The sequence below is a fragment of the Cygnus olor genome, chromosome 25, assembly GCF_009769625.2.
Source record: "Cygnus olor isolate bCygOlo1 chromosome 25, bCygOlo1.pri.v2, whole genome shotgun sequence".
Lineage (NCBI taxonomy): Eukaryota > Metazoa > Chordata > Aves > Anseriformes > Anatidae > Cygnus > Cygnus olor.
This window is the reverse complement of record NC_049193.1, coordinates 1,489,728-2,559,496: the sequence shown is the minus strand read 5'-3', so window position 1 is coordinate 2,559,496 and position 1,069,769 is coordinate 1,489,728. Positions and strand designations below refer to the sequence as shown.

General features: G+C 56.6%; 92 protein-coding genes and 4 long non-coding RNA genes across 193 annotated transcripts in view; 55 read left to right on the top strand and 41 right to left on the bottom strand.

Moving 5' to 3' along the window:
* The window catches only part of BRCA1 (BRCA1 DNA repair associated), a 24,055-nt gene extending 16,175 nt beyond the window's left edge, over positions 1–7,880 (top strand). For all 6 annotated transcript variants that reach the window (XM_040536520.1, XM_040536521.1, XM_040536525.1 and 3 more), the window contains exons 16-23: positions 559–646; positions 1,516–1,593; positions 2,086–2,126; positions 3,042–3,125; positions 3,542–3,596; positions 5,054–5,127; positions 5,637–5,697; positions 6,638–7,880. In XM_040536520.1, the coding sequence (XP_040392454.1) occupies positions 559–646; positions 1,516–1,593; positions 2,086–2,126; positions 3,042–3,125; positions 3,542–3,596; positions 5,054–5,127; positions 5,637–5,697; positions 6,638–6,741 (585 nt within the window). In that variant the 3' untranslated portion in view covers positions 6,742–7,880. The remainder of the gene's footprint in view (positions 1–558; positions 647–1,515; positions 1,594–2,085; positions 2,127–3,041; positions 3,126–3,541; positions 3,597–5,053; positions 5,128–5,636; positions 5,698–6,637) is intronic.
* A 21,251-nt stretch (positions 7,881–29,131) lies between these two features.
* On the bottom strand, positions 29,132–45,769 carry RND2 (Rho family GTPase 2). Its single transcript, XM_040536915.1, has 5 exons — positions 45,608–45,769; positions 45,404–45,491; positions 33,365–33,474; positions 30,834–30,968; positions 29,132–30,560 (listed from the first exon to the last, which is right to left on the bottom strand). Exons 1-5 carry the CDS (start codon positions 45,707–45,709, stop codon positions 30,312–30,314), a joined length of 684 nt encoding a protein of 227 aa, XP_040392849.1. The 5' UTR covers positions 45,710–45,769; the 3' UTR covers positions 29,132–30,311.
* Positions 45,770–52,885: 7,116 nt separating this feature from the next.
* On the top strand, positions 52,886–61,632 carry VAT1 (vesicle amine transport 1). The gene is made up of 6 exons (XM_040536857.1): positions 52,886–53,378; positions 54,726–54,933; positions 55,191–55,361; positions 55,445–55,534; positions 56,523–56,764; positions 57,253–61,632. The coding sequence occupies exons 1-6, from the start codon at positions 52,992–52,994 to the stop codon at positions 57,352–57,354; spliced, it is 1,200 nt and encodes a 399-aa protein (XP_040392791.1). The 5' UTR covers positions 52,886–52,991; the 3' UTR covers positions 57,355–61,632.
* A 366-nt stretch (positions 61,633–61,998) lies between these two features.
* LOC121059614 lies at positions 61,999–68,167 on the bottom strand. Of its 2 annotated transcripts, none has more exons than XM_040536556.1 (5): positions 67,793–68,167; positions 67,538–67,641; positions 63,737–66,661; positions 63,179–63,387; positions 61,999–62,719 (listed from the first exon to the last, which is right to left on the bottom strand). In XM_040536556.1, the coding sequence occupies exons 1-5, from the start codon at positions 67,968–67,970 to the stop codon at positions 62,650–62,652; spliced, it is 3,486 nt and encodes a 1,161-aa protein (XP_040392490.1). In that variant the 5' UTR covers positions 67,971–68,167; the 3' UTR covers positions 61,999–62,649. The 2 variants fall into 2 exon arrangements, with proteins under 2 accessions (XP_040392490.1, XP_040392491.1); XM_040536557.1 differs by lacking the exon at positions 67,793–68,167 and adding an exon at positions 66,958–67,150.
* Positions 68,168–68,498: 331 nt separating this feature from the next.
* On the bottom strand, positions 68,499–71,781 carry IFI35 (interferon induced protein 35). 3 transcript variants are annotated; one of them, XM_040536860.1, is made up of 9 exons: positions 71,662–71,781; positions 71,429–71,524; positions 70,839–70,994; positions 70,416–70,526; positions 69,982–70,126; positions 69,629–69,762; positions 69,285–69,474; positions 68,955–69,061; positions 68,499–68,747 (listed from the first exon to the last, which is right to left on the bottom strand). In XM_040536860.1, exons 1-9 carry the CDS (start codon positions 71,674–71,676, stop codon positions 68,565–68,567), a joined length of 1,137 nt encoding a protein of 378 aa, XP_040392794.1. In that variant the 5' UTR covers positions 71,677–71,781; the 3' UTR covers positions 68,499–68,564. The 3 variants fall into 3 exon arrangements, with proteins under 3 accessions (XP_040392794.1, XP_040392793.1, XP_040392792.1); XM_040536859.1 differs by having other exon boundaries at positions 70,416–70,531; positions 70,844–70,994; positions 71,429–71,525; positions 71,621–71,735; XM_040536858.1 differs by having other exon boundaries at positions 71,429–71,525; positions 71,621–71,734.
* Positions 71,782–72,341: 560 nt separating this feature from the next.
* RPL27 (ribosomal protein L27) lies at positions 72,342–74,789 on the bottom strand. The gene is made up of 5 exons (XM_040536931.1): positions 74,639–74,789; positions 74,456–74,538; positions 74,068–74,237; positions 73,350–73,460; positions 72,342–72,432 (listed from the first exon to the last, which is right to left on the bottom strand). The coding sequence occupies exons 1-5, from the start codon at positions 74,739–74,741 to the stop codon at positions 72,384–72,386; spliced, it is 516 nt and encodes a 171-aa protein (XP_040392865.1). The 5' UTR covers positions 74,742–74,789; the 3' UTR covers positions 72,342–72,383.
* Positions 74,790–74,866: 77 nt separating this feature from the next.
* On the bottom strand, positions 74,867–80,144 carry RUNDC1 (RUN domain containing 1). Its single transcript, XM_040536772.1, has 5 exons — positions 79,741–80,144; positions 78,535–78,693; positions 78,064–78,262; positions 77,689–77,796; positions 74,867–76,668 (listed from the first exon to the last, which is right to left on the bottom strand). Exons 1-5 carry the CDS (start codon positions 80,074–80,076, stop codon positions 75,803–75,805), a joined length of 1,668 nt encoding a protein of 555 aa, XP_040392706.1. The 5' UTR covers positions 80,077–80,144; the 3' UTR covers positions 74,867–75,802.
* Positions 80,143–82,856, top strand: PTGES3L (prostaglandin E synthase 3 like). Its single transcript, XM_040536941.1, has 7 exons — positions 80,143–80,313; positions 81,173–81,286; positions 81,411–81,477; positions 81,786–81,884; positions 82,245–82,334; positions 82,428–82,481; positions 82,650–82,856. Exons 1-7 carry the CDS (start codon positions 80,306–80,308, stop codon positions 82,659–82,661), a joined length of 444 nt encoding a protein of 147 aa, XP_040392875.1. The 5' UTR covers positions 80,143–80,305; the 3' UTR covers positions 82,662–82,856.
* A 95-nt stretch (positions 82,857–82,951) lies between these two features.
* LOC121059716 (alanyl-tRNA editing protein Aarsd1-like) lies at positions 82,952–87,488 on the top strand. Its single transcript, XM_040536854.1, has 12 exons — positions 82,952–83,108; positions 83,186–83,308; positions 83,652–83,811; positions 84,275–84,332; positions 84,703–84,859; positions 84,953–85,069; positions 85,260–85,390; positions 85,568–85,634; positions 85,793–85,884; positions 86,481–86,535; positions 87,022–87,116; positions 87,277–87,488. Exons 1-12 carry the CDS (start codon positions 83,070–83,072, stop codon positions 87,410–87,412), a joined length of 1,230 nt encoding a protein of 409 aa, XP_040392788.1. The 5' UTR covers positions 82,952–83,069; the 3' UTR covers positions 87,413–87,488.
* A 1,182-nt stretch (positions 87,489–88,670) lies between these two features.
* Positions 88,671–93,121, bottom strand: G6PC1 (glucose-6-phosphatase catalytic subunit 1). The gene is made up of 5 exons (XM_040536917.1): positions 92,734–93,121; positions 91,849–91,958; positions 91,185–91,293; positions 90,920–91,035; positions 88,671–90,651 (listed from the first exon to the last, which is right to left on the bottom strand). The coding sequence occupies exons 1-5, from the start codon at positions 92,961–92,963 to the stop codon at positions 90,140–90,142; spliced, it is 1,077 nt and encodes a 358-aa protein (XP_040392851.1). The 5' UTR covers positions 92,964–93,121; the 3' UTR covers positions 88,671–90,139.
* A 2,709-nt stretch (positions 93,122–95,830) lies between these two features.
* Positions 95,831–109,266, bottom strand: AOC3 (amine oxidase copper containing 3). Of its 5 annotated transcripts, XM_040536703.1 has the most exons (5): positions 108,053–108,678; positions 98,249–99,353; positions 97,760–98,045; positions 96,985–97,114; positions 95,831–96,843 (listed from the first exon to the last, which is right to left on the bottom strand). In XM_040536703.1, exons 1-5 carry the CDS (start codon positions 108,515–108,517, stop codon positions 96,544–96,546), a joined length of 2,286 nt encoding a protein of 761 aa, XP_040392637.1. In that variant the 5' UTR covers positions 108,518–108,678; the 3' UTR covers positions 95,831–96,543. The 5 variants fall into 5 exon arrangements, with proteins under 5 accessions (XP_040392637.1, XP_040392636.1, XP_040392639.1 ...); XM_040536702.1 differs by lacking the exon at positions 108,053–108,678 and having other exon boundaries at positions 98,249–100,060; XM_040536705.1 differs by lacking the exons at positions 95,831–96,843; positions 96,985–97,114; positions 97,760–98,045; positions 98,249–99,353 and adding exons at positions 100,360–100,973; positions 101,207–101,336; positions 101,528–101,813 and having other exon boundaries at positions 106,951–109,266.
* A 4,942-nt stretch (positions 109,267–114,208) lies between these two features.
* PSME3 (proteasome activator subunit 3) lies at positions 114,209–119,825 on the bottom strand. 2 transcript variants are annotated; one of them, XM_040536904.1, is made up of 12 exons: positions 119,785–119,814; positions 119,641–119,754; positions 118,384–118,416; positions 118,017–118,079; positions 117,436–117,540; positions 117,079–117,127; positions 116,327–116,439; positions 115,738–115,806; positions 115,438–115,505; positions 115,235–115,289; positions 114,892–114,978; positions 114,209–114,428 (listed from the first exon to the last, which is right to left on the bottom strand). In XM_040536904.1, the coding sequence occupies exons 2-12, from the start codon at positions 119,680–119,682 to the stop codon at positions 114,348–114,350; spliced, it is 765 nt and encodes a 254-aa protein (XP_040392838.1). In that variant the 5' UTR covers positions 119,683–119,754; positions 119,785–119,814; the 3' UTR covers positions 114,209–114,347. The 2 variants fall into 2 exon arrangements, with proteins under 2 accessions (XP_040392838.1, XP_040392837.1); XM_040536903.1 differs by having other exon boundaries at positions 119,641–119,825.
* A 212-nt stretch (positions 119,826–120,037) lies between these two features.
* BECN1 (beclin 1) lies at positions 120,038–124,503 on the top strand. Of its 2 annotated transcripts, XM_040536820.1 has the most exons (11): positions 120,038–120,278; positions 120,372–120,439; positions 120,542–120,600; positions 120,916–121,006; positions 121,269–121,405; positions 121,874–122,068; positions 122,305–122,451; positions 122,916–123,065; positions 123,149–123,209; positions 123,669–123,811; positions 124,137–124,503. In XM_040536820.1, the coding sequence occupies exons 1-11, from the start codon at positions 120,143–120,145 to the stop codon at positions 124,303–124,305; spliced, it is 1,356 nt and encodes a 451-aa protein (XP_040392754.1). In that variant the 5' UTR covers positions 120,038–120,142; the 3' UTR covers positions 124,306–124,503. The 2 variants fall into 2 exon arrangements, with proteins under 2 accessions (XP_040392754.1, XP_040392756.1); XM_040536822.1 differs by lacking the exon at positions 124,137–124,503 and having other exon boundaries at positions 120,048–120,278; positions 123,367–123,811.
* On the bottom strand, positions 124,412–129,004 carry CNTD1 (cyclin N-terminal domain containing 1). 2 transcript variants are annotated; one of them, XM_040536884.1, is made up of 7 exons: positions 128,385–129,004; positions 128,210–128,285; positions 127,826–127,994; positions 127,159–127,321; positions 126,759–126,903; positions 126,269–126,386; positions 124,412–125,654 (listed from the first exon to the last, which is right to left on the bottom strand). In XM_040536884.1, exons 1-7 carry the CDS (start codon positions 128,563–128,565, stop codon positions 125,535–125,537), a joined length of 972 nt encoding a protein of 323 aa, XP_040392818.1. In that variant the 5' UTR covers positions 128,566–129,004; the 3' UTR covers positions 124,412–125,534. The 2 variants fall into 2 exon arrangements, with proteins under 2 accessions (XP_040392818.1, XP_040392820.1); XM_040536886.1 differs by having other exon boundaries at positions 126,269–126,365; positions 128,385–129,003.
* A 45-nt stretch (positions 129,005–129,049) lies between these two features.
* On the top strand, positions 129,050–129,737 carry LOC121059783 (cytochrome c oxidase assembly factor 3 homolog, mitochondrial). The gene is made up of 2 exons (XM_040536947.1): positions 129,050–129,293; positions 129,397–129,737. Exons 1-2 carry the CDS (start codon positions 129,092–129,094, stop codon positions 129,507–129,509), a joined length of 315 nt encoding a protein of 104 aa, XP_040392881.1. The 5' UTR covers positions 129,050–129,091; the 3' UTR covers positions 129,510–129,737.
* A 188-nt stretch (positions 129,738–129,925) lies between these two features.
* WNK4 (WNK lysine deficient protein kinase 4) lies at positions 129,926–141,606 on the bottom strand. 3 transcript variants are annotated; one of them, XM_040536541.1, is made up of 20 exons: positions 141,074–141,606; positions 136,507–136,679; positions 136,004–136,224; positions 135,748–135,905; positions 135,210–135,298; positions 134,842–135,061; positions 134,426–134,750; positions 134,146–134,276; positions 133,992–134,059; positions 133,771–133,912; positions 133,560–133,676; positions 133,308–133,463; positions 132,957–133,017; positions 132,675–132,827; positions 131,971–132,536; positions 131,747–131,843; positions 131,212–131,632; positions 130,879–131,081; positions 130,659–130,756; positions 129,926–130,559 (listed from the first exon to the last, which is right to left on the bottom strand). In XM_040536541.1, exons 1-20 carry the CDS (start codon positions 141,521–141,523, stop codon positions 130,557–130,559), a joined length of 3,852 nt encoding a protein of 1,283 aa, XP_040392475.1. In that variant the 5' UTR covers positions 141,524–141,606; the 3' UTR covers positions 129,926–130,556. The 3 variants fall into 3 exon arrangements, with proteins under 3 accessions (XP_040392475.1, XP_040392473.1, XP_040392474.1); XM_040536539.1 differs by having other exon boundaries at positions 129,926–130,556; XM_040536540.1 differs by having other exon boundaries at positions 129,926–130,556; positions 132,957–133,014.
* A 5,577-nt stretch (positions 141,607–147,183) lies between these two features.
* On the bottom strand, positions 147,184–150,351 carry VPS25 (vacuolar protein sorting 25 homolog). The gene is made up of 6 exons (XM_040536929.1): positions 150,197–150,351; positions 149,885–150,030; positions 149,217–149,270; positions 148,774–148,862; positions 148,383–148,458; positions 147,184–147,852 (listed from the first exon to the last, which is right to left on the bottom strand). Exons 1-6 carry the CDS (start codon positions 150,241–150,243, stop codon positions 147,740–147,742), a joined length of 525 nt encoding a protein of 174 aa, XP_040392863.1. The 5' UTR covers positions 150,244–150,351; the 3' UTR covers positions 147,184–147,739.
* Positions 150,352–150,815: 464 nt separating this feature from the next.
* RAMP2 (receptor activity modifying protein 2) lies at positions 150,816–153,567 on the bottom strand. 3 transcript variants are annotated; one of them, XM_040536934.1, is made up of 5 exons: positions 153,023–153,567; positions 152,736–152,886; positions 151,662–151,760; positions 151,408–151,507; positions 150,816–151,300 (listed from the first exon to the last, which is right to left on the bottom strand). In XM_040536934.1, the coding sequence occupies exons 2-5, from the start codon at positions 152,794–152,796 to the stop codon at positions 151,048–151,050; spliced, it is 513 nt and encodes a 170-aa protein (XP_040392868.1). In that variant the 5' UTR covers positions 152,797–152,886; positions 153,023–153,567; the 3' UTR covers positions 150,816–151,047. The 3 variants fall into 3 exon arrangements, with proteins under 3 accessions (XP_040392868.1, XP_040392866.1, XP_040392867.1); XM_040536932.1 differs by having other exon boundaries at positions 151,408–151,510; positions 153,023–153,535; XM_040536933.1 differs by having other exon boundaries at positions 151,408–151,510; positions 153,100–153,535.
* Positions 153,568–154,673: 1,106 nt separating this feature from the next.
* On the bottom strand, positions 154,674–155,909 carry LOC121059449 (receptor activity-modifying protein 1-like). Its single transcript, XM_040536324.1, has 4 exons — positions 155,874–155,909; positions 155,472–155,510; positions 155,097–155,347; positions 154,674–154,977 (listed from the first exon to the last, which is right to left on the bottom strand). The coding sequence occupies exons 2-4, from the start codon at positions 155,475–155,477 to the stop codon at positions 154,674–154,676; spliced, it is 561 nt and encodes a 186-aa protein (XP_040392258.1). The 5' UTR covers positions 155,478–155,510; positions 155,874–155,909.
* A 1,659-nt stretch (positions 155,910–157,568) lies between these two features.
* Positions 157,569–173,280, top strand: EZH1 (enhancer of zeste 1 polycomb repressive complex 2 subunit). Of its 3 annotated transcripts, none has more exons than XM_040536699.1 (20): positions 157,569–157,658; positions 158,993–159,113; positions 159,729–159,857; positions 160,104–160,223; positions 161,325–161,445; positions 162,082–162,255; positions 163,152–163,254; positions 163,524–163,687; positions 164,521–164,612; positions 165,194–165,368; positions 166,124–166,320; positions 166,770–166,861; positions 167,455–167,495; positions 167,981–168,106; positions 169,149–169,327; positions 169,927–170,022; positions 170,404–170,485; positions 170,635–170,715; positions 171,021–171,105; positions 171,222–173,280. In XM_040536699.1, the coding sequence occupies exons 1-20, from the start codon at positions 157,609–157,611 to the stop codon at positions 171,280–171,282; spliced, it is 2,289 nt and encodes a 762-aa protein (XP_040392633.1). In that variant the 5' UTR covers positions 157,569–157,608; the 3' UTR covers positions 171,283–173,280. The 3 variants fall into 3 exon arrangements, with proteins under 3 accessions (XP_040392633.1, XP_040392635.1, XP_040392634.1); XM_040536701.1 differs by lacking the exon at positions 157,569–157,658 and adding an exon at positions 158,013–158,628; XM_040536700.1 differs by lacking the exon at positions 157,569–157,658 and adding an exon at positions 158,013–158,760.
* CNTNAP1 (contactin associated protein 1) lies at positions 172,305–183,166 on the bottom strand. The gene is made up of 24 exons (XM_040536538.1): positions 183,005–183,166; positions 181,029–181,130; positions 180,607–180,800; positions 180,361–180,508; positions 179,865–180,068; positions 179,594–179,778; positions 179,367–179,510; positions 178,681–178,942; positions 178,446–178,595; positions 178,197–178,368; positions 178,024–178,130; positions 177,799–177,918; positions 177,486–177,689; positions 177,246–177,402; positions 177,022–177,149; positions 176,583–176,750; positions 176,290–176,508; positions 175,961–176,200; positions 175,623–175,859; positions 175,418–175,545; positions 175,242–175,335; positions 174,918–175,151; positions 174,725–174,772; positions 172,305–174,631 (listed from the first exon to the last, which is right to left on the bottom strand). The coding sequence occupies exons 1-24, from the start codon at positions 183,081–183,083 to the stop codon at positions 174,441–174,443; spliced, it is 3,915 nt and encodes a 1,304-aa protein (XP_040392472.1). The 5' UTR covers positions 183,084–183,166; the 3' UTR covers positions 172,305–174,440.
* A 1,654-nt stretch (positions 183,167–184,820) lies between these two features.
* CCR10 (C-C motif chemokine receptor 10) lies at positions 184,821–187,818 on the top strand. The gene is made up of 2 exons (XM_040536801.1): positions 184,821–185,443; positions 186,478–187,818. The coding sequence occupies exons 1-2, from the start codon at positions 185,054–185,056 to the stop codon at positions 187,558–187,560; spliced, it is 1,473 nt and encodes a 490-aa protein (XP_040392735.1). The 5' UTR covers positions 184,821–185,053; the 3' UTR covers positions 187,561–187,818.
* A 2,280-nt stretch (positions 187,819–190,098) lies between these two features.
* Positions 190,099–197,667, top strand: PLEKHH3 (pleckstrin homology, MyTH4 and FERM domain containing H3). 2 transcript variants are annotated; one of them, XM_040536681.1, is made up of 13 exons: positions 190,099–190,331; positions 193,355–193,410; positions 194,037–194,125; positions 194,314–194,508; positions 194,614–194,771; positions 194,855–194,978; positions 195,178–195,475; positions 195,564–195,771; positions 195,964–196,091; positions 196,234–196,354; positions 196,517–196,966; positions 197,042–197,233; positions 197,342–197,667. In XM_040536681.1, exons 1-13 carry the CDS (start codon positions 190,185–190,187, stop codon positions 197,522–197,524), a joined length of 2,349 nt encoding a protein of 782 aa, XP_040392615.1. In that variant the 5' UTR covers positions 190,099–190,184; the 3' UTR covers positions 197,525–197,667. The 2 variants fall into 2 exon arrangements, with proteins under 2 accessions (XP_040392615.1, XP_040392614.1); XM_040536680.1 differs by having other exon boundaries at positions 195,964–196,100.
* A 1,509-nt stretch (positions 197,668–199,176) lies between these two features.
* On the bottom strand, positions 199,177–207,530 carry TUBG1 (tubulin gamma 1). The gene is made up of 11 exons (XM_040536823.1): positions 207,378–207,530; positions 206,792–206,904; positions 205,643–205,810; positions 205,355–205,423; positions 204,057–204,136; positions 203,321–203,447; positions 202,550–202,636; positions 202,156–202,305; positions 200,754–200,906; positions 200,305–200,466; positions 199,177–199,853 (listed from the first exon to the last, which is right to left on the bottom strand). The coding sequence occupies exons 1-11, from the start codon at positions 207,424–207,426 to the stop codon at positions 199,656–199,658; spliced, it is 1,356 nt and encodes a 451-aa protein (XP_040392757.1). The 5' UTR covers positions 207,427–207,530; the 3' UTR covers positions 199,177–199,655.
* A 104-nt stretch (positions 207,531–207,634) lies between these two features.
* Positions 207,635–215,771, top strand: RETREG3 (reticulophagy regulator family member 3). The gene is made up of 9 exons (XM_040536837.1): positions 207,635–207,902; positions 208,784–208,890; positions 210,488–210,518; positions 211,609–211,735; positions 212,403–212,487; positions 212,943–213,080; positions 213,587–213,666; positions 213,878–214,010; positions 214,618–215,771. Exons 1-9 carry the CDS (start codon positions 207,724–207,726, stop codon positions 215,049–215,051), a joined length of 1,314 nt encoding a protein of 437 aa, XP_040392771.1. The 5' UTR covers positions 207,635–207,723; the 3' UTR covers positions 215,052–215,771.
* Positions 215,772–217,678: 1,907 nt separating this feature from the next.
* Positions 217,679–220,415, top strand: LOC121059745 (PSMC3 interacting protein). Of its 2 annotated transcripts, XM_040536898.1 has the most exons (9): positions 217,888–217,992; positions 218,068–218,171; positions 218,249–218,338; positions 218,448–218,559; positions 218,664–218,809; positions 219,275–219,328; positions 219,712–219,771; positions 219,867–219,927; positions 220,166–220,415. In XM_040536898.1, the coding sequence occupies exons 1-8, from the start codon at positions 217,959–217,961 to the stop codon at positions 219,924–219,926; spliced, it is 660 nt and encodes a 219-aa protein (XP_040392832.1). In that variant the 5' UTR covers positions 217,888–217,958; the 3' UTR covers position 219,927; positions 220,166–220,415. The 2 variants fall into 2 exon arrangements, with proteins under 2 accessions (XP_040392831.1, XP_040392832.1); XM_040536897.1 differs by lacking the exon at positions 218,448–218,559 and having other exon boundaries at positions 217,679–217,992.
* Positions 220,416–220,649: 234 nt separating this feature from the next.
* MLX (MAX dimerization protein MLX) lies at positions 220,650–226,136 on the bottom strand. Its single transcript, XM_040536911.1, has 8 exons — positions 226,016–226,136; positions 225,598–225,634; positions 225,377–225,466; positions 224,362–224,468; positions 223,987–224,086; positions 223,632–223,731; positions 223,077–223,278; positions 220,650–222,359 (listed from the first exon to the last, which is right to left on the bottom strand). Exons 1-8 carry the CDS (start codon positions 226,058–226,060, stop codon positions 222,303–222,305), a joined length of 738 nt encoding a protein of 245 aa, XP_040392845.1. The 5' UTR covers positions 226,061–226,136; the 3' UTR covers positions 220,650–222,302.
* A 1,026-nt stretch (positions 226,137–227,162) lies between these two features.
* Positions 227,163–228,820, bottom strand: LOC121059732 (coenzyme Q-binding protein COQ10 homolog B, mitochondrial-like). Of its 2 annotated transcripts, XM_040536880.1 has the most exons (5): positions 228,642–228,817; positions 228,395–228,505; positions 228,096–228,285; positions 227,645–227,746; positions 227,163–227,529 (listed from the first exon to the last, which is right to left on the bottom strand). In XM_040536880.1, the coding sequence occupies exons 1-5, from the start codon at positions 228,680–228,682 to the stop codon at positions 227,368–227,370; spliced, it is 606 nt and encodes a 201-aa protein (XP_040392814.1). In that variant the 5' UTR covers positions 228,683–228,817; the 3' UTR covers positions 227,163–227,367. The 2 variants fall into 2 exon arrangements, with proteins under 2 accessions (XP_040392814.1, XP_040392813.1); XM_040536879.1 differs by having other exon boundaries at positions 227,645–228,285; positions 228,642–228,820.
* Positions 228,821–229,140: 320 nt separating this feature from the next.
* COASY (Coenzyme A synthase) lies at positions 229,141–234,208 on the bottom strand. Its single transcript, XM_040536323.1, has 9 exons — positions 233,287–234,208; positions 232,647–232,861; positions 232,428–232,559; positions 231,767–231,956; positions 231,410–231,474; positions 230,643–230,727; positions 230,056–230,153; positions 229,809–229,955; positions 229,141–229,573 (listed from the first exon to the last, which is right to left on the bottom strand). Exons 1-9 carry the CDS (start codon positions 234,206–234,208, stop codon positions 229,502–229,504), a joined length of 1,926 nt encoding a protein of 641 aa, XP_040392257.1. The 3' UTR covers positions 229,141–229,501.
* A 257-nt stretch (positions 234,209–234,465) lies between these two features.
* HSD17B1 (hydroxysteroid 17-beta dehydrogenase 1) lies at positions 234,466–236,154 on the bottom strand. Its single transcript, XM_040536890.1, has 6 exons — positions 236,024–236,154; positions 235,740–235,901; positions 235,319–235,498; positions 235,141–235,234; positions 234,859–235,042; positions 234,466–234,772 (listed from the first exon to the last, which is right to left on the bottom strand). Exons 1-6 carry the CDS (start codon positions 236,118–236,120, stop codon positions 234,602–234,604), a joined length of 888 nt encoding a protein of 295 aa, XP_040392824.1. The 5' UTR covers positions 236,121–236,154; the 3' UTR covers positions 234,466–234,601.
* Positions 236,155–236,510: 356 nt separating this feature from the next.
* Positions 236,511–240,750, bottom strand: NAGLU (N-acetyl-alpha-glucosaminidase). The gene is made up of 6 exons (XM_040536708.1): positions 240,350–240,750; positions 239,471–239,618; positions 239,239–239,385; positions 239,008–239,093; positions 238,578–238,834; positions 236,511–238,453 (listed from the first exon to the last, which is right to left on the bottom strand). The coding sequence occupies exons 1-6, from the start codon at positions 240,748–240,750 to the stop codon at positions 237,237–237,239; spliced, it is 2,256 nt and encodes a 751-aa protein (XP_040392642.1). The 3' UTR covers positions 236,511–237,236.
* Positions 240,751–241,599: 849 nt separating this feature from the next.
* LOC121059729 (serine/threonine-protein kinase 17A-like) lies at positions 241,600–245,380 on the top strand. Of its 3 annotated transcripts, XM_040536875.1 has the most exons (8): positions 241,605–241,755; positions 242,696–242,861; positions 243,263–243,475; positions 243,704–243,848; positions 243,929–244,055; positions 244,136–244,184; positions 244,407–244,586; positions 244,668–245,071. In XM_040536875.1, exons 2-8 carry the CDS (start codon positions 242,794–242,796, stop codon positions 244,918–244,920), a joined length of 1,035 nt encoding a protein of 344 aa, XP_040392809.1. In that variant the 5' UTR covers positions 241,605–241,755; positions 242,696–242,793; the 3' UTR covers positions 244,921–245,071. The 3 variants fall into 3 exon arrangements, with proteins under 3 accessions (XP_040392807.1, XP_040392809.1, XP_040392808.1); XM_040536873.1 differs by lacking the exon at positions 242,696–242,861 and having other exon boundaries at positions 241,600–241,755; positions 244,668–245,380; XM_040536874.1 differs by lacking the exon at positions 241,605–241,755 and having other exon boundaries at positions 242,043–242,861.
* A 1,419-nt stretch (positions 245,381–246,799) lies between these two features.
* Positions 246,800–277,649, bottom strand: ATP6V0A1 (ATPase H+ transporting V0 subunit a1). 9 transcript variants are annotated; one of them, XM_040536594.1, is made up of 23 exons: positions 277,483–277,649; positions 277,210–277,342; positions 276,943–277,021; positions 276,521–276,618; positions 275,891–276,019; positions 271,019–271,122; positions 270,082–270,208; positions 268,678–268,760; positions 267,913–268,006; positions 266,353–266,565; positions 265,549–265,699; positions 265,201–265,340; positions 264,263–264,420; positions 263,714–263,804; positions 262,780–262,898; positions 262,256–262,472; positions 261,529–261,636; positions 260,728–260,802; positions 258,167–258,274; positions 257,493–257,510; positions 255,518–255,635; positions 254,892–255,063; positions 246,800–248,719 (listed from the first exon to the last, which is right to left on the bottom strand). In XM_040536594.1, the coding sequence occupies exons 2-23, from the start codon at positions 277,324–277,326 to the stop codon at positions 248,626–248,628; spliced, it is 2,613 nt and encodes an 870-aa protein (XP_040392528.1). In that variant the 5' UTR covers positions 277,327–277,342; positions 277,483–277,649; the 3' UTR covers positions 246,800–248,625. The 9 variants fall into 9 exon arrangements, with proteins under 9 accessions (XP_040392528.1, XP_040392527.1, XP_040392530.1 ...); XM_040536593.1 differs by having other exon boundaries at positions 277,210–277,345; positions 277,483–277,623; XM_040536596.1 differs by having other exon boundaries at positions 271,019–271,101; positions 277,483–277,607.
* A 1,413-nt stretch (positions 277,650–279,062) lies between these two features.
* CAVIN1 (caveolae associated protein 1) lies at positions 279,063–299,204 on the top strand. The gene is made up of 2 exons (XM_040536866.1): positions 279,063–282,150; positions 297,074–299,204. Exons 1-2 carry the CDS (start codon positions 281,731–281,733, stop codon positions 297,737–297,739), a joined length of 1,086 nt encoding a protein of 361 aa, XP_040392800.1. The 5' UTR covers positions 279,063–281,730; the 3' UTR covers positions 297,740–299,204.
* Positions 299,205–300,360: 1,156 nt separating this feature from the next.
* Positions 300,361–316,021, top strand: STAT3 (signal transducer and activator of transcription 3). Of its 9 annotated transcripts, none has more exons than XM_040536668.1 (24): positions 300,361–300,504; positions 306,209–306,355; positions 306,882–307,026; positions 307,178–307,276; positions 307,574–307,669; positions 307,760–307,841; positions 308,272–308,366; positions 308,559–308,710; positions 309,158–309,316; positions 309,440–309,532; positions 310,162–310,221; positions 310,474–310,503; positions 310,639–310,732; positions 310,818–310,865; positions 311,159–311,242; positions 311,490–311,588; positions 311,761–311,896; positions 312,122–312,174; positions 312,265–312,359; positions 312,652–312,791; positions 313,122–313,334; positions 313,595–313,637; positions 313,937–314,049; positions 314,162–316,021. In XM_040536668.1, the coding sequence occupies exons 2-24, from the start codon at positions 306,228–306,230 to the stop codon at positions 314,215–314,217; spliced, it is 2,313 nt and encodes a 770-aa protein (XP_040392602.1). In that variant the 5' UTR covers positions 300,361–300,504; positions 306,209–306,227; the 3' UTR covers positions 314,218–316,021. The 9 variants fall into 9 exon arrangements, with proteins under 9 accessions (XP_040392602.1, XP_040392600.1, XP_040392599.1 ...); XM_040536666.1 differs by having other exon boundaries at positions 313,122–313,337; XM_040536667.1 differs by lacking the exon at positions 300,361–300,504 and adding an exon at positions 304,565–304,886 and having other exon boundaries at positions 313,122–313,337.
* A 10,079-nt stretch (positions 316,022–326,100) lies between these two features.
* On the top strand, positions 326,101–342,039 carry LOC121059637 (signal transducer and activator of transcription 5B). 8 transcript variants are annotated; one of them, XM_040536679.1, is made up of 19 exons: positions 326,101–326,184; positions 336,295–336,432; positions 336,607–336,763; positions 336,853–336,942; positions 337,251–337,425; positions 337,506–337,636; positions 337,712–337,863; positions 337,937–338,092; positions 338,193–338,372; positions 338,476–338,563; positions 338,814–338,936; positions 339,065–339,157; positions 339,314–339,520; positions 339,961–340,055; positions 340,132–340,262; positions 340,592–340,747; positions 340,974–341,025; positions 341,361–341,468; positions 341,559–342,039. In XM_040536679.1, the coding sequence occupies exons 2-19, from the start codon at positions 336,305–336,307 to the stop codon at positions 341,683–341,685; spliced, it is 2,349 nt and encodes a 782-aa protein (XP_040392613.1). In that variant the 5' UTR covers positions 326,101–326,184; positions 336,295–336,304; the 3' UTR covers positions 341,686–342,039. The 8 variants fall into 8 exon arrangements, with proteins under 8 accessions (XP_040392613.1, XP_040392609.1, XP_040392607.1 ...); XM_040536675.1 differs by having other exon boundaries at positions 340,592–340,762; XM_040536673.1 differs by lacking the exon at positions 326,101–326,184 and adding an exon at positions 329,122–329,713 and having other exon boundaries at positions 340,592–340,762.
* On the top strand, positions 332,819–339,668 carry LOC121059734 (collagen alpha-1(I) chain-like). The gene is made up of 2 exons (XM_040536883.1): positions 332,819–335,416; positions 339,657–339,668. Exon 1 carries the CDS (start codon positions 332,829–332,831, stop codon positions 333,804–333,806), a length of 978 nt encoding a protein of 325 aa, XP_040392817.1. The 5' UTR covers positions 332,819–332,828; the 3' UTR covers positions 333,807–335,416; positions 339,657–339,668.
* A 1,210-nt stretch (positions 342,040–343,249) lies between the features above and the next one.
* GHDC (GH3 domain containing) lies at positions 343,250–346,760 on the top strand. The gene is made up of 8 exons (XM_040536738.1): positions 343,250–343,606; positions 343,756–343,886; positions 343,979–344,555; positions 344,789–344,978; positions 345,062–345,133; positions 345,240–345,373; positions 345,483–345,571; positions 345,943–346,760. Exons 1-8 carry the CDS (start codon positions 343,306–343,308, stop codon positions 346,141–346,143), a joined length of 1,695 nt encoding a protein of 564 aa, XP_040392672.1. The 5' UTR covers positions 343,250–343,305; the 3' UTR covers positions 346,144–346,760.
* Positions 346,761–348,712: 1,952 nt separating this feature from the next.
* LOC121059615 (inactive phospholipase C-like protein 2) lies at positions 348,713–360,549 on the top strand. 3 transcript variants are annotated; one of them, XM_040536559.1, is made up of 6 exons: positions 348,713–348,901; positions 354,059–356,548; positions 356,663–356,866; positions 357,336–357,411; positions 359,313–359,422; positions 359,687–360,549. In XM_040536559.1, the coding sequence occupies exons 1-6, from the start codon at positions 348,713–348,715 to the stop codon at positions 359,870–359,872; spliced, it is 3,255 nt and encodes a 1,084-aa protein (XP_040392493.1). In that variant the 3' UTR covers positions 359,873–360,549. The 3 variants fall into 3 exon arrangements, with proteins under 3 accessions (XP_040392493.1, XP_040392494.1, XP_040392492.1); XM_040536560.1 differs by lacking the exon at positions 348,713–348,901 and adding an exon at positions 350,289–350,430 and having other exon boundaries at positions 354,056–356,548; XM_040536558.1 differs by lacking the exon at positions 348,713–348,901 and adding an exon at positions 351,156–351,312.
* A 138-nt stretch (positions 360,550–360,687) lies between these two features.
* Positions 360,688–362,293, top strand: HCRT (hypocretin neuropeptide precursor). The gene is made up of 2 exons (XM_040536924.1): positions 360,688–361,185; positions 361,707–362,293. The coding sequence occupies exons 1-2, from the start codon at positions 361,018–361,020 to the stop codon at positions 362,133–362,135; spliced, it is 597 nt and encodes a 198-aa protein (XP_040392858.1). The 5' UTR covers positions 360,688–361,017; the 3' UTR covers positions 362,136–362,293.
* A 739-nt stretch (positions 362,294–363,032) lies between these two features.
* Positions 363,033–372,779, top strand: KCNH4 (potassium voltage-gated channel subfamily H member 4; the record flags this gene model as incomplete). The annotated part of the gene is made up of 16 exons (XM_040536322.1): positions 363,033–363,108; positions 365,525–365,758; positions 365,862–365,993; positions 366,280–366,407; positions 367,124–367,367; positions 367,513–367,670; positions 368,556–368,763; positions 368,959–369,153; positions 369,329–369,528; positions 369,928–370,177; positions 370,275–370,489; positions 371,394–371,432; positions 371,521–371,825; positions 371,917–372,041; positions 372,123–372,178; positions 372,702–372,779. Coding segments are annotated over exons 1-16 (2,643 nt in total), but the record flags the coding sequence as incomplete, so codon positions are not given.
* Positions 372,780–374,491: 1,712 nt separating this feature from the next.
* Positions 374,492–388,185, top strand: RAB5C (RAB5C, member RAS oncogene family). 2 transcript variants are annotated; one of them, XM_040536918.1, is made up of 6 exons: positions 374,492–374,603; positions 384,337–384,581; positions 385,642–385,793; positions 386,087–386,209; positions 386,971–387,064; positions 387,467–388,185. In XM_040536918.1, the coding sequence occupies exons 2-6, from the start codon at positions 384,416–384,418 to the stop codon at positions 387,580–387,582; spliced, it is 651 nt and encodes a 216-aa protein (XP_040392852.1). In that variant the 5' UTR covers positions 374,492–374,603; positions 384,337–384,415; the 3' UTR covers positions 387,583–388,185. The 2 variants fall into 2 exon arrangements, with proteins under 2 accessions (XP_040392852.1, XP_040392853.1); XM_040536919.1 differs by lacking the exon at positions 374,492–374,603 and adding an exon at positions 380,382–383,957.
* A 2,490-nt stretch (positions 388,186–390,675) lies between these two features.
* On the bottom strand, positions 390,676–391,530 carry LOC121059767 (heat shock protein beta-11-like). The gene has a single exon (XM_040536925.1). The coding sequence runs from the start codon at positions 391,407–391,409 to the stop codon at positions 390,825–390,827; it is 585 nt and encodes a 194-aa protein (XP_040392859.1). The 5' UTR covers positions 391,410–391,530; the 3' UTR covers positions 390,676–390,824.
* An 893-nt stretch (positions 391,531–392,423) lies between these two features.
* Positions 392,424–393,276, top strand: LOC121059765 (heat shock protein 30C-like). The gene has a single exon (XM_040536923.1). It carries the CDS (start codon positions 392,513–392,515, stop codon positions 393,119–393,121), a length of 609 nt encoding a protein of 202 aa, XP_040392857.1. The 5' UTR covers positions 392,424–392,512; the 3' UTR covers positions 393,122–393,276.
* Positions 393,277–394,272: 996 nt separating this feature from the next.
* On the top strand, positions 394,273–430,294 carry KAT2A (lysine acetyltransferase 2A). Its single transcript, XM_040536638.1, has 21 exons — positions 394,273–394,565; positions 395,855–395,978; positions 396,081–396,226; positions 396,448–396,537; positions 397,031–397,212; positions 397,538–397,729; positions 397,813–397,919; positions 398,074–398,181; positions 398,296–398,432; positions 398,558–398,766; positions 398,860–398,986; positions 399,208–399,318; positions 399,422–399,565; positions 399,917–400,031; positions 400,191–400,227; positions 400,343–400,406; positions 400,613–400,697; positions 400,975–401,246; positions 409,708–409,716; positions 421,228–421,237; positions 430,285–430,294. The coding sequence occupies exons 1-18, from the start codon at positions 394,320–394,322 to the stop codon at positions 401,166–401,168; spliced, it is 2,418 nt and encodes an 805-aa protein (XP_040392572.1). The 5' UTR covers positions 394,273–394,319; the 3' UTR covers positions 401,169–401,246; positions 409,708–409,716; positions 421,228–421,237; positions 430,285–430,294.
* On the top strand, positions 402,505–407,238 carry DHX58 (DExH-box helicase 58). Its single transcript, XM_040536722.1, is given in 13 exon segments — positions 402,505–402,908; positions 403,044–403,245; positions 403,356–403,501; positions 403,503–403,547; positions 403,676–403,792; positions 404,043–404,169; positions 404,256–404,438; positions 404,531–404,787; positions 404,952–405,101; positions 405,363–405,524; positions 405,824–406,014; positions 406,231–406,327; positions 406,610–407,238. Coding segments are annotated over 13 exon segments (2,028 nt in total). The 5' UTR covers positions 402,505–402,740; the 3' UTR covers positions 406,793–407,238.
* Positions 421,502–497,774, top strand: ZNF385C (zinc finger protein 385C). 4 transcript variants are annotated; one of them, XM_040536787.1, is made up of 9 exons: positions 421,502–421,605; positions 446,626–446,865; positions 482,504–482,646; positions 487,437–487,547; positions 490,473–490,632; positions 491,802–492,131; positions 493,553–493,740; positions 494,259–494,357; positions 494,872–497,774. In XM_040536787.1, exons 1-9 carry the CDS (start codon positions 421,569–421,571, stop codon positions 495,091–495,093), a joined length of 1,530 nt encoding a protein of 509 aa, XP_040392721.1. In that variant the 5' UTR covers positions 421,502–421,568; the 3' UTR covers positions 495,094–497,774. The 4 variants fall into 4 exon arrangements, with proteins under 4 accessions (XP_040392721.1, XP_040392720.1, XP_040392722.1 ...); XM_040536786.1 differs by having other exon boundaries at positions 494,259–494,372; XM_040536788.1 differs by lacking the exon at positions 421,502–421,605 and adding an exon at positions 436,674–436,749 and having other exon boundaries at positions 494,259–494,372.
* C25H17orf113 (chromosome 25 C17orf113 homolog) lies at positions 469,424–477,232 on the top strand. Its single transcript, XM_040536721.1, has 3 exons — positions 469,424–469,773; positions 472,207–472,836; positions 474,938–477,232. Exons 2-3 carry the CDS (start codon positions 472,318–472,320, stop codon positions 476,468–476,470), a joined length of 2,052 nt encoding a protein of 683 aa, XP_040392655.1. The 5' UTR covers positions 469,424–469,773; positions 472,207–472,317; the 3' UTR covers positions 476,471–477,232.
* Positions 497,775–497,884: 110 nt separating the features above from the next.
* Positions 497,885–500,507, bottom strand: NKIRAS2 (NFKB inhibitor interacting Ras like 2). Its single transcript, XM_040536926.1, has 4 exons — positions 500,370–500,507; positions 500,009–500,145; positions 499,552–499,793; positions 497,885–499,004 (listed from the first exon to the last, which is right to left on the bottom strand). The coding sequence occupies exons 2-4, from the start codon at positions 500,100–500,102 to the stop codon at positions 498,765–498,767; spliced, it is 576 nt and encodes a 191-aa protein (XP_040392860.1). The 5' UTR covers positions 500,103–500,145; positions 500,370–500,507; the 3' UTR covers positions 497,885–498,764.
* Positions 500,508–500,568: 61 nt separating this feature from the next.
* On the top strand, positions 500,569–526,917 carry DNAJC7 (DnaJ heat shock protein family (Hsp40) member C7). Its single transcript, XM_040536791.1, has 14 exons — positions 500,569–500,861; positions 510,810–510,898; positions 511,384–511,508; positions 511,600–511,713; positions 512,277–512,351; positions 513,386–513,504; positions 513,831–513,984; positions 514,763–514,927; positions 515,923–516,014; positions 517,227–517,300; positions 517,693–517,839; positions 518,085–518,237; positions 518,833–518,895; positions 519,428–526,917. The coding sequence occupies exons 1-14, from the start codon at positions 500,569–500,571 to the stop codon at positions 519,463–519,465; spliced, it is 1,701 nt and encodes a 566-aa protein (XP_040392725.1). The 3' UTR covers positions 519,466–526,917.
* LOC121059712 (2',3'-cyclic nucleotide 3' phosphodiesterase) lies at positions 525,025–531,861 on the bottom strand. 2 transcript variants are annotated; one of them, XM_040536846.1, is made up of 4 exons: positions 531,700–531,861; positions 528,698–529,367; positions 527,971–528,113; positions 525,025–527,401 (listed from the first exon to the last, which is right to left on the bottom strand). In XM_040536846.1, the coding sequence occupies exons 1-4, from the start codon at positions 531,700–531,702 to the stop codon at positions 526,949–526,951; spliced, it is 1,269 nt and encodes a 422-aa protein (XP_040392780.1). In that variant the 5' UTR covers positions 531,703–531,861; the 3' UTR covers positions 525,025–526,948. The 2 variants fall into 2 exon arrangements, with proteins under 2 accessions (XP_040392780.1, XP_040392781.1); XM_040536847.1 differs by lacking the exon at positions 531,700–531,861 and adding an exon at positions 529,597–529,724.
* Positions 531,862–531,937: 76 nt separating this feature from the next.
* Positions 531,938–575,796, top strand: ACLY (ATP citrate lyase). 13 transcript variants are annotated; one of them, XM_040536565.1, is made up of 32 exons: positions 531,938–532,011; positions 533,806–533,856; positions 537,897–538,066; positions 539,745–539,912; positions 553,715–553,884; positions 555,562–555,684; positions 556,771–556,833; positions 557,519–557,709; positions 558,624–558,703; positions 559,224–559,354; positions 561,251–561,369; positions 561,823–561,959; positions 562,411–562,472; positions 562,659–562,776; positions 562,935–563,089; positions 563,507–563,597; positions 564,827–564,856; positions 566,590–566,731; positions 568,625–568,793; positions 569,309–569,413; positions 569,668–569,864; positions 570,034–570,115; positions 570,487–570,597; positions 571,134–571,261; positions 571,448–571,541; positions 571,809–571,963; positions 572,701–572,851; positions 573,461–573,604; positions 573,845–573,958; positions 574,482–574,564; positions 574,687–574,763; positions 574,960–575,796. In XM_040536565.1, exons 5-32 carry the CDS (start codon positions 553,726–553,728, stop codon positions 575,052–575,054), a joined length of 3,306 nt encoding a protein of 1,101 aa, XP_040392499.1. In that variant the 5' UTR covers positions 531,938–532,011; positions 533,806–533,856; positions 537,897–538,066; positions 539,745–539,912; positions 553,715–553,725; the 3' UTR covers positions 575,055–575,796. The 13 variants fall into 13 exon arrangements, with proteins under 13 accessions (XP_040392499.1, XP_040392500.1, XP_040392506.1 ...); XM_040536566.1 differs by lacking the exons at positions 531,938–532,011; positions 533,806–533,856 and adding an exon at positions 537,008–537,113; XM_040536572.1 differs by lacking the exons at positions 531,938–532,011; positions 533,806–533,856; positions 564,827–564,856 and having other exon boundaries at positions 537,931–538,066.
* On the bottom strand, positions 532,072–543,946 carry ODAD4 (outer dynein arm docking complex subunit 4). 2 transcript variants are annotated; one of them, XM_040536736.1, is made up of 12 exons: positions 543,788–543,946; positions 542,816–542,947; positions 542,356–542,509; positions 540,320–540,381; positions 539,124–539,280; positions 537,910–538,134; positions 536,657–536,864; positions 535,075–535,161; positions 534,668–534,864; positions 534,377–534,477; positions 533,492–533,570; positions 532,072–532,396 (listed from the first exon to the last, which is right to left on the bottom strand). In XM_040536736.1, exons 1-12 carry the CDS (start codon positions 543,905–543,907, stop codon positions 532,194–532,196), a joined length of 1,725 nt encoding a protein of 574 aa, XP_040392670.1. In that variant the 5' UTR covers positions 543,908–543,946; the 3' UTR covers positions 532,072–532,193. The 2 variants fall into 2 exon arrangements, with proteins under 2 accessions (XP_040392670.1, XP_040392671.1); XM_040536737.1 differs by lacking the exon at positions 533,492–533,570.
* Positions 575,797–576,719: 923 nt separating the features above from the next.
* KLHL11 (kelch like family member 11) lies at positions 576,720–582,812 on the top strand. 2 transcript variants are annotated; one of them, XR_005814602.1, is made up of 3 exons: positions 576,724–577,225; positions 577,314–580,574; positions 582,587–582,812. XR_005814602.1 is itself a non-coding variant. In XM_040536719.1 (2 exons), the coding sequence occupies exons 1-2, from the start codon at positions 576,744–576,746 to the stop codon at positions 578,908–578,910; spliced, it is 2,079 nt and encodes a 692-aa protein (XP_040392653.1). In that variant the 5' UTR covers positions 576,720–576,743; the 3' UTR covers positions 578,911–582,812. The 2 variants fall into 2 exon arrangements, 1 of the variants encoding a protein (XP_040392653.1); XM_040536719.1 differs by having other exon boundaries at positions 576,720–577,225; positions 577,314–582,812.
* KLHL10 (kelch like family member 10) lies at positions 581,975–587,768 on the bottom strand. The gene is given in 6 exon segments (XM_040536733.1): positions 581,975–583,197; positions 583,200–583,395; positions 583,959–584,108; positions 584,730–585,347; positions 585,939–586,428; positions 586,973–587,768. Coding segments are annotated over 6 exon segments (1,815 nt in total). The 5' UTR covers positions 587,161–587,768; the 3' UTR covers positions 581,975–583,024.
* On the top strand, positions 584,656–630,536 carry LOC121059640 (junction plakoglobin). Of its 5 annotated transcripts, XM_040536684.1 has the most exons (17): positions 584,656–584,660; positions 589,635–589,639; positions 610,536–610,578; positions 621,605–621,828; positions 622,856–623,106; positions 623,583–623,821; positions 624,477–624,678; positions 625,199–625,343; positions 625,970–626,073; positions 627,020–627,358; positions 627,767–627,922; positions 628,066–628,185; positions 628,361–628,511; positions 628,643–628,764; positions 629,039–629,078; positions 629,409–629,582; positions 629,664–630,536. In XM_040536684.1, exons 4-16 carry the CDS (start codon positions 621,612–621,614, stop codon positions 629,555–629,557), a joined length of 2,235 nt encoding a protein of 744 aa, XP_040392618.1. In that variant the 5' UTR covers positions 584,656–584,660; positions 589,635–589,639; positions 610,536–610,578; positions 621,605–621,611; the 3' UTR covers positions 629,558–629,582; positions 629,664–630,536. The 5 variants fall into 5 exon arrangements, with proteins under 5 accessions (XP_040392618.1, XP_040392616.1, XP_040392617.1 ...); XM_040536682.1 differs by lacking the exons at positions 584,656–584,660; positions 589,635–589,639 and having other exon boundaries at positions 610,459–610,578; positions 622,853–623,106; positions 629,412–629,582; XM_040536683.1 differs by lacking the exons at positions 584,656–584,660; positions 589,635–589,639 and having other exon boundaries at positions 610,490–610,578; positions 622,853–623,106.
* NT5C3B (5'-nucleotidase, cytosolic IIIB) lies at positions 587,991–593,887 on the top strand. The gene is made up of 9 exons (XM_040536891.1): positions 587,991–588,262; positions 588,391–588,489; positions 589,079–589,148; positions 589,394–589,440; positions 589,826–589,911; positions 590,563–590,652; positions 591,820–591,982; positions 592,874–593,074; positions 593,332–593,887. The coding sequence occupies exons 1-9, from the start codon at positions 588,260–588,262 to the stop codon at positions 593,440–593,442; spliced, it is 870 nt and encodes a 289-aa protein (XP_040392825.1). The 5' UTR covers positions 587,991–588,259; the 3' UTR covers positions 593,443–593,887.
* Positions 594,989–601,535, bottom strand: FKBP10 (FKBP prolyl isomerase 10). 2 transcript variants are annotated; one of them, XM_040536730.1, is made up of 10 exons: positions 601,113–601,532; positions 599,291–599,436; positions 598,543–598,732; positions 598,257–598,402; positions 597,990–598,179; positions 597,591–597,736; positions 597,278–597,467; positions 596,967–597,109; positions 596,630–596,793; positions 594,989–596,367 (listed from the first exon to the last, which is right to left on the bottom strand). In XM_040536730.1, the coding sequence occupies exons 1-10, from the start codon at positions 601,304–601,306 to the stop codon at positions 596,182–596,184; spliced, it is 1,695 nt and encodes a 564-aa protein (XP_040392664.1). In that variant the 5' UTR covers positions 601,307–601,532; the 3' UTR covers positions 594,989–596,181. The 2 variants fall into 2 exon arrangements, with proteins under 2 accessions (XP_040392664.1, XP_040392663.1); XM_040536729.1 differs by having other exon boundaries at positions 596,967–597,467; positions 601,113–601,535.
* On the top strand, positions 602,864–607,536 carry P3H4 (prolyl 3-hydroxylase family member 4 (inactive)). The gene is made up of 8 exons (XM_040536836.1): positions 602,864–603,420; positions 605,109–605,258; positions 605,553–605,724; positions 605,799–605,927; positions 606,038–606,183; positions 606,270–606,353; positions 606,485–606,626; positions 606,719–607,536. The coding sequence occupies exons 1-8, from the start codon at positions 602,935–602,937 to the stop codon at positions 606,727–606,729; spliced, it is 1,320 nt and encodes a 439-aa protein (XP_040392770.1). The 5' UTR covers positions 602,864–602,934; the 3' UTR covers positions 606,730–607,536.
* A 2,581-nt stretch (positions 630,537–633,117) lies between the features above and the next one.
* HAP1 (huntingtin associated protein 1) lies at positions 633,118–647,265 on the top strand. The gene is made up of 17 exons (XM_040536321.1): positions 633,118–633,200; positions 636,288–636,556; positions 637,057–637,251; positions 641,896–641,972; positions 642,095–642,211; positions 642,322–642,422; positions 642,593–642,701; positions 642,848–642,926; positions 643,044–643,174; positions 643,278–643,352; positions 643,456–643,593; positions 643,700–643,767; positions 643,850–644,035; positions 644,239–644,555; positions 644,655–644,873; positions 645,283–645,385; positions 646,169–647,265. The coding sequence occupies exons 1-17, from the start codon at positions 633,148–633,150 to the stop codon at positions 646,560–646,562; spliced, it is 2,631 nt and encodes an 876-aa protein (XP_040392255.1). The 5' UTR covers positions 633,118–633,147; the 3' UTR covers positions 646,563–647,265.
* LOC121059782 (gastrin/cholecystokinin-like peptide) lies at positions 647,261–647,894 on the bottom strand. The gene is made up of 2 exons (XM_040536946.1): positions 647,696–647,894; positions 647,261–647,584 (listed from the first exon to the last, which is right to left on the bottom strand). The coding sequence occupies exons 1-2, from the start codon at positions 647,892–647,894 to the stop codon at positions 647,460–647,462; spliced, it is 324 nt and encodes a 107-aa protein (XP_040392880.1). The 3' UTR covers positions 647,261–647,459.
* Positions 647,895–653,103: 5,209 nt separating this feature from the next.
* Positions 653,104–654,644, bottom strand: EIF1 (eukaryotic translation initiation factor 1). Its single transcript, XM_040536944.1, has 4 exons — positions 654,340–654,644; positions 653,937–654,100; positions 653,685–653,786; positions 653,104–653,323 (listed from the first exon to the last, which is right to left on the bottom strand). Exons 1-4 carry the CDS (start codon positions 654,368–654,370, stop codon positions 653,279–653,281), a joined length of 342 nt encoding a protein of 113 aa, XP_040392878.1. The 5' UTR covers positions 654,371–654,644; the 3' UTR covers positions 653,104–653,278.
* Positions 654,645–672,064: 17,420 nt separating this feature from the next.
* LOC121059445 (keratin, type II cytoskeletal 2 epidermal-like) lies at positions 672,065–686,411 on the top strand. The gene is made up of 16 exons (XM_040536319.1): positions 672,065–672,661; positions 673,865–673,947; positions 674,508–674,664; positions 675,194–675,355; positions 675,455–675,580; positions 675,671–675,891; positions 676,330–676,367; positions 676,700–676,785; positions 681,203–681,931; positions 683,711–683,793; positions 684,094–684,250; positions 684,510–684,671; positions 684,771–684,896; positions 684,987–685,207; positions 685,567–685,616; positions 686,120–686,411. Exons 1-16 carry the CDS (start codon positions 672,143–672,145, stop codon positions 686,215–686,217), a joined length of 3,018 nt encoding a protein of 1,005 aa, XP_040392253.1. The 5' UTR covers positions 672,065–672,142; the 3' UTR covers positions 686,218–686,411.
* Positions 686,412–692,188: 5,777 nt separating this feature from the next.
* Positions 692,189–696,724, top strand: LOC121059696 (keratin, type I cytoskeletal 19-like). 3 transcript variants are annotated; one of them, XM_040536814.1, is made up of 8 exons: positions 692,189–692,758; positions 693,126–693,208; positions 693,501–693,657; positions 693,757–693,918; positions 694,248–694,373; positions 694,567–694,793; positions 695,777–695,890; positions 696,420–696,724. In XM_040536814.1, exons 1-7 carry the CDS (start codon positions 692,225–692,227, stop codon positions 695,865–695,867), a joined length of 1,380 nt encoding a protein of 459 aa, XP_040392748.1. In that variant the 5' UTR covers positions 692,189–692,224; the 3' UTR covers positions 695,868–695,890; positions 696,420–696,724. The 3 variants fall into 3 exon arrangements, with proteins under 3 accessions (XP_040392748.1, XP_040392749.1, XP_040392751.1); XM_040536815.1 differs by having other exon boundaries at positions 696,417–696,724; XM_040536817.1 differs by lacking the exon at positions 695,777–695,890.
* LOC121059794 lies at positions 695,872–702,685 on the bottom strand. The gene is made up of 3 exons (XR_005814636.1): positions 701,914–702,685; positions 697,748–700,593; positions 695,872–696,025 (listed from the first exon to the last, which is right to left on the bottom strand). It is a non-coding gene; the product is annotated as an uncharacterized LOC121059794 (long non-coding RNA).
* Positions 702,686–703,161: 476 nt separating this feature from the next.
* Positions 703,162–708,388, top strand: LOC121059683 (keratin, type I cytoskeletal 13-like). The gene is made up of 8 exons (XM_040536790.1): positions 703,162–703,821; positions 704,768–704,850; positions 705,404–705,560; positions 705,788–705,949; positions 706,320–706,445; positions 706,566–706,792; positions 707,115–707,260; positions 708,036–708,388. Exons 1-8 carry the CDS (start codon positions 703,237–703,239, stop codon positions 708,059–708,061), a joined length of 1,512 nt encoding a protein of 503 aa, XP_040392724.1. The 5' UTR covers positions 703,162–703,236; the 3' UTR covers positions 708,062–708,388.
* Positions 708,389–713,223: 4,835 nt separating this feature from the next.
* LOC121059693 (keratin, type I cytoskeletal 19-like) lies at positions 713,224–718,496 on the top strand. The gene is made up of 8 exons (XM_040536812.1): positions 713,224–713,783; positions 714,670–714,752; positions 715,318–715,474; positions 715,892–716,053; positions 716,512–716,637; positions 716,796–717,022; positions 717,502–717,632; positions 718,185–718,496. Exons 1-8 carry the CDS (start codon positions 713,295–713,297, stop codon positions 718,208–718,210), a joined length of 1,401 nt encoding a protein of 466 aa, XP_040392746.1. The 5' UTR covers positions 713,224–713,294; the 3' UTR covers positions 718,211–718,496.
* Positions 718,497–725,719: 7,223 nt separating this feature from the next.
* LOC121059657 (keratin, type I cytoskeletal 19-like) lies at positions 725,720–731,884 on the top strand. Its single transcript, XM_040536727.1, has 9 exons — positions 725,720–726,490; positions 727,104–727,186; positions 727,784–727,940; positions 728,335–728,496; positions 729,006–729,131; positions 729,342–729,568; positions 730,143–730,465; positions 730,974–731,075; positions 731,581–731,884. The coding sequence occupies exons 1-9, from the start codon at positions 725,774–725,776 to the stop codon at positions 731,598–731,600; spliced, it is 1,917 nt and encodes a 638-aa protein (XP_040392661.1). The 5' UTR covers positions 725,720–725,773; the 3' UTR covers positions 731,601–731,884.
* A 6,735-nt stretch (positions 731,885–738,619) lies between these two features.
* Positions 738,620–744,609, top strand: LOC121059656 (keratin, type I cytoskeletal 13-like). Its single transcript, XM_040536726.1, has 8 exons — positions 738,620–739,443; positions 740,233–740,315; positions 740,765–740,921; positions 741,558–741,719; positions 742,066–742,191; positions 742,418–742,644; positions 743,414–743,796; positions 744,253–744,609. The coding sequence occupies exons 1-8, from the start codon at positions 738,682–738,684 to the stop codon at positions 744,276–744,278; spliced, it is 1,926 nt and encodes a 641-aa protein (XP_040392660.1). The 5' UTR covers positions 738,620–738,681; the 3' UTR covers positions 744,279–744,609.
* Positions 744,610–749,441: 4,832 nt separating this feature from the next.
* On the top strand, positions 749,442–753,257 carry LOC121059698 (keratin, type I cytoskeletal 16-like). The gene is made up of 8 exons (XM_040536819.1): positions 749,442–750,012; positions 750,801–750,883; positions 751,050–751,206; positions 751,393–751,554; positions 751,829–751,954; positions 752,069–752,295; positions 752,452–752,540; positions 752,952–753,257. The coding sequence occupies exons 1-8, from the start codon at positions 749,515–749,517 to the stop codon at positions 752,969–752,971; spliced, it is 1,362 nt and encodes a 453-aa protein (XP_040392753.1). The 5' UTR covers positions 749,442–749,514; the 3' UTR covers positions 752,972–753,257.
* Positions 753,258–758,056: 4,799 nt separating this feature from the next.
* On the top strand, positions 758,057–762,441 carry LOC121059697 (keratin, type I cytoskeletal 16-like). Its single transcript, XM_040536818.1, has 8 exons — positions 758,057–758,633; positions 759,391–759,473; positions 759,629–759,785; positions 760,215–760,376; positions 760,651–760,776; positions 760,891–761,117; positions 761,685–761,785; positions 762,114–762,441. The coding sequence occupies exons 1-8, from the start codon at positions 758,136–758,138 to the stop codon at positions 762,131–762,133; spliced, it is 1,374 nt and encodes a 457-aa protein (XP_040392752.1). The 5' UTR covers positions 758,057–758,135; the 3' UTR covers positions 762,134–762,441.
* A 10,177-nt stretch (positions 762,442–772,618) lies between these two features.
* LOC121059711 (keratin, type I cytoskeletal 19) lies at positions 772,619–777,998 on the top strand. The gene is made up of 8 exons (XM_040536845.1): positions 772,619–773,187; positions 774,797–774,879; positions 775,199–775,355; positions 775,599–775,760; positions 775,914–776,039; positions 776,151–776,371; positions 777,175–777,203; positions 777,729–777,998. Exons 1-8 carry the CDS (start codon positions 772,726–772,728, stop codon positions 777,758–777,760), a joined length of 1,272 nt encoding a protein of 423 aa, XP_040392779.1. The 5' UTR covers positions 772,619–772,725; the 3' UTR covers positions 777,761–777,998.
* Positions 777,999–783,573: 5,575 nt separating this feature from the next.
* LOC121059692 (keratin, type I cytoskeletal 15-like) lies at positions 783,574–788,805 on the top strand. Its single transcript, XM_040536811.1, has 8 exons — positions 783,574–784,245; positions 785,082–785,164; positions 785,915–786,071; positions 786,535–786,696; positions 786,829–786,954; positions 787,081–787,301; positions 787,831–787,856; positions 788,431–788,805. Exons 1-8 carry the CDS (start codon positions 783,679–783,681, stop codon positions 788,505–788,507), a joined length of 1,419 nt encoding a protein of 472 aa, XP_040392745.1. The 5' UTR covers positions 783,574–783,678; the 3' UTR covers positions 788,508–788,805.
* Positions 788,806–794,693: 5,888 nt separating this feature from the next.
* KRT23 (keratin 23) lies at positions 794,694–805,189 on the top strand. Its single transcript, XM_040536844.1, has 8 exons — positions 794,694–795,203; positions 798,889–798,971; positions 800,011–800,167; positions 801,746–801,907; positions 801,998–802,123; positions 802,838–803,058; positions 803,979–804,010; positions 804,666–805,189. The coding sequence occupies exons 1-8, from the start codon at positions 794,787–794,789 to the stop codon at positions 804,767–804,769; spliced, it is 1,302 nt and encodes a 433-aa protein (XP_040392778.1). The 5' UTR covers positions 794,694–794,786; the 3' UTR covers positions 804,770–805,189.
* Positions 805,190–815,710: 10,521 nt separating this feature from the next.
* On the top strand, positions 815,711–820,579 carry KRT20 (keratin 20). Of its 2 annotated transcripts, none has more exons than XM_040536839.1 (8): positions 815,711–816,281; positions 817,125–817,207; positions 817,477–817,633; positions 818,372–818,533; positions 818,616–818,741; positions 818,900–819,120; positions 820,022–820,062; positions 820,364–820,579. In XM_040536839.1, exons 1-8 carry the CDS (start codon positions 815,859–815,861, stop codon positions 820,459–820,461), a joined length of 1,311 nt encoding a protein of 436 aa, XP_040392773.1. In that variant the 5' UTR covers positions 815,711–815,858; the 3' UTR covers positions 820,462–820,579. The 2 variants fall into 2 exon arrangements, with proteins under 2 accessions (XP_040392773.1, XP_040392772.1); XM_040536838.1 differs by having other exon boundaries at positions 820,361–820,579.
* Positions 820,580–822,340: 1,761 nt separating this feature from the next.
* Positions 822,341–827,760, top strand: LOC121059681 (keratin, type I cytoskeletal 12-like). Its single transcript, XM_040536785.1, has 8 exons — positions 822,341–823,717; positions 824,317–824,399; positions 824,626–824,782; positions 825,558–825,719; positions 825,817–825,942; positions 826,313–826,530; positions 826,811–826,893; positions 827,272–827,760. The coding sequence occupies exons 1-8, from the start codon at positions 823,097–823,099 to the stop codon at positions 827,367–827,369; spliced, it is 1,548 nt and encodes a 515-aa protein (XP_040392719.1). The 5' UTR covers positions 822,341–823,096; the 3' UTR covers positions 827,370–827,760.
* Positions 827,761–828,839: 1,079 nt separating this feature from the next.
* Positions 828,840–895,862, bottom strand: LOC121059790. 5 transcript variants are annotated; one of them, XR_005814627.1, is made up of 9 exons: positions 895,822–895,862; positions 893,869–893,962; positions 885,189–885,315; positions 868,882–868,997; positions 863,418–863,510; positions 845,501–845,561; positions 840,215–840,276; positions 829,617–829,659; positions 828,840–829,162 (listed from the first exon to the last, which is right to left on the bottom strand). It is a non-coding gene; the product is annotated as an uncharacterized LOC121059790 (long non-coding RNA). The 5 variants fall into 5 exon arrangements; XR_005814628.1 differs by lacking the exon at positions 895,822–895,862 and adding an exon at positions 895,548–895,695; XR_005814629.1 differs by lacking the exon at positions 895,822–895,862 and adding an exon at positions 894,171–895,358.
* Positions 831,368–838,019, top strand: KRT222 (keratin 222). Of its 2 annotated transcripts, none has more exons than XM_040536894.1 (6): positions 831,368–831,633; positions 833,644–833,772; positions 834,560–834,780; positions 835,827–835,903; positions 836,088–836,193; positions 837,514–838,019. In XM_040536894.1, exons 1-6 carry the CDS (start codon positions 831,538–831,540, stop codon positions 837,725–837,727), a joined length of 843 nt encoding a protein of 280 aa, XP_040392828.1. In that variant the 5' UTR covers positions 831,368–831,537; the 3' UTR covers positions 837,728–838,019. The 2 variants fall into 2 exon arrangements, with proteins under 2 accessions (XP_040392828.1, XP_040392829.1); XM_040536895.1 differs by having other exon boundaries at positions 831,376–831,715.
* SMARCE1 (SWI/SNF related, matrix associated, actin dependent regulator of chromatin, subfamily e, member 1) lies at positions 842,740–858,680 on the top strand. Of its 4 annotated transcripts, none has more exons than XM_040536841.1 (11): positions 842,740–843,055; positions 843,997–844,047; positions 844,615–844,658; positions 847,764–847,868; positions 850,203–850,283; positions 851,404–851,535; positions 853,062–853,233; positions 855,743–855,915; positions 856,900–857,001; positions 857,560–857,770; positions 858,456–858,680. In XM_040536841.1, exons 2-11 carry the CDS (start codon positions 844,041–844,043, stop codon positions 858,665–858,667), a joined length of 1,239 nt encoding a protein of 412 aa, XP_040392775.1. In that variant the 5' UTR covers positions 842,740–843,055; positions 843,997–844,040; the 3' UTR covers positions 858,668–858,680. The 4 variants fall into 4 exon arrangements, with proteins under 4 accessions (XP_040392775.1, XP_040392774.1, XP_040392777.1 ...); XM_040536840.1 differs by having other exon boundaries at positions 847,764–847,931; XM_040536843.1 differs by lacking the exon at positions 851,404–851,535.
* Positions 869,697–885,367, top strand: CCR7 (C-C motif chemokine receptor 7). The gene is made up of 3 exons (XM_040536862.1): positions 869,697–872,457; positions 879,175–879,224; positions 881,036–885,367. The coding sequence occupies exons 1-3, from the start codon at positions 872,448–872,450 to the stop codon at positions 882,098–882,100; spliced, it is 1,125 nt and encodes a 374-aa protein (XP_040392796.1). The 5' UTR covers positions 869,697–872,447; the 3' UTR covers positions 882,101–885,367.
* Positions 895,863–896,747: 885 nt separating the features above from the next.
* On the top strand, positions 896,748–900,785 carry LOC121059796. Its single transcript, XR_005814638.1, has 2 exons — positions 896,748–896,853; positions 897,560–900,785. It is a non-coding gene; the product is annotated as an uncharacterized LOC121059796 (long non-coding RNA).
* Positions 900,786–905,031: 4,246 nt separating this feature from the next.
* TNS4 (tensin 4) lies at positions 905,032–921,703 on the top strand. 2 transcript variants are annotated; one of them, XM_040536717.1, is made up of 13 exons: positions 905,032–905,529; positions 910,821–911,483; positions 914,994–915,423; positions 915,638–916,044; positions 916,858–916,944; positions 917,279–917,398; positions 917,651–917,743; positions 917,957–918,034; positions 918,192–918,260; positions 919,410–919,578; positions 919,942–920,010; positions 920,137–920,163; positions 920,649–921,703. In XM_040536717.1, the coding sequence occupies exons 2-13, from the start codon at positions 910,979–910,981 to the stop codon at positions 920,776–920,778; spliced, it is 2,184 nt and encodes a 727-aa protein (XP_040392651.1). In that variant the 5' UTR covers positions 905,032–905,529; positions 910,821–910,978; the 3' UTR covers positions 920,779–921,703. The 2 variants fall into 2 exon arrangements, with proteins under 2 accessions (XP_040392651.1, XP_040392652.1); XM_040536718.1 differs by lacking the exon at positions 905,032–905,529 and adding an exon at positions 906,896–910,720.
* LOC121059788 lies at positions 905,578–910,053 on the bottom strand. Of its 2 annotated transcripts, none has more exons than XR_005814624.1 (2): positions 909,931–910,053; positions 905,578–906,900 (listed from the first exon to the last, which is right to left on the bottom strand). It is a non-coding gene; the product is annotated as an uncharacterized LOC121059788 (long non-coding RNA). The 2 variants fall into 2 exon arrangements; XR_005814623.1 differs by lacking the exon at positions 909,931–910,053 and adding an exon at positions 909,357–909,467.
* A 2,801-nt stretch (positions 921,704–924,504) lies between the features above and the next one.
* On the bottom strand, positions 924,505–932,702 carry IGFBP4 (insulin like growth factor binding protein 4). Its single transcript, XM_040536896.1, has 4 exons — positions 932,266–932,702; positions 926,919–927,073; positions 926,589–926,723; positions 924,505–926,333 (listed from the first exon to the last, which is right to left on the bottom strand). The coding sequence occupies exons 1-4, from the start codon at positions 932,675–932,677 to the stop codon at positions 926,205–926,207; spliced, it is 831 nt and encodes a 276-aa protein (XP_040392830.1). The 5' UTR covers positions 932,678–932,702; the 3' UTR covers positions 924,505–926,204.
* A 2,891-nt stretch (positions 932,703–935,593) lies between these two features.
* LOC121059630 (collagen alpha-1(X) chain-like) lies at positions 935,594–942,175 on the top strand. The gene is made up of 23 exons (XM_040536637.1): positions 935,594–935,965; positions 936,099–936,241; positions 936,534–936,605; positions 936,735–936,797; positions 936,880–936,936; positions 937,140–937,355; positions 937,537–937,899; positions 938,038–938,157; positions 938,237–938,290; positions 938,381–938,407; positions 938,738–938,839; positions 939,009–939,053; positions 939,155–939,235; positions 939,342–939,383; positions 939,478–939,505; positions 939,709–939,758; positions 939,845–939,979; positions 940,109–940,171; positions 940,255–940,323; positions 940,484–940,552; positions 940,782–940,976; positions 941,387–941,499; positions 941,672–942,175. The coding sequence occupies exons 1-23, from the start codon at positions 935,788–935,790 to the stop codon at positions 941,880–941,882; spliced, it is 2,496 nt and encodes an 831-aa protein (XP_040392571.1). The 5' UTR covers positions 935,594–935,787; the 3' UTR covers positions 941,883–942,175.
* An 891-nt stretch (positions 942,176–943,066) lies between these two features.
* Positions 943,067–963,623, top strand: TOP2A (DNA topoisomerase II alpha). 2 transcript variants are annotated; one of them, XM_040536528.1, is made up of 35 exons: positions 943,067–943,208; positions 943,809–943,955; positions 944,056–944,146; positions 944,605–944,668; positions 945,186–945,331; positions 945,779–945,876; positions 946,198–946,410; positions 946,625–946,798; positions 946,996–947,097; positions 947,553–947,690; positions 947,869–948,007; positions 948,266–948,423; positions 948,814–948,939; positions 949,404–949,514; positions 949,605–949,710; positions 950,389–950,498; positions 951,259–951,351; positions 951,823–951,937; positions 952,234–952,355; positions 953,222–953,370; positions 953,957–954,188; positions 954,316–954,450; positions 954,580–954,780; positions 955,342–955,537; positions 956,862–956,953; positions 957,220–957,360; positions 957,450–957,533; positions 957,677–957,874; positions 958,832–958,937; positions 959,239–959,382; positions 959,820–959,970; positions 960,107–960,168; positions 960,478–960,603; positions 961,687–961,907; positions 962,213–963,623. In XM_040536528.1, exons 1-35 carry the CDS (start codon positions 943,176–943,178, stop codon positions 962,357–962,359), a joined length of 4,671 nt encoding a protein of 1,556 aa, XP_040392462.1. In that variant the 5' UTR covers positions 943,067–943,175; the 3' UTR covers positions 962,360–963,623. The 2 variants fall into 2 exon arrangements, with proteins under 2 accessions (XP_040392462.1, XP_040392461.1); XM_040536527.1 differs by having other exon boundaries at positions 957,217–957,360.
* Positions 963,624–966,059: 2,436 nt separating this feature from the next.
* On the top strand, positions 966,060–967,531 carry GJD3 (gap junction protein delta 3). Its single transcript, XM_040536914.1, has 2 exons — positions 966,060–966,256; positions 966,589–967,531. Exon 2 carries the CDS (start codon positions 966,596–966,598, stop codon positions 967,310–967,312), a length of 717 nt encoding a protein of 238 aa, XP_040392848.1. The 5' UTR covers positions 966,060–966,256; positions 966,589–966,595; the 3' UTR covers positions 967,313–967,531.
* Positions 967,532–968,208: 677 nt separating this feature from the next.
* RARA (retinoic acid receptor alpha) lies at positions 968,209–990,596 on the bottom strand. Its single transcript, XM_040536813.1, has 9 exons — positions 990,370–990,596; positions 983,198–983,492; positions 972,062–972,210; positions 971,755–971,896; positions 970,597–970,757; positions 970,291–970,467; positions 969,925–970,129; positions 969,474–969,632; positions 968,209–968,973 (listed from the first exon to the last, which is right to left on the bottom strand). Exons 2-9 carry the CDS (start codon positions 983,373–983,375, stop codon positions 968,762–968,764), a joined length of 1,383 nt encoding a protein of 460 aa, XP_040392747.1. The 5' UTR covers positions 983,376–983,492; positions 990,370–990,596; the 3' UTR covers positions 968,209–968,761.
* CDC6 (cell division cycle 6) lies at positions 981,691–998,609 on the bottom strand. Of its 2 annotated transcripts, XR_005814604.1 has the most exons (12): positions 998,481–998,609; positions 997,578–997,836; positions 997,123–997,380; positions 996,806–997,005; positions 996,473–996,633; positions 996,229–996,335; positions 995,886–996,129; positions 995,485–995,549; positions 995,116–995,321; positions 994,432–994,572; positions 994,192–994,334; positions 981,691–981,703 (listed from the first exon to the last, which is right to left on the bottom strand). XR_005814604.1 is itself a non-coding variant. In XM_040536734.1 (11 exons), the coding sequence occupies exons 1-11, from the start codon at positions 998,553–998,555 to the stop codon at positions 994,245–994,247; spliced, it is 1,806 nt and encodes a 601-aa protein (XP_040392668.1). In that variant the 5' UTR covers positions 998,556–998,609; the 3' UTR covers positions 994,123–994,244. The 2 variants fall into 2 exon arrangements, 1 of the variants encoding a protein (XP_040392668.1); XM_040536734.1 differs by lacking the exon at positions 981,691–981,703 and having other exon boundaries at positions 994,123–994,334.
* A 1,608-nt stretch (positions 998,610–1,000,217) lies between these two features.
* On the bottom strand, positions 1,000,218–1,004,300 carry WIPF2 (WAS/WASL interacting protein family member 2). The gene is made up of 7 exons (XM_040536830.1): positions 1,003,973–1,004,300; positions 1,003,482–1,003,614; positions 1,003,222–1,003,341; positions 1,002,221–1,002,871; positions 1,000,902–1,001,120; positions 1,000,653–1,000,754; positions 1,000,218–1,000,346 (listed from the first exon to the last, which is right to left on the bottom strand). Exons 1-7 carry the CDS (start codon positions 1,004,036–1,004,038, stop codon positions 1,000,306–1,000,308), a joined length of 1,332 nt encoding a protein of 443 aa, XP_040392764.1. The 5' UTR covers positions 1,004,039–1,004,300; the 3' UTR covers positions 1,000,218–1,000,305.
* Positions 1,004,301–1,013,010: 8,710 nt separating this feature from the next.
* Positions 1,013,011–1,020,263, bottom strand: RAPGEFL1 (Rap guanine nucleotide exchange factor like 1). Its single transcript, XM_040536728.1, has 15 exons — positions 1,019,816–1,020,263; positions 1,017,702–1,017,780; positions 1,017,139–1,017,289; positions 1,016,962–1,017,059; positions 1,016,303–1,016,415; positions 1,016,014–1,016,181; positions 1,015,806–1,015,903; positions 1,015,548–1,015,670; positions 1,015,270–1,015,448; positions 1,015,094–1,015,184; positions 1,014,916–1,014,966; positions 1,014,080–1,014,167; positions 1,013,888–1,013,952; positions 1,013,566–1,013,620; positions 1,013,011–1,013,313 (listed from the first exon to the last, which is right to left on the bottom strand). The coding sequence occupies exons 1-15, from the start codon at positions 1,020,246–1,020,248 to the stop codon at positions 1,013,189–1,013,191; spliced, it is 1,917 nt and encodes a 638-aa protein (XP_040392662.1). The 5' UTR covers positions 1,020,249–1,020,263; the 3' UTR covers positions 1,013,011–1,013,188.
* Positions 1,020,264–1,023,860: 3,597 nt separating this feature from the next.
* On the bottom strand, positions 1,023,861–1,035,707 carry CASC3 (CASC3 exon junction complex subunit). Of its 8 annotated transcripts, none has more exons than XM_040536711.1 (14): positions 1,035,417–1,035,707; positions 1,034,005–1,034,032; positions 1,033,641–1,033,678; positions 1,031,836–1,031,994; positions 1,031,597–1,031,748; positions 1,031,060–1,031,236; positions 1,030,129–1,030,823; positions 1,028,417–1,028,481; positions 1,028,049–1,028,163; positions 1,027,263–1,027,361; positions 1,026,286–1,026,500; positions 1,025,275–1,025,397; positions 1,025,037–1,025,107; positions 1,023,861–1,024,318 (listed from the first exon to the last, which is right to left on the bottom strand). In XM_040536711.1, exons 1-13 carry the CDS (start codon positions 1,035,690–1,035,692, stop codon positions 1,025,072–1,025,074), a joined length of 2,178 nt encoding a protein of 725 aa, XP_040392645.1. In that variant the 5' UTR covers positions 1,035,693–1,035,707; the 3' UTR covers positions 1,023,861–1,024,318; positions 1,025,037–1,025,071. The 8 variants fall into 8 exon arrangements, with proteins under 8 accessions (XP_040392645.1, XP_040392646.1, XP_040392649.1 ...); XM_040536712.1 differs by having other exon boundaries at positions 1,023,861–1,024,315; XM_040536715.1 differs by having other exon boundaries at positions 1,025,095–1,025,107.
* A 323-nt stretch (positions 1,035,708–1,036,030) lies between these two features.
* On the bottom strand, positions 1,036,031–1,043,955 carry MSL1 (MSL complex subunit 1). The gene is made up of 8 exons (XM_040536773.1): positions 1,043,494–1,043,955; positions 1,040,203–1,040,426; positions 1,039,095–1,039,477; positions 1,038,006–1,038,070; positions 1,037,768–1,037,835; positions 1,037,393–1,037,517; positions 1,037,221–1,037,293; positions 1,036,031–1,037,088 (listed from the first exon to the last, which is right to left on the bottom strand). Exons 1-8 carry the CDS (start codon positions 1,043,635–1,043,637, stop codon positions 1,036,998–1,037,000), a joined length of 1,173 nt encoding a protein of 390 aa, XP_040392707.1. The 5' UTR covers positions 1,043,638–1,043,955; the 3' UTR covers positions 1,036,031–1,036,997.
* A 6,517-nt stretch (positions 1,043,956–1,050,472) lies between these two features.
* On the top strand, positions 1,050,473–1,056,747 carry NR1D1 (nuclear receptor subfamily 1 group D member 1). The gene is made up of 8 exons (XM_040536776.1): positions 1,050,473–1,050,608; positions 1,053,254–1,053,574; positions 1,053,685–1,053,773; positions 1,053,885–1,054,029; positions 1,054,295–1,054,755; positions 1,054,887–1,055,072; positions 1,056,164–1,056,374; positions 1,056,461–1,056,747. Exons 1-8 carry the CDS (start codon positions 1,050,581–1,050,583, stop codon positions 1,056,658–1,056,660), a joined length of 1,641 nt encoding a protein of 546 aa, XP_040392710.1. The 5' UTR covers positions 1,050,473–1,050,580; the 3' UTR covers positions 1,056,661–1,056,747.
* A 235-nt stretch (positions 1,056,748–1,056,982) lies between these two features.
* On the bottom strand, positions 1,056,983–1,058,231 carry LOC121059725 (translation initiation factor IF-2-like). The gene is made up of 2 exons (XM_040536867.1): positions 1,057,793–1,058,231; positions 1,056,983–1,057,721 (listed from the first exon to the last, which is right to left on the bottom strand). The coding sequence occupies exons 1-2, from the start codon at positions 1,058,229–1,058,231 to the stop codon at positions 1,057,078–1,057,080; spliced, it is 1,083 nt and encodes a 360-aa protein (XP_040392801.1). The 3' UTR covers positions 1,056,983–1,057,077.
* THRA (thyroid hormone receptor alpha) lies at positions 1,057,431–1,066,794 on the bottom strand. The gene is made up of 8 exons (XM_040536855.1): positions 1,066,591–1,066,794; positions 1,065,095–1,065,156; positions 1,063,769–1,063,869; positions 1,063,535–1,063,682; positions 1,062,696–1,062,901; positions 1,062,129–1,062,275; positions 1,061,763–1,062,021; positions 1,057,431–1,060,574 (listed from the first exon to the last, which is right to left on the bottom strand). Exons 1-8 carry the CDS (start codon positions 1,066,641–1,066,643, stop codon positions 1,060,324–1,060,326), a joined length of 1,227 nt encoding a protein of 408 aa, XP_040392789.1. The 5' UTR covers positions 1,066,644–1,066,794; the 3' UTR covers positions 1,057,431–1,060,323.
* Positions 1,066,795–1,069,769: the final 2,975 nt, after the last annotated feature.

The window sequence follows — 1,069,769 nt, the reverse complement described above, 5'->3', positions numbered from 1 at the left end:
GTTTAAACTTGTTAAGTTTTGTTATGAAAGCTGCTGACAAGTTTATCATACATAATAAACTCCGAAACTCACATTGGGTTGTTCTCAGCTGTTGCTTCATTATCCAAATTCTGCTCCATAGTGAGGATTTCTATAATTAATCAATTCTGAATTGCTAATAATCCTGGCAGAGGTATTGTATATCATTAGTCTTTGTTGCTTAGCATTTTTTGAATCTCGTGGCCTTCTGAATAAAGCAGCACAAGAAAGGAATTCTTTAATTATAGTCTTGTAAAACATTAGTGCTAGTTACTGATCCTTAATAGATCCTTCTTTTGTGACCATCAGTAACTAGCTCGAAACTGTTTCTACAATGCATTTCCAGGAGGAAATATTTTTTTTGGTTCATAAACTACTGACTGGGAGCTCTTTAGCCTGTTGGGTGGTGCCAAAATTAGTGACTTTTATTGTGTCTTTAATGGAAGCATACACTCTGAGTGCCAACACGAATAAAACCACTAATTTAAAGTAACTACTGTATGTTTTGCTCGTTATTAACTTTTTTTAACTGCTTTTCAGATGGTGGTCCAGAAGTTTGCCAGAAAAACTCAAAGCACTTTCTCTAATCACATTACTGATGGAACAACACACGTCATAATGAAAACAGGTTTGTTGGGAGCCGTGTGAACAAACCCCGTATTTACACAACAAGTAAAATAGTTGACTCTAGACTAACAACTAACCAACAAGCAGATGGTTCAGCAATAAATTTAAATAATTTAGAGGAAAAGGTATTCGTAACTTTTGGTATTTAAGTTTGGGAATACAAATCTCTCTAATTTGATTTCCCAGAATCAGCGTGGGAGTGCTTTGTTTCCTTGTGTGTTTTAATTAAAAAAAAAATTGTTAAAAAGCAAAATATTTTCAGACAAATCTGGTTGTGTGGGCATGCTATATACTGTCATAGAAGCACTTCTGGATGGCTCATGTTTGGGTAGAATCCACGGCATGAGCCTTCGTTGCTTTTGAAAACCTACATAGAAAGGGATCTAGAAAATCCTGCGAGTCCAAATCTATGGACTCGCTTTTTTTCTTTGAGCAGTATATCACTAGGAGGATGGCCATGTGGTTTTGGAGACAGAGATTGTTCTGCCTTCATTCAAAGAGGATGAACTGTCTTCTGAAAGTTGTGCCTGTCCTTGTAGAGCAGAAGAGGAGCTTAGATGGCTAGTCACGTAAAAGTTTATGCTAACATTACTATAGTGATATGTATTCATGCCTTTCCTTGCCTGTTATCTTTAATAACTAAATAAAAAAAAGTGTCCAGAAGTTCTGCATGTTGTTAATTTCTGCTCATTTCCTTCAGTTGAGTGGATTTGAGAGGGAAATTTTAGGACACGGGAATTTCTGAACCTTTCTGGTCTTGATACTTCACTGCCTCACTTAGCAAAATCTTTTAGTTTTCAGTACAAATTATCTGAGCTGTTTTTCATTAATAACAAAACTAAAAGTTCTCTGTTATTGTTTGTTCTGCAGATAAGGAGCTGGTATGTGAACGGACGTTGAAGTACTTTCTGGGTATTGCAGGAAGAAAATGGGTAGTTAGTTATCAGTGTAAGTGAACTTTTTTTTTGAGAAAAGTAGTCTCTGCACTTCTACAACAAATGTACTCTTCTCTTGTTCCAGATAAAAATACATACATACATACATACATACATATATATATATCTTTTCCCGTCTTGAATATGTTAGCATCTGGTGTTTTGCAGTTTCTTCTAAATAGCTTTAAAAAAATAAAGTAGCATCAAGCTGCTTTATCTTCTGAATACTTTTTCTGCTTTCCAATAACTGCATTGGATTGCTCCCTTCCCTGTCACGTGCCTTTCCCCTCTTACTTTGTCTTTGAGCTGCATGGTATCAGTTAGTGCAAAATTAGTATTTAAAAAAAACTGACAACATTCATTAAGTACTTTCAAGCAACACAGTATTTAATTTCCCTTAGTACAAATACCTTCATTTTAATACAGTGGTGAAATCAAACTATTGGCAGTGGAAGAACAACTTTGCTGTATAAAATGACTTGTCCTGTCCTATCTTTTTATTTAGGGGTAATTCAGTCTTTTAAAGAAGGAATGATACTGGATGAGGTAGGTTTTTTTCTGTTTAGACTAAAATATCAAATGTGTAAACAATGCTGTTACATTGATGAACTACTAGTAGTCGCAGATATTGTCTAAGCATGAAATAAGTGCAAATCCAGCTGTGAAAAATGGGACCCTAGTTTTACCAAAAGCCACGATTAGACTATAGGTATTGAGTGTTATTGAATTCATAATGGATCCTTATTATTTTTGGAGCAGCTTATAGACATATTTTTTATAAGTGTTCCTGTTGATGTTGATGGATTACAGCATAGAGGAAGAGATCTATAGTCTGCATAAGGTAATAGTGTTGGAACACAGCGATACTGATGCCTTGTTTTTGTTGTTGTTAAACTTTGCAGTAGACAACTACTGAAAGCATATTGTTCTAGTACCTTTCCTAGAAGAAATAGTTTTTGATATGACCTTAATTTCAGTGGATTTTTTTTTGTATTTCTGGATAGTATTAGGATTTTTTTCTCAACTACAGATTTCTGGGGAGTGTTGTATTAGTGAGAGTAGCGGAGAACGAAGTGTTTATGCAGCACTATATTTGTTGTAAATCTATCTGCAAAATGAATGCCTTGAAATAAAACAAAAAAGATGTTGAATATACTGATAGCTAACTTCTATTAAATGAGACTTTACAGATAAATTAATTTTATTGTTGGAGTACTCCTATACTGTTTGCTACACTTCAATATCGTTTGACTATAATGTGTTTCTTTAAAAATTGTAGGATACTGCAGGGATTTCATTTCTGCTCTCTTACCATTCTTTCTTGAAAAACCTGTAGAATTAAATGTGGGCAGAAAATTAAGTTTCCAGTTCTGAAATCTGTTATCTTCCTGTCTTGATCTGGACCTCTGACCAGGAAAGTGTTCTCAATCTCTAACTTCAGGCTTCTTGTTTATTTTCCAGGAGAACTTTGAAGTTAGAGGAGATGTAATCAATGGGAGAAACCACCAAGGTCCTAAGAGAGCAAGACAGTCTCTGACTGAAAAGGTACAAGCATATCGGGGAGGAAAATCCTGTCCTGGCATGACTGTTTCAGATATGTGGTGAGAGCAGCTGACTATTTGTTACTTCTGTTTTCTCTGCTGCTCTGTACATACAGAATTGTGCAAATTGAGCATATTTTCAGTGCTGCTGACGGAGCTCACCTTTCATGTATAAAAATGCTTAAGTGACTCTCAGTGCTTAGAGTGGATGTTATCTCTTTATAACATCGGTATAGAGCAGTACAAGGTTGGTTGTTTTTTTTAATTTGTAACCTGCAAAACAAAAGAGTTTCAGTTATGCTTTGTGAAACAGCATTAGCTTAATAACCAGTCCTAGAATTGCAGTGAAACCAGTGTGCTAAATCTTATCCTGTAAAGATACTGTATGTGTACTCTGTTAACATGTTCCTTGCTTTTCAGATCTTTAAAGACTTTGAGATCTGCTGCTATGGTCCTTTCACTGATATGACTACAGGTATGTCATTTTGGTGGACCTGAACAAACTCCCAGCATTAAAAATATGTATGCGCGCACACGTGTATATCTGAAGAGGGGTTGTATGCATTCACCAGAATTTTACGTTTGAGCTCTTTTTGGTTGCTTTTGTACATCTTTTACTTTGAAACTTTCAAAATAGTTACGTGAGGTATTGTGTAGGTGGAGGATTTAATCCAATTCTATCTCCAGATAGAACAGAAAGTGTTCTCTTCTATTTGGATGTCCTCAGGAAAATGCTCTGGCAGTCTTAGTGTATTTCAAAACAGATGTTTTATCTAATTTATCTCTGCTTCTCTAGAAATGAAGGAAAAGCATTAGTATCATGTTGTCAGGTAATTGTTTTAAATGCTACTGAAAGCTTACATTTGGAGTGCTTTTTTCGCTGTCCTAATAAACAGTTTCTAAGGTATTTGTTTTTCTAGTGGTTGACAGATCATCAGTGTAATCTTCTCTCTCTATTAGCAGATGTTAAAAGTGAAACACACAACAAAACTAGCAGTTCATATAGGAAAGAAAAGCTGGGGAGGATAGCTTCTTTTTGTTTAAAACTGAATGAAGTGTAGCAGATGTCTTAAATTTAAACTAGAATTTTTCTACTTAAAATATTTGTATAGTTCTTCATATTTTTGTGGTTTGGTCCTTTTTTTACAGCAGGTACTTTCAATTTGTCCAATATAACTTTGGGTGAATTATCCTTACACCTCTTGACATTTACGATAATTACTACAGAGGATGCAGTGCTTTCACCTGCTGCAGTGATGATCAATTATGGCTCTTACACTTGTGAGACTTATTTACTTTCTTCACTATGAGTTCAACAAATTGCTGGAAATTAAATACTTTAGCTACTTCTGTTAATGAGAGATAATCACAGTTCTAACTTCTGATTTCAATTTGAATTTCGTGTCTTACATCCTTATGGTAAAAGGAAATAAATTGTTGGTGGTTTTCTCTTTAACTTTTGGGCACGTGTTGTTTTGGATTTTTGTTGCTGTTCTGATTAGTGTGAGGGAAGCACTTGGCAAAAGCGTCTGGGACTTGGAATTCCATCCTTTGGCTGCTGTACTTGATGATCCCTTTCATGATATTGTTACCCTTGCTAAGAAGTTAAAAGGAGATGATGTCTTCAGCAGGCTAGAAAGTGAAAGAACTTACTCTGTACTAAAGCCAACATCCTTTTTGCAGTGACAGTTTGCTTTGGAGCAAAATACAGGGACTAGCGTCAGTTTCAAAGCGATATAAAGCACAGTAGTAATAGACTTAAAGAATCACAGAATCATTTAGGTTGGAAGAGACCTCCAAGATCACCCAGTCCAACCTCTGACCTAACACTAACAAGTCCTCCACTAAACCATATCACTAAGCTCTACATCTAAACGTCTGTTTTATCTGTTGTCTGATTATCTGATTTATCTTTTTATCTGACTTCTTCAGGGCATCTTGAATGGATGGTGGAGCTTTGTGGTGCCTCTGTAGTGAAGCAACTTCATCTGTTCACCCACAAAACGGTAAGTGTTAATGAGTGTTGCACTTAGCTATAGATCATTCACTGCATTATATAATATGCATGTTGAAAGATTACCTGGCCTTCCTGGACTCCTCAAAGACTGGTGCATACAGGAATGTTAGAGAGAACTGTCTGCGCAGCGATGATATGAAACTGCATGGCTGCCATACTCTGGACTAGGAGTCAAGCTTACACTGAGCTGAAAGCTGATCCGAGAAAACTGATCCGAGTACTCTATGCCAGCCAGCTAGATAATATTTATTGAAATCAGTACTGAGCCTCACCTTACAGTGCAAAAAGCCTTTAGTGCCTTAACTTAGTCACAGCATTCCTGGAAAGAAATAACAGAAAAAAATTAGCAACCAATGTGTTTCTTCTTCCACCACCACTTAACATTCTCTGTGAAATCCTCTTTGAAGCAGAGTGAGCCCGCTTATCACCCTCTGCAGATAGGTGTGAGAGTCGTTTAATGACAGATAACATTTTTATTTTCTTATCTTGGAATCCTAGAATTCTACTGCTGTTGTGGTTGTGCAGCCAGATGCTTGGATGGAAGGCACAAGCTATAAAGGTAAAACTGCTTAGTGTCATGGATTGCCTTATGGTGCATGTTGAGTGTCTCTATCATATGAGTGGTTTTAATAGTTAAATATCAGAGATTTGTAGAGGTAGAGGAATGGGAATAAAATACTACTACTTTTGAATGGGGAGGTATGTCTTGAAGTCTGAAAGGACAGACTATATTATTTCAAGAATCAGAAATGGAATTTCAAAAGGTGGTCTGTCAGACAGTATAACTTGTAAACGTGATACTGGTGGTGTTTGTTTGCTGTTGGCTCAGTTGTCCTGCATATCACCAGCTTTACAGAAACCTTCTGTACTGCAGAATGTTTGCTAAAGGGGTAGAAGCATTCTCTGACTAGTAAAAATCTAGCAGAAAGCCTCAGATGGGACAAGATTCTCTTGGTCTGGAAAGAATATCAAGCTACCATGCATTAATTTATATCAATCTCTCTCTATATTTATAAATATTTTTTTTGTGGTGTCAAAAGCCTCCAGAGAAACCACGAGACCTGGAAAGTACAAGTGTTCCAGACTTAACTTGCTTTTAAATGAGATATTGGGATGAATTGAAGCGAGTTAGGCTATGGTGGAGTTCAACAAAACAATGGACCAGGAAGATGATGTTGCAAATACAACATGTCACTGAGTTATTAAGTTAAAAGATAACAGGGACTGCGCTCTGATTTTAGTGTTTATTCTGTGGTGTTCCAAACTTCCTGCTGGACCATTTGCCAAGCAGCTGTTCTTTACGGAGCAGCAATATTACCCGCATTTTTAAAAGGAATAGTAGCGTCACACTGCTGTTTTTAGAAACTTGCTTTTTATCAAAGCCTTTAAGATGTCAAAGGTAAAACACGTAGTTTAACCAGAAAGATATCAGGAAGCTCGCTGTTAACCTGCTTTGCCTCACTGATAATAGTTTTATCAAGTGTGTCTTTGTCTTGCAGCAATCCAGCAAAAGAACAATGTTGCCGTGGTGACTCGAGAGTGGGTGCTAGACAGTGTTGCTTGCTACGAGTGCCAGGAGCTTGATGCTTACCTTGTGTCCTAAAGGTGTCTGCACTTCTCTTCCCGTTGCTTTAATTCTCATCACTGCTGATACTTTAGTAATTGTTTTAAGGGCTATGGATTTGTAAGTAACTTACACAGAGAATTTGTGCAAATAGTGGTTTGTTTTTTTCAGGGTAAAATAACTATATTTTTATTAACGGTCAAATACTGTATAAAGATGGAGTTGCCTGTGGTTCTGTAAAGATTAAAATTTCTAATTTTAAAATAGTCCCTTAAAACTCACGTAAAACAAATTGAAGTTAAAACCTAACTAGAATTTAGAACATGGCTTCCTTAGAGAAATGGTGATGCATTATTTACCATCCCAGCCAGTGCCTGCCTGTATGTTTAAGGTCTTTTTCAAGGAATACTTGTTTACAACAGTAATACTGGGCTCAGGGCTTGAATTAAAATATACTTGCACTCCTGAGTAACTTCCATATTTGTATTTTGCATAAATACATACCCCAAATAAGGATGTATGCATATCAATACAAAGAAATACTATTTTGTGATTACTAATGTATCAATGTGGCTACTCTTAGGCTGTGGACTACATCTGTTTTGAAAACTATTCAAACAGCAGTTGTGTTGTTAGTTGGATGTGTTATATACAGGTGTCCTATGTGACTATACAAGTGTCCTACACAACTTGTACGTGGTTTTCCTGGTTAGTACAAGCACGTTCCCTGAAAAGCCAGCACTTGATTTCCAACATAAACCAATCCCTAAAACAGCAAGCCTATGTTTTCGTTTTTATTTCTGAGAAGTGTATGCGACACCTATGAAGAAATAATAAATAGATGCACTTTAGTATCCCAGTGACCTACAATAAGCCCTGTAAGAATCTGCTTCAAATAGTCCCTGCCTGCAGAATGAGACTGCAAAGAAAACATGTTGCTTTTTATGGAAGAAAATATATTGCTTCTTTCTGTTGCCAAGCAATGCAACTTCATAAATAATTTTGTACTTTCAGAGCAGAAAGTGAACCTGTTTTCATAAAGTTGTTTAAAAAAAAAGTAATAAATTGTAGCAATGTTCAGAGAATTGTTTGGATGATGCTAGATTGTCTTGGAAACGTATAAAATATATTTATAAATACTGTGATGCTTAAAGTAAATAAACTGATTCTGGCAAGTATTTCATGTAATTGTTCCGTTCTTATGTGAATCAGTCATTTAGCCTCCGCATCGAGGCACACATGAAAATATGCCTGAAGTCTAGCCTCCTGCAGTGGGGGTGTGTGTGGAGATGTACTGGAGGAGGTCATAAATGTAAATGAGAATTTCAGAGCTGGAGACACAATTGTAATTTCCATCAATGTGAGAAGCAAATGCGTTATCAAGTGTAGTGCAGTTGCCAAGTGGAGGCAAATATAGTCTGACTAGGCGCTGCTATTGGTAGGGTAAGTGCTGGAAGCGTTTGCTCAGCTGCCATACATTACTGTTTTCTTCTATATGTGACAGTATTTCGTAACTGCCAAGGCTGCTCAACACCGCCTCACCTTCAGACTGACACTCCTCTTATCTCTAGAGCCCACATTGGCTTTTTTTAATCTACCTCTCAAAAGATTATAGCTCTGGGGGACTAAATGCTGCCTCTCATCTGAGAGGAAAAGGCCAAGCAGGACCGGCTTGCTCCTGCTGTTATAAAATGGTCCCTCAGGTCTCGACACGAGGCTTGTCCTTTCTAGCAGGTAAGGTACTAGCCGTAGATAGATAATTCTCAGTGGGAATGATGCCTGTGATGGTGGCCTTCCTCCTTGCAGGTGACTAGATCTCTAGAGATAACACTTACTTTATTAGAAACAGCATCTGTGAACTTTTGTAGTAACCTGCATCTCAATTTAAGATTCGAATCAAAGAAACAGTCTGAAGTGGGAAGCATCCAGAGGTGAGGAAGCACCTGCATCCAGAGAAGACAGCTGGGGGCAGCTGTTGTGGCCCCTGTCACGGCATCCACCTTGACTTCTCTGGTCTCACTTCCAGCTTCAGAGCTAAAGCCCTGGCACTCAGTTCCACGGCTACCACCTGGGCTGGAAATGCCCTTCTGTACATCAGGACCAAGCTGCATTTCCTCCCTGTTTGCTCACGGGGAAGAGCAGCCTGCTTTATCGCTCTTCTCGGGGTAGGAAACCTCGGGTGAGTGCATTTTACAGACGGGGCTCGGCTCTGCTGTGCCTGATACAGACACGACCTGAGGCTGGTTAGTAACAGAGTCAAATATGTGTCATTAAAGGACTGGATACCTCCTGAAAGGGGCTGCTCGAGCCTTGAATGCTATTCACTAGAGGGAGGGAAGACTGAAATCAGCGGCTGGTGCAGTCTGTAGATTTGCCTGAGGCTTTGCCTTCCCCTAAGTGCTGCATCTGTAACTGAGATTGCTCACCTCTTGTAACTTAACAGGAGCTTGCTGCTGCTGCGTTAGGGTCTGCTTCCACGGAACAGCTCTGCTCTCGTTCGGTGCTGTTGTTCCTCCTGCAGAAGAGGTATCTTTGGGCGCTGAGCTTTGGGCTGCTCCAGCTGGTCAGTACTTTGTGGCATCATGTTCAGGCTGTGCTTTCTATGGATCAGTAGGAGCCCAGGAAAGCATCAGCGGGAAGCTTTACTGCAGGCAGTCTTCAAAGCTACACGGGGGGGGTGCAAAAAATGACTTATTCCCCTTTTCCCTTGGCTGTTAAATTCTAATTCCTAATGTAAAGGAGAAGCTTCTGCTACTTCAGGAGAGCAAAGTGCTAATGAGAGCTTGCCCTGGGACAGGAATGGGCTGGCTTTACCACACAACCACTGCGCTAGCACTCTTGTGGCCCATCCCTTTTCTCCCTTCAGGTGTTGTTGCGAATCCTTAGCACCTGATCCTGAGCAATGCTTTCTGCCTCCTGCTCTGCCATGCCATGCAGAGTTTCTCTTGTTAACTTCAGCCAGCCTTCAGCTGCGTGGAGTAGGGATCACAGCTGTAGCACCAGGTGGGCTCATCAAAAACATTTCCCCTGGATCTTGTCCACTGAAGCACCTGGGATGGGGCAGAGCCCAAAGCCTCAGGCCCTGCAAGGTGTTTTGGGGCTCTGTTCCTGCCTCTTTCCTGCAACAAATGAGTCCAAGTGTTGTTGCTGTGTTGCCTCATCTTACTAGAGAAACTGTTAGCAAGCCATGGGGGGGCAGAAGCCGTCCAGGGCTTATTTTCTTACATATGGGAATGGCTTCATGGTTAAAATTCATGTATGTTAATTAGGTGTAGCTTTGTCTTGCATCCTTATCAGCCATGCTTATGTGGCGAGCAGCAGAGAGTAAGGAGCCTATTACTAATTCAGACCGTCCTTTATGTTTTGCTGCTAGGCAGCACGAAGTTATGCACTGCCAGAGCCCACTCAGGTTACATTAATGTTGCTGGAATAAATGTGTAATTGCTATTTGCTTCGTAGCTTTTGTCGAGGCTGCAGACTGAAGCAACGGGGAGAGGTTTGTGGACTGTAGGGGGTAATTAAGCATCAAAGTGAAAATATTGCTCAATAGTTGGGAGCTCTTTGCATTTGGCAATATCGAATTTTGACGGAGGATTCTTCTGCTTCGCAAAGGGAGTTTCTGGCCGTTAAGAGAACAAAGCAGCAGACTTCCCCCTGCAATATGGTGCAGCACATTTAGATCTAAAATGTTTGTGCAGTGCCTCTGATGCCTTTCTCCTCGCCGTACCAGGCGTTTTGCACGTAAGGAGGTGAGACCAAGCCATATTGTCACTTTTTTTTTTTTTCCTCCTTCTTGCTCAGAACTCTTTAACGTGTCAGAAGCCACCGCAGCTGCTGCTGCCCCGGGAAGCACCTGCGTGGCTGCTGCAGGCTGAGATGCTGGGGGGGTCCCTGTGCCACCAACGCCAGCTGGGTTTGTTTAGCCTGGAGAAGGCTAAAGCAGCAGGGGGTGGGGAATATAACTGAGAATCCCCTTCAATCCAGCTGCCAAATTGTGGCAGTTTGTACTCCAACTTCAGCGTGTGGGATGAGGGCAGGTTACTGCTTTTTCTACCTCTGCACAGCCTGGTTTGTAGACTTGGCACACAGGTTGGGTGGCTGTTTGCTGGGGACCACTCTTTGCGCTCCCGATAGGTTACAGGCAACAGCTTCTGCTCAAAAAGGAGGTGAAGGAGCCAAAAAGGAGGTGAAGGAGCGACTTGCTCTCCCTGCTACAATAGAGATTTTTAAATACTTCTACCAGCAGAGCCTTGCAGTCCCTGTGCATTGGAAATGAGCTGCTTTAAGGCTTGCTCTAAAAGAATATTGAAGTGGCAAATCCATTTACTGTATGGAGGAAGCAAAAGAAGGAGAAGCCCTCTGTTGGGATTTCCACAGCAGGCTCAGCTCTGGCTGGGCTTTATGGAGATCTCGCCCTTTCTTCCCTGCTTGGAGTTTTAAAGAAGGGGGAGCTCTTCGGCCTGCACTCCCTGCCTTGCAGTTTCATTTTGTCGTGATTTCTTGGAAAGGGGTTTTGATGCCAGAGCGTGTCTTTAATTTATTGGAATTGACTTATCTCTTCCCTAGGGCTGCAGCGCTGTCTGGCCAGGATCCTTCTCTGCACAGCCCCCATAGAGGAGCTAAAATTCAGGAGATTTCAGCAATTCAGAGAGTGCCTGAGCATTTCCTACGCTGGGGCTAGCGTGAGCTGACTCAAGGGCTGTGGGCTCTGGCAGGCACGCTGTGCTGGCACGGCCCAGCCTGCAAGGCTTGCTCATACTGCAGCTGCTTTCCAGATACATTTGATCCTTCTCTCCTACTCCTTGGTTCCTTGAGGCTAGATCTTACTGTACTTGCTTTCTGAGTTTTTTTCTGGCCGTAGGTACATCAGGAGGAGCATTGCTGCGTAGGGGCTGGAGGCATCCCAGCCCCAGACAGTGCCTCTTTGCCAGACCAGCTGCTGCTGCCCTGCGAATGGAGATGGGCAGGGATGTGACTGTGCCTTGAGATGTTTGGTTTTTTTCTGCACCACCTCTGTTCTGCACCAGACGGGCTTTTCTGTGGGTGCCTCGTATTCACAATTCTGTAAAGTTGCCCAGATTTCAGTACCTGACCTACTAATACTGCTGATGAGCAGCAATGACTGCACGCCGAGCTTTTTGCTGAACTAGTTTACTCTTAAAAACCCTCCCTCTGCATTAGGCCCCATACACAAAGGATTATTTCCTTGCAGATCTGAAGCCATTCATAAGAGAGCAGCTTATTCACGGATGCAATTAGAACACTTGTCTGACTCATTACTAGGGTTGATGGTAAATCAAAGAAATATTCAGTGTGTTCCTATAATTATTCTTGGTGATTTGTTGGATTGTTTTCCTCTTGGATCTGGTCTCGGTTTTCTTTTGCTGATATTCTGCATAAAAAAATCTTGCATAATCGCAAGGATCCAGCTTGGTGGAGAATGCCCACGGATTCATTCACCTGGCTCACAGGACAGGTGATGGGAGCTGAGGCCAAGCAGCGAAGGTCAGGGCTTTGTGTGTGCTCTCCTCGTGTTGTACTGGGTATTTGCTGCCTTTTCTTTGGAATTCAGCTCTGGTCCTGAGACTGCAAACGGGCTCTTCACGCTCTCCAGAGTTTGTGCAGCAATTCTTCCGTGCGAGTTGCCCAACACGCCTTGCTTAGCTTAAGATGTGTGGCAAGTATTTGGCTTGAAGTGGGATCTGTTGAAGAAGATGAGTCATTTGTTCGGGGCCTAGGTAATAGCTTGTCTGGAACAGGCAGGAAGAACAGGCACCTTCCAAGAAAAGACGTGAGAAGGGCTTTTCTCAGGATATTTCAGGTGAGGCCACAGTAGAAAACAGGCTCTGCTCTGCTGGGGTGGTGGAGGCAGCAGGAAACTGCTCTGCAGTGCGGAGGTGAGCTCATAAGACACCGTGCAGACGTTTTATTTATTTTCTATATACCTACACATCAGGCCTTTGCTCTGCAGAGTCATTCGCTTGTGAAGCACAGCAGTAAGATTTCCAAAGGTCAGGAAATGTTGATTTCTGCGGTGGCAGCCTGACTGTAACCTGTAAAAGCTGCCGGAGCAAAGGCAAGCTTTTTTCTCACTCGTGCAGATTTTTTTGTGTGTCTGATCCTGGGGCTGCTGCAAGGGAGCAGGCAAAATGCTCAGGGCAGCCTGACGGACACTGAGCCCCTCTCCCAGATCGATGGTCTGAGTTTAGAAGTGACTTCAGGAACGCAGAGAGGTGGCTGGTGCTGGCAGTCCTTCCAGGCACGTGTGTGAACACCTCTCTTCACCCGGTGCTGGGTAGCAGTAAGTTTGCTTTGCCTTTTGCTCAAGGCACAGTGACAGTCCTTCGGCCTCAGCTGATCCGACGCCGAGATCTGAGACAAGCAGCTTCAGTCTTGAACCAGAGCGTTACCAGCAGGTCACGGAGCAGAAGAGGGTGGAACAGCTGCTTTTTAGTTGTACACACTTTTCAGAGCCCGAACTCACCCTTGTCTCTGTAAGTTCCTCTCTATTTGAAAGGAATTTCTATTCAGGATGTGCCTACCAGCAGCTTACAAGCCTCAACTTAGGCTTGAAAAGCATCAATTCCTGTTTGCTTCTTTCTTTGATGTAAAGAGCACTTCTGCAAAGCAGTTCCTTGTTCTGCCGTGGAGCAGGACATAGCTCACTGGGCTCCGAGCCTTTAATGTTGAGAATGCAGGCACGATAGCAGTTGGCAAGCAACAGGTACTTATCTCCCCCAGCACACGAGGGAGGGCAGATTCTGCAGGCTGTGACTTACTCATGTGTTATGTGTTTGCTGCTGCTGCAGGATCTAATTCCAAAAAAAGCTTTCAGGAGATGACTTACTGCAAAGCTCGTTTTTTTGTTTTTTTTTTTTTTTTTTTCTTAGCAGAATACAAGGTCTTCTCCCCTAAAGCAGGATGCAGAGCTATCACACCTTTAAGGTGGTCAAATAGCAGCAGCCAGGCTCTCCCTTCTACACAGTTTGCTGCTATGCCTGCTGAACGACTCTAGCACTTAGCTCCTAGATGTGTAGGAAATCTGGGTGCAGTTCAAGGTAGGTGTTTGGCTTGACATAAACTTTTAATGTTAAGGTGACATGCAGCCTGCAGAGGAACAATTCCAATACTGAAGTCAAAAAGTTGTTGGATTTTTTAATTATTTTTTTTTTCTGCTACGCTGCAGTGCCTCTGTGTGAGGCTGGGAAGCTGGATGTGTCATGTTATGCAAGGTTTTGCTGAGCAGAAAACCCTCGAGGAATTGCGTGGTGAGCCGGAGGGAGAACAGCTATCAGTGTGTGGCTGCATCCTGCTAACAAATCCTGCTGCAATGAGGTTTGTACCCAGCTCAAAACGCCAGTGCAGCCCCAGGTGCTGGCAGTGCACCATGCTGTACTGCGCACACGTACACTTACTGCTTGAAGTTAGCTCCTTCGCACGGGACGGGATTGCCAAGAACATGAGCTGTATTACGGTCTGGCTTAGCTCTTCCAGCCTGGCCAGCCTGTGGGAGCCCGTTAGGTGGAGGGGTGCAGAACAGCAAGAAACCCTGAAGGAAGGCTGATCCTTCCCCCGAAGCTGGCAGAGCTGCTGCCGTGATGCTTTCAGGCGTTGAGCAGGCAGGATTGGACAAAGGGCAGACTGATCTGATGTGAATGCAGGGAATCAGGGCAGCTATTTATACTTCTCCTGTGGGGATGCTGGGTCAACCATTTCCCACGAGCTCTTAATTCCTTTGTTCATTTTCTCTTGTTCATAAGAACCTCTCCAGAAAGTTTTTAGGAGGTGTGTGGAGGCTTCCTCCTCTGCTTGTGCTGCCGCACACTTCTCACGTGGAGGACTTCTGAAAATCATCAGTAGTGAAGGAAAAGCCTCAGACCTGGTCAGGATCAGACACACACGAGTCAAAATCTTATTCTTTAGGGGAAAAGGAGTCAATGCCCAAAGCCTCACCATCAGCCCAGTACCGATGGACTGTCACTGTGGCTAGAACTGAGTGTGCATGGGGGAAATCTTCAGAGTTTTCCACAACCTGTTTCTCACCTGGTGCTTGTGGTTGTTTGTTGTGGCAGGGAGCTAAAGCCTTTCCTCGGAGGGCTGTGACATGCAGGGAACTCCAGAGGCTAGAGGTGTTCTTGTCCCTCTGTTCCGTGCAGCATCCTGGATGCTGGTCTGGAGGAATGAAGTCCTTATGTCCCATGCACCAAATCCTAGAGCCTATTACCGTGCTATTTTTCCTCACCAGGCTTTTATTTTAGTTTAACAGATGAAATAAACCTCTTTTTCCCCATCCCAGGAAGAAAACTCAGTCCTGATACCTTATAAAGGATCCAGACTTCAAACTGCTCAGTACAGAGCTCTGTACCTAGTCCTTGAGAGCTGCTGAGCACAGACATATTAAGGCTTCTTTTCTTTTCCGTGTGGACCCTGAATTACATGGAGGTCTGTGTGGTGCGTCCTGCAGTTAATACTGCTCTTGGGAGCTGACAGGGTGGGGGAAGGAAAGCTGAACTGTCTCTCCCCTTAGCCAGGCAACCAGACGTGCATCTGTGCAAGTGTGTGCTGGCAATACTAATCAAAGGGCTGCTGGCACAGCCCTGCCCAGCAAACCCTCTGGTGTATTGTAGCAGCCCATTACTTTGCTGATGGCCACGCAGCTTCCTAAAAGCTGCCGACCCCTTCTTGATCTTAATTTGACTCTGGCAACCGGACAGGGGCTGCGGTTTCTCTCCTGTCCCGGTCCCACAGCAAGTCCAATGCTTTCTGCTGCTGTAAACCAAAGCTGAGCAGCAGAGAAGCTGAGAACTTGTGGGAAAAGCATATGTGGGTGAGCAGATCTCATATAGGTGGTAAACTTCTTAAATATTTCAGTGCCATGCAGCAGGAGCCCCCCTTCAGCCTCAGCCGCCATCTCAAAGCACTACGACAGTCTGGTCTGTGTCCTGTCCCACTACCTAGATATTAAATACCTCGAAGAGGAGGAAATCTCACCTGTCTCTCACATTATCTTTCCTACCTGACCACCTCTGTGCCTCTCCTCCCTTCCTTTCCTCAGAGATAAATCAAAGGCCAAGAACGTCTTCATGCAGCACAGGCAGTGTCACGGGGCTTGGTTTGTGGAGCCTCCCCTGGCCAGGCCCTGGCGTGCTGTTACCTGCCAGAATAAGCAATTTTAATTACCTGCATTAATATTCAGACCATGAAGTCATCAGTATTTGTATTTATGCATTTATAGAAATGAAACAAGCTTCCCAGAGCACTGCTGCTGACAGCGCATTCCCCCAAGGCCCTTCCTGGGAGAACCATTTGCCATTTTGCATACATACATTTCAATTAATTACAATAGGCTGATTGATTAAATGAAATAGGATGATTAATTAAGTGACAGTTGTAGAAATCAGCTGGGGTCAGAGTAAACACATGGAAAAGACAAGTGGTTCGCTTGCAATTCGATTTTCACCTCAGAACAAGGGGTGTTAGATATAGGGGTTTTGAGCACTTCCTTGGATCTGTTTTTTTTGTTAAAACGAGTAAGAACCTCATAAATCTGTGAGCGGCAGATGCTGTTCAGTGAAAAGCAAAGCAGCAGCAGCGCCAGGAGCCCCGGTATCTTCTCCGTGCACTCCTCTTGGCCTCAGCTGCACACCCTGGCCTACGCAGTTCTTTCTCAGCTGATCTGTTAGCCACAGCCGTGAGAGGTTAATGGGTCTGCTCCGAGCTGGGAACAACGCTGGGTTCTTACATCAGCTCTTCCCATCCGTGCAAACACCCAAATTGCAGCCCCACGCTGTGACACCCAGGCTGCAGCGGTGCTCAGCCTGGTCCTGTGCGCTTCCGTTGGCAGCTGGCAGGCTGCCTTTCTCCCCGCTGCACCTCCTCTCCAAACCCTCCTCTTCCTCCCAGCACAGAATAGGTGAAACCGGTCCTGTGCTTACCATCTGATCCAGTAAGAGATGGAGAGCATTGCTGGGGAAGAGGCAGCATCGCCTAAAGAATATGCGCAGCCTAGCAGGGGCGTCTGAGGGGCTGACCTTTCTGTAAGATGTTTGTAAAAAAATCTCAGAAAAGCAACGCTCCACGCACTTGCAAACCTATCCTGGACTTGAGTCAAGTTCCTCCTGGAAAAGATCCTGTTCTCCAGCACGCCCAGAAGTGGGATTGCTCCAGGTTGCTTTCCTGCCCTCAGCCTTTTGGCCAGAACACCAGGGTTGCTGCAAGGAGCTAGCAAATACCAAACAGTGCCTGGGCCACGTGAGATGTGAGTGAAGCTGGTAAACCCCACCCGGGGAAGGCACAAAACCTCACAGGAGCCGAGCCTTCAGGTAAGGCTCCAAGTGCTGCCAGGATGCAAGAAACACAGAGTTGTTCCTACCTCTTACCTCTGTGAGGCTGTGTGCTGCGTTCAGAGGGCTTTGCACGAGGAGAAGATGACTTTGGGAGGGTGTTTGTGGAAGATTTCAGGGGACCAGATCACTGCATCGAAACTCAAAGGCAGAATTTGGTTATCCCTGTACCAGATGTCATCAACCAGCCCCATTGCAATGGCCGGTACTGACAATATGCAGTGGTGCTTGGTGCCCAGAGTCGACCTGAGTGTGGCAATGTGGTCGAGTCTGCACAGCCAAGGCCAGACCAAAGAGAACAGACACCCAGGAGGCTGCTTCGGAGGTGGAAGGAGTGGAAGAGTCCAGGTGAAGTGCCTGGAACCTGTGGATCTGATGTTTTCCATCTTCCAGAGGAGCTGGACCTCATTAGGTAAAAGGAGGCATTCCCAAGCCGATCAGAAATCTATGAGTATAGAAATATTCGCATTTCTTTTTCCATATCCCACTGGGAGCTTCCAGTGAATGTTACAAAACTCAACGCACAACTGTGCTCCTCTCCCTCTGCTCACCCAGCCACGGTGGCACCGAGGTTTCCACAAATTGATTTGACCTATTTACCAGCTGCATTCTTGTCTCTGGCTCCCTCCGTTGCTCAGGGGTAATAAACTCTTCTGCGGTTCCAGCTCCAAAGTGAAAATACCTCTCCAGCGTGGGAAAAACCGGCAACCACACAAAAACACCTTAGCAGGGAAGGATCCAAGCCCACTCAATGCAATCTGCCCTTCCCATCCTAACAGTGATCACGGCAGCAAGGCTAAAGCAAGAGCCCCTGTGCGTTCCTGTGGAAGGCAGCTGGCTTTTTTTTTCTCCATTCTCGGCATTTTCTGCCAGTGGACAGCACTGGCTGTCAGGGATGCAGGCAGCGAAAGCTGCCCCAGCATTCGAAGGGCACACAAAGTGAACTCGAAGAGCAGGAGCCCCAGCGATGCTTGTTTTTTTTTTTTTTTTTTCCAGGAGAGCCACCACCACAATGGAATCGAAACATTTTCCTTCCGAAAGAGAATTTGGCATTTGTAACAGAAATGTTAAATTGCTGCTGGCTAATTAGAGACCTTAACCCCAGAATTAAGTCCTGGGGTGGAGAGGTAAGAGCCCAGCTTGAGAAGCTGCATAATGAGCACGCATTAACAGCCAGGCACACAACTGGAGGAAGCAGAGGGCGGCATGAGAGTGTCTGATAATCTCACGGATAAATATATGGGTAGACACATTAATATGTAGGCAAACACTGCTCTGCTCAGTATACTCAGTAATTATCTCTGGGATCACCTAATCTATGTCAGAATTCTCTTTGATTTAGCTCAGTTCCAAGCTCCTGTATAAAAACAAGCAGCATGTTATTCCTGCTAGGTACTGGATCTGCTCTCACTTGTAAGGCACGGAAAACAGCATTTCCTGACCTTTTTGGTGGTTTGTAAGGATAAATTCCTGGTTTAGCGATAGTGGCAGGGGCCACAGGAGACCTGTGAATAAATTCTGCGATCTGGATGTGTTCAGCACGCTCCCCTTGCTCCAGCAGCTCCTGCGATGCTCCAGCGCTGTTTTTTGTGCCACCCCTTTAGTTAATGCTGACCAGTGGTGCAGAGGAGTACCTGCTGGCTTAATGGTGTCAGATACACTCATTAATTATCCCCCAACCGACTATAAGGCTGATTACAAAGACCTAGGATTTTAATTTCCTTAAAGCCTGCTTGGCGATGCTGGGAAGTGAAGAGTTCCTCGTGTAAACATTTAATGCGTTAAACCACTTCTGACAGCAATTACACAGCATCTCATACTTATATTCCTTCTTCAGGCAAAGACCAAGGTCAAATCAGTAATTAAAGCGTATCAAGGAGCCCGTACGAGTGGGATCCAGAGGGAGGCCTGCCCGCAGTTTTATTCTCTTGCATTTCCGGCAAGGCATGCTATCGACGTGTGCTATGCCTGGAAATTGCTAAGCAGGCTGCTCTGTTACAAACCAAAGAGAGAAAGCAAACAAATCACAGGAAAATAATCCTGAGTCCTTGATCTGTGACTTTTGCTGTTTGACCACTGCTGCATGTACCTCGCTGTGCTAATGAGCAGTCATAAATATTCCCCCTCGGAGTCAATAACATGTTTTCAGAAGCCTGCAGAGCAGTGCAGGAAGGGTGCCCTGAGCTCCCGCTTGCTCTGCGTTACATCAGCTTCTGGTACCTTCTCTGTGCAGTATCTCCAAAGCGGTGTTGCTTCTCCTTCAGCACGGAGCACTAATGCAATGGAGGAAAAGGCAGATGAGATGTCTTCAAGCAGGGTCAGCATTGCATTTCCATCATGGTTCTCCTGTAGAAGGCTCAGATAGGCTACAAATGGGGTTTTATGTCAGAGCAGTGGAAACAGGAATTAGCATATGCAAGAAAGAAGGCTTCAGATTTTCCCTTTCTCCTTCTTATGATCTCATTTTTAAATAGAAACAGTGGCAGCTAATACCTGACTGTATTAAACTGGGGCCAGGATAGTGACTTATTAGGATTTCAAATCAAAATATCTGGAGGAAATGATGTAGCAGGCTTTTCCCTGGCCCTTTGGACTCCCCAAACAAGATTTAGTAGGAAGCGAAAAATATTCTTCAGCATGGGATGCTGCGCTGTTGGTTTTCCTGAGATGAATTTTGCTAAAGTGCCATTATGAAATTGTGTCGTGAGGATTTTTTCAGACGTTCAAAGTAATTTGTAGATGGATATTGCTGCAGTTATTAAGACTTACTGTGATTTTAGTGGCATTCTGGTCATGGACTTGTGTGCTGCTAGAAAGCTCTTTAATGCCTAATAGCTTGTAGCAGTGCCTGCAATGAAAGACAGAGCGGGGTCATTGGGTTTTCCAGGGCTTGCAGGCTCAGTGATCAGAGCCTTTCCTAGCGAACAGCAGGGCTGTGCCCCCCTCTGCACCCTTCCACACTGTCCTGCTCCACCTGATATCGCTGCCAGGACTTTAACTGCCCATGAGCTTTCAATAACAGAACTGCGTGGAGTTTATCCACAGGGAAGTCTGGGGACGGGCACAACAGGATGCTCGGTTCGGGCTGGATCACAGCAGGCGCTCGCTGGGTGTTATTGGAAAGAGGTCAGCGAACTCGGTGAGCACGAATGAGCTATTTATTAAGCTATGGTCTGAGGAGCTGTGGGATTTACCTGATAGCTGCTGCTGAAGTCAGCAGGGACCAGGCTTTACCACATGATGCTGTCTTTGCATCCCGGTGCATCAAGCACAGAGCCAGCTATCCAGCACCCCTGTGTCACCTGCGGCTTGGGAGGACCAGTTCAGCATCCTTCCCATCCCCATCCCCATCCCGGGCTTGCAGACACTGATGGGGAATCCCCATCGATCCCCATGGGGTACTACGGATGGTCCACTGGCCAGGGGGGTGTTTCAAAGGATGCTGTAGGTGGGCAAAGCACCGAGATGACTGAGAGCTGGCTCCCAGGTGGGTTTTGCTCAGCAGATGAGCCTGTCTCAGGATGCTGCACTGATGGCACCAGCAGCAAATTAACTCCTGCTTCTGCAGCAGTGCCGTGTTGGCACTGTGGCTGCACAGAGGTTTCGGTGCTGGAGGGTTCGTGGGTGAGGATGCAGGTGGGTCTCCAGGGCAGAGAGTACGTGCCCGAGAGAAGGCAGCTCCCAGCCCCTTGTAAAGCAGCACATGCTGAGGAATGCTGAATTAGTGCTGAATTAGTGCTGAACTGCTTTGCAAGGCAGGGGGCCAGTGGCTGTTGGAAGAACGCACTGGTTTTTCAGCTGTCTTAGCTTAAGGCAACCTGGAGACTTTGCAGCTTTAAAAACTGAAAATGTTGAATTCAAAAGTGCGCTATTGTTCCAAAGCAGGCAGAATGCCTAACAGAGGTAGAGCAGCAATCATAAATGTTAAACACACCAAGCGGGAGGGATGAAGGCGCTGTTATTTTTATCTGGAGACCATACGGTTCCAAGGAAATAACGATAGTGTCCTTTTATAACAGATGTACAGGAATTGATGCAAATTCCACTTTTGCTGAGGCGTCGATAGCCCTTTGCCCTGCCACGATTGAAAAAATGGTACCACAGGTAACAAGAGCATGATTTGTCCTGGTTTTGTGATAACTGAACTAATAAATAAGCAAACTGACAGCAATACATGCACCCATTCTTATATGATCATCTGTTTGATTTCCTTTTCCCTTGGGTCCCCTGATTGTTAATTTTACAGGTTGTAGATCTCTAATAAAGTAGTACACCAGGAAGATGCTGTTAATGATTATTAAGGGGTTTATATATTTCTTTTCAATAATTTAAGTTCATCACGGTCAGCGTTATTACACTGAGTACCAGATTAATTAGTGAAGATGGGGTTGCAGTGACAGGAAATTGTCACTGTAACGTGTCATCCTGCCTTGGAGGTGCCCATTAATTAACACTTAAAACACAATTTGGAATCCTAATCGAGTTTTAACCGAGCTCCTGCCATCCTCACGTGTCCTGACTAATGCCCCTTGTCACTGAGGCTGCTGAGGGGCTGCCACAGGGGGAGCACCGGGGGCACAGGTGGGGAGCGAACCCGAGCTGGTGGGCGTTGAACTTCACATTCCGGGCAGGAGCCAGAAAAACGTGGCTGCACAAGAAATTATCAAGCAACTGGGGCCCTGCACGCGAAGTCCAGTGCTGCTGGGGAATGCGATCAGTCATTAACTGCGCTCAACCTCCACGTCAAGGAGCCTGTTACATTTATTATTTCTTTCAACAAGTGTGCAGCAGTGCTAAGCATAGGTGACCCCACTGGGAAAGGGAGAGGCCCCTTCCTTTAACCAGCAGCAGTTGTTGAATCAGCGTCTTTACGATAGCGCCTTTCCCAAAGTCTATAGAAACAGTAAAAACTCACGGGAGACAAATATTTCCAGTAAGTCACAGTCCTGAATGATTTTTAAAGCTGGATTTTGCATATCCTTGTCAGGCGATGGCAGATACGTCTATATTAATCCGGTGATATTCAGCTTTTAAAGCAGCTGTGTGCAAGAGGTGGCAGGCTGCAGCTCAGGCCTTTGCCGCAGGGGTGGAGGTGGTGGAAGCCACCCCTGGACGCGTGGGATCGGTCCGAGACCTGGCTGACATTAATGGCCAAATTCAGGCAGACTCCTGAAAATGAATACAGCATTTTGGCCTGTGCTGTAGAGTCTGGAGCACGAGAGGCAGAGTTAATGGCAGCGATACCTGGCCTGGGGATGTTCTGTCTCAGCTCCCACTGCCGCATGCAGCCACCATGAGGCTGGGACCACTTCCGTATTTTATAGCACCACTAAAACACAACTCAAAACTGGAACCAAAAGATTAAGTGGGATATTTCTCTCCTGGACTTCAAGGGAATGGCATTTCATACAGTATTTTCCTTCCCAATGCTTTAGTAGTTCAGCAAAAAGTGACGCCCTGCCATTTATTACCATTTTCCTATAGTATCTTCCCTGGTGACTCATGCACTGCCTTTATAATCTAATAATTGTTTTCAACTTCTACATTGTGTCAAATTTAATTATATCTCTAGTGTTTAATCCAGTGGTTTAGCTCTTTCTCTTTGGAATCTCTATTTTCATTATAACTTAGAAGCAGATTTAGATGTGCAGTGTGTATAATAGCTCTTCAGTACTGCAGAAAATATGTATTATTTTTTATTTAAGGCTTCCTAATAAGCAGTTGGGCTATGAATATCAGCCTGAATTACAGGTTTCTTTTTGCCACATCAGCTATTAAGTTTGGTAGTTTTATGTGCCAGGAATATATCCTTTCATTGTCCTTATGACCTTTAATTTCTAGTCCAAACTAGATGCATCTAGGCACCTCTTCGGTGATTGTTCATAATATCTTGCTATTTTTTTCTGTAAGATAAAAATAATTGTGTAGTAGTCTGTATTCCCTTGGGGATTTCGGTAGGGGAAAGGCATTTTGAGAGCGAGCTTGTGAACAGCAAAGGTACTCCTGGAAAAGGGCCTGTGGGTGTGATGCCTCTGCTGATGCAGAAGCCTTACAGGCACAAGCACAATTTCCATTGATTCCCAATGAAGAGGGAGGCTGCTGGATTTGGGAATTCCTCCGAAAGGACTCAGTTTTATACAGAAAAATTAAAATTCAACCCAGGTTTGTTTGGAATTCAGATGGCAATGATCGAGATGTTTGTGAACTGATAGGCACCCTACTGCAGTTTGAGTTTCTAAGAAAATCAGTATCGCCCAGTTTTGCAATTAAAATCTCTTGCGGTTGCTCTGACCTCTTAAGTAGCCCCTTTGGTGTTTTTGTTTTTTTTTTTTGTGTGTGTGTGTGTTCTTCCAGTTCTTTTGGGGCCCATGTGGGAAGAGGTGGTTAGTAAAGGGAACATGAAGAATCTCGTGTTGATGGAGAGGGCTGGAGTTAGATAAAATACAAGGCTAAAGCCTAAAGAGAGCTGCAAGCTTCTTAGTGGTTTGTGGAGTTTTAGGAGCTTCTCTCTTTTGAATAAGAAAGAAAACTTTCCTTCCTGTTTTCAGTTTGCCTGGGAAGTAGAAATTCCCTGGGAACACACAGATATGCTTTTCTTGTGATCTTGCCAGCTTCTGCACCAAATAAGAAGCCTGTGCAGGTGATGGCCAGTTTATCAATGCTTTGGGGATCTCTTCACGGTCAGCAGGGTCTAAATGAGCAGAATTTAGGCTGAGAAAGAAAGACAGATGCTTGTGGCCCGGATGCAGCAGCCACTTTTGCTGATCACCCTGCTGCTAGCGTGCAGCAGCAGCTCCTGTGTCGTATCAGGGATGCAAATTCACGAAACCCTGCCCAAATGCAGAGAGAAGAGACCCCCTGCTCCGTGCGGGGGGCAGGCACAGCTCTGGGAAGTGGCTCTGCAGCCTGCCCCTCTTCCCTGGGTGACACCAGGGCTGCAGCAAGAATGCCCATTTCTCCGGGCTAATTAGCTACGGCAGCCTGGGCTCAGCGGCTGCAGACAAAGCGCTGTTGTGAACGAGCCCAGCGCACACAAATGCGCTTTTCTCAGCGTGTGAGATAACTCAGCAGCCTCTAAAAGCCAGAGCCGAGTGCCCCTCCCTGGCTGGAAGCCCGTTATCAGCACCAAGGGATACGGGGGGGGGGCAGAGCAGCTCCGTGCTGGCAGCTTTCCCACTAGGCTTGGCATCGCTTGGTTCACCATTTATTTACCTGGTGTTTATTCACCATTTATTTACGTGGTTTTGCACCATGAGACGAGAGAAGCAACCCTCCTTCCTGGAGATGTGCAGCCGCATTTTCATTTCTCAGCTCGTGCTGAAACTCCCCTCCTTTGCCTCTCCTTCGCGTGGGGGTGTTAGCACCTGTGCCTTACCCCTACTCTGACAGCCCTAAGAGCAAGTCAACAAATCCGTCCCTGCTCTGATGCAGAAGGGGACTCATTAGAGGAGAACATTCAGCCACCAAGCAGGAGCAGACCCTCAGGGTTCAGTTAAAGCCGCCTAAAACGGCTCCAGCTATATGTACATCCATAACAGAGGACTGCTCGTGGGGAAAGCACCTGTTGCCATGTGTGCAGAAGCAGACAGTCATTTATTTACAAGCTTGGGGCCGTGCAAATCCCAGTGATCGATACTAGAGCTCAGTAATACAAGGTGATGGTGCGTAATGAGGAGCCAGGGATCCATTTACCTCTCAGGTGTTCCTAATAACTGGATATTAATCGTCATGGGACATTTGTTGGTGAAGACACCCTCTCCTTTCCTATAAGCAGGGTCTCGCCCTAGCGGACCTAACTGGCCTTACCGTGACGTGCCCATTCCCTGTGGTAAGATCCTGATGAGATGAGTAAAGAGAGAGTTAAGTCCGCCGGGTACACCCGCCTCCTTCCCCAGATGCTGCAGCTCCTGCTCACCCTTCCCCATCCTACCGCACCGCTTTTCCAGGCAGGACACCTGCACTGGCAGCGCTGCTCATTCATTTTCCTGCAGGCACTAATTAGAGGCCTCATGTCCCCCATCGCTTGCTGGCTCTGGTTTTCAGGCGGCGGTTCCACTCCTCCCAGCTGCTCGGCTCCGTTTTTTGGGGCTGGCCCATCCGCAGCCCCCCAGGAACGTGCCCGGCTGCTGCCAGCTCTGGGGGCAGCACCTCCGGCTCCTCTGCCCCCCAAAGCTGCACCCCACAGGCCACATCACTCAGGTCTGAGATGATTTCTCCCGCTGCAGACGGCGTTGCTCCGTGTGCTCAGCACCTAATTAGCCGGTGCTTTTTAGGAGAAGCGCAGCGCTCGGAGCTCTGGTCCTTAGGCGGTGAGTGCCGCTCACATCCTGTGCACGGGCATATTGTTGCCTTTTGTTTATTCCCAAATCGCCTGCCATTAACTCCAGCAGCTTTCTTGGAGCTGTTCCCATGCTAAAAAGGAAAAAATAAAAAATAAAAAAAAAAAACAAACCACTTTCATCATCTATTTTTCCATCTACTGCCATATATATAAAAGAGAAATCTCCCTGACTGTTCACCCGCAGGCTGCTGGTTGGGTTTGGTGGAGTAGGGACCCAACTGTGGCTTTATCTGGTCTCTTCTGGGTCTGTAGATCTCCTTTCCTCCTTTCACTTTATTTTTTCTTTCTTATTTTTTTTCCCTCTTCTCAGCTCCTTTTGAATTTGCTTCTTGTTTTATCTTGTTTATTCCTCTTTAGAGATGGAGAGAGAGGGAGAGAGGCTCCTTTGAAAAGTCTGCTGTCTGCTTAAATGAGCCACTGTGGGAGGCCAACCACCGTTTATAGCCCTGCGAGCCGGTGGAGAAGCGACTGCCAGAATATTAAGCTGCGTGCTGAATGGGGACCGCACGGAGCAGCCCTCATGGTCCTCTTAGGAGGGGACCAGGAGGGGACGGGGGCACTCAGCTGCCCAGAATCGATCCCACTCTGAAGTCAGAAGCCCAAGCTTTCAAAGATGACTTCAAACACTTGATGTCTGGGTTGTGCGAGAGCGTGGCAGATGCGTGTTTTGGGTTCAGCTCAGCCGTGGCAGCAGCTACATTTTGGTTTTCATTAGATTGCAGCAGGCTGTGCTTTTCCACGTCTAGCTCAGCTCTGGCAAGATCTGCAGCCGAGCTCTGGTCCTGTTCACTCTGGCAGAATGCACATTTCTTGGCTGCTACACGTTTTTTCATTTCAGTCTTTTTTTGGCTGTTCTAGAAGCAGCTGGGCACAGAACGCTTTCATTCCAATATCATTATTTTCATACCGCTGGCTTCCAGCTAGTTAGAGCTACGCCGAGGAGAGCAGGGAGACAGCAACGGCATCTCCCTTCAGTACAGAATATAAACCCAAAAAAACAGAACCAGAAGCTTTCAGCAAAAGGTCCTGCCCCCTTCGTGTAGCCCCAAACCAGGCGCTGCAGCTTCAGCTGGGTGCTGAGCGTGCCTGAGAGCCGTCACCTGGATGAACCTCGTGGAAAGCAGAGGGAAAAACCTCGAGGTTTGTGTCCTCCTTCCCTCGCTTTGGAAGATGTTGTGGGGTTGGGCGCCATTGGGTCCCCAAAATCCTTCGTGTGACTTACTGTATCTATACTGGTGACAATAAGGTTTCATGATCACTTCCAACCACTGGCACTCTGGTTGAAGGCACAGATTTTTCACTGCGTGCTCAGTGAAAGGAGGCAAGGGAGAGAAGTCAAGTTTTGGATCCTTCGTTGAAGGCACTGCTTGACTGCTGGCTCAGCTCCAGGCTTAGGGACAGGAGGCACAGGGCAGCTGCCCAGCACCGGGTGCTCTGCCCCTGCCAGCCGAGACCCCCTGGATTTGGGAGCCCGTCCTGGGGTGCGACCTCAGCCTCCAACCAACAGCCCGTCCACGTGCTAAAGCATCGCAGGAGTCATGCAGCAGATCACCTGGGAATAAATCTCCCTCTCCAATCCCCGTACGGACAGCCAGAGGTTTAACTTGCCCACCCAACCCTTGCAGCGCTCTAGAAACAAGGTGCCTGCAGTCAGCAGCAGCACGGCGGGAGTTAAGCGGCTCAGGCTCCCAGAAAAAAGCCCCCAGAACACTCCCTTGCCTGATGCTCTGCTGCCGCTGACATTTCTCCTCCCGCTTTTCGGCCCTGCCTGCCCGTGGTGACCCCACCACGCTCGGTGCATCTCCAGCTCGCCTGGGGAGACCATCCTGAACGCCGCTCTGCTTTTGGTCCTGTGCCCTGACCCCAGCCCCAGCATGGGACACGGCAACTGGAGCCAGCTGCTGGGATCTGTCACCACCCTGATCGGTCCCGTGGTGCCCTCAGCTCCCTCCCAGTGGGGCAAGCGGGCAGCCCTGGGGACACACGGCAGCTGGCCGGGTGTGGGACGGGGCCACTCGTGCCCCAAAGCAGCCCCAGTATCTGTGCTGCCTGCTCTCTTCTCGTAGCCTCCAGCAGGAATGAAGGAAGCCCTTGTCCCATACCACGATGCTCCAAGCAGACCGTGGCAAATGCCCCAAGCACTTCGAGATCCCTTGGGTATCGTGCAGAGTAGTGAATGCACTGACACAGCTCCATCCTCCTGGAAACCACCTCCTTTAGGGGTCAGCAACCCCAAATACCTTTGGCTGCCCTGGGTTCTGCAGCTGAGCCACCTGCAGCAGCAGCGATGCTCACGTGCCTGCAAGAAAGGAGCCTGCTGATGGGAAGTGAGGATGTAGGGGCTTACCCCTGTGGGTTTTAACGTCTGTGCTTCACCCCGTCCAAGGATCCCACTCAGCTACTTGATGATAAATGGTCTTGGAGGCTGCTTCACTTGCCTTAGTCTCTGGAGGGGCTTTGGCTGCCATTAATTCTGACGGTTCTTGCAGAGCTGCTGTTGGGACGTGTCTTTACACTGCACGATCCATCCCCGAGGGCCTTTTGAGCAGCAAGAGCCTGGGAAGTTCAACGTAGAAAGAAAATTGCCTTCAGCAGCAGGTGAAGCAGAGCTGTGGCTGCAGCAGAACAAACAGGCAGGGCCACCAGGGCTGAGCTGGGTTCCCACACCAGTGGCCCAGCAATATGGGAGAGCGCTGTGGTCAGATGGGGAGCCACCAGGCAACAGCAGGACAGGCAGGGCAAGTGGCTGGTGTGAGCATCCTGCCATCCTGATGTCCTGATGTCCTTCTGTCCTGCCATCCTGCCCTCCTTCCATCCTCAGTTTCCCAGCTCGGTTTCAACGACCGCTGCCCACTGCCGGAGATTTGCTTATAGGGTGAGCTAGCAAGTTAATACAGAGCCACCGGGAGCTTAAACTCATCAGCGGAGCAGAAACCGCATTTGTACAGACTGCCAGATTAAATTCAAAAGCGGTCTGAGCCCAAAAGATGCTAGATGATAGGAAAGGGGAGACGTGCTTGCAAAACACAGCTGTGCTTACATGGAGAGAGGGAAGACAGCAATTATAACACATGAGAATGATGAGGACAAACGTGTGCAGGTAAAGGACTTAGTGGTGACTCTTGTGAGCCATCGGTTGCTACTGATGGAGCAGGGGCACGGTTTTGGTCACTGATGGTGGTTACAAAGGCTCTGGGGACACTGCAGAGCAAGAGAAAGCAATCATGGTGCTGAGGGCTGTTCCTGGCGTAGCGCCTTGCTCCGTTCCTTCCCTTTTCCTGCACCCCGCACCCAGCACAAGAGCATTCAGTCACCGCTTGAGCTTTTCTCGTGCTGGTAACTCAGCCTCTCCAGTTTCCCAAACAGCCTCCGTGGTGCAGCTGAAGGCCGAGCCCTGGGTGGGAGAAGAGACACAAAATATTAAGCCAAAAGCCGTCTTCACTTGCAACTCGTGACACAGTGAGGATGGGGGCATCTCCCGTCAGCTCAGATTGGTGCATCAGGCACAGACAAGCTGCAGATGCTGCCTGGTATCGGAGGATTCAGGATGGAGGTTGTTCGAGGCAGGTGTTTTCGCTCCCAAATGACTACGTGCAGCTAAGGCCTCTGCATTTCCCGCTCAAGTGTGCACAAGTGTATTCAAGAGCTGGAGAGAGCCATGGGGATACAAACAGAAGTTAGGCAGGAAGGCATTTGGAGAGGATAACTATTTGACTGTTAAAAACGAACAGAGTCAAGCACTGTGCATTTTCCAACGATGTTTATTTGTTTTCTGTAGCCCACTGACACAGCTGGAACTGGCAATGGAGCAGATTTTTTTTTTTTTTTCCATAAAGTGTCTATGTGACATTAGGTCAAGGCTAACACTGTAGTCAAAGGCATTTAGAGAGGGCAGCAGCAGAAGCAACGAGAAGTGTTGGCAGCAGCAGGCTGTACAGGAGGGGCAGGGGGCACCTGCCCTCCCGCTGCCACGGCGGGGCCAGGGTGCAGGGACGCGTACAGTCCTTTTGGGTACCTGTAGCAGACAAACACAGCACCATGCAACACAATCTGCAGCTGGAAACGGGCGGGGGAACAGGACATGGGCTGCTATTGCAGTCTGCTTTTGGGGAAGCCACGTGCCTGGCGGCGCGCCTGCCCGCGGCAGGGAGCGGCCCGATGAGGAACCAGGCTGGCAGCAGCTGGGCCACCAGCTCCCGAGCGGCATTTGCTTGCTGAAGGGAACCACAATTTGCAGGATGCATCTACGAGGACAGACCCTGCAGCCAGATCCACGCCGCTGCAGTTTGACGGGAGTTCAAGTATCTAAAGCACCATGAGAAGAGATGCCTACCTACGTTCTCCGCAGGAGGGGGCCTGCTGTGGTGCCTCGCCAGGTTAAGGAGCCTCCCCCAGCCCTGCACCTTCCTTGGGGGCTCCCCGTCCAGCCCAGCTGCAGGCAGCACCAGCTCAAACACCACTTCTTCTAAAGGCAGATGGGAAGAGGACCGTCTCCTGATCCCCCTGCTGCTCACGGTTCCCCCCTCCCAGCCTCCAGCCCAGGTCCCACCGAGCCCCCACCCCGCGCCGTCCATGTATCATCACCCGGAGGCTGGGCCGTGGGGACGGGAGGGCGGCACGCACGCAGCATCGCTCCCTTTTGCTCTGTTCCACCCAACCGCGGACCTCGCAGCACCCGAACGCTCCTCTGTCAAGTGGTTCCTTTACCCCAAGCAATCAGCACAGTGGCAGCCGACCCAGGGGTCTCCGCGGTGGGGGGTGCCTCCCGCACCCCGGTTTGGAGCTGGGACCTTTGCTTGGCCCTACAGAGACCGAGAAAGGCTTCGGAAAGGCAGGCTGGCTCCCGCAGCCAGCGCCGTGCCCTGGTCTTGGCCGCTTACTGTACAAAATGGACAACACACACACGTTATTTACAGCCCTGTTTTTCACATGATGGAGCAGCTCTTGGCTCGGTCTTTCCTGATCTCCGTGTCGTTCAGTAAGTCCGTCCTGCCGGGCATCTGTGACGCCCGCTTCAGTCCCCGCTTGGAGTTGGAGCGCTTCAAGTTCTTGTGCACCCTGTTGACGGAGGCGAGTGTGGTCACGTGGAAGACGTCCCGCACGCTGTTCTCCGACACCTTGGAGGAGCACTCGGCGTACGCCACCGCCCCGATCTGCCGCGCCAGCGCGCTGCCCTGCAGCCCGGAGAGGCGGGGAGGAACGGAAGGGGTGTTAAGGACCTCAGCACCCTGTGAGGAGCATCCTCCGTTCCCTCCCGGAGTCCCCTCTCCAGGACTGTCACCTGCTTGGCACAGCCAAGGCGCAGCTCCGGAGCCCGTGTCCCCACAGCAGTCCCCAAAACCCACAGCGGGTCCTTTGCTGCTGAGCCTCCTTGTCCTAGGAGGTCCCCAGGGAACGTCCCCACCACCCACAGAGCCCTGCGGGGACGGGTGGCCGCCGAAACCCACCTGCTCGTGCGTGACGGGGATGAGGCGCTGCTTGGAAAGCTCCCGCAGCGTGTTCAGGTCCGTCCGCATGTCCAGCTTGCAGCCCACCAGCACGATCTTGGCGTTGGGGCAGAACTCCTGAGTCTCCCCTTGCCACTGCAGCGGAGACAAGAGAGAGAAGGTGCTTGGCTGTACGAGAGGCTCCGCTTAGTGCTGACAGCCCGCAGAGGAGCCGAGGTTGGAATGACAAAGGCAGGGGCTCAGCTCGATGCTCCCAAAGCCCTTCTGATGCCCTGCACAGCTCCTGGGGTCCCGCCAGTTGGGGTTCACCAGGCCTGCCCCCTGTAGCCACCCCAATGCTTGCTGGAGCTGTGCACGGCTTTTCCGAACTGGGGTCACAGCTGTTCAGATGCTAATTAGCTCGTCAGGGCACCTTAATGACTGCCCCAGGCAAGGATGGGAACATCAGGGTGCCTCTCAGCTAACTTTGTGCTCACTTGCTGCAAACCTGCGGCATCCAAGCTGCAGTCCCCTGTGCTGAGCCACTGAAGACCCCTCCTGGGTAGGAATATGGAAAAATAACAACTGCACGGCCTGGTGCACAGGTCTGGGACTCCTCAGGTCACCCTGGGGGACCTCCTGAGTCCCAGTCAGTGGGGAGCTGCCTGCACAGCACGCTCGTTATTTGTTCTTGGGAGCCACATGTTAAGGACATTAAGACATTCAGAGCACAGCTCCAGCCAGGGGAATAAATGATTGAAGCGAGGGAAGGAGAAGGCCAGAGCAAACATCCACTTCCTTCACGTTGATGGTACCTTTTAGAGCTCCAGCAGCAGGCAGATGTCAAATAGAGACTGTCACCAGCTAAAGATGTCACTTGGAACTAGCAATGACTGCCACGCTGCCTGACCGCTGGGCAAATACCCCAAGCAATTAGAAGGGGAAGAAAACCCAACCCACAGGCAAGCATCCAGAACCCGGTGGGGAAAGGAAAAGCCAAGAAGGACAGGTTTCGCTCAAGCAATATCAGACCAAAGCAACTGCAAAATGATAAAAAATGATGTTTTCCAGCAGGAGACAGGCTCCAGTCTTTCCCACAGCCCCCTTCCCTGCTGGGGACATTGCCAGGAATCCCACGTGTCCCCACTGGCCTAGCAGCATGCCCCAAAAGAGCCGCATGAAAAGGATGCTGCAGTTCATTTGGAGCAGGAATTCAAACACCCTAATTCACCGGAAGGATGAAAATCCCTGCTCTGTAGGGTCTGTAGGGAGCTGTAGGGTCTGTTCTCAGCAAGCTGTCTGTAACGGGGTCCCTAGGCTATGGACAGAGCCGTGACCCTCTTCTCACACAACTGACGCCGTGCCGAGGTTTGCTGCACCACCCGGCCGTGTCAGAGCAGCGGTGCCCCCCCCCCGTGAAAACCCGCTTTGTGTGAAACGAGATGCTGTTTGCTCTCGGGTGGCTCCTTCCCTTCGACCGTACAAGCTGTACAGGCAAGCCAGGCAGCAGAAGGGCAGCAATAATAAAAATTTCCCCTGCTGAACCAGCACATTTGCCCACGGCTTGAATAGGGAGTGTTATTCTCCTTATTCGCCTGATAACAGCAGCTAAAACCCATTTCAACTTCATGGCGCCTTAGGAATTCACCTCGCCTCCATAGGCTGTGAGCCTGCACCAAAGGAAACAAGGCATCTGCTCAGAGACACTTAAGAAATCCCCTGTGATTCAGGGCTTAATTTAAGTCACCGTATCAAAAATGCATTGCTAACAGTGCTGGGAGCAGCTGCGAGGCTGCGCGGGGAAGACCTTGCAGCGAGCAGAGCAGGCTCGCACGAGGAGCATGAAGAGCCATCGATAAACCCCAGCCCCGCTAATTACTGGTGGGCTTGCATCTCATTAGGGGACGGGTGATTTGCCTGTGCTCTCGTCCTGCAGGCTCCCAAGTCGAGCAGCAAAAGCTTCCAGCCCCGTGAAAGGTTCCTGCCCCCGAGCTGGGTGCCTTGGGCGAGCCACCCCAAGGGTCCTTTCCCCTTGTCCCCTGGTCCCCAGAGCCACCTCCCAGCCCCGCCAGCAGCTGAGTAGGAGGCCAAGGCTTCAGCACAACCTGAAGTTCGGTGCCACAGCTCGTTGTTCCTGTTGGCGAGCTGCAGAGAACCGATTGCTGCCTTTTTTTTTGGGCGGGCAGAGGCCAAACTGAGGGGACAGCCAGCAAAACGAGCTCCCTGCTGGCACCAGGGGCCACTTCCCACTCCCAGCACGTGGGCTGTTGGCGAGGGATGCACACCGCTCCCCAGGGGCTCCACGAGGAACAGAACCCATGCCCTACATCTCTCCCTGCCCCCATGTTTGCATGTGTGCACGCACGCAGACCACACAAGTGCGCTGCCATGGGCTGCATCGCTCACGGGGCTCCTTGCAGACGGAAATCCCTCGCTTTCTGCTACAGCCCACGGGCAGCAGCCACAGGAGAACTCCAGCCAAGGGAGCTTTTTGCCCTGGTGGCAAAAACCCGGGGCTCCGTCCCAGCAGCCCAGACCCAGCGGGCACTCACCTTCTTGAGCACGCTGTCCAGGGTCTCGGGGCGGCTGATGTCAAAGCAGATGAGCACCGCGTCCGAGTCCGGGTACGCCAAGGGCCGGACGTTGTCGTAGTAGGCTGAGCCTGCGGAGAGAAGAGCGGTGAGCAGCAAGTGCCATCCACGGGCTGCTCGGTGTGAGAAAAATCGCAGTAATTTTCTTCAGACGGGACCTTCTGGGAAGCCGTTTGATTCACGATTGCAATGGTGGGCGTCCTGCAAGCAGGAGCGCCCAGTAAAAGTTTATCCTAACCTTATATCCCCTAGTACCCGACATCTGATGTCTCCCCTGTTTCCTCACTGGCTGAGTACCACAGGTTCACAGCCTACTCGACGCCCTTCTATACCATACACGTACAGTTTTATTTGACCAACCGTTAATTTCTCCTTTTCCTTTTTTTTTTTTCCTTCTCTTGTGCCTAGAGGGCCCATGATTTTTGTTTTTACTGATTTCGCACTTCTCATCCTGTTTTTCCTAGCTATCCTCCTTATTTTGGGACAGCGGGACCTTCCCCTTATCTTCTTAACATACTCCCCACTGCTATGCCACTGTCACGCCTGCACAATCACTTTTGAATATGCAAGGTTAGTGGGATTCTCCACTGCAAAAACACCTTCTATTGCAAAGCCACAACTTTGTTTCTCACACCGGCGGGGCAGGAGAGGAGCCCCAGTGCTCCCCGCAGGTCCCTTAGAACTGGGGCCGTCGGCACGTGTGAGCATCTGGCAAGCAAGAGAAAGGAAAGGGAGCTTGGAAGGGCTGCGGTGCCACAGAGCAGCACATGCCTCCCTCTGCCACTTGCACACCGATCCCATCACTTGTCATGCAGTTGCTGTTCTAGGAACGGCAGGAAGGTGTAGCTGAGAGAAGGCAGGCCACGAGGAAGGCTGCTGCTATTTTTTATCCTCTCTCGATGTCTTTATACAGGGGAGCTTGCTCACAAAGACTGCGAGAGTTTAAGACAGGTTAAAAAAAAAAAAAAACCTGCCTTTTGCTCTGGATTTATGCTGGAAAATATCAGGCAGATACTTTTTTTTTTTTTTTTTTGTGCACAAAAGATGTGCCAGGATTTGGTGAACAAGCTGTAAATTGAAGGGGATGATTCTGTATTCTACAGGATTTCTCAGTGAGCAGGCAGAGAGCCCGGGCTGAATCCTGCACAGCGCTGCCATGCACACACACACACACACACACACGCACGCACCTTCAATGTGAATTTCAGGCATTAAAGCCTTTGTCCCATAATGTTTTTATTTGAAGCGCATTCTGTGCGTGATTGTAAATGCCTCACTAAACAGTAATGGAGCAATCAGCTCATCGCTGCTTAAAAACACTCTCTCGGTTTTATATTTGGCTTTACAATGGCTCAAACTTCCTGCAGGGATGAGAAACAGCTGCTTATTTATGAAAAGGGGAAGCAGAGACACCGGGCTCCTTGTTGGATCGGCCTCCTCGGAAGCAGGCTGGGGGCACCGGAGGCGTTTCCTGCCCCGGCCCCACGGGAAGGATCCGGCCCCACGCTTCCCAGCCCGACGCAGGGTGCAGCACCCAGCCCGCGTCCCACGGCCCCGTGCTGGAGGTCAGCACCTGAAGAACCACGAGCGATGGTGGCTGATGTCGCCGGGAGGATGGGAATCTGCTGGGGGTGGCATCAGAGGAGGACGGGTGGATTCCCTGCTGGGGGGTCCGGCCGCTCGCCCTCCCTGTGCCGAGCTCATAGCAGGATGCTGGGGAGAGCCACCAATGGCACCTCCGCGGTGCACGGCCCCAGCACCATCCTGCCATGCCCATGCAGCCCCACGCTGCTCGCAGAGCAGGCACCCAGCACTCAATGTGTGTTGGGATTCACAGCAAAGCCAGCTGCGGGGACATCCAGCTGCGGGGACATCCAGCTGCACCCAGCCGTGCTGCTGCAGCAGGGGCGCCTGCACCCCCGGCACCCATCAGCGGGAGAAGCCACAGCTTGGCTCCTTGTCCCTGCAAAGTCACTGGGAGGAGAAGCAGCGGGATCCAGCACAGCAGAAACAGGCCGTGACCTCTGCAGAGCCCGGCCCTCTTCCTCGAGGGAAAGTCACGCTCCGTGCACGGGGACGAGCCAGCGCCTGCAGTGCCTTGGCCAGAGCAGGGATGGAGGATGCAGGCTAGGGCAGGGGGGGCCCTGGAGACCTCTGACCTTGCTTCAGGCTCAGGATGCTTCAGCTCGTGACGGGCAGAGCTGGCACCCGTGAGCCGCCCCATCCCGTGGGCGAGGTGACCCCGCGCCCAGCGAAGCAGCGGCTGCTTTCCAAGGCAGGACTGAGCTCCCCTTCAGACCGAGCCTGCAGTCTCCTTAACAGTGTACATTTGCCGGGTGGGATGCGAGATCCAGCACGCATCTGCATGCTCAAATCTGCTGGACCCTTTATCGGAGCCATGCCCTTTCCCCATGCACACCGGGGTATCTGCCCCAGGCTCTGCCCCTGCCCCAGGCGGGAGGGAAGCGTTCCCATGCGCATCCTCTCCCTGCAGCTCCTCCGCTTTACATAAACACTGCAGATAAATCCGCCCCCCTCCCAGCCCAGGAATGCTCCTTTTGTAGAGGTGGTTTTGGCTCCTTTCAGCGCAGACATTGCTACGGCAAACTGTATCGTAGCAACCTGCTGCTTCCTTCGGCACGTCACCGGCTTGCAGAGCCTGCAGCGCCTGGAGCACGGCCCCTCTCTGGTCCCCACTTGTCCCATGAGCCCCAGACCAGTGCCAGGACATGCAGGGCCATCACCCAGCAGCTGCTGGAACAAAAAGCAAACCCCCCTGGTTGGTGCTGGTAGGAGGAGGGGAAGGAAGAGCTGCCCTCGTTCGAGAGCATCGTTTTCTTAATGAGCTCAAAATCGCCTCCCTGTGCTTTAACTTTCTGCTCCCAGCTCTGGGGTGCAGGAATGGCCCCGGCACCATCGCTGGTAGCTCAACCCAGCTCTGAGAGCTGAAAAACACCAGTGCTCATGGCTCTTCCCCACCCCAGGAGACCGATGCTCAGCGGGGTCAGTGTGTCCAGCACTGCTGGGAAGCTGCTGAGCTCCAGAATCCCACCGCCCTCAGCTTTCTTTGGAGATGTCTCTGCTGAATCAGGGAATTCTCGTTGGTCGATTATTTTTCTAGCTTTTGCATCTATTACTTTGTCAACAAAGCACAACAATTAAAAACACAACCCAAACACAAAAGCCTCAGTTCCCACAACTCCAGGTGTCTGGCTTTATCGATTCCGAGCACTCAATGCCTTTCAGCTCTTCCAGCAAGACACCCTAGAGCCCTGCAGTCTGGCACCTCCGAACACACAGGCACCCAAGGCTCGTGTGCCTGCAGATCCAGCCTTCCTGCGCTGCATGATTCATTCTCCCACTTGGCACCCAGGTTTGCAAGAAACAGGACCTATGTGCATCTGTTCGTGATTAAAGAGAGAAAACTGGAGCGAGCCAGACACCAAAAACAGCTTAAAAATAAAATCCACACGGTTGTTGTCTGAAATTCAGAGGCGGGTACAGCCATGAATAGCTCCTCTTTCTTATCAGCTGGCAGCCCCTCCGAGTGCCTGGCACTGGGACCCGGGGACACTGCTCTCGGGCACAGGACTGAAATTTGCTGTTTCATCTATACCAACCTGGCGTTAATCTTCATTTGTTCCTTATTAGCTGCTCCGAGAGATAATGAGCCTCCCCACACGGGCACCCCCCCAGCCCACAATAGCACGCTGCAAACCAGGAGAGCAAACCCGCAAGGAGCCCCCCGCCAGCTCGGGCTGAGCACGCCAGGGCGCTGCTGAGGCCAAATTTTTCAGCATCTCACTTGTCTCAGAGGGCTCGCTCCCCGTGCCGCCCGCAGTGCCAAGAATGTCCCTTGCAGAAGGAAGCAGAAATCCTGCCCGGCTTTCTGGAGTCCCTGAAACAAACCCTGGTTCAGCCAAAGCTTTATCCGCAGGAACCCAGCAGCTTCTGCAGGGCTTTCTGGCTGGGAATTCGCATCTCCACGTGGCTTGTGTTGCAGGGAAATTTATCTGGGTGACTGCTTGCTGCAGGCAGGGGCTGTGCACGCAGGGGCATGGCTCCGAGCCCCTTTCCCACCTCCTCAGGCTGGGCAGGGTGGTACCAGGGCAGCTCCCGACCCATCCCCACAGGCACTCCCCATGGGAGTTCCCCCAGGCACGTTAATATTACATGAGGTGAATTTGATGGCTTCCACGAATAGTTGCTCCTCTGCCAGGGCAGATGACGATGAAGGTGTTAATAATAATAATATATTTTTTTTATACCACACCTTTAAGACAGAAGAGGTACATCTGCGCCATTCCCACAGGAGGAACAACCCCAGTGCAGCAGGTGCAGGAAGCTGTGATGGGGACTGCAGCGGGTGGGCAGTGGTGCCCCTCACCCCTGCCCCTTGCCCAGCCCCTCCAGGGAGGCTGAGCTTGGGGGGGACATCCCTGAGCTCCCCACCCCATGTGCAGGCAGCGCATCTGCATGAGAAAGGCGCATGTCCCACGGAACAGCCCAGCTATTGTCTCCTCCCGGGGGCAAAGCATAAAAATGCTGGATTGAAAACCTGACAGTGAATGGGAGAGACAGAAGTGGCAGCTGTCCCAGACACCCTGGGCAAGGAAAGAGCCCAGTCCCCATGGTGAGCCTGCAAAAATCCCAGCTGCTTCTCCGAGACACCCGGGATGCTTCAGAGCTGCCATTTCCTCTGCAGATGCAACGAGAGGGCACGGAGTCACCCAAAAATATTTCTCCACTGCTGGAAAAGGGGAAGTAAGCCCAGGGAAACAATGGCAGAGTTTGCAGTAGAGGGGAAAAGAGGAATTCAGCCTCAGGGAACTCTTGAAAGCAACAGTTAAACAGCCCCAAGGGTCATGCCCCATCCCTTTATCCTCCTGGGGACAGACTATGAAAGAAATTGTTATTCCATGGTCAGTCAGCTCAGCCTGGCCCTACAAAAGCTCAGCCAGCACCGCTGAGAACCAGGCGGGTCACGGGCTCGGCGCAGGAGCTCCCCGGAAGAGGACGGGACACCCATTTGGGATGACGCAGCTTCAGGAGGTGACCAAGTCAGAACACGGATCCTATGCAGGGCAGCCAGACCCCAAAACCCCCTCCTCAGCCACCACAGACCCCCCCCCGGCACCTCCAACAAGGGGTTTCTCGAGGACCACCACTTGCTTCCAAGGACCCATGAGCACGGCGAGCTCTGCAGGCTCAGCTCTTGCCTTGAACATCTCGGCACCTTCGCAAGGGCAGCATTCAGAGAGCAGTGGCTCCACGTGCCAGCTGTACAACTGGCCAGAACGTGCAAACGTCCTTCTTGTTCCCCACATCGTTAGTGCTAATGGGCTTTATAAACGGGCGGCCAGGAAATTAGCTGCTGCAGCACTAGGTGCACACCAAGGAGACAATATCCAAACCGTGGCGAGTTCAGAGGCCAGCTTCATCCTCCCAGGGTGAAACCGGACCCTGTCTCCTGCAAGCAAGCCAGCAACTGGTTCTGTTTGGGGCCTGGTCCTGTTTGGGGCCTGGCAAGCTGCAGCACCGCTCCTGAGCACCCCACAGGTCCCTGCGAGCAGGGCTTACAGCCTGAGGGTTCCTGCCCCTGCCTGACCACAGGAAGGGGAGAGGAATGCCGACCCCCCTGATACAAACCCCACGTTTCTGACACTAACGCAGTGCTTGTTAGAGTCCGGCCCAGCCCAGTGACAAGGTGAAGAGGCAGGAATTAAAGCCCTGGTGACAAACTCTGAGACACAACGGCGGCGCTAACAGCACAGTGGTCTGAAGCCAGGACCCAACAACCCGGGGGTCACAGATCCAAAGGCAGAAGTAATTAGTGACATTAGAGACTGAAGGAAGCGTGAGGCCGAGTGAAACAGAGTCAAACACCTGCAACCGTGCCAGACTCCCCTGCGCAGCGAAGCTGTGACGTGCCAGGCTGATGAAGTGTCCTGGCCAGCACCAAGGTCTCTTGTGTTGCAGCAGCAGCACAGCAAGGCAAAGCCAGCGGTGGTTTCTCTGCTGGAGGGGCCATTTCCATCACATCCAAAGAGCTTTCAGCAGTGCAGCCCCTTCAGAAGCCCCTCCAAGGGCGGGCTGTGCCACAACAAGGGATTCTGCCCTCCTCACGGGCAAGGGTTCAGAAAGGATTTACCCTTTGCCAGAGGAACGAAGCCCTGCCTGCCAAAGGGGAGGTGGCCAAAAGGGGAGATGGGGCATCCTACCCAAGCTGGAGGGGGACAATAAGCAGCAGAGGGAGCCCCACGGTGCAGGTCTCTGAGGGATACGGATCAGACAGCACGGCCATCACCCCAGGACTCTGATGGAAGCTTTCCTGATGGCTGCACCGCGATGTTTCTTTGCTCGTGCAACACGACCGCAAACCCCTTAAGTCCAGGAGAGGAGGAAACGGTTCCATGACATGGAGCAAGCAATCGTCTGGAAAGTGCATGACTGCAGCAGCAGCTAACCAGCTTGGACAATTAACCTCTGCACCTCGTTCTTGTGATGCGCGCACACAAAAAAAAACAACAACAGTAGATTGCTAAGCAGCCCAGCTGGCATTTCTTCAGGATGGATGTGGTCAGGTTGAAGGGAACGGTGTTTGGAGGGGCTGAGGTGGCATTTCTGGGCCCCTCTGCAGACCCTCACACCGGTGATCTGGAAGCCGCGGTGGAGGCTCCCTGTTGAAGTCCCCGGTGGCCTCTCCAGGGCAGCACCACCAAGTCCTGGGACGGGAGCATAGCCCCAGTGCCCAGCCCTGTCTCCACACAAGGCTGCTGGGGATCACGCTGGGAATCAGCAGCCAACACGAGAGGCAAACGGGAACCAGAAGTTCCTTCCTGGCCCTTTTGCCACGTCACAAGGGCGGCTGGCATTGCCACAGGCTGCCTGTAACCCCTTCTACAGGATACAACAAGGACTAGGAGTGGCAACCGATTCCCACAGCCCAGCCACCACATGCTTTGGGGAACGCAGCCGAGGGTTGAGCGAGCACAATTATCTTTATGCAATGCTGCACATTTCCAGTTTGCTGTGCACAAGCAGCAGATCCCTCCCCGGCTGCTCGTCTACCAGATAAGGTTTCTCCCCACAGGGAAGGCTGGGCCTGTACACTTGTGACGTTTAATCGGGTGTTGATCTTATCTTTGGGATCTGGGGCAGGAGGAAAGCTGCACCCAGGTCCCCACCGCAGGCACAGGGCCGGGGGCACAGCACCGACCGGCTCCTCCGGTGCTCTCCCTGCCATGAAGTGTCCCCAGCAGCCTCCCCGAGGCTGAATGAGGGGCACCCGGGTGCCAGGTGGGTGACAGCTATCGGAAAGGCAAGCCACCATGTGCCAAGGACAGGGCAAGAGTCCCTCCTCCAGGGATCTTCTGCAAATTGGGTTATGTGACCACCTGGCTAAGGAGCTGCTGCTTGATGGGTGTTAAAACAGCCCCAGGATCCCCCCAGGACCCCAAAAGGGTCTGGGGGACAAGGGATGGATGCTGCCTCGCTGCAGGGAGACACAGGAGCAGCAGCCTTAATCTCTGTGCCACGCAGCACCGCAGCACCCACACCATGCCCAGCCCGGCCCAACGGTCCCCCAGGGACTCTCATGTCTTGTCCTGTCCTGTCCCATCATGTCACATCTCCTCAGCTCCAGCCTCCACCCACTCCGGCGTAAGCATTTCTGCTGCCGTTTCTGCTGCAACTCTTTCAACTTCTGTCCGACTGGTTCCTGACCTGCCTGAGAATGTGACCCAGCTGCACATATTTTTAGGCTTAACTATGTCTTTGTGCTGAGGCAGAAGACAAGTATGCCGGTTTGAGGCTCCCAGCCTCAACGGGGAGCATGGGAGGAGCTATTTTGGTAGGGAAAGGGCAGCTCCACATTTTTCTCTGCCTCAGAGTGCCCGTGGCATTGAACTCTTCCCAAGGCCGAGCTTGCTCTTGCACTTGGGAAGAGGCAGCCATGGCAATCCCGGAGCCGCGCACTGGGAATCCGGTCCCAGCATCCATGGAGATGCCATTGCTGAAGTCAGCCCCTTTCAGCTCTCTAATCTCATCAACATTCCTGGGTAGTTCCCCTAACGAAGGGGCTGTTATCAGAGCCTGGCGGTTCCCACACAGCCCTACCAAGGCAGACTGTTTGCTGAGTGCAGGCAAAGAGGGAGGCGGGGAGGGATTAGAGACTCCCAGTGTTATTCTTGTCTTGAAAGCGCATCTGCTTAAGAGACAAGTCCCAGCGAAAGACTGGCAGCCGTGTGAGTCCCCTGCTGTGAGCTGCAGCACGGAGTGGGCAGAGAGGCACTGCTGAACCGGGGCAGGTTGAGGTGAATGGCAGTGCTCAGAGGGGAGAAAAGTCCTCTCCAACAGCTTTGGAAGACGGCAATGAGCACACGCACAGCGCCAGCCCCGTAAGCCACTGGCACAGACACCTCTGCTCTGCGCCAGGTCCTGCACCAGCAAAAGGTGCACCATGCAAAAAAAATAAATAATGGTGCATCAGCAAAAGGTGCATCATGCAGAAAAATGAATAACGGTGCATTAGCAAAAAGTGCACCAAGGAAAAAATTAAATAAAGGTGCACCAGCAAAAGGTGCTGCTCACATGGGGAATTAGCTGGTGCATCGCTGAGAAGCCAGCCTGCCCGTCCCGCACCTCGCGGTGACCGCACGCCCTCCTCGCTGCCAAAGCACAGCAATGCAGCTCGCCTGCTCTGTGCGAAGCATTATCCGTGGTCACAAACCCAGCCGTGCCCCCACCAGCTGCCTGCACGGGCTGGAAGCTCTTCCTTGCAAGGTGCCAGGCAGCGGCACCCAGCGTCCAGCATGCACCCGGCCCCCTGGGAGCAGCGCTCCCCAGCCAGCAGGCATCTGGTCGGACTGGTGCTTCCCCACACCTCCACGAGAGCCGTGCAGAGAAGGTGTTTCTCTGCCAAGCGCTTTTGGGTCAACAGAAAAGAATTTGCCAGAACGGGGATATGCAGGGCAGCGAAGCACCGCGTCCTCTGCGTGGCCGATGAGAGGAGCCCATCAGAGCCCAAACCCCGTCTCCTCCGCACCCCACTCTCGCACACCGAGATGTCAACTGCTTTTTAACTGAGGCTTTAGGAAATGGCAGGGAGAGCGGGCTTTCAGGAGGAGGGGAGGGATGGGACATCCCCACTGGAAAATGGCACTTGGAGCAATTGCACTCTCCCACTGGGCCTGGAGGTGGGACTGACTTCCAGAGGGAGAAATCCAAAGTGCAAGCAGCACCTGCAGGGGAAGGCTGAGGGGTCAGGCTCATGCTCGGCTCACTTTTCTCCCTGACAGGCACCTGGATGCGAGGCACTTCAGCAGGCACGGAGAGCCTGCACTTGCCCTCTCTGAGCAGGGCATCCTTATCAAGGAGGAGTCCCAGTGCTGGGAAGTCTCCAGAGTCACCCTCTGGCCTTGGAAAAACTAATCAACGGGCAAATGGTTACAAGACACTTAGAGGAAATCCAGGGTCCCAATACTACGTGGGAGCCATTTGGTTCCCCATCACTCCTACCCTCCCAATGGCAACGTTTCTCTAACTAGGTTTCCAGCCCGCCTGCCATCTGCTAACATCACAGGAGGGGCAAATTCAGGCTGAAAGGCTGCATTTCCCAACACCAGCCAGTACTACACATTCCGGGAGGAGACAACATCCCAGTTTGCGTGGAGTACTAAGAGGACCCAGGAGCAGCACGGCAGTTTTCCAGGGCACCTGCCCTTGCCCCCATGCCCATGCCTGGGCAATGCTCAGCTCACCCCGTGCAGCTTCCAGAGCCGCTAATCGCTGCCACAGAGGCTGCAGAGGCAAGGAATCAACACTCAGCTCCCCTGTCCAGATCTGCCTGCTGATTCCTGGAGACCTGCAGTTCCAATTACTTATCTAAGAGGTGGCAAGTGTTTAAGATGTAAAGGGTGGTCCTGACAGAAGGAGGGGAGCGGATTCCCAGCGCCTCCCTTCCCGCTCCTGCTGGGGTAGAATTTAGCACAAACAATAAGCCCCTGGCCGCGAAGCTGCTAAGAAGAGACAGCAGGTAGCACGGAGACAAGGGAAAGCGCACCCCAGCGCCTGCCATCCCGCACGAGGAGGGCAATTAAGCCACGCAGAATCCCTTCGGCTCAGCTGGTTCAATTTGCTATTGCACAAAAACTTCTTTTACCAAAAAGCTTCTGTTTACAAGCGTCTCCGAAGGGAGGAAATTCAGCAGCAGACTGCAGTCTGCAGCTAAAAATGTCAGTTTGATTACTGGAGAAATTGTTGTGCACTGCTTTGAAGGACTGATTATTGAAGAACCAGTTCCTGTGTATTTCAAATTAAAGCTGCAAAAGAAAGGAATTGATCTGGAAAACTATCTACTGAGCTCTATCCACAGCGAAGCTTTTAAAAAGGGCTTACATTTTCCATGAGAGGAAGGGAGAAAGAATCATAGTCCGTGTCCTCTTGGCTATAGAGATCAACACCAAACTCATATCTTTTCTTGAAAAGGGTAAAAATGAATGCACAACAGCATCAGATGCTGATACACAGCTTTAAAGCCATTTTATCGTGTCCTTTTCTTTTAAGATTTGTAAGATCAAAGCCAAATATTCTGGAGAATTCCTAAAAAACACACAATGCCTCAAGCGTGCTTCCGCACTCTCCAAAGGTGAAGTTTCTCACGTGAAAGGCAGGCACTCGGAGCAGAGCGGCCCAGCGTCGAACAAAGATACCCCACCCAGACCCTTCCCAGCAGCCCCAGAAGCCCCCAGTTTGGAACCCCCCTGGGATGTCCCAGCCCCGGGGTTGTGCACAGATGCACCCCGGTCACTCCTGCTGTGCTGGGAGTCGGATGCTCCGGGTTGGAGCAGGACAGCATCGAGGGTATCGCACCCGAGGGGCTTGACGCAGACACGCCAGCCCAGCAGGATCCATCCAGCGGGCAACGACCGCACAGCCACCATCCTGAGCTCCACGCACAGCACCCTGCCAAGCTCCGGGAGCCAAGGCACATCCTCTGCTCCAGCACCCCGAGCCGCCCCAAGAGGCAGCATCGCCAGGGCTCGCAGCACAGCAGGCAAAGCAAAAGATCCCTTTTTGTCTCGGGGCATAAAAGCAGCAAAAGTGAGGTCTCCCAGGTCAGGAAGCCTCCAGAGCTGACTCAATAAACACATTTTACATGATAGAGCTAGTCCAAGCCTCAGCAAAGCCACTGCTCTAGGTAGACCTCTGCTGATCCTACAGCTGTAATTCGACGGATGCAAAATTATAGCGAGGAATTTGAGCGTACACGAGCAAAGAAAGTCGGAGGTCAGGCTTTAATTTTACTGTTGCTCTTGAGCACCGAGAAGACTTCATTTGTTATAAAGACTCCACAAATTATGGGGAAAGAGCATCAGCAAGCCTGCGACGTATGCACGCTGGCAGAGCCTAGCACTGAGCCGCGCCGTGTGTACACAGCACTCCGAGGAGGTTGCCAGAGGTAAATTAAAAGGCCAATATTTTATTAGCTCTGCACCAAGCAGTTCACGCCTCCCCAGAAAGGCAGCGTGAAGTTTGGGAAGGGTCTCGGAGGGCTGGGACAGCTGTGCCTAGGGCTCCCCGCGGCATCGCAGCTGCGGATGCAGACGAAGAGGCAAAGCCAAAACAAGAGGAGAAAAACAAAAGCAGCCCAGAAGCTCTGTTGGGGAGCGAGTGATGAAAGGCCGGCGCGTTCCCGCAGCACATTCCTCTCCGAGGCGAGGTCTCCCCTCTCGGCTGCACCTCGCTTGGCTTCCCCATTCCTTCCCACCCCAAAAACTGGTTTCGCTGCTGCTCACCGGTGGCCCTACACAACCGCTGCCGGGGATGCACGGATGCGAACCCAACCCCGAAACATCCCGGGGCGGGGGGGGGGGGGGGCTGCACCAGCACGGAGCAGGGGGACAGAGGACCCCCAAAAAACCCTTCACAAGGACCCGGCGGCATCACCCCCCAACTGGAGACATCCCCCCCCCCAGCCTCCCCCGGGGGGCAGCCCACCTGAGGTGTCCCACATGTTGAGCTCGGTGCGCTGCTTGTCGATCTCGAAGCTGGCCGTGTAGTTCTCGAAAACGGTGGGCACGTAGCTCTAGGGGGGGGGGAGAAGGGAGGGTGAGCCGAGCCGAGCCGAGCCGAGCCGTGCCGTGCCGAGCCCCGGCCGCCCCCCCCCAGCCCCCCCCCAGCCCCCCCAGCCCCCCGGCGCACCTCGGGGTAGCAATCCTTGGCGAAGACGTGCAGCAGCGCCGTCTTGCCGCACTGCGTGTCCCCCACCACCACGATCTTGCAACGCGCCAGGTGGCCCTCCATCGTGCGGGGTGTCCCCCCCCCCGCGGCCGCTCCGCCGCTTTACCGGCACCGGCCCCGCCGTGGCCGCGCCCCCCGGGCCCGACGGCACCAACCGGAGCCGGAGCTGGGCAGGGCCCGAGCTGGCACCGCCGCCCCCGGCCGCCTCCCGTCGGTGCCGGCCCCGGGAACGGCCCCCCCCGCCCCTCCCCCCGCTCCGCCGGGTCCTGGCCGGGATGCGGCTACCCCGGGATGCAGCGTGGGAACCGGCCCCGGTGTCCCCCCCCCCCCCTCCCCCAGAGCGGTGCCTCCCTCCGGGGCTGCCGGTGGGACCCCCCCCCCCCCCCGGGACCCCGGGACCCCGGGACCGTCCCCCCCGAGGTTCCTCTGAGCCCCCCCCCTGCCGCTGCGCAGCTCCCCCCCCCCCCCCGCCTCCCCCAGCCAAAAAAAAAAAAAATAAAATAAAAAAAATAAAAAATAAAAATAATAAATTAAAATAAAAATTTAAAAAGGGGGCTCCCCATAAGGGGTGGTGGGCTCGGAGTGTGGGGGGGGACATATCCTGCACCAAGCTGGTGCTGGACGCCACGAGCCTTGACCATCACACTCCCGAGCAGCGAGGGGTGGGCATCGCTTCAGTCTGGGGGGGTTCCAAGCACCACCGACAGCCCCTTGCACCGATAATGCCTGTTTTTGGGGGGAATTTCAGCAAAAATGGGAGCCCCCGGCACGTCAGCCGGCTCTGCACGAGTCTTAAGGCTGCCGGGACAGGAGGCTGGAGGTCTGTCCAGGCTGCCTGCAAAGCAGGCGGTCAGTCCTGCTTTCCGTTTCTCCCCGGGTATGGCCAGTCCATCTATAAATTGCAGGCAGTGTTTTGAATTAGCGGAACGATTGAAAAAAAAAAAAGAAAAAAAAGGCAAGGTTCCTTCCCTGCGAATATTTCGCTGGCCGTACTGCAGGAAGATTTACCACAATGGCAAAGTTGCATTTGTCAGAGACGAGCCGTCTGTCACAAAATGCAGTAAAAATAGGGACAATGAAGACAAAGCAAGTCTGGAGAAGTGGAAATTAAAATGTTTTGGCAGCGAAACCGGGTTTATGAAAGGACTGAGGGGGCAGTTTGTTTTTGCGGAAATCGCAGTCATTTTTCATGTATAAATAGTGATGCTGTGCACGAAGTGGGGATGAGCACAGGAGGGGGATGTGGTACGGGGCTTCGTGCCATGCAGGTACCCTGTGCTTCTGAGCACTGCTCTGCTCTCTGCTGGGCCTGCCAGGCCCAGGGAAACGTCAGCGTGGGTTGCTGTGTGCTTTGGAGAGCTGCTGCCTGCGCCCCTTCGCAGGTCTGCGCCTTGGGGTGCACCCCCAGGACAGGGGCCAAGAGCAGAGCGGGGCTGAAGATGGGGTCTTAGTGCGGTCAGTGGGTCCCCCCCCGTATCATCCCATCCCAGAGCGAGCTGGGTGAGTCCGTCCTGGACCCGGACTCGCTCGGTTCAGCTCCCCACGGTGCTGCCTCCTGCAGGATTGCTCGCCCTCCGTTCCTCATCCTGCAGCATCTCGGTGCCTCCGAGCCCTCGGCGCTGTGATGGATGACTGTCACATGCGTGCTTCCTTCCACCCTCTCCAGGGAGAGGAGACCGTGCGGGTCTGTGTCACGGTTTGTAAGCCCTGTATAGGTTTGTTTGTTTGTTTTTGTTTTTCTTTTTTGGTCTTTGTGTGTGTGCGTGGTGCTCAGCTTTTACCTGGAGGAACGGAAATAAAAAGTTCACTGTGCTTGTGACCGCAGGTGTGTGTAGTCCCCAGGCCGATACCCTTTCATCTGAAAGCTTTTCACCACATTTCTCAGTAGGAATTCATTTTTTGCTTCCAACCCACAGATTACTGTGGCCCAGCTTCGGAGGAACCAGAAAACTTCCCCTGCCCTGAATATTCGGACTTTTGCAAACCCCCAGCCACATTTGCCTTCCCCTGGGGAGGGCAAACAGCTGAGAGCACCTTTTGCTCGGAGCCCCTTGGGGCAGGGTCACTGCTGTCCCATTTGGTGCCATGCACCTTTTGGCAGGAAACGCTTGCAAAATATCTGTTGGGGCAACCTCCAGTGCCGGTGTCAGCTTTCAGAGCGGGCTACGGAAAGAGAGACGTGCTGTGACTGTCACCACGGCTGGGGAGGCGACAGATGGCTCCGACACATTTGCTCCTGAAAATGCTCCTCCAGTGGCTGCATCCTGCCTTGCTGCTCCGTGCTCTCGGGGGGGGGGGGGGGGGGGGGGGGGTGTGAATGGCTGTTCCGAATTAAATCGATTGCGTTGTGTTCGTGTTGTTTCCTGGACGAGGAAACCAGTGACCTCCTCAGCACCAGGACTGGAAAAGGGCGCTGGGAGAAGCCACCCTTCACCCGCAGCCTGTGACAGCTTGGCCTTGTGCCTGCCTCAGAACCTGGCGCTACGCAGCTCTCCAAACTCTGCCCCTGATTTGAGCCGTGGGGAAGCAGGTGAATGGAACAAGCGAGGAATCCCCCGTACGCTGGCATATGGCCGTGACCCCTGGAGGATGCACGCACGTACCTGAGAGGTGCATGAGTGTCACCACTGAGGGCACAGGCAGAGCTCGTGCCCGTCACATTATTCATTAACGCTTTCTCTGCATTGTTATGGGGTTTCATAAATAACCACTTCTGTGCCATTCTTATGCCGCGCCGTCTTATTTCCACGGTGGAATTTTCCCTGGTGAGACTCTAAACCGGGACAGAAACAAGGGACACGCTTGAGCTTTAATTTCTCACGAGCTCTATTCTTAAGTGTCTTTTTGGTCCTGTGAAATATGTGAAAGAACGAGGAACTTGCCAGGCAAAACTGCAGCTTACCGCTAACTGTTAGCGCTCGGCAGCTAAATCAGCCGGTCCTGAATGGTGTGTTACCGGATGGCTTCCCCTGGAAGGTGAAGAGGTGGAGAAGCAAAGAGTTTGAACACACACAGCAAAAGATACAAATCAACAGCAATTAGAGAGGTTAAGAGAAAGAAAAAAAAAAAAAAAAGTGCCAGCCAAATCCCCTTTCATGTGTCCAGCCTGTTTACGTTCTGTGCTAGAATAATGCTGATCTGACTCACGGCTGGCATTAATGAAGTTTGCACCTCTGGGTGAGCAATTTAATTTATCTCAGCAAGCCAAAGCTCATTATAACAGTCCATAAATGCTATCAGATGAAAGCAGCATCCTTCAGCTATCTCAGGGATTAAAGCAAGGAGCCATTCAACTGACAAGGCTGCCACTGGAGAGACTGCAGTCGGAGCATGTGTGGTGCAGTCGGAGGAGACACAATACCTCAATTACTGCTGCGATTTATTTTTTTCTGGATCGAGGAAGTGACCTGGAGCCCCCAGCACGCCCCCCTGGACGTGAGCAGCCCCGTTCGCAGCGAGGTGGGGCGTGCTGGCCAAGGAATCGCCCGCTGATGGGTGCGCAGCGTGCCGGAGGCTCGAAGCCTGTAATTTTTAGGACTGTAATCGGCAGTAAGGTATCGGAAGGTTGGGGTTGCAGGAGGATCCTCACGCCACTGGCTGTCTCCAGGGGCTGTAGGAGAAGGGGACAAGAGGGGGGATTGCTCCGCGCACCCCCGGGGAGAGGAACCTGCTGCTTCCCCGGCCTCTGCTGGTGCATGGCAAGGTGCTGGAGCAGCCCCAGCGAAGGGAGCGGTGGCGTGGCGCTGGGAGGATTCCCTCAGCCTGCTGTCACTGCCGAGCGAAGTGACACCCGCCCAGCGTCGCTCAGCGCTCCACAATTGCCTCCATTGTCTCCGTGATCAAAACAGCAGCGCGGGAGCGGCGCCGGTGAGTGGCAGCTTCGTCTGGGGGCTTGTGGCGGATCTGCTCCACCTGCCGCGCTGCCTGTCGCATCTCCGTGTCACCGCCCGCCACGTCTCCGTGTCACTCCGTGTCACCGCCTGCCGTGGCGCAGCGCTCCCGCCACCGATGATGAAGCCAGGGGATCTCCTCTGTGGCTGCTGCTTTGTGCGTCCCAACCCACGGCGGGCACCGGTGAGCAGAAGGCAGAGCAGAGGCAAGAGGAGCCTCTGGAGGGCCCTACGCACCCCGAGAAATGCGCGCGGGGTCAACACGTGCTGTAGCTCCGGTGTGCCAAAGCGTACGGCCCTGCAGGCATCCCTCCGGGCCCCAGTGCCCTTTTGGGTCTGGCTGCAGCCCCCAGCCCCATTTCCAGCTCTGCTCTGAGCCCTTCACCTATGGCTGGGTTTGGAGCTGACCCGCACGGGGTCTCCGGCACCCTTGCTGGGAGAGGAATGGTTTTGGGGGATCTGCCCCCACTGGGGGCCTTTCTGGTGCCAAGACCACGGCTGTGGGGAGCCCTACACGCTAGCATCCCTCTGCCAGGCTGCCTTATCTCCTGCCCGCTGTGGTTCCTGTGTCCTTGAGAGCAAAGGAGAGGGATTGTTAGAGCCCTGCGTGAAAAGAAAGGGAGGTGGAACAAAGAGGCAGGCGGGCGGGCTCAGGGTGCAGGGGCATCCTGATCCTCGCTGGCTGAGAGGGGCTGGGGGAGGCAGCAGGGGGCTGTTGGAAAGCTCAGGGTGAGGCACAGGGCTGCTGAAACCCTCAGCACTCGGGAGGGAGGTGATGGGAGCAGCTTCCCAGGTGTCCAGTGCCTGTCTCCGGCCGTAAATCCCAAACCGACGCCGTTCGGAAGGGCCTGCATGTGGAGAACTTGCTGGAAAACGGGGTGGAGGAGGAGGGAGCACCAATTCCACCGGGAAAACTTGTAGGTTTTCTGGCTAACGCATCCCCTCAGCAGCCCACGCAAGCGTCCCGTCCCACAGCTCTGCAAGATTTGAGCTCTGCAGCTGCAGTCGCAGGCCAGCTCCTGCACGCAGAGCACCCAGAGCTGTGCCCCCCTCGCCTGCAGCTTGCATGCAGGGGGAAGGCTGCCACAGAAGAACACAAAGTTTACCGAATGAAGTAAGATTTGCAGGGAAAATGTGATTGAACCGAGCTGATAAGGAAAGATTGGCCTGGGAGCACAAAAGAGACAAAGGCAATGAGAGCAGCCTGCCCAAGCAGACTTGCCCATCTGCAAAAAATCTCTTTGTCTGCTTTACAGCTGCGTGCAGCTGGAGCAGCTGAGCAGGAGGGGAACCTGATTCCCAAATCCCACTGACTTCATCCAGCACCGGGCTTTTGGGGGTCATCCCCTCATCTCACGTGCCTCCGAAGGGCCTGGCAGGGACTCCCTCCTGGCCAGCTGGTCTCATCCTGACAACAGCGAAAATAAATCACCGACAGGAGAAAGGCTGGGAAAGCTCCCAGTGGGAGACAGGATTGGGCTTTGACCGCTTCTTCCTAACTTTGGGCCCGAGGGATGCCCAGACATCATGAATTCGGTCACATCTGCATTTCTCCGAGCCAAGACAGGGCACATAAAAGAGTAAAGTAACTTTCCAAGCTGCTCTGAGCTCTTGTCATGCAACGGGACGTGAGCCTCTTCCTCGCTCTCACTGCGGCTGCCCAAATACCAGTAAATATGCCACACGGCAGGACCAGATGATTTGCAGCCTGCTCCAGGCCTCTGGCTCTTTTCCTGCCTTTGTGCTCGGCTTCCTGAGCAGCCCCGTCCCAGGTCCCAGCCGCCCCCCGGCCCCACGCTGCCCCGCGGCCACCCAGCGCTGCAGGACGGGGCCACGGCCACGCAGAACCGCCGCTGGCCTCTGTCCTCAGCCGCCGAAGAGCGGGATTATTGTCGCAAACAAAGCCCCTGGAAGCACCGGGGTTTGCTCATCCGCCGCCAGGCCAAAGCCTTCCATCAAATCTGTCAGCGGTGCTGGGAGCGCCCTGCCCAAAGCGGGCGGTGCGCCCGAATTGCCTTGGCTGGGGAAATTCTGAAATTCTGGAGCAGCACAGAAACCTCCCACGTGCGTGTTTCGGTCCCCCGCGAGATGGTCTTTGTTTTCTTTTTGGGGGTGGATGTTCCTCTTTGTGCAGGCTCAAACCATCACCCCGGAGTGGTGACGGGTCGGGGGGACAAGGACGTGCTCGCCTGGCACATCCGACCGGGTCTGGCCACACGCTGCACACGCAGCCCTGCACTGCAGCAGCCACCGATGGCAACCCCAGGAGCTGGACATGCACACCCAGGCAGCGAATTCATGCAGAGGGTGGCTGCCTGCTGGCAGCTGCTCCACGAGCAGGAGGAGAGGCAGGAGCCATGGATCCAGCTTCACTCCCGGCCTCATTTATCCGCCTGGAGTCGCAGGACTGGAGCTGCACTCCTTCTCCTCCTCCTCCTCCTCCTCCTCCTCCTCCTCCTCCTCCTCCTCCTTCTCCTCCTCCTCCTCCTCCTCCTCGTCCGGGAGCCAGCCCGTGCCTCGTCTCCGACACCCGCAGCCATTTCAGGGCCGCGAGCAGGGAGCTGGTTACGAAACCTCCCTGGAAGTGACCTCAGTCAGTTTATCCACAATAAATCGCACGAGTAGCTCGGCGAGGCGGCACCCCGGCAGAACAGCCATTTCGAGCGGGGCTCCTGCAAAGCCGCAGTTTCTTTGCTTGAAAACAATCATTTAGCAGAAAAAGGGGGGTTTGGGGAGGAGGAGGAAGGAGGCAGGCAGGGAGCTGAGCCGCGGCTTTTTGCAGAGCTGCAGCCCCGCTGCTGCAGCCCCAGCCCCAGGGCGCTTTGGGGCTTTAAGCCGCAAACCGCGGCCGCTGCACGGCCGCAACCGGGGCTTTGCCACCGGGGACCCTGCCCCGGGAGGGACCGGGACGGCCCCGGGGACCGGCTGAGGGGAGGGGGGGGCGAACCGGGGCTGCGGCAAAGGGCGGGGGGGGCAGCACCGGGCTGCGGGGGGGCTGCAGGGACCGGGATCGGGACCTCGGGGGGGTAAAGGGGGGCTGCAGGGAGCGGTACCGAGACCTCGGGGGTTGAAGGGGGGCTGCCGGGACCGGCACCGGGACTGCGGGGGGGGTGAAGGGGGGCTGCAGGGACGGGCACCGAGACCTCGGGGGGGGTGAAGGGGGGCTACCGGGACTGGCCTCGGGACCGCAGTGGGGAAAGGGGAGGCTACCGGGACCGGCCACGGGACCTCGGGGGGGTGAAGGGGGGCTGCCAGAACCGGCACCGGGACCGCGGACAGCGCCTCCCCTCCGGCCCCGGCCCGGTTGAACGGGGCCCCGCCGCTCCGCCCCCGCCCCCGGCCCGCCCCCCCGGGCCGCGCCCCGTTCTCCGGCTTTTCCCCGCCCGCCGCCGCCGCCGCCGCCGCTGCCGCCGCCGCCGCCCCGGTTCCGCAGCTCGGCTCCGCTCCTCTCCGCCATGTCCACCGAGCCGGCCCCGGCCGCCGCAGCCCCCCCGGAGCAAGCCCCCGAGCCTCCGGTGGCGACACCGGCGGCGACGACGACGACGACGACGGCGACGACGACGACGACGACGAGCGGCGGCGGCAGCGGGGAGCCCCCGGAGCACCGGGCGCTGGTGCTGACGGGTTTCGGTGGCTACGAGAAGGTGAAGGTGCAGGCACGGCGGGGCGGCGGCCCCCGGCCCGGGGAGGTGTCGGTGCGTGTCCGTGCCTGCGGCCTCAATTTCGCCGACCTGCTGGCCCGCCAGGGGCTCTACGACCGCCTGCCGCCGCCGCCCGTCTGCCCCGGGATGGAGTGCGCCGGTACCGTCTGCGCCCTGGGGGATGGAGTCAGCGACCGCCAGGTGGGGAAGGGGCCCGGCTCCGGTCCTTCCCTTCCCTTCGGTCCCCACGGGTTGTGTGCGAGGCCCGGGAAGGGGCCCGGAGCTGCGGCACCGGTGGTGGGGCTGCGGTGGGGAGGGGGGGTTGGAGGGGGGGTCTCCCATCGTCTCCTGTCTCCGTTCATCACCTCCTGTCTCCCATCATCTCGTCTCCCCTCTCCCGTCGTCTCCCATCATCTGCCATCATCATCTCCCGTCTCCCATCATCTCCCATCATCGTCTCCCATCTCCCATCATCATCTCCCGTCTCCCATCATCTCCCATCTCCCGGTGCCACAGCCTGGATTTGTGCCCTGGGTGCCCACGAGAAGCATCCCAGCCTTCACTGAGGGGCTCCGGTTTGGGTTTGCTGGGCTCTGGCTGCTCGCAGCGCAGAAATCCTGCCCCGAAACCCTGCCCCAGTATTTGGGATGGCGAGAGCATTGCTGCCGGTCTGCCCTCACGGGGCCTTGAGGCCCCTGGGAGGCGATCCTGTGCCGAAGGGGCTGAGCTTTGCACGAATAACGCCTTCTCGACGCTGAGTAGCACAAAGGGCTGAAGCATGACCGTGCTATTTCTGCACGCCTTTGCTTCCTTTCGGACTACATGGACATACAAGGAAATGGCTCCAGCTTCTGAATAGGTGTCCAGTGTGCCCTGAGGGTGCTGAGTTCGTGGTGCTAGCAGCTGGCTGCCCACGGTGCTGGGGTTTGTGGCCGGTGAGCCTCCGGCTGCTGCCTTTCTAGAAAGTCCCAGGGCAGAGCAGCTCGCCCCGGGGGTCTCAGAGCATTGGGTCCCAGGGCTAGTGCAGTTACACCCCATCGAGATCCCTCTTGGATGCACCATTAGCAAAACAAAGTGCCTCAAAATCCCTTGTTTGTCAGGGACGATCCCCTCCTCTCCAGGAAAACATCTCGGTTTATTGCAGCGTGAATGCCAAACCCACACAACGAGGAGCCTTTCTGCTCGCTCTGTGGCTCTGCCTCTTGTCTGCTCGCCGATGCAGCTCCCTGGGTCTTTGCCGGTCTCCTTCCCACTGCACACTGAGCAGATGCTTCTTGCCCGGTGGGATAAGAGCAGCTTTTGGGGAAGCTTAGGCTTGAAGATTTATCTAAGGCTGGACATATTTATTTTTTTTCCAGGATAGATCCCGTTGTTGAAGCATTGCCCCAGGCATCATGCCTGTTGGCAGGCAGATCCTGCCGTGGGGTAGCAGAAATGGTCACAACAGTCAGTACTCAGCTTGGTCCTGGTGTAGCAAGAACAAAAGTAGGATGATTTCTGCTTGTTTTAAGCTCACTTCACACCTCCTTGCTGTCTGTTCGGTTTTAGGTTGGCGATAAGGTGATGGTCCTGGCCAGGTCCGGGCTCTGGCAAGAAGTCGTGAACGTGCCAGCCGGGCAGACGTTCCTGATGCCCGAGGGAATGAGCTTCGAGGAGGCGGCTGCTCTCCTCGTCAACTACATCACTGCCTACATGATCCTGTTTGACTTTGGGAACCTGAGACCCAACCAGAGTGTCCTCATCCACATGGCTGCAGGTCAGTTATCCTCGCCAGCCCATGCTGAGGCTCCTGGCATCAGCGTGCGGCTTCTTCACGGGGGCATGGGTGAAGCAGCAGAGAGCAGTGCTGGACCAGCAAAGCGTCACCTGCAGTCCCATTTCCCAGTAGCCTGGGTCAATCCTCACCAGCACACACCACAAGTCTTCCTCCCATCCAGGCAGAGCCTTCCTTCTGTCCAGGCAAAGCCTTCCTCCCATGTTTGCTTATAAGTCTTTCTCTTCGCTGGTTTTCAGGTGGCGTGGGAACTGCTGCCATCCAGCTGTGCAAGACGGTAGAAAACGTCACCATTTTCGGCACAGCATCCGCTTCCAAGCACGACTCGCTCAAGGAGAGCGGGGTCGCCCACCCCATTGACTATAGGACGATGGATTATGCAGAGGAGGTCCGGAAAATCTCTCCCAAAGGTACCGTGTGGTGGAGGACTTCTCCAACAGCCCCGCACTCCTTTCAGGCACAAAGACCTCCAGCTGCTCTCTCTTCCCTCTAGGTGTGGACATTGTCCTGGACCCCCTGGGCGGATCCGACACATCCAAAGCATTTCACCTGTTGAAACCAATGGGCAAACTCATCACTTACGGTGAGTGTGAGCAGCGTGTCCCAGCCCCAGCTCTGGTGCGGGTGGGTGCGCGTCTGCTCTGCTCCGTTCCTGGGTGTGGGGCCACGAGGGAGCAGCACGGGTGCTGCCAGCTGCCTCTGTCGTAGTTCTGTGGTTTTCACAAAGGTTTTTAGGATGTTTCGCCTGGGTGAGGCACTGACCCGTGTCCCGAGGGCTGCGGACACAGGCTCCAGCTCTCTTCCCTTCCATGGTGAGATCTCTCCTCGAGTATGAGCCAGTGCCTGCAGGGGAAACTGGAATGTCCCCACGGAGGAACCCTGGCACAGCTGCTTTGTCCAGGCTGATTAATGCTCAGCATTAATAGAGCCTTGCTTTTTTTTTTTTCTTCTAGAGGATGTGTGGGTGATGAGGTTTGAGGCTACTGAATACTTATCCCTCCATTCCCCAGCCCTGAAACACTGCGATTTTGTCCCTGGAGACAAAGCCCTCACACAGCCCCCAGTGGGATTCCAGACACTTGCGGCAGTGTGCTGCCTCTGTCCCGGCCCTTGCAGCGTGTGGCTTCCCTGGGGGAGCCTGGCTGTAGGAGAGGGGGAATGCTGTCCCACCAGCCTGCCTGGGACTTGTAACCCCCTCTTGCCTCTGCCAGGGCTCCAGCCTAGCTGCACTGCTGCTGCCCTCCTAAGATTTATGGTCAGAATTTTTGGGTAGACCTGCGTGGTGCCAGGAGATGGACTCGATGATCCTTACGGGTCCCTTCCAACTCGGGGTATTCTATAATTCTATGACTTCTAGGATTTTGCAATATATGGGTGCTGATGCTCCAAATCTTGCACATCCTGAGCCCAAAGCGGGGACCTGCTTTCACTGAAATTATTGGGCAGCTCCTGATGTGATCCAGTTCCCAGCACTGCCCCCAGCACCATATCCTGTGCTCCCCTGGCTATTGCCTGAGCTGCCTCTCGTGTTGCGTTGACCCCAGTTCATCCGTGGCTTGTCTTCTCTTTAGGGGTAGCAAACCTGCTCACTGGGCAGAAGAAGAACCTCATGGCCATGGCCAAAACCTGGTGGAACCAATTCAGCATCAACGCCCTGCAGCTCCTACACCAAAACAAGGCTGTGTGCGGCTACCACCTCGGCTACATGGATGAAGAATACGAGCTCATCGGAGGAGTGGTAGCCAAGCTGATTAGCCTGTACAATCAAGGCAAGATCAAGCCCAAAATAGACTCTGTATGGCCCTTTGATCAGGTGAGTCGTAGCTAATATACGGACTGACAAAAAGCCTGGGGTGGTTGCTTTCTGCACAGGGCGCTCTGCTTGAGGCTGAGCACCTTTTCCGTGGGGGCTGAGCGGTTCCAACAGCCATCTGTCCTCAGATGTTCAGCGCCCTTTTAAGAGCTTAAAGTGGCTGGGCTCTTCTGCTCCAGTGCACGGAGCTGGGCAATGCCAGACAGCGTCCCCGCGGACCAGGGCAGGTGCTCAGCTGCACTCTGCGGGCAGCAGCAGCCGTGGAGGGATGGGGTTGTGCACCGGGCTGCAAACCACCCCGAGTCTGCCCCCTGTAATTACGCCGACAGCTGGGGAGGTTGCTGCTGCCCCTCTGCAAGTGAAGGAGAGCCCTGGCAATAAAGTACAATGGCTTTTTTTTCAGCTGCAAGGGGGCTGTGGGGGCGCAGGAGGCGTATGGCTGCTCCACATGAGGGCTGCGGGTCTCACGGGACTCCCCTCGTTTGCAGGTGGCAGATGCCATGAGGCAGATGCAAGAGAAGAAGAATGTTGGAAAGGTCATCCTGGTTCCCGAAGCACCCAAGGAAGAGTCCAAAAAAGAGGAGAACTAAGGAGGAAAGAGATGTGTGCAGATTGTGAATTCATGGTTTAACTCCCTGCTCTCTTTGGGACCTGGAAATGGACAGATCAGTAGCTTCCTTCTTCACCAGTACAAGAACATCGTGCTTAACGTTCAGATGAGGTTTGCTTGCTCTCGTTGTGACTGACCCTTCACCAGATATGCCTCCTGCCCTAGCTCTCTGTTTTGAAGCCTGATTATTTCATACATTTCTCTAATCACTTGTTTCCATGCTGAAATCCCAAACTAATCCTATTTTTTCCCCTGGCAGCACAGTCAAAGCTTCCGGGCAGTTGGTGATTAGCAGCTGCATAGGCTGTCACTGTGAAGATGCAAAATGCTATAGCGACTGCCAAGCAGCTCCACAAAAACCCAGCCCGTGTTGAAGCATTTGCACCGTCACCTTTGAGAAGCATTTCAATAGGAGAGTGGGCAGACTGAGGATGTTTCTTAAACAGTCACAGGAAAAGCGTGGCTGCCCTAGTTTAATTCTAGCTCTGGCTACTCCTCTGTTCACACTAACCCTGCTTTCTCCCCTCTGCTGGCCTCTAACACCAGTCAGATAGTAGCAGTTGCCTTTGCCTTGTAAATAACTCTGGCGTTTTGGAGTCTATAGCATATTGCACTTAATTTGCAGTCACTTCTTTGTGCAGGCAACAAATAATCCGACGGGCTGGGCTGGTCTCTGAATACAGAGGAGAAGTTTCAGTTGGGTAACTTGATCTTGTCCATTTTCTGCTTCCAAACTGTACAGGGAGATCTAAACTGTGTCTGATTTTTTTAGAGACCATAAGGACTCAACTGTGTCTCAAATGACTGGAACAATTGATGTTGGCTCTGTGCTTTATTAATGTTGGGCTCCAAGTTGGTATTGTTAAGGCTAAACTTCACCCTCGTGTTTTGTATTTCCAAGGGCTGCAGTGTTGAATCAGACTTCAGCAAGATGGGAACAAATAAGCCCCTGTTAATGCTTGCTTTGTGCCGTGCCCTGTGCGCTGGGGAGAGCTGCAGTTTGGGAAGTAACTTGCAAGAACCAAGGCTGCTGCACAGGGCTCGGCGCTGGCTCCTCGTGTGCCACATCACCCCAGGAAGCTGTCACTGAGTTACAAGTGTAGGTGGCAAAGTGTCCAGCTCTGTCAAGCCTCTTGGCTTGGGCATCTGGAACAGTTTAAATCACGCTTTCCCTTCTCTGCTAGTGAGCTCTTAAGACATCCTCTAACCACCTCTCACCTCGTGGGTCGGTGCTGCAGTAGGGTTTGACTCCTCTTCCCCTGGAGCTGCAAGTCTCGGGACCCATCCAGCACTGAGGCTTTAGGAACTGCCTGGGGTTTCCTCCCAGACCAGCTCTCAGCTTCTCTTCCTCTTTTCTTTCTTCATTATGTTTGGAAATGGAGCTGTGCAGACACCCAAGCCTAGCTCTGCGAGCACTCGTGTCCTGGGTGGTGCCCCCGTTTCCTGCCCTGCCCAGCCCCGAGTGACCGTGGTGCTGCTTGTGCTTGCTTCAGCAGCCGGAGGCTTTGCCACGGGTTGTAGGTCCTGCAGGGCTTTAGGCTCCCTTTGGGATTTTAAAAGGTAAGCCTGAGGGCACCGAGGAGAGCTGCCTATTGTCGGCGAGCTCAGGCTCCAAGAGCAAAGGCTGGCTGCTCCGTGTCCCGCTTATCCTGACTCCGGAGAAGGAAGGAGCTGCACGGGCAAAGGGACCCACTTGGGAAGCCCCTTGGCTGCTGGAGAGCAAACACTGGCAGGGAGCGAGGGGTCCTGGGCAGGTTCAGTGTATGGCTTCTTCCTCTGCCTGCTCTTCCTCCCCTCCAGTGCTCCTCGCTGTCTGTGCAGCTTGTTTTCAGGTGCTTGGGCTCCGTCCCTTGGTCCGGTGCATACTAAAAATGCGTAGGCAGAGACCCCAGGGGACTTGTTTCGGCTAGCTTTAAGACAACCCCGTTCCCTATGGCCTCGGGGAAGGGCTGGAGCCCAGGCACAGGCGCTTGTTCCATCTCTTGCAGGTGATAAGCGAACTCCACAGGCATGGTGGCATGAAATTCAGAAGCACAACTTGTAACCTTTCTGAATCCAGAATCTTGCTGCTTCTCCTTTCAACCTGCCCCTCTCATGCTAATTTAGATCCGATCCGACAGTGTCTAATGCTGCTTTACCAGGTCTGCCAACACAACGGCTGGCTAAATCGCTGCAGTGGGAAGTCTGGACCTGTTCCTCCGTGAAACCTGACTTCACCTTGGTGAGAGCAGCGTGTTCGAAGGGCACACAACGCTGCAAATCTGCAGGTCCTGCGCAATTGTAAAGGGGAAAGCTGTCAAATTGTGGTTTACTGTAACGTCCTCTCCTTGCTTTACTTTCAGCCAAGAGCGTGCTCAGTGCCTTACTTGGATGGCCTTGGATTAAGGCAACACAGCAAGGGTGTCACGGTCCACTCCCTCCCGATAGAATGTGGAGGAGGCGAGTGGGAGTTTTGCAGCTTGCTGTAGGGCTGCTCTGCCTTGCTGCCTTGCGATACACCACGGAGCAGAATCTCGGTGCCTTCTTCTGCATGCCCGTAAGGACTGGGAAGTCACCAGAGCCTTTTCTCTTCTGGCCTTTCAAAGTATTGCCAAAAAAAAAAAACACAAACAAACCCTGATTCTGATCCTCGCTAGCTCTGTTTCGTGAACACCAGTGTTATAGTGTGACTTAGTGTGGACGTGACGCTCCCTTTGCCCGTCTCACGGGCTGTGCAGGGCTCTCCTGGACGCCTGTGCTCCTGCAGCCAAAATTGCTGCTCTAAAGCAGCCGTAGAGGTCTCCCCCAGGGTGGCCATTTGGCTCAGAGCCGGGTCCTGGAGTGAGGCTTTATCAGCTGGCACTGCCTTGGCTTCCTGGAAACAATCAGGGCTCCTTGTGCTCGTAAGGGAGCTGCTAATGTATTTTCTACCTGCGAATTCCTGAAGCTCTTATCAGGGTGTGAGTGCTAAGCAATTGCTATGGCCTTCTGGTAGAGTTTAGCACCGTTTTGTGTCCCTCAGTAGCAACAATGTTTTCTACAGAAAGACCAAGATTAAATGTAACCTTGCTCTTCACTGCCTCACTGATTAATGCTCTGTTTTTTGTTCGTTTGTTTTTCAGTAGTAGTCTTTACTTTTACTTTTTTTTTTTTTTTTTTTAACGGATAAGCATTTTATGGGCCAATAACCTGTGTAAAACAACTTCAAGTGTCTTAATGCATTAAAGTTAACCAGCAGGTTTGTATACTAAGGACCAAAGCAAAACAAAACAAACAAAAACCCAGGCTGAAAAATCGTTCCACTGAATGTTGCTTAACTGTTTAGGGCAAAAAAAAAAAAAAAGAAGTCATACTATCAAGGAAATTGGAGTTTACTGTGCTTAGATTGTGTGTGCCGTTCCTGCAATCAGAAGTGCAATTCAGTGTTTATTTACTGCTCGTCTGACCCAAAGGTTGTGCCATGAGGAGAGGAGTCCAGGCAAAAAAATGTGAGTAATGAGGACTTAAGTGTAGGACAGGCTCCCCTGGCCCTGGCAGGGATGTCTGTCCACGTGCCACTCCAATGTCCTTGCTGTAGTCGCCTTCCCAGACTGATACTTTTGGTCTTGGGGGAAAAAATGCAACTCCTTTGCTATCACCAGGCAGCTTCTGTCACATTTCCGACTTTCGGTTTCTCTCAAGCTCGTGTTGCATGTGAAGGGTAGAAGAAGGAAAGCAGCCTCAGCTTGCACGGAGGAGCGTGACCCCCTGCTAAGTGCTTTAGGAGGGGGGGTGAGGAGCTTAGCGGTATATTTCATTTTGGCCACCTGTATTAAACTAAAAGTGAGTGACTAGCGGCAAGAAAGAGGCACTGTGAGCCTCAGGCTTTAATCAGTGCAGGATGCTGGCCACTCTCAGCTGCTATCATAGGTGTAAAACCACTGTTGCCTAATGAAGTCTCTGGTGTGTGAAGCCCTGGTGATGGCAAAGCGTGGCTGGCAAGTAGTACATGAGCGTGATGTGAAACGCATTAGACTCTGAGCCTCTTACAACATATGGTCTGGTCTGTACTGTCTGAGTTGTGTTGACTTGCAGATATGTGATATGAGTGATGCTCACCCTACAGACACTTGGAAAAATCTTTGTTTAAAAAAATATATTCCGCTTTGTGCGTGTAACCAAGTTGGACAGAAAGCAAGTGTGCCAATGCTGTTTACATGACTATAATGTGTAATGCTCCTCTGTCTAATGTTACCATATGCCTTATGTGTTTCAAATGTTAATTAAAAGCATAACAAAACTCTCAGTGGCATGCTGCTCAGTCTTCTGCCAGAACGATCCCTCTGTCCTCAGCTCAGCCTCTGGAGCCCTCGCATTACTCCTGCGTGCACTGAGTGGGTGGGTGCATTCAGTGTACAGATCCCAACAGCTCTTCCAGGGTGAGAGGCTGCCTCTGCTCTCAAGGACAACTGTTAATCATGGCCTCAAGTGTTGCATCACTCCTGTAACACCCTGTTCTGGAGGGCAGCTATGGTGTTTGTCTTTGCAAAGTCCCTAGCTGATCTCTGCAGTTTAGTCTGTGTTGGGGTGTCTCTGGAACCAGCTGAGATTAAAATGGGCTCTCGGGGTGACAGTAAGACAAGGTGTGAACAACCACTACTGAAAATGTGGGAATAAATCTTGTTTATTTGTGTTTTTCCACCTGGAAGCTGTCCATGCCTGTATATTCTCAGGGGAAGCAGCTGTCCGAGGAGCTGAAACCCGTTAGTACCCCCTCCAAGAGAGCATAAGGCTTCCTGCTGTCCCCAGAGCAGGTGCTGGGGAGGGGCTGTAGCTCAGAGCTGTCTGCTCGAGGGCTGAAATGTCTACATTAACATCCGAAATTAACGATAGCGCAGCTCTGGCTCAGGCTCAGGAGGTGGCTGACCTGGAGCCTGCCTGCAGTGGCAAGAGGGGGAACAGACCTACAGAAGGTGGGGCTGGACTACAAGCAGGCTCCTGCCCGGGCTTGTTTTTTTGGCACCCTGTCAAAAGCTGCGCTGGGGCTCAGCCTGGATCTGGTGTTGGAACAAGCTGGTAGTTAACTGGCTGGTGCAGATAAGCAGCCAGCAGGAGCTGGAGTTTTGGGGAAGCTCAGGCTCTGGGGGATGGAAGGGCTGCTGTCACTAACGTGCAGGTTTCTGGCAACCTCCGGGGATGCAATGAGCTCCTTGGACGAGCACCTGCTTTTTCCTGAGCCGTGTTGAGCTGCAGTTTTTGTCAGCTGGGACGGAAGGTGAAGCGAAGGCATGGGATGCAGCCGCTCAGGCGGGGCGTCTCAGTCGATGCCCAATTTCTTCAAAATTGTGCAAACCTTGTGGAGATACTGGGCATCTGGATAGCCGTTCCTGCGGGGCAGAGAGGGAAGTGGTGTAAATCCTGCTGATGGTGCTAAAACCGCCGAGGGCAGCAGCAGTTTATTTTTGCCCCATCCTCTCAACAGGGGGATGAGGGTGGAAATCCTGCTCCCTGGGAGCTGCAAGGAGCTGCCCGTTGCTGCTGCCTGCAGTCACGGCTCGCACGCAGAGCTGGCCGCAGAGAGCTGCCAGGGCAAAAGTCAAGAAAGTCCTAAGTGAACCAGAAACCTTGGCCATGGGGGATTTACGGGTGTGGGGTGGGTAAGGGCTATGTCCCAGGTGGGGGGTGCCAGGGCTGGTCTGCCACACCTGTGAGAGGGAGGCACCAACTCTGGCACTGTGGGAGCCTGGAGGAGCACCCAGTTCCAAGGGCTGGTCAGCTGGCGCCCGTGTTTCTCCTTCTCTGCTTGCTAAGGAAAAACTGGGGGCTTGGGATGACCGTGGCCATACCTGGCTTTGCCTCCATGCCAGGAGGTTTTGTGAGGGATAAGGCCCCATGTCACTCTGTCTTCTCCGTTGTAGGACTTTATCTGGAATGTCAGCCCTTGCTCAAATGCTCTCTTCAGCAGCACTGCTGTCTTCTGCCCTTCCCTGTTGTCAGGAAGGAAGGCGAAGAAACATCCCCCTTTGTAAGGCTGTCCTGGATGGGGGTGACCAACCTTAGAACAAGAAGAAAACATTGTAAACAACCACCTGAACGCTGAACCTCAGGTCTGGCTTCTGAGATTCTGGCCAGCTTGAAAACACACAGCTGCCTGTGGGCCTCATGGGATGCTAGGTGCTTGGAACGCTCCCCAGAGCTCACACGCTCTTCCGAAGCAGCAAGCAGCTCCCAAACCTCGTGTGATATTTTGCCTTTCTCGGGGCAATACCTCTGCTGCTTTGCACGTGGGGCATGGAGACGGAGCTGCCCCCCCTCTTCCTCCTCCTCGCACCCCCAGCCACGCTCACAGCACTCAGTGCACGGCCTGCAGCAGGCCGCGCAGGCCCTTGTGGTGGGCTACCTACCCCTTGCACGCCGTCGGGGATGGTGTAGGTAAGCTGTAGCGTCAGGTCCCGGTAGTAGCCAGGCAAGCTCTGAGACAAGGAGGAGATCTTGAATGTCCCTGGGACCTTGAAGCTCGGGGGAACCGAGGAGGAGCCACAGCAAGCTGGCTGCTCTGCTGCAAAACACGTCCTGCACAAGGTGTGACCACAGGGGGCCTGGCAGGTCACACGTGAGTCCTGGCAAGCATCGCACCAGCCCAGGGGGGTCTTGCTGCTTTCCTGGCCAGGGCTGGGGCCTCTTTTCTGCGGTGTTGATGGCTCAGGCTCCTCCTGTGTGCTGTTCCTGCTCGAACTGCTCCTTTCCTGGCCCCTTGACTCCGCTGCGGGTGACTGTTCGGCCGCAGCCTGGGGCGGTTCAGGAGCTGCAGCCCCATAGAGCCAGGTGGGCAGGGAGCGAGGTGCACCTTCAGCTGTGGGAACTGGTGACCGCAGCTGTCCCCCGGCGTCACTGGGACCTCCTCTGCTCCTGTCTCTCGCAAACTGGAATTTGTCTGGCAAGACCTGCTTTAGCCGCGCAATGTCAGGTTCCCCCGGCGACAGTTTGGCCTTCGGCTGCTCCTGGGGCTCCCTCGGAGCACCAGGACTTGGGTTGTCCGCTACGGGAGGGCTGAGAAGGCCGCTTCCTCCGTGCACAGCCCCAGGATCAACGTGGTCATTGGCCTCCTCCTGTCCCACTGCTTGCGGGAACCTCCAAGGACTCGGGGACCTCTTTTCCTCAGCCTCTGGCAGCTTGAAAGCCCTGACCACCTCCGAGTGCTCTGCTTTATCTCTAATGTCCAGGTGCTGCAGGCCCATCTGCAGGGACTCCAGGCTGTCGGGAAGGGCTGCCCCCAGCACGGTGTCCTGGCTTCTGCTCGGCTGGACAGCACTTTGGTGCCCCGGGCTCGAAGCTCTCTCTGCTCCCGGAGACAAGGATGAAGACTTCAGAGCATGGAGCCTCCTGGAAGAAAACACCTGGAAGGCCTCAGTCACTCCTGGCAGCATCTCCTTGGGGCAGGCGAGACAGAGCTTGTACTTGTCTTTGTTGAGCCCAACCTGCAGGGAACTTCCTCGCAAGAGGCTGCACAGCTCACTCAGGGCATCGTCATCCGGCCCTTCGACAGCAAGCTCTGAGTAGCTCATGCTCTGACACACAAGGTCAGGACACCTCTGCACAAGAGTTTCCACCTTCCATTTCACCTGGAGAAGCTTGGTCCTGTCCTCTGCCTGCAACGTCAGCACCGTGCAGTCCCCGGTGGAGCGTTCTGAGATCTGCACACCTGCACTCCTGCACAATTCCTCGATGGCAGAGCGGTAAATGTCCTTCAGGTAAGACCACTGCAGAGAGTCCAGGCTCATTTCTTCACTCACCCTATTGCCTCCACTGCCTGCCCTGACAGTGCCTTGGGGCTTGTTGCTTTCCTTTGACTTTGGCAGCGAGAAGCTGTTGGAGCGTCGCAGCACAGGTCTGGATTCAGAGGGTTTGGAGTCAAAAGCAGAAGAGTTCCTTGTCGTGTCAAAGAGGCTCAGAGACTGAAAGGTACTAGAGGTGTCAGCAAGGGAATAGTGCTTGGTGGGATCTGAGCCTTTGGAGTCCCCGGCGTGCTGCAAAGCACTGTTTTCTTTGCCCACAAAGGCAGACAGACTCTTGTGTCTTGCAAGCCTGGCACCTCCTTTCACAGGGTCCTGTTCTTTGGGGTCATTCTGCTGAGACTCTGCTGCTGACCCCAAAACCTCAGCCGGTGCAGAGACACGAGGCTGGTACTGCTGGGTTGGTGCTTTGGGGTCACCGGGACCCAGAGCATGTGTCTCTGATGAGTTCTTCTCAGAAAGCTGCACCTGCCCCACTGGAGGAGAGTCCCGGTTCGGCAAGAGGCCCTGGCCAGCCTGCGACTTGCCAGTTTTCAGAGCGCTGAAGTTGGCAGCTAGCTTGTGCTCAGCTTTCCCTTCCGGCCTGCCTGGGCTCAGTTTTGGAGACGAGGTGTCCACAGGAGCTTTGGGCTTGTGCACTGCAGCCTCTGTGGCACGGGAGATTGCTGGCCGGGAGAGCTGGGAGCTGCTGAGCATGACAACTGTCTGTGGGGTGCTTCTGGTGCTGAAATGCTGGATGTACTGCTTGGCCTGCGAGACATCGACAAGGTTTCCAATAAGGTAAAGCTGCTTCCCATCCTCGTGGCAGAGCAACTGCGGGTACAGCTCCTGCAGCTCATGTGTCAGAGCCCCAAGTGCCTGGCTGTCCATATCCAGTCCCCGCTTTGAGATCTTCTCCTTACGCAGGCTCACTTCCAGTTGCTGGTAGAGCTGCTGCAGGGCCAGGCGGGCCTGTCGCAAGGCGTCCATGCCCCCAGACATCCCCGGGGATGGCTGGAGGTACAGTATGGTGATATCATCACTGCTAATGTCCACCACATCCACACAACACTGCCGCAGCATACCTTGGTACTGGGCAGCACAGAACTTCTGCATGTACAAATAAATGTCCGAGTCCATCGCGAGGGAAAAGTCTTCCAGCTGTTCCACAGCTTCCCCATCCACTGGGCCTCGAGGTGACGGGCCTCCAGCTGCCTCTTCGCTCACGTGGTCCCAGCGTGACAGCTTTGTTGTCTTCAGTGCTGACTCAGTGGAGGGAGGCACTTGCTGGTGATCGTGCATTCTGGTGTCTTTGGCCACATGGCTGGATCCTGGAGGCAGGGTCGCTCCAGCTGCTTGGCTCTTGAGGTTCAGGCTGCCCAGCAGGTCGCTGCTGAAGGCCTGAACCTCAGTGAATGGTCCCTTGACTCTGCAATGCGTGGTCTTGTAGTCAAAGTCGAGCTGCACGCTGCTGTGGCCTTTCTGCAAGTTCTTCAGGAGGGTTTTGCCAGCAGGGAGCTTGCCGTAGTCAACCACCACGCAAGCGCATACAAAGATCTGCAGGTAGACAGCAAGGGAGTAAGAAAGCAAGGACCAAAAATAAGCCCCCTCCAAGGCACAGGGGAAGGCAAATGCACCTGGCTCTTGCCACAGTCCCTGCATCTGCCACCTCTCTCTCTCAGCATCCTGCTTTCAGGCTCAGTGGGAGCACAACACAGGCAGAACCGAAGGCTTTGTGCAAACAAGGAATGCAAAGGGCAAACCGCAGATATGCAGCCCCATTTCTACACACTGGCAACTCTGCAAACAGCCCAAGACCAAGAAATCCACTCTCCCTTCTGCACCTGAAATACCTTTTTCCCCTCACTCTCCCAGTGCTCCAGCTGTAGTGCTTCTGACACCACAGGTTTGTGGAAAGGTCTCCAATGCCAGGCTAACTGCCATGCCCTCATTTTCATCACTCAGACATGAAGATACCACATCGGGAGGAAGACACAAGAAATTTCCAGTGCCCTAGACACCAGCATGTCTGTCTCCTAATCTCTCCTGAGAGGGAGAGGAAAAATACTTTGTGCGTGTCCAGCTAATGACACACAGTGTCCAGCTAATGGTAGAGCCACAGCATTAACAGAATCCCCTATGGGCCACCAGATGGGCTGGGGAAAAGCACCCCTCCCCTCCAGTCTAATTATTCTTCCTTGCTTTGACAGGCACAAATACCAAATGACCAAGTGCAAAGCCTGCTTGGCTGTCCCCATGTTATCAGCGTGAAAAAAAAAAAAAAGAATCCTCATTTGAATATGAATAAAAATGAAATCCAATTAAGATTAAAGGAGGGTGCAAGCTCTCCCTTCCAGGCACAGAAGCCTGTCTGGGAGCCAGCTGGGGCTGTCACAGAGCCCCTGCGGGCAGGAGCCGCCTGCCCCTCGCTACCTCATCGGGGCTCAGCTCCACCACGTGCGCCGTCACTTCCAGGGGATATTTCTTGCCCCCGATCGACAGGACGTGATTCTTCGCCTTCAGGATCCTCTGGGCCACTGCGTGGGGAAAAAAGAAGAGGCACTGGTGTCACTCTTGGCCTTGCATCGGGCAGCGGAGGTCCCGTATGGCCGAGACAAGGCAGGGGAGGCCGGGACGAGGTGTTTGGGTGCGGGCAGAGCCCCGGACCCCCGGGACCCCCGCCGTTACCTGCCAGCGCCTCGAAGGTGATGAGGGCACACGCCTGCGCTCCCGGCAGCACCTGGACGTCGGCGATCTCCCCGCCGCCGTTGCGGGAGCGCAGGAAGTGGATGGTGAGCTTGTCGGCCACCCTGTCGGGGGGCAGGTCGGTGGGGATGCCCCGCACCTGCACCGTGTGGCCTGGCATGCCTGCGGCGAGACGGCACCGGGCACGGCCGGGCCGTGAGCGGTTCCCGGGAGCCGCGGCCCCAGCAGCGGCCTACCCCGCGGGGATGGGACCGGTCCAGGCCGGGGCCTCTCCCCCGGGGCCTCCCCTCTCCCCCCGGGCCCGTTCCGCCGCTGCTCGAGGCCCCGGGGCCGGCCCTGCCCGCACCCTCCCTCCCGACCCCCGCCGCCGCCGGGCCCGGTGCAGCCTCCCCAGCGCCGCGCAGCCCCGCGGCCCGGCCCCGGTAACCTGCGGCCCGGCTCGGGCCCCTCGGCAGCCACCGGGAAACGAAAGCGAAACCGGGGCCGCCCCGCCTCGGCCGGCACCGCCCCCGGGGACACCGAGCCCTGGGCCTGCACCGGGCGGCCTTGGCTCGGGGCTGCGGAACGCAACGGAACGGAACGGCCCCGGCCCGCTGCCCCCGCGGCCCTTCCACCGCCCCCGTCCCCGTCCCCATCCCCGTCCCCATCTCCATCGCTGTCCCCATCCCCAGCATGACAGACACGGAGCTCCCTGCAGGATCTGGAATTTTATTCACACGTTTCACGCCCCGGCTGGTGCTGAGGGGTAGCCCAGCTACCCGCTGAACACAGCCACCGCCCGGCGCCCCGCCGGCACGTAGCCCAGGGTGTCCACCTCTCCCCCGCCACGGCTCTCCTTCTGGAAGTGGATCTCCAGAGCATCCCTCATGGGCTCCTCGGCCAGCACGTCGGGGATCCCCGAGAGCAGGACGGTCCTGGCGCAGCGGGAGGGCTGCAGCTGGGGAGAGCACAGGGGTGGGCTGCAGCAGCCCCGTGCTGCGAGGCCCAGAGGGGAGGCAGAACCCTAAAGGGGGCAAACCCTAAAGAAAACGCACCCCCTCGGGCTGCACGGCGCTGCGGGGGGCAGAGCTCCACAAGCCCCCAGCCGGTGCTGGCTCACCCCGAGCCTGCAGGTGCTGCTTCGCAGCAGGGTGCGTGATCTTACCTGGAGGTTAGTGACCTCTCCTCTCATGTAGGGCGATATTTTGAGCTTGTATTTTGTTTTCCCGATAGGCACCTGGACTTGTCCTCTAGCGATTAGCTGCTCAGCCACTGCAGATGGAGAGAGAAGCCCTGAGCTCCCAACGCCCCCCCTGAACTCTTGGTTACTTTCCTAGCACGGACACCAAGACTGGCACTGCCCAGCTCCAACTCTCCCATCCCCGTTCCCCAGAGTCTCAGCTCCATCTGCTCTCAGGAGACAACCAGTGTCCCCTGGAGCCGGCTGGATCGCTCCCCTCTTGCTGGCAGGCTGAGCTCCGTGTTCCCCACACACCTCCATCGTGCACGAAGGTCAGCACCACCTGGCCACAGTCGTCCAGGAATTCCCTGCTCTCCACCTCGCTGCCCCCATTTTTCGTCTTGCTGAAGAAGAGCTCCAGCTTGTCCAGTAGGATCTCCTCGGGGATGCCCTGGCTGGGCAGACCGGACACCAGGATGCTCCTGCTGCTCTGAGCGAGCCCGATCTGTGGGCAGCATGGGCCGGTCAGTGCCACAGCAGGGCCGAGCTCGGGGAGCGGTAACAAAGCTGCAGCACTGATGTGCTGGGCTGAGCTGGTACCAGTGACCCAGCCCTGGAATTGGCGGAGCAGGACACAGCTGCAGGCCCTCGGGACGTACCTCCAGGGCGGACGGCAGCAGCACGTCCACCGGACTCGCCTGCACCCGCATTTGGCAGCAGTCAAGCTCCTCCAGGCTCTCCCCGTGACTCAGCTCCACTGTGTGCTCCTTCACCTCAATCACCCTCTGGGCCACTGCGAAAAGGGAAAGCCCTCAGCCTGGTGGCTCAGCAGGACGGGACACAGAACAGCAAATGCCTTGGGAAAAAGGCATAGCTTTGCAGGGTGCTGGCTTTGCCAGGACGGGCACTGCTTGTGAGAGTCGTGGCCGTGGCACTCCTGCCAGCGAGGGGATGCAGGGCAGGCCTCAAGGGCCCGGACGCCTGCCCGTGGCAGCGCTCTTCTCGCTCTTACCCTCTGCCTTCTCAAAGGTGATGAGAGCTGAGCCGCCCTGCAGAGGGTAGCGGATCAGCGCGGTGAGCATCAGCTTGTTCATGTCCTCCTTGTCCATCACAAGTCCCTTAAACACCAGGTTCCTCTCTGGCAGGGCAGGCAACATCTAGGTTAGAGCACACAGCAGCTGGAGGAGACTGCACCCCGCACGGGGCCTGGCCCAATCCACGGATGAGAAGCAAGCTGGCGGCTCAAAACAACCAGCTGGCGAGCCTTAGCAGGGTCTCTCCTGTGGTCCAGCTGTGCCCAGAGTCCCAAAGCCTCCACTTGTGGCACTGGCAGAGGAGTGCCCTGTGAGCACCATCACACACTGCCCAGCTGCGTTTACCAGCGGCCCCTCCAGCCTGGCTCGCACCCCTCGCCAGCGCACACCGTGCCCGCACGCACTCCGTTACCATTATCGGATCCTCCCAGCTCTTCTTCCTCGTTTCTTCCAGTTTCTTTTCCAGCATCTCCTTCTCCTGCTTCAGTCCGCTCCTCTCCTCCTCCGCTAAAAAAATTTGGGACTGGAAGGAAAGGAACAGGGAGCAGTAAGGGAACCACCACGAAGCGCAGCGCTACGCTGCTCCCTCATCCAAGCACTCGGACTCAGCTCCAACCACATCACTTTTCTTCTCGACTCCCTGCAGCCCTGCCACGGCTCCCGGCTTTCCGCTGCGGCCCGTCCTCCCGCCACCACAGCACGAGCTCGTTTCCCAGCACAGGCCCCGCGTGCTGCTCCGCGAACCCCCTGCTGCGTCCCAGTCCCCGCAGAGCAGCGAGCTGAGCAGCACGGCCCGGCCGCCCGCTGCCGCCTTCGCAAGCCCAAGGCCACCCACCTGGAGGCTTTGGATTAGATCGTCTAGAGGATTGTGCTGCTGGAGGTTTTCCTGAATAAGCTCTCTCTCGTTCTTCACCTGTCGTATCCTTCGCTCTACGTCTTCTTTTTCCTTTTGTAGCGTCGCGTTGTCTTGCTCCAGGGCACCACAAAGCTCCTGTGTGAGAGGACCATCAGACACGGGCACCCTGCGGACCCCGTGCCGTCCCCACTGCGTGTCCGACCCCAAGCACAGCCCCGGAGCCCGGTCCAGGCGCTCTCATCCATGCGAACACCCCCTCTCCACCGCTCCTGCCTCGTGCGGAGCGGTTTGACAGATGACACTCCTTGGAAAAATAAACTCAAGAAATCTGCGGGCGTCTCGATGCAGGGAGCTTGCAAGGAGACGGGGGAACGTGTGAAAAGCCGCCACCAAAAAGCCGTGAGCACCTGGCGTCCCCCAGGGCCTGGGCCAGGCTGGGGGGCAACAAGCTCCGAGGAGCTGCGGCTCCAGCCCGGGGAGGCCAGGGGGGTTTCTGGGCTGGCTGCGGCGGAGGTCTGGATCCGACCCGATCCATCCCTCGGGGACCGGTCCGTGAAGCCGGGCCGCACCTTGTAGCGCTCGATCTCCTGCCGGACCTGCTCGGGGGTCGTCTCCGGGCCGCCGTCCTGCAGGCCCTGGGGGCTGTCCAGCCGCACGAAGGAGCTCTGGAGGACGAAGGCGGGGGGGGGGGGGTCAGAATCGCGGTCCCCGAGCCTCCCCGAGCCCCCGGCCCTTCCTCTCCCCTCCCACCGCCCGGTAGCGGGGGCTCGGCCCGGCCGGGAGCCCCGCACGGAGCCGTCACCTCCTCCGAGTCCATGGCAGGACCCACCGGCACCCCGGGAGCCCGCCCCCGCCGCTTTCGCTTTCGCTTCCGCAGCCCGGCTCCGCCCCCGGTGCTCGGCGGAGCTTCCCCCGGCTCCCCCCCCCCCCTCCCCGGCGGGGCCGTCCCGGTGAGCCGGCACCCGGCGGAACGCCCGTGCCCCGGTCTGGGCGGGCGTCTGGACGTGGGGATGTCACCGCGTGGCCGGTAGCGCGCAGAGGTGGCCGAAAAATGTAGCGGCCTCCCGTCCACGCGCTCAATTCTCAGCCAGAGAACCAGAGACAAAGGAAGAAGGGAGCTGGAATTAAACCCTTCCTCTCCCCTCTCCCACCTGCGAGCTGGGGAGAGACGAGGAACCCACCCCCCTCTCAGGGAGCAGCTGAGGTTTGGGGGTGAGACATTTCAATCGTGGCAGGAACAGAACATAAATCCTGCTTCAAGAGCAGAAAAGAGCGGAAAAAGGTTGTCTCCTAGGGAGAAGGCCCCAGGACGGTCCTGCAGCCAGCTCCGCTCACCCCTACTTCAGACCCTGAAACGCTCCCGAGTTCTCAGAAGTGCGCCTGGACTGCGATTGCTTTCCCAGCTCTTTTATGGAAGCGCAGAGCAAGCCTACACCGCAGGGAAAGAGACCTGGCGCCGCTGTTTTATACAACACAACAAAATGGTTTTTAATAAACATTTATTGACACCGCCTCGTTACAAGGTTAGAATCGTAGCTTCTGGAAGAACCACTTGTTCTTGCCCGTCTTGTACCTGAAAGAGGAAGAACACAACCGTTAGAGAGACTGCTCTGGCAGAGACAGCATCAAACACGCACCCGCTCCATCCGTGTCCTCCTTTTCAGGCAAAACACCGCACGCCCTTCACCCACAAGTAGTTCACCCGCCCTCTTCACCCCACTTTGCCAACTAAACCTTCCTTAAAAAGCTGAAGGCCCCAGGGAAGTAACAGCCTGCGGACGACTTCCCCTCATTAAATCATTTTATAAAGGCCACCCCCACTGCAGCAGCTTTCACACCAAGGAGCGGGAAAGCAGCGCAGGGCAGCTTCACCAGACGCTTGATCTGGATTTATTTGGAACGCAGCCGTCGGGGGCCGCGCTCAGAGCACAGCCTGCAGTTACTGGCAGAGGGGGCAGGCCCCGCGCACGCGCTTTAGGGCACCCAGCTCCTGGGCAGGACGCCCTGCCTCCTGCCGCGGCTGCACAGGAGAGCTGCTGAAGGAAGGAGCTTCTGAAGCGGGCGCTGAAACCGAGGATTGTTGACGTGAAAGGGCCGGGGGCAAAGCGCCAGCGCTGCCCTGTCACGCTGAGCCTGGTGACACGCACCCGATGGGACACGAGGCAGTAAGACACCGAGAGATCATCGTAGGGCACGGGAACAGCCCCACCTGCGCTGGCACAGAGCAGCAGCAGCAGCAAGGTAAATGCCAACACCAGCTGAGCGCTGCTCCTAAGCCACTCCTGCTCCCAGCGAAATGCAGTTTCTCAATCCGTGAGGCTGAACTCCTTGTTGGGTGAACAAGCACACCAGGAGAGAAGGAACCCGCTCCAGAAACACGCTCGAGGGAGTTGGAGCAGAAGTGTCCAACCTGGGGCTCGAGCAGGGCTGTGGCACAACCGCACCAAGTCCTCCAGCGAGCGCCGGCGCCACGAAGAGCTTCCGACTCACCTCTCCTCAAACTTCACCTTGGCTTCACGCCTCGCCTTGCGTTTCAGAGCGGGGTCCCTGAACACGTCCTTATTGACAACGGTTTTGTCCAGGGGAATGTCAACGGAATACCTGGACGAGAGAGCAGCGCGGTGTGAGACAGCCACCGGATGGCCACGAAGGGTGAAAAGACAGTAACAAACCAGACCTGTCAAACACCTGAATTAGGCCCAGGTTAAAGAGCTCGAGCACTTAAATCAGTTTAGTTCTGGTAGTCAAACCACCACTAACACATCCAAAGACATTGAATTCAGTACACAAACCGAAAAGGTGTATTTGTGGCAGCAGACGAGCACCTCTGTCCAGCACTTTGCATGCAGCAGCTACAACCGGACAGGAAAACCACTACTGTGCCAAGACAGCTGTCACAACCACATCCTCCTAATCGCTTCAAGGGCTCTTCCACTGACATCCCAGTATCAGCTGGAGCCGAATGTGGCTGGAGTGAAGAGCCAGCTGGGGATGTCAGCAGTTCGCTGCTCTCTCACGTCAGCTTTACAACCTCCCGAGTTGTTTTCACAGAGCGCGTGCCTCACACCCGTTCAACCACGCAATCCAGAACCTCAACGCCTCCCGGCACTCCGCAAAGAGAACACACGAGAGCTGCGGGCGCTGAGAGCACACAGCGCTGCCCCTGCCACCACCAGCCCCCAAGTCCCGCCGAAATCACCGCGCTCACCGGGTGGGCATCAGGTGGTTGTAGTTGTAAACCTTCACGAACGACTTGATCTTGGACCTCTTGGCTATCTTCTTCTTGCCCATCGCCGCCGTCACCTTCCGCGGGTAGCGGTCGATGCCCGCCACCAAGGCGTGGCTGTAGGGCCGGTCGGAGGTGCCGTCGTCGATGTTCTGAAACACACCGCCCGCCCCGCGATGGGCCCCGCCGAGCGCCAGCCCCCTCGGGGAACCGGGGAAAGGAGCCCCCCAAAGGCACCGACACCGGGAACGGCCGGCAGGGCCGCGGGGCTCTCAGCCGCTGCCCAGAACCGGCCGGGGGCGGGGGTCCGGGACCGAACCAGGAGCGGGGGCGGCCCCGCAGGACCCCCGCAGGACGGCCCCGCGCTCACCTTCACGATGACGGCCTTGCGCCCCGAGTAGCGGCCGGCGAGCACCAGCACCACCTTCCCCGGCTTCATAAACTTGCCCATCTCTGCGGACACAGCACGCGCCGCTCAGCTGCGGGCCCCGGCCGCCCCCGGCCCCGCGACGGCGGCGGATGGCCGCGGATGGCGGCGCCGGCCCCCACTCACCGACACAGCCGCTGCGATGGCGCCCACACCGGAAAAGGAAGCCCGCCGACCTTTCACCTCGCGTCACTTCCGTTTCAGGGCTCCCCGAAGCGGGGTCGCGCATGCGCAGAGCGGCGCCGCGGTTGCTAGGCAACGGGCCCGGGCCCGCTACAGGCCTCGGGCCTCCCCCCGGTGCCCCCCGGCGGCGGCGGGGCCGGCGGCGCGAGGCAGACAAGAAGGCAGCCACAATTTTGCTCACGATTTCATTTCAGAACCGGTCGCAGCCCGCGCCCAGAGGTGCTGCCGTTACACCAAGCACAGTCTTCCTTCCCCCAGGAGTTACAGATAAATTAAACTCTGATTAGAAATATCACAAAGGGAGCTAGCGCGCTTGCGGCACGAAGGCTAGGAACCGACACGAATTAAAACGGAGTAGCTGGAAACGTATCTTCCCCACGCGCAGGCTTGCTAAAGCGATTAACGCAGCCGCTAGGGAGCGCCACACCGCTGGTGCTCGGGGCTCCGCACAAAAAGCTTCGAAAAAGGAGTTTTGGGATTTCTGCACGGAGCGGCCTGAACGCCAGCCCCACACCCGGCAGCGTGACGAACATCGCTGGTGCTCTGCGTTTCTGAGCCACCAACGCAGGAGATGCAGGGGCCCGGTGCCTCAGCAGGCTTTGATTTGTCCCCTGTTTTCTCGGACATTTGCACCGGGGAAAGCAAATCGCACACCACCGAGCAGCTGCAAAATAAGCAGCTGAAGTCCCGGTGCCAGACTGCCCGCTCTTCCTGGCGGAGGTGGCTCACTGTGGCACCGCTTAGACCACGGATTTTGAGAAATAACCGTGCAGGTACAGCACAGGAGCTCAGCTGTGGTCTCCTGTAAGGGACTTGTCCCACATACAGGCTCCGTGGTCAGGCTTCTACTGCGCCCAGCCAACATCTGGCGTAGCACGTGCGGTAGCATCCGCTCGCCAGTTTTGCTATTCAGAACTGCGTGAGGGCAGGGTGGGGTGCTGTACTGCACCCGACCTCCAGCATCAGGACACCATAAGATTTCCCTAAAAGCAAATATAAATTTCAAAGAGCCAAATTTGGTCTTAAAAAAAAAAAAAAATAAGCCAGGCTTCTGGAGCCCAGCAGCTGCCTACTTGTGGAAAGTGGATGATCTACAATAAAAATACATCAAAAAGCATCTTTGATGTTTTTCAGCTGCCGGACAGCCAGGTCAACTGGGAGGTTGAACTTCAAGTTGCTCAGGCGACTGAGGATGTTGAGTGCACTCTCAAAGCCTGTGTTTGCCATGTAGCTCCATGGCTGGTAGTGAGATTGTACCAGAGCTCCGGATTTGCAGATCAGATTTACCCAGGAGACCAGGCGCTGCTCATTTAGCGCCATACACACCAGAGCTTTCAGTTCAGAGTCCGCACTGCGCTTGAAGGGGTCATGCTCAGTGAGGACAGTGTGTATCGCCGTCAGCAGGCTCTGTTTCGGGGTGATGGCGACTCCTCCTGTCACAGGCAAGGCAAAGGACTGGGAGAGCTTGCGAGCTGGAGACTCCACAAAGGCTTGTCCGTTCTTAGTGTTGTAATACTTCACAAAGAGTTCCCAGGGATGCATTGTCTGCGGTGAGGAGGTGAACGCAGGAATCAAGCACGCGATGGGTGCCAACACCAGGCTCATCCCTTGAGAAGAGGCGTAGAGCCCATGAGCCATCAGGTCTCGTAAAGCAATGGTCAGCTCCTTCCGCACAGCCAGAGTCAGCTCATCTCTCCCTCCTAAGGGGATATCCTGCAGATCAGAGGAGCTTATAACATGGTCTTCCTGCTGGTGTTTCACTGCTAGCTGCCTCACCCGGTCTACTGACAGCTCCAGTTTCTTAATTAAGGGGGAATAGTCCTTGTTGGCTTGGTCCTTCTGCCAGAGGGTACGAGGAATCTGACCAGCAGCACAACCAAACTGACTAACAGCAAATATCTGCAGCACAGCAAGCATGCGACGCATGAGGTGCAGGCCCGTTTCTCGCATCTTTCTGGCATCTTCTGGGTTCACTGATCAGGTTAGAAAGAGAGGAAAAAAATACTCTCATTAAGGAGTGAGACCTTCATTGCTGAGCAGACCAACATCTCTGCTCTGTCATTTACACAGTGGGAGTACACATCTGCTCCTCCTCCACCAGAGACTTTCCTTGGGAGCTGTTGTCAGTAGGACTGATGGTAATTTTTCTAGTTGCAAAGCGCTGAACCCAACCAGAAAAAGCAAACTTTTCAGCGGCCTATTCTCAACAATCAGATCTGTCTTAAATCACATACAGAGAAGAAATCCTACAGCAGCTTTTTCTGGTGGGCAATACAACCAAAGACAAGATAGTGATCAGTCTGTAGACACTATAATATCAAACGGGTAGTTTAAGATAGCAGACCCTTTGCTAAGGAGATCACTGGCTACTTTCATGAAGCTTCTCATCTCAGCAGCCTAACGTATGCTTACTCCTGGCACCACTATTAAATTCAATTTCTAAGAGTAGCCACACTAGGTAAGGCCCAAAACCCATCCAGATCAGTATTCCATCTCTCCAAGTGGCAGATACTTAAAATTACAAAAGGTAAAGGGATTCTATTTCCTCTAGTACATTTTTCTAGCTCCAACAAATTCATATAAGTAGACAAGTCTAAAATTATAAAGAACACTGGATCCATCCAGCCCATGGTACCTGCTCACAGAGCTAAGAACTCAAAGTGCAGTCCAGCCACGTGTACAAGACAAGGCTGCTCAATCTTTCTGCACTTCATGCTAAGTATCGGAACCCCTCTATTCCTGAGATCAGCTCAGGACCAATCCCACTCCTCTCTGCCATACGTTCAGGCTCTGCAACTGCTCTCATGATTTCACTTAAGAAGGGCAAAGAAACTGGACACAGGCCTTCTCTCAGTGGGATTAGTAAAGAATAGAAGCCAACAGCCAGGAAAAAAAAAACAACACAGGCTAACGTGACTGGATGCTGGTTCGTGCCCAATGAACCTCAAATGAGCTACAGCAGGAATAGAAGCTCCAAGCCAAGCAGTGCCTACCTCTGTTTCCAGAAGACCGGGTATTTGGTTTACAGGAGCCACCACCATCTTGTCTACCTGCACACTCACAGTGTCCATCTTCTGCCTTACCCGAGCTTCCGACTTCATCTAGAAGAAGAGTTTCACACTATTACTTTACAGTTGTGAGTTTAAACTGTGTATCCCAAGTACTAAGGTCAATATTCCCTTAGACCTCCTTGCGCCTTCCTTGTCAGTCTCATTCTCCCCACCACCAGCTCAGAGAGATCTGTACTTCCCCATGACCCAGGCACCATTCCTACATCCATCCTCTGACATCTGTGGCCTTCCTCCTCATAACTATGTCATGGAATTACAAAACAATACAATCTGCTCATCTAAAAACTGAGCACTGACCCTGAATGAAGTTGATGAACATTTCAAGGTCCCTTATTTGCGTCTTCAGTTGTTCCACCAGCTGCTCCTTCACCCTGGCTGGATTAACAATCTGTGCTATGGCAGCATCCACACGCTGTCGCAATTCCTCTGGAGAGAGCGTTGCAATGTCTGCACTCAAGTCCATGTCCAGCTTCTTTATCAGCTCATCTATAATCATCTACGAAACACCAATCACTAGCATGATCTCACCGTGCGACGCAGCTGCCCACAAGCTCCAAAATACTCCATTCACTACCTTGGCAACAGGCTCCTTTGTTATACATTGAAAATTACAAGAGATGACAGGATCACATTTATGCATGCAGACTAACTATTAATACTGTATTACAGCTGCCAGTGAGAAATACAGAACAAAGGATTTGGCCAGTCCTTAAGAGGCTCACAAATCCTACGAAAAAAGCACATGCAGAATGACTTCAAGAGCCCTACCCGTTGTCTTTCCATAACCACAGACTGTGGCAGAGAGTCATAGCTGCCCTCTTGGTAAGCAAACGTCTCCAGGTCATCCAGCTGTGTCTTAAGCTGCAAGATCAGCTCTCTCTGCTTTTCCTTCTGGACCTCAATTCGCTCTTGCTTCTCCTGTTCACTCTGAAAAAAGTTACCAGTAAACAAAATTAAACATTTACTGTCATTGTCAACAGAGAACAGGATCATGGCATGAGAAGAATTTCCTTCAGTCCATGCAATTAACTACTGAACGCTACAAGCCATTTCAAGAAAAAGGTGTGCGCGCACATCAAGAAGAGTGTCACATCAGTTCATCTGACAGAGGAAGAGTCTCTTCAAACCTCCCACAGCCAAGCCCCATCGTGCAGGGCTGGAACACAGGACACACTGTTCCAAGCACCCACATAACATTTGGGCATCAGAGATCCTCCAAGACGCAGCCGTATCTAGGTGTCATACCGAGCTGAGTTTTTGCCGTATCTCAGTGCTGAGCAGTAACACACCGAGCTGGGTGTTTTGAGGGTTGTCCCAGCAAGCTGGCTTCAGTGCGTGAGGAACCTGCACGCTCCTGCGACCGAGCTTCCCGCAGACCCGCCTGCCTGCTCGCTCTCTACCTGGAGCCTGTCGCACCCTGGGAGTGGCACGCTGCCTCCGGGCAGAGCCGTGCTGGGCGGCCACGACAGCCGCTCACCTCAGCCAGCGGCGGGCAGGTGCACAGCTGCAGCTAACTGGATTTTAAACAAGTCATTGAATCACAGAACTGTTTGGGGTGGAAGGGATCGTGAAGCTCATCTCATTCCACTCCCCTGCCGTGGGCACGACGCCTCCCACTAGATCAGGTTGCCCAACGCCACGTCCAACCTGGCCTTGAGCCCTGCTGGGAAGAGGCACCCAAAGCTTCTCCAGACAGCTTGCGCCAGTGCCCGCCACCCTCATAATTAAGAATTTTACAATCATTAGGGCTGGAAAAGACCTCCACGATCATCCGGTCCAACCATCACCCTAATACCAACGTCACCCACTAAACCATGCCCCTTTTGAGGAATTTACGGAATTTCTTCCTTCTACCTAACCCAAATCCGCTCTCTTCAGTTAAAGCCACCACCCCCGGTCCCGTCACCGCGCTCCGGGACCGGTTCCCTTGGCACCTTTCCCGGCGCTCGCTCCCCCGCCTCGCCCCGCGCTCACCGGGCCGTCCCCGAGGCCGTGGGCGAGGGGCGCGGGGCAGCCGCGGAAGGCGAAGTCCTCGAGGTCTCGGATCAGGCGCTGCTGCTCGCCGGGCCCGGCCCTCGCCACCTGCCGCAACCGGAATTGCACCTGCGCGAAGTGCGAGGCCAGCGCCAGCAGCGCCCCGTGCAACCGGCGCCGTTCCGCCCGCAACCGAGGCACCGACCGCGGCGACCCCGCCGCCGCCTCCTCTTCCTCTTCTTCTTCCTCCTCTTCCTCCTCCTCCTCCTCCGCCGTCACGGCGCCCACCGGCGCCCAGCGCTCCCCCGGCCCCCCCGGGCCGCCCTCCGCCTCCATGGCTGCGCTACCTGCGCGGCGCCCCCGCCGCCGCCATTTTGTGCCCGCGGCCCCCGGTGCTCGGGGCCTGCGCGGCACCGGAGCCACCGGGCCCCGAGCTGCCACAGCGCCCCCTCGCGGCTCGGCGGGGCCCCGGGGCACCGAGCTGACCGCCGCTCCCCCCCCACCTCCACCCCGCTCCCGGCCTCACCGGGTCCCGGAATAGCCCGGGGCGGGGCCCGGCTCGGACATGGCGAGGTGAGCGCGGCCCGGGCACGGAACGGAGCCGGGGAGAGCACGGGGGGGGCGGACACCCCCGCTGGGCACGGGGAGCGCCCTGAGAGGGGGCTGGGGTAGGGGGGTTCGGGACTGGGGACGTCCCGGCCCGGTACCGGGGGGAGCCGTGGTTTGCCGGGGCTCGCTGTGTGTTTGGGAAGCGCGCGGGGGTAGCCGCTGAATAAGGAGTGTGCTCATTTTGGGCCCCTCACCACTAAAAAGGACGTCGAGCGAGTCCAGAGAAGGGCAACGAAGCTGGTGAGGGGTCTGGAGAACAAGGCTTACGAGGGGCGGCTGAGGGAGCTGGGGTTGTTCAGCCTGGGGAAGAGGAGGCTCAGGGGAGACCTCATCGCTCTCTACAGGTACCTTAAAGGAGGCTGTAGCGAGGTGGGGTTGGTCTGTTCTCCCACGTGCCTGGTGACAGGACGAGGGGGAATGGGCTAAAGTTGCGCCAGGGGAGGTTTAGGTTGGGTATTAGGAAGAACTTCTTTACCGAAAGTGTTGTTAGGCATTGGAATGGGCTGCCCAGGGAAGTGGTCGAGTCACCATCCCTGGAGGTCTTTAAAAGACGTTTAGATGTAGAGCTGAGTGATGTGGTTTAGCGGAGGACTTGGTGGTGTTAGGTCAGAGGTTGGACTGGGTGATCTTGGAGGTCTCCTCCAACCTGGATGATTCTGTGAATCTGTGATAACCGGCCCCGCAGCGCAGACCCTGATGGCATTCACTGGGACAAACACGGCCCAGCCCCAAATCCTTGTCCCGCACCTCACGCACAGTCCCGGCCCGGTGCTGTTAGGCCAAAGGCATCGCAGAAATGCCCGCTGCGCTTGTGTTTTAACAGGCAACACGCAAAGACGCTGTGGTACGACCGCCCGCGGTATGTCTTCCTGGAGTTCTGCGTGGAGGACAGCAGAGACGTTAAAGTCGTCATCGAGGATCACCGGGTGGTGTTCAGGTGAGCTGCTGCTGCTTCACGAGCCCCTGGATCAGGGAGGTTTGGGGGGACAGGGAGGACCCTGTAAGAGCTTGTGGTACGTGGCCTCAGCCCCATCCTAAAACAAGTGTTTGTGTTTTGGCAGTTGCAAAAATGCAGATGGAGTGGAGTTCTACAATGAGATCAACCTGTACGGCAGGGTGAACTCCAAGGTGAGACCTCCCCAGCAAACTGTTCCCTGACAGCCTGTGGCAGGCTTAGAATTAAACGCAGCCCGTGATGCCACGAGCAGCACTGCTTTGAGTTGAATCCTGCCTGTTTCCTGAGAGCTTGAGTGGAGCAAGCACAAGTCTGGGAGCCCTGAGCTTGGGTCTGTCACTAGCAGCATGGTGCTGGGCCACAAACAGCCCTTCTCCATGGTGCTGTGTCCCGCAGCCTGGGAGTGGCTAAGCGTGTATCTGCAGTGGAATAGAGAGGAGTCTGGCAGGCACTGAGGTGAGGCATCCCCGTCTCTTGGCAGGATTCACAAGACAAGCGCTCTGATCGCTCCATCACGTGCTTCATAAGGAAGTGGAAGGAGAAAGTGGCATGGCCCCGTATCACCAAGGAGAACATCAAGGTGCGTATGGCATCCTGCAGTAAAGAGAGCCTGGGGGGCTGTCTGTCTCCAGTACGCTGGCTTCCTGGGTTCTACCTGCCCCCAGGATGGACACCCTGGGACACCCCAACACAGAGCCCCCAAGAGCCGGAGCCAGGAATGCCTCCCGGTGCCCGCCAGCCCACCTCTGCCCTCTGGCATCCCTGTCCCTCAACGTGGGCAGGGTCAGGATCGGTCCTTGCAGATGCAGGGACGTTCTCCCATGCCTACCCAGCTCTCGTGCTGTTTGGGAGCAACCAGTACTCACTCCGTGCGAGGTCAGGGCCACCAGGTCCCCTCTGCGCTGCTCCCTTCCTCAAGGTCTGCTCTCTCTGCCCACAGCCAGCTTGGCTCTCCGTCGACTTCGATAACTGGCGAGACTGGGAAGGAGACGAGGAGGTGGAGAGGGCCATGGTGGAGGAGTACGCTGAGGTGAGCCAGGCGAAGCGCGGGCTGGGTGCTCGGGGAGGCAGGGTGAAGCCGGGCACGCAGAGTTCCCACGACGGACCTTTGTTCCCCATCCAGCTCCTGCAGAAGGTCACGGACAAGGGCCCTGCCCCGACCATGGACGACCTGGATGTGAGTAGAGCCCCGAGCTGCCTTCCCCAGGCGCTGCAGGAGCCTCTGGTGCTCCACTCGCCCCGGTTGCCATCCCCGGGGCTGGAACACGCTGCAGGGATGCTCCCGGGCAGCGCTGGACGGCTGCTACCGGCCCCATCCCACCTCGCTCCTCGTCCCTCTCCGCAGGACGACCTCTGAAGCCCAGCTCCCGTTGGCCACCACCGCCACCACGAGGCTCTCCCGGTGCACCGACAGCAAACACCGCCAAACCGGGACGCGGGCAGGACTCGAGAAGGAGAACGGAGCCTCCTCCGGGAACGCTGCCGCTTCCTAGGTCTTCCTAGGTCTCCCAGCGCCGGTTACCGGCGGGGGCAATAAACGCCAGCAGCCGCCGCCCTGCGCCCGTGTCCGCCGTCTGGGGGAGGTCCGGGGGGCAGCGGGAGGAGGGGGGCGGGGCGTACCGGGAGGGGGCGGGGCGTACCGAGAGGGGGGCGGGGCGTACCGGGAGGAGGTGGGGCCTCCAGGGAGGGGGGCGGGCCCTGCAGCCCCGTGTCCCTCACCGCTCGCCGTTGCCCGCCGCCGGGCCTGTTCGGTGCCGCCGCCACCATGGTGTTCCAGTGCCAGCGGGACAGCTGGGCCCGGCAGGTAGCGGCGGGGCCGGCGGTTATGGCCCGGTACGGCCCGGTCCGGTCCCTCACGGCCCCGCCGTCTCTATGTTGCAGTTCACCACCAGGGTGGTGTCGTGCCAGGCGGCGGAGCTGCGGCCCGAGGGCGGCGGGGAGCCGGTGCGGGGCTTCCAGGTGGTGCTGGAGGACACCATCCTCTTCCCCGAGGGAGGCGGGCAGGTACGGAGGGGCTGGGGACGGGATCTGGGACCGGGAGCCGGGATCTGGGACTGGGAGCCGGGACTCTGAACTGGGACCCTGAATCGGGACACTGCACCGGGACCGGGAGCCAGGACTGGGATGCTGAACCAGGACAGGGACCCAGGACCCTGAACCGGGATCCTGGACTGGGACCCTGGACCGGGACAGGGACCCGGGACCGGGACCTGGGACTGGGACCCGGGACCAGGACCTGGGAACGAGACCCTGAACCAGGGCCCGGGACCAGGACCCAGGACCCTGAAGTAGGACCCTGCACCGGGACCGGGACCCAGGCCTGGCCACTGACCCCCGTCTCCCACAGCCCGACGACCGCGGGCTCATCGGCGACGTGCCGGTGCTGCGTGTCACCCGCCGGGGCCCCGAGGCCGTTCACTTCGTGCAGACGGCACTGGAGCCAGGCGCCGCCGTGCTGCTGTCGCTGGACTGGGAGCGTCGCTTCGACCACATGCAGCAGCACTCAGGTCCGTGCCCGTTACCACCGGTAGCACCGAGCCGCAGGGGTGGTGGGCAGAGCCACACGGTCTGGGCCGAGGTGGGGGTCAGTGCCCGGTTCGTCTCCCCTGATTTGGGGAGGGGGAAGACTGACCTGACAGCGCTGTGCCCACCGGCTGTCCCCAGGGCTGCCTGGGAGGGGAAGCCCTCTGTGGTTTGTAAACCGGCTGCGAGCGGGGCTGGAAGCAAACTATCAACCCGCTGGGGAGTGCTCCGAGCACGCCGTATTGCCCTTGGGTTCGCCCGGTCTGCGAGGCAGCAGCTGCCTCCTCCGTCTGTTTCCAACCACGAGCACCAGCCCCGCACCTCCAGGCGTGTGCCTGGGATGGTTCCCAAATGTCATGGAAACGTCAGCAGAAAAAGTACACTTTGGCAGAGAATTTTCTTTCCCGTGTCCAAAATTCAAAGCCGTTCCTTGCACATCTCTTCCAGGACAGCACCTCATCACTGCCATTGCAGACCTGATGTTTGGATTCAAAACGACTTCATGGTGAGCAGGAAAAAGGCTCCTTTTAACCTCAGTCTTATCTGGTTTGGCGTATGCCACTGTGCTGGGCCGTGAGGAGGTGAACGCTGATAATTCGAAAGCAGTTTTGCTCTTGGTTATTTCATTTGACCACAGAGGGCCTGGGAGAATTGACTGGGCTGGAGACGAGCTGTACAAAGTATTTGCTTTGTCTTGTCGTGTTCCAAATGCATGGTATGCTTCTGATGCTCTGTAACTAGCAGGAGAGGAGGGAGGTGTGGTTTGTTTCAGTCACCACGTTCCCAGCACCTAGTCTTGGATGGCATTTGGTGCTGCGCGGGGAGATCTTCCAGCTGCTCTTCTCCACAGCAGCTGATATTCCTCATCCGTGCAGGGAGCTGGGCCGTCAGCGAAGTGTCATCGAGCTGGACACCCCCTGCGTGACGGCGGAGCAAATAGAAGCCCTGGAGAGGAGCGTGAACGAGAAGATCCGGGAGAGGGTGCCCGTGACAGTGCGGGAGCTGGCTGCGGATGACCCCGAAGTTGAAACAGTGAGCGATGGGGTAGAGAGCTGACGCTATCCGTGGGACCAAAGCGGTTGTGGCACGCGTGTAGCCTCCTTGGCTGTTCTCCCCCTTGGCTAGGTGAGAAGCCGTGGCTTACCGGATGACCACACAGGGCCAGTGCGAGTTATAAACATCGAAGGCGTAGACTCCAACATGTGCTGCGGGACTCACGTCTCCAACCTGAGCGACTTGCAGGTGGGGGGGCTGCAGCCCAGTTACCTTCAGGAGCCTTGCTCCACACGTTCAGACTGAGCGTAACAAAAGTCCGGGAGACCCAGGGTGTACTGGAAATTGTCCTAGTGGTAAAGGGGTGGGGCTGACCACCTGTAAGGGTAAGAGCAAAATACTGTTCTCCTTTTCTGACCAGAGTGTTTTTCTTTTCAAGGTTATTAAACTCCTTGGCACAGAAAAAGGGAAAAAGAACAAAACCAACTTGGTTTTCCTGGCAGGGAACAGAGTTCTGAAGTCAATTGAACAAAGTCACAACACTGAGAAGGCTCTAACCTCACTGCTCAAGTAATACCCTTTGCACTTCGGTTCTTTCATCTTTATTGTTCCTTCTGACAAATATAACATAAGCCTTAGGGTGCATCTGCATGGTGTTTTTTGTGATATGCTATCTGCTTTTGCTCCCTTAATAAATCTTTTCTTCATCCTTCTAAGTATCAATTAAGGTTCTCCTTTTTATTTCAGAAATGGACCCGGTGAGCACGTTGAGGCCGTGAAGAGGTTGCAGAGTTCAGTGAAACTGCTTCAGAAGGTATGAGGATGGCTGAGAAAAGCACACTGTGTCTGCTCCCCGCAGGCCCAAGCTACTGAATTTTAGGCATCCGTTTTTATCAAAACTGCTCCATCTCTGGGAACAAGGCTTGGTGTTCACTCTGGCTTATCCATCTTATCCATTCACTTTTCTTTCAGAATAACTTGAACCTGCTTAGAGACATTGCTGTTTTGATAGCGCGGGACTTCAAGAGCAAACCTGTTCAGAGTCAGCTGTTTGTGTTACACAGGTATGGGGAGTTCAGGGAAAGGGGTAGGAAGCCACGATATTATATGATTTATGATAGCTGCATCTCTCTGACACCTACTCAAGCTTATGACTATTGTTTAAAAGTCAAACATTGCTCATGGACGAATATAAACAAGGTGAACAAAATATTAAACTGTCTGGGCCTACTGGAAGGTTGTGTAATGAAAGAAATGTGTAAGTTATTCAGTCACTGAACTCCTCTGATTTTATAGCTAAGAAATAACTGTGTCTGATTTCTTTCTGCCCTCAGTATTTTCAAATAAAACCGAGGAGCTCAATTTCTTAAACACTTAAATAATTCTTAATATATCCACAGAAATGCACAAAAAGGATTTAGATATATAGGAAAAAAATAGTCTCCATCCTAACAGCAAGAGACCAAAACCCCAGGCACGATCGTAGGCTGCTCTTTCAACTTCTCTGAGGGCAGTGGGAAATTTTAGTCTTAAACAAAATGGAAAACTAACAAAAGCTAAACTTAGGTACTGTCATTGCCTTTGGTTTGTGATTGATGTTTTGGACTCTGGTGTGGATTTTCTTCTTCTCTCTGAAGTGGCTTTTTACCCATCCATGCAGGAAAGAGGGTGACTCTGAGTTCATGAACATCATCGCTAATGAGATAGGGACAGAGGTGAGTCATCAGTGCAGCCTAACCTGACACCAGTGGCGTTTTCCTTCAAGTCTGTAGCACAGACAGGGGCTGACTGGGCTTCTGTTTGTGCCACAGTCACAAGCTACAGATCTCTTTCCGTCCAAAAGTTGCACGAGGTTATTGTCCCCAGCAGCCTCAGTGCACAGGGGGATCCCCAACGGTCAAGAAATACAGCAGCAAAAATTCCGAGCACTGTAGAAGAGCCTGTCCCTGAAAAGCCATACAGGTCTTCCTTGGCTGTGTTAAGGATACCCCAGTACCTGTTCTGTCCCCCACAACATAGGATTCAGTACAAGAGATTCAAAAGCTTCTCTCCCTCTTATTTCAAATTGAGTTTTGGTCTCAGTAATGAACTCATGACTTGTTTACATGCTTTAAGGGGACCTGTAGCTGGTGTCTCTGTACCCTTCCCGGAAAAGGAGAGCAGTGGCTGTTCTGGAGCAAGGTCTGTCTCTCTGTCCACAGGAAACCCTGCTGTTCCTGACCGTGGGAGATGAAAAAGAAGCAGGACTCTTCCTTCTAGCTGGACCTGTTGAAGCAGTTGAGAATTTAGGTCCCAGGTACCATATTCTATGGTTTCTTTAAAATCAGTAAGAATTCTGACTAAGCAGCTGAGCAATATAATTAGACTATGGACCCTTCTTTGCTGCCTGGAGCAGGTTAGGGCAGGCTACCCTCCTCTCTATGAGTGGCCTTCAGCATGTGCTATCGTTACTGCAGGGTGGCAGAGCTGCTGGGAGGCAAAGGAGCTGGGAAGCGAGGCCGCTTTCAGGGCAAGGCGACCAAAATGAGTCGGCGAGGAGAAGTGGAAGCTCTGCTCCAGGAATTCGTCAGCCACCAAAGAGCTGAAACATAAAGAATTCTCAAAGTACGGCTGTCTTCTATGTTTTGCATAATCTCCACCAAGTTCTGTCTCAGAGAATAAAGACATTTTAAAAAAAATGTGTCTCTTGTGAACTGATTTGATGCTCATGGAAGATGGGGGAGGGAAACTGCCATCACCGTTTTTCTCTGACCCTAGATGCTGCGAGGTTTCTTTAATTTCCCCAGACAAGTGGTACACTTCTTAAGCAATTAAAGAGTTTAATAATGACTACTTTTATGAGCTTCCTACAAACCAAGAGAAGGGCCCTCTGCCTTGCAGTGTATCATGGCTTTTAGTTTGTACAAGTTGCTTTGTGAACCTATTTATTCACAATAAACTGGATGCATTTTTTAAAAAATCAGAATACGGGTAAGAAGCAGAGGGTTTGAATATGGTATTTTCAAGCAACTACAGAGAAAAATGATTCAAGTTTTTATGCCGAGCCTTTGTAGGGAGAAGGAGAGAAATGTGGCGGGAGTTGGAGGGATGCTCAGATCAGTGAATCCCTTCCAGAAGACCAAACTAAGCTGGTCACCAGTTGTGGCTGAGTACTGCTCAGAGAGAACTGGCAGAGAAGACACGATGCAGTGCTGAACCTGTGAGCAAGTCTCCATGAGCCCTTTCTTTAAAAACAAGAAACTGGCTTTTTTTCCTGGCTACTCAGAAGTCTCTGCAGACGCTGGAGGGCTGAAGGTGGTCGTGCCAAAGCCCCTGCTGGGGCCCCGGGCTGCTGCTGACCTCCGGACTCGGTGTTTCCCCAAACAGCAGCCGGCTGCTGACCCAGCTGTGACATGCTGGGAGCAGCCTTCAGGTAGCACCAGCTTCGTCGCTGCAGTCCTGAAGCTCTTCTGCACTAGCACCAAGCACGTTATTAAAAAAGGGAAGTTCATCTGCTTGTGGGAGGCCTGGCAGAGCCATGGTAACACATACGTGCTGGCTCTACACGAGAATTAAATGCAGATGGAACCGCCACCTCGCGCTTTGTTCTGCAGGCAGACAGAAAACCACATCCAACCCCATCACACCGGGTGTTTCCTAGGCTATACCGATGCAAAACCTCCTGGATTAATAACTCCTCCCCACTGCCTCTCCGGTTTGCCTTTTCTGCCAGGGAGGTTCCTGAGGCTGCCGCAATCTCAGCTGCAGAAACAAAAGGGGCGCTGCGGAGCCACGCTGAAAAAGCCTGAGTTGGGAATACGTTTTTAGGAAAAATGTTTTTTTTTTTCCCCAATTCCTTCCTAGATCTAGCACTACAGCTTTAGTCCAGACATTGATAATAACCAGAGAAATAAAACACGAGAAACCTCCGTCCTAAAACCGTTTATCTGCCACGAGCGCAGGGGATGGCAGCAGCCTCAGCACCTGCGGTCTCCTCCCCTGGCCGCACGGAGCAGAGCCCCCTGCCAGCTCCCGAGCTGTTTGTGCACGGCAGGATCAGGCCAAGGGTCAGGGCTGTGCAGGCCACCAGCTCCTGCTGGGACGCTTTGCTGCAGGAGGAGGGGAAGCAGCAGCAGCAGCCCTCATTCCCTGAGTTTTATTGCGGGGTTCGGATGATTTGTGGTTTGGGCTTCATCACCACGCGGCACCGGACACCGGCTGAGCCGCAGGGGGACACGGGGGCTGCAGGCAGCCTGTGTGTGCACCGTGGTGTCCCCGAGAGCCACCAGCCTGCACCATCATGTGCACGAGCCCTGCGGGTACGCGTGCTGGAGCTATACCAATGGGGTAGGGGGTCGGGGATGCAGGAGAGCCGAGCGGGGCTGCACCGGGGCAGCTCGACCCCAAACAGCCCAGACCCCAAACAGCCCAGACCCCAAACAGCCCAGACCCCAAACAGCCCAGACCCCAAACAGCCCGGCCGGTCCTGAGGCTGTGCTGGCTGCCGGCAGCAGCGAGGTGCCACGCGCGTGGCGCACCCAGGAGCCCCGAGCAAACAGCTCGAAAGCGGCTTTGCCTCCCTGCCCAGAGCCCCGTCACCGCTGGATGAGGGCCAGGACATCTCCGCGCTCTTCCGAGGGGCTCCCGGGCCGTCCTTTCCTCACCCGGTGTATTTTGGGCTGCAGGAGGACGTGGGGAGCCCGGCGCTGCCGTTCCTGGTGCTTCCACCCGCGCCTCACAAGGACAGGAGCAGCACCCCAGGAGGGACGTCCTCCCTCCAGCCCCCTCCTGGTCCCTGCAGGTGGCACTCGGTCACCGTCCCCATGCCCACAAGACAGCTGAACTCACCAGCTAAATACACCTCCAGCTTTAATAAAATACCCTTGTTTCCCCTCTGTATACGTGCACACACACACACACACCCACACACACCCCTAAACCCCACGCTGCTTCACGCAGCAGCGAATACCGAACACCGGGGCCCACGGGCTGATGGGCTACGGGCCTACAGGCTCCCACAAGCCTGTGTTTGTCTCCAAATCCTGCTCCCCACCCCCCCACAGCCCGCCCGTTCCCGTGACAGAGCCGCCTCGCCAGCAGACCCTGAGCACCCATGGGCGCGCAGCACCCTGCTCCCGGTGGTGCCACCCCTGTCCCTCGTGCCACCAGCACCTGTGGCACGGCCGGCACCAGCGGTGGAGTCATAACGGGGTCGCAGCCGTAATGGGGAGAGAAACCAGCACAAACCCCACGGTCCCACGGTCCGCTCCTTGCCCCCACTGCGGAGCCGGGGCGGCCGCGCCGTTACCTGGGGGGGACACCCGTGCCACAGCCCCCCCGCTAGACGCCCTTCTTGTCCTGCGTGGCCAGGAGCTGGGAGACGCAGTAGGGGATGAGGCCGACGGTGGCCAGGGGCACGGCGGCGCTCTTGCAGAAGGAGAGGACGTAGAAGAGCAGCTGCAGGTGCGAGGGCGGCCTGAAGGCGTCGAAGAGGTGCAGGACGAGCAGCGAGGCGGCGGCGCAGCCCAGGCGGAAGGGCAGCTGCCGGCCCTGCTTCCCCCGGCAGCTCTCCAGATACATGTGGGAGTTGAGGGCCAGCCCCAGCCCGAAGAGGATGCCGAGGTTGCGGAGGAGGCTGGCGAAGGGGGTGGTGTCGATGTGGACCCACTCGGGGTGGGCGCACCACCTCTGCGCCTTCTCCAGGGTCCAGAGCAAGTCCACGCCGAGCGCCCGCAGCAGCAGGTAGAAGCCCAGGGCGAAGCTGAAGAGGAAGGTGGTGACGCCCAGGTACCTGCGGAGGCTGGCGTGGTAGATGGAGCGGACGTGCTGGAAGGTCTCGGCCACCGCCATGCCTGCGGGGAGAGGAGACACCGCTGCTCAGAGCTGGGGGGCCTCCGGGGGGGCTCCTGCATGGTCAGAGCACCCCGACGGCCACCGCCACACCCTGAGAGTCGCCAGGCCCTCGCCTGTTGGCCGCCTCTCCCCACGCCCCCCCCCAGACACGGGCAAAGGCTCGTTCTGGAGGGCAGTGAGCACGGAGCCTCAGCTCTTCTGCTGCACGCGGCGGGGGGCCGGGAGGGGGCTGCTGTGGGGCGAAGGGGACCCAGCGGGCGCACTCACCGGAGAAGACCCCCGCGATGACCTGATGGGGGAAGTGGGCGGCGATGAAGACTCGGGACAGACAGACGCAGACCTGGACCGCCCAGAAGCCCGTCCAAAGCGCCATCCACAAAACCCTGCAAGGGGCAAAGGGGCCGCATCAGCACCGGGGGGTTGGCTCCTGCTGCCATCAGGGACCCCGAGACGTGCCAATATGGGATTTGCTGCCTCCCTTTCATCTTTGGGGCAGCCCCAGCCCGGCCCCCAGTTTGGGCGCACAGCTTACCAGTACTTCAGCGTCTTTGACTGCCTCTTGCCTGACACGATGGAGAGCAGGGCGGTCACCATCACGTAGTACACACCTGCTGCGCCCATGGCGTGGCCGGAGGGGCTCCCTGGGTGAGAAGGAAGCCCCCGGTCAGACCCCCTTGGGAACAGGCTGTCCCCTGGGGCTCCCACGCAGCGGGGTTGTGGCACCGAGCACCCATCCCCAGGCGGGTGCCAGAGCAGCACGAGGAGCACAGCTCAGGCTCCATGGCCTGTCCGGCAATCAGGACAGGGCAGAGGGCAGCGACCACCCTCGATGGCTCGTGCCAAGGCCACTCACAGCCCCAGGCCGGCTGCAACCACAGACAAAAAATACCGACAGGGTTGCAGTGGGGCCGAGTGAGCCCCTTCCCCGTGGAGCTGCTGCCGGCACGCGGCCGAGCACGGCCCCAGCAGGATTTGTGCCGAGCCGCCACGTCTCCGCACACCGAGGGTAAAGGTCCGCTCCGCTCCGGGGCTGCCCTGCCTCCGCCCCACCAGGGCACGGCGGTGGCCCCGCAGCTCGGTGATAACGGCTGAGATAACGGTCCCAGCCGTGCCAGCACCCCCTCTGTGTGATCAGGACCCCTGGGTCCCATGGACAGAGTGTCCCCGTGCTCCCCCCCTAGGGTGCGGGACCCTACCGGGGCCGGTCTCGCAGGTGAGTGGGAACTGCTGGATGGCTGGGGTGGAGGCGTTGCTGTAGTAATCCGTCTCATGCACCCACCAGTAGGGTCTCTCCCCAAACAGGATCCTGAAAAGAAAGTAGAAAGGGGTTTGGGGTGGGCCCGGGTGCTGGAACAGGCAGCACGGCTCTGGTCCCCGCTCTGGCCGGGAGCTGAAAGGGGCAAAGGATCTGTAGGGGGTCCAGGGCATCCATCGGGCACAGCACCCAGCTGGGTGTTCACAGCAGGCACTGCCCAGCCTTGTCCCCTTTATTCCTGGAGCAAGAACTTCCCAGGAGCAGGCAAACGTGCTGAGAAGAGGACATCTGCTCCCCCCGTGCCTTTTCCAGGCTGAGAGCAGCCACCCCATGGTGCCAGCAGAAGGGGAAGCCACCCGTCCCCGTCACACGCAGCCAGCGTGGGCATCCCGGGGCATCCAAGCCCCAGCCAGAGCACCCAGCACAGCTCCCGAGCACCCTGCAGGGTCCAGCCGTGGGACACAGCAGCCCCCAAGCCCCAGCACAACTCCAGGCACCGGATGGCACAGCAGGGGTGGCACCGCGCTGGTTCCCTTGTGCCACCGGCACCACGTCCCGTGGCTGACACCGAGCCGTGCCGGGCTCTAGCTGATGGCAGGGGGGGTCTCTGTGTCTGTCTGCAGCCAGCTGATTCCTGCCTGCCTTTGGGGAAGGGGGAAGAGCCTTTGCTGCAAAGCTCGGGGATGAAGAACGCCAACCATCACTGCCAGGCTTGCAGCCGAGCTGCAGGACCTCACATCAGGGCTGGGCGTGCATCTGCCCTGCGTTAACGTGAACCCAGCTGTGCTGGCACGCCCCGGGGGAGCCACGGCACAGGGCTACTCACCACTTGAAGACGAGGTTGAGCCAGTCCCCGATCACGGCCACCCAGATGAGCCGGATGCCCACCGGCTCGCAGAAATGGAACCAGAGAGGAAAAAGGACGAAAAAAGTGTTCCTGAGGTCGGCGGCGAAAGAGATGAAGAGGAACCAGTCCTGGGAGCCCTGGAAGTGCTCCTGCAGCCAGCGCGTGGCCTGGATGCCCGCGTCGTGCAGGACGTTCATGCCGGCCTCCATCCTTCTCCTCCTCCTCCTCAGCTGCCTCCCGGCGGGTCCGGGCTGCCCCGCGCCGCGCCGTGGTTTTATATCCTGCGGGCTCGTGTTTGCTGCCGGCAGGTCGCTTGTCCCAGCGCCGATCTTTGGACCCAAAACCACTTTTGCCAAAGGTGCATCACCGGGGGGTTGTTACAAACATGTTTGGAAGGACTTACGTAAAAACAGGCAGCGGGGCGGCGGGGAGCGTGCCCGGCGGGTGCCTTAACCCTTCACCACCCCTTCCTTCTGCACTGCCAGGTGCCTCTGCTGCTCGGGGTGGGATTCTGCAGCCCCCTGCTCCTCCTGGCTCCCAATAAATCACTTGATCTGCTCCTAGTGCACCCCAGCATTTACTCTTTTAGCAGGGCAGAGGCTCAAGCACCCGCAGAGGGATGGAAAAATGCTGCTCCCATCCCCGGAGCCAAAAACCTCTGCCTGGTGCACAAGCACCCTGCTGCCACGGCATCTGCCAGGCCGACTTAACCAGGTCTCTGCTCGTTGGGAACCTTTCCGAGCTGTTTTGGGAGCTCCTTGGAGGCTGAGAGCAAAGCTTGGAGAGGTCCTGGCTGCTGGCGATGCTGTCCTGAGCCCTGCGGGGTTTCAGGACCTGTGTAAATGAGCTACGGGGAGCAATCCTGCCCAGCACACCCCTGGGTTAACCCCTCCTGCCCTGCCAGACCCCATCCACGGTCATGGAGGCGAGGACATCACTTGTCCTGCCGGGTCCCTGCCCGGGGCCTCTCCACCCCAGGCTCACGGTGCTGGCAGTTTTATCTCCCTCGTCCCCCCTGGGAGTTAGCAGCGAATGAGTAACACGGAGCTGGCTGCAGGGGCCCAGGACACTGGGGTCAGCCTGGCAGGAGAAACTCCATGTCCCAGCAGGACAAACCCTGCATCCCAGGGGGACAAACCCCACGTCCCTGTGGGACAAACCCCGTGTCCCAGCGCTGGCTGCCCGGCCGCTGCCACAGAAAAACACAGCCCGGTGGTGTGGTGCGGGTGCCCATGGGGGGCAGGAGCAGACAACGGGGCGTTAATGATTAGCAGCCAGTGAAAACGCACCACTTATCTCTCTCCTCGGGAAAGTTCGGGTCAGGAGCCTTGAACCGCTCCCCGCTGCGGCCCCCAGCAGGCAGAGGTCACATCCAGGCAGCGAGTGGCGGCACCTGGGGGGCATCCTCCTCCTCCTCCTCCTCCCTGCCCGCCCCATGGTGGCCAACATGACATCCTCCTCCCTGGGAGCATGGCCCGGACAGTGCTGGCTAAAGCCAAGGAAGGGTAAAACGTTGGCAAACATCTGTCCCCTTACGGCAGCGAAGTGGTTTGGAGATGTGCCGAGAGATGCTGAGCTGTGAATGATGCTGATGCTGAGCTGATGCCACGGCAGAGCTGCAGCCGTGAGGGAGCACCGTGGGTGCTCTGCGAGGAGCTTTGCCTCGGCTCCAAGGAGCTGGGGCTTTCCTCGTGCTCCCAGGGAAGGGGAATGAGGGCATGGACCAGCTCCAGCCCCGTGCTCGGCCAGTTTGGTGCAGGCTGGCAGGGTCCAGCCCCACAGCAGCCTCCCTGTGCTGGCCACAGAGAGCCTCGATGCTCATGGGGTCACCCCCCTCCTGCTGAGCGGGGGTTTCCCAGCCACAGCCAGCGAAAATAAAACCCCAAACCAGATGGGAGCAGCTCGCCACCATCCTCCCAGCCCAGGCTCCCGGTGTCCTCAGGGAGACCAAAGCCTCCCTTTCCCAAAAGGAGCAGAAGCTTGCATGGAAATGGGATTACTCCTGCAAAACAAATTCCCCAGCAGCTCATTTCAGGGTCCTCAGCCGAGAGCAGCTTTTGGCCAGCACGAAGGAATTCAGCAAGCTTGGCTCCCATGTCCAACATGTTTTGAAACAGTAGGTAATAAATTTTCCCTGAAAAGCTTCACTACAGAAAATGAGGGCAAAAGGTGCTGGGGGATGGGGACAAGCATGCGCCAGCCCCCTTGGAAAGCGCCACGACAGCAAAACCGGGATCGCAGCTGGGAGAGGCCAGGAGCCAGGACGGGAACTGGGATCGGCGACTCCCCTGCAGCCACAACAAGCCGGGGATGAGCTGGCAGCCCGGGACCTTTGTGCCCTGCGGTGACAGCGGCTGGCTGCAGGACTTGGTGTCCCAGCGGCTCCCAAGGCACCGGACACGGGCAGTGCACGCGCAGCGCACGCCCCATCACACCCGGCTGCCCCTCGGTGCCAAGGTTTCATCCAGAAGTTTCCCAGCCCGCTGCAGCGCCGGCAGCGGGGCCGGCGTCGCCTGCGTCAGCACGCGGGCAGAGTCCAGGCAGCGCCTGCAGACACAGGGAGCACGGCCGCAGCCGTCCCTGCACCCCCAGGACTGATGTCCCCAAGTGTAAATGCACCAGCACCCCCAGGGCTGATGCCCCCAGCTGTCACCTGGCCATGCAGAGCCACCCCCTCCCACCCCAAATCCTTTCTCCGTGCCGCAGCAGCTCAGCCCCGGTGCTATCCAAGCTCCCTGCCAGACACACGCTGCCATCAAATCTCCTTGAGGCCATCGTGGCACAACCTCGAGCAGCTCTCACGGCGAGGGCAGGTGCCCGCGGATCCCCCCCTTGGGGATGCAGCAGCCGGCGTTTGGCAGCCGCAGCCACGTGCTGGGGCTGGGCAGTGGGGTCGGATCCAAACCGTCCTCACCAAACCCATCCCGGTGCAGCGGGGACGGGCTCCCGGGTCCTGCAGCTGGGGCTGTGCACGCGCCGGTGGCACCGGAGCAAGGGTCCCCATGCCGGGGGGGTGAGCACACGGCGCAGGGCAGCAGCCAAGGCCAGGACCGATTAATCAGCCTCGGTACAGCTGTTACACATTAACTCCCTTGTTTGTCCCATATTTTGCAGCGGAGGCTGCTGCCAGCGCACGGGGTCCAAGAGCACGGCCGGTGCACGTTCACACGGCGGCGCTGGGCTCTGTGCCTCACCCCAGCCCTTCGCCCTCTCCGGTGGGCGCTGGCAGAGCGGCTCAGCACCGCAATGTCCAGGATCCGGCCACCAGCGGCACTGAGGCAGCTACACAAGAGTTGGGTCAGAAAAAGCACTCGCGTGCCTCTTTATTGGAGCCGTCTCCGATTCCTGCAGCGCACTCACCCTGCGGGCACCCAGTGCAGTCCAGCGCACCGTCCCCATCCCCGGTTCCTGCCCCCATCCCCAGTTCCTGGCCCCCCCATCCCCAGTTCCTGGCCCCAGAGCTCAGCACCGCCGCAGCAGCTGAGCACCCAGCATCACCCAGAGCTGCAGCGGAGCCCCTTGGGGGCTGCTGTCCCAAGGCGGTGCCCGAACGAGGACCACAGCACCCAGAGGGCATCTACAGCCTGGTCCTGAGCGGCTCCATCACCCAGGGGGCACCCACCTACCTTGGTGGGACGGAGCCCCGCACCCACGTCCCTGAGGAGGAGGAGGAGAGCAGGGCAGGTCCCAGTGAGCCAGCCGAGCACCTTCCATCACCGAAACCCCTCCGAGGACGCAGCCCCATGGCCGGACGGGGGACATCCGTGCCCGCGGGTGTCCCCGTCCCCATCAGAGCCCGCCGGGCGGTGGGGGCAGGCTGATGTTGAGGAAGCCCCCGTAGTGGAAGGGGGGCAGATGTGGGGCGCAGGCAGCCGCCGGCAGGCAGGCGAGGGGGTTGGTCCCGCACGCCTCCGCCTCCCGCTCGCTGCTGAAGTAGATGCTGTCGGGCGAATCCACCGAGGGGTCCTCGTCAAAGTAGTTGTAGGGCCTCAGGAAAAAGCCGACGCTGTTCCCCACGGTCACCGTGTTGGGGATGTCCTCGGCGTGGGGGACGTGCAGGAACCCCACAGAAATCCAGGCAACCAGGTCCTGGGCACGCAGAGCACCCCGTCAGGCTGCACGGGACCCTCCCAGCCCGGCCCCCAGCCCCATTCCCACCCGGTTTGGCCTCAGGCAGGTGAAGCCTCAGCCTGGCCAGGAGCAGCACCCACAGCGCCCAGCTCCCCTCACCTCGTTGGTGATGGTTTCGTTGTCGATGAAGTCGGCGAAGGCGACGGTGGGCGTCCAGGGGTCGTTCTGGTTGTAGACGCTGGTGCTGGTGGGCTCCTCTTCCTTCCTCCTGGTGACGGCCAGCTTGTACCTGTGGGAGAAGGGGGGGCTCATCCGTGCCCCAAGGCATCGCCACACAGGGATGGGACCCGGGGCTGGCTGCAGCCCCAGCACCTCGGGGGCTTTGCTGCCCCTGGGAGGCACAGCTCGGTGCTTCACCTTCAGCCTCTGCCAGATCTAACTCAAACAACCTCCCCCTTCCATTTCACCCCGGTCGCAAGCCAACGCTGCGGTTAAACGAAGCGTTTTCCCAAAAAGCATCCTGTCCTCACGTGGAGATGTCAAGACCTGGGGGTAGCAGCACTGCTCTGGGAGCCCCGCTGCCCCCGCAGGGGAAAACACGTGTGATCGCTGGAAACTGAACTCATCTGGGGTCAGATTCCTGCATGGGAACTGCTATGAATGGATGCTGTTGAGCAACTTTTCTAGGGATTTTTTTCGGAGCCAAGAAACAGGCAAGTTTGCTGTTTAACCCTTCCTTGCAGCCGCGCTCGGCAGACCACAGGGAGGAGGGGACCAAGATGGGGATGCGGTGACCAGGAAGAGGCTCAGGACCCGCAGGGGCTGGCACCAGAGGGTTCCCTTATCACAGGACAAAAGGGCTGCCCATGCACCACCCTCCCCTGGCCGTTTGCAGCCTGGGTGCCCCCGTTTGCTGCCCCAGCCCCACACCTACCTGCCCCAGCTGACAGCCCTCTCCATGGGGCTGCTGTTGGGCAGATGCTTCCCGGGGGAGCTGACCACCTGCAGCCGGTAGCTGCGCGCGTGTCCCCACCGGTTGGGCTTGGGGCTGGTGAAGGAGAGGTAACGGGGCAGGGGGGCATCAAGGGGGAACGCCGCCTCATTCTCCCGCTCCAGCCTGTCCCGGCGGAGGAACGGCCGCTCGAGGATGTTCTGCAGGCTCCAGGGGGCCCTCAGCTTCTCGTAGCCCATGTCCTGGGCCTCCAGTGAGTTCAGCTGGCCTGCGAAGCAAAGGAGAAAATCCCTTTGAGCTCCGGCCCCACCAGGAAATGCAGCCGGGGAGCTGCCCTGCTCTGCATCCCAGGAATACAGGCAGTACTTTTGCCCCTAAAGACACACTTCGTGTCCCATAACTCAACCTTTGGAGCCCCCAGACATGCCAAGCACAGGCAAAACCCTCTTGACCGCGCGAGTCGAGCCCTACCGTCGATGTCCAGGTCCACCTTGTAGTGGATGTGGTGGAGGTGCATCGTCCCCAGCGTGTGGGGCCCAACCTTGTTGCCGTAGTCGGTGCCTCGGCCGTGGAAGAAGGAGGAGCTGATGTAGCCAGTGGCGTGGACCCGGACCTCCACGGCCCCGTTGCTGTGGAACATGAAGTCCCAGACGTAGTCGTAGTTGATCAGGGTGGAGACGGCGCGGATGACCAGGACGCTTTTGCGCAGCCCACCGTAGTACAAGGACTGCATGTCGGAGAAGTGGCGCCGCAGAGGGAGGGCGGCGTCGTGCTCGAAGATGCACAGCGAGTTCTGGTTCGTCCTGGGGACGTCCGACTCGGCCAGGTAGTGCCGGTCCACGTAGGTGGCCGTGTAGGGGCAGTCGACGCCCCGGACCAGCTCGTAGGCAAACCTGCCGATGCCAAAGCTGCCGTCGAGGTAGCGGGTGGACATGCCTCCGGGGCAGTTGGAGCCGTACAGAGCCAGGGCTTCCTGCAGGCTCAGCTCGTAGATAATCCTCTCCCTGCGGTAACGGATGTCGAAGAGGCGCGGGCCGGTGTTAGGGTTCATGCCAAAGGCGATGCTCCAGCCCTGGAAGGTGACGTGGTTGTCTCTGATGCTGTAACGGGGACCCTGGGGCTCGTACTGCAGCGGCCCCGGGGCGCCAGGAGGGCGCCGGGGTCTCATGGAGCCCATCACCATGGCATCCTGCGGCTTCTCCACCTGGATCACCTCCAGCAAGCCGGCCACGAAGGCGCCCTCCAGCTCCGCCATGCTGGAGAAGTAGTGCCCGTTGTAGAAGACCTGGCTCAGGTACCAGAGGGAGATGTCGAGCTCCCCGTGCTCCACCAGCACCTCCAGCCCCACCGGCAGCACGTAGTAGCCGGTGCCAGCCACGGCGTGGAAGAGGACGAACCAGGAGGAGCGGTCCCCGGACTTGAAGCCGCGGGGGGCTGTGGTGAGCACGGCCAGGTCGGTGCCGTCGGAGGCGCAGCACACGGCGAGGAAGCGCGGTGCCTTCCTCAGGTCGTGCTGGATGAGGGCGCTGATGGCCACGTACTCCACGCCGGTAACAGGTCTGCGGTGGTATGGCACCTTCCCCCCGTACTTCTGCACCGTGACATCCCGGTGATACGTTGGCACCGGCAGAGGCCCCACCACGTACTCGGTGACGTTGGGGTCCGCCTGGTCCCCGAAGTACAGCACGGCCAGCGCCTCCCGGGGCGGGCGAGCCCCCCCTCCATCCAGGAACCGCAGCACCTCCGCCTTGGCAGGGAGCTGCACGTCCACGGAGGCGATGCAGTTGTCGGAGGGTTTGGCACGCGAGGCGTCCACCAGCGGCACCCCGAGGCTGCCCTGCAGGTACCGCACCACCTGCGCCAGCTCCTCGGGCGTCAGATCGGCAAAGACCAGGCTGCGGCCGTCCTCTGGGACCTCGGGCTCCGGGGGCTGGTGCTGGCAGGTGCCGGGGGCCCGTCCCCTGGTCAGCAGCACACAGACCAGGGCGAAGATCGTGGCCAGAGCCAGGAGGAGCAGGATGAGCGCCGTTTTCACGTTCATGGCTGCTGCAGTGGGGCAGGGCGGGCTTTCCAACCGCGAAACTCTCCGGGACCTGCAGCAGCAGCAGGGGCTGGTGGGGTTGTGGGGTTGGTTGGTTGGTTTTTTTTTTTCTCCCCGTTTTTCCGCTCCGGGAACAGCCCAGATGAGCTCACAGGGAGGGCGTAGGGTGATGTTCTCGGATGTGCCTGGGATTTGCTGGGAACCATAAAAGGCAACTTGGCTCTGCTTCCCCCGGCGGGTCACAAATTTAAATAAACCTCATTCTTCTGCACCCGTCCTTCCCGTCCCGTCCCGCAGGCTACGCTGCAGCCCTTGGGGAGGACAGATCTGGACAGTGGGGAGAAGCCAGCGCTCCTCCCAGCACCTCCTTCCCTCCACACCCCAGCAGAGACCGCGGGGCCGCTGCTGCCCTGCACCGAGCCCAGTGCCCCCACGCTGCAGAGCCCAGCCCTGGACCTCCCCTGTCCAGCCCCACAGAGCCCCAGCGTCCCCCCCCCCCCAGCAGCCACTGCTGAAAGCCGTAAGAACGAGACAGGCAGGATGGATAGCACCGCATCTTTTCATTTTGTTTTTAAAACCTGAGATAGACACTACATGGGGTTCACTGCTACAGCAGAGGAACAGGATTTTCTCGCTTCCCCCACCCCCCCCAAAACAGACCCGGATTCAGCAATTAATGGAGATAAATCAGGCTGCCGCCTGGCAGCGCACCAGGACAATTACGCTCCCCTCGCGCCGAGCACTAAATTAAAAGCAACAATAAAAAGTGAAGTTACAACTAGAAACTGGAAAAAAAAAAAAAAAAAACTTCACTCAAAAAAAAACCTGAAAATCCTTAACAGGTTGGTCAGCCTCGTGGCTCCCGGAACATTAAAGCCTGCTTGTATTTTTGAATCCGTCGTAGGTGAACGGGGGGAAGTTGGGCAAGCAGGAGGCTGTTTTGGGCAGGCACGCGATAGGGTTGACCTCGCACGCCGTGAAGTCCTGCTCACTGGTGAAAAAGATGCCGTCGTGCGAGTATATGGAGGGGTCCAGGTCGTAGTAGTTGTAGGGGCGCAGGAGAAAGCCGACTGAGTTCCCCACCGTGGCGGTGTTGGGAATGTCCTCCGAGTGTGGGATGTGGAGGAAGCCAGCAGTTATCCAGGCCACCAGGTCCTAGGCAGGAGGAGTTACATCACCCCGGTTATTTCGGACTGAAATCTGTGCCTGGACCACAGAGGGAGCCTTGGTGGGCACCCACAGCCCACAAGCGCTCACACCCCCTCCCCGGAGCTGCTGCTGTCCCAGCTGAGCCCACGGGCAATGCACGGACAACGCACGGCCAGCACCAGCATCTCCAGCTCCTGCTCAGCCCCACGGTGGGCACCATGGCCCCAGACCCCGCTCACCTCGTTGGTGATGGTTTCGTTGTCGATGAAGTCGGCGAAGGCGACGGTGGGCGTCCAGGGGTCGTTCTGGTTGTAGATGCTGGTGCTGGTGGGCTCCTCTTCCTTCCTCCTGGTGACGGCCAGCTTGTACCTGAGGACAAGGACGCAGATGAGGCCGGCTCCCCAGAGCCTGCAGAGCACCAGACTGGTCCTCTGCATTAACCCCAGCCCTGGGGAGCCTCTGCCCCATCCCTCTCCATGGGGAGCATCCCCGTGATGCCTTCCCAGCCAGATGCTGGAGGCATCTTGGAGAACCTGGTGCCACCATCGCAGCATCCTGACCTTGCCCAGCTGATGGCCCTCTCCATGGAGCTGGCTTCGGGGACGTGGTCCCCTGCAAAGCTGACGATCTGGATCCTGTAACCCCGCTGGTGGCCCCACTTGTTTTTGCTGTTGGCCGCGAAGTAGATGTATCTGGGTATCTTGGACTGGAGCCGGAAAGCCGCCTGGTCCTCTGTGTCCAGGACTCTCTTGGTGAGCCGCGGCCGCTCAATCTGCTGCTCGGGGTTCCAGGGAGCCCGCGCCATCTCGAACGCCATGTCGTGAGCCACCAGGGAGTTCTTCACCCCTAAGAGGACAAGAAGTGGGTGAGGAACTTCCCTGCAGCCAGAGCCCACTCCCCCCATCCTCTCCTCCTTCACCCCAGGCTCCAAGCACCGCTCCCCAGCGGCACGCTGCGTGCCTTTACCTATCGTCTACGTCTGCCTAACCCAGGCAACACCACTCTGTGGCATGCAGTGCCGTCCCTGGGGACCAGAAGAAGGAAACCTCCACAGGCAGAAGAACCAGTTTGCTTCCCAGTGAGAGCCCAGCCTAATTAGCCCAAGCACCTGATGGCCCGGGCGCTGTTTCTGCTCATCAGCACGCATCCTGCGAGGACGCACCAGGAGGAGCACAGGCTCCGAGCGCATTTGCACATCACAAAAGTGGAGCAGCCCTGGTCTGTCCACAAAGGGGATGCGTCAGCCAGGGGCTCGGAGCAATGGGAGAGGCAGATAAACGGGGACGGGATGGCAGAGAGCTGGCTGAGAGAGCTCGAGGGCCAGCACGGTGCTGGCAGAGCGGCCCTGTGCACAGACCTCATTAGCAAACCTCTGCTGGTCTCCAGCCGAGCCTCCACCCCCCAAGAAAAACTTGGACCAGAGCCTTGGGACCTGCAGTCGAGGTCAGTGCCAGAACCTGCCGAAGAGGACCCACGCACAGCCACCACGGTGCTCATTTTCATCCTCTTTCTGATGTGAACGAGACTTTGAACTCCACGCCTCCCCTTCCAGCAACAAGCAGCCACAGTCTGAGAATTCACATGCCCTTTTTCTGTGTTTAGGGTTTTGCAATCCACACCCCACTTTTTGAGTATTTCTGTTTAAAAAGAAAAAACTCATCCTAAGGGGGGAAGGCCCCGACCTCCGCAGCTCTATAGGAGCACATCGCCCTGCCCCATGCGTGGAAAGAAAAACCTATGTAAGGCCCACAAAACACAGAGTTTGGGGAGCCGATAAGCATTCATGGAGGGCACAAAACAGAGACAAGACCCAGACCTACCTCCCACATCCAAGTCCACCTTATAGTTGATGGAATGGGTTCGTATTGTACCCAGCGTGTGCTCCCAGACCCTATTGCCATACCGCAGACCATCCCCATGGAGAAAGGACGAACTCGGGTACCCCGTGGCCTGGACTTTGGCCTCAATGGCCCCGTTCTGGTAGAAGATGAAGTCCCACACGTAGTCGTGGTTGCCCAGAGACGTGATGGACCGCAGGACTAGCGCGGAGTTGACCAGCCCGCCGTAGTAGAGCGACTGCAGGTTGGAGAAGTGGCGCCGCAGAGGGGAGCCCAGGTTCTGCTCGAAGACGCAGAGGGCATTTTTAATCGTTCTGATGTCCTGGGAATGAGCAAGATAGTGCACGTCCACGTAACTCGCTAAATAGGGGCAGTCGACCCCGCGCACCAGCGGGGAGCTGTAGCGCCCGATGCCGAAGCTCCCGTCCATGTACCGCGTCGACATCCCCCCGGGGCAGTTGGAGCCGTACACCGACAGCGCCTCCTGCACGCTCAGCTCGTAGACAACCCTCTCCCCCTTGTATCGGATGTCAAACAGCCGCAGGCCCGTCTTCACGCTCATCCCAAAGGCGAAGCTCCACGCCTGGAAGGCGACGTGGTTCTTCCTCAGGCTGTAGCGGGGACCCTGGGGCTCGTACTGCAAGGGGAACATCGCAGCCCAGGGCACTCGGGGTCTCATGGATGAGAAGTCCCCGTCCGGCGGCGCTTTCCTCACCTTCTCCACGCTGATGCGGCCCTGCACGTAGGCGCTCTCCAGCTGAGCCATGTCCCTGTAGTACTGCCCGTTGTAGAAGACCCTGCTGACCGCCCACTGGCCGATGTCCAGGCTGCCGTGGTCCACCAGCACCTCCAGCCCCACGGGGTGCAGGAAGAACCCGCTCACGTTCTGGAAGACGACAAACCACGACTTGCGGTCCCCGGACCTGAACCCATGAGGAGCCGTGCTTTGAAACGCCACGTTGGTGCCGTCATAGTCAAACACTTCTTGCAGGAAGGTGGGGGCTGCAGCGAACGCCACCACCTTCAGGAAGGCTCCCACCTGCTCGTACTCACTGCCCAGCATCGGTCTGCGGTGGTACGGAACCCTCCTCCGGTACTTCTGCACCGTGACGTCCCGGTGATACGTGGGCACCGGCAGAGGCCCCACCACGTACTCGCTGACGTTGGGGTTTGCCTGGTTGCCAAAATAGAGCACAGCCAGCGCCTCCCGGGGCGGGCGAGCCCCCCCTCCATCCAGGAATTGCAGCACCTCCGCCTTGGCAGGGAGCTGCACGTCCACGGAGGCGATGCAGTTGTCGGAGGGTTTGGCACGCGAGGCGTCCACCAGCGGCACCCCGAGGCTGCCCTGCAGGTACCGCACCACCTGCGCCAGCTCCTCGGGCGTCAGGTCGGCAAAGACCAGGCTCTGGCTCCTGGACCCCGTCTTCTCCGCGCTGCGGGGCTGGGATTCACAGCCGGACGATTGTCTCCCTCTGCTCAGCAGCATGCAGGAGAGAACAAAGATGACCACCGCCGCCCCGAACAGGAGGACGTAGGGGAGCCTGGGGTTCATCTCTCCGAGCGTCGAGACAGCGCACGGGGCTCGGCTGCAGCGTCCAGACTGCGTCCCTCACCTGCAGCCCAAGCTCTTAATTCAGTCGCTGGCCGTGGGCGTGAAGGCGTCGCTTCCGATGTGGGGAGGAAACCTGGAGCTCACCGGCGACTCCGCGCGCAGCTCCCAGCTCCCAGCCAGTTCTGCCTGTTCCCTCCCCACCCCGGGCGCACCGAGCTGGGCAGCTGGCGCCTGACTCCTGCCCCGGGTTACCCGGCGGTTTCCCTGCCGCAGGGCAGTACCGGGGCGTTTGCTCATCCCAGCGCATCTCCCGGGACGCCCTGTCCCATCTCACGGATGCTGCGTGGATCCGGCACACGCCCAATGGGGCCAGCACCCAGCCTGAAGCACGAGCTGCCCAGATCCAGCACCCCTCCTGCCTGCCTCATCCCGTGCTGGACCAAGGAGCTCGGTGGGCTGCGAGGGCTGTGGGTATGGGATGGGGAGCACGGCGATGCCACGGGGCTGGCTCGGCCGGGTTGGCTCCTTCTGCAACACGGGCACCCCGTGAGCTGGTCCTGCCTGGTGCTCCAGGAGAGCCCAAGAGCCCCCGGCTCCCCAGCACCGCCACAGCTCCTCTCCCTGTCGCCTCTGAGTCCTTCCTAGCCCTAAGGGAAGGGACCTGGCTGCTCCAGTTCTGGCACTGGCAGAAGGGCTGAGATGGGAGGAAGCTCCCTGGTGAGATCAGGCGGCGTTTGCCAAACCCCAGCAGTAACTGCAAGCAGTACCGGCTGCAGGCGGAGGGGCTCATGAGGACGGGTGGCTCACGGGACTGATCCAGCCCCCTCCAGCCCCTCTCCCCCCATCCCAGCCCATGCCCCCCACCAGGACCCTTGGGCAGGAGCCAGCAGGGACACAAAGGGGCCTGAAGAGGAAGGCTGTGCCTTCCTGTGTGCACACCCGGGGGGGGCAGCCCCTCCTCTGCCAGACCCCCTGCAGCCAGGGGGGTGCCGAAAGCTCCTGCGAGGGCAGCCCCACGTTAGGGACAGCCGAGGACAGCTCACCCGGCCACCACAGTCCTCGTCATGGCTGGCTGGTAAGGACAGAGCTGGAGGCACAGGGCAGGGGCTGAAACCACTACTGCTCTGCACCAATTTTCCACCACAGCATTAATTTAGGAGCTTCTGGTTTGTCTCACTTCCAGCCAGGGAACACTTGCCTGTTTCCCCTGCAATATGAGGAACCTGTGCTGGAGAGGCTTTGCTGTGCCCCGCTCCAGTTTTGCTTTACAGGGTTTGGGGTTGCGAGGACTCCTCTCGAGCACCACACGTTGCTTCTAACCCCGGTGCTTGGGACAAGCTCTCCCTTTCCCTCGCCAAGTGGACCAAGGCTGGGGCTGACACAATTCTCCAGAGCTTTCCAGCCAGGGCTCTGGGTCTGTAAACAAAGCGGGGAAAAGCAGGGACACAGCAGCCACAGCTTTGGACCTTGCCACCACGCAGGAACTCTGTTTTAACACGTTTGCGAGCCTTGTTTACAGGAAGGGCACCGGTGTCAGCCCTGCTTTTGGCCACGGATGACAGCCACAGCATTTCTCAAGGCCACACAAATCCCGGGGACGGGAGGGCACGACCCCGTTCCATGCGGAGGACGCGTGCCACTCCTGACCCAGTGTCACCTGCAGCTCCCGGCCACCAACCCCGTGCCCAGCAGGGCTGAGAGGAGCCACATTTCTTCTCCAGCGGGCACAGATGCAGCCCCCGACCCGCCGGTGGTCTTGCAGATTTTCTCCCCCACCTTTTACAGGAGCAGGTTTCGGCGACAGACACCCAACACCACCAGTCGGTGCCTGCTGCACCCAGTGCTGCCCCTGCACCGTCCTGAGCTGCGGGCTCTGGACCAGTCCCGGAGGGGAAATAAACCCCGTGCATCCAGCCCGCGCATCCCAGCGTGGCCGATTCGCCCTTGGCTGCAGCAGAGAGCTGCTCCTGCAGGGACCTGCTGCCAAAAGCCCTGCCCGCATGGAGGAGCGGGGATTTCTCCATCCCTCTGCAACAGCTTCGCAGCTGGAGGCTCAGGATCCAACTGAGGAGGGTTTCCTCAAAAGGGAGGCAGGGACCGAGCTACCAGAGGTCAGGCCCGCGGTGCTGCCACCCTGCCGCACACCGGGCAGAGGAGGCACGGACGGGACTTTTCCGAGTTGTAAGTGAAGTCCCAAAGCAGCGCCAGGCGTTGCAGGAGCAGCTCACACCTCCACTCCTGCAGACAGGGCCACGTCTGCCCCGTCTGTCTGGCCACGCTTCTGGCAACACACCCCGTGCCAGACGTGAGGCCTCAAGGAAACTCAAACATTTGGCAGCCGCTGCCTTTCCATGCTTTCCCCGAGCTGAACACAGAGCTCCCAGACAACTCCCTCTGCATCCAACTCCATGACCTGGACAGACTATTTAACACATAGAAAAATAACTTTGCAATGAAGTAAGAGGTTGAGAGAGCGAAAAAGCAGAGATCAGATGTCAGTTAGGAGGGACTCCACGGACCAGGAGGCAATCTCCCCAAAAGCTCTGGGGTTTACCACTGTAACGGCAGGAGTTAGAGGAAGACCCAGACCTACCTCCCACATCCAAGTCCACCTTATAGTTGACGGAATGGGTGTGAATCGTCCCCAGCGTGTGCTCCCCGACCCTATTGCCGTACCGCAGACCATCCCCATGGAAAAAGGATGAGCTTGTGTACCCCGTGGCCTGGACTTTGGCCTCGATGGCCCCGTTCTGGTAGAAGATGAAGTCCCAAACATAATCGTAGTTGCCCACGGTTGTGATGGACCGCAGGACCAGCGCGGAGTTGACCAGCCCGCCGTAGTAGAGCGACTGCAGGTTGGAGAAGTGGCGCCGCAGAGGGGAGCCCAGGTTCTGCTCGAAGACGCAGAGGGCATTTTTAATCGTTCTGATGTCCTGGGAATGAGCAAGATAGTGCACGTCCACGTAACTCGCTAAATAGGGGCAGTCGACCCCGCGCACCAGCGGGGAGCTGTAGCGCCCGATGCCGAAGCTCCCGTCCATGTACCGCGTCGACATCCCCCCGGGGCAGTTGGAGCCGTACACCGACAGCGCCTCCTGCACGCTCAGCTCGTAGACAACCCTCTCCCCCTTGTATCGGATGTCAAACAGCCGCAGGCCCGTCTTCACGCTCATCCCAAAGGCGAAGCTCCACGCCTGGAAGGCGACGTGGTTCTTCCTCAGGCTGTAGCGGGGACCCTGGGGCTCGTACTGCAAGGGGAACATCGCAGCCCAGGGCGCTCGGGGCGTCATGGATGAGAAGTCCCCGTCCGGCGGCGCTTTCCTCACCTTCTCCACGCTGATGCGGCCCTGCACGTAGGCGCTCTCCAGCTGAGCCATGTCCCTGTAGTACTGCCCGTTGTAGAAGACCCTGCTGACCGCCCACTGGCCGATGTCCAGGCTGCCGTGGTCCACCAGCACCTCCAGCCCCACGGGGTGCAGGAAGAACCCGCTCACGTTCTGGAACAAGATGTACCAGGTGGCCCGATCTCCAGACTGGAAGCCACGGGGAGCAGCAGTCACCGCTGCCAGGCTGGTCCCGTCGTACTCCATCACCTGACGCATGAAAGACGGAGCCGCGGGGAACACCCAGCTCTTAAAAAACCCTGCGATCTGTTGGTACTCAACAGCCAGCGTCGGTCTGCGGTGGTATGGCACCTTCCCCCCGTACTTCTGCACCGTGACATCCCGGTGATACGTGGGCACCGGCAGAGGCCCCACCACGTACTCGGTGACGTTGGGGTCCGCCTGGTCCCCGAAGTACAGCACGGCCAGCGCCTCCCGGGGCGGGCGAGCCCCCCCTCCATCCAGGAACCGCAGCACCTCCGCCTTGGCAGGGAGCTGCACGTCCACGGAGGCGATGCAGTTGTCGGAGGGTTTGGCACGCGAGGCGTCCACCAGCGGCACCCCGAGGCTGCCCTGCAGGTACCGCACCACCTGCGCCAGCTCCTCGGGCGTCAGGTCGGCAAAGACCAGGCTGCGGCCGTCCTCCGGGACCTCGGGCTCCAGGGGCTGGTGCTGGCAGGTGCCAGGGGCCCGTCCCCTGGTCAGCAGCACACAGACCAGGGCGAAGATCGTGGCAAAAGCCAGCACGAGGAGGATGAGCGCGGTTTTCATGTGCATGCCTGCTGCTGGTCCTCAGGCTCTTCCCGAGCAGGGTTTCTAACTGCTGCCTCTGTCAGTTTAACGCTGCACTGGATGGATTAGCCCGGAGAGCACAAAAGGCTGGGAGAGGCGAGGGGAGGAGATCTGAAATTCGTTGTGACCAGAAAGGGCAGACCTCACTCAGCTGCAGCCTGCCCTGAGTTCCTCCAAGAGCAGTGCCCTGAAAGAACCAGTGGAGATGCAGGGTCAGTGACTCAGACAAGCTTCACATCATTCTGTTACTTTTTCAGTCCAGCCCAGCTTCCTGAAGCTGCTTGTAAAAGCGAGGATCCTGCAGGCAGCCCGAGGTGGCTGGGACCACTGCGAGCCTCTCACAGGCTGGGAATTGTTGCCACGCTGCAAATTTCACTTCTTTGCAACTCACCGAATTTCCTTGTTTACCGGGCTGCTTCCTTGTAAACGTTCCCCCTGGCAGCACCATTTCAAGCCTGGAGGTGCTTTTTGTTTTACTTTTTAAAATCTTCCACGTGGAAGCCTCTGCTGAGAACACATCCATCTGTGTAGTAGTAGGAAAACTTTGGCAGGCACGGAGAGATGTAGTTCAGGACGAGATTCAGGTCCCAAGGCGCTGCGAACAACTAGCCCTTAGTTTGCACCTCTGAGCAGCCCTTAACTAATTAATCCCCCCGAATTCCACTGAAACGAGATCAAGCAGCTTTCGCCTCTGCCTCAAATTCGAACACAAACCGAGGCGCAGCTTCAGAGAAGCTCCCTCAAGGACAAGGCCAAACTTGTTCCTCCAGGAGAGCCTCCCAAAGGTCGTGAGAGCTGCCCTCAGCCGCTGCTGCTCTCAGAGCATCACCAAAAACCCTTGGCCGGGAAGGACCGCGGCTGCTGGGGGCAGACGAGACGCACCACAATCCCCACCTGCCCCCGAGCTGGTGCCGAGAAGCACGACGAATCCAAGAGAACCAAGGCTGGAGATTCGACCCAACGTTTCCACTCCAGCTGCCAGCCTCACCTCGCCTCACCCTAGCCTTCCCTTCCTCCTCTGTCAGAGTTTCCTGGTGGGAGACGGGCCCTCCTCCAGCCCGCAGCCCTGCCTCGCGTCCTTCCTCCGCCGCGCGTCTTGCCCTGGGCTCAGCCTCTCCTCGGCCTCGCTTACCAGATACCACGCTGGCAGGCGGAAAGCCCCGTGGCTTTGGGACGCGCTCCATTATCCTCACCACCATGGGCAGCTCTCAGCCTTCTTTAGCCTCAGCTGCAGCTGTGCAGGCAGGGGAGAAGCACGGCCGCTCTGCGCCAGCACGACTACGCCTCTGCTCGGCTGCTGGTGCACCAGCAAAGCCCCCGGAGCCACGGCAGTCCTTTCACGGGGCCGGAGAAGGGATCGCTCTGCAACACGGACACAAGCAATGGGAAGAGACAGGACAGGTGACAAAAGAGCCTCGGCTACCCAGAACGCGACAGGTTTCAGCTTTACTCTGCTCTCACCGACTTTCCGCCGGCCTCTGATGGCAGGAGATGCCTGAGCAGCCCCAGACTGAGCACACAAGCGTCGATTTCCAAGTCAGTCTTCCAACCTATGAGGTCAACAAGGCTTTGAGGGTTACTTGGAGTTAGGGTTAAAGGAAGAATTCCCTTCTGGTGCAAGCCTAGAGCATGGTGCCCCGTTTCAGGGGTACCACCGAGCTGGGACTGCTGCACAAACCCCGGAGGCTGCACGCACCACGTCCACGTTTCCTTGAAGTACAAAAGAACAGCTAATTTACTTTTGACTTTGCCTCCTGGGTTTGCATCCCAAGGCCCTAAAAGTCGAGGCATACGCTGCAATTACAGCCTGTCATTTCCCGAGCAGCACAGCCGTAGTTTAAGAGAACTGGATAAGCTCCACAGGCCTTACGGTGCCCCGCAAATCACAACTCAGCCCTGCAGCTTGCCTGTCAGATGGCTGAAAATAAAGTGTGGGAACGCTTATTTCTGTGCACGCCGGGTATTTGGAAGGCAACAAAGGCACAGAAGCCCCAACCTGCAATGACGTCCCCGTGACGAACGAGTCCGCAGCACACAGCCCAGGGCCGCAGGGTACAGCTGGCACGAACGAAGCTCCCTGTGCTGCCTCTGCCATGGGTCTCACGTCTAACAGCACGTTATTTAACACTATTTTCAAGCTGAAGGCTTTTTTTAAAGTCTATGACGAGAATCAGCCTGCGCTTTCTGGAGGCTCTGTTGCAGAATAAACGCAAGAGCCCTGAATCCATCGCAGCAGCAATCTCAGGAAGCTGAGCGGTTCACTGAGCCCGCAGAGCCACGAAACCTGCATCAACACTAAGGGATGAAAAGCCGTCGGGGATCTTTAAGGGCCACACAGGAGCTGCTCGCGCACCTTCTCCAGAAGAAAGCCGAGGCAACTTACAGCAAACCTAGAATTTTATAAATTACACGTCTCACCACCAGCAGCGCAACTTGTTTACGACCCGTCTGGTGCACATACCTCGACTCAGCTCACCAGTCTGACTGCCCCGTCATGCTGTCCCGTACCTAACACGGAGCATTTCCATCCTCCTGCTGTTTATTTTGGCTGCTTATTTTGCTGTTTATTTAGGTGCTGCCATTAGCACAGCTTCAATTTGGTGAGCTGCCCGCGCCTCCCAAACAAACCACGGCAGCGACGAGCTCGCTGCGCTTCGCTCACGCAGAAAGGTGGAGGCGGCAAAAAATAGTCCCCGAAATTTACGGAAACCAAAAGCAGAGACGGGCAGCCTTTGGCTCAAGGAAACTCTGAGTCGGTGGCTGCCATGCAGCCGGGCAAGGAGTACAGCAGAGAAAATCCTTTGCCGGTTCTCCTGATGTGAGCGCGAAGCTGACGCCAAGCCAGCCTTCAGCCCCCAGCATGCTCCCCCCTCTCATCTCGTTTGGTCAGCTCGTGTGAAGCATTCTGGTGGAAATTGCTTGGCCCTTACTCACGCTGGCTGCACTGTTTGTGTCTGCACACCACCGCTGTGCTTTTATTCTCCTTCCAAAGCTTTAACCTGCGCTGCAAACACAGGAAACACAGGCTGCGATGTCTCCAGAAGCAGAAGCGGAGCCCTGACAGCGTGCTGCCGCCGCTCCTGGAGGGCAGAGCGGAGACCTCCGCAGCGAGGGCTGAAGATCCCGGAGAAGAAACCCTGCCCTGCTCCTGCAGATGCAGCACGCTCCCTGCCAACACCCAGCACGGCACTGGGCGCTCCATCCCTCGCTGAATGGGGGCTCCTGCGTGCCCCCTTCCTTCAGGGTTCCCCCTGCCGCTGCGCCACGCTGAGTCCTGCCCACAGCAGCCCCTCCAGCTCCGGCTGCAGCCTCCCCAGCCCCAGGGACCGGTGTTTTCAGCTCCGTTTCCCCCCCCCCCCCGCTTCCCCTGAGCGGCAGGATTTGCCCACAACCGCAGGAAGCACCGTGAGGCAGGAAGCGGCCGTCCACAGGCTGCTGCTGCTGCTCCGAGCAGGAAGATTTCGAGGTGGCCAGGCCAGGGCTCACCGGGCCACCCGCAGCTCCTCGGCCTGATCGCGGGCCCCACCTAGCGGCACCCAAGGCGGGGAGGGACGGAGCCTCCGGGTCACAGCGCGGGCTGGCCACCGGCAGCTGGCAGAAGGGTGCCAGGGGAACACGACTGACCCGAAGCTGAAGGTCGCAGGGCATCCCCGCGGCACAGGCCGCGGTGCAACGTGCCGGGGGGTGAGGCAGCGAGAGCAAGGGCGTTCCTCCGAGCAGAGCAGGGGACGCTCTGGCCCGTGGAGATTAGGGAGAGGAGAGTTTCCTTTGGCAGCAGGTGAGTGTGGCAGGTACCAGGCGAGGCATTCGGGTGCCTGCCCCACACGCAGCAGGGATGCGGGAGCAGCGCCGCTGCTGCTCTTCGAGCGACGTCAACGCAAATCTCCGTGTGACCCGACACGGCCTGAGTGCGACACGCAGGGCGAGAACGGGACCGATCACAGCAACCCCAGGTCCCCGGGCCTAACGTAAGGCACGCTAAAGGGATAGGAAGGACCTACAGAGCAACACACGGCAGCATACGACAGTCAAAATGAGGAATGAGAACGCACGGAAGGAGCGATCGGATGGGGGAGAGGCAGGGCCGAGAACAGACACTGACATGGCACAGCGTGTGTAAGAGCTCGGTATCACAGACGAGGGGCTAGCTTAAAAGAATTCAAAGTACCTCATTTTAATTTCTTGACATGGTAAAAGTTTACATACGTTCCTCTGGCAAAGAGAGCCCGACAAATCAAAAGGAATCGATACAAAGAAACACAAGGGGAAGCGCTGCTCCCAGACAGCAGCTAGAGCACGGTTGGTTTGTTACTGAATATTTATTAGCGGGAAGACTAAGAGTTGACTTACTACAAACAACAACAGAAGAGTCTATAGAAGGGGCCAGCGGCCCTCCACACGCCGGGCAAATCCCTGGGAAACCAGCAAGAGACAACATGGCTCTTAGATGTGGAAGCAGAGGAAACAAAAACGAAGTAAAAGAAAAAAAAAAAGGGGAGAAAGTTCATTCCATTTGTCACTGTTGTTACAAGGAAGTTAACACAACTAGGAAGGCTACTGCACAATAAGAATATACGGGTGTAACAGCGAGACCCGGGAAACAGCGAGGTTCCAGAAACAAATGATTTAAGGTTCCCTGAATGCGGGACTGAAGTAGAAATACCATAAATAAGAAAATTTTGGAGCCTGCAGCGTTGTGGGACCGCCTCCCACACGCGAAAACTGACGCAACACAACCAGTCATTTCCAGAGGGGTTTGTAATGGACCACGAAACGTTCCAGTGGCTTTAGAGTCGCCAGGCACGCAAGGGTGCCCTTTTGCAGGGGAAAGGCTAAAAGGTTTGCAGCGGTACCGGCTGGGAATCGGCCACCCTCACCCCAAGCACCAGCCGTCGGGGCTGGCCTGCTCCGCGGGAAGCACTGCCGGGAGGCAGCGGGTCGCAGTCCGACCACGCGCGGGGACCGCCACGGGTTCGGTTATCAGACCTCCGGCCCCTCCCTTCTCTCAGCCTGGGTGAAAAGCACCTGGTGCTGAAGGGACGCCAGGGCACGCGTGGAGGAACGTTGGTTTTAGCCACGCAAGTGGCTCTAGGCAAGCTGCCGACAGCAGAAGCCACCCGAGCTCACAACCAGCCAGCACAGCGACCAGCCCCGGTGACAGGCACCGCCTCGAGCTCTGCACCCACCTGAGCAGGTCTGACGAGGCAGAGGCAGCCGAGGCAGGCTCTACCGAGTCAGAAAAACGCCAGGAAACGATTACAGAGCTCGCGGTGGTGCTGGAACGTGGCTGCGGCCACCAGCCCAGAAGGGGCAGGGTCCCCTGTCGTCGCTGTCAGTCAGTGCGGAGCACCGGCAGAGGGGCTGAGCTGCAGCCGGCAGGGACGAGGGCTGGCTTCCAGCCACTGCACCGCCACCCGGGCTGGGGCTCGCGCTGGTCTGCCCCGCTCCCAGAGAGCCCAGGGAAGCCTCCAGCCAAAGACGGGACGGGACACGGGCTTGGTCTCTGCCGCAGTTCCTACTAAGGTAGGAAGGAAGGCATGAAGGAATGATCCTGCCTGGCCGGTGCTCTCACTCTGCAGTAGCCTCAAGGGCATCCCAAAGCAGCTCGGCCGTTTCGTTACCAGTTACTAGAGGGAGGGAGAGCTCCTGAGACCTGAATAAAACCAATCACAAAACTAGGCGAGAATTTCTTTAGATTTTAACTAAGAATGCAATACTATTTCCAGCCAGTTTCCCATCTCGATAGTCACGTAACAAACCAAGGCAATGACGGTCTTTAGTTGACTGAACAGTTCTCAAGTTCAAACGTTGACACTTAATAGAGGGTCTCAGCGTTGCTGCTCCGAGGCCTCTTGATCTTCTCAATGTTTTTAAGGATCATGTCATGCAAAGTGACCTGCAAAAAGGGGGAACACAACTCAGAAGAGAAAGGGGAAGGGGGGGGAAGAGCCCTTTAGCATTCTGCTTTCGCAACAAGGACTGATTGGAAGAGCAGCACTGCTCACCCTGGCACTGCTCTCAGCCCCTGCTTCACACATCTGCCACAAAAATCACATCTCCAACAGCAAAAAGATCGTACACAGAGTCGAGGAGTGGTTTGTACTGCCTGCAGAATTTAGGATGGCAGGTTCCCACAGGAGCGGAAGGAATATTTTGTGCTAGACTCCCGCGAACGCTCAGCTGGAACCACCCGTGTGTCTCTGCAGGGTGGTGGGGAGGCAGCAAATGCCGAGCTCTTCTCGTCAGAGCCAAATCAGGCCGGGTGTAGTCACAGGGCAAGGGGAAAGCAGCACAAGGACCGGAAGGGCTCTCTAAATTGCCAGGCGGGAAGCCAGGGGGAGCTCCGGCTTCTCACTTACATATTGATTCCTCAGCTCTGAAATGATCAGGCGCAGACTAATGTACTCCTTCTCGTCGATCTCCGTCACCGTGCGGCGGTAGTCCTCCTGCAGAGAGCAGACGCGCGGCTCAGCGGCCTGAGGTCAGGCGTGCCTCCTGCGCACCAAGCCAAGCTCCTGCCTTTTACGAAGGAACCCCCTCCCCTTCTCCTCTAACGCAGACGTTCTCCATCCTCGTACAGCCCCCGCCCCCCCCCAGTTCCCACAGGACCCTCATCTCAAGAAGGACAGGGACAAGCGGCCCAAAGAGTCCCGAAAAGCAGCGGCACGTAACGCGCAGAGCTCCGCTTCGCCGTCTACTCACCACGTGAGGGTACTTAGCTATTTTGGAAACCAACTTTGCTCTTGTGATATAATATCTGGTAGGAAAACGGAGAGACTCGAAGTCAGACAAAGAGCACCAAGACTTTTTTTCTGGCCCAGCCCTCCCTAGAGAAGTTGGGGCATCTTCCCCACGTAGGCTACTTTTCCCAGGAGGACTTCCCAAAAAGCTCAACTCTTTCGTACCTAGAAATCTGGTCCAGGTAGGACGCCGCCTCGCTCTCCACGGTTCGAAGCTCAGCAACTGTTTCCTCCTGCGAGGGAGGACAAAGAAGCCTTATCACGAGGCTGCAGCTGGCCTTCGGGGCTCTGAAAGCAACCTGTCTTGGTAGTTCCACGTCAAGCTCAGATTTGGGTTTTAAAACCTAAACCAGCCCCGTGCCTGCAGCCACCAGCCGCCACCAAACGATTCGGAGGAACCCCAAACCCGCGTCCCCCGAGCGCAGCTCCCTGCTGCTGCAGGGCTTGCAGCCAGGGGTGCCTCACCTGAATAGAAACACCAAAGTTGTTCCCATCTTCTATCCTGGGGATGAGAAGCTGCACCCACATTTTGACCTGCAGCGGAGAGATCACAGAACAGATCAACGCCAGGATCTTCACAGGTCTCCTCTCAAGCCCCCCCTAAGGCCCTGCCTTTGCCACGCAGCTCGTGATCAACCCCTGCAGGTCCTTCGCGCTCGCGACGCTTCTGAGCGGATTGTTTCCCACGTGGCTGGGATGCCACGCAAGCCAGCACGAGCACGGCTTCCCACGAGAAGCTCTCCTGCCTGTGCCAAAGCAGCCCCCAGCAGGCGTCTGACTGCGCAAAAGGAGGGTGAAGAAAGGCCTCGGGGAAGGAGGCGGCAAAACAGACCTCCTCCTCCTCCACCAGGTGTGCTGTGGAGCCCCCTGGGGGCTCAGAAAAAGAACATTTCCCTACACCTACCTCCCAGCCACCTCTAGAATGGGAGAGGAATCGTGAGTTTCCCCGTTCGCAGAGACAGAGGGGCTCTGCTCCTGCTGCTCCGGGAAGCTTTGCCCCGCTAGGATCAGAGGCGCTCCGGCCCCAGCACGCAGAGCTGCAGCCCATACCCACCGTGTTACACTTCTCGATGAGCAGCCTGATCTCCGGTTTGACTTTCTCGATGATGTCCACCAGCTGCTGGTTGCTCTTCAGCATCCCGTTGGGCATCACGAACACTTTGGTACCTACGGCGGCAGAGGAGACGAACACCTCCCGTCAGCCCCCCGCGGGAGCACGGGGAGAGGAGCGCCTCCTGCGCCGGGAGATCAGCCCCGAGGCCCACCCGAGCTTCTCGCCTCCATACAGGCTAGCAGCAGGCCCCGAGCCAGGCTAGAGTCAACCTGTGGGGAAGGGGAAATCGGGCACGGGACGGCAGCGATTACCACAAGAGAAGGAAGAGAGGAAACACGGAGCTTAGACAAGGGCCGGAGAGCTCCGGGCTGCTGAGGCTAGGCACGGAGGATTTTCCCGGTGCGCGCGTAAGAGGTGTTTCTGCCTCGGCTTAATCCAAAGCCCGGCATCTGCCTCCGGGTGAGGAAAGCTCCTAGTACAGAGCCGCGGGGAGGCCAGCTGCCCGCCGGCAGGCCAAGCTCAAGCTAGCGCTACTTAACGCCTATCAGAGAAACCCAAACGATGCTCTTAAGAGCTGGAACCCGACTCCCTCCGCAACAGGACACCCGCAGGCCAGGCCCTGAGCTGCCGGGGCAGGTCTGCATGAGCAGCAGCTGCTGTCAGGACAGGGAAGCGGGGGCTCCTGGGATGTCACGGCCCTAGGGCGCGGCGCAGGGGGGCAGGGAGCAACGGAGAGACTTGGGGACTCTTACCCTGAAAGGTCTCTTCGCGGTCTTCCAGCTTCCTCTTTTTCATATTTGGCTAAAACACACAAAACGTTTTACTCACAAACTGGCCGTCAGCTACCAAAGCGTCGCAAAGGAAATAAGGGAAACGTCAGCATCTCTGCTGGGCTCCCGGGTTCTAAGCACCCTCCTTTAAAAACGACGGAGGACCGCGAAGTACGGCTTCACCTCCAGCGGGCCTCCCAGGCTCCAGAGCCTGATTCCTGAAAGCCTTCGGGAGGGCCACGGCCCGTCGTTAAACGAGAACATCCCAACCCCACGCAGAGCGGGCCGTGCAGTTTTAATTATCGGCAGCGGGGATCTCGGCCAAGAGAGAAACCTTACCCCGTCCAGTCCGTCGTGGCTGTTCGTGAGCAGAATCGGGTCAGGCACTGGGAGGTTCATGTCCGAATGGATCTGGGTGAGATCATGAATATTCAGGATGGGCTCCTGGAAAACAACGCGGGTTCGGCATTTAATGACGAGCTAACAGCTTCTGGCACACCAGGAGCAACAAAGCGACAAAAACTCGCAGATCTCTCATCGAGCCGACCGCAAAATAAGAACGAATGAGAAAAATATCTGACAATGGGCCCGTGGGGAGACCTCCCTCCGGCCTAGAGCGGAGCGCCAGCTCTAGATTAGGATCAAGGCCATTGTCTGCGCGCGCTGGAGCCCCGCAGCACCGCGAAGGATAGCCCAGAGACGCTGAATGTGTAGGAAGGGCGAGCGTGCTGATCGCACAAAGAGAACTGGAGAAGGAAGCACCCCCTCTAGAGCTAACAGAGCTCCAGTGCATGCCAGCGGCTGAGCCGCCGCTCAACTTCTTTGTGACGGGGCGAAACGCCCAAGGAAACGCACGGGAAAGGCTTTTCAGCAGGCAGCTCGAAAACGAAAAGCAAGGCAGAAGCCGACGGATGTCTTACTTTGAGGAACCCATCGAGTTCCAACAGCTTCTTTGGGAAAAAGTTTGCCACCAGATCTTCAGCCTGAGAGAGAAAGGACAGACGGTGAGGTGAAACGATACCACAAACAATCAGGAACACCAGGGAAATCGGCTGCCCCAGGTCACGAAACAGAAGAGAACGAGTTCTGCCAAGAGGCCTCACACAAAGCCAAAGGGGAAAGATGTCGGGAGAGCCACGGGGCTGCAAAACCTCGCTCCGGTCACCGACTACAGCCCTGAGCGCTGCTGAATTTACAGAAGGGACTCAAATCGCAGCAGAGCGCGTCAGGAAGATGCGCCCAACCACCCTCTGTTATACCCCAGGGCGGCGGCAGGGGGATACTCACCTCGCTCGTGATCCGCTCCCTGAAGGAATCGACCTGCAGAAGAAACAAAGCAGCAGTTAGGAATCGCTCCCAAAAGAAAAAGGAAGAAAACGATGGCTTAACGTAAGCCGAGCGCTGTTCTGCGCGGCGGTGGAGATCGCCCTCGGCCCGAACCGTGCGCCTCTCCTTGCTTTTATGAGCGGGGCCGAGCCGGGGAAGCCCCTGGGCGGGATGAGAGGAAGGTACGGCTCGGAATCAGCTGAGCACTGCTCTGTGCGGCAGCAGAGAGCACCCTCGGTCCGAGGCTTGGGCTTTTCCTTGCTTTTAGGAGCACGCAGCCCATCCTCAGCCTGAACCCTGCGCATCTCCTTGCTGTCAGGAGCAGGCAGACCATTCGCAGCCTGAAATCTTCCATTCCTCCTTGTCTTTACAAGGCAGGTACACCGCCCTCAGCCTGAATCCTGGGCTTCTCCTTGTTTTTATGAGCTGACAGAGCTCCCTCAGCCTGAACCTTGCATCTTTCCTTGCTTTTCTGAGCAAGCAGTCCACCGTCAGCCCGAACCCTGGGCTTTTCCTTGCTTTTACGAGCAGCTAGTCCACTTAAGCCTTGCATCTTTCCTTGCTTTTCCGAGCAGGCAGCCCGCCCTCAGCCTGACTCCCGGGCTTCTCCTTGCTTTTAGGAGCAGAGAGACCTCCCTCAGCCTGCACCTTGCATCTTTCCTTGCTTTTCCGAGCAGGCGGCCCGCCCTCAGCCTGACTCCCGGGCTTCTCCTTGCTTTTAAGAGCTGATAGACCACCCTCGGCCTGAACCCTGCGCCTCTCCTTGCTTTTAGGCGCAGGCAGACCATCCGCAGCCCGAACCCCGCCTCCCTCCCTGCCTTCACGAGGCCGGCACGCCACCCTCCCCCTGCGCCTCGCATCTCCCCTCCCCTTTTCTAAGCAGGGCCTCACCGCGGAAGCCCCAAGCGGGACGAGACGGGAGCCAAAATCACCCCAACCCCTCCTCCGGTACCCGCGCGGGCCGAGCTCCGCAACGCTCAGAACGAGGGCCCGGAGGGGGGGGGGGTAACCAAGAAGGGAAAAACACCCCCGGGGCGCGGCTTAACCCAACCGGGGGCCCCTCAGGGGTGCATCCGCACAGGCCTCGGGCCCGCCAGGGGCCGCCGGGGCCTAGCCCCGAGGCCCGGGCCGGCGCGATCCGCGCCGGCCCGGGCCTCGGGGCTAGGCCCCGGCGGCCCCTGGCGGGCCCTCGCGCCGGTTGCTGGCGGCGGAGCGCACCTTGAGCTTCACCTCCGGGTCCACCTTGAGCAACGAGGCCATGGCGGCGGGGCCTGCTCCGGGTTTCGCTTCGCTGCGCCGCGGGGCCGCGCGCGCGCGCTCTGCCGCCGCCGCAGCCGCCGCCGCCGCAGCCGCCGCCGCCTCCTCCACCGGCTACCACAGCGCCGCCGCCGCCGCCGGAAGTGAGCTCGGCGCGGCGCGGCAGCCAATGGGCGGCTCGCTCGCCGCGCACGTGATCAGGGAGGAGGGTCCTGGCGGCGTGTAGGGAGAGAGGGAAATGGGGTGGGGGTGCGGGGGGGGGGGGGGGAAGGGGGTACTATAGCCCTGCCAGGACCTGGCGGGTTGAGGGCGGAAGTGGAGGGGCGGAAGTGGAAGAAGGGGAGAGGGGCGGAAGTGGAAGGGGAGAGGGGCGGAAGTGGAGGGCGCTTCGCTTCCGGCGGCGGGAGTAATGGCGGCGGTGGGAGCGCGGCGGTGAAGGGAGCGCGGCGGCGGCGGCGGCAGCATGGAGGGCGGGCGGGCCGGCAGCGGCGGCGGCTGCACCACGCAGGTGAGCTTCGTGTGCCAGCGCTGCAGCCAGCCGCTGAAGCTCGACACGTCCTTCAAGATCCTCGACCGCCTCACCATCCAGGAGCTCACCGGTACCGGGAACGGGGCTCCGGTGGCGGCGGCGGCGGGGGGGGGAACGGGAAGGGGAACGGGGCCAGGCCTCTGACGGTTCCTCGCCCCCACAGCCCCGCTGCTCACCGCCGCTCCCGCCCGGCCCGGGGATGCGCAGGAGGAGGAGAGCGCCCTGAGCGAGGTACGGGGAGGGGGGGACCGGGAGGACCGGGGGGGGGGGGGGACGACAGCCGCTGGGCCCCGGTAACGGCGGCGCTTGCCCCCCCCCCCCCCCCCCCGACAGGAAGGCTTCGCGGAGAGCCGGCAGGACGGCGTGTCCCGGAGGTTCATCCCGCCTGCCAGGTACGGCCGGGGTTGCCGGTAGGGAGCGGCGGGCACTGCCCCTCACGGGGAGCCCCCGGGGCTGCCCCCGTTTCCCCCGGTTTTGCCCCCCCCCACCCCCCCCGGTGTATTTAGAGCACCGTTTATCGGTCGCGCGCTTTGGCTGAGCACCGAAACGCTGCCCCCCTTCCCCGAAACAAACTGGGGGCGTTCTCCCCCCCGAGTCTTGACCGACTCCCGCGTCCCCGTCGCGCCCGGCTCCCCCCAAGCCCCCCCTCTCCCCCCCCCCGTCCCCGTCCCGCCCCGCGCTCACTTCCCGGTGAAATTCTTCCCCAGAATGATGTCGACGGAGAGCGCCAACAGCTTCACCCTCATCGGAGAGGCGTCGGACGGGGGCACGATGGAAAACCTCAGCAGGAGGCTGAAGGCAAGTCGGCCGAGGGGGCGAGCTCGGGTCCTCGTGGACGTCGCCTTCCCTCCGCGCTCCGCGAGGTGAAATCCCTCGCCCGGCGGCCTTTGAGATGTTTTTCTCGGTGGATAGTTTAAAAAAAAAAAAAAAAAAAAAAACACAAAAAAACGCCCTAGTTTTAAATCAAGGTTTGGCTTGCAGAAACGCTTCCGCCAAGGGAAGAGGCGGGGGGCAGCCGGCAGCCGCCTGGAGCTCGCGGCGGGTGGGGATTTCTCCGCAGGTCACCGGCGACCTCTTCGACATCATGTCGGGGCAGACGGACGTGGATCACCCCCTGTGCGAGGAGTGCACGGACACGCTGCTGGACCAGCTGGACACGCAGCTCAACGTCACCGAGAACGAGTGCCAGAACTACAAGTGAGCCCGCTGCCCGGGGGTTCGCGCCCGGGGGCTGCGGGCGGGCGGGCGCCGAGCCGGTCCCGTTGGAGAGCGAGGGCGCGAAGGCAGGCGCGGGTTTCGGTTCCGCGGTCGGAAACGGGAGCTCCGGGCTTCGGGGCTTGGTTTTGTTTCTGAGCGAGGAGGAACGGTTACCTCGGGGGGAGGGTCCGCAGCCCCTCGGTGACGGCCGCCGCCTGCCCGAGGGGGTGGTTTGGCGGCGCTGCGTGGTCCGAGCGCTCCGCAGAGCTGCTGGCGGGCGGTAAGAGGTCGCTGGTCACCGGCGTGCTCCCCTCCGCTGTTACCTCCGCGCTCCTGGCTCGCAAATTAGAAACGTAACGAGGCGCCAAACTAAAAGTCTAACGAGGGTTAACCCTCGGTAGAGGCAGGGCAGTTTCTGTCGGTGCTCGTGCCCGGGGGCGTTGCAGCGATGCTGCGACTGCCCTCCAGGAGGTGCCTGGAGATCCTGGAACAAATGAACGAGGACGACAAGGAGAAGCTGCAAACGGAGCTGAAGGAGCTCGCGCTGGAGGAGGAGCAGCTGATTCAGGAGCTGGAGGACGTGGAGAAGAACCGCAAGATCGTGGCCGAGGACTTCGAGAGGGTCAGGGCGGAGGCAGAGCGGCTGGAGCGGGAGGAAGCTCAGTGAGTGAACTACGCGGGGGGGGTCGGGTAGCAGAGGGGTGAGATTAGGAAGGGGAGGGAGCTGGAATTAACGCCCCCAAACCAAGCGGCTTGTGCTTTGCCAAACTGAAGTCCGGTCGAAAAAAAAAAACAAAAAAAAAACAACAAAAAAAACCCCACAGAAGCAACCCTCGTGCGGCAGCCGTTTCTTTTCCTGTAAGAGCCTCGCGCCCAGCGGCTCTTGGTTTTCTTCGAAGGTATCAGAAGGAATACTGCGAGTTCAAGAGGCAGCAGCTGGAGCTGGACGACGAGCTGAAAAGCGTGGACAACCAGATGCGGTACGCCCAGATGCAGCTGGACAAGCTGAAGAAAACCAACGTCTTCAACGCGACCTTCCACATCTGGTAGGGCGGGCGGGAGCGGTGCTTCGGCTCGCTACGGATCTGCGGCGTAGGGCCGCTAAAATACCGCTGCTTCGGGTAGAGGAGGAGCCTGCAGGCGCCCCACGACGCAGGAAGGGGTCGCGTCCCGGTGCTGGCGGCGGCGGCCGGGAGGCGCGGCGGCGCGCAGATAACGGGGAGCGCGCCGGGAAATGGCAGCTAGTCGGCGCCTCGCGCCAGCGGCTCTCCGTCGGGCTTCCCAGAGCGCGCAGCTCGGCCGGCTTTTTCTCTTTTCCCAAACGCCTTCCTTCACGAAAAGCGGAACAATTGGGCGTTTCCCCGCGCTTTTCAGGCAGGGCTCCCGAACCCCCCCCCCCCGCCCGTCGCGCGCGGTCAGTAGGGCACGTTCCCAGGCGGGCCCCCCCTCTGGTTGGCGTGCTGCCGGCCGTCCCCGCCCTGGCGCTTATTTATAATTGCTCTTATCGCAGGCACAGCGGGCAGTTTGGCACCATAAATAACTTCAGGCTTGGCCGCCTCCCCAGCGTTCCCGTAGAATGGAACGAGATCAACGCGGCCTGGGGGCAGACCGTGCTCTTGCTGCACGCCCTCGCTAACAAAATGGGGCTGAAGTTTCAAAGGTACGCGCGATAAAACCTGCGTTTCCCCTCCGACCCGGACAGAGGAGCGTAGGCTCACCTGCCCCTGCCCCGTCTCCTTTCAGATACCGTCTGGTACCGTACGGCAACCACTCCTACTTGGAGTCCCTCACGGACAAATCGAAGGTAAGATCCCGCACGAGCTGGAGAAAAAAAAAAAAAAATGACCTTTGCGCACCTCAGATCCCCGCTGAAAGGCGCAGAAGACCGAGACCCCGCTCCCGAGAGCGCACCTCGGTGCGTTTACGTGCAGGGGAGCTAGCTGCCCTGGTTTCTCCCGCAGGATCTCCCTCCACGTCCACTCACACTGCCAGCCAGGAGCTCTCAAATTACACAGAGCAACTGGCCAGAGGAAATTAAGCGCGATTTGGGAAGACCGTTGGTGATCAGGAAGCCCAGTTTTCTCCTGCTAACCACCAGCACTCACGCAGCAGGCACTTGGCACAAAGCGAGCAACGCCTGTCACACGCCACAAAGCGTTTTAAGCGTCCCGTGACAAACCGAAGTCTCGTACGGGCTAAAGATCTGCAACGGCAGCATCTGGAGGGGAACGCTTAGGGTGCCTGAAGCTAATCTCTTTTCCAGGAGCTCCCTTTGTACTGTTCTGGAGGCCTGAGGTTCTTCTGGGACAATAAATTCGATCACGCGATGGTGGCTTTCTTGGACTGTGTGCAGCAGTTTAAGGAGGAAGTGGAAAAGGGCGAAACTCGGTTTTGTTTGCCTTACAGGTGAGCGCTGCTCTGTTCCGCGTCCAGGTAACGCTTTACCCGCTGTCCTGCCCGGGCCTGCTGTTTCCGTCCTGGCTCTCGGGGACCAGCGGGTGCTCTGCAGCGTGCAGGATTACCGCGCTTGCTCGTATTTAACCGGGATTTAAAGCTAGTTCCTCGGGCGAGAGTCTGAGGCTTGCTAAATTTCTTTTAAAAACAAAGCATTCGTACGCAGAGGTTTCCGAGTATCACATTTAGAGTTTGGTGCTTGACGTCCCCTTGAAATTAAATGAAATTAAATGAAATTAAACGCTTGCTAGACTAATAAACGTTGTGTGTGACGCAGGATGGACGTGGAGAAAGGCAAGATTGAAGATACAGGCGGCAGCGGCGGCTCCTACTCGATTAAAACGCAGTTTAACTCTGAGGAGCAATGGACAAAAGCGCTCAAGTTCATGTTAACTAACCTGAAGTGGGGTCTTGCCTGGGTCTCGTCCCAATTCTACAACAAGTAACCACGGCGAGAAGTTGTCCTGGCAGCTGTGGCGTCTGCGTTTTGTTGGAGAAACTCAAATCAAGATGTCTCGTAACGTTGACCCGTACGAAACGTTTACAATACCAAAAATCCACAAGACACTTTATTTAAGACACCGTTATGACGAGTAGTGTGTAGAAAAGCAATACGTAAAGTTCTATCGCTGAGCTGAACTGAACTTAAAAAAATAAATAAATAATCGGCTGTTAAATAGACGCTGAAGTGGAGTTTGGGGGTTACAGAGATGTATAAAAGTTATTGTCAGTTCCAACTGCCAGCGCCGTTGGTGGGGCTCTGTTACAGCGTAACGGAACGTGGGGCTTAGAAAAGGAAAGTTTCTAACACGGGGCATAACGTGGAAAAACTCCAAAGGTCTGTTCGGTCACTGCAGCTTGAAATAAAGTATTTTTTAAGTCGCATCAGCCCGTCTTTTTGCCACTGGCCTTTACGAGGGTCTGACGGCGGTCGCTGCGCTACCAGCTGTTTGTAACGCTTCCTGGAGCCTGTTCCTGCACGGGGGCGCACTGAGTAACGCCACAATAAAACGCGATTCTACCCAGAGCGCTTTCGGCTGGAACCTGAGCACCCCTCAGTGCTGAGGCAGCCCCTGCTGCCAGGACAAAACGAGGGGGGGATTTTGTTCTCGCCACAACACTAGCTGGCTCGACTGAGGTAAGAGCAACCAGGCTTCGGAGCACTGGCAAAGAGGACCATTAAGAAGCAGCCTGGCTGCAGCAGGCGGGCAGAAATAATTGGGTTTTAAAACGGCAGCAAACGCAAATGACAGCCCTGTTTGTAAGGGCCGGGCTGGGGCTTCCCAGCAGAATAACGCTCGCGTTGATGCCTTCTCAAAACAAGGCTCTTACAATAAGTTTTCTGTTTCTTCGAGGAAAACATGCTCACAACTGAAACGATGTAGCCCTTCCAATAAAGCTTTTGGCGTTGGAAAACGTAAGCGCTGCTTTGTTCCTGCTACCTTCACGGCGCTGGAGCGGAGCCGAAAATAACGAGCTACTCTAATTAAAACGGCACCCGGCAAGTCACAGAACACGCCGTGCTCAGGATCAGAAGAACAACCCTACTGTGTGGGGCGCCCTGCGCAGTGTCGCGGACGATGGGCTGTTAGCGGCGGCGTGACAGCCTGCTGCACTGACCGGCGGATCCAGGTGAGAGTTGCGTTCAAGAGGCAGGATTCCGTTTTCTGGAACTTTACTTCCTCCGCTGCTGCTTTGGAGTGCTACTGCCAACGACGTGCTTCAGTACCGCGTGTGAAAATTCTGAGATGCTTTGTGAAGTAATGCCCGTGACGCAGTTCAAATGCTCCACAACCTTAAGAAAAAAAATAAAGATACTCATTTACAGCGCTTAAGGGACGTTAATTTACAGAGCTACCTCTTAACACCCCCCAAATCTAACAAGAATAGCAGGGCCCCACAAACCCCAAGACTAGTGTCTTTGCCAAAAGCTGAAACCTCTCAGTAAGTCAGAAGGAGAGGATTTATTTTTTTTTTAATGAATTGCTTCTACCAAAGAAGTAAACCGAAAAAAAAAAAAGCTGCTGTACGTAGCTTGCTGTGTTTAATAGGCCGCTTGTTACAGGATTCAGTAGCAGCTTGGGGAGAAAGCTGTCTTGTGGGATCGCTCCTCCCCTTGTCAATGAAGCTGTGTCTCTCTGGGCTTGTTCTAGCTGTGAAGAAGCTAAAACATGACCAGGACAAGCTGGCGGCGGTGCGAGCGCACGCCTCTCCGCTGAATTGCCATGCCATAACCCTTTCACAACGGCGTGCACACTTCCAGCCAATAAACCGAAAGGGGTCACCTCCTCCGTGTCACTCCCAGTAGCCTGCCGGTCTCCTGGCTGTGCTAAAACACACAAACAAGCTTCCTTTTTGTTGTTTTTTTTTAATTCCAGGTAGAGCTAATTTGTTTAGAAACGACTGTACCTGCTTCCAGCGCTCGGGGTTTAGTACGAAAACGCTTGTGCTGATGATTCCAACTGCCAAGAGCATGAAATCTTCCTTTACTGCCGAAAACTTGGCTCTGCGCAAGTAAAAGCGTCTCCTGGTATAAAACGATGCTAGGTCTGTAGCTCCAAACCACCCACTTCTGTAACCGCTGCACAGCCTCCGGCCGTGTTAGCTCATAGTCTTCCGGCCCAAATAAAACCGATACTATTAGCGTTCACCAACAGCCCTAAAGCTGGATTTTTCAGTTGAAGTTAAACACTTTCCTGGCTTGCCCCTCAAGCAAACGTGAAGCACGCTGCTCCGAACTGGTTACACAAAGATCCATCAACAATGCTGACAGCCCAACACATTACAAAATTTAAAAACAGGTGCCCCAAAAGTGGAATAACGAGAACCAGGGTACTATTTCTTAGCCTTTTTCTCAGGTTTCAATTTCAAATACTTATTTTAAACGCAAGCCACTTACATCTGCAGTTCACTTGGTGTCGAATTTTCGATGGCGGTCTTCAGTAACGTGTCGTAGATGGCCTCTCTTTTAAGATACAAGAAGTCTAGTAGTTGCACACACATCTGATGCAATGGTTTTGCAGGAAGTAAGCAGCCGTTATGTCCTGGCGTAGAGATCACACGTAATTAGCCATACATTTGGGGTCATTAAACTGAACGGGGAAGAGGCACTAGTTACTCTAAGCAAGGGATGAAGATTTCTGGTGAGAACTGCCCTTTGTTTCTGAACGCCTTCTCAATCTCAGCCTAATTTCACTCATTCTGAGATTCGGGTTGTCAGAGCTGGCCAAAAAAAAAACGGTTAAGTCTCTATCACTCTTAATAAAATCTTTACCATTCTCTCGTAATAATACTCTTACCTAAAACCTCTAGAAGCAATTCGATGTAAGCCAGAGGAGTTGACACATTGATCTGGAACTGCAGAGTTTCTAAAACAGCAAGCTCCGACTCGAGCAGCTCCTGTTTAGTGTACGAGTATTTTAAGGATTGCAGGAATTTTAAAGCTGTGTCGCTGTTAACTATCTGAAGAGGAAAAAAAAAAACACAAGTTATTTTCTATTTCAAGAAAGGCAACAGGACGCCTGTTAAAATATTTTCTTCTTGCTTTACTCCTCCCGTTAAATTTAAGCGTGACCCACTGCAGTTGTAAGGCTGCACGTTAACCCAGCTGTCTCCCATGCCTTTCAAGCTGGCATGAGAAATCCAGCTGAGAACTTCTTTCCCTTAGGCTCCTTGTAACCCCGCAAACCTTCCCCAGCCAGGGGTGAGCCCTTTGCAGCTGTACGCTTTCCAACACCCACAGGCTGGGATTTTTAGCGATCTGTACTGGGAACATTTCCCGACAAACTTTTACATGAGGAAGGACAATTAACCTGCCCTAAATGCAAGTAATTTAGGGCCTCATTTTGCTATCCTTTGCATTTCATTATCACTACTGATTTTCAGGAAGAAAATCTATTCTTTACAGAGGTTAGATAATTTATTACAGTACTGAAAATGCTACTGGCAAAAGTTTAGATAGCTTACGTTATAGTGCAAGGAAAGTTTGCTTGCAAGCTGAATGCACGACACCAGTCGCAGGACAAACGTGGCATATATCTGTTCTTTCAGAGAGCTCCGACTGCTGCCTTCTTTGGTACTTTCCATGTTCTCACTGGGGGACTTGCAGATTTGCTCTACTTGCTTGATCATAAACCTATGAAAAACACTTTGCTGCTAAGAAAAAAGAAGGAAAGCAATTCTGCAGGTACACAGGAAGTAAGTATAGCTATTGACTCGAGTGAAGTAAAAAAGACAAAGCTCTAGACACAAGAAAATTATTCTACATTGTTTGAATGACTGACAAAGAGCAGGGCTGGTATAGCCACATTGGAGATGAGAAGCGTGCTTCATTATCCAGGTGTTTATTACCTTTCAAGTAACTCTACTGCTTGATACCTTGCTGAATGGTCCAAGTGCCATTTCTCAGCCAAAAGGAATACAAATTCTGAAGAAAAAACAAAACGCAATGAACGAGTGTCACTGGATTCAGCCAGGAGCAGCTCATCGGGCATCCGGCAGCTGCTTCAGCCGGGAGGGGCCTCACCCACGGTCCGGCTCTCCTTGCAGCAGCCGGCCTGGCCAGGCAGCTCGCTGAGGTACCGCTCGTTTTCCGTGGCCAAGCGGATCAGCGCTGCCTCCATCACCTCGGGGGCCACCCCGCCGAAGAGGGGCTCCGAGCTGTAAAACCTGGGCACCGCCTGCGCCCGGGACCCCATCCTGGCCATTCACCCCCGAAACCTTCCTTTGGGAATTCCGAGAATTAATGAATTGGGTAATTCCCAGCGTTAATTACTTCGGTCATTCCGGGCAGTAATTATGTGGAAAATTCCCTTCATTATGGACAGCGGCAGACACCCGAGGGGAGGTGGCGAGGCCACCGGCCACAAGGGTCCGCCTGGGGGTAGGGAGGCTTCACCCACAGCCTCCGAGGGGCGACGGGGACGGGGGCGGGAGACCGGGGGAAGCCGCTGGGCCAGGCCCGGGGCTCCCGGGGTCCGCGGCGACGCCTCCGAGGCCCTCAGGACCCCACCTCAGCGCCCGCCGAGCCCAGCCCCTGCCAATCACCGCCGCCCCCACCAATCACCTCGCGCCTCTCCCACCCTCACCCAGCCGCGTGCCGCGCCGCAGCCAATCACTCGACGCCTCCTCTCAGAGAGCCGCCGGCCTGGTCCCTCCCCTCCCTTCCGATTGGCTCCCGCCCCCCCCTCGCGGCGGAGGCGGTGGCTGTGGCGGAAGCGGCGGCGAGGCAAGATGGCGGCGCCCAGGGAGGCGGGGGGGGAGGCGGCGGTGGCGCAGCGCATCGACCCGGCGCGGGAGCCGGGGCTGAGCCCGGAGCAGCGCCGCTTCATGGCGCAGGTGGAGCTCGCCCAGCGCCAGCGAGCCCTGCAGAGGCGGCTCCGAGGCCGCAACGTGCTGCTGGCGCTGGGCATCGGCGCCGTGACGGCGGGGATCTGTATCCTGCGGGCCGGGAGGGGACCGGGGGGGGCCTGGGGGAGACCGGGGGGGGCTCCCGGTGCGCTCCCGGTGTGCTCCTTAACGCCCCCCCCCCCCCGCAGACGGCTACACCTTCTACTCGGTGTCGCAGGAGCGCTTCCTGGACGAGCTGGAGCTGGAGGCGGAGGCGGCGCGGGCCCGGGCCGTGGAGCGGGAACGGAGCGCGGCCACCTGAGGGCGGCCCGGCCCCGGAGCAGGGCGTGAGGCGGCGGGGGGAGCGGCCCCGGGCCGGGCACGGAGCACACGGGTGGGCCCGCCTCGGCCTGCGGGGGCCCCGGGGCTTCCCCTGCGGGCAGGGCGCTGCCCCCACCGGGACCGGGACCGGGACCGGGCTGGGGGCGCGCTCCGGGTCGGGCGGGGGCTGTGCCGGCCGGCCCTTAACGCAATAAACGCCTCGTGACTGAAGCCTGCCTCGGTGCCTGCCGTTAAATCAGCCGGGATCCAGCTCGCGGGCCCGCCCCAGGCCAGCCGCTGAGGTGATTTTCTGAAAAAGCTGAAAATCTGCTCGTTTTCCTCTTTATTTTTAACCGCCCGACTCGGTTTGCGCTCTGCTCAGCAGCCGACTCCTCCACAGACGCAGCCGGACCCGCCTCGTGTTCAATCCGTATTTACGAAAACGCTTCCCGGACGTCGGTGGGTAACAAAGTGCGCCCGCCGCCCTCCCCCCGCAGCCCCCGGCTCCGTCGTGTTTCGGGCTGGAGGAGGCACGGCCCCGCGCTGCGGCCGGCTCTGGGCTCGGAGCAGCCGAGGAGGGGACGGCGACGCTTTGAGCCGCGGCGGCAGCGAGCGGGACGGCGGGAGGCGAAGCCGTGGGGCTTCTGACCCCGGGACGAGGCCGGAGGACGGCACGGTGGAGTTGGGCAGAGGACGCGGTGTAACAGGGGCACGGAGGAGGCTCGGTTCTGCTCGGGGAGCCGGGACGAAGCGCGGCGGGGCGCAGGGCTGCGAGGGGTGGCAGCGCCCTGCTCCCTCCCACAGCTGGGGGCAGCGGGGAAGGGACAGGGCTGGGACGGGAGCGGACGGGGACGTGTGGGGACGAGCGGAGTGCCGCCAGCCCGGCCCTGGCAGGGCGCAGAAGGCTTGGGGCTGCCCCCCCGTCCCCCGTCCCCCAAGGCAGGCACCCCGCTGGGTGCTCCCCAGGAGGCGTGGGGGGGCTTCCACCCCCTGCGGGGCAGCAGGCACTTGGTTGAGGTAGTTCACGAAGTCACTCCCGGCCGGCTGGCTACTGCAGGGGAGAGGTGTCGGTGAGCTGGGGGGAGCATCGCGGGGTGGGGGGGGGGGTACGGGCAGGTACGGGCAGCAGGATCAGGCCCCTGCCCCTTACCATGCGGCCGAAATCATCCGCAAAGGTCACCCCCTTGCTCACGCGCTGCTCCTGGGAGCCGGTGCTGCTGCCGCTCAGCGAGTTGCGGCGCATGATTCCTGCGGGGACGGACGGGCCCTGAGCTGGGGCAGCGAGCTGCGCCCCGCGGGGGGGGGGGGGGGGGGGGAAGAGGGGCTCAGAACCCCGGGGGCCGCATCCTGCACGGAGCCGGGGGCCGTACCTGGGGGCTGCGCCAGCTCGAGGCGCTGCAGGCTGTTGCGGCGGGACGGGTTGAAGCTGCCCTTGGAGAGGCGGCGCTGGCGGCTGGAGAGCATGGCGGCGGGGGAGACGATGCCCAACGGGGGCTGCTTCCCCATCCGGAGGTACAGCTCCTCGATCTCCTTCTTCTGGGTGCTCTGCAGCAGCTGCACTTCAGCCAGGTGCCTTGGGGGAGAGAGAGGGAGAGAGCCGAGCCTGGAAAACCCAGCCCCCCACCCCACCCCCCCGGGACGGGGGAACCTCCCGGGGCGCAGCGCCCCGGTGGGCGCAAAGCCCTCGCCGCCGGGCTGCTCACTTCTGGCGCAGGCTCTGCAGCTCCTCCCAGATCTCCTCGTCCTCGCTCTCGGTGTCGTCGCTGCTCACGTAGGACAGGCTGCGGGAGTAGCTCAGCCACACCTGGCTCAGCACCGCCTGCGGAGCACCCTCGGCGCCCTCCTCCCCGGGGCCCTCCCGGTCGCTCTCAGCCGCCGCCGTCGCCATGCCCTCCCCGGGCAGCATCTCCTCGGCCTCGGGGTCCTGCACCGCCGGCTCCGGCTCCGAGGAGCTGCTGGTGCTGCTCCCCGTGCCGGGGGCGGCGGGCAGGGGGGAGCCGCTCGCCGCCTGCTCGCTGCCGTGCTGCTCGCCCTCGCTGCTGCCCGGTGCCGGCGAGGCGGTGGCCGCTGGCTCTTTGGACGGTGTCACCTGGAAGCGGCCCAGGATCTGGGGCTTGGCTTCTGCCGGGGCGGGGGGGAGGGAAGCAGGAGGACTGGGGGTGAGCGGGACGGCGGGGACGGCGCGGTGCCTACCCCCCCCCCCCTCTCCGTGCGGGCACGGCCCCTTCCCCGCCTCACCTTCGTTGATGGGTGACAGCCGCGCCTTGGGCACGCCGGGCGGCAGCGACTCGGAGACGATGAGCGGGTGGCTGGGCTTGGGGGAGCCGAGCAGCACCTGCGGACACCCCGACACCATCACGGCCCCTTCCTCCGCCCTGCTGCCGCTCCCACCCCTGGGACCCCCTGGGGCGGGAGGGCTCCGCGTCCCAACCCTAAAAGCGCCCCCGGAGCCCCGCACTCACCGCGCCGCCCTCCAGGCTCCCCGGCGTGGACGCGCTCGGCGGCGCCAGGGGGCTCCCCACGGCCTCGCCACCCACGGGTGCTGGAGGAGAGAAGGGCACAGCACCCCCCGCAGCGGGGCCAGCAGCCCCCAGCCCCTCCGGCGCCCCGCTGCGAGCCGGGGGGGGCTTGGCCATGGTGGCGGGGTCGGGGTAGACGAAGCGCGGGGGCCCCAGGACGAGGTTCTGCGGCCGAGGCAGCAGCGGGGGGTAGAGGTGGCCCCCCGAGGTGGCGATGGAGGAGACGGCGGGCAGCAGCGTGTGGGCCACGCTCATCACCGCCAGGGAGAAGGCGTTGGCCAGGGACAGGAGCGGGGGGGTCGGGGACCAGGGCCCGCTGGTCACGGCGGGGCTCGCGGGGCTGCCGGGGACGGGGGACGAGGGGACGGACGGCGGGGACGGGAGGGCCGGAGGGAGGGCAGGGGGGACGGGGGGAGCCCCGGGGGTGCTCGGGGGGGTTTGGGGGAAGAGCGGCGCTGCCGTCAGCCAGGATGGAGCCGTGGAGACCAGCGGCCAGGTCTGCACCGAGCCTGCGGGGGAGAGAGAGAGAGAGAGAGAGGGGCGTCAGGGGGAGGGAGCAGCCCCGGCCCCGAGGTGAGAGGCTGGGCAGGATACGGCCGGGACGGACGGATGGACGGACGGACGGACGGACGGACCGCTGCGAGTACCTGCAGGGGAGCCCGGCAGCACCGGCTGCTGCCCGCGGGCCTGGGCTGCCGGCGGCTCCGCGGGGCTGGAGAGGTCGTTCTCCGACAGGGAGCTGCTCAGCGCCGGCAGCACGGGGGACTGCAGCGAGAGGCTGGGGCTGGTGCAGCCCAGGTCTGCGGAACGAGAGGGAGAGACACCCATGGGGCTCAGCCCCGGCAGGATGCGTCCCCCCCCCCGCCCCGGGACCCTCTCTCGGCTCGGCCCGGGGTGCGGGACGGGCGTGCCGCGGGCAGGGGACGTACCGCTGAGCGAGGAGGAGGAGGAGATGGAGCGCGAGAGCTCCTGCAGCTGCAGCTCTGCCTGCTGAGGAAGGAGAGGCTGAGCCCCCAGGACGGGACGGGCTGAGCCAGACCCCGGCTGGTCCCCGTCCTGTCCCCACCGCGAGCAAGGGACAGCAACCGGAGGCTCTGCCGGGCACGGTGGCCCCCACAACCCCGGGGTGCGGGCACCGGGGCGCATCCTGCCTAGAGCTGGAGGGGTTCAGTGCCCACAGTGGGCGTCCGCAGCGCTGGGCAGCACCCCACCCCCCACCCCCGAGCTGTGCTCGGTGTCTCCAGGGTCCCGAGCAGGGGGTCCCGGGGCTGGGTACTCACGGGCCGGCTGCTGCCACCCTCTGCCTCGGGGCTTTGGGGCAGCTCGGCGGCGCCGCGCCCGTCCTTGCGCAGCAGGGTCTCCACGCGGTGGATGATGTCCCGGATGCGGTGGATGAAGCCGTCCTGCTCCGACTTGAGGATGAACTCGTTGTGGACCTGGAAGGGGCAGCGAGGGGGGTGCTCAGCGCCCACCGCAGCCGCCGTCCCGTCCCCCCCACACACACACACACCTCTCCCCAGCCCCATCCTCACCATGACGGCGGCGATTTCCTCGGGGTTGTCCCCGTCCAGGTCGAACTTGAACGTCACCATCTTGTTGTTGTAGGTCTGCAGCTGGCACTCCACCACCCGGTCGTTCTTGTCGGAGATCTGCGGGCGGCAGGGCGAGCTCAGCACCGCCGGCGGCGGCGGCGGGGACGCATCCACCCCGGCACACCCCCCCCCCCCCTCCCCAGGCACTCACGTTGGTGATGCGCAGCCTGGACCGGGCTCGGCGCCGCAGCAGCTTCCCCGCTGCCCGCTTGGCCGGCAGCTTGCTGCTCCGCTCGCCAGCCGACAGCCCCTCGTAGCCGTCGCTCATGCCCGAAGCCACGTCCGAGGCGTAGCTGCGGGAAGCCCCGAGGCATCACCGCGACCGTTCCCGTGGGCAGCCCCCTCTCCCCAGCCCCGGAACTCGGGGCTCACCTGTCCACGGGGGACGAGAAGCCGCTGGCGGGCGGCAGGCGCTCGGTGGGCAGCTGCACCGCGATGCTCTGCGGGGACGAGAGGCCGTGAGCCGGGGCTGCCACCGCCGCCGCTGCCGCGATCCCCCAAATCCCCCCTGAGGGGGGGGGCTCACCGTGGGGAAGCAGCGCACGGGGCGGGCGGGCGGCGGGCTGGTGGGGGTCCCCGCCGAGGCGCTGCGATGGGACAGGTCCGGGGAGTCGAGGAAGCCGGAGGAGCTCAGGTAGCCGTCCGTTTCGCAGTCGGCTGGGGGCAAGCACGTGAGCGAGCACCCTTCGGAGCCCCTTTGGCTCTTAATCCGCGCTCCACCCCCCCCCGCGGGAAATATATTTGGGGTGGGATGCACAAGCGTGGGTGGAGGGGGCACCCCCGCTCGCTTCCCCGTGCCTACGTACAGGTGGCCGAGGAGTAGCTGGTGTGCCGGTACACGAAGTGCTGGTCGGCCTCGGGCTCCTCGGGCTCCGGTGGGAAGGCGCTGCCGAAAACGGAGTCCCCGGAGCCGGGAGTGGCCGGGGCAGGCGTGGGGACACCCGGCGGCATCGGGGACTTGAAATCCTCCAGCAGCCGCAGGACGCCGGGCGCCTGGCCCAGCTCAGCCGGCGGCACCGCGTCCCGCGCGCGCTTCAGCTTCTCCCGCTTGCGCTTGATGGCGACCACGCGGTCCCGCACGGCCTTGGCCACCAGCTTGTAGTCGGCCTCGCAGACGAAGCCCAAAATCACCTGTGCGGGCGCAGAGCTCGTAGCGCTCCTCGGGGAGCCCCACGGCACCCCGTTTTCCCCCCCCACACACCCCGTGCCCCGCAGCACCCACCATCTCCTGGGCCACCTCCTCGGCCACGTCCTTGTAGAGCTCGAAGAGGAACTCGATGGCGTTGTTGTCCTTGTACTTGCCGTGCAGCTTCTTGGTGTCGTCCATGCGCAGCCAGAGCTTGAGGCCGGACTTGACGCCGTCGTCCTCCTCGGCCAGCTCCACGTGCACGCCCGTGTCCTCCTGGAAGAAGGAGTGCTCCAGCAGGTCCTGGATGGTGTACCTGGGGGAAAGGGTGCTCAGCGCGGGGACGCGGGGCAGCCGCTTGCTCCCGGTGGCAGCGAGGGGCAGGGCAAGAGGGGCTGTGCACGGGGGCACCTGCGGGTGCAGGCACCCAGGGCAGGGCTCTGCGGCACCGGGTCCTCTCCCACCTCTCGTCCTTGTCCATGCGGATGCAGCCCTCGATGATCTCCTTCAGCTCAGGCACCTTCACCTTGTAGAAGCTGCTGGGCTTCAGCCCCTGGGGGAGGCAGGCAGCACCCGTCAGCCTCCTCCCGGGCTCGAGCTGCCGCCTGCAGGTTTCCAGGGGGCCCAACAGACAGGACATGGCCCTGCGGGGCCAGACGCCATTCGGCAGCTGGATCCGGGCCCCCGGGGACTTTGGGCTCCCACCCCGGCAGGCAGGAGCCGGCTGAGTCCAGCCAAGGGCAGCCACAGCGCCCAGGGCACGGAGCGGCTGAGCGGCTCCCGTTCCACCCCATTAATGCGCCGGCGGCACGGGGTGAGGCACGCGGGTGTCCCTGCCCTGTGCGGCTCACGGGGCCGTGCACCCTCTCACCTCCCCGCCTGATTTTAGCTTCTTGCACAACCTGCCAAGCCGCGCGTCGCGGGGAGCGGCGAGGTCCGACTGCTCCCATCCCATCGCCGTCTCCCCCCGACACACACACCCTGGGCACCCCCCGCGCTCACCGAGGTGACCTTGCGGTAGATCTGGGCGGCGTTCTGGCACTCCGAGTAGGGGTACTCCGAGGTGGCCATCTCCAGCATGCACATCCCGAAGGCGTACACGTCCACCGCCTCGTCGTACTTCTCCTCGTACATCTCCGGGGCCATGAATTCGGGGGTGCCTGGGGCGCACCGCGGGGCTCAGCATCGCCTCGGGGGGCGCCCGGTGCCACCCGCGTGCCCCCGCAGCCCCCCGCGGGGGTGCTCCCCGTGCCCCCACCTATCACGCTCTTGGCGAAGGAGGCTCGCTTCAGCGTGGCCAGCCCCAGGTCCCCGATCTTGACGGAGCCCGTGGGGCCGGTGATGAAGATGTTGTCGCACTTGAGGTCGCGGTGGATGATGGGGGGCGAGCGGGTGTGCAGGAAATGCAGCCCCTTGAGGATCTGCCGGCTCCAGCGCTGCAGCACTTTCAGCTTCATCTCCTTGAACCGCTTCAGGTAGCTGCGAGGGGACGCGGGGGCTGGCGGCGGAGCACCCCGAAGGCACCAAGCCCAGCCCCGGGCCCTTCCTCACCCCGACACCGCCCCGTGCCCAACACCAGGCTTCAAAGGGCACCTTAGATGCGGGGAGCCAGGTGGGGTGAGTGGCCGACGCTGTCCTGTGAACCCCCCCCGGACTCCCACCCACCCCCATACCACCCTGTCCCCACGCCGAGAGCCCGGGCGGTGGGTGAGGACCGTCCCCTCGCCTCCCATTCCCCTCCCCAGCGCCCCCACCGCTCACGTCTTGAGGGTGCCGGACGTCATGAGCTCCGTGACCAGCACGATGCAGATCTGGCCCTTGACGGACGACTTCCAGGAGTCGTAGAAGCGAACGATGTTGGGGTGCTGCAGCCCCTTCAGCATCTCCACCTCCTCGCTGAACCGCTGCCGCTCCGTCTTCGACAGCTTGCGCGTCTGCCGGGAGCCAGGGCGGAGTGAGGGGGGGGGGACACGGGGTTTGGGGCCGGCCCCAGGCTCAGCTCACCCCGATCCCCACATCCCAGCCACGCTCGTGGCTCCTCCACGGAGCCGCTCGGGATGGAGCCACCCTCCCGTACATGGTTTTGGGCAGGGACGGCTGAAATCCCACCACCAAAACGAGCACCGCCAGCCCCAGCCTGCGGCCACCGACGTGCCCCAGGCAGCCCCGATGCCCTCAGCACCCTCCGTTCTCCCCCGCCACGGATGGCTCCTGCCCCCTGCCGAGGCACCGAGCACCTCGGTGGCAGGGAGCCGGGCCGGCCTCAATGAGGCCTTTGTTGGGGAAGGCAGGCGTGGGAGGCTCCAGCCCAGGTTTTTCCATGTTCCTCCTGCTCCAGTTAATTAAAGTGGAAACCGAAGCTGAGCGCTGACACAGGCACTGAGCAGGGCCAAGGCTGCAGGCAGCAGGGAGGGCGCAGACCCCAAAACCCCAGGAAGGGGGGCGCAGGAGGAGCAGGACCCTGCCCCAAGCCCAGGCACCCAGCGGTACCCCCAGGGGAAGGGGCAGAGCTGCACCCCATTGCCATGACCCCAAATCAGCCCGGATCCCAAAGGGGCCGGGTGGGTGCAGAGCCCGGGAGCAGAGCCCGGGGACCCCCCAACAGCACCGGGACGCTGCAGCCCCGTGTGCGGCTCCTTGGCTGGCGGCCGCCGTCCCTCAGCCCCGGCAGCTTTCGTAATATTTTCGTTGCATCACAACCGGCCCCGCGGCTGGGCTGGAGCCGCTCCGTAATCCCCTCTCTTCTTTAACGCAGGCTTAGAGACCCGGCTCAGCCCGGAGGAGAATTTGAGCCCTGCTGCAGTGGATGAATGGGAGCTTTCATAGCCAGGGAGGAAAACAGGGCCCAAAGCCCCCGCGGCGCCCAGCCGCACGCCCGGGCCCCCTCCGGCCCTCGGCTGTCCCCCGGGAGCTGCGAGGAGCTCAGGGGCTCGGGGCCAGGCCATGGGGCGATGGGCTCAGGGTACTGATGGGGCTGGAGGGCAGCCACAGCATCTCTCCCAGCCTCAGCGATGGGTGGCACAGAATATGGCCCCCGGGGGGCCTGGAGCGAGGCTGAGGGGAGCCAAGCTCCTTCCCCAAGCCCTCGGAGCTGCTGGGTTCGGCCCCGGCACTGCTCCTGCTGCAAACCCAAAGCGGGAGCCGAGCATCCCGAGGGCTCTGCCCCACCACGGGGCGGCACACGACGCACGGCCAGGGCTGCCAGCAGAGCCACCGTGCCCGGGACGCGGCGTCCTTTCCTGCCAGCCACCTTCCGCGGAGGAAGAGGAGGGTGCCGGGGGGGGTGGAATTGCTCCAGCCCCATCCCGCTGAGCCAGGAGCTGGCTGCCGAGGAGCCCGGCAGGGCCAAGTGCAGGAGCTGGGGCCAGCGCCGGAGGGGAGGGATGGAGCAGGAGGCTCGCCGAGCGCGAGGAAACGCCGGCGCTGGAGCAAAGCCTGCGGCCCCAACGCCCCCGCCCCACGCTGCCCAGGCACGGGGTCCCCAGAGCGTCCCCCTCTTGGGTCCTGGCAGCAGCAGTCGGGGACAGGCCCCGTGGTGCAAAGCCACGATTTGCACCCAGAAAGGGGGCGCCCAGGCACCGAGGGGATGTTTCCAGAGAAGCTGGTGCTGGGACAGCACCCAGAGGCCTCCCCTCCGGACACGGCCCCGGCACCCCCGGCTGTGAGGGGGCCCCAAGGGCCTCCCCCCCCTCTCCTTGGCCACACATGAGCACGCCGCCGCTCCGTTCCCAAACCCTCGGGTTCCCTCTCCAAGCAGGCCCCGCTCTCCTTTCCCTGCCCACCATCAGCGCAGGAGCCAGAGCAGAGCTTTGGGGGTCGAACCTGCCCCTTCGGGTTGCGCTCACCCTGCTCCATGGGGCTGGGGGGGGGGGGACACAGCGAGGGGTCCCCCCAGGAAAACCACTGGCGGGCAGCGTATTTACGGCTCGATCCCACTCCGGGCCTCTGGTTTCCTCCCTGCTCCCTCCTTCCCCCCAACCCTCAGCACCTATCAACAGAAATAGCCCCAAACCTAAAGCTGGAAAGCACAAACAGGTCACGGCGGGGCTGCGGGACGCCCGCGGGAGGCAGACACAGACGGCTCCGTTCAGGGCCGGGGCTCAGCGGGGACGGGGAGGTCCCCAGGGGGGTCCCACAGGAAGGCAGGGGACAGGCAAAAGCAGTGCCCCCGGATCACCTGGCACCGTGGCGGGGCCAGGAAGGCACCTAGAGGGGGGGATTTAGGGTTGGGAGGCATCACGACAGCCGGACAAGGCTCTCGGGACCGGAACTGCAGGTCAGGGTTGAGGTTAGGTATTCATTTATATTTTAAAGGCAATAAAAGGAGAACTGTGAAAGACATGGGACAAAGCTATTTTTAAAAGGGCAGAACCACAACCGTTTTTATTTGCGGTTCCAAATCCTGCATTCGTGTCACAGTGTCTGATTCTTTGCACTGAAAAAAAAAAAAAAACTTTGAAAAGTCTGCTTATGCACTCCCAGCCCCTCACGGGACGTGGATCTGGGGACAAGAGACACTGGATAAAGAACAGGCTGGGGGAGGGGGAAGGCTGCTTCTAGGCTGCCTTTGCTCCACCTGGGTCATCCCCAGGAGCCCCCCTGGCACGGACACCTGCACGGGGCGCCCATCAGCTGGCACACGGTGCCAAGCAGAGCTTCTGCTGCAGCCCCAGCAGCACCCGTCCCAGCTGCAGGATGGGTGCTGGGGACCACGATCCGGCCCCCGGGTGGGTGCTGGGGACCACGATCCGGCCCCCGTGGACACCGCAGAGTAGGGACACGGGACGTGCAAGGCAACGCAGCCCGGCACGGGACCAAACGGGCACACGGGAGCCAAGCTGCGCCGTCAGCTCCGGCAGGATGGCTGCGAGCGCAGCGGGGTCGGGGCACACAGGGGACACAGAGGCAGCCGGGCGGGATGCGCCGGGCTCGGCTGAATCACCCAGAGAAAGCTCCGAGCCAGCTGGTGCTCCCAGCGCCGCACGGAGGGACGGGAGGCACGCAGGGGAGCTCAGGAGCATTCGGAAGGAGAATTGGGCGAAGCGAGGGTGGGACCGCGGCGTGCTCTCAGCTGAAGCGGTTGTGCAACCCCGCAAAGCCCGGCTGGAGCCCAAGACCTCACCTTCCTCACCAACAGGCCATGGTTTGAGGCCCTCCAAAACTCATTCACCGTTATCTGAGGATCTCTTCTCGCGTTACTGGGCCGCAGCTACCCGAGAGGCGCAGCCCATGCGGCGGCACCGAGGCTTTAGGAGCAAGACAACAAACTCGCAGGACATGTTTTTCTGTGCAAACAAGGACTTGGACCTTCCAGCTGCAGCGGGCACCCCAGGGTGGCTGGGAGTCTGTCGGAGACTTTGGACTTCACCAAAGCCGATCCCCAGGGGCACCAAGGAGGGAGCAGGAGCCCCACAGCCGGGCTCTCCCCCTGCAGCCTCCCCTTGGTGGCCAGGATCTCGCCCTTCGAAAGCGAGGAGGGGAGAAGGCGATGCGGGAGCCCTGCCCTCGGCTTCCCAGCGTCCGCATCCCGCTGCAGGGGAGTGGGAGGGCGAAGGGAGCAGAGGGAGAGGAGGTGAGGAAACCGCTATGGGACAGCCACGAGTCCAGGTGCTGCTAACAGAGGGCCCCCGGCAGCGCCACAGGAACCACTGCAGGTGCCCGCGGGCACCGCTTCAGCCAAGGGCAAGCGGCCGGCGCGCAGCAAGGACGCGCCGTACCCTGAGCCTCACCGCAGCACGTGTCCCTAAGCACGCCGAGGGCTATCGCAGCGAGCCTCTGGGCCAGCTCCAGCACGGGCACGTGCGCAGAGGGCAGCGCGGGAGAGGGCTCCCCTGCCCCGTCTGCCCTTCCAAAGGGCGAGCTGCGAGCGAGCAGGCACCCAAATCGCAGCGGGGTGCTCAGTCCCTGCAGCACAGCCCGGATCCGCGCGTCATCCCCCGGAGCAGGAGCTGGCAGCGGGGGTGCTGACACCCCACGAGTGCTTTGTAGCATGGGGAGGGACAAGGTGAAGGGAAAACAGCGTGCAAGCAGCAGGAGGGCCGGTAAGCGTGGAGCCTGAGCCCTGCACAGCACCGAGGTGGGCACGGGGGGAGGCCAGCACCCAGCCCTGCTGCTGCAGCCCGGCGGGCGATGGGTGCTGGGGTGGGCTGGGGGGGGCACGGGAGGTCCTGGCTGAGCGGCTCCTGGCTGAGCCCCCTACCCAGGTCTGCGCCATGCCGTGCCGTGCTGAGCCATGCCATGTCATGCCATGTTATGCCATGCCGCGCCATGTCATGCCGTGTCATGCCGTGCCGTGCTGTGCCACAGGTGCGCAGCCCCCTCCCCGTACCTGCAGCTCGCACCACGCCACCTCCACGGTGGTCTCGGTGTCCAGCCCCTTGTAGACGGTTTTGAAGGAGCCCCGGCCGATCTCGATGTCGAACTTGAGGAACCGGCCGTCGGGGGACGTGGCCACGGCGCGCGTCTCCACCTCCTCGCTCTCCGTCTCCTCCGGTTCCCGGTGCCCGGCGGCTCCCGGGGGCGGCGGCGGCGGCGGCGGCGACCCCCCGGCCGGTGCGGGGTAGCCCAGCAGCTCCAGCTCCACCGAGCTCCGCCGGTTGAAGCGGGACGAGGCGCGGCGGGGGTCGCGCCCCGACGGCCGCCGGCCGCGGTTACGGTGCGGAGCCCGCCCGGGGGGCCCCGGTTCCGTCCCGGAGCCGCCGCCGCCGCCGCCCGCCCGCTCCGCCTCGGGCTGGGACATGGCTCCGGTGGCGGAGGGCTCCGGCTCGGCCGCCGGCATCGGCCTGGCTCGGTTCGGTTCGGTTCGGCCCGGCCGCTCCCGCAGCTCCGCGCCCGGTGCCGCCGCACCGCAGCCAGGAGCGGTCCCCGAACCCCGGCCCGGGCCCCGGCACCGGCCCCGGCCCCGGAGCGGCCCCGCCCGGTGGCACCGGCCCCGCCCCGGCCCGGCCCCGCCTCCGCGCGGCCACCGCCCCCCTCGTGTGCGCTGCGCCGGTGGCAGCGGCACCGGGCACCGGGGTGGACACCGGCACCGGGCACCCGGACAAGCACCGGGATGGGCACCGGCACCGGGGAGAGCACGGGGGAGAGCGCCGGGATGGGCACCGGGGTGGGCACCGGCACCGGGATGGGCACTGGGGAGAGCACGGGGGAGAGCACCGGGACGGGGACGGCACCGGGACGGGGACGGCACCGGGATGGGCACCAGTACCAGGAAAGGCACTGGGGAGAGCACTGGGATGGGCACCGGTAGCAGGAAAGGCACCAAGGCAAGCACCAGGATGGACACCGGTGCTGGGAAAGGCACTGGGGCGAGCACCGGAGCAAGCACTGGGATGGGCATGACACTGGGATGGGCACTGGGGAAAGCACCAGGATGGGCACCGGTACCGGGAAAGGCACTGGAGAGAGCACCGGGACAGGCACCAGTACCAGGAAAGGCACTGGGTCAAGCACCACTATGGGCACTGGCACCAGGATAGGCATGGGACATGCACCAGGACAGGCACCGGGCACAGGCACCAGCACCAGGCTGAGCCCCGGGACAGGCACCGGGCACCAGCAGCCAGCCCCAGGAGCTCCCTGGGGTCGGTGCCCACCTCCCCCTGCCCCACGCCAGGGCTGGGCTGCGCCCCCCGGCAGCGCTGGGCACGGGCCCACGCTATCAGCTCCTGCCCCGCTCCTCCCGGGGTTTACTGCTGGGTGAAATCCTGAAATTAGGGTCATGCAAATACCGAGATAGGAACGTGTCTTTCAGCCACGCGCTAGCCGGGGAGCCCGGACAAGAGCTTGTTGTCTCTACAGCTTAAGCGATGAGGTTGTTCTGCCCGGTGAAGCTGTTTACACAAAACACAACGCGATTGAGGCTGGCGTTAATTTCTTTTCCCTAAGGTCGGATTGTTTCTGCTTGACGATACAGGAAACATTAAGGGGAGGATTGAAGCGTTAGCACGGCCGTGTCCTCTGCGCAGATTTACAATGCCAACCTGCGGCATGGCTGCAGCCCCACAAATCCCCCCCGTCCGGGCGGGAGGAGGGAGCTGCATTTAATGAAATGTTGTTTCCGTGAAGCCCTGGGCAGGCTGAGCGTCCAGCGGCTAATCTCCTGCGTGCAGGCAGACCTCTGCTACCTCCACATGACCCCGCTCGTTCAGCCCCCCCGTTCTCCCAAAAAGGGGGCTGGGGAAAGTTTCCCCAGGAAGGGAACCGGGCGAGGTGTCTCGATTTGCTGCAAACTGCTCTTGTGCAGCACGGGCTGGCGAGCTGAGAGCAGGGACTGCATCCTGACCTACCCTGCGCTCCCGACAGCGTGCTCAGGGCATGTTCCTGGGGGAAAAGACACCAGAGGCTGCTCGGGGTGCACAGTCCGGGGTCTGCCTGGTGCCTGCAGCAGAGGCAGAGGCAGCGGCAGAGGCAGCAGCAGCGGCAGAAGCAGCAGCAGAGGCAGAGGCAGCAGTGGCTGCAGCCTCCTGGCCCGCAGCAGCAGGCAGCGACGTCTGCCAGAGCCCAAAGCCAGGAGCGATGGGCTGCTGCTAGGTGCGGTGCTGCGCTGTCCCTGGTGTGGGAGGCTTCTGCCTTGTAAACCCTGGCAGGGACTGACTCAGCGGTGCCAAACAATGCGCTGCGCTCAGCTGCACCCTGCCCAGGATCAGGGCGAAGATGCGCCCGCTCGGCCCCGGCTCCGTTGGCAGCGAGGGGCGTAGCCCTGCAGGCACCTCCAGCCCCGCTCCCCGCCAAGCTGCTGGGACACGTCCGGGGCTGGCGAGGAGCCCGTGCTCTTCGGCGGGGGCTCAGACACGAGGAGCCAGGCCGGGCTCCCCGGTTCGTTCCTAGCAGGCTCGTGTCCCGTCACCGAACGTTTTCACCGTGGAAGGAGATGCCTCGGAAGGTCCCGGAGGAGCAGAGAACGGGCGGCCCCACTGAGGCCCCTGCAGCTGGGTGGAAATTGAGCACGAAGCTCGCCCTGCTCACCGTCCTCCCACACCTCCACGGTGAGCAGCTGGAGGAGTCTCCTCTCCCCAGCCCAGGAGCGCCGCAGACATGGCAGGAGCAAGGTGACCCAGCGGAGGGACGCAGGTCCCCTCCCGACCCACCCCCAAGTCACCAAGCTGGAGCCAAGCTTGGGCTGAAATCAGAAAGCTCCAGCCTGCAACGAGCCACCCGTTGCCATTGCTCGGAAAACACACGGGGCTCCCCGGCACGTTATCAGGGTGACATTCCTCCGGGGCTCCCGGTGCCAGCCCTTCGCTTTGAGGAACCGCCAGAGCCAGGCAGCTTTCCCTATTTTTTTGGCTGCCGGGAGGAGAGCAGGAGACTGCGATCGCCCTCCTCGGGATTAGGTCGCTAATCAAAGACCGACTCCAGCGAGCCCTGCCAGAGATCATCAGCTGGAATAGGCCCAAGCACAGCGGAGCCGGCGTATCCGCAGAGCTCCTCTGCCCAGGGGGGGCTGCGTGGGAGCTGAGCATCCCCAGCACGGGAGGGCTGGGGAGGAGGAAGGCTCCCCGGTGACAAAGGCGACTTGTCCTGCTTGGCTTCAGCACCCCGCATCTGCCGGGAGCCTCAGCCTCCCCTTCCAGCGTGCCCCCATACCCTAAAGCCTGGAAATTTGGGGAGGAGGAGGTGTCACTCCAACCTCAGTCGTGACCTTAGCCCCGGCAGATAACTCTGCTGAGGATTTCCTTAGCTCAGAACGACAGAAGCAACCCGCAGACAAATGATCCCAACTCATAAATTTATCAGACCGAAGCAACTCTTGATCCTCAACCAGCTCAAGAAAAACCCCTCCGAGCTCTCTCCCTTCCCATGACCAGCAGAAGCCGAGTGTGCAGGGCCCGATAGCGCCTTATCTCGGCCCCAGCCCCCGCGCTCCACCTCGCCCCAGCCCACGAGCCCTAATCGGCGCGGCCAGGTGGCGGCGGTGACCTCAGAGCCGGAGCTGGGGAACCGCCGCCTCCCATGACCCAGCACCATCCAGCGGGGTCCCAGCCTCGTCCCAGCCCCAGGATGCCAAATCTGCCCCACGAGGCTTTTGGCAGCGTTGGTGGCCAAGCTGAGGGCGCTCGGCTGCTCCCCTCTTGGCACGCAGCCCCCATGCCTCGTCCCAGGGCTGCGCCCCCCGCTTCAGCTCCCTCTGCCCTGGTGGATCGCACGCTTTCAAGTCGTTTTATTCTCGGTTACGTGGAATTGTTTGATTTCTTTCTGCCAAAAAGCACGGAGGGAGCAGGCCTCTGCCTCGTGCCCGCTCCCTCTCCGAACCAGCTTCCCTAACTGCAGCCCTACACTGATCAGAGCGGAACTAACCCCTGGATGGTGCCCCCAGGAGTGTGGGTAGGTTTTGTTTTATTTCCAAACCACCGATGCCAAAGCCCCGTGAGAAGGGCTCAGGTCCCTCTGCGCCAGTGCGGACCCCGACGCCCTGCCCAGGCAGCTCGCAGCTACGACAGGAGAGGCCGAGGGGAAGCTGCCCGAGCCGATTCAGCCCCGCAGGGAAATGAACACAAACCTCCCCTGCCCTTTGCCTCGTTCCGGGAGCGCGCACGGCCGCAGCGCCACGCACGGGGAGCATGGGGAGGAGCTGCTTTAGGTACGGGGAAGTCGTGGTTGGAGGCTACCCCGCTCCCTGCCTCCTTGCAGGTTAATTAACCTCCTTCCCATCTAGCCAGCACGCCGGGGCTCCCAAACCAGGGGTTTCGAGCATCCCCGGGCAGCGTGAAGCAGACGGGCTCTGATGTCCCAATTCCCTGGGGCTCTGATGTCCCAATTCCCTGATTACGGCACTCCACGCCGTAAAGATAAGGAGGCCGGTTTGGGAGGACAATAAAAAGGCTTTGTTTTTACCTGCGAGCAGGTGCTTACATCACCACGAGCTCCAGCTCGCCCCTGGAGTGAGATTTGCAGCCAGAAAACCCGCACGGAAAACCAGCAGCAGCCCATCCCCGGAGGGCGGGCTGAGGGGAAGCGCACTCTTCCTCCTCACCTCGCTGAGCGAGCGAGGAGGAAGCTGAAAACGAGGCGCGGATCTCTGCCAGGAGGGCCTTGGAAAGCAAAAGGCTTAGTTTTAAGCTTATCTAATGTCACATCAGCCATTTCCTAAGAAGGGAGCAAATTTAATTAAGAACGCAGACCGGCTCAAGGACGGCGAGGTTATGTCCAGCACAGGCAGCTCGGAACACAATGCGAGAGGTCAGCACCACGTACGGGCAGAGGGAGAAATACAAACAGCCCGGGCTTGTCTGCTGCAGACTCATTATCCCGGGTCAAACGCGGATGCAATTAAACCCACAGAACGGCCAGCACAGAAACATCCTGCGGGGGGACAAATCCTGCAGGGGCACAACAGCAGGGAAGGGAACAGCAGCGGGAGGGGGAAGGTCAGCGGGGGTGGCGTGAAAAGCAAAAAGGCAGACCCCAGGCACTGAACCAAGCCCCAGGGAGATGCTGGCAGCGCACAGCCCCCGTGCAGAGACTTTCCTGGGTGCATTCTGAGCTGCAAACACACGGGGAGGGCCCCGGTGCAACCAGCGAGCGCTGGTTTCCTACGCTCTGTAGCACAGAGGGACAGGACACGGAGGAACTTTTGCCACCAGCCTCCCAGCGCAGCTCCAGGAGTGACATGTCTGCAAGCAGACGGGTACAGACCAACACAGAATGAATGGCAATGGGCTCTCACTACAAAAAAAAAGAGGTTTTAAAATTCCCCCAGTCCCACAAACCCAGCCTGGGCTCTGGCATCTCGTCTGCAATGACAATTACCACCGCCAACAACGGGTGCCAACAGCACCGCAGCTGGACCGGAGCCGAGGAGCCCTGCGAGGGGCAGGGAGGGAAGGACGAGCTGCTCAGCGCCAGCTGGAGCGTGCCGGAGGGGCTCTGCGAGATCCTAAAAACGACCTCAGGGGGTTGGATTAAAGGTCACTACAGCGCAGCGCCCCGCATCCGCCTGCGGTGAGCGCCGAGGCAAAGACCGAGCAAGCGGAGCTCGATCCTTCCCCAGCGGAGCTCCCTGGTCAGTGATTAAGGATTTACCGGGTCAAAGACTGTACCTGGGTCAGCTTCCAACGAGCTGTGCACTTCATTATCAACACCGAGAATCTAGAACTCCATTACAACCTCCACCAGCCTCTCTTGTAGAGCTTACCCCGCCACCTCTGCAACAAACCCATTAGATTTTTGGCGGATTGCATGTGGAAACAAAGGCAAGCGTGGCCCCGAGGACAGGCAGAAGGAGCCCCCGCGGCCCATAGCACGTGGAAAAGACCCGGCACTGCCTGCTTCCACGGCAGGTGAGGCGGCTTTGCAGGCCCCCCCTGCCCTGCACGCTCCGTTACGCTCTGTTTGTACAGCACAGCAAGGAGATGCAGCTGAAGGGCAGGGATTCGGTGTCCTCTTGTGTTTTGTTTCGGATGGAAAAATAAAGATAGACCGAAACAGCCAGGCGGCTCTATAAATACATGTCATTTTAATTACTTCAGATTAGCTCCTTGGCACCCGCCCCACCACGCAGCCTGCTTTGCAGCGAGCACGTGCTTCTTCCAGCGAGGTCTTTTACACCGCAGCAGCAGCGCGTCCCATCTGCCTGCCTTCAGCCCGAGCAGCGGGGACTGCCGAGCCCAGGCACGTGGCTGGAAGGTGGGAAAGGAGCTGCCCTCAGAGGCCAGGGCTGACCAGCCACGGAAGAGCCCATCCCCTGCTCTCCCAGGAGCAGGGAGCAGCCACGGGAGCAGTTCCCTTGTTTCACTTCTGGGTGGTCCCTCTCAGAACCGCTGAGAGCAGCTTTAGCCTCTCAAACACAACAGGGAGGAAAGAAAGACGGAGGATCTCTGAATATTTCTAAAAAAAGTCATGTCTTTGGAAGGCTTCACAGATTCTCCTTGCCCCAAGAAATCCCGAGTATGCAGCTGCTTGCAGACACGGCTTGAAACCAGGCCAGGAGATGAAACCTTCGCAGTAGAAATACTTCAGCAGCCGGAGAGGAGCGGCAGGGAGAGGGCTCCCATCAGAAGAACTTGACGCCTCGGCCATCGTCCAGCGTGATGATTTCAGCCTTGTGCTCTTGCTGCAGGGCTTGCAGGGCACGAAGCAGCATGGCCTCGTCCAGGCCGTGGAACTCTAGGGGAAGGACAGCCAGCCCCGTCAGCAAGAAGAAGAAGAAACACACCAGGAAACAAAGAGGCTCAGGACATCTATGGGGCGGTGACAGCAAAGACAGAGGGCCCTGCAGGGCACCTCTCAGACTCCAGCACCGCACCACTACAGCGAACCCACAAGGCCCCGCTGATCGAGTCATCACCGCGCTGCTGCGTCAGCCACAAAGCCTGAAGGTCAGCAGACAGGAGGCAGTGAGCAAGAGCCGTCTCTAAGGCAGCGAAGAAGCTAGGCGTGAAAATTAAATGGCCTGCACCTCACACCAGGCAAAGAGCTGGGCGCTGGGAAGGCTGGGCAGCATGAATCCCAGACGGTGAGAACAGGCAGGTGTTAACGCAACGTGTTAAAAAGCCTTCAGAGCTGCTTTTCCCAGTGGTGATCAGCGTGAGCTTGCATAGGGAACTTTAAAATACTCCATCTATGATCTGGCAATCATCTGTTTGTGTATTCAAATGAAGCGTGCCCTGAAAAGCTGCTACAGGACGTGGCATTACCTTCATCTGCAGTATCATCTCCGCTGACCAGCTCATACAGCGTGAATACGGAGTTGGTCAAGCCGTTCTTTGACACCTGGAAACACAAAAGCAGTCGGCAGATCTCGCCTGCACGATTTAACGCCCTCAGCACGATCCCTCGCACACCCCAGCGCAAACGAAATGTAACATGGGCAGCACCCAACGAGCCAAACCACCCTCAGAACGCGCTGGGGCATCGGAAAGGCAAGAAATGACACCCGAGGGTGCTAACGCAGCTCAATGCAACAAAGCAAAATGGAAGTAAAAGCAGTGGGAAAGCACGAGGAAGGAGTCACAGCAGTCTTTTACACAAGGCCGTCCGGACAGGGAAGGCCCGCTCTGCGCGCTGGGGCAGCCTCCACCTCCTCACCCACTGGTAGATGAGCTTTCCCCACTCCTCGGGTCTCCTCCACATGATGAGGAAGCTGGTTTTGTTCTTGTCCAACCACTCCAGGTTCCCTGGAATCAACAGGAGAAAGGCGTCGAGGCAGAGCACGGGGCTGGGACAGCAACCACGGCATCACCCCTACAGGTGGCTGGAGGCGCTGCCTCCCCCCTCCGTGCTCCAGCTCCGACCCACTCCCCCAAGGGGCCTCCGGGAATACAGAGCTTGGATTTCCCCCGAGACCCCTCCTCGTGCAGCTGGGGACCCGAGGAGCTGCAGAAGGGGTGAGCTGGCCCCGGGGGCTGGCACGGGGAGAGCCCCGGGGCTGCTCCTGCAGCGGGACGGTGCCTGCCCGGTGGGCCAGAGCCCTCACGGTACGGGGAGACCCCACCCCGACGGACAGACAGACAAGACGGACGGACACCCACCGTTTTTGCGGAGCTCCTCCAGCACCACCTGGATGGACTCCAGCGGCAGCTTCCCTGGGAGGGGGGTTAAGGAGGCGCTGACCGAGCTCGGAGGGGAGACGGTGGGATTTGGGGGTGAGGGTAACTGGGATGGGGGGGGGGGGGGGTTGGGGTAACTGGGACAGGATGGGAGGGAAGGTAACCGGGATGGGGAGGGGTAACTGGGATGGGACGGGATGGAGGGTACCTGGGATGGGGGGGGGGGGGTAACTAGGACAGGATGGGATGGAAGGTAACCGGGATGGGGAGGGGTAACTGGGATGGGGGGTGTAAACAGGACAGGATGGGATGGAGGAGGACAGGATGGAGGGTAACTGGGATGGGGGGGTGTAACTGGGACAGGACAGGATGGATGGTAACCGGGATGGGGGGGGGGTTGGCAACTGGGATGGGGGGGTGGGGTAACTGAGACATGATGGCATAGAGGGTAACTGGGGGGGGTTGGGGTAGAGGCAACCGGGGCGGGAGGGGACAGGGGGTAACCGGTACGAGGTGGTCAGTGGGGGGGGGGGGGGGGGGGGGGGAGGAAGGACAGCGGGTAACCGGTACGGGGAAGGGGTGGGGGTAACCGGGGCCGGGGGGGGTCGGTAAGGGGGGCCGGGGGTAACGGGGGCCGTGCCCAAGGATACGCTGCAGGCGGCGGTTGGCGAACAGCGGGCTGTCCTGGGCCTCCCGCACCGTCATGGCGGGCAGCCGGTGCCGCCGGCTGTAGGCGAGCGCCAGCGCGCACCAGGCCGCCAGCTGCTTCTGCCGCGTCTCGCCGTTGGGCTGCAGCCTGCGGGGCTCCGCTCAGACACCGGCACCGGGCCGCGGCCCTCCCCCCGCACCCGGTTCCGGTCCCGATCCCCCCCCCCCCCGCGCGGCCCCGCGGGTCCCGGTCCCTCCCCCCCGCCCTCGGTCCCGGTCCCGGTCCCGGTCCCGGTGCCGGTCGCGACGCTCACGTGAAGAAGGGCGGGAAGCTGTACTGCCACGGCCACGCGAAGCTCATCGCCGCCGCCACCGGAACCGCCGCCGCCGCCGCCGCCGGCTTCCGGCCCGCCCCGCCCCGCGAAGCCCCGCCCCGCCCCGGGAAGCCCCGCCCCTCCGGGACCCGCCCCCGCCGCTCTCCGCTTCCCCAGACCCCGCCCCTCCTAGCCCCGCCCACCCCTCTTAGCCCCGCCCACACCCGCCTGCATCGCGAAACCCCGCCCACCCCCGTGAAGCCCCGCCCCTTTCACCCTACCAGGCGAAAAGCCCCGCCCCATCCAGCGAGGACACGCCCCTCCTCAGCGAAGCCCCGCCCCGACCATCCATCCACATAAAACCCGCCCTTAGCCCCGCCCACTCCCGTTAAGCCCCGCCCCCCTCGGCACCCAGCTGTGCCCTGCCAGTGCCCGGTGGTTGTGGGAGCGCTGCCCGGGGCATGGCGCTGCCCGGGGAGGGGGGGGCTCCGTGCTCAGCCCCGTGCTCAGCCCCGTGCCCTGCCCTTCCCCGGGGGCCCCCCCCGGTGCGGTGGAGCCCGGAGCGGGGCCGTGGCCGTGACCCGGTGGCGGGACAGGCGCGGAAGAAGCATCCCGGGGCTCGGGGCAAGCAGCCTTTACTAGCCCGCCGCGAGCCGGCGGGTGGTCAGGGCGGCACCGGGAGGGTGGGTGAAGCCGCTGCACCCCGGCAGAGGGCCGGACCCCTCGGGGCAGCACCCACCCGCACCCGCTCCCCGGCACGCGAGCAACCGGGAGCCCGGCACCAGGCACCGAGCATGGCGGCGGGGGCGCTGCCGGTCCCCCCGGCCGGTTTTCGGCGGTGGTGGCGGCGCCTAGGGCTGCGCCTTGCCGTCCTTGCTGCGCCAGATGACGACGGTGACGAGGAAGGGGATGAGGCAGATGGGGGCGATGATCATGGCCAGCAGCACGTCCTCGGGGGGGTCGAAGACCTGGTTGCCCGCCGAGCAGTTCTGGAAGTAGCGGTAGTGGCTCTGGAAGATGAACTGCTCGGCCAGCGCGTTGGGGTAGCCGTACTTGAGGTGGTCGGCCCAGCCCTCCAGGCACGCCTGCAGCAAGCTGTAGGGCCTGCGGGAGAGAGCCGGGGGGGGGGGGGGCTGGTAGAGCACGGGGGGACGGGGATGTGCGGTGGGGGGCTCGGGGTCCCCCCGCCCACGTTTCGGCCCCGTCCGTACCTGCTGATGACCTTCCACTCGCACAGCTGCGGCGCCGTCACGTTCCTCATCAGGTCAACGAAGAGCTCCCAGCACTTCTCCGCCATGGTGCTGTACGTCTCCTCTGCGCGGGGAGAGGCGCTGAGCACCAGCACCGCACCGGGGACCGTGCCCGGGACGGCACCGGGCACCGTGCCTATCACCCGCGGTGGATTTGGGGACGGGCGGAGGGGAAGGGGACGGTCCCCCTGGGGGTGCCACCGGCGCTCACCCACCTGTGGAGTTGTACATGGCCGTCGGGGGGCTCGTCCTCGCCTCCTGGCCGAAGCCCTCCGCCTTGACGTCCGTGTGGCACAGCCCGCGCCCCAACAGCGCTGCGCAGGGGATGGAGGGGACGTGGTCAGCGGTGGACAGGAGGGGATGGGAAAGGACAGCAGCCGCGGGTCCCATGGGGCGGCTGGAGCTGGTACTGGGGAGCGAGGAGGTGAGGGGAGGATGCCACCGGCCTGGCTGCGGGTGACGATGGAGGGGACGGGGGCTACCAGCCCGTGGCGTGCGGTGGCCCCAGAGGGGCTGAGCCGTGTCCCATCGCAGGGAGCCCGGCAGCCCAGGCAGGGCTGCGGCAGGAAGGAAGAGGAAGCGCTGACCGCAGCATGGCGCGGCCGGGCAGCAGAACCCCCCTCCACGCTCCGTCTTGCCCCGCAGGGCCTGCCACCGGCGTGGGGCGCGTCCCCCTGGCCGCCCGCCCGGCCCGATGGAGCCCTCAGGAAATCACCGCCCTCCATCTTGTCCCCTGGGCAGCGAGGCCGCGTTTCGTGGCGAATCGCCCCCGTGGCTTCTTTGTTGGGGCTGGGGGCTGGCTGGAGGGGAGCTCCGGGGCTGGCACGGTGTCTACGGCAAGGGTAGCCCACCCTGTCCCCGTCCCGCTGTCCCTCCTTGCTGGGGGACCCCCCCAGCCGCTCTCCCGGCTCCCTCACGAAACCACGGGGGTGAGCGTGGCAGGGCGTTGCGACAACCCCCACGGTGCACACGGGAGCACCCCACGAAGGAGGCGCGCACACGAGGGCCCCTTCACGCCGCTCTCCCACTTTCTGTCACGGCCGGGACCCCGCCAGCCTCCCCCCACGGGGGGCTGTGCCCCCGAAGGGGCCACCCCCCAGCACCCAAAGCCACCACCCCATTGCGAGGCAGGAGGCGGCCACCCCAGCACCGCGTCCTGCTCGCCACGGGGCTGTGGGGCTGAAGCGCCCCAGGACGCGGCCCCACACGCCGGGACAGCGGCCACGCGTGGGGCTGGCACGAGGCACGGAGCCACCCCCCCGGCCACGGCCACCCCGCCGTGCACTTACCCCAGAGCAGGAGGAGCCCTCGGGAGAGGCGGCCGGAGCCCGTCCGCACGCACGGTGCCATCCTGCGAAAGCCTGCGGGCTACCGACCGGGACAAGTATTTCAATGGAAATAACAGGAAGCAACTCCTTTCCTCTGACAGGGGCAGTTTGACTACAGGAGACGTGTGAAAAATGAGATTGCTCAGCGCTGCTTTAAAGCAGCTCTCCCGGCGGGACCCCCCCCCCCCTCGGCCGCCACCGCCAGCCCCCCGCGGGCATCGCCCCGTGCCCGCCAGCCCCGCGCTCACCCCGGGCGGCCCGGCAGAGGAGAGGCTCTGCTCCCCGCGCAGCCCGTCCAGTTTTACGAGGCCGCTATTTTGTTTACTTGTGTATTTCTCTTTAATCCTGTCTGGGCTGGGTTGTGAAATCCCTCGTCTCCTGCGTGGAGGGCAGGCAGCCCGAAAGCGGGGGGAGTGGACCGGGGAAGAGAAACGTCCTCGTCGTCCCCGGACGGGCGCTGCCGCTCGGCTTCTGGGGGGGGCAGGGAGGGGGGGGTTTGTGGCCCCGACACCGTGCTCGCAGCCCCCCTGTGGGGCACCTGCCCCACGCCGGGACAGGCCCCGGGTGGGAGCCGAAGTGGCGGCGGCGGTGCCACGACGTGCATGAGGCTCGAGCGGGCAGGGAGGTGGGGAAAGGGCAGAGAAACTTGGCTGGCGATGGCGGCCCTCGGCCCCAGCCCTGCTGCTGGCTGGGCTCTGCCAAAAACCCCTGGCTGCTGGGGCAAGCTCCCACCCTCAGGGCTCGTTTTTTCCCCCCGCAGAGCACTGCAGACCCCAGCCCCACGACATCCCCACCCGAGGACCCGGCTGAGGCCGCGCGAGCTCGTTCCACCGCTGGCCTGCGGCTGAGCTCGAACCCAAATCTTCCCCTTTAAAAACCCTCCCGCGGGACCCGCGGAGTGCAGATCGCAGCAACGCGATCTCGCATCGCGGCTCGCGGGGACCCTCCCTGCTTTGGACAGATCCTATCTCCCCGCTTCGCGCCCTCCCTCGCCAATGCGCTGGCAGCCAAGCCCGACCAGCCCAGGACTGCGCGGCCGCCGCTGGCCCCGGGACGCGGCGAAGGCCTTTCCGCGGGCAGGCGGCCGCATCTGGAAGCCATAAAGCTGCGGCGCTGCCGGGGTCGCAGCCCCCGCTCCCGCTCCTTTGTTGTCGGAGCCGCTGGAGCCTCCGGCCGACGGCGGCGGGAGCTCGTGCCAGGGAGACACCCAGTGATCTCAGCCCGGCCCCTCCCTGGGCGCCCCGAGGGGACGGGCAGGGACGGGATGGGGGCAGCCAGCCAGCACCCGCCATCACGTGTCCCCCCCCCCCCCCCCCGCTGGTACCCACCCTGGGGTGCTGGGGAAGGGGCTCAGCCCGTGGGGAGGGGGCTCGGCCTGTGGGGAAGGGGCTCGGCCTGTGGGGAAGGGGCTCAGCCCATGGGGAGGGGGCTCGGCCTGTGGGGAAGGAGCTCAGCCCGTGGGGAAGGGGCTCAGCCCGTGGGGAGGGGGCTCAGCCTGTGGGGAAGGGGCTTGGCCCACAGGGAAGGGACTCAGCCCGTGGGGAAGGGGCTCAGCCCGTGGGGAGGGGGCTCGGCCTGTGAGGAAGGGACTCGGCCTGTGGGGAAGGGGCTCAGCCCGTGGGGAGGGGGCTCGGCCTGTGGGGAAGGGGCTCGGCCCACAGGGAAGGGGCTCAGCCCGTGGGGAAGGGGCTCAGACCACAGGGAAGGGGCTCAGCCCATGGGGAAGGGGCTCAGCCCAGCGAGGTTGCGATCCCAGGACCCTTCTCCCCATTTTCCCCCACCCTAGGGCGGGAGGCAGGCGGTCGGACCCCCAGTGCCGGCCTCGCCCATGGCACAGGACCCCCAGACCCCCACCCCGCTCACTCTTCGCCCCCTCCGTTGAACTCCCAGGGCTTGCTCTCAGCCCAGCGTGGCCACTGGGACACTCGGGGCTGTGCCGCTGCCTGCCGGGCTCCGAGCCCCCCTCCAGGCTCTGCTGACGGTGAAGGCGGCTGCAAGGGGGACGAGGCAGCCCAGCCCCACCGCCGCAGCAGCAGCCAGCCCGGGGGGCAGCCCCCCCGGCCCAGGGGGCTCAATCCTGCTGCAGTTGCTGAAATATTCGGCGTGGACCTGCAGGAAGAAGGCATCGAGGGCGGTGCTGGGCCAGGGGCAGGAAAAGAGCTGGGCCAGCAGCTCGGTGCAGGCGGAGAGCTCGCTGTAGGCGCTGCGGAGAGGGGAGAGACGGGGTGAGGGCAGCCAGGCGGCGCAGGACCCCGAGTAGACGGGGGCAGCCCCACGCGGGCGCTGCTCGGAGCGAGCCCCGGGCACCGCAGCAGGACCCACCTCCCGATCTGCTCCCAGCGGCAGCGGCTGCCCTCGGGGGCGGCCATGAGGGCGGCGTGGAAGGGGACCCAGCAGTACAGGGCCACCCAGTCCTGGTAGGAGTCCTGGCAGCGGGCCGCCCCCCCCAGCACCTCCAGCGGTCCTGAGGAGAGGGGTCGGTTACCCACGGGGCACCAAGCGGCCCCTGCGATGCTGACGGCTCCCGAGGGGGCAGCTCTACTCACCGTCCTCGTCCAGATACAGGTAGTCACCTGGAAGGACAGACGGAGCCCTCAGCACCGGGAGGACCCATGGGACCGTGCCCAGGGCCCCGTTCCCCTGCGTCAGCTCTGCCACGGCCACAGCGGTGCTGGGACGATGGCGTCACAGCCTTACCTTCATCCTCGGGGGCTCCGTACAGCGGGTCCCCGCGCCCTGCAGTGAGGAGAAACGGGGTGCGAGGGCTGCACAGCTGGGGGCAGCCGGAGCCTTGGGTGGTCCCGGCACACCGGGGCCCCCTCCTCCTACCCCAAGCAAGCAGGGGGCTCCTGGCTCTGCCTCGGCTTTGCTGGGGCAGAGCAGTTTCTGAGCAAATGCTGGCCCCGGCAGGCAGGGCTGTGCGTGGCAAACCCGCAGCATCCTCCGTGGGGAGATGCCAGAAGGGGCCGGGGAGATGCCACCCAGCACGGCCTGATCAGGACGGGGGGCAGAAAGGGGCCAAGCTCCCCATGGGGAGGCGCCCACCCTGCCGCCCTGCCGTCCCCCAGTCCCTTCCCTGCTCCCCCAGCAGCCCCTTACCCTGCCGGAGCACTGCAAGGAGCAGGCAGCAGAGGAGCCGTGCCCGAGCCCGGAGGAGCATCCTCCTACCCACCGGGATGGCTGCAGCGGGGCCGGGGCTGCCGCCGGGGGTATATCCCCGTCCCGGGGCCCGTCCCAGCCCTTTCCACCCAGTCCCAATGGGTGGGAGGATCGGGGGGGGGGGGGGGCGGCAGCGAGCTCCCTGCGTTGGCCTGAGTCAGCAGCGACGCTCCAAAGGCATCAGATATAGGGGGGGCAGGCGGGATCGGGGCTGCGGGCAGGATGCGGGCACCCACTGCCCCTCGGGACCCGCTGCGAGGAGAGGAGACGGGGGGGTGACCTTGTTGGTGTTGGTAAATATGGAAAGGGCGAGCGTCAGGAGGACGGAGCCAGGCTCTTCACGGTGACATCCCATGATAGGGCAAGGGGCAGTGGGTGCAAGCGGGAACAGAGGAGGTTCTGCTTAAATAGGAGATGAAACTTTTTTATGGGGAGGGTGGCAGGGCCCTGGGACAGGCTGCTCAGGGGGTTGTGGGGTCTCCTTCTCTGGAGACACCCAAAACCCGCCTGTGGGACCTGACCCAGGAGCTCCTGCTCCGGCAGGATGAGCTCTCAAGGTCCCTTCCGATCCCTGACGTTCTGGGGTCCTGCACCCCGCTTCCTGCCACGCTCAGGGGCCGGGCAGTGGGGAAGGAAGGGGCTGGGGAAGGACGAGCAGCCCCGTCCCCACCGCCCGGTGCTCAGGCCCCGCTGCAGCCCTGGCTGCCGGCACGGCGCCACCACCCGCCCCACGCAGCCGCTTCCTTCCCGGCGCCGCCGCCGCCGCCCTTCCCTGGGGCGAGGCGCGCAGGATGCATCCCGTGGCCTCCCGGCGCGCCCGTTTCCAAGCGCTTGGAGCCCCGAAGGCCGAGCGTTGGCCCCGCCGCACCGGGGCCGTGCCCTCAGGGGCAGCCCGGCCTCCCCCGTCCCGACACCGGCAGCCGCTCCCGGTGCCCGCCGCCGCCGGCCGGGGCCTGCTCGGGCCCCACGCGGGGCTGGGCCCAGCCGTGGCCGCTTCTCGTCGCCCTCCTGCGAGGGGAACGGCGCCGAGACGGGGCAAGGCCCCACGGCACTCCCGGGGCCTCGGGGGACCCCCGGGACCCCCCGGGACCCCCCGGACCCCCTGGGACTCCCCTGGGGGCTGCTTGGCACCTGCCAGATGAGGGGCGGGGCTTAAGGCAAGGGGCGGAGCCTAAGATGGGAGGCGGGGCTTAAGTAGGAGGCAGGGCTTAACCTGGGAGGCAGGGCTTGAGTGGAGGGGGGTGTGGCTTGAGCGCAGGGGGCGTGGCTTGAGCGGAGGGGCGTGGCTAGAGCTGCGTGCTGTGCAAGGCTACAGGCTAAGGGGCGGAGCCACCGCGCAGGGAGGGCGGGGTCTCGGGGGAGGGGCGGGGCTTGTGCACGAAGGGGGAGGGGTTTGCAGGTGAGCGGGCGGAGCCTCTGCGCACAAGGCGGGGTCTCAGGACGAGGGGGCGGGGCGTGTGTGTGCAGGGGGCGGGGCCTGCGGGTCAGTGGGCGGGGTCGCTGCGCGGCGGGGCGTGGCTCGGGGGGGGAGGGCGGGGTCTCTACGCGGAGGGGCGGAGCCTGCGAGCGGGGGCGTCTGGTTTGGGGCGAGCGGGCGGAGCCTATGCAAAGGGGCGGGGTCTCTGCGCGGAGGGGCGGGGCCTCGGGGTGAGGGGGCGGGGCCCCGGCTCGGCGCATGCGCGGTGCGGAGGGGAGCGCGGCCTCCCCCGGCGCGATGGCCGAGGAGTGAGTGCGGGGCGGGGCGGGGCCTGGGGTCCCGCGGGGGGCGGGGGGCGGCCCGGGCCGGCGGGAGGGGAGGGGCCGCGAGGGGCCGCGAGGGGCCGCGAGGGGCGGGGGAGCCCCCGGGGGGAGCTCGGGGCTTGGGGGGGGGCTGCTGGGGGCACCGGGGGGGGCAGAGCTGGGCCTCCGGGGGGCTGCTGGGGGGGGGAGTGGGGCAGCTGGGGGCCCTGGGGGGCAGCTGGGGGCCCTGGGGGGCAGGTTGGGGGGGGGTGGGGGTAGTTTGGGGGGGGTGGGGGGTAGGTTGGGGCCTGTGGGGCAGATCGGGGCTTGTGGGGGCAGTTTGGGGGGGGCTGTGGGGCAGACTGGGGACCCCATGGGGCAGATCGGGGCTTGAGGGGGCAGCTTGGGGAGGTCGTGGGGTAGGTTGGGGCCTGTGGGGCAGGCCAGGCCCCTGTAGGGCAGTGACCGTGTGGGGCAGGAGGCTCGGGCTGGCCCCTCCGTCCCCCCCAGCGCTGGCTCACGGTGCCCCCACCGTGGCCCCCGCTGCCGGCGAGCCTCCCCCAGCCAGGCTCCCCGCAAAACCCTGCGGGCTCCGAGGGAAACCCCCGTTTCTGTAGGGTTTTCCTGCCGTCAGAGGCCCGTTTGCTGCCGCCACCCCCGGGCACGAGGCTGCTCTGGCTGCAGGGAAGGCAGAGCACATCCGCAGGAGGTGGCTGCAGCGGGGTTTGGCACCTGCTTCCTCGGGGGGAGCTGCAGCATCCCTTCCCCGGGGGGCGAGCAGGGCTGCGGTGGGGCGATGCCGCAGCGCCGGCACCCAGCTCGAAGGCTGCCCCTCGTCCCCAGTCTTGGCTGCTGCTCCGCCGAAACCTGCTCGTTACTGCTGGTAAACAGCAGTGCCTTTCTGAAGGGAAGGGCTGCAAAACAAACAGAAATCCTCCCCGGCCTCCTGGCAAGGCCAGAAAGGCGATAGCTGGATGTAAGGAGGCTCCTGACGTCGTTGTTTTTTTCTGCCGGTGCCCCGAGCAAATGGAGAAAGGGGAACGCTGCAAACACGTTGTCCGTAGAGGATTCACAGGGGTTCACGCTGGGCAGAAGCAGCTGAATCCCTGTAAGCACACGCAGTTCTCTGCTGCTTCATACGTCCAAAAGCTCTCCGAGCTTTTCGGTGCAATTTGTGCTCTAATTGTTCTGTAAAAAGGACTAGTGCAGATTTTTTTCCTAGTTAAAGTCTGTGATGCATTTAAAATCCACGTTGGTTTTTTTTTTTTTTTCCTAATACCACTTGTTTATAACGCTAAGCTCTCCATTATTTGATATTTATTCTTCCTGCATTTTTATAGAAAAATGGAAATCGCCACTCCTCCGACGTCAAAGTGTATTATATACTGGAAAAGAAAAGTCAAGTCTGAATACATGCGTCTTCGGCAGCTCAAGAGGTTTCAGGCGAACATGGGAGCCAAGGTAAAGCCGTAACGAGAGATGCCAGGTCTAGCTGGAAGGATTTCTGCTCTAGCCTTCGCTCTAGTTTGCGGTATTTGAGCAGTTTTCAGCTGAGTGCTTCACAATGAGAACTGCAAAATTGCATTTCAGTTGTAGCCGTGGTAAGCCTGAAGAGATTTTTACCTCCCTCCGTGCTCCGTGGTTGGAGCAGAGCAGGGTAGTCAGCTCTGCTGTGTAGGCAGAGAAGTTCCCTGGCTGGGTGCTTGCATAACGTGCAGGGAGAGGACTCATTTCCATGCACTCTGTGAAGTGTCTCCTTGCTTTAACCCCCTCGGTGCTAAGGCTCCGTGGGTCTCGGATGACTTCTAATGCTACTTTTCTCCGTGGCAGGTAAGATTTTAGAACAGGTTGGATCTGATCAAGAATTATTAAAAGCTGCTGGCTCTTGCTATGTTTTCAGCACAGTTTTGGACCGATGCTGAGGTTAACTAGGATTCCTTCTAACGAGTATCATCAGTCTGAAGTACTTTGCCTTGACTACGTTTTGATATGCGAAACAAAATCTCAGGAGGGATTTTAATGTTCTAAACCTCGACGTGATTTTTAATTTTTGAGTGCTTCTTTCTCTCGTTTCAGGCTCTTTTTGTGGCCAACTTTGCAAAGGTTCACGAAAAGACTCAAATTCTGAATGAAGACTGGAAGAAGCTTCGAGTTCAACCAGTGCAGTTGATGAAGCCAGTCAGCGGGCACCCTTTCCTAAAACAGGTAGGGAGAGCAAAAGAGGCACGGCAGCAACAAATGTGGATTGGAACCAGGGCTTTGCAGGGAACTGTGAGGATAATTTATATATAGTTTGGTAAATGGGGGGAAAAAAGCTTTTACTGTCAAGGAGCCACAATGAGTGACCGCAGCACTTTGCTGTATTTGTCCTGAAGAGCAGTTTGCTTCTGTGACTGCGACTGCCTCCCAGGGGCTGTTTCCTCACTGCCCTTCTCTTCGTTTCTCTCCCAGTGTACCGTTGAGAGCATTTTTCCCGGATTTCCAAGCCAGACGCTGTACATGAGGACGCTGAACACGGTGGCTCTGGTGCCCATCATGTACTCCTGGTCCCCCCTTCAGCAGAACTTCATGGTAGGTACGAAGGCTCTGCGGAGCAGGATCTTTGTGAGATTAGTGCAGATCTTTGTGAGATTAGTGCGTAACCATTACACGGTTGTGCAGTGATTAAACCATCTTCAGCCAACTTGTTTCAAGCGATGTCTGCTCAAGAGATGAGGGGGAGCGTTGTTTTTTTTGCTTGTTGTGTTGAACCCCACAGAACAGCCTCGCATCCAAGCTGTCTTACCCAGCTAGTCTCTCTTCCACACCTGGCTCCTTGATAGGGCCACCGGTACTTCACAGGATTCAAGGAGTAAATGCTTTCTTTTGTTTGGCTGGGCAGGGTTATTAGCTTTTCTTTTTCTCTTTTAACTTCCCTTTTAAATGAAGACTTGCATTTCTTAGGCAGGTCCTTTCCTTTGTGATTGGATTACCCTGCTGATCTGCTTGTAGGGATGCTATTGAGGATCACAGTGGTGTGGAGGACGATTTAAATACTGTTTTGTCGTGGCTTAGTTAAGATTATTTGCAAAACAGACGGGCAGTCTGTGGCTAGCCTGCCCCTTTGCCCAGCGTGGGTGTGGGTGTATTCCTACAAGCAAGGAGCTCCCTAGGACCAGGTGTAGCAGGCTGGTGGAGTGGTGTGGCACTAGGAGATGTGACACGAAAAGAGCCCCTCGCCGGTGCCATGGCAATGAAAGCCAAATGTCCTTGCTCCGTGCAGTTAATGTGAGAACGCTCCTCGGCTCCAGCTGTATTCCTCCGGGGATGACTTGCCATTTTGCCTTTCACTGTTACTAGTCCCACTCCACCTTAATCACCGTGACCCCTCTGACATTTTCGGTTGTTTATTATTCTTGGCAGCGTGTGTGTTTCTGAGTTTCCATAACCCTTGGATACGCTACTCTTATTTTTTTAAATCAGATTGCACTTTTTGGCATCAGGATTATGCTGCTGGTATGGACTAACAATGAAACGTCAGTGATGTGACATCCAAAACTTCTGCTGGGGAGGCTGAACCTTTGCTTTACGCCGTGTAGTCTCTGTGGAACGGACTGGAGCAGCCCTAGAGGCACAGCCTGGGTGGGAATCAGCAGGTGCTGGGTTACTGAACCGCATCTAATCTCGTTACAGGTGGAGGATGAAACTGTTCTGTGCAACATCCCTTACATGGGAGATGAGGTGAAGGAAGAGGATGAAACCTTCATTGAAGAACTCATTAATAACTACGATGGGAAAGTTCATGGAGAGGAAGGTAACGTGGGAGCGGGAGCGCTCAGCACTGTCCTTTCACTGTCCTCTTGCAAATTCGATATCAAGGCAGTTAAGAAGTCAAAAGGTGGCAGCAGTAACCAGCTTTTCTCTGAGAGCTCTTAGAGTAGGAAAGCAGGAATGTGCCTGCGGTGCTGGTTTGCAAGGACACGGTCCTACCTTTTGATACCCTGCTCCGTTCTAGGCCCAGGATGCTCTGGTGCCAGAGCTCTTGTTCGTGGGCATCCACAGGCAGTTCTGGGAAGCTGAAAAATGTGCTAGATGTTAGGAGGAGCTCAGCAACATCGTTCCACTTTTACCTCAGTCAAGACTTTAATCATTCTTTTCTGAGATGAAAAGCCAGTGTGTTTCCCTCCGTAGTTTCCTAGCCCATCGTAAAGGTCTGTCTGGAGGGAAGAAGGCTGTGGAAAACTCTCTGGTGTGGCCTGTCCTCAGATTCACAAAAATGATACACCACTCTTAACGACTCTATAGCATTAAAATCCCACCTATCCTTCCAAAATTGCCAGGAAGGTTCTCACTGATAATAATATCCTGTGGCTGGCTTGTGATTTACCACCCTGAGGAGCATGAAAGATGATGGCCCTCCCACAGACCGGCTGACACCACTGTGTTTCAGAAATGATTTCAGGGTCGGTCCTCATCAGCGACGCTGTGTTCCTGGAGCTCGTGAACGCCCTGAATCAGTACTCGGACGAGGAAGAGGAAGGACACAATGATTCTGAGGTTAAGCAGGAGGATGGGAAAGAGGAGCTGCCAGTCACGCGGAAAAGGAAACGAATTGCAGTGGAAGGTGGGTTTGGCTGCAGAAACTGGGGCTGCGATGGTCGTGTTCCCATCCTACCTTGCCTTAGGAGCTGCCCAGTGCTCTCCTGTCCTTGCTCTTTTGGTTATTTGTGTGTCACTTAGGGGTAGTAGCCAGCTTGGCAAGTTCTGGTAAGGTAGATGAAAGAAGAAGGGAAGTCGGTTATTCTCATTGTCCCCTGCGGACAGGATAAGCAGTCATCAGCTTTAAGTGTAGCAAGGAGGAATTCAGATGAGTCATCTGGAAAACCGTGTAATGGTACGATTAGCAAAGCAGTGGGGTATTACCTGGGGAGGATGTGAGATCTCTGCTCTTGGAGGTTTCAAAGTGCCGGCCTGGCAAGCATCTGTCAGTAAGTTTGTAGGGAGATGTAATTCTGCTGTAGGACAGGGAGGTGAACCTTTTCAAATCCCTTCCAGCCTCGTTTTCCACATATTAGCGTTCATCTTCCTTCTCCTGTGCCACCTGGGGGCTTTGCTGCGTAGAAGCAGCTCTGGTTTGTGGGATTTTCACATGTCCTGCATGCCCTTAGGAATGCTGACTAGGAGTTTCACCTTTGATTTATAGCGATACGAGTAGCACAAATACCAGGACTTTTTGCAGACGTAGGAAAGTATTGTCTGTAAACCTTGTCTTGGTAAGAAAAGCAATATTCCACACGAAATCATTAGTACTTCCATCAACACATTATGCTAATTGGAAGGTGGCAGAGTGCAATGCATCTGGAAATGATTTAGCCTAGTTGCAAGACAGAATCGTCTGTGTGGTTACGTTTCTGTCTCTTAAACTGCCGTCCAGAACACCTCCTGGAATTGCCCTCTCTGGAAAAAGGAGAGGCACGGTCACGTCCAGCGTAACTGAGAATTTCTCTTCTTTTTCCTTAGGTAACAAGAAGTGTTCAAAGAAGCGGTTTCCAAACGACATGATATTCACTGCCATTTCTTCCATGTTCCCTGAGTATGGCTTTCCAGATGACATGAAAGAGAGGTAGAAGATCTCTACGTGTGTTGCTTATTACCTTTGTTAGTGACGGTTAAGATTTGTATTTTAGACAACAGCCCTGTGCTCTGAGCAGAAAGCAGAGCTCACTTGGCTGCAGGCACTGTGAGCAGAACGTTTTTTGAGTATTAGAAACTTTCGGTTTAGCCTCAAGGTATCCGAGCCAGAGTCATAAGACCTAAGTCACACAAAGCCTTGTAAAACATCCCAAATTAGGAAAAAATGCACATCGGTGGCTGTCTCTGTTTGCTCAATAGGTACCGAGAGCTCACGGAGGTGTCGGACCCAAATGTGCTGCCCCCGCAGTGCACCCCCAACATCGACGGGCCCTGCGCGAAGTCGGTGCAGCGCGAGCAGTCCCTGCACTCCTTCCACACGCTCTTCTGCCGGCGCTGCTTCAAATACGACTGCTTTCTGCACCGTAAGTGCGGTCCCGCCGGACGCTTCCCTTTTCTCTTCATTTCCTCAGTGCTTTGTGCTCCTGCGTGCCTCGCTTGGCGTCTGTGCTGCGGTCGTCAGAGGGTGATGCCGCCCTGGCGTTGGCAGCGGAGCCTTTAGAGGCTGTCAGGTGCCCCAAAGCCTTTTATAAGGACAGCTCCACCAGTTCCCACAAGTGGACGGAAACCAACCCGCGTGGCAGCCCGCTCTGTTGTTCGCCGTGCTGCGCTGGGCCTCCTGGCACCTTGTTGCAGAAGTAGTGCTGTGACTGGGCTTCACTCTCACTTCGCAGAAGCTCGTCAGGGAAAGGCATGACTGTCACGCTTCCAAAGTCTGGACATGCCCCTGTGTTTCGCTGCCTCGCTGGAACTTACAGCTCCATCTTAGACATGTTCCTGCGGTTTGTTCTGCCAAAGCCTTTTGGATAGGGGTTAGCTGTTGGACCTGCTATTTCCCAGGTCTGAGGGCTTCCTTGGAAAGTCACAGGACTCTCTCCAGTGAATTATTTATTTAAAGATCTATTATTAAGATCGTGCGGTCTTATTGTTTCAGTCTGAAAGCAGACGTTTTTCCTACGGCCTCTCCTTCCCAAGCGTTCCCCCTCTGATGCTCAGTTCCCATCATCGTTAGGAGTAGGGCTGGCCGAGACGTCCCCACCTTGTGCCTTGCTCTTAGGAGATCTGCTCCTGTGCTCCTGGCGACTGCCTCAGGCTCCCACTTGCCTTCACTCCCCTTGTGCTGTCCCTGTCCTTTGCTTTGTGGTGAGTGCCCCTTGTTGGAGGATACTGACAGTAAAGCTCACTATTGTTTTTTCAGCTTTTCATGCTACTCCTAATGTGTACAAACGAAAGAACAGAGAGACGAAAATCGAGCCGGACCCTTGTGGAGCAGACTGTTTCCTCTGGCTGGTACGTTTCTGCGCTGCAGCTTCTGAAACCACAGTAGGAAGTGGCCTGGCCAGCCATGCTCTTCAGTACTTTGTGGGTCTTTTTTTTCACAACTTTGGCGATTTTTCAGAATTACCTAATTCTGAAACGTCACCTGATTATCTAAGCTGATTATCTAATCGTCACTGAATTTGGGGAAGCACGGATCCAGATACGAGCCTTACTGGAAGCGTGTTGATGTCACGTTCAGATTATCTGGCTGAGATATCGGCGTCTGAGGGGAGCTGCAGGGCTGAGGCAGAACGGAGGCCGGGGGGGTGTAGGACAGAGGCCGGGAGGATGTCATTGCCAGGGCAAGAGATGGGGAAGCCGGCTGGAGGAACGGGGTGAGGGAGCCTGCTCATACCGGGCGGCGATGCTGAAGGACGCGAAGCGGAAAGGTGCAGTGCAGGCAGCTGGCAGGGCCGTGGCACTTACTGGAGGTGACCCTATTACGTGTGACAGGTCTGCTGCCTTCTCGTGGTGGCCGGAGGGCTTCTCCCAAGGCCTTTCTGCACGTCCTGGCTGCGTGCTACCCACTCCGTGCTCTGCTCTGCTTGCAGGAAGGAGCCAAGGAGTTCGCTGCGCTGCACAACCCGCGGTCCAAGTGCTCGGGCAGGCGCCGCCGGAGGCACCATGTGGTCAGTGCTTCCTGCTCAAACACCCCGGCCCTCGCTGAGACAAGGGAGGGAGACAGCGACAGAGACACGGGCAATGAGTGGGCCTCTAGTTCCTCGGGTACGGCGCCATCCCTGGAGACAACCCTCTCCCATTTAGTGCTGTGACAAATAACGAGTGGGCACTGTCACACGTGGGGCTCTATCCCTGTCTTGCTGCTCTGTCCCTGTGCTGGGGCCGTGAAATTCAGAGCTGGAGTGACAAAATGTCCACAGCTGGCCTTAAGCAAACACAGGGGACACCCAGTCCTGCCCTGCGCTGCGGTGGGGTTCATTATTATCCTCACTGTCAGGTGCGGCAAGTGCTCTGCTGGGACCGGTGTTTACCCAGCGCCCTGGGCTTTGAGTGCCTTGCTTGGCTGCACACTAGGGCAACGCAGGCAGCAAAGCGGGCTGGTGGCAGTGCCAGCCTGGGTGCTTGGCCCTGCAGGGGTGCTGAGCACCCACCTGGGAGCTGTTGAGGCTGGGGCCGTGTCTGCAGCCGCGTTCCCCCTGGAGGAGCAGCAGGCTGCTGCCTCGCCGGGTGAGTGGCAGTGCCCAGGGCAGGATGAGCTCCCAGGGCAGAAAGAGCACGCTCATCCTATCCCGGGTGGGAGAGAAGGGAGCACCTTCCTCATCCTCGGGCCTCCCCGGTGCTGCTGCCTGGGTCAGGAGGCTGCGTTGTGGGCACAGCCGCGGCAGGGGGAGGTGGCACGGTGTCCTGGAGGTGCGGTAGGCAGGCTCAGGCACCCCTGCAGCACCGCTGCCCGAGGAAGCTTTGACAGCAGGGGTGTGTTCTCGCTCATCCCTGGCCCTAACATCTGCCTTTCTCGCCAGAGGCAAACTCCCGCTGCCAGACCCCCACCAAGCAGAAGCTGAGCCCAGCCTCGTCCCAGCTGTTTGCGGTGGAGACGCAGCAGGAGCCGGTTGAGTGGACGGGAGCCGAGGAGTCGCTCTTCCGCGTCTTCCACGGGACCTACTTCAACAACTTCTGCTCCATTGCCAGGCTGCTGGGGACAAAGACGTGCAAGCAGGTATGGCCTGACCTTCTGGTCTGGGCAGGCAGGCACCGCAGCGCCTGGCCCCGGGGCAGGAGCGAGCCCTTTGCTGCTGCTTGCTTCTTCTTTTTTCTTCCCTGCTGCAAACCGCCTCGAGGAACGTGTTGCATCAACGCTTTGGGAAGTTGGGTGGTGTTATTTTGCAGTGTGGCTGCTGTTCACAGAACAAGCCCCGCACACGTCCAGTGCTGTGAGGTTTCTGCAGCGTGCCTTATCCCAGGCTGGTGGGACAGGGGGTGGTTTTGTTTCCCAGGCAAGAAAAGCAAGGCCACCCGTGGCTTAGTGAAACTGGGGGCAGAGCTGCCTGCTTACTGGGACCCCCACTGTGCGTGTGTGCTTGCACTCTCTCTGTTTATGCTTTAAATAAAGGTAACTTGGATATACTGAACTTTATTCTTCTTTTTGCTTCTGTTTTTTTTTGGTAGGTCTTTCAGTTTGCAGTTAAAGAATCGCTTATAACAAAACTGCCAACAAACGAATTAATGAATCCATCCCAGAAGAAGAAAAGGAAGCACAGGCAAGTGTTGGACAAGCTTGTTTTGTTCTTAAAAACGCAACCAGATCCGCTGCTTTTTGTGCCAAAGCATTCCTGGTAATCCCCATCTGGCTCCCATCTGCGCACACTTCTCGCTGTCACACAGGGCTGATTGTGCTGCCGGCTGGGAGCTGGCCCCTGGCCCTTCTCTGGTGCTGTCCTCCTGGTTGGGGAGCTGCGGGGTCCTGCGCCCACGGGCTCAGCCCCGGAGCAGGGGGCGGCGCGGTGGCTGCGCTGTGCCGCACTGCTGCAAGGAGGCCGGCGCTGTCCTGAGAGCAGCCTCAGCCCGAGCTCCCTGCCTCCTAACCTACTTCTTGTGTGCTGATCCAGTGTATCCAGCATTATTCTGGCTCTCACACTTGCCTTAAATAACTCCTGTAGCTGTGCTGTTCTCATCTTTCCGCGCTTTGCGGCCGCCTGATGGTGATTAATGCATGACGCTGCCAGGCAGCCCTGCTGGAATCGCCTGGCCCCAGCTGCTGCGCTGGCTGGCGGTGCTGAGCGCGGTGCTTAGCCAGCCCTTCCCGATGGAGGCTCATGCCCCCACCTCTGACACTTCTCTGCTTCTCTCCCAGGCTGTGGGCCGCGCACTGCAGGAAGATCCAGCTGAAGAAAGGTAACGTCCGTGGCTGCGCTCGGCTGCCGTTTGCGTGGCCGTTCTCCCCCAGGGGACAATTCTCCAGCCCTGGCTTGCACAGGACACCGTGTCCTGCTGTCTGTCCCGGCAGCTGTAGGGGTGCAGGGGGAGCAGCTCCCCACCGAAGGGCTGGTTTTGGTGCCCCTGTGGCTGTGCCACCCACATCCCTGCCGTGCCAACGCTCTCTCCCAGGCAGTGGGAGAGGTGCAGTCTTGCTCCAGCCGGAGGGGGGCTGAGGTTTGGCGTGCAGTCCCCGTGTAAAACGGGCTGCGGAGGTGTAAAGTAGACATGTGTCATGCGTTTGTAATTACAGCTGTGTGCTGAGCGCTGCTGGGCTTCCTGCCCTCTGCAGGCAGGTGGGGAACGTGCATGTGCTCTGCTCCAGAGCCCTGGGTGTGCTGCTTGCTCTCAAACGTTCCTGCGAAGCGCAGCTTCTAACCCTGCCGTCTCTCCTCTTGCTCTAGATAACTCGCCTACCCAGGTGTACAACTACCAGCCGTGTGACCACCCCGAACATCCTTGTGACAGCTCCTGCCCTTGCATCATGACCCAGAACTTCTGTGAGAAGTTCTGCCAGTGCAACCCTGACTGTAAGGAAAAAGCTGGGACTACCACACCTGAAAGCAGCCAGCTCTTCTCACAGAGACAAGGGGAGGGTGCAGCCCTGGGGCTTGCTGAAGGCCTGTTTTATCCCTGCCTTCATTCCTCTGTCCATCTGCAGCAGTTTGATTAGCAGCCTGATAAATCTAAGGGGGAACTATGTCCCATGCTGCCCCGTGTCCTCCAGCAGCAAGTGATACAGGCTCTCATTAGAGATTGCTCGTCTGTATGTCTGCATCGAGCAGCAAGCCCTGGGTGTTGCTGCCAATCCCATGGAAGGAGGACGTGTGGCCAGCAGTTAGGGTGGGAGCTGGGTCATTGCTCTGCCACGCTCGTTTTCCCCTCTGGGCTCCCGTTCCCAGCTCTGGGATGGAGATAACAGCACTCGCCCACGTAACTGGGGCTTCTGAGGGTGAGTTTGTGTAGGGTTATGACACAGCCTGGGGCTGGAAGGGCTAGAGGGCGACAGGGAGCCAGCTCAGGCTCCCAGCTTCTCCGTCCTGATCTGTTCATATTATCAGAGCTGATTTCAAACTGCACGTAATTAGCCCCGAGAGGCAGATCAGCATCTCCAGCTGTGGAAGCAGGAGGGACCCCACGCGTGGGTGTGTGCTCTGCGAGGTGTGAGCAGTCCTCAAGGCTGCCTTGCCCCCAGGCTGTTGCTCTGGTTTCTGGCTTTCAGCCGTGGGTGCCCAGGCTGAAAAATGTCCCTTTGTCACGTTGCATCCTTCGGTGAGCCCCGTTCTGGTGACTTCAGGGCTCAGGAAGGCGGCCTGGGAGCTCCCGTCTCTCCTGCCCAGAGGAGAGGGGCTGCAAAGCTCGTTCTTAGCACAAAGGCACCTTCCTTGTGCTAGCTGGGTGGTGGGCAGGCAGTCTGGCCCTTGGTCACAGACAATTTTAGTTCTGTATCTGCGCAGAGCCCAAACAGCCTGCCAGGGTGAGACCCGGCTCAGCAGGAGCTTCTGTGTTTCTGCGGGGCAGGGACACGCGGCACGGCCCTCTCTTTGAAAAACCCACGCTGTGTTCCCGCAGGTCAGAATCGCTTCCCAGGCTGCCGCTGCAAAACCCAGTGCAACACCAAGCAGTGCCCGTGCTACCTGGCCGTGCGGGAGTGCGACCCGGACCTCTGCCTGACCTGCGGGGCTTCGGAGCACTGGGACTGCAAGGTGGTCTCCTGCAAGAACTGCAGCATCCAGCGAGGTCTCAAAAAGGTATTTGCTGTGTTGCGTGGCTCTGGGCTGCTGGCAAAGGGCTGCTTCAGGGTAGGGTTGATAAACAGATCTCTGCTGTGTGGGAGAGGGGGTGTGAGCCACCCGCAGCTGTCTGAGTGAGGAAAAAAATCAAACAGAAGCTGCTCTGCCCCAGGCTTCTGTAGCACTTACTCTGGAGTATGGATTATGGATGTGAAAATTGGGAGACGGGGGTATAAGAGGAACGGGGAGAACAAGGGAGTGTAAAAAATGACTCCGAAGAAAGGTCAGGTCTTGAATTTTGTTGGTCAGGACAAGGGACTGCGTACAAAAGAGAGAGAAATTCAGAGAAAGATGCAAATTACTGGGTGTTAAGTAATGTGCAGCTCCAGCTTAACGATGCTATGGCACGTAAGTGTGCAGGGACGTGTGTGTCACCTTACGCTAGGGGACACCGGATGATGCTGGCACGGTGAGGGCAGCAGCCAGCACAACGTGGTTGCTCCCGGGCGCTGCCCGAAGCCCACCACAGACACCTGGGGCGTGATCTCTGCGCTGCTTCGGTGCTGGGGGCGGTAGGTCTGCCCACCCGAGCTGTTTTCTTCTCACCTTGGCTCTAGCACTTGTTGCTGGCACCTTCGGATGTCGCTGGCTGGGGGACTTTCATCAAGGAGTCCGTGCAGAAGAACGAATTCATCTCGGAGTACTGCGGGGAGGTCAGTGCTGCCGCCCTCGCCGGGACTGCCACGTGCTCGGGCGGACGCGCGTGGTGGAAGTGCTGCTCTGCAGTTATCTCAGGGGCCTTCCCCAGCTCAGCCACGGCCACGGGCTCACTCTGACCCGGCTTAGAGTTAGAAACCCGTACCGTTTTGGGACCCAACTCGAGGCCCTCCGCCAAGGAGGGATGTCTGGTGTGTGTGTGCTGCTCCCTGGGAGCCCAGCTCCTCCTCTGCTCCTCCTGAGCCCTGGCGAACCCCCACCCACTGGTGTGGAAGGGCAGGAGGCACCTCCAGGAGATCCAAGAGCATTGTTCCTTGCAGCGATCCTTACCGTGCCCTCAGGCACTGAGGCTCTCTCAAGGCGTTCTCCTTCTCCAGCTTATTTCGCAGGATGAGGCTGACCGGCGAGGAAAGGTCTATGACAAGTACATGTCAAGTTTCCTCTTCAACCTCAACAACGGTAACTCGCGTGGGGCTTCAAGGGGTGGCAGAGACGTGGGCTTCCTGGCAGGGGCTGGTGGGTGGGCAGTCTCGAGCCCCTCCATCCTGTGAGCAGCAGTCTTGTCTTTACAGGACGCTACAGAGTTTTCTTCTTTTGCCTTTCGATAGATTTTGTCGTTGACGCCACTCGCAAAGGAAACAAAATCCGCTTTGCCAACCACTCCGTGAACCCCAACTGCTATGCCAAAGGTGAGCTGTCCCCAGGTCAAGGCTGGGGAAGGGTCTCTGGGGCCTGCTCAGCTCTGGGAATTCAGGGGGTTCACGGGGTCCCAAGTCACCCGGAGTCTGTGGCAGCCGCAGAACTTCAGAGGCGTGGGCAAACTCTCCTTCTGCTCTGCTGCAAATCACGTTCCTGCTCTTGGGGGCCCCGCTCAGCTCTGCTGTGGCCGTGGCCTTGCAGAGGGGTCGCTGCAGGTTGGAGCCCCCCAGGGGAGCATCCGTGACCCGACCTGAGCCGCAGCCGCATGTCCCCGATGTTGTCCCTCTGGTTGCAGTTGTGATGGTGAACGGAGACCACCGGATAGGGATCTTTGCCAAGAGGGCCATCCAGGCGGGAGAGGAGCTCTTCTTTGATTACCGGTAACGTGGGGAGCAGCTGGCTGGGGACCCTGGGCAGGGCTCGACCCTGCTTTCTGTGCACGTTTGCAGGGAGTTCAGAGGTCGTTACAGCAGCTGTGGCTTTTCCTGTCTTGTAGGTACAGCCAGGCAGACGCCTTGAAGTACGTTGGCATAGAGAGGGAGACGGATATCATCTAGGCTGTGTGCCGGGGGGTCCCCAGCACTCCTTGCTGCTGCACCTTGTAAGCGATGCCATGTTTGCTTCACGCTGACATGACTGCTGCCCGTGTTCCCCTTGCTGTGTGTGTCACAAGTGCTACTTGCTGCCCAGACACCCGGAGAGAGACTTGGGGCAGGAGTGTGAGCAGCTGCTGCCCGGGTATCAGCTCTGCCCAGCCCCGGCGTGGGGCAGGCTCCAGCACCTTCCCTGCTGGCTGTCTCCTGGGCTGGAGGGAGCCCGTGGACCGAGGCAGCTGGGGCTTGAAGAAAAGCTGTGGTGCAGACGGTTTCCAGTCACCAGCTTTCAGCCTCTTTCCAATTTTCTGCTGGCTGCTGAAAGCAAGCGAGGGACTGCCTGCACCGAGACCCTCGGGGCACGGCTCGGGGGCAGCGCCAGCTCCCCTGGGACAAGCTCTGGTCTCTGGTGCTGCCTCTCGCTGCCTCTTTTGTCCTGCTGACTAGGACAGCGACAGCATCGGAAGCCGGTGAGCTGTGGCCACATGCCTGCACGTCCCCGAGCCCCACAGCTGCTGTCCCTGGGTCTCTTTTTCCCTCTGCCCCAGCTGGCTGGAGGACAGAGACCACCAGCACGTGGCTCGTGTGGCCCGATCCCCTGGGACGGGGCAAGCAGCACTATGCAAAAAGTCACTTTGGGTAGGGAAGCTACTGAGCTGGTTAGAGACGATGTTACGGGGGTGCTGCTGCAAGCACAAGGGGAATCCACAGAAAGAAAGCACTGGGGAGCGGGAGGGAGCCCTCCCAGCCCGCAGCTGGCTGGGTCTGCTGGGGCTGGGGCAGCTCTGGGGCTGCGGGGGGAGCCCCCCACTGCTCGGCTGGGGCTGCAGCCAGGCTGGGAGCTGGGGCTTTGGCCGTGCTCCAGGCAGGTGCTTCCTGACCACGCAGTACCAAAGCTGCTTCCCCCACCCTCCTCTGCCAGGACAGTCCTTTTCGGAGAGGCATGGGCCCTTTGAGACACGCCAGGCGCTTCAGGAGCCCTTCGCATTGCACAGAATTGCTTGGATGTTGCTTCGGTGAGGTTTGATCAGGGCGCAGCAGACCCGCAGCTGCTATGTGCAGTGACGGAGGGGAAGGCTCCCCGGAAAGCTCTCCGGAGGCTTCTGATGCTTTGGTCCTGGCCTTGGCCTTGGGGGTAAATGGGAAATGTTCTCTGGCAAGGTGAGGTTTGGCCTTAGCACCCCATGCAAAAAGAAAAAGAAAAAAGCACTTTAAACTAAGCATTCCCAGCCAGGCAGCTGAGCCCCGTGCGCTGCCCAGGGTGCTCTCAGGTTGGGGGGGGACCACGGACGTCCCAGACCGCCGCCGTCCTTCAGCAGCACCTTTGTGGGGCTGTTTGTCCAGGCCTGGGTGGGTGGGTGGATGGAGGGATTGATGGAGGAATGGATGGATGGAAGCCCCTTCCCTGAGCAGGGAGCTGGGCCTGAAGGTTGGGGCTGTCCCCTAGGAGCCACGTGTGCTGCCAGCTGGCCTGGCGTGGGATGCAGGAAGCTGCTGGACTCCTGTGCCAGCCTGGAGCGGTGCTGCGGGACGGTGTTTGTCCAGGGCTGGAACCGCTGCCCTGCTCCTCTGGGAACCGCAGGGCTCCCACGCAGGGCAGGGCACGGCCCCCATCGCATCCCCAAATGCAGAGAGCGCCCTGGGTCTGCACGGGGAGCTGAGCCCCTCCTGGCCCGGGTCTGCTCCCGTCCTGCCCGCTGTCCGTCCCGGCTGGCGGGGCTCTGGGTCCGTCTGGAGCAGCGCTTGTACCCCAGCCCCGCTCCCTCGCCCCCAGCCCCGCTCCCGCTGCCTCCGTCCCCCGGCTTGCCCCGGCCCCGCTGTCCGCTCGGTGTCCTCTGCCACGTTGGCCGTATCTGCACTATGCCAGGCTTGTGTCTGTGGTTCGTTGACGGTGAATTATAATGCACTTTAAAAAGAACGCGGCTTGTAGCCTTTGTCATAATAAAGTGGTCGCCAACACCCCCTGCGCCTCGCTGCGCTCTGTTCCCCGGGGCTGCCGTGCAGCCGAGCGCAGCCGCGGGCTGAGCCCGTGCCGTGACCCAGCCCGGGCTCTGCGGGTCCCTGCGGCCCCGGCTGCTGGTGGATGTCCCGTGGGGATCACGCCGGGCACTGCCAGTGCCCTTCCCTGGTGCTGGGGAGGAGCGGAGCTGCTCTCCCTCCGCACCCAGGCTGCCCAAGGGAAGGCCGGGGAAGCGCGTCAAACGCCGTCATTCTGCCTTTATTTGAGTCTCTCCGTGCCTCGTCCAGCAAAACGGATATTTTTAAAAATAAAGTGCCCAGCGGAGCCAGGCCTTTGGGTGGATAAATGCATTTCTGTAACATTGTCTTAACCACGATACAGCGCGCGAACGGGAGCTTTCCCCGGGCTGGCGGTAACGGCAGGACGAGCACCCCGGGCAGAGAAGTAGCGAACTACGGACCACTTACCACGACACTTTGAACGTATAACACCCGACGTAAAGTTCCGTTTTGTGTTTTTTTGTTTCGTTTTTGTTTTGTTTTTTGTTTTTTTTTTTATACAAACCGAGAGAATTAAAAAAAACCACCGGAGTGTAGTAGAATATCCAGCAACAAAAACAACAACAACAACAACAACAAAAAATGGTAGAAAGGATCATCCGTACCTGACGGTCGGAAAGCAGCATCTCAGCAAAGTGCGGTGGCGTCATGCGCGGTGCACGCACGGGCAGGGTATTGCTGGGGCGCCCCGGGGCTGTGCTCCGAGGCTGGGTATTGCGTGGTTTCCTTCGTGGCTCTTGCTAAGCGAGTAAAGCAGCAGGTAATCGAGGCGCGAGCGGGGCGGGGGGCACCCCTCCGGTGCTGCTCCCCCCCCCCCCCCCCCCCCCTCCATGTGGGCTGCGAGGTGCCGCGGGGGGGTCCCCGCCGAGGAGCAGGGCTCTGGCAGCGGGTGGCCTCCGGCGGAGGGACCTGGGGGTGCCGGTGGCCGGGCTGGGCTGGAGGTGGCCACGCTCCGGCTACGGGGCCGGCTTCGGCTCGGCGGTGCTGGCAGTTCAGGTGTGCTCGGCCCTTTGGTCCCGCGACGCTTGCTCCTGGTCTCCGGGCGGCCCCCGCCGTGGCCGCGGGGGGGGCTGCGAGCCCGTCCCACCCCTTCCCCGGCCCCGCTAATCGCCTTTCGCCTCCTCCAGGATCTGGGGCAGGTTCTGGTCTTTGCGCACCGACAGCGGTTTGACGGTGCCGCCGTAGTCCTGGATGGCCTTGGGCTCGTTGGTGTGGTAGGAGCCCTTGTAGCGGTGGTAGTAGAGGTAGAGCAGCACCAGCAAGCCCCCGAGCAGCAGCAGCAGGAACGTCACGACTGCGGGGAAGGCGACGGTGAGGGACGTTGGGGAGGGGACCTGGGGACAACCCGTGGCACGGCGGGGGGACGCCGGCCGGGCGTTTCACTTACACCCGATGATGATCCCGATCCAGCCGTCGTCGTGCACGTGGGGGAACTCTGCGGGGACAAAGCGGGTGGGTGGGATGGGGCCGTGCAGTTCTGCGCTGGAGCAGCGCCTCCGCATCACCCGGGCAGCATCTGACGCTTACCTAAGAGGGGCTCGGGGACTCCCACCCCCCCAGGCTCCCCGCACAGCACCTACCCGTGCCCATGTACCAGGGGTCCATCTCGGGGGGGATGAAGATGGTGGTGAGGGGCAGCATGGAGGCGCAGCTGGACTCCACCAGCTCCCCCCGGATGCTGTAGGGCCGCACCACGCTGGTGGGGCGGAAGATGGCTTTGAGGGGGACGATGCTGTTAAACTTCACCCCTGAGAGGCAGCCGGAGAAGCCGGGCGTGTTGTAGCGCTGGATCTCGGGGTCGATCACGCCGGTCTCTGCGGGGGCACAGAAGGAGGTGGCTCACCCCCGCCAAGGACCGAGCTGGGCCGAGAAGACGCCGGCGCGAGGGGCAGGACCCAGCTCACCCATCACGCGCCCCAGGTACAGGTTCTTGGGGGAGTCCAGCTTGCTGTCCACGAACAGAGAGAACTGCTGCTCCATGACGGGCAGGTAATCCACCTGGGGGGGGCAAGCACGCGGCGTCAGCACCCGCGGAGCCTCCTGCACCCCCTGCCACCCCATCGGTGCCCCGGCCCCGTACCTGCGTGTACAGCGTGCGATGCAGGCGGGTGATGTTGACGTGGTGGGGTCTCCCGTCCGTCACTGGCTTGGTGGTGAGGGCGAAGACGTAGGGGCTGGTGCCCAGCTGGTAGCGCAGCTGCAGGCTCCCTGCGGGCAGAGCACAAGGCGGCTGCAGCGCTGTTCATCGGCCTGGGGACGGGGGGAGCCCCCCCCAGCGCCCTCACCGTCGTCCTTGATGAGCACGGCCATGTAGTCCTTGACGAAGGAGCTGACGTAGAGCAGCACGGCGGGGGCCGAGGTGGTGCTGAAGCTGAAGCTGACCTCCTCGCTGGTGAGGTTGTAGCCGGGCAGGGGCTGCCAGGGGCTGCTGACGATGCTGGCGAACTCGCGGGCGGCGTACAGCGACATGGGCAGGATGTTGTACCGCACCCACGTGCCCTCCTCGAAGTACCCTCCGATGTCTGCGGGGGACCCACGGGGGTGACGGGGGCGCCGGCTCCTCTACCCCAGCCCGGCCCCGCAGAGGGTCCCCCCGCGGTGTCCGCAGCACGGAGCCGCTCACCGTGGTTGCAGAAGGGCCCGTCGAAGGCGGAGATGCTGCAGTTGCAGCTGTAGTGGCTGTAGCGCTCGACGCAGAGCCCGCTGTTCTGGCAGGGCACCGGCGGGTCCTGGCAGTGGCCGGTGCAGTTGACCCGCACGCCCTCGGTCTCGTTGGCCTTGCCCTCCAGGTTGAGCGTCACCCCATTCATCCGCAGCGCCCGCAGGCACCCCAGGAACGGGCGCATCTTGTGCTCCGCCGCGCCTGCAGCCGGGACGAGACTCAGCGCCCTGCGGCACGCGGGGGCACGGGGACGGCGGGGACATAGGGCACGGGGCAGGGGGGGCTCTCACCGACGTAGAGGGGTCTGTCGAACTCAAGGCGCACAAAGCTCTGCGGCGGGGCCGGCCGCACCACCCAGGGCAGCTTGTCCACCCGCAGCCGGGCCAGCTTCACGTTGAGCTCAGCCTTCACCTGGTGCCATTCGTCGTCGTTCCAGGGCACCGCCGAGCGCACCGTCAGGTTCTCGTGCCCGTTCCCGATGTCGTAGGCAAACACCACGTCCCTGGTGGCTGTGGGGACGCGGTGTCAGCAGGGGCACCCCAGCCCCGCCGCCCCCCCTCGCCCCCATTACCCGCGCCCGTACTGTTGAGCTCCACGCGGATGTAGTTTCGGGAGCCGGGGTTCTCCAGGAAGACGCCGGACAGGGCAGTGGTCTTGAAGTAGAAGGAGATGTCGAGGCTGTGGTTGGCCTGGAAGGTGGGGAAGAGCAGGGCTGCACCCCTGTTGAAGGAGACGGTGTTCCAGGTGTTGCCTGCAGGGAGCAGGAGAGGGTGAGAGGTGGGCATGGACCCAACGTGGGCATGGACCCAGTGCAGGGATGGACCCAACACGGGGATGGGACCCAACGTGGGCATGGTCCCAGCTCGGGAATGGACCCAATGTGGGTACAGGACCCAACATGGATACAGGACCTAACGCGGGCATGGACCCAACATAGGTATAGACCGAGTGTGGATACAGGACCCAACGTGGACACAGGCCCCAACATGGGCATGGGACCCAACACAGCTCCGGCCACTCACGGTCTCCATAGCACCGCAGGGGCCCCAGCAGGAACTGCGCTTCAGAACCGGAGCGGTTGGTGTCTCCCACCACCACCTGCGTGACGGGCAGGTGGTCCACAAAGGTCAGCAGCCCCTTGTCCGTCCTCCTGCAGACGGCACGTGCGTCAGAGGGGCTGCGCAGGGGCTGCTCCCCACCACCACCCTGAGCCCCCCAGCCCGTGCCCGCAGCCCCCAGCCCTCACCACAGCGTGTGGTCAGCGTCGCAGTTGCAGAAGTACTGGGGGTCGGCGCAGTTCTTTTCCAGCCCGCAGGCGCAGCGCTGGATGCCCGGCCGCGAGCCCCCCCAGTAGTAGTGCCGCTCGTTGTTTCGGCCCATCCAGAAGCTGAAGGGCAGCCCAGCTGCGGGCACAGGGGAGGGTAAGGACACGGGAGGGACATGGCATGGCCCCGTGGCACGGCCCCGCTCCCCTCCCAGCGCTCACAGGGTGTGTTGAGCAGGCGGGAGTTGTAGCAGTGCAGCTCGATGCGCTGCTCGCAGTACTCGGAGGCGTTTGCCAGCGCCGAGACCTCGGCCCAGGAGGCGTTCCAGTACTCCACGGCGCCCAGGTACGGCTGGTCCACGCTGGAGCCTGTCACCCGCGTGGCGTAGTGGCGGTTGTGCCGGATGATGGTCCATGCCCGGTCCTCTGCAGGGCAGGGGGTGTTAGGAGAAGCCCCCCGGGACACCCCAGCTCGCTCCATCCCCGAGCCCTGGGTGCAGGGGGAGAGCCTGGTGCTTGCCCCTGCTGCACCCACCTCGTATGTCACAGTACACCGTGAAGGGCTTGAGCGGCCCGCTGCCGTCCGGGTCGATGGTGTAGTTCCCCGAGGTCTTCCCGCTGACCCGGTAAGCATCGCATGACTCCTTGTAAAGGGCTGGAAGAGGGAAACAGGGCGCGGGTGGGGGGGACGGACACGAGATGGGCACCCAGGACCAGAGAGAGCCGTGGGTGCCGTCGTATCCCGCCCTGCTGCGCTCACATTTGTGGCAGGTCTCTCCCTTGTACCCCGTCAGGTCGCACATGCACATGAAGTCATCCCAGGACTGGATGCAGCGGCCGTCGTGCTCGCACAGGTTGGGGGTGCACCTGGGGGGCGCAGAGGGTTTCGGTCCCAGCCCCACCGGCCCCCGCGCCCTCTGCCCGAGCCGGTACCTGTCCGTGATGCCGCAGACGTTGAAGAAGACGTCGGCGTACTTCCCCAGCCGGTGCTGCACCAGCATCTCCAGGTCCACGGGCTGCATGTCGACGCTCAGCATCTGCAGGCAGCCGTGGAAGGCCGTCTGGTTCGACCGGCAGCCGGTGAGCGAGGCCGGCTTGGGGCAGCCTGCAAGGCACGGGGTGAGGGGTGAGCGGCACCCGGGCACCGCACGCCCCCCCCACCCCTGCCCACCCTGCGCCCACCTCCGAAGAAGTACTGGCTGCCGGTGCGGAGCTGGAAGGGGTGCGCCACCCGAAATTCGGCACCGTCGTCATCGTCGATGGTCACCACGGCCGAGCCTTCCCGTGCCACCAGCTGCACCGAGTGCCAGAAGCCGTCGTTCAGGCGATGCCCTGCGTGGGGGAGAGGTGGGCGTGCAGGGGGGGCACCGACACCGCAGCGGGACCCCCGGGCCCCATATATCAGCCCCCAGCCCACCTGCAGCGAACTCCAGCTTCTTCTTGCCGGGCTGGGCGATGGAGACGTTGACCTGGCCCTGGCTCAGCACCATCTCCAGGGAGCCCAGGCGGTCGGCGAAGCTGGTGTAGAGCAGGAGCCCGGCCATGTCCCAGGAGCGGAAACGAAAGCTGACGGCCAGGCGGTTCCTGCGGGGGATCCCCGGCACCTGCACGTAGTTGTTGATGCCGGCGAAGGTGATGGGAGTGTTCACCTGGTCCTGGCAGTAGTGGCCCACGCTGCCCTGCGGGTGGCCACGGGAGGTGGTGAGGGATGGGATCGCTCCCGTGGCAGGGAGATCCACCCCGTGGCCCCCCCCCGGCCCCGATTGCCCTGCTCGATCCCGTTGCCTGGTGATGCCGGATGGGTGCCCCAGGCCGGGGATGACCTCGCGCGGTCGATGTGAGGCCGCTTGGCTGAGTGCGGCAGCCTCCAGCCTCACGTCACCCCAAAGTGGAGCCTGAACCTGGGAAAGGGGTCACCCCATAGCGGGTACATGGCCCTAGGGAAGGGGTCACCCCATGGTGGGTACACAGCCCTAGGGAAGGGGTCACCCCACAGCTGGGGCTGAGGGCCTGGCCCTCACTTGGAAACGGGTCACCCCACCACCGAGGAAGGGGGCACCCCATGGCGGGGCTGGTCCCCTGCCCCCTGGCTGGGGGCTGCACCTCGAAGCGGATGTTGGATCTCCGGTGCCGGGCCAGGTCGGCGATGTTGACCCCGTTGAAGATGATGTTCTCCACACAGCCCCGAAAGTTTTGCCGGTAGGTGAGGTGCTGCTTGTCCTGGTCGATCACCCCCCCGAAGAAGAGCTGGGAGGCAGAGGGAGGCTCAGCCTCGGGCCGAGGACGCCGTGGGGCCGGCAGCCCGGCAGCTCCCCACTCGCCGGACCCACCTCGGTCTCGAGGTCGAGATGCTCGAAGGTGCCGTGGCAGCGGAAGCGTTTGACCTCCCCGTCCAGCGTCAGGTTGACGTGGTGGCCGTAGCGCTCGATGTGCAGCGAGTGCCAGTGCTGGTCATCCAGCAGGCTGCCCACTGCCACCGTGGTGTGGCCCTCGGTGGCGTGCACCGGGCTGCTGCCTGGGGAGGGGACACCGTCACCCTGCGGCCCCTTTCCCCCCAGCCCCGCTGGCCCCCCCCGGTCGGCCCCCCCGGCCCCGGCTCACCTAAGTTGATGTGCAGGAAGAGCTGGGCTTGCTTGAGCTCCACCGTGATGTAGTCGCCCTGCGAGCCCTCCCCGTGCATCAGCACGCCGTCCTGCTCCACCGTCTTGAAGTTGAAGGAGATGTCGTCTTCCATCGTGCTGATCTTTTTGGCGCGGAAGCGGTAGGAGATGGCGTCGTCCCCGTCGAAGTACAGCACGTGGGACCCTGGGGGAGAGGCAGAGCGGCCCCAGCGGCGTCACCGCCCGCAGCAGCAGGCACGCTGGCGTTGGGGAGCGCTCCTCTCCAACCGTGCTAAGAGCTGGGGCAGGTTTATGGCATATCTAATGGCTGCGGATTGCTTGGACGCGGTCCTGATGGGAAAAGGATTTTCTGGGCATGCCAGAGCCGGGCTGCAGCGCTGGCCTCGGTGCAGGAGCTGGCCCCGTGCCTCGCAGCTGTGGGGCCGGGTCCCTCCCGGGTCCCTCCCTGCACGGGGACCACCGGGGCCGGTACTCACGGTAGGGGCAGCCGTAGAGGCCCAGGCGCAGCCCGATCTTCCCCCGGGGGTTCCAGGCCACTGGGATGATGCGGATGTAGCGGGCGAGGATGGGGTAGTGCAGGTCGTGCCGCACCACCCCGCTCTCGTTCACGTTCCCGAAGAACGTCTGGGGACGAAGGGGCAGCTCAGCGCGGGTCCAGCCCCCCCTGCACCTCCCTGCTCCCAGGGGACCCCGACCCCGCAGGGGGACCCCACGGCTCCTACCCAGTTGCTGCCCTGCTGGAAGAAGGGTTTCCAGCTGGTGGGGTGGTCCCCGTAGAGCACGATGTAGCGCGTCAGCCAGTCGTACGTGTTGAAGGTCCCCTGCGTGGCCACCGCGTTGATCCTGTGCTTCTGCATCAGGTCGATCTGGAGCCAGGGCTGCTTGTCGCGGGGGTCGGGGGACCAACCGCTGGTGCCTGAGGGATGGGGGGGCTCAGGAGGGACCCCGCAGCCCCAAACAGAGCCGTTCTCAGCCCGGCCCCTGCACCCCTGCTGGGGGAGCTCCCCATACCCTTGGGGGATGCTGAGGGTGAGACCTTGCAAAGAGCCCCCTCCCCACAGCCCCCCAAGCTCCGTGGCAGCCCCACGGTGGGGTGGGGTCCCCATGTGCTGTCCCCCACCCCGCAGGCATGGGGGGGACTCACTGTGCAGCCGGGCGAAGCTGGCTGAGTAGAAGATGTTGTATCTGGAGGAGGCACCGATGGACGAGGAGTAGAGGGGCGCGACCAGCTCATCGTAACAGGGTCCTGTGGGGGAAAGGGGTGCTGGGCACGGGGGGGGGGGTCTGACATGGGGTGCGGTGACCCCACGTCCCCAGCAGCCTGGGCATCGCACACAGGTGGGTGAAGGGTGGGGAAATGCAGCGGGGAGCAGCTCCCTGGTACCGGCATTGAGTAAGGGAGGAAGGGGTGATGGAGGCAGGGGGTGATGGAGCCTCGGGGCGATAGAGACGGGGGAGATGGAGCTTTGGGGTGACGGAGGTAGAGAGAAATTGAGGCAGGGGTGATGGAGGCTCAGGGTGATGGAGACAGGGGGCGCTGGATCCATGGGGTGGTAGATCTATGGGGTGAGGGACCCACGGGCTGACAGATCCATGGGGTGGTGGAGGCAGCCACCCCACAGCCAGCCTCTGAGCCCCATACCGGTGGCAGCAGCAGCAGCAGGGCCCTCGCCCCGCACCGTGACCCAGCGGTTCTGCGTCTCCACGCCCCGCTGAGCCCAGAGCAGAGAACCCAGGGGAGGGGGGGGCAGCGCTGCCGTTGCCGGCTCCTCCCACAGTCCCCACTTTTGGGAAGGGTCCTCACCAGCAGCTCATCGCCCCCCACCCAAGCCGCCCGCAGGGCCGGCAGAACGGCGGATCCTGCTCTGGCAGCTCGGCTCCTGCCTCTGCCCTCCCACTGCAGCGGGAGCTGACGCACCTCTGCGGGCTCCCGGCGCCGCACCGGCTGCCTCCGCACTGCCGTGGGCGGCCGGGGAAGCCCCCTCCCCACCCAGCCCCCCTCCCCCCGGCCCGGTCCCACATGGCCCAGGGACAGCTGCTGGGCCAGGAGCCCGCTGGGGGCTCTGGGAGGGGGGGCAAGGGGGAAGGATTGGGGGTTGCAGGGGCGGGGGGGGGGGCGCAAATCCTGGTGGCATCCGCAGAGGGGACCGCGGTGGGGTTGGGGGCTCTGAGCCCCTCGCAGGGTGGGGGTCGGGCAGCCCCTGGTGAGCTGTCCCGAAGGAGCTCCGGGAGGATCTGCAGCACCCGGGGGGGGGGGGGCTGGCTGGGGACAAGGGCAGCTGCGGTGTGTCCAGGATGTCTGCCCCCCGCCCCCCCCGAGCCTCCATCTCTCCCTGTCTGCCTCCCCCCATAGATCCATCCCCCCATAGATCCATCGCCCCATCGCTCTACCCCCCCGTAGATCCATCCCCCATAGATGTGTCCCCCATAGATCCCCCCCATAGATCCACCCCCCCCAAAAATCCACCCCCTAAGAAATCCCCCCCACCAAGTCTCCCCCCCATCCCCCTATGCCCCCATCATCATCCCCTGCCTCCCTCTCCCGTGTCCAGCACCCCCCCGGGCCCCCACTCGCTGTCCCCCGCCTCAGTTGTGCTGCAGACACCAGGCCCCGGCCCTCCCCTACCCCCGGCCCCCCCTGCCCCCCCCAGCCCCCCTTGCCGTGGGGCCAGCCCCGAGCATCCCTGCGGCGGGGCCGGGCGGCGCTGCCCGTGGTCCCGGCGGAGCCGCACCGGGGGCTCCGGGGGCTGCCCCCAACCGCCTCGGGGTACCCGGGAGCTGCAGGAACCGGGACCCCTTCCCCGGTACGGACGCGGGATGCGGCTCACGGTGCTCAGCGTCCCCGGGGCCACCGGAGACACCGGGAGGGGCCGGGGCCTGGGGGGGGGGCTGCGGGGGGGCAGCCCCGGGCGGGGCGCGGGGGGGCGCCCGGCCGCTCGGTCCGGCGGTGACCTTGGGAAAAGCGCCGGGGGATTCTCGGGAGAACCGGGGAACCGGGGCTGGAGGGAGGGGGGGAACACACCGGGGCGGCGGAGGAGGGGGACCGGGGGATGCCCGGGGGATGCCGGGCTCCGTCCCGCAGTGCGGAGCGGCGGCTCCCGGGGCCGCGGTCCCACTTACGTGCGAGGCAACCGGGGCCGGGGAGGAGGAAAGCGGCGCAAGCGGCGAGCAGGAGCCCGAGGAGGCGGCGAACGCCCATGCTTGGAGCGCCCCGAGCGCCCTCGGCGCCGCCGCTCCCGGTGCTGCAGCCGCGCGGCGGAGCGGGACCGGCGGCTCCGCCCACGGGGCGGCGGCGGCGGGGCGACCCCGGGACGGGCGGGATGCTGGGACGGGGGTGGAGCCAAGCGCAGAACCCCCCGGTCCCGCCGAGCTGCCGCCGAGCAGCCCCAGGACCCCCCGGTCCCGGTCCACGACAGCCCCGGGTGTCCCACCGAGCAACCCCGGGACCCCCGGTCCCGGCGCTGGCAGCCCCGGGCATCCCGACGAGCATCCCCGGGACCCTCGGTCCTGGCCCCAACAGCCCTGGGCATCCCACCGAATATCCCCAGGACCCCCGGTCCCGGTCCCGACAGCCCTGGGCGTCCCATCGAGCAACTCTGAGACCTCCGGTCCCCTCCCCAAACAGCCCCGAACACCCTTCCAAGAATCCCCAGGACCCCCGGTCCCACTCTCAACAGCTCCAGTCCCCCCACTGAGCATCTCTGGGACCCCCACTCCTGGTCCCAACAACCCCGAGCATCCCACCGAGCAGCCCCGGGGACCCCTCAGCCCCGAAAGCCCAGGGGCTGCAGGGGCACTGGGTGCCAGCAGCCCTTCGTGGGGCATGGGCGGGGGCACGGGGTGATCACTGCATGGGGTGAGCGTTGCAGGGTGGCTGGGTGGTGCAGTCCCCCCCCCCAAGACGTGTTCCAGGCACCCAGCACCCACAGCTGCAGCCCAGGCGGGGAGGGATTTATGCCGCCCCCTCCAGCCCCATGGCAGCAGATGTGGCGGTGATTGTAATCAAGCAGCAGATTAAGGCCTGCGGGTTTAGGGGTCGCCTGTCCTCCCAGTGGTGCAGAAGACTGGGATTTAGCCCGTGTCTGCTCCCAAACGTGCCAGACACCCCCAGAGGGGGGTGGCAGCCGCGTGTCCTACATACGCTGCCTGCCCCCCAGCCCCTGCGGTGCCCTGCGGGGAATTCGGTGGGCAGCCGCAGGCTCACCCCGAGGGACGGGGATGCTCCGGGGGCCGCTGGTTCCAAGCGGGGTCCCGGTGCCGGGCAGGACCCCAGCATGGCCGGGCACCTCGCTGCAAGGGGCAGGACGGCGCGGCTGTCACCTGCGGCGGTGCCGGGGCTGCTTCCTGTGCAGGAGCGGAGCTGGGGCCGGAGCAGGCGGCGAAAGAGGGAACAGAAAGCTCCAGGTGCAGGGGGGCTGCGGGGGGGAGCTGGAGCCGTGTCCCCGGGGCTGGGGATGCAGGTGCCCTCCCGTGCCGTCCCCCAGCCCCTCACAGTGCTGCCGGCTCTGACCGAGCCGTGTTGGGACATTTGTCCCCGGGACCCCTGCCCCTTTCCTTTCCCCCAGCAGGATGGCACCCCTGTAACAGGCATGGAACGAAGGTCTGGAGCTTGTGAAGGGCAAGGGAAAGGGGGAACCAGCAGCTCCACGGCCCTGGGGCTCCGAATGGGAGCTCCTGGGGCCCCGACTGGGAGCTCCTGGGGCCACCAGGGACCCTGCGCAGAGCCGGGATAAGCCAGGGAAAGATGTCTGGAGGGCAGGAGAAAGGGGGATTGAGGGATTACCGCTGCGAGAGGCAGAAAGCCTGCTGGAGCCTGGAATCAATTTGCTCCCCCCTGGGGAGAGGAAAGCGGGGCCCCCTCCCCATAGCTCCTAATCTGCCCCGTAAGGAGGAGGTGGGAACGTTGTCAACAACCAGCGGGTCATCCCCCCAGCACTGGGGGGGCACGGGGGCTTGGGGACAGAGCGGAGCGCGGGACCCCAGGGGTGGGGGGGATGTCACGCTCCAGCAGCCACCCCCAGTTCCTGGAGCCCCCGTTTCCCACCAGGACAAGCCGTGCCTGGACCGCTCAACCCTCCAGGCCAGCGTCCTGCCTGTGCCCAGCCCCGTGCCAACACCCCACGGCAGCCCACGCTCCCCCCCTTGGCATCGCTCCCCTGTGACTCTCACATGGGGTGGGAGACGCAAACAGCAGCCCCGGGTGGGCTGGGGTCTCCTGGAAGCGCCGGGTGTCCCCAACCAGCCCCTGCTCGCAGCCCGACTCTCCTCCCACCCCCAGGTGCTGTCCCCAGCCCTGTGTCACCAGCGCTGAGCGGAGCACGGCTATTTCTGTCACCCGGCGGGCAGATGCTGGCCACAAAGCTAGAGACGTGGGACACGGCTCCGGAGCAGGGTCGTGGCTGCCTCTCCTTCCCCCCTGGGGCTGGGTTTGTGCTCTCAGCGCAGCTCTCGGTATCGGTGCAGCACATGCTCAAACCACAGGTTGCAGAGCTCCGAGACACCGGTGGCTCTGCAGCCTCTGGGCGAGGACGGGAGAGGTCCTGCAGTGCAATGGAGAAGGTGAGGGGCTGCAGTGAGGGCTCGCTGGGGACCGGGTGGGGACACCACTCTCTGGCTCCTATTTTTGCTTTAAACCGTTCTCTTGTGGGTTGCGAGGCTGGAAGGCAGCGCCCTGGGGAAGGGCAGGGCAGTGCTGGGTGCTCCACGTCCCCAAGCCCAGAGCGGGGAAGGAGCTGGGGGAGCTGCTGGGGACTGATCCTGCCTGGTGCTGGGACTCAGCCCTGCAGCAGGGCATGGATCGAGCCCATCCTCCCAGGCTCACTGATGGAGCTGGAGGGAGTCGGCAGCTGTGAGGCTGCTTTGGGTCAGAGCTGTGCCTGATCCTGAGCTCCCCAGCAATGGGGGCCCAGCGGTGCTGTGCCAGGCTGCGGTGCTGCCCCTTTCCCCCGTGGCAGGGCTGGGAGCTGGAAGCACCTGGGAGCACTGGGAGCACCGGGCACATCTACCTGCAACCTGGGCAAGGCAGGGGGGTGCTCCAGGCACATCCCTGGCTGGGATCAGGACCAGGCAGTGTGGGGCTGAGCCCCAAAGGGGTCCCCAAGGCCCATGCACGAGCATGCGGGTGCTTTGGGAAGGTTCCTGCGCACCCACAGCGCCTGGCACCGTCAGCGTGGAGCCTGGGGTCTGGCTGGATGGGGCCCCCCAGGGCCATGGGCTGGGTGCGAGCCCCCAGGGGCATCAGGAGCAGCTCCCCCATGGTGGGGTCAGGGCTGGTTTGGGGCTGTGCCGGGGATGTCGGGGCTGGGCTCACGTCTCCCCTCCAGCCCTGCGCTGCAGCAGGGAGCGCGGGAAGGGCACGGCTGCTCTCGCAATGACTGAGCGAGGCAAAAGCCGCCGCTGCCTTGGAGAGGGTGTGAGACAGAAACCGCACTGTGCACGGGGCGGCCCACACGGGGCCGGGGCGGTGGCGCTGCCGGGGCTCCCTGCGGCGAGCCGTGCCGCTCCACGGGGCTGGGTGGAGGCTGCACACCGCAGCGGGGCTGCGGCTGCCGTGCACGCTCAGAGCATCCCTCGCTCCTCATCCCTCTGCGCAGGCGAACCCCAGCCCCACCGCCATGGAGACAGCGGCCACCACCGACTTCTACTCCTGGGAGTACGACCCCTCCTGGGACGACGGCATGCTGCCCGAGCTGTGCGAGAAGCAGGAGGTGCAGGGCTTCGCCCGCACCTACCAGCCGGCCGTCTACCTGCTGCTCCTGCTCCTGGGCACGGTGGGCAACGGGCTGGTGCTGCTCACGCACACCCGCTACCGCCGGGCGCACAGCGTCACCGACGTCTGCCTCCTGCACCTCGCCCTGTCCGACCTCCTGCTGCTCCTCACGCTGCCCTTCACCGTCACCGTCACGCTGCAGGGCTGGGCCCCGGGCACGGCCGCCTGCAGGGCGCTGCAGGGCATTTACGCCCTCAACTTCTACGGAGGCTTCCTCTTCCTCACCTGCATCAGCGTGGACCGCTACGTGGCCATCGTGCGGGTGCCGGCCGCTTGCCGCCTGCGCCCGCGGGCTCGCCGCCATGGCTGGCTGACGGCGGGGCTGGCCTGGCTGCTGGCCACCCTGCTGGCGCTGCCCCAGTTCGTCTACGGCCGAGCGGAGCAGCACCAGGACCTCCGGATTTGCCGCGTCGTCTTCCCCCCGGCGGTCTCGCGGGCGGCCCGGGGGGCCACCAACCTGGCGCAGGTCGTGCTGGGCTTCGCGCTGCCCTTCCTGGTGATGGCGAGCTGCTACGCGGCCGTGGCTCGGACGCTGCTGGCGGCTCGCGGCACCCAGCCCCACCGGGCGCTGCGGGTGCTGCTGGCCCTCGTGCTGGTCTTCGTGGCCCTGCAGCTGCCCCACAGCCTGATGGTGCTGCTGGATACGGCCGAGCTGCTGGCCAGCTGGGAGGTGAGCTGCGCCCAGAGCCGCCGCAAGGACCTGGCGCTGCTGGTCACCGGCGGGCTGGCGTACCTGCGCTGCTGCCTCAACCCCCTGCTCTACGCCTTCCTGGGGCAGCGTTTCCGCCGGGAGCTGTGGCTGCTGGCCAGCGATGCCGGCTGCGTGGGGCCCATCGACCCGCGCTGCCCCGGCTGCCCCAGTCCCCGCCGGCGTTCGTCGCTCTCCACCTGCCAGGACGTGGCGTAGGGACGCGGTGCCCGTGCCCGGGGCAGGTACCGGCACCCTTGGGGCTCAACACCCCGCTTTTGGGGGAGCTTGAACCACCCTCAGTGCCCGTGGAGCTGCCTGGCAGGGGCAGGACGGACAGAGCGCACGCCTGGGCAGACGGACGAGGAGCCCCGCAGCATCCTGCCCAGCGCTGGGACGGGGACGATGCCCTGAGCTCGGGGGGACCGTGCAACGCCAGCTGCCTTCTGGAAGGACCGTGCAATGTCACCCACGGCTCGGGGGATGAGCACGCCCCGGGGGGGGACCGTGCAATGTCACGCACGCCCCAGGGGGACCGTGCCGCGCCGCGTGCGCTCCGGCGGGACGGTGCAATGGCCACGCGGGCTCTGGGAGGGGGCCGTGCGATGCCCCTGAGCTCAGAGCGGTGCGTGCGGATCCAGACGCAGCAGGGCGCTGGGCAGGGCGCTGGCTTCCACTTTCCTTCCCACCCTGGCAATAAACCCTGCTCGAACCCCGCTGGGAGAGCGGCCCTGTCCCTGCGGGCTCAGGGGACCGGGGAGGCGGCGGGGAGCGGGGAAGGGGCCCGGCACTGGCCGGGGGATGCCTGCAGGCGGCAGCAGAACCCAGCGCGTCCTGCCCGGCCCTCCCCGGCCCTGCCTGTCCCTGCCCGTCCCTGCCTGTCCCCGCCCGGCTGCCCAGCACCGCAGGGCCTGAACGCGTCCGGCCCGGCCGGGACCCCCGGACGCAGGATGGGGACCCCTGGAAGCAGGATGGGGACCCCCGGACACAGGATGGGGACCCCCCCCAACTGGGTTCCAGCACCAGGAGGGGGCCTGGCTGCAGCCCCGCAGTGGGGAGAGGGGGCTCTGCTTTGTGCAGGGCAGGGGGCTATGGCCTAGGAAGAGGCACGAGCAGGGGGCATCACAGCCCCCGTCCCCACCAGCACAGCAGAGCTGGCGGCGGAGCCCACTCCACCGGCCCCTCCGTGGGCTGCAGGGGTTGGGAATCCCCCTGGGGCCGGCAGCAGCGTGATCCCCTGGGAAAAACCTACTCTGGGTCGGGCTGGAAACTCCCCCCCCAGCATGAGGGCCGAGAGGGGCTTTCCTCTCCTTTCGTCTCCTCTCACTTCCCCTTGAGTTCTGGCCCAGCAAACCCCATCCCGGCATGGCCGGGGTTGGTGCCTCCGGGGTGGGCACAAGCGGGGTGCCCTCGCCCTCCTGCCTGGGGCCAGGCTGAGCGGTGCCGTGGTGCTGAGCAGCGCAGGGCTGTGGGATGCCGGCAGCGGGGGGGGGGGGGCGTTGCCTCTGGCTCTGGCCGAGCTCACGCAGCCACTTCTGGGGTTTCTGAGAGCGGGGAAGTGCCTCCCCGTGCTGCGGGCTGGAGGCCTCTTCCCGCTCACCCACACACGCTTTGGGATTAGCCCGGTGCTCGCGCTGGGAGAATCCAGCCCAGACCCTTCGCCTACTTCTGGGCAGGAAATGCAATTACCGCTGACTCAGCACCGCACAGCCCCCATCCCCCCGCCGCCCCCCAGCCCCCCGCGCCAACCCGGGGCCGGATGGGGAGCACCTGGCCCCGCAACGCAGCTCCCCATCTCCCCACCCAACCGTCGGCCTCGGGCTACCCCAATCCCATCTCTGCTGGCCCCACGGCCGTGCCACGTCGCCCACGCTGGCCCCGTGTCCCCTGCGGCTGGCGGGCTCGGCCCCAGTGGCCCCCGGCCCCCCGGCGGGCTCAGCTCCCTCCCTGCCTGGCCCCGTGGGGCTGGCGGCGCTGCGTGGGCGTCGAGCTGGCAGCCGGCGGCTCCTGGGCTCCTGCCTGCGCATCCCGGTCCCAGCGGCTCCAGGGGAGCGGGGCTGGTGGCCTTAACCCCTTCGGGGGCCGCGGGAGCGGGGCCGGGCGATGTCACGGGGCCGAGGTGCGACCCCGGCACCGGCTCCTTCCACGGGTGGGGTGGCCGAGGCTGGCAGGAGCGCCCCGCCTGACCGTGGCACCGAGGGGTGGCCAAGGCCACGCTGCTGCGGGTGGCGGCACCGTGCGCCCTGCGGGGCCCCGTTCCCAGCCCCGGCACACGACACCGGCGGTGCCAGGCCTCACCGGGATGGAGGCAGCGGCACACCGAGGGGCTGGGGCAGCGCGTGCCCTCGGTGCCATGCAGCACCTCGATGCCGCCGCCGGTCACAGCGCCGGTACACAGCACCGGGTGCCGCCAGCACGGCGGCTCCCAGCCCGGCCAGCACCTACCCGGCACCGAGCACCCGGCGCCCGGTACCGAGGTGCCGGTGCCCACACCGGGAGCACCGGGGTGCAGCCGGACTCCCCCCAAAGCACCGACGTGCCCGGTTCCCCGCTGGAGGCGGGTGGGCACCCGGGGGTGGGGGGTGCCCGGTGCTGCACCCCCCCCCCCCAGGCCCCTTTCGGCCGCGCGCCCCCGCCCGGTGGATGACGCAAACGGCGGCCCCGCCGCCCCGGGCGCGCTGGCTCCGCCCCGGGCCGTGCGCGGCGATTGGCGGGGGCCGGTGACGCGCCGGGGCCGGCCCGCCCGGGGCGGCGGCGGCGGCGGCGGCGGCGGCGGGGCCGGTCCCGGTGGCGGAGGCCGGTGCGCGGCGCAGCGCGGGCGGCGGGCCGGGCCCGGCGGGGCGATGCCGTTCCCCGGCGGGCTCTGGTGGCTGCTGTGCTGCCGGCAGGGCTTCACGCTGCTGCGGCGGGACTACGGCGACGCGGACCGGGAGGCGGACGGCGAGGCCGAGGAGGAGGCGTCTTTCGAGCTCCGAGCGCAGGGAGACCAGGTGGGTGCTACCGGCACCGGGACCGGCACCGGGACCGCGGCTGGGCACGGCGCGGTGGGTGCCGCCGTGCGCCTCTCGTCCCGCCCCGTCCGTGGCGCGCGGCTCGGTTTGGCTCGGCTCGGCTCGGCTCGGCTCGGCCCGCGGCTGTCCGGTACCGTGCTTGGCTGCTCTGCACCGGCCCCGCTCCCGGTGCACCGGCCGCTGCCTGCGGGCCCCGAGCGAGGCTCGCACGGGGCCCGGAGCCCGTCCCGGTGCGCGCCGTGCGGAGACGGCGCCGCGGTGCGCACGGGCTGCCCGGTCCCGGGAGGCTTCGGAGCTCGGCCCGGCGGTCGAGGCACCGGGAGCGGATTCGGCCCTCCCCGGTAGCGACCGGCCGGCTCCGGTCTCCGCCGCCGCTTGCCCGGGCACATCCCTACCGCGGTCGGGGCGCGCCGGGGCCCGCGGGCAGGGGTGCCCTTGGCGCGTCCCCGCACCGGCCGCTCCCCGGGCACCGGGACCGGAGCCACCGGGGCTCGGCGGGGCTCCCGGGCACCGGGAGGGGGGGTGTCCCGGCCGCGGGGGGCATGCGGGCTCCCGGTATCCCGCAGGTCGCTGTTGGGGGGGGGCGCTGCGGTGCGCAGGGGGCCGGGCTCCCGCTGCTCTGCGGTGCGGCTGGGGGGCTGCCCGGGGACTGGGGCCGATCCTGGCACAGCCCGGGGCACTGCGGACCCCCTGGGCTCATCCTAAGCCCCCCGTGTGCTGCCCCCAGCTGAGCTGGGGCACTGGGGGGGAGAGGGGGGGTTGGCCGGGGGTGTTGCCCCCTTGTGAGCAGGGCCTGGGGCTTGGGCACGGTGGGGGGGCACAGGGACGGGGGTGTCTGGCCGATGTCCATGGGGCTACGTCTGCAGGGTGGCGGAGGGGACGGGGTCCCCTGGCCCAGGGGTCCGCCTGCCCTCCTCGGGAGGAGGCAGCCTGGCTGCTTTTCCAGCCCTTTGGGGCCTGGCTCCGTGTTCCCGTTAGCTCAGGCTGTGTCCGGTCAATTGGGGGGGCGCTGGGGGCTCCCGGTACCCCCGGTGCTTCCAGCCCCTGTGCCCAAGCAGGGTTGGCGCGGTGGTTCCTGGCCGCTCGGCCCTAGCGGTGCTGGTGCCCCCCGGGTCCCTCGCTTGGTGCTGTGTGGGCCGTGGCGGCGGCTGCTGCCTCCCGGCTGCGGGGCTGCTGGCGGGGCCATTCCTGGTGCCCTGCCAGCCCGGTGGGAGCCTGGGCACCCGCAGGGCTACGGGGCGCAGCCAAAGCCGGGGTGCTGCCAGCCTGGGTGCCCGGCTGGGGAGCGGAGCTGCCCGTGCCTGCTCCTCAGGCAGGAGCAGCGGGGCCGGATCCTGGCTTGGGATCATCCCCGTGCCGCCGCCGCCGAGGGTGAGGTTGGCTCGGGGGTCCCTGCGGGACGGGTTCCTCAGGGTTCCTCTGCGCAGACCTGCCGGCCGAGCCAGCGCTGCCGGGGTCGTTCCCGGCACGCTCCGCGCCGGGGAGCAGGGCCTGGATCTCCCCGCTCCGGCTGCTTCCTCTGCTCAGGGAAGCGGAGCAGCGCGGCGGAAGCCGGCGCTTCCCTCCTGCTGGGCTGCCTTGGGGACGGCTGATAGCGCGGGGGCGGCCGGGGAGCCACGGGGCTGAATCCCTGCCCTTAGGGGACGCGGGGCTTGGTGACAGCCAAGCTCGCTGCAGCCCCTCTCCTGCCCCGCAGCACTGTTTGCAGCCTGGTTCCACTGCAGCCGGGCTGGGGACAGATCTGAGGCCCCCCCCCCCCCCCCCGGGCTCCCCCCTTGCAGCAGGGCCTGGCTGTGCTGGGATCCCCTTCCCCAGCAGTGCCAGGGGCTGGAGCTGAGCCCACCGGGCGCTGGTGGCGGTGCCAAGGGCATGGGCCAGCAGCAGAAGCCGTTTCGGGCTTTCCCGCGTCCCACGGGCTGCGCTGGCTCCGGAGGTCCAGGCTGGCGTGGGCGGCCGTGACGCTGGTTCCCCGGGGAGCCCTTTGCCCGCCCCACGGCCGCGGGGTCCTCGGAAACCCGCGGCGCCAGCCGCCCCTTCCTGGGAGCGTGGGAGCAGCTGCCCTGGCCCTGCCGTGGCGGCTCCTCTCCTCTCCTGTTTATTTATAACCCTGAGAAGGAGCCGGCCGCCGCCGTCTCCTCCTGCGGGCCACGGCCGAGAGGAGCTGGGCACCGTCTCCGTGCCTTGCAGCCAGGCAGGAGCACGGGGAGCCCTCCCTGGCCGTGGCCCCGGTGGTAGGACAGCCCCGGCAGGAGCTGGCCCCGTGCACGAGGCGCCGGCGTTACGTGACAGGTGCCCTTAATGCCACGGGTCAGCGGAGCCTGCTCCTGCCCCGGCGCGGCGATACCTGGAGCGGCTCCTGCTCCCCCTCTCCCTGCTGCTATTTTTAGCAGCCGTCTCCTTTTCTCGGCGTTTTGCGGAGCGCCCTGACCTGGCTGCGGCTGCCCCGTGGAGCTGCAGCTGGCGGGGGGGAGCCCGCGCCTCTCCTGGGGCCGCATCCTGCCCGTGCCGCCGCATCCAAGCGCCCCGCACTGCTGCGTTGCCCTGCCCTGCCCGGTGCCTGCCCGTGCCTGGGCTCTGCCTCATGTCCCGGCACGTGTGCCAGGCTCGTCACGTGTGTGGCACCGCCAACATCAGGCCGTGCCGCGCGAGGAGGAACCGGCCCCCGTCCCACTGCAGGGCCAGGGACTTCCCTGCGCAGCGTCCCACCGCCGCGGGCAGGAAGTCAGCGGCCCCATTACAATGGGACTTTGTGCCGTAAGCGTATTACTCAGCACTGACCTTGTGCAATTCTGCACGGTATTCAGCCTGCTGGGGTCAGCTGAGGATACACGGCCAGCGCGCCCGGCGGCTGCCCCCGAGGGGTGCCCCAGCTGCAGCCCCAGGTGCTCCCCAGGGTGCGAGCCCGTCCCTCGGGGTCTGGAGCCGAGCGATGATCAGGGGGAGATGGTTTTGGGGCGCCAGGCGGTGGCTGTGGGGCTAAGACGTGTCTCCTTCCTCCCCAGGCGTCCCTGGAGGTGAGCCTGAGCCAGCCCACCCGCACCAGCAGCGGCTCGGAGCGGTGAGTGACCCCATGCCGTCGGGCATCCCATCGCGTCCCCCTCACGGTGCTGCAGGAGCTGTGCACCATCCTGCCCCGCTCGCGTGGCCGGGCACTGCGCCGTCGGCAAGAGCAGGGGACGGTGGTGCTGGGACTGCCGGGCTCCGTCCCCGTATCTGCCGCACCCTCGGGCTTATCCCCATCCCTTTGCCTCGGCCTCGCCGTGTCGGATGGCGCGGCCGTGGCAGCCGGTGGGGCCGTGCGTGGTCCCCCACCCCGGGAGGCTCTGCGGGGCCGTGTCCGTCCGTGGGGACCGTGTCCCGGCATGCTGCGTGCCCAGGGAGACGGGGTGCTGGGGCACAGGGGCCTGCTCGCTCCCCGTCCTCCCAGTGCCGACACCGCTGCCAGCATTCCTTCCTGGTTGTTCATTTTCCGAATTCCTTGGCAGGGCCGCGACTGCAAACAGCTTATTTTTAGCCAGGGTCATCTGCACCCGATGGCTCTGCCGCGTTCCCACCGCCGGGTCGCGGGGTGTCCGGTGCCCCCCGGGGACGTGGCTCCCCGCTGCTGTGGCACCGCTGGCCCCGGCTCCTGGGGGCTTGGCAGGCTCCTGCGGGCGCCCGTGCTCAGCCCTACGATGTCCCCAGGTCCCTGCTCGTGTCGGAGGAGATGCGCAGTCTCATCGTGGAGAAGGGACCGGGGCCAGTGGAGGAGGACCCCGATGCTCTCGTGAAAGGTAGGCGCAGCGCTACAGGGGTTTTTCTGCCCACCCCCCACCCCCACCCCCCCGGATTCACAGCTGGGGTTAGCAGGATCGTGCCCCGACGGGCTGGATGCCATCCTAGGGTGGCACAGGGCAGGGGACACGGACGTCCAGCGGGGTGGATGGTGCTGGCGGCAGGGGCTGAGGCTTCTCCTTCCCAGGCTGGCTGCAGCGGGAGGTGCGGGGCGGCGTCAAGACCCCCTGGATCCGGCCTCGGAAGTACTGGTTCGTGCTGACGCCCGACTCCCTGGACTACTACAGCAGCAACGAGAAGGGAGCCAAGCGCCTGGGCTCCCTCGTGCTCACCAGCCTCTGCTCCGTGCTGTGGCCGGACAAGCAGACCTACAAGGAGACGGGTAGGGTGCCCCTCGGGTGGGCTGCCCCTTCGCAGACCCTCGTGCCCTGCGTCACCCTCCGGCGCCCGGGGAGGGGGCGGCGGGTGAGCTGTGTGTCCCCCGCAGGCTACTGGAGCGTGACGGTGTTCGGCAGGAAGCATTGCTACCGCCTGTACAGCGAGCACCTCAACGAGGCCGTGCGCTGGGTGTGCGCCGTGCAGAAGGTCATCGACAGCAAGGCGCCCGTGCAGACGCCCACCCAGCTGCTCATGCGCGACGTCGAGGTGAGTCCGCGGCACCGGGGGGGGGGGCGGCCGCGGGAGCTCGGCCGGGCGGCCCCTCTGCAGCCGTCGCTTCGCCCTCGCAGGAGCACTGCGGCAGCCCCGAGGTCCTGGAGCAGATCTACCGCTGCAACCCCATCCTGCGCTACACCAGCAGCCCGCTGTACGCCCCCCTGCTGCCCTTCCCCTACGGCAGCCTGGACCAAAGCGGTGAGCGGGCGGCTGGGGGGACCCCGGGGTGCCAAACCGGTGCCGGTCCCACGCCGCCGGTGCAGCGGGGAGGGCTGGGTGCTGAGCAGGAGTGGCGGGAGCCGGGCTGGGTGTGAACCGCACCACGCTGTGGGTACGGTGCCCGGTTGGAAAGCCCAAATCGCGGCTGTTAACTCCCCCGTCCCGTCCCGTCCCGCAGCCCCCGGTCCCCGCAGCTACACCACGCTGCGCGACGAGGCCGTGAAGCTCTTCAACTCGCTGCAGCAGCTGGAGTCGCAGCGGGACCCGGTGCCGCTGATCCAGGGCATCCTGCAGACCTGCCTGGACCTGCCGCCGCTGGTGGACGAGATTTACTGCCAGCTGGTGAAGCAGACCACGGAGCCGCCGGCGCCGGGCGGGCCGGGCGACTTGCACTACTGGCAGCTGCTCACCTGCATGAGCTGCACGTTCCTGCCCTCCCCGCCTGTCCTGCGCTTCCTGCGCTTCCACCTGGACAGGCGAGTGCCGCGGAGCTCGCCGGGTTCCCATCGGGACGGCGCGGGGTCCCCGGCACTGCCGTGACCCCCACCCTGGTGTCCCCCGCAGGACGGAGAGCCGCTTCCCCGCCTCGGAGATGGCCAAGTACGCCTGCTTCATCCGGGAGGCGCTGGGGAAGACGAGGGGCCGGGAGTGCGTGCCGTCCCTGGAGGAGATCCTGGTGCTGATGCGGCGGCAGGAGATGGTCTGCACCGTGCACTGCCCCGGCGCCGCCGCCTGCAGCGTGGCCATCAGCTCCCACACCACGGCCGAGGAGGTGAGGGCCCAATCCGTGCTGTGTGCGGGGCTGGGGAGCATCGGGCGGAGGGGACAGGGACGGGGAGGCAGTGGGGGGGGGACGCGGGGATGCCTGCCTTTGCCCGCCGTGACCTGTCTGTGTCCCTTTGCAGCCCTGAGCGCCGCGGCCAGGGACGCGCAGTCACCGTTGGTTGCCTTTGTCTCGCCCCAGGTGGCCCGGGAGCTGGTGTCGCGCCTGGGGCTGTCCCAGAGCCCCAACCTCTTCGCGCTCTACGAGCAGTCCCGGCTCCGGGAGCAGCCCGTGGGCAGCTCCACGCTGCTGGCCGACGTCCTCACCAGGTTTGAAAAGTAAATGTCCTGCTCTGCTGCCTACGGGGAGGGAGAAGGAGGGGGCACGCGGGTCCCCGGGGACGAGGGGATGCTGCGGGGGCTGCACCCGCCTGCGTTGCCCGGCGCTGACGGCGCCGCTCTCTTGGCGCAGCCTGGCCGGGGAGGAGCGGGAGCAGGACGCGCCGTGCCGGCTCTGCTTCAAGCACTACGGCTTCCTGGACACGGACAACGTCCCGCGGGACAGCCTGGAGTTTGCCCTCCTCTTTGAGCAGGTGAGAGCCGTGCCATGGTGCCACGGGTGGCTGTGCCGTGCCGTGCCACGGGTGGCCGTGCCATGCCATAGTGGCTGTTCCCGTGCCACTGGTGGCCGTGCCATGGCCTGGTGGCTGTGCCGTGCCGTGCCCGTGCCCCCGTCTCACCCTGCCCTCCCGCAGGCTCACGAGATGGTGCTGCGGGGCTACGTGCCCACGTCGGAGGAGACGCTGCAGACGCTGGCGGCGCTGCGCCTGCAGAGCCTCAACAGCGACTTCTCCACCCACGCCCCCTTCCCGCGCCTGGAGGAGCTCTTCCCCCCCCACGTACTGCACGCCCGCCTGCCGGCCCCCCGCCCCGACCCCCCGCCCAAGTGCCGCGGGGCCCGGCTGCGCGCGGGGCTGCTGGCCGGGGGGCTCTGGGGGCACTCGCTGGCCAAGCAGCGGGCCGAGCGGGATCAGCGCCTGCGGGGCCGCCTGCGGGAGGAGGGGGCCAGCACCATGGCTGCCATCGTGGAGAAGTGGAAGCTGCTGCAGGGCATGGGCCGGCCCGAAGCCATGGCCGCCTACGTGGCGCTGGTGCGGGAATGGCCCGGCTTCGGCTCCACGCTCTTCGACGTCGACCTGCGCGCGGTGAGGCCCCGGCGCGGCAGCGTGGGGACGGGGAACGGGCGGAAGGGGGTGGCCCTGACGCCCCTCTCCCCGCAGAGCCCGGTGGGAGCCGGACCCCAGCGGCTGTGGCTGGGCATCGGGGCCAAGGCTGTGTCGCTGTACAAGCCGGGGGAGCCCGAGCCCTTGGACAGCTTCTGCTACGGCCGCATCTCCTCCTTCGGGGCCTCCGACAGCAGCACGTTCCGGCTCTCCGTGGAAGACCGGGACCTGCTCTTTGAGACCTCCCAGGTAAGGGCCGTCCGCCCGTCTGTCCCTCCATCCATCCGTTGTCCCCCTTGGGGACCGTAGGGCGCAGCTTCTCCAGGCTCCTCCACCCGTCTCCCCTCCGCCCCGCAGGTGGACGAGATCGCCCAGCTCCTCACCACGTACCTCGCCTCCACGGCTGCCCGCCGGCCGCCCCGGCCCCAGGAGCCGGCCCCTGGCCCCCTCGATCCAGACCCCGCCGCGCTGCCCCGGGGGCTCTGCCCCGTGGCCGGGCCCTGGCAGCGCCCGCCGCCCACCGGCTCCTTCGGCAGCTAGCCCGGCGGCCACGGAGGACGCTCCGGATGGACGGCGCGGGGAGGGCGAGCGGCGGGGTCCGCGCCGACCCCCGGTGCCCCGCGCTCCCCGCTCCACCGTTGCCTTTCTGGTGATTTCCTTAATTTATTTCGAGACGCCCGCTCGCCCACGTCTCCCAGCACTTTCCCTGGAGGGGGCAGCGGGACCGCCGTGTTGCGGGCGCCCGGTGCTGGCTGCGCTCCTGCTTCCCCCGGCTGGTCCCCCCCACGCCGCCCCCCCAGGCCCGTCCCCTTCCCCTGTCCCCCTGGTGCCTTCGCCTCCAGCACTCGTGCTGCCCTTGGCGGCTCTGCCTCTGCCCTGGCTCCTTCCAGCCCCGTGGCTTTGCCCGGGCAAGGAGGTGCTGGGCAGCAGCGCAGCCGCCGTCCGTCCGTCTGTCCGTCCGCTGAACCCACCCTTCCTGGAAAGCTGCGGGCGGCTTTTGGCCGAGCCGCCTCGGGGACCAGCGCGCTCCTGCCGGGTGGCCCCGCGGTGGGGCTCGCGGTGCAGGGGTGGCCGGCCCGGGGGGCGGCAGGGTGGGCCGGGCAGGTACGGCTGGGGCTCAGCCCCTTGGCATTGCCTCTGTAAAGTTTGTCGGTTCAGTCTTTGGGTTGTTTTGTTGTTGTTGTTGTTGTTGTTCGTTTTTTGTTGTTGTTGTTACTGTCGTTTTTTTTTTTTTTTTAAATAAATGCACAAAGGAAAAGCGGAGCCCTCCTGTCCCCCAGCCTGGCACCCGCAGCAGGCGCGGACGGCATCCGATCCCCGTGGGACAGCGAGGGCCCCATCCCGGGCGGCCCCCGTCCCGCGGGGAGGGATCGGCACAGCGTGTCCTTGGCGGGGCAGGGAGCCGCCGTCCCTGTGGCCAGCGCCGGGAGCCGGGCTCCTCGCTCTGCCCTTTGGCATTTCGTCAACAGCGCGGCCAGCGCTGCGGCTCCGCTTCCAGCTCCCCCCGGCACCCGCTGGCACTGGCTGCCCCGGCTGAGGGGGGGGGGGGAAACTGTCCCCGCAGCGGGCGCCTCCGCGGGGCCGCTGCCAAGGAGGGCGTGGGAGCATCGGCGCTGCGATGGCCGGCGAGTATTTTTAGCCCGCTGCTTCGTGCCACACGGGCAGAGGAAAAGGCTAATTCTCACCTTGGGCCGCCGGGGTTTGGGCTGCTGCCAGCGCCGCCCCGCACCCAAGGCGGTCACGGCCTGCCTCGCGGCTGCTGGCGTGGGGCAGGACCGGAGCCGGCCACGCGCCGATGCCGGCCAGCCCCGAGCCCTTGGCCGATGGCACCCTAAGGGTGCCATCCCCTTCCCTTGGGGCCGGAGCGGTGGGGAGCCCTTTTTTTTTGTGCCCCCCCCCCCCCCCCCCCCGCACGTGGCCTCACCCCTGTGAAACATTAACGCGGGCACCCGTGTGCGGGACAAGGCGGCGAAGGCAGGGCGGTGCCGGCGCCCGGTCAGCCGTGCGGGCAGGTCCTTCCAGTATTTCTGGCTCTGCTGCAGCTGCCACCCGGCTCCCCGGCCCTGCCTGGCCGGCCCCGCGCCGTGCAGGTGAGCACCAGGAGCCCCTTGGGTGTTCGGCGAGGCGAGCGCTGGCTTCTGGCGGCTTTGTCCGCGAGCTGCTTCTTAAGCTGCTCGCCGCAGGCAGGGGGGGTCAGTGCAGGAACAGCCTTTATTAAAGCAAAATAACCTACAAAAATATAGATACAGCCTGTGCCCCAGGCCTGATCTGGCGAAGGAGGAACAAGGCCCGTGCCCAGGGCAAGGACTGGCTCGGCCACGCAGAGCCCTCGGCCCCAGGACCCAGCTCTTTGGGCCAGGCCTGCTCCAGGCCCCCAGTTTTGCTCTCGCCCTCCTCCGTGCGAGCGCGTGCTCCCAGGGGAAGAGGTTTCCCTACCAGCAGCTGCCCCAGTCCCGTCCTGGGCCAGGGCACGCGCTGGAGCGGAGGCTGTCCCCTGCCAAGGGTCTTCAGGGGCCCTTCGAGGAAGGCGTGTGTGTGTGCAGCCGCTGCGGCGACTCCGGCTGCGGCCGGGCAGCTCGGAGGGGTGCTAAAGGTGGGCGCAGCAGAGCCGAGCCCTGCCGGCGTGCGTGGGGGCGGCCGTGGGACCCTCCCGTCCCCGCGCACAGGGCGCTCACTGCTCCTGCGTGCCCCAGGAGATGTAGTCGGGGCGCGTGGCCGCGTGGTACTCGTCGATCAGCTGCTGCACGATCTCCCGGGAGTTGTCCAGCTCGTCGAAGTTGTCCTTGAAGATGTCCTCCTTGCGGAACTGCTCCAGGAAGGCCTCCCGCTTGCGCAGCTTGTCGTACTGCCGGCACGTCCGCTCAAACAGCTGGAGAGCGGCAGCGCGGCGGTCAGGAGGGCCGCAGGTCCCCGGGGAGCCCGCACGCAGAGCCAGCGGGATCGGGCCCTCGGCCTCCCCCGGCTGCTGCTCGGGAGGGAGGAGGGCGAGCAGCACCAGCTCCTGCCCGGCCGGCCTGCACCCAGCCAACGCTCGCCCTCAGCTCGTGCTCCTGAGGCTGCTTTAGCCCAGGAAGAACGGAGTCGTGCTCCTGGGAGAGCAGCGCCAGGGATGGGGACCCTGCCTACAGCGAGGAAGGCCGGGACCCCAGGCTAGAGCTGAACCTCGCCGTGCTGCAGGCGGCAACTGGCCCCCGCCCCTCATCCGCAGGCCCTGCTGGGGCTTTGGGAAAGGCCAAGAGAAGGAACGTTTGTGCCTGGAAGGTGAGAACCTCAGCTCCGGGGTGCCGGTGCTGCCCGCGGCGCAGAGGGAAGGCACTCACCGAGGAGATGTTGGTGTGGTTTGCCATCATCAGGCCGCTGACGCGGTGTGCGGACGGCAGGTAGGGGGACTTGCGCGACAAAGCCACCTGGATGCTGGCAGGACCCCAGGGGATGAAGTTGGCCAGCTTTCTCTCCCGGATCCGCTGCAGGCTCTTGTGAACCTGGTGGGACGAGAGCAGCGAGGGGGAGAAAAGCGGTGGGCAAAGCAGCCCCGGGAGCTGCTCCTTGCGGGACGTATGACCTCAGAAAGGAGGATTTCAGCAAACAGCAGGGACAAATGGCCCTCCTGGGAAGTCAGGGCCCACGCAGGAGCAACCTAGAGCCAGTTCTCAGGCACCTCAGGCTCGCTGAGGGATCCCCACGCAGGAAGGGGGTGACTGTGCCCTTCTCACACCATTCCCTCGACCACCTGAAATGGCTGCGGTGGCTTATCCCCGCGGGAGCTCACCTGCGTGGGATCCACCTCCCCCTGGATGATGTTGAGGATGGCGATGTAGCAGTGGTTGGTCTGCCTGTCTCGCCCCGTGGACACCATCACGTTTTTAGGCTGCAGCAATCTTCTCATCACATCCAGAACCGTGGTTTTCCTCACGCTGGCCACCTGCAAACGGCAGTCGGGGGTCAGAGGCGGCGGGTGCGCTGCTCCCTTGCCCTCCCGCTGCCCGGCACACGCACGCAGGAGCTGAGGGCAGCTGGAGGGAGAAGCCCTCGCCCCGGGGGATGGAGCCACATGCAAAGCTGCATGCAGGATGGGCAAATCCCAAAGCCACACCACAGGCACGGCCAGGCTGAGAGCTGGAGCAGCGGCGAAGGCTCCAAGGAGGGAGCTGAGCTCCTCCAGCAGCACAGCGGGGGCTGAGGGGTGAAGCTCAGCCGAGCTCAGAGCGCCAGGGCCGCGTTTCGTGTTGCTGCCACCAAGCGCCTGTCCTGCCCTGCTGCCAAGACGGGGAGCGGGGCTGGAGGAGAGGATGGGGTCGTTCCCCACTGCAGCCCACCCCATCGCTCCGCGGTGAGCCCGTGGGGGGCTGCAGCAGTCCCCGAGTGCTGTCAGCCTTTGCCAGCACCCAAAGGAGCGTGCCCGTGGCGAGGCCAGCTTGGCGGTGTGGCAGCCCAGGCCCCCTCCGAGCTGCTGGCTGAACCCCTCCCCGCACTCCTCCCTGGGAGGACAGATCACACACTCGATACCCTTTTCAGAGCCAGCAGTTTTTCAGATTTGCTTCTCTGAGTAACATCCTGAGGAAATGCACACAACGAGAGGAGAACAGCAGCTGTTAGCCCCGAGCAGAACTGAGACGCGGCCAACGCAGGTGAGTGTCTCAAAACAACACAGCCCCGGCCTCCCCTGCGGCAGGGGGGCGGGGGGCACGGGCTGGGGCCGAGCTGAACACGAGCGGCAGCATTTGATACAGCTGAAGGGTGACCGTCCCTTCGGGGAAGGGGCTGACACCTGGAGACCACGCTCAGCCTCGGCATGACAGCGACCAACAGCGTTCTGCCCCGCGTGGCCCGAGCTGGTGGCTCACTGCGGTGACAGGCCTGGCAGGGCTGCTTCACTGGGCTCGCTCCGATCGTTTCTCAGGATGGCTTTTGCCGAATCAGACGTTGTCGGCTCTCCCAAAGCTGCCACCGCCGACCTGAGGCGTGTAGGAGGCAGCCCAGCACATGCACAGCTGCGGCACGCTCGGGCCGTCACGCGAGGTGGCTGCACGCCGATTAGGACCGAGCATTTACAGCTCACGCCACGGCTCCGGGGCTGAGGGGTGGCACCAGGCGAGCGTGGCAGCTCCCGCTGCCCTCGGGGAAAGGGAGGAGCCCCCTGGCGGGCTGCCTTACCCACTGGTCCGCCTTACCGACTGGTCCGTAGTGAGCGGCGTGTAGCCCGTCATGAGGAAGTGCAGCCGCGGGGTGGGGATGAGCGAGGCGATCAGCCCGATGAGGTCGTTGTTCATGTACCCGGGGTACCTGAGCGTGGTGGTGCTGGCAGACATGATGGTGGAAACCTTGTGTGGGGGGGAGAGGAGCGGGTCACCGCGTGGCCACCGAGCGTGTTCGAAGCCCGCTTCACGCAGCGGGGCCGAGGGAGGCTGGGGTGCCCAGGGAAATCCACCCCGAGGAAGGGCAGAGGGCTCTCGTTCACAGCTCCAGGCTGCCCGCCGTCACGCTGAGCCCGGGGAGCAGGCTCAAACCAAATTAAAAACCACCAGGAAAGCCCCGTGCCAGCTTCTCCAGCTTCTCCCTTCTCACCAGCTGGTTGATCTGGGAGAACGAGGGATTCTGAATGTGCAGCCGGTCTGTGGCGATCCGATTCAGGGCTGTGTTGTCTAGAACCACCTGCAAGAGGAAAAAATAAATTAAAAAAAAAAAAACAACAAAAAAAAACCCAGCTCCGTGAAGCCTAAAGGAGGCACCCAGAGGAAAAGAGGCAGCCCCGGCCACGTGGCTGAGGGCACCGGATCCCGCAGCCCGGCCCAGCGCGGGCCCCGAGCGCCGCAGCCCGGCCGAGCCCTCCCGCGGCAGGTGGCAGACGCTGGAAACCACGAGCTGACTCATTCGGGGAGCGTAACTGACACTGTCAATGGGAGCTCTGCCCTCCGCCTTGGCCCTGCTCCCCAGCGCTCTCCCGAAGAGCGCAGCCTCTGGGCCAGCACCTCACGGCAGCTTCAGCCTCGGCAGCTCCGGCAGAGCCTCCCCTGCCCTGCTACAGGGGCGGGGGTAAGCCGGGAGGGACGAGCGGGTGTCGTGGTTAGGAGCTGAGGCGGGGGGTTGGGGGGGGTACGGGCTGGAGGTGCTGCGTGGTTGGGGCCTGTGGGTGCTGACAGCGCTGCTGGAATCGAGCTCAAGCGGCAGGCTGCAGCGCTGCAGGGGAAGCACGGCCAGCCCCTCGCTGCCACGGGAAAAATCTGCCGGATCCCGGGGGCAGAACCGCCGAGCAGGACAGCTCGGCAGGGGTTAGAGCAGCGTCCTCGCCCCCTGAACCACCAAATCTGCCCGGTCTGAGCTGCTGGGGACCCTTACCACGCAGTCGGCGTTCTGAGTCAGCCTCTTCAGCGTCAGCAGGGAGTTGTAGGGCTGCACAACCACGTCGCTCATCTCGTCCTGGTTTGGGAAAACCGAGTAGGTCTCCACCAGCTTCTTGGGATACCTGGCGAGAAAGCCCAGCCCCCTCAAGGGTTAACAGGGCCAAGGCAGCACTCTCTCCTCCCACAAGCTCTCTTTGCAGTCTCCAGGGCTCAGGACAGCAGTGAGTCACCAGCGCTGCATGCCAGAGTCGGCTCCCAGGGAGGGAATTTGTCCCAGCAGTGCCTACCCCAGCAGCACGGGAGCAGGCTGCCAGACGGAGCTACAGGCAAGGCTGAGCCATCCGCAGGCTGATTAAGCAGCTGCTCGCAAGCCTTTTCAAGAGGCTGCAAGCTCCGACAGGCGGGGACGGCGGCTCAAAGCCCACAGCTAGAGCCTCCTCCCCTCCCCGGCGCGCTCAGGGTGGCAGAAGGCAGCTGCCTGCTAAGAAGGGCCGAGGGAAGGCAGCGCTGGGACGGCGCGAGCCCGGCTCCAGAGCCTCTGTAGTCCCCAGGCGTATCAGGAGCAGTCCCTTCCCCGGGCTCTTCGCCAGGGATTGCACAAGACAGTGTTTGGGTGGGGGCGGTGGCCCGGGCTCTGAGTCAGCTCTCTCCAGCTCTCGGCTCTGGCCGGGTGCCCGGGCCTGGGCCAGGCTCTGCTGCGGTGCGGGAAGGGGACGGGGCCGAGCGCTCACCTGTCATTCAGCCTCTCCAGGAGGTAGGAGCCCAGCCCCGAGCCCGTCCCGCCGGCGATGGAGTGGCAAAGCACAAAGCCCTGGGAGGAAGCAGAACGAGGTCCGGGTCAGCCCCGAGAGCAGGGCAGAGGCGCGCTGCGACGCCGCTGGCGGCGAGGGTGAGAACCTCCCTCCGTGGCCAGGGCTGCAGGGAGGGAGCTGAAGGCAGGCAGAGCTTAGCCCTGGCTCCTCCAGACCGCACGCTCGTCACGGCACTTCTGCCAGCGGGGGAGGAATCCACTTCTCTGCACGCACCACAAAGCACGAGCGCTGCTCAGGAGCCTCCTGGATTCCTCCCAGCCCAAACCAGGCTTCAGAATAGCTCAGACGTCACCTTCAGGACCCAGGTGGTCACATAAAATGGACGCAGACCTTCTCAGCCCTTTCCCTGGGCGAGCCTTCCCGGGGCTCTGAAGCCAAACTCCCTCCACCTAACTTCAGGGCAGCTCCCCGCCCTTTGCGGCAGGTCCCACGACCCGCTCTTGGAGCCGCCAGCTTATTTGCAAACCGCATTTTCCCTTTCTCTGTTGCCATGTGACAGCCCGACACAAACACCAGCGAGCCGTGTCTGTCCCCACGCAGAAACTGGGTTTACGCGACGGCAGCCAAGGTCCTGCCAGAGGCAGACGGCAGAGCAGCCTGAAAGCTGTCTCCAAGCTCTTGGTGTCCCTGGTGCCCCTTCGATCCAGCTAGAGAGAGAACGGAGCTGCCGCCGTCCACGTTCGTTCTGTGGGTTTCAGGGCACTCAGCAACCCTGTTGCTGTTTAAACCCCGTCCTGCCGGCACCCTGCGGCTCCCTCCGCTGCCGCAGGCGTGGAGGAGCAGCAGGGGCCTCGTTTCAGCGCAGCCCTTCCCACCCCCAAGGACCTTCACCGGAGGAGGAGCCAGAAGAAGGGCAGCAGGCGTGCTGCTTCAGCTGATGCGGGGGAGAGCCCCGGGACGGGGGTGGAACAGGGAAAGGAAAAAGCAGGATAATGCCGGGAACTCCTCCTGCAGGCTAGGTCCTGGAGGAAGCAGCATTTGGGGCAGAAAAATGCCCCACACAGTACAATGATTTCTGGGGAAGCCTGGTGAATGTAGTAGCGACAGAAAAGACCTCGCTTCCCCAGCTCCCCTCCCTGCTCGCTGTCTGCTCAGCACCTCAGCAACCCGAGCCAGTCTGCGTGCTCCGAAGGACTGAGCTTGACCTCATAAAACACCAGCCTGGCTCTTAAAACACCAGGCAGGGCAGCCGCAGCCAAAGTCCTCCATTTACTTACTTCCAAACTGTCGCTCCCATCAGCCTCTCTGTCTATTATGTCGAAGATATCTTCGTGGATTTTTTCTCCCTGCAAAAGAGACCGGAATGGGATTTGTTTCTTCCCCGCCAAGTCTGACCGGCGACGCGATCCCGCACCCAGGGCGCCCCAGATCGTCAGCCCTAAGTCCCTGCTGAGCGGCGTGGTGCTCTGCGGAACCTGCTGGCCTGACGTGAGCGAGGCCGTGGCAAAGCCTCGTGCCCAAATGAGCGACCCGCGCTCGCGCGCCGGGGCACCAGAGCCTGGTACCTGCGAGAAGCCGCTGGCCCAGTTGTTCCCAGCTCCGCCTCCGTGCTCGGACAGGTAGATGTTTTCTGGGTTGTAGAGGTTGGCGTAAGGGGAGTTCAGGATGGAGTGGATGACTCGGGGCTCCAGGTCCAGCAGCACAGCTCGCGGGATGTAGTGCTCGTCATCTGCCTGTAACGAGGAGCAGGGAGATCAGGACGCAGCCGCGGCTCGGCGCGGCTTCTTACTGCGGGGAAGCCGCGACTGAGCGTGCCACCCCCTGGCCGCAGGAGAGCACAACACAGCCAGGGTCTGCCGGAGGGAGAGGAGGAAGAGGAACTCGTTATGTCTGTATGTCACGGAGCCCCTTTACGTGCCTCACAGCGTCCCCCGAGCGCAGAGGGCTGGCTCTCCCCTAGCAGGCCGGCCCTCCCGGCAGTTAGGCGCTGCAGTGTGAGACGGGGCAGCCCCAGCCTGACGCCCTGCCTCCCCACCGCGTCCATTCCAGCACCCGGGGCAGGGCCAGGAGGGCTGGCAGCGTGCTGGCGGCAGGAGCGGGGCTCACGCTGCCGCCGGGGCAAACCACGGGGGCCGAGGCAGCGCGGCCGTCCCCGGCGGGGGGCTGCTGAGGACAGAGCTGGAGCAGCCGGGACAGCTCTGGAGGCGTTCCTTGGGGCAAGGTGCAGCGCCCAGAGGGGCAGTATGCAGCACCCATCGGTGCAGCGCTGCAGCACCCAGCACCCATCGGCACAGCACCCAGCGTTGCAGCACCCATTGGTGCAGCACCCATCAGTGCAGCGGTGCAGCACCCAGCACCCATCAGCACAGCGGCGCGGCACCCAGCACCCATGGGCGCAGCACCCAGCACCTATCGGCACAGCACCCAGCACCCATTGGAGCAGCACCCATGGGCGCAGCACCCAGCGCTGCAGCACCCAGCACCCATCGGCGCAGCACCCAGCACCCACGGGCGCAGCACCCATCACCCAGCGCTGCAGCACCCAGCACCCACGGGCGCAGCACCCAGCACCCAGCACTGCAGCACCCATCACCCAGCGCTGCAGCACCCAGCACCCACGGGCGCAGCACCCAGCACCCAGCGCTGCAGCACCCAGCACCCACGGGCGCAGCACCCACCGGCTCGGCACGCCGGGGCCGTGCCCCCGCGGGTACCTGGTAGAAGAAGACGTCCTTGCGGTCGGTGCCCTCGGTGGCGAACTCCTCCACGATGCCCTCGGGGCTGATGCCGTGCTCGGCGCAGAGCTGCTTCCAGAACTCGAACCCGACTGCGGGCAACGGGGGGGGGGACGGGGTCATTGGGGGGGGGGGCTGCAGGCCCCGCCCCTTCCCCAAGCCCCGCCCACGGCCCTCAGCAAGCCCCGCCCCCTGCATCCCCCCCACGGCTGGCCCCGCCCCTGGCACTCCGAAGCCCCGCCCCCGGCAGACCCCGCCCCCTGCGTCCTACCTGCTCGCCAGGCCCCGCCCCCTGCAGCCCCGCCCTCTTCAAAAGCCACGCCCCTTCCCAAAGCCACGCCCCTTCCCCCACCCCCAGCGCATGCCCCGCCCACGACACCCCGAAGCCGCGCCCCACCTCAGACCGCGCCCCCTCCCAGGCCGCGCCCCTTCCTAAAGCCCCGCCCCCTCCCCAAGCCCCGCCCCCTCCCTCACAGCGGCCCGGCCCCGCCCGGGGCCCGCTCTCCCGCCCCGCCCCGCCCCGGCCCGCCCCGGCCCCGTCGCCGCCCCCCGCCCCGCCGCTCACTCTGGTTGCCGCACTGGCCCAGCTGCAGCGTGATGATCTCCCGCGGCATGGCGCCCGCCGCTCCGCTCCCCTCCCGCCTCCCCTCCGCCGCCGCCGCCGCCGCCGCCGCCTCCCGCCCGCCGCCACGGGCACTGCGCCTGCGCGCCGCGCACTTCCGCCACACCGCCGCTGCCCCCTCCCCCCTTCTCCCGCCCCCCTCGCGGCGCCCTGGCAACGCGCGTGCGCGCTCCCCGGCCGCCTCCACCGCGCCTGCGCCAACATGGCGGCGCCCAGCGCTTCTCCGGCCCCCTTGCCCCTGGCGGCCGCCATGTTGGCGGCGGCCGGATGTTGATGCCGTGAGGGAGCCATGGCGGCGCGGCCCGGCGGGGCCGGCGAGCGGCGGCGGCGGGTGGAGGAGCTGAGCGCGGCGCTGCGGGGCCGCCTGGGGCCCTACGAGCCGCTGCTGAGCTCCGTGCAGGCCGCGCTCGTGTGGGAGCGGCCGGGCCGCAGCGCCCTGTGGTGGGCGGCGGCGCACGGCCTCTTCTGGTGAGCGGCCCCCGGGGACCGCGGGGGGCGGGCAGGGCCCAACCGGGCGGCGGCGGCGGCGGCTCCCGGGGGGAGGCTCCGGGCCCTGCTGGGCCCTGACGGGGTGGGGAGAGCCGGGGGGGGGGAAACTGAGGTGGTTTGGTGCGCGTGGGGCCCTGGCAGCGAGCCCCGGAGGGGGCAGGGGGCTGGGGGCTGGGGCGGGGGGGGCAGCCCTGGAACCCCCGGGCAGGGCCCCCAAAGCCCCGGGCAGGGTCCTTGAAACCCCGGGCAGAGCCCCGGAACCCCGGGCCGAGCCCCTCGGTGCTGTAGGGGTGCGCTCTGTGCCCCCCAGTCCTGCCCCTCGCAGGGTTTGGGGAGCGCTGCCTCCTCCTCAGAGCCCTTCCCAGAGCCGGCCGGTTACGGTTTGGGGTTTGGGCTGCGAGCCGAGCTGCGAGGCGAATGAACAGTTTGACTTTGTGACCTGTTTCTGCGTACAACAAGTGCTGGAAGCGCTGAGCTCTGCTTTAGTTTTGTCCCTCTCAGCATGTTTTCCTCGCTATCTAAAAGCATAAAAGCAGCCAGCAGAAATTAAGCTGTTAGGCAAACAGCAGAGGAAGGGCAGTAGGCTCTGCTCGCCTCTGGCAGGTGAGCTGTAAATGAGGGTGGTTGTGCTAGAAATGACACAAGCTCGTGTTTTTACGGGTCCATAAAACATTCTCAAGGCAGCTGCGAGATAAGCTCCTGGCCCAGGCAGCGCGGGCAGGCTGAACGCTGGCTGATTACTGCTTGCTTACTTCTCTCTTGCTGTAGCTGTTACCAAGTTTTGAGGGTGGTTTGTGTCTCCTTTCGTATGCGTCGCGCAGATCTTGCTGGTTATTTACCTGTTCGTTTCTTCCCCGTAGGTTCTTTGCTCTGACTTCCCTTCGACTGGTGTTCCTCGTTGCGTTCACTCTTATTGTAGTAGTTTGTATAGATCAGTGGAAGAACAAAATCTGGCCTGAAATTGGAGGTAAGTTGCAACGTTTAAGTTAATACCGGAAAACTAAGTACTGTTTGTAGATCTAGAGTGTGCAGCGTTTGGAGTGAAAGAGGTAGAATCCAGCGTTTGGAGTTAAATAGGTAAAATCCAGGGCTTTTTTCTTTTGTCAGTCTGGAAGCAGGCAAGAATGCTGTAGGCACGGTCTTCCTGGAGTTGCTCTGGGAAGTCCTAACCGATGTAAATAATAAGAGGTTTTTTTTTTGGCCAGTGTCTCATAACCTTCAGAGTTTCCCCTTCCATTTTGCTCTGTAGAGACTTGAGATCTTTTAACACGTTATGAAGTAGCCTACTTGTTTGTGACGCTTCTGTTTGTGGGATGTCACCCCAGGCTCTTGTTCGCATCGTCAGGTGTGGTTTTATGGCGTGTTGGAGTGTTAGCCGGTTTGGGCTTTTGTCTTCTCTGTCTAATTGTAGTGAAGCACAAACTATTCTTGAGTTACAAGGAAATTATCTCCGCAACTTGTGTTTGTATGGAATATTCTGCTAAGAGAAGAACTCTAGAATAAAGAGAGCATTTCACTAAATGGTAATGTTTGAAACAGCTGGTGTGTGTGAATTAGGGCAGGTGTTGAAGCAGTGATTCATCTTCTACGCATTCAATATAGAAGCAAGACATTTCAGTTTCAAAAATTCACTATAAAAGCAAGCGTTTATGGAATACGTCTGGATTTCTCCTCAGATTCGGTAATAAATCAGCTTCATGTTTTAGGACAAAGCTGAGTCCCAGCCTTGCCTACAAAGTAGAGAATTCGTTAAAGGGAGAGGCATCTTAACGGCTGTTAATTAAATTAGTCTTAAGCTTTCGGGGAACAAAGCAGTTCTTTTTCTCATTTGTAATATTAATATACTCATGAATAATACCGATCCTAGCAGGATTTTGTTGCTTTTGCCTGGTCAGATGGCTTTTGAAGCTGTGTATGTGGTTTGCATGCTCCCAGAGAGAGTTCTGTAACTAATGAGCAGGTTCTACCCCAGCTTTTGTGCCTCAGCCTGAATTCTGCGTAGTTCTCTGGAAGCCATTAAAGCTTCGCTCGGTTCCTGCCATCAGCTTTCTGCGGGCTTTATAACTGAAGTGTTCTTACTGGTGAGGGAAGTGTGGAGAGTTATCCGCCCGGCTCCCACATAACCTTGATTTAAACTCGTCAGGAGAACTGGTACCTCCCTGGGTCACTCTTCAAATCCCGGCCTGGGTGAGAAAATATCGAAAGGCTTAAATCCGATGCCTCCGAACAAGCAAGCTGTTTGTCCTTCGCCTTCTGGGTGTGTGCCGGGGAAGGGAGGGAGATAAAAGTGGTGTTTCGTGCAAATACCTGTTACTGCAACCAGAGCAGCCTTCCAGGTGCTGTCCGACAAGTCTGAGGAGCAGCACGGAGGCTCTCTTGCAGTCTTGTACCGTCACTGTACAAATTCAGAATGTGTCACGGAGTGATGCGCCTCTGGTTCTTAACAGTTAGTGTCTTTTCCAGGCATCTCCCAACTCATTAAAGCTTTACTTAAATCCCAAGAGCTAAGCATTCTTGTGGCAAATTCCTTGCAACTAATGTCCTGTCTGTTCTTAATGTTTTAGTGGCAAGACCTGACGACTTAGACAATGAGAGGTAGGAAACTAATTGAATCCTCTGCTCTTTGGTACTTTGCTGTGATCCCGTGTAATTATTACCTGCACGTGCTTGGAACGTTGGCTTCTTAGAGAGGAAGGAAGGGGAGTAGGGAGCTGCTTGATGGAGCCCTCCGTCATGCTGTTGTGACAAGTTCTTGACTTGCCCAAGCCGCTGTGTTAGACTTAATCTCTGCCTGCTTGAGTGTTGTAAAACTTCCACCGCCGCTTCCCCTTGCACCCCCGAGTTGGAGGTGCTGCCTGAAAACCAATTCCTTTTGCGTGGGTCTCCAGCAGTAGGAAAACAAGCGGGGGTTTTGTTGGAAACAGAGAAATCTTCTGAGAGTAGACCTGGAACGTTTAAAGAGGCGTTTCCCAGAAGCCGTTCCTGCATAGTTCTGATCTGACTGCAGCTTTAATAATGGTGGGTTGAGAAATGTTTGGGTGTTGCCTTACTAATTACACCTTCCTCTCTCTGGCACACCTTTCTGCCTGCTTGTGCTGCCCGGCCACACTCAGATGCTCAGCTCTTGATTAAATCACTCGAGCTGTTGCCAGATAAGTTTGTTTGTTTACTGCGAGAGGCCCAAATACAAAAGGAATTGCTATCCCTAAGCTTCGGGTACCCGTGACTAGCAGTTAAGAAGCACTAATAGAACCCGCCAAAGATAATACCTCCGAAGTAACTGAACGTATTAAGTAAGGTACAAGGCTGCTCGGAAACCTCATGCTGAATTTTTGGGGGTTGCCGTGGACCAAGTCGATGCGGAGAAAGCAGGTGGCTTCGCTTGGTTTGCTTCTGCCGCGCCCCTTCCCTCCGGTAGCGTGGAAACTCTAGTCTAAGAGGACAGGTTGGATGACTCAAATCGCTGCTCCTCAGCTGCTGTGGGAGAACGGAGGCACCTGCAGAAGGGGGCGAAGAACGCCGCTTTTGGCAGGGCGGTGTTCTGAGAGGCAGGCTGACACTCACCTCTAGAGCCGAGCAGCTGGGAGAGGAGACAGTGGTATTGCGGCAAGCGTTTGTAACGAGGGACGTCTGCCCTGAATCCGATGCAGTAATGTCTGTTGCTGATTTTTTCCCTTCGCTGCAGCTGGGGATACGTCCACCCTCGGCTGCTCGGAGTGCCGGAACTTTGTCACCATTTGGCTGAAGGATGGGTGACGGGGACCAACTTCTTAAATAACCTCTTCGTTTTCAAGAGGCAAAGCCCTGGCAAGGTGAGAATGTACAGACGCTAGCAAATGACATCGTTGTCCAGCCTCTGCTGGTATCCTTTTGTGATGGCATCCAGCGCTGGCTGAATGCGTTCCAAACAGGGGAGGTTACCATGGGAAGTCTCCCGGCTTGGCATGGCTGTGAAGTGGTGGAGAGGAATAGAAAGCGCAGGCAGAGTGATCGTGTGGAGGAGGGAGGAGAAAACAAGCGTTGGCATGTTGGTTGCGCTAGTGAAGCGGAAACAGAGCTGCTCCTTCTGTAGGTTTCTAGCTTTTTAAAGTGTCTGTCGAATGCATCACCCTCATTGGATTTTAACAGGCAGAAAAAGCGTCTTGTTTTCGTCTTTGAGGCTTATGCAACGAGGAACCCGTAACTGCACTTGCGTTGTTCACTGTGCAAGAGTTCTATCTCCTTCAGTCCCTTCCTCGCTTTTAGCATACCTGCTTTGGGAAGCTCCCTGTAATCCCAGGCAAGAAACTTTGCTGGGCCTATGGCTCTGAAGGCAGATACTCCCTGAGTCTGTTCTAGTCCTGGAACGGGGTAGCGCTAGGAAGGCTTGGCTGTTGTTAAATTACAACTTTAGCTAGAATTCTGCCGGGAGCAAGATGGTCAAGAAGTGAGTGGTTCCATTGCTTAACCCTGGAAACTCACCGTCTCCCATGTCTCCAGTTTTGCCTTCTAGTCTGTGGAGTCTTTACTTTCCTGGCTGTTCTGGGCCGGTATGTCCCTGGACTCCTGCTCTCATACTTGCTGTGTAAGTAGAAGATCCCTGTGCCAAATACAGACTTGAAAAATGAAAAAGGGGTAGAAACGAGTAGGATCTGATTGTCTGAGGAGTAGGGCTCTGCTCCAAAGAGAGCAGCAACCGTTCCCGCTCCAAAGGAAGGGTCACGTTAATGGCTTTAAAATTTAAAATAATACGCTCTGCCTAGAATGTGGTGGTTCCTGTCCAGGACTCTAAGGTCTCTGGTCCGGACAGAACATGTTGGAGTGGTCATTAACGATAGATCCGAGCACTGAAAGGTTGGCCTCTCCGTTTTGTTACGTTGGCAGAGGTGATTGCACCAACTCTGAAGCAGCATCACCTTCAGTACCCAGATCTTGCTCTCTGGATATGTGTGATGCTGCATCACAACGTGGGCAAGGTGTTTGCCAGGTAGCATACCGTACAGACTTCTCATCGGCCTTCCCCCTTCCCTCTTCCCTCAGTGCTCTTCGTCCTGCTGTGGCCCCTGGCTGTGTACCACAGGCTGGGGCACCGCATGTACCTGAAGCTGGAGCCGGCTCTGCAGCGGCTGGATTTCAGTGTTCGAGGCTACATGATATCAAAACAGCGGGAGAAGCAGCGTAAGTTTCTAGAGGGTGTTTCTGGCCCTTCAGACGCTGATGCTTGGTACCTGAACCCATCTGTAATCCCAGCCTCCGGTCGCGGAGTGGGATAGCCCTGCACGTCTCGCGTGGCAGTCACTCCGGTTCCCTTGGCGAATACTTGCGAGTACTTTGGGGAGGAAGCGAGGCAGCTCTGCCTCCGCAGGAGTCTGCCAGCGAGCGCACGGCGTGAGCTCTTCATGGTGCTGAGCTGCGCCATTTCTCAGCTGTCAGAACGGTGACACAGAACTGTTGCAGTTGTGCCGAGTCCTTCCTCTTTTCAGTGCAAGGTTGCTGCTAAGCGTGTTCATCTCGGCAAAAGACCTGCAGCAGCCCAAGTCAGAAATGATCCCGCTGCTCTGTTGAGGAACCGAGTATGCTGTGTTATGTCCGAGCCTGCCGATTTATTTATTTATTTGTTTATTTTTTGCTGTAAGATCTCTGTGCTAACAGCAATAATAAGCTGCGACTCTGGTTTCTGACAGTGCGTCACCGATCCCTGAATCAGGAGGGCACGGATGATGGGAGTGACAGTGAAGAGGAGCTTGCTGCTTTCTGTCCCAAGGTAACGAACTGTACCTGAAGGTTCTGGGTACTGTGGGTGTCCAGAACTGCTTGTACCAACTGCAGTCTCCTAGGCTAGGCAGTAACGCGTGAAGCGAGCCTCAGATACCAGCCTCCCATGAGGACTGGGTTTAACTGGCAGCCACCGGATCACGGCACAGGAATTAGCTTTCCAGTATTTAATGTTGTCTGTTGTATCTCCTGTTTCAAAGCTGGATGACTCCGTGGTTGCCAAGGAACTAACCATCTCTGACTCGGAGCATTCAGATGCTGAGGTTTCCTACACTGAGAACGGGATGTTTAACCTCTCAAGGGGCCAGACTCCGCTGACGGAGGGATCAGAAGGTGAGAGGAAACCTCAGAGGTGTGGAATGCCGAGCAGGCACTGGTGTGACAGGTTGGAGGGAGGCCGTGCGTCCCCTTCTGTCCTTGAGGTCTAGCTGTTTGATGTCTGTTGCTGGCCAAGATGAGGTGAAACTGCCTGTTTTTTCAGAGCGGAGCTTCCTTCTTAATTCCTGTGGCGCTTTGGTAGAGCAATTTCGGCTGCTCTTCAAGGGCAGATCCAGCTCTGCCAGCCTTTGACCGCAGGGATATGTGTTGCAGCACAGCCTCTGTCACCGTGACCGACCTGTCCCTCTGGTCATGTCATTATAGCACAGACGCAACCAGCTCGGCCTGTCCACGACCCTTCTGCACCCCCTGCTTATCTGCCGAGTGAGCGAGAGGGTGGTTTCCTCTTGGTCAGCCCCTGCATTCCTTGAGAGTGAGCTGGGAGGTAGGCAGGCACCCAGAATAGCTATGTGAGGGGGAGATTAAAGAGAGCTCGATGTGGAGATGGTAGGAGACAGTCTGTCTTGGTGAGGGAATGGCCCAGATTTTGAGTGCTGTGCCGTCCTTGCCTGCAGGGCGTTTGGCATGTGCTGTGTATTTAAAATACTCTCTCCTCTTCTAGACCTGGATGGTCACAGTGACCCAGAAGAGTCTTTCGCCAGGGATCTCCCTGACTTCCCTTCCATCAACCCAGAAGCGACTGGCCTAGACGACGAAGACGACACCAGCATTGGGATCCCGAGTCTGGCTTACCGCCCGCAAGGAACGGGAGAGCTGCATTTCCCCTGTTACCAGGAAGAAGCCGCTGCACTGCCGTCTGTACAGAATCTCACTGACAACATAGCTGGGTTTGTCACCAGAGGGATGATACAGCTCGCGCTGTCAGGAACCGCTCAGCCAGGCTCTTCGCACAGTGACAATCCCCAAAGAGGTGCAAAGACTTACCTCAGGACGGCCAGCTCGGACTTGGACACTGATGCGGAAGGGGATGACTTTGAACTGCTGGATCAGTCTGAGCTGAACCAGCTGGATCCTGCTGGCTCACGGGGCCAGTAAGCAATCACATCCCCTCCTTTCTGGTTTTCTGTTGTGCGTCGTGGAGGGGAATCCTGGAAGGAAAAAGCATTGCACAGTTCTCTAGATTGTCTCCCGTGTGAGCGCGAGTGATACGACAACCAGTCCTGGCTGGGAACACCACTGTGACCCGTGGCTCTGTAGCCTCGCTTGGATTTTAAAATAAACCACACTGGTAATTCGTAGGGAAAAGGTGTTGATGATGTGATGGCTCCACAATCACCCATGCGTTGCCCTGCGGTGTCTGCCAGGACGCTGCTTGCTCCAAATTTCCTCACCTAAGACAATAAATCTGGTCTGCAGCCTGGAGACCACTAATCAGACTGAATTAGCGTCACTGAGAACAATCTGGAAGCCGACCTTCCGGGGCTGATACACGACAAGGTGAATGGGACTGGTTTCCCCTCAGACTTAGTGTCTAGGACTTAATGCTGTTCTGTCTTTTAAGACGACCCTTTCCTGCTCCTAAAATGTGCACAGAAACCCCGATTCTTCTCTCCCAGCAATATCCAGCTCTGGGTAGAATCAAACACCTTGCTCCTCTCGTGGATGTGATGGTGTACGGCCACAAATGTTTGTACTCATAACGACCACTCATCTCCAGCTCAAGCTTTCTAGTGATGCTATTTTGTAAGAGAGATAATGGCAATAAGACATCTACTGTGATGACTAGAGTCCTGCAAAGAACATCTACGTGTGGCAGCTGTTCTTGTGTTGCTTTCTTAAAATACCGGGCTAACAATTTACTAAAAATCCCCCGTGTTATTCCCGAACACGTTCGGCATGGACAGTAGCAATACTACATTTCCCCTGCCACTGCCTCGTAGGGAACGACTAGGGAGAGGTTTTCTGGAGGAGGGAAGAAGCAGAGCTGGCCTGCTCGGCCTCTTTTGTTCTGGGCCCCTTTCACAGCTTTGTGTAGCTGGGAACCTGCCGGTAGGAATCGAGCAGAGGACACCAGCTCAAACCGCGAGTGACTGAAGAGCTTGTAGCTGCTGTGGGCACTTAAACAAACCAGCAACCTGTAGGGGAGAGGCGTTCTGTAAGCTGGATGGCCCGAGCCTTCCAGCCCCTTCCGACTCACTGAGCTTTCCCATTGCTTTTTCTAAGCCATAAAAAACTGATACAGATCACATTTGTGCAGCAAACAACTTACCTCTTCAGGGAAGCTCCCACAGATACGCTTCTTCTTGTCTAAATCTGCTTGCCTGAAAGTGTTGGCCGTACAGATGCTTAGACTGTCTTGAATTAAGGAGGCATGGGTAAGGTGGAGGCTTTATTAATTTTATACTAGCGTAAATCTTTGTTTTGGCCTTGCAAGGACAAGCTGTCACCTGATAAAATGTCAGCCTACTTTGGGATCTGAAGTAAAGAGCCTGTCACAAACCACTAGGAGAGCTGGGTGATACCAAACGACCAAGTCTGTGTGTTACACGTGCACTCAACAGTCTGAAATCCAGTTCTCGTTTCATCTTGGGATCCCCGAGTTCCCTGGGAGCCGCTGGCTGCTCTCCAGCCTCCTCTCGTCCCTTCTGCCTGGCGGTGGCTGGGGCCGGTACCTGGCCGCGTTGGTCAGCTCCGTCACCTCCACCTCGGCCCTTGGTTTCTTTTTCTTTGCCTCAGGGGCTGCTACAAGAGCGGCGTTGTCGGGTGCCCCAGCTTTCCGGGGAGCGGTGGCAGAACAAGCCCCTCGCTAGCACTTTCTGTAGCCTGAAGCCGTTGGGTCTGGGCCCGCAACCAGAGTCTGGTGCCGTGCGGCTGCCTTACTGCCCCGTGGGCTTTTTGGTGAAGCAAGCCTAATTTTATCTAGCGAATCAGCAGAGCTGGGCTTGTTGAATGTGCCAAGAACCCCGATGTTTAGGAGAAGCTGCAGAGCCTCTGGCACACAGCTTGCCAAGGGCCGTGCTGGTTTCTGCCCAGAAGCCCGTGCTATCTACACGGTTCTCAAAAGGATTTATTTATTTTTTTCCTTGTGAAACCGCCCCATATCGGGTGAGTTACAGCTAAAGGCGTGCAGCAAGGAGGGATTTCCATCCGCTGGACCGCTTTTATTTGCCTTCACGGTGAGGCTTTGCCGCCCTCAGGGGTGGCGGGGCAGGGGCTGGGAGCCCGCAGCCTGTTTGGGGGAGCTCTGGGTTCCTGCGTTCCTCCCCTGGCATCAAGCCCTTCGTTGCCACTCACGAACCAGGGGGGGCAGGAGGGGAGCTGGGCTGGCCGTGCCCGGCCTTTGTGGCCACCAGGCAGTGCCCTGGCACGGAGCTCCGGCTGCTGGGCGTTTTTGGGGCCGGGGGGGCTGATTTGGGGGCCGTTTGGGGGGCTGTCTTGGGGGGCTCTGTCCCTCGGGTGGGGCCATTTTTGGGGCTGTTTTGGGGGGATTTTTCAGTTTCGTGGGGCTGTTTTGGGGGGATTTTTCAGTTTTCTGGGGCTGTTTCAGGGACGGTGTCCCCCTGGTGGGGCTGTTTTGGGGCTGTGTCCCCCCACTGGGGCTGGTTTTGGGGCCGTATCCTCCGGTGGGACGATGCCCTCCTCTGGGGTCGTTTCTTGCGGCCGTGTTCCTGGCGGGACCACTTGTGGGGCCGAGTCCCAGCGGCCCACGTTCCCTTTTCGCAGCGCCCCCTTCCTAAATGACGTTTTTCAGGGCAAAGCGCCCCAAAACGGGCCCTGAGGGAGCCTTGACGCCCCCCCCCCACCACCACCACGTGACCCGGCGCCACACAACCCGCGCACCCCCGCCCCCTCCCTTTTCGGGGCGTGGCTTCGCCTCCCTCATCCAATCGCCGCCGCCTCCCCTCATCGTCCTCCCGCTCCGATTGGCTGCAAGCGTCGGGGGGTGGTTCGCGCGTCTCGCCGGAAGCGCGTCATTTCGTCGGCGGGCAGCGGAGGAGGAGGATGAGCAAGGGGCGGGAGGGTCCCGCGGCGGGCGGTGAGGGCCGGCGGGGCCGGGGGGGCGCCCGGAGGGGCCGGGGCTGCCCGCGGTGACCGCGCCGCTGTCCCCCAGGAGCCGCCGCCGTCCTGCTTCGGTACCTGCGGGAGCAGAACCGGCCTTACAGCGCCCAGGACGCTTTCGGGAACCTGCAGCGGGAGCACGGGCTGGGCAAGGCGGTGAGCGGGCCGGGCCGGGCCGGACCGGGCTGGGCCGGGCGGGGAGCGGGGCCCTGCTGACCGCACACCTCCCTCAGGCCGTGGTGAAGGCGCTGGAGCAGCTGGCACAGCAGGGCCGCATCCGCGAGAAGGCGTACGGCAAGCAGAAGGTTTACTTCGCCGACCAGGTGAGCGCCGGGCCGGCCCCAGCCCCCCCCACCCCGGGCTCCCCCTCACCCCGGCCCCGCTGAGCTCCTGCCGCTTCCCCCCCCCCCCACCCCCCCCCCCCCCTTCCAGGAGCAGCTCCCGGCCGCCAGCGATGTGGAGCTGCGAGGGCTGGACGGGGAGATCGCGGCTCTGTCGGCCCAGGTGCAGGCGCTGCAGCAGGGCTGCCGGCAGCTGGAAGCGGGTGAGGGCTCCCGGCACGGCCCCGGTACCGGCCGTGCGGCCTGCGGGGACGGGCGGCTTGGAGCTGGCTGCCGGTCCCGTCCGGTGATCGGCGTCTCCTCGCAGAGCTGAGGGAGCTGAGCGGCTCCATGACGACCCCCGAGATGGCCCGGGAGGTCGAGGAGCTGAGGAAGGACTGCGCCGGTTACGCGGACAAGCTGGAGAGGATCAAGTCTGCCACCAACCACGTCACGCCGGAGGAAAAAGAGAAGGTAAAAAGGGGGCTGGGGCTGAGCAGAGCACGCGCAGCGGGGCCCAGGTTGGGGCCAGGCGTACCAAACCCTTGGCTGCGTTACCCTGCTCCCCGGCCTGGCTCGCCCCAGGATGCCAGCGGTGCTCCTGCGTGGGCTCTGCACAGCCCACGTGCACGTCTTGAAAACGCGTCCCTTAGAGATATCTTGAAATAGCCTCAGCTCTATCTGCATTGCAAACCTTGGCTTCAGGCAGTCCCCAGGCACTTTATCGATTCAGCCTGTTCCTCTCTCTCGTGAGCCGTCGCAAGGCGATGTTCATGTCCCAGTAAGGGCTGCGAGTCGCTCCTGCTGCCAGAAACCCCTCTGGCCGTAGCCCAGATGTACGGCGTCCTTAGAACCAGACGTTTCCCAGCTTTGGGCTTACAGAGGCTCTGCAGGGTGGCTCTTGGCTGGGTTGTTCTCACTTTGCCTTGCTCTTGGCAGGTGTGCAGCGAGCAGAGGCTGTACTGTAAGGAGTGGCGGAAGAGGAAGCGGATGGTAAGGCTCTGCAGTGAATGCAGGGTGGGTGGGCAGCTCCAGCGGGGGGCAGCAGGGGCAGTGACAGTCCCACGGGGACACGGCTGCCCTTCGGGACAGGCACAGTCAGCGGAATTGCTCGGCAAGTGTTCTGTGAGCTGTGACACAGGTTGTGGGGACTTCAGGCAAACACTGTGACTATTAAAGGCGCTCTGCACTCACTGCCGAGTGCCACCCAGGCTTGGTAAGGACTAATGTGTATCAAGAGCCTCTTGGGAAGGCCATGTCACTGAAATACCTACGTAAGAAACGTCTTTGAACGTTCTGGTTGTTCTTGTGGAAACAAAACGAACGCTCTTTGCATCAGAAAGAGCAAACCTGACCCAACGTCTCTGTCCTGCCAGGCGACCGAGCTGCTCGACGCCATCCTGGAGGGGTACCCCAAAAGCAAGAAGCAGTTCTTCGTAAGTCCCAGAGCCTGGCTCTGCCCTGGGGGGGGGCCGTGCCCGCTGTGCCAGCGGCACCCATCCTGCCACGAGCCCCCTTTGTCCTTGCACAGGAGGAAGTTGGCATAGAAACGGATGAGGACCACAATGTCACCCTGCCAGCAGCTGTGTGAGGTGCTGAGGGAGGGAGGCCTTGGCTCCAGGGAACAGAACTTGCTGCCGAAACTCAGCTGCTGGGTTGGGGCTTTTTTTTTTTTTTTTTTTTGCAGGGCTTGGGCTTGTCCCGCATCTTTTGTATGCGTTTGTTTTAAAAGCTTTGCCCCTGGAAAGGTGGTTGGAACGATTAACTCAGCACTGAGCCCTTTCCCTTTCTCCCTTGCCGAGGGAATGCCATTTTTTTCTTACGCTTCAGCCCCGTGTCCTGTTGAGGTCGGGTGTCTTCACGGCGCTGTGGCCAGGAAGGTGTAACTGCACTGTTCTGGAGGCTCTGGTGTTGTAGCAAGAAGAGGAAGCCTGGTACAGGTGAATGAACTGGTTTTGGTTTTGGCTGCAGAGCCCTAGCACGAGTTCAGCAAACTGAACTGCAGGGGGCGGCTTCCCAGGGCGTGTACGGAGCTGTACACGAGACTGGGCTTCATTAAACACCAGCCTTTTGTTTCAGACGTGCTTTGTGTGGTGTCTTCTGTGTTCAAAGGGCCGCGGGGCCACCCTTGGACATGGCCCTGGGTGCAGCACCCCTGCCTGGGGGGGAAGGAGAGAGCCAGGAGGGTGCCGTGGAAAGCTGAGCCACAGCTGCTGTGGAGGGCTGGGCTTCCGGAAACTACGCGTCCTTCTCTTACCTGGTCCAGGAAAAGGCTCCAGGAACCCAGCCGCAAGAAATACAAGCAGAGATGTCGTTAAAACATCCAGCGAAATTTATTTAGTTACTTCTCATCATAGAAAAATAGGGCAGGTCTGTAAAAATCCACGTCCTCCTCGCAGGGCAGGAGGGCGATTTAAGCTCGAGGGATTTCAGCTGTGCCACCTGGCGGCGGCCCAGGCTGTCAGCCCCCAGCAGCGCCTTTCCTTCCTCACAAAGCAACGTTTTCCAGGGACACGTCTGCCCCTGCGTTACCAATTACATGCATCACCACAAGGCTCAGCTCCTCGGGGGCTTCTATTGCTTTGTATTAAAAAGAACACCCAACTGCGGGGTCTGAGGCAAAATCTTGGATAGAAATTAACCCCGAGAAAGGCTCCGCTTGACTTGAGTCAGGTAGAAGCAGGAGCTTGAACAATCTCAAGCTGCAGCACTCGAACCAAGCAACCTGGAGCTGAGAAACAGCATTACAGGGGGAAAACCCCCGTAAAATAAATAGCTGCTGCTGCAGGAGGGGGTAGCAAGAACGGGATTACCGAGAACAAACCCTGCTGCAGGCGGAGGGGGGGGTCCAACAACCCCCGTGAGCCGCAAACGGCTCCTGCGCTGCTCCACCCGGTGCGTGTGGTGGCTACAGCCACGAGCGTGCCGACAGCAGCAGCAGCGTGTGACACGTTAAAACATCGTCCCGGCAAGCGTTTGTCTGCAAAACTGACATCGAGAGGGCTTCACAATGATTTCAGGGATTTATGAAATAAAATCACGGCCGGTTGTGTGTGTGTATGTATAAAAAACAAACAAAAAAAACAAACAAAAAAACCCCACTATGGTTCTAAGGAGGAGCAGTGAGAGCTCCCGGCAGCGCGGGGCTGCAGCTACTGGACTACTTTCCTGATCGGTACGGCCGCGTCCCGACCCGAAGCGAGATGAAGCCAGGCACATCTCAACGAGCACAAGCAGGAAAAGACTGCAAAGAAATTTCGCTCCCTTCTCCCTTTCCGGGGTTTTATGGCTACAAAGAGAGGTCAGGCCAGCGAGGCCCCGGCGCGCTCCTCCAGCGCTAGGAGAGCTCCCGGCTGCTCGCCGTGAGCACGGCCCTGGCAGTGAGGGGCTGATCCTTCCTTCAGTTCCCCAACGCATCTACGCGAGCCAAGAACAGCCTCTTGCCCTTCTGAGGGCTGCTTCAGAGGGAGGCAGGGAGAGCCTGCAGCTGTGGAACCCTCCGCCTAGCCCATGTTAAAACAGCTTTCAGCAGGCCTGCTCTTTTCATTTCCCTTCTCCCAGGGTCAAAAGGGTTTTTAGCACAGGTCTGAGGTTACGGAGCAGAGCTGTTCTGCCAGCCGAGCTGTGGCTGGGGAGAGTCAGTGGCACAGGCAAAGCCAACCACGACACGCCTGCCTGAACTAAGGACTCTCTGGTGACTGAAAAAAACACATTCAAATCACTTTTTCCCTTTGCTAAGTCCCTAGAAGTATTTGGTAACATCGGCTGTGACAGTACCTGTGGAGCAGAGCCGTTTGCACAGCCTCGTTTTGGTTTTGTAGTCGCGATAAATAATCGGAGAAGCTTTAGGAACAGCCCCGAGGGACACGGCCCAGCCTCTCCCGGCGTCCGTCACCCGGGCAGGAGGCGCCCAGCTCCGGCAGGGGTCGAGGAGGCGGCAGACCCGGAGCCGCCGGTGAGGGAAGGCTCAGTAGAGCTGGCTCTTCAGTTGGTGCAGGACCCCGATGACAACGTCCCGGAGCGTCTGGGGCAGAGAGGAGACACGCTGAGTTGTTGCAGGGGAGGAGCAGCCCTTCCCCGGCGAGCTGCTCCTGCTAAAATCCCCATCGGGGGGGCACGGGTGGTGCCGCAGAGCACGGCACCTGCATGGAAGTGATCACACCTCCGTGTTCCTGGGCTGCCGGAACAAGGCACGACGAGGAGCTGGCCCTGCCTGCGTGCCTCATCACCCCCCTCGAAGGCTTCTTAATCCCCAGCAAACCTTTGGGTGTCTTAAGGATGCGCTGGGGAACGAGCAGGACCCCTCCTGAAGTGTTTTACAGGGGCCAGCTTCCAGCCCCAAGCCAGCCCGGCAGCTGGGATCACGCAGTCACGGAATCACTAGGGCCGGAAAAGCCCTCCACGATCCTCTGGTCCGACCGTCCCCTAAACCAGCGTCACCACCACACCCTGTCCCCAAGCACCACGTCCAACCTTTCCCTGAACACCCCCGGGGACGGGGACGCCACCACCTCCCTGGGCAACCCGTCGCAACGCCTGGCTGCTCTTCCTGAGAAGAAAAGTCTCCTAACGCCCCCGACCACCACCTCCCGTTCTCCGCCGTGCCCCAGCCCGGTGCTGGTCACCCTCTGCCCTTCCTGAAGCCCCAGGGGAAGGGAAAGCCCCGCGCTCCGGCCGGGTGCAGACGCACACAACATCCTCTGCCCTCGTGTCAGCCCGTCTGCAACCTCCCCGTGCTCACCTGGGGCTTGCAGTGCTCCTCAATCCAGCTGAAGACACACGCCGAGAGCTCCTGGAAGCTCGTGACCGAGATGGAGGCGTTGAAGGACTGGAAGAGGGAATCCATGATGCCTTGGAAAACGTTGAACTTCATCTGGTCGGAGATCTGGTCCTTCCCCTCGTTGGGGTTGTCCTGATGAGCTTTCACGATCTGCTCGTAGTTCCTGCAACGAGCCAGGAGCCCCGCGCTCAGCCCTGCTGAGCTGCAGCCCCGGACACGACCGCGAGGCTGCGCAAGATCCTGCGAGTGAATAAACTCTGGGCAGCTGCAGCCTCCCTGACACCGGGAGCAGATTCATTTTTGGACTCGGATCCACTTGAGATACAACCCCACCAATTGGCCTGAGACGGACTAACGAGCCCCTAACGAGGCGCGATGACAGCGGGGAGGCACAGAATCGGTACCCCGGGTGCTGAGCTGCCCGGGGAGCACCGAGAGCACCAAAGGAGCCTCGCAAGGACAGGGGAGAAAAGCAGCAGGAAGGAGAGGGCAGCGACCACGCAGCTCTTTGCTTACACTTTCATGATCTTCAAGGCCATCACCTCTTTCCTGAGGATAGAAACTTCCTCTTCTTGCTTCTTCTTTTCCTTGTGCAGGAACTGGATGTAGTCAATGGCTGAGCAAGAAAACACAGCGCGAGGCGTTGGGAGCACGCACGACCCCCTGAGACCCCCAAAAACAGCGGCAGACCCGCGTCTGGGCACCGTCAGCTCCTGGCCGCCCTCATTCTCCCTTGGGAGGTGGAATCAGCCAGCGCCTGGCCTCCCCCAGAGCGCCGCCACACCAAAAGTTCCCCCCTGCGTGGCTCTGGCAGGGCGTTTTGGGGTTTGGGAGCACCCTTTTACCCTCTCCAACCCCCAGCAGGACTCACTTTTCTGGAGGACGATGGCCTTGCTCAGCTTCTGGGAGCCGATGGAGAAGTCCTGCTGCTGGCAGGTGGGGACGATGGCCTGCAAGTCGTCGTAGCCTTTCTGCGGGGAAGCAGAGCCACGCGTTCGGGGCGTGGGGTCACACCCCACCCCAGAGCTCACGCCTTCGGGGCATGAGGCCGGGCGTCCCGTTACGCGGTGGTTTCACGAGGGGCCGAACCCCAGCTCCCACCACGCAGCCAGACAGAGCCAAGGAGGCGCGCACAGGGCTCAGGAGAGCAAAGCCGGCAGCAAAAACAAGGGGAAAGGGGCAAAAAAAAAAAAAAAAAAAGCAGGGTCCTGAGCGCCGCAGGGCCCCGGGAAGTGCTTCGGGTTACCTTGATGGCATCTCGCCTCTTCTGCTCCGCCTGGGTGTGCGCCCGCCTGCGCTGGTCCTTGTAGGACTCCTTGTAGGGCTCCTGGTGGTAGTCGCTGTCTTCATCGTCTGCGGGGCGACAAAAAACCGTGAGCACGTGAGCAGGGGGGGGCTCGAGCCGGGCCCCCTCCTCTCGCAGCTCTGCTGTGGCCCCCCCCGAGGCAGCTCGGGGACCCCCCCGGGGCGCCGCTGGCTCTCTCCACGCGAGGCCGGGCAGGAGGACGCCTGCAGATCCCCGGGGAGGGCGCCCCGAGGGGTCCAACCGTGCCGCTGGAGCCCCCCGCGCCCCGACGCTGCCCCTGCCACCTCCCCTCGCCTCTCGGGGTGAATGAGGGAGCTGTAAGGGAGGGCAGAGCCGGCAGCGGTGGGCCGGGAGACAGACCCCAAAACCCACCCGTGATGGGGACAGAGAAGGCACCGAATAGGGGACAGACCCCAAAAACCACCCCTGTGAGGGACGGAGGAGACAATGACCAGGGGACAGACCCCAAAAGCCCCCTGTGATGGGGATGGAGGAAGCAATAACTGGGGGACAGACCCCAAAACCGCGCTGTGGGGGGAACGGAGGAGGCAATAACTGGGGAACAGCCCCCGAGATCCACCCGTGCTGGGGATGGAGGAGGCACCGGCCAGGGGGCTGACCCCAAAACCCACCCGTGATGGGGACAGGGAAGACAATGACCTGGGGACAGACCCCAAAACCCAACGGTGTGGGGGACGGAGGAGACAACGACCAGGGGACAGACCCCCCAAGCCCCCCCACGTGGGGGACAGGGGAGGCGGCGACAGGGGGACAGCTCCCGGGACCCACCCGTGTGGGGGCCAGAAGAGGCAATGACCGGGGGACAGACCCCAAAACCCCCCCGTGATAGGGACGGAGGACGCACCGACCGGGGAACCGACCCCAAACCCCCCCCCCCACCTCCCCGCGTTGGGGACAGAATCGGAAACAACCGGGGCCAGCCCCGGGCACCCACCCGTGTTGGGGACGGACGAGGCGCTGGTGGAGCCGATGCTGTTGGCGCGGGACACGACGCTCCCCTTGCGGGCGCAGTCCCCGAGCAGCGCTGCGAGAGAGCGGGCGGCCGGTGAGGGGCGAGGGGCGGCCACGGGCCCCCCCCCCCCCCACAGCCCCCCCCCGGCCCCGGGGAGCCCCGGGCCGGGCCCGGCCGCGGCCCCGAGCCCCGGCGGCACCTACCCGAGTCCAGGCCGTTGTCACCGTAGGCGGCGTCCACCTTGGGGCGGCGGGGAGAAGGCGGCGGTCAGCACAACCGGACCGAACCGGGCTCAACCGGGACGAACCGGGACAGACCAAGCCCAACCGGGCTCAACCAGGCCCAACCGAACCCAACCGGACCGAACCGGGCCCAACCGAGCTCAACCGGGCCCAACCGGGTCAGACCGAGCCCAACCGGGCTCAGCCGGGCTCAACCGGGCCCAACCGAGCCGAACCGGGCCCAACCGGGACGAACCGGGCCCAACCGGGACGAACCGGGCCCCCTCGACCTCTGCCCTTCGCCCTCTGCCCCTCACCTTGACTTTTGACCCCCCGCAGCCCCGCACCGGGAGGCCCGGGCCCGGTGCCCGGTTCCCCCCTCCCCCCCCCGGGGGCTCACCTTGCCCCACGAGTCCTCGGCCGCGGCCCCGGGCGGCTCCGCCATCTTCCGCCCGCCCCGGTCACGTGAGCGCCGCGGGGGGCTCTGGGAAATGCAGTCCCGAGGAGCCGCCAGGGGGCGCCCGGACGGGACCGGGGGGGGTGGGGGGCGGGGTCCCGGGTCGCCGCCCGGTGCTTGCGTAACGGCGCTGACGTCAGCGTGACGCAGGGGGCGCCGGGCCCGGGGCAGAGGCCGGCGGCCGCGGCCTTCCCTTGGCCTCGACCCCAGCGGGGGGCCCCGGGCACGGCCGGGCGGGGGCTGCGGGGCTGGCGGGGGCTGGCGGGGCGGGACGGGGGCAGCTCGGGGACGGGGACGGGGACGGGGACGGGAGGGGGGTGGGACAGGGGCAGCAAGGGGACGGGGACACCACGGGGTTGGGGACGGGGACAGCATAGGGACGGGACAGGGATGGGGACGGGACAGGGGCATCGAGGGGATGGGGACAGGGACGGGACGGGAACGGGACAGGGATGGGGGCAGCACGGGGACAGGACAGGGACGGGGGACAGGGAACAGCGCGGGGATGGGGACAGCAAGGGGACAGGGACGGGACAGGGGCAGCAAGGGGATGGGGATAGGACGGGGATGGGGGCAGCACAAGGACGGGACAGGGACGGGGACAGCACGGGGACAGGATGGGGACAGGGACAGGGAGCAGCAAGGGGACAGGGATGGGACCCGGATGGGACATGGGCAGCAAGGGGATGGGGACCGGACAGGAACGGGACGGGTATGGGGGCAACACAGGGACGGGATGGGACAGGGGACAGCACGGGGACAGGATGGGGACGGGGACAGGGAGCAGCAAGGGGATGGGGACAGCACAGGGACGGGGGGCAGCACAGGGATGGGACGGGGACGGGGAGCAGCAAGGGGCAGCAAGGGGATGGGGATGGGACAGGGACGGGGGCAGCACAGGGATGGGACGGGGACGGGGAGCAGGATGGGGACAGCAAAGGGAATGGGGACGGGACAGGGGTAGCACGGGGACAGAGATGGGACAGGAATGGGGTGCAGCACGGGGACAGGACAGGGATGGGGACAGCAAGGGGACAAGGGGCAGCACAGGGATGGGGCAGCACGGGGAGAAAAAGTCATCCCAAGCCAGTCCGTGCACCACGTTTTATTGGCGAAGCACTACAAGCAGCGTCCGCACGGTCCGCGTACAGGCCTGGCCCACGGGCGTTTGGTCCTCGTGTCGACAGCGTTCAACAGAAGCGGGGCTTAGAAAAAATAACTTATCTCTGGGGTGGTTAAATAGCCATAAATAGGGGGAGGCCCTCAGCGGGGCTGACGGCGGGGTCCGGCCGAGCTCAGGCCCGGCGCGCTGCTCGCTGCGCGGGGCGGGCGGCAGCCTGCGGCCCAAAGAGCTCCCACGCCCGGCCCTCGAAGGCGGCCACCATCTGCTTCGCCACCTCGTCCAGGAAGAGCCCGGCCAGCCGGGAGTGCAGCGCCGAGCGGAACTCGAAGGAGACCTGGCAGGAGGCGGAGAGGTGCTGGGGAGGCTCGGAGGAACGGAGCGGGGCTGGCAGCCCCCCCCCCCCCCCACCCCAAAAAAGCCGGCCCCGGCCCCCGGCGCCGTGCACTCACCGAGAAATCCAGCGAGCAGGTGTCCGTCCGTCCCGGCAGCCCTGGCCCGAAGCGCCACAGCGTCTCCAGGTGCCTGAAGAGCCGGCAGTCGCTGCTCACCGCCTGCGGGAGGGCAAAAAGCTGCTGGGAGCCCAGGCGCCGTGCACCCAGCGCCGAGCGGAGCAGCAGAAACGGCCCCGTCCCCATCCCCAAGTGTCAGCCAGGGGACTCGCAGGCGGGACACGGGGCTGCACGCCTGCTGGAGCGGTTTTAGGGCAGGGGCAGCGTTGATGGGGGGCAGCTTTCCTTCCACAGGAGCAGAGCGGGGTCTCCGGATCCGGGCTGCATCGCAGCCCCTCGCCCCCGGTGCCCCCTGCACCCAGCTCTCCCCTCCCCACATCGATCTGCTGAGCCCCAGCCCCCGGATGCAAACCCCAAACCCAAGAAGGGGGGGGGGAACACCACGGCTTACCCGGATCTGCCGGGGCCCCAGGGCCACCTCGGAGAGGTACCGCTCGTGGAGGGGCGGGAAGCCGACCTCGAGCTCGGCCCGCAGCACGTGGCCGCGGCGGGACAGCACGGCCGAGCGGCGGCACCACGGCACGAAGAGCCGGTAGTCCCCGACGTTGGCCACCAGCTCGTACATCTGCTTCGCCGAATACCTGGGGGGGGGAAAAAAAAAAACCGTGGGTCAGCACCGGCACCTCGCAACCGCCCGGTAACCGGGTTTTCCCCCTGCTCCCCCACCCCCGGCTCCGGTGCCGAACTCACCCCAGGATGCGCTGCTCCCTGTACCCGGTGGGACCGGAGCCCACCAGGCTGAGGAACGGCCGTGCTGGCTGCGCCGGCTGCGGGCACGGGGACCGGTGGGGACCTGGACACCTGGAGAAGATAAAAAGGGGGTCAGAAAACCGGAGCTGCTGCCCCCCCGGTGCTCTGCACCCACCCAGCTCCCGGTGTCCCGGTGCCGGTCCCGGTGTCCCGGTCTTGGTCCCGGTGCCCTGTGCCGGTGTCTCACCGGGCAGCAGCCCCGAGCAGCGTCCGTCCGCACCCGGCCATGGCTCGGCTCTGCTCTGCGCGGCCCCGCGCCCTGTGCCGGTACCGGGGCGGGACGGCCCCGTGCGCCCGGTGACATCACGGGGGGAGCGCCGGGGGCGGGACAGGGCGCTCCGCCCCCCCCCCCCGCGTTGGGACCGGCACCGGGACCGGGACCGGGACCAGGACCCTCCAGGTCTCCTGTCCCACTCCCGGTGGAGCCACCCCCGGTGCAACGGGAACGGAGAGAGGAGCCCCAGGACGAGGCACCGGGGACGGCACCGGGAGCAGGGCAGAGCCCCGAGCAGCCCCGGCCGTGGGCTGGTGACACCGGGGGGGACACCGGGATGGTGGCACCAGGGGACACCCCAGGGGGCTGCTGCCCCCTACGAGCGGGGAAAAAGCCCCCGGGGTGGCGGCGGTGGGGTCAGCCCCTGGGTGAACGGCTGGCAAAGGGGACAAAAACACCCCATAGACACTGCCAAGGAAAACTGCTCTTTAACTGTCACACGGGGACGGGTTCACAGTGCCCAGGGCCTGTCCCCAGCCCTTTGGGGTTGGCTTCAGGCGGTGCCCCCCGCTCTCGGGAGGTGCAGGCGCCAGCGGGGGCTCAGCCCTTTGGCCCAAGGCACCGCTGCAGCAATTCCAGCTCATTCCCGCTCCTGGGGTCACGGTGTCCGGCGGCAGCAGCAGGGCAGGGTGCTCCCGGCCCCTCTGCGGGGTGGGGATGCAGCGGGGGGGTGGGGGGGGGTCAGCCCCAGCCCCTTCACACCCGGCTCACGACGGCTCCGCCCTCGCTCCACGTCCCACCGCTGCTCGAGGCACGGGTGCCCCGCGGGGCCGTTAGGAGGACGGCGATCCAGCCGCGGGCGCGTGGCTCATGCGCTGCTGCAGGAGGTCCCAGGCCTTCTCCACCTGCCGGGGAACGATCGTCAGAGGCACGAACACCGCACAAAGGGCTCCCATACCTTCTGTTCCTGCCCTGCTGCATTCACAACCCCGAATTCATCCCTTGTCCCACACCCAGAGGCAGCCTCGCGGGTGAGCCCCACCACGCAGCCCTCCCGTCCCCGTCCCGGTCTCTAGCAAGGGGTTGGGGTCCCCCCTCGCCACCCCGGGGCAGCCCCCAGCCCGGTGTCCAGCAGCTCACCTGCTTGCGGGTGACGTCGGGCTCCCACAGCGTGCACAGCACCACCTGCGACTGCTCCACCCTCTGGCTGTTGCTCATCTGGCTCCGCAGCCGGCTGCGCGCAGCCTCCTCGCTCAGCCCGTCCCTGTCCATGATGCGCTTCACAGCCTGGGGGGACCGCGGGGGGGGGACACTCAGGGGCTCCGGGGTTGGGGGGAGCGGGGAACATCCACCAGCAGCCAACCGCGGCCAGCAGGGCATCACCCACCTCCTCCTCGGGGATGACGGCCGTCCACACCTCGTGCACCATCTCCTGCCAGCCAGCCTCCAGCAGCACGGCAGCATCCAGCACGCACACGGCTTTTCCTGCGGAACGAGGCCATCGCTCGTCGCTACTGGCCACGCAGGGCAGCACAAGCACTCCTCGTGCTGCGTTCAGGGGCTGCGTTTGCCTAAATGCCCTGTACCAGGGAGGGCAGGTGCCCTCTGGGCACCGCAAGCCGATGCCCGCAGCCCAATGCCCGTCAAGCCCCCGGGAGCTGGCGAGGTTCTGCTCCCAGAGGCAGCACACGCCGTGCTCACTGCAGGGGCGTTACACCAAAAATGAACTCGGAGTCACTTGGGAGAGAGAAAGCGATCTCCGCCCTACTTCAGAGCAGGAAGCTCGTGTGAAGTCCAGCTCCTTGCCCAGGATTTGCTTGGAAATGCGCTAGCAGTAGTGAAAATCCCCAGCAAAATGCAGGGGCTGAGCATGGGAAATCCTCACAGCGCTGCTCAGAGCAGCAGACTCCCCGGGGGCTGGGGGACCCGGTGTGCAGCACAGGACTGAACGCCCAGTTTTCACGTCCCAGTTACCTTGAGCATCGGCTTCCCCAATCTCCTTCCTGACCAGCCGGGCTATCTCAGGCCACACGATGTCCGTGAGGCTCTTCAGCCGCTCCTGGAAAGGAACCACGGCGGGGTCAGCTGCCGGCTTTCAGAGCTCCTGGGGGGCTAACGAGGGAAACGCTGGGGGCAGAAAGCGGTCCCAGAGGACACCGGGGGAGACGCTGGGCTAAAGGCTCTCGCGCCTACCGACGGGCTGGGGGCTCTTTTCCCTTTCCCATCCCTGCTCTGCCGGGCATGGCAGAATTCCAGCACAAGAAGCACTTTGCAGAGCCACCCTTGCACAGCAGCATCCCCGTGGGACCCGGCAGCCCCCGAGGGACCCTCAGGAGAAGCCTTCACGCCTGGGCTGTGGCAGCACCAGCGAGCGGAGGCTCACGTTCAGCTGCGGCGTCACCGAGCCCCACTTGCCACGGGTCCAAGTCCCCTAACGGCCAGAGAGCATGGGTGACGTGCACGGCACGGCTTTGGCTCGGCGCTGGGTGAAGGACAGGGGGAAGCGGGGCTTGGGAAGCAGCAGCAGCAGCTGCCAGGGGTGCCGGGGGCACGTCCTGCACGACTGCTGACGCGGCGACGGAGAAGCGATCTCCGTGTCCTGCCCTCGCCATCCACGCTGCCAGGAATACGGTCAGGAACGTGGCAGCAGCTCAAAGGGCTGCAGACCAAAAAGCCCCGGCACAGAGGGAGAGCTCTTTGCTCGGGAGATTAAATATTGACATTCCCCGCGCTGCTTTTACCTGGTTTCCAAACACTTTGGCCCCAAGGACTTTCCTGTTAATCGTCCCGTCTTCGTTCAAGATTTCTGTAAGACAGAAGGGGAACGTGTTTGGGACGGGATGAACCCAGCTGATGCCGCCGTGGTACGATTAGGCCCACGGGGCAGAGCAGGACTTCAGCACAGGACTCTAAAGGGCCCCACGGTGCAGGATCTGACCCAGGATCTCCTTATCACACTCCAGAAAAGGACGGACACGCAGCAGCTCAGCCCAGGCTTCCAAACCAGCCACTTTAAAGCAGCCCCGACACGGGGCACGGAGGACTCGGGGAAAACTTTGCCCCGACGGGACCACCCAGCCGTCCCCACGTAGCCCTACCTGCCCCAAACGCCGCCACCACCCGCTCGTAGGCAGGGCCCCCGGGGAGGTAGACGGCGTGGCCCAGCTTGTCGGCGTCGATGAGGAAGGCTCCGAGCTGCCCCAGGAGCCTGGCGATGGAAGTTTTGCCGCTCCCGGTGCCTCCGGTCAGGCCGATCACATAGGGGCGAGACGGCAAGGTGGGGGCTTCCTGCGGGGACGGGGGCTGCTGTCAGGCGGGGGGGGTGGCGCACGAGGATCCCGCGGGCATCGTGGCAGCTCCCGGCCCTGCAGAGCGGGGGCTTGTCCTTCCCCGGGGCTGGGACACGCCGAAGCCAGGCAGGCAGACCTCCAAATGTCCCCTCTGCGGCAGGGGATGGGCTGGCTCCAGCAGCCCAGGCTGCCACCCCTGCAGCTCCCCAACTTCACAGGGGCATCGAGCTTTCACCCCGTAACTCACCCAAATGGGCACCGGGGCAAACCCCGACCAGCGCCTGCTTTCTGCCCCATATTTCACCCAGACCTGCTCCACACCAAGAGCCAGGAGTTCAGGCCAGGAGCACCACGGGCATCTTTAGGGACGCTTCCCAAAGCCAGGAGTGGGGTCCAGCCCATTCCTGGGTCCGACAGCCCCTCCGGACCCCTAACACTATTATAAGCCCTCCGAGTGTTCTCCCCTCACCCGCGGGGGCCGCAGCAGCGTCCCAAGCAGCCTCTGCCGCAGGCTGGAGGAACTGATCTTCTCCTCCTCGTTCTGGCCGTGCTCGGGGTCCTTGATCAGCTGGATCTCAAAGAGCTCCAGCGCAGCGAGCCCCTGCCAGGAGAAGGCACCCACTGAGCCGCCGGCAGCCCCCGCAGGCGGCGGTGGGGCTGGGAGGTCTCAGCCCCCTCCCCAAATTACATTCTCGAGTCTCTTCTTGTTCACGGCCTCCCCGCCCTTGCGCGTCTCCTCGCTGACGACGATGCAGCGCAGCTCGGGGTCCGTGACCGCGGGGCCGTAGGGGTCGGCCAGGGGCACAATGTCATAAAGCACCGAGGGCTTCACGTCCGCCAGGAACTCGCGCAGCTTGGCGGCCCGCAGCTCGTAGGGCTCGATCAGCTCCTTCAGCACCTTGTCTGCAGGGCACGGGTGAGGGCGGAGGGGCTGAGCGCGGGGCCGCGACGCGCGGCTCCAGGGCGGCGATGGAAAATGGGAAGGGAGAGAGGGAGAGGAACCTGTCCTGGGGTTCGGGGGCCTGCTTTCTCCAAATCCTGGTGGGTCTCCCACTGTCACCCCAAAGCCCGGTGGGTCTCCCGCTGCCACCCTACCCACGGTGGCACTGGGGTGCAGGGACACTGGGGTGCAGGACCCTCAACCCCCTTCCCACCGGCCTCCCCCCAAGACCCTCCAGGCTTCCCAGGTGCTTTCACGGGGCAAACTCCCCACCACCCCCAACCCCCCCCCAACCCCCACGACCCTCTCCCACCTCCCCTACCCCAGGGCCGTCACCGCGCCCTCCCCACGGCCCCAGCAGCCCGCTGCCAGCCCCCGCAGCACTCACGGCGGAGCAGCTCCCCGTCCGCCACCCCGACCAGGAGCCTCCGGCGGGCCAGGAGGCAGCAGGCGCTGAGCAGCAGCCGGTGGGCACCGTGCAGCCGGTCGAAGGTGCCCCCGACCACCACGTCGGGGTAGGCGGGCAGCTCCCGCTCGGAGCCCTCGGGGGTCGCCCGGGGCCGTCGGGGCCGTCCAGCAGCAGGGCCGGTAAACCGGGGGGGCAACCGTAAGCGGCGGCCGCCAGCTGCCGGAGCCCGAAGCTCACCGGCCCCTCGTCGCCGGCCCCCCCGTCGGCCAGCAGGACCCGGGGCGGCTCCGCCAGGCGGTGCCCGTGGCCCAGCAGGACGCGCACGTCCAGCCCCCGGTGCGCCGCCGCCGCCGAGTAGAGGGCGGCCAAAGCCCGGAGCAGAGCCGGGGCCGGCGGCGGGGCGGCGGGGAGCGGCGCGGGGCCCCCCAGGAGCAGCCCCGGCTGCAGGTGCACGTAAAGCGGCCCAGCCACCAGCCCCGCCGCCGCCGCCAGAGCAGCCGCCGCCCGGCCCGGTACCGAGCCCAGCGGGGCCGTCAGCACCAGCAGCCCCGACGGGAACGGCGCCATGGCCCCGCCGGAAGACGGAGCCCGCCCGGAACGCGTCACCGGCCCGCCCCGGCGCCGCCCCGGCAGCGGAGCGAGGCCGGCATCGCCGCCCCGGGCGGGGGGTTGGGGCGGCGGAGGGGACGCGAGGGGCCGGGACCGCCCGGTAGAGCCCCGGGGCTGCCCGCTGCAGGCTCGGTTCTGCCCGTTGAAAGCTCGGTGCCGCCGCTGCAGGCTCGGTGCTGCCCGCTGGGGGCTCCGTTCCGCCGCTGGAGGCTCGGTGCCACCGCCGGAGGCTCGGTACCGGCTGCCCACCCACCCCGCTACTGCATGCTGGAGCCCCGGTACTGCCACCCATACCCCGCTATCGGCTGCTCAAACAGCCCCGGTAGTGCCTGCTGGAGCCCCGGTACCAGTCACTAAAACAGCCCCGGTACTGGCTGCCCACCCAGCCCCAGTACCGGCTTCCCAGTCCCCGTACGGGCTGCCCACCCAGCCCCATTATTACCCCCTTGCTCCCCCATACCCCCCAACTCGAGCCCTCCCCCCCCACCCACTGGAGCCCCAGTACCGGCCACCCAGAGCTGGCGATGCCCACCACCCACCCACCCACCCACCCTTGCCCCCTGCCGGTGCTGTCCTGCCCCACAAACAGCAGGGACGGAGCCGGAGCTGCGCGGCAGCAGCAGGGGTTTATTGCCAGCGTGGGGGGACCCATCCCCTGCCGCCGGTGCTCTCCCGGCACCGGTGCTCAGGGCTGGTCCCCGCCGTCTTCATCGGGGCCGAAGACGAAGTCGTGCATGGCCCGCACGTAGTCGGAGCCGTCGGGGCTGGCCAGCTTCAGGCGCGCCAGCGGGGCAAAGAGCTGGGTGGTGACGCAGCGCAGGGGCGGGCAGGGGGTGCCGATGGCCTCCAGGAACACCTGGCACCGCAGAGGGCTCAGCCCTGGACCCGAGCCTCCATCCCATCCCATCCCATCCCATCCCATCCCATCCCATCCCACCCTACCTGCAGCACCTCCTCCACCTCCTGGGCCGCGTCGCGGAAGAGGCCGCGGCAGTGCCGCAGGTACCGGCGGTAGAGGCGCTGCGTGTCGGCGTCCAGCCCCTGCAGCTCGCTGCCCTCGGGGTCGGCGCGCTGCAGGTTCTGCAGGAAGCCCGTGTGGACCGGCCCGCACTCCACCAGCGTCACGCTGCGGGAAGGAGCAGCCCCACGGGGGGGGGCCGTCAGCCACGAGCCCCTCCGGCCGCAGGCTTCGCGCCCCTTCCCCGCGCCGCCGCCGGCACTCACTGGATGTTGAAGGGCCGCAGGACGATGGCCAGGCTCTCGCACAGCCCCTCCACGGCGAATTTGCTGGCGCAGTACACGGAATTGAAGGGCACCCCTGGGGCAGAGCGGTGTTTTGAGAGCCGGGCTCCCCCCGCCCCCCCCCCCAAGCCGGCGCAGCCCCCCCCCAGGCAGCGCCCACCTTGCAGCCCCCCGACGCTGCCGGTGACGAGGATCCTGCCGGCCCTGCGGCGCTTCATGGCGGGCAGGAAGGCCTGGATGGTGCGGATGGCCCCGAAGAGGTTCACCTCGAACACCGTCCTCATGGCCTGCTCGGAGCACGTCTCCAGGGGGCCCATCAGGCCCACCCCCGCGTTGCACACTGCCGGGGCACGGCCCCCGTGAGCTGGGCACCCTCAGCACCAGGGCGGTGGATTGGGGATGGGGACACGGGGACCAAACCCCACTTCTCCTCCCTGCACCCCCAAACCCATCCCACCCCATCCTTAGGGCTGCAGCACCCCCCAGCCCCACGCAGGACCACCTTGGCTCATCCTATTATTTGGCACCCGGTCCCGGCTGATCCCCGGGGAGCCCCCCGGGGGGGGCAGCGAGAACCGTACCCAGCACGTCCAGCCGCTGTCCCTGCACCCGGCGCGCGGCGGCGGCCAGCGAGCGCGGGTCGGTGACGTCCAGCTGCAGCAGCTCCAGCGTTTCGGGGCAGCCGCCCCCCAGCCGCTCCCGCAGCCGCTCGCCCTTGGCCAGGTCGCGCATGGTGGCGAACACTGGGGGAGAGAGCGGGGCCGCGGGGCAGCACTGCCGCTCCAGGGACCAGCGGGGGGAGACCCCCTTGGTGCCGGGCCCCCCGTGGTGCCGGGCCCCCCGCGGCGCAGCATCGCCCCTTTACCTTTGAACCTGCGAGCGGGATCGGCTGCCAGGCGGGCGGCCAGCCCCAGCCCGATGCCCGAGGAGCAGCCGGTGATCAGCACCGCGGTTTGCTCCATGGGCACCGCGGCAGTGCCGGGCCCGGGGGGGCTGCGCTGTTTAAAAGGGCTGGGCAGGGGCCCCCTCCCTCCCTCTTCCCCTCCGTGTTTTGTCTGCCCGCTTATCTCAAGGCCCCTCCACCTGCCTCCCTCTGCCTTGATGCTGGTGCAGCTGCCGAGATAAAGACCCCGCGGCGGAGCCAGGATCCCACCCTGGGGAGGAGGCGCGGGGGCACCAGGGGAAGGCAGCCCCCGAGCTCCACACCAGCCGGGGACAGCCCCGAGCAGCAGCCCCACAGCTGGCCGTGCTTTCTTCCCCCTCAGGGGAAAAAAATCCCAGCAGCGAGCTGCTCCCTTGCCAAATTTCAAACAAATTGCACGCTGGGGAGAAGCGGAGGAGCCTGACAGCACTCAGTGTCCAAGCCTTTAATAGCTCTGCAGGCTGGAGCCCCCACCCTGCCCGGGGCCAGAGAGACCCAGGGCCACGCAGCCTCGGCCCGAGCCCCAGCGAGGGGAGGAAAAGGCACAGAAAAAGCCCGGCCTGAGGAGCCCAGCCCCAGCATCACCGCAGAAAACTGCCAAGGCTCCTTCAATGCCACAGGAACCAAGCTCGGCGGCTGGCCACCCCACCAGGAGGGGAGCCAGGGGGCACAAGCCACGGGGCAAGGCTGGCTCCCTGCTGCTTGGCCAGGTGCTTGTCCTGGGGGGACATGCCAGCCCCTGTGTCCGTTTGTCCTCTGTCCCTCCGCACCGTCCCAGGTCCCACCGAGTGGCCAGCGGGGCAGCAGAGAGCCCTGCCTCCTTGCTCCCTGCCGTGGGGCGGCTCAGCTCCAGTGGGGCGGGCGTGGGGCAGCCAGGAGGGGCCGTCAGGGCTGAGCACGGCGCAGCAGCGGTCCCTGGAGCACAGCCTGCCCCACAGCTGGCCACCAGCCCCCTCCGGGGCTCATCTTGCCCCCACAAACAAAGCACACAGCCTGGTCCCAGCAGGACTCTGCGCCTTCATTCCAGCACCGCCGGGACACGGCAATCAGGGAGGGACACGGTGATCAGGCGAGGAGCTGCGGGAGCCTCGATGCGTGAGGACGCGGGGTCTCTGCCCTCCCTCCTGGGGGAGGCTCCGAGAGGCACGGCCCCAAATCACGCTGGCCCAGCCCGGCTCCGCTTCATGGCCCCGGGGTAGTATTTGAGGAAAAGCTTCCTGGAGATCTCCAGCGTGTCGCCGACGGGCGTCGTAGGGTAACGCTTCTTGTTGTAGATGAAGCCCCTCTCCACCTGGAAGACAGCCTGGTTGAACTGGTCCTGGTGGAAGGGGCTGCCCGAGTTGAGGCTCTCCACCAGGAGAGAGACGAAGAGGCTCCAGCGTACGCCGTAATAATCCAGCACCAGCCCCCCCAGCTGCTTGTTGGCGTAATCCAGGATGTTCCCGCTCGGTCCCCAGAGCGTCACCTGGTTGCGGGCGTTCATCTCGTACAGCTCGGCCTCCCGGTCGCTCGTGGCCGCAGCGCGGGCGCTCTCCAGCCAGCGGCCCAGGAGGAAGAGGCCGTGGCTGGAGAGGAGGCTGTCGAGCTCGGGCAGCAGGTCGTACACCAGCACGCCGCCGGCCGTCAGCAGCTCCGACAGCGCGCGGCTCTGGAAGGCGCCGCGGATGCTCAGGTAGTAGTCGCCCACCAGCTGCTGCACCGCCTGGCGCGTGACGTCCACCAGGTCGTAGCGGTAGGTGAGGCTGGAGCCCAGCGCGGCGCCGGCGCTCAGCAGCAGCCTCCAAGCCTCGTAGACGTCGCTGGCGTTGTACCAGAGCCGCGCGTCCATGTGCAGGGACGGGCGGCGCACCAGGGGGCTGCGGTTGTGGTTGACGCAGATGCCCGTGCAGTTGTAGGCGCTGCGGAGGAGCAGACGCCAAGCGGAGGAGGCGGCGGCGTTGGGGGCGCCGTAGCGGCGCTGGGCGTAGCGGGACACCCAGGCGGGGAGGTCGAGGGGCTCGTGGCGCCAGCCCAGCTCGTTCATCAGCTCGTACACCACGTCGTTCTGCTCGATGCCCTCGGGCGCCAGCCCCGTGCCCACCATGGTGGAGTTGGGGAAGCGGCGAGCTTCGAAGGGGCCGCGGTTGATGGCCTCCACGGTGCCGAAGAGGCCGTGGTTGCCGCCAAAGTTGTGCAGCATGCACCAGATGAAGGGCTGCCCGTAGAAGGACTCCGTCCACGGGTAGACGGGCTTGGACTCGGCAAAGAGGTCGAGGACGATCATCCTGCCCAGGGGCACGCCGTGCAGCAGCGCCCGCACCTGCGCCGGCTGCCAGAAGTCCGGCTGGTGCTGGAAGAGCCAGCCCTGCATCAGCCACAGCGCCTCGGGGTCGGCTGGGGACGGAGACAGAGGGTGAGGCATGGGGAGCACCCCCAGACCCCACTGCCACCCTCTTATGGAAGTCTTTGGGGGTCTGCCCAAGCTCAGTGCCCCCACGCGGCCCCGGCCCGGACCCACCTCCCGTCATTGACCTGAAGACGGCGTTGCTGACCCTCGAGAGATACGCGGGGTCGGAGGACTGCGGGCTCATCTCGTTGAAGGTGTCGGCACTGTAGATGTGGTCGGTGCCGAACTCCTTGATCAGCTCCTTCAGGAAGAGGGTGCCGATCACCTGGAACATGGGGTCCTCGGGGTCCAGGAGGTAGGTGCAGGAGTAGGTGCAATCAAAGTGGCTCCAGCCCCCGAGGCGAGTGGCGTTCACACGCGGGAAGACCCTGAGCCGGAGGGCAGGGACGGGGATCAGAAGCAGGATGGGACCGCGCGCTGGGCACGCTGCACGAGAGCCCCCAGGGGTGCCCGGTGCTGCCCGAAGGTGGGACCCGGAGCCAGGACCCGCTGGGCAGGGAGCTCAAGGACCTTTGGGGTCTGTGAGCGCAGCCGCACGTACCGGAGAACCCCCTGCGGCACGTGGCCGGCGAAGGCCGGCAGCACCGTGATCATGCCCAGCGAGCGCATCCTCTCCACGATCCTGTACTGGGAGAGAGGAAGAGGAGGGAGGAAGAGGAGCGACGGGAGAGGAGCCCCAGGCCCTACGGGGGGTCTCTGGGCCCCGGGAGAAAGAAGTCCGCACCCAGCACCACCCCAGCACGGCGGAGCAGGATGAGATCCCCCCCGGTACCTGCAGATAGAGCTGCTTGAGGTGCCAGGCGCGCGGCAGCGGCCCTGCCCAGCCGTGGAGGTTCCCCAGGCGGTTCCACGCCAGGAACGCCGGCCCCGTGAAGTAGGCGTCGATCTCCGACTGGTTCAGACCCAGGGACAGGTAGACCTGCGGGCAGCCCGGCCGTCAGCTCCCCCCTGCCCGACGCCCACCACGGCCCCGTTGCAGCCCCCCGGCCCCGGGGATACTCCACCCGCTGCCAGACGAACTCCTGCCCCACGAAGGCCAGCGCCAGGTTGATGCCGCTCAGCGCCATCCAGTCGATCTCCCGCTCCCAGCGCGCCCAGTCCCACCAGGCGTAGGAGTAGCTCTGGGTGCAGACGTTCTGGTAGTAGCGGTACCTGGGGCAGAGCGAAGGGGTGCTGACACAAGGACGGGGGGGCCCCGGCCCCCCGCTGCCTCCCCCGTTACGTAAGGGCGAGAGCCTTTTGTCCCGGGCTAACGAGGTGTGAGCGGTGCCCGGCTCCGTGCCCGAGCTGGCACGGACGGGCTGACCCGTGGCACGAAGGGCACCGGCAGAGCCCCCCCCGTACGGACGTCAGCAGCACCGGGGGGGAGCCGGGACAGGAACAGAGCCCCCAGGGTGCCCCCGCGCCCAGGGGACCGGTGCGTTAATGGGGTCCCCAAGGCTCCCACACACCGGCAGCACTCGGTGCGTTAACGGAGCCCCGTGCACCGGTACCATTTGGGAGACCTGGTGCATTAACGGAGCTCCCGGTGCCCCCCTGCACCTTCAGCAGCCAGAGCAGTAACAGAGCCCCCTGGGAGCCCCATGAACCGGTAGCATCAGGGAGCCCGGTGCATTAACGGAGCCCCCAGTGCCCCCAGGTACCGGCAGCACCGGGGAGCCCGGTGCACTAACGGAGCCCCCAGCACCCGGTGCGTTAACGGAGCCCCCGGTGCCCCCCCTGCACCTTCAGCACCCAGGGCAGTAACAGAGCCCCGGGAGCCCCGCGCACCGGTTGCACCGGGGAGCCTGGTGCAGCAACGGAGCCCCCCGGTACCCCCCGCACCACCACCCCCCGTCCCGTGCCGTCCCGTCCCGCCCCGTCCCGGTGCGCGGCCCCGGTACCGGTTGGGGGTGGCGACGCGGATCTCGGCCGGTACCCGCGGCAGGGGCTCGGGCAGGCGGAGCTGCGCCCCGGCCCACGAGAGGTGGCAGCCGCAGAAGTCCCGCAGGTAGCGGTACAGCCCGGCGGCGGCCGCCACGCCGCTGGAACCGGTCACGGCCACGGCCACGGCGGCACCGGGCGGCGACAGCAGCCGGTACGCGTCGGGGCCGCCCGCCGCCAGCGCCCCGTCCACCGACAGCGCCACGGCGGCGGCGGCCCGGGGGCCGAGGAGGCGCCGAGCCAGGGCCCGCACCGCCGCCTCCTGCCGCCGCTCCGGTACCGGGGCCCGCACCACCACCACCACCACCGCCGCCGCCGCCAGCAGCGCCGCCAGCGCCGCCACCCGCAGCGGCCCCGCCATGGCCGCGCTGCCTGGCCCTGAGCGACGTCCCGCTCCGCCAATCCGCGCCGCCGGCTGAGGGGCGGGGCCGCGGCGCGGCCAATCGGAGAAAAGGGGGCCGGGGTGGGGCCGGGGAGGTGGGCGGGGCGGGGAGGTGGGCGGGGTCGAGGCTGAGGGTGTGGCGGCGGCGGCGGTCAAGGGCGGTGGGCGTGGCCATGGGAGTGGGCGAGGTTGGGGGCATTGGGAGATGTGGCGGCAGTGGGCGTGGCCACGGGAGTGGGCGTGGTCGGCGTATGGGACGCGGTGGTGACAGTGGGCGTGGTCACGGGAATGGGCGTGGTCACGAGCGGGAGTGGTCACAGCGGTGGGCGCGGTCACGGCGGTGAGTGCGGTCATTGCAATGGGCGCGGGCGTGGCACTGGGCGTGGTCGCGGCACTGGGCGTGGTCATGAAAGGGGGCGTGGTCACGAAAGGGGGCGTGGTCACGAAAGGGGGGCGTGGGCGGGGCCCGAGCATCCTCCCCGGTGCCGGTACCGGCGCTGGGTTCCCGCACCGGGCCCGCTCCGCCCTGCCCCGCCCGGTGCCCGGTACCCGGTGGGACCGGGGCCGGGGCCGTGGTCGTGGTGCGGGCGCCCCGCGGGCACCGCCGGGGGCTGGGCACCCCCGGGAGAGGCGGAACCGGCCCGGTCCCGGTCCCGGTCGGCCCCGCTCGCCCCCCACCCCCCCCCCCCCTCCCCGCGGAGCCCCCCCGGTCCCCGCGGCTCCCCGGCCGGGCGCTGCTCCGGGACCCCGGGACCCGCGGCGGGGCGGGGGAGGGCCCGGCCGCGGGGCCGCCCCCCGGGGGTGGAGGGAGCGCGCTCCGGCTGCGCTTCCCCCGTTGCGCCGGGAGCCGCGGGCCCGGGCGCAGCGGCTGTGCCGTTCCCGGGGCAGGATGAGCCGCCCGGGGATGCTGGCCGGGCCCCGGAGCCCGATCCGCACCGAGCCCTTCGGAGAGGGCTTCGCGCTGCTGGGCGGGGAGCTGGGCAGGTAGGAGCGGGTGGGGGCGCACCGGGGTGTGGGGGCACGGGTCTGGGTGCTGGGGGGTGCTGGGGGGGGGGTGCGGGGAGCGTGGGGGCTGGGGGGTGCTGGGGGGGAGCAGGGGGGGGAGCAGCAGGGTGCAGAGGGATGCAGCGCAGGTGCAGCAGGGGTGTAGCAGGGATGCAGCAGGGTGCGGGGGGGGGTCAGATGCAGGGGGGGATGTAGGGGGGCACAAATGCAGGGGGGAACGCAGCAGGGGTGAGGGGGGGACACAGCAGGGGTGTGTGGGGGGGGCACAGAAGAGTTGCAGCAGGGGTGCAGTGGGGACACAGCAGGGTGCAGGAGGCTCAGCTGCGCCAGGGACGCTGCAGGGTCCTGGCAGCCCGGACGGGCAGGAGCTGGGCTCGGGGCTCAGCTGGGAGCAGGAAGGGGCCGAGGGGCAGCCCCGGGACCCTCCCCGCACCCACACTGGGTGCCCAGGCTTTGGGGCAGGGGGTCCGGCCTGCAAAGGGGCAGCAAAGGGCCCGGCACCCCGTGCGTCCTGCCCCCCTCACCCTCCTGGGCACCTCGCTCAGCCCCAGCCCTGCCGGTGGAAGGGCTGACAGCCAGTCCGGGGGCTGTTGGAGGGGCACATAGAAGGGGGGGAACCCCTCGGCTGGCACCCCCCCAGGTGGCCGCAGCGGTTCCCACCAGCGCAGGAAGCGTTTGCCAAGAGCCTGCGGTGTCGTCACCACCTGCGGGGCCTCGGGCCGGCATCGCCTCCGCTCTTCTGAGAATCCACCCCCGGTTCCCCATTTCTCTGGGGACGGGGACAGGTCCCAGCCCTACAACTGGGGGCACCGAGGGTGCCGGGGCTCTGCCCGCAGCGGGGGTCCTGGGGTTCCCCAGTGCCCCCCAGGGACCCGCAGGCAGCTGGGTCCTCTCCTGCCCGGTGCCCAGCTCCTGGCAGCGCCGCGTGCTCGAGCTGCGACCGGCAGCGTGCTTCCACGCACCCCTGCACACCGTGCCCTCCCCAAAGCCCCGGAGGCTTCCACGCTGCTCGCACCGATGCCGAAATTTTGGGGCCAGCAGCTGCGGAATTGCCATTTGGGGTACGCCTGCGCTTCCTGTGGCAGGTGAGAGGCAGGGGCTGGGGGCCCCGCAGCGCCTCGCTCAGCAGCGCCGTGTGGTTTCTGCCGGGCTGACGGAGCCGGGTCTGTGCTTTCCGGTGGCAGAGAGGGAGGCCGAGCCTCCCAGGCAGCTCCGCAGCTGAGGCCTGCTGGCTCGTGACACTTGTGGCTGCGAGGACTGGCACCACTGGAGGGGCCCTACGGGGCATGGGGTGGCTCGTGGGCTGATGGCCCTCCTGCAGCACTGGGTCCTGCGTGGGCAGCGGGGTCCCCGTGGGGCACAGCCTCTGATTTTCGGACGCGATGCCCCGCTCCATCGCCCCGAGCAGTGATGCTGGACCCGGGGCCCAGGGGTCCCTGCTCGCCCCCATCCCCGGGGCGCCCCGCTGACAGCCCTCCCTGCGCAGGGGCAAGTTCGCGGTGGTGAAGAAGTGCGTGGAGAAGGCGACGGGCAGAGAGTTCGCCGCCAAGTTCCTGCGGAAGCGGCGGCAGGGCGAGGACTGCCGGCCCGACATCCTCCACGAGGTCGCGGTGCTGGAGATGGCGGCCGCCAGCCCCCACGTCATCGGCCTGCACGCCGTCTACGAGACGCCCCGCGAGATCGTCCTGGTGCTCGAGTGGTGAGTCCGGAGCCGGCGCTCGCCTGGGAAACGCTTCCAGCCCCGCTTCTCACCCGGCCCCAGCCGCCGAGCCCCGGCCACATCCTGCCCGCAGAGCCGTGCTTGGCTGCCTCGCACGGCATCCCGGGGCTTTGCACCGGGCTCGTCCCCGGGGCCGTGCCCCCACCGGTGGCTGCGTGGGGTCTTTGCCCGCTCCGCCGGCCCCTCACCGCGTGGCTCCGCTCCCAGCGCCGCCGGCGGGGAGATCTTCCACCAGTGCGTGGCCGAGGAGGACGAAGCCTTCACCGAGAAGGACGTCGTGCGCCTGCTGCGGCAAATCCTGAGCGGCGTGGCCTTCCTGCACCGGCACGGCGTCGTCCACCTCGACCTCAAGGTACCGGCCTGGGGCTGGGGGCTGCGGGCAGGGGCTGGGGTGGAAGCAGGACCACGCTGATGCCGTCCCCTGCCCGTCAGCCCCAGAACATCCTGCTGACCCGCAGCAGCCCCCCGGGTGACATCCGCATCGTGGACTTCGGGCTCTCGCGGCGGGTGGATGCGGTGCAGGAGGTGCGGGAGATCCTGGGCACGCCGGAGTACGTGGGTAAGCGCCACGGTGGGGCTAATCCTGCACCGGGCTCTGCTGCGCTGGGCCCCTCTGAGCTCCCCCCTTGCTCCCTGCAGCTCCAGAGGTCCTCAGCTACGAGCCCATCAGCACGGCCACCGACATGTGGTAAGGGGCGTCCGCGCACCCCGACCCTGCTGGGAAGCGCCGCGGTCGCCTGCGTCCTCCGTGGGAGCTGGGCTGAGCTCTTGGGGATGGCTTGGGGGAAGCCACATCGTGCTGGTGACGTCCCCGCGGTCCCAAACCAGCACGTCCCCGGGTCCCCGTGAGGTTCAGGCTGCAGCCGTGCCCCCTGGCCGTGCCCCCCGGCTCAGCGCCCGTTCTCCGCAGGAGCGTGGGGGTGCTGACCTACGTCATGCTGACGGGCGAGTCGCCCTTCCTGGGGGACAGCAAGCAGGAGACGTTCCTCAACATCGCCCAGGTGAACGTGCGGTACCCGGCCGAGCTCTTCCAGGGCATCTCCCCGCTGGCTGTCGACTTCCTCCGCTCGCTGCTCATCCGGGACCCCAGGTACCCGCCCGGGCATCACGGCTGGAGCCACGGGGCTGGGGGAGCCGTGGGGCCGCGGTGACCGTCCCCCTCTGCCCGCAGGGAGCGGGCGCAGGCCCAGCAGTGCCTCCAGCACCCCTGGTTGGCCCCGGGGCCGGACGCGGCCATCGGGCTGGCAGCGTTGGAGCAGGCGGAGGAGGATGCAGAGCCCCCGGTTGGCCCTGAAGGAGACGAGGAGCTGGTGCTGGTGGCCTCCTGCACGCTGCGCTGCCCCTGCCCACAGCCCGGGGAGGCTGAGCCAGGGGGGAAACCGGTGCTGGCCCCCCGGGAAGTGGCCCGGGAGGTGCTGAGCTGAGGGCGGCCGTGCCACCGGGCAGCAGCAGCTCGGACATTGGGTACGGCCAGCGGGGCTTGGCTGGGAACCGGGGTCCCGGTGAGGGCAGTGCCGGTAGCCCCAAACCGGAGGAGCCCCGGGAGTGGGCCCCGGGGGGCTCAGCACCGGGGTGCTCAGCCTGCAGCTGCTTGGAGCAGCTTTGCCATAGGATGGCCCCGAGGAGGGGGCTCGGGGTGGGGGGCTCGGGGCTTTGCTTGCTGCGCTGCTGGGCACAGCCACGGGGAAGGCACCGGGGGCCCGCTCAGTCCCAGCGGCCGGGGGCTGCGGGGGGGGGTCCCGGGACCGGGACCAGGACCGGGGGAGTTCCCGGGGCTTTGTCTGCAGCCGTGGGAGCGGCCGGGCAGCGCCGGGGCTGGCACCGGTGCCCGCATTGTTCTGGTTCTCATAAATAAAGGTTACGTTTTCTACCCCGCCTGCTCCACACCCGCGGGCTGAGCCGGGCTGCGGCGGTACCGGGCCGGGAGTGGGGCACCGGCACCGGCACCGGCACCGGGCGGGGCTGGGGGCAGCCGTGCAGCGGGAGCCCCCGAGCAGGGGCAGCTCCGGCCTGAAGAGGGCACTGCGAGACCGGGCAGCGGGCGGGGGAAGCGGCCCGAGCCCCCCCCTCCGAGCCCCGGGGCCACCGGGCGGGCGACCGGGGCCGCCCCCGCTGCCCTGCCCGGGGCGGGTGAGGCTTCGGCTGGCCCCGGGGGTCGGGGAGAAGACGGGGAAGGAAGGAGGCGGGGGCAGCCCGGCGGCCACGTCCCTGTGCTTGGTCTCCATCGGGTGCACGAAGGTGAAGCCACGCCGGGAGGGGGTGTGGGTGCCCTCCTGGGCCGCCCGTCTCCCGTGGGGGCTGCGGGAGGGCACCCACCCACAGCGCCGTGGGCGCTTCCCAGGGCAGAGCCGGACTCAAGGGACAGCCCCGACACCTGCTCCTGGACAGGGACAAGCTCAGGGCTCCTCCGAAATGAGGCCAGGGCTCCCCACGGCCTCCCCTGCGCTGCCCGGGGCCACGGCCAGGTCCTGCCCTAGCAGCCAGGAGCAGGGGGTGGCCGCGTTGCCTCCCGGCCCTGAAAGCAGCCAAGCAGAGCTATGGAAACGGGCGGAAATATTTGGATCGCACGCGAGGAGCTCGCTCTGGGAGCGGTGCAAGGGGTGAAAGGGGAGAGCAGCCCCTGGACACAGCTGGCACCCAGAGCAGCGGGGGAACCACCTCCCTGCACGGGGCAGGCAGCCTCCGGCTCCAGGGACAAATTCAGGCTGCCCAACCCAGCTCCTCGCCCTCCCCGATCCCTGAGACATTAGGAGACGGGAAGCACAGCAAGCTGCAGCAGCTTCGAAAACACAATCAACCCAAAACCCCGCGGCAACCTCCCTTCCGCTCCTCCTGCGCATTTGGAAAAAAAACCCGCAGGCAGCTCCAAGCCTGCAGGAAAGGCCTGAGTAAACACGGCCCGGGGGGCTCTGTCCTGGAGCAGAGCGTGTTTGCCTCAGCCCCACTGGAAGGGCATCCGCAAAAACCAGGCTTAATCAAGGTTTAGTTTGTAATTCCTGCATCTGTGCTTGGTTCAGCAAGTTAGCAGGGATTTAGCGGGGCAGGGAGCAGCCGAGGCAGCCCTGCTCTGCCCCAGCTGGCCTCGGTTCAGGCTGGGCACCGGGGCTTGAAAAGCACAGAGACGTTCCAGCCGAGGCACAGGCACGCTGCTCTCATTTTACAGGCCTGCTCTCCCATCCCCTCTCTTCTTAGTGGCCGCCAAGGTGACAGAAAAAGCCAGAGCAGGAAGGTTTAAGGGCCCCGCTCTCCCCCAAAGCCTCCCCAGCACCAGGGGGAGGAAACAAGGAGAGGCCACACCAGAGGTAGTGCAGTTAGTTTAATTTATAGTGACCATCAGCAACACGTTCCACCTGGGCAGGACTGCCGTCACTGCTCCAGCTGCATTTTGATTTTGGCTTTCTGCAAACACCCTTGTAAACATACAGCAAAGTCTGCCTGTAAACACAGCAGTGGCCCAGAAGGTGACAAAGTGCAGCTCCGCACGCACGCGTGACCCCACCTGCACCAAGTGCGCACACACTTTTCCCCTTTCCCCCATCGTTTTCAACAGCCCTGCACTGCGTGGCCTTTCTTCTCCAGATCCAGAGTACGAAGATTCTTGTTACTGTTCTGATCCGTCCGTACATAAATACTCCAGATCCACTGTGACGATTAAAAACAAGTTTACACACAACACTGAGACACACACACACACACACCTCACTGCTCCTACAGCTACATCACGGTGAGGAGGGCAAGAAATCTCGCATCTTGCACAGGAGAAAAAGCAACGGCTGCAGTGGGAAAATACGGCAGAGACTCCATTGCCATGGAGACTTTTTTGGGAAGACCCTCTGGGGAAGACCCAGCCTCTCTTCTCCCTTGAGGGCCCTCCTAGACCATGAGCGTACCATCGCCCCGACGGCGTAGGCAGCGGTACCTCTGCTTCTGCAAGAGCTGCTCCCGCTGCTGTCAGGTGCGCAAGGCGTTAGCTGGATGTGCCAGGACCTCTGAGGGCTTTGCAGCCCCTGGGCTTTGTTTTTAAATGAGAAAACCAAGACATCCCAGCTGGTACTTGGCGGTATCTGAGTACAGCTGGACCACGTCCACAAGGCGCAGCGGCAGCCCCGCACAACGGGGACACGTGCTACAAGTGTAAGAAACACCAGAGCACTTTCCAACATACCCCACGTCTGTCCAAAAACCACCCAATCTCTCTCTGTCCATCTTTCCAGTCATGTTTTTAGGCTGATCTGTGCAGGCTGGCCCCAAGGCACCTGCACACAGGCCTGGGCTAGCAGCAGCACAGCAGCAAAGCCCCCGTGCTCACCAGACTCCAGAAACGAGCAGCAGAATGGGCCACAGAGCTTTGCCTGGGATATCTGAGCTCAGTTAAAGGAGCATCTCCTCTCCATGAAGGAGAGGAACCAGCTTTTTTTTTTTTTTTTCCCCTCAAGGACAAGCCAGGCAAAGGCCAGGTGTTTCCCCATCACTAGGGCACAAAGAGAACCACCCTACACTTAGCTGAGGCCCCTTGAGCCGTGCCCCTTCATCCCAGCACCTCAAGCCTTGTCCAGAGTTCAGAGAAGAGCTGAATCTCAGCAAAGGGTAAGAGGTTGGTTTTGCCACGTTAAAAAACATTGCACATGTGGAAGCACTGGAGGTAGGAGAAGCACACCCTGAACTGCCCGTTGCTCATAATTTAATCAGAGGCAGAGACACGTAGATCCACATGTAAAGCTTCCTGTAAAAATCTCTTTTCCCGAGCAGCAAGCTTTATGCAGGCTGAAGTTGCCTTTTCTTCTCCGTGTGCTTTTATGCCCACTCAGCTGTAGCTGCATTTTTCTCATGCTGCCCTGCTAAGCCTGCCAGGAAGCTCACAACACGAGGAGGACACTATTACACACCACACTGACACTTCATGCACTTAGTATCTTCAGTGGTAAACTTAAGGAAGGAGCAGTTTCTTTGATCCAGTGTCACTCATTACTTGAGAACGCCAAAGCTCTCGGCTTTGGAATTCCACGGTAACACTCGAGTCTGCTGCAATAAGTTATTTTCACTAGGGGAGGAGTACATGCAACTCAGACACACGGGACAGTACTAGCCATAGATCACAGATGCTTAACACTGCTGGAGCAGAGGGATCTCTAGTCGTCAAACTTCCCTTCGCGGATGGTATCGAACGAGAAGGGGAGGAACTTGAACCCAGTGCCAGTGTAGAACTTGCTCTGGAACTCAATCCTGCAAGAGAACAGCGATTGCTTGTTAGAAAGGCAGGTCTCTCATAGGAGCTAGAGATTAGCAAGAACTCCATGAAAAAGTAGCTGTTTATTGACCATAAAAATTAGCCTTTAAAGAGGAAGAAGCAGGATTATGATGTACCACCTCTACTGGCACAAAAACCAGTTTGTTTGATGTTTCTGGAACAGAGCAGAGGAAAACCATCAAGGTACTGATCCCAGCGCCACAGGCGATACGAAGGGCAACAAAAATAAGAACTCCTGAGCCGTGGTATCACTAAGAAGCACCTAAGAACACCCAGCATTTCCTATAAGATCACGTTACCAAAGTTCACATCCTCACCACAACAAAGCTCAGTTGCACGGTGCTGGCTCTGACTTCCTCCATCGGCTGCTTCTGTTTATTTACTTAAGCATATTTGGTTTTTGCCCACATGACTCCTTCTCCCGAGCTCGAGATGTGCCCGTTGTCTGAAGCTGAACATTAACTTAGCCTTGTTTGCCTGCTTCCCCTTAATAAACTCGGTTTAAAAAAAGAATTATTCTCGAGAACTGTCCAATGGTCAGCAACAGCTAAATAGGGAAAGAAAAAAATAATCCCATGATTCACAATAAAAACAAGCACAGTGTTTCAGGAGCCTCATGAGCAACACTTTCCATTGCGTGGCCCACTAAAAAACCTAAGTCTCTGCAGGAATCAAGCGGCAGCAAATTGTACAGCTATTCCAGCACAATTCAGAATAAGTACAGAAAAACTCACTCTAATTATTTTTTTCAAGTTTGAGAATCATGGCGAGGTCCAAAGCCGATGGTATTTCAGCTGGCAAAAAGTGGTTTCTCAACAGAGCTCAGGAGTCAGGAGCGAAACTCGTAAAAAGAGCTTTTTGCTGATATGTTCTGCTGCCTGTTCATGCTGATAAGCAGAGAGTTCCCTGCAGAGGAATCCCTAGGATGAACAGGATTTTCCGTGTGGGAGGAAGGGCTCCTTGCCAACATGCTCCAGTTTTTCAGGAACCCTGATAATCTCCATAAGTATCCTGTGACTAAGTGACTGTTCTGTAAGCAAAGGGAAATAAGAGGCAGACGGTTGGGTATCTGACTCACACAGAACCCACTGTAAATGAAATTTTAACCCCGATGATTAACTGTTCCAGCTGGCCCTGACATCCGAAAGCTCCTTTTGGACAGACTCAGTTACAACTGGCCACAACTGGATGCCCGGAGCTCAAGGAGAGGCTGTTGTAAGGTTAGAAAACCAGTGGAAAAGTTTAACCAAATTCCACAGCTTAAACTGTGTGTTTTTCCTGCAATTGTCTCCAGAGTAATGCCCAGAACCCAAGGTCCTCTTCTGACATTAGAAATTGCTGTTCCCAGGGTCACTCACTCTCATGCACGCTAACTTTATTGCTAAACTTTGTACTGTCTCTCAGTGATCAAGTTCTGCAGAAGAATTTACTAGACAGCAGTGCGAAGTAAATAAACAGACCAGAAAAAGCTTTCTGGCGGTTTGCATCAAAGAAAACCCCCTCTTCAGCTTTTTTTGTAGTAACAGTTAAGCGTTTGCCGGACTGAAGTTGCAGGGATTTCCCAACCCGCTGGTCACAGAGTAACCAAAGTGTTTGGAAAACCAGGCAGCTCACCGTCCCATCGGGAAGCAACTGCAGAGACATCTGTTGAACAGGAAACCTAACTTTCGGTTAGCTCAAGTGCAAATTCCTGCCTGGTATTTATATCCTTAAGGAGTGCGTCGATGCCCGAGCTGGCAGCGACTCCGAGGGTAGCCTACAGTGCACCTTGCGGTACAAAGCGAGCAGGGTGTTTGTGTAGGTTGCTGTAGCCTCTCTATCCCCAAAAGGACAGCAGTTTCACATGCTGTGGGATCATTCCATCCTACACTTAGAGCAGACGGCCTTCTAGAGCAGTACTCTGCTGTTATGGTCACGCTAAAGACATACCCTGGCTTATGACCTTTGTGAAGGAAAATAAATACATTTCTGGCAAGTGGGTGGGGAGCTGGGCTTTACTACTCCCCCGTCTGCTGGCTGGATTGCAAGTGGGATGCAGCTCCAGCACGCCCACGCCTCTCAGAAAGCAGCACTCCCCCTCGGTGGCTGCAGGCCAGGAGCAATGCCAGGGCAGGGCCTGCCTCTCTTCTCAGTTTACAGCTGAGAACAGCCATCTGCAAGGCACCACAGAGCTGCTGCTTTTTATTTACTGCACACGGTTGTTTGAGGCTGACCACGCTTGTGTTTGAAACCTATTCTGGTGTCACTGCGCAGCCCCACAGCCTTTGGAACAAAGTAGGCTTTGTGTGAGCTTCCCACCTGCAGCTGCACCTAACGTCGTGCGACCAGGAGGAATGCTTGGGATCCGTTTCGCTGCCTCTGAGGGACTCAGCTCATCCTTCGCCACCAGTTCACAGACATTCCAACAGCTCAGGCAATGCATGGTAAAGAAAAATCACATTTATATCTGGCTCAAGTACATGGCAAAGTGCACACACCTCCCAGGGAAGCTGCTCGTGCACTCAGGAAGGAGAAACCAGACTCAAACCTTTAGCACCAGCAGACAGTCCTCTCTGTCTGCCAAACCTATACTCACACGTGCCTGGGAACCGCTCTCTCCACTCTGATGGACGTGGACTGAGGTGTGGGAGCTGAGACACACACCGGGGTGACTGGAGCCAAGCCTGGACAACGGTTTGGCTGTAGCATTGGCAAGGGTAAGAACTCCCAACCCTGGAACTGAGCCTCCACATCAGTGATCTTTTATCACTCACCTGTCTCCTGCAGAGCAGCACGAACCCCGCTCTTTGCTGCTCTGAATTAACCTGATTTGCTCTGCATTATGCCTGCTGCTATCCATTCTTTTCAGCAACGGCCTGCTCTTGGGACGTATTCTAAGGAAAAGAGCTTCCAGATCAAATTCAAGCCTAAAACCTTGCTTTAACAGGCAGCCGCCTCCACTGAAACAACATTTCTGCATCAACTGATGATGTTGCGACCCAGCTTTGCATCCAGATACAATAGTCTCTTTTTGGGCAAAGTCTATGTTTGCTTTCATCAGAACTGCGGGCCAGCTTAAAAAAAAGAGAGAGATACAATAATGTAAGCAGAGATGTCAAGCTACCTTACCAAAAAACAAATACATTTTATATTTCAGAACAGGGATGTTACAATGAGAGGAATTAACCACACAACATGGGGCATAGCTCAGACTGCTACCGAGTTCCAGCAGACCTCTGGTAAAGGAGACTGCAATTGTGGCAGCACTTTGAGTGCTTTCCTCCACCTCAAAATGCCCCAGAAGAACCCAGCCTGCAGAAAAAATGCTCGCTTTCTGAAAAAGCACGCAGCAAATCCTCCTCATTTGGGACCGATAGGCAGAGCTCATGGAAGAATCTGTTCTTCCCACTGAATGACTCCTCCTTTCCAGGAAGGCTGAGCCACCCACACCTTCGGAATTCCAGATAGGTGACTCTTCTCCCAGAGCCACAAAACATGATCTGCTCTTCCCAGGACAGCTGCATTTGATCCTCCACCCCCCGCCCTCTGAAAAGGAAACACCTACCACTGGAAACATACTGAGTCCACGTTCAGAAGCAAAAAGGAATGTTAACAGCATGTCGTTTTTGAACAACTGCAGGTGCTTTCCTTTCCACCGGGATAATGAAAATCCAACAAACCCAAAATAATTCCAGCACGTCACCTGCTGTGTGAAATTGCTGCTTTTCAGACCCTAAGCATGAGCAGATTTCTCGTAAAACTTTTATTTACATTCTCATAGAAGTCTGAAACATACGTTCAGGGGAAATATCCCAGTTAAGGACCTCAGTCCTGCAGTTCTCCAGCAGGTGCCTGGCACTGCTCTGCATGGCACCCGTGATCCACGTGCCTACTGCTATTACTCAGCTGGATTTTTCTCTCTGCTTGCCATTTCAGTGACATGAATCTTCCCTTTAAACATTTCTAGACCATATTTTAAGCATACTTGAGAAATAGCGTGGTAATGTGAAAAGCCACCTCTTTGCTGAGCTGTAAACTCTAGTTCACCCTTGCTTCGGGTGCTCTGTCAGCAGTATCCCTAAGTGTGGTCTGTGATTATCATCACACGATAAGTATCTGCAGAAAAACATGCTTTCTTAGCTAGAGTAAAAAAGAAGAGGCATTCAGAACCATTCATGTACTGCTATTCAGAAGTGTGCCACAAAGCACTGCGGTCCAGACAAGCAAGATTTTGAAAATCCACGAATTCACAAGCCACTGAAGGTCAGGAACGCTGCGCACAGAGTTAGGGTGCTGTTTGCTCTGTGCTGCTAGCGCTAATATTGAGCGGGGTGTGCAGAGCTCTCTCTTCACACTGATGCAACCGTGCAGTACAGTGACAGCAGTGTGAGGATGAGGAAACACCAGCCAGTCAACAAGAAGATCTCAAGTGACTGGTATGATGATTTCTAGGCTGGATGCCAGGAAAAACAGAAGCACCATCCAGCAGCCATTTGCAGGAGCAGCCCCCCCACAAGAGGCTCCCTCAGCACAAGATGGAGACACCTCTGAACTGGGCGAATCCCGACTCACTCGAGCTACAGAGACCAGGCACACCGCGATGTTTCAGTGTGCACTGAAGCACGCTTGTCAACGGAGAACACAAGAGGACAAAGTTTTCATTCCCCAGGAGATGGGGAAGAGTGCAAAGAGACTTCTGCTTGTTTGTTTCCAAAAGGCACTGGCTTCCTTTTCCACTTATGAGACTATTTTTAAAAAGTGCTCAGAACAGCCTTTTTCTCCCACTTAAGCAAAACAGAATCTCCTTGTGAACTTCACGTGACTTCACTTTCAACCTACCGGGAGGGAAATGACCATAAGAGGTGGCAGCAACCAGAACTCTCCAGAGAAGAGGCACAGACTCACTCTTCTGCGCTTTAGCCTGAAGAGAACCCTAGCAGAGAGCACAACCCATTCCCATGCTGCTCTTTTGATTCCACCGGCACGCCAAACGGAGAATCTGAAGTGGAACAATAGGTGCTCTTAAACACGGATTAGAGAAAGCTCTTGAACACTTTCCATACTTGGGTGCAGAGAAAGTGATGAGCACTCTAAGTGAGTAATTCCTTCTTGTTTTCCAGCTGGCTGCGTACATAGGAGCTTAAGAATCATGGGAAAGGGACCAAGGAAGCATCAGTCAATAAGCAAGAGCAGTAAGAAATATTCTTCGTACTCCACGGCACCCCAGAAGGCAGACAGACAAAGCTGCCCTCTGTTCAATGCAAGGTCTTATGAAGATGAGCAAAGTCACATGCACCACGCCGAGCTACAGCTACAATATCACGTGCACACAATAGTTCACAGCTGAGAGATTTTAGAGACAACTTATAGAGCTCAGTTTGAACTGATCTTTGAGCTTGCAGTCCCAGATTTTGCTTTCCCGTATGACAGCAAAATACACTAAAGAAAAATCTATTTAGAATAGATTACCATGTTAAAAAAATCTATTATCTGCTAAAGTAGTGATATTTACAGGGTAGCATCCCTTTTCAGATAACTGCAGCCCACATACACTGATTTGTTATTTTACTGCCTGTCACTTCACACTTCCTATTCAAACAGTCCAATGGCACAAAGTTTTCCTCGTAGAGCAGACCAGATGTGAAGGGAACTGCAACCGGCAGCTATCGCACATCAAGGACAACAAACATTGGGACCAAGCAACGGAGCAAAGGACAGAACAAAAAAGTCCTACTGAAAGCCAAAAGCACACTCATCCATCGAGCACAACCTTCCAGTCCCACTGTTCACAAAGCTTTACTCTGATTTATTTTTAATTGTAGAACAGTTATTCCCCGTAATTTCTAAGTTTATGCACGCAATCAGGAAAGAATTGTATTCCTAGAAACGAGGGTGAAAATCTCTGGTCCTATTAAAGGCTTTCTGCCGCCAGAGCATATCTGCTACAGGGCATTTAGATGTTTAGATAAGACCCATGGTACTCTAGCACTTCTGAACATTACTGATCCCAACTCAGTCTTATCCACTACCCTCATTTTATAGCCTTAGTTTTACTGTGCAACAGCCAACTCAGTCTTCTGGAAGAGGGCATTTCTCCAGGTAGTCCAGGTGACATCAATTTCCTTACCACAAAGAGCTCTACAGTTTCTGAACATTCCTGTAACTCACCAGTGCAAGCGAAGAGCATGGAGGAAAGCAGACAGGCCCTCCATGACCAGGAGAATTGCTACCGTCATGCCAGCAAAAGCAGCAAATATGAAGAAAAGGACGAAGCTTCCGCCCAGACTCCTCACACTGAGGCCAACGTGGATCACCATGGTCCAGAGCACCTCCGAGAGCTCTGCCAGGAGAAAAAAGGAGAGGAGAGGACTCATTTCAGAGCATTCAACAAGAAGGTTACAGGTTATTTACATAGCAAAAATTGGAGTCAAGCAAATTCGCATCTTGACAAGGTGGGAAAATTCAGAGGAACAACAGTTTTTGCAGGCAAGTAAACCAGGATGTTGCCCCCATCTCTTGTAAGCGGTGCAGGGCAGACTACCTGCACAGCAGACCTTTGTTTTATTCAGCGTTTTAACTTCCATCCGTCCCTGACAGCTTCTAGCAGAGTGCTATGCAAGCAGATATTTGGTGTTTAGACTTGATCACTAGCAGCTAACGCACACAGCTCTGTCCTAAATCAGCAGCGTTTGACACTGCCGGAGAGAGCTCCGGGGAAGCTGCTTGCATTCCTGCCTTTGGTCCAGGCTGACTGCGACACCGATCCAAACTTCTGCTCCAGAAAGAGTACTCACGTGCGTGGGCTAAGCTGAGAGCCCAGAGCCTCAAGTAGGACGCAGTGTTTGAGATGCACCCCAAGCAATACTCAATGGTGTGGATTGCCTGGTACACCACCGTGTCGGCAAAGTCGAACTGCAAAGCGAACACAGAAAATGACCAAAGCTGCAAGACTTGCAAGCAGGAAAGAGTGGCTGGCTGGGGAAAACGAGCACGCTACCTGGTGCTATCACCAAGGACATCGTGTTTGAAGTTAGACACTGATACTGTCTTCTCCTGGTTTAGCATGTCAGTTTTATAAATTAAAAGTTAATTCTCTTGTCTTCGTAGGTTTTGCAGAATAATAGTTCACTGCTTGAATATTATTGCTTTCCTGCTATATCATACGAAAGCAAGATACTGTAAATTCAGCCATGGACTTTGCCAGGAAAAGACTGTTCAGCAACAAGATGGTATTCACATGAATTCGCTGGTAAACTGCATGGACTTCTACAAAAAAGGAGACAGTATTCCAAGTCGATACTGTGCGTGTACCTTTGCTACAGGATCATCAAAAGCATTTTACAAGATGGGAACTTTCCCTCTTTGAAAGCAAAAAGAATGCACAGAACAGTCTAGAAAACGTCATGTGTGCACAATTCATTGGTGAAGTCTTTTTTTCTTTTTTTAATAATAAACAAAGAACTCAAGAAAATCTGTCATGAAGGGCAGTTTCTTACTGTGCAGCTTGGGAAAGCATTCCCTACATTCTGGATTTAATCCATGCTTCAGAAACTGCTCATATTTAAGTTAAGTCAACGTGATACTTTAAAGACATCGAGTGACTAGTGTTCTAGGCATGCAGAGCAGGCTATTTATATTCCTATTTCTCCCTTGGTACATCCAGGGCGATAAATATTTCAAACAACGAAGTTAAATTCGCTGTCAAAAGCCTAATTTCTCCACAGAACGTGAACTGCAATGTTCTTTAATAAAGACTGCCCTCGCAAACAGTACCACCTCCCAGCACAGATGGCACGTCAGCGTGCAATAAATGGAATGTGACAAATATTTAAACAATGACAATTTACAGCCACATGCAACTGCTAGAGTCACCGCTATGGAGAGAGTCACCACTATGCTAGGGAGCAGAAGAATCAGCAGGATTGCTTTGGCAGGGTATTGGCAGTTTTAGCCATTTTTCACAGGATTACTGATACACAGAATTAACAGCCACACCAGCGTGCTGACCCCCGCCACCCCACCAATTCCACATGGACTCACACGTAATAGGACCACTTTCCACATCACAGGGTTGCTTTTAGCGTAATTTATGACCTCGTTGTCGCAAAGCTACTCTAATTTCATGGCATTTGTGTGTGTTTTTTTTTGTAAAAAAAAAAAAAAGGTTACCTGATAGCCCGAAACCTACAATCAGTTCAGCATGAGAGCTCCTAAAATCCAATTTTTTAATACTGATTCTTGTTACAAGTGTTTATGAATGAGCAGTTTCTCACAACAGAGCCTCTCTTCTACAGAAAGATCCTGGCCGGGTAAGTTGTTGAGCTGTATGAAACCAGACTGCTTTTGCTGTATTTACTCACTGGCAACAACTGGTATCATCCTTAAAAATAAAGTCAGTTTGGGAAAAAACATTTCGAGATGGTGTTCGTTGCAGTGCAGAATTACCAATGACACAACATAAGGCAAATGAGACAAACTTTAGAAGCACAAAGTTTTCCATTTCAGATCTCTGGCTCGGCAGCTTTTCAGGTAAACTAAGAGAAGATCTGCAGACAGGGGATAAGACACAAGCTAAATAGATGACGTAATTAAAGGTCTGTTAATGGGTATGACATTGTATGAAGAATTAAAAATGGCCTGTAATATGTCAACAGCTAGATGTTTTGGAAGATAAGATGCCATGACATAACATGTTTAATTCGGTGTGTGGTTTACGCCAATGGGAAACATTCCGGATACACATGAACGCAAAGCTGGCTGTAGTCTTACCACCTCATCCTCTGTAGGCTTGAAAACACAAGTTTACATTTAGTGAGGTGTCTCAGTCACAACATTAATCACGAGCACATTCAGTAATTCCCTCCTAAACATGACACAGTAAAGCAGTTACACACTACATGCACTACGGAAGCAAGGTAATGCTGGAGAACTGTTAAGAAGCATCAGAAAACTCCCAAATTAAGAGACTGTCTCCTTTTTCTCCCCTATCAGAAGTACGGCAAAGCAGCTAAAGTAACCCCCAACAGTCAAAATGAACATAAACTGAGTTCTCACTATTGCAGAAACACAGCCCTTGGACTTTGGCTAACACTGGAGAAGCAAGCAGCACAACTGCACTGCACTTCAGCCAGAGCAAGAGCTGAATGTGCCATCTGGGAGCACTCTGCAGCTCCCACTGTGCAGCCTCTAAGATGATGGCTCCTTGTAATGAGAACAAAGCCACATTTCCCTTTATCTGCAAATTATGCTGCCTTTTTTTTTTTTTTTTCCAGAACTCCTGGGAACGACCAAAAGATGGTCTGTGGTACTTTACTGCTATGAAAACACTTCACTGAAAAGGTTGCTATTTAAACAGCTTGGGAATCAGTAAATACAGTCCAAAAACCTAGCACGTTCCGCTACCAAGTGCATTGACCTGAGACAGAGGCTGGCCGGGTGCTTACCTCTTCCCCCTCCTCAGAATGGGTAGATAGCTGGTCATGTTGAATGATCTCAGCATCCTCCTCAGTTGGTCCATTGCCCACCCGGATCCCACCAAAGTTGTGCGTCCCCTAATACATGCAGAAAAAGAAAGAACAGAGTGTTGTTGGTGCTTTATTGCAAGATTGGGTGCTTCTTATGACTCCAAGTGCAGCAGCAGTAGCTCACAGAAGAAGACAAGACATTAAGGCCCGGGTTAAAGCAGCTGTACAATTCTGTTTCCCAGCCTGGATGGGAAAGATGCTGATTCCTGCTAGGGCTGGGGAAGGGGGACAAAAAAAAAAAAAGTCTTCCTGCATGAATACTTGATACATTTCTCTAAAAGTAATTGCAGTCCTGAGTAAAATAAATGCCACATCTCTCACAAGAACATTTGCTGTAACTGATGTGCAACAGACCAGCATTTTGCCCAGCAGCTGTTGAACAAGCACTTAGAAGGACTGAAGCACCACCGCTGTAAGTGAAACAAGTCGCACAGTGGCAACTCAGAGCAGAACTGACTGACACAAATCTGTGCGCACACACACACACTCGCTCCCCACCAGCGCCAGGCATACTGACACACGTGGGAAATCAGACGTTCCCTTACTTGGAAATTCGGTGTTGTGCAAGCAGTTCCTTTTATAGACATTGGTTCTGACACTCAGCGTCTGACGCTCATAAATCTACTGCGCTCTGAGTAGGAAAGAATAATCCACAAAGCAAGTTGAAACTTTCCTCTGATAGGATCACTTGATGACTGCACTTATTGCAGTTACGGCAGGCTTCCTCCTCCATACTGTCTCACCACCACCAAGAAAGGATGCAGAGAACTGTTCAACATCTGATAGTGACCTCGAGAAGAGCTTTTATGCATTGTAAATACGTATTAGACAACGAAGGCCTAACTCGCAGATCACTATTTTTGGATCTCTGTTCAGCGAGCAGCTACGTGCACTGTACAGCAGGATTTCTATTTCCTTCCAGATGTTCCAAAGACAGAAAACGCTCGTGTCTGATCTGAGATACTATAAATGAAGACCTCTGAGCCTGACCCACCTAAAGAGGCAGACTGAAATGCCACAAATGGAAATAAAAGCCTTGCGTTCAGCTTTAGGACTGTACCAGGGTCATTTGTAACACGGAATGTAAACAGGCTAACTAGCAACGTTAAATACTTTATAAGTTTAGGGATGACAACACAAACCGAGGAGGCTTAAGATTCTGTGGTTTTCACAGCTCTTCGCTCTGGCATACGAGCAGAACAGCCACTCACTTTGTTCTTAGAAGCCTACTTTTACTTTATGCCGAATTATGAATTTGCCTAAACTGAATTATGAATTAAAGATTTTGTCAAGTTGTTTCTAAAAACAAGTTAGGTAGCTGTTTATGCTCTGAAAATAGAAATAAGATGAAAAAAGTAGAATATGTTTACAGGTAAGACAATGCTTTGAGTTTTCAGCATCTTTGAAACACTGTAAGTTACTGTTGAACAGTATCACTACCCCATTTCTATACTCCTAGCTCGCAAGAATTTGTACTTTTGCAGCTTTTCCCCGACACCCAACTTGCATCTGTTCTCTGTAAAGAGTCCAAACTAAACACAGCTCCAAAAGCTCCAAAAGCTCCAACCATTTACTTCATACTCCAGCCACACCTCACACAGAGGTCTTCACTTGCAGATTCTTTTACTGAGAGGCACTCAATATGCTGGATGGATTATGCACAAAAAAATCCATTGTTATTTCTGATGTTTTTGTGAGGCTGCTTACAATTTTATGATAGAAACATAGGCCAACAGCTAAGAAGTTATCCTCAAAGCACCCTTAGCACGTAAGGCACAGAATTTATTTCACTGTTTGTGAGATTTAAGCTTCCTAGTTAGGTAGCATTCATAACCAAAACCAATTTGAAATATGCAGTACAGAGAAAGAGATAAAGTTCTAGGAGCTGCTGCAATCTTCGTTCCACCAGAAAGCTTTCACATTAAAGGGCTGGCTGTAGGTTTGGACACAAATAAGGAAGCAGAAACAACTACTTATTTGTGCATAACCATTTTATAGTAGTTTTTAAGTCCAAGTGTCTACAAGTGTCTAACAGATGTTAAAAATCCAGTAATTACTGGTATGAACTTGCTGGGAGGCCATCACGTAAACATGATGTTTGGGAACACACAATGCAAACAAAAACGCTTCACTGAGAAGAATCCTAATCTAGCTTAAACAAATATGCAAGAAAAGGAAAAAAGGGGAACTTAACCTGGGGGGATGTGGTAGCAAGGTATTCTGGTGCTGCTCTGCAGGTTTGGATTTCAGCAACACTCCTGCAAAGAAGTGTCTCTGCATTCTGTGCACATGGAACTATTGTCCACCAGCCTGGTAGTTCTTCCAGAATGTATCAATTTTGCTGAACTTTGCTCTTTCCAAGACAAAGTGTCTTTCACCCTAAAGGTGCAGTTGTCATTCACTTAGGAAATTCAGATACATTCCATGCTCTCTTGATAATTAGATATAAATCCATCACGTGATTTTTTAAATCCACTCACTGTTGCAGCCGCTGCTGCCTCTAGTGCCTGCTCGTTCGGGACTGTGCTGACTTGGGCCTCCACGGGCTGCCCTTCCTGATAGTGAATGGAAGAAAAGAAAGGGAGGAGGAAGAAAACAAAAAGAGAAAGGGAGACGAATGGAGGGGACATGGGAGGATGAAAGATGGTCAGAGAAGGGAGAGGGAGTGTCTTTAACTGAACTGATCTTTGACTCACTTAACATCCTAAAAGCTGTCTGCCATACATGCAGGGAAAATTTTCAAGTATCCCCAGTGCACACGTGCCAGGTCCCTGCATTTTATATAAAGATACTTTACAGCACAGTTGGAAACCTACAGAGTACCCCAGGAGATAACCTCTCATATAGAAGTGGAAAAAACAGACTTCTGCAATCGCTGTTACTTTTAACCATCCAAACTGCTTTAAGAAATACGGCCGTTAAGTTTGTCAGCCATGAAGCTTGCTTTGCTTTTAAACTGTCATCCTAGCGAAAGCACAGAAATGCATCCAGCAACCAATAAAGCTGTTCCCAAACCAGCTGACATGCTCAAAGCGGTTATATTGTTTTTATCATTACCAACAGGTAGGGTTTTTAAAAGCCGATTTGATGCTGGACCCAGATCTGCTAAGCAGGCAGGCAATGCTTTGTCTCCAGTAAAACCCACCTGCCTCTCTGACTAGGAATATGCAAAGAGGCTTTACAGGTCACAGGGCAGCGTGAACTCATGTATCCAGGTGCAGAACAAAGCTTTTCAACCGTAATAAGTTCTCATATTAAAAATATACAAGGTAGTCACCCACCAAGTGCTTTCTCCTTAAATACTGATGGCGAAGGACCAGAGGTTTAGCTACCAGCATCCACGGCACGCACAGTAACGCCACCACCACGAGGAAACACTGGAGCCCTTGCTGTAACAGAAACAAGTCTCAGATGATTTAGTGGCAGTCTATGCTCAAAAAAACCAAACCCTTTCAAGAGGGTCTTATGCAACAGTGAACGACAATTCCCAGAGTATGTGGATGCTTCACACACTCTCCACCCCCCCCAGGAACTGCAACATGAGCTGTACTTGATAACTGACTGCAACTTGCCTGACCGTAAACATGCTACTTATGCTGATACTGGTTTAGATTAGGGAAAAAGACAAAGGATTCTGCAGGGAATGACAACTTGGCAGATACCTCAGAGTGCTGTGGGGAAGTCGCATTAGCACCTTAGCTAAGCTTCAAGGCACTGCATTGCGGATGCAGGGCAATATCCCTAATGACTTTTCACTATTAATCTGGATCCAAATATGCAGTGGGCACAGCTGACTTATGTTCAGTATGATATAAATTCTCTGCAAAGGAATTATTCCTTCCTTCTTCAACATTACATAGCATCAGGCTTTGGAAATGATGCCACGTTTCTTCTCTCTCAGAAGAAAAAACTGTTTAACGCCTGATTTTACAATTATTATAAGGTTATATTAGAAAGACAAATATCATGAATCATCTCTGATCTTACTATTCTAGCAAGAGCACGCACCTGCCCTTTGTAAAGCATCTTGTTACTGGTATCACCATAGGAGAACAGAAACATGTTGATAAAATGTATTAAAAGGCTTGGTGCATCCTTTGATGTGTGAGCATCGTAGGCTGTCCATTTGTAGAAAATGAGAATAACAAGGTATCCAAACAGTGAGGACATGAAAATAATTTCTGGAATAAATCCAAGGTATATGTTCAGTGGCTTCTTAAAATATCTACAGAAAAAAAAGGAGAGAGTTTGAAATTATATTTAGTTAGCATTAGGTATGTGTAGGGGAAAAACTTTTAAGAGTAGGGGAAAAGCACCTCTGGAACAAAACTGCAGAGACTACACATTTCTATAATAGTTAGGGCTTAACACAGTTAACTACTTAACACGCATGGTAATATGTACACAGAAATAGTTGTATTTTGCCTTTCAGTTAAAGTCTGATAAAGTCCTGCATCTTAAACAGATACACACATCATACCCAGAGAAGTTCTCCTCCCACCCCCATCAGGAAAGCAGAACAAAGCACTTACATGTGGTTGAGAAGACTCAACGTGACACCAAAGAGCATGTGGATAATGCCAAGAATCACAGACATTTTCATCTTAAATGAATTGAGGAAGGCCAGCTTATTGGTGGCGATATTCCAGATCTGTGAAAAAACACCACCAAGTCAGCCAAGCACTGAGTAAAAGGAAAACAGACAAGAATGAAAGTGTTCTCTTTAAGCTAAACAGTATTAACCATCCAGAAAGTATCAGGCTCTAAGGGCAGGGTTCTATTTGTTTGGCTTTTAACAAAGATGTTTGTCATACAGATACCTATTCAGGAAACAAGCAGACAATCTTTCTGATAAGAGCACTTAAAGCAACTGATCCCACCATCAGAGCAGGAATCAAGCCTTGCTTGTTTTTATGGTAGGCAAAAGTTGCAGGAAAAGAGCACAGAGGCTGCTATCTTGACAAAAAAAAAGTTTATCCATTTCAATGAGCAATTACACATAGAAGTTCTGATTTTCTGCACTTCCTCTTTGATGTGGAACACACACAAAATTTTTTGTCAAATATTCTAAGCACAAGGAGCAGCGTTATTGAAATAGGCAGCTACAAAACATCAGGATTACTCACAAACTTACATTTCCAAGACTGATTGGAAAGACAGATAACTAACTTTCTCCAAGGTGGAAAAAAAAAATCATAAAATGATTTCTACGTCTCATGCCAGATTCAGTTAAAAAGCTGCAGGTTAGAAAAGATGAGAAAGAAGCCTTTTGTGGCCCCAAGTCTTTCTATCCTCCATTTAGCGTCTCTTAGGAACATTTTCATCATTCAGGACTGTTTCCAACACTGATAAAGACTGCTAATGGAATGGCTGGGATGGGGAAATCTTTCACAATGAACTGGACAGATGCTTTTCTGCTTACGCAAGATGTTGTTAAAGGACAGCATAGGAAGGAAGAGCTCTTACTGGGTCAATGCCAAAGGGATATGGTCCACCAAACACCCCTGGAATAGCAGGGTTCAGCTGAAGCAGAGGAGTAGTCTCCAGCAGAGCATCTCTGTTTGGGTATAAGTAGATTATATAAACATTAGCACAAGCAATGCTGACCTCCTTTTAAAAGTAATAGCATTCTTCCCTTGTGAGAGCAAGGAATATCTCAAATTGAGAGAACTTTAAGGTTCCCACGCGGCCCTAGAGATTTGCCAAGTGAGTAACAAACTTGTCTCCTGACCCGTTATTCAGTGCCACAAGGAAAAAAGATTCAGGGGACAGGAATCTTGCCTGAATCTCATGAATCTATGAGAAGAACGGTGTTAAAGTGCTTCTGTATGAATTTTCTGAAAACAAGCTGGTTTGAAACTTGATGGGTATCACATTTACACCCCTCTTCTAATTCTACTCAAGCCTGAGTTCAGAAGTTTTGGTTTTACTGACTTGGGAGGATGATGGGTAAAGATAAGTCACCTACTTATCGCTATCACTCATTAGTTATGTAATTACCAACTATTTACTCACGACCAATTGCCTTTTGAGAACATCGGCCGAACGCTCCACGATGAACCAAACATATTAAGAGACTTGGAGAAGCAGTCGTTATAGATGAGGCCCGTGTAAGTGGAGAATAGTCCCATCAGTAGAATGATGTATCGTCCGCTAAAAACAGTGTTGAACATCTGATATTAAAAAAGAGAAAAGAAAGTCCATGAGAACAAGGGAAGTCTCTCATGCAGACAAAACAGTAAAATCAGTCAGCTGCAGAACAAGCAACACCGGCCACATGGACTAAAAACATAGTCTTTATTCCCTTGTGGCAGGGATTAAGGGTGCAAGAGGTGATGCTGCGAGAACAGAACCCGAACACAGGGGATAAGTTGGTGGCGTGACTGCGCGTAAAGAATCTGGAATTAGCTGAAGAGGATAAGTTGCACTCCACCCAGTGATGCAAACCCCCAGCTGGCAGCATTATTTTGGAACTAAGCAGTGCTGACCCTAGTCTAGCTTTCTCCATGCTCTGTCAACGCACCCTAACTCTGATTTGCCTCCTGTAAGCCCAAGCCTAGATCAGCAAAAGGAAGAATCGTGGAGATACACGTGCATGCACACACACCCAGACACCAGGAGTTTTCCAGTGACTGAATCCCTTTATAATCCAACCAGGTTTTGGGGTGATGTATTTACAACTATTTAGCTGTCCAACTGCACTTGATAAACAATTTTCTTAAAACATCTGAAAGGAATAATTTCCTACAACCATCTGAAAGGAAAATCAGAGGATCTGACTATGGAATGACGCTACTCAGTCCGTGGTCTACAGACTTGTCAGTCTGAGTGCTTCACAAATTTCAAATGCAAGGAGTAACAGGCATTTTCAATTGAAGAGGGGGAAGACGCAAGTAAATCAAGTTGGAACACTCTGCTTTAGATGCAAAGCCGAGCATGCCACGTCTCTTTACCTCATTGTCACTTTTCTGTGACAGAATACGACTTTCCCTAAACACCATCCAGACAGCGATCAGAGTCATCAGGATTCCATGGCCAAAATCTCCAAACATCACAGCAAACAGAAATGGGAAGGTAATGATTGTGTACGGTGCTGCAGGAGAAAAGAAATGACACTCCTAGTGCACTGTACCCGAGTAAGCCCAGACTTGCTACAGTACAATTTACATGCAGTACAATTCCCAGGGTTGTTCCCTGCTTCTGAAAGGTGTTAAGTTCACTAATAAAAGTTTTCACACATGACAGTCAACATTGAGAAACACTATGACTAAAAGAAGTCACATTTGTAAGCATGGATTTACCTGGATTTATTTCCCGATAAGTTCCAATGCCATAAGCATCAACAATGTTTTGAAAGCCACAGGTAAACTTGTTAGTTTTGTTGTATGTTGGTGGGGTCTGATTAGTTTGCATCCTATTTAAAATGGATGGGACAGTGGATCCACTGTGCTCCTGTTTAAAAAAAAAATAAAAAATCAGGACTAGAAAACATCCTCAGAGCAAGGGAGGACAGAGTAAAGCATCACTTTCTTGTTAGTATTTGTTAAACTGCAAGCTTGCATTTTTGTAGCCTGCTTGTGTAACGAAGAAGTATACTTGAGCAGCTGAAGAAGGCTGCCAAATCTCCTCTGCTCTCCACTTCATGTTTCAGGAGGAGAAGCGCTTTTAGTATGGAGAAGCTTTTTTTTTTTTTCTTACTAAAACAGCAAATGAAAAGACACCTGACTCTTCATTATCTACCAGAGCAGAAGGCAAGCTTGTTAATGTCCTGGATACCTCCCTTCAGGAAGTTGCACTACATATAAAAACAGCAGGACTACAAAGCACAGCTAGGTTAACCAAACGACTCCAACACAAAAAAACACCTGATCACAGCATTTTCCTGAACTTCAAGGAAAGATATATAAAATACTTACACAGTGTATTTATAAGGTACACAGCATTATAGCTACAAGCCGTGACTCCTGCATGTTAAATAAGCTGTTCCCTGTGAGGACTGACTCAAACAGCCCAAAGGGATGGTTTCCAGAAAAATCAATTAATCCACGTTGCGTTTGCTGACAGCTTGAACAGAAGCAGACAGGAGCAGTGCAGCAGATACTCACAGTGCCCCTCCTGAGAGCAAACTGGATAGAATCGAGGTCAGCAACAGGACACCAGACTTCAGCAATCAAGCACTTCTGTGTCACATCAATATTGCACAGGTTCAGGGTATGGTAGATGGCCTTCATCTTGCGTACTTTGATGAACCAGACACGGATATTTTTAGCAGCTGCCTGCAGAACCCTTTGGCGATGATCCTCTGTTTGGTTCAGCACCTTTCACAGAAAAGCGGGACAAAAATGAGGCAAAATCAGTGGCCAAAACCTGCAGCACACAGAATTGCAGTGAAGTAGGGCTTACCCACCAGAGGATGGGTGCCTGAGCCCTGACGCCCATCCCATGCACAAGACTGCCACATGCCTGCAATATATGCTTTAGTCTCCATATTAATATGTTCTGCTAAAAGGTTTTAGAGCTTCCTTCCAGGTATAATCTTTGAATACCTTCCTCCTCCTCCAACTCCAAGGTCAGTGGTTATTTCAAACAATGAACTGTTCTGTGATCACAGAGAAATTTTTTCCTCCACCCAGGTTAAAAGAGCAGAGGAGAGTTCTACAAGTGAGGTGTACACCGCCATAAGAAAACACAAAAACATTACAGACTTTTTTTTTTTTTTAAAAAATGAAAAGGAGAAAGTGTTTTCTACTAAGGGTGTTTTCCAACTGGAACAAGTCTAACTCAGGCCAAGTCAGACTCCCAGCCTGGAAAGTCTGATACTCAAGGGAAAGTGAGGACACAGGGCACAGCTATCACATGCAGCTTTGAATTCTAACAGTCAAATTGCTTCTGCATTCTTTAGAATTACTAAACAGCTGCACCACACAACTTCCAGCTTGAGAGAGGTTCTGTGTAAAATAAGGTGGTCAAATTAAATCATTCCTTCTTCTAGCTCCTGAACTTTTTCCTTATTTTCGTCTTGGACCCCTTACATTTTTTTGTATTATGACATACTGCCTTTCTTCCTTGAAGCAAGCATCAAATATTTCAGAGCTGGCACCCAGCAGTTTTCTGTGGTGATTGCTTTTTACCAACACCCAGGCTGCTGCACAAGAGCTTAGTTTTAAAGCAGAAACTCTTCAGGACAACACAATGTGAAAATACGAAGACAGGCAGAAAAAAATAGCTAAGTCCAATTTTTTTCCAAGTTGAGATAAAAATACTAAGTTTAAATTTATTTTAATTAAATTCTTGCAGATGAAACAGACAATTATACAAGCATGCTTTCAGAATTGGAAGCAGGGTATCTTCTTACACATTAATATTCTTCTCTGCTCCCTAGCATACAGTTCTATATTAACACTGTATTTACATGTGTATAATTAACTGCTCGGCCCTCTGGAAAGATCCAACCACCTCACCACCCTAAGCCCTGAAAAACAAAACAGCAGAACAGAAAGCCTCCGAACACCTTTCTTGCACTGCTGAGCTGCTGGTCTCAAGCTACCTTGAGCTGAAAATATGGTCACTTAATACGTCCAAAATTTCTCCTCTTTTAATAGGATCCACAGATGAACTCAACTATCAGTTAAACAAACAAAACCCATTGACCCGATTTGTTTTACCATCTGAAGATCATCAATTCTGGTATTGACACCAGAAGCCATTTCCTTCCGCTCCTGTGGTGTTTCTGGACACGGGTAGAGTGAGGCACGGAATCTGAAATACATGCAAGTCTCCTTAGTAACAAAGATGGAAGGAATAAACCAGTCAGGGAAATAGATGGCTGAGACCGAACACGGAAATAAAGCAAGAAGCACCTTTAAAGTAGTTTCTGTTCAGCAAACCTGCCAAGCAGTTTCAGTTGCTAAATCAAATGGGTACAGAAGTTTGCTTAAGGCCAAAACAGAAGCTAAACGTTTAGAAAAAAATGAAGCGAACGAAAATCCTCTGTTCCCTGTACTGAGAGCATTTCAAAGGCGCTCTTGTGCAGTTGATTAGCCATCCCAGTTCAGGGTGCTGTTATCACACTAATGCAGCTGCTGCTAGAAGTAGTCATTGTTGGTCTCCCCTGTGACAATACTGCCTGCTGACATCCCGACAGACCTGAATTCAACATTTACTTTGTTGTTTAAGGTATTCCTCAAACAAAGCAGTCATCTGCGTTGAGCATTATAGGCTTAGGGAGTAGCCAGTTTGACTGTAAAACGTGATTCACCTAGTTAGGGTAGGATTTATTTGCTGTCAGACTACAGTCATCATGAAACAGGTAGCTGAAAACTACGGACATTAAGCCACTTCAGTGTATTTCAAGCACCCAAGTGTGTTCCTTTATGGCCTATGTACACAGTGAGATGCCTAGCTGTAAGACTTTCAAGTAACTTGCATACCCTTCACATATCTTCTTGACTCTGTTCTTTAACTGGTCACCTTGGAAAAAGATGATGAACACAGACTTGTGCACATAATCCCCCTAGAAAAGAAGAAAGGGTGTGTTGTAATAGCCCAGCTGTCTGCAGAAATCAGCATTACAGCAGATTACAACAGAGTTCTACTTTCCCTTCACTGAAATCTGTACATATAGGGATCGTATTTGGCTAGCAAGTCAAGAACGCACCTTAACACATGAAGTCACAAGAAAAGCACTTTCCTTAGACACAGCATAGAACATTAAAGCTGTACTTGTGTTTACCGAAGCAAAATTCTAGATCATCCTACTATCTATTCTATGGCAAACAATAAACATGAAAATCTGAGAAAAAATGTCCTAAGAACAGAGATGCAATGAAATATATCTATCTATCTATCATCACTAACTGAAGGCAGCCCGCCTACAGAATCAAGCAAAAAGCTAAAGAGTGAATTAAAGTAAGATGGAATTTAGCAACTTTGACTCTCCAGGGAGGCCAAGAGCACATTCTTTGCACAGCTGTTTTCATGTTGGTAGCTAGCTCCCCTTTCCTGCATTTGTTGATAAGTTATTGTTCTACCTCACTTAGGAAACTTTACCATAATGTTTCAAGAATAATTACATTAGGTGTAACCTCAGTTTAAGGAAGTGTTGCACAATAAGAACAAAGTGTCTCCTTGCTGACAGATAATTCAACAGGTCAACTACCGGGGCTGGTGGGACAAGAGAACAAGTCAGCCTTCTGAGAAACAGAAGCAGTCACTGACTTTCATCATGCCTATTTTTTTTTGTTCCAGTGCAGCTTACATACAGCCCTTCTTTTCACACGTTAAGATCAACAGCTCCAAAAATTTAGGCGTTGTCCCACTGATCTCAGCAAAGAGGACTCCGTATGTAAAACCAGGCCCAATCACAACATTTACTATTTATATTTGTAATAAAGCCAACAATTCTGAAGTGGATGTTTAAATTTTTGCGTAACAAATTAAGAAAAATGAAAGGTCCAAGCGCAAATTAAAGGAGCTACTGGTGTCATGCGAATGTCCAGAGGAGCCTCTCTTTCAAGGAGGTTTACCACTTATTCAGAACTGCACAAAGGAGTTGTGTTTGTACATTTTTGCCAGAGAAGCAGCTATGCCCTGCTGCAGTCCAAATTCAGAGTTGTTTCTCCCCTTTCGACAGCATTCATTACCCATCTCACTTTTTTTTTTTTTTTAAAAGAGCAGGAAAACATTTGCCATTAGAGCCTCAGGCGCTGCACGCAGGTACTGTGAAGGGAGGCAACACAAATGTTTGCCTGCATGGAGCTCTTGGAGGGATACAGGCTTAGATCTATAAAGCAGATCCTTTTACAAATCCGATTGTAAATGATGGTTTCCTTTACCGTTACAGGATCCTCCAGGGGGTTTTCAATCTCTGCTTGACGCAGGAACACGTTCCCTCGGCACACTCGCCACAGCATGCGCTCAAACATGGGGATTCGCTCGCGGTTGATCACACCAGCCACAAACCTGTGAAGGGGACGGTATGAGTGTGAGCTCTGCACCTACAAGAATACACAGCCCAGCACCCAAAACACTGACACCGACTGGAGTTTAGCCTCAGACTGAAAACGACAAAAACCTTGCTTTGAAATTAGTTCCTGATGCAAAATGAAAAATCCTCTACATACACAGAGATAAAACTACAACAAAAACAGTGGCACTATACCAAAAGCTAAGACTTTTAACAGAAAAACGTCTACCAAAAAAAAAGGAGAAGAAAAATGTATTTGGACATACAGTTTCTATACCTGCTACTGTTCATTTCAACAGGCTCATGGTACGTTACACACCAAGCATTTACCAGGCAAGGCTACCACTGACTATGTTCTAGGCAGATGCTTCAGGAGACCTCACTGACTCAAATGTCTATGTCCAGACAAAGAATTACACGCGTATGGATACGGCCTGGAAGCAGTTAGTAAAGAAGATACAGAACTATACAGATTTTTCAGAGCATTAGGTGCTCACAGTTACTGGTTTCAACAAAGTTGAGAGAGCTCAGTGTCTGAAAAAGCAAACAGAACAGATTTACAAATAAACTAGTACATTTTTTTTTGTGTAGAGAGAAACGTGCAAAGCACAAATATGAACTGGAAAGTTAATGCACATGGGACAAGAATGGAGACCAACAGCTACTTTTAGATCAGCCTTGAGCTGCTTCAAGCGCCAGTCTGGGAAGTTCTGCAACAACTGTGCTCAAATCACCACGGACTCCACAGGATAAACATAAGCCAGCAACCCTAACGCAAGACAGACGAAAGCACAAACTGCCGTTACCCAAGCCGTAGCGGGGCACCTCTTCCCATCTCGCTTGGCTCCAGGAGCGAAGAGGATTCCTCCAACAGGTCTGGATCCGCCATCTGCTGATGATGCAATTCAGCCTGAATTCACAAATCAATTAATATCTAATGAAACTAGTTAGTGGCATGCAGGGAACGAGGAACCAGGAGATAGTTGGGGGAGACAAACAAAAAAAAAAAGAACAAAAAACAGCGGAAAGAGGAACCAGGTGATAGAAAAGACAGCGAGAACCACACAAGGAGGAAAAAAACAAGAGGAAAAGTGGAATGGCTCAAAGCTCCCACAGTCCAAAGTTTGCTGCAACAGAACAGAGGGGCTGGGGGATATATAAGTCTGAAGAAAGGCAGAATTCCAAGAAATTTATCCAGTTTTAAATACAAGTGATGTTCCCAAGAACCATTTTTAACAGCACAAAACAGCAACACACCTTACTCTTATCTTCCCCTTGATTTTAAATGGAGAAAGAAGTGAAAGCAGAGGCTGATTCACTCTTGCCCTATTTGTGCATTTTCTGCATATTAATAAAGATGCAGAAGGCATTTCTAAGAGGTGCCTGTGAAATTACACATGTAAAATAGTCTGGTACACAGGCAGAAGAGTGCTGTGCAGGTAAGCCTTCGACAGACAGCTTAACTGACCCTATAACTTCACAAATTTGTAACCCTCCAACCCAGTTATGCAAGACCTGCATATCCTATACATCAGGCTTCTGCCATACTCCAAAGACAAGGCAGGACTTTATTCCTTTTGGAATTAGGTGACAACAGTTTGATTAATTCCACGTTACTTTGCTACATCAGCATGGATACAGTCAGAATAAGCAACAAAATCCAGAAGGACTGGGTATGAATTCTCTTTACTGACTGTAAAAAAAAATTCTCCCTCCAGGAAAAACACAGTACTTCCAGCTTAAGGACGCACTCGCTGCTTAAATCCATTTATTCTGCATTTATTCTCCTATTCACTATGTCTATTCTTGCCAGTCACATAATATGTATTGCTTAAGGCTGTCTGACAATGTTACTTACTTTTTGACTAGCTAGGCATTAAAATATGAAGCAGCTTATACAGTCTTTCATTGCAACTGATTTGGAGACTGAAATTCTTGGGAATACAGCTTGTAAACATCAGCAATTTGAGTCAGGAAGGATGCTCAAATGACATCCTCTTGGGCATCATCTTCATACTTCATTCACAACCCAGTGTCACAGGTATTTCTACCTCTGCAGCTTATATAATGAAACGAAGAAATTGATAGAGCTCTTTAGCACAAGCAAAGGGCCAAATTCTACCCTCTGTGGTACATAGAGGCCTTCAGCCTTCCCCACTGTGCTGTCGGGGAACTTGCTACAATACATTGGAAGGTAGAGTTTGACTGCACAACATGTAAAATGCATGCACGCAAGCAACGCAGCCTTACAAAAGTATATGGCAAGTTTAACAACTCAGCCATAATTTCTTTATTCTTGCAATGGTTGCATAATATTTTTAGTGAAAACCCTGCTACATTTTACTTGCATTCAAATAAAAGTGTTTGCAAGGCTGACATCAAATCCAGCTCAATTGCTTGTCCACACATTTGCTTTAGCTTATAGACGTTACAAAAGTAAGGGAGCCCTTAATTTATTTTGGAAAGACAACAAGTTCTGGGCCTTTCGACCTTAAGCCAACTTGTTGCAATATCAAACAAACAGAAAGAAAATTTTGTTTCACAGAGAACACAGCAAAACAAGTTTGGTACCCCAAAACACAACATACACACCAACACGCCAGTGATTCTTTAGCGTCAGGATTCAAGATGTTGAAAAACAACAACACCACTGAAGTTTTAAGAGGCTTGTATTGCATTTATCAGTAAGCAAGATTCTCTCTGATAATTTTTGCGAGGCAAACGTTAGAGTAGTCGAAGCGTGGCTTCTAATCACCACATTTTAGCAGAAAAAGGTTAGCACACGAAAACTTTGGATCCACCTCACTTGCGAGAGTAGCTCTTATAAGTGTTCAGCGGTACCTCTGACCCTCTTGGGGCTGTGTCCTTTGTTTGGGACACCGTATAAAACAAAAAGACCTGCTTAGAGGAGTCAAAATTAAAAAAACAGAACACCTTAGAAAAAAACTAGTTAGATTAGTTTTACTAACGAAGAATTACATACACAAGAATTATTTGTGTAGAAAAAAAACCAATATGTTCTTCAAATTCATCTCCCAATCACTTTAATTTGATGATCACGCCCTTTCTAGAAAGGAAATGGCACAGGAACATCAGCTCAGCTCTGGAAGGATATGTGCAGCGTTAGAAGATTTAATAGAAATTAAAAAAAAGACTAAGGGAATGAAAATGCTAGCCATTTACAATGCAGAGAGACAAGACTCTAGGAAATGTACTTTGAATAATGATTTTCCCCAATAGTGAATGAAACATCATAAAATTTTTGTGAAGTTGTTTGTTGATTATTTTTTTTTTTCAACATCAGGTCATTCAGGATTAGAAAAACCCAAGCATTCACACGTCAGGAATTAGAACATGCCCCTTTCATTATCAAATATTTTTTAAAACTGCACATTGTTCACCCAAATCAGCACCTTTAATCTCAAGGCCTGGAAAAAGTTTCATTTCCCCTGCTCTCGATTTAAGGTTCTGCTCTGTGCTGGCCCCGGACTGCTCCCCGCAACGCCATACAATTCAAGCCCCTTCCAGTCCACGATCAGAACAAACACCAGTTTGCACAGGAACTAAAAAGGATTCATTTCGCCATCTAAGTTATTAACCCAGAGCCCAGACAGAAATGACAGATGCGAAACGAACAGAAAAAAGCAGATGGTGAGAAGAGTTAGAGGGAAGAAAGACAGGGGACTGCATGCCATTAACCATTACTTTTCCAGTCTTCTTTTACGCTCACACTCTAGGATGCTTATGGCAAAACTTTCAGAGAAATCTCTCCAGCTCTTACTGCTCTTCACAAGCAAAGACAAGAAGACTGAGAAAAGGAGCATAATCATCGACATGGTGTGTTGAGACAAGAAATGGCTACTGTGACTAGAACGGTCACAAAAAGAACTAAAGAATTTCACCATCCCCTTCCCCCAGTGCAGGAACTCCAGGCAGCTGAGCAAATGCCAAGTGTAAAAGAGGGAGGAGTAAGCCATTTCTTGTGCAACTTATTACTATGAACAGCACAATCTTAATTACAAGTTATTAAGGTCTTCAAGTGTTGAAGGTACCGTGCAAATGACAGCATGACAAAATGAAGCAGTCGGCACTTCGGGATAAGACTGTACGAGGCTCAGAAGCCCTGGGCTGGTCAGGATCTCTCGCATAGCGCCGTTAACTGCTTGCAGTGTGAAGTGAAACTTGGTTTTGACACTTATCTCGTACTGAACTTCACACACGAACTGCTCAGTTTGCTTTTACACATAGCAACGTGTCGTATTTATTACCGCAGAGAACAGTTATCAAACGGGAGCAGAAGCACATCTAAACCTTCTCTGGCCAGTTCACTGAAGCCTGACACAAGGACTCCTTCTGGGGGTGACCTGACATGGATCGTTTCAGTAGAAAGTTAATTTTTATCTTTCAATTTCGCGTGGTCATACTGTACTTGAAGAAAAGCAGAAGGTTGCTCTCACCAGATAATAACAATTCATGAAAAAAGTGCACAGCACTAGCTGTACTTTATTTTAGTCAATATTCAGTTAGAACAGGCAAGCTGATTAGCTTCTTAATGTAGCTAGGTCATAGATTATCATGGTAATGCTGCCAGTCCAAAGAGACTCTCAGCAACCTCGAAGTGGACATTCAACACTCGAAGATGAGCCTTTTTGTACCGAAACCAACCCCGAGACCAATCAACCGATCATACCAGCAGTATCTACGTTAGCAGCAGCTAAGGCTTATGTTGGCACGGGAACAACCTTAATGCCTGAACAGGCAGCATCCCGTGCCAAAAAAAAAGAACCGTTAGATAAACTGAAGCTCGCAGGAGCCCAGCTCCACTTGACCAGAGCTTTTGTGAATACTAGAAGCCATATCCATTAAGAACTCTTTGAGGAAATCCTTGATTAGAGGAAACTGGACATGTGCTCAGCAAAAAACACATCCTTACCATTCCAAAAAACATACAAGAGCTCTTTGAGAAAACTCTCTAGACTCTGAAACATTTAACCTTTCAGATGAAGCATCAACTCTTCTCTCATTCGGGCTTTATGCCACTGTATGGTGAATGACATCAGAGAAAGAAAGTGATGCCGATTTCCAACCTAGGTCTTATTTGACAAAATGCTGGCTATTTTAAGCGTTGTTTTTGCTCTTGTACTTACCTCTGAAAATTTTGGGGGTTTGATCCAAGACTCAATAAAATTAATAAATAAATGCATTACCTTAAATAGACTTTGTATTTCGTCCCTAATGAGTAATCTGCTTACAATTCCAGTGTTTGAAAAGTTAAATTTCATTGTAATTCCTCTGCGTAAGTGAAGCATAACTGCTTATCTGCATACGTACCAAAGAAACTCTTCTCCAGTGAAGAAAGTGCTCACTGTAGCACAAAATTTTTGGTCTGTTGATGTTCTTTAAGAACTACTAGTACCTTATTTATTTTCAATGGTTTTTAGTGAAACCGTTGCTTAAGATAAAAAAAAAAAAAAAAAGACATCACAAGAGGCAAATCATGGGCAGCTATGTGTACTGCATGAAAAACGGAAAATAATTTGAGAAGCTTTCATAAATAAAGCAGAAAAATGACCCTGCTGTCTGAAACAGCAACTAAAAATATATTTGAGAGTAACAATGGTAATTTGTGGGAGAAAAACCTGCTACCCAAGTGCTAACCCCACTCCCGGTATTCTGACCTCATCAAAAAACTGCTGAGTTTTACGCAGTATAAATTTTAACTCTGTCAGCTCCAAGAAGTTTCTCTTCAGAGCTTCCTGGTTTGTGTTGATTTCTTTAAGCTCATTTTCAATTTTCTCAAAGTTTGCCTGCAAGATGGAGAAAGAAATGACAAAGCAATTCTATAAATACGTGCTGTTAAGCCTATTAAAATAATTTACATGCAGTTTGCATACAAATAAAGACACCATCTCCAAACACTCTTTTCAGGCAACTTGACACACTTCATACTCAGCCACTCTTTATTTTAGACAGGACTTACGTATTGTTCTTCAAATCATTAGAAACCCCTAATAACTTCAACACAGACCCACCATAAATCATGCAAGCCCAACAGTTTTGGTGGCATTTCACCTGTTCAAGTGAGCCAAATTACAAGCGTTCGCTTCTAATCACATTTGGATAAACATGCAAGCAAAACAGTGCCCGTGAATCAAAGTCAAACTGATGTGAACCAGCACAGCTAGCGTTTCAAGTGACCACTGAGGACATCTCTACCATGAAAGTCTCTCTATATCTATCAGTGGAGCTAACGTCACCTATTTTCATCTAAAGTCAAACACTACTTGAGTCTTAAGACGCATTATTACCTCCAAGTCAATCATGTCACGTGGAAAAGGCACCTCTGGGTTTTCACCGGTGTCCATGATAGGAATATTTGCCTTTTTAATCTCCTTCTCAACAAACCCTGGAGAAATAGCACCGTTAATGTTAACTGAAAAGATCCTTCAATGTCAAATTATCACCACGCTAACCCCCACCTAGGCTGGTTAGTAGCCACGCGCCCTTTCACCTGCTATTCCAACACGGTCTAATTTGGTTAGTCATCTTTCAACAAGGAAATGAATCCTTGGAAGCAGCCCGGCTGGCTGATAAGCAGAAGGAAGGCAGCCTTCACTTCTCTGCTCTGCATTTTGCCTTTTAACAGGGTGCTGCAGGTTTAACCTGCGTTAATTTCTTCCTGTAAAAGCCCCAGAGTTACGGGCACGTGAAAACCCAGTGACAAACATACTCAGCTTGCGGTCCATTTCTTCGCACCTCCTGACTTCGTTAACGAATTTACGTTGGAACACGTTCACGTCCGGGTTCAGCTGCCAAGACAGAGACACATTTCCTCAGCGACGCCCAAGCGCCAAGGTCCCCCCGAGGGGAGCAGCGGCAAGGGGAAGCCAACGGGCACTGGGGGGAGGTCCCCCGGGGTCTTATTAAGGGGGGGCACCGGGCCGGGGGGTGCCGGGGCCGCCCTTTCTGCGGCTTCCCGGCGGCAGCAGCTACTCACGTCGCGGAACTGGACCTTCCCCAGCTCGCCCAGCTCGCTGACACAGCAGTACGCGGCCTCGGACTGCAGGAAGAGCTGCGCCAGGGTCATCTCCTCGCTGCGGAACAGCTCCCCCATGGCGCCGCCGGGGTCCCTGAGGGGACAAACGGGGAGAAGGGAGGCGGGGGCGGGGGGAGGGGGCTGCCAGGCCGCAGCCAGCCCCTCACAGCGCCGGTGCCGGCTGCGGGGGGCGAGCCCCGGTGAGCTCCGGTAGGCCCCGGTAGGCCCCGGTACCTGCCGCCGCCGCAGCTCCGCCACCAGCTGATCGACCGCGGCGCCCGCCCCTGACGTCACCGCGCACGTCTCCTAGCAACGACGCACGGCGCCGCCGCCGCACCGGAAGTGACGACGAGGGGCCGGGGGGAAGGAGGGGCCCGCTGCGGGCGGCACCGCGCCCCAGCCTGTTCGTGACGCCGTGGGGGGGGGAGGGGGGGCGTGGCGTGAGCGGTGACGTCACGGGGCACGTGGGCGAGGTGTGAGGGTGCGGCCGGGCTGCGGCTGAGCGCGGCGGCCTCGGGGGGCGGCGGGCACGGGGGGGGGGCACGGCCTAGGGGCTGAGCCCCCCCCCCCCCAGAGCCCCCCCCCGTCAGACCCCCCCCCCAGGATACCCCCCCCGCTCAGGGCCCCGTCCAGATCCCCCATCCCTCAAAGCCCCTCCTCAAAGATTCCCCTCCTCAGACCTCCCCCCTCCCTCCGAGCCCCCTCCCTCCCTTAGGGCCCCCCCCTCCTCAGAAGCCCCCTCCTCAGATCCCCCCCCAGATGGCCCCCTCCCTCAGAGCCCCCCTCCCTCAGAGCCCCCCCTGAGGCCTCCCCTCAGAGCTCCCCCCAAAATTCCCCCTCCCTCAGAGCCCCCCCTCAAAACCCCCCCAGGGGCCCCCTCCCCCAGAGCTTTCCTCCCTCAGAGCACCCCCCCCCCCCAAACCCTCCGTCAGAGCCCCCTCCCCCCCCTTATGGCCCCCCCCTTCAGAAACCCCCTCCTTAGATCCCTCCCTGGGGCCTCCCCCTCCCCCCAAATTCCCCCTCTCTCAGGGCCATCCCTTGGAGCCCCCCCAAGGCTTTCCCCCTCAGAGCCCCCCCCCCGAACTCCCCCTCCCTCAGAGCCCCCCTCTCTCAGAGCCCCCCACCCAACCCCCCCCCGTTGCCGTTCCAGCCCTTCCCGCGTGCTCTGCGCTCACTTCGTGCACCTGTAACCAGCCCCCTGCGGCCCCCCCCCCCCCCCTCCAGCCCGTTGGGCTGCCCTGGAACAGGCGTTATCTAGCTGGAGTCGGTGGAATTACGGGGTAAAAAAATAAATAAAAGAGCAAAACAGCAAAACGCAGAGCTCGTCTGAGCCAGACCCCAGTGCTGAAGAAGCACGTCCTGGTGGGTAGGGCACTCCCTCCGGTAGCCTGAAGGCTGAACCCGTGGGGTCCAGCTCCGTGACACAGAAACCCAGTGAAATACAAGAAACCTTGCGGCCTGCCAGGGGTTTCCTGCAGCAGGCGGTTACTGGAAACGTGGTTCTTTGGGAAGGAAGCCAGAAATCACAGATGAGTTGGTCTGAAGTTAAAATCCACGAAGCTCCCATGCACGTTTTCTTCTTTGGAGGACAGAGGGGCCACATTTTCTCTCTGTCCAGTCATTCCCTCCGCGCTTCAGCTAAATGTAAAGGCACGAATTGTGTCAACTGCTCTCGGTGACTGTTTAACACAGACCCTGTCCGCTGCAAGCTGCGGCTATTCCTTGTTCCCGCAGGCCCCGGGCAGCTGGGTCTTGCTATTTATGAAGTCAGCGAGCTGAGCGGTTTCCTCTGGTCACAGGAACTTCCAGAGGCTGATGTGGAAGCAGATGCTGCGCCTTGCTTTCCTTTGTTGTCCTGCGTACATCTGGCGGCTTTTCTCCGAACCTGAGTCACTCTCGTTTTTGTTAGGACTGCCTGTCCCCTGCCTATATAAAGAGTCCGCGGTGGCGCCGTGAAATTGCTGAGATATTCGAATGATCTGAGATCTTTCTGGGATATTTCAATATCTGTGGCGCAGCCTAGGCGTGGAAGATCCAAGGCTCAAACTGTGTCTGCGCAATAAGAGCACCAAGACGTTGTTCGCGCTACAAGAGATCGAGACGCTTTTCACTTGCCCTTTGGGATCAAACCAGCGTGAAGGCTCCGAAGGGAAGGCTGCGGTTTGCCACCTATTGGCTCTTCCCGGTATGTCTCCGCTGCGGAAAATGGCTGAAATGAAATTAGGCTCAAGACAGAAAATTACTCATCGCGTTTTAGCGCGGGGCGGGGCTGCTGCGTGCTCAGGGAGCACAGAACGTGGCTCTTGGTGCGTCCTCCTGAGCATCAAGACCGAAACCAAGTTCCTGCTCTGACGATTTGTCTCTCTCTGTCTAGATTGATGCGCTCGCTCTGCTGCTGGTGGTTTTTATTCCCAGCTGGGGAAACTGAGGCGCAGCGATTGCGCCGAAGTCACACAGGGCAGAGCTGGGACGAGAGCGGCGCGCTGCTCGCGTCCCGGCCTGCGATGGAACTTCCCAGCAGACAGCTGCGGGAAGCCGCTCTGAAGAGAGATCCCCGGTGAGAAACAACGCGCTCTGGCAGGGGGGAAGGTTTTTTACACGGGGCTGACTCATCAGCACCAAACACTGGAAATAAACGCGCAGGAAAAAAAAAGGTCCCTCCAGGAAAAAAAACAGGGTGTAGACAAGCAAGCTATTTTTAATACGTGACATAACGCCATAGTGGAGGCTGCACAGCACGGCTTACTAAAACCCGGCCTAGATCAATGGCGCGGTGTGGGTACAACGGCCCTAAAAAGCAAGCTGTCACACGACGGAGAGCACGGGGGCACGGAAAGTGCTGAGTGCAGCGAGCATTCCTCGTGAAACAATGTCCCTATACATCTGTTTGTGCGTAGTGGGTTCCCCAGCTTGTATGCTAGGAATTAGGGACTTCTTCCAGCGCTGGTCGAGGGAGGCTGTGAGCCTGGAAAGGACAAAAATTGTCGGGCATTTGTTTTATTTGCCAGCCTGGGGCAAAAGGCAAGGGCGGGCTGGACCCCAACCCAAGGCAGGATGTGTTATCAAGGCAAGGGGGAACCTGCAGCCTTGCCAGGGTGCCCACAGCCCTCCAGAGATCCCTCGGAGCCTGGGAGGGTTTCTGCCGCCTTGAGCAGCAGCTCGGCCCATCCATGGGTGGCCGCGTTCCTTTGGCTGAGCCAACACAGGAGTAGCGAAGTGACCCCATCCAGGGTCGCTCCCGAGACATGAGCTTTCCTTCTTCGTGTTCCCGTGCTTGGTCTTAGTGGGCTGTGGACACTGGGAGCTCCTCCCGAGCGTCTCCTTGCCCCGTGGTCCCCAGGCAATATTGGTCCCACAAGCTGTGAACTTCTGCCGACACTGTGTCAGAGTCTAGAACGTGCCTCGTGCCAGCCCCGAGGTTAAAAGTCAGCAAAATACGGGTTATTCCTTGCCTTCGTTTTCCAAAGCGTTCTGTGCTCTGTTAATTTACGAAATAAATGGGTTGGTGGTTTGTTGTTGTTGTTGTTTTGTTTGTTTATCCAGTAAAGCCCTGCGTAGCACAGTGCATGTGAGCACTTACAGGTGAATTTTTGTATGGCATTTGCTGAAGCGTGCCCTGCATTTAGGGCTGGTGGCTAGATCTGTCCGTGACTGAGGGTTGCAGAGCTGAGAGAGCTGCTTTGAGGCAGGAGTGGCCAGCTGCTCCACTTCAGGAGTGAATTATTCTTACTCCTTTTGCGTTAAATCTGTACAGAGTTGTGGTGCACTCTGCCTGCACCGGGGGCACTCCTACTGTTACATTCACACACACTGGAGCGTGCGTTTTTATGACCCAGGAGTTATGTGCCGTAACTACTCAATCCAAATTACAGCTTTTTTTTACAGAGTGTTGAAAATCAGGCTCTCAAAATCCTGGAAAAAAGGCTAACTGTTGGCAAAAGATCTGAATTCTCCAGCTGAACTTGAACGCGTGCAGTTGTTTAACCCAGCCTTCCTTTAATATATACAGCTGCGGTGTTTCTTTCTTTCCAGCAGCTTCCCGAGCCGTTTGCTCAAGGTTTTTGTTTTTTCCTCTCATTGCTTATCATGCCTCTAGACTTATGGTAAAGAAGAGGTTTTTGAGTTCCAGAGCTTTGCATTCCTTGCTGAGCCGTGCCTGTGTTTGCATGCAAAGCCATCGCCTCCCCTCCAACTATTTTAATCATTTCAGAAAGGGTGGGTCATCAGGCATTTGGCAGCGGGCTCCTTTTATATAGCCGAGGTGGAGTCAGCCAATGACCTGCAAGCCTGGAAAATTTTGCAGGGCAGTTTCACTGGACAGCTTTGCAGGGCTGTGCCATTTGAATTTCAGCACAGACCTCCGCACACTGTGCTCTCCATTTCTGGCGTGTCTCCCAGCACAGAGTTTAGCTGAGGCTCGGGTTTAGTTTGCCCTCCTCTCTCTCCCTGCAGTGACAGCGTCCCCGGGCTGCGCTAGCGATCATGGAGGATACTACTTTGCAAATTATCGAGCCACCAACTGCTTCCGAGGCCTCCGAGGAGCAAACGCCTGAAGAACCCATCAAATCAGACCAGATCAACGGCGTGATGGTGCTGACCCTTCTGGACAAGATCATCGGGGCAGTGGATCAGATCCAGCTGACCCAAACCCAGTTGGAGGAGAGACAGCAAGAGATGGATAGCGCAGTGACCAGCATCCAAGGAGAGCTAACCAAGCTGACGAAGGCGCACACCACCACCAGTAACACCGTGAACAAGATGCTGGAAAAAGTGCGCAAGGTGAGCGTCAACGTGAAGACGGTTCGGCAGAACCTGGAGAAGCAGGCTGGGCAGATAAAGAAGCTGGAGGCCAACGAAGCGGAGCTCTTGAAACGCAGGAATTTCAAAGTCATGATCTACCAGGTAAGGAGCTATTCCGCGACTTCTTTATGTTCTGTCAGTGGGTGTTTTCATCCCCGATGGCTCTGACACACTGCACGGTCCACTACTCGCCCCAGTTCCCCTGACTGGCTGGTGTTCCAAACGGAGGTGGGTCTGAAATAGCTCTCATTCATGTTTCAGTGCCGTCTGTGTGTCCCAAGAGAGTCGCTGCATTTAACAGGAATTATAATGAAAATAGCGAGAACGGCCCTAAGCACTTCTTGCAAAGGACTAGAAGTATCAAAATAACCCGATTTACTGCTTAACTGAAAAAAAAACAAACAGGAATGCACTGGGGTCTGGGAGGCTCTGTGGTAAATCTGTCCGCTAACGTCTTTTCTACTGAGGGGCAACATGTGTAGTGCTCCGTGGAGAGCGATAATATTTCAGATTTGGGACATGCATTTTATAACAACAAGACACAGTAACCCCGGCACCGGGGTTAATCTCACTGGCTAGGACAGAGCCATTAGAGAAAATACAGAACAATTGCATGAGCTCATTAGTTCTTGGGTCTGCCTTTGCCATTGTGTTGGAACTATTTCCACATTCTCGTCACCGTAACCTGCACGTCTGGAGTCCTCTAGTTGTCTAATTACCGTAACTGCTTTAGTTTGCTTCATGTTCATCCCCCGTGTTAAGGGTTGGATTTTTCCTTTAATATTAAACAAGAGGAGAAGGAGGAATATGTTTCTCTCTTTTCCTGTTTGGAGCTAGTCTTCCTTGTCAGAGCAAATTCTCATATTGGGCCACGAAAGAAAAGTGAGTGAAATAGTTAATGGTTCAGCTGGAAGCCTCGGGGTTAGTACTAGACAGCGACAGGGACAAATAGAGAAGTGTCTAGTGCTGATCCCGGGAAGAGAGAGAAGAAAACCAGAAAAAAAAATGGAAAACACTTCTCACTACAGTGTTTGAAGGGAGAGCTTATCATAGTAGGCTCAGGAATCTAACAAGTGTGGGGCCCGTGTAACTCTGTGAATCAGAGCTTAAGCATTTGTAGTTTTATCGTGCCTGAAAGGCTGAAGCATGCGAGCATATTCAGATCCTGCGGGCAACCTAACCAGTTTTATAGCTGTATTTATTGCAAGCTCCTTAAAGGCTTTTTTTGGGAGGACGGACCTAACCGTGGAAAAATACGATAGAACTCTCCATGTCCTGCAGAAGCCACAAACGTTACAAAATGAGAAGAGTGAAGGGAATTGTTTAAACAAAACATTCCTTGTGGTTATGGAAATAGGTAGGAAGTTGGCAAGCTCCCGGGTCCTTTGGAAGCATCCTAAACATTGGCAGATAGTCAGTTTGTGAGCTGTTCTTTTTGGTTTTGGTGTTGCTCATGAATGTAAAGTAAAATTTTTCTTTGAATTTAAAAAATACAAATCAGCTTCTAAAGGAAATCGGGGCAAAACTGACACTGATGCGATGAGGCCAGAACAACTTCTGAGTGAATCAGATGAGAGGGAACTGCATCAGGGATTTTACAATAAAATCCACGATGGGTTTTTGATGTGTGAATACTAGAAAGAACTGGGCAAGAAGAATATTAATGTGACTGAGTAACAAACACGGTTATCTAGAGTACTCTTGTGCTGCGTTGCTGTGACAAAGGCAGACCCATGCAACGAGAAATTGGATTGTAGGATTAGGACCACAGGGAATCCCCTCAAAGAACGTGGTGTATTTTTGCCTTCCTCTGCAGCATAACCACTGCTCTCTGCATACAGCAGAAACATAGTTTTGGTCAACAGAAAATATTCCTAAATTATATCAGTCTACAGTCTGTCTCAGAGCTGCAGTGATTATTTCTCATATAGAAAACTGATATATTTTTTTCATAGCTGCGTTAATCTGTAGATTGAACTCCATAAAAAGATCACCACGAGATTTTCATTGTACAGAAACCCGGACGGTGTGGCTTGGTGTAAGGAAAAAGCATCTGTTGTATGTAAGAGTCTCTCTTACTGGTGAAAAGCTTCTATTCTGTGGAAGTTAAGCATCTGGGGGGATTTGGGAAGTGTAGCTTTAGGCTTTGCGGAGTTTTATCCTACTTTTTTTTTTTTTTTTCTGGGACAACGGTGTTTTTAGAGCTTGCATCTTACTGTAATTATGGAGATGCCAGTCTTCACAAATTTCTAACACAGGCTGACTGGGAATTGCAGAGCAGATTTGCCAAAACATCGGGTTACAATTTTGTGTATTGATTTATTCATCTGTATATTTTATTGCTGTCGGCAATTCTAGGCATATCAATGACAAGAGTGGTACTTTGTCTGGAATTATGCAAAACAGATTATTCTAATGCATTTAAATAGTAAAACTCGACAAGGATAGACGTGATAGTTTTTGTGTATACATCGTAGAGGCATTTATCAAACCAAGGATGACGTTGTGCTGCTTTACTGGTATCAAACGATGCTGTTTGTTGCAAGAAGCCTTACTGATTCTCTCCAGATTACCCATTTACTAATATCCTTCTGTGTTTCAGTCTTAATAATGATGAAATATTTGCAATGTATTAACAGTCTGTAAAGCCAAAGCTTTACAGTGGCCTCCACCCTGGGGGTTTAAATGTGGAAATTACTATTTTTTCCTAACTGTGTCTATCATAAAAACAAACAGCCAAATTACAAAATAACTTTTGTCTAATTCAGTGTTTTGCTTCTGAAGATCCAACCGCCTATCAAAGCTTGAGTTATGTAGTCTCTTGGAAATCTAATTAGTTCTGTCATGGGGAACAACATTATTGCTACTTTCTAACTCAGAAAAAGCTGCCTTTGGAAAGCTGTGATTAACTTCCCTGCGTAATTGCATTTTCAGTTGCTGTGGATAAAAATGCAAAGATTTATTAGTCTTCTCTTCTGGACAAGAGACAAACTCGAGACACCAAGTATTACATAAAAACAGCGATGGCTATTTTCAAGCAAGGTAGCTGAGGAGAACAGTCGTCATGCTCTAAACAGATTTAATATTGCATGATTCTAAGGTTTGAAGAAATAAAAGGTGTTACAGACAAATCAGCTCTTTCCAGGTTATAGATTTTTGGTTCTTCTCTCAGGGATGAATGCTGGGTCTCCAGCAGCTACGGAAGGGACTATTTCAGGAGTGCAAATAAGACCTTTTGGCACCTTGAGAGAAGAGGTCAAACTGCATGCAAGTGTTAGATTTTGCTAGCTGTTAGCTTAGGAAGAAGTGAAAATCAAATTGTATTTGGCTTGACCTGTGGAGATGAGCCTAAAGCGCGTCTGTGTTAGTTTTAAAATTTGGGGGAGAAGTTCAGTACTGAAAATCACGTCCGTGGGGGCCTGCTGAGAGCAAGGCATTAAACGGAACATTTATGGACATCACCTGCAGCGACAGATGTAGGCACACTTGCTTTTGCTCATTTTCTCAAATACACTCTGACCTGGTTTTGTCGGGGGCTGCTCTGATCTCTGCCGAGGTAAGAGTTTTCCTACGGGCTTAACTTGGGCAATTAGATCGAAAATGAAATTTGAAAAAAAACAAAACAAAACTCCTCCAAATTGCCACAACTTTTGGTTTTGAAAACGAGTCCACTGAAAAAAGGTGACAACACTCATGTGAGCAGAAGTTCCGCATTCTTATCAGAAACTGGACTTTCCTTCCTAAAACATTTGATGTCGGATGGCTGCGTGTGTTTGTTAGCAGCACGTACGGAGCTCCTCAGTACTCCTTCTGTGCCTTCTGTCCCAGGCTCCTGCCTTGCAGAGAAATTAGGACACCAAAGTACCAAATCCGGTTAGAGTGGCTGCTAATGAAAACAAAACGGAGTGACTTCATCCCAAATATCCTGGGTTTAGACAGAGGAAACTGGGCTGGTTACTACAGTTCGCGGTGAAATAATGGGAGTCTAACGCACAAAGCTGTGCGCTCAGACCAGACAGGGCGCCTCATTCATCGGACGAGCAGCACGTGTCAGCAGTTATGTAAGCACGGGATTTTTCCTCCAAATGTTTTTGTTTTTTTTTTTTGACAATTAAACCTATTTCTGTAAATGTCAAGGGCCTGGTTTTTCTTACAGCCAGACATCTGAACGCTTGCAGCCCTCGGCACACGTATTAGGTGTTGAGTTTCTGAAATGTGCCGGTCCTTTCTTTTGAGGCTTATGTGGGAGCTGAGCTCTAGGGAAAGCCTGGCTCGTGATGTACAGCTTCATTGATATGAAATACAAATCCTTGATGGTTTCGCAGGGTCGGAAGCTCCTGCAGGACTTCTCTGCTCTTTGTTTGAACCCAGCAGCTGCTCAGAGCCCCGCAAGGAGCGGAGTTTCCCGGGGAAGGGCCGGGTGGTTACTGCAGCAGGGCCGAAAGTGACCGCCGGCGGTACAATGAGTGGGGTAGGTAGGGCTGCACGGGGAGTATAAATAGCACAGCTTGGCTTTTGTGCCTCCAGTGGGCCTTATACGGACGGGAGCAGTAAGATCACAGGGAGGAGGGATGAATTTCAAACCCACGCCTTGCTGTGGCGGATTCGGAAGCCAGATCTGAGCTTTTTGGGGGCTGCGCTCCCCAAAGCAGAGCGTGGGGCTCCGGGACGAGAGCCGCCGGCAGCGCAGGGAGCACGGGCAGCTCCCGCCTCTGCAGCAGCCGCACCCAACTTCCCCGGGGCTGTCGCTTTTCTCCCCGTCCTCAGCAGCATTTTGGCTGCCCCCAGCTACGGTTTTGTTTCAAATTAATTGTTCTGAAATGAAAACCATATGAGTCTAAGGACAGCAGAGAGTTTGTGATAATCGGAGCGATCTGCCGTCCCAAATAACAGCCCGTGTGCCTTACAGAGCTTGGATTCAGTGGAGTTTGCCCAACTTTTTTTTTTTGTGAGAATATCAACCCAGAAAGCTGTTGTATCTTCACTTCTCTTCTCCTACTTTTGGCCACAGAAGTAGCAAAATGAGAGGTGAAAGATTGCCAACCTGGGGAAGGGGGGAAATCTTGTTCCAGTCGTTTCCTTCGGGCTGCAGCCCCGACTTCAGCTGTGTGTTCTCCCTCCATTGTAAGGGCACCGTGTTGACATCCTGATGGGCAACGATCCCTTCGTATTCTCTGCGTGTTGCTGGATTATAAAAGTCTCAAGATAATGGTTCAGAGGAGACTGTGACCCTGAAGGATTTCAGGATGTTAATGGCTCTCGTTTCCAGGGTTTTCCCCAGTGCAAATTGTCAGTCTTTGTACCAAAAGACAGCTCTGGATCATGGGTTTCTCTGTTGCAGCTCGGAATCAACCTCATTAATATTTCATCCCTCAGGTATTATTTATAAGCAGCTAGTGCCAGGACTGTTTGTTTTGCTGAAACCCTTTCAGCACTAAAGTCACACACTGAGCTGTGCAGCAATAAATCGTCTCAGAGCAAAGGGCCAGAGGTTTCTCAGCCAGTTGAGATAGGGTTAGATTAGATTTTTAGTGGCTCATAAAAATAAAACCAAAGGTAATATTCCTTCTAATCACATATGCTTCTCGCAGGCGTCTCTTGTGCCTACCAGCAGTGGATCTGAGCCTTTGTCATCGTGTCTGTGATGCCAGGAGGGCTGCTGCACACAGCAGAATAACCGAGAGCAGAATTTGCCCGCAGTGCTTACTGGGCAAGGTGGCTGCTGTGCTCTAGTTTCCAGTGAGATCGCGGTTCATTTTCCCATTCGTAAGCTAGATTGGAGTGCTTAGCAGACACAAATTAACCCATCGAGGCCACATGTAACCCGGTTTGCAGGTCTGGGATTAGAAGCCAAAGGATTCAAGAAGCCGGTCTGTGCTCAGACTGCACCCCTCCCTGGAAGGGAGTCCGAGCAGATGGTGAAGGCTGCTTGGTGTAACAGGCCCCGCAGAACACTGGAAGGGATGCGAGCATCATGGAAGAAGCGGCGTTCCTGCATATCATCTCCATTTCTCCCATTTTTGTTGCTCTCATGCTTTTGAGTAAGCGCGACGCGCTGGCTGGCACGCTTCCCCCTGCGTCCTCCAGCATTACTCACAAACAGGCACTGAGCTGCTCGCGGGTGAGTCAGAGCACGGTCGCTCCATCCCAGCTCCAGGCAGGGCACGCTCCTTTCTGCAGGGCTCTGCGGGTGCGAGGAGCGAGAAGCTAAGCTCCAGCAGAGCCGTTTTTCCAAAGAGCTCGCTGCTTGACTCGCACAGACTTTGTGCAGCTGGGGGTTTTTCCTGCGTCTTCGTGGAAGCTGCTTCTTGCTCTGCTGCACTGGCCAGAAGCGTAAAATGCTGTCTGTATCCAAGTAGCGAGTAGAGATGGATGCAGTTTCCACTCTGATGCATCTGTGACCAGCATAAAGCACAGTACTGCCTCCTAGGCTTTGAGGCAACATGCTTAGCCTTCTTTTTCCTGTTTGGGATAATGTTGTCCTCTTAGTTCTGGAAGATTTTCTCCAAGTTATAAAGTATCTGAGGAATCCTGCCCAGCGCTGTCCAGCTGCGAGATAAGACAAAGACCAGAGACAAAGATGCTCCGTGTCGGTTAGGGAAAATCAAATATTTAGAATAAAAAGTCTCAGGATGTTTAGTCTGTACCTGTTACGTGAGGATGCAAATGTCAGTATCAGCACCGATCCATCTGCCTATCATCTGTAAGGCAAAGCCCATCTTTACTGGTTTGCTGTTCAGAAATAGGTCTGGAGTTATTAATCAGTTGGGACAGGTTTATCCGGGAGGAGCAGGTTGTGCAAACAGACTGATAATAGAATCAAAACGTTTTTCTTCTGACAGAGAGAGAAAAAAAAAAAGCCTTTTCTCTCTGCAGTCTATTTATTTGGCTGTTTCCTACAGACCTGCCTTTCTTCTGACTCACTGTTATGCAAAAGCGTTTTTTCCAAACACAGCCTCCTTCGCAGCGAGGACTCCCTGCACCGTTCCTCCCTGGCTCTTCACCATCAAGTTTGAACTTGCTCCAGCGCCTGTACCAAGCTGCTCATTCTCACCAGCTAATGAAGAAGATACGGCCTTTTAAGAGATAACTCCTAGGACACGGAGTAACTAGAGATACTTGCTCGAAAAAGGTGCCAGAAAGATTGCACAATGCACAAAATTACAGAGGGTAGAACAGCTTCTGCTAGTCAGGGAGATGCTGCTTGAGAAGGAATTAGTTTATCCCTTTAACATTTATCTAATCCCAAACTATTTTGCTTTTTCCCCTCGTATTTTAGAGCTTTTCCTTTGTCTCAGCAGCGTTGTTCTGGTAACTTCTCACTGCAGGGTTCAGTAGTACTGCAAAGGATTCAAAGCTTCTCTTTTTCTGGACCTCTTGTGACACTATTGGAGACAAAATCCATCCAACTTTTGGAACGTAAGAGTCAAAGCCAAGCTTTTTGCATTTGGAGGGGTTAATTTTACATGCCAGCTGCTCCTCGGGCTGCTGAGTAGCCACCCGCTGTCCTCAGGATGTGTTTAGCAGACGAGAGGGTTCTGATGTTGCGGGGAGCGTATTTGCTGCGTCGCTGAGCGGAGCTGTCTGAGCTGCTGGGCATTGTCCAGCTGGTTCAGGGCATTGTCAGTGCTCTGACAAAGCCGGGTGGATGGAGTTCTGGAATCGCACACGGCTTTTTCCATCTCTCCAGCTCGTGTATTTGAGTTAACAAATACAGAATTTACAGTCTCTGTCTTTTCAGAATCTCACACATCGAAACAAACTCTGCTTTCAGCTACACCCAAACAAAGTGGAGATATCTCCAGCACAACTTATCTCAAACCACTCTGAACAGCAGCGTGAAAAGAGAGCAGGGTCTGACCCTAAGGCAGCATTCAAAATAAACGTGCATGAAATCACAGCGGGGATTCTGCATTTCCTAGGGCTTGTTGTGAGGTAGAGGAAGATACTCTTCCTTCTCATAAATCTTTGCTGACTGTCTTTTCTGTCACATTTTGCTGCCTGCCTTCTCCCTTTGCTAAATCCCGCCGTGTCTTTCCCTTCTGCCTGTGCTTACACTAACGGGGATTATGTTTGTTGGCAATATTCCTAACCAGATCGGCCAGCGGGGAGACGGTAAGTTTTTTCCACTGTGCTTCCTTTCCACCGGCCATTGAAATGCCGTTTTCCTCACCTCAGCCCGAGAAGATGCAGAGTGTGCCCTGTGAGCCTGCGCCAGGGACTGCCCTCTGAGCCCTCTCCAGGAACGCTTCCCCACGCCCGCGCTGCCCAAAGTGCCGTGGCCCAACCCAGCAGAAGACGTGAGAGGAGGCAGCAGTCTTAGGGCCTCGGAGGAGAACCCCTGAAGATTGTTTTGAACCTCTTCTGAACCTCTGAAAGCTGCTAATTCCAGCGCCTTTGCCTTCCCCGCCTGTCTGAGGCTGCTGCAAGCCTTTAGACCTGCAAGGCTGATCCTTGCAGCTGCCAGAAGTGCCTCTGCTTGTTGACTAATCCGCTCGCTGTTTGCTGCATGCTGCTGCCAGTGTTAGGACGGGAGCTGAGGAGCTGTCATTTTCTCTCAGGCATTACAGGACTTGTCTCACGCTACCTCTGCCACCAGGGAGGGAGGCATTGCCGTACGGCTTGCGCAGAGGACTGGCAGCCAGGTGCAGTTGGCCCTGTTAGTCGTGCCGTGGCTGGGCAAATCCTGCCCGTTTTCTGAGCCTCGGTTTCTCCCTCTGAAATCCAGACTTGACAATACCGACCTCCTCAGACTTGCCGTAAGGTTTTTGTAGGTGTTTGTGAAATGGTTTGGAGTCATTGTTTTAAATAGCACAAACTGCATGACGTAAAACTAAATCTGTCCCACGCGAACAGTGCAGCACCCGTTTCTGTTCAGTGCCGGGCTCTGTTCCCTAGGGACTACACTAGGAGGAAAGGACCAGAAGGAGAGCCAGGCAAAGGTGAACTCAGCACAGGAATCTGGGTATCTGGCAGAAGCTGCCAGTGAAAACTTTTCCTTTTCAAGGAGAGTGACGAGATATTTAAAATGACAGGCAAGCAGAACCCCGCAGTTATCGTTAGAGATACAACAAGAGCCTGAAAGCAATTATCTCCAAAGGAAAAGCCTTTTCCAGCAAGGTGCTGAAAGAAGGAAGCACAGCCTTCCTCTTTTCCGTGCACGGCATCTTTAAGTCCCCGAGCTCTCCTAGGTGGCTATCAGGCATGTTGCTGTTACGCAGCAATACCTGAATCCTCCTTCCCTTGACACTGGTGGAAGGTGAGCACAGCAAAGCATCCTCAGAGGACTGGCAGAGCGAAGCAGGTCGTGCGGCTGTGGGAGCGCAGAACTTTTACTTCCCTGGCAGGGCTCGGCCTGACCTGGAAGGCTGCCTTCTGCCCAGATGCTTGTAATTCCTCCCGCAGCCTCCCCCGGGCCACAGCTTGTCTGCCCTGCCCTGGGTGGGCAGGGGAAGGGCGCAGGGGGTGCAGCGAGCTCAGGCCCAGCCACCGCCAGCCAGGATCGGCCCTTTTTGGTCACAGGAGGACGGGGGGATGCGAGCTGGTCGTGCTCTGCATGTTACAGCTGCATGTCAACCAAACCCAACCCCGTGTGCTCTTGCAGTCGTGTAAAAATAGCTGAACGAAATGAATTGCAGATGTGATTAGCATGCGCGTGTGAAAAATGCCTCAGTCCTTCCATTAAACCTCCGAACTGGAGATCAGACCGGCTGGGAGTGCTGGGACTCTTTTTTTTTTTTTTTTTTAACATGCTGATAAAACGAGCCCTCTATTCAACAGCAATCCAGGGGCCCTTCGCGAGCTTTGGGAGCGTTCCCCAGGTTTGCTGGCGATTCTGCAGTCCTTCAGGAGCTCCGCGGGGCTGGGAACGCGGCTCAGCGTTGTGTCTCGTTGGCCCCGCGTGTGACAAGGGACGTGTTTACTTGTGTTGTGGCAACCAGGCGGAATGTGCACGGCCCGGGTGACTCACTGCGAGGGAACTCGGGGCTCCAAAACAAAGCCAGATAAAAAAGCCCGCTTAGCGGAGCAAAGCGGAGACCCGAACAGCTTTGAATCGCTTGAAGCAGAACCAACACAGAGCGCTTCAGCCCCCTGCCAGCTGGCAGCCAGCTGGGGACGGTGCACGAGCCCCTCCCGGGTGCCCCCGGGTCTCCAGGCGCGCAGGCTGCCGGTCCCGCGGGCTCCGCGAGCGGGCAAGGAGCGTCCCGAAGTGAGCTGCTTCCCCGGGGAGCTCCGTGCCGAAGGGACGGTGCAGCTGCACGTGTCAGATTATGAAACGGGCTTTGGGGCGGCAGGCTGTAAAGGGGTGAAAGTAAAGCGGAACGGTCGAACTGGAGCCGGAGCTGAACGTGAAGCACGTCGGGTTGGAAGGGGCTCGTTGCTCGGTTCAGCACACGCACGGACACACGGTGCTGGGCGTATCTGTGCTGCGTGCACAGAGCAGGAAGATTTTTGTTGTCTCGGGATAAAAATCTGCTGCGAAATCTTGTTTACCCGCTGTCTTTGTGCCAGCTGGACTCAGGCTGCCTTAGAGAACAGGGTTGGTTTGCATCTGCCGATGGGGATGGAGCGTTCGGACGCCCCACCACGCAGGGATGCCAAGACCCAGGACTTTGGACTCGCCCACTTCAAGGGTCAGCGTTTTCCCAGTAAAAATAGAGCGGTTGGAATGCCTGCTGTTAAAACTGTGGCTCATCTGGACGGGTCACGAGCGCAACAAAGTGCACGCAGCACAGTGCCTTGCCCTGAGCGGGGATTTGTGCGGCAGCCACCCGTGGCCCCGGGATGGTTCCTGATTGTTCCAGCGGATCCCCATTGTCCCTCGCTGCTGTCACAGCGTGGGGAGGGGACCCGAGCGCGCCTGTCCCACCAGGCACGGAGGAGAAGATCCTTGCTGGGATGTTTGGGCAGCGCCTGGGTGCAGCTGGGAGCGACACGCTGGGGATGCTCGGCAGCAGTGCTCCTGTCCCCGCCACGGCACGCCGGAGCTGCTGGTGACTCTCGCACCCGTGCCCAGTGCCAAACCCGGAGCTCGGTCAGCAGCAACGCTCCTCAGTGCGGGTCGATGTAAAGTCGGGAAAGCGACCCACATGAAACGCTGCTGAAAATCCAGCAGCTGTCCTCCAGCTGGTTATCTACCACTAGGGTAAGCGGTCAGGCTGGAGAAGAGTCAGGGAAAAAATGTAGGAATCGTACCAGAAATCATAAAAAAGAGAGGTGCTGCCCCGAGCCCCCGGGCTGGCGTGAAGGCCCTGCAGTGGGCACGGTGCCCCCTGGCCACCCTGCCTTCATTTTCAGGCCCTGCTGGAAAGGGAACAGGGGAGAGTTGCAAAGGGTTTCCCGAACACAGCTGGAGGTGAGCTCTAGGAAACGGCCCGGGGTTGGGGTTGGGGCGTGTGGGGGCCTCCTTACGGAGAGAGCTGTGCGGAGACTTCAGTGTTTGAGCAAGAAGGGTGCCTTGAGAGAGGTGCGAGCAGAGTCTGAGTCCACAGTGCCTCTGGGCTGCGTGTAAATGGGTAAATGGGTACAGTTTGGGGGAATTAGGGTCAGCTGCTCTTCTCAGAATGCAATGGGAAGGGCTGCCGAGAGCGGCACCTTCACCCCAACCGGAGCAAGGCTGCCCAGTGGGAACTGCACCTTCACGCCTGCGAGGGGAGCAGATTTCTGGGGCTGTCAGGAGGGACATCACAGCTGCCGCCGCGACCCGTTCAGCTACATCGGAAAAACTCAGCGAGAAGACAAAATTTGATGGTTCTAACACCAGGGAAGGCGGTTATCTTACGTGGCAGACGTGGGGGTTTTGTGCTGGTGTTTCCTTTTGGACGCACATGCTCTGGAGTTAACAAGGGGCTGATAGGTATCGGAGCGCGCAGGATATGGCCCATTTCCAGTGACAGTCGTGCCAGGGGGAGCAGGGGATGCCTTTGTTCTGGCTCATTGTGTTGACGGGGAGGGAAGGAAGTGCTGGAGTTCCTGATGTTCTTGGCTCCGTGGGGCCAGGGTCTGTGCGAGTCTCGGGGATTGCTCCAGCAGGTGTTGTTGTGGAGGACGTGGTCCCGGCTTCCTAGCGGTGGGAATTTACTCCGGCCTGACCTGGCCCTCTTGAGAGCGTGGGCATTGTTTTCTCCTGAAGCGGCTAATGAAATGGAGAAAACACGTGTTGGTGCGTCACCTTTACCTCCAAAAAGCATCTGAGACCCAAGATGAGGTTCAAGGGGTGAAGAGCCTCGTCCATTGCAGCTTTCTGTTCGAATAAAATCCAGGAACGAGACCCCAGACTTTGCACTCTGACCACGGCACTGCAACCCCTTCGCTGAGCCGTGGCACTCACTTGTCACCGTTTACACACTTGTCCTCAGATCCCCTCTCATTTCTAGATCTGCTTGCCCAAGGGGCAGCGCTGTTCTTGGGGAAGAATGAGAAAACAACCGAAAACATCTGACTTTCGCATTCCATTCGCGTGGCGTGCGAACGCGCTGTCCCTTCTGGCACCGCGCGAGGGGTCGGGACGTCCCCGGCCGCCGCGGGCCCGCCGGGCTGGCGCAGAGGCAGCGCCGAAGAAACCTGCACAGAAACAGGTCTGGGGGCAGCGTGGCTCCTCAGGGACCTGTCCCCAGGGGCTGTTCTGACGGTGTGATGACCGGCACGTCCTGGCTCTTGACATCTGCGTGGCTCGTTGGCTTGCGGCCGGGTCGGTGCAGTGGCCACAGCCGGTGTTGTGCTGGGACCCCTGGTCCTTGCTCCCATCAAGTCCTGTCCCCTGCAGGGCTGGGAGTGGCACCTGGGCGTCCTGCTTTCCTGTCGTCCTCTCCAGATCTCAGCCCCGCAGAGTCTTCTCCAGATCTCAACCCATCCGAGTCCTCCAGATCTCAGCCCCGCAGAGTTTTCTCCCGATCTCAGCCCCGCAGACTCCGCTCCGTGCATGTTCGGGCTAAGGGGCGGCCGTGCCTCCTTCCTGCTGGCTTTCCGGCCGTGCCCGGCTCGCTGCTCCACGCCTCGCCCTCCCAGCTCCGTAGGTTAAAACAACTCGGGCAATAAATTTCTGGGCCGTGGGCTGCAGCCCCGCAGCTGCGAGGCTTTGTACAGTGAGGGGCTATTTCCAGCCTGTGCTGGGAACGCAGAGGTGATTTCATCGCGGCAGGGCCGCACGCTATGTGCTGCTCGGATGAAAACCAATCCCGCCCCAGACCTGTGCCCCTCTCCTGGCCCGAGCGCCTCTCCTGTGCACATGCTTGTCCTCTGCCACGGGGATCACAAACTTGGCTGACCCAGGGGAGCGGAGAAGCTGAATGAATTTGCCTTCTGTCCCCAGCAGAGACAGCGTAACCCCGCTGTGCCTCAGGACCCGTCGCCTCCTGCCTCCTTCGGATACTGGCTCAGACAAAGCCCTGACCGAGCTCCCCAGCGCTGAAATGGGAAAAACAGGGCTGCACGCTCCGTCCCGGGAGATGGCCCAGCCCCACATCTGGATCCCTGCAGGCCTTGGGAAAGGCTGAGCGCAGACCCAGGGGTCAAGGCCAGGCTGGGCGGCGCGCCCGGGTGCCCGGGGCCGGATTGTGCTGCCACCTGCAGCCCAGTGCCGCACTGGGAGAACTGGGAGGAGAAGACAAGCCGCAGGAAGGGGTTCGGGCTGATGGGGAGGGGAAGGCGCAGGGGAACACAACGTGGCAGAGGGGCAGAGGATGCTTCAGCAGCTTGCGTGGGAGCAGGAGCAGCGTCCTGCTGCGGGCAGGCGGTGCCGGGGGTGAATCAGAGAGGCGAGTGCCCGCTGTGGCAGCTGCTTCTCGGCTCACAGCCCTGTGTGAGCTTTCCAGCCGTGGTGCAGGCACACCTCTGCGAAAACAACGCTCCGGTCAAGGGCTGTTGGGAAAGCGAGCGCTGCCGCTGCCAGCTGCCAGCATTTCCACCCCGGCTGCGGGCTGGGTGCGGCTGGAGCCTGCGTGCCCACCGGGCAGACACAGCCCACGTCCTCCGCCCTGGAGGGGTCTCGGCCGAGAGACCGGGGCTGGAAAGGCAGGAATGAGGCAGGAGACCTGGGTTTGGGAGCTTTCTGCGACGGCTTCCCCGTGCTTCGATGGCTCCAGCTCCCGGTCTCCGCTCCCACGCACGAGCGCCGTTGCTGGGTGCTTCTTAGGTGCACAGCGGAGGTGTGCTGTGCTCCAGCACGCTGAGCCAACAGGCGCAGGGCTATAAATAACGCCTGGCATTTCCTCCCAGGCTCCTGCTGCCCGTCTCCTTCCCTCCTTTGCTGCAGGAGCCCTGGGGCGGGGGGGGGAAGATGCAGCCCCAGAGCCGCAGCGTCGCCGTGCGCCTTGCAGGGCAGCTCTGCCCTGCCCTGCCCGCAGGTTTGTGCACCTTTCGGGGCGAGCAGCCAGGACGCCTGGGCTGTCCCACAGCCGCTGGTCCCTGGGCAGGCTGCTGCTCGCTTCTTGCGAGGGAGAGGGATGGCGTGCAGCGGGAAGCTCCTGGGAGGCTCTGGCTTTGCCCCGCTGTTTGCAGGATTACGGATTCTCCACGGCTCGTCCTGCTGCCTCGTCCTCCCCACGCCCGTGTCCCGCGGCGTGGGACGTGGGCAGAGCAGCCTCTGCGTGTGGGGGCGGGCTCAGCTGCAGGATCCGAGGGGACAGACAGAGCCTGTCGGACCTGGGGGCTCTGGGAGGAGGATGAAGCAGGAGGGGACGGGGCTGTGGCAGGGGCAGAGGAGAAAGGGAGAAGTCTCCAGTCCCAGTGCTCGCCTGCCTCTTCTCGCCCAGCCGGGGTGAGCGGTGGGTTTGGAACCAGCCCGGCGCGCGCAGAGCGGTGTATGGGAGCTGAAATACAGCAGAGCCGTAAGATGCAGTGGGACAGAGCTGATCCTCTTTAGAGTAATTTATCAGGTGTGCTGACGGAGAGGATGAGCCTGGGCCGGAGGCTGCCTGGGTTTGTTCGGCCGCGAGCCGTCGCTGTGCTCGGCAGCACCGCGGAGCGTGGCGGGGGCTGGCGAGGCTGGGTGCGTGTCTCACTGGCTCCGCTCTGTGTCTTGCAGGATGAAGTGAAGCTCCCCTCGAAGCTGAGCATCAGCAAGTCCCTGAAGGAGGGTGAAAAGCAAGAGAAGGAAGGCGAGGGTGAGGAGGTGCCGGCTGGTGAGGACCACGCGGAGGAGGATCACATCCAGCTCTCCTCGGATGAGGAGGTGGAGATCGAGGAGATTATCGAGGAGTCAAGGGCAGAGCGCATCAAAAGGAGCGGCATGAAGAGAGTGGATGACTTTAAGAAGGCCTTCTCAAAGGAGAAGATGGAGAAGACTAAGCTAAAGACCAAGGAAAACCTGGAGAAGACCCGCCACAACTTGGAGAAGACCCGCCACAACCTGGAGAAGAGGATGAACAAACTGGGCACCAAGATTGTGACTAACGAGAGGAGAGAGAAGATGAAGACCTCTCGGGACAAGCTGAGGAAGTCCTTCACCCCCGACCACACCATCTACGCCAGGTCCAAGACGGCCGTCTACAAAGTGCCACCCTTCACTTTCCACGTCAAGAAGATAAGAGAGGGCGAGGTGGAAGTCAAAGCCACGGAGCTGGTGGAGGTTGGCGGAGAGGAGGGAGAAAACTCGGATCTGATGCGCGGGGAGAGCCCCGAGATGCACACGCTGCTGGAGATCACGGAGGAGTCCGACGCGGTACTGGTGGACAAGAGTGACAGTGAGTAGGACCCGCGGCAGCGCGGAAGGGTTGCGGACGGACGGCTGAACACGGAACCAGTCACATTTTGAGATCTCTCCGCCCCGGTGCCCCGGGGGAAGTGTACACCATGCATCTTTACTACCCTGCAGAGCCGACGCCAATCCCCTGCCTGCTAGGACGAGGTGTATTTTATATTTTAGTTTTAGCACACAGGAACACGGGACTGTTTTTTCTTACACACGTCAAAATCACCCTCGGAGACCATTCCTGCCACAGGCTGCGTGAGAGCCCTCCAGCCACCGGCCCTGAAGACGAGCTCTGAGCGACGGGGACCCAGCCCAGCTGGAGAGTGCTAAAACCAAGATGATAACGGCTGTACACCTGCAAAACCCAAGCGCCCTCTGTGAGCAAAGCCCTGGTGTCAAGAAAGCTTCATGCCAAGCAGCCTGCCCAGCCCACCGGACCCCGGCTCCCCGTGCCAGGCCGAGCGGGCAGCAAGCCTCCGCTCTGCGGGGCAGAGGATCTGCGACGCGTCCCGCACGCGGGAGGGGAGAACCGAGCAAATCCTGGGGATTTGCAGAGCGAAGGCGAAGCTGAGCGAGCCCCGCGGCACGCAGGCGGGTCTGCTCCGCTCTCCCCTCCCGAGGACCGGGCGGTGCCGGGACAGGCTCACCCCGAAGCCCGGCTGCCACCACGTCCCACAGACCGCGCCTGCCGCTGCTCCCCGCGCCGCTGCCGTTGCAGGGGCAGGGTGGGCGCCCGTTCCCGTGCTTGGGGTAAAGGTCTGCCTGCCAAAACCCTCCCCGGGGCAGGGAGCACGCAGAGCTGGGGCGCCGCGTCCCCCCTCCGCGGTGGCAGCGGGCAGCGAGGTGCCTGCTCGCTGGCCGGGGAGAGGGTGAACGCAGGCGGCGGTGCCGGAGAACCCAGCACCAGGTGAAATCCGTTGCCAGAAGGCATTTGGGATGTGCCGGTGCCTCGCCAGGCACTCGACCATCAGGGAGCAGCCTCGACACCTTGAGTATTCCTCAGCCCCTGCTTCCTCCAGGGGTCCCGGCGCGGCTCAGGCTCGCACCCCCCAGCCTTGCGCTTTCCCTCCCCGTTTCCTGCTTCCCGCCGGCTTCGCTCCGTCCCCCGCAGCACGGCAGCGCTCGGATCGATCGCGTCCCGCGGCTCCCCCCGGGGCCGCCACGCTCCGGCTCTCACGCACGCAGCCAGCGCCACAGCATCGCCCCGGCCCCGCAGGAGCCGGCGGGAGGGCAGGAGGCCGCTCGCTCGCCTCGGCAGCTTCGCCCCCGGGGAGCTGCGGACGCACGTGGGGACGCCGGGGCTGCTCCCGGCAGGCGGGCGAGGGAGGCGTTGGGCCGTGCTCAGCACCGGGGCTCAGCACCTCCCGGCGGTGCCGCCGCTTCCCTTCCCGGCCCGCTCCTCCCCAGGAGCAGGGAGGGCTGCTGCCGCTGGCCCGACTAAATATATAAACTTGCTTTTCCTCTCCGCATTGTTTCCCCTCTTCTTGTCCGGTGCCCCCAGCTCCCGGGGGTGGGGGGGGTGGGGGGGTCCTGCCCTGCTGCCTGCGCTGCCCCCAGGGGACGAGGCGCCGGCCCCGTGCGACCCCCGGGGACGCGGGGCTGGGGGGCGGCTGCGGGCGGGGGCCAAGGTGCGTGGGCTGAACGGGGGCTGCGAGGTGAAGGCTCCTTGACAGCGGACGGAGCAAATCCACCGGCTGCGGGCCCTACAAACCAACCGGTTCCGGACCCCACAGATCAACCGGCTCCCGGTCCTACAAACCGAGGGGCTCCGGGCCCTACAAACCGAGGGGCTCACGGCCCCACAGCGTCCCCACCCCGGGGACCAGGACGGGCGGCCCCGCGAGCCGCCGCTGCTCCCACCGCGGGCGGCTCGTCGCCCCCGTGCTCCGTGCTCCCCACCGCCCGGTCATCGCCTTTTGGTTTTTTTTTTTGTTTGTTTGTTTTCTTTTTTTTTTTTTTTAACGCCTTTTTCCTCCTCGCCCAGCAGCCGCCCGGGGCACGGTGCCACCACCGGGCGCTGGGGGTGGGGGTGGGGGGGGTTCCGAGGCCTCTAACCGTTCCCTACGGCTGCCTCCCGGTGAGCGGCTCAGCTAATAAAGGCTCTTTCCCACGAGGACCGGCCTGCCGCCTGCTCACAGCGCCCGGGGACACCCGTCCCACCGGGGGGGGAGGGGGGCACCGGGCACCCCCCCCGGGCCACCAAAAGCCCCTTGGGGAGCCCGGTCGGGGCAGCCGGGCCTCGTCGGGGCTCGGCTCCGCGCCCCCAGGCCTCGTGGCTCCGCCGCCCCGTGCGGGGCCGGTGCTGTCCCGGTACCCCGGGGATCCCCCGGTAAGGGCGCGGCCCCTTTAAGAGGCGGCGGCGGCGGCGGCGGGCCGCGCGCTGACGTCACGGCGCTGCCCGGAACTCAGCCGGGTTTCCCGCACGGCTTTTCCCGGCACCCGCCGCTCCCCCCCCCGCTCCTCCCTCCCTTCACCGCCCAGCGCCGCCCCGCGGCGGGAGGCGGCGCAGAGCCGGGAACAGCCAGCGAGGGGCAGCCCCCCCCTCCCCCGCCGTGACGTCACCGCGGAGAAGACCGCGCGGATTGGCTCGCAGCAGCCCGTCCCTCGCGGGGCCGCGCGCTGCTATTGGCTGGCAGGGGCGTGACGCGCGGCAGGGGGGCGGGGCCGGGCGGGCGGCAGCTCCGGTGGCGTCACTCGGGGCAGGGAGCGGAGCGCGATCGTCGCCGGTACCGGGAGCCGCCGCCACGCCCCGGCCGGGCCCGACGGTGAGCGCGGGGGGGGCGGGGAGCACCGGGGGGGGAACCGGGAGGTACCGGAGGGAACCGGGGGGGGAACCGGGGGGTACCGGGAGGGAACCGGAGGGAACCCGAGGGGAACCGGGGGGTACCGGGGCGATACCGGAGGGAACCGGGGGGGAACCGAGAGGTACCGGGGGGCACCGGGGGGAAGCGGGACCGCGGCTCCGGTGCCGCTCCCCGGTGCCGGCCGCCGCGGGCGCGAGGTCCCCGTGCTGCGGAGCCCCCCTGGGCGCCGTGCCGGTGCTACCGGGGCTCTCCCACCCGCGCCGTCCCCGCTCGGTACCGGCTGCCCTCCGGTTGTCCCCGGTTGCCCGTTCCCCGTTGCGCCCCTGCGGTACCGGGGCGGGTTCGGGGAGCCCGGGGGGTTTTAACGCGGCGCCCCGCTCTGACAGCACCGGGGGGGGGGGGGGGATCCGGTAAGCACGGGGCAAATCCCCGGGGGGGGACCGACCGGGACTGACCGGGGGCCCCCCGACGGTTCCTCGGTTTGGGGACGGCACCGGGAGCGGTGGGGCAGCACCGGGGTTACCGGAGGAGGGGTTACCACCGGAGGGGGGGGTGTTACCGGAGGGAGGGGGTGTTACCGGAGGCGGCCCCCGGGGCTGTCCCGGCCCCGAGCCGAGGGTCCCGCGGCCGCTCGTTGGGTTTGGGGTAAGGGAACGGCTTCGTGCCCCTCGTGGGGCCCGGGGCTGCGGCCGTGCCCCCCCCCGGCTGGCGCTGCTCGGCCGTGTCCCACCGGGGGGCTTCGGTCCCGGACCGGGCTTCGGCTCCGTGTCCGGCCCCGTGGGGAGCGGGACCGGAGCGGGGCGGCCGCCTCGTACCCCATGGCAGCTCCGCACGGCCTCGTCCAGCGCTGCCGACCCCGGCACGAGGAGGAAGATGAGGAGGAGGAGGAGGAGGAGGAGGAGGACGGGGCCCGCACGGAGCGCCCGCTGGGAGCAGAGGGGGGGGGGGTCCCGGGCCTGCGCCCCCCGCCCCGGGGAGGCCGGGTTGCCCTGGGTGGGCTCTCCGGGAGGGCCCTTCAGCACCCCGGGGCGCTGCCGCCTGTGTCGGAGCACCGGGCCCCGCTCCGCACCCCGAAATCCCCGGGGGCGTCGCGGTGGCGGCCGTCACCGTGCGCCTCGGCCGTGGTCGTGGCTGCGGTTGGGAACGGGGGGGGTTTGGGGAGCCCCACGCTGAGGCTGCCCCGAGCCCCCCCTCCCTCCCTCCCCCCCCCGCCCGCTGCTGCCACCCCCTTCCCCAAATCCCCCCCCCAGCCCCTCCGGGGTTCCCTCTGGAAGCCCCCCGGCGGAGCAGAGCCGAGGAAAACTCCGAATTTTTACTCCAAATCCTTCCTTCTCAAAACCAGCCCTTGCCTGCCCGGAGCGGTCACTTGGCTGCTTCGTTAATTAATATTTTTTTTTTTTTTTTTTTAGCATTTATCAGCAGTTGCTGAGCCGCTTGAGGGGGGTTTTTCACCAGCCCCTCGGCCGCCATGCGGGGCAGCGCCGCTGCTCCTGTGGGACCTCGAGGCGCTGCCGGTGGATGGGGCCCGTGTCCGGAGCGCGCCGGTGCTCGCGCCGCTGACCCCGTGTTTTTGGGGGGGTCTCCTCTCCGCTCACGCCGCCCGCGGGACCCCTGGAAGCAGCGGAGGGCGGGGGGGGGGGGGGGTCCCTGGGGACGTCCCCAGCCACCAGGCCGGAGAAGCAGAAGCAGAAGCGAGGCCGCGGCACGGCGGCTCCCCGGCCCCGCACGGGATACGGCTCCCCGGAGGCGCCCGGCGCCGCCTCCCGAGCTCTGCCCTTGCCGGGGAGCCGACGAAAGCCGACCCTGAGCTCTCGGGCGATTTTCGGCGGCTTCACGCCGGGCTCCGGCCGGTTCGTTTACCTCGGGGCCCGCGTGGTGCCGCGCTCGGCCCCGGTCACGTCGGTCGCGCTCCGGCTCCGCTCCAGCGACGAGCGGGATCGGGGAGGTCCCAGCCTCAGATCTTCAAATCTGCCCGAGGGAGGCTTCCCGCTGCCGGGGCTGGGCTGGAGAGAGGTCCCACGTCGGGTTTTGGGCGAAGGAGATGGCGTTTCTGGTAACGCCGCCGAGTCAGGCGGCGAGGGGGGATCCCAGGGCCCTTTTTCCTCGAGGACAGCCGCAGCCCCGCGGTGCTGGAGGCGGCTGCTGCACCGCAGGGGGAGCTCCCTTTCGGGACGCCGTCGGCTGCTCCCCGACGTCCCCGGCCTCTCCTCCGTCCCCTGATCAACCCCCGGCGGCGGAGCCGTCCCGCTCGCCGCGGGCCCACCATTTAATCGCATCCCGAGGCCGTTCCCAGCCCTCTCTCCCCGCAGCAGCGCCTGAAGGGTTTCGCCAGCCCGGCCCCCCCCCCCCCCCCACCGTTGAGCTGGGGGGCTGTCAAAACCCAGCACCGCCTCCCGCGCCTGCTCCTCGATCCCTCGAGGCCGGGACGGGCCCAGAGGGAGCCCGCGGGGCTGCCCACGAGCACGGCTCCCGGCTGCCGCTGCCGCCCCGCTCCCACGCGGGCCCAAATCCCCCGCGGCGGCTTTCCCTCGCGTTGCGTGCGCGGTCTGCGGCGACTTCCTCCGCTTCCTCGGCCGCTCGCACGGCGAAGGGGCGCCTGCGGTGGGACGGGGCCGAGCCGCTCGCCTCTCGCCGCACGCAACTTCTGTTTGGGCTGGGAGCGCCGTGCCTGCGCGCCCCCCCCCCCGGCACCTCTGCCCCCAGGCTCTGCTCCGCTTTGGGGTTTTGGTCCTGGGCATTTTGGGGCTCGAATACAGCCCCGCGGTGCCTGGCTCGGGGCTTCCCTGGGGGGATACCTGCTGGATCAGGGAAGGGCAGGGCAGGAGGCGCTGGGCGCAGGTGGGTTGCGGGTTCCCGGCTCTTGCCGGCCGCGTGTTTGTCGTTTTGTTTCCCACCAGCACCAGGAGCAGCGCCGTGTGCTCCACGCTGTAGCGGCGGCGCTGAGCTAACGGGGGTGTCAGCCCCCCCCCCTCTCCGCGCTGCCGCAGGCAGACGGACGACCAGCAGAGAGCTGTGAAACGGGGGTTTCGCCGCCGTGCTCGGCAAGCGGCCGCGATGCAAAACCCAAAAGTCCTGGGGTTGCAAAGGCCCCGTTAAACGGAGCCGGGTCGTGCCCCGAGCGCGGAGGAGCTCTGCAGGCCGGGGGAGCTTCTGGCTCTCTCCAGGCTCCTGCCCCTGTCTCCTCCTCCCGCCCGTTGCTGCACCGAGCCCAGGCTTTGTTCACATGGGGCTTCTCCGCAGCTGAACCTTGAACCCAGCCCCGTGGTGCAACGTCCTGCGAGCGTTGCTGCTGCCGGCCGGGCTGCGTGGTGCCCGGGGAGGTGTAGAAACCCGCTTAGCCCCTCGCCGGGTGCCTGCCATCTCCCCGCGTCGCAGCCCAGGACAATATTCCCTTTTTCCTCCTCTTACAGAAACCAAGCGAAAAACGTAGGGAAAGGTTGTGTGCGGCAGACACCCGGAAAGCTGGCATTGATTTCAGCCGGCGGTGCTCGGAGCCCCTTGGAGAACCCGATAATTGAGCCCGGCTCGATTAGCAGCCTCTCTGGGACGGGAGGGGACGTGGTGGCACGGAGCCGTGACGAAGCCGCGGGTGCGGGCAGCGTCCCTCGTGTCCCCCGTGCTGCCAGAAACGTGCACGAGCGCGCCCGGCCGCGCGCCCGGAGCTTACGGGGGGTAAGCTAAGGGGGCGGACGCGTTCAGGCTTCGCCCATTTCTTTATTTCCTAATAAAAACCCACCCGGCGGTGCCCCCCGGGGCCGGCTGCTTTGCCTCCTCCTGTTCCCAGCCCGTCCTGGAGCCGGGAGGATGGGGCTTAACGCCGATTTCCTCCCACCCGCGTCCTCCCCGAGCACGACGGTGGTGCCGCGGCCGCAGCTCCGCTTCTCCCCGGCCCCCCCCCCCCGGCCGCCTTGCTGCCCCTGTGCCCCTCGGGTAAGGCTCCCTGCGACTTCCTGGGCTGCGGCACGGCCCCTCGGCCGCCCGCCAGCTGACGTGGCGCTCGCCGGGGTGGCTGGGGCAGAGAAACTGAGCGGCTTTCCGCGGGGAAGCGGCCGCCCGGCGCCTTCGCTTCCCGAGCGCGCCAGCCTCGCCGTCCCCTCCGCGGGTTCGCTTCGGTTTCCAGCGAGCAGCGGGCTCGAAATTTGCTCCTTCCTTGTTTCTGTCGCTTCCCGGCAGTCTCCGCCTTCCGTGCTTACTGTAAGCCCCGCAGCTCCTTCCCTGCCCCGCCGGAGCAGGCGCAGGACGGCCGGAGGGCGTGTGCCAGGGACGGGCACCGGGTCACAGCCCCGCACCTCTCGCTGGCCACCTCCATGCCCGACACCCCTCCTCTTCCCCCCGGCAAGAAGGTAGGAAAGCTTTGGTGCCTCTCTCTAGGAGGAAGTTTGGCTGAAGGCAGCGTTTGGGGAAATGGCTTTTGTTTTGTTTTGGTTTGTTGTTTTTTTTTTTTTTTGCGAGGAAACCCAAGCGAGGCTCCGGGCCTGCCCGAGCTTGTACAAGTCCTCCGGGTTTGCGCGACCCCGAAATCGAGTGGGAGAGGCCGGGGGCGCAGCTCTGCGCCCTGGGCCCGCTGCTCCGACCTCAGCTATTTCGGGTTAATCTCCTGGCACAGGGTGCAGAGGCAGGGGGGCAGGACCCGGGCTTTCTCCAGCTCCCCGGCAGCAGCAGAACCTGCCTCGCCTGCTCGTTTTCGGCCGGATTTCGCGCCGAGACCTCAGAGCTGGCGCGGTGCCGCTGCGTGCCGAGCAGCCCGGTGCCCCGGTGTGTCTTCCCCGTGCGGCCTGGGCTCACGGGGACAGGGCAGGTTCGGGGCTTGGCACACAAACGCCGCCGGTGCGAGCAGGGTTTCCCCACCCCCCCCCTCCCCCCGCCCCCAAAACACGCACTTTTTTTTGCTCACTTATGCCCTCGCTGGCGCTGTGGTTTGGGTCTGTGGTTCCGCCTCCTCTCGACGCAGGGCCCTGTGCTGGTGACGACAGCGGCGCCTGCACCCGGAGCCGGGGGCGCTCAGTCCCCTGGGGCTCGGCGGGGACGAGGAGGTGGGCATCGGGGCTGGGACCCCGGGGGCTTGGTGGGGACGAGGAGGTGGGCATCGGGGCTGGCAGCTCCAGCTCGGTGGAGGGGAGAGCCAGGGCTCCCCACGCTGCGATGCCAAATGCTCGCTTTGCCGTCTCGAACTTCCCAGTTCTGCCCCGGTGTGCGAGCTGCGTTCCCCACGTGGCCAAGGGGGTGATGGCCGGGGGCTGCGTGCGGTGCCCGAGCCCACCCCCCCCCCCCCCCCCAGGCGCCAGACGCCAGCTGCTGGGATGAGCAGAAAGCCGTCCCGGTGCTCAGCGCGCGGGGAGCTGCGGCTTCCACGGCAAGCTGCCGCGTTGTGCTGTGCTCCCTGCCGAGACGGAGCCGCGCCGGTGTGCTCGTGGGTCCTTAGGGCAGGGGAAAACCGTCTGGCTGCGGTCCTGCCTCGCTGGGAGCTGAGGACGGGCAGGGAGCCCCCTCCTGCTCCTGCCTGGGGTCACCGCAGAGCCCCCTGCCTCAGCCCCTCGGGCACACGGCCGGTCCCAGCTCTCGCTTTTAGTTCTTCTCCGTTTCCCTCGGGGCCGTGCAGGGTTTCCCGCAGGCTGAGGGAGGGGGGGGCCGTGCTGACCGACCCACCCCCTGTCCCCCCCCCCAGGTCTCCGGAGCCGGCCAGGATGGCGCAGTGGAACCAGCTGCAGCAGCTCGACACGCGCTACCTGGAGCAGCTCCACCAGCTCTACAGCGACAGCTTCCCCATGGAGCTGCGGCAGTTCCTGGCCCCGTGGATTGAGAGCCAGGACTGGTAAGGCGCTGCCAAACTCTGCTGCACGGACCGTGCTTGGGACACCCGCCTGGGTGCTGGCGGGTGCCGAGGAGCCCCGGGGGAGCTCTGCCAGCTCCTCTTGGCGTGGCTGGGCTGCTTTTCCTCCCCGAGATGCCCGTGGCACAAACGGGAGCGGGATTCTGCGTGTGTGGTGTCAGACCTCAAGCCAGGGGAGGTCCAAAGCAGGGCTGTCCCCGCCCGGGGCTGGTTTCCCTCGCCCTCTGTTGTGAACGAGGATGAAATGGAGCAGCAGCTCCCGCGTCCCCTCCGGAGGCCGCGGGGGACCGGTGCGGTGCTGGGGCGTGCTGTCCGTGCGCGAATCCGGGACGCCTCCGGCACCCTGCGGTCGCTTGGCTCAATTTATTGGTGCTGAGCAAACGTGAGCCTGCTCTGGCTGCCGTCCCGGTGTCGGTTAGGGATGTTAAACCCCGCGGGGGGCACTGGGTGCTGCCATGCCCCTGCCCCCGGGGCACCGGGACTCGCCGTTCGTTCTCCCCCCGCGCAGGGCGTACGCCGCCAACAAGGAGTCGCACGCCACGCTGGTGTTCCACAACCTGCTGGGGGAGATCGACCAGCAGTACAGCCGCTTCCTGCAGGAGTCCAACGTCCTGTACCAGCACAACCTGCGGCGCATCAAGCAGTTCCTGCAGGTGAGGCAGGAGGTCCCCGTTCGGTTTTCCCTCGGGCGCGGGTGCCCAGCGGCTTCCTGGGCACAGCTCGCAAACCTTCCGTTCGTGAGCGTGCGGGGACGCTGGGAGCTGGGTTTTGGAGGCTAACCTTGAGGGTTTGGATGTTTTACAGAGCAGGTATCTGGAGAAGCCGATGGAAATAGCTCGCATCGTGGCTCGCTGCCTCTGGGAAGAGTCCCGGCTCCTGCAGACGGCTGCCACCGCAGCCCAGGTAAGGGGCTCGGGTGTCCTGGGGCCACCATCCTGCCGCCCGCCCCGCGGCGCTGGGCGCGTACCCGGTGCCACTGGGAAGCTCCAGCCTGAAGCCCCCCCGCTTGCTGCCTTCAGCAGTGGTAGTGCAGAGGGATGGGCGGGCCGCAGGGAAGGGCACCCGACCCTCTGCTCTCCGGGATGCCTCCTGGGCGCTCTGCCCCTGCCTTTTTTAGCGAGGGGACAAAGACCCTCCCTGCAGAACCTTGTCCCATCAGGTCACGGCCCCTTCCTAACGCCCCCCTTGTCCCCTCCGCAGCAAGGAGGGCAGGCGACGCATCCGACAGCAGCCGTGGTGACAGAAAAGCAGCAGATGCTGGAGCAGCACCTGCAGGATGTGAGGAAGAGGGTGCAGGTAAGCGTGCTGCCCAGACACCGCCTCCTCTCCCCGAGCACCGCCGGGATTGAGTGCTTGGAGCAAATTCCTGCCTCTCTCGCCTTGCAGGATCTGGAGCAGAAGATGAAAGTGGTGGAGAATCTCCAGGATGACTTTGATTTTAACTACAAGACTTTGAAAAGCCAAGGGGGTAATGGAAGCTCGTTAGCATCTGGCAAAGCCAAAATGTGTTCCTGCAAGGAACGTCGCTGGGGGGCATGTTCCAGCCCTTCCTGCCTCCTCCCCAGGCTTGGGGGGTGTTTTACGCTCCGGGCATTTGCATGTTAATTGGAGAGAGCTTGGGTTTTGTTTCTGCCCCTGAGGTAGCCTCTGGGGGAGCTGAACCAGAGCTCTATCCCCAAGGGAGAATGGCTGCGGGGAGGTGATAGCGCTGCTGGGTGTGCAGGAATGCCGGCCAGGTGCTCGGAGGCAGCGCTGGCAGCAGGAGATCGCCGCTAAAATACTGACACCTTTCTGAGTGCCTGCTCCTCCGCAGCCAGCCGTGAAGTCTTTTCTTTGTGTGACGTTTGGGAGGGCAGGAGGAGTGTGCTCGGCTGAAGCGCTGTCTCCTCTTCACGCAGACATGCAGGATCTGAACGGGAACAATCAGTCGGTGACGCGACAGAAGATGCAGCAGCTGGAGCAGATGCTCACCGCGCTGGACCAGATGCGAAGGGTACGTCGTGCCCCTGGCCCTCCAGATCCCCCGGGGCACGGAAGTGCCTTTATCTGGGACGTGGGTTTGGGGTTTGTGCATGGAGCAGCCCTGGAAATACGGCCTTGGGCAACTTCGTGTCTCGTGAGTGTGAAACTTGCAGGTTTTGGGGGATGTCAGAGGGAGCTGAAGGGCTGCTTTCCTTTTGGACAGGGTATTGTAAGCGAGCTGGCTGGCCTGCTGTCAGCCATGGAGTACGTGCAGAAGATGCTGGCAGACGAGGAGCTGGCAGACTGGAAGAGACGGCAGCAAATTGCTTGCATCGGTGGCCCACCAAATATCTGCTTAGACCGGCTCGAGAACTGGTAAGAGAGCCGCCTGGGGCTTGCGTCGGTCCCCAGGGAGGCAGCGGTCGCGTGGAAATGAGCTCTGCCTCTGGCAGCGTCCCGGCAAAGCGGTCACTGATGCCCGCAGGCACAGAGGGAATCGCTGCTCAGTGATCCTGAGAGCGCTGGGCTAGTGAGCCCCAGGCTCGTGGGGTGTTCAGGTGTAAGAAGTCCCCAGGCCAGCACCGCCGTTCGTGAGCCCTTGGCTGCTGTGCCCCGTGAGCTTGGTGCAGGCAGGCTTCTTTCGCGGTGCACAGCCTAGAAAAATGCCCTGAGCTGGGAGCTGCAGGCACGTTCTGTTCTCTGCTGCTTCGGTACGGCGAGCGGCCTCTCTGGCACGAGCAAGGGAAGAGGAGGGCTCTGTAGGCTGGGGCTGTGCAGGTGCTCAGCACCCGGAGCTAACGCTGGTTCTTCCTGCTCCCCTAGGATAACCTCTCTTGCCGAATCGCAGCTACAGACCCGGCAGCAGATCAAGAAGCTGGAAGAGCTGCAACAGAAAGTGTCCTACAAGGGCGACCCCATCGTCCAGCACCGGCCCATGCTGGAGGAGCGGATCGTGGAGCTCTTCAGGAACCTGATGAAAAGGTGCCGGGGGCTGGGAGGGAGCCGGGGGCAGCTCCTCGGTCGCGGGCAGCGCGTTGAGGAGCGAGCACCGGGCGTGCCGGGAGGGTGCTGAGCTTTGACGGCGCTTCTTGTCGTCTCCTACAGCGCCTTCGTGGTGGAGAGGCAGCCCTGCATGCCCATGCATCCCGACCGGCCCCTGGTCATCAAAACCGGCGTGCAGTTCACCACCAAAGTCAGGTCGGTTGCTGGCTCCGTGCTGCAGGAGGGGGACAGGAGCCGTGCAGGGTGGAATTTGGGGGCTCTCTCCCGGGGATGCTGCTGCGGACCCAGCTTCCAGCTCGCCCCGGGAGGGGAAGGGCTCCCTGCAGGCTGGTCCTGCTGGAGCGCAGCCTGGGTGACTCAGGGCAGGGACCGTGGCTGCTGGCCGGGGCTGTGCCGTGTTCCTGGAGGCAGGCAGGGTTCTGGTAAATCCCGCTGCGGGGGCGGCCGGCGGGAAGCGTCAGCACACCCCGGCCAGATGCCTCTCATCTGGCCTGCGTCCCTCTGCAGGGAGCCCCTGCAATGACACCTCGAGCTTCTTCTCCACCCCTTCGTGCCCCTCTTTGACACGGGGCAGCCTCTGGCCGCAGAGCAGCACAGATGGGGTTTGCTCGGGGCAAAATCTGCCTGAAAATCTGGGCAGCCAGCAGCCAGAACAAGCCCTCTTTGGGGGTTTAGGGGAGCAGCAGTCCCCTTTTGGGGACGGGTGTCGGGGTGACGTGCCACAGCCCTGTGTGCAGAGGGGTTTAGGGGTGCCAGAGGAGCCGGGCAGTGCCGCGTCCTGCTGGGCTTTGGATGTTGATGCTCGCGCTCTGCTCTCTCCACAGGTTGTTGGTGAAGTTTCCGGAGCTGAATTACCAGCTGAAAATCAAAGTCTGCATCGACAAGTGAGTCCTGTGCTCTCACCCTGGAAGCGCTGGGTAGAGGTTTTGGGGTCGGACGTGTTCCTGTGCTTCGGGCCAGCGTGGCCCCAAGTAGAAGGGGAAGGCGCAGGGTGGCCGTGGGTCCCCGAGATCCATTCCCAAGTTGTGGGGACAGCCTGGGGGGGGTCGTGGGACTCGATGCCGTGCCGCTGTCCCCCACCCCACCAGTGCAGGAAGGCTGTGGCCGTGACAGCTTGTCTCTCTTCCCTTTCCTAGGGACTCTGGTGATGTCGCAGCACTGCGGGGGTAAGCGCAATGGTTTCTCTTTTTTTTTTTTTTCTTTCTTTCTTGCTTGCTTCTGCTTTTAACCTTGGCAAACGTCCTACCGCACGTTCGCCCCGAGGAGGCCGCCAGCCACGCTGTGTCTTTTCCTCTTTTGAGGTCCCGGAAGTTTAACATCCTGGGGACAAACACCAAGGTCATGAACATGGAGGAGTCCAACAACGGCAGCCTCTCGGCGGAGTTCAAGCACCTGGTAGGTGCCACGAGCCCCCGGGGCTGCTCCTGCCGGGGCCGTGCGCCCTCGTGGCGATGCTTCAGCCTCTTCCTTCCCTCCGCAGACCCTGCGGGAGCAGCGGTGCGGGAACGGAGGCAGAGCCAACTGTGATGTAAGTTTTTTTTTTTGTTTGTTTGTTTTTTTGGGGGGGGGTCCTGGCAAGGAGAGCCCTTTACTGGCAGCTCTGCGCAGGGCAGCCGGAGCCATCGCTGCATCTCCTTCCCTGCATCTCCTCCCAGTTAAACCGTGGGGGGAGTAGGGATTGCTCCAGGGGGGTGTCCGTGGCACCCCCTGGCACGTTGGCAGCTGCCAGCCCAGCCCTGCCCGCCCGGACCCCATCAGCACCGTGCCTCGGGCTGAGGGCAGGTGTCTCCCGTGGGCTCACCGTGTCCTCGTCCCCCCCAGGCCTCGCTGATTGTGACCGAGGAGCTGCACCTCATCACCTTCGAGACGGAGGTGTATCACCAGGGGCTGAAGATCGACCTGGAGGTGAGCCGTGGGTTAGCTGCACGGCTGTGGGCCGTGCCTCGCTGCAGAGGAGCAGCTCGGGGTGCCCTCAGCTTTCTCAGGGGTAAAGCCCAGGAGGCAGATCTGCAGCCCGAGGGCTCTCCCGAGCTGTGCCCCGCTCTGCTGGATGTGTCTGGGCTGGGGAGGAGGCTGGCTGGGAAGGGAGCACGGAGCTCAGGTCGTGGGTCGGTGAGACGTCCCAGCCCGTGGTCGTGTCTTCTCTTTGCAGACCCACTCGCTGCCCGTGGTGGTCATCTCGAACATCTGCCAGATGCCCAATGCCTGGGCGTCCATCCTGTGGTACAACATGCTGACCAACAACCCCAAGGTAGGGCCCAGCAGCGTGTGGCGGCTGCCAGAGGAGCAGGGCTTGCTTCGGGCCACAGCGTCCTGGCTGGCAGGCAGAAAAACTGCTCAGCCCCATCAGCAGGGCTGGCTCAGGACCCGGCCCTGCTCCTGCCCCCTCGTCCTGCTCAGGGGCTGCGTTTTCCCTCCCGCAGAACGTCAACTTCTTCACCAAGCCCCCCATCGGGACGTGGGACCAGGTGGCGGAGGTGCTGAGCTGGCAGTTCTCCTCCACCACCAAGCGAGGCCTCAGCATCGAGCAGCTGACGACGCTGGCAGAAAAACTTCTCGGTAACCTGCCGTGGGCGTCCTGCCTCTCGCTGCCACCCCTCCTGGCTGCTCCCTGCCCGTAAAAACGCGGTGCAGTAGCAAGATCAGGGTGTCTGGGAAGGAAGCTGTCGATTTTAGCTGCTTGGTTTTTCCCCCCCAAACACCATAAAGCTTTCAGTTGCTGTCTGGAATTGGTAATTTTGGGAGTGGCAACCAAAAATTGATGCTCCTGTTCTTCTCTGCCAGGGCCAGGTGTGAATTACTCGGGCTGTCAGATCACCTGGGCCAAGTTCTGCAAGGTGCGATTCCCTCTTCCCCCCCCGGTGCCTCCGCTTGGCCGCCTCCCCCCCTCCGAGCTGTCCTCCCAGCCTCTCTGCTCTCTTCCGCAGGAGAACATGGCTGGGAAAGGCTTCTCGTTTTGGGTCTGGCTGGACAACATCATTGACCTGGTGAAGAAATACATCCTGGCGCTGTGGAACGAAGGGTGAGCCTCAGCCAGCGTCGATCCGGTCACCTTCAGCTAGGGACCTCTGAGTCCTGTCCTGATCGGGGGGGTGGGGGGGTTCAGGGGCAGGCCAGCTTTCCTGGGCTGCCTTTTCTGTCCGAGCCCTGTCGGCTGGTTCAGGGCGAAAACCCCTGGGAATCCCCAAACCATCCCCTAAATGTCGGCGGCTCTGCTGGCGGCTGCTGCCCGTGCGGAGAACCGGCAGGATTCAAGCCCTGGGACACCCTCCCCGGTGCCCTGACTCCCCCCCCGCCTTGCTCCCTGCCCCCAGGTACATCATGGGCTTCATCAGCAAGGAGCGGGAGCGAGCCATCCTGAGCACCAAGCCTCCGGGCACCTTCCTGCTGCGCTTCAGCGAGAGCAGCAAGGAGGGCGGCATCACCTTCACCTGGGTGGAGAAGGACATCAGCGGTACGTCGTCCTGGGCGCGCCGCTCCCCCCTCCAGAAGGGGCTCGGGGCCCCCTGATGAGACATTTTCCCTTGTCCTCGTCCTCCTGGGCCCTCTCCCCGGTTATTTGTTTGAGCCTGGGTGCCCTTTCTGCTGGTTTCTGCGTCCTGGGTGCCCCCAGCCACGTGGTGCCGTTTCCCGTGGCACTGAAACCGCCGTGCGGGTCTGTCCTGCCCCTGCCGGGTGCCTCCCCAGGCTGCTCTGTCCCGTCCCTGGGGTGTTTGAGGAAAGTCCCTGCCTTCTCCCGAGGAGCGCAGGTGTCCTGCCCTGCGTCTGAAGCCTCCTTGTACAGGGAAAACCCAGATCCAGTCCGTGGAGCCTTACACCAAGCAGCAGCTGAACAGCATGTCGTTCGCCGAGATCATCATGGGCTACAAGATCATGGACGCCACCAACATCCTGGTGTCCCCCCTGGTGTACCTGTACCCGGACATCCCCAAGGAGGAGGCGTTCGGGAAGTACTGCCGCTCCGAGAGCCAGGAGCACTCGGAAGCTACTGACTCAGGTAGTCGTTGACTTTCTGCGTCTCAGCACGGCTCCTGCCTGCTTTCGGACGGGTCGCGGGGTGGCTGCAGGGACGGCGCCGTGGTGGAAGAGCCCTCTCCAGCAGGGAGATGCCGTGGTGGTTACGGGAGGGTCCAGGGACCCTGTGGGGTCCGGGCAGTGCCTGGGGGCTGAGCAGGGGCTGCCTGCAGGGCTGTGCCCCTCTGGGGACGGGAGTTGTTCCTCCGGCAGCTGGTGACGAGGCTGCTCTCTCCCCTGCAGGTGCTGCTCCCTATCTAAAGACCAAGTTCATCTGTGTCACCCCGTAAGTGTTCCCGGGGGTGTCTCTAAACACATTCAGCTTTGGCTGGGGGGGTTCTTTCTCACAGCTGCTTTTCCCTGGGTGCCATGGGGCTCCCTGCCTGTGAAGGGGGAGAGCGCAGCGGTGCTGAGCCAGGCTCCCAAAGCCCGTTCTCCCCCTCCGGGGGCCCCTTTCCTCCCCGAGAGCTCCCAGCCCGGCTGCACTGCGCCCTGGGGCCCTCCGGGGGGAGGGCAGGGGGTGTCGGAGAGCTCCGGCCAGGCCCTGACTCGGGTGGTTTCTTTGCTTTCCCCTCCCTCTGCCAGCACCTCCTTCAGCAACACCATCGACCTGCCCATGTCCCCGCGCACCCTGGACTCGCTCATGCAGTTCGGCAACAGCAGCGAGGGAGCCGAGGCCAACGCGGGCGGCCAGTTCGGTGAGCCTGGGGGGGGGACCCAGCACCCGGGGGCAGCCTGGCGGCGGCTGGAGCCTTGAGGGATCAGGATGCGGCCCCCCATAACCCCCCCCCCCGCCTTTGCTTCCCCCAGAGTCGCTGACCTTCGACATGGAGCTGACCCCGGAGTGCGCTTCTTCACCGATGTGACGTGCTGCCCCCTGCTCGCGGGGCCCCCCCGGCTCGGGCTGCCCGGCTCCCCGTCGTCCCCCGGTCTCACCCCGTTAGGTCTCGTCTGCTCTGGGCCTTTTCTCGGGAGGAGCTGGGGGCCGTGATCCCTGCCACCGCCTCCTCCTTTGACCCGCCCGAACACCCCCCTCTCGGCGGTGGTGCTGGTTGTTGTCTCTTTTGGGGGGGGGGCGAGGGGGGGGTCGAACCTTTTTCTATGTCCTTCCGTACCAGTTTTTTTTTTTTTTTTTTTTTTTATCCTTGTTTTGCTCATTCAAGTGCCTCTCAGCCTCCAATCGCAGCCTCGGTTCTTACCAACGCTTCCGCAGCCCCTGCCGTGCTGCTGAACGCTGCTCCCCCGACCGCCGGTGCCCAAAACCCCGCGGCCGTCCCGCGAGCCTGGATTCTCCTCCGCGGGGCTGAGAAGGGCACCAGCCAGCCCTAATCTCCTCCGGGGGGGTCACCCGCTGTGCCACGGGTCCCCCCCAGCAGCCCCCCGGCAGCTGGCGGAGGGGGCTCACCTCTGCGCCTCCCGCTGGCCCCAGGACCCGCGAGCGGCTCCGCGCTGAGCCCAGTTGTCCGTCCCCGTCCTCGGGGGCTCTGCCGGGAGCAGGGAGCTTCGGTAGCTGCCCGTGCTGGCCGCTGCCCTCCTGCTGCGGGCAGAAAGACGCGGTGAGATGCGGCAGCCCCGGGCACGGCCGCTTTCCCTGCTGGGCAGAGCCCCCTGGGGAACGGGGGCGAAGCGTCCCAGCACCGGCGCGTGCCCGTGAGCGCGCAGCGATTGCATCTCGGGTCTCTTTTGGGACCAGCGGTGCGTGGTCGGGCTCGGCCCTCTCCCCTCCGACATGGCTCGTGGTGGCCTGGGCAGGGGGCTTGCAGCTCCTCGGGGGCTTCGTGTGGCACCGAGGCTGGGGTCGGCTGTGGCTGTGATGCTAGGAGGTGGCGAGGGTTGGAGGGAGCGGGGCGGATGAAGGGGAGGAGGCTGCTGGGGGCCGTAGGAAGGTGATGCTGCAGCTCCAGGAGGGTTGGAGAAGCTGCTCTGTGCTCCCCCGGCCCGGGGCAGCCCTCCTGCCCTTCCCGTGCACAGGCTTTTGGGTTCAGCCCCGGTCTGAACGAGATGCTGGTGGGCAAGGGGATGCGGGGAGAGGCAGCGTTAGAGTAGCTGGGAGCCCTTTTTGGTACCGGGGGCTGTGGGGTGGCACGGGGGTGCGTGCACTTTGGGGCAGAGCGGTGGGACCCAGAGGTGCTGGTACCAGCAGAGACGTCTTAGTGGGGGCAGCAGCACGGGGGTGTGCAGGTCTTGGTTCGGGGGGGTGGGGGAGGGATGCTCAGCTGTCCGTACCCGTGACACTGTGGGGCAGGGGGGCTCTGCCTGGTGGCTTCGGGGCACGGCTCTGGCTTTTCTACCCGTAGTAGTGCCGGGGTGCCCGCACAGCCCTCCTGCCCCGCTGGGCTGTGCTGGTCAGGATCAGGCAGGGAGCCAGAGGGCAGTGTCGTGGGCAGGGCAGGATCCGTCCCGTGCCCCGGGAAAGGGGGAAGAGGGCTGCAGAGTTGGTCGTGGCCCCCCTTGGGGCCAGGATGGTGGCCCTTTGGAGTCGGTAGGTGCTCAGAGGGGACGAGGGGGGATGCCCGTTGCTTGTCCCCGTGCTGGCGCGTAGCTGCCTCCAGCTGCAGTCACCGTAGCCCTGGGCAACTTTCAATACTGTAAAAAATTTTATTTTTTTGTATATTGTATTGCTGTATCTACAGGCTTTAACTTTCTCCAAAATAAAAGGCTCTGAAGCGACCGGCTCTCCCGCGCATCTCGGAACTTGTGGTCCTTGGGCCGCTTCCCAGGGTGGGCGCAGCGCTGGCGGGGAGGCTGGGGGTGGAGGGGATGGGCCCCCCCCCCCGCCCCTTTTTGCAGGGTTTTTAGCCCAAGGCGGCTGCGTTGGGGCCCTGCAGGGCTGCAGCGTGGGCCTGCCCTGCCCTCTCGTGGGGAGCTGCCGGAGCCTGCAGCGAGCGCACCTGCGCCGGGGAGCTGCAGCCCTGGGGGGGGAAATTTATGGGGCCAGGGGTTTGTAGGACTGGGCTGAGCCCCCCCAGTCTCCTGCAGGGCTTCCCCCTGGAGCTGCTGCACCTCCGTGCATGTCCCCTGCAGAGCAGGAGGGTGGAGGCAGCGGCAGGATGGATGCGGAGCCGGGGCTCAGGCGAGACCAAGAGGGAGAGATTACTGCTCCGTCGGGGCAGGATTAGCGGGGGATTTTCATGCAGGTCACGCTCAAGAAATCCCCCGATCCCCTCTGCCCTGCGCTCCCCTGAGGTGCCGGAGGGGCCCTGGAGCTGCCACCCCCCTGCAGCATCCCGCTCCCATCTTGGCTATGCAGGGGCAGGCGTGAGCCCCGCTGTGGACCCCTCGGGACCCCCTTGTCCCCTCCATGTCACCCTGCGGACCCCTAGTTTGGGGTCACAGAGCCCATTCCTGGCACCTGGTGCAGCCCAGCTGGCCCATATGGGATCGCCCAGCCCTGCTCTCCTTCCCCCTCCGTTCCCAGCTGCGAGATGGGGCAGAAAACCCCAGAAGAGGGAATTTTCTCCCTGATAATGCAAACCCCGGGCTCACCCCAACTGTTGGGGGTCAGGAACGCAGAGTCCCATCCCGCAGCAGATAAGGGAGCTCTTATCTCCGTGTGCCCACATGCCCCGCTGCATCCCTGCCTCAACCTGCTCCGCGCCGCTTCGTTAGCCCCGGGGCCCGGCCCCTTGAGTAACGCGGGTTAATTGGCTGCGTTAATTGGCTGCCAATCTGATCGCAAGCGTTGCTGTTGTGAATGCTCCCGTTGGCAGAGCGCTTGGCAAGTGCGGCGGCCTGATTTGCAGCACAAGGCAGCCGCTGGAGCTCCCTGGCCCCGCAGCAGGCATCCCCTGCCCTGCCTCTGCCACGGGGCCGGACCCCAGGAAAGTCGCAGGACGGGGCAGCGTCAGCACAAAGCCACCAGGCAGCGTGCGATTTGGGGTCTGGCAGGGCTTGCTGCAGCCCCAGGGCTTGGGTTTTGGGGAGAACCCGGCAAACCTCAGCTTGGAGTGTGCTCTTGTCGCTTTGGGGTCAGCCTGGTCCCCAAAACCACCCCGGGGTTTGGCTGGCCTGGGCTCTGTCCTGCTGTCCCCTGGAAGCATTGGGGTGGGCTGTGGGGTGTGGGGTTGTTTGTGGCTCCGAAAGGAGGTCACTGGAGCGGCTTTGCTCCCCTCCGGCCCCTGGCCGCGCAGCGGGGAGGGAGCGGGGACGGCGTCTGGGTCGAACACGCGGCAAGGGATTAGGGGTTTCCAAATGCGGATAAGCTGCTTGGGCTGCAGACGCTCGCGTGACAGGGACAGGGGTGGCCCCGTGGGGACGGGCGGCCACCTGCCAGGGCAGCCCTGCGCTGCGGGGACCCGCAGCAAGCGGCCGTGGGCACAGCGGAGCCGGCAGCTCCCGCGGGGTCCTGGCCGCAGCCGTGCCTCCGCCTTGCTCCAGGAGGTCCCCGTCATGCTGGGGTGGGGACCGGGATTTGGGGTGCTCTTGCAATGCCATCGCTGCCTGTCCCCGTGCTCCTTTGCTGTCCCCAGGCTGTTTTACACGGCGCTCAAGCCTGCAGGCAGCACCACGTGGCAGGGACATCGGGGCGATAGGGCTGTTTCTGGGGGACGCTGCATCCCCTCCCTGCACCCCAAAGGGTTTCTGTGCCCAGCCAGGCTGTGCCCACCCCACACTGGGCTGGAGGAGGCTGGTGGCCAGGAACGGCAGCCCCTGAGCACCGAGATCTGCATCCCCCCAGCCCCAGGTCGGTCTGAATGCCTTCAGCACTGAGCACCGGGCTGCTCTGGGGTGCCAGCACCGGGGTGCTATGGGGTGCCAGCACCGGCCCCGCCGTGCCCTCTGCAGCGCTGCCCAGGGGTGCCCAGCTCCTGCGTGAGCCCGGAGCGAGCAGAAGGGCACGTGCAGGGCCGCTGGGCCGTGCGCCTCCGCTCCCTGACTGCTGTTGCAATGACCCCGGCGGCTCCAATGAGGCAGGAAAACCACAAACCTGCCCCTCGCCCAACCCGGCCTCGGGGCAGCTGCCCCAGGGGGGCTCCTGCTCCTCCGGCCGATGGAGCCGGCCTCCCTTTTTGGCCTCCCCTTTCGCCCTCCCGGAGGACCCCGTCCCCGTGCCCCCAGGGTGCCGTTGGGGTTTCCAAAATGCCGCAGGTTTGGATTGCAAAGCCAGGGGCATCTCCAGCGGGCTGAGGGACAGCCCGAGCAGCTCCTCCCGGGCACGCAGGCTGCTTGCACGGGGCGCCGTGTGCCCGAGCACGGGGCGGGCAGGGACATTTGCGCCTGGCTCTGTGCACAGCTCAGTGCTCGGCCCCAGCTCCCCCCATCCTCCTGTGCCCCCCAAGCCAAGACTTGCGCTGCCCGTGCCCACCGCGGAGCCTGCAGCCCTGCAAAGCTCGGCGAGGCTTTCTGCACGAGCAAAACGCTCCGTACCTGCTGCTCTGCAAAGGGGGAGAGGCTCTGCAGTCTCCTCCGTCCTTTTTCTCTGTCGGCCACCGAGGTGAAACCTGAAGTGAGGACGGGGACGCGGCTCCGGCCGCCCATCTGAGCTCCCTCCTCGCCGCCAGCTCGACGCACAAGGGCGGCTTTGTGCTGGGCTGCCGAGCACGAGCCCCGGCTGCCCCAGCCAAGCGCCATCCCTGCCTCCTCAACCTCCTAAAGCAACAGGCAAACATTGCATCACGCTCAAACTTTAATACGCAGCAGAGCAGAGCCAAGCAAGGTCTCGGTGGCGGCGGTGCCCGCTGCCAGGTGTGGTAGAGGTCAGAGCCGGGCGCAGCGCGGTCCCCAAGTGCCACCACGTGCGGCCATCCCTCTGCGCGCCCGTCGGCTGGGCAGGGGGCTGCGAGCTGGTCCCTGAGCATGGGGGACCCCCGAGCTGCTCCTGGTGCTTCGCCCACCCCGGGCTCCCACCGCAGCCCCCCCAGAGTGGGTGCCGGTCCCGTGGGCTGTGTCCCTGTCCCCATCCCGCTGCCCCATGAGGATGAGCGGGATCTCGGCTTGTCCCCGGCTCTGCTCCTCCAGTTCCAGCTACTGCAGGGACACCAATGGGTCCCTGGGGAAGGGGGGTGTGTGGGCTTGGGGCTGCTCTTGCTTTCGGGTTCCTGCTTTTTGCTGCTTTTCTTGCTTCCGCCTTGGCCCCGGTTCCCGTTCCTGCAGCCTGGCCTGAACCCAGCTGTGCTCGGCCCGGGTGCTCCCCGCACCGGGTGCATCCCACACCGGGTGCATCCCACACCAGGGACCCCCGGCTCCATGAGGCCTCACTGCGGGCTGGGGTGGCGATGCTGAACTGGGCTGACCCGCGGCAGCAGCGTGTTTATGGCAGGAGCCGGCCGAGCCCGAGCCGTTTCTGTGGCAACCTGGGGAGCGCGGGGATGCGCGGCGGCACCGGTGCGAGGTGGGGGCCGAGAGCTCCCGCTGAGCCCCCGCTCCCGACACCCCCGGCCAGATGCTCCTGCTCTCGGTGCCGGCTGGGCCGTGGGTGCTGGATGGGACCCCTGCGGGCAGCAGCATTTATGGGGCTGGTGGAGGGCTCCTGGTGGCGTTGCGGACCCCGTGCTGGCTGTTATTTCTCTGTGTTTTTCTGTGAGCAGAAAGCTGGCTTGGTTTTTTTTAATTTTTTTTTCCCAGCTGGATGAACGATGCGAGGGAACAAAGAGCTCCTGCCCGGGCTTCAACGCTTCCTGGCTGCTGAGCCTGAGCATTCGCTAGGGTTGCTTTCAGCTGAATCTGGGAGGATGGAAGCAGAGGTTTCCTGTGGAAATTCCCCCTCGGACCGAATGCCCTTCCAGGTATTCCACTGCAGCAGCTCCTCCAAGGTGCCCCGGGCCCCTCGCTCTCCACCCTTCACGGCAGCTCCGTGCTCCCAGCTCCATCCCCTGCTCTCCACCAGCAGCTCGTGGCCTCCATCCCTTGCCCATCCCTGGGGTTCTGCCTCCAACCAGATCTTCCTGCACGTCTCCCAGCCATGGTGGCCAGCAGGATGCGGCTCCCGGAGTGGCCACAGCAGAAATAAACCCAACCGGCTCCCAGCCCCGACCCCGCTGTGTCAGGCTCCAGTCCCTGGGGACAACCATGCCCTGGGCCACCAGGCTGCGCCCAGCGGCCACCCCGTCTTTGGCAGCACTGAGTGTACCCCCCTGCTCCCCAGAGGGTGATTTATGGCCCAGTTTAGTTAAATCTGGAGGCCTGAGAGCTGTTCCGTGCCCAGGACATGCTGTCCTCTGGCATCTTCCTCCAGCACAGCCAGGGTCGGGGCAGCAAAAAGTCCAAGCCAGCAGGGTGAAGCCAGCAGCAGCTCTTGGTGCCCTTGCTGCCCCGTTTGCAGATGTGGGTTCGTCCCCATCCTCCGTGCCCACCCGTGCCCTGCTGAGCCCATTCCCCGTCCCTCCCCAGGGCTGCGGAGGTGCCCAGCTCCCCCGTGCTCTGCGGCGGGGAAATCGCTGCTGAGGGCAGCTGGCACGGGCTGGATGGGAAGAACCTCAAAGGATGACTAAGTCGGCGCTGCAGGAAATGGCCCCTTCCCAAGTGCATGTGTGCGTGAGGAGGCCCGAAAGAAATGAGAGCAGCCCGCAGGCTTCGCCCGCCGGAGTGGCCCCCGGTGCCGCAGCGGGGTCAGGCAGACCCCGAGCGTGGCACGCGGGGAGCTTTGGGACCATGGGAGCTGGGTGGGTGCGCGGGGAGAAACGGCAAGAAGGGGGGCTGCTGGCAATCGGTGGCACCGGGTCCCCGGGTCCCCAGGTCCTGCTGCACGGTGCAGGGGGCTGGGAGGAATCAGCTCTGACTCAGGGCTGGGGCGTGGGGACAGGACCGAGAGCGGTTCCAGTGCCGGGAAATCCGCACGGGGTGGGAAATGCCTGGGGCTCGCGGGGCACCGCAGGGTTCAGCCCCACTGCGGGGTTCTGCCTGCAGGTGGGTGCAGCCGGAGCAGCAGCACCCAGGGCAGCAGCACCCAGGGCAGCAGCACCCAAAGCAGCAGCACCCATAGCAGCAGCACCCGGGCACTGTGCCGGCAGCAGCGGGAGCCCGCGGTGCCAGCGCAGCCTCCCCGCGGCTGCGCCCTCGCCGAGCATTTTAAACCGAGGATGTTGGAGTGGGAAAGCACGAAGCTGTGACTAATTTGGGGATTCATCTGTTTTTCGTTACCCGGGCTGGATTATCACAGTGTATTTTTCTGGACTTAACGTCTCTGGGACCGGGTGGGAGCCCCGGCGGAGGCGAGGCCGCGCTCCTGGGTGAATCCTCCCGATGAGCACCGGGGTGCTGAGCAGGGGCTCAGCCTGCAGCTGCCCCAGTCGATGGCTTTTGTGCTTCAGAACATGAAGCCCTGCGCCGTGCACATCCCACAAGTGGTGCCGAGGGCTGCAGAGGAGCCTTGCTTACAAAACGTGCTGGGAGGGCTTTTGGGGAAGAGAGGGAAGGGCAGCAACCAGCCCCCTCGGGACCTCTCCAGCAGCTGCCTAAATAAATGCTTCCAGTCCTGAAAAATAATTAAGACCCTCGAGATGCCACTTAGAGGAGAAGGCCGCTGCGCTTGTGCTCCTCACGCTCGTGCTCCAAACAGAGGAGGCAGTAGAGGCAATTTTCTAGGAAATCAATTATGAAGCCCCGTGCTCCCTCTCTCCCCTGAATGCGCAGCATCACCCGGCATCCTGTTGAGCTCATCCGAGATGACAAAGCGCTCGGCCACAGCTCAGCCTGGACACCGTTTTCCTCCCAGATGCTCTTTGAGGCTTCCCGAGGGCCGTTGTGAGAGGTGCTGGGTGCTTTGCTGCACGGGGAGGGCTGGACACGACCTCCCCGGCCCTCTCCAAGGCGCCGCTGTGCCCTGTGCCATTGGGGATGCCGAAGCTCGTCCCCAGCACTACCTCTCCCGTCCGTGGGGTCTCACTGCTTGGCTCCCAGCCCCAAATGGCAGAGGTGGGAGCCGAGGGCTGGCCTCGCGCCCCAGGAGCCTCCCCTGCTGTTTGCAGGATCCGTCCTGCCGGGATGGATCCTGGAGAGCCTCCACCAGCGCAGCCGCAGGGCCGGGCTGGGGCCGCCCTCTCGCAACGCGCGGTGTGCCCGGTCCTGTCCTCCCTCCAGAAAGGAAAATTTCCCTCCTGTAACATTTTTGCCAGCCAGCTCAGTGTTTTCCCTGAGATTTCCTTTCATGTGATTTGATTCCATTGCCCTTTCGGGATAGAGGAACTCCGCTTTCTCTCCCATCGTTAATTTCTTCCTTTTTTTTTTTTTTCCCTACTAGAAAGGGGTGGAAGAAGTCAGAGGAGAGCGAACACACAGAGGTGCGTGTTCATCTCCCGGCCTTTCCATGTGCCTCGTGCCCTTCCTGAAGACCAGGAGCTGCTGCCCCAGGGCCCGTCCCTCGCTGGTGGTGCCGACGACCTTGATTTTCTCGGCCGGAGCAGCCAGTGCCTGGCTGACAGCGCTGGGAGGTTTCATGGGCCAGGGATTGTGAAAGCCGTTTGTCCGTGTGATGCAACTCGTGGAGTGGGAGCTTTCCTAGTAAAGGCAGAGAGGGCAGGGAGTGCAAGCCTTCTGCTGATTTCTTCTCTTTTCCTTTGTCTTAGCGGAAAAAAAAGTCCGTCTGCGGCTCACCGGGCTCCCGGCTCACCTCCCCACGACGTCTGGAGCACAGTGGGAGCGCTGGGGAAGGCGGCCAGGGCTGGCTGGCAGCAGCTCAGCAGCGATGTGTCAGCCCCGGGTGCAGGAGGTGCCTCCCCAGCGTAACCGAGCAGGCAAGGAAACACTTCAGTGCGAGCTGGGAGCACCCGGGGCTGCTGGCATTTGTCCCCCCCAGGCAGTAGCGTTAATTTTGGGATGCTCTGGGGACATTGCAGGGGGTAATGAGCCAAAAAGCAGCATTTTGCAGCTGGTTTTGGACGGAGCAGGTGCTGGGGTGGTGCCTGCTCGCTCTGCAGACGTTTATTTCTTGGATATTTTGGATGCTGCGAGTTGGGACTGGAGATTGGCTGCGGCTGGGGGTGTCAGCGTCGGCAGGAAAACCCAGCCCCAGGGCCTGGAGGCCGTGGAGGCCAGGGGAAGGCCGTGCCTTTGCTCACCAAAGCTGTGGCTGCAGGAAAAGAGAGTCCAGAGCATCCCACTGTGTTCCTGCTCCCACTGCTGCACTCCTTGGAAAGCGAGAGAAAGACTTAAGTACAAAAGCAACAGACAAAAAAAAAGTAATAATAATAATGCGGAGGTGAGAACATGGGGCCGTGCTCCTACATGATTGCAGAGCGATTTGCAATTGCTGGCTCATTAACCAGGCTGGTAACGATCCTGCCCCAACACTCCCACCACCGGAGCAAGGAGAGCAGAGCCCTTCTCTCCCGGCTTCCCTGCGGTGGCCGGTGCTGTGCCGGCCGTGCGCAGCCCTGAGCGCCCCGCTGAAGTTCCCTCCAGAGTTTTTTCAGGCCGCAGAAGATTAACTGGTAACGAAAGTGAAAGCCCAGGAGATCCCATGAGGCTGGCGAGAGCGCTCAAGCAGAAATGAGCACGGCACGTATTGCTTCCTGCCCCGCCACCGCTGTGCCGCGCAGCAGCCTGCCCTCCTGCCGGGGTGCCCCGTCGCCCTTGGGTGCCCCGTTGTGCTTGGGTTCCCCATTGCCCTTGGGTGCCCCATTGCCCTGAGTGCCCCATTTCCCCCGTTGCCTTTCCCCTGCCCTTGCTCCCATCCTCCTTGTCCCTCTGGTGCAAGAGGTTGCGGCAGGGCTGGGGACCTGCCGCTGGCCAAGGTGCGGAGCTCCTCCAGCCATGCCTGCGGTCCTCGTGGTGCCAGCCCCTGGGATTTGCAGCAAGAGAGGGCACTGCCATCATCCCAACAGGGTGGGCGAGCTCATTTCACATGGTGGGCCTGGTGCAATCGCCCCGTACTGCAGCAGCGAGGAGAGGACGCTGGGCACCGTGTCTTGGCAGAGCGGGTGCTCGGCGGGTGCTGAGAAACCCCGCAGACGCTGCCATGCAGGGCTGGCCTCCGGTCCTGCAGCAGCCCCAGCCTCGGCCACTGCCCAAACCCAACCGTGCTCTGCCGGGAGCTGCAGCTGCGGTGGCACTTGGGGACCGTGCTGTCCTCGTCAGTGCTGCATTTTGGGTTGCTCCTGTCTCCGGAGCTCCCTGGGCTGGCGCAGCCGCAGCTTTCCCTGCCGCTCAAGCAGCCCCGGCCCCGCGCTCCTGACACGGGGCAGCCCTCACGTGCTTGTCGCTGATTTACCAGAAATAAGGAAGTCTGCATAGCCAGTGGGATTTGGGGTGCTGGAGTTACTCATCCTGCATCTGAGCAGCGATTTCCTTTCTCACGTGCAAACCCTGCCACGGCCTCCCCGGCCCTGAAGGAGACCTGCTGGGGAGAGGCCCCGTGCGAGCAGGAAGCAGCCCAGGCCTGCAGGCAGCGGAGCACGAAGAAACCAGGCAGAAACCCTTCTTGGGGCAAAAGGCGGCGTCCCCAGCTCCGCCGCAGCCCCAAAACCAGCAGGATGCAGCGCGGAGGGGCCGGCTGGCACTGGCGGAGGGGAGAAGAGCCTGTCCTGCGGGCAGGGGTGGCGGCGAGGGGGATGCTGGAGACCAGTGCCCGGTGCTGCTGGGGGCTCCCCCGTTACGTGCTGGTGTTGGAGCAGATCCCCCAGTACAAGCATCCCGTGCCTGCTGCCAGATCCCACTGCTGGTGCAGGCCGGAGCCCATGCTCGGTACCATTTTGGGCTCCCCCCTGCCCAGCACCAAGCCCCGTACTGTTTGGGGCTCCCCTTGTACCCAGTGCCAATGCCCCAGGCTGGTTTTTTCTCCCCCTGCAGCCAGAACTAAAGCTCGCAGCTCCTTTGGTGCTGGTGCCAATGCCCAGTGCCCGGCGCTGTGCTGGTGCTGGCCCTGGTGCCGGTGTCTGTGCTGGTGCCCAGTGCTGGTGCCAGCACCCGGTGCCGGTACTCAGAGCCTGGTGCCAGTGCCGGGTACCGGTGCCAGTGCTCGGTGCCCAGTGCCAGTACCCGGTACCAGTGCCAGTGCCCAGTACAGCTGCTAGTCCCCAGTGCCTGGTACCAGTACTGGTGATACTGATGCCCAGATGCGGGTGCCCAGTGCCAGTGCCAACACCCAGTGCCCACTGCCCGAACCTGGTACCAGTACTGATGCCCAGTGCCGGTGCCCATTGCCGGTACCAATACCTGGTTCCCAGTGCCCGTGCTGGTACCCAGTACCAGTACTGGTGGTACTGATGCCTGGTGCCGGTGCCAACACCAAGCACCCAAACCTGGTACCAGTACTGATGCCTGGTGCTGGTACCTGGTGCCTGGTGCCCAGTGCCCAAACCTGGTACCGGTACTGATGCCCAGTGCTGGTACCCAGTGCCCGGTGCCTGGTGCCTGAACCTGGTACCAGTACCGACACCGGTGCCAGTGCCAATACCCAGTGCCCAGTGCCCAAACCTGGTACTGGTACCAATGCCCAGTGCTGGTTCCCAGTGCCCGGTTCCCGGTGTCCAAACCTGGTACCAGTACCGATACCCAGTGCCAGTGCCAACACCCCGTGCCCGGTGTCCAAACCCGATACCGGTACCAATACCGGTGCCAGTCCCCAACACTCAGTGCCCGGTGCCCAAACCCAGTACCGGTACCGATACCCGGTGCTGCTTCCCAGTACCAGTACCGACACCCGGTTCCCAACCCCCGTGCTGGAACCCGGTGCCCGGTGCCGGGGGTTGGGGGGGCGGGGGGGCGGCGGTGCCGGGCGGGGCGGTGCAGCGGCGGGGGCGGGCCGAGCGGGGCCGGGCCGGGCCGGGCGGCGGCGGGGGGGCGGCGCAGGCAGCGGCGGCGGCGGCGGCGGCGGCCGGAGGGGGCAGAGCGGCGGCGGAGCCGAGCGCCGGGAGCCGCCGGAGCCAGCGGAGCCGCAGCCGCCGCCGCGGCCGCAGGTAGGGGCGGGCGCGGGGCCGCCGAACGGGGCCGTGCCGAGCCGAGCCGGGCCGGGCCGGGCCCGCTTTCGCTTTCCGCGGCCGTAAACAGGGCGCGGGGGGCGGCCGGGCCGAGCCGTGCCGAGCCGAGCCGGGCCGGGCCGGGCCGTGCAGCGCCGCTCTCCCGGGGCCCCGGGGGGCGATGCGGGGGGGGGGGGCACCTGCGGCCGTGCCAAGGCGCCGTCGGGGGGTTCGGTGCTGTTCGGCTTTTTAAAATGTTGATTATTTTATTTTTATTATTTTTTTTCCTCCCCCCCCCCCCCCTCCTTTTGGTAAATATTTTGGCTGTTTCGTAACTCGCGGCGGCCAAACGCAACTTCGCGGCGGGGCCCGGCGCAGGGCCCTTGGCCTCGCTTTTTTCGACGGCGAATCGGGACCGGGAGCCCCGGCGGCGGCAGCGCCTGGCCCCCACCTTCCCCGGGCCCCCTCGGGTGCCCCCGGGCCCCCCCGGAGCCCGGCAGGTGCGGGCCGGGCCGGGCGCACGCCCCCGCGGGGGGCGCGGACTTTGCGCGGCCGCTGCGCGGAGCCCGGCGGGGGGCACGGCGCATCCCGGACCGGGGGGGGGACATGGAACTGGAGGGGGGGAAACGGGACCGAGGGGGGGACACGGCACCGGGGGGGGGGGGGGGGTGGAGCACACGGCACCGGGGGGGGGCCCGCCGTCTGCAAGGCTGGAGCCGCCGAGGACGCGGCGGTGCGGGAAGGGGCCGCTTGTCAGCGGCTGTGCCTCCGGGAGGCAACTCGGAAAGTGCTCAAATGATGTCCGGGGAGGTCGCGTGCGCCGTGCCCAGGAGAGCCTGGCACCCCTCCGGGCTGGGGGGGGTGGGGGACACGCGGGGCAGCCCCCTCCTGCTCTCCAGTGCTCGGGAGCGCGGCGGCGTGCCGCTGGGCAGAGCCGCAGCGGGATGGAAAATAAATCCCTCAGCCAAGATGGGAGCGGTGAGAGCGCCCTGGCGTGTGGCGCCCGGTGGCCTTTCACCCAACTCGTTTGCCGGCCGGCGTTAGCGGCAGGGCTAATTACGACCCCTCGGGAGGGAGAGCCACCTGTCAGATAGGATATAGGAGCTGTCAGGGCCCTGCATGGGTCCGGCCAGCCGGCGGGCCCGTGCCAGGCAGGGCTCTCCGGGTGCTCCTGGCCACGCTGCAGGGCCCCGGGGTGCCAGCACCCAGCCCTGGGTGAGGGCTCGTCCCCGGGGGCATGGCCCGGCTCAGGCACCTCCGCCTGATCTGCTGACGGCGGTAACACCTCTGATGGCAGCGCGGAGCTGGGGCCGTTGGCTCATGAGAGCTTGCAGTCAGAGCCCCACACGCCCCACCTTGCTCAGGAGAGCCCCACGGCTCGGGGAGGGGAGGTGTCCCCCGGCAATTTGCCCGTGGGTTCTTGGCTGTCATCGCTGGGCCATGCTGCGGCATGGCACGACCGAAGCATGGCATGGGGCAACAGGGCTCACCCGGGGCAGGACATGGGCTCAGAAAGTCCCCAGGAGCCTGTGGAGCACCTGGGGCTTTTGGAGGACGGCGACTGGAGCAGAGCTGCGGTGCTGCCCGGCCCCCGTGCTCTGGGGGAACGTGGGTTAAACCCCAACACGCCGTCAGCTCTTGGCGACGTCCTTGGGAAGCCCGGAGGATGCAAGCAGGCGTGCTTCTCGCCAGCAGCATGCCGTGGGCTATGCTGGTGCAGCAGGACACCCCTGGCCCCCCTGCCAGCCCTGCACCTCCAGCAGAGCTCGTGGCTGCAGCGCGGAGCTGTGCAAGCCCTGGAGCTGGATCCTGCACGGGGCATCTGGTGCGGGGTGGTTGCAGAGCCTGGCCCGTGCCACGGGGACCGGGGAAGCAGCCTGGCCTCATGCACCAGCACAGCAATCCTTACCTGGTGGTGCTGGAAGGGTGCTTGGGGCCCGGCGCCTCGCTCTGGGGTCAGGAGGCGAAGGTTTTAGGGGCGTCTGCTTCACGCACCCATGGGGGAGCTGCAGCAAGCTCTGGGGCTCCCAAAGCCGGCAGGATCCCAGCCTGACTTGCTTTGGCTCCCGAGTGCCTGACACGAGGGTGGAGCCCCTCGCCGTGGGCTGTGCAACCATCCCTGGAGCTCGGGGCTTGCCCCCAGCGCCGGGGAGGCGACTGGCCATGCTGTGCTGCACAACATGGGAGGAGGAGCTCCCGTTGAGACCGAGAGGCGTCAACAGCCTGACCCTGGGGGAGCCCACGCTGGAAACAGGGAGCGATGGGCTGCTGTCGCCACCGTCGCATTTCAGGGCTTTTCCTATGGTGTGGCCCCTCGGGGGGTGCCTGGCCCCCCAGCAGTTGTCTCTGGAGCTGCGTCACCAGCTTCAATGCGCCTGCCTTGTCCCTCTGCAGCACGACGCCGGTGCCTCGGGGGGGGATGTGGCCCCACCAGGGATGCTCGCCCGAGCGCTCGGGGCCGGGGAGCAGCCGCCGGGGATGCTCTGCGCCGTGAGTGACACGGAGCCGCTGCAGGGACCTTCCCCTCACGCTGCAGGGGAAGTGCTGACTCCGAACAGGCTGTGAGGTCTTCGCCGTGGGGTTTCCCAGCTCTCTCTCGAGTGATAGCAAAACCCAGATACCCTGCTCGCGAAAAATCCCTGCTCCTTGTACTCCTGCCCCGCGTGGGCGGCCAGGCGGTGAGCGGTGACTGTGCCGTGCTGCGTACAGTAAAGCGGCCCCGTCAGCTGGGAAATGACTTTTTGCTCTGCAAGGAATTACTGTAAGCCTTCGAGGGGCCTCGCAGCAGTCCCCGGGCACGGCAGGAAGGTGGAGTGGGGGTGCCTGCATTGCGGGGGCACCGTCCCCTTGGCTGAGGGGCTCCCGGGGGTGCTGGTGCCGCTCCTGGCTCCCCCCCAGCCGGGCTGGGGGTCAGGGCTGGGCTCTGGCCCCGGAGGCTGTGCCGGCTGCTGGCTGGGCTCAGCCTGCCCCGGGGCTCCAGCACGCTCCAGGAGGAGCAGCCTCGACAGCTGTAATGTTTCTGTGGCGTGCCTTTCCTTTCATGGGGTGTCTATTTTGCAACCCCCAAGTGTTTTGATCCCGGGAGGAAGGGGGGCGGGGGTGTTCACCCTGGCACCGCGTGTCCGGTGCAGGGATCCAAGCTGTGCCGGGCATGCCCCGTATTTTACATGCAGCAACAGTTCTAGCAACATCTGCTGGCTGATAAAAGGTACGTTTGCCGTGAACTGCTTCTCCCTGCCGCGTTGGGAAATGTCGAGGGGGAGGCACACATGTGAACACGGCTTCCTGGCCGATAGGGGTGAGCCGAGTTGCTGATAAAGCAGAATCCACCCATCTAGCTGCACCAGAGGGGCCGGGAGCGCCGGCTGCCTGCAGAAGGGCGTGCTTCTCGCCCCGGGGCGCGCTCTCCACGCAGCCCGGGAGCGATGCGCGGCCTCCTGGCTCCGCACCGGGGCTCTGGCGGCTGGGATGCCGCAGCCGGTCCGTGACATGGTCACGACGCTGCTCCCCATTTTTGAAGCGGTCGCTGGTGAGTTTTGCAATCTCCATTTCTCGCTGTGACTTCGCGTCTTCCTCTCGTTGCCATACGTAGAGGCCGGGCTCCGGCAGGGCTCTGCCTGGGGAGGGAATTGGGGAAAAGGCTGGTGCTCGGCCGGGGCTGGAAGCGCCTGCGCGGCCCCGGCGGCTGAGTGCCCCTGTCTGGCTTTGTGTTCCTCCGCCTGCAAAGCTTTTACAGGGAAAAGAGGCAGGTCTCGCTTGCGGCACATCGCAGCCCCTCGCCTGGGTTAAAACACAGCTGTAAAACGATCCCTGGCCTAGCTGTTGTTCAAACGCAGCCCTGGCGCTTTGGGGCTCGACGGCACAGCTGCCTCGGCCCCGGCACGCTCCTTTTATAAACCCATTCGTCACCTAGGCCTCTTAGAAATGTTTAGGTGGGGGATTTGCGGCGCAGCCCGCGCTCACGTGGCAAGTGTCACTGCCGAACTCGGGGCTGTGGTGCCCCCGGGTGCTGCTCCCGCTGGCAGAGCAGGCGCTGCCGTCCCACAGAGCGCCGCCGGCTCCAGCTCCTGGGCTGTGTTTTGCCCCCTGAACGCTGCCGGGGGGGTCACGCTGCCCTGCCCGCACCCCCAGCAGGAGCCACAGCATGGCATGGGCAGGACCCGGCTGGTTTTTGATCCCTGTGTTTGTGGCGTCGCATCCCCACGGTGCCGCTCCGCGGGGTGGCTGGGGCGTGCGCCGGGCACTGGGAGCGTGAAGGCAAACGTTGAGCTCTGCCACCACCGTGGGAGGGACCCGCCAGCCCCGGGGTGCTGCTAGGAATGAGATTTTGTTGCCTCAAACATCCGTGTTTTGGCTTTTTGTTCCCATTCTGACAAGTTCCCTCTGCTCCCGGCTTCCCTGGGTGTTTGCACGCCCCCTCCTCCTGCAGCGAGGTTTGCTCTGCCTCCCTGCCTGCTCTGCTGCCCCGCTCCGAGAGCATCTCCCTGCGGGGCTGCGTTGTGCCACCTGCACCTCAGCTCCTAAAAACTCCCCAAAAAAACCCCAAAGTGCCTGCCCGGTGTGCTGCGGCAGGGCGGGAAGCCTCGGCATGCATGCACTGACAGCAGGCAGTTTTTCTCCTGACCGGGCACGCAAATTGGCTGCTCGTCTGCACCCAAGGGAGCCCAGATGCTGCCAGCTGCGCCGGGACCCCCGGGGGAGGCAGAGGGGGGGGGGTCACTGCGGGTCCCCCGGCGGTGGCTCCCACACGTCTTCCCCCTGGGATGGAGCGGGGCTGCCGGTGCCTGCGCTGCCCCGTCTGGGCTCCGCGCTGCAAATCCCGCTTGGCAGGTAACTGGATTAGCCCGATTGTGCGCGCTCGCTGAGGCATGGCAGATAAAATGAAATTGTGTCTCCAGCCCCAAATCGGGACTAATTCGACGCTGCAATGAGCTTAATCCTCGCGTCCTTCCGATCAGCCCGGCCCTCCCGGGCTTGTGCTGGGTCTGGGCAGGAATTAGCGGCGTGCCCGGGGCTGGGGGGGGTGAGGGGGGGGCGCGGGTCCCAGGTGGCTGCGTCCGGTCCCCTCTGTGCCAGCAGGGGCTGGCACCGTGTCCGACGGGTGCTGCATCCCGAGCCGCTGCCTTCCCGAGGTGCAGGGCAGGGCTGGGGTCCTCGCCGTCGTGCTGAGCTTTCAGTGCGTCGGGGAAAATATCGTGCTCCGTCAGACGTGCGGGGTTGGGGTGAGCCGGGGGCGGGGTGGCCGGGGGCTGCTCCTGCAGCACGCAGGAGCGGTCGTCTCTCGGCCCCTGGATTCGAGGGATTTCACCGGGATTTCGTCGGGTATTTCGGTGGTTTTGTTATTACGCAGGTTTCTGGGCCTTTGTGGTCGTGAGGGAAAATCTGCAGAGGGGAGCCACGCGTTCCCGAAGGCTTCAAATGCCAGAGGGCAAATCAAACCCAACGCTGGTGGCTCGTAGTAATGTCACCTGAAGGCAGTCCCTGCTGCCATCCTGAGTCACTGGCTGTGGGTTTTTGGGTGGCAGCGCTGCTCCCTGCCCATGCTGAGGCTGCGCAGGGGACGTGGGGCGCTGCCACCTACGTGCGCGGCCAGCTTCTACCCCTGGACAGCGTCAGGCCGTGTTTGGGGTTTCCTTGTTCCTGTCGGAGCTCAAGTTCTCCATTTTGGCTCCCAAAGCCGCCGGCCCACGGGGCCGCTGCCGGATGGGAGAGCCCGGAGCGGGCAGCACGCCTCCGCCCGCCGGCTGCTGGGCCCTCGGCCCTGCCCCGGGGAGGAAATAGTGAATTTTCAGAGCCTCGTCCGTGAGCCCCGAGTTCCCCTGCCCCAGCACGGACGGTTTCCAGCGTGGGCTGCAGGCTCGTGGCGGGCAGGGCACCGACCTTGATGCTGCCAGGGCCGAGCCCTCGGCCGCCGCCGCTCTGGTGCACGAGGCGACCAGAAGCCATCAAAGCGCCGCGCTTCTAGAAGGAGCTCGCCTCCTGCGCCCGGCGCTGCCTCCACCTCTCGACCGAAAGCTGGAAACCACATGCAGGCGTAGAAGGGGCGAGCCGCGCCAATTCCAGCGCCGGCTGCCCTCCACGCTGGCCCCAGCGCAGCCCGGTGCTCGCTGGGGAGCTTGGAGCGGGCAGGGGGGGCCGGGGGCCGCTCTCTGGCGGCTTTGCCCCGGTGCCGTGCGCCGGGGGAGGCGCGGGGCCGCGAGCGGAGCCGTGGGGCGCAGGTGAGTCCAAGCCCTCCATCCCTCCCGCATCCCTCCCACACCAGTCCTCCGGGTCCTTCCCTGGCTGCCCTCAGGGTGTGGGGGCACCGGGGGGGTGGGGGGGCTCAGCCCCACGGGGAGAGGCCGTGCCCCGCTGCGGGGTTAAGGATCAGGGGGCGCCGGCCCCGTGCCCCCGGCCGCACCATGCAGGCGGCAGCGGAGGAAGCTGCCGGAGCCCGGCGCTGCCCGACTGCGCAGGCAGCTGACATTTTGGAAGGAAATAGCTGCTCTCGGCTCCTTCCTGTAGCTCGCAGCCTGCGAAACGGCCGCAACGGGAGCCCGGCTGCGCTGGCAGCGCCTGCCCGGAGCCGTGGCCGGGCTGCCCCCGGGGAGGGGGGGGCCGCAGCGGGCAGAGCAGCGCTGACCCCCGGTGAGTACGGCCGTGGGATGGGCACCCAGCCGGTGCTGCTGGTCTGGTGCTGTGGGGGAACCGAGCACCGTACCCGGGGGCTCATCTACCCCCCACCAAAGCCATGTGTGGGGAGGCCGTGGCACGGCTGCCCGTGGGCTCCGGGCCCCTTTGGGTGCGTGCCGAGCCCTTCGTGTCCCCTCCGGGCAGGGCAGGACGTGGTGCGCAGCGGCCACGTGCGAGGCGAGGGGGCTGAGCTGGGGCAGCCCCAGGGGGGTCGAGCCAATAGGGGCTGCCCCAGGGGGCTCCGTGCATCCCCCGGGCACACGTGTGGCATGCAGGGGACGAGCGATTGTCTGCAAGGGGGGTCGGGAGGGGACTGGAGCCCATCCATGTGCCGAGCAGCCACTGTCGGCTGCCAGCGTTACCGTTCCCAGGGCCTGGCTGGAGGCTGGGGGCTGGATCCTGCCCCAGAGGGGAGCCAGCATGGGGCTGCCATCTCGGGGGGATGCGGGTTCCCATCCGGCGGGGGCAGGCGTGATGCCCCCAGGGCAGGACCAGAGACCCCCCCCACCCCCGGCAGCACCAACCCTGCGGGGAGCGCAGGGTCCGGCCCTGCGGCCGCCAGCGAGGCCGGCTCTGACCTGGAAGCGATCGTGGGCTCCCGGAGGTGCCGAGAAACCACGTGTCCGTGTGTTTACTGCGGCGGGCGCAGGGCTGCTACGTGCCGGCGGGACGGAGCCGGCGCCGCGGCTGCACCGCCGGTGGGGCCCCGCGCTCCCTGCCGGGAAGGAAGCTGCACCCAGAACCCCCCCTCTGCGGGGCCGGGGGAGCGCCAGGCAAAGGGCAGTGCGGGAGCCACGGCGGCAGAGGGGCTGCACGGGGCAGGCGTGTGTGGGGGGTGTAGCCAGAGCCCTTTGGTGGGGCCCCCCCAGGGCTTTAGCTGGCTCTGCGGGGTGCAGAAAGGGAGCTGGGGCTGCATTCGGTGGCGGTGTCGGGGTGAGGGCAGGGGGTGAACCTGGGTTGTGAGCTGAGTGTCAGGAGTGTGCCATGGCTGTGCCACGAGCGTCCCGCGAGCATCCCGTGGCTGTGTGCCCCCAGCATCCCACGGCTGTGCCACGAGCATCCCATAGCTTTGCGCCATAAGCATCCCATAAGCATCCCATGGCTCAGCCCGAGCCGGCTCGCTGGGGCGAGCAGCAGCCCCTGGGTGCAGGCCCTGGGGCAGGAGCTGCCCACGGCGGGGCTTTGCCGTGCTCGCCGCGCACGGGAACGCGCTGCCGCCAGCCTCGCCCTGTGAGACATTTCCCTCCTTTTGTCTGCTCGCCCGTGGGCTCTGGCTTTCCTGCAGCACGCGATCCGGAGCTGGCCGCCAGCCTGCCGCTGTGTCTGGGAGACTCCGGGGCTGCCAAGGGGGGCTTTGGCCATAGCCCGGCCCCGCTGCTGCCCTACAAGGGTCCCTTGGCCACCTGCTATCCCCCAGGGTGCTCCCGCACCCCTCCGTGCATTCCTTCCCGTGTCACCACCTTTAGCCCGCTGGGAAACCTCTTTTAGGTGAATTTCGCCCATTTTGCAGCCAGTTTGGCAACGCCGATGGGGCAGCGGGGCCACTGGATGCTGAAGCATCGTCCACATCTCCCATCCTTCTCTTCACGGGCATCCCCTGCCCGAGCTGTCCCCTCGGGGGCTGCCGTCCCCGTCCCCGACCCTTGTCCAGCCGCCGTGCGTGCAGCCTCGCAGGCGCTAAGTCACTGACGAGCAAGTCGCTGTGGCTTGTTGAGTTGCTGCTGGTTAACCGAGCTGCGGTAATGGGTGGGATTATAGCTCGCTGCCAGCACTAAGTACATGCAAAGCAGCTTAAAACCACTGCAATTACCCGTCTCTTGCAATTGTTCGAACGTGCATGTGGCCGGTTGCTGCAGCTGGCCCCGGGTGCTGCTCGGGGAGGACGGTGCTGGTCCTGGGTCCGGCCGAGGCACCGATTGCTCACGGCTTTGCCCATGCGATGCAGGAGCGTGGGGCTGCTGGCAAAGCACGGCGCCTCGGCTGCGGCGTGGTCACGCCGCAGGCTCGGGATGCTCTGCGGGGTGGGGATGCCCTTTGCGGGGCTTGCTGTGCCTTTTGGGATCGTGCTGAAGCCGTGGCCGGCTCTCGTGGCGGAGAAGCTCCGCTCGTGACGACGGGGGCTGGCGCCGTGCCGGCTGCGGGCGCGCTCCGGGCACCCTGCGGCTCCCCGGGGAGGTTTGCCAGCCTGCGGGTGAGGCACGGGAGACCAAAATGAGCCGCTCGGAGAAACGCCTGCGGATGCATTGGTGGTGCTTTTCGGCACATAGCGAGTGTGTCAGAGCCCGTCACGAGTGCTTTTCGGGGCCATCCTCGCCGTCCTGCCGCTCCCCTCGCCAGCGCTGGCGTGCCGCTGGCTCGGTTTGCGCCCGGCCGTTCCCAGCAGCAATATTCACAGCTCCTGCTCCAAGGCCACAGCCTTTTGTCCGCCCTGATGGCGAGCTGACCGCAGCGGCAGAGCAATACTTGTTGCTTAACAACACGGTGAAGTGGAATAGGAAGCGTTCTGCTGCTGTACGCTGGGAATACATCACCCCGTTTCGATAGGAGGAGCAGCGTTTGGGTTTTGTCCGTGCTGATGTTCCTGCGCTGGGCTTGGGCTGCTCCCGGGGTTTCATCCATTCCTGGCGCAGTAAAAAAAAACCATTCCTGGCGTTCCCTGCAGCTCCGCCAGCAGCAGCGTTTTCCATCAGGGCCTCTTATCAATTGTTCGCAATTGCTGACTGCCCGTACGCATCCTGCTGTCGGCCTTCCCCCTTTCCCTATCCCTCGTCGCTTTCAGTTTTTATTGCCTCCCCCAGGTCCTCCTTACCAGAAGGATTTCTAACTCAGCGCCTTTTCCGTGAATGTGGAAATGTTCCTTGCTTTTTATAGGGGAAAAAATCATTTATAGCCAACTGGGTTATTGTTCCTCTTCCTGTGCATGGGGCAGGGTGTGGAGGAAAGCTCTGGCTTTTCAGAGGTGCCGTCTCCCTGCTGCGTTCGGGGTGTGTGTGGCTGCCCCATGATGACCCAAGGAGCAGTGGGGATGCCAGGCTCACCCCAAAAGGCGCTTTGTAAAGCCCCACGCTGTGGTGCTGGGGCGCGGGGTGGGCGGCTGTGATCCTATGTGACCATGGGGGCTGCTCCTGCCCGGCCGGTGCTGGGGCTCCTCTCCAGCCCCCCCATCCCTCCTCGCTTCCCTGGCCGTGCGCCCGCGGTGCTGCAAAGGGAAACCACGGCTGCGTGGCGTGGCCGAGGCAGCAGAGCTTTGGCAGCAGAGCTCTCCGAGGGCTTTCCCTAGAAAATAGCGGGTAGCACGCAGCCGGGGTCCCCCTGTCCCCTTGCGGTGACTCTGGCAGCGCTCGGTGCCGGAGGAGCCGGGAAGCTCCTGTAAATCTGGGGGGTGCTCGGTGCCGGGGCCCCCCCGCGTGATGCCCACCCGCCGCGTGTCCCCGGCAGGTGGTGAGCCATGGCGGTGTGGATCCAGGCGCAGCAGCTCCAGGGCGAAGCCCTGCGGCAGATGCAGGCGCTCTACGGGCAGCACTTCCCCATCGAGGTGCGGCACTACCTGTCGCAGTGGATCGAGAGCCAGGCATGGTAGGTCGGGGGGGTGCCCGTCCCCGCGGGACCTGCTGCCCCCCACCCCGCCACCAGCCTCGGCAGCATCCGTGCCGTGGGGGGGGTCCCCGCTGTGCCGAGCCCCCCCCGTGGGGCCGGGCTGGCCTGATGCCATCGCTCTGTGTGTCCCCCTCCCCCCCCCCTCCTCTCAAGGGACTCCATCGACCTCGACAACCCCCAGGAGAACGTGAAGGCGACGCAGCTGCTGGAGGGGCTGATCCAGGAGCTGCAGAAGAAGGCGGATCACCAAGTGGGTGAAGACGGCTTCCTGCTGAAGATCAAGCTGGGGCACTATGCCACGCAGCTGCAGGCGAGTTGGGGGGGGGCTGCGGCGGGTGGGGGCCGGGGCGGGGGGGGGTCCTTGCCCCACGCCTGGCTCAAGTTTTGTCTCCCGTGCAGAACACGTACGACCGGTGCCCCATGGAGCTGGTGCGCTGCATCCGGCACATCCTCTACCACGAGCAGAGGCTGGTGCGGGAGGCGAACAACGTGAGTGGGGGCTGAGGGGCATCACCATTTGGGGGGGGGGGGGGAGGACATGGGTCCTGCAGGGTGGGGGGGTGCTGGGGGTCTCCGTCACCTGGGCTGTGGGAGCAGCCCTGAGGCAGGGGGTGCTCAGCACCCAGGTGGGGTGGGGAGGGTCCCCATTGCCCCCCAGCTCCCAGGTGGGCTGGGGAGGGTCCCCATTGCCCCCCAGCACCCAGGTAGGGTGGGGAGGGTCCCCATTGCCCCCCAGCACCCAGGTGGGGTGGGGAGGGTCTCCCAACCCGTGCTGAGCGCTGGCGGTGCCTGTGCAGAGCCCCTCGCCGGCCGGCTCCCTGGTGGACGCCATGTCGCAGAAGCACCTGCAGATCAACCAGACCTTCGAGGAGCTGCGGCTCATCACGCAGGACTCGGAGAACGAGCTCAAGAAGCTGCAGCAGACGCAGGAGTACTTCATCATCCAGTACCAGGAGAACATGCGCCTCCAAGGTGGCTGGGGGGACCAGGGAGGGGACGCGGGGATCCGGGCGCTGGCGGTGCTGGCCCTGACGCTGCGCCCCGTCCCCCAGCCCAGTTCTCCCAGCTCTCCCAGCTGGGTCCCCAGGAGCGCCTGTCGCGGGAGACGACGCTGCAGCAGAAGAAGGCGTCGCTGGAGGCTTGGCTGCACCGGGAGGCCCAGACACTACAGCAGTACCGCGTGGTGAGTGCCGGGGGACCGTCCCCGTGCCGGCTGTGCCGCCGTCCCCGCGCCCCGTGACACCGTGCCGCCTCGCAGGAGCTGGCCGAGAAGCACCAGAAGACGCTGCAGCTGCTGCGCAAGCAGCAAACGACCATCCTGGACGACGAGCTGATCCAGTGGAAGCGCCGGCAGCAGCTGGCGGGGAACGGGGGTCCCCCCGAGGGCACCCTGGACGTGCTGCAGACCTGGTGGGTGCGCCGGGGGGGGCGGGCGGGGTGCTGAGCCCTTGCACGGCGGGTGCTGAGCCTCGCTGCCCCCCAGGTGCGAGAAGCTGGCGGAGATCATCTGGCAGAACCGGCAGCAGATCCGCCGGGCCGAGCACTTGTGCCAGCAGCTGCCCATCCCCGGCCCCGTGGAGGAGATGCTGTCGGAGCTGAACGGCACCATCACCGACATCATCTCTGCCCTGGTCACCAGGTAGAGGCGGCCTCGACGTGGGCTCAGGGGGATTTGGGGGGCCCGGTTGGGGGCCTTGGGCTTCTGTGCCCGCCTGCCCCTGACCCCCGTGCCCCCCCAGCACCTTCATCATCGAGAAGCAGCCCCCCCAGGTGCTGAAGACGCAGACCAAGTTCGCGGCCACCGTGCGGCTCCTGGTGGGGGGGAAGCTGAACGTGCACATGAACCCCCCCCAGGTGAAGGCCACCATCATCAGCGAGCAGCAAGCCAAGGCCCTGCTGAAGAACGAGAGCACCCGCAAGTAATGCCCGGGGTGGGGGGAGGCTGGGGGGGCTGAAGCAGGACACGGTGGGGGGCTGCCCCCCATCCTGGTGGTCCCCCTGACCCCGTGTGTTCCCACGCAGTGAGAGCAGTGGGGAGATCCTCAACAACTGCTGCGTGATGGAGTATCACCAGGCCACCGGCACGCTCAGCGCCCACTTCCGCAACATGGTGAGAGCCCCCCCGCCCCCCTGTCCCAGCGCTCACCCTGTCTCGTGTCCCCTCGTGTCCCCATCTGCTCCATGTCCCCCTGCGATCACCCTTTGTGTTGCCAACCCTGCTGTGTTCACAGGTCATGTCCCCAGCTGTCCTGTGCTCCCCTTCCATGTGCTCGCCCCTCGTGCCCCCAGCTATGCCCTGTCCCCCTGTGTCCCCCAACTGTCCCTTGTCCCCCCCGTGCTCACCCCTTGTGTCCCTGCAGTCCCTGAAGCGGATCAAGCGCTCAGACCGCCGCGGTGCTGAGTCGGTGACGGAGGAGAAGTTCACCATCCTCTTCGAGTCGCAGTTCAGCGTTGGTGGCAACGAGCTGGTCTTCCAGGTGAAGGTAAAGCCACCAGCGAGCTGCGGGGCACCGCGCTCACGCTGTGGGGCCGGGCTCGGGCTATGGGGCAGCCGCGGTGCCCCACGTCCCATCCCACCTCAGCCCCGTCCCGTCGTCCTTCCTCCTGGCAGACGCTGTCCCTGCCCGTGGTGGTGATCGTGCACGGCAGCCAGGACAACAACGCCACGGCCACCGTGCTCTGGGACAACGCCTTTGCGGAGCCTGTGAGTGCCACCACCCGTGGGGGGGACCAGAGGGGCTCCGTATCCCCCCGGGGGGCTGCGGGAGGGAGCAGGGCTCGTCTGGTGGGGCCGTGCTCGGGGCTGGATGGTGGCAGGGGGCAGCGCTTCGTGCTGACCCTGCGCCGTGTCCCCCCCCAGGGCCGCGTCCCCTTCGCGGTGCCTGACAAAGTGCAGTGGCCGCAGCTCTGCGAGGCGCTCAACATGAAGTTCAAGGCGGAGGTGCAGAGCAGCCGCGGGCTGACGAAGGAGAACTTGGTGTTCCTGGCGCAGAAGCTCTTCAACAGTACCAGCTCCCACCTGGAGGATTACAGCAGCACCACGGTGTCCTGGTCCCAGTTCAACCGGGTGAGGGGGGCGGCTCGGCGCTGGGAGGGCCGGGGAGCCCCGGGGTGCTGCCGTGTGCCGGGACCGGGGCTCTGCTACGCCCACGGTGCCAGCGCTTGTGCCGAGGGATAGGATGGGGCATGTTCCTCCCAAGGAGCTGGGTTTTGTCGGGGTGGTGCAAAACCCAAACAGGAGCCAGCTGCAGCGGGGCGGAAGGCTTTGCCTTCCGTGCTTGGAAGGGTATGGGGGGCTGGAGCTGTGCTCTGCGCCCTCGGGGAGGCATTGCTGGTGTTCCCCCGGGGCTGGGCCGTGTGGCTGGGCACTGGTACAAGGCCAACTGGTGCCTGGCTTCGCAGCCTCAGCCTCCATGCCATGGGCCAGGTCTCCGTGTGTGCTTGTGCTGTTTAACAGCAGCTACACGGCTGGAGACGAGAGCGCTCATTCTCTGGGCATTTCAACAGGAAAACCTGCCCGGGAGGAACTACACCTTCTGGCAGTGGTTCGACGGCGTGATGGAGGTGCTGAAGAAGCACTTGAAGCCGCACTGGAACGACGGGTAAGAGCCCTCCCGCCCCGCGTGTGCCGCCCCACGCGCGCCCGCCCGCCCGCCCTGACGCCCTCACTCTGCCTAGGGCCATTCTGGGCTTCGTGAACAAGCAGCAGGCGCACGACCTGCTCATCAACAAGCCCGACGGCACCTTCCTCCTGCGCTTCAGCGACTCGGAGATCGGCGGCATCACCATCGCGTGGAAGTTCGACTCCGGTGAGCGCAGCCCTCGAGCCCCCCCGTGCTTGGCTTTCCCAGTTTGGGGACCGAAGTGTCCCCATCCGTGGGGCTCGTGGTGTTCCTTCGGCACCTACGTGTGTCCCCTCGGTGCCAGCACCATCACCACGAGGCACACGGTGCCCCTGTGAGGAAAAACCTGCCCCCAGGTCCCGTTAGCTCCTGCCTGGTCCTGCGTTCTGGCGAGCTGCGCCTCGTCCCTAAATGTTATAGGAAGGATAAAGCGCAGGAAACTGGGATTTTCTGGACTGGTTTCGCCGTCACGGCGAGCCCTGGGCGTCACCGCGGTCCTCGCTCTTGTTTTCCAGCTGAGAGGATGTTCTGGAACCTGATGCCTTTCACCACCAGGGACTTCTCCATCCGCTCCCTGGCCGACCGCCTCGGGGACCTCAGTTACCTCATCTACGTGTTCCCCGACCGGCCCAAGGACGAGGTCTTCTCCAAGTACTACACGCCGGTTCTCTGTGAGTCCACGCCAGGTAGCGCTGCCCCTTCACCCCTCACGCATCCCTCTCTGTGCATCCTACCGGGGGGGAGAGCCTGGGCTTGCCAGCACCCCCTGCCCTGGGCCACATCCAGCCCGGGGGGGCCCTGCAGCTGGCCGTGCCGTGAGCCCCCAGCCCCTCCGCAGGCTTGCAGCACGTGCCTCCTGCTCTGAGGCTCAGCACTGCCTTTTTTTTTTCCCTCTAGCTAAAGCCGTGGATGGGTACGTGAAGCCACAGATCAAGCAAGTAGTGCCAGAGTAAGTACGAGGCTGCGCGGTGCCGCGGGATCATCCCCGGGGAGCCAGCTCGGGTGCTTTGCATCCCTGCCCTCCCAGCCCTAGGGGTGTGACCGTGTCAGTGCTGGGGGGCGAGGAGAGCACGGTGCGGTGCCGTGGCCAAGCAAGGGCTGCTGTGCCCCCCCCCCCCCCCAAAAAAAAGACCGAATTCCCCCCGGCCAGCAGGGTTGGGACCTCGTTGGTTGCTGTTTTTTATGGGGACAGGGATAGGGTTTGGGGTCCGGGTGCCTGCCAGGAGGTGGGTGAAATTCCCGGGACGTATCCACGTCCCAGCCCGTGCCACCTCGTCCCCGTAGGTTTGTCAGCGCATCAGGCGACGCTGCCCCCGGGGGGGCCACCTACATGGACCAGGCTCCTTCGCCCGCCGTCTGCTCCCAGCCCCATTACAACATGTACGCCCAGAAGTAGGTATCGGGTCCCTCGTCCGTCCCCCCCCCCCCCCCTTCCAGCAGCCTGTCCCCGACCCCAAACCTCACCCCCCTGGCCTCCCGCAGCCCCGACGCCGTGCTGGACCCCGAGGGCGACTTCGACCTCGACGACACCATGGACGTGGCCAGGCACGTGGAGGAGCTGCTGCGGCGCCCCATGGACAGTCAGTGGATCCCCCACGCCCAGTCGTGACCGCCGGGCGTCCCGGCCCCACTCCGGCCCCCCCCCGGCACTGTGGGGACTGTGCTGTGTTCGTGTCTCTGTGCCCAGCTGGGGGGGGGGGTTCAGGCGGCGATGGAGGGGGAGGTTCTCGCCCCCAGAGATTTGCTCTGTGCTGTCTAGAAACGCAGGGTGGTGTCCGGCTCTTTGGTGTTTATGCCCTTGTATAAAAGGCAGCGGATTTGTCGCATGTTTTTTTTTTTTCCCTCCCCCCCCCCCTCTATGTTCCTTTTCAAAAAGGCCCAGCTTTGGCTTTCCGCTTCTGCGAGCACCGGCCCCTGGAGCTGCCCCGCTTCCCGTAGCCTGTGTGTCGTCCCACCCCCCCCACCCCCCCAAAAAAAATGTGGGGCTACTCGGGGCGGGGGGGCCCGGGGGGGGCCCGGATTCGCTTTGTGCAGTCGTCACCAAGAATGTACATGTGCGCGTTGGTGTTTTTATCTCCTTGACTCTGTTCCCCAAGGGAGGGGGGAGCGTGGGGCGGGAGGGGGGGGGATATGGCCCATGCTGGCGCTCTGCGCCATCGGGGGTCCCCTCCCGGACCTCGTCTCCTCCTCTGGCCCCCCCCCAAGGATTTTGGCAGCCCCCCCCCCCCCCCCCTCCGGCTCCCGGTCCCGCCGTGTCCCCCTCTGGCCCCTCCGGCACCAGCGCAGCGAGGGGGGGGCAGAGCGGGAGGGGAACCGGAGCGAGGGTGGCAGGGATGGGCATGGGGTGGCAGGGGGGGGGGTTGAGGGGGGGCAGGATAGGAGCCCTCCGATTCCCCCCCCCCCCCCCCCGCCGCCTCGTCCCATCCGTGTCCCCAAAACTCCGGTTGCCTGGCGATGTTATTTTTCTACCACAGAGTAAATAAAGCACGGAATATTTTTGTAACACAAAAGCTCTGGGTTTCACGTGTGTCTTGGGAGGGGGGGCGCAGCCCCCTGCCCTAATAAATTTGTTTTTTTTGGGGGGGGGGGCGAAGGAGCCCTTTTCCTGCACCCCCTTGGGTCGGGCAGCATGGGTGCCCCCTGCTCCATCCCCCAGGTGAGGGTATGGGGGGGGGGGCTGGGGGGCATTTTCCCGGGGGCAAAGCAAAGCAAAACGAATTGCAGTATTTTATTATTTTTTAAAGCAAAGGAGCCGTTTCTTGCCAAGGTTTGGAGGGCGGGAGGGGTTTGCTTTTGTTTTTTTATCCGCGATTTATTTCTCTGCCTGCGTTGGGGGGTTTGGGGGGGGGGGGAGCAGGGCCTTGCGGGAGGCTGGGGCCGGGGCTGTGCCTTTTTTTTTTTTTAAATTTTACTTTATTTTTTAATTTGTAGAAAGGAGCGAACAAAAGGAAATAAACCCCGTAATTTAACGCGGAGGCGGAGCCGCCCTGCGCTCATTTCCCCGCGGGGGGGGCGCTCAGCGGGCGGGACCGGTCGCGCTCATTGCCCGTCATTTCTGCCGGAGCCGGAAAACACCGGGGAGGGGGGGGGACGGACCCGGTGCTAACGGGTCCGGTACGGGGCGGGGGGGGGGGGGGTGGGGGAGAAAGGACAGCGAAAAGGGGCGGGGGTCCCGGGGGCGGCGGGGCGGTGCTGGGGGGGGGGTCTCCGGTTGCGCCGCGCCCCCGGGATGCTGCTGCCGGTGGTCCCGGGGATGCTGCTGGCGACGGCCCCCGGGATGCTTGTGCCGGTGGCCCCCGGGATGCTGCTGCCGGTGGCTACCGGGTTGCTGCTGGCGGTGGCCGTGGCCGTGGCCGTGGCCGTGTGCGCGGTGCTGCCCGGGCCCCCCCCGCTGCCCCCCCGGCTGCTCGCGGCCGCGCTCCGCCGCGCCGCTCGGTGGCACCGGCGCCGCCTGGAGGTGCTGGGCACCGACGTGCGCCACAGCCAGGAGCGGCGGCTGCGGGGGCTGCTGCCCCCCGGCACGGCCCAGGGTGAGCCCGGGGAGGGCCGCGGTGGGTTGGGGGGGGGGGGGGGTGTTAACAAGCGGAGGGGAGTTGTTTGTTTTTTTTTTTTTTTTTTTTGGGGGGGGGGGGGGGGGTGTTGCGGGATGCGCGTCTCAGCCCGCCCCGTCTGTTCGCAGGGTCGGATGATTTTCGGGAGCGTCACCCCCTAACGGGGGGCTGCGCCGATGGGGAGCAGGGGGACACGGTGCCGCCGCTCAGCCTCTGGGCTTTGCTCCGGTGCTGCTGGGCCTGCGAGCCCCCGCTGCAGGTAAGGGGGGCAGCCGGGCTGCTAAGGGGAGCGCCACGGCACCCCAAACGGTGCCCAGCACCCTGCATCCCTCGCCTCTCTTCCCCACGCAGGGGTCCCTGCTCTACCTGGACGTCCTCCACGCCGCCTTCCTGCAGGCGCTGGCCCCCCGCAGCACCGCGCTGCTCAGCTGGGCGCCCGCTCGCCCCCGCGCCCCGGCGGGCTGGCCCCTGCCCACCCTGTACTGCGCGCCCCCCGAGGCGGGGGCTTTGCCCTCGCGGACGGCAGCCCTGCGGGTGCAGCTGCTTTTCGCCCTGCGGGCGCGCTCCCTGCGGGTGCTGGAGGCCGGGCTGGCCTCCGAGCTGCACGATGCGCTGGCTGCGCTGCGCTCCGGCTGGCCCCAGCTGGCCCAGGACCTGGCGCTGGGCAGGTTGAGCCCCCAAAACGGGCTGCCCGAAGATTTGCGGGGCCGGCTGCAGGCGCTGCTGGTCCCTGACGCCGCCCGGGCGGCCGAGCTGCGGGCTGAGTGCGCCCGGGGCTTCGAGGGCATCGTGCAGCGCCTGTGGCCGCAGCTGCAGGTGGTGGTGGTGGGGACGGCGCACGGCGGGGAGCGGCTCTACTGCGACGCCCTGCGCCAGGCCGAGTGCAGGGGGCTGCCTTTGTACTGCCCCTTCTACCGGGCGGCAGGAGGTGAGTGCGGCCCGAGCAGGGCTGTCCCCGTGGAGGCGCGGGTGGGGGGACCCCTGTCGTATGGCAGCGCGAAGCCCAGCAGAGGTGGGTGCCTCGCTGCGTGCAGTATCCCGCCCCGCAGAGGCCTCTCAGCTCTCCAAAAAAACAGCCGTGCCTTGGTCTCTTCTTGGAGGGGGTGAGAAGGGAGGGCCTGGGGGGGGGGCTCACACTGACCGGTGCTGCCCTCTGTCCAGCTCTGCTCGGTGTCAACTTATGGCCGGAGGAGCCAGAGCCCCGCTTCTTGCTGTGCCCCAACTGGGCTTTCTGCGAGTTCCTGCCCTGCCCGGCCGAGGAAGAGGAGGAGCAGCAGACGGTGCTGCTGGGCGAGCTCTGGGAGGGACGGGAGTACAGGCTGGTTCTGACCGCCCGGCCCGGGGAGTACAGGTGCCTCCCTACTGCCGTGCTCCAGGGGGGCTGCACGCCCTGCGCCACCCCCCGCCGGCCTCATGCTCCCTGTGCCTGCGCAGGTGCCGTGCCGGAGAGGTGCTGAGGGTGGCCGGCTTCAACAAGCAGTGTCCCGTGGTGGAGCCCGTGCGCAGGTGAGGACACCCCAGACCCTCATCCCTCGCCGTGGGGGGGCTCTGTGCGGGGCAGGTGCTGGCGGCACCCCCGGCACGGGGCACCCACCCGTGCCCACACCGGCAGGGAGAGCCAGGTGCTGAGCGTGCGGGGCGAGAGCATCCCCGAGGAGCGCTTCTGCCGGAGCCTGTGCCGCGCCGTGGGCATGTGGCCGGGCGCTCGCCTGATCGACTACGTCTGCGTGGAGAGCTCCCTGCTGGGTGAGTCACCCCCAAAACGCCCCACCGGTCACCCCAAAGCGCAGCCAGCACCACCCGAGCCGAGCTGGGGGCTGCTGGCGGCTTTAACGCGCTCGTGGCACTGCTGCAGGCGCCTCCTCGGGGGTCTGCGCCCCCCATTACGAGGTGTTCGTGGAGCTGCGGGGCCTGAGGGACCTGTCGGAGGGGCAGCGCTACAAGGTAAGGGGGGGGCTCGGGGTTTTGGGGGGGTCTGCTGGCTGCAGGCAGGTTGCAGATCCTGCTGCCTGCTCCCTGCCTGCCCCCTGCCAGCCCCGCAGCCACGCGGTGGCAGTGCTCGCCGGCAGCCTGGGCACCTTGGGATCGGCTTTGCTGGGCTGTGCTGGCTGCAGGAGCCCGCAGGCAGTGCCCGTGGGGCTGCTGCACGCAGGAGGGGGGGACGTGGGTATGGCTGTGCAGGAGGACTTTTGGCAAAGGGGCTCCTTCCCTGGAGCAGGGAGCCTGGGGGTGCTGGGTGTTGTGGTGGGTGGCAGCTGCTCTGTAGGGAAAACGGTTTTAGGACCTGTGAGGGCCTCCTCCCTGTCTCTCTGCAGCTGGACCACTGCCTGCAGGAGGATTTCCCCGTCTACAAATCGTTCCGCTTCAAGGGCAGCATCGGGCCCCTGCGCCTGCACCTGGTGGGGGCCGGGGCTTTCGCCCAGCTGCGGGAGGCCCTGGGCTCCCCCGTCCCCATGCCCAGGGTCCTGCGGGAGGAGCGGCTGCTGGCCGTCATCCAGAGCACCGTTATCTCCTAAAAGCAGCCCGCTCGCCGCCGGGGTTTGCTTGGTGTGTGCCTTCCAGGGAGGGATCGGGGCCAGGGTGCCTCCCTAGCGGGGGCGAGGGCACCCAGCCCCGCGGGGTTTGGCTGAGCAGAGCAGATGGAGGCAGCGAGCTCAACCATGTGCCTGCTCCCACACCTCTGGAGCCCGCTGCTGGCCCTTCCCAGGACTTTTTGGGGGCACGGAGGGGAACCGTGGGCATGGGCGAGCATCACCAGGGGCTTTCTGGATGTGCCAGGCTTGGTCCCTACTCTGCTCAGTGCCTTGGCAGTGCCCACCACCACCCTCAGAGCTTTTCTGAGGCTTTCCTGAGGGTCACCTCGGTGCTCACAGCCCGTGGCCAGCACGGGTGACAGCAGAAAACTCCCCAGGAGCTGGCGGCCTCGGGGCCCGGTGGCATTTTGCCCCCTGGCATGGATGTCCCAGGCAGGGCACGCGGTGGCCGCAGGAGCTGCTGCCGTGGAGCAGCCCCTCCGCCGGGCTCCAGCTGTGTCCGTTGCTTCGGGAACAATCAGCTCCAGGAAGGGCTTTTTTAGCGTTTTGTAAAGAACAGAAGCAAAATAAAGGAGGATTATCTCTCAAATATAAACAAAGGGCAGCGCTCTGGGATTGATTTTCTTTTTTAATATGTTTTTAATCCTCATTAAGAGAGTCTTGATGACGACCCCGACTATCCGCTTTGAGGAGAAGTCGCCATTGTTGCTTGCTCTTGGTCCTGGGGAAGGGTCGGCCATGAATATTTAACCAGTTCAGCGTCTGTCCTGGGGCTCTGGGAGTGTCTGGTGGGGACACGTGGCGGGGACTGGTCCTTTCTCCTGCTCGCTAAGGTTTATTTTAAGGGCTACTGAGCCGTGATGCTTAGGGGACCTGCTGTGCAGGCAGCTGTTACTGGGGTGGGGGCGAGCAGGGCCTCTGGCAAAAGACATTGTCTTAAACAAGGCACGCATGAAGCATCCCCCATGGTGCAGCCAAAGCCTCCCTGCCAGGGATGAGAATCATGCAAAGGCCCCTTCCCTCCCATCCCCTGCTGGAAGAAAAGCCTGGAGCAGAATTCCTGTTGCAAGCAGGGGAGAAATGGTGTGGCCGGGGAGGGTTTGGGGTTGCTGTCCTAGCGGGGACACTGGTGCTGGGCCAGCGTGCATCAGGTTCGCCTGGTGCTGGCAGAGCTGGGGGTTGGTGGAAAGCAGGGTTGGTGGGTGCTGGATAAAGGCCAGAGGGGTGAAGCTGGGCTCTGGCAGGTCCCTGGGGTGCTCCCGGCTCCCTGGTGCTGGCAGAGAGCTGTACAGCAGCACACAGCCTGGGGAGCCCCGCGGCGCTGCTCATCCCGCTGCCTGTGCCGTGCACGCCCACAGCCCTTCCTGGGGACCCCGCTGTGCCCTGCGGCAAAGCCTCGAGCCCCCCTGCTTGGACGAGCAGGGCGTTGGGCCAGGCATTGCACCGAGCTGCAGGGTGTGAGGTTGTTTCAGGCACCAGGCTGCAGGGCGCCAGGTCGATCGGAGCACCAGGCTGCAGGGTGTGGGCTGGGTTTGGGCGCCAGGGTGCAGGGTGCAAGGTTGATCTGAGCACCAGGCTGCAAGATGCAGGCTGGGTTTGGGTACCAGTCTGCAGGATGCCAGGCTGGGTTTGGGTGCCGGGCTGTAGGATGCTAGGGTGCGAGCTCCTTTCAGGTACCAGGCTGCAGGGCGCAAGGTTGATTTGAGCACCAGGCTGCAAGATATGGGCTGGGTTGGGGCACCGGGCTGGGTTTGGGTACTGGGCTGCAGGATGCCGGGGTGCAAGGTTTCAGGTACAAGGCTGCAGGATGCAAGGTCTGTCTGAGCACCAGGCCGCAAGATGCGGGCTGGCTTTGGGTACTGGGCTGCAGGCTGCAGGCTTGGTTTAGGTACCAGGCTGGCTTTGGGTACCAGGCTGCAGGATGCCAGGGTGCAAGCTCCTTTCAGGTACCAGGCTGCCGGGTGCAAGACCAACCTGAGCACCAGGCTGCAAGATTCGGGCTGGGTTTGGGTGCCAGGCTGCAGGGTGCAAGATCGATTTGAGCACCAGGCTGCAAGATGTGGGCTGGGTTTGGGCACCGGGCTGGCTTTGGGTACCAGGCTGCAGGATGCCGGGGTGGCTTTGGGCACGAGGCTGCAGGCTGGCTTTAGGTACCAGGCTGCAGGCTCATTTAGGACCAAGCTGCCGGGTGCAGGCTTGGCCGGGGGCCCGGCGCTTTGGGGCGGCCACCAAGACCACGCGCTGCAGCGCTGGGCGGAGGCCCTGGGGATGCCGGTGCCCGGTGCCCGGCCCCGCTCCCCGCCGTGCACCGCTGCAGCCCGGGGCGGGCAGGACGAGGAGGAGGAGGAGGAGGAGGAGGAAGAGGTTGGGGGGGGGAACCGCGCCGTCTCCGTCTCCGCCCCCGGCCCCGGCCCCGGCCCCGGCCCGTCCCCGCCTCCCTCCCGCTCCGCCACCGAGCCCGCAGCAGCAGCAGCGGCGGCGGCGGCGGCGGCGGGCGCAGGCACCGGGGCGCCCGGGGCCCCGCGGCGGCCGCTGCCCTGGTGCGGCGGGGATGGCGGAGGGGCCCCGGGGCGCCCCGCCGCCGGGCTCGCCCCGCCCCGCCGTGCCGCTGCCCAACGGGCCCCGCAGCGGCGGCGGCGGCGGCGGCGGCAGCCCCGGTTCGGGCTCGGGCAGCAGCAGCCGCGAGGACTCGGTGGAGCGGAGCCCCGCGCCCGCCGCGCCCCGCGCCAGCATCATGAAGGTGAGAGCCCGCGCCCTGCCCCGAGCCCTCTCGGTTCCTCCCGGTTCAACCCCCCCCCCCCCACACACACACACACCGGGATGCCCCGGTTGCTCGCCCCCCTCCCCAGCCCCCGGCACCGGCCGGTACCTGCGCGGGGCTCGGTGCTTCGGAGCCCAGCCCGGCCGGAGCGAGCAGAGGTTCCCCGGAGCCGGTTCTGTGCCGGTTCCCGCAGCCCCCGGTGCCCTCTGAGCGCCCCCTCCCAACATCCCTGGGGGTCCAGGGGCGGTGGCGGGGAGCCGCTGCCCCCGGTTCCCCCGGCCGGTGGGTGCGTAGGGCCGGGGATGCCGCCCAGCTGGGTGCTGGTGCAGTGCTGGGTGCTGCTCCCACCAGCGCTGGCACCGCGTTCCCTCGCCCTGCCGGCAGCCTGGGTCCCCCAAGGGCAAACCCCTTTGTGCGCTCCCCAGGCCAGGCCTGTTCTCCGTGCCCGGCTGGGAATCGCCCCCACGTAGCCCCCCCCGTGGGCTCCCTGCACGGCCACGCTGCCCCTGCGATGGGCATCGCACCCCAGCATCACCCCCTCCTGCGTGGGGGCACCCATGGGTGCTGCGTGCTCCTGAGCATCTTCCTGCGTTCCCTTGCATCGAGCCTCGGGCCCAGCTCCCGTGACCTCCCGAGAGCCGAGCCACGGCTGGGTGGGGGGACCAAGGGTGCTGTGGGTCTGGGGGGGGTCCCCGGGCTCCCCCATGCCGGTGGGCAGGGGGGGGTCGCGCGTGTGTTTTTTCTAAATCAGCCCCCCTAATTGTGCTTACGTCGGCGTTGCTCGCTGACACAATAGGTCGCGTCCGCCCGGGACCCGCCTCCCCACTCCTGGCAGCCTATTTTAAGCCGGTAGAGCTCCGGTACTATTAATACCCCGCGTGGGGGCTGTTCCCGTGCTGCCCGCCTGGCCCTGGCCTCGTGCCCCAGAGACCTGGGCGGGGGGCGTCGGGTGCCTTTGGGGACCCCCTGCCCCTGGCTGGGCTCCTGCTGCAAACCGCTGCGGGGTGGCTGGGCTGTGCCCCACACCGGGATGCCGAGGGGACCTCCCTGGGCTCCTGCAGCCACAAAGGCCCGTGCCGGTGTGCCGTGTGTGCTCGGGGACCTCGTGGGGTCTCCTGTCCCCCCCCCCTGCAGCCCAGGCTCAGCTACCGGGAGAGGCTGCAGGGTGCTGTGCAAGCTGGAGGCAAATGTGCCAGGGCTGCTGCTCCCCTTAGCTTGCCTCTTGGCTGGGTGCATCCCCCCGTCCCTGCTGTGCATCACCGCAGGATTTGGCCTTAGGGGAAGGTCGGGTGGCCCAGAGCAAGTGCCAGTGGTTGAGGGTGCTGGCGGTGGAGGATGCCAATGTGGGACGGTGTCCCCCAGCCTCTTCTGGTCCATCACACATCTCCGAGACCCTCCGGGCTTGGGCTTTCCCTGCTGCAGGTCCCCACCTCTCCGTGGTGCTGGATCCCACAGCTCTGAGTTCCTGGGGCTGTGCCTTAGACCCCGACCGGGCTGAGCTCCTCTCTTGGGTGAGGCTGTGGGGACAGCGAGGTGGGCACGCTGCCCGTGGGACTGTGTGGGCACCAGCCACTTGCCCTCCTCTACCATCCCCATTTGGACACGGCAGTCCTGCTCGTGTCCCCAGAGAGGCTCCTGCATCCCTCAGCAGGGACAGGGGACAGCCTGTCCTCCGCCAGCCCCCCACCCAGCAGCAGGGACCCCAAAGGCCTGGCTCTGCCCCAGCTCATGGGGGCGGTCAGCGGGGAGCTGCTGCCTCCCCAAAACCCCATCCAGGGCTCTGCACAGCAGCTGGCGAGAGGGTGGTGGCATCGAGAAGGGTCCCTGGGGCCCCCCAGGAGGTCTGGGTTCCCACAGAACCCCGTGTCCTTGCCCCCAGGGGCTGTGCTTGGCAGGACCTGGGGAGCAGCTGTTTGGCCCCAAATCCCTGGGGGATGCTGAGGCTGTTGCCATGCTGCAGGGCTCTGCCCTGGTGTCACAGCTTGCTGTCCCCACTCTGTGCCCACGCAGGGTTGGGGGGGGGGGCTCTGTGCCCCCAGCTTGGACCAAGGGCACAGATTGCGGGCTGTGGGGCAGCAGGACGGGCAGAGACCGGCTGGTGACTAAGTGGAAGCACATGTGGGAAGAGCTGCAGGCTCTGTTATTTTATGGGATTTCCAGAAAAGGCTGGAGGAGTGAATCTGAAAGTAGAATCAGCGGCTGTGCTGGGGCCGGGGGAGCTCAGGACCAGTACGGGGTGGTGCTGGAGCTGGCCCTGTGCAGCGATGGGACTGCAGAGAGCGGCTTTGTGGGGGACGGAGAGCAGGGAGGCTGCTGTCCCTGCGTCCTGGCTGGAGGACCTGTTCCATGCTTTCTTCTCCAGGCTGGAAGCAGAAGAGTTTGGGGGGCTGGTGAGTAGGGAGGATGCTGGTGGGGGACTGAGGGGTACCGGGTCTGTTCCTCCCCACCGCAGGATGTGGCCCTTCCCCAGCACCCTGCTGTCCTGCCCCCCATGAGTGGGGCCATCCCCTTCCTGCCCGAGCCCCAGGAGCAGTGCCGGTCCCTCCGCATGGGGCCCGGGCTCCAGCAGCCCCTCGCTGGGTAGCGGCAGCTGGTGCCGCGGGGAGTGAATGTGTCACTCTCTGTCTTCTTGGCAGGGAACAAATGACTGTAGAAAAGCCCTGGCTGTGCCTGGCCTCCCGCTGCCTCCGCTCCGCTGCTGCCTGCCCACATCCCTGCTCTGCCTCCGGGACTGGGGCAGCGGGGAGAACCGGCGCGCGGGACGTGGCTGCGGCGTGTCCCAGCCAGACCCAGGAACAGTCCCGTAGGGACAAGGCGTCCTGCTCCCCTCCGCCAGGCAGCAGAGCTGCAGCTCCTTCCAAGGCACCTCAGCCCCAGAGGCTTTCGGTTTCTCTATTTCCTACCATCAGAAGCCGCTGCGCTGGTGGAGACCCCCCCTGGGGATACCCGGCAGGTCCGTGGCCCGATGGGCACATCCCGGTGTGCTCGTTTAGCTGGGTAACGAGCGGGGTCACGCGGCGGCTGGGATTAGGGCTGCCGTGCTCGCCAGGGCACTAATGACGGGAGGTAATTGGCTAAAGTGGTGCTGAGCACACGCCGCTGAGCTGGGCAGGGTCCAGGGAGATGGGTTAGGATGTGCCGTCCGTGCCCAGCTGGCTGCCAGCACTCGGCATCGGCGCGGGCATGGTGGGCATGGTAGGGCATGGTGGGCAGCGTCACCGGCGGCGTGGGATTTGGCAGCTCCCCTCCACCGAGCAGGACTGCATGGGTGCGATGTGAGCAGCAGCACAGCGTGCACCATGCCCCACTCCAGAGCCGTGCGCCTGCAGCCGGGATCCTCCGTGCTCCCCGTGGGCAGTGGCAGGGACTCTCCCGGCTCCAGGCACCGCGTTCTCCTGCCTCTGTTACTGACCTACTTAGCACCCCAGGGAGCTCTGCCTGCACTGCTCGCACCCGTGCCTCGCCGAGCATCCCCGGGTCAGCCAGCTTGGAGCACGCCAGCACAACGGGCTGCCTGGGAGCAGCGGCTTTTTTCTCCCTCTGCCTGAACCCAGTGGGCTGCAGGGGCAAGGCGTGAACGCATTCAGCCGCAGGAGGCACCGGGAGATGCTCGAGCATCGCACCCCGTGGTGCACGCCGAGGGCTCGCCGGCCGTGGGAGCGGAGCCGGTGCTGGAGGGGTGGGTTCGGCTGCCTGCGGTGGGCGAGGGCAGGCTCCGGCACAGCTGGAGGCAGGTCCCGGCGGCCGCTGGGTGCGAGCAGGCCCCCCGCCCCGCGTTTCCTTTCCGGATGGATTTCCTGTTTTCTGCTCTGGGGCCCGGTGCAGGGGTGGGGTGCGCACCGGGGTGGGGTGCGGGCACGGAGGGGTGCGGGTGCGGGTCCTGCCCCGTGCTCCCCGCTGCCAGCGGTCACCCTGCGAGCGGGGCGGGTGCGGGGCCGGGCCTGGTGCCGCGAGGCAGTGGCGCGCTCAGATTGCTGCTCGCAGGAAGCGTCGTGGTGGCGGCGCAGATGGCTCGGCCGCCGCGTCCGTCCCCGCAGGGCTGGCGATGGCACAGCCTGCTGCTGAACCCTCCGCACCCGGCACGGCGGCTCAGCCCTGGGGTGACCGTCCCAGGGGGATCTCCCACCCGAGCCCTCCCCATCCCGCAGAGGCTGAGCTGGGTCCCTCAATGCGCCCAGCGTGGTGTCTCCCCCTGACCCAGCAGCATCCAGCCAGCTCTAAAATGGGGCTGGGGGCTGGAGCCGGTTTCCCCTTCCCTGGGGCATTGCGCCTTGTGCACCCGTGGCTGGAGCTGGCTGCCTGTCCCCACAAGGGTAAATGGAGACCGTTTGGGGTGAAACACCACGAAATCTGTGCCTGGGCTCTTAGCCCAGGCTGCAACAGCTGCGCCGTGGAGGTGTGAAAGCTCTCAGGGTGCCGGAGGGGACACCCCATCATCCCCAAGCCCTGGCAGCTGGGAAGAGCCTGCATGTGCCGGAGGCACCACCAGATTAGAGGTGACTCACCATAATCTTGAAGTAGTGGATTAAACCTCCTCCCTGCTGCACTACTTAATGAAATCCAACCCATAATATGCTCCCAGCCCTGCTGTTCCCCCTACCCCCACCTCCTCCGACCCTTTCGGTAAAAGGGTCTCCCCTTCCCTGCCTCGGGGGAGCCTTTTTTCCCCTGCTGCCTGGAGTTGGTCTCCCGAGGGTGCACGGGGGGCCACGGTGCGTGTCCCTCTGGGGCATGGGGCTGGTGTGGGCACGGGGGGGGTCCTGCCAGGAGGCCCTTTCCCCTCCCGTGTCCCCAGACCCCAGGACAATGGGGACCGTGCCTGTGCACGGCTGTGCCCCGGAGGGTGAGCGAGCGGTGGGGAAGGATCCGGCTCACGGCTGGGAGCAGGAAGGAAGGAAGGAAGGAACACGGAGTTAAAATAAGCCTGGCAGTGGGGGAGGCCCCGGCTGGAGCCGGCTCCCAGCCTTTGGGATGGGGGGGGAGAGGGTTCAGGGGGACCAGGCTGGGCTTTGCACGATGCGGGGGCACCCCAGGGCCCCTTGCTGCATATCGGAGCTGGGGTGGGGATCCCAGGGGGACCGGTGGGTGCACGGTGCGTTGCTCTGATGGCTCTGCCCTCTTCCCCCCCCCCGGCAGGACGGCTCTCGGCAGCGACCCATGCAGAAGAAGAAGACGGTCTCCTTCAGCACCATGCCCAACGACCGGAAGATCAACAGCACGGCCGCCTGCATCTCCTTCATGCTGGAGGGCTGCGAGCTGAAGAAGGTGCGCTCCAACTCCCGCATGTACAGCCGCTTCTTCGTGCTGGACGCCGACATGCGCTCCGTGCGCTGGGAGCCCTCCAAGAAGGACTCGGAGAAGGCCAAGATTGAGATCAAGTCGGTGAAAGAGGTGCGGGTGGGCAAGAAGACCCCCATCCTGCGCAGCAACGGCCTCTCCGACCAGTTCCCCGACGAGTGCGCCTTCTCCATCATCTACGGAGACAACTACGAGTCCCTGGACTTGGTGGCCAGCTCGGCCGATGTGGTGAGCGCCTGGGTGATGGGGCTCCGGTACCTGGTGTCCTACGGGAAGCACACGCCCGAGGCGCCGGGGACCGGCCACCCCAGCCTGCGGACCTCCTGGATCTCCTCCGTCTTTGACCTCGCCGACCTGGAGAAGTCCGGCCGCATCCCCGTGCCCCGGGCCGTGCAGCTCATCAAAGCGCTCAACCCGGGCATGAAGGTGTCCACCATCGAGCTCAAGTTCAAGGAGCTGCAGAAAGCCAGCGAGCGCCCCGGCGCGGAGGTGGCCTGCGACCTCTTCGTGGAGGCGTACTGCGAGCTCTGCACCCGCCCCGAGATCTTCTTCCTGCTGGTGCAGTTCTCCAGCAACAAGGAGTACCTGGGCCTCAAGGACCTGCTGATGTTCCTGGAGGTGGAGCAGGGCATGGAGGGGGTGACGGAGGAGAAGTGCCTGGAGATCGTCAGCAAGTACGAGCCCTCCAAGGAGGGCCGGGAGAAGGGCTACCTGGCCATCGACGGCTTCACCCGCTACCTGCTCTCCTCCGACTGCTCCATCTTCGACCCGCAGCACCGCAAGGTGTGCCAGGACATGGCGCAGCCCCTCTCGCACTACTACATCAGCTCTGCCCACAGCGCCTGCCTGCTGGAGGACAACTTCTGGGGCCGCTCGGACATCAGCGGCTACATCAGCGCCCTGGGGCTGGGCTGCCGCAGCATCGAGCTGGTGCTCTGGGACGGCCCTGACGGCGAGCCTGTGGTCTACACCAGCCCCTCGGGGGCCTCCTGCGTGCCCTTCCGCACCGTGGTGGGGCTGATCGACCAGCACGCCTTCACCGCCTCCGCCTACCCCCTCATCCTCTGCCTGGTGGTGCGCTGCTCGGCCGCCCAGCAGCGCCTGGCCGCCCAGTGCCTGCGCAAGACGCTGGGCGAGAAGCTCTACCTGGAGCCCCCCGACCCCGCCGCCTCCTACCTGCCCTCCCCGGAGCAGCTCAAGGGCCGCATCCTCATCAAGGGCAAGAAGCTGCCGCCTGGCTGCGAGGACAGCGAAGGGGAGGTGTCGGACGAGGAGGAAGGCTGGGAGCTGGCGCGGAGGCTGGGCCAGGAGGACCGGGAGGTGGCGGAGGGAGGGGGCCTGCGGCGAGCGCGGCTCAGCCGGGAGCTCTCGGAGCTGGTGAGCCTCTGCCAGGCCGTCCCCTTCCAGGACTTCGAGAGCTCGCGGCGCGGGCAGCGCTACTGGGAGATGTGCTCCTTCAGCGAGGTGGAGGCCGGCCGCTTCGCCAACGAGTGCCCGGCGGAGCTGGTGAGCTACAACAAGCGGTTCCTCTCCCGCGTCTACCCCAGCCCCATGCGCATCGACGCCAGCAACATGAACCCGCAGGACTTCTGGAAGTGCGGCTGCCAGATGGTGGCCATGAACTACCAGACGCCGGGGCTCATGATGGACCTGAACGCGGGCTGGTTCCGGCAGAACGGGGCTTGCGGCTACGTCCTGCGCCCCGCCATCATGCGGGAGGAGGTGTCCTACTTCAGTGCCAACGCCAAGGACTCCTTGCCCGGGGTGCCCGCCCAGCTCCTGCACCTCAAGGTCATCAGCGGGCAGAACCTGCCCAAGCCCAAGGGCTCGGGGGCCAAGGGGGAGGTGGTGGAGCCCTACGTCTGTGCTGAGATCCACGGCATCCCGGCCGACTGCGCCGAGCACCGCACCAAGACGGCCCTGCAGAGCGGGGACAACCCCGTCTTCGATGAGAGCCTGGAGTTCCAGATCAACCTCCCCGAGCTGGCCGTGCTGCGCTTCGTCGTGCTGGACGACGACTACATCGGGGACGAGTTCATCGCCCAGTACACCATCCCCTTCGAGTGCCTGCAGCCCGGGTACCGCCACGTCCCCCTCCAGTCTCTGGCCGGGGAGCCCTTGCCCCACGCCACCCTCTTCGTGCACGTGGCCATCACCGACCGCCGCGGCGGGGGCAAGGGGCACCGCCGGGGGCTGGCGGGGCGCCGGGGCCGCCGGGTGCGGGAGTACACCTCCACCAAGGCCACCGGCATCAAGGCCATCGATGAGGTCTTCCGGACGGCCACCCAGCCCCTGCGGGAGGCCACCGACCTGCGTGAGAACGTGCAGGTACCGGACCCGGCAGAGGCACCGCGGGTTTTTGGGGAGGAGGATGGTGCTGGGCTGGTGTGGGGGGGGTCTTGGGGGTGCTCCGCATCCCCTGACGCCGGTCTTTGCCCGCAGAACGCGTTGGTCTCCTTCAAGGAGCTGTGCGGCCTGACGCCCGCCGCCAACATGAAGCAGTGCATCCTGACGGTGGCGGCGTGGCTGCTGCACAGCGACAGCGCGCCCAGCGTCACCCTCAACCTGGCAGAGCAGTACCCCGCCATGGAGGCGCAGGGCCCCATCCCCGACCTGCTGCGCAAGGTCCTCACCGCCTACGAGACGGTAAGCTGCGGGATGGGGCCGCTCAGCGGGGCCGGCAGCACCAGCAGCACCATCCTGCCTCGCCTACAGCTGCGTGCGTGGGGCAGCCCCAGGATGGGGTCCCCCCAAAATCACTGGATCCATCGCGGTGCAGGGGGGGACTGGCTGGGAGATGCCCCGAGGGACCCCGCAGACCCAGGACCCCGCAGACCCGGGACCCCGCAGACCCCATCTGGCTCACGGGGCATCCTGCGGGGCCGCCCGGTGGGAGGAATCCCATTAAGAGCCGAAGCCGGAGCCGCTTCCTTCCTTTGTGTTGCAGGGGGACCTGGCCGCCGGCCAGGCGCTGGCTGCACCGTGCCAGGGGGACCCCCAGCCAGACCCCCCCCGCCCCCTTTTCTCCCCATCCGCTCGGCAGGCGGGGTGCGTGGGGTGGGATGTGGGGTGGTGGGGGGCTGCTCAGCACCTCAGGGTGCCCCTCTGTCCCCAGATGATCCAGACCAGCCGGACGCTGATCGAGTCCGCCGACGCGGTGCACAGCAAGCTCATCCAGGCGCAGCAGGCAGGTGGGTGCAGGGGGGGTGACCCCAGAGCTGGAGCATGTTCCAGGGGTGCCAGAAATGGGGGGGGGTGTGTGCTTCCAAGCCCCCTGAGGACGTGTGTCCCCGCAGGGATCGGATCAGTCTGACACCAGGCTCCGGATCCGTGCACGGGCAGTGCCAAGCGTGCTGCCGTGCCTGGCGAGGGGCAAGGGGGGCAGGTGGGGGTGCCCCGGGTGGGTGCCTGCTGCAGCTGGAGGTCAGCACCCAGCTGGCGTGGGGGGAGATTTCCGTCGGGGGGGAGTCCAGCTCTGCATTTTTCCCATGTCCTGGATGCGCTGCAAGGAGAGAAGGCAGGGAGCGGGAAGCTGCAGGGGCTGCGTGCCCCAGGGGAGCACTGCTGGGGATGGGGGGCTGCAGGGGCTGTGTCCCCCCCCCCGGGGGGAGCACTGCTGGGGACGTGCGGCTGCAGGGGCTGCGCGGGCAGGGCTGGGAGGGAGCGAGCGGAGCGGAGGAGGCTGATGAGGAAGCGGAGAAGAGTCATTAGCTGCCAAACGCCGGAATATAATTAGCATCAGAAATAACAGACTGGGGCTGACGGTAGAAGTGGCAACTGAATGTTATGACTTCAAAGACACATGGCTGAACCCACACAGGCAGGTGCTGCTGGCAGCCTGCCCCGGTCCCCCCCCCGGGCACCCTCCCTGTGTCCCATCCTGCCCCCTGCACCCGCAGCTGCCCAGGACCCCAGCCCCGCTCCCAGCGTGTCCCAGTGCCCCCAGTACGCACCGGTAAGGTGCACTGGGACCCCGTGTGCTGTAAGGGCATCCTTGGATGCTTGCGGGGTCTGCGGGGGTCTGCCGGCCCCGGTGCTTCGTGTGGGCACCCCGCGGGGCTGGGAGAGCTGCCAGGAGCTGGAGGGGCCGGGGAGGAAGGAGGGGGCCCCGCTCTGCCACCCCCAGCGGGTGCCAGCCTCGCTGCCAGCAGCCCTGTTTGTTCCTTGGCGGCTCGGCAGCCCGGAAACCTCACCGAGCATTTGGCTTTCGGCTCCGCCGCCGCTGCCAGCGAAGGGGGGAGCGCCTGCGAGGGGGGCTGGGGGGCTGCGGGTGGGCTCTGCGCCCGCCGGCACCGCTTTGGCCACAGGAGCCCCTCCGTTGGGCTGCTGGGGGTGGGCATTGCCCCCGTGCCCCTTGTCCTGCCTGAAGGCAGGGGTCTTTGGGGTGTGCAGCTGCTGCTACCGACCCCCCCACATTGGGGGGCTGCAACCCTGACCCCCGTTCCCGGGTGCTGCTCCCTGCTTTCACACCCTTGGCTGCGCCGTGGATGAGCCCCAGTGGTCCCGGCACGGCTTTGGGTACTTTGGGGGGGGGTGGTTCTGGGGGTGCTGGTGGCAGGGCTGGGGGTGCGGGGTGGGGGCGAGCTGATTGACAGCACGGGGGCGAGCAGGCGTGTGTGGGAGCCCTCGTGTGGGCCCGGAGCCGGTGCTGCGTCAGGGAGGGGTAAATATAGCACCCGCTCACGAGGACATCATGCGGTGCACGGCGCGGGGGCCTGCGCTACGGCATGGGGGGGGGGGCCCGGCGGTCCCGCTCTGTGCCCCCCTTGGTGGGCTGCAGCGTGCAGGAGCCGTGCATCTGCCCCCCAGGGTAACTGCTGAACATCCAGACCCCTGCGTCCCCCAGGATCCAAACCCACCAAGGGCTGTGGCTGAGGGTGGTGGCGAGCTGGTGGGGGCTGTGTTGGGACCACGTTCCCCAAGTGGAGGGGGCTCGGGGCTGCCGAGACCACCCGCGGTGCCCAGCGATGCGCTGGGGAGCCCAGGCAGCCGTGGGAGAAAGGCAGCCGGTCCCCGTCCCTCGTGGGCGGTGGCTGTCCCCGTACCCCGTGGTCCTGAGCGTGCCCCCCCCCCTCGTGTGCCCCGTGCCCAGGCATGGACTTCCACAAGGAGCTGCACCACATCGAGGCCAAGGAGGGGCTGCGGGGACGGAAGCTGCAGAAGGCGCTGGAGAGCTTCGCCTGGAACATCACCGTCCTGAAGGTGAGGGGGGGACGGCGCCATGGCCATCACCACCGCCATCCCTCACCACCGCCATCCCTTACCACCACTGTGCCAAGAGCATGGGCACTGGCACTGGGGGGATGCTCTGGGGCCATTTCTGGTCCGCGATGCGCCCGTACCCAGCAATTCCCCGCTGCCCCTCGTGGGCCCGTGGCTGCGTGGCACAAACGGGGGCTGGAGGTGGCACGCTGGGACCCCGCACGCCCACGGCCACGTCCCCTGACAGCCTCTCCCCCGTGGCAGGGCCAGGCCGACCTCCTCAAGCACGCCAAGGCGGAGGCGCTGGACAACCTCTGGCAGATCCACAACGCCGGGCAGTCCTGCGGCATCGGCAGGAACGGCTCGGCCTCGCCCGAGGCCTCCCGGCTGCGCGCCCCGCTGGAGCCCATCCCCGAGGCAGAAGGAGGCGGCGACACGGCGTCCTGCTGACCCCGGCCTGGGGCTGGGGGGACCCCGATGGAGCAGCCCCGCTTGCGGGGACCAGGACCGGAGAGCCCCAGCCTGCCCGCGGCTCGTTTTGGGACAGGGATGAAAATGGGCAGGGTGCAGGCTGCAGCGGGGCTGGCGCAGCGGTGTGCCTGCTTGGGGACCAGCTCTGGGCATGGCAGGGAGTTGGGCGGGGGGTCCCCACTCCTGCCTGCCCCCCCTGGGCTCCTGGGGTCTCATCCATCTCCCCCATCTGCTTCCAGAGCAGGCACCTTGCTGTGGGGTCAGTGGGGGCTGCTGGCACCCCAATGACCGTGTGCATGCACCCCCAGCCTGCTGTGCCCGACCCCCCCCCTTGTAAAAAGCCACCCCAGGTGTGGGGTCCTGCTCTCAGGGCTGCAGGATTTGCTTCCAGGGGGTCCCTTCCCCTCCCCGGTGTCTCCGTGCCCCCCCGCTGTGCAGAGGGGCTGGGCAGGCACCCGGGGAACAGCTCGCGGGGGGCGCAGGGGCTGCGGGGCCTCTGCAGACCGGAGCTGCCAGCAGATGTGTCCTATGGCATCAGGGAAATTGTCCTGGGTTTGTCCCCAGGGCGAGCACGCCCCAGGCGCGGGCGGTGAGTGTGGGGTTGGTCTGGGGTCGGACCGGGGCTGCGGAGCGTTTATAAAGTGTGCGAGACCCACGCCGTGCCCTCCGCTCCCTCTCCACGCCGACACACGGGGTGAGACGGGGATGGGATCACCGAGGAGGACAGCGGGTGGCAGTGGGATGGGGGCCACATCCTTCCGCCGGCACCAGCCAGGTTCAGGGGGCACCAGCCCCGCACGTCACTGAGCCACGAGGCTGCCTGGCACCCTTTTGTTCGGGGCAGTAATTAGCCTAATTGGGGCCACCAGGACCGGACCTGTTGTCGGGAGCGGTGACGGCGCTTCCCCCGGTGCTGACCTTCAGGCCGCTTTGTGCCGGCCCGGCCGCGGGTCCCTCGGGTAATTACGGCCTCATTAGCGCCGCGCACCCCGGCCCCGCGCTGCACCCTCATAATGCGGAGCCGCAAATGAGGGGAAAGGCCTGGCCCGTCTCCGAGCTACCGGCAACAAAGGGTGCGCGTCTCCCAGAGACCAGCCCCGCTGCTCCCGCTGGTATTTTTGGCAATGCTATTGTGCCGGGGGCTGGGGGCCGGGGCGCGGGCAGCCCCTATAAAGCCCCGGTGTAGGGTGCACAGCTCAGGGCAGCTGCGCTCCTCGGTCCTGGCAGGACATGCCCCAGTGCCGCTCGGCCACCTGAAGACGCCGGGAAGGATGGAGGTGCCGAACGCCAAGGTGGGGCCGGCGATGTGGGGCTGGGGTCTCGGGGTGCACAAGGGCTGGGCCAGTCCCTTGGGGCTCCCAGGGGCTCCCCAAAGCCGACAAGGAGCAGCTGCGGGGGGCTCAGCCCTGCACGGGCTCCCTGGGAGGGAGCTGGCTGCGTGCTGTGCGCTGCTCCAGCGTCAGCCAAGCGTGGGTGCTCATCCCGTGGCTCTTGGTGATGAGGGGAGGGTGCTCCTGGGGCTGCCGTGTGCCGGAGTGGGGTAAGTGGCACGGTGAGGGTACCCGTGGCCAGCTCCTGCCGGCAGCGTGGCTGGGGGCTGTGGATTTGGGGGCTGGGATGGGGAAGCGAGGAGCTTTGGGGTCCCCTCCGTGCCCAGGGGAGCGGTGTTGGCTGTGCCCCGGAGCGCTGAAGGGTGGTGCTGAGGGTACGGGGCTGAGCCCCTGCAGCGAGTGGGGTGGATGGGAGCTGAGCCACCGGCCGGGGTGCTGGCAGCCCTGCGGGGCACATGCTAACGCCGGCCGTTATCGGGCAGCTCCAGAGAGCCGCCTGCCTCCTGCTCCTGCTCCTGCTCTGCTCCCTGGCCGCCGCCCGCCAGAACCTGCCCGAGTGCTGCCGGCAGAAAACCTGCTCGTGCCGCATCTACGACCTCCTGCACGGCATGGGCAACCACGCCGCCGGCATCCTCACGCTGGGCAAGAGGAAGAGCGTCCCACCGGCCTTCCAGAGCCGCCTCTACCGCCTGCTGCACGGCTCCGGCAACCACGCCGCGGGCATCCTCACCATGGGCAAGCGCGGGGAGCACCCCGGCACCGCCTGCCGCGACGCCTCGGGCTGCGCCGTGGGTGCTGGTGCTCAGCCAACGCCGGCGCTGAGGGGCACCGACGCCAGCCCCAGGGAATGCCAGGGACGCGCTGGGAAGGACGTGACCAAGAGCCGGGGAGCTGCGAAGAGCTTTTACTGAGCTGGGTGGGGGGCTGCGGGGGCAGAGAGGGGATCCCTGGGGGGCCGCACGCCCCGGCGCTCGCTCGGTGTAAATAGCACTTTTAAATACCTCCTTGGGGCCCTGGCCAAGCCTGCTCAGGGCGCCGCAGGCACCGCTGGCCTTTCCCAATAAATGGTAGCCTGAGCTTGCCCGGCTCTGCCTTGTCTCTGGGGAGGGGGCCGGGGGCACGGCTCTGCCTGGGGCAGGCAGCAGGGGGGGGTGCCTGGGGTGCCTGCGTGCTCCCAGCTCCCCGACCCCCAGCAGGGTCCTGGGGAGGGCTCCGGTGGGGGCTGTCCCCGCTGGGTTCCCCCCTCGGGGGGGGTCCCCAAGGTGCTGCAGCCCCTGGGCTCTCCAGGGTACAGCAGCAGGGCTGGGGCTGGTGTCCTGCTGCTGGTCCCATCCCGGAGCTGGGGTGCCGGGGGTGGCCGGATCCTGCCCCTTCCAAAGAGCCTGGACCGAGCAGGTCCCGGTGCACCGGGTCCCGGTGCCGAGCAGGTCCCGGTGCACCGGGGTCGGTGCCTCCCGGTGCCGAGTGGGCTGGTACCGAGCAGGTCCCGGCGCCCCGGTTCCTGGCTCCCAGCAGGTCCCGGTGCAGCGGGACCGGTACCTCCCGGGGCCGAGCAGGGCGCTGCCGAGCGGCTCCCGGTGCTGCCGGTGCCTGCCGGTGCCGAAGCCCCTCCCGGTGCCGGCGGCGCGCAGGGCCCGGGGCGGGGCGGGGGGGCGGAGCGGGAGCCCCGGGCGGGCCGGGCCGGGCCGGGCCGAGCCGAGCCGGGATTAACCGGCGGCTTTGGGGCCGCACCCGCGGAGGGGCCCCGGGGCGGCGGCGGTGCCCGGCCCCGTAGGAGCAGCCCCGGGGGCGGGCGGCCCGGCGGGACCATGCCGGTGATGAAGGGGTTGCTGGCTCCGCAGAACACCTTCCTGGACACCATCGCCACCCGCTTCGATGGCACACGTAGGGCTGCGCCCCGGGACGGCGGCGGGGGGGCGCGGGCAGCGGCAGGCGCTCTGGGAAGCGGCGGGGGGCGCCCGGGGCACCGGAGCCCCGCGGGGCGCGGCGGGACGCGACCCTCGGCGCTCTCCATCCCCCGGCCGGGCTCGGTCCCCCGGCCCCGTGCAGCCCCCGAGGTGACCGGGAGGGTCCCGGTCCCGCGCAGCACCAGGGACAGAGGCGCCACCGTCGGCACCGGGCGCACCGGGAGGGGTCCGGGGTGCACGGGGTGCACGGAGAGAGACCCCACCCGAGCACCCCCAGCACGGTCGGCACCGGGAGGGCTTGGGGTGGGCAGCACCCGGTGCAACGGCAGCACCCGGGCCCGGAACAGCCCCGGGATGGGAGCGAGGGGCTGGGTGCTGCCCTGAGCAGCCCCCGGAGCTGGGTCCCGGTGCCAGGGGATGGCCCGGTGGCACAGCGCGTGCTTGTCGCGCTTGTGGCACACGGCGCTGCAGCCACCAGCATGGCCCTCGGGGACCCCGGTGTTGCACCGGCCAGCTCCGTGCTGGGCACTGGTTCTTTGCTCCCGGAGCTCAGGTGCTGGGCAGGGCCCTGCCCGCCCCAAGGGGGCAAAGCATCTGCTTGGAGCTGTGTCCTTGGTGAAGGTGGGCACTGGTAGCTGTGTTCTGGGGCAGGGGTCCAATGCTGCCGGTTTTGGGGCCGCTTCCCACAGCTGGAGGTGCTGGGGCATCCTTGGGAGCTGGGCTCCTCCCCGTGTCCGTGCCCCCTTGCTGGGGCCAGGACGGATTAAAGCCCTGGCACGTTGGAGAGGGGATTACGCGGGGGTGCCACGTGCCAGCTTCCGGCAGCACCACGCAGCCACCCAGGGATGGGTCGTGTTCGGCGCTGACCCCGCGCCTCCCCAAAATCACCTGGGCCTCCCAAAATCATCTGGGTCTCTTGCGGTGCTGGGAGCGATGAAGAAGATGCTCGGAGCCTGGGGTGTGCCAACACCAGGGGGTTACCCCCCGGGACCGAGGGTGGCTGAGAGCATCCTGCTTTCATCCTGCATCCTGACAGCACCCTGCTTTCGACGGCTCGAACCCGCCTTCCGGGCACTTTTAAATAGTGTCCGGCTTTGTGGGTTTGATGCGTCTCTTATCGGCTTTATCTGCCATGGAGAGGGGCTTTAGCTGCAGCGATACGTGGTGCGAATTAACCCTGCCTCTCCCACGCAGCCGCTGGGCCCCTCATCCAGGTGAGCTGGCTGCTGCCGCAGGGGCTGTGCCCCCCTTCACAGCAAAGCCAATCCCAAATGCAAGCCATGCAAGCCCCTTTTCTTTTTTTTTTTTTTTTCCCTTTTCCTAATACCACACCCTGGACGCCACGGTAATCCTGGCTCCCCAGAGCCAAAATCTGGCCTTAGTCACAGCTCCCAGCTATTTTTGCTTCTCCAAGCTAATCCTGGGTTGAGCTGCGCCGCGGTGGCCCCGGCGCGCCTCCCATCGCACCAGGGCTGTGTGCGGCTCCCTCCTGCGTCCCTACCCGGGCTGGGGTGTCCTGGCACGGCTCTGCCGTCTGTGCACAGGCCCTACAATCCTCTGTGGGTCTCCCCCTTCTTTGTGAAGTGGGCAAGAGACATCCTTCTGGGTGCCTGGGCTGCGGGGTGCAGGGGTGCTGAGCTGGGGATCCGCAAGCTCGAGACCACGTCTGGATGCTGGCACCCGTCCTGCCCCCCCCCGCTACCGCAGCCCCCGCTGGCCGTGCACCCCTCTTCCTTGCCGCCCTCGTGCGCACCCTTCCTCGGGCTAAAGCACGAAACCATCTGCCCGGCTGGCACCGAGCCCGCAGCCAGCGCTGCCGCGGCCCCGCTGGCAGAGCCCCCGCCTGGCCCGGGGTTGGCAAAAGCTTTCCTGGGTGATGCCTCCAGGGAAACTGCAAGCTCCAGGGGGCTCTTGCCCTGGCTTAGCCCTGACTTGGGGCTCGGTGGCATCACTCACGGAGCCAGGAGATGTGTCGGGGTCTTTCCCCTTCCAGCACAGCGGGGACCTCCAGGTCCTGGGGGTGGCAGGGCAGGGAGATGAGCTTGTCCTTGGGGTCTCCCGGCTCAGATGAGGGATCGGCCCCACTTCACAGCGTGGGGCACGGTTCTCCACGGCTCTGCTGGCCCTCAGGGTGAGCAGGGGGTTGTGGGCCAAGCCTCCCTGGTGGCCGTGGGTCCCCTGGTACAGATGGACGGGTGTGTGGCCACCATCGTGCTGCGGTAGGAGAGCGGGGTCTGCGGGCAGGATGGAGACCAGGCTCCTCTTCCCAGATGGACCCACGGACGGGGTGGGATTTCTGTGCTCCACCTTGGGGTGCAGGGGCCATTCGTGCCCCCCCACCCCACACCCCAGGGCAGCCCCGAGCCCTCAGGGGCCGCCGTGTCCCCTTGCAGACAGCAACTTCATCCTGGCCAACGCGCAGCTCCGCCGCGGCTTCCCCATCGTCTACTGCTCCGACGGCTTCTGCGAGCTGACCGGCTTCGCCCGCACCGAGGTGATGCAGCAGAAGTGCAGCTGCCGCTTCCTCTGCGGGGCCGACACCAGCGAGGCCGTCCTGCAGCGCATCGAGAAGGTGCTGGACAGCAAGCAGGAGTGCCAGACCGAGGTCTGCTTCTACAAGAAGGGGGGTGAGTGGCGCTGGGGACCTGCGGGCGGCTCCAGCCGGGGCTCGGCCCCGTGCCGGACAGCGGAGGGGCTCTCCTGCCTTCCCATCTCCTCTCCTCCGCGCAGGAGCGGCGTTCTGGTGCCTGCTGGACATCATGCCCATCAAGAATGAGAAGGGGGAGGTGGTGCTCTTCCTCTTCTCCTTCAAGGATATCACGGAGAGCCGGGGCAAGAGCCACGCGGGCGACAAGAAGGAGGGTGAGCCGTGGCTGTGGGATGGGGATGGGGTGCAGGGAGCATCAGCAGCGTGTGCAGGGGGCACGTGGAGAAGGGGTTCCCGGCCCCAGCCCGGTTTTTTGTCCCAGCTTGGTGCCACCCATGCAAGGAGGGGTCCCCAGCCCCCCTCTGTTGCTCCAGGTGGCTCCCAGGGCAGGGGATGGGAGCAATGGGACCAGTCCCCCAGCCACGGGGCTGAGAGCCCATGTGGGGACCCGGTCCCCCAGCAGCAGCACGGCCGCTGACCGAGCACATCTCATCATTGCAGAGAAGCAGAGGAGCAAGAAGCCCAGGAGCTCGCACCTGCGGGCGGCGCGGCGGCAGGGCCGCACGGTGCTGCACCGGCTCAGCACCCAGTTCGCCCGGCGGGACCGCAGCGAGATGAAAATCAACCGGGTAAGGGGCTGGGGGTGCGTGCACAGCCCGCTCCCCCCAGGACGCTCCCCCCTGGGCACCAAAATGCCCTCGGCCCCGGGAAGTGCAAAGGCTGCAGCAGGACCTGACTGTGCCACGGGGAGAGCAGAGCTTTTGGCAGCTCTTGCCACCTTCTCCTCTCCTCGTGTGTTAGCTGTGTTGAAACCCAGCTGCTCAGGCTCCGGCAGGGCCGTGCTTGCCCCAGGGGAGCGCCGTTACCAGGAGCTGGCAGCCCGAGCAGTGATGTCCCCGTGGCAGCGTCCCCGTGCCAGCCTCCTCCTGGGGCTGGGGGGCTCCGGCGCGGGGTCCCCAGGGCACGGTCAGGAGATGCTGAGCCACGGAGGACGGGGTTGGGACAGCACCAAAGCTATCGCTGCCCATGCAGAGGGTGCTGGTGGGCTCTGCCCCCACCACATCTGCACCTGAGACCGTTCTGGGCAGCAGCTGGCGCTGCCGGTGGATTACGGCTAATGGCATTAGCACGACATTAATTAACGGGCCGTAAGCGGGTACCCTGCGCCTGCCTTTGTGGGTGACCTCCGCACAGCCTGCGTGCGACGTGCCCCGCTGGACGTGTGTGCCCATCACCGTGGCATCGGGGCTGACAGCCGGGGGCGCCCCAGGCCAGCAGGAACCAGGGGGACGGGGTCTGCAGTGCGGGGCTGCCCCCGTGCCACCGCTGCCGTCTGCTCCCCCAGAACGTGTTTGAGAACAAGCCGTCCGTCCCCGAGTACAAGGTGGCCTCGGTGCAGAAAGCCCGCTTCATCCTGCTCCACTACAGCGTCTTCAAGGCCCTGTGGGACTGGCTGATCCTGCTGGCCACCTTCTACGTGGCCGTCACCGTCCCCTACAACGTCTGCTTCACCGGCACGGAGGACAGCCTCTCGGCCGCCCGCAGCACCATCGTCAGCGACATCGCGGTGGAGATGCTCTTCATCCTCGGTAGGGACGCTCAGCCCGGGGCTGAGCACCCATGGGGGCACGAGGATGCGCCCGGACGGGACCAGGGTTGATCCCCGTCCCCCCCCAACCCGGCTGCCCCATCCGTAGCGGGGTGTTCAGGGCTGTTTTGCTCTCCCCGGGGCAGATATCGCCCTGAATTTCCGGACGACGTACGTGAGCCAGTCGGGCCAGGTGGTGTACGAGCCCCGCTCCATCTGCATCCACTACGTGGCCACCTGGTTCTTCGTGGACCTGATCGCTGCCCTGCCCTTCGACCTGCTCTACGTCTTCAACGTCACCGTGGTGAGCTCCGGGGGCCCTGCGGGGGGAACCCGCTGCTCCCGGCTCGGTCTGGGGGCCAGCTCGGGCAGCGGGGGGAAAGCGGAGACCGCAGCTATCGGGGGAAGCCTCCCGAAAAAAGAAAACGACCTCGGGCAAGCGCGGGGTGCAGCTGGGCTGGGCAAGCTGGAGCGGAGCAGGGAGCGGTGCCCTGAGAGGGGAGGCCACGGTGTGAGGGCACAAGCAGCGGTTTCCTAAAAATGCTGCCAGGGGACTGAGGCTGCAGCTGGCAGGAGGGATCCTCTGGGCTGAAGGCAGCTGAGCTGAGCTGGCCAAGGAGCTTCTCCATCGGCCCTGTCCCAGCAGGGTCCGAGCCCAGCATCTGCTATGGCTCAGCTCCTGCCCTGTTCCCCTGCCCAGTCCCACTGCCCTGGGCTCCTCCCGATGCCTGGTGCCGTGCTGGGAAGAGTCAGAAGGACGGAGATGGAGCTTTGGGCAAGGTGGGAATCCCTGGGGGAGCTCAGCACCGCTGCACATCCGACCCATCCTAAGCCAGGGCATCTGGCTCTCTTTGTCTAGGACCCTCGCAGGCGAGGCTCAGCATCTTGCTGCCATTTCCCCTTGCAAAGCAGATCAGATCAGCTCTCTGCCAGCACGGCTTCACCATCCCCAGCCTCTGACAGCAAATCCACCGCTCCCCGCGTCCTCCTCCTGCCGGCTCGCCTCCCTCCCCTCTGCTGGGGTGCCCAGAGCAGGGTGATGGGGACGGAGGCTGCTCGGGGAGGGAGCGCTGCCCAGCCTGTCCCGTAGCTGTGGCGGGTGGTGAAGGGTCCCTGCCCCGGGGGGAGGCAGGTGGGGGGTCCCTCCTTGACCCTGCCGCCGGTTTCACCCTCGTGCCCCGCTCCCCAGACCTCGCTGGTTCACCTGCTGAAGACGGTGCGGCTGCTGCGGCTGCTGCGGCTGCTGCAGAAGCTGGACCGCTACTCGCAGTACAGCGCCATGGTGCTGACGCTGCTCACGTCCATGTTCGCGCTGCTGGCCCACTGGATGGCCTGCATCTGGTACGTCATCGGCCGCAAGGAGATGGAGAGCAACGACCCGCTCACCTGGGACATCGGTGAGCGGGGCTGCGCGGCGCGGGGGCCGCCGGGGGTCCCCGCCGGTGGTGGGACGGAGCGGGCAGGGGGTGGGCAGCGGTGTGTGGGGGGGGGTGGTGCAGCATTTTTGGGTGGCTCCTGACCACAAAGCAAGATCGGGGCAGGGACGGGAGCCGTGCTGAGCACCAGCACTGACCCCTGGCTGTGCTTGGCAGGCTGGCTGCACGAGCTGGGCAAGAGGCTGGAGGCTCCCTACATCAACAACTCGGTGGGGGGCCCCTCCATCCGCAGCGCCTACATCGCCTCCCTCTACTTCACCCTCAGCAGCCTGACCAGCGTGGGCTTCGGCAACGTCTGCGCCAACACCGATGCCGAGAAGATCTTCTCCATCTGCACCATGCTCATCGGGGGTGAGGCGGGGATGCGGGGACCCGGGCAGGGCACTGTGGCGGGGAGGCGATGGGTTTAGGGGAGAAGCCCCTTTTCTGCACGCTTCGGCCCCGTGTTGCTGGAGGGGGCAGAGCCCAGACCCTGCCCGGGTCCCCGGTCCTTACACGGGCCTGACGCTGCCCTCCCGGCCCCCAGCGCTGATGCACGCCGTCGTCTTCGGTAATGTCACGGCCATCATCCAGCGCATGTACTCGCGCCGCTCGCTCTACCACACCCGCATGAAGGACCTCAAGGACTTCATCCGCGTCCACCGCCTGCCCCAGCAGCTCAAGCAGAGGATGCTGGAGTACTTCCAGACCACCTGGTCGGTGAACAACGGCATCGACGCCAACGAGGTAGGAGGGTTCGTGAGGGCTGGAGCAGCCTCTCTCCTGCCCCCCACCCTGCTCACGGAGCTGGGGGTGATGGAGGTGGCAGGGCGAGCGATGGGAGCATGGGGGAGGGGGGGGGGGGGGTGTGTGCAAGCGTGCACGCGTGCTGGTGTCCGTGCTCTGCTGCTGGAGGGATCAGAGCTGTGCGCCGGGACTGGGGCAGGTTCCTGGCAGCACGAGGAGCGGGGACGTGCAGATAGAGCAGAGGCAGCCCCAAATCAGCCGGAGCTGGGCTGGGTTTACCACCCAGGGCTGCTGAGCGGCGAGGTGCTCCATCGTGCCGGGGCTGGAAGCTCGCTATCAGCCCCAGGCACCACCAGCACGCCGGCTCCTCTCCCCCCCGCCCCCCCCTCCGCCCCCCAGCTGCTGCACGACTTCCCCGACGAGCTGCGCGCCGACGTGGCCATGCACCTGAACAAGGACGTCCTGCAGCTGCCCGTCTTCGAGACGGCCAGCCGGGGCTGCCTGCGCTCCCTCTCGCTGCACATCAAGACCTCGTTCTGCGCCCCCGGCGAGTACCTGCTGCGCCAGGGCGACGCGCTGCAGGCCAACTACTTCGTCTGCTCCGGCTCCCTCGAGGTGCTGAAGGACAACGTGGTCCTGGCCATCCTGGGTGAGGGCTGCCCCCACCCCCCCACCCCGCAGCACCTCGTGCTGCCCGGCCGGCACGGGGGCTCGCGCTATAGCCCATAGCCCACCCCGTCCCGCAGGCAAGGGGGATTTGATCGGCGCCGACCTGCCCAGCAAGGAGCAGGTGATCAAAAGCAAGGCGGACGTGAAGGCGCTCACCTACTGCGACCTGCAGTACGTGGGGCTGCGGGGGCTCTGCGAGGTGCTGCAGCTCTACCCCGAGTACGCCGCCAAGTTCACGGCCGACATCCACCAGGACCTGACCTTCAACCTGCGGGAGGGCGGCGAGATGGAGGTGGGTGCGTGTCCTCCCTCGCAGGCCCCTTCCCGGCCTCGCGTCCCCAGCGCCGGGAGCGGGGCTGGGGCTCTGCGTGGCCGCGGAAGGGGATTTTATCCGCTCCGTGCTCGTGGTCCTGAGGCTCCGGGGCTGGGGAGGGAGCTGCGGCTCTGTGCCCCCCCCCCCCCCCCCCGAGCCGTGCAGGTATGTCCCAGCTTCTCTCAGCTCTGCACAACTCACGGCGTTCGCAGGCAAGAGCATTTGCGGCACAGGAGGCTTGGAGGGCTTGGGAATGGGGGCGGAAGGGACTTGGGGGCCCCCCAGGGAAGGCAGCCAGGGCGTACCCCCCCCCCCCCCCCCCCCGCCAGCACGCAGGAGGCAGCGCCGGGGGCTGCGGGGTTTTGCCACGCTGCCGGGGGGACGTTCTGCCGCAGAAATAGCTCCGCACCGCTCGGCCTCCCCCGGCTCTGCTGCCGGCTCCGAGCAGCCGGGGGCTCTGCAGCGCGTCCTCCCCGGGGGCACCCGTCGCCTCCAGGCCCTTTACAGACGGGGAGGGCGCTCCCTAAATCCTAAATCCTAAATCCTAAACCCAGCACTTGGGAGAGGTGTAAATAAACCGCGGTGGGTGCAAACAGCGCTTGCTGGTCCTTGCAGCTCCGGCTCGGGATGCGCAGAGCACCGGGAGCAGCAGAGGAGGGGGGAGCAGAGGAAGGCCCTGTGCCACCGGGTCCCCCCCCCCCCCCAACAGGCTGCTGCAGGGACCGCTGCTGGGGGCTGGGGATTTTGGGTGGCACCGAAAGGCCGGGGGGGGTGGGGGGGCTGCGCACCGAGGTGGGCACGTTCAGGGCACGGGGGGGGGGGGGGGGGGGGGGGGCCGCTCGTGGCTGCTCCCCACCGACCGGCTCCGTCCGCTCTCCCGCAGGGGCTCTGCCGCTTCTCCCGCTCCCCGCGCCTCTCGCAGGTTCATGCTGCGGGGGGGGGGGGAAGGGATTTTGGGGGGGGGTCAGGGGGCCACTGACACCGGCCCTGACATCCCCCCGTACCCGCAGCCTCGCCCGGACAGCGGTGCCAGCCCGGAGAAGCCCCTTCCCTCCATCCTGGAGGACGAGGAGGAGCAGGACGAGGTCTTCCAGCACTCGCCCACCGCCCACCGCCAGCTCTTGCTGCCCCCCAGGAGCAGCCCCGCACGCCGGGGGGGCGCGGGGAGCCTCCGGGGCTCGGAGCGGGGCAGCCCCTCGGTGCGGCACCGGGGGGAGGCCCAGGCCTCGGAGGCGGGGGGCAGCAGGGGCAAGAAGCCGCCCGAGCTCCTCATCCCCTCCCTGCACGCCCCCGAGCCCCCCGAGCTCAGCCCCAGGTAAGGCCGGGGGTCGGGGGCTGCGGGGGGAGGCGAGGCCGGGGGGGGGGGGGGGGGGCGAGGACCCATCCTCAGCCCTTCCCCACCCCAGGGTGGTGGATGGGATTGAAGACGCCGGGGGGCCATGGGAGGCGCAAACCTTCACCTTCACCGCGGCCCCCCCGCTGCGGAGCGCACCGGGGGGCTGCCCCCCGCCAGGTACGGACGGGGAGCGGGGTTGGGGGGGGGGGGGTACCCCGGGGGGGTCCCCAGCGACCTGCGGTGTTTTCCCGGCAGGGTGTGGGGAGGGAGGCCCAGTGCTGGCGGCGGAGGCGGAGGAGGTGAAGGGGAGCGTCCTGAGGCTCAACGCCGAGGTGCGGAAGGACCAGGGGCTGCGGGGGGGGGGGGGGGGGGTGATTTTATTTTAAATTTTTAAATTTTTAAATTTTTATTTTTTTAAACTTTTTTAAAAATTAATATTCTATTTTTATTTTTTATTTTTTATTTTTAATATTCTATTTTTTATTTTTATAATTTTATAATTTGTATTTTTTTAATATTTTAAAATTTATTTTTCAATTTTTGTTTTTTTTTTTAAATTTTAATATTTTAAATTTTTGTTTTTATTTTTAAAAATTTAATATTTTGAAATTTTGTTTTTATTTTTTATTTTATTTCTTTATTTTTATTTTATGTTTTATTTTATTTTCTATTTTTTAACTTTTAAAATTTTATTTTAATTTTTTTTATTTTTAAAACATTTTTAATATTTTAAATTTTTCTTCTTCTTTTTAATTTTTATTTTTTAAATTTTAATATCTAATTTTTCTATTTATTTTTTTTTTAATTTTTATTATTTATTTTTTTTTTTTCTCCCCCCCCCCCCCCCCCCCCTAGATCAGCCGTCTCACCCGGGAGCTCGCCCACCTCAGCCGGGAGCTGCAGCGGATGCTGGAGCTGCTCCAGGGCCGCCCCCCCGGCTGCCCCCCCCGACCTCCCCCCTCCCCCTCGCCGCCCCCCCGCCCCTCCCCGCTGCCCCCCCCCTCCCGGGGCTCCCCCTCCGCCAGCCCCCGGGCCAAACGCTTCCCCTCCCGCAGCCGCTCGCCTCACGCCTCCTCCGGCCCCCCCGGCCCCCCCTGGCTGGGCACCGAGGGACCGTGCCCGCCGCCCCCCGCCGCCCCCCAGCCCGCTCCCCGCTTAGCCCGGCCGGCAACGGGCTCGCAGCCCCCGGCGCCGCCCCGCTCTGCCCGTTCCTTCCCCGGTTGCTCGGCCGCCGGGGGGCCCCCAGCCCGCCCCCAGCCCCGCTCCAGCTCCGCCAGCTCCCGCTGACCCCCCCCTTCCCCCCCCCGGAGGCTGCCCCGGGGGTCCCCGCGGGTCGGGGGACGGCCGGGACCGGCCCCCCACCCCGGTCACCGGCTCCGGTCCGGCTCCCCCCCAGCCTTACCCCGCCGGGGACCCCCCCCCCCCCAAGCACAAAGGCTGCACCCCGGCCTCTCAACAGCAGGGATTTTGATACCGGTTTTGATACTTTTTTTGCCCACGGGGGCTTTTTTTTTTTTAAAAAAAAAAATCAGCCCCCCCCCCCCCTCCCCCAGCCCCCCCCACAAGCCCGCCCCGGGGCCGCGCATCCCTCCCGTGCCCGGTGCCGGGCACCGGCTGCTGCCCGGGGAACCCCCGGGGGGTCTGCCGGGGGGGGGGGGGGTTCGGTGCTCAACGGGGGCCCCCAGCTCTCGGGGGGGGGGGGATCTCCGGGCTGGGAACCCCCGCCCCCCCCGGGATGGCAGCCGTGCGGTGTCACCCCGCCGTGGTTTCTGTCCCTTATTTTTTTTCCTCCAAGGGCGCTCCCCCCACCCTCACCCCCACCCCGGGCACGACCTCTCCTACCTGTGCCCCCCCCTCCACCCACCCCCCCCCCCCCCAAAAAAAAAAAAGCACAAACGGGAAATAAAAGCTCTATTTTTACAGCTCCGGGGCACTTTGCTGCGGGAGGGGACCGCAGCCCCCCAAGGTGGGGAGGGGGGCACAGCCTTGGGGGGGGGGGGGGGCAGCGGGGACGTGAGGGGACCACAGCCCCCATGCTCGGGGGTCCCCCGCGCACCGGGGTCCCCAGCCTGTCCCCCCTCGTGCACTGGGGTCCCCCACAAATGGGGGTCCCCAAAAAACGGGGTCCCCAGGTGCCCCCCCTCATGCAGCAGGCTCCCCCGTGCACCGGGATCCCCCCCCCCCCCAAACCGGGGTCCCCAACCTCTTCCCCCCCATGCACCGGGCCTCCCCACGAACCGGGGTCCCCCTTGCACCGGGGTCCCCAGCCTGTTCCCCCCCCCCCCCCCCACCGGAGTCCCCCACAAACCGGGGTCCCCCCCCCAAACCGGGGTCCCCAGCCGCCCCCCCAATGCAACAGACTCCCCCCTGCACCGGGGTCTCCCCTGAGCCAGGCTCTGCCCAGTTCCCCCCCCCCCCCCCCGGCTCACCACCCCCCCGCCCGCTCCCGTCTCCCCGGGAGCCCCTCCTTTACCGGGGAACCCTCCCCCAAGAGGACTACAACTCCCATCACCCCCCGCGAGGGACGCGCCGTGACGTCACGTCGCCCGCACTCCCGTGACACGGGCGCGCCCCGCTAGGCGGGGAGGTGGGCGGTGACCCAGCGAGGAGGGGAGGATGATTGACAGCCGCCTCTGCCAATACCCTGCGGGCCGGGAGCGGAAGGGGTGGGCGGATCCGGAAGCGGAACGGGTAAAGGCGGAAGTGAGGGTCGGGGCCTGCGAGACGCAGCCGCGGCGGGGAGCGGCGCTGCGGGCGGTGAGTGGCGGCGGGGCCGGGGCAGGCCTGGGGGGAGGCTTCGGGGGGGGCGGGGGGGGCTCCTGCCTGGCCCTGACAGCCCCGGGCCGCTCCCCAGCTCCGCTCCGGGCCGCGGCTGCCTCAAACGGGTCCGGTTCCCGGGGGGCCCGGCGGCGGGGGGGGGGGGCGCCGGGGCTCGGGGGGCGCCGCGGGGCTGGGGGAGGCCTGAGGGGGGGGGCTAAGGCTGGGGCTCGGGCTCGGGCTCGGCCCCGGGTGGTTCCATCCGGCCCGGGGGGGGGGGGGGGGGGGGAGGTCAGCGCCCGGTGCCCCCGGTGCCGGCTGTCGTTAATTGGGGTTTTCGCCGTGATTGGGGCGGCTGCGAGGGGCCGCCGCGGCGGGCTGCCCCGTGCCGGTGTCTGTGGTGCGCCGCTGGGCGGTGGCGGTGGGCCTCCGGGGGCTTGGAAGGGGTCTGGGGAAGGGGCGGCCCCTGCGGGGTGCTGGGCTTGGGGGGGGGGCGGTGCTGAGGTGGGGCCGGCGGGGCGCTGAGCAGGGCCCCGTGAGGGCTGAGCCTTCACCCCCTGGGGGTGGGGGCTCCGCGGGGCTCCGCTGGGGTGCGGTGTGGGGGCAGCGCTCGTCAGGAAGCTGGGTGGGGTCCCTGGGGAGGGACTGAGGTGTGGGGCCGTGTGGGGGGGGTTCCCTGGAGGGGCTCCCAGCTGCGCTCAGGTGTGGGGCCCTTTGTAGGGTCCCTGGAGGGGATCCCGGCCCCCCCAAGGTGTGGGGCCGTGTGTGGGGTCCCTGGGAGGGATCCCCGCCCCCCTCAGGTGTGGGGCCGTGGCCAGGCTGCTCCCCACCTGCACCCCGAGGCCTCCCCTGCTGCGGGCTAAAAGCTTGGACCCGGTGCTTAGGGCCGTGGCTTAGCGGTGATGTTGGTAGCCGGGGGTTGGTCGGACCCGAGGATCTCGGAGGGCTTTTTCCAACCCTAAATGATCCCTTAAGGATCCTCTGAGACCCTACGAGGCCGGCCGTGCGGGCGCGGGGGGGGAGCGGCGGGGCTCGTGAAGTCCCCGGGGGTCCCGCTCGAGCGTTGTCCCCGGCAATGCCGGGGGGGGAGCCCTGGCAGCCCCGAGTGCTGCCCCCTTGACGCCAGCTCCTCCCCGGTCTGCCCAGACCGAACCTGCCGCTGCTCCGCTGCTCCCCGCTGCCCTCTCGCTTGTGGCTGCCGGAGCCCTGCCCTCGACGGCTTCCGAAGGCGGGAGGGAATTAGAGGGAAGAGGGCACCGGGGGGGCTGTTGGAAGTCTTACGGGGGGGGGGGGGGGGGAACTCCCATCTCCTGGTCTTGGTTTTACGCGTGCTGGGTCTCCAAACGCTTGAGCCGCCCCGCTTACGGCGTGACAGCGGGTTCTGCTTCGTGTTCCGTGACGACAACTGCGTCGGATCCGAAGGCAGGACCGCGCAGCTTGGCGGGACACAAAGAGAGGGGTTTCTGGGCCACGCGGGCGCGGCGCTGCCGTGCTGAGGGAGCTCCCTTGGAACATCCCCTCGACGCTCGCCCCTGCCTTGCCTCTAAAAGGGTTTCTGGTCCTTTTTTTTTTTTTTTTGGTTCTGCTGGCTGGTGAGGGGGAAGCTGCGGTGGAGGAGGGCGAGGAGCTCGGGGTGGTGGGCCTGGAAGGCTGGGAAAGGCTGTGCTTGGCTCAGGGACCGCTGCTCGGGGCTGAAATCCCTCAGACTTGCCTTGGGCCTCGCAGGCTGCCCGGGCAGCGCTTCCACGCCATCTTCCTAGAGGCAGCCCTTCCCTCGAAGGTGCCGCGGGCTAATTCTGACCGATCCTTTCTAGGGTGAGGGCCCCGGGCTGGTTAGGTGGGCTCTAACGCCCTGTGAGGTGAGGGAGCGAGGTAAAAGGGGACTTGCGGGGAGGGATTGAAGTCGGAGAGCAGCAGAGGGGGCGGCCAGCTCCACGCGCGGCTGTGAGCGTAGCGAAGCCAAACGTTGTCTGGTTGGCCTGGCGTCGGGTCGCTGCCCTGACGGCGAAACCGGTAACGGACCGGGCAGTGCCCGGAGCGAAACTGAGCGGTGTTCTCACGCCGGGGCCGAGCCTCGGGGTGAGGAGTGGTGGTGGGAGGCGTAACGGTGCGCTTCACGTCCGCTTCTGGTGCCTCTAAAAGAGGGGGGCAGCCCTCGAGCTGCTCTGGGCCCTGCCCCGGAGCTGCTGGGAGCTGGCGGCGTCCCCCTGGAAGGGCCGGGGGCAGGATGCCAGCCCCTTGCAGACGCAGGGAACGCTTCTAGCGGGGTGGGCGTAGCCTCGAGCGTTTGGGTCGGCGTGCCTAAAAGAGGGCAGAAGGCAGGAACGGCGGCGTCGGCTCTTTTCTCCCCTTGGGATACAAAGTTTCTGAAGCCCTCTTGTGCAAGTTCTGTGAAAGCCGGCGGAGTAACGCTACGGAAACGTTCCAGCCGCTAGCCGGGAAGAGCGGGCCTCGCTGGGAGTGACAGCGTGGGGGCTGAAAACCGCTCCGTCTGGCCCCAAAACGAAGGCTTGTCTTCCCCCGAAGCACGGGAACGAGCTGCCGGAGCAGCCCTACGCAAACAGATAAGAAAACGCCGGTTTTCGTGTTTGCTTTTCTTTGGTAGTGCTCCAGATAAGGAACTGCTGGAGGCAGGAGGTCTCCGCGCGGTCTGGGAGAGATATTATGAAGGTCACCGGCCCTGTCGCAGCGAGGATGGCGGCTTCCTGCGCTGCGTTAACGAGCTTGTTGTCTCGTTTGCGGAGCAGGTGCTGTCTGAAGGCTTGTTTTTGCTGGCCTCGTGGTCAAATTCAAGCCGAGCCTTTTGAGGCCGCGCCGAGCAGTGGGGCAGCGTCGAGCACAGGAGGTACGAGAGCCTTGCCTGGGGGATTAAAAGCGCGTAGTTCTACTTCGAGCCGACCTGGGCTGTGCTCGTGAGTGTCTTTTAATCGCAGGGCATCGGCTCCTGTGAAGTAGGACTGAGCTTTTGTGGCGTCGGGAATAAACGGAAGCAGGCAGGGGCTCCGGGAGGGAGGTGACGCGGGGCACGGGGTGTTTTGGTGTCTGGGACGTGGAGGCTTCGCCCCGTACAGCTAGGGAGAAGCTTCTGTGAGATGAAGGCGATGCACGCAACTCTTGGAAGAGTTTTGCTGCAATTTCTGCCCGCCTGACGCTCGGCGGGAAGCTGCCACCTCGCGCTCCGCTCCCCTCTGAGCGCCTCTTGAGTGCCTCGTCCCCGCAGCTGGCCTGAGAAGAGCTTGACTGAGGCAGGGCCGGAGCTTTGTGCTCCTGGCTCTCCCATCGTGCTGCTCCGGTGAGTTTACTCACGCGGGTTTGGGTGCCCCCGGTCGCCCCACGAGCTCGGACCTTACCCCCACCTCTCTCCTGGCCCCAAAGGAGGGGCAGGAGCACAACCCCTCAGCCCGCCCTACCTGCCCGTTCCTCCCCTGATCTCTCAGGGCCCAGCTGCGGCTCTGAGGCTGTCAGTCCTGCTGTTCCGCGGAATTCAAACCCCCGCCGGATTAGGCGGGGAACTTCCCTGCAGTGCCCGTGTGTGTGGCCAGCATGGGGACAACTCTCCCTGCTGGCGCTAATTCACCGGGGAGCGCCGAAACCTGCGGCTGGAGGGAAGTACCAGCGGGTGTAACGGCTCCTCGCCTCGTTAGGTGTCTTCAGGAACTCCTGGTGAAGAATTACTTCAGCCGAGGGCACCCTTCTGAAGGGGTTAAACTGGCTACGAGGAGGCTCGAGGGACCGCGGGTGTGGACCTGAGCGCTCCCAGGCTCTCGTGCCGCAGGAATTAACCCCCTGGCAGCGCTGCGGGCGTGGGGATGGAAGGATTTAGGAGTTAATATTTGTCTGGAGCCGCCTTAGGCCAGCGGAGCAGCTTCGGTGCCTGGTCGGGGATGTTAAAGGTGTTCGAGGTGGCTTGAAGGTGAGAATCGCAGCTGAAGGTCGCTCGCACTTTGCCCCTGCGGGATATTCAGTGCGCTCTGCGCGGGGACTGGCTGAAGCGCGCCTGGCTCAGCTCTCCGAAGCCCCCGAAACTCTGGGGAGATCCTGGAGACGTCGCTCAGGTCCCAGAGCTGAGACGACGACCGGTTGGTGCTGGGGATAGAGGCCGAGTCGCTTGGGTGAAGAGGAGCTCCCCTGGCAAGCCTCGTTTAATTGAAATAGGAACAAAAGGCCAGAGAGCCAGGTCCAGAGCTGCCTTTCGGTTTCTTGCCCGAAAGGCTTTGACGGGGCTTCGGAGGTGGCTGGGCTGCGGCTGACGTCGCGGAGCGGGGCTCTGCCGCCTTGGCTCTGGGCTTTGCCGGCCGCGGCGCTGTGCTGCGAGCTCGGCGTCTGCGCTGGGTGGAGTGGGAGCCGCGGGCCGGCGGCCTCGAAATCCCGGATGCCGAAGTCGTTTCTGAAAAGGCGCCGGGAAAACCAGCGGGCTGCTGGGGCCGCTTGGGAAGCTGCGGCTCTGCCGGCGTCGGGAAACGTGTGCGCGCGTGGAGAGGAGCCGGCGTTCCGGGCTCCCTGTGCCTCGTCAGGGCTGCAGGCAGCAACAAAAAGGTTCTAACTTGCCCTGCGTGAACCCGAATTACCTCCGAACTAAAACGAAACGTGCCCGGGTCCTCGGGGAAGAGACTGCGGAGAAGCCGTGACTTTAACTTCTGGTGGTGGAACAGCCCTAGGAGTGGATCTGCAGTCGCTGTCTAGGCTGGTTTGGGCCTGAATCTGCGTTTTGGGGCTTGCGGCGCAGCTCCTGCCAGCTGCCGCGGCTCGTTCCCCAGTTCGGAGCTGTTACCGAGGCTCTAGGTTACGGCCCTACTGGTCAAGAGGCCGCTCCTTGTGTGTGGAGGGAAGCGCGTGCTGGCTGTTGAAAGCTGAAATATTAAAACGGAGCTGGCTTTAACGGGGCTGAGGGCCTGAGGGCCGTACTCGCTGCTTCCCGGCTCTTTCGGGAGGGCCGGAGCAGGTTTCGGATCTCTCGCCGCTTCTGCGCGGTGCCGCCCTCGTGCAGCAAGGCTTTCGAAGACCGCTCTTATTTATTAGCGTAATTAGATCAGCATTAATGTGTTGAAAAGGGTGCGTGTTCAGCCGATCGGGGCAGTGGAGTCCTCCTGGTGGCCTGGTAGGTCCCCCGCCTGCTGCTGCTGCTCCTTGCCCGTGGATCTGGGTCCTCAAAGCGGCCCGGCTGTGGTGGATGGGGGCAGGAGGCTCCTGCTGGCAGAGCTGCCTGCTCCTTCAGTGGCAGGTGAAGCAAAAAGCGCTCGGTACCTTCCGGGCTCCCTCTGCCAAGGAATTCATGTAATGCTGTCGGCTGTTTGACAAGATAAGTATTTCACTGGGGGTTTTTGTCTCGAGTCTTTTGAGCCTAAGCCAACAAATCCCCGGTGAAGCATTTCTCGCGGAGCAGAAGCGGTCCTCGGATAACGAGGTTCTTCAGAACGGTCTCCAAATATCACCAGCTTTCTGAGCAGCCTTCGCTGCTGGGTGAACGTGGCAAAAATCAGGTTCTGTGCCTCCTGGCACCTTAAACTCGTGGATTCCCAGTGATGGGGAGCCTTGTGAGGTGATGCTCGTGCCGGGGCTAACGAGGGGTGTGATTATAGTTGTCCCGTAGAGACTGGGGTTCTTGTACGGGGCTGTCTCGTGCTGATCTTGAGCGTCCTAACAGCATCCTAACAGCTCTGGGACGTGCTCCTGCTCTTGGGTGGGCTGGGAGGGCAGCGGTGCTGGCGTGAGCGTTCTCATTCAGGGCGGTCAAATCCTGAATTCCATATTCACGGCCTTATCGACTTCACAGGGCTGGAATTCGGTACTCGAGCCCTTACAGCAAATCCTGACAAACGGGAGAGGCGTTGAGGAGCAGGAACTCCAGACCTGGAGTTCTTGGTTGCTGGAGAGCATCAGGTGTGGAAACCTGTCTCTGAGGCACGCAGCCTCGCGCAGGCCGCTCCAGGAGCTCGCGGGAGGAAGCTCGGCACTTCTGCGTTGATGCGCAGCTCCCGCGTGGAGCCCGGTGGGGCAGCTGAACCGAAGCGCGTTCCCTCTCGTGAGGGGTCTTGTGATACTAAAGCTGCTCAGCTTCGTCAGCCGCGAGAGAAGCTGAAAGAAGGGCTAAAAGGGAGACCTGCGAGCCCTGGCTGCGTGAGCATCAGACCCTTTTTGTCCTGACTTCGTGGGCTAGCAGCTGAAGGTGCAGCTCGCTGGCGCTGTTCGCCGGCGGAGCGTTGCTGCGGTGGTTTCGGTCTGCTCGGCCCGTGGTTTGGGTGCCGTTGCCGCCGTCCGCGGAGCAGGAAGAGCGCGGGCTGCCCGCTCTGCGGGACGGGCGGAAGGGGCAGCAGAGACGGTGGCTCCGCGGCGACCGAGGCCTCCCTGCTTCCCAAACAGCCGCCGATCGGCGCGGGCTGAGCCAGCGCGCACCCAGGCTTTTCTTAGTCGAGCTGCCTGGTATCTCTGCGTTCAGCAGTCGAGTTGCGCTGCTGACAGGAACAGAGGAATCCTCGGAGATGTCGGCGTTAGCAAAAGGAGCCGAACGGCCTGCGATGGAGAGCTCTCGCTGCCTGCAGCTCCGGTAGGCTCTCACTTCAATCCCCTCTGCTGCCTGTGGGCATCAGCAGAGGTGCCGAGAGGCTCAGCCTGCTCGGGTGTGTCCTTAGCCCGAGACCCTCGGTGCAGTTAGGGTCACCTGAAGCGCATCCTGACGACCTGGCAGCTTTTCGGGGGGGGGGCACGGAGCCACGTAATCGTACGGGCAGGCTTGAAACCATCTTTAGGTGGTGATGAGGCGCTCCCAGGTTCTAACTGCCCGACCGTTTGCTCCGGTCGGCAGCTCTCCGCGGTGGGCTGGACGCAGACGTGGCTGCTCAACTCCGTTGGGGTTCACGTCGCACAACCGGACGGCAAAACGGAGCGAGGCCGGTGGAATATAGGTCACGCCGAGACTCGGGGGATGTCAGCGGGCTCGTTTCCTCGTTTCGCTGCGGGGATCACCCCTATCGTGTTTCGGGAGGTCAGAGCTCGGCTGAGGCACGCTTCACGTGGCTCTCAGCGTGCTGCGGGCTGGGCTGGAACGGTGACGGAGCTTACACGCCTGCTGACAGGCTGCCCCGGGAAAGGAGCGCGAGGTTAAACAAGCAAAAGCCGTTCCTTTGCGGCCGTGAGGCTGAGGAGGAGCTGCGGAAGGCGGAAACTTCCTCGGGTGGGTGCAGGCGGAGGGCTTCTGGTGTGCCCCCCCCCCCGCCCCGGCCCTGGGTGCTCCCCGAGCAGCTCCTGGCCCCCGCTGCTTCCTCACCGTCCAGCGAAACACAACACGCGGCTCGTTTTTGCTTCCTGTCAGGCTTTCCCATCCTGCCCAAACACGTTCGTCCTTCGGTGGACGAGGGGTCGGGTTCCTCGCGGGGACCCAGCTCTGACCCGCTCGCCGCTGTTCTGCGGCGGGTCCCAGCCCCGCTGGGCGCACTGGTACCACCAGCTGCCGCCTGCCAGAGGTGCTCTTGGCGTGCCTGGTTTATCAGGAGCCCTGCTCCTTTCTGTTCCTAATGAACTGCTCTGCGCTTAATGACCCTTTTCATTATGGTAATCCTTTTATACAAGAGCGTAATAGCGCTCCTCAGACAAATGGGATAATAAAAAGAAAGCGTTTACAAAAGCAAACGTGCTAATGGTCTGTCACAGCATCTCAGGCGCACAGACTTGGAATAAGCCGTGCCTCCGGATGGTTTGACTCTTCTTAAGCTGCGGGTAGGTCTGACAGCTCCTCCTCGCCCAGCGAGCACCGGGCGATGCAGATTAGTCCTGTCCTCTCCTGGGCACGTTCAGCCGTTGGCACCGCGTTGCTGGAAGCAGGACGCTAGATCGCGGCTTTAAATCCGTCTCGTGCCTTGCGAGGGAACGCGTTCGTTCTTTCACGTTTCATAGCCAGCGAGTGAAATCTAACTCGGCGGTGCCCTGAAAGTATCTGCAGGGCTTAAATGTTGGAGCGTTCCGCATTTGTTGCGCTCAAAAGTATGACTGGACTTCCTGATGCTCGGTGATAAGCGCCTTCCGTGCCTCGAGCACGGGGCTGGACGGGCCGCTCCACTCAATGGCTTCGTGGCTCGGCCTCGCAAACGTCTCGCCGCGCTCAAAGCTGCTCCTCGAGGTTTCTTTCCCATCTCCTTTCTTCGGTGGATGGGACTGGCGCAGCAGCGGGCTTCTGGCTCGCCTGCCTGATCAAAGCAGCTTCGTGTTGGACGTCCCCGTAAGCCGCGGCGTTCTGCAGTGCTTCTGTTTGGAGGCTGCGGAGCTGGGCTGCGCCCCCCCCCTCCCCGGGTGAGCTCTCCGGCTGAATTTGCTGGCTCGAGGCTGCCTGTCAGGCTGTGGGACCGAGCTGAAACTCGAGCCGCGGTTCAAGCGGCCTCTTGGCAGTCACAGCCCAACGGGGTTTGCTCTGAGAGCAGGCATTTGGAACCCGGTGTCTGCTCTTCGGCCAGCCTGGTTTGCAGGGGACGCTTCCAGTTCAGCCCCAGTTTAACTTGCTCTAAGCTTCCTGTTCACAGGAGCCCGGTATTTGCTGGCTAAATTCGCTCTAGGCATAGAAAGCGTTTCCCTGGGGACGTGCTCAGAACTTGATGAGAGGAGGAATTGTCTTTCGGGGCTTTTTTTTTTTTTTGCAGTTGTCTTTGACGAGAAGCTTGGGCTCTGGGAGCTGAAGGAAGGCGGTGATAAGGAGCAGATGCAATCGGTTGCAGCATTTTGTCAATGACAGGAAGTGGGAGTAGTGATGGGTACAGGAAATCTGCCTGAATCCATGTCACCGTGCGCTCCCGGAGTATTCCTGTCCTCAGCTGCGAGCAGATAACAGCTGATAGCAGTGAAATGCCCGGGGGGGCAGGGAGGTGAACCGGCTGCACACCAGCCTGGCTGCTGCTTGCACCGCTGCCGTGCTCCTCCTGCGCAGCACCGGAGCCTTGGTGCCGTTGCATCGCGTGTAGGTGTTGCCCCTGCACTCTGATAAAGCTGTCTAGACTTCGTTTGGTGATAAGGACCCGCCTGCAGCAGTGATGGGAGTAGCCGCTTTCTGCCTGTGAGTGCAGCCTGTGCCCAGAGCGTGGCTCCCGTCACAGCCCCTCTGTGGCAGGCGTCTGGTGCACCGCCTCGAGGCTGCCGTAGGACCGCTCTTGGAGGCAGCGTTTAATAGCTACGGCCCTTTAAGTAATAGTAAGGGCCTTTAAGCTAATTAAGCTAACACTGAATATAGAAACTTTTGAGTGCCCTGTGGTCTGGAGGGCTGACAGCCAGCGCCGCTTCCCGTTACGGCTTACGTGGAGCTTCTGAAGACCTCTGCGTTGATGGTCTGGAGCTGCTATCTTGTGAGCCTGGGAGAGGAGGAAGGAGTTAAAGGTCAGCTGCAGTTCCCTCCATGAACTGAGTAATTGTTTTAATAGACAAAGCTCTAATAAGCCGACTGGCATCCTGGCTGGTCGCTGCTTGCCTCGCCCTAGCAAGGTGTGTGGCACATCACACAGGGCGCAGTGGGGAGGAAGGGCTGTGTTACCATATCCCTTCTCTGAGGGGGCTCGGACAACTTCAGATCCTGCTGCAGGAGCTGCTGATGGACGGAACCTACCCGATGTGCTGCGGTGCCTGCAGCCGATAACCTTCCACAGGGGGAAGGAGCCAGCAGCTGCCCGTGCCGATGGTGGCTGCGGGTCAAAACCACCCTCTGGAGCTGGCAGGGCTGCTCCCCGAGCGCGTCACTAACTCTGACCTCCTCTTCCAGTTGCAACCTGCCTCCAGGTGGATCCAGCGCGCGACCTGCAGCGTCCTTTAACTCTTGGCGCTCCTGCACTTAGACCACAATGGCAGGTCGAGGTGGAGCTGCTCGACCGAATGGACCAGCCGCCGGGAACAAAATCTGCCAGTTCAAACTTGTTCTCTTAGGAGAGTCGGCAGTGGGGAAATCCAGCCTCGTTCTGCGCTTCGTGAAGGGGCAGTTCCATGAGTACCAGGAGAGCACGATTGGAGGTGAGTGCCCGCTCCAAATGGCCGTGGTTACGAGATGCTGGCCCTGCTCGTGCAGCCCGGGGGTATCAGAAGTATTAATGGCTACTTCAGTCTGCTTTTTTCCTGCTATAAATAGCCAAGGAGCTAATAACTTTAACTCTTGGTCTGCAGGTTGGTAGTGTGAAGATCAGTGCGTTAGAGAATAGTGCTATGGCAACCACGAGTGCTCTGCCTCTGAGGTGTCTTTACTCCCAGTACTTGAATTCCTACTCCTAATTAGAACCGAGGCCTTCAACTTGGTTTATAACCCTTAATTACGTTTTCAGATGAGGAGCTGGGTTTTCAGGGTGGTTTCCAGCCTGATACTGCAAACTAATTCCCCAGCTCTTTCAGGTCTAGTAGTTCTTCAGCTTAAAATCGTTAGCGTGGTGCCACCAACGAAAGGTCAGGCAGCGCCCAGCTCCCTGGGCAGTGATGTGAGGAGGTGTGCAATGAGAAGGCTCAGTCTGTAGTAACCCATGTGGGGGTAAGTACGGCTAAAAGTATAGCTTATGGGCAGGCAGGGCTTAAAGCTCTGCCGCAGAGGGCCCTGTGGGCAGTCTGCTGTTGTACTTCAATCCGTATCCGAGCCTGGTTGTGTTACAACTGGAATGGCGGCGTGGTATCGTGCTCACTGGAACGAGAAAATGACCAGTTTCTAAACCGGGGAGCGCCCTGTAACTGGGCTGACTTCAGTGCTTTGGGGGGGGGTGCTCTCCAAAGCTACTCCTGGGGATTTTGGAGCAGCACAGTGTGACCTGAGCGCTGGCTGCTGGGGAAGGAGGAGCAGCGCTGCTGTTCAGCTGGCTGCTGCTTGCTGGGCTCTCGGAGCCACCTTCCTGTTGGCAGCTTGCCGCTCGGCGGCTCTGGGGTTCCTGCGTGCAAGTAGCTCGATAATTCAGCAGAGCTGCAACTTCCACGGCGAGAGGCGCTGCGCTGGCCTGCCTGGGGCTTCTGCCAGCTCCCGTGCAAAAGCAGAACTGCTCGGAGCCGCAGGGGCTCTCCAGCTGGAGGCGAGGCAAACACAGCCCTTCTCTTTCAGCTGCCTTCCTAACGCAGACGGTCTGTCTGGATGACACAACGGTGAAGTTTGAAATCTGGGATACGGCAGGGCAAGAACGGTATCACAGCCTGGCACCCATGTACTACCGAGGTGCCCAGGCAGCCATTGTTGTCTACGACATCACTAACACAGTGAGTACTGCACCGGGGCCCTGCCTGTTTATTGGGATGAGGCGTCTACATCTGTACCTGATGCTTCTTGGCCCCCTGGGGGTGTTGGGTTTAGGGTCCCTGGCAATGCCAGCCTGCAGGTACTGACAGCCTCTTCCTGGGTTCTGACCAAGGCTGTCTGAGCCGATAAAGGATCCTGCTACAGAGTGCTGTAGAGGCAGAACGCTTCTTACAGGAAAGACTTGTTCTAAACATATCTCCACTCTGCATTAATAAGAGGCTGCCCTTCCTGACTGCCTCCTGTTTGCTTCCAGGACACATTTGTACGAGCCAAGAACTGGGTGAAAGAGTTGCAGAGGCAGGCTAGCCCCAATATTGTAATTGCACTAGCAGGAAATAAGGCAGACCTTGCTACCAAGAGAGCCGTGGACTTCCAGGTAAGTGGGAATCTGGTTCAGTCGCTACCTGAGCGGTCAGGAAAGCACCTTCTTCATCAACTGGGGGTTTGGTGTCTATGTCCAAAGTGCTTTGAGGGATGTGATGAAATTTGAAATTCATGCCACCGAGAACCCCCACGATTGCCCCTGGAAGGGAATTTTAGCTTGCCTTCTCCAGGCACTTGCATAGCCCTTGGAGCTCTCGTTGGTAACAATCATGATGAATTATGAAGGCCTGTAGGACACAAGCTTGTGTTTTCGGTCCCTGCTGCTGCCTTGCTTACACACTGCTGAAGACAGCACCGGATGAAATGGTGTTCCTTACCTAAAAGACACCTGAAGCTTGTTTTCTAGTCATCACTTGAGCTCTTAGCTCAGATTGTCTAAGGCAGACTTCCTGATAGGAGCTCTTATCTCACAGACCTCTGCACAGCACTGCTCGCAGTGCGTTATGGTGTGCGTTACGCTCCCAGCCAACCAAAGTACAAGGTGCTTTGTTGCTCGAGACGTGCTGTGTCCACAAACAGCCTGTGCTGCTGTGCCCTGGCTCCGCTGGGGGGGACACCAGCCATGCTGACTGGTCGGTGGTGTGCGTCTCCCAGCTGTCCTGGCCAGGCAGGGCTCGGGGCTGGGGTGGGAATGGGTGGCCTGGGGCAGAGGCTGCCTTCAGCGTTCCGTTTGCCAACAAGTGAAGCGTGTGAGGCCTGCTCGGGCCTCCTCCTGGCAGGCTGCCTTTATCACTCTAATGTGATTGTTTCTAGGATGCACAAACATATGCAGATGACAACAGCTTGCTGTTCATGGAGACGTCGGCGAAGACAGCGATGAATGTGAACGAAATCTTCATGGCAATAGGTAACAGTTTGCGGGGAAAAGATGTCTGGGGTAGCTCTGAGCACCAGCAGCCCCCTGGCAACAGCCCCGGGAGCTCCTGGGTCAGCCGGGTTCTGGAGGCTCTTACTGGAGGACGTGACCAGTTTGCTAGGCTTTCATATACGGTCACTCAGTCCTGAGTGCTTGGAGCCTTTGCCCTGTTTGCTCTCTGCATTTGTCTGTAGTGAGTAAGGGTGGAGCGGAACTGACCGCTAAAACTAAAAGTGGGTTTGTTTAATGTGCTTGTGCTGCCAGCAGTGTCCAGTCCCAGACTTCTTAAGAGGCAGAGGCTTGTCCAAAGCAGGCTGAGCCCAGCGTGTGGTCTACAGCGGGGAGGAGGTCTCGCTTTATAGGGGAGCTTATTAATGTCTTGCTTCTTTCTAGCCAAGAAACTGCCAAAAAATGAACCCCAGAACGCTCCGGGTGGTCCGGGCAGGAATCGGGTGGTAGACCTTCAGGAGAGCAGTCAGCCCAGCAGGAGCCAGTGCTGCAGCAATTGAGCAGCCGATCCCACCCGCCGGAGCCCTTGAAGGACGTGACTGGAATCCATGCTAACAATCGCACTTACCGTAGAGCGGCTGCTGCTGGTGGCTGCTGTGATTTCTCCATCCCTTTCTGATCATAGGCTGGAGGGGAGTTCTTCCACCTGCACCTTTCTGTACAAATACTAATTAAATTCTAAGTCTTAAGTCACTTTTTTAATATATGAACTTCTCTTCCCTCTTCCTGGTGGTGGTGGATGCACGACCTGGTGTCTGCCCAGCCAGCTCATCCCTTCCCACGGGTGAGGGCCAGCAGCACCCAGGTCCCACAGTACTGTAGTTCACTATTGGAAACAAAGGGATATTGAGACTAGACAAACCTTGGTTAAAATTACCCACGTGCAAAAGCTAAGGCTAACACCAGTACGATATGCCTAGAACAACCACTAAACTGTAGCATTATAGCGACAAACTCTGGCTCTTCGGCCACTTATTGACCAAATCAATTATGAGTATTTTGGGGTGGGGCAGAGGGAAGCAAAACTGGTTTCTTCTGTATTTTGTATTGTATGTTTCTTCATGTAACCAATCAGTATCTTGTCAATATAGTACATACAACTAGCTGCCTGTTGTCTTTATTTGTGTTGGACTCTAGCATGCCAACTCTTTTCTATCTCTGGTTCTGTCGTAATGCACTAATCCTATTGCAACTTTTGCAAGAATCCTGTATAGAAAACTTGTCCTTTTTTTGATGGTTGTGATGCCACTAACGTTAACCCTACTCTAGTGTGAATACACATGGTTTACTGATGTACAGAGGTGGGGTGGGGGAAACCTCAGATAACCTGTCAGTGGGAACTCTGTATTGCGAAAGCCTGTAATTCCACACAGTGTGAAGGGAGGTATTAAAATGGCTTCTGTTGCCAGACTCTAACTGATGTTGGCTGCTGCCTAGTGCCTAATGCAATGTCTTATGCATACCGGTATTTAAGAGGAACTGTCAACCTAGTCTTCATCGCAAACTTCAGTTTCGTGTGATTAAAAGAAAATTTTTATAAACCTACCACGATCAACAATGTTCATGTTTCTTGACCAAGCCAGAAGGGGAGTGGACCAGAACATCTCCTGTGCTGGAGGCTGAGGTGGGCTAGGCTTCTCGTGGGGTGCCTGACACCCAGCTCCGCAGCCAGGCACAGCTCTGTAAGGGACGTGTGGCCTTCTTCCCCTGCATGGGGAGGTGCGTGCCGCTTTCGTCAAGTCCAAACTTCCTCTTCCGGTCCAAATTTCCAGCTCTTGAGGCAGGAATGCCTGCATGGAGTTGCGGAGAGGTCTTTGCTGCTGCTAATGAGGAGGTTGGAGGTGGTTCAGTGTGCTTGTGGTACTCTGGGCAGCAGCGTACAAGGAAGCTTCGGGTAAACAGTGAGAGCTGTTCATCACCTAATGCTGTGAGGGTGACTGCAGCACAAGGTGGGAAGAGGTTGAGGGGAGCAGTAGGCGGAGGAATTCAGAGCTTACATCACACCTGGACAAGGGCCAAGCTTAGGGTGAGTGTGCTCCATGTTAGCGGGCAAATGTCTCCCTCTATAGAGGAGGGTGGCGTTGAAAGATGTTCTGTCCTGTTGTTGCTGTGTGCACTTGATCATTAGAGCCAGGGGAGATCAACAGCTTGGACAAACAGACCTTCCCCGTGCAGCTCTGCTTGGCTGGCTGGGCCAAGTGCTTGTGGGAGTACAAAGACTGTGCTGTGCCTGTGCTTGAGCCTGCTGCTGCTGTCAGTGGGGTGTGTTCGTGCAGCAGAAGCTCTGAGGAAGCACAGCTACAGCCAACTGCCTGATGTCCCTGGGCAGGACCTGCCTTTGGCTTGCAGCCTTGGGGCTGGGAGAGCTCTGCTGGGTAGCTGCAAATGTTCTGTGCAAGCAGCCACAACTGTGGGCTTCATCCTGCGTCCAAGGTCTTGGCACGCTCTGCTCCTGCTGGATTTCCTTAAAAGCTTCTTGGGTGGGAGACTGCAGCCCGTCATCTGCGGAACGGGGAAAGGTCTGGAGCAGTGCAGTGACCAGGCTCCTAATGCGTGGCCGGAGCTGAGGCTGCCTGCGGTGTGCGGGCTCTGAAAACCACAAATGGGACTCTCACCTGCTGCCTTGGGTGCTGCTTGCTTCCATCCCCTGTGCTGAAGCCTGGCTGCTCATCTGCTGGAGGGGCTCAGGACCCTCAGGGGATGTCCACGGTCCCATCACTTTCAGCGTGGTTTGTACCTGTGCTGCTGGATTCGCCCAAAGCAGGACCTGTTGGGCAAGAGCTTCCCCACTCCCACCTCTGACAGTTCTGTGAACGCAAAGCAAGGTGCTGTTGCCATCTGCTGGCTTCTTGCACGAGGCTTCTTGGTTGACGGGGCTTCGTTCCTGGCTCCTTCCATGCCTCTTGGGCTCCCACCTCCCCAAAGGAGCGGGCGATGCACCAAGGGGGTTGCTCCTGCCCCAGCCTGTGCAGTTCGGCTGTAACGGGCTGAGGTTTTGGGGGCAGGGGCTGTGCTCTGCAGAGGCTCTGTGCCCCTGGCACTGTGCTGCCATGGGGAAGGGCTGTCTGAGCTCCGAGCAGCTTTGGCACAAACAGACGTGCCTGCCTGCACGCCTGCTGCCTGCCCGGGCCTGGCCACAAGTCCCGTGGTGGTGGCGCGCCGAGCTGGAGACGGCTTCACCCTCCCTCCTGCTGGCATCCAGAGACATCTCCAGCAGCCCTTTGCCAATCTGCCTGGGGGAAAACTGGCTGTAATGGGCACAGCCTATTCCTAAATAGGTCCTCCAGCATGGTCACCTTCCTATTTAGTGGCATTATTCAGGGGTGTGAGGGCTACAGAGCTGGTGCAGTTTCTGGCAGCAGTGTGGGCAGGGGATGAAGGCAGCTCCCTGGCAGCAGGGGAGAACAGGGCTGATTTCCCCCCATCCTGAGCTGCGTGGTGCTGGCAGATCCCTTCCCTTGGGGTCTGCTGTCAACCCCATTTTGGGCTGCCCTGAGGCACCGGGACCAGAGAGATTTTTCCCTCTCCGTATCCACTGAGAGCTGAGCCCAGCCTCCCCATCAGTCATCCCCCAAAAAAGCACAACCGCGTTCTGTGCAAAAGTATTTTTATTGGGTACAAAAACAACATTCCAGTATAGAGAAAAACATGACATCAGTGCTGATGGAGCTTGTCCGGGCTAGAACCCAACACTTGCTGCTGGCTCCTCTGGTCCCGGTGCGGGCCATCGGGTCTGGTCCCATCACGCCTGGGTTTTGCTGGCGGCTCCATCCTCAGAGGCTGCTCCGGGCTGCGGCGCTGCGGGGCTGACCTGGATGGGCACGTTCCTCTCCGGGGCGGCCGGCAGGGCCAGCCGGGGGGCTTCGATGCGGAGCTGCCCCTCCTTGGACAGGGAGCAGCTCAGGGCCTCGGCGTCCACCTCCTCGGGCACGTCCCACTCGCGCTTCAGCACCTCGTACTTGTAGGAGAAGGAGCCCTTCTCGTCGACGTTCTGCGTCTCCTTCTGCCCCACCAGCACCACCTTCCTGCCCACCACCTTCACCGACAGCTCCTCGGGGGCAAAGTTCTTCACGTCCTGGCAGACGGAGAAACCCTCCCCGGAGCCCTGGGTGGCGACCGCGCTGGCGCTCGGGGCTCGCTCGGCGGCGATGGGTCCTTGGCTGCTCAGGAGCTGCTCGAAGCTGCTCATGAACTGCCGAGCTTTCTCCATCTCCTGCTGCAGCTCGCTGAAGATGGTCTCGGCGTGCGGCCAGAGGGTCTTCACCGTGCCCAGCCGGGTGGCCAGGGAGCTGGAGGCGAATGGAGCGAGGTGCATTCGGCAAAGCATCGCTGCTGCTGCTGCTGCTGGTGCTGGTGCTGCTGCTGCTGCTGCTGCTGCTGCTGCTGCTGCTGGCTCTCAAGCTGTTTCCTCTCCAGGAGGCTGGGAGCGCTATGCCCCGGCTCCGCCGCCTGCAGCTTTTATTTCCCTTCCCGGGAGGAGTGGCCTCGTCCCTTGCGTGGCGTCATCCCTCGGGAGAAGAGAAGAGCTCTTTCTGGCCCGTTCCAGCTCATTCTTGTTAGTCATCACAGAGGAGAGGCACCTCTTACATCATGGCCAACATACCTTCGCCCTTACTATTGCAGCTCCGCTCTCCTGGATTATAATTAGCAGCATCACCTCAGCCTCCAAACGGGATGCCTGAGCCACCCCTGCCAAAAATCTGTGGCCTTTCTGTTTCCCAGGCAGGGAGCGGGGCTGGGCTCCTCTCCTCGCTGCCTCTCCCTCCCCTCACCGTGGCCCATTCCCTGCATTTTCTGCCCCCCACCCCACTCACAGGACCCCCTGCAACCCCATATCCCACGCGTGGGGTGAGAGTTGCCCACCCTGGGACCCCCAGGTGACACCAAAGCAAGCCACAAGGTCCCCCCCCCACCGGGCAGGGTACAGGGGCACTGGGTTTAGGGGCTGGTACTGGCGTCCCCAGCACGGGGGGGGCCTGGAAAGTGCGAGAGGTGCCCAGCAGCAGTGACGCACGGACACGTAGCCTGAGGGGGTGGGACCGTCTCGCTTGCTGAAGAAAGCACAACATAACTCATGCTGTAGCACGGGGCCATGGGGAGGGCTTTGCTTGCCCCCCCCGTCCCCGGGACCAGCGGTCCCGTGTGCTGCATCACGGTGGCTCTGCAGAAACCTGAGCCCCCGGCGGTGACCGCAGCGCCCTATTTGCGGCGGGTGACTCGTCCCCAGAAGCAGGCGCTGCTATTTCGGCTGCCGGCTAATCAGCCTCTCAAAAATAGGCGATGGCTCCGGGAGGGTGCGTGGGGAGAGAGCGTTCTGGAAGGGGCACACCCCTGGGGAGGCGAGGATAAAAACCGCGCGTCCCTGCCCCAGCCCAGCACCGCTCCAGCCCCTGTGCAGAGCTTCGGACGCAGCACAGCCCCGCAGCAGAGATGCTTTGCCGCCTGCACTTCATGCCTCCCACCTCTGGGTCCCTATTCCCATGGCTGGGACCCGTCCGCACCCTCTGGCCGCATCCAGGCACCCTCTTCGCTGAGCTGGAGAGAGAAATACGGATGGAGATGGAGAGGGCTCGGCAGTTCATGAGCAGCTTCGAGCAGCTCCTGAGCAGCGGGAGCAGCCCCGGCCGCGCCAGCATCACCGCCGAGCGAGCCCCGAGCGCCAGCGCAGCCCTGACCCAGGGCTCCGGGGAGGGTTTCTCCGTCTGCCAGGACGTGAAGGACTTTGCCCCCGAGCAGCTGTCGGTGAAGGTGGTGGGCAGGAAGGTGGTGCTGGTGGGGCAGAAGGAGACGCAGAGCACAGACGAGAAGGGCTCCTTCTCCTACAAGTACGAGGTGCTGAAGCGCGAGTGGGACGTGCCCGAGGAGGTGGACGCCGAGGCCCTGAGCTGCTCCCTGTCCAAGGAGGGGCAGCTCCGCATCGAAGCCCCCCGGCTGGCCCTGCCGGCCGCCCCGGAGAGGAACGTGCCCATCCAGATGCCACCGGCGGTGGCACAGCAGGCGGCCGGCGCGGACGACGGAACCGAGAGGGCCAAGGCGTGATGGGGAGCGCCGCGGGGCCGGGCTGAGCCCGGCTGCTGGGGCAGCCGCCGGCCGCAGAGCGGGGCCGTGCCGGCCCAACGCGGGTGTGTGCGTGGGGGGGGGTCTCTGGCCCAAAGGCGTGGATTTTTTTGATATTTAATAAATATTTGTGACTTTTACACGCGCGGCTTGCGAGTTGCTGAATTGCCTGCCCCGTTGCCTCGCTGTGCTCCCCGCCGCGCCCACGCAGTGAGGGTAAAGGAGCCGGGGCCGTGCAGCCGGGGGCACACCCGCGGCCCCCCCTTCTCCTTGGTGGAGGGGGGCGGCTGGGGGGGCTCCGGCCCCTGCGTGGCCCCGAGCAGCCCCCTTGCAGCCCAGGGGGCAGCACCCTTGGGTGCCCCAGCACCCTGGGGGGACGCAGCCCTGGGATCTCGGGGCTGGAGCCGTGGCACCCGAGCCGGGCCGAGCCGAGCCGGGCCGAGCCGAGCCGGGCCGAGCCGAGCCGGGCCAAGCCCCGTGCCCCCCCCGCGCCATTGCTGGCACCTTCCAGGCGCCGCCGGGCTTGGCGCGAACCCTCCAGCCGCCAAACCCCGCCCCCTAGTGAGAGATGGGCGTGTCTTTCCATATATGGGCACAGGGGGGCGGTCCCTCTCGTATATACCGCGGGGACGGGGCGGGGCCACGGCCCATATTCGGCGCAGGAGGCGTGGCGCGCCCGATGGGCGTGGCCTCACTGATGAGCGGGCGCCGAGAGGCGGGGCCTCGTCCGTTTATGGGAAACGGGGGGCGTGGCCTCGCTCCGTATTCGGCAGAGAGGGCGGGGAAAGGGGCGTGGCCTCGCTCCATATTTGGCAGCGCAGCGCGGGGCGCTCAGCGCCCGCTACTGCGGCCCCGGCACCCGGGCCCCGAGCACCGGCCCCGGGCTCCCCTCGTTCCTCGCCCCGCTGGGGGTGGCCCCGCGTTACCGGGCCCGGACCGGAGACCCTCGAGGCTATGGGGCCGCGTTGGGCCCCGGCTTCGCTTCTCGGGGGCCGGGAGCGCGGAGCCCGCAGCCCCGGGCGAAGAGCGGAGCCCCGACACACCGGGAGCCCCGGCCCCGCCGTCCCGTCCCGGGACCGTCCCGGGAGCCCCGGGACCACCCCCGTTCACCTCCGGACTACCGGTCCCGGCGTGCCCGGCGCGCAGGCGCAGTGCGCTCGGGGCGCACGCCGGGCCCGGCATGGCGGAGCCGGAGGCCGCGCAGCCCGGGAGACCCCCGCCGGGTCCCGGGACGGCGGCAGCGCCGAGCGGGGGAACCGGGAGCGGGGCCGGTCCGGTTCCCGGAGCGGCGGGAGGGACGGGTTCCAGCGATCCGGCCCGGCCCGGCCTCAGCCAGCAGCAGCGGGCGAGCCAGCGCAAGGCGCAGGTGCGCGGCTTCCCCCGCGGCAAGAAGCTGGAGAAGCTGGGGGTGTTCTCCGCATGCAAGGTGGGCCCGGGGGGGGGGCGGCCCCGAGGGGGTGCGGGGCTGGGGGGGGGGGGGTGCTGAGCTGGGTGGGATGGGGTGAGGGGGTGGGCGCGGGTGAGGGGTGTAGGAACGGGGTGCTGAGCTCGGCAGGATGGGGTGCGGGGCTGTGCGTGGGTGAGGGGTGCAGGAACGGGGTGCTGAGCTGGGCGGGATGGGATGTGGGGCTGTGCATGGGTAAGGGGTGTAGGAACGGGGTGCTGAGCCGGGTAGGAGCAGGGTGCTGAGCTCGGCAGGATGGGGTGCGGGGCTGTGCGTGGGTGAGGGGTGCAGGAACGGGGTGCTGAGCTGGGCAGGGGGTGCGGGAGCAGGGTGCTGAGCCAGGTAGGAGAGGATGCAGAGCTGTGTATGGGCAGGGGGTGCGGGAGCAGGGTGCTGAGCCGAGCAGGAGCAGGGTGCTGAGCCGAGCAGTAGGGAGTGTGGGGCCACGCATGGATTAGGGGTGTAGGAACGGGGTGCTGAGCTGGGTGGGGTGGGGTGAGGGGGTGTGTGTGGGGAAGGGGTGCAGGAACAGGGTGCTGAGCAGGAGGGGTTGTGGGGCTGTTCATGGGTAAGGGGTGTAGGAATGGGGTGCTGAGCTGGGCAGGATGGGGTGCAGGGCTGTGCATGAGCAGGGGGTGCGGGAGCAGGGTTCTGAGCTGAGCGGGAGGGGGTGCGGGGTTGTGCATGGGTAAGGGGTGCAGGAACAGGGTGCTGAACCAGGTAGGAGCAGGGCGCTGAGCAGAGCGGAAGGGGGCCTGAGGCTGTGCATAGGTAAGGGGTGCATGAGCAGGGTGCTGAGCTGGGCGGCGTGGGGTGCAGGGCTGTGCATGGACAGGGAGCGCAGGAATGGGGTGCTGAGCTGAACAGGAGGGGGTCTGAGGCTGTGGGTGGGTAAGGGGGTGCAGGAGCGGGGTGCTGAGCCGGGCAGGGGATGCGGGAGCAGGGTGCTGAGCCGTGCTGGACAAGGCGCAGAGCTGTGCATAGCGGAGGGCGCAGGAGTGGGGTGCTGAGCCATGCAGGAGGGAGTACAGGGCAGTGCGTGAATAAGGGGCGCAGGAGCGGGGCGCTGAGCGAGGCAGAGGATGCAGGATGGGGGAGCCGAGCTGTGCAGGATCCCGGGGGCGCGGACGCGGGAGTGGTGGGGATGTTTGGGGCGGGATGGGTGTGCTGGGTGGGAAGGGAAGCTGCTTGGCCCCTGGGGGCGGCAGCAGCCCTGGCACGGGGCAGCGCGTGGGGCTGCTGCGCCATGCCCTCCCCGTCCCTCGTCCCAGGCCAACGATGCCTGCAAGTGCAATGGCTGGAAGAACCCCAACCCCCCCACGGCCCCCCGCATGGACCTGCAGCAGCCGGTGACCAACCTGAGCGAGCCCTGCCGCAGCTGCAGCCACGCGCTGGGTAACCCCAAACCCCTGGGACCGCACCCCCCCCCCCGTCCCCCGGGACCCCCCTGGAACCCAGACGGGGGGGGGTCTCACCGCAGTGCCCTCCTCACTGCAGCCGACCACGTGTCCCACCTGGAGAACGTCTCGGAGGAGGAGATCAACCGGCTGCTGGGCATGGTGGTGGACGTGGAGAACCTCTTCATGTCGGTGCACAAGGAGGAGGACACGGACACCAAGCAGGTCTACTTCTACCTGTTCAAGGTGCGTCCGGGGCTGGCCGGCTGCTTCCCCTCTCTTCTGACCTCCTGGGACTCGTTTTTATTTTTATCTGGGGCTGTGATGTGTCCGACCAGCCCCGCTTTGACCCCATAAACCCGCCTCGTTCCCGGGCGCTGCCTGCTGTCCCGCGTTCGGTTCCCCTGGGATTTCCAGGGTAGGGGCGGGCGTTAAACAAGTGACGGGGGCTGACGGGGTTCTTGCAGCTCCTCAGGAAGTGCATCCTGCAGATGAGCCAGCCGGTGGTCGAGGGGTCGCTGGGGAGCCCCCCTTTCGAGAAACCCAACATCGAGCAGGTGAGGCTCGCGAGCCGCGCCGGTGCCTCGTCCTGCGTCCTCGTCCTGCGCTTGGCTGCTCTCGGTGGTCCCAGCGCTTGCACCCTCTGTGGCGGGCGGCACCGAGGGGCTGCTGTTGCTTTCCTCAGCCTGTCCTGCGGTTTTCGGCCCCAACGTGTCCCCTGATTGTGCAGACAGCGGGGCTTTTTGCTTTGTGGTGCAAACTCAGGCTCGAGCTCTCTGCTCTGTCCCTAAAAGTGGGTAACTGGAGAGAGCTGGGGTGGCTGGGGTCGGGCACGCTGAGCAGCGATGTGGGTGATGGCCAGCGGCGGCCCATCCTGCCCCATCCTGCTCCTGCTTTTTCTGCCTTTTTCTCCAAACCTCCAAGTGCCTGGGAGTGGCTGCCCCAGCCCTGGGCTCCCCATTGCTCCTGTGCCTGTGGTTTGTGCCCCCCAGCCCCGGTACCCCCGCCCCAGTACCCGTCCACCACCCCCCTTTTCTCTCCCCCCCCCAGGGAGTCCTGAACTTTGTGCAGTACAAGTTCAGCCACCTGCCCCCCAAGGAGCGGCAGACCATGTATGAGCTCTCCAAGATGTTCCTGCTCTGTCTCAACTACTGGAAGCTGGAGACGCCGTCCCAGTTCCGGCAGCGCTCGCAGAACGACGACGTGGCCACCTACAAGGTCAACTACACGAGGTGAGGGAGGCAGGCAGCCTCCGATGGGGACACCTCGCGTCCTCCACCTCTCCCCAGCTCCACAGCCCTGTCTGCCCTGGCTCAGGGACTGGCAAAGTGGGGGCCAGGGAGCTGCTCTCCTGCCCCTGTCCTTCGTGGAAGCTCTTGCTCGTGTCTCTGAGCCCTGCCAGCTCTCCCGGAGCTGGAGTTCAGGTGTTGTGCTGCCAAATAACATCATCCATGAGCCCCGTGGGGTCTCTGCTTCCCGAGGAGGGCTCATGCAGCTGTCCCGGGAGGGATGCTGAAGCTGAAGGGTCACCAAAGCCCGTGCTCTCTTGTCCCCTAGGTGGCTGTGCTACTGCCACGTGCCGCAGAGCTGCGACAGCCTTCCCCGCTACGAGACCACTCACGTCTTCGGGCGCAGCCTCCTCAAGTCCATCTTCACCGTCACCCGCCGGCAGCTGCTGGAGAAGTTCCGGGTGGAGAAGGACAAGCTGGTGCCGGAGAAGCGGACGCTGATCCTCACCCACTTCCCCAAGTAGGTGCCCGAGGCGGGGACGCCGTCGGTGAGGCCGTTGTGTCCAGCTCCTGCTGGCTGCCCGACGCGCGGCTCCCCGCCAGGTTCCTGTCCATGCTGGAGGAGGAGATTTACGGCGAGAACTCGCCCATCTGGGAGGCGGATTTCACCGTGCCGGCCACCGAGGGTGCCCAGCTGGTGTCGCGCCCAGGTACCTTGGGGAGCAGCTCCCTGGTGCTGGGGCTGTGGGGTGGAGGAGCGGGGTGAGGAGATGGCCGGGATGCCGCCCACGCTGCCGCAGCGTGGATGAGGTGCTTCCAATCCACCACGGGTGTTCCCATCATGGGTGTTCATCCCTCCTCCAGCCGCGGTCAGCACCGTGGCCGTGCCCACCACGCCGCTCTTCAGCAAGAAGCTCAGCACCAGCAGCTCTGCCGCGAGCATGGACGCCGGCACGCCGGAGCCCATGCCAGGTAGGGCCAGCGCAGGGAGGAGCGGGACCCGGCTCGGTCCTGGCGGGGCTCCTCGGGGTCCTGGCGGGGCTCCTCGGGGTCCTGGCGCCTGAGGCGCTGCCCCCCCTTCCCCAGGGGAGAAGCGGAAGCTGCCCGAGAGCCTGACGCTGGAGGACGCCAAGAGGATCCGCGTGATGGGCGACATCCCCATGGAGCTGGTGAACGAGGTCATGCTGACCATCACCGACCCCGCTGCCATGCTGGGCCCCGAGGTACGGGGCTTGGGGAGCACCAAGACAGCACTACTGGGGGGCGCAGCCAGCAATTAGGGGCTCTGAGGTCCCCGTGCCTGGAAGGTGGGGGGGTCAGAGCTGCTCCCCACCCCCCCGTCCCGCAGACCAGCCTGCTGTCGGCGAACGCGGCGCGGGACGAGACGGCGCGGCTGGAGGAGCGGCGCGGCATCATCGAGTTCCACGTCATCGGCAACTCGCTCTCGCAGAAGTCCAACAAGAAGATCCTGATGTGGCTGGTGGGCCTGCAGAACGTCTTCTCCCACCAGCTGCCCCGCATGCCCAAGGAGTACATCACCCGCCTCGTCTTTGACCCGTGGGTGGCTGGGGGAAGGGGAGGGGGGCAAGGGGGGGCTGGTTTTGGGGTCTCCCTGTCTCACCCTTGGCTTTGCAACCCCCCCCCCCCCCGGAAGCACAAGACGCTGGCTCTCATCAAGGACGGCCGAGTGATCGGGGGGATCTGCTTCCGCATGTTCCCCACCCAGGGCTTCACGGAGATCGTCTTCTGCGCCGTGACGTCCAACGAGCAAGTGAAGGTGGGCTCGGGGGGGCTGCAGGGGCGGGGGGGGCGGGGGCAGGATGGTGCTGGGTCAGCTCCAGCGGGTGCCGGGGTGGTGCCAGCCCTGGGGTGGGAGTGGGCGCCCTGCAGGCGTCGCCCTGCCACGCGTGGTGGTGGGGTCCTGGCACCCTTGGGGGCTGTTGGGGGGGCCTTGAGGGGTGTGGGGGGGCCCCCCCAGTCTCACAGCGGTTCCCGCAGGGCTATGGGACGCACCTGATGAACCACCTGAAGGAGTACCACATCAAGCACAACATCCTCTACTTCCTCACCTACGCCGACGAGTACGCCATCGGCTACTTCAAGAAGCAGGTGGGCTCCTTCCCCGGCTGGGGCTCCCCCCCCCTCAGCCTCGTTCCCCTGCCTGCGAGCCCCCTCCCCACCTTCTGTCTCTTCCCCCCCCTCCCCCCCCCAGGGCTTCTCCAAGGACATCAAGGTCCCCAAGAGCCGCTACCTGGGCTACATCAAGGACTACGAGGGGGCGACGCTGATGGAGTGCGAGCTGAACCCCCGCATCCCCTACACCGAGCTCTCCCACATCATCAAGAAGCAGAAGGAGGTGCTGCTTTGGGGGGGGGGGGCTGCTGGGCTGTGCTCACTCTGACCCACCCCAAACCCAGGGGGATGGGGACCCCAAGGGGGCAGTGATGGGGACCCCAAGGGGAGCTCCCCAAAGTGATGGGAGCCATCCCTTGATTATCCCCGTCACCTCGTTGGGGTCCCCAAAGGCTGGCATCCTCCCTGGAAATGGGCTTGCAGGGCAGAAAAAAAAGGTCACTTTTGGGATTTCCAGTGGCAAGGGCTGGCCCTGGGCAGGAGGAGGGTGCAGCCTCATTCCTTGGATCTGTGGGGGGGCCCTGGAGCATCCTGCGGTACCAGCTGATGTCCCCCCCCCTGTTTCCCACCGCAGATCATCAAGAAGCTGATCGAGAGGAAGCAGGCGCAGATCCGCAAGGTCTACCCGGGGCTCACCTGCTTCAAGGAGGGCGTGCGGCAGATCCCCATCGAGAGCGTCCCCGGAATCCGTGAGTCCTTGGGCAGGCGGCGCTGCTCCGTGCTGCCTGGGTGCTGGAGGGTCCCTGGGGAGGGGGCAGGGGTCCCCGTCCTGACCCCGCAGTGGGGTGCTGAGCGCCGGATGGCTGAGGGCAGGGCCCTGGGGTGATGCTGAGCCTTTGTTCTTCCAGGAGAAACGGGCTGGAAACCTCTGGGGAAGGAAAAAGGGTGAGTGGTGCCTGGTGGGGGGCTGCGTCCCCTGGGAGCAGCGGCGCTGGGGGCTCCTGGTTCGTGTCCCCTGCAGCGGGAGGCTGGTGCTGATGGGCTCTGCTCTGTCCTGCAGCAAAGAGCTGAAGGACCCAGACCAGCTCTACAACACCCTCAAGAACCTCCTGGCCCAGATCAAGGTGGGGAGAGGGGGCACGCTGCGGTGCCATTCACATTTTCCCCCCCCCCCCCTCAGCCCCTTTGGGGGAGAAGGCAGGGTGACCCCAGCACGGCTCCCGGCTCTGCCTGGGTTATGAACGCATTATATGGGGAGCAGGACGCCAGGGTGCTGGGGCAGATGGGTGCTGCCCCCCCCCCCCCATGATAACCTCTGCCCCCTCCCCAGACCCACCCCAGCGCGTGGCCCTTCATGGAGCCGGTGAAGAAATCGGAGGCGCCGGACTACTACGAAATCATCCGCTTCCCCATCGGTGGGTGGCGGGGGTCTGTGGGGGGGCTGCAGCATGCCCAAGTCTGGGGGGGGGGGGCGCATAGTGGGGAGGGGGCTTCGCTGTTGGGGTGCTGGGCCATCCACGGAGCGAGGCAGAAGAGAGAGAGGGACCCCTTGGCTACCTCTTGGGGACCCCTTGGCTACCTCTTGGGGACCCCTGGCTTGGGTCTGGCTTGGCAACCCAAGGGGATCCTCCTGTCAGGGATGGGTGGGGGGCACGAGGATGTGCTGGGGGGGGGCCTGACCCTTTCCCCTAGACCTGAAGACGATGACGGAGCGCCTGAAGAACCGCTACTACGTCACCAAGAAGCTGTTCATCGCCGACCTGCAGCGCATCATCACCAACTGCCGCGAGTACAACCCGCCCGACAGCGACTACTGCAAGTGTGCCAACACCCTGGAGAAGTTCTTCTACTTCAAGCTCAAGGAGGGGGGGCTTATCGACAAGTAGGGGGGTGGGCCTGGACTCCTGGGGCTGCTGCCAGGCCCTCCCCTGGTCCTTGCCTGCAGCCGGGGAGGGGCAGGGCTGCTCTCTCCCCAAGGGCGCCTGCAGGAAGCAGCCCTGCTCCCTGGATTAGGGTTTGCTGCTGAACAGCCTGGGGGTGTGGGGTGTTCCCCCTGGGGGGGGTCCGGGGTTTATCCCTGCACTGGCAGCCCCCCCCATTCCTAGGGGAATGTGAGGGGCGGGGGGGGGGTTGGAGCGGAGCTGCCTTGCTGCCTCTCCCCTGGGGCCGTGCCTTCTGCCCCCGCTCTCGGTGCCGGGGCAGGGCCCCCCCCGGTGTCTTGGTGCCAGGGCAGGACCCCCCCCTGTGCTTTGAGTTTCTGCAGGGGCCTCGCCTCCTGCTCCCGTCCACGCACAGGCAGCGCCTGCTTCTCCTCTTGAATGTACGGCAGGACCCCCCCCTGCCCGCTGTGGGGCAGAGACCCCACTCCTGGGCTCAGGGGAGGGGGGGGTCCCTGCTCCTGCTGCCTCTCCATCAGCTCTTCCCCCGGGGCAGGGGCGCTGCACCATCCCCTCCCAGCTCCCCCTTGCCTTGCTGGGGGCACCTGGGGGGGTCTCATCCTGGCTCCTGCTCCCCCTTGCTCTGTGAGCCAGCTTCAGCAGCGTGGTGCTGTGCGGCTGGCTCTTGCTCGCATCCTTTCCTCGCCCCCCCCATCCTTGACCCCGTTTACCCCATGGGAGCAGGGCTGGGGTGTAGCATTAATTTATCCCCTGCTTGGTCGCCTGCTGCCTTATTGCCCGTGGCTGTCCTTGGTGGGGGGGTGCTGGTGCCCCTCTGGGGTCCTGCTGGCCTCGCTGCAGGGGGGGACTGGACCTCGTCCAGCCCTTCCCATCTGCCCATTCCACGTGACTGTTTTTTTTTTTTATTTGGGTTGTTGTTGTGTTTTTTTGTTTTTTTTTTTAAATAAATGTACTTGTGCACACCCAGCTGCCCCCTTGTGTCTGGCCCTGCATCGGGTCCCCCAAACCTCAGAGGAGGAGGGGGGAGAGCCCTAGGGCCGGTGGGTGCTGTGAGGGGGGGGCACTGGGATCAACTGGTGGGGTCGGGGATGGGTCGGGAGGCGCTGGGCTGATGTGGGAGGGGATATGCACGGGGGGGGCCTGGGGGGTGCAGATGGATGGGGGTGCACCAGGCTTAAGTGGGGGGTGTGAAGGAGCTGGGGGGACACTGGTTTGAACTGGGGGGCAGTGCGGGTGGCTGGGTGGGGGTGCACTGGGCTGAACTGGGAGGCGGGGCTGGGCTGGGTGCGTGGCGTGGGGAAAGGCTGCGGCAGCTCCTCCTGCTTTCGGTTTCTGTTCCCGACCGGGGCGGGGACTGGGATCGGGACCGGGGTCGGTGCGAGCCGGGCTGCTCGGCACGGCTCGGTTTGGCTCGGCTCGGTTTGGCTCGGCTCGGCTCGCTTCATCCCAGACCCGCTCAACCGCGTGTCCCGGCCCGGCATCGCGACCAAGAGGGGTCCCCCCACGGCTGCCTCCCCGGGTTTCGTTTCCTACCGGGGACCGGTGCCGTCGACGTTGACCATGGAGCTGCGCGGGTACCAGCACGAAGCCGTGGCCCCAGCCCTGCGTGGCCGCAACAGCATCGTCTGGCTGCCCACGGGGGCCGGCAAGACCCGCGCCGCCGTCCACGTCTGCTGGAAGCACCTGGAGAGCCGGCGGGACGGCAGGGTGGCCGTGCTGGTCAACAAGGTGGCCCAGGGTCCCCGTCCCCTACCCTGGGAGATAACGGGGCGGGGGGGGGGGGGGGCGGGACGGGGACACACAGCGCCGGCTGCTCGCCGGGCGGTGGTCCCGGCTCGGAGCTGATGGGGTCGGTGGGTGTAGGTGCACCTGGTGGAGCAGCACGCCAAGGAGGAGTTCCACGTCCTGCAGGGCGCCTTCAGGGTGACGGCCATCAGCGGGGACAGCAGCCACAAGTGCTTCTTCAGCCAGGTGGTGAAGTGCAGCGACGTCGTCATCTGCACGGCCCAGATCCTGCACAACGCGCTGCTGAGCCGGGAGGAGGACACGCGCGTGGAGCTGACGGGTGGGCACGGGACCCCCATGGCTGGGACCGCCCCCCCCCCCCCGGCTGGGACACCCTCCCCGGCACGTCCTGCGCTGCTCACCCCGCTCTCCTCCCTCGCCCCGGTGCAGACTTCTCCCTGCTGGTGATAGACGAGTGCCACCACACGCACAAGGAGGCCGTCTACAACAAGATCATGTTGAATTACCTCCAGCGCAAGCTCGGCGGGCAGCGGGACCTGCCGCAGATCCTGGGCCTGACGGCGTCCCCCGGCACCGGGGGGGAAAACGTCCTTCGAGGGGGCCGTGGAGCACATCCTGCAGGTGGGTGCTGCGCCCCCAGCCTGGGGTTCGGTGGGGTGCGCGGTGGTGGTGCCGGGTGCCAGCGAGCACCCAGCATCGTGCTGGGCTGCCGGGGCTCAGGGCTGGGTTTTGGGGCTCTCCCCTTTCAGATTTGCGCCAACCTGGACACCGAGGTGATCACGTCGGCGCAGGAGCACATGCAGCACCTGCAGAGACAAGTGCCCCAGCCCAAGAAGCAGTACGACCTGTGCCAGGAGAGAGCATGGGTGAGGGTGGCAGGTTGAGCTCATGGCATTGCCCCCAGGCCCTGTTGAGCTGGGGGGGGGGTCCTGGAGTCCCCCTGTCCACCCAGCTCAGGCCGGTTGAAGGAATCAGCTCAACCAGAGCTTTGGGGCAGGGGATCCCATAACCGTCCGGGTCCTGCCACACAAACCACCCTTAACCCCAACCCACCCGGCTGCACCCCCGGAGCAATGTCCCCAACCCCCTGGGTCCTGAGCCCCTCTCCGCTCCCAGGACCCCTTTGGCCAGCGGCTGAAGAAGATCATGGCGCAGATCCAGCAGCACATGGAGATGGCGGGGCTGCCGCAGGACTTCGGCACGCAGACCTACGAGCAGCAGGTCGTGGAGCTGGAGAAGAGAGGTGAGGAGGCGGCGGGAGGGGGTGCTGGGGGGCACGGGGCTGGCGGGGGCCGGGTGTCACCACCCCGGTCCTTGTTCCCTCGCCAGCGGCGGAGAGGTTTTGTCGCAAGACGCGGGCGTGCGCGCTGCACCTGCGCAAGTACAACGACGCTTTGCTGATCAACGACACGGTGCGCATGGTCGACGCCTTCCAGTACCTCCAGCAGTTCTACGCCACGGAGAGGGACATGAAGGACCCCACCGAGCGCTTCCTGGCCACCACCTTTGAGGGTAAAAGAAGGGCCCGGAGGGGTTGCAGCAGGGTGGGTGCAGGCTGGTTTTGGGGGCACGGAGCACCCCTCACACCCCGCTTGCCTGCGCAGAGAACAGGACGAGCCTGCTGGCGCTTGCTGGGTGCCAGCGCTACGAGAACCCCCGGTTGAGCAAGCTGGAGGAGATCCTGCGGGAGCACTTCCAGCCCCAGGGCTCTTCTCGGGGCATCGTCTTCACCAAGACCCGCCAGAGCGCCTACAGCCTACTCAGCTGGCTGCAGGATGCGGCCGCGCTGGGCGGGCAGCACATCAGGGCGGCTGTCCTCACCGGGGCTGGCTACAGCAACCAGACCAGGCACATGACGCAGGTGAGGGGACCGGGACGTGCACGGAGCACTGAGGATGGGAAGGAGCTGGATGGGGTCCAGCCCTACCTCTCTGCACGCTTTGGGGGTGCCGCGAGGGGCTCAGAACCCTACACAGTCCCCGCTCCAGGAGCAGCCCCGGAGCATTTCCCTCTTTGTCCCCGCAGAACGAGCAGCAGGACGTGATCAGGCAGTTCCGCAAAGGAGACCTCAACCTGCTCTTCTCCACCAGCGTGGCCGAGGAGGGCCTGGACATCCCCAAGTGCAACATCGTGGTGCGCTACGGGCTGATGACCAACGAGATCGCTATGGTGCAGGTAGCACCCAGGCTCCCTCCAGCCCCCCTGCCTGGTCCCTGCTGGGATGCCCCAAAGCCACCTGGGGGGGGCACGTGGGGACCCCCATTACACCCCGTGCATCCACTGGCAGCTCCTTGGGGACGAGCCCGACCCCAGGCAGAGCCTTGCAGAGGTGCAGCGGCACGGGAGGAGCGTGCCGTGCCCCACAGGACCTGCGGCACGAGGGGGTCGGCCACAGCCCTCCCCTGCTGACCGCAGCATTTGGCCGCTCTGTTACAGGCCCGGGGCCGTGCCCGCGCCGAGAACAGCGTGTACTCTGTGCTGGCCAAAGCCAACAGCAGGGAGGTCTCCCGGGAGCTGCTCAACGAGGACCTGGTGGAGCTCATGGAGAGGGCCATCCGGGCGGTGCAGGCCATGCCCGAGAGCGAGTACCGCCAGAAGGTGAGCGCTGCGGAGGGCCAAACAGCTCCTTCCCCTGGCTGCTGATGGGCACAGCCCTCTCTGCGCCCTGGTTTTGGCTGCCTGCTCTCCCCTTGGGGCAGCACCAGCTCCTGGGAAGGGGTGGCATGAGCTGCACGGGGCAGCGTCTGCGGGTCTGTCCCGCCGTGCGGCTCAGGCTCTCCAGGACAGCGCAACCCTCCGTGGCCACATCTCCTGCTGCGTCTGCGGTCTGTCCCTGTCTGTTACCCCGTGCTGACCCCGTCCTCCCCCTTGTCTCGCCTCCCCTGCCCTCTTTGCAGATCGCGGAGCTGCAGCGAAATGCTGTCATCAGCTGGCAAGTGAAAGAAGCCAAGATCAGCGAGAGGCGGCAGCAGCACGACCCGGACGACGTTCGCTTCTACTGCGTCAACTGCAACGTGGCCGTGTGCTGCGGCAGCGACATCCGCACCGTGGAGGGCATGCACCACGTGAATATCAACCCCAATTTCAGGTAGGAGCGAGCAGGCAGAGTCCGGCTCTCAGGTGTCACCCACATGAGCCACTGCGCTCTCTGCACAGGATGGGCAGGGGTGGCAGCAGCCTGGGGACATTGCTCCGGGGAGGTCACGGGGGCTCCATGGGGCCGTGTGGCTACGGGAGCATAAGTGCTGATGGGGTTTTATCCCCTGGACTGTCCTTAGGGTGATTTTTGGTCCTTTCCTTGCAGGTTTTATTATACAGTCTCGTTGGGGAAAATACACTTCGCGCGGACGTTCAAGGACTGGGAGCCTGGGTGCCGCGTCATGTGCAGCGGGTGCAGCCAGGTGAGCGGGGCCACGGAAATCCCCCCTGCTTGCCCCTAGGCTGTGCCGCTCTCCTCGTGCATCAGCTCCTGGCCGAGGAATTGGGGCTGCCTTTCCCTTCAGCACGTGGTGCCTCTTTGTGCCACGTGTGCGGGACATGGATGTGGGTAGCTGTGCCCTGGGACGTGCCCTGGGAGGAGGGAGCTGCCTCCAGCACCCAGCTGTGGGGTCGCAGGCACGGCCCTGCAGCCTGGGCTGCTGCACCACACGGTGGTGACCATCCCCCCCTCCCCGTCCACGCAGGAGTGGGGAATGGAGATGATCTACCAGCACGTCAAGCTGCCCATCCTCTGCATCAAAAACTTCGTGGTGGAGACCCCGGATGAGAAGAGGAGGTACAAGAAGTGGAGCAGCGTGACGTTCCCCATCAAGGAGTTTGACTACCTGGAGTACTGCTCCAGCACCCAGGAGGACGAGTCCTTTTAGAGCCAGCTCGCTCGGGACTACTCACAGGCCACAGGGACCCTCTCTATCCCCCTCGCCATGGGGCAATCCCCCCGGGCCCATGCAGACGGGCAGCTGTGCTTGCTCTTTCCCTTTCCAGCCTGAGCTGCTGCAGCACAACCCTTCCTAGAGCGCATGGCTGCAGGGGGAGAAGGCTTCGCTGCGCCCATCCTCAGGGCGCGATCCCAGGGGAGCGGCTGCAGGGTGGTGATGAAGGACAAGGCACGGGGATGGAAAAGCTCCCGAGCCCTTGGTGCCCGCTGGCCAGCCGCTCCTGTCCCCGCAGCGCGCTGGGGCTGTCCCCACGGCCGGTGCAGGACCCCGCTTAGGGAGCCAGCCACCCGACACGGGCACAGGGTGCAGTCCGGCGTTTCTCTGCTTTGTGAATTCGACCATCCTGCATTAAAAGCATGTGTTCATGCTGGGCATGAAGGCGACGCTGTGCGGTCTCATTCATCGTGCGAGCTCGCTGCATGCGGGTGGGAAGGATGCGGGCAGCCCTCGCTGTGGGGCACAAAGCCCACGTCTTTGTGCCTCCTGCCCTCGGCAGAACTCGATGGGATGGCTCTGGGATGTTGCACGGAGCCGGCCCACGGCATCACCCACCTGCTAGCTATCACACACCGTGTTGGCTCTGCCAGGGTCCCCGCCAGCAGCCCCCCTGCCTGGGGAGCAGTTTGTTTGCGTGGGGCTGCCGCAGCCGGACCCCCCCGTGCAGCCACCAGCACCTCGCCCACCCCGGGGGGGAGCAGAGCAGAGCAGAGCAGAGCGGGCTGTGGACCCTCCGGCACGGCTCAGCCCTGCAGAAGCACATCCTGGAGCCGCAGGGGGATCTCCCCTTGTGCAGAAATAAAAGGGCTGAGGGGCTGAAATGGGGCACCCAGCACAAGGGGGGTCCTGAGCTGCCCCGCCTGGCTCATCCTGCTCCGGGCAGGGGGTGCTTTGCCCTGGTCCTGGCCCGGGGCTCCCGTCCCTGCTCTCCCCCCGCCGGTCGCTAGAGGGAAGCCAGCGCCCGGTGCCGGTGCTCGGCGGCCGGGGAACGGCCCCAGGGGGGCGATGCTGGGGTTCAGGGGTCCTGGGGACACGGAGCGGGGCTGCCACGCGTGGACCTCGCCGTGCGCCGCTTCCCTCGAGGGTCCTGGGGGGGGGACGAGCAAATGGGGAGCTCCCCCCGTGCGGGGGCACAGCCCAGTTCCAGGTGGAGGTAGCCCCGGGGGGAGCATGAAAGCCAACTCCTGTTCATCAGAAAGTAGGTAATGAGGCCGTTTGAGTTATTTGCAGCTCTCTGCGGGCTGCGATGGCCTCTCCTACCTCTCCCCAAGCAAGAGCCCTCCTGCGGGGCCCCCGGATCATTTTGCTAAGCTCAAATTGCCCTGATTTGGGTTTGGAGAATCCAGGCTGGGAGTTAACCTGATGGGGGCCTGCAGCTCCGGGCAGTACGACCTCCCTCCAGCCTGGATGGCTCCGGCTGGCCCCTTACCCCCTTTGCTCCCCCAAACCTTCTGCAACGCTGATCCAAACTTGCCCATCTTTAGCAAGATTACCCCTGTGGGATACACGACAAGGAGATCATTGCTGTGTGGGGCTCTGCGGGTTTTACAGGTGCCTCGTGGGTCTGCACCCAGCCTTTGCCCTTTCCCCCCAGCCCTGTTTAACACCAGCCCCCTTTGGCTTCTCCCTCCTGGGAGCTCAGGCACCTTGGGCCCGGTGGCAGGGAGCAGCCGATCTGCAGCGACTGCCGCTGTGACCTTGGCTGGTGTCCTTCAGAGCTGGCGTCCTTTGGAGCTGAAGTCTGCAGGCTTCTCCCTCGGCAGCTCTGCCCCGTGCCCGTTCCTCCCGGATGCCCTGGTAATGGCACCTCGGGGGCTGCGTCTCCATCCCTGCATCCTCATCTTTGGGTGGAGGCACTGGCATCTCCCCTCCGATCAGCAGCTGGGGTCACTCCCGCATCGATCGGGACTGGAGCGTGCTGCTGCACTGGCCTCAGAGTCACGGGGACACAGGGAGGCTGAAAGTCCCTGTCTGACCACGTCTACGTGCCATGGGGCTGCCCAAGCGTGTCCCCAGCCCCAGCCAGCCCCCTGCATGTCTTCGCTTCATGCCGCTTGTCCCCCCCAGCAGCCCCCAGCCCACGGGACCCTCTGCTCCCACCTCCTCGCGCAGCCCAGGGCCAGCTTGTCCTGTGATTAAAACAAGTCGAGAGCCCCACTTCATCATTCCAATTGCCTTGTCGATAAACAGGCATTAGCGAGGGCTGCTGGGCCAGTCCTTGCGCGCTGACACATCCCCCGTCAATAACCTCTGGATTTAAGCCTGTGGCTCGGAGCATCTTTGCTTATCTCAGCTCCCCGATGCACTTACGTTCCCGGCCGTCATAACTCCCTGCCTGTAAGCGCAGTCAGGCACCATTAGACCCGGAGCAAAGAGCTGCTGCAGCAACTTCTGCTGCTAAAAGTGCCACGAACGTGTTTTTTACCCTCTCCTTTGCAGGTGAGCTTCCCGCAGGTGAGGGCTGGACATGGGACAGGCTCCCAGCCCCAGTTCCTCCTTTGCCAGCATCCCCGTGCCTCCTGCAGCCGTGCGCTCACCGACCTCCCCAGAGCCAGGGCAGCACAATGATTTATTTTTATACAGCCCATTTCATTTATCGTCAGTACATCAGAAGGCAGCAATTCACCTTTCAATGCGCCAGCTGGAAAAAAAAAAACAACCCTCTGCTCTGCTCTGCCTGGAAGCTTCTCAGATTGGCCCTTCCTGAGGCTGGGTATTTAACGGAGCCTTAGAGCTCAATCTGTTTAGCTTACCGAAAAGTAGCCTGAGATGTGACTTGATTACAGGGCGCGAGTACCTTCCCAGGGAGAAAAGTGCCAGGTATTAAAGGACTCTTTAACTTTGCAGAGAGAGGAATAATAAGAACTGAAGGCTTGAAGATAAAGTCAGGCAAATTGAAACTCAGAATTAGGTGCGGGTCTCCAGCAGGGAGGGCGCAGAGCGGCTGCAGCAGCAGCAGCCCTGGGTGCCCCTCTGCAGGCGATGCCCAGGGCTGGGGACGTGACCTGGGGGGGGCTGCTGCATCCCACCCCGAGCGGATGATTTCTTGGACAGCAGCAGGATCGGTCTGGTGGCACCAGAGGGCAAAGGGGCTGAATTTGCTTCCCTGGCACATCTTAAACTCCTGGTGTCTTGGCTGGAGCCTGGGCGTGCAGAGGTGACCTTTCCCGGGACAGCTGAAGCGTCCCTTTCCGTAACAAGGGAAATTCCAGCCTGGTGAAAACTGCGCATCGTGGAGCAACTCGATCCCCAAAACCAAACCCCTTCTCCTCACGCTGCTTTTATCTCCCCTCTCCTCCCCCAGCATGTGCAGGAGCCTCCTCGTCTCTCTCCGCTCCACAGTCCCCTGACCGCCTGCTGCACCTCTGATGATTCCCTGCCGGGAATTAATCGTGGCTGTTCTCATGTCAGGTTTCTGCTGGATTAAACAAGGGGATTAGCATCAAACAATTTCCCTCCCGCCCCAAGCGGGGAGGCAGGAAATGCAGTCGCTGCAGGTTTCTTTCTGCTCGGGCTACAGAAGCTCCCTGGCGTAGGGACGGGTGATGCCAGCAGTGCCAGTGGCACGGGGGACGTGTGCCCAAGGTGCTGTGGGGACATGGGGCCAGCTCCTGGTCCCACTCAGAGACTGAGCCCGGGCAAGTCAGAGGCTCCCTGAGGAGGCCACGAGAGCCAAGGCTGGTGAAGGGAGGCTCCCAGCTCCGCAAGGGACACGGCCGAGCGAGCACCGGCGATTTCCTCCCCGCTGCTCCTGCATGCCTGGCCTCAGCTGTGGCCGGCAGAGGATGAAACAGCTTTGCAGGTGCAGAAGAAAAATCTGTCTTCCCAGCAGCTCCCAGATCTCAGAACCGGGGGACAATGACGCAGCTCAGGCCTTGACGCTGCGAACTTGGCAGGATTTATCCCAAGTTTCCTCCCCACCTAGGATCACAGCATCCATGGTCAGCACTTGGGCACAGCGCTGCCCTCTCAGCTGTTATTTAAATAACAATAATTATAAAAAACCTCTCATCCAGGGCATGTGGTTGATAAAAAGAACTGGTGCAGCTCCAGCCCTGCGCTGAGCGCAGACCTGACGGCTCTTGGGACCACAGCACCACCGGGGCTCCAGCCTGCTTCAGAGCCCCGCATCCCTTTTGGCCTGAATCTCCTCGGTTGCCTTCATGCAAGAAATATTTCCAGGGCAGCCAGGTCCCTGCTTGTGCGTACGGGGGCTCAGCTGTGCTGTGACTCTTCTGCGTTTGGTTTGGGCATCAGCAGACCAGGAAGGGAGGAGATGCAGCACAGTGGGGGTGTGAAAGCCGGGGACAACCACTGGAGTCTGCACGGCCCGGGGCTCGGGAGAGGACCAGGGACACAAAGCTGAAATATTGAAAAATTCCCAAACGAAATTTCATGCACCAAATATCGGGGCTGTGATTCTGCTGAGACCTGGCTTTATAATTGGATCTGTCAGAAACCCGTCACGCTTAACGTGCGGCTGTCAACAAGATGCGCTCTTTCTCGCTGCACGGCAAGGCTGACGCTGGTTTGCCCCCTCTCCCCGTCCCCTTTTCGGGGTCGGATCCGTGCTGGCAGCAGGGACAGCCCCGTCCCAGGAGCCTGGAGCTGCCCGGCCAGCAGAGCCCTGTCCTGGTGGACCCCCGGAGCTGCTCGCTGCAGAGCAAAGCCCTGAAAAAGCCCCCAGCGAGTGCACTCAGCTCAGGTACCAGCAAACCAGCCTGGGATCCATCAGGCAAAGAAATGGGGATGCAACAGGAATATTTGGTGCATTGACCCTTCTCATCAGCTGATGTAAATTAGCTTTACGTAATTAAATGCTGACCCCAGATCCTCCTTTTCTTTCTCTTGTCCTGCTGAATTTGGTTTCTTGCTCCGGGAGCTGGGTGACTGCACTGGGTGGCTGTGGGGGGGTGAGTTACCACATTCCTTGCTTATTGCTTTGCAGGAAAAAGCAAAAAAAAAATAAAATGCTTGTCTTCAGCTTGTGCTTCCCAGGGCCCAAGCTCAGCTTCCCCCAGCCCAGCAGAACCTGGATCCCTGTAAACCCCAGGTTCCTGCTGTAAATCAGGGGGATCCCTGGCAGCTGGGAGGTGCTGAGAGCGGGGCTGGCTCTGCTGGGGTCATCCCTGCACATCTGCTCAGCAGCTGTCCCTGCTCCAGCACGTTCCTTGCTCCTCGCACCCATGGGGGCGGCTCTGCTGGGCCCCCCCGTGTCACACACCGACCCCTCTAATGTGTTTTGCATCTGCTCGTGCCAGCACAACCTCACGGATTTTCCCATGCGGGGCACCCGTCCCGGCTGCAGGACCCCAAATCACGCAGCACCCAGAGGTGGCGCAGCGCATCCCTGCTCCTGCTTTGCTTTGGTGGCCATTGAGCTTTTCCTCCAGGTGCCTCCATTTCACTCCCTGCCCCAGGGGAAGGCGTAGGGACGAGGATGGGGACAGGGACGGGGGCAGGATGGTGCTGGTGATGCCGCGGTGGTGTCAGCGAGGCGTGGGAACCGAGCCGCCTGCAGCCACCAAGCACGCACGTGCCCGTGTGTTCTTCACCTGAGTAATCAAACTCTTTATGCAGTGTTTGATTAAAGGCCGCAAAACATATTACCTTTGATTCTTTCTCTTTATTTTTTGTTCCCTTCATTTGTCCCTTGGAGACGAGGGCTGCTCCGGCAGTTATTAGTCACAAAGCCCTAACCCCGCGCCGCATTCCTGCTATCTGAGAAATTAATTATTAATGGCGCATTAAACGGAGCCCTGGAAAGGGGCCCTGGGACACTGATAATCAGGAGCTAATTGAGGAAGAAATGAGATACCGCTCCCCTTGCAGAGCGAGGGCTGTGCAGCGCTGCGATACCCAAGGTGACCCCGCTACACCTCCCGGCCAAATGCGCCGGGCGCTGCGATGCCGAAACCTCGCTGCCAGCCCACGCGGGCACACACTGGTGTGACTGGGACACGCTGGTGTGGCTGGGGTGCTCTGCATGGTCCCCGTGCCCTGCTGTGGCCGGGATGCTGAGCTACGGCCGGGATGCTCCGTGCAAGCGGTCACCGATGCTCGATGCGCTGGGTGAAGCAGCACAGCCGGGAATGTCCCCGGGGACGCAGGGTGCCGGGACCAGCGGCAGCAGCCGTGGCTGGAGGAGGTGGAGGGATCAGTTGCATTCGGGGCTTTCGCTCAGATTTTTTCCAGGTCACCCGTGAGGCTGCAGAGCAGGCAGGACACGCTCTTTGGTCCTAAAGAGGCATCGGAAAGCTTCAGGGTTTGCTTTCGTGCCTTTCGTGCCACCATGTCCCGTCGTGGTGGCTGCGGGCTGGCACCTGTGGCCACCCTAAATCTGCCCCTTTTGTTAAGGGCTGCCTGCCCCTGGCTTGTGGATGCTCAGCCCCACGGCACTGCAGCCCCACGGCATCGCAGCCCCACGTCCCCTCCAGCACAGTCAGGTTGGGACCAGAAATCCTGTGACCGGTGATGCAGGAGGGTTTACAGCCCCATGTGCCATTCGTTTGGTTTCAAGCACATCACCTGGCACCCGCTGCGGGTTCTGGCTCTCCATGCCCCCCTTTCTGGCTGTTATGGGCATGCGTGGGGCTGGCAAACAGTGGCAGAGCAAACAGGGGGGGCTGGGGGGGCTGGCAGGAGCCTGCCCAGCACAGGAGGGCAGAGAGCTCCCCTGCCATCCTTCCCTGCCTTCTGCAATGAGGGCTGAGTTATTTCAATCATCTTTTATTTACTTCTCTTTTACAGTTTCTCTGCACCATGGGCCTGTCAAGTTTCTCTTTTTTTCCCACTCCAGCTGCATTAAAGTGTAAAAAACTTCTCCTTTTAAGCCCAGGCTAAATGGCAAACCTGTGCGAGCTGTACAACTTTCTGCAGCGGCTGGGGCAAAGCTGGGAAAAAACGCTACGGGGTGGATAATGCCCTGTCCTCACAGCTGGGGGGTTGAAAACTGCCGAGATTGCCTCTTGTATTGGCACCGCTTTGCCCACGGAGACATGGGGGGCACAAACACACCTGGGTCACGGCCTCTGCTCTGCCACTGTCCCTGGGCAGTTCTGTGCCTCAGTTTCCCCCAGTACAAACCAGCAGCACCGAGACCCAGCTGGGGCTCCTGGCACCTCCCCGGCACAGCAGAGCCGGGCGCAGCTGAGCCCCCGCAGCCAGGTGAGGCCGTTTGGAGGCTCCCCACCCTGCGGGGAGGCTGCTTTAAAGGCTGCTGTCCCCTGGGGGCTGCCTGGGGGAGGGCTGCTGACAAGGAAAATGAGAACTAGGCTTATTCTGTTGGGAGGTGGCTGTTGCTATTGCTGGAGTAGAGCTGGCCTCGGTGACATTTTCTGAGCCCCGGAGGCAGGAGTAACCTTCAGGAGGGGGCAGGTGTGCGCTGCTCCGGTGGCACGGAGGGACTGGGGGGGGACAGCCGTGCCCCCCAGCATCAGACCCAGGTTATTTTTCCCCATAGGTCTGGCTGTCCCCTGTGAGGTCTGTGATGACCCATCAGCCGGAGACCTGAGTGGGGCCACCGATGCTGCCAGCACCAAGTCCATGTTCAGGATGAGGCCCCCAAGCTCACGGTGCTGGCTCCCAGCTGCTGTGACCCCAGGTCCTGCGGGGTCTGGTGCTGCTCTCCCCACGCTGTGGGTGCTGCCTCCTGCCCTGTGTAGCTTTTTGGGGGTGAGCCTTGCTCTCCATGCCCCTGGTGCCCCAGCATGTGCTGCTCCATCGCGGTGCTCCCCGCTGGGAAGAGCCAAGATGCAGCTGCTGGGTCTTGGGGCTTGGAGGACCAGGGAAATCTTTTAGCATCTTCAGCCCCAAATACGTGCATGCAGGGGGTGCTGCCAACGCCTGGCTGTCCCAGCCCCAATGCGCATCCCGCTCTCCCAACCCTCCAGCCCAGAGGTTTTTGGGGTTTGAACCCAAATGTGGGTGCAGGGCTGAGTCCTGCCCTGCTCCTGCCCAGCCGGGGCTCCCCGCATCGCACCCAAGCAGCCCCTGAGTCCTGGCATAAATATTTATGTGGTGACGCTCTTCTAAATATAAAGCTTTATCTGGAATTTCATTTAAACGTTAAGTGTAGATAATTTATTTATAATTAATGTAGACATCAAGTCCCATCTCTGGAATGCCTGTGAGCTTTCATTTATAATTGGGAGGTAAGTCAGAAGCTAGAGGCTGGGCCTCTTATCAGTTTGGGTTTAATTTTCCTCCTACAGCAAATGAAGCTGCTGCAATTCATCTCTCATTAGGAAGAAGCACAAAACTCCCCTAAAATAACAGTTTTATTGGGAACATGTAATAAACCCATCTCTGTTCCTCTCCTCGCCTTTGATAATGTTACCAGGGCTCACAGCTCCCTTCAAAGTGTTGCTCCAACTTAAAAATAAGTCTATTAAAAATTTAAAACCGCTTTTCTATACAATAAATTTTGCTCCCTGCAATTATGCGGAGGGACTAGTTATCTTGCCTTTTGTAGATTTTAATTAAAAGTTACAGCAGGAAGGGAAGAACAACTGCCATGCACTAACAGGAGCCTCTGCCGGAGCTGATTTACCGGAGCCTTTCCTGGCTGGGCACCGGTTCGGGGGCAGCTCCGTGGCTGGGCGAGGACATCAGGATGTGACATTTGCACCAGAATGCTTGGGTGAGCGGCTGGGGATGAGGAATGGCTGTGGGGTCCTGCGATGCAACCACCAGGGTTTTTATGTAGGGTCTTGGCGTGCAAACTCTGCCAGCAGCAGCGTGGCTCTGGGGACCTGGGTAGGGGCTGGTAGGGCACTACTGCCCCAAATATTTTTAATTTCTAGAAATCAGCTGGTCCATCGCTCTGCCAGGAGCCAGGTGGCCTCTTCCCCAAATATTTTTAATTTCTAGAAATCATCTGGCCCACTGCTCTGCCAGTAGCCAGGCGGCCGCTTCTCCCCGCTGCTGCGCTCGGAGGTCCTTGAGCCTTTCCTCGCCAGGCCTGTTACCATGTAGCTGTGAAGCAGAGGCTTGGAGCAGCTCTCCTCCCGCCTGGATGTTTCACAAAGCTAATAAAACCATCAGCAGAGGAGGCTCAGCACCAAAAATAGCCGGCGCACGGGACGGAGCGGAGGCGGCCGCGGGAGCGAGCGGTGCCTGGGCAACCCTGTAAACAGGAGAGCATCGCCGGGGCTCGCTTGTCCCCGGTGCTTGTTTTTGAAGTCATTCAATGCCCCCTGTTTCTTCCAGCTGCTGCTGGAGGAGAGGAGGGCGTGTGCTGGACACCCTGCATGGCTGCTGGCTCCTGTCCCCGCCATGGGGCTGGAGCATCCCCGCTGTGGGGCAGCCTCTGGGCTGCTCTGCCAGCCCCTGTGCCAGGATCTGCTGCGTGCTCTTGCTCCGCAAAACCAGGAGCCAGGTCCTGGGACAGAGATGGGACAAAGCCCCCGTGGCCCCAGGGTAGCCCTGGTGTAATGCTGGGAGAGCTGGCTCTGCTCGTGAGCTTTGGAACCATCTGAGATAGCTTCAAGGTTTGCTTTTCGTCCTCTTTTGCTCGCAGCTGAACCAAGTCCAAGCAATGGAAGCGTTGCAATGAAACAGGTGAGTGTGGTGCACATGGGCAGCTGGAACGTGGGCGTTTGGGTGGCTCGTCCCTTCTGGCACATGGGCTTGGTCACCGGCCTTGTCCTGCTGTCCCCAGAGCTCGGTGGCAGGAGGGAGATGGTCGCCATAGAGGCAAGGTGTTGGCAGAGCTCAGGACACAGACGGGGATGTCCCAGCCCTCTCACCCTGTCCCTAACTGCAGCAGGAAGGTGCTGGTGCAGCCCTTGGTGATCTCCAACCCACGCACCCCGGGGTGCTCGCTGCTGTGCTTACGGCAGCACCTCGCAGCAGAGTGCTGAGATTCGGTTAACAAGGTAATTGCTCATGTACAAGGGTCTGCAAATGATTTAGCTTCACCTTTTTTTTTTTTACAGCAACTTGTGCAGAATTAAAGCCTTGGCCCCTGAGGACTGTGTGGGTTTCCCCCAAACCCAAACGCAGGTGTGTGCCTGGGGGCCGGTGCCCTCCCACGGAGGGGATGTGGGAAGGGAAGGGCAGGGCCCCCTTTTCCAGGCTGATTTCCAGTCCAATCACTGCCTCTGTCAAGAGCCAGGTAATTTGCTAATTGGGCTAATGGGCACAGCACTGGCAGGAGAGCTGAGGTGCTGCTGGCACGGGCGCGCTCACTCCGTCTTACTGGCTCATTGCTTTTCCAAGCAGTGGTGGAGCAGCCCCTGTCCTCCCACCTGTGTCCCCACCATGATGTCACCCAGCATGGGCCACCCTGGGGACACCACAGGAGCTTTGACAGATACCCTGCAGCCTGACAAAAACATCTTTAACCAGTTCTGGTTAAAGACTTGTCTCCCTATTGCCTCCCCTTTCTCCAGGCTGGGAAGATTCATTGATCTGGATTTGAAACATTTATGAAATCTTTATGGGCTTTTGCAAAGATTTTAATTCCCTGACAGTGCTGCTCTCACCAAAAAATATATATATATTTATGACTCAATGAGCAATTATAGGCTTAACAGCTGCTGAACGGCCGCAGCAGCTGCGGGAGCAGCTTGGCACAGCTCAGCACCACGGCCGAGGAGCCAGGGAGGGTTCCTGGAAAGCGGTGCTGGGACGGAGACCTCCCAGGATCAGGGCTGTGGGACCTGTGTTGGGTTCCCCATCCCTGGGCAGCTGCAGCGTGTCCCCTCCTCTACCCACCTGTCCCCTCCACGCCTGGGTACCGAGCAGCCTGTGGCTGTCCTCTGATGATTTGGGATGATTTTGGGACACGGATCATAGAATCACGGATTCAGCTAGGTTGGAAAAGGTCTTCAAAATCAAGTCCAGCCATCAGCCTGAGCTACCGAGCCCCATCACTAAGCCATGTCCCTTAGTGCCACATCCACGTGTCCCTTAAAAAACCCCAGGGACGGGGATTCCACCACTTCCCTGGGCAGCCCCTTCCGATGCTTCCACCCTCTCCGTGAAGAATTTCTTCCAAATCCAAACCTCCCCTTGCGCAACGTGGGACCATTAATGCTGCGGGGGGGCTGGGGCTCTCTTGGTGGGACACAGGCAGGGCTCGTGGTCCTGCGGCTCCACTTCTGGGCTTGGAAACATCACAAAAGCATCGTGGCCAGGACTGCCTTCAGCTCCTTCATCGCCCCTGCCCCGTGTCCCTGCGGTGTCCCCGGGCAGTGGCAGCCCCTTGCTGCTGGGGGCTGGGAAGCCCCCAGTCCTCCCCCACTGCCCTTAGGTTGCTGGCTGCTGGCTGAGCTGTAAAACTTCCCGTTTGCTGACTGGGGATTGCCCAAGTCCATAAACATGAGGAAGAATGCCCTCTGAGCTTGGACACATGCCTGTTCCCAGCGTAAAGGGTAAGCTGCGGAGAGAAGCTGAAATCAGAGGAACATCTGGGAGCAGTAAGCTTACGCCGATGCTGGTGGCTTTGCACAGTGCTGCCTCTTGCATTGCACGGGCCCATGCTGGCTTGCAAAAACTTCCCTTTGGGGACTAATTTTTCTTTTGGATGTCCAATGCTACGTAAAGAAATGAGCACGAGGGCAAGGGGAGAGACTTTGTGGGTAAATGCAGCGAGACGGAGGGTTTGGAAGCGGCGTCCCCTCCTGCTAATCAACCCACAACGGTTTTGTGTGGTGCAGCCGGAGACGACCTTGCCTTTTGTTTAGAGGTTTGCCTTCAATTTCAGGACGATCTGCAGCAAACCAAGAGGCCCGAGGGCGACGAGCAACAAACAACATCCCAGGGAGAAGCTGAGATGCACTCGAGAAATGAGGTGTCCCTGGGGGTAGGGTAGCTCTGCTGCGATGCAGATCGAGGTGTCCCTACGAGGGTTGGGTAGCTCTGCTGGGATGCAGATCGTATGCCTTACCTTTTTTCTCTGTGCCGTGTTTTTTTTTTTTTTTATTTTTCTGGGAAGAGAAGTTTATTTGCCATAAGTCAGGGTTTGTTTGGAGCCAGCCGAGGCTGCGGCTGCGTGGGAAGGAGACGGGAGTGAGATGCGGCTGGGCAAGGTTGTGTAGGAAAATAAAAGCAGATTGTGACGATAACGCTAGGGAAAACATTTGCGTGAGGAATTCAGCTGGCAAAACCCATTGGTGTGGTGGGGAAGGAGCGACCGTCAGAGCTGTGCCCAAAATTTCAGCTGGAGCAAGCCCATGGACCACTAACAGTGATTGATGGATCTGATTCCTGCCTTGGGACAACCACTTCCACCCCACCTTGGGGGTGGGAAATTTGATCCAAGTAGCACCCCCTACAGCTGCATTTCGTTACAAATCCCCACTCCTTCTGTAGGGGTGCAGGGTTACAGGGGAGCAGTGTAGATGCTCCTGCTCCTGGAAACCCAGGTTTCTGAAGGGACCTGAGCCCAGATGTCCAAGGGTTCAGGGCCCACCACCGAGCAGATTGCTGGAATTGCCTGGCCGGGGGCTCATCCTGCAGCCAGGATGACCCGCAGGGACACGCAGGTGACAGCCCCTGGCACAATGTCATTTACCACCCGGTAGCTGAGCCACCCCACCAGGCCCTCCAGGCCCTCGGACCTCACTGCAATAAAAGTTATTTAAATAAATTCATTTCACTCTGCAGCTTCCAAACAGCTGAGAGGGCACACAAATGAGTTACCAGGGTGCAGCCCCTAAACCCGAATTCAGGTGCTGGCTCAGATCCTTAATAGGGACAGGCCAAAATGGGCATGGAAGATTAGGTTAATTAAAAACATCCCTGCATGAAAGCTTGCTGGTTACCCTATGAAAACTTCAGGAGATGGGAATGAGGGCAAAGAAAATATCGCATTGGGCTGAGTGGTGTGAAAGGCTGCCCGGGGGAGAGGGAAGGCAGCAATGACAGCGGATGGGGAGTCATCCTGGAAGAGGGGATACGGCCAGCTGTGTGTTTGTGCCGTGGTGGGAGGTGGGAAGAGGCTGCAGGGGTTAACGGGGATGCAAAAAGTGTGGAGGAGCTGCAGCCCTGTCTGCTCCTCGGAGAGGAAGGCTACGCCGTAATTGTCAAGTTCCTGACAGCCAAGGTAATGCAAGGTTTGAGATCCATTAGGCTGCCTGTAATTATTTATAGGGAGGGAAAAAAACCACCCAGCGTTGTAAAAATCAGATGGCACGGCAAATATATGCAACGAGCTTTGGGGAAAGAGTTCTTAAAGAACAGAGTAATTCATAACGAGAGCCAGCGGTGCTGCGCTGCTCTTCCTTGGGCCCCCAGCCCTGGCTCTGGTGGCAAGGAAGGGGCTTTTGGTCTGAGTGGGCAAAACCAAGAACTGCAGGGCCACCATCCCGTGGTCCAGCATCCAGGGTCCCGAAACAGCTGCTGGAGAGGACTTGGTGTCTCTGCCCCTGATTTCCACCTTCCTGGGAGCTGGGGTGGCCCCACGAGCCTCCAGCCCTGCTGCAGGAGCCCGGAGCTCGCAGGCAGCAGCCTCCAGCCCCTCTGCCAGCAGCTCCTGGTTGCCTGATCGGACTTTTCCATCCTGGCATCAATTCCGCTGCTACAGCAGGGGCGAGAGCTCCCGGGGCTGAGAGCTCCTGAGCGCGTCTGCTCTGGTGTAGAGTGCTCTTGGCCAGGGAGCCCGGGAGGGCCGAGCAATTCCCTCGCAGCCGGGCTGCAGAGCTTAATTAGCAGTTTGCGAAGTGCTTTGAGATCCTCTGCGCGGCGTCCTGGAGGAGGGCAAAATGTGATTATGTAAGGCATCTAGACAGAATATTCCTCGGGGTGGGGAGCGGGGTCTTTTTTATACCTGCCCTCCTGTGTCAACGCCGCGTGGCCCCGCTTAAAGGTTCTGGGAGCCGCTGAAATATTAATAACAGCGACAGCGATAGGAAAACACACGCTTTTCCAAAAATGTTGATCTTAGCACAAGGCAGCTGCGTGTCAGCAAAGAAGCCTCAGCCTCGCGGGTGCCTTGTGCTCCAGCAGCGATGACTTGAGAGCAGGCAGCGGCTCCCCGCAGGCCCCCCCTCCAGCCCGGCTCCGTTCTCCTCCTCCAGCAGCTGAGCTCCCCCAGCTCTTGCAGAGGCTCTGGGCACGACGCGAGGTGTTGTCCCCGCTGGGACAGCTCCGGGTCACACCTGGGGCAGTGCCACCAGCAGAGCCCTGCGGCCCCACTGGGGACACCGGTGCCACCTCCGCTGGTCCCCGTGCTTCAAGTTTATGCAGAATTGGGTGTTTTTCTGCTGCTGGCATCTGCAGGACTTGGGAGCTTTGGCCTGGAGGTGGAGGGGAAAGCTCAGCGGGCAGGATTGGGACCTGAGTGTGTGCATGGCGCTGAGTCCACTGGGCACCTCTGTCCCCCCAAAACCTGGGTGCCCTCCCCGCTGCTCTGCTGGCTCACCCCCTTCTGTGCACCCACCTGCACCTTCCTGCCCCCCAGCACCCCCCCGGGAAGGATGTGGGGAGCCCCTCGGGGGTGACCTGAGGCAGCAGAGCCGGGCTGGGGGGCCCCCACCTCCCCAAATCTCTGCCTCCCCAAACCTGCGGGATGCGCACGGTGCCGGTGGGAGGGGAGGAGGGAGGAGGTGGGGGGGGGACGGGACCGCGGCGGCGCGCACGCTGCCTTCATCCCCCCCCCCTTCCTCCTCCTCCTCCTCCTCCTCCTCTTCCTCCTCCTCCTCCTCCTCCTCCTCCTCCGGGAGCGCGCTCGCCCAGCCGGGAGCGAGCAGCCGGCGGGAGGATGCTGCAAACGGCGGCGGAGCCGGGCGGCTGGGCAGGTAGGGCGGCCGGGCGGGGGCGGAACGGGCTTTTTGGGGCAGCCGCCGGTCCTGAGAGCCCGATCCGGCCCGGGTCGAGGGGTCGGGATAGTTGTGGCCGTAGCAAAGTTGTCGGAAGACGGGGGATGCGCTGGCGAGGCGCGGAGGAGCCGGGGGGAGGTCGGCCCCCGGGGAGGCAGCCCCGTGCCCCGGCGGGGATGCTCCGGTTCCCCCCTCTCCGCCCCGGTTCTCCCCTCTGACGCCTGTTATGGGGCGAACCCGGCCGTGCAGAGCCGTGCACAGGGGCAGAGGGGTGTAGGGGGGGGGGGGCGGCAGAGCCCCTGCTCACACTGACCTCCTCGTGGGAAGGTGTGGAGACAGGAGGGAAACTTGTTCAGAGGAACTTTGCAGGAGCCCCGATCGCAGCCCTGTGCTGCCTTTTGCTCTGGAGCGGGACCTGTAGGGGTGCAAGGTGGGTGCTGGGTGTCCCCCAGCAGCCCCAGCTCCCAGCCTGTGGCTACCGAGGTGGCGATGCTTTGGGGTGCGCCGTGTGCCACCCGCATGGGCACGCGTTGGGGTTGTGTCCGTGGGCATCGTCTGGGCCCAAATGGTGCTTGCCAGGGTGGCTGCGTGCCATCGGGGTGTGCGGCCCGACCTGCGTGGGTGCCCGTGGGGCTGTGCCCGTGGGCACCACCTGCACCCTGCTCGCACCCATCACGGCGTCCACACAGGGCTCGCGGCGCTGGGGTTGCTGGAGCCACGGTGAGGTTGGCTTTGGAAATGGAGCCGCGGCTTGCCAGCTGTCTCCACAAGGGGTACTCGGCTTTTAAAGAAAAGGACTTTTGCTGAAGCCTTACAAAAGGGCTTTCTGTTAGCCAGCCGGGTAAGGAGCTCTGCAGCTCGGGGTGGCTGCGGTCTGGGGCAGGGCGCAGCCCTCCCAGGCAGGCGCAGGAGCCCACCGATGGGCTCGCCGAGCAGCGGGGAGCTCGGCCACAGAAGCGGCAGCAGCATCCAGAAGACTGCCCGCACCATTCTCAGCCTTTACTGATCTGTTTTACTCTAAGCTGGAAGCAGCAGTGAGTTATCTCTGGAGCTTTTTCCGAGTCGTGTCGGGCTGGGATAGAGCTGGGGGACCTCTCCCCTGCTCGGAGCAAGTCGCAAGGAGAAGGTGCCTGCCTGCGACCTGCCCTTGAAAGCTCAGCGGCAGAGCTGCTGGTGCTGCACGCCGGCTGTGCGGGGGGAAAACCGCCTCTTGCACAGGATCTGAACTCCTCTCTCTCCTCTGCGTGTGCCTGGTTTGTTTTTTTTTTTTCATTTTCAGAGCAAATTTTAAAAGTGCGTCTTAAATGCAGGAAATGATTTTGCTTGAACCTAACATCCAGGGCCCAGGTTTAGGCTCCTGGAGGCTTTATGGGGCTGCTAGGTTATCTTCCCCCGTGCGAAGGGGATCAGTGCTGTCTCTGCTATCTCTGCTGCTCGAGCTGCCTGCTCCCGTGCTGGTGTCGCTGCCTGCACCGGGCAGCAGCAGCTTTTGGCAGGGCTGTGGCGGTGTCGGGCAGGAGCTGGCCTTGTGCTGCTCGGCACGGAGCAGAAATCGGCTGCGTCTCCGCGATTAGCTGGGGCAGCCAAGCGTGGATTTTAGATGCTCTGTGCAAGTCTGTGGGTCGGCTTGTGGGGCACTGAGAACAGCACCAGTGGGAAGTGCCGCTGTATGAGACAGTCCTCAAATAAATGGGGCTCTGTCCTAGGCTTCCAGCCTGGCCAGGAGTTCCCGCAGCCACTGAAAGTCAAATCCATGCCCATTGACTTTTTTGTCTTTTTTTCCTTAAAGTGGCTGCAGGTGTTTTTCAATGGAGCCATCCAGCCAAGTGCCGGCTTCTCTGGCTGAGATTTGTCACTTGGCTGAAACAGCTCCGTGGGGGCGCGAGAGGAGCCACCCTGCTCCGGCGTAGCTGCCAGCGTACCTCTGCTGCCGATCAGCTCTCTCGCCATATGTAGAGTTCAGAATCAGGCTAGTGATAATGTCTGCTGTGGGATTTTTTATTTTTTTTTTTGCTTGTTTTGTAATCTGCTGCATGCATTAAAAAAAAAAAAAAAAAAAAGACTGGTATAATCCTGTATGCAAATGTGCAAAGCTTGGCTCCGAGCTCTCGGGGCGGTTACGTCGTGCTGCGCGGTGACTTAACGCCGGGCGCTTTGTGCACGAGCCCGGCTCAGCTCTGGCATCGTGTCCTGCTCGACCTGGTCCCTGGCCTGGGCTGGTAAAGTTGCTGCCCGTTGAAGGTTTTGCTTTGATGAAACGGCCGGCATCCTGTGCTGATAAACCAGGAGGTTGGTTTAAGAATAAAATGTGTTTGGCTTGCTGGTCCTCGGGTCTCATCCCCTTAGCTGGAATATGCAGGGTCTGATGCCGCAGCTGCAGCGGGTGAGGATCGGACCCTGCAACAAGCCTGTGCAAGGTGATGCTGTCCCATTAAAAATATAGTTTTTTAAATTATTTTTAAATTATTTATTTATTTATTTATTTTTGCCAGGTCCCATCCTTCTGCCTCTTCTCTCCTCTCTGGCTTTTCCTCTCTCTTTGAGCACCGAGACACCCAACTCAGACGTGCTGGCTCTATTTTTGCGATCAGGAAGAGTACAAGCACCATGGAACCTGAGCAGTTGCACAGGGACATCACACCCAGAGCTGTGGGGCTTTCCCTTCCCTCTTGCAGTGCTCGCCATCAGGCTGTTTTGAGGCTGTTTCTGCTCTCTGCCCCATTTATTTGTGGATGGCATCGTCTGCCCAATGCACTGGGCTGTAGTGGCATGGGAGAAGGTTGTGGGGTTAACTCAAGTTGTGTGATTTCAGGTTAAATCAAAACATGCTAAATCAAGTTGCTTTATGCTGTTGAATTTCCAGGATTGGAATCATACCTGTCCCGGAAGCCCTGGGCAATCTCCAAAGTGTGATGGGCTTCAAAATGAGGGAACCGGAGAGCCCCTCTCTCAGCTCCGGCCCTCGCAGACTCTTGTCCTTATTTCTCAGCCTTTCTGGGGCCAGTGCCAGACTTTTCCAAACCCAGAGCCCACAGTCTTGTGGGTCCTTAATTGTTCCTAGGGAAAAGAGAAATGCAAAAACATGCACCCCGAGCAGAGCAATGAAGCCCGTGAGGGTCTACTTGTCAATTTAGAAATAATATTGTGATATACAAAGGCTGTTTCGTAGTGTGATGCTCTCAGATTGCCTCCAAAATAGTGTCATAATTTATACGTCAAGAAGGCCCCGTCAAGAATTATATCTGTGCTCTCACGGAAATTCACGCTGTGGCTGCATGGTAACAAGTGCTCCTTTTTTATTAGAACCACAATAATTTACTTGCGAGTCGTAAAAGAGAACCTGGGTATTTAAGGAGCCTCGGGAAGCTCAGAAGTCAAGCTGTGGCTAATGGGTGTGTACAGGGAGATCCTTGGCTTCCCGTGCAAAGCTTTCACCATACTTAAAAAAAAAAAAATATATATATATATATATATAAAAAACACAACATTTTTTTCCCCCGATGGTCATGGGGGGCTCATCATGCTGCTGCGTTGCAAGGACTGGGGTGAAGGTGGCAGAACGTCTTGGGGGGCTGCTCCCCAGCTCCCCCAGAGCCCAGCAAGCTGTGGGACCCCCCCACAAAGGGGGCATTAAAGCTCTCCTGGGCTGCAGTGGGGGGCAGCTCAGCTGGGGGAGGGCTCCGGGGGGGCTCCCACCCTGCACCGCGGCACAGCTTGGGGCTTCTTTGAAATGGGAACGTTCCCGAGCTGTGATTTTCCCCGGCCTAATTATGGAAATTTTTTAATTAGGTGATAAGGAAGATCACTTGGAAATTGCAAGGGAAACAGTTTGAGGTTAAGTCCTAATCCGTGCCCGTGTCTGTCCGTGGATGGGGGCTGCTCCTTCTGCAGGAACCCCTGAAAGGGATGGAGGAGCAGGGGGGTCCCGTGGAGGCAGGGGTCTGCACCACTCCCCGTGGAAGAGCATCGGGGTTCCTTTAGCCAGCAGCTTTGATCCAGAAGGAATCAAACCAAGCTAGGTTTTGCTTGACCTGGCTCTGAGGCCAGTCTTTAATTTCAATTTAATTTTAATTGGGCTTATCGGAGCAGATGCTTTTATTCACGTATTTTTTTAGGGTCCGTGTTTGTACCTTGGACCCCAGGCAGAGGAGGAGCTGGGGCATCTCAGAGGGATGCCAGGCTTGGTCTCAGGGACACGGTGGCCCCAGTACCTGGCCAGGGCCGTGAGCACTTTGGGTATTTCTGGCTCTAACGTCTGGTCGCTGGCTCTTGCTCCGCATCGGCCGTGGGATGAAGGAGCTGTTGGTTTGTGTTTTTTTTTTTTTGCCAGCATGAGGTCGGAGGCTGCCCCTCACCTCCCTGTCACCACCCGGCTCTTTGAGACCTCTGCTGCCTTTGAACTGGGAAAAGCTCTGCAGAGCGTGGAGGAGCAGGTCACTCCTTTGTGAACGTGGCAGAGGATTGAGAGCTTTTTAGGATTATTATTTTTTTTAATTTGAATATTTTTTTGGAGAGGTGTGGGATCAGTGACCTGGCCTTGCAGGTGCCAGTTTGCTGAGCCATCAGCCAGAGGGTGACCAGAGCCATGCCTGGGGATGCCTCTGGGGGAAAGGTTTGGTCCAAAGGGTAAAGATGAGCTTTATACTGAAAAGAACAGCGGTGTTTTAATTCTTGTCCTTGTGGCTGGCTGACTAATTAGCAGCTTCTGTCAGCATTAAACCCTGGAAGTTTTCAGAGCAGTGGGTAGCCCTGCTTTTTGTGAGCTTGACTCTTTTATCTGGTGGTGGCACACACACGTGGCTGGGCATCCCGCTGCGTCTGCCTGAGGATGGGACAATTTCCATTGCTGGCTCCTGATGGCACAGCAAAGAGGCACACGGGGGCTCGAGGGCCACCTCTCTGCCCTGTGATGGCCAAAGCGAGGTCAGCGCAATGGGGTGAACCTTCGTCTTTTTTTAACCCTGCAGAAAAGAGTTTTTGCTCCGTTCCCAGTGTTTTTTTCACTGCAGACAGAGCCTAGACCAGGATTTTTTGGCATGGCCTGGCTGCAGCCCAGGGGTGAGGTGGGGTTACAGCGGCACACCCGGTGCTCCCCACCTCCTGGTGTCCGCAGCATGTGCACGAGGCCAGTCCTGCAAGCAGGCTGCGCCCTCGTTGCTCATTTTGGGGTCTCCTGCATCCCTTGCCAGCTGCTTTTGGAAGAGGGACGGGTCCTGGCCTCATCCTGCCGGGAGCTTCAGCCTGGTGGATGAGGTCCAGCACCCAGAGGGATTTCTGGTCTCAAAACACTTCAATAGCTCTTCAGGCAGCAGCGTTTCCTGCGGTGGGGACTGTGCCCTGGTGCCAGCAGCCTTTGGGGTGGCTCCCTTCTCCAGGGTTTGGACAAAAACCGGTGCCTCATGTCAACAAACAGCTCCCTCTCCAAGGAGAGAAGCGCACAGAGGAGCTTATCCAGCAGCCGCAAGCCCTGACCACAAACAGGATGGATCTGGCTCGTGCATCGTGTCCCAGAGCTCCAGCGCTGAGCCCTTGCTGCTCCAGCTCAGCACCTCCAGGTGCTCCCAGCACCCAGCCACCCTGCACTCGCTGCCCACCCAGGAAGTTTTCCTGGGGGGTTTTCTGCCCCGGCGTGGCTCCAGCAGCCCCCGATCCACATCTGAGCAGCAGCACAAGCCCAGCGTCGAGGGGGCTGGCGGGGGAGCACGAAATCTGGTTGGAATTAGGGTGCATCCCTGGGGATCAGCCCGTGCACAGTGCTGGGGGGAGCCGGGGGTTCAAGTTCTGCATGCAAATGTCTCCTGGTGGCCCCCACCAAACATCTTCCTTGGGGTTTCTGCAGATGTGTGTAATTGCTGGCACCTGAGATGGCGTAGAGCTTTGGCATTTGGCTCCCCGCGTGGCTCTGCTTCGGTATTTCCTGCGAGCCCAGGCGTTAATTCACGGGTACGGACCTTCGGTGAGAACTCAGCCGTGTTAGCAGGAAATAATTGAAGGCTTCGTACCGCTCCTTCGCACATCACCAGAACCATCCCCTGCTCTCTCCTCATTTAATCTGCAAGTCGCAAAGATGAAAAGAAAAAAAGAGTGGTAGGAGCAGCAGCTAGGAATTAGTACTTAAAACTGAAAAGGGCAGATCAGAGGCATCACAACAGGTATGTGGGATGGAACGTGCTGTCCTCTCCGGGAAGGAATTTCATCCCCATGAGCATCCTCCTAACACCAAGCCTCTCCTTGCCTGGGCTGTCCCATGCCCTGCTCGCCAGCCCAAGGAGATTTGGCCGCACGCTTGCCAGCCCAGCTCGAGGTCTCATCCCCCGCCAGGTTATAAATAACCCACGGAGGGGAATTGATTCTGGAGGACCTTTGCAGCTCCTCGTCCTGCCGAGCCTGCCAGAGGAGATGCTGGTGATGCTCCCCGTGCCACGACCTTGGGCTGCGCTCTTGGAAAACAAACCAGGAGCAGCCAAAGAGCCGCCAGCCCCGAGCAGCCTCCCCGCCGAGCCCGCAGGAAGGTTTTTCGCTCGCTTGGGAGAGAAACAACCTGAGCCCAGGTGGAGCTGGATTTGACGAGGCTCCCAGTGAATCGCGGCCCCCGAATATTCATTTATTTATTTATTTGAAGCGTCGCTTTTTCCGTTAATGTTTGTCATCTGTTTCCCTCCCGTCTTCCGAAGCACAGCACATGGCGCGGAGAGGCGCACGCACACGGGCGCTGTTTATTTCGGTCAGGAGCGCCGCTGCTTTGCATCCCTTTGAACTGCCGCGAGCGTTTCAGCACAGAAGATTTACTGTGTGGTGTGTGGCTGAAGTTTCTTTTGAGGAACCCTGAAATGTTTATAGAGAGGGAAGGAAAAAAAAAAAAAAAAAAGCCCCGACAAGAGGAGCTTGTTACCGAGCCAGCGGCTGCCGGAGGATGCACTGGAAGCTGGGGGGGGGGGCACGACCAGTCTGTGGCCCTGGGGGTCTCGGCATCAGGTCCCCCCCCACAGCAAAACCCTCCAATGCCCACTTCTGGGTGCATTTTATCACATTTATAGGGTGAAGCCTATACATATCCCAACTCCAAATTTTCACGAAGTATTAGCAACTCTGCAGGCTTATTTTTGAGCATCATTATGAAAGGACTTTAAGGATTAAATTGTACTCGGATTAGTCTTTGCTGCGAGAGGCGTGGTGTGCAGGACAAGCACTTTGGGGTGATTTGGGGGCTTCATGGGGGCTCCTGGGGTCACCATTCCTCTTCCCAGTCCAGGGGGGGCTGCCAGTCCTGCTTCAGCTCCAGGACATGGCTGTCAAGTTGGGGGACACCTCAGCAGCAGCAGCCCCGTTTTCAGCCTTGTTCCCTGGCCCTGACTTTTCTAGGTTTGCAGATTTTTCACCTCTCAATGTCAAATTTCTGTCCTCTCTGCTTTCCCGAGGAGGTAATTAGCAAGCAGGCATAATAGCGATTTAATAAGTGTGTCAAATTAGAGAGCCACTCGTGGTGTACGGCATGCTGTGCCTTTGGAGGAGCCCTTCCACAAGGTAGGGATGTGCCAGGCTGCTTTTTATGGGGAAATACAGAGCAACCTGCTCGCTGGGCACAACCCCGCGTGGGTTCACTCTCGGCAGCGTGCGGGGCGGGAGGTGGTGGGGCCGGGGCAGGGACCCAGCGTGACCCCACTGTGTGAATCCACGCCGGGTGCTGACAGCAGGGCAACCACAGAGGGGATTTGGAGGGGGAGCAACTTTGCAATAATTGGGGTTGGTGTTTCTGGAGGGAATGGGGAGCTGGGGCTCCGGGATCGTGCCCCCCAGCAGTCTCAAGGGGAGCGCGCCCAGCTCCGAGGGTGGATTATTTGCGAAGTTCCATTAATGCTCATGAGGCACAACACGTTTCGGGGCTGAAAACTCCCGGGGCAGGATGAGTTCGTATTTAGGCAGGGGATGAGTCAAAAGGATTTACAGGAAGCCGGCAGCCACCTGCACCCCAGGGTGCTCGTGTGCCCGGTGCCTTGCTGCAGTGCTCGGCGCGGGCACGGTGCCGGCGAGCAGAGCATGGAGAGCCGCGGGGGCTGCCAGCATCCAGCTGCGGTCCAGCACCTGCCTGCCGGTCCTCAGCAGCGGAAAGGATGCTCAGTTCATCCTTACAAATGTTTATCTTCCTAAAGGTTCAGGCAAACCCTCTCTTTGGCGAGGAAGGCGGTGGTGTGGGCGCTTGGGAACTGTTGGCAGGCTGTGGAATTTCCTCCTCCTGGTGGGCACCGAGAGGCAATTTCCTACCGCCCCCCGACACCCAGACCAAAGGAGCTTTTTCTTCTCGTGCTGGCTGCAAGGAGCCCGGTTTCCCTGCGGTCCGGGCTGTTAAGCACCACGAGAAAAGCAGGCAGGGAGGATGAGGGATGCTGCGTGCTCGGGGCTTAGGGACGGGATGGAGCTGTGATCCCAAGGGGCGGGGGGGGGAAGGCGGCTGGGGAGAGGCTCAGGCTTGCGGCACATCGCTGCCTGCATCACTCATCACTACACCCACGGAGCCTGTTTTGGGCTGTGGATGGAGCAGAGGGGTCCCAGAGGTGGGGTGATCCCCCTGGGGGGGCACGGGCTGCCCCGCTGAGCCCTGCAGCCTGGTGTGCAGGGGGAGGACAGAGCCGCAGGGTTCGGGGGGGGGGGCACAGACAGGGGCTGGGTTGTGGGGGTCCCTCCCGAGCGGCCGAGCACAGGGAAGCGTTGTGTGCCCGCGAGCGAGCGGGGAAGGGGACAAAGGAGCCTCTGTGGAGGATTTGGCCTCTCTCTGCCTGCTCCAGCCCTCGGCAGCTGCTTTGCTCGGGTGTAAATAAATAAGTAAATAGCAGCAAACCCTGCGGAGCTGGGGGGCACAGGTCTTGGCTGTGATCATCCCCCTCCAGGCATCACCAGCTCCATCCCACTGTGGGACCATGCTCGGGCACCCCACGGTCCCGCTCCCGTTGCCGAGAAGGGTGTCAGCTCCTCTGCCCTTTTTCACATGCTGACAAGGTGCTGGAAAAGTGAGGGGTTTTTTAAAACACAAAACAAATAAAATTAGGTCTTCTGGTAAGGGATTAAATGAGTGCCCTCGGCTGTATTTATAGAAAGTTCAAAAGTAAATCTGTTTGCAGACTGAATAAATATTTTGCTCAGGCAGGCGAGATTTTCAGTTCATCTGTCTCGCAAAGCCTCGAGTGAGAGGGGAATTGATTTTCTTCAGCTTGAACAAGGCAAGCAACCCTTGAAACCAGATAGATAGCGAAGTCCCATTATCGGTTCAAATGGGGAAGCAGCTGGGAAATCATTTAAGGGAAAGTGAAAATGGAGCCGCTTTAGGGAGCAGCCCAAATCCCAGCGCCGGGCACGGCTCCGCTCGGGCATCGCTGCTGCACGGGGCACCGCCAAAGGTTGTCCCTGCACCGTGCTCACCCTTGTCTTTAGGCTGTTTGGTAGCAGAATCCCAGCTCTAACAGCTTGCTAATTCAAGCACCTGGTGTTTGCAGCCCTGGGTTACTGCTAAGACAAGAGCTTAGCGCTGAGCTCTCGATAAAAGTCACCGCGGGGCAGCTCCAGCGTGACACCGACCTCCTGGGCTGCCCCGTCCTGCCTGGGACTGGGGCTGTCCCGCTGCCCTCCGCGTCATAAAAAATAAAAGGGAGGATTGTGGAAAAGAAAAACACCGCAAAGCCTTTGGCAGTGCTCTCCGCTCTCTTTTGGAGGAGCCTGTTTTCCAAGGGCGGACCATGTGAGATGAATATTTGCCTTGAAAAACTGCCTCGGCACCACCCAGGCCGCCTGCAAATGCAGCCGAGCATGGGGCAGCCCCGGCATCACTCCACGCTCATCTTCTATCACCTTTTGTCCCCAGCATCGTCCTGCTGTGCCCCAGGCACCTTTCCAAGGTCATGGCCAGTGAGGGGGAGCCTGGGAAGTGGCCAAGGTGGGAGCAGTGACTTCCAGGGGATGGCACTGGGATGGGTGCAGGACACGGGGCAGGTTACAGCCGGAGAGGCTGGGAGCAGCGGCTGCGCCTAGCCAGGGTTTGCAACGCGAGTTCCGTCCATGGGGGGCTAAAAAAAGCCGTGAGATGAGCAAAATGATCCGCTGAGTCACTGATCGCTCGCTTGCCCGCTGCTTTAGTCACCCACTTCCCTAAACCGGTGTGGGGTTTGGTGCTGAGGGGGCACAAACTGGATCGTGAGCGCGTTAAATTGCTGTGGCCGAAAAAACAAAGTGCTGCTGCTGCACGTGCGGCTGCTGGCACCAGATGGATCACCGGAGGTGCTCAATTAGCGGTGGCTCTCTAATAAAACCGTTGATTAATACCGGTGGAAGTGCTGCGGAGTGGCAGGTGCTCTGCGCCGAGATGCTCTCCCGTCCCTGGCATCGCAGCTCCTGCTTTTTGGGTGTCCCTGGGGACAGGAGCCGCCGTGCCCCACGCAGGGCTCGGTGGCGGTGGAGGAGGCAGGTCCCAGCCTCCTGCTCCTTGGGGGAAATCCCTGAATCCTTCCAGCAGAAATTCTGCCTGGAGAGCCTGGATTCGCCACGCCGCTTTCTCATGCACCTGACCTGGAAATAGCGTGAAAGGGATGAGTTGGGGTTGGAAAACAGGCCCCCGGCACCGGTCCCTGCCATGGCTCTGTGGAAAGCCCCGTTCCTTGCTCACCCCCTGGTCTGGGTGCCTGGGGACCACAGCATGATTTGTCTCGGAGCATCCTGGTGAGGGGACGGCATTGATTGCTCAGGTCCTGGCGAGGGGACAGAGGTGATTGCTCAGGCCCCATCGGTAGCTGCAGAGGCAGAGGGACCGATGCAGGTGGGTGCTGGCACCGGGGGGGCCGTGCTGGCCGCCTGGGCAGGCTCTGCCACAGCTCTGCTGCTCCGCTGCTGCTGCTCAGCCTCCCCGCCTCGCCCGGCCTCCCTGCCTCCCCCCACGCGCCCCGCACGAAGAGCCCTTTTAGCCGAGTAACCCCGCCGTGCCGAAGCCAAGCGCTCGTGAAAGGGCCTGTCTTCGAGCAGGAAAGAGCCATAAAGGGCCTATTTATGTAGCTGGCTCCTTGCAATGTTTTCAGACACGGCCCTCGCATGTTTTCATAACAACAACGCCTCCACCTCCCGCCAGCTGCCAGCAGAGCCCAGTCCAGCCTCCACCGAGCCCGGCCTCCGTCCTCCGCCTGCGTCCCCGGCGGCCCTGAGTGGCCGCGGTCGGTGCCGGGGCATCACCGTGCCCGCGGGCATCTCGGTGCTGCTCCAGCTGTGCTTTATTTCAGCCAGCAGCTGGCCAGCATCATCAGGCAGCAGCAGGGTGCTCGTGCTGGGGGTGAAATAGGGAGCCCTGCTCCCATCCTCGTGCACAGCTCTGTTTGGGATTGTGCACCGGGGCTGGGGGATCTCTGGGGTTCCTGGTCCCAGGTGCAGTTTGCACACCCCTGCCTTGGCTGCCTCCTCACGTTGCCCACCCATGAACATGCTCAGACCCTTGTCAAGGGTGGGCAGTGGGGTCTGGCACCCCGATGTCCTGGGATGTGGCCTTGCCAGAGCCTCTGCCCAGTCCCCTTGCCGGCGTGTCCCCCAGCAACACACTGATGGGCGGTGATAACGGCAGGAGGAGCCTTCCAGCCCCCAGTGCTGCAGCGGAGCCCCCTGTGAGCCTCCACCCCTGTGTCCAGCCCTGCTGGCCCCTCTGGATTGTGCCCCATCGGGTGATGCTAAGGCAGCTGCTGCGATGACGCCGTTACCAGTGCTGGTGATGTGATGTGTGCCGGGAGGTGGCTGCACGGTGGAGCAGGGAGGAGCTGGGTCCCCATCTGCTGAGCGCTGGCGTGCAGGAGGGAGCCATCGCCCAGCAAAAAAACCCAAAATGAGTGAATATCTGGAGGCATCAGAGAGGGTGACAGGTTATGGACCTGCCCTGCCTCCCTCGCCCCGCAGAACCAGCGCTGTGGCGCGTACGGCGCACGGCTACGCGCGCTCGGTGCCGGCTGCCTGCAGCCACGTGTTTGCCATGGCAGGGAGACAAGCGACTTTTCACAAACCATTTGCAAATTCTTTTTAAACAGGAAAGCTGGCCCACTAGAGGTCCTTAAATAACGTTAATGGTGCTGTCCAAATAAATATCAGAGCCGCCACCTGCCAGCCGACACGCATTTCCTTCTGGTCCTCTCGGAGCAAAGGTTTCTCCATTTAATTGGGCACGCACGCTTCTCTCCTGACACTGACGACCTCTGCCTGCTCGAAGGATGCTCACAGTGCCCAGAGGGGGCTCCTGCAGCTTTCAGAGCTGCTGTAAGAACCAAGGGAGTGAGCAACAGCAGCTTCCAGGAGCTGCATTTGTTTGGAAATAACCAAAGAAAGCCAAAGCAGCGTGCAGAGAGGAGCTGCTTAATTCGGGCCACGCTTATCGCTGACAGTAAACCCCAGCTCTACGATTCTTTTCCTTCTGTCCTCTAGCCAGAGAGTCATGTATAACTTCATTAGCCCATATCCAGGAGACGCTGAAAGATATGGACAATTAATTATCATCTGTCCTCTTTCATTCCCTGCCTGTCAGTGATGGCTTTCCAGTAGTGCGAAGACAAGTCCGTGCCGAAAGCTAAGAGGAGCCGAGGCAAGAGGCCAGGGCGATGAAGGTGTTCCTCTCTTCTGGTGCAGGGGTGGAGGAACACGGCCCCTGCTCAGAGGGAAATTTGGGTGATGGAGCAGCCTGCCTGGCCCTGCCAGGGCACTGAAATCGGTTCTGGGATGTGTTTTGATGAGCACCTCGAAATAATATCACTGATTCAGGGTGTCCAGCAGCCGGGAGGCACTGCCCAGGGGATTGCTTTTATTTGTCTGCATTTTGGCTGCAGCTCCTCCTGCTCGTGCCTCCTGAATCGGGGAGGTTTCTGTGGCCCTGGCCCTGGCCGGAGAGCAGAGCCCTGTTTGCAGCCTCCTTTGGAGCAAAACTGCTTTTTAAAGAGGCCATGATGAAGCAGCTGCACTGCCCTAATTTGCCGATGGCTGATGTCCTAGAAATACGGTCGGAGACACAGAGGTAACATCAGGACTCGGGAGTGCAAATGTCCCACGTGAGGGGGGCTGAGGCTGGCCGGGAACAGAGGCAGGGGGCCATGGAGCCAGGGGGCAATGCCAGTGCACCGTGCTCGTCCCCCCCCTGCCCTCCTTCTGGCTGCAAGGTGAGCTCTCAGAGGCCGTGACACGATTAAATGGAAGCCGGTGGCAACTAGTTGGAAGAATGGGAGGAGAGAGCCTCCTGAACGCCAGCTCCCACATGGGAAAAAGCCCCTCTGGATGCCCACATCAGCTTCAGGTCGTCCCTACTGCAGACCCCAAGACAAAAATGTGCAGCACAGAGAGAGATGTTGGTTTCAGCATTTGCTGAAGGGCCTTTAAAGCTTTAACCCCTTTTAGGCTGCCCATATTTTAGCTAGAAGTGACAGCCACACGCAGCCCTGTCGTTGAATTGCCCCGTGCTCCTGGTCGCTGCTGACCTGTTCTCGCAGGTAAATGTTGACCGAGGGGGTGCTGCGGGGCCCTGGCACCCCAAAATCACCACGGGGCTCCCACTGAGCCAGCACCACAGCCGGGCATGGGGCCGGTACTCCCTGACCCCCACGGGTGACAGCTGCGAGCCCTGCGGGTTCCTGCCCCTACCCCCCTCAGCTCCCGGTTACTAATTGCCCCGCAGAAAGCATTCCTCACAAGTTTCCTTCATAAGAAACAGTAAGCACAGACTTTGATTTCGCTCTCCTTTGCCTTTCTTCCTCTCTTTTAAATTTTTTTTCCCTTTCTACCCCGAATGAAGAAACCCTTTTGATCACGCCGGGTTCAGGCTCCGTAACGAGCATCCCTGTTTGTGTTGGGGGGCTGTCAGCCTGATAACATGACAAGGCGTCTCCTCTCCGTCTCACACACAATGAATTATTTCTTCCACTATCTCTTTGTACTGTCTCTGGGATAAATTACCGCTTCCAGGATTAGCAGATGGGCTTGTCAACCAGCAAAGCATCCTTAAACCCTTAGATTATACGCTGCCCAGCGTGAAGCGCTGGCCGCTGCGGCTTGACCGAGGCTGAAGGAAAGTGGTTGTGCGGGGAATTGTCAGGCGGGCTTGAAAGCAAATTGCTTTGCCAATTTATTTTCTTTCTTGTGTGTGAACATGTTTTTCTTAAAGGGATGCTGTCACATTAAATACGGAACTGCCAACCGCCGGCATTAAAAAATCATGGGGCGTCCCATTTTCCTTCCTCCCACTCGAAATTCTAAAAAAAAAACAATAAATTTGGGGTTCTTTTCATTTGTCATCTAGAGAGCTAAAGAGGCTTTTTCAAGTTTTTCCTGGCAGTCGGGAGCTTTGGAAACTTCAGAGTCATCACCGACACTGCAGATCTGGGCCAGATGGTGCCAAGGAAAATGAGCAGTGGGGCAGCCCTTTGGGCTCTGCTTTAACCAAAATCGGGCTTTCTCTCCCAGCCCTTTCTCTCCAGAAGTTCATGTTTTTGGCAGGCAGCTCTCACAGGGTCGGGAGACCAGTCACGGTGGGAAAGCACTCAGGGAGTGTTTAGTTCCCTCTGAAATTGATGGGGCTGAAACACGTGCTTGCATGCAAATTTTCCCAAAATTTGTACTTTTGTATTGATGCTCGTCACCATTAAGCCTGGACTCTGTTATGCATGCTGCGACTGATGCAGGGTGCTGTACCCCAGCCTTTACCTTTCCAGGCACTTTTTTAGGGAAGCTAACGAGAGCAGTTTTCTTACTTTGTGACAAAACCTTCATTTTTAGCAGTTACCCAGAAGGATACAGAAGAACCTGGGGAAGAAAATTGGGCGTTTGTCAGAACCCAGCAGCTCCGGGGTACCTCTTTTAGCACATATCCAAGAGAGCTGTTTGAAAACAGCTTGGATTTTTGGCAGGTGCTCGGTGATTTCTCCTTCCCTGTGCTGTGCCCAATCCCCACGTCAGTGGCTGCAGGTGCTGGGGTTGGGGCTGTAACCTCAGCAGCCCCAGCTGGGTCGTGTTGGCCAGGGCCATAAGAAGGGCAGGGGAGGAGGCCTTGGGCTTTTCTAAGTTGGGTGCTTTGCTCATGGATTTAACACTGCAGGTAGAGTCTGCTTTGCCCCCTGCCATGAAGCTCTGGTAGGTCCTGATGTGCTCCTTTGTTTTGGGGGTCAGGTCTGGGGAGATTTTGCTTTGGCTTTAGTGGCGTTTGGTGCTGCTCCCTCTTGAGTTTAAGCTCTTGTGTGTGTAAACCTGGGACGTGGGGAGGTACTGGTGTTGTAATCCTGTCCTGGGGGTTAAAAAATACCCAATCCAGGGTCATGAAAGGTTTGGAGAAGGAAGAAGCAGTGCAAAGTCTTGTGCTACTGTTAACTTTTGAATAAATATTGCTTTAACAGCTGGCTCACGGTCAGCAGCATTGGGCTTATTTGCTGCATGCCCCACGAGGCTGAGCGCCCCACGGGTGCCCTGGAGCCGCCCCCAGAAGGTTGGGTGTTTGGTGACTTTTGGTCTAATAAAGCACCGGGCTTACTTTGATGGGGTGACTCAAAACACTGCATGGATTTAAACGGATCCCCTTGCAAATATCTTTACTTGATACCGCTGCAATGGCTGGATTTCAAATGTCACTTACTTAGCACTATGAAATAATTAATTCAGGTTGTGTTACAGGAGCCTGCAGGAGCTCAGACTTAAATTGGAGAGCTCCTGTGTTAGCAGATATACACAAACATGCCTAAAAGCCAGTTTCTGGCCCCAAAATATTGCAACCTAAGTGCAGGCGAGAGGGGGCACAAGCCCAGCAGGACAGGCTCAGCACGTGGGTCACTGTGCTTGCTGTAATTCGAGGCCTCCGAGCTTTGCTTTGCTTCTTTAAGTGGCTCCGGCACAAAAAATAGCTGTAACAATCTGGGTTCGGCTCCGCTGAGTGAGCAGCATTAGCTGCTGCTCTTCCTGAGCAGAGACTTTTAAAGTTTAATGTGATAATCTTGTCCCGAGTCCTTCAAATGTGGTAAGTCGCGTCCTCCTGGACCCTGCGGGAGCGGGCGCAAGGCAGCGCTGCGGCCTCGGACCCATCCCTTGGGATAGCCCTTATCTGAAGTTTTTCAGGATAATGAGCTTCTGGGGGGGGTCAGGGAGGAGCTGGGTGGTTAGTCCTGGAGCAGAGTGGGGGGGGGAGGATGTGGGGGGGCCTCTTGGGACCACGCGTGGCCAAAGCTGTGCCACGTGCGTTGCTGCCTGGTGGCTCCTGGCTCTGCGTGCCCGCTGGCGCTGTGCCTGGAGGAGATGCTGCTATTGCACAAGCGGTGCCTGGGTTTGATTTCAGGGGGATTTGGAAAAAAAAAAAATATTAATAATAATAAAAAAAAAGTAGAGACTAGGAAGAGCCAGTGAGGAGCGGCTCAGCCAAAACTTGCGCCACGGCTGCATCGGGTTGCACTCCCTGCTCTATTTTAAGAGGCAAACAGCCCGGTGGCAGCGGGGAGCAGCCGGAGCCGTCGTCTACCAGCCCCCCGGACTGGGGCATCGCTCTTTTGGCAGGAGGTGATTGATGGTGTGCTGGCCTGCGTGCAGGGGGTGGCACGGCTGCCTGCTCCCCAAAGCTTGCTTGAGCCACGTGTTTTAGCCCTGTCCTGGCGTGACACAGCTTATCGGTGCCCTGCGCTGCTCCTGCTCGCAGCTGGCTGGCTTCGTGGTGCTGCAAGCCCTGGAGCTGCTGGTCTGGGTCCTCAGGTGGCTTTTTGCCCTTGTTGTGTTCTGGCATGGTGCTGGGGGGCCATGGTTTTCCTGGGGGGACCGGGACCTTGGGTCCTGCTTGGCCATCCTGCTCTGTCCCCTGGAGTCCTGCTGGGAGGGCTGAGTCAGTCTGCTAAATTAAGGCTTGGGAATTTTGGGTGGAAGCGCGACAGGGGCTGGAGAAGGACCTTTGACAGCAGCCCCAGCACAGCAGGGTTCACACACTTGCTGAGTCCCTGCGATTTAAGCACGTACTTGAGCGGAGCAGGACAAAAATGATTTATGGTGTAGATGTCCTCCACAGCACCAAGCATGGTGTGCCGCCTCACTGGTGGCATTGGGGTGTTGGGGTGCCAAAACCACCGCAGTGTGCATGGCCTTGCTGGTGTGGGGGCTTCTCTGATAGCGGGACCCTCAGCTCCTGTGGCTCTGCCCCAGTCTGTGCTGGTCGCAAGAAACCTGAAGGATTTTGTGATCTTGAAAGTCCTGTGCCAGGAATTCCTCGGCCAGGAGAGCAGCAGCCGGGCGGGATGATGAATCGCGCTCTCCTCGATCTTTCCTCTCCTGCTGCTCTCTTACGCTGTGCTAACAGTTACAGCTAAACCCCTGGGGACAAAATGTCAGGCTCTTGGTGTGCATTTACTTTTTTTTTTTTTCCCTCTGCTGATGGAAGCACAGGGTGGGTCACCTCTGTGATCTGCAGCAAGCATGGGCGAGCCCCGTGGTCCCCTGCCCGTAACCCAGCCAAGGTGCTGCATTCACAAGAGCCATGTGCTCACTGGACATGGAGAGCAAGTCATTTGTTTTAAAAACATGTGCTTTCCCTGCCCTACTGCTGCTGCACCTTGTATCTCGTCACCCCGCTGCTCTTCCCTTTTTGTCCCTGGTGATGCTGATTAACCACCTTGCTACAGACACAGAGCACCAAGCTACAGGATTGCAGGACCCTTGTGTAGGAAGTCAGACACGTTCTTAGTGTTTTGTTTTCTGGGACTTCTGGGCGCTTCTGCGATGCTGCTGCAGAACAGATGTGTTCTTTCCTGCCCGGTGTACCCTCGGTTCGGGCTGTGACTGTCCTCATTTGAGATGCGCTGACTCAGAGAACGCGCCGAGTTAATGACGCTGATGTGCAAATGAGAGGACGGGCACAACCGTGTTGTCCTCTGCGTGCTGGCGGTGCTGCGGGATGTCCTGTGCCCTTCAGTGCATGGGAATGGGGCAGAGGCTGTTGGGGTGGGAGGCAGCCTGGGCACCCTGCGGGGGGCTCAGACCGCAATGTGGTGGTGGTCGGTGGGGGAGCCCCCACCTGCTCCGCTCCCTGTGCTGGCAGCCAGCCCTGGGCTCAAAGTAATCCTTGCTTTGAGGAGTGATGGTTTATGTGCTGATCCCAAAATGTGCCTCGCCCCAGCATTAGCAGAACATATGCTGGGGCTGTGGGGAGGGCGGGGGGGCTGGTTTTATGTGGTGTTATGAAATGCTGAGCACAAGGCAGGCACAGACAGGGCTCTCTGAAATCTGTGGTCTGACCTCAGCTGCTCCATCTTAGCCCAGGACACCAGAGCATCTCCTGCTGTCCCTGCAGCTCTGCTGGGACATCTCCATCTTCCCAGCAGGCAGGACCCCATGTCCCTAGGGCTGGCTGCCCTCGCAACCCTCCCCCTGAGCCTGGCACCCCTCTGCGAAGCCACCTGGGGCATTTTCTGGGTCTGACCTTCGAGGAAGCTTCCCCATCTCCTCATTCACGAGTAGAGCTGATGTCAGGTGCCCTCGCCCTGCTCTTGGCTCAAGGTAACTCCTACAGTCACAGCAGGTGCCAACTGGCAGGAGGCTCCCCCGCGTGACGCTTGGGGCTCCAGCAAAAGCTTGCTGAGAAGCGAGCGCCGAGCTCCCAATATTCGCCCGGGCTCTGGTGCGGAGGCTGCTGATGAGAGCTGATTTAGTGGCGATCGAACCGCGCTTGAAGTGCTCCTTGAAACCTGAGCCAGGAGTTGGAGGCTCTGCCGGCGGCGTAGGGGCGGCTGCGCTGCCCAAGCACACGGCAGAGGCTGGACTGCGGGCGGCCGAGCTCCAGCTTCATCCAGGTAAGAGCTCGTGCTGCTGGGGCAGGACAGCAGGGATCACTGCCTTGCCCTGAGCTTTGATGGAGCAGCTGGGAGTCCCTTGGTGCTGCTGGCAAAAGCTGCACCAGAAGCAGAGAGGTCGCAGGGGAGAGCGGGGCTCCAAGCCTGATCCCACTGCTGGCGACTTCATGCACTCAAACCTATTTTAATGGGGGCGTGCTCAGAGCTGTAAGGATGGCTTTAAGTAGGAAAGCATGAACAGAAGTAGAAATGAGATGGAGTGATTTCAGCCCTGCTGGGGTAAGAGTGTTTTTCTGGCTTTTCTGCAGATCTTGGCAAATATGAGCAGGGCCACTGCAAAAAGGCTGTTGCTTGGGGTGGCGGGTTAGCTGGGTTTTGTGACAGCTGCTGGTGGTGACTTTCATGCTAATTGTTCTATTTCTGTTGCTTTTATTCAATATTATATGCCCTCGTGCACAAATAAAGGAAGCAGATTCAAAGTTATGAAATTATGTGAACTCAAACAAGATTACTATTTTTCTAATTTCTTACTCTTAGCAAATTCACTCAAACTTCTGGTTAAGGCTGTCCTGGTTTGGCATTACTAGATGGAGTGGGTCTTCAGCACTGTTGATGTGCTCAAAATCTGTGGTAGATGCAGTTTTATTGGGGTTGAGGTTCTGGCCGTGTGTGGGGTTGGTTGTGTTCAGGCCCAGCAGAACAGAAAACAGCCGTGGGATGCAGTAAATGCAGGAAGGGGCCCCATGCTGCCTGCCAGGGTGGTGGGTGCTTGGGTGCTGGATGGGGGCCCCTGGGGATAAACCTGGGCAGGCACTTGGGTTTCATCAACACGAATTTCTGTCTAGGCTGTGTTTTCTGCTGGGGACAGCTTGGTGAGAGCAGTCCTCAACCACTCAGAGTATCAGAGCAGAGACAAAGGACCAAATGCCCATTGAATCCATGCTCCTGTCAGTATTTCAGCCTGGCCTAAATATTCAGTGCCTTACCTCAACCCATGTAGATGCTTTTCTGCACGTAAGGCCTGTTCTGTGTACTAAAACCCAGCTATTTTGGAGGTTTTAGGGGGCCCCAGCATGAGGGGTGGGTGGTGCAACATCTCTGCCATGTCCCCCGGGCTCCAGCTCCTCAACTACAGGCTGGGAGTGCATAAATGTGTCAGCACATTGCAGGTGCCTGCTGGCACTGCCTTTGATTCCCCTGCGTCCTGCTGGGGGAAGGGGGCTGCTCTTTACTGTGAGCTGCTCAGCAGGAGAAATTCAGCCCTGCCTGCACCTTGGTGTGTCCTGGCATCCTGAGGTATGTGCACATGTGCCCATGCATGCAAGGCAACTGCTGTGTGTTAGCACGGACGCCGCTTTCCAGTGCCTGGGTGGGAATTTAAGTTTTTGGAAGAATTTGGTTCCTGTTCGGGAGCATGTCCCAGCACGGGGCTGCTTCAAAACCTGGCACTGGCTGCGCAGATCAGCCAATGGTGTCCCCAAAGAGGGACAACTGAGGCTGCAACCCCCAACTGAGGGTGCAAGGATGAGAGATTTTCCTAGGGGAATCATTGGCAGCAGCCAGCACAACAGGGTACAGAGGATGAGGGGTGTAACACTGCCTGCTCCAGCTGTTCATCTCCATACATTTCACCCATCATTAAATCCCAAGTCAGTACATCTGGGGTTGGCTTGCTCTGAGGTGTGGTGGCAACTCCCTGGGAGTGGGGTCATGGAGCAGGGCGATTTAACCCCTGGCTGTCATGTGTGGGTAGATCAAGGCGTTGGGAATTGAGTTGTAAATTAGGCTTGGTGGTAGGTGGATGCCCAGAGCTGAGATTGGGGTGAGAGAAGTGCCCTGCACGTCTTTAACCCTGGGTTATTTTTGCTGGGTGAGGCAGAGGTGAGCCCTCCAAGCTGCCCCAGTCGCTGGGGGCACTCTTCAATGCTTTCTGCTCACAGCCCTAGGTGAGCCTGGAAATGCTTAAAAACGTTCTGCTCCTTGGTAGCTGGGTTATCACTCTGCATCCTAAGGATAGGGCAAAACCAGCCCTGAGGTGTTCAGCTGCGGGTCCCCAAGGGGCTGAAATGAATTTGGGTTGTGGCATCAGTGTAACTGGTGCCAGGGATGCAGTGTCCCTGGAGCAGCACCAGCTGTGCCCTGCCCCAATCCAAATGCATCTGGGCTTGCTCTTGGGTGGTGAAATCGTTGGTGGTGGGACTGTGAACTGTGTGGGGCCAAACTGGGTGGTCAGTGGCTGCAAAATGTCTGGAGTGCGTGGAATTACACGTTCCTAGCCAGGCACAGCTTTGCTCTCTCACTTTCCTTTCACCCACACCAATGCACTTCGGAAGGGAGGCAAGTCCTGCGCCGCCTATAAAACAGCACTTATTTCGGGTATTTAATGCATGGATTTTAAATCTTACCCAACATTTGTCACCGCTTTACAGCCTTTTGCAGCCCATGTTTATGGTGCTATTAAAAAAGAGGGAGAGACCTGGGGTTATGGACTATGATACAGGAGCATAAAACTGACCTTAAGATTAAAAAACCGGCTGCATGGAGTTGTATGCTGGGGCTGGAGGGATGAGGTTGGGTTGCTGTGACTCAACGGGAGATGAGGGGACTGTTGTCCCCAAATCAATATATTAGCTTGGACTGCAATCAATAATAAAATTAAAAATAATAAAATAGATTTTTAGGGGAAACTCCGTTGAGCTGGGAGAATGGGGAGCTGCAAGATCAGGCTGGTGGCTGGGTGTGCATGGGATGCTCAGGGTCTGGAGGAACAAGGGTTTGGTGTGGCTGGGGGCTTGCCGTGCCCCCCAGGAGTACAGAACCAGCCTGGAAACCTCTCACGGTGGGAGGAGAAGCCCTTTGAGGCAGCACCCGCTGCTGCGGTGACACCTAAGCTGCTCTGACCTTCTTTGATTTCAGAGAGATTTGGACATCTGTCAGGGAGCGTTTCGCACCCGTCAGGAGCCCCTCTCCCTAAGTGGAGGCTCTGAGCACAGGTCAGTAAATTGCAGACAGGAGGAGGCATCCCGGCTTCTGGAGGTCTTGGTGATGCTGGTGGCCGCGGGATCATTCTGCTCCCCGTGGGCAGTTTAAAGCTGGGCAGAGGTGGGCGAGTGGCAGCTTGGTCCATGAGGAGGCCCCCCCAAAAAGATGAGGCCGCTTGTGGTCCTCCGTGGAGAGGCTGGAAGTGCTGCCCCAGCAGCTCTGTAGGGTTGGGGTGGTGGAGCTGGGGCGTGGGGACCCTGGGTTTGGCTCAGAGTCCCTCTGGGGTTGCTTTCATAGGAGGGAAACTGAGGCACGGTGACTCAATCATCACCGTGCCTCAGTTTCCCCCCTTTGAAAGCGACCCCTTCTCATGCGGGGGCACCACTGGAACAAAAACCGACACAGGAGAGAGGCAGGATGAGGGCTGGGGGGGGGGGGGTTATCAGTACCCCAGCCCCACATTAAGGCTATGCTGAGGGGTGCTGGGTGCCTCCAGAGCGTCTGCGGTGCTCTGCTGATAAGGAGAAATCCTTCTCAAAGGAGCTGTCAGTCATGGAGACCGGCTCCTCTGCACACACACAGGGCTGGCAAGCCCCAGACAGCAAAATTTCAGGTCCTGACACCTGAGAAGCAGAAGAGGCCCCGAAGGCCGAGGAGAAATTAAGTGAATGAGATGGGCATGCAGGCGATTAGGGCAGAGCTTTTAAATACTGCAACGGGAGATGGCCTGGGGAGCCTTGGTCTGATCAGAGCAGCAGCAGCTCCTTTTTATAAGACGGGGGGATTTTGGGGATACTTTGCCCGTATAATGTTCCAATTTTAGCTGTGCGTCCCTGGGTGTGATTGCATTATAAATACCCATGGAGGGGAACGTGCCAGGTGCACCCAAGGACCTGCCTTTGCCCCTGGGTGTCCTGCTGTGTCCCCAAGGCCCTGTTTCACGTTCCTGGTGCTGATCATCTCCCCGACCTGCTCTCGGGCTGCTCTGCTGGTGGTGTTTTCTGGTAAGGGCCCTCCCCAGGGTCCCCACGGGGTCCCCTGCCCCTCCAGGTGCTATCGACTGCTGTGGGTTTTGGGGAGCGTCCGTAAATGAGGTGTTTTGGTTGAATGGGGCAGCTCGTGCTGCAAGGAGGCTCAGCTCAGTCGGAGTCCTGGAGGCTTAATTTAAAAGCATCAAGTGTTTTATGTTAAACATTAGGTTGTTTTAAATATTATCCATGTCTTCTTGAGCCTTTCAGGGCCAGACTATGTTTTTCACTCATCTCCAAACCAGGGGGTGTACATTTTCTTTCATTTTCATTGCGAGGTGAAGCTGGAGCTTCAGGAAAAATCCTAAAGGCTTGAGAGAAAAAAATCCAGAGTTCACAGGTCCCAAGCAGCTGCACAGGGACCTCAGACACCTAGATTCTTCTGCCAAGAACTAGATTTACTTACTTTTAATGTAAAGCTCCTTTTACGCTCTGCTTAGCATATTTTTAGCTGGCGAAGCAGGAGTTTAAGGATGTATTGGTGACACTTTTGGCTAATCATGGCATGACTTAGGTGGATCAGGACTTCGGGTGGTGGCTGGGCTGTGCTGCTGCCCTGAGCCCAGCTGGAGCACACTGCCAGGTTCCTGGTCCAGCTCTGCACCCAAACCCTTGTCCGAGAAGCTCATCCGAGGTGACCTGAGCTCCTGCAGCAGGGCTGTGGGGTTTGGGGCTCAGTTCCAGTCTGTGCCCACGGAGGATGGGTGGCGGGATGGGGTGCACAGCCATGCACCCATGGGAGGGACGGCGAGCCGCTCTTCTTCCATCACTGCAGCTCCCAGCCCCTCTGCGTGCTGCCTCTCTCCCTTTGCTCGTTTTTTGTCCTTTTTGACCGTATCAGAGGTGGGGGGAAAAAAAGGCAGAGCGGCTGCGCCATCGTGGGGCTGCTGGCAGGAGCTGCATTGCCCAGACCGCCCGGCTCAGCTCCGGGTCTGCGCCCCGGGGGTTTTTCACCCAGCCTCGGGGTTTGGTCGCTTGAATTGCTCTTGTGTGGTCTTCATGCAGCGAAATCTGCTTGGTGCATGCACCTTCCTCCAGGGGTGGGTGGCTGTGCCAGGTGCCTGTGCCAAAATTGTGCGCTCTGCATGAGAGGGGACTTTTGGGCACCTGGGCTCTCTGAGCCCTAAAGAGCTGCTTGGCAGTAAGGCAGGGATGCTCCTTGGAGCACTGAAATCCCGGAGGGATATTTTGGGGAAGAAAAAGCAAAAATTAGGAAGCTTTAAGCCACTGGGAGCAGTTGCTGGGAGGAAGCTTTCCAGGCTGCTGCCACACCAAGCCATGGTGGTGGCAGCGGCATTTCAGGCTGCCCATTGCCTCTGCTCCTCACCTCTAATCCCCGAGGGGTGCACAGGTCACCTGCTGAGTGCATCCCATGGGTGCCAGCCACGTTGCTGCACAATGAGACCTTGGGGTCTGTCTCATGGACCCTGAGCACCCCTGTCCCTGCTTGTGGCCCCTTGGGGTGGCTCGGTGCTGGCGCAGCGTGCCCGCCTGTGCTTGTAAGGGGCAGCTGCCTGCTCCGAGGCGGTAACAGGATCGCAGGGCTTGGGTGACCTTTGCGCCTCCTCCAGGCTCTGTGCTGGGTGTCCCAGTGGTTCCTGCTCCAGGGTCACTCCCCTGGAGCAACAGGGGGCTGTGGGGACTGTCCCCAGCTGACCCCTGGGGCTGTGGGTAGCTCTTCCCTGCGCTGTCCCTGCATGCAGCTGGGGCTTGAGCTGCTGATGCTAATCCACCCTATGTGCCCGGGACAGGCACCTGCTTCATGTGGGTGAGGAAATGCTCGAGGGGACAGCGCCTGTGGCTGAGACGGGCTGTGGGACACCAGCACACGGCTCCCTCCAGCTGAATTTCTTGCCTGCAATGGGTTGGTTTCATCCCAGCTCTGCCTATAGATAAGTTACAGCGCTGTTTGGGAGCGAACGAGAAAGGTCTTAGCTGGTGTGAGGAGCTTCTGCTGGTGCTAGAAATTCGGAAGTCCCTGCCCCAACGCTGTCCTCCTAGGAACGATGCTCCTTGTCATCTTGCCTAATGCAATTCCTTGTAGAGGTGCAAACACTTCTTCCAGCTCAGTATCTGGGCAGCCTGGGCACCACGCAGGAGTGGGACCGGAGCTGGGTTTCTCCACCTCACCTGGCTCCTCTTCTGGCCTGTCTGTCCTGATGGCAGCTCTGTCCTTCCTCCCGCAGGCATGAAGCGACCCCTGAGCCCGTCCCACAGCCCTGAGAACGGTTTGCGGCTGGTGGAGCCGGCCAGCGGCCAGCCCGAGCAGCGCCTGAAGCGGGAGAAGAAGCAGCAGTCGTTCACGCTCTGCGAGGTCTGCAACATCCAGCTCAACTCGGCTGCGCAGGCGCAGATCCACTACAACGGCAAGTCCCACCAGAAGCGCCTCAAGCAGCTCAACAAGGGGAAGATGCCGGCGGCCCAAGGTAGGAGCTCGGGCTGACGTTGCCCAAAGGCTGCCCTTGCTCTGGGACAGCTGCTCCTGTGGGTTTGGAGTGCCAGATCTGTGGGATGTTCCTGTGGGATGTTCGGGAACGCAGTGTTGTGGCCTCAGTGGCTGTTGCTTGCTGGTGTCCCTGAGCTCCAGGGGCTTCCTGGCTCTGCTGTCACCACCAGTCTTTGAGTGGTTTTGTGGCAGTTGGGTCTGAGAACCCACACTGGCTGTGCTGGATGGATGGACGGACAGACAGACAGGCGTGGGTCCTGTCCATGTGCTGCTTGCTGGTGCCCTGTGTCATCAGGAGCATCTTCTAGGGTTTTCTAAGATAACTTTTTGTCTGTGAGGCTGGTGCAGTTGGTGGCTTCTGGATTTCTCATGGCTTGCCATTGGGGTGGGTGATGTGATGGCCTCTGGGGCATCTGGCTTCCAGGTGCCACCTTGTCCTTGCAGCCCCCTGCCGTGCACTTCTCCTGTAACTGTGCCAGGTTTGGCTGCCATTCGCTCAAAAAGCTTCTTAGATTTTGGTGCTGAGGGTTAAGGGTAGATTTCTCAAAAGCTCTGTGACATGATGTCCACAGCAAATGGTTCTGTTCTGGTTTGGGGCAAGGGATCGCTGGTTCTTGTGCAGCCCCAGGGAAGGCTGCATGGGGACGGCTCCCATGTGTGTGCACAGGGGAGTGCACTGGCATGATTCCCCCCAGTTTCTCTCTTTGGGTGGGGGAGCTCCTGTTTGTTACCTAATTATTATAAATTAATGGCTGATGGGAGAAGAGTCCAACATCTTCCCCGCAGACAGGCTCAGCACCTGCTTGGTGTCTGCAACTCGAGGAGGTGCGGAGTTGCATATTACGAGCTGCCAGCCTGCAACCCAGGGGAAGGAGCATCTCTTCTGGTGGCTGGACAAATATTCTCTTAAAGAAAAATAAAATGATCCCTACCACACTGAATCCAACTACCTAAGCCTCTGTTTTCCTGCCTGCTCTTTTTCCCCAAAATTCTGGTGATGACCATTTTAAAGCTGTTTGAATTTATTTCCCTAGGGCGAAAAAGGGACGTGCAAAAAGGAACTGGTGACACTGCTGGGGCAGCCAAGGGGCTGCATGGTTATGGCACAGGGACATGGGCAGGTGCTGTGCCGCTGGGCTCAGCGCATCTCGAGTGCAGGATGGGAGCTCGTGCAAGGATAAGGACTCATTCGCCCTCTGTGCCATCTGTTGGCGTTTACCTGACCTGGTCTCGCTACAGCTGATTGCTGGAGGTTTTTTTTTTCCTGCATAAAAGCAGCAAAACGTGCCAATGAATGTCACCCTGCAGTAAGGATTGTTGGAGTTTGAGGGTTTGCATGTATTATACAACAAACCAAAGGAAGTTGTCCTTGAGGCCAGACAAAGCTGGGGCTGGTCCAGCGGTGCCAAGAGCCTGGGGCAGGGCTGGTGCATCCCGGGGCTCCCATCGATGTTTGGGGATTGGCGGCACAGCGGCTGCCCCATGGCACAGCCCGCTCAGGTGACTGTCCTCCTTTCCTTACATTCTAATTACAGGGCGGATTAATGAGCTGGGGTCTCTTCAGTAGCTAATTGGTGCATTTACATGGAGTGAGGGTGTGTGAATGTGGCAAGAGGTTGAGGGAATGGGGAAAGGAAAGGGCAGGGATGTGCTGGGCTCCTGTAAAATCGTGTCCCACAGCTCAACCTTGCACTCTGTGCCTCTGCTGTGGTTCTGCTGCTCGCGTGGGGTTCTCTCTCAATATCCCTCAAGGAGCTGCTGCTCCAAAAAGCAGTAAACACTTGTGAGTTCAGCCCTATTTTCCTGCCAGGAAGCGGTTGTTTAATAACACTCAAGGTGTTGGCAAATAAACATGCAATGCTTTTGCAAACACAAACCTGCAAACAGTGGGTTCCAGGGTAAGACTTGTTGCTGGCAGCTGGGGCAGGAGGATGCTCAACCCCAGCAAACTACGGGGGGTGCGAGGGGTCCCGGCTGTGGGGCTCTGTTCTTGGCAGACCCCAAGGGAACAGCCTGTAGAAATACTTGTTCCTGCTCTTGCTAAAGACCACGCAGGCCAGAGCCATAAATTCCTAGCATGGCAGCTGTCATCTGTATGCCAAACCCTGTTCTCCCCAGTGGTAGTTTTGTTTGAGCGAGGCCCGGGATATGCAAAGGAGCTGCTCTGTTTATCATCGTTTACTGACAGATGGAAATATGGCCTGCTATTTTAATGGGAACAGGGCTCATAAATTCCAGCCTGCAGCTTCCAGATTCTCCCCCCCAGACCTGATTGTGGCCTCGATGGGAGGCTGCCCATTGATGCGGTTCCCACCGAGCCAAAGAATCTCGGCGTGTGCTCTTCGTGGGTTTGCATCGTCCCTGACCTCCTGCATAGCCTTGGCCTTGGCTCCAGCAGCAGTCACAGCCCTCTGGGGCTTTGCTGTGCTGTCAGCCACACGTGCGCTTCCCTTTGGCATTCGAAGTGAAGTCTGTTTTTTGCTAGTGCAGGGGAGGTGCAGACAGCATCTCCTCCTTGTGCCGCCCTGTCCCCACTGGGCTTTGCCGTGGTGCAGCCTGCTCATCCGGAGCTGACCTTCTCCCCCACGCTGTTGTTTAAAAATGTCACTTCCAGCTTTGTCACCGGCAACCTTTCCCAGCCTCCTGAAGCGTAGGCCCACGAGGGCACGTGGCTGTGAATGACAAATTGGGGCTGGGACCCAGCTGCATGATGCCCACGTCCCCTCTGTCACTCACTGGCACAGTGGGTGCTTGGTGCCACACCACCCCATGTCATCCCCACTGGGAGAGGGACCCATCCCCAAAATCCAGCTCTTTTTCTGCCTTACACCAGTGAGGACCAGTGCTGGAAACCCCCCCCCCGGCATGCACTTCACCAGGCTGTATCAAGGGCTCAGAGCGTGTTTGCAGCTGGTGGTTTTCTTGGGTTAACCCCTGTGCTGGGGGGGTCCTGCCTGGGTCTGTACCCCTGTGCTGGGGGGGTCCTGCCCAGGTACATCGCCCTCCTTGGAGCCCTCCAGCAGTGCCTCTGGGTGACAGCAGACATTGCCCCGTCCTGGCACTGAGCTGCTGCCCGAGGAGAGGGCAGGCTGCCGGTGTCAGAGCCTGAGCAGCTCCGGGAGGAGAAGGGGTGGTCGTTAAAGGCTTCAGATTAAATGATATAATTGAGTTAGACAAAGGCAGAATATTCCTCTGAGCTGGAATCTCCATCTCACGCTGACATCTACAGCTACATCAAAGGCAGCTCTTACAGACACTGAGATCTTCCCTGCTCCCCCTCCGGCTTCTGTGATCAGTGATTTCTGCAAAGGCTGTAATCGCTCACAGCTCAGGGAGCAAAGCTGGGGAGGAGCTTAGCTGGCAAACAGATGCAATAATCAGTATCATTACAATTTATTAGCTCTATGCTAGGAAGACCCCCAACTTAAAACAAATTATTGTTCATTAGGCGTTTTCTTGCAAAGCAAATTGTGTTCTGTTGTCTTGTGTTGAATGGCTGCGCAGGCAGCAATTAGATACCGGGTGTCCACAGATGAAGGGTGTTTTCGTGTTGCAGATGCCAGTTCAAATCCAACTGGGTCAAGAGTGATTTAATTACTGCTTGGGATTTTCAAGGGTGTCCAAGTTAGCTCGGTTTGCTCCTACTGTTCTTGTGCTCCCCCAAAGAGGAGCCAGAGCCTGTCACTCTGGGTGTTGTACAAGCAAAACGTGCATTTCTCCACCCAAATGGCTGCAACCAGCCTCCAACGTGCTTTTGTGGCAGTGTTGGGCTGCTCTTCTGAGCCCAGCACCGAGGCTGGATGGGCAGGGTCAGGCCAAAACACTGGGAGGAGGCTGTGCCCTGGTGCCAATCCATGTCACGAGCTCTTCCCCTGCTCCATGCGCCCAAAGCGGGGGCTGCCCGGTGCCTTCCCCCCAGAGCTTGCTTTGGATCTCCCTTGGGTGCCTTTTTCTCCCCAGCTTCAGCAGCGTGGCAGTGAGATAACTTCCTTACGAAGCAAAAGGATTCAGGTTTCCCCAATTAGCTGCTGCCACATCTGTCTGCGCGCGTTTGCAGAGCAGGAAGGTTGGAGATGCGCAGGGAAATCGCTGTGACAGCTGCAGCATCGCCCTGGCTCTGCAGCAGAGGGGAAGGCTGTCAGGATTGGGGGGGGGGGACATGGAGACTGTGGAGGGGTTGGGGTCGTCTGGTGGGGGGGGGGGGGGGCAGATTCAGTGTTGTACAATCTAGTGCTAGGTTAATTCCTGGATTTTGGAAGGTGCAGGTGGGCTCGGCATCCTGTCTGTGTGCTGGCGAGAAGCCTCCTCTGCAAAAGGCTCCGTGGAGACCCAGGGCTGCGGGTCACGGTGCATGAGGGCTGGTTTATCCAGCCCAGAGCCATACTGGCACAACGTCACACTGCAGGAAGGAAAAAAAAAAACAGGAAGGGTCAGGGGGGTGCTGTGCCTTTGAGCGAAGGGTGGCGTGTCTGCCTGTCACTTAAGTCTTTGCTGGTGTGAAGCAAGCTGGGCTGTGCCAGCAAATGAAGGGTCCCTGCAGCTTTTGCATTGAATGAATAGGACGGGTTTGCAGCCCTGCTTTTTGCAGGACTGGAATAATCCTGTCGGTAGACGGGTCCTGAAAACCATCCTGAACTCCATCTGGAAAAGCAGTCCCCTGGCATGGCAAGCAGGGCGAGGGGGGAGCTCGGGGGTCTGACCTTGAGCAGGCAGGCTGCTGTTGCTGCCATCCTGCTCTGGCACCCAAAATCTCAAAAGGTCAGCTGCAGGGAGCATTTCCTCCCCGCCTTCTCCCTGCTATCGGATCTCTTCAGCTGTTAATTACCAAGAAAATGGGTGCCAACCTAGTGTGTCTTTTTTTATTTTGTTATGTCTAGAATCCCCTAATTGCCTTTATTAAACAGGGCGACGCTCTGTGCTGCTTTGCCAGCAATACAATCTAAAGTATTGATTTAAACAATGCACAAACGTGCAGGATTAGAGCCTAATTGGGGAAGCTTTGCTTCATTTGCTGCTCAGGCTGCGTTTTTAAGAGCTATAAGATGAGCTGACCAGACCTTGGGCACGGTGCTGGTGGTGACGGGTGATGTGGGATGAAGATCCAGCTCCCAAAGTGATGAACCCATGTGAGTGAGGGCATGGCTTTTCTCAGGAACCCTTTAGAGATGGGTTTGGCTATAAAGGGGTAAGGACTGATGGCAGCAAGAAGTTTTGTTTTTTTTTTACTTCTCTGCCTGCACCGTTGCTCTGTTCCCCAGCAGCACCATGTGCAAGGACATTGTGCAATGAGGGCAGCATCATGGGACAGGCTTTGTAGGGAGGTACCCAGCTTCCCTGGCCAGTTTGTTTTAATTTTTCGCTGGGAGAATCCACCCGTGGCTGGCAGCTGCACCAGGGATGCTGCAGAGGGTACAAGCAGCCTCTCCGCCTTTCTCCTGAATTCCTGCGGTCGTTTTGCTGCTTTCCCGCTTTGGGGACTTTTCGGAGAAATTTGGCAGGGAAAACAAAGGGTACAGCTGGCCCCTGAGACATGCTCGCGGCGCTCGCTCGCCTGGCACGGCCGAGTGGGCCTGTGATTATAACGTCAGCTGACGGGATTAGCTACAGAGAGCAGGGTGAAAGGAACAGTCGGGAGCCCGACGGAGCGGCGGGGAAGGGCGAGCGCTCCCCGTTGATGTTCCTCCTCCAGCTTGGGCTCGCTGCACCACCTCTGCAGTGCTGGTGGCGGGAGGGCTCTCCTGCTTTTACCCCAAGCCTCTTTGTATTGATATTTATTTAATCTTCATCCAAACCTTTTTCCTCTGGGTGCTTTGGAAGATTTTCAGCGGTGGTGCTGGGTGGCACCCAGGCTGGGCTCCGCTCGCAGCAGCGTGGCTGGAGGCTGCTTTCTGTGCTCCTGCCCTCCAACCCCAGGCTTTAATCAGGCTTCTCCTTCCTGCTCCCTAAATAACCACTGTTAGCCATGTTAGCAGCCATGTTCACTCCTGGAAACACTTGCAACTTGCACGTGGGAAGCGGGACCCATTCCCCATCCCCAGAAGGAGCAGTGCAGGGCGCTGGGAGCTGAGCGTGGATTCACGCAGGGCATCAGCATCACCCGAACATCGCAGCAGCAGCCCTGGGTACCCACCCTGTGCCTTAAAGTGTCTTTAATATTCAGCTCTGGCAGCTGCTATGTCTGCTGGCGTGCCCGATCGATGGTTTCGTGGCAAAACAGTAGCAAGGTTCATGTTTTAGGCTTCTGTAAATGCAGTGAAGGGCAAACATACGGAGCCCTGTTCAGTTGGCCTCAGCTGCTCCCTTCAGCTGCGTGCAAAGATGACTAAAAATAGCATTTTAGATCAGATTGGAATAACCTGGGATCTCAGTGGGGGAAAAATCTCTCACTGTTTTTGCATCTTGGAGATGCTTGCTGGGATCAAAGGTCACTTGAAGATGTGGGGTTGTGTAGTTGTGGGTTTTCCTTTTGTCTACTTGTTTTTCGATTTCTGCCCTCCTGCTGGGGCTGTCCCTTGGGATTCTTGGTGACACCAAACCCTGCTTGGGTCCAGGGCTGCACAAAGATCTGGTGAGGGCATGGAGGCGCTGCCAGAGCTTGGAGGATGAGTTCTGTCCTGTTCCATGGTCTCAATATCAGAAAAAGCCATTTCACGTGGGGGCAGCACCCTGCCCTGCTGGGGTAGGGGGCAAATGATGCCCTAGAAGTGCTCTGGGGACGTGTCTGCTCCAGGAAAGGTGGAACAGGGCTGCAGCAGGAGGCTCTACAAGTCTGAGCCCTCCTTTTAGCGTGGCTAGCCTCGTGCTAGTTATCTGGGGAAAACCGTACTCTTAAATCCTCGGGAAATACCCCATTAGCTCTCTGCCACACACCCCCCCTATCGAAAAGCCCTGCCATTCATCTTATTGGGGCTTAATAACTGCCTCAATTAATCTCTGGTTTTATTGAGTCGAACTTCAAATACAAAATAAATTGATTAGCTGTTAATTTTTGCTGGAAGGATTTTCTAGATGCGGCACTTGCCATGTCGGGGCATGCCCCTCGCTCTGCGTGCTCGTTTCCGACCAGAGGCTGCAGGGATTTTTTTTCCCAGATGACACATTTCTTTTTTTTCTAAAGAAAAAAGCTTCTTAAAATTTAAACTCTTGGCCAAAAAAAAAAAAAGAAAATATTATGCAGAGAAGCTACCAGGCTCTGCTTATGCAAGTGCAGCTGCAAGCAGGCTGTCGCGTGGTGCTCGGGAGCAGGGAGGAGGTCGGAGACCCCCCAGCAGCGGGGGCACAAGGGGGGCCGCGGCAGCTGCTCCAGCTGCCCCCGAGGGAGGCTTTTGCCTTAAAAAGAGACCAGAGCGGCTGGGTGCGTGCGTGACTTGGGGATGAGTCGCAACCCCGAAGATGATAAACTAAGATAAAGGCTCGAGGATTACATTAAGATGCATTCTCCATGACTCACAGCCCGAATTCCTACCTGACGTAAATATTTAGGCGAGCTCTCCTTGTTGGGGGCTGCTGGGTCAGTGTGGGAGGGTTGGCAGCCTCCTGTGCAATGTGGGTGAGTGACCGGGGGGCACAGCGAGGTCTTTGGGATGCTGAGGGAGGCAGCAGCACTCCTAATTTGCACGGGGCACCAGTGGGATGAGCCGGCAGCAGAGGTTTAGCAGTGCTGGGTATAGAGGATGCCACTGGCACTGGTGATTTTTTTTTTCTAAAAAGTCAGGAGGAAATTGCCTCGTGTTATTTTTGAGCACTCTATTTTGTGAGCCCGTTGTCCTTAATCTTGGATTTTGCTGTAATTTTCTTCCATTTGGTTTGCTGTTGAATTGCAACAATGGCATTTTATGGCCACTTAGCTCAGGGATGTGTCATGCGTGGTCTTAATTAGAAGTGGATTAAGAGTGGTGGGGAGCAGGCGGTCACGGAGCACTTCAGCTCCCCGCGCAGCATCAGCTCAGCAGACTTGGGAGAGGGAAGCCAGGGATTTATTTCAAGCGAGGAAAATAGTAACTGCACAGCAAAGCACGAGCACATCACAGCCAGCACATCACAACACCAAGAGATGCACAAGTCCCAAAGGGCAGCAGTGGGGGACGGGGGATCAAGTCCTGGGGGTGCCTTGTCTGGGGTCCCAGGGAACAGAGCTGGGAGCTTGGCACTTCCCATCCTGAGCTTCTCTGTGCCCCGTCTCAATGCGTGTGCACATGCGTGTGTCAGGCTCCAGAAGAAAAGAGTGGAGAAAGCGCACATCAAAAATAATAATAATAAAACCTAAAAATAGGGAGGGGGGAGACAGGTAGGATGGAGCTGGATCAGTGCAAGCGGAGATTTGTGGGTAGTGTAAAGCTGTCAGGGTGATTTAGGGCTGGCTGGTTAAACTGTTTTATGTTCCCAGACAGTAAGTCGTAAGCAATATAAAAATTTCTATGAAGAGATGATCTCCCCTCATCACGCTGGATGTCATCTTTCCCAGGGTGATCTCTCCTTCCTCTAACAGGCTGGTATCACTGCGTGTTTATGCAGGAAAAAAAAACAGATTCTGGCAAATTGAAGAAATTGTGACAGTCGAGCCCCCGAGGGGCTTCTGTGTCCCCACGGTGGGGACCTGGCCCTGGTCACTGCATTTCGGCTGGCACGGGCTGCAAGGTCGGGCACTGGTGCTGCAGTCTGGGATGGAGGCCCAGAGGATGCTCCGGTTTTGCTGAGAACTGATCGTTTTGCAGCGCCTTCCTTAAGGTTTATGATCAATCGTTAAGGAGCTGTCGTTTTGGAGCTGTCGTCGGCTTGATCATCGCTGATCGATGCAGCCATGATGGTGATGGTGACTCCATTAGCTCAGTCCCTTGGAGCATGAGCATGTCTTAATTAAAGCTGATGGCCCCCGTGATGATTGTGGTGCCTGTGCACGGCTGGGGTGGCTGTCGGAGTGACCGTGCCCACCTCTGCGCATCGGCACACAAGAACTGTGCGGTGCTCGCCCTATGGGCCCTGCACTGACCTCATCCTAGTGCCTTGGAGGCAATTAGTGTTAGAGCAGGGCTGCTGCTTAATTGGGCTGGCTGTTTGCACCTGCAGTTAGGTTTCCTTCCCCCCTGCTGCCCCCAGGTTGTTACTGCTCCTTGTAAACTCACTCACCTTTTTCTACAGCTGTAGATTTATGAGGAATAACTTTTTGTTCATCACTGTGTCACCAGGAGCAGCACCATGAGGCCCTGGGATGTGGCTGGAGACCTGAAAACTAGGGGATTAGGATGGATGTGCTTGTTTAGGACTGCTCATGGCTGTGGGAAATCCGAGGTTTTTCCTCCTCTGTTCCCAACACAGGGCTCACTGCAGGAGCCATCCCAGTGGTCACAACCTGCAGCAGGGTTGGGGGCTCCCTCCCACCCTCCAAAATCAAAGGGAGAATATGACACAGTCTCTGAAATGCTCAAAAGGTGCAATTTCCATCTCTTCTCCTAGTAATTAAATGGTTTTGGGTGATCGGTTTCTCCACCTATTTGCAGCCCTGTTCTGGATGCCTTTGTTATTAGGCCTCTCCCTTTGAAAGGGGAGATTAATGGTGATGGGGACCAAATCCTGCAGCTCTGAGCGAGGCATCTCCTGTTTTCAAGTCATTGCTTGTCCCTGGGGCTCTATGCGGGCATCCAGCCCTGTCCCCTGTGAGGGTGACAACGGACTGAGCCCCTGTTTAATGTCACCAGGGATGTGGCACTTCTGCTTCCTGTGGTGGCTGTTCTCCATGGTGACACCTGGGCAGCAGCTCTCATGGCCCTTACAGGATGGGAATTTTGAGAATACTTAACTTCAAGCTACCTTTTTTTTGGAGGTGGATCAGCACTAAAATGAGGGGCAAACTATGTTTTGATGCCTTGTTCTGCTACAAAAAAAAAGGCCCTTAATTGAGTGTTTCCATCACTGAGATTTCTCCCAGGAGCTGGAATTAATGAAAGGGCAATATTGTTCTCTGCTCCTGAAACGGCAAGATTAAAGTAAGAGGAAAGAAAAGCTTAGGTGTTTGTCGGGAGCCCAGATAACATGATGAGACCAGACCTTGCCTCCACAGGGAAAATTGGGGTTAACCTTCAGCACTGTGGTAAAGCCTCCTGTGCCCTGCACTGCCACTCGCCTTCTCCTTGCACATGAACGGCATCGCTTGGCTCCCTGCTCCACCTTGCTCTTCTTACCCAAGTAAACGCAGAAATCTCCAGGAAGAATTCATTAAAATGAAATTAGTTCGTTAAAGGATCAAGGGAAGTTGTTTTAAAAATAAGTAAATAAAGCTCTGCAGCTTTGGCCAGCAGCAAACCCCATCCCCTTTGTGTGAGAACCCCCCCAGGGGGAAGTCAGCCCTTAAAATCTGTTATCTTAATCCCGAGCGGGGCCGGGAGCACGGAAGGTCAGCGCCTGCCTTCCTGCCCTCGCCGGCATCAACCCCAGGCGCTTGTTCCACGCCTGAGCCGTTCTGCTTATGGCGGGGCTCAAATTTCAGAGCAGGAAGAAAACCGATACACGTCCTCCAGGTGTATCAGTCCTGATCCTATCTGGCGTCTTTCACCCCCAAATTATACCCTAAATCCTCAGAGAACAAAGCCAGCCAGAAAGGCTCAAGGAAGTCTCATCAGTCCTGGGGGGAAGCTTCCTGCTGGTTTTTATCCCTCTGTCTCATCTCTCATTTATTTACGTGTTTTTTGCCAAATCTGGGCAGTATTTGCCAGGCTGCTTTTGGAGGCTAAAATTGGTGACAGCCCATTCCGGTTGTGTCTAGGCTGGGGAGGATTTTAACACTGATCTCAGTAGGTTTCAGAGTGATCTTTCCCTTCTGGTTCTTGGAGCCCATCCTCACAAGGAGCCCAGTGAAATTGGTGACATAGGAACACCTGTGCCCAAACTGGGCCAGACTGGTGGATGGGCGGGATGTGTGCTGGTAGCGGTGAGCAGCGTGGTGCTGGCTGTGGCTGCATCGTGCCAGGTGCCTGCTGCATGGCTGGGGGGTCACGGCAGCATCTGAGCCCTGCTCCCATGGGAGGTGGCTTTGGGCATTTCAGTCTGTGCCGCACGCAGCTTCCCACCACCTCCGGGATGCATCTCCCCAGTGCCACCGGCTGGACTGGCTGTGGTCCCATCCTGTACTGGTGCTGGCAGCAGCTGTGCCACCAGCTGATGGAGATGCTGGGAGAAGAGATGTGGAAGAGAAGCTCTTTAATTTCACTTTCTAATGTTATTTTTTTTTCTGCTTCCTGAGCCCCCTCCTTCTCCCTCTGCATTGCTGCTCGCCTGGGCTTCGGGCGCAGCTTGAGCAGGCTTGCTGGAGCAAGCCAGGCACTGCAGAGCTGCTGGGGGTTGTTTGGGGATCCTCCTTTGGGATTCGTCTCCCCTGGGATATGAGCCCTGCTGGGGGGAGGGAGTGGTGGCCGTGCCGGGGCAGGCTGCGACGTGCAGCCCCTCGCTTCCCCCCAGTCTGCGCCGGCCCCTTCTGCCCCCCAGCTCCTCGGCTCTCCCTGTTCCTGGAAGCTCTGCAGAGGGATGCTGCAGCCCCGTGGCTTTGCAAAGAAACATCTGCTTCTGTCAACGCTTCCTACTCCTAATGCTCTGCCATTAGGGCCCTGAATTTCATTAACAACCTGTGTCAGAAAATGATACCCGCGGGGTGCGTGCAGCACCTGGCGCAGCGGTGCCCATCAGCGTTGAATTTTTGTATAGCATCCTGCTCTCCTTGCAGAGCCTGTTGTTCCAGGCCCCCGGGCAGCCCCGTCCTAAAGAGGATGTTTTGGGAAGAAGTGGCCCCAGGCTTTGCTCCCTTGGGTGCTGTCACCGGGTGAAGCAGGTCCGGGACCTGGTGGGAGGACTCGTGCAGCATCCCGGAACAAATATAGCAAGCTATGCACCGGCTGGACCCGCGGCTGCGGTGCGGGGGAATTCCAGTGATCAGCTGCAGCTGGGCAGGGGAGGGCAGGAGGCGTTAATAGCGGTGGTCTGTAATCAGTACCTGCAATTAGCATCTTCTCCAGCTGGCCACAAAGGCCCGGCCATAAAACACCACGCTGTCGCACGCTGTGCTCTCTCTCCCGCCTCTTCATGTCATGCCTGCTTGGCTGTGGCAATGCCAGCCTCGCTGGGATGGACTCAGCGCCAGCCAGGGCAGGAAAATCATTTACTGGTGAAATTGGGCAAAATGCCCGGGGCTGGAGGAGTTGGGCCCTGCAGGAGCAGGGGGAAATGCCCCAAATTTGCCTGGGGTCATTGGGTGTCAGCCCCGTCCTCGTGGTCTTTACACCTCCGCGTTCCCCTCTGCTTAATGCTCGCTCGCGGTAACGCCAAACTGCTGCTGACATTAAACAAATTAATATCAGGTTTAAATAGCCTGCTGGGAGCTGGCAACAGGCGGGCCGGACCCAGCTGTCAATTCCAGATTAGCGAGTGCCTGGCTAAACTTACTGCTGCTAATGACCCTGAAAGCAATACCCTGTGCCCAGCACGGCAGCACGCTGCCACGGGGCACCAAAACGTGCAAATCCAGCCCAAAAGTGCCCTGTCTAGCTGCAGCTCCTCCGGGTTTTGGTGGTTTGCTGTTTGTCTCGGTTCTCGTTCTGCTCATACCTGAAGGAGACGGTTTTCTGCCCGCTCCTTTGAATTGTCTGCTTGAGGAAAGTATTTAAATTCCTCCCTGTTCTTACCTTGCTTTCATCCCCAGCCTGCACGGGGGTTGACAAGATTGTTTTATTTTTTTCTCATTTCACGAGCAGGTTCTTAATCAGTTCTCCCTTTAAAAGGCACTGTGCAATCAGGTCGTGAAACTCTCTTCCCGAGCAGCTACGGAGGCTGCGAGCTCAGCTCGAAAAGCAAAAAGCGTGGAGATGCTGGGGATGCTCGGGGATGCTTGGTTTCCCCCCAGCTTTGTGATGCAAACGAGGGGGAGGACGGCAAAGCTCGGGGGGGTCGCACAGAACCCCCTGGCACAGGAGGCTGGGGAAGCCCCTGCCCCGCTTCCAGCAGCCAGAGCCGGCGTCCCCCGGGTGCCCATCCCTTCCCGTCATCCCTGATGTCTTGACACCCACGCGGAGTTGGCTTTAATTTCCCTTTTAAGGGGGAATTGTGTTTAATGAGGAGTTTGGCGGCCAGGGGCAGCTCAAAGCGCTGCGCCGGGGATGCTGTGCTGGGGAGGGTGGGATCCTGCGGGGCTGGGTGGGTGGCTTCGGGGGGTTCTTGCTTTTAATAGAAAAAGGAATGAGCTGGGGGTGTGGGGTGAGCCCTGCATCTCCTTCCCGAGTCCTGAACCCCTTGGGGATGCTCCGGGGCTAAACTGGGTTGAAATCAGCCAAGGACTTGCTGTGGGGGATGCACACGGATGCGTGCGGGATGCACTTCCCAAGAGAACGAGATCCTGGGGTTTAGGGAGCTCTGCTCATCCCACCATCTATGCTTGCCCCTCAGGGAGGGGATTTTGGGGACTTATCCCCTGGAGCTCCCTAACCAGGGGCTGCTGCAGCCATCAATCCCCTCCCCAGGCAACCCCAGCAGGTCCCAGCCCAGCGGCACAGACCCGGCACAGCCTCATCCTGACCCCTTCCCCAAATCACCCTCCCTAATTGGAGGGGGGGGGGCGGGAAATCCTCGGCACTTGGAGGGGGCAGGTTCTGGGGGCGTGCAGCTGAAGCCGATTGCCGGCTCCTTCCTCTCTGCTCCAAGTTTCTTTGCTTTGGCAGCCCTGGAGTTTACTCTGCGCCAGCCTCGGAAAAGAAAAGAGCGCTTGTGCTTTGCTCCAGGGAAGGGGAGGAGGAGGAGGAGCGGGGAGAGGGGCACCGCAGCGAGGTTCCTCCGACCTCCCTCCCACCCGATTTTCACGTTAATCCCCGTCCCTGGGCCGGGACCTCAGCTGGGAGAGGCTGGGGCTGGGCAGGACGCGTGGGAGAGAGGCTCGCACCTCTGCGGGGCACGGAGCAGCGGGAGCGCTGCGCTTTCATTTGGGGTCCGAGGGGCTCCGTCCAGGCACGGCGGCGCTCGGCTGCGGGCGAGCCATGCAGCCGCGTTAAGCCAACGCCAAGGGAAGGGGAGCTACCAGCAGCGTGGAGGCGACGCGGCCGGATCCAAAATGCTGCTAGGTGAGTGAAAAGCAACTTTCCTTCCCTCGTTTGCGCCCGGCTGGGGGCATCCCGGTCGGTGCCCATCGCTTCGCGCTCCTCTGAACTGGGCAGATAGCGGAGAGCCGGCTGCGGGGTCGCTGCTCGTTTCGGTACGGAGGGCAAGGTTTAGAGGGAAGCTTCTTGCGTGTGTTCTGCGGAGCCCTCGGCGGCGCAAGGTCTGGGTTTTAGCCGGGTTTGCGGTGGCACCGCGCGTCCATCCCGTGGATGCGGGGCAAGGTCCGGGGTGTTCGTCCTGGGCATGTCCCCGGCTGCACGGATGGGATTCAAGTGTTCGTGCCAGCAGCCAGCTTTTGCTGAGTGACTTGAGCAAATTGAGATCGATCAATGCATGAATTGTTCCTTTATTGTTATTATTTTTATTTAAATCTTCCTGATTTCTGGGTAGCTCTGCTAAGATTATGGGGGGGGGGGGGGGAGGGGAGGGGGTCTCTTTTTCCCTTTTGCAGTTTTGGCTGTAGGCTTAACTCTCAGTAGTGAAAAATTGACATGGATTATTTGCTGCTGGGAAAGAGCTACAGAAATATGTGGAATTTAAGGAGCCTGGGCTCAGGAATGGGTGGCTGGTAAGAGGCTCAGCATCAAGCACAAATATTGGTTCACCTGTAGGGGCTTTTCTGTGCCCTGTCCTGCACCTATCGGGGTTTTGCAGTACCCAGTTGCCATCATTAGATTTTCTTCTTTTGAAGCAAATCAGATCCCTATTGTTCCCTATTTCCATCCTGCCTGAAAAGCCATTTAAAAGCTGTTCTTTTTCTTTGAATCGGCTCAGCCCTGTATCGTACACCCACAAACCAGTCCCCCCCCTGCCCAGGCACACATGCAGCCTTGTTCCTTCAGCTCCCAGCCTGCTAATCCTAATTACTTATGGGATTCAAGCAGAGTTTGATTCACTGCATCTTATTGATTTTTCCCAGGGCTGTTAAAAAAAAAAAAAAAAAAAAAAAAAAGGAGGAAGAAACGGGTTGCGGGCTGACACGGCTTTATTTTGTCCTTGCTCTGCGTCTGGGGGTCAGCTCTGACTCCTGGGCATCCTCCGGCTCCGTTTCGCCCGCTGCACCCGCACTGTGAGCGTTTGATGCTTTTCACGTGAAACGAGGCTGGGTGGGGAGAAGGTGGCAGGCAGCGCCTTTGAAGCAGAAGCAGTTAAAAAAGCTCACAAGGCTCTGTGGTGTTTGTGGCTTTCTGTCGTGGGGTGTTTTTTTTTCGGCAGGCTCAGGCTCATTGAGTTGAGCTGCGGCAGTAAGCAAAGTGTAACGCTTGCTCTCGCACCCATTTCACGCACAGCTTCGCGGCTGGGAATTTGGGAGCTTTTATTGTCATCAGCAAGAACTTTCCGCGCCGCTGCTGGAGCAAGGATGGGGCTTTGCGGGAGCCTCCAGCAGAGCCGTGCGCCTCGCTGCTGCCCGTGCCAGCAGGCTTTGTGCTGTGCAGGGCAGCTGGTGCTGTGCCCCTGTGCATGCGTGTGCACGTATGTGTGTGTGTGCACGCATCTATGCACACACACGCCTGCTATACTTTATCCCAGCACCATGCGTGGTGCTGTCTGGGGTTTTCTGAGAGCAGCAAATCCGGGGCAATCACGGATGTTATTGAACTGGCACATGTGACGGGGCTTGGCCGAGGTGCTGTCATTTTTTTTAACTACGGCCTTGCTCATCAGCTGTCTCGTATGGATCACTTTAATTTTTCTAATGGCTTGAAACATGGTCCTTCCTCCGTGAACTGTCTTTCCCTGTATTCCTGGAATGCATAACAGTATGTGGGATATCTATCTATAATGCTGCTCAGACAAAGCAGGTTTAACAACAACAAAAAAGTGAAGGTTGCTGTCTCAAATATGTAGGAAACGTTGTAAAGCCCCTAAAGCTTTAATTTTAATCTTTAAAATGCAGCAGACACACAGATGTGTTTGTACGTGCATGTACGGATATATGCGCAGACCGTACCCACTGCTGTAGCAGAATACTTCATTTAATTTTATTTTTCCTCAGTCTGCTTTCTTCTTCCTTAGCCCCTGGATAAGTTTCCAGGTCCCCTCAAATGGCAGAGCAAGGAGAAGGGATCAGCCCAGCCTCGCTGCCCTGTGCTGAGCCGGGATCGTGCTGCTCAGGTTAGGACCGTGCCTTGTGAAGTGCGTGCATGTGGCAAGGGTGAGGGCTTCTCACCCCCTCATGTTTCAAACGCCTCCTCAAGAAAAAGGTGAAGGCCCCGCAATGCCCTGAATTTCAACTTTTTGACTGAAGAAAAGTTATTTTCTTAAGATGTTGCAGCTCCGCAGTACGTTTGTAAAGCTGTAACCGGTCGGGATGCAAGCGCGCTCTCTGCCTAAGGTGACTGCTAACATTTGAAATTATAAATGCCACATTATTTATTTATTTTTTTATGCTCTGCTATAATACGCAAGCAGAGTTTTAAATCAGGATTTTGTGCTCCTGCTTTTCCCGTTCCCTGTTTTTGTTTGCACTTGTCAAATTCCTGCAGTTCTCCCAGCTCTGGGAGCTGCTGCCCAGCCTCAGTGAGCTCAGGACCACAGCAGGGACAAAGCCCCCTTACGATAAGGAGCAGCATGGTCCAAAGGTGTTGGGGGGCTCTTGGCTCTCTATGAGGTTTTTTCTTGCCTTGAAAATTAGGCACTGCGAGCGGCTTGCTGGGAAGTCACCCAGGTTGGAGGTAGAGGGAAGCACTGGGATGGGCTCGGGTGCGGTGCTGGGAAATGCTGGGCTCCCTGGGCAGTGGTGGTGCCCATGGGGGGACGCGGGGATGCTGCTGGGGTAGGTGATGAAGTCCTGGCCTGGGGGTGTCCCTGCTCCGTACCCCCAGGTTTCAGGGCTTGCTCCCGTGCTGCAGGGTAAAACTGGGGCCGTGGTGTTGCTTTGAGCTCACGATGGGTAAATGGTGACTTCTTTGCTTCTTGCTCCCTCTGGAAATCATCTTCTTACCCGTGTGCGCGTGGGCCCATGGGCACGATGCTGTCGAAGGGCGGTGTGGTTGGCAGACATCACAGGATGGCAGCAGTGGCTGCTTCCTCACCCTGCGCCCCGAACAGCTCTGGTTCAGTGCCCGGGTTATCAGAGCCGGAGCACGTTGGTCTCCGTCACCGCCGGGCTCAGGAAGAGGTCGGGGTGCGCTTCTGGCACAACAAGGAGCGCATTGTGCTCTGTCCTGCCCGGCCACTCCAGGGCCTCTCCATCTGACGGTGGAACTTTGCTTTTCCTAAGGTTGTTTTGGGTGAATTTTCCTGTAAACGCAGCAGTTGCTCTTATTCCTGGGGGCTTACTCTCAGAAATGTCCCGGGGAAAACATCTGTTCCCAGCTCTCAGCCGTTACCGACATCCCAGAGAGGCACTGGGGAGCCTGAGCCGGAATTCCTCCGGCAGCCTCCCCTCCGCAATATTTTTAGACCGAGCAGTCATCTCATCCCGACCTCCAGTCTGATACGGGCTAGAAATATCCCCGAGCCGAGGGCAAAAATCACTTTTTATTTAAAACGATTTTTAATTATACTTCACCTTTCTTGAGTAATGGATCGCCGACAAGTACTGCAAGCAGACGCCAACTTTTTTTTGAAGTTTCTGTGCAAATGATGCTCCCAGCAGCCTGCTGACAAGCCCTTTGCCAGCACCGGCACTTTGATGGGCCATTCCAGCACCCGCCGATGTCCTTAAGCTTGTAATTACTGCAGGGGCTGGGTATTTAACAGATTGTTTTTTGTTTTTTTTTTTTCCTTCTGTGGAGCGGGATGTTCGAACAAGTAGGCTGGCTGTTCCCACTCTTCTCCGAAGTGATTATATTAGCACGGTCCGGGTAGGAGTGGCGGAAATTACAATGAAATACTAGCAGTAGGAAATAAAAATCTAATTAAAAAATAATGACAGATGTGCGTCTGCTTCCAAACATTGAATATGACCAGGCTCGCCCCAGGGCAGACTTAGTGGAGGGTTATGTACTTCTGCAGCTGTCAGCGCAAGCATGACAGGCTCTGTTCTCAGGGCTGCTCTAAAACCCCAAAATAAGCAGAAAGCAGCAGGGGGGAGGCAGAGGGCTCTGACCTTTATAAAATTTGGGGGGGAAAGGGTATAAATGGGCTCTTTTACTGTCTTGGCTCCGGGCTGTGCCACCTGTCTGCAGGTGACCCTGGGCGCGTCCCTTGTCTCCCCGAGCCCTTGTCCCTTCCCGTTCCTGCTGCTGTCCCTCTCCTTCAGTGTCAAGGGAAGGGCTGGTCCCGCTCGCAGAGTGCCAGGGATGAAGTGTGGCCCGGTTCACCTGCCCCCAGGTGCTTCGTTAAAAGGAATCATTAATGATCCCTGCCATGGAGGAAATGCCACACAATGAAAAATGTGCCTTCGCTCAGAGGCAATTCAAAAGGCCGGTAGAGAAGGGAGCCCCGTAATTTGTTCCAAATTGGTTATTTTGCTGAAATGGTGAGAAAGCATCAATTTTGAGTCTTTTCTCCCTTTTCATTTCTGTCAGCTGCTCCCTGGCTGTAATGAATTGGGCTCGGCTGTAATTTTTATGATTTAAATGATGCTCAGAATAAAGGCTGAGCTAAGCTGGGGCTCCAGGTTTCCACTCAAGCTCCCTTTTGGAAATACCCTGTGCCCCTGATATCATTTCTAGAAGAGGAAGGCGATGATGAAGAGGGGAACACTTGAGGGAGCAGGGCTCAGATTAGAGGGCTTTTATTTTTTTTGCTCTTTTATAGCTATTTTATTGTATCAATACGCAGTGTTCCTGCCGTGGATCCTGTCCCCCCTGCGGCTGAGGTACCTTTTGAGGACCAGGTGCGTTGGCTGGGAGGCAGCTGGGTGTGGGACATCACGTTGTCCCTGCTCTTTTTCCTCACCAACAGGGACATTTCCCTTCTCTGCAGCCACACCGTGGTGAGCAAAACCCCTGCCTGCCTCTGATGAGGGCAGTGGGAGCGTTGCAGCCCCGGGCTGGGGTCACCGACGGGGGACAGATAAATGCTGTCCCCCCCCCTGCCAGCCCAGACAAACCGCCCTGTCTGTGCCGGGGCGTTCGCAGGGATGTCATCGGAGTTTATCTCGAGGCTGATTCCCTGCCAGATCGCGTCACGCAGGCAAAAGGATGTGACAAGGGGACGGAGGCGAGAGGTGGCGTGTCCCGCGTGGTGGCTGCGAGGGCCGGGGACGTGGGTCCCTGCGGTGGCAGCTCCGGGGGCTTCCTGCTCCTTGCTGGCACCCTGTGCTCTACGTGGCCTCGCAGCCCACCCAGACCCTTCTGCAAGGTCCTGAGTGTGTCCAGGCCAGAACTTGGGTGCCCAAAGAGGTGCTGGGAGGGCCCCAGCAGAGAAGGAGCAAAGCCCAGGGTGTCTGGGTGATACAGGGAGCTGGGACACAGCAGGGAGGCATATTGGGGTGCCCTGAGCTGGGGTGCCTGCTCCTCCTGTGACCCTCCAGCCTCATTGCAGTGATGCTGTGAGAGTGTGGACCCTACAGAAGGAGGCAGCCGTGCCTGGCCAGGCAGCAAACCCGGGGCTTGCAGGCGTCTTCCCCATCTGTCTGAGATGACATGGCGTTGAGTGCTGTCTCCCTCGCAGAGGGATGGCTCTTTCCTACATGAGACCGAGGCTTCTCACCAGCTTTTCTTCCTCCTCTGTGCACAGCAGAAATTAAATTGAACTGTCACCACCTTCGGGTGCCGAGGGATGCTGCTGCAGCGCCCGGCGGTGCCGCCGGTGCAGCGCTCATCGCACCCTCTGCGTGCTTGCTCTGCTCCCGGCCTCTGGCTTCATCCCGGTGCCATCCTGATGGGGATGGGGATCTGGGAGCAGGGACCTGTGGGGCAGCGTGCTGCTTTCCTCCCTGCAGCCCCTTGGGTCTGGGAGTGCAGGATTTGGGAGCAGAGGCATGGGGCTGGGCACCGGGGGGCCGGTGGGCTTGGGAACCCAAAGGGGATGGAGCTCGCTTTTGTTAGCGGCTTTGGGAGCACGAGCAGCTCCTTCCCTGCTCCAAAAGCATGAGTCATTCCCGAGAGATGAGGTTAAAAATCTTAATGCATAGAAGAAAAACAAAATCCCACAAATAGGTTTGGACTCGGGGCTTTAATATCTTTTGGGGTAATACGGTTGGCTTTTCTGTTCAGCTTCTTATAGATGAAAAAGCAATAATGGGAAAAGAAATCTATGGGGAAAAAGCAGCCCTAGGATGTGGGGCTGGTGCTGGCCCCAGCCTGACCCCCCCGGGCAGCAGCTCGGTTTTGGTTTTGCCTTTGAAGGCACGGGGCGCGAGTGGAAACTGGCTCACGAGGCAGCGGCCGCCCGTCGTGCCATGCTGATGATAAATGTGCTCGTGCACATAGGTCACCTGCCTGCCGAGCTCTCCAGGCATGTCGCGGCGGAGAAAAATAGCGATGATTAAATCAAATCAAGGCTTCTGCTGCTGCATGGGAGTAAATGGAAATATTGTGATTGACTCCTGACCCCCCGATACCCCTTTGCAAAGGTAAAGGGCAAATTAATTACTGTCCTCTGTGGGGTGGTACATGCCCTGGGCAGGCAGCTCTGGTCCCTTCCATCGTCCCAGCTGATGGTTATCATGCAGGTTGTGGGGTACCCAAGCCCTGGGGGGGGACAGGAGCTGCTCAGCCCCCCCCGTATGGATGCTGCTGTGTACCAGACGCTTGTACCAGCAGCTTGGGGGAGCAAAGTCCAGCAAAAACATCCTGGGTGCCTGGAGAAAAGCATGCCAGGCACGTCTGTTTTATCCCCAAGGACATCAGTGCCTAAATCCCAGGGGACCCTTTGTAGGGCTGTTTGCCCCCCCCCCAAGACCCGCCAGCTCTCCTGGCTGTGCTGAGAACCGAGCTGGGAGCCCCTGCTGCGAGGAGGCCGAGCGCTGCCGTGTGTTTGTTTGCCCCGCGGCGTTTCGCTGCCCTGCCTGTTCCACCTTGCCTCTCGTCTCAAGCTGGTTTTGTTTCCCTGCTGCCGATTTATTTATTTATTTTCACGTGGCTGCCTTTAGCTCGCGACAGTTGGAAGCAACTGGGGTTGCTTCTGGTGCTAATCAGGTATCGGGCTTGGTGCTGGTCTTCCTCCTCCTCGTCCTCCTCATCCTCGTCCTTTTGGTCCAGGCTCTGGTGGCTCCCCTGAGGATGCAAAGGGCAGGAGCAGCCTGTGGGGTCAGACTGGGCTGCTCCCTCTGGAAATAGGGTGGAAATGCAGCCTGCTGCTGGCCCAGACAGCCCAGCTGACTTCTGCACTTTTGTCCCCAGGAGCTGCAAAGCAGAGGATGCAGCAGCCTGAAAATTGATTAAAAACCTTAAGTCCTCTTTTCTCACTTGCATTAGCACAAGAATAAATAGTGCATATTTTCAGCTCCGGAAACCCGGTCTCTGGTTTCACCCAGCTCCTGTAAGCATTAACCCTGAGCCAAGGTGGCCGGGCAGGAATGTCCTGAGAGCAGAAAGGAGCCTCTTGCCCCGGGACATGTCGAGAAGCCTGAAGAGAGAGGAATTTACTCCGGGGCCGCCCGCCATCCCCTCCCCGGTGTGCGGAGCCAGGTACAAAGCAAGTCCTAATCCAGGCACATACCGTGGGGCCGCAGTGCTTATTGGGGCCTGACTCTGCACCAGCAGCAGGTGGAGGCAGGGCTGAGAGCATCCTCTGTGGGCACCGAGCACTGTGGACCAGGGGCAGGGAGGGTCCCTTGGTGGCTCCTGCAGGACGTGGGTGCTCTTTGGGGTTTTAGTGGCCTCGGGAGTCTTGTTTGGAGGACAGCAAGGGTAGCAGAAAATCCTTTTTTTTTTTTTTTTTTTTTTTTTTTTGGAAGAAGTTGAGAGGCTCTAAATTGCACCCGCATTTAATGCTGAAAGATTTTTGGTGTAAATGGAGCCCTGTGTTTGCTGGATATCACTGGGGTGGAGATGCCAACACAAGTCCCATAGCTCCAGGCCACCAGCAGATAACGGGGTCTCAGCAGCAGCTCGGGCTGCCCCCCAGTGCAATGGCAGCAAACGGACTCATCCCAAATTTTTGTTCAATGCTTGTGGCAGGGCTGGAGGGCTGCTTTGCCCACAGCTGCCCGCTGAAGCAGTGCTCGTGTCCTGGCTCTGCCTGCACCTCCCTGGCTCTGCCCAGACCAAGGTGGGTGCAAAGCCTCCTGCACCGTGTCCTGCTGCGTGCGCCCAGCCTGGGGGCGTCCCAGGGGGTGCCACAAGCTGGGTACCCCACACCCATCACCATTTCCCCCCCGTCCATCCTGCAGGAAAGCATCCCACTGGGGATCACAAGCAGCGCATCCCCAGGGACCGCAGCCCATCGCCCGGCCGCCGTGGCCACCGTGGCCGAACCGTGGCCACCGCCACGCGGCCTTCCCCGTTCCCGGCTGCCGCTAGTGGCCACTGCCGCCGTTGGCTGCCGGGAGCATCGGTGGAGCCAGACAGTCCTCGCAGCAAGATGGCTGCTCCCATGCTGCCGTGAGCACGGGCGGCAGCCGCAGGCTTTGTTCCCGCAGCCGCCGCTGCGCTCGGGGCCGCGGCAGCGCCCGCGGGGCGCCCGCCCCATGCATTGAGCGGGGAGCCCCGCCGGGGCGGGGGGGGGGGGAGTATATGTGTGAGTGTGGTGCTTTGCCCCGCATCTGGGGGATTATTTTATTTTTTTTGGCTTTGCGTTGTTTTTCTGCGCTTGGTTGTTTTCTTTTTTTTAAATCAGATTTTTTTTTCCTATATAAAAACCAAAATCTTGGGAAGTTTGCAAGCCCCCTGGCCCCAAAGCTCATGGCAGCGGTACCATGGTACGTATGTGTAGAGGGAGGGTGGGCGTGCGGGGCCGGGGAGCTGGGGGAGTTGCATGCGGCTCTGCTCACACTTGGCAAAGCTCTGCCTGGAGCCGGGCGGGCATTTCAGTGACACGGCCAGGGCTGAGGGGCCTGGGGCATGCGCGTCCCAGCAGGGGCTCCTTGTCTTGCAAAAATAAATCCTGCCCAAACTTCCTTACAGACAGTGCTCCTGCCCAGCCTGTGTGCTCCTGGCGGGAGCTGCACATGCAGGAGCTGGGGTGCAATATTAACACCCCTGCTTCCCAGCTGAATTCCGCCCCCTCCAGCACGCTACCTGCTCCTGAGGACACACAGTGCTAAAATCTCCCCGCGGGCAGCAGCAGGGGCAGCGGAGCCAGCCCATGTGCACGGGGGCTGCCCCAGGGCGCACAGGATGCGGCTGCATCGCCAGCAGCCCCTGCACTGTCCCCTGCCCTGCCCCAGCGGGGCTGCATGGGCCCTGTGCACCCCCAGACCCATCACTGATATGTGTGTATATATATAGATATATATATATATTTTTTTTTTTTCTGTCCAAGGACGAGTTTCTTGCTGGGACGAGTGCCTGGGTGCAGTGTATAGACGTGGTTGGTGACGGCAAGGGGACAGTCTGGGGACTGTGCACTGTCCCTGCTGCGGCCAGGGCACCCAGCTCGATGCCCACCCAGCCTAGGGGCTCGGGGCTCAGGGCAGCTGGGCACCAAGGCCACGAGCCAAGTTTTGGAGCCTGCACAAGGCACGGGGGGGGGGGGGGGGGGGGGGGGCACCAGGGCGCTCCCCACCCAGACAGAGCCTGCGTTCCCCGGGGAGCGTCCAACAGGCGCTGGCAACCGCAGAGGAAACATTTAGCAAGACGGGGCTTGGCTCCGGCTCTCACAAAAGCCCTTGCAGTTTCCTAATTAACGGACTGCAGAGCAGATGCACTTAGTGGCTGCGGGTGAGGCTTTTCCACCGGCCTGAGGAGGACGAGGCTGCAACAACTTTGCACGCGATTGCCCAGTGCTGGGAATCACCCCCTGACCGCTCCCGGCTGCACCGTGCTGCAGAGGCGTGCGGTGAGGAGGGAGGCTTGGCTCTGGGGAGCGAAGCAAGCAGTTACGTTAAATAGGCTTAACGAGGAAAGGGAATCTGTATGCCTGTTGCAAGCCTGGACAGCTTTGCATTCCCTGCGTCAGGAGGAAGCTCGCCCCTTCCTCACCCTCTCGATGAAGGGTGTTTTGCAGCCCCCGGGGGGTGGCAGGGTGCAGGGGACAAGGGTCTGAGGGCAGCGGTGCGGTGCCAGCGATGCCGCGGGGTGGCTGCAAGCAGAGCAGAGCTGGGGGCTGGGGCATTGCTCCAGCTCCAAATCCTGAGGCTTTCCACGATGGCTGTGGGAATGGCTCCAGTCCTTGGGGGTTTTGTTCTTTAGAAAAACCCCAAATCCTTGTGGGTTTCTCAGTGAGTTACACTGAGTGTTTCCTGGCTTGCACTGGCGACCTGCTGCCGAAGTCTGTTTTCTTTCCTTTTCCCCCCCCGCTTTGGTTCTCTCCCCTTCCCCACTCTGCACTGGGTTCCTCCTCCTCCCTTTATTGAGGCTCAGTTTGATTTTTCAGTCCTGTTCCTGAAGGAATACAAGGATTGGTCTGGGTGGGGCTTAAGTACAGGTAGGGAGTTACGCGGCTGCTTAAATACTTGAGCTAACTGGTTTAAAGACATGCTCAGGTGCTTTGTAGCCTCCTGTAGATGCTGGAGAGTCCTGGCTCTTCCTCCACTCTTCCCCACCCTTGGGAACAAGCCAGGCTGGTGGCACTGGCTACGCAGGGAGCACTGTCTGTACCTGACCCCAAAGCCAGTGCAGGTTCGGTGGCTTCCTGAAATAAAGGCAAGCAAGGAAGGAATGAAAACGCGCACACGCAGGCCCTTGGCATGTGTTTGAGTTGGTCCTTGGCCTCAAAGCCATCTGGGTTCAGCTCAAAATCTGGCCAGGACAAGGCTCCCTGCAAGCCTGGGAGATGCTGCCTACCCGAGGAGGTGAACAAGGTGCTTCAGTCCTTCCTGGCAGTTTGGGGAATCGAGTGTTTTCTCCTCGGGGGGTCAAACACTGATTTGTAACATTTTGTTGAAAGCCAGCTTTGAAGCTTCCATACCCTCCAAACTTTGGCTGCAGCATGAAGGTCTGGTCTGGTTGGGAGTGCATTCAGACAGCCCTGTGGTCAGGTGAAGGACCATGCTGTGCATGCGGGTCCCACCACAGGCACCTAGAGCTTCTGGGGACACCAAAAGAAGTGCTCAGGGTCCTGCCCTCCGAGCACCCCTGCCACCGCCGTGTCACCGCAGCTCCCCAATAGCAGGCAAGAAAAAAAAAATTAGCAAAGCCTGAGGATTGCGAGGGCCCTAATCCCTTTCCCCTTGTGTCTCTTTCGTCTCCAGTCGAACCAGGAAAGTGGTAATAGACCTTCCTTACTAAATTAAATGTAGAGGCTGCTCCTCCAAGGCACGTTTCAGTTCAACCGTAGTGTTTGATTTCCCAGCCACAGCAATATGGTGCCTCCAGGGAAAAAGCCAGCTGGGGAAACTTCTAATTCCAATAAAAAGTGTAAGCGCTATTTCAATGAGCACTGGAAGGAAGAATTTACCTGGCTGGAGTTTGACTATGAGCGGAAACTCATGTTTTGCATAGAGTGTCGGCAGGCGCTGGTGAAGAACAAGCACGGTAAAGCGGAGAACGCCTTTACCGTGGGCACGGACAACTTCCAGCGCCATGCCCTGCTGCGGCACGTCACCTCCGGCGCCCACCGCCAGGCGCTGGCGGTGAACCGGGAGCAGCTGGCTTTCGAGGCCCGCGTCCACGGCCACCCGGAGCTGCGCTCGGTCCTCAAGGTGGAGGTGAACCCGGCGAAGGTGGCCATCCTCACCACCGTCTACTGGATGGCCAAGGAGGAGATCCCGGAGGAGAAGTGCTCCTCCCTGCTGGACTTGCAGAAGTTCAACCTGTGCCAGGCGCTGCTCGCCTCCGAGCACAGCGAGTACTACCACCCCAGCAGCGTCAGGGAGATGCAGGTGTGTACGATGGGCTGGGGGTCTCTTCGCCCGTGGTGTTCGGTGGCTGTTTTGGGGCTGGACCGTGCTGTGAAGCTCCCGTGGCACGCAGCAAAGAGGTTTTGGGGCTCGTGCTGGGAGCTCCGCGCTTTGCAGCACCCCTGAGCTTGCGTTGTGTCTGGCATCGCCGGATTTTCTTCAGCTGCTGCATGTGTGAACAGGAGCCTTAGGCACATGCTCCCATCCCATGGGCTGGGGCTGGAGGCGAGTGTGTGCTCTGCCTCACCAGGGCCAAAAAAAATGCATTTTTGCAGCAGGGACTGCGGGAAGCAAGGAGAGACAAGATCATAGCCAGCTCCTTGGCTGTTCTGATCCCACCTGGATGGGTGCTGGAGCCAGGCGATCGTCCAGCTTTCCCATATTTTCAGTAGAGACTGACAGCAAGTGCTTCCACATTAAAAAATAATAAACATGGCACCTTGCTGGTGTCATTCCCTGATCTGACAACTCAGGAGGACGAAGGGGCTAGAGAAAGCAATGGGCTCTATCGAGGGAGCCGGGGGCTCTCAGCCATGTGTGTGCCTTAAGAGAACACAGGGATTGGGAGCAGCCACTCCTGCTGTCAGAGCGTGATGCCCATCGCTGCGAGTTGCTGCTGCAGGCTCGAAGGATGAAAGCTCGGGACTTCAACTGGCATGCCAGCACAGTGGGCTTTTCCTCTTTTGCCCTAAACCGAGTGATCAGAAAGATCGAGTAGCCAGAGAGTTTAGAAAGGATACATATATTTTTTTTGAATTTTACAAATGGTTCATGCCTGTTAAAATCAAATTAATTTTTCAGTGAAGCTTGGCAGTTTGCCAGGCTTTTTAGATATATAAGGAGCCCTATTTCAGTGCAGATAGGCTAAATCCACTAATTAGATTTCTCAGCCTGGAGTGCTACTTACAGCGTTTGCACTTGCAGAGAAAGTTTTCCCTCTGAACCGGCAGCATTTCCATGAAATGGCTAAAATGGAGCAAAGAAGGGAGAGATGCCCCAAAGTTTTATTACCGCTCCTGCCCATGCTTTGCTTGAAAAGCACTAAAGTGACAGAGTCACAGCTGAAGAAGCAGGGGTTAGGTGTCTTAATGAGCTCCTGGCACAGGCAGGGTCTTGGGAGCCCTGAGGAAGTGGGGAGGGAGGAGGATGCAGGGAGCTGGCTGCCTTCAGCCCACAGCAGATGACCTTAACTCGCTGCTTGGGATGCGGCCAGAGGAAACAGGAGGCAGCATATTAGAAAAGAGAAAGCAATTTCCAGCAGGGAGTTGACTTGTATATACAACTCGCACAGCATTATAAGGCCAAAATTGCTTTTGAGGTCTGCGGACACAACCATAATATAACCTGCTCTTGCAGTGTGATTCAGCGCTCGTGGCTGCTTTAAGTGCTATTGCTGTGCACTTGGATGGAACGGAGCAAAAAGCGAGCCACAGCAAGTTGTGAGCTGAATGGTGGGACACGGGAGCATTGCATGGCTTTAAATAAGGTTTGCAGAGATGCTTTCCGTGGCTCTTTCCATGAGAAAGCTGGGTTTGGTACTCCCGTGCCAAACAGCCGTGACTGATGGACTTGCTCCATGTTTTAAGCTACAAATTAGGGAAATATTTTCATCCAGAAACGGGTGCTAAAACATTCCAATTTCAAGCATGTATCTGAAGTTGCAGTTCAAATGTGCCGATGTCTCATTGACTTCCTCTAGCTCCTAAAAATACCTGAGGGACCGAAAGCAGAATTTGCCAACATCTGAATTCAGGGTTTGAGAGCAATTTGTAGGCACTTGCATTTAAGATCCCCAGCTGTTGCACCTAAATCAGCAAGCAGCTTAAAACATGAGCAAAAGTGGCTTCGATTCCTCCGGGCAATGCTTTGCTTTGAAGGCGGGTGCCCAGTGGCCAGTGGGAGCCAAGCACGTGCTTAGGGGCTTCTCAGATTTGGGACCTCGCGCTGCTTTTGGGGAGATCTGAGCATGGGTGCCTTGCAGCTTGTTTTGCTAGGGGTGCTGCACATCTCCCATGTGCTTTTAAAGTTCATTTGTATTTCTCTTTCCCTCCCCACCTGCCCTGCGCATCCTTAACTGGCTCAGGCAGCGATCGCCAAGGTCCTGCACAATGAGGACAGGCACAGGATAAAAGCCTCGCCGTTTGTCGGGCTGGTGGTGGACGAGACGGTGGACGTGCTGGAGCACCGCAACCTTGCCATGTTCACCACCACCGTCTCCCCCTGCAACGGGCAGACCTCCACCACCTTCCTGGGGAGCTTCGAGCTGCCTGCTGGGGAGGCCTCCACGGTGGCGGGCAAGGTGGGTGAGGTGATGCGCTCCTTCGGCATCCCCACCATGAAGATCACCTGGCTCAGCGCCGACAGCGCCTCGCTGGTGGCTGAGCGGCTGAGCGGGGTGGGGACAGCGCTGAGCTCCCTCTGCCCACTGCTCACAGAGATGCACTGCCTGTCCCATGGGAGCTCCCTGCTGCCCACCCAGAGCATCGTCAGCATTGAATACCTCCAGAAGTACGAGACCACTGTGGACGCCGTCTACAGGCTCTACTCGAGCTTCAGGGGGGAAAGCAACAGCCTGCAGGAGCTGCGGAGCGTCCTGGACCTCTGCGAGATAGACCTCGGGAGCCCCAAGGCCATCCACTGGACTTCTATTTTCCCAGCTGTGGAAGCCATCGATTCCTCGTGGCCCACATTGGTGCTACTGCTGGAGAGTGAGGCAGAGCGGTCACCTGTGGCCCTTGGCCTCTGCGAAGAGCTCAAGAAGTTCCAGTTCGTGGCCTTCACCAAGATCCTCCTGGATGTCCTCCCCATCTTCCAGAAACTCAGCCGCTTTTTCCAGATCGAGGACTTCGACCTCTCCATCCTGAAACCCATCGTCTCCGCCACGGCCACCACCCTGCAGGCCCAGAAGAGCGCCAGCGGCCAGAACCTCCAAGAGTTCCTCAACGAGATGAACGAGCACCCGCGGGACGACCGGGAGGGCGAGAGACGTCTTTACTACAAGGGCGTGGAGCTGGCTAACTGCTCCAAGGTGCACCTGAAGCACTTCGAGCACCTGAAGGAGACCTACCTGGAGAGTGTGCGGGGCAATCTGCTGGACAGGTTCCCCAGCAGCGTCCTGGAGGCCGTCAGCTCCTTCTCGGCCATCTTCAACCCCAAGTGTTACCCCCAGTCTTTGGAGGACATTGGCAGCTATGGGGTCAGCGAGCTGAATTTCCTCCTGCAGGCCTACTCCCGGGTGGTGGTGAGCGAGAGGGCCCTGAGCGATTTCCCCCTCTTCAAGCGGATCGTCTTCAGCCTCAGCCAGCTGTCCTTCAAGGACCTCTGTGTCAAACTGGTTTACAGCAACTCCGAGATGCACGAGCTCTTCCCGGACTTCGCCATCCTCGCGGCCATCGCCTTGGCCTTGCCGTTGGGTTCGGTCCTGGCCGAGAAGATCAGTCGGGGCCGGGAGCTGCTGAAGCGCGGCCGGTCGCGCTGCGTGAAGGACGAGGGGCTGTCCGACCTCATGAAGATCGCCATCGATGGGCCAGCCGTCAACGAGTTTGACTTTGCGTTGGCCATCGAGTACTACGAGAGCATGCGGGAGTCTGGCTTCATCGTGGCGCAGGTGAAGTGAGGGGTGGCTGGCGAAGGCAGAGCCCTGCGGGCAGGAGCCAGGTCCTACGGCAGCCCCGAGCACCTCCTCCATGACTCCTTCCCCATCACCAGTCACCGCAATGACGGTGGCCGGCTCCGCACTGGGAAGAAGGAATGGGATGCTCCACAAAGCCATGCCGACCCCACTGCTGCCCTTCATCCCCCAAAGTAGATGTCTGAATTGGCCAGAATCTCAAATCCTGGAGGTGTTCCTCTTGGGTGTCACCTCAGATGAAATTCCACCTTGCGATGAGGCCTTTCCAGGGTGTTGGTTTTAATTTTTTTTAGGGGAGATGAAAGCAAATCTTCTCCTGAGCTCAAATGTAACATTGCCTTTGCACAATATCTGGCAGCTTTTACTTAATACTCTGCAAAAATATCTGTTTTTTGTTATTTTGGAGCCTCGAGAATGAATGCAGAGAAGGCAGCGCATCTCTCTAGCTCTGTGGCAAACCCAGAAATGCCTGGTGGTGTCTTGTTGGTATTCCTTGCACACGGCACAAGGTATTTTTAGCAGTGGCATCGAGTCATGATCATTTCAGAAGCAAGCGATTTGAAGAACGGTATTGTAATCACTGAGGAAATAGTAACTTTTAAATGCATCATTGTGTATATATGTGTATGTATATATATATAAATATATATATAAATATATATATATTAAAAAGATCTACCTTAACTTTCCTAGTGTTTAATGTACAAAGATATCTAAAAGGACTTTTTTTGCAATGACAGAATAAATTATAAGCAAGGGTCCAAGAAATAGTAGTGAATTCCTTGTTTTTTCAAAATGGCATCATGTCCTGAAGCTCCCTTTGCAGTCTGAGCATTCTGCAACCTTGCAACCAAAGAAAGAGTCTTTTAACATCTATTTTGGGACAGACTTGGGTTCATTTAGCCTGGTTTCTTTCTTTTAACCCTTCCTTCACCTTGAAGTGAGCGAAGCCTTGGCAAACTCCACGGCAGACAGGTGGGACGGGTGCCTTTGTCACCAGGTTTAGTGCCCATGCATGAGCCTTGCAACTGAGTCCTAATGGAGCGCGTGCTGCATGCTGTGCCCTTGGGTGTTAGGTGGGATAATGCTGTGGTTTTTTAACTCGGAGGGATGTTTTCTTTAGTTCTGTAGGGGTGGGATGAAAAGATCCTTCGTACTGATTTTAATTTGCAATAAAGTCAAAGCAGCAGCCCAAAGCAACCCGTCAGCTTAACGCTCCAGCGTGTGGGGAGCACCGTGTCTCTCTGCTGGATTCAGCTCACCTCCGCTCCCAGGTAAGTTCGCACCATCCCCAGGATGCACAGTCTGGCAGGATTTGACCCAAATGCCCATGATGCTGGTGGTCCGAGTTCACCCCTTGCCTTTGCCTCGGGCTGGCACTTGCGCTTGGGAACTGGTATCGGTGCCAGAGCAGGCAGCACAGAGCATCCCTACACCCAGGAGAAGGGGAGACACTTTTTGGGGGCTCTATGGGTGCTGAGCAGGGAAGGGAGGTTGCTGTGCTCTGCCAAAAACAGTCCTGCTGTGGGGACAGCTTAGGTTGAGGAGCAACAACCCTGCACAGCAGGTGCAGCATTGCTGTCTCCAGCATCTCGCATCTGCTGCTCTGAGGTCCAGGTCGGGTTCACTGCGTTCGGCTGCTCGGGGAGTCAGAGGCAGCGCAATCCTGATGTTCCTAAAACCAGGGCAGTCTGTCCCAAGTGGTGCAGGTGCTCCCGGGCTGTTTCGGGTGCTGTGGCCGTGGTACAGCGATATGACCCTGGTCTTGCTCCTTCTCCCCTCTTCCACAGCCCTTGGCACCACGGAGCGCACATACGTGCGTTTCCCAGCTGGAGAAATAGCCGGAGCGAATTCAGTCCACGCTTGGCCAGAGACAAAAGCTTTAAAGCCCTGGGTGAGGAATTTGAGACACCACCAAAATTTGCTGAGAACACCTACCGAACGAGAGGGAGCCAGGCTTTCCGTGTGAATAAACAGCTCCTGTCTCCATCTGTCTTGTGCAGACTCCGCGCCAGCTGCTCTCTGAAGGCAGCCCCGTGTTTGTTTGCAAGATGGGTCCTTGGCAGCTCCTCGTGACAGTATGAAAAAACCCGCAGCGGTGTCGCTGCCGCTCGCAAAGGCACGGCTCAGAGGTTCGTGCAGACGTAGCGTTGGAGCACCGCAGTTGCTCTCAGCAGCCTGGCAGGGGTTCAGGAGGGAATCGACCGCAGAATTGCGCCCGCGCGGTGAACGGGGGCTGAGTGAGGTTGCAGGGGGAGGCTGCGGGCAGCGGTGGGCCCCGTTCCTGTGGGGGCTTGGTTAAACAAAGGTCTGAAAGGCATTTTTAAATCCCAGGGGCTGCTCTGAGACTCGGCTGCCTCATGGGGTAGGGCATGCACTGAGCTTCAGAGCAGCTAGGAAGGTCCCTCGCAGAGCGTCTGTGGGGTTTTGGGGTGGCTTCGGTTGCTCCTGGCTGAGCCCTGGAGAGGGAATGTGTGGTGCTGAAGCTGTGGCTCCATGTGGTGGGTGGTCAGACCTGGGATGCTCTTTTAGGAAATGCAGCGTGTCCTTGCTGCAGAGCCAGGGGTGGCAACGGGGCGCCCAGTGCTGCAGTGGGTCAGACAGGGGGGATGCCTCCATGGGCATCCAGGATCCACGACCACGGCTTCAGCACAGTGGCACACGGGGTTGGAGATCAGCTCGAGTGTCCTCGGCATCACTAACCCCAAAATCTAACTGGGGAGTGGGGCAAAGCCATTTTGTGGTGTCTGTGCTGGAAATGCAGGGCTCCCTCACTGCCTTCCTTCTATCAGCGCTTTGAAAGCGCTCCCTGGAGCCATCGAGCTCGTTGCTTTTTGGCAGCATCGAGAAGGAGCCAGCACAGCAGGGCTTGCTGCGGAGGTGGGGGCTCCTCTGCCAAACCTGGGGGAGAGGAAAAACCACGACCACCCCATGCCCTGGCAGCAGCCCTGCAGCGAGGGGACCGATCCTGCTCCTGAGCTGCCGGTTGGGCATCCGGGGGTGCTGTTCCCTCCCTGTGGCCGTGCCTGTCCCCTCGGGTAAGGTCGTGTCATCCTAGACAGACCCAGGGGCCCTGCCACTCTCACCAAAGCAAATCCCCGTAATTGAGTGTCTAATTAATACCTAAAAATACAGCCTGCAGCTGCTGCCAGAATCTGCCCTGCAGCAAAGGTAAGGTGAGACCCGTTGTGGCCCCATGACCTTGGGGAGGTGCCCCCAGCACCATGCAGCCCCCCGGCCGTGCACCCCAGCAGCAGCTCGGGATGGTACTGGGAGCTCAGGACAGGACTGGAAGCTCGGGACGGGACTGGGGGCTCAGGATGGGTCTGGGAGCTCAGGATGTGACCAGGAGCCCTTCTTGCACTGGGGCTGTGGCTGTGCTGCTTGCTGCCTGCTCCCTGCATCTAGTGCTCATGCTTTTGTGATCATCTGAGGTTTAGGCAAGCTGAAGCTGACGGTGACTTTGTCCCCAAGCCGCGTGATTATTTTCCTTTTTTTTTTTCCCTTTAGCCACAGGAGTGCGAGCAGCGCCAGCCGCAGCGCGTTCCCTTTCAGCTGAGTGGTGCTTTTCCTCCTTGTGCCTGCTACGGGCTCGTGGCCTCTCCTTGCACAGCCCCTGCACCTCACTGGGGCTCTGCAGAAAGATGCACAATGCTGATTAAGGCCTTTTCCTATTCATTGGGGTCTTGTGAAGTCTTGTCAACCTAAATCTGGAAGGAAAGGTGGCTTTCCTACCTCCTACCACAGGGTCCAATCTCGGATGGGGTTTCTGCATGCTCTCCGAATAGGCTGTGTCTTTTACCCCTGATTTCTGACCCAGCCCTAAAATGATTAACCCACAAAACTGGGATCAAAGATGCCGAGGGCTGGCTTAGCATGTCCTTTCCATAGTCTGTCTGTGGGCAGCACCCATGGGTGCTCCTGCCCCAGCACCTTCCCGGGCAGCAGCACCCGGGTGTTGCTCGCAGAGCTCCAAACTCGTTTGTTCGGTCACCTGCAATGGGGGCAGAGGCATTGCTTGCCCTCTTGTTTCTCCCAGTGTTGAACGTAATATATCTTAGGTTTTAAGGCCAGCACAATCAATGCAAAGTGCAAAGACAAAAGGCAAGCGGAAACCTTTGCAATCCAGCCCCAAATGCCTTTGCTGCAACCGCTTTTCTCGGCACGGTCGGGGCTGCGTCTGCAGGCTGGAGGGGGGGTCCCCAGGGGCCAGGTCCCCGGGTGCAGGGTGCTGCCATCTCCGATGATTTGAGGCAGAAATACTGCTTCATGCCTCGGAAGGTTAATTATGCATCGTTCACCCATTTCTGCTTGCTCTTGCTGCCTCCCTCGTCACTGTTGCTATTACTTTATTTATTTATTTTTTGAGCAGTTTCACAGATTTCCCTTCTGGGCGACTCTGGAATTAACTCGATCAATGCACGCCTGATGAAGCAAAATGTAATTTTTCCCCCGGAGTCAGGACTGACTCAGGGACCGCTCCGGTGCAGATGAAGGAGCGGCCGTGCGCGCTCTCCCAGAAAGAGGTCGTTTTTGCCTGCAGGGCCAGCGCGGCGAGCTCCCCGTTCAGAAATTCAGAAAAATCTCCCGAACTTTGAATTTCAGATTTTTCTCTCGGCACCAGCCTGGTTTTTGCCAGTGGGGAGTCGGGTTTAGGGCAGAAAGCAAAGCGCAGCGGGGGAGCGGCAACGATGCGCTGCGGGAGCGAGCTCCTCGTCCAGCCAAGTCTGCGTGGTAGAGGAGCCGGTGTGGGGGGATTTGGGGGTTTTGGAGGTTTTGGGGGTTTGTGGGGTGGGTGATGGCTCCTCTCCCCTGCTGCTGCTGTTTTTTTTTTTTTCTCCTGATGGGTTTTCCGCTTTTCCTAATGCTGGAAGAGGGAGGGTGGGCTGAGGGCAGCGCTGCGACCCCAAGTATCTTCCAGCAGAGCAAAGCCCTGAAAACAAGGTGGAAAAGGACCAAGATAATAATAATAATAATAATAATAATAATAATAATAATAATAATAATAATAATAATAGCCTTGTCCATGGTCCAGGCTGCTGAAAGGGGCTGAAGGAGGAGGGATGGAGTCGCGTGAGATGTGAATGGGATTTTTTGGCTCACAGCATATCGAAACCTTTAATATTTTATTTTCTTCATTTGTTGGCTTATTAACTCTTCCCCACTCCTTGATCCCAGGGCGCAGGCTCCCAGCCTGGCCTGTGCAGGATGGAGGGAGGTGTCTGGCGGGATGGATCAGGCCGCATGGAAAACTGCTGCCTTTGCACTAATGCCTGGGTTCCAGATCCCTTCTGTTTGCCGTTCCCTTGTCCCTACGGGTGTTTTCTTTTTAAACAGAAAATTATTAATAACCGCAGGCTATTTTTACACCGCACGCTGGAGCTCACAATTGGTTTGCGGGGGAAGATGCAAGGCAGCCAGCAGAGCCTGGATGGGGAGTGGGCGGCTCTGTTGCCGGAGCCGCGGTTGGGGATTGCGGGTGGTTTCCACCCAAAATAGCAGCGGGGAGGCAGAGCTGGGGCGCCTGCGAGGCTTGGAGGGGCCCAAAATTCAACACCTGTGCGAAGCCGGGGCCGTGGCGTGCTGGGGGCTGCTCATCTCTCTGCCCTCTGCCCTCAGCTCAGTGTTTTGCTCAGGGGGGGCAGCTGTGGCTGGGATGCTCCCCGTGCCTCTCCATCGGCTGCTTGGGAGCCCCCCCCCGTGGGATATCCCGCAGGAGAGGGGTGCTTTTTTTGGGGGGAGGGGAGGGATTTTTGCTGTTCTTCAGATGGTTCAAACTCCGTCGCATGCAATGCTCCGATGTGGAATCACAGAATCACAGAATGGAAATGGCTGTGTCGAGCTTCGTGCGGGGGTGCTGGGGCTGAACCCAAAAGCCAGAGGGATGCCCCGAACTCCCCCGTCTGGGACATGTCACCAAAGGGTCAGAGCAGTGTCGGACCGTCCTGGTGGCCTTGTCCCCGTGCATGAGTGGGGTCCACCTGTGCTAACGCTGCTCTCTCCCCTCTGCCCGCCCAGGTCCCTCTGGACACAGCAGTCCCCTCCTAGCTTCGCTGCCTATTCCCGGCCGGCCCCTTCACCCCTCCTTGGACATCAAGCACTTCCTGACCTTCAGGCTCAACGGGACATCCCCACTCAACCTCTTCCCCAACTTCAACACGGTGAGTCCCCGTGGGCGGGTGGGCTGCGGCCGCCGGACCCCTTCCTCCCTCTGTCCCCCAGAAAAAAACCCTCTTCTCTATTCTTCTGCTCCTTGAACCCAGCCAGATAACTCCTGGCTTAATTACTGGGCTCTTCTTCACCTACACAAGGCACCTGCTCTGCCCTTAGCTTGGAGCAAACGCGGTGCCAGCGTGGGGCGAAGGAAGGAACCCTCGAAGGCTGCCTCTCGCCCCATCCGTCGCCCTCGGGAAGCAAAATTAAAAAGGTGGTTTGTTGAAACCAAGATCAATGGGGTTTTGCTCCTGGAATCGATAGTGGTAAAGTCGCTCTGGAGAGCAGTTCATTAGTTTTAAAATAAATAAAGAGGAAAAAATGGAGGAGAGAGGAGGTGTGGAGAGGCAAGCGCAGGGTGAGCCTGGTCTCTGCAGGATGTCTCCTACCGGTGGGGGCTTCGAGGTAGGGCTGAAGTGGGACCAAACACTGGGGTTAGGTGGTTGAACATCACTTTGTAGAGCTCCTCCATCACACATCGCAGCACAAGGCCGTGTCCTGATGGTTAGCAGGATGTTAGCAGGGGTATCCATCCTGCCCAGCGCTGAGGGTGGGACGCTGCCCACATCTGGGTCCCTGCATCTGGGACAGGCAGTCTGGTTGCTCCTGCCTTTGGTAAATGTCTGTTGTTTTTTTTACTCATAAGCCTAAAAATGGGACTTTCCTGAACTCCCTCCCCACCTGCTGAAACAGGGACCTGATCCTCACCAGCCTTTTGTAAGTGGCTTTGAGATGAAATGTGCTCCGAAGGTGCAAATTATCACCGAGATCTTCAAAGTCGGCCCCAGAAATTAAGTACCGGATTCCTGTTGCTGTTGAATGGGATTCAGACATCTAACTCCTTTAAGCTCTTTTGAAATCCCAGCTTTAGCCTGTCTCTCCCCTGTGCTAACAAGCAGGAACACAGGAGAGGAGGATTTTTTTTTATGCCATTAACGTTGCTGCTCTTTGTCTGTGTTCCTTTTTTAGTCTCTGGAGTCAGTAGCTAACTCGAACCAGACACTGTTGTTTGTTCTGCTTGGCGCTCACTTGCCCCTGCCTTGGCACGTGCTTTCTAGAGCTTCAAAAAAAAAATAAATTGGAAAATGACTCCTGCACTCACGGGAGGCGCCCGGCTGTGCAGGGACAGGCTCGGCCGCTGCCCTGCCAGGCTCTGTGCTCTCTGATCCCTGCCAGCACCCTGCATCCTCAGCTGGTTGCTCTGAGCTCATCCCGAGGCCAGTGCTTTTAGTCCTGTGAGGATGCTCTCATGCTGGAGAGGTGATGGGGGCTAGGTGGGACAGGGGGCAGGAGCGAGGGGGTCATCGTGTAGTGCTTCCCGAGTGAGCTGCCGTAAATGAATTGTTATAAGAAGAAAGCAGAGGTTTGGCCTTTGCTTGCTCGTGATGCTGGGCAGGATCTGGCATGGTTTTGTCCCCAGGCCGCTAGGTAACGCTCACCCCTTGCAGCAGCGCAGAGCGCGAGCTGTTTGCTACTGCGCAGCTGAACGCTTTGCACTTTGAGCAGGTCACAAGGCTCTCATGAACCCAGCAGATGTTTTACTCTGGAGCGAGCAAAACCTTTCCAAACTGAGCTCTCCTGCCACTTAAAGCAACAACAGCAGGGTGAAAAAAAAGAATCCTAGCAATACAGAAGGCGCGTTACGTGCTCAAAGGGCACTTTCTAGCTCTTGCGATGCTGCAAATCCCCAGGACCTAGCAGCGCCTCGCAAAACCACCCCAGAAGATGGAATGTGAACTGATGCTCCGTCCCGGTGCTGACCCCGGCGGCTGGCAGGAAGTTCGGCTCCAAGATCTCTATTTATATCGGTAGGAACATCCAGGGATAAATAAAGTAACGTGAGTTAATAAGAATTGGCGATAAAGCTGGGATCTTTATGCTCCAAGCGTGCCGTGCCCGAAAAAACCCACCTCTGCTTTCGGATGAGCTGCCCCACAGCTCTGGCAGCAGCTGGGTCCTGGGGTTCTTGGTTAAAGGTGCTGGAGACCAGGGGGAAAAGCCACGTCCGTGGGAGATGGTACGTAAAGCTGCAGCACCAGGGTCCCCAGGGGACTGTAATGGTTCTTTTTCCTCTTGGAGATAGCAGAGACTGCATACGGTAGAGAGAAGTTGACGGTGTGCTTGTTATTTTTCATTTGATGGGAAGAACGGGGGCTCTCGGGGGGCATTTGAGTGTCAGCCCCGCTCAGCATCGTGCAAAAAAGTTCCGGTGCCCACGTCATGCTGCTCACACGGGTGGCAAGGTGCTGGCATGCGCCCAGGCTGCCCCGGTGGGACTTTACCCCACTTTTTTTGTGATGGCTTTTGGATTGCAGGGATGGCCAGAGAGCTGCGAAGGCAGCTGAAGTGGTTGTGGCTGGGTGCGTGGGGCTTCTGGGGCTGTTTGGGGCATGGAACTGGGTTTTGGGGTCACAGGGAGCTTGCATGCACAGCAAAGTGGTCAGTGGGGAGGAATTGCACCCACGTAACAGCCAGCGTCGAGATGCCTGCTACAGAAAGAGAGGTGGCCAACCTCACCCTGCTCCCAAAGCCACCTGGTGCATGGTGGCTGTGCCCACCCACCCACCCTGCCACAGAGGGGACACAGAAGGGTGCCCAGGGGCCCCTCGGGCCACCCAGCAGACGTGGAGCGAATGCAAAACTGGCCGGGCTCCATTACAGCAAACATGAACTGAATAAAACTTGATTGGAGAGAGAAAACATCCTCCAGTATTGATGCTAATGCGGTTCCTTTATCCAAAGCATCCAAAATGGAAAGTGAGGTTTCCTGAGAGGCTGCAATTTAGCGCTAATTAATAGACACGTAAGTGGCTAGCAAGTAGCATCGAGGACCCTTCGTTGTCAGACACCGAATTCTCCATCGAGCTCGTCCCTGCACCACGGAGCCTCCGTCTGTGCATGCTGGTGCCTGCTCCCCCCTTCCCTCCGCATCTTCCCCCTGCCACGGGGGCGGTGGATGGAGCAGGAGGGCTGCTGGGCTGCTCCATCGGAGGCCCTGGCGATTTAAACGAGCTCCTGGTCCCAGCGAGGAGCCGCCAGCCAAGAAGCAGTGGTTGAGGCTGCTGCAGAGATGAGAGCCGTTTTTCTTGCCTTTCCCTGGAAAAGGTGGGTGTTGCTCTTCCACGCGAGTGCCAGCCCCGCTCCTGCCTGCGTGCTGTGCAGCACGGGGACTGCACGCTGCGATGTTTGCTGTCGGGGTGGAGCGGCGTCTTCACCATCTGTAGGTTCCTCCGGTTCTCCACCGAACCCCAAACGCCTCTTCATTTATATTCCGTAACTGAGCAAAAATTTCATAGCGAGCAGGCACTTCATTAATCACCTGCCTTTACCATTCTGCTCACTCCTGGAAAGGAATTTGGGGTCTTGATAATGGCTCTGTTGTCCAGGCATGTGCCTTGAAGACTGATGCACCTGTCTCAGCAACTAAATAGCTTTGCAGAGAAATACGATCGCCTGAAAACCCAAGGCTCTACTGACAGCAGGACTCAGATAAGATAATCTTCCTATGCCACAGGGTAGGGGAACAATACTTGCATTATAGATCATAGCCACGCTCAAACAAAGAGCTGATTCTTATTTCCCCCTCCCTTAATAAATGCATTTTGTTTAAAACAATTATGGCTTTTCCAACAAGTTTGCAGCCTCGGCGGAGGAATGACGCTGAGCATCAGGGAGGGACAGAAGCGCCAGGGGCTGTCATCAGCCTGCATGCTTCTGCCTCGCCGGCAGCCCCCATGCGCTGCCCCTGATGAATAGTCTCATGGAAAGACACAGCTCGTTGCAGATAATTGTGCTCCCTCTGTGCACATGCCCTGTGAAATACCAGGGGCTGCGCAGGCAGCCGAGACGTGATGCAAAATCGTCAGCCTTGGAATTCGATTCCAGCAGGCGAAATGTGCGCCTTGGGGTGGTCGGGGCGCTGGGGGAGCCCGGGGTGGCTTTGCATGGCCACCGTGCCCTGTGACGTGCCTGGGGCTGCAGGCACCCTCGTCCCCCTGCCCCGGACACCTGTGTGGGGCTGTGTCCCACCACCCCACTGAGCCCAGGTGAAGCTGGCTGCAGGGCAAGAGCCAGGTGGAGAAGTGGGACCCCTGTCCCCTTGTCCCCTGCGTTGGCACCGCGGGAGCTCTGTGCCGTGGTGTCCCCGGGCACTGCTCACACCTTTGGCTTTGTACAGGAACTTTTCAGCTCCCCGGCAAAACGCACGTGGAGGATTTGGGGCTGTTGCTCATTTTACCCTCTTTTACCATGGTTTCTGCACCTGCTAAGTCACTCAGAAACCTCCCAGGTCATTGGGATATCGAGGAGAGCAGATGGGAGCTCTAACAGAAGCTGATAATTTGCCATCCACGACACTGGGGGCTGCTGTGGAGCAGGGGGGGAAGAGGGAGGGGGACATTGTGAGAGCAGGGCTTGGTGGTGCCGTTCCCCCTCCCCTCCACGTCCCCATCACTTCCCGGAGGAGAGAGACGGTGGGGACGGGGGCCGTTCCCCTCTGCCAGATGACAGCACGGATTTGGTGGTTTTTGAAGGATGGCTTAAAAAATAAAAAGGAATTGACGGAGAGCACCCCACGGAGAGGTTTTATATAAAGTAATATATATAAGGAGAGGTCACGGAGAGGTCTGTGAGACCCCAGGCTTGTTCCTGGAAGCCAGGAGCAAACACCGAGCACCACAGGATGCGTGCTGCGGGTCCCGGTGCCACCCAGCCACCCTGTGCCTGCCTTCCCTTCCAGATGGACCCCGTGCAGAAGGCGGTGATCAGCCACACCTTCGGCATGCCCACCCCGCTCAAGAAGAAGCAGTTCATCTCCTGCAACATCTGCCACCTGCGGTTCAACTCGGCGGTAAGCCGGCACGGGGCTGGCCCCAAGTGTGGGGCTGGGTGGGCAAGCAGGGCCGGTGCCAGCACCCTGAAACGCACCCTGGGGCTGAGCAGGAGCGAGGTGCACCACATGGAGGTGCTGCTCACATCCTCCTCCCTCGCCTGCAGCCTCCCCGTCGGTGCTTGCATGGAGAGCCCTGGATGCCTCGGCAGGGACAGCCCTGCCTCAGCTCGCTGCTCTGCAGCCCCACTGCTTCCCCTGGCTTGGGGCAGCAAGGGCAAAACTGCCTTTGCTCTCATCCCACAGCCCCACTGGGATGCAGAGCGGGCTGGCAGACGTGCCCCTTGCCCACGCATCCCAAGATAAGGGCACCACGTGGCGCAGCTCCTCGCTGCTCCTCTCCCTTGCTCTCCGCTCGCCCTGGCTGACGCTTCCACCGGCAGGGTGGTGGAAGAGGCTTCCTCCTTGCTCGTGGGCCTGAACGCTCCCAGGGCTGCTGTGCCCTCTATTCGCCACGCCAGCTCTTTTGTCTTTCCGCTCCTCATCGTTTTGTTCAGGTCTGTTCCCTGCTGCCTTGGCCTTGGCGGTTGTGCTTAAGCTGCTTTATCAGCCCGTGCAGTTCATATCTGCTCCTTGGGAACTGAATATAATCTTCCCTGCGTTGGCTTCCCAGAGCTCTGATGTGGCAGGTGGTTTTTTCTCTCCCCCAGCCTTTTATTCTAAGTAAATCAACCACCTTGGAGAAGGGAGGAAGGAAACATTCATTGATCCCTGCAGTAATGAATTGCACACAGCTGATCTTTTGTGGGGAAAACTGATTAAACAGTTGGAAAGGGAATTCTCATTCAAATGCAACCCAGCACCCGGCAGGAGAGGTCTGCAGGCAGCTGGGCTGGGAGTGCAGCGTGGGGGGGCCCCTTCCCCGCACCCCCAGCAGCTCAGAGCCCCTTGCTGGGCTGCGCCCCTAACCCCACGGGGCTGCGGTGATCACCCCGGCCAAGGGAGCACTTTCCTGGTGGAATTACAGCTTAACCACCTGCAGCTGCATTCCCCCTTCCTGGGGAGGATGGGAGGGGAAATCACAATAAAACCCCAAGATGGGGGCTGCCTTCCAGTATTTTTCCTCTTGCTGCAGCTCTGGGGAAGGAGCCTTGTCCTGTGTCAGGAGGGAGCTTTGGATATTGAGGTCTGTGTTGTCTGGGCCGAGCCTGGACTTGCACAGCCGGTGACTGCAGAGCTGGGGGTGGCACCAGGCTCTGCTCTGCCCCCCTGCCTTGGAAGAGACCCTAGGGGGTTCCCCGTGAGCAAGGGGACATTTTGCATGGATGTGCAGCGCGCAGCAGGGAACCGCTTCTGGAAGGTCGGTGTCGGTGAGCTGATGCGCTCCTCTGTGCTGTGGCGTGCAGGGCAGAGGGGGAGGCAGCAGCACGGGGTTATTTATAGAGCTGCCAGCCTGGGAGCATCACCCTGTGCTTGGCTGTGCCTTCCCGGAGCAGCGACATGGTGCTGAGCCCCCTTTGCTCATCTGCTTGAGTACAAAGGCTCCTGGGGCTGCTCTCGCTGCACCCACTGGGGAGCACCAGTCTGGATCTGCAGTGCTGCTGTGCCTGAAGAGATGTGGTTCCAGCCTGGCCATGCTGTATTAGCAGAGCCCTGCTGGAGATCCAGCTCTTTCAGCCGAAGTCAGCTTTTCCAGGCTTAATTATTTTGCTCAGCAACCAAGCAGCTCTGGGAAAGGCAGCAGAAGGGAAAAGCGGTGCTTTCCAAGCCGTACCCTGGCTGGGAGCATGGTGCAGGGAGGGTTGGTGCTCCTGGGCCCCCACGTGTCATCTCCCTTCCAACCCACGCTTGTGGCTGCATCCAGATCTCAGCCTTTGACCCCTGAGCCTCGGCTGCTTTGCTCTTTCCCACCACGCGCTGCTGCTGCCCCCGTCCCTGCCTGTGTCCCCCCGAGGTCACGTCTGCAGGAGCCCCCGTACGGGCGCAAATCATCGTGCGATGCTCCGTGACCTACTTAGGCTGACGCTAAGCCCCGTTATCTGATGGGAGTTGATTGTGTTTGCTAATGAGGCTCTGCTCAGCCCCGTGCGCTCCGATGGGCCTTTTTCTTTCCCACGTACCCGGCCGGCGCTGCGCTGTTCCCAGCCCTTAGGAAGCTGCAAGGGGGGGACAGAAAGTGATGTTGCTCCTTCCCCAGCACTGGGAGCCTCAGCTGGCCCCTGAAAATGCCGTGCAAATTAATCCGTGCTGCTCAGCAATACAGTGTCTTAATTCATATTGGATTTAGCCTCCATAAATTGCTAAACTGGGCTTGTTTTTGGTGACAATGCTGCATTGTCCCTGACTGCTAAGTACACAAATGTTCGGGTTATTTTCTTTTGTGGATGTTTTTATCAGTTCCGTGCAGGCATGAACCCATCAATGTGCACTTCATTATTTGACGTTCTCTGGGAGAAAGGAGCCTGAGAATGTAAATTGCATGTTAGACACCCATTAGGTTACAATGGGAGACGTGTCCTCTGCACCAATGTATTTTTTAATTTTATTTTTACAGCCAGCGATTCATTGTATGTTTCTGAAGTCATGATTTTTTTTCTTCCTGAAGGCTCCTTTTAGAAGTGCCTTGATGCATTTAATCAGAGCAGGGTCCTTATCTCAGCCTTGCAATGCTGCGATGTCTTAGCAAAGTGATACCTCGGCCTGAATGTATTTGCGTGCGAGGCGATCAGGTGAGAGGAGAAAAGTGGCTTTGTGCTGCACCCAGCCAAAAATACCACCTCCGAGGCGGCCCCGATCCCGGGGGTTGGATGTCAGCGGGGTAGATGGCCGCACACCTCAGTGGGGTGCTGGAAAGCTGTCCAAGCAGCCTGGGGCTGACCCCGTTAACCCACCCGTCCGTCTGTCCGTCCTCAGCACTGACATTGTCCCTTTTTCTCCCCCCTGCAGAACCAGGCAGAAGCCCACTACAAAGGCCACAAACACGCCCGGAGGCTGAAAGCCATTGAGGCCATGAAGAGCAAGCAGAAGGCAGCGGGGGCCAGCAGCCGGGACAGCGCGGCTGACTTCGCCCCCAGCCTGGAGGGCTCTGGTGACCCCGGCGGCGCAGGTACGGGGTGGGGGTTCCTGGGGGGGTCCTGCAGCGGTGACCCCTGGGGCTGCTGCAATGATCTGGCTGGTTCTGGGTGGTGTGGCAGGGTCTGGGTGAACCATGCTGGTGTGGCCACAGCACAGTGAGGATCCTGGTTAAAACGCGAACCACTGCCAGCTGTGGGCACAGCCTTGTGCCCAAGCATCCCTCGGGGGTCAGCTGCTGCTTGGGTTGGATTAGGATGGTGTAAAGCTGCAAGTCACCAATGCCACCACAAGAATTAGTAAATGAGCTCTTGTGGTATGCCAGCATCTCTGGTGTGACAAGCCGGGAGCAGCATCGCTCGTGGTTTTTTGCGCTAAAGAGGTGCAAAAGAAGCCCGAGTCCCGTTTTGTGAGTATTTGAGCCTATTTGGTGGGCCAGCTGTAGCGGTGAGGAGTGGAAGGAGGGATGAGGATGTGTGGGTCTGCTTCAACCTTGGGATCGCATCCTGACCATGGAGAGAGGGGGACGAAGCTGGTGTGTCCAAGCCTTGCTCAGTGATGTGCAGCTGAAGCATGGAGCTGGGATTTCCTTGAGGTTTTTCTGTGCTTAAACATCACTCCATCACGGGTGTTGGGATGGGGACAATCAAAGCAGAGTCTGCTCCCAACTACGTGTGTCTGCAGCATCTGACATGGTGGGGAACACCCCAAAATGCCCCCTTGGAGAAGTACCCCAAAAAGCCCCTGGGGCAGGAGCGGGCTTTGCTGTGTCCGTACAGCACCCGGCCCTGGGTTGTAGCGCCCCAGCCTGAGGCTGCTTGGAAAGGAGCAGTGATTTGGTGTCTCTGGGCAATGTTTAGAAATAGAGATAACGGCTGTAGGAAACAAGCATTCCCTGCCCTTGCTGGAGTGTGGTGTCTGATATGGGTTCACACATCCCTGGTGGGAGCGAGCACCCTCCAGAGCCACGGGCTCCTTGGGGCTTCTGTGCTGAGCACACTGCAGTGAGTTGTGGATAAAAGCTTTAGTGGGAGAGAGGTCTGGGTTAGAGCCACCCACAGCAGGAATAAAAAGAGAGCAGGCAGTGCCTGAGACGGTCTTGGGCATGGGTGTTTCTCTCTGAAATCCAGAAAACCCATCCAAGAAAAAAACTTTCCCCTTCTGACCTTCTCCCTTTTCCTCTCCCCTTTTCCCTCCTGCCAGCTCAAAGCAATGGCCTGAAGGAGCCGGACGGCGAGTGCAGCAGCCTGGTGCTGCCGCCCAGCTCAGAGGAGGCTCCGGCAGAGCTGTCGGGCAGCGCCGCACCACTGGGCTCCCCGCCGGCCTCCGAGCTGTCCGAGGGCACCTCGGATGCCACCAGCGTCACCTCCCCGGCCACGCAGGCGGCCGAGGCGCAGGCAGCCGAGTCGGGTGGCAGCGTTGGCTCGGCCCCTGAGAGTGAGAAGGAGGGGAAGAAGAGCAAGCAGCACCTGTACTGCCCCACCTGCAAGGTGACCGTCAACTCCCTGTCCCAGCTGGAGGCTCACAACACGGGTAAGGGCATCTCCTGTGCCAGGGATGGGCTCTGTGCGTTTCCCTCTGTGTTTCTGCAGTGAAACGGAGCCACCCGGGCTTGCAGGGAACCAGTATGAGTTAATGAACAGTGCTTTAATTAAAAAGGGTTAATTAAGGTGGCTTGCAAAGATAAGTGGTCATGTTTTACTTATGCTGTGGCTCATGGGGTGAATTCTAGCAAGGTCAAATGCTCTCTTATTGTTCATGTCTCTAATTAAGAGATGTTTTCAGATGTATTTAATCAAGTGATTGGGGGCTGCTTTGTATTCTGTTGCAGCTCGGTGCTCTCAGCTGATACCAACCTGGAGCTGCCTCTTGCAGGCCCAGGAAATCCCCCCCAAAGCAGCCTGGTGCTGCTCCTGCTCCTTTTGAGAAGGACCTGGGGGAATTGAGTGAGCTCCATGGGCCAGAGCCCCGCAGTGATGGCTCACCCCAGTTTCCCCCCCCCCCGGTGCTCCCTGCCTGGCTGGGGGGGGCTGGAGCTGGGTGGCAGCTGTGGGCTGGGTGACTCCCAGTGGTGCCCATGGCCCCTGCAGTGCCAGCTCCCAGCCTCTTGTACGTGATGCTAAAATCAACTAGCCCCACACCCTGGTTTTCAAAGAAAGCCCCCACTACCACCACGGCACAGTGGGAGCTGGAAACCAGCACCCCCAGCCCCAAGGGGGTGGGCTCAGGACATGGTGTAGCTGCAAATGTGTCCTTTTGCTTCTGTCAGCTCTGGTTACAAGCACAGGAACTGATTTGGGGAAAAAGAACAAACAAACAGCACGTTCACAGGCTGGTGCTCCTCTGCGGCTGTTGCACAGGCGCTGAGTGGAGGCTCCTTGCTTAATGCCTTAAAAAATAGAATGAATTAGCAGGGGCTTAAATTACTTGCCCACCCCCATCCTCCCCAGCCCCTTGCTGGCAAGGGGTGGGACAGAGCACCCTGTTCCCAGGTGTGTGGGATTTGGGGTTCCTCCTTCCCTGCCTCTTATAACCCTGCTGAGCTATTCCTGGCTCGGCAGCCGGCTCTGCTCTGACCTTGGGCATAGCTCAGATGCTGCGGCACGGAGGGCGACGCGTGCCCGGCTCTGCAGACTGTGCTAATACCCAGGACAGGGCGATGAGCTCCAGATCACGCTTAAAATAGCAATTTCTCCGAAGGTCTGACACATGGAAGGAAGGAGGGGGGGTGTCACTGGGAAAGCAGAGCGTTTCTGGTCCGCCTGCGAAGCGCAGCTGGCCGCGAGAGCTTGGAAGGGTTTGGGAATGGGCTGCTGCATCCCCATGGAAGCCTGGGCTCCTGGGGCAGAGCCAGGACTGGGGTCCTGAGGGAGCTGCCGGGTGCCGCTGTGGGTGATTTGGGTTTATTCATAAAGGTGATGCTTGCTGAGTGTCCCTGTCCCTCTGCCACCCAGGCGCCAAGCACAAGTCGATGCTGGAAGGTCACAGCACCCAGATGCGGCGAGGCCGAGGCAAGCTCCTGTCCCGGGCAGGGCACAAATCCAAGAGGATCGGCAACAAGGGCAGCATCAACATCCAGAACAAGGCGTTTCACTGCCAAGTGTGTGAGATCTACGTGAACTCAGAGACCCAGCTCAAACAGGTGAGAACGCCAGGCCTCATGCGTGTCTTTACTCTGGGAGATGCACGGGCCTGGGGCATGGGCATGCAAAGACCTCTGTAAAAGCACCTGGGTCTTAGGTGTGCATCCCCCTCTCAAAACCTGATGGCCTCGGGAGAGGAGGCTCTCTGGAGGCCTGGATTTACAGGATGCATCCCATTTAAATCCTTCCCCTGCGTTAGGGGGATCTGTGCATGTTTGTCCTGGCCACATTGATATTTTTTTTTCCTGCTGTGGGGAGAAAACAGGCTTTGGGTTTTGGGGGGGGAGAGGGAAGAGATCTGACCCAGCTCTGAGAGGGTCCCTCCGGAGCAGCTGGTGCATCCCAGTCCAAAAGCTGTGGGATAAATGGGCAGCCCGGAGGTGGCATCTTCCTGCAGGGCACCTGGGGGTGGTCAGGCTCTCGCGCAGCTGCTTGTCCCCATCAGCAGCAAGACTGCGGCTTCCCAGCCACGGTCCCTGGGTCGGTGCCCATCACTCGGGCTCTTTTCCTCTTCCAGCACATGAGCAGCCGGAGGCACAAAGACAGGCTGGCTGGGAAGCCGCCCAAGCCCAAGTACAGCCCCTATAACAAGCTGCAGAAGAACGCTGCCCTCGCAGTGAGTATTCTCAAGGTACCTGTCTCCCAGCAAATTACCCATCCAGTTACCGGGAACGTCCTCTGCTGTGGTAAACATCTCTTGCAATAAGACATCTGCTTTTTTTTTTTTCTTTAAAGCCTCGTCTCCTTGAATCCCTTCAGGGAGGGAGAGGGGTAGAGATGAGAGGAGTTTCTGGACTTTTGTGAAGGAAAACACAGGGAGAACTTGTCGGCTCCCTGGCAAAAGCATTCGAAACAGTTGGAGCATTTGGGGTTCTTCCACCTGTTTCACAATTTCTGGAGGGGACAGTTGTGGGGTTTGGATGCTTGGGGGTGGCAGGGGTGGTGCGGTTCAGCTAAACCGAGCCCAAAAGCTTGTTTGCAGAGATGTGAGCCTCCCAGTCTAGCTCGGTGGGGAGTTGGCAGCCCAAAAACCAGTGGGCTGGGGGCCGCGTTTACTGCAGGGGCTGACGCAGGGGTGCTTGTCCGATCTGGCGTGCAGCCTCACGCTCTCTCCTTCTCCCTCCCCGCAGTCCAAGCTGGCTTTGCAGAAGCATCTCACCAAAACACTGGCGACCCGCTTCCTCCCCAGCCCGCTCACCACGGCCGTGTGCGCCATGCCTGGCCCCCTCGCCTTGAGACCAGCCGCTGCCACCACCCTCTTCCAAGCCCCGCTCCTCGGACCAGCCCTTTTCCGAACGCCGCCGGCCCACGTCCGCACCACGCCGGGCCCCATCGTCTTCGCGCCCTACTAGAGTCCCTCGCCTGCCGAGGGTCCGTCGGCTGCGCCACGGGGGCTGCGCGGGGTAGCGTGCCCGGACAGGCTGCTCTTCTTCTGGCTGATGGGAAACCGTAGTAGTAGACGTCAACCCAGGCTTCTCCTCCTTTTGCTTCAAGTTGGCTCCTGTTGGAGCGAGATGCCCCGGCAGAGTCTGGCCGGTCCCCGCTGCTCCCCCTGCCCACAACAGCCCCGCGCTCAGCAGGGTCCCCCCCCAAGGGCTGGGTGATGCAGGTGACGGTGCCAGAGCCACCAGGACCCTGCTGTTTTTCTTGTTTACCTCCCAGTTACCAGGCTGGGAGGAGAGGAGCTGGCTGGTCTGGGGGGGACGGAGCACCCCTCTGTCCTGCCAGTCCCCGCCAGCCCCGTCCGTCCCACACCAAAGAGCCCCCGCCGTGGTGGGTGCCGGCCACGGCGATCACATCCTCCCTCAGAGAGCAATAGGCGAAGCCCAGGGCTTGCTCCCCCTCCCTCTGAAAGCACATTGCCTTTCGCCCAGGCAACCCAAGAAGCACAGAATTCGGGCACACAGTCGGACACGGGCTCTGCTCCAGCCCTGCAAGGAGCAGAGAGCTGGGCCAGCTGGTTTGCACTCCCCGAGGTGTGAAGGAGATGGCCCTGAGCTTGGAGAACGGCCCTGAGCCCCATCCAGCCTGCTCAGCACCAGCTGTTCGCCTCCGTCCCACCCGCAGGGGGGACAACCCTGCCCCTACCTCAGGGGAGATGCTGTGAGGCTGCGTGAATGTCCCCAAAGCACTTTTGGTTCTCCGGTGAAAGGTAACGTCGTCGTTTGCCGTCCATCCCCGTCCCCATTAGGAGCTTCCAAGGAGTTTCCGATGACTCCACAAAATGAAGGCGTCCCCGGCAGCCCAGACAATCAGGGATGAAGGAGCAGGCACCGCCAGCTGACGTGTGGGGCTCTCCCTCGGATGCTCTCTTTTCACTGTGCTCAGAAGGCCCAGCGAGGGCCTGGTCTGAAAACTGTACCCACAGCGCTCCGGGTTCCCAGCGCGCTGCTGTAAATAGAAAACTTGCAGGAAAAGTTGCAACCCAAACGAACCTTACGCTGGAGTGACAACCCACCCCGATCTATGCAATCCCATGGGAGCAGCTCGCTCGTTGTGTTTTGCTGTCTGCGTTTTACTTTGGTGCTCACGCTGTCTGTACAGCCGGGAGTGGTGTTCGGAGGAGAAAGAAAACAAAGCAACTCTTAGCTCTGTGCAGAGGGGTCCTCCGGCATCTCTTCCCATCTCCTAGCCTGGATGCTGGTTCAAAGACCTCTGCTGCATCCCAGGATGAGGCCCGTGTTCTTGCCCAGCCTTTGGGAAGAGGCTGGTGGTTTGCACACCTGGAAATCCACACGCACAAGCACACGTATCTGACATCTTGGCCATAAGCAACGTGGATTTCAGGAGGACTTTTGCCCAGTGTGCTCCACCAATGCTCAGGACAAGGTCTTGGATGAGATAAACAGGAACCTGCTGCCAGGAAACTCACAGGGCTGAAACGCTTCTGCTTCCACAGACAGGAGCCTTGGGAAACAGCAGGAATCGCTGCATGGAGGGAGCTGCCACTGGGTCCCGGTGGCACAGAGCCATGCTCCTGCGTCTGGAGGACATGTCTGCTCACACTATGGGCAGCGCTGACCCGCAGTGTCACTGCTCTGCTCCTGCCACAGAGGCCAGGAGTGCAAAGGAGCCTCTGGGTATGGATTTATCTGCTCAGGGCATCTCCTTCCACCCCAGGGAAAAGAGGGCACCCGGAGAGAGGAAGGGAGATTGTATATGGGAAGGTGGGGACAGAGATGAGTTCTTGAGGGGTTGGTGGGAGTCCTGGCTGGGAGAGCAGCTGAGGGCAGAAAGCTCCCAGCAGTGGCTTTGACAGGGACATTGTCCCACAGCCCGCATGTGTCCTGGACCAATAGCTGACCCCGCGTCCCCCAGGATAGGAGCCTGCACTGGCTGGGGCAGGAGGGACGTGGCTCCAACAGCATCTCGGTGCCATGAAGCCTGTGGCCACCCCAACTCCAGCCCTCGCCCTACCCATCTCACTGCGCTCTCCTCCAGGCCTCCTCTCAGCCCTGGCTGCACCAGAAAAGGGCAGCGCATCCCCTCCTGCACGCACACCAGCCTCGGGAGCATGGGGAGCAGACAGCCGCGGCCATGCTCCAGCCTGCAGGAGCTGCTGGACACCGGTGGGTTGTTCCCCTGCATTTTGTTCTAAAAAGCCTGTGCTGGAGCCAGCAGTGGCTGCTCCTGTCACCCCCCCCCTCCACCAGTGGAGTCCTGATACACTCCTACACTTGGCACTTTAACCCTTGAAAGCCATTCCTTCTAAATAACAATAATACTGCAACAAGCTGCATAAGAACATGCTCCCTCTGTCGCATCCCCTCTGCCTCCAGAGAACCCTCCCTGCTCCTGTGCTATCCAAAGCATTTACTGCCTTTGACGTAGCATATGCTGTACTAGGTAGTAGGGCATAGTCCATAGCGCTCAGTAATGCGTGTCCCTCTGTAAATAACCTTGGAGTGATGTGAACAGTTTGATTCAAAAAAAAAAAAAAAAAAAATTGAATAAACAGACTCTAGGGACTTGGCCAGTACCCCTCCTGTAATGTTCATTGTATATTTTTTGATGTACTATAACTGTTGGGGAAAAAAAGGAAAATATTTTGATAATTGAATCTCATTGCTTTATTGTGTTATTCAGTAAATAAAAGGAACAAGTATAAACAAGCCAGGGCTTTCTCGTCTTTTTTTTTTTTTGTCTTAAATCTAAATCCAAAGGAACCATGTTGCTGGGCAGGACTGGGACACCTTCCCTTTGTCTTGTGGTAGCTCTGAGAGGGGAGGCAGCACTGTGACTGATGGGCAGTGAGAGCTGCCACAGCCCTAAAGCACCTGTGTGTGCAGACTAAGTACAGTCCCAGCAGCTCTCAGGTCAGGACTGAGGCTGTGCTCAGTAAGAGGGCTGCAGTTTTAAAATGTGGGCACCATAAGACATGGGGCCAAGGTCTGACCCTGCCTCAGGAACAGCAACCTGCTCTGCACTGTGCATTCACTGGGACAGGAGGCTCCTCTTGACCAAGGACTGACTATTACCACACATCGAGGAGCAGAGGGCATGTCCAGGTAAGGGGCAATCTGCTGAGACACAGCTGTAGCACCACAAAGCTAGCTGGGAGAGGACAAGGGGCTCTTCTTATATAGAATCGGTAAATACAAGACAGAGTTGCTCTTGAAAGGGGGAATCATTTCCTCTGGCCTGCCTGCACTCAGATGCGGAGCTGATCTCAACCTGCTGGCCAGCCTTGTGCTGCATCTCCCCTCAGGCAGCATGCAGCCCGCAGGTGCCAGCCTGCACCCTGAGAGCAGAGGAGTGTCACTTAGTGAATCCTGGCTTTCCTGTAGCACCTCAAACAGTGGCAGGGCCTGGGCAGCGGAAAGAGCACTTGTCCCAGTGCAGGGAGATGGGTCACCTCTCTCCTCCTCAAAGACCATCCCCGGCCCTGGGATGCCTGTTCCTCGTGCCACGAGGCTTCCTGCAGGCTCCACGACACCACACAGGTTCAGCAGGAGGTACGTGCAAGGGAAGGAGAGAGGTGAGGGAGAGGAGGTGGTGATGGAAGGGAAGGGAAAGACAAGTCTCAGCCATCCACAGAACCGCCACCCTTGTTCTTGCGACTCAGGGGAAAAGCAGACTTGCTCTGTGGCTGTGTCATCTTACTGGCCAGGTAGATGAACGGCTCGATCAACGTACGCCGGTCAGCCACAGACACCTCCCACAGCTTCACCTTCTCACCCTTGGCCCAGTGCTGGGCTGCGTCATGGTCTACCCGGCGCTGCTCCTGCAAGTCACACTTATTGCCCAAAACCACGATGGTGACCTGTTCAAAAAAAGGGCGAGAAGAATCCCTGTAGGTAACAAATGCAGGGTTGAATAGCGCTGCCTGGCTCTGCTTGGCAACACCCTTAGTGCCAGGCCATATCCTTCAGCTAATCCCCCTTCTGTTTGGGTCTATGTCTCAAACCAGCCCCACTGAGCGATTGTATGCATAGCACTGTAGTGGCTAGCAGAAGTGTCCGGTCTAGAAGGCCAAGAAGCGAGATCTCTGTAAATGCTCTTGAGACTGATGAAAACAAAGCAGCAGACCCCTGTCCCCAACCATCAGCAGGAGATGCACAAACCTGCTTCTGCACAGAGCCCTTCTACCCGTTGGCTGTGGAACAATCACAGTGACAGAGCAAATGCTCTCCCCTGAAAGCATCCCAGCACAGTAGCCAGTTACAACCGAGGGTCTTACAGAACAGGACTCCCTATCACCACCTTGTGACAAGCCAGAGGAAAGGAGACTCTCTGGGGAATAACCACTGAACAACGGAGCAGACCTCACTCTGCAGCCCCTTTCCCTTGGGGAGATCGCAGGTGCTCACCTCCTTCTTGTCTTTGGACTTGTCAATTTCCTTCTTGAGGAGCTCCACCCGCTTGAAGGACTCCTTGCTGTCGGTGCTATAGACCAGCACGTAGCCATCCGTGCAGGAGAAGCAATGCTTGGGAAGCTCCAGGCCGTCCCGCAGGCCCCGCGTGTCGTAGAAGCGCACCTGCTCACGCACCCCGCGGTCCGTCTCGATGGAGCCCACGTAAATGTCCTCCTGGGTCTCGATCATCTCTGAGCCTGCCAAGAGGTGGGCAGGGTGACGTGGAGACCCTGGACACGGCACTGGCCATGACACAGCCTGAAGAACTGTCCTGATGGGTGGTCTGGGGTGGGACACTGCACCTTTCCTCCACCCCAGCGCTGTGTATTTGGGGGTCCTGGCAGCACCGGGCTGCCTCACACCCCACATCCATGCATGGCCGCCCCTCTCAGCCCTCCCCGCTGACACTCACCCACCACATGGTTCCCGTACAGCAGCTGCTCCAGGATCGCCGTTTTCCCCACGGAGGCCTGGCCGCACACCACCACCTTGCAGCTCTTCCCCATGCCGCCTCAGCGCCGCTCCCGAGCCCCGGACGAAGCGAGCCGCCTGCAAAACAGCAGCCGGCGAGGCCTGAGGGGGCTTCTCCCCGGCCAGGCACCGCCGAGACCCGGCGACAACGCTGCCGCACGACCCCCCCTCACCCCAAGGGTGGCAGCCCCGGAGGGGGGGGGGGGGGGGGCAGGGGAAGGGAGCAAAGCCGGGACCGTGCCAGCCCCGGGGGACGCCCCCGGCCCTGCAAGCCCGGAGCTGGGGAACCGGCAGGGCCTCACCTGCGCGGCGGCAGCGGCGGAAGAGGCGCGGCCAGGCCAGGCCAAGCCAAGCCCGGCTCGGCTCGGCCCACAGCGCCCTCCACGGGCAGCCCGGGCCCTGCGGAGCCCCGCAGCGGGCTGACGGCGCGGGGGGGGGGGGGGGGGCGGGACCGCGGGACCGCGGGCCGGGCCTGAGCCCTACGGTCCTGACCCCCCCCCCATGACTGCCAGACCCCGGGACCCCCGGTTCCCTCCCACCCCGGGTTCTCCGCCCCCCTCAGCCCGGTTCTCTCCCGGCCCCGTTCGGCTCCGGGCGGCCTCGCGAAGCCGCCGTTGCCGCCGGCAGCTCCGCCTGTTCCGGCAGAGGCGCCCGCCCCTCGCCCCGCCGCCCGTCCGCCCCCCCCCCCCCCCCCCAGCCCGGCCTGGCGGTAAGATGGCGGCGGCGGAGTGCGATGTGATCATGGCGGCGCCCGAGGGACCCGGCGAGCCCGAGAGCGAGGAGGAGGCGCGGAGGTGCGGCCGCTGCCCCCCCCCCCTCCCCGCCCGGGATGGCGAGGGAGGCCGCGGGTCTTCCCCTGGGAAGTGTGGGGGGGAGCCCGGCTGCGGGGCTCCGTGGGTTGGGGGCAGCCGGTGTGGGGCGGGAGGAGGAGGAAGGTGGGGAGCTGGGGTGGGGAGCGGGGTTGCTTTGGGTGTGTGGGGGGTGCAGGCTCCGTGTTGGGCTTTTCCGTGCGGGTCCTGGGTGCCCTGGGCCCCGCCGGTCTCCTCCACCGGGCCGGTGTGGGCAGCGGGCCCCGGGCTGGTGCTGAGCAGGGTGCTCGGGGGCAGCCCGGGTGCTGAGCAGGGCGGTGTGCCCCTCCGGAGGGCTGTGCCGCAGGGTGCTGCCTTCACCCGTCCCTTTCCCGGTCCCACAGAGAAGAGCTGGCTGCTCAGAGCCGGGGCTCTGCAGTAGTGGCCTGTAATCCCAGAGCGGTGCTGTGCCACCTGCGGCGAGGGGCTGTGCTCGCTGCTAGGTGCTGGTTTATTTCGGGAGCTCTTGGCCGCACATCCCGTGCGAGTTCCTAGGGCCTCCGTCTCTACCAGGATTCCCATCTCTACCAGGCTTTTTCTCTCTCTGCGCCTCCTGGAGCGAAGTCTTCAGTCCTCCTGTCTTCAGTCAACTAGAGCTCGAGTGTCTTCCAATGTCAGTAACATCCTTTCTGTCTTGAGACCACGCTGGTTAATTTCTAAAGAAAGCTTTCACTAGGATGAGGAGGAAATGATTAAACTGCGGAAGGGGCAGCCTCAAACTCTTAGTTTTGAGCGTTCTTCGCTTCTTCTGTATCGGTTGTCTTAGCGCTGTATTGTACCTGACTTCCTTGGCCTGTAAGCATTTGAAATCTTTTTGTGGTATTTGAAGCAATTCTTACTCTGTCCTGCTTTGCTGAACATAATGGAGGGGGAAAAAAAACGTCAGTTGTAGGCCAGCGTCATGCTCTGAAAAGGTTAATGTGATTAAAGAGCCTCTCCAAGTGACTATTAAAAGTTCCAGTAGCTGGTTTATTTCTGAAGTGGTCTGGTTCAGCGTGCCCAGGGGAGCGGTGTCGGCTGGGGCAGGTAGGAATCCCGGCCTTTCTTCTGGCTGCACACTTTCATCTCAAGAGCAAGCGATCTCGTTCCTGCCAGCAGCTGAGTGTTGCAGGCACTGCAGGCGATGAAATGGGAAAAGTCCAGCGTCTAGGAAACTCTGCTGGTTCTGCAGCATTTAAAGCTGGCAGTCTGTTATCTCCTGGGGAACTGGGAAGGAAAGAGCTCCTTCTGTGGAAGGTGAGGCAATTGTTCCAGAAAATTACGCAGTTGATAAGGAGAAACAAAACTGAAAGTGGCCTCTGAGGAATACAATCTTCAAAAATAACTTTGATGGCCCGAGGTGTTTTGCACTGCTTATTTACTGTCAGAAATTGAAGGCTTGGGGAGCAGCACTGGGAGGGAGCGAACTTCCTGGTGATGTCATTCTGAGGAGTTCAATTAAATGTTGCTGAAGAGGCACCTGTGTGTTGTGTATAGGACACTGACAAATTGCATGGCCTGTAAAGTTGGGAAAGCCCTGATTGTGTGAGATTCGTTCCCCCAGGCTAATTAAACGTGGTGTTTGAAATGTTAAAAACATCCAAATGTAAAAGTCATGCTGAAGGCGCTGTCATCTCCTTTCAGTGAGCTCTAACATTACCCTTCCTTCCTCCTCCCTGACTTTCATTGCAGAAGTGATGGGCACAGGAGTGCAGTCGTGGAAATGAGTGTTTGGTCCTTGTCCTGCTCTGAAGGAAGTTTCAGCTGTGAAGAACAGGGCCAGTCTAGGTCATCTTGGGTTGTCTTGGCGTGGTAAGGCCAGTACCACCGTTTGTGGTTATTACCATGCAGTCCCCCTGTGTTTCAGTAGGTGCTCTCACAATGATTCCTCTCTTGTTGTTTTGGGATATCGTTTCTCTTTTAATGACATAAAATAAGGTGTGAGTAGATGACATTCTACAGGCAGTTATTCTCTTTTTGTTTGGTCAGAAAGTATAGGCTTTAAACAGCCATGCTTGCTAGTCAGAGCAGATTTTCTTGGCGTCAGGAATCTCCTGTGCGTTAGCCTCTTGTCTGTGCGACCCTTCCAGGCTTACATAAGTTGCTTAACTTCTGTCTCGATTGATCTAATGTAAATTAGGGTGATAGTCGCTGTATTAGGGAGAGTAGTTGGAGGCTTAATTAGGTGCCTAACATTTGTAAAGCATCTTGAGCTGTGTAAAGGCTGCACAGGCGCTCAGCATTAGTGGGCACACACAGACGTACTCTTGAATCTGATTTAATACAGCCTTCACGATGTGACTCTGCTAGATTCTATCAGAAAACAGCAAAAATAAATGAAAACCCGTACTTGCTGTAAGTTAGCATCAAGGGTTTCTATGTTCTGTACTTCTCTTCAGGAATTACAACGTGACATGGTATGGATACTTTGCTTAAAGGACTAACCCTTGTCTGAATGCGTGATTCTGTTCTCTGTGGCTTAATTAAAATAATGAAATTGGCAAAAGCAGGGAGTATTTCAGAATGATTGTAATGCACTGAAACAGCTGTAAACACGCTGAATGGCTCACTCACAAGTTGTTTAAGGGACAGGAATAGAGTGTGGTCACAGGATAATTATTGTTTGCAGCCGCACAAATTGTGAGGGTCCTTATAAAAGAGGGTTGATGTAACCGTATTAATTTTATCTGCTAGATAGTGGTGCTCTTAGTGCTTCTGCTGGGCAGCAGCTGGTGGGCAGGGCCTGAGTTGTGGTGCAGTCAGGGACTGGTCCATCCCCCCAAAAGTCACTTTTCTTTCTAAATTGTAAAGATTTCTAACCCCTGGGAACTGTTTTTCCCTTGGCCTGGCTGATCTGAGAGCTTGGGATCTGAGAGTTGGGGGTTGCTGGGCTTTTGCCAGGGATAATTTCCTTGTCATCCTCCTGGCAGTTCTAGGTTCTGTCTGATGTCCGTGTTTAAGACTGGATCTTTCTCCTCTTTCTTCAGTGTTGGAGGATGCAGAGGCCTCTTAAAAAGAGGTATCTCAAATCATTTGGAAAATATTGTGAAATGATCTGTACAGACTGCTGCTTTTACAGTGCTTTTGCTGCAGACTTCAGATATGTTGATGCCTCAGCAGGAAAGCATAGTTAACCTTAATACAATAATGAACGTGAAATTTGCCACACAAAATAAATTGTGCAGAAGTCAAAAAGGTTTCAGACCTCGGCTAAATGTGGGTCACTGATTAGTTCAACAGATGTTGCCTGGAGGTTGTCAGGTGTAGATGATTAGCACGAATCTTTCCACTGCTATTTTACGTGAAATGGGTTGCTTCCTGGTCAGGCTCCTCATGAATAATGTCTTTACTTGCCTGCTTTTACAGGGAGTGCTGCCAGGACTTTTGGGGGATGAATTGGCTGGAGGGGCTCTGTCTGTGGATCAGCTTCAGCGATGGAATAGTCTGTTCCAGTATTCCTGTTGTGTTTGCAAATGGGCACTTGAGTTTCCCAGGCTGTAAATCCAGCCTATTTTACTAATGCCTAATTATGATCTTGGGATAATATGAGGAACAGCAGAGGCTCCTCGCATCGATGGTTAGTATCCCATACGTTTGCAGAGTATTTTAATACTCTGGATCAGGTAGTTGCTGCATACAGCCTGAAAAAGATGTTCAGTGCTTGCAATTCAAGCCTTTCTTTATCTCAACACAGTCTTTTTTAGGGTGAATGATGCTGTAGGTGCGGTCGTCTTGCCATATAATTCTTCCAGCTGCCTGGCTTCCTTCATTTAGGCCTTTGTGGAAGAAAGCAGTCTCTAGCTGGTTCTAGACCCTTCTGTGGGTTTTCAGGAAGGCTATGGTGTGACCCTGCCAGAAATGATTGAGCCATTAGTATGAAGTAGGTTAATACTGAGCTCTGCTAGCAAGGTGCGTTACATAACTGCGTAATTAAAGTTCAGGACTCATCTGGCTGTTTTCACTCGCAGCTGCGGGGCGAGGATTGGCTCATTTCTTTGCTCCTGCTCTCTGCTTGTGGCATATTTTAGTTCTTGTGGCTTTCGGTCTTCCTTGTCTGAGTTTGTCCTCAGGTATTGGGAACGTTCTGGGGTGTGCGTAGAGGACAGCATGGCTTTTTTTGGATTGATTATTAGCGATTTTGCTCATGGCCACCCTTGTGGGAAGACTTAAGGCCCCAAAGCAGCTCTTTCTATTTTGTGTTTCAGTTGGTGAGCCTTTAGAATATCCATACAGGGTTATTACATTCAGACTCAAGTTTTCCACAGGTATTAGCACACACAGACTCAAGATTTCCCTGGTTTGGGACACGCTGTGAGTAAATGTCTTCGTTCTCATTGATCCGTCGCAGCTGGTAGTAAACCCACTCCTTGCTCAATGGGGGGTGCTGATGTGCAGGGAAATGCATTGCATGGTTTGCTGTTCTGCTCCATATCCCTTTTGGTCTCTGCTGCAGTAGGGTCAGTGTGAGACTGTCCAGCCGCGGAAGGTGATCACAGGATATGTTATAGGTGATTTTGTGTTTTGTATCTGGGGGCCTGTTTTTGCCCCTGCAATCTTCCTTCATGCACCAGAGACAGAAAACACCAACACTACTAATGAGATTATACATTCCCTTCACTCAAAATCCTCGGTCGCAAAGTGAAAACCTAACCTGGAAAAGCACACGGAGAGGTATTTATTGTCTGAACATCTCTGTGGCCCGCTTAGTGTTTGGCTTCCCTTCTGAGCCCTGAGAGAAGGGAGGGGAGAGTATAGTATGTCCAGTGGCAAATACGACAGCTTATTTTAAGCTCTAGACATCTGCCTGCTGTAAACTGTATTGAGATCACCAAACTTATTTTACCCAAGCAGCTGAGTAATATCTGACAGCTGAGAATCTCGTCTGGATTTCAACAAGGAAACTGCGGGATGGAGGCAACGTGTGCTATTAAGGAAGAAGTCTCTGCAAGGATGGCTTGGCAAAGGCAGGTGTTTTCCTTTTGGTTTGGGGCATCCCCATGGAAATTGAGGCCTGACAGATTTGCCAGGCTCAAGACACCTCATGGTTGTCTACTGGGCAGAAGCTGGCCCGGTTAAAAGCCGGATTTCTTTGGGTTTCTTGGTTTTGGACAGCGCCCCAGTGACCTTGAGATACTTGAGTTTTCTAACAGGATTTCGTAGCATTCCTTAAATCCTATTTTTTTTGTTACCGTTCTGTAATGGAGGCAAGAAGATAAAGTAGGAGTAATGGTTGTGAGAGCTGAGAGGTACCAAGTGTGCTGCCTGCTGAAATAGTGAATTTTTAGCTGGATAGCGTGGCTTTGAGTGCGTGTACCTGTGCATTCGTGTAGGAGCGGGGTCTGTGCCAGCACAGCTACACCTGGGAGGTGCTTCCTCTACAGATCCTGATGGTTTAGGAAAACGAGGTGCCTTGCAAGGTAGGTCTGCGTGTTCTTCCCTCTGAGCTGGAGTAGGAGGGGTGGAAGCCACAATCGGCATTCGCGTGGGGGCCGCGTGTGCGAGCTCTGAGGAGGAGGCAGAAGTTGTTAGGCAAACGTGGGATTGTGTCGCTGCTTCTCATAGCTCGGCTGTTCTGGGAACGAGCAGGGGCTGAGCTTTCAGCAGAGGGCATGGGGAATAGAGGGAGCCTTGTGACGGCTCCTTCTCCCACCAGGCAGGCAGCGAGCGCCATCGTGGCGAGGGGCAGGAGGGTGGTGGTGGCACCCTCTGTCCTCTGGGCGCACCAGAGGAGCATCAGGATCGGGTGGCTGCTGCCTGCCTTGATGGCAGGTCTTCCAGGGTGACAGGGGAAGAATCGGACAAAGGTTATAAAAGGGGGAAAAAAAAAAATCGACTGGTTCACAGGGGGAGGGTTACTCCACGCAGTTCCCTCCCCGTGAGCCCTTGGTGCACGCGAGCAATGAAAGACGAGCTTCTTCCCGAGGTCCTCGGGGTGGCTCTTCCCTGTCTTCTTCATTCGTTGTGGAGAGGCCCTGAGAAGACGCGACCCACTCCGAACAAAGCAACCCATTCAGCCTGGGGCGTATTTTTAGCAAAGCACGATTCTTCTTCAGTTTCAAAAGTAGCAAGTGGGGAATGCAGCCTACATCAGTGCGAGATGCAGAATGATCTCATTCAGGCTGCAGCATCTGTTTGGATTGGAACAATTACCAGTGATATCAGGAGATCTGCATTTTTTTCTTGTTGTAGCAAGTGGTAAACAAGAACTGTTTTCTGTGTGCTTTCTATGTCAGTGGAGCACAACTGGGGTGAGGCGCTTCTCTTCTGTGTCTAGGATCTCAGACCACAAGGCTTGCATTTCCAGCAACTGGCTTTGTCTTTGTGCTGTGGAGGAATTTTTTTTCTCTCATCTTTTTTCATCATTAAGCTTTAAGCGATGTGAGCAATAGAAATGTTTGCATATTTCCTTTCTGCCGCTGGTAGATGAGGTGTTGTGACTTGTTGGTGTATCAATCTGTGCTAAAATAAAGGCATAAAAGGGAAACAGACCAAAAAAAAGAGTAGAAGTCAGTATTTCTTGTATTCGCATGTTTTCTCTAGCGTTTCATAATGCTGGTGCTTTGTGAAAGTTGGTTTTGCTATGCATCTGTTTTCTTTCTCCCACTTTCCCAACTCTTCCCAGCAGTTTGTTGGCAGACGGGGTGTTCTGGCAGCCAGCCCTCTAGCTATTAGACAGTGCTTCCTTCTGACATGACAGGTAAAATTGCTGAAAGACTTACGAATCAGGGGCTGGTCGGCTAAGCAGGTTACCGTAGTGGCTCAGAGAGATGAGCTCTGCCATTAATACCGTTCATCCTTCTCTTTAGACCATACAACAAGGAGCTTCTGGGTGAATGTACGTAAATGGGATCAGTGATTTTCTTTCCCATTTATAATTACAGAAAAAAGACTTCTGGTTAAACTTCTTACTGCCAAGGTAGCGCAGAATTGCTGATTATTTTCTTCCACTGCATTTTGAAATGCTTGATACGTAATAGTCAATAAAAAAGGTTGCGTTTGGACCCATTTTTGATCACACAAAGCGTGAGTCCCACCGATTATGATACACATCCATCCAGCAAGCCCTTAATGGCTTCTAGACCTTGGGAGCAGCCCGCAGGGGGCTGTGTTGGCAGCTGCTGTTCGGTGTACGCCAGCGTGCCGGTTTCTGCGAGGAGCAGGGCTGCCAGGTAAGCACCTCCCTTGGATATGGCAGTGGAGCAGGAGGGATGCCACTTCTCCATCCGGACGAGCGAGCACATCTTCTACCAGCCTCTGCGCAGTGCTGTGCTGCTGACCTCGGGAGCCGTGGCAAGAGGATCCGCCGGAGCCCTGCGCCGACCCGTTCCTTTGGCACCCTCCTCCTTACTCATCCTACTGTATTTAAACATGCCAGCACGATCACGTTGCATTTCCGTTGTTTGACATCAACAGAGTTACCGGAGGGGTGCGTCTGGCCCATGTTGGGAGTGTAATTGATAGCGAAACTTCAAAACGAAAGCCAACGGCACGTACCGGAGCTGCGGCCCCCGAGGCCCTCGCAGTGGCAGCGCCCTGTGTCTATTGTTCTGCCAGCTGGCAAAACTGTGCTGTTTCTGTGAAAACAACCCTTTGCATGAGGCGGTTGTGTGGGAATGGCCAATGGCAAGCCTGAATGAGGTTAAAAACATGTGAACTTGTTTCAACACAATTCCCTTTGTTCTCTCCCTAGTAGGCTCGCTGAGCGTTGCGGGTGCCGCACTGCCTTTGCCGAGTCGTGCCCTGCGGTCGCTGCAGGGCCGTGGCAGCGTTTCCCCTTTTGGAGAGGGGACTGGGTTGGCAGCTTCGTAGGGAGCGCAGCTCCCAGCAGATAACTGCGTTTCCCGCGTGACGCTCTGATCTCTAGGTACTTCCAAAATAGAAATGCAAAGCGGCGGTGGACTCTTATCAGACCTGCTCAGCACCCTCGGGTCTTTGATTTTGGCACCTTGTTAAAATGCAGTCTTCCTTTCAATCTTTATTTTATGTACCGATAGAGGCTGCTCACGATAGCGCAGAGAAATGGGATGTCATCAGTACACAGTAAGACCCTCACTGCTTTTCCACTGAATGCGTTGTAGCTACAGCCTTCTGCGAAGACAGTTGACTTCTGTCCTCTTGGGTTTCTTAAGGATAACATTTATCAAAGATGAGTCTTTGCTTCCTCTGGGCAAAGCCCTGTCCTGAAACTTGCCTGAAGCTGCATCTAATTTTGAACTTTGTAAAGATGTACAGAAACGAAGACCTGGGTTGCTTACATTATACCATATGTGACAGATCGGCCTAGAATTTTAAAGGTAAAGATTATCTCTGTTTATAGCGCCTGCTAGGCTGGAGACTTGCTCTGATTCAGGCCTTTGGCTGTTAGAGTTGTACTGCCAGATACCGAAATAAAGCTCCTCAGGCATCAGAATTGCTCTCAAGCAATTGATGTGTTAGCGCTTGCTCTGGAATCGGATGAAAGTAGTTGTATATAAAAAGCCCTGCGACTCTTCACTCTGTCCCCATGTTCTCTGGTTTGGCTTGGATTTGTTTACCCTGGATTTCCCTGTAAATAGCTTTGCCGCAATAAGTGGTGCAAAGAGACACCTTCTCTTCTGGATCCTTCCCTCAAGAAAATGCTGAAGCATTTCGGCACAGCCTGGAAGCGACCCATGGTTGGGCCCGCAAGTGCAACTCCGCTCTGTGCACCCAGCTATTTTAGTTTCCTTGGCCTCTGCTTCATCGCTTCAGCGAAGGCTATATTCAGATCAGCTGGCAGTCTATCAAAGAGGAGTAGGATGACCTGTGATGGTCAGCTTCAACTGTACTTCTCGTGATACACACGTTTCCCCGTGCGGATGACTTCTGCGGCTGGGCTGCTCCGTTGTTGGAGCCAGTGGCTGGGGCTCGTAGATGTGCTGGCTGCGTCCCTGGTGGGGTATTGAGCAGGGAGCCTGAGCTAGTCCTAGTCCTGATGTTTGGGGACAGAGTTCTGTTTGTACAAGTGCTCCAGGCAGCGGACAAAAAGTGCCTGTTGCTCTGGCTACAGCAGTGAAGGCTCAAAGGCACGACGCGAGTATCGACTGCTGCGTCTTGGAGATGGCAATGCTGCTTTTGAGCCGGTCTCATGTTGACACGTTAGTCTAGGAGGGAAGCAAGTGAATTACTGAATCAAATTCAGTGATTTAAAACTGAATTAAACATCACAACACCATGGTACGAGTTCTCTTTCAGACTGCTTATCTAAAATGAAAGTAGAAGATAAGGAAGAGTTTAATTTCCATTAGGGGAAACTGTGCTTTCAAGAGTTTAAGGGATGCAGCTTTAAACCATATGTTGTGTGTTTTTAAATGTCCTATCTCTGCAAATGCTTGCTCTTGAGTGTGAGGACTATTTCTGGACCTGTTGCCAAGGCAGTGCCAAGCTTCTCCTTGAGACTTGTGGCCGTATTTCTCCTCTATTTAGCTCTCTTTTGAATGTAGAAATTGTTCTTGGCCCTGCTTCTCAAGTATGGGGCTACTTTAGAAAGATAACACTCAGTTTATTGACTTTGATGACTACTAAGGGTATGCATTGCTTAGGCAAGTAGGCTACTTGGTTAACCATGTCCACCTGAATTTTTGCTCAGCTATAGAGGCGACTGAAGAAAGGCTTTCCAAAGGTGTGGTTGGACTGCTAGTGCACATCTGTAATGCTCAGCTGTGTTGGTCGTGTTCCTGTTCATGGCCCTAGTCAAGTGCTGAACTATCTGAGAGCCAGAAGGATATGGTGTGCTCTTTTCTCATGAACAGTGCATACAGAGTAAATCTTGCAGCAACCAGCTACAAGTGTTCTGGAGCGCTGAAGAGCTATAACAAGATTGCTTGGGGATCAGGATCTCGGTTGTGGTCAGACTGTGTTCTGATGCTCTGTCCCTTATGTTTTACTTCCTTTCAGAGAAGCAGAATCATTCAAGGAACAAGGAAACGCATACTATGCCAAGAAAGATTACAATGAAGCGTACAACTACTACACAAAAGCCATAGGTGAGAGCAGTTGGTAATGATGATGATCTTTGCTGAATATAGTGTCCAAAAGTCAAAGCTGGTTATTGAATTCCAAATACACCAGCAGGGTTTCTAACAGCACATGCTGGATGGAAGCTTTTTGCTGGCTTTAATTACCTTGCAAAACTTCATCAGATTGATAATGCAAGTTAGTGCTAATGTGGGTCATTTGCAGCTTTTTTTGTTTGTTTGTCCTCTACCCAAGATATTTTTAGCAAGAAACAATCCAGCTTTCTTTCCAATGCAGGGTCATCAGTGCTGCCAGGCCAAACGCCACAAACTTTCACTCTATACGAGTTAAATCCTGTGTATAGTTGAGGAGCAATAGTTTGATTTGCAATTCTAAGCCATCATGCACCATTGTAGGTCACTCAAGTGTTATAAATTGGGAAGGATTTTGAATCCAACAATGACTTTTGAGTATGCTGCTTACATTACACTCAGTGCTCTTACATTTTCTCCAGATACCTGTCCCAACAATGCCAGTTATTACGGTAACAGAGCTGCCACCCTCATGATGCTGGGGAGATTCCGAGAAGCACTGGGAGATGCTCAGCAGTCTGTCAGATTGGATGATAGCTTTGTAAGGGTACGTGGAAAAATCATATTTGGTATATGTCTGAATACCCTTGTTTCCTCCTATTGCAGCTCTTACAACTCCCTTTTAACTGTCTTCTCAGGGCCATCTACGGGAAGGGAAGTGCCATCTTTCCTTAGGGAATGCCATGGCTGCCAGCCGCTGCTTTCAACGAGTTTTAGAACTGGATCATAAGAATACTCAGGCACAGCAAGAGGTAAGAGGTTCTGAAAACTGAAATACTCCCAGGAAATGGGGCTGTCAAAGGAAATGGATTGAGCTGGCAAATCTTTTGCTTCTAATTTGCAAGGTGGAATCATGGGCATGGTTAGTAATGACTGTTTGGGTGATGTAATGAAAAAATTAGATGGTGTCGAAGTTTCTGTTTCTCAGTAAACCGACAGGTTGCATAGTTTACTTTTGTGCATGATAGCCTTCATGCTTTTCTGTTAAGAAAAGACAAAACTAGTCTTTCCCCAGCATACCAGGGGAAGAATGATGATAAGAGAGCACGGAAATGGGTGAAGCAACATGTACAAGGCTGCCACCTCTTTTGTTTCTCACGCACAAGTGTACGTTTTCTTGGGCTACCACTTGGGTCCCATGATTTCATACTGATTATAATGCTGGCAAAAGTATTCTTGTGATCTGCATTGTTGTTCTGTGGTCTGTAGTAGTTTTTGCTCTGATGACGCTTTAGGGATTGGTCACTTGTGTGCTTGGTGGTGTTACAGGCCAGTGACTGTCCTGCAAGGCTTACTGTGTTCTCCTGTCTTTCAGCTAAAGAATGCCAGTACCGTGCTAGAATATGAAAAAATAGCTGAAGTGGATTTTGAGAAACGGGATTTCAGAAAGGTAAGATTGACTTGATTGTTTCCTGGAGCATTAAGAAAATACCGTACCTGGCCAGTTCAGCCAGATGTACATCTAATCCCTCTGCCTAGTACTAGGTGCGTCCTGGTGGGAGGTGCTGTACAACATACTTTTGCTACTGAAGCAGGGCCATGAATTTGTGAAAATGACAGAGCTCATGGTCTCATAGCACAGAACAAATGAAAGGTGAAGAGGGTGACCAGCTCAGGCTGAATACCCTCTATTACTGCTTGCTTTGTAGGGTGAGTGGAACCATGAAGTATTTGATACAGGTTTTGTCACTAACTGCATTTGATGATTTAATTCTACTGTCTCACTTCACTGGGAAGGCTTACATGAAATGTGATCTTTGTTTCTGGAGCTGCTCTTGCTCTTCCTCACCCAGAAGCCTTTGGCTTCTCAGTCTGGAGCACAGTGCTTCCCACAGCGGGCCATCGTGATGTCACGGGCCGGGAAGGCAGATGAACCTTGGTGAAACAATGACCCTGTTCTCATGCAGATGTCCCCACCAGAGAGGCAGAGATGGAAAAGACCCATTAGATCACCCTGCCCATTGCAGTCAGACCAATGTAAGATCAGGCCCTGCACTGTACTTTTTTGTGTTCTGTCCAGTCCAAACTGTCTCAATCTATTGAATTTCTGTCCCGCCCACATGTCTTTCTAATGCAGAAAACAGCGGCAGAATTGTCTTCCTTGGCTTCTTCTTTGGGGCCTACAATTTCAGAAGGGTTAAATGGATGGAACTTGCACAGGTGTTCCTTGAATCTTCTGTGTAGTGCTATGTTGTAATAACACAACAGGGGCCACAGACCATTAAACACAAAGCCCTTAAAAAAACAAAAATGCTCATAAGGAAGACTTTCTAATGAAGTACATACATCCAGCAGAAGAGTTGTCTGCCCACTTATTTTCCCGTTCAAAGACAAATATGGAATCTCAAGTGTGGCAATGGGGCAATCTTTCAAACTAAGCCTTTGGATCTTTGCTTTGTTCACATTCATTTTTTCTCACATCAGGTTGTATTTTGCATGGATCGTGCTTTGGAGTTTGCTCCTGCTTGTCACCGATTCAAAATCCTCAAGGCCGAATGTTTAGCACTACTGGGTCGCTACCCAGAAGCACAGTCTGTAGCAAGGTGAGCATCTTTAAAATCTAGAATTTGTGTAACAGCTGGTGGTATGTCCTGTCTACTACTATTTCACCACCTGAAATGGATGAGGGATATATATATTAAAAAAAAAAAAAAAAAGCCCTTAATGCAAATGGTGATGGGGAAGTTTGCATGAGTTTATCCCCTTTTTGGTTAATTGTACTGGGAAACTGTACTTAGGCTCAGTTAATAACCCTGCCACAGACTTGATAAAATAATTAAATATCTCAGCAGAGGAGGAATGCTTTGGAGATGAGAAGAAAACCGCTATAAGGTGACTTTTTTTTTTTTAACATGTTTGTTTTTTACAGTGACATCTTACGAATGGACTCTACAAATGCAGACGCTCTGTATGTCCGTGGTCTCTGCCTTTATTATGAGGACTGTATCGAGAAGGCAGTGCAGTTCTTTGTCCAGGCACTCAGAATGGCTCCTGATCATGAGAAAGCGTGTCTTGCCTGCCGTGTAAGTTGTGAGCATTGAGGTTGGGACTGCAAAATTAACATATTTTTTTTCTTTAAACCAAACACTTGCTTCTGCTGAAGCAATCCCTTCTCCATACCTCAAGATTATCATTCCCCAGATCTCCAGCAGCAAGTAGTGGGTCAAGTCCTTCCCGAAGGGGCTGCTTTAAGGTATAACTGTGAGCTGCTGGAAGCTCTTTCTCAGAAGGCTGTGATACTGTGATTCTCTGAAGACTGCCTTCCTTTCATTCTATTTTGCTCCTATATCTGATCAAGGGGCAATAAAGCTAGGTCTCTCGGTTCTAAGAACTTCTGACACAGATTTAATTTAGTGCCTACAGGCTGACCTGTATTTAAACACTGTTTCTTTCAGGATGTTCCTTCCCTCCTTTCTACTCTGTTGTATTTCTTTAACCAACTTTCGAAAGATTTATTTAGTTGTATAGGCTCTCAAAAGGTGAGGTCCTGCTCCTATTGTTTTTAAATACATAAATTACTTCACTGGCATGTTCTCATCTTAAACATTAGGCAACTTTGTTCATGTAGAGAATGCCTGTAACTGGCGCTGGCTCTTCCTCAACGCCTTTCTTTGGGGAAAAGTAAAATGCTCACATCTCGTTTCAGCTGCTCTAGCAAGTCTGTGACTTCTGTATCCTGCAATGTTGTCTGAAACCAAATTAGAACAGTTATGTTTGAGGACCCTTACCCAGCAAAATAAGGTGTTTCGTACCCCTGAACCACTGACCTACTGTCCTTATCCAGGATGTATTTTCTTTCAGAATGCCAAAGCACTTAAAGCAAAGAAAGAAGATGGGAATAAAGCGTTTAAAGAAGGAAACTACAAACTAGCATATGAACTGTATACAGAAGCACTAGGAATAGATCCAAATAACATAAAAACAAATGCCAAACTCTACTGCAACCGGGGGACAGTTAATTCAAAGGTAAGAAATGGTCACCTGGCAGGTAGTGTTTCATCTTGGGTTGTATTCCTCACCACGTAGTTTATAAATACCAGATTGCTTCTTTTGGAAAACATATGCTTCTCTGGCTCTCGGGGCAGCTGGATCCTTTAGTGCTGTAGGCAATATTTCAGGTTTTTGTGCTTGCACAACAATTGGATCTGTTCCAAACAGCCAAAGAAGTTGACTCCTAAAGAAACAAAACTCAAATACTTGGGCTGCACAGAGTGGGAGGGAGAGGAGGAATGTAGTGTGGCCTTATCTTAATCAGCGTAAAGGCATCCTTATTTGTTTCCTCCCTGGTAATGAGGATTTTTTTTGTAGATCGTGTCTTGCTTTATTTTTTGATTTAAAACAATCTGACATAACTTAAAATTTTACACCTTTGTTGGAGTTGCTGTTGTATTTTGGTAATGCACTCTCCAGCGAAGCATTTGTTTGACAGTGCTTCAGATTTCCATCATGCATTTCCTCTAGGCATGTTTCCTCCTCAGCTGTCTCTGTGTTGATGTGCCTCTTCTATCAGTGGGGCTTTTCAGCACCCATGCTTGGTCAAGAGACGGGCTGTTTTCAAAACCTAGGAAATGGGATAAGTCAGAGGGCAGCTTTAATGGACACTTTATTTGGCTGTTTGTGTCTGAAAACAATCACTTTTAATAATTCTAAGTTTATTGTGTTTCAATCCAGGATACCTTGTTCTTCATATCATTCTAAGCAAGCCCCTTGTTTCCAAGTGCATTTTGTAGAGAAGCACCATGTAGTTGTACCACTTCACTAGCCAAGCTTCTAGTTTTTCCTTACAGAATAAAAAGCTCTGTGCTTTTGGGGACTTGAAAAAAATGTCATAGATGTAGATCCACAAAAACAGTGAGACTTTTTCAAAATTCTGTACAACTTCCATTTGCCTAAAATCACAATGCTGATTAGCAGATTTTTTTTCTGATTGGGATTCACTTAACTTCTGTCTGACTTTGTAGCTTAGGAAACTTGAAGAAGCAATAGATGACTGCACGAATGCAGTAAAACTGGATGACACATATATCAAAGCATACTTGAGGAGAGCACAATGGTAAGTAGATGTTTATCATGGACATGCTGAGCTGGTTTGTGGGTAGGAACCTCTTCCCTACAGCACTGAGTGACGGGGTAACAAATCTGAAGCTTAAATGAATAAAAGGTTCTGTCTTAAGAGTCCTTGAATTTGTTTCTCTTCCTTGTGGCGCCGAGAAGACAAGAAAGTATGTAGTCTATCCTGCCTGCGTGGGTCTGGGTCTGCCTATTTGTTGTTGTGTTCAGGCAAGATTTGTTCTCAAGCTTGACTTGCCTTTTTTTTTTTTTTTTTTAAGACTAATATGGGATGTTGTTTTCTCCCAGAGAACCCGTCTCTTCTAAGCTGTTTCAGAAAGGTTGCTGGGAGTAATAGATCTTATCTGTGCAGAGCTGCTTCATGCTTCCAGCACTCTGGATTTTAAAATGGGATGGCCTGTTTCCACCGTAAGGGAAATCAGCTGAGGCTGTACATATTTCTGCTGTAGATAATACTGCAGTGTAGTACAGTGAGGCTGAGAGAGTTGTACAAAGGATGTTTGGATCTATATGTCTTGTAACTTGGCACCAGCCAGAGAAGTCATCAAGCTCTGTTCTGACTGCACATTTATTTGCTCCTTTGCTCAATACTGTTGGTTCCCTAGTTTGTGACCAAGCTGCCTGGCTTATAGGTGAACCAAAACCATTACTGCAGCCTTCCTGTTGTGCATACATTTTAATTTACATCCTTTAGTGGTTTTCTTAAGTTCCATCTCAGTAATTGCTAAATTACAGTAAGTAGTTGTGATACAATAAGACGTGAGCAGGGCTGAAATGCCAACAGGCAGGCACACATCCTTCTCTGAGGTGCCAGGATCGTCGCTTCTAAACAGGGCTGCTAGCGTATAGCTGCACCAGCTTCCTTGAAACGTTACTGGCTGGTATTAGTTCCTGCTGTTGGATGAAGTTATTATCAGATCTTTAAAGTAGAACTTGTGCTGCCAAATGAGATTGCGGTCTCAGCTTGGAGCCCAAAGAACAGGCTCCTGTGCCAGAACTTCCCGTAAACTGCGGGTGCTTAGGCTTCTATTCAGTGTAGCAGTCACCCTTTGTGGGTCCCTCTAATGATTGCTCTTCCTGAAGCCCAGTGCACGTATTTTCCTTAATTCATATCCATCCAGAAAGCTTGTACCTGCACCCTCTTTTTGATATTTTCCGTGAAGTACACCTTGTCAACCGTTGTTTCTTTCCACAGTTACATGGACACAGAGCAATATGAAGATGCTGTAAGAGACTATGAAAAAGTATATCAGACAGAAAAAACAAAAGGTAAGCATATGAGCATTCTTCTGTACATGTATGTGTATATTCTGTAACATGTTAGATTCAGAATATCTAGTTATGGTTCTTATTCTTAACAGTCATCTTGCTTTTCTCGTAGCCTGAAATGAAATGGACAGAGTAGCCTTAGCCCTTGTGGTTCAGTGTGTAACAAATACGGGTTCAATAGCACTGGGGTGTTTACCTACATTTGGAAACGGTATTAAGTGTAGTTAGACTTTAATTAGCTGCCTGGGTATAAATCCAAGGGGGTTGGCTCCTTGTGGCGCTTGAATACTTCAGCCCAGGTCACCTCAACATGTTGGTCTGTCAGCCTTTTTTAAAGCAGAAAACTGCCGGACACTAAAGCTGCTTTCCTTTGGCATTGCACTTCTTTCTAGAACACAAGCAACTTCTAAAGAATGCACAGGTGGAACTGAAAAAGAGCAAACGGAAAGACTACTATAAAATCCTTGGGGTTGACAAAAATGCCTCTGAAGATGAGATCAAGAAGGCTTACAGGAAAAGAGCACTAATGCATCATCCAGGTATCCAGAAACAGGCTGTCTTTGAGCATGTATTGTTGCTTTCATCCCTCTGCCCCATGCATGTCTGCCCTCCCCATAACCATCACTTACAGCCAGGCATAAATAGGAGAGGGAATTTTTGGACAAATACCATTTCTGACTCCAGAAATCTAAAATACATCTGTGATAGTAACTAGAAATGTGTGGTATTTTCCATTTACGCTAGAAACTCAAAGCTTCTTTCCTGCTTCTTTTTATATCACTAGACCGACACAGTGGGGCAAGTGCAGAAGTACAGAAGGAAGAGGAGAAGAAATTTAAGGAGGTTGGTGAAGCCTTTACCATCCTGTCAGATCCCAAGAAGAAGGCCCGCTATGATAGTGGACAAGATCTAGAAGAGGATGGATTGAACATGGGTGGTAAGTGTTTATGGTATTCTATAGTGGCAGCCTTTAAAAAGATTAGACCGTTTAGTCTGCCTTCTCCTCTAAAGCAGCCAGACAGTTCTTGACCTCTCAATTATAATAATCCTGTGAAGTGGCTTGGTTTGGTCTGCAGAAGTATTTGAATGGCAGATACTCAATGACTGTTTGAAGTTGCAGATAATAGGCACCATATAATCCAGATTATCCTTGACTGAGCTGTTAGGTAGTAGGTACCATTACGCAGAAGCTTCTGTCTTTTGTGAGAGAGATAAAATCACATCACAGAAAGGCTGTGGGTCCCAAAATGTTGCTTATCCAAAATTCTTAGGTTGCTCCCGTGACTAGAACTGTCTCACAGCTGTTGCTTTTACCTGTTTTCTGCCACTGGCAGTAGCCTGTTACTCTGCTGTAGTACAGTATAGCAGTGTTCGCTGCTGCTGCATGATAGTGGACAAAGCAAGCTCTTTGCTTATAGCTTTTTGTCCATTTTAAAATGCTTTATGGGCCTTCAATTAAGAAGCAATTTCTAAGCTGAAAACTGTAACTGTCTGTTTTACTTCATCTTACGACTTCCTTTTCTTCCCTATAGACTTCGATGCAAATAATATCTTTAAGGCCTTCTTTGGTGGGCCAGGTGGCTTCAGTTTTGAAGGTAGGTGGAAGTGTCCTACTGTTGGCGTTGGAAGTGGTAAGTACACAAATCGCCTGACAGGACAGCCGGGTTTCCCCAAGCTTGATGCAGACATTTTGAGGTGACTGGAGGCAGTGAAGGAGCTGTTGCTCATGTCCCTTCAAACCTCAAATGCGGTCAGGCTTTCTTCACACATCGCAGAGTAAGATGGTTTTATACAGCACTTACCTAGTATCGATATACCCCTTAGGGAATTTTGTGTTCCATAATGTCCTCTGTTAAGCGAATTTTGGAAAGTCTTGCATGGTTTGTGTCCCATTTACCTTCATCCTTGTAAATTTGTCTCCAGGCCTCCTTTCCCTATATTACCAGTAATCCACTCTTACCTGTTGGAATTTAGCTGCTGGAAATGCATAGCTCAGATCTCTCCCACTTGTCCAAATGGTTTTGTTTGAGTTAAGTGCTGGCCTGGCATCCAGCTATTGCAAAATGGTATTTAACCACATCGCCTTTGAACTTTGAAAGTGCTAATATCTTCCATTTTCTTTTTCAGCTTCTGGGCCTGGAAATTTCTTTTTCCAGTTTGGCTAAAAACAAACAAACACACATACCTGATCTGCTTATTTTAGCCTTGAATATGGACATACTTTAGACTCCTTCCTTCATCATGTCTCATTGTACTTAGAGCAGTTTCATTTTTCTCGGTTGGAGACCTCTGTTTTGTGTGCTTGTGTGTGTGAAGAGGAAACCAGCTCGGGGAGGGGAAGGCTTGTGAATTTTGTTTTACTGTTAACTTTATTAAAAAAAAAATAAAGCTTTGAATCTTTTGGTCCCTCCATGCTGGCCCGTACTTTCAGACTGTTCCTGCTCCTCAGCAGAGAGGATTTCCCTGAAGTCCTCCTGGAAACTTGCCGTGTGAGAGGGTGAAGTAATCTCCTGTTTTGTTTTGGTTGGCTCCAAAGTGCGATATGGCAGCATGTCTAGGGTTTGTAGTAACTTGTAAGTTATCTTAATCTTCTGAAAATGTTGCCAGGATTCAGTCAAACTTCATACAATTGCATTTTACCTGACAGCTGTCTTTTTTTTTTTTTTTTTTGCCATGGTTCTACCAGAACGGTACACTTGGGCATTAACTTAATCGATAATGTGTGAGCTTAAAAATTTTGTATCAGAGAGAAATGCTTCTTTGGATTTAAAAGAGCAGCTTATGTGAGAATTCCCTGTGATGCAGCTAGAATTAAGGGCTTTGTGTTTCCACTCCATGAATTGTCCTCTTTAAGGGAATGTTGAATTTGCTCTGGGCTGAATTTTTCCACCGTATGTTTTTTAATTAATCTACTTGAACATTTAATATCTGTGCTAAACTTGATTTTCTTGGTTTTAAAATCTTTGTTTGATTTTTGTGTTACTGATCCGTAAAGTGGATGAGCTCTTTTTAGCTTTGAAGAAATGCAACGTAATATTCAGGTTATTAATTGAAAACGGTTACTGTGTGCGTGCAGCAGTGTGTTCTCATAATGTTTACAAGAACTGTACAAATATGTTAAACTAGTCAAGTAGTTTTCAAATAGAAGTAATTTACTAGTCCAAAGAAGCAAGAAAATGCAAAGTCAAACTCTGAACTGACAGTCTGTCACTTGCTTCTCTTGCACAATGTCAGGACAAGTGCTGGAGTGATGAGCTTAAAGCCTGGAGCTGCGTGCAGCTGCACCACCTCGAATTGAAAATGGAGTTGGTTCAGTGATACTGCCAGTTAACGTGAATGCTCTTCTATTTTTCACCATAACTGTAGTGTTACAGCAAGACCTCAGCTGAGAGAGGACTGCTTCCAGAATTCTGCCCGGTTTTCTAGAAAGTGAAGAATCTTTTCTTCAGAGGTGCTTTGGTCAAGTTGAACGCTCTCTCTAAAGCAGTTCTGGAGCACAGCACGTGGCGTTGTCTGCCAGCTTCAGGCAGCCTTGCTCAGAAGTTGGGCTTTGAAAGAAAGTATTGGCACTCCCCAACACCAGCGTGAAGGGGCAGAGGCTCAGAAGCATTGTTGTATCCAGAGTTTCTTTAAACTGACCTGCTGTAGTGTAGTGACATTTGTAGAGCTGAATTTTGCTTGGGTGAGAAAACGTGTTCGTAGAAATCCACGCAAGGCTTTTTCCTAGGGAAACCTGACACTAACTTTTATATAATACCTGACTTATCTTCTGACTGCAGGAACAAAAATTGCAATGACTTCATTGCACAAAACGATTATTTGAATGCTGACATCTTTGTCTTCCTTCCAGTTGAGGGCTGTACTTGTCCTGTCTAGTTGGACGGAGTTGCTAGACCGCAATGCAAGTGAACTTCATTTCCAACAGTTGCAATAGTGTCGTGGTGCTGCTGCTGAGTACTGCAGTCCTGTGGTTTTTGGTTTGTCAGAACTTTTGACAATCTGCTTTCATAGAGGGAAGATTTAAGGGCTTAAATTCTAGTACTGCAGAATAAAGGAAGCATTTTATAACTCACTCAAAAGTCAGCTTTTAAAATGAGCCAACGTTAAGTAATATTTCCAAAAGTAGACTCTGCAACGTTTATTCAAACTTCCTTTGCATCAGTGTAATGTGATGGACTCACCCGGATTGCACTGAGAGCAAAATAAGGTCCTAGCATTTTTCAGGCTCTGGAACGGTAAATATCTGGGGAACTAAAATCCTGGTCTATGCACATTGAGACTTCTCCAGTTCTCATGGCACTTGTAAATCAGAGTTTACAGGAGTTATTTTAGTGTGGCATTCCGGATTCATAATGTGTCGTCCTGTGTGTGTCGATAATTACTGTACAGTTTGGACTTTTCTCAGTCTTCTGTCACCATGCAGAGATGTGTACTGCGTTTGTCAGTGTGGTTTTTATTACTATTATTTCTGCCTCCCCCCCCCCAGTTGAGTATGACAGGCTTTCTTCTCTCCAGGTTGTGAATGAGACCATTCCTTGGAGGACGGAAATGGAATGGCTTTTCTGAGAGAGGAAACGTGTACAACAGATATTTATGAAACTGTACCTGAATGCATGATTTAAAGTAGTTTAATATTAACATGGTGAGTGCCAAGACTTTTCCAAGGAGTGCTGTTGTGTGATTAAAACTGAAGGCAAACACATGCTCACTTTTGCACAGTGCTTTGGGGTCTGACGGGCGTTCAGTGACTATCCCCTTACCTCAGGACGGCAGCAGAGCATGGAGGTAGAGGTGTGCCAGAGTTGTAGCCTCTGTCTTGTCCGAGCACAGCTGGGAGATGCGGGACTGTGTTTGTTTCAGAAAAATCTGCATGGATGTGCACTGCTGGAAATGTTGCCTTTCATACCTGGTAGTTACAGAACGTGTCGTGGGTTGTGGTTTGTGCATAGCCACAGGGAACCTTGGTGCCATTTTTCCAGCTGCTACCATTTGCAGACCTCCCTGGTTTTCTTTGGCTCGATAGCGACTACCAGGTATAGGAACTTGCCACAGAGATAATTAATAAATACCTTAAAATGATATTATGCTTCTGCTTTTTCTAGAGTGATGGAGAGCTAACGTAGGTGATAGCCGTGAAACGCAAGCACAGGGGGATGTGTGCGAGTCGAGCCTGACTTAGCAGTGAGCTCTTCCCTTTGGAGACTGGGGGGCACCACGGGAACGTGGCACGTGCAAGAAGCTGATGGCAAAGCCCCCCCCTTTAATGAGGAAGGGGCTTCGTGGAGGTCGGCCCTCATAGTTGCTGAAAGGTTTTTGGCCTTACAGGAAGAGCCTTAATCAACATCAAAGCATACTAAAAGGTGCCCCCAGACTTTCCCATGTGCAGGGGCTGTTCCCTGACCTGCCCGGCAAGCAGCCGCGCTCCCATCGCCTGCAGTGCAGCTGCTTTTGCTTTGTTTTGTGCGTCTGCCCCTCGGGCCTCGGGCTCCTGCGTAGTGTTTTGGGAAGGGAACAGTTGGTGCTGTAAGAGTGCCCGCTGATGGGAATTACCCCAGGGGTGGCAGAGGTGATGTGGCTGAAAGGCAGGCCAGGTCGGTGCTGAAGGGAGGGTCTTTGAGGTGAGATGAACGTGATGGCTATGGAGCAGCTCAATAACTGACAGCGCAATTGTTGTTGATGAAAGATGTAAAGTACAAGAAAAACATGTGCATGAGGAGTCCCTCGGCGGGCTAAGCTGTGTAAAGTGAGGCTGGGCGAGGCTATGACTGGAGCATTAACAGGCAGATGAGGAGTGTTGGACACTTACCCTCCCTTTATTTCTCTGTCTCCACCATGATCTTATGGTGTCTGAGCTGCTGTGGGGCTGGTTTCGAAGTGCAGCTGCATTCAAATTAAAATGGAAGCAGTTTCATGCTTGAAAAATGAAAAAAATGTGTCGGTAATGTTAGTGTTTGGGAGATACTTGCATGTACAATGATCTGACCTCTAGACAACAAAGCCTGGTGTGTTTTTGTTTGTTTCTTGTGTGGATTTACTTTCCAAATCTGATGCTGTTTCAGCTCCACCTTTTGCAGGGAGTGTTGCAAGTCCTTTCCAGACTCGCTGAACCTGGACTTGAAATCAGCTGTAAAGACCATTAAGATGCTTCTGGCTGCCCATTTTGACAGGCTTTTCTAATTGTTTCTGCTATACATATACATAGGAAAGTACATGATTTTTTGTGAACTTGGAAATGTTGCTATAAAGCTGGATCCTGTGCTCTAAAGGCTTCTGACTGTTTTGTAAATACTTGCATTAATGCCAGCTGGATGGGGAAGAATGGTTTAGGGACAACAGTATTAATTAGCGGTGGAATATTGTAAGTCCCTCGGAGCTTTCTGTATCTGACTGGGATATAGAGTGAAAGCACCCGTGCTGTTGTGTTGTTTCCGATACGGAAACTGCCGCCTGCGAGCTCTGGCCTCTGAGCCAGCCTCGCGTCGGGTGGCTGCGCTCGGCCAAATCAGTCTTCAACTACTTGAATGACCAAAGCATTTGGACCATGCAGTGGCTTGCTTATTCCTTCAAACTCACTTCCTCAGCTTACTAACTAAAGATGTTTGCTTATCTTCAAGTGGATGGCTTTCATCCCGTTTAAATTTGTGCCTTGTACCCTCCCCTCCCCTTCCTTAGGGAAAAGGACAGCTTGTGGATTGCACCTACTTGAGCCTCTCCAAGTAGTGCTGAGCTCCATCGCATTGTTATAGCCGTGCTATAACTAGGTCTGAAAGGTGACAAACTCAGCCGTAGCAGTTCTGTGACCCTCCTTTCCCCCAGAGGCCGTTCGCACGCAGCAGCTGCCGAAATCTGGAGAATTCCCTGTTGCTCACCAGGGCAGCAGGACCTGTGCCTGCCGTGGGAAGATGATGCGAAATGCTTCGGCCTTCCTCAGCTTGCCCCGGCTGTCCCCAGTCCTGCAGTCAGGGACAGGGTTTTCCTTTCTTCTTAGAGCAGTGCTAGGCACGTCTTCTCTCTAGAAGATCTGACCTCGGATGGAAAGCTCTCGTGTGAGTTGTGAGTTAGGGTGCCGAGATGAGGCACAGTCTGCAAAGCAGTGTTACTGAGTTAGAGCTGGCGCGTTCAGGGGTGGCTCGGGAGTGTAGTACTTGGGGAGAGCTTGGACGCTGCCTCTTGGCTGGCTCTGCAGTTTGCCTGCAGTTCTTGCATAGCCAATCTTACGTTGCTTACTCCATCTTAGTCCCTGCTTTCACTTAAAAACTCGTTCTTCAAAAGAGAAAATCGCGTGAAGCAATGGTGGGGGGTTGAGCGCAAAACAGCAAACCGAGCACCTTCATTGCATGCATATCTGCTTTGTTGTAAAGACGTTAAGGAGTAGTCAGACAACCGGACCCTGATGTGAAGCCGACTTGGAGAGGACAGTAGACCCTGTGCTGCAGTATTTATCTGAAATGAAATTCTGAATGTTTACCTCAGTGTAAATATCTTACCTTTCCCGTGGGAGGAAAGGAGTCTTGCATGGAGCAATCAATATCCAGATCGCTTTGCCAAACACGTCATCCTCTCTAAGGCAGGCTTCACATTGGTATGAACACTGTCCCTCTTTGGACCCTTACCTTTCTAGGATGTGAATGGTAAAAATGTGAATATTTGTTGTTTACTTCATTAGGCATAATTCATAATGATGTGTTTATATGAAGAATATCACAGACTGAAGCAAAACCATATGCAATTGGTTTACTTTATTATAAACTGTATATGATGTACAAACTAATAAAAACTTAAATGACGACAGTCTCACTGTTGTTCTTGAACAGGCAAATAAACAAGATACTCCAGCTGTGCATTTCAGTGCTGGATGTGATCTGGAGTGTTGGGTTGTGTTACCAGAGCACTGGAGGGAGAGGTGGCTCAGCATGCTCTCAAGAGCTGTCCTGGGCAGATGCTGTTAAATTTTTTTTATAGTTTTGATGGAACAAAACCGCATGAGACTTCTCACATGGCACTCGCAACTCTCCTGGTGCAGAAGCTAGCCAACTGTTTATCCCTTGAAGGTAAGGGGGGATTACAGGCATTCCATCTTTTTGAAACAGCAGGAACTATTTTGCCTTGCTAGGAAACATGGGGAGTGTTTATCAGATTAGCCCAAAGCACTCCTTGCTTTTGTTTTAAATGTTCGGAGGAGAAATGCTTCTTGCACAGGCTGAGCTGGGCTTCCTGAGCAATACAGGTTTGAGTGCGCACAGCTACAGGTAAGCTGTGCCCATGTGACAGCTCCTTTACAGATATGAACCCAGCACATGCATGTCAAACACAGTAAGTATTTACATTTATTAATACTGGATTAACTACACTGTGCAGTTCACCAAACACTGAGCCCTAGCATGAGTTTAAACTGTTGTCCTGACCTGACTCCATTAGTTGAGCTTTTTGTTATGGTAAAGTAGCGACCACATATCCACTGTTGACTGACAAACAATCTGGCTAAGAGCAAAAACATAAGCTTTAATAAAACAGACTTAATAACAAAAGTACTTGATCATTAACTTTTTTCCAGCCAATGGTTTAGGTTTGAGCAGACTTAAGTTACGCAGTTACAATACCTCCATTTACTTCCTAAATTACAATGTTACTTCCATCCTAACTTTTAACATTCAAGTGCATTAGATAAAACTAGTAAAATCTTGCATGAAGTACAGTTCTATACTTCAGACATGATTTTAGTTTCTATAAAATAAGATGGAAAAGACATTAGTTCATCTCTTCCACTCCCCGCCAAGGCAGGATTGTTCCCTACAAAACAAGGGCACTGGACAGTATTTGGTCCTGCCCACTCTTACATGTGCTCTGAAAAGACTGGAGCCATGTTACAGGAACTGAATGCATCTCCTGAGATTTGTTTCCTCTTCTGTGATTTCATTTTTTTTTCTGTCTCCAAGACATTATCTGGCAATGTGCTTTTCTTTTTTGTGCTCACCAGCATATCTCTTCCCTGCACTTGAAGGAAGCCTGAGCATGAATTGGGGTAGAACATGCAAGGCTTTTAGGTACCCTGATGTCTGTTGCAAATCCTCTTCTTATGGACTAAATTATTGGTAACTGCCACACTTGACAGAAGTGACCCATACTTGGGTCTTACTGGTTCTTACCTAGTAATTCAGCTACCAGAAATTACTGACTTTTAGTCCCTCTGGTTTGGGAGAGGCATTATGCAGTTCACTTCACTTGGCTTCAGACCAGTTATGTACAGGCTTTGGTCTGCCACTGCTTGATCATATAGTGCTGGCATGTAAAGATCTAACGATTGTGGTTCATAGGGAAGTTATAAAAGACCATAGAAGATCTTCCTCTGAGGAAGAAAACAAGCAGAACACCACAGCTCGTTCTTTCCAAAAGTCTTCCATTAAAAGCACTCAGCAACACTTTAGTTACTGACATCAGTTATTTGACAGTTTTCCTTTGTCAGTCAGGAGTTGTTTGTTTTCTTCCAGAGGCCAATAAACTGTCTCCCCAGAGACACTTCATACTGGGGTTGGCAAAAAGGGCTTACTTTAGTAAAGGTAGAATTATTTCTCTTTACAATTATAAAGGTTACTGAGTTACTTGCCTTTTAAAAACAACAAAGAAAAGAAAGCTACCCTGCCCATGCTCTTAGATGATGGTGCAGGAACTAAAAGCAGAGCCCCGTTTGTTGGTGCTCTGCGTAGGCACAAGTTTTCCTTTTCCATAGTAACCTGAGAATATCGCCCTCACATCAATCTTTTTAGAAAGGACAAGCATCCACATACCATTATCAAAATACTGCAGTTTCCCTCCTCCGATTTCCCCCACTTCATCCCCTTTGTTCCCTGCCTTTTCCAGTTTCACAAACTCCAGCAGATCGAGCCCAGTCTGGACTGCTTCTACACCGTTGGCACAGCCGAGGGTGATGTGAGCCCGGCTGCCTTTCGGGAGGTTGTCAGTGGACAGGAGCTTATCGACATCTCCAGGCCACAGCAGCAGCTGCTGTTCGCTCAGCTCCACACGGGCACCAACAGTTTTCGTTGTGATGAACAGAGCAGAAATGGACAAGGTGAAGCCTTTGCCGTAGGAAGCCTTCACAGCCTGGGAGAAGAAAGACGGAGACAAGTCCAGAACAGAGCTTTAACCAACGCCACACAGGTGGAATTTACAGCAATGTGGCTGGCTTTATTGGCCACAAGCTCGGGGTCCTGGCTGGCCGGGGTAGCTCTTGCTTTGCCATGTTTGAAACATGGTGGTCGACTAGGAGGTCGTGGCCTGAAGTTCCTGCTCTGTGAATTCAGGGTTGGTTACATCTTTCTCCTTCACAAATTCCAAATTCAAATGGACTCTTGTGCTCACCCGCTTTGAAATAATGTGGCTAGAAGTATCAATACTTCTGTTGAATGATTTACCATCATTCAAGTTAAGCTTTTGGGGATGCTGCTGGAAGTCAGAGTGAGGGGGGAGATGTTTAGTTCGGAAACTAACAGGAAATAGTTGCCATCTCCCCCATGCTTATCACTTTTCTATCATACAGGCATACTTATTCTCTCTACAGTTTGCCTCCTAGCTGAGAGCAAAGCTGCCCCCCCAGCCCACTCCCAAGGCATGTGGATCCCCAGCTGGGAAGGGAGACTCCAGCAGGGAAAAGCTGGAGCCACAGTACTCACTTCTTGCTGTGCGTATTCCTCAGCCCCAGGTGCTTTTCCAAACTCTGTGTATTTCGTGGTGCAGTGTAAGACCCCAGGTGGTCTCTTCACAAAGTAGCTGGTGAGATCTATTTTTATTTTGGGATCTTCAATAGCAAAAGCAACTGAAAACACAGGTAAGCAATGTTACTATGAAAAAGTCAACCCCTCGACGCTACCCCTGAGCCTCTGTCTCATCTCAGCTTTCTTCACCAAGCTGTCCTTCATGCTTCATCTTTCTTACTGCTAAAAAGGACTAGATGGATGCATGAAGTTCTTCCACCTAGACTATCAGTGGATGTAATTAAAAGCCAAATTTCTGCACAGCATCATGGTTCATCTTAAACCTGATGTTGCAGAAGTCCCTTAAGGGGCAAGACCACTTGGTTTTCCTTTTTTTCTTTGACTCTGCATTTGTTCTACACAGCCCGTCCCAGTAACCAGTGGGGTGCTCAGCTGCCTAGAGTAATGCTGCTGCCATCCTAACCCACCTCCCTGCAGCCTCACAGCTAAACAGGCTTTTAAGGAGAACTGTTGATTTTCAGTTACCAAAGCAAATTTGATGACTATGGGAAACTGGGATTAGTATCTTTAAACAGTTTTCCCTGTTGCAAACTTTAACTAAGAGTGTCACTTTAGAAGCTGACTAAAGTTGTCCCATTTGTTTCATCAACAAAGTAAGAACTTGATAAGATACTTCTATACATACAATATTTACTCTCCTTTTTGAAGGCTTTGAGACTTCCAAGCTCATCTAAGAAGAGCTGGCCAGCCTTCCTCAGGTTCTCAGAGCTTCTTTTGCTCAAAAACCACCCAAAATACATGGGTAGAAATTCCTTCTCCAAGCTTGGCTTCATCTTCTTCAGGTCTTCCACCGACAGTTTCCATTGATTCTTTTCCTTAAGCTGCGAGCAATCCATTCTCCACGGGGTTTTGGGCTCAGCAAAGATGACTTTGTACCGGTATTTGTCAGCAATATCAAAGAGTTGGTCCAGCCGTTCCCTTTCATGGTGAGTGTCATCCAAAACAATAATGCTGATATCTCGTTTGCAATAGTCAACTAGATCCTCATCAACTTTTGAGTATTCTTCAGGAACGCTGCTTCTTATTCCAGGCGTAATTTTATAGCTATCGACAGAAATGACCTTGCAGGCATCTTTATACCTGTCTTGAACAGCCTGGGCAAGAGTGGACTTCCCACTGCCAGGTAGGCCTCTTAAAATAAAAAAGGTTTTAGACTCTTTGAGTGTGGAGATGGTATCTTCATCATCAAGGAAAGGAAACTGCAAGCTTTCAGGCCTTTCTTTTGCTGATTGAGAAGACATTTTCCTAAATATTTTAGGCAGGAATGTGTGACTCTTCTTTGAGAAGCCTCTGTTCTGAAATCCAAGAAGAAAATGCTTTGTAGGTTAGCAACCCCGAGAGACCGCACGTTCCTGCTGCGTGAGCACGTCCTGGTGAGAGCCTCCACAGGGACGGAGGGAGGCTGAGGGGACACGGTTTCACCGCTTCCCGTAACCTCGCTTGGCTTAAAGCACTTCTCACGGCTCCCCCAACCCTCCCCGCAGCAGGGACCTGTCTGTGCCCTGTCCTGGCGCTGCCCCTGACCTGAGGGGTGACCGTGCGGCTCCGCTCCTTGCTCCGGTGTCTGCCAGCAGCAACTTCAGCCCTGCCTGACCGGGAAGGGGAAGCTTCGCCCGTCACGTGGCAGCGGCTTCTGCTTTGCAGGCACCACGAGCTGCCACAGAGCTAAAACCCAGCCAGAGCAGTCTGAGCATCAAATTTATTTCTGAACGCTTAAACAAATACTCGTGGCCGCTAGATTGCAATGCCGCTGCGCGTCTGGGGGAGCTCTGCCTGAAAAGGGGAAATGAAAGAGCCAGGGGGCTGGGGCAGCTGCTGCAATCCTGTCAGTTCGTCCTGAAATGATTGCAGGCTGATTTAAGTCTGCTTGGGGGTCCTCTGTTCTGTAAGAAAGGCTGTTTCACTGCAAGAATTGCCTCTTCTTTGCACCCCGCTGAACATCAGTGCCGTGAGTGCCTCACAGGAGGGAATTTGGGCTCCTCTTTGAACGAGGAGCAACTTAAAATTGCTTCCGGCAAGGGCAAGCCCAATGCCAGTCACTGCTGAGCTGAACACGAAAGTGAAAGCAGCTGCGAGCACCAAAGAAGCTTGGCAGCAGCAGGAGCCTTGGGAAAAGCACCCTGGGGAGCAGACACTGGCTCTGCCTCCCTGCCTGCCAGCAGCACCAGTAACAGGAAACCCAGATAATTCCCAGCATAGTCTGGGAAAACACCGGATTCAAGGAAGTGAGGGATTTCTCTGACTGGTTTCAATGGCACCACCGGGGCAGCTGTTGTTTCTGTGGGTTGATGTGTGGCCTCTCCACCCCCCCCAGCTGCATCCTCACATAGCCCAGCCTGGGACCTGCACCTGCCCCTGAGCTCTGCCACAGAAGTGAAACCGAAGGAGTGAGTCCTGCCTGCGATGCAAAAATGGGGGGGGTTTACATGCTGTGCAAGTGGTCTGCCCACAGCAGGAAAGGACTGTTTTCCTGTTTGCGGAGTGAACAGCCTGTTTAAAAAGTCAACTATTTTAAGTAACTCTATCCTTTATTTCAGAATTCAGAGGTGCGTTTTGGTTCCAAAGCACCCTGGGGCTAGGACCGCAGACCCCCCCCCACTTTAGGGATGTGGTAGGCAGGGAGCAGTGCCTGCCTCGGGGCAGCTGCTGTGCAGCGGCGTGGGACGGGGAGCTTGGAGCACACCGAGCCGTGCCTGCTTCCAAAACCAGGGTAGAGCTCCTGCACCAAGAACAAACAGGCTCCAAGAAGAGGAAGAACTACCCAACTCTCCTGGGCCCCCTACACCACCTTCCCTGTGGATTTAGGGCTCCCACATATTCACGCATGAGGAAGCAGAGGTGTGAGCTGGCTCCAAGGGCTGCTGCTCCTCGCAGTGTCCTGGCCATGGAAGGGGATGTTTGGCCCGGGCAGGGACCAGCAGCATCTCTGAGCAGGGCCGCGGCCGTGTGGGATGCGCTGCTCCTGCGAGCCGGGCACAGGGCTCGGCTGTGAGCAGGGCAGCCCAGCTATTTTGCAGAAAGCAGCTGCTGGTTGCCAGCAGTGACTGAGGCTGCTTTTCAACCGTGCAAACAAAAGAACAATAATAGAAAACACCCTCAGGACCCATTGTTTAGCAGCCAGCTCGAGGGATAATGCTGGCCTTTATGAAATCGGGCCCCGTACAGCGTGGCCAGACAATGGCACTACAGAGACCCGACCCGGCGGAGCACTGGGCTCCTCCGGGCGAACAATCCCCGATTGAACGCACGCCCCTGCCCTGTCCCTGCCTGCGACCCCCACAAAGCCCCCGCTTGTCCTCCGCATCCCCGGGGCCTCGCTGGGCGATGCTCCTGGACCCAGCGCCCCTCCGCGTGCTGCTGAAAGGTGTCCGCACCCCGACTGAGCCCCAGGGTGGGCTGGGGGAGAGAAGGGGCAGCGCAGCCCCCCCGGGAAGAAGCTGCTGTGCCCCCAGCTCCACCCCGCAGCCCCCTGAGCTCCGGCTGTGCCCCAAGCACCCCGGGACCCCCGGGCCGGGCCGTGCCCTGCACCCCGAGCTCCCCACACCCCCCACACCCGGCGAAGCCCCGTTCCTCCCTCCCCACCGGGAAATGAAACCGGCCCCGGGGATGCCCCGGCCCCGCACTTACCATGGTGAGGGCAGCGGCCGCCGGTGCGGAGCGGGGCGGCGGGGAAGCGGCTCTGGGGCGGGTGCGATCGCGGCCCCTTTCATAGCACCGGCCCCCCCCCCCCCCCCCCCCCCGCCGAGCCCCCCCCACGCCGTGGCCGCGCCTCCCCGGGGCGGGCCGGGCCGGTGGCGATGGGTGCCCGGCCCCGGGGGCCGCCGCAGCTCGGGGCCAGGTTTTTTGTTTTTTGGTTTTTGCCCCGTGCTCCGGGGGAAGCTGTGCCAGAAAAGGGAGGAAAAGCACGAAGCGAGCGTCTGCGTGCGCCTGGACTCGCAGGTACGTGGCACGGCTGGGGTGTAGGAACAGCGAAGGGAAAAGGGTTTGTTTGCAAAAGCAACGCTCGGCACAAAGGTTTATTCTGCCCTCTAACTGCTCAGGAAATGCTACTTTACTCCAAAGCGAGGGTCGGCTGCTTTTCATCACCCCCTATTTCTTCTTTGTCTTTTTTGCTCTCATTGTCACCTCTTGCTTTCTTCGTCGTCTCTTTTGCTCTCCTCTTCTTTACTCTCATGCTCTTTATCGCCTCCTTGCTCCTTATCGTTCTTGGCATCTTCATTTTCCTTTTCATCTTCTTGATTCTCTGTGCCTTGCTCACTTTCCTTTCCCTCCCTGTCCTTCTCAAAGTTGTCATCATCTGTGTTTTCATTGCTGAAAGCATAATCTGGAGGGGGGGAGGAGGAGGCAGAGGGAATCTTAAACCAAGTTCCAGCACTGAGCAATCAGTAGGGCGCAAGAAAAGACCCCTGGCCTCTGTCACTACGATTAGAAAGCTCTCCTCTATTTTCTGTCTCACAAGGATAAATTTGCCAGCAATATGAGGTGCTGAGCTATGTGTTTTAAGTGAACAGAAGGCAGGTGCTGGCAGTTACATCGTGATGCCTGGATTCATCAGCTGACAAAATGAACATGAGATGAAGTCCAGGTGTGGTGTTCCCAGAGGGGACGCCTGGGAAGTGCTGCCATCTCCTGCTCAGGCTTGATACAGCTCTGAGATGGCCATGGCCAGACCTGGGAGCAGAGCTGCAGGAATTCAGTTTGTGTTCCAAGTCTGGGGCTTCAACTAAGCACGAGTACGCTGCACTCCTGGGGATTCCATTCTGCTTCCCTCTTTCTGCAGCCTTACTTGCTGGGGCAGAGTAGGGATTGCTCTTTGTGTTAGCCTTTGCTCTGGGAAGGACACGTACGTGTGTTCGGATGAAGAGCAGTACCTGTTTGCCATGGAACTGTGACTTACTCTGTCATGCTTCATGCTGCAGGTGCTCAGTAGCACATATTGTCATTTAGATGGTGACAGAAAATCAATACTTTTACACTATGTGGACTCTAGAATTCGCTGATGTTTTTGAAGGCCTCAGCACTGCAGGTCTCGTTTATTCACTGTCATTTTTACAGTCACCTTTTGACACTATTTTGCTTCTGGCTATGCACACCATTACACATTCTGGGCACTGGAGCTGCTTTCATTGTTATTAAAAGAAGCTTTTTACAAAGACAGAGCTGAAGAGAAGCCAGGGTCCCTCACTGTTATGCTGGAAATTAAACCCTCACTGCCAAAAAAATGAGGCCACAAATTTTAACTATGCTATGGCATCACATATAAATGAATTCCTGCTACAGCATACTAGCACAGAGGATGCATGCAGCCCAGAAATTTCAGTGCTTGCTACCTGGGAACGGGTTGTTTTTTTCCCATGCCAGAAAAGGAAAGTGGGGAATTTTTACATTTATGTGGTGCAGAGGTCTAGATGACAACTACCTATAAGGGAGTGATCTGTCATTTCTCTTCCTCTTTCTTTCAGGTCTTCAATGAAGCTTCTGCTCACATCATCTAAGGCCTGAAAGTGATATGGCTTATTAGTGAAGGCTATAGAAATACAGCTATGTATCTAAGTTTTTCCTATTTCTCTTAGATCTCTGTTGTCATTGCTTGCTCCTTTCCTACCTCAAAACTCCCTGCAACAACATGCTTCATTCCTCCCTGCAGTGATTACTACCTGTTAGTATCCCTTATCAAATGTCTCCTCCCGTGAAGATTTAATCTCTTACACACTATTGTTTTCCTTCTGGCAGGAAAACAGGCTCTGCTTCAACTTTGAACACCCATGAGGGATCACCAAATAGGTACGTGTTTATGCTGTACCTGTTCCCTGGCAAGCTGAGTGAGGTCAGAAGATCACCCACAACCCACTGTCAGGCTACCAAAATGTGCAGACTGCTTTATCCTTGGGTCACCAGCAATGCCCCAGATGTTCTGATCTGATGCAAAGTGGTTTCTCTGGGACACTTTGGAGAGGCCAGAAAAGAGTAAGCTCTGATCAGCCCTGCATTCCAACAGATACTGAATGTAGAGAAGGTACTTCTGTATTCTACATGTGAAAGGGAGTTCAAATAAAAATTTTCCCTTGACCTGAATAGAGCTAGGGCTACAGCATTCTAGGTGTTGTACTGGTTCACGAACTGAGATTAAGTTTTCTAAGCCAGGAGGCTTCATAACTTTTTTCTTCAGAGGCTGCATTTTCTCCCTCTTAATGGACTAGCTATGTAGTGACATTTTCTCAATTCGCAGGCCGCTAGACAATAGTTACAGCTAACTTATTGATGCTGCCGCGAGCTTCTCTCCACCTTGCACCAAGCCACTTACAATAATGATGGCCTTCTGGGCAGCATCATCGTGAACAAGCTTTGCCTTCTCAAGTGCTTTTTCAAAGTTCATGATTGCAGACCGGTAATCCTTTAATTTTACTGTAAGGGACAAATGAAAACATCTATTTTAACCCAAGATAAAGAGAAGAACAAGTGTTAATCAAGCAAGTCTCCCGTGAGAGATCTTGATCAGAACGGTTACTTTGGTTGTTAAATGACAGATATGTAAGAAGCTGAACAGACAGGCTGCCATCTGTCCTTAAAGCAAAAATTGTAGTGACATCTTTACCTTGTACTTGTGCCACCAGTACACTAGCATGGAGTTGCCACTCAACATCTCCCTCTTCATCTGCTGACTGCAGGGACTTCTCTCCATAATTTCGGGCTGCTTCAGCTTTATCAAGCTCAAGGTAACATCGGCCAATTTCATGGAACAGCCAGGTCTTTTCCAGGCTTGATTTTGCCATTGGAATTTTCTCCTCCCAACTTCAAGCAGAGAGTAAGAAAGACAGACTATTGCTGAATCTAGGTGCAGTTATAATTTCAACTGTGGATTCTATAAACAAAGTGTTCCAGGTACTGTGATGAAAACTTTCTCAGCCCTCTTTCTAGCAGTACAATTAAACAAACTGAAAAGACAGCATCTATTAAATTCAAAATAAACCTTACGCCTTTTCTGTTACTAATTTTACATACATGTCAATAGCTTCCATGAATTTGCCGATTCTGGCATAAACTCTGCCGATGTTATCAAGGGCTCTGGATATGGCATCTGGTAGATTGCTGCGTTGGAAAGAAAAAGAAGTTGTAGTAGCTGAAATAGCCTTGTTCCTGATACAGTCTGTGCTTTCTTCAACCCCATATATTTGCTTTGGCTCTTAACATGAAAGTAAGTGTTCAGAAGTAGAAGTAAAGGACCAGTGTCAGGCTGAAAGTCATAAAGCCAAGGTAAAATTTTATTTTCATCTACAGCCATTGCAACACCCTGTAATATGGGGAAAACCAGTTTAGTTTTGTCTTCAATATTTTGTGCAAATCTGGCAGCCTTTATGAGTCTTTTCTTTTCCTCAGTTTCTCTTTGTTGCCTTGTGTATCCCATGGAAATCCCCTACCAGTTCTTAGGTCCCTAACACTAATAAATTATTATTGTCCAAGAGGAAATTGAAGACACAAGAATGTGTCTGCAATATGTCTCATTAACAGACTCCTGGTAACAGGCCCTGTTCCCAATGCTCTGAATGAAACTTTGCCCAATGCTAGAGGCAGCTTCTTCTATCACAATGTAGCTTTTTTTTTTCTTTAATTAGTCTTCATTCCCAGCTTCAGAAGTAGCCTGCTTTGACTACCCGTGCCTTGGAAAAAAAAAGATGAAACCAGAGAACAAATGCGTTGCTGTGGGTTATGCGAGTCATTAACAATGTCTCCCCGGGCCCCTGCTGAACTCCAGCCACCAGAGGGCGAGTGCTTCTCGGTAATGGCTGTGTTTCTGTCCTTCAAATTCAACCTTCAATCGGTTTGAAAAAGTAGTAAAACGACGGATCTCACTCCTGCCTAGCTTTTGCTAAGTCTTAACTGTATTTGGTGTAACTGTGGAGTGGAAATCACAAGGAGAGATGCAGAAATTGTTAAAGCTATAATTAAAAATGTGCTTTTTGAAAAGGACAAACAGTGAGGCAGTAACATTTTAACAGTCCTATACAGTATCAGCAGAAATAAAACCAAAATAGCCTCAATTCAAGCCTCAGTTCAGTGTTTTCTCATGGGCTTTGTACAACTCTGTTACTACTTCTTAAGACTACATTTGCTCCGTTCTGTTTTAGCTGAAAGAGCTGCTGCAGAATGTGTTCTATATGAGCAACTGTATCTTTTATCAATATTTCACACCTATCGTCATGATTTGAATGCAAATTACTTTAAGGGAAAATGTAGAAGAAAACTTGTGCAATTTAGACTCTGACCTTACTGAGAAGGAAATGCATACTAGAGGCTGAAGTGCTGAGTCTGGAACTTGCGTTCTCTTTTGCTTTGCTTCAGCATGGATTTAGATACGCTGTGTGTGCTAGGTCCTTTAAAAATCTGCTTAGGTCACCTTATTTTTGAAATAGTGAAGATAAGTCACTAGGGACCACTGCATGTGGACAGAGTCTATATGCATTGCCCTGTTAAATCTCCAGGTGAAAGAATTACTGTGTTACCAGATGCTAAAACATCTTAACAAAGGTACTTTCCTCTGTATGTTGGATCTTTTCCCCATCCATCTAAACTTCTCAGCACTTACTTCTGCCTGGCAAATTCGAGATCCATTTTATGGCTTTGCAGGGCTGCTTCCATCTGGCCCATCTCTAACTGAGCATTCCCAATGCAGCTGTGGAGGTTTCCAATCAGTTCATTCTTGTTGGGAACTTCATCATCTGACCATCCTTGTATTGTTTTTAGCACATGCTCAGCTTTCTTGCAGCTTTCTTCGGGGGAGCCACCGGTCAGCACTATAGACAAAGAGGAAAGTTTAGTGTTAGGGTAGGGACACAGCAATATTGGGGAAGTAGGACTGAGTGCGGTTATGTACACCTCAGACAAAGCTTGGGAATGGTTAGAGCTCCTAACTCTTCATGCATATCCTACATTCCTCCATTCAATCTCCAAGAAATCTGCCCTCGGGACATGGTACTTCAGCCTCTCCATCTGGCACTCCTGGAAATCACTTTCATCACAGCAAGCAAGGGGAGATAACTCTGGTAAGACTTCACACTTGCTGAAGAAAAATAAATGAGAATGATGCTTGTTGTCTAAAGTTTTTGAAAGCAAAAAGTCATTGAAGGAGGGCAGCCTGATCATGGAGATGAAGTACTAGCTACAGCGCTTAGTTTTTTATCTCTGAAATTAGCCCCTTGCACTTTCCTGGCGAGCTCTGTTTATTGTACCCAGTTGGCTGCAGTGCTGTGGGGAGCGGACTGCAGGATGTTTCTGACACTGCCTTCACCAAGCTGTAGCTTAAATGAACTGAATGGCAGTAACACCAAATTCTTGTCCCTGAGTCATAAAATATGTAGCATAAGTAGAAAGCGAGGGTAAAAGTGGCTGAATTATTACTTCCTTCCAGATCACTATTTTTCAGCTCCTTCGTCTCTCCACAAGGGTATTTTTCAGCTACAGAAATTATTTACTCCAGTGCCCTGCATTTTTTTGGTAAAACAACTTCTGATTACTAGACCAGCCAGAGGCACTTGCTAAGCATGCAGGAGCGGCTGACCTGGCTTTTGTATCTAAGTGATGTTCTGAAAAGCAATCAGCAATACCTCAAGTGCAGAAAAAAAAGATTTCTTTTTTAAAAAAATGCATTGGATTCTATATCTGAGGAAGTGTTGCCTTGGAAAAGATGGAGAATATGAAAGCAAATACTTCCCAAAACCGCCTGCTACTGTTTGTTAGTACTTGCACACTGCTTCTGTTGTTCTGGTCTGTAAAATAGAACAGCAAATAATTACATATGCCAATCATCACTTTCTTACTGTTTCCAGACAGGACACATACGCATATCAATGTCCTCCATACTCTTCACAATGTATCTGGCAACCTCAGCTGGTTTTCGCTTCTTGTCTCGGATCCACCTTTGCTGCCTGAGCTTACGCTCCCTCACACGGGCATAAATAGGCTTCTGCTGCTGCCAGAACTCAGTGCGTGTGTCCAGGTAGGCAATGCCACTCAAAACCATGTCTGCTACTTTGATCCCCTGCTTTGTGCTGCTCTTCATCAAATCTGAAAATAAGATGGTAGAATGCAGGAAAGCATTAATGTATGTGATGGACGAAGCTGCAGTTCACTGGGGGACTGCTTGTGAACATTCTTTTGCTCTGACAGAGACAGTCCTGGGAATTAAAGTCTTTAATGCTCCTCAGAACCGATGTGATTAGGAGAGAAGTTAGAGAAAATTCTCCTGGTGAGCTAAAGCTGTTGTTCCCAGCTCCTGTAAGCTGCTGCCTTCTTTAATGAAGAGCCAAAGAAGAGGCCCAATTAATGGGGGCCAACTGTGGTGCATGAGCATTGTCCTCTTGGACAGGACAACTATATGGGACGCTTGTACTCAAATGGCACTTCAGAAAATAGTGGATTAAACTGCGAGATGGAAGTTGAGAGGACGTTAACATGCCTGGAAACCAGATGGCCCTTATATATTATTAATGCCAGTAGTACCATAAAACCTATGAGTAGACTAAATTCTGAATTGTTCCTCTATTACTAGGTAAACAGTTTCTTAGAGGAAAGAATAAATGGGAACCACCTTTCTGCCTAGTTCTAAAATAAGATACTTCTCTGAATCCTGCATCTTGCTTTTAACAGCATTTAGAACAAAGCCATGAATGAGGCATGGTCTCATCAGCAGTGCTTTGCACTTAATGCAAGTGTTAGTAGAATTTAACATCATGCCAGAAATAAAGTAAGTTGTAATGCTGTTGTTTCTGCTTTTTATTTCATCACCGCAGATTGCTTTGAATTGATTTATTGTTTGTTTTAAAAAGCCTATCATTTAATAAGGAAGGAAACATGTTCAGACACAGTTATGAATATTGGATCTGGCTCCAAAAATGCCTGAACTCTCCAGATATCTGCCTCTCTCAAGACCACTGCAAACACTCTGTGCTGTCTGAGCTCTGATACAAGTAAGGAATAGTAGTAATAAGGATATAAAAGAAGGAAGAAAGACCCTGCCTAGAAGGAGCATTTAGTTAAATACATTGGAGAAAGACCTTCATCCTTGAGCAACTTTTCTAGGTAGGCCTTGTCAGCATAAAGCTCTCCAAGAAGCTGTCGCTCTACTTTTGGGTTCCTCTGGGGCTCCTGTTTCTTTGTCCACTTTTGATCCTTGGTCAGTTTTATTTGGAGTTTCTGATTTGCTTTTTTGCCCTACAGCAAGAAAAAATAAATTAAGTTGGGTGAGATTAGTGGGAAACACTAGCATTATCAGGAAGTTCTGGCTTTCAGAGTTGTTTACCATCCACATAGGTCCAGTTACTTTTTAAGTAAAAGCAAGAAGTCAGTATCTCACCAAGGGCTTTGGTCAGCAGCAAATTTTGTGCCCAAGTGTGCTCCCTCACTTCTAAGAGAAGGAGGAGGCATTGTAATAAGACCAAGAGTTAGTTCTGCTCCTCAGTCTTATTCTGTTCTGGAGGGAGTCCAGGTCAGTGCTGTGACAGAACATTAAGGCTGTGGCAACGGCAGGTCTAGTTCTCCAGAGTCAAAGACGTAACAGCTCTAACAACCAGGGCTTCTGAAACATCAGGACGGTATTTCTGAAGTCTCACGTTTAAAGTCCCAACGATTATAGTGCTAATATTTAGCCCCCTTTGTACAAATTATTTTTACCACAGGGTACCCGTAATTCCAGCTGAAAGAAGCAATGAGCATTCACTGCACTGACTTCACAGGGAAATATGGCTTGGCATCGCAGAAGAATGAGGCACTACTTCAGTGGACCACCCCAAAATTAAGCAATTGAGAAAGTGTCCATTATCAAAAATGTGAACCTTAAACATCAGGTAAGACCAAAGTAAATATTCTAGATAAATGTACCCTGGCTCTGACCTCAGTGCTGTTACTTATTAGCCTTTGATGGGCGGTCAGCAACATACAACAGAAGGAGCAGTCAGGCTGGTAGAGGATTCTCAGTTTGGGCTTTGTTTCTCCTTGGTTGCTCTTCCCTACCCCTCTGTCTTCTCCTTTCTATTTTGTGTAGCTTGAGCCATAACTACATTAAAAACAGGTACATAAAAACTCTTATAATGGATCAGCTTGCTTTGTATGCTCAGAATGCGCTTCACTAGACCAGCCGTATCCTCATCCATGTTGCTGCAGAAACTACTAATCCTCTAGAGCCTATTTCAGAACATATTAGCATTATAATAACTCTAGTTAGCTTCTGAAGCAAGAGCTCTTCACACTGTACCTCTGCCTGCCTGCTTATAAAGCAGAGATCCTCTTTATTCTCCAGTTTAACAGAGGATGGACCTGCAAATACAGAGAAAATACTTGTTAGTGTTCAAGAACAGCAGTACTGAAGCTTTAGAATCAAAAATGACCATAAATGCGCCAAGCCTATAATGTCCTGTTTCAAATAAAGCTTTCTTAATTATTTCACAAGAAATACGTGGATGTTAGTATGGTCCTCAAGTAGGAATTACAGCTCATAGATGCAGCTCTTCTCTGGATTTTAATTATTATTTTCTTATGGCACCGGGGAACTCCCATCACAGTGCTGATTTCCTCCAGAGACGTGCTACATCTACATGGAGACAGAGGAAGAAAAAGGGTGGCAGGTTCTTCTGAGGAATCAAAGCTGAAGCTTAAAATGGAAGGAAAGCTCGTAAGCATGGGGATATCCAGCAATACAGATAACTACTTTAAAGTTTTTGTGCACTGACATTAGGGCAAAACTCCCATTTCGTTTTCACTTCTGCTATTCAGATTGCACTCTGGCAGTGGAGGAAAGGGTGAAAAACAACTCTTTGTTTTGGTCTGGTCAGAAGGAAGGAAGGAGATTCAGCTGCTGTTGTTGTTGAACGATTTCCTCCAGCAAGGCAGCTGGGCCAAGCTCAGTGATGTGAGTTATCCACAGAAAGCTGGTGTTTCTGAACCTGCCGAGCAAAGCAGATTCAATAAAGCAGTTTGGGAGATAAGCCCTGTTAATGCATGTGCATTTCACAACTATTTCAACATATGGATCAAATACTAATATGTTTCCTTGCTGCTTTTCCCTTGCATCTAGCTATTGCCACTTGATTGGAAAATGTTTGGGGTTTTATTCTGTTCATTTGCATACAGTCCAGATGCTTGAACACATTTAAAGCATTTAGCTCAGTATATCAAGCATGACAAGCATTTCGACTGAGAGCTGTGAAGATGTCCAGGCATTCGTATTAAGGCTAAGAAAGCAGTGGTAATGGAGGAAAGCAAGCCAGATCTGAAAACTTTTGCTATCTGCTTTTTTAAAATGCATACCACGTATAGAAGAGTTTCAGGCTTTTACACAGCTGGGACGGGAAGCTAATCTGCGGCACTGGAGGTGGACTGAAATTTTGAAACTGATTTCCGGGAGTGCAAGGTGCCTAAGTATCTGGAGGATCGAGGCCTCCGTGTATGGGTGTGCAGGCAGGGTGTGTCCTGGCTCCGTGACGGGACAGGCTGTTGGAGGATCCACCTGGGCAGTTTCTAACTAGCTCGGCGGGTTTTACAGCAGCCTTGGGAGCTGTGCACGTGATAAGCCACTTGTCTAAGGTGGCAGCCCCAGCTGAGAGCTGTCTGTGTGCCCAAGAGTGGGTGCACACCTTGTCCACACTTGTCTGCACGTGACAACATTGCTAAGAGGAAAACTAAGGGAAAAATTTTCCGTTTACTTTCTAACACCACTAGGTCCTTGGCCTTTTCTGTCTCCTGCAGGACGCAGTTCTATGATCTACGCCAGAAATTATGAAAGCAGTGCTCCATTGCAATAGCCAACAGTTTCACTGCTCTTATGCAATGTAAATTGGAGGAAAATCAGGATCTCAGGAAGGCCAGTCTCAGGTAGCAAGGCAAATTTCATTACAAACTTTTAATATTGGGATAAAGATTTCAAAATGGAATCTGTAATCAGTAGGGCCATAAGTAGATGAGCTGCTTTGTTCTGTATGATTTAGAATATTTTTGTGGTGACTGAAAATGTAAAAAAAGTGCTAGGGTCATAATTCACTTCCATAACTGAAGTTATTAGACTCTGTATATAAATAGGCATTCAGCCAAAAAAAAAAGAAAAGAATGGGGCTGTGCTTTTTTTTGGTACTTTCTGGTTTCATGTGACAATGGCCACTGAGCACATGAATCTAGAAGCAAAGAGACTCCGCTGTTATAGGGTCCTTAGGTCACTTGTAGAGCTAATATGCCATCAGCTGTCCAATGACCAGCTTCCAGCTGTGCTCATAGGCACCATAAAATCAAGCTGCTTACTTCCAATGCAGTTGACAATTGCCTCTTGGGATTTCTGGATACCCAGCCTGAACTTCTGTAGTTCTGGGCGTAGCCTGTAGCCTCGATGATAAAACACTAGCGCAAATTCAAAGTCACCCATGGTATATAACGTCTCAGCTTTTTGGTAAAGTCCCTGAAAAGGAAAAAATAAAGATAAAAACACTTAGACCTCAACTAATTCCGCATTAGACGGAAGGGAAAGCACTACGCTATCAGGTTTTCATACAATAAAGTGTAATCCTGTAATTCTTCCTTAGCTGACAAAGCGCCTCCCCTTCTCTGGAAGGACTAAAAGGGGCAAGAGTGCAGAGCGAGGCTGATTTTGCTTTTAGAGTTACCTATTTTTACACAACACTGTCTCTCAGACCCTTCAGAGTTTCGCACAGATAAAAGACCTGTCCTTGGCCACCCCAACCTCTTCCTGCTTCATGCTGTTTACCTTGGGGAATGTTTTGTCATTTTGGAGAGAAGCTTCTGCATCTTTCAGGGAATTTTCCATGTCTCCAAGTCTCAGGTAACATTTTGAGCGGGCAACTAGACAGTGCTTGTCTTCTGCTCTCAGCTTCAGCGCCTGGAATTCAGCATACATGCATGTGCCATCAGTGCTGGGAATGCAGCCCCGAATCCCAGGGTGGCTGAGGTTGGAAGGGACCCCAGGAGATCATCCAGTCCAAGCCTCTGCCGAGCAGGATCACCTAGAGCACCTCGTGCAGGACGGCACCCAGGCAGGTTTGGGATATCTCCAGAGAAGGAGACTCCACAACCTCTCTGGGCAGCCTGTCCCAGTGCTCTGTCACCTCCCGGTACAGAATTGCCCCCTCACAGTGAGCCAGAACCTCCTGGGCTTCAGTTTGTGCCCGTCGCCTCTCGTATTTTCACTGGGCACAACTGAAAAGAAACCGGCTCCATCCTCTCGACACCCTCCCTTCACACACACAAATATGGGACACAACCTGCTCCGGCCCTACACGGATCTGGCCGACGGATGAGGACAAAAACTCCAACTTTTTCTGCAAAAATTATTCTCTGCATACTCACGCACCCCCTCCTCTCGTGCTGCCCCCCTCTCTGTGCGCAACCCCTGCCACAAGGGCAGGACCTGCACCTCCTCTCGTGTGTCACCTCTGCGCGTCACCTCCCCTCGTGCTGGTGCCCCCCCCCCCCGGTGCCACCACCTCGGGGCCACCCCCCCCGGTGCCACCACCTCGGGGTCACCCCCCCCGGTGCCACCCCCCGGTGCTGCCGCCTCTGCCCCGTCCCTCCGCGCCCCCTGCCCTCCTCGCTGCCACCCCTGCGAGCCGCGGCCCTCCCCGGGGGCCCCCCAGGTGCCCCCGCCCGGTGCCCCCGCCGCCCCCCGCCACCCTCCCGTGCCCTCGGGGCTCTCCCCCCAGGGCCGCCCCGGCTCCCTCACGTTGTCGAAGCAGGCCAGGGCCTTGCCGTACTCGCCCCGCCGGTACAGCAGCGTCCCCTCGGTCATGAAGCCGGGGAAGGTGCCGGCCGGCACGCTGTCCCCCCCCTGCCCCGCCGCCATGCCCCGGCCCGGCCCGGCCCGGCCCCAGTCGCCGCCGTCGCCTGGCAACCGTTGCCAGGCAACCGCCCCGCTTCCGGCTCGGCGCGAAGCCCCGCCCGCGCGGTGACGTCTTGGCGCGCCACGGCGCGAGGCCGTTTCCCGCGCCCGCGCTGCGGCCACGTGCGGCTCCCGCTGTTCGCGCCGCGCCGCTGCCGGCGCCGAGCGCGGGGGGAGCCGGCCGGGAGCGCTCGGCCCCGGGGGCTGGCGTGGGTCGAGCGCCTCGAAATGCTGCCGTGCCGAGCCGTGCCGAGCCGTGCCGAGCCGTGCCCAGCGCGTTCCCGCGAGCCAAGGCAGCGTGGGGTGGGCTGGTCAGAGGCACGGTGTAAGTAGGGCACGGGTGGGCGGCGGATAGGAGAGCTGCGCGAGGCAGGGCTGCGAGGGAAGGAAACGCCCGTTTCGCTGCAAAATGCGTGCCGGGTAACTTCATGCAGCCGGAGCTGTGGTGCTCGTGGTGCGTTTCGCGCAGTGTTTCCTGAGCCGACTTGTCCAGCCTGCGGTGCTCCGGCGCTTGTTCGGGTTTTGTTCTAAAGCCTGCGTTTCCACACACCAGCGCTGGAGGCACGGCTGTAAAGAAAGGGAGTGTGGGAGTGCAGGCACTTCGTAAAACCGCTGTGCAAGAGCAGTCGTGTGAATGCCTCAGCTCCTGCCAGTGTCAGGCCGAACGGGTTCTGCTCAGCCAGGTCAGGAGCTGGTGCCTCCTGCAGGGGCTTCGCACGGCAGCCCACTGCTTTCCCCCCTATTTGTGTAATATTCAGTTCTTTTTTGGTGTTTGCTGGTAGCCCACGCTACTGGTTTCATTGCTGCGGCATCCAATGCTCCTGGACAAACAGAAATGATGAATGAGAGAATGTTCTGGTTCTCCCCTATCAGCATCCAAAGCCTTGACTTTATTTTGGCCTTGTACAAGACCCTGCCAGGATTAATATTTGAAGCAATTTGTTCCAGCAAAGTGACTCAGAGTGGGTGTGGCCTGTCTGGCCTGCTCAAAAAAATACTCCTGCTCAGAGCAGTCTGTAAGATTTAACATCACCATAGGGAATGGCAGAGCTGCTGCTGGATTCTGGAAGCAGCCCAGGAGTGACAGGGGCAGTCCTCACTTCCACGGCGTGGTGGACGGGGCTGTGCAGAAGGCAGGCAGGGTGTCTCATGCGTGGGTGGTGACACTAACACCAGTCAAACCCTGCAGTGGGAGGCCAGCGTGACAAACCCTCTGCCGACAGGGAGAGAAGTTGAGATGGTTTAAAGTAAACTTCTGGTAACTGTTTTCCACGGGGCCTTTTGCCATTGCTGGTTGTGACACCTTCTCCGTAAGGAGACAGGCATCGTGTCTGTGTCCTCTGGTCACCCTCCGGTGGCTGTTACAAGTCCGTGCTCCAGCCCCGTGATAATGTCATGGGCTGCTCGCCTCTGGACCGAAGCCATCCTCTCTCATCGGAGGGACTGCCCCAGGGCGCTTCACTTCGGCGTGGCTGATTTGTACTTTAGTCACAGGTTGGAAACACCGGGAAAAAAAAAAAGAATGTGCTCTGAGTGTTGCTGGCAAGCTGAAGAGACGTGATGAGTGCCGTTAGAGGCTTGTTACAAGACAAGTGGGGCTGTCGTGAACAGGGAGGGGGGATGGCCGCATCCTGCACTTTCACAAATGTCCCTTTCTCCTCTCTTTGCATGTGGGAGATGTTTCGCTGCCCTGCTCAGGTAAAGAACACCTGCCAGCTGTATCCTTCTGGACCATGCCCCGGTGATGGTGATGCTGGTGATGCTCGGTTCCCGAGCAGCACTGCTGTCTGGCTATGCACTGCGGAGCTCCGCGCCCCACCGCCGGTACCGACAGACACCACCTGCCCCCTGCCTTACGCCACCAGCTCCAGGGAACGCCTGGATCCGGCCTGTGCCGGCTGCCGGTGCAGGCATGCTGGGCCGGGCCGTGGGAGGGGAAGGGTGGGCGGCTTGGCCCGGGGGCCGAGAGGTTGCAGCGGGAGGAGGAGGAGGAGGAGGAGGAAGAAGCAGCAGCGGGAACGGGGCTGCTGCGGCGCTGGGAGCTCCAAGGGGGCCGGGAGCGGGGCGAGGTGCTGGTGACAGCTGGGCAGGCTGCCCGTGGCTGGCGGGCGGCGCTCGGCGTGACGGTGGCGTGGCCGCGGCCCTTTGCTCCGAGCTGGCACCGCCGCTGTTTCCCCGCAGCCCCGGCCCGGAGCGGGGGGGGCGGGAGGGGGGGGGGGGGTCAGGGCCGGGGGCCGGGGGGGGGGGGGGGGGAGGGGAGGGGGCGCGGCAGCGAGGGGGCGGAACTACGACTCCCACAAGGCCGCGCGGGCGCGCCCCACCGTCGCGGGCCAATGGGAGCGCGGGGAGCGCTCAGGCAAGGCACACGTGGCGGCGGCGGCGGCCAATGGGAGGCGGCGGCGCCCGTAGGCCGATGGGCAGGGGAGGCAGCGCCGAGCCGCAGCGAACAAAAGGCGGCGGCAGCGGTGGCGGAGCCGGGGTCGGGCCGGGAGCAGCGCAGCGGGGCCGAGAGGGGCGAGGGTGAGTGGCAAGGCCCGGGGCGGGCCCCGTGGGGAACCCGGGGCTCCGCAGTGGCTGTGCCCGGAGCGAGGAGCCCCCGAGGGAGGCTCCGGAGGGCGGCGGGAGCCGGGAGCGGGGACCGGGGAGGGTCCCGGGGGTGGTCCCGAAGGGGTCTCGGGGCAGGACGGGGCCGGCAGGAGGCAGCTTCGCCCCTCCGCGGGAGGGAGGGAAGGAAGGAAGGAAGGAAGGAAGGAAGGAGGGACGATGCTCGCGGCCGTGAGCCCGGCGTGGTGCTGGGGCGGGCTCAGCGCTGGTGCTGAGCGCTGGTGCGGAGCCAGCGGCCAGAACCGGGGCAGGTTCCTGCCAGCACCGGCCCCCGGGCTCCCGTCGCGTCCGTCCCAGGTCCAGGAGCACCCCCTACACCCGTACCCCCCTCCTCGAACCAAAGCCCGCTGGAGGCAGGGGAAGGCAGCGCCAATTTGGGTTCTTTCCGCTCTCACTTGTGCGTTATTGCCTGCCCGGCCCCGTCGCCTTCCGTGCCCGCAGCTGACAGCTCCCGGAGCCGTGAGATGGCCGCCTTCCAGCCTCTTTTTTTTATTATTATTATTATTTGTTTGCTACCTGCAAACACCTGCTGTTTATCTTGCTGCTTCGGTAATTCTCTTCCTTTTGCACAGGCTTCACGTTTCCCTCTCTTAAACTGCGTTTGCTGCCTGGCAGAGCATCAGAAGAGTGGAAGCTGCGTGCCCCGAGTGTAGCGTTTGTCGGTCTCTAGTTGATTTATTCCCTTAGCCGGGTTTGCAGCTCACAATATCAGCTCTCCTATCTAACGCTGTGCTTCAGACCCCGTAGAGTTTTCCGCGCGAGGCTTCTGCGTGGCCGTGCAGAAGGTGTGCCGGCCGCCCTCCGGTTAGCAGCTTGCGTCCTCGTCCTAGCACGTCCCTCGAAGCGGGACCCGGTGCGAAGGGCAGCCGCAGCGGGGAATCCTGCCCAGCCACGCAGCCCAGAACACGCGCTGCTGCTGCCCGTTTCCCAAGGGACACGGGGAAGAGTTAAGGAATAAAATTGCTGAGAACTTTGCACAAAGCTGCAGAATAAGTTGATCTTTAAACACGGAATTCCAGATATCCCACTTCTGGCACTAGACACGTACCAGGGCATTTGGAGGCTGTTTCCTGCTCTCCGCTAATCTGACTTAGATCAGTTCATTGCCCTTCTCCCTGGCTGCACTTCCTTTTTCTAAGGCTCGACATCTGCAGGGAACCTGCTCCAGAGCTGGCCATTCCACACGCTCACCCCCTCAGCGAGCGATACCTGCTTGCATCACACCAGGTCGGTGCCAGGCGTTTCATAATGCGCAGCGCCGCGATTGCTTGAGCTGTGAAGTTGGCTGGCTGCTGTGGGGCCTCTTCCCTGGAGCCCCCTCTCCGTCCTCTGATGAAAGCAGGCGTGCTTGCCAGGTGGCAAGTGACGTAACTTTTCACGCTGCTATGGGCAGAAAATACTGGCTGATCTTGAACTGTGTTAATAAATGACCTGGGATGAAGGGGGAAGGTCGCTTTACAGTGCGGCTTCAAATTCTCAGGAAGAGAGGGCATGAGACCTTTACTGGAAGCAGTAAAGGTACTTTTCTTCCAGTAAAAGCATTGCTTGGGTATGACGGGATCTGGACCTAAGTAAATCCGTGCACGTGAGCCCTGTTCTGCATGGACGTGGACTGGTGAAGCTCGTTGAGTTACACTTCCAGCACCAGAAAGGGTTTAAGGAAAAAATCTTTATCCTTTTTTTTTTTTTTTCCAGAGTTGACTGCACATCATCCAATCTCTTTGGGATTCAAGGAGTTTTTACCCTGATTCTGTTGTCATGAATGTCTTTTCCTGTTTTCTTCTTTTCTCTGGTTTCTATTGTGTTTTGCCTTCAGTTAGCTCCTGGTGTATTGGGGCATATGTACCAGTTGTCATGACAAACACAACATCATCTAGCTTTTTAATCCATACCGTTACCACACAGAGTATTTCTGCTCTCATCAAGACACTTGAGAAATTTTGCTGAAGAATAAACTTGCTTTGCATATTTGACAAGTGATGTTTTGAGCGAGTAAGTGCTCCTGAGGCCTTGAACAAGTGATCTAATCCATTTTTCTTACTTGCTCTAGACTTGCTAGTGAACGCTGAAGACCAGCTTTTTTTTTTTATTCTTACATCATTGGCTGTGGATGATTTTGTAAAGGTCTCTATTGCAGAGAAGCTGTTTGTTTTAGAGCCTCAGTAAATGATCAAAAATCATTTGTGGAAACCACTGACACTTCCCACAAATAACTTATTCTTACATCAGTAATCTACTTGTCAAACCAAGTCTAGGTACGTGGCAACTGTTCAGCAGAGCTCTTGTCCTCTGCTTAAGGGCAGCATCCTTCAAGCACAGGAATGGTTTTGGTAACTTGGGCTGACTTTAGAACTGATCCTGCTGGTCCTACAGACCTCATTCGATAGACCAGCAAATCATCGCAGGGAGCCCAGAGAGGCGTTATCAGGTAGAAATCATTAATTTTATCTGCCTCTGAAATCCCGTGCAGCAGAAGATAAGTGCTAAAAGCAGACTGGAAGTGGCATTTTGTGCTACTGACACGAATCTACTGTTCTGTCTGTGGCATTTGCAAGATCTGAGGCCTAAAGTCATAAGAAAATTGCAGTTCAGTCTTAATGAATGAATCATGAACAGAACAATGTCTTGAGAGTGAATCAGTGGAAGAAAACATTTCCCCGTAGTTTGTATTTAGTATGGAGAAAGGGATCTTCCGTGCCCCCAGCCTGTCTTTTTTTATTCCAGAGGTGCACCCGTTACTCTCATCAGCATCAGTTAGTGCTGCAGGTGCTCAGCAGGACTGCAGATAAGGCCATCCAGGACAGATGACAGTCCAAACCCGCCTCCTTCCTGGGAAACTGCGAGGGTTCCCAGCTCTGTGGTGACCTGCAGTCAGTTTTCCTGCTCGGTGTTGGCAGAACAGATGCAAGCAGTTAACGGAGTCTGCTCCAATTATGCCTCTCGGGTTGATGAGGGACCTGCACGAGCACACGCAGCCAGGAACTGCTGATGATGCCCTGTGGATTTTTTTCTGCTGATCTTTTAGACTAACGGTTCAGCAGACTGAAGCATTGTTTCACGCTGCCTATTCCTGAGAAAGGCTGGGTTGGAGCAGTGGAAAAACTGAGAGAGGGGCGTGATTAAGGACTTGCTAATGCGTTGGGAAATGTCTCAGTAAATCGGGGGCAGAACAGCCTCATTCCTGCTAGTCTCTTGCCGTGGGACAGCTAGCATGACATAAGGATTCTGTCATTTTTCATCTGTTCTAATAATCTAGGTGTTCTCTCTTTACGTCATTTTGTGCAATCGCAATCCTGGGGTAATGAAATAAGGAAAGGAATTGGAGGAGCAGCAGAATATGGCATGAAGGAGCCCAGTAATGTGCTGGGCTTCATGGGAATCCAGTGTACTCAGTGTCCCTTAGGATTAAGCAATCCAATATATGTCACTGTTGTTGCAACTGACTTTTTTTTTCTTTTTTTTTACAGGACTTTTTAATAAGACCTGAAGGGTGTCCTAGGTCAATGGGTCCAGTTTCCTACATTTGCAGACAATTGCATCTTGGTCATTGGCTTAGCCAACACCAGCTTTTGGTTGTTTTGATTTGTAAATGTATATTGGAGATCTTGCAGTATTACTCAGGGACTCCGTGTCACCTTGGGGAAATGCAAAATACTTATTTCTTAATCTTAAAAGAAAAAGAAAAAAAAATGTTTACCACTTTATCTGCTTTTACTGCAGAAGTGTGGTACTTTTTGCCCATGACTGGCCTTTAGCATATTGTAGAGTAGGCAGCTGATGTATTTCTAAGGGCTATTTTGAAAGCAAGGGTATTCCAGTTTCCTACCAGGCAAAATAAATAGCTGCAGGTAATTCGGGAGCAGGATTTGCTCCCAGAAATAGCCCTGCTTTAAAGTGAAAATTGTCATGGAAAGTTTTGAGTGCTGCGGTACAGATGACTGAGTGTAATGTGTGTGCAGCTGTGAAGGTAAGGTAACAGAGAGGGGGTTGAGGGAATTGAATTTGTTTGTGCGTGTTTGCAGAATAAGGTGTGTTTTACAGCTCTGCCAACCACCAGCCCGATGTACAGCCTCTTTTATGGCTTTGAAACGTCTTTTTTCGCAGCTAGCCTGTGGCCAACCATATAAAGCTGGAAGCCTTCGGTCAGAGAAGCCGTTATATTCTTCTTGGCAGTGCTTTTCTGATGCTTAGACAGTGCCTCTTAATTAAGAAAGAAGCTGTCTCAGAATGGTATGGTGAAAGCTGTTACCAAAGGAGAGATGTGAGCCGGTTCTGCAAATGAGCGTGAGGTAGTTCTTCGTGTGATGCAGCAAACTCTGGCTGGTTTCTAGTGGTTAAACCATTCTGTCTTGCAGCTTCCTTACTCCTAAAGGTTCGGCAGTCGAAACGACTCTGCTGATGTTTGTAAGTTTTAGTGCAGATTACAACACAGTTTACGCTCCTGCAGTTCCGTGGCATCTGCAGGGCAAAGATGGGCAGAGAACTGCACGTGGTAACGGATGGGATTCTGTACAGCAAACATCTTGCTGCTCCTTAAGCACAGGAGACATCTGCAAGCCAGCTCCCTTTGGGTGTTTCTGGGGGTTTTGCAGACTGCTTCCCCTTGAGGCTGTTACGTGTTCTGCTTCTGGTTATAACACTTCAGTTAGACTTTTTACTCCCTTTCCTTCCATTCAAAATCCTTATTCTTTAAGAAATCTGTGGTGGTTGAACACCAAGAAGAGGTGAACATCTGTCCAGCTTTGGTGTGCGTGCTTGGCTTATGGCTGGAATTGCAGCCCACCTAAAGAGTTGTGCCGTAGCCCTTTCAACTGTAGATGTTTCATGCCCTGGTACCCAGCATTTCCACTTCACTGACCTCTTCCAACACGTGCTGCTGTTGTTAGTTACCTGACAGCAGTACATAAATCCTTGTTTTGAGATAGCACCGTTATCTCAATGTAGGCGTGTCTTTTTTAATCAGGAACATCAGATGGAAGTTCTAGATTGCTTCTAAAGCTACTGCAGAACGGCTGCTCGTAGCCCCGGGACTTAACAATTCCGTGCCTGCCAATGTTTTTCTCAGACAACTCTACTCCCACAACATCTCCGAAGAGCAGCAGACGTATTTTTAGGAATGGCTGTTAGTCAGCGAGCAGAACTAAAACGCGGCAGCCTCAGCGTAGCGTCTGTGTGGGCTGCTACGTTAAATGGGGTTGCACGGGACCGAACGGTGGGGCTGGAGGATGTGCATCTTGCTTTGCGGGACCAGACAAACAAAATGTGCTTGGTCTCCTTCTCTTGTTCGTTAGAGGTCCTCTCTCCTTAGGCTATGATGTTGACTTCAGCACTAGTGTTGTTTTTAGCTGGCTAAATATTAGGTGGGCAAGAAGGGGGTTTTGGTTATTTGAAGCAAGTCAGGGTGCTTAGGAAACGTTATCTGATGTTGTTTTGAAACGGGATTAAGTTGGAAGCTGCCGTGTAGTCGTACAATTTAGTTCTCTGAAAGCAGGGATGCTGGTTTTGAACCGACATTGCCCTTTCTATATCTTCTCCTTTTCTATTTTAAAACTTGAATTGCATTTGAAAAGATGTTAGCAGCAAATCTGATTGTCAGTTCTTAAGCCTAGTCGAGAGTTTTCAGTAATGGTACTTTGTCCAACCTACTCGGTGCCAGAGGCATATACAGAGAATGCAGCCTGCCTCCTCCTACTACTTTTTTTTTTTCCCCGCAGAATAAATCCCTTTCTCTTTATTTTTTGGGGGAAGGGAGGGAGGACAGGAAAGGTTTTCTTCTGACTCTAGGGAAAAGGGTCTTTATTTTTAATGATGGCAAATTATTCCCAGGCACATCCTGTGCTTGTTTATAGGGTGAATAACCCAGTTGATTACCCAGAGGATGGCACAAGAAATAACCGTGGGATCTTTTAACTCTTTTTCTCAGTGGGCCTTAAATAGGCCATTTTTGATGGCATGGGCAATTAAAGTCAGTCTTCACTGACTTGTTCAAATATTTCACCTTCCTGATGGATGGAATTTGAGAAGCTTTTTTCTATGGTTGTGCCTTTCTGCTTTGCAGCTCTCCCAGAAACGACCCTGAGAGTGCTTTTGTATTTCCTGCCGTGCTGGTTGTGTTTGGGGACCCCTGACACGATCTCCAGTCGCTCAGAATTCAGCACAAGCCACTGCTCAAGCTTTTCTGTCAGCACTCTGACCCCTTGGAAAAAGTGAAAAACACTTGTCGAGCTCTGAGTGGTCACAAGACTCAGATCTGATGTCAGATTCATGCAGACAGGTTCCCTGGGATGAAGTATTCTTTAAAATAATTCTTATTGCAGTTAAAAATGAAAACCTCTTAGACAGATGCGACTTGGAATCTAAGAAGAAAAATTACAGCTTTGAGATCAGGAATCATTTACTTACGTCAGCTTAGAATGTGCTCTTTGGAAAAGAAGAAAATCATTTTCAGAAAAGATGCTTGATTAGGATTTTTAACTTTTTTTTTTTTTCAAATTTTTAACAGCAAAAAACTGTCTCACCTTAAGTTTTCTTTGTGATGTTAAGTATCTTACTTTGTATGGGTGCAAAGCTGCTCTCTCAAAACACCTAGGTCCCAAAGCAAATAAAACAGTGATGTAAATACATTCTGCTCTGGGGTTTTGGTAATACTGGTAACATTTTTTTCCGCTTTTTCCAATGGGTGGGGTATTGCTAATCTGCCTGCAGTCAAGCTCAGGCTGGAAATGCGGCGTGCCGGAAGAAAAGAAGTGGGAGGGAGGCTTTCCGTTCTGTTGCCTTGTCCCTCCCTGGTACCGAAGTAGAAGAAGTGGTGTTGCACAGATCCCCCAGCGAGCCTGGGGTGCTGTGTAGTTTGAAATAAGTTGTTTCAGCTGAGCGTTCCCACAAATGCGAGGGGATGCTCGGAGCTGCAGGTCTGTAGAGGCACGGTGGTAGCTGGGGCAAGCTGTGAGGATTATGCCTTTCCCTACAGCAAGACTGGGCTGAGATAGTGTTCAGAGCAGTTGAATGGAATAGAGGTTTTAAGCAAGCAGAGTAGTTCTTGCTCGAGTTTTATAGATTTATGCCCTATTTGCGTTGTATTTTCACTGGGCGAGGTGGCTGGGAGTTATCTGTGATAACCGTACTCGCCTCCTGATTTCCACTTTAACGAATTGCTTTTCAATCCAGACTAGGTAACCATGTCAGCCAAAGCCATCTCGGAGCAGACGGGGAAGGAGTTCCTGTATAAGTACATCTGCACGTCCTCCGCCATCCAGAACTGCTTCAAGTATGCCCGAGTCACCCCGGACACCGACTGGGCGCGACTCACCCAGGACCACCCTTGGCTCCTGAGCGAGGTAAGGATTGTGCCTCGCCGTCCTGCCGTGCCTGAGCCCCGGACAAACCTCTGCCCACGCGAGGTGCTTGCAGTCAGGCAGGGCTGTGAGCACAAATGTGTGCTCGGGACCTTCGTGAAGGACCAGTCGTTGCTGCTGCTGCTCTGCAATACTTGTGACACTGGTGAAGAAACGAGCCTTGTTTCAAGGCTGTAAGAGCACCTTCAAGGGAGTCTGATTATAAAATTAGCTTAAGGAGTTAGTGAAATGCACGAGCATAGAGATCTGCAAATGAGAAGCTGCTAATGACCACACAGAAGGTAAACCAGGCTAATTCAGACAAAGGGAGAGTCTCTTGGGACTTCTGTCCCTGCTTGACAGGGTTTGAACCCTTACTTTCTGAAATCATGGAGTGCTTTGTCCTTGTCTAACTTTGACTTTTAGTTAGGAAATTGTTTAAATTTTCTGTGTCCAAGCAAAATGCCAGGTAAAGCTTCATTTTTTGTTTTTCTGCGCAAGACCTTTTATTTTCTTTGTTTCGTAACATTGTGCTTTCTGTAGGGAAAACATACCCAGAGCTCTTTGTATTTGCTGTCCAATCTGGCTCCTCTCCCACGGTTAATGTAATTAAGTTATTGGTTAGTAGAGGATGAATGTTTCATAGCCCTTTACTTAGTGACTGTTAGAGGCCCTGTGCAGGGTAATTAAATGCCCTGCACTCAGCTGCATGAGCAAGTTCTGAAAAATATCAGCAATCCATCTGAGACTTGCAGAGACCCGAAGGGATCAAGGATCATATTTATCCTTTCAGGCAGACTCGTGTAACACTAGAAAGCACTACGCAGTCCGGCAGAAGGATTGCTATCACCGTGCTCTGTAGTGCAATATGTTACGCTCTGGCTCTGTGCTGTAGGTTGCTGAAGTTCCAGGATGCCTTAGCTGTACAGGAAAATGGCTCTCATTTCTTACCCAAAATAATAATAATTGCAAGCTAGAGATAAGTGTGTTACCTAGGAACAGCCTTCTTTAGGTGTTTTATAAAAGAGTCACTGTCAGTTGACTCAAATGTGCGTGACTCTGGCCCTAGCTGGTCTCGTGTGTAGAGTATACGGTGACAGCAGGAGCTTTCTTTGTAAGCAGCTGACTGTGGTTGGCATCCCACGTCTCGGTTGGTTTTTCCTTGTGAGCCTCTGCTCGCAGAGAAATACTAATTTCAGGATGAATCTCACAAAGACTATTTGGAAAACTGATGGGATACCGAATGATACTCAGCATGGATTTTTACAGAAAGGGAGTAGCTAAACACCATCCTAACAGTTACATTGAAAGTTATTCAAGTTCACAAAATACACCAACAACAGAACAAGCTGTCACCTCAGTCTCTGCTGATGTACAGCAGAGACCTCTGAGAAGAAACGAGGCAGATTTTCTCAAAGTACAGAGGTGGGAGAGGGAAAAAAATATATAAAAATATATTAAAAAATATATATAAATTATATTGCAGGCTTGTTGTACCAGGAGATGCATTTGCTTAACAACTGTAGCACATTAAGCACCAGCCAAGAGACTACAGGAACTCTGCAGCAATACTTGCAGTATAGAATTTACTGAAGCTTTCACTTCACCACCTGCAGAGAATCTCTCAACCGAAATCACTTTCTAATTATTCTTTCTTTTAATCCCTCTTGCATGATGTAGCGTTTAGTGGTGAAGCCAGATCAGTTAATCAAGCGACGTGGGAAGCTTGGACTGGTTGGAATTAACCTCACCCTGGATCAGGTGAAGGTTTGGCTCAAACAGCGTTTGGGCCAAGAAACCACGGTGAGTGCCACCTCGGCAAGAAAAACATGACTTTTTTGGTCTGTCTTTTCTGAATGCTCACATGATAGAAGCTGGCGGGCAGGTATTTCTCTTGCTTATGGTGGTTTAAAATGCATGTTATTCTGATGCCAAAGCAAGTAAGAAACTTGCCCATGTGAACATCCTCTTGGTAAAAGAGCACTGTTACATGACACACCGCATTAACTCAGTGCCCCCTGTTACCACGTGCTGTGTAGGGCCTGTGTAGCAGGAGCTCGGCAGGAATTAGTACAATTTTGAAAATCCCTTCCACTAGGGAATCGTCAGTTGATAGCTCAAATGTTGTGTCTAGCTGGCATAGCTGCCTTGCTTTAATACCCAAGGCGGATTTAACAAGACGAGTATAAAAGCTGTCATAAAATTGTCCTCTGATTGTAGCCAGCCAGTGTTTTGGCTGATGAGTGAGTGTTGCTTCAAGTTGTTATTTTAGGTTGGTGCTGTCTTGTAATATTTATTCTTCTGGGAATGCTCCTGCAATGCTAATGATAAAGAAATGTCTGCCATCCCAGCTGCTGTGTTCCAGGAGCTGAGAGTTCTGCTGTCTCGATGAAGCTGGTGCCTTGGCCCTGCTGCGATTGATTTGCTGCTGGCTCCAGCATCAAGCTGAGCCAGTGGGGCTTGCCTGAAGGCCATTACGAAACGGCAGGCAACTGCATCGTGTGCGCCTGCCCACTGGAAAAATGAGGGATGTCGAAACAGCTGTTTAGCACAATGCAACAAACGTGGCTAAAGGAAAGGCTGTGCCAAGGAGTGGTGACCAGTGGTGGTGGCTACTTAGCGGTGCCCTCGGGAGCAGGGGTACCTACCGTGGCCGTGTCCTTTGAGCCCAAACAATTGGGTTTTGGATAGCAGGAAAGCTGTGCAAGACAGTTCCTGAGACCTTGGTGTAAGGAACAGTCTGGTTCCCCAGGAAACACAGTAGAGAGGTGATTGGGAGGAATTGATTTTAGAGTAGTGTTAATTCTTGAAGTTTGCCTTGTGCTGTCATAAATGTGGATATTGGACAGGTATTTATTTATTGGTGTCTGTCTTGTTTTCTGCCTACAGATTGCTAACGCTAAGGGAATCCTGAAGAATTTTCTGATCGAACCCTTCGTCCCTCACAAACAGGTTGGTATACCAATTAAAGTGTTAAAAAGTGCTTTTTGATCTTTTCTGACTTGGATGTGGCTTAAACAGATTGATATATAATGGCAAAAGCTGGAGCTTGGGAGTGAGCTATTAAGCTGACAGTGTCAATGCATATTGTCAGAGCTGCAGATGGGTGCAGCATTAGTCCCTGCAAAGAGTCATCAATAATAGCTTTGGCTGCTCTCTCTCTGATGAGAGGAGGTGATATATCACATCAGAGACACCCATTTGGAAGGAGCTCACTGCTCCTTGAATCTGGTGCTCCCAAGTGTGGATAACAAACTGATGTGAGATGTCTCAATTTGTGCTGGTGAAATCGTTTGTGGGAAGGGTATAATTACCTAAGATCTAGGTGCTTTCACTGCACACAGGAAAGGACCCCGGTTTGCATTTCAGTTGTGTAAAATGGGAATGGTTTTCTCCAGAAATGGAAAGTGTTGTCCCTGACATGCTTCCCCAGGATGAAGCTTTCTGGACCCTGCTGCTCTCTGTCCCCCCAGGCCAGCACTGCCTGTACAAACCTGAGGAGTGTCTGGGCCACTCCAGTGCTACTGCTCCTTGCACGGAGGAGTTGCCTCTTCCCTCGTGCTGACACAAGCACCTCTTCTTCAAGGTGCTTGCTGGGTGTGACTTGCTAATGTTTGTGCCTGGGTCTGTGCTGCAGGAGGAAGAGTTCTACGTGTGCATATATGCTGCCCGGGAGGGAGACTATGTCCTCTTCCACCATGAAGGCGGCGTGGATGTGGGAGATGTTGATGCCAAAGCTCAGAAGCTGCTTGTGGCAGTGGATGAAAAGCTCAGTGAATCAGATGTGAGGAAACAGCTCCTGCAGTACGCACCAGCAAATAAAAAGGAGTAAGTATGGATGCTGAGTTCCTGTGCCTGCTCTGGGCATGGCCAGCCACCCTGAATCTCATCTAGTTATTTCAGTGCAACATCCCTTCGTACTGTTTCACCCTAAAGCTTGCTCTCCTCCCCTTCTTGCTGCTCTCAAGATATGCCATGCATCCTAAATCCAAGTTGTTTGACCATATCTGAGCCTCTTGTGAAACCGAAAACAGGCATTCGTGGTGATTTGAGCCTTCACTTGACAGGAGCACTTCTCAATGTGCTGAAGTCTTGACCTCTGAGATGTCGGAGACGTACTGAATTTTGATCCTTTGTGCCAGCACAGAAGAGTTTCTTTTATTTAGTAGAAATGGCAACAAGACATGAATCTGGCTGCTAATTCAGAAATGTACTACTGTGTCTTACTCTGGCCAGTCAAGGGAGCTATTCTCTGGATATTCACAATTTTACTGCAAATTGATCTTAAAGCTTTGCATCTCCTTTAATTAGATGCCTACAGCTAGTTATTATGAGTCATGATTTTTCTAAAGATAACGTACTCACTGGAGGGCTGAAGAAGCCTGTCACTAATAAAGTTTCCTGCAGTCCATCCCCTGTCCCAGCTAACGAAGCTTAGTCCTGACAGGGATGCATATCTCTCAGTAAGAGACAGGGATGCGTTTCTGTCTCTGAGATGAAACAGACTGAACATCTACATGACAGTTCCTCACGACCGTGTTCTCAGCAGAGTTTGGTGGAGTGTGATTAGGATGAGTCATCAAGGTCTTCCTTTCCTTGAGTCATCATCCAGGCTTCCAGAGAAGATGAATGAGAATGAAATAAATTGATACAAAGTGATTTACCCCTGATATAAATGAAGCAGAGCAGTCTGTACTTTGTATTTGGCTGCTTTAATGAAGTTGTGTTTAATTTTTTTGCAGCGTCTTGGCTAGCTTCATCTGTGGCCTGTTCAACCTTTATGAAGATCTGTATTTCACATACCTCGAGATCAATCCATTAGGTAAGTGATATTTGTGGGAGCCTATGTGCAGGACTTCCTGCTCATTTGTTCTAAAATATTGAAACTTGTATTTCAGCCTTCTCCATTTGGTGTAGTTCGCAACAATATTAAGTGGCATGTCCAAAAGTACAGAAGTGGATGTGATTTGTCTTGGAGCTGTTAGCCGAATGAATGCAAAATGGGGACTGCTTGGAGGCAGTGTTCTCTGTTATCTAATTTCCTGGTGCGGGCAAAAAAAATTCCATTGAAAGGGATGTGAAGTCAGAACTGAAGCACATAAACACTGCTCTGTTGCAATGTAAGACAACACCTGAGCTAGAGCCTGGTCCGTGACTATGGTCACAAGCAAATTCTTAAGAGAACTCTGTGTGTTTGGTAAACAGAACTGAATGACCAATGTGGAGAAATGGGAACAAAGGAACATAACGTTTCGTAATGATCTCTGTATGGGATGAAATTTTGAGTAAATCTGTAATGTGTACAAACCACAGCTAATCCTGATATATTTTTTTTAATGCAGTGGTGACTAAAGATGGTGTCTACATCCTTGACTTGGCTGCGAAGATTGATGCAACTGCTGACTACATCTGCAAAGTGAAATGGGGAGATGTGGAGTTTCCCCCTCCCTTTGGCAGGGAAGCCTACCCAGAGGCAAGTTACAATCTGTCACAGCCCAAATCCCTCCCTTGTGGATTACAAGATTAATTCCCCACTGTATGTCCACGGCAGTGAGGTCTTCCTCTCTTGTAGGTTTTTGTTGCTGTGTTTCAAGTACCTTGGCATTGCTATCCATAAACAGAGCTTGTGCAAATCTGTGCTGATACCATTGTAGTACTAGGACTTTTCATAACAGCACTCTGAACTGCAATTGCTTTCCATGTTTGCCAGGATGTTATTTCATTTTTTTTGCTCATTTTTCTTTTTAAAAGGAGGCTTGCATTTAACTTCATTCATTTATGTGCCAAAGCTCTGTGCTTGTACAGTATTTCTTTATATGGTGCTCGCTTGTGTTGCTTCCCCATCAGCATCATTTCTGGTGGAGTAGCTTTTTGGCAGCCTCCTTGGGGCTGATGTTCCTGCAGTGTTCCAGTTACAGATCATGAGAGCAGAGTGACAGCTGTGTGCAAAATACGTGTGTGAGTGTGAATCCAGAGAGAATATTACTGTATCTGACACTAAAGTAAAAAGTTAAGATATTAATACACCTGTTTTCCTGAAAAGTGATGACCACAGATGCCTGCCGGCAAGCTTTGTTTGTTTTAATGCCCATTCCCTCGCAGAATTCCCTGGGTCTGCACAGCCGTTTGTATAAACACTGCTTCATGCACAGCTTCCCAGCAGCTTCAAAGACTGTTAGAACTACAGCGCTCTCCTTCATTGTTCTGTTGCTTACTTCAGGTGACTGTTCTGCTGCCTCCGAAAGGATTTCTGTCCTGACTTTTTCATTTCAATAATTATAATTATGCTTCAGTTGGAAATGGTTTTTGTAACATGGCCAGGAAATCCATTTAGCTATTTCTCTCCACGTAGCTTGCTGGATGCCAACACTTAACTCAGTTTGCTCTTAAATGGATTAGCTGAGTTTTTGTCTCTCTGAATCATCCCTCTGCAAGTCACTGTGAACGTTATTATGTCAGTGTCTTTGAGAATTTTAATGAACTCCCAATAAAGTGCTTCACGACAGGCAAGCACGCTGTGATACAGGAACACCACGTTGAGCCAAATTACATCTCTTGGTGATTACATTCTTGGCTGCAGCACAGCCAGAGAATGTAGCCTTGGGTGTGTTGATTTTAAATTTCCTCTGGTCGCAGTCTGCATACAAGGTCAGAGCAAGACTTTTCAGTTCAGAGGCACTTGATTCTGTGACTGTGATACATTGAACCATAAAACCTGGGAGCTGCTAAGGGCTGGCTGAGCTGTGGAGGAAAAGACGGCCTGCTCTGTCTTTTCAAAGTCTGATGACATGGAAATGCCAGTGCCGTGCAGCTTAGTGAAACACGCAGCAGTCAGCTCCACTTCCAGAGTTCTTCACGTGCAAAAAGAAAAACACTGCTTCTGGATGTGCAATCTACAAACAAAGTAATGTCACAAGTGACTGCTGTACATAAACTGCATTTCACTTGGGACAAACAAGAGATAAGCCAGCAGGCCTTATAAAGACTACGTTTTCTTTACAGGGTAGGACTTTCCAAGCAAGAATCAAAATCTGAGTGTGTGCTTAGGTTGATCGCTCCTCTTTGAATTTCTTCCAGAGAAAGGTGCAAGCTGTCTGTATCAGTCCCATTTCAGTGTTCTGTCTTGGAGAACATGTAACACAAACCACTCTTGGCCCCTAAGAGATGATGCTGTGTCTCCTTCCCTTACAAAAGCTGTGTTTGTGGTTCTGCTCTTCCCTCAGTTGTAGTTGAGAGGAGATGTGGGAGCTCTGCATGCCCAGAAGTTGGGCCCAGCACCGCTAGTGCTTGGGTTTGAAAAAGAGCATGCAGGCATTAGCCAAAGAAAGGCAGTAAGACCTTTAAATAATGTATGCTGTTCTGTCTGCAGGAAGCCTACATTGCTGATCTGGATGCAAAAAGTGGAGCCAGCTTGAAACTTACTATTCTCAACCCTAAAGGCAGGATCTGGACCATGGTGGCTGGTGGTGGTGCCTCTGTAGTTTACAGGTAACATGAACAAGGTTTTTGGAGGGGAGTGCAAAGAAAATAATGGATGCAACCTGTAGAAAGGGGAGACTTCTAAAGTGGTCTTTCCCATGCTGGGACTGCTTGGGACCTATTCAGAATGAAGCTTCTGTGCAGGTTTCTTCCCAGGATGTGGAATGCAGCGTCCTTCAGAAATGATAATTTATTCTGGGAGGCTGTATTAAGGTTCCTTTTTCACATGGAAAGAAACAAGCTGGCTGGAAGCTGTTGATGTTCACGTGGTTGCTGTGGTAGTTCCTATCATATGTGTAGGAAGCATAACAAGATTAATCATGCCTGGCACCAAGAGGAGAGCAGCTTTGTTCTCAGCAGATAGCTTCACCTCTCTGAGTTGCCCTTTCCCAGGAATTCGGAATGTTTTAAGACCTTTAGAGTGACTTGAAAATTATAACTAATCCTTTTGTTTTTTAATAGTGACACCATTTGTGACCTGGGAGGTGTAAATGAACTGGCTAACTATGGGGAATACTCAGGAGCCCCAAGCGAGCAACAGACCTATGACTATGCTAAGACTATTCTCTCCCTCATGACACGAGAGAAGCACCCTGAAGGTAAGAAAGTCACTGGGACTGGAAAAATTGTAATGAACTAGTCAGGAAGGGTGTATGGCTCCAGGCTGCTCAGCTGTGAAGCTGCATCTGGGGGAAAAGTTGAACAAAGCTGGATGGTTACTATGCTTAGAGCTGCCTGGGAGAGCTTCTTAATGTACTGCTGCCTTCTGGGTCAAATAGTGATGGATTTCTGTCAGCTCTCGGTTCAGAGACAGGGTTTGTATTTTTCCATGTAGCAAAGAGCACAAGTGTGGCTCGAGATTCTTATCAGAAAACTTCCTGCGTGATACAGAACTCTTATCTTCTTCCAGGTTCTGCTAAACATAAGTTACTGCAAGCTGTTAGCCTGAACCACAGCGTTGTTTCATTTCGTCCTGCGCTACCTCACGATCTTAGAGCAAGTACTCTGTGTTCTTAAAACAGTTTTATTTATGCTTGTTTCTTCCCTCAGGTAAAATTCTGATCATTGGAGGCAGCATTGCTAACTTCACTAATGTCGCAGCCACTTTTAAGGTAGGTGACTATTCAAAAGTAGCTGCAGATGCCCCCAGTCAGCAACCCCAAGCTGTTCTCTCCAGGTTGGCGTAGTGCTGACGGCGCATCTCATCTAGCAGTTGTTGAGATGATGGGGAGGACACGGTAAACACTAGGCTACCCAGCTCAGCTGTACCGTATGTTTGTTGTTTTTGTTTCCTTCAGGGCATCGTGAGAGCAATTAAGGATTACCAAGGCCCTCTGAAAGAGCACGAGGTGAGGATCTTTGTGCGAAGAGGAGGCCCGAACTACCAGGAAGGATTGCGTGTCATGGGAGAAGTGGGTAAGGACCATCTGTTTCCTTCAGTTTGGTTCTTGCCTCGGATCTTCCACCTGCTTCCTGCTGAGCCTTTTCAAGGTTAAATACTTTGCTTTGGCAGAAGCTGGTCTTGTTCCTTCCCCTCTGCCCCCAACGCTGACTGTTCTTGTGTGCACATGCAGGAAAGACGACTGGGATCCCCATCCATGTCTTTGGCACGGAGACTCACATGACTGCAATTGTGGGGATGGCGCTCGGCCATCGGCCTATCCCTAACCAACCGCCTGCCGCAGCCCACACTGCCAACTTCCTCCTCAATGCCAGTGGCAGCCCTTCGGTGAGTTCCTCCACTCCCTCTGTGAAAGGGAACGCTGGTGAGAAGCCTCCTGAAGGCAGCTTTCCCCTGCCTGAACAGGTCAGAGCAGACCTTAGCCACTGTCATACCTGTACAGTTCAAAGCTGGAGGAAAAGTAGTGACTAGCCAGCACAGTTTACCGAGAGGGGCCCTCCTGTTACCCACCTCACTCGTGCAGAAAACACGACCCTTCAACACAAATGTGACTCTTGCACCTACTGGGAGCTTGGTCATTTAGTTTTCCTCCTCTTGAGCGAAGTATTTCTATCACTAAATCGTTCTTCTTTGGAGAGTAGCATAGCCAAAATGACCATCTCCTTTTACATGTCCCAGAAATGGATATTGGGAAGCCTGCTCTGGCACGCTGTCCCTTACTGACTTGGCTTCTGAATCTTTCAGACTCCAGCACCAAGCAGAACGGCTTCTTTCTCCGAGTCCAAGCCAGATGATATTGCTCCAGCCAAGAAGGCAAAGCCAACAGCACCTCTCGGTAAGTCCAGCGGTGGTTGCTAGCAGTTCACTTCTGCTCCAGGTTGTACTCAAAAAGAGAGAATGTGGACTTGATTAATGCTTTGTCTGGATATAAAGAGAAGTAATTTTGTGGTATCCGTCTACCTTTTGTTTTGAATTGAATTAAGTGCTTTTAGAATGTGTCCCTTGGTGTGCTGTTAGCTCGTACACGAGGTGAGTCAAAGCTACCTTGATCTGTGATGTTCCTTTCAAGGAAACACCACAATTTGAGAACCGCAGCTTTACTGTGTCCTCTTACATGAGGCCAGCAGACAACAGGTTAGAGTCTCCATGCTGTGGCTGCTGATCTGAGGCCTGCTTTCCATTTCAGTAACTGTGGGGTGTTCCCATGGGATGCTGTTGGAACAGTTTAGGTATTCAGAAGGTCCTTCATAGTAGAGTCTGCAGCTTCCTGGATGAACCATCTACAAACGGTGCCAGAAACCTTCCTGGTTCAGTAGGAGCTGTGATGTAGTCCTCAAACATTTAGGGTCTGAGGTTGCTCTGTGTATGTGTGGTGGTGGGGTTTCTTTGGTGTTTTTTTCTTTGTTAGTTTTTGTTTTTATTTAAGTTTGTAGGAGGCTTCTTTAGCATGGTGATATGCTTGAGCTTTGGTGGCCTTTTGGTTGTGTTTGTTGGAAGCCTTACTGGGTAAGAGCATGCTGTATGGGAGGAAAACAACAGCAGAACTGGGCAAGGACAGAATGTGATACCATTCTGGTCCTGCTCCCTCGAATGCGAGGAGATACGGATCTCATTGTCAGTATGACATGATGACCATAGGATTCATGTCCGACTCTGGTGAAACACAACACCAAAAACACACTGCTCTGTTGATCGTTGTGCACAGATTTTTGCATGAGCAGTGCTTCAAAAATATGTAGAACATACGTTAGCCACAGAGCTTGCAGTGGGGAGAACAATCTCCTGAACCTGTAATGTTTGCACTGGATTAAGCAAAAGGTTTCTAGACGGCAAAAATCCAAAATTTGACTTGGAGACAAAGAACAGTGGAGAGTGCTTCAGTCTGCTTGTGTTTTTTTTTGTTGTTGTGGTTGGTTTTTGTTTTTTTTTAACAAAAGCAAAATCCAAAAAGCCCTGAGTGCTGTGGGGAGGAGGGAAGCCCCCTCACAGGTGCCCCTGTAGGCTGTCAGGATGACAGCAGCCAACTATGTCATATTGTTGCATGAGTGATTCTCTCTTCAACAGATTCAATCCCAGCTTCAAGACCTGGTCCAGGTAGGACTCGTGTGACTAGCTGAATGTGTCTGGCCTTGCTGGCAGCTGACTTTTTTAGTTTTCGTTTTTTGTTGCTGTTTTTTCTCTCCAAAAGATTGCAGTGTTGTCTGGTCCTTCCCTTCCCTCCTGCCAGCATACTTAGCTAGCGCCACGTGAACTTTTCAGCAGTTTTTGAAGTGCAGATCGCATACAACTTTGCACAAAAACTTATTACTTCTAGGGGGGGAAAAACAGGTCTCAAACTTCTTTTTCCCTTCCCTCCCCTCCCCAACCACTGGGGAGAAAAACAGACCTAGCAAGCTGTGAAAAGCTCTGTGCTCTTCACTTTCAGAAAGAAGGAATCATTAACTATTCCTAATAACTGGCCTTTTGTTTTAAAAGGAAACAAAATAATGTAGATACTTATGAGCCTTGAAGGGCACAGAAAAGTTGCTGAATGAAGTAAATGTCCTTGTTGCCTTATCGGTTTAGCAAACCATTGAAGCTTGTTGTGTGCTCGGTGGAGTGACAAGAACTTTAAACGTTTTCTTGAGCTCAGTGCTAAGTGAGAATAAGCTGCTGAGCTGCAGTCAGAGTGAAGTTTCAAGCTGTTTTTTCCATCATAAGAGGGACAACAGCAGAAGGGGGCTCTCCTTCTTCCTTGTGTGGCTTCAGATGAATAGCATCACCTTCCTGGGCCTCTGTTTCCCTGTGTATAATAGTATTCCTTGCAGGCACCTGCAAGATGATAAATTGAAATGGCTTTTTAGGGTAGGCAGCTTCCTAAGTACAAGTCACGTGGCAGTGCATCTAAACTGTGAACATGTAGTGCTGGAGAGAACAGTGACCGATTTAATGCTCAAGCCAGGCAGAATAGGATCTTGTCTAATCCCTAATGCTATCTACCTTTGATTCAAAGCCAACAAGAAATCAGCTGTAGATTGACTGGGATCAGCTCAGGGTTAAGAGTTTTAAAATGAACTGTCTGGAGTCAAAGGGAGGAACTCAACATTTTGCTGTGACAAGTGGTGTAAATGTATTTGAAGCAAATAGTCCATCTCACTAGCTGAACTGTTGCCCTTCCTGTGACTCTGTCCCTCAAAGCCAAAGTCTTGGGCCGCGTATAAATGCTTGGAGCCATCCAAGGAGGCTTGTGTTGGATTCTGATAATCAAAAAGAACTGAAAACAAAAGCTGAGTAACGTAGAGCTCTTCTGCTCTCAGTCTCCTTCGTTTTCTGCTTTTTGTTTTTATTTCCTATCATCGTACTGTGGCACCCTGTCAAACGTAGGAGGAAAGCCTCCTGTGGTTCTCCCAGATTGTAGGCTGTTGCAATAAAACAAAATTCAAAGTTCCCTTCCTGTTCGGCATTGCAGAATAAATCCATCTGGGAGGGATGTGAACAGCCCACGTGAGGAGAGGAGGAGGCTGTTTTCACTCCTCATCTCTCCCGTCTTACGCCAGCTCCCACCCTGTGATTAAGCACTCGCCCATTTCATGAAACCCAAAACCTGGCTACTGTGTTCAGAATCCTGGGAAGAGGGGGATGCTGCTCCATCTGCAGCTTCTTCCTTAATCTGGGGAGTGTGGCTACTACATCCTGCAGCTCAGCTGTTGGGTTTAGTTTGGAGGGAGGGGGAATAAGCTTATCTGGGAGGCTTTAGGCAGACATTTAGCGAAGTTTTATCTTGCACAGATGTACATTTTGGGTGTGTTGTTTTGTTTTTTCCTCCCCTCGCCCCTCTCTCTGAGCAGGTAAAGCTACAACCCTCTTCAGCTGTCACACCAAAGCTATCATTTGGGGGATGCAGACACGGGCCGTGCAAGGGATGCTGGACTTTGATTACATTTGCTCCCGGGATGAGCCGTCAGTGGCTGCCATGGTTTATCCATTCACGTAAGTAGCCTGTGTTAACCATGTCACTTCTGACTGCTTCCCTCAAATTCTCCTGTTAGCTTCTTCCTCTTCCAGCCTCTGTTCTGTAGCGTAGTTCTGCTCTAGTCCACATCTCTGCTTTTATGCCTTCTCCTACGCTCCCTTCCACCATCAGGCTGGCTTTGCAGACTGCTTCTTACCTCTCTCAACCATTGATTTCAGGCTGCTCTGTTGAAGTACGTGGCTAACGTTAAGCTGTTTCAGGTCCCACTTCATGCACTTTCCAGGGGTGTCCGAATTCCGTTCCTTCATTCCACAAGTGAGGAAGGCGTTACTAGTTGGGCTTTCTTGTAACAGCCGACTGACTTAGCAGGGGCACTAAGGACATGTGAGGTCTCTTCTACTCACCCACTGTTTGCTGCGTCCTTGTCTCTGACGTCTTGGTTTGTACCTGCTGAAGCGGGTGTTTTCCCCTCCGAATATTAGCCAGAATCAGAGCAGCTCTCCTAATTAGACTAGGGCAGTCTGTTGTGTAGCCAAACAAAACTATAAAAGAAAAATCCCCGTTCATCTGGTTCAGACTCTTTCCTGTAGTAGCTGCAGGTTTTTAGCAGGCATGAAGTGTGCAGATCCTTCAGTGGGATACAGTTCTCTTGTGGTATTCACCCTCCTTGGCCCTATCCCCGCAGCTGATGAGGATGAGAGAGGTTATTATGTGTTTCAAATTGCCCTCGGGAGGAACCTCCAGAACATGGCTGTCGTGGAGACGTGGTGCACAAGCAGTTCTGTTGTCGTGCCTCGTGGCTGTGAGGCGGGGGTCTTCCTGCGAAACAGGGCAAGCAGCGAGAAGGAAAGGAGCGACTGGTTGGCCTTCTGGTGCAGTGAGATGGGAGCAGATGTACGGGTAGGAGGCTTGTTTCATTTCTGTGGTATTTACAGACATCCAAGATAGCTGATGTCTAATCAACCTCTGTCCTGCAGAGAATTGCGCCTCTCTTGTGCGTTAAGTACCTTGTGCTGTTGGTCCGTAGTGCTGCAGTTATCATCAGGGCTGTAATACCTTCTCAGCAAGTGCAGACCTCAGGGTACTAAAACTGACTGCAGGCGTAGCCACATCCGTAGCTGAGTGGCAACCCCTTGCAGCATCACAGTTGTTCAATGAGGAAAAAGCCACTGGGATAAAAAGCTTAAGGCTGTCTATTAATAATGTATTTCTGCTTGACCTTTTCGAGGAAGTCAGGCTGACAAAACCTGAAATGTTCTGGTACAAATATAACGGTATGGAAACACAGGCAATATCTCTGGACTCCTAAATGGTTGAGTAATAGACTTCAAATTTCAATCAGAGAGTCTACCATACATAAAGACCATACACAGAAGACAACACCTACACTGAGACTTTCCTAGGTGCATCTCCTTCGGTGTGTGGGGCAGGGTGGGCACAGTTTCACTGTAGCAGAATTGGAAAGTTGACTGGCCCTCACATTGTTACCCTGGCTGTTCGCCACAGGTACTGGTTTCCTGTTTCCCCCAGTGCAGTATTTGTTCCAGTCCAGTAACGCAGCTTTGCATGCATCTCATTCATTACTCTTTCTGTGCCTCATTCTGTCTTCCAGCTTGGAGTAGAATTGAGGCTCTGGTAACTTCACTGTGGGAGAGCTTATTCATCTTGCTGGATGCCTCTGTCCCCATTAGCCCGTCTCCTTCCATATGCTGCTCTGTTCTATACTCTGAAGAACCTTCTGCTGTTAGTATGGTCCCTCCCAATGTACGCTCACTTGCTAGTGAGTGTCTCACAGTCAGTCTTGGTGTCTGAGAATTGGGGTTTGCAAACTCCTCTATCTGCATGCATTGTATCCCTCTGTCTTTGCAGTAACCTTAAAAGTCAGGCCGTTTTCATCTTCTCCTTTGTAGTGGTGACCACAGGCAGAAGTTCTATTGGGGCCACAAAGAAATCCTGATCCCAGTCTACAAGAACATGTCTGATGCCATGAGGAAGCACCCAGAGGTGGATGTTCTCATCAACTTCGCATCTCTGCGCTCTGCTTATGACAGCACTGTTGAAACGATGAATTATCCACAGGTGAGTGAGGGATCTAGAAGAAGCTCAAGAAAAGAAGGAAGATCTTGTAAACATTGTACCAGTGCTTCTGGTGCAGGGTACTGGTGTTTATTAAACTATGATGGTATTAGGAAATAGTCTTGGTCGGATAAATACCTCAATCCTAAGTCCTTGTAGACTTCAAGGAGGATGCTGGAGTTGTATAGCAAAGTCTGATGCTGGACTTGTGTTTTATAAGAGGAACTTGGCACCTCTGTGTCTGTTAACGATGATTACTTTGGGTTGGCTAAAATACAGTGCTGTTCCCTCATCTGCAAGGCAGAGAAAAATTATCTCAGCAGCTCATTGGGACTGCTGAGAAGACTATAGTAGATTGTGGATCTATGCACTGGGCTTTTCTGTCTAATAACTGCTTAGTGGCCAGGCAGGGAGCAGCACGCTCATGCCCTGTGAGCAGCTGCTTCACTCCTGTGTCCTGCAGAGTTGGTTAGGATGGCAACGCTGGGACACTAATGGCTCTCTTCATCTTGATGCAGATCCGCACGATTGCCATTATTGCTGAGGGCATTCCAGAGGCACTGACACGCAAACTGATCAAGACAGCAGATAAAAAAGGAGTCACTATCATTGGGCCTGCAACTGTAAGTACCGATGACCTTTTTACTCCCCTTGTTCATCTGTCTTAATCTTCAGATCAGCTTTCTCTGAAGGATAAAGTATGTCCTACAATACATCTTGTCTGTAGTCATCTAAAGTGCACGTTAGCTGACCATTATAAGGTCACATTTGTCTTCCTTTGTTTTATAAATACTGACAGAAGGTTGTTTTACCCAAATATTCCCAAGTCTCATGGCTGTTTTACAGGGCTTTACATCTTTCTCTAATTTTCTTGTAGGTTGGTGGGATCAAACCAGGTTGCTTCAAAATAGGCAACACGGGAGGCATGCTGGATAATATTTTAGCATCAAAACTGTATCGTCCTGGCAGCGTGGCTTATGTTTCAAGGTCTGGAGGAATGTCTAATGAGCTCAACAACATAATTTCCCGAACCACTGATGGGGTCTACGAAGGGGTGGCCATTGGAGGAGACAGGTAGGAGTCCATCTTCAACAGACAAACCATTTTTTAAGTCAGTCAGCAGAAGAAAATTCCTGAATCGTTAGTCGTGTGGGAGTGAAGGGCAGGCTGGCTGTTAACTTGTCTGAAAGAAAAGCTTATGAATCAAACTCAACTTCTGTCGTTCTTCCTGTGTTCTACCCAGGTATCCTGGTTCAACTTTTATGGATCATGTCTTGCGCTATCAGGATACCCCAGGAGTGAAAATGATTGTGGTGCTTGGAGAGGTGAGACAGACCATCTCACTCCTATCTGAAAAAGACCCAACTGCTCAATTCCGGGAGCATCTGACCTAGTAGCTAAAATACTAAATAACTACCACAATTAAGTGGCAGCTACGTAATATATTTGAGATATACCAATTTACTGTTCTAAAATATCTGAATTTTTTATTTTGTGCTCCTTTAATGAGAAGAAATTGAACGTTTCCAAAACAAATATAGTCTTCCCCATTTTAAAAAAAGAGAATTTCTTCTCAGACTGAATCCATTACTCAATGAAAAAAGACAAAAAGTTTTTATGTGCATCTCAGAGCTGGTTTCTATGAAAGTGCAAAGTTGTTTGTTTTGAACCAACTCATCTCTCTTTCTCTCCACAGATTGGAGGCACAGAAGAGTACAAGATCTGCAGGGGTGTTAAAGAAGGCCGTATCACCAAGCCAGTGGTGTGCTGGTGTATTGGTACCTGTGCCACCATGTTCTCTTCAGAGGTATGCACAAAAGTGGGGGCAAATGCATAAGATAGATGAATATCTGTGGCAGAAAGAAAAAAGGCAGCTTCTTCCACTGCACCTAAACTGGAACAACTTCATGTGCAGAAGTTATTAAGCATCTGTGATAAAAACTTATTGTGCTTCTGTAGCTTGCCACTGGAAGTTTCCAGAGATTTCCACTTACATGTAAAGGGAGCCCACAGATCCTAGGTAATGCAACAGATTTTAATAGTAGCCAGCTTCTGGAGTGGGAAGGAGAAAGATACGCATTAAGCAGCTTTGGAAAGCGGAGTAAAGTTAGAGAAGCAGAACTTGATGGAAGAGCCTGCAGTGATTCCAGAGCAGAAAAGGCTCTGTGTATTGCTGTTTTGACTGCAGTTGCAGCCAAGACTTCTGTTAGCCCAAATAAGAAGGCAGATTGTACAATCTTTGGTATTCCCGTGACCAGTTCCCTATGCAGTTCTGTACTCTGTTTTACTCTCTGCACGTAAACAACTTGTATTCCTTACTGCTATCACTTCTTTTGTTTGTAGGTACAGTTTGGCCATGCAGGAGCTTGTGCTAACCAGGCGTCTGAAACTGCTGTTGCAAAGAATCAAGCTTTGAAGGAAGCTGGTGTGTTTGTTCCCCGGAGTTTTGATGAGCTGGGAGAGGTCATTCAGTAAGTCACACTAACAGGGCACCTTGTGCAGGGACAAAACCAGTTAGGGTACTGACTCTTAACTGATATGGGGATGTATTTCTGGTTAAGGAAAGCTGCCTCGGTTCACTCTGGGTTTTTAAGGTCTAGACTAAGACCACCTCACTTATCTCTCAAAAGGATTTAATAAATGGATTCTCTCCCTAGGTCTGTCTATCAGGATCTTGTAGCCAAAAGAGTGATCGAGCCAGCTGAGGAAGTGCCTCCTCCAACTGTGCCAATGGATTATTCCTGGGCAAGGGTGAGCTATGCCACTTTACCTGATTCTTGGTTCCACAGATGCCAGACAGGACGTTTGCTATGATTCTGGATGCTTAAGATGATAATGGTGTGGTGTTTGGGTTATATCTCAGGCTTTGTAGTGTTATCAGTGAGCTCACTGGCTATGCTGGTTCTAAGCTCTAGAAGCTGCCTTGATGGCAAGTTTAAGGCTTTGTTTTTGGTCTCCTGCTGCCTCTCGCTTCTAAAGGGGATTATTTAAAATCCCATCTTTATGTTGTGATTTCAGGAACTGGGTCTGATCCGCAAGCCGGCTTCCTTTATGACGAGTATCTGTGATGAGAGAGGTCAGGAACTGATTTATGCTGGGATGCCAATAACTGAGGTCTTCAAAGAAGAGATGGGGATTGGAGGGGTTCTGGGCCTGCTCTGGTTTCAGAAGAGGTGAGGCAGCTTTTGTGAAAGTTCCCAGACTCTTTAGCTTGAAGTTTTGCTCATTTATTAGTAGACTGTTAGGCACAAAAGTAAGGCAAGATTCCTTTGTGAGTGTAGATTCGTTGGAAGTGCCATCTCTAGCCTCTCCTCAGAGGCCACAATCAGCATCTTCATACACTGTGTTTCAGTTTTGGGGTGAAATTTTCCACCAGTTCTGTGGTGCACCGAGGAGACTTCTCCATTTTAGTCCTGTTTCACATTCTTTGACTGCTTGCTTATTATAGTTGCCATTTCAGCCCTGGAGAGAGCTGGGGAGTCTGCAAATGTTCAGTAGCCAGCCTACGGGGAACCTTCTGAATGACAGAAGTTCTTGCTGGTGTCATTAGAGGCACTCCTGGCACTAGCTGAAATGCCTAACTCAACAGAACTGCAACCCAGCGTTGCTCAGGGCACTCCTTGAGGGGACTCTCAGAACCTACTGATCAGCCAGTTGCATGTGTGCAGGCTCAGCCTACCAAACTGACCCTCAGTTCTAAGCTAAATAGCTAAGTGGAAACTGAATAAAATCTACTGATCTCTGAAAAGGCAAAGATAGTAGGATGCACTGATGGCACTGTGACCTTACAGCTCCCTCTCTTTTCTACTACTTTCATGCAGGCACCTAAAACACAGCTTACTGTCCACTCTAAAACCAAGTGTCTTGTGTTTTCTTTACAATAAATGACCTCGGTCTCTCTCTTGCTCAGGCTACCAAAGTACGCCTGCCAGTTCATTGAGATGTGTTTGATGGTGACGGCAGATCACGGGCCTGCTGTATCTGGAGCCCACAACACTATTGTCTGTGCAAGAGCTGGAAAAGATCTTGTCTCAAGTCTCACTTCAGGCCTTCTCACTATTGTAAGTACCTAATATCTGGAAGATTTGCCACGTGTTACTCAGTCCAGGTTTTATTACTAGTAAGCTAGAATTTGGAACAGCTGCAGAGCCGTGGTCTAGCTTGTGTCTGTTCACTCATGCTTTGAATTTCTGTTGAATTCCACACTAAAACCTTGATTAAAGTGAAAAGCTACTGGAAGAGACGGTTCAACTTCTGTGCTGTAGGTTTAAAATCTAGTCCTTTTAAAATTTTTTCTAGTAAGCAAGACTATTTTAGTATCTCATGTTTGTGTCTACGAATATTCTGTAGAAGCTTAATTGCTGTGAAAACTAAAACCGTCAGTTTTGGAAGAGACTAGGCAACCATACAGGGACAAGTAATAATCTGAATAAAATGGGCTTTAGATTACATTCACCCCAACCCTAGTCTGTCGTGGAGATGACGTGGCTATATGCATTGACAGTTAATATTACTGAGTTATAAAGCAGATGTTTAGTCCTGAGTGCCTGCCTAACTTTACTTTCATGATTGCATCAATAGACACAGAGGATGGGGAAGATAATCCTGTGCTTGTTTTGTGCCTTAACTGTGAGTCCTTTGCTGTAATCCCCTTTGTGTTTCACACCCAGGGTGACCGGTTTGGTGGAGCACTGGATGCTGCAGCTAAAATGTTCAGCAAAGCTTTTGACAGTGGGATTATCCCTATGGAGTTTGTGAATAAGATGAAGAAAGAAGGGAAACTGATCATGGGCATTGGACACAGAGTCAAATCAGTAAGAAAAATGCATTATTAGTACAAATTAGAGGCGTGTTTTTGTTCTTGATAGGTTTTTTGTTCTGTTTTTGTTTTTCTCAAGTGTGGAGGGGAATTGAAGGGAAGAAAACTAGCAACTTTCAGAGGCAGCTTTTGGTTCTCAGGACTTATAAACCATGAAAATATAAATAGCCAAGCTTAGGACAAGTACCTGTGTAAGATGCAACATCAGTGACTGTAATATGTTCTTAACTTGCAGATAAATAACCCAGACATGAGAGTTCAGATTCTCAAAGACTACGTGAAACAGCATTTCCCTGCCACCCCACTGTTGGACTATGCACTTGAAGTAGAAAAAATTACAACTTCCAAGGTGAAATGTGCTAGTATTTATCTTGTCTCAAGCACTTTTTCGTACTGGGGGAGAAGTGACCAGTGGTTAATGCTATATTTTAATTGCAAAGCACAGTAAATTGTTGCTGGGTTTTTATTCTTCTATGGGAGACTTTGGGCCAAGTACAAGTGCACTTTGGTAAGGCTGAAGATGTTTGTTGGACACCAGGAAAACACTGAAACCCTTTATCTGAGTTGTCCACAGTATGTCTGGAACTGCTACATTCTTTAAGCTGGAGGCAGAGCTAGTATGCATGATGGGTGGTAGTAGATAAACTCTGCAGTTTTAGTAAAACGCTGCCCTGTTGTTTGGGGCTGTCCTTCCATCATTTGTGTTAAGCATGGCTCTTGCTCAGGTTGCTGGACAGCCTCTTGTATCACTAGGTATGTGTCCACAATTACGAGTAACCTTCAAGTTACCCCTGAGGATGAAAATTACCAGATGAACATCACTTGCCATTGTTAACATCTTTATTTGGGGTGTGTGTGTTTACGTCCTTTAGAAACCAAATCTTATCCTGAATGTAGATGGCTTTATTGGAGTTGCCTTTGTTGATGTACTCAGGAATTGTGGCTCTTTCACACGGTAAGTACATATTGGGCTGTTTTTCTCTTGGGTCATGGTTTGATAAAAAATGATAAAGCCATACTGCCAGCCCATGTGGGACCAGGGTTTCAAAAAAGACATTGATTTATTTTCTCTTGCAGGGAAGAAGCAGACGAATATATTGATATAGGAGCTCTTAATGGCATCTTTGTACTAGGCAGGAGTATGGGATTCATTGGTAAGTTTGCTGTGTTCCTGCCCCTTCATTCCATGGGGAGATGCACTGTCACCATGAACTAACACAAATGTGAACCTCTGGGGTCTCAGTCTAAAACCCAAGTTATAGGAATCCAGAAATCAAAGTTGTTTTAAGACAAAGTATGACTAGAAGGAGGCTCAGAAATTTTGTGACATAGAAGTTGTTTTCCTTTTAGGACACTATCTAGATCAGAAGCGCTTGAAGCAAGGCCTGTACCGTCACCCGTGGGACGACATATCCTACGTTTTACCAGAGCACATGACTATGTGATAACCAGTAGTACTGCCTCAGAATGTCACTTCAAGAAGCTGGAAGCCTGCACAGAGGACAGCCACAAATGGGACTTTGATGTGTAAAGGCCATTGATCATAGACATTGAGCTGCCTAGTTAAACTGTGCAAAGCAACTGTTTTATAAGAATAGAAACCTACTCAAAAACCAAAACTTATGATATTCCATGTTACCTGCTGTATTTAATACTGTCTCTCACACTTTTATTTTTTACTACTCTTGTTTTATTTTGTTTCCAGGAAAGATTTTAAGGGTTTCGGGGGGGAATTTTTCTCATAGACGCAGTCATTTTGAACTTACCCTGACAGAGGGGAAAGTACCCATCATTCCCATAAGCTATGATTTGGGTGTTGTGGTTTTTTTTGTTGTTTTTTTTTGTTGTTTGTTTGTTTTTTTTCATTTTGTTTACTGTGTTCATCTTCACAGTCTAATCATCATAGCCTGAGTAGTGGGACCACTGCTGATGTATAACCAATGCTACTCAAACTCTGGTGTAGTAATTTAAAATGTAAAGCTGTAACATACTGCTGTTAAAACTGTGAAACTCCATGTATTCTGGTGTCTGTATTTATGCAAACAACTTCTCATGTACTACTAGATTGCTGGTATATGGAATGTCAGTCTCCCACGTTATCTGCAGATGCAAAAATAATCTCAGTAATAACTTTAGCATCCTACTTGTCTGTGTATTGTAACCAAACAAATAAATGATACACTACTAGCTTATCTGGATTCTTTTTTCCCCTTCTCCCTTTTAAAGGTTGGTTGTAAACTCTAACTGGCTCTGTGACGAGCTTGGAAATACTTGTATAACTGCATGCCAAACCTCAGAGCAATTATTCCTCTGCTGGTGTGTGTTCTAGAAGAGTTTAAAAAAAAAAAAACACCTGTGACTTACCCTGTAGTGTAGGTTAAGGGCTGAAACCTTGCAAATTAGAAAAGAAAGAGCAGGAAAAATAAGTATATAAGTGGATAGCATTATACTATAGTTATGGGACTGTATCGTGATGCATAGTAAAGAGGGAATTGTCAGCTGCACCTCACTTTATTCTAATTATCGAACAAAAAAATGCATACCTCAGTCAGAGTTAGTGAATTTCTCACATGAAGTCCCTTCCCTGCAGGCTTGCCTGAGAGAATGACGTTAAGGAGAAAAACAATCAAAAGGATAGCTCAAGGCTTTGACAAAAAACATGCCTGTATTTCAGGTGTAGCATCCCTGTACCATTGGCAGAGCAATTTCATCCCCTTAAATAATCCCCTTAAACTCGCACCACGCCTAGCGAGCTCCCTTTGTACTCTATCACGAGGCATCTGGCAGGGGGCACATGGGGAGAGCCCAAGCCGAAGGAACACCACGGGGCAGCCCCGGCGGCTCCCTCTCGACCCGCTTTTCCCGTTTGCCGGCCGGTGGTACCCCGAGGGGAGAGCGGCTCCTGCCTGTCCCCAGCCCTCATTGTTCAAAGCGGCCGGTGGGGGTGCGGGCGGGGCGGCCCCCGGTGCCCAAACGCCTCCCCGGGTAGCGCGGGGGGCTCGCCTCAGGCACCCCCCCGCTCCCCTCAGGGCTCCCCGACCGCCATTTTAGCTCGGGCGGCGGCGGCGTCTCCCCGCCAGGGGGCAGCGCTCGCCCGGCCGAGGCGGCGCAGGCGCGGTGGCCGCAGCCCCGCCATGGCGGACAAGATGGCGGCGGCCGCGGCATCCCCTCAGCCGCAGCCCGGCCCCAGTTCACCGGCGGCGGCGGCGGAGGAGGAGGATGGCGGGGGCCCGCGCGGCGGCGGGGTGGACGGGGAGGTGGAAGCGGAGGAGTTCGGGTGCCCGGCGCACTGCGCTGACCTGGCGTGGCGGCAGAACGAGCAGCGCCGCCACGGCCTCTACTGCGACATCACTTTGGCTTTCGGCGGCGGGCGGCCCGGGGCTTGCCGCGAGTACCGGGCGCACCGCTCCGTCCTGGCCGCCGCCACCGAGTACTTCACGCCGCTGCTCTCGGGGGGCTTCGCCGAGTCGCGCTCGGGCCGCGTGGAGCTGCAGAAGTGGAGCTCGGAGGGCGGCCCCGACCCCGACACGGTGGAGGCCGTCATCGGCTTCATGTACACCGGCACCATCCGCGTCAGCCCCGGCAACGTCCACGAGGTGCTGGAGATGGCCGACAGGTGAGGGCGACCCTCTGCTCCTGCTCGGGGGGCTGCCCGCAGCCTGCCCGGCGGGCCGCGGCATTACCCCCGTTTGTTTGTTCCACAGGTTTCTGCTGACCCGGTTAAAAGAGTTCTGTGGAGAGTTTCTGAAGAAGAAACTCAATCTGTCCAACTGCGTCGCAGTTCACAGCTTGGCCCATATGTATTCCTTGAATCAGCTGGCCCTCAAAGCTCAGGATATGATCAGGAGAAACTTCCACAGAGTTATCCAAGATGAGGAGTTCTACACTCTGCCCTTTCACCTCATCAGAGACTGGCTCTCAGACTCGGAGATCACAGTGGACTCTGAAGAAGTCCTCTTCGAGACAGTTTTGAAGTGGGTTCAGAAAAATCCCGAAGAAAGAGAAAGGTACTTTGAAGAACTTTTTAAACTGCTGAGGTTGTCTCAGATTAAACCCACTTACCTTACTCGCCACGTCAAATCTGAAAGGCTGGTATCCAGCAACGAAGCTTGTGTGAAGTTAGTGTCAGAAGCTGTGGAAAGTCACGCCTTGAGGTCTGAGAACTTGCAGTCTGGTAATCTGCAACATTCCGCTTGTCCGGTAGCGTTGTTGCCGCGTTTTGGACAAAACATGGATGTCATTATGGTGATTGGTGGTGTATCGGAGGGAGGAGATTACTTGAGTGAGTGTGTGGGGTATTTCATCGATGAAGATAGGTGGGTAAACTTACCGCACATACATAATCATCTTGATGGGCATGCTGTTGCTGTGACAGAATCTTACGTTTATGTGGCTGGCTCCATGGAACCGGGATTTGCCAAGACTGTAGAAAGGTACAATCCAAATAGAAATATTTGGGAACAAGTCTCAAACCTAATAACCAGAAAGCATTCTTTTGGCCTTACTGAAGTTAAAGGAAACTTGTACAGTATTGGTGGACATGGCAATTTCAGTCCTGGCTTTAAAGATGTAGCCATTTATAATCCCGAGCAAGACAAATGGCATAACCTGGAGTCAGCACCAAAGATTCTTCGTGATGTCAAAGCTGTTTCTGTAGAAGACCGATTTGTTTATATTGCTGCTCGTACCCCAGTTGACAGTGATAGTGAAGATGGATTGAGGGCAGTTATTATCAGATACGATGCTGAAACAAGGCAGTGGCAAGATGTAGAGTCTCTGCCACTCATTGATAACTATTGCTCTTTTCAGATGTCAGTTGCAAACACAAACTTTTACCATACGGCATCCTGCTGCCCCAAGAGTTATCCTATAGATAATGAGGAAGCCAAGATAAAGATCTGTGGCAGGGCCTCAGACGAAATACTTGAAAGTTTACCCCCAGAGGTTCTGAGCATTGAAGGGGCAGCTATTTGTTATTATAAAGATGATGTTTTCATCATTGGGGGGTGGAAGAACAGCGATGATATTGACAAGCAATACAGGAAAGAGGCCTATCGTTACTGTGCTGAGAGGAAGCGCTGGATGCTCTTGCCTCCCATGCCTCAGCCTCGCTGTAGAGCAACAGCCTGCCATGTGAGAATCCCCTTCAGGTGCTTGCAGGGCACACAAAGATATCCTATGCCACAAAATTTGATGTGGCAAAAAGATAGAATAAGACAAATGCAGGAAAGACAGATGCAGGAAATACACCGACACTCTCTAAGTTTACGAAGAATGCCACGCTCACAGATTGAGTGCTAGTATCTGGAATCTCACTCCTGATGAATCTAGTTTAGGAAATACTGGGCTAAACCCTTTGTCCTAGGCTTGATATGTCTTTATAAGACATCAGGATGTTGCTTGGGTTTGATGCATAAAAATAACATCTCTTATTGAAAATTAAGAAGCTCAGAAATTGAGGATGAATGGGAATTGAGAAACTATCAGAATCCAACAATATTACTTAACAGTGCCAAGGAAGAACCTACTTTCCTCTAATAGGTCACGAATAGATCTTTGTTTTCAAGGATTTCTGTTGAGTTAGTCTCTAACGGTTCTGTTTTGAAAATCAAAGATCTCTATGTTAATTTAGCGGTTACATTTGTGTGTGCTGAAAGCACCTGTTTTATTTGCACTTAATATATTGACATTCCTTTGACTCTCCTAAGTGACTAAACTTCACGTATAATTAGTGTTAGTGCACTTGGCATTCCAAAGTTGGAGGCGAGTGCAATAGTTACACGTATGTATGAAAATGAAAGCACAATCTTTCTTTATAAAGAATTACTTCAGGATGTTTCTATGTTTATTAAATATTTTGTAACTCTACATTGTAGAGAGGCAGCAGAGTTTGTAATGGTTGATCAGTAGAACATCAGACACTTGCTAAAATGGAGAATTTGAGGCAGTGGATCTTTTCCAGGTATGCCTGGAGATGCTCTGAGTTCGTCTTTGACGGCTTCATTAGAAACTTGGGTCAACAGTCAGCCTGATGTAAGGAGTGGAAACCAGCGATGCAGTCTAGCCACATCAGTGTGGATTAGTAAGAATGACATTATTCCCCAGGAATAGATTGAAACCTGAGCTACTTGTCGATCCTTTCTCTATTATTGCACGCGTTTAATTCAAGTGAAAAAGCGGAATAACCCCCACAAGTCTGTTTCCAGCCTGTCTTTGACAATCAATACCTTTTGCCTTCAGTGTATTTTCCCTAGAAACTTAGGGTAGCAGTGCTGCAGTGCTGCTTAACGAATTAGCACTTGGTGTTCCTCTTGAAGGGACATCATTGGCTCTCAGTTACTGATGACATGAAGATTTTTAGATGCATCTGGAGTTTTCAGTCTGGAAGTAATTTACGCGCGTACTGTGGTTTTAAGGTTTAACCTGATTAAAGGTACCTTTGGGAGTTTTTAGGTAGTTTTGCATATATCAGGGCCCTGCTTGGCTCTGGTTTGTTTAACTGCTATACCCCTGAGGAACAGAAGGTGGAATAGTTCCTTTGGAGTATCGATGCCTCTTGGTTATTGCTTCCACTGAACACTCCTCCTCCCTGATCTGAAAAGCTCCAGGACAGTTTTCGTTACCAGTTTTCATTACCTACCTCCTTTTCTTCCCCATCCTTCCCTTCATTTGAATGTTCCAGGTTTTCACATGTGACCAAACTCAGGACCTTAGGGAAGGGAAAGGGAGGAGTAACCAGGTTGTTCCAAAACTTACGTAGACAAACATTCATGAAGAAGGTGTTTACTGTCTTTGGTTCATATGATAATTTGCTGGCGGTTTTGATGTGGGCAACTTCATTGCAAAAGATCTTCTAAACAGTTTTTGTTTGTTTGTTTTTGTTTTTTTTAACTGTTTAGCTTTCTGAACTGATACTTCTCATTTTCCAATTCAGCAGGCAACCTAGATCATATCTGAAACACTGGGTAAGTCTTTCAACCACATAATATGTAAAGGTTTCTCTGATGTGTACTTTCTTTAATGCTCCACTTTGCAGTTCACTCATCACTTTGTTATCAATAACTGGTCTTTTTGTAATAAGAGAATAACCCAGCCTTGTAAAAGTTATATTGAAAATCCAACAGTTCAGTCTCAAATTACTTATCCATGGTAACCATCCTGTATTTTATTTGCCTGTTGGATTATTATGCAAGGGCAGATTAAATTGTACAGTGCTGGCTTAGTGCAAGAGAGGAAATGTTTAAGTTTGTTCGGGCTTAAGGCTGATGTTCGGAAGTGACTGTTGCCAAATCAGCTCATGTAGGCCCTTACGGAAGGGGTTAATCAGTGGAGTTTGGCCCATGAACTCATGTAGGTTTGTCTGGAACAGTTTTCAGAATTACTGTCCCTACAGCAGGGTTTGTGAGTAGAATATGTGCAAATGCCTCACAGCTTTTGTACAAACCCCATTGATCTAACCTAAGTGGGAGCTGAATTTAAGATGCATTGCCAGACTTTGCACAGAAGCAACCGAGAAGAGTTTACCTCTTCCATCCCACCGACTTGGCTATAAGGATTTGATGAGCAAAGGATGGTAGCATGGCAGACCACCACAGCTCTGTCAAAGCCCTTATGTAGTCTGTCGGCAAATCTGGGACAATTTGGGGGGGAAATCCTGAGGTTGTTACTTCAGCTAAATAGCCTGATGTATGGCAGCATGCAACAAAGTTAGAAGCAAGAACAAACTTCTTGCAGTCTCTCTTTTTCTAAGCAAATTTGATACTTGCACGTACCGTGAGAACTTCTGTCTGACATACAGTCTGTCTAGTTTACTAAAGACATTCCACTTAAAGACAATGTCAAAATAGCTTAATATCTGTTTAACGTGTGGATGCCAGCCGTGATTTTGTATGTGATGCACTCTCTCTTTTTGTGTTCTGTTTGCATGGAGAGTGATGGACACTGTGAACAGCACCAGTTTGCTCTAGCTTTTGCTAGGCCAATTCAGTGGAATTTTTGAGTAGTTAGGTTTTTTTTGTTTTTTTTTTTTTAGCCTTGACTTTAAGTGGACCAATTGCTTTGCAGTTTTTTAACCGACAAGTCTAACCATCCATTGTCCCACCTGTAGGTGTTCAGAAGAACTGAATTTGGCTGTAATTTAGCTCACTAACCTGTGAAACGTAACAAATTCCTTGGGGCCCTTGACTGCTGTAGCTTGCTGGGTATTTATAAAAAATGATCCTATAAGCAACAGGCTGGGAATTCTTTCACTGTGTTTATACCGGCTAGTTAGATGTGAGTAAGATCCTAGTGTGATTCAGGAAGTATTATAAGGCTGACCTCTGGCCCTCTAAATGTAAAGGAACATCAAAGGATCAGAGTTTTCCCTCCTCCTTATGACAATCACACCTCTATAGCTGTACTGAATGTGTGCCACAAAATGCATGTTTCACGTCCTGTCTTTCTGCTCAAGGTATTAGTGAAGTAGGACACATCCTGCCTAGCACTAGGTGGTCACCGTAGTCAGTTCTAGGTGCCATAAATGTACATAATATTTTATAAGGACATGAATATTCTGTTAGTAAGGTTTGTATATATTTTCAATAAGACTTCCTCTCACACACAGTAGGATACCACTCCAGAAATAAAGAAAACATGCCAACTTTTTAGCATACATAATGAATAATGATCCTAGATTGATCGCTATTAACAACTTGGGTCACCAAGAATAGCAACTTCTGAGGTTATTTTTAACACAACATTGCAATACTATGTTGTAACATTCAGTGGCTTTAAAAAAGTAAATATTTTATGGCTTAGATTTATTTTCAGCTGTGTCCACATTATGTTGGAAAGTAAACCATATTTCTAATTTGACAGTCTTAAGTGGAAGTCTTATAAAACAGGTGCTCCTGAGGATCTAATCCTATTACTAATACGAATGTTAAGTGTGGAACTAACTAGATGTTCGAAGACCATTAATAGATACTCCTTATAGGTCCATGTCACTGTGGATCACGGCAGCTGTACTCTCCTCAATGTTAATGTAGACTTCAGCAAGTTGCTTGGGCAAGCAGCAGTCCTGTACTTACTTCCAGTAAGGTAAAGTAGTGTGTGTGTATAGGCTGTTTGAAACTCTCCTACTGTAATGTTCTTTACATTAAATACACTGTACTAAAGTTTATTGTAATAAGTGAATTAATGAAAATAAACCTTTTATTTCTCTAGCGTTCTGTCGTGCCTTGTGCCTCTTACTGGTTTTAAGCTGTTATACAGGCTGTAGCCAATACGTCTAAATCATACTTTTTTTGGTGCCATAGAGTGAAAGTTTTAATTACTAATCATTCTTTTGGTCTGTATCAATTGTGCTTACTTTTAGAATAAGCAAATACATTCATTTGCTGCTTAGAAGACTTTATTAGCTAAGGGGAGCCGTTTATACAGGCAGGGTACTTGTCGAAGAAGTGTGCTTGACTTCCGTTTGCAGTGACTCCACGCTGTAGTCGCGTCTGGCGGCGTACTCCCCAACGTTCGACAGCCCTGGCACCACGCAGCAGCTCAAAGCACTGCGGTATATGCCCATGTCGTGAGCATCGTACCAGTCGTCAGCTTTTCGTCGTAACACTCAACATTGAAAGTAGTAGAAAAACCGTTAAAGCCACCAACCACAAACAAAAGATCGTCCACCACTTCGATGCCAAAGTTGCTGCGAGGGTTGAACATGGTGGGGACTGTGCGCCATGCATTGGCAATGGGGCTGTAGGCTTCCACGCTCCGAAGACGGTTCACTCCATCAAATCCTCCTACCTGCAAGTGTCGAAGGTACAGAGCTGAAATAGGCCTTTCCTCTTTTGCTAAGGCAGCTGAATCGTGTTGTGGATGCGTAAGACTTTTAACTTGTCCTGCTTTGTTGAGTTTGAGCATTGCTGAGAGCACGTGATCTCAAAACACAACGCGGACTGCTCCCTTCTTCGTTCCAGAGCTTCCAAAACTATTTTGTGTGTCTGTCAGATTCTTATACTTACCCACACACTGCATTTAAGTTCTGTGTAAGATAAGCAGGACCAAGCAGAAGTACTGAGCTGCTAAAAGATTTTATCAACAGCAGAAAATAATTTCTTTGCTACAACTGTTTAAAGGTTGTGAACGTATTTTTTCATAATGAAAAGCGTGCAGCTGACAGTATTTTCAGGGGTATTTTAACCATTCTTGCCCTCAACTTTCTTCCCCAAATCTCACTTTGATTTTCAAGCTGGCCACTTGCTTCTAGCTAGGAGGTGCACATTAGCAGAGTTTCAGCCCATTAAACAACAAAAAAAGTACCACAAGTGCCGGGTGCTGTTGTCGCAGGGGTACCACTTCTACCTTACCGCATACACTTGTTTTCCATATGCAATCACACCTACTCCACTTCTTCTGCTTCTCATGGGGGATATAAAGGTCCATTGATCTGTTGTGGCGTCGTACACTTCAGCTGTGGATAAGCATTCATTCCCGTTGAACCCGCCGCATATATACACCTGTTTACAGGAGGAAAAAAAGGTGAGCAGGGTGCTTGTATTGGTGGGAGAACATGCTGAGAAGAAAATGGCCTGGCTGTGTTTTTTTGTTACTTTTTTTTTTTTTTTCTAAAGAGAATAGTCTTTTTGTCCTGGGTTGGAGGTAGTAACAGTGCAGGGAGTTATTCAAAGCAGCAGGATTTTGACCCATTTTTTCCTGAGCTGTGTGAAGCATCCAGGCATGGTATTTGACCTGCGGCCACAAGTATTGTCCGGCAGCAGCCAGTTTCGCCTCTTAGCTTTATATCTGTAGCTCCAGGATTTAATGAGTAAGGTTTACATGAACTTTTTCCCCTCTATTTTAAATGACTCATCATGTTAAAGGGAGCAATTGTTTTGTGTCTAGCTCCCACAGCTCCTCTTTTCTATCTAGAGGATGAACTGTGGGTGGTAGCTCTGTTTATCCAGTACGCAGCTCAGCACGAGGCTGAGCTCCATGAAGCTCTCCACCTCACCACGCTCTATAAAAGAACAAAGCTCATCCTCACCGTGTAATGCTGCACAGTGGTATCTGTTTGACGCCTTGTCCTGCTCACCGTACTTCAACCTTAACCACTGTGACAAATCTCCCAGACCTTTTACCTTATTGTACAGCGTGGTCGCACCAGCGTCGCTTCTCTGCTCGTGCATGGGAGCGATCAGCGTCCACTGGTTGGTCTCGGGCTCGTACCGTTCGGCTGTGCTGAGGCGCGTGTACCCGTCAAACCCTCCCATGGCATAGATGTGGTCGTTGAGCACGGTGACGCTGACGTAGCAGCGCCGCGAGTGCATGGGTGCGACCTGGTGCCACGTTTTCTTCAGCGGGTCGAACCGCTTGACGCTGTTAAAATAATCCACGCTGTCGAATCCTCCGATAACGTAGACAAAGCCTTTCAGAAAAGCGGAGCCGTGATAGGCACGGGGGCTTTCCTCCTGGCACGTGACGTTCACCCACTTGTCCGCGCGGGCATCGTAGGTCTCGATGGCATTGGTCGGGCTCCCCCCGCTCCAGCCCCCGATGGCAAAGAGGATGGAGTAGGGCAGGCGAGGCCGGGTGAGGGGGTTGATGAAGTCAGAAACCGAGGGGCCGTTCATGCTGAGGTCGTACATCGCTGTCAGTGCGCTGATGATGATGGGTTTGCAGTCCTCGTTGTCCTTCACGTAATCGTGCATTTTAACTTTCCTCATGAAGTGGTCTGCCTGCATCAACGCCAGTCGAACCTGAAAACGCAAAAGGAGGTGAGAGTGTTGATGTTAAAGTATTGATGTTTAATATTTTGGTGTCCTTCCCAGATAGGTCCAATGCTGGATGGCTTTGATTTCAGGCTAGAGTGTTGTCTAAAGTTTATCACAGAACCGGAGAATTAAACATGTAGTTTTTAGCTTGTCCAGAAAAGGGTACTCAAGGGTAAATGATCCCATTTTGGGGGAGCCTGCCACGACTCTGCCATGGCACTCTCCTGCCCGCAGACTGAAGCTGCTGTAGCTAGCACCTGCTGATGTTTGCATAGTGTAGCTTGTCTACAAACACTCATAAGCTTTGTGTACCTGGACATGATGTCAGCCCGTGTAATCTTCAGCCCTTCCTGGATGTGAGGAATGATTAAACTCAAGCTCTTAACATGAGGAAACGTGCACTTAAAAGGGACTCCCCAACCTTCGCACAGCACGTAACAGCATGTAACGCTCGCTTTTCCCCCAGCAGTGCTGGGAGGCTGCTATTTCCTCTGCTCTGACGAGGAAAGAGAAGCGAGCCAACGTCTCCAGAGCCGTGCAGGTGGGCAGGATAGGTGCCACCGCAGCAGCACTGACCTTGCTCAGCAAGACGGAGATGTACTGCTGCCTGTTCTGAGGGTCGTGAGCGATCCACTTCAGGATGGCCTCGAACACCACGTCTTCTTGTTTCACGTTGAGTTCGTCTTTCTCGATGATGTCCTTTAACTCGTCGACGGAGAGGTCTAGAAACTCCGCGGACACATTGATCAGCTCCTCGAAGTTATGGAGGATGAACGTGTAGGCTGTTTGTTGCAGGTTGGGACAGTGGTAACAGTTTGTGAGTCGGCAGATGCCGATGCAATTCTCCAAGCACAGCTGAGATTTTAAGAACTCGCAGCACAGTCTGACGATGCCCATGATGTTGAACTGGTCCGCTGCGCACAGCAAATTTTCAACGTTTTCGGTGGTGATTGGTACTGTCCTGGTGTAGGCATACTCGATAATGAGCTTCATCATTTCAGGTGAAATGCCGGGGATTTTGTATACTATCTTCTCTTTGTTGTTCCAGCCACTGGTAAACAAAGCCCTGAAAAAATAATAAAAAAATAAATTAAAAAGCAATGTTGGGGGGAAAAAAGGCTTTTTCTGTGTTAACCCCCGACCCTGTTTTCCCATATGCCTTCCTCCCTGAGCACTGGTTTTGGGCACTAGCAGCAGTCATGCTGGGAGGCCCTGTGGTTTATTGATCCATGTTTTACCAGCTTGTTGGATGATTTTAAACAGGAGCCACAGCCTCAGGCTGTGGACAGAGAGCAACAGAACCCATGGCCACCTTGCTCCAGCAAGAGAACCAGAGACTAACGGTGTGTGGGGCAAGAAAAACTTGTGCCGGGGGTCAGGCTGGCCACACTCCCAGCCCTACGTTCGTCAGACACCGCTGCCAGAGTGGCTGCAAAATGCCAGGGTGTGGATTCGTTCTGGTGACGAGGCTGCTATCAGGACTATTTATATCTGCTGGCCGAGAGGCTTAGTGCCAACGCAGGCACCAGAGGTATGGTAAGAGCATATGACACAGCCTAGGAAATACTGGTTGTTCCCATTCCCGCTGTAAACTCATTTCTAGTACTGACCTAAAATAATGACTGCAGCTACAGAGGATGTTCTTGTGAGCATTGAACTCAAAACCATTCACGTTAATGATCACATCACAGAGTTTCCCTTCCAGGCGAAGCTCGTTGAAGACTTCGCAAGCCATCGCACTCATCTTCCTCTCCATTTGTGAGGCCGAAGAGCTGGTGGGAGCCGAGGTGTCGTCCATGTCGGAGCCTGGGTCAGCGGAAGGAGCTTCTCTGAGGTGCTACAGGGCTTTCTCCTTGCCCTCCTACATTTTGTCTGAAACGCTGCCTTGTCTGGTGGTTCTGGAACCTGCCCTGTAGTGAGCTCACAGAGGCGGGGAGGACCCGGGAGCTGCTGCCCATGGGGCTGGGGGGGCTCAAGCCCTGTGGGCACGGGGGTCCTGCTCCTCACTCCCCCAAACCTCAGCCTAGACAAGGCTGGACCTTGTATCCACACCTCGCTGGTGGCTGCTCAGGGCAAACACAGCCCCATGCCTCCCGCGCAGCTTGCTTGTATCGTTTAGCCCCCATATAAAGCCCCCCAACGACAGGCACCAAATGCTTAGAAGTGCCCCAACACGATGGAGGAAGCCAAGGCACAGGCTTGCTCGTGTGGGTGGTGAAGCCACGAGCCTTGCACCGCTTGTTTGGAGGAGAGGAAGGTTTTTTGGGGGGGGGTCAGGCCCAGGGAGAGGAGAGCAGGGTACACCTGGGGCCCCCTCCCGAGTCCTCACGGCCGCCTTCCCCCTGGGCTTTGTCACGGCTGTTGGTGAGATGAGTGCTAAGGGAGCACCTCTAGGATCGGCATAAACAAAAAAATAAATTAAAAAATAAAAATAATAAAAATGTTTGGACTTCTTCATTTTGCTGTTGGTGGTTTGTTTCTTTTTCTTTTTCTTTTTCTTTTTCTTTTTCTTTTTCTTTTTCTTTTTCTTTTTCTTTTTTTTTTAAGTTAGACAGTTCTGTGGCAATGCTGGGGAGGATGTAGCTGCTAACAGCCCTTGCCACGTATTTTTATTTATTTATTTTTAATCTTTCTCTTTCTCTTTCGCCTTCCCGGCTCTGCAGCCTCTCGCAAAGGAAACGCAACAGCGAGCGGCCGGGGGGGGGGGGCGGGGTCGCGGGGCGGGGGCTCCGCTGCACCCGGAGGGGACGGGAGACCCCGGCCAACCCCGGATACCCCCGAATACCCCCGAATACCCCCGGCCCCCCCCGGCCCCGGTCCCGCCTCCCGGCCCGCCTCCTCCCCGCGGCTGCGCGGCCCCGGCTCGGCTCGGCCCTGGCAGTGCGGAGCGGGGCGAGATGGTGAGCGCGGGGCCGGGGGGGTGCGGAGCGGGGTCCCCAGGGGCCGGGGAGCTGGGAGAGCAGGGCTGGGGACACGCAGCCCCCGGGGTGTCACTGACCGGGGGGGTGGGGGGGCTCTCTGCCTGCAGGTGCCTGAGCTGGAGAAGCCCACGGTCCGCATCCTGCGGCCGGAGCGTGTGCTGGGGATAATCCGGTCCATCAAGGAGCAGGGGAGCAGCAAGCTGCAGGTACTGGTCCCCAGCATCGCGGCTGCTGGCAGCAGGCGATGCATCTCCGGTGTGCTCGGTGCTTGCTTTCATCTCCCCCCTCCCCAATTCTGCAGCCCACCCCCCCACCCACCCCCAAGCCCGTCTGCTCCCAGCACCCACATGCACACAGCACCAGCTGCGCGGTTTGCTGGTGCGGAGGGAGAAGCCCCAGACAAGCTGGGGGAGCACGCTGTGTTTGCAGGCTGCCCCTGGCCGGGCCCTTTGCCTCCCTGTTATGCAAGCTATAAATATTAACCAATCCCCAAACCTTCCCCCCCCCCCACCCACGGCAGTCAGTCGGGAGGATTAAGCCTTTTGGTGCTGATAAGAGTGCCTGGGGTGCGGGAGGGGTGCTGCGTGGCTCAGCTGGGGGGGGACATCTGCTTCGAGCTGGCAGGGACACTCAAGTTCCCATCCACGAGCTTCTCCCGTGCTCTGCTGCAGCTCTGTGCTCTCACGTGCCGACGCCGGATTTGCATCCTTGCAGCCGGCAGCATCCTTGGCCAGGTACTGCAAGGGCAGAATGAGCTGGGTCACCTACAGCTTTTGGTCTTCTCTCACCCTCCAGGTCATCTCTGACTTCGACATGACGCTGAGCAGGTTCGGGTGCAACGGCAGGCGCTGCCCCACGTCGCACAGTGAGTTGAAGCCTTGCTGTCGGCTTTTCCTGCCCCTAATTCTGGGGGGTTTCTGTGTCTGTATCCGCAGCAGGTGCTGCTGTCACAGCCCTCACCTCCAGGCAGCCCAAAAACCATCTGCTGGTCTTTGTGCTCCAGCTTTGCAGACGAGACTCCCAGACGCTCCTTTTCCTTCTCATACTTGCATCCTAAAACTTTGAGCCTTTCTGTTTCTGGGCTACAAAAATGGAATTTTATCTTTGCAGATATCCTCGACAACAGTCGTGTTATTAGTGAGGATGGCAAGAAGAAGGTAGGTGCTGTTTTGCTGGGCTCTTCATCCCTATGGCCCATCATTTTGGGGTTATATTGGCCAATGGTAACAGAGGGGAAAGTAAAAAAGGGCAATTTAATTTGCATACTCAGCTGTGGGCTTTTTTGGTCTGATAAGAGCAGGAAGTGTGTCTGTGTACTCCTCTGTACCTGGAGTATTTGGGCCAAGAGGAGACGCAGCCAAGCTAGCGGCGGATTAACTCTTCCTTCAGAGATCCCAAAATTTGCTCTGAGTGAAGTGGTTTGGGCTGTTTTTGTTGTGTGTTGTGTTGCTTTGGGGGAATTTAGAAGTGCTGCGTTTGCTGATTATGGTCTCTTTAGACTCAGTGTTCGCTCTGTATTCTCACTTGCGTACAACGTTCCAGTTAAAGGATCTGCTGCACTATTACTACCCCATAGAAATCGATCCCAACCGGACCCTGGAAGAGAAACGTCCCCTGATGGTGGAGTGGTGAGTGCTTGCCTGTGGTCTGCTGGTTCCCTTGGGGAGCACTGGGGGAAACAGGAGAAAAAGCAAACTCCTGAGCCGAGGCCAGGCACGGAGGAACGTGCTGAGCCCTACAAATGGTTCCCTTTGTTTGTAGGGTCCCCTTTAGAATTTTTTTGGTGCATGGCACACACTCACCTGATTCTGCCTGTCACACCCAGCTGGCAAATAATTTGAGTCACTGGATGAAAAGCAAAAGCTACAAGACCTTGGAGGGGGGGGGGGGCTTTCCTTGTAGTCCTTGCCTTCAGGCACGGGAGTGGTGATGCTGGATCCCTGGCACGGGTCTGATTTCCCTGCACGCTGGTGCCTGATGTTGGTGCTGGCAGTTCCCTGGGTCTCACAGCATGTCCTTGGGCATCACAAAGTGCAAGGGACGTGAGGGCAGAGGATGCAGATGAGCAAGACCCACGTTTGTTGTTTCAGAGCAGAAAGCCATAGATAAATAGGTGATTTTCACCTCCTCCTGGCACCTTCTTGTCCCTGAGGACTACAGTGTGCAAGACTTGAACTTCCTGTAGGCTTGGCAGCGATACCAGGAAGTTTCTAGCTATTAGTTTTCTGACTGCCTCGAGTCTGGCTGCCCAGGAAACTCACCTTGCTGCCTTTCCCTAGGTGGACCAGGGCCCACGACCTGCTGTCGCAGCAGAAGATCCAGAAGGGTGACATCGCCCAGATAGTCAGGGAATCGGACGTGATGCTGAGGTATGGGCTGGGGGGTCGGTGTGCTGCCTGGGGCCCTTCATCCCCTGCAAGTAGTCCTCCCAAGGCCACGTCGCTGCTCGTGTTTTCGGAGAAGAATCCGGGGGATGCTGAACTGATTTCTGACGGCTCACTTCACCTGCTCGCTGCCGCTTTGATCTGCACGCCTCCTCCGAAGCGCAGCAGATGCAAATCTCCCTTCCTTCCTGGGGTTTAGCTTTGTGACAGCGAGCCAGAAGCCAGCACCACCAGCTGCAGCCTGAGCTTTGCTCCCCGAGGCTGCGGGCTGCCCGGTTCCTGGACTGGCTCCTTCCCGCCCAGAGCCTCTTCCATCTCCTTTCATCTTGGCAAGGAGCACCCAGAGGAAGCTGCCTGAGCCTGGGCGGGCAGCAGGCAGCTCCCCTCTTCCAGAAGAGATTTTCTCCCCACTCACTGGAACCGCTGAGCCTTATCCAGGCCCTTGACTCAGCATCAGGTTGCACCCAGAGCATTAAAACGTTGCACTAAAAGTTTTTGCTGAAGCCAGCCGTGGCGGTGATGTTCCTGAAAGTGGCGCAGGGGAACCCTGCTTTGAATGAGCTGCCGGTCTCGGAGGGGACGTGGCACCATGTGTCCGGGCTTCCGTGGGCCAAAGCTCCTTTTGTGCATGGAAATCATGTCCTGGCAGACTGTGAGGCTGCTGCACGCTTGTCTGATAGTCCCCGCAACCAGTCCAACCTGCCACGCATCTCTAATGGGTGATTTCGGAGCGAGCTGGTGGCACGTGCCTGAGCTTGCTGTGCTGGGTGGCCCCAGGTGAGGGGCTGGGTGCTGCTCTCAGGGGGCTCTGGGTGCTCTCAGGGGGCTCTGGGTGCTCTCAGGGGGTGCTGGGTGCTCTCAGGGGGTGCTGAGTGAATGGCTCACGTGCTGCACCTTGCTCCGTACCTCCCTGCAAGGTTGTTTTGTCGACGTGGGGTCTGCTGGCTCTGCTGCACACCCTCGGTGTGCACAGCGGGCACCACAAGGCCCCAGAGCATTGTGTTTTTTGCAGAGCAGGCACAGGCTTTTCTTTTTGGGGAGTCCCAGGCAGAAACGTGAGCCTTGGAGCTGAGAGCGTTCGCAGCCCATGATGCGCAGAGCATTGCTGGGAGGGAGTAACGTAATACCCTGTCATGGACACTTCTCTTCTAGGGATGGATTCAATGAATTGTTTGATCAGCTGTACAAGTACAACGTCCCCATATTCATCTTCTCTGCTGGCATCGGCGATGTCCTCGAAGAGATTATCCGGCAGGCCAACGTCTTCTACTCCAACGTCAACGTGGTGTCCAACTACATGGACTTCGATGACAGCGTGAGTTCGTGCAGTGAGCCTGCAGGGGGGAGGTTTGTGAGGCTGGAATGGAGGGCTGTGATATATTGAACAGAAATGCTGCTAGGTTAAAAGCTGCCCATTAACATTATGAAGTGTTGGATCCCTCTAGGTAGGACTGGCCCTTTTCTGGGCCATGGGAACACCGTAAGGGCTTTGGGATGCCTTGCTACCTGCCACCACAGATAGCACAGGAACAGCTGAGCATCAGTGCTCAGGATCTTGTAGGTTCCTCATCTTCCAAACTTACTTTTGGAGGCTGAAGGTGAACTCTGTGTCTGTTGGGTATGCTCCGGGCTGGATACTGGTCCAGCGCTGCACGCTCCGTGCATGGTCAGCATGGAGTTAACTGACCGCAGAGGTCTCCCCTGATCTGAAAGCCAGATGTCCTTTAAAGCAGCTTGGAAGGCCTTTGTTGATGTGCGAAAGCCTGAAAAGTCCCAGTTCGCATTAGAAAATGACCTGCTGTGCACAATGAAGCCCTCTGTTCCCACGGGTGGTGTGCTGGGGCAGGCAGCCTCAGGGGGAGCCTGGGACAGCGGAACAGCCCTGCCTCCTTCCAGGGCCATGCTCTGCCCTGGGACTCCTCTGATTTTGGCTTTCTGTGGCCCCTGAATGGCACCAGGGCAGTACAGAGCCCAGTCCAAGATCTCCAGGATCCTTCGGGTTCTCACCATATGGAATGGGCTCGTCCTGCAAAATGGGGCCCTTGGGGACTCCCTCCCTGTGTTTTGTGCATCCTTGGGCACGTCTCAGAGATGAGAGCTGTCATTCTGTGAGCATCCCCACCTTATCCCCCTCCCAGAAGGGGGACCGCAGCTGCAGCACGGCGAAGGGATTGCTTTGGGATCAGCGTCTGTCCTGTTTGCACAGGGAGTCCTCAAGTGCTTCAAGGGACCTCTCATCCACACCTACAACAAGAACAACAGTGTCCTGCAGGGAACGGAGTATTTCCAGCAGCTGAGCGGTAGGACGAGCATCATCCTGCTGGGGGACTCCATGGGGGATCTGACGATGGCAGACGGGGTTCCCAGCGTGGAGAACATCCTCAAGATCGGCTTTCTCAATGACAAGGTGGGTGTGAGAAGCAGCCCTCTTGCTGCCAGAGCGTGAGGGATGCTGGATTTGTGTCGGCTCCTATGGAGCGTGCAAGGGAGCTGTGGAGCTCCTGGTGCGCTTTGGGCATTTTTTGGGGTGGTTTTTGACCCCTCTTTTCTGTAGCACCAAGAAATGCAAGGGCTGCGGGTGCAGCATCTTCATTCTCAGCTGTTCACAGTCTTCTTTCTCTGTGGTCCTCTCCTCTTCTCCCTTCCCTGGTGGCTGCACTGCAGGTGGAAGAGCAGAGGGGGAAGTACCTGGAGGCCTACGACATCGTTCTGGAGAGCGACGAGACGCTGGATGTGGTCAACGGGATCCTCCGCTACATCCTTCTGGAGACATGAGCTGGGAAGCCAGCGTCCCAGCCCCGGCCAGGGGAACAAACAGGCGTCCTTCCACTGGCAAAGCCGGGCTGGGTTTTCTGGTACCTGCCTGAATCCATCCTGGTGCCTGGGGCAGTCTCCCTGCCCCGGCTGTTGTGTGTCGTGTCCATCCCGAACCTCACCGGCTGTCCTCCTGGAACTGGAGGGCTGAGATGCGGGAAGCAAGGAGCCTGCTCCTTGTGCCCCGTCTGTGCCTCGGCTCTGCTGCTTCCCTCTCAGACTTTGTCCCAGCTCTGGGGGCCACACAAACCATTCGTGTTCTGGGGAGAGACATCCTGCGCTTAGCTTCAACGGCTGAGTGCAGAAACGGAGGTGGTTTGCTGTTGGTTGAGGACAGACCCGTTTTAGATTGAAGCTGTTCGGTTTTAACTGCATTCCCGTCTAAGAAAACAAATTTCTCTCCTGATGTCCTGTTTTCTGTGGCTTTGAGGTGCCCAGGCTGAGCTCCGGGCACCTCTGGGCATTGCCAAGCAATGCTCCTGCTGCTGAAAATCCACAGGTCCCTGTGCGTCTCAGCCTCTGCTCCCTCCTCTCCTGTGTGGGTGCAGGACCCATTGCCCACCAGGGCTTTGGGGTGGGAAGGGAGAAGGGAAGGGAGAAGAGAAGGGAAGGGAAGGGTCTGCAGCCTCTGGGGAGGTGGATGCTGGGGACCACATGTGCTGGAGAAGGGATGGCGTCTCCCAGGGCAGGTCTGCTAGCTGTAGGGGGAGCAGATCCATTGGGTTTCCCATTAGCCACAGCACTGAGTGGAAGCGTGTTAACAGCTTTTGCGGTAAAAAAAAAAAAAAACTTTTCCAGTCGTTCCTGCTGTTCCCTGGAGCTCGTCTGGCATTGCCTTGGAAAACAAGAAGTGAGTTTGTCTGATGAGCATCGGGCTGGCAGGGTTTGGGCAAGCGCTGCAGTGTGGCTGGGGCTGGGAGTGGTGTGTTTGGAGCCCGTGGGTGGGATCAGGAAGGAGCGGCCAGCTGCGGTGTGTAGGGTTTTGAGGAGCATTTTAGGTAATGGTGATTCCATCTGAAACTGCTGGGCTCGTTCTGGGCTCTTGGAGCAGGAGTAGAAAGAAGCTCTCTTATTTTTGTGGAACCTCTGATGATGTTAATGAAGAGGAAAACTCTGACAGCCCTGACTGCAAGCGGCAAATTGCGACCCTGGTGTGGGAAACTGCTCTCATCCCACCCTGGTGCCCGCTGTGCCGATGGCAGGGACCTGCACCTTGTGGTGTGAGCTGCGGTAAGGCTGCTTGGGGAATATTAGGATCCAGCCCCAGTCCGCAGCCTGTCCCCTGCAGCATGTAAGTGGTGGCACCTTTTGGCTTGTGAGCTCCGGGTCCAGCCCTCAGCTCGCTCACTGCCCTCCGTGTCTTGGGCTGAGAACATCTACCTTGTGAACAGCGCAGGCTTCCTTCGCTTAGATGAAATAAAAGACCCAGGTGAGTTCTCCTTGCAGCATTGCCCGGCCAAACGTGAATGTTTCATTGCAAAGTAACCTGACACAGAGGGAAGCTTTCTGGAAACCAGTTGAAATTGTTTATTTGGTGCCACATAGAAGTCATCGTTAGAGGGGCTCACTCTGACCCTTTGCACAGTTCTGTTCTCTCATTTTTTAATCTCTCTCTGCAAGGTCACGCTGTGCAAAAGCTCTCGGAGACGGCGGGAAGGTGATGGGGACGTGCTGGGACAGACCTGAGAACGCCGTTGAATTAGCTGCATTTAGGCATCAAAATCAAATCGGGCTGATTTTTCTCGATCCCTGCTGGCTGTGGCCGCGGGGTGGGGAGGATGAGGAGGATGAGGACCAGCCTGCTGCTCCCTGAGGGCCGGGGCAGGAGAGGCTTCCCTGTTCTCCAGGCTGGCAGCGGTTCATCTGCTCCCAGCTGTCCCAAGGGGCCCAGACACCGAAGCAGGGGATGCCCGTGAGGCATCGGGGTTTTATCCTGGGAACCTGAGCTACCTCCAGCCCATGTCCCAGGGGAAGCAGAGGCTGGGCCAGCAGCAGGGACCAGCAGGGAAGGCCCCTCTTCATTTCTCTTCTCCTTTAAAGATTTTTGTGTGTGTGTATTTAACAAAAACAAACAAAACCCACAAAAAACCCAACCCTAAACTACAGCAATACTGCCGAGGAGATGGAGGGGAAGCTCCCCCCTTCCCTGCGCAGGCCCAGAGGCATCGCAGGAGATGCAGTCACTGGCCAAGGACAAGGGAGCGGAGCTCAGGGACAGCCTGGGGAGGGGGTGCCACTGCCCCGACCCCCCCGCGGGGCACCAAGAGCAGAGGGGTCGAAGCAAGGCTTGGGGCAGAGCCGGCAGCAGAGGGGACATGGGGCAAGGCTTGAGGGAATGGCCCTGGCGTGGCTTGGTCCAGCCCGAGGGCAGGAGATGTTTGCTGGAGCTGCATGGGGGGGGACACGGGGCAGGGTGGGGAAATGCAGACACTGCCCCCCCCTGGGGGGCACCAAGATGCCCAAGATCGTGGGTGCTTCCCACCTTCTGGTCTGGGCGCGTTACCTGGGGGCTGGTGAGTTTTCCTGTCCGTGAGGAACACATCAAAAACCCCTCAAATAATGGGGGTAACTTTGTTTTTTTTTTTTTCCCCTTGCAAATGATGCAAGGGGCAGGGGCAGGTTCCCAGCTGGCTTCCTGGGGAGCCCGGCCGTGGCACGGCAAAGGGCAGTCCTGTCCCCGGGGGGAGCGGGGGCTGCACCTCACAGCTCCTCGTGGATCTTCTCCTGGTCCTCGTCCGACTTCAGCTTCAGCTCCTCGGCCGTGATCTTCCCGTCCTGGTTGCGGTCCTGGTTCTTGAACATGTCAGCGATGACTTTCTCGGGGTCGGAGCTGGGCATGAGGCGCCCCTTCCCTTCTGCCACTTGGGTCAGGATGAAGGTGGAGAACTGCAGGGGGGAGAAGGGACGGGATGCTGCTCTGCTCCGGGCAGCAGCAGGGACAAGAGAAGGGGCTGCCCTCGCTGCCCTAGCCCTGCTGCACCCCATTTCCAGCAGCGATGCTCCAGGCCTGGGCATTTTTCCTGCCCAGCCCTTTGTGCTCCCTGGTGCTTGGGATCAGCAGCATCCTTTGGGTGCTGCCCCCAGCGGTGGGCTCCCCGTGCCCCCCATGTCCTCCCGCACCCCACAAGCCCACATGAGGTTTGGGCACCTCATCGGCGGGGATCTGCCCGTCCTTGTCGAGGTCCATCTGCTCGTAGAGGTTCTCCGGCGGGTCCCCGTGCCAGATGAAGAGGTAGCCTTCGGGAACCCCCTCCTCCATGGAGATCAGCTCCACCTCAAAGCGGAGCACGGCGCTGCCTGGCACCCCCCGGGCTGGAAAACAAGCGAGGGCTCTCGCACCTGATGGGCAGCTCAGAAAACCTCTGGCCCCTGATGGGCGAAAGCCTTCCAGCCTCCAGCAAGGAAAACGGAGGTGAGGGAGACCCAGAGGGTTTCAGAAACCCTTGTTTTGCTTTGCTGACGTGGCTGTGGTGCCGTTCCCCTACCTCCGTTCTCCCCGTGGCCCAGGTGCGGGGGGATGATGAGCACCCGCCTCTCCCCGGCGCACATGTCGAGGAGGCCGCTGTTGAGACCCTCGATCACCTTGTTGGCCCCCAGAGTCACCTCCTGGGGGCTCCCGTAGTCGTGGCTGCAGGGGGCACAGAGAAGAACCAAGCGGCTGAGAAACCCCCTTGGACCCAGCAGGGGGGGTCCTGCCGCGCACCGAAATCCTGCACCTTCCCTCCCGTGCCCCAAAACCCTGCGCCCCCCACCCTGCTGCCCCGTGGCCGCGCAGCCGACGTCCCGGTGCACGCACGAGGAGAAGAGCTTGGTGCCATCCAGCAGGGAGCAGTTGTAGTGGTAGCGGATGAAGTCCCTGTTGCGGGTGGTGACATTGCAGCCCTCGGGCCGGTACACGGTCTCAATCTCCACCGGGTCGGCCGGGTTGTGGAAGTCGATGACGTGGACGTCGAAGATGAGCACGGCTGAGCCGGGGATTTTGTCCCCTGGAAGAGGAGCAGCGAGATCTCAGCTGGGTGAGCACGGAGCTGGGAAAACCTTCCCTGCTTTCCTTCCACTGGGCTGGTGCAACCCAGCGATGCTGCGGGTCCGCGCCGCACGCCCCTCACCTGCTCCGTTCTCGCCGTAGGCCAGGTGTGGGGGGATGACCACCCGCCTCCTCTCCCCCATGCAGACCCCTTGCAGGCCCTGGTCCATGCCGGGGATGATGTAGCCCTTCCCGATGTAGGTGTTGTAGGTGTGATTGCGGGAGTAGCTGCAGGGACAGAAGCCCATGGCGCTGTCAGGTGAGAGAACCGGCCCGAGCACCCAGCACATGGCCCTGCTCCCACCAAACCTCGCTCCATTTGGTAATGACTTTTTTTTTTTTATTAAATCCTTTTCCATATTCATTACCACCCTCTCCTCCCAACTTCCCCGGGATTTTCCAGCTTCTCCTTGCTGCTGGATGTGGGGTGGGAAGGGACCAAGCGTGCACGGGGGCATCACCCTGCTTCCTCGCCCCGTACCTGGAGTCGAAGAGCGTCCCGTCCATCAGCGTGCCGTTGTAGTGGTAGCGCACAAAGTCCCCGGTCACGGCCCTGCGCTTGCAGGACTCTGGCACCTCCAGGTGCTCCAGGAAGACGCCGTCCTTGGGGTTGTGGAAGTCCACCAGCAGCACGCTGAACACCAGCGAGGCTTGCGGTGGGATCACGGTCCCTGGGGAGGGGGCATGGGTCAGCCTGGATGGGGGTCCCGCTCCCCGAGCAGGCTCAATGGGGTGATGCCTGGCTTACCATAGCCCTTCTCCCCGTAGGCCAGGAACGGGGGGATGATGATGCTTCTCTTCTCCCCGGCACACATGCCCAGCAGCCCCTGGTCCATGCCCTTGATCAGCCAGCCGGTGCCCACGTAGGTGTCGTAGGTGCTGTCCTTGCTGTAGCTGATGAGGGGGAATGAGGAGAACGGCTTTGGGGCCACGCCAGCCCCCACAGCCTGAAAGGGGGGCTCCCAAGTCCTGCCCCAGGCCAGCATCCCCCGGTCCCCACCATTCCCCGTGTCCCCAGTGCCGGCACCCCGTACCTGGAGTCGAAGGGGGTGCCATCGAGCAGCGTGCCGTTGTAGTGGTACCGCACAAAGTCCGAGTTCTCCACCGTGCGGTTGCAGTGCTCGGGTTTGGACAGGGTGGTGATCTGCAGCTTGTCGTTCTTGTTCCAGATGTCCAGCATGACCACGTCGAAATACAAGGTGGCGTCTGGGGGGATCAGCCCCGCTAAAGGGGCGGCAGCGAGGGCAGAGAGAGAATTAGGGGAGAGCAAGGCAAGGGTGGCAGCCCTGCAGCACACAAACACAGAGCTCTGAAGCACATGTGGCATCTTCCCTCCCACCTCCACTGAGCAGGACAAGGGAGGACCTTTGTCCCCTAATGCCTGTTGTCCCTGAGCTCCTGCAGGGTGCTGGTGGATGGGGACCCAACCTGCCTGGTGCAGCTCTGAGCTCAAACCCTTCCAGTGGCCTCCACGGAGACATTTTTGCACGGAGGAAGGCAATTGCTGGGCTTTTTGGGGTGCCCTAAATGCTGCTGTGGGGTTTTCTTTGCAGGGAAACCAGGTGTTAGCCCCATGTCCACCCTGGAAAGCAGCACGGTGCATGCACAGAGACCATCCTTCCCTGCAAAGCCCTGCCCAGGCACCACTCATGCTCACTTTTTAGTGTCCCAGCAATGGCTCCATCCTTCCCCAGCGCCTCCCGGGTGGGTGCCAAATCTCCATCCCCCCCCACAATGCGAGCTTTGCAGGTTTGCCCCCTCCGTCCCCCCGCAGCCCCTTACCCACGCCGATGCTGCCGTAGCCCAGGTGGGGGGGCACGATGAGGTGACGCCGCTCGTTCACGCACATGCCCTGCAGCCCCCGGTCCATGCCGGTGATCAGCCGCCCGACGCCCACCACGCCGGCCACCGTGGCCCCTCGGTCGTAGCTGGGGGCGAAGGGACAGACCCGTCAGCACCGTGTGCTGAAGGGCAGACTGTAACCCACGGGGCTGAGCAGCTCCCTCCGCCTCGCCCTGAGCACCCACACTGAATTCGTAGCTTTGCAAATATGCTTTTTTAGCCAAAAACGTGCCCAAATCTCCTACCCCACGGCAACGATGATGGCGGGCTGTGCGGTGCCCCTGCTAACCCTGGGCTCTCTCCCAGGCCTGCAATTCACGGTAACGAAGCATCCCCCAGCCCTGCCTCAGGGCACCAGGCTCAAGCTTCCCCCACGTCTCGCTGGGATCGGGGCCCCCCCAACCCCATCCAGGTCCCCAGCTGCAGACAGAGCCCAGGCCCCGACCCCGCAGCAAGCACAGAGCTCCCAGGGATCAATCCTGCCCTGCCCGCGGTGCAGCTGCCTCCCTCGACACCCACTGGGGCTCTGGCCTGCACCCTCGGAGGTGGGGGAGTGCAGGATCAGGCCCTGCGGGTGCAGAGGAGGCAGGAAATGACTTTATTTGGGGCTGAACACGTAAATATCCTCGCAAATTTTGCACGGCAATCTGGCCTGGAGGTCTGCGAGCTGCCAGGCTTGCTGTTGCTTCCCTGTAATTTTGCGTGTGCCACGTTTGCAGTGAGGAGGAAAGAAGTCCCAGGCCTCGTTTTTAAACTGCAAATTTGTTTTTATTTTTTAAATCTTAAAACACAGGCTCCGGGAAGCAGCTGGGGGCCCGTTCAGATGAAGGGAAACCCTTCATCCCGTTTCATGTGCAGCGAATGCTTCTCCTGGAAGCACGCTGCAGTCCTTAGGACAAAGAATTATTTTAGCAGCAAAATTCCCCAGGCTCCCATCGCGTTTGGGGCTTGCAGCAGCAGGAGTGGCAGCGCGTGGCTGATTTACTTTCTCTCCCATTCACGCTTGCAAGAAAATCGAGACACGCTGAGCCAGGAGCAGAATCCCTCTGCTTTTCAGGGGTCTGAAAAATGCCCAGCTGGAAAGTTTTTGTTCCTGAGCTGGGCTGGGGCTGAGCTCCAGCACAGCCCCCTTTGGTCCTGTGCTTTCGCCCTGTGCCTGATCCTACTCCTCCTCGCCTTGGTGCAGATCAGGAACTGCACCATCATAAACCCTGGTTTATAACCAGCGGGAGCAGAGCAGGATCGGTGCACAGGCCGAGGAAATCTACGACCAGCAAGAACCGAAGCCTGTTAGGTAACGAAGGGATTTCGCCGCTGCCACGTCTCAAAGTGCTTCAGGTATTTTCTCTGCCTGTGCAGTACATGCAAGCACACGCCTGGAGTGCAAAGCATCTCAGTTAGGGCCTGATCCTGCCCCTGCCTGAGATGGGCTTGCACCCGGGGGCTGCAGGCTCAGAAATGAGGCTGGGCTGGGGGCTGCAGCCCCGGCTGGGCTGTGCTGTCCTGGGCAGCTCCCTTGGGGCCACCCGAGTCTCAGCCCCACCACAGGCACCCCCAAAATCCCCCCTTGGGGTCAAAGCTGTGGGGCATCAAGCAATGCAGGTATGGGGCTGACGGAAACAAGCATCCCCTGGCCCTTGGGGCTGTAGTGGGGCGACACGCAGGCGGGCTGGGGGCAGCATGCAGGATTCCCCACCGCGTGGGGCGGCCGGGGAGCCCCATCTGGGGCCGCATGCAGCTGGTAAAGAACCAAGGGCAATACCTGGAGTCAAACTTTTTGCCATCTTTAAAGGTCCCATTGTAGTGGTAGCGAATGAAATCCCCCATCTGGACTTCCCGCAGGCAGATTTTGGGGATATAGTATCTGTCTATCACCACGTCTTCCAGGGGGCCGGGGTCGCCCAGCCCCAGGACCCCCAGGAGGCTCAGGAGGAGGACGAGGCTGCCCAAGGCCATGGCGCTGGGAGGCTGCGGCCGGTGGAAAGGCTCAGCGGAGGGGAAGGCGCAGAGGTGGGGCCTCCCCGGCCCCTCTCCCGCGCCGATGCGAGCTCAGCCCGGCCCAGCTGCATTTCTGTACACGTGTAACGGGGCCCAGCCGTGCTGCCCTCCACCAGCCTCCCCACTGCACCGCCGGGGCAATTCCCCGAGCCGGCGGCAGTGGGGCAGGCAGAAAAAGTCACAGCAGCAAAGCTCCACGTCAGGACTCCCCCCTCCCCCATCTTTTTTTTTTTTTTTTTTTTTTTTTTTTTTTTTTTTTTTTCCCTAGGCAGTTCTTTCTGCAAAGGAAAAAGCTGAAGAGACCTATTTGGAAGCAAGTTTGTGCAGCTGGAGGTCCCATCCCAGCAGCCGCTCCGGGTCCTAGTGCTGCCTGCGCTCCTCCCAGCACCCACGGCTCAGGATGCTGCTTCTCAGTCCCTAGCACTTAGGAATAGTAAATACAAGGAATTAACGGTTTTAATAACACCTACTGCTCTTCAGTCTGCTGCTGACAGATCTTTTACTGAATGGCAATGATTAAAAATGTGAAACTGTCCCTGTAGCAGACTTTCACAGAGAGGAGTGGCATCGAGTGCTCATACACGTGTTGCCCCACATCCCTGCTGTCCCCCCAAACTGCTGGCAAAAGTCGGGCGCTGTGGTAAGGGCCCTCAGCAAGCCCCAGGTAGGAAATATGACAGGCTCTGGATCTGAACCAAATCCCAGCCTCTCAGAGGCACGGTGGTGCTGCTGCTGAGAGCCGAGGCTCAAAGAGAGCAGCATCAGCTGCCCAGAGCCCAGACCTAGGGTGCTCTGTGAGTCCCTGAGGGTCCGTGCTTGGGCCAAGCCACCTTGGCATGGCTTGGGGGGACTCGGGGCTCTCCCCATGGCACAGCAGGGTCAGGGTCTGACTCTGGGGTGAGTGAGCACTTACTCAGGGGGCTAGCATCCCAACGGGCTGGCATCCCAGCCGGCGTGCTGGCGAGCTGCTCGTTTGCAGGGAGGTGCTGGGCACTGCTAACGGCCTCTGCTCCACAGCCAAGAATCTCAGCAGCTCCCTGGCTCCTGCCCTGTGCTGCCGCAGCTCTCAGAGCCACTGTCCAGCGGCAACGACGCTCTGGGCTTGGGCTGGGGCCAGCGTGGCCGTGCCGAGGCCTGGCACGGCTCAGCCCTGGGGTCTGGCACGGTGCAGGGCGAGCAGCCGCCAGCTCGCCGCTAGCCAGCAGCGAAACTAGAACCGGGCACGGCGTGGCTGGGGGGGGCAAAGCTGCGCAAAAACAGCCCCGAGCGCACCCCGGAGCCTTCCCAGGAGCTGCAGCCCCCAGCTCACCCCGGCACCCCCCGCTCCGAGCGCATCCCCGGGGAGGCGCAGCAGAGGGCGCACCCCCCCCTCCCCAGCACCTCCCCGACCCCTCGCTCCTCCTTGCGCGCAGCGCGCAGCCCCCCGCGGGCCTTGCGCCAGCCGCGCAGAGCCGCACTAAGACCCTGCGCGCCCGGCAGGGGCGCACCGCCCCTTCCTTCCCTTCCCCTTTCCCCTTCCCCGCCCGCCCGCCCCTTGCGCGGGGCGCTGCGCGGCGCTGCGCGGGCATTGCGCGGCGGCTGCGGGGATGGGCGGCGCGGCGCTGGCGCTGCTGCTGCTGCTGCTGCTGGCGGCGGTGGCGGAGGAGCCTTGCGCGGCGCAGTACGAGGAGTACAGCGTGCGCGGCTTTCCCGCAGCCGCGCTGGAGCCCCTGCAGCGCGCTTACGCCCGGGCGCTGGCGCAATACGCGGGCGCGCACTGGGCGGAGAGCGCCCGGGAGCTGGAGGCCAGCCTGCGCCTCCACCGCCTGCTGCGCGACAGCGAAGCGCACTGCCACCGCCGCTGCGCGGCCGAGGGGGGCCCCGCCGAGGACCCCCCCGCCGAGGGGGACCCCGCGGAGTGGGAGTGGGAGCGGGAGCTGCAGCTCTTCGGGAGGCTGCTGCGCCGCGCGGGGTGCCTGCGCGCCTGCAAGCGCGGCCTCCCCGTCTTCCAGCTGCGCTACCCCCCCGCGCAGACGCTGCGCGATTTTCAGCGCCGCCTGCCCTACCAGTACCTGCACTACGCGCTCTTCAAGGTGAGGCGGCGCGGCGTCCCGCGGGGGGCGCAAATGCCGCGCAACGGGGCGCGCAGGGGGCGTGTGGGGAGCCGGGGGCTGCCCTGATTTGGGGGGGGAGTGGGCGTCCTGCTGCGCTCTGGTCTTGCCCTCACCTCCTTCCCCCCCCCCCCATCCTGCACAGCCCCCTCCTCTGCCTCTCATCCTGCAGCTCTGTCCCACACCCCAGCCCTGCACCGCCCCCAGTTTGCGCCCCTCATCCTGCGCCTCCCCATGGACACCCCCATCCTGCATCGCCCCATCCCGCATCTCCACTCTGCACCCCCCCCCCAAATCCCACTCCCGTCCATCCTGCATCCTGCTGTGCTCCCCATCCTGCAGCCCCCACCCCGTACCCCCTGCCTGGCATCCCCCCTCCCCGGGCTCCTCCATCCTGCCCCTGCGCCGTGGCACGTCAGCGGCATCTGGGATGCATCAGGCAGGATGTGAGGGGGTGTGCCTGCAACTGGGGGCCCTCGTGGCTGCCCCCCCTCCACAGCCTTGCATGGCCCTGGTCCCCTCCTCTCACAGCCCCTTCTGGGGGTTTCTTGGGGGCTCCCCATGTCCCCCATCCTGCTGTGGGTACGAGCATCCCCCAGCACAGCTCTTCGTGGGTGCCCCTGGCCCACATGGAGAGGTTTTCCTGGGAGATACGGAATTTCTCCAGGTCAGCAGTGCCTACATTCTGCCTCTGGCATTGCTGCTGTACCCTGATGTCCCCAGGGCCCTCCAGCGGGGCAAAGCAGAATCCTGAGCTCCTCTGTCCCCCTGGGGAGGGGGACAGAGGAGCTGCCCCAGCTGGTGGAGCATGGCCCGAGCTGGCGGATCCAGCAGTGCTGTGACCGCTGCAGGACGCGTGTCGGGATGCTCCACTGGGGAGAGGCGCTTGCCCAGGCTCACGGTGCACACGTGGAGGGGTTGGTTTGAGGTGTCCTCCCTTGCCAGAGCTGTGCTGGCAGGGGACGCTCTCCCTCCCCAGATGCCACGAGTGTGCTGGGCCCCCGCTGCGCCACGGGCTGGGCTGGCTGCTGGTGCAGAGGCTGCTTTAGTCCTCGGTGCTGCTGCCCCCCTCACCTGGCAGTGACGAGGGGACAGCCTGGCCTAGATACTTAATGTGTTTTCCTCTCGGTTGCTCTGGCTAAAATCCATGTAATGGATGCTTTGTCCAACCCCCCCAATCTCAATTCCCCGAAATTGCAACCTGAGAGCTCAGAAAAGCAGCAGAAGAGTGGGGGCAGCTCTCTGGGCTGGCGGCAGTGCTGGAGAAGAGGGGACACGTGGGACAAACCCGAGCCACGTGGATCGCTGCCGATGGGACAGGGGGGTCCCCAAGGGGCAGAGCTGTCTCTGCTCCCACCATGGACACGGGGAGAGAGGTTGACACGTCTCAATACAAGCGGTTGCATCAGCTGGATTTATCTGCCTTGTCTGTGGTCCTGCATCCTGTCCAGCCACTGCTGCCAGGGGACGATTGGGCTTGGGGCTGGCACCGTGGGCGCTGGGCTATCCCCTCCTGAGGAGCAGCCTTCTGCCCTGGGCCACTTCTCTGTGCTGCCCTGGGGCTCTGGCTGGGCTGTGGTGCTGGGTGCTGAGCCCCTGCAGCTGCAGCATCGCCCCGGCTGCCCCCGCCAGCCCGTCCCCCATGTCCCCGCTCTTCCTCTTCTCCCCAGTCCAACAAGATCGAGAAAGCGGTGTCCGCTGCTCACACCTTCCTGCAGAAGAACCCCAAGCACGAGATGACCTTGAAGTACCTGAACTATTACAGGACGATGGTGGATGTGGATGAGTACCTCGTCGACCTGGAGGCTCAGCCCTATGAGGTGAGGAGGGGACGGGGCTGGGGTGGGACAGGGACACCCCGTGGGGACAGGAGCTCGGTGCGTGCCTGGCTGGCAAAGCCCATCCTGCTGAACACAGAGGCATCAAGCCCAGCTGAACCCTGGCTTGCCAACCTTCCTGCCCCCAAAAAAGCATCTCTGTGGGGCCGGTGCCCAGGATGAAGCTGTGCCCAGGGGAGCAAGGCAGGTCTGGTGTCTGCGCCACCCGGCGTGGGGCTGGGCACCGTGCTCAGCGCTCGGCGAGGAGATGAGCGGAGCCCTCTCGGTCCCCTGTAGCCGATTTTTGTGCGGTCGGTGAAGCTGTACAACAACGGGGATTTCCGGAGCAGCGCAGCCGACATGGAGCAGGCGCTGGCCGAGTACTACAAGGCGTACGAGGACTGCCTGGCCGGCTGCGAGGGTGCCTACGAGTTGCAGGAGTTCAAGGACTTCTACCCTGCCATCGCAGGTGGGTGGGTGGGCAGGTGGTGGGGCTGGGAGCAGGTTTGGGGCACAAAACCCCCCTCTGACACCTCTCCCCAGATCACTTTGTGAGCGTGCTGCAGTGCAAGGTGGACTGCGAGACCGAGCTGACCCCCAACGTGGGCGGCTACTTCGTGGAGAAGTTCGTGGCCACCATGTACCACTACCTGCAGTTCGCCTACTACAAGCGTGAGTGCCAGCCGGGAGCTGGGGGGGCTGCGCCCCTGGGGTGTGCTGGTGTCACCACCCCCCTCCCCGTGTCACCCTTCCCCATGTCACGCTGCTGCTGCTCCCCGCAGTGAACGACGTGCGGGACGCGGTGCGCAGCGTCTCCAGCTACATGCTCTTCGACCCGGACGATGCGGTGATGCAGCAGAACTTGGTCTACTACCGCTTCCACCGCGAGCGCTGGCACCTGCAGGAGGAGGACTTCGAGCCCCGGCCGGTGAGAGCCCCCCCCCCCAGGCCCCCACCCTGTGGTTCGGGCATTCTGGGGGGCTGACGTGGCCCCCGCTCTCCCCCCGTGCCCAGGAAGCTGTGCGCTACTACAACCGGACAGCCGCCCAGAAGAAGATGCTGGACTTCGCCAGGCAGTACCTGCAGGCTGACGACGAGGTAGGTGACGGCCCTGGCTTGGGGCACTTTTGGGTGCTTTTGGGTCCTTCCTTGGGGGTCTGACCCCAGAAGGGGCTGTAGTAGGTGCACATTTGGCCGCGCTGCTTCCTCCTCCCCGTCCCGTGCTGCAGATGGAGGTGGATGACGGCGAGGAGCCGGACCCGCGGGACCTGCCCTCGGACGGCGAGTTTGAGGGTGAAGGCGACTACGAGGAAGGCTTCTTCGCAGAGTGGTGGCAGGAGCCCAAGACCAAGGGGGACAAAGCTGACGAAGGTTCCTGATGCCGGGGCTGGGGGGATCGTGCCTGAGGGCGTGGGGTGGCTGCTGCATGCCCCCCGGTGCCACCGAGCCCTCCTTGTTTGCAGAGAGCCTCTGATGAGCCAGGCGAAGGGGACCCCGGCCCTGACGGAGCTGGACGGTGGTGGCCTAGCGATGCCATCCTGGGGACGCCGGGCTTCAGGCTCCTGCCAGCTGCTGCACAGAAACTCAGGCTCACCGGGAAGGGCTGATCCTGCCCGGTGCCCACCACAGGGCTGCCTCTGCCTCCTGGACATCCGTTGCCCCGAGTCCCAGCGGTGGCGTGGTGGCACCTCTGCACCACCGTGCCTGGCAGGGTGCCCCCCGAGCCACCCGTCCCCGATGTCCCCAGGAGCCCTGGTGCCAGCGGTCCCCCACAGCACTGGGGTTTGCCGTCCCCCTTGGCTCCTCCCCAGGAGCCGTGGATGGGTGCCGGGACCCAACCCTTGTGCTCTCACGAGGCGTTCAGTGGGTTTCCCTGCGCTGGGTGCGACGCACGTCGGTCCTGTGCATCCTCGGAGCTCATCCGGGGCTCCTGCCCTGGGGCTTCCAGCATCCCACCAGCAGCTCGCAGAGCCCTGGACCCCCTCAGAGCCCATGGCCCGGTGCTGCAGTGGGGGTCCTGGTGCTGCAGCAGGTGTCCCGGGGCTGCAGCAGGGATCCCGGTGCTGCAGCATCCCCGTGCCAGCGCGTGGCTGCAGCCTGGAGGGGCTGCATCGCCCGTGCTCCGCGTGTGCCTTGAACTCTCACCACGCCAGCCCTCCGTAGCCTTAAGCTCCATTAATTTAATACTTCCCGTCTTGCACAGTTGCTTTTTTTTTTTTTTAATTATTATTATTATTTTACTGGTGCTGAACTTTTAATAAAATCCGGACCGGTCTTTTGACAGCTGCCTCTGCCTCGGGGCTCCCTGGGGCTGGGGTGTGCCCGTGCTAGGAGAGGCCCCACAGCAGGCAGGGGTGCTGGGTGCCCCAGCAAAGCAGGGAAGACCCCCAAAAAGGGCAGGGGGATGCCTGGGGGGGCTGGGACCCCCTGAATTGTGCCAGGTGTGGCTGGAGGCACCGTGCATCACCCCAGTAGCACGTGCAGCATCTGATGGTCGGTTGGGGAGGGGGCTGCATGCATCACCCCAATGCAGGTCCCTGGGGTTCATCGCCCTGCTCCTTGTCTGAGGCACGCGATGAGCACCCCCTGATGCTGGTCCTGAGCGGCAGGGCAGGATGGCCCCGTTCTGGGCTGCATCGCTGCCGACAAGCCCGTGCCCGCCCTGGGCACGGGGCGTCCAGGGGCAGGCAGCGTGCGGCCGCCTCGCTCCTCCCTGCTGAGCCGGGCGCGTTTCTGCTCCCCTTGGAAGTTGGCTGCGAGGACTGAAACCGAGAGGCTGAATCATAGCGTTGGCCCCAGGGGAGGGAAGGGAAGGGAAGGGAAGGGAAGGGAAGGGAAGGGAAGGGAAGGGAAGGGAAGGGAAGGGAAGGGAAGGGAAGGGAAGGGAAGGGAGAGGAGCAAAGGGGGCGGCGGGGAGGCTGCCAGCACCCCACCCTGCCACCGAGCTCCCCTTGCACCAGGGCGTCCCTGGGTCTGCCCACCCTGCACCGGGCTCGGGGAGGGGGGGGGGGGCAGCGCTGAGCCCCCAGAGCTGCGGGGAAGGCTTTGGGGACGCAGGAGGCAGCGGGCGGGCAGAGCTAAGGGGAAGGCAGCGCAGGTGGTAGGAGCGGCTGCATGGCACCCATGCGCCGGGCAGGGCCCTGGTTGTCCCCCGGGAGGAGCAGGGTTTGTCATGGATGGGTCACGGCCACCCGGCGGGGTGCGGCCGCTGGGAAGCGCCCGGCTCAGCGCTGGCGTCGCGGCCCCGGGGGGGCAAAGGCTGCTTTATCTCCCCGGCACGCCGGGCGAGGGCGGCGCAGGGCCCGGGGGCCTCCACCCTGCTGCGACGCACGCCCGGGCAGGGCGTCCCCTCGCCAGCCCCGGGGACACGGCGCCTTGCACCCACTTCTCCGCCAGCAGCGGGTGAAACCCATTGCGGCCCCAAATCGGGGTCCCCGTGGTCCTTTCCTGCTCCAGCCCACAGCAGGAGCTGCCCTCAGGGGTGGGAAGGGGGGCACAGGTTGGAAATGCGGGGCGCCCCAGGAGCCTCAGCCGGGTGCGGAGCCGCAGCACCGAGCAGGATGGCTCTGGGAGCGGGGTGTCGTGGCCTCCGTGTCCCATGGCATGCGGGTACGGCAGCGCTGGGCTGATGGGGACGTGTCGGGGTACAGCACCACACTGGGCTTCCCTGCGGTCCTTCACCTTGACCAAGAAGGAATTTGGTCAGGATTTTTGCCTCTTGTCCCAGCTGGGCTGTTCCATGCCACCGTGCCGTGCCATGCTGTGCCATGCCGCCCTCTGTGCCCCTCTCCTCCTCATGCCGGCAGCGCTCTCGCCGTGCTCTGGCTCCCCAGGATAAACCAGAGAAAACCAAAAAAAAAGAAAAACCAAAGAAAACCATATCCCGTTTTCTTGCAGGTTTTTTGTCCCTCGCCTCCATCCAGGAACCACGATTTCCCACCTCAGCCTGTACCTGCGGCCAGCTGCGGCCGAGAGTCACCCGGGGGCTGGTAGCGGGGGGCGCAGGGTGCGTCCCCAAACCTCAACAGACCCCAAATCCTGAGGGGACTGCATCCTGGGGACCCCCCCAACCGTGGGCTGGGCCGTGCCCCGGTGCCGGCCGGGTGCTCACCGGTGACTCGGCTGCTGCGTGGCGGAGGCTTCGCCCGGGGCCGGCGGCAGCGGGGCCCGGCTGGACCAGTTGGGCCGGGACGGAGGTGACGCAGGGAGCTGCCGGCAGCCGCCCCAGCCTGGCCCCGGCGCCCCTCGCAGCTGCTGCTGCTGCTGCTGTTACTGCTGCCGCTGCTGCTGTTACTGCTGCTGCTGCTGTTACTGCTGCTGCTGCTGCTCCTGGCTCAGTTTCCCCTTCCCTGCGCCTGGGAAACGCAGATGCTCTCAACCAGGCCGGATTCGGCCGCGGTGTCACCGCCGTGTGGCCGCAGCCGGGGGACATTTTGGGGAACGGGGGCTGCCCTCGTGCCCCCTGCCCCGCTGGGTATGGGGTCAGGGGTGGGCCAGGCCCCCCCCTCCCGGTTCCCCCTCCTGGCCTTCGAGCCCCTCCGCCACCCTGCCGGGCCCTGCACCCTTGGTGCTTCGTTTCGCACCGGCTTGGACACAGTTTGGGGTGAAACCCGGCTGGTTTGGTCTCCATGGAGCCAACCCCCCCCCCGGTGTGTGTGGGGGGGCACTTTGGAGGGCAAAAAGCCCCACCCCATAGGACACAGGGGTGCTGAGCCCGCTGGGGTCCTACGCCCTGACCCCCCCTCCCCCCCGGGATGCTCCTGGCTGGTTTTGGTGTGAAACCGCCTGGTTTTGGTACATGTGATAAATTGTGAATGGTGCTGGGGGGGAGGGGGGGGGCCCGGGGGGGGGCCCCGGCACCCAGGGGTGCTGCAGGGTGGGGGGGGGAGGGTCGGAGGGGTGGCTGGGGAGAGCCGGGTCTGTGGGGGACACGGGGGGACGGGGACAGGGACGGGGACATGGGGGGGGTCCCCGCGCCCCCCCCCGGCCCCTCCCGGCCCCGCCCCGCCAAGCCCCGCCCTACCCGGCCCCGCCCTCCTGACGTCACCCAGGTGGGCCCCTCCCTCTCTCGGCCACGCCCTCCCCCTCCCACCTCCCTCCCCGCCCAATCCCCTGCCGGCGAAGGGCGGGGCGGCCGCGCGACGCCCAATGGCGAGCGGATAAACACGGCCGGCGGGGGCGGGACCCGAGGTGAAGGGCGGGCGGGAAAACCAATGGGGAAGGCGGTTGGCGGGGCGGGGCGGGGCGGGGCAGGGCGCTGCTCGCCTTTTGTTCGGGCAGGAGCGGGGCGGGCGGCAGTGCCCGCGCAGGGAGCGGCGCGCAGGTGAGCGGGGTGGGGGGCACCGGGGGCGGGCGGGGCCGGGCGTTACCGGGGCTGGGGCGAGGACCGAGGGCAGAACCGGGAGGGGTCCCGGAGGCAATCCGGGGCTGGGGAGGGGTCCCCGGGCAGGCACCGGGAGGGGTCCGGGGAGGAGTCCCGAGGCAAGAACCGGGTGTAACCGGGGCTGGGGAGGGGTCTCGAGGCCGGGGAAGGGTCCCGGTGCGAGAACCGGGAGTGGTTCGGGGCCGGGGAGGGGTCCCGGTGCGCGAACCAGGAGGGGTCTGGTTCCGGAGGGGGTCCCGGTGCGAGAACCGGGAGTAGCCGGGGCTGGGAAGAGGTCCTGGGGTAAGGACTGGGAGGGATCCCGGCGCTGGGAGGGTCCGGTTTGAGAACCGGGAGGGGTTCTGGAGCATGAACCCGGAGTAGCCGAGGCCGGGGAGGGGTCCTGGGGCCGGGAAGGGTCCGATTTGAGAACCGGGAGTGGTCCCAGGGCAAAGACCGGGAGGGATCTGGGGCCGGTGAGGGCTCCGGTGCGAGAACCGGGAGGGGTCTCGGGGCGTGAGCCGGGAGTAACCGGGACTGGGGAGGGGTCCCGAGGCAAAGACCGGGCGAGGTCTGGAGCCGGTGAGGGCTCCGGTTTGAGAACCGGGCGGGGTCCCGGGGCTCCGTCCCGTCCGGGGGCGTCGCTCCCGGGCTCGTTCCTCTCCCCGCCGGCGGAGCAGGTCCCGTCCGGCCGCTCCCCGGGGCGAGCCCGTACCGGGGGTCGGGAGGCGGCTCCGTGCTGCTACCGGGGCTGGGCGGGAGCCGTCCCCCGGCCCCCTCGGTCCCCCTGCGGGGCTGGCTGGAGGCACGGCCGGGCGCTGCCCTGCCGGGAGGAGGAGGAGGAGGGAGGAAGAGGAAGGAGTTTTCCCGTCCGAAACCCCCGCGAGAGGCTGACGGCGAAAATCCGAGCCGGAGAACACGGTGGGGTGGGGGGGGTGGGGAGCGAAACTGGCTGGCGTTTGGGGAGCAGCGAGGGCTCTAATTGCGTTAGCTGAGTGATTAGCCTAATTAATCAGGTTTGCAGTGCAGATGAAAGGATAATGCTGAAATGTCGCTGGGAGTTGCCTGTCGAGGGAAGACGTAGGCTGTCGTGCGAGGAGCGTGGGGAGAGGTGGCAGGAGCACGGGTGTCTGCTGGGGGGGGGGGGCATGGCTGTGATGGGAGAGCACCTTGGGGGATCCCAGTGCCCCCCAGGACTGGTTTTGGGCCCCCCCTGTTGTAATGGTGCCACCGTTGGGGTGACAGCCTTACCCCCCGTGTGCTGATAGTGGTGTTCCCATGCACCGATCTCTCCCTCTGCATTGGGTGCTGGGGGGGTCCTGCCCCCCCCTGCTGCCCCCAGCCCACCCCTGGGGGGGCCATAGAGCAGCCGAGTGGGTCGTGGTCCCTTCCTGGGTCCTTGTTGGTGTCCTACTAGGGCAGGCTGGGAGGGCGTGGGGCACCCAATTAAACTCTCTTTATGCATTTGAAGCCTATAATTGCTCGTTGCTTCAGAGGATTTCCATAGAGTGTCATTAAAAATAACAATCTTTTATTGCAAGTTTGGCTTAAACAGGTGGACTGTAGGACGGGAATGCGAAGAACTCGTGGCTCTGATGGTCAAGGTGTTTTAGAGTCCCCTTCAGAGCTAGCTCTGTGGCAGCGCAGGTGGCAGGGAGCTGTTTTTGTAGGGTGCGAGTCCCTGGAGCTGTGTCAGCTCGAACAGTTGGGGAGTGCTGGGAGGAGGCAGGATGGGCCCTCCCCTCCAAACAATGGCTCTCCTGCTCTATTGTCTGCTGTGGTGCAGCCTCCCTGCCCCAGGAAGTGCCCGCAGCAGTGGGGACAGCCAGGGCCTGGGTGTTGGAGCCCCTGTCCCCATGGGGGTCTGAGTCTGCAGTGCTGATGGCACAGCAGAATCCAGGTTGGATTGCACCTGGAGACCTTGAGGAATTTTCCCTCTGGTCCTGGTGCTGTGTTTTAGCATTACTGTTTAGTACTGCCCTAATCCTGTTAATTCTCCCCTCTTTGTTTTCCCCCCACCTGAAATCCTTAATCAGATGTAGCAGCTGGGCCAGGCAACTGTTCTGCAGCTGCGAGGCTTTTTCAGTGGAGGCTGTGTCTGTGACGATGGCTTCCCTTCAAGGCTGTGGTTTGGTGTGGGAGCATTTGCTGGTGCTTGGCTTCTTATCGCACTTCCACATCTCAGGGCTTTGGCTCGCAGATGGCAGAGCCTCCAGGAGAGGAGCTGGGGAGGATGGGGGCTCTGTGCAGGCGACTTGCAAGACTTCAATTGCTGCACCTGTACCAAGTTTTGCATTGGTCTTGAAATTTTAAATCATGAATTAGGTTGGCTTCTAATTCACAGAACCTAAAAAGAAATTTACCATCTCTTAAAGCCTTGTTAGTCTGCCTCGGACTTCTTGTGGCACTGTTTCCAGCTTTCACCTTCACTTCAGCGAGTGCTTCCCCACCCAGGCAGGCTTTGGGATCACCCAGCAAATGGGACCGTGGTGGTGGCTCTGGGTCCCAGCTGGTCCTGTGGGACCTGGGGTGTCCCCAGCTGGGCTGTGCAGAAGTAGCTGTGGACCTGTTGGCAGTGCCTGGCTCGCAGGCTTGAATTTCTGCAGCATTTCTTACTCCTGCAGGGTTGGTTTTACCCCAATCCTGCAGGGCTGGGGACGGAGCAGGCATGCTGCCTCTGCCGCGGGAGCAGCTGCCAAAAAAAAGTCTTAAAACTTGACCTAAGCAGCTAAAAAAAACACATCTGTGTTTAAACTGCTGCTGGCCAGCACCGGGCTGCAGAATGCTCCAAAAGTTCAGCCACCCGCAGCCCTGCTGTGCCCTGTGGTGCTGTCCCAAAGGTGGCCCTGCACAGCCCAAAATCTGGGCCATGCTCAGATGTGTTGCTGCCTGCTCCTGTTCAGCCCATTAATGTTCAGCTAAACATCGGGCTCCTCCTGGATCCCATGTCCTGCAAGGGATCCAGGTGCTGGAGAGGACTTTGGGGTGGCTTGGTTGGTGCATGCTCCTGTACCCCAAAGCTTCAGGGTCTGGCAGTGGGAAGGGGATGCTCTGGGTGCTTCCTTGTCCCACTTGTGCTGCATCAGTCCTCGTTCTGCCTCCCTTGGGAGTTGTCCTCAGTGTGTGCTTGACCCTGAGCTGGGTTTTGGCTTGCAAGCTGTCCCCTGGGTTTTTGCATCCTCCTGGCATAGTGAGGTGCCTCTGAGTGCCCTGGGTTTCATCCTGCTCAGCTGCCAAGGGTCCAGGCTTCAGCACACTGCCCATGAGCATCACAGCTCGTGGGGATGTGCAGCAGCAGGGCTGGGTCCTGCACATCTGTGTCTTGTTCTCTGAGCCCTGCCATGACAGCACAGAGCAGGCTCTGAAGCTTCCTACCTGGAGCAGGAGCCACGCAGGGAAGGCGAAGCGCTGTGCTCCCACCTCATGTGCAGGGGTAATGCGCTCCCTAAACAGCTACAGGGGCAGAGGAAGATGTTTCTAATTAGCCAGGGGTTTGGAGTCTCTAAATCTGCCATCCCCGATTGGTTTTTCTGCGGATGCTGACAGGCCCGGAGGCATTTCATAATGCTTCAGTCGCTCGGATCTAAAATCCCTTTAGAAAAAGGGCAGGAGCCTTGTGCTGGAGCACGGCTCCTTGGGGCTTCGGGTTCTCTGCAAGGTGCTGAGCAAGGAGCTGCTGGCTCAGACACGGAGCTGCGAAGGGGGCTGATTCAGGATGCTCGGTGCTTTCTGGATATCCCACACCTAGATGACCCAATGCATTGCTCTCAAGGCTGTGAAGATGCCCTTGTGGGGTCAAGCAATGTTGCCTGCTCTGGTGTTTGAGACCCAGCACGGGACTAGGAATTGACCCTGTGGCATCTTCCCTGTGACCTTGGTGAAGGTCCCTTCTCCAGGTGGGGATGGAGCAGGGGACGCTGTGCTGGGGGGCAGGAGCCAGAGCTGAGCATCTTGGCAGCAGCACAAGCCCCTGGTGCCACCAGGAAACCAAGTGCTGCCAGCATTTTCCAGGGTGATGAACCAGCTGCTCCCTGCTTGGTGCTGTCCTGCTCCTTTATCCACATCCCTGTGGTCCTGCTCTGTGTGCTGGCTTTCGGAGGTGCTTTGGTGGACAAAAGGCATTTGGTTCTCTGCTGTTGGAGACCTTTGGCTGCTGTAAAGAGCCTGCTGTAATCACTGTGACATGCGGGCTGAGCCCTGGTGACAAATCATTAACTTGCTCCGACAGGCTGGGTGCTGACGGGTGTTGGTGATAATTCCTTGTGAAGCATTTGAACTTTGCAGATGTAATGCAATTGGATGGAGAAATTAAGCTGGGGCGCAGCAGCTCACAGCCTGGCTTCCCTTCCCTATGTTCTTCGCTGGCAGAATCCTGTGCTTTTGGACACCATTATTCTAGCGGAGACAGCATGCAAGCCTCCAAGCCGAAATTTAAAAAGCCTGCAATTATCATGTTCTTAAAGGACAACTTGTTCTTGGTGCTCTTTAAAACAATTTTTTTCTTATCCAGATGGAGTTATTGTGATTAATTGCACCTTGCCAGTTCTTTCCGTGGACAAGCGACGAGTTCCCGTTTTTCCCAGCAGTGTTTCTAAAGAGATTGGTGAACTTTTATTGCAGAGGGGATCTGCCCACCTGGGTCCTCCTGTTCCTGGTGCCTCCGTGGGTTTCCACAGGTGCTGGTGTCCCCTAGGAGAGGGAGCGGGATGCACGGGAGGTGGGTGCTGTTGTGGCACTTGAAGGTTTTTACCAAAACCACCTCTTCCGAATGCGTTTGAGACAGGTCGAGGGGTGAGGCTGGATGGGATGTGCTCCTGCTCTGTCCTTGTTTAGCACAGCACCCAGCCTCATGTCCGAGGGCGCAGGAGCAGCGTTGGGCGCTGCTGGCCCCGTGCGGCTCCGAGGCTGGAGCAGGGTGGGGTGGGAAGCGGCTTCCCACGTGAGAGAGAAGCTCCTGCTGATGGCAGAGGATGGGTGTTGGCTTGGGAGGGTGGAGGGGAGGCTTAGAGCTTTCCTCCCCCTGGGAAGAGGCCGGTGCCCTGCACGCACAGGGTGTGAAAATACCTGACCTGGGCAGAGCCACGGGGATGTGTGCAGGGAGGGAGGAATGTTGGTGCTGGTGGCCAGGACAGAGCTGGAAGGGGCCGGCTGGACTCTCACAGGAGAAGTATTCTCTAGGGTGACTTTCTGCCTTAGCAGGAATGTGTTTTAGGGCAGGATTGCTCCGCCCTGAGCCGCAATCAGGGTGATTCCTGCACCGGGTGTGTGGGGTGGGGAGCTGGGCTGGGCTGCGGGTAGAGCCATGCAGTGCCCAGTCCCACCTCTGAGCTCCTTCTGGCCTTGAAATGCCTTGGCTGAGAGTCTTGTGCCTTGATTTGAGGGCAGAAGGGCAGCCAGAGATGCAAGGGTCCATGCTGCAGGGTGACCCTAATGGCCAGTGTTGTGTGTGCTCCCACAAGGGAGGGATGTGCAGTGGATGGTACCTTGTTTTGTGGTGGGAAGCGCCAAAATATTGCAGTGTGTGTGCTGGAGCTGTCAGTAACCCCTAATTTGGGTGAAGGCAGGGCATGGCAAGGCTTGGGGCACGTGTGTCCACAGTGAGCTGTGCCCTGATGGAGAGCACCGGGGAACAGAGTGGGTGCTGTGGGGGGATCTGGGGCTGGAGCCAGGTGGGGGGGAGTAGAAACAGGGGCTTCACATGAGGCTGTCAGCAGCTCTCAAACACCTGGTCGGGAGCAGCTGAGAAATAAATAGGGCTTGAAGGGCTGCCTCTGGTTATGGGGTGTGAGTCTGGGTAGTGGCTCCTGTGCCCCTCGCTGCCCACCAGAGCCATGTGTGGCCGCAGCCTGTCGCGTGTGCAAATGGTGGACAGGACCTGCTCTGGGTGTGCAAACCAGTGGCCAGGAGCCGCTCTGGACGTGCGAACACCGTGAACAAAGGCGGCCAGCTCCTTTGTTTGAGGGCTGGTGAGGGCAGGGCTGGAGCGGGGCTGAACTCGGGGTGCGTGGTGCTCTGCTGCGCTGGCTGCTCCCTGCCGCTGCTCTCCTCCTCATTAAACTTCAAGCTGCTCTCTCATCCCTCTTTGAATCCTTTGACTTCTCTTCACTGTACAGCCCTCATTGAAACTGCTTGCGCGAGCAGGGTTCTGACTTTAATGCATCCCATTGATGCCGGCGAGGTCTTGAAGAGCTCCTTTCTCTCCCTCCTTGCGCCGCTTGTTCTTGCCATGGATCCTTTTCAAAGCCATTGAAGCTTTTATACGGTGCCGGCTCTGTTGCGGCGGCTGTCCCGGCTTTGTTAGCTGTCGCACGGCGGTGGCACTGTCACTTCTGGGCTGTGGCTGCCCCAGCCCTGCTGCATCGTCCTCGCTTTGTCTGAGCGGCACCAAATAATCCTCCTTCTCCTCCAGGCGCCTGGGGAGGACCAGAGGTCCCTTGCGTGCAGCAGAAGTGCTTCTAAAATAGTCTTTTTCTTGCATGGTATTTGTTGAACTGCCTTAAATACCTCTTTCCTTGTCTTAAAAGCCCAAGTAACTGTAATTACCATTGCTCACGTGCTTCCTGCAGCCCAGCTTGCCAGGACACAATGGAGCTCCAGCCCCGCTGCCCTTTGTTCTCTGCGGGGCTGGGAGGGTGCTGGCAGCTCAGGGGGGCTCTGACAGCTCCTGCCTCAGGCTCCTCTGCCCCCTGCCCAGCCAGGACAGCTTCAGGATCAGGCCCTGCCTCACACCACCACTGCATCAGGGTCTTGCTGCCTGCTTCTGGGTATCCCAAGTCCGTGATCTGTGTTTTGGGGTTGCTCCTGTGCCCCCACCTGCTGTGACCTAGAGGGGCAGGGTCCTGCTGAGCACCACAGCCCCCAGCCTGGGGTTCGCTCCCCTCCAGCAGCACCGTGAGCCCCATCCCCAGCATGCCAGGGAGTCCCTGGGCAATAACTATTTCTGCCTGAAGCAGTATTCATTGCTTCCCTGCTGCTTCTCTCGGGCAGCTCAGCTGGAAACCGGTGCCAGCGCTGGGCTCTGGAGGCTGCGTCCTGCTTGTCCCCAGAGGAAGGGGCTCTCCGGGCGGGAGGACACATGTTTACTGGAGACTTCCTCTGCAGACGGTGTCCGCGGGGAGACGATGCCGTCTGGCTGCTGATCAAATAATTCTGGAGACAGATGAGCCCTCTGGCCAGGGCTGTGCAGCGCTGGTGACTTCCTCTGGTTTTCCACCAGGATGCCTGGCTCCAGGAAGCAGGGGGGAGGATTTAACCTTTTCCCTGCCCTGTCCTGGGGTGGCTGGAGCTGCTTGCCTGCCTCTGCTGTGGGGCTGCCCCTTCTGGAGCAGGTGTTTCCTTGTGTGCCCTGCACACAGCTCGCTGCTTTCTGCACAAACCGAGAGCTTTGCCCAGTTCCTGGCTCTCGAGCTGCAGGGGAAGGCGAGGAGCCTGAGGGTCCTGCTTTTTGTGTTTCTGCGTGCTCTGCTGCAAGCTGCTCACCCCCAGAAGCCTCGATCTGGCTGTGGTGGATACTTCTGAAGGTCAAACCAGGCTGAAGCTGCATCCCCTGCCTGCAGTGTCACCTGCCAGCTCGGTCCCTGCTGAGGAGCGGGGACATCTGAGGACAGCAGAGGGGATGGAAATGCTTGTGTCAGGTGTCGGGCCTCGGTGTGACGAACAACAGGATGCTTGATGCAGGGTTCAGGAAACATCCCTCTGCTTCTGGAGCCTCTGACACTTGCTCCACTGGCCCTGTCACCTTCAGTGCCACCAGCTTCACCGGCTGCCTGTGGCAGCAAGCAAACCCACAGCGGTGCTGGGCTGGTGCCCATCAGCGGGGCAGTGCTGCTGGGGCTGCTATAACGGGGCTGGTATTTCACAGTAACACCCGTGCTCATTAGCCTGGGTTTATTCTGCTGCTTGTAACCTGTCTGGGGCAGATCACCTGAGCCCGTTGTGGATCTGAGCAGCTCTGCTCGCTTTTGATGTCTGAGGCTTGTGGTGCAGACAGGGAGGAGGGCGGCAGCAGGGGGACGGCTCATGCATAATGCACAGCTATGTAAAAAGTCAGTGTTTGAGCTGAACTCAGGGATGTTTGAAAAATTAGGTGCTTGTCAAATGCCTGTGAATTGTAGAGCAGCTGTGACAGGTTGGCTGAGTGCGTGCGGATGGGAACGGGCCCCTCCTGTCAGCTCTGGGTGCCGGGGTGCTCCCACCCACACCTCGTCTGTGCCGTGAGGAAGCTTTTGATGCCCTTGGCTCTGTTCTCCCCTTGTCCAGCCCTGTCCAGGGCAGCTTCCCAAGTGTTGGTGTGGGGACCTGGTGGGTGGCTGGGGCTGCTGCCAGGGCTCTGCATGCTGCTTCTCGCTGGGGTCGCTGAGCCCTGTCGGTGCCAGCTGATCCGTGGTGGCACTGCAGGCCCCTTCCTGCAATCAGAGAGGGGAATGCTCCCCCCTGCCTGCCTCCCCCCTGCTGCCCCAGCCCTGTCCTCTGCCCTGCTTTAGGGCTGGGGGGGCTCCTCAGCTCGTGATCCAGGCACCCAACCTGTTTGTGGTGGCAGGTGGCCTTGCTTTGGTGGTGTTTTGTCAGGCTTCCTGACCCAAGCTGGAGGCTCCAACACCGTGGTCAACAAAGGGGGAGGGCTTGCTTTCACCAACACCCCCCTGACACCTGAGCGCATGCCGGGGCTTTGCTGCAGGACCTGGGCCTGGCTGCAAGCTGTGCCCCCCCCAGCTTGGCTGGATTTGCCCCTGGTGCCACCCCCTTCGCTCTGCACTGATCGGAAAGCCCAGCTCCAGCCTGCTCCATGCCATGGGAATAACCTGCCTCCCGTGGCTTCCATTAGCAGGGCTGCCTTTTACTGCCTTATAAACATGCATTATGCACAACCCATTAAAGCCGGAGCAGCACTCGGTGTGCGGCTTGCTGCTTTACAGCTCAGAGAATACCAAATTGACAGGAACAGCCCCCCACCATGCTTCCAGGAAGGCTGCTGGGGGGGTTGGTGGGATGCAGGATGCTCCGGCCTTGCTGCGCCCTGACCTCCACCCCTCCTCAGGAAGGGGTTTGTGTACCTGGGCCGGGATGTTTTCCCGGTGAGTGTCGGCCTGTGCCGCTCGCCAGGGCTTGGCTGTTCCTTGGGAACAGCCCGCAGCGCTGGGGCGAGCCACGCCAAGCCCGTGCGCGCCGCCCTGGCCCCCCCCCCAGCTCTGCGCAATCCGCGTCCTCTGCCACCACCCAACGCCCTGACTCACTTGGGTGGTGGGGTACCAGGGCTGCCCGCCCTGGGGGGCTCGTCCTGCTGCCCCTTGCTTGCTTGGTGAGGATGCTGGTGGCAGTACCAGCCATGCTGGACCCCCCTTTTTTTCCCCCGAAAGCTCTGAGCTGGATCGGGGCCACGGGCACGCGGCTGCCCTGGTCCAGCCTGCTGCATGAATCAGTGCTGGTGGAGTGCTGGTGGAGGTGGTAATTACGCCTCTGTTTGGCAGCGCTGCTCCCAGCTCCACCGGGCGCCGCGCAGCAGCTGCTCCCTTCGCCTCTTATCGAGTCTGAAACTCTGACTCATCCCTGCCCGGGCGGCCTTGGGTGCTGCAGGGGACTGGGGGCTCGCTGGGTGCCCCCATCCCTGCCGGGGGCTGCATGCAGGGCCGGTGACTCAGCCCTGCAGCTTCCTGCCCCCCTGAGCTGCTGCGGGCTGTGCTATCCTCCCTCGCCTCTCCTCCCCCAAATCCCCAAGCTGCAGACAACAAAAACCTTGCCCAGCTCCGAAAGTACACCCGGGTTGGTTGGTTCTGGGTTTGGGGACGGAGCAGCCATGGTGCGTTTGGGGATTGGAGTTTGGTCCCTGAGACTCTGGAGCAGGGCTCGTCCCGCCGACGGGATCCCCGGAGGCCAAGGCAGCTGCTGGAGGCTGGCGGGGAGCGGAGCGTTCCCGTCTGCCCCAGCCCTGTGGTGACTCACGGCATTGCCATGCACGCAGGAGGCGGCTGCGAGCGGGAGCTGCTTCTCTCCGCCTGGGATCTCCCTTGGGTCCCAGCTCCCCTTTGCTCCCGGAGCCTCCCACGCTGGCGTTGGGTGCAGGGACCCCATACCCAGGGTGTTCCCAATATTGCTTCCCACCACTGTGAGCCTCTCTGCTGGGGCTGCCAGGGCAGCCAGACCAGCATTGCCACCCCTCTGCAATAATTCATTAGCACCAGCTGCTGCTGGACCCTCTTCCCAGGGGATGGGGCTGCCCCACTTCCCCCTCCCTCCCCTCCCAGGGCTCTGATGCCAGGTTTCTGGCTGTTCCCCGAACTGCTCACAGCCGTGGCACGCCGAGAGCATGGGGACATGCCACAGCTTGGCTCACCCATTGCTGGATGAGTCTCGGGGGGACCATGCTGGTGTCCCCCAGCCCAACCTGGCTGCTTGGTGACCCCCAGGGGACGGCAGTGAGTGTGCTGCTGGCACCGCGCTCTGCACAGGGAGCACCCAGACCATGGGCACCAGGGCTGTCATGGGGAGAACTGAGCTGCTGGCTTTGCCTGGTTATTTTTAGGTGCTTTAGGAGTGTCCCAGAAGAGCCTTTGAACGGTTTATTTTATTCTCGGAGTCCCAGCCTTGTCCTCAGCTCGCTGCCAGGTTCCCATCTCCAAAACCTGGTCTTTAAACAGCCTGCGTGCAGGAGCGGGGAGGCCCCTTTGCACTTCGGCACCGAGGCGCTGAGACGTGGTCTCGCGCGGCGGGCGCTGGCTGGCAGGCAGCTCAGCGCCGGGTGCAGCCACGCTTCGTGTCTGAACACGAGCAGCAAAGTGCTGAGCTGTGGGTTCGTCAGCTCGGTGCCGCCTTTCATCTCGCTTGGGGGAGGAGGGCAGATAGCGATCTGCTCGCGGGCTGCGCCCGGGCGGCTGCGCTCGACTGCGGCGGGGGCACTGCCGGGGTCCGTGGGGCGGAGGAGAGGGGCAGGAAGGTGCCGTGGAGAGACCCCGGCCTCTGCCCTACAAGCTCTCGGCTCCCTGCCCCGCAGAGCAGCCATGGAGGTGATGAACATGATGGAGCAGCCGATCAAGGTGACGGAGTGGCAGCAGACCTACACCTATGACTCGGGCATCCACTCTGGCGTCAACACCCAGGTGCCCTCCGTCAGCAGCAAGTGCCTGGGGGACGATGACGAGGTCTATGGGAAGCAGTACACCATCAAGAAGACCACCACGAGCTACTGCCAGGGAGGAGGCCAGAGTCAAGCACAAGGTAGGGGCCGGGGGGGATGCCAAGGGGGTCGGCCACCAGCTCAGCTGTGTTTCTGCTTCCTTCTTCCACCTCCCCCACAGCTCTCCCATGGCCTGTGCTTACCGTGCTCCTTCTGGGCACTCCTCCACGCAGCCTTCCACACCCTGGGAGTTGTTGCTGCCTAAAATATCCTCCCTCCCGTCCTCCTTCCCCTGCGCCGAGAGCTCTCGCGTCGAGGGCGCGCAGCCAGAGCCCGCACTGGTGCTGAGCTGTGCACACACATCCCAGCCTGCCGGTCGGTTGGCTCCGGAGAGGAACAGCTGATCCCAGCCCACGGGTCGGCCGTCTGCTCTGCTACCTGCCTGCTCAGGAAACCTGTCTCGCTGTGCCTGGCAAAGCCCTCGGTACACGCTGTAAAACCCTGACAGTCTGCCCGCCTTCCCCTGCTGCTGCTGGGGCAAAGCAGACAGTGGTGCAGCCCGCTGGGCTGAAGGAGTTGCTTCCCCCAGCTTTGTCCCTGAAAAGAGGGCAGATCTGCTCTAGTCAGATATGTGGCTCGCCTCCCAGTGATGGGTCCCGGAGGGCTGAGCTGCAAGCTCCCAGTGGAAGCAGAGCCCCATGGAGAGGGACAAATCCTGCCCGGTCCCTGCTGCGGGCAGCTGGGGACCACAGCTCTCTGCTGGGGACATTCCTGCTGCTCTCGTCCCTGCAGCCTCAACCAGGAAGGCCTCCGTGTCCTTCTCCTAATCCCCAATGCCAGCCGGTCCTGAGTTGCAAATACCCTTAATTTTTTAATTAACGGGCCTCGTGTGACAATTGCTTAATCACGCTGCCTAATTGAGCGTTGTCTTATCTCCCTGCCACCCTATCTGTTTACGCTTGGAAGCGCTGGCTCCTCACAGGACGTGCTGGGACTGCTGACGTGGCTGGTGCCATGGTGCTGAGCTCTTCTTGCTCAGCCCCTTGAAATTTGGGGAGCGGGGCTGGGAGCGCTCCTCCGAGAGATCCCCAGCCTCTGACGCTGCCTCCCGGTCTCTCCCCACAGCAGATATGGAGGCTCAGCTGGCCATGACCCGGGCTCAGCGCGTCCGGGCCGCCATGTACCCCGAGACGGTGGAAGACCGCTCCTTGCTCATCACCACGCAGGTGGAGGGGCAGCAGACCAACGTGCAGCGCCTGGCTGAGCCCTCGCAGATGCTCAAGTCTGCCATCGTGCACCTGATCAACTACCAGGACGACGCCGAGCTGGCCACCCGTGCCATCCCGGAGCTCACCAAGCTGCTCAACGACGAGGACCCAGTAAGGAAACGCAGCTTGATTGCACATTTCTCTGGGCTTCCTGCTGCAGGGCTCCTGGGGTGTGCTTGCCCAGCCAGGGTGGCACAAATGGGGTCCCAAACCACTGCTGCCATCCAGCTCCCTTCCTCGTGGCGAAGCCCTGTGGTCACCTCCACCCTGCAGCAGGATGGAGCCCACCTATGCTTTCTCTGTAGCTTTTCCCTGCTGCTCTGACACAGCCCTTGCAGTCCTGGCCTTGCACAGGCTTCTTGCCCACTCTCAAAGCTCCAGACCCCACTGCTTGCCCCCTTTCCTTGGTGCCGTGGATCAGACCCTACGCTGCGAGCTGCTGCGTGGCTCCTGGAGCGAGGTGGACAAGGCTTGTGCCAAGCAGCAGCCCTCGATGTGGGCAGCCCCAGCAGAGCAGGAACCCTGGTGTGCCTTCGGGGAGCTGCCCTGGGACCCCCTCCACCCACCAACTCCTCTCCCAACCCCAGGTGGTTGTCAGCAAAGCGGCCATGATCGTGAACCAGCTCTCCAAGAAGGAGGCGTCCCGCCGTGCCCTGATGCAGTCGTCCCAGATCGTGGCGGCCGTGGTGCGCACCATGCAGAGCACCAGCGACCTGGACACAGCCCGCTGCACCACCAGCATCCTGCACAACCTCTCCCACCACCGCGAGGGCCTGCTCTCCATCTTCAAGTCCGGCGGCATCCCGGCCCTCGTCAGGATGCTCAGGTAAGGGGGTGCTGGTGGGAGCAGGGCACGGCCACCGGGGTGGCCCTAAGAGGGTGGTGGAGCTGAGATGTCCCAGCCAGGCTCATGGGGGCAGAAGGAGGGGAAGGAAGGGGTCCTGCTTCTGCTCGTGCCAAAAAAAGACCCCACCTGGAGCCTGAGGCCAGCAGCAGAAGGAAAAGCTTCTTGGAGTGGCTCCAGAGCAGGGCCACGAGGATGCTCAGCAGCCAGAGCCCCTCCGCTGTGAAGTGGCTGAGAGCTGGGTGGTTCAGCCTGGAGAAGGGAAGGCGCTGGGGAGAGCTTACAGCAGGCTTCCCGTGCCCCAGGGGGACCTCAGGAAAGCTGGGGAAGGACTCATCGGTAGGGGGTAGCAATAGGACAAGGGGGGATGGCTTTAAGCTGAAAAAATGTAGGTTTAGATTAGATATATAGGGAGGAAATTCTTCCCTCTGAGGGTGGTGAGCACTGCTCACAGGAGCTGTGGGTGCCCCACCCCTGGCGGTGCCCAAGGCTAGGCCGAATGGGGATTTGGGGTGCTGGGACCTGCAGAAGGGTGCTGGGTGGGCAGAGACGGGTGCAGGCAGCGCCCCGGGCCCCGCTTGCAGCGTGGGGAGCCCAGCGGCGGCCGCCGGTGCTGACGTGGCTCCTGCGCCTGCAGCTCGCCGGTCGAGTCGGTCCTCTTCTACGCCATCACCACCCTGCACAACCTGCTGCTCTACCAGGAGGGGGCCAAGATGGCCGTGCGCCTGGCCGACGGGCTGCAGAAGATGGTGCCCTTGCTGAACAAGAACAACCCCAAGTTCCTGGCCATCACCACCGACTGCCTTCAGCTCCTCGCCTATGGGAACCAGGAGAGCAAGGTGAGCCCCGGGGGTGCCTGCTGGTACAAAGGGGGGGGACCTGACGGGGTGGCGAGGAGGGGACAGTCGCCTGACCTCGCAGACCAAAAGCCCAGGAGGGCCTCAGGGGGCAGCTCCCCCCTATCTGGGCTGTGTGGCCCCCTGGGCTGTGCCCGGAGGCAGAGCGGTGGTGCTGTCTGCGGCGCTGTCGCGTCCGACCCCTCGCGGGCAGGACATCCCCGCCGGCGCAGACGGTCCCAGTCTGGCCGGTAAAGCGGCTTGGCTGGGTTTCTCCCTTTGCTGCTCAGGGCAATGGCTCCATCTTTGTTCTTGGGCTGCTCCTCTGGGCTGATGCCGTCTCCTCCTACGCTCAAGCCGCTGCAGCCTCGCATGGCTGCATGGCGCAGGGTGCTGAGGTTTGGTCCCCAGACCGAACCAACAGGGTGATGCTGCCCACCTCGCAGGACAGGGGTCCGCGGTGCGCAGGGCTGGTGTGGCCAGAGCTGTCGCGCCCCCTGACCCTGTCCCCTTTGCCTCGCAGCTGATTATTTTGGCCAACGGAGGACCCCAAGCCCTGGTGCAGATCATGCGCAGCTACAACTACGAGAAGCTGCTATGGACCACGAGCCGGGTGCTCAAGGTGCTGTCGGTGTGTCCCAGCAACAAGCCCGCTATCGTTGAGGCCGGTAAGAGGCTTTGGGGGTGCCGTCTCTACAGACGGCAGGACGTTTGGGGATTTGGGATTTTGGGGTTTCGGGGTGATGCAGCTGAGGGTGTCCGGCCTCCCGAGGCTGCTCCCCAAGCCATGCTTCGTGCCAGACCCCAGAGCTGCAGGGTTTTGGCTCGTCCTCCTGCAGTAGTGACTCCTCCTGGCCCCGTTTGTTCCCTGTCCATTGGGGTGGCGAGGGGGGACCCTGGCCCCGGTGTCCAAGGGGGGTTATCCTGCTGTTGTTCCTCCCCCGGATGGCTACTGCCATCTCACAGCTGACGTGCAGGGCACTCTGAAGCCTTGCAGAGCCAGGTAAAACCACCTGTACGTGGCCTGGTGCCTGTGACAGCTGCTGAGGTGCTTTCCTGGGCCCGTGCGTGGGCAGGAGCCGGCCCGGCTGGCGGGCAGGGAGCTGCCTTCCTGCACCGCATTTAGCCTCCGCTAAGCCACAAGGCGACGTCGTGCGTTGGAGGCAACAGTCGGGTGGCATCCAGCCCACGCTCGCCGTGCAGAGAGCTGCTGTTGCTCCCTTTTCCTCTCCGCTGGGGACGCTTTGCATGTCTGGATATTTATAGGCGGCTCGGTGTCTCGTTTCCCTGGCAGGCGGCATGCAGGCTTTGGGCAAGCACCTGACCAGCTCCAGCCCCAGGCTGGTGCAGAACTGTCTCTGGACCCTGCGGAACCTCTCCGATGTGGCCACCAAGCAGGTGAGAGTGGGGGACGCTGCGTCGTGCTTCAGCACAGCCTTTTGGGGAGCATCTCGGGGCTGTCGGATGGGTTTTGAGCCAGCGTGCCCCCCTCCACGGAGCCCTGTGCCAGTGCCAGGCTGAACCCGAAGCATTGTCCTCGTGCTGCTCAGCATCCCCGCCGGCTGTAGCAGCATCCCCAGGGCTGCTCGTTGCTCTGGCTCATGGCAGCATCTCCTTCCCCCAGCGAGGATGCTGCCCTGGCACCGAGCCCCGGGAGCCGTGGGGCTCGAGGGTGGCCCAGGGCTCTGCACAGGGCTTGCTCTTCCCAGCCTCTCGCCGCCTCCTGATGTGTTCCCCATGTGGTGCTCGGGCTGCGACTCAGCACAGATTAGTGCCTGATGCAGTGTGGAAACTATTCGGGCTGGCGGTGGAAGGCACGCAGCCGGGTCCCCTGGCTCGGCTGAGCGTGGGGGGGGATGCGGCCGCGTTGCTTTAACCCCTTCCTGGCCCTGCCTGCACAGCTGGGCCCGTGGCTATGGTCACCCTGGGGACAGCTCGGGGAGCGCTGGCTTCTCGCGTTGCTCTGAGCAGCTGGAGGCTGCATTGTTTGTGCATTTCCACCAGGGAAAACTTGGTGGAGATACTAAACTCGGAGTGAAGCTGCGCATGTCTGGGGTGCTGCCATTCACTCTGCCCAGATGATGCTGGGAGCAGCTGGGAGCAGTAGCGGGGGTTGCACAAGCTCTGGTGTCATGCAGATGCATGAGCCCTGGGGCTCAAAGGAGAGGGGATCAGGTCTGGGGGGGGAGCCCCCATGGTTGGGGCAGGCATTCTGCCCACGTAACAGGGAGAAGCTCTGACACCCCAAGAGGGGAAGAGCTTGGATGGAGCTCAGCCGAGGCGCTGGGCAGGATCTGGCCCTGGTGGGGGGAACTGCTCTGACCTCTCGTTCCCACTCCTGCAGGAGGGCCTGGATGGCGTCCTCAAGATCCTGGTCAACCAGCTGAGCTCCGACGACGTGAACGTGCTGACCTGTGCCACCGGCACCCTCTCCAACCTGACCTGCAACAACAGCAAGAACAAGACCCTGGTGACGCAGTCGAACGGGGTGGAGGCCCTGATCCACACCATCCTGCGGGCGGGCGACAAGGAGGACATCACCGAGCCGGCCGTGTGCGCTCTGCGGCACCTCACCAGCCGGCACCCCGAGGCCGAGATGGCGCAGAACTCCGTGCGGCTCAACTACGGCATCCCCGCCATCGTCAAGCTCCTCAACCAGCCCAACCAGTGGCCACTAGTCAAGGTGTGGGAGGTTCTGGGGGGGATTTGGGGGCTGGAGGAGCCCCCAGGGGCTGGACTCGAGTGAGCCCCCAGGTTGCTGGTCCCTGGTGGGGTTTGCAGCTGGAGGATGGAGGCAGCGAGCACCAGTGGCTGCTGGAGCTTCCGCAGGGCTGCGTCCTTGGCGGCCACTAATGGGAGGAAATTGCTTGTGCTCGGCTGTTGTAGTGAAATCAATCCTCACCCCTCGCCGGCCGCCCCCGCAGCAAGGGGGGAGGCAGATCCGGTGGGGGGGGGGTGGTGCAGGAAGCTGGAGACAGCTTGTGCTGCAGAAAGAGGTGGTGTGGGGGCAGGCAGGGAGCCTGCGGGGTGCACTCACGCCTCCGGTCCCTGTTTGACGAATCTCTCTGTCCCTCCCGGGTCCCTGCTCCAGGCTACCATCGGCCTGATCCGCAACCTGGCCCTGTGCCCGGCCAACCATGCCCCGCTGCAGGAGGCGGCCGTCATCCCCCGCTTGGTCCAGCTGCTGGTGAAGGCTCACCAGGATGCTCAGCGTCACGTAGCAGCCGGCACGCAGCAGCCCTACACGGTGAGTCCCAGAGTTTGGCCGCATTGCCTGTGCCCCTCTTTCCCAGTCCCGGCATGGTTTGGTGTCCCCATGGGGTGGCAAGTCCCCATGACGTGGTCATGCCCTGGTGTGGGGATGCTGGCTGAGCACGTGTCCCCTCGTAGGACGGTGTGAAGATGGAGGAGATCGTGGAGGGATGCACGGGAGCGCTGCACATCCTGGCCCGGGACCCCATGAACCGGATGGAAATCTTCCGGCTCAACACCATCCCTCTCTTCGTGCAGGTCAGGGGCTGGGGACGCTGGGGCTGTGCCGTGCCACCTCCCAGCCACTGGCACGTCCCTGTGGTGGACTGGGAGCCGCGGCACTCAGCTGGCAGCACGCCCGTCTCGGGCTGTGTCAGGACCACGAAGGCAGCTGTGCCGACTGCTTCACGCTGCCGTTAATCTCTCCTGACAGCTCCTCTACTCGCCGGTGGAGAACATCCAGCGCGTCGCGGCTGGCGTGCTGTGCGAGCTGGCCCAGGACAAGGAGGCAGCAGATGCCATTGATGCCGAGGGGGCCTCGGCTCCGCTCATGGAGCTGCTGCACTCCAGGAACGAGGGGACAGGTGAGTGCAGCCGGCCTGGGCCCTGCTGCCCTTTGCTGGCGCGGCTGAAGCAGGAGTCCTTGGGCTGACCGTGGCGAGGAGCCGGGCTCCCTGTGCCACCCGGGTCAGCGGCGCCTCCTGTCCCTCCGCAGCCACCTATGCGGCTGCTGTTCTCTTCCGAATCTCTGAGGACAAGAACCCCGACTACAGAAAGCGCGTGTCCGTGGAGCTCACCAACTCCCTCTTCAAGCATGACCCCGCGGCGTGGGAGGCGGTGAGCACTGTGCTGGGCATGGGGACGAGCCTCGCAGGGATGGGGGCCTCCTGGGGAGGCTGTCTCCTGCCTCCACACACTGTCATTGCCTCCTGGCAGAGCTGGGATGGGGGTGATGGATGGACAGAGGGAGGTGGGAGGTGGCCAGGCTGCAGCCTGGGCTTTCCAGCAGCCCTGGGTTACAGGACGGGGCTGGGCACCACGTAGCCATTGAGCATCGTGCGCACATTTGCACGTTCCCTGCGTCTTAAAACCGTGCCACCTTCTTTCGTAGGCTCAGAGCATGATCCCCATCAACGAGCCCTACTCAGACGGTGAGTACAGAGTGAACCCTTCCTGCAGGGTCCCGCAGCGAGGCTGCACTCGTGTCTTGTCACCAGAACCAAGCTGCTTTTAAATGCTCTCAACGAGCTGTCTTGGGCAGCTGCATGGCCTGCGTGGGCATGCTCAGCTCCCCGGGAGCTGTGCCGCTCGGCTCCACGTTGTGCCCGCAGCTTTTGGGGCAGGGGGTGGCAGATGGCCCTGGTGTCCCCCCCAGCACCGCGTGCCAAACGCTGCCCAGGGCAGGGGGAGCAGGAGGACGGCTGAGCCTGGGAGCTGCGCCCCAGCACCGGGAGCTGAGCTGCGTGTCCCTTGTCCCCCAGCAGAGATTGACCCCGGCTACCGCCCCATGTACTCGGGTGACATCCCCCTGGACCCCATCGACATGCACATGGACATGGACGGAGACTACCCCATGGACGCCTACAGCGACGGCGTCCGGGCGCCCTTCGCCGACCACATGCTCGCCTAAACCCGCGTCCCAGACCCCGCACCAGGTAACGCCGGGGGGTGTGCGGGGCGCTGCTCCCCGAGCCCCCCGCGCTGGGTGACGTGAGCTCCCTCCCGCCGCGCCGCAGGTGTTTCCTCCATCCCGAGAGGGTGGCCCCAGAGCTGAGCATTCGCGAGAAGGACTTGGGAGACAGAAGTGCCTGAGAAGACAAACTTTTCCATTCCCACGAGAGGTTTTGTTTCTCAATTTTTTTTTTTCTTCACTGTGGGTCTGTGGAGAAGGTCCTTCCTCCTGGGACTGCTTCAAGCACCTACTGCCGCATCCAGCATCCAAGATACTGTTTCTGAAGCTTTAAGACACACAAACCTTGCATCATTATCAACCTTTTATTGGCAAAATAGTCTTTTCTATGAATATATATATTTCTTTTTTATTTTTAATATGGTGCCAACGGCTTTTGCCGTCTTTAAGTTTGTGCTTTCTAACTTCCCCACTACTCGTTCTGCGTGTTAGTGCTCTAGAAAAGGAATCTAACATGAGAAAACCCTCTGTCTTCTGCAAACTCTGACTTACTTAATCAGGCCAATCCGGAGTTTGCTGAAAACAAATGGTCCCATGTCCCAAGACCTTCGTTTTAGCCATCGGGATGTCTGCGGTTTAATTCTTTCTGATCAGCCGTTGGGGAGCTGACTTTGTGTAACTGCCTGTCCTAACAATAACAATAGAGAAGTGACTCCAGCATTAGGAACCGTGTCCTTGTACTGATCTCTGTTGCACATTTTAACCCGTTTCCCTTCTTTTTGGTGAGTGGTGTGTTTCCGTCCCCTCTTTCCTTACCTAACAATTTTTTTTAAAAGAGGCTCTAGAGTTGAGGGTTTAATGCTCCGACTGGAAATGGATGGACTGTTACTGGAGTGTGGTTCAGGAATGGAAGATTTTATTATTTCTGTAAGTTGTTTTTGTATAGACCAAAGCAAAGAATAAAATAACCCCCCCAGCCCCAGGTTGCCACGAGCCTGTTCTTCCGTCGGCTTGGGGAAGGGAAGAAGTCTGCAGAGGCTGCAAATGGGGTAAGGGCAGGCATCACCCCCAGCCACAGCAGCACTTGCTCTTAGCCCTCTTGTCGCCAGTGCTGGGTCATTAGCATGCCGGCTCCATCCAGACTGCTCGTCTGATCCGTCAGGAGGTAAAAACTCCCAGTAATTAAGATGTTTGTTCATTAAGCAGCATCACCGGCGTCTCATCTCTGCTGCTGCTGCACGGAGCTCGTTTTAATGAGCTCCAGGGGATAAACGCGCGCGCTGCGAGCGAGCCCTGGTGATTGATAGAGCGAAGCCGGGACGGAGCTGCAAGAAGCTAGGCTTAAAAAAGTGATTTACTCCAGTCAGACGTGGTCGCCTTCGCCTGGCTTTAATAGCAAGAGCAGATGGCAAAAGGAAATATTCTCCACTGAAATGCTAACTCTGACAGCTGCTCCCTTGGAGAGCAATGTGGAAGTGGCTCCAGGTGCCAGGCTGGGATTGTGCTGGGAGGTGGAAACTGTTCCCAAAGTTACCCGCGAACTTCACGGCCTCCCGTCTGCTCAGCAGCCTCCCCTCGTCCCCTGCCACTCGGCACAGGGACCGGTCCCTGAGAAGGATGCGGGGGACGGGGACTGGCACCATCAGGAGCTGGCTGCCCCAGGCTTTCCCACAGCACTTTCTGGGGCACGAAGCTCCTGGATGAGCCTGGCAGGAGAAGAAAACCTGCGGCAGGTCCATGTGAGGCTGCCTGCAGAGGCAGGGATGGTTTTGCCTACTGCTGAGTATGTGCTGGGGGGTGGGAGGGGGACATGCGGGTGGCCCTGGGCTGCCCCAATCCCTGTCCCAGCTGGGTTTGTACCTCTGTCTTGTGCCAGCTGGAGGCTGTGCATGCTCCTTGGACAGCGGTGGGGGACCTGGGGAGAGCCTAGCCCCACGCCACCAGGGCATTAGGGGCACGCAGAGCTGTCTGTGCTGTGCCCGGTGGCTCGGGGTGCTGCAATCAGTGCACGTGGGGCGAGATGCACAGCACCGGCATGGCATGGAAGAGGCAGCTCCCTGCAGCTGCGTGCGCTCTGCTGTAGCAAAGCTCATTTTGTGCAGCCACTGGCGAGACACTAATCAGGTGGACACGGCTGCCACCAGTGCTGGGAGACGGGGGCTGTGATCAAAGGGAACTAGGAACAACGTTGTGGCTGTTCCAGCCTTGTGCTTTTGCTCAGCTCTGCCGTGGGGGAGAGGCGAGGTGGGGGCCCAGGCTGCTGCAGGGCAGGGCAGGGTGTGGAGGTTTGCACGTCCGACGTGCTGTGCTGCCATCCTGCTCACCTCAAGCTGCTCAGGGCCACATCCCTGCTCTGTGATGCACAACCCCAGCAGCCTGGGGCAGGGACGAGCTGAAGGGCAAGGGCAGAAGAGCCGGCCTGGGTAGTAGGACTGCCTCCAGCACCATCCCATTGGGGTGGGGGAACATCCTGCACCCAGCTCAGCCCCAGGGCTGTGGCCAAGCACCACTGCAGTGGGGATGCAGCCTCGCTTCCCGCCCCGGCCTGTGCCAGGAGCAGGGCCCAGCAAAACAACACAGCCAGTGGCTGCCTTCTGGGGGGGGGGGGGGGGGGGCGTGTGGGAGCCCCAGCAGGACTGAGCATGCTTCTGGAGGGCAGCGAGGCTAGGGGGACAAGGCTGGGGGGCGTGAGGCTGGAGCCAGGCATCCCTTTGCTTGTAGGAGATGCTTCCAGTGGTGGGCAATGGGGAGAAACTCCCATCCCGCTATTCCGGGCTGGGGGGTGCAGGAGGGCAGCCAAACCAGCTGCGGGGGGGTTCAGGCGCTGCTGCCTTGCACTGGGAACCCGGAGCTGCGGTGGCCCGGGGGGCTCTGGCCGGAGGCAGGGACCTTCCCCCGACCCCTGCCCGCAGATCCCCGGGCAGAGCGGCTGGGGGCGACCCCCCCGGGGCTCCCCCCGCCTCACCCAGCCTTCGGCTGCATGTCCCCTCGTCTCGGCCCCTTGTTGCCACCTGCCGGCAGCTCCGGAGCGCCACGGGGCTCCGCTCTCCCTGGAGCTTTGGCCGTGCCAAGCTCGGACCCCCCCCCCGGTGCCCCATCCCGACCCCTCTCAGGGATGCTCCGGGTGCCCCAGGCTGGGCAGTACCGGGGCCGGACCCCCCCCCCCCCGCGCATCTCCCCGCGGCAGGACTGCAGCTCCCCAGCTGGGAGGGGGCCTCGCTGTCACCCCCGCGCCCCCCCTGCCCCGGCCGCTGCCCGGTGGTGCCGGTGCCCCCCCCTCCCGACGCGCAGCGAGCATCGCCCCCACCTCTGCATCCCGCAGCGACGGGGCTTGGGGAGGGGGGGTGCACCGACGGGGGGGGGGGTTGAATTTTTTTAGGGGGGCTGCGGACAGCGAAGCTGCCGCCTCTCCCGGGGTCCCCCCGGAGCTGCGTGCCCGGGGGGGGGGGTTCAGCGCGAAACCGGGCTTCGGGGCGGGCTGGGGGGGCGCCCCGGGAGTCGGCGGGACGGACTACAGGTCCCGGCATGCCCGGCCGCGCTCCGCACCTGCCCGGGGAGCGGCTTTTGTTCGCGGCGGGGCCGCGGGAGCGATGGGCGAGGGCCCCGCGGCCGCCTCCGCGCCGGGAGCAGCGAGCGCGCAGCGGTGAGTGCGCCCCGCGCCCGGCCCCGCGCAGCCCCGGGGCAGCCCCGGCCGCCGTCCCCGGCACCCCCCCGGCACCCCCCCGGTACCCCCCCGGTACCCGCAGCCTCCGGTTCTCCCGGTACCCCGGCCCCTCGCCGGGGCGCACCGAGCTGCGGCGCTCTCAGGCGCACCGGGCCCCCCGTTATCACCGTGCCTCCCGCTCGGTCCCCCCCTTTTATCCCACTCTGCTCTCCCCGTTTTCCCCCGGAGCACCGAGTCCCGGCACCTCCTGGCAACCTGAGCCCCCCCAGGTCTGACGGGAGCCCCCCCAGCCGTGCCGGGCTGTGCCGGTCCCCGTGGCTGCGGGGCCCCCCCAGTAATTCACTTTTTCTCTCCCCATCCCTACAGCCCCACTCCCACACAGGAGCCCCGGCAAACTGAACAAGTTTCCAGCTTTGCCAACAAAGTCACCCACCCCGGGTGGGATTTTCCCCTCTCTCGGCTTTAGTGGCCTCGGGGGTGGCAGCAGGGACGGGGTCCCCATTCCCGTGGGGATGGTTTGGCTGCGGGGCCGGGGAGGGGGCTCGGACGCGGTGGCTGGGCTCCGGCTGTGTTTTGTGGTCCCCGATGCATGAACCAGGAAGTCTGCAGGCAGGAGTGGGGAGGGATTTTTGTGCTGTACGGGAAGAGGTTGACGCCACGGAGGATATTTCTGTAGGGGGAAGGGAGGCTCAGCCCGCTCGCTCGCCCAAAACCCACCGTGGGGTCACTCGTGGTGAGGTCTGGTGCCTGTGACAAAGCGTCAGGGGTCCGGGGGCCACAATGCAGCAAAGGTGGTGGAGCCGGAGCTGAGACCTGGGAAGAGGGGGGGCCCAATTCCACCTGGGAAGCGAGGCAGCCCAAGGGATTACCTGCTGGGGCAGACGTCCTTCCCCGATGTCCTCAGATGCAGGGAGAGGCCCATTTCTGAAAGATGCTTTGGTCAGAGGCTGCCTCCTGCACTCTGGGATGGGATCTGATGGGCTGCAGGAGCCGTGGCTGTACCCATAGCAGGGATGCTCCGAGGCTGGGGACCACTGCAGGGACTCCTCTGGGGACGTCCCCTGGGCCAGGGCAGGGCAGCAGAGTCATCACCCCCAACCCAGCACCGGGACTGAGCCGCTGCCTCACCCTTGCCCTCGCCCTGAGCATTTATTGCTCCTCCGCAGCGCTGGGCGTGGGAGCAGCCACACCAGGCGCTGGGCAGCTGCACCAGCCAGGCCTGGGAGCCTCTGTCCCTCCTGTGCGGTGACACCAAGCTGTGTGTCCCCATGGGGAAGCTCCCCAAGTCCTTCTGCCCCTCCAGCCACCTACCCCTGATCCATGCCCTTGTAGAGTTTCCTTGCTCCCCAACCCAGCCTCAGGCTTTTGCAGCAGCAGCTGGGGGGAAAAAATAGCCTGGAGCAAGCCCGGCCGCCTGCAGCACGGCTCAGCTGCTGCTGAGCTTCCTCAGCACGGGGTGGGGAAGGGGATTTGGGGGAGCCCCAGCACGGCTGCGCTGCACAGAGGAGCCCGGGCAAGAGCTGCATGACAGCATCGGAGCAGGGCAAGGAGCAGCGAGTGCAGGTCTGCACGTGCACAAGGGCACGGGATGAGCCCTGCAACTCCTGCCCCACCGTCGGGGCACCCCCAGCTCCACCGTCCCCTGCTCTCGCCCTGTGCCCCCCACCAGCCCCCGTGGGACACGTCCCCAAGTCAGCCGGTGGGCACCGCAGTGGCTGAATGCTGGTGGGCTGGCGGGGTCCGGGGGCGATGGGAGCTGCTCGCACGTGTCTGAACAAGGTCCCCTGCCCGGGCAGAGTTAATGGATGTGCAGGAGCTGGGCCAAAAGGAGACGCAGGGCTCTGTGCTGACGCAGAGGTTCGCTCCCCAGAGCCAGCGGCAGCGAGGGAGCGGGGCAGCGGCAGCCCAACACCTCAGCACGGTTGGTCCCTCTCCTTCTCGGGGGAAAAATGGGGAGGGAGAGAGCCACTGGCACCAGGGAGCCTTTCTCTAGGGCAGCACGGGGCAGGATTGGGCCAGCCAGGTCTGGTGGTCCTGGTGTGGTGGGGCAGAGGGCCTGCGGGTGTGCTTTGGGGTGCCTCTGCCACCCCGTGTCTGTCCCACGTGCCGGGGATGATCTGGCCCAGGCACAGGGTGGCCCAGCCCTGGTGCTGTGGACGTGACAGCAGCCAGGCAGGAGCACGTGCCAGGAGGGAGGGCAGTGACGTGCCTGGCTTGGACCCGCTCCCGGGGCCGAGGGGCTGCCGCACGCTGCAGCCCCCGGCTGCAGCACAGATGGGGGCACGGGGCTGGCATGGGGGGCTCCTGCCCCACACGGCGGCGGGACCAGCAGTGGCCACAGCCCGAACTGGGATCGCTGGAGGTGCCGGGAACATGCTGGTTTTATGGCCTGTCTCATGATGTGTTTATGGCTGGGCTGGCACGGCCGCAGATGCTGCCTGGCCCTGCCCTGGGCGCACGGCAGGGCTGCGCTCTGCGTCTCGTCGGCGATGGGGTGGAGGATGGCAGCTGAACTTTGCTCTGTGAGGTGGGGCTCCTGAGGGCTCCCGCGAGAGCTGCCGGCACCGCAGCCGTGTCCACCCGCTGCCGAGCACCTGGATGGGGGAGCAGGGTCCTGCCCTGTCCCCTCGGAGCATCCTCTCCCCCAGCCGGCACTGATCTGGATGTCACCAAGTGTTTGCTTTGGTGCCAGGACCCCGCGCCACATAGCGGCCACCAGCTCGGTGGTGCGGAGCAGCGCTTAGCAGGTACGCCCACCCTGTGCCAACCCCAAAACTGCCTTGCAGCAACCCAGGGCAGCGGGAGCTGAGCTGGGGCCTGTCCCGGCGCTCGCTGTCCCCGTGGTCCCCCTGTGTCCCCACTGGCCCATGGGACGAGTCTTGGCGTTGCTGTCCAGGTCTCCCCAAGCCCCAGAACCCAGCAGTGCCACCGTGATGCTGCCCCCAGGGAGGGGCTCAGCTGGTGGGGAGGACCCTTAGGGTCCACTTGGGTGCCTGAGAGTGTGGCTGGGGGGCAGGATGTGTCCCTCGTCCCCCGTACATCTCCCTAACAGCTCCTTCTCCCCAGGCACCGGCCGGAGCAGGGACTCTGCCTCCTGCCAGCACCTCTCCGGGGAGCCAGGGAGGAAGGTGCGTCCCCTCATGGCAGCCGGCTCCCCCACGTAACGCCAGCCAAACTGGACACCGCGGTCCCGCAAGAGACGCCCCCCGGCCAGAGCCCACCCACCCGCTGCCTCCCGTCCGGCCCGGCCTCGCCGCTCGCTGCCCTGCCCCACGCTGACCCCGTGCCCCACGGGTCGGCTGCGGGCAGACGTCGCGATGCCGTCACCATCACCGGTGGGTAGAGCCCGTGGTGCCGGTGGGTGTCCGTGGGGACCGGGGCGAGGGGGTCAGGGGTGGGACAGCTCCGTCCTGGTCCCCCTCCATCCCGGCCCCATCGCATGGCCATTGCTGAGCCACCATCCCGGCGTCCCTCACCTTGTGTCCCTGTCCCTGGTGTCCCCAGCGCCGCTTGGCTGGGCTGAGCGCGGCCAGGAGATGGCAGCAGGACCCTTCCTGCAGAAAGCGGGGGGTGGAGGGGAGGGGGACTGGGGAGAGCTGGGGGGGGTCCCTGTGTGCCACCCAGGACTGGGACCCCCACTCCCCCACGCACCGCATGAGTGACTTTGGGGGTGACCTGGCTGCTGGTGGCACCAGCCCCAAACCCCGAGGGGACAGACGGGTCCGAGGGGTGCAAGAAGCTCTCCTCCATTGCCCCCCACCCCATTTCTTTGCCCCCCTATCCCGGCCCCGGATCCCCCCACCCCTCGGCTGACCCGGTGCCCCTCTGTCCCCAGACCTGTGCAGCGGTGGCGATGTCCCCGAGGTGGAGATCATCAGCCTGCTGGGCGAGCAGCTGCCCCGCTACAAGCTGCGGGCGGACACCGTCTTCGGCTACGACCATGACGACTGGCTGCGAGCCCCCCCTGCCCCCCCAGAGCCTGCAGCCCCCCTCACCCCCCAGCAGATCGCGGAGACCCTGCAGTACTTCCGTGAGTGCCCCGTCCCACGCCGTGGGGCTGGGCGAGGGCAGTGGGGCGCAGGTGATGGTGTTCGGGCCGGGTGGGGGCTGCGGGGGCAGTGGGGGAGTTAATCGCCGCTAACGGGATTGCCGGGATGGATTTCCTTGCCCAGAACATCCCGGGCTAATTCTGGGAGCAGCTTCTGCTGAGCCGAGCTGGACACTCGCAGAGAGCCTCCGACAGCTCCTGGAGACCCCAGTGTGTCCCCACTCCCTGTGCCCTGCATCTCTTCGGGATGGCACACCAACAGGGCCACCTGTGACGGGTGTTCTGGTGGTCCCAAGTGCTGCTGTGTCACCAAACACAGCCTGGAGTGGCCGGGGGGTGTAGGGCTGCTCCTGCCGGCAAAGCCCTGTGGGGTACGGGCACCTGGGGGAAGAACCCTGCAGCCCCCTGGCTGGGAAGGGGGCAATTCCCAACCATGGAGGTGCGAGACCCATTCCCGGCACGGGGTCAGGGTCTGGTGGGCACCACAGAGGGGATGATCTGTGCTGCGCCTCTGCCTCTGGTGCACGTGTGGTGGGGGCAGGATTAGAGCGAGGGGCTGGGGGGGATGGACGTGGGGCAGATGGGGCTGGGCCCCGCTGCCAGCCAGGCTCCCTGTGCCCACGTACGAGGGGCTGAGCTGGGGGCCACCCCCTGCTTGTGCTTGTGGCCACCCCCAGGGTGTTTCTGCCCCCCCCAGACCCCCAGCCCTGCAGTGACCTCGGGTGGGTTTGAGCCCCCAGCCCTGCTTGTGTGGTGCCTGATGGGGAGTGCCTGGCTCAGCAGGACCTCGTGCGTCGCCGTTCCCTGTCCGTGTCACGTCCCTCTCCGTGTCACTTTTCTCTGTGCCTTGCCACCTGGGTGACGTTTGTGCCTTAGCGGCGTGGCAGGGGCCCGTGCTCCCTCATCCCTTCCCCCCAAAACCCTTAAGCTGCCCTCAGAAATAGCCCCCTGTAATCTGCTTGCGCAGGGACGCGGGGGACCTGCACGGAGGAGCAAATCCCCCGGCGGGGGATTAGGAGGAAGCGGCTCCTGCCCGTCCACCACGAGACGCAGGCTGTGTCCTTGGGGTGCCTGCGGGGCGAGTCCCTGCCCTCGGGCTGTGACATCCCCAGGCAGAAACCACCCGCACAAGGAGAGGGGAGAGGGTGGCACTGCGGGCGCCTGGGTCCTACCCCAGCTCCGGGAGGGTTTTGTGGCTGTGGCAGGACGTGGTCAGGGGTCAGGGTCCTGGGTAGGATACAGGGAGAGGAGTGTGGTCCGGCAGGTGGGAATCCTGCAGGCGACTGGATCGTGTGTTGCTGAAGGGCAGCTCCGGCCCCAGCCTCATCGATTCATTGATCAGTTCAGTGCTAACGAGGAAAGGCACAGGGGCAGGCGGTGGCGGAGGCACTGTGTGCGTTGGCATTACTGGCATCCTGCTGGAGAACGGCCCCGCTCAGCGCCCCGTGGCTCTGCACAGCCCCGTAGGGTCCCAGACCCCGCTGCCCTCCTGCCCACCACCCCTGCGCAACGTGGCAGCCAGCTCCTCCATGATTCAAGTGATTTATTCAGCTTCCCCTGCCTCAGCACTGCCTCTGCACAAGCGCGTTTGTGGAGGTGCTGGGGGTGCCAGCCGGGGAGTGTGGGGCACCCAGGACCCATGGGGGACAGGCGTGTGCCAGCCTGTGATGGGGCTCAGAAGGGGCTGCTGAGCGGGGCAGGTTTGAGGAGGATGGAAAAGCCTTTCCGTGGGTCCCAGCACCGCACTGAGCGCCCAGGCGTGCAGCATTTGCATCCTGCTGTGCGCTGTCAGTGACAATGGGGACAGTTTGGGGTGAAAGGATGAGGCTGGCCAGGTGCAGGGCAGCGAGCACGCCGTGGTGACCTGGCACTGCCCACAGGCTGGGTTTGGAATGGGGGTCCTGAAACCCCTCCTTGTCCCTTCGAAGGGCCAGAAGCTGCCACCCGTGCGTGACCCAGCTGGGGTCAGCCCTGCAAAGCTGCTGCTCAGGAGCCAGCGACCCCACAGTGTCCCCTCTTGGGCTGGGGGTCAGCAGGTGGGACACAGCACCCCAGGGCTGTGCGGGACCACCCTGATGGGAAACGCATCCCCAGGGTGCCCCGACGGGGAGCCTGCCTTGGGGTGCCTGATGGGGACCACGTCCCCAGGGTGCCCCGATGGGGACCCCTGCCTTAGGGTGCCTGATGAGGAGCAGCATGTCGATGGGGTGCTCCCCAGGAGAACCTGATCCTAGGCTGCACGACGGGGGGAGTCTCCTGGGATGCTCCAAAGGTCCGGGGCGCTCCAAAGGTCCGGGGCGCAGAATGGGGAGCGCGGCTCCCAAGCGCCCCCAGCGGGACCGGGTCCCCAAGGCGCACGGGGAGCGCGCTGCCGCTGCCAGCCCAACCGTGCCGTGCCGTGCCGAGCCGTGCTGGGCCGGGCCGGGCCGGGCCGTACCGGGGGGAGCGGGCAGCCCCCGGCCCCGCCGCCCCCGCCCCGCTCCAGCCCAGCACCGCCCCCGGCGGGATGCGCCCGGGCAGGTGCGCGCAGCCGGGGCGACCCCATAAATAGGGGCGGGAGCGAGCGGCTCGGCACGGCTCGGCTCGGCACCATGGAGATCTGGAGCAGCCCCGCTGCCTACGATGAGCTGAACGGGAGTGCGGAGCGGGGCGGCGACGCAGATCCCATCGCTCGGGAGCTGGAGGAAGGTGAGGGGTCCTGGGGCCGGGGGTGCGCGGAGTGGGGCTGGGGCTGGTGTGGGTCCGGGTCTGGGTCTGCGGTGCCAGGGAGGTGCTGGGCTGGGGTCTCTGCAGCAGCTGCTGTCGCCTTTTCCATGCTGCCCCAAGGCTGGGACCCCGTGTTTGGGGCCACGGTGCCTTTCCCCAGGGGGTTGGCAGCCCCCCATGACCCCGCTCACTGGGGGGAAATTGTCGCCCATGGGGATTCCCATGTTCCCTAAAAAGGGTGGTTGGTGCCCCAGTGGTGGCAAGTGGAGGGATGGGGAGAGGTCCCCCAGTGCTGTGTCACCAAGGGGCTGGGGGGCTGCCCTCCTGTGGGGTGCAGGACCCTGTGTCGTGCCGGATCAGGCCCCGGCGGTTGGCGCGGGTGCGTACGTGTCCGCCAGTGTTGCGGCTCCCAGGGCCTGCCGCTTGCTCACGCCATAACGATGCTCATGCTCTAATTACTTCCAATTAACAGCTCAGTGGCCTGACGAGGTGCAGTTGGGGACCCCTGCAGGGACCAGGCCCTGTTGAGGCATGGGGAGGGGGCTGAGGCTGGGGCTGGCCCCCTCTCCCCATGGACGTGCCTGCTGGGGGCTGGATGGGGACACGGGTGGCGAGTGGGGGCATTGCCATGACGACGCACGCACCATTACACAACCCCAGCTGGGGCGGCGTAATGGGATTTGTGTGGCTGAGCCTCTCCCGTTAACCCACTTTGCCTGCCCCAGACATCCCCCCCCGGCTGGGGGAGCACTGCTGGGGCTGGGGGGGACACACAAGGCGTGCGCCGCTCTGCTGGGGGAAACTGAGGCACGTGCCCGTGAGGCTGTGGACACAAGCTGGGGGTGTCGGCAGCGGCTGTAGGGTGCAGAAAGGGCTTGGGGTATAAGCAGGGCTCGGGGCCTCGTGCTCACTGCTGGCTCCCTCCCGCTGTGCAGCTCCGGCGCTGCCATCTGGGTGCGTGCCCGGCGCCGTCTGGCAGTGTCCGCAGGCGCTGTTTGTGGGGTTGGGGCTGGGGGGGACAGACAGACGGCCCTGGCCCTGCGCCGCCCGTCTGTGCCAGAGACCCAGATAGTGGGGGGAGGCGAGCCTCGAGCGTGGTGATAGTGGGGGGAGGCGAGCCTCGAGCGTGGTGCTCCTGCTGCCTGTTCCTGGGGCCACAGCCTGCAGCTGCCTTTGCCCCGCTGCAGATCGCAGGCGTTGCTCTTTGTGTCCCTGCAGCTGGAGGGGCAGCGGGGTGGGTGCATGCACAACATCCCCCGAGGATGAATTTTGGTGCTGGGCCCCCCCAGGGCAGTGGAAATGGGGATGCTGTGGGCTGTCCCCTGCCTCCTGGCCGCCAAAGCAGGAGCTGGAGCAGATCCCTGCGCTCGGCTCTGCCTCGGTCTGTAGCCCCCTGGAGAAAGTAGGGCAAGGCTGGCTGCTGGCGGGGAGGTCTGGGGAGGGGGCTGGGGATGGAGTGGAGGTGGCGCTGCCTCCCAGCCCTGCACGGTGCCACCCGTTGCTGTTGGTACCAGCCTGGCTTTTTGCTGGAGATGTCGCCTCCGACCCCGTCTCTGCTGCCAGCCTTTCTCCATCCTGGCCGTGTGTCCTGTGCCAGGGCTGCCGGCCTGTCCAGGCAGGGTGGTGGCTGTGACCAGGCGACCTTGGCATCGTCTCCACCACCCCGAGGTGCAGGGGGGCAAGGTGGGAGCTTGCCCCGCTCCCCACAGTGCCATCGTGAGCATCTCTGCCTGCACCATGCTGCAGAGAAGTCCTTTTTGGTGACCAGCGTGGAGCAGCTCCATCTCCTGCCCCCATCAGTGCGAAGCGCAGGGGACAATGCTTGGTGCTGGGGGAGCTGCAGCACAGGGGGGAGGCAGCAGGGGAACCGTGCTGAGCCCCCAACCCCAGCAGGGTTCACCCTCTGCCCTCCTCCCCCAGTCCTGTGCACCGAGCGGGCCGTCAGGATCACCAAGACCTACCACGACATCGATGCCGTCACCAACCTGCTGGACGAGGTACGCCACAGCCCGCTCCATGCGTGGGGAGCCTGGGGCTGCGGGGGTGGGCCGGGAGGGCTGCAGCAGAGGGGGGGGCAGAGAGGGAACGGGTCCCAGGTGACACAGACCTGCCCCCGCAGAAAGAGCGGGACCTGGAGCTGGCGGCGCGCATCGGGCAGTCCCTGCTGAAGCAGAACCGGAGCCTGACGGAGCGCAACGAGCTGCTGGAGGAGCAGCTGGAGTTGGCCAAAGAGGAGGTACCAGCCCCTGGGCACGGAGCACTGCCCTCACCCTACTGCGTGCCCAGCCTGGCTGGGGGGGCTGTGGCCCCCAGCCTGTGTCCTGATGTCCCCTCTCCTCCTCCCAGATCGCGCAGCTGCGCCACGAGGTCTCCATGCGGGACGACCTGCTCCACTTCTACACCACCACCACGGAGGAGAGCGAGCCCACCTCTGCCACCGCCACGCCGTGAGTGGGTCCCTGCCCCGCTGCTCGCCCCCGTGGGGCTGCTCGGGGGGGCCGGGTGGAGGTGTCGGGCTGGGGTTGCCGCATGGGTCTGGGGCCCTGCAGATGGGGTTGGTGGGTGACCCCATCCTGCCCACGCTGCGGGTGCTCAGCACCTTCCACGCTGTCCCCAGGCTGCGCCGGCAGGAGTCCTCCTCGTCCCTGCAGCAGTACTTCCAGTACGACACCTTGCAGCAGAAACTCAAGTGCCTGGAGGAGGAGAACCAGAAGCTTCGCTTGGAGGTATGGGGACACGCGGGGTGCCCAGCAGCGAAGCTGGCTGGGGGGGGGGGATACGAAGGGCTGAGGGGTGTGGTGTGTCCTAAACCTCCCTGGGGGGGACTGGTGGTGCTGCCCCTCATGCTCAGCCCCTCCGTCCTCTCCCCCAGGCCACCAACATTGCAATCGAGACCTGCCAGTACGAGGACCAGGAGCACCAGCTGATGATTGACTGCGTGGAGCAGTTCTGTACGTGGGGCTGGGCTGGCGGGGGGGGGGGGGGGGCAGCTCCACTCCGGGCTTCAGGGTGGGGGGGCCCAGGCATCGCTGCGGGGGCTGTGGTGACGGACCCCGCTCTGTCCCCAGCCGAAGCTAGCCAGCGGGTCGTCTGCCTCTCCGACGAGCTGGCCCGCAAGGCGGAGGACACGGTGCGGCAGCAGGAGGAGATCAGCCAGCTCCTGGCGCAGGTGGTGGACCTGCAGCAGAAGTGCCGTGCGGTGAGTGTCCCCTCCATGTCCCCTTTGTGTCCGTCCCCCCCCCCCCCCCCCCCGTGCTGGGGGGGGGCACAGGGCGAAGCTCCCTGACCTGCCCGTCCCGCAGTACGGCTCGGAGGTGGAGGAGCTCCAGCAGCACCTGGCCGTGGCCAAGGAGGTGCAGCAGCAGCTCCGGACAGAGGTGAGCTTGGGTGGGGTGGTGGGGGGCCGGCCGTGGGTCCCCCCCCCCCCCCCTACAGCCGGGGGGGCCGTGCACTGAGCTGTGCCCCCCCCCACCCCCGCAGCTGCGGGACCTGCAGGAGAAGTACACCGAGTGCGGCGGGATGCTGCAGGAAGCCCAGGAGGAGGTGAAGAGCCTGCGCGGCCGCAGCTTCCCCAACAGCACCGTCAGCCGCTACGGCGCGCCCAGCCTGCTGCCTCTGGTGAGCGCGGGGCTGCGGCAGGGCTGGGTGGTAGTGGTGGTGGGGGCTCTGTGCTCCCCCCCCCCCCCCCCACCACCAACACCACGTCCGTGCTCTGCCTTTCCAGGACTCGCTGGCAGCTGAGATCAAGGGGACGATGAGGAAGGGGACGGACGGCTCCTCCTCGGACTACAAGTGAGCGTCAGCCCCTCGGGGGGGGGTTTTGGGGGGGGGGTGCTGGCTCGAGCATCCACCCCCACCTGCTTCCTGCCCCCAGGAGCTACCTGCGCGTCTTCGAGACAGTGAAAGCGGTGAACCAGGCGGCCAAAGCCAAGTCGTGCTCCGAGTCTCCCCTGAACATGCCCAGCTCCAAGCAGTTGTCAGCCGTCCCCTCCAGGGGGGGGCAACACCCCCCCCGCTGGCTTCTGTGGCTCAGAGGGCACCCAGTGAGTGCTGGGGAGGGGTGTGCGTGTGTGGGGGGGGGGCTCATGATGGAGCTGCTACACTTGCAGAGGGGCTGGGGTATTTGTGTGATGTTGATCCCATTGCAGCACAGATGGTGCTGCAAAACTGGGGCAGGGTGGATGCAGTGGGGGCTCAGGGGGTCCCCGCTGCAGGACCGTGGCCTCCCCCCCCAACCCCCCTGACGCTGCCCCCCCTTGGCAGGGGCGAGGGGTCCGGCGAGGAGCCCCGGGGGGCTGCCCCGGGCCGGCGGGACCTGGAGGCGGCGGTGCAGCGGCTGTCGGCGCGGCAGCAGAGCCATGCCTCGGAGGAGCGCTCCTTCTTCGAGGCCGAGCGGGAGCGCAAGCTGCGGAGGCTGCGGGATGGGGAGAGCTCCAGCGGCTTCCTCACCCCCAACGAGAGCATCGTGTCCACCGGCACCAACCACTCGGGGGGCTCGGAGCTGACCACCGGCTCCGGCTTCTCCCTCGGCTCCCTCACCTACCTGCCCGACAAGCTGCAGATTGTAAAGCCCCTAGAAGGTGAGGGTTACAGGGGCTGCTTGGTGCCCCCGTGCAGCCCTGGAGGTGTTCATGGGCCCCCGCTGAGCCCCTCTGCTGTGTGTGTTCCCCCCCCCCCAGGCTCGGTGACGCTCCACCACTGGCAGCAGCTGGCACGGCCCAACCTGGGGGGGATCCTGGTGCCCCGTCCCGGGGTGCTCACCAAAGACTTCAGGCAGCTGGACATCGACCTGGAGGAGGTGTACAGCCTCACCGACCTGGAGGAGGACGAGGTGGACGCTGCCTCCTTCCAGCTGCTCCCTACCTCAACACCCGCCAAAGCCAAGGAGCGCCCCGGGGGTGAGCACGGGGCGAGGGGACGGGGGGCGGCACAGACCCCGGCACCTCCCTGCCCTCCTGCTGCAGTTACCCCTCGCACCCTCCTGCTGCCTTCCCTCTCCCCTCAGCGTCCCTCTCTTCTGCCCCTGCCTGCCCGTGGGGATGCTCTGGCCGCGGGGGCATGCAGGGAAGGGGGGTCTGGGAGAGAATTTGGCTCCGAGCCCCCGGTGCGTGGGTGCTGACTGAAACGCAGCTGGGTGTGCGCCCTGCGCGCGGGTTTCTGCTGGCCGTGACAGCTCTCAGCTGAACCTTGGTGCTCCTCTTGGTGCTCCTGCATGCCCAGCACCCTGGTCGCTGCCTCTGCATGTGCCCCGTTTCCTCACCCCCCCACCCCCCTGCCCGTTAACCTGGTGTCTCCTGTCCCTTCCAGTGTTCCTCTCTGTTAACAACCTCCCCCAGACCCCATCTACCTTCACCATCACCACCTGCCACATCTTCCACCCCACCACCGAGCTCACCACGGTGACACCCAGGTAAGGCGCGTGGCCCCCCCCCCCACCGCCTGCACCGCTGTCCCCTGCTTCGCCCCTAACCCTCCCCTTCTCGCCCCCTGCCCCCCTCCCACAGCTCCAGGATGCGGCACTCCTGGGGCCCCCGGCTGCTGATGCCCTGAGAGGTGCTCGTGGACACGTCCCTGAATCCCACAGCTTGAGCCTCAGCCTGCCCAGGGCTCGGTGACAGCCACGAGGCTGGGGGCAGCCTCCCCTTGCTTCATTCATGTGACAAAGAGATTTCCTTGGGGGGGTCCTGGGGAGCGGCCCCAGGGGCAAGTGCAATGTCTGCTCCTGGTGCCTGGGGGGGGCTCTGTTCTGGGAGCTGACATAGATTTCCTTTCCTCCTCCTCCTCCAGCTGCTTCAAAACCTGGGGCCTTTCCCAGCGGGTGCTGGAGCAGCCAGGCAGGGCTTGGAGCAAAGCTCTGCCACCCCCCTCGCTTCCTGCCGGGGCTGGGCTGGAGTGAGGACCAGGCACCTTAATTAATGAGCCCTAATGTGCCCCTGGTGGGGGCTGGGGTGAGCTGGAGGCTGCTGTCTGCTGTTAGCCAGGGAGAGCTTTTGCTTTCTAAATGCCCGTGGAGCAGTACCTGTGCCCCCTCCTCTCCTTGCTGCCTGGGGGCTGCCCCAGTCCCTTGCCCCCCCCAGCTGCCCCCTCCCCGGGCCATGAGCATGCAGGAAGGAGGAGAAGGGGCCGAGCTCTGCCTGCAGCCCCGCCAGCTCCCTGATGTCTCCCCCCTTGCTCTCTCTTTCTCCTCCTCCAGTCGGTATAATGCCGTCGTGCCTTCTTGTGGGCCCATTGAGAGGCTGAACCTCTGCACCCCCTCACCAGAGCTGCCCAGCCCCGGACCCCCCAGCACCCCCCTGGGACTCATCAGGCTCCTGCTGGTGCGGGGCATCTCTGCCTCGGTGCCCTCAGCTGTATCCTGGTGGCCGCCCTCACTCCCTGCTCAGGACCCCCAGCGAGCTGCTCCCCAGGGCTCCCTGCAGCCCTTCCCTGGGGCTGGGGGGCAGCAGCGACCCCTGCCCAGGAGCAGCATCTTCAGCTTGAACCTCGTGGAGAAGCTGCGCCGTCTGGGGCTGGATAAGGTGGTGGCCAGAGGGGAGCTGTCCTACGCACGAGGAGAGCACAGGGGAGGCCGGGATGCGCCGACGTGATGGCACAGCAGAGCCTGCAAGCTTGGGCTGAGATGTGTCCTCCTCTTCATCTTCATCCATGGGCCACAGAGAGGGGACAGGCTCCTGGTCCCTGCCTGGACCGGGGCGGGGGGGGGAGCATCACCCAAACCCCGGCTGCCTCCTGGTGGTGCCCCGGGGCCTGGCACTGGTTTGCAGGGGCTTTGCCCTGACTGCAAGGACACAAGGCTGTGATGCCACATGGTCCTGCTGCCCTGCTCCCCCAGCCCCGAGTCCTGCAGCTGCAGGGGTCCCAGGTGCAGGATGCTCAGGGCACTGGAGGACATTGGCCCTATCCCCACCCAGGGGCTGTGGACCCTTCAGCAGAGCCAGTTGTTGGCAATAAAAACTGTTCTGGTTCCTGCTGTGCCTGGCCCATGTGCAGCTCGTCCCCTGGGAGCTGTCGCAGCTGCAGCAAAGGGCAATGCTCAGCCTGTGCTCGAGGCTGGGAGGCGCTGCGTGTGCCAGGATGAGACCCCCATTACCACGACTGGGCAGCATCTGGGCTGACTTTTAAAGCAAATGGTTTTAAAACTCTTTCCTGCCCACCACATAGAAGTAGCAGCACTGCTCGGGGGCTGCCTGTGGCGAGTGTCTCAGGGTGTAGCTGTCACTCGCGCTGGATCTGTCCCTCGCCCCCAGCCGTGCCCTGTCCCCTGCTGAATAAATGTGAAGACCTGAAGCAGCTCCTGTGTGCCGTGTCTGTAGCTGTGTGTTCCTGCTGTGCCCTGTGCTTTCCCTTGGGGCTGGGGGTTGAGCCCGCTGCCCCCAGCTTTTTCCCAGCAAAGAGTCCAGCAGCAGAGGCTGTAGTGCCAAAGCTTTATTGCAGGAAGAAAGATGCACCAAGGGTGCCGGTGCTCTGCACGGCAGGGGCAATGCTTATGAGGCATCAGCCGGGTCTTCGGAGCTCCGGCGACCGAAATCCATCCAGTCGGGGTAGAAGTGGTCGTGCAGGGCCTCTGCCCCCTCGTCCCCCTGCACGAAGCCCTTGCGGTCTCTCAGCTCTGCTGGGGCAAAGGGAGCGGGGTCAGAGCCACCCGGGGCTGGGGCTAGGCTGTGCCTTATGGGGCACCCCCGGGGCTGCCCACCCTGTGCCTCCCGTGGGGCCGCGGTACCTGCGAACATGTGGGGCAGGAAGCGGGAGATGAGGTGCTGCTGCTCCTGGGACAGGGGCTCGGGCCAGTCTCGCCGGACCAGGCTGGTGGGGAGCCGGCGGGGGTCCCCTGCGGCACCCGGTGCCTCCGCGGCCGGCCGGCACAGGCAGGCAGTCGCCACGACGGTGAGGATGAGGCCGACGCACACCTTTCCCTTCATGGCTGCGGAGAGAAGGGGAAGGGGAGCAGAGGGGCTGCAGCCCCCAAAGCGAGGCCAGCAGCTCAGTGGGGTGCATGCGGGGCAGTGGGGTGCTCATCCCCAGTGCATGGCTGGTCCCCAGTCCCACTCCAACCATCCCAGATGGACCCCAGGTCTCCCTGTCCCCTTGTCTGGACCCCAGGTCCCCCTCCATGTGTCCCAGCAGGTCCCCGTGGCCCCACCATCCCTCCCAGGTCCCCCTCCATCTCTCCCATCTGTTCCCCAAGTCGCCCCACATCCATCTCAGGTCCCCCCCGTCCCTCCCAGCTGGTCCCCAGGTTGCCCCACATCCATCTCAGGTCCCCCCCGTCCCTCCCAGCCAGTCTCCAGGTCTCCCTGTGCCCCCACCTGGTCCCCAGGTCGCCTTCCATGCATCCCAGCCTGTCCCCATGTCCCCCACCATCTCTCCCAGCCTTGCCCCCCATCCCTCACCTGCTGGCTGCAGGACTCAGGCTCACCTGCAGCCGAGCCCGGCCCCGCTTTTCAAGGCGCCCCCCGCCGCGCTCCTCCCCGGGAGGGGCGGCTCCAGGCGGCCCCCGCCGCGCCCCGCAGCGCCCTGCAGCACCCGGCACCCCCAGGGCGCGGCGGGGCCGGGGCTCCGGGGCGGCTTCTGCGGCGGGGCTGGGGGTGAAGGGTGTGCAGACACGTATACACACACACATATGCACATACACACACAAACATACATATCTATATCTATCTATCTATATACATATGCACATACACACACTTGCTTAGTGGTAAACTTGGCAGTGCTGAAATTAACGGTTGGACTTGCTCTTAGACTTCTTTTCCAACATAAATGATTCTGTGATTCTACACACACGTATATTCACACACACACGTGTACATACATACATATACATGCACATGTTTAGTGGTAAACTTTGTGCTAAATTAGTGGATGGACTTGCTCTTAGACGCCTTTTCCAACATAAATGATTCTATACACACTTATGTATACACATATAAACATACACAGCTACATATGCACACATATATACATAAATGTACTTACACACACGTACATCACATATACACACGTGAATACACATACACACACACACACACACACACGGTTATGTTTAAGTGGTTAAACTTGGCAGTGCTAAGTTAGTGGTTGGACTTGATCTTAGACATCTTTTCCAAAGTAAATGATTCTATGAATCTATACACACACAGCAAGACAAACACATACAGACATACATGCATACATACACATATTCCACCTTTGCCCACACACACGTTTTAACATGTACAGCCACAGAGCTATGCACGCATATATAACTGTCACAGACTAGCTTGAGTTTTTTTTTATAGAGAGACTTATATAGGCATAGCTACATAGATATGTGTATTGATATCTGTGCATACATGCGTAGCTTGATACACACACTCTCTCTCGCATACAGCAATATCTATACAGAGATACATGTATTTATACACCCAAGCATACAAAGACACATGCACATATACCGATACATGTGTCTTTATATAGGCATGTTCTTATACGTATGCACATATATAGAGCTAACAATATAAAGGCACATCCATGTGCCTGCACAGCTCTATGTTTATATGGCTAGAGACTAACTCTGGCATGGTCATGGCTGTATGTACATGTACAGAACAGTGTATTGCTTTAGCTAGCTGTGTGTATGTGTATATACTCACACATACATATGTATACGCTTAGATACACATACAGACACAGCTATTTATGGACATATAAATGGACATAGGTATATGTATCAAATAGCCATGTAGATATACTGGCTCGCTACATACACACCTATAGGCATATGTGCATACATAGCTGAATATGCATAAACAAATATAGGTATATGGAACAAGAGGTGGACTGAGAGAGTGTGTGGGGGGTTGGTTGCATAGAATGTTTATTGATCACTATCTGTATATAAAGGCACATTGAGCTACATACATAAATGCATAGAAAAATTATATGTACACAGCTACATAGAGCTACATAGAAATGTAGTGGCCTATAGAAATAGACACCAGGCTACAGCTGTACCATACAACTACCCGTACATATGTGTGTACACACACACATCCTGGCAGGGCCACACGCACCATAAAGTCTACACATAAAGCATAGAATCATAAAGGTTGGAAAAGCTACACACAGAGATATGTATTTATACAGATTAAAACTAAACTACATGGGGTGATAGTCCCCATCATAGAGCGTGTGCATGCATAGACTTCTGCACGTGTGTGTGCATGTTTATATGGCTGCAGAATATATGGCACAGGTGGTGTGTGTGTATTTACAAGCGTCATGCACAGATCATGCTTTTTACATGCATGTGCTGATTTTTGTGTATAGCTGCCCCACAACCCCCTGCCCCCCTCAGCCCCTTGCTGGGCTTTATGATGGGTGCTGGGGGAGCAGTATGTGGCCAGGGGTGCTGGCTGAGAACACCCTGATGTCTGCGTCCCTGTTGGGCACAGGCCTGCCATGCACACGGACCCCCCCATCCAAGTGGAGGCTCTTGGGGGTCCCAGGAGCTCGGTGCCAAATGTTAAACTAGGGCAAAACACTGGGTTTGGTATTTCCTTTCATCATCGATAGTGCCTCTCATATTTACCCTCAGCCCATTGTGTTTGTAGAGGACATTTGTGTCACTCCTGCAATAAAAGATGCGTCAGTGATATGCTATGGATTGAGCACACGCCGGAGCTTTGCTGCCTGCCCTTGCCACCCGTGCCGTGTTTGCAAAGCTCAATATTCGCCCTCTTCAAATAAATAAACCTGAAACAAACGGGCTTTGAATGGGCAGGAAGGCAGCAGAGCCCCGGCACCTCCAGTGCTCCGCAGCAATCGATGGCTCGCTCCTGGGAGCATTTTTTACAAGGAACAAACAAATTGTTTTGCAATTTCTGGCTTTTAAAGGCTCAATCTGGGCCAAATGAGCCGTCAGGGTGACGGGGGCACGGCGGCTGCTTCCTGCAGCCCATCGGCTCGGCAGTGCCTTGACGCATGTTTGCAGAGTGACCGCGGGTGCTCGGCTCGTTCCCTTCTCCCGGCTTCGTCCGGCTGCTTGCTCCATCCCACCTGGACATCCCAAAAGACACCGTGGCAGTGACCATTTGCGGTGCTGACCATGTCACCATGTCCCCCGCCTGCTCCCCAGCCTCAGCCGTGCCCACCGAGGGAAGCGGGGCTGAGGCAGGACCGGCAAAGGGCAGCGGGGAGCACGCCTGGCTCAGCACCCCCGAGCTGGGTTTGCAGAGCAGTGGTTGTGCTGAAGGGAGAAGGTTCCGGACATCAAAATGGAGAGTGGGAAGGAAGGAAGGAGAAAATTAGAGCAGGAGCAAAGCCCAAACCTGAGGCCATCCCACACTGAGCCTCAGCAGCCAGCCTAGCCGGTGACTCCCCAGCAAAAGAAACTGAGGCATGACCAGACCAGAGCTGGGGGCGTGTGGTTTTGTCCGAGGATGTTCGATGGTCTCAGCTTTCACTCCTGACCCCACGGCTTAAACACCACATGTTCTGTTAGCTACCAAAGGATGGCTCCACGTACAGGGGTTCTGTTAAAAGCTCCACCAAGCACGAGAGCCCCCAGGAGCTCACGGAGGCAGGAAGGCCAAGCCTCACCGCTGCCCACAGGTGCTCTGCCAGGAGCAGGCAGGGTGTGAGGGCACCCGCCGCCCCCCCTGCACTTCGTGTAATTGCAGCAAATTCACGTCTGAGAGCAAAGTCTCACAGGGAAGTAAATGGTAGCAAAGAGGGCTGAGCGCCGCGCAAAGAACCCAGGCTCAGTCAGGAGCTTCACAGCAGCAAGTGGACAAATGCAGCTCAGTTCTTAGAAAGCTGCCAAAACCACGAGGGGCCTCCCTGCGTATCCGCTGCTGGGCAGGTCGTAAGGCCCCCAAGCACCCCTGCCCTCGCAGCACGCAGGGTGCAACGCAGCGACACCCCCCCTAGCGTGGGACACAGCCGCCAGCAGCACTGCAGGGGGACACACACGGATTTCTGCTCACTCCTGCGGATTTTAGGACACTTCACGTTGCATTTGCCAACCCCTATAAGCAGGCCGGTTGTAAAAGCGCTCCCTTGTGCCTGCTCGGTGGCTAAGCGGAGAGGAGGAAGGTGCTGCACCCCGCCGGGGTTCGTGCGCCAGACCAGCCCTCGGCCTCCCTGTGGCAGCGGCCGGAAGCAGAAGCGCTGACCTCGCAAACCTCTCTTACGAGAACGCAACAAGCATGAGACCTGGTGCAAGGGTTAACAGGCCCCAGCCAAGAGGGAATGACTCAACAGCCGCTCTCAGGCTGTTTACTTCGACTTTGGCCAGGGATGAGGAAGCGCAGCGCCACAGTTGCTCTGCCTTCCCCTTCCTACACCGGGTCACCCTAGGACACGCAGCCCAGTACAGCGCAGAGCGCCCACCACCCCACTTCATCCTCCCACCAGGCTCCAACTTACACAGCACCAGAGGCTACCAGTCCCCCAGAGCCACCGCCTCTTTAAAGCGAAGCATTTTGGCTCCAAAACACAACTGAATCCACCAAGCAAGTGCTTTTGAAAACCATTTTTATTTAAATAAGACTTTAAATACATTACATAAAACATTAAAAATGAAACCAAAAATCTGTTACTTCACAGGGCATTAGGCAGCAGTTGCTAGTAACACTTAAGCTCTGCAGCTCTATCTACAACAATACTTGTTACATTAGTCCAAAATTGATCCCTTGTCAAAAGTTTAACCCAAGGTATTGGTTCCTTCAAGTACACTGCCCGGTATCTTTGGGCTTGTACGACACCAGCACCTGCCAGGCCGGAATTGCAGGCATCCAGCCTTGAAGTCACTCTTCAGTCACTCTTCTTGTTCAAAAGTCAAATTTTCCCCAAATCCCTCTACCACCAGGAGCAAACACTGCCTAGAGTGAAGGTCCTGTCTCCCCAGGCCATGCCACAGCTCGCGCTCAATGCCTCGCTCCGTGTGGGACTGCAGGAGGCACCACCAGAATTACCGTCCATGGAAACGGAAGAGCCGCTGGACTGAGGAGAGATCCGGACGGTCCCTGGACTGACAGGCCGAGTCCCTTGGCTTAACTTGGAACATCTGGTTACTTTTAGCTTCAGGCCGGGCAGTGCCAAACGCCCGATTTACCTCTGTTAAATGAGGGACAGCAAGACGAGATAGCATGGGCTCGTGTCAGTTTATTACATCACTGAATTACACTAGTCCAGACTGAACAGTGGACCCAAGATTGTTACATTACACAAACCGGCTGGTTTTAAACTTATGACAAGGGACAGATGGGAATTTCATTGTAAGGAAATCTTCTTGCATAAAGCTTCAGTGACCCACAGGCACTTAAAACCCATGGACTTTCAGCTGGTCGTCTTTAGCCAGTCCAATCTGCAAGAAAAAAATGCACTTTAAAGCACTTCAAACCAGACAAGACTCCATGGAAATCCACATGTTGTTTACACTGCGGATGCTGTAGAACCATCAAATTCCTGCTCCCCCCTGAAGTATGGGATAAAAATTAGCCTGCAACTGCAAAACCTTGCTGGACGACGTGTTACTTAAGAATTTCAGTAAAAATAGAAAGACCTTCATCCACCATACGTTTTAAAGACATGAAAATGAGAATCTGCCTCCATCAGCACAGTATCTTAAAGCCGAGAAAACGAAAACCTGCATTATTATTAAAATAAAAAGTCACGTTGGATATAAAAATTAGCTGGCACGTGCACCAGAACAAAACAAACCCTACCTCTACGAGGAACTGGCATATGTTCTTGCGCTGGTCACCTTGCAACTGAATCACTTCTCCATATTCAGGGTGTTCGATCACAGTACCATTGCAGGCAAATTTCTGGGGGGGGGGGGGGGGGGGGAAGAAGAAATGAAAAAGGATTGTTTAGTAGGAAAAAAGGCAAAACCTGCCCCCGCAGCTCCCCACCACCACCCCCGGCAGCTGCCGCCTGGCTCCCTCCGCCACGCGACGCCCCGGGGCTGCACCCACCTTCTTGAAGGCCTTCACCAGTTTCTTTTTATCGTAATCATCCGCGATGCCCTGGACAGTGGTGAGGGTCTTCCTGCCGTTCCGCTGCTGGATCCTTATATGGATGTAGTCCTCAGTGCCGGCAGGAAGCAGGTCATCACCCTTACTTGCATCAGCAAAGGGGTCTGCGGAGAGCGCCCGTCAGAGCCGGCCGCCCCGCCCCTCCGCGCTGCCCATTGGCCGCCCCGCCCGCCTGTCAGCGCAGAGCCCCGCCCCCTTCCTTCCCTCCCCCCCCCTTTCCCTCCCACCCCTTCCTCGGCTGACGCAACCGGCCCCGGGAATAGCAACTGCGCCACGGGGCGGGGCCCGCCCGGGGAGGGGCCGCAGGCCCGGCCCTGCCGCCCGCCGCACAAAGGGCGCTCACCGAAGGGTTGGAGGTTCTGGATAGCGGACATACGATACGCTTCCCTTCCCTCGGCGAGGCGGCGGCGGCGGGCGGCGGCTGAGGCGGCGGCGCGGCGGTGGCTGAGGCGGCGGCGGTGGGCGCGGAGGATGCTCTCGCGGCGGCGGCTGCAGACGCTGTCAGGGGGGCGGGACTGCCGCCGCCGGCTTATATACCGCCTCCCGTGACGTCAGCGCGCACGGCGAGCGAAGGCGGCGATTGGCTGTCCCGCCGGAGTGGGGGGGGGGCGGTCGCTGCGCGCGGGCGAGCGCGGCCGCGCCCTGGCTGGGGCGAAGGGAGAGGAGCGCATGCGCGGCGGAGGGCGCTGGTGGGGAGGGGGGGGTGTGGGGAGGGAGGCAGGGCGGCGCATGCGCGGTGCGGCTGCGCCTCGAGGGGGCGTGGGCAGCGCCATGGCGGGGGGGGGGGGGGGCGTGGGGACGAGGAGGGGGGGGCCTAGAGACAATGAGGGGGGGTCTGGGGACAGGAAGGGGGTGATGGGGACACGGAAGGGGCTTGGGGACAGTGGGGGGGGGCTGGGGGACAGGGAGGGGGATGGGGACAGTGGAGGGGCTTGGGGACAAAGGGGGGGGGCTAGAGGCAGTGAGGGGGGGCTGGGGACGGGGAGGGGGCTTGGGGACAGGGAGAAGGAGATGGGGATAGTGGGGAGGGCTTGGGGACAAAGAGGGGGGCTGGGGACAGGAGGGGAGACCTGGGGACAGCTGGGGGGGCTAGGGATGAAAAGGGGGCCTGGGGACAGTGGGGGGGACCCTGGGGACAACGGGGGAGGGGGCTGGGGACAGGGAGGAGGCTTGGGGACGATGAGGGGGGGCTGGGGACAGGGAGGGGACTTGGGGACAGGGGGGACCTGGGGACACTGTGGGGGGATCTGGGGATACAGGGAGCCTGGGGACAGCGGTAGAGGCTTGGGGACAGGGAGGGGCCCTGGGAACAGGGGGTGCTGGGGACAACAGGAGGGGATTTGAAGATGGGGGGGGTTGGGGACAGTGAGGGGGGGCCTGGGGACAGCACCCAGCCCCAGCCCTTTGTCTCCCTTAAGCAGCCCCCCAGGGGACAGGGCCCGCACAGCCCTGTGTCCTCTTGTGGGACAGGGCCACCATGTGTAGGGCAGGGCCTGTAGGTGTGAGCCACGGCCTGCCCCATGTCCCCTCCCTGTGTTGCTCCTTTTCCCCTCAGTGACAGCCACATGGCGGTGGTGATCTCTGTGGTGGGCACGGGGGGGCCCATGGCCATGTCCGTATATCGCTGGCAGCCCAATTAATCCCACCAGCTGCTGTCCCAGGGGGTGACACTGCCACATCCTCCTTCCCTGTCACCTCATGTGGGCCCCTGAGGTCAGGGAGCTTTTTTCTCATTAAACGGGTGAAACGGGGCTCCTCGTGCTTACTGCCTGTCACCTCAGGCTTGGACAAGCTGACGTCCCCTTGTGGGGTGAACTCGGCCCCTTTTTGCTGCGTGTCCTGCCCGGGTGCCTGGCCGCACCTTGTCACCTCCCCGGTCCTGGCCATATTGCACAGATGAGGGATCGCGACATCCTGGCTCGGTCAGGACACCCCCATCACCCCGATCACGTCATGGAAGGGGGCAAGCTTTGGTGATGTGCTGAGACAAAAGCATTTTCCGGAGCCATCTCAGCAGGGGAATGAGCCCAAGAGTGGCCTCAGGTCCTTTCCTCGAAACCCCACGGATGGGGAGGTGACCAAATGCCCTTCAAAACCGGACACATTCAATCCTGGCTCCAAATCCTAATTCGGGGGCCCAGAGCCTGCATGTCAGTGTTCAGTATGAGCTCCTGAGATCATTTCCAGCCTTCTTGGGTCCTGCCGTGTGCCTAAAAACCCCTCAAGCACCAGTGAGCGTCTCCCAGCACCGCCTGTGCATGGGGCTGCTGGCAGATGGATGGCACAGGCAGCCCAAAGCTGCGTTACATGTGCTAAAAATACACTGAAACCCCAGATATGAAGGACAGCAAATCTCCTACACAATTAATAATGGGGTCAGGAGCCATATAGATCCAGACGGAGCGTAAAGTCTCTTCTGGGAGCTGGTCGGAGCTGCATAAATGGCCAGAATATCGCTCCCATGGGGACACGGCTCTGTCGGCGTGGGTCGTGCCAGGGACTGTTTATCCCAGAGCTGATCAGCTCCTTTTACATCTCCCATGGCCTCAGCTCCCGCTGCGTAGGTGTTCCTGCCCTGCATTTGGAGCCATCTCTGCAATATCGTGTCTTTTTTGACAGGTTATTGGCATCCGGGAGTGCTGCCATCTGTGGGTCCTGGCAGCCACTGCGCAGCTTGGATGTTGCATCATTCTTGGGGGCCTTAAGATAAAGCACTTATCATGCACTAGGTGGAGGGACTTGTTTGCGTTGCTGTATTTTGGTGTCTCTCTGGTGTTCCTAAAGCATCCGTTGCCTTTCTGTGTCCCCGTGTGATGGATCAGCTGGAGCACTGGCTGAAATTTTCATTGCCGTGAATTGGCTCCACGACCGCCACGAGCGAGCAGCGTGTGGCTCTCACTTCCCCCTTTCTGATCAGATTTTCCTCCTCTCCCAGAGCAGAAACCATCTCCAGCAGCCTCATGCTGGGCTGCCCAGGCACCAGAGGGGAAATTGGGCATTTCCAGTGCATCTTGCTCCAAGTGCATCTGCTGGGTGCGTTTCAAAGGCTGCAAGGGGACCATTAATCATATTTGGAGTCAGACACCCCAAAAGAGTCACAGCCACTTCTTGTCTTCTGCCTGCTGATGGGCAGACTGGCCTCATGGCTGGGGCAAGACGCCCAGGATGCACCAGAGAGATTATTTATCAGTGTCACTGCAGATTTGGCATCCATACTATACATCAGGGTTTGCATCTTCGCCACCAGACCCCCAGAACCTTTGGTAAAACACCGAAGAGGTGAGTGTGTGGGCACCAGAGCTGGGCCCAGCGCTGGTGTGGGGCTGGACACTGCCAAAGAAATGTTTTTAACATGTTTAACATCAGTTTTCCATCCTTCAGGGCAGGCGTGCAGGAGGGAGCTGCCTGTCCTGGGCTCCCCACGAGGTGGCAATGCTGCTCTCCTGTGCAGGAGCAGCTCTGCCACCAGGTAAGGCTGAGCTGCTGCAGGAGCTTTCGTGCCCAGTGCCTGGAAAAAATTAAAATAAAATAAAATAAAATAAAATAAAACAAAATAAAACAAAATAAAACAAAACAAAACAAAATAAAATAAAATAAAATAAAATAAAATAAAATAAAATAAAATAAAACCACCTCCAGGCTGAACACTAGCTCTGTGCACAGGAAAAAAATCTCTGTGCGTGGGGCCGTGGCAGTGTCTGGTGAGCTTCCAGATGTGTTTTGGGGTCACCAGGCGGAGCGGAGAGGCCCCGGAGCGGTTTGTGTCCTGCTTTCCTGGTCCCATGGGAGGCACGGCGCTGCAGTGGTGCTCGGGGCTGGGGCTGGATTCTGGAAACCGCCCATCCCCTTGGCAGCGAGGGGCACGGACGGGGCACAGACGGGCCCTGCGGCGAGGAAACACGCAGACGGAGAGGGCAGGGGCTGCCCAGCGCCTGTGCTGCAGCTGGCGAGGAGCTGCAGGGGGAAAGGCCCCCGTGGGCACCCTGCACGGTGTGTGCATCCTCTGTGCGGGGTCCTGGGTGATTTTGGGTGGGCGACCGACCTTTGGCAAGGCCACGACACCGTGCTCCAGGGATGGGAGGGAATCCTCCCGGCATTTTGCCTGACTGCAGCTCCTACAAACTGGCTTCTCTCCTCTCGCATCCTTCCTGCAGCCTCCGTGTGACTGCACGGACCCCGGTTCAAGACGAGCTGGATTTTTGACGCACGCCGTTTGATCCCATTAATCAGCACCGACAGTCATTAGCCCTGATGATTAATTAACCTGCTCCTGGAAAGCGCTGAGGCACGGCCGGGGTGAGCCCGGCTGTCACGGGGCCAGCGGCAGCGCAGGGAATCCCGCGCTGTTTGCTCAGAGGCCACCTTCCCTTTCTGCTCACAGGAATTCCTGGAAATTCACGTCCCAACGTTTGCAAACCCTGGAAAAAAAAAAAAAAAAAGCAACACTTAACGAGCAAGGGAACCGACCTCTGCCCACCCACGATGAAGGCCGGGGGATGCTCTCTGTGCCACCCACCCGCCTGTGGGATGCTGCAGGGACGGAGGGGCTGTAACAGGCACATTTCAAAGGCAGTTTCCTATTCATCCTCCTGGACACTGCAGCGTGTCCCGGTGCCACCCCTGGCTCCTGCCTCACCCGGGGACCCTCCATTAGGAATTTGGCTCCAGCTCTGTGCCTATTGCTGCTTTCTAGCGGGGCGCACGCAGCCTGGGCTTTGCGGGGCTGGGGTCGGGGCTCGGTGCTGAGCTGCAACCCCCAGGGCTCCCGCAGTGCCCAGCTCTCCTTCTCCTAGCAGGGGCCTTCCTCCCTCCCCGCTCAGCCTTCCTCTTCCTCGGCACCCGGCTGCGAAACCTCTGCTCTCCGCGAGGTGCCAGGAGAGCTCTGAGCACGGGGCTCAGCGCCGGGGAGCCGCTGGGTGCTGCGAGCAGGCACAAGCCCTGCTCAGCCTCTCCCTGTCTGCACAGTCACAGTGGGGCCAGGCAGCTTCCTCCAGTGGGGAAAACCTCACCGTGGCCGTGGGGTGGGCATCGGGGAGCCCCCACAATTGGGGGCTGCAGCTCCGTCCCCGGGGTTTGTGCCTGTGCTGTGGGTCTGGCCGCTCGCTTGTGTTTGGGGCTGGGGGGTGCCGTGGGTTTGCTGCGGAGAAGGGGAGCCAAACCATCCCCCTACAGCCCTGGCCGCATCCTGGGTGACTCGTACGGTGCCGGGACCTGCCCTGCACTGGGGGATTGCCCCCAGCTGAGTTTCAGGCCCCCGTGCACTCAGTGCTCATATTGCAGGGAAGGCATTAAGCAAATGCGCGCCTCTGTGTCGGGGTCACTGCACAGCCCCAGCCCTCACTGGGGACCCAGCATCAGCCGGGAGCAATGGCAGAGCCCGAACCCACGGCAGGGGAATGGGGAGTGGGAGACAGAGGGGAGAATGAGGGAGGGAGCAGCTCCCACCACCAGCACCCCGCAGACCCCTTGCCTGCCCTGCGGGTGTCTGGTGCGCAGCTGGACCACTGCTCTGGGACACGGTGACCTGGGCATGGACCGTGCCATCCCCAGAGCCACCTCCGTCCCCCCCCCAGGCTGCCCCCACCTCGCTCGGTGACACAGAGCAAGGCCAGAGGGATTTCTGCTCCAGAGGGGCTTGGACGAGGCGTTGAGGGCAGCTGGAGGAGCTGGGACAGGGGGGAGCTGCGGTGGGTTTTCACGCAGCCTCAGTCAGCTGGGCTGACTCAGAGCCCTGGCATCGGCCATGCCGGGTGGCTCAGCCCCGCTCAGCACCTCCACGCCTCGGCCCCGGCTCTGTTCCCACACGCCAGCAGACCTGTTCTTGCCAGGCGTGCCCTGCTGTGCTGCAGTTTTTCACACCTGGCTCACGCCGTCAGTTCCGAGCCGCTCCGGGTGCCGTGGGAAGGGGCAAAGGTGCTGGGGCTCAGCACCTCGCAGGGGTGCAGCAGGGCTGGTCGGTGCGGCAGGGGGGCATCCCGGGACAGCCAGGGGGTGCAGCCGGGGATGTGACACATCTCCTGCTGCTTCTACCCCTGCAGCACGGCTGGGACGTGTGCGTTGTGCCCTGCTCCACATCAGGGAGAGATTTTGGGCCACGGAGAGACCCGGGCAGGGCCTTTGCAGGGGGTCTGGTGGGCCTGGCAGCGCCCTGCCGAGCTGGGCTTTTCTGGCCCCTTGGATGCTCACCACCAGCTCCAGCACCGGGGAGGTCTGTGGCCACAGAACAGCCCATGCCAGGCCCTTGCTGGGTGCCCAGTCACGGGGTAGCCCAAATGCTCCGGGAAAGGCAGCGACACCGCGCTCCGTGTGCCCCCACACACAGCCCCGTGCTGCTGATGTTGCCTCGCACAAGGGGGACCAAGGCAGGGGCAGGGGGGTTGAGCCCTGCCGTGAGCCTGGGGGTCTCCAATCTCCCCACGGGAGGAGCAGCCCCTTCCCTCCTGCTTTGCACTGCCAGCCTCAGCTTGGCCCAGCCTGGGGCTCTCCCTCCTGCTCCTGCTCCTGCTCCTGCTCCTGCTCCTGCTCCTGCTCCTGCTCCTGCCAAGGCAGGAACCAGCCCCGCTGTGCGACCAGCCCGGCTCGCAGGCATCCCAGGCACCCTGCCCTGTGTGATGGGAGAGGGCGCCGGGCTGCAGCCATCTCCTGCTGGGCCAGGGGTAAAGGGACGAGGGCTTTTGGGGGCATCGTCAGCAGAAACGACAGGCACAGGGTAGAGCCCAGCAATCCCCACTCTGCTGACTTGAGCAGAGAGAAGGGGCAGGGCAGGCCAAACACCTTGGTCAGCATCTGCCTTGCCCCACTTTGTTTTTCACTTACCAGGCAAAACCCACGAGGGGTGTGAGCGCAAACCAGCGCACCCCAGCCCCTGCGGCCCCTCCCGGCCCCGTGGCCAGGCACGCTCATCCCTGCCTACACACAGCAACTCCCCGAGGGCCAAACACTGGCTGCTGGCCAGCGCCTTCCCGCACGGCTGGCAGAGCGCAGCCCTGTCCCGGCACGGCGCCCGGCGCTGCAGGGATTTGCCTCTTACAAAACACTTGGCTCCGGCACCCGCCCTGCCCAGCCGGGATGGGAGCTGGCAGCGGTCACGCTCTGGGGTCCCAGCACCCTGGGATGGGAGCTCCTGGTGCCCTGAATTGGGACAGAGAGGTCCCTGTGCTGCCAGGTCCTACAGTCATCTGTCCCTTGTGCTGCTCCGGGGGTCTTCAGGCACGTCGGGGTGCAGCAGCAGCGCGCTTTGCCCATCTCACGGTGCTCAGGCCCCTTATCTCAGCAAGCCAGCCTGTGCCAGCCTGGCAGGGGGACAGGGAAACCTTTGCAGGCTGTGCAAAGGTTGGCCAGAGCTTGGCCACAGCCCCTTCCTTTGGCTAGGAGATGGTGGTGAGCAAAGTGCCCATCTCCCTCGCACAGTGGCAGCGCCCCAGTGATATCAGCCGGGGATGTGCCCTCCCCGGGGGATCCTGAATCCCCCAGCTCCTCTCCTCTGAGGCACTTGCAGGCAGCACTCTGGGCTGCTTTTTTCCCCCTGCCTCTCTGCAGTGGGTGATTTCTGCAGCCCTGGAGCATGGCCACTGCTCAGCTGCCATGTGCACAGCCTTCCCGACAGCCACCGTGCTCGCCCTGGTGGCACGGGGCTGCCCCGGACAGCCAGGCTGTTGCCTTTCTGCAAGCCTCTCTGCTGCAGTTTGCTGCTGCTCTCGAGCCGTGGGCTCAGTCCCGTGCTCACTCCGGCTGGAAGCTGCGGCACCCCGAGCTGGGAGCAGGGTTTGGGTGAAACCCATGGGTCTGAGGTCGGCTGCCCCCTCCAGCCGGTGACACAGCCGGGTGCAGGCACTGCCCGGCTCCACGCTCCCCCATCGCCCTCGTGCTCCAAACACGGCTCCATTTCAGTTTCATGTTCTCCTTTTCATATCCCGGCCCACGACCTAACCAGGAGCAGGAACAAAAATCCACCCGCAGCCTCCCCAACCTGGGGGCTCTCCGCTGAGCCCGTTCGGCCTTGCAGGAAGGAAACAACCCAGGGGCACGGGGCTGCCCAGCAGACCCCCGCGGCCCCCCCGAGGCTGCAGTGGGGTGCGCTCCCGCTGCGTCAGCCCCGCGCTTGTTCCAGCTGACGTGGCCGCCCTGCCGCCGCCCTGCCGCGGCTTGCCCCCACGCCCAGCGCCAGGCTGTGATTAGCGAGGCGGGGGCCGCCGGCGCGTTCCCATCGCCCGTGTCACCGCCGCCGCCCTCGCTGGCGCTGCCAGCCAGGTGTGCCGCGTGCCGCTTCGCTGCCTAAAAAGGAAGCCACCCGCTCGCTCCCGATTGCAAAACACCGTGGGCTGGGCGCTCGCGCTGGCTCCGTGCGTTCCCAGCAGCTCCCGGGAGCTGCTCGAGGCCCAAACAGCCCCCGCTTCCCCCGCCTGCAGAGCCCCCGACCATGCCCCAAGCCCCGTTTGGGGTCCCTGCGCTCACAGGGAGGGATGTGGGGAGGGGATGGAGGTGTGGGAGTGCGCATTGAGCGTGGAGCAGCCCCGTGGCGTGGGACCCACGTGCTGTGCATGGCTGTAGCATGGCCGCGGTGTGGGCACGTGTGCCTCGCTCCGTGCCGGGGCTGCGGCTCCTCTCGGGCTGTGCCTGGCCCCGCTGCAGCCCCGAGCCCTGGTCCCACCTGCAGATGCAAGGCTTGCTGCGGGGCTGGCCACGCCAGCTCTGCACTGGCCTGGCTGGGGTGAGCCACGTCCCAAAGTCTTGCAGATGAGCCTGGGACCGGCTCTGGACACTCAGAGTTCCTGGGGAAGCTCACATTCCTGCAGCAGCTTCTGCTGGTGCTCAGCGCAGGGTGCTGTGGCACGCACCGGCCAGGACAGCAGTGCCAACGGCCCAGCGATCCCATGGGGGCCTCAACGCTGGGTCTCTGGCACCAGGTGGGAAACACAGCGGGGGCTGAAGGTTGGGGAGCTGGCAGCTCCAGCAAGGGCTGTGCAATGACACCGGGTCCCTGGGGTCATGGGGGACAGGGCAAGGCGCAGGGGACAGGAAGGACTCGGGTCCTTTCTTGCTGGTTTAGCTCCCAGGAGGGACGACGTGTATCTGAAGGGGCTCAGCGCGTCCAGCCCTGCCTGTGATTCGGGGTATGCCGACTCCCTGCTGGTTACTGGCAGACAGAGGTTGCCCTGAGCAGAAACGGCCCCACAGCCCCCCGGCCCCCACAGGTCACCCTGTCCCCTTCTTCAGGCCTGGATCCAGAGCAGTCACCAGGAAGCCATCCCCTGCCAAAGCAGGGCAAGCGCCAAAGGTCCCACCTGGCCCAGCCCTAGCCATGCACGAGGCTCTGATCTCTTGGGGACACTGGTGCAATGCCCCTGCTGTGTGTCACCAAGACCCACAGGCTTGGAGCCCCTGGGGAAGGACGTTCAGAGCCCGGCTGTGGCGGGGCGCTGAGCTGCTCTGCACCCTGCGGAGGGAAAGGGCAGGCACGAGCCTTCCCCAGCGCCTGCAGGAGCTCCCGGGACAGCGGGAGAGGGCAGGGGGGCTGCCTGCAGCGCCCAGGACAAACCCAAGACGGGGCCAACAGAGCCCCCACGTCCCCTGGGCCCGCAGAGTTCCCTGGGTACGGCCACGGCTGGGCCATGCAGGTGGAAAGCTATTTCTCAGGAACTGCCTGATGGTGAAAGTTGTTTCCCAGGCGTGGCCCGGGAGGAATGCAAATCCTCTGAAGTCCCCTGTAATTACCGCCAGGCAAGTTACAGCTTGGAGCCGGGCCGCCCCAGCCCCAGGCGTGGGAGCGAGCGGGGCTGACGCAGCCGACCTGTCCCTGCGGCGCCTGTCCCCTCCTGCCCCAGGAACGCGCTGCGGTGACTCACGGGGACCGCGAGGGCGCACGGCATGGATGGGGGCACTTGGAGCCCGGGTGCTTGGGGGGGACCCCACTGGGCTCCTGAAGGCACAGGGCCCCGTCTCCTGCAGCCCTCATGTCCCACGGGGCTGGCCGAACACCCACAAACCACCCTCCCCCTCCTCGCCCTGGGGACTGAGCCTCTTCCATGCTTGGGCACGCAGTGCCCTGATCCCGGAGGGTCTCACCAGACCCAGAGGAAAGGCTCCTCCTGGCTCTGCAGCACGGGTCTGGTTGTGCAGGGGCGTCCATCCTTCAGGCATCCCCCCAAAGCGTCCCCCCCCTTGGCCAACTCCACAGGCACCATCCTCGGTGCATTGCCACTGGGTCACGGACATATTTCGGGCAGCTGTGAGCCACCAGGTGCCAAAATGCCTCTGCTCATGGGGAGCAGGGCCCCACGGGGCTCAGAGAGGCCATTGCATGGGGCTGGCAGTGTCTGGCCCGTCCCGGGGGAGGCTTGTGCCACGGGGCCAGGCTGCCTGGGGGCCCTGGCAGGGCACTTTGGGTGCGGGGGCCCAGGGTGGGCATGCTGAGGGTGTCCCGAGGGGCACGGCTCGGCCAGGAGCCCCGCACGGCTCCTGCACGCCGCTGCCAGGTCTCTGCGTGCTGCTGCCGGGCTGCTGGGGTCGGTAACAGGCGCGGGGCTGGGGGCTGTGGCAGGGCAGAGGCAGCAGCCACAGAAAGCCCACATCCCATGGCAGCGCAGGGGGGGCACACATCACACCCAGGGTGCTGGACAGACACTTAATTCCCTGCGAGAGCTCGGCGTGGTGAGCAGCGCCTGGTGCCGTCTGCGGCGATGAGTCAGAACTACCTACGGACACGCGTGCACATGCTTGCACACGCGTGTGCACCCATCACACATGTGCACACTCCCTCTCCCCCTCTCTCCCCGGGCAGGGCGAGGGCCCAGCTCTGCGGGAGGGACGCAGGTACCAGCTCAGGGGCTGCTGCCTGCTGGGGGAGCGAGGACGAGCCGTGGGGTCGCAGAGCCCCCGGGGCCCCCGCTTTGGACCCATCTGGGGCACCCAAAAACCGCGGGGCTCCGGTGCTCTGTGCCCTCTCCGCAGGGTGCTGGCAGCGGGCCCTGCACTCAGTGAGCACACAAGGAGTGGCCACCCACGCTGGAGCACCCCCTGCACCCCCCAGCACAGCCCTGCTCCCCCTGCACACCCCTGAACACCCCAATGCCCCCCCAGCACCCCCCCGAACACCCCAATGTCCCCCCAGCACCCCCTGAACACCCCAATGCCCCCGCATCACCCCCCCGAACACCCCAATGCCCCCCCAGCACCCCCCTGAACACCCCAATGCTCCCCCAGCACCCCCCTGAACACCCCAATGCCCCCCCCCCAGCACCCCCCAGCTGCTCTCCCACAACACCAGCACCGCCCTCTGCACCCCAGCAAACCCCCGTGCACCCCAGCACCCTCCTGCACGCCCCCAGCTCATCCCCTGCAGCCCTTCCCCGGCCCACCCCAGCACCCCCAGCACCCATGGGTGCCCCCTCCCCGGGCCCCGCCGCTCCCCGCAGCCGCTCCCGGCCCCGCCGCGCCGCCCCGCAGCCAGCGGAGGGCGCCCGTGGGCAGCGATTGCGCCCTGCGGCAGCGCCTGCTCGGGTCGGGGGGGTCCCTGCGGGTCCCTGGGGGGCTCAGGGTGTCCCAGAGGGGCTCAGAGACTCCCGGAGGAGTCCCTAGGGAGGTCCCAGAGGGGCTCAGGGGGTCCCAGAGGGACTCAGCGAGTCCCAGAGGAGGCCCTGGAGATGTTCCTGTAAGGCTCAGGAGGTCCCAGAGGGTCCCAGAGGGATTCAGCGGGTCCCTGTGGGTACTTGGAGGGTTTGGTGGGTCCCTGCAGGGCTGCAGCAGGTCCCAGCGGGGCTTAGCAAGGCTCAGGGGGTCCCTGGGGGTCCCCGTGGGGCTCAGCAAGGCTCAGGGGGTCCCTGGGGGTCCCCACATGTCTCAGCAAGGCTCAGGAGGTCCCTGGGGGTCCCTGCGGGACTCAGCAGGTCCCAGTGGGTCCCTGCAAGGCTTAGCACAGCCCTGTGGGAGGACCTGAAAAGTCCCAGAGCGTCCCCAGCACGCCCCCCTCCCCCCCCGTCCCCATGCCCCCCATATCATTTCGAGCCCCCCCCAGCTGCTGGCGCCGCCACCAGGGCTGCCGAGGGCTCTCCAGGGGCTGCGGTGCAGGGAAGCAGGGTGGGGGGGATCACAAGTATTTGCCCTTCCCTGCAGTGGCTGCTTGAGCGCAGTTATTTGTGTTAAAAAAAAAAAAAAAAAAAAAAAAGCAAAACAGGGGAAAGAGCAGCTTGGGAGGACGCAGCCCATAATTACTGTTGCCTATCAGGAGGATCAGCTGCGCTCCAGGCAAGAGCGTGGAGCGAGCGCGGTGCCAAGCGCGGGCAGGTAATTGCCTGATGCCAGCCAGCCAGCTGACAGGAGGCTTTGTCTTTCCTCTTTGAAGTCCCCTACGGAAAATCATTAGCGCTCCGAACCATCAGGGCTCCAAACCACCGGGGCTCCAAACCATCAGTGCTCCCGGGTGGAGCTGCGCCACTCAGCACCGGGGGCACCAGGGCGAGGGGCGAGGGGCGGCGGCAGCGCCACGAGACTGGGGCCATGAGGCACGGGGCTGTGGGGCTGCCGGGGAGGTTTGTGGTCGGGCACCTCTCGGGCACGGGCTGCTTCAGCCTGGTTAATGACTTCATTAAACCGCACGCCAAGTATGCATTAACGAGCGGCCAAATCATTACAACCACGTGGGAAGTGACAGCGCAGCTTATAGGGACTGCTCCGGGGGCAGTGGCATGTGTCAACCCAGCGCAACAGGGCTGGGGCAGCCCCTTCCCTTCCCTTCCCTTCCCTTCCCTTCCCTTCCCTTCCCTTCCCTTCCCTTCCCTTCCCTTCCCTTCCCTTCCCTTCCCTTCCCTTCCCTTCCCTTCCCTTCCCTTCCCTTCCCTTCCCTGCCCAGCAGCCAGGCTGCCCCCCCCATCCCTCCCCACAGGAGGGGACCCGGACCCCCCATGCCTGGTCCGCACCAGAGCCTTGCCACAACAGGGGAATGGCCACAGGCACCATCAGCCCCCAGGGAACAAGAAGGAAGGCCGGGAGAGGGTCAGGATATGGGGGTCAGGATAGGGGGTCAGAACCAACCCCCCCCTCCAAATGGGGCCAATCTCAGCGCCAGGACCCCAGCCAGAGGGGTTTCCCTAAAAATTGCTCTCTGCCAGGGCATCGCTTGCACCCATCCTCCGGTGTCATCGGGGCCGTGCTCATGGTGTGGCTCTGCACAGGGGCTCAGGACAAGCTTTGGGACCAGGAGGGCACGAAATCCCGGAGGGGTCCCCGTCACACCCCCCTGGGGTCACCGGGGGGAACCGGCCCCACCCCAGGGCAGGGGGAAGGACGAGCTGGAGGAGGGCGATCGCTGCCCTTCCCCGGGTGTCTCGGGGCTGCTTGGCCTCGCCCTGCTGCCAGCGCCATGAGTGTCCCCAAGCCGCCTTCCCCTGCGTGGCTGGGAGGCTCGGAGTCACTGTGGGTGCTGGGTGTGGGCGAAGAATGAAAGCCAGAGCCGCCGCTCGTTGCCTGCAGTCAGCATGGGAAAGTACGCGCCCAGCTCCCTGCCCAGCTCCCTGCCCCGCTCAGAGGTGAGAGGAGCGAGCAGACAGGGCGGGATCGCGTTGCCACACCGAGACGAGAGGTGAGGAAACGCAGGAGCTGCTTGCTATCTGGAAGACAGATGCCGAAAAAAAAAAAAATAATGTGGGAAACTCCGAAGGTTGGAATTTGCTGTGGAGATAGAGCCCAAACAGTCTGTGGTACCTCGGGAGTTTGGCTCTGCCTCAGACACACAAAACATTCCTTTGTCTGGGGTAACACAAGCACGGCTTTGTCCGCCTGCCTCTCCTTTACCAGACCCAAGGGCTCCCTGGGCATGGCTCTGGCGGCACCTCGAAGGGGTTCAGGAGCAGGGCTCTGGGCTCTGGACCAGGGATTCCCCACCTTCGGTCCCAGCTCGGTGTGTTGCTGGCCTGGGTCACCGGAGAGGGATGCGAGCTGCTCACAGCTGCAGGGGTCCCTCGCCCCCCAGCAGGGACAGAAGGGCTGAGCAGGCCTTTGGAGACGAGGCTGGTTGTGTTCAAACCCAATTTAGCATCCTTGTTGCTAAAACCTTATTGCTAAAACGTGCCAGCCGAAAAGCGCTCAGCCAGACTTTGGCTCGGTGAGCTGGTGACATGACGGGAGGTCACAGCGCTTGGGAGGCCGCACTGCTCAGCGCCACCCGTCCCCTCGGCCGAGCCGAGCAGCAGCGTGCGAAGTGGCCGTGTGCTCAGTGCTGATTCACCGGGGATCGCTTCCGAGTGGGATCTTCTCGGCCCATGCCACGCTGCAGCAGGCAGAGCGGGGCTCGGAGCTCCAGGGACGTGCTCGCTGGGGAGCCGAGGCACCGAATGGAGCGGGGCCAGGACCACGCTGCGGGCCGGTGCTCTGCTAACGGCTTGGGGCACCAGCCGGCACGGGGCAGCATCGCCCTCTTTCACGCGCACCGAGAGGAGGAAAAGGCTGAGAGCCCGGTGGTGCCGTGGGACTGCCTCTGGCTGCTGGTGGAAGCTGCCTGAAGGCAGAGCAAGGCCTGGTGGTACCGCTGGCAGGACCCAGTTTGGAGAAGGACAGCGCGGGGTCACAGAACCGCAGGATCACGGTGTGGTTTGGGACCTTAGGGACCACCCGGTCCCACTGCTGGCTGTGCCCGCTGCCCCATGGCTGAATGCCCCGAGGCTGCCCAGGAGGGAGTTTCCATTGCACACACACCACCAAGTTTCCTTTCATGGTAACAAATCTAAGAACGCTCTTTTTTTCTTTGCAGATAATGCGTGGGGGCTGTCAGGACACGTCCTAGCAGTTGATAAAGAATCAGAAGCCGAGATAGGAACAAAGGCAGCATATTTCACTCCACGCCTCGGTGCATTTGTTACCCATCTTGGTGTTGTTCAGAGTCACGGAGCACAGCCCCAGCCTGCCATTCCCTTCCTGCAGGAGACACGGCTCTCAGGGTTGCGACCTTTAGCTAGTTTCTACTGAGCTGTGAATTGCTGGGAGATGCACTCGGGAGAACCTGGCCCACAGGGGAAACCCAATGACTCCTAATTAGCTCTTATTCATTACATTAAAAGCCCAATTAAGTGCTATTGTTTGAGGCAAACACAACACGCACAACACGCTGACCCCAGGCCTTTTCACACCAACCCTCACCACGCTGCCTTTCTGCTTGTCCACCCCCAGCAGATAATTTCCCCTCCGTGCAAAGCGAGTGGTTCAGCTCTCCATCCCACCCTGCCGCACACCTGAGGGCGAGATAGCATCTGCGACGTGCGTCTCGCTGGAACAGACGCCGATACCATCTCCCGAGCACGATGATGTATTTTTATCTCAAGGGAATTTATTGTGGGCGAGTGTTTCAGGAGAGCCTGGGAGGTTGAATTCCTCCCGTAGCACAAAATAGCTGCAGCGCTGCACGCTGATCCGGCACGGCTCCGGCTGCGTCACTCCGTGCCCTGCCAGCAGGGCTTGGCGCGAGGGCAGCTCGGTGCGAAGGGTTTTGGTACCCCAGTGCTTGGGATTTGAGTTTGGGATTGCTGAGCGGCACCCAGCCGGAGGTCTGGGCAGCAGCGAGCTGCCAGCACGTTGATCAGAAAAGACCAGGAAAAGCCAATTCTGCAGGACAATCTCCAGTTCCAGATCTCTTCCCAGCTGTAATAAAAGAGCTTAAACATGGGCTGAACATCTGAACTCTGATGGTGCAGAATAAAAGCCCCAAATCCTGCTATTTCCTCCCTGTGGGGTTTTGCCTCTCTGTGTGGCAGCCGTACCTCCAGGCTGACTCGTGACTTGGCCTAAACCAGGGGGGTGACCCGAGCAGGGAGCCAGAGCTGACAGCACAGGTTTGGGCCGACACGAGGGGCTCGGGGCCAACGCGGGAGCTGCCTGGAGCCGGAGGGTGTTCGCTGGGAGTCGGAACACGAGCAAAGCCAGCACACCTGGAGCAGCCCGGCGCAGGGGTGGCCAAGGGATGGCTCTCACGCAGCTCCCCCACGACGCTGTGCCACGGGGGGGACTGTTGGGAAACGCCGTACCCCCCGCTTCGGAGGGAAGCGGGCCAGCAGCAAACGCTGAGCGGAGCCTCGCCGGGTTGCACGGGTCCGTGCTGCAAGCTGAGCGCACACATCCACGTGCTCTGCCTTTTTTCGGTGCGGGGTGTTCCCGGTCCCCTCCTTTTCCCCCAGCTCTCGCAGGGACGTGGCACGTGTGCAGCCCAAGAGCCCAGACCCCAAATGTGAAGCAGGTCAGCTCCGAGGCGGTGCTGTCAGAGACCAGAGCCCTTGGCTGGGAGGATCCGGGGTTTGCTTCTGGTTACGCTGCTTCCTGGGGGGCTACCTGGAAAAATCCTATAACCTCTCTGCAAGCTGCTGAGGACCGAGAGAGCGTGACTCTCTGTTAAGTCCCTGAGATCTAACAGCGTTGTTGCTGTTGTGTCCTTGAGGGAACAGATGAAAGAAAGGAGGCACCACGAATTACCGAGGGTGAGGCTCTGGGAACGTTTTAGCAACTCCAAAATCAGTTAAGTGCTTAGAACGTGAAAACAGCCAGAGGGGGCCCGGGAAGGAAGGAGATCACCACAGGAGAGAAATCACAAAAGGCTTCCTAATCCCTATTGCTCTTTCGCTACCTCACAGGCACCTCTGTTAAAAGAAAGAATAACTCCTCTTATCCATGAATGACATCTCTGGAGCCGGGTAGGCCAGCTGGTTGGGTGTGCGATTTTCCACTGTGTACTGCAAGACCTGGCGCCACACCACTAAAAGGATTTTTATTTATTTATTTATTTTTTTCTGAGCAAAGAATAAAACAGTGCAGTGTCTCCCTTCCTGGTTCTCTGCTGCTTTTTTCACGCTAATACCTGTCCAGCTGCATTACTATAATCACAAGGCTCAATCCCTTAATAACTCGGCACAGGTGTGGCTATCGGGATGGCTGCATTACCTCACCTCTGCACATCTCCTCCGGGTTCTCCTGCTTAAACCCTCTGCTTTGCAGATAGCGTTCCTGCTCCTCACTGCTGTTTGTGTTGCCCATCACTCAGGCAACACCGGTCCTGCTTAATTAAGTTAGCATTACTGTCTTGCAGCTCCAAATTTGCAGCAAAAAGCAGATCTGCGTCCAGGCAGAAGTGTAGCTGAGGGCTGATCTTATTCTTCCCACCAAATTGTATGTAAAGTGTCCTGGCAGTGGGTGCATATTGCAGTTCCAATTATTTTTATCTGATTTAGACTATCTAAACATTACAACTCGCCTCGGCAATGAGATAGAAGAAAGTGAAGCACAGAAACTTTTGGCTTCTACAAACCTTGCAGAAGTCAGGAGCTGCTTCTGTGCAGTTTGTGAAAGGTGATGGAGCAGAGCAGGAGCTGTCGGGAGGCTCGACTCCACTACCCAGGTGCAAATGGGAAGCGTCAGGCACCTGCAGTTTAAAGAGACTGAAACACCACTGTTAAGGGACTTTCCAATCTCTGCAGAGATTCACCTTACACCAGTAAGTAAGCAGAAATTAATGGAGTTTCTTCTGTTTTGAACTACAGGATTTCTGCCAAGTGCAGTATCAGTACTCAAACACTGCCAGGTCTGTGCTTGTCCCGGGATAGAGGTCCTGGGTGGAACATTTCCATCTGGCTTCGGATCAGCCCAATATAAAGATTATGGATGCTCAGAGCTCTTAAGTCAGCAGCTTTCATTGGCTTTCAACTCTTTTAAAAAGCAAATAAATAGATTTGTACATTTTCAGGGTAAAAGACACTCGTGGGCAACTCAGCATGTCATGGGGGATTCACTTGTTACTTCACGAAGAAGCAGTAGGGTGGAGTTGGAGTGAGCACCTCCACTCTCAGGTGCAACAGCAAAATGCTAAAACGTAGCCCTGAGCAAGGAGCCTTCAGTCCTGAATCACGCCTGGGTGCTGGGAACGAAAGCGGAAAGAGCAGGTTCTGTGTGCGCTGCAGTGATCCTAGTGGGATGTGACAAAAGACAAGAAAACAGGGGAGAGAAAAATGATGATTCTGGAATTTGGCTACGAGTGTCAGGGGTGACGAAAAGTGCCGGCAACGCCTCCTGCCCGGGCTATAAAGGGCTCCAAGCCCGGGGGAAGCTCACTCCCGCTGTCTGCGCTGCCAAGCCGGGTGTCCCTCTCCAGCGCCACAGCTCCACTGCCCCTCGCCATGAGCACCACCACTGTCAGGCAGTACTCCTCCTCCTCCTCCCTCAAGGGCCTGGGGGGCCTGGGGGGAGGCTCCAGCAGGCTTTCCTGCGTGCGCGGAGGAGGCTACAGAGCCCCCAGCGTCCACGGAGGCTCCAGCAGCTACTCCGTCTCCTCCCGCATCGTCTCGGGGCTGGGCAGCGGCTATGGGGGCAGCTACTGCAGCAGCGTCGGAGGGGGCCTGGGCGCTGCCTTCGGGGGTAGCTACGGGGCCGGCTTCGGGGCCGGCTTCGGGGCCGGCTTTGGAAGTGGCTTCGGAGGCGGCTTTGGCGGTGGCGATGGTATCCTCCCGGCCGGCGAGAAGGAGACGATGCAGAACCTCAACGACCGCCTGGCCGCCTACCTGGACAAGGTGCGTGCCCTGGAGGACGCCAACACCGACCTGGAGGTCAAGATCCGGGAGTGGTACAAGAAGCAGGGACCTGGTCCGGACCGTGACTACAGCCCCTACTACAGGACCATCGAGGAGCTCAGGAGCAAGGTAGGATGCTGTAATTAACACGGTGGGACGTCTCATAATCAGAGAGGAAGCAGAAACACTCACCGCTACCTCTAATTAGTTAGGTAACCGCGTGCCTCAGATACACACACAGAGTGCCAGGCTGGGAACTCAGAGATTTCTCAATGTCAGTTCTTGATTGCATCCTTCTAGGTGGAAACAAAGACCATTTTCACTGGAAGAAGCAGATGTAAAAGGACATAGTGCAAAGATGAAGAATTAGAGACAAATCTGCACTGACAATGTGCATTTCCCGAGACTTTAAAACGCATACTTGGGAAAGTTGTAGGTGTCTGCAGACTATGAAACGCCACGTGGTATTTGTAAACATCCAGTCAATGACTATGCAGACCACTGTCCCTTATTTCATCTCCTCGGTAATGATGTGATTTAAGCACTAAGGAGAAAAAGATGGAACTCGCCAGCAGTGAGTTTTTTGCCTCCTTTCAGCAGTCACTGCCACAGGGCCAGGCGTGCTGCAAACCCACCAACCCTGGCAGGATTTCCCCCAGTTCTGGTTTGATTCTCAACATCCCATTTCAGGGGCAATGCTTAAGAGTTGACTTTGTTCCTCTCTGTTACTGCTTCCGTACGAATCTGTCTCCTTGGCACCATACCTGATGTCCTCCCAGGCTCTGCCCCAAGTCTTTTCCCAGCATGGGTTATTTGCTCCTTTATTTGTAATATAAAAACCAGAAGCTGCAGGCACCTGCTCACCGCACTTTGCTCCATTTCTGTGGACAACAAATTAAACCCATCCCAGAACAAATGGCACAAGGGCTGCCAAACACAAGCGCCTGCTGGTCCATCTGTGCACGGTGCCGTGGATGGGGGAGCGGCAATTCCTTCCCGACCCTTGCATAATCACCATGTGCCCCGGAGCATGGGAACAAATGCTATTGTCTGATCTCACCCATCTCGTGTGACTTCATGCTGCCTTTTGAAATACTTAGTGATGGAATTTTGGAAGCGGAGGTCACGGAGTTTTAGGAAAGGGAGGACATCAGACACTGTCAATCTCAGCTGTGCCTCACTTCTTGTCGTGACTCAGTGTAGTCTTCAGTTAAGGAAATCCCAAACTTCCCTCAAATTGTTCCTGTCCCTAATGCCTCACCTGTGCGCTGATCAGCCAGGAGGCATTTCTGACAATCCTTTTGTGCTTTCTCTTTATCCTTCACCCTCCAGGTGCTGGTGGCCACAGTCGACAACGCCAACATCCTCCTGCAGATTGACAATGCCAGGCTGACAGCTGACGACTTCAGGACCAAGTAAGCCACATTTCCTGGAGACAGGGCACAGAGTCTGCAGAGATGTTCGATGAAATGAGGGGAAAAATAAACCATCCCAAACCCAAAAAGGCAACTTGGAAGCACAGCCTTAAAAATGAAGGTGTAATTTCCAAAGCAGCTCGTTACCTAAATCTTGTAGGCGTGTAGGGATTGTCTTGCTTCCATCCAGACCTTCACTATTGTATTCCCACTGCTTGTTGCTCTCTGTGTGAGCTCTCCTGCACAGACAGCTTGCCCTGAGCCTCTCCTATGCTTTTAATTTTTGTGCATTATAGCTCAGCAGTGCCCAGACCCAGTGACAAAACCCCATCATATCAGGGGGAAGGCAGTATTAAGGGCTCAGGGGAAACCATGCTATCTATTAGGTGTTCCCCTCACTCACAAGCACTCACCATCAGAAGGTGGTGCGTGCACCACAGGGGTCACGCAGCTTTGACACAATGCTAGGCAGTGTGGAGGACGTGGGCAGCATTTGAGGGGCTCTGTCCCAGCAGGGCAAGAATCTCCTGTGTCCTTCCTCACTGTTCCTGTGCCCGCAGGTTTGAGACGGAGCAGGCTCTGCGCCTGAGCGTGGAGGCTGACATCAACGGCCTGCGCAGAGTCCTGGACGAGCTGACCCTGGCCAGAGCTGACCTGGAGATGCAGATTGAATCGCTGAAGGAGGAGCTGGCCTACCTCAAGAAGAACCATGAGGAGGTGAGCATGGAGCTGGGCTCAGAAAACTCTCCAGCCAGAGCCCAGAAATAGGAGCTGTGGTCCAGTCATATATCCTATGCTGGATTTCCTTTGCTGGGGGGGAAGATGAGACCTGCTGGTAGGGAAGCAGAGATGATGTGTTATGGATGACAGTGCATCCCCTCTGGAGCCAGGGTAAAACCCATTCACCACTTGATATTTCAGTAATGTCCACCGTAGCTGTTAGAGATTTATTGACATCCCAGCAGCTCCAGGCACGGCAGATCGATCTCACGAGCAATGAAGCCAACTGCAGGCTCTAATTTATTCTCAGAAGGAAGCCAGACTTAACTCAAATGGAGATTTCTTTAGATACAATTTAGATTATTTTGTTTGTGATAGCAGAGCATAGGCCCCAGTTTGGTCCCCATTGCTACCTGCCCCAGAAATATGTGCAGGAGGATGCTGTCTTTCCTCAAAAGCTGTCTTGAGAAGAACATCTCTATGCATGGATTGGTGGATCCATGAAGACACGTCTCTTTTCCTGCAGGAAATGAACGCCCTGCGTGGGCAAGTGGGTGGAGAGATCAGCGTGGAGATGGACGCTGCTCCTGGAATCGACCTCACCAAGATCCTGGCCGACATGAGGGAGCAGTACGAGAGCCTGGCCGAGAAGAACCGCAGGGACGCCGAGCAGTGGTTCTTCAGCAAGGTGAGCTCGCTCGCCCGCCCGTGGCACCGCGGGGCGCGTGGGGCACGAGGCTGAACCCCCTCACCCGGACTGTAACGGCACGGCTTGGCCTTCTTGCAGACGGAGGAGCTGAACCGCGAGGTGGCCATCAACACGGAGCAGCTCCAGAGCGGCAAGACGGAGATCACGGAGCTGCGACGCACCATCCAGAGCCTGGAGATAGACCTGCAGTCCCAGCTCAGCACGGTATGAGGGGCAGAGGGTCCCCTGGCTGGTCCCCTCCCTTCCCCATCATCCTTGTCCCCCTCTGACTCCATCCTTCTCCTCCACTCGCAGAAAGCGGCGCTGGAGGGCACCTTGGCCGACACAGAGAACCGCTACGGCACCCAGCTGGCCCAGCTGCAGGGGCTGATCACCAGCGTGGAGGAGCAGCTGGGCGAGCTGCGCTGCGACATGGAGCGCCAGAACCACGAGTACAGGGTCCTGCTGGACGTCAAGTGCCGCCTGGAGCAGGAGATCGCCACGTACCGCCGCCTCCTGGAGGGCGAGGACGCCCAGTGCGTACAGGGCTTTGCTTGGGGTGGGAGGGGACGGGTGGTAGCGAAGAAAATAAAAAATGAGCAGCCTATCTTCCTTGGAGGATCCTGTGAGCCCATTTCCTGACCCGTGGCATGCCACCAGGTCTCCGTTTTCACTCCTGCTCATGCAGAACAGCACGGGGGTTATTACGGCCCTGCAGCATCCCTGGGGAAGGAGCAGGTACCACCGCTGCTCATTGCAGCCGGGCAGGGTGCTGCCTTAATGTCTGAATCCCCCCGCACACATAACTCTATCATTTTCTTCCTCTAAATCTTGACATGAAGTAGTTTTCTGAAGGCATTTTAATTATATTCTGATACAAGAAGAAAAATTAGACTTTAAAATAGTGATTTTGTCCTAGAGACCGCTCACTCTTTTCCCCTTTCTGACCATATTCCATTTTTCCCCTCCTGCAGCATGTCTTCTCACTACACCTCGCAGCCTGTGAAAGAAGGTAAGAACGCCTCAGTTCTGAAGCACTGATCACACCGATCTGTCACATCCTTATCACCATCTTAGTACAGACTCATACTTACTACATAATAAAATAACTATTCTATTAGCTTTTCCAAAAGTGAATTGACAGAAATGATTCTTATGATATACCAAAACCATGTTTTAGAAGACTATTGATGTAGACTGAAGCTATACTACAGCATTTAGGAGCAGGAACACTGATTTTTTAATTGCATTTCTGAGGCAGCTGCTGGTAATAACAAATCCACCCACGAAATCCTATTACAAGACGCTTTAAATAACTAACGGTTCCTTCTTTCTCCGCTGTAGCACCCGTAACTACCCGCCAAATCCGCACGATCTTCGAGGAAGTGCAGGACGGGAAGGTGATTTCCTCCCGCGAGCAGATCACCCAGGCTGCCCACTAAGCCAGCTGCATGGTTTCCTGCAAACCTCCCGCAGCAAAGTGCAAGAAGACGCCAGCTTGTGTGCTCTGGCTACGCAGCCCTGGAAAATCAGCTTCTCTTTTTATCATACCGCTGCGTCCCTCACCCTTTCTCTAAGCGCCGTGCTTGGAAATCAAATAAAGCTTTTGGCATTCGTGCAAACCAGAGTCTTGTGGCATCTTGTGGCATCGCTTCGTAGGGCCAGGCTGCCCCACTAGCTGTAGGACAAAGCTCCTCTGGAAGCAGCAACGTTCTCCATCGCTGTTTTGCAGATGGTGGGTCAGACACCCACGCTTCTGAACACCCAAGACCTTGCTGCTTCGCTGAGGGCAGCTGCTGTGGGTGGAGGTGGAGAGAGGAACTGGGAGAGGAGCTGGTTACAGGGTCACGGGAGGTGAGACTTGAGAGGAGTTTCGGCTCAGCCGAGGCACTGTGAATTTCTGTGCTGCCATGTCCAGTGACAGCAGAGCTGAAGCTTTTAGACCAGCGAGCCCAAGCAAGGAAGGGAACAAAAAGCAGGACGCGCAGCCAGGACCCTGAAAGCGGCTCCCGTCCTGGCCCTGCCCCAGTCGTCATTCAGTCCAGACACAAGCTTCGTGGTGAAGTGAGGCCGTAGATGGGTTAGGGATATGTGGGGTGGTGCCCCTCTAGAAATACAGCTTTGTTTAGTCCTTGCTCCCAAGGCACTGCTAAGGGGTGCTGAGAAGAAGGGCTTGTAAGTGGTGGGTATGGGCTCTGCAAGCAGAGACAGAAGCTCTTCGGGGAGGTATTTCTCCTGGCTGTCAGTGGTGTTCCTGACGCAGCAGATCTCGGTGCCGTCAGCTGGCCCAGCTGTTCCTGGAAAGCCAGTTCAGACACATTCTTGGCTGGGTTCTGCCATATTACTTCATAAATCCACCTTTTAGATCAATGGGGTGATTCAGAAAGGTGCCACTCAATGTGTGTGAGAACAGAGCTGGCCACATAGCTTTAAGTCCCCTTTCCAGAAAAACTGCCTGCATTGTATTCAGATATAAGACAGAATTCTTTTTTTTTTTTTTTTTTTTCCCTAAAACATTGGAAGGATGCCCACAGTGCACCCGTGCTGCGAGAAAGTGCAGGGGTGCCTGGTCTAGCCCTGAGCTGGCTCCTGCCTGGTTTCGGGTGCAGCCCCGTGCAGCCCTGCCTGTTTTCGGGTGGGCTGCACCCAACCCATCCATCGCAGGGCACTCTGCTCCGTGTGCCCCCTGCAGCCTGTGCCCCCCCCGGGGTTACAGCACGGCGCTGGTACCCGAGCGAGCCAGCTGAAAGCACGCCCAGCATCTCCCGAGCTGCCGTACACGTGGCTTTGGCTCAGAAGCTCACGGCTGATGACCGGTGATCTCATTTCCACTGGGATTCCACCGAAGGACACACAGACACATGCTGGGGAAGGAGTGCTGTGGTTAGGAAGACAACTACCACCGCTCTGCCGCTACCGACACTCGTGGCGGACAGCCCACGAGTAAATCACAGGGCACAAATCCTGCCCCGAGGCGATGCTGCTGCAGCTCTGCCGTCCCTGCGACTGCTGCACCCGCAAGGGCTCCGCGCGGGATGCGGGCAGGCGTGGAGCAAAGATGGATGAGAAGGGAGGGGACAGACTCCCCAGGTAACCTCGTAGGGACCCCCAGTTCTCCCCACGGGCGGTGCAGGGACCACCAGGACCTCTCGCAGCTCGTCTGAGCCCCCTGCCCTGCGACTCCCGGCGTGGAGATGCTGAAGGAGCCTCTCTGGAATCCGTCCTTGCTTTGTATTTTTCTCCTGGAAAAGCCCAGGCACATCCGTGCTGCTGTATAAACAATAAATACTCTCTCGCTAACAAAATCCCCTATTTTAATTACGCCTGCTACTGCAAATTGCAAGATAGGTGTGGAAAGCAGATGTGGATTCTCTCCTGCCTAAAGCGCTAACAATTAGTCCTCACCTTAAGAAACCCATCGAGGAGGGAGCTGCAGGTGGTGGCTTATGCAGACAGGCAGCGGCAGCTTGAGGCAGGTTTCAGAAAGAGGGATTTTATTCCAGAAAGACAGATTGACTTCTTAGGATACAGGGAATTAATCTGACATAAAAGACCACTTTATGAAGAGATACAAAGGTGTGGATTTTCAACTCCTTTTAGGGAACTTCTGTGTGATAATCTGATACTAGGGCAAACTTCATAAGCCCACTAAACAGAGATGTGTTTTTGTCCAAGTACTTCCATCTACCAGGTCTGTGTTCTGAACACACGTTTGGAGCTAGATTTTTATCTCCATTTTCCTCCTGAAGACAGAATGGCATGTTTAAACACAAACACGCTATCAAGAAATGACTGTTATGCCATAGAAATGGCATTTTGATTTTGAAATGTATAAGAAATAGGCTCATAGTGTACATGGGAGTCTGATTATTAACAGTTGGCCTTTTATTTAAAAGAGAAGGTGAAACAAACAATATGTAGTCATTAGTGGTTGTGTTCAATGGGAGGTCATGCTAAATAACAACTTAGAATTTTTAATTTGTTGTTTTAAGTCTTAATTAACACCTCGTAATTTTAATTGCTGCTGGGCGGTATTATCAAAGTATCCTAGACACTTTGAGCGACATGTATTTTTATGACACTTATAGCGGTTAAAGAGAAAACAAAGGATGAAGGAAAAGGCAATTTCACATAAGGTAAGAACATGCTGTCAGCCTCGTAACGCTGCGATGGTTTTGCATCCTATGCAGGGGCTGTGGGGAGCCGGTTACTGCTGCTGGCTGACTGTCCTGAAGGCTTCACCAGCATCCAGGCTGAGGGTTTGGGCTTGTAGGGGGATTTGGTGGTGTCGCTGGTGGTCCCCTTTCAGCGGGGATGATCCGTGAGCTCTGCCTCTTGCTGTTATCCGGGTGAAATTGTGGATGCAGCTGGAGAAGAAAGTGCCAGGCTCAGAACTCCCGGCCCCTGCCTCCCCCATGCTGCCTCGTGCTGCATCCGAAGAGGAGAGGAGTGAAATGTGGGTGTCAGCCGGCTCCGTGCCTCGGCTGCTGGCGCTCACGCGACGAGAAGGTGCCTCCACCAAGAGACCGAAGGCGCCCTCCATCTGGAGAGCACACGGTGGAGCTTTTGGGTCTCCTCCTCCTCTGCCAGCAGGCTGCCTTGTGGATCTGCCTCCAAACGGGCACATCTGCCGCTGTGCTTCCCCATAGCTGCCAGCGAGTGGAATCCCAAGGGCACGTCCCAGCCCCGTATCGCTCCCAGCTGTCTTCGCAGATGGGAGGGCGTCGTGCCATTCAAAGCTACTTAGACTGTACCTTCGTTACGTATTTCCAAGTTCTTTCCCCCCGTTCCTGGCAAGTGATCTAACGAATTAGTTGGCTGTTGGGAAGAGGTTGTTGGGGCCTGTCGATGAACACAGTCAAACAGCTCACCGTGCGCACACATGAGAAATATCTTCTCTTCCACACCCTGCATGATTTGCGAGTGACACTCAGGGTTGTGGTTTCTGTCCGTGCCACAGTTCAGCACGGAGAACCGACGGCCGAGCTCGACCACGCGTGGGACGTGGGTCTCCGGAGCCTCCTCGCTCTGCAGGGCAGCCAGGATCCCCCAAATCCCTCTTTACACGGGAGCTGTAAGCTCCAGACTCACACTGAAGTCGTCCTCCCCGCTCAGAACTGATTGGGATGTTCACACCAAAACCAGTGTTAGCGCTAGCTGCTACGCCACGTTAGTGTCAGCTTCCAGCTCTTTGCTCCCCAGTGCTCAGTGACCAGGAGCCCTTTTCCCAACATCCTTCATCTGCTTGATGCAATTCTGCATTTTTTTCCTGGAGAATCCCACGATTTTTAAGCTATTCCAGCTAGTAGCCATGCCCTGCCCTTTCTGAACAGTTTGCAAGGCTTTTTCACAAAGAACTAGAGAGAACAACCACTCCTTATTGCCTTTCCTTATTCCTCCGCTCTTGGGTGGTCTCCGAAGGGAAGAATTGAGTGAGCCCTGAAGGACTAACTCCTTTTTCAATGCTGGATAAAAGAGAGGACTTGCATTCCCAGGACTGGCAGCCAAGTTCCTTCCAGCACCGCTGGGCTCACAGATGTGGATGTATTTAGGGCTTCCCTGCATGGTCGTGGTCCTGCAGCTGGGCTGTGCAGACGGTGTGAGCAGGGGACTGCAGTAGCTGGGACAAACAGACACAGCAAGAGATGTTGACTCACTCCACTCAAACAGAGGCTGAATATTTCTGTTTCTGAGCTAACACTACAAAGGAATATTAAAATGTAGCCCTGAGCAAGGAGCCTCCTCCTTTGAATTACACCTGACTATTTACTTGGAAACGGAAGAAGTTTAAAAACGCCCTTCGTGAGATAAGGTGTTTCTAGTGAAATATGACAAAAAGCATGAAAGAACAAAGGAAAAATGACGATTCTGGAAGTTGGCTCAGATTTTAGGAGTGATGAAAATCATCGGGAATGCAACAACAAAAAAAAAAAAGTGCCGGCAACGCCTCCTGCCCGGGCTATAAAGGGCTCCAAGCCCGGGGGAAGCTCACTCCCGCTGTCTGCGCTGCCAAGCCGGGTGTCCCTCTCCAGCGCCACAGCTCCACTGCCCCTCGCCATGAGCACCACCACTGTCAGGCAGTACTCCTCCTCCTCCTCCCTCAAGGGCCTGGGGGGCCTGGGGGGAGGCTCCAGCAGGCTTTCCTGCGTGCGCGGAGGAGGCTACAGAGCCCCCAGCGTCCACGGAGGCTCCAGCAGCTACTCCGTCTCCTCCCGCATCGTCTCGGGGCTGGGCAGCGGCTATGGGGGCAGCTACTGCAGCAGCGTCGGAGGGGGCCTGGGCACTGCCTTCGGGGGTAGCTACGGGGCCGGCTTCGGGGCCGGCTTCGGGGCCGGCTTTGGAAGCGGCTTCGGAGGTGGCTTTGGCGGTGGCGATGGCATCCTCCCGGCCGGCGAGAAGGAGACGATGCAGAACCTCAACGACCGCCTGGCCGCCTACCTGGACAAGGTGCGTGCCCTGGAGGACGCCAACACCGACCTGGAGGTCAAGATCCGGGAGTGGTACAAGAAGCAGGGACCTGGTCCGGACCGTGACTACAGCCCCTACTACAGGACCATCGAGGAGCTCAGGAGCAAGGTAGGATGCTGTGATTATCAAAGTCCTCACTAAAGTCACTTGTTTTAAAGATGAGCCTGTTCCTAAAACCCGAAGGGACGAGAATTAACAAATGACAGGTAATAGTCTGAGATGGGAAAAGAGAAATACCTTGCTTGGAAATCGTAGTCATAACCTGTCAGCAGCAGTTTATGGACCACGTCCTCCACGATGCACAAGGATGTGTTTTCAGTTGGCTATTTGAGTGCAGGGAGGAAGGCGAGCAGGAAAGCCGGAGTCTGAGGATATTGGACACTGGCTCGGTTATCAGCAGCTGCACGGCCGTGCTGCAGCGAGCAGGCTGCCACGCCAGGCATCGCCCACCTCTCCTCGATGCTGCTGGTGCCCCAAGTGTGTGCTGCCTTTGCCAGGCTCCTGACTGAGCATTCAGCAGGCAGGGACACGTTATCTCCTTGCCCCTGTTCACTCCTGAAGAATGATATGCAAATTGTGATGCTAAGCAATTATCCTGAAGATCCTACAAAACAGATTGTTTCTAGCCTGATAGGAGGCTGAGGAGAGAAGTTTAAAATGAAGGAACTGCCCCATGGGATGCTTCTTCTTTGGGAGGTGCAAACACAGGCTCAAGTGAAAAGCCATGAGGAGCCAGGACATAGGGGTTGTAGTAGGTGGCTTCAGAGGTGCTGAACTCAGCTGTGCTGAAACGCAGCACAGGAAATCATGGCCAAGCTTGTTCCTTTGTTCCTAGCAGCTCCCCAGCTGATTTTAGGCAAAGGTCCTTGGGCAAAAGGATCTGAATCTGTCCTTCCCCTCCTGCCCTGCCATCGTTTTCCTCCCCACGACCAGCTCTGCCCATATTACTCATTGGGAGCCGATTGCGTGGTCCTTCAGCACTGCCTAAGCCAGGTGACAGCATCCTTAGTCAGCCCAGGCTCCACCAGAGGGGACGGAGATGTGCGGGTGGGCAACTGTCCTGCCTGTGATGGCAAACGCCAGGGAAATGGGGCAGAGGCCACTGGCAAGCTCTGGTCAACCCCTGGGGGAAATCCCTTACCTAGAACTTTTCAGTTCTTTTCCCTTTCTCCTGGCTTCACGTTGGGGTGAAAGGCTCCTTGACACACGATGCTCCTCTTCAAATTCCAGCCCATCGGGCGTGCTCTGACCTGCAGCACGGAAAGCTGGGGAGGGGAGCAGTGAACTGCTGGTCTCAGAAAGCCTCTGCCCAGGGCGAGGCAGACCCTTCCTCCCTCCCTCTGCAGCTGCCAAATTGCGACGTCAATATTCACACCTGGATTACTGCTAAAATACCCCCCGAAGCATCACAACTCAGCGCGAGCTTTTCATTAGCTTGTGGCTACAGAAATTACTGCTCATTAAATGGCCAATCATTTTCTGAATCCCAGAACAAATATTCACACCCGGGGTGCAATTACGAAAGCAATCCAGGCACAAGGCACTCCCTCCTCACCTCCCTTTTCCTTCTCGGCTGGGCCGTTCGGTGCTGCCAGACGTGGCCCAGGGCGCTGCCAGGACTCCGAGCGCTGCAGGAGTGTCCGGAGATGCCGCTCTGGCAGGGGAACAGGCTGCGACACGTGCGCGTGCCGGTGCCTTCACAAGACCAAATTCGTGCCAAGGAGGGATTGAGCAGGAGCATCCTGCCTCTCTCTGCAGTCCCCGTGGAAGTCCAGCCCAAGGGCAGGTGGTTCAGTGCTGCTCCAGTCCTGAACAGGAACACCAACAGCAGCATGCAAGTTATGGAATGACTTTTTCACTCCTTCTCTTTCTTTTTTTCCCTCCCAGATTCTTGCTGCTACCGTCGAAAATGCCAACATCGTCTTACAGATTGACAACGCCAGGCTGGCGGCTGATGACTTCAGAACCAAGTAAGTGCAATGCGTTCCAGTGCTCCTGGGAGGAGGGAGGGAAAAGCCAGCCCGTTTAAGGCTTCCCTTTGCTTTCTGCAACCGAAGTCGCACTGCCAGCTCACTGCTGACTGCGGTACATTTGGGAAGCGAGCATCTCTTCCTGGACACAGCGTTGTCCTGACATTCCTGCTCTGTAGAGAGCTGCGCATGCACGTGTAATGCAAGGTGCTTGGCAGAAATACACAGGCTAGGGAAGAAAAGAAGAAAAAATCTGTATTGGCTGGGCTCCGTGGATTAACTGTGAGTGTGTGCCTGCAGGTTTGAGACGGAGCAGGCTCTGCGCCTGAGCGTGGAGGCCGACATCAACGGCCTGCGCAGAGTCCTGGATGAGCTGACCCTGGCCAGAGCTGACCTGGAGATGCAGATCGAGAACCTGAAGGAGGAGCTGGCCTACCTCAAGAAGAACCACGAGGAGGTGAGCACGGAGCCAGGCACAAACTGGTGCTGACAAAATGGACCTTGCGTGCAATGGAAAGGGGGCCAGGTGCAGCGTGCAGGACTGTCTGCAAATAGGGCTGTCAGGAGACACACAAATGCACATGGGGAAGGGCGGTTATCCCTTCAGAAAGAAGGTCTGTGAGGTTTGTCTGCTGGGTGCGAATAAGACGAGTGATGTGACATTTGTCGTGGTGAGAATATGATGATTCCACTCTGATGTGTCTCTTTTCCTGCAGGAAATGAATGCCCTGCGTGGGCAAGTGGGTGGAGAGATCAGCGTGGAGATGGACGCTGCTCCTGGAATCGACCTCACCAAGATCCTGGCCGACATGAGGGAGCAGTACGAGAGCCTGGCCGAGAAGAACCGCAGGGACGCCGAGCAGTGGTTCTTCAGCAAGGTGAGCTCGCTCGCCCGCCCGTGGCACCGCGGGGCGCGTGGGGCACGAGGCTGAACCCCCTCACCCGGACTGTAACGGCACGGCTTGGCCTTCTTGCAGACGGAGGAGCTGAACCGCGAGGTGGCCATCAACACGGAGCAGCTCCAGAGCGGCAAGACGGAGATCACGGAGCTGCGACGCACCATCCAGAGCCTGGAGATAGACCTGCAGTCCCAGCTCAGCACGGTATGAGGGGCAGGGGGTCCCCTGGCTGGTCCCCTCCCTTCCCCATCATCCTTGTCCCCCTCTGACTCCATCCTTCTCCTCCACTCGCAGAAAGCGGCGCTGGAGGGCACCTTGGCCGACACAGAGAACCGCTACGGCACCCAGCTGGCCCAGCTGCAGGGGCTGATCACCAGCGTGGAGGAGCAGCTGGGCGAGCTGCGCTGCGACATGGAGCGCCAGAACCACGAGTACAGGGTCCTGCTGGACGTCAAGTGCCGCCTGGAGCAGGAGATCGCCACGTACCGCCGCCTCCTGGAGGGCGAGGACGCCCAGTGCGTACAGGGCTTTGCTTGGGGCAGCGGGGTCAGAGGGGATGGGCAGTAGGCAGAAAATTTGCTGGCCAGGGTCTCATCCTGATTGCAGCTTTCAGGGCTCATGCTGCTATTCATGCCAGCCACAGAAGCCCAATGGCTCTGTCCCTGGCTTCTGTCTGCAGCGGGATGCTGCAGCAGGCACCGGTCCCGGCTGGAAGGGGGCAATGGTCCCTTTGCACTCCAGGAGACATCGAGCACAGCAGATGTTATCGCAGTCCCCATGAGACTTCTCTGTTTTGCTCCTCTGCCTCAGTGCAGAGCCCACAAAACAATAAAGTTTGTCCCTAACACCTCTTTCTTTTCTCCTTCTCTTGCAGCATCTCTTCCCAGTACTCCTCTGCGATGTCCTCGCACTCCGGCAGGGACGGTAAGAGCGCACCTTGCCCCACATGCCATGCACACAGCTTTGAGGCTTGCTCTTAGAGCAGCTGCCAACCTGGGTGAGGATCCGTCCTCAGGCGTGCCTCGCTGGCTGAGGCAGTGTCAGCAGCCAGGACAGCGTGCGAGCATCTTACAACGAGTAACCACAGGAAAAAGCTGTAAGGAAGGGAAATGCCTCGCATTCCTTTATCGCAGGAATGATTCGGCCTAAATGAGCCCTGTGACAGAGCAGCCAGCGCTGCAGCTGGAGGCAGACCTGAAGAACCAAACCGCACTAGGAATTTAGGGAGTGGGCCCTTTGCCTTCCCGAGCCTGCTCATCAGCCTGGCTCTTCCCTCTTCCAGCCTTACAGAGCTGTTCCAAGCTGTGTTAGCTGGTACCCCGTAGAATTTCCCACATCTTCCTTGTGCAGCAAGCACCTGAGCCCGTGTTAGGAAATCTCTCTCCTTCCTGCCCACCGAATAACTGTCTCCCTCTTCCCTTGCACAGCCATGACGTCCTCCCGCCAGGTCCGCACGATCGTGGAGGAGGTGCAGGACGGGAAGGTGGTCTCCTCCCGGGAGCAGGTCGCCCTCACCACCCGCTAACGGCGCTGGGGACCTTCGGCCCCAGGCTCAGGCTCGTGGCCGCTGAACCAAGCCCTGGCTGAGGCTCTGTTCAGTGGGGCTGTGCCGCAGGCAGCTTCATCCGGCTGCTTCTGTGCCCTGATTTACCCTAATTTTTGCGCAGGTGCTAACGTGCTCTCTATACACATTTAATAAAGCTTTTTTTTTTTCATTCATGCAACTGCAGACTTGTCTGTCACTGATAGGTGATCTCGCAAAGCCCTGGGGTTGTGTGTTCACGCCAGGGAAAGTCTTGAGAAACCACATGAAGGAGCCAGCGTGGGGAGGGGAGCGGAGGAGCACGGGTTCCACTTGGCGCAAAAATAATCTGGGGCAGCTTTTAACACTGAGCACGGGCCCATGGGACTGACCGAGACGTAAACTGATCATTTTGATGTGAAAAGAAGGCAATGATGCTTTCGGACAAAGGGCCAAACAGGTGCTGATTAAAGCCAACAAAACAAAGCTCTGTTCTTGAAGTCTTGGTACTGTAAAGAATCCCTTTCACCTACAGGCTGAACTTAAATGAGCACAACATCAGACAGGTTGGCAAACCTTACACAAACATTCCTTCTGTCTCATTTGCCTGTCTTAAAATCACACTATTAGGCGCATTGCATGAAAACTTCATACAGGCCTTTTAACGTTGCCGAGGGCTGTGTTTAACAAGCTCTGAAGTAACCACCGCTTAATCTGCAGAGCGATGAGTAGCAGTAACTTTTTATCACTGTGACATCTAGTAGATCACTGCTAAAATCCTTCTTGAAACATGAGCTAGTTATCATTATGTCAACAACGTCTGCGGGCAAGCTGCCACGCAGGATGAGGTGATGCAACCCGTGCACAGGCAGCCCAGTACCAGGCTGTGCCTTTGCTTTGCCCACTCACTTCCCACGGAGTGCAGCAGGAACCAAAGGGTGCTGCGCTTGTCGCACGTCCCCCACGTGTATCTTGTGGGCTAGATAGGAGAGAACACCATTTCAGAGCCAAAAGCCTGATGGATCACTTAGATCCAAAGATATGCAATATAAGGATATTAGGAAGAAATTCTTTACTCGGAGCGCGGTGAACGCTGGCCCAGGCTGCCCCAAGGAGCTGGGGGTGCCCCATCCCTGGCAGTGCCCAAGGCCACGCTGGATGGGGCTGGGGGCAGCCGGGGCTGCTGGAGGGGTCCCTGCCCATGGCCAGGGGTTGGAATGTGGTGGGCTTTGAGGTCCCTTCCAACCCAAACCATTCTGTGATCCTACAAGGGGCTTCTGCAGCTCAATTCAAGCAGGTTTGCCTCTTGGATTGTTATTGATGATTCATTCTCTTCAGCCTCTGGAAAGGCATCGAGGCACTTATTGAACAAGAAGAAAGGCATGCACCCGGCCTGAGCAGACTCTTGAAAAGAGCTGACGATGCCATGTGAGGCATGACGAGACAAGCAGAGGCACGGGAATGTGATCGAAGAAGTGGGGAACCTGCCAGGTCTTTCCAGAAAAGGGAGTGTGTTCAGAGATGATGCTATCGTTCTGTGTTATTGTTCAGCAATTACAGAAAAAAGTAGGAAATGAAACACAAACCAGAGTGCAGGGTTCACTGACTGTATCATTCTTTGCTCAACTATAGACCTTCCTTGCGGAAAGAGGAAGTCTCCCAACCCAAGCGAGCTACACCCATCTCAGAAATAAAAACTAGATCAAGCAAAAATGTACTTTAGCATCAAGCTGTCTTACACTTTATGGCGATGGACAAGGGTGCAAGGTGGAAATTCTGATTAAACTGAAAATCACAGAATCATAGAATCATAGGTTGGAAAAGACCTTCAAGATCATCTGGTCCAACCATCACCCTACTACCAAAATGTGTCAGTTTTTGCCATCAGAAGAGATTTATTTTACTTCAGTTATATATATAGGCAGCCATTGGACTCTCAGGCCAGAATGCCCCTAGTGTACCGAATACAGAAGGGCTTTCTGGAAAAAACAACCATTACGGCTTAAATGTAAGTAGGAGGCTAAAGAAGGCACCAGTCCAAGAGCACTGCCTCTGCCGGCAGCCCAGTAAGGCATGGCCACTTCTGCAGCCAGAAGGACGCGAGGGAGAGATTGCAGGAATGGCCTGAACTGAATACCTGGGAGATGAGCTGGGAGAGCCGATGGGAAGCCCAGCTTTGTAATCCATTCAGTTCCATTGGGAGGATCGTATCGGGCATTTTCCCGATTCACCAGCATATATTTGCTTTAACAAAAAGGCTTAAATCCTGCATAAGGCTCTCCATAACCCTATTACCACAAACACGATGGAAGTCCATGCTTAGCACACGTGATTGCTGTGTTACATTACAGTGATCAAACAGAAGGAAAATACCACCTAGCTATTAGGGAATTTATTTTCTATTATTACACCTTGCTCTACAATTACAGGTTGCATCTGTGAAATGTGGACAAATTATCACACCCAAGAGATGGAGAGACATTTTTGGAGAGCATTTTTTGAGTTTTCTGCAAGATGCAAGAACAAGAAAAGCCTTGGTGGGATTCAGCAAAGACTTACAAAAGCACATCCTCTGCAAAGAATGGTGAAACTGTAATGGACAGTGAAACAAAAAAGGAAAATCAAGAATGTTTTTGAGAGATATTTCATCAGCTGAGACACGGAGACAAGTGTGTAGGATGTGCCGGTGTCAAGCTTAATGTGTAATAACAGGAGTACATGCAATGAGTAAGACTTAACATGAGGATCATGTTTCCCACCTCTAAAGCTCTGTGTTCACATCAAATGTTCTACAACGCCCTTAAGAAAGAGGATTACTATTATTGTTATTTCCGTCCTACAGAGCATGAAATTGAGACTCAGAGAAGCCGAACGATTTGCCTAGAGTGATTTACAAAGCTGGGCTGAGAACCCTGGCGCTTCTGGCGTCATCAGCAAGTCGGAAAACAGTTTCGGTGCAGCAGTAACACCCTGAAAACTTGGGAATGACAGTTTAGTCAACAGCTAGATAAGAAAATACTCGTAAATAGCAGACACGAGAATTTTCCATGGGTGAAATCCTTAAGCTTGGCTGAGAAAGAGCAGCTGTGGGGCCGCTCACAGCTCTCACCGCTGTGCCGATGACTCCTGATAAGGATCGCCAAGCCAGAAGCCAGCGCTGAGCAGTCTGAAGGGACTTATTTGAGCCCTGGCCGTGTGCTTTGGGTGCCAGCTGCTGCCTGGTGCTCAGCCTCTCTCCCTTGGCACTCCCTGGCGGTTGCTTTGAGCCCAGACGTGAGCGTGGGCTCGCGGTCAGGCAGGGTGAGGGGCAGCAGCTCGGGGCTCGCGCTTTGGTGCCGCGCGTGAGTCACAACGTCTGCGGGGCAGTTCTGGGCACAAGCACAGCTAATGACTCAGGAATACTTGGAATAATGTGAAATACTGCATCTCCCTCTTGGGGGCACATTATACTTTCTTTACTTCATACTTCATACTGCTTAAGAAACAGTCTCAAGTCTTAAAATATTCCGAGACTACCAAAGGACTTCTCTCCGGGGAAATCCAGTCCTTTCTCATTTTCATCCCTCTTTTGAAGCTGATAATTTTGTACAGGAGACGAGCCCTTGGGAATAATGCCACAGAGCCCATCCTCTACCACTGTCCTGCTCTCCTTTTTAAAGAGGAGTGCCAGAAGTAAATGTGAAGCTGAAGTATAATTCCTTCCTTTCCATTTTTTCACAAAATCACATGGGAACAGCACCTTCGCCTAGGGGAGGCTTTTCCCTAGCTCATTTGTTATTTGAAATTATCTTTCCTTGTCAGGCCTGCACTGCTCTTTCTGAAATGCCTGCTGGGGAATCCACATGGGCCATCCCTCCTCTGCTCCGTGCCCCCGGGCACAGCACTGCCTGCCGAGGGGCTCCGAGGTCGGCCGAGGACGGCTCATCGGAGGCATTGCCCGCGGCAGGCTCTGAGGCCACGCTGAGCACGTTTCCTGCTGGAGACTCCAGTCTGGAAGCCAACAAAAGCGGGCTCTGCAAAGCGCCTTCCATTACGCATGTAGATAGCATCGTTAGCAGAGCTCTTCATACAAAATGAAAATCTCCTTTAATAAAAGGAAGACTGCAGCTGCTGGCGGGTCTTGAGGTATGGGCTGGTGTAAAAGCAAGAGCTGGTTTTAATAAAAATTTCAGATTTTGGAAAGGAAGAAAACCACCACGAAGAACACACAAGTCCAGTAAAGCCCAGTCAAATCCAGAGTGAAATTGCTCTCCTTTATAAAAGTTGTACAGATTCTATTTCACCATTGCCTACAGAGACCTGAACAAGGACTGAAGTTCAAAATGTAAAGAAGAAACACGGACATCTCTGCTTAGTTCTCAATAATTAAAAAAATGAATAACATTCTATGATTTTTTCTTATAGAAAAAAATGACTATTTCTCAATTAAATTGAATTCAATTTAAGCTCAGCATTGCATTTCACTAAAAAAAACTGATGCTGACTGTTCAGCCCCAATGCACGGCTCCAGCGGTGAGGGCAGCTGCAGGCAGAAGCCCTGGCATGCTCCGGACCTCGCCACCGATGAGGCACGCCATGGCACCATGGCACAGGCTTCACTGGCTAATTAGGGACGTAACAAAGGATGGACATACACAGAATCCACACCACATTTAAGGTGTTCTGGATTTGCAGTGTCAAGATAAAAATCAAGACTAATGAACTTACCCAAATGGCATAAGCAATATTTCTGAAACAGGCTGCACCTGACGCATCCTTTATGTGAAGTGTCCAGGTGACCTGGACGCCAAAGCCAATGCTGAACAACAAATGGGGAAAAGGCAGCCAATATTACCATGGCTGTATTAATACTATTAATAAAATGAAAGATTCGGATGACAAAACATTTTAATTATTTCCCTTCTTCCTCAATTCAGCATTCCAAGACTAAAAATTAGCTTTAATATCCTTTTCCTTTTCTTCTCTTCTCTCTTTTCTAAATTTAACATGCTTCTCCTGGATGATATTCAGAGAATTTCCATGGTGCTGGTTGGAACTGGGTCAGACCTACACATGATCAGGCTGCTTCTAGAATTCTCCATGCTACTGTTTTAGAAATCTTATGAAACATCTTATGTGGCTGTCCTCTCTTGGCAGTGAATACTTGTAGCTGACTGCAACGTTTGGTACTCAGGAAATCTCCTTTTCTCTTTCGTTTTCGATAAACACTTGCATACTTTGTGTACCTTCGAAAGCAGCAGAGCAAATATCCTGGTGTGTCCACTCTGGAAGGGGGTATTTGGGTGCATGCAAGAGACAGAGAAGCACCAAGCAATCACCGGTACACTCAAGCACAGTATTTTCATGTGCTCTCCACTCTCAAGGTCCAATGTTGGAGACGCCGGCAGGATCTCACCCAGCTGACCGCCCCCAGTGCACCAGGGGTCCCCAGCGCCGTGCGCTCAGGGACAGGCAGCGCAGCCCGGAGCCTTCTCCTGGCCCTGGTCCCAGGCACCCCAAGGCACAATGGGCACCCTCGCTTTGGGTCGCAAAGGGATCGGACAGGCTCTGTCGGGCAGGAGGTGGGCACCTTTCCGACAGCTCTCACTTTCCGGGCAGACTTGCCCACACCAGGGATGGATAATTGCTGCGTTTCAATCCCCGGGCTCTCTCGGGTATCGTTTTTTTTTGTGTCACTGCTGTTTGGTTGTCATCACAAGTCAAACCTGATGATTCAGGAAGTACCATTTTTGATGTAGTTTTGAAACACGCTTCTGTTAACCAAAGCATCTTTCTGTTGTGGGATTGCTGGAGACAAACGCCTATGGGGAAATATTCCAGGCTAGAAAAAAAAAAAAAAGAGAACTAGCCAGGTCACAAGGAGGAAGAATAAACAGCCCTGCTCTGGTGCTAACATCCACGGGGAAGGGTATAAATAGGCAGCTGTGGGGACAGAGGGATGGCAGCCTGATCCCGCGGCAATCTGTGCAGCTTGCCTTGGGCTCTGGGCTGGATCCTCGCTGCTCTCAGGATGAGCTGTGCTGTCAGGCAGGTCGTCACTGCCTGCTCTCAAAGCAGGAGCAGCGCCGGCAGCTTGGCGGCTGGGGCTGGCAGAAAGGTCTCCTCCGCCTCCTCGGGCAGACACGCTGCCTGTGACTTCGCGGGTGCAGCTGGAAACTTCTCGGGCGGCAGCTCGAGCGAGGGATTACTTGGGAAGCCGCTGAGCGCCGGCAGCGCGGCCGGTGGGAGCTTCGGAGCCACGCCGAGGGCTTGTTCCACCATCGGATTCGGCGGCGGGGGCATGTGCGCTCGTGGCGTCGCTGGGGGCTTCGCCAGGGCTGGCGCTGGCTGCGGAGAGGGGATCCTGTTCGCTAACAATGAAAAGGCCACCATGCAGAACCTCAACGACCGCCTGGCCTCCTACCTGGACAAGGTGCGGCTCCTGGAGGGAGAAAACGCGGATCTCGAGTGCAAGATCAGGGAGTGGTACGCCAAAGTAGGGCCCAGCTGTGAGCCACGCGACTACAGCTGTTTTCATAAGGAAATTGAAGATCTTCAAAACCAGGTAAATCAATGCTTTTCAAGAAAGTACTTTTCTGGGGCTTCGTTTTTGCATGCAGATGTCCAATGTGAAGTGGCAGAGGCAGTATTTGTCTCTGGAGGTGCACATGGAGCGACAGGTTATACGCAATGTGACAGCTTGAGCGAGGAGCACACTGCATTTACAGAGAACTGAGGTTTCTGCAACTGCTCCACCAAGCTGGCACGCAGATTTTCCTGGTGAAATGCCATTTAACTGATTAATAACCCCAATATATGAATTGATTATAAAAGGACTGGGTTGCAGTACCCCGGTAGATGTTTCCTCCTGGTCCTTCTGGAGCCAGCAGGACCTGCCAGCCCAGATCTCTCTCCCCTGGCTTCCTTTGCAGATCCTGTGTGCAGCTATGGAGACCAACAAAATCCTTCTGAACATTGACAACAACAGGATGACTGCCGACGACTTCAGAGTGAAGTGAGTACAGCCCCGTGCTAGACTGAGCGGTTCACACTGCCTGTGGACGGGCAGGTGAGCGACGGTGACGCGGAGACCCTAACGCAGTGCTGGGGGCACACAATTGCTTGTCGTGCTGCCGTATTAAACACAGGTCTCTGTGAAAGGCATGGATATCATTGACAACGCTTATAGCATAGCATGCCAGAAGCGAGAGAAGAGCTTGCTCCTCATTTTTTTCCCCATGAACCCAACTCAGGGACTTGCCATGCTGTGCTGACACGCTGGCTTTCCTCTGTTGCCTGTGGTTAAGGTACGAGACCGAATGCGGCCTCCGGCAAAACGTGGACACAGACATCTGCAACTTACGGCCCGTCCTGGACCAGCTGGCCAGCTGCAAGACTGACCTGCAGCTGCAGTGCGAGGCATTGACCGAGGAGATGTGCTGTCTCAAGACAAACCACGAGGAGGTCAGATCCCTCCCCGCTCGTCCAGAAACACGCAGAAAGAAGCCACGGCCCCGCTGAGTGTGGATGTTGCTGACATGGTGCCGCGCATCTCCCATGCAGGAAATGAACTGCCTGAGGAAACAGGCGACGGGCGATGTGAGCGTGGAGGTCAACACCTGCCCCGGCCCAGACCTGAGGAAGATCCTGGAGGACCTGAGGTGTCAGTACGAAACGCTGATGGAGCGCAACCGCAAAGAGACCGAGCAGTGGTATGCCTGCAAGGTACTGTACACGTGCTCAGCTCTACCCTACTCTGCCTATCGGGGGGAAAAACGAGAGATTAAGTCACCTCCGCTTAGTGGGGATGTCTGGGTAGCAGCAATCCTGCCAGGGATGTGCTCTGCAATTAATTATACTGCCAATTACAGTGCAGTATAATACAGGAGGCACTGCGTGGTGGTACAGGGTCACAGCGGAGGAAGGGGGAGGCTTCAGATTCGGAAATACTTGGGTTGTTGCAGTGCGAGCAGAAGCAGCGTGGTTGAAGCCCTCCGGCTCGCTGAGATGCTGTGGCGAGGTGAGGGAAGGAGCGCTCTGTGCTGACTTTGCAGGTGGAGGAGGTGAACCTGGAGGTCATCACAAGCAGCCAGGAGATAGAGTCAAGCAACAAACAGGTCACTGAGCTGAGACGCCAGCTGCAGGCCTTGGAGATCAATGTGCAAGCCCAGCTCACCATGGTAAGTGATGCCACCACGATTTGCATCTCAGACTCCCCAGCTCCTTTGGAAAGCTGCACGACCAGAGTTGTCCAGCTGGGACACTCTAATCCAGCTTTTCGGTGGGACCTCTCCCATAAAGTCACGGCACCCTGTGACCAAGTGGGCTAAGCTTGCAGTGTACCTGGGTTCCTTTTTCTGTTTCCATTCTCAGAAAGAAAATCTGGAGTCCTCTTTGGCAGAAACTGAATGTCGCTACAACAAATACCTTGCTGAGCTCCAGAGCCAGATCTCCTGCGTGGAGCAGCGGCTGGCCGAAATACGGGCAGAGATGGAGTGCCAGAACCAGGAGTACAAGACCCTGCTGGACGTCAAGTGCCGCCTGGAGCAGGAGATCCAGACCTACCACTGCCTGCTGGAGGGCGGGCAGCACGACATCATGTACGCAGACTGCAGACAAACCGGGGCGCAGTAAATTCTCCAGGCTTTGACTAGGGCATATAGGAAAGCTTGAGATACAAGTGGTAAAAACAACGCTGCGGTGAGCAACCAGTAGTGACCTGTTACCAGACAGGGCTGGGAAGCAAATCACGAGGCACCTGAGGATTTGGCTCTGCTAAATGTCCTGGGTGCGAGCCAAAGATCACTCTCTCCTCCTGGGGCAGTGCAGGTAGCTGGAGAGCCCACCAAGCCCACCGCCGCCACCCGGCATGGCGTGGCATCTCGCCGCCTTCCAGGGTGGTTTTCAGCATGAGCTGGGCAAGGGCTTTTGTGAAAACTGCCACTTAACTGGGCTTTATTGGCTTTGCCACTGCTTGACAGGATTAGGGACTGGCAGTTAAACTAACTGAAACAATAAATTATCTAAACATTTTCAGTTTTGCACAACAATTTTAATTACAGTTTTGGGAAATTTAATTTGTATGCAAAGCAGTTGGCTCTTCCCTGCTTCCCATTGACGGAGATTTTGAAAGAGAGAGGCATGCTGTTAACATCATAAAGAGCAGCAGACACACATAACCGGCCCGAGCACCCACCTGCTCCATTGGTTTGGAAAAAGCTATTTTAATGGTAGTGCCCCGAAGCGGGCTCTCCTGGGCCCTCCAGTCCTAAATTAGTTACATGAAAAATCAGCTCTTGTTCCAAAATGCCAGTTGCAGTGGATGAAATGAACTGTTAGAGCTCGTCGCAGAGCCTCAGGCAGTCCTGAGTGTCAGGACAGACAGGCGGGATGGAAGGTGTGCGAAATGTTGCTCCTAATGACCCTCGTGGCTCGAAGGGGAAACGGGACCTCAGCTGTGCCTCTGCCCCCTACGAGGCCACCGGAGGCTGAAGGGACACAGGGACAACTGCCCGGCACGGGGCAGTTCTCCAGGGTGCGACTGACGGGGGCTTTTCTTACCAGAGCTGTCTCCCTTCCACAGAGGGCAAGCGGGAAGAGGAGTCCCTGGAGTCCCACCGGCTGCAAGAAGTGGGGGGCTTAAAGCCAGCCTGTGCCAGCCGTGCCTGTCCTAAGGCCGTGCGCTCTGGGGAGAGAGGTGAGGTGTCCTCCAGGAGCCTGTAAGGGTGGCCACGAGCTGCTGCTTTAGCCCAGCCATTTTCTCAGGGAAGAGGAGGACGAGAGATGTCCAGGTTTTTCTGGGCGGTGAGGAGCTGCAGAGGGTTTCTTTTTCCTGGAGAAAGACAGCACAGGTCAGACAGCAGGATCGTGGGTGTGACCGCTGGTGGCAGAGCTTGGGGATTAATTAGGTACAGCAGAAAGCAGCGGGAAGGGATGCACCCAGGGGACATTTATAAATTATGCAAAGAAAACAGTTTTGTCACTGGGGAGTTACCAGGAGTAAATACATTTCAATAAGAGCTTCCGCGCAACATGAAAATAAAGAACTGGCTGGGGGAGGCAAAGTCAGTCATCAGCCTTTCAGCAAGGACATAAGATCAAGCAAGCTAGGGAGAAGAGGTAAAAGAAACGTCGGGACAAGAGGAAGGGGGAATGTAAAAAAAAGGACAAAGGGGTACATGGAGGAAACCTCGGAAAAAGCAGTGCTTCCTCCTCTCTCTTGGCAGGTCACTGCAGACAAGAGAGCTTCCCTGCCAGTCCCACCGCACGCCCCTCTGAGGAGGTCTCTCGAAGAACAAATCCTTTGGAAAAAAGCAAGGCAAAAACCACCTGGCAGTTCTCAGTTCTGCGCATGGCACCAGTCGGAAGGGACCCTGCAGAATGCTGCCGTCCTGCCGCCCCTCTGCCTGCTGCTTCCTCCTGCGATGCTGCTTGGAGCCCACCATGGACCTCCACCCGTGGGCTAATCTGTCTTGTGGTCGGTCATCTAACAACTACCAAAGCTTGTCTCTAATAAAACTGCTACTACTGATACAGCCTTGAACCCGCAAAACAATTCTACAAGTAATTTATAATACAAGTATTTAAAAAAACTTGTTACTCAGACACTTATATTTATCATATACCCTTGGCTAGAAATCCACCTCAGATCAGGGCTTCTCTGAATGTTTGATCTACTTCCACGAAGCAGTTATTATAAGGGAAAAAGGAAAAAACACTCAGTGTTCCCATCCGCCACGCTGCTCCTGCTGAATTCAGCAGCTGCGGGACGGTGGTGGAGGAAAGGGAGCAGCTGGTACTGTGCAAAGGGCCGTTGGCCTCCAGAGGAGGAAGCGTGTAAGCTAAGACATGAAGTCGAAGGTGATAAGGAAAGAAATATTCAGGGAGGCTGGAGAGAGCACAGGGAAGCAGTTTCAGGGCAGTCTGACTGATGATCTCCTATTGACAGAGACTTCTGAGTGAAAACCAAGTTTTCATTAAGTAGGCGTGTGCTAATATAATATAATGTACTGTAATTCGCAACACTTTTGAGGTATTAATGTGAATGTGAAGCAACAGGATAAAATCAAGAACAACAAGCTTTCCCCAATAATCCTGAGTAGTAATTTTGAAAGCAAGGTTCTGCTGGACTTGACACGCCCTTCTGGTAGAGGGAAGCAATTCCAAGAGAAAATGCTAAATAAAGAACCCCTAAATGGATTAAACAAGAAAAAGGCAAACAGGAAGAACCAGCTGGCAACATGTGGGAAGATAAAAGGGCGAGACAAATTAATATGTGGGAGAGAAGTTTTTTAAAAGTAAGATACAGTAAACAGCAGGGAAAAAAAAAAGATGGTGTTGTTTTATTACCACAGAGAAAGGAGTTACACATTCGGGAACACAGCTGCATTTTGCTGCTTGTGCAAACAAAGGCTCAGGATCCAGCCCTCCCCTCCTCTCTTCCTACAAATGCATCAGAGAGGCTGCGGACGGTGCTTACCCTCTCTGCTCCTCATTAGGCGGCTCTGTTCACCCTTTTCTCTACCAAAACACCGGTTGGGGTTTGATGACTAACCTTATACACAAATCCAACACGAAGGCTTCCAACAAGAAGACTTCAGGGGAGATGATGAGCCTTAATTATTCTCTTGGCAAAAATTTCAGCAAAGATGGGACTTTTTGTAGCCAGCTTTCTTTCTCGCTCTGCAGAAAGCCTGGTCTGCTGCTGTGACATCTCTCATGCTCTGCCCTTTCGGCTCCGAGCTGTGCCTTTACGGAGACGGCTCTTCACGGAGGGCCAGCGGCGAAGCAATCGAGGGACAGCCCCAGATGTCCCTCTGGGGATGGCCTCTCCCATCACTGGCCGAGCGAGAGGCAGCTCCTGCCCCCGCGGGGTAATTGCTGTAACAAGCTTGTGGACAAGGCTCTGCGCTCAGTGCTGTGGTTTGTTCTGTACCTGCAGCCCCAGCAGCACCAATTGCACTCCTTCAGCGTTATTTAACCTGTCTGCAGCACCTCCGAGGTCGCTGCATTAAACGCTATGCAGAAACATAGAGGTGCCTCCCCTGCCCAAAGACTTCATAACCTGCACGATTTCTAAGCTGGAACAGCACAGGAAGAGGCAGCAAGGGAAGACAAACGAAACGCAGAAGGTGCAGTGCATGGACGACAGGACACAAGTGACCCGGGGCGCTGCTGCAGCTTCCTGCAGACCAACTCCTGCTGTACTCTCACGGGTGGTCACCCGCGCCAGCACAGCCTGCAAGAGCTCGCTCTTTCCTTATTGTGCAAATCTTGGAAAGCCAGCATGGAGGAGTAGGTCAAGGACAGACAGAGACTTAGGCTGAAGGTGTAAGACTGGGAGAGGAATCTAAGGATAAAAAGAGCAGGGGTGGGTGCCGCAGGGAGACGAGGGAGAGCTGCCTCAGCACTCCGGCGGGTGAGCAGGAGCTATCGGCATCGCCACCCGCGGGGTCGATGAGACGCGCTGTGATCGCCCTGGCAGACACAGCACCTTTTTTACAGGGAGAACAGACACATGCCAATTACAGCATCATCAGAAAAAATCCCTGAGGAGTGAACATACCAGAGGTTTAAGACATGAGCGAAGAAGCAGAAGTAAAACAATTAGATTCGCAAAGTGCTAATGCTGGAAATCAGCCATGAGCTAAGGACTCCACTGCACACGCAATTATACCTGATTACAGGCACGATATATTTTTAATACTAAGCCATGTTTTGGTATAATGTACAAACTATAATTTCTCTATAAAAGTCTGTTTTATGAAAGATGCAGACGGGTACCATCTCACTCACACCCTTGTAACTATCTGTGGAACCTGTATTTTTGTTTCTTGGGTTGTGTAACATTTATAAAGAAGTATTTACATAAGTAAATTACTACTATAATCAAGCAGGAGATTTCTCAGCCCAATACACTGAATAATTTCATTTAAACTGCTTGTATAACCACATACTGAAGGTGCATTGAAAACAGACATACTAGTGCAAGTATTAAATAAAGATAAGAAGAAAACTCTTAAGGGGGGCTCTGGCTGGCCTGTGCCTTTGGCCACCTGTCTGTTGTGCCACTGCACAGTACCCGAGCTCAGGAAGCACCTGAAATACTCCAGTCCTGCCTGCCGGGTTCTGGTTTGACCCAAATGGCTCTGCCAGCAGGGACCACAGGCTAAAACCTTGTTTTAGCCTTGTTTTAGCTGGAAACAGCTTTCCATGCAGCAGCGAGGTTGTTCTAGTTTCATTCAGCCGTCAGTATTCCCATCTATCCTAACACAAATTCTCTTCTATTCCTTTGCCATGGAAATCAGCAGTGCTTCCAGAGGTGCAAAGGCTGGGAAGCCTGGTGGCACTGTCATCGTCTGTTGGTGCTGGAAAGAAATTAAAACCCTCCACAAAGTGAATCAGGAAAGGCTGTGAGCTTCAGGAGGAAGAAATCCGTCTCTCTCCACCTCCATATTCTGCTGAACTTCATCACTAGCAAATGTTCAGAGGTAGTTTGAAGATGTGAACAGTCAGCAAGAAAGGAACTTTCAGTTTCTTTCACAGAGTTATCACCTTCGTCACCGAGGTGCATTTAAGACCTAAGATCACACTATTATCAAGCTCCATGTGGCAATTGTTTCGGTTGCCTTACAGGAATTTTGCTAAACCTGGTGGTATAAATCAGTGAGTCACTAGCCAGAAAAAAAGTCATGGTCTGCATTTGAAGGATGGGAGCATGAGGTCTGGAGCCGGCTCAGTATCACATCAAAGAAGTATTTAATAACTGATGCCTAATGGCTATTATGCAAATCATTAATGGTAATTACAAGTGACAAGATAAAATCATATTCCAGTGTGGTTGCACAAACATCACTGAAGCAATGCTTATGAAAGCAAAGTTGTCAAATTAGACACACCCTTCTCCTAGTTGACACAAGGCAACACTATCAGCTTTGATAAGCAAAGCGAGCAGAACGTGGAGGAGACAGGCTGACGTTAGGCAAAAAGGCTGTGTGCTGGGACAGCCACGGGTCCCATACGACCGAACTCCACTGCCCATCGCACTCCTTGAAAATATAACGTTGTCCTGCTGTCCCCCGAGTGCCCATCACTGTGTCGATATTTACCCGCATCGCCTCCTCATCTGCTTTCACATCTCTCTCTTCTTTGCCGTAATGCCCACAGAAGTTTACCAGCGTTTGCACGGACACTGTGCTGAGAGCACTGCTAATCGTGCTGGCGAACCGAGTCTCATTGCTTCCTTTACTTCCATCCATCTAAAACCATTTGCTTCCTTCCGTCATGTCTAGGTTGTAAATCCTTGGGGGACATTTTTATGTCTCGGGCTTGCCCAGTCCTTTTCCATGCAGTACTCTGCCCCGAGGCTATGCTCCCGGTCTACAAGAGCACAAGTAACAGCTGCAGGAGGAAAAGGAATTAGTTTAGTGGAGAAAAGAGCCGGTACTGGGGGATGTTTCAGGACAAGATGGTGGCTCACAGCTGGAGAGCGCAGAGTGCCATGTAGCCAGCAAACACAATGGCACGTTTCCACCTGATCCACGGCGAGGTCTCAGCTTGGAGCCTTGCCATGGTCGTAAGGAAGAGCGCAGCCCTGCATGGCGTGGAGTGAAGCTCCCCCATGGCCCTGCAAACTGCCCGCCTGCCAGCAAACGCCACGGCAGCCATCCAGCAAATGGAGCAAAAGATCAAACTGCTTCAAAAATACAGCTTGGTTAGCCAGGGACTGGCTTTTGGATGCGTTTGCTGCATCAGCCCCATGTCCATCTCCCAGTGAAACTGGCAGGAGCCCAGTAAAGCTCCAGAGGATGCATCTGTGTTCGCAGTACGAGTCCTTTGGAAGAGCTGTAGGATTGGTTCTAACCTTCACCGGTAAATGTGGTGCTGTAGCCTGTAGACCTTTGAGCCAGGACATACATAAAAGGCTGAGCAATGACGCGAACCAGTTTGCTTTGTGGCCAAGACCTGTAAGTGAAGAAGTGAGGCAGTGCTCTGTGCCCACCTGCAGATTGGTGTCCTACATCCACAATGCGTCCCCCTAAACCTAAGACTCTGAAAGGGAGAGAAAGGCGACCCTAGTGCAGAGCACTGCTCTTTGCAGACTGCTGTTAGGCAACTTCTGAAAACCTACACAGCAGAAGCTAAGCTCCAAGCAATCCAGACATTATACTAATTTTTGTAGGCTCTCACAGCCACACCCTGTCTTCAATTATATTCCTCAAAATGACTGACGAAAGCCAGATTTACTCCCTATCCTCCTTTTTTTGCTCATATTTTCACTATGGTAAGTCTAGGCTGTGTGGGGAGCATGGGGGATGTGTTTCCAGGGGAAGCTGGACTTGTATTTCAGGCACTGCAGTCTTAGAAATGTGAGCTCTGGGAGACTCCAGCTCTGTCCTTGAGCAAGTTATTTCACTGTACCATATGAATAATGAATATTCCAGGATGCTGCCAGCCTTGGGTAGGCGTCTTTTTATCATTTTTGATCTAAATAAAGAAGTAAATTAGCTCACTGGAGAGTAGAGAGTCCCAACGTGCTCGTGAAAAGGTGGTCGCATCCCTGTGTGCTCGGGGACCCTCTCCGACCCGCAGGCACAGCACGCCCTGCCACCAGCAAAGGAGCGGCGGCTGAGCACCCAAGCAGCGGCTGAGCACCCGAGCAGGGCTTTCTCTGCGCTTCTCCCCGCTGGTGACGGCTGCTCTGGCAGGTGTCACACTCACCTCCAAAGGGGACCGATCACAACCGCTCCTGTAACCGGGTAGATGGACATCCTCGAGTCAAAGGCTGCTTGTGAATAAGAGCGGCCGGGGAATTCCACGCTGTAGGGAACAGAAGCCCGTGTCCCCTGGAGAGCAGAATATCCTCTCATTATGGCAGTCTGCCGCAAAAAGACACTTGCACTGGCTGAGCCAGTTCTCTGAACGCTCCTCTGGCTATCGCTTGCCTGGTTTGGGAGATTGCTCTGCCATGAGCAACGGCCAGGCTGTGCCATTACCTGGTACTGCTCCGACAAACTCAGTTAATACATGTGGAAAACTTTTCTCCTTTTTATTTTGTGCTCGATAAAATCTTGGTTATTAGTTATGGCAATGACCTGCTGGATCTCATCACAGTCCAGCCAGGGAACCGGCTAAATCGCCCATGGATATTCCCTTTCCTTCATCTCTTCCTTTATCTGTGATCACCACAAATTGAGGCAGCATGGAGAACAATTACTTTAACTGAAAAATAACTTCAGAGAGGTACTTCATTTGTGCCAGCTTACATTGAGTCTGGGACAAACAGGAACGTCCCACATTTAGCTGACTTGCTCTTCGCAGTCCATGACAGCAAGTTGCCTTTTTGTGCTTGCACGACCAGAGAAATGTGAGCTACGAATGAGGAACTAAACCCGTAGGGACAATACCTGAGTGACTTAAGAAATCTCACAGCAAAGCATGTATTAGACCTACTGTCTTTAATTGTGCCAGGTGGCAGACATCTACATCATGATATCCCTCGCCTTTTCACTACTACAGTCACTATAATTCATGCTTTTCAGAAGTGTGAATTTATATTAACTTCCCATTTTTATTCCACACACTGCACCATAGCATGTGATACAAAAATGTTTATTGGACTAAGAATAAAATAAATACAAATTAATAAAAGATAAAAGGGACTTTGATGTTATAAATACCAATGTTTCTTCTTTGTACATAATCTAGGGCAACTTTTTTTCTTGACTTCTTGTAAAGTTTGCATCATACAAAAAGCTGATGACTCATAAAACATTATTTTACTTTTTGGAATAAGCTGCTGACATGTAAAGTATCTTCCTTGTGAACTGGGATTTCTAGAGGGAAACTGCCTATGGGCTATTTATTCCTGGCATAAACAGCAAGACTAGCCAGCCCCGTGGGAAGAAGAAACACCCTATAGGTGGCACCCCCTTTGGAAGGTATAAATAGAGATCTGCGGCAACAAACAACCTGCAGTCTGATTCAATATCACGCTGTGCATCTTGCTTTGGGCTTTGGGTTGGATCTGCAGCTGTCCTCAAAATGAGTTGTAGTATTAAGCAGACAACTGGCTCGCTCAGGGGCAGGACCAGCGGTGGCAGCTGTGTTATTGGTGGCGGTGGTGGTGGTGGAGGAGCACGGATCTCCTCAGTCTCTTCTGGAAGATACACGACTTGTGGGATAGGTGGTAGCCGAGGGTTTTCTGGTAGAAGCTACTGTGGTGGTGTGAATTACGGAGGAGGACTGAGCACTGGCAGCTTGGTTGGTGGAAACTATGGAGGTGGCTTAGGAGCCGCTGTCCTTGGAGGATGTCCGGGCATTGGATTCAGCGGTGGCAGTGCCCGCTTCGGCGGTGGCATTGGAGGTGGCATTGGTATCGGTCTTGGTGGAGGGGTAGTTGGAGGTGGCTTTGCTGGTGATGGCATTCTTCTTTCTGGTGACGAAAAGGTCACCATGCAGAACCTTAACGACCGCCTGGCTTCTTACCTGGACAAGGTGAGGTGCCTGGAACAAGAAAATGCTGACCTGGAGTGCAGAATCAGGGAGTGGTATGCCAAGCAGGGCCCTTTTTGTGAGCCACGGGACTACAGCTGCTATTATAAAGAGATAGAAGATCTTCAAAACCAGGTAACATCATTTCTCAGCTGCTTTCTCCCTCGGAAGCTTCTCTCACGCTGTTGATTCACAACTTAGTGCAGTTATCGAGAGTAACATTTCCTTGTTGTACAATGCTTTTTGTAAACAGACATTAAGACAACTGCCCGCAGAAAGCCCTAGAGCTGAAATGTAAAAGTCTTGAGTGCTTGGACTGTTTCCATTGCTTTTATTCATCAGATATATTTGAAAGGGAAAGTGTTAGGTTCACAGAATACAACTTGCTTGGCTCAGTAGTCTTTCTGAACTGGATCTGTGCCAAGATGTTTAAATAGATGTATGCCAAGAAAACAACTAAACAAGAAATAAATAATGAGTAATGTGAATTTACATTATGCTGTCACCAGTCTTGCAGATTTCCAGTTTAAAATTATTTCTTTTTTTTTTAAAGTTTACTCTTTCACACAGAACTGGGATGTATTGGACGTGTAATTAATAACAAGAACAAGGAGAGCATTGCCTGAATGCATTTTGAGTGTGCAATTTAAAATTAAAAATATTTTCCTGCAAAGTTTATTTGGCAAAAATTCTAGGATATCAATGCACAAAGAAGAATAAAGTGAAAAGAATCCAGGAAACAGACAGAATGAGACAGACTTATAATTAAGTCTCGGAACAAAGCTTTTGTATCTCTTATCCATGAAAGTGAGATTTAGACTTAAAAGGTTGGGTGGATCGTGGCAGGCTCTGGACAGCACTAATTATAATTCCCTAGCTGTCTGCATCTGAACTGTGTGTTTTAGCATTTTAATGCCTCCACGGTACTTCACTCATCCCTGTGACTGCCATGCTCAGCTGCCCCATGCCTGCTAGCCAGCATCAGAGAAAGGAGAGCTCGGAGTCTGCTCTGGGCACACCTGAGCCTGAGGATACAGGGAAGAGATTTCAGGACTGAGTAAAAAATCCTGCTCTTTTCCAGATTGTCTGCGCAACCATAGACAACAACAAGATCATTCTGAACATCGATAACAGCAGGATGACAGCCGATGACTTCCGAGTGAAGTGAGTACCCCCCGGGACCCAGCACCCCTGCCTCTGGCCCCGCGCCCCCACCTAAAGCCTCGCAGCGAGGAGCTCTTGGCCAGGTCCCCTGTGACCCTGTGCTCAGGACAGGCTGGAGGCTATGTGGAAAACTCTCATCCAGTGCCTCTGGAGCTGCCTTCACTGGTGGCACTTCCAGGTTGGGGCAACAGCAGGGTTTTGTGCGGAGATCAGAGGTTTTTAGAAAGCAGCTGCAGGGATTCACAGACAGGGATGGGCGCGGGTTCACCTGAGCTGCCATTCTGGCACACGGTGCCTTGCAGAAGGGAAGTTTTTGTTTTTTCTTGTTGGAGCACGGAAACGCGGTGAGTGACACCTCCGCCCCGGTGAGAAAGCTCCAGAGAAAGTGGATTGAGGGCAGGCTTTGACAGAGCAAGCCCATATTGCTTTCCCTAGCGTACTGGGAGGCTAGCTAGGAAACCACTGCAAGAAAGATGGACGGGCACAACAGAAAAAGAGCGGATGGTGGGGTCAGGCTCTGACTACTCTGTCTTGCTTCCCCTCTCTCTCTCAGGTACGAGACGGAGCTGGCCCTTCGCCAGAGCGTGGAGGCTGACATTAACGGCTTACGCCAAGTCCTGGATCAGCTCACTCTCTGCAGGTCTGACCTGGAGGCACAGCTGGAGTCGCTGCGGGAGGAGCTCTGCTGCCTGAAGAAGAACCACGAGGAGGTAGGCTCCTGCTCCTCTCCAGCAAAAAGCGTTAATTGCTAATTGCATCCACTGCTGGCTGTGGATGGGTTTCTCCTCCTCTGCTGCAAGTGATGGATGCAGACAGCGCGTGCCACCCAGGAGCTGAGAATGCCCACCAGAGAGGGGCTCTGCTCTTCCCTACAGGGGAACGAGGTTCTCGCAGTTGTTTTCCTTGTTTTTTAAAAAAATGATCCGATTTTCTGCAGGAAATGAACTGTCTGAGGAAACAATCGACTGGAGATGTGAGCGTGGAGGTCAATGCCTGCCCTGGCCCAGACCTCAGAAAGATCCTGGAGGAGATGAGGTGCCAATATGAAACACTGATCGAACGCAATCGCAAAGAAGTTGAGGACTGGTATGAGTGTAAGGTGAGCAAATTTATTCAGCTTTGACTTTTCCAGGCAATGCTTCCACACTTATTTAACTTAAGCAAAAACAACAGTATTTGGCACTGATTTCAGCTGACCAAGTGCCACTGGGGACACTGCCACTCTGCCACGTCATTAAGACTCGAGGCAGGAGCTCTTCACGAAGCAGATGAGGAGTGGGAAGGACTGGACAGTGGCACTATTAGAAGAGGAATTACATACAGGGTTTACCTCATTAGGATGAGAGACTTCACCCAAACTCTTCCCATTCCGTGTTTTTCACTAGCTCCTCTGCTCTTTCCTTAATCCTCAGCCTGACTTACACTGGAACATTCCCTTAATGTCTTTACACTCGCTTGGTGCTTTGCAGATTGAGGAGGTGAATCGGGAGGTTATTACAAGCGGTCAGGAGGTCGAGACGTGCAACAACCAGGTCACCGAACTGAGACGCCAATTGCAAGCCCTGGAAATCGATCTGCAGGCTCAGCTCAGCCAGGTGGGTGGTGCGCTGCTGCACAGCTCAGCTGTTGCACGGTTCTGCTTTGGTGGAAGGATCTGTAGTTAAACGCAGTGCTTCCCATGCTGTACTTCTAACATGCCACACGTCTTTCTTCAGAGGGACAACCTGGAAGCATCTCTGGCTGAGACAGAGTGTCGCTACAACAACCACCTTGCTGAGCTCCAGAGCCAGATCACGTGCGTGGAGCAGCAGCTGGCCGACCTGCGCGCGGAAATGGAGTGCCAGAACCAAGAGTACAAGATCCTGCTGGACGTCAAGTGCCGCCTGGAGCAGGAGATCCATACATACCGCTGCCTGCTGGAGGGCGGCCAGCAGGACCTCATGTGAGTATCCTCGAGACACACCAAGAGACACAATACCTGTGTCCTGGGTATCTTAAAACAACCTCAAAGTGAGCTACAGGTGGAGGCTTTCTTCCAGCTCCCTTCCCTTCCTCACTTATTTGGGCTGATTGGAAGACAGTGGGGATAATCTGCTTCCCTACCCTGTGCCAGGCATTGCCAGGAGAAGAGAGCTCCCTGCAGCTTTCTGCCCATTTTATGCCCAAGAGGAAAACAGATTAAGAGCAGAAGGGTCAACGAACAAACTGTACTTCTGATTTATCTGACAAATCCTTCACTAAATGTCACTTTCTTGTCCCCACAGTCAGCAAGGAGGAATCAGTCAATCGTCAGGGCTAGGAGGAGGAGTTGCAAGAACAGGTGGAATAGGAGGAGGAGGTATCATTAGAACAAGCCACACTTACACTTCGTCTTCCCAGATGCCATCTTGTGCAGCTGCGGAGATACAAGGTAAGCACTGCAACACGGCAAGATTTCCAGAGTCCTCTCCTTCCTAGTGCAACACGGACAGGCAGCAACAAAGGCCTTTCCAATGCAGTTTATAGGGGGTATTTATTGTTTTATTGTGAGGCTACTGGGAAAGGCAGAGGAGTGGCTACAGCGAGTGCTTTCAGGAATCAGGCAGTAGTTGTCAGTCTGCTAGGAAGCACAAGAACTGCAAAAAGTGAGGAGGAAGAAGAGGGAGAGACAGGAGGAGAGAGCCACCGAAGGCAAGCCACAGACAGGCAGAGAACACAGAGGAAGGACCAGCATGAAATCTAGGGCAAAGGGAGAGCAGGAGAAAGGAGCACCCTGAAAACTGAAAAAGAAGCAGGAACGATGGGGATTTGGGTAGAAAATTACTAGTACTGTTTCAGGGGGAAACTTCCAGCCAAACTGAAAGCAAAATACACGACCATGGTGGCAGCTGGTCCAGCAGAATGAGTGTGAGCAGGGGCACTGAGCTGGTGGGGACCCTGGTGCCGCTCCCTCATCCCGGTGGCTGCGGGTGCAGGGTCTGCAGCTCCCACCTTTGGCATCCCTGTGTAAAAGGGCAGCCTCAGAGCACATCGGTCCCCGACAAGCAGGCAGCAACTGGGCCTTTCTGGGAAGGGCCAGTATTTATCTGAAATTCCAGCTGAGTTGGCTTGTGAGATGATCGTGCTGCGTATGTGTACGGAATGACAACGCGGGAAAGAATCTATTTTTGCTTTAAACAAAGTAATGTTTTCTTTGATCTCTCCAGTGCCTTGCAGAAGGATTTGTGATTAAGCAGAGAAATGAGAGTGTACAACAAGAGATCCCTGCAGCAGAGCCATGGATAAAGAGAAAGAATATTTACTGTATGCCTCTGCAAAGAGCAAGGAACGTGCTCTTCTGTATTACTCAGCGATGCTAAGCAATGTGTCAGAGGGATGAGCAGAGCGTTGGGCCACATTCTGCTTTATTTTGCTATTTGCTTTTTCCAGTCTGTATTGCTGCGTGTGCCCAGCCACCATGACTACTACTGGGGTTAACCAGTACTGTGATCACTCACGTACCTGCTGGTGAAAAACCTTCTCTAATAAAACTTTGCTTCTGCCTGATGCAATCAACAAACCCGTGTCTGCAAACTGAGTTCCTTTAGCAAAGCAGGGGCCGGTCCAGGTGCAAAACACATCCCCGGCCAGGCCTGTCAGCCTCTGCAATGGCCCCAGCAGCAGAAGCTGGGAAGCCACGCACAAGGGGCCCCAGAAATGGTTGGGATCTGCTCCACGGGGAGCAAAGCGGCTTTGGCAGCGGGAGCCAGAGAGCGGCCTCGCGGACCTCGCAGGGCTCGGGCAGCTCCTTCCGGGCAGCCCCTGCAGGCAGATGCCTGCGTTCCTCCCGCAGAGTGCTTTGCTAAAGCACAATTACAGAAAAGTATATAGGAGAATAAAGAGAACTGGCAGAAAGTCAGTGGTGGGACAGGTAGAGAGTGCCTCAGCCCCGGGTGGCGCGTCCGGGCTGTGCCCGCTCATACTTCACCATCCAGCCCGGAGATCTTGGTCCCACAACTGATTTAATTTCTGCTGAGATGGCTTCTGCCCAGACCCAGCCCTTTTATATTATAGGGACCTTCCCACTGAGAAAAGGAGTGGTGGCAAAAAGTTAATTTCCTACCTATTCTCACTTGGGGACTGAGTCACTGACCAGGAGTCCTTCTGTTTCAAGCAGTTTCAACCCGAGCATCAGAAACTGCCGAAGGAGCACCTTTTATGCTTATCACACCTTCTTTGCAGAACCGGAGGGGGCAGGATGGGGGCTGAAAAAGTGCAGCTCAGCAGAGAATACAATAGAGAAAAAAGCCAGCTAGAGTCTTTCGATACACACAGCCATTATTTCTTAAACCTCACATGCAAAGATCACCCCCTCCTCTGCCCCCAAAGAGCAGAGGTAGCTGGTGCTGAGTCAGTGCGGGCGGGCAGTGTGCGTGTGTCCTGACGCTGACCTGGGCAGAAAAGCGAGGGCAGCAGTTTGGTAACTCAGCCCTGCAGCTCTTTTGGTGGGTGCAGCCACGGGCATCGTCTGAGGCAAGCTTACGGGGTCAGTCTGCATTTGAGGAATTTTCAGTTAAAAGCCATTACGAGCTGGAAGAGGTTTTGGGGATTACCCTGTTTGTTGGACCAGAAAACCCCGCAGTGACTGGTTTTATACGCTCACTCCACCCTGCAGGTTTACAGCTAAAGCACTGGCCACAGCTGCTGTCACTTCTGGTGCACTGCGATGTGGCTGTTATGGAAAGAGTGACACTCACTTATGGGGTGACTTGGCAAGGCAACCCCCACCTGGTAATTCCTTTGCTGTCACAAGCTGGAGATTACGAAGCAGTCATCCTCACGGGGAGAAAGAGAAAAGGTATAAAGACAGAAACACTTCAGGACCACATGTACAGTCTAGTGTGGCACTCTTTTCTAGCCTCCCCTCTTATACAGAAACTGATTTCTCTGTTGCTACAGAAATAGATTTAACACTACCTGCAACCTTCCAGGCCAGTAGCCTCTCAAAGGCTCACAGGCAGCTAGTGGCTGAAGAAATTCCACCATCAGTGTGTCAGGGAGGTGAAGGATGCCCTTCTCCTGCTGTAGAAGTGCATGGAGAGATGAGTAAGTGGTATTTATTTGATTTTATCTATGAGACACTAAAACCATTACTATCCAGCGGCTAGAGCATAATAACAAATAAAAAGAAATAAGAAAATTCAGCACTGGAACAACTGCAAAATGACAGAACAGCTGCCATCAGTAGATGTTTTTAAACCAAGACTCTAAATCAAATCTTCTTTAAAGACAAGTTCCAGTCCTAGGGAAAGTCTTGGACTTGATGCAGGAATCCCTTGGTAGACGTGTATGGCATGTGCTTCCCAGCAGATTGAGAGAGATACTTATCGTGGTTATAATGGAAATTTTCCAGTGGTTGGACTCCTCTGTGTATATCCCAGTTGCTCTCAGAGCTCCGGCTGAGAAGAAGTTGGAAGGACTTCCTTCCACATTCCTTTCCCTTTGTATTCTCCTGCCTCGTTCAGTGCAAAGACAGACAGATAACCCCTTTCTTGGTCTTGATAAGTGTCCTTTCTGGTCTTGACCTTTCCCAGTCTGCCAGTCTTCCTCTAATAATACAAGGACATTGTACAGACACGCTTCCAGTTTTCAGTCTTCTGGAAACTCCGGGCTACCCCCAAAGGAGAAAAGCTTGCTACTTTCTTCTGGGAGCCCCAGCTGATTCCCACCAGCTGGGGAGCCTCCTTCTCTTGTGACCTGCTACTGACATCTAGCTGCTCCATCGGATTCCCTGTATTCACATCAAAGGCCTTCCCATCCGGCGCACAAGGTCCGGCAGGAACAACGCACGCACTTTCACAAAGGAGCTGTCCTAAATTCCTGAGAGGTGAAAGAGACCTAATGACACGGGCCGCAGGACTCTAATGATCCTGAGGTTATGCTTATGCCTCTGGAAAGCCTCCAGGGACCTACAGACTCAGATCCTAAGACACCGGACCTACGAGTCGGGATGCGTCTGGGAAGCAGCTCATGAGAAGGTGGCTTGGGATAAACAGTTCCCCAGCAGCAACCACCCTGGAAACAACCCATACATTAGGGAGCTGCAAATTATGGAGCTGCAAGCCTTGGGCTGGAAATTACATTTCCATGAGATTTCCATACTTCTTTGTGCCACACAGACTAGACCCAGGAAGCTTATGAGCACACACAACTGAATGAAAATAAGGAGGGAAAGCTTAGGGTTGTTTTTTTTTTTTTAGGGATCTTCAGAGCAGTGATTTAATTTTATCTCAGCTTAACTAGCGCACCCGTTTCCTGAAGAAAAAAAGATAAAATAGCAAAACAGAGGGCAAGAGTGCTCCATGCAAGGATCCCAGGCAGAGGCACAAAGAGGAGGGTCCGAGGGGAAGGTCCCCCCGGGGACCAGCGTGCTCCCAGGGGCAGGAGCCATCCTCTCTGCAGCAATTACCACAATAAGCATGTAGACGTCCTCCGCTCCCACAAAGGAGTAAGTCCCATGTTTCTGCCTGCATTATTCTGATGTGCTAAAATGATAACTGTGAAGGAGAGGAAGGAATGTGTGCTCACTCAGGAAAGATGCTTGCTGCAGACAGCTATTGGGAAACCCCTGAAGAATCATACGCAGGACAGGCAAAGCTTCAAGCAATGCAACATTACATCAGTTTCGGTTCATTCCTACCACCACACCCTGACTCCAATTATGCTCTCTAGTCCTAGTAATGAAATTCAGATATTCCTTTCTATGCACAGTAACTTTTTATTAAAGTTTTTACCTATTCTTAGCTTGGCTCCTTTGCATTTAGGCACTGCGCAGAGCACAAGGTGGAAGGAAGGGCAGGCTGACATTCAGGCACTGCAGACGGATCCAGGAGACCTGGGTTCAGCATCCGCAGACTCTGCCAGAGGCGTGCTCCTTGTCTCTGAGTAAAGCACTTGGAGCAAGTGCCTCCACAACTCTGTCTCCAGCCTACTTGGAGATATCACAGGAATACTGCCAGCTTTCACTGCTGGCACAGTGACAGGATACAGAGATAAGAGGAGGCATCCTTACAAAGGAATAACTAGAGTAAGAGCAATAAATGATGGTAAAATCCATGAATACTGGGACACTTCAGTCCTTCAGTAAATGGGATTATTTACTTGCCATAACAGCTACCCCAATCTGCCGTCCTGACGTGGAGTGGGGATGTGAGCAGGAGTTTCATCTCACTTGTTCTCTGGGGAAGCAGGCTTGGAGAATTTCTTACAGGGAACGGTTAGTTTCACGGAGCCGTGGAACGCCTGCCTCTTGCTCAACGGTGGCTAAAAACAGGTTCTCCCTATAGAGAAGGCCATTGCACTTGTGTCTTAGCCAAATATCTCAGGAAAATGAGCTTAGCCTGGATATTTTGATGTTAGACGAGTGGAAGGATTTTTGCTTTTTTCTCTCTCTGCCTAGCTAAGATTTGGAGACATTAGGGTTAGAGGAGAACCTCTGGTTTTATTTAATCCATCTTTTCCAAACCAGTCCAGAACTGTAGTGGGTAACAATTGCTCCGCCAGCTTCATCAGCAATTCTGTCTTTATATTTCCTAGAACAGTGGTCTCAAACGTCTCAGAAGCATGTAGCACATATTGACAGAGACATTGCCCATGGGATGTTTCCAGCCCCATTCAGTGTTTAAAAAAAAATAAAAATACATCTTTCACTGAGTGGCAGGACAATGTTTAAAGTCCTAGGATGTTATTTTATGCTTTCCATATAAAGAAGCAAACCCTTTGTGAACTGCTGGAGAGCCCAGATCACAAATGAAGAATCTTTCGTCCGTGGCCATTAAGAGCCCATTCCACAGCGTCACGTCTCTTAGCTGAGTTTTTGGGAATTGTTATTTCGCCAGTGGAGAGACTTAAAGGTTAATCTTTCTGTCTCTGATCTTTCCACAAAGTTCTTACATCATTCCTCATACATCATTCGAGAGTCAAACTTCGTATGTATTTTTTCTTTTTCATCTTACATATTCAAACATCAGCACCCTGTAAGAAAACTGCTTATTCAACTCAAAATAAGATGAAAATAAATTAATGAGAGATAAAGAGCTCTTTGATGCAATAACCTTTAATGATTTCTTCCTGGTATATAATTTAGGACAGTGTTTTTCCTGGCTTAATGTTGTAAAGTTTGCATCATAAACAAAAAGCTGATGATTCATAAAACATTATTGCTAATGTATTTTTGAAATAAGCAAGAGACATGTAAAGTATCTTCCTTGTCTATGGGGAATCTTGAAAGGAAACTTCCCTTTGAGAAATTATTCTTGGCACCAATGGCTAGAGTAGCCAGCCTTATGGGAAGAGGAGCCAGTGGTGACACCCACTGTGGAAGGTATAAATAGAGTTTCGTGGCAGCGGACAACTCGCAGTCTGATTCAATATCAAGCTGTGCAACTTGCTTTGGGCTTCTGCTTGCATTTCCAACTGCTGTCGCCATGAGTTGCAACATTAAGGAGACGATTACTGTGTCTAGCAAAGGCAGGAGCAGTGGTGGCAGCTGTATCATTGGTGGTGGTGGTGGAGCACGGATTTCTTCCTATGGGATAGGCAGTGGCAGAGGTTTTTCTGGAAGGAGCTACTGCGGTGGAGTGAATTATGGAGGGGGACTGAGTGTTGGTAGCTTGGCTGGTGGGAGCTATGGAGGTGGCAACTGCTATGGCAATGGCCTCGGGTTTGGCCTTGGAGGCGGTGTGGTTGTTGGTGGTCTTGGTGGCGACTGTTTGCTTTCATCCTGCGATGAGAAGGTGACCATGCAAAACCTCAACGATCGCCTGGCTTCCTATCTGGACAAGGTGAAGTGCTTGGAGAAGGAAAATGCTGAACTGGAATGCAGAATCAGAGAGTGGTATGCTACACAGGGCCTCTCCTGTGAGCCCCGGGACTACAGCTGCTATTACAAAGAAATTGAAGATCTTCAGAATCAGGTAATCCCATTTTCCAGTTGTTCCTGTCATTGTTAAGGTTCATTTCTTATTTTGCATTTAGAACTTACTGCAATTGTTTAAGATATTTTTACTGCTGTAAAATGTCTTTGCAAATCATAAATTGTAGCAATTTCCTCTGTGACATTGTTGAGTATGAGTGAGTATCAGGGACGCATACTGCAAGGTGATATAGCTAGGATAATACTCTTGAAAAGGAAAAAGGATGCCTTGTTACGCTGTGTTTTGGCTGTACAGTTTAATATTACCAACTGTGCTCTGATGAAATGCAGTGGTGTCAGCCCAGTAGAAAAGCAAAGCAATGAGAACTGTAAAGCAAGAGGAAAGCACACATAGCAAATGCTGTATCAAATAAAGCATTATAAATGCTATGTGAAAAAAAGTTGGGTATTTAAAATTGTCTGTTGATTGCAGTGGTGGCACAAAGAGCCTGATACTAATATGTCCCCAATGAAAGCTGTAGATGATCTTTAGGTTTAAAGGTACCTTCCAACGCCCCTGAAAATCCTTAAGCTTGAAGTCAAGAACAAGCCAGCCTAAATGTCAGCTGAGCTTTGATGTCTCAAGGAAGGTTCTTTATGCTCACCTCTTTGTGAAGCATCTTTGGAACTTTCCTTTCACACCTTGAAACTGGGAATTCCCCTCTCACAGCTCTCTAACTCCCAACCTCTCTTCTTTACTGCCTGCTAGTCAAGGAGGCACAGCAACCTCCTGCAGCTGCTCTGCTCAAGGAACAAAGCAATTTAAGTAGAAAGGTGATGGAAAAAGGAAATGGTAAAGAGCTAATACTTAACTGTCCCCTAGATACACCTGTAGAGTACTGCAGCAGAGAGAAGGGAGCCATCTCTCATGCTCTGCTCTCTTTCAGATTGTCTGCGCAACCATTGATAACAACAAGATCATTCTGGACATTGATAACAGCAGGATGGCTGCTGATGACTTCCGTGTGAAGTGAGTGCCCCTCCATGCTGAGGCACCCCGTTGCCTCCTCCCTGCTCCTTCGCATCTCACTCGCAGAGTCCCAGCTCACCCCATGCAGAGACTGCAGACAAGTCTCCTGCAACACATTAGGGCAGGATGGAGTGATGAAAGGCATTTTGCTCTTGGTCATCAGACATCCCATAATTAGTATTCTTGGGTAAAACATTGGGCAATGGTGTTTGGTGGTTAGGGCCTGGGACTGACACTGCAGGGAGTGGCCCGTAGTGGTATACTCGGTGCATTTCCATCACAGACCAGTACAGATCGGGATCACCAAAGCAGAAATGCAGCTGGGTGAGTGATACCAAACACAGAGTTATCAGAAGGGGGAGAAAGACAGATGGGGAAGGATAGCTGGCACATAACAGACATCAAGTGCAGGGCAGAAATCTAACACACAGTGCATCCAGCTTAGCCAGCAAAGCGAGGTACAGAGCAGGCAGATGGGAAGAGGAGATTTTTGCAGAAGCTGAGTGCGCGTGAGATGTTCCAGTTCTGATTTTCTGCCTTTTTTTTTTTTTTTTGCACAAACCAGGTACGAGACGGAGCTGGCCCTTCGCCAGAGCGTGGAGGCTGACATTAACGGCTTACGCCAAGTCCTGGATCAGCTCACTCTCTGCAGGTCTGACCTGGAGGCACAGCTGGAGTCGCTGCGGGAGGAGCTCTGCTGCCTGAAGAAGAACCACGAGGAGGTAGGCTCCTGCTCCTCTAGGAGCACCACAGCCCTGGCATACAAGATTTTGCCTACAAGATCTGAATGTAGAAGTAAAGATGAGCCGATCCATACCACAGCTTTCCCATCAAACAGGTCTGGGGTTCAGACCTGCCGGCCTGCTGGGTGGTGCAGGAGCTCAGGCCGAGGCAGCTGCTCCTCTCTGGGACTGGCACTGGGAGAGCCAGAGGGGGTGAAAGTTGCTGCTGACTGCAGTGGGTGAGAAAAGAGATTACCCAACAGATTTGTTGGGGAAAACACTTGCACCGTCTTTCAGTGGTTCACAGCCACAGCTGGGAGGCATGCCAGGCAGGGAGCGCTGTTCTCAGCCACCGAGCTCTGCTCTTCTATGCTGTTTTAAAAGCCAAAATGTGTCTAATCTGGGTTATATTTCCAGGAAATGAATTGTCTGAGGAAACAATCGACTGGAGATGTGAGTGTGGAGGTCAATGCCTGCCCTGGACCAGATCTCAGGCAAATCTTGGAGGATTTGAGATGCCAGTATGAAACACTGATAGCGCGCAACCGCAAGGAAGTTGAGGATTGGTACGAGTGCAAGGTAAGCGACACACGCCTGCTGTGAAACGAACCGATGAGCACATTTCAGAGCACAGGAGCATTTCAGAAAACAGACACAGAGAAAATAAGCAGTTGCCCTTTGCAATGAAGCCCAGGCTCAGCACTCATTTACATCCTGTGTTCCACAGGAGACCCGGGCCTGTCTGACCAGTTTGCTATGCCCCATCTGGAACGGCAGCATTTGCCGCGAGGCCTTGTGGTGTGGTGTTGGAACTGAAATACCCCACATTTGGATTAAAGAGACTTAATAGCCATGAGGTTAATGCGATTTGTAAAAGAGCAAGCAGTTGAAGACGGCGGTTAACGCCCAGTTCACAGAGAACTCACCGTGCTCACTTTTGGTTTTGCTAGCTGCTCACTGTATTCTGTTTCAGTAAAAGAAATCCAAATTACACAGATGCACTCTGAAGGTCTTTACACTCGCTTGGTGCTTTGCAGATTGAGGAGGTGAATCGGGAGGTTATTACAAGCGGTCAGGAGGTCGAGACGTGCAACAACCAGGTCACCGAACTGAGACGCCAATTGCAAGCCCTGGAAATCGATCTGCAGGCTCAGCTCAGCCAGGTGGGTGGTGTGCTCTCTTACAGCTGTGACAGGGTACTGGTGAATAACTCTTCCAGGATATGGGTGAATAACTCTTCCATTTCTGCACTGGAAATAATAAACTCCGTAGTGACATTTAAATGAATCTTGTTTCTTTGTTTGGTTGTCCTGCTTACCAGAGGAATAATCTGGAATCCTCTCTGGCTGAGACTGAGTGCCAGTACAACACACTCCTCGGGGAGCTACAGAACCAGATCACGTGCGTGGAGCAGCAATTGGCTGAAATTAGGGCGGAAATAGAGTGCCAGAACCAGGAATACAAGACCTTACTGGATGTCAAGTGCCGTTTGGAGCAGGAGATTCAGACCTACCGCTGCTTGTTGGAAGGAGGACAGCAGGACCTTATGTACGTAAATCCCTGAATCTTTTACAGAATAAAGGAAAATATCAAGGATCTGAATTATGGATTTGGAATCTGACACCACATTTGGCCCATCTTAATGTTTTCGCTGAGATGACAAAGCTGTCTCATGAGCAGCCTTACTATGAAGAAGTCTGAACTAAAAGTTATTCCTTGGGATCTGCAAAGCAGAGAAACCAAATCTTCCAGCCCTGTAGCTATTAGCATTATGTTAGCATTTGTCACCATCTCTTTTCTGTAATAAGATGGGTGAGAGCTGCTAGAACAAAATTAATTGCAATGCTTTGCCATTTCCATGGCAAAAGGGGACACAAATGGAAAGCAAAATGAAAAAACAGAGCATTGTGTAAAATACTCAGACATTTCTAACCCCTGTAAAGGCATAGTCTGACACTTTATGCCCTTGGTAGTGCCAAGTAACTTTCTAAAACTGCCTATTTCTTTCACCAAATTTCTCCCACTAGTCACGGAGGAGGAATCGGAGTAGGAACTGGCGTAGGAGGAGGAGTCATTAGGACAAGCCACACCTATACTACAACTTCATCTTCCCACTGCCAGCCGCAAGTCCCACCCTGCAAGACCGGAGACATACAGGGTAAGAGTGCGGTTTCCACAAAAAGAAAACATTTTTTTCCAGTTTGTTCCTTAGTAGTAAGGCCAGGAGGCAACACAATCTGCTAAGACATTATTAATACACTCCCAGAGAGTTACTGCGCTGCAGGTATGGGATGTTATGGTGGATCTAACTACAGTGCAAAATCGTCAGTGTCACTAAGAAATATGTTAAGCAGAGCTCTGGTGGAAATGGAGCAGCAGAAAGCAGATGAGAGACAGGAGGGAGCAGCAGGACTAGGAGGAGAAAGCTGGAGAGACATAGGGAAAAGATCTGGAAGTAAAGCAGAAGACAGCCAAACAGGGCTTGGCCAATGGGTCTGCCACTGTAACTCAAGTCTAAAACTTTATCACTGCAAATTCCCAACAAAACACAATTATTTAGGGAATTTCTGGGTTTCCCTGGGTTGTCTGCCACCTGCTTAACACAGTCCGCTCTTGAAATAAGGGCACTACACCGCCTAATTTTTGTTGTTATTTGAGAGATCTTGTCTCTGTCCAAATCAAAATAATGTTTCTCTTTTTTTTTCTCCAGTGACCTGCAGGAGAATTTGTGATTGAGGATGCATGGACTAGAAGGTGACGTACAGAGAACCCCACAGACAAAACAGGAACACTCGCTGTTCACTGCACGCCTCTATGGAGAGAAAGTAGAAGTAATTGTGCGATGCTTTGCCATGTATCTCAGGGGGCCTGTCAGGGGCCTCCCTTTTGTCTGTTCTGCTACTTCTGTTCTGTAATGCTGCAATCCCTAGAAGTTACTTGAGTTAGTCAGGATCACTCATGTACCTGCTGGTGAAAAACCTTCTCTAATAAAACTTTGCTTCTGCCTGATGCAATCAACAAACCCGTGTCTGCTAACTGAGTTCCTTTAGCAAAGCAGGGGCCGGTCCAGGTGCAAACCACATCCCCGGCCAGGCCTGTCAGCCTCTGCAATGGCCCCAGCAGCAGAAGCTGGGAAGCCACGCACAAGGGGCCCCAGAAATGGTTGGGATCTGCTCCACAGGGAGCAAAGTGGTTTTGGCAGCGGGAGCTAGAGAGCGACTTCAAACACCTCTCAGGGCTCGGGCAGCTCCTCCCGGGCAGCTCCTGCAGGCAGATCACAGAATCAGGGAATGGTTTGGGTTGGAAGGCGCCTTAAATCTCATCTAACTCCAACCCTGCCATGGCAGGGACGCCACCCACTGGATCAGGTTGGCCAAGGCCCATCCAGCCCGGCCTTGAGCCCCTCCAGGGATGGGGCAGCACAGCCCCTCCGTGCAGCCTGTCCCAGTGCCTCACGCCCCCACAGTGAAGAATTCCTCCTAACGCCCAGTCTGAACCTATCCCCTTTACGACCAAAAGCCTGAAACGAGTGAAAAACCCCTGTGGGAAAAGCAGATGACCCCAAAGCCCATTTTACAGCCCACACCAGCACAGCACAAACACGTCTCAGACCTACAGACGTGTAAAAGACTTTGGGGTGGCCGAGAAATTAAGAAATACAAAATACTCGGAGCCCAAACCCAAGTGCGTTTCCCCAAAGCCGCAGCTCGGCGACCCCTGGCGGCGCGGCCGGGGAGGCGCGGGCAGGAGCGGCGGGCACGCGCACACGGGCACGGGCACGCGCACACGGGCACGGGCAAGGCACGGCTCGGCTCGGCTCGGCTCGGCTCCGCCAGGTGTCAGCCGTTCGCTGCAGGAGGCCCGGCCGGCTCCGGAGGGCTGGGGCTGGTGGCGGCCGGCAGCCGCAGTGGCCGGCCGGGCGGTGCTGGTAGGTGATAAAATCAGGGTGTGATACCAGGAATTAACGCCCTGCGATAGACAAATTGCCACGTGGAGCGCTCGGGAAGGTGGGTGCTGGCCGGCCAGGCCCCCAGCACGCAGGAACAACGCGTCCCCAGATGTCCCCAGGTGTCCCCATGCATCCTCGTGCATCCCGACAACATCCCCACGTGTCCCCAGCTGTCCCCACAACATCCCCAGGTGTCCCCACAAGTCCCCACACATCACTTCTCACTGCCAGGGCCATGGGTGAGGCCGGAGGCCACCAACATCCAGCTCTGGGGGCTCTCAGCTCTTGCCATGGCTGCCAGCGGGTGCCCGAGCAGACGCGTGCTGCAGGGGTGCCGGTAGCCAAACACACAGACAGAGGCTACCCGTCTGCTCTATTTAGTGGTCACATTCACGGCAAGCAAGGCTGATGTGGCCTGATACTGCCAAAGTGACTTGCAGGACACAACGCGGTTTTGTTCCTGCCTTTGAAGACCCCACATCATTCCCCTGCGTGGCCGTGCCCAGGACTGAAGCCACCCCGAAACTCGCTGCACCCATTTGCTGACACCCACGGATGTTTTTCGGACGGTGCTGGGCTGTTTTGCAGCGTGTGGTGGCAGCCAGGCTCTCCGCAGGGTGGCAGAGCTGCAGCTCCGAGCCCTTGCCAAGGTCTTGCCAAAGAGGCGGCTGCGCAAAGGGCTGCTCAGACCCAAACTAACGAAGTCCCCGACAAAGGGTTTGTACAGTCCAAGTCCCTCTCACAGCTCTGACTCACCTAATTACTGCTCCTACCATAATCACCATCGTTCCAGTGGGTGGTGGAGCTTTTGAAGGTGCCCTTTACGGTTTCATCAGCACTGGTTCCTGCAATACCGAATGAGTAACAGATCCAGAAGGCGGCACGCAAGAACTGGTTGTTTTCCTGCTGGAGAGCTGTTTGCTGGCTAGGACAGCGCAGACCCCAAACCAGGGGGGCTGCGGGGTGGCTGGCGGGTGGGGAACACCCCGTGCTCGGGCTGCCAGCAGCACCGGGCGGGTGCCTTGTAGGCACAACGAGCCCCCCGGCCGCGCATCTCGGGGCGCGGGCAGGTGCCCAGGGCTACACCCTGCGTTGCAGAACAGCGCAGTAGAGGTGGGGCCTCGCTCCCCCACTTCAAAACAGGTATTTTAAAAACCTTCGCTTCTGAAGAAGTGATTTGGCATGCAGGGAATGGCCGTACGCAGATGGGCTAGATGGAATTTTTCGGAGCTCTGGAAAGGCACTGCTTTATTTTATTAGATGTGGCCATAAATAAACACAAGCAGAAGCAGAATGAACGATGCATTCTGTGTACCGTGCCGCTAAGTAATGCTAAAAATATTTGAAGATGCTCCTGCTGGGTTCGTGGCAGCTGTACAAGCTCCTGTGGGAACAACACAATATCTTTCTCAGCCATCGATCTCACTGGTAGGACAAGGATAGGACAGGTTTTTTTACCCAACAATTTCTAATATAAAAATGAACTTAGAGAAAATGAAATTTTTGCTAGAAATAGTTGGTACTGACATTTTCAAACCCCTAAAATTTGGGAGGGAATTGCTGCCAGGCACCACCAGCTGTGCTTGTGGGAAAAACAGATTTCAAAGCACTCTGTGCCCTCATTACAGAGGAAAAAACCTGGGACTCGTTAGGTAGCAATTACCTTTTGTATGGAACTCTCAGCTGATGCACTGTTAAAATAATGAACATGATCCAGCCCTAATATGATTCAACTAACCTGAATCAGTTTTTCTCAGATTTTCCAGTTTTCAAACATCTGGATTTTACTGAGATAAGAACAAAATCTCACCATTTACATTGTAATGGAGAGGAGAGCAGTTTCATGCAAAGCAGCAGGCAGCTGATCCGCAGTGGAAGAGCAGTGTCCGTCCTCGGAACGAGAACAATGTGCTCCCTCCAACCGAGTCATACTGCAGGGACCGGGTTTCTTCTTTACTATGGAGAAATACCGTCCCCTGGAATTATCTGGTGTTAATAAAATTGCTTGATGATTATATAATGGGAGTTAGTTTATAATGTATAATTAAGTGAATGAGTCACGTTCCCCAGATAGATCTTTCACGGTTTTTCTCTGTAGGAACATAAGCAAAAGGACTTCTCCTGACAGATCTGACCAGAGGTAGGAAGGACAGAAAAGGATTCATCACCCTGAAGCACAGCAAAGGCCGGGTACCGGTGCAGTCGTACCCCACAGATGTGCTCAGCAGCCTCAGCACCTTCTCCTAAACCTCTCCTAAACCCCAAAGCAGGCTGTGAATACAGAAATGATGGTGCCATAGGAGCAGGCAGGAGCTTGCATGTGCTAAGCCCACCCTCCAGGTGGCCAAAGGGGCTTTTCCAGCCCTTACTCCTGCCCCTGCACCCCAGAGGAAGGAGACTCCCTTCCTTCTCTGCCGGCCTCTGCTTGCAGCCAGGACACGTCTGCCCTGCTGCACAGCACATGGCCATCCTGCAGTCTGGGTGAACTGGGGGAATTCATGCCCACACTGGGAGAGCCTTTCAGGCTTAAGTAGTCCACCAGCCTCTTCTGGGCAGCAGCTCGTAACGTTTCCATCACAGGAAAAGGGAAGAAACCTCATTGCAAACAGCTGTGGTGTCATCTGCCCTCAAAGCATCCTCCTCCTCCTCCTCCTCCTCCACCCTCTTCCATTCCGGCTGTGCCCTGAAGCATGTCAGTCAATGCACAAGAGCAGCTTGTCCTGAATGCCACGAAACTCTCAGCTCTGAGGGTACGTTGTGACTGTATGTTTTCTCCATTCTGGATGCTCAGTGCCAAAAAAAATATTCTGTTTCAAAACAAGTCCCAAGTTTTAAATCTCAGCTTGCAGTTCAGTCCACGCCTCTTTTCCTATACCCATGTGGGAGGCACAGGCATCACAGCTTCTCTGAGGCAGCATTTCAGAGGTCTCTCAAGTGCAAAAGACTCCAGAAGAGTTAGTTTGTACTCAATAACCAACCTAGCTGAGACTCCACCTGAATGTGATCGATCAGGCAGGGCCAACACCTGTGTCGGAGACATTTGCTGGCCACAAAAAGACTCCTGCTTAGCCGCTCAGCTTTCCTCAGCTGCTGCTGGCTGAGAACTGCTCTCAGTGGGGGCAGAAGTTATGCCAGCGCCTGCTTCCAGCACCGGTGAGCCCAGAAGAACCACCGAGGTGGGGAAGTGAAGTGGGCTACAAGCAGGGCATCACGGGGCAATGCCAGAGGAAGCCCTCATGACTTCTTGTGTTCTCACCGCACCGCAGGGTGGGTCAGCAAAGGGCGCGCTGGCTCCGGGTGGCCGTGCCGTGATGCGCTTCTGCAGCAGCAGCTTGATGCCGCAATGAGCAGCTCCAGCCTGAAATTTCATAACGTTTCTGTGTCCCGTTTCACAGGTGCTACTGGGGTTCTTTGCACTTCCTGCAGAGTTTGTTGAAATCTCACTGATGTTACCATTTTTCCAGTCCTCCTTGTCCTCTCTGGTAGCACTTATTTCTGGATTTTGCAGAAAACATTATCTAAGATCCTCTCATTAGCTCAGTATGCTTGCAGATGCCTGGACAGTCCTATGGGACATAACTGCAGAGAAAACTACCATTTCATAAAAGAGCTGGTGGAAAGGACTTCCATCCTACAGCCGATTTGAAATAAAACATTCCTTTCAGGAACCATTTGCTCCATAACGTCTCTCTCTGACCCCAATGAGTGCAGGCACAGGGAACCCATCAGGCTTCCTGAGTTTTAAGGAGCCAGCCATCACTCTGGAGGCATGTTACCTGCAAGGATTCTGGGGGAAGAGTGGCACCACGTCTTCCTTTCAGTAACCAAGCATCAAGCTGTGAAGTACGTTGTGCCCAAGGATATTCACTGATGCTCAAACAAAGCAAACATGCTCTGCTTCTGAACGGAAGACACAGAGCTTAGTCCACACAAAAGGAATAGCTAATACAAAAGATGCAATAAGCATAAGGGAAGGGAAGGGAAAGGGAAAGGGAAAGGGAAAGTGAAAGGGAAAGGGAAAGGCCCTTCTGCAGAATTACACAGAACAACCCAGCAATGTTCTTATAACACGGGCATCATCAACTGGAAGCCAACAGGCAGAATGTAACCCCACAGCTCCATGTGCCAAAGTAGCTGTTAGTACAGGAGACAGACGCATGAGCTTCAAGAGAAAAGGACTTCTCATCAGAATAAGCTAAAATTATCATGACTGAGACTCCACCAAGTTTTGCAGTGAATGATTTAAGTTTCCCCGGGCCGCAGAAGGCCTCGCTTCCTGGGACATTTTAGAACTGACATGGAGCAGGTGCTGAAACTTTAGGTGTGCCCTGCCGTGTGGGTGAGGGTGTGCTGGGAGGGGTGTTTATAAAAAGATGTTTCCACAAACACTTGCTATGAGCCATAACAACCAAACCTCCAAATTAGCAACAATCAACATCACAAAGGCTTAATGAGGAAAAAATAAAACAGTCAATCAATAGGGGAAGTTGGACATCACCCAACCAGTTCAGCCTACACGGTGGCAGCTAACAGAAGTCTGCTGAAGACCTGTGGGGCTGGGCATGGGGACAAACACAAGGGGCAGCCAGCAGGAAATTTCAGGTGGTTGAGGCTCCGGTTGCAGTGAGAGCTTAGCAGAGGGTGGATGCTCTGCTGTTGTGTGTTTGAAAAAGTCACCGACAATCTTAAAAGAAAAAGATGAAAGATAGTAAATGTTCCTACTTTTGGTCATGCTGTGTCCATGAATGGAAAACAAAACTTAAGGGAAAAGTTATTTTGATGTGAATCTTACAGACTCGATCCCCAAAACCAGAACTTCAATGAAGTCTGGAATATAGATATATGATCTTAACCACACTTCACACAATGTGTTTCCTTTAATTTCTTCAGCATAATGTTTATCTTCTATTAAAGGGATTTCAAGAAATATAGAATTCCTTAAATACCTTTAAATCACCATAAATAACAGAGGCTTTGGGGAGCTCTATCTTTCATCTGTATCTTTCATTCATTCTATGTTTCTATTCCATGTTTCTATTTGCTTTTTACTCCATCAGTTGAGCATCCTGTCACTAGGCAATCGGAACTGTAACTCACGATTTATTTATTTTTTGTTACATCCATGTTAATTTTTAGTAGTATCTTCCACACTGTCACTACTCTTCAGAAACCCCAGGGCAAAATGTAAATTTACAAAATCTTCTCTCCATATGATATATATAGCAACAGAGTACGGCTGAGTTACTGTACGTGACCGTCTTTTCCCAATAAAAACCCAGCCCGCATATACTCAGCTAATGCAGCGCAGGTGTTCCTGTGCATTAACCTCCTCCATGGGGGAGGATGTTTGGATGTGCGCTGAGACAAGTAAACATCTTGGCTGAAACTCTGCAATCCCTCCAGCAGCGAGGACACATCCTCACTACTCGTCGCCCACCTTCACCGATGTGCCGAGAGAAACCAGCCCAGAGCCAGGATGCTTCCCCGGGTCCCTCAACCGTGCTGTAACCTCAGCTGGTCTGAGCACGTATTTCCTGCAACAACCCATCACATTTTTCTTCCTTACAGCTTTATACAGAGATATTTTCAAGTTGTTGACATAAACTTTTTTGTAATTAGCTATTTCTAAAACATAACTGCAGCTGTATGTTTGGAACAAATTGCTGATGTATCATATTTGCCAAAATTCACTATGTTTTTAGGAGAAATTAAGAAGTCTCAATGGTTCAAGTGTACCTACAAAATACATCCTGTGATATGTTTTCAAAAGGCATAAAGCAACAAAAGACTAAAAATAAGGAGCACGCAGCATAAGATACCCATAAACCAGAACGTATTAAGATATTGCCTACATACAGAGAATTAGCTGGGATTCCTTGACACGTATCTGAAAGAGGAAAGAGCATGAGGAATGACCATGTTAGAATTGAGACAGCAACATTCATCACTGTCTCATATTGTGACAGTTTATTGTTGTGCTGAAGGAGATGCAAATGGGATGAGGTGAGTGGGATGAGTTTAACTCCGATTACTGTAAGTCAGTGGACTAGATCACTGAAAATATCTGCCTAATTCAGAGCCACCCAATAGAAATTACATGTTTTGTGTTAACAAACAAACGGTCAGGAACACTCTGAGTATGGGCTAAGCTTCCTGACACTGTCAAACATCTCCCTTTGGCAAATTACTCTTGGCATAAAAGCCACGGCTTGCGAATACACATGGCAAGGTACTCCCTTTGATGGTGACACCCACTGTCTCAGGTATAAATTCAGACCAGGCGGGGTAGGACTCGGAGCTATGATTCCAGAACAACTGTAAAACCAGCTGAAACCTTCCCTGCTGCCACTATGAGCTGTGGCTCCAAGCAGACCTCTAAAAGCTGCCACCGAGGGAGCAGCGGTGGCAGTGCGAGCGGCAGTGGTGGTGGAGGGGGCAGCAAGTATTCCTCTGCCTCCACACGAAGATACACTGCTAGGACAAGCGGTGGCGGCAGGTTTTCTGGTGGCAGTTGTGGTGGAGGAAGCTCCAGAAGCAGCTACGGGGGGGCAGCGAGCGGTGGGAGCTATGGAAGGATCAGGCACTGCAGTTACGGAGGGGGAATGAGCGGCGGCAGCTGCAGAGGAGGAGGGGGGGGCGGATATTTTGGAGGGGGAATGAGTGGTGGCAGCTACGGAGGTATGAGCGGTGGTGGTTACGGAGGAGGAATGCGCCGTGGTAGCATGGGAGGAGGCTTTGGATCAGCCAGGAGCGGGTTTGGTGGTGGTTATGGAGGAAGCTTTGGTGGAGGCGGTGCTGGTTTCAGTGGAGGCAGATTTGGCAGCGGTGGCAGCTTTGGCGGCGGTGGCTTTGGTGGAGGGAGCATGGGAATTCTGTCCAACGACGAAAAGCTGACCATGCAGAACCTGAATGACCGCCTGGCTTCCTATCTGGATACGGTCAGAAATTTGGAAAAGGAAAATGCTCAGCTTGAGCATTTAATCAGGGAGTGGTACCAGAAGCAAGGCCCTACTGGTAGAAAGGACTACAGTCACTATTATGGAGAAATCGAAGACCTTCAAAATCAGGTAGGATGTTCTTCGTCACAGAAGCTTAAGAAGCACCAGATGGACTTTTGTGACTGAGAAAAATCTCTGAGGTAGCCAACGTGGATATTTTATATTCACTAAGTGCCTCCCTGCAAGTACCTCGTGTGCTTGAAACTCTGCCTTCTGTGCATGCATCCAACTGTCTCCAGCCCAAAGTGGAGAAACAATGCACACCCCTACAGCACACCCCAGTTCGTTGGCAGTGAGTGCAGGCTCTCAGATGCCTGTAGTGGGTTTCAGAGCATAGGAAAAACGTCAACAATTACCCTACAGGGTGTGCAGTTGTTGACAATTGAGTACAGCCCCTGGCCCGTGGGCATGGCGGGTGAGCCACAGCTGCAGTGATGGCTCCAAGCCTCTTGGTTGGACTCCTCACACCCCTCCTGCATTCCCCAAACATGCTTTTTTTTGCAGTTCTGATACTATTTTCATAATGGTACCTCTTTGTTTTGCACCGTAGATGACCTTTCTAGGCCTTTCTATGTAGGAAATGCTCAGACACCTGGGACATCACGTTGCTACGTGTGTCTCTTGTGCAAGCCTGAGAGATTCACAGGGAAAATTGTCCTCAGCATATCTTCTTCTCTTCTAGCTTGTGACTGCAGCTGTGGAAACCAACAGGATACTTTTGGACCTGGATAACACAAGGATGACTGCAGAAGACTTCAGGATAAAGTAAATACGTATTTCTCTTTTCCAGGCTTTGACTTCCTCCCTCCTGCTTGCCCCAACCTTCTCTCAGAAATTCATTCAACACAGAAATATCAATCCACAGAGCCTAGGGTTCCTTCTGGCTCCATGACAGCACATGTGAAATATTCTGTAAGACATCAAAACTCTTCATTACTCCTGTAACAGTCTTGAATGGGAATACTCCCTATGGCTGTGGAAGCAAAGAATGATTTTTTTAAAACATGTGTTTAGGGAAAAGCTTTAAAAAAGCTTTATTTTTAAGGGAAGAAAAATTGTGATTCTCTCTCACTGAAAGTCAAATGAAACAGACACAAGAAGCCTACACAAAATCTACAGAAAGAGAAAGGATGAAATAGACTATGGAATACATTTTCACATTAAAGTTTAATATTAACATTAAACCTTAAGTAATAGCTTTCATAATTCTGCTGGTTGAGAGATGCTGTGTGCTACAAAGTACAGGCACAAAAGCAGGCACTGTCACACCAGAATATGTGATCTTTTTGTAAATAAAGTTGGCAGGAGAAGGACTGAGAGCCCAAGACTAGGGCTGACATTTCTGCCTTCTCCTCGGTGCAGGTATGAGACAGAGTATGGGCTCCGGCAGAACGTGGAGGCTGACATCAACACCCTGCGACCCTTGTTGGATAATCTGACTCTGAGCAGGTCTGACCTGGAGATGCAATTTGAGTCCCTGAAGGAGGAGATGATTAGCCTCAAGAAGAACCATGAGGAGGTGAGAGCCAGATCCTTCCTCAGACTGGAGGGGAAAACAAGAACACTTCCAATACTAGAAATAAAGGCTTCCCAGGTGACATTTGCTGCACCAAAGAGCCTTCCCTGCTCTCCTAAAGTGCAGCAGCTCAGCAAGAGGCAGCCTGAGACAGCCTCAGCGCCAGGCCTGGGCTCTTCCAGGGTATGTCTTAGCACAGGCCCTCTCCACAAGCAGTGTCTGGGAAGTCAAGGCCGAATAATTGCAACAAGAAAAAAACAAAACAAAACATTGTTGATTGGCTCCAGGATAGTTTATGACTTCAGAGGAAGTTAAATGACTCCAAAACTCTTTCACAATGTAATTTCACCTTTTGTTGTTTTTGTTTGTTTGCCTTGGGCCTGGGTTTTCTCTGCAGGAAATTAAATCACTGCAAACCCAATCTGGTGGTGATGTGAATGTGGAGGTCAATGCTGCTCCAGGAGAGGATCTGCTGAAGAAACTGAACGATATGAGACAAGAATATGAACATATTATTCAGAAAAACCGTGAAGAGGTTGAAAGGTGGTATGAGAGCAAGGTAAATGACAGAGCACTGCATGAAACTGAATGTTTCAAAAAGCAATTTTCCTCAGGCATGCTGATCTGAACAGTCACTGCAGTAAGGAAATAGGCTATCTTGATTTATTTCATTATAAACATTGTCAAAAGCATCTAGAATATTCACATAGATTTTCCCTAGTTTATATAAGTAGAAATCAGTACAATAGAATGAAAACTTATTATTTCTCATGGAATCATAGAATATCCCGAGTTGGAAGGGACCCACAAAGATCATTGAGCCCATGTTTCTCTCTTACAAAAGGGGGTTAGGTAGTATCTTTTCTGCATCCCAGAAAGATTACGGTTTGAATGTTCACATTAGAAAAGCAAAATAACACCAACTTTTGGTAAGAACTTCATGTAGATGAAAAATCCCAAATCCCATTTATTCAATTGCTTTTAGGATAAAAATGGTAGAATCCCTCTGATGGGTGACATATTGTAAGTAAACCTAAAAATCTCCAAGAATGTATATTCATTTTTCAGATGGAGGAAGTGAGTCAACAAGTCCACTCAAGTGGTCAGGAACTGGAATCAAGCAACCAGCAGATCTCTGCACTGAGACGTGACTATCAGAGCCTGGAAATCGAGCTGCAGTCTCAGCTCAGCATGGTATGCAATGATTGCTTCTGATCTTCTGAAATGCGAGTTGCTGGAATCACAGGAGATACAGCTCTCTGGAGCTATAGCTAGCACTCCATGCGGAAAGAATAAGATGCTTGGCGCATTTGACACCATCAAAGATTTTTCTCATTTGGGGCATAAGGAAGGGCTCATCTTGCTACAGTTCCATAAACACCATACTTTTTCTTTCATTCTCAGGTACGGTCTTTGCAATCCAACCTGGAAGACACGGAACGTCGCTACAACATGCAGCTGCAGCAGATCCAGAGCATGATCAGCCCCTTGGAGGAGGAGCTGGCCAGCATCCGCTGCGAGATGGAGAGCCAGAACGAAGAGTACAAGATGCTGCTGGGCATCAAGACCCGCCTGGAACAGGAGATCGCTCAGTACCGCGCACTGCTGCAGGAGGGACAGCATGGCATCGGGTACGCACATTCAGATTAATTAACATGCCATCTCTGACAACAGGTGGAGATGATAGTAATAATATTTATATTAGGAACCAGTGCAACTGATTCATCGTCAGGATATTTACTACAACCACAAGAATTTATACTGAATCTACAGCTTAGCTGGCAGTGCACAAAGCTGTATTATTCTATACTTATAGTGAACTGGACAAAAACATGCAGAAAAGTATTTAAAACTATTATTTGCCTTCTGTACCCCTAAGTACAATCAGGAACTATTAAGTTATATATAAAAATGAAAGACAAGCAAGAGAATAACTGTACTTTCTAAATACTCAAAGTACAAATTTTTGACGCTTGAAAGACAGCTAAAGCCATTCATTCTCTTTCTTTTTCTTCTTCTGTGCAGATCAGTTAGTTTGTTCTTGCTTAGGGATGTTTAAAAGCAGTTGTCTAGAACACGTTTCACATGGCAGTGCTTTCTCAGCCATAGAGAAAAGTCCAAAAGTGGCCTCGATAAAGTCACGAGGATGCCGGACCTCAGTCCTGCTGCTATAAATTGTGTGTGTGTGTTGTTCCTTTCTTACAGCTCGTCACAGGGAGGAGCTGGTGGCGGATCCTCAGGAGGAGGGGGCCACGGAGGAATTAGCTGGTCTTCTGGGAGAGGAAGCAGTGGAGGAGGAAGCAGTTGGTCCTCAGGCGGAGGAAGCAGTGGAGGAAGAACTGGAGGATCCTGCGGAAAAGCTTCTGGAGGCGGCGGAGGAGGGAGTGGAGGAGGAGCTGGAGGGGGAGGCTGTGGAAGAATTTCAGGTGGAGGAGGTGGAGGTGGAGGAGGAGGAGGAGGGGGAAAATCCTGCCTCTCCCACTCGTCGTCTTCCCACTCCCACTCTGGCAAATCTTGTGAAAGCCAAGGTAAGAACTGGAATAAAAGTGTACATCCTTCCATTAACTTCTCCCTCGAAACAGCAGTGAAGGGTTTGACAACGTCCTTCCACATTTGGAAACCTGGAGACATTTTTGCTGTTTCTTTCACCATCATGTTTTAAGTATACTCCGACATTTGTTCTTAAACAGTAACACAGTGAACATGGTGGCATTTTCACAAGTGACTCAAGTGTAAAGGATGTTATGAAGAGCTTCATCAGAGGATGTGTAGGAGGAAACAAAGGAGGAAAAGGAAAACTAAAGCCCAACTGAAAGCATACTGGGAACCAGAGAAGTCAGTAGTATCAGAATGAAGCCAAATGTTAGAAGTGTAATGGGTATTAAGAGAGCAACATGATTAAAGCAGAGTAAAATAGCTGCAACACTCATGACATTTAAAATAAAAGGAGCATTAGCTGCCGAAGTCCTAAAGCAGCAGAAGATGGGGAGTGACAAAAGGTCTTTTCCATGTCTGATTTCATGGCTGTGGTTCCAGGAGGTGCTGAAAACCTGAAGCTCTGCCTGGAAGGGAATAAAACACTGGAGAGAGGAGCAACAATGGAGGAAGTGTCCGAGGCCATAAAAACTATAAGATCAGGTAAGGATTCAGGTCCTGACAGCATCCCAAACAAATGCCTGAAAATACTGAAAATGAGCCCAAAGTCATAATTTTTAGAAAGCTTTGATCAAACATTCTGCTTGACTTGCAACAGTCCTGTGTGTGCTAATGTTTGGTAGGCAAGATTAAAATATACGACGTGCCATCCTACTTTAATTTTTAAAGAATTGGTGTAAATACCCGGACAAACACATACAGATTCTAAGTCCATCTGTATTAGATTTATACTGCTACAGCCGCTCTAAATTTAAAGAGTGACTCCTGATTTACACTTACAGAGGGGAGAGCAGAAGCAGGCCCATGTATTCAACATGACAAAGCTGCAGATGTGCATGCATGGACAAATACGATGCCTGACACTGGGAAAAATCTAGTCCATTGAGAACTGCCCAGCCTATAATTACAAAGTAACAAAAAGATTAAAAGTGCCGAATGAGATAACACTTCTTAAAAAAAAATCTTGCTTCCCTTCACCTTTCCACAGGGAGTTTTAGGAAGCACTGATGGGCAAAGCTGGCATCTTCCACTGCAGAACCTTCTGACCAAGCAGAACGTACCTGGACATCTGATCACGCCTCTGTGAAGAGCAAGGGCGAGCCCTAGCTCTATAACTCAGCACTGTTCACTCCGTGGGCTCATCCGAACTCTCTGGATGGTCCACCTGCTTCTTCCATCTGAATTTCTGTGCCTAATCACTGTTACCTGAGTTAATCTCTACCGTGATTGGTATTCTTACGGAAAGAAAAATCCTCTAATAAACCTTTACTTCTCTCTGATGCAACCAGAAAGCTGTGTCTGACACAATTTCTTTTAGCACACATCTTTATATGAACCGGTTACAAACGTCAGCCCTACACGAGTGCACAGTAACAACTCAATTAGATTATGCAAAAGACCCAAAAGTTCGCAGCAGCATATTCACCGTTTAAGAGTAACCGGGCAAAACACCGGAGACTACAAACGAACACATTTTGAGTGCTGCCTGCATGGGTTCACATCAGATAAGAAGAGTCCAAAGTTCAGCAATAGCCTAACTCTATTTTGTGGCAGTAGCTATCTGCACTGTAAAATAAATTCATAAAGCTGGGGTAGGAACCAAATTGCAGGCATACAGTCTTACAAAAGAAGGATTCACAGCCTGGTTTTAACGAGCACAGCCATGGGAGCTGTGCAATACTTGGCCTCTTCTCTGCATTTCCACTTCAGGGCATCTTTATTGTATAACAATGAACAGAGATTTTAGGTGAAGCCTGGCAAACTATTCACATTGAGGATGTACTTTTACAAAACCCAGTGTGTCTTGGCAGGATGAGAGAAATAAAAAGAAATCCAAGGGAAAAGATTCCCAAGCCAGTTTTAGGGGCTGGTTACAGATCTCACAGCAGAGGGATGGCTCACAGGTTAAAGGTGCTCTGGAAGATAGAGATCGAGCCTCTTCTCCTTGCTTTAATTACAGCCACGGATCCCTCTTTTATGCCCTGGATGGGTGCTAATGGGCCAGAGGGTTCCCTCTGCCCGCTCCCATGCTGTACCCCACACAGGGCTTTTCAGTTCTGTCGAGGATAATTAAAGTGTGGGGTCTGTGCCAGAACTTCCATGGGCTGAACTGCTGAAATGAACTCTGGGGGGAATTTCACTTGAAAATAATTCAGAGGGCTTCTCACATCAGCCCTGTCCATTCTTTAATTCTTTAACTCATTCATTCTTTATCCTTTGCATTTCTTGATTCATCTCCTTGAACACAAACAAAAGAAACCAGATAGGATTATCACTGGCATCAGTTTTTCTCTCTTGGTTTTGCAGAAGACGCTGGAGTCATGAGCTGTGCTGTTTCACTCCGAGGGAGGCATCACCTGCTGGAGGAGGTTGAGAAACGCCGATCGAGTGGGAGACCGTGGGAATGGGAATCCTGAACGCCCGAGTTGTAGGCAGATACGTGCCAGTGATTCACTGCATTGCCTTACACCAGGCTCTCAGCCAATGTGACTAGTCTTGATAAAAATAAAATTCTTCTGACCACTGCCGCTATGGGTGTCTGAGCAACTGGCCAACCTTCATCAAGGACTACTTTATATATAAACATTTATTGATATCTCTGATCTAACATGCAAAGAGGCAACGCCGATCCTGTTTGCAAGGATTCCCCCAACTCCATCCGACTGCAAAATCACCCACTTCACTGTAAAACCTCTGCAGCATCAAATCCCGTGTGCCTCTATATTGCTAGCTAACCCTAAACCTACCTTCCCTGTTTGCTCTGCTCCTTTTCCACCTGTTGGAGGCTGTGACAACTTCTTTCTTACACCCGACTAGACAGGATAATAAACTAACAGCCCAAATTAAATAATAGTCTCAAGAGAGCAGCCCTGCTTCTCATACCTCCTCCAAGAGCCAAGGCATCTCTGCTGAGCTCGTGCTTCCCGGCTTTTATAGGGCGATTTACAGCCCCCACCTGACCTGTGGCCATACAGCAGCACCGGAGAGGTTACTGACGTTTGCGTGGAGCAATGTGCTGCTCTGCGCTGTAGGAGCAGCTCTGAGGACTACGGATAGCTCCCTCTCCTTGATCCTACACCTCTTTCCAAAACCACAGCTTCCTTTTCACGTTCTTACTACCACTTATGTAATTATCATGCACCCAGCCCTGCAGAAGAAACCCCAGTGATACAGCCCTTGTGGGACCAGCGCAGAATGCAGCCTGAAGAGTTGGATGCGTGGGGCTCAGCACCGTACCTGGGAAAGCCACACTGCAGCATGAACATGCAACATATGGATGGGATGTCTTGGAACATGCTGTGCAATTCTGCTGCTAGCTTGAGTGCTTACATTGGTATATTATAATCACACACAGAAATAAGGAAAACATTCTGAGTAATTAGGATAGACAGTATAATATCACTGTTACTACTTTTACTACTCAGCCTTGACCATACCATTTTCTTCCTTAACTAAAATTTATACCTGTCTTAAAACAGTGTTGTTACAATGCTCCTGGCATTACAAGAAAGTGGAAGAAAGTGTGTGGTTAAGAATTCTTTCCTTTCTCCATTTTACTTATACAGAATCTGCATTTAGGTTATGGGTGCACTGACATGTCACGGAATCACAGAAGCACATATGCTTACTGAGAGAACAGGCTCACAATAATAATAACAATGAAAAAAACTTATGTGGCAGAACAGAGCTAGGAAACCAAAACTACTGCAAACCAGGGGTAAAAACTACAAGTGTCGTAGCATCAGGTGTTGAAGTTGAGGGCATGCTTAAAGCGGGACTCCAGCAATATCAGGATTAGGGAGGATAGCCTTGCAATTTTTATTTGCATGCATTTTGTTAGGCATTAATCAGCATAATAAGCTTTAATTTTATGAGCAAAAAATGTTGCAATTTAGATACTTATCTGGTGTTCCTATTAGTGCTCTGAAAGGAAAATTGCAGTACGTGTTGAAACAAGACCTTCAGAACATCTTTAGGCAAAAATAAATGTGGGCACACAGTTCTGTCTGTTTGGCTTCAGAGCTCCCAGAGCAATTCATTTGTCCATTTGAACGCACAGAAGCAATTTGAAATTTTCAAAATTGCCTATGCATGTATTTTGCTGATCTCTCTTTTGTTCAGCATTGACTGTCAGCCCATGTGCAAGTGCACAAAGCTACATTCTGCCCAGAATTACTACAGCAAGATGTGCCATTTCACTGCACTGCTGGGGGCAGGAAGAAACGAGCAAGTCTTTCTGGAGCCCACCCATCTCAACATTTACATCCAGTTGGTTTTTGTTCACTTTCATGATGAGGGAACACACAGTGCTTGGGCAGTCATTGACTTATGGTGTTTAGTAGCAGACTTTGTCTTCATTCTGATGCTGGGCAGTCACTTCTTTGATATGCATCACGGAGGCCTGATCAAAAGGAAAACAATAACTGAGAGAGAGCGTCAAAGAATGTCAGCTGTACTTGAAACGTGGCCTGAGCTGAGCTCAACAAGAAGCAGTACGCAGTGTCAAAACAGCCAGGTACTCTGCAGGCTGAGTAATGCTGGGAGCTGTGGCAATAAATGTCCTTGTTCTGGTCTGACTTGGAAATAAGAATGTTATATAGCACACCGGGTGCTGCAGCAACACAAAACCCTGAAGGATTAAGCTGTGCATCATATATAGGAAAGAGGTGAGAAGAGGTCCTAAAATTGCCAGGTCCATTAGGTACTTAAGTAAACTCTAAACCTTACATCATCCATAAAACTCAGTAATGGAAAGCATCAGAGAACAAAAATGTTTAAAAGCTCATGAGCTCAGAAAGAAAATAATTGTTCTGTCCACAAAACAGGTCTGCTCTGATCTGTAGATATTTGCTCAGTTAAATATTTAATAATCAATAAGTTAAAAGACACCAGGAGAGAATACAACGTATGCAACCTTACGAGAAGATGAAACAGTCACAGTTCATCTGTATTTTTCAGGTACTTAATATTAGGGTCTGAAGAGACAGGCTGCATTTTTGAGAACTCAGTGACTGTGATAGAAACAAGCCATCCCAGGGGAAATTTTTCAGCTCGAAAGAATACAGCAGATCCTAACAGCCAGTAGCATTTCTGTAAAGGGCACTAAGATCAAACTGGTAACAAAAATGAAATAACTGCAACACAAAAAAGGAACATCCTACCAGCATGTGACTTAAAAGCTACCAAAGGTCTAAAGGCAGTTCTTCTATTCGTGTTCCTCCGTCATAGATAAGTAGTAGTGATAATACAGAGCTAAAATGAAATTTTGAGGCTGTCTAAAGTTCTCCACCCTCACTCTCTCTTTTCTTTCATTGTTTTTGTTTTGGTTTTTGTTGTTGTTTAAGTATTTTCCAAGCATACATTAAGATACCTTATCAGGATAACCTTCCAGTACGGACAAGTCCCTGCAGTGAATGAGTACGTATAGAAAAAGTGTATAAATTAAAGAGAAAACAATGTATGTTCTCAGAAAGTACATAAACGGATTAAGAGACTCTTTTGGCAAATATTCTTCCTCTTGTTGCAATAATTTTAGAGATTTTTTTACTCCTTACAAACCTATAGATTGCTCTAGCTTGTCTGTGAGAAGCATCTGCAAGGACTATCTCTAGAATCAGTGATGGAAAATTGAATGTGACAATCAGTTTTACTTACTGTAGTGGGATTTGTGAAAAAGGTCCCCCACTGCCCAAAATCACACTACCCAGACAAAGGGGCAAAACAAAATTAAAAACAAAAATCACTTTGCCTTAGTAAACTACATCTTTCGATACCAATAAGAGAACAAGCAGAAGCCCAGAAACTGTGTTTACGCTGCTGAGGTGACACCACCATCCTCCAGCTGTGAAACAGGAGATATTATCACATCGCCAGCTACTTGAAAACTTTCATCATCTTTGAGCCATTGAGTGTATAAAACAGCAAGATAAGATCAGAAAGCTTTTGAAAGAGATTGCATAAGCAGCAATACAGCAATGTTGGCAAAACCACAGCACAAAGGACAGGACGATGGATTCAGTCAGAAAATGTTAAATAATGCTTATTTCATGGTTAAAAAAAGACCAGCAAGGGCAGAAATGGAGCTTGTAGAAGAAATATGCACATGGATACTGACAGCAGAGTGTAAAAAGCAGCAACACATAATGAATTTGTAAATCAAGGCCACCTTTGGAAAGCAAGGACTGAGCTGCCAGCTACAAGAGGTTGTTCTGAAGCTGCTGAGAAAAGGGCAGCACACAGCAGACAACAGTTCCTCAGACTTTCCCTTCTTTGCTCCCCGCACCCCAGCTGTAGGGGAGAACTAAACTGCATAAATGCCTTACAGCCAGGAGAAGATCAGTAACCAGAGAGGAAGAAGGGCAATAAAGAAGTTTCAGTAACATCCGGCAAAACAGTCGCTGGAAAAATGTACACATTCTTCCAGCCAAAGTGCAAAAATTTACCCATTTTGTGTGCAAACGTTTGGGGTCCATCTCCAACAAGACCAAGGTACTGCTGGCTTTGCTGTTGTGTACAGTCGCAGTAAGGTCTGGCTGTTTGCACGAATGAAATCTCTGCTCTATTATAAAGTAGGGTGTAAATTTCTCCCAGAGGAAGCATTGTAAGAATAGAGCAAAGCGGATGCTGAGGAAAAGAGATTTGTGTTCGAACCAACTTATTTAGCTTTCACCCTGGACAAAGATGAAACGTTACAATGCAAATGTAGTTTTGGAGGTGGTGACAGACATCTGGAACCAAGCACTACTTGCCAAAACTCAGGATCTTCTTACAGCTTTTTCAGAAACGTGCAATTTTGTCTTCAGATACTCTGCTTTGGCACCAAATCTAACAGCTGAGGATGAAAACCTCTTAGAGGACCTCTTAGAGGTCCATCTTGGGTAAACTTCTGGGGATCAGTGCATGACTAAAGAATGGTTTCATTTCTTTTGTGGTCTCAACAGCATGATTTCAACTGATTTGTATAAAAAACCTTTTGACTTTTCCCTCAGTACTATTTTAGAGCCTCGAGGATCTCCGTGCCATAAGCAGCACGCACGATTACTCTATGCTCTGCAATATATGACACAGAAACAATAGGGAGAATGAGCTGTTTATATTAAACCTTACAGGTCTTTCCACACAGTGGTTTATAGGTCATTGCCTGGCTTAATAAAGCTTCTAATTGTGCTACAATTGCCTTTATAGCATAATTAAAGTATCCTTAATCTTCCTATTATTTTAGATCAACAGCTTTTTGGTGGGCAAAAAAAATAATTTTTTTTCTTTGAATTTGAGGACTTAGCTATCTTGTGCACTGGCCTGTCGCCTTCTTCACAAAGGAAGAATTTTGATTTTTCAATACGAATGCCAATGCACTGCTTGAAAGAGATTTCTCATCACTAAATATGCTCTCACAGTGAGGGCAGGGATACACCAGTTGGACAATCTAAATAGACAAGTCACACAGTCCTGTTAATAAAACTCTTGCATTATCACGTATAGAGGGGAAAAAAAAGAATATAAGCAGCATAAAAGATCTTAAATGCATAGACTATGAAAGAGCAGAAGTCTTTGACAACAGCAGCTACACAGATCTGAGCAAGGAATGCAGATGAATAAGGAAATAAATAAATGCACAGTCTTAACATGAGAGATTTGGGTTTCATCTTCTTTCTCTTAGGGAAGAACCGAGAACAATTCTCTTTGTGTAGCACCATCAGTTCCAACATTAGCTTCAGCAGGACCCGGGTAAGGTGATTTTTGCATTGAAAAGCAGATCCAGGTTGCATCAGGCTACCTGTTCCAGAAAAGCTACAGGAAAAGAATGCCACCCAAAGAAAGTGAAATGTTTGGTCTTAAATAAATACCATAAACCCAGCAATAGGCCAGATTGCCTGAGATATGAGCACAAAAATATTGTTCAGCAAATTATTCTTGGCACAAACAACAAGGCTGGTAAATGCCCTGGGAGAAGGAAACACCCTGATGGTGACACCCACTGTCAAAAGTATAAATAGAGAGAGCTGGGGATGAAAATCTACAGTCCTGAATCTTATCAGGCTGTGCACCTAGATTTGGGCTTGTGGCTTACCTCCTACCTGCTGTCACGATGAGCTGTGGCACTAAATCTTCATCTAGCATCATTAAGATTAGTGGTGGTGGTGGTGGTGGTGGTGGTGGAGGATGCAGCAGCGGAGGTGGTGGAGGGGGCAGCAGCTGCGGGATACGCAAGTCTGGTGGATACTCCTCAGTCTCCACTAGAAGATACACCTCTTCTGGAGGAAGCGGAGGCTTTTCTGGGAGAAGCTTTGGTGGAGGAGGCTCCAGGAGCAGCTATGGAGGGGGATTTAGCAGCGGCAGTTGCGGAAGGATTGGCCGCAGTAGCTATGGTGGGAGAATGAGCAGCGGCAGCTACGGAGGAGGAATGGGTGGAAGTATGGGAGGAGGATTTGGATCATGTGGAGGTGGTTTTGGGGGAATGGGAGGTGGTTATGGAGGTAGCATGAGCGGAGGCAGTTTCGGTGGTTGTGGATATAGTGGAGGTGGATTTAGTGGCTTCGGGGGCAGTGGTGGCTTTGGTGGTGGCAGCGGTGGCTTTGGTGGTGGCAGCTTTGGTGGTGGCAGCTATGGTGGAGGTAGTTTCGGTGGAATGGGCTTCGGTGAAGATTCCGGGCTGCTCTCCACGAACGAGAAGCTGACCATGCAGAACCTTAATGACCGCCTGGCTTCTTACATGGATAAAGTCCGAGGCTTGGAGGAAGAAAATGCTCACCTTGAACGTCTGATCAGGGAGTGGTATCAAAAGCAAGGTCCCACTGGTACCAGGGACTACAGCCAATATTACAGAACAATTGAAGAACTGCAAAACCAGGTATGATGCAATTTGACTAACTTTGGGCAGCTTCTCATTAGAAAGGTCTGGCACTCACCTGCTACGGCACCATTTTCCTATTTGGGGCAATGTATTCCTTGGTTTGCTTTAACCAGGAGCATCCTGGTGTGATGACCAAGCCTGATTACCAGTTTTGCTTTGCTCTGGTTGATACGGGTGCTCTGGCACACTTTTATTCGGCACATGTAGCATCCTTTGGTGCAACAGGAGGCCATTATTAGTGCTCCCATTAGGGGGCCTGTCCCCTTCCTTCAATGCAGTGCCCTTGTTCATTTGCTCTTCACTCTCTCAAATGGGAGATAGAATCAGTGCTTGCTTACGTTGTGTTACCGGTGGCCAGATAAACTGAATCTTCTTGTGAATATACAGGATGAGCTAACGTGGGCCACTGCATTTAGTCTAGCCCTAGCTCTCAGCCATTTTTTACTCTCCTACATGAATATTGTTGCTGCCAGATGCAAGCGTAATGTTTTCCCACTGTTTTGGGAGTACGGTGAGCTTATTTTATTATTCTTTCCAGCAAGGTATTGCACTTTTGATGGATATTTGTAAACTAAAATTGACAGCAGAGGCACCAACCAGTGCTGATGTTATATAAAGGCACTCTCTCTTGGTTGGGGACAATAACCTTCTCTGTATAGCACCTGCAGCACTAGTCAGGGTTACAAAGATATTCTGAAATGTGTTAAAGCACAGGTATTTTTTTCCTATCTGTGTGTCAGACTGCAAAGACGGCTGCCTGATTAACATCTGCCCTCTCCCTTCCAGATTGTTGGTGCAAATGTGGACCTCAACAAGATCCTTCTTGACATTGACAACACCAGGATGACTGTGGATGACTTCAGACTGAAGTGAGTCTTTCTCTTCCTGTCTCATGCCATCTTCCCTGCCTTTACCACCATGAATTTGCGTTGTCACTCTCCTGTTGTAGATACTACAATGTCTTGGCTCCAACAACAGGATAGATAATTGTTGGGAAGAGCATTGTGAGAATGACTTTAAGGGCTTTTCATTGCTATTTTGCTTTAGAGAAGTTGTTGAGGAGTGCTGTTTAAAGGACTACATTCTGTGTTTCTCCACCTTTGCTTGTAGATTTATAAGCATAATCCTAATCACATAAATCCCACAGAGTAATTCTACTGAAATCAAACAAACCTATTGTAGATGGAAAGAGAATTAGGTCCTTTAAGAACTAAACGATGGGACTAGCAACCAAAGATGTACTGGTGGGAACTGTTCATAAGCAAGACAACAGAGAGCTCTGGCAGCAGCTTTACAATCTTTCTTGTCTGTGGTTTAGGTATGAAACTGAATACACTCTCCACCAGAGTGTGGCAAGTGACATTAATGGATTACGTCCACTTCTGGATCAACTGACTCTAGCCAGGTCTGACTTGGAGACACAGTTTGAATCCCTTAAAGAAGAACTGATCTATCTGAAGAAGAACCACGAAGAGGTAAATTTCTCTGCGCTTTAAATTAATAACTAATGAAAACCCAACCCTCAGAGGATTTCCTGTGTATTTCTTCTGCTAGCAGTAACCAGATCCAGCTGGCTTTGATCATCCAACTTGACCCAATCTGGCTTTGATTTGCAGGGGTATGCAGCAGCCACAGCTGCCTGAAACTGATGTAAGCAGACACCTAGGTCAACGTGTGGCAAAATGGGGTCGGGAAAATGAATGGCTTTCAGTACCAGGCACAATTTTCTTGCTGAAATCATGGAAGGATAATTGGATAGGATATATGGAGGAGTCAAAGGAAATATTCATATTGTCTGCAATGCTATTTCCCATTGAGAAGAACAATACACAGCAGGATTTTCACAAAGAGCATGTTGCACAGAATTCCTTATCATCCTGAAGAGAAAAATTCAGGATCAAGGAGTATGTGGTGCCTGGCTACTGCTCATTGTGAAGTTTAGCTTGGGAATGGCAAAACTGCTTTCTTTCACAACAAGGGCAGATGAAGGAGTGATATGGATCTGTGAGGACTTGTGTCCCTTTCTTTATTTGAAACTATAACATTTCTCCTTTCTTTCAACTTTTTTTTTTTTTTTTTTTAATCCAGTGGGGCTTTTTTGTGTTTTTCAGGAAATGAAAGGACTGCAAACACAATCTGGTGGTGATGTCAACGTGGAGGTCAATGCCACTCCTGGTATTAATCTGATGGAAAAATTGAATGAAATGCGTTGTGAATATGAACGGCTTATTGAGAACAACCGGAAAGAGGTGGAAAGCTGGTATGAAACCAAGGTAAAGTACGAGGTTTTTTAGTTACTACATCTTTCACACAGAGTTAGAAGGACTGGATGTCCTCATGCATTAACTAAGGGACATTCATTTTAAATGATTTTAAGCAAATTACTGTAACAAGTCAGTTCTGGAGTATTACATGTGAAAATGTGTGTGTTCTGGCAGCAAGGTGAATTACACAGAGGGTTGGTGTGGGTTAGTGGACTGGCACGTGGGAAATATACACAGACAGTTTACCTTACATCTTCTTTTACACATATTCATTGCTTTCTAAATGCTGTTATGATACCCCCACAATGTTTTCTTATAATTAGAAATACCTCAATTTTATATGTGTATTTTTTAGATGGAAGAAGTTAACCAACAAGTTCACTCAAGCGGCCAGGAGATACAATCGAGCAACCAACAGATCTCTGAGCTTAGACGTGAATATCAGAGCCTGGAAATCGAGCTGCAGTCGCAAATCAGCATGGTAAGTAAAGGTGTTTGCTTCCGTGACACAGGCTGTATGTGCCACCAGAATAAACAGAGATTGGTTATGCCTAGAATTTACTCCATCTGTAGAGAATGGGCTGCTGGATTACTTCATCATCAAAGACATGCTTTTCTCTGTTTTGTGTAGATCTTCTATTTTTCCACCAAAACAAGTTAGACTTGCCACATTCTTGTAACCACTGCATTTTTTCTTCCGTTTGCAGATAGACTCTTTGCAATCCAACCTGGAAGACACGGAACGTCGCTACAACATGCAGCTGCAGCAGATCCAGAGCATGATCGGCCCCTTGGAGGAGGAGCTGGCCAGCATCCGCTGCGAGATGGAGAGCCAGAACGAAGAGTACAAGATGCTGCTGGGCATCAAGACCCGCCTGGAACAGGAGATCGCTCAGTACCGCGCACTGCTCGAGGAAGGACAGCAAGACCTTGTGTATGTACACTGACAAAAGAACACAGCCTTATGTGAAACCGAGGGCTGCCTAATTAGTCACAAAGACAGTAAATGAACAGTTTAGACTTGCAAAGCAGGTTTTGTACTGAAATGGGGCTAATTCAGCTATCTTGACCAATCACCTCCCAGGTTTGAGGTATTATAAATTTCTTGGCAAGTCTATTCAGAATTGAAATTATGTGATGAAATATCAGTGCAGAAATTCTGAACTACCAATTTTGGGCTGGATAAGGAAAAGGAAACCCATGCACATGGCCTTACTTTTACCGATTCCAGAAAAAGCCAGGAATTCAACAAAGGGAAGTCACTTTGAAAAAATTTTTTGGAATTTTTTTCCATAAAAGTCTCATGGTGTGATTCCATGGAAGCTCAGGCTCCTCTGGTTTCCCTTACACAGTGAGCTCGCTTCTGTTCAAACATGGTGCCTGAAAGAACAGCTGAAGCTTCATGTGCTGTCTTTCCAGTTTGGAGGACAGTGATCCATGCGCTAGTGCAACTGATAAAGCAGCAGCGCTAAATCTTGCAAGAAGTTTATGAGTAGTATGTGGAAAAAGCCGAAACTTGTGTGTTCAAGCTGAAATTGAAAGGGAGGTTGATTTTTGGCACTGCATCAGTTGTCTTTCTGATCTGTGTGAGGTTCCAAAAAGGCAAAGTACAGACAGGCCTGGGTGCAGTGCCTGTAGGTAGGTTTCCTTCTGAGATCAAAAATGCAGTTGATTAACTTTTTTTTCTTTCTCTCTCTTCACAGAGTCCCAGCAGGAGGAATGGGAGGAGGAATGGGAGGAGGAATGGGAGGAGGAATGGGAGGAGGAATGGGAGGTGGCAGAATAGGAGGTGGTAGCTATTCTGGAGGAGGAAGAGGAGGAAGTGGTAGCATAAGCGGTGGCTATGGAGGTGTTAGCTCTTCTTGTAGCAGCGGAATGGGAGGAGGAATAGGAGGAGGAATAGGAAGCGGAGGAATGGGAAGTGGAGGAATCAGTGGAGGAATAGGAGGAGGAAGCGGAGGAAGCTGCGGCGGTGTTATTGGAGGAGGAAGCGGAGGAGGAAGGATCTCAGGCGGTGTCAGCAGCTCCCACTCCTACTCTTCATCTTCCCAGTCTCAGGCCTGCAGGGGCAGTGGTGAAAGCCAAGGTGAGAACTGTTACACGGACGTGGTACTCTCGCAGTCCCATCCTTACCAATTTATACACCATATCAGCATCTTCTCCTGAGGGCAAACAGTGCTGAGGATAAACAAGCACTTCTGGAAAGTGCTGGTTTTACTTTTATCAAAAATTCTTTTATATTTGTATGTGAAGGACCAACCCTACTTAAGATACACACATTCGATTTCTATTCAATCTCATGGATGGTATCACCATAGCACGTAGTTAAAACTCCAGCTGGTTTTCCTCATCTCTCTAATTCATTACAGAAGCTCCTAAAAATGTTGCTTTCATACTGTGGCAAAGTTCCCCTTTATGCTTCTGGAACAGCTCATGGTCATCTATCACATAATCAAGCTTCTTTTCTGCCTGGTACATATTGGTGCCTCAGAGATTGGGTGCCAGTACTGAAGAAATTAATGCTTTCTTTATCTCTACACAGGTTATGCAAGAAAATCTTTTGACTAAGGACACACCCTGAGGATCCTACAGCACAAGACGTTTCAAACAGAAATTGGCCCAAATCCTCTGCGTTCCCCGCGCTCCTGAGGAAAGAGAGATGCTCCTCATGGTTCCTCAGTGCTGCTGATGCCATCTATCCAAAAAGACCCGTCTGAACTACTCAGATGGACCACCTGCCACGCATACTATGTGCTTCTTCTACCTAGAATGCTTTGTGGGTTCAATCATTTGCACTTGAACTTCTTGCTTTACAGATTCAACCAGTTTGTTACTTGCGTTGTTCTGTATCAGGAAAATGTTGCTAATAAAATTTCATTTCTGTCTGATGCAACCAGAATCTTGTGTCTACGATTTTTTTTCCCATTCTGCAAGTATAAACACTTAAAAAGAAAGTACAAAGCCAAGCCAACAATTGCCTCCAGGCAGGAAGTCTGATGATACATTACAACAGCTGATAATGAAATTTAGAGTTAAAGCTCAATTTCTGAGCACTTAGGGCAGATCATAATCTTCTACATCATCCTGCTACACCTTTGTTTTTTAATAATGTGCCTGATACTCCTGTGGAGCTGAAACACAAAGAGACATGAACGATCACAGAACTGTTAACTGTGGAATGAAAGCAATATTTCAATTTGTAGTTCACAAAAACTTATCTGACACTCATCAGTTTAAACTAGAAATGCACAAACTAGTGATCTGTTTTTGAACAGATGGGAAAAAGAGGAAGAAGGGGAACATAATTTAAAGGATCTTTACCAAGTTCCACTCCATAAAAGGCTATATATTAACCACAACATTTGGGTCCTACCTGCGTCAAATGAAGTAGGCATGAAAGTAACTGGAATGTTTATTTTTAGATATAAGAAGATCTGTACCGTGAAGAAAATTAACATAAACTCTTTCAACTTCATCCAGTCGTTCCCTGAAAACTTTCCTGACTCCAGATTGCAAAACAGCTCAGAGCAGCCCAACAAACCAAGCACCAGAAAGCACCCTCTCGTCATTAGCTCTCTCTGGAAGCTGCATTTGCTTCTGTCCAGCTAAATGTGCACTATGCTTCCTTATATTCAGTACTTCAAAGAACTTACAGTATAGCTTTCTCCAGTGACTGGGACAATTTTGTTCATAAAAACAAAGCTAGCTTTTTCACTGTAGCCCACCCTCTGGGATAAAACCCTTTCCAGGGACTTGGCTGACAAAACAACCTTTCCTCCTGGAGCCGAACAACTTCAGAGATCAAAGGAAATGAAAACCAGTGTTAAGCTTTCCAAAGCAGTCTCAGGCGCACAAGTTTCAGGAATGTCAGGAATTTCTGCATGATAATTTAGAGGAGAGATGGCTGCTAGATTAGGCAGATCTTAAACCACAGCTTTAGTAATTTTAATGAGCAGGTAGCACCCAAGTTCCTCAGACTCATTTGAAAGGCTCAGTCCATTGTATAGCTACCACCTGGACAACGCAGAAGAGAAGTCAACTTCAGGCCGTGCAGTCCTCAAGTAATGCGAGCAGTGGAAAAGAAGGAAAGGAACACAAAACCCCTGTGCTGCCCCACAAAGAAAGGAACACAAAACACCCGTGCTGCCCCATGTGCACGTCTGCCCGTGGATCCCCTCTGAGGCAGGTTCAGCTCACACAGCTGACCGCAGAAGGCTCTGCATTACCCAGGCCAAGAGGGGATGTCAATGGTGAGTACAAGATTTGAAAAAAAGGCACACAGAGGTAAGAGCTCCAAAGGCTGGCAAGTATCCGGGGCAAGCAAGGGGCCAAAATTTCCCCAAGGCTGCACAAATCTCACCTGTACATGGCCTTGCAGGCCTAACCGCTGATGGAGGGCTGTGCACTCGGTGACTGGCCTCTAGTGGAGCTCAAAGAAAATGTGGTTTTTGTGCAAGAGAAGCTAGCGCCATTGATTAAAGGCCTAATAGGCCAACGCACAAGGGTGTGGACGCAGAGAATAGATGTAAAATTGAAATACATTCCAGAAATACATGTCATGCTGCCACGCAAACTTTCTCAACACTTGGAAACCATTCAGGGGAATAGAAATACCTCATCTTCACCAAACTGAACTCTGTAGTTGCTTGTGTTGTGCTTGCAAGACTTATCAGGCCTCTTAAACAGATTCTGTGCTACACAAATATTGCCAGTGCTACCTGCATGCATCACCTAGACAGAGAAGCGATGCTCGCAGGGAATGGCATGGAGATTATTTCAAAGTAATCTCCTGTGGTTATGGCACGCTCCCCTAGAGGGCATTGCATCGTTACCTCTTGCACCCTGTATGGTACAACTACCTCCACAGAAGTCAATCTACGCTTTGAAGTGTGTTTAAACCACACTTAAAGTGTAACCTTTACAACCAATTTATTCTCCCGTCTCATAACTACCTGAGAGGCACTGAGCACTACGCACCATATGATGAAGTCCAAAGGCGCTGAAATACACAGGGTGGAGACAGCACCCAGTCAGCAGGCTGCTTAGAGGGAACGAAGCATTTTCAGGCAAAAGTCACTGCTGTGACTGAGGAAACTGAAAGAGAGTATGAGAAGCATAACGAATCTCACTGTATCTTACACATATGAGGAAAACCCTGTGGACCTAGAGAGTAGGAATGCTGGATGAACGGCATACAGCCGGGGTTTGCCATGGAAAGCTGTGAGACTTGGCACCACGTCCCACTGAAGGTTATGGCCACAGGGATGATTCTCTGCTCAACATAGAGAAGATCAAAATGAAGAAATAATTTATTTCACTGTGTCAGTCTAGGGCACGTGGATACCATGAGCTGTATTGTGACTGCTGTGGGAAGTTTTGGTGACACTTTCTCAAAAATAACACGAAGAGCTGAAAAAGATTCAGAGAATGGTGGAAAAGGCATAGAAAAAAAATTCTGCATGGACAATAGATAGCATCCCAGAGTGTTTCAGCCTTGGAAAGAAGCACATGATGTCCAAGGATATGACAGCATTCTGTCTAAACACAGCAGTTCGCAAAATCAGAACTGACAGGAAGGTGTTTCTAATTAAAGCCAGTTGATTGAAATTTGTTACATCATAAATTTGTAGATATCTTTTCATAATTTAGCCTCACTTTAAGTTCAAAATTTTATTTCTCTCTTAAGGACTATTTTACCCACCTTGAAGTCCCTTTCCTTCAGAAGTCAGAGCTAACATCTCTAGCTTCTTTCCAAGTCACAGGCAAGAACATGCCTTTAGGCAGATGAATTCAAGTGCTGGGATTCAGCACCTGGAGTTTATACCTCACCACATACTAAGCTTCTAAGCACTGAGCACCTCTACAGGTAGCAGAGGATATTCCAGTGGTAACAGTTCACATCCCTCCCCTTCCACCTTGACAGCATTTTATTGGCAAGCCAATAGAATTCTTTTGACCATAGAAGAAAAAGAGGCGCATGGATATACAAAATAGCTATTGCAAAACAATAAACCTAAAAAACCCAGCCCGCAAAACCAAAGACTCTGCAAGAATATAGCTTCGCCCCGGCTGATGCCGTCTGTTTTCAAGTAGCTGCCTGTCGGCGCTCGGAGGCGCGGCGGCAGGAGCCGTGCCTGTGCCCGGTTTCCTTCTGTGCCTGAGCTGCTCCAGGCTGGCAAAGAGGAGTGCCGCTTCCTTGCGCGTCTGAGAGGGGGAAGAGCAGTCGCCAGGTGCCAAGAGCACAGCACAATTAAAAGGTGCCCCTGCTCAGTGCTCCAGCCCCAGCTCCTTTACAGCCGCATGGCACATACAGGGACACTGTCCTTCAATTCAAACACTCCTCTTATGCTTACCTTCACGTGCAAGGCAACCTAATCCCTTCTCATTCTCCTTTTGCTAATTTTAGTGGGTTTATTTCTCCTTCTGTGCTATTGAATCTCTCCCAAAAATATGTCTAGGCTGAATTCATCCTCCCTCAGTGTGGATAAGCCGATTCTGATGTTGTAACTCACAGCAGTTCCCACCAGCTCCTTGGGCTTCCTTTGTGCTAGCCGAAGCCTTGTGTAGGGGTTGCGGTGCCAATATTTAGTGGACAACTGGAAACCAGAACATGCTTCCCTGAAAGGCTTTTCTCTGTTTTATAAAAGCTTGATCGGTGAAGATGGAAAAAGCAACTCACTGAACATCTGATATTGCATAGACACTGGAAAACATATGGAAGTGTTTCTTACGCTTTGTTTCATGTTGCAGAATATTCTTTCACCACTGGCAAACACAATTCACTGTAACGAGTCCAGATAATTATTATATTTTTTCAGAGGTAGTTTTTGGCACCATGTCTTTTAATGTAAATGATTTTTTAACTGTATTACATCATTCTACAGTGTATTTTGAGAAATGGTTATTTTTAATATGACTACAAAAATCTGAAATATCAGAGATTTCTCCTCTCAGTTCTCTACAAGTCCATTTAAAACAGCTAAAATAAAATTGGTAGCTGTTTGATGAGAAAAGATTTAACATGTTTTCCCTTGCAAAATACTAATTCTGTGGCTAGAACCCAATTTTCTACAACAGGAAAAATGACTGTTGTCACCATCCTGCACTGTCAGAAAAAATAAATGAAAGATAAATACCAGAAAGAACTTCTTTGACATAAGCAGTGCCAAGACAGTAGAAAGTCCAGTGTAAAGTTCCCTTTTATGAAGGATGACAAGACTGTTTATAAAATGAGCAATTTCTTTCAGTAAATGAAAGCAGATTTTCAAACAGAGAATGTAAATTCCAAATAAAGTAATGAATGAAGAGCCCCTTGGAGGCTGCTGGAGCTAGGAATCATTGCCTATGATGGAAGAAGGGAGTCAAAGGCTGAAATACCGAATTTCACCACACTGAAGACTGAAGGAGACAGGCAACCAAGGCGGAGCCTTCATTAACTCCTATTACTAGAGATATATTGCCAGATTAATAAAAGCTATGAGATACTGTATTATCCTACAAAATATCTAACAAAGAGCCACCCACATGAAATTATCGTACATGCCTTGTGTGAATCAACACAGACATACTTTAGCAGAATGGTAATGTGTATTACTTACCCAAGACTAAATTTCATTAGCACATCACTTTTGGTGTGAGCACTCCGGCTGGCAAACTTCATGGGAAGCTGGGCTGCCGGAGAGGTGACACCCACCCAGCACCGTATAAATAGGCACCAGCGAGGGCAGAAGGCTGCACTCTGATTTTCTCTATCCAGCTGTGCAGGGGCTTTGCATTCGGGGCTGAACATCTGATAGATTCCACCATGAGCTGCAGCATCAAGAGAACATCGAGTACCTCCTACAGGAGCGGAGGAGCGGGAGGCATCTGTGGTGGCGGCGGCGCTGGCCGGAGCTCCTCCGTCTCCTGCAGGCGATATGCCTCCTCCGTGATAGGCGGGGGGAGCTCTGCGGGGGGAGCGTGCAGCATCGGCTACGGGGGGGGCATGAGCGCTGGCAGCCTCGCTGGGGGCTTCGCTGGGGGCCTGGGAGGAGGCTTCGGTGCCGGGATGGGAGGAGGCTTCGGTGGCGGGTTTGCAGGAAGCTTTGGGATGGGGGGAGACGCCCTGCTGAGCGGCAACGAGAAGGTCACCATGCAGAACCTCAACGACCGCCTGGCTTCCTACCTGGACAAGGTGCGGAGGCTGGAGGAAGAAAATGCTCAGCTCGAGCACCACATCCGCGAGTGGTACAGGAAGCAAGCTCCCACCGCCTCAAAGGACTACAGCTCCTACTACCAGACCATCGAGCAGCTCCAGAACCAGGTAGGACAGACCAACGCACGTGGCTCCGGCCCGCACTAACGCCCTGGCGTGAGGACTTGCTCCTGCCCTGGGCTCCTGGGGGCTGGCAGGGAGCTCGGGGGCAGCCTGATGCTGCCCACCAGACAAAAGCCTGCAGAGCTGCCCCATCGCCCAGCTCCCAGGCAATAGAAGCCCTCACCGACCCACAAGGGCATGGCTGTGGGGGGGCATGCCCTTCTGCATGGGGGGCACAGCCCGAGGCACCGAGCTGTGCTCCACAGCCCAAACCTGCTGGTGCATGTAGTTCAAAACCCGCACTGTGCTGGTGGCTCCAGGGGGGTTTCCACAGCACTCCCAACCCATTCAGCTGGATGCAGTGCGAAGCCAAAGCACAAAGATCTTGCAAGGACTGCAAGATCTGAATTGTCTCTGGTTTTACACACTCCTACATAAACCACCTGGAAGGACCAAGGCCTTCCCTTACAGCTATCTTACATCAGTACCAAGAAATTATAGTAAACAGACTGAGAAGGAGCACTTTGCAGGAGAAGGGATGAACACATTCCCTAGGAGATGTGGAGAATTATTTGAGAAACAGAAGAAAAGAATAGGGATTTTGGAGGTCACTCTGTTGCAGCCTGAGTTACCTTGACAAGTAAATTTGTAGCTAACCCTCTCATATGATCCTTGCATCTTTGTGGGAAATGAGTCTGAAATCCACAACAAAGCCCTCTCAAAGCTTTGGGTCTCCTTTCTTCTTCTCCTGGATGTCCTGAACTCAGACTCCTCTCCAACTTCCTCTTTTGCAGATCATTTCTGCCACTGTAGACAACAACAAGCTGCTTCTGGACATTGATAACAGCAAGATGACTGCTGATGACTTCCGAATGAAGTGAGTATCTCTCCAGGAACCCTGTGCATCTTTTCTGTCCTGTTCACGAATTCAGTAGACAACACATTGCACAGTTGTATTTCGAGCCTCCATGTTTTTTGGGATACTGACATGTAAATATGTGTGCTGTTGACTGTCATTTCTGTCTCTGTTGTCTGTGGTAAAGGTATGAGAATGAACTGGTCATCCGTCAAACTGTGGAGGCTGATATCAACGGCTTGAGAAATCTCCTGGATGATCTGACTCTGGTCAGGTCTTCATTGGAATCTGAGCTTGAGTCCCTGAAGGATGAGCTGATTGCTCTCAAGAGAAACCATGAGGAGGTAAGATCCAGAATTCAATAGCACATTCAAGAAATATTCCTTTGATTTTTTGGGGTTCCTGAAGTTAAATATCAAAAATCAGCCTTATGTGATGTGACTATCATTCTTTCCTACCTTAATACTGCTTCACCTGCTGTCCCCAGAAGAAATGACCGGTGCTGCTTGTTTCTCTCCAACTCCCTGCAGGAACTGAGACAGCTGCAGTCTCAGACTGGTGGCGACGTGAGCGTGGAGGTCAATGCTGCTCCTGGTGAAGACTTGACAAAGATACTAAACGACCTGAGAAACGAATACGAGCAGATCATTGAGAAGAACCGCAGAGAGGTTGAGCAGTGGTATGAAGTCAAGGTAAGGAGCAATGCCAAAGTGAAGGCTGCCATCATCTTCCTCGCACAGCAAGGGGGGGACACAAAGGAAAAGGCTGCAGTGGGGAGGGCAGCAGGCCAGGTCTGAGGGACAAGGATGGGTGGAAAGCCAGGGGCTGTGGAGCAAAGACCAGGCTGTCCTCCATGAGGGGCCAAGCGAAGGGAGAGGCTCGCTGCCTACCTGACCCTCAGCCGGCCACCCTGCTCCACAAGGGGATTTTCTCACTCCCATTGTGCTTCGTGCTTTGCTCCTGCAGATCGAAGAAGTCAACCGGCAGGTCACTTCTAGCAGCCAGGACATCCAGACAAGCAGCCACCAGCTCACGGAACTGAGACGCGAAATGCAGAACCTGGAGATCGAACTGCAGGCGCAGCTCAGCACGGTACTGGGGCAGGGCTGCTCGGGCTCTCTCCTCCTCGCGACGGGAAGCTCCCTCGTCCGGCAGGGGAAGGGGACGTAGAGCTCCGGTGCTACCCTCCTGCCTCTCCTCTTCTAGAAAAACTCGCTGGAGAACTCCTTGGCAGAAACCGAATCTCGCTACGGCTGCCTGCTGCAACAAATCCAAGGGCAGATTAACTCCGTAGAGGAGGAGCTGGCCAGCATCCGCTGCGAGATGGAGAGCCAGAACCAGGAGTACAAGATGCTGCTGGGCATCAAGACGCGCCTGGAACAGGAGATCGCTCAGTACCGCGCACTGCTGCAGGAGGGACAGCAAGACATTGTGTATGTATTAAATATTAGAGCGTGGGTATTAAAGAAATCCTTGAGCACATAATTTCTAATAGAGGCTTCTTGTGCATGCAGCTACATTAGTATCTTTTTTGACTAAATATCCAGTGCTTAGCTGTTAAATTTAGGTGAATTATTCTCTTCTCACAGTGCCTCCCAAGGAGCTTTCCAAGGTGGTAAATCCTCCCATTCCTTTTCTTCTACTTCGTACTCTCATTCCCAGACTGGCGACGTTACAGGTAAGAATAGTTTGTTACACCTGTCCTGATGACAATACATTTTGTCAGAAAAAAGTTGTTTTATTCTGGGGTGGGCAAAGTTCCCAGGTTGAGGAGCCCAGAAACAAGAGAACATCACCTTTCTGTCTCAGACAAGCCTATGGTTAAAAGACTGCAAGCAAGTCTTGCCCTTCCCTCTACCTAAATGTAAAACACAGATTATAAACTTTATAGGACAGAATCTGCTCTTTGGGATATTGGAATTAAAAAATTACAGTTCTGAGAAATTGCCTAGCGTCTTGCTGGGCTTGGAGCCTTGTGAGCTCCTCCCATTCTTCTCTTGCTAACGCTGCATGTTAGGTGAAAAAAGTCAGATCAGCAGGGAAAATCAGATTTCCTCTTAAGACAATCATTTGCTCTGGTCTTCCACAGGACAGGCAAGAGTGTGCTAGAGCGATGGCAGTGATGCCGGCATCCTCCATCTAAGATGCACTGAAGTGACCCATGGACAATGAGAGACGGAACCCAAGCGCTTCTGCAGCTCAGCCGATGCAACCAGAAGGATTCGGAAGGAGTGCCTGGTCCCCTGCCTCGTCACCCCTTCTTCCATTCTGCAATGCTTGTCTTACTCAACTTGTCTTTGTCAACTGGTTCTTGCTTAAAGGCTTAAATTCTGCTGATAAAACTTCCTCCAATAAACATTACTTCTTTGATGCAAATAAAAACGTGTCTCAGAAATTTAATTTAATACACTTTGATTAACATTTACCAAGCTGTCCAATAAAATACAGGTTGTCCTTTCAGAGTTTGTAACATACTTTGAGAACAAACTGTTTTGCTTTAAGAAAATGGATGTCATGCCCGGAAGGTGTCACTGAGCTAAAGGAAAGCAGAAAGAAAACGACGGGTAATCCGAGAAGATTAATTAACCATTAATGTACTGAACTCTGCTCAATGCCACAGCTCTGACTCATCTGAATCCATTCACCTTTGGCTTTGCTCAGCTCATTATTGGTATAGTTCCTGTGGGAAGTGTGACTCAGGACAGGTTGCTTCAGCACACATAGGTTTCCTGACATCACCATTTCTCCACCTTTGACTATGCGGAGAATTACGTATTGCTAACTCCTGTTAGGAAATCCAGCCAACAAGGCAATGTGCCTGTTTCACTCAGTGTCATGCACCAAAAACATTTCTGTTTTATGGTAGAAATTTCAATTTAAATACCAATATGATGGCAAGAACCCAATTTCTGTCTGTATTATCGATTGGCTCCTACAAGGCCTTCCAAGGAATCAGACATGTTTCGTGCACTGAAAGTATTTTCTATGCTGCATGTTTCTGCTTCTCTAAGAAGATAAAGAATATGCAATACAATTGGAGATGAGAGGGCAATACTAAATTAGAATTGATGTTTTATACATGTTTTGCTTTCTGAAGATGACAGTGAAGTCCCTTTTTAACCCATAACCGTGTGCATCAATGTCACAAGATCAGACAGCTTTCATTCCAAGGGCCCCTTGTTCCCTTCTCCCCGATCAAATCTGGTCTCTAGTACCTGCCATTTCACTTAAGGCTGACGGTATTGTTCTGTTAGGGTAATAAACGAAAGGCTTTCTCATCATAAACAGCTTAGAAAAATGTTATTTAGGTTAGGTTTTCTCTCAGTAATTACGTGGCCTGGCTCAGCCACCACAGTACCGTAATTGCAGTCTACAGTAAGTATCCACAAAGAGAGATACTCCCTGTTCATGCTGAGAAACTGCGTTTCCAAACTGACTTATTTTAAGGCCAGCATCAGGAATTTGTATGAAGAAAAGCCCTTCTCCAAAGCAAAAAGCTCATTTAAGGTTTTAACTAAAGAGAAAGTGATGCAAATTGAATGCAAGCACGAGTTTCATCTCCAAAGGCTGCCAGAATTCACTCACGCCTCAGCTGTACTTAACACAGTCAAAGCCTCTTATGAAGACACCTTTTTTGAGCAGGGTTATGGAGACTTGAACTCCACTTAGTGCATATAAAATAAGCTCTGAAAGGTAATTCTGTTTTCCTCTGGTCTTCCAGCAGTACAAAGAGGCCTTGGAAATACAGCCTTCCACAGCCACAGAACTCCAGGGAACACCAGAGCTGCCATACACATGGTTTTCCCTGTTTCTGGAGTAATTGGTAAGAGTGTAAGGACTTTGTGAATAGATGGCAGTCTCCAGTCAAATCTGTAAAACCAAAGCCATGCACAATCGTCAGCCTGGCAGGAGGGGACGCACTACGGAGCTGCCGGTCACTGCAGCAGCACTGGGGCTCTGCTGGAGCCCTCCTGAAGCTGACAGAACATTTTTTTATTGTTACCACTGAGTCACGAGGCGCCAACCTCCACCTAGGGATGGAGCAAGGGCTGTCCTGGGAAAAAGGCATGGAACATGACACAGGCGTGCCAGAAGCACAGCATGCTTCGCTGCCATCATCGCAAGCTGGCAGGTGCTCCAGAAACCTGGGCAGACGCTGGCAGGTGCCTCGATACGGCTGCCTGCTCCCGGCACCTCCTTCACTTCGGCCTCGATTCTTTAGAAAAAGCAACACAGGTTGTGCACTGCCCTGAAAAGATCTACAGGGAACGAAAAGGGCTTTGGCAGTGAGGAATTTACATACAATTAGCTAACACTGTTGATAATGACAGCATATTACAGCAGGGAGAGAGAAAGAGAACAGGAAAGGACTGTTATACTGGAAAAGCTTCATTTCTCTTGGGAATTACTCTTGAAACCTTTTATTTTTTTCAGTGGTAGGAAGGACTACTGGTCTAACAACTTAGACCGTAGAATTAACACAGCTCACATTTAAGAGGATTTTCTGTATTTATCTACATGTTCAAGGTATACGGGTCCATCCCAGGGTGTCATGTAAGAGAAAAATCAGAACAGAATCTGGGCTATGGAAACCATTAATCTCTGAGCAAAGTGACGAAGTTCACAGATCAGAGATGCTGAATGCTGATGGGCAGAGCCTGAGGAATGCACTGATGGGAGTTCCCGATGAAGCCGATGAGAGCAGCACTCTTCTGACCAAGACGAAAGTTGACTCATTTGTTGCAGAACACTTAATTACCAGTAAATGTCTCTGAGGTTGTCCTCTCCCTCCTGTGTGCCTGCAGACACATATCCAGCACCAGCATCGAGGCTTCTGTGAAAACCATGGAGTGTTTTGGTTCTTTTGCCAGTTCAGAGCATCTGCTTGTGGTTCTGCATCCAATTTCACCAGAGAGTAAACAGCACTTGGAAAGTATTCATAACATTGCTCCTTCAGATAAACTCTGATTGTGAGCCAAAGGTCTTCCAGGGCAAGAAGTGATTTCAGAGCTCTAGTGGTCTCTTCAAACAGCTGAGGAGCCCCTATGTCCTTCACAACAGAAATTGTCCGACCTTTTTCTGTCACTGCAAGGATTATGGGTGCTAATGGCATGTCGAGAAGCTGCTCTTTTGCCCTGTGAAGCAAACTGGTGTGCCTGTTCCAAACTGACTGCCAGCAGCCATCTCAGGCCAAAGCACAGTAGGGTGGACCAAAAATGCATAGGAGACACGGAAATGCCGTGAGTTACAGGATAGAAAGACTAAAAGTTAAGTTTGGGGATACGTTTCGAGCTCTAAGCGGAGTTAGATCAGCTGCTCAAAAAAAATAGAAGAAAAAAAAAAAGGAATAGAGGGACAGAGAAAAGGCTTCTGTGGATGGTAGGGAATTACATGGACTTACAGCATTGGGAAATGTTGGGAATTGTTGGGTCAGATGTCGTGATGCAACAACGCTCAAGACAACATAAAATCAACACCTCTGGCATCAATGCCACTGAGCAATAAACATCTCATAGGGAAGAATAAAAGAGCATTTCAACAATCTAATGAGGAAAATATGACTAAGGAATCACGCCCTGTGAGAAAATAATTTTTCTTTTTAATAATGACTCAGTCTCAGTTATATATGCAAAGCAACTGGTTCTGACGTGCAGATAATTAGGGAGCTACTAATAAAGGAACAATCATAATTATGAAGATCAAAGTATTAAATTATCTTCATCATATCTATGAAACGTGTGCTGGGGTATCAAAAAGGAGGGCAAATGGCTTTCCATGAGTCTTCGGTCAATTATAACATGTAGTAGTAGCTTTTATGGGGCTCACAATTGCTGTGGCTAAAAGAAAAAATGTTGCCCCAGCCACAATTTCAAGCTGTGGGCAAGTAGGATCATAAATGAAGAAACCAGCAAAATGCACTGGTAATTTTAACTTCCAAACACAGCTGAATTCCCATCAAAGTTCAACTCCCATGTAAAGAGGCCCCTTGTCTTTCAAGCTTAAAGTTTATGTTTTCCCGAAGTGATTTAATGGCAAAATTCTATTTCCAAAGGGTTCATCACATCCTACTCTCTGACAGAAAGGCTGCGATTGTGCCACTGTGCCAAACCAGAAGGCAGTGGGGACCTACGGGGTCGTCACAGCTGGGACTCCAAGACGTGAAGGAAAAATCCCTACCACAAACTGATCGGGGTCAATCTCACAACTGCTCCTCCTTCCCATCAAAAGCCCCTACATTGGAGGCACCTTCCAGACCCTTCTGCCTCTCAGGGACACAAACCTTTCTCTAGTTTCCAGCCCACATGCACTGAAAGGCAGATGACAACCCTTCCCACGTAGACAGCAGGATCGTCCGTATTTGAAACAGCGCTATTTCTTTCCGTCAGAGCAAGGTGACCCCATCCATGCCTTCATTCTGCTAAGTTAAAAGCTGCATCCTTTTACTTTCCTCTCCCAAGACAGTCAGTGATGCCTTAGAGATTCTACCCATTTATTTCTGTTCAGAATAGTTTTTGTTTGGCTGAAAATCTGCACAAAATATGAAAAATCACAACTTTAATTAACAACATTATTGCATGTCTATCGCTCTGCACAAGGCATTGGATTATTTTCTGGTGATGATACCAGAGTTTAATAAGAACAGAACTACTGCCTCTGCAGTAGTTCTTCTCCTCTACAGAGACTTACCACTAAATATTCTGAAAGAAAATACCCAGGATAAGTTTTCTCTGTAGGACAGGACCTGAACTCTTAGAGATTTTTTTTCCAGAAATGTCAGTCGCTGCAGTTCTGCAGGCAAAATTAAGGTACCCGAGTTCAGATTTCTCCATCTCTGAAAATAAAAAACAGTAACCAGGTGGTGCTTTCACCACCTCTTTTCAGGACAAAAAAGAAATGACTACAAAGATCAAAGAGGAATTATTAAAATAAGTTTCACTCACTAAGTAGCCAGCAACATACTATCTGAAACAAAATCTAACAGCCAGCCACCCACCCAAAATTACACTGCATGCTTTCTGTGAATCAGCACGCACACACAATAGCTATGGGGAGGGCTGTCCCAGGTCCCAAAAGAAATTCCCCTTAGCACATCACTTTTGGTGTGAGCACTCCGGCTGGCAAACTTCATGGGAAGCTGGGCTGCCGGAGAGGTGACACCCACCCAGCACCGTATAAATAGGCACCAGCGAGGGCAGAAGGCTGCACTCTGATTTTCTCTATCCAGCTGTGCAGGGGCTTTGCATTCGGGGCTGAACATCTGATAGATTCCACCATGAGCTGCAGCATCAAGAGAACATCGAGTACCTCCTACAGGAGCGGAGGAGCGGGAGGCATCTGTGGTGGCGGCGGCGCTGGCCGGAGCTCCTCCGTCTCCTGCAGGCGATATGCCTCCTCCGTGATAGGCGGGGGGAGCTCTGCGGGGGGAGCGTGCAGCATCGGCTACGGGGGGGGCATGAGCGCTGGCAGCCTCGCTGGGGGCTTCGCTGGGGGCCTGGGAGGAGGCTTCGGTGCCGGGATGGGAGGAGGCTTCGGTGGCGGGTTTGCAGGAAGCTTTGGGATGGGGGGAGACGCCCTGCTGAGCGGCAACGAGAAGGTCACCATGCAGAACCTCAACGACCGCCTGGCTTCCTACCTGGACAAGGTGCGGAGGCTGGAGGAAGAAAATGCTCAGCTCGAGCACCACATCCGCGAGTGGTACAGGAAGCAAGCTCCCACCGCCTCAAAGGACTACAGCTCCTACTACCAGACCATCGAGCAGCTCCAGAACCAGGTAGGACAGACCAACGCACGTGGCTCCGGCCCGCACTAACGCCCTGGCGTGAGGACTTGCTCCTGCCCTGGGCTCCTGGGGGCTGGCAGGGAGCTCGGGGGCAGCCTGATGCTGCCCACCAGACAAAAGCCTGCAGAGCTGAGCCTGCTGCCCAGCTCCCGGGCAAGCAAAGCCCTCGCTGACGCATAAGGACACAGCTGGGCTCGGGGGGCACAGCCCAAACCTGCTGGCGCACACAGCTCAAACCCCGCGCTGTCCTGGTGGCTCCAGGGGGGTTTCCAGTCTTTCTTTCCCCACCACTCCCATCCCATTCAGCTGGATGCAGTGCGAAGCCAAAGCACAAAGATCTTGCAAGGACTGCAAGATCTGAATTCTCTCTGGTTTTACACACTCCTACATAAACCACCTGGAAGGACCAAGGCCTTCCCTTACAGCTATCTTACATCAGTACCAAGAAATTATAGTAAACAGACTGAGAAGGAGCACTTTGCAGGAGAAGGGATGAACACATTCCCTAGGAGATGTGGAGAACTATTTGAGAAACAGAAGAAAAGAATAGGGATTTTGGAGGTCACTCTGTTGCAGCCTGAGTTACCTTGACAAGTAAATTTGTAGCTAACCCTCTCATATGATCCTTGCATCTTTGTGGGAAATGAGTCTGAAATCCACAACAAAGCCCTCTCAAAGCTTTGGGTCTCCTTTCTTCTTCTCCTGGATGTCCTGAACTCAGACTCCTCTCCAACTTCCTCTTTTGCAGATCATTTCTGCCACTGTGGACAACAACAAGATGCTCCTGGACATTGATAACAGCAAGATGACTGCTGATGACTTCCGAATGAAGTGAGTATCTCTCTGGGAACCCTGCATGTCTTCTCTGTTTTGAATTTTATGAGATTCAGGAATTCAGGAGATGATGCCCTGTCCCAAGTGGAAGGGACAAGCCAACAGGTTGTAATGAAATGCATGTGTAATGCTTCTCTCTTCTGTGGTAAAAGGTATGAGAATGAGCTGGTCATCCGTCAAACTGTGGAGGCTGATGTTAACGGCTTGAGAAATCTTCTGGATGAACTGACCCACACTCGGTCTTCACTGGAATCCGAGCTTGAGTCCCTGAAGGAGGAGCTGATTGCTATTAAGAGGAACCACGAAGAGGTACAAACTAGTTCTTTACACAATACTCATGATCAAACACTATGTATTTCAGACACAAATTTTCTTGGGTAGCACATGTTTGGACTGGCTATAATACACACCAGTGTGAACTGAATTGCAGCCACAATAAGTAAGTTTAATCTGAAAATAAAACCTTTATGGCTATGATATCCAAAATATTAATCAGCCATATTGGGTCACACACTGGAGATGAAAAGAAAAAAAAGTTGATAGGACTGTTTTGTTTAATAATACCTCTCAGCGTCAGTGCATTTTCAACCCAGTAACATCCATGCTATATTTCAGCTTAAATTTTATTTCAGTATTGCTCCATGTTTAAAATATCACCATGGGCATCTCAATACTGCTTCACCTGCTGTCCCCAGAAGAAATGACCGGTGCTGCTTGTTTCTCTCCAACTCCCTGCAGGAACTGAGACAGCTGCAGTCTCAGACTGGTGGCGACGTGAGCGTGGAGGTCAATGCTGCTCCTGGTGAAGACTTGACAAAGATACTAAACGACCTGAGATGCGAGTACGAGCAGATCATTGAGAAGAACCGCAGAGAGGTTGAGCAGTGGTATGAAGTCAAGGTAAGGAGCAATGCCAAAGTGAAGGCTGCCATCATCTTCCTCGCACAGCAAGGGGGGGACACAAAGGAAAAGGCTGCAGTGGGGAGGGCAGCAGGCCAGGTCTGAGGGACAAGGATGGGTGGAAAGCCAGGGGCTGTGGAGCAAAGACCAGGCTGTCCTCCATGAGGGGCCAAGCGAAGGGAGAGGCTCGCTGCCTACCTGACCCTCAGCCGGCCACCCTGCTCCACAAGGGGATTTTCTCACTCCCATTGTGCTTCGTGCTTTGCTCCTGCAGATCGAAGAAGTCAACCGGCAGGTCACTTCTAGCAGCCAGGACATCCAGACAAGCAGCCACCAGCTCACGGAACTGAGACGCGAAATGCAGAACCTGGAGATCGAACTGCAGGCGCAGCTCAGCACGGTACTGGGGCAGGGCTGCTCGGGCTCTCTCCTCCTCGCGACGGGAAGCTCCCTCGTCCAGCAGGGGAAGGGGACGTAGAGCTCTGGTGCTACCCTCCTGCCTCTCCTCTTCTAGAAAAACTCGCTGGAGAACTCCTTGGCAGAAACCGAATCTCGCTACGGCTGCCTGCTGCAACAAATCCAAGGGCAGATTAACTCCGTAGAGGAGGAGCTGGCCAGCATCCGCTGCGAGATGGAGAGCCAGAACCAGGAGTACAAGATGCTGCTGGGCATCAAGACCCGCCTGGAACAGGAGATCGCTCAGTACCGCGCACTGCTGCAGGAGGGACAGCAAGACCTTGTGTAGGTATCCTGGTTGTAAATAAGGCATAAATTCCATCACAGTCTTTTGTCTGGTGAAACTTGCAGAGGACAGAGCACAATGTTTTAAGCAGTCCCTGACTGTATTCTAAATCTAACATTTTTTCACAGTATCTGCATTGAAACGTGTGTATTGCAATCTTAATAATCAAACACAGAGGAAATGGGGCATATATACCCACTGATATATACCTATATACCCACTGATGTGCTTTCAGTTATCCAGTCCCTCCTGGCCTGTTTGCTCAGAGTGAATTCCATGGGAGAAATCACCATCCAAAGCCAAACTCACGTACTGCCTTCAGTCAGCATAGGAGCCAGTATTTTGGACTGAAAGAGTAGAAGAACTATGCTTCTACAGCCTTTTGTTATTTCTGCTTCTACAGCTTCTCACAGTATATAGCTGGAAGGGGGTAAAATAAAAAGATATAAAGAAATATTTGTAAGGTACAGGGAAAGTCCAGCTGTTACACGGATTGCACAGTACGTCTCTGTCTGCTTACGACTACATTTATCATTCCCTTCATCAAAACTCCTCTCGTTGCACAGAATGCCTCAAGGAGCTCCCCAAGGCGCTCTCCAAGGAGGAAGAACCTCCCACTCCTATTCTTCCACTTCCTACTCTCACGGACAATCTGTTGAGAAGTCAGGTAAGAAACAGCTTCCAAAGAGGATCTTAATTTATCCCGGCCCCACGGCTTTCATGTTTTGTACTTCACCTCTGCTTGCCTGTTAATATTAACCCTTGTGGTATGGCTTCCACTTTTGCACTTATAACAAGGATTAAATGATTCGCAATCAAATCTCTTAATTTCAGGGTGTCTTAGCTTCAGTTACAGAAACAGGCTAAGCTTCTTGCCCATGCTCTTGCTAAGTGGATGGACATTTAAATACTGGATAAATCTGAAATATCAGTGCTGCAGGAGATTCTTGATTTCCCCCTCAAACAGAGTAATCATTTCTTCTTTCTTCCCACAGGACAATCAAGAGTGTGTTAAGACACCACCAATGCTCTGGTCTTCTCTGATCTTCCTACTTCCACCTGAACAGTCCCGGGTACAAAGTGCTAATACACAGCACGTGCACCGTGTGCCTACCCAGTGCACAGACTGATCTACAAACATCATTCACGAAGTCAAAAGGAATCACTGCCGGGACTCTCCTAAAATTATCTACTTCTTCCTTTTGTATTGTTTTTCATAATGCAGTCACTGTAATCTTTGTACAGTAATCTGCAGTGCCATTGGCATCTACTTTCTGCTGGTAACAGTGCCTCTAATAAAACTTTACTTTTCTGCAATGCAAAGAAACCTGTGTGTCCAACGAGTTATTTGGCATATTAATGCTGCATAAATCCTCTAACGTAGGTGGGACAAATGAGATATACATTCACAGAAAAATTAAAGTTGGTTATATTATGTAATATGGCCCCAAAGAAAACTGCATATCCAATTTAATCAGACAATGTCTGGATAAACTATTAGACAAGAAGGAATTCCTGTCCAGATTCAGATTAAACTCAAGAGTGACACCTACGGGCAACAAAAAGGGTGGGTGAAACCTTTTTTCGCAGTGCACGTTGCAAAGGATGTGTGTGCAAGTGGTTGGTTGATTGCTTTTTCTGTAGCTTGACAGAAACTATCAGGATTAATTAAAACCACAATTTCAGGAAAAATTTAGTAAATCGAAAACATTTGTCTCTGGGTGACTGAACAAGACATCAATCACATTCAGGCACCTTTCTCTCCCAGCTTTTAGGGGAGGGCTCTAACTAGTCTTGTTCAATAAAAGCAATGATTAGATCAGGCAGGGACAAGTACGCAAAGAACTTCTCCTTGTGACACAAAGTTCAGCTGTTAGGATTATTCCCCCTGATATGTTGGAAGATCTGGGCTCTTGTCTTTTATCTGATGGTTCAAAACAAAGGACATGAGGTGGGTTCTTTTCTCTCGCATGAGCGTATCCCCAGCTCCATGGCTGTACAGTACTCTGTACTCATATTTTTTACTAAAACTGCTCCACTTCATGTAACACACTTGAATTATTTGAGCTAGACAGAAGAAAGACTGGTGAACTGACTCATTTAAGACTTACAAACCTATGTTTCAGTCTTTCATTTGCAGAGGGCTGAGAAAGCAGCTGAACAGGGTCTGCCACATAACAGGTGAGTGATTCAAGGGCCGCCCTGTAACAAATAGGGTGGGTCTCACAAGCCTTCATTGTTCCCTGAACACCACAGAAATCACCAGCATTTTTTATTCTGTCAAATAGCTTTGTACTTTGGTTTGCAAACAGACTCAGGCCAGTTAAATATCATCTTTTCAGGTAACACTGGATTACTCAAAAAGGCATCCAACTCTCCACTCATTACAATCCATGCAGAATCCATAGCACAGTGGAAAGAAAATAAAAAGGTGAGTCAGGGGAAACCTTTCCTTACAAAACAAAGGGGATTGGCAAAAATACCTCTCTCTTGAGTCACTACATGACTCTCAGGCTGCTGTACAAGCTAACAGATTCATGCTCTGTCTTACACTCATTCCACTTCTCGTACCAACTGGAGCTGACTACTTCAGAGCAAGGTCTAAAACTCAGCGTTACTCAGCTATAATGGACTTTGGGATGAAATACCTCATTTGACCACAGCTTTACTAGAAAGAATGTTTCTGAGCCTGAAAAGGAGACGATTGCTGTCTAGGCTGGCTGCCAGGAACGTTACAGAGTCTCCTACTCCCACTGGGGCATGCCCATCGTAACCATAGAGCCCATCGAGACATGATGGGGGCTGAAATCAGCGAAGCACAGCCTACGTTTGCAGATGCCATGCAAGGGAACGCTGATTTTTTGTACGGCAGCACAGTTTGGGTCCTTTGGATAACCACAGTCTGATGGTTTCACCTTTTCCAGAGCTGACATTGCAGCATCTCAGTTCCCACAGTGTCAGTTCCCACAGCATCCTCTAGTGGCAAATTCAGAAAACATGCAACAGGATTTTGCAACAGAAACACCTCCATACAGCCTCAAACTTAAATTCAAGGCTCAGACCTGGGAAGGTCTTAGGCCACTGAAGGAACAGCGTAAAACTTTGACAATAACCTTACTGGAAAACAAAATCCCTACAACAGCCTGCATTCAAACCTGACACTGTTTTCCAGTCCAGTTCGTTTCCTTCCCTTCCCACACTGACAAAGCTACCGACACACCTGCAGAGGAAACACATGGGGGGGGTGTTATAAAATACTGGTTCCTGCTCCTTTGTCTCATGGCAGCCCCGCTCCCTATTTAGGGATCTTACCTCCTGAGAAATCAAATTATTGAATCAAGACTATGAAGATGCTCCTTCAAATGGGTTTCATGGTTACTTTTTCAATTAAGAAACTGTGCTGCCCAAAAACAACGGAAGAAATTTTTTTTCAATTTTTTTTTAGGAAAACTGACATTTTTAAGGAAAAAAAAAAGTAATAAAATGGATACATTTTTCACGAGGTTAACATTGTGATACCAGATGGGTGTTTAACCAAAACAGACAGTAAAAAGGTTAGAAAATCATTCATTATGAAGGGCTGGGGAGAGGAACTATCTGCTTCGTGTAACTCTGTCTGAAAGCTTTGAGGTAATTCCATAGGAAATCAGCAAGTTCAGATTAAGTCAAGACCTCCTGGATTGCTCCTGCATGCATTTAATTAGCACGCAAGCTGTTCTGTCTCTGTGTTCAGCTCCTTTAGCAGCAGCGGTGGCTGCCAGCCACAGCCGGGGAGCCCGGTCCTACCAAGGGAGGAGAAGAACCTACGAAAAAGGAGGCTCCAGCAAGTGGTGGTGTGTTTAAAAGGCAGGCCGGTAGGGGGGACTGGAGAGGTACTGACACTTTGTACTGTTACTACTCACAAAGGTAGGGAACGATAGTCAGCATCATAATCTTTGGGTGTGTTCAGGTTTCTTAATTCTGGAAATTAATCATCTCCGCCTGCATAATATAGCATTTTCAGGAAGTCGGGGGAAGATGAGAGCGGAAAATAACTGATAGAGAAGAGCCCAGAGCAAGAAGCAGCACCTAGCGAACCGAATCCTCGGGGGTGCTTCATGCAGGATCAGGACGATCACCCAGTGCCGCCACTCCAGCTGCTATTCGCAAAGGCAGCAGTCAGGTACGGGCAGGCACAGCCGCCCGCTGCTTCCAAGTCTTGCAGCTTTGGCACGCTTGGCTGCAAGGAAATGGTATCACTGAGCCGCTGCTGGCAGCCTTTGGCCAGGGGAACTTCCTTCTCGGCCCCTACCCCGGCCTCAAGTAATTAACACAGAAAATCTGTCATTTACTCTGCCTCTGATAAAAAACAGATGGATGGAAATGAGCTGAAAAAGCCACTTCTGTGACACTTCTCACATTTGCCAGCCTATCATAATCATGAAAAATAGCAGGCAAGCTAAGCAAACGCAGAAGTTCTTGCAGGAAAATGCATTTTTCTGTGCTGCAGGTAACATATTGCTATCAAGTTTCACGTAACACATAACATTCAGGAGGAGAAATGCCAAGAAACTTCCCAAGTGCTTGAAGTGTTCTCACACTACAGCAGACCCGAAGGGCAAATGCTCCCGCGGCTGATGCAGTAAATGTCCCATTTCCAATTTCGGGTGTGCTGGAGCTGCCTTTCGCAACTTGTTTAGCACTGCCTAAAGAGCAGTTTATGCGCACTGCAATTACTGCTAACAACCCACTATTTAGGAACCCACGCTCAGATGTGCACTGCAAAGACTGGCTGCAGGGAACACCTTTCTGCTGGCATGCACTCCTGGGCTTAAACAGCCCTGGCAGCAGGAGTGCGACTGTGGATCAAAGGCACTTAGAGCCCTATTCATCCACCTTTCCTTACCGCATTTCTAATCTTAGTTCAGTTCTTCCCCGCAGCCTGACGCCAGCTGGACTGTCAAAAATGATGGTCGTACCAAAGGGTCACTGCGATTACATGCACATGAACATTTTAAATAAATGCGGAAAGCTCCTTTCTGTTGAAAATGCTATTAGTAACCATGTCACCTGAATCATACTGTTTTTATTACTTATTGAACCCATTAGGCAGGAGTGCAAAGGAACCAGCAAGTATCTCCTTCAGCTTCGTTTGGTGGTAGCGGGCTGCCCAAAACACCCAGACAGCCCACGCCGACCTCAGTGGTCAAACAAGGGAATTTAAAGCAGAACATGAGTGTCAGCCTGGTGGAAAACCCTGGTTTTCAGTTAGTTAACAACCAAGACTGCCCCGGAAGGTAAACTGATACACAGGAATTCTGTGAAATTTGCCCATAAACTACTTCTTTTTGAACACGGAGCCAGGCGTGGCAGCGACTCGCCATGCCCTCTGCCTCCTGATGAGGTGTGCGGGATGCTCGAACACCGCTGCCCCAGCAGCAGCTCCTCAGGCCCAGGGCTGCAGGATTGGCAGTTCTCTTGCCAAACCAAACAAAGATGGCGAGGCTCTGAAAATTCATCTCAAGCAAGAAGCAGCATGAAGCCACCTGTAAGATCAGGAAAGGCCAAATCCTGGCAATGTGTCCCTCAGCAGGGCACTAGGAGAGCTCCTTGTTTTCTCATTTGATCCAGAACGCGCATTTAATGCTCCCACTGCAAAATCTCTACCCTGGCTGGAAGCCGTGGCTTGTCACTGTGATCAGAATATATACTTATAAAACTAGCAACAGAAAGAATAATGTTTAAATATAAATGTAGACGTGATTCTGTGATTTAAATATATAAACAGATAAATGTAAATATACATAAGTATGTTCTCCAAACGTTTCATAGACATGAAGGGAATAAAACAGCTCATGACACTTTCTTCTATGACACCCACTTGCTTCTTTCTCTGTATTTCTACCAGAACTGGATTTTTTTAAGTAGGAATTTTCCATGTGGCCTGTGGGAAACAGCCCTCTGAAGAGCTCTAGGGCTCTTTTAACATGAATCATTGCAGAACTGCAGCTGACATGGCAAGCACTCAACATGTACTTGGTTCCTCTGAAGCCTGGGACAGGTTTAGTCTATTCGGTTTTGGCAGTGGGCTCTAAATAAATTGCCTATTGCTGCCTGCAGAAACCTGACTTTTGGAACACCTCCTCTCATCAGTTAGAAGCTGGACTCTTCATAATGGTTTCCAGCCCCATGGTAACTTGCTGAGATTTACCAAGCAGATAACAGGTTAAGGGAAGTGTAAAAATACATCCAGTGACTTGTCTTTCACTCATCAGGGCTGGGTGTCCTAGCTGACCCTATCTTTCCACACCATCTTTAATCACGCTATAAGAAAATCCATTTTATTTTCTTGCCTCGGGAAAACTTTACTCCCTGATGATGTGCATTATCATTATAGTTCTGGTTTGACAGAGAAGTCAATTCCAGATTTATAAAGTTATTTATGCTAACAGGGAAACTGACAATATTGAGGTGTTTCAAAGTATGTAGCATATCCAGTTTCAAGTATTTTCCAAGTTCCATTTTTAAGTATTTGAGTTTGTCATGATCTTTCATGCATTTTCCTCACAATAATCTATTTATAATATTATAAATATAATATAATATTATAAAAATGAGGAACATTGAGAGATGAAAAGATATGTTCCAATATCACAAAAGAAGCCTGTAGCTGAACAGGAGTCCAAATCTCTCAAGTTCAGCTCAAATAATTCTGTTTCTGCTATAGAGAACTAGACCCCGGGATAAAAGTGAGTTGTCCTGCTGCATGTTACGCTCATAATTCCTTTCAAAGGTGAAGCCTTAAACCACCTCATTTCTCATTTCTCTCAATACAGAAATTGGGGCACTGTGTGCATTTCTCTTCACCAAGTCACATTCCTTCTACTCTGCAAAAATAGCAATTTTGAGAAAGTTAACAGTATTGCTCTCTGCTCTTACCCACCCTCTTTTAAAACAGTTAACAGCTGTGTGTGCATGTGCTGGGACCTGCCTTTTCAGCACGTAAACATTCTTGTCTTTGAATCTCTTGGCACATACAGAGAATATTTGGCAAGGCAAGCTTTGTGAGGATTTGAAAAAAAAAAACACATAAAAATGATTAATTAGGGGATATGAAAGCAAGAAAGCTAAGAATTGTATCTTGGGCAGACAATCAACACAGTCATTTCAGTACCAGCCGCAGATCAGTTCTTGTTATCCTTGGTTCTTCCCACAAGGAAGTTTAAAGAAAAAATAGAAAAAAGTTTTGTGTTTGAATTAATGTTTCAAGATTCAAATGTTTCATGCCTATGATCTTTAACAGGAGAGAAGAACATACAAAGATACGATCTTAAAAGCATACACGACACAACTGTAGGGTGGGGCAGCCAAAGTTCTGATAATCAAGAGAAAAAATGAGGATTGAAAATGTGCATACAGAAAAGTCAAGAAGGTTAAAATGTTCACGGAGTTCATTAATGGTAATTGTGTTAGCAGTTCAAGAACTTCACTGGAAGCAAATTTAGCAGCATGTAAGAGAGAAATATATGCCAGTGTTACGCAAGAGCAATAAAAATGGTTTACAACAAAACTCATTAAAATGTCCTGACAAATATTTACCATTCTATAAGGCAGTAGTGGCGAGGGAAGCAGAGCAGATAAAGGCAAAGCAGAACCAGGTCTCAGCAAGGAGCTTGGGTGTGGACTGTTTCCACGGGTCTGCTGGATGGCTTGACTTTAATACGGGTGTCTCCCTCACCCTCAGACAAATTGCAGATAAAGGAAATTCCCTTTGTTGTCCATTCATTATTTTGCCTTAGGGCAAAGTTCAGTTTACTATAATTTAAGCTTATTGTAGTGAGAGAAAAAAAGACCTGTGCAGAATGATAAAAGCACCTTCTTTCCCGAGCTAAGGCTTTGCCACACTAAAGGCTTTTCCAAGCTTTTAAGTACCTGTTATCATCTTAAGAGAGTCCCAGCCAAACCAAACACATGCAGCCATGAAGGTAAGAGATGCAAAGTCAAAGCTAAAAAACTTTTCTGGAAACTCAGACCACAGCTCTACCAGAAATGCAGCATGAGGGACTGTTGTGCTACAGTCTAGAAGCTTGTCACACATTTGGAGGTATGAACAAGGTGAAATAGTCACTCCACTGGACAGTGTCTCCCAAGCTTTCCCTCTTCTGACACTATCAGATGTACCTTGAAATTGCCAGGAAGAATTGCAAGTCGTTCTTCAGGAATTTTTCCCTGTATGGTGAAGCAAACCTAACCTGCTTGCAGCACTTTATCAGTGCTCTTATAGTATCATTCATACACGATGATTGCTGCTTTTACTCAAAGGGTTTCTGAGAGAATGTGGAGTCCTCTCAGACCCCAGTTTTCATGAATTAGATCATAAAACATTGTGCAACACCACAAACATGCATTTTATTTCACTAAACCCCAAAATGCACTGCTTCAAGGACCTTAGAAGGGAGTCTGGGGAGTAACAAAGAAGTACCCGGAGGGAAGGACGTTCCTCTCTGCGTGCTGCAGGGCACAAGGCAGAACACACCGCTGTTTGCTTCCTTTAAGCTTCTCTCATTTCTGCTCAGAGAAGAAAAGCCCATGGACTTACGCTCTTTATGCTCTAACTATGGACTTCAGCATTTAACAATAAAGTAACTCTTCTACAGCTTTCTTTTTGCCTGCGTGCAGACACCACCTTTCTGATAGTATGCATTCACCTACACACAGGACCTGGAGCCTGCTGGGCAGGTTTTTCCTCCCCAGGGCCAAAGAGAACATTCAGATCCACAGAAGGGACGAGCAGTGCGTCTTGGCAGGCGGAACGGCCCTCCGTAGCTCTTAGTTACAGCTGCAGGTTTTACAGTGCAAGCTGGAGAGCTGTGTGAGCACGGCAGTCCCTACAGAAAGCAAAGAACTGGCTGGCATGCCCCGAGGCTGCACAACCCCAGGCAGGGAATACAGGGTGCGTGTGTTGGGTAGAGGAAGAGAGAGACTCTGCACATTTTCTCTTCCTGGTACAGCCTCACAATCGGATACAGGAGAGTCTAAGCTACCCCAAGGCGATGTGACTCCTTCTCACTTGGGGATATGGATTATGTCCATAGGACACGGCTCTGCAAACCAACAGTGTGGGAGTCCCCCAGGAGACCACGCTTTGCCAATAAAGTACATTTGACTAAAATGGCTAAATTCTAGTTAACTGGCAAATTAATCCTATCAATTACAACTGAAAAGTGATATATAAGTGTGAGCAAAAAGGACATAATCAGTCTACATAAACGACGAGTTATGAAGCACCAAAAGCTGTAAGGGAGGCCACCGAGGGGTTGGTTATGTTACGGCACAATGAACAGAGTACATGAGGGGCAACAGGAACCCAGTGCCTAACTGCAGGAAAAAGGAATAAATACTTCTCCATCCCATAGCTATCTCTTTCCAGTATTTAGAATGAATAAGGGCATCAAATACATTCATTAGCAATCCAGTGGATGTTAAACAATTTCTGCTATTCACAACATTTCTCGTTTAAAAAGCAACTTCCTTCTAGAAAATCTAAAAGGGTAGCTAAGCATTTTTAATAGCTTTCAGGACAATGATAGACTCAGCTCTTCATCTCTATATAAACATGTTCTAGTACATCACTAAGTAAGGAAAGAAGATACATACTGACTGATATTTAAATAATTATTAGCTCTATGAAACAAATTTGTGGTTCAAAGAATCTGGACGTGTATCTGTATCATAAGTACTCTGAGAATTTACTCTGATTTCACGGACAGACATAGTTTAGGAGTTTCCAAGCACTAGAAGTGGAGAAGGAATGAACTTGTAAGAAACTGAAAATTAATTGCCTAGGTACAGTACATCCATTGCTGGTTGGTTAGAAGTGTGCAGGGAAGGCTGCAACACACTGGCTGTGCACAGAACCTCCGGGAAGGATCAATGGGGCTGTTGATACAGGTTCCTTGGCCAGCTTCCAGTCTGTGTATTTATTCTTAAACACTCCCTGTATTTGCCCTGCAGTTTGACATTTCTCTTTGGACAAAGTGGGTAAAGCACTACTGTGTGGTGAGTGCATTTTTATGGGTATATAAAGAATAGACATGCCCTCGTGTCGAGTATGCGTTTCATTTGGCTTATCTTTAATTCCTTATCTTGGCATTAAACGGATTTCTCATGCAAACAACACAGCCTGCATCTTGCGCTCCAAATGTTCGGTTCAGTGGAAGCACTTGTAGATGGCGAATTTCTGCCCTGGCCTGGTTGTTGCAAGTGCTGGTAGGCCAGCTTGCTCCGTCCTTCTTTACAGCTGTATCTCCTGGGGAGTCCCAGGGCTGTGCAGGGAATGAGGGGTGGCAAGGGAAAGAAAGAGAATGAAAGAAAAGATGGAAGCACCTGCTCGTCTGTTAGGGATGCTCGTGGAGGAGCTTGCAGTAATGAAAGCAGCACTGCTTTTGAAAATTCATCTGGATAACAGAGGAAAATTCATCTGGATAACAGAGGACTTGAACATTTGAGAGAGAAAATCTTCATTAATCTCAGAGCCCAGAAGACTATGTGATTATGTTTTTTTTGTTTACTTCCCTCTCTCAGTAGCAACGCAAGGACCGACTGTATAACCAGGCCCTTGTTTCTGTTGTTGCTGACTCCCCAGGTACTACTCAGGGAAGTCCAATGCTCATCTGTGCTGCAAACACAGCTACAGTTCCTTGAAGAGGATTCCTGTCTCTGTACAAAACCGGACTCCTCCACGCAAGGCACATTCTCTGTCAGATCCTCTCTTGTACTGTTGTTCCAAAAGGAACCGAGAGCAAACAAACAAATTACAATTTTAGAACAGAGCAGCATAGTTCAGGTGGCAAGGACCTTCAAGGATCATCTAGTCCAGCTGCCTGAGCCCCTCAGGGCTGACCAAAAGTTAAAGCACTGTTGTGACGACATTGTCCCAACCCCTCAGGGACGCTGACAGGAGTGGGGCCTCAACTGCCTCCCCAGGCAGGCCCTTCCAGTTCAACCACCCTCACGGTGAAGAAATCTCTCCTTCTGAAAGAAGGATTTTTCCCAAGGGAAATGAGGAAAAAGAAAGGTAGGAACCTGTTTTGCTTAGATCCACACAATTGTTGGTCATTTGGGCTCCTTTCAAGCTCTGTTATCAGTCTACGAAGCATTTATTTAATCGCTTTGTATTATAACACTTTCCTGAGATCATATGAAGCGAGTCGTGGTGTGACTTCGCTGTGGATGCAGCACAGGCTGCAGCAGGGCTGTGCCCTTCCAGCCCTTTTGTTTCCATACAGGTTAACTTGGACGAGATTTATGAACGTTCCCCTCAGCAGGGCGACACCTCCTATGAATCCCACCTTGTTCTTCAAGAGGCAAGAGGCAAGGGGAGGGGATCGGCTCCTGTGTGTGAAGGTATTTCGGAACCACTCACTTCCCAGCAACTGACCAATGAGAGGAATTGCTGTGTTGGCAGAGGGTTTAAGGCCGATAAATTCCACGGGTCTCAGATAACACATTCTGGAGACAACTCCCATTGTTGGAGGCATAAAAGACGTGGGGTGGGGGAAAGGAGCACACATTCCTGCTTCAGGATCTCAAACTGCAGCTTGCCTTAGGCCCTTGGCATTTCTCTCTATGGCGAGTTACAGCTTCAGGCAAACCACCTCTTCCGTGGCAGGGGGACCCGGTGGCTGCTCCGTCCGTTTTGGTGGAGGCTCCTTCAGGGCTCCAAGCATCCACGGGGGATCTGGTGGCAGGGGTGTGTCAGTGTCTTCCGCTAGATTTGTCTCTTCTGGTCTAGGAAGCGGCCTGGGTGGTGGATATGGAAGTGGTTTTAGCAGCAGCTTTGGTGGCGGTTTTGGTGGTGGTTACGGGGGTGGTCTGGGTAGCGGTGATGGCCTCCTCTCAGGAAATGAAAAGACAACGATGCAAAACCTGAACGACCGCCTCGCATCTTACCTGGAGAAGGTTCGGGCACTGGAAGAAGCAAACTCTGATCTTGAAACTAAAATCCGAGACTGGTACCAAAAACAAGGACCAAGCCCAGCTCGAGACTACAGCCCTTATCACAAGACTATTGAGGACCTTCGAGACAAGGTAGGTGTTAACATTGACTAAAAAGCACCTTAGATTTGCACAAACACTTACGAAGGAAGCATAAAAAAAAAGAGAAGAACCTCACTAGGAAAATAGCCAGAAGGCACTGCAGGTTACAAAAAGGAGGAAGATGAAATGTATACGTAATGATTGGTTAGGGTGGATAAAGAAAATGCTTAGTAAGAAGTTACCTACCTTTTTTAATCTTAGCTAAGTGAATGTACAAAACAGACAGACTGAGATTTCTCGTTATTTCATTCTCTGATATTTACTTTAACAAAGCATATATATATATATCTGCTGGCCATATGCATATGTATGGCCAGTAAATGTATGTACAACCCTACAAATTCTGATATATATATAAAGCAAGCTAAACAATGACAGCAACCTGCATATCTCAGCCAGTCACAAACACACTGCTTTTACTGTAAAAATAAAAATCGGTTATGTACAATTTTGTGAATGTATAGGTAGTAGCTCACACTTACATCCCCCTAAATATATTTTTATTGCATCTCTCACCAAGTTAAGCTTGAAATAAGAATGCTGAAACATTTGGCTTATGGGAAATGGAAGCAGCAGACATAAAGTAATCAATCCCATACATAAATGCCGAAACTGCCCCAATAGCCCATGGGTAGCTGATAACAGGTTACTTGGCGATGATACACACCCCAGAAAACACAGGTGGCAGCTGACTAACCTATGCAAATAAATGAAAGAAAACTTGAGGTTTACTTTTCACAGTTCAGCTTGGAGTTCATGACTGCTCTCACACACTTTACTTTCTCCGTGCTTTAACCCATTCACATTCTTTACTGATTTCAGAAGCTGAGCTCCAGAAAAGGCAGAACTAGGAAATAATTTTCTCATTTTAGGATTCTTTTTCCACCTGTCTTTTATTCCCCTTGGTTAGAGGAAGTAAGATGTTGTTCCAGTTGTTTTTGTAGAAGACCTTTTGAGTTTTGAAAGTGGCAGGCAAAAAAAGACATGCCTTCCAGTTAAAAATTAACAGGGATTGCTTCTAAGTAAACAAAATTTCCTTTATGGCCTTTTATAATGCATTAGAAGAATCAATAAACACTGAACTGAGTATTGTAGGAAATGAAAATGTGCTCAAAGGCTGTCCAAAAGCAGTATGACCCTATATTGTTTATGATACACAAACACATCATTTATTTTGAAATCATCAGTCCTTTTAATTGTTAAGAAAATGCGTAAGGAGAACAAGTTCTGCCGAGAGGGCTCTGCAGACTTTGCTCCCTTTGCTTCTCTCCAGGAAATGTTTTCTTGCCTCAGTCACCTACTGACTGGCTCACAAAGGTGAGCCAACATAGTTTTGTCTCACTGTGGGACTTGCAGCATAAAGCCACTTCATTGCCAGACAAAAGTAAGGGAAGCTATCCATAACTGACAATAATGGCAAAAGTACTGTGATAAATCTGTGCTGCGTATTTGCTATAGATCTTTAATCCTTTCCTACTGAGACCAAATAAAATACACTTGTATTTGGTGTAGCTACAGGTGAGATACAATCTTAACTATTTTATCTTCTGTGTAAGGAAGGAAAATAACAGCCTCAGCAATGAACTCTCACTGTTTCTAGATCCTTGCTGCCACTATTGACAACTCGAAGATCGTCTTGCAGATTGACAATGCCAGACTGGCTGCTGATGACTTCAAGACCAAGTGAGTCATTTCTGAAAGGAAAAGGGTCTCTTGAGGAGGCAAAAATCTTTATTGAGACAAAAGACTGTGAAAAAACAAAGGAACGTGTATAAAATCTCTGTGTTAACATTAGTTTGATCCTGTCGTTGCAGTTCTACCTGCAGAAAACATCATCTATACCACAATAAAATTTATAACATGTAAAATACGTGGAGAGGAGTTTAACACTGGACAACATTTGTCACATCATAGTTCCTTTATCAGATACATTTATAACAAACAATGTGTTTCATAGTACCTTAATCAGCTAGCCTGAATAGCTTTGTTTCGCTTTTTCGAGGTTTGAAACAGAGCAAGCCCTTCGCATGAGCGTGGAGGCTGACATCAACGGCCTGCGCAGAGTCCTGGACGAGCTCACGCTGGCTAGGACAGACTTGGAGCTGCAGATTGAGAGCTTAAAGGAGGAGCTCGCCTACCTAAAGAAGAACCATGAGGAGGTAAAGGCAAAAACAACCACCAAGACACATGTTTGGAAGTGCTATTAGAAAAACACTGCGTGGAGTCCCTCAGGTTCTCCACTAGAGCAGAAAAGACCTCTGTGTAGACTGGGAAACAAAAGATGTCCCCTGCCAGTAGTGAAGTGCAGTCAGTCAGACCTTAGCCCTTGAAGAAAGGACAGAAGGTTCATGTCTTCAGTTATGATTGTACTCTCTTTTGTCTTCCTCTGCTATGCAACCTAGGAAATGAGTGCCCTGGGAGGACAAGTGGCTGGCCAAGTCAGCGTCGAACTGGACTCTGCTCCAGGCATTGACCTGTCCAAGATCCTGGCTGATATGAGGGACCAGTATGAACTCATGGCCGAGAAGAACAGGAAGGATGCTGAGGCCTGGTTCCACAGTAAGGTAGAAAAAGCTCTGTGTTATATAAATACTAATAAAAAAAAATCCACGAAAGAAACAAAATAATTATTAAAACTTACAGAAAACTGCTGTGAAAGCCTTATGACCTCCACCCAGAGGCCCCGCGGTTCTCACACAGTGCTTTCCCTGTTTCAGACTGAGGAGCTGAACCGCGAAGTAGCTGTCAACACCGAACAATTGCAGAGCAGCAAGTCCGAAGTCACTGACCTGCGACGCACCCTCCAGGGGCTGGAAATAGAACTTCAGTCCCAGCTCAGCATGGTACGTTCAAATTTGCACTGCGTAAACCCAAACACACTGACATATGCCCCTATTCCCCTTCCTGCAAGCAGTCCTGCGCTTGGCAGCAACCTTTTTGTGGTTTGCTCTCAGAAAGGCGCGCTGGAAAGCACCTTGGCAGACACTGAAGGGCGTTACAGTGCCCAGCTGGCGCACATCCAGGACCTGATTGGCAGCATCGAGGCCCAGCTGGCCGACCTCCGAGCTGATATGGAGCGCCAGAACAGCGAATACAAGATGCTCATGGATATCAAGACTCGTCTGGAGCAGGAGATCGCTACTTACCGACAGCTCCTGGAGGGCCAGGAGTCCCAGTAAGTAACTCTGCTCACTGCAGGAAACCTTTGCGCTTAGCCTCATGGAGTTTCACCATGCCATGGTGCTCGTGTGCCACACCATCACTGTAAGCACAACTTCAAACACTCCTGGGATTCTAATCTTTTTAACAAATGATTTTTTTCTGGGCCACAGTAAAGCTAGAAATGTTACATTTCCATACATTAAGTGGGTGCCTCTAAGAGCTTCTAAACCAAAAGGCAAACTGACAAGCAGTAGAAAAGATTAAATGGCACTAACAGTGAAAGCAGTAAGCAATTATTAGCTGCTTGACATTTAGGAAACTGCAATTAGCAATGGTTTATAGAATACCTGCATTAACAACAAATTCCCATAAACTGTTACCAGTGAAATAGCTCTCACCTCATGGGACTCAGTGCAGGAATAAATATTCTGAATAGAAGTGAGTGCAGACAAACTAGCTCTTTTCAGACAGCCACCTAAGTGGACATTCTCCGTTATCTCACATATGGCCTCAAGGAGGAAAATAGCTCATAGACTGGAACAAAAAAGTGAGGTAGGGGTTGAAAGGCTTTGATTTCCTCTACAACTTCTTTCAATAATTGTCTTTTCTCATTGCCATAATTTTTTAAAAAAACTACTTCCTACAGCAACTCCTTCTCTTGAGCTGAAAGGGAGAGCAAGGAGATTATCACCTTTTTTTTTTTTTCTGACTATATACAAAATGTGCCTTGTAGAGAATTTGCTTTCATACAGCCTTGTCTCGCACAGCATTTGATGCGTTACCTCTCCTTTCAACTATTATCTCTTTGTTCTACAGGATGTTTGGCTCCCTTTCTGGAACTGCCGGTAAGGATTCTTTCTCCTCCAGGAAATGTTTAGTAGTCAAAGAAGTTTTATTTTCTAATAGGAAGAAATACATATATTATGGTTGTGGTGTCCGTTTTAGAGACAGGGCTGTTGCACTGATGTGTGTCACAGGAAAAATCTAGGCAGTCATGAGTGATGACTGGATAGAATTTAGGTTTTAGTCATCCAAAGATGGTAGACATCAGAAAAAAAATCTCAGACTTTGCTACCATAAAGGCTAAGAAAAGCACAAAATGTGTAATCATTCCCCCAGATGAAGGGATACAAGAACTTTCCGCTTCCCAGCTCAGGGGAACTGTACCAACATGCAAGCATGACTTGCTTTTTAAAGGTCAGCTGTATTGTAAAAGTGATGTATGATTCAAATCAATGCTATGAAGAATAAAACTTCTGAGAGAAGGGAATGACAGATGAGACATAAACTAAGCTCAGTGAATATTGCAGAGAGTGGTCTTATGTGTTCTGGTTAAGTAATTGCTGTTCTTTCTCTCCACATTATTGCAGACAAAAGAGACAAGTTGGCAGATGGAAAATAGTACTGGAAGTCCTCCAAATGTCATTTTCGAGATGAGAAAAAAGGAATTAAAATGCAGAGGAATCACTCTGAACTGCTGGAAATTAATATGTTAAAGCATGGAAAATTCTTGACCACACAAAGTTTAAGTAGATTGGTGGTGATTAGTTTGCAAACTGGGTTAGCTTTTTAATTACTAACAGTTTTTTCATGTACTGAAGTGCTGTATCTACTCTAATAAAGATAATCTTCTTCTTGCAGTCTCACCTCCTATTTGGTTATTGTAATATCATTACTCGAGTTTGGTTTTAATCAGACAGAAAAACCCTGGCCAGCCTCCCTGCCTCGGTGTCTTGGTGTTGGTGGGTGCAGGAGCTCCATCTCTGCTTCCTTCTGGCTCCTCTTGCTGGCAGGAGCTCGGAGTATGGAGGCAGCGGGGTCCCTGGTCCCTCGGAGTGGGAAATACAGGAGTGATTTATGTCACTGACTGCGCCGGCTGTGCGCTCCGATGAGCAGTAACAGTGAGATGTTAAGTGATTCTGGAAGAAGCAAGAGCTGGGAGATGCTTTGTTGGGGTAAAATATAAAGCTGTTAGAACGGCTTGAAGATACCCCTGCAGAAACACAGGAGTGAGGAACAGATGTGAGATCTCCTCACTCAATTTCTAGTCTGATGCATTTATCTTCAAACACAAAAATAAAACCCTCAGTTCCTACACAGGTAACAAACCTTCAGGCCCATGTTTAACCGCCTTCATTCTCATGTTACTTTAAGGACATTGTCCTAGCTGAAATTCTTAACGTAATCACTTTTAGTTCAGGCCACCAGAAATCAGAAATATAATTCTCAACCATCACTCTGGAAGCTTACAGCCAAAGAGACATTTCAGGGTTTGTGCTGAAAAAAAACATCAGGGCTACAGCCTGAGTATCCCGTTCCCACTTCTCAGCTTTGTAAGAGTGTGCAGTGACCCGGGGAACTGCGGGTGAAACTGAAAGGGCAGAATCAGCAGACTGAAGGCGCCCCGCCAGAGCACCCCCCAGCAGGGATCATCTTGCAGGCTGTGCTTTAGGGAGGCATCGTCAGCCCCTTCGTCACTTCTCCCCTTGGACTTGGGAGGGAATAAATTATTTCGCTCTTGTTCATAACTAGTTTGCAGATTAATGGAGTGTTTGCATAGCAAGGAGCATCCCAAAGCCGTGGACCTCCTCTGTCAAGGCTGGGTAATCCTCTGCCATTGACGAAGTGCTGGAGCTTGGGTTTGGTTCAGCAGTGACTCAGGTGGCCTGTCAGCAGCAATTGTCGGGTACTGACACACAAATCCCAGCTGAGCCTCTGGAAAGCCAGCACGGTAACACTCTGCAGTGGCTTTGCTACGACAGGGAAAAACTGGGAGGAAAAAAACAGTGCTGAAAAGTACAAACCAGCAAAGACACACAGAGAGGAGGACAAGATGGGAATGGCTGCACCATGCTGCTCTGGTGGCACCAAGTGCAGGATCGAGAGGGAGCAGTGGCATGCAAAGCACCGGCATGCACGCGGTGCAAGTGGCTCTGAGACGCACACCCCTCCGTACCCCGTCTGCTTCTGCAAGCACGGGGTGAAGAGAGCTCTTGTGCATGAAATGCTTCACTACCGGTTGTTCCTGGGTGCTGACACTTCCTAATAAATGTCTTATACCAGTTTTATTCCCTTCAGCAGTTAGACCTGGAATCCCTTCCAGATGAACCAACAAACTTCAGGTCTGCTTTTGAATCTCAACAAATTCCCTTCCCTGGGATAAATTCTTGTGACAAAACCAGTCCGAGGATGAGATTACTGGAGCAGGTTTCTTGTGCTGTATAGCTGCAAATGTGAAAGAGTCAGCCAGGCAGTTCTCATGCTCTGAGAATGCAAAGCAAAAGATACAAGGATACTTTGCAGATGCACATTTTGACCAAAAAGTTCTATTTGCAAAATCTGAATTAAATGCAAAAAAGGATGCTTAAGAGGTAAACAATTCGAAAGTGTTCGGGAGGTTAAAATGCCAAAAAGTGAATGAATTCATAAATCCTGTTAAGGAAACTGGAGGCTTCAGAGACTTGAAAGAATCTTGAGAAGGCTTGAATTCCTGTTTTGATAACCTCACTTGAATTATAGTTTATGATTTTATTGGTTTTGTTCCATATTTGTAGGGTAATGAAGGATCTCTGGCAAAATGCTTAATATAAAATCACACAGAGACGATAATTTTTGAGGTTGGTTCAGAAAAAAAAAGTCTGTAATGCCCGAGTGATGATTTTACCAGCAAAGACTGGGCCGATAAACAAGCTGCTTCTTGAATGAAGCTCTTTGTCCTCGCGAAAGGAGAGGCTGAAGTGTGTCAGCTCCATTAATACTGTGACAGGAGTAATAAGAGTTTGCGCAGCGTGGACGCGTCAGGGAACGTCTTCCAGGGAAGCTCTGCATGGCCAGCTAAGGAGCTTATGCACACAAGTACAATGGTGAGCACTGTGCAAGGGCTGAAACTGTGTCATGATAAAAAAATCTCAAGTGGATAAAAATCTCTGAAGACAGTGAGAACAGAATAAAGGCATAAGCTTGAAATAGCATTTTTTTTTTCACTTCAGCAATGGATAGATAGGCTTACGTTTCCTTGTACAAACCATAAGGAGAAAATGTAGGTTTAGGTTTGTGCTCCCACTGCAGAAAAGAGCTAAATGAAGAATGTACCGAACAATGAAGAATGCATAGAACAAAACAGATCCCTATCAAAGCAGACGGAGCTCCCATTTGAGGTTTCCTTTAAAGCCATATGAGATTATGAATCTGGAAACATTCTAAACCTCATAAATTTACAGATATATAACTTTTTTTTTTAAAAAAAGAACCTGGCTAAAATGCAGTAATAATAACTGAAAAGTGAGACTGCATCCACAATTATACCTAGATCTAGAACTGAGCTAAAGACAGATGACTTTCACGTTTGTTCCAATTCAGGTATGAAATTAAGATTTATTAAAACACTTTCGATTTCTAAATTTTTGTTAATATAAATAGTAAATTGTATCCAATTTTTCAGCAAAGCCAGCTTCACTTTACACAGTTTATTATAAAATGACATAATCCATGCATGTTTTGAGATAGAAGTTCTCAGCCTAGAGACAGTGATAAAACAGTACAACCTGTATAAATAAATACCACGGGATGAACAACTTCTGAACACACACAAGCACTTGCCAGCAGTCTGCTCTCAGTGTAGTGAGTTTTTCTCTTACCAGAAGAGCCAACATTAAAGAGTAAGGTCTCATAAGTGAAGTTTTTTTCTGTTTAGGAAAATATAGCAACTGACACAAGCTGCAAATAAACCATCCATAACAGCCCACCTCCAAACTTCAGAGTGCTTCAGTGAGACACCGTGTTTTGGATTCTCCTTTGGTTCGAAAAAACTACTGACAATTTCTAGGAAAATATTTGAAGCTATTTTGAAGCAGTTGTTTAATATGAAAGAACAAATAAATATGATGAAGGCGGGGTTCAGCCCCAGGTCTGCAAGTGTTGCACTCTGCATTTACAAGCTTTTGATCGTGGGGGACACACCCTAAGGATCTGAGTTTGACAGTTTGCAGAAGAGTGAAAAACCCACCAAAAAGCACCACCACTACGGTTTTCTGAATTATGGTATAGGACAAAATCTGTAGAGGCTGCTTCGTTTATTTTTATTTTTCCCAATAGTAAATATTCTACGGGAAAGAAACAGCTTTCTGCCTGCTACCTGGTTCATCTGATAAAAATCTGGAGTAACACAGAGGGCACTTTAAAAAGCAGCAAAGTGTATTTCACCAGCAAGCTTCCAAAGAAGTTATAAAGGCTGAGTGAAAGAAGACCAAATGAAAAATCCCCAAAGTTTTCTGTTAACGTTTATGGTGTTTTCTAGAAGTGCTTTGCTGGCTTTTGTGTGTGTTTTTTGTGTGTGCTTTTACTTTTTTTTTTTTTTAAATGGAATTTGATCTTGCCTGTTGTGGGATCATTCAGAGTCAAGCAGACCCTAGCAGCATACACGCCTCAGTGTATTTATATTACAGGGGGCTTAAGGAAACTGACTTATTTTTAGGAGAGTTTGTCTAAACTTGTCTCCCGAGATACTAACTCCTGGAGATAGGCAGATTTGGCAAGCTCTGCAGAATTATTAATCTGCCCAAAAGCAAAACTGAACTGCAGTGGCAAAGGTCCAGGTTCAGCCTGAAACATGTTTCCACAGCTATGAAATATCCTGTCGTTTCTAGTCAGCTGAAGTACAAGTGGACAGTCTCAGAACCAGGCTCTTAAGCTGCGTATCTCTGCAAGCCTTTCAGTATTTCCTCCCACCCAAGTACTTCTTTCCATCTTTTCCTCCCCAAAAGGCTGCATATTTCCATGAGGCTGCACTGGAGGGTCAACCATAAATCCCAGAAAACCCCTCAGTTTGTTCCAGCAGCTGGTAAGAGCCTCAATTTCTCTGAAAACACACACCCTGTATTCTAAGCCCATTTTCTATTGCTATGTAATTACAAAAACTGTGCTAAGAAAAGCACAGTTGTTACTATGCTGCTAGTAAATATATCGCTTCCCTTCTGTATTTAAAAGTTTTATTGTAAAATAAGCTTGGTGGTTCCAAACTAGAGATAAAGTCCCTCCCATCTCACTCGGCCCCTGCTTCTCACCCTCCTCTCTCGACCCCCAGCTCCTTTAAGCCCCTGCGGCACTCGGTGCCAGCTCTGTCAGCACTCCCCTACCTCGTGCCCTCCAGCTGACGAGAGGCTCCCTGGGCAGAGAATGGGGCTCTCTCTGCAAACCCCACGCTATTGCCACACTCCACATACACATGATCCCCAGTGGCACACCCTGGCAGGGCAAACAAGCTAATACTTCCTCAAAAAAATCTCCCAAATCTGGTTTCTCACACTTGGTACTGAACAGAAGCTGAGGGGCTGAATTCCTGCCCTCCACGTTTCACTAGCAAATTATTAGAAATGAGACTCCCTCTTTACAGGAAGGATTAATGTCACTTTGTAAGGGATTTTCAAGTCCTATTTTCAAGAATTATTCAATTTCACAGCGCAGGTTGTTGTTACACACATTAATTGCTATCTGAACAGTTTCATCTCAAACTCAACTTGCTTAAGTTTTCCAAAAGTAACAGGACTTTAGTCGCCCCATGTTCTTTTAATTGAATAATTCCAGTCTTGTATTACCCTTCTTGACTACTTCACAAGCATTAGTAAATTAAGTATGCTCACTCTTCCCAGTACATTGCTGGATGTTAATTATTCCTCACACAATGCTATGATTATATGCTTTTTCTAATTAAAAATAAAATAAAATCAGATTCCAAAATCTAAATACTAATTCTGAGCAAAGAACAGGAATAAGAACATCTAAAATTCAATTTTGACTGGGGAAAAATATGGATAGAAAAGAAGAAATAATGGTGAGATGAACTGATGATTGCACATTTTTCAATGAAATTAGAATTTTACTCAAACGTCATTCTTAAGGAAAAGTTATTTTTTATAAAAATAACCGTGGTGACTGCTGTAAATGGGTAAATGGGTGCGGTTGAACTTGCTTTGTTTTTCCACTCTTGATTGTCAAAGAAGTAAACTCCAGGTTTCAGAACTATAGCCTGAAGAAAAAACACAATCTGAATCATCCCTTTAGTTTAATTAAAAGAAAAAACCAAGCCCGAGCCCCTGAGATGTACAGCCAGCTCTGTGTGTAAGGAATGTCATCATAATTGGCCTCACCTCTAGGGAGGAGAATCTTTGGAGGGAGGGTGCAGGTTGGGTTTGTCTCCTAACGCCCTATCTTGTGGCTATAAAAGAAGCACCAGGGCAGTGAAGGAGCACGCTTTCCTGCTCTGCACGAAGCTGAGTAGCTCAGACTAGCTCCTTCTGTGCTGCAGCCACATCTACTTTCACCATGCAGAACTCTTGCAGCATTGGTGGCAGCTCTCGCCTTTCCTCAGTCCGAACAGGAGGCTCCTGCCGTGCTCCAAGCATCCACGGAGGAGCTGGTGGCAGGGGTGTCTACATGTCTTCAGCTAAGTACACCTCCTCTGTAGGAGGTGGATATGGTGGTGGCTCATGCGCTGGTTTTGGAGGAGGCTTCGGTGGCTTTGGTGGAGGAGCTGGCTTTGGTGGAGGAGCTGGCTTTGGTGGAGGAGCTTGCTTTGGTGGAGGCTCTGGCTTTGGTGGAGGCTCTGGCTTTGGTGGAGGCTCTGGCTTTGGTGGAGGAGCTAGCTTTGGTGGAGGTTTTGATGGTGGTGCCTTTGGTGGTGGCGATGGCCTTCTTTCTGGAAATGAAAAGATAACTATGCAGAATCTGAACGACCGGCTGGCCACGTACCTGCAGAAGGTGCGAGCACTGGAAGCGGCAAATGCAGAATTAGAAGTCAAAATCCGAGACTGGTACCAGAAGGAAGCCCCCACCAGCCCAGCTCGAGACTACAGTAACTACTATAAGATAATTGAAGATCTCCGAGACAAGGTATGACATTCATAAACATGGGATTTCTAAGAATGCATTGGAATTGTGGAACTGCATAGTCCATTTCTTTGAAATCAATTAAAACAATTACAAAATCAATGTTGAATTACCCAAACCCAAATATATTGTGGTTCTGAGCATTCCAGCACAAAAGAGTAACTTTTCTTCATTTAAAATGCAAAAGTTTTATCCCGAAAACGAGATTTTTTTTTTTAAATTAAAATGATTGCACAGAAAAATAATAGAACTTGGCAAAATGTGTATAAAATTATCAATATATTTACAGAATAATAAGAGTAAAGAATGTGATAGGTAGGCCTCAAAGTCTGAAAAAATAACTCTCCTGGCTAAAGGTAAGATCAGGTATTGTGAATGTATTTTCTACTTATGTCAAACACAAGTCGACAAGCTTCTCAGTGATCCATCTAGAACTTAAGAACTGGTAAAGAAGGAGAGATGGAAAGGCTCCATACAGAAAGTATGAACTGTCCAGCAAAGGAAAATGTTATCTACTTTCACATAGATGTACCTGCCCTTTCTTGGGCTACAGTAATGGTATCTCAGCTCCCTGGTTTGCATCTGGAAAATGGAACAGAGTTTGGTATTTTTGGTGTTTCTCTATAAATGCTTTAAGAAGGACAGGCTGAAGAGCAGCATAACAGTGAAATGGTTATTGCAATCCAGAAAGCAAGTTTCACCAGTGAAGTCTCAACAGAGGTCCATTTCTTCTGCCTTCTTTGATGGTTTACAGCCTGGATAACCACTTACTACGTACTCAGGACCATGCCATTCCATCATTATTCACAGGAGTTGTTTTCTGTATTTCCAATTGCCAGATCCTTGCAGCTACTATTGACAATTCCAGAGTCATTTTGGAGATTGACAATGCCCGGCTGGCTGCAGATGACTTCAGACTGAAGTAAGTTTAGCTGAAGCACATTTGTCTTCTCTCTCCTTTTCTCCCTCTCTCAAAACAGTTTTCTGAAGTTTAGTGTTACTTCTTATGTAGAAAATAATGTTCTTCAGTCACTGGAGGACACATTTCCAAATTATGGGTAGATGTTTTTCCTTGATAACTTCTGACGAAAAAATTCCTGGCAAATAATTGATGTGATGAAGGATGAATTGGGAAAATAAACCTGACAGAACACAGTATCCAGATTACTGTGCTGTTTATGCAATAAATTATAGCTCATGTCTTAGCTTTTAGTGATGCTCTTAACTATTTTACTAGCCTAAATCACAAGGGAAAAGAAGACAGGCGAAGCTTGGGCTTATCACTTAAAAGGAGGACAGTGGTTGAAGAGATTGGTGTTTGTTTGCAATATCTTTGTTGAAATTTTTAGTGAAATTTAGAAAAGAAAGACAAAGAGTGACTTTGTGCTTATCCTGCTCATGGACTCAGCAGCACATCAGACACTGCTGAAAAGATGATAAAGATAGTTGTGCAACTGGTTTATCTTCCAGTGATGTATCTGCAGGTTTGTATTTTCTTATCTAGTGTCCAATGCAAGTAATTTCATATGGCATAGTTGGAAGTAGGAAGAAAGATCTTTACTCCCTTTACACTTCCTTTAAATGTTGCTCCTGTTCCTCCTACATTCAACATAAAATAGTATGGTTTTATGGCTCCACTCTTTCCAATGTTTGTTTCTTTTTAAAACTGCAGATACGAGAATGAGCTGTTCCTTCGCCAGAGCGTAGAGTCTGACATCAATGGCCTGCGCAGAGTCCTGGACGAGCTGACTCTGTCCAGAGCTGACCTGGAGATGCAGATTGAATCGCTGAAGGAGGAGCTGGCCTACCTCAAGAAGAACCACGAGGAGGTGAGTCCTCAAGTGGAGAGGAATCCCTTTGGAATTTACATCCTCAGGAAAAAAAAAAAATCAAACCAGATCAGAATGACAATATTACAGCTTAATAAGGAGAAAACTGTAATATCAAAGGAATCTGAAGTGTGTCCCGAGAAGCATTTCTCTGATTCCAAACCATTCAAATCGATGAGTTTCAGAGATTCAGTCTGACATTCATAAGCATGTGACAGGTCACTGAGATAGTTAAGCTGAGAAAAAGACGCATACATATAAGCTACATGTAAATGTGTGTGCGAGAGCATACGGAGAGCAGAAAAGCATGAGAGAGAAAATTTGATAAATTCTTTTATGTGCCCCACCTACAATAAGTAATACTTAAAGTACCACATACCACTGCATGGATTGCTACTGGCAAAAAGTATATGAGAGTATAGAAAATAATTTTTTTTGTGTCCTCTGCCTTCTGTCCATGCAGGAAATGAAAGAGTATTCCAACCAGCTCAGTGGCACAGTCAGCGTAGAAATGGATGCTGCTCCTGGCATCGACCTGACCCGAATCCTCACTGAGATGAGGGAGCAGTACGAAGCTCTGGCTGAGAAGAACCGTAAGGATGCCGAGGCCTGGTTCCTCACTCAGGTATGGAAATGCCAATGAACTGTGAACCAATGCACTGCCTCACCGTTACTGCCCCAGCAGGTGGGATGGGTCTCCCCTTTCTGAAAATAATTTTTAAAAGCTCAACGTATGTGATTTGTTTCTTTCTTTCAGACTGATGAGCTGAACCGCGAAGTAGCCACTCACACAGAGCAGATACAGACCAGCAAGTCGGAGATCACAGAACTGAGACGCACGCTCCAGAGCCTGGAGATTGAGCTCCAGTCACAGATGAGCATGGTACGGAGCTGTCCCAAGCACTGCTAGAACTCTCCCCTTCCTCCCTCCCTGTCTTGCCTCCCCTTAGCTTCCCCCTCTGTGGGACACATCTGTATGACAACCTGTTCTCATGTCTTCCTGCTTTAGAAAGCTGGACTGGAAGCCAACCTGCGGGACACGGAAGGCCGGTACTGCGCACAGCTGTCACAAATCCAGAACCTCATCACCAGCGTTGAGGAGCAGCTGAGTGAAATCCGCTGTGACATGGAGCGTCAGAACCAGGAGTACAAAATGCTCATGGACATCAAGAGCCGCCTGGAGCAGGAAATCGCCACATACCGCCAGCTGCTGGAGACCCAGGACTCCCAGTACGTTACCATTTACAAATCCTGTGATGATTAGATAAGGTTAATAACACGACACATTGTAAAGCAGTAATCCGTGGTTGTTAAGCCGACTCAGATTACTAAATCACACTGATTGCACATACAGCCTTTTGAGTGCTGGCAAAACAGATGCCCGGCAAAATCCTGGGAGCTATTACTCAAGCTAAATCTCCAGATCAGTTGTGCTGATGATTTGAAAGTATTAATGCAACCGTATTGGCTGCAGTGAAGTGCAGAAGGCCCTAGGCACCATGCGCATGTCTCACATAATCCTTTTGCTGCACTGCAGTAACGGCCTTCAGCCCAGGAAAGTTTGTTCTCAGCTTGTTCTGCCCTGCAAAGCAGCGAGCACCTCACCCACAGCACCAGGAACAACAGGCGTAAGAAACAACCCAGTGAAGAAGCAGCATGAAATCATGGCTATTGTCATGCAATGTTCCTAAATGAATAAATGCTTTCGGTTGACACAGTCAGTGATGGTCTTTAATCAAACTTTTCTTCTTCTCCGCAGGATGACAGGAGTGAACCCCAAGGATGGTAAGAAAAATTTTAATTTGAAGAGGGGCTGAAATATTGACAAAATAGAATTAAATAAGCCTTTTTTTCCTTGGGATTTCTTCTTATTAATACTGATCACATCCTTTCCGCAACATTCTTTACCATTTAGAGAGGAAACCATAATACTTTATCTTATTTTATGTGCCTTTTTGAAACCAATAGCTTGCCAAAAATGATTCCAGGAACTCCTCATTTGTTTCTAAAATATGGAAATCTCTTAGGGATTCCCAAGTTCCTCTGATGGTTCACACAACATGCAAAATAGATCCAAACCTGACTTGTGAGGTGCACTCTTCATTTATATCTTTCCCTTCCTTCTTTCGTAATGTGGAAGATTTACTGGGTGCGGACCAGCAGGGAGAGAGGATAAGCTGTAGACATGTAATTCCACTTCACGTAGTTCATGTAGTTCACTCATGTAGTTCCCTCTTCCATATGTGAAAAAAAAATCATGTCAGGAAACAAACAAACAAAAAGCATTGCACGGTTCTTCACTGTGTTAGAAGTTCTTTTTTAGCCCCAAGCTTAATTATCTTTTTTTCTCCGACCACAGCATCATTTGTGAGCAGCACAAGATCTCGCGTGGCTGTGGAAGATGATGGAAAACCTGCTGCTGCTCGGAGATTCTAATAGAGAAATTCGGAGCTCTCTCGTTCCGACACCAGCTGTACCGCACCAGTGACAAGAACAGTGCAGTCCAACCTCTGGCTAATGCTACGAGAAACCTGCTTTTACTTTTGCTAAATGACAAGAATGTAATCCAAAAACGTGCAACAGCTTGATGTCTTTCCTTAAATTTCCTCTCCCTTTTTACATCATTTGGCTCTACAGGTCAGAGATGATGTCCTTGTTTTCTGTCAGTAGCTATAGAGTACCCTTATGAAAAAAACCTACACAATAAAGTTTCTCTCCTGCTTGTGCAAACACATTCAGTCTAATGTCGTTTTTGTACGGTCAGCGTGGCACTGCCATTCACACAACCACATCCCCTCCCTACCACAGTGCTCCTGGGACCCAGAACAAGACGTGCTGAGGTGTAGGTAACTCAGCGGATAACAGCAGCAATAACTTTAATAATCGTAGGAAAGGTGATGATTAATGGACAGGGAGAAAGTGCCGTAAGATTCTCCCAGGAATCTGAAGCTACTATGAAGAAATATAATGCTTCAGGTCCTGAAGGTCTTTGTTGTGAATTCAAATTGCACAACCTCTGAAAAAAATACTGTAATGTATGTTCCTGCACTTCCTTCAGCGGGAAGGCAAACGGCCTCAGCCCTTCAGGGAGGACGAGGCGAGCCCCAGGTGACAGGAGCTGGCCAAGCACTTTGCTGGGACTCAGGCGTGCGGCAGAACCTCAGCAGCCTGGGTCACTGCTGTAGCTGTTGTGTTGGCAACCTGTGCAGCTACACCAGTGTCATTTCTGTCATAAAAATATTTAATCTGCTCTTCAATAATTGTTTTATTGTTTGTTTTTGGTTTTTTACCATGAAAGCACGTCCTTTTCTGTGCAAAACCAGGCAGTCTCTAGGCATGTACTGTCACCGAGTTTGTGAAAACAGCTTTGGAAGCCAGGCATCACATTTTCCATTCACAAAACTTTAGAAACGGTGCCCTCCCTCCTAGCCCCAGAAAACAACAACAACAGGGGGGCACACAGTGATCGTCAGAGCAGGTATGAGGATGCTTCTCCATCTGAAGTAGGAGGATGATTTCCTGTGACATTAAACTCAGATCTTATCAAGGTAGATACACTGCTCCTTTGTAAGGAACATACATCCACCTTTCTAAAACATCAGAGGAAGTAAAATGGAAGGAAACATTTCCCAAATATGTATTTTTAGAGGAAATACTGTAGCTGTTGCAACATACAACCTCTGTGACTATCTCAGTTTCTCATTTCTTGCTCCCTCACCTCCCGCCTCCATTCCCAAGGCTGTGGTTCACTTTCCCTGGTGCTGAGACCTGCAGGGCCTCCTGTATGGTGCTGACAGCAAGTCTGACGGCACAACCGCCACAGGGCTACTGGACAGCCCCTCTTCCTCCAGTGGGGCTCGCTCCCCCCGCAACAAAACAGATTTGCCCCTCCTGCTGCACAGAGCGCTGCAAGCACCCCTGCAACTGAAGTGCTAACCCCCAGGCATCACACACACTTCTCTGGCTGATGCACTTCACCAGCGCAGAGTACCTTCCTTTTTTGTTCCTTCCCGTCTCTTTTTGGTGGTGGGTTTGTGCTGTTGCTTTTCCCTTGGGCTCTGAACACTGCAGCTAAGCACAAGCAGCACTCACAGGGGAGCCCAGATGCAGACAGGAGCCTCCCACAGAACCTGTACGGAGCCAGGGAGCCTCACATACCGCTGCCACCGAGGAGCTGTCAGTGCCTTATTTTGTGCTGTCACAATCAATAGCAAGTCCCTGAAAATGTGTTCAAGTTAAGCTCAGTAAAGTCAGTAACTGTCAGTTTTGTTATTGCCTCTCATGGGGGTCAAGTTCTTACAGCCCGAGTGTGCCCCGGGGACCCACAGACTTTGCATTTCAGTAAAAAACTAGCACTGATCTGTCACGGCTATCCATTTTTGCCAGCAGCAGTGTAACTCTACTGCAAGATTTATTTGAGTTAATTGCTGCTGATACGGAGGATACTGTTACCACTGTTTAGAATTTGTACTTCCAATCCTCAGGTAAGATGCAACAAATCTTCACATCATTTAATATCCTAAAAAAAAAAAAACTAACAATAAAAGTGTGCACCGTATGGTAACCGTTTCTCCTCGTACTTGTGTATAAATGACTGATTACCCATAGCGCTCACTATCACTTTGGGTCTTCTCTTTCAGTCATCACTGAGCCACTCAGCACATAAGTATTTGTAAGTATCTGAAAAATGTAGCTTTTTCAGATAAGTCTGCTTCCCTAGCAGATAATTTCTCCTATTTGACCGATTACTGCCTTTCACTATCTTGTAAGTTGTCTCTGATGTCTTTGTTTCCCACACACAGCTAAGGTAGCTGAAAAGACATTCCTTTAAGGTGGCTTCATGAGTTCTTTAAAGTAACCCAAGGAAAAAAAGCACACACACACTATATATATGTATATATATACATATATATATTCCAGGAGTTGGACTCGATGAACTTTATGGGTCCCTTCCAACTCGGGATATTCTATGATTTTATGATTCTATGTATGTTCAGAGCACACCTAACATACACCAACAAAATCAGGCTCCTCACAAAACGCAGGGCTCCCTGTGTTTCAAAAGCAGCTGCCAGGAAATACAGCAAAGCAGCACGAGTGCACTAACAGCCTGCCCTGGCGGTAACAGCACGTGCCCGACAAGTGGGGGCCTGGCTGGCAGGACCTCATCAGAGTGATGAGGTCCCATGGTCCTATCTTCAGCTGATGTAAATGGAACTATGCTGACTGACATCAGCTGGGGCTTTGTCACGAAGCATTTACCTCTACGATGTAGGGGTCAAAATATTCTGCGGATGCTTAAACTGCAACCTATAAACTCAGTTCGGCTTGCTTTTCGTGGTGCTATTCAGTAAGAGAAGCAGGATTCCCAGCTAAAGCAAGCGGGGGCTGTGTATTCATTCCCCCGTTCCACCAGCTTGGACCTGCCCAGCACCTCCCCAGCTTGCAGGGAGCAGTCTGGATGAAGCAAAGAGAAAACATCATCTCATGGTGCCACCTGCTGACTGTTTTAATTTCTCACTCTGGTCACTGCTTTCATTCTGTGCACTGTAGATTAAATAGCTAAAAGCGAGCCCTGTAAAAAATCGAGTGGAGAGCTGCGTCTGGTTTTGAATTAAGTATTTTGGTCCTTTCCTGGATCCTACAGGTGTGTGGTTGATGAAAACGGGGCTATCTTTTCCGATTTGAAAAAGCTGAGTTTCAGAGGAGACATTTGCGTGCCAAATTACCGTTGTTTTCACACAGTCACAGAATCACAGAATGGCTTGGGTTGGAAGGGACCTCAAAGACCACCCAGTTCCACCCCCCTGCCATGGCAGGGACACCTCCCACCAGACCAGGTTGCCCAGGGCCTCGTCCAGCCTGGCCCTGAGCACCTCCAGGGATGGGGCAGCCACAGCCTCTCTGGGCAGCCTGTGCCAGTGCTTCACTACCCTTACAGTGAAGAATTCCTCCTAATCTCTAATCTAAATCTCCCCTCTTTCAGTTAAAAAACATTCTCTGGTATTGCCCCGGCCCAGGTGCAGCACCTTGCACTTGGCCTTGTTGCACCTCATCGGGTTCTCATGGGCCCACTTCTCCAGCCTGTCCAGGTCCCCCTGGATGCCATCCCTTCCCTCTGCCGTACGGACTGCACCGCTCAGCCTGGTGTCACCTGCAAACCTGCTGAGGGTGCGCTCAATCCCAGTGTCTGTCATTGATAAAGATATTAAACAGCACTGGTGCCGAGGCAGACTGGTTTTGTATTACTTGCCAGGAAAAAATACAATTTGTTTTGCATGACGGCATGATATTCTGTGAAACTGCCAGGAAGTAAGACAGAGGCTATTCTGTCTCACACACAGTCACCTCACCAACAGCCAGGTTTTGGGTTTCTCCGAGTAATTTCATGTGAAACAAAGGGTTCATTTTATTTCATGTAATATTATGTTCAGCTTGGAGAAGAGCAGGCACTGGGGAGACCTTATGGTGACCTTCCAGTACCTAAAGGGGCCTCAGGAAAGCTGCGGAGGGACTCTGCCAGGGAGTGCAGCGATAGGACAAGGGGTGATGCCTTAAATTAAAAGAGGGCAGGTTCAGCTTAGACACAGGGAGGAAAATCTTCCCTCAGAGGGCGGTGAGCACTGCCCCAGGCTGCCCTGAGGAGCTGGGGGTGCCCCGTCCCTGGCAGTGCCCAAGGCCAGGCTGGATGGGGCTGGGGGCAGCCTGGGCTGCTGGTAGGGGTCGTGCCCATGGCAGGGAGGGACTGGGTGGGCCTTAAGGTCCCTTCCCACCCAAACCATGCTGTGATTCTGTGATTATACACATACGTGTGATTGTTTTTAATGTAGTATTGAGCTTGCTGAACTGCCAGACTAGAAAATTCCATCTGAAATTAATCTCTGGGGAGACGAACTGAGCAGCAGGATACCCGTGGCTCTATTACAGTTTTGTGGGTTTTAAAGTTAGGTCTTCATTTCTGTCTGGTGCTGCAAGCTCTTCTTACTACCAAGCTACAGTGCCAATAATGAACTGCATGTACCAAACCGCAGCTGTTAATTGCAGCTGTTACCAGAATAGTTTGTCATAGCTATACCTTGTATTTATTGGAAAATAGTATCTTCAATGATTAATTTCCCAAAACAATTAAAAATGTAAGCATTTCTATACAATGAAGTGTATGAGGAATAAGGAGGAATATGTACTCAATGGAAATGTAACTGGTAAAAAGAAAATCAAGAGCTGCTGAGCAAAGCTGACACGGAACCACAAGGAGGAGCTCAAATCCTGCCCAACTCAGTCACCCAGGACTAGGAGGCATCTTTTCCTGCCTCCTCAGGCCAGGATGAAGTGCAGCAATTCTTTATTTCTGAAAAATGTCAACTGAAACTAACACTGAAAAAAAGACTTCTCCCAGGAGAGCATAATTCTGTTCTGCACAATCCCTCCAACCCTGCCATTCGGAGCGGGTAACAGGTAGGTAACAAGATCCCATGAAAGAGCTGAGCCTTCACTGCTGCGGAGAGAAACAGCCGTACGGCTCCTGCGAGCCCAGCCAGCCCCACACTGCGCCCCAGTTCTTCCTCTGTCTCATCCCTCAGCCGTGCTCTGCAACGTCTGCGAAAGACAGAGGCAAGTCGAGAACCCCAGTTCCTGCCACGGGTACCCTTGGCGATTTATCACCTCCTTACAAGCAGGAGGAATGGGAAAATCATTGCAGAAGCCAGACCTGCCCATTCTGGTTTTGATTTATACAGCTTCAGAAGGTACCTGACACTTTTGAGAAAGCCTGTTTTTGCTTGACTGCCAGGTCAATTTATAGCATTGGTAGCTTTAAATAACCACGTCAATTTGGGGAGTATTGTTACAAACTCATATTCTAAATATTTTCTACAGCTAAAAATACAAATATCTTAATAGCGCTCATATTAGTAACAGCAATACATTCCTGCACTACTATCTACTACAACAAGACTATTGAAACTGAATTATGACTGCACCTTGAATCATGAAGAAGAATCAGTAGAAAAGACTGCTAAGTATCTAATTCTCGTGGATTTCTATGAGAAATAGGCAGCTGAAAGGAATAGCTGAGCCTGACTCACTTTGGACTGGAGTTTAGCTAAATGATAGAGCTTGGTTAACTTCATTAAAGTCTCATGTCTCACACAGGCTGAAGCTGTTTGGTACGCTAATGACAGCTTGATAGGACATGCTGAGTTTCAGGACGCACAGACTGCTATAATTCTAAAGCCTGAGAATTATGACAGAAAAAAAGGGGTTCTGGGAGACCTGTCCCTGCCCTAGCTCTCCATGTATTCTGTAATGGGTGATATTCTTCCCTTCAAAACAGGAAAATATAATGTATTTACTAAAGGGTTAGAAAAAAGTTCGAAGCAGAGCTGATCCCGTTCCACACCTACTGCTTATAGCCACACCTCACAATTATAATATGAAAAGAGAAGAAAAAAAAAGAAAAGAAAAGAAAACAAGCAAAAGGAAAACAATCCGGTATGTGGCTGTGATTCCAAATAATAACAACAGTGTGTGCATGCTCATAAATGCTTCAGAATTGACCAAGAGGAAGCACGTTTCGTGATGACACAATCTTGTTGCTGTAGTCATTCATCGAAGGGAACTCCCACAGGAAAAGGCATAAAGCTGCTTAGGGAAGGCTAAGAAGCTGCTCAGTGCTAGTCAGTCAAACATTGGGTTAGATCCATAACTGAGCTAAACATGAGTACCAGCCAAGGCCCTTTTCAATTTTTTTCTGGGTCCCTCAGGGGTAGTTCAGGGTGTGGTTTGGCCCAGCAAGGAACTTCTTACAGACCTTCAGGTGCAGATGGTGGTGCCAGCAGCATACACACCTCTTTCTCCTCTGCCAGACCCCTCTGTCTGGCTGCCGGAGGAGAGGCATCTTGGGGATGCTTCGGCGAGCACCACAGGGAAAGCATCTTCCTGGGTGGGAATGAGAAACAGACCATGCAAAACCTGAATGACCGTTTGGCTGCCTATCTGGACAAGGTCCGTTCCTTAGAAGCAGCTAACGCTCAGCTCGAAAGCTGCATCCTAGAGTGGCACAAGACAAAGTCTCATGGAGAGAGGCATGACTTCAACCAATACGAGCAAAACGTCACTGACATGCAAAGACAGGTAAGTCAGAGCTATAAGAACTATGTCATTCTATGCTCCTTGAAGGAATCTGGGTACTCAGTTATGCTGATGGCTTTCCTTTAAAGAAAATTAAGTAAAACATTTTAAATGTCAGAAATACAAATGAAAGTGGTAGCAGGAGCTGGGCATAAACATTCTTTACCTCCACAAGGAGCAGAAAGGGGTATAAGAAAGTCTGGAAGCAGACAAAGGGGATTCTGCAAAGACTGATAGTATAAAGAGACTTGTGTGCTGCCAAGTGTTCATTCCTGTACATGAAACTGTGGTTTGTGCAACTATGTCTGGCAGAATTTGATCTTTTTGACTGCACATGTATTCAAGCAAATTAAAAAGCAGGCAAACTGAAGAGACTTCCTTCTCTCATGCACGCTGCCTTTAGACACTCTCTTGCCTTTCGTTTCTTTGATTCTTGTGGCAGCAGACGATGAAACTACAGGAGTTTTGGGTCCTAGGAGTTTATGTAATCAGATGGAAAAATACTTCATTGTAATTAAGGAAATAGCAGTGACAAATTCCTTGTGGATGTTTTCACTATAATTAAAAGCAGAATTTCTGGTTCCCGCCAGTAGTTAATATTAACGTTCAACAGTAACTCTTTCAATCTCCCAAACTCACGTGTCTTCAGATTTAAGCATAATATTAATCTGTATTCATAATGAACATACTTAGCTCTGTAACCATCTCTGTGACTAATCACTGTAATTAACTTTACATAGCTATATGGGGCAAAAAGCAAAGCTATTCCAAATGCTATGGTCTTGTTTTCCCCCCAATTTTTTAAATATGATGACTTGGCATTCTCCAAACCCTGAGAATTTTTTTTCTAAAGGGCTTGGAAATAGTGTTATCCCACACATTTGCTGACAGAGGTCGGGGACTTAATCAAACTCCCTGCTCACTGCTAAATGTGTTGCCTCCAGGCAGAAGATGAGGCAGTCTGACCACAGGCAATGTGCAAGGAGAGCCAGAATTGTCATCACCTAGTTCTATTTTAAGGATAAAGAAAGGTCATCAGTTTCCAAACCTATCACTTAAGCACTTTTTTTTTTTTAACTGATCCAGAGATGAATACTTGTTCATCAAGAACATAATGTGTTCACATTCTTATGGAATTAACAAATCAGAAAGATTTAGGAGGATGACATGACTAAAAGCACAATGCTGATTGTAGAAAAGCTCCCCCCCCCCCTTTTAAATAGGTTGTACTCAAAATACTTTTTTTCTAACACTCTCCACTAAAATAGCTATGTGCTGGCTGCAGGCACCGTTAGACTAATGGCCATCGCAGCCAGTCTTAATGTGGTGCTTGTACTGGAGAGGAAGGCCTAATAAAGGATTATTTACGGGGGACAATTCAGTGATTAACACAAGATTTTCACTTTCTCTATAAATTATTGCAATTAGCACCATGACTGCCAGTAAAATGAGTGAGAATATAGTATCTAATTATTAACCATAATTAAATTAATTGCCCACAAATTAAAAAGGTGAGACTTATTTAGCACCCAAAATGAATTTTAGACAAAATTTAGGAACATATATCCAGTAAGCCAGAAAGTTTGTGATGTAGTGGCTATCTAAACTTCGACGTGTATAATCATCTGGGTCCTACATTTGGAAGCACACTCTTCCCTGGGTGAATTCACGATGAACGTGACAGAGCAGCAAGTTGCCTTGCTCCAGCCCCACTCCATTTTCCCCAAAAGTTAAATAGCACCGGTTCTTCAGGCATTCTTGGCTCCATTTTCACATAAATGCCAGTACATTCTGTCGTCATATTCAAGCATCTGGCACTGCTAAAAATTACACTGATTTACAGAGCATTCAAGGAGGCAAGATCCATGCTGTGGACCAAAAGACACATGGCATACTGAGGAACAAGTCAGTGCAGGAAGCCTTCTTGAAAAAAAAGTCTGTTTTGAAAAGGAATTTGAGTGCATTTTGTATATAATAATGTGTGGGTTCTTAAATAAGACATCTGTAAATTTGTTGACTTGTATTAGTGATACATCCATATCCACGATGCATGTAGTGAAGAATGTAATTATAAACAGATAAATATCCACGTCTGGAACGCACTGCTAACTGACATAGCAGCAGTATCATACAACAGTTGGCAAAACATTGACAACTGTAACTCCTCTGTTGGATTCTTTATTCTTTCAGACTGCAAAGAGAGTCACAAAACATTTATATATATCTCTATGTGCAGCTGTGTTGCACTGTTATGAAATGGCACAAAGTCAAAGAACTCAAATGGTGCTTTCTCATGGCCTCTCAGTTGTTACCTTCCATAGTAGAATTTACCATTATCTGAGGATGGGTTCAAGAACTGCCTCTTCTCTGACAACAAATTCCAGGCAGCGACACATTTAGAGTCTTGTTATAGTTCTTCAGCTGGCCTCCATCATGTCCCAGGGCAGTATCTGAGGTGTGCTGCTAATCACTAAGAACGTACAGTTTGTTCTGTCTTAGAGATTAGTTAAAACCTTCCACAGGCACATTCTTTTTTTTTTCTTTTTTAACTAAGAGAGGTAAACTTTTGACACTTCAGGACAATTTTGTCGTTTCTTGGTGTGTTTGTGGTTCATTTAGGTGTGGGAAGTTTTGCTAAAAAGTGCTGAGAGCTCTCTAAACAGCTAGAGATTTCTCTGTGGCCATAAAGCACCTTGTTTCGGCATGTAAGCATTGAGTGAAGGCAGCTGCAACCATGCATCTCTTTCCTTTCTGGTAGAAAAGGACATGATGTCCCACAATTAGTAGTTCCTCCTAATTATGCATGAGGTTCTAGAGTACTTCCAAAGATTCTGAATAGAATACTGAGCTTTTCATATTCAGATCTATAGCTCAAAGCTGCCTCACATTAACAGGGACTTACAAGTCTTTTCAGCACACCCTGAGTACACTAAATGAAGGATGTGGTGCGCTTTCTCCTTTACCTTTCGGTGCAAATTTCAACATTTCAAACCAAAATCAGAATCACGAATTAATCACTGTATGCTGCTGGAGGTTTCGGTGTAGTGGCAGGTGAATAATTGACTGGATCACGACAACTGGCCAGTGCTGGTCTCAGAATGACAATCCGTACAACTCCAGACTTAAGCACAAGAGGGGTCCTGTCCTGCTCATGAGTTGCTTCTATCATCATCATTACACCTCTGCTTCTCAGCACTGATTCAGCAAGGTGTTCATGCACATGCTTTTTTCTGAGCATATGATTAATGCCAGCATTTTAACTGTACTCAGACAGAACAATGCTTCTTACTGAAATTTGCCCTAAAGATGAACAAGGCTGCTCTTCCAGCAATATTAAACAGAATCAAAATCAGTACAGAAAGAAGGAGGAAGACAGTGACATTATTCTGTAATATGCCATGAGATTTGTGTATTGTTATCCATATCCTCTGCCTGCCCAGGAATAGTATGATTCCTACTGCTTCATATCCAGGAAAGTAAGACAAAGTAAAAAAAAAGGTAAGATTACAGACAAAAATAGCAGAAACATCTAAGTGAATTCGGAAACTAAGTTTCTTTATCTATACTCCTTAAAACTGAAGTTCAATTTTTCTTTCATACAAGCAGCAGGGAATCTTAAATAGCACAGGTTATTCATTGTCACCGTATATATGGCAACACCGAGTCTGTTGGATTCTCTGTTTTGCAGATTGAGGATGGCAAGATCACCAACGCCAGCATCCTTTTACAAATTGATAATGCTAACATGGCATCTGAAGACTTCAGGCTCAAGTAAGATCTTTTTTGTTTTCCTGATTAAGTATGAAAGAGAATTAAGCAAAATATTTCTTTTTCTTGAAAATTCAGTCTGATGCCGATTTTACTTTAGCTTTCTGGTGATACTGAATAAATAAAACCAATGTGAAACAAAAAAAAATAATTTAAAAAAAAGGATAAAAAAGGATGTAAAACACACAAATGATTGCTGAACAACCTTGAGTCACCCTGTTTATGATACTTAGTTCAGGTCCTGAAGAGCAGGTTTTACAGCAGACACTTGATACTTGTGACAAAAGGCATTTAAAACCATCATCTGGGAGTACAAATTAACCCTTCTCCGCACCCTACGCTTCCTTAATCCAGCCCAAATCTACTTCCTCCACTTATCACTTCTTCCATCCAGCTCCACAAGAAATACGTGTCCTTCAGCATCTTCTGCTTTGGATTCTCAGTAGTTTTGCCACAGTAAATAGGCCAGTGCTTCCCTGGTTACCAGCGCGCAGTTTGATTGTTCAGGACATTGTTGAAAGAGTTTTCAGGCCATCTAAAAAGCCCAAATGCTTGGACTGAGAACTTCCAGGTAGATCTTTGCCCAGGAAAGGAATTTACATTTCTGTAAATCAGGCTTCTTAGGAATCATGAAGATCTTGTCTTTTTTTTTTAATAGATGTGATCAGCTATTGAAAATCTCACGACTTTTGATAGCATTGTAATAAATGTACAGACTCAGAGCACTCCATTCCCAAAGCTTTCATAACTTGGTGAATGTTAAAAAGGAAAAATAAAAGAGAAGACAACTAGTCCATACCATAGAGGAGCTTTGACAAGGAAAAAAAAAAAGGAAAAAAAAAGCAATAACGAAACATATCTACTTTTTAAGACTATTAAAGAATTTATCAAAGAACTTATTTTAGAAACAGAATCTGCTTCCTTGGTTTTTTGTTCTCTCTAGTTCCCCTCTTAGAGGACTTAAGCAAGTCTACTTCTCTGTGGTACTACTTATACACGAGGCAGTTTGATCTCAGGCTTTCTCTTCTCCTTCCCGATAAAGGTACGAAGCCGAGAAGACTCGCAGGCAGGGAGTGCAGTGTGATGTTGAGAACTTGCGTAAGGAGCTCGACGGCCTGACCATTGTTACAACAGATCTAGAAATGGAAATTGAAGGCTTGCGAGAAGAGCACATCCTCAGGAGGAAAGACCATGAGGAGGTAGAAAAAGTTACACTATCATACAAATCTTTGCTACTGTGTAATTAACTTTGAGTAAGATCCACAATCTATAAATGGGATTGATGATTCAGAACCCAACCATGTTTCTGACAGAGCCAATGAGAGTCAGATGAGGCACGAAGTTTGTGTGCTACTTTACCAACTAAACCAGGATTTCAGGAAGGATAACAGATTGCTGTATTTCTCCCAGACTCTTTTCTAGTCAGCTACTCATTTGTCGCACGCAGCTAATAATAACTTCCATATTTGACAGAAATGTTCTCAGAAATACCTAGATCTACGTACACAGAGATTTCACGTAAACAGGAAGCGTTACTGGTTGCTGCTGAGTTTTTCAGACCGCAGCCTTTCCCCTCACCTCGGGATATATCATTTCACAGAGTCACGGAGTGGTTGAGATGGAAGGGACCTCTCGGGGTCATCTTGTCCAACCCTCCGGCTCAAGCAGGGTCCCCTAGAGCAGGCTGACCCGAACTAAACAGATCTTAAATTCACAAGGGATCAAAATTGAAAAGATTGGTTAGTGAAGCCACGTGAGACTACTTATTCTTGTAAAACTCTAAGCATAATTAATTAGATAACACTCAATCCCTGTCAAAAAACGTGCTGCTGTCTTAATTCAGAGCTATACCAGAGTAGTCTCTGTTATTCCCTCTTATGTAATACCACTGCAGGAAACATGCTGCTTTCATTTTGCTTGATCTGGTGTTTTCAGTTAATATCTAATACAGAACCAAAGACCCTACTCACTACCTGTGGGTTACTGTAAAGGAGAATAGAAACACAAGGGTTACACAGCAGCAGGTGAAACTTTCTTTGGCTGGTCCCCTTATGGCCCAGGATATGAACTGAACAGCTGTCATAAAACAGTTTTGGGAATCAAGGCAGCCAACAGAGACATCAGCATGTCCAGCTGATCTACATTGCAGAGGCCGTGATGTCATGCCCAAAATGCTGCTTTGCCTGGACGCTTTTGAAAATGGTACCTAGCACATAAGATTGTGCTACACCAAAAGGAATGTTACCGTACCTGCTCGACTTGTCCTGTAATTATGTTGTTTACACAGTAATTATATGTTTTAATCCAATTATTCCTTTAACAATTACATAGAACTTTTACATTACTCTCCTGTAAACTTAGTTACAGTTCCATAAATATTAACATACAGGGTAAGAAAGACGAAATTACTGTTAGATTTTCATGAAAAGTTCTAGGCTCATAATAGATAAATAAACTAAAAATCTCAGTGCTTCTTCATTAAATATATATCTTCCAGAAACATTATTTGAAAAGATCTTCTGCAATGTTTTTTATTGAGCTCTCTAGCACAGATCTGCCATGGAAGCAGGTATCAGTCACTGATTTAAGTCATGTCACACTATGATCCATATATACATTTTCAAAATAGTGTTAACTAATCTATATAACAAACTATTATAATGAAAAAAATATTGTGGGTATTTTGAGAGGATGGAACTGAAGGAGACAAGACAGGGACAAAAACTGTTTCCCTTTTCATGAACAAGTTTGCTTGTTTCATCTGCTGATATCAACAGGATATGGAAGCAAATCGCTCATCACAGGACTTCAAAGTCAATGTAAAAGTAAATGCACCACCTCCTGAAGACCTAGCCAAGATTCTAGCAGAAATAAGAGAAGATTATGAAGCCATAATTGAAAAGAATCGTCAAAGCCTCGACAGTTGGTACAAAGAACTGGTAACAGCTCTTTCCTGTTCATTTCAAAGATCCCTGTTGCTGTACCTGACTGCCAGAATCAGTAAACTTTTCTCTTGTTTTGCTCCGCAGAGCTCAGCTGCATCTCTGGCAGCAGTCCCTAATCCAGAACAGATACAGAGCAGTGAGAACGAGATCAAGGATCTAACCCGTACTTTACAGTCCCTGGACATTGAGCTGCAGGCACAGATGAGTAAGGTATCTACTGCAGACATCTCTGGCTGGCCACTGTTACATCATAAATTCATAGGACCTGCCTTGGACCAATTCTTTGCTTAAATTATGCCTAGCGTAATTTTCTTGTAGTTATTAAAGTATAAGTGAAATTGGAATTTGGATCATACTTGACTTTGCCAGAATATGGAAAGTAGATTCAGCAACCATCACCAAAACATGAAAAATGTCTCACCTTACAACAATATATGGGGAGAAGAAAAAGAAAATACAGGAGAACTGACTCCATGATCTAAAAAGAAGACAGATAATACAAATTTCATATTTACAAACCCTGTTATAACACATGAAATATCTAAACTGTGAAAAATACAGCTTTAATAAAAATTCAGCTTTTGTAGAGGTGAAAGCTCACATATCCATGTCTTGGAGACTTTGAAGCAATCCTGTACAGCAAAAGCAGGAACTGACAAAAAAGTCAGCAGTTACAGGAGCAACAGCTTATGACAATAAGCATTATGGCAGGGACAAATTACTCAGTTTTTGCCTTTCATTATGCACACACAACACAGCTTCATGATTCTGCTGTTTTCACGTGAATAGTCATGCAAGTGCATAAGTGTTTAAATGACCACAACCTGCATTTTGTAATCTCCTGGCCAGGGACCAAATTTGCTGGTATTTCTGCATTATACCTGCTACATAAATAATAATCATAGAATTGTTATCTGCTGTCAGAAACACATGCTGGAAGACACCTTGGCTGACACCCGGAATTACTATGCTGTTGCACTTCAAAACATGCAGCAGATCATCTCCAAATGTGAGGAAGAGCTAAGCCAGCTTCGTCATGACATCAAGCAGCAAAATAACCAATACAAAGTTCTTCTTGGGATTAAAACACGCCTGGAGAAGGAAATTTCCACTTACCGCCTGCTGCTGGAAGGGAATGTAGACGGGTAAGGCAAAGCTGCCCTGACTGGAATAGATGAGAAGAGAGTTCTTGTTTTCAGCTTATTTATTTGTTTGTTTATGTTTAATCAAAGCTTGTGAGTTCCATACTACATGAAGGGCTGGTATTTTAATTTGACGGATCTTAATACAAAGTTTGAGCCATTTAATATAAGGAGAAACTTGAATCTGTGTAATCTGGATTACCTAAATTAATATAACAATATATTTTTAAAAATAATTTCTACATTCCCACAGCATGCCTCTCTCTGCTGAGGAAAAAAATGCCAATTTCAGTAAAACTCGTAGTCATTTCCAAGCTTCAAGACAAGTTCTAGATCAAAATGAAGCCCGGAGTCAAGTGCAGCTGAGTTCTGCTCAGCCACCTGCAGCTACAAGTACCAGCACACAAACCCGCACAGCATGGCCCTGTGCGGAGGGGCTGTTTGGTTTCCCCATCTTTTTTTTTTTTCTTTTTTCTGAATCTCTGCATTCAGAAATCTCTGGGCCTCTCTATTCTTTGTTCTCCCATCTGATACACAGAGCATGGCTTATTTACACAAAATAGAAAAAGGAAGGTTAACAATAACTGAGCACCTCCGGAGCCAGGGCAGTGGGGCACCAAGTACAGGGTTGGGCATCAGGAACCAGGCTGGGACCTGAGCAGCTCAGAACATACGAGGAGCAATGTGCCTGTCCTTAATAGAAGTGATACTGAATGCACAAGGGAACTACTTCAGCTGAGGGCATCTGTACCTACGACTAATGAAAAGTTCGTATACTACAAAAAGTCCCTTCTTATTTTTTTTGTTTTCATCTCTTTTCATATTGGTATGCGGCCTCCTTAGAATCAGTGAGTTGAAGGGGATGAATAACTTCTTGAGATGAGTATACTCATCACTTTGTCTCTGTTTCATTTTCTTTACAGGAAAACAAAAAAATCTGAATCGAAAGCTAAAGGTAAAAGTCCCGTATTTTGTTCTCTATAGTAGCTTTTAATTATTGTCATTTCCAATCAAATTTTACTCAGAATAATTTTCATCTTAAGGAGCTATGAAAGGTTTGCATTGCAATTAATTCTCATGTAGGCCACATTTGAGAATAATTTCAGTGATTCATCTGCGAAGGACTGCACTTCAGAGCACATTCTGCTGCGTCTGCCTGCTCACGGGCTGCTCTTCACACTGACCTCTGCCAGTGAAGCACGCTGTCCAGAGCTCAGACTCGAGCCTAAAGCTTTCATGGTATATGAAGAGGCAGAGACTCCATTTGGTGACTAAAACAGTCTTAGGACTTGAGAGCAAACAAAATCTGCATGTCTGGAAATTCGTATTCTGGTATGAGCATGACCTACAGACATGCAGGTTAATTTGCTCTGAAGTTAGATTTGCATTGGCTGGGATGCAGCTTTATTATTCATTTGCCCTGACCTGGACAAGGCCCAGGGTGACTTTGTTAACATTTCACAAAGAGCAGTAAGTATTGACTTAAAGGGAAACATGTAAAGATAAATCAGTTGAGGAGGCAGCTGGTAAATTACTGTAAATGATGTTTTCCCTGCATCATCTCTTCTCAGCATTGCTTCTCGTATAATTAGCCTTTCATTTTCTTTCAGAATATGCCGGGCTGACCAATCGAAAGATCAAAGCAATTGTGCACGACAGCGTGAACGGGCAGGTGGTATCCTCCACCGTCAACGAGATCCACCAGCAAGCATGAAGCAAGAAGTCCTGCCAGCTCCTGGCTCCCCCGGCGGGCTAACGCGCAGCCTCTGAGAACTCCCCTGTGCAACTCGTGCTGTGTGTTGGTCTCGGTGTGTGTGAAAAGGGGATACTGTAGTGAGCTCACTCCTAAACTGACCTGCAGCCTACTGCTGAAAAGTGCCACACAGAGCTAGGTAGAACTGATATGTTAAAGGGCTTCTAGTCACCACAACGCTGAAGACAAACTACTCAATGGAAATGACTGTCTGAGTTGGTAATATATGTATTATGCACATCTCACCGGGGCATGAATCTCCATCTGTGGTTCATTTATTGCTCTGCAAATTAACTATAATTTAACGTGAATAATCTCTTAACTTCGGTCTTATGTCTTTTATCATATACCTCACTGCTGCCAATAAACCCTTTTCCATTACTTGTACTGGTCATTGGTATTTCTGATTTTGCTTTTTCTTAAGTATGCACCAGCCCCAAATGGCAGTGCTATTGACGCAGGTCCAAAAGACTGCAAAAGCCTCATTGTTTCAGCGAGTATGAAAGTGGAAGGACACAAATAAGAACAAAAGCCATGACGCAAGCTACAGGTGATATTTATATAAGCAAAGCTATCAGACTTCCTTACATAAAACTTTTGGTTTGCACCATTTAAAACAGGGTTATCAGCAGTACTGTTGTAAAGTGCACTTTACTAAAATATTCATCCTGGAAACAATCATTTATTCTTCAGCGTTAGAGAAATTTTCTTCAACTATCTTTATGCGTTTTCTTTCAGACTCTTTTTTGCAAAAGTACTTTTGCAGCCACTCTCATACATTCTCAGTGACTTATTTAATTCAAAACACCATTTCAGCAATTTGCTTTCATATTAATGCTCCTTGGTTTTGTTGACGGGTTCTGCAGTCAGGACAGACTGGTATATGCAGTGCATACCATGCTGCCAGTGCTGGAAGGGGACAGGCCCGAGTTCTTTAGCCAAACCCACTCTTCCCCTTTCTCACGTCAGCCCAGTCACCAACAGGAGACCCTAGCAGCAATATGAAAATTTCCAGAGATACACAACACTAAAAACTAAGGAAGAAAAAAACCCACAGTATTATTAGGACTGTTTAGACAATGAAGGCTGGAGAGCAGAACTAAGAGAGCCGAAATGGAGCACCAAGAGTGTCTGTACGGATTTGCATTCCAAAGTCTGCATATAAAACAGTATGTTCTGGGCAGTCTCATATTCGAGAGTGAAATTGCCATTGTACTCTTTCATACCTACTCATAAGGGACCTTCATAAAGGATTCTTGCTACCAGCTTTGCTTTGAAACAAGGCTCACAAAAGAAAGCAAAAATTTCAAAGAAAATGCAGATTTAAAATAAACAAAGTCCACCTCTACAACACAAAGCACTCTTACTGGCATGTTAGGACCAGTTCACGATCCCCCCCTTGTCCCTCCTTCCCCCACTCTCCACCCTTGTTGCACAAAGAGATCCCGAAAGCATTGAATGGATTACCTAATGGTTTCTTTAAATTGGGTAAAACTTGTAATACAGGACTGGTAACTCTTGGCTAATTAACAATGTCCTTCCTTATGGCTTACCAGATCCAACAAGCCAGACCTGGTGTTTGTAGCATCTGGACAAATTGTGCCTAGGTCTTCTTGTACGATTTTCTGTGCTATTTAGAGTTATAGTTAGTTATCAAATTTACAGAGCATATCGGCATTGCTGTGATACAAGTAATTATAAAAACTTCTAAGTGGTTCCTTACTTCTAAACCAAAGCAAAGGATCTGTCCTGTACTAGGTTTTGATTGTGCTAAACTACAAGGAATGAATAAAGAAAACTCAGTAATTGCAGGCTTTTACAGAACAAGCCTGTTTTTATTTCACATTCTCGTGCAGTGTGTTGGCTTTGCTCTGCCCAAGCATCCTCCCATGCAGAAGTGAGAGATGCACTCCCTGCACGCCTGTGCTATGCGTGGCTGCGGTGTAAACATCACTGGCAGAGGTGTAAAGCAGAATTCCCCTTCCACCCCACTGCTCTGAGGATTTTAACCTTCTCTAACAGCTATGTCATTGCAGCCTGTAATGGTCAGAGCGGTGTGGTTCATTACGCTGGCCTCACAGTTCACACAGTTTACCAACATCATCACATGTCGGTGACTCTAATGCACCCATTCAGACTGCTTTTAATAATTTAAGTACACCAATTAGTCCTGAAACACATAAATATTAGTCACACTACACTCAATTTTCTAAATGAAGGCAGGTATTCTATGTCAAAAAATGCTTATTCCTGGACATTTCTCATGTCTTTAGAAAACTGCGTTTCGCTGCAGATTTCTTTCTGTTGGACAGCTAATGAATGATATTGTGTCACTGGCCACGTGCTGCCCTATCTCTGGTGGTTATTCATTATTTCTGAATTTTCGTTCTGTGCCCTGAATAATAAATAATGATTCAAATATCCACCTCTTACATGCACTGTTCACATTCTCACAACACACTGAGAGATGAAGTTAGGGTGATAATGAGCGGGATGGTATTATCATTCCCATTTTATTGCTTGAGAAATTGGAAAAAGAGATGACACAACTTGCTCAAGGCTGCAAAGAAAGTCACTGATAGAGACTAAATTAGAATTCGTCACTTCACAGCTTCTACTTACCTCAGCTATTAGATAATTCGACTTCCGCAAAGAGCCACTCTCAGTTCTAGCAATCCCTTCTGTACCTGATCATGCCGGAGAGATAATCTGACTGATTCATTTCAAGGGTGCACTGCTGGTCAAGACCCTGCACCTACTTTGATCACGTTCTTCAATTTACATGAGTCAGTAGCCCTACTAAAATTACTCGTGTAAAAAACATTATGACAGTGTGGGTTTGCTGATTTTGTAGTATTTGGGACATTCTAAAAACAAGATGCCATGTGCTTCTTTCTCTAAGTCTCACATCAGTGTCCTGAAGGAAAGGAAATCCTCACGATTGCTTTATTTTATTATTTTAAGTTACGTTGTTATTTTATTGTACTAAAACTGTTTGAACAGTCTGCTAGCTGGAGTTTATCAGTATTAGACATACACAGAAGTGCTGTTTCAGTATCAAGGAAGTGACTGACCCAGGCCCAAAGGAAACTGCAATTTTTTTGATTTGAAGTATTGTAAAAAATAACACACTCAAAATGAATATCCACAGATAATACTCCATAGATGGATTGGAGAGCAGAAAACTATCATTGGGAGATAATGTCATCTCTAAGTCTAAGAGAATGAGGTAACAATACTTCTGCAAACTGACAAGACAGAGGAACTTAGAGTCTATAAAAGGAGGCTGAAACCATCAGCATTCTCAAAACACTTCTTGTAGTTTCACCTGCCATTTAAGGAAGTCCTGCACTAAATAATCCTCCAACGTGATTTATAACAGACTTGAATGCACTCCAGAAGGTGTTATGAGTCACAGCTCATTTCACTTGTAGAAATGTTAAAACTTATTAAGGTGTATTACAATATGCAGCTTTGGTAAGTGAATTGTTGATCCTCTGGAAGAAGTTTGCAATGAGGTAATGCAGTAATGGTTTGTGCTATTAATCACACATTCTTTCTGGTGATGTGGCCACACATTGGCAGGTTTGTTTCTTATTTATGAGCAAGAAACTTCTCGCGAATGCAAAATTTTGCTTTGTACCTGCCTTGTTAATACAGATGGAAAATTAAGCCAGTCATTTCAGTAAGAGAAGAAAACAAAATCTAGCATTTACAACACTGCTAAAAACACTGTCTGCATACTATTATTGAAGCACAGAGAATAGGTGGAAGAGCCAGTAAAGCATTTCACAATGTCCACACCCTGACCTACAAAGGTGTCTAAAGTTCTGCTGTGAGATGCCTGTTCCTGTGTATGAATCACGTAGAAAAAGGAAGAATCTATGAACAGGAAAGCAAGTAAAGAATAATGCTTGAGAGGTTTGCACCCCCTGCCCTCCACACTTCCTGCACTATAAAGCAAAAGCATCTTAATTACCGACTCTAATGCGCACTTGGCTTCGTGAAATCAGAAATAATCTGGGGCCTGTTTTACTACATACTGCTTCCTCTTCATTCCTTCCTCAGCACAGTTCTGTGTTTCTTTTCAAGTTACATTTTAAAGATATTTTTAATTGTATAACTATACTGAAATGACCTATTTGAGCCATACATCTAAGGGCTGGCATAAGGGAATTGTTTGCAAAAATACCACACTAAACACAAGTATCAATATGTTACAACTGTATTTTGGACTGTCCTTATGCCTGAAACTTATAGCTGACAAAGTACTAGACATGACCTCATGGTGAAACAGGTGCATGGCTGCTTCTTCTAGACATATTAAATTGCCTTTTGAATGTCTGAATATGCATCAGAAGCTTAAAGGCATAAAATCCTAACATCAGCTGTGGTAAAGACGCTTTCAATAACTATCTAGACTTCAGGGGTAAATTTTTCTGCAGTGCAACGTCCTAAGGACAAGTCAAAAGGATTTAATTTGATAGGCTGTTATTAGGCTGTAATGAAAGCAGCGAAAAGGAGGAATATAATTTAATTAAAGAAAACTTAATTTAATTTAGGGGAATAATTATTTGCAGCAGGCAGGGAAAAGAAGAAAGAAACAAGCTGACAAGTAGCTGACAAACTGTACAGTACTTCTTTAGAATAGAAGTCTGATAGCTCCAGAGAAAAAGTACCTGCTTTGGCTCAAATCTACACCTCCTGAATCATGGCTGCAAGAAACTAAAGCATAAAATGCATAAAACAACTAAACTGGAAGCAACTCTTAGCAGAGCAATTTCAAAGCAGGAAATATGTAAATGCTCTTAGAAGTAGACAGAAAACTGTGATTTTAAAGTTACCAGTGCAGGAAAAAACAACAACACTTCTTTCCTTCCTTATTATAGAGACAAATAATATTTTTTTAAAGCCATTTCAGTGTCCGGGCTCTATTCCTTTGTTAATCTTGCCACAGAACGGTTTCTGAGCGGTTACCTTTTTGTGAATGTTATGTCCCACGGGAAATAACATTGCCACAAAAACATAAAAACAGAAACAAACAGACAAACAAAAACCCAAAAGAACAACAAAAAATCCTTTAATATCTAGAGCTTACTGCTCTCTAAAAATTAAGATATTCGGGTATCAGTCACGAAGAAAGGGGCATCATTCAAAGGGGTAATGAACACGCCTATCACCACAAATTCAGCTTTCAGGATTTGGAAAGATAGATAATCCTCGTTGCCATTGCTTACAAGCTCCCTGCCATACGCAACGCTAAACTCTTTGTAATTACAGCTTGTGGCTGTGAAGATAAACACTACTTCACACATTTGGCCGCAAGAGCTATGCAAAACATTTTTCTTCTGGACATAGGAACAGAAAAGTGGGCAGTATGTGAACTTTTGTTATGTAATACGCCACTTGCATTAACCGTGTTCAGGTTCCAGCACGGCTTCTCCACTTGTAGCAAATACTACACGGACTCGCACACGCAGCTCTTTTCAGAAGGCGTGTGGTGGCCTCTAGTGACAAACAGCTATACACGCACTGCACTTCTGCTCCAAATGGCATCAAAATGGGACTGCTATGACTATGGTATGACAGCAACCACTCCTCTGAATCTCTGTGCCTTCTGTGCGATGCTTAAGGCTAATGAGGCATTTTTAACTGGAAATTTCCGTTGAAATATTTGTGTATTGCACATTCCTGAAATGTCAAGACTGCTTTTTAAAAAAAGCTAGGGAAAAATTCTACACAAATGTGAATGCGTGCGATACAGTGTGTTCACACACAGCTTTTATGGTGTACTATCAGTGTGTGCATATATTTGCACAGGGCCATGAAAATGGTATTTGCTTACTGAATCATACAGCTAGGTTTGAGGTAGTCCTGTGTGGAGCCAGGAGTTGGACTCAATGAGCCTTGTGGGGCTCTTCCAAGTCGGGATATTTCATGATCTATGATCTCGGAATATCTGCTCATGGTTACTGAACTGTTCCAGCTTTAAGCTAGCTTTAAATGGTTTGATATGACTGTATACAAACCACACATTCATGTTCACAGATGTTCAGCAAATATTGCTATTGGCTGTTGCCGCACCTAGGAAAAATGCAAAATTCACCGGCTTACTGCTTTTCTCAGTCCACCGTTGCACATGATTTTTACAAGGGAAATATTCCTGCTGGTAGACTTTTAGATTATATTAGAGCTGATATTCATGATACTTTTAGGGGAGAAAAAGAAGAGAAGGCTCATTTGTATGGCCTGGAGCTGTTTTCCTTGGCACTGAAATCTGATTCTGCTCGAGGAGAGCAGCTAAGACAGGAAAGGCAGCTCCCGACTTTCATTTGCAACCTGTGGTTGGGGAAGGATGTATCCTACACACTGCCGTGCGCACCACTCTGAGATCTGGAGTACTTCTACAAGTATCATACAATTTAAAGGGATGTTTTAAATTTACCTCTGGTCAAAAGCTCACCACAGAAAATAATAAGGTGAGGTGTTTTGATGATTAGGATATTTTCACTGGACAAAAGATAAAAAGGAGAGGGAAATAGGGAAAAACTATGTATGTGAGGAAGACAGTGTAAGATCTCGTGCTGCAGATGTTCAGGGCTTATGTGCAGCCGGTTAATTAGTGACATCATCTGGTCCTTGCTCTCATCTGCTTTGGTTACGGTGCTTTTGCAGCTTGGACAAGCTCCATCCACTTGTTCTGTGGGAAATCCTCTATTCTTTCAAAAGACTAAGCAATGGCAATAGTGAGAAATCTTTTTTTTTCTTCCCATGAACTTCAGTCAGACCCATACTGTTCCCAATTTAGTGACTCCCAGATAAAAGAGACCAGCAGGGGACACATCCTAATAACAGGTGCAAAGGAAATTTTCCCGCAGACTGCAGGGATTATTGCTCCCTGTAGCTTCAGCGATCAGGGAAATCATGCTTTCTCAATCTATATTGCTACACAGTGCTCCTGGATCACAGTCTGCAAAACACAAAACATCTCTGTTTACTGTTTGCGTTCTAGGGTGCAACATTGGCATTAACAAATATAAGTTTAGTGCAAATATAAGTTCAGGGTGGAGAATTGTCCTAAGTACTTTTTCAGTCTTACAGGAAAAAATAAAAAAAAATAATAAAAAAATGAATTCAAAATCTGCTATTGGCTCATATCTACGTAAGAAAACGATTTCAATTTTGCCCCAAAAGCTCATGTTACATGGTTTCCTTTGTTGTAAACTGGACGGCATAAATCAAGAAGAAACGTCTTCTCATAAGTAGGCTACGAAGAGAAGGGGAATTTCTCAGTCACAGAAATACTGAATAGTGGAATATGGCCAGAATATTGAACATGGAATTCCTCTTCCTGAATGCACTTTGTACAGTGGAAGTCTTTTCACAACTGCATTATAAGAGATCTTTGGGAATCGAATTCTTATGACACAAAACCCAAACTGAAATCAACAATGTAGTTACCGGGACTAATAAACGGGCACTGGATTTCACTATGAAAATGGATCATCGCTAAAGCCTGAACTAAAAGACTTTTCTTTAGTTAAATCCTTAAGTCAGCCAAAAGGAAAGCATATGTTCCACCTAAAGGCTGCACAGACACAGAACCAAAGCTGGGTGTGTCTTTTTTCCTTGAACTCTCATGACTGGTTACATATAACTTGTTAGTAACGGTGAGTAATATGAAATGGCATGCACACGTTATCAAAACCCTTCATGAGTTATCTTCATAGCTCTGTAATACGCACTAAATGTCTGTCATACAGGCAAGAGTTCTTCAGGACATCAAACAACTTACTAATGTTGCTATGAGCATTTTGTTAGGACTACACACAAACCCTTCACACTGACCACATCACCGCAGGCAGCGTTACGCAGGGTTATCCCCAGGCTGTCCTCTGTGGAGAGTGCACAACGGAGTCTTGAGTTGGAAACTGCACTACCAAACTAAAGCACCAGCAAAGCGGTAACAGCACCTCTTTCACTGATCGAAGCTGCAGATATCAGACGATATAATATTTTTGAAGTTTCTCAACAGCTATTTAGATTATCTACTGTTACAATCATTTCTGTGAATAAAAATAAGGTGGCCCATATTCTTCCCGATAACACCTGGGAATAGTTCGAGTGGCAGCAGAAGCTATCAGCTGCTCCCAGCTGAGTGTAGCTGTGCAGCTGTGAGCCATGACAAGTCACTTGCCCTCCAGCCAGCTGAGGGACACAGCCCACGTTACATTTCTGGTACAGATACAGCCTTTCCTGTTCACTCTTGCAGTTTTCAGTGGTTTGTATATTCAATAATTAATTCAAAATATTCTGTGAAAATATGTAGTGAGGAAAAAAAAAAGAGTAAAACCCACCTGTGTTATGAATTATACGTATACCAATCTTAGTAAATATTCTTACAGATATTCCAAGTTATTTTTTGGATGGAGAAGCATATATAAACTGATAAGACCAGAGAAATTGTTGGTAGGCAAATTGGAGAAGAAACTGAATGCTAGGAAAATTCAGCCTGGTATCTTTCAAAACTATATCAACTATATCAACTTGATACTAAAGCTCTGTGCATCCAGCTGCGTATGAACTTGAACACTTTCGCTTAATAATCAAGAGGATTTTGGAAGAAAAGGGACTGCTGAAGGTTCAGCTCAACCTCAAAGAGTAGAGCCTGTGGCCAAGACAAATGTCTGATCCAATCCTGATGTCCATTTTTATTCAGGTCACTGTACAAGGTGAAGTCAGAGCAAAGTTTTGAAGGTTTTATGTATCAGCAAATTTTATTTTGCTATCAATCTTAAATGTATTTTTATATTATTCTTACATTTCTAGATAGTCTCCAACTTCTATAAATTTCAAACTCGTGACGTTAATTTAACAACACATGCAATTAGTTTTTTTGATATTTAAACTATATATCTGCTTCCCCATATGGAGGTAGGGTAGTTGTGAATAGAAAGATTAAGAATTTGACCCACAAAAGCCAGTCTAGGCCTTTGATGACATCCTGCTGCATTTATACGCAAACATGAAAGTTCACAAATAGCCTTTGGCTTTTCCACAATGAAAGAAAGAATGGAACCTTCAAATGAGGTTAGAAAAAATACCATCAAGGTAAATGGAAACTAATTTTAATGAATACTGAGAAGACAAAGCAGAATGTTTACTATCAAATAGGCTATCAGAAAATATTGTAAGAGATCCAGGCAGTGAAGTACATAGCCAAGAGATGTAACCGTAGCAGGATATTTGCTGTATTCCTCTTACGGTTGTAAAGATGTAAGCTCTGCCCTGTCCTATCTAGTCTGAATGCTGTCAGTAAATAAAAGACCCACCTTGAGTTTCTATAGCAACAGCCCAAATGACTGGGCTAGTGTACTTTGATTTGAACTGTCATAAAAGTTTTTCAGACATTTATCCTTATCAGTTACACCCAAAGATGTTCAAGGTCCAAAGACAATTCATATAGCTGAACAGCATCTTCATGTAAAAAAAAAAATTCTGCCCTGCATGCTGATCACTTTGGGTTGGAGACGTGTACTTTCAGAACAGCTAATGATGACACCTTAACTCTTGCCTTGCTACAGTACTGTTTGAACTAATCTGTTGCACTGTAATCTAAAAGCAACTTAGCAGAATTGGTTCCGCGATATCCCAGGCTTGGCCGTTCTCAGAAACCTAACGATGCTTCCAAGATACAATCCAATGCCCCCCAAGCTTTGTGTCTCACCCATTTCCTTGCCCCACAGTTGAAGACCACTATGTACAGCAGCTGCTTTCCACTAGCACAAAGAGTACTTGTTAACTGCTCTACGTGACTAGCTGTACATTAATAATACACTAAAGTACAGTAAACGCAGTGCCCCAAGGAATTACACCTCTGCTTTGTCCTGGTGCACACCTGCTACAGGCTTTCCTGTAGCGTTAATAACCCCCTCAGCAACCAGCTTTGTCCCTCGCCTTCCATTTCATCTCTGCATTGTGCATCTCAAAAGTACACACCGCCCTGGCTTTAGGAACTATCAGAAACACAGCCTGTTGGGTTTCTTCATGCACTGAACAGAGGCAGGTGGTTTCCTGATAATGACTACAACACCTGTGTTTGTGGCAAAACAGCCAGCAGTGGAACAGGTCAGCTGGGGGTATCTTAGCCCAGCACATTGACAGAGCAGGAGGGACCCTTGCTTTGCTTTAACTCCAGCCACGCAGGAGGGCTGGGAGCTGTGCTGGAAGCAGAATCTCAGGGCCTTCTATCACTCTATGGATGTCAGCATCTCACACGTAAAATGAAGTGGGCAAGCATGATGATTTCTAATACTCTTATTATTTTATCTCTTCACAAAGCAATACTCTGCTTAGTTTCAACTGCACTGAAACCCAGTTCAACTTGTAAGGGTTTTCTAATACTAAATGAGGGTACTTTCAATGCAAGCTAGCTACAACACTGTTCATTTTTAAAACAGTAAGAATACTGCTTTGTGCTCACTAGGAAATGAATTAACAGGGTAGGTACAGATGCCACCTTTCTAATAATTTATAGATGGTTCTAAACTGTCCTCAGGCCTAGACCATGGCTCACTCAAGAGAAATATATACTTGCTTAAAGATATAAATATTTTAAGTCTCTTGTCACATACAGTCAACTCTTATTTTAATTTCATAAACTGCACATAGGGGTAAGAATTGACTTGGTTGTTCAAAAGGGCTATAGAGACAATGGCTGCAGATACACTGCTATAAATGATTCAGCAGTTCATTTGTGTTTTATCTCTTATTCAAAATGGTAACTAAGCAAGCCAAACTATCAGAGGATTTTTTTTTCAAATGCTGATGAACAGATTAAAAAACCTTTGCATTATCCGGAGTGCGGGGACAATATGCTGTGTGTTATTTGCGCTGACACCAATTACTTTATGTGTCAACAGAGGTGGGGTTTACGACCATTGTGCTTCCTCTGAGATACAGTATAAAGGTTTACGGAGCACACGCCGCTCTTCACTTCAGCTGCTCTGTGTGTGTGGAGATTTAGCCGCTCCATTTTAAAACAAAGAAAATGGCATTCTCTAACCGAAGCTTCCAGCTGGGTACAAACACCCGCTTCCAAACTTCTGCACCCAGTGTCAGCGGTTTATCTGTCAGGAGCTCAGCCATCCAGAAGCTCCAAGCACCCAGCGTCTACGGTGGAGCTGGGGGCTACGGCACCCGCATATCCACCGGCACCAGCCTTGGACAAAACTTCGGCAGTAGCTTCCAGCTTAATGTTACTGGTAACGATGTGCTGCTCGCTGGCAATGAGAAATCAACCATGCAAAATCTAAATGACCGGCTGGCTTCTTATCTGGAGAGGGTGCGCTCTCTAGAAAAGGCAAACTCCTTGCTTGAAAAGCAGATCAAGGAGTGGTATGAGAAGAACGTCACACACGTAAGGCAGGACCACAGTGCTTACCTTAAAACAATTGAGGATCTTCAAAATAAGGTAAGATTTCATATAATCATCTATAAAAATATCAATTGCAATTTGGGGAGAGATGGGTAACAGTCTATTGTGTTAACCTTACTTGTTCAAATTGTAATTGTCTCGACCAAGAACAATAAATGCTTTACTTTGACCAGATACAAATTAGTGACAGATTATACATAACTCATAATATTTGATATATGCCTACAGATGTGAGTAATCTAATACGTGAAAAATCTCAGAATGAATTAATTCTATTATATTTGCTTTAGGTAATTTTAATAGTTTTCTGACTATTAAAGTTTTCTGGTGATTAAGTGAGAAAGGGCTTTCATTTACAGTAAGTAATCTGCTAGATCTTGTCCTCCAGATATGATAAATCCATTGGACCTACAGCCAAAATCCAGATCCCTTTTATGCACTTTAAAGGGAATTTAGCTTAAACCCAGATGACTAACAGATGGCTAAAGTTTAGAGGACGAAGTCCACATGCAGAATTAATTTCTAGGAATGGATAAGTGCGCATTTATGTGCAAAGATTCTCATCCTCTCCTTCTCCTGCCTCAGAACTTTTTTCTATTTTCAAGCAGATTTGCTTCTATCAGTACCACAATGTGCAGGAGAATATAATATATTGATAAAACAATGCATTTATCAGTACATCATCTAGATGTATTAGACGCACTTCATTGAGATTATATATACTTTTCTTTTGAGATTAAAAATATTTTTGGTTGTTGATGTACATTCAGTTTCATAAATGCCAAACAAAGCTATCTTCTATAATGTTTAAGAATCACTCGGTATCCATTGCAAGTCTTGCTGTCAATGCTTCATCCATTTCCAACCATTCCTTTTTAGATTAGTGCTGCGCAGTTGGAAAATGCAAGGTTTGTCCTGCAGATTGACAATGCCAAACTGGCTGCTGATGATTTCAGACTGAAGTAAGTTGCATGAGCATTTCATACTTTCTCCTTCATTTTCCTGTTGTTCATGAAAGCTTCTAGTTATTTATATCAAAGCTGAGAAGTAAACCTTCTCTAATGCAAAGTTTAGTAAAAAGTAAAACATTTTAGTAAAAAAAAAAAACTAAAAAAAAACCCTAAAAACTAAAGTAAAACATTTTAGGACTAAGGCAGTAGCAGTTATTGATTCTGACATTTTCATCAGACAGTTGTGTTTTGATGATGACAAAACAAGCCTTGTTTTACAGGTTTGAGAGTGAACTCCTTCTCAGGCAAAGTGTTGAGAATGACATTAATAATCTGCTGCGAGTTCGTGATGACTTGACTTTGACGAAATCTGATCTGGAGTCACAGATTGAAAACGTGAATGAAGAACTAGTTTTTCTTAAGAGGAACCATGAGGAGGTGAGAGAAGCAGAACACTGTCGTGGAGAGATTTTTTTGTCAGTGGCATACATAAACTCAGCCCCACTAGGAATAATGAAATCTTCATGAACAATCTGAAAGAATATTGCATTTATGGTGGGATTCAGCTCCAGATTAGCACATCAAAATTTAGGTGTCTATTCATGTATTACCTATGTGAATGCTATTGCCTATGGTTCTGTTACAATCAACTGAGAGACCAACAAAATAGACATAACCTGGAGAATGACTCATCTCACCACAGAGTAAACACCTACAGGCTGCTCGGCTGAGATGCCCTCTGGTCTCTGCTGGTCATAACAGGAGCTCTGGCTCATGCAGGGATAGCTGCAAGTCAGATATCTGTACTGGGTATCTCTTAGTCTAGAAACTAAGCAGTGAAGGTTTTCTTTAAGAATAATTTACGGTTTATGAGTTGCTACCATACAAAAGCATGCAAATGGGAACTATGACTTCTACACTCATTCCATGGATCTGGTCCTGAGGAAATCATCTTTTTATAATATGTTTATCAATTATATAACATGTATTGCTACAGAGTAAATAAAGTTTTCTAACATGGCAGGTAGTAAGCAGTATTTACAAGGTGATTAAGTTATCTTGCCCTGAGAAGCAATTCAAGAATTACTTCTATTTCTGTAGATTCTGAATTTCCTTCCAATATTCAGGACTGAAAGTTCCCTTTAGCTGATGCTGATACTGTGCTCCATGTTGTAGGAAGTGGACAGACTGCAGAAACAAGTGGGAGGCTCAGTTAATGTAGAGGTGGATGCTGCTCCAAGTATTGATCTTGCAACTACTATGGAAAATATGAGACGGCAATATGAAGAAATGGCAGAAAAGAACCGTCAAGAAGCCAAAGAACGATTTGAAAAGCAGGTAAGGTCAATTACTTAAACATCAGCAAGAACCTCAGTCGTGTTGAGTTCTAGTTTACAGTCCTTCTATTTCTGTATTTCAGACAGAAGAACTGAACCAGGAAGTAGCAATCAACATGGAACAACTGCAAGAGCAAAAGAGAGAGGTCACAGAGCGGAGACAGATCTACCAGAGTCTGGAGCTAGAATTACAGTCCCAGCTGAACATGGTAAATAATAAACAGTACTTGAAATAAAGCCTGTGTTAAGTATATAGCTATAGAGAAAAATACAGAAACCGACACATTTTTCAATCAAAATGTAATTTTAAGGACAAAAGGTATCCTCTTGAATAATAATACATCTCTGTTCTTTTCACCAACTGTAGAAGAAGGCTTTAGAAGACACGCTGGATGAAACTGAAGCACGTTATGCTTATCAACTAAATCAAATACAGGAAGCAGTTGCCAGGTTAGAGGCTCAGTTGAGGCAACTCCGGTCTGACATGGAGGCTCAGAACAACGAGTACACCATACTGCTGGACATCAAGACTCGCCTGGAAATGGAGATTGCCACCTACCGCCGCCTGCTGGAAGGAGAGGACAGCAGGTGAGGGAAGACGGGCACGCTGTCAGTTTCAGGTTGGGTGACAGCTGACAGCATTGCAAACACTGTCTGTATTCATGGATGGTGAAAGTGGCAAAATCTGCTGTTGGCAACTGGTTTTTGAAGGAAAAAACCTGTCTGTTGCCCAGATCTCAGCTGTAGATTCCAAGCAGGTTGCAGTTTGTGCTCTGTTTCAGAGGCTGCCGTGGAAGTTGGTAGAGTCTGTATCTGTCATCCTGTGCACAGGTACATACTGTGACTCTTCCTGAGCTGAGAACCTTGATAGCTGTTCACACTCCATAATGGCAGTGATGCGATTTTTGATTGACTTTTCCATGACTATAATGACTGTAACCCGGGCTAGATGTTTTTTAAACTCCTTTAGACACAACAGGCACCCGGTCACATTACAGCAAGGCACTCACACTGACCTTCTCCTGCAGCCTGCACTGGATTCTGTTCTGCTGTTCTTGTGTCACTAGTAGCCAAGCTACTTAAATATGTAAGAGGTGCAAGTGAGCTCACACTTAACATCTGGATGGTCCAGTATCCCACATTCTGTAGTGAAAAGAGCGGAGATCTGTGAAAGAGCACAGAGCAAGACAGGCAGCATGATGTTTCCCACAAAGATTCTACCTGTTCAGCAGTTCTGGCTCAGGAACTAGTTGGGGCGTATCTGCATGAGCTGAAGTTGTAGCACTGCAGGAACTGCTCTGCAGGTTAATTTCACCTATAGCTTATGCTTAACAAATTCTACGTTGACTGAGAAAACTCATTTAAACACATGGTTTAACATCCTGAAGAAAGGAAATCACGTATCTGAACGTACAGGGAATGTACAAGGTTGTTTCTCTAATACATTAGGCACAATATATTTACATTTGTCAATTTATGATTTGAACAGGTCTGTCCAAGTGAACGTATCTACAGAGGACACTGAAAAAGGTATGTCACACAAACATACATATTTTTTGATGGCTTTCTGTTGAAATGCTATGGCATTAAGTAGCCTGATGTAAAACAATGCAGTTTCAGAGCAAATTATCAACCAGTGAAATATTATGTAACATATAGCATGTTAGAAGGAAGATAAACCATACAGTGTATCTCCCAAAAGTTTATGCTTTAGGAACTGCATTGAAAAGATGCCTTTGTCTATTTTCTCATTAGTGGAACTGCTGATAGCACTATTTTTCTGTTGACATACCCTGCATTTTATTAATTTACTGTTCAATTTCATTAGCAGAATCAAATAAAATTAAGAAGATCAAGACAATTGTTGAAGAGGTGGTTGATGGCAAGGTCGTCTCCTCTGAGGTAAAAGAGATTGAAGAGAAGATGTAAACAGCGCCACCAGAAGCAAGACAGCCTCTGAGCTCTAATTACACCATTACACTTTATACAGAGTCCAATCTAATTCTCCAATTCTCCCTGAAATCAGCAATGGTGGTAAAATGCCCAATTACCAAATCTCAAACAAATTATTTTTTTTTTGGAGGGGGTGTTAATAAAAATAATGTTTTGCATCAGAAAGTTACGAAGTGCAAGGTTTGGAGTTTACTTATGCAGTGACTAAATATCTTGATGAAAGAAAACACAAATCAGCCTGTTACAAACGTATTATTGTTTCCAAGACAAATAAAAGCTGAAGTGTTAGTCTTTATTTACATCACAGTCTTAATATTACACTTAAAGAGTTGCTCAGTATAAATTTGAAAGTCAAATGTCCTATAGTGTGAATTTTCTACAGCTTTGAAAATCATAAAAATTGAATTTAGAAAAATACCGACACAAGTCTTCATTACTGAAGTTCCAAAGCACTAAACTGGTGCAAGTCATTAGATGAAGATATGGGACAAAATTTGCTCATGTGCTTGACAAATTGAAAGTTTTTAAAAGATACCTGTTATTTCTGAAACCTTAATGGACAACTTATCAAAACTTTACAAGGAAGAATTAACTAGATATGTATGATACACTATCACATGTGCTCGTTTAACTGCAATCCAAAGGTTAGCAATCTATTTTTCTCTTATGTACTAGAACATTTAGAGTAGGTGTTTTAAAAAATATATTAAAATGTTGATTCAGTGGATCTTTTCTGAACTTGAACTACCATCCAAACACAATGCAGCCTCACTTCAGTAAAAAATGATTTTCAAATAAATAAACATCCATTTACATTTCATAATAAATTAAAATGTAAAATTTAAGAAGTCTTTTTATTATTTTCACTCTGTATCATCAGGGATTATACCAAGCAAAGATATTTCATCAAAAGAATATATTTTGCCTTTCAGTTCAGAAATAAAGAGTACTATTTCTGTTGAACCCCTCTATCAAAACCCACATGAAGCTTTTCCCATGCAGTACAAGTCTCCTATGCCACACCCAGATCTGCAGTCCAAGGAGTCTACTTTTTCCTCTTCACAACATAAACACAAAAGCTCTTCCTTTTGAAATCTCACCGTTCCAGTACATTATTTACTGTACATATACAGCTGCCAAACAAAATAATCCTCTGCTTTCACAATCATGAGTCACTGATAACAGGCTATCACATCATTTCTACACAAATGCTTTACTTAAACCTTTGATCTACTGCTCATAATACAGGTCTGCCAAAAAAAAAAAAAAAAGCATCCGTACTTTTAGATGTAGGTTAATTAAAAATGAATAAATTTCTGTTGACAAATCCAGTGGTATAATGAAGCCAGGACAAAGAAAAAACAATTTTCCGTTTATCAAAATAACTTCAAAAGAGAAGTATAATGATTTGGAAGGGCTTCCATGCCAAAACTTGTAACCTGTAAGAGCTATCTTTGATCTTTAGACTTACATTATAGAAGGCACAAAAAAAAAAATAGTCAGGTGTTTCTGTGATGGTCTTTCATGCCCAACTGCATTAGACTTAGAAAAACATCAGTGACAAAAACGCAGTTGTAAACCATCGTGCTGTGAATTTACACAACACTATCAACTGAGTTGTCCTGTGAACCCTAGGTAGAGGGCAGCAGGAAAAGACCTATGGTCTGATCGATTTGACAGAATTTATAATTTCTGCATGGACCACACGTGGATCCATGGATCATAAAGGCTGAGGAGCAGACATACTGTTGGAGCACCATGGATGAAAGGTGCAATCAGTGAGCCACTGCCAGACAAAAGTCTGATGGCTTCTTCTCTCCCTGCACTTGAAAGGTGTCTGGAAGTCCTTTCTATCTCTTTAAGCACAAAAAAAGATGTTGTAATAGAAACATTGGTTTCAGCATTAGACAGATATTTCAATGACTAAAGGTTTAGGGCAGAAAACAATTACAAATTATGTCCAGTGTAATCAAGAATATTTTGTGTTTTCATATTAATGACCAAGCTGCAGATCACTGCCTGTCCACATCTCCCCCCATACTTCTGTTGACCACTGTTATAACTTCTTATCGAACGCACCGAGAACACTAATCTGGCAGAGGTTCATGCCAGAAAAGTACTGTGAAGAGAAACACATTTCTGACACGCCAGGAAGTCTGATATGAAAGGGATCATTCTACTGGCTTAAGCATTCTTCTATAATAATAGCCGCAAACCAAGAAAGCAAAGAATATGTAATGACAAAAAAAATTATTTAAGATGGATTTAAATGTGAAAAGAAATTTCTGTGCTCCATTACACATGGCAAAACATTATCATGATGTCTTAGCTCTACTCCACCCATTTCTCCTCATGCAGCAAACACCTGGAGGGTGCCAGATTTCTGCTCCCATGGGCAATTTAGATTTGCACACGTCATTTAGCATGGTCAGGGCATACTAAACTACCCTCTTTCCCCTCCCCAAACGAGAGAGACAGAGAAAGAATTAAGGATTTTGGTAGGAGGTGGGGACTGCTGCTGCAACACCCACGACATTCCCTATATAAAGGTTTAACAGTTCCCTGCTCGGCGGTGTCTGCTGAGCAAACAGAGCAGGGCACCTTGAGCACCATGGCCCTTTCCATGCGCACCAGCGGCAGCTCCCGGCAGTTCTCCTCTCGGAGCGGCCTCGGCGGGGGAGCCCTGCGGATGTCTAACGCTAGCGCTGCGGGAGGCTTTGGTGGCAGCGGGCTTGGCTTTGGTGGAGGATCTGGGGGAGGTTTTGGTGCCACTTCTCTGTTTGGTTCTGGCTCCAGCTTCAGTGGGGGCTTTGGGAGCAGCTTAGGTAGTGGCTTTGGTGGGGGTTTTGGTGGCGGTGTAGGTGGTAGCTACGGCAGTGGCTTAGGCAGTGGTTTTGGGGGAGGCTTAGGAAGTGGTTTTGGTAGCAGTTCAGGCTCTGGTTTTGGAGGTGGCTTCGGCAGTGGCTCAGGTGCTGGGTTTGGAGGTGGTTTTGGCACTGGCGGCGGGGGGGATGGCGGCCTTCTTTCCGGCTCCAAAAAAGAAACGATGCAGAACCTCAATGACCGTTTGGCTGCGTATCTGGACAAAGTACGATCTCTGGAGGATGCCAATACAGAGCTGGAGCGCAAAATCCGAGAGTGGTATGAGAAAAACGGCCCTGGAGCTGGTGTTCCTGGGTCTGGGAACGACTACAGTAAATATTATCCAATAATTGAAGATCTTCGAAACAAGGTAGCAAAGCAATGTACTTAATGCATCTTTGCATTTGTAATTCACCTAATAATATTTGGAGACAAATAACAAATTCCTTTCAGAAACCAAGCACCAATTTCTTCTACGTTAATGACTCTTGTAATAATCCTCCGTCAAACTGCACTAGTATGTGTTAAATTTTTCTTGTATATTGACTGCAGTTCTGCAGCTGTATCACACAATGCTGTGACATGACTTGATCTAACTGGAATAAAGGAGAAGGCAGTGATAGGATCCAGTTGTACAAGTTCTTGTTGATCGAAGTGTTTGCATTTTAGAAAGTTTCATACTTTTTATATTACGAATTCAATTCCTGAAGCAGAGAGACTACCTGGCAAGCTCTTCAGAGATTATAAACTACAGAGCGCAAACTGGTATTCTTCCATTAAGTGAAACATGCTGATTTGCAGAAGTTGAAAATCCGTCCTATATATTTTCATATTTAGCAAATTCTATGAGAGTCTAACAACTTACTTTTATTACAGTCATATTTAGAATTACAGTTACGTAAAAAGCTCTATCGATCTGCAAAGCCACAAGGCTATAAAATCATTCTCTGGACATTGCTTGCATTCCAGATCATTAATGCAACTATCGACAATGCAAGAATCATTCTGCAGGTCGATAATGCCAGACTGGCTGCCGATGATTTCAGACTGAAGTAAGTGTATTGCAAATTGTAATATTGCAAAACCTGTCACTATTATTTTAAGGGAAAAAAAAATGATGTATTTAAAAGTCTCTCATTGCAGAATATGTTAATTATTAATATTGTAATAGTTTTGTGTATTAAGATTTCATAGTAAAAGCTATATAAGCACATAGTAACAGTTTGCATTTGACCTCATTAACCACATAAAAAGCAAATTTAATTACTTTCTTCGCAGATATGAGAATGAAGTGGCTCTTCGCCAGAGTGTGGAGGCTGACATCAATGGTCTGCGCAGAGTTCTTGATGAGCTGACCTTGACAAGAGCTGATTTGGAGATGCAGATTGAAAGTCTGAATGAAGAATTGGCTTATCTTAAGAAGAATCATGAAGAGGTACAGTTTTTTTTCTTTGTATATTCATAACAAGGTAGATGGAAGTGCAAAACATCAAATTATTCCCTTATTTATGCCAGTGGGAGTTCCTCGGTTCCATTATTTGATTTGTTTGCTGTTCTTTTTTGAGTTTACTAAGAGAAAGAGGGAAAGAAATAGGCACCCAAGCTATGGGCTCTAGATGATGTAGTATTACTATTTTTCTAAGTTCTGCCACTAGAAATACTGCCAGGCCATTTTTCTAAGAATGCAGAAGGTATCTTCGCGTACATTCAGGGCTTATGGAGTGTTGGCCCCAACAAGTTGCTCTTTTCTTAGCTCCTGGCTGAGCAGAACTAAACTTTTCACATTTTGATCTTGCCAAATCAACACAGAAAGTCAGTTGCTTATTTTGTTCTGCCTATATACTACCACCACAGCAGTCACTGTGTTGCAGAAAGTTCACACAAAATTTGCCATTAAAAATTATAAAGGAAATGGGAGCCAACTCAGATGCTTTTCACAGTTTCAGTTATTATTTTTACTCATAGCCTAGATGTACAGGTTAGAGAAGAATCAAAAAGTTAAATAACAAGACTATTGAGACAAATGGAACTGACAGGCAAGATCTATGTTAATATTTCACTGTTTTATATTCTTCAGAGATGAAATAAAACTTAATTAGGAAGGATTCTTGTTGAAAAAGAATTTATATCACTCGTATTTCTCTATACATATTTCTGGTAGAACTATTTTGCCTTTTATTAACAGAATCTTTTATTTCAAATCTCTCCAGGAGCTTCAGGGCTTCCAGAGCAATGCAGTTGGCCAAGTCAGCGTTGAAATGGATGCTGCTCCAGGAATTGACCTCACCAAGCTTTTGAATGACATGAGGGGACAGTATGAAGTCATCGCCGAGCAAAATCGTAAAGAGGCTGAAGCATGGTTCAACGAAAAAGTAACAACCACATAAATAGCAAATGCAGCCAAATGCATGTAAAAGAGAACTGAGTATTCGGAACAGGAGAACTACAATCTTCTTCTTGCCATTTCAGAGTGGGGAGCTGAAAAGGGAAATCTCTACCAATACTGAGCAGCTTCAGTCAGGCAAGAGCGAGATCACAGATCTAAAACGGACTCTCCAGAGCTTGGAAATTGAACTACAATCCCAGCTTGCCATGGTAGGTTGAAAGGAAACTGCTAACTCGGCAATTTTCCAACTTAAAAGCCTTTTTTAGATCTTACACTATTCTACAGGATTTGAGATTTGCATTTATTTCCTACTAAAATCTACACTCTTTTAGTTCCTAAACAGCAGTCATATATATATAATTGGATTGCAAGTAGCATGTTATAAAACAAATGAGCTTTTATGTTCACATTCAGTGCAGTAGCAGCAAAGGCCAATTACCAAACCAGTATTTCAAGAAAAAAATAAATATCTCTAAGTATTGAGGCCATAGTTACTCCCATAAACTGTTTCAGTTGTCTTTACATTCGTAAAGAATTCTATTTTCCTCAGTCAGATTATTTAAAATCCTTCTTACACAGAAAAAATCCCTTGAAGACACTTTAGCAGAAACGGAAGGAGGTTACTGCGCTCAGCTTTCACAAATGCAACTTCAGATTGGGAATCTGGAGTCTCAGCTGTTTCAGGTCAGGGCTGATATGGAACGGCAGAATGCAGAGTATCAACAACTTCTAGACATCAAGAGTCGTCTGGAAATGGAGATTGAAACCTACCGTCGCTTGATGGATGGCGAGTTTGTGTAAGTAAATAATTCATATAAAGTATCTGTTTTACTTTCTGTAGCAATATGCTTTCCAGGAAAAGAGACGAGGGATAAACAAGTGCTACATTCACCAAAAGACAGGAAAGCACATACAAAGATACTGAATAATCAGCTCTTCTTTACAAATATAACAAATGTAACATTTTGCTCAGTGATTATATTAATCAATAAATGGCAGCATGAAAAGGCAATAATACATGTTCTCGTGCACCTGACAAACATTCTGCAATATAGCGCATCTCTCATTCATTTTTAGGAGTGGAGGACAAGGACTTACATTTGAAAGCTCATCTTTGACAGGGTCTAAATCACAAACACAATCACTGGATTCTTCTCAGGGTAGGTAGAACTCGACTGAATACATTTTTATTTTACAGCTGTTATAATAATTCTGACCATTAACATTCAAGTAAATGTGTTCCCATGTTAATTATATACACTGCTTCATATAACCATTAAAATTAATAGATACAGAATTATTAAGTACTCACTTAGAATTCTCAATACTGCCTGAATGAGGGATGAAATGTCCCAATAATATTATTTCTAAAGTCATTATTGTAAGTAAAATAATGTATGCTATTTTGTTTAACTACATCATAGAGTTCATCATAATAAGTAGCTAGCCAATTTAAAAGGAAAGAGGATGTTAACTGTTCATGCAAGGCATGTTAACAATTTCATAATACTTTCTTTTGTCTCGTTTATGCTGTTTAGATCCTACCAAAACTAGAAAGATCAAGACAATTGTTGAGGAAGTGGTAGATGGAAAGGTTGTTGCATCCCATGTTAAGGAAGTTGAAGAGAAGATATAAGGCACAGTCTGATATTGCAAAGGATCCATTCATTCCATGTTGCTTTCAAAGCAGAAGTGGATAAATAACCTTGTTCTTTAGCATGAAGTAAAAAAATAGATTGGCTTTTTAACTAAGATTCTTTTACATAGAACATGCGTTTTCATTCTTAGCAGTCATGCAATGTACTTTCTACTTCAGTCTATTGGTGTTACCTGCATTATTTTCATGGTGTTTTTTAAATCTATCATCAATTCTTTGTTCAGTAACTAAAAATGTGATGCAAACGTTAGGCATTCATTTAGATGTGCTTTTCTATATTTTTGAGTAATTAATAGCTAAAATATTTTTGCTATTCTAACCTAATTTTCCAGATATCTAGGCTAATAAAAAAGGACTCAACAAGCTTTAAGATATTAGCCTCCTTTCATTCTTCACGTCATAATTTAAGACTGTAGCTCCTGAGCTGTATTTGCCATTTTGCTGGGTATTTTGCTTTACCATATATTGTGCCCATGGTACAGTGCGCCCCATTTTAAGAAGTTAATCCAACAGTAGAACAAGCACATGCTAAAAAATAAAATACTGTTTACATGTGGGATTAAAGGAATACTTGATACCATACAAATTAAAGATACCAATTTACAGCAATACAAAGGATTAAGAGAGAAGTTTTTTGCAAACAGAACAACATAACGTAGAGACCACAACTTTAGTGGAAAAGAAGCGATACACTGGTTTCAAAGTATGCAGCAACCCCAGCTACGAGGTGTTGGTTACATGTCGCGGAGTGCCACCTGGTGGGAGCCCAATACAATATTTTGAATCCTACATTGGACTTCTGGTTGTCCAACTATTTAAAAGAATCTCTTATCCAGAACAAAATTGGGAACCAGAACACAATCCCCTCACAATTTACATGTCAGTCTTTGTTCTTGAGACAAAATATTGACAATTTTTGTGTGAATCCAGGTAAGACGAGTTACTGTGACTTCTTATATGCATACCATTGTTTCCCTACAATATAAATGTTCTCACATTCTATCACATCCCTTAAACACTTGATTCAAACTAAAATTTTAATGTGAGCATGGATTTCATACTGCACTTCCTTTTTCCCCTTTGCAAACCCAACCACTAGTATTTTTCTGCTTCCTGTTTGGAACCAATAAAAGGCAGGGTAGTTAAAACAATAATCAAAGTGGTAGAATCACATCTAAAATCCATTCTGTTAAATAAAAGCCACTGTGATAAATAACACGAAATTAAATATGAGATTCTTCAATATATGTCAGTATGAAGAGAGAAAAATGTGAAACCATCTTGAGTAAATGCACTATCTTCAGCAGTATGAGGAATTAATTTATTTTCTAAAAGCATGCAACTCAAGTGTACATTTTTTCTTTTCCCTTTAAAAAACCGTGCTGATAAATAAATGAAAAGAACCTTACTACATGCAACGTATTTCAATAATATTTTTACTGCTGCAGACTATATTTTTATTATTAAATAAACACTATATAAAATAAAATAGTGATAGCAGAAGTAGACAAATTGAAGTTGTTTATGTAGGTGCATTTGATTAACAAGAGTACCATCACAGAGAACATTTTTAAAATACAGATTGAAGGAAATTTTTTTCTCCTCATAAAACTGGACAGCATTTGTCATCTTTCTTTCCTAACCACAAACTTTCTCTTGTGTGGAAAAACTGAAACCATAGAACCTTCACCATTATTGACAACATCTCCACTTTGAAGAGAAAAATGTGTCTCTCTTGTCTTCTTGCAAAGGCATATGTATTTTCATTATAACTGTTTATAAAGAAACATGAAATAACATACATACCTCAGGGGCTGCAACTGTGATTGCTGTGAAAACTATTGCATCATTGGGAATTCAGAATTTTCTGAATTTCAAACACACTTTTGTTTTAACGTAGATTGCATTTACACTGAATAATCATGCACTTTACCTACATACACATTCATCCTGAATTTCATACTATGATCTAAAAGTAAAATTAGAGTTGCTTAGGATATGTAGAAACCACTCCAGCTATGGTCTTGTGTCAAACCAACAATGGTTGGTTTGTAAAAGCGGTTTGCAATCACAGTAACATTATCACAGAATCCAAATAATTGACACATGGTATCTAAACTACTAAGTTAACTATAAGACAACATCTGTGATAAAATACAAACCTTGAGAGTAGCTAGGATTGAGAATTACATAAATACTAGTGAAGATACAGTTGCTTATACCTACCTTAAAGCTTCAGGGATGTCGCAGCTGGATGTTCCCTTTACACCTGGAAAAAAGAATGAAAAAGAAAGCATTAGTGCTAATTTATTTTTAAAAAGCTTTTAGAAATGTTATCAACTGACAAAATTTTAGCTCCTGGTAATAGTAAGATTCATCCATAGACACTGATTGATGCATAAACTTCGGTTTGTGTGAACAAATCCGATATCCCTACAGAGCTCTGTGTATTGTATTTCAAGCTGATACATTTCTGGGTTCATTTCTGGATGCTAGACAGCCCTGACTTTGCCTGATGTAAGCAGAAGTCATTCTGAGTCCCAGGGAACTGAAAACAAATTGCAAAGAATCAACATCATGATGAAAAGAAAAAAGGAAGATTTTAAATTACATTTAAAAGTTCTTATTTACTTAGATACATAGGCTCTTCCTTTCGATGTTTGGATTCCTTTTTTTTTTTTTTCTAATATGATTGTTCTCATACCATCAATGAAAAACACTGTTGACATTTTGTTTTTAAAACTATGCAAAATTAGAATGATTAACACAGCTGTAGAAAATGTAGTGGACAACAAAATGTTCTCATCTCTATCCAGGCCAGCAGAAGAACAACCAGCTAAGAAAAATAAAATCAGTACACAGGATCCTTTTACACGTGCCAGCAGAGAGAGTCAAGAACAAGGAAGCCTTATGCACACAAGGAGACTTTTAAGAGGTACAATGCTTCAACTCCTTAAAAGGAGTGTCTTGTGAAAGTTTATTGCCTTTTTTCCCTCATTTTACTGATGCATATTCTTATTTGGAGTCTAAAACTGCATTCTATTTAGCGATTTTTTTTAACTGAAATTAGGATTTTTTACTGTCTCATACTCTATATTACTGAAAAAAAAAACTTTGAAAAATTGGTAAGAGCAGTACTTAGTAGACAAGATCACTGGGATTGTCAGCACACAGCAGTTAAAATAAGCCAGGAAATGGAGAATTATTTGTAGAAATTACAGAACATCAAACAGACAACCTTTGCTTTCTACCTCTCACGTAGCTCTGAGGAAAGGCATGAGGAGCCAACAAAATCTGCATGTTGTGTGAACTGAGCCCCCTGACACAAGGCAGAGAGGAACCGTAAACACCTTCAGAGACAAACACACGCCTTTTCTGACAGCAGTTAGCTACGTTTGAGGTATCCATTCACCAGAATTTCTTAGTGCTCTGCAGAAAGGGAGCCAAAGCCCCCTTGCCACAAGGTGTGAAAGCATTCCGTGCCACTAGCGGCGCTGGCTTCTGTCCTTCTTGTGTTCCTGCCCATAGAAACACAGAAGCATCGGGTGAGAGGATGCCAGGAGCCCAGCTCCTTCTCAAAGCGGGACAATCCCCAGCAGCACAGCAGGTCAGCCACGCTTTGCCTCAGTGAGCCTTCAAGGAGGGAAATTCTGCATCATCTCCAGATAACTGGTGCCGGTGCTTCACAATCGCTTGGCGAAGGCACGTTCCAGCAGCACCGCCGCCAGCGCAGGGGTCCTGCTGGGAAGCTGTCCCCTTCCCTTTCCCTGTGTGACTGCAGTCTCATTCTGTGCAGCTGCGATTTTGTCCTTTGTTTTGTATCTCTTAACCCCACATTTTTTGGCATTATAAAAAAACTAGGTTACAGTGCAACAAAAGCATAAAGACACTGTATAAATTCATTTCAGCACATAATTTAGGTATCATCACTTCACTGCTGCAGAAGCGACATCTTTGCATTATTCAATGTTCTCAGAAAGGACTGAAAGCCCCCGACCTTCCAGTGCTTCCTCAGAAATAAAGCTCTGCAGCTTTAAAATTTGCCTGTACTTTCCCTCTCGTCTCACTGCAGGCAGGGAAGGCTCTGCAGCAGCCGCCTCACCCTATCAATAAGGTTCAGGCAGCCAAGGTGGAGGATGGGAGGGGAATGGAACTGTCCCAGCTCCTCCGTGAGATCAGGGCAAAGTATGAAACGCTCATCACCAGAAATCAGATAAAGACCATCATCTCAGCAAGGACCCAGGTAATGACTTCATGCAGACATACACCTTCCAGAGCAAGGAGACAACCCTTGTCTGTACAATTCCTCCCTCAGCCTCTATGAGGTACAGTATTTCCTTTTTGATGCAGCATATTTTTGGGGAAGGGATTTTGATTTTACTGCAGTAAGATTTGAACTAGAAGATGCGGAAAAGGTTTTGTTTAGGGTATGAAATTCACACTAAAGGAGTGCTGTGTAATTCATCTGGATGTTTTTCTGTACCTGCAACAGTGATATTGCTGGGATTTAAAAATGACGACATATGCAGTAACACAGTAACCTCTAGCACCTTTCAGTTATCCCACGGGAACTGAGAATCTTGAAAATCAAAGGCGATGTAAAGAAGCCATGTATATAAAGAAAGCTTTACAGTTTTTAGCACCTATATTAAAAAAGAACAGCACTTTTTCAGTAACTATTTTATATTGTTCACAGTAAAACTGTCATACTTTCTAGCAAATATAATTTGTTCTTTCATACAGATTTACTAAATGTTATCAACACACAATGCTGTTTTAGATTTACATACAAAGCATCTCTAAAACCTAACTGAACTTTGAAATAAAATGGAAAAACAACTTAGAGCCATCAAATGCCAAGAAATTCAGGCTGAAAATTAGGTATTCTATCACCCTGTTGTACTTAGGCACTGCAGAAATTCTGGAGGTTTTTGTTTATTTGTTTGTGTTGGGTTTTGTTTTTGTTTGTTTTAACCACAGGCCAGATTACTGCTGCAATCTGGCTGATCTACACCCTAATCCCGTGGCAGCTATAAACCAGATGGTTAAACCACGTCTGTGGTGGTGTTTGGCACACAGCAGCCAACGTGGACCGTTACGGTCTCATCACATAAACTCTGCAGTACCCAGGTACAAAAGGATAACCAAAGATTACTGAGCACTCACTTGTGGATTAGCCAAATTTAGAGTTTCCACCAAACAATGTCATGCCAAAATTACAATAGGTTAGTATATTAAGGGGGAAGCGGGGAATTGATCTTATTTTACTTGCTTTGTAACACCTGAATTAAAGAGTTTATTTTCTTAGAGTTGATGGCATCATGAGAACCTACGTAAAGGTCTAAAATATGCAAAAGAGCATGAAGAGTTTCAAGTGCTTATGGCACCTTCACCACTTGTAGTAAAACGCAGAACTATAAAGGAAAAATAACTTCCACAAGCAAAATAATTATTCTAGAAGTACAACACAGTAACATACAATCTAAATCAAAGATGAGTCCAAATCTAAAATGACCCCACATATGCTCAGGGTTGGTTAAAAAAATTATTTGTAATAGAAAAAAAATAATTTACCTCTAAACACAACACAGTGTTTATTTGACTATTCACTTTTTTTTTAGAACAAGTTTCAGCCTTAAGGACGACAAATTATCTCAAATAATGTTTTAGATTAAGATTAAGCCTAGGACAAGGAAAAGTTGTAGATTTCGATATCTGAATGAATGGAGGTGCTTGCTCTAGAACAATCTGAAATCTAGTCAATGACTACATCAGGCAAAACCATAATTACAGCTATTGTCAACTGGAATGCATCCATGCACGCAATCAAAAGCATTCCCTTTCTATAAAGCTGTTCCTTGAAATCAAAAATACATAAAAAATCTGGAACTGTTTGCAGGAACTGACTGCAGTTCCTCTAACTGCCAAGAAGTTAAGCCCACTTACTCTAGAGGAGGATGAGGTCTAAATACAAATGGTTCATTTGTACTGGCATATTTCTATAACAAAAAGTTAGGGTTCAAGATTTAGCCAGCTACCTCCCACCAAGCACAGCAGGATATGGACTTCTGCACGACACAGCACATAAAATATCAACTCATCACTGTTAGCTCTAACAAATTTATGTGGATCTTAAAAAAATCCCTGTTAGAGATTTTTTGTCTATTTCATTTTATTTGAATATTTTTAAATTATCTTCTTTTTTGTGTGTATATATATATGTGTATATATACATATTTATAATCCCCTGTAGCTAGAAGCAGCTACAGTTAAAAGAATGGACAAAGATGCAGAAGCGTTAAAGGCAGCCAGAGCAGAACTCTGTGAAGCCAGGCGGCAGTGGCACCACATGCAGATTGAAATCGAATCTCTCCATGCTGTGGTAAGAATCATAAAATGATAGTCAAAATCTCCTGAAAAAAAAAACACAGGTATTTTTCTTAATGTAAACTGTTCACAAGTCAGTTTATGGAAGAAACACATCCACTGTACAGCAGAAATACAACAAACACAAAACACAGAGCTTTGCTGTGCATTTTGAGTTTGTCACACAGATCACTACCCCACAGGCAACAGCTAAGTCAACTGCTCGTGTTTAAGAGCACTATGTGTCTTGATTCAAAATCTGTTATTTGATGTGTAACACAATTCATATTTCCACTCCTGCCAAGCATGTATTTGCACGATATTCCCCCACCACGGTCCCAGTTATTCTGCCTAACCAACTCTGATCAGGTTTACTGTAAGAACTTTTTTTGAATGGGTGGACCAAATTCATCAATTGGATTTGTGACAGAATACATCAGCCATGTGCTGAATTCTGTAATATATTTAAGACAAAAGAGCGCACAGAGCACTCAGTTTTCATGCTGTACTTAGCTGACTATCATTCTAACCATACAGGTAAAACCAGAGATCTGTAAAAGCAGTGATAGTGAACTGGTGGTACAACAGGTGGCTATTTTGTTTTATTCTATCTTAAATTATTACAAATTTTACTGGAAAATAGCTCAGCAAAAGTTTTACCGTAAAAGCTATACCCTTGTTCCTAAAGAATATTCTTAAAAGAACTGATATAAAACTACATCGTCTGATTGTTAAGGAAACGTGCATAGAGCATCCTTACAGGCACACTTTTCAAATCTTAAAATATGAGTTAAATTTAACAGGAAAAGGGTTTGGAGCGTTCATTGCGTGCCACAGAGCAGCAGTACCACATGCAACTACAGAATTTAGAAGCTGAGATTGAATGTTTAGAGAAAGAGCTACAGGAAGTGAGAAGAGGTATTGAGAAGCAGCTTCGAGAGCATGAAATTCTGCTGAACACTAGGATGAAACTGGAGGAGGAGATAGCAACGTACCGCAGTCTGCTTGAACAAGAAGAGAGCAGGTACTTGTTGATTAGAGAAAGTACTCAGATTTATCTTCCATTTCAGAACTTGCCACTGAACTAACCATCAGAATTGTAAATACATGAACCAATCATTAAAAAATTACAGCATAAAGTCCTTAGAAAGGTTTTCATTGTAACTCAGTTTACCATATCCTTACTTTCTGGATGCCAGCAGCATGTTGCAGCTAGTAGCAAGCTTCCTGCATCCTCACCCAAGGCACTGCATGTTGACGTAGGCTTTGTATCACATTAGCTGCTTAACACGGGTTCCATTTGTCTCAGACCAGAGATGAAGCAAGTCCGTGTGTGTGAAGTTCTTGGAGAGGAGTTCACATCTCGTCCCACGATGGATGCCCATTTGCATGCTGAATTCATGTTACTCGGTGCCACTCCAAGTCTGTGAAGTCACACGTTTGGAGAGCCTACACATCAGGATGCTGTTTAAGAATAGGTCTTCTAGGGACATTTTCCAACTCGTGCCTGCCCCTATCGCTGGTACACAAACACCAGTATTTTGAAATGTAGACTTGAGCGAGGCAGCTACACCTACATCAACAACAGAGGATAAGGAAAAGGCAAAACACCAGGTCCTGCACTCTGCACGGATCTCTTAACTAAAGCAGGCACACTGTTCTGACACCTTTCAGTGGACACTGCCTCCCTTACTCATTTCTGCAGAAAACACAGGGTTTTAGTCCAGCAACCTCACACGGTTGCCTAAGATTCCAGACAGAGGAGTCAGACTTAATGCTTTTAACTCTGAAAATACACACAATTCAGTATTAATAAAATTAAATAGCTCTTTCTGGCACACAACCCACTCATGAAGAACTGTCAAAAACAAAAATGAAATGACACAGACATTTTCAGTAATTTTCTTTAGTTCTATGCTCAGAATAAGAAATCCTAACAAGCAGTTGCTACAATCAGAGCTTCTCATCGTTCTCACATTCTTAATTTTTTTCATAGTTGCTTGTAAAACAAGTTATAAATTAAAGTAATTCAATATTATTTGATGCTTGTAATAATTTTTATTTTTGCAGATATCGTTGCTCTATACCTAATCAAAAGGATGACAAAAAGCCTACCACTAGCAAGATTACCTTTATGCTGCCTTCAAGTGAGTTTTTTTGACACTCCCCCCTTAGGGGATTATGGCCTTAAAGAGGTTCCTAACTACACACAAATTAATGGATATTACAGAAGGAACTTCTTCCAATAAAGCAGGAAGAAAAACATCCCCAGGTCCTGTGCCCTGACCTTACTCCTCTGCATACATGGTATATTTGCATTTTCTTTTATAGATGGTGTAAAGAAGCATGAAACTGAGAAGGTGGAATTGATGACAAAACAAGCAGTCCTAGATGGAAATATTATGAAGGAAAGTGCTGAAGCTCATGGCACTATACAGTAAGACATACATGAATTTAACAAAATAATGATTAAATGTAAATTGTGGGTGTTATATATCAGTATCTCTGACTTTCTTTTACTTAATATCTGTTCTATCATTCCTACACAGCAAGGAAGCTCCAGAGTAGCAGTGGTAGTTCTTCACTTTATATTGAATGGAATGTTTTAACAATAAATTAAATTTGAAAGTTCTTTTTATTAGCATTTACTTCATGAGCTAACAATGTCATGATGATGCTTCTAATTGCTATTCCTGTCAAGAATGAAACTATTAATAATTCATTCTGAAAGTAAAAGAGTCCATACCATGTTTGCAAAGTCCCTCTGGGGCATATTTATGCACATAAATTCAGGCTTGGCTGCTCTGACTTGCTACTTGGAAACTCCTACGTTTTGCCAATTACTATACTAGAGCTTGGCTCCTCAGTGGGCATGTGAACGTTTGTTGGTATGTTTTATTCTTAATTTACTTTGCTAGCACTACATTGCCTCATTCTTTTGTTTTCTGCTACCCTTTAAAGTCTTTTGTAGACTAGCATTTAACAGAACTCTTAAAACAAGCTGTAGCATACCCTGTCACTAAAAATTAACTATAATGAGCTACTGAAAACAGAAATTTAAGAATTGATGCCGTCATATGGTGTACCATACACATTCCACACTTGAAGCTTATTTCCATCTTACACTTTTATTCATCTTACACTCAGTGTCTGTCAGATCTGAATGTGGCTGCTTGGCTGGGCAGTTTACTGAGCTGTGTAAGGCCCCCAGAATCAGACTCTTAGATTCAGATCCTGAAACAAATAGAGGATTACATCAATAGGATTTGGGCGCCTAAAGATTATTTGAATCAGATGGATTTTCATTCTCCATATTTTACTTCTGTCCCTTTTTTTTTTTTCCTTTTTAATTAATTGTAGATCCACATTCTAAGGTTTGGATATTAACTAGATTTTTCTCCTCCCTGTTTTGAAGGCTTTCAGATGCAGGAATTCAGTCCTGCCCACTATGGTAGAGAGGTTTTGTACAAAGTATTTGAGGCTGGGTTCTAAACTTTTTCCTTGGAAGCAAACACCTGATGTGCTCAGAGGAATGGTTTTGTAGCAGAGGCTACATAAAAATACAAAAGCAAGATAATGAAATATCCAGGGGAATGAAGCTGTTAAAAAAAAAAAAAAAAAGATTCAATCTGGTGAGGACAGCTTCCAATATAACTTGACTGTTACATGGTTTCTCATCACATTTTAAAAGCAGACCTGAAGATACATATTACATACTGCCTAAAGGATCATAAACACGTTTGCTTTATTGTTTCAGAACAGAAAAAGTGGATGAAGTTATTAAAGAATGGGAAGGTTCTTTCTTTAAGGACAACCCACGCTTAAGGAAAAAATCAGTTTCACTGCGCTTTGATCTCCACCTAGCAGCAACCGATGAAGGATGTTTGCACACTAAACAGAAAACTCTTCCAGACATTGAAGTCAGGCTGGTAATGAGGAGGTCGTGCAGTATCCCTTCTATCAAACCTTAACCTACAGCAAACTAATCCAAAGTTCATCCTTAACGGGCTCTGGAAATAAACTGTAGATGGACTTATACGGCCTCCTTCTGTCTTGCCACAGCTATGAAATCTTACTAAGTACTTTAACACAATAAAAACATACAAGTCTCTTAAAAGAAAGGGAGAAGAGCAAGGGAGTTAAGATTCCAAGAAACATAACTTCTACTAGTTTTATACTCTGGGTACAGTCCTTTCATTTTCTCATTATTGTTGTTGTTTTGTAGTATTTCTCCAAATATTAAAAAATTAAACTATAACTTTATACTTTGACATATTCTTTGTAAGAGAAAACTTGTTTTCTCCTTCTGGAAATGAGAACTGCATATTTCATTCTCTTATTCAATATTGCATACGTACAATGACTGATGAAACCTTGCAATAATTTATATCACAACTGTCATATTTGAAATGTATTTTAAAACAGTTTCTAATAGCAAAAAATTACATGCAATGATGCTCTTAAACTATTCACTGATTTTTCTTTTAAAAGTAGCTGGTATTTTAAAATATTTTTTAGGCAATAACTGAGCAAAAATTTCTTTCCCTTATCACACAGACATTTCTTAAAAGTGTTGTTACAAACAAATAACATTTTAGCCATATTGTTCCACTGACTTTGAAGCAGTAATTTCCATTGAAAACCAATCATCCTCTTACTGGTCCGTGCCTACCTGTACTATGATTTCCTTAGCTATATCAAGTAAAATTATACCCCTTAACTGTTCAAAATTAAGGAGTCAAACAACTTTTTTAATACTGGTATTTAATTCATTTTGTGTGTTACAACAATATGAATTAAAATATCTTCAACAAATTCCTGTTTGGAAAATCATTTAGATAAATTATGCTTTTGATCTCGTACATACAGCAAATCAGTTATATGCCGGGATACAACAATTATGGCTACAACTGAACGGACAAAGTAAGGGCTACATATTCAAAGTAAAATTCTACCAAACCCGTCATGTATCCCCTACTACTACTCGAAGTAGCTAAGGACACTTAAAAAGTACGGTAGTTGATCTTGCATCTGTACACGGAAAAAACAGAAATACAAACCCGAACGTACTTTATGACCTTATGAGACAAATTTTATAAAAAAAAATAATAAAAACGGTATTAATGTAAGAACGTTTGTTTACAAGGATTTTTAAGAGGTATGGATGTCACAAGCTCTTACTGACATCACTGGGATTGCAGGGGCTCAAAATCCACAAAAACACAGTATTTGTGGGATCCACAGCAGCATGTAAGATTTAATTTGTCAGTAATTGCCCTGTTACTTACGGCATGTGTTAAAAAACTGATACTGCAAATTCCTCCACTGTTAAGTTATGCTTCTATCTTCTGTTAATGGTAAGAACAATGCATCTGTATTGCCCATGGTTCTATACCTACTGTATAAAGCTGACTAATTATCATTAACCTTAAAACTAATCTGGTGTTGTTAATACTTGAGTATTTGGCATCCTGAATGTAACAGCCTGCCCTAGTATTTTCACTATGCAGCTTTTTTTGTGCTTATACTATGTACATTTTACGATACTTGAATTTAAACTAAGTTTTAATTGCTTTCAGGCACTTTAAACAGGGATACAAATTTACCAAAGTAAATGATAGTACAATAATAAAAAATAATAATAAAACTGAGTTTGCCCACGCATATTCTGTGAGTTTCAATGTGTATATCTTGAAAGGGAAGGAGTAAAAAAAAAAATAGAAAATAAAAGTTGTAGATAGGAAAATCTGTAGCACTGCAACTGAGCATTTTCTAAAGCTCTCTTCTACAGTTAGTAAGACCCAAATTCCCTAAGAGTCTTTATCAACACATGTAAGGTGAGCGTCTTCCTGCTACAAAAATTTCTGATAAATTCAGTAACCTTGACTAGATCTAAGGCCCTCTGCTGTGAGTACTGCACACGAAAGATCAGAAGATGGCATCCAGCTTACAAAATTTATGATCTAAAAAAGAAGCTGACAGGCAAAGATAAATAGCAAGTAAGTATGTAACAGAAACTTAGCTTAGTACATACACTTCTAGAACTCCTTCGGCAGACTGCCTTGTGCGGCTAGAGCTTGCACGGGCACATAACAATTATCATATAAATACATGGAAGGCACTGCCAGCTCTGCAGTAAACAGTAACGGAATAACCTTACTCACAGACACGTTTTTTTCTTTAGCCAGTGGGTGTTTGGCTTACTGTCTGACCCACGGTACTTCTTGGTGTTCCCTCATCTCCAGCCTAACTCTAGTTTGTTTCCCCTAATCATAGAAACTTCATTTAGCATAGTACAGAGCACAAGTCTGGCCTTCACCTTGCAGTAAAAAAACACATTTTTTAGAGTTGAAAAATTATTGTGTATCTATAGTAGTCACTCCTGTCTGGGAAATAAACAACCAGAAAAAATGTTGACTTTATTCACGTACATTATTTCAACCATACAATGGCCTGACCTTTCAGTTCCTGAAGCCATCTCCCTGACTCCACCGACAGCACAAACACATCCTGAGCTGTCCTGCAATGAGAAATTTATTCCATCAACATGAAGTTACCATGATTTAACACTCGATTCAACAGCTCATAAAAATATACAGCTTCTGTTTGAAGTTTGACACAACTGGCATAAACCCAGTTATCCTGTTTTATGATCGTGAAACCTGAGGCTAAAAGAAAAAAAAAAAGACTACAGAACATTGTAATAGCTGGTTTCGTTAACACACAACATTCTGTAGGCAGCCCACTCTTACTTGTACAAAGGTGTGGGACTTCCAGATACTGACTTTGTTAGCTACATTAAGAATTGTTGCTACTCTAAAACGGAATCAAATGTGCATCCTGGCCCTAACTGTATTTTCTCCTTTTATAGTGCATATACATAGCTGAAGATCTTTTGCATTACTCGCAAAATTCCTCTTCATATTTGAAGAGCTTACTTTTTTGTTCATAAACTACTCAAACTTCCACTGGCGTCATCGTGAACCACGTGTGGGAGCAGGAAAAAGAAGCACTCATGGTAACATCTCACCCTCATCTTCCGTCACTTTGTAGAACTCAAGACTACAACACTGAAGACTCATAACACCGTAAAGAACTCTTCACTGCTGGGCTGCTAATTAAATTTAGAGCAGCTCAGCCACTGCCACCTATTACCTGCAAATGTCTGAGGTAAAAATGAGTTTCATCGTCTCTAATGAATATATGTCCTCATTACAAAGCTTATGCAACTGTTGCTAATTAAAATAGTTGGATAAGAGTGAAATATTTAGAGCTCCCTCATTAGAATGATAATATATAAACAAACCTATTAAAGTACATATGTTACGCAGTATATTAAAATGTGTAAAGGCAAAAATCTATCACCGTCTCAACATGGATATTAGGCAAGTAGCAAAATAAAAAATGTAAAGCATGTACATGTGAAAACATATAAAGATTCAGAATTATTAGTGTGGAAAGTGAGAATCAGTAAAACTAATTGACCATATTCAATATTTCACTAACCTGTGCCAAATTATAATGTAATGCAATCAACATTAAATGCATTTTAATATTAATAAAATCATGTTATTAATGAATTAGAGACGAATGCATGAAGCAGTCAAAAACAGGAAAACACTAGGTTATTTTTCACCTCTTATAAGTATTTTCTCACCTTTTCTTTACAAATACTCTGCCCACATGAAACTGGTACTCAAAAGATGCATATTTGGCTTTCTGAAGATCTTTTCAATTTTTACATTCTTTTTCATTATCAAATAGAAGTCAGATCATTTTGCTGTATTTCAACATACTGGTCACAGATATGCTGTAAGCAGATAGGGGCAGAGTTCCTGGCTCTTTATTTGTTCATAAAAGTGTGCTTATTGAAGACTGAAAGCAAACTGGGCCAGAAAAACTGCAGTCATCAAGAAGAAATGGGCCTAACTTGCAGCAGCTTGGTGTCATACTCAGTTTCTTCTTTTCCCCTTTTACTGTCCTTTTGGATTAGGTAGGTATTATCTATTTTTGTCAAAAAAAATCGAAGATATTTCTAGTATCTTTTCAAGAATCTTCAGTGTTTGTCTTTCCTTCAGCTGTTGCATTCACTAGGTGCACTAAAATCATCCCTTACGTGTCTACAACTCGATATCTCTAGCTGTATGACAGTATTTCAGTCCTCAACTTCATTTTCATTCCGTGTTCAGTCACTGTTTTACGTTCAGTCACTGTGAAACTCACTGCACGAACAATTCCTCTATTAGATACTGAGGTCTGCCATCCTTCACATTCCCCCATCACTCAGAGCCCTAGGCCTTTTATTTGCAAGCCCTTTACCTCGTCTGATTCCTTCATGATACCCACAAATGGTTCTGGATTACCCCAGTGCTCCTGGAATTATCTATGCTGCAACTCACAATCTCCTGCGATTCAGCCTAAGTGTTTGAGGTGGTCGGGCTGATTTAGTTCTGAAGCACAACCTACACAGGCTTAGAACCCACACAGCCCCACAACCTGCAGTCCTTCCACAGCCTTCCTCTAGGCCTCCTTCACAGCACATCCTTACGTCGAGGCACAGAAACCTCCCCGGGTGCCGCACCGGGCCGGGCCTCCCTCCACAGGGACACCCTTTCGGGGCCGATCTACGCGTTTTGCGCACACAAACGGTTCCTGGGCGCTGCCGGGCCGCCTCGCCTGCCCCTCGTTCGCTTCTTTATGGGGTTTATCCAGCCCCAGGCCCCGCACTCCCTGCCCCGCACCGGAGCTGCCCCCGTCGCCTGAGGGGAGAGGCGCGAAATGGCGGCGGGCACGAGGCACCGACCGCCCTTCCCCGCCCGCGCCGCAGATTCGTCACGGGGCAACGCGGCTCTTGCCGCTCCCGGCCTGGCCGCGGTGACAGCGACGGGGGTGGTATAGGGCTGCCCTGCACGAAACGGACTTGGTGAGAGGATAGAGGGAGGCCGGCGGGCTCCTCTGTCGAAAGTGCTGAGAGGAACGCGAAGGCGAGGCGGCGCCTCCCTGCCGGTAACGGCAGGGCCCGGCCGCACACCCCGCCTCAGCACAGCGCCGTTGCTTTCCGCGCCCGCAGATTCGCCACGGTCCTTCCGGGCCTCCGCTTAAACCCCAGCGGGACGCCGCGAAGGCCGGGCCCTGACGGGGACTTAGGAGCGAGCAACGCAGCCCCACTGACCCCTTCCAAAGCGGCCGCCCGCGGGCTGAAGGAGGGCGGTGGCTCCGTGTCGAAAGTGCAGAGCCGAGCGCGCAGGCGCTGCCCTCGCCTGGTGGGGAACAAAGGGAGCGCGGCCGGCGGCGACCGGGTGAGTGGCGGCGGAGGGGGGGGGCTCGGGGCGGCCTGGCACGGCTCGTTAGGAGGCCGGCAAGGCCCGGGGAGCGGCTGAGGTGGGGGCGCTGAGGGGACAGGCCCCGGCCTCCTCCCCGTTAGAGGCGGCGGGGGAGGCCTCAGCGCCCCGCACGAACCGGAGAGGGGCTGCCCACCCCCCCCCCCCCCCCCGCCCCCTCAGGGGGCTCCATCGGCAGGCTCGGGGCTGCCGGCGTCTGGCGGGCCTTGGGACGCGCAGCGACGGCGGTTCGGTGTGACCCCGGTCCGGTCCCGTCCCGTCCCGCGGGGACGGCGGCCCCGGGAGCGGCTCTGCGGGGCCCGCTCCGGTCCTCGGGGCGCTGCCGGCCTGCTCTGGGCCGTGCCGATCCCGGAGCCCCCGCGGAGCTTCGCGGCGGGGAGCGGCGGCGGGTGCGGAGCTGAGAAAGTGCTGCCTGCCTCCGGTGTGCCGCCGGGTTACTCGGAGAAACGCCGAAAAAATAGCATTTGGTCGTAATACTTCATCCATAGCCACTGATGGGCTGGTTGCTAAAAGATTAAATATGGTTACATCTCACAGTCTGTGCTGCTGGCCTGCACGGTCATTATTTTTTGAACCGTGTGAAAGAGCTGCTGTTTTATCTGGTTATTTATGTATTTGTATCATATATCCTGAAACTGGCTGTATAAAATGGCTGGGGGGGGGAGAAGAGGTGTCTAGAGAGAAATCTCTAATGTGAAGATGGCACAGACACGGGTTTTATTTTACAGCTATTTATGGCCAGATTCCTTTGAAAGTATATTCATTTTTTTCAGTGAATGCCTTAGTTTTGAGAAGCTTTTTTGTCTTTATTTCAAAACTGGTCAACTTTTTTTTTTTAGCAAAGATGTGGGAAGGCAAAGGTTTAATATTTAATAGCATGGTATTCTTTTGTTTTTCAGAATTACAAATATAATGTCAGGTGGCTGAAAATTTGCCTATCAAAATGTCAAGTAAGTTTTCAGATTTTTCTTCCTTTGGTGAACTAAAGGTCTGGTTCAGCAGAACCTGTTCATGAGATAATCCTATTATTTCTTGTATGAAAAGGAATGATAGGAAATACAGTTACTTCGGACCAGACTCATGGCCTCAAAGCTTGCTGTGGCTCATTTCTGGTGCACCAGGTGTGACTAGAGCTTTGCTTGCTGCTGATCATCTCTGAAGTCTATATTAACATGCCAAAGTCTGATCGAGTCCAAGTACTCGGTTTCATAGAAAATGCAGTTATTGCAGCTTCTCCGAAATCCTGCTTTTTGCTTATCTTCTTTTAGTTGATGTGTACATAAATGCATTTCACATTCTTTAATCTCCTGCCTAAATAAAAGACTGGCAATGGTGTGGTCTTACATCTTTTAAATTCTTCTATTGCTTGCTTTACGTTCTTCAGTGACAGAATGCAAAGTGTTTGGGAGCAGGCTGTTTTTTGTAAATCACTTTAAAATGTTTGCCACAATGGATGCCTTAGAAAAAACTCATTCAGATTTTCAAGATTTCTTTTGCTTACATTTATATCTTAACAGAAAGGCCATCTTATGCTCCACCTCCTACCCCTGCTCCCGCAACCGTAAGTATAGTGATTTTTCTCATTAACACAGATACCTGGTAATATAGCCCTTAGTAACTTCCAGAGCAGTAATGGTGGAGTTGCAGCACCTTCCTAAATCGGGAAACTGCACTAGTTGTATTTCATTATTAATTTGGTGTGCACTATTTAAATTCATCTCACTTTTTTGAGCACTTTCTGAAAGAAAACCTGAGTAAACTTGTTTTATCTTTATGGCCAGATCCTGCAGATACTTCTTTTTTTTTATAAGCAGTTCCTAGGATTACTTACACGTGTAGCCATTTTAACTTAGGCAGGTAACATTGGACTCTTGGTCTGAACTTATGTTTGCAGTCGGTTGCAACAGTATACTAGAATAGTTGAGAACAAAGTAATATATTTAATTCTAAAACTTTCTGGTCAGCTTGTGGCCAAATCATGAGCAAGCAGGGCATGCCTTTGTGCTTCTGCTGTACCTAACCCATTTTCAGTGGAATGCAGAAGTACACAAAATTCTGTTATATTGACTCAGAATAACGAAACACTTACGAGGGTAATCTTATTCAAGCTTCTTGAAGTCACTGATATTTTAGAGTCCAATGCATGAGAAATACCTTACTTTATAATAAAATGGTATGGAAAGCCAATTAGGAAAATGTGGAAAGTTTTGAGTCTTGTCCAGTTGCGGTCATGCATGTATGAAAACACACGGAAATAGCATGTTGTGGTTAGAAAAGCACCTGAAAGCACATGCATCTCTTGCGTTTGTTTCTAAGCAGCTTGCATTTTAAGAGTAATACTTTCACATGAAAAAATATTAATCTTTGGTACAGAGAAATAAGATGCTATAATGAAATTCTTACCAAAGAAAACTTGGTAACTGTTGTCCAAGGGTGTCCCTGGTCTCTGCATCTGGGATAAGAACTGCAAGATGGGATTTAGATTAAATGTGATGCTTTAAATTTATTGTGCCATACTTTAAATAGAGTTGAAAATATCATGTATAAGTTATGTTCTTAAACACTTACAGAAATAAAACATTTTATTGTTTTGCATAGTTTGTTCAGAGTTTTCATTCTGCATGCAACCTAATAGTTTTGTGCCAATGTTAGAAGAAATGTGATGGCATCCACTCTTACAACTGGATTCCTGCATCAAGATCTGTGTACATACATGTGTGAGTCCTTTGGGACGTGGCGTGGATACAGACGTTGTTAAATGGTGTATACTGACGTGGTAAATCATTTAGTCGAGTTAGAAAGTCTTCAGGAGGGTACATGAAACAAAAAATTCAAATCTTCGATTAGTGACATATATTGCTTATCTTTCAAACGTGTTTTGTATTACTTAAATTGCATACAGTCCTTGAGATGATGGTCTGTGCTCTGCTAATGCAAGATAGAAAAGGAGACATTGCTTATTCCTCCACAGCCACCTTGAGATCCTGTAGTCAACGAAGTTTCAAGAGTTCTCATTAAGTAGCATTACATCTGAAGTAACAAATGTCCATGTAATGCAAGATAGCTACCTTGTAGTATTTAACTCCTGTCTTGCTTAATTCTTTTTGTGCAAACAGATTACCATTGTCATCTGGTTTGTTAAAGATGATGCTACAGTAACACTGACCCATAGTAAAATGGCATCTTATTAAATAGAGAATGTGTATGTCGTCATCACAGGCATACAAACTGAATAAATGTCAACTGCTGTGACTGAGATTCTGAAAGCTGGGTAATAAAGCATGTATTTGAAGGCAACTTGTTACAGGATACTTTTATTTTGTACTTGTATTGTTTAGAAATAAAGTGACTACAGTATGTCTAGATGCAGTTGAAAACTTTGCAAGTTAATGTAGTTTAGCTTACAGGTTATTTTTGTTCCGTGTTTGTATCTGTCATGCCGTGGTTCCCTGGAGTCCTGAACTTAATAGAATTCATAGAATTTCTGCAACTGTAATCTAGAACGGGTATGTGAGCAAATGAATTTAAAAGACTACTGGAATGTTTCTTACTAGGACTGAAGCATGAGACACTGTGCCGATAACACTCAAACTCTGAGCAACACTGCAGGATATTATAAGTCATTATGGACTGGGATGAAAGGACCACCACAGTCAGGACCTAATTACAATCACTGTTCAATAGCTGATCCACTTTCTTACAACTCAATTTGAATTGTGCATGACAGGAAAAACAAGTGCATAGTTAAAAGGCCCGAGCAAGATTCAGAAGAGAAGGGGAAGACAGTGAACCTTCTGATACTTGATTCTATGTAGATGACAAGTAAAAAGGGATTGTAGAGAAACTGTAATTTTTTCTGCCTTACGGGATGCAAGAACAAATTGATCCACCTTCAAGAGTGGATAAAGGTGTGTTGATTAACTTCTGAAATCGTCTCCGATTCAGTGGTTGGTTAAGATCAGTTTGTAGCTTCTAACCTGTAGATTGTATTGCAGTGCTTCCTCAACTCTGCCAGTCTGCAGCCAACCTCACGAGAGGCGGACATCTCAGTGAATCGTCATCTCTCTTGGTTTTTCTAATCCACAGTTCTGCAAAATATTTCAATTTGCAAATTGCCAGTAATGTCTTTCAGTACTGGTATTGGTGCACAGACGGTGCTCTGAGAGGTTTTTCTTCCTGCTTAGTGACAGCATCACGCTTGTTGGAAAGGTGGATGAAAAGCAGGCAGGGTTTTTCAGTTACAGTAGATGTTGATTTGGGGGATTTTTGCCCCATTAATATGTGCTATGTTGCCTTAAAGTTTAACCCTTTGGATATGAGGCTCTTCTGGAATTTCTTGGTGCCTTATTATACATTGGAAAGTTCTTGTTAGTCATGAGCAGGATTTATGGAATACTTGTTTAAACCAGTTGCACATTTAATAGAAATAAACCCACCAACTTTGGACAAAAATTGTAGCGACGTATTTGCTTAAAATCCTGTTTCCGTAATAGGTTTGTATTGGAGTAAGTTCTGTGTGTTGAGAAGATATCAACTGCTACACCTCATTTGCTTGTTTAAACTCTGATTGCTTTTGCATGCCATATTGCAGTTCACTTTCATTTCTGTGTTTTCCTCGTTTGAGCTCATTTCTCATTCGTGTTTTTGTCTCATTTGTTTCCATCAGCAAATGCCCAGCACACCAGGGTTTGTGGGATACAATCCATACAGCCATCTGGCCTACAACAACTACAGGCTGGGAGGGAACCCGGGCACCAACAGCCGGGTCACGGTAGGAGAATCAACTATTACATCATCCGGCAAACAACAGGAATTGACCAGAAATGGCTTTAGAGTTAGGTTCTTCTGAATCTTGGCTGCTGCCACTTTTTTTTCTAAGAACAAAAATTTACTTCTGATTTTTACTCCTCACCCCTATCCCTTGCCATTCACTTTGAAGCTATTTACAGGAAATGGACTTCCATTGAAGAGGGGGAAAGAATATGTGGTAATCATGTATGATGCAGAACTCCAAAGAGACAGACAGACTTTGTGGTCTTCAGTGACCACTGCATGCTTAGGGAGAAGGTCTGTAGTGTGGGCACAAATTTTCCTTGGAGGGAACTGCTAATTTTTTCTTATTAAGGCTTACTGGCACAAAAATAAGGAAGAATACTTTGCAAACTAGGGTTCATTAATAGTATTGCATCATACTATTGAGCCATACAAGAGATGTAAGCCTTTATTTTTCTTTCCAGTCTTAGTTTGATATTAGCTATGTAAAGTTCCTAGTTCAGAAACAATTGTTTGGACAGAAGTGTGATGATCATCGAATAGAATCCTTTCAGATCTTCTGTTATTCTGTGGGTGTGTGGAAAAGGGATGCTAAATTCGTTTTTAATGGAGTAAATAGTGAGTTGGAGTCAGTTTGTGACAGGTGACAACTTCTTTTTAATATAGCTGAAGTCCTGAGCATTAGGTGCAGTCAGAAAAAAAAAAAAGACTGTGGAAGCACACGGTTTTCATAACTAACAACAGAAATAGAGTAAACCCCTGATTAAAAAAAAAAAGTTTCTTTAATTCTCCTAATAAGGTTTTCCATGTAAAAATTTCAATCTTAAAACATCTGCCTTGTTCAGAATGTGGTATAAGGAAAGATTTTCTCAAGAAACACGTACGTGGTGCCTTAAATGAAGTGTATTCTTAATGCCTCTCTCTTATAAACCTTCTTTCTAACTTCATATATGAAGTTCATCTGGTTTGTTAAAATGTTTATGGAAAAGACCTTCCCCATACAAGCTGGAACTTGACTGAACATACTGTCTGAACATATATTTATTTTCTTATACAAGAATAAGTTTTTTTCTGAGAACTTTCATTGTTTCTGTATGTCATAAGCATATACAGCCTTCTGTGCCATGCATATATCAATATATGTATGGTGTCTTTAAATTCCTGTTAATTTAAAAGCATTAAACAATTTCCGTTAATGTTTTTCAAACTCATTTGTGTGTGTATATATGTATACATTTTGGTAATGCATATACCTCATGTACATTATTTATATCTATACGCAATTCCGTATGCATTGTTTCATAGATCTCCATAAATTCAGCAAAACAAAAATATCAAAAGTAAAAACTTGAAAGCCGAATACTGCACATTAAGCAAATAATTGAATTTGGCCATATAGGCTAATCTGTGGCTGTAGTCCTGAAAAAGCTTGAAATTGCTTTATATTTTTTATAAAAACGGTCCCACTTAATGAAATGGAACTCCTTGCATGTCTAAGCTCTTGAAGAGTGGAGGTTTTCAGAACCTGTGGTTGATAGGGATTATAAGGTCATTGCTTTAGGAGAAGAAAGCCCTGCCACATGTTCTGTAGATCGAGGGGACAGGAACAGGTGGGTGCAGCAGCTTTCAATCACTAACAATTACTGCTCAGTGTCTTTTTATTTAGTGCAAGCAAGGTGCTTCACGTTGTACAAACCTAAAGGAAGATAAGAGCACACAAAGATATTGCAGGATAATTTGGACAACTAAAGTACAGCTTGGATACAAATAATGCACAGTGGTGGAACACTTGCATAGGGGTGTTTTTTATAATGAGTAGTTTCATTGGCTCCGAATTACCACTGACATATTTTGTGGACAAACACATTGCTGAAATGATTTGCAAATGAAAAGACATCTAGATAATGTCACAATTCTATCTTCCCTCTCTACCCCTCATCCCACAGTAGACACATTAAATTTGTTAGAACAGGTACAATAAATTGCTAATCAGAAGTGAGAAAAGCAACCTGCCGGGACTGGTGTTTTAATGTAAATTTCTAAGTTGTGCTTTTCAATTTTTAGAACACGGAGCCGATTTAGATTTTTATCTAGTTGCTGTTCTGTAAGCTTACAGATAAAAGGACAGATTTAGATTGGAAAAATATTACAATGAGGACCAGTTGTAGTACCTGTTCAGTGGTTTTTTTTTTGTGATGTTGCTTGCTTCTTGGAATGGGGGTGGAGGGATGTTTGTTTCAACTGCACAAGAATGAATGTTTTCCAAAAATAGTGTGTATGGAAACTGTCCAGTGAGTACATTAACAAATGGATTTATTCGGTTCTTTCATAGGCTTCCTCTGGTATTACCATTCCAAAGCCCCCCAAACCCCCAGACAAGCCCCTGATGCCCTACATGAGGTACAGCCGGAAGGTGGGTATACGGTATCGAACTAGTAATAATAAAAGTTAGTGTTTGTATGTGCTAACGATTAATTGCTATTATCTTAGTTTCAGCTTCTAAACTTTTACTTCTAACAGCCTGCACATTCTTTTAAGGGAATTGTAAAGTACAGATGCATTGCCCTTCAGAATAATGGCAGCAGTAGTCTGTTCACACAGTTGCCAGTTGCTGGGGGGAAAAGGTTTCTCTAAAATGATAATTTACTACCACTGTCTCTGCTGACAAGGATCCACCCTGCCACATTCAGAAGTTCCTGTGACTTACTGACAGAACTTTTTTTATAAAAAGGAGATATTCCTTGCGGTATACTGGGCTTGGTACAGTGCTGTAGCTGGACTGAAGAGTAGCAATGAGTGGACTTTGCATGTTCTCCTTCACCAACCTAGCCTGTGGCAACGTTTACTTCGCTATTCTGTGAACTGTTTGACAGAAAGTAGGAGAGAGACTCTTGTGGAGTCTGAAATCTGATTGGGCATGGGGAGGGCATGCGAGCCTGTCTGAAGCGGGTGAGCCAGAAGGAAATTCTTCCACCTCTGGTAAAGTATCTTTACCAGCCTATCTGTCTTAGGCCAAAAAACCAACAACAAAAAAAAAGTCAAGTGGCGCAGCAAGAAATAACACTGGCAGCTCTCTCCTTTTTTTTTTTTCCCTATAAAGTTAGAAACCTTTTTGGTGGAGTCAGAACTTGTTGGAACTCAAATTGATCAGCAAGACTGAAAAATATTTTGAAATGTTGCATTCTGATCTGAAAAGCTCAGTGCTCTTTATCATAATCTACTGCTGGATGTGTTTACTCAGTAGCACTTTTTTTTTCCCAGAGATGCAGCGATGTGCATTTGAGAAGAGAATTAAGAGGGTTAAAAGCAATATTCTCATGAAACCAAAGCCATTTCAGCAATTGCCCGTTTCAGTAGATGACTTCCTACTGACTTCCTGCCCCAGAAAATAATCGAGATAGTTTAGCCAGACATTCCTAACTTAATCCTGTTTTTCGTGGTGGTTCCAGAAAGAACACTGAGATGACAATATAAAATGTTTAATTTGGAAGTATTTAGATATCATTAGTAAAGCTCCAGCTGTTTCTGTTAAGGTCTGGGACCAAGTGAAGGCGTCCAATCCTGATTTGAAGTTATGGGAAATTGGCAAGATTATTGGAGGAATGTGGCGAGATCTCACTGATGAAGAGAAGCAAGAGTATTTGAATGAATATGAAGCTGAAAAGGTAAATGGAAGAAATCTGGGATGTTTATTACAGCTGATTCTTCTAGGAACTGGTCTGAGAAGAAAAATTCATCTTACCCATGCAGTGGTGTATGAGGCATTCACGAGACCCCCTATATGTAACTTAATGGAAGTATGTCCTGACACGTCTTTTAGATTTTTTAAAATAACTGTACATCAACTGTGACTGGTCAGTTTTTAGACCTAATTCAAAATGAAGTATTTATAATTGAGTGTCGATTTTAACTGTTTAATGAATGGATTTGATTGTACAACATCAGTGTTGAAAAGATTGTCTCAACACCAAAATCCTCTTTCAAAACTGGTGCTCTGCAACTACTGCTATTGAGTCATGAACGTGTTCATAAAAGACTTCCAGTCACGTAGGGTCTGGTTTCCATGGTGTATAATCTGGTGTAACTCCATGGTATGGCATAGCGTTTTGTTTCTTAGTAGGAAAATGCTACCATTTTCAGGGCTTTCTTGCATTTGTGTTGCTTTTTATTGATCTTCATGACAAAAGATGACAGCTACATCATGTGTCTAGGTTGGTAAGTGTTGAGGACTTTTACAAGACTGTTACTGTGATCCTAAGCTACAAGGGGAAACTTGTCCACTTGCTGTCTTGTGGTTAAACCTGGTAGGCATCTGAGGTTGTGTACAACCTGGTCAAACCTGAGGAACTTGGAGCTGTTTTTATTCCAAGTCAATAGAGAAGTACTTCAAAGCTGGATGCTCTTAGTTGAAACAAAATCAAGGAATTCTTTTTCTTTTTTAACTTGGTAACCACACTTAGATTGTAAGCTCCTTGGGGCAGGGGCCTTCTTGTTTATATTTTTCAACTGCCTAGATAGGTTTCCGGTCCTAATAATAAAGAAATTGACGCCCTTAGGTACTCACACCAATATCACAGATATATCTGATATTTCATTGGAAATACCTCAAATCTCTGTACAAAATCTAGACCAGGCAAATTTTAAAAGTGACATAAAGCAATTCAAAGGGAAAATATTTCAAAGAAGGTGAAAATAGTGATGCAGTCCTGCTACCAGGAGACAGTAGTCTGGCTGCAGCATTCTGTATCATCCCAGTGCAGGGATGGATCAAAGAATACAAAAACATTAAGTGATTTTGAATACTGGTTCATAGCGTACTGGAATAAGGAAAGAGAAAAAATTGGAATCAATGATGTAGTTAGAAATCCAAAGAATTAAGAATATTTTGAGTCAACTTATTTTTTTATCAAAGTTCTGAAGTTTGATTTTAAACTTCAAAAACAAAACTCTTGTAAGACCTCTCAAGGTATTAAAATATGCCTAATGGCCCAACTAGAGTTTTTTAAAACATGACTGTGGAAGAAGTTCTAATTGGTTAAAAAAAGAAATTAAGAGAATATGATCATTTGTGTATCCGCAAGATAGTTCAAAATAGATTTGTCTGTATATAACTACCTGTTGAGTTGCACCTAATTGTGTCAAGTCTGAAATTGTCCAGTGGTGCAATCAAACAATATTGGTCACGTTTCAGATAGAGTACAATGAGTCCATGAAGGCCTACCATAACTCTCCTGCATACCTTGCCTACATCAATGCAAAAAGTCGTGCTGAGGCTGCGTTAGAAGAAGAAAGCCGACAAAGGCAGTCACGCATGGAGAAAGGTGAACCTTACATGAGTATACAGCCAGCAGAAGATCCAGATGGTAAGCAAAAGGGAATTTGTATGCACATCCAGTGAGACAGCCTCATTGCAAGGCCTACAACATAGAGAAATAATTGCCAGATATGGAAAATTACCTCTGTATAGTCATCACAATGCTTAACATGACTTCCTTTCTATTTCAGTACCTTCACTACTAATTTTCATGATTACATTTTTATTTTTGTAGAGCCAATAGCTAACTTTGTCTTGTTTCCAAAAGCTAAGGTGGAAAGGCAATGATAAAGATTATTCTAGTCCTTGATTCTTTGTGAAGTAATGCTTACACTTCAAAAGAAATCAGTCTGCTTAAAACTCTGCAGTGGCTTTAACATGTAAATTACAAGATGATCAGATGCCTGATTTAATCCAGCCTGAATGGAATTTTGTGCTTTATTTACTACCAGAAGTGCATACTTCTGATAAGTAAATTTCTGGTACGATTAAGAACACCTGAACTCAAATGTCATCTGAGATTGTTTAGAAAAGAAGAGTTATCCTTGCTATTGACAAGTTGATGAGAAAATTCTGAAAGTTTATTTGACTGCAAGGAAATGTACTCCACCCAGTGGGAAAAATTAGATTCATATAGTTGTCTACTTTTAAATTCATGACCAAATACATACTTGTTGAAACCTGAGGGTGAAAAACCTACTCAGTTACACCCTTTTTTTTTTTTCCTTTTTTGTAAAAGCACACCCTTGAGATAAAGCCTGTGACAAAGAGCACTTGCCTGTGTGAGGTAACTGCAAAATGTATGTAAATATATTTAGTGTTCCAGTAGCTGGCATTTTAGAACTTTAAGTTTTGTTCCATGCTGCCTGGGCCAAATTAACTCAGGCAGAGCCAGCTGACCTGGCACTGAGCTGGATCTGCTCATTCCTGGGATGAAATGGCAGATTCTTTCCTGTGGCAGAAACACTGCTGTCTGTGCTGCACGTCACTAGGATCAAGAGCTTGTAGCATGAAAGGAATCTTGTTAAGAGGACAAAGATGTTTACTAAGGAGACTGATTTACTTAATATTTCTTTGTCTCTTGCAAATCTATTGTCTTCCCACTGTTTTTTCTCTTTTCACTTCATTTAATCAGGCATCTCAATGGGAAATTGAACGTAACACTTTAAAATAAAGCAGGTAACTAGTTTAATGAAAGCTTCTTCCTTGGTAATATTTTCTGGTGTGATGTATTAGGGTTGTCCTTAAGATCTCTGTGAGTAGTTGGAGAGTAAATTTCATTAGGAAAACTTCATGTGAAATAAATTCAGCTTCTGGACTTTACTAAATGACCTCATTCTGAAAGACAATTCAGTTAACCTGCTAGTTAATGGATTTTAACACTCAACTAAATGTGACTTGTATTCACAGAAGTGTCTTCTAACTTTATTCCCTCACCAACAGTTAATGCTGTTTAATTACTCTGCTTTAAATTCTACTAGTTAGACTTCAATTCCTTGAGCCCGAGATAGGTTCTTGATACCAAAACTGCAGATTCTGGTTTGACTTTTTTATTATATTGAAAAGCTTTACCTGCTCTCTGAACAAATACAGAAAGTCACAGCATAGCAAGCCTTCTGTCTTCTACAGGCCAGAAGCTTTTGAGTGCTGCTAGGTACAGGAAGCATGCTTTGTAGTTTCAGATGTTTTGTTCTGCTTTGTAGCATCAAACTGAATTTTACTTCTAAAATGATTACTTAGTATAATCCATAATGCTGTAGTTCACGTTAAATTCTGTAGCTAGACTAATGTTCAAGTTTAGTATCTTGCCATTAATTGGAAGCTCTTTTAATTTAACAGGTCAAATTTTTTTCCCCTGACCAAATTATTCTATCTTCTTGTGTAGTTTATCCTCTAGATGCATGTCAAACAAGACTGTTTAGTTTTTCCTGGGCTGACTTCAACTTCTTTTCTCTGCAAGAAGCTGATAAAACAACGAGCTCTTGACCTATGTGCATGTATATTTTTTTCTCCTTGAAGTGTATTTTTTTTTTCAGTAGCTGTTCTCTAAGGAAGTGCATTTGTACCCCTCAAAATGTAGAATACAGTTATTACATTAACTGCAAATTAAATGTCACATTGCCTCATATTTTCATTCCTCAGTGTTTCAAAAAGTAAGTCATTTTGATCAGTGGTACAAAGCTTATTTATAAAGGAATGTCTCTCTTGTTAGTATTGTAACCTTTTATTTTTTAGTGGATATTTTTTTGGTAACAATAGCCCTCTTACTCTGGAAATGTGGAAACAAGAAATAAGTTAATCTAAATTTCAGACTTGTGGGAAGATGCATGTAAAATAGCTGTCGTAGCTGTGCCAGGGTGAATGGCACTCTATCCTCAAACTCTTTTCTCATTACATGATGTTCTTTAATCAAGTATTTGTTGGTATGAACTTTGTGACATGACAGAAACTGGTGTTAGTTTTTTTGTTTTTAATTAGTGGTGACATTGGTACAGTCAATTAGCCTTGGCACTTGCTTTGTGGAATTAAAGCAGTTGCACTTAAAACTCTTGTTTCAGATTACGACGACGGATTTTCTATGAAGCACACAGCTACAGCTCGTTTCCAAAGAAACCATCGTCTCATCAGTGAAATATTGAGTGAAAGTGTGGTTCCTGACGTCCGCTCTGTTGTCACTACAGCTAGAATGCAAGTTCTTAAACGCCAGGTTCAATCCTTAATGGTTCACCAGGTAAGGATAAATGATACAAAGGCAGCTAAAACATAATGGGGTTAGGCTGTACTCCAAGTCTCAGATCATTTGATCATCTACATGACTATTCTTGTTGGGTGTCAATGTTCTGTATGCTCTAAGAGCTAATCTCTGGGTTTTCTTGGGAGTGGCAAGATGTGAGGCTTCACCTTTTGTGCTGTTTTGTTAGTCAGAATTATGTTAAACTGTATATTTTGTCCTTTAGGCCATCTTAAGTACTAAATCCATAGCTCTTCATTATTGTAACCTTCTCTATATAAAGTAAATCTCCAGTTTAATAGATTCTGATAGTTGTGGCTTTCAGCTGGCTTATTACTGTAATCTTGGTTGTTACAATCCTTTATTGAAGTAAATCCTATTGTAGCGTTATTCCTTGAAAAGTAAATGTATGCAAAGAAATCTAGTGAGATCACATTTGTATGTTTCAGCTAGCTTTGAATGCACATACGCCCATATTTTCCAAACAAAAGAACTCTGTCAGTATAGTAAGTATACATGTAGGCAAAGAAAACTGAAATTTGACCAGAATAAAATAGAGATTTGTCACTTTTTTAAAAAATCACAAGAGGGGGTAGAGCTTCTTATTTCTTTGAATTGTGGTCTTTCTGCATTAGAGGATGTAACTGAAGTGTTGTGTGTGTACTATAGGGTGTATAAAATGAAAGAAAGCATGTAGGTTTTGTGCTGGAAGATGATAAACTGTTCACCTTGACTCCATACTGTTTAAAATTTCTAATAGGCCTAACAATTGTGAATTACTGCACAGACCCATTTGTTGTTCAGACTTTTTTTTATCTGAACTTCTTAGCTATTGGGTATTGGATCAAGGAAAACATTTTGGGATAAGGGTGTTTAAAACATGAAAACATGGGTACATTTTAAAACATTGGTGTAAATATTTTTGCCCAGTTCTTCAGATGACTGCATAGTAAGCTTCTTACCATTTATTTATTTAATTTCCAGCGTAAACTGGAAGCTGAGCTTCTGCAAATTGAAGAGCGCCACCAGGAGAAGAAGAGGAAATTCTTGGAAAGCACAGAATCCTTCAATAATGAGCTCAAAAGGGTACAACTCTCACTCTTCTCCACTTATTTTGAGGAGTCTAGTAGTTAACCATTTATATAAATACTCTGACTACTTCTGTTTATTTCTGTATTGAATTATTTATAATTAGATGACTGCAGTGTCCTAGGCCTGGTGAAGTGTGTGGGTGTTAACGCATGGTGTTTTTATTATTCCATGCTCCTTCATTGACCTTTAGTAGTTATATTCAGCCAGTACACTTTAAAAGTGCCTTCAGGCTTGACTGGTTGAGTTTACTAGGGAGCAGCTCAAGGAAGGTGGCCTAAAGCCACTATGAAGAACATATTGCTCTGTTCTTGGCTGCATTCAACAACAGGGCTTAGGTTGTTTCTTTAACCACCCCCCCTTTTTTTTTTGATAATATGCTTATTTCTCCCTGTGTAGTTAGTGAAGGTTTTAGTATAAACTTTATCAAATCAAAATAGTTACACTGCATGTAGAAATATTGAACTAATAATAATTGGGTATTCCTGATACTTAGTTTTTCATTGTAACCAGGGTAGTAAAAGAGCTTTTTTGTTTGTTTGTTTTTATTGCTAGTTATGCAGTTTGAAGGTAGAAGTGGATATGGAAAAAATTGCAGCTGAAATTGCTCAAGCTGAGGAACAGGCTCGCAAGAGGCAGGAGGAAAGGGAAAAAGAAGCAGCTGAGCAAGCTGAACGCAGTCAAAACAACATAGCAGCTGAGGAAGAACAGGCAGCTAACAAGATGGAGGAGAAGAAAGAAGAGGAGAGTGCTCCAATGGAGACAGGTAACTGCATTTAAAGAGCAGTTTAAGAATCCTCAAAGGATTGGCATTAAAGTATCTCTGTAGACGCTCAGCTTAGCCGGGGAGGCCCTACATTTTTGTTGTTAGTAGGAAGGCTTCTTCAGAAGAACACTCAGAAGAGTTAACTTCATCTTGTGAACACAGGTGTTTGCTTTCTTCTCATAAAGTTGTTCCTTTTTATAAGGGTAGAGGATATCACAAAGCCAGTATGTAATGCTTGGTGTTTAAATGTACCCAAGGGAAAAAAAATTGATTTCTGAATGCCTTCTGAACCTAACTCATCTCTTAAACATGTTAGCTAGGAGCAACTGAGAGCGTTTCCTTGTCCTACTGTTGACATCTTGCAAGGATGTTAGATGACAGTGAGTCATTGCTGAAACAGCATAAGGGAAAGTGGAAGAGTTGAATTCTAGTTTAATGAGGCACAATGCTTGGTGCCTGGACTTCTGAGGTCAGGCTGCAAGTGACTTTCAGGATGCCATGTGACAGGACCACGTACATTCGAAGTACTGAGTAGTCTTTCAGAGCTGTGCCTCTACTGCACATTCTAAGTAATAAATGTTATGAAATACTTGGATTTACTACAGATTCTATTTCTTCCTAGATTCTAATCACACTACTTAAATATATTGGTATATAAATGACACTGAGAAATATTTTATTACAGAAGAGCCTCACCCAGAAGAGAGCACAGAAAACCAGCAGAATGGTGAAGAAGGAACATCTACCCCAGATGATAAGGAGAGCGGCCAAGAAGGGGTTGATAGCACTGCAGAGGAAGGAACCAGTGATAGCAACACTGGTTCAGAGAGCAATAGTGCGACAGTTGAAGAGCCTCCTGCAGACCCAATCACTGAGGATAGTGAGAAGAAAGAATAAATATTGACTTGTTTCATGTGTCTCTTTTTAATGAAGTACTGTTTTGATTTCAAAATGTGCTAAGCAGCTTTTGTATCTTCCTTGCTTGTATCACTTGTCTCCAAAGGATATTGGGTTTTAGTAACACTTCCTATTATCAGCATAGAGACTAAAAGGGCCCTTTAGGGGCAAAGGGTATCTTACAACAGACAGAAAACACCTCATGTATAAATACAGTGATAAAATATGAAGAGATACTATTGTTTGGAATTTCTTCCCCAGAAAGATAACTGGTTTTGTTTTTAATATTAGAAATCAGGATTTTTCCCCTCTTCCTAATTACATGCCCACAGTGAAAATGCAGTTTGCCTTCAAGGCCCTTCTTGTTCAGTTGTGGCTGAATGAGATGCAGATGTGCATCACCTCTCTGCTGGATTCCTCTTGACCTAGCTTTGCTGATGGACTGACAGCCCCCACACACCTCTTGGTTAGTGTAAGGGAATGTTACACTGGGAGCTGGGAAGCTTGTACCACGATCACAGGCTGATGAAGCAGCATAATTGAGAAACATGCAGTTAATTGTACTTGCCTCCTAGATGGGGTCAATGTTACTGAGGCATCTTAAAGTTGACCTTAGTATTAAGTGAAGATGCATAACCCCTGTACTTTCTGTGTATAACCTTGATCTAACAAAACAAAAAAACCACAGCAGCCTAGCACGGGTTACCACAACTATTTCTGTTCTTGCCCCCAATGATGTCTACTGTAGCTCCCCAGTTCAACAGTTGTAAAGAAAGCTTTCATTACTCCTAAATAAGGCTGCAACACTTGGACTTGTGTTGTTTTTTTGTTTTGTTTTTTTGTATAACCTTTATCGTATGAATACAGTAGCTGTGCAACACAGAAGGAAACTTGCTCGTGTTATGCATGCAATACATCTGGGGATACATTTCCAAATGATTAAGAGTGCAGTTGTCTTGAAGTATATGATATCTTGAGGATTTTTCTTCTGTGATACAGGATTACTTTCAAAAACAGTCTTTGCTCTTCTTCACAATTTAACTCTTTATTTGCTACTGAGATATCATAATAGGACCTCAGCCAGAGATCTGGCAAAATACAAAGAAGGAGAGAATTGAAACGTGTTACTTGCTTTCAGAGAAAGTAGTCATGAATGCAACACAAACGGTAGAAAACAGTAGTTCTGCTTGCCATGACTTTTCAAAACCTCTAGGAACTCTACAAAAGTACTGAAAATGCTACATTTTGCCCTGTACAAACCGAAGCCCTATCTGAAGAAAAAAAGATTACAACAGATACAAGCTGTTCTGTCAGTTTCCTACTGTAAGAGGACACATGATGCATATGCTTCAATAGTGTGTTTTTATGGCTGTTTTATAAATTTCCAACTATAAGAGAACATATGATGCATATGCTTCAATAAACTAGTGTGTTTTTATGGAATAGTGGGTATATGAGATGGTATTGTTTTTTTAAACCCTTTTTTTTAATGGTCTAAAAATAAAATCCAACTTTTTTTTTTAAATTGACAGTGGTCTGGTTCTTGTTTTCTAAGGCAGTACCTGTATTTTATGTAGGGCTTTTATCAGATGTCCTCCATCTTAAGGCCAGAAGAATGAAAACATGGAATTCATTATTGAAATATGTTAAATACGAAAAGCTATGCTGCAGGAGCACTTTGAAAATCAAAGCAAAAAACTGCTGAGCTGCTGTAGGCTTTTGTTTAAATGCTAGCTATGTCTAGAAGGAACTCTGGTGACAGCTTTTGACTTCAAGAGCCAGTGAATAGGGGAATTTGTAGAGGAAATAATACAAGTAGTAACAAACTTGTGATCTTTTTTCCTGTAAGCTTTTAACTGCCACCTTACAAGTTGACAAAGCATTTTCACATTACTTTAAACGAAGTGAAATTTCCACCCCAAAGGGCTGTAAGGCATATATTTACAAAAGGAATGATACGAGGAGTAAGATGCACTTATGGTCCTAATACTTAATAGCTGAAGCCAATTTTTACTACTAACTGCCATGCATTCTCCCCGAGTTCACAAGATTTCATGAACTGATTTGGACATTTCTGCTTGGAAGTGGTTATTGAACAGGCAGTACAGTGCATTCTCGTGTACATATTAAAGAGACTCTTCAGAGACACTGCCTCATAGTTTACAATTTTGTTTCATACTCCCAAGAGACATGCACTTTTCAGCAGCTGGTGCTGAGTCGAAGTTCTTTGTTCAGTTGCCTGCAGAAGTTCTTAGATTGTGTTGGTTCTTCTGTGAAATAGCATAATTTAGTGCAGTTCTACAGAGTGGATTTAAATCTGACTGTAGATGTCAAGACAACCCTGCAAACAAATGTGTCAGTCTCAGGCACTGCACCCTGTGGGCGAATCTGAACATGCTTGTTCAAGTGCTGAGGGAGAATGTGTATATGAACAGTCAAATCAATTCCTACAGACAGCATTGCAGCTTACTGAAATGTGCAGGCATGCGATCGCTTTTATCTTCCAGCGACAGCTGCAGAAAAGATTGTTGCAAAGCACAACTGGAAACGAAGGCAGAGAACTCAGCACTGGAAGCCTTCCCCTTAGGAGCAGTCACACAATGAGCTACTCAAGCAGGAAATCTTGTATTTATCATCACCTCTTAAGGAAAAAATAGGAGTTCTGATACTAATGCGTTTGAAAAAAGGTGTTACCTTTGCTATAGAAAGAACCCTCTCAGGAGGAAACCGAAACCATGGATGCTCCTTAATTTGGGTTATAAAAGAATTAAAACAGTGAAGCCTGCCTAATAATTTAAGTAATTTTAAGTTCAAAATCCCAGTCTCTCAGAATAGGCAAGTTGTTCTCATCATTATGCTTAATGTGACCACGAAGGGGTTCACGTGGAATCCGTTGGTACAGAAGCAGCAGGAGATTCCGCACCTCAGGTGATGTGAACGCACGTTGTGCAACAGCTTTTATCTGTGCAACTGCCTTGTTTTTTGAAGACTGTTTGTGTTTTTCATCTGCTACATATTCTCAAGGTATATGTAAATAACAGTAATTATTGGCAAAGACAGGGTGTGTTACAGCTAAGGGTGTGTACCCGAATGAGTAGGTGTCATCTTCAAGGGTAAAATAACTTTTCCAAGCACACGAAAACCTGAACAAACACCCAGTATGCAGTGTTTGAAGCACTGACCAACCCCAGTGGTGGCTGGCAGAGGTGCAGAACTCCCAAAACCTGGAGATGCCTGCAAGGGACATGAGCATCAAGGACCAGGTGCAGAAGAGGGGCCCAAATCAGTGCCCCTGATCACTGACAGCTGCTGATACAATGCAGCACAGCGTCCCAGAGCTGTCTCCTGTCTGGCTCAAAGGCCAGGAAAAGGGAAGGTCTGAAAAGCACAGGGAGGTGCACAGGGCAGTGAGGGAATTAGGAGCACCAAGAGGAGACAGCACTAGAGAGCTAGGGGAGGTGATGGGGTATGGGGAAGACCTAGGAGAGCTGCAGCCAAGGCTATGGCGCTGACCTCACAAGAAACCTGGCTCCTCTGCTGTGCTCCTGCAGTAGCCCTGTCTCACCCCACACTCCTTGGGCTACAGCTGGGGTCAGCTCCTAGGAGAGCCTGACGCCTGCTTCATATCTCCAGTTCGCTGACTACCAAGGGCTCAGATGGAGAGCAGCCAACTAGAACTCCTGATGGACCAACACACCCACCTGGAGGTCCTCAGGTGGAGGACACAAAACCCTCCCACGAGGATGATGGAATAGATAAAGCCCACCCACTTGTTGCGCTGCTTCTGCTGTTGAGCTTGTTGGAATTAGCTGCCTGCCTCCTCTTTCCTCTGTTTTTTCTGTGCTTTGCTTGGGAAGTGGGTGCAAGCTCATAGAGTGCTGGGGGTCATTCTTCCTCCAGCTGTGGTGAGTGTCCTCAGCTCCTCCCAGGTGGGGGCAGATGTGGGTGCAGGCAGCAATGTGTCTGTGTGCTCTTGGTGTGGGCTGAGGTCGCCTGCAGTGGGCCTGAGCTATCTCCTGTGAGATGTCTGCAAGCTGGCAAGTCTTTCACACCCACATGGGCCTGACAAGGAAACGAAGAGGCAAATCCAAAACATTGCATCATGGTGAGGGTGTTATTTTTCTTTAGTTTGTTTTTCACTTCAAGAAAAAGAAGGCTTTTTTTGAGAGTCTGACTCATGCTTTTTGACCTCTGACATTGCTGCTCCTGCTCTACATCTTGCTGTTTGGTTTGTTCTATAGGTAAAATCAAGTAGGCAAAGGTTCTCTTCTGTATTTGGCAGTTCTCAAAACTATGCTTTTATCTCACCACAAAAAAAAAAAAAACTACTTAAGAAGCCTTTTTTTTAAATCTTTTTTTTCTTTTCCCTGTGTTAATGTAATTATCAGATTTTTATCACCCCCAAAACATTCAGACCTACAAAACTGACCTATAACGGTTACATAGCATGGAGTGAGCCCTAAAGCATAAATGTTGAAATGTATTTAGATACTGAAAACCTTTTGAGGTGCCTCTTGAGTTTGTTTATTTTCCAAAAGCAATTCAACAGGCAAAATACTTTATTCCTATTGAAATCCATGTGACTTAGTATCTTAAAAACTTTGTGCACCTAAATACCATTTTGAAGTATTAATTTGCATATGTGGTTGAGGTTAGATTCCCAAGAAAGACAGAAGTCTCATGCTTGTTCAGCAGCTAAACATTAAAAATAAATAAATGGCAAAACTATGCAAGAGTTTAAAAACATTACCTGCATCACAGGGGATAGTCTTGCAAAGCTAATCTCCTTCAAACAAAATGAGGACTTCAGTTGTAGGAGCTCTGCTTACGTAAAGGATTATCCCTATGATAGAAAGGAATAAAACAGATTAATAGAGCTTTAGATGGATAAAATATCAAAGTAAACCAAACTGGCACAGAGAGAGGCCAGGGCAGCTTGCTGCAATTAAGGGAATTGAGCTGCCATTCAAAGCATGATGTTGTGGTGATGCACAGCAGCTTAGAGGAAGCAGAAAAACACAGCTTCCCCCTTAAGTCAGGGGGGCAGGTTAGGTGGACCGATTCCAGAACTTTTTGACAGTGAGGTTAACCCAGAGACAAGCACACTCTTGTTGCAGTCAAACCTGGGTTGTGGGGAGATCTCAGCTGGCAGTGATGGAGCTTCTGGGAGGAGGGGGATATGCTGACAAGGATATCTTCTGGGCTAAGGGGGAACAGGTTCTGACCATCTCTGCTCAATGCAAAGTGGGCACTCGATGAGGTCTCTTATCTGTCCTGTGCTGTTTTCTCAGTTCCCGCCAGCTGCAAGTGTTCCACTCACAGCTTCTGTGTCTACCCTGTGTCAAAGACTCATTGATGGTTCTTTTCTCCTCTTCTTCCTTTCAGGTTTTGTACTAAATCCCCAGCTACACAGGCTTTTCTTTTACTTAAAAAAATAAAAAATAAAAAGTGGGGTAGGGGGAACTACTTTGGATTTTTTTTTTCCTAACCAATTTATCAAGTTACTTAAAACAAATGCCTTCAGATTGCCCATCAATCTAAAAACCCTGTGCTGACACAGCGCCATTAAAACTGCACTGCCTTTGCTCCTTTGCTTGCTTCTCTTCTGTCCTTTTAACTCTAGGTGTTACTGGTCCTGCTGACAGTTGGAGGATTGAGAAAAATACTCCTTACAGATCCAAAGAACTGGTGCTGATTATGTGTGTGTGGAAGTACATGAGCTAGAACAAGCGTTGCCACCAGGTGTCTCCCTTAACTTCCCTGTGACCTTTCTGCCTGGAGATGGATTAAGAGGAAAAAGTCTTACCCTTGGCTGCAAATTGCTAGTAGTTCTTACTGTAGTTTGTATAATATCTAGCAAGTGTCAGCCAGGCCTAAAGCAACAGTAGGTATTTCAGGATACACTGTTCTGTGGTTTTTTTTTTTTGGTTGGTTTATTGAACTGTGACAGGGCTTCCAACACAACTGCCTAGGCTGTGGATTTAGCTTCTCTCCACTTTGTAAGTCTGCTGGTTATATTGACACAGAATATAATGCATGCAACAAATTTAGTTGCATGCTTCTGCTTGTGTCTGAGTGGCAGTTATGGGTTTCGAGCTTTATATAGATTATGGCAAGTAGAAATGAAACCCATTAAAAAGAAACTAGCATCTACCATCTCTTTCTAATTTTCTAACCAGAAAGAGCTGTAATGAAAAATGTTTCATCTGTAACAAAGGAATGCCTTGGGAGACCTTGAGAAAGGTTGTTCAAAGACAAGGTAGCCCACAAGTACACGGAGTGAAATCCTTTACTGGGCTGTGTAGCTGAAGCTTTAGATGGTACCTGTCAAGGGAGAGGTTCAGTCCTCCAGCACTGGCTTCGTGAAAGGACTGGCACTTTGAACCTCTCCGTGTCTGCAGAAATTCAAAGATAGGCACTTTTAAGTTGCTCTTGGATAAATGTGATCAAAGTGAAGAGAAAAAAAACGCTTCCTCAGCGTCAGCAAAAGGTTTGGACGGGCTGATCACAAGGAAACGCCCTATTAACAATCCTGCAGCCTAGCATGTGTCGTCTGCTGCTTGGGAAGGACTTAGATGAAAAAAAGGCATCCTCTTATTGCAAGGATGACTTGTTCTCCTACAGATACTGACATAAATTCCATTTTGTTCTTGGATAACTTGACATGATCCTGCTCAGTAATTCTGCCATCGTTGATTCAATTAGTCAATAGACGTAACTTACAGTTACACTGATTTAACTTCCAATGTGAATTAAGGTCACCTTAATTGTGAATATAATTGTCTTTATGTGGGCTTAATGCAATTTAATGAATCCACTTTAGTTCAAGCACAGTAACTTATCAATTACCTTGTAAACCAAAAGAATATTTGAAAATCAGTCCAAAGCATAAAGTTTTTTAGTAACAGTTTCAGGGACTTCCAAGTGCAAACATTAAATAACTGCGAAAGTTCTCATCAGTGCTTTGTACCACGACCTGCCTGTTCTGCTGAGGAAGAGCAAGATCTCGAAGCAAAGTAACAAGCATGTTCTAGCAGGGCTGCAGACATGAGATGTAGGTGGAATAGTGAAAACATCTGGGTTTGTCGTCACTTAATTGTAGTGCATTTGAAAGTACAGAGCTGGGCCCTTACTTTACAGCAAGACTGCTGTGTGTGAGTAACTTGCAGCATCCTGTGAGCAGCAGATGAAGCCTTCTGCCATCACTCAACCTCAGTTTCTCCCTTTGGTAATCTACTGCGCTTGGAGTCACGTCAGACTGCAAACCACCCTCATCAGTCCCTTATACACGTTGCACTCAGATGCAAATTTGCTGTGAGCTAGAATGTGGTTTTTGTCACTGTCTTGGATTTCAGCTTGAGCAGGAACAATCTTCAGACTGCTGTCATCGTCTCATGGTTGCTTCTCTACTGAACTGGGTGCGATGCCCCACGTCTGTAATTCAGCACTTAGATAACAGACAAGACACCACTTCTGCTAAATTGCTTCCAGTTCGGAAAGGGGACAGGGAAGCATGGTGTTTAATAAGCCCACCACTGTCAGAAATGGTTCTTCAATGGTTAGAGACTGAGAACGGGGAATCCTAGACTCAAACCTGTCTCTGCTGCCTGTCCTCAGTGACCCATACTTTGTACCTGACAGAGAAATACAGGTGTGGACATTGTACGTGATGCTGGTACAACCGTGGCAGAGGCTAGAAATCAGCTTTAAGCCCTCTAGGCAGCTTGGACATAAATTGTGATTGCTACACTGCAGAAGTGCAGTATTTAATTGTATTGGAGAGAGGAAAAGAGCTGTAATTGCACTCCATTCTCCCAGGCAGGCACAGAGCAAATCCATTTCACGTTAGGCTGATTGTAGCCATAACTGTTTGTGCCTTGAAGGACCTTGCAACAGTTGATCAGGGTATCAAGGTTTTAAATACTTAATCAAGTGCTTTTGATTCCTAGGTTTGAAATCTGTTCTATGCATGCAGAGTGTAATTGATGGTGGGTTTTTATGGAGGGGCTGCTGATAACCAAATGGAGATAGCTGCAAGATTATATGCTTGAAAGCATGGATGCTGGTTCTGGCTTAGGTCTCTCTCTCAGTGTTTTTGTTCTTGGTTCCCTTCTTTCACTTTGATGCTTTTTTTCACAGTCCTCAGTTTTTTTCTTTGCTTTTTTTTTTTGAAGTGGTTTTGCAGTTATTGGGCTGGTGTCTTATTTTGTTGTTAAATTATCACATACCGCTTCACTTCTGAGTTATAAAAGTCTAGAATTTCTGTAAACAGCTAGTTTCATCTTGCATTTTGCAACTCAGTTCTATTAGGAAAAAAAAGAAAAAGCCAAGAAAAAGCCATTTTAAACCTGGCACCAATTCTGGAGTTTAAAAAAAAAAAAAAAAGCCAAATGAGGTAGAGGGACTGTAACAAGACAAACCACGTGAAACATCAGCACATGGGGGTTTTTGTTTGTTTGTTTTTAACGCCAGGGATGAAGAATGTCAGATATCTGTGACAGAAGACTGGATGAGCTCTTCTTGGAGAAACCACTGGCAGGATTATTCCACATTTCCATACACAGTCTTCTTTCAAAGGCTGCAGGGGACTGGTGTTAAATCTTCTGCCTTCCGAACATGGTGACACAGGCTCCTGGGAAGGATGCTTTCTGTATGGCCAGCTGACATTTCAGTTCTTTTGGGAGGCCTAATTACATCTCTACCCTCTCTTACGTCTCTTTATCTCCCCGAACAATTCAGTGGTCACTAGTGCTTAATATCCTTTAGGAACTTACTGGCAGTTTGCACATTGGAGTGGGAACAAAGTACAGCGAATGCTTGAAACCCCCAGGCATAACCAGTGGTCATGCCCCTTCCCTAGCATCTTCCTATAGTGCCCCAGGGGGTTTTCTTCCTATTTCTTGTCTCTTTGCCTTTTCTCTCCTGTCATTCTTGCATGACCAGTCTCTGTTTCATGTTACTTCAGGCCAGAAGTCTGTTCATTGCAGGCCCCCAAATACAAAAATGGACCTCGTAGTGTGGGCAAGCAAAACGGAGCAGATCTTGCAGGAAGGCACCCAGAAATGACCTACAGGGTTTAGGACCAGCAGCATATAGGGCAGTGACTACCCTACGTTTTCTTTGCACCTCAGCTGCAGCAGCCAGAGGTGTCTGTGCTGCTGACAACTTCACCTCTCCCCTTTTGCTTGTGTCTCTGGGTACTTTTGCCTTGTCACAGCTCAATTCCTTGACTGCAAGGTGAGGAAGTTACTTTAGTGCAAAGCAGATGCCAAACTGGTCAAAATGTGTTTTTTTTTTTTCTTGCATGGAAAGAAATGCCACCAACCGTGACCTGACGCAGGCGTGAAGAAGGTGAATTCCCAGTGACACCAAGCATGTGCCCTTCCCTCCTGTGGCTGACCAACTGGCAGCAGGGGCAACAGTGTGTCCCTGACACGAGTCTGCCTGCTGTGCAGATTGCTTCCTCTGCTGGGTGGATAAGAATCTGGTAATAACCTCATAGTGAGATTATAATCATGAGATATTTTTTTTTTCAGGGCATCCCCTAAAACCACTCTAAGAACTCCTCTCGGTGATGAATCCCAGCTCGGTACTGCTCTTAATGTCAGGAATTTACTTACAATTTCACTTCTGCTATTTTGTTTGCTTGAAGAACAACTGTGTCAAAGCCCTTCCCAGAGTAAACCTACTGACTTCAACACATGAACTTTCCCCACATGCCTCATGAACGTCAGCTCAGTTGCTTGAGAGCTGAGAGAGTTGTTTGGGCAGGAGGCAAAACACGAGGTGGGAGATCCCGGGTCTCTTGGTTTTGCACTGCTGGGCGCAGCAGAACAAACAGACGTCAAGGTCCCTACTCAGTGTAAGAGGGATGTTATTGGGAAGTGGGCATTTGAGCAACATTCACCCTTAACTCACCAACTTCTGCCTGGGTGACTCTGGCTTCCTACAGCAATGGGGAGAAACTCTCCTGGTGCTTTAGATCAGCAAAAGAACAGATCAACAGAGCTGAGAGCAGGGGGAGTAAGCTGGTGTATTTTATTCAGTGCACCATGCTGTCTTTTCCCGTGGCAGGGTGTGGGGGAAGAGGGACAGGTCAGCAGCTGGCAAGGGGCCTATAATACCTGAATTCAACCTGTAATACTTTGTTTGAGTATGCAAAACCTTTTAATGCTCAGCCTGGAGGTGGACCATAGTAGTGTTGGTTTGCTTACCTGGAATTGCCAGCAGTTCTTGCGCAGCTCCGTGAGCCAGAACGTGAAATACGGTGTGGGTGATATTCTGTGCGGCCACGGGCAGAGCTGGATGAAGCTGGATGGAGTCCCACCTGCTGAGAAATTCTGATGTCACCAAGTCAGGTTTTATTACAATTCGCTTAAAACCAGATTAATGAAAAATACATGAAGGCTTTGAACTGGGGATGTAAAAATGTGCTTTATGCTTTTTTCAGAATGAATTTTGAGTGTTGTAAAAACTTATGAGTTCTGCTTTCTAATACTATGCCCCTGTTACTCTGCACAGACTGTGTGCTGGCCAGGCACCATGCTCTGTGAGGCACTGGGGTCCTTTTGGTCTTGAGTTGTTCATATGATGTAGTTAGAGGAGAGACAGCAAGGAGACCAGTTTTATAAACAGGATGTAAGTGTGAAATACAGGAGCTAATATCTCGTGAGATTTCCTTGCAGAAGGAGTTGCAATTTAATGTCAGGTAAATTCAAGGTGATGTTTCAATTCAGCTCAGCAAATTCAATGTTTCGGTTCATGTGGAACCAACCTGAAATGAAATCTCCTTCTGAGCTAATTTCCTGTGGAATTTATTAGGAACTTCATTTTCTTTTGAGAAGTCATACTGATGAACGATTTCAATGTAGTTCTAGTACTGTGACCTGGGTGACAAATTTTATTACTAATTTCCACTTTTTTTCCATCAGAGGTGACAACAGCAATCTAGGTCCTAACATAAGACTGAAAACACCTAACTATCTTTTGATTTTGTTTTTTGTTTTTAAATAGTTAGTTGATCAAATTAATCAAATATAGTTTAACAAATATATTCTGGGGAGCAGATAGCACAGTGTGACTATCTGGGCATGGATGAGGGCCTGACCCTGAGAAGTATTACCTTTGTTCAAGCAGAATCACATGTTTGTAAGAAATAGCTCACGGGGCGCACATATTAAAGGGTATATGTCAGAAACAGAGTCACAAAGGCATGAAATAGACTGCAAATATACCCAGTCAAATTAAGCAGAGCTTTAATAAATGCTTTGAGAACTCCCTAGGTACAAAACATGACTGTACAAGAAGATTCAGTGTCATAAAGACATAGCAAGTTGTTTATTTTAAAATTTTCCAGTTCTGTCTTAAAGAAAACAATTTACTCGAACTGGCTCTGACAACACACAACTTAGCACATACTAAAACTTTGAAGCTAATGCCTGGGAATATGCACAGAAAACAAACTGCAAGCCATCTGCCTGCCTCCTTCTTATTGTATTCGGCTTCAGCCACTGTGGATCAGAAGGCAAGTTTGCTAAGACAGCCTGGTTCCCCTCTCGTATAGCTGTGTAAGTAGAGTAAATCTAGATGATCGTCTCTATCTTTACACAACCACCACTCCCACAGACAGCACTGAGACTGTTTAAAGGCTTTACACCCACCATTTCTTAGTATTCTGCCTGTACCTGAGAGAAGCCTTTCATCTCTCATCCTTCTTGGCGGAAGTGGTTAGAAGACATAACTCTCAAAAGCAGCGTACCTGCTTGGATAACTGATGAACAAAAGGAAAATAGAGCAATAAATAGTCACAGAGATGTGAAATGCACCTGCCTACAGAGATAAGTCAAAAGCAAGCGTATTGAAAAGCCAGTGAAGCATGCTTAGACAGAGCTAAGGAAAGTGCAGGTCACCTTCTGTAAAGCCAAATAAGTGTTGCTGGTCTTCAGGTACCTGACCTTGGGCGAGGCTGTGGGGACCCAGCATCCTGCACGGTGTGGAGGGCATGTTAAGGACCCCAAAACAGAATCAGGACCACAGTGGCACTGGCTTCCTAAGAGGGAAACACTGAGAAGGTATTTAAGTGAAAGCTGGGCTGGTACTATGTTTTAGGGGGACTGAACTGCAGAAGGATGTCTGGGTATGTTCAGAGACCACCCACAGGATCAATTACTTCAGATATATTTAATTTGGGACTGAAAGCTGGGAAGTGGCAGGTTCTGCTTCAAGTTGAAGTAGTTAGTTAAAGGCAAGGCAGTAAATGATCAGCAGTTTTAGGAGCAGAGTCAAATTTTTATGCACTCAGATTCTAATCAAGTCCTGTTTTAGCTCTGATTAACCATTACATTATCTTAATATACGTACATCCCACAGTATTTTAAACACAATCTTCGGATCTTGTGGTGCTAAACTATGCTAGAGAAAATCAAATCAGCTCTCCAGAGACTGCCAGAATTCCAGGGGTCATGGTGTTTTAATATTTAGGAGAAGAATCCTTCACTAAACAATTCCAGCTTGGATGCTGGCTAAGGGTACCTGCAGAGAGCAGGATTCTGCTGTGGGAAGTTACATGAGCATTAATGCTGAAGTGCTGGTGTTGATGTAACCAATCAATTCACCTAATGCAACTCATCTGCTCCTTGTAATACACATCCTATATAATGATCAGATTATCTTGAAAAGGACAGGCATTCACAAGAGCCAGACACTGGCTGCCCAGCACAGATGCATCTTATGATAGCTACCCAATTACACAATTATTTGTCTGATGTAGAGTAAACATTATCTCTAGATCAGTCAAGAGGTAACGTAGGTACAATAGGGTTTCCTTTTTCTACTTTTCTGGTTATGCTTCTACCTGTTAGAAGAATCAGTTCCGAGAACAGGCATCCACCTTGGACAGCCACAAACCAAAAGCCACTGATTGATACTGAAGATGATCTGTTTATGAAGAGGAATAGACAAATCAACCCCCTGTCAAGGCAGGGACCAGAACTGCCAGGGCTGTACGCTGAGGTCTGAAACTTCTGCAGTAACGTGATGCTGGGGAAGGCACAGGACAACAAATGTGCAAAACCTTTTTGAGGAAGATGGTGTGTGCTGATACTTAGCAGATGGTAGCGCAAAAACACCAAAAAGCAGAAAGAGGTGGGGAAGTCCACTTGCTTGGGAGCTGTTGATTGTCTAGAATGGGTGCTGAAAGCATGTGAGAGATGGGAGAAGGGGTGCCTGCTGCTAGCAGTCCTGCATGCTGAGATTTGTTACACGGTAGGTGAGCACCTTCCCTAGGAAGGGTCTAGCAGAGAAGATGGAAACTTCCCCCTTTCCTACAGCATCGAGCTCTGACGGATGATACACGATCTATTTGGGGGGAGAGAACAGTAAAGGAGACTCTTTCCTCTTGTCCACTTACCACAAATTCTCATATTCAAGTGTAAAAGCAGAGTCTGCTTCATTTTACTGAGTTCTCAGTAAAAAGTGTGTGTGCACATGTGTGCGTGCACAGCCCTCAGCTGGAGGCACTGAGGAAGCACCTGAACACATCGAGTGACTGAAGGGAGCACAACTTTCCTCTGCTGGTGAGAGCTCAAGGAGAAGGAGGAGGGTCTTCTAAATGTCAGTGACAGCAGGGCACGTCACTAGCTTCTTGCAGAGCCGCAGGAAGTATAAAAGGCAGAGCTACCCAAAGAGGGTCTCTAGCAGGAGCTGCTGCACGCCGAGGCTGCGCTGGGACGTACGATGCTCTCGCTAACCTTGTGACTTCGTTTCTGTTTGAAACAAGACCATGGACAGTGGTGAGTACCCCTTCTGCAGCCTCCGGCTTTGCCTTCAGTCTTAGTAATAAGGACAATGCCCAAATTTTGTGCGCTATGACACACGGATGAAGCACTTTTAACAGAGTAATTAATACAAAAAGTTTTATTCTTCCTCTCGTGTACTATGAACAAAAAAGAACTACTCAAAACTATCTTTTTCACAGGCTCAGCAAACTCAAGTCAATTACTTCAGAAACATTAAAAAAAAAAGGCTTGGAGGGAATTTCGAGGGGGCTTCTCTGACCCAAAGCAAGTGAGCTCTTCTCATCATTCCTATCTTTTTTCATGTTCCTTTATATAAAAAGAAACTGCCATCTCCTTGGTAATATTTTAATTCCATGAATAAATTAAGGGATTGAGAGTTTATTCTTGGCTAAACTTGTCCAATCTTAGGCAAACTGTCTATAAATGAATATCTTCACTGCAGCCACAAAACTTTGAACTGCTCTAAAAACTGTGGCTTTGCTGGAGCAGCCCTGAGCTGGGGTACTTGTCAGGTCTGCATTCCAATGGAGTGCTCCACCACCAAGCACACAGAGCAGAGCGATAAGCGAGAAGCATCAGCTCTTTGGCACATGCCATCCCCATTAGCCCAGGAGGCACAAGACTTGTTTCTGTCTCTTGCAGAAAGTTTTAAACATTTTGTTATTTGTTATTGTCACTTCACATCCAGTGCTCCACAGGCACTGACTTCACAGAGCATGAGTGGGTGGTGGGCTGTAGGAGGCAAACACACTGTGGGTCAGAGATGTGGAGATGAGATACAAGCTCTTTAAGACTGTATGATTTATTCCTTTTTTTGTTTTTTTGGCTTTCATATTTGCAAACACTAATTCCAGGGTGAATGAGGGAGGTGCAGGGAAGAGGGACAAATGTAGTAATACCTCATGAGGGCACATTAAACCAGATTAACCAAAATGGGTTTATAACACAACTAATACCTCCCTATGCCAGGCAACGTGGTCAGAGTTGTAATAAGGATGGTGAGAGGGATGGGATGGTAGCCACGGAGTCCATTCCAGTAAAGCCCTATTCCAGATGTGATGAATCGTCCTTTGCCATAATACGGAATGGGAGGGGTCTGCCTTTCTTCTTGGATATTTTCAAATCAAAGCTTTGAATTAATTGGGATGTGAGAGGATTCCCTATGCATTTCAACACTGCAGCAAGCAGTATGAAGGCAGGTGCAGATGTCCTGTGTCAAGCACTGCAGACACAACTAGACAGCCTGTGAATGCTGAGATTTGAGTGCCCAATTCCCTGCATGTGCCTTAGGCTACAGCACAAGAATAAGGAGCATTGGACTCCTCATTTTCTGAAGAAGTTGTGAAATGGAGATGCAGAACTTTAACTCATGCAATATCACAGAGAGAACTGGCCTCATACAGTCAGGGAAAATAACCACTTCTGGTATCTTTGTCTGGCGTTTCAGCCCCCAAACTATTCCTCATCTTCCAGGCAGCGATTTCTCCTCTTGGAAGGTCTGCAGTGATCTCTGGATTAAGCAGAGGGGGTTCCACTTGCAGTATCCAAATGTAAAGCAACAAACAGTGCAGCTGGAGCTAAGCCTGTGCTGAGTTAGGTAGGGGAGCTCAGGTCTCTCAACAGGGACGAAACGCAGCTGGGGGGTGCACTATGCTCCTGCTTGGTGCAAAACAGGGTACTGGGCCCCACGGGATCCGTGAGGCAGGAGCAGGGAATGGGCAGAGGGAGTCTTCTCATGGATGCATCCTCAGAGCTTCTAGCAATCAGTGGTTTAGGAAATTCCTGACCCAGAGGCTGCATACAAACCAATGTGTCATAACCCAACTGGAGCTGTTGGCCATAAATCACTCTTCGTGATCTCGTTTAAACTTTTGGCCCATGTAACACCATGAAGTTGTGTTGTAGGTTTCCTGTTTAGTGGGGGACAGCTGTTAGTCTGACCTTAGTTAATTGGTAAAGGCTATCTATGGCAGAAAAAAAGAAAAAGGACTAGTGAGAACCTGATAAGAGTATGGCAATTTTCATGCTTCAGGTTTTCTTTCCTACTATTGTGTTTCAAAGGGACGGTCCTAAAGAAATGTTTATCAGCGTTGGAATATGAACAGCATTGCTGTTAGACAGTTGTATAGGAAAGAAGATTGGCTCACCTGACGACTTTTTAAAATTTGCTTATCTCTGTTTATCTTGCCTTTTGATTCACTATTTCCTAAAGGAGGTGGAGACAGATAACCAACTTCTCCAACACAAATGTATGAATGTAGGAAATAGAAGTAGTTCTGTTACGCTCATTTCAGCAGTGAAAATGCTCATCTTTCCTTTGTCAGTTGTGAGAAACACAGGGGAAAGGAGGGGGGAGCAGGCACTGAGCTGTTAACTGCCAAAAGTCATTATATTATTTAAGTATGATTAATTCTTCTCAGAAATATCCGGTTCTTTCCCCAAAAGCCTACCATACTGATGGTGAAGAGGCACCAGAAACTGGTGTATGGGTACAGCTATCAGTAGTGCGTTACTCACTGCCTACACGTGTGCTAAGATACTCGAGACTCAAACTTTTACTTTGCAGTCCTGGCCAACATCAAAAATAAACAACCAGAGCAGGTTTGCTCTGCTTTGTAGTACTCACAAAAGCATTTCTGACTCTTGCTTTTCACTTTGCACATCCCTCAGCATCAACAGAGGCGAGCAGCTGCTTCCCCACAGTTAGAGCCAAATCTGTTCGGGAAGAGCTGACTTGCAGAACAAGAGGGAGTCCCTTGTGCAGCACGAGCCCCAGTGATTCCCACTGCAGGATTGTTTGTCCAGTTTTAAATATCCTACTTGGTTGTGTTTCCGCTCCTCCCTCCACCTCTGGGGAGACTTTCCACCAAATCCTTCTTGCTGTCAGAAGTTCTTCTGCTGTTACTTAGCAATCATTCCCCTTTTTTCCTAATTCCATGCTTAAATCTCTAATTCTGGGCATATCTGTGGGGATTTGCTGCTACTACTGCTTATTTTATCTTGCTTAAGATTGGCTCCTGATGCTGAAGGAGATTCAGATAAACTGCATGGGATTCATCTGTCCAAACCTACAAGCCCACGCTTCTGCCACAGCATGAAATGAACTGCACCACAACTGCCTTAAAAGCGTTTTCATTCCCTTTGCTATCAAGGGAACCAAAGCAATTAAGCAGATGCTGATGGCTAGAAGAAAGTAAGATGAATCCCAGTCCTTGTGCTTACTCCATGGACCAAGATTTCCAAATGTGACTTGCTGCTGCCTGATCTCTCCAAGCACTGCCATCAGCAGCTGCACATGTCCATCTGTGAGCGAAGAGGTGCAGACACAGGGCAGTTTTAAGCAGCTTTCAAAACTGCTGCCACCTTTCATAGGGGTGAGCTGGTGGAAGTCATCTCACCGTTCATCTGACAAAAGCTGTGCTGGGATATTCCCAGAGAGCAGAACCCCTTCCCTCTTTCTCTTGCACTAAGCAGTTCTCCTTTCCACCGTGTTTTCCCAGGATGGGAGCGTGCTTTTGAGAAGTGCAGCAAAGCAGTGCATCACCAGGGCTGGGGGCTTACTCAGGGCTTTACAGCATGCGTTGACTCATTAACTGTATTTTTTTTGTTGTTGTCTTTTTGTAACTAAGATTGTTAGTTCAACTGTTTGCGGGGACTTTTGAGAGGGTTTTTTCTTAATATTTTGAGGAACGAAACTTTACGAAAATACCCGCAGCCGAGAACTGCCAGAGGCAAGAAAAAGTAAAGCTACCTAAAATTGCCCATTTAACACCAAAGCGGGTCTCGTTTCCTCTCTGCAACCCGTTTGCTTCTGCTCCCCTCTCCCTTCCCCCACCACGCCAGACTCCTAAGAGCACTGCAGCAAGAAGTGAGTTTCGTCCAGTTGACCTGAAACCAGTGACTCAGGGACCCGCTCGACAAAGTAGTGCGGGAGACCACGAGGCTGAACTGCATCACCAGTTGTGCCTCTGCAAATGCGTAAGCTGAGGTGGTGGGACAGAAAGAGAGGAAGGAACGGTGCAAGCTCTTTTTTATATTGAAAATAGTTTGACATTTAAGATACCTAAAACAGAAACCGAGGGAAAAAACGATTGTGAAGTTCTTCAAAGGAATGATACTTAGCTGAACTGTTTCAGAATCGTTAGTTGAGTCACTTTGTTATCAGTCCCGTTTCGTTAGACACTTCAAAGTGTGCTTAAAAAACACCTCACTGCTGCTAGGCATTCAGGATTTTTCAGTTTAAGCAGGGGCTGGACTGGCCCTGGGAGGTGAAGGAAGATGCAACAACCAACAGAAGAAAATAGTATTGCACTTGGAGGGCAAGAGCCTGGGGATGGCCGTGCTGGTGCACCAGCCTGGCACTAGGAGGCACCGTGGTTGTGCTCTTCGTGTGGAAAAACGGCATGGTATGATTTAAGTTGGTGTCCTTCTGTGGGGACTCAGAGTGGCTCTCCTCTGCCTCCTTTTTATACAAATTCTTAGTTAATTAGGAGTTAACTATCTTTGAGGCCTCAGCCCCCGACAAATGGGGTTGACAGTGGCCAGTAGGGGTAACAATCAGTAGACACAGGCAGGCATAAACACAGCCTGCAGGAGTCCCTAGGAAACCAGGCTAATAATACACTGGGACAGATCATTTACGCTCCAATGGGTGTTTTTTTTTGCAGTGGTCAGGGACCCCATGCCAGTATCCCAGGGGGGGAAGGCAACTACATCTTAGGCTTGCTTTAACGTGCTGGGTAAATTTAAGTGGTTTGGGCTTTTGGTGCATTTCCTGTGTGTGATACGCAAAAGTTCGATAAGCATCTTTAAGGGAGAGATGGCTATATCAGGTGCTCACTGAAGCTCTTCCTGCAGTCTGGGACTGGTCAGACCGCAAGACATTGGACAGACAGAAACTACACAGACAGAAGCATTTAGCCAGGCCTCCTCCTTTCACCTCAAGCCTAATCTTGGCCAAGCTACCTTGACATACTCTCCTCCTGCACTAATGAGGCACTTCTACATGTTTCAGATTCCCTCAGGAGGATTCAGAGGTGAGGGGTCTAGTAACATAACTAAGCACCCAGGAGCACGAGGATAAATGAAGAATTTAAGAGGTGGGGAGGAGGATGACAAGGCACAAACTTCTACGAGGCCTAGTGGGAAGCTCACGCACAGGCCCCAGGGAATGAGAAATACAAGTTTTTGCACATTTCACCCATGTATTGCCTCTCACATGTAATTAAACACCTGCAATCACAGATACTGATGTAACTATTGCTGTTTTATGATGCTTTCATGGTGGGCAGTTACCTGAAGTAGTGGAAATTCATTCTCCTAGTCCAGTTCAGTACCCGAACAAAGGAGCTCTGCAAAAAAACAGCAGGCAGCAATCCAGAACAGAGCTGCGTACAACAGGCTGCTGAACACCAGAAGGGCAAAGGATTCAGTGAAATTTATGAACAAACAGGCTTATCTGTAGGAGGAAGGCATGCTCATTAGAAGAAACAGGCAGCCAAAAGCCAAAGGGATCTCCTGCCTCTGCCCCAGCCTTGCTCAGCACTCCTGGACCAGATCATCCGTGGGAAAGCAGGGGTCTGCTGTGAAGGGAACTAGCTGCTGCCGAGAGAGGACATCTTAGCATGAGCAGCACAGGATCACAGAACATCCTGACTTGGAAGGGACTCACAAAGATCATCGAGTCCAGTTCCTGGCTCCACCCAGGACCACACAAAAATCAAACCATTATTTCTGAGCACTGTCCAAACGCCTCTTTAGCTCCGTCAGGCTCGGTGCTGTGACCACTTCTCTGGGGGGAATCACGAGCACGATGCTCAGAACAGCAGATGCCAACTCTCCTCAAGGAGGGACACGTTCTGCTCAGGCCAGAGCAGAGAGTGAGGGCTTTTTCACAGCTGCCACATCACCTTCTAGCTTGGGCAACTTTCAGTCACAACTGCCTGGGGTAGATGCTGGCATGTGCTTTAAATAGAGAGAAGAGAAAGCTTTCACTGGCCTCTCTGTCTCTGCTAACCACAGCAGGAAGAGCTGTTTGTCTGAGATTGCTCTCACCATTATCACATCTGGCTCCGAATTTAATTTTTTCCCCCAGCTGTCAGCGTGCTGTGTCTCCACATCCAAAGGCAGCACAAGCCAGCTCTGACATTTAGACAAGCAATAAATTTCAGCCAGCTTCAGTTATGTATATCCCTGCAGGGAGTCGAGCTTTCCTGTTCTGCAGTCCAGTCACCTCTCTGTCAGGGAACAGCTGGGCCAAATTTATTGCACTCACAGCTGTATGTTTTTACGTGTCTTGGGTATGCTACACCCTCAGCTCAGATGGCAGCACAGGAGACTGGCTGCTGATTGTGCCTTGCAGAAGCATGAAGCTGGAGGGGGAGGAAACGACAACTGACTGAGGAAAAAAGTCTAAAATACAAATTGTTACACTACGTGTGAGTTAACTGTCTTTTGTTATCAAGCCTTTATAGATGAGACTGGAGGGGCCGGATTTCTGAGACTTAATCTATGCTTGACAGTAACTTGTTATATGACCCTGGGCTATCCTGTTAGCATCTTCATCGCTTTTTTGTTTATGCAGCTGTGGAGAGCTTTGCAGGGTTGAGAATGCCGCAGTCAAGTATGCTACCACTGCTTTTTCAAAACAAGCATCGTGTGGAAATCCCTACTTAAGTGCTGATACTAACACAGTGTCTCCTTCTTCTATAGGTAAACAGTTAAAGGTCACCCTTGTTTTCAGCCTTCCTCTAATTTTTCAGGTAAGATGTTGAAAACAATGTTGTTGAAATCCAGCCGCATTTGTGTTGTGGGTAAAGAGAGATCTCGAAAACTTTGACACGCAAAACAGCAGCCACCCACAGCCTGGAGAGATCCGTAGGGGACAGGGCTGCTCATGATCAGAGCCCAGCACCTTTGGAGGCGGGTGGTGAGAAAGCAGAGAGCATTGCTAAAGCATGAAGAAAAACAAACAAAAGAAATGCAAACAAAGAACGAACAGAGACAACTACATAGACCGATTCTAAGGTGGTGTTTTCTGTTAGAACCAGTTTCCATTATTGCAACAACGTGAGCATTTTCAGGAAAGATAAAAATATCACATGAAGAGCACTTGTGAAAAGTCAGCCTGGTGCTCTTTAGAAGTACCTGCTCACAGTGCTGGGCTTTACCTGCTCTAAGTACTGAAGAGCTGACATGCCCAAGGAGGAAGAGTGCAGCTGCCTCGAATGTGACATTCATCTTCTTCTGCCTATTCCTGCTCAGAGTAAATCTGAAGCAGGAAGAAGCCCAAGCACCGAGCTCTGCTGTGACCTGCTCCTGAACCACGGGCCTGGCCCCCAGCACTCACGCTCCTGCAACCACAGGAGCAGCCTCAACCACGCCATGGTCCCCAGCCTGGGCTCTCTGAGAGGCTCAGCAAGGCAGGGAGGGTTTTGCAGCCTGCTTCTTTTCCCTTTCACTTCTGGTGGCATGCCTCCAGATAGCACGCAGGATGTGGTAAAAGCCAAGCCTACCTGAGATGGAGAGTGTGCTGAGATATTCAGTGATAACATGCAGAGGTATCCAGGGGAAACCTTTCATCTCCCTGCAATGGAGAGAAGGTACTGGAGACTAATAAGTCTCAAAAAAAGCAGGGCAGAGATACCACAAGCTCAGCCTGCCCTGTAGATTATGTCAGTGTAGGAAGATGAAACGAGAATAATCAGAGCTTAAATCAGGGGCAGGGGCCTGTGAATGAGACACCAGCAACTCGTCCGTGTCAGCACGGTAACAATTTCCTGCTTCACTCGCCGTGTTTCCTCACAGTTTCATTGACACCTCTATTAATTTAGCAGAAAAAAAAAAACCAGCCTAGGGAGGCTCCGGCTTTATCTTCCCACAGAGCCCTTTGTTCACACCACTGGGTTAACTATTTTGCAGGCTCACCCCTAGCTGGGAGGGAGGGAGGAGAAGGCAGGAGGACAAGGAAGCCCATGAGAACACTGGTGCTCACGGTGCCAGGTTGCTGCTGGTTACAAAACCAACAGTTGCACCCCTCTTGTAGCACTTTCACAAGTGAGAAGTGTGTGTGAGCACCAGGACTATCTCAGATGGGGAAGAGAGGTGAAACTGAACTTAGAGAACACCTAATGAGTAGACTGGGTCAAGAGGAAATTTTGTCCCTGTTGAAAGAACACCAAAGGATGTGTTATTTTTTCTATTTTACCTGACAACCATGTACGTACAGCTGCATTTGGGTCCCGAAACATTCTGGAAAACAGCCACGCATTTGAATGTTCTCAGGTGTTGTTTTGGCTGAGCGCTAACATTTCTCACTGAATTCCCACAACGAGCTCCCAAAAAACCGCAAGCCCTACATACTTACCCAGAAAGCTCTCAGCCATGAGACCCTGCCAACTCAATTCACCAAGGGAACTCCCTGGGACTTCTCTGCTGGCCGTGGCTGGGCACTCCTGCTGCTTTATCGACCGGCATCAGGCCCTCGGCCTGACACCACCTGCAGCAGGGCAGCAGCCGTGCACCCACAGTACCTGTCTCAATGCGCCTTTTTTCCCCCCTTTCTCTGTTCTAGTTCTGTTCTGGGAACAACGTCACCGATGACTATGACTCCAACACCACCATCGACTACACCATGTTTGAGACCGTGTGTGAGAAGGAAGAAGTCCGTAACTTCCGCGCTGCCTTCCTCCCAGCCATGTACTCCCTCATCTGCTTCACGGGGCTGCTGGGGAACGGGCTGGTCATGGTCACCTACATCTACTTCAAGAGGCTGAAGACCATGACGGACATCTACTTGCTGAACCTGGCCCTGGCAGACATCCTCTTCCTGCTCACCCTCCCGTTTTGGGCCACAAGTGCAGCCACGTACTGGTGTTTTGGGGAATCCGCCTGCAAAGCAGTCTATTGCATCTGCAAAATGAGTTTCTTCAGCGGGATGCTGCTCCTCCTGTCCATCAGCATCGACAGGTACTTTGCCATTGTTCAGGCTGCCTCAGCCCACCGCTTCCGTCCCCAGATGATATTCATTAGCAAGATAACATGCGTTGTAATCTGGCTTCTGGCCTTCATCCTCTCAATCCCTGAGCTGGTTCACAGCGGTGTGAATAACCCAGACAACCATCCCCGCTGCTCCATCATTGCTAACGACCTGCAGACTTTCAACACTGGCATCAAAGTATCCCAAATGGTTTTTGGCTTTTTATTTCCCCTGGTGGTCATGTCTGTCTGCTACCTCATCATTATCAAAACATTACTCCAGGCCCGCAACTTTGAGAAGAACAAAGCCATCAAGGTGATCATTGCCGTGGTTATCGTCTTCATTGTCTTCCAGCTGCCCTACAACGGCGTCATGCTGGCCAAGACCATTTCAGCCTTCAACCACACCACCTCATGTGAGGAGAGCAAGAAGCTCGACATGGCAGATGATGTGACCTACACACTGGCCTGCTTCCGATGCTGCCTCAATCCCTTCCTCTACGCCTTCATTGGCGTCAAGTTCCGCAATGACCTCTTCAAGCTTCTGAAGGAGCTGGGCTGCCTGAGCCAGAAGCGCCTCTGGCAGCTGTCTGCCTGCCGTGAGAGCAAGAGGTTTTCCTTTGCCATGGAGACAGAGACAACCACCACCTTCTCCCCATGAGGAGAGCTACAGGGAGGCTTTAACCAAGCTGAAGGCTGGCGTGGTTTTGTACACTGCTTCTATTTTGAATTACTGATAGAGGAAGACCTGCCACTACTTTAGGAAAGGCAGCTGTAAGAGGAAAACCAAGGAACCTCCCTGTATTCCCCTCAGTGATCATTGCTATCCAGTACTCCTGTGGATGGAGAGACTTTGATAAAGCTATGACTAATAGTAAAGCAAGGGAAAGGGAGACCAGTGAGTCTTGAATTTATCATGCCATTTCACCTTTATTTTAGTCTTTCCTAGTCTAAATCAGAAATGCTCAAAATAGAACATTTTCCTTAAAAGCAACAAACAGCAAGAGAGACAGACACATGCAACAGAACTGCTTGTTTTAGAGCTGAACTTCCAAGAGCACTGTCCTTGCTTTGAACGTTGCATTTAATAAGACCACCTTTTACTCTCCATAAATACAAAAATGATGCCCATTGCACTGATTCAGCATTCAAGACAAAACAGCACCAAAGGACTCAGCCTCCAAGCATAACACAATATGCAATATAAGCTGTGAAGTGTCCTAGCATGCAACTCTCAGCTCTGCCTTCCCTATGAAAAGTGAGAAATCTGCTTAACTGATACCAAATCCGTATTTGGTACGATATGCATAATTTCAATAGCTATGCATACGATTGTGGCATCTCAAGTTTGTCAGGAAAAGAACAGCCACTTCGCTTTTACCTGTAGCAACGATATCTGGTGTTTCACCTATAAGGAAGGTGCATCCTAAGGAGCAAAAGTTATTGCATCCCAACATTGACTTGTATTCTTCAGAAAAGCTGCTTCACTTTAGCAATAAAGCCTCCTTCAGCTTCTGAAAAGACATCCGCCTGCACAAGGGCTGACGCAGGGGTAGCTAGCAAAGTTTAGATTCAAACTTCTTGCACAAAGACAATTTACAAGAACCAAGTAACTGGTGCCTCCCCAGCCACCGAGGGTACAAACTTGAACTAAGAAACAGATACTTCTGCACCAATCCAGACAGGTACTCAAAACATTATTTTTTACCACCTAGCCATTCAGCCTGTCCAAATGTCATCCTTACTACTGACATGATGAGCAAGTCTTTACTCACATCGTTGATATTAAAGCATGTGTTTTGGCAGACTGGTGCAGGAATGCTCAGCATTTTACAGATTCTAGCCCAGGACAAGTTTGTATCCGTTTCTTAAGGCAAGACTTAAATTCAGGATACAGTTGTGCCCATGGTCCAACCACTGCTATTTGCCAGTATCTGAAGCTCACTTATATCTAGCTTTATCAGCTCCTGTGGACGCAGTCTGCTGATTTTCACATACGTGTGGGGGCTTTCTGTGCTGTTGCTTGCTGACCTCAAGAGATAAAAAACACAAATGTGGGTTTTCTTCTCCCTTCCCAACCAGTGTGTCTTTCTAGAAGGACTTTTGCAGCTGTCTTTTTACAAGTCAGATACGTATTTCACTTATAAGCTACTGAAAATGTGTTTTGCATTCATACTGTCACTTCTAATAAAGAAGCCATTGACTGCAGTTTGATTTAATGCAAAGGACAGTCACAGCATTGAAGATTACTGCCAGGGTCATGTACTTGAAAGGAACATGGCAGCTGAACAACAGATTATTGTCATGTAAAACAAGACCTTGAAAAGAAACCCTGAATGTTACGCCAGTTGATGCATTTACTAGAAGAATGAAGATTCCTACCGACAGATGAATACCCTGGGAACTGCTGTTGCAGGACATCTGGGGATCCTCAACATCCTCAACTGGGGAGGAGTTGCTGCAATTGTTTGTGCATCTGTTATTGACTAGCACACTCTAATCCCCATAGCACACAGCTCTCCCCAGAGCCAGACATCAATGGCAAAAGGTCTTGGCCATGAACTGCTCTTGGTGCTGGGCAGGAACCTAACTCAGTGGACATACCATGCTCACCTTCCAGAGCAGCAGTTGAACAGTTTTGATTTGGGAAACCTGTAAGGCACATTCCAGTGGACATACAGAGCCATGCAGAGCAAAATATATGCCTACTAAACAGACACACTTCTTTCAATACTACTCATGGAACCATTAGGAGACATGCAGGGAACTTTCTGGATCATAGGTCAAAACCCAGAGATTTTGTTCTAGAGAAACAAGAATAAAATCAACCTTCAAAGAGAGAATTCAATTAGCTGGTTTTGAGATAACGCTGCCATTTATACAGCTGTCTGCCGATCATTAAAGAAATTCTCCTTCCTAAGCCCTTTGGCTCAGGGGTGTGGGATTTCGCCATGAGCTCAGATTCATTCTGCTCCGAGTTACCTATGTTGAGTGACAATCCCATCCAGTTGTTTCAAGCATTTTCTTTTATAATGGCCATGTTATACATATGATGAGTGCTGCTTCTCTGTCATATAAAAGGGGAGGGTTAAGACTGACACACTGAATAGTCTTTTGTTCTTGTTTTTCCCCTCTAGTCCTTGCACAGACAAGGCCCTTGGCTAATAAGAAGTTTGCCAGAGTAAGGAATAACTATAATACAGAGTCTTTTTAGTTTTCTTCATCAGTAACAGTATACTCTTGATGTGTATTCATATATGTAAAGCTGCTTTTCATAAAAAAAGATAATATGTACATGAATGTACCCTGAAAATACACTGCTTTAACTGAACCTTTTTATAAAAAATACACTCACCTAAATTATTCTAGCAAGGAAAACTGTTCCAACAGAAAATGCAATTGTACCCGTCTCCTGTTTAATAAAAGCCATTCCCCTTCTACATGCTGAGAATTTTCTAGGTTTTTGTCAACCAGATGTATTCTAAATAGGAAAACGTGCAGCTGCCTTTACAAGAATGAGAAACTAAAGCAGCATCTGGGACAGCTGCATCTGGTGCCTCCTCAACAAGACAGCAGTGACTTCAGAGTGCATGGCTCATCTTAAAGTTTAACAGAGAGAATAAGTCTGCCACTTGATGAAACATATTAACATTGACCTAAGATCCTAACTTGAGATTCTCTACTTATGTCTGAAAACTGACTGTATTTTGCTACTTGTGGAAAATAAATTATAACGATTTTAAAAATACCTTTGGTTTTTCCCTTGTATTTCCTGCACAGGATGTACCTTGTGTGTATCGTAACAGTTCATATCATATCCTTCTGATCCTGCCAAGAGCTGTTTGTTGATCACCCTAGCTTCAAATCAGTACTGCCCTACAGAAAAAAAAAAGTGTGAAACATTCTAATTTTAAAAAAGTTGGTTTTCCTAATCATACAGTAAACAGGTCACCAACAGATTTAGTAGTGGTGTTCATCTTTATTTTTACTCTCAACTTAATTGCCTTAATACTGCCCCAGTACTGGATATACCTGATGTCTACATATATGATAAGCTCTCATAATCTAACATTTTACCATTCACTTTTAATTTAAAAGGTCAGTAATGAAGACACCACATTATTGTGCAAATTGCTCACAGGGGAGGCAGTAACCACAGCTTAAAAACCTACGTACAAGGGCATAGTAGCAACTGACTCACTAGTTGCGATGAGCAGCCCATCTAACCCATCTCCGCATCTCAAACAGGCCAATGCTGCATGATAAACGCACACAGACCGTTTCTTCCCGACCTCCCCAGCTGATATAGCCCCCAACATACACAGGGATGGCCATTATCCTTTACAAAACTGTCTTATAATTGCAACCTTGGAATTAAAGAGAACAGAAAACGAACCTCAGAGAAAACCAGAAGATGTGACAAACGTCTAGCTTAATGTTTGAGTGCCAAAAGCAAGGATCATTTCTGCTCTCACTATACAATGCACATCTCTCATGGTTTCTTTCTAGAGAGAAAGTATTAGGCTAGTTTCAGCATCTGGTCCAGAGGTTCGAGTAGTGATAAGAGGCATCTCAAGACCACTGCACCGCAATACCACTCTAGATAATAGGTCTAAACCCAAGGCTCCTTAAATAAACATCAGGTCTTGCTCACCACAACTAGGTCAGAAGGCTCCACTGCTCTGGAATCCAGGGAACTCATCTGCACGAGAGACACAGCCTGCTGAAGCAGGAGCTCTGAACCAGACCACACAAACCATGAAACAGGACTAGAGTTTTACAGAATGCTGCCACACTTATAACAACTCCTTAACAACTCCCTAAGCTTCTCAAAAGCGACTGTAAATCAGATTTCTAAACAGGAAAGCTCCTGAATTTTAAGAAAGCAGATTACAGCTTATAACCCTGATTTAAATCAGTAAGACTCAGCCCACCAGGCAAGCACCCAACATCACACCTTAAACCATAAAATGTCCCAGCCAAACCAGGCAGAATGTGTTCTGCACAGAAAAAGTACGTTTCCAGGATGGATTTAACCCATTTTAGTATCTTTCACCAGCAAGACAGACAAAGAAACTCTTCACTGTGGGACTAGGACCAACCTCAGTCTGAAATCTTTACAAAGTCAATTAAAAAAGCCTTGTCCTCGTTACAGAAGGGGGCCATGGTCTGCACTAACCTATCTCAAAAAGTCCCACAGAGTCGTGTGGACTCCAGGTGGTTCCTCTGACACCTTCCTGCCCCACGTAAAGCATCACTGCTAATCATTTCTCCTTTCTTGCCAGTTCTTTGACATTTTTTTTTTTCCACTTGCTGGAGAATGAACTGATGAACACGATGGTGAAGGGGAACATTCTCCAGGCATAGCTGTGGTTGCTGATGTGCCACCTGGGTAGCTGCGGGAGGGAAGTACTTGTAACCCTAAGAAGAATGAGCTGAGGCAAACAAACCCTAAAAATAATGCACGTGGGTGATGAGGAAGGGTGGTGGCACTCTGCAACAATGAGGGTAGCTGAGGGTGGGCTATAGTTTCCTCTCCCCACATCTTCTTTTATATGGAAAAATAAATCAAGCTCCTGTTCTCAGGGTGGAGGTGTCAGTTCTCAGGGGAGAACTTTTTTCATGGCCAACGATTTTTCCCCCCCAGGTGTCCCCCCACCCACCGAGGCATCAATCCTCCCTCCCCAAGGCAGCCAGAGATGGGTTCCCTTTCTACACCAGGGTATTTCTCCCTTGCAAGCTGAGCCATCATGGGAAGGTTCTGGGGAAACTGAAATCAGCTGAGGTCTCAGCTGCCCCTTGTTCATACCATCACAAGCAGCTTCGTGACCTCCAAGTGGGTAAATCCTGAGGAGACTGAAAAGCAATGACTTTTCATGGATTAAATCAAGGCAGGACCACCTCAGAGCCTACTGTTGAGCAGCTGGCATAGGGGGGAAAAATAACTAGATAAACAGCATCACAACCCAATGCCAGACCACCTTACTACAGCTCCTGGCATGGTGAGAGCATGCTTTGGAGGGCTGGAGAAGAGAATTATCATTTTACACAATGAACTCTCTAGCACTGGATGTGAAAGACCGTAAAAACAAAAGGCACACAATGGGATGGGACCTTAACAAGGTTTTGTTTTTTTTCTTACACACTCCCCGAAACTGTCAGCTTATTCCTTGTGGTGACCTGTGTTAGTAGCCGAATGCACCAAACCAAAGGACAAGAATGAGAAAGGTGTAAGAAGATGAAAAGGAGGTGGCTGACTAGAGAAATAAAGATTACCTAGCAGTATTTGCTCTCTGCCAAGCCTTTTCCTGCTTGAATGCCCAAACCTCCAGACTGGCACTGAGCAATTCAACTCCAAGGAAATACAACCAAGGTAGCTTCCATTTTTTGGATGTTTCCAGTAGCGCTACAGCAAGGGGAGGGGACTTTTGGGTCTGATCCAATGGTCAAAACTTTGGACTAGAGCTAGGAAATGTAGGTCCTATCCCTGGCTCTGCTACTCAGTGATGTGAGTCAGTCCTGTTCCTCTTCCCTGAGCACTGAAGCAGAGATGGTAACGTCACTTTGCCGAAGCAGCAATAGGAGAACCTAGCTCTATTACTACTGCCACAGATAGGAGCCTTCCCACTCTCTTCTTGAAACAGAAAAGCAGTCCCAACACGTTCAGGTTTTGCAGAAACTGCAAGTTTTCAAGTGCGCACATGCAGGGTTGTGAGTAGCGGGCTAGCCTAGCTAGCCTATTTTCAAACCGTACGGGAAGTTAGTTTTCACTTTCACCTTCCTGTAAGACCCCAGTCCTTCACAGAGCTGAGACTATTACCTGAGCAGGGAGTGAAATCTTGGTAGCGAACACCACCTCTCATTGCCACGGCTCGTTACAAAAACCTTATTCAGGTCTTGGCAAGTACAGAGGCTTTTGGTTCACCTCTACCACATGCGTGGCAGGTTCAGAGCCAATCTAGGCATGATCTCATGTATTTGTCATTGCTGAACCCATGCAAATCTTCAGCTTGCAGGAACTGAAACTCTAACTTCCCTTCTGCTGCTTTGTTTTTTTAATTCAATTGTCTAAAATAAGATAGCGAGCAGATATTTACTTTCCTTTCTTTACTGACAAGCCCTGTTGCACAAAACCCTAATTTCTGAGAGATTAAACGCTTGACTGGGAAATTTCTGTGACAGATGACCAACTCTAATGCCTAAAATCATCCTGCAAGCAAAGAAAAGCCCAAATCATCTCCAGTGCCATAAATAGGCCAAGAAGCATTCCAGGATTCAAAGTCTGCACACACCATCCTTTATCGAAACCAGAGCTTCTCCCACGTATTCTCACTCTTTTTTCTTTAACGTGGTCTAAAATGCACCGAAAGCAACAGAAACATTCATGAAAAGTCTGCATTACCTTGGGAGCTGGCGTGCATTTTTCATGGTATGCAGCATGAGAGAAGAGGCAAAATCCCAGTGGATATATACATGCAACCAAGCGTACTTCTGAAAAAGCACAGGAAAGAGAAGTTACTTACTGTGTTTTTCCCTAGGTGCTGACAGTTTCTTTGGCTTTGCAGCCAGAGCAGATGGATTTTGTATGTCTGTTAAGGCTTGAAGAATCCTAAAACTGCTGCAGAAGCCCTGGGTAGCGACAGGGCCATGACAAATTCACTGACCTCAGCAGTCTGTGCCTGTCCTGGAGGTCACACAGCAGCATAAGCATCAAGAGCTGTGCTCCTCTGGGACAACATCCTAATTTGTACCACTCTAACCGACAATGCCAAGTGGCCAAGTGCTTCCAGAAACAGAAAAAAGCTTTTAAAAAAGGCTCTTAACCTGCCACGTAATAAAAAACAAAATCTTCACAAGTGACTCACGAATCAAAGCACCTTTTCCAAAGACTCCTTCAAGCCTCCATTTCCAAGAAACGCGAGTGCTTTTACATGTTTCACACACCCAGCAAAGGCAACCCATTTCCTACCCAACCGTCTGAAAATGAAGGTGCTGAGTTGGACATAGAAAAATCTCTGTCTGATCAACTTATCACTGGTTACTTCCTCAGATTTCGATCCTGCGGGCCTTGAGCGGTCTAGAAATTAAAGTTAGGCATTCTGGTTTACCAACTTTAATTACAAGGAAAGTCAATGTGCCCATACCCCACCGAAAATGGTGACCGGTGGCTGCAGAGGCCTCCTGCGCTCCCCAGTTCCTTTATGTAAGTAGCAGGTAGTCAGCACAACCCGAGACTTCTGCAGTACCCACACCACTTTGCATCTTATTATCAGGGAATCAGCCATCTACATGCGAACGTTAATGTGGAAGGAGGTGTGAACACACACACGTGTTCAGGTTTGCATGTCTCCCAGCAGAACTGGTTTCAGATTCCGGGGGCTATGGCAGCAAAATTCAACACCCCGCTACATCTCACTGCCAGAGCTGCACAAATAAAAGCTTATGTTTTGAGGGGAGAGTTGACTGATTCCCTTGGCGATAACATGTTTCTTCTTCTAACTTTTGGCCACACCAAGCAGTGAGAAAGAATCTCTACCCCCGTGCCAGGGCGGGGAGGGGGAGAAGGAAAAACAAGTCTCTTTCTGGATGACTAACGCAGCCAGCAGCTCTTGCCACTCTGCTCTCAGCCCTGCTCTTCAACGGGGAGTTGCACAAGGCTCCTTTGAAGAGGTTAACACCTTCTCAGTCGATTCTCTTCTGCATTGCCAGAGGGTCACAGGTAGCTGTAATGCTTGTGCTCAAACTTGACAACCTGACCGCACACAGAGGTGAGCTTCAGCAAGAGTCACAGAGCTGTACTCCAACAGACACAGCTCCCACCAGGTGCAAGGTGGCAAATAACCAGATCTTTACAAGATTCATCAAAATGTCTTCACTGCCAGCAGCTCCTGGTGGGATCCCACACCCTTGTATGAGTGAGCAATCCCTCGCTGCCTGGACCAGCTAACAAAGCCGCGAGGTGTGCTGTCGGAGACCTGGAGGCCGTTTTAAAGCACGCTGCAGGTAACAAACACCAGAGGAGGTCTCCGAGCCATCAGAAGCAAGACCTGAAGTGCTGTCAGAGCCTGCCTCCCCATCCTGTTTGGGGTACAACGCGGGCTGCAGCTGTTGGACGTGCACCCGCCTGCTGCTGGAGGAGGCGGTGGAGCACGGCCCGTCATCCTGCAGCCCTGCCACACAGCTCTGCTGCCATGCACGACACCTCCAGCAGCAGAGCCACCTCTGCTCCTACCCGAGGGTGGTGAGACAATGCACCAGCGAGACGTCGGTGCTGCAGAAAAGCTGCCCTACTCCGGCATTTTAGGGCTTCTGGTACCCGCCTGCCCCAGAGACCTGTTCCTGAGCCACGGTGGGAAGCAGGAGGCGAATTGGGATGTGGTCTGAGCCAACACATCCCAAAGCGGACAGGTCCCAGCACCACAGCAGTAACGTCTCCCTGGGGAGGTTGTGTCTCTGTCCCACGGGATCGCGGCCTAGCCAGCCTGCTAGGCGCAGTCAGACCATGGCATGTCTCGGATGTGTCGCATGTGAGGAACACCACACCTTCCCACCAGCCACGCAAAATGCTTTTGGTGGGAAAGGTGCAGGGAGAAGTGGAAAAAGAGGGGAGCCTGGACGTGTCCGGGACACCTGATGGCTCTAACGACTGGCCATGCCTTACATATCTGATACAGCACCCTGGAAAGAAGGGAGGAATCTCCTTGCCAAGCAGTAACAGTGATCTTCAGCTTGGAAATTAATTCCCCTTATAATCAGTAACACAAAAGGAGTCTTTCCTTACAAGGCCTTTCCCCCTGCACATGAAGTTTGTCAGGCACAGCACATGCCCCGAAACACACTGAACTGAAGCATCAGTGACCAGCAACCAAGATGAAAACAATTCCTTCTCCTTCCCGCAAGGGGAAGCTATCTGAAGAGAAAAAGTACAGATTATATGCAAAGTCAGGTAACAGAAGACACTCTGACAACCTCCCCAGGCACTAGAAGATAACCTCTGGAAAACCATGACAGCACAGCCGGGCTCCAAGTGACCCACAGCACACACAGAGCAAGTCCACAGGTCACAGTCTGCTTCTGGTTTTGGTCACCATACAGTTGGGGTATCTGTCTCAGCTCCCTGTCAGTAAGCTGTGATTTATTTATATTTTTTAAAAAAAGACTGCATGGACATTATCTCCTCCACAACCCTCTCTCCAAGTTGCTCCTCTCTCCTCTTCCAGTCACCCAGGAAATGAAAAAGCGTGCTCTTCTTGGAAGAGGGTTTCCAGCCAAACCTCTGATCTCTGTGCGAAGGTGTTGAGTAAACCAGCCAGCAAAGACAACCAGCGAGAGCTGACTCTTTGAAAGATGCTGCCACCGTGTGGGAAAGGCTGAGAAACGAATGCTCCATCACAGCCAGCACCATGTATCTGCCGTCAGACTGCTCCCAAGGCAGCCAGGGACTCCTGGAGAAAAAGCTCAGGAAAAGTTATCCTCTGAAACAAAAGTGGGGCTTCAAACAGTACTAGGGAAATCACATCGGAGTCCTCTGTGGGTAGCCAGGCTAAAAATTTTAGCTTGGTTTAAATTAAATATACTGGAAGTGCTTTTAAAATGGCCCTGATTAACTCTCAGTCAGACTGCACGTCTTTTCTACATGATTTCAATAATCCTCTTTCAATTCTGTGCTCCCTCATCTCACCTGTGGAGAGCTCAACTTCTTTTCTGTTATCACATGTGGCTCCAAAACCTGCACTTTGGCAGCAGCCCTTTGAAAACCAGTTGCCTTGAATGTAACAGCAACTTCTACAAACTCCCACAATCAGCCAAACCCCTTGAGCCCTGCGCTGCTCCCACATCCATTATGAAACTCAGCTTCAGCTTCTGAGCTCTCGTAGATGACCCAAGGAGTACAAGCTGTCATTTAAGCCAAGACCTCACCTGATGACTCAAAGAGCTAGTTGTTTTTACGCAGCAGCTGAGAACAAACTTATCGGGGCATAAATTTCACGGCATTAAGAAAGCCATAGCGGCAGAAGTTAGAACAGAAATTTCTGCATCAGATGGTGCGCGTGTTAACCGCTAGTGAGCTTCCAGTTTCCCTAAAATCCCGCCATCTTAACAGATTGTTGGGTTTATGTTACAGACAAATTTCAGTATTTTTCAGCAAAAACGCATGTGAAAGCTTACAGAGTTAGGCTGTTTCTTACATAGTGGGGAATATTCTTATTTCAGACACTGGTGACCAAACCCCTTAAACACTGCTTCCATGAAGCCTACACTTCCAATTAGCATGGGACACGATTTACCTTTGTATGCTATTTTTTAATATGGTCTGATATGGGGGCAATTGCTACTTTCAACACGTTTAAAAACCCCTCCATTCCAAAAATTTCCTGTGCTCAAAACCAGAAGAGGCCCTGCGATACGCCATCCTTCTCATCCATGCCATCCACGGCTGTGGAGGGACTCCACCATCCAAAAAACCAGAAGGGTGCATTGCAGGGCTCTGAAACATAGCTCACTACCTCCATTTCACCTTCAAACGTGCTTATTGCAAACTGAAACCTTCCTGGCTCCATGTGGGTTGGCCCTGGTAGTGCCTCTTTCCCCTGTCTGCATAGAAAATCAGTCCTTTCTTTGCGGCTTTCTGCAGAAGTTAAATGAACAAAAACAACTAAGATTGCTCCACCTATGCAGCTGGCTTTTACCTGAAAGGGATACAGCCCACAGTCCACACTCCACCCACAAAAACCTTAAAGAAATAAACATACAGTGACATAAAATCTGTTATCAAGGAAAGTTTCTCCACACCCCCATACAAAAACACTTGAGTATTTTGTTCTCCGAGATGCTGCCAACCTCCTCCCCACGCAAACCAGAACGGGTGCAAGAGATAAAGCATCAGACATCCCCTTTAAGGCTCAACGCTAGACAGTATCCAAATACCATTAAAAACTAGGAGACAAGCAAGAGGCAAGGAATTCCTGACATTTTCCAAAAGATGTCCAAGCAGACCAAAAAATAAAATTAGCAATGCAATGATAAATGGAATAACAGCGTGTTTGTGCATGATGCTCCATTACAGCAGGAAAGACTAGCTCGGAGTAACTGAGCAAGAACTGTCCTTTAATTACACCAGGACTGCCAGTAGGACAGCCAAGGTCACATTTTGAGCATGAGTCTCTTCCCACTGCTCAGAAAATGTGGATTTTATTGTTGATGTCAAAAATCTAGGTGCAGGGACAGGCACTGCAGGGTAAGCTGTTGGGACAACAGGGCCTGAGTGGGTTGGCAGCAGGGAGTGGTGTGACTGTTTGTCTCTGCTGTGCTGTTCATCCAGCTGCGGAGGCTCCAACCTGCTCCCACAGCTTTTAGCAAAGTTCCTCAGCCCGTGAACAAATGCAGTGATGCTGGAGGACTTGAGGAGAAGGTTGCTTCCCCTCTTACCTGCCACAGTGCCATTTTTTGGGGTCTCTTCTCCTGGCTGAAGCGCTCTCCACTGCTGTGGTGCCTCCGGACACTGTGCATCCCCCAGCTTTCCCTGCAAAGTAAATGTGTAAGAGCACTGGTTCCACGTTTGACAGGCTCTGGACAACAGTGCAAAGCCAATCTGTAGTACCAGGGCTTCTGTTAACCCTCCCCGTCCTGCCATTTCAACTTTCTAGGCACTTCGGTGCTCTTCTAAGCATGCCCATGGCTGACTGCACAGAAAAGGCTACCCAACACCTGCAAGTAGGTGGACAACGCACCAAAGCGATACAGAAACTTCTCAATTCCAGCCTGAACTTTCTAACACTTGCTCTGCGCTCTGTCTCTGCCCTCGTGGTTCACTTTTCTGAGCAGAGCACTTGGCGTGGCACGGCTTTGTGAACCAATTCCTCCAGATTTCAATGAGTCCTGATCACTTCTTCACCACAGGCTCTGAAGAAACACCAGGCTGAGGGATGACAAACGCCTCAGCAGAGAGACTGGCGCTTGTAAGATCTGGTTCTGTGAGATCTGGTTCCCTTCCCAGCTTGCCTACACATTCCCTGCGTGATCCTAGACCAAACACTATGGAACAGCAGGTCTCAATTCCCTGCTATAAAATGGAGCCATTAACACTTAATTTCTCTCATCCATTGTCTGCCTAGACTGTAAACTCAGTAGGGAAGACTGTGTTTGTACAGAGTCTAGCATGAAAGGGCCTCCAGACATAAATGAAATATAAAATAATAAAAATAATTTAAAATCCCCAGTAGGCAGCTGTAGAAGTAGCAGGATAGAAGAGAAACACATGCTCGCCTTTTAACGACAAAAATAAACACCCTCCAGGCAGTTAGGAGGCTGCTGAACCCCATGGCTGCAAGGTTTCTCATTGCTTTTCTGGGATGGGCTTGCAAACCCACAGCTCCAGATCCCACCAGGCAGGTCGAGATCCCATTAAATGCGGTCTTAAGTTAAAAGAGGACAGAATTGGACCGGGCATTAGGAGGAATTCTTCGCTTTGGGGGTGTGAGGCACTGGGACAGGCTGCACGGAGACACTGTGGGTGCCCTGAAGGGGCTCAAGGTGAGGCTGGATGGGGCCTTGGCCAACCTGATCCGGTGGGTTGGAGTTAGGGAATCTTTAAGCCCCTTCCAACCCAAACCATTCAGTGATTCTGTGATTCAGGGGAAGAGCAGGGACGGTCACCGCTGCCCACACAGTGCAGGACAGCATCCCACAAAGACCTTGCAGCCAGAACACACAGGGATGAAATGGCGCTGCCAGAACTGGTCCCAGAACCCCGCAGCCCCAAAGACACCCCCAGAGCCCCCAGCCTGGCCCCACAGCGGCCACAGGCCTGGCCCCAGAGCCTCCAATGGCCCCAGAGCTGCTGCGAGCCTGGCCCCAATGCTCTGAAGACCCCAGAGCCCCTCAGCTGGGCCCCAGAGGTGCTGCAGCCTCCAGCCCCTGAGCCCCCACGACCCCCCAAAACCCCACGGCCCCCCCCGAGACCCCCCAGCCCCCATAAACCCCATGGCCCCCCAAGACCCCATGGCCTCCAGAGCCCCCCCGGCCCTACCTCAGAAGCGCCCAAGGCCTGGCCCCGAACCCCCAAAGCGCCCCCAGACCCCCCGACCCCCGCCCCGGCCCCCCCTCACCTCGGGGCCGCCTCCCCCCCCGCCTCCCGCCTTCTTCTCCCGCCGGGCGCCACACACGCGTGCAACCACGCGCCCCCCGTGCACACGCAGCTGTGCCCGCGCTTGCACGCCCATCCCGGCACGCGCTCGTGCAACAGCCCGTGCACGCGCACAGGCGTGACTGCACCCGCACGCGGCGGTGCACGCACTGGGGCGCGCGCAAAACGGTGCACACCCGTGCAATGACACGTGCACCGCCGTGCAATGACACGTGCACTCCCGCCCGCACACGCACACGATCACGCGCGCCCCGCGTGCTCGCCCTTTCCCTTCCCGCCGCCGCCGCGTGGCGCCCCCTGGCGGGAAGCGCCGCCGGCACCGCGCTCCCCGGGCACGTGACCGGGCCTCACCACTCCCCCCGCACCGAGGGGGGTCACGCGGCCCTGCGCCGTCCGCCTGCGCTCGGGGAGCTGCGAGGGGCCGTGCATTCCCCCCCTCCCGCCTGCGGCTTGGAGCATCCCGAGGCTTTAAAGGGCGGGGCCGGGCAAGCTCAGCGGCAGTGATCGGGGTGAGGCGGGTGGGTCTTGATGTTCTTTTCCGAGGCTGGCTGGGCTCCCCTTCAGGGAACCACGGCAAAAAGCAGCTCTAGGATAGGCTCTTGTTAGTCACAAGTATCCTCTGGGGCTGTACTTGGGTAGTCACAGGCAGTTTGTGGAGCTGTACTTGGGGCTTGGGTGGCGAATGCCCTGTAATGGTGTGGTTGTAGGTGACAGGAGCGCTGAGAAGCGGTCAGAAGGAGCTGGAAGGGAAAGGGGTAGCGCTGGAGGCACCTTCCTCGGGGCTGGTGTGGGGAGAGCTGTGCTCTGAGACACCCGTCGTGCTGGGTCGCTGCTGGGCCTGTAGTAATATAACTGTCTGTAGTAATGTAACCTGCCTGTAGTGAGTCACTGCTCAACCTGTAGTAATAGTTGTCTGTAGTAATAAAGCTGTAGTGAGTCACTGCTCAACCTGTAGTGATGTAATGGTCCATGCTGGGTCACTGCTGAACCTGTAGTAATATAACTGACTGTAGTGGGTCACTCCTGAACCTGTAGTAACATAACTACCTGTAGTGGATCACTCCTGGACCTGTAGTAACATAACTGGGTCACTGCTGGGCCTGTAGTAGTGTAACTGGTGGGTCTCAGGGATCAAGCCCTTTGTAGGCAGCGCTGCCAGGCAAGGTTTATCCAGGAGGTCTCTGTCATCTCAGAGCCCACAGGAGAGAGCAGGTCAGGAAAGCACAAAATAAAGCGCTGCGACTTGGTGTTACAGCCATGCTTTCTTGGTGCTGAGGGGCATCAGCTGCCAGGGTGGTGTCTGATTTTTTTGTGCTGTGGTTGCACCTACGATGCTACGGGCACTGCAGGCTTGGAGGTGGGCACAGCACAAATGCAGAGCTCTGATAAATGGGGAGAGCCTTATTGCACGTGCACCCCCGGCCATGCAGCACGGAGCTGAATAAAATGGGAGAAAAAGCTTTAAATGGGAGAAAAAGCTTTTTTTTTTTCCTTTTTTTTTTTTGTTTTGTTTTACGGGCTGTTCCCTTTCTGCAACGCAAACCGGTGACGGGTGCTCTCCCGAGCCGCGTGCAGGGGGTGTCCGGGAGGCAGTGCTTAATTGGGGCGGCTTATCCCCGCGCTCATTAGCCACGAACCGGCCGCCAGGGGGAAATCCCGGCCGGGTGAGAGCCGTGACAGCCACCCGGGGCGGGGACCAGCCGCCCCCGGCCCCGCTCCCTTCCTCCTGCGGCCGCCGGGGGGCGGCCCCGGCCCGCGGCGAGCACAGGGCGGCTGCGATCGTTCCCCGGTGCTGCGGGGGTGCTGAGCCCCCGGGTGCTGGTGGGGTGCTGAAGGGACCGAGCCCCAGCTGGCTCAGTGTCTTCCCCCCCTTACTCTTTCCCACATTTCTAAATCCTTCTCCGAGCTGCGTCTCCTGTTCTGGGTTAAGTGGAACAGCATGGTAACCGTTTTCTTTTCTTTTTTTTTTTTAAGGGTCCAAAAAGCTCAGTCTGATGCCTGGATGTCCTCGTGTTTCGCGAGTTGGTCCTGTTGCCCCCCGCCCCCGTCTTGCTGCAGGGAGTCAGATAATGCACAAGAAATCCAGGAACAACTCATTCTTGGCAGCAGTCAGTGTCTTCTCTTAAATGCAGGCTTGCACCATATAAATCCTGGCTCTGTGTCCTGTCAGTGGCCACTGAGGCATGATTTCCATTTCGGCAAACTGCAAACAGCATAGAAACAGCGAGAAAGCCCAGCTGGGGAACGAGGTGGGGGAGCCACGCTTTACATTTCTCCGGTGCCTTCCACCCAAGGCTCTCACGGCCCCTTAAAAATGAGAGCCAAGCTGCAAGTGTGTTATGGGACAGGAGCAAGTCGGTGATGCTCGGGTGTGTGCGGGGCCTGGGGCTGGGCATGCACCTCACTTCCCATGGCATGAGCTCATTCTAGTGCCTGTCTTGCTGGCACACAACTGTGGCACTTAAATTAACAGGGAAGGAAGTAGTAATGCAGCATTTCTGCTGTGAATAAATAGACCATGACCCGCATTCAGCATGCTAGAAGGGCACTGTAGTTTGAGCCATTTGTTTCTTGGCTGAGGGCTAGGAGCTGATTCTTGTGCTGTGAGCTGTAACATCAGGGGTAATCCGCAGCTACAGGCAGGAGAGAGAAGAAAGCAGGGGCAAGCAAGTGCTAATTCACAAACATGCAAGGGAACAAAAACAGAGGCAGTTGGTCTTGTCCTTGTAAATGCTGAGCATCTTTTTGGCTTGTTTTGTTTACCAATTACACATTTTTTGTCAGCGCCATGAGAAAAGCGCTGAAATTCCTGATGGCAAAACGCAAACTGAAGAGGCCAGCACGTCGTGCCCGGCGCGTGGGTCAGGCCTGTTCCCTGCTGCCTGGGCACAAGGTGAGATACCCGCGGTTCTCTGGGCTGGTGGCACCGACCACCAGACTTCCCATCCTCCCTCCTTTGGTGGTCATGCGTGGAATTGCAAATCTTCCTTTCCTTGAAGCTGTGACCCCAGGGGATGCCTGAGAGCGGCAGCGAGAACAACCGTGGAAGTGCTAGTCAGCTGCTCGCTGCTTTTCCTCTCTTCAAGGCAGCTTGTCTCCTTCCCAGGAGGATCGCTGCAGCTCCATTAGAGTCCATTAGCAGCTTCCTCTCCTTTTGCCTTGAGGTGAATTTAGGGCAGGTGTTGGCGTGGCAGCCCCGGAGGCCGGAGCTGCTGCTTGCAGCACAGCTCGGGTGTGCGGAGGAGCCGGGCTCTGCCACCGAACATGCCCTGCATGTGTCGGGGCCGTGTCTGTGCAGGAAGGAACCGTGGGGGCCTCTTCTTCCTTTTCCTGCAGGCTTGGACGATAACAGATGCAAGTACTTGGGGAGAAGCAGCGATGGGCTTCCCCATGTCAAAACCAAGAGGTTTTGCCCCAGATGGTGTGTCTGGCGCTTGCTTGCCCTGCTGCAGTGGGTTCAGGACACAAAAGCTGTGCTGTTGTCTGCCCTATCAAGTTATTAGGGAGCTCCCATGGAGCGTGAGAGCCTTTGGCATCACTGTGCTGAGGGCAAAGCATGAAAAGAAAAGTGTTGTGCTCTGTGGGACAGAGGGGACTGTCCTCGTGCTGAGGGCTTCGGCCAGGGCGGGGAGATGCCTGTCCCTGAGAAGTGTCACGAGCAGGAGCGATGCTGGTCTGCGAGCACTGGGGCCGTGCAGCCTCCAGAGCGGGCAGGGAAGGGCACGACGGGATGGAGGCACGGAGAAAGCATGCGGAGCATTTGGCCCTGCTCTGCGGATGTGAGTAGCCTGCCATAAATATCAAAATGCTTTCAGTGTGACAAGTGTCAGCAGCTGTGAGTCAGCCCGTTGCAATGCTTCCAGGCAGGCAGACCATGGTTTCATTGTCTCTGGGTCCCCTGGAATGTGAGCCGCACAGGAGCCCACCCGGGCTGCAGACGGAGGCAGAGCAAGCACCTCGTGAGGTCCCAAAACAGCAGCACTGCATGCCTAGGCTGCAGGGGATCCAGGTGGGAGATGTCGCCCTCCAGGTAGCCCCTGAGCCCCTTGTGGGTGACCAGCACAAGGCTCCACGTGGAGGACAGATCCCCAGAGCACATCTCAGCTCTCCTGCTAGGGAGATGTGGGACCAGCTGCCGAGGGAGCACTCGGTGGCTGCTGCAGATTTCAGTGGGTGAAATCTGCCGAAAGTAGACAGAAAACACAGGTGCCCCTTAGTGCACAGCTGCAGAGAGGTAGCTGCCTGCCCTCAGCGCGGCCCCTGCAGCCTTCCAGCACTGAATGCTTCCCGCTGTCTCACCGTCCTTGCCCACTTTATCCCAGTAAGCCCACAATAATCAGCCTATTCTTCTCTGTCTCTGCTGCTGCGCCCATCCGGAGGCCCTCCGCACGCTTTGGCTCTACCTTTCCCCTTCCTATGCCGTCACCTCTTTCATTGTTGCTCACCTGCCCTATTATCAATAACAGCTGTAATTAACGTTGCAGGCTGTGCCCAGAATCCTCTCCCTACCCAAAGCTGCAGTAGGGCTTACAGGTTTTTCCGTTGAGCAAATATGGGTGCAATTCACTTGAATTGCCAATTCCTATCAGTCGCTGGCTTGGGGCACTGCAGCAAAAGCAAACAAAGCTGATTACAGAGAGGAAAAGCAAGTGTGGAAAGCAATTGTTCTCGTTGATATCACCTTGATAACAAAGACGCCAGCTCCAAGACAAAAGCTATTTCACAGTTTTTTTTGCCTTGGGGTTGCTGTGGTGTCATTCCTGGAAAAGGGAAAATTGGTGGTATTAGCTGAAAAGGCAGCTCTGAAAGACAGTCCTCTGGTCAGGCAGAGTGGGAAGAGCTAGGTTTAATTTCCTTCTCGCCTTCCACCCACTACGAGACCTCAGGCAAATGTCTCACCCTGGAGAAGAAAACTGTTCTGTGATTATTTAGTTGAAAGCTGTCAACAGCTCTAGCTCCGAGGCTGGTGTTTCTCCTCTTGCAGTGCTGGCTGTGCACAGAAATGTGAGGTTGCCGGAGCACAAATACACACAGACAAGCGCGATGCCTTCGTCTCCGCTCCGCGCACCGCCTGCGGCTCTGTGGCTTACGGTGGTTTATCCGTGGGTCTGAAGGGCTAGCCAGCTGAGGGTTGGAACCTGATTATATTTTAATGATGAATCTCCCCTGCCACACTGGGGCAGGCCATGATCAGGACCATCTTTTCTGGAAACCCCTGGGATTTAGCACTGACAGCTACTGGAATGGCTTCAAGTGGATTATTTTTTTCAGACGGCATCTCCACAGCCCTGTGATCATGCACAGGACTGGTAGCACCTCCTGAGCACTGCTAACATACACCTTGGAGGCATCCTTGTCGTTCTTTGCACCAGGCTCTCCTTGCTGCGTGAAGGAGATCCCCAGCTTGCGAGAGCTGCCTCGAGCAGCCCGAGGGTCCCGAAGGACTCCGATGGCAGAGGTGGCCTCCGGGACCAGCGTGGGTCGGTGGTGCTGAGCAGCGAGGAGGTGGCGCTTGGTGCAGCGCCAGGCAGTGGGCGTCCGGCCCTGTGATTCACACCACGTCTGACATCGCCGTGGGATTGTTCACCGTGGTATCCGGGGCGGGTCCCAGCAGCATCTTTCTAAGGAAAATTTTAGATGCTGACATCGCTTCTGACAGATGGGTGCTGCCACGTGGGGCACCCTCCCGGAGCATCACACACCGCAGCAAGATGGAGATATTTATTCCCACTTCCCTCGTTTAAATGAGCTGAAAGCTGCCTCAGGAAAAGAGCCTGCTGCTGAGAAAAGAAGGATCCAGCCTCTAACCCTTTGCACGTCAGAGAGCAAAATGCAAGCAGCAGTCGCGTGCTGCAGAGAGCTTCCCTGTGTGTTTTTGCTGCCTTTATTTTCCCCGATCTCTGAGAAAACACCCCTGAGAAATCAAAAATGTGTATCCTGGATGGCAGTGGCTGTGATGTGCTGAGCAGCATCTGTCCAAAATCTTCAGTGCCCTTTGGGGCAGCGAGCCTGTAGATGCCAGTCCTGTTTGGGGCTTCTCCATCACTGCTTGGTGCACGGTAAACTACCAGTGAGACCCAGGGCTGGACAAAAAAGGTTTTTCCTCTATGCTCAGCCCCCGGAGAGGCAATTCCCCAAAGGATGCCGGTGGGAGCCACCCGCTGCTGCAGGGCACCGCAGGACTACGTCTTCCTCTGCTGGCGTCAGCGGTTTTCCCCCATCTGGCACCGCTGGCGTGCGGAGGCAGATGTGGGGAGCTCCCCTACAACCCAGCCCATGCCTCCAGCTGCGGTGGCTGCTCCTCGTCTTCCTCCTGCACATGCATCCGCTGGCTCGGGGACCACGGAGAGACCAGCTCATGCATGGGACAGAGGGATCTGGTCCTGCCCTTTTGGGTTTAAGGGTGCCCTTGACCTTTGCTGATGCTCCTGGGCATGGCGTAGGCTTGGGTTTTCGGTCTGAGGTGTAGAAAACAAAAAGTCCTTTTTCAGTAAAAGGCGGCTGATTAACGCACCCTCCGGGGATGCACGGGGCTGGGCTGCGTCACTCTTCTGAGTAAAGGTGTCGTGGTGTGCCAAGAAGGAGCTGACTCACCTGCCCGAGGCTTAGGAAGCAGCCGGGGCTCGGCACCGTGCACGTGGCTGCTGGAAGCAGCCCTGCGGCGCGGGGTTCGGTGGCGGTGTGAGGGGCTGACCCCTACCAGGCCGGGGTCCCCCTGTGGCCATCACAAATACCATCCAACACCCTGTGGCCTCCTCAGGTGGGTGGTTCATTGCTCCTTGTTGTTTTCTTCAATTCTGGAGGCCCCAGGGAGCAGCAGGTGGTTTCCTGCCCGGATTCCCCTCTCTATCAACTTCTGATGCACTGGGCTTGGTGCTACACCGCTTCCCGAAGGGGAAGTGAGGAGAGGATGGAGCCAGGCTCTTGTCCGTGGTGCCCCGCCAGGACCAGAGGCACTGGGCACAAACTGGAGCACGGGAGGCTCCGTCCAAACACCAGGAAGCACGTCTGTGCTGTGCGAGTGCCCAGAGGTGCTGGGGTCTCCTTGGAGGTCTCCAAAAGGTGGTGTGTCCAGAGGGACCCAGCCTCAGCCAACCTGGGATTGTGGGGCTCTGCTCATTGGAGTTTTTTTCTCTGGACCCCATAGAGGGAGATGCTCTCAGCACCTAGGACCAGGATACAGAAAGGAGCCTCCCCAAAAACCAGACTGGGGCCTGCAAGGGGCATTCCTGGGGTGAGGGGGACCTGGAGGAGAGCCCCCTGTTCCATCCCTCCCACACGACCTGAGCATTTCAGCCCCAGCCCCCCCACCCCACCCCACTCCCAGCTGGCTCCCCTGACCCTCGGAGCTGCTTTTTGGCTTCTTGTTAGGCAGAAGAAATCTTCAGCTCCAAGCAGAGGTGGCAAAAGGTGAGACATTTTTAACCTTTTCCCCACATTTGCACATAGGAATTCCAGGGAAGCGTTCTCGAGTCTTATTCATAACCAATATTTGTTCCTTTGAAAAGGCGCCTTTCTGCGCGGTCAGCTCATTGATACGGGGATGTTTGGTTTGGTCAAATTCCAGGAAGATGTAACCGCACGTTTATAAAACCTACACGATCCTGAGCGCGTGGCTGTCTGCCTCTCTTGTTACTGAGACAAATTCCCAGTATTTTCGCAGCCTCATTCTGCTGGGGAGGCCGATCTGTGGTTCTTTCACAGGCTTAAGGACAAAACACCCTGAGTAAATTCACCTTAACCTGGCTTGTAATAAGGGTAAGAGCCCTAAATCAAACAGGTTTTTACACCTGTGCAACACGGGGCGCTTGGTCTGGCAGGGACAGCGCAAATCACTTCCCCAAGCACTCTGCCTGCCTCGTTAGTTCTTTCCTGTTGCTCTTCCCCGCACACAGAGAGTGCAAAGAAGATATAACGGCTTGGCCAAGGAGCCACGGAACATCTTGGCTTCACTGCAAAACCAGCGAAATCAAAGCCAAAGGAAAATGTTTGCTTTTTTTTTTTTTCTTTTCCTGAGGGGTCTTGCAATATCTCCACACTCATGTTTGCTTCAGCACTCAGGGAGGAGTTTGCAAGTGCTGTGGCAAAACAAGCCCTTTCTATGGCAACTGGCCCCTCCAGGCCATCTCGGGGCGCCTTGCACAATGGGAATGGAAAGGCACCGAGTCGCGAATGTTTGTGTTGCAGGCTGAAAGCAACATTAAAAAACCAACGCGGGATTTCAGTTTGGCTTTAAAAGTGCCAAGAGCTGTAACAACCCACTGCCCGGCGAGGAGGAATTGCATCACTCCGGGACTGAGAGGCCTGGGGCAAACAGACGGGAGCTTAAAGCACAGCAAAGGGCTTTGCTGTTATTTACTGCTGAGCAATAGGGAAAGGTGTCAGTGAGATGGAAGGGGGCTGTTTCGTGGGCGCCCTCCCAGCACTGGCGGCTACTGGCCGAAGCTGGGCGCAGTCAGACAGGGCAGGGTTGCTCCTGGATTCACACAGCCCCTTCCCAATTCCCCAAAGGAGCTGCTTAACCCCAAACACGGCATTTCAGGCTGCTTGACCTGGGTCGCAGCCTGCAGAAATATATCACGAAAACCCAGCGCGGGCTGCAAGCCACGGACCAGAGCGTAAGGGCGCCTTGATCCACGGCCAGAGCCCTTCCTCTGTCCCCACCGCCGCCGTGCTTCCCCTCTCGGCAGAGTCCGGAGCTCCTGCAAACACCACGGTCCTCCAGAGCTGCAAAGAAGACGAAGGAAAGCTCCAGGAAGAAGGAAAGCAGCCAGGGGGCTGCTGTCGGTGCAATCCAGCAGCCGTTAAGGGAGGAAGGGGCTGGCCTGGCGGCGTGCAGCGCTGTTTACCCAGGGATGTAAAGGACGGGAAAAAACAACTGATAATAAAGGAAAAGTTGGAAAGGCTGTGAAGTGAGTTTAGGGAATGAAAAGGGAGAGAGTTTTTATGGTGTGTTTCCTGATAAAATCGGACATTTCAAAGAGTCCCTCAGCGGTGTGGCAATGTTGTGGCATGCCGAAAGCATTTATAGAATGGTTTGGGTTGGAAGGGACCCTAAAGATCATCTAATTCCCACCCCCTGCCATGGGCAGGGCCTCCCCCCCACCCCCCAAAACCAGGCTTATGGGCAGCAGAATAGGCAGTTTCCTTGAAGGGTATTTCGGAAATAGGAGTTTAAAGGTTGCTGTGTGGCTCTGTGCCCACTGAAACTGGAAGAAACCCTTGAGCCAAAATGCACAGCAATCCAAAAAGACCCTTGGGGATTGTTTATCATCATCCATCCCATTGCAGGAATGCTAAATGCAGCAGTCACGCCTGACTACTTTGGACTGGACGCTGTGCAAACACGAGTTGGAGACACAGTTGCCTTTATATATATATATATATATATATTTTTAATCTGCTCCCTACAAGTCAGATAATTGCTTGGAGGGTGTGGGCAGACCTGGCCTTTTTTTAGATTAGGCAGCCCCAGAAGTTTACTGCCACCCTTTAGCCAGACGTGATGGGAGATCGCCTGCTTCCCTTTGCACCGAATTGGACGCGTCTCGCTCGTAAACACGGCGCCTTTGCCCCAGAGGTGGTAACGCAGGGCCAGGGCATCGCCTCTTCCACCTCTCCCACCTCTTCCACCAGCAGCCGGCCTGGGGGTGCCCAGGGCAGGAGGGGAGCAGAGGGGACCCCGGCTGGGCTGCGGGCCCCTTGCCTTTGGCCACCCAGCACTGCTGCCTTGTGCCCTGCGTCTTCCCTCTCGCACCACACCTGGCCCCGGCCGTGCCGCACCCAGCAAAGCTCAGCCCAGGTGGGAGGGACCCAGATCCCTTAAATCCAGGGCTCCCGGGGGAGCGGGGCTGTTGCAGGCTCACCCTCAGGCTGCTTTCATGAGATCGAGGTGCTGTAGCAGGAGCTGCGAGCAGGAGAGGGGACAAGCAGCTGCAGCGCAGGTACCCGCCGAGAGCTGGCTTCTGCCTTTTGCATGTTTTTTTTTTTTCTTTTCCCAAGCCCTTTGTTTCCTTCAGCTTTCCATGCCGATGTTGTCTGTGGTTGTATCAGCTCCTCTCTTCCCTTCCGTGCCTTCTCTTCCTCCTGCTGCTGCTTTGCGTTTAGCTGATGATGATCCTTGCGCCTTTGGAGAAATTTGGTGCAGAGATGGTAAATAAGCCCAGAAATGGTGCTGCTGCCTGAGCAACCCTGGCCAGCAGGGACCAGGGGGTGCTCGTCCTGGCCGGGAGGGCTGCTGGCCCTCGTGTTGGTGCTTAGTGTTCAGGCTGGGCTTTTGGACCCTTATCGGTGATCTATGGCTTGATTTCATTAGCAATTACCTTCCCTATTCACCCAGAGTTGGAAGCCTATTTGGGATTTCCAGCGATGGATGTTTGTCAGCCGTGCCTCTGTACAAGGGGTGGAGGTAGCTCGCTCCCTCTGCCTGGAGCCGCTGCAGCCTGTAGGAGCAGGGCTGGGATCGTGTATGTGCATGTGTGCACCGCGTTTCAGCGAGGCTGCAGCGTGGTGCTGGTGAGGCTTCGGGGCAATAAAAACGCCATACGTAGGAAGAAGCCTGCCTGGCTGGAGGCAGCGGTTTGTGTTGGGCTCAGGGGGAAAATCACTTAGCCGTGCGTGAGTCACGGTGAGAGCCGGCTGTGCTTCCGTAGCCACTGGAAGTCACCGAGGTCGAAGCATCACAGCTCAGCTCGGTATTGAGACGCTGTTAAACCGAATCTGGCATCCTGAGGGTCCGTCCCCGCACGGGAGCGGAGCGTGGGGCTGACTGCAGGGAAGCCATGCATGCGGCGGTGGGGGAGCAGCACCGCGGTGAGGGCAGCACGGCAGCTCGCGCCGCTGCCTGCGTAGGTGGTGGGTGCAAGGCGTGACGCAGGGAGGGCGTCCCGGCCCACCCCTGGGGCGTGGGTGCTCTTTGTCCCTGGGCCCAGGAGAGCAGCACGGAGCTTCACGAGGCTGCAGGCGCTGGGATGAGTGCGAGCCCAGGGCAAAGCACAGGGTGGTGGCTGCGGGATCCGGAGCGTGGCTGTGCCTCGAGGGCAGGGGATGCAGGGCTGTACGCCTGCTGGGATGCCCCTGGGGATCTCAGGCATACAGCATCCTTCTGAATTGCTCTGCAGAGCCCACCGTGTATCAGCTGCCGCCCTGCCCCTTCCCATAGCACCTCTGAAATGCAGGGAAACAGCCTCCCAAATGCTGCAGCTTTCGTCAAAATAAAGCTACTTAAAGCAGCCCCACCAGGGGACTGCAGGGAGACTGCCCATGGGCTCAGGAGAGGAAAGTCTTTGTTGGTGTGTCTAGAAATTCTCGTGTTCCTGTAAAAAATCACAGGCATTCCTAGGATTAGCTAACCCAGCCTATTCTGAGACAGACCCCTCCTCCAGAGATGCTGTCCCTGCTGCCCTCTCCCCAAGCTTCCCGTGCCCGCTGAGAGCTGGGGGCAAACACCCCTGGGGAGGGGGAACAGCTCTGTGGCTCCTTCACCCTGCCCCGAGCCCCTACCAAGGGGAAGGAGCCTTCCTGGGAGGGGAGAAGGGAGCCTGGCTGCAGGGGGGGAGTTACTGGAGCAGCAATTTCAACACTGCTAGCAACCCTCCTCACCCCCGAGACCCCTCCGCAAGCCCAAAATGTTGCTGAAGCAGCGATGGGTGGTTGGCAGGAGGGGTCACACTGGAGCGAGACCCCCTGCATTGGCAAAGGTCACACAGATGCCGTCCCCATCGCAGGGCTCCAGGGCTGATCCCACACCAGGCACTTCTTGGGCTTCAGGGAGGCTTTTTTCTATTTTTTTTTTTCCTGATGAACTTCCCAATCCTTCTTGTTTGAGCAAGGAAGGAGGAGGGCATTGTTTGGCAGCTGCCCCAGCTCCCTCCTGGACGGGGCGAGCTGCCCCAGCACGGGCACCAGCTGCCTCCCGCCTGGGTGCTGCCCCCCCTGCGGCTGGGGGGGTGCTCGTATTTGCTACGTGATACCTCTGCTCCCTCTGCCACACAAGCAAAACACTGCATAACCATGGCGACTGTTTTCCTCAACCTCATCAGCACGCCCTGCTAATCTAGGCAATTCACCAGCAGCCCTCGTAATGAATGATTAAGCTGGGTGTAGTGAGCTCCGCAGATCCTGGGTGTCCCTTCCGCTCTTCCTGGTGGAAGTGGAGCAGTCTTGTCATCGGGAGGCTCCCAGGGCTCGCCACGTCAAGGAAAACCACCCCGACTTGGCAGCTGGCGTGCTCTTTTGGGGTCTCTGCTCAGACAGGGACCGGCTCGTATGTCTCGGCTCCAAATAACCGTGCCGGCACCATCCAGGGCCCAGCCGCGGGGCTGGGATGGAGGCGGTGGTGCTGGGTGTCCCCACGGAGCTCTGCACGGAGGGACCTTGCTCCACGCAGGGCACACAGGGCCCTGCTCCACGTGGCGGCCGCAGCCTGGCTGGGTGGGTTTGGGGAGCAGCAGCTGCTGCGTTGCCCGTGGGCGATGGGCTGGCCGCGTGTAGGACCTTATCTCACAGCCGGGCTGTGCCCAGAGCAGCCCTGCTTGGCCGCCCCTTCCAAACCCAGCCCCACGGGTGCCCCAGCTCCTGTCCCTGTCCCCAAACCCTGAGCTCGGCTCCTTTTCAGGTCTGGGAGCTCAGCATTCACCCAGGCTCCAGGAGCCGCCTGGGCTGGGGGCGATGGCAGGACGGGGTCCCCCAGTGCCGAGGAGCATGTCCATCTGCACCCAAACCCTGTGGCTTGTCCCCTCCATCAACGGGGGAATTCTGTTCCCAGGAGTGGAAGCTTTGCCGTTTCTCTTCTAGCTGTGCTTGTGGCCAGCTTATTTCCCTGCCCTTGCTCGCCTCGTCCTAGCCCGACCAGCAGCGCTCCGTCCCCAGAGGTTCTGCGCAGCCAGCAAACCAGCCCTGCGCCGGGGCCGTGACGGCTCCCCCCAGGGATCTCTGCTTGCTCCTGGAAATTCCTGGTGCCTGTGGGCAGCTCTGGCTTCCTGGTGGCCACCAGCATCCCAACGTCTCTCCTCCTTCGTTCCTCCCGGCCGAGCAGCCGGCAGCAGAGGCTCCGGGTTCTTTAACCGAGGGAAGGGGAAGGAGGAGAAATGCGGTTTGGAGGTTAATTCTGGCAGCATCAGGCACAAGGAAGATCAAAAACGCAGGGCAGGAGTACAAGAGAGGAGGGAAGCTGTTGCGTGCATGCTCCTGGAACCCCCTGAGAGTCCTGGTTCATGCATGCTGCACGTTATTTCTGTACCTACTTAAATTAAAACCAGCCTTGTCTTGCGGACGCTGACTGGAGCCAGGCAGCTCTTCTCCCCCAGGGAGAATCCAATTTTTGCTCCACCGAGCTCATGCTTTTGACCTGGAATGACTCTTCCTTTTTTTATTTAACCAACTCTCCCTCCCAGCCCTGCGCCGCACCGCGCTCCTCGTGCCCATGGTGTCACGGCAAATGGAAACAAGGAGGGGGCAGGCTGCTGACCACCCATAAAACCAATGCCTGGGGCAGAGGCAGCCTGGATAGAAAGGACGGGGGACTCTGGCCTGAGCCCCTTTTGCACCCTCTGTGCCTCCAGGTTTGAGCCCAGGACTGCTGAGGAAGAGAAATTCGCGGGTGCTGGCAACGGGGCAGCTGTCCGGGAAATCTGTAGCATTAGCGCACTGTCGGTTAAAGTTCAGAGATGCTATGTGCCTAATTGGCAATTAAAAGCACAACAGCAGCCTCCCGGGGTGCTCTGCCTGCTGCCGCACAGCTCCCATTGCAGGACACGTCATCGCTCCTCACCTTTCTCCTGACCAGCCTCCCGGTCCTGCAAATTCAACCCTCCAGAGGCTCAGGGCGCACCGTAGGTGCTGGCTGGGAGGAGGCTAGATGGCTTCGAAGCACTCTTCCCCTCCACAGCCCTCAAAAACCTCTCCCTGCTCTTTGCAGAGCAGTCACAGGGGTGACTCACGGCAGCTGCCCCGCGTGCCCGGCGCTGCCGGCAGCTGCGTTTTGCTCCTTGTCCCCTGCCCTTGGTGAGCCCCCGCTGCTCAGGGTGCCCCCGCTCGCGGTGAGCAGAGGCTCCCGTGGGGCCGTGCAACCCGATGAGGGCAAAACCAGCACCAGCCCCATCTGCGTGAGAGCGCTCAGCACCCTGCTCAGCAATTAGTCACCGCTTGGCAGGCGTGCCGGAGCGGGTGAGCGCCGCGTCCGCCGCCCACAAGCTGCCCGGCAGCGATGTGTCTCGCTCTTAATCCTCTGACTCCATCCTTAATCGATGTGAGATAACCGGGCGGATTAGTCAGCCTTTCAAGACTGGAAAGGAAAGGGCAAATATTGTAAGAGGTATAGCCCACTGTTTGCATGTGTTACGCACCAGATCTGTGTGGGATACGAAGGGGAGAGCCCTGAGCTGTAGGGTTAGCTCATTTCTGTGATGTTTGGTCGGCAGTTCTGGACATCCCACCGGTTCTGCACTTGCCAGGGATCACTGAGGCTGGAGGAGCAGGGAATTTGCTCAGCTTTTGTCACTGAGCACCGTTGTGCTGTATTTTGGCTGCCACGGTGAGGACAGAGGAGGCTGGATGGGTTTTCTCACCCCGAGACAAAAGCATGAGGTTCCCCCAGCACATTTGGCGGCAGTGAGTTTTTGCAGAACAGGGAATTAAAAATATTTTCAATCTAAAACGAGGCCAGAGAGCATTCAAAACATGATAGCAAACACTCCCAGAGCAGCTCCCTGACTGAGGAAGCCCCACACACAGCCCTGGGGGGCTCGGCTCGTGGCGTCCCAGCAAAGAAAACCACACCCACCCGCAGAGCATCGCTTCGGCAGGCAGCGCCATCCTGCCGGCCTGCTGTGAGCCTCCCCGGCGTGGCTGGGGGCTCGCTCCCTACCCTCACCTCTTTGGGTGGCTTCCGAGAGCCAGGACCCCTTGCCGGGGCTGTTGGGCTGATGCTGCGTTTCGTTCCTCGCCAAGAAAACAAGCGCTGCGCCACTAAAGCAGAAGGCATTTAGTTTTTAAGGCTGCTGAATCCTGAAAAGCTGTTGCAAATTAAACCTCCTTGCACTTGCCCAAATGTGCCGTGACACCGCAAGCAGAGGGCTGGAAGGGAGTGGGAAAGCGAGACCAGCGTGGCTTGTTTTCCTCCGAGCGGGATTCCAGGTTCGCGCTCCAAATCCCCGCTTTTATAGACTTTTCCACTGAAGTCGGCTCCTGCCCTGGGCATGCCTTGTGTAACCGCTCCTCTCTCCGCATTCCTCAGATTCTTCTACTGCTGGAGACGCTGGGCTGAGGGAGAGCCCCGAGGTCCCTGGGGGAGACGGGCACGTGGAAGCGCACCCCGAGCTCGGAGACGCGGAGAAGGAGGAGGAGGAGGAGGTTTCCCCTGGACTCAAAGCTGCCAAACCACAGCACCGAGCCATGTCACAGGTCATCCAAAACCACGTGCTGCGCGTTGGCCAGACCGTGCACATCCCCTCGCGGGAGGACAGCAAGCGCCTGCATGCGGCGGGGTACGCGGGCTGCTCCGCGCTGCCGACATCGTACTGCTACTACTCGACGGGTGCCTGGGCCGACCCCAAGGTTGTGGGGTGCCCCAAGGGACGCCTGTTGCCAGGCGGGGGGCTGTATGGAGCCCACCCTGTGCTGGAGCACTCAGCTGGTGCTCAGGGGCAGCAGGAGGCCTCCCTGGAGCAAGCCGGGGTCCCTCGCCAGCCGCAGCAGCAGCAGGGTGACGCCGGCACGGAGCCTGACACGCACCTCGGCTCTCCTACCTTGGATATTTCAATAGAGAGCCTCAACAAGCTGATCCTAGAGATCGATCCAACCTTCCAGCCGCTCACGTGCAAGCCGGTGAAGGACACGGCCCAGCCTGCTTCCCAAGGGGATGTCACGGCCACCAAGAAGCACGACCCGGAGGTGATAGGTGAGGCAAGAGGTGATGCTGGCGCGGCGGGGCCACCAGGGCTCAGACCTTGTGAGAGCTGCTCACGAGAGGTCCGTGGGAAGGGCTGGCCACAGGGCATGATGATGTCCCCCTGTCCCCAGAGGGATCGGTGTTGTGTGGGTGTGCTGCATTCTGGCATCAGGGCTTGGTGTCAAGGAGGACAGGCTGGGTACCCAGCTTTGGTCTGATCGCTTCTGAAAGGTCTCTTGTCCAGCTAGCTCAACAGGAGCCAAAAGAAACTGGGGAGAACAGCCTTTAATCCAACCTGATATTTGTTTCCCTGTGTTTGGAGAAAACATTTCTCGTAGTAAATGGGGCCTGTGGCTCTCAGAAAGCTCCTGGTACAGGTTACTGCCATCAGGGACCAGAGATGGGCCCTGACCGCGGGAGGTGGTGTCCGTACGCGCCCAACCTCGCAGCAGAGCCCCGCTTCTACAGAAGGGCAGCGGAGCCTTTCCCTGGGTCACACCAGACCCGTGGGACATGAGGATTTGAAGCCAGATTTCCAAAGCCCCAGGCTAAGCTACCGATGGTTACACAACCATCCTAGTTAAATGTTCCCCGTCCTTTTGCCAGGGAAATTCTTTCTCCAGGGCTTGTGCACTCCTCCGGCAGCATGCCTGGCATGCACAACGCAGAACGGCAGCAGCACAGGCACCCACCTCTTGCTGCTCTCATGCCTGGGTGCTTTGTGAGCACTTTTGCATCGCTGCCATCCCCGCATCCCAAGCTCTGCTGAGTGCTGTGGCTCCTGCCGTGCCTCCTCTGCAGTGTGTGAGCCACCCGGCGCACCGTGCACAAGGTGACACAAGCAGACAGCGAGCTGCATGCTGCTGCTCACATTCTGGTGTACCGGCTGCTGGAGCACACATCTGGGATGTGTTTCAGTGCCTAAAGATACACTCTGGCTGCCTCTGGAAAGCCTGATTGCCCAGCCGTGTCTTTATACGCCAAAATACCCTGAGAATCTGTCTGCAGCCCTCGTTCCAGAGAAAGGTCGAATGAGAGGATGTTAAAGACATGGAAAAAAATATTCTGTTCTCCCTGATCCCTCGTGGAAACTCCTGCACGAGGAATGTGGGGTTGGGGGAGGACAAGGTGCATGACATCGGGTGCAGTGAACTCCAGCTCGGGGCAGCTGATAAGCCGGAGCCTGGCGGTGGGAGCGCGGTGTGGGGCTTGGGCGTTCCTGAAGCAGCTGCAGACTGTGCCTCCTGCTCTGCCGAGACACAAGGGCTGGCCTTGTAGATAAAGTGTGGTGACAAAGTGCAAGTTCAGCCCTTTGCTCCTCCAACGAGCACTTGAAGGAGACCTGGATGCATCTCCGCGATGCATCGCGCTCGGGGGCTGTCTGAGCAGCTCAGCAGGTAGCGTGCTGGTGGTTTTGAAAACCTGGCTCCGAGTGTGGGACTGAACATCTGGAAATCTGGCCCTGAACTCGGTGGGAAAAGCCTCCCTTCAGCTTTCATTTTCTTTTTTTATGTGGACTTCCCGGTGCTGCATTGCATCCCTGGCAGCCGGGGGAGCACCTGCGGTGCCCACGCATGCGCTGCTGCCCCCTTTCCTCCGGGCTCCTGCTTCTGTGTCCTCCCAGCCTGGCAGAGGGGAGGACAGAACTCGATCGGTTGATGCAAGGGCTGGCAGGAGGCTGATGGTGCCCAAGGATATAGGAGAGGGCTTTGCTCTTCTCTGCTGTTTCCATAACAGACGCTGCAGCAATTCCCAACAGTCGTCAGTTGCCTCTGGTGCTCACCCCTCGCTGGAGAACTGGGGAGCAATCCTCCCGGCTCGCGTGACAGCCAGCCTTGGTGCTGCTGGTGCTTTTTTGCCACTCCCTGATGCTGAAAAACTTGCCAAGATCCTGATCAAATATTTGAGGTTTAGCCACACCTGATAAGCAGGAGCCTTGGCAGGAGGCACGGGGCCCCGCGAGCCCAGCGCGGAGGCGTTTCGGTTTTTATTTCTTTAAAGCGCAATGAAAAGCCTCATTTATTTTCCCCTTTTGAGGGAGGCTTTGACAAAAAGTGTCCGGCCAGGAGCCTACAGTACATGCTTGCAGTACATATGCTATGTATACTATGCGTATATACTATGCTTTTCCTGCTTTTTTTTGGTGCTCCTTGCATCACGCAGCAGCAGCAGCGCTGGGCGAGCTGGAGCGCAGGGCAGCGGCGAGGCACGGAAACTCCGCTGCTAGGAGCAGTTCTTCAGTGCTGCAGCAAAATGGGTTTTCCCTCTCCAAGAAAGGGCGCGGGGAGCCTTCCCGAGCCCCACGGCGGAGCATGATCCGGGAGCTGCAAACAAAGCCGGGCACGTTCAGACCAGACGCGAGGCGCGCGCCGGTAGCGGGGAATGTGACGCACCCGGGAGCACCCTCCCTGGGCGGGCGGCGCGCTCGCCATCGCTGCGAGCCCCTAGAGCACGGCTGCGTGTGTCTCTTGCTAAAAGCCCCCTCTGAGCTCAGCCAGAAGTGACAGCCTTGTTCAGGGAAACCTGTGTGAAAAGCCCTGTGCAGGGAGCCCTGAATTATTCATGACATTTCCCTCTTGGCTTAAAAGCAACCAGCCTGAGCGCAACCTGCAGAGCCTGGCGTGAGCCCAAGCCCTTCGAATCACATCGCCCTCGACAAGCAGCCCCTTGCTGGGGGGCTGCTGCTGTTATTTGCCTTAGTTTACCTTCTCTCCTTTCCACTCTGCGCACCATCGGCAAAAACAAAGCAGTTTGAAGCCCTGGTGATGCACAGACGTGTTTGGGGGGGGACATGTGCCAAAATAGCATGGTGCAGGGCTCTGCTCACCCTAGGGCTCAGCACATCCATGGCTGCTGTGCATCAGGGCGCAGGAGCTGGTCTTCCCCTTCTGGCTGTGAGCTTTTGCTGAAGGTCTTGGAGCACGTGGAGCTCCATCAGATGCGTTACCTTTTACATAAAGGCAAGCAAAGGGGCTAGGAGATGCGCTGCCAGCCTGGCCAGCTGTCCCATCGTCTCCTCCACATAGCAAAGCTTTGGAGCTTTCCACGGGTGAGCAGGGCCAGGCAGGATGGGCACCCCCCGAGCCTGATGTCACCCCAGGGAGCAGCCAGATGTTTTTGCCTTGAGTCAGGTACAAACGGAGCGGCTGCCGGAGGAAACACCCGCCGCCCACGGCAGGTCTCGGCAAGCGCCGGCGTGCGCTCCCAGTGAGGGGGGAGCTGCGCGGGCAGACATGGCCGCACGTAACCCGTCCTGCAGCCCGCCAGCACCTGGGTGGGTGGGACACCCCGGTTGGGTGTCGGGGCAGAGATCGGCCCTCATCGGGTCTCAGCAAAGTCTGGCGTTGGTCTGTGCCTCCCGTAGAGGCAGCCATGCGGTGCGCAGAGGGGGGACAGCACCTCGGCACCCCCTGGGGATTGTGAACCGGAGCCAAAATGAACAGGGAGATGAACAGAGAGGTGTGTAACAAACCTTACTCGAGCACTGAATCATTAACAGCCTCCTCTTTCTGCCTCCAGACATTAAGTACATCGAGATGACACCAGCCAGAGCCAAGTGTACCGAGGTGCTGCAGGGCTCCTCCAGCCCCTTCTCCAGGTCCCCCCAGAGCAACGGCTTCCTGCCCTCGAAAGGGGCACCCAGAGGCAACTACACGAACGGCAGCGTCATTTTCTCCAGCCCAGCAGGGCCCGAGAGCCCCCGGTTGGCCCCCCCAGGCTGGGCTGGCTTCCAGAGCTGCGGCAAAGCCTCCGAGAGCATCGCCGTGCCCCTGCACTGCACGGCCGGCCAGCAGGACAGCATCTCCTATGGCCCTGGCTCACTCGGCACCTCGCCGGGCTTTGACAACTTGCTGAAGCCCGTGCACGTGGTGAGGGCTCAGCAGAGGACCAGCGGGGTCTCGCAGCTCTCCATGAGCCCCAGCTCGGACACCAGCTACGTCTTTGGGAGGTGAGCGCAGCCTCGCGGACCTATTCTGGGCTGGTGATGGGGATGGAAGCGGCACGGGGATGGTACCCGAGTCCTGTTTCCCGAGACCTTTTCCCACCTCAGGGTGGGAGCTGACACCCAGCAGGGCTGGCGTGTGGTCTCTGGGCTGCTCCGTGCATCACACCCCAGCCCAGCAGCCCCCCCTGATCGCCTTCACTCTGTCTCCCCCCTGCAGCAGCACCCACTCGCTCCACAACGACGACTCTGATGCCGCCTGCCCGTCCCCTGCTGGCTCCATGGGCAGCCCCCAGCCGTCGTCCCCGAGCATCAGGTCCCCCTCTGGAGAACCTTTCACCCTGGCTTCCCACCAGCCCAGGGCAGCCTGCTTCACCAAAACCAACGCCTGCCTGTCCCAGAAGGGGCAGGCCAGCAGCTGCCCCCCCTCCATCCTCACCTCAGCAGCCGACATCCCGGTGCTGCTGGTGAACGGGTGCAGGGAACAAGGAGATGAGTCCCCCCGGCTGACCGCAGCCTCCCCGGCCTCTACCAAGCAGATCTCCCCTCCCAGCCTCAGCCCAGCCTCGGGGCTCGGCGGCCTGAACAATGCGCTGTCGGCACCAGCGCTCTCCTGTGTCACCGACAGTAAGTCCCCCCTGCCATGGGGCGGCTCCTGGGGGGGGAAAGGAGCCCTAAAGCTGCCAGAAAAGAGGGATAAATGCTGATTTCAGCTCTGTGGGTGATGGACATGAAGGACATGAGGTCCTTGCTGGATCTGGAGAGCCTCAGAGTATCCCCGTGGGGTTGCCAGGCTCTGCGGGGGTCTCCAGCTCTTTGGTGACCCTGCACCCACCGTGGGGTTCCTCCCATCAGCATTGTGGGGCAGGATCTGGTCAGCTGGAGGCGATCTGGATGCACTTATTCATAGCAGCTGAGACCGAGGACCATAATTCTGTCATTTCGTGCTCGTTTGTGGGCCTGGAACGGGCAGGGAGGAGAGGTCAGGGTTCCAGTTCACTCTGGGGGACATCTGAAGATACTGAGGTTTATAAGGTCCCTCATTCAGGGGCAGACAATAGGCCTATTGTGCTCCGGAGGAGATTAGCAGAGGCGGCTCTCAGGGCAGAGGGTTTTAATTGGGATTCTCATGGGAAAAACAGGAGAGCTTTGCAGGTCAGATCCTCCGTGGGTGTAAATCCTCATGGTCCAGCGGACTTCTGGGCAGCCTGGTACGGCCGGGGGGATTCATCTGCTGCCTCTCCGCACTCCACCATGGCCTGCCAAGGATAATTACACGGAAATGAATCATTCTGAGGAAGCTCAGACCAAAAGGATTGAAAATCCGCTTCAGCCCTGGCCAGCTCGAGGGAGAAATCCCTCTGCCAGGGCTCGGCCCTTCTCAGCGGCGTCCGCTGTGAAGGTCCTCGGGTCCCCAGCTCTGCCTCCCGTCTCTTGCAGGTCCCCTCGGGGCTGGCCAGCCGACCATGAAGTTTGTGATGGACACGTCGAAGTACTGGTTCAAGCCGAGCATAAGCAGGGACCGAGGTGAGGCGGCGAGCCCGGGGCGGCCCCGCACCCAGCGCTCCCCGAAGGAGCTTGGCTCTCGCCCCACGGTGATTTGGGGATGAACCCCAAGTGCCCTGGGAGGTGCTGGGTGTGGAGAGAGCCACAGTGGGTCTGGGGAGCTCAGAACCCCCCTGCGTGCCCCTGAAGTCCAGAGAAAGCTGCCTGGCCATCCTGCCTGGCAGGGCAGATTGTTTCTGGAGCTACCAGGAACAAGTCCCCATGGGAACTCAGCAGGGCGCACAGAGCAGGGTGCACAGAGCAGGGCACGGGGGTCCCGTTCTGCTCCGCTGAGCCCCCTTTGGTGCTTTGACAGCAATCCAGCTGCTGAAGGACAAGGAGCCGGGCACGTTCGTTGTGCGGGACAGCACGTCGTACCGGGGCTCCTTCGGGCTGGCCATGAAGGTTCCCGGCTCTCCATCCAGCAGCCAGACAGGTACAGGGGCTCCCTTGGGAAGGTGGGGATGCATACGGGGGATGAACCAAAATGAGCCCAGCTCTGCAGTGCTGAAACAAGTCCAAAAGCTGCAGGACATGGCTGGGTGAGATGCAGGCAGCAGGATCTGTGCCTGCCCATCTCCTCCCTGTGCCAGCACCAGCTGCGGGCACCCTGGGGACCCCGGGATGGGCAGGGGTGCAGCGGCCGTGCTCACATCAGCACTGACGCTCTCCTCGATGTCACTCGAAGGCGAGGACAGCAGCGAGCTCGTCCGGCATTTCCTCATCGAGTCGTCGGCCAAAGGGGTGCACTTGAAAGGAGCCAGCGAGGAGCTGTATTTCGGTAAGGACGGGGCCATCGCCGGGAGCGGGGCTGTGCTGCACGCCAAGCCCACAGGGGTGGGGGAGAGCCCTCGTCCTTCACCGTGATGCCCCCAGACAGATCTCCCGCACCCTGCTCCCTCCTCCTGCAGTCTCTGGGACGCTGCCGCCAGAGTTTGCATGGGTGGGGGATCGGTGGCGCGCGGCCCCGCTGACGGGCAGCTCTGTGTTGCAGGGAGCCTCTCCGCCTTCGTGTACCAGCACGCCATCACCCCGCTGGCGCTGCCCTGCAAGCTCTGCATCCCCACTCGAGGTAAGCCACCGAGGCACAGGATGCTGCGGGAGGGGGGGTGACCCTCCGTTAATTGCTTTAAGCAGTGCTAGGCTCCTGAGTCCCTTGTGTAAGAAGGAATTTCGGCAATGAAACTTTGACCTGCGGATGTCAGAGCTTCCGTTTGTTGTCCGTGCAGATCTCGCTGATGAAGACAGCCCTGACTGCGCCCCAGAGCCCACGCTGTCCCTGCTGAAGAAATCTGCTGGTGAGGAAAGGAGCAGGTGCCGGTGGCCATGGGACGGTTGAGCTGACGGTAGTTCGAGCTCTGGGCATGCACACATTGGGTTTAGTCCCCACGTATCAAACACCGACCTCTATTTTTGGGCATCAGCTCTAACACTGCTCACAGCTGGAGCTGAAAAGCCATCGCTGCAAACCAGCCAGCACCCCAGTGCTCCGTTGTGATGCTGCTCTCCTGGCTTCATCACCAGGCTGGAGATGCTGCAGCTTTTCTTCACGTCCTCAGATCGTGGGCCTGCAAGGCAACCTGATCTTTATAAACAAAGGACAATTTTTGTCCTCGTGACAGTGAAGCAAAGCTTGCAAAGGCAGTTCTCGAGCTCCCGAGGCTCATAAAAGACCCCAAAGCCTTTTAAATTAGCCCAGTTTTAAGCAGCCCCTGATTTCTAAGCCTCTCTCCTGATTGCCTTCAACTGGGGCACTGAACATCTGGAGTTTCTCAGGGAGGGACCAGGCATTTCAGGGCTGCTGAGAGCCACTGTAGGGTTATGTTGATGTGGGACCTCGTGGGAGAGGTGCAGGGGGCAGAGGTCCAGGGTCTCTGCGGCCCCAGGGTGCACAGAGCCCAGCAAGGGAGGGCTGCAGGTGAGGACAGAACCAAGGGGAGGACGCAGCGCCGATGGGTCACGGCGCAGTCACGGGAATCGGCAACGGCTTTGTTTTGCTGGAAATTCTGGAAAATCTGTTGGCAAGCTGCAAAGTTTAGTTTGACCCAGAACAGGGCCTTTCAACAGCGCAATCAGCCCGAAATGTCATGTTTTAGGTTGGCCTTAAGCTGTTAGCTGGCTTGGGGTACTTCTGCTTTTCATTAAAGGAAATATGTCATAAACAGAAAAAAGAAAAAAAGAAAAAAGCCAAATCTGACATTTAGAAACCAGAAATTAAATACTCTGACTTTTAAAACAATTAGTACAAAGGATTAGAGTAAACCAGAATAAACTCGCGAAGAATTTCTGAGTCACCCCATCTTTCGTTTGCATCGCAACAAATCTGACCCAGGAGCATCGGCCCTGCTCTGCAGGACGGTGCCTCCGTGCTGGGCACGGGGAAATGCTCGGGGGGGATGTGGGCGGATGCAGCCCCGTGCTGAGCCCGCTCCTCGCTGTCCCTGCAGAGTGCAACGTCCTGTACCTCAGCTCGGTGAGCATGGAGACGCTGGCAGGGGCGCCGGCCGTCCAGAAGGCTATCTCCTCCACCTTCGAGCTGGAGACGCTGCCCACGCCAACCCTCGTCCACTTCAAAGTGACGGAGCAGGGCATCACGCTGACGGACATCCAGAGGAAGTAAGGGCTGCCGCCGCCAGGAGCAGGGGCAGAGGTGGCCGGCGCACGGCAGCGCGGCTCCCTCTCTGCGCACACCGCCGCCGAGCTGCCAGCTCGCCGCTTTGCAGCGTGCCCAGAAAATCTGGCCCGCTAGGACAAACCCGTGTTGCAATCGCAGGCTGGATTGGCCCCTGTGTTTGTAGCAGGGAGCACGAAGCTGCTCCAAATGCAGCTGGTGGCGGTGGTCCAGGGGTCCAGGGGCTGCGGCCCAGATGCTTTCTGCCAGGCCCCCCCTGGAGAAGTGCTTGGATATGCACGTGCCCGCTTCTCCCCCCGGCTTTGCTGGGCCCCACCCTAACCCCACACTCTCCTCTGTCCCCGCAGGGTGTTTTTCAGGAGGCACTACCCCTTGGCCACTGTCAGGTTTTGCGGGATGGATCCTGAGAACAGAAAGTGAGTGTCTGAGAGGGGCAGAGCAGGGCGAGCCCCCCGGCAGGCACGGCCCTGCAGCCCCCCATGCGGGTGGAAATGAGTTAAGTGTCACTTTTCTGAGCAAACCCCGTTCTCTCGTCCCTCCAGGTGGCAGAAGTACTGCAAGTCCTCCAGGTAAGAGCTGCCTTGTGCAAGGCCAAGCGGGGGCACCCAACCCTGGGCAACCGCAGGACGCGCGCTTACAAAACGGGGGGGGCGATGAAATGTGGTGGAGGGCTGAGATGTGGGACAGGGAGGAGGCTCTGGCTTTGCTCTGCAGGGTGAGGTGGGGGGCTCCGCCACGCCGCTGGGCTCTGCACCCCCTGAATGGGACCCCCCCCACCCAAGCCCCTTGCCCTAACCAGCGGCTCGCTTGCTCCGGGCTCAGGAAGTGAGCTTATATCTGGCTCTACCTTGCACTCGAGCAACGTTTCACAGCCGGGGAAGCCTTGCCAGAAATGCTTCTCCCGGCTGTTTTTCTTCCAAGCAAACGTGATTGGGGAGCGGGCCAAGGCGGAATTGCTGGAGCCGGGATCCGCGCAGTGGCCAGGGCCGCTCGGAGCGTGTGCCTCTGGATCCCTGGATGCGAGCTAAAGGCATCTCCCTCTCCTTTTCCCCAGGATCTTCGGGTTCGTGGCCAAAAACCAGACGGATTTGGAGAACCTGTGCCACCTGTTTGCAGAGTACGACCCCGTGCAGCCGGCATCGCTCGTCATTGACCTGGTTAGCAGGCTGCTGCCGGGCCTGTAGGGGACGGAGAGTGGGGACACTGCGGGCTGGCGGTGCCCCCGCGCTGCTGCGCTGCTTCCTCGCCTTTTGCCGCCTGCAGGCTGCATTTCACTGTTATTTATACATTTGGTCACATTGAGATCTCGGGTAAAGACTTTGTCCTGCATTGGGCTCGGGTGTTTTTCCCTGCCCTCCCCCGCCCCCCCCAGGCATCCAACGGGAGCAGTGCGCAGAGCTGTGCCCTCCGGGAGCGAGGGGTGAAGCAGGCAGCAGCGCTCGCCTTCCCAAAATGATGCCATCAAAGGGGGACAGGGGACACCAGGACAGGACCAGGAGCATCCCCAGATGGAGCTGACCTCCCAGCGCAGCAGACTCAGTCTTCATGTCCCCTCCCCATGGCGAGGGGAGGTCTGCGGGGCCCCCCCATGACAGTAGAGCAGCGTCAGGAAGCAGCTCTGCAAGTCAAAGTGCATGAAATCACCGGGCCCGGCCGAAAAGTCCTGCTTCCCTCAAAGACTCAGCAGCACTGACGGGCAGGAACGTCAGCCCAGCAGGGATTTGCCTGCTGCTGGTAAATTCTCTTTGCCCTTTTTTTGCAAAGCGAGAGCTTCCAGGCCACCTCAGCACCGCGGCGGGCTGAGAAGTAAATGTTGACATTTTCATGACAGTAAAACATTGGGGTTTTTGGAAGTGACCTGCCTGAATTCGGGCCAGATCCTCGGATGACGTAAATTGGCGCAGGGCTGTGGAAGTCGGTGCTGCTGTGATTTACACCAGCTGAGGCTCCAGCTCCTGCCGCGGCGGTGGAGCAGGGTGGCTCCGAGCCCACCACGTAATCGTCTCCCCCAGCACTTGCTTCCCCGGTACCTCTTCCCTGTGCTAATTTCAGAGCGTGTACTAAGCGACCCCGCTCAGGGGTGGTGTCAATAAACCAGAGGTTCGTTTATCTGACCGCAGTCACTGCAGTGACCTTAGCAGCTGAAAAATGTATTCTGCTGCCTTACGGTGCCCAGCCCATGTGCGTATTGCTCATAAAAAAAGCTTGCCATCCTCCAGCAGGACTTTGAAACAGCATCCAGCTGAACGGGCAGAGGTGAACGTAGCTATAGGAGTGATGAGAGCTGCAGAGTGGGATGGGGGGGGCATACCAAAGGCTTTGGCACCCCCAGCTGTGCGTGTGGCTGAGCCCTGAGCAATCCATTCAGCCCCCAAAACCATGCAAATATCAACATAAAGGTTTAAGTGCAATAGCCCCGGGATGCTCAGTGCTGTTGTGCATCCCTCAGCTCCTCCTCCTGCCCTCACCAACCCCCAAAACTCCAGCACCCCCGGAAGGGCTCAGCAGTGCAGGATGGGACCTCCTGCAGTGCGGGCAGCTGCCAGCAAGGGGCCCCAGCATGATTCTGTCTGTCCGTCCATCCATCTATCCTGCCCATCAGCTGGGAGCCATAAAGAAGGGCCGAGCCGCCGGTTCTTGCCGAGCTGTTTTCATTAAGCTGCTCTTAATTACGGCAGTGACTGCTCACCCCTGGGACCCCGCACTCGGTTATGCAACCTGCAGCTGAGCACCGCTTTAATTCCTTGTATTTATTGCTGTGCTGCTCGTGACGGCAACGATAAGCACAAGGGGAACAGGGAGATTCAAAGGCTTTGGCTCCAAACAACTCCAAATGTGAGCTCTGCTGCTCCGTCGCCGCCAAGCCGGGCCCCCTCCGCTCCCCTTTCATCCCAAATCCCAGCTCTGCACGACTCCAGTAACAAACCTGGGGGGTTTATCGGCTTTCTGGGGGAAGGGAGCATGGGCTGCTTTGCCCCATTCAAACCCAGATCGCTGGGGGACAGGAGCAGGCCTGGCTCCAGGCACCGTCTTCCACACATGGAATTTTTCGTTCGCTGAAAACCCTTTTCCAGGGAAGCGCAGCGGGAGCACGGGCCCGGGCGCTGCAGGGGGAGTTCAGCCAAAACCACCTGGATTTAGGGGAAAAAAAAACAAACAGTTCTCTGAGCTCCTCATGGTTTCCAAAGTTTGTCCTGGGCTTCCTGGAAGCGCAGCTCTGGGTTTTGGTTCCTGGGTCCGGTTCCAGCCGTTCTGTAACGAATCCAGACCCCGTCCTGGCTGCGGATGCGGGTTTCTACCAGCCGTCCCTGGCGCACGATGCTCAGCGCGTGGCCGGGCTGTCCCCGGCGGTGGGGACAGGATCACCCCGTGCCCACATGGGGGTGACACTCAGAGCCCTGATGCAGCTTCTCGGTGGTAGCGGGGCAGCTGCTGGGGATTTCTGTGCAGAAACATCCTCGCCCTGTGCGGGTTGGAAACGGGGAGCAGGAGCCAGGGGCTGGATGGGGCCAGGCTCGGGGTGTAATCTGCAAAGGACGGCAAAGCTTTTGATTTCTAACAAAAGTCCATGTGCTCCCAGCTGGGCTGATTCCTTTTCCCCCTCTAATTGCTCAAAACAAGGCTTTAAGTGAAGGAACAGCCTAACGCAGCTTTGGAGATGGAGCCGCTGGCACGGGGATGGGGCAGGAGGCTCCCCAGCACCCCGTGGCCGCCGCCAGCTCTGTCCCAGGGGTGTCCGATGGGCTGTCCGTCCATCCAGATGTGTGGGGAAGGGGGAGTGGACTGCCTCCAGCTGCCGCAGGCGGAGAATGGCTGCACCCCAGGGGTCCCCAACACTCGTGGAGGGTGTGGGAGCATTCGGGAAGGGGCAAAGCCGCAGGGCACGGACAAGCCCCAAAGGAGAGCCGTGGCCGCAGCCGTGCCGGCGCTGGGCTGGGGCGCTGGGCCGGGCTCCAGGAGCGCTGGCGTCTTCCCTGGTCCGGCTGCCGATCTGCTGCGCCAGCAAATTACAGCACTCGCTCGTCCGCCTTGGCTGCAGACAGCCCCAGGGCTCCGGTGTTTGCACAACCCGAGCACCGCAGCCACGCAGCCCCGGCAGGCGCAGCTCCGGCTTGGCACCAGCCCCGCTCCACACCTCCGGCCCCAGGGGAGCGGTGATGCCGGATTCACAGCCGTCCCCACGCAACGTGACCGCCGGCATCGCCGCCTCCCCGCTGCCCGTTTGCTGCAGACACCACCATGAAGCTGGAGGTGCTGAGCAGCCGGGCAGCGTGCGGCCACCAGCATCCTGCACCCAGCCTCCAGTACCCCGAAACCCTCCCCAAGCTGCCGTCTGGCTGCGCAGAGCCGGCGATGCTCGGTGCGTCCTCGCTGTGGCTCAGCGTGCTGCCTGGCCCCGAGCACGTCGCCCGCTGTCCCTGTCCTCCCCTGAACCTCGGAGGCCGCCCAGCGCCCGCTCCCAGCCTGGCACCGTCTCAAGGCACGGCTGCTGCTCCGTGGGGTGACGCTCGTCACGTCGCGCGTGGTGCCACTGAGTGCTTTGCGCAGAGCTGTTTGTTTCCCATCCCCTCCCTGCTCAGCGGTGCCGGGGCTTTGTGGGGTCCTGGGTTTTGGGGGCCGGGGGGGGGGTGCTGATCATGCAGGACCCTGCATGCTCCTGTGTCCCCCTGGCTGAGCGAGGCCAGCGCTGAGGCTGGTGGCTGCAGCCACCACAAGTGTCCCCTGGGCGCTAACTCTGCTCCCGCAGCCCCGTCCCGGCACGGACAAAGCCAGAGCTCCCTGCTCAGGAGAGTTTTCCATTCCCAAGGCACCAGGAGGCAGCCCCCAGCCTCCTCCAGCTGCCCCCCACCAGCCCCTGCAAAGCCCCAATGCACTTGGTAGAAGCACGTTAAATAACAGGGGAAATCAAATACAGCAATTACCTTTCCTTTTTTTTTTTTTTTCTCTTTAACAATACAAAGCTTCAAGTTTACTGTAACAGAGGGACGGTGCTACACACAGGAGTCTGAAGGGATGGGCTTGTCCAAAGAGGAAATGACAAAAAAAAAAAATCACATCAGCGTGGAGAAAAGACGACAGGGTTAGGTAGCCTTACACTGGTATATGATCATGTGTAAATACAGCCTTAAACTACAGGAGAGACGATATAAAATGCTGGAGCCCTGTGCCAAAGACAAATCCCGACGCTCTCACAAGCACCAAAACATTTTGCTCCGATTTGGGCAGCGCCTCGGAGCGGGGAGCTGCAGAAGCCCCCCCGCCTTTGGCAAGCTTTCCATTGCAACCCACACGGCGGTTTCTTACCTAAAAGGACATTTAGAGGAAAAGTTTCCAACCCAACCGGCTCCTGCAGAAGAGCTTCGAAATAATAATAATTAAAAAAAAAAAAAACATGCTACAAAAATAGTGAAAATTTTTCAGCTGAAAGTTCTGTGCTGGCAAAAACTGCGGATCTCGTGGCACCGAAACACTTCAAAACTTCATCCGGGTTTTGTCGTGTTGGCCAAGCTGGAAGGCGAGGAGACAAAACCTCTTCCTGGAGGGGTCCCGTTTGGAGAGATGAAGGATTTCAGCCCAAGGGGCCGGTTTGACAAATCCCACCAACGTTGGCTCTTAAATATTAAAACTCTTTGGGGGAGAACAAAGACCCCAAAGGAGCCCTTCCTGGTGAGGAGGCGTTTCCTGGCCATCCCTTATCTCCCACCTCCCCCTGGGCCCCAGTGCCTGCAGGGGACGCATTGCACGCCCGGGGATGCCCGACCCCTTCGTCCTCTGACCCTGGGGAAAGGGCAGGAGGGAAGGAGAGGACAAGAGGAAAAAACACTGTGGCCACCAGTGCTGTCCCTGCGCAGAGGAGCAGGACAGGGACGGGCTATGGGGTCGGTGGGACCCAGACTATGGGGTCAGTGGGACCCACAGGCTACAGGGCTTTGGAGCTGCATCAGGAAGAGCTGACATCGCTGGTGCCCCATCCCGGGGTGAAGGTCTCTTATTGCTCTCTGTGGCTGCGATCCCCATCCCCACGCACGCGTGTTGGGTGCAGTGGAGCCAGGGCAGGGCGATAGCGGGGCGCTCCTTTGGGCCCCCCCGCAGCAGCACAGGCTCCCTCCTGTCCCTGCCTGCACGGCTTGGGGGTGCTGAGGCACTTTTCATCCTGCCACACTCGGGTCTGGTGTGGAGGGAAGGCACTGCGGCGGGGGGGCTGCCGTGCACACCCTGAGATGCTCGCATGGTCACAGCCACCGGGCAGCAGCGAGGGGTGCAGCAGCGCGTTTTGGGTGCTCTCTTTCACGCACCTCCACCAAAGCAGCCTGGAACCAGCCCCGCTGCCATCCTGGCTGCGTCAGTCCACGCCAAGTGTCTGTGCAGGACGTAGGTGCCACCAGCATGTGCCAGGGACCCCCCCGTGGGGTGGCAGGCAGTGGCCACAGCACCGTGCCCCGTGCCACAGGCAGCTCGTGGCGCAGAGCACAGCGGGGATGGAGGAGGCGCGTGTGGGGGTCCCCCAGCCCCAGGAGCTGCTCGACGGCCGTGTCCTTTCTCCTCCAGCCCTACACAGCCCCGGCGGGCGTCCCGGCCACGGCACAAAGCGGGGCAGCCGCGGTGACGCTCACATGCTGTCCGCCGGCTGGTGACAGTCCAAGTCCCCCTTCAGCTCCAGGAAGCCCGGCAGCTTCACCCCCGTCTTGCGGTCCACGCACCAGCACTTCCCCCGCTGCCCGTCCAGCGCCGGGTGACACTAGAGGGGACACCTTCGGTGAGGGGCGCCCAGCCTGGCCCCGTGTGTCCCCATCCCCGTGGGCTGCCTGGTCAGGGCTGGACGTGGCAAACCAGGAGCCCTCGTGGTGGCTTTAGCACCCGTGTCCCACCCTGGGGGCTTTTGCAAAGAGCCCTGCAGCACCCCAAGGGTAGCTCCCATTGAAGCCCCAGCACCCACCCGTCCCTCCCAGCTCCACAGAACGCCCCCAGCCAAGCACCCCCCGGCCCTTCCTACCTGCTTGGGGTGGAAGTTGCCGTTGCGGTCGCAGTTGGGGATGGGGATGACGTACAGGTCCTCGTGCGTCCGCGTCTGCGAGGCCGCCAGCCTCTCCAGCGCCCGGTGCAGCTCACTCTGGCACGAGCCCTGCGCCTGTAGGAAACCGGGGCTGAGCCCAGAGCGGGGCTGCTGCGTGCCCCCCCAACCACCCCACAGCCCTGGCGCCACCCCATAAGCACCGCCTTCGAGCCTCCCTCATGCCCCAGGTGCCAGCATGCGACTCAGGGCACCCGGTGCCCACCCTGTGCCCCCCACCCCAGCTCCCTGCTCCATCCCCGCCGCGCTCACTATGGGCCTCGTCTCCTCGCGGTGGTACGGGCTCCCGCTGTTGCGCATCTTGTTGCCGTTGTTGACCCGCTTCGCCTGCTGCTTCTGCAGGCATTTGCGGTCGTGGATGCTGCAAGGGCTGAAGCTGTTGTTGGGGTGGTCGATCTCCTCCTTCTCTGCAAGGACACAGACCGCACGGGGCTCAGCACCGTGAGGCAGACGTGGGCACAGCACATGGCCGGCGCACATCACCCCCAGCCCTGTGTCCCAACCCACACAGCACAGGGACAGGCTCTTGGGAATGTTTATGCCCCATTCACGGGCTTGTTTCCACGTGGTTGTTATTGTAGGGCTGCAAATCCACACCGCGGCGGTGCCAGGCAGAGCTGCATGGCACAAGGGTGCAGCATGGCACAAGGATGCAGCCCCCGTCAGCCCCACACCACCCGGTGCAAGGGACGGGAAGGTGACCCCAGGATGCACAAGAGCACCAGCGAGACCCTGTGCCCCCCGAAAGCTCCCTCTGAGAAGTGGTAGCAGAAACAGGACCACAGCCCAGCCGGTGCTGAGCACCCGCCAGGCTGGAGGCGGCACCCGGCCGCGCTCTGCCCGGGGCGCACGGCCCCGGCCCCCCCTTGCTGGGACATGAAAGCAAAAATTCCAGGAATAAGACAGTTCACCTCCCGCTGGCCAGCTCAGAAAGGCGGCGCTTGGCATCCTCGCCTGCACCACGAGCGGAGCCAAACGACAATCCCAGATGTTGGCAGCTGGGAGGGGAGCGTCATGAGACTCGCGCTGCTCGGCGCGGCTGCTCTTTAAAAAGCTGCAGGTTCCCCTGCTCCCAGGCCCGGTAACGCTCTGTGTTTGTACCGAGCACCGCTTTTCCCATTGCACGGGGGGTCCCGCATCACATTCTCGGTGCCTGCTGGAAAAGGACGGCACAGCGGGGGCGCACGGACCTCGGTGGGGAGCGCCGTGCTGAGCACAGCCCGAGGAGCTCTCGGTCCCAACCAGCTCGGGCTACAGGAGGAGCGAGGAGAGGACGCCCTGCCCGGTTTTATCCCGGCTGATCAATACCTTGTCCCCGCTGATCGATACCACAGCTTCCCAAACAAGGCTGGGTCATGGCACAACGTGGGCGAACGCATCCAGGGGCTGCAAACCTGCGAAGGTTCGTGGCTCCCAGCGGCCTGGTTAAAGTTCACAGCCAGTGAAGCCCAGATGACAAACCCTTTTCTCCGCTGTTCGTGTTATTTGCTTTTTGTCTAATCTGTCGTTTTTTTCCAGGAAGTGGCTCATGCCCTTGACATTTGAAACACAAACTCAACACCCCGCTGCGGCGCGGCTCCAGGACCCCTGCGCGGAGCGGTGCCAGCGCGGTGCCAGCCCCGGTGGCTCCATGTCGCAATGCCGCAGGCTCGGGGGGCTTGGTGGGGGATGCTCCTTCCCAACTGCCCCCTCCCGCAGCATTTCGGGGATGTCTGGCCCCACTGAGGCCACCACACCAAAATCCCAGTGCTGCTCCTGTATCACGGAGCTGGCGGGGAAGGGCAGGGCACCAGGAGGCACCACCAGGCTCGGACACTTCCCACTCCTCACCAGGACCTGGCTCGATGCTGGGAACCCCTCGCCCAACCCAGCCCAGCTCCCCTCCTCTCCGCCAGCCGCCGTCAGTGTCAAATCTCTCGGCTTAAATAAAACCAGATGCCAATAACATTCTCATAAGGTCCCGTGGAACGCGCGGTGCCTCCGGGCAGCGAGGCAGCTCTCAGCCGGCACCCGGTGCGGGAATGGGCTCGGAGCTTGGTCCCCACCCGCGGCCCCCGACCCAGGACCCCTCCCTGCTGCAGGGATGGCCACGGTTCGGGGGGGAGCATCCCACCCGGCGTGCAGCAGCCCAAGGAGCCTCTCGCTTTCCTGGCGCTTGGCAGTGCTCCTGCACCGAGCTGGATGGGAAAACTCCTTCAAGTCGAGCACAAAGCCGTGGAAAAAGCAACCTCCTTGGAGCCTGCCCCCCTAATCCCCCAGTAGCCTGGGCTGTGGCTGCAGGGCAGCCCACGCACTGGCCACCAGCACCCTTGGGTGCTGCTGGGCATGGTGTCAGAGCCACGGAGGGGGCAGGAGAGCGGGGTGCACACTTGGCCGGGGCCTTGGCTGGGTTTGGGAAGGACTCGAGCGCTGCCCTCGCCCCGTCTCTCGAGGACAACGTTTTCCTCCTGGCCCCAGGACAGGAGGAGACACGAGCGAGTCACTGAGCGTCGCCTTCAATTAGCGGCAGCTATTAACGAGGTCGGTCACGTGCTGAGCTCGTGACTCACGGTGCCGAGCCCCTGAGCAAGTAGTGACGGACACCGGGCTCCACACGGGAGGGGAGCTCGGGGATGGCGAGCGAAGCCTCAGAGCCAGCGTCTGGGGGACAGGGCTGAGAGTTGGGGACCCCCAGCACACATCCGGGCGGTCCCAGCTGGCCGCATCCTGCCCAGCGCCAGCAGCAGATGCAGGAGCATCCAGAGGGCCAGGCCTCATCCCTCCTGCTCCGTCCCCACTGCACAACCTGGGGCTGCTCCCCTCAGTGCAGGCACGAAGGTCCCCACGTGCCCCCTGGGCTGGCAGGGGACATGTCCAAGGTGACAGCCGCAGTGAGGCCCAGCACCCTCCACTTCTCCGTCCAGCACCCCAAGAACGGCCCATGGGTGGTCCTGGCCACGCAGCACCAGCTCTCTTGGCTGCCGGGGCTCTCCACTTGGCAGGCGCTGGCGCGGGGAAGCGTGCACTCATCCTGCCGAACACTGGCCCCATGGGAGCGCAGGGAGCCTGGGGAGCCACGGCCAGGGCCGTGTGTACCTCCCCCAGCCCCACCTGCTTGCTGTCTCCCTGTGTACCCCTCATGCTGCTGCATTGCCCCTGTGCGAGCCCCCAAATGCCCAGCCCCACGCTGAGCCTGGGGAGATCTTGGAGACCCCGTCCAGCCTCTGCCGGCCCCGTGGCACAGCTGGGACAGGGCAACAGCCCTGCTCGACCACCTCACCAGGCAGAAAGGGACAGGGATGTGGCATGTGGGGTGCAGAATGAGCTGGGTGCTGCAGCCTGGGCTGCCGAATTGCTCCTCCCTGCGTGGGGAAGGGAGCAGGATCCATCCCACCCAGCAAGCACCGGGATGCTCGCAGCTTCCCAGACACTTTTCCTAGGTCACTTTTTCCCCAGACATAATTATTTACCCAGCATTAAATCACTCCTAATGCGTGCTGGGGAGAATGTCCTTGCCTCTTCCTGGATGCCACCCACAGGTCCAGCCGCCCGCACCTCCCCAAAGCGGTGGCACCGACAGCCCCAGACAGGGACACGCAATTGGGCCAAGCCCGTGCCACGAGCCAGCCTGGTCCCAACGGGGCTGGACAGGACGGGACAGGCAGATCCCCCTGAGACCAGGACCTTGCTCTGCAGCAAAAAGCCGTGGCTGTCACCTCCAGGAGCATGGTTCCCAGTGGGATGTCCTGTGGGCAAGCCTGGAGCTGGGGGATGGATGCAGGTACCAGGGTCCTGCACAGGTCCCCAAACCCACGGCCATCGGAGAGGGGTGTGGGGCAGGAGAGCAGCCGCCTGCTCTCTCTTCCCCCAAAGCCTCCGGTCCTGCAGGTGCTGCTGGTCCCAGGAGGGGTGATGGAGCAAGGAGCCCTCCGAGAGCTGACCCCAGCCCAGTCCCCGTGGGACCCAAAGCCTGGAATGCAGCACCCCTGGCTCAGCACCCCAAAAGCATCCACCGGACCGGCCCCACGCCCCCAAATCATGGCCAACACCCCCTGCAGCCTCAGCACCCACACAGGAACCAGGGAGCATTGCTCCCGGTGGCTCCTGCACCTAAAGAGGCATTTAATTCCTTCTGCTTAACCAGAGGGGACCCGCCGGACGCACCAGCCGTGCCACTGCGCACGGGCAGGGCTGTGCTGCTGCTCATGCCCCAGGGAGCGATGGAGCTGCAGCCTCCAACCCTGCTGCTCCTGCTGGGACTGGGACCCATGGCTCTGTCATCCCACCAGGACCTTCCCACCAGGACACCCCGGGGAAAGGGGCTCACTGCTGCCCGCTGCCCTGTCCTGGCACCTGCAACACTGCCGGCGAGGTGCCCGTCGGGAGAGCCCGGCTCCCACGGCCACCCACCCGTCCCCAGCACGGCCAGAACAGCACAGGAAGAAAGGGAAAATACTGCAAGCCTGTTTCCTAAAGGCTCTGGGAAAAAAAATGCTGCGTTACACGGGGCAAAGCCAAAACCAACAGGCCTTGGCAGCCCGACGCAGCCCTGGGCCAGGGAGCCCAGACAGCTCCTGCAGGATGTGGGATGAGGACAAGCAGGCAGGGCAGGGGGTCCCGCAGCAGACCTTGTGCCGGGCACTCACAGCCAAATCCTGCCCCTGGGGAGGGGCAGCTGGGGGGACCTCTGCAAAGGGTCCTCATCACTGGTATGGAGGAGAGAGGGGCTGGGATCCGGCCCTTGGGGCCGGCAGCACCGCAGCAGGGAGCTGGAAGAGCCACGCCGGGGAGCCCCGGGTGACCTGCGTGGGGACACAGGGCCAGGGCACCTTGCGGGCTGTCCCGTGGTGGGCGCTGCCCCCAGTCCAGGGGACGTGGTCCCAGTCACAGCCCATGGGATGGGGAAGGGGGCAGCATGGGCATCCAGAGCCCCAAAAGGGCCAGATCTCAGCCCCCAGGAGCGGGTCTGTTCGCTCTGCCAAACCACATGAGCAGCTCTGGGGCGCTGCCCATATCCCCCAGACTCTGCCCGAGCACCATGAGGGTGGCAGAGGGTCACGATGGACACCGATGACAGGGCAGTGAGGTGGACAAGCAGAGCCTGCAGGCAGCGGGGCCGCAGCCCTTGGGGTCCCCCGGCTTGGCACTGCCCTGCCCGGCCGTGGGGTGGAGGAGGAAGGACACGGAGCCTCTGCGCAGGACACGCCGACCTGTTTGCGAGGGAAGCAGGTGCCCCGTGGCCTCTTTCCTGTTTCCTCCCGGCCGTGCCGGCAGCATCCCGGGGAAGGGAGAGCTCAGGGGTCACCGCACAACGGGAGCTCCCCCGGCAGCAGGACCCCGAGCACGGTGCCCCACAGCACCGCGTGCAGCCGGTCCCTGCCCGGCCCGGGGGCTGCGTGGTGCCACCGGCCGTGGCACTGCAGGCGACAATGGCACCGATGTGACCCAGCCGTGAGACCCCCTGCTGCCCGGCGCACAGGACACCGATCGGGACAAACCTCCTCGGGCTTCCCCATCCCCTTCCACCCCCCACCCCCCCCCGAGCAGCAAGATCGGTGCCACCCCTGCGCTGCCAGAGGACCCCCCCCACCCTATTTGCGCATCCCCCCCAGGGCCTTACCTGGCGGCTGGAGGCTCTCCTGGATGGCTTCGACGTCGGCCAGGTCGGTGCAGACGCCCTGGCCGTGCATGAGGGTGTGCAGGGGCCGGGGCACGCCGCGGGGGGGGTAGCAGCGCAGCCCGGCCCCGCAGCGCGCCGTGTACACCCCGCACGCCGTGCCGCGGCCGAGCGCGCAGGTGGCGCAGCACCCGCAGCCCGGCTCCCGCACCAGCTCGGCGCAGCCCTGCGGAGCTTTGCAACGAGCCAACCGCTCCTCCGAGCACGGCGGGCACTGGATCGCCTCCTCCCCCCCGCCCCCCCCTTGCCCCTGCACGGGGGCCGCTCCCGGGGCCGCCCCCGCCGCCAGCACCGCCGCCAGCACCGGGACCAGCACCGCCGGTGGCAGCGGCAGCCGCGCCGCGCCCCCGCGCATTGCGGCCCCGCGCTGCAGCGCTCGGGCTGGCGGCGGGCGCGGGGGGCAGGCGGCGGGGGCTTTATGCCGCCCCGTGGCCACACCTCCCGCCGGCACCGGGGCCACCGGCGGGGCCGCCCCCGCCAGCCCCGGCCCCCCCCGCCCCCCCCCCCACCCCCGGGCAGAGCCGCTGCGCGCCGCCGGTGCCGCGTCGGGCACCCGGTGGGTTCGGCGCTGCGGCTGCCGGAGGGGGCAGCGCCGGTACCGGGAGAGCCGACCCGCCCCCCCCCCCCGGGTCGGTACCGGCCCCGGCGGGTCCCCTCTGGCAGCCCCCGTGGTGATCTGCCCCGGGGGTCTTCGTCACTGCTGTCCCCGAGGGTGTGCGCTGCTCGGTGCTGAGCTGCTCGGGGGGTGCGGGGGGGGGGGGACTGGGATAGGATGGGATGGGGTGGGATAGACTGGGATGGGATGGGGATGGGGATTGGATAGGGATAGGGATAGGGATAGGGATGGGGATGGGGATGGGGATGGGGATGGGGATGGGGATGGGATAGGGATGGGATGGGATGGGATGGGATGGGATGGGATGGGATGGGATGGGATGGGATGGGATGGGGTGGGGTGGGGTGGGGTGGGGTGGGGTGGGATGGGATGGGGGCATCATGCAGGGCAGCAGCTGCACCGCAGGGGGCTGCATCCGGAGCCAAGGTCCCGGTGTGGGGCGAGCCCTGCCCCACACCACACCCCACGGCCCTCAGGCAGGGACCATCCCAGCCCCAAGCGCAGAGACCCCAAGGCGGCCGGCAGAGCCCCGGGATGCTCGGAGGATGCCCCGGCTCCCAAGCGCCCAACATCCCCCCCTGCACCCCCAACCCCCTGCACCCCTCCGGGCCCGATCCCCGCGCAGGCACCGCACCGGGGCCGATAAGTTGCAAGGTGCCGGCACCTAGCGGAGAAAAGCGGGAGAAAAACGGGCGGGGAGCCCCGAGGATGGGGATTGTGCCCGGAGGGAAGGGGCCGAGCCCCCGGGGCCCCAGAGCCCTGCGGTGGGCTGCACCGCGGAGCGGTGGCACCTCGTACCGTGGGCAGCAGCAGCCTGGGACGTGGACTTGGAGAACCACGGGACGTCCCGAGTGGGAAGGGACCCTCAGGGATCACTGGGTCCAGCTCCTGGCCCTGCACAGGGCCACCCCCAAATCAGACCCTATATCCGAGCAGCAGGCTCGGTGTCCCTGGGGAGCCCGTCCCAGTGCCCGGCCACCCCTGGGTGCAGAACCTTTCCCTGACACCCAGCCTGAGCAGGGCGAGCCAGCGGGTTTGGGACTGCTCTGCGCCACCTTTGGTGCAATTAACGGTAATTAATCACTTGGACATCAGCTGAGGCTTCACCGCAGGGCTGAGCCAGGCTGCTGCGGGCATCAGAGGGAGGCATGAGGGGCATAATGCGGCCCCATGCCCCCCCTGTCCCTCCTTGTGCCACTTTGGTGTAGCTCAGAGGAGCAGCAGGCGGCACAGGACCCTGTGCACGCCATCGGTGCAATCTGTCTCATTTGCCCTCAGTAAGGGGACAGTGGGGAGGAAGGTGGGGAGCAGCAAGGGGACAAAAGCCACCTCCGCGCCGTGCCCACAGCCTGGCCACGCTGAGCCCATCGCAGCCCCCGCAAGAGGAGCAGAGCCAGCCCGTAGCACTGAGAACCCCACGCTCATCTCACGGCTGAGCACACCCGAATTTTGGGGCTTCGGTGCCAGCAAAGCCCCGCTGGCCGTGAGCAGGAGCCCCGTGAGGGAGAGCCAGGCAGTGCTGAGCCTGGGGGCTGGGGCTTCTGCGGGCAGGACGCAGGCAGGGGCCGTGTCCCCCACCCTCACCCCCCGGCCCCCTTCTCCCCTCCCAGCCAAAGCGGGGACCCTGCAGAGCATCGGCACCCGGCGCTGCCCCCGAGCCCCCCTGCCCTGCCTGGCACAGCCACGCGTGGCCGTGACACGGGGCAGAGGCGCCAGCCTTGACACGGTGTCCAAGCCAGGGCCAAACCCAAACAGGTGCCCAGCCCCGCTGGGGCCGCGGCACCTTATCAGGCCTTGGCAGCGCTGAGCGCCCGCCGGGGAGGCTGTTGTGTCTGCGGGGCCGGAGGGAGCAGGCAGAGCGCCGGCGGGGGACGGGGACGTGCTCGCCGTGCAGCCCCGGGGGCTGTCCCCCTGCTCTGGCTGGGCGCGGGTCCTCCGCATCCCCCAGCCTAGCACAATCCTGTGAGATGGAGAGGGGGCTGCACCCCACTGCCACGCTGCCCCCACCCCGAGACGCTCAGCGCAGCCCCGCTCGCCTGTGGGTGATGGGAGGCCCCCGTGCTCCCTGGTCTGGGGCTCTTTGGGCTCCCAGACTCGGGGTCTTTGGGGTTCCTGGGGCTGGGGGGCCCGGCTGGCTGCTGCCTCCCTGCGACACCCCAACAGCTCTGGAGCCACCCCAGCCCCGCAGATGGGCTGCAGGTCCCAGCAGTGCCAGGGCAGACGGGGATTTGGGAGCTCAGGGGCTGCAGCCCCCAGCCCAAGCTGGAGCAGGGGGGCTGGGGACCACATGCACCCACGTTGGGGTGCTGCAGCTGCCCACCCTACCAGATCCCGATGCCTCCCTCGTGCTCTCCATGCTCTCGCAGCCCCTTCCCCATGGCTCAGCACATCTCAGAGCCAGGCACCCGTGGCCGGGCAGACCCCATGGAGCACCCAGACCCCCTGGAGCACCCAGCTGCTCCTCGCTGCGTTCAGTGCCCCCTGCTCCCAGCCAGCCCTTTCCCGCATTCGTAGCGGTTTTTATTCCCAATTTCCAGGCAGCATCTCCTCCCCCAGCTCCCTCTTCCCTGGCGTCAGCGGCTCCCTCCGCCAGCCCAGCCCTGGCTCCCTTCCCTAGGGTTCCTCTGCCTGCCCCCCCTGACCCTGGCCAGGGCACACGGTGGCTCAGCTGTGAGCGCTCAGCCCCGTGCCGGATGCGGCCCGTGGGGTGCGGGTGCCGGGGCGGGCGAGGGGGCGTGTCGGGGGCCGCCGTGATAACAGCGGGGGCCGCGTCGGGGCCGCAGGAGCAGACGGCGTGGGCGAACGGCATGAGCCAGGCCCCCCCGTCCTTGGCACCCTGAGGCAGCAGCATGGGGTCCGGGGACCCCCAGAGCCTCCTCCACACCCTCTGCATCCTCTGGGTGCTGGCCGGGCGCCTGCCCCCCGGCACAGCCCAGTGGTTTTACCCCCTGGGCTCCGAGGACACCACCCCGGAGCCAGGCACCAGCCCCACGGCCCCCACGCTGCCCACCCTGGACGGGGAGGAAGGTAGGTATGGCAGGGTGGGGGCACGGCACCCCCGAGCTCCGGCACCCCGGCGAGGAGGGGACAGCTCGGGGGCACAGCGGTGGCCGCCCCTGGTCCCCGTCCAGCCCAGCACCCTCACCCTTTGGTCCCGCAGATGGAGACGCTGGCGAGGTGGAGCCCACGAGGAAGGTGCTGCTGAGCAAGCCCCCGCTGGCGGCGGGCTCCAGGAGACGGGAGCCCCCCTCCAGGGGCGCAGCCAAAGGTCCGGGCCATGCCCCGTCGCGTGCACGAGCCCAGGTGCCTGTCCCCGGGTGGCACGCGGCCAGGAGCAGCACCGCAACCCCCCCGGCCCCTTCCAGATCTCCCCAGCTCCTCTCCGTGTCCTTCCCCTTATCTGCACCCGGCCGGGCTCAGCCACAACAGCCCGGGCAGGGCAGCGCCTCCTGCTCAGCCTCCTTCCTCCTCGGCCCCTTGGAGAGCAGCTGCAGCAGCTCCTGGTGCCCCTCAGCAGGGCTCGCAGGGGCCAGGACCCCCGGGCCCCCCCCCCCCCCCCAAGATCCCCTTTCTGAGCTCTCTCCGTCTGCCCTAGCACAACCGCCCCACGGCCGCCCCGCAGATCTTCGAGGGGAGCGCAGAGGAAGAGGAGTTCCTGCAGATCAAGGTGGGGGGGGGGGTCCTGAATCGGGGGGGGGGGCTGCGAGGAGCAGCTGGGGACGGGCACTGGGTGGGCAGGACGGGGATGGGGATGGTGCTACGGGGGTCTCACGCTCAGTCCCCCCTCTCTACACAGAGCACAGCGAAGGGGCTGCCCCCGCAGGTGCCCCCGGCCCCCAAAATGGACACAGCTCTCCAGGTGAGAGGGGGGTGCAGGGTGCCTGTGCCCCTTCCCCGGCCCCCCCCAGCCCCGCAGCTCACGGCTCGCCCCCCCCCTCCAGATTCACAACGGCTCCAGCTGCGTCTGCCCCGTGCGTCCTGGCCCTCCTGGCCCGAAGGTACCCGGCGTGGGGGGCTCCTGGGGGGATGCAGGGGGGGCTCGGGGACCCGCTGGGAGAGACCCTGCGGCTCCTCTGGCTGTACAAAACCATTTCTACTCTGGGTTTGCATTCTTGCTTTGAGGTCTGCATCACGGGGACAGTTCAGCTGCTCCCTGGCAAGGGGTGGGCACGGGATCCAGGCTCTAATTTTCTCCCGACAGGGAGAGAAAGGTGACCGGGGGTCCCCAGGAGACAGAGGCCAGCCGGGGCTTTCTGGGGAGAGAGGGAAGACGGGCAGCCCAGGGCAGCCAGGTCACCAGGGGCCCCGGGGCCCCCCTGGTCCTCCGGGACCACCGGGGCCACCGGGACCACCAGGTGCTTGGGGAGCCAGGAGCCCTCCTGCCTCCGCTGCCCTCCCCAAGGGATCAGAGAACGAGGTGAGGGCTGGGGCAGGGGGTGCTGGGGCGGGGGGCACGGGGGTGATGTTGGCACTGGCCGTGGGGTCTGTCCCCAGTTGGACCCGCAGGAACGGGACACTGGGGGGGGGGGCGGGACCAGGGGACGTGACACATTGACCGCCCCCTGCTCTCTCCTCTCTCCCTCCAAACCATCAAGCAGCTGGGAGCATCCAGCCCTGCAGGGAACCCAGGACCCCCAGGCCCCCCGGGGCTGCCCGGCCCACCCGGCCCCCCTGGCTACCCAGGCCACAAAGGCTCCCCGGGGCTCCCTGGGCGGGAGGGGCAGCCAGGCCCTCCCGGCCCACCGGGTGCTGTGGGACCACCAGGATTTCCAGGGGCCGAAGGAGCTCCGGGGTCCCCAGGCTCGGCTGGGCCCGATGGACCCCCGGGGGCACCGGGACTCCCAGGCCCACAAGGACCCCCCGGGGTCCCCGGGCACGAGGGACCCCCCGGCTCCCCAGGACCCGCGGCGCTCCCTGGCAAACCAGGGCTCCGAGGGGAGCCAGGATTCCCCGGATTAAAGGTAAGGGGGTCCCACTTCTTCCACCCATGGACCCCAGGGATGGAGCAGGGGGCTGCCCCAAGCCCCACACCCTGCCGCTGTGGGGTCTGGGGTGCCGTGAGCCCCACCATCACCTCCCCACGTGCTGTGTCCCGGCAGGGTGAGAAGGGCGAGCACGGGCTGCCGGGCATGCCGGGGAGCCCCGGCCGGACGGGAGAGATGGGCTCCCCGGGCATGCCTGGTCCCATGGGGCCACCGGGGCCACCGGGGGACTACAGGGTGAGTAGGACCAGAGGGCTGAGGGTGCTTGGGGTGGTGCTGAGCCCGGTGGTCACCCCAGCACATCCCCTCCTGCCAGTGCGAGTCACGCCACGGAGGGCACCATGGATCTGCCGGGCCGCCGGGCCCCAAGGTGAGGTGGGGTATGGGGCAGTGGGTTTGGGGGGGCTTCAGGGGCTGAGATTGCCCCTGGAGCTCACGGGACCACTCTGCTTTCTTCCAGGGTGAAAAGGGTGACCCAGGAGAGCGGGTTTGTACCGGGGGGGGGGCTGCAAAAGGGGAGCTGGGGGGGGGTTCCTTCATGCCCCAAGAGCGAACCCTGTGCACTGCCCCACATCCCCCCCATGGCAGGGCAGAGCCAGCCTTCGCCTCCCCGCGCTGGCACGGCCAGAGGGACCGATCAGAGCCCCCACACCGGGCTGGGACATGGTGGGGGCAGCAAGTCACACCGCCCCGTGTCACATCCAGATGCACAGCGCACACCAGCACACACCAGTGCACACCAGCACACACCCATGCACACACCCCCTGCCCCTGCACCCCGCACAGGCTCTAACCCTGCCCCTCTCTGCCCACCCAGGGGTGCTGCTACGGGGAACACGGGTGCAAACCGGGCCACCTCCCCTTCCCCGGCACCGGCAGCCAGTCCAGCTCCTGGGTGCCCATCAGTGGGTACCAAACGGTGAGTCCTGGGGGGGCTCGTGGGGCTCAGGGACCCCAGCCCAGCCGTGGGGGGCCGAGCCCAGGTGGCGGCACGACCCACACAACCCCGGCTGCCCCACAGGGCTCGTGGCTGGGATGGAGAGGGGGCGGATGGAGACCGGCCTCAATCTTCTCTCTCTTTTTTACAGCACAGCAAAGAGGAGACGGAGGTTTATGGAGCAATCATTCCCCACGTGAGAGACCGAGCCTGTGCGATGGGGGTGTCTTGCAGCTGCCCCCCAAAAGGCAGCCCCGAAACACCCCAGCCCCATCTCCGCACTGCTCGTCACCGCAGGGTCCTCGAGGTCCCCCTGGGAACCCTGGCCCCCCCGGCCCACCCGGTCCCCCCGGAGCTCCAGGTCTCCTCTACCTCAACGTAAGGCGCAGCAGGGGCAGCGCACGCGGCCGTGCTGCAGTGCACACGCACGTGAGCGTGCACAGAGCCGGGGGCTCCCTGCGCCTCAGCCTGTCTTTGCTTCCAGAGGGTGTACCCCATCCGCACCCAGCTGCCCTGCAAGGAGCCGGTAAGCGTGGCATCATTGTCCCCATCCCCTCCCAGGGCACTGTCACCGCCTCAATGTCCCCAAGCAGCAATAACGTCCCCATTTGCACCCGCAGGCAGCAGCTGACGCAGGCTGGGCAGCAGGTAAGGGACTTTTTTAGGTGTTTCGGGTGGGTTCCAGCCTCCTTGGGAACACCTTTGGGAGGCCTCGTGTCCCTGCCTGGGTGCATTCCCCGCATGGCGCACCCAGGGCTGCGGGGCTGTGCCGGCGTCCCCAACCCCACCAACACCATGTCCCCGTGGTGCCGGCGTGCTTTGTGACCCCAAATCCTCCCCGGCTTCTCCAGATGCTGACGCCTCTCGGACAGAGCCGCCGGAGCCCCGTGCTGACCTCCGGGTGCGTGCTGGGCTGTGCCCGCGGCGTGGGGTCAGGGCGGCCCCACGGGCGGCAGCTCAGCCGCGAACCTCTCCGTCCCTTCGCAGCGCCAGACGTGGGTCTTCAGGTCCAAGGAGCTGATGCTGAAGTCGGGCAGCGCCGTCCCCGAGGGGAGCCTGGTCTACGTGCGAGAAGGGAGCAGCGCCTTCCTGCGCACCCCCAGGGGCTGGAGCAGGCTCCTGGTACGGTGCACGGAGGGGTGGGCAGGGAGGGGGGCAGGTTCCAGCCCTGGCAGCCAGCTCCGGGATGGATTTGGCTCCTGGGGAAGGAGCGAGATGGTTCCCACCTAACCAGTCCCTCTTGTGGAGCAGCTGGAGGACTCGGAGTCGCTCTTTGCTGGTGACGACCCCTCTGCCTCCACGCCGCAGTACCAGGTGAGTACCAGGGCTGGAGCCCTTCTCGGCTTGCCATGGCGGGGGGACAAATCCCCTGGGACTGTCCCCCCTTCTCAATCCAGGAGGCGAAGCAGGTACAGATGCGGGGTCCCAACACAGAGCCCCCCGCGGGAGCCCAGACAGACTCGCTGGTAAATGCTGCTGGGCCCAACCCCGGTGACAGGGGGAAGGACGTGCCACGGAGATGGCACAGGCAGCCCTCAGGGTGGGCACCGAGATGGATGGGGAGGGGACTGCAACCTTGGCACCGGGGTCGGTGTCCCCAGGCTGCCCCGAGTCCCATCATCACAGGTCCTGAAGGAAGAGGGACCGGGGCTGCCCAGGATCCTGCCGACAACCGTCGCCCCCAGGATGCCTTCTGTAAGCGCTGCCCCACAGGGGGGCTGCTCGGCCATGGGGGGGGGTTACAGCAGTGCCTGGGGACCCCCCGTGTCCGTGGGTCTGCACCCTCCCTGGGACAGGGAGCGGAGACCTGGAGGCTGCAGTGCCATTACCCCTGGGTTCCAGGGGCAATGGGACCACGGGATGTGATCCCAGAGCCCCCGTCCCCACCGTGCCCCCATCTCCCCGCCACCCCCTGTGTCCCCAGCTCCGCCTGGTGGCCCTGAACGTGCCCCTCTCCGGGGACATGAGCGGCATCCGCGGCGCCGACCTGCAGTGCTACCGGCAGTCGCAGGAGGCTCGGCTCTACGGCACTTTCCGGGCTTTCCTCTCGGCCCCCACGCAGGACCTGGCCTCCATTGTCAAGAGGACGGACAGGGCCCTCCCCGTGGTCAACCTGAAGGCAGGTGTCCCCGTCCCCACGGGGCGCTCCCCACCCTGCGGCGGTGCAGGGGACATCAGTCAGGGCATCCCCCTGGGGGGCACGGGCTCGTGGAGAGTTTTCCTCCTGTCACTCATCAGATGGGGGAAAAATATTCAAAGTGGTGGGAGACCACCTCGTGCCCCGACCAGGGGTGGCAGCAGGATTCCGGGGAGGGTCCGGGGGGGCTCAGGGACAGTCCCACGCTGGGGCTGCTGCGCCACCGCCACCGCACTTGGGTCTTTGGGAAGCCGAGAGGAGCCAAAAGCAATTTGTCACCAACGTGTAGTGGGGACGGGGGGCTTCAGGCAGCACACACGGGGTGCCAAGTGGGCCCCCCCCCCCCCCCCAGCCCCCTGCCCCCAGCTGAGTGCCACCAACTGTGTCCTCAGGGCCAGCTGCTGGCCAGGTCCTGGAGCTCCCTCTTTGAGGGCTCGGCCGGAGCGGCCCCACGGGGCCCCATCTACAGCTTCAACGGCCGCAACGTCCTGACCGATGCCCTCTGGTGAGTCCGGCGGCGGGGTGGGCGCCAGAAGGACACCCCCAAACCCACACACCCACACCACAAACCAGGGCTGGGCCTGTGGTGCGTGCCCCCACCCCTGGCTCTGGTGCAAAGGGTGGGAGGGCATGGAGGGCTCGCCGGGTGCCCCTGTCACCTCTGTGCCCACCTGCAGGCCTCGCAGGCTGGCATGGCACGGATCCACGGCCCGGGGCAGTCAAGCCCGCAGGCGGGACTGCCAGGGATGGCGAAGCTCCGGCCCCGGGGAGGGCTTGGCGGCCCCGCTGGGCGAGGGCAAGTTGCTGGCGGGGCAGCGGCACAACTGCTCCGAGGAGCTGGTGGTGCTGTGCGTGGAGGTGGCCTTCCCCTACCGCCACATGTGGTGACGGCCACGCGGTGGTGGCATCGAGGCACCGGGGGGCTCGCGGCCCCAGGTATCCCATGGGGAGAGAACTGCAGCGTCGGGGCTGTGCGAGCACTGGGAGCACTGGGAGGACATCGTCCCCATCCCGGGCACTGGGAGCACTGGGAGGACATCGTCCCCATCCCGGGCACTGGGAGGACATCGTCGTCCCCGTCCCGGGCTGTGCTTGGCCCCCCAGGCTGTGCCCGGCCACCTCCATTACCTCGAGTAATGCTAATGCTGCGCCTTCCCCAGAAATAAAGATGTGGAAAAGTTGGTGTTTTGGACAATGCCCAGCTTCCCGTTACTGGGGGGCCATTACTGGGACAGCGGTGAGGGGCTGGGGACGGGCGTGCTGAGCCTGCAGTGCGGTGTCAGGGGATGCAGTGTGGGGACAGGGGGAGCAGTGTGGGGACGGGGGGAGCAATGTGGGGACGGGGGGGACACCACAAGGACCATGAAGTCACAGCCACCAGCCTGCCATCGGCTGTCACCAACAGGGCCGCACAGCAGGCTGTCCCAACGAACCAGGGGCTAGAGGGGGGGCTTCAGCCACAGCCTGGCCCCCCGCCCTGCTCACTGGGTCCCACTGGGTCCCAGTTGCCCCCAGTCCCCGCTCACTGGTTCCCAGCTGCCCCCAGACCCCGCTCATGGTGCCCAGTTGCCCCCAGACCCCGCTCATGGTTCCCAGTTGCCCCAGACCCTGTCCACTGGCTCCCAGTCCCCACCCACTGGCTCCCAGTACTCCCCAGTCCCTACCCACTGCTTCCCAGTTACTCTGTCCCCGTTCACTGGCTCCCAGTTACCCCCAGACCCCACTCCCAGTTACACCCAGTCCCCGCTCCCTGGCTCCCAGTTACCCGCAGAGCCCACACCCAGCCCCCCCCCCAGTCCCCACCCACAGGCTCCCAGTTCCCCCAGACCCCGCCCACTGGGGCCGCCCCATCACCCCCCCCCAGCAACGACGACTGAGCATGCGCAGGACCCAGCCGCACACGGACCCAGCCGCTCAGCGCCCTCCCTCCTCCCTCTTCCACTGGCCAACCTCCCTGCCCATCAAACAAATCTCCCCTTCGATTGGCTGCTTTGAAAGCGCGGCACGCCTTGTGACTGGCGACGAGACGGGAGGCGGGCACCGCTTGTATCCCCGCCCTCCCTCTGCCATTGGCGGACGGCGGGGGCTGGCGCGCGGCGATTGGCGGAGCGTTGTGGCGGGCTGGGCGCGGGTTCGAACTGCGCGGGGCCGTTGGCGCCCCTCAGTGCTGCTGCCGCCGCCATGGAGCTCGCGGAGTCCCCGGCGCCGCTCCGGGTGCGTGGGCGCCCCCCCGGCCTCCCTCAGAGCCCCCCCAGGCCCTCAGAACCCCCCCGGGCCCCTCAGGGTCCTCCCTCACCCCTTCCCCGGGTCCCCTCAGGGTGTCCCGGCCCGCCCCCCCCCCCCGCCGCTCCATGGCCCCTCATAACTGCCCCACCCCCCCCCCCGGTTCCTCTGGGCCTCCCCCTTCCTGTTGGGGCCCCCCCCGGCTCGGAGCCCCCCAAACTCCCGCCCCAAGCTCCCCTACCGTCAGAGCCCCTCCCCAAACTCCCCTCCCGATCCCCCCCCCCGCCATTCGGAGCCCCCCAGACTCCCCCCCCAAGGCGCGGAGCTCCCCACACACACGCTCTCCTCACATCAGCCCCCCCCCCCCCCAGCTCCCCTCCCATCAGGGCCCCCCGGCTTGGAGACCCCAATTTCCCCTTCTGCCTACCCCCTCCCCCCCCCCCCCCCCCACAGGCTCGGAGCCGTCCAGACCCGCCTCCCATCAGGACCCCCCCCGACTCAGAGCCTCCCCAAACTCCTCTCCGGCCCCCCCCCCCCCTCAGTCTCCTCTGCCCCTCACCATTTCCCCCCCCCTCTCTTCCCCTCCCTCAGCCCACCGACGAGAACCCCCGGCTGCCCAAGGGCGATGGCGCCAAGAAGCGGCTCTCGGTGGAGCGCATCTACCAGAAGAAGACGCAGCTGGAGCACATCCTGCTCCGGCCCGACACCTACATCGGCTCCGTGGAGACGGTGACTCAGGTACGGCGGGGCCAGCGGGGCCAGGGACGGCCTCTGCACCCTCCAAACCCGCAGCACGGAGCTGAACCGGGGGGCTAAACGTTTCTTGTCTTCTTTTCAGCAAATGTGGGTTTTTGATGAGGACGTGGGCCTGAACTGCAGAGATGTGACCTTTGTGCCTGGCTTGTACAAAATCTTTGATGAGATTCTGGGTAAGATGATGCTGTTCTTGGGTTGTTGCTTGACTGTCGAGGTGTTTCTGAACCGACAGAGAAACCAGAGTTAGACTTGAGAACTCGTCAAGTGTGCTTTTATGTAGTTGCACTGTTGACCAAGTAATGCCTGTTGTGTAATTTGTTCAGCGGTGCTCGCGGGGTTTATTGTTTATCAGTTGTGCTTGGAAATGCTGGATAGTAGTTTCTTGCTGATCTTAATTTCCATTAGCACTGCTAAGTAGTAAGCTGTTCATGGGATGATTGCTTTCAGTATTCCAAACCCGTTTAATTCATCCCCAAATTCTCCTTTTTGTAGCACTTATAATACTCTTCTTTTTAACTTGCAAAATAGTTGCATTCCAGTAGTTTTTTTATTCATTGTACTGAAAACACTTTATATTTTTTTTTGTCTTGATTGCTAAGGGAATATACTAAAAGTTGTCTTCATCTTCTAGTCAATGCTGCGGACAACAAGCAGAGGGATAAAAGCATGTCGTGCATTAAAGTTACGATTGATCCGTAAGTTCTACTTTGTTTTTGTTCAGTGCCTTCCCAACTCGTGTGTGCTTGATTTTCTCACTCGGATACTGCTCTGACAAGCTGATGTAGGTGTTAGAGAGCTCTATGCTGAGGACCCGTTCAAGTTAGATCAAATGTAATTTACCTGTTGTAAAAGCCTTTTTCTTTGTTTTCTTGGTCTGTTACAGAGTGCTGACTTGTGAAGTGACTGCTTTTATTGTTTTTCTTTTTTCTGTTGTGGTCACTTTCCCCTTCTCGATGTTCTTATTCTGTCATTGAGAATCACCACACAATTTTTTGTGTGGGGATCCATTTCGTAGATGGTATCCATAGATCTGAGAATGGAGGTGTTTTTTTTTTTTATTGACTTGTCCTCCCTCTGCTGGCTGCTTCTGCACTTGCTGAATAGAAATTTGTTCTTGATGAAATGGTGGCCTTTCCCTAGAGACGTTGTGTGATATTTATTTCATAGCTCAGCCATCTGCAGCCTTAAAAACACACTTTTCCATCCCTCCAGAGAGAATAACACAATCAGTGTATGGAACAATGGCAAAGGCATTCCAGTTGTTGAACACAAAGTGGAAAAGGTCTATGTGCCTGCTCTCATCTTTGGACAGCTACTAACATCCAGTAACTACGATGATGATGAAAAGAAAGTCACAGGTAGGGAGGACTCTACGGTATATGCTAATATTTTTGAGCAGCCTGTTCAATTTCAATTTGTGAACCAGTGTGAGTGAGCTACCAGGTTTCAATAAAGTTACCACTAAGTGGTCCCTTGCTGTTTTCCTTAAGAAAATAAAACGAAAAAGGGGGCAGGTCCAGATGCAACATGAAAGTAGACAAGTCCATCAGAGAGAAGTCTCCTTCCTATATTTTACAGTAATAATGGCACAAACATGGACAACAAGAAAAATTCCCTTTGAAAATTCCCTTTAATCCCAATTAAATACGGGTTTATAGTCGCATACTGGGTTTGTAGGATGTTGTTGTTCATTGGAAGTCATACTTTGCTTGTGCTGAAGTAACTCAACTCTTGTTGGTCTGGAGTTCTTCCAGATGGTTTTGAACAAAGGGAACAACACAAGCCTGTTTTCTTCCTAATTCCAGGTGGGCGAAATGGTTATGGAGCCAAACTGTGCAACATATTTAGCACAAAATTTACTGTGGAAACTGCATGTCGCGAATACAAAAAGTTATTCAAGCAGGTATGGACGCTTCTCAGTTCAGTACGGTTATACCTGAGTTTTTCCAAATAAGGATCTTGAGGTTTTATTCCAAAAATCTAGGTGGTGTTTACATTCAGTGCACCACAGAAAGAATAAATTTGGCCCATAGCTACTCTACCAGCAATTATAATTCAAACAAATAATGAAAAGATCACACATAATCAGAATCTAATCTTTAACCAGTGTTGGTGTTATTATTTGAAAGTATTTAAAATTCTTAAATCAGATTGCTGCTTTTAAAAATTAGGCTAGTTACTTCTGTGTGTTAGACTTGCAACTCACAAAGCCTCCTTTTGTCAGACCTGGACAGACAACATGGGAAAGGCTGGTGAAATGAAACTGAAGTATTTTGATGGAGAAGATTACACGTGTGTCACTTTCCAACCTGATCTGTCAAAATTCAAAATGACGATTCTTGATAAAGACATTGTAGCACTAATGTCCCGAAGAGCATATGATATTGCTGGATCCACAAAGGACGTCAAAGTTTTCCTAAACGGAAAGAGGCTACCTGTAAGTGAGCATTTAAGTGAAACAGTAATGTCTATATTTCTTGTGCCTTTTAAAGAGTGAGATTTTGCTGAAGCAGTTTACACCATTACACATAGTGAAGTGAAAACTTGCATGAGTGATTTTTCTACCCGCTTTTCAGGAGGACATGAAATAGTAGCAATAAGTATTTATAGGAGCTGTTACAAATGAGTTCTCTGCTTTCATCTGTATGCAGGTCAAAGGATTCCGCAGTTATGTGGACCTCTATCTGAAGGACAAAGTGGATGAAACTGGTAATGCACTTAAGGTTATCCATGAGGAAGTAAATTCTCGGTGGGAAGTGTGTTTGACTTTAAGTGAAAAAGGCTTCCAGCAAGTCAGCTTTGTCAACAGTATTGCCACCACAAAGGTAACTCTTGCTTATTTAGTCAAGTTAATGTCGTATTCTTCATCACTGGTATTGTCAGCTATTTTCAAATGTACGTTTGTTAGTGAAAAACACTTAATTGCTTAATGTGCGAAGACCATGCTTAACGTTTTAAATAGACATGCGTATATTGTTTTCAGTGGAATCACTTCAAGGTCTTTGGTCCCATTTTCCCTTAGGGTGGCAGGCATGTTGATTATGTAGCTGACCAGATTGTGAATAAACTCATTGAAGTTGTGAAAAGGAAGAACAAAAACGGAGTTGGAGTGAAGCCATTTCAGGTACAGTGTCAGATTTTTCCCAGTGGAAGGCAAAACTAGTATTGTTGCAAATTGTAGCCAGATTAATGTGTTACTACACTGCTAATATACATTTCCATTGCAAAGATGATATATAGCTAATTACTAATTACAGAAGCCTTATATAGTCCAGTTCAAGCCAACTGATATTCTCTGTTGAGCTGAAGTATTTTGTAATCAGAATCCTGTTAAGTCAGTGTGAATGCACTAAAACTCGATAACTGTTAGATGACATTCCAAATCATATAACATAGCTTGTTAACGTTCATTAGCTGTCCTAAAGTCTGTCAAAAGACATCTAGGAAAATTCAAAAACATAGTGATAATTGAACTTGTTCTCCTCGCTCTGTGATTCTGACAGGCAAATGTCAGAAGACACAGCCGTTACAGGGAGATGAACCTGTGTAATTTGTACTGCTTGTCTTATTTAACTACAGGTGAAGAACCACATGTGGATATTTGTGAATGCCTTGATTGAAAATCCAACCTTTGACTCTCAGACTAAGGAGAACATGACTCTGCAGGCAAAGAGCTTTGGCTCAACATGTAAACTGAGTGAGAAATTTATCAAGGGTGTAAGTATTGATATACATGGATAATCCAGGTGTCTGTAAAGCTGCATCTTCTGTTTAATGTGGCAAATGTATTACTTAGAAATTTATTTCATGAATTAAAGAAAAAGTACATAACTTAAATTTTGACGTGGTTAAAGATTTTTGCACAGTTGATTTTTTTTTTTTTTTGGTATTGCAGGCAGTTGGCTGTGGCATTGTTGAAAGTATCCTAAACTGGGTAAAATTTAAAGCTCAGACCCAGCTGAATAAGAAATGTTCAGCTGTGAAACACACGAAGATTAAAGGCGTTCCTAAGCTGGATGATGCCAATGATGCTGGTAAGTGTTTTACATCCTTTATAGCCAGTTCACTCAGAAACAGTTAACGTTTGTTAGTTAGACAAATGAAACAATAGTCTCATAAAGACAATGAGAAAATCTCTAATTATAGTTTACCCTCATTTTGTGGTCAGTCCTACATGCAGTGCAACAAAACCTGTATGTTTTAGAAGATGTATATTCTCATGCAATTTGTGGGTGTACAAGCCTTGATTTCATTTCTTAATTGGAAAATTGACTTGATTTTTTTTTTTCCAGGCAGCAAGAATTCTATAGATTGTACACTCATTCTGACTGAAGGAGACTCAGCCAAAACACTGGCTGTCTCTGGTCTAGGAGTGGTTGGTAGAGACAAATATGGAGTATTTCCCCTTCGTGGGAAAATACTCAACGTCAGAGAAGCTTCTCATAAGCAGGTTAGTGGGAAAATCTTTATAGTCTGTGCTAGAAGATGTTATATGCTTCATGTAATGCAGTGTGTTTTAACTGAGTCAGTACAGCTGAACACCTGGAACACTCGTTCATAGCAGGCAGTCTCTTAAAAGTATGAGTCTAGCCTCACCTTCAGCCTGCCTTGCTGATTAAGCAGGAATATTGAATATTTATTTTGTGGACTAGGAGATGTTTGGAATGATCTAGAAAAACTTAAGCATTAAGACTTCAGTTTAGAAATAATAAAAGTTTCTAAACAGGAAAAAAGCTGGAAAGGCAGAGCACTGTCAGAAGTATAGGTGCTGGATAATCTTACTTTTTTGAGCTATAGTTTGTCTGAAAGAAAAGGTTTTATTCTGTGTGATCTCTTCCAGATTATGGAAAATGCTGAAATCAACAACATCATCAAGATTGTGGGTTTACAGTATAAAAAGAACTATGAAGATCAAGAATCTTTAAAGACTCTTCGCTATGGAAAGATTATGATTATGACAGATCAGGTTAGTTTCACTAAAATTCAAAATCGAGGGAGAAGAAAAAGCACTAGAATATAGAGGAAAGAAGAAAATGCTACCTTTCTCCCACTGCCACTGTTGTACCTAATTCTCTGCATTCATCTCTCTATCATTCTGTATTTCAGTGGGTCATAATGTGTTATAAGATCCAAAACACAACAGATAAAGTAGAGGGGGAGTAGCATCACCAAATTGCTAAATATTGTCTTTCCAGTCTGCTGATACAAGGTCCTTGACAAGTCCTTGATACACTTTTTCACAACAAATGTGCTTTTTTTTTTTTCCTTTCTCCTAAATTTCAGTAGTTAAACAGTGCATGGTCACATCTTTGGAAGTGAAAGTTAATAGGGTTAACTAACTGTAACTATAAGATCATCTGTTATTAGTCTAACAACTGACACTTCCATCGTGTCCTTGATTAAAGTGACTTTTTTAAAAAAACAAAACAGGATCAAGATGGATCTCATATCAAAGGTTTGCTGATTAACTTCATCCATCACAACTGGCCTTCTCTTCTAAGACACAACTTTTTGGAGGAATTTATTACTCCCATCATAAAGGTAAGGGTTGACTAGATGGTAAAGTGAGTAGGAATTCATTGGTCTAATCTACCTCGCATTCCACAGTTAATGTATATTAATTCATTACAGGCCTCTAAAAACAAAGAAGAAATTGCATTCTACAGCATTCCGGAGTTTGAGGAATGGAAAAGCAGTACACAGAACTACAATTCCTGGAAAATCAAGTACTACAAAGGTTTGTAGAAAACATAATGTGGTGAAGTCAAATGAACTGACTAAGAGCATTCATGATTCAATTTAGTAAGCCCTGCTTTTGCAGGAAGGGTTTGGACTAGGTAATCTCCAAAGGTCTCTCCCCTCCTAAACTATTCTGATTTACAAATGGATGTGGTGTAGGATCTAAAAGTAAGCAAGCCATAACCTCTAGATGGATGAAATCTCAAAATCATACTACAACTACACTATTGTAGATATACATTCCCTGCACCCTTTTAGGTGAGCATGCTTAGCTTTGATGGTTTTTGTTTTCCCCAGTACAGTCCTTGTGTACTGATAACGCTGTAAGCTAAGTACTTGCTTCAGAATTACTCTATACTGATAAGCAAGTTGCCAACTGCAGAACAATGGCTGTGTAATGAGAAATCATTTCCAATTTGCAGTTATTAGTTTCAGACATCTTTAGAAGATCCAGTCAGTCTCTAAAAGTGCAACATAAAACTGCTCGATTGTCTTTAATTCTTATGCTTTGTGTTACCTTACATCCCGTTTAAAGTAACTTCAATTTTAAGTACAGCTATCTTCGTGCTGTATTTATATGGTGCATCACAAAAATTAGATGTAGCAACGCCTTTCTTTGAACCGCAACTTAATGTAAGCGAGAAATTAGTAGGATTAACTAGTATTGGCTCTGCAGGTTTGGGTACCAGCACATCAAAAGAAGCTAAGGAATACTTTGCCAATATGGCTAAACATCGAATTGGCTTCAAATATTCCGGTCCTGAAGATGATGCTGCGATCACCCTGGTAACTTACACTTGATTTAATTGCTGACTTACTACCTTTGGTATTCTTCTGCTTAAAGTGCTGTGTGTTTTCTCTTGAAATGCTCTTAGAGGCCTTTGGGCTTGAGATGATCTCTTTGTTACCAAGGCTACGGCTTTAGTCTAACCTGTAGAAGCAAGTCTATCCACAGACCTCAGGCCAAGAGCACTCTTTCAATGATGGTTTTTAAATATAGCTCAGAACAAACTAATCACTACAAACAAATTGACATTTTCAGACACAATAGTGAGTATTCCTTTAACGTTTTTCTGCATGTTCTGCTGCAGTTTTCTCCACGCCAGACCTTCCTGTTTTCCCCTATCATTTTTTCTTGCAAAATGGTTCACCAGTGGATTAAAACAGTCCTCGCTTTTGTGAACTCCTTCACCTTCAGTAGACATTGACTCTTAAGCATTCTGAGCTATTAGGCAGTGCCAAAAACTAAGCTTTTTTTCCTCAAAAATATTAATAGGGAAAACTACTTTAGTTTTCTGTTATTTTGTTAAAACCTCATAAAGCTAAGCCTAACTACTGTGTCTCAGACCAGTGGAAATGATGTTCTTAATACAGTTAGCTTCAAGAATCTGGTATTGCGCTCCTTAGGCTACTAAGTCAGCCTGTTTTACCACGTTTTTTCTCCTGGTTAAACTCTTACTGTATGCTTTCCTTTTCCTAAGTGTTCCAATAGGGTACACCAGAGAATGTCCTAGAACTGAGCTATTTTTCATTTTGCTACGTATAGGCCTTTAGTAAGAAGAAAGTAGAAGAGCGAAAGGAGTGGCTGACTAATTTCATGGAGGATAGAAGACAACGGAAGCTCCACGGCCTGCCAGAGGTAAAAGGTTTACGCATACAAAGGAATTTGATTTCCTTTCTCTCCCTGGGGCTGTTCTTGGTTTCATTACAGCATGCTAGAGCTGTACACAGCTTTGAGTCAGTCGCTGGGTTATGGGACAGTTAGTTATACTGCTTCAGGATCTTGCAGATCAGCTTTTTTTTTTTTGCATCTCATTAGTATAGCCTGGGTCAGTGGTCCAACAGCTCGTTTCATTTTTTAATTTTTCAAATTACTTTATCCATAGGGAAATGATAACTTGAGCAGGACTGTACGAAGACTTTCTCAGCAAAACAGGCCTGCTTAATGGGAAGCAATGTTTTGTTTTTTCATGCTGAGAACGTCATCACTTGAGCTGTGTTTAGCTAGTCATACAAGGAGCTTCCATTTTAGTGAAACTAGCCAAGTATGAGCTAAGAAACATGTTAGACCTTGTTAAAATTAAGGCAGGCTTGCATCTGTTTTCCTTAGGAATACCTGTATGGGAAAGATACTAATTACTTGACATACAACGACTTCATCAACAAGGAGTTAGTCCTGTTCTCAAACTCGGATAATGAAAGATCAATCCCATCGCTGGTTGATGGTAAGTAATTTCAAGGTAGTGGTTCCATATAGTATATTTCCCCAAGTTTAACGAATGGTGTTTTTTGTCATATCATCAGAATCAGGGTAACTCGTTGAGTTTTCAGGGTTGGTGTTCTAACCTCCTGTCCAAGTTTTTTAATCTTTTGGATTAAATGTCTTGCCCATTCTGTAGTACATTATTGCAAAAAATTAACTCTTGTGCAGAATCTTTAGGTCTGTAAGTAATTGTTAGTTTCTAGAGAGCGGAAGCTAAGCGAAATGTCTGTTCTAAACACAAGGTCTTTTTCTGTACAGGTTTGAAGCCAGGTCAAAGAAAAGTTCTGTTCACGTGTTTCAAAAGAAATGATAAGCGGGAGGTGAAGGTTGCTCAGCTGGCTGGTTCTGTAGCTGAGATGTCCTCATACCATCATGGTGAAGTAAGAAAGTGTACTCATTGTGCAAAATGCTTTAAAAAAAAAAAAAGCAAAAAAGAGCCCATGTTCTACTTGACGGTTAAGATGCCTCTACTGCGGAATTAGATTTTTGAGTGTATAAACACCAGAGCAAAGTGTCTGTATATCATATATCAGTTGGTCTGCTTTTAATTCTTCAATTATTAATTTAACGAGATTGGTCAGTCTGCCTATCTTACCTATACCTTATGGGAGTAAGTTTCATTCAAGAAAGTGGGACAAGAAAAACCTGCTTTACTTGCAATAGGTTTAGGAAGATGTTAAATAAAGCCATGGTAAGGAGAAGTTAAACACTAAAACAAGCTTCTTTTAGGAGTCTGATAGAATCTTTCATCGGAGGTTCCAAGTACAGGCAGATAGCAGTATGCTTAAGGTCATTGGAATATATTTAGTTATCCAGACTTAGATGGTCTTGGGAGTCAATGGTTGGTAGAATTAAATGACAAATAAACACATTGCTATAGCTTGTTTAAGGCTGGCTTTTCCAAGGTTACCTAATACTTTTTACAAAGAGTAGAAATTGTCCACGGCAGCAGGTACACTTGTCTTGGCCAGGAAGAAAGGCAGGAGTTCTTGAAAAAGACAATGGAATATATGGGTAGAGGTTACTGTATTGACTAAAAGCTGTTCAGGAGCTTTGCTCTTTCTGTCAGTTGCTGCTATTTTAGGTAGTAATAACCAGATGTGTTTTCAGTGAGAATTCCATTCAGTATTCAATAGTCAAATTTATCTCCTATATCAGTTCTGTTCTTGGAGTAAATCTTCCCTTTAATTTTGCCCTTTCAAGGAAGAATTCTGCATTTTTAACTGTGACCCGTCCTTTATTGCAGGCATCACTGATGATGACTATTATTAACTTAGCTCAGAACTTTGTGGGCAGTAACAACCTCAACTTGCTGCAGCCCATTGGTCAGTTTGGCACAAGGCTGCATGGTGGGAAAGACTCTGCAAGCCCTCGATACATCTTCACAATGCTCAGGTCAGCATTAAAATTTTCTTACTGTCTTAAACATCTTTAGCATGTTACAGGACTCCATTTAACAGCACTTAAAATGAAATATGAATTAACGTTTTGCCTTTAAATTTCTAAACTTGGACCACTTGAATGTGAAAGAGTCGCAACAAATTTGTGACTTGGATTCTAGATTTAGATCTGTGATAGATCTGTGAGTGTGGTTGCCATCCCACAGAAGAGAAAGGTATAGCAGAGAATAAGGAAATGGGAGCAAAAACAAAGGGAGACATTTACGTAGGATAATAGGAAATGAACTTGATTTGGGAGAGTTAGGTTATAGTAACTTATAGTATAGTGCAACATCTGACTTCCGTAAAGTACAAACTTAGGGGACCCCACATATTCAGTGGAACCAGCAGACGCTGATGAGATTGCTTAAGATGCATCTCTGCTTCAAGTGTTGCTCTAGAAGCCTAGTTTCCTAACATAGGCGCTGAGGTTGCATGGATAAGTTGGTTGCTATGAATAACCCTTATTTATTTGTTTTGTCTAATTTTTGAGGGTGATTCTTGTGTAACAAGAATTTGGGCTGAATTCTTTTCCATTCTAGCCCGCTAGCACGGATGCTGTTCCCACCAATGGATGACAACGTCCTGAAGTTCTTATATGATGACAATCAACGTGTGGAGCCAGAGTGGTACATCCCTATTATTCCAATGGTGCTGATAAATGGGGCAGAAGGGATTGGTACTGGCTGGTCCTGCAAGATCCCCAACTTTGATATCAGGGAAACTGTGAATAATATCCGTCGTCTGATGGATGGAGAAGAGCCATTGCCAATGGTAAGTAACGTATTTCAGCTATGTCTTGCTCATTAATTTATTCAGCACATATTGAAGCATTTGATGCTTCTGTTTTTAAGGACTTGCAAGGACACAAAGCTGAATCTAGTGTTCTTTTCCTACTTAGCTTCCTAGTTACAAGAATTTCAAAGGCACAATAGATGAGCTGGGACCTAATCAGTATGTGATAAGTGGTGAAGTGTCTATCCTTGATTCTACAACCATTGAGATCACTGAGCTGCCTGTCAGAACATGGACACAGGTAATAAATGCTGAATTTGCCTTAGGAACATGTATTTTGACCTGTAAAGCAAAAAATGGTGATTTGTAGGTTTTTTGGAGTCCTTAATCCCCATGGAAAATATGGGTCTGACTTGGATTCTTTTCTCAGACTTACAAAGAACAAGTTCTGGAGCCAATGCTGAATGGGACTGAGAAGACACCCCCTCTAATCACAGACTACAAAGAATATCACACAGACACAACGGTGAAGTTTGTAGTGAAGATGAGTGAAGAAAAACTAGCTGAAGCCGAAGCAGTCGGTTTGCATAAGGTCTTCAAACTCCAAACAAATTTAACGTGCAACTCCATGGTATGTAATAGACTGCTGAAGAGAGTTCTCGTTTCAGCTCAAAGACAGCATGTACAGCTGCGTTTGCTCCTTCTAATGAGAATATGCTTTCAGTAACCTATTCACTTTGATTTTTCTGCTACTACTGTTTTTAAATCAGCTTTCTAAATATACCTTTAAAAGGTCAAGAGACAGGCTTGGTAGTGGGCCCAAGATGGTGTGGTTTTGTCTGGAAGAGTCAAAGTGATCTGAAATCACTCAGTCCATGGAGGCCTTTGTTGTGACAAGGACACTGCCACTGAATGTCTGGATTTTGATAGTGTGTGAAGCTTGGTGTAGGATGTTTATCCAAAAGATAGCTTTAAGATTCAAGTAACTTTTGCCCTACTGTGTTTTTAAGAAATTCTAAATTCTAAAATTCTCTGCTGCTGTGCTCAGAAGCTGAAGTAATTTCTGAAATAACACTAAGGCTTTATGATTGCTTAATAAGTCCATTGTGCTATCACATCTGGGTTATAGATGATTTTCAGTGGCCTTTGAAAATCAGTTTTATGATCATAACACCTTTGTTCTTTCATCTAGGTTCTTTTTGACCATGTTGGCTTTCTCAAGAAGTACGAGTCTCCCCAGGATATTCTTAAAGAGTTCTTTGAACTGAGGCTCCGATACTATGGTTTGAGAAAAGAATGGCTTGTTGGAATGCTAAGTGCCGAGTCTGCAAAACTGAGCAACCAGGCTCGTTTCATCCTGGAGAAAATAGATGGAAAAATTGTGATCGGTATGCATCGCTCTCGGTTCTTTGGTTTAGGAAGCTGGTAGAAGAGCTAGGTGCTCCCTTGAGTTCTGTCAGCACCCTCTCAGCCCCAGCCTGGCTCTTCACAAAACACACCACAGCTTATCTTTCTGTTCCAGTAACATGTAAGAGGAAAATGCTTTGCAGAGGTCCTTCGTCTATAGGGCATTATGTACATGTTAATTAAAGTGGGGTGCTCATACAGCTTTCCTACTGTGTGTTTGACGCTATTATGAAAGTAGAAATATTTTTTTTTAATACTTTAGCAAATACTCCTATCTGTTTCTGGCTCAGTAGGAATAAGGGTTAAGTAATAATAGGGTTAGAAAGGGTTTTCCTGTCTGTTTGGGTGTTCTGTTCAAATGCATACTTGAGAGCCCGTATCTTTCCTGTGTTATCTTTGAACCTCTGCAAAATATTCTGAATCATGTTCGGTGGATTGGGGTTTCAAAGTTAGAAGATACTCAAGCTAGCGGCATCTGAGAATCATGAGCTGGAAAAGAAACAGATCTTTGTTTCCAACATTCAAACTTTTCAATCAACTTTTCCACCTCAGCCTAAAAGGCAGTCTGTATTTCACTTGCATTTATGGAGGACGCAGCTAGACGAAGTGTCATAAGATGCTTTGTGGTTTGTGTCTGAAGGCAGCCCAATGATCCCAACAGTCTGTGTCTGTTTGACTTGACTCAGGAGGAAAAATAATTCCCTTGAAATGCATTTTCTTGGCTTTTTGTAATAAGCAGTTCCAAGGCTGACAGAGCTGGTTTCATTTGTGTTTGCGTCTCAGGGTTGATTGCTTGTGATACATTAAAGAGCAAAAAATTCCAGCTGAAGCATTTCCATTGGTTGGGACATTTATAGAATAAATTTCCCAGGTGATGTCTAATGAGGTGCAAGCTATACCGAAGCCTTGGAGTCATATCAGGTTTTTTTCCTCCACCTGCCTGCCTATTATCATAAAAGCATTCTGATACCATCACACTTTGTTTTTTTGAAATTCAAAAACTAAGGGCTAGGGAAATGCATGTATGGAAATGAAGGAGAAAATATTTAAAGTGCTCTGGCAGGTGTTCCTGACAAGTATAGGAGCAATGCCGAGCTAACAAATCACCTGCTAAGTAGGAACTTTTTTGATGTTATTTTAGGCTCTACCACGTCCCACCTCTTGATGAGGAAAGGCTGTGTTAGATTCCTATAAGAGGCTGAGCTGTTGCAGCCATAGGATCCAAAATTTTTAAAGCTCCTCTGTCTTTCCTACCAGTGATTTGTAGTGGTTACTAACTGACAATTCTGAAATGTCTGTTCATAGAAAACAAACCCAAGAAGGAATTGATTCAAGTTCTTATCCAAAGAGGCTATGAATCTGATCCGGTGAAGGCTTGGAAGGAATTGCAAAACAAGGTAATACGTCTGTCATCCTCTACATTGATCTGGACTGTCCCCTGCCTCTGAAGTTTCAGAATTCATAGAAAGAATGTTGGGTTGTGGTAGCAGCTGAGGCTTTCAGAAGCTAACTTCACCTGTATCCATTCTGAATTGTCCTAGAAGAGTCTACTACACCATAACCACATGGAGCACCTGCGATGCAATGAGATTTAATCAGTAGCCCTACCATTGTACGTAGCTGTATTTGCTGACAATGCTTGTTTTAAATTCGCATTCAGGAAGAAGAAGAAGAAGAAGAGGATGAGAGCGACAAAGAATCAGCTGCAGCTACCGGACCAGATTTCAACTATCTACTGAACATGCCCCTCTGGTATTTGACTAAAGAGAAGAAAGATGAGCTCTGTAAGCAGAGAGATAACAAAGTACGTTCCTTCCTTTTCTTATAAAAGCATATTATATTTTTATGATGGATTAAACTATGTGACTCATTCTCAACTATGATTCGCTTTAGGAAAGGGAGCTGGAAAACCTGAAGTGCAAGAGTCCCACTGACCTGTGGAAGGAAGACCTTGCTGCCTTCGTTGAAGAACTTGATGTATGCCAATGTTCAGTGTGGTCTTATCAGCAACTTTAGAGTGTTATACTGCAAAGGCTGTGTTTTGTTTTGTTTTGTTTTTCAGTAGTACATTGTTTCTTCTGTATTCTGATGGTTGTGTTGTTTTATGCTTAATTCTGCAGGCAGTAGAAGCCAAGCAAATGCAGGATGAGATGGCAGGGCTACCTGGCAAATCTTTAAAGGTAAAAGGAGGGAAAACGAAGGTGAAGAAGGCACAGCTGCCAGAAGTAATGCCATCATCTCATGGCGTAAGGGTTGTTCCTCAGATAACTGCAGAAATGAAGGCGGAGGCAGAGAAGAGAATTAAAAAGAAAATAAAGGTAAAAAGTTCCAAACACGTAATCTTTTATTACATCCTCTTCGATACAGAAAGCAGTCCTAAAGAAAGATAAGTTCTTCTTGGTTGAATTTGTCCTGATGAAGCAGTTATGGTCTGCTTTCTGGGAGAGGAACAGAATTTTAGGATACGGGACACACTGAAAATGGATGTTTGTCAGTCTAAAGAACAGCAGATTCACTAACATATCGGGAGATGGCTTAAAGGGAAACCTCTTGGCAGCAGCATATATTGCTGTCAGATGGGCTGGAGAGATGGCTTAGAAATGAAGAAGCAGATACAAGTACGGTTCTAGGTGTTTGGGGGATTTTATAAATCCTTTAGCAGGCAGGAAGTACAGCTAGTAATTCTCTACTCTAGAACAGCCTTTGCATTTCTCATAATGCTTTCAGCCACTTGATGCCATTATTCTTGTTATCATGGAGATGAAGATTTAATTCTTTTACAGGGCTACTTGAAATTATGCCATTCGGCCATTTGCAACCTAGAAAATGAAAATATCCCTACACCTGTTCTGACCTGTAAGCCAGACATATTGCTCCTTTCCTACAGATGGTTCCATCCAACAGTTTTTTCCGATTAATTTGCCTTGTTGATTTAACCCACCCTGTTTAAATTCTGCATCCTCAACACACCCTAGAGCCTTGTGGGCTGTCAGCACGCAAAGGCGGTACCAAAGCGCACTCAGGTGTGGGGACAAAGTTCCTGTTTTTGTTAATGTTGGATTTTGTGTTTTCAGTCACTTGATCTGGGGTTTGATTGTGTCTGATTTACTTGGCCGTAATCTATTTACACGCAGTTTGTTTCACAAACTCAGATTTCTTGTACTGCTAACTTTTGTACATCTAAAATAAGCTGCTCCTTTCTGCATTACTCTCTACACCTCTTCAAGTTGTGTGAGCTAACTCACTACCTATTTGATATCTGCTTTTATCTTCAGAGTGAAAAAAATGAATTAGATGAGAATCAAGAAGGAAACTCATCAGGGGATAAGGAGTCTTCGAGCCTTAGGCAAAGAATAGCGCAGAAGCGTAATGTTGAAAAAGGTAAATACTTTTTTGTGTTATTCCATCAGTGGAAAGTGAGGGGAAAGGTTGTCAGTTTGGTTATCTGACCTCTTCCTGAAGTGGTGAGTGACATCTAGGACTGGTACGTTTGGAAAAACTAGGTGAGAAACAAAGTGACTCTGGATAACGGTCAGGCTGGTGACACGATTATTGTTTTTCTTTGACGTTTAAGCCAGAATCCTCTGAATTTATTGATATATTTCTAAGTTGAGCTTGAGCTACTGGGCCTGAAGCACATACGGAAGTCCGCTGGTTCATCTGGCCTCCCAATATTTTTCAGGTACTAAGAGACAGTCCACTCTGCCGTTTAAGCCAGTAAAGAAAATGAAGAAACGAAACCCTTGGTCTGACTCAGGGTCTGATTCAGAGTCTGATGATTTTGAAGTGCCTCCTCAAAGAGAGAGAGTGGTTCGCCAGGCAGCAGGTGAGTGAGGACACAAATGCAGAAGTGGAGCAGTCTGTGGAGGAGAAAATTGAACGGACTGTTTAGAGAGCTCCCAGAGTCTGAGATCTCAGCCAAAAATCATTTTTAAAGGCTTATTTTACTCTATGTAACAACTAAGTACTTCTACTGTTTGAGCAGATTTTCACAATGATATTTCAAGGAAAAGCAGAAATGGACAAGTAGAGAAAATCAGGTTATTGATTTTAATTATGCAACTGTCTTAGTAAATCAAACGTGCTGTTGGTAAGTGTGCCCAGAACACACTTGCAACTTGGAGTCTTCTCACTGTCAGTCTCAATATCCACTTGTTTTTATTTGGATCTCTATTTTTAATAACTGCATCTAAAATATTGGAAAGGAAACTAAGCTGAATATTACCAACTATGTAAAATGATACATCTGTGTTGTTTCTTCAGCCAAAGTCAAGCCCATGATCAGTTCGGACTCAGATACAAATCTCACCAGCTCAGATGAGGAGTCTGAATTTCAGAGGCACGGTGAAGGCAACACTGAATCAGATACAAACTCAAAAGAGAAACCTGCTCCCAAGCCCCAAGCTGCCCCTAAGTGAGTATTTCTCCACATAATTGCTGGAAATTAGTTGTGCTTGCAGTGTTAATGTTATGTAGTAATAGTTCTTTTTCTTCACTGCACCTGTTTAGTGCATCATAAGTTAAAAAATACTTGGGGTTTTGCATTCTAGGGAAACCAGTGAAAAAACAGCTAAAGCTCCCAAGCAAAAGTCAGTACAAGGTGCTATCTCTGGTGAGTACAAACCCTTCTAAGCCTTGTTGATTTTCCTAAAACCCTATGAGAGTACACTGGATGCTCCAACCAGTGCTTAACGCTGACAGAGGCAGATGTTAGTCATATTATGCAAAGAACTTCGATGCTGGGGTGCAAGCCCATTTTACTGGACAAGGCTTTTTTTGTCTGGTTCTGACTTGAATTTGTGATTAATCCAGTTTTAATAGCTGTTACAAAAGTGCGCACAGTTATTCTGCTCTAATGTTATAGCCAGACAGAATAGATAATTTAACTATTTCAGACTTGCTTTCTTCTTTCTCTGTTCAGTCCAAGTCCAAGATATCGCTGATGAGAATGCGAGTCAAGCTCCTGCAGGTCCTTCTGTCTCCATACCTCGCAGTAAGGCTGTACCTAAAAAACCTGCTGCAGCTAAGAAGGCCAGTGCTGCGAAGGGTAAGGAGAAGCTGAGTCTTTCACAGCTATGTAATCATTTAAAGGTATTTTTTAGATATCTCTTATTCCTGTGAGAAACAACTCGAAGTGGTATCTCTAGGCATTTAGAGGACTGAATAGATTGAGTTTTAATTTCAGAGATGATCTGAGGTTTGTGGTAAAGGCTGCCGAATTGTTGTCACTTTTAAAGAAGCTTGTTTCCAAACGTGTCGTGTTATAGTTCATCTCGGACATGTTTGAAAGGTGTGAGCTCTAGTTTGGGAACAGGGAAAGTAAATGCTTCCTTTAGTGCTATGTAATACTTGGCAGAAATAATCTGAGTGGAATTTGCCATGCTGTCAACATTCTCCATGTCTTTAGGGAAGAAAGCTACCTGGCAGCTTGCTTTCCAGGAAGAAGGAAAGCTTCTTTGGGGTAGTTTGGTCCATTTAGTGCTGGTTCAGACTCTTTAGTCAAGGGCATTTGAGTCAGGTTTTGTAAACTTAGACACCTAGAGTCTTTGACAGACTTCAAAAGCTGTTTTGCATATTCCGTTACTAGCTGGTTTTGATCGCAGCAGTAAAGCAGTACCTTACTTCACAGCAAAATAGCTGCTTTTTCCACTTCTGAATTCAGAGAGCCTGTTGTCATTCAGAAGTGGCTTGCTCATTTCATCTTAGTATGGAGACACGCTTCAAGATGCTGTTAAAAATGTCAAAATACGGATACGAAAGAACTCAACAAATAACTGTTTAGTATAGATGGTAAATACAGTCCTTCCCTGTGCAAAAGTGTTGAAGGCATAAGACTGGTTACACAGCCGTGAGGCTTCAGAATTTCCAGGTCCGAAATGGTCTGTATATTGCATTGGGTACATTTCAATTTGATCCTCTAAATGTAGCAGAGCTAAGGAAGGAGATAAACAACCTCATTTCTCATAATCTTGGTAAATAGCTATCTTTCTAGAAAATGATGCTTCAAAATGAGATGACCTGCATGCTGAACTTGCAGCGTAGTGCAGAGCCGTATTTGCGTTGGAAAGAAGATGTGTGCACGAGAAGAGAAGCAGCAAAACAAAAGTTTAAACGCAGAATTATGTTTCAGATAATCAGCCGTCCATCATGGATATTCTAGCCAAGAAAAAGGCTGTGCCAAAATCCAGCAAGACAGCAGTGAAGGAGGAATCTCTGGATCCTGATGCTAGAGCAGCGGATGCCAAGAAGCCTGGTCCAACCAAGGGGCGGAAAGTTATCAAAAGGCAGCCGAGTTCCTCAGATTTGGATTCAGATTTTGGTTCAAAGCCTTCCAAATCAGTTGCAGCAAAGGTTTGTACTCTACCACAGGGTAGTGCCAAGGAGGTACAAGAGTCTGGCATCAGTTATTCTGGCAGAAAAATTGTGGTGGAAGTAAAACCTCCAGTGCAACACCCCTTTTCATTACTGGATGGGGGGAGATGGGTAAGAAAGGGAGGGAAGTCAGGCAGAAATACTTGTCCCAGATTGTTGGTTTGATCTCATCAGTCTGAACAACAGCCCTGCCTGTGACACGGAGGTGTGTTTTATGCTAATTGAATGTTAACCTGTTTATGCTCAGGTTCATGAGTCACTTCTCAACTATGCTTTCCCTCCAGAAATCCAAGCAGGGAGACGGTGATAGCCATACTGCTGAACTAACTGCTCGCGCAGACAGTCCCACAGAAGCCTCACCCTGTGCCAGGCGAGGACGTCTCAAGAAGCCTGTCCAATACTTGGAGTCATCTGATGAAGATATGTTTTGAATTTTTATGAAGATTTTGAACTATTGATCTATGAAGTTGCTTCCAGCAGAGCCCTTAACAAGCTCTTGCCAAAGAACATCTCAGACTAGGAAATCTTTTTCAATGAATTTAAGCTTGTCTAAAAATGTTTAATACAAGTGAATACAGATCTATTTTTTTTAGGTTTTAAAAAAGTCAGACTTGTTTAAATAGGAACACCCACCCCCCCCTTTCTCACAGTGATGTGCCCAGCCAGTGCTGATGTGCTTCCCTTTTACCCATTAGCTAGCTGGAAGGTCTGGGTGAAATCTTTTGACTCTTTGTGGTCATTTTAATATCAAGGCAGATGTTTGTATATTTCAAGTCCTATCAATTACGCTTGCCTAGATTACTTCCTCTTTAGATATCGTAGAAATTAATATGATAACTTTTAACTTCACAAACACAGAGACTTAACTGTGAGGTGCAGGTATATAGAACTCCATGCTAGTGTTTTTCTTAAAGTCTTTTATGTCTGTGCAAGCCCCTGTTGCTCAACTTCTGCCATGCTGAGTTTTAGCCTTTGTATTTTTTCAGTTCAGATTTGGTAACGGAGGTTTGTGCAGACTTGTCTCCACACTGTGCTCAGCGTTGGCAGTTTTATCTTCTGCCCTGCTGCCAAAAACCCTGTGTTCAGCTAGTTCAGCCCAGAGGTCATCCTTAGGTAAGAGGCGCTGGTGCCTGCCAATGTCTTGTGCCATTAGCGGGTGTCTCTTGAGGTGCCAGCTGTTGGTGAGGAAGGGAGCTCAGCAGCAGCTGGAGAGACAACTCTTTGTCATCCGGGAGTCTTTGATGAAGGCAAGCAGGCTGGTTATTCCAACGCACACGTTGGAAAGCAGCAGGTTCCCCTGCCCTGGGCTCCTCTGCTGCTGTACTTGCCACTACAACAGGCTGCGGCGCAGAGCGGCCCCTCTGCAGCGGGAAGCTTCTCCTGCCACCTCCTTCCTGGGCACGAAGGGCTTCCCCTTAGCACCTATGAGTGCAGTCCCCTGCCTGAGGGGGCCCTTTTGTCACCTCGGTGCCCTCAGGTGTGGAAGGTGTCCAGCACTTGTCTTCCTCAGCAGAAGCTGGGGGGGAATCATCTTCCTCTTCCCCTCAGATGTATTTCACTGGCGTAGAGCTGGTCCTCATTTCTTTCTTTACGAGCCATTTCTATGGCACTGTTTATTTCTTGACAGTGTAAATATTTTCTGTGTTTGTCGTTAAGCTGTCCTTTTAACTATTTACGTAATAAATTTTTTTACTCGAGCTTTGTTCAATAAAAGTTGTTGTCCATTCCTGTCTGTTCTCCCAGCCCTGAGCTGTCTCTGTCCATGGGGGCAGGGTGTGCTGGGGGAGCAGAGGGCTGGGGGGGAGCTCAGGTCCGCGTGTACCTTTTGGTACCCAGAGGTGCTGGTGTCAGGATCATTTAGGTTGGAAAGAGCACTTTGTGGGGTTGTTGTGCCCCAAGGGCAGGACTCGCCACTTAGCATTAAACCTCGGCCCCTGGTTCAACAGCCAGAGGGGAGTGGGTCCAGCCTTCCCTGCTCCCTCTGCAGCGCCCTCCTGCCCCCGAGCACATCAGCACCTGCACCTAACCTCTTGTCATCGGCAAATCTGGAGTCATGCTGTCACCCGCGGCAAGGAGCTGCGTGCAATGCATGGCTCTGACCAGAAAGGAGGTGAGGGAGGTGCTGCTGAGGAGCTGCAGCGTGGCCTTGTCCCCAGCGGGACGGTGATGTGCTGCTGCCAACCGCTGTGGCGGGGCAGGTGGTGACGGTGCACTCGGATTGCAGCAGGCACCACTTCTGCTTCCCCCTGGGGTGCCTGCGGGGAGCTGCTGCTTCTGCTCCCTGGGTGCTGCTGGCTGGAAGCCCCTTGTCCAGGAACCCTACGGGAGCAGGGCCAGGGGTCTCCCCCCCCCCCTTTCCCCCTCCAGCTGCTGCACCCTGCCAAGCGCGATGCCTCCGGCAGGCTCAGGTGCTGCCCAGGCTCCTTCCAGCCCGTCCCTCACCGGGATGCTGCGGCTTTGCAAAGCCTCTGACCACCGCCTTGGCTCTGCAGCTGAGGTTTTTCAAGTGAAAAATTCACGGCAGTGCCCAAGTGGCTGGGCCGGGGCTCAGCAGCAGAGCCCGAGTGCCGCAGGTTCTGCTCCTGGGAGGCGCCGGTGCTGCTGCAGGTGAGCCCGGGCTGAAGTTTCGGAAACGCTCGGTGCTCCAGAGCTGTTTTTTGCTGTCGAGGGCTGTGCTCGCTCCGAACAGGCTCTCTGGGTGGGAGCACGAGCACGGCAGGATTTACAGCCCCCCCTCCATGCCATGCACCCCCAGTGGGCTCTGTTCCAGCTGAGGCTGGCTGTGGGCACACAGCGCAGCGCCTCGCGTGCGTTCTGCCACGGCGGGCGGGGAGGAAGCAGGCGCTGGGTGCCTTGCGGTGAGCAGTAGCTTGCACCCTGCGAGGTGGGGACGAGGGCTCCAAATCCACCAGCGGAGAGCACGGCCACGGCCCCAGCCTCATGCAGCCCTGCAGAAAGGAGCATCCACAACGGTCCCCGCAGCGGGAGGAATTGGGGTCACTAACGAAGCCGGGGGAAACGAACTGTGCTGCCCCTGCATCGCCAACAGGCTGGCAGCCCTGCAGCATTCGTGCACCTGGCTCAGCTGCCTGGGAGCCACCAGCCCTCCTGGGGTCCCCGGGTCCCACTTGTCCATGCTCAGCACCCTGAGAGCATCGTGCACAAGGCTGAAATAGGGGCTCTGTGGGGCTGCCATCACACAGGTCACCGGTGGTGGCTCCTGGGCTGGCACCAAGGGACTAGGGACCGTGTGCCGTGCCGCCCGCATTGCCCCACATCCCACACAGGTGATTCATGGACCAAGGGGGTGCTGCTGGTGCAGGAGCAGCTGCCAAACCCGGAACCCTCCCCGTCTCCACCAGCCACCGAGCAGCCGCTGGGTGCGGGGCACCATCGATGCCACCGAGGTGCTTTGCTGGAACCCAGTCAAGTGTGGAAAGCGCTGTCAGATTTTCCACTGCCGGGCTCTGGAGAGCGTCTCCGGCGCGTCCCCACCGAGGGGCTGTGCTATTTACGGCTCCTTGCTGCAAGGATCGGGCGCACAGCAAACGGCGAGGCTGCAGCTGGGCAGCTCGGGGCTGTCTCTGTAGCTGCTCCGGTAACCCTGGCATCACCCCAAATGTGTACAGAGAGCTGTGCACGTGCACAAATCTTGTTGTGCACCATCGTGTCTGTGCCGGGATGGGCTCCATTGCAAAAATGTCCTTTTTGGGGTGGGGAGGAGGGTCCGGGGATGCTGAGCGCTGTGTACAGGACTCTGCGGTCACTGACCCACCAAAGGGCCCCCCCAAGGGGCGAGGGGGTCCCCAAGGTGATGTGCGTCAGCCTGGGCTCTGCTGCTCTTGCTGGAAGTGGAAACTGAGGCACAGGGGAAGGATGTGGCTGCCCCTTGGGCACGGCAGCGACTGGCCCAGCTGCTGCACCCTGGCCTGGGTGGGGAGGCGATCCCAGCACCAGGGAGTGGGGGGCTTTTTTTTGGGGGGGGGGGCTCATTGCAGCAAATCAGCACCTTGGCATTTGGGGTGCCCAAAGCACAGGGGATTTTCTGCGTGGAGGAAGCCACTGCCCCCCCGCACCATGCTGCACCCCAGGCAGCTGCCATCCACCTTTTGTCCTTGGGGCCCCCCCCCCGCCAGCAGAACCGAGCCCTTCCCTCCCCTCCGGGCGCCCCTGCGGCCGCTCTGTCTCTTTAAAAGGACTCCAGGCGTGGCTGCGGGGCTGTCATCCTGTCCCCGCTGGACCAGGGACCGGACAGCCCCGGACAGCCGCGCTGGCACGCTGTGGGCAAGTGGGGACCGCAGCCACCACGGGGACCGCAGCCTCCGCAGGTACCAGGGCTGACCCTGTTGGGTTGGGGGGGGGGGGAGGCGGCTCACAGAAAGAGGGGGGGAACAAGGGATGGGGACCCCATAGTCCTGACCCTACTGGTGTCCTTGTCCCCATCGCTGCGGGAGCGAGCAAAAGCTTGGGGACATTTGTGACACGAGTGGGCTGGCACCGGCCGAGCACCCTGCTGAGGGCTGGAGGCTCAATGGTGCCTTCAGGGAGGGCGGTGAGCCCGCCCCCCCCCCCCCCGGGGGAGGCTGCGTGCCCGCTGGGGTCCATCCCCATGGGCACGGTGCCCCCTTTCCTTTCCCCGGTGCTGACCCCGGTCCCGCAGCGCGGCCATGGGCGAGTGGGGCTTCCTGAGCTCGCTGCTGGACGCGGTGCAGGAGCATTCGCCCATGGTGGGCCGCTTCTGGCTGGTGGTGATGCTCCTCTTCCGCATCCTGGTCCTGGCCACCGTGGGCAGCGACGTCTTCGAGGACGAGCAGGAGGAGTTCGTCTGCAACACGCAGCAGCCGGGCTGCAAGCCGGTGTGCTACGACGCCGCCTTCCCCATCTCCCACTACCGCTTCCTCGTCTTCCACGTCGTCGTGCTCTCGGCGCCCGCCGCCCTCTTCGTCATCTTCGCCGTGCACCAAGCGGCCAAGCCGGGGCGCGGGGGTCCCCCGGGGCAGCGCGCCCGTCGCCTGCAGGCTTTCTACGTGGGCAGCGTGGTGGCACGCATCGCGGCCGAGCTGGCCTTCCTGCTGGGGCAGGCGCTGCTCTACGGCTTCAGGGTGCAGCCCCTCTTCGTCTGCCGCAGCCGGCCCTGCCCGCACCGCGTCGACTGCTTCGTCTCCCGCCCCACCGAGAAAACCGTCTTCATCCACTTCTACTTCGTGGTGGGCCTGGTGTCGGCGCTGCTCAGCCTGGCCGAGCTCGCCCACCTCCTGCGCAAGAGCCGCGCGCCCCGAGCCGCCTGCTGCCCCCGGCCGGGGGAGCGGGCACCGGCCCCCGGGCAGCCGGCGGGGGCCGCGGAGGAGCCGTGCCCCCCGCCACGAGGAGCCCTGGCCGTGTAGCCGGGGGCTGCCATCGCTGGCGTGAGTTGAGGCCGTTCTCAGCCCGGCCTCGTTGCGCTCTCTGGGGAGGTGAGACGGGGGGGAAGTGGCCGCGCCGTGCCCCGGTGCCCCCCTGGTTCCTGTTGTGGGCGGCGGATGGGCCTCACCCGGCGGCTGCTGGAAAGAAAAACGGACAAAAAGGAAAACAAACAGGTCCTATCCCCGCGTGGTGGTGGGGACACCCCCTGCTGCCACACCCCCCCCCCCCCCCCCCCCCCCCCCCCCCAATATCCAATATCCCAAACTCCTGCTCAGGCCACAAGCCACGAGCATGCTGGGGCTGGCCCCTGGCACTGGGGGGTGGGGAGGGGCAGGCATGGCTTTGTGGGTGCTGGTGGGACCCCCCCCCCCCCCCAAAGGCCTTCCCCAGCCCAAATTTTGGGGACAGCCAGAGCCAGGGAGGGCAGATGGCCCCCCACCCCCCCACCCTACCCCAAAGCGAGGCCACATCAGGACTGTGCCTCCCCCTCCCTGTCCCCATACCCCCACCCGGTACCCCCACAGCAAGAACGAGCCGGGCGCTAGAATAAATAAACTTTATTCTGGAGCCAGTCCCCCCCCATCCCCATGTCCTCCCCGTGCCGGCCGGGCCGGGCCCCGCTCCCCGCGGGTGCAAGGACCCCCCAGCCCCCGCCCCGCCGTGGTGGGGGGGGGGGGGGGGGGGCCAGGGCAGGGGCCCACCCGGCACCCCCTGACTCTAAAACCACTAAAATCTCAACAACAACAACAAAAAAAAAAATTAATAATAATAAATCGTGTGCCCCCCCCCCCCCCCCGCCCCCCCGCCCCCCACCCCGGCAGCACCCGCCGTGCCCCCTCCACCTGCACAGGCCTAAAAACCCCTCCAAACTTTTACAAAGGTTTTAAAACGTATTTATAGATATTTATAGATATTTATATATATATACTTTGCTTTCTTTCTCTTTTAAATGACTCTGCTTCCTCGGCGTGCGGGGTCTGGCCGGGTCCTCCCCGCCAGACTGGGACGGGACGGGGCGGTGGCTCTGTGGTCGCGATCCCGTTTGTGCTGGTGCTGGTGGGGCCGGGGGCGGGGGGGGGGGTCCCGGGGGCCGTGGCCAAGCCCGGGGAGGGGGGGGGGAGGATCCCCATGCCCCTGAAATGTAACTCAACCGAAGCACTGCGCAGCCCCTCCCCCCCCCCCCCCCGGGGCTGGGGAGGGCCAGGGGTGGGCGCTGCTCCCCGCTGGGTCCGGTCCGGCTGGGGAAAAGAGTGTGTGTGTGGGGGGGAGTCCCGGGGCTGTTCCGGCTTGGGGGGGGGGGGGGGGGGCTGCGAGGAGTCCGCCCCCACTGGGGGGGCTGCAGCCAGAGCCGGGGAGCTGGGCCCCCCCCCGCTCGCACCCTCAAATTGTGCCGGCGGCCGGGCTCTGTCCTGGTGCGCGCCGGGCGCGGGTCACGGCGAGTGCGTGGCCGGGCTGCTGCGGTTGGAGCTGGGCGAGAGGCTGGGGCTGCAGCTGCCCGGGGGGGGCCCCAGGCTGCCTGCGCGGGGGCTGCCCGGTTGCCCCCCCAGCGTGTCCATGCCCTCTGAGTTCTCCAGCATCTCCTGGATGAGGGGCGGCATCGACCCGGGGATCTCCATCTTCAGCGTGATCACCCGCTCGGCGCCTGCGGGACGATGGGTGGGGGTCAGGGGGGTGGGGGGGGGGGGCACCCCCCCCCCCCAAACTGGGACCCCCAAACCAGCACCTCTGAATGGGCACCCCCCCCCCCAGATCTGCAACCCCAGTCTGGCACCCCCAAACTGGAACCCCAAAACTGACACCCCTGAACCAGCACCCCCAAAACAGTAACCCTAAACCGGCACCTCCAAAGTGGTACCTCTGAATAGGCACCCCTAAACTGCCACCCCCATACTGGCACCCCCCCAAAATAGCAACTCCAAACCAGCACCCCCCATGGTGGCACCCCCATACCGCTCCTCTCCCCCATCAGCAGCCCCAGGGCAGAAGGGACATGGGGACACGTCCCCCACCATCCCCAGAGGATGCTGTGGGGGGACCCTGGATGATGCTGTGCCCTGGGGAAGGTGCTGAGCCCCAGGGATGCTCCCCCCGCCCCGGGGATGCCGAGCCCCAGCTGGGTGCTGCCGAATCCCCGGCGCTCACCCTTGGCGCTGATGCTGCGGAGATCGGTGATCTTCATCAGCATCTTGGGGAACATGTGGGGCTTGTTGGGCCTCCTCTTCCTCACGTAGATCTTCAGCGCCTCCAGCAGCGGCTCCTGCAGCTTGTCCACTTTGTCGGGCTGCTCCAGGTCCTGGCGGTCTGGGTGGGGGGGGTGGGGTGGGGGGTGGAGCAGCGGTTACGGGGGGCCCGCCCGTGTCCTGTTGTGCCCCCCCCGCCCACGCAGGGGGTCCGGATGTGGCCCAGCTCCCCCAGCAGGCTGGCAAAGGGCACCGAGGGGTTTTTCCAGGTCAGCAATTTGGGGAGGGGGCAGGCACGGGGCGGGGGGGGGCTGGCTTGTTTCCGTAGGGTCTCTCCGGCGAAGCTTTGGGGCTGGGGGCACAGTGGGCACCCCCACAGCCCCCCCCCCCCCCCCCCCCGGCGTGGCACCCACCTCCGCAGATGAGGCAGATGGCGCTGAGCAGCCCCGTCTCGGCGTCGTCCATCTCGAGGGGCAGCAGCTGGTTGGCGAAGGCGAAGACGAGGTCGGTGAGGGGCCCGAAGCCGGCGTTGTGCATCTGCGTGCGGTTCAGCGTCAGCCCGTCCGAGAAGGTCATGGTGTCCTGCTCCGGGGTGTAGCGCGTGCAGATCCGCAGGATCTGGTGGGGAGGGGGGGGTGGGGTGGGGGTGGGGGGCGGGTTCGGGGAGGAGGACCCGGACGGGAAGTTGGGGAGGGGGGAGGGGGGGGGGGGGGGCTCAGCACCTCGCGGGCACCGCGCGCGCTCCCGCCGGCGGCCCCGCTCCCCGTCCCCGCTCTCACCAGGATGTCGAGGCAGGCGGCTTTGAGGAGGGTGATCTGGTCGGCGATGGTGAGCGTGGTGAAGCCGGGGAGCTGCTTGGCGAACTCCACCGTCTTGATGATGCACTTGGTGGACAGCTCGCTGAACTTGTCCCACAGGTCGATGTCCAGGGACACCCGCTGCTCCGAGCTGTTGTTCTGCGGGACCGCCGCGGGGAGGTGAGGGGGGGGGGGGGGGGGGCTACCTAAGGCGGGGGTGTCCCCGCTCCCCCAGACCACCCCCCACCCCCCACCCCCAAGACCCCGTGGTGGCACGCCGGCACTCACCGTAGTGTATTTGCCGAGCTGGCAGAGGGCGGGGAAGGTCTCCTGGTGGGCTTTGCGCACCTTCTCGACGAGCTCCTCCACCTCGGGCGTGATGATGTAGCTCTCCGAGCACTCCGCCTTGGGCACGTCCTTCTTCTTCTTGTTCCTGTCGTTGCGGACGGCTGCGGGGACGGATTTTAGGGTCAGCGCCACCCGGACCCAGCCCCGGGACCACCCCCCCCCCCCCCTCACCGCCGGATCCGCCGCCCGCCCGCCGGATCCGCCGCGCTGACAAATGGCCAGCGGCACGCGGCTTCACTTAAAAAAAAATATTAAAAATTAAAAGAATAAAAGGCCTGGAGTCATTAGGAGGCGATTAGGGGCGACACCGCATCCGTCAGGCGGGCGGGGGGGGGGGAGCTGCCGGGGACGGGGGCGATCGCTCACGGCCGCGCGGCGAAATCCAATAAAGCGGAGAGGAGAGGAGAGCGCGGGGGTAACCGGGGAGGGAGAATCGCAGCCGTGACGCCGCGTTCATCACCGCAGGCAGCTGGTGGGGGACGGGGGGACCCCTGTAGGTGCCGTTGGAGCCCCCCCGGGGTGCTGCCCCCCAAGCCCAGCAGTGCCCCCAGCCCCAGCTGGGGGTCCCCCAGCGGCACACAGACGGGGCAGGGCTCTGGGGGCGTCCACGGGGGGGGGCCAGGCGTGGCAGCTGTGCCCCCCCCTCCCCACACCGCCAGCATCGCCCCCCATTTATTACCCCCCCCCCCCAATGCTGCGGTGCGTGGGGGGTGCAGCCGGGCACCATGACAACTGGCACGCAGACGCCAGGAGGCCGCATCGGCGTCATTTATCTCTGACATCATCCATCACGCGTCGCCCGGGCAACGGGCAGGCGCTGACACAGCCCCCGGGGGCTCCCCCCGGCCCCCCCCCCCCCCCAACATCCCTCGCTGGTTGGGGGTGGGGGCCGGGGGGGGGCACCAAGGGGGCGGCTGGGATTGCCGACGGCACACAGGGGACTCCGGGTTGCATCCAAGAGGGGGATCACCCCATCCCAGTTCCTGGCCCCATTCCAGTCCCCATCCCTTTCCCAGTCCCAGTCCCCATCCCCATCCCAGTCCCCGTCCCCATCCCAGTCCCCGTCCCCGCCCCCACCCCGTCCCGCCCCGCACTCACACTCCTTGGACATGCCGACTTCGAAGCACTTCTGCAGGCGGCAGTACTGGCACCGGTTGCGCGTCACCTTGTTGATGATGCAGTTCTTGTCCCGGTGGCACGTGTACACCATGTTCTTCTGGATGCTGCGGCGGAAGAAGCCCTGGGGACCCCCGCAAGGCCCGGTCAGCGCCCGGCGGCACGGCACACGGCACGGCACACGGCACGGCACGGCACATGGCACAGTGCATGGCACGACACATGGCACGGCATGGCACGGCATGGCACGGCATGGCACGGCGCCCCCCCAGGACAGCCGGATGCTCACCTTGCAGCCCTCGCAGGCGCTCACGCCGTAGTGGTACCCCGAGGACTTGTCCTGGCAGACAAAGCAGGGCTTGTAGATGCGCGGCAGGGGCGGCGGCGAGGGCGGGCTGGGCACGATCTCCTCCGAGCTGGTGCTCTGCGTCTCCACGGCTGCGGGGAAGGAGAAACGCTCAGGAAACGGGGACCCCCAAGCGGGGAACCCCCCCCCGAGAGAACCCTGCTGTGCCCCCGCCACGCTGGCCGGCCGTGGGGATGGGTCGCCGGGGGCCTCCCCAGCTCGGCACGGGGCCGGCGGGGAGAGGAGGTGAGCTGGGTGAAGATGCAACTTGACATTTCCAGGCCACGGAGAGCCGATGTGGAATTCAGTCAGACAAAAAAAAAAAAAAAAAGAAAAAAAGAAAAAAGGGAAAGAAAAAAAAAAAAAGAGAGAGAGAAAAACCACATCCCAGGAGCCCCCCGCGCCGCTTTGATCGCGTCTGCAGGGAGCGCGGCAGCCTCGCGGCCCACCCCCCCCGCCCCGCGCGGGAGGGGCCCGGCGCCGCACACTCGCTCGCACGTGCGGGCACGCACGCGTGCAGGGCCCGGGGGCCCCAGGCGTCGCCCACCGTTGGGAAGGGGGCTGGCGGCACGGCCCCCCCCCCCCCCCCCCCCCCCCCCAGGATGGGACAGCACCGTCCTCGTCCCTACAGCCCCCGTGTGCTGCATCAGCCCCGGCCAGCGCCCGGCTGCATCCGCAAAAGCTTCGTGGCATGCGCCCCATCCCCTTGTGCACCCCCGGGACCCCCCCGAAGCCCCCCGGCCGCTGCCGCCGGGGCGGCCAGGCACGGGTTAAGCGCTCCCCGGCTCCTCAGGATGTTTGCGAATGTTTTTCTTAAGGCCGAGCCAAGTGAACCAGTCAGACAGGATATTAAAGGCCGGGCCCGGCGGGGGAGCCCAGCCCCGCGCCCCAGCCCCAGCCGCTGCGCCCCACAAAGGGCCCCGCGGCACCGGGGATCGCCCGCCGGCACCGGGCGGTGCGGGACGGGGCCCGGCGCCACGTGGAACCGGTGTGTGTGTGTGGGGGTCGTGGGAAGTGTTGGGGGGGGGGGGGGGGGGGGCTGCACCCCAATGCCACAGATTGGTGGGAAGAGCAAGGGCGGGGGGGGGGGGGTCCCCGTCCCCAGCGCGGACCCAAAAGCGGGGTCCTGCTGGGTGCCGGCTGTGCCGGCGGCACGGGGCGCGCAATGAAGGTCGGGGGCACACGCGGCACCGAGGCCAAGGGGGGGGGGGGGCACAAATGGGGACGAAGCCACCCACAAAGCCAGCGGCCCCCCCCCCCCCCCCCTTCCACGGCACGGCCCGACCTGGCTGCCGAGGACACGGGGACGGTGCCAGCACCACGGGGACGGTGCCAGCACCGCAGCGCCGGGGCGGATCACGGCTTCCCCCGGCGCTGGTCTGGGGGGGGCCCCACGGGGGCCAGGGGCTGGGTTCCTGGGGGGGCGGGGGGTGGGGGGCAATACATGGCTGCGGGGCCAGGGCCGAGCTTTGCGGGCGGCAGGGAATAAATCCCCGCTGCCACTCGAGGGAGCGGAGCCATTAAGGTGACGGCGCGAGCGGCGTCCATAATTTATCGCCTCTTTTCTATAATTTAAGAACTTCCTCGCGCACAGCCGCGCTCGCAAAATGCCGATCTGACACGGTTCTGATGTGCTGCGTGCAGGGGAAGGGAAGGGGGGGGGCGAGGGGGGGGGGCCCCTGTCCCTGTGTGTCCCCTCCCCAGCGCTGCGGGAATCCCCGGCTACCGCCGCCACCCGCAACGGGGACACGGCAGTGCCACCAGGGAGGGGACCACGTGCCCCAGGGACCCTCATTGTGGTGTCAGGCCTTGAAGGGGGGGGGGGGCAGAGCAAAAAAAAATACCCCCCCCCCCCAAAGGTGCTGAGCGTGCAGGATGGGTGCAAACCCCCCCAGCTTACTCCCACGGGGGTGGGTGCATGCAACCAGGAGGGGCTGCTGGGGACACCGGGCATGTTCCCCCCACCCCCGCCGCCCCCTCCTGAGCAGGGGGGGGGCCCCGGCCCCCCCAGCACCAGTAGGAGAGGAAGCGGCCCCAGCTGCACGCCAGATGCTGCAGCTCCCGAGCATCCCCGGGTGGGCGAAGGCGCCCGCCTCCGCCCCGCGGCCCCGACCGGCCGCACGCCTGCCGCTTCCTGCCCCGCCGGCCCCGGGGGCACCCCGACACCCCCGCCCCGACACCCCCCCACCCCGACACCCCCGCCCCAAGCATGGGAAAGCGCCCGCGGGGCCGCGTGCCGGGGAAGGGACGTGGGCGTCGGGGCTGCCACCCGACGGATGGACAGACGGACGGACATCGCGCCCCTGGTGCAGATGGGGAGGGGGTGCGGGTGTCCGGAGGGGGGCACCCGTTGGGGTACGGGGACAGAGCACAATAAGGGGGGGGGGGTTTAGGAGGGGGGGGGGGGGTCTTCCTGGGTGCTCCCGACCCTGTGCCATGTGGATGAGCCCCAAACCGAGGGGCCCAGTGGGCGCCCGCCCAGGCTCTCTGCAGATAAGGATCCCGCATGCCCCGAATTCCTGCGCCTCTGCGGGAGCGACGAGGATGGGGGGGGGGGAATGGGGGTGGGAAGGAGCAGGAGCTGCAGGGTGCCCAGCCCCGGGCACCGCCACCCCACGTGGGGCCCACTTCACCCAGCAACCCCCCCCCCCCCCCCCCCCCAGCGCCGGGGTGCTGGGGTGCCCCCCACCCCGACTCACCCATCCGCTGCGCCCCGCGCCGGCCGCGTGCCGCCGGCCACCCCGGCTCACACGAGGTGACGGCGGGGCCACCCCACGCCCGTGGGACCCTGCAAACCCCCCCAGCAGGACACGGCCCCACGTAAGCCCGAGGTGCCCCCCCCGCGGGCTCCCCGCCGCCCCGGGGGAACCGCCTCGTGCCTCAGTTTCCCCGCCAGCGCCACGGCCCCGCCGCGAGCGCCCCGTGCCAACCCGACGGCGTCCCGGCGGGCAGGGCAGCGCCGGCACCGGGCCAGCAGCCGGCACCTCGGGGCCAACCCCGCCGGGCTGAGCCCAGCCCGAGCCCCAACCCCATCCCTGGGGAAACTGAGGCACGGCACGGCCGCCCCCCCCTTAATCCCCCCCCCCCCCCGGCACCACCGCGGGCTGGGGACACCTCGGCGTGACGTAGGGAACGGGGCGTTCGGCCAGGGATCCCGGCCAGCGCCCGCCGCCCACGCGCCCGCCGGGTCACGGTCACGGTGACCAGAGCCCAGAGGTGCCCCCGGTGCCGGTAGCAGCCACGGGGGGGGCACCGCAGCCTCCCGGTGCTGCCGGCACGGGCACGAGCCGCGGCCGCCCTGGCCTCGCAGAACCAGGGGGGACGGAGGGGACGGGACCCCCGTCAGCGGGATCAGGGCACGGCACCGGAGCCGGGGACACCCTGCGTGCTCCGGGGGGGGGCCCGAAGGCAGCCCCCCCAGCCCAGCACACGCGTGCTGGGAGCCCCCCGCGCCCCGGCCCCCGCGGCAGCCCCGGCTGCAGACAAAGGCCCCTCGCGCCGCGCTCGCTGCCGATAAGAGCGGAAAGGTCGAGCGGCCCCGAGACAATGGGGTCAGCGATATGGGGGGGGGGGGGGGGGGGGGGGGGGCACAGCCAACGGACCCCCCCCCCGCCTCTGCACCCCGCATGGCACCGGGTGCTGCTGCAGGGAGGGCAAACCGGCGGCATGGAGAGGGGCGCGCTGTCCTATTTCTCCCCCCCACCCCCCTCACGGGACCGAAGCAGCCCCCCCCCTCCCGGCCCCACTGCCCTTATCGGGGGGGGGGGGGGGGGGGGGGGGTGAAAGTCCCGCGGAGCACAGCAGGACTTTTCCCCGAGCCGTTATCGCCAGGCATGGCGCCGGGCCAGGGCGGCTGGGAGAGCTTCTGGGGGGGGGGCACCATGGGGCCCCCCTCCCAGCCCACCATAGCACCCCCCCCCCCAGCCCCAGCAGCACCCTCGCACACGTGCTGGGGACACAAAGCAAAGCTGGCTGAAAAAAGCAGCCCCCCCCCCCCCCCCAAAGGACACAGGGGGGCTGTGCCCCCCCCCCCCCAGGACCCCCCTCTCCCGTTTCAGCCCCACGCAGGGCACGGCAGCGGGGTCAGCCGGGCCTCTGGGCAGGGAGACCCCCAACCCCTTGCTGGGCTGGGGGGGGGGGGGGGGGGGAGGCAAGGAGTGTGTGGGGGGGGTCCCCGCAGCCGGGCGCAGCGCCCCGCTTCCACCGCCGGATTTAGGGGGGGAACGAAAATCCCGGGGGCGGGGGGGGGGGGGGGGCCGCGCTGCTGCCGGGGGCCCCCGCTCATGGGAAGGGCTGGCGGGGGGGCCCCAGCTCTGGCCCCCCCCCCCTCCCCTCACCCGGCCCCAGCCCCACGGGCCCAGCGCTCCCCGAAATAGGGCAAGGGTTGTTTATGGCCGAGCCGGCGGCATCTGTGCACCCACCCTGCGCTCAGCACCCATCGCTCAGCACCCACCCTGCGCTCAGCACCCATCCTGTGCCCAGCACCCATCGCTCAGCACCCACCGCCCTGCTCCCGGCACCCATTCCAGCCCCCAGCCCAGCACCCTTCCCGTGCTCAGCACCCAGCACCTCGTGCTGCGCTCAGCACCCCGTGCACAGCCCCCAGCCCACCAAGCCCCCCCCCCCCCCCAGCACCTATCCTGGCCCCCCCAGCACCCCCTCGGCCCCCCCCCCCCCGATTCTCAGGACCCCCTCCCCATCTCCAGCAACCCCCAGGGCCGGGGGGGGGGAGGATCCCGGCGGGGGGGGGGGGGGGTGTCCCGGGGCGGGGGGGATGTCCCGGGGGGGGTTCCCCGGCGGGGGGGTCGCGGTACCTACAGCGGCCGGAGCTGCTCCAGGGGGGGGCGCGGCGCGGAGCCCCCCGTGGCGCGGGGGGGCCGCTGTCCGGCAGGAGGCAGCCCCGGGCCGGGCCGTAGAAATCCATGCGGAGGAAGGGGCCGGGGGGGGGGGGGCAGCCCCGCCACCTCCGCTCCCTCGTACATGGCCCGGGGAGGAGGGGGGGGGGGGGGCGCCCAAAGGGCCCCCCCCCCTCCCCTTCCCCCAGCTCTCCCGGCGGGAGGGGGGGGGGGGGAGCGTCCCCGGGTCGCTCAGAGCCCCCCCCCGGGCCGAGCGGGCCCCCGGGGCGCCCCGCGCCGCGCTGCCACCATGGCCCCCCCCGGGGCGCAACCGGGGGAGCTGGGGGGGGGCACCCGGAGCCCGGCGGAGCGCGGTGTGCGCCCTGCGCGCACGGCCGGGGGAGGAGAGGGAGGAGGAGGAGGAGGAGGAGGAGGAAGGGGAGGGGGAGGGGAGGGGAGGAGGAGGAGGAGGAGGAGGAGGAGGAGGAGGAAGGCGCAGCCCCGCCGGCTCTGCGGCTCCGGTCCCTCCCGAGCCGCCTCCCCCCAGCCTTAACCCGCTGCGCGCCGCGGGGCTGCCCTGCCTCCTCCTCTTCCTCCTCTTCCTCCCTGTCCTCTCCTTCCTCCTCTTCTCCTCCTCCTCCTCCTCTCCTTTCTCCCCTTCCTCCTCCTCTTCTTCCTCCCCTTCCTCCTCCTCTTCTTCCTCCCCTTCCTCCCTCCTTCCTCCTCCTCCTCTTCCTCCCCTTCCTCTTCTTCCTCCTCCTCCTCTCCTTCCTCCCCTTCCTCCTCCTCTTCTTCCTCCCCTTCCTCCCTCCTTCTTCCTCCTCCTCTTCCTCCCCTTCCTCTTCTTCCTCCTCCTCCTCTCCTTTCTCCCCTTCCTCCTCCTCTTCTTCCTCCCCTTCCTCCCTCCTTCCTCCTCCTCCTCTTCCTCCCCTTCTTCTTCCTCCTCCTCCTCTCCTTCCTCCCCTTCCTCCCCCCCCTCCTCCTCTCCTTCCTCCCCTTTCTCCTTCTCTTCTTCCCCCCCTCCCCTTCCTCCCCCTCTTCTTCCTCCCCTTCGTCCCCCTCCTCTTCCTCCCCTTCCTCCTCTTCTTCCTCCCCCCCCCCCCCCCCCCACCTCCTCTTCCTCCCCCCCCAGCCCCACCGCGCACGGGGCCCCGGGGGCAGCCCGGGACAACGACGGGGAGGGGGGGGGGGGGCGGGGGGGCCCGGGGGGGGCCGTGCGGCTGCGGGGCTGGGCCGGGGGCTGCCGGGGCTGATTTGCCTAATGGCATGCGGCTGAACTGCGCCTGAACCCGCCGGGAAGGGCTCACCTCGGCCTGACCCCCGGCCCCCTGCACGCGTGTGTGCGTGTGTGTGCGTGCACACGTGTGTGTCTGTGCACGCGTGAAGGTGGACACGCGTGTTCGTGCTCCTGCCGCACAGCTGAAGGGGGTGCGTGTGCGTTCCTGCAGCACACGGGGCACAGCGTGCACACACGTGTGCGCTCCTGCAGCACACAGGACACACCTTGCACACACGTGTGCATTCCTGCAGCACACAGGACACACCTTGTACACACGTGTGCGCTCCTGCAGCACACAGGACACACCTTGCACACACGTGTGCATTCCTGCAGCACACAGGACACACCTTGTACACACGTGTGCACTCCTGCAGCACACAGGGCACACCGTGCACACACAGGTACATTCCTGCAGCTCATGGGACACGCTGTGCACACGCACGTGTGAATTCCTGCAGCACACAAGGCACACTGTGCACACACACACACATGCAGTCCTGCAGTTCATGGGATGCACCGTGCACACACGTGTGCATTCCTGCAGCACACAGGGCACACCGTGTACACACGTGTGCGCTCCTGCAGCACACAGGGCACACCATGTGCACGCCTTGCACGCACACACACGTCCCCAGCAATGACCAGCAGCACACACGCACATATTTTTGTGCACGCGTGTCCTTGCCGTGTGCCTGTGTGTGTGTGCACACCCCAACCACACACACGTGTGTGCACGAGCTGCATGGGCACAGTGCAGCCCCCCCCCCCCCCCCCCCCCCGAAACAGGGGCTGCCCTGCACAGCCTGGCCAGCTCGGCCGCCCCACGGACACACGGACAGGGACAGAGCACAGACAGACGGCTGGCACCAGCCCCCCCCGCCCTCCCCAAAAGGCTTGGGGGGGGGTCCCCTCAGACCCTGCCCCCCCCGCCAGGTCCGCTCTGCCCCACCCCTTCTCCCACCATGCTGCCAAAGCACCAGGACACCGGGGGGGGGGGGCCCCCAGGACACTGAGAGGCTCCCCCCCAAGCTCTGTCCAAGCACCCAGGGCCGGGGGGACACACGCGCGTGCAAGGCCGGACCCTCACGGGCACCGCCGCCGCACACCGCCCACACGCAGCAAGTGCGACCGTGCGTGTGCACGTGTGTGAGCGCCCACGTGCACGGCCCACGGGCAGCCCCCCCGCGCACCCCCCCCCCCCCCCAGCCCAGGCAGCAAGTGAGCAGCCGGGGCTTTTCTTGTGAGCCTGCCCGCCCCCCCCCCCCGAGAAGGGGGGAAAAGGCTGGGGGGGGGGGGGGGGGGGTGGAAAAAGAGAGCGAATGAGAAAAAAAGCCCGGAGGCGTGTGTGTGTGTCTGTGCGAGAGTGAGCTCGGCAGCGGCCGTGCTTAGCCAGCAGGTTTGGGAACAAAAGCCCAGCGCTGCTCCAACTTCCTGCAGCGAGCGTGACAAATGGCTGCTGGGCTCGGCCGCGCCGCGCACAACGGGGCTGCCACGGCCGGGAGGCGGCCGGCGGCACCGCAACCACGGCACGGCCACGGCACGGCCACGGCGCGGCCACGGCGCGGCCACGGCACGGCCACGGCGCAAACCACGGCACCGCCACGGCGCAGCCACGGTGCAACCACGGCACGGCCACGGCAAAACCACGGCGCGGCCACGGCACCGCACAGCTTGGGGCCACGGTGCAGCCACGGCACCGCACGGCGCGGCCACGGCACGGCCATGGCACGGCCACGGCGCGGCCACAGCACGGCCACGGTCCCAGCACCGCCGCCCCCGCAGCGCCACGCACGCCCACGGCCCCCCCGCCGGGCAGCGCTTCCCATCCCGCTCCGGCGGCAACAGAAGGAATGGCAGATCATTAAAAAAAAAGAAATAATAATAATAAAAAAATAAAGCCGTGATGCAGAAGCCGGGAGGAACTGGGTGAGGGGGGCGCCCGCACGCAACCCCGCGGGGCCAGCGGGATGGGGGCGCCCCCCTGGCACTTACTGGGACCCCCCCCCCCTCCCCATGGCCCTGGGGCTTTGGGGAGGGCAGGATGCGGCCGGGAGCACGGCGGAGACCCAAATCCCACGGGGGACCCCCCCCAAATCCCACGGGGAGCCCCCAAATCCCACGGGGGGGGGGGGGGGGTGAACACGTGGGGCCCCCACCCCATACCCACAGCGGTCACTCTGGCTCACACCCAGACCCTGTGCGAGCTTCGGGACGTGGACCCACCCCCCCCCCAGCCCCCCCACAACACCCCCCCTCCTCCCAGCCAGGCTGGGGGTCCCCAGCCCCTTTCCCTTCCTCACCGCCCCCAAGCAGCACCTGGGGGCCCCCCACCCCCCCAGCTGCCCGCCCCCTTCAAAAGACCCCATTTATCCCCTTCAGCGGCTTTTTGAGCGCGGCGCATTCCCGGGCGGCCCCCCCCCGGCCCGCCCGTGACAGTGATAGAAAACCCTGCTCCTTAATGGGCTTTCCCAGGCGCCGCGCCGAGCCCCCATCCATCTTCCCGGCCTGGGGAAAAAGGGGGGGGGGGTGGGGGGGAAGCATCAGGGGACCCCCCCCCCCATATCCTGCACACCCCCCCTGCTCCCCAAAAAATGAGCTCCCCGGCCCCTGCCCTGAGCTGGGCCCCCCGGCCCCCGCGCTCCCCGCCCGCGGCCCCCGGCCCGCAGGGAGCACGTTTTGCTCATTAATTTTTAAGGAAAAAAAAAAAAAAAAAATTAATTAATTAACGGGGCGCTGCGGGGGAGCGGCTGCGGCGCGGAGGAAACCGGAGCCAGCGGGTAGGGTGACAGCACGGGGGGGGGCACACAGAGGGGGGGGGGGGCATGATAAGGGGGCCACCGAGCCCCCCCTTTCCACCTCCCCAGCTTGGGGGGGGGGGGGCAATTTCCCGCAGGTGGCCCCTGGGAACCTGGATGGATGGGGGGGGGGTCCCCAGCAGCTTCCCAGGAGGTTCCATGTCGTCGTCCCCCCCCCCCCCCCCATTATGAGGGACCCCTGGGGACCCCCCCGGCGGCGCAGGGGACGGCGGCGCGGTCGCAGCCCTTGCAGCAGCAGCGTGCCCCCGCTGCTCAGCACCGAGCACACGCACACCGGGGGGGGGGGGGGGACACGGGACACACGCACACGGCGGGGGGGGGGGCTCCGCACGCGCGTGTGCACGCCCCGGCCGCAGCGTGCACGCCGCCGCCAGCTCTGCGCCAAACGCGCGCCTGCGCTGCTCCTCCTGCGAGCCCCGTGGTGGTGCAAGGAGGGTCTGCACGCCCCGGGGTGCCCCCCCCCCAGGCTGTGCCCCCCCCCCCCCCCATCCCGGGGCACCCAAGGGTGCACCCCACCCATAGGTGGGGAGGGGGTGAGCAGGGAACCCCCCCAGTACCATGGACGCTATAGGGCCAAGGACAAAGCACCCTTGGGGGACACAGCCGGCCCCCCCGCCGCCATCCCGATGCCCAGCCTGGCTCCTGGGGTGCCCCACTGTGCCCCCCCCTCGCCCCAAAACCGCCCCCCCTCCCCCCCCCCGGCCCCCAGGAGGCGGCTGCAGCCCCGGGAGGGCCCCGCTGGATTGGCCCCGCGGCCCCGCAGCTGCAGCACATCTGGCGCGGGCGGGCTGCGGGGGGGCGGCGGAGCATGAGGAGGGGGCTGGCGGGGCTGCGGCGGGGGGGGGGGGGGGCTCTGCTGCCCCCCCACCCCCACCACCAGCACCCCCCCCCAGCAGGGGAACCCATGGGGCCACCTCCGATGGGACCCCCCCGGAGCGCGCCCACGGCCCCCGGTGCCTCCCCAAACCTAAGGATGGGGTCAAAGGGAAACTGAGGCACGGGGCCCCTTCCAAACGGGGGGGGTTGGGGGGGGGTGGGGTGGGGTGGGACAAGTGCCCCCCCCCACCCCATTCCCACAATGCGGCGCGTCGGGAATGGCCCCCGAGCGAGCGCGGAGGAGGGGCCCCACCCGCCGCCACCCAGTCGCTCAACTGGTCCCACTGGGTCCCACCGCCGCCGGGGCGGCTCCGGCGGGGGACAGCGCCCGGGGCTGGCCCTGCCCGGGCCTGCACCGACCCCCCCCGGGGCTTTTTTTTTTTTTTTTTTGGGGGGGGGGGGGGGGGGCGTAAAGGAGGGGGGGGGGGGGGGCCCACCTCCACACCCCGACGGCGCTCGCCGCAGGGCGCGGGAACGGGGGCGCGCGGGTGCCCGCCGGCAAAGGCGAGGAGAGAGGGGGGGGTTTGGGGAAACTGAGGCAGGCCGGGGGGGGGGGGGGCAGCCCGGCTCCCCCACAGCTCCCAGCACGGCGGGGCGGTGGCGGCCGCGGCCCCGTGATGGATGGACGAGGCTGTCAGGGGGAAATTGAATCAGGAGCAGGCAGGCCGATCGCCTCCATCGCCTCCCCTCCCCGGGCGGCCGCCGCGCCAACAAAGGGCGCAGCGCACGGCACCGCCGGCACCGGCCCCCCCACCACCGTGCTGAGCGCCCCCCGCCCCCCGGCACCCAGCCACCAACGTGCCCGGGGAACGGTCACCGGCCCCTAACCGGGCCCGGCAGGGCCGTTATAACCCCGGCCATTAACGAAGGCGGCCGTGCAATTAGCGCACGCACGCCCCGCGCCGTGCCTCAGTTTCCCCGGTGGCGGCGCCGACGGGGCCACGGCGAGCGCCCGCAGCCAGGGAGCAAGGACCCGGTGCCCCCAGCCCCCCCACACCATACGAGGTTGGTTTGCCCACCCAACCCTTTGCTTCCTGTCGCCGCAGCGATTTATAAAGCTCGCCGGGGGGGGCGGGGGACGACACCCCCAGGCCCGGTGTCACCCTCCCGGCACCGGAGCATCGCCGCGGGGCCGGCACCCGCAGCACGGACACCGGGGGGTCCCCGCACGCACCCCCAGCTCGGATCCCGACATCAGGACCCCCCCCCCACAAAAGCAGAGCCCCCCCCCCCCCCCCCCAGGCCCCCCCTCCGGCCCCCCCTCGGTACTCACTGGCCGGCGAGGGCGTGCTGTATCCGCTGACGGGCAGCTGGTGCTGGATGCCGGGCAGGGTGCTGGGCGGCGAGAGCCCCCCCAGCATGTGGGGGAAGAAGAAGGCGTAGGGGGGCACGGGGTAGCCGTTGAGGTGCCCCCCCCCGGGCGTGGGGCAGGAGCTGCTGTTGCTGGCCATGGCGGGGGGCCTCCGGTGCTGGGGGGGGGGGGCAGGGGGGGGCGCGTTCAGGCGTGGGGTGAGCAGAGCATGGGGCTGCCCGGCGCCTGTCCCGGCACGGCCGCGGCTCCTGGGGTGCTGCAAGGAGGGGGGGGGGGGGCAGAAAAAGAAAACGAGGGGGGGGGTTAAAACACAGGCTGTGACACCCCCAAACCATCCCGACGCGCTGCCCACCGCCCCGTGCCTCAGTTTCCCCAGCACCGCGTCCCGCCATGGCCCCGGGAGGGCGCAGCGTGCCCGTGGGATTAACGCCGCCCCCCCCCCCCGATTAATGCCGCCACCACCGGTCACTAATCCCGGTTTACGGCCCGGGGGGGGGGGGGGGAGGGGGCACGCAGCGGGGACCCCCCCCAGCACCACGCACAGGGGACACGAGGTGGGGGGGGGGACGGACACTGACAAGCGCCGCGGGGTCCCCTGAGGTCAGCGCCCCCGCCGCGTGTCCCCGAGCGTCACGGGGGCGCTGGGGGAGGGGGGGGGGGGGGGGTTGCCACCTCCTGGCCCAGCACGGGGAGGGGGCTCCGAGACCCGCCCCCCCCCCAGCACCAGCACCCACCGCCCGGCCGGGCTCTGGGCACAGCACCCTGACCCCGTACCACGGGTGGGAGCCCCCCCGGCCGGGCAGGGACCCCGCAACCCGCCCCCCCCCCCCCCACACACACACACCAGGCCAGCGGTGAGGGCCTTGGGGTGGGGGGACACAGCGTATGGGGAGGGGGGGCCCGGGGCTTTCACAATCCCGGGCTGGCTGTTTATTTAAGCGCTGGCGCGAGGCCCGGCGGGGGATGTTTATTTGCCGAGAGTGCTGGCTCCCGGCCCCGCGGAGGCGGAAAAGGATCCAGAGGAACAAGGCTGGGCCGCCCGGCGAGGCGCTGGGGAGGGGCTGGGACGGGCACGGCCCTGCCTGCCCCCCCCCACCCCAAACCCCCACCCCACCCCCCCCACACACACACCCCCCAAGGACTGGGTGCATCCCCCCCCCCCGGGGGCAGGACCCCCAGCCTTAGACCCTCAACGACGCCCCGCATCCATAGGGGCGCCCGCAATGGGGTGGCGGGGGACACACACACACACACGTGCTGCCCCCCCCCCCCCCCATAGTGGGCACCCAAGGGTGGGGGGCACCCAGTGGGTGCTGGGCACCGCTCCGGGAGCCAGGACAATGCCGGAGCTGGGCATGGAGGCCGGGGGGGAGGGGGGTGACGGCCATGCAACGGTGCCCCCCCCATGGCACCCGAGGGACCCCGGTGCCAGCCCAGGGCGGGGGCCACCCGCAGCCTCCCCCCCCCACCCCAAACCCCGTCCCCAAACGGTGCAGCGGCCCCTCGAGCCGGGCTGGGGGGGGGGGGGGGCAGCGGGGGGGGGGGGGGGGGCGGCGCGGGAAGCAGTGTTGATGTTTGCCGGTGCCAAGTGCTCGCCGGGCACCGCGCCAACCGCGCCGGGGCCCAATTACTCAACCCGCGCCTGGGCCCCCCCCCCCCCCCCCCGCCCCGCTCCCAGACACACCCCCCCCCCAGCGCACCGCAGGCCTGGGACAGAGCAAGGCCAGCGGCACGGCCACCGCCTGTCCCCAGCCTGGGGGGCACCTTCCCGGCACCCCTACGGGACTGGCACCGGCCAAGGGGGCTCTGGAGGGGGGCGGAGGGGGGGGTCCTGGGGGTAGATGGAGCTGTGCCCCCCCCCCCCCCCCCCGGAGCACGGCACGGTGCCCTCCTGCCGTGCAAAATGGGGCGCAGAGCCCCCGGCACGGGGCTGCTCCCCAAATGGGGGGGGGGGGGGGGGTCCTGAGCACTCCAACCCTGCGCCCTGGCCGAGCTTTGTGCCGGGGGCAGCAATAGGGAGGGAGGGGGGGGGGGGGGGCAGGGGGGGGCCACAGCCCCACACCGAGGGGCCGCGCTCGCCCTCGCCGGCGCCTTTTCCTCCAGTCCCCCCGGCAGGAGCTGGCCGGGGCCCGGAGCTTCCTGGAATCCAGCGCCACGTTCCAGCCCCGCGCCCAGCGGCCAAGTCCCGGCTGCGAGGATCCTCCCGGCCAGGCCGGGGGCGGCCCCCGGGAGCGGACGGACGGATGGACCCGGGGCGGGGGGGGGGGGACAGAGCCCGAGCTGTTCCCAGGGCCGGGGCACCCAGCACGGGGCACCGGACCCCATGCCCAAGGTGGCACGCTGATGTGGCCTCGCTGACCCCTCAGCATCACCCCAAACCAGGGCCCAAAGCCCACCCCGAGCACGCCAGGAGCTCCCCAACAAGAGGACGCCCTCCCCGCCCCCCCCCCCCCCCCCCCGCCCAGTGCCCAAAAAACAGCCCCCCCGCGGTGACCCCAGCACATGCCCTGGGCAGGGCCGCATCCTGCCCCTGCGAACCGCAGAGCAACGGGGACCGCACGGGGCCGGCGGCACCGCGACACCCCCACGGCCGCTGTGACACCCCCAACGGCCACCCCCAGCCCTGCCCTATGGGGTGGGGGGGGTCCCCCAGCAGCCCCCCCACCCACCCCCCCCCGGCGCCGGTGCCAACAGCAGGCCGCCAAACCCAAGCACGCTTCCTGCCGGGGCGCGCGGCGATGGCAGCGCCAGCGCCCGGATGTGACACGCCGGTGAGCGGGGCCGCCGCCCTGCACACGCGTGTGTCCCCGTCCTCCCCCCCTCCGTTATCTCCCCCCCCACACACACACCCAGAGCTGCACCAGCACCGCGGGGGCAACCAGGGCCACGCTGCTGGGGGGGGGGGGGGGCACACGGGGTGGGGGGGGCGCGGGCAGCGCCGAGCCCTTCCCGTCATGCCCGCGGCCGCAGCTTCCCCTCGCCGCTCTCGATTCCCAGGGCTGCCAGGTTTCAGTTCAGCCCCGGCCCCACGCCACCCAGGGCAGTGCCACCCCTTGGGTCCCCTCCCAGACCCCCCCCTCCCCCCCCCCTCAGCTCCCCAAATCCCAGCCGTGACCCCCCACCCACCCATCTGCCGCCCCCGCGTCCCCCAGCCTCACCGGCGCGGTGCCCCCGTCGTGCCCAGCTGCGGACGGGGAAGGGGCTGCGGGCACCGTGCCCCCCGCGGCGCAGGAGGGGAGCGGGGGCCGGGCTCGCTGCCAGCCCCCCCCCCCCCCCCGGGGCAGGGCAGGAAGCGCCCGCGGATCCGCTGTGCGGTCGCAGCCTGCGGTTTCCTCGCTGCTGTCAGCGCCGAGGCTGGGGCAGCCTCACACGCGAGGCCGCCGGCCCCCGCCTCCGCCAGGGTCCTCTGGCACCCCGGCGAGCCGGGCGGTGCCCCCAGCCCACCCCGCCAGCATCGGGTCGGGGGGATACCGGGACCCCTTCCCCGTCCCCCCTCGCGGCACCTCGGCCGTGAGTCACCGTCACGTTTCTCACGTCCCCGGGCAGGCGTGATTCATGCCCAGCCCAGCGGCAGGGCCGCAGCCGGCGGCACGCACTCGGTGCAGGCAGCGCGCCCGCAGCCACCACGACAGGGCACGGGGGGCCGGGGCTGACCGCAGGGGACCCACGCTGCACCCCGGGGCCCGCAGAGCGCCCACGGGCTCGCTCGGCCCCGTCGTGGCTCCCCAGGACCCGACTGGGCACCCTGCGCTGCCCGGTGTCCTCGCCGGTCCCACGGGTGCCCCGCGGAGCCGCCGGCCGCCCCGCAGGGTGGGCGCTCGCCCCGGCACCCCCGCGTCCCGCTGCCGGGTGGGAGCCGCACGCTGAAATTCCACCTGTCGCAGCCGGGCCGGCTCCGGTTACGCCGGGAACGCGCCGCTCCGGTTACACCTCCCGCACCCGCCGCGCCATTCTTCCCCGGGAACAGGTGCGCCGGCCCCTGCTGCGGCCCCCGGCCCCGGCCCGGCCCTGCAGCCCCAGCAGCACCGCGTCAGCCCCGCCACCCGTGGGTGCTGGCTCAAAACAGAGGCCTGGCAGGAGCCGTCCGGCCCCAACCAGCTCCCGGGGCCGGCAGCACCCATGGGTGCCCCGCCGCCGCCTGCCCACGGAGAGGGCACCCATGGGCACCCCGCGGCGCAGCCCCAACCCTCGGGGAAAAACCAGGGACCCCGCATCCCGGGGAGGGACGGAGGGGATCCACGGTGCTGGGGGGAGAATCACGGCACCGGGGTGGGGGCTCCCGGCGAGCAGCGGGCTCGCCCCACGGCCGCCGCGCTCGCATCGGCCCCCGGTTGTTTTTAGCGCTGGATGCGGCGCGCGGCGCCCTGGGAACGGCGTGCCGGGAACAGCGCGGCCCCAGACAGCCCTTTCTGGCTCGGCGACAGCCGGCAGACAAGTGCAGCTGGCTGCGCCGCCGGCCCGCGGCGCGGGGCCGCTCGGGACACGGCGCCCGGGGCCGGCGTGGGTGGACGCAGCGGGCTGGCGGCCGCGCGTTCCGGCGGGCAGTCGGTGCCACCGTGCCCCTCGCGCTCCCCTCCGGCACGGCGGCACCGGGCTGTGCCGAGCCCAGGGTGGGGGTTGTGGGGGGGGGCACGATGGCTCAATCCGGGCCCCGGCGTGCACCGAAGCACCCTTGGGGGCTCCAGGCGCTGCACCCCGAAGCTGCCACCCGCCCGGCGCAGGGCACACGAGGGGCGTCCCGGCACCGCGTCCCCTGGCACGGCCTGGCGCAGGCGGCCACGCGCGGCCCCTGCCGTGAGCCCCCCCCCCCACTCCCCCCCCCCCCGGCTAAGCCTCCTCCAGCCGCAGGGAGATTAACCCATTTTCCGTAATCAGCACATGTGTCACCGCAGATATGATCGCAGCCCTTCCCCCAGAGCCCCAGGGGCTGGCAGTGCCACCGCGGGGCGCCCCACGGCACCGGGCGCCCCACGGCACGGCGAGCGCGCCGCCCCGGCTGGGCGGCCGCGGGGACCCCAAATGCGCCGCGGCGGGGACCCAAAAAGGGCTGAGTGTGGTGGTGGGGGGGGGGGGGGCGGCTGTCCCCTCGCTGTCCCCAAAAGCTGGCGGCGCGGGCGGCGCGGGGCTGGCGCAGCGAGCGTGGCACGTCGGCGCGCCGCAGCCTCCCGGTTATAAATAGAGCCGGAGCCGCCGAGCTGGTGAATCCCAGTGCCGCGGGGCAGGCGGCGGCACGGGGCCCTCCCCGGGCTCACCGGCACCGGGCACACGGGGACAAACCGGGCTTGTGCGTGTGTTGCCCCCCCCCCCGCCCCCCAGTGCCACCCACGGGCTCCGGTGGCTCCCGAGGCGGGGGGGCACAAGCGGAGGACAGGGGGTGAAGGGACCCGGGGTCCTGCCGCGGTGCCGGTGCCACCGCCCCGCTCCCGGCTCCGCCACGCAGCCGGGAGCCGCAGGGCCACGCGTGTCCCCACGGCGGCCCCCCCAAGGTCACCCCCAAGGGCAAGGGCGCGCACCCCCCGGGGACATATGGCCCGGCAGCGGCGGGCGCGGGGCCGCTAAGCCCCGGAGCCGTCACCCCGCTAATCCCGGCGGGGACGAGGGCACCTCGGGGCGGCGCAGCCGGGGCACCGGGCGCGTCCCATAGGGGACGCCCCCCCCTTCACCACCCCCCCCACCGAAGCCAAATGGGGTCAAAGGTCAAAGATTTTGGGGGACTCCCCCTGCTCCCAGCAGGGGCTGGGGGGGGGTTCTCTGGTTTTTCCCATCCCTCCCAGCTGCATGATGTGGGGGGGAAGGGGGGGGTCACCCCACCGCCCCCCCCCACCTTGGGGGCCACCGCAGCGCCCGGCGTGGCTCGCCCCCGGCCACCGCTGCAAGGAGGGGGCCAGGGCTCAGCCCCCTCCCCCCACCTCGGCCCCTTCCCGAGCAAAAGGCAGGCAGGAGGGGGGGGTGGGAAGGGGGGGGCAGCAGCCAGAGCCCCCTCTCCGCCCCCCCCCAGCCCTGCCGCCGCGCCAGCGCCCTGTCAGCCGCGGGGAGAGGGATGACTTCCTCCGCGGGACGGCCCCCGCCGGGCCAGGAAGCAGCACAGACACCGCTCGCTGCCCCCCCCCGGACCCCCCCCACAACCCTTGGCACCCATAGGTGCCCCCCAACCCCCCCCCCCCCCCAGCCCCACTCACTGGCACCGCAGAGCCCACGCAGCTGGGGCAGCGGCTGCGCCCTGGCTGCCCCCCCCCCGTCTCACCCCCCCCCCCAAAGGCACCCCCAAAAAGGGGAAGCAGTGGCCATGCACCAGGCCCCCCCCTGCGCCCCCCCCCTCCATGCAGGGCGGCTGCAGCGCTCCGGGGGCACCCAGAGCCCAGCCCGGGGGGGGGCTCAGCACCACGCTCCTGGGGGGCACCCAGCACCCTGCTCCTGCTGTGCCCCCCCCCATTACCCCCCCCCAGCACCCAGCTCCTAGGCCCCCCCCAGCCCCAATTTGGGTGCCCTGAGCCCTGTAAGAGCTGGGGGGGGAATAAGGGGGGGGGGGGGCTGGGGAACCCCCAGACCTCAGCCCAGGAGGGGACCCCCACAATTTGGGGGTCACTGGAAGGGGGGGGCAGCACCCCCAAACATAAAGGGGGGGGCTTAACGCAGCTGGGAGGGGGGCCAACGATCCTGCTCCGGGGCCACACAGCGACCTCAGCCGCCCGGGGGGGGGGGCCCCAGCACCCCCTTTTCCTTAGGGGGCACCCCCTATCCACCAGGGCACCCCTTTTCTACGGGGGGGGGCACCCCCACCCTATGCCCCCCCACCCTTCCAGCCCCCTCCTTCCATCCAGATCCCCCTCCTCGAGCCCCCCCCCCCCCCTTACCACTGCGGGGGGGGCACCCCGGTGGGGCACCCCAGGAGCCCTCCCCCCAGGACTTCGGGGGGGGGGGGGTTCCACCAGACCCCCCCCCCGCCCCGCCGGGCCGCGCCCGGTCCCGGTGCCCCGGGGCGGGGGACGGGGGGGGGGGGAACTCGGCCGGCCCTGCCCCGCCCGCAGGGCCTCGGGAAACGGCGCCTGGGCCCGGCGGGCGGGGCGGCGGCGGATCCCCGGGGGGGGGGGGGGGGGGGGGGGGGGGGGGGCGGGGGGGGCCCCGCTCGGTACCTTCTCACGGCAGCTCCTTCACGGCCCGCGGGCTCCGGGCGGCGGCGGCTGCTGCTGCTGCATGGCGGCGGGGAGCGGGACCCGACCGGGAAGGGAGAGGAAGGGACGGCGGCGGCGAAGGGGGGAGCTCTCAGCGCGAGGCGGCAGCGGCCATTGCGAGTCATGTGCTCGCGGGGAAACTTTACCCGGGGCTGGGCCGGGCCGGGCTGGGCCGGGCCGGGCGGGGCTGCGCCGGGCGCGGCGGCGGCGGCGGCGGCGGCAGCGGCGGCGGCGGCGGCGGGGAGAGAGGGCGGGAGGGCGCGCGCCGGCCCGCCCCCGCTGGCCACGCCCACTCCGCGCCGGCCACGCCCACTCCGGCTCCCTCCTTCTCCACCGCTGGCGGCGCCCCGCGCTCCTGACCACGCCCCCTTCCTCGATGGCCACGCCCACTCCCGCTCCCTCCGTCCCCACCGCTGCCTACGCCCCGCGCTCCTGGCCGCGCCCCCTCCTCCTAGCCACGGCCCCGCTCCCGGCCACGCCCCCCCGTTCTCCTGGCCACGCCCCCTACCCGCTAGCCTCGCCTTACCTCGCTGACCCCGCCCTACCCCGCGTTGGCCACGCCCCCTCCTCCCGGGCCCGCCCCTCCCGCCAATGGGGCGCCGGCGGGGGCGTGGCCTGGCGGCAGCGGAGCGCTTTGAAGCGGCGGCGAAGGCGGAAGGGGGAGAAAGTGTGGGAGGGGGGTCTTAAAGGGGCCGCGGCGGGTTTCTGATGTGGGGGGGGCGGTGTCTGATGGCTGCCCCCCCACACTGGGGGGGGGGGGGGCGGGGGGGATGTGGGGTGCCCGAGCGGGGCGGGGGGGCCTCGTGGTGCCCCCCGTGGAGGTTGGGGTCACCGAGGGAAAAACAAGGGGGGGGGCGGATAGGGGGGCGACATGGGGGGGGCACAGGGCTGGGGGGTCCTGAGCACCCCAGGGGGGTTGGGGGCCACCCATGGGCCCCAGGGCTGCAGGGGCCCCAAATGGGGGGGGAAATGGGGGGGGGGGGGGCATGGCCTCATTTTCCCATGGGTGACCCTTGGGCGGGGGGGGGGAGGGTTGCTGGACCCCCCCCCCCCCCCCCGGACCCCCCCCAGACCCTCCCCCGGCACACCGGGGCCACCGCGGCAAGGCGCAGCCAGGAGGAAGGTGCCAAAGGGCTCCCAGATGGGCTCCGTGGCCCCCCCCCAGAATGTGACCCCCCCCCCGGGATGGGACCCCCCCATTGCCCCCAGCCCCACTCCCCCCCCCCCCTTGCCCCCCCCCCAAACCCCCCAGCACCAAACCCCACTGCGCGCCGGGGCCGTGCCGGGAGGGCTCGCGGTGTCCCCAAACGCGGGGTCACCCCGTGTCCCGTCCCCCCCCCCACGCCGTGTCCCCCCCCCCGGCCCCGCAGCGGGTGCAGCGGCGCGGAAGCGGCTGTCAGATGGCATCTGGGTGCCGGCGGTGACAGCGCGGGGAGGGCACCGTGGCCGCCCACGTGGCCCTTATGTAAGGAGAGGCCACGGGAGGACAGCGGGGCGCCGGGGACACCGGCATGGGGACACGGGGATGCCGGGGGGGGGGGGGGGGCACCAGGGGGACCCAGGGATGCCAAGGGGACACGGTGGGGACCCACCGGCAGCACCTTGGGGTGCTGAGGCCGCAGGACCCAGGGTGCCACGCTCACCGTGCCACCGGCATGGCCGGGACACCGGCGTGGGGACACCAAGACGCCGGGGGGACACCGTGGGGACGCTGCGGGGACCCACCGGGCACCCACCGGCAGCACCCCGGGGTGCTGAGGCAAGGGGACAGGGGTGCATGGCACCAGGTGCCACGCTCTCCGTGCCACCGGCACGGCCGGGACACCGTGGGGACACCGGCGTGGGGACACCAGAATGCCACGGGGACGCCGTGGGGACACTGGGGCGACACGGCAGGGACCCACTGGCGTCGCCCGGGGGTGCTGAGGCAACAGGATGGGGGCGCACAGCACCGGGTGCCACGCTCACGGTGCCACCGGCACGGCCGGGACACCACGGGGACACCAGGACGCTGGGGGGACACCGGGGGGACACCGGGGGGACACCGGGGGGACCCACCGGCAGCACCCCAGGGTGCTGAGGCAACGGGATGGGGGCGCACAGCACCGGGTGCCACCGGCATGGCCAGGACACGGTGGGGCCACGTGGCACCCAGGTGCCCCCCCCTGCCCGGTGCCACCCTCACCCGGAGCCACCTGGGTGGGGGGTTCGGGGGGGGGAGGGGAGGGGAGGGGGTGGCGCACGGCCCCTGCGTCACCGCCGTGTCACCGCCGCGTCACCGCGTGCACCCGCAGTGCCACCCGCTTCCGTCCCGGCACCCATGGCACCGGGCAGGATGTGGCCCCTGGGGGGGGGTGGGGGCGGGGGCAAGGTGGTGGCACCCCCTTAACCCCCCCCCCCCCCCCCAAAAAAAAAGGGGTTTGCCCCATGGAAGTGGGTGGCAGGGTGCCGGTGCCCGTAGGTGACAAGGACACAGAGTGGGGGGGCACAAAATTACTGCCCCCCCCCCCCCCATGAAGCTGCACCAGCAGGCACACAGCCCGGCTATAAATAGCTCCCCCCCCCCCCCCCCCCGTTATCAGCTCAGCCACGCCGGGGGGGGGCACCAGGCCACGACGCCCCCCTCCCCGAGCCCTGTCCCTGCCTGGGGGTCCCCAAAGTGTCCCCTGGGGCTGGGGGGGGGGGGGGGGCTGCACCAGGAGGCGCAGCTCAGCTCCAGCATCCTGCCAGGCACCGGGGGGGGGGGGGGGGGCAGGGACAAGGACAGGGCCGGGTCCTGCACCACGGGGACCCCACAGCCCCGGGGGGGGCACGGGGACCCCCTAAAGCCCCCCCCCAGGCTGAGGTTGTGCCATGTGCCCCCCCCCCCCCCCAGCAGCCCCCGCACCCGGTGCTGAGAGCCCCGGGGGCCACACGGATAGGGCTGGGGGGGCAGCACCCCGTTACCTTGTGCCCCCCCCCCACCCCCTGCCCCTCCCGGGGGGGGGCCCAGCCAGGGCCAGGCCCTCATTAGGCTGCGGGAAGCGGCTGGGAGATCAAAGCGCCCGGTCCCAATTAGCGCCTGCAGCCCCCGGGGGGGGGGTGGCGTGGGAACAGGGCTGCCCCCCCTTCACCCCCCTCAACCCCCACCCAGGGCTCCGGGGACCCCCCGGGGCAGGCGGCACCCAGCGCAGCACCCATGGGTGCCCCCCCCCCCCCCCAACTGGGGCAGGGATAAGGAGAGCCCCCCCCCCCCCCCCCCGAATCTCCCACTGCCCTCGGGGGGGTATTAATGGCAGGATGGGGGGGGGGGGAAAAGGGCTGGACCCCCCCCCTTCCTGGAGCCCCCCCTTACGCCCCCGCAGCCGGGAGGCTGCAGAATGAGGTCAGAGCCGCCCTCGGTTAATGCAGGCGGAGGAGGCGCCGCGAGCCGCGGGGGGGGGGGGGACAAAAAGGGGGGGGGGGGGGGCCAGAAATGGGGGGGGGTGGCACACCCAGGACGCCCAGGGAGCAGGGGGGGGAAGCCCCCAGAGGCAGGAGCCCGTCGCCAAACCAGGACTTTATTAGCAGCAGGAGATGGGGGGGCTGCAGCATCCCCCCCCCCCCAAATGGAGCATGGGGGGGGGGGCGGCAGAGGGGGGGGCAGCAGCCTCCCACCCCTTAAAACCAACAGAAACAAGAAAAATGGGGGGGGGGTCCTGCTGGATCCAGGGGCAGCCGGGACCCCCCCCCCCCCTTCTGTACCCACGGCCGTGCCGCTAAAACTGCGCCGAGCGCTGCGGGGGGGGGGGGCGGGGGGGGAACGGGGGGGTTGTGGTGTCCCAGGGGGGGCTGTGGGGCCACGGGGGGGGGGGGGCCTAAAGCAGCCCCCGCGCCAGGATGCTCCCCACCAGCGCGGCGTCCTGCAGCGCGTGCCGTGCCTCCTCCTCCTCGATCTTCAGGGACACCTGGGGACGGGGACAGCGGAGGGGCTCAGCACCACAAAGTGGGGGGGGGGGAGGGGCGCAGGAGGTGACCCCCCCCCCCCCCAAAAAAAAATCCTACCTTGGCCAGCCGGGCCTCCTTGGCCCTCTTCAGCCGGAGGACGCCGCGGGCCTCCAGCAGGGTGACGAGGGACAGGCACTCGGCCTGGTCCACGGCGGGGAGCTGCTGCCGGCGGCACACGCGGCTGTAGGCGTCGTGGAGCTGGGGGCAGCGGGGGCAGCGTCGGCGTGGGGGGGACACCACGGGGACCCCAGGGACCCCCCAAGGAGCCCGGGGACCCCCAAGGACCTTGGGGACGCCAGGGAACTCGGGGACCCCCAAGGAGCCCAGGGACCTTGGGGACAGCAGGGACCCTAAGGACCCCAGAAACCCTAAGGACCCCGGGGACCCCAAGGCCCTTAGGGACACCGGGGGCCCTAAGGACCCCGGGGACCTCAGAGACCCTGGGGACTCCCAAAGACCTCGGGGACCCCCAAGGAGCCTGGGGACCCCAGGGACCCCAGGAACACGAGGGACTTCGGGGACCCTAAGGACCCCGGAGACCCCAGGGACTTTGGGGACGCCAGGGACCCTAAGGGCCTCATGGGCTTCGGGGACCCCCAGGAACCCCAGGGCCCTCAAGAAGCCCAGGAACATCGGGGACTTCAGGGACCTCAGAGACCCCCAAGGAGCCCAAGAACCTTGGGGACCTCAAGGACCCTAAGCACCCCAGGGACCCCCAAGACCCCCGGCCCCAAACCTCACCTTCCCCAGCGTGACCTCGCGGGCGCGCAGGTGCCGTGCGAGCAGCAGCAGGGAGCACACGAGGACTTTCTGCTGCAGGGGGAAGGTGTCCGGGGCCCCGCGCCCCCCCGCCGCCATCCTGTCCCCAAACACCTCCGAGAGGACGCGGGAGACGTGCGGGAGCCCCACGCGCGTGGGCACCGGGGAGGGCACGGAGGGGGGGTCACCTGCAGGCAGAAAGGGGGGGGGGGGGGGGGTCAGGGATTTTTTTTGGGGTGGCACAAAACCCAGCTGTCCCCCAGGGAGGGGGGACACCGGGCTTTGTACCTTCCTTCAGGGCCGCCCCCGTGGGACCCCCCCACGCCCCCCCCCCCCCCCCCAACTACTTACAGCCAGGCGGGGGCTTGAGGAGGGTCTGGGCCCTCACGTCCAGCTCCACCATCTCCACGGCTCGCCTGCGGGGAGACGGCCCCGGCCCCCTCAGCACCCAGAGCTGGGCTCAGCACCATCACGCATCGCCCCTTGGCGCTGAGCGCCCCCTTTCCCTGCCTCCTGCCCCCCCCCCCCCCCCCCCCCCCGGCGACCCCCCCGGGACGTGGCGTCACCATCTTTCCTCCCCGTATATCTAATAACGAACACATTTAACCTAAACCTCCGCTTTTTCAGCTTAAACCCCTCGTCCTACCACCACCCCCCCAACAAGGAGCCCCCCCCCCCCCCACCTTCCCCGAGCCCCCTGGGGGGGGGAGTCACTGGAAGCAGCAACCCTTGCCCCCCCCCCCATCCCTCACCTGCAGACGTCGAGGGCTTTGCGCGCGTCGCCGGACACGGCCGAGACTTTGCGGGCGCAGAACTGGAGGGCGCGGGGGTCCACCAGGGGCTCGGCCCCCCCCCGGGCCAGGCGCTCCTGCAGGATGGCCGCCAGCTGCTGGCGGCTGTAGGGGGGGAAATGCAGCAGGCGGGGGGGGCCGGGGGCCAGGCGGGCGTGCAGCCGCGCCAGGCTGCGCTCCGTCAGGTCCAGCGCGTTGGCCAGCCCTGCGGGGCACAGCGGGGTTAAGGGGGGGGGGACCTGGGGGGTTGGAGGGGGGGGGCTTGACCTCGATTTGGGGGGGGGGGGGGTGATTTTGTGCTCACCGATGAGGACGAGCCTGGAGCCGGGCAGCCGGGGCCACTCGAAGATGGTGTAGAGCACGTCCTGCCCCTTGCTCTCCAGCTGGTCCAGCTCGTCCAGCACCAGCAGCCTGCGGGGGGGGGGGGGGGGCGATGCTCGGCTCAGCCCCAAAATCCCCCCCCCCCCCCCACCTCCGCAACCCCCTGGGGGTACCCATGGCAGGGGAGAGGACGGGATACGGGTCCCAGCCCCGGCCTCGGGACTCACACCATGGGCCCCGCGGCCGTCAGCTCCTTCTCCAGCCTCCTGAGCGCCTCCCTCCCGGCCCCCGGCAGCCCCAGCTGCTGCGCCACGGCGGGGAAGACGGCGTGCGGGGTGCTGAGCGCCATGCAGTTCAGCACCAGGGTCCGGCTCCCCGCCAGCTCGTCCTGCCGGGGAAAGGGAAACATCACGGGGCTGGGGGGGGGGGGGGGGGGGGGGGGGTCAGGGCATCGCGTCTCCAGCTCGTAAAACCCCAGGGAAAGACCCTCCCCCCGAACGCGGGACCCTCTCCAAACCCCCAAAGTTTCGGGGTTCCCGCGGGGAGCCCAGCCCCAGCACCTGGCAGTCGCGCAGGACGCAGCTCAGGCACGCCGTCTTGCCCGTCCCGGGGGCTCCCGAGATGTAGAGGCTGCCGGGGCGCCGGGCGCCCAGGTGCTCCCGCAGGAATTGCCGGATGGCGCCCGCCTCCCGCTCCCGGCCCAGCAGGCGGTCGGGCACGGCGGCGTGCAGCGCCCGCTTCGCCTGCTGGTAGCGGGTCCCTGCGTTGGGACAGGGGAAAAGAAAAATAGGGTTAGGGGAGGCTGTGTCCCGTTCCCCCCCCCCCCCCACACACACACACACCTTGGGGACCCCCGTCCCGGGCCACCCGCGCTCACCTTCGGGCCTGAAGAGCCGGGCGCGCGCAGGGTCCCCGCTGCGCCCCGAGCTTTGGGGGGTCTCCTGCCCTCGGAGCGGCGTGGATGGCCCCGGGGTGCTCGGCGACTTCCCCGGGCTGCTCAGCTTCTCCGGGGTGCTGTGCTTCCCCGGGGAGGCCGCGGTGTCCCCGAAGAGCAGGCGGCGCCCCCGGTTCTCCTTGCTGCGCTTGGCCGGGGAGCAGGGCAGGGCGTGGGGGACGTTGCACAGGTTGTCATCGCCTGCCGAGGGAGGGGACGCGAGGGGACAGCTCAGCCCAGCACCACGGTCCCGACCGCGACGCTGCTCCGAGCGCTCGCAGGGGAGAGAAAAGCGCTTTGCACCCCGGAGGACGCCCCCGGCCTCGCACGGCAGCGCCCAGGGAAAGGGCTTCAGCCCCGTCCCAAGGTGGGGGGGGGGGGGGCAGGCGGGGGCTCACCCAGGCGCTTGCGGGGGCTCAGGGGCAGCGCTTGGCTCCGGGGCGAGAGCGGGGCCGGGGCGGTGGGGCCGGGCTCCGCGGGGCTCCTGGGCAAGGGCGAGAGGTTCAGGGCGGCGGGGTCGTGGTCGGGGCCATCCAGGGGGGGCTTGGCCGGGGGGGTCTTGGCCGGGGGGGCGGCGAGGCAGCGGGCGCTCCTCCGGCGGGGGAAGCCGATGGTGGCCTGGCTCTGCGAGTGGGTGCTGGGCATGGCTGGGGGGCTCTGCGGGGAGAGGCAGCGTCACACCGGGAGACCCCCGCCCGCAGCTTCCCGGCCCCCCGCCTCATGTTCCCCCGCTCTGCCCACACCTCCCCATAGCCCCCCAGCCCCACGTGACCCCACACCACCACCCTTACCCCATGTGCACTCCCCATAGACCCCCAGCCTTGCCCCATGTACCCCAGCCCTATAACACAACCCCCATCCCACCACCCTTACCCCATGTTTGTGCTCCCCGTAGCCCCCCCAGCCCTACAACGTGACCCTATATCGCCGCCCTTACCCCACGCACGCTCCCCACAGCCCCCCAGCCCTACAATGTGACCCCATACAACCCCCACCCTTATTCCACGCGTGCTCCCCACAGCCCCCCAGCCTCGCCCCATGTACCCCAGCCCTACGACGACCCCATATCGCTGCCCCTATCCGCCCTATAGCCCTGCCCCCAATGCCCCGCAGCCCTCTGCCCCCAATATCCCGGCCCCCACACGCCCCTGCTCCCTGCCCCATAACCCAGGTGCCCTGCCCCGGTGCCCTGCCCCTATTCCCTGCCCCATAACCCAGGTGCCCTGCCCCTACTTTCTGCCCTAGAGCCCCCCAGAGCCCCCCCCAGCAACCCCCCAGCCCCCCCAGCCGTCCCCACCAACCTCCTGGCGCCAACTCAGCCGCAGCCCCGCAGTTCCCGCCACCAGGCCGGGCAGGCCCCGCCCCCGCCGCCCCATTGGCCGCGCGCCCCCGCCGCCGGCGCCAATCGCCAAGTCCCGCGCCAAGCGCTCCGGCTAATTGGCGCCAACGCGCGGGGCACGCCGGGAGGTGCAAGCCGCGACGCGCAAGGCTTGCTGGGAGACGTAGTCCTGAGGGTGGGCGCGGAGAGCTGGGGAGCCTCCGTGGCCCCGAACTGCCCCCCAGTATCCCCAGTCCTAGTTCCCCAGGGCTCCCAGTATCCCCAGTCCCAGCTCTCCACCACTCCCAGTATTCTCAGCCCTCCCAGTATCCCCATTCCTGGCTCCCCAGCCCTCCCAGTATCCCCAGTCCTAGTTCCCCAGGGCTCCCAGTATCACCAGTCCTAATTCTCTACCGCTCCCAGTATCCCCAGGCCCAGCTCCCCACCGCTCCCAGTATCCTCAGCACTCCCAGTATCCCCAGTTCTCCCAGTATCCCCACTCCCAGCTCCCCGGTGCTCCCAATATAACCAGTATCCCCAGTCCCAGCTCCCCAGTGCTCCCAGTATCACTCACCAGTCCCAACTCTCCACCGCTCCCAGTATCCCGTCCCAGCTCCTCAGCCCTCCCAGTATCCCGTCCCAGCTCCCCAGTGCTCCCAGTATTCCCCACTCCCAGTTCCCCAGTGCTCCCAGTATCCCCAGTCCTAGTTCCCCAGCCCTCCCAGTACCCCAAGTCCCAGCTCCCGGTGCTCCCAGTATCCCCAGTGCTCCCGGTACCCCCCCAGGCGGAACCGGGACACCCAAGCAGAGCCCCCAGCGAGGGGCTGCATCCCCGGGGACACCGACGCACCGTTATTTCCTTTATTTAACCCAATTCCGTGTTCACACGGGGGGGGGGACGAGGGGGGGGGGTTCCCTTCTCCCTCCCCGCCGCCCCCCCCCCCCCGCAGCCCCCAGGGACCGAGGCGGGGGCTCGGGGAGAACCATTTCTTCCTTTATTTAACCAAAACCGCGTCCCCCCCCCCCCCCGCCCCCCCCCCGCAACGGGCCTCGCTCCCAGCTCCGCGGGGGAAGGTTCCAGCCTCGTACAAAAACCACCACCAAAAAACAAGGGAAAGGTGAGGATTTCGGTACAGCCGCCCCCAGCCCGCGCCCCCACCCCCCCTCCATCCCCACCCCCCCCACCCCGCAGCACAAGCGTCCGGGCCCGGTTAACGGGAGCCCCCCCCCCACACACACCACCACCACCACCCAGCACCGGCGGTCGCTCAGCGTTAAGGCAAACGGAGCCCCCCCGGGGGGCCGCATCCTGCCCCCCCCCCCCCCCCCCCCGCCACCTCTCCGCCGCCTGCCGGGTGAAACGCTCGGATTTGGGGATTTGGTGTTAAAACGGGGGCTGCGAAACCCGTGGAGGACCCGTGGCGGTGCTGGGGTGCGGTGCTGAGCCCCCCCCCCCCCCCCCCCCAAGGCTCCTTCGGTGGGTGCTGTGCAAACGAAGAGCTCCGGGGGGGGGGCTCCGTGGCTGCCCCGTGTCCCCCCCCCCCCCCCCCCCCCCGAGCTCCTTGCGCCGCGGTGGGGAAGGGCTCGGGGGTGAGGGAGGGCCGGGGGGGGGGTGGGGGGGGGGCGCGGGGCTGGGGGGGGGCACGAAGGCGCTGGGAGGTTCTCATGCAGGTTTCCTGGGGCGGGGAGGTGTGGGGTGGTTTTTTTTTTTTTGGGGGGGGGGGGGGGGGGTCCATCGGAGGAAAAGGGGGGGGGGGGGCAGCTCCGTGCCCCTGCTCAGGAAGAAGCCGCCGGCGCCGCCACCGCTTTCACCTGGGGATGGGGGGCAGAGGGGGGGCCCCGCGCGTGGCTGCGGGGAGAGAGAAGGGACGGTGAAAGCGGAGCCCGCGCAAAAAAAATGGTTTTGAGAGCCCCCCCACCCCCTCCCCCCCGGTGCCCCCCCCACCCCCCCCAGCAGCGGAGGAGGGGGGGGGGCTCTACAAAAAAAAAAAATTCGTGGCTCTGCAAATAACCCAGCTCAGCACGCCCCGGGGTGGAGGGGGGGGGGGGGGCGTGCGGACCCCCCCAGGCTGGGAGCAGGGACCAGCAGGACCCGATATAAGAAAGATAAAATAAAAAATAAGGGGGGGGGGGGGGGTGTCCGCGGCCCCCTTACCTCTGTTGGTTTTGCTGGGGTAGATCCTCTGGAAGTATTTGTACTCCTCGGGGGCTGGGAAGTCTTCGACGGGGTGGAAGGAGTACTTGGACTCGAAGTCGTCTGCAGAAAACGGGGCGAAAAAACCAAAAGCGGGGCGGGGGGGGGGGGGGAAGATGAAGCCAAGGGGCTCGGCGCTGCTCCCGGACCCCCCCGGACCCCCCCCCCCCCCCAACCCCGCCCCGAGCCTCGCCGCGGGGCCGCACTCACCCAGGAACGCTCTGACGGCGGCGATGGAGTCCCGGTGCCCGTTTCTCACCGGCGGGGGGGGCGGCGGGGGGGGCCCGGCCGGCGTGCGGGTGGGCGGCGGGGGCGGCTTCCCTCGGCCGGGGGGCTCGGAGGAGCCGTGCAGTCTGTAGGGGGGAGGCGGCGGAGGCGGGGGGGCGTCGCGCCCCCCGTTTCGCAGCAGCGGCGGCGGGGGCGGCGGGGCTGCGAGGAGAGAGGGGGCCGGGGTGGGACGAGGCCCCCCCCCCACCACCACCACCCCGGGGGGCAGAAAACCCCGGCTCGGTGGGGTGGGGGGGGTGGGGGGGTAGACAGGGACAGGGACATCCTCCCCTGGGACATGTGGGGACGTTCCCCAATCGCTCCCGACGTCTCTTTGCCCCCCCGCCACGAGGAGAGCGGATCGGGGGGGGTGTGAGCCCCCTGGGGGGGGGTGTGAGCCCCCTCAGGGGGGTGTGAGCCCCCCAGGGTGGGTGTGAGCCCCCCGGGGTGGGTGTGAGCCCCCTGGGGGGGGTGTGAGCCCCCTAGGATGGGTGTGAGCCCCCCAGGGTGGGCGTGAGCCCCCTGGGGTGGATGTGAGCCCCCTCGGGGGGGGTGTGAGCCCCCCAGGGTGGGTGTGAGCCCCCCGGGGTGGGCGTGAGCCCCCCAGCTCTGCCCGCCGAGGCCCCCCCAGGCCGAGCAGCCCGATGGTTTGGGACCCGGGTCTCCCTCTGCCCCAGAGGGGCCGCGAGCTCGCCCGCGCGAGGCTTCGAGGCGCTGCGGGTCCGTCTGCGCCGCCAGCAGCGCGCGGGGTCCCGCGGCAGGACCCCCCCATCCAAACCCAACCTCTCGCTCCCGCCCGGCCTCCGCACGCTCCTCGTTAGGCTAATTACCCGCAGCCGGGCTGTGACCCGGCCCGGGGAGGCCGGCAGGGCCGGCAGGACGGCGCGGCTTGGCCGAGGCCCAGGCGGGAGCTGCGGTCTGGCCGCGGAGCCCGAGAGCGCACGGGGGGGGGGGGGGGGGCAAGGGGGGGGCCACATCCCGGTGCCAACAAGAGGCACGGAAGGAGCCGGACAAACGGAGCCCGCGACCAGAGGGCCTCCCGCAGGCCGGGACAACCCCGAACCCCTGCGCTGGAAGAACCTCGCCGCGTCCCGGTGCCGACGCTTCCCGCCCCCCCCCGCCTCACCCCGGGGAATCTTACCCCCCCCCCCAACCCCAGCCCCCCCCCCCAAAAACCCCCACCACGACGGCTCCTCGCGCCCCGAGGCGCGCGCGGGAGGGCTCCGTCCCCGAAGGGCACCGAGCTTTTTTTTCCTCCTCACCTGCAGCGCGGCTGGGGGGGTCCCTGGCCGGCGGCGGGGGGCGGCTGCTCTGCAGAGACGGGGAGGCCGCGGCGGGCGGCGGGGGCGCGAGCCCCCGTAAGGGGCCGGGCGCCTTCCTGTGCAAGGAGTTGTGTCTCTGCGGCAGCTCGGGGGCAGCCTCGGCCACGGGGCTGGAGGGGCCGTTGGGGACGCCGGGGGGCTGGCGGTAAGGGGGCGGCGGGGGGGCGAGGGCCTGGCCTTGAGCCCCCGTTCGGTGGCTGACGGGGGACGGAGGGGGTTTGCCGGGCGGCGGGGCCGGGGGTCCGTCCCTGCCGGGGGGCGGGCGCTGTCCCGGGGTGGGCGGCAGGGGCTTCTCCCGGTTGTAAGAGGTGATTTTGGGGCCGGGGGCGGGCGGCGCGGCGCTGCGGCGGCCCGGCGGCGGGGGCGGCGGGGCGGACGAGCTGTGCTTCATGCCGGTGGTGCCGGCGGCGGCGGCGGCGCTGGGCCGGGAGAGGTCGGGCAGGGAGGGCCTCTGGGTGCGGGGCAGCTCCGGCGGGGACGCTCGGCTGCCGTCGGCATCGTCCTGGGGGCGGCTGCTGCCGGCCGGCACCGGGGGCCTGGGGGCGGCTGCTCTGGAGCCGGGCACTTGCAGGGTTTGCTTCGCCGAGCCGTCTGCGGGGAGGGGAAGAGGAGTGAGGCGCCAGGGACGGTGCTGAGCGCCGGCGCTGAGCCCACAGCGCCTGCACGGGGCATCCCGCCCGCCCCGCGGGGAGCCGTCTGGCAGCATCGGGGAGCTGGCAGCGGGCTCGGCTGGGCTCAGCACCGCCGTCGGCTCGCTGGCACGGGCAGCGGGGGCGCCGGGCGAGGCGCGCGCAGCGCTCGGGCCCGGCGGGGAGGAGGTTTGGGCGCTGGGGACGCCGCACGGAGACCGCAGCCGAAATCCTCGGGCACGCGCAGCGAGAGCCTCAACCCCTTCCCGCCCGGGGAGCTCCCGGGGAAGCCCCCGCCAAGCGCAGCCCTACCTGAGCTCTCCTTCGCTCCCACGGGTCGGAGCTTGGGCACGCCGCCCTGGAAGAGGCCCCCCTTGGGCTGGATCGCGGCCGAGCCCCCGCCGTAGCTGCCGCCGCCGCCGCCCTTGGGCTCTGGGAGGAGAGAGGCACGGAGGTCACGGCGGGCAGGATCGGCTCCAGCCGGGAGGAACGGCACGGGGATGGGCGGGAGGGCGCCCCGAGGGGCACGGCAGCGCCCCGCGCCAGGGGCCACGCCAGGCAGGTCGACTCACTCTCTAGGATCGGGGCGCTGCGGTCGTTGATCTGCGTCACTTTCCTGAGCTTGGTCCCTTTACAGATGTCCTGCAGGAGGGCCCCGCGGCCCCGCTGCTCCTCTCGGCTCAATTTCGGCGGCTCCGTGTTCGCCTGGGGACCAGGGGCTGGTCAGCAGCAGCTCACAGCGAGCCCGACGCGACGCGCACAGCGGGCACGACCCGACTGCCCCTTCCCATTTCTGCTCAGCCCCAGGCACGCCCCCCGGCGAGCCACGGTGGGGCAGAAGGTGCTGAGCCAGAGAAAATCCTGGAGGGGCCCACGGGCGGCCCCTTCCCTCGCGCGGACTGCGGCGAGGGAAACTGAGGCACGGCCAGGGGGGCGCCTGAAGGTGCTGGAGGAGGTCTGGGGACAGAGGAGCCGTGGGCAAGGAGCGGGCGGGGTGGGGGGGGGGTGGGGTGGCAGGGGGTGAAGAAGGGGGCGTCAGCGGGCCGGGAGAAAAGCCCCTTACCTGGCTGAAGGTGGGGGGCGGCGGGGGGCCGGGCGGCGGCGGCGGCGGCGGGGGGGGGATCGGCATCGCGGCTGCGGCTGCTCAGTGCTGGGGCCGAGGCCGGTCACTCATGGCTGCGGGACGGAGAGAGGGAGAGGTGAGGACGGAAGGGAAAGCTGCAGGAGGAACACGGCCCCGGGACAGCGCCGCGACGCCTCGCCCCCGGGGCTACGGCCGCGGGAGGCCCCGGGGTGCTGCACCCCCGGATTCTGCTCCCGGAGCTGCCCCGGTCCCGTCCCCGTCCCCACAGCCCCGGCGCGTCCCCAAACCTGCCTCGACGCGCTGCAGGCACCCCAAGCTCCCCTCGAGGGCCGAGCGGCCGCGGACCCGGCGGGGTTTCCACCCAGCTGAGCCCGGAACGGAGCCGTCCCCCAGGGCCGCCGCAGCGGGGACTGAGCGGGGCCGGGAGGGAGCCCGGGAGCACCACGAGGGGCCGGGGCCCGGCTCGTGCCTCTGACGGCAGCGGCGGCGAAGGGAATAGGAATGTGGTGACTTGGAGCTGCTCGCGGCCCCGGTTTCGGGGGCAGACCGAGGGGCGAGGGGGGAACAAACGCCCCCCCCACCCCCAGCCTCTGGAGCCACGGGCTCCTTCCCCCGGGAAAAGCCGCCGTGAACGCGTTTACCCCAGAAGCTCCTTTACAACCCCGGCGACGAAAGGCAGGCGCCCGTCGGGTATTAAACCTCAGACCCCCTTCCGGGCCTCGACTTCTGCTGGATAAACTACGACCCGCTGCTGCCGCGGCACACGGAGGCTGAAATAAAACGGGGCCCGTCCCCAGGCTGGCCGTCCCCGCGGACAACGGGGCCCCGCGGCGCTGCTGCGGCTCCGGCGGCTCCCCCTGCCCCCGAGGCCGGCAGCAGCGCCCCGCGGTGAGAAAATAACCGCAGAAAGCACCTGAATTAGAAGGGGCCCCGCTGCCGAGCCAGCAGACGCACGGAGGAGCCACCTCCGCAGCCCCTCGGGATCGCCGGGTCCCCGGGGGGCACCTCCGCGGGGCCAGCCCGCAGGGCCCGAGCCCCCCCGCGGCTCCGCGGCCCTCTCCCACCCCCTACCCCCCCCCCCCCCCCGGGGGGTCCCCTCGCCCCCCGAACCGCACCTTGCCGCCAAAACGCGCCCCGCCGGGCTCTGCGGGGAGAGGGGGGGGCGTGGGGGGGGCCGCTGCGCCGAGGCAGCCCGGCAGCCCCACGCGGGCTGCGGCGTTCGCGGCCAGGCGGGATCGCAGCCAGCGCGGCACGGGCACGCCGGGGAGCTGCCGGGACGGGTCCGAGCAGGAGATCCTTCCCCGCGTGCTCCTTCCCCGCGTGCTCCTTCCCCGCGTGCTCCTTCTCCCTCCTCCTTCCTCGGCTCCTTCCTCGTGCTCCATCCCTGGCTCCTTCCCTCTGTGCTCCTTCCCCACGTGCTGCTTCTCCCTCCTCCCTCGGCTCCTTCCTCGTGCTCCTTCCCCGGCTCCTTCTCCTCACTCCCTGGCTCCTTCCCCAGCTCCTTCTCCTCGCTCCTTCCCCGGCTCCTTCCTTCTGTGCTCCTTCCCCAGCTCCTTCCCCGTGTGCTCCTTCTTGCTCCTTCCCTGTGTGCTTCTTCTCCCTCCTCCCTCGGCTCCTTCCTCGTGCTCCATCCCTGGCTCCTTCCTTCTGTGCTCCTTCCCCAGCTCCTTCCCTGCATGCTTCTTCTCCCTCCTCCCTCGGCTCCTTCCCCAGCTCCTTCCCCGGCTCCTTCCCCGTGTGCTCCTTCTCCTCGCTCCCCGGCTCCTTCCCCAGCTCCTTCTCCCGGCTCCTTCCCCGGCTCCTTCCCCGTGTGCTTCTTCTCCCTCCTCCCTCGGCTCCTTCCTTGTGCTCCTTCCCCGGCTCCTTCTCCCGGCTCCTTCCCTGCCCGCAGCGGGAGCGCGTCCCCGAGGGGCTGCGGAGCGCGGCGTCAGGAGGGGACGGCCGGAGCCGGCCGGGCTGGAGGTCATTAGCGGAGCTGCTGCCGAGAAGCACGGCTTGTAACGAGGCTCCTGACTCAGGCGACGAGACTCCTGGCAGGGAACGAGGCTCCTGACGCAGTCTCGTGTGTCACGGACCCGAGCCAGCGCCGCCGGCCGTCACCTCCGCCGGGGAGAATCCCCCAAGGCCACCTCCCGGGGTGCAGCCGGGGAGGAGAGGGGGCATTCCCCCCCCCCCCCCCCCCCCCGCCCCGGGAGCCCCGTGGGCCGTTATCTGCCGTATCCGACCCGGCCTCCGAGCCACCGCCGCGCCGAAACCCGCGCCCGGGTGAAGGCTGCGAGCTGGCAGCGGGCGGGAGGAGGGCGGGGAAGAGCCGAACCCAAAGCAGCTCGAGGACGAACCGGCGCCGAGCCCCCGGGGAGCCCCCGGGAAGCCCCCGGCGCTGCGGCTCGGCCCCGCGCGGGTTAGCAGCCGAGGTCACACCGAAAGGCAAAAAGCAAGAAAGCAAAAAGCGGCCGGGCCGGAGGAAGGGGGCACGCGGCCGCTGCCCACGAGTGGTGCTGAGACCCCGGTGGGAGCCCCCCCCCCCCCCCGGCCTTCAGACCGCAGCCCCGAGATCTCTGATGGTCCTGGAAGCGGTCGTGGACGGTAAAGGGCAGGGAGACACGAACTAAATCCTCCGGGGGTGAAAAGAAGCCCCGTGGGGCTCCCCCAGCGCCGCTCAGCGCCCCTCGGTGCCTCGCGTTTGCCGTGCGGAGACCTCCTGGGGCACGGCGGCCGCCCCGCGCCTCTCCCCGTGGCTCCCCCCCCCCCCGTGGCTCCCCCTCCCCGTGCCCACCCCCGGCGGGCTCTGGGGGCTCCCGGTGCCGCGGCGGCTCCCTGAGCTCGCAGGGAAAGGCCCGAGGCGGGGGCAAAACCCCAAAAGGCGACGCCCAGCAGCGTGTGTGTGTGTGTGTCCCGTCCCCCCCCCCCCCCAAAAAAAACACCCGAACTCGCTCAGCAGCTGCCGTCCTTCAGCAGGACGCGCGCCCGGCTCCGGGCCCAGGGCCCCCCCCCCACCTCGGATGCTTCAAACGGCCCCGATTTCGGGTGCTGAACCCGCTGGTGGCTCCCAAAGGCGCCCGCACAGCACCCCGGGCTCGCTGCGGGGTGGGGGGGGAAGGGGAGCGAGACGCCCCCCCCCCCCCAAAAGCACCCCCGGGTGCCGCTGGTGCCCCGAGGGCGGCGGGCTGGGGTTTTTTTTGGCGTTCCCCGTTTGTTTGTGGGGTTTTTTTTTCCGGCGTTCCCTGTTTTTTGGTTTTGTTTTGTTTTTTGGGGGGGGGGGGATTCGGGTGCTGCGGGCGGGCGTCTCGCTGCAGCCGGCCCGCGTTCGCGAAGCCGAGGCAGACAGAAGCCCTCGTAGAAGCCCTCGGGGAAGGCAGAAGCCCTCGGGGAGGCAGCGGCTTTGAAGCCCGCGCCGAGAGGAGCCGGCAGCAGAACGCGGCTGCACCGGGTCGGGGACGGCTCCCAAGGCCCGGACCTCTCGGGGCTCCTTTTCCTGACCCCCCCCCCCAGCTTCCCACCCGAAGCCTCGGCTCCTCCTCGCCCCCCCCCCCCCCCCCCCCCGAATTCGGGCCCTGCCCTCCCCAACGTCTCAGCCCCTTCCTTCCCCGGGGGGGCTGAGGCGGCGCCATAAACGATTCCCCCCGAGGAGAGCGGCGCTGGGACTTCGGGGCCGGGAATTACCAACGGCCCCCGCTGCCCGACGCTGCGCTTTCCAACAAAACCCCGAACAAAATGTCTCTAACGATTACGGGACGGGCTCCCCGGCCCTCGGTGGGGACACGGCCCCCCCACCCCACCCCCCGTGCCCCCCCGGACCCCGAGCCGGGGACACGCCGGCGGCTCCGGGCCGAGCTCGGTTGGCAGAGGCAGGAGGAGGAAAAACCCTTTTGGGGAGGGCACAGACCCCCCCCCAAAAGCCGGCGAGGAGGGAGAGGAAGGCGGGGAGGCGGAGGCGGCACGCGAGGGGAGCGGACGGACGGGAGCCGCTCGGAGCCACGGCCCCGTCCCGCCTGCGCCCCCCGAGGCGGCCGGAGCTCCCCCGGGGGAAAATTTGTGGGTTTGGGCTGCCCCGAGCGGGACGGGGAGCAGCGAGCGGCCTCAGGCGGGTCCCGGGGCGCTTTATAACATCCCCCCCCCCCCCCCCAGCAGCACCGGGGTGCGCTCAGGGGGGTGCCAGGCGCAGAGCGAGGCGGGCCGGGGGAACCCGCGGCTCTTCCCAGCCCCGGAGCTGTCGGGGAAAGGGCCCCGGTGGTGGCGGGGGGGGGGGGGGGGCAGGGGAGGGGGGCAGGCAGCACGTCTCCAGCTCCAGCCTGCCACCCCGGCTCCACGCCAACAGCCGCCGTGGTGTCCGCCGGCTGAGCCACGAGGCGAGGTGAAAAACGCCGCCGGGACGGGCGCCTCGGTGGCAGCGGCCTCGCCGAGGGCTGAGCCTCACCGGAGGCCAGGCGCCGAGCCCCCGGCGCTGAGCTCGGGGCCCAGGACCGCGGCCAAAGGCCTGGTGGCGCTGGCACGCACAAGCGGCGTCCCCACGACACGTCACCGCGTGGCGAAGCCCCGGCGCTGCGCCGCCCGCTGCCCTCACCGTGCGCCTTCCTCGTCCTCCTCCTCCTCCTCCTCCTGGCTAGCGGGGCGCCGCCAGCTCCGCTCCCTCTCCCCAGCAGGTCCCAGTAGGTCCCAGTAGGCCCCAGTAGGTCCCAGTAGGTCGGAGGCGCTGGGGCCGTGCCTCTTTCGCAAGAGCTGCGGGCCGCGGTGCCCGAGGAGGCCAAGTGCCGGCGGGGTTCTCCCGGGCGGGGGCCGGCCGGGGACGCGCTCGGGGAGGCCTCGAGGGGCCCCCAAAACCCCAGAGACCCGGCAGGGAGGGAGCAGCCGCCCGGAAAAGCGTCCCTGATGGGTTCGTCGGGGTTTAAGGGGCTGGAGAAAGGCCTCTTCCCTCGTGCGGGCGCGCAGGGAGGGGAATTGGGGGGGGGAAATCGACGGCTGCCGCGGGGCGGCCAGCCCCTAAGCGTTGTTCGGGGACACGCTGGGTGCTCGTGCGAGGCCCTAAAGCTACAGAAACCTCGCAGACCGGCCCGATTTCGGGCACGGGATCACGGGATCAGTAGGGCGGGCGGCAGCACGGGTCCCGCCGGCGTGACGGACCCCAAACGGCCGGGCGGGGCCGCCCCACAGGACCCCCAAAACCTGGAGCCGGGGTGGGGGGGGGGGCGCAGCGGCCGCGGGAGCACGAGGGAAGCGGCGGTGCCGGGGGGGGGGGAGCGAGCCAAGCGGGGTCCCCGCACGGCCGGGTCCGTGCTCGGCTTCGTTTTAGGGCTGCAGGCGCCAGGAACGCTAACGGGGGGGGGTGACACAGAGGCTGGGGGACGGCGCTGGGGGGCGCAGGAGGGTGCTGGCCGCGAGCAGGCACCACCGCGAGGCGCAGGGCCCCGGCGGCAGCGGGCGGCTCCCCTCGCCCCGGGAGCAGCCCCCCCCCCCCGGGTGCCCCCGCAGCCCCGGGTGCCCCCGCAGCCCCGGGGGGCCGCGGCCAGTCCCGCAGGGATTCCCAGGGGGAGCGGCGGAGAAACCGGGGCACGAAGCCCCCAGCGACCCCACGGCAGGTCCCCGGCTCCCAGCTTTGGGTCCCGAGGGGCGGCACGGGGGTGGCCCAGCTCCGGAGATAACCCCCCCGGGGGGGTCTGACGCCCTGCGGCTCGTTAACAGGTTGGGATTTGGGGGGGGGGGGGGGGGGGGGGGGGGGGTCTGACACCCCGCGGCCGCAGCCGCCGTGAGCTCCGGGGCCTCGCGCGCCCGTGCCGCCGGCTGACTTTGGGCCAAGAAAAAATTTTCCTTTAAATAAACTGAACTCACGGCGTCGGGGGGGAGGGGGGGGGGGGCGAGGAGGGCAGAAGCCAGCAGCCCGGGGCTGGGGGGGGGGACGGTGGCCCCAGGACACCGCTCACCTCCGGCGGCATCCCGACGCCGGGTGGCACCGAGCTCGCTCTGTCTCCCGCCCTCGCCCCGCTCCGGGGGAGGGGGGGGGGGGGCACGAGGAGGGTCCTGTGCTGCCGCCGGCCCCACAAAGCCCCCACAAAGCCCCCACAAAGCCCCGCGCCTTCCAGCCGCGTGCAGGTGATACCGGGGAGGGGGCCGTGGTGCTGCCTGGAAGCCCCCCCCGCCGCGGAGCCGGGAAAATCGGCGGCGGTGACAGCGCGCCGCGGTGCTGCGGCCCCCGGGGGCCCGTCGGGGCGGCTCCGCGCGCTCAGCCCAGGGACGCCGGCCCCCGCCAGCGGCGCCCCGGGGTGGCTCCCACCCCAAAACCCTCCCCGCCGGCCCCGTTCGGTTCCCGGGGACGGGGAAATGGGGAGCGGGGAGCGCCCCACAGGCAGCTGAGGGTCAGGAGGCAGCTCCTGCCTCCTCCTCCTCCTCCTCCTCCTCCTCCTCCTCCCGGCCCCAAAAAACACCAGCCGGGGCCGGGGAGGAGTTAATTAGGGCAGAGCCGGGGCCGGGGAGGAGTTAATTAGGGCAGAGCCGGGGTGGCAGCCGCACGGCTGCAGGGAGACAAACCCCAGCGAAGCGCCGGCTCCCACAAGCCGCCCGCACCGGGCTCGCCGGTGCTCAGCACCCCCCAGAGCCCCCCCCAGAGCCCCGCAGGGCTGGCGGCGAGCTCGGCGCCCCGAGGGGCTTTTCCCCAAGGGGAGCGGGGTCCCGGCGAGGGGAAGCTCTCGGCGTCACGGCCGGCAGCTCACCGCATTTACCCCCCCCCCCCCCCCCCCGCACACTTCCCCCCCCCCCCCCCCGAGGCCTCCCGGGACGCCGATCGGTGGCAGCGGGCTCCGAGCGGAGGCGGCGGTGCCTTGGGGACCCCCCCAGGAGCCCCAATTCCGTCCCCACCCCCACCCCAAGATACCCAAAAGGCCCCGGGCAGGTGGCGACCCACGGGGGGAGCTGTTGGGGGGGGGGGGGGGGGGGGGCACGGCAAAGGGATGGTGGGGCCAGAGCCTTCCCCTGAGGGCGGGCTGGGGACGCTCTGCCCGGGGGTCCCGGTGTGAGCACCCCCCCCCCGGCTCCTTAGGGACCCCACACACCCCCACAGCCCCATTACAGACCTCACACCCCCCCCCCCCCCCCCACTGCCTCTTTACCCACCCCACACCCCCCCATTGCCTCCTTATGGACCCCCCACTCCCCCAGCTGCCCTCTCGCAGACCCCCTGACCCCCCCATTGCCCCTTTAGGGACCCCACATCCCCCCAGCCGCCCCCACACAGACCCCACGCCCCCCCCCCCGCTGCCTCCTTATGGACCCCACGACCCCCTTCTGCCTCTTTATAGCCTCACAACCCTCCCACTGCCCCCACACACACCCCCTGCCCCCCCCCCACCTCCTTATGGACCTCCCGACCCTCTTATGCCTCTTTAGAGACCCCTGCCCCCCCCACTGCCCCTTTACACACCCCAACCCCCCCTCCATTGCCTCCTTATGGTCCCCCAGACCCCCCCGGTGCCTCCTTACAGATTCCCTGTCCCCCCCACTGCCCCTATACAGACCCCACGCGCCCCCCCCCCCCCCCCGCCTCCTTATGGACCCCTCGACCCCCTTCTGCCTCTCTATAGACCCCTGCCCCCCCCCACCGCGCCCACACACACCCCACGCCCCCCCCACTACCTCCTTATGGGCCCCACACCCCCACCACTGCCCCTTTACACACCCCACACCCCCCCCTTGCCTCCTTATGGCCCCCCCAGACTCCCTTCTGCCCCTTTATAGACCCCGCCCCCCCCCCCCACTGCCTCCTTACGGGCCCCACGCCCCCCCCACTGGCCCCAAACACACCTCACGTCGTCCCCCCCGCCCCCATACACCCCCCCCGTCCCCCCACATCCCCCTCACAGACCCCCACCCCCCCCACATCCCCATTACACCCCCTCCCACCCCCCCCACCGCCCCACGCCCCCCCCCAACCCCACAGGACACCCCCCCGGCCCCCTCCTCCCCCCACAGGCCCCGGTACAACCGCGGCCACGGCGCCCCGAGAGCCCCCCGGGCCCCCCCCGGGCCTCCCCCCGCTCCTCACCGCCGCCCGCGGCCTCCTCCCGCCGCACCCGGAAACGCGGCCCCGCGCCGCCGTCCGCCCAACAAAATGGCGGCCGCCGCCCCGCCTGCGCCTGCGCGGGCCGAAGCCGGATGAGGGAGGGGCAGCGGCCGGGCCGCGGCGCCATGTTGGGGAGGTCGGGCGGCCATCTTGGGAAGGGCGGTGGGGAGGGAGGTGAGAAGCAGGCGCGCGGCCGCCATCTTGGGAAGGTCAAGATGACGGTGAGGGCGCCCCTCCCCGGGGGCGGCGGAGACCTGCCGGGAGCCGAGAGGCCGTTCAGGGCCGGGGGATGCCGCGGCCAAGCTCGGGGGCCGCCGCTCCCTGTGCGAAGCTCGGGCGGTTTTACTTCCTGGCAGCCACGTTGGGAAGGTCAGGCTACTTCCTCTGTAGCCGCCATGCTGGGAAGTCACGCGGCTCGCCGCTTGCAGCCGCCATGTTGGGAAGGTCACCGCGTCAGCCCGCGGCCACCTTGAGAAGGTCGAGGCCCCCCAGCCAGTGGCGGCCTGCCGTGACCTCATCAGCACAGCTCTGCCGTCACTCCCACCATGACGTCACTCCCAGCATGACGTCACACCCCCCCCACCCCCCAGCAGCCCCCCCAGACGCAGGACACGGGCACGGGGACAGCCATTTATTGGGCCTCAGGCTCTGCGTTGGGGCTTCCTTATTATTTTTTTTTGTTCTTTTTTTTTTTTCCTCCTTTTTCTTAAAAAATAGATTTACAATTAAAGACGGCATTTTTGGTACAAAATATATACATTCTGGGGGCGCGGCGCCCCGGGCACGGGCAGAAGCAGGGCTGCGGGGAGGGGAACACATACAAAAATAGGGGGGGCCCCCCATGGAAGGGGGGGGGGGGGGGCGGGGAGCCGGGACCCCCCCCCGTCACCCCCCCCCCGGTCACCCCCCCCCCCAATCCCAAACCGGGGGCCAGGACCCCCCCCCCACAGCCCCCCCCGCCCCAAATCCCGGGGCCGGGACCCCCCCCACACACACCCCAACCCTATGGGGGTGAAACACGGGGGGGGGGGGGGGGGGGATGTGGGGGGAGACCCCAAACCCCTGCCCCCCCCCCCGGCCAAAGTGCGTCAGTGCTGGGGGACCGGACCCCCCGGCCCCCCCCTTAGGACCCCCCCCCCCCCGGCTCACTGGGCGCCGGGCTCCAGCTTGTAGGAGAGCTCGAAGAGGAGGTTCTGGTTGTCGATCACCTGCAGCTGCCGCACGTAGGCCTTGGTCTGCAGCTGGCTGGGGGACGCCTCCAGCTCCAGGCCTGCAAATGGGGGCGGGGGGGGGGCTCAGGGGCTGGGGGGGGGGGGGGGGCACGGGGTTGTGGGGACCCCCCCCCCCAGGCCTGGGGTTGGAGCCCAGGGGAGGAGAGGCAGGGCCACGGAGGGACCCATCCCGTGGTCCCAGCCCTGTCCTGTGTCCCCCCCCCCCTCCCCCGCAGTGAGGATTTGGGGAGGGGTCCAAAGGGGGGGGGGGGGCGGGGAGGGGGGGGGCACTGGGACCCCCCCCTACTCACAGAGGGGGCGGCTCCGGTACTTGCGGATGGTCCTCACTTTCTCAGCGATGCAGTGCTGGGGCACAGAGCACCCCCCCCGTCAGCACCTGGACCCAGGGGACCCCCCCGTTTCCCCCCCCCCAGGAACCTGGGACCTCCCACCCCCATTTCCCCCCCCCCCGCCCCATCTCCCCCTATGGGGATGCTACTGAGCCCCCCGCACCCCACAGCCCCCCCTCACACCCCCCAGGTCACCCTACAGGGATCAGTCTCACCACTAAGGGCCCCCCCCCCCCCCAGGGGTCCCCTGGCTGTGCCCCCCCCGCCCCCCCAGGACACCCACCAGCTTCTCCACGTTGACCAGCCCGTCCAGGAGGGTCTTGCTGCCTTCGTGCAGGAAGGTCAGGTCTGGGGGGGGGGAGACGGGGAGGTGAGGGGACCTCGCAGGACCCCAACCGCCCCCCCTCACCCCCCCCCCCAAATTCTGTGTCCGTCCCAACCCCTCCCCCCCCCCCCCCCCCCCACAACCCCGGACCTTTGAGGATGAGCGGAACGAAGGGGATGAGGGGGGGCTTCATCTTGGCCAGCACCTCCCGGTAGGTCTTGTGGTTCCTGCAGGGGTCCTGAGGGGGTAATTTGGGGGGGGTGGACGGGGGGGCGACCCATGGGTGGCAGCTCTATGCCCAGGACCCCCCCCCCCCCCTTGTCCTCCACGGAGCTCCCAGGCACCCACGAGCACGCCAAAGACCCCACAGAGCCCCCCAGAGACTCCACAGGCTCCCAAAGACCCCACAGAGCTCCCGGGCACCCACGGGCCCCCCAGAGACCCCACAGAGCCCCCGGGCACCCAAGGGCTCCACAGGGACCCCCACGGAGCTCCCGGGCACCCACAGACTCCCCAAAGACCCCATGGAGCCCCTGGGCACACCAAAGACCCCACGGAGCTCCTGGGCACCCATGGGCTCCCCAAAGACCCCAATGAAGCTCCCGGGCACCCAAAAACCCCACAGAGCTCCCGGGCACCCACGGGCCCCCCAGAGACCCCACAGAGCCCCCGGGCACCCAAGGGCTCCACAGGGACCCCACGTAGCCCCCAGGCACCCCCGGGCTCCCCAAAGACCCCATGGAACTCCCAAGCACCCAAAGGCTCCCCAAAAACCCCACAGAGCACCCAAGGGTTCCCCAGCGACCCCACGGAGCTCCCGGGCACCCAAGGGCTCCCAAGGGACCCCACGCTGCTCCTGGGCACCCACGAGCACCCCAAAGACCCCATGGAGCCCCCATGCACCCACAGGCTCCCCAAAGACCCCACGGAGCCCCCAGGCACCCCCGGGCTCCCCAAACCCCCCCCGTGCCCGGCCTCCCCCTCACCGTCAGGTTCTCAAATTTCCGAAACAGATTTTTGAATTTCCCCGGCAGCTTCTGCAAGACAAAAACCCGGGGTGGGGGGGGGCCGTGAGCACCCCGAGGTGGGGTCCGGGTGCCGATGGAGGGGTCCCAGCCCCGAGGGAGGAGGGTCCCAGCCCCCCCCCCCCCCCAAGCCCCTCACCTCCCAGGTGAGGCGCAGGCGGCTGACGGCCGCGTTGTTGAGCCCGATGACGACGGCGTAGAAGGACAGCATGTCCTGGTTCTGCTTGCATCTGGGGGCGGCGCGTGAGACCCGGCGGGGTCCCCCGGACCTCCCCCCCCCCCCCCCCAAAAAAAAAAAAAAACCCCGGAGCTCACATGGCCGCGATCTTGATGAGCTTTTTGAGCAGGTGGGCGCGCTTGCCCAGCGACTCGCAGAGCAGCAGCTCGGTGCCCACCCAGTGCTGCACCTCGCTGCAGCGCTGCAGCAGCAGCTCCAGGTTGGCCGTCTCCCGCCGCCCGCGCTCCCCGTGGAAGACGTAATCCACGAATTCCAGCTGCCAGCATAAGGCGGGGGGGGGGTCACACAGTCAGTCCCCCCCCCCCCCCAATGGGGTGTTTTGGGGTCCCGTCCCCCACCCCCCCGGGCCGCGCACCTCGTGGATGCAGCGGAAGAGCTCCCAGTGGAAGGCGGTGAGGTGGTTGGCGATGTCCTCGGGCTCCACGCGGTGGATCTCCGTGTCCCCGGGGACCACCGGGATCTCCTCGGGCAGCGGCACCTGCGAGGCAGCGAAGGGAGGGGGGGGCCGGGGGGGGGGTGGGGGAGGCGGGGAGGCACCGGGAGGAGGCTGGAGCTGGGGGAGGCCGTGCCGCGGGGTCCTCCGCGAAGGCTCCCCCCGCCCCGGGGTGCTCACCAGCGAGTCGAGGGCGTCCTTGGTGCAGGCGAAGAGGTGGCTGTTGATGCCCAGCGTGGTGAAGACGCACTCCTCGCTGGGCTGCAGCACCGCTTTCTCTGCCCGGACAGCGAGGGAGGGGGCGGGGGGGGGGTCAGCACCGACCTGCCCTGCACCCTACACCGCCCCCCCCCCCCCCCGCCCCCGACCCCCTCAAGCCCGTGCCCACCTCCGGACGAGGCCACGGTGACGAGGACGAGGGCGTCCTCGCGGGCGCTCTGCTCCTCCGAGTACTGCAGCTTCTCCGTCACCGAGGCCAGGATGTCCTGCACCGAGGCCGAGAGGCGGCTGCGGATGGTGACGTACGAGTGGTCGGGCATGTAGACGCGGCAGAAGACTGCGGAGGACGGATTTGGGGGGGGGGGGGGGGGGGGGCGGGTTGTCAGAGCCACACGGGACCCCTCGCCGCCCCCCCCCACCACCACCACCACCACCACCCCGTGGTCCCCCCGACTCACTCTCGTCGGAGCCCCGGAAAGCCACCCGGGTCTGCAGGCAGGAGTCGATGCGGCGGAAGTGGCGGAACAGCGGCTTCACCTGCTTGCTCGGGGGGGGCGTCTCGTCGGCCACCCTGCGGCACCGCGGCGGCCTCAGCACCCGAGGGTGCCACGGACAAATTCCCCCCCCCCCCCCCCCTCCCCCCAGGGTCCTTGCTCTTTGAGCTCATGGCCCCCAGACCCCAGGTGACCCCGAGGAACACAACCTCGTGCACCCCCACGGGGACCCCCAGTACCCCAGGGGGACCCCAAGCACCCCAGGGGGTGCATAAGCACCCCACGCGAACCCCCAGTGCCCCATGGGGACCCCCAGTGCCCCACAAGGACCCCAAGCACCCCACAAGGACCCCACATGTCCCACAGGGACCCCCAGTGCCCCATGGGGACCCCATAAGCACCCCACGCGGACCCCCAGTGCCCCATGGGGACCCCAAGCACCCTATGAGGACCCCACAAGGACCCCACATGTCCCACGGGGACCCCCAGTGCCCCACGAGGACCCCAAGCACCCCATGAGGACCCCACATGTCCCACGGGGACCCCAAGCACCCCATAAGGACCCCACAAGCACCCCAAGCGCCCCAAGTGCCCCACGGGGACCCCACAAGGACCCCACTCACTTCAGCTCCACCGTCTCCACGAGCTGGTGCAGCTTGAGGATGTCGTCCTCCAGCTCGTGGTACAGGGCCGTGTCCTTCATGATGAGCAGGTACAGCTCCTGGGGGACCCAGGGGGGCTCAGGGGGCGGCGGGGCCACACGATGGGGGGGTTGCTGGGCTGGGGGGGGGAGCACCCACCTTGATCACCTTCCCCGCGCTCTCCTCCTCCTGCAGCAGCCCCTTGTAGGTCTCGAGGAAGTGCAGCAGCACGGCCAGCACCGCGCGCTTGCGCCGCAGCCCCGCGCCCTCCTCCCAGCACGCCGGGGGGCTGCCGCCCGCCAGCACGAAGGTGGCACCGTCAAGGAGGCAGCGGGGGGGGGGAGGGGGGGGGAGCAGCGGGGACCCCGACCCGTCCCCACGCACCCCTCGCGGCACCCTGGCACCCGCCCTCATTCCCCCCAGCTCCCTCCTCACGCCCTCCAGCTCGTTGCAACCTCACGGCCCCCCCCCCCCCCCCCCCCGCACACCCGTGTGGCACCCTGGTGCCAACCCCGGCGCCCACCCCGGTGTCCTCGTGCCCGCCCCGGTGTCCCCCCGGTTGCACCTTCACCGTCACCCCCGTGTCACCACCGTGCCCTTCCCGTGCCCAGCATCTGGCCCTCGTCGCCGCGCCCTCGCGCCCGCTCTCATGGCGCCCTTTGCCCCCCTCGTGCCCCCCTCCTCGCAGCCTCGTGCCCCCCCCAGACCCCCCCCAAGGATATTGCTGGTGCAGCTGCTGCAGGAAGCGCTCGGTGGGCAGGAAGAGCGAGTGCGTGAGCACGATGTCGTCCAGCAGCGAGTCTGGGGGAAACGGGGAGGGGGTCAGGGGCGGGCACCCCCCACCACCACCACCAAAACCTCCACCCAGCGAGGGGAGCGAGGCCGATTCCCGAGCCGCCGCCGAGCCCCCGCGCTGAGTCAGGGCCCCGCTCCCAGCCCCGCGGGGACGGCGGCTCCGGGAGGAGCGGGGGCAGAGGCGCCGGGCAGGCCCCGAGCCGCGCGACGCCCCGGTGCGGGCACACGGGGACACGGCTCCAGGAGGGCCGAGCAGTGGGGAAACTGAGGCAGGGGGCGAGGGGCAGGCGGCACAGCCGCTGCTACCGAGGGGCAACGTGACGGTGCCGGGGATGCCACCATGGAGCTCTCCGGGCTGCCACGGGTGGCCCTGGGGAGGGCGTTTTGGCACGGCCCAGCCGAGCCCCAGCCGTCGCGGTGCGCCCAAGGGCCGCCGGTGCCGGGGCACGGAGGGGACGCAGCCGGCGCGGTGCCCGGTGGCCCCGTCCGCGCCTGCGCCCTGCCACTGCCTTGACCTTTGGACACGGCGCCGCTTCCTCGCCCTGCCCCACGTAGGCGTCCCTGCGCCAACCCTTGGCCCAGGGTGGGAGCGGGTCCCCGGCGACCCCCCCGAGCTGCCCCCACCAGCCCCCCGCTCATTAACCTGGCCACAAAACCGTGCCGAGACCGGGACCCCGCATCCAGCATCCTGCAACCGCAGCAGGGCCTGGGGTGGGCAGCGGCAGCGTGGGGGGGCCCGAGCAGGTGCACAGCCCCCGGCCCCCCCAGCCCCACGTGCAGCCGCCCCCCCCCCCCCAGGCTCTATTTGAGGGCAGAAGGGGCCCAAACCCCCCCCCCGGCCCCAAGGGGCTGCAGCTCCTCCACAAGCCCAGACCCCCGGGTGCCCTTCCTACGCGGATCAGTGCTGGGACCCTGTGGGACGTGCAGAGCAGCCAGCGGCAGAGGGGGGGGGTCCCCGGACACCCCCAGCCGCCCGTCCCGCCGGGTGCCGCCCCCTCCATCCCTGCCTCAGTTTCCCCACCCCTCCGCAGACCCCAGCCTCACGCTAAAGCGGGCGAAGGGACGGCGTTCCCCCGCCCGCTGCTGGGTGCCCCGGATCCCCGCCGGCCCGGGGGGGGGGGCCCCCCCAAGCTGCCCACACACCGGGCCCCCCCCCCCGCGCTCCCCGCACACCGCAGGGCCGGGCCTGGCAGCGTGTTGGTGCAGGCAGAGCCAGCGCTGCCAGTCCCGGCTCGCTCCCACCCCAAGGGCTCCCTCGTTTCGGTGAGCCCCACCCCGGCCCCCGGCACCTTCCCTGGAGCCCAGCCACAGCTGTGTGTGTGTGTGGGGGGGGGGGCTCCCACCTTCCCCCCCCGCCCCCCCCCCCACCTGCCCCCAGAAGAGGGTGGCCGGACCAGGAGGGGCTGCTGGGGGGGGGGGGGGGGGGGGGGGCGCGCGCTCGCAGCCCACCTGGCTCCCACCCACCCGAAACCCCCCCCCCCCCTCCCCCAGCACCTCGGGGAACCGCAGCGGCCGGTGGTAAGGGGGGGGGATAAAGATAAAGGGGGGGGGGGGGGCACCCCCTCCGCAGCCCCCCCTCCCCCGGGGTTAATTTTAGCACCGGGACAACGTTAACCATTAACCGGGAGGCTGCCGGTGGCTCCGCACCACCGCAGTCGGTGCCCGCTCGGCCCGGCCCGGCGCTGCCCCCCTCCCCCCCCCCCCCCCCCCCCCCCCCCCCGCAGGGCGCCACGCAGAGCCCCCGACCCCCGCAGGGTGCTCGGGGACCCCCCCCCCGCACCCCGCATGCCCCCGCCCGGCCCCGCTCCCGCAAGGCCTCATCCTGACCTTGACACCCCCCCCCCCCCAATTTTTGCAGCCCCCCCCCCCCGGCGCTTCTGCACGGTGCCACCCCCCCTCCCCCCGCAGCATCCCCCGCGCTCCCCCCGCAGCCCCCCCCAGCAGCACCCCCCCACCCCCGCACCCCCATCCCCGCACCCCCCGGGGTCCCGCATATCCCCCCCCCCCCCCCAAAAAAAAATCCTCCCCCCCCCCCCGGTACCTGCTCCGCAGCCCCGGCCGTGCGCCCCCCCCGCCGGCAGCCGCTCGAGGAGCGCGGTCAGGAGGCGCTCGGGGGGCGCGGGGGCGGCGGGGGGGCAGCAGCAGCAGCAGCGGGCGGCGGCGGGGGGGGGCGGCAGCGGCGGCAGCGGCGGCTCCGGGCTCGGCAGCGGCTCCCGGTCGCGGTCCCCCCCCGGGGAAAGCTCGGAGGGGGAAAGCGCCGAAGGGGAGCGCGGCGGCGCCTCGGGGGCGGGGGGGGGCCGCAGCTCCAACCACCCCCCCTCGGCCGGCCGCGGCCCCCCCGGCTCCTCGGGGGAGGAGAGGGGGCGAGAGAGGCTCCGCCGCCGGGGCACCGGGAGCGGGGCCGGGGCAGCCCCGGGGGGGCGGGCGGGCAGGTGCGAGCCCGGCTTCTTCAGCAACTTCTCCAGCGGCTTCATGGCCGGCGGCGGCGGGGGGGGGGGCTCAGGGACCCATGGGTGGTGAGAATGGGGAGGGGGGGAGCGGGGAGGGGGGGGGGGCGGCGGCGGAGTTGGGGGGGGGGGGGGGGGGGGCTCCGTTCAGGGCTCGGGCCCCGGCGCCGCGCTCCGCCTGCCCCGCGCCTGCTGCGCGCTGCGCCCCGCCGCGGCCCCGCCGAGCCGCCGCCGCCAGCCCCCGCCCCGCCCCGGCCCGGCCCCGCCGCCGCCCCCTGCCCGCCCCCGTCCCCCCCCCCCCCTCCGGTCCTACCGTCGTCCCCCCCCCCCCACCGGGGCTCAGCCCCCCCTCCCCTCCGCCTCCACGGGACGCGGTCACGCGTGGGGGGCGGTGGCGGCCCCCTCCCCCTTTACGCCGCCCCCCCCCCCCCAAATCCGGCACCGCCGAGCCGCCCCCCCCCCCAACCCGCAGCACGGGCTCAGCGCACCGCCCACGCCCCCCCCCCACCCACCGTGGGAAAAACCCGCGGGGGGGATGCGGGACCCTCCCGCCCCCCCCACGCCCACTCCACGGGGGAGGGATGCGGGGCTCTCCGCGCCCCCCCGCCCCCCGGACGCCCCCCCCCCCTTGGGCAGGGCAGGGCCGGGCGGGTCGCGGCGTTGCCCCCCCCCCGGCGCCGGGCCGACAAGCCGGGGCAGGCGGCGGGCAGGGCCGGCTGGGGAGCGCCCCGCTCCCGGGGGGGTGGACACAGCCCGGGGGGGGGACACACCGCCCGGGGGGGGGGACACACAGCCCGGGGGGGGGTGACACATAGCCCGGGGGGGGGACACACAGCCCGGGGGGGGGTGACACATAGCCCGGGGGGGGGACACACAGCCCGGGGGGGGGACACACAGCCCGGGGGGGGGGACACACAGCCCGGGGGGGGGACACACAGCCCGGGGGGGGGGGGACACAGCCCGGGGGGAGGGACACACAGCCCGGGGGGGGTGACACACAGCCCGGGGGGGGGGACACAGCCCGGGGGGGGGACACACAGCCCGGGGGGGGGACACACAGCCCGGAGGGGGGGGACACAGCCCGGGGGGACACACACAGCCCGGGGGGGGGGAACACACACAGCCGGGGGGGGGGCCCGGCTGCGGCTTTGTTCCCGTTTCGCCTCCATCCCGCAGTTGCTTGGCAACTCCCGGCCGCGGCGCGGGGGGGCTGCGGGATGCGCGCCCGCACCCACGCGTGTCCGTGGGCACTGCGCCCCCGCCTCGGTCCCGGTGCTGGGGACCCCCCCGTGTTCTCTGCCCCCCCGGGGGAGGGGGGGGGCAGCACCTCCCCGCAGCACGAAGAGGGGAAACTGAGGCACGAGGGCAGGAGGTGGGGCCGCGGGGGGGGGACCCCAGGGGGAACGCGCCCCAGATCCGCGCCCGGCCCCGCACCTCGCCCCCCCCCCCCCCCCCCGGCTCGGCGGGGACGGGGGCAGCGCTGGCGCAGGGCGGGCTGTCAGCTTAATTAATTTGCTGATATTTCTCCTAACGAGAGCCGGGATCTGGAGCAGGCGCTCCCCTCCCGCCTCCATTTGCCTTTCTCTCCCCCTCGCCCGGCAGCCGAGCGGGGAGGGGGGGGGGGGGGGGGGGGGGGCGCGAAGGCTCCGGGCTCTGCTCAGCGCAGCCCGGGCGCGTGGGAGGGAAAATTGGGAAAATTACACGCAGGGAAAAAAAAAAACAAAAAACCCTCCCCGAGCCAGCGCTAACCCACTTCCCAGCTGCGGTGCTGCCAGGGGGGCTGGCGGCACGGGGGGGGGCGGGGAAGGGGAAAGACCCCAAAGCGGGTGGCTTCCCCCCCCTAAGAGCCAGCAGCGAGGGCTGGGGACGGGGGGAGCCACAGGGAGCAGCTTTGGGGTGATGTTTTTGGGGAACCCAGGTGCCCCCCGCCTGCAAAGCCTCGATGCTGCGGCCCCACAGCCCCGGGCCTCCCGCAGCCCCCAGCCCCGCAGAGCCCCCGGCAGCACCCAAGGGCCCGGGGTGGACGTGTGGGGGGCACCCAGCACCCCCCGGCCCCGCTCGCCGCGGCGCGGAGGCGGACGGAGGGCTGGGTGCAGGCAGCAGCGCGGGCGGCAGCTCCCACGCCGCCTCCCCAGCAGTTGTTGGGCGAGGGAGGCTGCCGGGAGGGGGGGGGGGCTCAGCCCTGACACCCCCCCGAGGGTGCTGGGGTGGGGGCGAGGGTGCCCGGCTGGTGGAAACGGGCGAGGGGCTCCCCGCACGGGTGCTGCAGCAGAAGGAAGGCGGCGGGGTCCTTCGGGGGATGCGCGTGTGAGCTGTCCCAGGTCTCAGCACAAGGGGGAAAAAAAAAAATCTGAGAAAAATCTGTTGCTCTCCGAAATGGGTTCTCATCTCCGTGCTGCCACGCTGCTGGTTACCGACCTGCGCTCCTACGGGACAGGGACCAAAATAACCAGAGCCAAGAACCCACCGCAGCGCTGCAAGGTCTGGGATTTGGGTCGTGCGACCCACGGGTTAAATGGTACATCTCAGCCTCGAGGCAGAGAAACGGCTCTGTTTAAAACAGAAACGATTTCTGCTTTTAAAAGCTCGTTTTGACGGCTGAAATTAAGCGCGAAAGGTCACCGAGTTACAAACAACAAACACAGGAGGTGATTTCTGCTGGGGAGGGGGGCGTGCACGGGCTCTCAGCCCCAGAAGGTGGGCGTGGGGGGGGGGGGGGGGCACCCTCCCTCGCCGCAGATGGGTATGCAGAAGCCGAGGCACCGCTTGCTTGGAAGGAGCGGCGTTGGAGCAGCGTTCCCAATCCTGCCGCGTGGCCCGAGCCGGCAGCTGGTGCTCCCCCCGCTGCCCAGCACGTGCTGGGGGTGAGCAGCAGGCACCGGCAGCCCCGCTGCCAACTTCCCTAACACAATTTGCGGCTGCGAGGCCGGGGCCAAGCCCCTCTGCTTGTCGAGGTGCCCGCAGGACCGCGGCGGTGCCGGTCACCCCAGCAGATCTACGCCGGGGAAGGATGCTGATGGGGTGCCCGGAGGGGGCAGCAGCCCCCGTGATGGGGGGAGCAGGGCCGAGGCGCTTCCTCCTGGGGGCCGAGCCCACGCTGGATGCGTTGGGGCGGGTTGCAACACCGCCCGCCGCTTCCACAGCAGCAACACCCAAGCGCTGGGAGCAAAGCGCTCCTCTGCCTGCCCTGTCGAGCTGGTTTGGCTGCTGGCAGGGCTGCTCCGGCGGTTGTTGAGGTGCCTCGGCGCCCAGAAACCTCCCTCTGCGACTTCGCAGAGCTCTGGGGGCGGGTGAAAGCTCCCCGTGCTCTGCAAGTCGCGCTTGTGGCAGCGGGGAAGGGGCTGCCCGTGCTCGTGGGTTCCCACCTTACGGGAGCCGAGAGCTCGCGCACGCACGGACCGAAGCTGCTGCTGACACAGTTACCGAGAGGGCTGGGTCGGAAAAAGAAACAGGAGGAGCTTCTAAATTAAGTGGCCAGCACGTTCCTGACACTCAGCTGCCCTCCGTCTTCTCAAACAATGGCAGAAATAAACTTGCTAATCTAAAAGAGAGAATTTAAACCAAGAATTTACTTATCAGCTGTCTGCACGGGGGCGCAGGGGACGTCGGGTTCCGGCTAGCCAGACAAACAACTTCAGATACCCAAAAGAAACAAAGCAGCTTTACTGAAGGAGCTGGTTCATTTCTTAAATAAAAACGGAGACCACAATCAAGCAGTTGAGTTTAACATCTTAGAGAAAGGGAAAAGGGCAGACGGTTACTAAAAGAGAGAAGTCGCGAGGCTGGTGGCCACGGAGCGACCCCGGCGGCTGGTACTGCGGTGACCTCGGTGCCCCAGGGGGAAGGAGGGCCGACGAGCAGCGGTGAGAGATGGATTTCAGGAGGGCACCAGTAAAACCGGGGAGGGAAGGTGCCTGGCCCTGAGCAGAAGACGGTGCAGCTGATTTCATCCCGCCGCCTCACCTACGCACGGGGAAGGAGCCTTCTCCGGGACGGAGCTTCCTCCTCGCCGAGGTGCCAGGTCCGGCGCTGGGATTTCCACGGCCACGTCCCTACGTGTTGCTCCTCTCCTTTGATTTTTCACTTTTGCTGTCCTGCTGGGGAAGCAGACAGGCAGCAGGGGGGTCAGGCTGCCCCCCAGCTCCACGGGGGGGTGCTGCCAGCGAGCACCCTCCGCACCTGGGCGCCAGAAAGCGACCGCCGCCCTCCCACCCCGCGGCGCCTCCGCGCCGGCTCTGGGGAAACCAGCTCCCTTCAGCCTTCGTGCTCGGGGTGGAACCCTCCTTCCACCTCAAGGCCTTTCAAAGGGCACCTTGACGGGATGATCTCAGGGCGGATTTACAAGAGCTGCACATTTCCCCGGGTGGGAAAACAAAAAAGGGGCGAAGCGGCTCCGCCCTGCTCAGAGGCAGCGCGGCGGCAGGAGCCGTCCCGCCGGCTCTGCGGCACCGCCAAGGGACGGAGCAGCCACGGGCACCCGGCGCACGCCTGCCCGGGCCTGGCCTCGCCTCGCCCTGAGTCAGGCTCACTCCCGAGTGCTAGGCGAGGCGTGAAAGAGGAAACCGAAACGCACACGTGGCGCTCGCGCACACGCACGGTTCGCAGCACTGCCGGGAGGAAACCCGAGCCCGGCGCAGGGAAATGGTTCTCAGCTCTGCAAAGCCTGCACGTCTGCTGGCTGAGCTAGGCACCAGGCACTCATCCTTCCAGAGAAGTCACTGCCTCCTAGCTTACGACTGGATTTTTCTCCCTATTAAGTGCTTTTATTTCCTACCCTGAACAATAAAAGAAAACAAGAGTCAACTTCGGACTTACTTTTTACGTGGGTTTAGATTTAAAGTATTTAGAAATTAACTGGAGCCCTGCTTACCACCTGCAACGAGAAGCTGAGGTTTGGGACACGTCAGAAATTAGACAGTTTACGATTTCCTTGGAAACAACATGTGTTTTTTGTTGGATGGGAGAGGGAGCCTGCAGCACCGCACGCACCCCGAGGGGACAGCCCCGCGCGCGCGCGGACTCAGGCCGAGGCGACAGGCGGAGGGGACGGTACCTCGGGAGGCGGCGGCTTGATGGTGACCGGCTGGGACGTCCTTCGCGGCGGCGAAGGTTTGGGCTGCACTTGCTGCTGGACAGTGTTGTAGTACGTGACCCCGCCGTACACCTGGGACTGCGCCTGCGTTCCCCAGAGAGCAGGAGGGTCAGCGAGCTCGGGGCGGCAGGCACCGATGTGCCTCACCCTCTGCCAGGGCACCGCGCGTCCCTCGAGGGCACCAACGCCGCCGCGGCGCGCGGGAGGGCTGGGAGGACGCGGTGCTGAGCACGGGCGGGTACGGGGCTGCAGCAGGGTTTCCCTCGCCCCGCAGAGCTTTGCGCTTTGCCGTTCGTGCTCCGCAGCAGCCGCTGGTGTTTGCGTGCGGAGCAGGCAGGGAATAATTCCCCCACCACCACCACCACCGAGATCTCCTCCAGCCGCCTGGGGGCCTGGGATGCGCCCCAAAAGCGGGCTCATTCCCTGCGCGGGCGGCTCCGAGCGGGCCAGGGGAGGTCAGGAAGGGCGCTGGGCTGGAGCAGCGTGCACGTCTCCCGCTCGCCACTGCGTGTCAGCCGTGTGCCGCTTCCCCGCGGCCACCTCGCCTCGTCACCGGGGTGCCCGCAGAGGCGCAGCGCCCTCGCCCTCCTCGCGTGGAGGCAGAGGTAGGAAGCCGGTGGGGAGCGGGCAGCCCTGCGGCGGGGGTGCTCACACCCGGGGCTGTCCCGCTCAGCGCCAAAGGACAGCGCCTGGCGGCTTCCAGCTCCTGCCTCGAACAGAAAGGGAGGACGTGCAAAGCAATTCTCAAGGCGTCCTTGGCTTAGCACGGACCAGGAGGGAAAGTAACGGTTCACAGGCTGCCCGTGGGCTGGCTCCCCTTTCTGAAGGGGAAGATCTCGATTCTAAGGTCACCCGGTTTCATAGTTTAGACCCCAAATCTCTCCCGGGCGGGCTCAGAACGTCCCCACGCAGCGCAGCATCCCGCCCGGGGCGCTGCTCCTGCTCGGGGAGGACGCGGCGCAGCCAGCTTACCTGCGTGTTGGAATAGAGGTGAGGAGGGGGCGGCGGGGGCAGCGCTCCCGGGGGGTAGGGGTAGCCGGGGTTCCCAAAATTCATGACTCCAGGCGGGGAGAAGTAAGTCGGTGCAAGCAGCTGCTGCGGCGGGGGCTGGCCCGGAGGCATGGAGACCGGCGGAGGGTAAAGGCCGGGGTTTGCCATCGGGGCTGGCGTCTGGTGGGGGTGTAAACCTGGGGAGGGGGGGGACAAAAATAAGCAGAACGTGGTGACCTGAATGAAGCCAGCACGTCGCGCAGAGGGCCGGGGCTGCCAGGAGGCCGGCGGAGGGCAGCAGGGCTGCGCCGGCCGTGCTGCAGCAGGGAGGGGAAGCGCTTTGCTCAGAGGCTCTTCCTGCAGCCTCCAGACCTCAGCTCCTGCGCTGGGGAGGGAAAAGGGAAGCTGTTCCCAGCACCGAGCCCAGCCGCCTCCCCGCTCCCGGCTCACAGGAACCGGATGCGGCCCCATGCAGCACATCCACTTCAGGAAACGGTTTTGCAGGCAAGATAGGGAACACCCCGCTTCGACAGCTCTCGGTTCTGCTTTTCTCTTCTAATCCACAAGCAGCAGGGAGCGAGGAGCCAGCCCGGCCCGGCAGCTGGCACAGCCGCACGCCCCGCTGACGAGGCGGCGACTCGGCCAGGAGGCTGCGTGCACAGCCTGCAGCCATCCAGGGGAGGCTGCCAAAACGTTCGGATGATCTCGGTCCTGCACTGCCTGCAAGGGCCTGAAACGTCTCTTCTTCTTCCCCAGAGACGTGCACTGATTCGGCCTCGCTGCACGAGGGAAGCAGGTCTCCTCCGTGTCACAGAAGAGGGAAATCGGATTCCCCCAGTGCCTGAGGCCGTGCAAAGCAGATTCATCTGCGCCCCAGCACAGGCGCAACGGCAAGGTCGGTGTGAGAAACAGCAGAAACACCAGCTGCCCCGCGCCCTGCCGGGGAGCGGGATCCTCACCTGGATGAGGGAGATGCATTTCTGGCTGCACAATCATCCCCTGGGGCGGCAGCGGGGCCGGGTTCTCGCTGTGGGTGTAGATTGGTCCCTGGAATTGTACTGCAAGACAGAGCGGTGCATAAGAAAAACCTCCACCAGATTTTATTCCACTGCAGCAGATCACGCTGCGTATCCAAGCCATCTACAGTTCCAACGCTCGAATGCAGTGCTGCGAGCTCCACTCCCCCCAGGAACAGCACACGCAGCCTACCAGGCCGGCAGATGCTACGCGCTCCCAACCCAAGAGCTCCCCACTCCCTCTACAAAGCAGCACAACGCTCGGGGAATTTCTCCTCCAAACGGTGGAGTAAATTCCAAATCCATCCTCGCTCGTGTTCCGTCATTCTCCCTGCCGCTACCCAGCATGAAGCACTGCTCTGATTTCAAATTAATTTCAGCTCCTAGCCCTCACGAGGCAAAGCGGTGTCCTAGAGAGCCCTTGCACGGGGTGGGAAGGCACTGACGGTTTCGCTGGGTTTGAGCACGGCACGGGGAGGCTCGGAGCAGCCTTTTGGTTACCGCAGGAGGCGAAGCAGCGATGCTATTTACGAAGGGAAGACAAAACCCCTGCTCTTTTTTTTTTTTTTTTTTGTCTTTTTTAAGTTTCTGCAGGAGACGAAGCCGCCACGCTGTTTGCGGAGGGAAGACCAAGCTCCTGCTCTGCCCCACAGGGCAGCCCTGAGGGAGGAGGGACTCCCGCCCCAGCTGCCGCTTTCCGAGCGCGCAGAGCGGGAGGGGAACACTCACGTGGGTCGTAGTAGTGCCCTTCCATGATGCTGATGTGCATGGGGGGGGCAGGCTCTGGCACCGGTGGTCTCTGCCGCTGCGACGAGTAGCGCTTCACGCGGCCCCCCTGCACCGCCTGCAAGAGCCGAAGGCAGCAGCACGGTCAGCGTGCGGGGCAGGAACCCCCCCCCCCCCCCACAGGGCAGCGCCGACCCCATTTCCCCAGCCCCTGCCCTCCTCTCCGGGTCACGCAGCAAAAACCAAGCACGGGTAAAAGGGAAAGGCCGAGGAGCCCCGGACAGGCTCTGATTATTGCAGCCCGGATCCCAATAAACGCTCGGTTTCCCCACTTCCCCAGGCAGGAGTCACGCCCCACACAACAGCCTCACCATTTCCTCCATCCTGTTAAACTGAGGCGGCGGCCCCGTTCCCACGTGCATATGGTTAGGAATGCCTGCGGAAGAAAGCAAGCTGGTTATTATGGGTTGTTACGGGTTGCATTTCGTCAACAGCCGCCTCGCCGGCCGCAGGCACTGCCAACAGGCGCCCGCGAGCACCGGCCTGGACATCGCCGCACGGCACGGACGCAGCTCCGCCTGCACGATGAAAAACCCTACAACAACCTCATCTCCTGGCAATTCTCAGTATTTCAGCACAAATCAGAAGCTGCTGCGTCACTGTACAGTCATCCACGCTGCTCGATGCCTTAAATCTTCCTAAAAAAATCTGGGTTCCGATCTGAGCTCTGCTCCTGCCGGACGAGGATCTCTTCCGAGCAGAAACATGAACCCCTACGGGACAGGGAAGCGCTTTAACCCCTCCACAGGGCACGATCGCATTTATCACGTGCCCTCTCAATTCCACCAGCAGATTTACGGTGCACGTGCAACGCCGCGGTGTCAGGCTGGTTGTGGGCAACTCCAGGGGAGTGGAACAAACAGAACAACCCGCCGGCTGGCTCGCCGAGCCACACGCCTCCCCTCATCAACTCCCACCTCCTCTGCCGGGGAGAAACGAGGGGGCAGCGGGGTGACAAACGCCTCCTTCTGCCAGCCAGGAGCAGACGTCCCCAGGTCTGGGGCTCCGCTGGCCTCCGCCTGCCCCCTGGGCTGCCTCACGGTGAAGCTGCTCAGACGCTTTACTTTTAAGCACCAAAAAACCCCAACCACCATATAATCTCAGCTGTGAATCACAGCGTTTTTGAACTCTCGTCCTGCTGGCATATACAAACCCTGTCCGCTCTCGCCTGCGATCAAGAGCGAGGCTCTGTTCACACCAAGGTTTTACCCGGCACAGCAGCGCGAGGAGACTTCTGGTTTCACAAACCTAACCCTCGAGAGAGAGCCTTATGAAAGCAGCAAGCCTTCCTTCTCCTTGCTCCAGTTTTACTCCTCCCGGGAAGGACTCTGACTCTCCCCACAAAAGACTTTAATTCTGCTCAGAGATAATTACACCCCGACGACCTCTCGCGTGGATGCTCAGCTAGAAGCCAGTCCCTCGCTCACGCAGGTGTAGCTCTGCCCCGCTTCCCGACCCCGGCCTGCCTGCACGAATTCATCTGCACCCAAGTCACGATGCGAGGAACTAAGCTCGGAGTCTAGTGAGTAATCGGGCTGATAAACACAGGGAAGTTCCCCCCCGCCCCGAGCAGAAAGGGCATTATGGGCGAGGGCAAGGAATAATCGAGCTCCCGTGAGCGGGGCCCAGCGCTCCTTATCTGCTCAGCTCCGGCTGCTGCGGCAGCACGTCGCCCTGGTGCCTCACCCCGCGCAAAGTTCCTGCTGCCCGTCCCCAGGAGGCCTTCACCTTTACCGAACCTTCCCCCTCCTCAACACAAAGAGGGGCAGAGAGGGGGAAAGGATCTGGTCTGACGCCCGCGCTCAGTTCACCTACGCCGGAATGGTCAGTTTATGCCTTTTTTTGCTCTGTTTTGTCCCCTCTAACCATTCCACTGCATTTTCTCCGCGCTACGAATCTCCACCACCCACCTCAGCCGAGGCTGGACTGACGCAGTTTGGCTCCGACGGCGACGGGGCCGCAGAGCCGCGCGTGGCGGGGGCTGCAGCAGGAACCCCCTTAGTGCGAGGCGGCACCCACTTACCCCTCAGCTCCCGGGGCTGGATGAACTGCGACTGCCCCGGAGCCCAGCTCTGCTCCGCGAGGTTCATCTGTGTCATCTCTTGCTCCAGTCCATCCAAGCCGGATTCCACCGGCGACTCCCAGCTGCTGCTCTTGGCTGGCGGGGGGGACGCCTCGGCTTGCGCAGGTTTCGGGGGCACGGGAGCCAGCCCTTCCGAAGCAGGCGCTTCATCCGCCGCCTTCCCCGCGTCCCCAGCTTTGGCTCTGGTCCTCCTCGCCCGGGAGTAAGACTTCTTCTCGACGGGTCTGTCCGGCGGCGGCTGCGCGGCGTCGGCGCTCGGGGGCTGGTTTTCCAGAGCAACCTCCTCCTTCCCGGGGCTGCCGTGGACGTGCGCCGCTTCCAGCTCCGGGGACTTGGCCCTCGGCGGGGTCTGCTCGGCGCGCTTCGCTCGGTAGCCGGCCTCCTGCTTCGCCTGCTCGCCGTTTCGAGAGAGGTGCTGCACGCTGGCTTCCGAGGCTCGGTAGCCCGGACGGGTCTCTTTGTAGCCCCCCATCCTCGGGTAGTTCCTGGGTGGGGGCATCCTCCCCGTTCCCGCAGAGCTCCTGCTGGTGAAGGTTCGCGGGGGAGCCGAAGCGCTGTCCGCGCCTTGGTGCCTCGGGGGCTTGCTCGGCCTCTCGCCGGACCAGTTGGGGTCTCGCTGAGGAGGGCTCCCAAACCTGCGGACGAAAAACAGCACAAAGGGCGCTGCAACCAAACCTCGGGGGGTGGGGGGGGGTGGGGGTGCAGCGCCAGGGAAGCCCTCTCCAGGGCGCAGCACCCAGAACGCCCAGGACCAAGGTCGCAACCTGGGGCCAAAGACTTTCTCCTCCCGAGCACCGGCCCGGTGGCCCGACGAGAGGGCTGAGGTCTCCCTCGGGGACGAGCCGGGCTCAGGTTTGCCCTCGCTGCTCACCTGGGTTTGCGCATCCTCCTCGGCTTGATGTCGTCGGGGTTGTGAGCCGACCTGATGTCGTAGCCGTAGAGCGCGATCAGCTCCTGCCTGGTCTTGGGGGCCTGCTCGTCCTCCCGGAACTTGTCGTGCTCCCAGCGGCCCTCGTCCTTCCACAGCTTCCGCTGCCGACCCTTGGGCCTGAGCGGTGCCACGGGGAGGGGAGAGAGGTTGGGGCAGAGCCACGGAGCCGTGGCAGCCTCAGCCAGCACCGAACACGGACACCGAGGGCTTCTGGAGCAGGAGACGGCGTCTCTTCTCCCTCCCACCCAGCCGCTGATCTACCCGCTGTTTCCACACAGCAGTAGGGTCACCGCCCGCTTTCCTTGGGGTTTTTTCTATGCCCAGTTCCCTCCTTTTTCACAACAAAGACCCGAGAAGCCCTGGCAGGACACGGCCAGCAGGCAACTGGGCCAGAGCACGGGGAGATCCAAGTGCTGGCTCGAGAGCGACGCTCGCCCTGCCGGGGAGAGGCGGACACGCGGGGGGATCCTCACCTACCTGACCTCCTCCTCCTGCGTCTGCCCTCGCAGGTCATGCTCGAAGAAGAGCCCTTTGCGAGGGATGTAGGCCGGGTTCTTGCGGTCCTCGTCATCGTCCAGGTGCTTGGGGGCTTTTTTCCCAACTTTATTCTCAACGGGCTCGGTGCTCTCCTGTCAAAACCAGGCAGCTCTTAACACTGCAGCAGTCCCTCTACGAGAAGCCCCCCGCGGAGCAGAGAGAGCGTGTCTGACACCTACCTGCCCGTCCCCGCTTTGCCTCTCACCGGTTACAGCACCTTTGGCGTCGGGTTTCTCGTCCCCTTTCTCTGCTTTCGCTGCGGACTCGCAGGAATCGTTGCTATCCTGCTTCAATTCCACTTTCGCGCTTTCTTCCTCGCTGTAATCCTCTTCCTCTGCCTGAAAGAGCCCCGGTTACTCGGACGTGCACCTTGAGCAGCAGGTCCCTCGTGAGTTTCCCGAAGAAACCCCAAATCTGGAGCTAGATCCCTGCTCTAGTTTTTAGAGCTCTGACTTTCGCAGCAGAGGACTCGCCCAAAGCCCTCCCTGTCCCTACGATTTCGCGAGAAAAAAGCAAAATTAAACTGGAGGTCTCTCCCCAGCGCCACCGGATCCAAGAGCCAAGCTTCCCAGCGCGCAGCCAGCTCCCCCACACCACCAGAGCCTGGCCTGCCTGAAACGAAAGGGCTCCTGCGAGCCCGGCTGGCGAGGGCGACGGCGGCTCCTGCGACCGTCCCTCGGCTCCCACGCCCAGGGCCCCGCTCCAGGCCCCGCCGCGCTTCCAAATTCCCCGGAGTCCCCGAGCTGACTCACGGCGAGCGCTGCGCTGGCAGGAGCGCGACCTCGTTTCACCCTCCAGGAGCCTCGCTCGGGCTGGGACGGAGGCTAAAAATAGCTCGGGCGCGATTAACAAAAAGCCTGCTCTATTTTTCTCTTTCCACACACACACACACACACACACACACACGGCGTATTTGCACATCAACTGCTCCCTTTGTTTACGCTGGGGAAGCCCAGCCGTGGTGGCGGCATTATTTTTAGGCGCAGGAACGGAGTCATCCTGGCACGCCGGTGATGCAACGCGGCCGCTGCTCACGCCCCCAGCGCTGCGAGGCCTCCGCCTGCGAGCACCGAGCCTGCAGCGAGCCCTCGCCGCCGCTTCCAGGCTCGGGGGGTGCTGGAAGGGGGGCATGGGGGGCTGCCGGAAGGGGGGCACAAGGAGCTGCCCCCTCTCCTCCGCGTGCTGCCCCCGCAGTGCTCGGGGCAGAGGTCGATTCGCCACTGCCCAGCCCCGAGAGCTCCCCTTTCACCTGCCCTGCGGTGGGTTTTCAAACCTGGTGTCCCCCCCCCCGAAGACCCCTAAAAAAATCCATCTCAAGAGAAGGGTTTTCACTGGAACACCTTTGTTGTGATCATGAGAAGCCTCCGGAGGACTTCTCCGAGCAGCTCTGATCTAAAAATCCGGGGATTTTTGAGCCGGGGCTGCCTCCCCGGCTCAGGCACCGGGTCGCAGCGGGCGTGAGGGCAGCTTTCTCAGCACGAACTGAGCACAGAGCGACCGGCACTCGTGGGGTGCACGCATTACCCCAGGTGCCTCACAGAGAAAACAGGGATGCCGCTTGGGAAGCGTCCAAGCCAGCAGTTAGAGTTTAATTTCAGCTAATTACAACGCAACCGCCCTCCTACGCCCCCTTCCGCGCCCTCCTCAGCCACGGCTAATCCTGCTGTCACGGTGTCTGAGGAGCCAGGCGTTATTTTGCCACACGGGGCCGGACGAAGCAACGGCTCCACAGGACAGAACTGTCCGGGAAGGGGGGGGGGGGGGTGGATCGGACCCAAAAAATCCATTTTCCACAGCGCGGCTCGCTCCAAGCCTCAGCACAGCCGGCGCAGAGCACACGAGCTGGCACCTCGAGACGAAGGCAGAACCGCAGACGGGGTCGGAGGGGGAGAAGCAAGGGCACAAACTGGGCTTTGTGCTAAAACGACAGGAGCCGCGGCCGCCCGGCGGAACCTGTGAGCGGCAGGACGGGGACTCCTCTTACCTCCGAGTCTTCTGCGCTTTCGTAATCCGAGAGCACGGCTGCAGGGGGAGAGAAAGGAGCCGGGCGTCAGGGCAGGAACACAGGCACGGCTTCGCTCCGGGCTGCCGCACGCCGAGCAGCCCCAGCAGGGGAAGTCAGAGGCTGGCGCTGAGCGGCCCCGAGGAATTCGTTCCACGGCTGGCCCACACGGGAGGAAGCGAGGGCGAGCCTGGGGAGCGGTGTCCCTGCACCCCAGCGTTTGCACGCTATTACGAGGCGAGATGCAGGACGACAACTGCAGGGCTACCGGAAAAGGTGCTTTCTTCTGTTTTTACCTTTGCGCACGCAGACGGCACCCGCGGTGCCGGAGGGAACCGTTACTCACCATCTCCTTCGATGCCGTCCTCGCTTTCCTGGAGAGAGAGGGGACAGAAAGGTTGTTTTAGTGGGGGGGGGGGGGGAGGCCGGCAGCTGATTCCCGCAGCATGCAGCGACCCCAGGCACCGCGACGGCACGGCCTGGCCCCAGTCCTGTCGCAGCCGCCCTTGGAAGTTCAGCTTCAACGACCGAGCACAAAAATAAACCAAACAGGTTCAGGGCCCCCAGCGCCCTTCCCTAGGATCCTTCTAGAGCAGGCTCCGCAGAGGGACCGCGGTTAAATAAAGGAGCGTAAACCGTGTCAACTGCCCGCGGCCTCCCGAGGGAAGAGAGCGACACGGACAAGAAAGGCTTCCCTCTCCCGACACCACGGAGCCAGGCAGCTCGCTCGGGGCAGGACACGAGGATTGCTCAAAGCAGGAGCCCGGGAATAACGAGCAGATGCGGGGCAGGACCGAGCCCAGACAGACGTGGCAGAAATATAACCCTGCGCCCCAGAAACAACCAGGAACGGACCCGCTCGGGTCGGGGAAAGTTTCAAGAGGAAGAGCAGAAGCTGCGAGCGTGTGAGCTGTGAGGAAGCCGAAATCCAAAACAAAACCAGCCGGCGGCGGCGGAGATAACGCCGAACGCCCAAACAAGGGGCAGAGCCGTGCTGGGAGCCGGGAGGAACTCAAAACAACCGGCGCTATAAAACCGTGCCGGGACGAGCAACGCCCAGCTGCGGGGGGAGAAGAGCCACCCTGCAGCACTGGGGGGGGCACAGCAGGCTTCTAACGCCCCCAACACCCCCATTTAACGGCCCCAACGCCCCCACTTAACGGCCCCAACGCCCGGCCACAAGGGAAGGGGCCTGAGGGGGCAGCGACCCCGACCCTGAGGGGTCCCGGGGTGCAGGGGGAACCCCCCGCCCTCAGCGGGGGCCACAGCCCGGCTCCCCCCGCTGCCCCCGACCCCCCCGGGGCCACCCCAGCCCAGGACCAGGCCCCCTCCCCAGCCCCCCCCAGTGTACCCAAGCACCCCCAGCCCAGGCCAAGCCCCCCCCCGACCCTCCCCGGGTGCCCCCAGCCCCCCCAGCCCTTAATGAGCCCCCCCCAACACCCCCCGGGACCCTCCCCGATGCCCTCGGCCCACAACCAGCCTCCCCCCCCCCCCCCGGTGCCCCCGTCTCCCCCGGTACCCCCGGGGGCGCCTTGCTCATGGCCCCCCCGCAACCGCCCGGTCCCCCCAGGCCCCCCCGGTCCCCTCAACCCCCTCCCAGCCCCCCCCAACTCCCTCCCAGCCCCCCCGGTGCCCCCAGCCCCCAACCAGCCCCTCCCCGTCCCCCCCCGTGCCCCCGGGGGGGCCTCGCCCACGGTCAGGCCCCCCCAGCCCGGTACCCTCAGCCCCCCCCCCCGGAGCCCCCCAGCCCCCACTCACACACTCGGACTGCGGCTCGCTCTTGGCCGCCCCCCCGGCGGCGCTCTCGGCCCCGCGGCCCCGCGGCCCGGCGCTGAGGGCCCCGGCGGCGCCCCGGGGCTGGCGGTGGGGAGGCCGCGGCGAGGCTGAGCCGGACCGGGAGCCGGAGCCGGAGCCGGAGCCGGAGCGGGACCGGGAGCGGGCGGCGCTGGCGGCCGAGTCGGCGCTGTCGGAGGCGGCCGAGTCCGAGTCGTCCTCGCTGTCCTGCGAGGCGCGCTGCCGCCGCCGGTCCGCCATCTTGGGGCAGCCGCAGGGGCGGGCGGCGCCGCGGGGCACCACGGGACGGACTACAACTCCCGGCGGCCCCCGCGGCGCCGCGACGTCACCGCGCAGCGCCGGCCCCGCGTGCCGGCCCCTCCCTCCCATCCCCCTCGTTCTCCGCCCCCCTCCCGGCAGGGGGCAGGCGAGGGCCGGGTAGGGGCGCGTGACGTCACCGCTCGCTGCGTCACCGTGACGGAAGCCACGTCGTTATCGCGGACGCGACGTCATTGTTGCGGAAATGGCGGCGTTGTTACGGAAGAGGGCGTCGTGCGCACGGGGGAGGGGGAAGCAGAGGCAGAGACCGAGACCAGCCGTCGGTTTTCCGCTTTTATTGAAAAAAAAGGAGAAAAAAAAAGAAAAACAAAAAAAAAAAACAAGGAACGAGGAAGGAGCGGGCGGAGCCCCCGCCCCCCCCCCCGGCTGTTTTTTAAACGCGTTTCCTTTTTTTTTTTTTTCCTTCTTTTTTCTTTTAAAAAATAAAAACAAAACCCAACCAACGTGGTAACAAGTGTCCTTACGCGAGCTTGCACGCGGCCGCGGGGCGGGGACGCAATTTGGGGTGAAAAGGGCCGTTTTGGGGCCGTTTCCCCCGAGGGGCACGGGGGGGGGGGGGGGCGAGGGCCGGGTCCCGGCCCCCTGGGGGCAGCGGCGGGGGTGGGGGTCAGAGCCGGGAGCCCGGGGCGCCGACCCCCTCCTGGTGGCACCCGCTGCTGGCTGGCCTCACAACGCTTAAATAAAAAAATAAACAACAACAACAAAAAAAAAACAAAGTTGTGCGTAGAGGATTTCTATTTCACAAAAAAAAAAAAAAAGTTTTTGCTGTTTTTTTTTTAAACTCTTCCCACCCCCCCCCCCCACCCCCCCACCCCCAACCCCGCTACAGCTGCTCAACAGGGGAAATAAAAAGCGGCGATCGCCGCCGGGGGCTGCTCCCGCCCCAAAACGACGATTTCTACCTAAAACCCAACAGAACAAGGCGGGCACAGTCTCGGAGGGCACCGCAGCCCCCCCATTTTGGGGCTTCTCCCCCCGCGGGGCGAGCGCTGCCGCAGGGTCCGGTCCCTGCCCGCGGCCGCCCCTTCTCCGAAGAAGGGAGGAGAAGAGGGCAGGAAGCCCAGCTCGAAGCACAGCCGGCGGGGACGAGTCTGGAACGTGGTGTGAAAAACCCGAGAGAACAAAACCGGGGCGTGGAGGGAACAAAAAACAAAACAAAACAAAAAAAACGAGAACCAAGAGGGCAGGGCCCCCGAAAGGCGCAGAGCTCCCGGCTCCGCCGCGCCGCTACTTCCTGCAGGTCCGGTGCGGGGTCTGCTTCTTCTGCACCTCCAGCCGGCAGCGGCTGCGCTCGTCCAGCCAGGGCAGCTCGAAATTCCTGCGGGCAGAGGCGGTACTGAGCACCCCGCGGCGGTACTGAGCACCCCGCGGCACCGGCACCGTCCCAAAAGGCTCCCGCAGCCTCCCGGTGGGTGACACCACCGGCAACCCCCCCCCCCCCGGTACTCACTGTGGGGTTAGTTTGGGTAAGGGGCGGCCGAAGGCGACGACGGGCAGGTAGGGGGTGATCAGCAAGCTTTCCACTGCGGGAGAGACACCGGGCGTCACGGGGACGGGACGGGCAGGGGGAGCTCCCCGCCGGCCACCCCCCCCCCCCTCCCCCAGTACCGCCGGGCACTCACCGTCATCCGGCTCAGGGAAAAATGAGGTAACTTCAGGCTCCGACTCCTGAATTCCTTTCCTTTTGTACATTCTGAGCTGCAGGCGCTGTAGGATTCGTTGTTCCCTGATCCTCTGGATGTCCCACCTGGAAGGCAGCGAGGAGATGGGGTCAGCCCGAGCACGGTGCGGGAGCTGCAAGGCTCCTGGCCAAGCTGCGCGCCCCCGCAAAGCCTGCTCGGGCTCCCCGGCAGAGACACGGGCAGTGGAAAGGGTTTTTGGCTTCCCTTCCTGCAAACGGCTCCCGGCAGCGTCCGTCCTGGTTCCCCCAGGGCTGCCAGGGGTCCGGCGGGACCCGTGCGTGCAGGAGGTGCCCTCGGCGCCGCGTTCGTTCCTACCTTTTTCTCCGTTTCTCATCCAGCTCCAGTTTCGCATGCCGCTTGGAAAACACGCTGTCATCGAGGTTCTGCAAGGACACAACGGGAGGTGAGCGCTCCTCCCGCTCCTCCCGGCGCCGCCCGTCCTCCCTCGCCTGCCGCAGGATCCTCCGCAGGACCCGATCTGCCCTCCAGCAGCCCCGGGGGAGCTTTTCTGGGGGTTAAGCCCACCGAGGAAAGAACGCGGGGCCGCACGTACCTCCAGGACGTCTGAGGGGTTGGGGTCTCGCAGGGGCTCCACGACATGGTCCCTCCAAGATGGAACTGCAGGGGGGGGAAGGTTTGGCCGTTAACCCGGCGCGGAGGCACCGCTCCACGCCGCCGGTCCCACCCCCGGGCTCGTGACTGCTCCTTCCCAGGTCCCGGCCCCGTTACCGGGAGCTCAACCGGCTCCCGACACCCCCGGTGCCGCCCCCAGAGCTCGTCTCAGCACGCGCTGCCTGCTGCGGGCAGCCCAGGAGCCACAAACCCGTGGGCAGAGGCGGCTCCGGGCGTCGTGAGCAGCGCACCCGGGCACCGACCTCGCTGCGGGCAGAGCGTGGTTAAACCCCGAGCACCGAAAGGCTCCGGGCCAGCGCGAGGAGGGCTGGAAGCCAGGCGTGCAGCTCGCTCTGCCCTGCCTCCCGCAGCCGGGCGTGCGAGGAAAGCTGAGGCACGCTACGAGGAGGCGCGTCGAGGTCTGCTCCTCGCGCTCCAGGGCGTTTTGCCACCCAGCGTTGGCCAGCGCGTATTCGCCGTCAGCTGGAGCGCAGCAAACCCCAGAAAAACTGAAGCTGTGCTGCGGGGTTTGGAGGAGAACCCCAGGAAGAGGCGGCCCGGCAGAAGAGGCGCCACGGTTTCTGCCCGGTTTCTGCCCGGCTCCCCTCTCTGTGCCACCCAGACGCAGGGCGAGGAGCAAGCACCGCAGCACATGGCAGCCAAATCAACCCAGGGACGCGTTTCCCAGCCGTGAGAGGGAAGCTGCTTCGTGCTTGGCTTAAAGACGGGCACGGGGGGGGCTCAGGAAAGCAGGGCGGTTGGAAAGGGAGCGGGGCCAGCAGGGCCAGAGCCCCCTGCCCGGCTCCGTGGACAGCACGAGCCGAAGGGGCTTGGGGCGGTCCGGACACCGGCTTCACCTCTCCCATCGCCTTTGGGACTCGGTTTTGGGACAGGGCACAGAGCCCCCCCGGGGCAGTCGAGCCCTCCTCTCGCTGCCGGCTGTGCCGTAACGCCCCGCCTGTGCCGTAACGCCCCGCCGGCACCCAGCACGACCGGGCAGGGCAGGCTCTCCTCTCCCTCCATCGCTTACTTGCTACAGTCTCCTCTTTCTTTGGGGAGGGCTCTCGTAACGGCAACGGTGACGGGGGGGGCTGATGCCAGCGGCACAAGTACATTTCCGTGGTTGAAAGGTAGGGCAGGTCCTCGATCTCGCTGAAGAAGCCCTTCTCCTTGGGCTGGCTGCCGGGGCCCTTCAGGGGCGCCGAGGGTCTGAGCGGGGTCTCCAGCAGCGCCCTGTTTTTTTCCGGAGTCTCTTGGCTCCGCAGTTCCCGTTTGCAAACAGTTTCGGACAAAGAGCCGCTCGACTCCTCTTTCCCCGGGGAGTGCTTCAGAGTTTTACTCTTCACCTTCGAGAACTCGGACACCAGTTTTTTAACGGGGGTCTTCCTCTCCGTGCTCCCGAACGGCGGCTTCCTACGGGAGGGAGGAAGGAGAGCTGAGCGGGGCGGGAACCCCAAAACCCCCAGGTTTTTGGACAGCCCCAAAACCAAGCCCAGGGGAGATTTGGGGTGCGAGAGCCGTGCCCAGCACGCCAGGGCTCCCAGCCCCGCACACGGCTGCCCCACCGAAGCTTTCGAGGCTTTTTTTCTCCCCCCCCCGCCCCTCTCGGGGGTGTCAGCACCGCTTGGTTTTTAAGTGCTTGCCCACACGGGAGAGGCGTGCGGGTGCCAGACACCACAGACACACAGAGTGGCGGGGTTTTAATCAGAAGCAGGACCGCAAACACGACGGGACCCGGCCCGGATGGAGCACAGGCAGGGGAAAGGGAAATCTGCGGCCGATGCCGGGCTGGGTGAGCCCGAGAGGCTCCCCCAGCACCCTCGCTCCCCGGCTGCCACCACGTGCCCTGGGACACCCGTGGGACACTGGCGACAGCCCCGTGGGGTGCTGAGCGCTCCGTCCCCTTCCCTTGGGGGGGGGACGGCGCCCACGCGCTGCCAACCCCACAGGGGGAAGGCGAAGCCACCACGGGCACGCTGGGGACCGCCCTCCCTCCCTCCCTCCCTCCCTCCCTTCCCTGGGCGCCCAGAGGGGAAGGAGGACGCTGTGCTGGAGACCCCCCCCCCCCCGGCCCCACGCCACGCGGGGCTGACCCCCAGACCCCCCCCCTCCCCCCCAAGGCTCGGCGCACCCTTTACCTTTTGTGCCCCTTCCCGTTCCTGCCGTAGGGGAAGTGCTTGGGCTGCAGGGTCTGCGAGGGCTCCAGCAGGTCCTGCGGGCACTCCAGCGGCAGCTTCTCGCACGCCTCGGCCTCGGCCTTCTCGTCCGCCTCGAAGCCCTGGAAGATGCGGTGCTTCTCCCTCTCCGTGTCCTTCTTCACCAGCTGCACTCGCCTCTCCATGCGCTCGATCCGCGCCAGGAGCTGCGGCGCGGCGACAGCGAGGCTCGGGGGGGGGGTCCTTGCGGACAGCGCCGGGGCAAGCAGGGGAAATACCCCGGGGGGGGGGGGCGGCCAAGGAGCCGAGCTGGAGCCCCCCAGGGGCAACCCAGAGCCCCCGGAGGTGGCCCGCGCCCCCCGGGGCTCCCCCCCCCCCCCCCGCCATCGCACACCGTGGGGGTACCGGGCTTTTCCTGCGGCTTTCACCGCGCCCCCTCCCAGCAGCGCTCGGGCAACGAGGAGCAGGAAAAAAGTTTGGGGGGAGCCCCCTGAGCGCCCCCCCCCACCCCCCACCCCCTCCCCGGGGGCCAGCCCTAATAGCGGGCGGGGGGGGGGGGGGAGGGGGGGGTTCGCTGGGCACGACTCCCAGAGCCGCAAACGGGGGGGCTGGGAGCAGACGCTGGGGGGGGGGGGGGGCTATGGGGAAGGCGCCCCCGTGCCGCTAATTAGCGGGAAGCCTAACAAGGCAGCGGGCACGGGGCTGAGATGCCCAAAGGGGGCACGACGGCCGCTTGCTGCCCCCCCCCCCCCCCAAGGGGCAGCAGGGCTGGGATGCGGAGCGGGAGCCCCTCCAGCCCCGCCGTGTCCCCCCCCCCCCGCCTCGAGCTGGAGGTTTGTAATTAGCTGCGGGCTCCTGGTCTATTAATTAGCTGCGGTTGTTATTAGAAAGCCAGGGCACGAGGGGAACCGGCAGCCCAGCGTCCCTGCGGCGGGGGTAACCCCTGCATACTGCCCCCCCCCCCCCCCCCCGCCGGGGGGCGAGCACCCAGCCCCTGGGTGCCCCCTACCCATGGGGGGGGGGGGGGGGGGGGGGAGGCAGGGGGGGTGAGGACGGGGACCCCCCCGGGGGCTCTGCGCCCTCAACTTTGGAGCCCCCACAGGAGGACACCGGCACCTGGGTGCCCCCCCCGGGGCTGGAGGAGGGGGCACAAATCCCCCCCCCCCCCCCCAATGGGATTTGGGCTTTGCTGCGGCTCCGTCCCGCAGCCCCCCCCCCCCCCCCCCCAGCCGAGCCCCCCCCCCCCCCCCCCAAAAGCACGGGGGTGCAGCGGGAAGGGAGGAGGGCTGCTGCCGGGCTGGCAGGCAGGGCACCACGGGGCAGGGGGGCAGCGACTCTGTGCCCCCCCCCCCCGCCTCCCCCCCCCCAGGACTGGCACCGCATGGGTCCGAGCCCCCCCCCCCCCGCCCCAGCCCCCCCCCCCCCCCAGCACTGCGGGGGGAAGCCGGGGTCCTCCCGGGCGTGCAAGGCGGATGCAAACCACGTCCGTGTAAGGCAGGGCCCCCCCGGGGGGGGGCAACGCACGGACTGGGGGGGGGGGGGGGGGGGGGCAAAGCTTCGCAGAGGTCGCCCAACACCATGCCCCCCCCCCCCCCATAAGAGTGGGGTCAGCAGAGGCAGCTGTGGCGGGGGGGGGTCACGCAGCATGAACACCCCGGGGGGGGCACATAACCCTTGGGGGGGGGGGGGGGGCACATAACACTCGGGGGGGGGCACATAACCCTTCGGGGGGGGGGGGCACATAACACTCGGGGGGGGGGGGGCACATAACACTCGGGGGGGGGGGGCACATAATCCTTCGGGGGGGGGGGGGGGGCACATAATCCTTCGCGGGGGGGGGGGGGGGGCACATAACCCTTCGGGGGGGGGGGGGCATATCAGCCACCGGGGGGGGGTCCGGGGGGGCTCAGCCCACCCTGCCACGGCTTGGGGGGGGGGGGCACTGCGGTGCGTGCCAGCCCTGCAGCAGCCATGCAGGAAGGGGGGGGGGGGGGGACCCAGCCCTGCAGCCGGGGGGGGGCCATGCGGCAGCTGCGGAGCTCCGCCGCAGCGCCCCCCCCCCAAAAAAATAAACCCCGCCCCGGAGGTGACGCGGCCCCTTTAAGTTAACCCCCGGGCCCGGAGGCGCCGCGGGCTCTTTAAGGCCCCCCCCCCCGCTGCCATGGCAACGGGCGGCGGCCCGTTAACCCCCGCCCCGCCCCCGCCCTTTGTGCCCCCGCCGGTAACCCCGGGGCCCCGCCCCCCCGGTACCGACGCCCCCCCCGCCCCCCCCCAAGGGCTTTGTTTGGGGCATGGGGGGGGGGTTACCCCGGGTGTTAACCCCTTGGGTGCCGGGGGGGCAGATGGGGGGGCAATTACCCCCGGGGGGAGGGGGAAAAAACCCCATGGGGGGGGCAATTAACCCCTGGGTGGCCGGGGGGGGCAATTACCCCATGGGGGTGCAATTACCCCCGGGGGGAGGGGGCAAAAACCCCAAGGGGGGGGGCAATTACCCCCGGGGGGAGGGGGCAAAAACCCCAAGGGGGGGGGCAATTAACTCCTGGGTTGCTGGGGGTGGGCAATTACCTCCGGGGGGGGGGGGGGGGGGGGGGGGCAAAAAACCCATGGGGGGGCAATTAACCCCTGGGTGGCCGGGGGGGGCAGTTACCCCATGGGGGGCAAATACCCCATGGGGTATTAAACCAAACGGGGGGGCATTAGGCGCCTGGGGGGGCATTGACGTCGGGGTATTAACCCCTTGGGTGCCAGAGGGGGGTGTTACCGGGGGTTAACCCTTTGGGTGCCAAGGGGGGTATTAACCATGGGGTTAACCCTTTGGGTGCCGGGGGTATTAACCCCGGGGGTTAACCCCTTGGCTGCCAAACGTGGGGGGCATTAACCCCTCGTTTGCCGTGGGGGGGGGCATTAAGGTCTGGGAGTATTAACCCCTTGGGTGCCAAATGGGGGGCATTAAGGCCTGGGGGTATTAACCCGTTGGGTGCCAAACGGGGGGCATTAACGCCGGGGGGGGGTTAACCCTTTGCATGCCAAAATGGGGGATGGCGTTAACCTACGGGGGGGAGCACTTACCTGTTTGGGAGGGGGGCAGGAAGCCCGGGGGGGTTAACCCCTTGGGTGCCGGGGGGGTGTTAACCCCTTGGGTGTTGGGGGGTGTTAACCCCTTGGGTGCCGGGGGGTGTTAACCCCCTGGGTGCCGTATTAACCCCATGTGCCTCCCCACACACCCCCGCCCCCCCCCAGCCCCCCCAATTACCCTCCCCCCTCCTTCCGTACCGTGTCCCGCTCGGCCTTGAGCTCCTCGATCTCCTTCTCCTTGGCCTGCAGCTGCTGCTGCTGCTGCTCGATGAGGTCCAGCTGGAGCAGCAGGATCTGCCGCAGGCAGGCGGCCTGCCCCGGCGAGCCGCCGCCGGCCCCCATGCCTCCCCTCCGCGCTCCGCTCCTCCACTTGGCCTCGGCGGGAGGCGGCTGCTGCGGGCCCGGCCCCGGTCCCGGCTCTGCGGGCCCCGTCCCCGCTCCGCTGCTCTCCTTCGCGGCCGCCGGAGCCGCTCCGTGCCCGGGCAGCCCCGCCTGGTACCGCGGCCGGCCGCTGGCATCCCCCGCCGCCTCCCGCTTGCCGCCGGCGGCCAGCGGCACCAGCCCGGCCCAGCTCTCGGCCGGCGGCCCGGGAGCCCCCGCCGGCACCCCGCCGCCTCGGCCCTTGTGTGCCCCCAGCGGCGGCGGCTCCTTGGGCCTGCGGGGCGGCGGGCGGTGCGGCGCGGGGCCCTCCTCCTCCTCCTCCTCCTCCTCCTCCTCCTCCTGCTGCTGCTCCTGCCGCTCCTGCTCCTGCCGGGGCTCCCCCGCCGGGCCCGGCCGCTCGGCCCCGGCCGCCCGGAAGGCGGTGGATCGCATGGCTCACGGCCCGCCGCCGCTACCGCCCGCCGCCATGGCGCGGGGGCCGCCGGCACAACGGCACCGCGCGGCCTACCAGGAGGCCCGGGGGGAGACGGGGCCCCGCCGCCAGCATCCCCGGGACGGGCCGCGGGAGACGAGCAGGGGCCGGCCCGGCGCCCCCTCACGGAGCCCCCCCCGTTACCGAGACCCCCCTCACGGACACCCCTGCCGTTACTGAGACCCCCCTCACGGAACTCCCCCCGTTACTGAGACCCCCCTCACGGACACCCCCCCCCCCCCCCCGTTACCGAGATCCCGTCACGGACACCGCCCGCCCGCCCCCCCCCCGGTAACTGCCCCCCGCCCCGTTACCGAGCCGCCCCCCTCCAAGCCCCGGGGCACCTCACGGACCCGCCCGGGGCCCCTTCCCGGTTGCGCCCCCCCCTTCCCGTTTCCCTCCAAGTGGCCTCCCCGGTTGCCGCCCCCCCCCGTCTCTAAGCAGCCCCCGGGGCTCCCTCACGGTACCGGGGACCCCTCGGGACCCTCCTCACGGCACCGGGGACCCCCCCAAGGTTCCTCCTCACGGTTACCGAGACCCCCTCGGATCCCCCTCACGGTACCGGGAACCGCCCCGGGCCCCTCCTCACGGTACCGGGGACCCCCCGGGCCCCCCCTTACGGTACCGGGGACTCCTAATGTCCCTCCTTACGGTTACCGAGACCCACTCGGGTCCCCCTCACGACACCAGGGACCCCCCCGGGCCCCTCCTCACGGTACCGGGGACCCCCCCGAGCCCCCCCTCACGACACCGGGGACTCCTAATGTCCCTCCTCACAGCACCGGGACCCCCCCCCTCAAAGGGGGGGGGGGGAGGGGAACACCCCCCACCCTCCAAAGGCGCCCCCCTAGGGCCGGGCCGGTATCGGCGGCGGCGGGGGCCAGGCCCGCGGCGGCCCCCGGTTACCTTTAAACCGGGCGGGGGTGCGCATGCGCCGGCGGCGGCGGCGGCGGCGGCTCGGGCACCGGGGGGCAGCCGGGGAGGGGGTTGGGGGGGGGCAGCGGCGGGGTGAAGCGGGGGGGGGGGGGTCCCAGCCCGGGGGTCCCGCCCCGCCGCCCGCAGTATCCCGGTGCGGCCGCCCGGTGGCTCCCGAGCGCGGCGGCTCCGCCCGCAGCGCAACGGGGGCGGCACCGGGACCCCCCCCCCCCACACACACACACACACCGCGTCCTCCTCCCCCCCCCCCCTCAAACACCGGAACCCCCCCGCACACACACACACACACACACACGGAGGGGGGGGGAACGGGCGGGCACGCCCACGCGTGCCCCGGGGGGGTCTGCAGCCTGGCCCCCCCCCGTCGTGTGCACCCCCCCCCGGGGGGGGTGGGGTGTGCAAATGCGTGTGTGTGCGCGTTCCTGCAGCCCCTGCGGGCACATGCACACACACACGTACACACACACGCATGCACACACATGCACGCCCCGAGCAGGCTGCAGCCCCTGGTGCAATGCTCAAGCACACGCGTGCACACACAGACACACCCGCAGAGGCTGCAGCCCCCAGCACGCACACGCATGCACACGCAGTCCTGCAGGGAATGCAGCAGCTGGTGCACGTGTGCAAGTGCATAAACACACACACAAATGTGTGCATGCATGCACAAGCATGTGTGTGTGCTTACGTAAACACATGCTCCTGCAGGGAAGGATTGCACACGTGCAAGTGTGCACACACACACACAAACACTGGCAGAGGCTGCAGCCCCCAGCATGCACACACACCGTGCACACACACACAGCATGCACACACGTGCACGCATGCTCATGCATGCACACACTTGCTCACATATGCACAGACATCCCTGCAGGAAGGGACTGCAGCCCCCTGCGTGCACACACATGCACACATGGACCTGCACACAGACTCCATGCACATGTGCACACCCTTGCTCACATGCACACACGCATCCCTGCAGGGAAGGTCTGCAGCCCTGCTGCGTGCACACACACGTGCACACATGTACCTGCATGCACATGCTGCACACACACACCCTTGCTCACATGCATGCACACCCCTGCAGGGAGGCACTGCAGCCCCCTGCATGCACACACACACGTGTGCACACATGTACCTGCATGCACACACACGTGCGCGCCCTTGCTCACACGCACACCCACCCCTGCAGGGAGGCACTGCAGCCCCCTGCATGCACCCCCCCACACACACACCGCCCCCCCCGTGCAGGCACTGCAGCCCCAGCACGCACACGTGCCTGCACACCCCCGCGCACACTCGCAGCCCCCCCCCCCCCGCCCTCTGCGCAAACACCGCCCCCCCCCCCACGCGGGACACAAACACACACGCGCGCGTGCCTCTGCAGAGCTCCTTTTAATCGGGGGGGGGGGGGGGGGTGCAAGGAGCAAACCTGCAGCAAAGTGGGGGGGCTGCGGGCACCACCACCCCCCACCCCCGGAGATCCACAGCTCCCCCCCCCCGGAGAGCCGCTGCAGCGCTGCAGCTCTCCCCGCGTGGCGTTCCACGCCGCCACGGCGTGCGGCAGCGGGCCGCGAACACCCGGTGTGGGGTGCGCGTGTTGGTGGTGGTGGTGGTGGGGGGGGGGGGATAAAAAAAAAACGGGGGGGAGGGGGGGGTTTCCCTGCGGCCCCGCGCTGCGCTCCTGCAGGCCCACGTGCCGGCCGGGCGCCCGCCCGCACATGGCTCTGCAGCAGGGCTGCTGCTTTCGCAGGGAGGTTGTGGCGGCTAAAAATGGAGCAGGGCTCACATGCGCCCGCCACGTGACGCCGCGAGCGGCCCCGCTCGCATGCAGAAGGGCTCGCAAACACGGCGGAGGAGGAGGAAGACGAGGAGGAGGAGGAGGAGGAGGAGGTGGAGGTGGGGGGGGACGGGGGACGGGACGACGACGACGCCGCAGCCGCTCACACGGGCTGGCACAGACGCCGAGCGCCCGAGCCCCCCGCAATGAGTGTGTGTCGTCCGTCCGTCCGTCCGGCCGTTCCCCCCCCCCCCCCCAAAAAAAAAAAAACCACACCAAACTCGCTGCACCAACACCGCTGGCACCCCAAATGCGGGGCCACGGAGCTGTGGGAATGGGGCGTGGGTTGTTTGCCCCCCCCCCCCGTGCGTAGAGTAGGGGGGGGATAAGGCCGAAGGAGCCCCCACGCTCCCCTGCCCTCCCCTGGCTTTGGGGGTGGGGGGGCTTGGGGGGGGGTGCACCCCTGCTGCTCCCCATGTCCCCCGGGTCCTTGTACCCCTTCTGCACCCCCCCCATCCTGGCATCACCCCGATCTCTGGGGCTCTGCACCCCCCTGGGGTCCCTGCACCCCCAAATTCTGCAACCCTACACCCTTGGGGTCCCTGCACCCCCAGACCCTGCAGCCCCCTGGGGGCCCTGCACCCCCAAATCCCGCACCCCCTGGGGTCCCTGCACCCCCAAATTCTGCACCCCTACACCCTTGGGGTCCCTGCACCCCCAGACCCTGCGGCCCTACATCCTCGGGGGTCCCTGCACCCCTAAACCCTGCAGCCCTACACCCTTGGGGGTCCCTGCACCCCCAGACCCTGCAGCCCCCCCCCCCCCCCCCCGGGCATTTTACACCCTCCCCAGATCTCCGGGTCCCCCCTAACCCCTGCAACCCCTGACCGTGGGCACCCCACACCCCCAGCCCCTGCCCCGCCGGGGGTCCCTGCCCCGTCCCGTCCGCGGGGTGCTGGGCGCAGGGTGCTGGGTGCGGGGGGGGCGGGGGGGGGGCCGGGCGCCCCAGCCCGTTGTTTACCTGACTCTTTTCCCTTTCCGCAGGGAGGGGAAAGGCGAGTCCTGGCAGCGCCGAGCCGCAGGCCCCGGCCAAGAGCTGCGGGGGGGGGGGGCTGTGGGGGCCAAAGCCGGGGGGGCTGCAGCTCCCTGCTTGCGGCCAGAAATCTGCTCCGCAGGCAGGAAACCCCCCCCCCCCCCCCCCCGCCCCGGGGCCCCCGGCGAGCGGCCGTGCCCAGCTCCCCGAGCGCAACCGGGGTCCTGCCCGCCGTCAGCGGGGTCCCGTGGGGACAAAAAGGGGGGCTCAGGGGTGTGGGAACCCCCCCCCACCCCCCCCTTCGGGTGCCACCCGGCACCCCCAGCCGCCCCCCTTCCCGCAGCACCGCACCGAACGGCTTGGGGGGGGGGGGGGGGGGGGAAACTGAGGCACGAGGTGCTCACGGTGGCACCGGGCCACGCTCCGTGTCCGCGGCCCCGCGGGGACCCCACAGCGGGTCTGGAGAGCGTCCGACACTGGGGGGGGGGGGGGAGGGGGGGGGCAGCTGGGGCTGAAGCACTTTGGGGGGGGGGGTGTCCAAACCCTCTGCACCCCCAGCACCCAGCTGGAGGGGGGGGGGGGTCCGCACCCCGCTGCGCCCCCAGCACCCAACCCGGGAGCAAGTTGGGGAGGGGGGGGGGGGAGGCAAAGGGAGAAGCGAGCCCCCGGAGGAGGAGGCACCCCCCACACACACCCGGTGTCCCCCCCCCCCCCCAGCGTGTCCAGGCTTTTTCCTGGAAAAGGTGCAGCGAGGTAAACAACCCGGCCAGCCCCGGAGTAAAAATAAATCCTCGTGCACGCAGGCGCTGCCCGGGGAGCGCGGCGCTCCGGCACGTGGCACCGCCACGGCACCGCCGGCAACCCGGCCACGGGGGCACGCGGCCACCACCGGCCCCCCCGCCGTGCCCCCCCCCTCCGACCCTCCGACCCCCCCCCAGCTGCCCCCTTGTCCCCCTTTGGGGGGGGGGGGGGGGGCGCAGAGGAGAAAAAAGGCCCGGGGTCTGCCCTGCCAAGGGGTGCAGGAGGCGGGGGGGGGACGGGGACGCGCGCGGTGCCGTGCAGGGATGGCGAGGGGGGGGGGGGGGGGGGGGGGGCACGGTGCCATGTGTGTCCCCGCACCGCTCACCTGGCACCTGGGCACGGCGGCACGTGGCGGCCTCGGCTGGGCTGGATGTGCCCCCCCCCCCCCCCCCCCCCCCCCGTGCTGTGGGGCAGGACCCAGCACCCCCATAAAAGCCCCCGGCACCCTCGTGCCATGGCACAGCCGGGGGGGGGGGCACTTCAGGGGGGGACCGTGGGGCACGGCGAGCGTGGGGCTGGTGGCTTTGGTGGCCTCCCCGGCACGGTTCCCCCGGGGGGGGGGGCGTGCACGGCTGCACCCCACCCCAGGTGCCTCCCTGTGGGCACCGGGATGTCCCCAGAGGTCCCCAGCCCCATGGCAGGACCCCACGGTGGTTGTCTGATGGGGCCCCCCCCCCCCCCCCCCCCGGGGACCCTCAGGGTGCTGGGTCCCACCCAGTGTCAGTCGGTGGGGGCTCGGGGCAGCCCCCCCGGGAGCAGCCGTGGCCTCGCGTGGGTGCCCACCGGTGACATCCTGCAGGGTGCTGGGTGTCCCCGGTGCCATGGGGCACCCATGGGTGGGGGGCGGCTCTGGTGACCCGGCCCCCCCAGCAGGGCCACCCCAGGGTGCCTGTGGCTCCCCCAGCCCCGGGGTTGTCCCCAAGGTGGGTGCCCGGCCGGGGTGCAGGGGACAGTGCCGTGGGGGGGTGGCGGGGGGCCCGGAGCCCCAGTGGGTGACACCAGTGGTGGGGGGACAGTGCCACGCGGGGTGTCACTGGTGGGGGTGACAGCGCCCCACTGGGTGACAGGGGTACCCAGCGCCGTACTGGGTGTCCCCAGTGCAGGGGACAGTGCCATACTGGGTGTCACCGGTGTAGGGGACAGCGCCCCACTGGGTGACAGGGGTGCCCAGTGCCCTAACTGGGTGTCCCCAGTATGGGTGACGGCGCCCCGCTGGGTGACAGGAGCACCCGGCGCCACCCTGGGCAGATGACACTGCCCCGCTGGGTGTCCCCACTATGGGTGACAGCCCCCCCACCGGGTGTCACCGGCGCAGGGGACGGCGCCCCACTGGGTGCCAGCGCTGCCCAGTGCCATACTGGGCGTCACTGGTGCAGGTGACAGCGCCCCACTGGGGCACCCAGCTGCCACCACAACCCCCCCGGTGCAGCTCACGGCGCACACTTGGGGGGGGGTGTGTGTGTGTGTGTGTGTGCCCGGACCCCCGAGGGGCCACCCCCCGGTACCGGCCCCATTTCGTACCGGGGGTCCCAGCTCTCCCCCCCCCCCCCCCCTTCCCCCTTCCTCCCCCCCCCCCCCTTCCCCCTTCCTCCCCCCCCCCCCCCCCCCCCCCCAGGCGGTGGCGGTGCCGCAGCCCGGGGGCTCTCCGGTGCCGAGCCGGGGCCGCCGGCGGAAAGTGTGTCAGTGGGGCACGAGGCTCTCCCCGGGAATCACATGGGGGAGGCGGCGGCGCCGCGTGCGGCCCAGTGCGCAGCCGCGCCCGGTGCCGGGAGGGCGGCGGAGGGGGGGGGGGGGGGGCGGGCAGCAGCCGGGGCGGGCGGCGGCACGGAACGGCTCGGGCTCGGCGCGGAACGGAACGGTTCGGTACGGAACGGCCCCGAGGATGGCCGCCCCCGATAGCGGCAGCACAGGTCAGCGCGTGCCGGTGTACCGGAGAGCAACGGGAACCGCACCGGGAGGGGCTGGGGGGGGTCGGCACCGGGATCGGCACCGGGACCGGCACCCGGACCGGGAGCTCGGGGGTCGGCAGCGGGGATCGGAACCGGGATCGGCACCGGGACCGGGATCGGGATCCGGACCGGCACCGGGGATCGGCACCGGGACCGGGATCGGCAGCGGGATCGGGACCGGGAATTGGGGCGGGGGGGGTGTCCCGAGCCCTGCCCCGGGGGGATGCGCACCGGGGCTGCGTCCCGGGGCTCCTCCGTACCGGGAGCGGGCACTGACGGACAGGGGGAGGACAGACGGACAGCGGCACCGGGCGGTGCCGGGCACCGGAGCGACCCCGGTAGTGGGGTGGGGAGGGACGGGGACACCGGGACACCGCGGGGCAGCGGGGGCACCGAGCCGGGAGCGGCACGGGGGGTACCGGGGGACACCGGAGGATACCGGGGGGCACCGAGCCTGGACCGGTACCGGGGGATACCGGGGGGTACCGGCGGATAACGGGGGGCACCGGGGGGTACCGGGGGCACCGAGCCGGGGAACGGCACCGGGGTGCACGGGGAGGTACCGGAGGGTACCGGGGGACATCGGGGGGTACCGGAAGATACCGCAGGGTACCGGGGGCACCGGGCCGGGGGCGGCACCGGGGTACACCGGAGGATACCGGGGGGTACCGGGGAGCACCGGGGGCACCGAGCCGGGAGCGGTACCGGGGGGTACCGGGGGGCACCGGGCCGGGGGCGCTGCGGACGGGCCCGGTGCTCGGGGGCCCCCCAGGGCCGGGGCGGGGCCGGGGGCGGGGTCCCGGTGCCCGGGGTCGGGCGCGGCGGGGGGCGGAGGCGGTGCCCCCCCCCCCTCCCCCGGCACGTGTCCCCCTCCCCGCCGCTGCCACGTGCGGAGTTTGTTTTCCCCGCAGCCCCGCCCCGTCCCCGCCCATTGGTCCCCGGTCCCTCATGACATCATCGCGCCCCGCCCCGCCCACCCCGCGACGTCACGCACCCGGAAGCGGGGACGCCGCGTCCCGCTCGCCCTCTCCGGGCGGGGGAGGGGGGAGTTTGGGGGGGGTGGGGAGGAGGGGGCGGGGCGTGGTGACGCCATCGCCGGGGCAACCAGGGGGCCGGGGGCGGGGCGGGGCGGGCGGCCAATGGCGGCAGGGGGCGGGGCAAAGCGTGAGGGGCGGGGCCGGGGGCGGCCACGTGCGGCTCGAGCACGTGGGGCGGCGGCGTGAGGCTGCCGGAGCCGGGGGGGGGCTGGGAGCCCCCGGGGGGGGGGGGCGGGGAGCGGGAGCCTCCCGGACCCCCCCGAGGCGTCTCGGGGGGTTTGGGGCTGGGGGGACGCCGGGGGTGACTCCCTCAGGTCCCCCCCCCGTGTCCCATGGGGGTGACCCCCCCCCGTGTCCCTCCCCTATGTCCCTGTGCCCCCGGGGGTGACCCCCCCCCAGGGCCCCCCCGTCCCTACAGGGGTGACCCCCCCCCATGTCCCTGTCCCACCGGTGTTGACCCCCCCCATGTCCCCCCCATGTCCCTGTCCCGCCAGGGGTGACCCCGCCCCCGTGTCCCCCCCCCCATGCCCCTGCCCCCCGGGGGTCCATGGGGTCAGGCCCCCCCCCCCCCGTGCCGCTGTTTTGGGGTCAGGGATCCCTGCTGGCATCCCCGTACTTTATCTGGGGAGGGTGGGGGGGGGGGGCTGCAGCCCCTCTGCCGCAGGGTCTGGGGTCTGCAGCACCCCCCCCAAACCCCTTTCACCTGGGGGGGGGGGGCACATAAGGTGGGGGAGGGACACGGGCACCCCACACGGGGACAGCCCTACCCACACGCCCCCCCCCCCCGTGCAGGACCCGCTGCCCCCGATTCGGTGACCTGCTTCGGGGCTGGCACGGCGAGGCCGGGGGGGGGGGGGGGGGGTGGGAATAAAGATGGGGGGGGGGCGAAGAAAAGGGGGGGGGGGCAGCGGTGGCCGGGGGCAGCGCGTGGGGCGGCCGCCACATGGCCGCGGCCAGCCCGTGTGTCCCCGCGCCACCCGCCACGTGCCTGGCCCTGAGTCAGCCGCGGCCGCCCTGGGGGGGGGGGGGACACACAAGGTGGGGGGGGCCGTGACCCCGGCCGGGGCCGCATCCTGCGCTGGCCGCCCCTGGGTGCAGCAGCGGGGCTGAGCCCTCGTGGGCGGGGGGGCTCTGTGCCACCCCCATCGCCCCCAGGGTGCCCCCTGGTTTCGTGGGGTCCCCTACACGCAGCCCCCACCCCCCCCGCCCATCCGTTGGGTCCCAATGCAGCAGTGGGGCTGGGGGCTGCACCGCGGGGCCGGAGCTGCCCCCCCCCACCCCAAACCCGGGGGTTCCCATCCCCGTGTCCCTCCCCCGCCCCACCCCACCCCCCCCAGTTTCCGGGGCTCGTGTCCCCGTCCCCACGTGCGCCCGTGCCGCCGCCGCCGCCTGACTCAGGGCGCGCGGGGCACACGTGCGGCCGCGGCACCGGGGCGCTCCCAAGGGCGCTGCCGGCCCCGGCCCTTCTGGGGTGCTCCCCGCCGGCGCGTGTGGTTCCCCCCCCCCCCCCCCAACTCCCCTCGGCCCCCCCCCCCCCCCCCGGCGTGACGGTGCCCGCTGTGCCCGCAGGCGGTGTGATCAGCTACGTGGGCTCCAGCGCCTCGTCGCCCAGCCGCACCAGCCCCGTCTCGCTCTGCAGCGACAGCTCCAGCGGCAGCTCCCAGCCCTTCCCCTCCTACTTCCCCCCGTCGCCCACCGGCTCCCTGCAGGACTCCCGTGCCTACGGGGGGGGCTCGCTGCCCCCCCACGAGGACGGCTCCCCTTCTTCTTCGTCCTCTTCCTCCTCCTCCTCCTCCTACGGCTCCTCGGCGAGCTTCCCCGGTGTGCCGCCGGTGCCGGCGGACGAGCGGCGGCGCAGCTCGCCCAGCAAGAGCGGCAGCACCGTCACCAGTGAGTATGGGGGGGGGGATTTTTTTTTTTTTTTTCGGGGGGGGGGGGGGTGTTACGGGTGCCCCTAGCACCCCGAGGTGCCGCTCACCCCCCCCCCCGTCCCCCCGCAGAGCTGAACGGCATGGTGCTGCTCTGCAAGGTCTGCGGGGACGTCGCCTCCGGCTTCCACTACGGCGTCCACGCCTGCGAGGGCTGCAAGGTACCGGGGCGGGGGGGGGCGGGGGGGGGGGGCCGGAGCATAAGGGGCGGGGGGGGGGGGATGCTGGGGACGTGGGGACCCAGAGTGACCCCCCCCCCGGGTGTCCCGCAGGGTTTCTTCCGCCGCAGCATCCAGCAGAACATCCAGTACAAGAAGTGCCTCAAGAATGAGAACTGCTCCATCGTCCGCATCAACCGCAACCGCTGCCAGCAGTGCCGCTTCAAGAAGTGCCTGCTGGTCGGCATGTCCCGCGACGGTGAGCCTGGCCCCCCCTCCCAGCCCCATATCCCCCCCCCACTTCTGTGCCATGCATCCCTTGGGGCTGGGACCCCCCCCCCCAGCTCCGGGCTGTGTCCCCCTTGGGAGCGGTGCCCTGCATGCCAAACCTGCCCCAGGCTGTGTCCCCTGGGACCCCCTGGGGTTGGGGACGGGGGTTGGCAGCCCCCCCCTTGTGCTTGAGGTGGGGGGGGGACACACGGCGCCGGTTCCCGGCGCGCCCCCTGACGCCGCTGTCCCCACAGCCGTGCGCTTCGGGCGCATCCCCAAGCGGGAGAAGCAGCGGATGCTGGCGGAGATGCAGAGCGCCATGAACGGCATGGGGAGCCCCCCGCCGGGGGGGCCGAGCATTGGCGAGGGTCCCGTGCCGGGCGGGGGCCACGCGCTGCCCCCCGGCCCCCCGCCGCTCGTCCCCCCCGCCTGCTTCTCCCAGTTCCCCCAGCAGCTGACGCCCCCCGGTTCGCCCGGCCCTGGGGGGGCCACCGAGGACGTCATCGCGCAGGTGGCCAAGGCGCACAAGGAGATCTTCGTCTACGCTCACGACAAGCTGGGGCCCCCCCCGGCCTGCGACAGCGGCGTCCTGCGCTGGGACGGCCCCCCCGCCTGGGCCCCCGGCCCCCCCAAGCCCCGCTTCTGCCCCGCCGCCTACCCCGAGCCCCTGGCGCGGGGCTGCCCCTGGCCCCGCGGCCCCAAGGACGTCCTGCCGGTGAGCGCCCGCCCGCCACGGGGGCTCCCCCGCCGGTCTCCCCCCCCCCCCCCCCCCCGGGTATTTTTAGCCGCTAATCGCGCTAATCGCCTTGCCGGCGAGCCCCGTGCTGAGCCGCGCGTCGCCCGCAGGCCTGCCCCATGAACAGCCACCCGCCCGGGCGCAGCGGGCGCTCGGTGCAGGAGATCTGGGAGGACTTCTCCCTCAGCTTCACCCCCGCCGTCCGCGAGGTGGTCGAGTTCGCCAAGCACATTCCCGGCTTCCAGGCCCTGTCCCAGCACGACCAGGTCACCCTGCTCAAGGCCGGCACCTTCGAGGTACGTCCTGGGGTGGCCGGGGCTCCGCCGAGGTCGTCCCGTGGCGTTGTGTGCTGCCCCGCGGCGCTGCACGGTGCCCCCCAGCCCAACACGGTGCCCTACTACGTTGCACAACATCCCATAGAATTGCATGGTGCTCCCCGGTGTTGCACGGTGTCCCCCAGCGTTATATGGCCCCCTGTATCCTAACACAGTGTCCCCGGCATTGCACGGTGCTCCCCAGTGTTGCACAGCGCCCCCCAGCATTATACGGCCCCCTGTATCCCAACACCATGCCCCCTGCATTGCACAACGCCCCGCTGCATTGCACCCTGGTGTTGCATGGTGTCCCATGCATTGCACGGTGCTCCCCAGTGCTGCGTGGTGCCCTGTAGCAGTGCACAGCACCCCATGGTGTTTCACGCCCCCCCCCCACCGCCCCAGCTCAGCACATCGCCCTCTGCATTGCACAGCGCTCCCCGGTGTTGCACGGTGCCCACAGCATCTCACGGTGCACCACATCCCAGCACAGTGCCCTGCAGTGTTGCACGGTGGCCCCCACGTCCCAGCACGGTGTCCTGGTGTATCGCAGTGCCCTGTGGTGTTGCATTACGTCCTCTGGCATTGCACGGCGCCCCACGGCATTGCACGGCGCCCCATGGTGTTGCATGGTGCCCCACGGCATTGCGCTGTGCACCACAGCGTTGCACAGTGCCCACAGCACTGCACGGTGTCCTATGGCATCTCATGATGTCGCACGGCATTGCACGGTGTCCCACAGCACTGCATGGTGTCTCACGGTGTTGCATGGTGCTCCATGGTGTGGCACAGTTCCCCATGGCACTGCACAGTGTCCCACGGCCTTGCACAGTTCCCCGTGGCATTGCACAGCGCCCCACGGCGTTGCATTCTGTCCCACGGTGTTGCACAGTGTCCCACAGCATTGCACAGTTCCGCACGGCACTGCACGGTGTCCCACGGCAATGCACGGTGCCCCATGGTGCTGTACAGTGCCCCACGGTGTTGCACGGTGCCCCCCCGGTGTTGCACGGTGCCCCCCGGCGCTGCGCGGTGCCCCCGTCCCGCCGAGGCGCTGACGCCGTGTGCCGCAGGTGCTGATGGTGCGCTTCGCCTCGCTGTTCAACGTGAAGGAGCAGACGGTGACGTTCATGAGCCGGACGAAGTACAGCCTGGAGGAGCTGTGGGGCATGGGCATGGGCGACCTGCTCAGCTCCATGTTCGAGTTCAGCGAGAAGCTCAGCGCCCTCGACCTCAGCGACGAGGAGCTGGGGCTCTTCACCGCCGTCGTGCTGGTCTCGGCAGGTGGGCGCCGCGACGGGGCCGAGCCCCCTTTCCTGCCTCCCCCTCCCCATTTTGACGCCACCTCCCCCCCCCCCCGGTCCCCGCAGACCGCTCGGGCATGGAGGACGCGGCGTCGGTGGAGCAGCTGCAGGAGACGCTGATCCGCGCCCTGCGCGCCCTGGTGCTGAAGACGCACCCGGCCGAGACCTCGCGCTTCACCAAGCTGCTGCTCAAGCTGCCCGACCTGCGCACCCTCAACAACCTCCACTCCGAGAAGCTGCTCTCCTTCCGCATCGACGCCCAGTAGGGCCCCCCCCCACCCCCGTGCCCCCCACCTGCCCCCCCCGTGCCCCCCCCAGACCCCCCAGGACCCTGTACATAGCGCGGGGGCGGCCCCGGTGCCACCCACCCCACGGCTGCAGCCCAAGCGGGTGCCGGGACACCCCCCACTTCCCTCTCCCCACGGCGCCGGGGCCCCCCCCAGGACCCCCCCCTCGCCCCGGTGGCCAGCGGTGGAAAAGCAGAGGCCGGAGGCCAGCCGAGCTGTGTGGGTGGGTTTGGTGGTTTTTCTTTTTTTTTTTTTTTTTTTTTCCGTGTTTTTTGTTTTTTTTTTCATCATATATTTATTACATAAATATATAGTAAAATAGACCAGCAACAATTACCATAAAAATATCTTTCTTTAAAATCCTGACCAAAACACAAAAGGGTTTAAAATCGCACGTCACAGACTGTGATTGTCACGTAGATCAGCAGCGCCTGCCTCGGCCCCCCCCCCCCCCCCCCCGCGCCGTACATTCAGCGACTCCCTGCCACGGCCCCCCCCCCCCCCCGGGCTGGGTGGGGGGGCGCAATGCATAGTACGTGGGGGTCCCGCCGCGCCGTGCCGAGCCGTGCCAGGCTGGGGGCAGCCCTGGGCAGGGGCAGCTCCGGGAGCCATGAGGTATGTGCTTGGGGGGGGGGGGGGGGATGGATGTGGGGTACGGGGACGTGGGGGCACGGGGCGGGTGGTGGGGACTGGGGTGCCGGTGCTGCCCCCCCCCCAACCCGGGGTGAAGCCGGGGCCTGGGGGCGACGCTGGACGTGCGATGGCGACACGAGACGGAGACGAGACGGAGCGGCCCGGGGCGCAGGCAGGAGTGCGGGTGGGTGCGGGCGAGCGCGGGGACCCCACGGCGGGGGCAGCGGGACCGGGCTGTGCCCCCCCCCCCCCCCCCCCTCCCCCCCCCCCCACCGCGGGGTGGGCTGCCACAGGGCACCGGCGCGGCCACGCGTGGGCAGGCGGCGAGAACGGGCATCGTGTGGCCACGGCGGGGCACTGCACCGGCACGGCATGGCACGGGCAGTGCACGGGCATTGCACCAACACGGCACGGCCATTGCACCAACACGGCACGGCCATTGCACGGGCATTGCACCAGCACCGCACGGCACGGGCAGTGCACGGGCATTGTACGGGCATTGCACCAACACGGCACGGCCACGGCATGGGCACCGTGCCAAAATGGCGCGGGCACTGCGCCAACACGTTACGGGCACGGCACGGGCACTGCACGGCGTTGCATTGGTGCAACACAACCACTGCACGTGCACTGCACCACGGCGTGGCTGTTACATGGGCGTTGCACGTGCACTGCAGCAGCACAGCGTGCCCACTGCGTGGCATTGCACCGGCACGGCACGGGCGTCGCACAGCTTTTGCACGTGCGTCGCACCGTGGTGTGGCCGTTGCACGGGCATTGCATGTGCACGGCGCCAGCACAGCGTGGCAGTGCACCAGCAGGGCACGCGCATTGCACACGCATTGCACCGGCACGGCACATGCACTGCACCAGCAGTGCACGCTCATTGCACACGCGCTGCACCGTGGCACGGCCATTGCACGGGCATTGCACCGCCACGGCACGGCTGTTGCATGTCACGGCACCGGTGCAGTGTGGCCACTGCGGGGGGGGGGGAGGGCACCGTGCCCCGGGGGGGGGGGGGGCGCAGCTCCTGCCCCCGGCCCAAAGGCACGTGGTAAGGCCGGGTGCTGGCACACGCCCGCCGAGCGTGACCGTGAGCATCGGGTCGGGTGCCGGGGGCCTGGGGGGGGACGGGACACGACGCATCCCAAACCCTGTGCCCCCCCCCAAACCCCCCCAGTGCAGGCGTTTGTGTTTCCTGCAGTGACTCCTATTGCACAACCCGATGCTGGGGGGGGCGGGGGGGGGCTGTGCCCACCGGGCCCCCCCCACATGCCGGGCACCCGGGTGGGGGCTTTAAGACATTTTGCACGGAGGGCACCGCATGTCCCCCCCCGCCCCAGGGGCTCTGCCACACCACGGCCCCGCTGCCCCCCCCTCCCCCACCCCAGCTTTTGGGGTCTGGCACAGCCCCCGCTGCCCCCCCAGACACGGACCCCCCCCCTCTCCCCGGCGGCAGGGCCGGGGGGGGGGAGCTGCAGTGGGCAGGAGGGGGGGGGGCACACGCCCCCCCCAGCCCCACGGGGGGAGGAAGTGTCTCGTGTTGGGATTTCTGCTTTTAAACGACCCGTAAAAAGATTTTTTTTTTTTAATTACAAAAATTATATATTTTATATATATTTATATATATATATATATTAGCTTAACTGGGCCCCGGCAGCCCGCCTGCCTGCCGGCCGTGCCTCGCCCGGCCCCGCGCCCCCCCCTCGGCCTCCGCCTGAGGTAAGAAAAAATTCACAAACCTAAATCCGGGGGGGGGGTGGGGGGGAGGAAAAAAGGTGATAAAACCATTAAAAGTGCCCCCGCCGCAGCCCCCTGCCCCGCGCCGAGCCCCTGCCGGCCCCCCCCGAGCCGCCCTGGGGGTGCCGGGCCCCCCCCCGAAGTGCTGTTGCTGCTGGGGGGGGGCCGGGGCAGTAGTGCAGTGAGGGGGGGGGCCGCGCCGTGCTGGCACCTCCGGGGCCATTGCAACTTGGGGTTTTTTTCTTTTTTTTTTGTTGGTTTTTTGATTTTTTTTCTTTTTTTTACGGAAAACGACAAATAAAAGGACGATGACACGGGGTCGGGGGTGGGTGGGGGGAGACAACGGAAAAGGGGTGTTGGGGGGGGGGGCGTCCCCCCCCCCTCCCCGCCCGCAGCGCGCACCGTCTGCCCGCGCTTGGCACAAAACCCTCTCCTTTCAGCCCAAAAAAAAATTAAAAAAAAAAAAAAAAAAAGAGAGAAAAATCCAAAGCCCCGAATCCGGCCCCGAAAGAGGGGTGGGGGGGTGCAGGGGGGGGGTCCTCCCCCCCCACCCGGCCGGGCACGGCGAGGGGGCCGGGGGCTTCCGCCGGCCCCATGTGCCCCATGGCAGGGTTGGGGTCCCCCTCGTTGCCCCCCCCCATGCTCCCCCCCCGGCCCCCGCCCGGCCCAAAGTGCGCGTGGCCGGGGCGGCCTCTCCCTGTGCAGCCCCCAGCCCCCTCCTCTCCTCTGCTCTTCCTCCTCCTCCTCCTCCTCCTCCTCCTCCTCCTCCTCCTCCTCCTCCTCCTCCTCCTCCTCCTCCTCCTCCTCCTCCTCTCCTCTCCTCTCTCCTTCCAAAGTGCAGTTAGTTTAATATTTTAGCCTCTCAGGGAGGGAAATAAATGCTTAAAAAATAATAATCTAAGAAGAGAAGAACAATAAAGGAAACGCTCGACCGTCGGGGCCCTTCCCTGTGCAAACAAACAAAATTCGTCAAGTCCGGGGGCGCGGGGGGTGGGGCGGCGTGGGGCCCTGGGGGGGGGCTTATGGGGGGCAGCCGGGGATCCTGGTGCGAGCGGCGGCACGAAGCCCCCCCTGCCCGGTACGTGTTCCCCCCCCCCCAGCCCCTCCCCGGGTGCAGCACCGCCGCCCTCGCCCACCTTCGGGGGCAGAAAAAGAAAATCGGGGAGGGGCGGGAGGGGGGGGGCGCACGGGGCTGGGGGGGGCCGGGGGGGGGGGGGGGGGGGGCGCGGGGCCGGGAGCGCCGCTTGGGGGGGGGGGGGGGGGGCCCTACACCTCCTGGTCCTCGAAGACCTCGAGGAAGAGGGGGGGGAAGAGCTCGGTGGGGCACTCCACCTTCATGTGCAGGAAGCGGCTGGCGTGGCAGGCGCCGATCATGCGCAGATCCGTCACCTTCATCAGCAGCTTGGGCCAGAAGTGGGGAATGTTGTGTTTGCGGTAGTTGATGTAGTGCTCGAACGCCAGCAGGTACGTCTCCTGGCACTTCTCGATCTTGTCCACGCAGATCAGCCCCGTCCGGTCTGCGGGGGGCGTGGGGTGGGGAGGTGGGAAAGGGGGGGAGTCCGCAGGGTGCCCGCCCCACGCGCCCCAAATGGTGGGGAGCTGGGTGTCGGGGTGCCCACCACATGCACCCCAAATGCTAGGGCTCTGGCTATCAGCGTGCCCAACCTTCCGTGCCCCCCAAATGTTGGGGATATGGGTATTGGGGTGCCCACCGATGTGCTCCCAGATATCGGGGCTCTGGGCAACGGGGTGCCCACCCCATGTGTCCCCAGATGTTGGGGCTCTGGGCAACGGGGTGCCCACCCCGTGTTCTCCCAGCTATTGGGGCTCTGGGTATCGGGGTGCCCACCTTACGTGCCCCCAAATGGTGGGGCTCTGGGTGTCGAGGTGCTAACCCCATGTGCTCCCAGGTATTGGGGCTCTGGGTATTAAGGTGCCTGCCCCACGCACCCCAAATGTTGGAGCTCTGAGTATCAAGGTGCCCACCCCATGTGCTTCCAGATATTGAGGCTCTTGGCATTGGGGTGCCCACCCCCTGTGCCCCCAAACATTAGGGCTCTGGGTATTGGGGTGCCCACCCCATGTGCCCCCAGGTATTGGGGCTCTTGGCATCAAGGTGCTCACTCCATGCTCTCCCAAACGCTGAGGCTCTGGGCACCAAGGTATCCACGCCACGCTCCCCAAAACGTTGGGGTTCTGGGCACTGGGGTGCCCACTTCACGCACCCAAAAGTATCGGGGCTCTGGGCATCAAGGTGCCCACCCCACAAACCTCGAAATGCCGGGGCTCTGGGCATCAGAATCCCCACCCCATGTGCCCCAAGATGCTGGGGCTCTTGGCAATGGGGTGCCCACCTTATGTGCCCCCAGATACTGGAGCTCCAGGCATCGGGGTGCCCACCCTGTGCGCCCCCAAACGCCGGGGCTCCAGGCATCAGGATGCCCACCCTGTGCGCCCCCAAATATCAGAGCTCCAGGCGTTGGGTGCCCACCCTGTGGGACCGCAGACATTGGAGCTCCAGGCATTGGGATGCCCACCCCGTGCACCCCCAAATAACGGAGCTCCAAGCATCGGGGTGCCCACCCCGTGCGCCCCTAAATACCGGAGCTCCAGGCATCGGGATGCCTGCCCCGTGCGCCCCCAAAACTCCGGGGCTCCGGGCACCGGGGTGCCCCAGGGGCTCAGCACCACGCGGGCGCCCTTACCTGAGGACATGAGCAGCACGGCCTGGAGCAGGGCCACCTCGGTGTCGTCCAGGTTGAAGGCAGAGAGGGACTTGCCCAGGTCGAAGATGGCGTCGGAGACGACGCCGAGGCCGCCGTTCTTGAGCTGCTCGCGCTTGACGGCCATCTCCCCGCTCAGCGTCAGCGTCTCGCTCTCGGGGTCGTAGCGCACGGCCGCCCGCAGCGACATGATCTCCATGCAGCACCCCTTCAGCAGGATGATCTGGTCTTCGCAAGGCAGCTGCGGGACACGGCGTCAGCGCGGGGCTTTTGGCCCCGACCCCTCCCCCCCCCCCCTCCAAAGTCCCCACGATTGCAGCCCCCTCCCCCCCCGCCCCTTCCCCTTACCTCCGAAAACATGGGCAGTTTTTTGGCAAAGTCGACCACGCGGGTGATGGCCGGGGTGATGATTTTTGTAAACTCGCTGAACGCCTCCAGGTCGACTTTGTCCCCGTCGGGCATGGAGGCCATGGGCGACTGGCCGATGTCCTCAGGCTGGGGGGGGCGGGGAACGGATGGCGGATTGGGGGTGGCGTGCCTGCGACCCCCCCCCCTTACCCACACCCACTCCCCAGGGCTCCCAGGGGAAACCGAGGCAGGGCCCGGCGGGGCGGCAGCCAGGAGAGGGAGCTGTGCGCCCGGCACCGCCGCGGGGCCGGGGCCACCCCGCGGGCACAGCTGTCCCCTTCGGTCACCGCACACCCCCTGACCCTCCCCGGGGGCCACGCGCTCAAGGACACCCGGTGACATCCCAAAGCCCCCGCTCCCGGAGCCGTTGCTGGGGGGGGACGACACCGGGAGCGTGACCCCCGCCGTGCGCGCACCGAGCGCGCTGGGGCCCAGCCGTGCCCGGTGCCGGTGCCGTGCCAGGTGCCGGGGGTGGGCGCAGGGCTCCCCCCTCGGCTCTGCCCTCACCAGGAATTTCCGCTTCTGCTTCCAGTGGCTGCCCTGGGCGTTGGTGCTGCGGTGCGCCTCCGTCACCACGTGGATCAGCTCCCACTCCTCGGCGCTGGGGCTGGGGCGGTGCTGCAGCGACTTGATCATCTCCTCCTTGCGCCGCCGCTCCCGGTTCTCCTCGATCAGCTTCCTCTTCGCTACCCGCTTCGAGTCGTCCAGCACCACTGCCGGAGCTGCCGTCAGCGGGGACGCCCCAAAAACCCACCCCCACCGAGCTCCCCGTGCGTCCCCCCCCCCGGCCGTGCTGGGTGCCCCGAGCTGGTCCCGTGGCTGCGTGGGGCGCCTGGAGCTGCCCCATGGCACCGCCAGCCGCGCCGAGCACCCCAAGCTGTCCCGGGGCTGCAGTGAGCATCCCGACCTGGTCCCACAGTGGTCCCAAACCTGCCCCCCGGCCGTGCCAGGCACCCCGAGCTGCCCCCCGGCACCCATCAGGGACTCCCCACCGTGGTCCTGTGGCCGCACCGGGCACCCCAAGCTGCCCCCAGCACCACCAGGCGTGCCAGACACCCCAAGCTGGTCCTGCGGCTGCACCAAGCACCCCACGGCCCTCCTAGCCATGGGGGGCACCCCAAACTACCCCACGGCTGCATGGGGCACCCCAATCTGCCCCCCTGTGCCTGGCACCCCAACCTGGTCCTGCAGCAGCACCCAGCACCCCACGGCACCGCCAGCTGTGCCGGGCACCCCAACCCGCCCCGTGGCTAGCTCTGGGCCCCCCCAACTTGCCCCCCTAAGCACCTCTGGCCGTGCTCGGCCCCCCCCACCCCCCAGCCCCCCCCGCAGCCCCCCGCACTCACGGTCCATGGCCATGCCCACGGAGATGCACTTCTTGAAGCGGCACAGCTGGCACTGGTTGCGGGTGATCTTGTCGATGACGCAGCACCCATCGTACTTGCACGAGTAGGTGGGGTGCAGGTTCTTCTGGATGGTCCGCCGGAAAAAGCCCTGGGGCGGGCGGGGGGGGGGCACGGTGAGACCCCCAGATTTCGGGTAACCCCACCCCCACCCTCCCAGCCCGGCCCCCCCCTCACCTTGCAGCCCTCGCAGGTGATGCAGCGGTAGTGGTAGCCGGTGGCTTTGTCCCCGCACACCACGCACTGTTCATCTTTGTCCAGGTAACTAGGGATGTACCCTGCGGGACGCCGCGTGTCAGGGCCACCCCCCCCCCCCCCCCCCACCGTGCCTCAGTTTCCCCTCGGCCCCAAAGCCTGCTGCTGCCTCCCCGCCCCCCCCCCTCCCTCCCCGCTGCAGGAAGTGCCGGCAGAGGAAGGGTTAAGGGCTGGGGGGGCCGGGGGGCTGCCCGTGCCCCCCGCGGCAATAAAGCTCCCATTATCCGGCTCCCCAGCCGGCTGTGGCGGGGGGGGGGGGGGCGTCCCCCCCGGCGCACAATGGCCCACTGTCCCCGCTATTGTCCGGGGTCCCCCGTTGGCACAGGGCCGGGCGCCCCCCATCACCGGCCTCACGGGGAAACTGAGGCATGGAGCAACCCCCACCGAGACCCCCCCCCAAATCGATGCGGGGAGGGGGGGGTGGGGGAGCCCAACCCTGGAGGGGGGAGCGGTGCAGGGTGGGGGAGGGGCTGACCCCCAACCTCCCCAACCCTCCTCCTCCTTCTCCCCCCCCCCCCAACCCCCTTCTCCCGGATCCCGCCGGCGCCGGCCGCTCCCCGCTGGGGAATGGGGCAGGGCTGGGTGCCCAGCCCCGGGGTCAGCGCCCGGCCGGGCCCCCCTTATCTCCCCCCCCCACGGCGCTGCTGGCCCCGATAGCGCCGGCCCGACCCACGGCCACGGCTGCTGGGGCACGGGGGGGGGCACCCCGCAGGGACACGGGGCGCTGGGGAGCCTTGGGGTGCTCCGGGATCGTGGGGTGCCAGCAGGGACACGGGGGGCACAGGGACGCCTGCGGTCCTGGGGGGGGGGGGATATGGGGTGGCTGGGGGACCCTTAGGGTGCCAGGAGGGAATATGGGGTGGCTGGGGGATCCTTGGGGTCCCAAGAGGGGACACGGGGTGGCTGGGGGACCCTTGGGTGGCCATCAGGGATGTAAGGCGCTGGGGACCCCCGGGGTGTGCAGGGACCTTGGGGTCCCCAGAAGGGACACGGCACCTGGGGGACCCCGGGGTGGCCAGCAGGGACGTAAGGTGCTGGGGACCCCTGGGGATGTGGGGTGCGCAGGGACCTCGGGGTCCCCAGGAGGGACACGGCACCTTGGAGACCCCGGGGTCCCATCAGGGACACGGGACACCCAAGGGACCCCCGGGGGAAGCTCGGGGACCCCAGCAGGGTGCCGGAGGGACGTGGGGAGGGGCCCTGGGGCGGCGGGGGGGGGGGTCCCGGGGGGGCCGTGGGGCCCCGTACCTGACATGCTGCTCTTCACCAAACATTGGCTGCTCTTTCTTTTGCGCTTGCCATCCAGCCACCTGCGGGACGGGACGGGGAGCGCTGGCACCGCGTCCCCGTGCGCCCCCCCCCCCGAACCCCCCTGCCTGGGCACCCCTCCCTCGGCCGGGGGTCCCAGGGGGGCCGGATGGGGACGATGCCACGCGTGGGGATCGGGGGGGGCACCGCCCCATGGAAAATGGTGGTGGTGGTGGGGGGGGGGACCAGGGTGACGCGGAGCTCCCGGGGACCCCCGATACGGGGCACGGCATCGCTTGGGGGGGGGTGGGTGGGTGGGAGGGTGGGGGCTGAGGCTTGGGGGGGTGGGGGGAGGGGAAGGGAAGGGTGGGGGAGGGGCTCATTTACAGTCAAAGACAAAATGTCCTTTTGGCTCAGCGGGGAAGTGACATCAGAGGGGCTGCGCCAATGGGCGGCGGCGGGGGTCCGCGCCTCGCCCCCACCGCACCGGCGCAGTGCCGGAGGCGCCCGGGCTGGGGGGGGGGGGGCGGGCGGGGGGGAGGGCGGGGGGGGGGTCCCGGCACCACGGGAACCTGCACCCGCTTGGGGGGGGTGGGGGCAGCACCCAGGGGTGCCCCGGAGACCCCCGCCGGGGCAGCGGGGCCGGGTGCTGCGGGGGGGCCACGGGGCGCCAGCCCAAGGTGACCCCGAGCCTGGCTCCCCCCGGGCACGTGAGCGGCCGCCGCCGCGCGCCCGAAATAGCCCCGGGCGCTGGCAGGGCCCTGGGGGGCCCAGGCTGGGGGGGCGGCAGCGGCTGGGGGCCCGGAGGGGGGGGGGGGGCAGGGTGTGAGCAGGCGGGGGGAGCGGGCACCCGTGGGGCGCGGGCATGGATGGGGCGCGGGGACACGTGGGGTGCTTGGGGGGGTGCAGGGGGCATGGGGGGGGCACGGGTGTGCACGGGGATGCAGGGGGCATGGGGACGGGCGTGTGCAAGGGGACACGTGTGTGCAGGGGGACGTGCGTGTGCACGGGGATACGTGTGTGCATGGGGATGTGTGTGTGCACAAGGACACGTGGGTTCACGGGGACGCAGTGGGCACGGGGACACACGTGTGCACAGGGATGCAGCGGGTGTGGGGACACGCGTGTGCACAGGGACACGCGTGTGCACAGGGACATGTGTGTGCACGGGGACACAGGGGAGATGCAGGGCACTGGGACACACGGGGCACGGAGACACACGGGGACACCGGGCATGGGGCTGCACAGGGACACGGTGTGATGCGCAGGGCACGGGGACACGGAGGGGCACGGGGGCACCGAGGGGCACGGGGACACGGAGGGGCATGGGGACACGGTGTGATGCACAGGGCACGGGGACACGGGGGGGCACAGGGGCACGGGGACACGGAGGGGTACGGGGACACGGTGTGATGCGCAGGGCACGGGGACACGGACGGGTACGGGGACGCGTGGGGACAGCGGGGGCCGCCGCAGCCGTGCCCGGGGGGTCTCACCGGGTGTCCTCTGGCTCCGACAGCGGGTCCAGGGTGCTGGGCTTCTGTTCCATTCACCGCAATTCCATCAAGGAGCGCCCAGCACCGACCGAGTGGGCTCCGCCACCGGTGCCACGCGCGGGGGGGGCCACGGCGGGGGGCTACGACGCGCGCCCCATGGCGCCCGCCTCAGTGCTCAGCGCCGCGCAGCATCCCGGGGGGGCCCTGCCGAGACAAACCCACGGCGCCCACTGAACCCACGCGGGACGGGGGCCACGTGCAACACCCCCAACCTTCCCCCCCCCCAAGGAGCACGTGGTGCGGGGAGCGTGCAAGACTGCTGGAGAACGCCCGGGGTGTGCAAGGGCGTGCGGGGCTGGGTGGGAGCGCGAGGGGCGTGCAAGAACACGTGGAGCGAGCGAGGGCTTGCAGGGTGCTGTGCAGGAGCACGGGAGGGTGCGCAGGGCTGGGGGGGCGTGCACGGGGCGTGCAAGAGCACGCAGGGTGTGCAGGAACGTGCGCGAGCGTGCAGGGCCGTGCAAAGCACGCGGGGCGTGCAAGGCGGTGCAAGGGCGCGGGACGGAGCGGGAACGTGCGCAGGGGTGCGGGTGCTGCACGCAGCCGTGGGGCAGGGCTGCAGGGGGGCGCTGAGCCCCCCCCCCCCACGCGGTGGGGGGTGCCGAGCCCCCCCCCCGCTGGGTGCTGAGCGGGTCGGGGTTGGGGGGTGGACTCACGGGGGCGGGGGGCGCCGGGGGGCGCTGGGGCGGTGCCGGGCGATGCCTCCTCCGCGAGCGCTCCTGCTGCAAAGAGACGGCGCTGGTGGGGCCGGGGGGCACCGGGGGCACCCCCACATCCGCCCCCTCCCCCCCCCCCAAAATGAACCCCCCCCCCCCGATGAGGAAGCAGAGGCGCACTCCGCCACCCCCCCAGCCCCACACCCCCAGGGGCACCCAGCACCCATCCCACCCACCCGGCAGCAACCGGGCGGGACCGGGGATTGGGGAGGGGGGGGCCCGTGCTCAGCTCCCCCCGGCGCCCCCCACTCCCCTCAGCCCCCCCCCCCCCCCCCGCCGGGGGGCGCGGGGCGGGGCCGGGGCCCCCAACCCCCGCCGGGTGGGCGCCGTGCCCGGCCCTGGGGCTGCTCGGCTCCGTGCGGGGACAGGCAGAAAGTAGGTCACGTTTGTCTTGGCCGCGGCAGAAATTCCTCCGGCGGATTTCAAGCGCAGCGGCGGTGGCGCAGCCGGGGCTCCTCCGCCGCTCCCGGCCCCCCCCTTCCCCGGCAACCCCCCCCCCCCCCCCCCCCCCCAAGCCCCCTGGCCCCCCTCCAGCCGGGGAAGCCCGGCCACGCCACGGAGGGGGGGTGCGGGACGCTGCACCCATGGGTGCGCGGCGGCGGCACCCGCCGCACCGCGGTCGGCACGCGGCAAGGGGGATGGTGGTGGTGGGGGGGGGGGATGCGTCGGGCGAGCCAACGGGACCGCGGGGAAACCGAGGCACCGGGGGGCACCCCCCCGACACCCACAAGTGGCTCGGGGGCACCACGCTCTTGGGGGGGGGGCGTGGGGGGGGGGGGCTCCTGGCTGCTGCTCCAGGCCGGGCTTTGGGGCCGGCCGCGGGCGGTACCTATGGAGCGGGCGCGCGGCCGGGGGCTGCAGCAAATGTTTGTTCCATATGGGAACGCCGCGCCGAGACTTCCAAGTATAGGCACTGGCCGGGCGCCAGCGCTGCGCGGCCCCGCTGGGCATGGCCACCCCCCCCCCCCCCGCCTGCCCCGGGACCCCCCCCCCCACCCACCCCGGCGCCTGCAGAGCCCCGACCCGCTGGGTGCACGCATGGGGAGGCTGCACCGTGGCTGCCCCCCCCCCCGGTTCCGAAAGCCCCCGCTGCCTCGGTTTCCCCTTTGGGTGTCAAACGGAGGGGCTCAGGGCTCAGCGCCGCGAGGTCGGGGCTCGCCTGTGCCGCTGAGCCCCCCCCTCCCCCCCCCCCCCGCCGGACACCCCCAGGACGGGGCCCGGTGGCACCCAGGGCTCGGGGCCGAGCTGCTCCAGGAACCCTCGCTCGAGGAATCGCAGGCAGACAGACGGACGGACGGGCAGACAGACGGATGGGTGGGAGGCGGCCCTCCTGCGCTGCGGGACACGTGCAATGAGCGTGGCCGGGTCTCAGCACCCCCCCCCCCCCCCTTGGGCACGGGTGGCACCGTGACCGAGTGTCCCCACCCCGCGGGACGCGCCGCCGGGCCGGGCGGGAGGGGGTCGGAGGCACGGCCGGGGCGCAGCACCCATGGGGAGGGGGGGGGGAGGCCCCCACCCGCGCCCCCCCCGGCCCAGCCCCACGCCCAGGGCAGCGTTTTTGCTGAGTCGGGCGGTTGCGCACGCGATGGAAAACAACCCGGGGACAAAGTCCGGGGCTGGGCCAGCGGCGGGAGCCGGCTGCACCGCACGGGGGGCACCGAGCACCCCGATCCCACGGGACGTGGCAGCCAAGGACCCCCCCGGCCTGGCGCAGGGACGCCCAGCGGGCACCGGCCACCTCCAGCCCGCCGTGCAGCCGCCCTCGGGGACGCGCCACGGGGCCGCCGTCGGTGTCCCTGTCCCCGGCACAGATGGGCTCCGGGGGTCCCGGGTGCCCCCTCCCCCTGGCCAGCTGCTATCTGGGTCAGGGAGGTGAGGGCCTAAGCGCTTTAGCCAGGGTGCCAATTAGCGTGATTAGCACGGGGGTGGGGGGGGCAGGGCGCCTCGGGCAGACCCAGCAGCTCGCCACCGGCTGGGCACCGACACGCGGCACCCGGTGCTGCGGGCGGCAGCGGGCACCGGCACGGTGGCACCGGGAGGACCCCGGCGGTAGGACCGTGCCGTGGCAGCGGGGCCAGGCGCAGGGCACCCGCCACGGCACGGCCGGCAGCACCCTGGCGCACGCCGGTGTCCACGTGCACGGGCGCACCCGGTGCCGTGCGCGCGCCCTCGCCCGGTGCCACCTCCCGGCCCCGCAGCTCGGCCGGCGCGCGGTGCCCGGTGCTGCGGGTGCTCGGCGGCCGCGCTGCCGTGACTGGAGGCCGCAGGAATCCCAGGCATGCGCAGCAGCTGGGGTAGCCCGAGCGCGGGGGGATGCCATGGGCCTGACATCAGGGCGCCCGCCCCATGGCACGGGGGAGCTGCGCACGGGGGACCCCCAGGTGGGGGTCAGGGCCGGGCCGTGGG

Bases quoted from the DNA above. Each gene is read 5' to 3' on its own strand.
- NKIRAS2 (XM_040536926.1), bottom strand. From the start codon at position 500,102: ATGGGGAAGAGCTGCAAGGTGGTGGTGTGCGGCCAGGCCTCCGTGGGG. The intron at 499,794-500,008 runs GTGAGTGTCAGC...ACCTCTTGGCAG, and splicing joins GTACGGGAACCATGTGGTGG to GCTCAGAGATGATCGAGACC. The intron at 499,005-499,551 runs GTGAGCACCTGC...TTTTTTGAACAG, and splicing joins AGTCCAAAGACAAGAAGGAG to GTCACCATCGTGGTTTTGGG.
- RARA (XM_040536813.1), bottom strand. From the start codon at position 983,375: ATGGCCAGCAACAGCAGCTCCTGCCCCACGCCCGGGGGGGGGCACCTC. The intron at 972,211-983,197 runs GTGAGTACCGAG...CCTTCCCCGCAG, and splicing joins CAGCACGCCCTCGCCGGCCA to CCGTGGAGACGCAGAGCACC. The intron at 970,130-970,290 runs GTGAGAGCGGGG...CCTCCCCACCAG, and splicing joins CCGCCTGCCTCGACATCCTG to ATCCTGCGGATCTGCACGCG.
- ZNF385C (XM_040536786.1), top strand. From the start codon at position 421,569: ATGCTGCAAACGGCGGCGGAGCCGGGCGGCTGGGCAG. The intron at 421,606-446,625 runs GTAGGGCGGCCG...TTCCTCCCGCAG, and splicing joins GGAGCCGGGCGGCTGGGCAG to GCATGAAGCGACCCCTGAGC. The intron at 487,548-490,472 runs GTAAGCCGGCAC...TCCCCCCTGCAG, and splicing joins ACCTGCGGTTCAACTCGGCG to AACCAGGCAGAAGCCCACTA.
- LOC121059732 (XM_040536879.1), bottom strand. From the start codon at position 228,682: ATGGCCGGGTGCGGACGGACGCTGCTCGGGGCTGCTGCCCG. The intron at 228,506-228,641 runs GTGAGACACCGG...TATCTTCTCCAG, and splicing joins CTGCTCGGGGCTGCTGCCCG to GTGTCCAGGTCCCCACCGGT. The intron at 227,530-227,644 runs GTGAGTGCACGG...GCCTCCTGCCAG, and splicing joins CCTGCTCGCTGGATTTCTCG to GTCTCCTTCGAGTTCCGCTC.
- BECN1 (XM_040536820.1), top strand. From the start codon at position 120,143: ATGGAGGGCGGGCGGGCCGGCAGCGGCGGCGGCTGCACCACGCAGGTG. The intron at 120,279-120,371 runs GTACCGGGAACG...TCGCCCCCACAG, and splicing joins CACCATCCAGGAGCTCACCG to CCCCGCTGCTCACCGCCGCT. The intron at 120,601-120,915 runs GTACGGCCGGGG...ATTCTTCCCCAG, and splicing joins AGGTTCATCCCGCCTGCCAG to AATGATGTCGACGGAGAGCG.
- LOC121059734 (XM_040536883.1), top strand. From the start codon at position 332,829: ATGGGCACCCAGCCGGTGCTGCTGGTCTGGTGCTGTGGGGGAACCGAG.
- LOC121059716 (XM_040536854.1), top strand. From the start codon at position 83,070: ATGGTGTTCCAGTGCCAGCGGGACAGCTGGGCCCGGCAG. The intron at 85,635-85,792 runs GTATGAGGATGG...CTTTTCTTTCAG, and splicing joins CAGTGAAACTGCTTCAGAAG to AATAACTTGAACCTGCTTAG. The intron at 85,885-86,480 runs GTATGGGGAGTT...CCATCCATGCAG, and splicing joins CAGCTGTTTGTGTTACACAG to GAAAGAGGGTGACTCTGAGT.
- PSME3 (XM_040536903.1), bottom strand. From the start codon at position 119,682: ATGGCCTCGTTGCTCAAGGTGGACCCGGAGGTGAAGCTCAAG. The intron at 118,417-119,640 runs GTGCGCTCCGCC...TTTCTTCTGCAG, and splicing joins ACCCGGAGGTGAAGCTCAAG to GTCGATTCCTTCAGGGAGCG. The intron at 114,429-114,891 runs GTAAGTGAGAAG...CCCTTTTTGCAG, and splicing joins CAGAGCTGAGGAATCAATAT to GTCACTTTGCATGACATGAT.
- HAP1 (XM_040536321.1), top strand. From the start codon at position 633,148: ATGGGCGAGGGCCCCGCGGCCGCCTCCGCGCCGGGAGCAGCGAGCGCG. The intron at 633,201-636,287 runs GTGAGTGCGCCC...CCTTCTCCCCAG, and splicing joins GGAGCAGCGAGCGCGCAGCG to GCACCGGCCGGAGCAGGGAC. The intron at 637,252-641,895 runs GTGAGTGCCCCG...CTCCTCCCCCAG, and splicing joins GGAGACCCTGCAGTACTTCC to TCCTGTGCACCGAGCGGGCC.
- LOC121059696 (XM_040536814.1), top strand. From the start codon at position 692,225: ATGAGCTGTGCTGTCAGGCAGGTCGTCACTGCCTGCTCTCAAAGCAGG. The intron at 693,209-693,500 runs GTGAGTACAGCC...CCTGTGGTTAAG, and splicing joins GCCGACGACTTCAGAGTGAA to GTACGAGACCGAATGCGGCC. The intron at 693,658-693,756 runs GTCAGATCCCTC...TCTCCCATGCAG, and splicing joins TCAAGACAAACCACGAGGAG to GAAATGAACTGCCTGAGGAA.
- KAT2A (XM_040536638.1), top strand. From the start codon at position 394,320: ATGGCGGAGCCGGAGGCCGCGCAGCCCGGGAGACCCCCGCCGGGTCCC. The intron at 396,538-397,030 runs GTGAGGCTCGCG...TCCCCCCCCCAG, and splicing joins AGAAACCCAACATCGAGCAG to GGAGTCCTGAACTTTGTGCA. The intron at 400,407-400,612 runs GTGGGGAGAGGG...CCCCCTCCCCAG, and splicing joins ACCTCCTGGCCCAGATCAAG to ACCCACCCCAGCGCGTGGCC.
- NAGLU (XM_040536708.1), bottom strand. From the start codon at position 240,750: ATGGCGGGGCCGCTGCGGGTGGCGGCGCTGGCGGCGCTGCTGGCGGCG. The intron at 239,619-240,349 runs GTACCGGGGCCG...GCTCTGCCCCAG, and splicing joins CGCGTCGCCACCCCCAACCG to GTACCGCTACTACCAGAACG. The intron at 238,835-239,007 runs GTACGTGCGGCT...CCTCCGGCTCAG, and splicing joins GTGCCGCAGGGGGTTCTCCG to GGTCTTCCCGCGTGTGAACG.
- LOC121059767 (XM_040536925.1), bottom strand. From the start codon at position 391,409: ATGCTTTGCCGAATGCACCTCGCTCCATTCGCCTCCAGCTCCCTGGCC.
- LOC121059614 (XM_040536556.1), bottom strand. From the start codon at position 67,970: ATGCCAGGCCACACGGTGCAGGTGCGGGGCATCCCCACCGACCTGCCC. The intron at 67,642-67,792 runs GTAACGGCGGGG...TTCCCCACGCAG, and splicing joins CACCTTCGAGGCGCTGGCAG to TGGCCCAGAGGATCCTGAAG. The intron at 62,720-63,178 runs GTATGGCCACGG...TCTGCCCCGCAG, and splicing joins TGGCATGGAGGCAAAGCCAG to GAACGGCTATCCAGATGCCC.
- EIF1 (XM_040536944.1), bottom strand. From the start codon at position 654,370: ATGTCCGCTATCCAGAACCTCCAACCCTTCG. The intron at 653,787-653,936 runs GTGGGTGCAGCC...CCCCCCCCCCAG, and splicing joins TGGTGAAGGCCTTCAAGAAG to AAATTTGCCTGCAATGGTAC. The intron at 653,324-653,684 runs GTAGGGTTTGTT...TTTTTCTTGCAG, and splicing joins TATGCCAGTTCCTCGTAGAG to ATTGGACTGGCTAAAGACGA.
- C25H17orf113 (XM_040536721.1), top strand. From the start codon at position 472,318: ATGGTGCCTCCAGGGAAAAAGCCAGCTGGGGAAACTTCTAATTCCAAT. The intron at 472,837-474,937 runs GTGTGTACGATG...TAACTGGCTCAG, and splicing joins GCAGCGTCAGGGAGATGCAG to GCAGCGATCGCCAAGGTCCT.
- LOC121059697 (XM_040536818.1), top strand. From the start codon at position 758,136: ATGAGCTGCAGCATCAAGAGAACATCGAGTACCTCCTACAGGAGCGGA. The intron at 760,777-760,890 runs GTACTGGGGCAG...CTCCTCTTCTAG, and splicing joins TGCAGGCGCAGCTCAGCACG to AAAAACTCGCTGGAGAACTC. The intron at 761,118-761,684 runs GTAGGTATCCTG...CTCGTTGCACAG, and splicing joins GAGGGACAGCAAGACCTTGT to AATGCCTCAAGGAGCTCCCC.
- ACLY (XM_040536565.1), top strand. From the start codon at position 553,726: ATGTCAGCCAAAGCCATCTCGGAGCAGACGGGGAAGGAGTTCCTGTAT. The intron at 559,355-561,250 runs GCAAGTTACAAT...TTCTGTCTGCAG, and splicing joins GCAGGGAAGCCTACCCAGAG to GAAGCCTACATTGCTGATCT. The intron at 571,262-571,447 runs GTAAGTCACACT...TTCTCTCCCTAG, and splicing joins GAGCTGGGAGAGGTCATTCA to GTCTGTCTATCAGGATCTTG.
- MSL1 (XM_040536773.1), bottom strand. From the start codon at position 1,043,637: ATGGGGGCCGGCGGCGGCTCGCCGGGGCAGGCCGCCTGCCTGCGGCAG. The intron at 1,040,427-1,043,493 runs GTACGGAAGGAG...GCCGCGCCGCAG, and splicing joins TCAAGGCCGAGCGGGACACG to CTCCTGGCGCGGATCGAGCG. The intron at 1,037,294-1,037,392 runs GTGAGTGCCCGG...TCTCTCCCGCAG, and splicing joins TTTCCCTGAGCCGGATGACG to TGGAAAGCTTGCTGATCACC.
- GJD3 (XM_040536914.1), top strand. From the start codon at position 966,596: ATGGGCGAGTGGGGCTTCCTGAGCTCGCTGCTGGACGCGGTGCAGGAG.
- THRA (XM_040536855.1), bottom strand. From the start codon at position 1,066,643: ATGGAACAGAAGCCCAGCACCCTGGACCCGCTGTCGGAGCCAGAGGAC. The intron at 1,062,276-1,062,695 runs GTGAGGGCAGAG...CGCCCCCCCCAG, and splicing joins AGCAGAAGCGGAAATTCCTG to CCTGAGGACATCGGCCAGTC. The intron at 1,062,022-1,062,128 runs GTAAGGGGAAGG...CGTGTCCCGCAG, and splicing joins AACTGCCCATGTTTTCGGAG to CTGCCTTGCGAAGACCAGAT.
- DNAJC7 (XM_040536791.1), top strand. From the start codon at position 500,569: ATGACTGCCAGACCCCGGGACCCCCGGTTCCCTCCCACCCCGGGTTCT. The intron at 511,509-511,599 runs GTACGTGGAAAA...CTGTCTTCTCAG, and splicing joins TGGATGATAGCTTTGTAAGG to GGCCATCTACGGGAAGGGAA. The intron at 517,301-517,692 runs GTAAGCATATGA...ACTTCTTTCTAG, and splicing joins TCAGACAGAAAAAACAAAAG to AACACAAGCAACTTCTAAAG.
- KRT20 (XM_040536838.1), top strand. From the start codon at position 815,859: ATGGCATTCTCTAACCGAAGCTTCCAGCTGGGTACAAACACCCGCTTC. The intron at 816,282-817,124 runs GTAAGATTTCAT...ATTCCTTTTTAG, and splicing joins TTGAGGATCTTCAAAATAAG to ATTAGTGCTGCGCAGTTGGA. The intron at 820,063-820,360 runs GTATGTCACACA...CAATTTCATTAG, and splicing joins TACAGAGGACACTGAAAAAG to CAGAATCAAATAAAATTAAG.
- CCR7 (XM_040536862.1), top strand. The intron at 879,225-881,035 runs GTAAGATGTTGA...TCTCTGTTCTAG, and splicing joins GCCTTCCTCTAATTTTTCAG to TTCTGTTCTGGGAACAACGT.
- PTGES3L (XM_040536941.1), top strand. The intron at 81,478-81,785 runs GTGAGACCTCCC...GTCTCTTGGCAG, and splicing joins ACGGCAGGGTGAACTCCAAG to GATTCACAAGACAAGCGCTC. The intron at 81,885-82,244 runs GTGCGTATGGCA...CTCTGCCCACAG, and splicing joins TCACCAAGGAGAACATCAAG to CCAGCTTGGCTCTCCGTCGA.
- LOC121059630 (XM_040536637.1), top strand. From the start codon at position 935,788: ATGGGGTCCGGGGACCCCCAGAGCCTCCTCCACACCCTCTGCATCCTC. The intron at 936,937-937,139 runs GTACCCGGCGTG...TTCTCCCGACAG, and splicing joins CTGGCCCTCCTGGCCCGAAG to GGAGAGAAAGGTGACCGGGG. The intron at 939,054-939,154 runs GTGAGAGACCGA...TCGTCACCGCAG, and splicing joins ATGGAGCAATCATTCCCCAC to GGTCCTCGAGGTCCCCCTGG.
- LOC121059698 (XM_040536819.1), top strand. From the start codon at position 749,515: ATGAGCTGCAGCATCAAGAGAACATCGAGTACCTCCTACAGGAGCGGA. The intron at 751,955-752,068 runs GTACTGGGGCAG...CTCCTCTTCTAG, and splicing joins TGCAGGCGCAGCTCAGCACG to AAAAACTCGCTGGAGAACTC. The intron at 752,296-752,451 runs GTATGTATTAAA...CTCTTCTCACAG, and splicing joins GAGGGACAGCAAGACATTGT to TGCCTCCCAAGGAGCTTTCC.
- VPS25 (XM_040536929.1), bottom strand. From the start codon at position 150,243: ATGAGCTTCGCGTGGCCGTGGCAGTACAGCTTCCCGCCCTTCTTCAC. The intron at 148,459-148,773 runs GTGAGGAGGTGG...TTGTGTTTCCAG, and splicing joins GAAAGCTCATCTACCAGTGG to GTGTCAAAGAACGGCTTGAC. The intron at 147,853-148,382 runs GTAATGCCACGT...TCCTTCCCCTAG, and splicing joins AGATGATACTGCAGATGAAG to AGTTCCACGGCCTGGACGAG.
- CCR10 (XM_040536801.1), top strand. From the start codon at position 185,054: ATGGGGTGGGAGACGCAAACAGCAGCCCCGGGTGGGCTGGGGTCTCCT. The intron at 185,444-186,477 runs GTGAGGGGCTGC...CCCTCTGCGCAG, and splicing joins CCTGCAGTGCAATGGAGAAG to GCGAACCCCAGCCCCACCGC.
- HCRT (XM_040536924.1), top strand. From the start codon at position 361,018: ATGCTATTGTGCCGGGGGCTGGGGGCCGGGGCGCGGGCAGCCCCTATA. The intron at 361,186-361,706 runs GTGGGGCCGGCG...GTTATCGGGCAG, and splicing joins TGGAGGTGCCGAACGCCAAG to CTCCAGAGAGCCGCCTGCCT.
- LOC121059711 (XM_040536845.1), top strand. From the start codon at position 772,726: ATGGCGAGTTACAGCTTCAGGCAAACCACCTCTTCCGTGGCAGGGGGA. The intron at 775,356-775,598 runs GTAAAGGCAAAA...TATGCAACCTAG, and splicing joins TAAAGAAGAACCATGAGGAG to GAAATGAGTGCCCTGGGAGG. The intron at 775,761-775,913 runs GTAGAAAAAGCT...TCCCTGTTTCAG, and splicing joins AGGCCTGGTTCCACAGTAAG to ACTGAGGAGCTGAACCGCGA.
- MLX (XM_040536911.1), bottom strand. From the start codon at position 226,060: ATGGCGGAGCCGCCCGGGGCCGCGGCCGAGGACTCGTGGGGCAAG. The intron at 223,279-223,631 runs GTAAGCAAAGAG...GGCTCGTTGCAG, and splicing joins GCCTTGAAGATCATGAAAGT to GAACTACGAGCAGATCGTGA. The intron at 222,360-223,076 runs GTGAGCACGGGG...TCTCTGCCCCAG, and splicing joins AGGAGCACTGCAAGCCCCAG to ACGCTCCGGGACGTTGTCAT.
- TOP2A (XM_040536527.1), top strand. From the start codon at position 943,176: ATGGAGCTCGCGGAGTCCCCGGCGCCGCTCCGG. The intron at 944,669-945,185 runs GTAAGTTCTACT...CCATCCCTCCAG, and splicing joins ATTAAAGTTACGATTGATCC to AGAGAATAACACAATCAGTG. The intron at 947,098-947,552 runs GTACAGTGTCAG...ATTTAACTACAG, and splicing joins TTGGAGTGAAGCCATTTCAG to GTGAAGAACCACATGTGGAT.
- STAT3 (XM_040536661.1), top strand. From the start codon at position 306,228: ATGGCGCAGTGGAACCAGCTGCAGCAGCTCGACACGCGCTACCTGGAG. The intron at 311,243-311,489 runs GTGAGCCGTGGG...TTCTCTTTGCAG, and splicing joins GGCTGAAGATCGACCTGGAG to ACCCACTCGCTGCCCGTGGT. The intron at 312,360-312,651 runs GTGAGCCTCAGC...CCCTGCCCCCAG, and splicing joins CTGGCGCTGTGGAACGAAGG to GTACATCATGGGCTTCATCA.
- KRT23 (XM_040536844.1), top strand. From the start codon at position 794,787: ATGAGTACCAGCCAAGGCCCTTTTCAATTTTTTTCTGGGTCCCTCAGG. The intron at 798,972-800,010 runs GTAAGATCTTTT...TTCCCGATAAAG, and splicing joins TCTGAAGACTTCAGGCTCAA to GTACGAAGCCGAGAAGACTC. The intron at 804,011-804,665 runs GTAAAAGTCCCG...ATTTTCTTTCAG, and splicing joins ATCTGAATCGAAAGCTAAAG to AATATGCCGGGCTGACCAAT.
- CAVIN1 (XM_040536866.1), top strand. From the start codon at position 281,731: ATGGAGGATACTACTTTGCAAATTATCGAGCCACCAACTGCTTCCGAG. The intron at 282,151-297,073 runs GTAAGGAGCTAT...TGTGTCTTGCAG, and splicing joins TCAAAGTCATGATCTACCAG to GATGAAGTGAAGCTCCCCTC.
- LOC121059765 (XM_040536923.1), top strand. From the start codon at position 392,513: ATGCTTTGCCGCCTGCACTTCATGCCTCCCACCTCTGGGTCCCTATTC.
- CNTNAP1 (XM_040536538.1), bottom strand. From the start codon at position 183,083: ATGGGCGTTCGCCGCCTCCTCGGGCTCCTGCTCGCCGCTTGCGCCGCT. The intron at 179,779-179,864 runs GTGAGCCGGGGC...TCCCCTCCCCAG, and splicing joins CTTCCTGCACATCAACTTAG to GCAGCAGCCCGGTGCACGCC. The intron at 176,509-176,582 runs GTACGGGCGCGG...GCGTCCCCACAG, and splicing joins CATCCGCGTGGAGCTCAACA to CCACCAGGGACGTGGTGTTT.
- HSD17B1 (XM_040536890.1), bottom strand. From the start codon at position 236,120: ATGGAGCAAACCGCGGTGCTGATCACCGGCTGCTCCTCGGGCATCGGG. The intron at 235,499-235,739 runs GTACGGTTCTCG...GTGCCCCGGCAG, and splicing joins ACAGCGGCTGGACGTGCTGG to TGTGCAACGCGGGGGTGGGC. The intron at 235,043-235,140 runs GTGAGTGCCGGC...TCCTTCCCGCAG, and splicing joins CTGCGGCCCTTCAACATCCA to CGTGACGCTGGTGGAGTGCG.
- LOC121059693 (XM_040536812.1), top strand. From the start codon at position 713,295: ATGAGTTGCAACATTAAGGAGACGATTACTGTGTCTAGCAAAGGCAGG. The intron at 714,753-715,317 runs GTGAGTGCCCCT...TGCACAAACCAG, and splicing joins GCTGATGACTTCCGTGTGAA to GTACGAGACGGAGCTGGCCC. The intron at 716,638-716,795 runs GTGGGTGGTGTG...CCTGCTTACCAG, and splicing joins TGCAGGCTCAGCTCAGCCAG to AGGAATAATCTGGAATCCTC.
- CASC3 (XM_040536709.1), bottom strand. From the start codon at position 1,035,692: ATGGCGGACCGGCGGCGGCAGCGCGCCTCGCAGGACAGCGAGGACGAC. The intron at 1,031,995-1,033,640 runs GTAAGAGGAGTC...GGGCTCTTTCAG, and splicing joins AAAGCGCAGAAGACTCGGAG to GCAGAGGAAGAGGATTACAG. The intron at 1,026,501-1,027,262 runs GTGAGGATCCCG...CCCCCTCCCCAG, and splicing joins AATGCATCTCCCTCATCCAG to GTTTACACCCCCACCAGACG.
- IFI35 (XM_040536859.1), bottom strand. From the start codon at position 71,676: ATGGACTCGGAGGAGGTGACGGCTCCGTGCGGGGCTCCCGGCCGGGCC. The intron at 69,763-69,981 runs GTAAGAGCGAGA...CCCTTTTCGCAG, and splicing joins CACCTTTGAGAAGGCAGAGG to TGGCCCAGAGGGTGATTGAG. The intron at 69,475-69,628 runs GTACGTCCCGAG...TGCTGCCCACAG, and splicing joins TGCTGCCGTCCGCCCTGGAG to ATCGGGCTCGCTCAGAGCAG.
- WIPF2 (XM_040536830.1), bottom strand. From the start codon at position 1,004,038: ATGCCGATCCCCCCCCCGCCGCCGCCGCCGCCGCCCGGCCCCCCGCCG. The intron at 1,003,615-1,003,972 runs GTAAGGGGCTTT...CCTGGTCCCCAG, and splicing joins CGCCCCCCACCTTCAGCCAG to GCGAACACGGAGCCGCCGAA. The intron at 1,003,342-1,003,481 runs GTGAGTCGACCT...CTCTCCTCCCAG, and splicing joins CAGCGCCCCGATCCTAGAGA to AGCCCAAGGGCGGCGGCGGC.
- RUNDC1 (XM_040536772.1), bottom strand. From the start codon at position 80,076: ATGGAGGCGGAGGGCGGCCCGGGGGGGCCGGGGGAGCGCTGGGCGCCG. The intron at 77,797-78,063 runs GTCAGTGCTCAG...CTCTTCTTCTAG, and splicing joins GTTCATCAACTTCATTCAGG to ATGAAGTCGGAAGCTCGGGT. The intron at 76,669-77,688 runs GTAGGCACTGCT...TAACCTGATCAG, and splicing joins CCGGTCTTCTGGAAACAGAG to TGAACCCAGAAGATGCCAGA.
- SMARCE1 (XM_040536840.1), top strand. The intron at 851,536-853,061 runs GTAAATGGAAGA...GTCACGTTTCAG, and splicing joins ATGAATATGAAGCTGAAAAG to ATAGAGTACAATGAGTCCAT. The intron at 857,002-857,559 runs GTACAACTCTCA...TTTTATTGCTAG, and splicing joins TCAATAATGAGCTCAAAAGG to TTATGCAGTTTGAAGGTAGA.
- LOC121059657 (XM_040536727.1), top strand. From the start codon at position 725,774: ATGAGCTGTGGCTCCAAGCAGACCTCTAAAAGCTGCCACCGAGGGAGC. The intron at 726,491-727,103 runs GTAGGATGTTCT...CTTCTCTTCTAG, and splicing joins TCGAAGACCTTCAAAATCAG to CTTGTGACTGCAGCTGTGGA. The intron at 727,941-728,334 runs GTGAGAGCCAGA...TTTTCTCTGCAG, and splicing joins TCAAGAAGAACCATGAGGAG to GAAATTAAATCACTGCAAAC.
- LOC121059712 (XM_040536846.1), bottom strand. The intron at 528,114-528,697 runs GTATGTATAGAA...CTGTGTTTTCAG, and splicing joins CAAAAAGGAGAGTAAATATT to TTGCTTTTGCTATTGAAGAT. The intron at 527,402-527,970 runs GTGAGTACTGTG...TTCTTCTCCCAG, and splicing joins AGGAATACGCACAGCAAGAA to GCTGTGAAGGCTTCCTACGG.
- G6PC1 (XM_040536917.1), bottom strand. From the start codon at position 92,963: ATGGAGGCCGGCATGAACGTCCTGCACGACGCGGGCATCCAGGCCACG. The intron at 91,959-92,733 runs GTGAGTAGCCCT...CTTTCTTTTCAG, and splicing joins CTCAACCTCGTCTTCAAGTG to GATCCTGTTTGGGGAGAGAC. The intron at 91,036-91,184 runs GTAAGCTGTGCG...TGCCCCTTGCAG, and splicing joins TCAAAGACGCTGAAGTACTG to GGTTTTGTGGATGGCGCTTT.
- LOC121059729 (XM_040536873.1), top strand. From the start codon at position 241,661: ATGAGCCGCCCGGGGATGCTGGCCGGGCCCCGGAGCCCGATCCGCACC. The intron at 241,756-243,262 runs GTAGGAGCGGGT...CTCCCTGCGCAG, and splicing joins CTGGGCGGGGAGCTGGGCAG to GGGCAAGTTCGCGGTGGTGA. The intron at 243,476-243,703 runs GTGAGTCCGGAG...CTCCGCTCCCAG, and splicing joins ATCGTCCTGGTGCTCGAGTG to CGCCGCCGGCGGGGAGATCT.
- FKBP10 (XM_040536729.1), bottom strand. From the start codon at position 601,306: ATGGCCTTGGGCAGCCTCGTCCTCCTCCTGAGCCTCCTGGGGGTCCTG. The intron at 598,403-598,542 runs GTACGGGGTGCC...CCCCCTCATCAG, and splicing joins GGCACCCCCTTCGACTCCAG to CTACAGCAAGGACAGCACCT. The intron at 598,180-598,256 runs GTAAGCCAGGCA...CCCCCTCCCCAG, and splicing joins CTACGGGGAGAAGGGCTATG to GGACCGTGATCCCACCGCAA.
- CNTD1 (XM_040536884.1), bottom strand. From the start codon at position 128,565: ATGGCCAGGATGGGGTCCCGGGCGCAGGCGGTGCCCAGGTTTTACAGC. The intron at 127,995-128,209 runs GTAATAAACACC...TGTTTTTCATAG, and splicing joins GCAGTAGAGTTACTTGAAAG to GTTTATGATCAAGCAAGTAG. The intron at 125,655-126,268 runs GTACAGTCGTTT...TTTTTTCTTAAG, and splicing joins ACCCCGAGCGCTGGAAGCAG to GTTGTGGAGCATTTGAACTG.
- LOC121059640 (XM_040536682.1), top strand. From the start codon at position 610,469: ATGGGGAAGGCGGTTGGCGGGGCGGGGCGGGGCGGGGCAGGGCGCTGC. The intron at 624,679-625,198 runs GTGAGCCCCGGG...TTTGCCTCGCAG, and splicing joins ATGGGAACCAGGAGAGCAAG to CTGATTATTTTGGCCAACGG. The intron at 628,765-629,038 runs GTGAGCACTGTG...CTTCTTTCGTAG, and splicing joins ACCCCGCGGCGTGGGAGGCG to GCTCAGAGCATGATCCCCAT.
- GHDC (XM_040536738.1), top strand. From the start codon at position 343,306: ATGCTGCTGCCGGTGGTCCCGGGGATGCTGCTGGCGACGGCCCCCGGG. The intron at 345,374-345,482 runs GTGAGTCACCCC...GCACTGCTGCAG, and splicing joins CGTGGAGAGCTCCCTGCTGG to GCGCCTCCTCGGGGGTCTGC. The intron at 345,572-345,942 runs GTAAGGGGGGGG...GTCTCTCTGCAG, and splicing joins CGGAGGGGCAGCGCTACAAG to CTGGACCACTGCCTGCAGGA.
- RAPGEFL1 (XM_040536728.1), bottom strand. From the start codon at position 1,020,248: ATGAAGCCGCTGGAGAAGTTGCTGAAGAAGCCGGGCTCGCACCTGCCC. The intron at 1,017,290-1,017,701 runs ATATCCTTGGGG...TGACGGTGCCAC, and splicing joins CTGCAGCAGCTGCACCAGCA to CTTCGTGCTGGCGGGCGGCA. The intron at 1,015,185-1,015,269 runs GTGAGCTCCGGG...CGCCGCCCCCAG, and splicing joins CTCATCAAGATCGCGGCCAT to ATGCAAGCAGAACCAGGACA.
- LOC121059681 (XM_040536785.1), top strand. From the start codon at position 823,097: ATGGCCCTTTCCATGCGCACCAGCGGCAGCTCCCGGCAGTTCTCCTCT. The intron at 825,943-826,312 runs GTAGGTTGAAAG...CTTCTTACACAG, and splicing joins TACAATCCCAGCTTGCCATG to AAAAAATCCCTTGAAGACAC. The intron at 826,894-827,271 runs GTAGGTAGAACT...TATGCTGTTTAG, and splicing joins ATCACTGGATTCTTCTCAGG to ATCCTACCAAAACTAGAAAG.
- LOC121059449 (XM_040536324.1), bottom strand. The intron at 154,978-155,096 runs GTGGGTCCTGCT...CCCTCTCCGCAG, and splicing joins CGCTGGGAGCAGATCGGGAG to CGCCTACAGCGAGCTCTCCG.
- AOC3 (XM_040536703.1), bottom strand. From the start codon at position 108,517: ATGCACATGAAAACCGCGCTCATCCTCCTCGTGCTGGCTTTTGCCACG. The intron at 99,354-108,052 runs GTGCCATACCAC...TACGGGGGGAAG, and splicing joins TGCAGAAGTACGGGGGGAAG to GTGCCATACCACCGCAGACC. The intron at 96,844-96,984 runs GTGAGGGGAGCT...CTGCGTGCCCAG, and splicing joins ACGAAACCATCACCAACGAG to GACCTGGTTGCCTGGATTTC.
- P3H4 (XM_040536836.1), top strand. From the start codon at position 602,935: ATGGGCGGCGCGGCGCTGGCGCTGCTGCTGCTGCTGCTGCTGGCGGCG. The intron at 605,259-605,552 runs GTGAGGAGGGGA...GGTCCCCTGTAG, and splicing joins TGGAGGCTCAGCCCTATGAG to CCGATTTTTGTGCGGTCGGT. The intron at 606,354-606,484 runs GTAGGTGACGGC...CCCGTGCTGCAG, and splicing joins ACCTGCAGGCTGACGACGAG to ATGGAGGTGGATGACGGCGA.
- LOC121059745 (XM_040536897.1), top strand. From the start codon at position 217,694: ATGACGTTTTTCAGGGCAAAGCGCCCCAAAACGGGCCCTGAGGGAGCC. The intron at 218,339-218,663 runs GTGAGCGCCGGG...GTCTCCTCGCAG, and splicing joins AGGTTTACTTCGCCGACCAG to AGCTGAGGGAGCTGAGCGGC. The intron at 219,329-219,711 runs GTAAGGCTCTGC...CTGTCCTGCCAG, and splicing joins GGCGGAAGAGGAAGCGGATG to GCGACCGAGCTGCTCGACGC.
- WNK4 (XM_040536539.1), bottom strand. From the start codon at position 141,523: ATGCCGGCGGCCGAGCCGGAGCCCTCCGCCACCGGAGCCATGTCCCAG. The intron at 133,018-133,307 runs GTGAGTACCCAG...CTCCTTCCTCAG, and splicing joins AGGGTGGCAGCAGCCGGCCC to CAGGCAGAGCTGCAGCTGCA. The intron at 130,757-130,878 runs GTACGGCCCCCG...CCGTCCCCGCAG, and splicing joins CGAGCTGGCGCAGCCCCCAG to GAATCATGCGCCGCAACTCG.
- CDC6 (XM_040536734.1), bottom strand. From the start codon at position 998,555: ATGGGGCGGCGGGGGCGGGGCCTGCCCGGCCTGGTGGCGGGAACTGCG. The intron at 997,381-997,577 runs GTGAGCCCCCGC...CTCCCTCGGCAG, and splicing joins GAGCCCCCGCAAGCGCCTGG to GCGATGACAACCTGTGCAAC. The intron at 996,336-996,472 runs GTGAGTCCCGAG...CCCCCCCCGCAG, and splicing joins ACGGCCGCGGGGCCCATGGT to GCTGCTGGTGCTGGACGAGC.
- ODAD4 (XM_040536736.1), bottom strand. From the start codon at position 543,907: ATGGCGGCGGGGCAGGGGGGGGACAGCGTGCCGGCCGGCACCTTCCCC. The intron at 540,382-542,355 runs GTAAGCAGCTTG...CTGTATTTGCAG, and splicing joins AATTGTCAACTGCATTGGAA to GTCCATCCTCTGTTAAACTG. The intron at 533,571-534,376 runs GTAAGTGGCTTG...TATCACTTTCAG, and splicing joins CCCAGAAGGCCATCATTATT to GCCTTAGATGATGTGAGCAG.
- RETREG3 (XM_040536837.1), top strand. From the start codon at position 207,724: ATGGCGGCGCGGCCCGGCGGGGCCGGCGAGCGGCGGCGGCGGGTGGAG. The intron at 210,519-211,608 runs GTAGGAAACTAA...CCTTCGCTGCAG, and splicing joins GACGACTTAGACAATGAGAG to CTGGGGATACGTCCACCCTC. The intron at 214,011-214,617 runs GTGAGAGGAAAC...CTCCTCTTCTAG, and splicing joins GCTGACGGAGGGATCAGAAG to ACCTGGATGGTCACAGTGAC.
- RAMP2 (XM_040536932.1), bottom strand. From the start codon at position 152,796: ATGGCACCGTGCGTGCGGACGGGCTCCGGCCGCCTCTCCCGAGGGCTC. The intron at 151,761-152,735 runs GTAAGTGCACGG...TCCCCTGCGCAG, and splicing joins AGGGCTCCTCCTGCTCTGGG to CGCTGTTGGGGCGCGGGCTG. The intron at 151,511-151,661 runs GTGGGTGAGCGC...CTCCCCGCGCAG, and splicing joins GGCCATGTACAACTCCACAG to AGGAGACGTACAGCACCATG.
- LOC121059656 (XM_040536726.1), top strand. From the start codon at position 738,682: ATGAGCTGTGGCACTAAATCTTCATCTAGCATCATTAAGATTAGTGGT. The intron at 739,444-740,232 runs GTATGATGCAAT...TCTCCCTTCCAG, and splicing joins TTGAAGAACTGCAAAACCAG to ATTGTTGGTGCAAATGTGGA. The intron at 742,192-742,417 runs GTAAGTAAAGGT...TTCCGTTTGCAG, and splicing joins TGCAGTCGCAAATCAGCATG to ATAGACTCTTTGCAATCCAA.
- RPL27 (XM_040536931.1), bottom strand. From the start codon at position 74,741: ATGCGCGACCCCGCTTCGGGGAGCCCTGAAACGGAAGTGACGCGAGGT. The intron at 74,539-74,638 runs GTGAGTGGGGGC...CTGTGTCCGCAG, and splicing joins CCATCGCAGCGGCTGTGTCG to AGATGGGCAAGTTTATGAAG. The intron at 73,461-74,067 runs GTGAGCGCGGTG...TCTCTCGTCCAG, and splicing joins AACCACCTGATGCCCACCCG to GTATTCCGTTGACATTCCCC.
- TNS4 (XM_040536717.1), top strand. From the start codon at position 910,979: ATGTCACAGGTCATCCAAAACCACGTGCTGCGCGTTGGCCAGACCGTG. The intron at 915,424-915,637 runs GTGAGCGCAGCC...TCCCCCCTGCAG, and splicing joins ACCAGCTACGTCTTTGGGAG to CAGCACCCACTCGCTCCACA. The intron at 916,045-916,857 runs GTAAGTCCCCCC...CGTCTCTTGCAG, and splicing joins GCTCTCCTGTGTCACCGACA to GTCCCCTCGGGGCTGGCCAG.
- NT5C3B (XM_040536891.1), top strand. The intron at 589,441-589,825 runs GTAGGTGCTGTT...ACAACGTTCCAG, and splicing joins GTGAGGATGGCAAGAAGAAG to TTAAAGGATCTGCTGCACTA. The intron at 593,075-593,331 runs GTGGGTGTGAGA...GCTGCACTGCAG, and splicing joins TCGGCTTTCTCAATGACAAG to GTGGAAGAGCAGAGGGGGAA.
- LOC121059637 (XM_040536675.1), top strand. From the start codon at position 336,305: ATGGCGGTGTGGATCCAGGCGCAGCAGCTCCAGGGCGAAGCCCTGCGG. The intron at 337,426-337,505 runs GTGGCTGGGGGG...CCCGTCCCCCAG, and splicing joins GGAGAACATGCGCCTCCAAG to CCCAGTTCTCCCAGCTCTCC. The intron at 338,373-338,475 runs GTAATGCCCGGG...GTTCCCACGCAG, and splicing joins AAGAACGAGAGCACCCGCAA to TGAGAGCAGTGGGGAGATCC.
- PLEKHH3 (XM_040536680.1), top strand. From the start codon at position 190,185: ATGCCGTTCCCCGGCGGGCTCTGGTGGCTGCTGTGCTGCCGGCAGGGC. The intron at 194,509-194,613 runs GTAGGGTGCCCC...TGTCCCCCGCAG, and splicing joins GCAGACCTACAAGGAGACGG to GCTACTGGAGCGTGACGGTG. The intron at 195,476-195,563 runs GCGAGTGCCGCG...TGTCCCCCGCAG, and splicing joins CTGCGCTTCCACCTGGACAG to GACGGAGAGCCGCTTCCCCG.
- NR1D1 (XM_040536776.1), top strand. From the start codon at position 1,050,581: ATGGCCGCCCCCGATAGCGGCAGCACAG. The intron at 1,054,030-1,054,294 runs GTGAGCCTGGCC...CTGTCCCCACAG, and splicing joins GGTCGGCATGTCCCGCGACG to CCGTGCGCTTCGGGCGCATC. The intron at 1,055,073-1,056,163 runs GTACGTCCTGGG...CGTGTGCCGCAG, and splicing joins TCAAGGCCGGCACCTTCGAG to GTGCTGATGGTGCGCTTCGC.
- RND2 (XM_040536915.1), bottom strand. From the start codon at position 45,709: ATGGAGGGCCACCTGGCGCGTTGCAAGATCGTGGTGGTGGGGGACACG. The intron at 33,475-45,403 runs GTGGGCTGCCCC...TTCTCTCCGCAG, and splicing joins CAACATGTGGGACACCTCAG to GCTCAGCCTACTACGACAAC. The intron at 30,561-30,833 runs GTGGGTTTCGGC...TCCGGGCTGCAG, and splicing joins TCCCCGTCACGCACGAGCAG to GGCAGCGCGCTGGCGCGGCA.
- EZH1 (XM_040536699.1), top strand. From the start codon at position 157,609: ATGCGCGGTGCGGAGGGGAGCGCGGCCTCCCCCGGCGCGATGGCCGAG. The intron at 159,858-160,103 runs GTAGGGAGAGCA...TTTCTCTCCCAG, and splicing joins GGCACCCTTTCCTAAAACAG to TGTACCGTTGAGAGCATTTT. The intron at 165,369-166,123 runs GTACGGCGCCAT...CTTTCTCGCCAG, and splicing joins GTGGGCCTCTAGTTCCTCGG to AGGCAAACTCCCGCTGCCAG.
- IGFBP4 (XM_040536896.1), bottom strand. From the start codon at position 932,677: ATGCGCGGGGGCGCGGCGCGGCTGCCGCTGCCACCGGCGGTGCTGGTC. The intron at 927,074-932,265 runs GTAAGGCCCTGG...GTGTCCTTGCAG, and splicing joins GGAGAGCCTCCAGCCGCCAG to AGAAGGAGGAGATCGACCAC. The intron at 926,334-926,588 runs GTAGGAAGGGCC...TGTCCCCTCTAG, and splicing joins GCAACTTCCACCCCAAGCAG to TGTCACCCGGCGCTGGACGG.
- TUBG1 (XM_040536823.1), bottom strand. From the start codon at position 207,426: ATGCCGCGGGAGATCATCACGCTGCAGCTGGGCCAGTGCGGCAACCAG. The intron at 203,448-204,056 runs GTGAGCGCTCGG...CTTTCTCGCCAG, and splicing joins CTGGAGAGGCTGAATGACAG to GTATCCCAAGAAGCTGGTGG. The intron at 202,306-202,549 runs GTGAGAAGGGAG...CCCCCACACAAG, and splicing joins TCTCCCAGATCAACCAGCTG to GTTTCCACCATCATGTCTGC.
- LOC121059683 (XM_040536790.1), top strand. From the start codon at position 703,237: ATGAGTTGTAGTATTAAGCAGACAACTGGCTCGCTCAGGGGCAGGACC. The intron at 703,822-704,767 runs GTAACATCATTT...GCTCTTTTCCAG, and splicing joins TAGAAGATCTTCAAAACCAG to ATTGTCTGCGCAACCATAGA. The intron at 707,261-708,035 runs GTAAGCACTGCA...TGATCTCTCCAG, and splicing joins TGCAGCTGCGGAGATACAAG to TGCCTTGCAGAAGGATTTGT.
- KRT222 (XM_040536894.1), top strand. From the start codon at position 831,538: ATGGAACTGTCCCAGCTCCTCCGTGAGATCAGGGCAAAGTATGAAACG. The intron at 831,634-833,643 runs GTAATGACTTCA...AATCCCCTGTAG, and splicing joins TCATCTCAGCAAGGACCCAG to CTAGAAGCAGCTACAGTTAA. The intron at 835,904-836,087 runs GTGAGTTTTTTT...TTTCTTTTATAG, and splicing joins TACCTTTATGCTGCCTTCAA to ATGGTGTAAAGAAGCATGAA.
- KLHL11 (XM_040536719.1), top strand. From the start codon at position 576,744: ATGGCGGACAAGATGGCGGCGGCCGCGGCATCCCCTCAGCCGCAGCCC. The intron at 577,226-577,313 runs GTGAGGGCGACC...TTTGTTCCACAG, and splicing joins GTGCTGGAGATGGCCGACAG to GTTTCTGCTGACCCGGTTAA.
- LOC121059782 (XM_040536946.1), bottom strand. From the start codon at position 647,894: ATGAAGGGAAAGGTGTGCGTCGGCCTCATCCTCACCGTCGTGGCGACT. The intron at 647,585-647,695 runs GTACCGCGGCCC...TTGCCCCAGCAG, and splicing joins CCTGCCCCACATGTTCGCAG to AGCTGAGAGACCGCAAGGGC.
- LOC121059615 (XM_040536559.1), top strand. From the start codon at position 348,713: ATGGCGGAGGGGCCCCGGGGCGCCCCGCCGCCGGGCTCGCCCCGCCCC. The intron at 357,412-359,312 runs GTGGGTGCAGGG...CCCCGTGCCCAG, and splicing joins CATCCAGGCGCAGCAGGCAG to GCATGGACTTCCACAAGGAG. The intron at 359,423-359,686 runs GTGAGGGGGGGA...CCCCCGTGGCAG, and splicing joins GGAACATCACCGTCCTGAAG to GGCCAGGCCGACCTCCTCAA.
- LOC121059783 (XM_040536947.1), top strand. From the start codon at position 129,092: ATGGCGGCGCCCAGGGAGGCGGGGGGGGAGGCGGCGGTGGCGCAGCGC. The intron at 129,294-129,396 runs GTATCCTGCGGG...CCCCCCCCGCAG, and splicing joins CGCCGTGACGGCGGGGATCT to ACGGCTACACCTTCTACTCG.
- LOC121059445 (XM_040536319.1), top strand. From the start codon at position 672,143: ATGAGCACCACCACTGTCAGGCAGTACTCCTCCTCCTCCTCCCTCAAG. The intron at 685,208-685,566 runs GTGCGTACAGGG...CTTCTCTTGCAG, and splicing joins CTGGAGGGCGAGGACGCCCA to CATCTCTTCCCAGTACTCCT. The intron at 685,617-686,119 runs GTAAGAGCGCAC...TCCCTTGCACAG, and splicing joins CTCGCACTCCGGCAGGGACG to CCATGACGTCCTCCCGCCAG.
- LOC121059725 (XM_040536867.1), bottom strand. From the start codon at position 1,058,231: ATGGCCGTGCCACGGTGCAGCGCGTGTGCAATGAGCGTGCACTGCTGG. The intron at 1,057,722-1,057,792 runs CTGCCCGTGCCG...AATGGCCGTGCC, and splicing joins GCCCGTACAATGCCCGTGCA to GTGTTGGTGCAATGCCCGTG.
- VAT1 (XM_040536857.1), top strand. From the start codon at position 52,992: ATGTCCACCGAGCCGGCCCCGGCCGCCGCAGCCCCCCCGGAGCAAGCC. The intron at 53,379-54,725 runs GTGGGGAAGGGG...GTTCGGTTTTAG, and splicing joins ATGGAGTCAGCGACCGCCAG to GTTGGCGATAAGGTGATGGT. The intron at 55,535-56,522 runs GTGAGTGTGAGC...TCTTCTCTTTAG, and splicing joins GGGCAAACTCATCACTTACG to GGGTAGCAAACCTGCTCACT.
- RAB5C (XM_040536918.1), top strand. From the start codon at position 384,416: ATGGCAGGTCGAGGTGGAGCTGCTCGACCGAATGGACCAGCCGCCGGG. The intron at 384,582-385,641 runs GTGAGTGCCCGC...CTTCTCTTTCAG, and splicing joins CCAGGAGAGCACGATTGGAG to CTGCCTTCCTAACGCAGACG. The intron at 387,065-387,466 runs GTAACAGTTTGC...GCTTCTTTCTAG, and splicing joins CGAAATCTTCATGGCAATAG to CCAAGAAACTGCCAAAAAAT.
- COASY (XM_040536323.1), bottom strand. From the start codon at position 234,208: ATGGGTGGCAGTACCGGGGCTCCAGCATGCAGTAGCGGGGTGGGTGGG. The intron at 230,728-231,409 runs GTAAAAGCAGCG...GTTCCTTTCCAG, and splicing joins CCAAAGTGTTTGGAAACCAG to GAGCGGCTGAAGAGCCTCAC. The intron at 229,956-230,055 runs GTGGGTGATGCC...CGGTCCCCCCAG, and splicing joins CCGTCATCCCCGAGGAGGAG to GCTGTGAAGCGCATCATGGA.
- ATP6V0A1 (XM_040536594.1), bottom strand. From the start codon at position 277,326: ATGGGGGAGCTGTTCCGCAGCGAGGAGATGACCCTGGCGCAGCTCTTC. The intron at 264,421-265,200 runs GTAAAGAGACGT...TTTTAATATCAG, and splicing joins CACAGAAAAGTGACAATGAG to ATGTTCAACACTGTTTTTAG. The intron at 248,720-254,891 runs GTGAGTTACAGG...GTTCTCTTGCAG, and splicing joins CATGCTCTTCGCTTGCACTG to GATTGAGTTCCAGAGCAAGT.
- LOC121059692 (XM_040536811.1), top strand. From the start codon at position 783,679: ATGCAGAACTCTTGCAGCATTGGTGGCAGCTCTCGCCTTTCCTCAGTC. The intron at 784,246-785,081 runs GTATGACATTCA...TCCAATTGCCAG, and splicing joins TTGAAGATCTCCGAGACAAG to ATCCTTGCAGCTACTATTGA. The intron at 786,697-786,828 runs GTATGGAAATGC...TCTTTCTTTCAG, and splicing joins AGGCCTGGTTCCTCACTCAG to ACTGATGAGCTGAACCGCGA.